This window comes from Balaenoptera acutorostrata, chromosome 21, assembly GCF_949987535.1.
Source record: "Balaenoptera acutorostrata chromosome 21, mBalAcu1.1, whole genome shotgun sequence".
NCBI lineage: Eukaryota > Metazoa > Chordata > Mammalia > Artiodactyla > Balaenopteridae > Balaenoptera > Balaenoptera acutorostrata.
The window spans coordinates 37,272,151-38,425,583 of record NC_080084.1 but is presented as its reverse complement, the minus strand read 5'-3'; the positions used below and the strand labels follow the sequence as shown (position 1 = coordinate 38,425,583).

General features: G+C 37.4%; 1 long non-coding RNA gene and 1 pseudogene across 1 annotated transcript; both read right to left on the bottom strand.

The window, feature by feature from the left end:
- Nucleotides 1–408,120: 408,120 nt before the first annotated feature.
- LOC130706139 (uncharacterized) lies at nt 408,121–1,056,451 on the bottom strand. The gene is made up of 3 exons (XR_009006545.1): nt 1,056,351–1,056,451; nt 704,213–704,249; nt 408,121–408,176 (listed from the first exon to the last, which is right to left on the bottom strand). It is a non-coding gene; the product is annotated as an uncharacterized LOC130706139 (long non-coding RNA).
- On the bottom strand, nt 818,942–819,081 carry LOC130706181 (U2 spliceosomal RNA; annotated as a pseudogene).
- Nucleotides 1,056,452–1,153,433: the final 96,982 nt, after the last annotated feature.

The window sequence follows — 1,153,433 nt, the reverse complement described above, 5'->3', positions numbered from 1 at the left end:
CTACATGAACTTTTCTCTGTTTTGATGCACTGATCAAGAGCACATATGAACACAGAAATGACTTCCTCGCTGAGTCCGACGTTATATTCCCCTCAGCCTTTAGAAAACAGCCCCTCTGTTCACCTGCCATTAGCACTGCCATGGGACCACTGGAGGTGTAAGTGGCCACTAGGAGAATCTTGCTTAGAACAGCTGAAATCACACCTCTGTGGCAATCAGGGTTATTAAACCACTGTGAGGCCAAATGCCTCCAGTCCTGACCTGGTGTTTCACATGGGAAACGAGTCAAAGTTGTTAAACCATTTGAATCCCAACATTCAAAATTATAGATACAGACTCACTCTACTTTGACTCCAATAAAGAGGCAGAATTCAATCATCCACATGACTTGCTTTTTGTGAGCAAATACTTTCTATTCCCTATAAGCCCTAGGCTTTCCTTGGCATCAGTGCTACCATTAATTCAGTCATTATTTTAGTGACTGTACCCCTAGGATACCTGGGCTGCTGGAAACAGTATCAAACTAGGAGGTGCAATACCTGAATGCTTAGTACTAGTCCTGCCCTGGGTAGCCTTGGATAAATCCTTCAGGCTCTCTGGATCTTTGTTCATCTAAACATGAGAAATCCAGACCACCTGGCTTCAAATGTCTGTACCACGTACAATATTTTATGAGTTTGTACAGAACATCTCTAACCATTTTATTCAGCAATTTCCCAACGTTTTCGTAATCCATTTTCACCCATAAGGTTACCTTAAGAGTTAAAGATATTACTGAATGAGGAATTAACAGAAGAGAGGAAATAGAGAACAGGTAAAGATTGCATTTAAAAGAAGTTGTAGCCCCACTTAAAACAAGCTAAGCTTAAATGACCAGTCAAGAAGGTGGCGACCGAGCTTGCAAAAGGAGAGATGAGGTAGACTCCAAGAGCAAAGGGATAGGAAAATCGCACTTCATGGAAGAGACAAGAGGAAGAATTTTAACTGGTGAGATCAAAGAATGAGAAGAAGACAATTTAAAGAGGGGGTGGTACAATTTTAAAAGACAACCCAATGAGTAATGAAAATTATACTTCCAGATAGTACATTTTTCAATTATATATAAGAAGCCTCACATTTGAAAAAGTCAAATGCAATGCAGTCACCAGAAGTAAGGGAAACAGAGGGCTGTTTGATTTTTATTTGCTCCTGAAAATATATCAAAGATAAAAAGGCAGAACAAGAGGTGAGAATATTATTTCGTGCTTCCATTCCTTCAGTGTTCCTGAGAAGGTTCTTACTATTTGTAAGCTGAGTGAAATGCCATTTTACATGTCACTTTCCATTCTCCAGCACCTTCTGTAGAGAATCCGGGCACCAGTGAACAATGGTCTATCATAGAACTGGTCTCAACAGTGAATTTGTCCCAACATAATAATTTTTCATTTCTACTTCACCTCACATGAGACACGGTTTATAACCGTATTTGATGAACAACAGTAAAGCACTAGAAAATGATTTGTAAATAATATTGGAGAAGGACTGGGAAGATCAGCGTTCTACTGTCAATTGTTATTTAGTAATTATGCAGTCTGGCCAATCACTGTGAATCATTTTCATTATATGTAAAATCTGCATTGCTTAATTCACAGAATCGCTGCCGCAATGAAGTGAGCTATTTATGCACAACTCTAGATTAAAAATTAACTTTCAGAATGTCTGAAGGCTGATGGGAAGGAATCAAAGAAGCAGTGAAGACACAAGACCTAGAGGATCTGGGCACCACACTTACGGTTCCTGATGAGGCTAGAAGGAATGACATTCAGAGTACAAGATGCAGTGACTCATTTTCTCTTGGCTGAAAGGTCTGGGGGAAGGAGACCAGAAGAGGTTCAGGGAAGTTAGTGGATTTGGTGGCAGGTCTTCTGTTTCCACCAGAAAATGACTATAATTGTAGGAGGTCGGGCTGCTGGCTACACGTAGAGGTGTAGTACTCTGAAGATACAGAGGAGGACTTGAAAGGGAGGTCCAGATTCTTACGGAATTTTAATTAATGTCAAAAAAATGCTTATTAAAGGAGACAAGAGTTTGAGGTATGTCTCCGAACACATCCCTGAATTCTTTCCTGGAATCTATCATTACTTTGTCACTTGAAGCTTGAAAAGTTCTCTCACACACATATGCATATACCTCTTCTTTTTAATCATGAAATGAAAACAATTCTAATTGATTCCTGCTTATTATATAATGTTATGATTGAAGGAAATAACTGAGAAGTTTTCTTGCAAGAAGAAGAAGGAAGTTCTAGAAATTTAAGACTTTTAAAATTATATTCATAATCCTGTAGAACTAAGAGTATCAGGTTAGGAATTGCAGAGGGGATTCAGGAAGGCTCTGATTTGAGACCCGCCTCCCCTGCCTGGTAACAGGCTACCTAGGGGAGGATTTCCAGGAAGCCAAGTCACGGTGAGGCAGATGCGCGAGGGAACGGGATTCTTCAGAGTAGAGACCGGTATGAAATAATTCAAAGGGGTAATAAAACACGCAAGTGATGGAAAAGGATGCATTTAAAAACCGTCGAGAGCGGTGCACCACGTGGAGACTATAAGCAGATCGGTGCCTAACCATTGGAGGTCTGTTTGCATCTCTTTGGAACTCTTCTTTTTTGAGAGGCAATAAACAGTCCTGCACACAGATTTCTTAATATATTCCTTCTGAGGAATATTTACAATGGAGGGAAGTTTTCCTTGGTTATATTCAAGTCCCAGAATAGTGACAGTTTAAAAAAAGTAATAAACATGCTTATTCCAAAAACAAAAAACAAAAAACACACCTCTGAAAACAGAAATAAACCTTGTAATAACTTGGAAATGATTTCAAACCAGCCTTAAAAGGTAAAGATAATGCTCTTTCTGCTGTCACACAAATACCTCTTTGCCATACTCACATTTGAGTGGTGTCTACCTTTAAAATGTTTCTATTTTCAATATAAAATACAAACTTCAAACTGTTTTCCTAACACTCAGATTGGGTTGTATTAACCTATTACGGAGAGCATACACCAGTCAATCTGGGAACGAAGTTTTCTCTGAATATATTTATTCCTCCAAAATTCTGAAGACGTGAATACTAAATAAGATTAGAACTTTGAGAAAAACGCAAAGCAATCCCAACAGCCCAAGTGAATGTAAATAATGAATTAAAGCATCTTAGAAAATTGCTTTCTGCCTCAGTTAAATAGGAGAGGCCAAATACCTTTAACAATACGGAGGCATCTTGAAAGTTTATCATCATTCCTCATTGTTCTTCTAAGCACAGATGGGAAACTTTTCTGAAAGGCAATTTCTTATCTGAAATTATGGAATAAAAGTGATGACAAGAATCAGGCCAACTTGCTACTAACTTTCCGTTGCTCTGGCCTACAGCTAATTTCTCTGGGAAGAACACTTTTCTCTTACTTTCTTACTGCATCAATTCTGAGTATTTTGAGGAGCCAATTAGTGAAGAAGCACCTAACAACTCAGAGGAAGAGAATTAATTGCTGGCAAATTACCTCCCAAATCTTTTAAGTTGATATAAATATCAAATGTTTAAGGAACAAACAGTTTGTACAGTGAGCAATAAACTTATGTTTTTTTGCCAAAAGCTCATAAAGTTAGGTGAAGAAAGGGGGGCATAGGTTTAGGGACAGATAGTTATTGACTAACCTCTTAAAGTTTTTATTTTTCATCCTTTTTTACCAAACATTTCTTGGAAGGGTGTTTACCAGATATTTAGAATATATGGCTCAAAAAATAGTTAGAGTGTCTAAATTGTTATTTAAAACATAACCTATGCTATAATATAATTGAGTTAGATATCTTGTGGATAGAAACATATTTAAAAGAATAAAATTTGTTCAATACAGCATTATTTAAAAGCAATACATGTGCATTAATTACCTATAAAAAGGTTTAAGATTCTTCTGAATCTCTCACCCAAAGTCCTAATTTATACACATAAATGTCTAAATATATTTAGTAATGCTATAGGTAATAAACAACCTTGGTAGTACCGACTTTTATTAAATAAATTCCTTTAAAAATAATCATGGGCTTCCCTGGTGACGCAGTGGTTGAGAATCTGCCTGCCAATGCAGGGGACACGGGTTCGAGCCCTGGTCTGGGAAGATCCCACATGCCGCGGAGCAACTAGGCCCGTGAGCCACAGTTACTGAGCCTGCGCGTCTGGAGCCTGTGCTCCGCAACAAGAGAGGCCGCGATAGTGAGAGGCCCGCGCACCGCGATGAAGAGTGGCCCCCGCTTGCCACAACTAGAGAAAGCCCTCGCGCAGAAACGAAGACCCAACACAGCCAAAAAAAAAAAAAAAAAAAAAAATCATGTCTTCAGCTAATGTTGAACACAAAGTTGTTATTTATTAATATGGGAAAATATGAGATGATGTTTTTTAGGAAAAAATAAGGAAAATGATAATTTATTTTTTTCCCTCCCACTACTTGGCTCTTTTCACAATATCCCAAATTATAACCAGTTTTCTGTCTGTAGTGACTGGAAAATTCAGATCACTTTGGATCAAAGGAAGTTCATAAAGAGCTTCATAAACACATACTGAGTTCCTAACGTCAGGGTCTGCTAGGTGCTGGGGTACAGAAGGAAAAAGACATGGTTTCTGCTCTCAGTGGTAATATACCAGCTGGTAATAAACGACTGAAGTGTGTTACGTAAGAGCTACAAGAGAGGAAAGTATAGAACCACATGGAGGAATGCCTTTTGCTTGGGCATGGAGGGAGAGGAGTGGGTATGTGAAAGCCAAAGCCACACTGGCCTTGAAGGATGAAAAGGGCTTTGCCAAGTGGACAGGGCAGTTAGGGCCCCAAACAGGAAAGTAGAACCTAGGTATACAGAATCAGTTAATACATACACGATTATTAGTAAGGTACCTGGACAATATCATAAAGGAAAAAGCAGCAGCCTCAAACAGGAGGATTCTCTGGCTATAAAGACATGAAATCATGCACATCACATGTGTAACAAACTATATAAAAATGAAGACGGTAAAAGGGGGGAGACAGGGAAACTGAAGGAGAGTCTAGGAGATGGCATTCCCATTTTTGCATTCAACTTCAATCTTTAGAAATTTTCATGTTGAGTTACAAAACACAAATCAGTATTAGACCAGAAGTAACAGAAGTGTAAATAAAATAAAGCACTCACTCAAAGCACTTCCACTGAAACAGATATAACTGCCTTCCCTTTTCATAATGTTTTCCAGTTCTTAATCATATATACACAATTTTTGGATGATTATATAAAAACATACAAACAATATCTTCTTTCTCAGTTAAGGATCGAATGATCATATATTAGCCTTATGTCTGCCATATATTCCTGAAAGTATTTTTTTAATCTGTGGATATGCTATAAAGGTTTTAAATATTTTTAGAGGTTGTACATTGTTTAAGTAGATTTGCCAAAATTTACTTGGAGTCTGCCTGTTTAAGTTAAAGGCAATATTTTGTTCTCATAAACAATGTGGCAATAAACCTGCTTATGCATTTTCCCTTTTGAATTAGTTCCTTAGGAGTCCTTCTTGGAAGAGAATTAATAGGTCAAAATATGTAAATATTTTTGTAGCTATTGATAAATATTTTCGTATTGTCTCTATAAACCATGCATGTTTAAGCATCTCTCTCCCAGCTAGTGTCCAAATTACTTGAGGTGAGGGACCATGCTTTTTTATTCACGGACTCCAGGACATAGCACATTGCTTGGCACACCAAAGGGAAGCTCAATACTATTTGTTAAACTATTTAACAAATAATACTTGTTAAACTATTTGCGTCTGATTGGTATTCGCCACCAACTATGTATTCGCCCTCATTTTAAGGATCATAATTTGGATGTTAGCTGGTGCGTCATGAACCCACCTTGAAGATAACCTCTCTTAATTTACCAAGCAAGCTATGTGTAGCTAATGTGAAATTAAATCCTGGCCAATGAGTACTGTACAAGATTTTCCAGGGAAGTTGCTTAAAGGATGACGACCTAGCTGGCAGATTGCCCTTTTGTCTTTCCTATAATCATCTTTCCTGATGCCTGGAATGTAGAGGTGTTAGCTAGAGCTCCAGCAGCCATTTTAGAAAAGGAGTTAACATTGAGGATAGAATCCAAGTACTAGGCTAACGAAACAAAAAGTAGAAGGAGCCTAGATCCCTAATAACCATGGAGTTGCCACACCCTCCCTTGAATCCCTGTCCTAGAACTTACGTTACATAAAAAGAAGAAACATCTACCTCACTTAAGCCCATTTTACTTCAAGAATTGGTTACTAAACAACTGAACTAAATAGCTAATGATAAAATAATATTAAATGAACTAAATGACTGATAAAAATAATGTCAATGGAAAGGAGTATATCATATGACCTCAATCTTGACTATATATATTTTTTAATTTTAGAATTTATTCATTGTATAAATTAGAAATGTCAACTCAGATTTTTAAATTTACATTTAATTTATTATTAGGAATGCTTATTTTACTAACTGTATTTAACATTTTTGTGAATTGACTATCCATCACTTGACAATGTACTTATTTGAATCAGAACTCTGTCATCTGTTTTCATGAACTTTTCATATGGGATACAAAATAGAGTAAAACATAATCCATGCCACCACGTTAACTCTTCTCATCTGTCTTTGTCTATATTTGAGCTATTTATTGTTTTTATAGCAATGTACATTAGTATATAATGTATTACTAATTTATCTTTGTAACTCTTCAGAGAAGATAAATTTATGATCCTACAGAGAATGACAAATATTCACATCTATTTATACTTGTTTCCCTAAAATTCGTTTTGAAATCCAAATCCACCTGAAATTGAATTTAGAGAATTGTGTCTTGGAATCAATTTTATTTACATTTAATTTTAAAGTGTCCTTGTATATTAAACATAGCAAATCACAGGAATGTGAATCCTGGTTCTAAATGATGCATTCCTTAACCTCATTATATGTCAACTTCCTCATGTGCAAAATTGACAAAATTTTAAGGAAAAACTGGGGTTAGAAATACAAAGTGTTGGAGATTGGTTCAAGATGGCAGAGTAGAAGGACATGCGCTCACTCCCTCTTGGGAGAGCATCAGAACCACAACTAACTGCTGAACAGTCATCGACAGGGAGACACTGGAACTCACGAAAAAAAGATACCCCACAACCAAAGACAAAGGAGAAGCCACAACGAGACAGTACGAGGGGCGCAATCACAATGAAATCAAATCCCATAACCTCTGGGTAGCTGACTCACAAACTGGAGAACACTTATACCACAGAAGTCCAACCACTGGATGAAGGTTCTGAGCCCCACGTCAGGCTTCCCAACCTGGGGGTCCGGCAATGGGAGGAGGAATTCCTAGAGAATCAGACTTTGAAGGCTAGCGTGATTTGATTGCAGGACTTCGACAGGACTGGGGAAACAGAGACTTCACTCTTGGAGGGCACACGGAATAGTGTGTGCATCGGGACCCGGGGGAAGGAGCAGTGACCCCAGGGGGGACTGAACCAGACCTACCCGCTACTGTTGGAGGGTCTCCTGCAGAGGGGGGGTGGCTGTGGCTCACCAAGGGACAAGGACACTGGCAGCTGAAGTTCTGGGAAGTACTCCTTGGCGTGAGCCCTCCCAGAGTCTGCCATTAGCCCCATCAAAGAGCCGGGTAGGCTCCAGTGCTGGGTCCCCTCAAGCCAAACAACCAACAGGGAGGGAACTCAGCCCCACCCACCAGCAGACAAGTGGATTGAAGTTTTACTGAGCTCTGCCCACCAGAGCAACACCCAGCTCTACCCACCACCAGTCCCTCCCATCAGGAAGCTTACACAAGCCTCTTAGATAGCCTCAACCACCAGAGGGCAGACAGCAGAAGCAAGAAGAACTACAATTCTGCAGCCTGTGGAATGAAAACCACATTCACAGAAAGACAGACAAAATGAAAAGGCAGAGGGCTATGTACCAGATGAAGGAACAAGATAAAACCCCAGAAAAACAACTAAATGAAGCGGAGATAGGCAGCCTTTCAGAAAAACAATTCAGAATAATGATAGTGAAGATGATCCAGGACCTCGGAAAAAGAATGGAGGCAAAGATTGAGAAGATGCAAGAAATGTTTAACAAAGACCTAGAAGAGTTAAAGAACAAACAAACAAAGATGACAATACAATAACTGAAATGAAAACTACACTAGAAGGAATCAATAGCAGAATAACTGATGCAGAAGAACGGATAAGTGACCTGGAAGACAGAATGATGGATTTCACTGCCGCGGAACAGAATAAAGAAAAGAGAATGAAAAGAAACGATGACAGCCTAAGAGACCTCTGGGACAACATTAAATGCAACAACATTTGCATTATAGGCGTCCCAGAAGGAGAAGAGAGAGAGAAAGGACCCGAGAAAATATTTGAAGAGATTATAGTTGAAAACTTCCCTAACATGGGAAAGGAAATAGCCACCTAAGTCCAGGAAGTGCAGAGAGTCCCAGGCAAGATAAACCCAAGGAGAACCACGCCCAGACACATAGTAATCAAACTGACAAAAATTAAAGACAAAGAAAAATTATTAAAAGCAACAAGGGAAAAACGACACACAACATACAAGGGAACTCCCATAAGGTTAACAGCTGATTTCTCAGCAGAAAACTCTACAAGCCAGAAGGGAGTGGCACGATATATTTAAAGTAATGAAAGGGAAAAACCTACAGCCAACATTACTCTACCCTGCAAGGATCTCATTCAGATTTGAAGGAGAAATCAAAAGCTTTACAGACAAGCAAAAGCTAAGAGAATTCAGCACACCAAACCAGCTCTACAACAAATGCTAAAGGAACTTCTCTAACTGGGAAACACAAGAGAAGGAAATAACCTACAACAGCAAACTCAAAACAATTAAGAAAATGGTCATAGGAACATACATATCAATAATTACCTTAAATGTAAATGGATTAAATGCTCCAACCAAAAGACACAGGCTCAATGAATGGATAGAGAAGCATGACCCATATATACGCTGTCTACAAGAGACCCACTTCAGGCCTAGGGACACATACAGACTGAAAGGGAGGGGATGGAAAAAGATATTCCATGCAAATGGAAATCAAAAGAAAGCTGGAGTAGCAAACCTCATATCAGATAAAACAGACTTTAAAATAAAGAATGTTACAAGAGACAAGGAAGGACACTACATAATGATCTAGGGATCAGTCCAAGTAGAAGATATAACAATTATAAATATATATGCACCCAACATAGGAGCACCTCAATACATAAGGCAAATGCTAACAGCCATAAAAGAGGAAATCGACAGTAACACAATAATAGTGGGGGACTGTAACATCTCACTTACACCAATGGACAGATCATCCAGACAGAAAATTAATTAGGAAACACAAGCTTTAAATGACACAATAGACCAGATAGATTTCATTGATATTTTCAGGACATTCCATCTGAAAACAGCAGATTACACTTTCTTCTCAAGTGCGCACGGAACATTCTCCAGGATAGATCACATCTTGGGTCACAAATCAAGCTCAGTAAATTTAAGAAAACAGAAATCATATCAAGCATCTTTTCCAACTACAACACTATGAGATTAGCAATAAATTACAGGGAAAAAAACGTAAAAAACACAAACACATGGAGGCTAAACAATACGTTACTAAATAACCAAGAGATCACTGAGGAAATCAAAGACAAAATCAAAAAATACCTAGAGGAAAATGACAACAAAAACACGACGATCCAAAACCCATGGGATGCTGCAAAAGCAGTTCTAAGAGGGAAGTTTATAGCAATACAATCCTACCTCAAGAAACAAGAAAAATCTCAAATAAACAATCTAACCTTATACCTAAAGGAACTAGAGAAAGAAGAACAAACAAAACCCAAAGTAGGTAGAAGGAAAGAAATCATAAAGATCAGAGCAGAAATAAATGAAATAGAAACAAAGAAAACAATAGCAAAGATCAATAAAACTAAAAGCTGGTTATTTTAGAAGATAAAAAAAAAAATGATAAACTTTTAGCCAGACTCATCAAGAAAAAGAGGAAGAGGACTCAAATCAATAGAATTAAAAATGAAAAAGGAGAAGTGATTATGGACACCACAGAAATACAAAGCATCATAAGAGGCTACTACAAGCAACTCTATGCTGATAAAATGGACAACTGGGAAGAAATGGACAAATTCTTAGAAAGGTATAACCTTCTAAGACTGAACCAGGAAGAAATAGAAAATATGAACAGACCAATCACAAGTAATGAAAATGAAACTGTAATTAAAAATCTTCCAACAAACAAAAGTCCAGGACCAGATGGCTTCACAGGTGAATTCTATCAAACATTTAGAGAAGAGCTAACACCTATCCTTCTCAAACTCTTCCAAAAAATTGCAGAGGGAGGAACACTCCCAAACTCATTCTATGAGGCCACCGTCACCCTGATACCAAAACCAGACAAAGATACTACAAACAAAGAAAATTACAGACCAATATCACTGATGAATAAAGATGCAAAAATCCTCAACAAAATACTAGCAAACAGAATCCATCAACACATTAAAAGGATCATACACCATGATCAATTGGGATTTATCCCAAGGATGCAAGGATTCTTCAGTATACACAAATCAATCAATGTGATACACCATATTAACAAATTGAAGAATGAAAACCCTATAATCATCTCGATAGATGCAGAAAAAGTTTTTGACAAAATTCAACAGCCGTTTATGATAAAAACTCTCCAGAAAGTGGGCACAGAGGGAACCTACCTCAACATAATTAAGGCCATATATGACAAATCCACAGCCAACATCGTTCCCAATGGTGAAAAACTGAAAACATTTCCTCTAAGATGAGGAACAAGACAAGGATGTTCAATTTAGCCACAGTTATTCAACATAGTTTTGGAAGTCCTAGCCATGGCAATCAGAGAAGATAAAGAAATAAAAGGAATACAAATTGGAAAAGAAGAAGTAAAATTGTCATGTTTGCAGGTGACATAATACTATACATAGAGAATCCTAAAGATGCCACCAGAAAACTACTAGAGCTAATCAATGAATTTGGTAAAGTTGCAGGATACAAAAGTAATGCACAGAAGTCTCTTGCATTCCTATACACTAACAATGAAAGATCAAAAAGAGAAATTAAGGAAACAATCCCATTCACCACTGCAACCAAAAGAATAAAATACCTAGGAATAAACCTACCTAAGGACGTAGAAGACCTGTATTCAGAAAACTGTAAGACACTGATGAAAGAAATCAAAGATGGCATAAACAGATTGAGAGATATACCATGTTCTTGGATTGGAAGAATCAATATTGTGAAAATGACTATATTACCCAAAGCAATCTACAGATTCAATGCAATCCCTATCAAATTACCAATGGCATTTTTTACAGAACTAGAACAACAAATCTTTAAATTTGTATGGAGATGCAAAAGACCCTGAATAGCCAAAGCAATTTTGAGGGAAAAGAAACGGAGCTGGAGGAATCAAACGCCCTGACTTCAGACTATACTACAAAGCTACACTCATCAAGACAATATGGTACTGGCAGAAAAACAGAAATATAGATCAATGGAACAGGATAGAAAGCCCAGGGATAAACCCACGCACCTATGGTCAACTAATCTCTGACAAAGGAGGAAGGATATACAATGGAGAAAAGACAGTCTCTTCAATAAGTGGTGCTGGGAAAACTGGACAGCTACATGTAAAAGAATGAAGTTAGAACACTCCCTAACACCATACACAAAAATAAACTCAAAATGGATTAAAGACCTAAATGTAAGACCGGACACTATAAAACTCTTAGAGGAAAACATAGGAAGAACACTCTTTGACATACATCACAGCAAGATCTTTTTTGACCCACCTCTTTCAGTAATGGAAATAAAAACAAAAATAAACAAATGGGACCTAATGAAACTTAAAAGCTTTTGCACAGCAAAGGAAACCATAAACAAGATGAAAAGAGAACCCTCAGAATGGGAGAAAATATTTGCAAACGAATCAACGGATAAAGGATTAATCTCCAAAATATATAAACAGCCCATGTAGCTCAGTATTAAAAAAAACAAACAACCCAATCCAAAAATGGGCAGAAGACCTAAATAGACATTTCTCCAAAGAAGACATACAAATGGCTAAGAGGCACATGAAAAGCTGCTCAACACCACTAATTATTTGAGAAATGCAAATCAAAACTACAATGAGGTTATCACCTCACACCAGTTAGAATGGGCATCATCAGAAAATCTACAAACATCAAATGCTGGAGAGGGTGTGGAGAAAAGGGAACCCACTTGCACTGTTGGTGGGAATGTAAATTGATACAGCCACTATGGAGAACAGTATGGAGGTTGCTTAAAAAACTGAAAATAGAACTACCATACGACCCAGCAATCCCACTACTGGGCATATACCCTGAGAAAACCATAATTCAAAAAGACACAGGCGGGCTTCCCTGGTGGCGCAGTGGTTGAGAGTCTGCCTGCCAATGCAGGGGACACGGGTTCAAGCCCTGGTCTGGGAAGATCCCACATGCCGCGGAGCAACTAGGCCCGTGAGCCACAACTACTGAGCCTGCGCGTCTGGAGCCTGTGCCCTGCAACAAGAGAGGCCGTGATAATGAGAGGCCCGCGCACCGCAATGAAGAGTAGCCCCCACTTGCCGCAACTAGAGAAAGCCCTCGCACAGAAACGAAGACCCAACACAGCCATAAATAAATAAATAAATAAATATTAAAAAAAAAAAAAAAAAAGACACAGGCACCCCAATGTTCACTGAAGCACTATTTACAATAGCCAGGTCATGGAAGCAACCTAAATGCCCATCGACAGATGAATGGATAAAGAAGATGTGGTACATATATACAATGGAATATTACTCAGCCATGAAAAGGAACGAAATTGGGTAATTTGTAGAGATGTGGATGGACCTAGAGACTGTCATACAGAGTGAAGGAAGTCAGAAAGAGAAACACAAATATCATATATTAACACATATATGTGGAATCTAGGAAAATGGTACAGATGAACCAGTTTGCAGGGCAGAAATAGAGACACAGATGTATGGACACCAAGGGGGGAAAGTGGCGGGGGCGTGGTGGGATGAACTGGGCGATTGGGACTGATGTATATACACTAATATGTATAAAACAGATAACTAATAAGAATCTGCTGTATAAAAAAATAAAATTTAATTTAAAAAAAAGATAAACTTTAAAAACAAAACAAAAAAGGAAATATAATGTGTTAGCATCATGCCAGCCTATACCATTTAATTCAATATAGCCCTTCTTCTACAAACTAAGGCTTTTAGCGCCTTCATAAAAAATAAGTTGAAGACAATTAGCTTAGCTCAATATTTATGTATTAAGTACTAAAATTTAAATACTAAAATTTCAAGTAAGGCTGTATTTCAAGACTTACTTCTTTAATTTGTACTTTTTTAGAGGAACATATGTCATGAACATTTTTTTTGTCCAAATCAGATTATATGTTCTTTGTTTTCACAGAGGGAAGCAGGTGCCACTATGGTCATAGCAGTACGAGAAGGGAACAAACAGCTGAATAGTTAACACTCTTCTTACTAGGTATGTTTTTCCACTGTTTTCCAAAATATTTGGAGGTGATTAATGCCTATTCCTGGGAAATGGATAACGTTTTCTGTACTCTGGGTTTAATGGAAACATTTACGTGGAGAAAGCTTCTGAGAGGTAAAACATTCATTTTCCTTTGCATTTAGTTCCCAAATGGAGACAAATAGCTTAAAAGCAATATTAACCTCAGTGTGCTTAGGCTATTTATCTTCATAAGAAACAGTCTGAAAACAAGGAAACAAAGCCCATAAAAATGATTTTATTTAATCACACAAGTATATCTCACCAAAAATCTTTAGTTATTTCCTTAGGGCTTAATTCTAACCTCAGTAGCTCATGCACAAATTCTATGGATGTCAGTGGAAGCTGTGCACATGGAACTCTGGGCCAAATTTGGTTGTCATGGATGAATTAGCCAAAGAAGGCATTAGATCAATTTTTTAAAACATAAAGTGCTCCCATTCTGTAATCCTTTTTCATCTTTCCAAATTTATTGACCTAACCAGTAATAATTATTGAATCTCCACAACAGACATCAAACCACACTTTCATGCATGCATCGTAGAGTCAGTGGCCTTAGAACATTTACCTTTCCACAGAAATGTTAATAATCTTGCAGTAATATTTCATCCTAGCAAAAAGAGAGTATTGTGACATGCTTTGCGAGAAGGTCAGTTTCACTTCAGGAAAAATGCTAACGTTTTAAAAGTCAGCCATTAAATGGGAGTCATCATTGCATTTTTGTTATCTTATTACAGGACAATAATCTGATTTCTCTAGTGCCACAGTTATTTAGGTTGGCTTAAAAATATTTATTCCAAGTCAAGATGTATAAGTGAAAAGATCTGAATCATTTTCTAAGTTCCAAAGAAACTGTGTTTAAGAAAATCTGCCTTTAAAAATGTTTATCCAGATATTTATGGCATGCGTATTTTTTCCTCGTAAGCTAGAAGTTCTTCAAATTTCATGCAACTTGTTAGAAAAATACTGCTTCCCTCAGGGTCTAACCCCAGCTCTCTCCTTAGTGAGTAAATTTAATGTTAAATGTCTTATGTACCTTGAGCTACCCATCATGACTGGTCTTATACCAAGTCTCTGTACACTGATCATCTAAAGGGAGAGCGTAGTGACTCATACACTTTGCCTGAAGTCACTTACTGTCCTTTTCTCAAGTTCAGTGCAAGAGTCATCCACAGACATTTTGTCGGATTCAGTTACACTCAAATTGTAGTGTGCCTTAAGAATCTTTCGCAGATGAAGATTCTTGGGCCCTGCCTGCCAACATTTTCAGTTCTGTGGTCTGGCGTGAACTCTGCATTTTTAATGAGCCCTCCAAGTGGTTCCGGTGCTATCCATCCACAGACTACACTTCGGATAAACACTGGCATCAAGAAAGTGGAAGCTGAGTCTACAGGAAAGAACGTGGCGAGAACTACAGGGGCAGGAAAGCTATGTGTACGCCATCATCGTTCTGACAAATGCAGGGAAAGCTTAGTGTTACGGGGCCTCGTAAGCACACCGGGCTTATGCACGGCCCTCAGTAATCGGGAGTCAAATCAAAGGCTATTTTTTACTGACTTTGCTATGTCTAGCAACACTGCCACTCTGATGCCATCTGTTGTGATTCTCATAACACGGTTATCCATGATTGTGATGGGCTAAATTACATAACCCCCAAATTCATATAATGAAATCTTAGCCCCCCAGTTCCTCAGAATGCAACCATATTTGGAGAGAGTCTTTAAAGAGAGTTTAATTAGTAATTACACCAGGATAACGGTCATAAATGGAGACTGTCCCAGCAAACTGGGACGTCCATGAACCTCACTGTAAGACATATCTAGCTGGAGCATGAAGACATACTCAGGTTGCATTTCATGGCATTTGGCCTCACGAAAGAGGGCCAACCTGAAGATAAGGTAGCTTTCATACCTCCTCACTTCAAAAGCATGTGAGTCATACCTGTTATATTTTTCTGTGGATTGTACTTTTTATTAACATAAAAATGCATTTGGGGGACTTCCAGTAATGGCAGCAGAGTGGAGTGGTCATGCAAACCCTTTCGCAGACAATGATGAAATTTGAAGAAGACTTTAAGTACTATTTAAAGGACCTGGGAAGCATGCAGAAATGGATGGAGTCTTGAAAAACTGCCACTAGAGGAGGGCGTTTATTGCTTTTTCGCCCAAACACGCATCCCAATTCCCAAGATTATGGGGTAGAAAACTGCAGCCTTACTCTTTTGGGCTGGAGTGGCAAAGAGAGTGCAGAGCTGGAAAAAGAGCAGAAAAGCATCAAAAACCAGACCGATGTCACTGAAGAGAGCACTCTTGAAAAGCTGCTGTGGAAAGGGCGAGGGCTGTGGGCTTCTCGCTGTCGTGACCAAGCCCGCTCCCTGAAACCTAAGGCAACAGAAAACTGTAGCCTTACTCGCTTGATTAAAGGTGGCAAGGAGAATGCAGTATCGGAAGAGAAACTCAAAATTTAAAGAGAAAATTCTGGAAGTGAAAAGAAAAGAGCAAGAACAGACACCATATCTGAATATAAATCTGCCCAAACCCTAGGCAGACTTCTTTTTTTTAATGAATTTTTGAATTTTATTTATTTTTTTTTATACAGCAGGTTCTTATTAGTCATCCATTTTATACATGTTAGTGTATATATGTCAATCCCAATCTCCTAATTCATCCTAGGCAAACTTCTAATGTCTACATGGGCAGGGAAGACCCAGGGGGCTTGGGGCAGGGGTGGGGCAGGCAGATACCAGAGCGAAATTTATCTCTAAAAGACTTTGCTGCGCTGGGAGAAATTTTGTGAGTTTGCTGCTTTGGGAATGGAAGGCATTTCCTAACCCATGCTCAGCGTCGGTGGCAGAAAGCTGAAGTCTTAATGGGTTGAGATGTCAGGAGCTAGAGTTGAAAACTGGTGGAACAGATGAAAATTGAGGAGGGCTTCCTAGAGGCCCGGAAGCTACAGAGAGCGTGAGCCCCGCACGTGAAGGTAAACTCCGCCCAAGCGCTTGAGCGGCCAGCAGACTCTACGGCACAGGGCGCGCGCGGCGGGACCGGACTGAAAATAGGGGCACTCTCTGAAGTTCGAGTCCAGACAACGTAACTGCCTTCTTAAGACGAAAAATGAAACAAGAATCCTCTGCTGGAATGAAGAATACACAGCCAAGATCAAAATGAACACAAAACAACGGGGACGCAGGGGTCCGCCTGGGTCCAGAGGACAGCTGAGGACAAGGAAGCCCTTCACCTGCCTTGGCTGCACTCCGTATGACAGCGCGAGAGAGAGCCCTGACCCTGGAGAAGAAGTGACAGGGTTTTATTCCCTGCTCCACAGCTTACTAGCTGTTCCAGCGTTAGGAAGCTGCTTAACTTCTCTGTACCTGTTTTCTCATCTCTAAAATGGCAGTAATAACAGCACTTCCTGCTTCAGGCATTTGTGAGGATGAATGAGTTAATATACGCAATGCAGTTGAAAAAGGCACATATCACGTTCACTATAATGCTCATGATAATATCAAAGACCATGACGATAACATAACACTCCACCAACACCCACATGCAATCCTGGGGTGAAAGGGGAGGAGTTGGAGGGAGAGACCTTGCATTTATTAAAAACACTCTGAATTGCCTTTATGTTAAATTACACCATAAAAGAAGCACAGTATATAGTTACGTGGAAAAAAGTCTTATTTTGTTTCCTTGGACAACTCAACTTGTGGCCTTTAGATTTGTGCCGACTGCTGTTTACACACATATACACACACATGCCTACATACAAACTCACACGTGCTATCAGCTCATACAGGGTATACTGGATTACACCTTGCTTTTTTCATTCTGACTATTTTATAGAGAGCCTAATGGTAATTTTGACTTTCTCTCTCTTTTTTTAATCTAAAAATTCAGGAAGTTATTTTAAAATTTTTATCTTTTTAACAATTTTGTTTGTTTCCTTTCTAATATGACAGCATTCTGGGAAGAGAATGCCATTTATAAAATATATGCTAATAGTTTCAATTCAGTTTACTAACGATAAGGTTACATTTTTCACATCCATGTTTACTTTTTCTTCCTTGATCACACATGTACTCAAGCCCTCACGGATGCCTTCCATGGATGTCTTGTCTGCTAAATATACGGGTGCAATGATGAATAAAACCCAATTTCTATCCTTAAAAATCTCACAAGGCAATAGATATGCAGACAGACAAACGACACTTTAAATAAGAAGAAGTCATAGCAGAATTAGATGTAGGCAAAACGTGTGGCAATAGCATTAAGTATAGGATAATCAGTTCAAGAACTGGAAAGGTGGATCTATCAGGTTTGATGGAAGAAGTGCTGTTTAGGCAGTGTCTTAAAGCACCAGGCGTATTTTCTAAATAGAGGAGAAAGGAATTCTAGGAGCAGTGACGGTTATGTATAAGTCACAGTAGTACAAAAAATATGCAACTTTAGGAATCTGTAAGTAATTCCAAATTTTTAAGCACAGGGGGAGTAAAACCAGGAGATGTGATGGGAAGACAGGATTCAGATTGTATTTTGATTTAATTGTATGTAATGAGAGCCTGAAATTAGGCCCTGGAGTGAAAATTGAGACAAGAAAATATATTTTAAGCATGTCTATACTAAGACTTAATAACCGGTCTGCTATGTCAGAGGAGAGAAGACGGTGTGGGTGTGGATTTGAGACCGTGGGAAAAGTAAAGTGTTCAAAGGAACTTGTTTATTCAGATTTTTTGGCTTTGGTTGCTAATCACTTTATTAATAAACTAAGTTTTTATGATAAAGTATAAGCTGAGGAGGGGGAAAATGAGTCTGTACTTGTACACGGTGACTTCAAAACTCCTGTGGGATACCTACATGGTGCTGCCAGTTAGGAGGTTAGAAATGGAATTTGAAATTGGGGGTTCAAAATAGAGTTATGGGCTAGACACCTGTGCTTGGAAAAGAGTGAAATTCTGAGAACTCACTTATGTAGAGTGAGAAGATCAGAGAGCTAGACAGAGCCTTACAAGGCCTAGCTATTTAAGAGATGGCAAAGAAGGAAAGTGGCAAGTGAAACCATATTAGGGTTTTCCAGAGAAATAGAACCAATAAGATGTTTGTAGGTATATCTGTGTATTATTCATATACACAAATGTATACATAGCTCTATCTATCTATCTATCTCTCTATTTATGTATCTATCTTTCTAGGTTTATTTTAAGGAATTGGCTCATGTTATTAGGGAAGCTGGCAAGTCCAAACACCCACAGGGTAGGCTGGCAGCCTAGAAACCCAGGGAAGAGTTTCACATGGCATCCAAAGGCAGTCTGCTGGCAGAATTCCATTCTCCTAGGGAGAGGCCAGCCTGTGTTCTAGGAAGGCCTTCAGCTGATCGGATGAGGCCCACCCACATTATGGAGGGTGATCTGCTTTACTCAAAGTCTACTGATTTAAATTTTAATCTCATCTAAAAATACCTTCACAGAAACATCTAGAATAATGTCTGACCAAATACCTACGTACTGTGGCCTCATCAAAGTAACACATAAAATGAACCATCACAGAAACTGAGGAGGATTCAGTAATGAAGAGAGTGAGAGAGAGAGAGAGAGATTGATTTCACTGCTAAGAGAGGAAAGAACTTGAAGAAAAAGCAAGTGGTCTAGAGGTTTTAAGCAGGATGTGAACTAAAATTAGCCTCCGGGGTAAAGCAACAGGAAGGGTACCATTCTGAGAGAAGAAATGGCCTTTGGCAGAAGCCAAAGAGCAAAGAGTTAAGATGTTAATGGGAGGTGAGAAACGCGAGACAACGTATGGCTTGTGAATAGAAGATCTAGAATGATGGCCAAAGGGAGAACAAGGGTGAAGGGGATATGCTTTTCCTATAGGACGTGGAAAGAAAGAAAATAAACCTGCGATGGTTAATACCTTGGCTGACGACAGTAAAAGTGACTGTAGCCCAACACTTACCAGTCTAGGTACAACTGCAATTTAACAGGGATTCACAGAAACGTGACAGTCTCGTCCTGAAGAGTGATCCTCTAATAGTAAAATTTCAGTGAGATTTGCGGGAGGAGGGAAGATTTTCAATGCCTTTTAATCTGACTCCCATCAAACAAAGTCACAAAGGGAGCTGCCTCTTTTGCAGGGCAGCTGGGGTGCAAAGTGGCCAGGAGAGTGCCTTGGCCACTTTTCACCATTTCCCCCCAAACTATTTTTCATTATTGGTTAATACTATAATGGCTAACAAAGGGTATTTTAACATTCATAAGCAAATTCTTCTTCTATTAAAAATGATATTCTCATTTATTTCACAGCTCTTAGGAACTAACCTTTTGGGAAGGTCAACGCAAAGTCGTGGAAAGAAAATAAAAATAAAATGTCTTAGTGACTGGGCACACACATTGCCGTCAGCAGTGAGACCTGGACTCAGCCTCTGGCATCCAGGCCGGTATTCTTTCCTTCTGAAAAACCTATTCCAGTCTAAAATTAGGAATGAACACACATCATAGAAACATGATGCATAGGTAAGGTAAGTCTATTTCCTATTATGACCAATTATTCTCATTTATGTCATAAGTCATATGCCCTATGTATGAAAGAAAGGTCACATGATCTATTATTTGTTATATAATACTGGCAGTTTCATGTGGTTCAAACTAAAAGTATTCCCACCTATGTATTGTTTTGTTTTCTTCAAAAATTTAATGCCCCTAAAAGAGGAAGAAAGTAAAGTCTGAGGTCCAGATTTTCATGCCATAAATGCATGGGAAGTATAAAAAAACCTTCCCTGGTAGGATCTCATAATGGATGTAAGTCAATTTTTGTCATTGCCACAAAATAAACTTCCAACTGCCAGCAACGCACATCTAATTTGAAGCCGGGAAGTAATCTCACTTGTTCCACTTGAGTTGGGCAACCTTGTGCTTTGCTGCATTTAAAGAACCTCCATTCAGTATAATGGGTTGGGGTCACTTCATCTAATGTATCTCATTATATCAAGGGAATATAATCATTTCGGCAGCTTGTTTTAGACTCAAGAATGAGGAATTTCAATGTACCAAGGAAACTAGTTCAAGTTGTTTTAGTATCTGATAAAATACTAGTTCATGAGCCTTCATTTTTTGAAATACCTGGATTTGGAAGAGAGTTCAAAATAAGATTCAATCCTGAAGAATTTATTACCAAAATCTGTCCTTCATCTGATTAAGCGATTTGGGGGGAAGGGAGATTTTAGCATTTTAGATACCCTAGCATTCTCTTCCCTAACACGGAACAACCAGCAGCAATTTATTTTCGGTATGGATTCTTTATGTCAATGGCCAACAGCCAACTCAGCTTTTTCTAAGGGATAGAATAGGAGCAAGGTAAAGGGCATTAACATTTGTACAGAAAGGACTCTGCATGTGTGATTGTCATGTCATCCTTACAACACTCTCATGAGTTAGGTACAACTAAGATTGAGCCATATAAACTTGCTTTGTAGGTCAAAAGTTGTATAATACTGGCAGTTTCATGTGGTTCAAACTAAAAGTATTCTCACCTTAACAATAACGAAACTGAGGCTCACAGGGCTTAAATAATTTACTCAAGATCAAACAGCTGGTGTAATGCACTGTTATAAGTCAAACTTTGGTTTCTTTCCTCTGCCATTCACTTCCTTAGGAAAATAAGATTAGAAAAATGAGACTTCTAGAAAATGTAGAGTTGCAAAGGTCTTAAAATCCACTGCTAGATTTTATTTTCATTTTATGCTTAGAAGTAGCCCAATCAGGTATATCAAAGGGACACAGAAGCCAAATGATAAAGCTCTCAGAGCCCAAAGCTGGAACAATTTGAGCAAGTAAATACACAAAGTAGCACTGGATTGTAAACCACAGTGTCAAATTTATACCCAGTAGTCCATATTGATATAAATAAATGATTGAATAAATAAATAGATGATAGAAAATAGACAAATTTCCCCTGCAAAATTCCAAACACTTTATGTGGGTCCTCTGACCTCAAGGAGGTGGAGCTAAGTCCCCAGTGCTTCAGTGAGAACTGTGCATAGTGACTTTCTTGCAAAGGGGATAGTATGGAAAGGGGGAAAAGAAAGCAACTTTACAGTCAAGAAGCCTGACAAACATTAATGATCAAGGTTAACATCAGTGGTGATAAGTCATGCTGATAATATATCCCCTTGATATGATGTGATGAGAATGGCACTTTACCTCTGGGATCTTCCTCACAAAAACTTATAAGCCCAGTCTAATCATGAGAAAAAATCAGACAAATCCCAACCGAAGGACATTCTACAGAATACCTGACTAGTATTTTTCAAAACTGTGAAGGTCATCAAAAACAAGGCAAGTCTGAGAAACTGTCAGAGCCAAGAGGAGCCTCAGAGGACACGACAACTGAAAGTGACGCAGTGTCTGGGATGGGATCCTGGGACAGAAAGGGGGATATTTGGTGTCTAGGATGGGATCCTGGAACAGAAAGGGGGATATCTATCTGGTGTCTAGGATGGGACCCTGGAACAGAAAGGGGGATATTTGGTGTCTAGGATGGGATCCTGGGACAGAAAGGGGGATATTCGGTAAAAACTAAAATCAGAATGAAGCACGGAGGACAGTTGATAATAATGTATCAACAGTAGACGTTAACTGTGGCAAATGTACTATACTACTAGGAGAAACTGAGTGTGGGGTGTAATAAGGATGATGTATTTTTACTAGCAACAGAAAAAAGTTGTAAGGACTCAAGCCAAATGGGAAAAAGTAATTCTGAACAGAATACGATTTTAAGCATCTCACATACGTTATTAGTTTATATATTTGTTATAAAACTTAGACTTTATAACTCACAGTGACGTGAGCTTTTAAAAAAATCCCTGGTGAAAGCTACAGATACATGGAGGTACTTCCGAAGAACATAAAGACTGAGTAAACCATTAGCAATATACAAGTGCTTTATTACATCATAAAATAAAGTACTCAGAATAAATAACAATATGTTCATGCTATGAATTCCTTCAGTGAGTTTTTCCTAGTTCAAGGATGGTTCTGCTGACCAATCCATAGGCTGGTAAGAGAACTCAATACATGACACTGGGAGAAAAAGAAGTTCACTTAACAGTGACATTCAAGGGTTGCTTTAGTGCAATTAGAGTAATTTAAAGCATGACCTGTTATTTAAAGAATTGGAATATTTTCTAATAAAATTCAAAGTAATACATGCACCTCAATGTTCACTGCAGCACTATTTACAATAACCAGGACATAGAACCAACCTAAATGTCCATCGACAGATGAATGGATAAAGAAGATGTGGTACATACATACAATGGAATATTACTCAGCCATAAAAAAGAACGAAATAATGCCATTTGCAGTGACATGGATGGACCTAGAGATTGTCATACTGAGTGAAGTAAGTCAGAAAGAGAAAGACAAATATCATGTGATATCACTAATATGTGGAATCCAAAAAGAATGGTACAAATGAACTTATTTACAAAACAGAAATAGAGTCACAGATGTAGAAAACAAACTTATGGTTACCAAGGGGGAAAAGGGGGGAGGGTAAATTGGGAGATTGGGATTGACATATACACGCTACTGTATACAAAACAGATAACTAATAAGAACCTACTGTATAGCACAGGGAACTCTACTCAATACTCTGTAATGACCTACATAGGAAAAGAATCTAAAAAAGAGTGGATATATGTATACGGATAACTGATTCACTTTGCTGTACAGAAGAAACTAACACAACATTGTAAATTGACTATGCTGTAATAAAAATTAATTTTAAAAAAGTAACCTTTCAAATATTGAAATAATGCAACAGTGTTCTTGCCACAAGCATTTACAAAGACCACAGCTTCTTGGGGTTTTTGTATTCGTAGTCAAGGTTTATCTGCTCTCTGTGACCATTCCCGTGCCCTCCCAGTCCAGCACAGGAATCAAAACGTCTCTCGTCCCACGCTTACTTTATCAGGATTCCTGTTTGGTACACTGTATCTGAAATCTTTTTCAGACTGGTTAATCAATTCAGATGTAGTAAAGAACCTGAATACTTTCAACAACTGTACAAAGCACACTTGAGAACATGAGATATCTTCAAAAAACTCCAAAATAATTAGAATGCCCCATAAGACTTCCTGAAAACTCAGATGAAACTTGATTATATATAAAACCCCTTAATATACAAATGCTTAAAGTTTATCAAATGATGTTGCCAAAGTATGCCATGTATTACATTGCTAATATTCTTCTGGTTTAAAAAAAAAAAAAAGCCAGGAGGAACTTATCTCAAATGTAACACATTCCCTTTTATATAACATCTTTAGAATGTAGTCATTTCATATCATCTATCACCTCTGTCACAATTTTCTTAAGATTTCTAACCTCTCAAACTTACTTCTCTTATTACAGACCACATGATTTATGAGTACTGCTAGCTCTAGAGACAGCTGTGAGATTAGCATTGTAACCCACTGCAGATCACCTCAGAAACAGTTTCTTCTGAAATGTACTGTCACATTGAAATGGAATTACAACACATTTTGGGGGCAATTCTGACATGTACTTTTAAACCTACTTGCTCAATTGCAGAGAAAAAAGAAGTATAGAAACGGGGAAAAACTGGGCTACATTTATTCGCTTTTACGTACTGTAAAATCATATATAAACTTTTAATCAAAAGTTTACTGTAATGAGATATACTTTCATTTATCTAGTGTCTTACATATTTTCTATGTGTATATACATAAATGATTACACAAGTCATTAAGAAATCCTCAGACAAGAGGATGGATTTTAATATCCCATTGGGAACATACTAAAATCCATCCTTTTGTGAATGATTTGGTGCCACAAGAATGTTTTACATTTCAAGGAAAGGAAATTTTCTTTTTTTTTTTCTTTTTTCTTTTTTTTTAACATCTTTATTGGAGTATAATTGCTTTACAATGGTGTGTTAGTTTCCACTGTTTAGCAACGTGAATCAGCTATACATATACATATATCCCCATATCCCCTCCCTCTTGCGTCTCCCTCCCACCCTCCCTATCCCACCGCTCTAGGTGGTCACAAAGCACCGAGCTGATCTCCCTGTGCTATGAGGCTGCTTCCCACTAGCCATCTATTTTACATTTGGTAGTGTATATAAGTCCATGCCACTCTCTAGGAAATTTTCAAGTATAACAGTACACTCTGATTTGACATTGTGTTAAGGACCTGAGGAAGAAAATATGAGAATGCGTGGCTTGAAAAAATGTAAAGGCCAATATTCTGGGATAGAACTGTAATAGATTTATGGCAACTTCTTACCGCATTTTTCTCTTTACCTCCATGTTCAGTAGAGCAAACACCAACTAAAGGTGTCCAAATGGCATATCATTATTAGACCTTTCCATTGCAAACCCAAAATAGAATGGCCAGCTCCATCAGGAACGGCCCTAATATTTCTAGAAGAGACAGATGTTGGAGTGCAGGTGAGGAGTTCTTTACTGAAGATGAAGAGCAGCTCAGCTCAATAGTTTTCCCCGCCAAACCCTGGCTGCCCTCCAAGCTGCTATCTTGTCTTTGCTACTCAAAGTGTGGTCCGCAGACCAGCGGCATTAGCATCACTTGGGAGCAGGTTACAAACAGAAAATCTCAGGCATCATCCCAGATAGGTTCCCGAGTGCTTGATATTCACGTGGAAATCTGAGAAGGACTGACTAGTACCATGGTTATCACCCTTGCCAGCTATGAGAATTAACTGGGGACATTTAAAAAATATTGTTGCCCAGGCTTTACCCTACACCAATTAAATCAGAATCTCCGGGTTTACAGCCTGCCGCAGATACTTCGTAAAGCGTGGCTGAGTTAAAGTTGTCTGAGAACAGGACCCGGTTGATTTCATCTGTTCATTCCCACGGCATCTGAAATACTTTCTTCCTAAGGAAGTGCTCAAAAAGCACTTAAAAAAAAATTTACACTATGCTCCAAATTTATTTTACTCAAATCAAACTCCAGAAGTTATTCTGTCCTTTCTCTTCCCCCACCCAACTTCCCTGTTCCCGCCACAAATTCCTTCTGGTTGATATGCATATACATACGCATCCTTTCCCTCTCTGAATTTTTAGAGGAAAGGATTTGGGGCCAAAGCCCTGAACTGGCCAGAAGGGTCTCCATCTCTAACCACAGTCATTTTGTTTTTCTCCACAGTCAATTCAAAATCTTGTTGTTTTACAGTGGTTTATTTGATTTGATGATGGAGGTGGGGATGGTTGATTTGCTTTAAAATCTACCATTGGGGTCCCTATGCCTGGATTAGATGCCTGGGTGCCCCTATGCAGAGTAGTGATAGAGCAGACTCTTAGGTCCCATGGATGGACATTTGCTTTAAACATATCACGGTCCACCATATCGCTTACCCTTTCCCGCACTCCCACTCCTGGGAGAGTTTCACATAAATTACAATGTATCACATCTTGAGTGACAATAGGGGAGGATAAACTGTGTTACCTCATCAGCTACTGACTGTCTTGACCCCAAACATTCTCCACTGCTACCTACTCTCCTCAAGAGCAAATCTATTCAGAAAAACCCAAGCTGGCGGCCTTGAGGATTAGAAGCTGCTTCCTCTTCCTTGTCATCCAGGTCTGAACCAGTGGAGTGGCCTTTGGATATCACTGTAACCAATCTCACTGAAGGTGGAACATTTGATTTCTTCACCACCAGGCCTCCTTCCACTTTCAGAAATAATCCTCTTTCAATCTCCTACTTATTCAAATAAAAATACCATCTCATATTAATAACATCTTACCCGAAGAAGCGCAGATCATTTTTTTAGATATTTCTTTAATCCTCACAGCATTCCTTGGAGGTAGGTAACGTCCATACGACAACTCTTCTCAACCAAGTCAGAATGATTATGCAAGGGTATTAGGTGCCCATAGGCATTACCGGACTGACTTTCATTTCCTCCAGAAATGTATTTACTGGGGACTGAAGCAGTGCATTTATTTGAAAAATATATATATGGGCTTAAGGATAAAAATTTGCCTTGGAATAATGACTGTGTTGTCCATAGTACTTTGACATTGATAAAGATACATAGCTTCTGGCAAGATGCAATATAGCTCATCTGGATACTGTGAGTATAAATTTCTAAGTTGGCAGTTATTATTTATCAGGTTGAAAATATTAAAGGTACAATTTATGGATTACATAAAAGAATATTTTTGGTATAGTAATTATATATTTTTTTAAATCATCTTTTTTTCAAACATGTTATGGTTATTGCAAGGGAAAATAAATTTTTAAAAGTTTAGAGTATTTAGAGATAAGATTGTCATGTGGTGGCCTAATAATTTGATCTTTAGGCATAATACACATATTTACTAAGACTAAAGAAAAAGGTGTGAATTAAAATTGCATTACAAAACATTTGAACTGGATAAAGAAAAATGATTTATTAAGTACAATATTTTAAGCATATTCGAAATACGTTGTCAGGTTCAACCCGAAAGTTAGACTAAAGACGGCCTCCTTCCACTGGTAGAGTATAAAGCTAATAATAGGTAACACACATAGTGCTGACTATGGATTAATGTGGTTCTTAGCACATTAACTCATTTCTTTCCCCAAATAACAATTATCATCCTCATTTCCAGATAAGAAAACCCAAGACTCAGTTCCCATCACATCACTCATCTGAGGTGGTAAATTAGGATCTGAATCCATGCTCTCTAGCCATCAGATTATCATTCTTTGACCCTACTCTTCGGCTGATACATAAATACCTAAGATGTCAGCACATGTGTAAGAAGCATTTTTGTCTTGTTTTGTTTTAATGAAGAAATGTGAAGAGATTGGTATAAAGTGGGAAGAACTGCTAAAGTGGATTACGGGATATCTTTCCTTCCTTCTTGGGGAAGAAAGCTAGATAAATCCAATGTGCATCACGTGCATAATTCAGTGTTGGCGACACCTTCTTCAGAGTTCCCTAGAGGCTGGCAATCCACCCCACACAGTTCCTACTGGCGTGCATACCTCAACCTCCCCTTGACCTCAGCAGTGGTATAACTATGTTCTCTAAAGGAGGACTGAAGGTTTGGATGGGCGCGAATGGACAGGATTAAAAACAACCTAACTTACAAAAATCCAAATTGTCTCCTGTGCTGTAGTCTGGAAGATGAAAATTTCCAGGAACTTCGATTTTGAATAGAAGGATTCATACTCTAAATGTCTCTTTCAAAATAATGGATCAGTTCACTTAAGGTTTAGGAAAAGCATAATTTACCAAATTTAATTTAAAAAAATATGTGCTGATTCACTTATGATTAAAATATAATTTACTTCCTTGAAATTAAAATAATAGAAGTAGCTAACACTTTTTGAGCATTAACTATATGCCAGTTACTGTGTTGAGTCTTCATATGTATGATGTGATTTAATTTTAAAACATTACTATAAGTAAGCAAAATTATTATTCCCATAGTTCAGGTAAGATAACTGAGGCTGAGATAAAGGAAGTAAATATATCAAGTACACAGAAACAGTGTGTGATGGAGCCAGGATTCAAAGTAAGTTTTCCTGATTCCTAACTTACCAGAACTATATTATTTAATAAATGTTTATAAATTTCTGAAGTTAATGAATATTCAGTGTAAAGATACTTAAAAGTAGCACTTCAAAAAGCAGGTACTTATTTTCTAATCATAGCTAATATTTCCTTCATTCTGGAAAAGACTTCCCCTCCCTACGACTCCTTGATATGAAAAGGCTTCAGAACTCAATTCAGGCATCACTCTTCATCGACTACCATAGTCCAATCTCACCCATGAATATAAATATTTAAAACAAAGTATTAATAAACTATTACAACAATTTAAAAAATAAATCCCACCCAAGATGGTTTTCTCTCTGAAATACAGAAATATATTAAAATAATGACATATAGACAATATACTGGTTTTATCCTACATAAATAAATTAAAGGTGGGGAAAATATATCGTTATGTCGATAAATGCAGAAAGACATTCAATAAAATTCAATATGTATTCTTGACTAAATCTATTTTCAAAAACTATAAATAGAAGATATACTTAAGCTGATGAAGAATATTTACAAAAACTCTGTAGTGATATTATATTTAATTATAAAATGTTTAAAAGCATTCTTATTAGAGTCAGGACTGAGACAGTTTCTTGCATGGAATATTCTACTCAAAGCAGTAAGTCAAGTAAAAGAAATCAGTATAAGGACTAGAAAGAAAGAAATCAAACTGTCAGTTGGCCGAAGAAATAACTGTAACCCCAAAATACCTAAAATATCTGCTGGACAAAAATAGGAAAACTTCAAGAATAATAGGAGAAAATATACAATGATGGCTTTATGCCTTGGGGTAGGGAAAGAATTCTTCTTTACAACACAAAATTCACAAATGATTAAAGGAAAGGACTGGTCCATTTGACTACATGAAAATGAACAATTCTGTTCACCAAAGGATAACAGAGATGAAGTGAAAAACCTAATCATAGTTTTGGGAGAAGATATTTTCATTTGAAAACATATAACCATAAAACATATATGTGAAATTTATGAGCAAAAATACAAACAACTCAAAATGAAAAAAATGGGAATAAAACATGAAGAAGCCCTTCTCTAAAGAGGAAATCCTAATGGCCTTAAATATTAGAGGAACATTACTAGTCATCATGGTATGCATATTAAAATCACAATGGCATGCATGCCATTTTGCATTCACCACATTAGGAAAAATTTAAGAGTCTGCCATAACAACTGCTGCTGAAGATGTTACCCAAGTGCACCCTGGAAACTGCTGTGAAAATGTTAATTTTCTAAAAACAAATTGTGAAAACAATTTGGCATTATCTTAGAAACTGTATGTGCTTATACCCTATGACTCAGCAATCCCATATTAGAAAAGCACCCGTATTGCTGTGTTTCATATATATTTATCACAATCCACAGTCAAAATGTAATACGTTACACACATATATAACAGGACTTGCAGGAAATAACTTATTTGTACTAAGTGTTATAATCTCTGATATCCTCTATTTTCTTCAAAATCACACACACAAAATAATAGGGGTTTTAACTCAGTGAACTGATTTCACGACCCACTAAAGGGTTACAGCTCACAGTTTGAAAAATACTGTCCAAGAGAAACTCCAGCGCATGTGGTCCAGGAGACACATAAAAATGCTCATGGCTGTGTAGTTTTTAGTAGCAAAAGGGGGAAATAACTCAAATATCTATTAGAGGAGAACAACTAGGTATATTGGGCTATATTTAGAAAGTTAACAACAGCTACATACAGGGATACACCTTTAAGATTATTAAGTGAACAATGCAAATCATAGTAGGATACATGCATTCTAATTCCACATATATAAAGTTAGAAACATGTAAAACTAAGAACATACTATTATATCCACACATGGTAAAAATATTAAAAACACAGAAAATAAGAACATTTTTTACCTACGGGACTGGTGGAGAGATTGTTTGTGATCAGGTGAGGGCAAACTAAAGGCTTCAAGGCAATGATTAGATTTTATCTCTTGGGTCAAGGGTACCCTAGTTTCCTTATTATGGTTTATAAATCCTCCCACATATGTTATATGTACTCTACTATGTGAGAAACATTTTTTTTAAAAATTGGAGTATAGTTGCTTTACACTGCTGTGTCAGTTTCTGCTGTACAGCAAAGTGAGTCAGCCATACGTATACGTATTTCCCCTCTTTTTTGGATTTCCTTCCCATTTAGGTCACCACAGAGCACCAAGTAGAGTTCCCTGTGCTATACAGTAGGTTCTCATTAGTTATCTATTTTATACATAGTAGTGTATATAAGTCAATCCCAATCTCCCAGTTCATCCCAGCACCCTCCTTCCCCCTTGGTATCCGTACATTTGTTCTCTACATCTGTGTCTATTTCTGCTTTGCAAATAAGAACATCTATACCACTTTTCTAGATTCCATATATATGCGTTAATGTACGATATTTATTTTTCTCTTTCTGACTTACTTCACTCTGTAAGACAGTCTCTAGGTCCATCCACATCTCTGCAAATGACCCAATTTCGTTCCATTTTATGGCTGAGTAATAATACTCCATTGCATAAATGTACCACATCTTCTTTGTCCATTCTTCTGTTGATGGACATGTAGGTTGCTTCCTATGTGTGAAACATTTCATAATTTTTGAAGTGTATGTGGATGTGCATATGCACGTGTAAACATATGAGGGATCTGTTTAAAGAAAAGTATGGTATCAACTAAAATGAATATCAGGCATGTATGTTCTGGGGTTCTGATTAACAGTCACTGAAATAATTCTGGGTTAAGTTATAAACACCTAAGAATAAAACTGCTTTTGAAGTTTTACCTATTTTTGGTCAGTGAATTGTCATTTAGCTTAAAGAGATTTGTTCAGTGTTTTTAAAAATATGTTAGCAGTGCTCTATCAAGAAATAGATGTCCAGTCTTAGCAATATCTTTCTAGATCTGTCTCCTCAGGCATGGAAAACAAAAGCAAAATTAAACAAATGAGATTTCATCAAACTGAAAAGCTTCTGCGCAGCAAAGGAAACCATCAGTAAAACAAAAAGGCAACCTACTGAATGGGAGAAGATACTTGCAAATGATGCACCTGATAAGGGGTTAATATCCAAAATACACAGACAACTCAACAACAGCAAAATCACCTGATTAAAAAGTTGAGCAGAGGAGCTGAAAAGACATTTTTCCAAAGAAGATACACAGATGGCCAACAGGCACGTGAAAAGATGCTCAACATGATTAATTATTAAAGAAATGCACATCAAAACCGCATTAGATATCACCTCACACCTGTTAGAAGAGCTGTTACGAAAAAGTCAAGAAATAGCAAGTGTTGGTGAGGATGCAGAGAAAAGGGAGCCCTAGTGCCCTGCTGGTGGGAAGGAGAAGCGGGGCGGCCACTGTGCAAGACGATACGCACAGGCCTTCAAAAAGTAAGATAGAACTACCATGCGATCCAGATATCCCACTTCTGGGTGTTTGCCCAGAGACCACCAAAAACTAATCTGAAAAGTTATCTGTTCCCCCATGTTCACTGCAGCATTATTTACAATAGCCAAGATATGTAAACAACCTAAGTGCCCATCAAGAGATGAATGGATAAAGAAGATGTGGTGTACATATATACACACACACACACACACACACTGGAATATTATTCAGTCATAAAAGTGATGAAATTTTGCCATTTGGGGTAACATGGATAGACCTCGAGGGTATTACATTAAGTGAAATAAGTCAGAGAAAGACAAATACCATATGATTTCACTCATAAGTGGAACATAAAAAACTAATAAACAGAAACAAAACAAATGAACAAACCAAACCAAACAAAAACAAACATGTAGACACAGAGAACAAAGTGGTGGTTACCAGAGGGGAAGGAGTGGCAGTGGGGGAAGGGAAAAATAGGTAAAGGGGATCAAATGTATAGTGAGGAATGGAAAATAAATTTTTGGTGGTCAGCACATTATAGATTACACAGAAGTAGAAACATAATGTTGTATGCGTGAAACTTACATAATGTTATAAATCAATATTATCTCAATAATGAAGAAAAGAAATAGATGCAAAGAAATGTAGGAGACTACTTTAGGAGACTATTATTTACTAATTGTAAATAAGTAGGAAAACTATTATATACACTATTGATATTTTCTTCTTGCCAATCTTTGATTACATTTCAGAAGTCTTGCTGTAAAAAAAAATCACACAAATGAACTTATTTACGAAACAGAAATAGAGCCACAGATGTAGAAAACAAACTTATGGTTACCAAGGGGGAAAGAGGGGGGGAGGGATAAATTGGGAGATTGGGATTGACATATACACGCTACTACATATAAGATAGATAACTAATAAGAACCTACAGTACAGCACAGGGAACTCTACTCAGTAGTCTGTAATGACCTATATGGGAATAGAATCTAAAAAAGAGTGGATATATGTATAACTGATTCACTTTGCTGTACAGCAGAAACTAACATGACATTGTAAATCAACCATACTCCAATAAAAATTAATTTTAAAAAATCTATAAAAAAAGTCTTGCTGAATAATCATATGGTATGATCATAGTATAGGGTATATGATGTGTTTTCATAACTTTTTAAAAACTCATACAACTTTATAAATAAAACATTTAATTTGTGCAATTGTGACAGTCTCTTCAAATGCAAGGCTTACTGCTGTGTAATCTGTACCAAGGGCAGCCCTTCAACAGTGGAGTTTTATATAAGCCTCTTCTCTACCTCCTCATACTGCAGCAATGGTCTCTCTGCTTGGAAGCAACTGCTCTGGAAGAATTTAACAAGCCAAGTAGGATGAACAGTATTGCCTGCAGGTCTAAAGATACTTGAATTTCAGCCTAACTTCGAGGAAGGTCAGGGAAATTTCAAGTTCTCTTTGGAGGACGAAGTGTTTTCTTATAGACCCAGAGTAGATCTGAGCATATCAGCTTGAAAGCAATAGTTCTGAACCTTCTCGACTGCTCAGGAACTAACAAGACTGCTCTGCTTTCCAAACTAACCTAGCCTTCTCTTGAGGGCAGTCAGATCCCTCGAAGAGTGAGATCTGGCAACGCAAGTGATCCTAGCAAATGCACGTTTGCCTAGTATATGCCACTTCATGTTGATGATTTACAACTCATTCTTCCAGTTTTCTGTACCTCTAGACTTCTTTTTTTTTTTTAAATCAATGCCTTTCTGCTTTGGGACAGATTTTAAGTACTAACTTTAAAATAACTGAAATAAGATATAATCTTTACACCTGATAATTGTATAATATGAGATCTACAGATGACAGAGTGGTGAGATTTTTGTTAATTGAGAAACGTTTCCTTGATGTTCTCAGCTAACCTAATGACCTTTCCTGTGGAAGTAGGGGAGGTGAAAAGTCATCTTATCATTAGAGAGAAGCATAAGAAATCCTAAGTACTCAGTGCTGTTGTTATTAAAGGAAAATTAAGATTTTTGGGGGGATGGGATATTAGAGAATGAAAAATGAAGGGAATTGCTGAGTACCTAACAACAACGACAACAGTAATAATAATATTCACTAATTATCTACAAAAAGAAAAAATAACATGTCCATTAAAATCTCAGGTTCTGATCTCTCTATAGGTGTCTACTGAGGATGAACGATGAGGGCTGGTGGAAGCCAGCTGCTGAAGCAGAGAGTGGAATGCATATGTGCAAGTAACCAGGAGGAGGGGATCCAGTGCAGCTCCGCTTGAGATTTCAGGGCCAAGAGACAACACAACTAGAACTCACCATTCAGTACCCATCACTGGCACCTGCCATGAACAGGATACTGCGGCAAAGCCCTGTGCCCATAAAGAGTGCAGCAGCGGAAACACTCTCAAGGCGTAATTGTAACTCAAAGACTAACTACAGGCATGTGTCCAGCATATGATGGGAAGGATATTCAGACCGCAGAGGGGTAGCCAGAGGCAGTTACCAAGAAGGATGATGGAGGCCCAAGCTGAGTTTTAAAGGAGAAGAAGCACCATGAGATCTTCCTCTTCGAAGATTCAGGCCCATGTTGGAAGAGGCTCGCCAGTGCGAACAGATAATACACACACCTGGCTTGGACGGGGCTCAATTAAGAATCACCCACTGTCTCTGGCTTCTAGAATACTACTCCCTTCCTCCTTTGACTTTATGTCCAACGTTCTTGTTACTTAGGCAGCTTGTACTCTAAGTTCACAGGAATGGGGGTTTTGTGAGTTATTCTGAATATATAGATAATTTCCACATAGTTTTTTCTTATATGTTTTCAACATTAATTGATTTTTTTTTTTAATAATCCTGAACTAAGTTTGGTAGCAAGTTGAGTATCCTGCCTGGATTTCAACATAGCTAAGACTTCGTCACCAGTATGGTGGGTAGCAAAGGCTGGGGAAAGTATGTGTCGACATAAGCAAAGTGGCCAGGCCACTGGTCTTGCCAGCTGTGTGTAGAGACCACACCGCACAGGCCACCTCAGCCAATCAGAACTCTATGCAGCAATCTTCCACGTCCCCCTTCCATCCCGTGAGTGAGGACCCGCATGTTAGTTATGCCACGTAATACCGCCACGTTGCAGCAACTGTGAATCTACTTTGGAGAAGTGCCCTGCTTCCAGCCGGCACTTGTGGCTCATAAGAAGGGTATATTAATAAATTATAGATGTCTACCGAGTTTCTCTCAGTAGCAAAGGCAGACTTAGTAGACCTGCCAGAGCAAAAGTATCACCCCTTCCTCACCTTCGATCCTGGGGAGAATTTCTGGTTCACAGAAAAATTCTTTCATTTCAACTAAACAAGATTGCTCCTCTGCTAATTACTGTAAAAGTAAGTTATCCAGTCTGGATTTAGAATCTGAAGCTGAGATAGGTGGAGTTTGCTCATCTGTTTAGGACTCTAGGAAACGTGACCACTGAGCCTGTTCCAGCCCAGGCCGTACGAAAAGTAGACACAACTCCCATTGCTCCATGGAGAGCTGATTCCCATCGCTAGGCAGGAAAATAAAAATGCTAATCACAGCGAGCAAAATTATGTTTTAAATTCTGTCCTTTATTCTTGGAACAAAAATACAGTGATCACTTCGGTGGTAAAACACTTTGGCATTTCCTCTGTACTTGAAACTGAATGCATACAAATTTGTATCATTACATAGTGTATACTGAATTTCAGAATTAAATGTTAATGCTCTGGAGCTTCTTTTTCAGAAGAAAGCAGATGTAACTTAAAAACTTTTTTCAGTAGAATATTTTTATTGTTTTTAATAGTTTAAGCCAGGTTTATCATGTATCATTGTAAGTGATTCTTAGATGTAATATTGAGGGCTATAAATATTCATGTAATTACCCATGGTATGAAAAAAAAAAACTATTGCTATCTTATGATTATTTCAACATACCAACTCAATAAGCAAAATCCATTTTTTAACAATTTATCTTCAAGCTAATGAAAAATATCATCCATATTAAGTGAAAAATAAGAGTTGAAAATGCATGAGAAAATGCCAGATAACTGAACTCGTGCTATTTTGCCAGCTTTTCTCTCAGTCACATGAATGGGTGGCATCTTAAATAACAGACGCCCAGGCTGCTGGTGTGTTTAAATAATACCAGCCTAACGTATCTGTCATGATAAAGAAGGGAAGGCAAAGGGCCTCAAAGCAGCCCTGCTCGCTTGGTACCACGTGGGAGGGAGCAATGGAACGCTCACTTGAAACGTCGAGCCTCTCAAAGCGCGGTTACGTCACCCGCCCCGGCAGCACGCACAGGAAGCTACCTAACGCACACCCAGAGGGCAGGTGCTGGGTAGACACCTGCGCTCAAAATGAGAATCACCAGACAAGGCTACGGTTAAATTGGCCCTTTTTCACTCTAGATATAGATTTAATGAATTCTGTAGGGACTGAGAGATTCACAAAATTCAAATTGAAGGGGGGAAATAAAAAACACAAGTAGGAAACAAGAACATTGTTTTTACTGTATTCTGTTTGCAAAATAAATATTTTTCACTAAAAAAAAAAAAAAAAAAAAAGTAGGAAAAAAGTGAAATAATTAAATCAACTAAAAACTACTGAAAATTCAGGGACCAGATAGTCACTGTTAGACAAGCTATCATTAGCTTTATACTGATGTTAATACATATATTAAATTAAAAAAAATAAAACTCTCCATTCTTACTAACCAATATTAATTAGTTAGTAATGCATAATTACTAATTTATACATTATGGGACATGAATCTGCTCTTACAGAACCATGAAGCATAACAGATCTCCCTCATGGAATATGTGTGAAATATATTCTCAAAATTACTTTGCTTTTCCATAACCATTCTCGCTGTTCAAAGGTCTTAGCTTCCCGGTTTTGATAAGGAAACTCATCGGTAGATGGTGTTTTAATTACAATAAAAGAAGAGATGCACGGCTGACGCATGCATATGCCTGCCTGTGAGAAATCATGTAAACAATGGAATAGTGGTTAGGGGTTGTGGATAAGCCCACATGTGCAAATAATATTTACAAGGGTAAAACGGCTGAGATGAGATGAGTGGGTCCTTCCCTTTTGCCTCCCTTCTCTGAATGTTCTAGATTTGTCCCGGGCTGAAAAGAATGGGAGACATTATTATAGACTGATTACCGAAAACAGGATGCATGGGAAATATTCAACGGCGGCACCCTTGTTTACTGCTCCCTGACTTGCCTCCGTATCACCTCCAGCTCTCACTGCAGGCAGAATCTCTTTGTCAAGGCCAAAGGCACATACTCGTGTGGACCAATGATCGAGTGCCTCTCACGGGGAACAGATTCTCCCAAATTAACCTGAAGTAAACTAAGAAGAATATTTGACTTTTTTTACATAGTGTTCCAAGTGTTTCACTCCTTTTCCTCCTAAACCTGATTCTTCTCCACCTAGATCCATTCTCTCTACAAGGCCATAGGTAGTCCTCAAATCTATGTTAAAGGCTCAACTCCAAAATCTGAGGAACAAATACAATTTTGCTGAGGATTCACATCCCTTGATCTTTGGTGGAGAGTCCTGAACCCAACAGAAGGGCACTTCCGGAACTGTTAGAATAGCACTGCCTCTTTGCTTATCTTCAGAGAAACCACCTGTCTTCCCTTTCATCAGCTGTTTCCTCATTGCTTTCACCTGAATGAAGATCAGTACCAGGGCTTCCCTGGTGGCGCAGTGGTTAAGAATCCACCTGCCAACACAGGGGACACAGGTTCGGGCCCTGGTCCGGGAAGATCCCACATGCCGCGGAGCAACTAAGCCCATGCGCCGCAACGACTGAGCCTGTGCTCTAGAGCCCGCGAGCTACAACTACTGAGCCCATGCGCCACAACTACTGAAGCCCGCGTGCGTAGAGCCCATGCTCCTCAACAAGAGAAGCCACCAGAGTGAGAAGCCCGCGCACCGCAACAAAGAGTAGCCCCCGCTCACCACAACTAGAGAAAGCCCGCACGCAGCAACGAAGACCCAACGCAGCCAAAAATAAATAAATAAATAAATAACATAAATTTATTAAAAAAAAAAAAAGATCAGTACCAGTTGAAGTTTGGCAACTCACGACACAATACATACAGTGATTGTACTTAAAACAAAAGAAAGCAGCATAAAAAAGATGGAGATAGATATCGAGATACACAGATATAAATATGAAACAGATGCAAAGAGATGTTAGCAGTGATTCTTCTTGGATCAAAGAAAAGTAGGGGGTTCAGTTTTCTTCTGAATGTTTTGTGTATTTTTCTATGCAACGAATACGTTTCTTCTATAGGCAGGTGAGAGAGAATTGCATGTTATAGTTTACACATGGGAGTGGAGGCTGGGAGGTGTAGATATTGTGGAGGAGATTTCCAGAGAAGTGGTTTCTAGATGAAAAAATACATACACAGGCACAAAGCCAGAAGAGTCAAATAAGAAACTAAGTTAAAGGGCAATCTCAGAACAAATGTATGGACACAAAGGGGGGGAAAGCGGCAGGGCGGGGCAGTGGTGGGATGAACTGGGAGACTGGGATTGACATGTATACACTAATATGTATGAAATAGATAACTAATAAGAACCTGCTGTATAAAAAAATAAATTAAATAAAATTCAAAAAAAAAAAGGCAATCTCATTTTTGGACTCCTGTTCTTTCCATTTAATTTGTTTTGGAAATCTGCTCAAGAGTAAGAAGCATTTTTGCATTGAGAGTCCTAAGATCCAGGTCCAATTTCAATGTAATATGTGTATGCGGTGCCTGTGAGTAATAATATACATACACTAATCTCACGGGCACGGAGAGAAAATCAGTTGTACGCTTTTGTGCAGCATTTCAGCACTTGTAGAAAGGTGTAGGTAAACAAGGCATTATCGTTACAGTTATGTGCTATAATTGCCGAGGCAGCATACCATAGTGAAAAATGAAAGGTTTTGGCCTTGGATAAAACTGGGTTCAAATCCATGCTTTTCAAGCTTAATGTCTGAGTTTTTTGGGGGAAAATTTGTGATTCTGCTTAACCTGTTTTTTTTCAGCTCGGAAATGGGAATAGTAATAAGATTAAGTAGGAGAGATATACGTGAAGGGCCTACTTCACAGGTGCTCAAAATGGGCATAATTTTTATTATAGTTATTAGTTATTCTAGATATGAAATAGCAGTGAATAATTAAAATCTTTTTCTTTTATCAAGATGGCATTTTGGTAGAATAATAGGTGGTTAGCAGACTCTGTGTACAGTAGGAAATGGTGTAGTCAGAAGTCACAGTGGCAACGCAGCTGTTGGGAGACATAATTTTTCCTACTTTTGTCTGTTTGACATTTTACTATTCTTCAGGGAGGAAACACTTCACAAAGGACTCCACTGTTCCTGGGAATGCAGTTTCTGGTGGTATTTTTTAGTAACTCAAAGATGAGGCATGTGTACAAAACCCACTATCAATAACAAGCTGGCACTGCACACAGAATCCTTCAAAATAAGACCTACAGTCTTCAGCTCCTGGGGGGTTTCTAATCGTGTGGCTCAATGTATATACCTCATGATGCATGAAAAAGTAAAAGCATAGAACACAATTAGTTATTTTTTCCACTCGTGATTAAACACTCTTGGCCCCTTACGGAGCACGCCGAAACCTCTGGGCAAGGAATACCCTAGCTTAGCTTGTGGACACAGAAGCTTCCAGGGAGCTCCTAGGACGGCGGGACTGCAAGCTCACGGGACTATGGCCTTAGGTGGTGCTGGTGGTGTGTGTTCACTGACAACTTTCCCCACGGTTAGGAGACTCGCACACCATGAAAATAAGTTTCCCTGCTTTGTTATATGTAAAGCTCTGACCTACAATGTAGGAATAACAATAGCGCCATCACAGAAAATTAAAGGGTATAATACATGTATTGTACTTAGCACATGTCCAACACGCAGTGGCTGTTTCATAAATTTTGATTCCTTTTCTCCCCATTTCTCAATCTCTCCAATACCCCAGCATCTAATTATTAAGGTTCAGAGAATTTCAAGAGATCTCATGCTGGGTAATGTGCTTCTCATCGAGGACAAATAGTAATTTTTTAAACAAAATCCAGTTCTCTTTTGAACCTCTTAGCATTGATAACGGTCATTTTAATGTCCTTGCCTGCTAACTCCAGGATCTGGGTAATCTGGGGGTCTGCTTTTTTTTTTTTTAATATTGATCACTGGTCCAGGTGATGCTATTTTACTCCAGAGGAGGTTGTGTTTTCCCTGCAGATGCACAGAACAGACACGTCGATCCCAAGGACTGCCTCGTTTGGGGTGAGCTGCAGACTGAAGTTACATCCGTCCACAGCTGCTTCATCCCCACCCCTGACAGGTGGCCTCCTAGGCTTTCAGATTGAGATTCCGGTAGATCCGTGTCCACTGAGCCTGGAGATTAAGTTACGCCCTTCAGAGGTTTGATTTTATCCATTTAGCTTCCTACCCTACACAGCTTCGAATTTTGGCAAAGTCTTGGCAGGGAGCCTGGTGTATGTTTGCGGCAGGTCAGCTCAAGCAGGATCTTGTTTTCTAATCACTGCAAAACTGCAGGACAGCCCCTCAGCCTCCCATCCCACCTAGAACACTGTACATATTTCCTGGAAAAAGCTGCCTTTGTGTTTGCAGGTTCTTTAGATTCCTATTCATCATGCCAACCCACTCAACCGGGAAAGCTCTATTGTTCTGTCTTGCCCCCAGCGGCTGTGTGGCTAGGCCAAGCCCTGTCCTTGAATCCACACATGCCCTTAGGAAAGAAAATCGCTATCAACTTCGGCTCACCTCATAAAGGCTCTTCCTTTTTGGGATTTCATTTCCTCTAGTCCCTGTTGCTTCCATAGCTTTCCACTGTATTTAAAAACATGATTGCACTGCAATGCATCCACTTACTTTCTAGCTGTTGCCATGGCTTAATATATCATATCCAGAAAAGGAAATCTCGAAGATAAATAATTTTAAATTTCAGTTAAGGTGCCATGTTTTTAAACCATATAGTTGGAGCGCATAATCACAGTAATGGTTGGCTCACCTAGCAGCTCGCTGTACGGACCATCTCTGAAACCTGTTGTGTTCTTCCTATAGAAAGGGCAGCAGCAGATCTAGAACCGAGTTGCTTGAAGGAATGATAGACTGAATTTAGGGTTAGCTTCAGAGGATTATTCTTTTCGGGGTGAGCGTCTTAAGGGTAACCAGGAAGGACTTCAGAAGCTTAGACCCATGGGGTATTGAGTCAGGGTTATACCACAGCACAGCAGACTACTCAAGAGTTGAATTCAAGTTGAGATGGTAATGATCTGTGATTAGTCAACCAGCAACCTTACATGTTAAATATATTCCAAGTCTCAGTTTTACTACCCATGGACACCATAACTAAGCACTGAACTTTCAATTACATTAAGTCTAGAAGTAGACTGATTTCCAAACAGAGGAGCACAGAAACAGCTGGGTGTGGGGGCTGGTTCTCCCAGAACTTCATTGCTGCTCATTGATTAATTTGCGCCCTCCTGCTTTTTTACAAAATAGGAACAACAATGGTACCTGCCTCTTGGGGTAATTTTGATAAGTAGGTAAGTTTATGTATAAATGCTTAGAACAGTCCCTACCAAATAGCAAATTGTTATGTGTGCTTGCTGTCATTAATATCACCAATATTATCATCGGCAAAAATTACAGTGAAATAATCACCAGAATTTGAGTCACCAGTCTCACTTAACAGACTTGGGTTATGGCCTGTACTTCTCCATTTGCTGACTTTAGCAAATCCTTAAACTATATTATTTTATATTCCCACCAGAAAAATGCATATGATCATTTATTCTTATTTCTGCAATAAAATAATGGTCCTTTCTACGGTGGAAAATTGATACATTAGTCAAAATGCTATGGAACAAATTTGTTTTTCAAGGTGGTGATTTTTCTCTACCTAGCCCAATGAAATGTTCATTTACAGTGATGAGGGCACTAAAAACTATTGGCAGTATGAGTTATACACACGGGGCATGGCAAAAGACCACACAGATTTCTTTAGTATTGAAAAATACCACCAACTATAGAGTCTGTCCTACTTTTAGGAAAACAAGAGCTATTGAAATGAGAATTGCTATTGCAGTCTCACTGGCAATATAGACTTGGATTACCCAATTGCTTTTTAGATATTTTAAGAAATAATTCATAAAAGTAAATTTGATGCCTAATACTGTCTCTTCGGTTCCTAAGACATATTCAAGGTACATGCTTTATTGAGTTGTTGAATGAGGAATTGTATCCTTCATTGTCCTTGAGTTCTGTAAATTCCAATAGAAAAAGAAATACAGAGCAGTGAAAAGCCTATGTCTGGTACAGTGAATGGTTTATTCTAGTAATGTAACTGGATATCCAAAGGCAGGGAGGCATCATTTGTTGGCTTAGCAGGCAACAATGACACCTTCCAAGGACAAGTTACTTGCAGATGGAGTACGACAGATAGAAGATGTCTTTATCTTCGCTTTAACACACTGAGAGCAGCTCAGAGAACCAGGCATATGAACTGGTGCGTATATTATCTGGATCACAGGTGACTTTATTGGGTTCATAGGTATGTACCTGCGCAGCTGAGTAAAAAAACAATCTACTGAGTGGCCAGCTACTCTCGCTGGGGTGAAGCATTCATGCTCAGTTATTCTTAATTCAATTCACTTTAAGCATAACACTGAGAACTAAAACCATCTTCACTTACAAACCTCAACGTCTACATTAATATGAATTTACTTTCCAGGAATATCTTGCCTTGGATGATAACAATTTGTTCCAGGAACTTACTAAAATTAGATTGAATCCTGATGTCCACAGAGCTAAGATCACGATACTAAAGCAGAATGGAGGGAGTTATTGAACAAAGTCTTAAAACCTAAAAAAAAAAATCATTATAATGTAAACAAAAGTTCAGCTTGACTTTATAACTACTTAAAAATAAGCTAGAGAAATGGATTTCAACTCTGGCCCATATGAATTAAAAGTACCTATGATTAAATGACTTCAAGTCGGGAAACCTGTGTCAAAACATGAGTTACACCTAGAATCACAATTCACATTCCCACTGTTCTCATTAAAGGTCACTTTGCTTAAGAAAATTAAAGACGTGTCCATTAAGGGTAATGGTATCTAACTAATAATTTTAAAAGTTTCCAAAAAGTTTAGATTACTTAAAACAGACTCTTCTTTTTTATGTAAAATAACTTTAAAGTTATAAGTCAAAGAAAAACATCTCAACAAAGGTCTGGAACGTAAATGCGGTGATATTTTAAAAGTAGCTAAGAATTTAAGATGGAGGAAACAGAACTTATATTAAGAGTCCTGAAGGGAGTCTACACATTGAATAATCCACTTACCCGAATGTCCTCCCCTCTACAAAGAAGTCATGTTCTCAGCTGTGTGTCCCAATGCAGCAAGCTGGTGAGCCCATCAGTTAGCGATATAGAATCAAAGAGAAAACTTCATCCCCAGGTTGCCAGGAAAATGACAAGTGTCATTACGTAAATAGTCACACTTTTCCACAGAGGGTGGTGAGAAACAAGTACACCATGGAGTTTTAAAGAAAAAAAACAAAAAACAAAACAAAACAAACAAACAAAAACTAAGTGAGGGAAGAAGATATTCGTAGTTCCCATTTGGAATGATTCTTTGAAATAATCGAAAACCATAGGAATATATAAGCATCCTTGATAATATCCTTTGTCACTCATAGATAATTTCAGCTTTGCTTGTTACTGTCCCTTTCATAATAATAATAATAATAATAATAGTAAAAATTCACGGCCAAATGTGTTCATACATTTAACTCCAGCGACAAACACAGATAAACGAAATCCATGGTTAACAACAAAGCTTTGTATTATGCAACACTTCAACTTTCTAACTGTCCAGAAAGAGAAAACTGATTGAATTGGATTCCTCTTGTTCTCCTGTTCATTTTGTAGTTCCAGGGCTAAAGAAGTGGCAGAAAAAGAGAGAGAGGAAGGGAGAGAGAGAAGGAGGGAGGGAAAAAGAAGGACAGAGAAAAAGACCGAAAGGGAAAGATCGATCCTGGCTGTTTAGATCTCCCATACCATAAACCAGAATAATTTTACATGTAAAATTATAATACGTCAAAATCCAGTACTCACGCAAAAGAAACTATATGCTTAGCAGAGAAAATCCCTTAGCCCATGTGTTTTTGAGCCTCAGTAAGCCATACCAATAGATAATTAGGTATGATTTTGAAAATTAATGGGTCAGAATCACATCCTTTATAATTAGGTCACCTAAGATGAAAATCTGACTTTGTTCTTGTTCACTGTAACAGTAACCTTTTGCTCCCCCTAGATCCCAGAAGGCAACGGAATGATTCAACCTTACTAAAATTTCACCTCCAGTAATCCATTATACCTTACCTTACACATTGAGATTTTAAAGCCTCCATCTGGTGGACAGAACTTGACCCCTTTTGATTTATAGGCAACCTGTTTTCACAGGTAAGCACATTTCTTTTTCCTTGGACCACCTGGCTGAGGCGGCAACAGCTGAGGCAAGTCTGCTCTCTAGTGAGCGATTCCTGCACCACCAACATGCCATTCAGAGGCACGGATGCGGGGTGATCTACCGTCTGTGGAATTAGAGTTTAAGTTACTCTTGGAACCTAGAGGCTTATGAAATGACTCCATTTCAGATCCCTAATCCGGGGGGAGGTCTGAAACACAGGCTACGTCAGCAGCGGGGGACTCAATCCCCTCGCCTGTGGGGGAGGGATGAGTGGTGCTCTTGGTGGTTGAGCGAGGGGTACGAGGAAAAGTTCCAGTTGTACCCAGAGGTTAAGAGAGATGCTGTCACAGGCCAGGGTTCCTCAGAGTGGGTCCTGCTAATCGCTCACATCAGCATCTGGAGGTGGGACGGAGAGAGTGTCTGCTGAATAATGCGGTTTCGCTATATTCTTCCTGTCATTCTGAAAATGATTTTATATATATATATATATATATATATATATATATATATATATATATATATAATATAAATATACAAATAAATAAATATATATATATATATATATATATATATATATATTCTCCTTTCCTCCCTTCCTCACGGGATCAAAAAGTACCAGTTATATAAGGGCATGCGGGCATATAAGAGGAAGCACAGGGGATATTCAGGAAGTTGGCTTTTTTTTTCTATTTTCAGTTGTGTGAATAATAAAGTGAGGACGTGATCTTGTGGAATAGGTGGACGGCGACAACGTTACACTTTCCCTGAACCCTGTATCTGGAAAAGAGCGAAGGTTAAGGTATCTCCCCATCCTTTTCTACTCCAAAGTACGCCACCCTTTCATGCTCCCCCGATGGCCAGGCGACAGGATGCTCTGGTCTGACACATCCCCGCCTCCACCCCTCCTCAGTGACTCACACAAGCCTCATCTCCGGCCTTCTACGTGAGTCCCTTAGGACTCGTGGATGAGTCCCTTGCCTGCCTGCCTCCGTGAGCCCCCGCTCCCTGCCCTTCCTTGGAGACTTCCCTCATGAGTGAATGCTCTCCCTACCACAATAACCTGAAAAAAGGCACCTCCTCAATCGTCCGGTGCCTTTGCGTCCTTCACAATAAACAGTACCCTCATCACGCCTGGTCACGCTTAACAAACACCGATTTGGAAGAGAACATGCGGATGATAAACGTACACTAGCCAGAAATTCAACACGAACAGGAGGCAACCAGTACAGAGCACTGGTGAGCTAATGACTACTTTGCTGTGCGTTTAACGACGGAATGCATGGCCAGACTTGCGTTTTCTGGAAAGGCCACTTTGGCAAGAGCACTAAAGATGGTTTGAAGAGATGAGACCATACCCGACAGCCCACGGAGCAAGCTATTTGAATTTCTCAACCAAGACGATGAAGTTCCATTGAAGAGAAGGAGAGAGCCTTTAGAGAGATGCAGGAGTTAGAAACTCTGGCATTTTAGGAAATCATTGACTCTGGGAATGAAAATAAGGAAAAGCCAAAGATGACTAAGGTGCTTATCTTCTGAGCCACTGACTGAGCTGGAGAATGCAGGAGAGTATCAGGGTTAGTGGGATTGACTTATTTTTAAATTATCCACAACCAGATATGTAAAAATGATGTGATTTAATGTGACTTAGAGATACAGAGTATGATAAATTAAAATTTACAAAGTAAAATGAGTAAGCAAATTAAAATTTTAGGAACATAATTACAGGAAAAATAACACAAAGCCTAGAGTGAGGTTGATAAACAAAATGTACACTTCAGATCCTATACATTTGTCACACAAATGAGTTTTCCGGCAGCCAGTGCAAAGAAGGGAACAAAATCAGCTTGTGAGACCAATTTGTCTTCTCAAGAGAAGGATAATTACTTGGGAAACTAAGTATTGAATGACGGAGAGGTTTCTTTCAAACATGTTGAGTTTGAAGCTCTGAAGTAATTTAGACAGAATATTAGTTTAAAAAAAAACAGAATTTTTGTTTCAATTTAGCAGTTTAACAGGCTGACAACTTATAATTGCCAGGAGGATTGGATAAATGGAAGCCAGAATTCCTGTGTCATGACAAAAAGAAGAGGCTGGAAAAGGAATATATTTGAGTGCTGAGCTTATTTTTAAATTTGGTTTTACCAGTTTACAGTTGAAGCAGATAATTTTTGACACTTAAAAAATATCTAGATTTCTATCTGATTATGGTTTTCTTACCTCCAGGGAACTGCTGAATAAACTATTTAATATATAAATAAATAAAATCAGAGAATCAGAACTTTGGGTTTTCTCTTTATTTTGGTCCCTATTACTTTCAAGGGTTACAAAACAACGTAAAATGTGGACTTAATCAATTTTTTTGGCAAGAAGCATGTGTAGGAGCATTAATCATTTGAAAGTTTGTAGGTCCATTAATCATTTGAAAGTCTGAAGTTTTATGAACCTCAAAGTAGCATATTATACTAAGAGGATTAAATATGTCATTATGAGAAAAAGGAAACTTTTATTGACAAATTGTCTAATGGAAGAACAGACAGAGTGAAGGTAAATTATTTTAACTTTTTTGATAGATTGTTATGTGGATCATATTCTCATCTATGAAATCCAATGGTTTTTAAAAATTAGAATGATCTTTCTCTTAATTACTTAAAAATTATTTGAGATAGAAGGAGGGACAGAGTCAGAAAGACAAGTTAATGGTTCTATATTGTATCCATGCTGTGTGCCAGGCAGGATGTAGGCAATTACATGGTTATTGGGGCTTTAAAGGAAGAAGTCCAAGTCATAAGGGTTCCACCATGTACAGATGAGGAAACACAAACTCAACTTCAAAGCTTGGCTTTAGGTTCAACTGTAAACAACTTTAAGAATTAGGATTGCAACTCATGTGTCCTAATCCCAGATCAGTGCTCTGGATTCTACTATGTTAGAAAAACATCATAATGATTCATTTTCTTTATTTTCATCCCCCAATAACGAGACTGAGGATTTCACAGGAAAGAAAAAAATTTACCAATGCATGATAATGTTAAAATATCATCTTATCTTAAAATGTAAATATGACAAAGAAAAATAAAAGCAAAGGAAGAGGTGACACTGATTATTTATTTGACAAAATTTTACTGAGTGCCAGTCACCCTTTTTTAGACGAGAAGAGGATGGATGTATGAAGACATGACACTATCCCTGCACTCATTCTTTAGTTTGAAATTCAAATCATCCTAGGTATAAAAAAATCAAGGCAGTATGTTATCTTCCACCACGATTTTCTAAACCAAACTTACGCGTGTGAAACGGAGATATGAACTTTCACAAACTCAGGTATTTCACTTGTTGTAAAATGTTTTTAACCTGAGAGGTGAGGGTTGTGCAGAGATTTAGAGCACAGATTCTGGGGTCGGTACTGTCTGAATTTACATCTCCTTTCCATCCTTTCCCGGTTGTCATCTTCAAGCTTTAAGATGTTCGCCTGGAACAGGAAGGTAAGACGAACACCTGCCTCTCAGTGTCCTTAAAAGCCTCAAATGAGATGGGACGGGGCAACGGCCAGCAATGTGCCCAGCACACAGCAGTCATTTCTTCTAATAAGCTACTGGTGGTTACACTACTATTAGCAGCAGTTTGTGAGGTCCAAATGGAAAAGTTGCAACCAGCTCCTATCTGCAATTAGAATAAACTCAGGAGTCTGGACTGCAAAATAGGTTTCTTTATCCCCTTCTGTCTTTGCCCACACCTTCACATATTTCTGTGGAACATAAGAATGAAGAAATGATATATATGCAGTGTAACATTTAATATATGATAGGGAAAATATATGATATATAGATTATAAACATATATATTTTAAAATTTCTATTAAAGTCATATTGCCATTAATCTCCTAATCTGTCTTATCTTTCTGATTATTTTATAAACTCTTAGAGGACAGGTACTGAAATCATCTTATTTTTGGGCAGAATATTATGGCTCTACTTGGAACATCACGTACTTGAGCAGTTAATTTTTTTTGACTATATATACATTCAGGTCGATTTTATTATTATTTTTTTTAAGATATCAGCATGTGAAGACAGAGCAGATCACTGGCAGTGCTTAAATAGCAAAATCTTGAAAAGAAAAAGACAGAGTGCCGGTGAATTCTTCTGGCATCACCTTCCTCCCACTTTCCTGCTGTTTCTCCTTCCTCCTTCTCTCTCCTCCATTTCAAGGACCTGCACACCCAGACACCATTCTCATTACGTGTGTGACGTGTTTTTAGCTTTTGAGAAAACGTTGCCTTATTTGCAACCCACAACGGAGAAGAGAAAAAACCTAAGAAAAACCACAGCTCAGAAATTAAGTGATCAGTCACTCAGCTATCAAGTCGTGGAGGAGCAATTAAATTCCCTAATAAGTGAAAAACAATGTCATTCTTTATGCACTATTTTCTCTTAACACTAATGATCCACACTGAAGATTCCCTCTGTATTTTGAAGACAACTGGGTGTCCTGGATTAATGACGTGATCTGCCTGTGTTTCCTCCGTTACTCAAAAGAAGGGTGAGTCAGGTGCCAGCTGGGCTGCCCCACCCATGGCTTGTGTCGCTGATTTCTGAGAGGGCGGCGTTCAAAGGCCAGCGGTAAATGAGCTAGAGTTCAATCACACCAACAGACAACAGTGACAGCCTCGGAATGATGTGGAAATTGTAAAGCTGTAACTTCTCGAAACTATTTTTTTCATACATCATAGATGTCCTAGAGCAGGATGAAATAATTTCCCAATTCAGGGTCAAAACAAGAAAAAGAAACAAGCAAAAGAACAAAAGTAAAAACAAAAGCAGGAAAAATCTCTTCATGCCTTCACCTTTAGTCTTCTAGAACATATTTACTTAATGAACTGTTCACTCCTGCTAGGTTAAGTGCCAGGAAAAGATTCTAAAATGCTAGTAGAATAAATGCCATTCAAAATTAGATGCAATTCACTGCCAGTTTATGCAGAGAAACTGATTACCTAGTAGCTTCCTATTTGAAATGATCCCTCCATCAGCTTCTACTCTATGCTGGGGAATAACTCAACAATAAATATTTGATTGGGCTAACAATTAATCTAGATTATTTAATGTTCTCTGCATGTTCGTTTGAAAATGTCTATTTTTACCTTCTAAAAAGAATGTAACCATGTTATATACAAGTTGGAAAACAAAGAAAAAGGAAAAAAAAGGTCCATAATCATTTCACCCTAAACTGATACAGATATGAACATATGATACAGTTACGTCTATATATCATTAGTTTTGCTTTGTTTGGTGGTCAAAATCATAGTGCACATTTAATAGTTGACATAAATGTATATAGCTTTAATTCCTGCTTTTTCCCCTTTTAATAAGGACATCTTTCCTTGTTACTACATGGTCTTCAATAGTATCAGTGGCTGATGATTGATGGAGAACATCCAATAGATATATCAATGTTTACCTAAGAATTCTCCCGCCATCGGATATGTGTTTCCGAATATTCCCTAAAGATACCAAGCAGCTATCCTTCACAATGTGTTTATGATGCCATTGTGATTATGGAAAAAACATTAGAAAACAACATATTTTTTATTTCTCCTTTATGAGAACTTTTTATGCAAGTCCATTTTATTTCTAAATTTTAAAAAATTGGGAGTTTGGGATTGCCATGTACACACTGCTATACTTAAAATAGATAACCAACAAGGACGTACTGTATAGCACAGGGAACTCTGCTCAGTATTTTGTAATAACCTAAATGGGATAAGTATTTGAAAAAGAACAGATATATGTATAACTGAATCACTTTGCTGTACACCTGAAACTAACACAACATTGTTAATCAACTATACTCCAATAGAAAATAAAAATTAAAAAAAATTTTAAAATAGAATTCCATATATTACTATGACACGTATGATATCTTTTTAGATTTACACTCAGAGTCACATGGATTCGACGGAGACTGGTGGAATAAATACCAACTCATACTTTCCAAAGAGAGTCTTTCCACCAATTATGGTTACTAATGTCCACCAGCAGAGGAAGACGCCTGGCACCAAGTCGCCAGATAACCTCAAGTTACCTCCATTCCCTCCTTCAAAAAGTCCATTGCAGCTATATGGGAAAAGAGTCTAAAAAAGAGTGGATGTATGTATATGTGTAACTGACTCACTGTGCTGTACACCTGAAACTAAGATAAGATTATAAATCAGCTATACCCAAAAAAAAATTAAAAGAAAAATTCCACTGCACACCCCTGGAACCCCTCCTTCTTGGAACACTTTGTAGGTGGCGGCTACGTGTCCGAGTAAAGGCAAAGCAGCCAAGCCGTGCCCGAGGCTACGCGGCGGCCTCACCGGCCTCCTACAGCCCGGTGCGCGAGGAAGAGCCGCGGCACTAATTCTCTCCCCTCAAGTGTGATCAGCCTAGGAACTTCCCGTGGTCCCTCCCGTGACAACGGTGCATCCGAATCTCAGTGGAGAAAGAGAATGAACAGGAGATCAGAGTCGACATACCAAACCCCAACTGCCAGCAGTAAAGTGTACTTTTCAGATATAGGTACTTAGGGGAGTTCTTTTTCTCTATAAAATACGATTCCTGACAGGATAAAATAACATCATAAGACAGTCTCCCCTGTGAGGAGGGACTTGGGGGAGAGAGACTGCATCTATGTAGCATGCATACTTGGAATAAATATACAGTTGGGCGCAGATCCGGTGAGGCTTCAGGCTTCTTGGGGGGGAGTTCCTGAATCTGGGACAAGAAGAGTGCGTCTAATCAAAATTCTGTAAGGTATTCCACCTTGCGGAGCGCTGCGCGGAAGGCCAGCTCTAGGCTACATCTTTTCTTGGGTAAGGGCTGTCAGGGAACCGGCTCTATTCTGGGAAACTTTCTCTCCCCAGTCAGGCACCAGTGCCCTCCTTTCCTCTTTTTGTAATCCCCAGGTCAAAACTAAAATGTGAATGGCAGAAGACAGTCTAAAGTGTTACACCTCCCACGGGGAAGAGAATTTGAATAGGCCTCGGAGCTTTTAGCTAACGGGTGAAGTTCAGAGGAAGAAATCCCCAGTACCAGGAGATGCACTCTGCATGCTACGGCAGGTGCAGTGGGGCCCGGGAGAGCGCCAAGGCCTTCCCAGCTACCTGATCACACCCCTGACACACAGTCTTCCACTCTGTTTACACTGAAGGCCCAAATCTTGTAAGCACGTGCTGTATGGCGACAATATATATATTTTTTGAGGCAGGTAGGGTAGGAAGGGAGTCTTGTCAATGACTTAAAATTCCTTTGGCTTGTGGCAGAATCCCCTCTACTCTCTTTGTCTTTTATCGGGTCTGATTCTTTAGGACTCAGATCTCTGTATGGATACTGCTTACTAGTCACATGTTAGGCAAGTCGGTTAATTTTTCCTAGCCCGACATATTTTGGGGGGGGGGGGATAAAATATAAATAGTAGTTCCGAACTTCCATATTTGTTGCACGCATTAGAAGCAACATACGTAAATTTCTTTGCATATTGCCTGGCACGAAGCAGGCACTCAATAAATAGTGCCTCTTCTTTTTCCTTGGTTACATGCTTCTGAGGTATTAATGGTTTAGGGTCAGAGAACTTTAAAAGTCATAGCTATTAATACTTTTAGCTGGTGTGTCTGTATGTGTGTGTCTTAGCATCAAGATGCATTTAATGTATTACTATTTTTTTAGATCCCACATGTAAGTGATATCATATAATATTTGTCTTTCTCTGACTTACTTCACTAAGTATGATAATCTCTAGGTCCATCCATGTTGCTGCAAATGGCATTATTTCCTTCTTTTCGATGGCTGAGTACATATACACACTACTCCATAAAATAATCAACGAGGACCTACTGTATAGCACAGGGAACTCTACTCAATATTCTGTAATAACCTATATGGGAAAATAATCTGAAAAAGAATGGATATATGTATAACTGAGAATCACTTGGCTGTACACCTAAAACTAACACAACATTGTAAATCAACTACACTACAATATACAATAAAATAAAAATTAAATTAAAAAAGATGCATTCAATGATGATATTCTGAGAAATCAAACGCAGAAACTGCTTGAAATGACGATTGCACCGTTTTCTTTATTAACCCTCGTCCCTGCGTCCGTCCGTTTGAGTAATCCGAGTTGTCTGTGTCCACATTAATGATTGTAACACTCCAGCGGTGTTTGAAAGAGATAACGGGCTATAGTAGCAAGAATTTATATGAAGGATAGGATCAGGATTTGTCTGAGCAGATTTTATCTTAAATATTTAAAGACTAAGCAGTAACCATTAATTTTAGCGTGAATCAAGAGACTGCATTTTAGCGTGCAAGTTCAAAAAATTATCTCTAAGTTCCGTAGGACTCTGAAGGGAAAACAAGACAGTAAACATCATGACTGTTTTCCATCCTCACTTAAACTAGTCCAGAGAGTACTGTATATATGGCACTTTTTAATGGTTTTCTGCATTCGTGGTCTTTTTTCAGCTCTTCCATTTCCCCAAATAGAGGCCAAATATGAATACAATCTTTAAATTAGAGTGAATGTTGGTAATATCTAGTTATGACTAGAGCAGTAATTCCTAATCCCCAAGTGTATATCACGATCACCTGATCAGGGAGTCATTTAAAAATACAGATTCCTGACTACCACTCCAGATTATAAATTGTAATCTCTAAGGTGGGAAAAATGTACCTCTTCAAAAAAAAAAAAATCTTCACAGGTAATTCTTACTAGTAGCCAGCTCTGAACAGGTTGTAGGACATGTGATTACAAGGCACATGGCAGCTCCCTGTTGGTTCATGTGCAGACTAATAATCAAGAGGGACAGAAGAGGATGGGATTGACATTTGCTGCACGTGTACATTAGTCACGTGTGACACTAAACATTTCTTTCCCATTTAAACAGCATTACTGGAAATGAGTACCATGATATCTATTTTGCAGTTGGAAAACATGGCTTCAGGAGGTTAGTGATTCTGGCCAGTTGGGACATTTAAACATTTCATCAATGGTGGAGCCTGTATATGAACTCAGGTATATCTCAAGAGGCCGTTCTTACTATAGGACCACACTGCCAAATATAAATGATGTGAATTCAGTGGATTAGACCTTGTTGAATCTCTTTTTCAACCTCTCCTTGGTTAACTGCGTTTCTCCTAGTGCAAAATGTATAGCCACAAAACAATGATTCCTCTTCTAACATATGAAAAATTTTCATGATGTGGAAGGTACTGGGAAAGCGGCAGAGAGTGATTTACAGAGCAACGAGGATAGAGTCCTGGCTTCAGGTAGCCTACAATCTAATCTATCTGGTTGTGATTGTGACAAATTCACAAAGAAAAAACAAAAAAAAACAACAAAAAAACACAAAAGTCAGTGAAAAGCACTAAGCATGTGGCAAAGAAAATATTACACCTCATCAAATTTATCATTTCTCGTAGGATCTGCTATTATTAAGGATACATATTATTCTATATCCCATTAAGAAAAAAAAAACCATACAATTTAAGTTTACCAGCATATTAGTCCTGCAAATGCAGGAATGGATCCTACCAGCATCTTGTTGCTTTGAAACGTCTTTCATCCATTCTCAGGGATTTGGTCCTGCTCCCGCATGGCTTGGCATGTGACAGCAATCCTTGTGCAAGCATCTCAATAATGTAACAACTCGGCTTCATCAGCTCGTGGGTATTTTCCTTTCTTAGGTCCCATAAAGCACTCGACGGTTACTCTGAAATACTCGCTTCACTAATATCAAATTCATAGTCCTCTGCTCTGTTTCCACGCTTTCCGCATACATACCCAATAACTTGTGTTTTAGGATGAAGCATAGTGTAGTCTTTTAAAGGCATTTTAAAAGGCAATTAACCTTAACATGTTTAGGGTTAACTAGGTACATAACTCAACTGAAGAAATGAAAGGACTAACAGTTATGAATGACCAAGCCAGCACACGCCCAGGCAGAGACCACGACCTTGTGACATCTGCCTCATCAATTTTAAGGTGCATCTGGATTTCACACACATAAAAAGGTGAAAAATCATACATCTAAAATCAATTTAAGATGGTAATTAAAGCCTAATAAGGACTTCTGAATGGGATGTGGAGGGAAAGCACTGTAGAGGGGATACTTTTGAGTTCATCAGGGACACTGAGGTTAAATGGAGGCAGCGAGAAGTGAGAGAACTGCAGGGGGAGAACTGCCAAAGCCAAGGGTGCAGTGGGGAGAAAACACGAGGACTGTCAGGCAGGCAATCCCCAGACACAGAAAGCACGACATTTAAAACACGCCTGTATACTAGTGTCGGATGCTCTCAGTACTTTGCACAGAGGACCTGATGCTTTCTACTGGCTGTATGATAAAGCACCAAATCTGTAGAACAAAATCCAAGACCTTCGTGAACTGGCCTCAGACTCCAATTTCTGTTTTCTCTCTCACTTAGCCCAGGGGTGCTTCATGCTTCACTATCTAGGGGAGCAAAATGTACCACCCCAAAATATCTCTTTGGCATGCAGATTATTTCCAGCTGAAAACAACCAAGGCCCAAAAGACTCAGGAAGAAATTTCACTTCCCCTCTAACTGCCTAAAGAATGTAGTTAGAGGACCTGTTCAGGAAGGGGGTTGTAACCATAGATCACTAGAGTATGAACTAGCTGTGTAGACGGAGGCGAACCCAGAAGAGTCTGTCTGTTAAAATTCCTCTCTGGGTCCCACTGTCTCTGCCCGGCCCAGCAAAAGCTGACTTAACAAACATTTGCTTTTCCATCTCCATCTCAATTGCCCTCCTTCCCTTTGAGGTCCATCCCCCCGCCCTGCTCACCGCCCACCAACATCCTCTTTTGCTTTAGCTGAAGACCGTGATCAAGGTGAGGGTTTTGGCCATTTTGGCGAGTTACTCAGTTTTCTGGGGTCTCTCCCGTGTATACATGTTACTCAACTTCTGCTGGATTTTCTCCTGTTAATCTGTCTCATGTCAATTTATTCTTAGAGCAACCAGAAGAACCCAGCAGGGTAGAGACAAGTCTTCCTCCCTGACATGACCTCCCTGCATTGCCTGGAGCACCCTTTTATCTGAACACGGGTCCTTTGACTTGAATACACTGACCGTCATGCACAATGATGGCAGGAATGGACATTTCATGCCCGGCAAACCCTTCCGTAAGGCAACTACACAGAAACTGCCTGATGGTTTATGCTTGTCAGAGGCATAGGGGGGAGCAGGGGCCGCCCAGCTGTTGGGACTGCCTGTTAGAGTGTGGTCAGCCTGAAGAAGAGCCATCCTATTACTGACTGCTTCATGCACAAAGAGGGTGCAGAGCCATTAAAGGCTACCAGTGGGACCCAGGTGTTGAATTACTTTTCTCAGTGTGATAGTTCGTGCTTCTCCTCTACTGGGAAGACAACGAGGTAGTTATCTGGAGTGGGCGCCGCGTATGTTTATGTGGTGTTATTCAGGAGGTTAGACACGATCTCAGCCGACGTCATGGTTTGTCTCACTTTAGTGAAGCATTTCTTTGAAAAATTTCAGGCACCGTAATTGCATCTTAAAGATACACAATAAATTGCGATGAGGCTCTGTTTAGAAGGCATGCTGAGGTGTGAACTGACCATTTTGTTCCTTTCTCTTTGATCAATTGTTCCTTCAAACCCCACAGTCTTGGGAAGACAAAAAGACGCACCGGAATATCGAAGGCTGTAGGTTTATTACTATGCATTATGAATAATTTAATGCCATAACAAAATAACACACTGATAAAAGCCAACAAGTAATAGTCTATTCATAGCTGACTGGATAATCAAAGCCATTGAAGGTGCTTTTTCTAATACTAATTTAAAATTTGCATTATGGCTTTTTGCCATTATGGCTTTCGCCTTTCCAAACAATAACCCCCTATTTGATGAGGTACACTGTACACCCTTTAGAGACCTTTACAATTGGCTTCAAAAGTACACTTTCACTATATGCACCAGAAGGAAAATAATTCACATATAAAGAGTAGTTTTGCCTTAACTATTTCATCTTTTCCTTATTCTATTGGCCTAGTATTTGAAATTCTACTATCTACAGGTTTTCTGTAAAGTTCCCCAATGACTGTACTGACCACAGAAAAGAAACTATATAATACCATAATTTCATTAAAAAGTTAAAATTAGGTCACTGAGAATTGGCAACCTTCAAATATGTATTGGTTGTAAAACTGGTTGGCCACGCTGTGTAGACTGCAAACTATCCTTGATTACACTTTCCATTGATGTACGGGGTAGGTACGTCCTTCTGCATGAAGTCTGTCTACTTGATTATGAGTAGATGGCTTTCCCCGTTGCTCTCAGATGTTTTACTCTGTCTTTATAACCAGAGAAACACACTATTTACAACCTTTGGTAACAGGATATAATCCTACTGAAGAAAACTGGACTAAGCTCTTTAGTCATCTTTGAATGAGTTCTTTAATCACTGGGCTGTGTTATGTTTAGTTTTGCTTTGGTTTGTTTTCTAATCCTTGCTGTCTGCAGTAGACAAAGGAGGAAAGCTCAAGGTCACTTTCAGTTCTTCGAGTGATTTAGATCCTTAGGAAGACATGATGCTTTTTTCTTAAGGACTCAGACAACACTTATTAGCACATTAACTACTCATAAGGGACTGATTTAAATATTAGCCAAAAAAACAAAAGATATCCCATATTCTTTTCTCACACAGAGCATGTGCTTGATCAAGAACAGAATCACTGAGCTCTAATCACCAATCACACAAAACAAGTGTCAGAAAGGCTAAGAGACATTTTCTGAGAGAAGCCTCTTGGGGCTACTTTGCAGGTAGAGGAAGAATGGAGATTACAGGGGCAGCAGGTCTCCTAAGGACTGGGGTGTGGGTGCAAACTGCTCCCTGCTATCTGCCGCTTCTGCAAGCCTCACTCCCAGCTGGGAAGTGACTAGTACTTTCTAGTAGAGCCAGGCCTTTTTATTGATCTCCATACACTCTTATCCGAGGACTTAAATCTGTATGTCAGTCAGCTACAGCTTCATAGAACTATGCCATCTTTTAAGTAATCAAAGCGGAGAATCTCTGAAATCAGGTGATAAAATATACAAGTAATGAGATTGATTTCATTCTGTTTCTTTTGAAGCAGTTGAATCATAAAAGACTAAAGAAAGAAAACCCAAGCCTTTTCTGAAATGGCTCAGGCTGTGAGGCAAGCATTTTCATTTCTGTTTAGACAGCAGCTTGAAAATATCTGAGGATACTTAATATAGAATAGACTTGCCTATAGAAGAAAGTATTTGGGTGTTATTCAATATGCTATCCAACAGACCAGCAAAAAAGTAATTACAATTACTCTTTTTCATTTTCCTTTTTCTTAAGAAAAGCTTCAAGTTAAATTTTATACTTAAATACAGATATTTAAACCCTTTGGATCAGTTTTCTATGACAATGAAATCCAAAGCTTATTTGTAAACCTTTAAATGTCTTATCAAATGACAACAGATGATAAAATATTTTTACCTCTATTTAACTCCTCAGAGTAAGAAATTAGAAATAGTTTATGCATTCAGAAAGTCCTTTTTGAACATCTGCTTTATACAAGGCCCCAGATTACTCCTGGAGGATAGAGCAAACAGGCAGAGGATCATTTCCTTCAAGTCTAGGAATTTATGATCTAACAAGGCTCTTCATGTTTTCATGTTACCCTTTTGTTGTTGGTGTTATTCTAAAAAACACAGTAAAATAGCAGAATTTACATTCAGTAGGTTAAGTCTGACTAGGAGTGTTGTCTGCCGTATTATGGGAATGAAGGAGCAGTGCCATTTATGAACACCTACTACGTGTCAGTCATATGCTAGTGCTCTACAAGCATAATCTCATTTTCAAAGAAATAGTTTCTTTTAAAACAATTTCAAATTTACCGAAACATTGAAATAACGGTACAAGTACACTGTGAGACTTTGTTCAAATGTCACTCACTTTTCTGATGCCACCCTTAGAGGCAAAAGGCCCTAATCCAGGATCACACAGGGGACTCACCATCCTGACCGCTTAACCCCCTTCCATGTGGAAGCGCTCCTCAGTCTGTTCTTAACTTTCACGACTCTGACCTGTCTGAAGGGGACGGGTGACACACTCTGTAGAACGTCCACCAGTGTAGGTCTGCCTAATGTTTTCCCACGATCGGATTCAAATGATGCACTTTGGCTGGTACAGCACGGAAGTCGGGCTGTACGCGCCTCACAGTCTCCTACTGGTGGTACGTCATGTCTATTCGTCCCTTTACTGACAAACTCACTTTAAATAAACTTTATTTTCTGATTACAACAGGAATACACATTCCGTTCTAAAGTTCAAATGTTGCAAATACTGCTAACATGCAAAAGGAAAGTTAATTATGGCTTCCCTGCCCCATAACTACTCTAACAGATTGGCATAAAACCATCCTACGACTGTCGGCATATCTTAATATGCAGTGATCCTGCTTGTATGTTTCAGATTATTTCTCTTAATTCCCATAAACGACCGTACAAGGACTTTATTTTAACCACCATTTGCTAGAAAGGACATTTGCCCAAGGTCACACACAGGGAATTAGGATGTGAAAAGAGGACTTTCGACACCAAACCCCATGTTTCATTATTCATTGAGTTTTAAAGTACAGTGGGCATGAAAAGGCTTTATATGTCAAACCAAACATCTTTAATGTCTGTGAACGAAACAATTTTTTTGAATTAACAGGTACTGTCAACTATGGAAATAACATTGTCCAGTTGTGTGAGGAAAAGATTTCTCATCTTTGTAGTATTGATCAGAGTACTTTTACATATATGACTGTTTGCAGAACCCTCTGGATGGCTTTCTGTTTATGTCTTCCCTTTCACTTTGTCTATATTATTTGCAGCCAAATATTTAAAATTTTATAGCCAGTATGTTCTGTTGAAAATAGTCCCGAGGTCAATGTTAAAGAAACCGGATCCTACTTCTAGTTTGTCACTGACCAGTTATGAGACCTGAGGTAGTTTTCTTAATCTCTCTGTGCCTCCATTTCTCTCCTGTAAAATCAGGAGAACATCTCTCCTTGCTTTTCCACGTACTATGAAAATCAGTACAATGGAGAAATCAGCACGTGAACAGATGGAAGCATCTGATTTCTCCTCCTCCTGCTTTTCTTCTTTCTCGTCTTTCTCCTCCACTTCTACCCCAATGACCTATGACCAACTGTGCCTTGCTGCTTGGGGTGCAGGGACCCTAACTCGCCATGATGGGACGATAACCCACTTTCTTCTCGGAAGGTTCTGGAGACCCATGTTAACTACCCCAACCTTTAAACCAAAATGTGTTACTCCTTGTCTTTCTCGTTCTCATAAAATGATGTTTAAATGCCTTGAGGACCCTGACCTTAGAAAAAGAAAGGCCTGGAATAGGGAAGGGGCGGCTGGCTGGCCAGGGAAGAGAATAACTTTCAATCCTGTCAGAAGGCTTGTTCAATAGTGAGATACAAGCTTAATCGAATCCTCAGTAGGTGACTTTGCTGAGTTAAACTTAGCATACATAAACCCCCCTTTCTTCCCACTCGTCTCTCCCTCTCCACTTCCTTTCACCACGCTCCTTCTCCCAGAAGGTTTCAGGTTTTTTTCTAGGAAGGCTCTGTTGCCTTTTCCCCTCCAACACCTGTCCTTCCTTCGGCAGAAGATGAAAATGAGTTATAAAATATCCTCAGTCAATACAAAGTGGCATGAAGTTTATACTTGGGCTTTTTGAAAGATGTTGCTTATCTTCTTGAGAGTGGATTCTTGGAAAAGGAGGGTGGTGAGCGCATGAAAGAAAGCCCTGTGTGCTTGAAAGGCACGGAGGGGCAGGGAGCAGATGGGACACACCTGAAAAAAATACAAGAAGTTCTTGTACGGGTGGCCTTGACGATGATGCATCCATCCATCTCTGATTATGATATATACCCTCTACCTGCAAAGTCCCATAAATTCAGGCAAATCCTGTGTGTCCTTCAGCACTATTATGAAGATTAAATGACTGGTGCATGTAAATGCATTATTTGACCCCAGAATTAAATAAGTGATAAATGAATACACCTTAAGTAATATTATAAGTAGTTTTTTTTTAAACATGTATTTTTTTTCAACATCCATTAAGAACCTTAGATCATTAGAGCAATATTTCTTAGTAAGTGAATCATTTAAGATTTAGGTCAACAATTTTAAAATTTAAAAACATGGCGTATTAGTCTCATTTTTTTTCTTTTGTTTTTTTAAGTATTGCTGATCTGAGGGAAGGAGTATACCCAGCTAGGATCCATCCTGTTCAAATCACAGCCTTATTAACCGGCCAGGAGAGCGTGACAGGACACGCATGGTATCTCGGCCTTGATTTCAAGTGTCTGCTTCAATTCTGGGGTAATTTCCAGACAATGTTTTTAGCTGCTCTGAAGTAAAGAGGCCTTTCATTATACCACCAGCGTGCGTCCTGCTTGAGAATGGGACTCCCATAGTAGCTGTGGACAGAAGCATGCCACTGTGTCTACTCACATCCAAATCTGCTTCTATTTTCAAGTCCTGGGGTTTCTTGAAGGTTCACTGAAATATGCTATCTGCATTTTACAAATCTCTTTGACCACCAAGCACCTCCCTGGCCTGTGCTCACTGACAGAAGATGGATTCTCATGTGTGTGCGGGCACTGGGAGTGCCCTGAGAGGCGACAGATGAAAACTGGCCTGTCTGGGACATTTCCAGGAAATCTGTCAGTCTTCATCATGTGTCCTTTACACATGCAGCAGAGGTCATAAATTAGAGGTAGACTGCTAGAGCTAGCCTGCAGATGCTTTCTGTTGGACCCACATTGTATTTTTAAATATTTTTAATTAGTTGCTCACATTTAAAAATTAATAAATCTCCTATAAAACGTATCTATTTGGAAGTTGCCAAGAGAGTAGATCTTCAAAGTTCTCATCCCAAGAAAAGAAAATCCGTAACTATGTACGGTGATGGATGTTACCTAGACTCACTGCGATCAATTCACAATATATACAAACATCAAATCATTATGTTGTACATCTAAAACTAATACAGGCAGACCTAGGAGATATTACAGGTCCAGTTCCAGACCACTGCAATAAAGTTAATATCGCAATAAAGTGAGAGACACAAATTTTGTGGTTTCCCAGTGCATATAAAAGTTATGTTTACACTATACTGTAGTGTATTAAGTGGGCTGATGTCGAAAAAAAGAATGTACAGACCTTAATTAAAAAAAGACTTTATTGCTAAAAATTGGGAACCATTATGTAGAAATCCAGAGTTGCCACCAACTTTCAATTTGTAAAAAAAATGCATATGTGAAGGGCAACAAAGTATACCTGCATAATGTTGTATGTCAATTGTACCTCAACTAAGAAACAAAACAAAACAAAACAAACAAACAAAAAAAACAATCTGGGTTTCTGGCTTCTCGTAAAACAACAGAATTGACCCAGCTGGTCCCACGTGCCCCTGCCGGGGGCCGAGCGGAGGCCCTATTACACAGCAGTGAAGAGCACGGACACTGGGTTCATTCCTGGTTCTGTGCTTAACTGTGTTCCCCAGGCAAGTTACTTCCCTTCTCCCTGCCTCAGCTTGCTTGACCTTAAAATGGGGATAATAATTGGACCACCTCATTCAGCTTGTTGTGGAGATCAAATAAATTCATACCTGTAAACTACACAGAAGAGCGCCTGACCCACAGTGATGAGTTAAGTACTAGCAAGTCCCTGTGTGCTTTAGGTGGGACATCCGCTTTCTTTCTTTTCTTTAAGATTTTTTTGATGTGCACCATTTTTAAAGTCTTTACTGAATTTGTCACAATACTGCTTCTGTTTTATGATTTGGTTTTTGACTGTGAGGCATGTGGGATCTTAGCTCCCTGACCAGGGATTGAACCCTCACCCCCTGCCCTGGAAGGTGAAGTCTTAACCACTGGACCACCAGGGATGTCCCTGGAACATCAGCTTTCTACTTTGCCCCCAAACCCATACACTCCATTTCATGGACTATTCTGTAACTTGCAGATGTTGGAATGTTTAACTCTTTGAATCATCACCATTTTTTTCCTGAAATGAAATGGTGGGTATAGGCTAACTAGTCTCCATAGACTCTAACAAATAAATGATTCAAAAGTTTTAAAAAAACCCAGTTTTTGTGAGAAAAAGGCAACATCCTATGAATTGTTAAAATATCTAAATTACCATTTGGAGAGGCAGATACAGATTTTATAATAAAGTTATATGCCAAAGACAGTCAGATTAAAGAATCTGAGACTCACATTCTACCATCAATAAAAATAGCTTACGAGTGACAAGGCAAGCTTTTGTTTACCATTTTACTATTTTTAGATTTAGTGGTGGAACTCCGGGAGCAGAATGTAGATATTTGTCTTTTTTTAAAAATTAGATTTGATAGTAATAATGTTTCATGTTGAAAAGGACATAAAATTGATGTTCTGATAAGAGTTCAACTGCTCCAATTAAAAAACCATTAAAAGTGATTATGATAAGTAACCATAATACGTTTTCCAACCTTGTGGTTGCACAGGCTCTTTCTCACCAAAAGCAGCGGGCTAGACCCAGCCCTGGAGGAAGAGTCGGTGCTGCCACAAGGTATCTGAGCACTGCCCTTAACCCTTCTGGAAGCCCGCTGACTCATCTATGCGACAGAGAACTCCCGAGCCACGGCATTTAGGAGGGGTAGCGGCATCGTTAGATGAATTAAGGGAAACGTAATAAATTTTAATAAAGTGCGTAAGGCTAGCGGTTGGTTTTAGTGTTTTATACACCAAATCCAATAAAATAAACTAATTGAATTAATCATCTCAGGAGTTTTACATTTTTCAGTTTTTAATGATCCTTCAAGCCTTTGACCTCCTCTTAAACATCCAGCGTATCACATTAAGTACATTGCATCTTATAAAAAACAATGTGCTAAGCAAAGGTGAGAGAACTCTTGTCAACCTCTCTTTCCAACATTCCAGACTCTATTTTGTTCCTATGAATACACAAAGCTAATAGAAAATGATGCTGGATTTCACTGTGCTCCCCAAACCAGTAAAAACCAGTGTCAGTGAAACACTAGGCTTTCTAGTGGTGAGATGCTGGGAAAAAAATCATCCCACTCATTATTCTGGACAGATAAGAATTCTCCTGGGAAGCCTGTAAAATTCTACTGCAAAGAATAAAGCTATAATATACTGTCAGCAACAATCTGCCTTGGACAAATTGTTAGGCAATGGGCAACATGATCTAATAGTCCCTTTTATTTCTAATTTCTATGATTCTACTTTTTCAAGCCTTATACGGTTCTCTTAACCCAGTTCTGTTACATACCGAGCCAGAATCCCCCCGTGTTTGAGCTGCTCTCCAGGGTATCAGGTACTTCTGGAAAACGCATTTAACACTTTGCTCCGTGGGTTAACTCTTTTAGGACTTACATGCTCTGAACAAAACCTCTGTGTTTACATGTAAAATATGATAATTCTTACGAGCTGATACAGAAAGTGCTTTTCTACAGGGTCAAGATGAGCAAAGAGCTGGAACTGGAGCTAAACTGTCCTCCTTATTTTTAGCTTTGACTAGTCACTGCATCTGAAATCCTGTTCGTCTATAGCAACACTGCTACTGCACGTCTCCCTACTACACAGATCTGGTGTAAAAACACTTAGGGTCTCCTAGTGTCTACAGGATAAAGACTAAATTCATTAAGACGATAATCCCCACCACAATTCCTACATGCTTTGGAAGAAGTAGTTTATAGAGCATCTGTCTGCATCAGGCACTGTTCCGGGCGCTGAAGATACAACAGTGAAACACAACAGACAGGGAGGCCAGCCTCATGTGGCTTTTGTAAATAAGTGAAATATAGAATATCCGGAGAGTGGTGAATGCAAAAGAGAAAAATAAAGAAGGAAACAGGGACAGGTGATGTACCAGGTGGAAGAAAGTTCACTTTAGCTCGGGGGACCAAGAAGCCTTCTTGCCATGATTGTACTTCTACTGTACTATTTTTATTTTTACCTGTGTGTTCCCCACTCAGAGGAAGAGGCACTGTCTTCTACATCTTTGTATTTCAAATGCCAGGTAATATTAATAAATATTAGTTAATTAAATGGTACATTATGATCTACACATCTTCTGTTCTTAAAACAGAATCTGAATCTACTTTCTAAGTTTAGCAAAGATAAAATCGGGGGCTCATTCTTGGGAGTTTGACTTTTACGAAACCCACAAAATACAAGTTCTAGGAAGGCAGGGATATTGCCTGTCCTATTCACAACAGAATCCCGAGGGTGTAGAACTAGGTCACAGTTGGGGCTCAACAATTTTTTCAATGAATGAATGAAACATTTGGACAGATGAAAATCCAGATGTGCTGTCAACAGAAAAGGAGATTACGGTAAGCTTCCCCTTGGCAGTTATGTGCTGTGCTACCGACCACTTTACAGAATCTGAAGACAGGAAAGCATATATGTTATTTTGTCCTTCTGCCTCTGATAAGACAGAATATTCCTTTATTCCAAGGAGAAAACGGAACAGAAACTGCTACTCTAAAAATCTAGCATGTATGGAATACGCGTCTCATCACAGATGTGCTAGAAAATGACTGACTTCTTGGCTTAAGTTAAAAAACAAAAACAAACAAAAAACCCCCGCAGGCTCTTGTGACAATTAAAACAGCATTCCTCTACCTAATTGCTTAGAATACAAAAGTCCCAGTGGAAGGGAGAGGGGTCAGAACTCAACACTTCTAGTGGTCACCATTGCTCTTTTAAAAATTAAGATCAATGAATTTCAGATGGTTTCCTCTGGAGGAAATTTTCCATGGGATGATAATAGGAGGCAGTGAAGAGAGAGAAAGGAGACCGAGTACTTGCTGGGGGATGGGGAAAGGGGGTATCTTTCTTGTCTGTTTCACATGCTTGCCTAGTTCCGATTCTATTTAAATTGGCTACCGGCAAAAACAAATACTACAAACGGAAACATCCACTAGTATTTTACGCAGAACTTTCTGAATTGTACTTCTTAAAACCCAAAACAGCAAATGAAGTCTGAAAAAATAATGGTTAATACGTCCTTTAGTAAGAAAGAAGAATTGCAAGTCAGAAGAACTGGGTTCAAGACTCGGCTCTAACTTCACTAGTTATCTGTTCCTGGACCCAACATCCTCTTTGAAAACTAATTCTGTTATCTACTCACTGGAGATAAAAATACAGTTATCAAGCATACATTATAGGACTTTGTGAAAATCAAGTAAGAAAGTGAGAGGTTAGTGAAAGAAAGGTGGAAAAATATTTATACAAATACTAGGTATGGGCCAAAGAATAAAGCAGACAGCTGTCTCTCATGCACTGATTATGCAGGAAGTAAAAAGGAGGAACATAAATTATATTTCTTTTTGCTGCCTATATATAATTTCCATTAGAATACCTGTTTTATAATAATTTAAAAGTTATGCACACTGTAGGCTAAGTTGATTGTTTCCCCCTGTAACAGTGTAGAATCTCTAGTCTCCCTGTCATTATGTAGAATTGGATTTTTTTTTTGTTGTTCCTTTAACATGGTTTTAGATACTGAATATATTTTCAAAGCAATTTTGGTTTTATGGATGATAATTTTTAAAAGACTACACAATCAAATGTTTGATAAAAATATCAAACTATAGTTGCTTCAATTCTTAAATTTAAAACTATAATTCTGCACAGAGTTCCTTGCAATAAAAAGAAAAATGATATGTATGATGGCTGTGTTAGCTGGCTGGTGGTGTGGTCACTATTTCCAACTTATACCCCTCCACAGCTTACTGGCTGAATTAGCATATATACCTTTACTATTTTAGGTTACTCTTAGCTAGAGAAGTAAAAGTACAAATAACTTTATTGTTTGTTTCCTGAAAGTACAGACCAGGGCACAGTAGGCTCCGCAAATCTACAAGACACGCTTTGAAAACCTTGCCTTGTTGTGTCCACCAACCGTCAACCATTGGATCACCAAATTGCCCAATCTTAACCAAGCTCCTGCTCAAAAGTTTCCAAAATCTCATCAATATTTTGCCTTTCCTTTCCCTCTCCAAGATTCTTACTAAGATTCTGTAAATGTAGTGATCACGTAGTGCAATAAACAATAACCATGATTTTCCTCACCAATAGGTGATTTTTGTGAACTATATTCAGGGAATTGGAATTTGGAAAACTTGAAGAGATTTAAAAGGATTAGCAGCAGGCTTTTTTTTTTTTCAGTGTGAGGAATTATTCTAATATATTCAAACATCTTTCAAATTGAATTATGAGGGCAAGAAATTAAATTATTAACTACAGGAAGTGGGGTTTTTAATGTTTGACTTATACTTCTCAATACACTGAATCAATGTTCATTTTCATATACAAAAATACTTGATAAGCTAAAAGTCTGCACAGCAAAAGCAGCTAAATTACTTTGGCAAACCACACGACCCTTGGTGATAGTCTTTGGACTGTGCTATGTTTGCAAACGCAATTGGTTTACGTTTTCTGAATTCTGCATTCATTATAATATGTGAGAATTTAATCCCGAGAAGCTTGGACTAAAACAAGAGTTTTTTCTGACTTTGTTGCACAAGTTTAACTCTTCTCACCTGAAATGGGTGTTACACATATAACAAATAGTGAACAGACTTTCATTATCCATCTATCAATCATTCACATTTATAAAGAATCCTTCATGTGTGTATTTTAAAGTGATGTACTAAAAAATGGAAATTATGCTTTCAGATAAAAGCAGTTCTAAAAATATATTAAATGTGGGTTTAAATTTAGATAATGTGGCAGTAGATTTCACTTAAAAGGGAGAGGATTTCAAAGTGAAGGACAGCAAAAGGAGGCCTACAGTCATACCAAATTTGTGTTTGACGGGTAATAAGACCCATCAAGTCTACGCGGAGAGGTCTTGAAAACTAAATCTTAATGAAAATGTGGGCATAACGACTATGGCTCTAGGACCATGTGATCTAGTCCCTGAGGTCAGGCATCTGGTATTTGAGTGTGGCTTGCGACAAACAACTTTATGAGAAGCCCTTTTTGTTTTTTTTTAAATTGAAGTGTAGTTGATTTACAATCTTGTGTAGTTCCTGCTGTACAGCAAAGTGATTTTAAGCTACGGTAAACTCTCTCTTGTTCCTGTAGTTTAGGGAGTGTTAACAGAGAAATCAGTCTCCCTCTACCTTCCAGCAAGGCTACGGGTAGTTTCTGCTCATTTAAACAAAAAAACCAGAAGAATTCCCACCTAGGACTTCCAATTCTCAACCCTTCTTGATTCAATGTGTGGTCGGAGTTAAGAGGACAAAGGGTTTAAAGGATGGAGAGATGCCTGAGAGCACACGTGAGTATTGTAACAACAACTGATACAACTCCTAACTTGATATTGATGGGAATAATGTCTTACAGTCAGTAAACAGCTGACCACTGATTGTGAAACCAGTGGCATGTTTACTCCAAAAGCAGACTAATGGATCCTAGCAGGTGTTGATAGACATTTTCAACCTTGCACGGGAAAAAAAGTTTTAGTTCCAAATAACTCCAAAAAAGTGGTACCAGAAAAAGTCATTTTAATTATCTAAATAGTATGTCAAGCAAAAATGTTTACCTAGACCCCAAATCACTAACTTCATTAGCTGCATGATAGAGGTCAAAAAGAAAATCAAAACAATTACTGAAATAAAAGAAAAACTAAACTTATTGTTCCCGTCTCTCCCCAGTGCCTTGAGTCACTATTCTTGTGCTAAGTTCCACCAAGCATAGTAACTATTTGGGGCCACGAAGATGTTATTAATTCTACTGGAGCAATAACATACTTTTTGAAAATTCTCATTTGCTATAGAACCATCCTGGCCTTAGAGGAGAACACGGTCCCACTAAGTTGAGATGACCATGATACCATTATTGGGGAAAAATATGACATTTTTCAGTGCCTTGAGTTTTAGATGTTGGTCAAAAGAGTAGAGATGGGGAAGCACCAGAAGAAGGAGAAACAGAGGCCAGGGTAGGTGAAATATTGTGCTTTTAGTCATCAGGCGAGTAGCACTGATGCCGCCTCTCATTCTCTGCATGTTAATATAATTGTAAAGCCTGACAAGACGCTCTCCTATTAGCGAGGCCGGCGCAGGCTGCTGTTGGATTGACAGCTGCAGATGTTCTTCTTGGGCTGGGTTCCAAGCCCACTCGAACACTGGAGTCTGCAGAATGCCTAGCAAGAGCATCACACGCCAGGATCTGACCACGTTTGAGTAACTGCTCTAAAACTGTTAGTGTTTGTGTTTACTTCATATTCAGAGAGGTTACAATTTCTAAAGTGTGTCTCTATTTGCATACGGTTTAATAGGCTCCCCCTATTTTGAAAAACTCACTTTAAATGTCAAACCTCTCAAGGAACTCCCATTTTTAGTAGTTCTACTGTTGAGTGAAACAAAAATATTGACTAAATATACTATATGGCAAACCTGTTTGAGGTGGATTTGCGTTTTATTTATCATAACACCTATATGCAATAAATGGTATTACATGGAGACAAGCTATTTATTTAGTTCCCAGAACATGCCTGGTGGGAGGGATCCATATGTGTACTAAATCTGATACTCCTCTAAATATCTACAACTCACAGGCTGGAAACAACAGGCCTCAAGGATAGTAAGTGTTGAAAATCAGATCCACCTGGCTTTCAAACCTCACTAGTGTGTTAAGCGGATAAACAGATAATCTACGCACAAGTATATATCACCTTGAGCAAGAGATTTAACTCTTACAACTTTAACTTGGTAATTTCATATAGTGTTTTGGTGAGAATTAAACAATATAACAAGCAAAACATGTAGCATACTGCCTTGACACATTGTAAAGTATTCAGTGTCTCTTAGCTCTTACTCTTTCTTTTAAAACTTGAAATTTTTAGATTCTCAATACATCTATGAAAAACCGGACTGACTCAAAGTTAGAGAATATTCACAGAAAGAGTCACAGTAGGACTACTTTGTACAGTAAACGGTGTATAAAGTGTATTTATACACCATATATAGCGTGTTTGACATATTGCTTAATTTGCAAATTTCTCACACGTGTACATATGGGTCAGAAGCCTGTCCTTTGAATCAGGGTGGATGTCTCTTGATAACCTAGATAAAGGATACTTAGCATCTGGTAGGATCATTCTCACTAAAGTATGACTTAAAGCATGCTGGTGCTTACTAGTGACCTGAAAAGGTGCATGGCTTTGTGAATACGGGACCGTAATACTATAATAATCTGCTGGGATTATTATAATAAGATTTTTTTTGTTGGTTTACAAGGGGAACATATACTGGAAATATCCCATCATGCAGTTGCACAAAACCATTCTGCTGGTCTTAGCAGACGCTTCACCTCCCTGCTGCCCACTGTGGGAGGAGCGATTTTTCTAGAAGCAGCACGTGGCTCAGCAGCAGACACCACAAGCCGTTGTGCTGGTAATTCTGAAGCTTCCTGCACGTTAGGACACTGCTGGTGGGCTGGACTGTCCAGGAAATTGTAAATGCCAAGACTTTATCTTCTAGTTTTCCTAAACACTTGATTTCTAGGGCAATCAACCTCTCTCTCCCTCTCTCTTTTTCTTTCTCTTTCCCAATATAGTGCCCTGGGCATGGTCCACCATGATAAATACACAGTCTTTCAAATGAATATCTTCTATCTTGATCCTGCTGTGTCCACTTTTAATGCTTTACCCTGTACAACAGTGGAACAACTCTCAGAAAATGATTTCTAAAGATGTGTTTATATTATACATCCAGGAGGATAGCAAAATTCTACAAAGGTCTTACATACATGTATAGGACAAAAATCATGTTACTACATTTTCATTTAATTCACTTTATCACTTTGGTTTTGAGTATGCCTTATTTGGTAGCTTTGCTTTATTGTTCTACTAGTTCTTTGGGTACTTAATATTTAGTCATTATAAGAGTTGTCATTTACCAAGCACTTAACTTTGTGACAAATAGTAGGCCAAGCTCCATTTATGTATTAAAATTTCACAGAAGTGTCTAAGCTTAAGTATTATTTTTACTCCCATTTTACAGATAAAGACATTAAAGCTTAGAGGATTTCAGTAATCTGCCTAAGACCATTCGGTAAGTGTTAAGTCAGGATTTGAACCCAGAGCTATGTATCTAAATTACTTCTTGGTTTTAACTATTTTAGATATTTTCAATTGTACACATATGGCTTAAAACATGTTTTGGGGATGGTATGACAAACCTTACTTTCTACAGTATTTTCTTGACAGCCGTTGAAAAAAACCTGAATCCCAAAGTCAGGAAATTAAAATGTATGGCAGAAATTGGTCAAAATATGTTGTCTCTATTTTCTCAATTCAGTAATTATAGAATTTTATTTCTTAAAGTAGAATGCTAAGATGTAGAAACCGGAAAAACAAAGATTCTATGCAACCCTATGTAACAGCCTAGCTTCTGGAGGAAAGGTTGCATTTGAGTAAAAAGCATTTGAAATAAGCGCTATTTAAAGGTGTTCTTTAAAGTGAAAGAATACCATTTTCCATCTGAACCGAAAATAAATATAATAATAATAATAAGTTAATTGATTACCTAACTAACTTATGCAAAAACTAATCCACACGTCTTTGACTTCCTATGCTATTTTTTTTATCCCAGAAGGTAATGGAAATGCCAAAACCATCTTAACTCTTGTGGCTCCAACAGGGCTTCACCCTGTACGAACACACTTTCTTTCGATGTTTTTTTCCCTCTTCTAATCTGAACTCAGGAGGACAGAGGCGGGTCTGTGGTAGGATTGCTGGGAACCGCTGATTGCAGAAAAATTAGGCAAGATTTTAAAATTGACAATGTTTAGATTGAGAGCTTCATTCCAAGCTTCCTTCTGTGTTTCTGTGCTCCGGTTTTAATTATCACTTCAAGTAAGTGTACTGGATATATACTTATCAACTCCTCATTTCCCCTGTGGACCACACTGTGGGTTACAAAATACAATTTCCATTTTGTCTGTGGATGGCCTAAATAAGGTACACACAAAACAACAAGGATGGGCTCCTTAATTGAGCAGGATAAGGGGCTCATATAACAGTGGCCCTGGGGTTTAGATTAGAGGAGAAAGAGAACTAGATTCCACCTCAGTGGAGTTGAATAATTTCCAAAAGATTTAGCACAAAAGAACTGGGCCATCCCACACTATGAACACTTTGAAAAATCTAACAATAACATATTAATTTTTCTCATATTCTTTAATACAGGGATCCGTGGCATACATGCAATTATATCTTATGATATTTTAAGCACAACTATCTCAGGAACAAAATTGTAAAAGAAATGTTAAGGATATGAATATCATGGCAAGGCTGTATTAAATATATATTGGATTTCAAAATATATCACATGCATATCATGCATCATTGAATTCCTAACATTAGCCTCTCCACTGTGTAAGTACAGTAAACAGTATGAAAATATCTTAATACAAAAATATATAAAAATAAAAAGATTTGAATAATTCATGCTTATTTTTAAAATGAATTTTCCCACCAGTGAGCTATATTATTTAGTTTCTTCATCATATTTCCTCCCAATATATGTGACCCCTTTCTATTCCAAGCCAACACATATTCCAAGCCATAGTTCTTATAATAATCATTACTGTCATCAGCAGTGGCAACATTTAATGAGTACTTATTATCAGCTGAGTCTTAGGAATTCAGAAAGTTACACAATAGAGTCAGGAGTTAGCATGTTAGCGGGACTGTCAATGTATGTGAAAAAGATAATGAGTCACACCAACCAATGGAAAAAGCATGTTGCTTTGTGAAGGTCATGAGACTTCACGGAGAAAATAGCCCTTGAGATGGACCTTGTATAGTTAGGAATTATATAAGAACATTAGAATGAAAAAAATACTTCACTCCTGAAGCACGACCGGAACAAAGGCATACTCTACATAAGCCACTTGACTCTGAAGTTTTACATGATCAGAGATGAGAGTTGAAGGAAAAAAACATTTTATGGTGGCTATTGATCTACGTATGGTATTTGTACTTTACATTGGAGGCAGTGAAGCCCACTGAAGGTTTTTGAGTAAAGGGCATGATAATGGCAAGTTTTATATTTGGAAATTTATTCATGGCCTGAATAGAAGAAGCTATAGAGACCAGCTGGGACAAAGGAGGACGTGTCTTAAATGACTTGGCATTTTCATGTACATATACGTTACATGTTTTGTTTCCACACTAAGGATCAGATCAAACTTATCTGCCTATACTTCTGGAAAGTAGGATAAATGACAGTGTAATACAAGGACACAGAGATATTCCAAGCACACTATAGATTCCACTGCCTAAAGAGAAGTAGACCTTGAGTGACAGAACATTCCAGATGACAGAAAAGATGTGAGAATGCCAGGAGAGCATTAGAGGAGACAGGATTTGAGCTGGTTCTGTACAGGTGTGTACGTCCTTAGTTCTTTATTACACAGTTTAAAGGGAAGTAGAAAACAACTTAAGTAATTTAAATTTGATTCTGATGCAATGATTTTCGTTGTTTATCTTCCCAGTGGATACAAATCAATTTGCACTCTCTGAACAGTGCTAGACAGTGCAGAGGATACACATACTGGTTGATAAAAACCAGTTTAACTATAATGTATTGTTGATCATTCAGACAGGCATTTGCATTTACTTAGTAAGAAACGATTGTATAATTTCAATTGTACCTCAGATGTTCTCCATGTATCTGTGGACAGATGCCAATTTTTTAACATCTACCACCAAACAACTATTCCATTACCATTAATTCTAACTACACTTAGTGAATATTAATTTACTCCGATAATAAATTAAGAGCAAGGCAAGAGCATAATATATAGTGAAGATAATATCGGTATGACCTCCAAACTGACCAAAACTTAGTAACTTAGGGCGGAACCCTCATGAATGAGATTAATGCCCTTATGGAAAGGCTCCAGTGAGACCCCGAGCCCCTTCCTCAGGGTACAAGGGGAAGTCTGCAACCCAGAAGAGGGCTCTTATTCGACCATGTGGACACTCTGGTCTCAGATTTCCAGCCTCCAGAACTGTGAGAAATACATTCCACTTGTTTGTGAGCTACCCAGTCTCTGGAATTTTGTTACAGCAGCCCAAACGAACCAAGACAGCTGGTATTTACTGAATAAAGTGCTTATAATTTTCTTTGAGTCCTATCAGTCTGCACCTGTCTTCTTTGAACAACTCTTAAAAACTATAACTTTTACCATTGTTACCCCTCATGCAATTCGTAAGTTTCTCTCTTTATCCGCTAATCAATAATTTTTCATCTACATCCAGAAGAGTTGGAAATCCTCCTAAACAATACGTTTATAATGATGTGGTGATGGTATTCAAATAAAGCATTCTGTGATTGGGTATTTAAAAAAAGAATGAAGAAAGGAAGAAAAAGATTCTTAGCAGAAAAATAAACAAAATATGTCTGTCAATATGCTAAGATTATATTTATATGTCCCCTTCCTTCCCACATCTCATTCTCTCTATAGTAAAATGATCTCAGCACTCCACTCTACCCTCTGATGACAGTGAGACTGCAGGACCCTTGCAGCCTTTCTACTGCAGCACTGTTTCCAACACCACACGGCCCTGAAGCATCTTCCATGCCCTTAGGCACCTGCTGTAATTCCTAACCACGCTCCCCTCTCCCCTTAAAAGACGAGCTCCAACCCAGTAATCGGGCTAAAAGTAGGAAAACACAACCACTGGAGAAATGCAGAACTACAACTTTAAGTCTATTAAACGGCAGACACTGCAGAAACCAGTGACACCTCAGCCTTTGGGTTCAGGTCAGTAAAATCACAAGGTCTGTTTTTCATGAAGTAGCTGCATTAGCAAACTGGTCAGAGCTTCTCTGAATTCTCATGCATTGTTTTAACCTCATGAAAACGTTTTCCAGCGACATGTCATTGTCTTTTATCTATCCACCCATGGGTTACAGACACACACATATCAGGCAGGTGAGATCTTCTGCCCTGACTCCCTCCGTCTCCAGCAGGGCCAGCCTGGGAACCAGCAAACACAGAGATCTGAGCCAGGCACGGGCTTAGGGAGCTGAGCCCAAGCTTCCTGAGCGGCTCCTACAGGCACAAGCACGCGAGCTGCCTTTGCTTCTAGGAGGGAACGAGCAGCAAATGCATCGGCGGGAACCCTCTTGCCCACCGGGCGCTCAGCTAGGAGTCCCAGAATATCAGACACAATTATATTCAAATGTAAGTACAAAAAGTCATTTTGACTCGAATATAAATGATTCTAGCGGCCATGTTGTATCACCCACTCTACTGCTCCTCTTCATTAGCAGTGATAATTGAGCGATGGCTACGTGCACTTAAATGATAATATGATTAACGGTGTATTTACCTATCTTGCTGTTCAGCACCTGCATAAAGGGATTGTTTCCTACAGGTCATTATCGTCATCACCTTCAGACACAAGCCACTCAAGCCACTGTGTCTGTAAGGTCTAGAGACAAACTATTACTGAATCTCGTGCCTAGCGCATCATTTTATCACTGTTGACCTGTGGGCACCCTGTCAGCCTTCATTAATAAGAAATAAGAAATGAATGCTACTGCATGAGAGAGAAGAAATGTAAACCGTTGCTCTTTCCTTTCGGAAATTGTGTATCATTTATATTCTTCTCACCCATCTTAACATTAGACCATGGGTTTCTTTTATCCAGTCGTGAGATTTAAAGAGTAGAGCTTGTGATTTTTTTTTTCTGTGAAATTATTTTAAGTGCTACCATTAAAAGGAGGAGCCAAAATAATCAGCCAGAGAGAGCTGAAATAGAGAAGAGAGAGTTGCTTTATCTAAAACAAACAAACAAACAAAAAACATCCCTATATCTGTCTGACAGTGTAATTCTACAAAGTACATTCCCAGCATCTGGCCTATCTTGCATTAAATCCACCCAAAAGTTATAAAATGTATAATTAATGATGCGACCCTATGTGTAGGGCACTGACACCCTCACTAACTTAAATCTATAACTTATAGGTAAACAGAGTAAGTTTTACGTATAATTACCATATGAGACCACTCAGAAGGAAAACATACAAAGAGTGAAATGGTACATTTTCTTTTCTGTCCTACTTTATATTTTAAGAATTTCAAAAAGCACTATCTGCATTAACACTTGGAGAAAGTCATGCCTGATGGGACAGCTTTCTTTATGTTTATTAATAGAAAAAGAGCCTTTGTTAACGTGCTTTCCCCATGACTTTAATTTCGTGTTGGCAGATCCCTACTCTCAGACCCCTGCAGACTTCCTGGTCCTGGAAAGAAGCTTTTTTCTCTGGTCCCCTGAGTAGGCTGGTGACAACTGAAAACACACAGGTAAAACTAACACAGAACAGTCGTTTCAGAGCCTATTTTCTGCGGTGGCAAAGGTGCGCAGGCAGGTTCCTACCTGCCGCTGGTTCCAAGGAGCCTTTTCTACAGAGCAACCCACCCCAGCTCACGTGACACACTAGAGGTTATCAGGGGATCCTTTGGGGAGTAACTTCGTCTTTGGAAAGTAGCATTTACATTCCTCTGCTCACATTTACAACGAGGAAACACAGCTTACATAATGCAGAGAGTAAGTAAATTCTCATTTCTTTGGCAAAAGAAATCACCGGTCTCCTCAATTAAATTCAGAATGAAATGAAAAGCACTCAAACATCCGGATAAACACCAGAGCAGGGTGTTATAAACTCATTTAATGGAAAAGACAGAAAGAATAGCGCAGAGAGTGTGCCTTGCAACAGAACTACCCTTAAATATATTAGTGGCTTTGGAGATATATTGTGCTATTTAATATGCACACAATATCCTTGTGAGGGCAGGCGTCTCCCCATATTATGGTTGAAGAAACCCAGAACTGGGTTACCCACCTACATAGCTGGTAAGAAAAAAAGCCAGAATTCAAACTCAGGTCTGAGTTCAAAGCTCACATCCTTCCTATCATATCTAGAGTAGACTGAAAAATAACTAGCATGACAGAGAGCATTGCTACCCAGCGAGAATATTTCTAGCTGCTAGAAAGTAGGACAAAAATCAAAACTGTATATTATAAAAATTCACATTCATATCTATAATTTAAAGAAAAATATCACTTTGTTGTTAGGAGAAAATTCAACTTTTTCTCTTTATGGTAATTTAATTTTGATTCATAGTTATCAGACATCACCACTCCTCTAGTGTTAAGTAAACTCAGAAATCAAGAATTGGGAAGAGAACGTGAAGCTTAGGAAGAAGGCACAAACCCAAATGTTATCGCTCAGAAATTAAAAACAATCACAAAAGAATATGATGAAATTGTGACATTAAATAGTAGAAATAGTTGCTTGTTTATGCTTTTATTAATATCTCAAATGATGCAACGTAGATGGTCCCAAACTCCGAAAGGTCCTCCCAGAGTTTCAGGGAGAAGTCTGATAAGGCTTTGCATCCCTGGACAGTCCTGGCAGACGTAAGGTTGTTCCCGAGTGCCTGCTACGGACCAAGGGACTTTATTTTACATCACTGCACACACAGGTAGACCCCAAACAAATCAGCGAAGAATCCTCACTGCACATGCCGTCAATGCATAAGGTTAGGAATTAGAAGATGTAGATTACAAACCAAACCCTCCCACTTACTAGCAATGAGACCTCCGTCAAATCCATCTCCCCTGTAAGCCTCATTGGCGAGTTGAGTACATGATTATACTAATCTCACACGCTTAGATAGTCATGAGGGGTTCAGAGAAGGTAAAACTCATGGGGACATTTTGTAATTGTAAACACCATTCAAATGCAATTATTATTATTGTCAGGGCTGTTCTGTAATTTCTGAAACGCCTGCTACAATAGTATTGCTAAAACAGCTGGCTACCAGGAGGAACACCTCTGTCCCCTAAGCAACTCCCACCCAGAACAGTTTTCCTCCACATCGAGTGGGTTTCCATGATGAGATGATTGCCCTGCATGGCTGGCAACTTAACACGATTACCGTGTTTTGAGAAATCAGTCATAAATAGATTTCTTACATAGGAGGTACGTAATGTGATGAAAGCATACACTACAGACTTGGGAGTGCAATAACATCCTGACTACTAATAAAGCTTAAAAAACATCAGGTGGAAGGGGAGACATTTAGGTAAAAATATTTTAGGGTAAACAGATGGAAAAATCTAAAATAGCACCATTTTAATAATTACATAAATATTCTCTCATCAGATTTTGGAATGAGCTGGCTTCTGTAAAAAACAAATCACCACCACCACCAACTCTGCTTGCTTTTCCCCTTTGTTCCTTTTCTAAAAAAATAGCCTTTTTCTCTCCCTCTTATGAGGTCAAAAATCCTGAGTTCTCACCACCAGCATCTTGGGGTTTAACCCCTTCTGATTGTCCTGCACCAACACTGCATTAAAGGGGTTGAAGTTAGGGAAATTTTCTGTATTGAATCTACATAGTGTCTGTGTTTTTGACCCATTTCCTACCTCCCAGTGCCATCCAATGATGATACCTTTTTAAGCTGCTTAAAAGAGATTCTGAAATTGTAAACCTTTTTTTTTTTTTTTTCTTTCCTCTGAGCTAGACAGAAAAGAGGAGAGTTCAGACTGAGCCATAGCTCCATCTTCTGGAAGTGTACATCACTAGCAACAACTAAAGACCCAGAGGCACCCAAGACATTTCCTCACTGAAGCACTCATGCTCAGTCTGTGTGCACAAGACCTTTTATGTCTCACTCACGAAGTGAGATTATTCTTCACTCCATCAGAAGGAGAGGAACACACATCTTAGAAAATCTTCAGTTACTGAGGGAAATAACTTTGCTGGAACACAACTCAAAGTAAGCCCCTGGCTGGCGATAAACCCCTCTCATGCATGCAGGCTGGGTACACCGGAGAGCTAGCTTAGAGGCAGATGAAAGAGCCCTTTGTGACACACAGAAATCACAAATTATTTGATGAAATTCCCATTTTGGAAGAATTTTAAACTTCATTTAGTGCCACTTTCCATTTTAAATGTGAAATGACAACTTGTACCTCATACCTGGCTTCTGGTGACTATTTTCCATATTGTGTTTTGCTATCGAGCATCTGCTTTTCTATTTTCATGTTAGAAAAGTAAGGTTTGGCTATGCAAACGTGATTTCTAATTTTGCGTATTTACGTTTCTGTACCAAGCTGAAATGCATCTGCTGGATCCCATGCTTCATTTTAAAACTCCGAAACAGTTACTGTACATACTGCCCATTCGTGCTTAAAAAAAACGAGACAATGGATTTTACTGCTTCCAATCACTGATTCCATGTTTCTCTCCCTTTGAGGTAACTTGAGGCTATGTAAAGTCTGAGAGGCTCAAGTTATGTCCACATATATAATAGAATCCCCTAGTCTTCTCATCTCGTACATCATTAACACTCTTCTTGGCACACTGGAACTTGGAAGGATATAAGCCGTGCTATTCGGTATGGATCAGCTGTTTATTCACAGATTATTTCAAAGATTTGAGTAATCAAGGTCCGTGAGCCATTAAGACTTTTTTCTTTTACTCTCCTTAAATGTTTCTCTCTTTTTCCATACTGACCTCTCCAGGGAAGCTAGACACCCACCTTCCTATTTTCTGTATTCTTTAAAATTGTGCTAGAGGTTGAGATCATATTACATAATTGGTTTCTAATTTGGAAATAGAAAAAAAAAATCTATATAACTATTAAAGGTGAATGAACTGAAGCCAGTTCTCTGGTATTAATAAAATCGCCACAATACACAGTAAAACACAAAGTCCAATTTATTAAATAGGATTGGGAATATGGCCCTTTGGCAGAATGAATATTGTGAGAAAACTAAAAATCACCGTATTTGGGTGAATTGGATGAAGGTAGTCAAAAGGCACAAACTTCCAATTAGAAGATAAATAAGTATTAGGAATGTAATATGCAACATGATTAACATAATTAACACTGCTGTGTGTTATATATAACAACTGCTAAAAGAGCAAATCCCAAGAGTCTCATTACAAGGAAAAATACATATTTTTTTCTTGTTCTTTTATTTGGTATCTATATGAGCGAATGGGTGCTTGCTAAACTTGTGGTAATTGTTTCATGATGTATATAAGTCAAATCCCTATGCTGTAAAACCTTAAACTTACACAGTGCTGTATGTCACTTGTATCAATAAAAGTGGAAGGAAAAAACCCTCCAAATCACCATATTCTTTTTAATTTTCAAGGAATTAAATATATAGAGACTACACTTAACATTAAAATTAGCTTGATCATGATATAATCTCACTTTTATGCTTCAAAAAGAATACTGAGGGCCTGCAGATGATTATGATAAACACCGAGTATCACTGTCAAGTACCAGAGAACTAGCAGACACAAGAGCTTACTCTAATGTTGCCCTGGAATCAGGATGTATTCCTTTAAAAATATTTCAGGGTATCTGCTTCTGTGCTTCTTATGTGTCTCTTTTTCATAAAAGTGAAAGATAGAGAATGTGTGTGTAAATCTGACAATTTCATCGGGGCTACATGGATTTTGAATAAAACGAAAATGTGCTTCATGGTGAAAGTCTATACCTGAAGTCTCCCCATCTCGTATGTGGCTTTGCTTGATTAACGTGCTTCATTCAGTGGCCACAAAGGAGCTTGCATTTTAGAGGAGAGTTTTCTGTGGGCTTTTGGACGATTGGCTTGCAGCCAAAGCACTTATCCCGCTATTCAGGATATACTGTAGAAAACCATATAACTGCACCTAAGAGTCTTTAATTGCTAATTGTTCCTAATAACTGTTTAGTATATAATGCAAACAATAATACATGATGTCAATTTGAATTTCAAGGTTGTTATTCAATCCCAAGTTTCTGCTGTGTTATGTTCTCTTCCTGTGGTTAATGATGTCTGAAAAACCCTCCGTGGAAAAAACAGTCCTGGCTTGGGTAAGGGGCAAGGCCTGTATTAAAAGAATAACAATAAAAAGATAGAAAATAGAGGTTTGAGTGATAGCCTACTATATGTCTGAATACAATATCGAGTACTGTACAGAGTGAAATGAATGGCAACTTTTGTGCTTCCAATTACACATCTCAGTAACCATTCAGAGATTAACCGCACTATGGATTATCAGTGGAATCTGGAATCCTCTTCTTCATTGTCACCCGCATCCAAAGATGTTCCATTATGCTCTGGGAATCACTTTCTCTAGGTCTTATTCGCAAAGAACGGAGACAAGAAGCTTTCATTATTTCTGAGGAACTCTCTCACAGATAGATGCTCATTGATCCGTTCTCCTTTCTCCTCACACTGGCTTAAGCAAGAACATGGAAGCCTTCTTATAATAGGCAACGGAAAAAATGCAATGGGGCCAAGCTCTGGCTAGCTAATAGTCTTTCAAGTACTCCTCCCTCTGTTCTGTCTGCAATTTCAGTAAGATTTCCAGCACTTGGGGTTTAAATGTCCTCTAGCCCTTTAGAAGCTGGCATCTAATTGCTTCTTCATGTTGCCAAATGACTGAGTGTTTTCTTCATTGACTTGGTTTCTGCCCTATTCTGGAATAGACAGTAAGCAGGATAAGAGAGACTGGGGAAGTATAAAACTCACTCAGAGAAGGAAGAGAGCAGATCTGGGAGTCAGGGAGTGAACAGGGGGAGAGTACAGAAAAGCCAAGTAACAAATTGAAAAACTGTAGATTGGGCAAAAGAATGGGGAATAAGATTAGAGTGGAGTGTTGTTAGGGAAAAAAAAAAATCTGCTTGTGTTTGAAAAATATTAAATGGGAATATCTATTGACATGTGTGTGTGTTATCTATACATGGTGAGACATGCAGAACAATGTTCTATCCTTCCCTACCCCCTTTCGTCACAAAAAAGCACAATAAACTATTTGGTTCATCACTCCTGTTCCACATTGCTCCTTATCTAATTTTGGTAGATCACAAAATGGCCACATCTTCCCTTTTCCTTGTTTGTGTGCCTTTTGCTTTGGGATTTAGAAGCTCCTCCCAACAACGTATAGATGTTATTTCTCTTCCCTTTGAATATGATCTGCCTTGTGACTCGCTTTAGCCCGTGCAATGTGGTGGAAGTGATGTGAAGCCTCTCTTCCATGCTTATACTGGCCCTTTTAGAATCCTGCTCAGATGTTCCGTGAACAAGCTTGGCTAACCTGCTGGAGGATGAGATTCCATGCGGAATACAGGTGAGTCCCCCCAGCAGAGGTGATCCTAAACTAGCCAGCTCCCAGACAACCTGGCTGCACACACAAGATGCATGAATGACTACAATGAAAAGAAAAGAACTACCCAGCTGAGCTCTGCCCAAGTTCCTGCCCAGTAGAATCAAGGGTTAAATAAATGTGTGTTAAGCCACTAAGTTTTGGGGTGCTTTATTATGCATCAAAGGCTAACTGTTGCAATAACCAACTTACATTTCTTGGGTAGCTTCATTTTTGTGTAGTGATAGTACATTAAGTATTAAACCTGTATTTGGAATTCACATTTTTCTTATAATCTTCTTATGTGAATCTCCCAAGAGCCTTACATGAACACCTGGATATATTAATCCTATTCGTGGTTCAAGATACAAGATGGTTTGAGAGATACTAATCTGTAATTCTTGCATTTAAAAAAAAAACAAAAACAACTTCAGTTAAGACGATGCCTATGGCACAGAATAAAGTCAATTATCCACTTATTTGTTCAATACAAATGTTCATTTCCTAAAATGCAAGGCCTTTTGATCTTGAATCCTAGCAGGTATTTTAAGACTTGGATTTTGGGGAAATGATACACTTGGGGGAAAAGAGTTCCTGATATGGACAGTCAAGATACATGGGCTCCAACTCTCATGAGTTTCTTCCTCCTCTACTTCATCAAAGAAGCAAAACTTCTGAGAAAACTAGATTGTTCACCTACTATAAGAGCACACAGATCTATCTGTCTGATCCGTGTTCTTCACAGCACCTGAATCATTTCAGGATTCAATACCTCCTCAAAAAATTATTAATTCTACCAACCTCAGGCAGTCAAGCAGTTTATTCATCATCAGAAAGTTTCTTGACTTCAGTGGCTCTGGTAATAGACAGAGGTGGTAAAGACATTAGCTAATTCTGTAATGCACAATTAATTTAATTGTTTCTCCACGGTTAACATGGAAACTCCGCACAACTCAGAACTGCTGTGAAATAATGCGCTACAAGTTCCACCTGAGTCTCAGGAATTGCACCATATGCTTGTGAGCAGAAACTCGGTAGGGTCGCTTTCAGTTGAAAAAAAAAAGTAGCAAAATTGGTTCTGAATATAAAAAAGAGTATAAATGGATGAAATTGTACAAAATTCCAAAGGTTTCTGTTTCCATCAGGATTTAGGCAGGAAATAAATGGCATTATCATACGGAGTCATCGGGGAGAGGAAAGACACTAGTTGGCAACCTGTGGGCAGGAGCTCCGTGCAAGGACTCGGAAATTAGGAGTAGCAGGGAGCACTGCTGACCCCCTAGGGAGGGGGCAGTTGCTAAGCCCCAAAAGAGCTGCTTGGAGAGGACCACCTAAGAGGAGCTATGGATTCCTTGGGCGGCCACCAGGAGGTGATCTGTCAGGAAAGGAACCAGTACATAGCCCGTCTCCACACTCTTTCCATCCTTTCATCTGTCAGTGCCACAAATTGGCTCAACTCAACAAGAAGCCCAGGGGAAGGGCACTCATTAATTATATTCATTCAATTCGGCCCCCTGAGACATCAAGCAGGGTGGAGGAGAGTGGAGAGTGGTCCAGAGGGACCGTGGAAGACGTCCAGCACAGTTCCTTCACAAAGAGTAAGAGCTGAAAAGACATTTTAATGAGTTTTTAATTCTCTGAGAATAGTGGCATATCTAGCTGAAGAAACTCCTATCATACATGGTTTTACTTAGAATTGTGTAGGGAAGAAAATTAAAAGATTGGAAATGACTGGAAACGTTAAAAGAGTAGGACGCAAATGGCTGTTTCCTCTCTAGTCCATTCTCAAAGCTCCTAGAATTGTACTTTCATGATCCCCTTTGGAGTTCACTGTCATTTTCCCCAACATCACCATCATTTTCTAAACTCGTAATTATTGGAGTAAAATAATTTATTTTTTCTGCTACAGAAATCTATAGAACTATCCAAATCCATGAAAAGGAATGAGTCAAACTCATTCCTTCTGGTGTCGTGTTGGTTCTGCCTGTAACATGCTGCTAACCTCAGGCAAGTTGACAAACTTTTTTTTGGCCTAAATTTCTTCATCCATATAGTAGAGATAATAATAGTCCCTACCTCACAGGGTTGTTGTGAAGATTAAGAAAATTCTTACAGGTAAAGTGCTGAAAACTGTGCCTGGCACATAGTAAGTACCCCCAAAATGTTACCTAGTGGTATTAATAATGAGGGAACATTGATTCCAAATTTTACTATTTGATTAGTATTGATTTTCTTTGTTTTTTTTTTTTTTCCTATGATGATCCAATGAGGTCTCAGTGCATCTTACTTGGTAAGACTCGGAACCAGGCAACATGAACCACCTTCCCTAAACCCCTCACCAGGCTCCAGCCAGACAGGCAACACGCATAAGAAAGAAAGACAGGTCTGTTTAATCTGGGGCTTTACAAGATTTTAAGAACAGATTTTACTATGTACCATGGTTTGGCAAGCAGGACAGAATGATGCAGAGCCATGTGTGGAAGATGAGCTCCCCAGAGGCAGAGCTCACAGTGTGACTGATTCCTTTCTTTAAAGTATCCACAAACAGTAAAAGGACACACCCATGTGTAAATCTCAGAATTAAAATATCTTGCCAATCAGAATGCAGGATCTGTGGATTTTAAACTCAGCACTTTGACCACCCCCTGAGTGCCCAGACAACCCACCAGGGCTTCACCTCAATCCTCTCCTCGGGTCAATCTCCAAACCCAGCTCATTTGAGATGCTCTCTGACACCTTCAGACACTGACACCCTCCTTGATAAAAATAGATTATTAGCTTTCTTTGTCTGGAGGCAATCAAACACTCTAAGAAGTGCAAGAAATGTGCTAAAGACAGATAATCAGCTAATTGGAGCTTTCTGCACCAAGTAACAGAAGAAACTCAAAGAACACTGATTGTGGGAGAGGAATGAGGGAAAGTATACACGTACTTTATTGGAATTACAATTCTCCCTTCGAGGGCAGTTGTGAGGACAGTATCAACTTGGTTTTGGATCATCTATACTTCTCTCCAAAATCAGAGATAATTGAGAAATTCTCACGCAGGCACTGATGTGACTTTGTATGTTCTTTGTGAGTCTCCTTTTGAGCTGCAGACAACTGCTCCAAGATGGAAAACCACGAACCACCTTTGATCCCCGCTGATTTCTGTATTACACTTCACCATCTACTCCATCACACAAAAATATTGCTGCCTTATGTCTACTGAATGAATTTGATGAAATCAAGGGGAGCTTTACTAGTACCACTGTCAGCGAAGGGTCTTTCGAATTATCTGAAATACAGAGAGCACAAAGAAGATAAACTTGTTCTGCCAGCTGGAAAGAAGGAATACGGGAAATCAAAGCAACAAACAACAAGCCACACGATGCACAGATATAACAGAAGAAGAACGTGGAACAGAGAGATGGGTAAACGGGGGCCTGGGGGAAGCTGGAAATTTTGATGCCTTCATATGTGCAGAAGGTCAGTCACCACTAATCCCTGCTGAGCAATAAGAATAGTTAAAGGACTCCTTCCTCCCGTCGTGAGAAGAACAGCAGCAATGGCCCTCACTGATAGAGCACTTACGCTATGCCAGCCATTAGAGTGGTAACGGTCATCCTGAGCAATATAATTATTTAATCTTTTCAACGAATCTGCAAGGTAGATACTATTCTCACCCCATTCTACAGATAGAGAAACTGAGACACAGAGAGGGTAAATAACAGGTTAAGGTCAGACAATCCACTCCAGGATCTAAACTCTTAACCACACTTTATAGTATTCCTAAGAGGTATAATAATCCACTATGAACTCAGGGAGGGGCATTTCAGTGTTCTCTATGTATGTGACCACTAAGAGTGGGTGTTACAAAGAAAACATGCACACAAATAGGAGAAAGACACCTGAAGGCAGCAGATGGGAATGCTGTATGTAAATGTGAGAGGAAGTGGGAACCATCACAAAGTTAACACACTAAGGCTTTCAAGAGGCTGCAACAAAATAAAGTTGGAGGGGAAAGCTTGGAAATTGTGAGTAACTGCGAGGAGACCAGTAAACGTGAAGGGAAGTGAACAAGAAGTAAAGAGCCAGAAGGAGAGACCAGAGAAGCCAGGAAGGGACCACTTATCCCAGGCCCTCTAGGAAGGGTGACCATATGTCCCAGATTCCTTGGGACAGTCATAAGTTATACTCGTCCTGTTGTACTTGTTAAAATTGTTCATTGTACTCTCAAGTATCCCAGACTGAACAATACATTATACGATCACCTTACCTCTATGGGACGTTAAAGACTTGGGACTCGGGTACCCTAAGTCGCTGAAGTGTTTTCTGGCGGGAAGGGGAGGGGGCAGGGAGGGGTAAAGATAGTCTAATATTTGACTTATAAAAGAACCACTTTGAACTGCAGTGGGACAAATAAACTAGGGTAGGGGCAATAGTGGATGAAGATAGTCAGTGGTTCAGGTTTGTGAAGAGGGGATAGAGGAAACTAGTCTGAAAAATATTGAGGAGATAGAATCAATGGGGCTTAGTGAGACAGGAGAGAGGATTCTTTATTTCCTCAGCATTTCAGCCGCTGATTGCACTACTTGCCAATACTAGAAATATGGGGAAAGGAACAGGTTTGCGATACAATCCAGCAGTTCAGTTTTAGACGTGTGGATGAGATGCCAATAAGGCTGTTTACTCCCCATGACTGGAGATACTGGTTACACATATTCTCTCTACGCCCCAAACACAAAGGAGGCATCTAGCAAGTTGTACAGAGACATTAAAATGTCAACATCAAAATGCTAACTGAAACCATGGCAATGATGGAAATAATCCAAGTGGAGAGTTTGCAGTGAGATAGAAAGATGATCAAGACGAGGTCTGAAGAATTCCGATGTTTAATAATGGAGCAAAGGCAGTTAGACAAGGAACTTGAGGCCAAAGCTCCAGAGTGGAGGAAAGGAAGAGGAGATAACACGGAAATCCAAGGCATGGAGGAGGGAGTCAAGGGTGAGATATTTCTAAAAGGTCAAAAAAGATAATGACAAAAAATGAGCAAATCAATATCATGGAGCATTTCGTGGGGTGGTGGAAGCAGAGACAGATCAGGATGGTGTGAGGACGGAGTGCCGAGTGAGGACGAGGGGTGCCCTCAGCACGTTAAAGAGGACGACGGTGGGAAGAGAGCGAGACACAGGACTGCCTCTAGACGACGGTGGGAAGAGAGCGAGACACAGGACTGACTCTAGACGACGGTGGGAAGAGAGCGAGACACAGGACTGCCTCTAGACGACGGTGGGAGGAGAGCGAGACACAGGACTGCCTCTAGACGACGGTGGGAGGAGAGCGAGACACAGGACTGCCTCCAGAGCGAGACATGAGTCAAGTGAAGACCTTCTAATAGACAGGAAGTTCATGTTTAAATGCCAAAGGGAAGAAGCCACTAGAAAGGGAAAAGGTGAAGATGTAGAAGAGATGGGATAATTGATAATGCAGTTACTGAGGTGTTTGGGCACACAAAGAATAGGGGGCTCCTGACCTTAAAAGCAATGCCTCCTCCGCTGTTAACATGAGAGAAGAAAGGATGCATGCTGAGGCGTCAGGCTTACGGATTTGGTGGTAGGGATTTGAGGTAGTTTCCCATATGCCTCCACTCCCAGGAAAAATGCTCTCTCTTGTAGCAGAATATTTGGTCGTAAGAAATAAAACAACCTCAACGAACTCACTTGGAGTGTCAGAAAGGGACACTTCGACAGAGACAATGCCACACAGTGCGTGACTTGAGAGCAGGCATTTCATTTCACTCATCTCTGAATTCCCTAGGATGTAGCTCTGTGCCCTGCACATAGTAGAGTCTGAAATGAACGCTGATGAAATGGGATAGCCTACAAATAATCAACACGCAGCTTCCGTGTCTCAATCTAGAGGATCCTAAAAGTTCAAAAGAGCAGAACAGAATTCTTGAAGCAACCAGGAAATTCACAAAGGGTTCTTGGGCATTCTCTGGCCTGGGCCTTCCAGACAGCTCTAAAGCAACCAGTGTAGGTTCCCCAGGCACTCCCCTGTGTTCTCCTGGCACCCCAAGCCCGCCTGCTCCAGGGCAATCACACTGCACCACAGTTACCTGTCTGCACGTTCAACGTCCTTCAGCATCACTAGACTCTGAGTATTCTGAGAGCAGGGACTGGACCTCAGTGTCATTAATAGTATTCATGAGAGTAACTATAATCTTCTCATCTGATTCTCTCAACAGCATTATAGGTAGTGAAATTATTCCCATTTTACACTTCAGGACGCTAAGGCTTATAGAGAGATTAAGTAACTTGCCTAAATTCATACAATTTGTAAGTGAGCAAGTTTGGATTCCAATCCAGGACCGCCTGACTTCAGATTTTAAGGTCTCAATTACCAGCCCTTCCTTATCTGTCTTTTGTTTCCCCTTCCTTCCTTCCCTTCCTTCCCTTCCTTCCCTTCTTTCCCTTCCTTCCTTCCTTCCTTCCCTTCCTTGTTCAATAACTAGCATAGTATCTGGCACAAAAGTGACATGATGACATTTATTGCATATTTGTTCCAAACACGACTGGATGACCGAAGTTCAAGAAAGAATCGCGATCCCGAGGCCGTTACGTCACCTCCCACAGACAACGCAAACCAATGATCCAAGAATGTGCCGCTTTAAACGCCTTGAGAAGCACATCAAACTACATTCCTTTCTATAATGACATGCATTTGGCATAAGACTGATCCTTTCAGGTAACATTCTAGGAATGGATTTTATTTTATTTTTATTTATTTATTTTTTAAATATTTTTGATGTGGACCATTTTTAAAGTCTTTGTTGAATATGTTACAACATTGCTGCTGTTTTATGTTTTTGGTTTTCTGGCCACAAAGCATGTGGGATCGTAGCTCCCCGACCAGGGATCGAACCTGCACCCCCTGCATTGGAAGGTGAAGTCTTAACCACTGGACTGCCAGGGAAGTCCCAAGAAATTGATTTTAAAGAGCCAGGTTTTGTACTCAGTGGCATGAAAAGGACAAAGTAAAAAGCACTAACACCAGCCTTTTTGGTATTCCTTCCACTAGTGATACTGATAGCAAAACCCAGGCACTTGGTGGTAATAATTCCTAATAATGGAATGCATCACCAAAGTAAAAAAGAAAGAAAAGAACTTTTCTTAAAAATGAAAGATAGAGAGTGTGCAGGATACGGACTTATCACAGCATGATCTTAGAGTTTGTTTCACACTTCTCTCCGTTTAATTTATGAAGAGAAAAATTACTGCGATAGATATAAGTTGGCAGTTGTGATCATTAACAGAGAGCTATTGCCCATGGGTACGCAATAAAATGTAGTACATATTGATTCCTTTTAACATTAACTATTTTGAGGTTGTGATTGAAAATTACTGTTGAATTGCAGATAACACTAGCTGTGCTCCCCAAACAATAAATATTGTGAACTGGTTATAAAAGCAGTTATTATTATGTTTGTGTCATTAGATTTACTTTACTGACATAAACAGTTCAAAACAACACACATTTATATGTCATTCAAGTACTATCTATTCAACTTAGTTTAACAAGTAACACCGTACACCATGCTATATGCAAATGCCAGAATGCAGGCTTCTTTCAACTTGGCTGAACGACCATTGCTCTTCTATTGAACTATTTTCATACCATTTCCAGGGCACGCTTTCAGAATTAACTTCTCTGTCTGTGAGAGCAACTGCTCCTCCAAAGGGGGGATAAAGAGAAAGAAATAAAGCACAAAGAAGGAATGAAAGAAATGCGGGTTTATTGCCTATATATTCTGTGAAACAGATTGAATAAATTCAGAGTCAAGCAGCAGAATGCTTCCAAGCTGACAAAGTCTCCTCAGTAACTGGATGAGATCGACATTAAAAGCATCCAAACAGCTGTTTCTTCAGCAGCATCCATTTGAACAGGGCGGCCTGTGGGCAGCTCTCAGTGGAGTCATTCCGAGGGCAAATCTCTCGGGGTGCTGCCCAGCCCTGCCAGCCACACCCTGCTTCTGAGGCTTTAGCAGAGGCCACCTTTGTGGTGAATAGCCGGCATCTCTGCTAGGAAGATTTCATGGGGAAAACATCCTTACAGATCCAGCCTTTACACATGTTGATAAAGACACTAAATTCTCCTGTGCACAAAGTGAATGAAAAAGGCTTTCTTAGTGATTGTGAAAAGCCAACGCATATCTTAGCTCACATTTAGCCCTTTGACAGTAAAGAGATGCACTCATATGTTCATTTCACACCCCAATGGCCCTTGAGAGATGGCCTTAGTCTTCTGTTTTCCTCTCTGTAAAACTTCTAAGGGGATGATTTGGGACCAGAATCTTCTCCTCATCCTTGAACAGCCCGCCATGAGGTAGCTTGGGTACCTCCCAAAGTGGATTCTCATTTGAGAGACAACAATGTGTCATTCATATCACACATCAAACCCTGCGTGTTGACAATCTAAGGTGTGCTTCAGCCGCCTTTGCTTGAGGAGGGGCCTCGATGACCAACGGCTCCCTAGGTGAGGAAATACCATACTTTCCTCTACAAAACCCCTCACTTCTGTTAGAGCTTGGCTTTTTAAAACACAGAAATGGGAAATTTGGACTCTTATGAACGAACACAAGTGGTAACGTGTGGATATAATCCATAATTAACACAATCTGAAAGACAATGCTGGGAAATGATGGAAAACATTTGCATAGATAGAATGGCAACAGGGATGTTATTGTTTCCAGTCAGAAAGGAAAGACCCTACTGAATTAAGAATTCAAATGTAAGCTCCACGAGGGCAAGATCTGGGCAACACCTCCAAGGCCCAGCATTGGACACATAACACTAAACACATAGCACATATTTGGAAAAAAGATATTGAAGAGAAAATCAGTTTTGTCTAATTTCGAAAAAAATATCAATTTGGCACTAAATTTTTGTCTTCTGCACATGCAATTTCTTGTTTATGAGCATTACAACAAAAAAATTCTTGTTTATAGTGTAAACCTCATTTTGACTGGATGCACATGTACATTGATACGTGACTTAATGACAGTAGTTGTCAACTTGAGGACCTGTTGGTGGCTGCTTCCTTCCTAGCAGCATGTTTTGTTTTGTTTTGTTTTGAATAATGAAAATTACTCGGTCCTCATTTGCCCTCTGCCAGCTGCTTCATGCTGTTTGACTTTTGAGCTATTGCTGGCTTTCCTACATTATTACACAGTATGTTCACTGCGTCCTTGAAGCACTTCTTTTGTCCCTATTCAGTCAGCATGCCCATCTTCAGTTGCCCACTTGGAAATTGCTTTGATAACCTGCTGTCAGCCATTCTCTTTACACGACCAACCTACTGAAACTGAATTACCATAAGTATGACTTTCCCACTAGTGTACTGAGAGTGCTCTGGGCCCTCATTAATGCAGATCATTTTGCCATTTAATTTTAAATACAGCATACAGGGAGAATTGCCTAGGAACTGGGTATCGAATCAACGACAGGCCTGACCAGAGCTCAAAGAAGCGGAATCCTCTGCAGTCAGCCAGGCCCTGAGTTCTCAATTAGAATTTCATGGAAGAAACCAGAATTGGTCCTATCACAGCCATTCTCTCCTTTTCTCTCTACTGGTGCTTTTCTATATATTCTAATTCTACTTTCTGTAACACCCTTCTGTCCTCTCTCACCTTACCATCCAACAGGGAAAAAGAGGGATGTGAAAGAAACTTCTAAACTGTCGTTATTACCCGTAGTTCCCGTATCAGTCTTCATTCAGACTGCAGATGCCCTAGGTTCTACCATTCTAGGAGAAGAATAAACTAATCTTCATAATCCTTCAATGCTCAGAAGGACTTAGCTTGGGTATGCTGCTTATGACAATCATTTTATTTCTTATTTCTATTTATTCAGATATCTATCTATCTTTATTTTATCTGTTTATTTTCTGTGTTATGTTGGACGCCAGGTTGGGGAAGTGGGTCATAGGGTAACACTGAATACATTTTAAAAATATATAAGTAGATACAAAATTTTAAAAATGAGAGAGAGGAATGAATGGTAAAGCAATGGATCAGAATTCTGTTTTGGGAGAGAGAGAAGAATTAGAAAAGAGGAAATAAAAGTATCTTCGTTTCTAACTTCCACAATCACCTGCTAACCTGTAACAGCAGGCTTCTGGTCTTATTAAGAAGTTAAAGGTAAAAAGGAAAATAAAACAAAGATGATCTTGCTGCTTCTCAAATGGGGAACATGAAATCAAAGATTGGAGACGTCCACCCTCAAGAATGGTAGATGAAATTTTACACATTAAAAAAACTAAAAAGACAAAGCCATGGTTATCTAGCATCGGTGGAGAATGTCCTTCTAAATGAAAACTTTTCCAAATAATTGAAGGTAAAGCTTCTTTAAGCACAACCATTCTTTTCATTTTAACTACCTGTGATGGAAGTCTTCTTAAAGTGCAAGGACATGTCCCAATCTTCTTAAGCAGAGAACACTGAACATAACAACCTTTCCTTTTTGCCCTGGGGTTATCACTAGGAATATCATCTAGTACATTTTGCTGTAATAGGACGATGGCCTCGGGGACTGCCTAGTGCACACACAACCGTCTGACTTGACACACAGTGAGTTCTGACTCCTGATCTTCAATAATTTTAATTTGATTTCACTTTTTAAAAATTTAGGCTTTTAGACATTATTTGTTATGACTATCAGATGGACCCTGCTTATAGCAAAGTCGCCCACTTGCAATTTGCTGTGGACTGATAAACCGCAGCTTCAGACTGTGTGTGTGAGTGTGTGTGTACTCACACACACACATAATACATATCATGTGTGTATATGAATATGTGTATTTACATAAAAACACATATGTAGATAAAATTTGGTTCTGCAACAGAGCCTGAAGGGCTCTTGTATTAATAAATGCACAGTCCTCAGTGCGCACTTCTGTGGTATATACTTACTCTAGTCAGAAAGCCTGTTGTCACTCTTTCTGATTCTTACCCGCGTTCCACAGCGAAGCTTCTCAACTGTAAAGGAGCACTGGATTCATCTAGGGAACCCTGCTAAAAATGCAGGTTCTGATTCTGGGTAGGAGCCCGAGATTGCGTATTTCTAACAAGCTCCCAGGATCACATCTGAGAGGTAAGACCTGAGGTTCTTTTTGGCAGTTAGGTAAAGTGATCTAGATCAGGAAGCAGCAAACTACAGCCTGTGGGTCAAATCTAGCCCACCACCCATTTGTTTATGGCCTGTGAGCTAAGGATAGATTTTACATTTTTACATGTTTGGGAAAAGAAAACAGAGAGAAGAGGAAGATTTTGTGACGCACGATCACGATACGGATTCTAAGTGTCCATCAGTGGAGTTCCGCTGGAACGCGACCACACTCGTGTAGCTGCTCCTGTGCTACCACAGGGTAGCTGCAGCAGAGACAGTACGGCCCAAAAGCCTGAAGTGCTTCCTCTCTGGCCCTTTACAGAAGTGCTTTACAACCCATGAGCCAGATGCCTGTACTTCATATTTGAACAGCACTTTGTAAGTTACAGAGGCCTTTTATTCCCTTTGGTCCTGGTGCTGCGCTAGGTGGCGCTGGTGAGGCCCACGCTGCGCAGCTGGCAGGACGCCCCCTGCTGGAGGACGCTCTGCGGGGAACAGCCTGCTTCCACGTCACACGGGTAGCACAGAGGCTGGAAGACGCCCATCAAAGACGACAAGCAACTAGTCCCGAACTACACGGCTGACAGGAAGAGATGCCAAGACAGAGCGCGAAGGCAAGCGCCTTTCCACCGCACTACAAGGTGATGTGCTGGTAGAATTCTTGTAATGACATTTCCAACTTTTTTTTTTCTTCAACTAAAGCGTTTCAAAAGTAATGTATTTTCAATTATTTCAATATAAATGATGATCTTTTATTCTGATGGTTAAAACATCTTTTAGAATGATAAAGCAGACCAAAAAACATCTTAACTAATATTTTCTTCCAAAGTTGTAATAGCCAAATCAAAATGAAAACAGCAGAATTCATATTCATTGAGAAACATCTATTCATCTTTTCAATTCACAGATTAACTGGCTTTTTTTCCAGACGCTTATTTGATGCAAAACAGATTCCATTAAAACCCTAAACTTCACTTCTTGGATTTAAAGGGCTGCTTTCAAAATAATAGTAAAGCTTGGGTTCATCACTGGTTATTGTTGTTATGAAAGAGATTTTAGATCTACTGAAAATATTTGTTTAAATTATCCCCTAATTATTTAAAAATATTTCTTAATGGTTTATACGGTCTAATACAATATTTTCTCTTCCATTCTGTGATCTATATAATTTAATCATGATGGTTTCACAAATAAGAATGAACCATGGGAACAAAATCATTTCTTTATTAAATTTATGGAGGTAGTTTTGTCTTTATGTCAGCAAGGAATGTTCTGGATTTAGTTTCTTTCATTTCCCACCAGCAGAACTAAGAAAACAAGGGAATCCTTAGCTTCGGAAAGGAAGTATCGTAGGCAACACAAATCCTCCTTTATTTCATGCAAATCTCTCTGCTCTCTATAAGGTTTCACATCGGATTTATCCTCCATTGGATGACACGTTAAAATTTATTACACTGAAATGTGAATACAAAGAAAACGGAAATCAGAGCACAAAGAGACTAAAAGTTTGGCCAATCAAAATATATATTCTAAAAACCTACATTATTGGCAATGTGTTGACAGCCAAATTATTTGTCAGTGAAAATTTCTGTTGTTGGAATTGAGCTCTTTTGTTTTCAGCACTCTCCCATGGAAGAATGCCACAGCATTACCTTGAAGAACTAGTTTTTCACCTAAATGCTCAAATAGCTTGTGTGAAGCCTCTAGGACTTGCTTTTATGCAATAATATTCTCATGCTTAAGATGTTCTTGATATCTTGGTAGAATCTGACCTGGGTAATAGGCATTGACAATTCTGAACCTCAAAATCTGCTAGTTTTTGACATAATTATGTTTCTAAAATATATATATATTTTTTGTTTCTTCATAATTAGCTTCCTGCTATTTTCCGAATTTGCTTCCTTACTCACTTCGTAGAGAAAATGAAGGGCCTACTGTCTGACTGCGGTCTCCCTTGGGCTTTCTCCATCACTCCTCTGCCAAAGTACTTCAGTTCCAGGGAGCTGTTTCCTCTGTCTGGAATTTTTCCATCCTTCTCTCTCTCTCATCCTCTCCCATCCTGGTCCAATCACTCTATGCCTCATGTGGTAGAGACTGACAAGTTGTTTACCAAAGCACTTCCTTTTTCCTTCTGGGCACACAGCTAGATTACATTCTTCAGCCCTCTGCCAATTAAGTGTTGCCATGTTACTAGGTTCTGGCCAGTGGAATACGGGCAGAAGTGATGTAGGTCATTTCCAGTCTTACCCACCCCATAGAAAGATGCAAGCCTACCCCTCTCTGCTTCCCTGCAAATGAATCTCCACCTATTTGTGATCTCTCCCCATCTGCTGGTTGAATGGAAATAACTCCTAGAACCTGAAGGAAGGCCCTGTTGCAACATGGAAAGAGTCTGGGTCCTCATGTCACCATTCAGAAGAACGCTGCCCAGGAGAGATGCTCTTCCAAGGATTCCCATTTTGGACCACTGTGCAAATAGAAATTATTGAGGTAAGAAAGACGGTGAGACTTTAGTCCCCCTTAGTGGCTTAAAAACAACAAACGTTATTATATCATAGTTTCTGTGGGTCAGGAATTCAGAGATGACTTAGCTGACTTCCTCTGGCTCAAAGACTCTCATGAAATCGGAGTGAACCTACAGGTCAGGGCTGTGGACTTATGTGAAAGCTCCTCTTGGTGGAAGAGGGGAGCATCTGTTTCCAAGATCACTCACAAGGCTGTTGGAAGGTCTTGGTCTTTTGCTCAGTGAGCTTCTCCAAAGGGTTACCTCCTGACATGGCAGCTCACTTCCGCAATAGCAAACAATGGGACAGAGACAGAGATGGGGGGGGGGGGGAGGGAGGAGAGTGTGATAGAGAGAGAGAGAGAGGGAAAGAGAGAGAGAGATCACCCAAGATGGAACCAGTCTTTTCAAAACCTAAGTCCATCCCAACAATATTCTATTTGTTAAAAGGGCTATGCAGGCTGTGAATTCTAAGGTAAGGGTCACTGGAAGCCATCCTGGGAAGCTGGCTCCTATGCTGTACATTTCCTGATGGTCCCTCTTTTTTGGAGCAGAATTATTCAGGACCTCTGTCCTACTGTGCTATGTAAACATGCTCAGAGACGCCATGTGTAAACGGAAGATTGTGTATTACACGAGAACACTTAGTCAAGAGTTCAAAGTGGCTGAAATTCAGCTCATCCTCCTGAGTCATAGACTCTCAAAGACACCATACAGGCTAGAGATGGTCTTTATGGTGAAGTCCTCACCAGCCTCTGAACAGAGGAAAACAGTTTGCAGGAAGTGATTCACTCCTGTATGTCCAGTTCCCTATACTGCAAATTGCACTGGGTATCACCTCAGTAGATATTTGTTGATCAAAAATGAGTGAGTGCTTGAATGATGGATAAATTCTAGATATTTTAGATGGCTAGTTTGTGAATAAAAGTCTTATTTGGGAGGAATTTCAAGAAACTGGCTCCAGAAATGCTGGCAAATATCAAATCCTGATTCATAGCTCCCAGATCAAAATGCACAGGGCATTTCTAAATGTTTAAAGTTTCTCAGCGGTGTTTACATATATGAAACGATTAATTAATGGATATTCTGCTTATACTCTGACAGTAATTGTTGAGCTATAATTTGAAATCACAGAAATTATATTAAAGAAGAAAATTCCACAATAATGTGGACAATTTTCAGAGACATTTTTGCCTCTTATATATGCTTATTCAAGATAACATTCAGATCATAATATTTTCTAATTCATAACAGCTTCTATGAATGGATTTGACCTACTCCATGGATGATATACAGACTTTGGTCAATTGTAGCCATTTGAATTAACTGCACAGTGATATTAAGTATCTTGGTGAATAACTATTATTATGACTGAGTAAAAAAGTGTCAACTAGAAAACTGAATACATGGGCATATGTATAAAGATAGATTGTGCCTTTCTTTAGTATTCTCCCCATTGAATTCTCAGTATTCAAAAAAAATACTGAACTTCTGTAAAGATATTGATGTTTACAAAGGTCACAGAAAACAAACATCGATACATTGTTCTAATTATTGAAAATTTCCACTACCACAGATGCAAACTTAGAAAACTTTCTATATAACTAAATGTTAAAATATGTTACATTTATAGTGTAGCATATTAATAGCATTTTTAATTAAGGAAAATAGATGAAATTATTGCTAATGTTATTTTTATAAGAGCTTAATATTCCAAAACCTGTTTGATTTTATTTTAGTTGATGATTAATTTGTAAATATTCACCTATTCTTGAATATTGGGTGGGTAATTCCAATGTGAGAAATTTAGACAAAGACATTATCATAGAAAGAGGTTAGAATTAGACAAAAATTGAGAAAAAACGCATCATTTGGGGAGAGGAAATACTACTAAAATAAAAAAGTCTCCCACACTCTAAATCCCTAAATTTATATTTATAATATCATCAATCTGATTCTAAGCAAATTTTTAAACAATTTCCCTTTAATGTCATCCATATAATAAATAATAAATATTCTTGTAGTTGCACTATTAAGGATCTTAGCCGCAATACTAATTACGAGGTTATTAATCTTAAGGGCAACATCTATGTATTTCTACCAAGATGGGAGGTGATATGAGGTAAATTGCCTTGGCTTTTTTTTTTTAAAGATAAGCTTTTGAGATAATGACAGTAGTTCATTAATCTTTGATTCCAAGATGGCTGACACATAAGACATGCTTATAAATATTTCCTGAATAAATGAGTGAATGAATGAAGAAGAGAAAAGGAATGGAAAGGAAGGGAAACGAGTGAGGGATTAAGTACGGAATCCAAATGTCTAGATCACGTAAGTTCTGTGAGCCAATCACCCCTGAGATGATTTGGACAAAGATTCCAATAGTTGGAGGGGTTTACTTTTTTTTTTTTTTAACACTCACTCTTACCTAAAGGAAAAACAAAATAATTCTACTACCCCTAAAGAGTCAACTCCATCAGTTACCAGATAAGAAGCACGGTCTTCCAAACATTATGTATAGTGTATTAGACTGAACATTTTTCATACACATAAACTATATTTCCCATGAACATTATCGTCTCTCAGTACATTATGTATTTCTGAGGATCAATAAATAATGAAGAATAACAATAACAACAACATCAACAAAGCCCCCGGAGACTATGAGGCTTGCACTCAGGCGAAGGTTTGAGCAAACAGATGGTTTCTTCCTTGTGCCCTGAAAGCAAGCCCGTGGCCTTCTATAGAGCCACTAACGGCAGTAAATCCCTAAGCAATTGGCCTTCCATCAAAAACTGTCTGTATCCGGTCTCAGGGAGTTCACAGTGAGGGACGTTTGGCAAGGGTGTCTCAGTTGATCACTCCTGTAATGAGGCAATTACAGGCAGAGAGGATGTCTGTGGTATAACCCAAGCGCTCATTTCTACACAGCTGTGCAGACCAGACCATCAACTCAAATTGTACCAAGAAGTCAACTGGGAACCTATTCAGAAGACGGGATATTTATTGGCTGCGGAAGAGGAAAGTCTATTTGTTCAACCACAGTGGAATTTACCTCTGTTGGCTCTGGGCGCGGACATTTGAGCACGTGCAAATCGCAGCACCCCTCGTGCCCAGCAGGCTGCTCTGGGCTCTCCTCTGACCTGACTCTCCCGGGCCCTGTCTGTCACTCCTGTCTCAGACCAGCCTGCTCCAGGGTTTCCCATTGTCCAACCTCTGACTCCATCAGCTTGCACATGCAGACCTCTTAACTTCTGGGACTGCCCAAATGGGGTTTTCAGAATTTTGATGTTTAATCAATATATAAGGATAAAAGGATTGCAAGTGGCAGTGAAGGCCCCGCTGACATTAGATGGCATGATTTTTTTTCTTTTTTTCTTTTTTTTTTTTTTTTACTTTCTTTGATAAACTTTGGCCACTTGGAAGTAAAACAGAGATTTGGTAGTGGGATTTTCCCAGTACCAGGGATTGGCACACTGGGTAAGCCAAGGAGACAAAAGGTTTAGGATGGTGTTTAATGCATCGTTGTGATGCTGCCCACAGGTCGCAGACTATGGAAGGGGTCAAGGGTACGCAGAGCAAAAATGATGGTGTGGTAACAGATGGAGGCCCAAATAAAGACCGGGGTGAAGATAAAGACAGGCTTGTGGGTAAGGGAGCCTGAGAGGTGCGGGCACAGAGGGTCGTGGTTAGAGAAGGAGAATCGAACGCTGAATTCTGGAAGGAACCTGGCTGTGAGTGGTGAGAAGTTCTAAATTCTCCTGCCTTTCTGCTCCTCTAATCCGTAATAAACAGTTGATATGGATCTCAGGCAGTGAAGCTGGGTGTAGCAGTGGGAAACAAAGAACATTTCCTTAATCTGCTTACACTGGAGGGGCTGCGAGGACAGAAGTAGAGAAAAGTCAGGATTCAGGTACGTGCAGAAAAAAGAAGCTACAAGACCACTTTCAACATAAGATTTTTAAAAAACATGTACATCTCTTATTAAATGTGTACAACTATTTGGTTGAAACCAAACTGAGCATTACATTATTATTAGAAGTCACAGTGGAATCTACAAATGTTAATGACTTTTTATTTCTGAAAGAAAAATATCCAAGTCTTTAAAATCAGGTACTGGGGTGGAGGCAAAAAGAAGAGGTTATATAGGGAGAGCAGTAACAAAAAAGAGAGAGAGAAGAGAGGAAGAGAGGAAGAGAGAGAGAGAGAGAGATGAGTCGGAGGGGAAAAAAGGAAAATGTGATATGTGATGGGACAGAAAGACTTGGTCTTCTTTGTGTTGGGGTGTGTTCCTGGGGCCACATTAGCACTGCTGACTCTACTGTGAGTGTGAAATGTCTTAAGTTGTCTGGAGTCAGTCTAGAGCTTTGGGTCAATGAAGACCTGAATGTCTACAGCACTGGGGGGGGGGGGACTTTAGGGCTCACTTTAATGAATGGGGTGTCCACGGAGAGGGTGGAAATGAAATTGCAATTTTTTAAGTGGCCCACAATGAGAAGGGCAGCACACAGGAACAGATATGTTGGAGTGGAAGGCAGAAATGACCCAGAAATTGAGAGAGAAGAGGCCGGCATTCTCACCTCCTGATTTCTCACAGTGGCTGCAGCTAAGACAGATACAGGACCCCTGAAAGACCAGACGCAGCAGCTCAACCGCCCGTCTCTGGAGTGGCAGAGTTCAGAGGGAAGCTGAGCTCAGAATGGGGCCTGGGAGCAGAAGAATGCGTTGTACTTTTATCTTTGCTTTATCCTACTTGCTTAAGTCTTCTGAATCCTTTTAATCCCAATGGTTCTTTTTTCTCCTAAGCCATCCCAACTTTCAAAAACATTTTTGCAGGATTTTATAGTTATTTTCTTCTTAGGACACTTAATAGAAATAAGACCTTTAATAAAAAATAATGATGTATTTAGTAGCAGTAGAAGTTCAATGGATATGATAAATGCTTTCAAATAATCTAAATAATATCAATGAATTAGGGCCCTATAGAAAGATGGTAAATGAATCTCTCAGTTAATTTTTGATAAAAAATGAAGCAAAGCGACAAAATCTAAGAACAACAACAAAAACATTATATTGGAAACATTTATTTCTAAAGTTAAATGAACCCTTATTTGAATAAAATAGTTAACTCAGACACGTGCTGGGTATGACTTCAACTGCCTCACATTCTACCTTTGTTACTGGAACTGACTTCACACAATTAAGGTAAGGTTTTTTTTCAAACAATCGATGCTGTACAGTAAAGAAAAGTACATTTTGATGCATTTCATATAGATATAACAAATCTTGCTATTTTTCAGACTCTTCATATATAAGATATGAAAACCAAAATGATAATAAATGGAAAACCCTGGGATTATCTTAGAAATCTAAAAGACCTTAGAAGTCAAGTTCACTCTCTTATTTTTACTGATAAGAAAATCTGGAATGAGAACTAGGGCCTACCAACTACCATGTAGTTGGCTGAATGCATAAGGCTGAAATCTGGGTCTCCTCGCCCCACAGTACAGGGTTATTTCCATTTTGCTATTGATACCAAGTAATTTATGGTCATCTGACCTTATCAAGGAGACAACAAAATACGTTTGATAAAACAAAGTGCACTAGTAGAGAACTATAACTTTTTTCTGGAAAGTGATCACTCTTTTCAAATTCACCTCTCCACTCAGAATGTAAAGGAAAGAAGCATGGATCTGCTGTCTGTGCCTTTCTTAGGTTTTAGACATTCAATAAGGCACTGATGGTGTGAAAACATTATTCAGTTAAATCAGGGAGCCAATTTCTATCTTAATTCTTAAAAAATGTTCACAAAACAGGAGGGATCAATTCTAAGCTTACCTTTAATCACAAATGGGGGAAAAATAAGCTGATTCATTTCAGAAGCAATAATAAACACAATTATTAATAACATTTCTAATTTGAATTGAAATTTACAGGCTAATCTAGTCATCACTTACTGAAATTCTCTAACACTCACCCAGACACCGTGGGGCATGGTGACAAAGCATCAGTGATGATCAGAATTTCCTTAATTACTGAAAAGACGTGGTCTATATTCCTAACACTGAACTAGGATAAAAGCTGAAGAACAAATCTGTGATTAAAGTACTCCCTTAAAATAAATGTGGGTTTTGTCAACTTTTCTATCTTTACAGAATGTTGATAAGTAGTAAACATTCAATCCCTCCTGAAAGAAATCGTGCGTCCATGTGCTAGTATATGAATTATAGCTGAAGAAAAGAAAAATCTGACCAAGTAAGAAGAAATCAGAGTTCTCAAGACTATATCCTGTTTGCAGGCACTAACATTATTCATATAGAGGTGTACTTTCACCAAATTTATAGAAATGATGCATCAATCCAAATAATTGATTAACCACATGTTTCTTTTAATATACATAACTATTAATGTACTAACATCAGCGTGTACCTAAAAAAGAGCAAAAGAAAGAACATCTGGATTTTGAAGTGGTTAGAAAACAGAAGTATCTACATTTCTGCAAATCCCTTATGCTGCTTTAATTGGGCTTATTCATCTCCAGTTTTAATAATGTTGTGTTAATTGTGTTATAAAATTACTGTTGTTAAATAAGCTCACCTGTTTAATATTTATTGGTATTGCTTACAAGTGACAGAAACATAATTACAGATACAGACACAAATCTTGACAAGAAACCAAAATGCTCTGACGTCAAACCACCAGGAAGATGCCCAGGCATTAAGTGCAGCCTTCACATCTAACTCATCAGGAAGCTCCTCCGTGCTTTTCCTCCGAAAGAGATCCCAATTCCAGCCGCTCCTCACCACTGAAACCGAGCAGGGCCCTGTGGACCTCTGCTGGGCACAAAAGAAGCCTTTTTTCCACGTCCCGCATTTCCTGTTTGCAGGAAAAAGGCTTTCAGCCTCCTAGACCGCCCCTGAGTTCCAAAGGGCAGATTTAAATGGTTGCTCATGAGGGAAGTGAGGGAAAGCAGAAAGAAAGGAAAGACTGTCGAGAAACAACAGTGCAGCCTTGGAGCAGGGTCCAGGTTCCTGCGCAAGGAATACACAAAACAACCTGATACAGATCTCTGAGCTTCTCTGCAGGAGCTAAGCCCCCCACCCCCAGGTGGAAGATGGTCATTTCAGGCTGAGCACCAGCACACAGACCCCAGACTGGTTGGAACCAGAAGGCAGATGACTGAGATTCCCGGAACACCACCCTGGCACCTCCCCACCAGCCAATCAGAAGAAAGTCACACACCCTGCAGCTCTCCCCCCACATTCTGCTTATAAAAACCCTTCCCTGCAAACGATCTGGGAGTTTGGGCTCTGTGAGCTCGAACTGCTCTTTCTCCTTGCTTGGCCCCTCAATAAACCTTTCTCTGCTCCGAGCGCTGACGGTTTGGTTTGTTCGGGCACGTGAACTTGTTGTGTTCCACGTTACCTCTACCACCTCCAACCTAGCTCAAACCACCATCATCTTTCACCCAGACTATTACCAGAGCTTCTTGCTCCTACTTTTGCCTCAAAAGCCGTTCTCCACGTAACAGAAGGGGTGAGAGCTGACTCATCCTAGCTTGTGAGTGTAGACTGTTAAATGATCCCTATTATGAGGGAATCTGTAAGCCAGCTGTCAGTCGCAGCAATTATTAAAAACTAAATTATGTATACAATTCATATTAAAAACAAAAGTAATCACTCAACACTCATCACTCATTCACGTAGTAGTGTATTTTTCTATCACTTATATTTACTCTGCCTGCGTGGTGCACACCACTTAGAGCGGCAGGCTGCCGTGTGTTCCCAAATCCACGTTCAGTGACGTCACGCTGATAGCTTCCAGTCAGCCATGACGCGGGAATTCATGTCATAGAAATTGGCAAATGCTGCACATCAGGAGTTGACCTACTATTCTGTTCATCATCTAGATCTAACAAAGCTAATGAGGAAAATATTAATAATGCAGATTATGCTTAAAAGTGTGTTGAGTCTGTAGCCCCTATATTTTAAATAACAACAACACAGAAATTGAGGAATTAGTCTTCCAATATTTGGAAACCATTATCTGTTTCAGCAAATAAGTGGCTCACATAACTGATGAAAGAGTAAGTTCCAACACGCATCTTTGTTATATCAGTTTCATCTTACTCATTATTGTAAATAAAAACATCAATCAACATTCATGACAGAATGAAATGTTTTTTGAGCATCTATCATATTCCCAGAATATACTAGGGGCTCAAAAAAACACCTCTTGAATGAATTTATTAACATAGGTTGAAATTTTCTCAATTCCTTTCTTCTCTCCCTTCCTTGTGTCACTGTAACATAGGAACCAGGGTCAGTCCTATTTCTACAAATGCCGGAATCACCAAGCACACTTTGGCCAGCTACTTAAAGTCTTTTTCCATCTACTGTTTCTATACTTCCTGCACAAAAACACCACCATCCCCCAACCATCACCTCAGGACATTTCTAGAAACTCAATTGAGAACTTTACTATATAAAAGTTGAAGATGAAACTGAAAATAGATTTTTTTTTCCCCCCTGGGGCAACTACAACCTAAGAAGTTTGGGAGGACCTTCAAAATATGATGTTTGCGTACTTTCTTTAACACTTAAAATTCGCAAATGCAAGTGTCTTGTGCAGGAGATTACTGTTAAATGGTGAATGCCAATTAAAGTTTAATGGTTAATCTTCACTAAATAAGTGCTTCATATACCATGCAAAATTATCTGCCATAGCATTAACAAAAACCGATTAGTTAACTAGCTAAACAGATTAAATACAGATTTTCATGTTTATGGGAAATGAGTAGGCCTTAACGTTAATAGTATGGAATATTCTTTTTGTTAAATTTTATGACTCCTCATCCGGTTTCATTTAAAATGTCAAAACTGTAATGGTAGTGACATTCATTTTATAATAGTGTTTGAAACATATGCAGTAAAAGGGGTTGTAATAATAATGCCACAAATTACATGCTTATTTTTCCAGATCATACCTAATAGACTGGAATATCGTTTTCCGTCACAGTTCACCAGAGTTAAATTTAAAGCATAATATTAAAGTCAAGGTTCCTTCACATCTAATTAGACATTAGAAACAAATGTGGCCAGGTCTGCGTTCTGTTCAATATATGCAAATAATCCCTCAGAGGTAACGGAATCATTTAACAACATTAAAGGTAAAAGTAACCTGCTCTAAAGGTATACGATAAATTAGTACAGATATACCTTCAACATCGTGCAATGTGATATCTCAGTTGCTGTAACACACACTGAAGCATAAATCGTACCCAGCTTGTCTCACACTGCAAAATATTCAGGACAAACATAGAATATTTTATGCTTAGAAGCTTAACTTCTGGAAATTATGCCAGCAAGCGAGGCAGTTCAACAAAGCACCTATCACTGGGGTATGGATTGCACCACTACAAATCGTGGCAGACTCATTTATTTTCAGGAGCAGTAGGGAAACATTAAAAAGAATGCATTTTGTTCATTCTTCAAAAATTCATATAAATAAGTTTTAGTCATAGACAGTATGTTACAGGGTGAGGACTGGTTTTTTTCTTTTTGTTTTTTTGCTTGTTTGTTTGTTTTCTAAACCCATTGTCACAAATGGTTGTGCTGTATTCATCCTCAGAAATGGATGGGGGAAAATATTTCCCTGAAGTTCCATCATGTAAGATCATAGTTAGATTCTTCTCTACTTCTGCTTTTTTATCATCTTGGTAAAAATGAAATTGGGAAGTAAAGATGGATTTTATGACATTTGCTAGCCTGCCGTATAGTTTGGCATGCTGACTATAGTTTTCCAAAGACTGCTGATTGGCTCTCCGTGGACCAATCAAATTCTTTCCCTGTCTTTAACAGCCCTCTTGCCATATTTAGAAAAAGAAGGCACTGGAGGCCTGCAATACATCATTACCTGAAAATGCCTGTCTTGAATATTCCTGTAGTATCCAAAATACGAAAAATGATTCTTTCTCTTAGCCACTACGTATATAGATACTGAAATCTCCGTAATAAGCACTTGATATATAAATAGAAGTTTCTAGTGAATAAAAAACCTACTACACCTCCATCTGATAGATCAGACCTATTGAAAACAGAACTTTAGGTTTTGTTTATAAACTTCAAATACAATCACTTAAAAGTAAAGAGCTTAAATAGCGGTCATCCAGTCTCCTGGTACCAAGTCTTGAATGATGGTGTCAGCATTTTAACTCTGCTGTGAATCAGTCAGCTGCAGAGGAACTCTTTTCTAGATGCATTGCCATAAAATTAGGTCAATAGAAAGGTTTGGACATTCCAACTGACCATGATTTCTTTACAGCTGAGGACCAAAAAATTGTATTTCTTGGTATTTCTCTAGTAATAGTCCCCCCGCAGGGCAAATCCTGCCCACAGAATATCCCAGACTCTTCATTTCTGTTGTGCTTAGCACCATGACAGACCCAGGATTAAAAGTAATGTTAGGCCCAGGAGGGCCAGCACCTTGCCTCTGTTAACCCTGGTGAACAGGAATTTGACACTTTACAGAGGAAAAGCTCCTACCACAGCTATAACTAGCTTAGTTTGAGAGAGAGACTTCTGCTACAAAAATTAACAGTAATTCCAATTATAATATACATTAATTTAAGGATCACCTTTACCATCTTTCATAGTATCTAATGGAAAAATGAAAGCTAAATTTGTATTTTGCCCACTGAACTGACTGAAGGAATTGTATAAAAGGAAAAAAACTGTAAATTGTACCTCCATGATTTTTGAAAAGGCTAATTATGGCTATTGCTCATCAGTAAGGTATTCCATGCTAATGATGATTTGGGAAAAGAGTCTTTCATAAGGTGAAACAGAACTTTCCAAATCATTTCTGTCTCCGCTGGGTCTTGATTTTTGTTTTAGAACCACCAATGTACCAAATGAATTCATTTTAGGATTTATATTTCTCCTGGAAAATTACTGCTGGATGGATGTAGGAAATAAAAGTGCTATGGATAAGATTTAAAGAGAGAGCCACCCTTGCAAAAACTATTCTGTTCTGCATATCTAAGCACTTTCAACGTGCTAGCATTCTGGGACATTATCATTTCTCCACAAGAACGAGGCTACTGACATTAACATTTGCTCTCACGCCCGATGAGCTGGGCATGTGGGGAGTCTTAGAACCTATTTACGATTCCAAGGTAATATACAGAAGCCCGGGTATAAGAGAAACAGTGAAAAAGGAACGACTGTTTCCTAGTGAGCATGATGTGTAAAGCAGAAAAGTCTGAAGAAAAGACCTGCAACAGTTGCCCAAACTGCACCTGTACAATCCATTCTGTGTAAAAGACCTGAATAAATACGCAATATTTTTCCCAAGGAAAGATAGTGTTTAGATGTTCATAAGAACGGAGAGACAATTATGGATAAGATGACATTGGTCAGAACACTAAAATACAGCAAATTCTGCAATATTCAAACACTGTAAAAATCACAAAATCCCCTGGTTCCCATTCCAGCCCCACCAGTAACTGCCCATCGGGTATGACTTAGCATCAAGGAGAGGAAGTAAGAGCTGAGGCAGTTTCCATCATCTCTCTGGATATGTTTCTTTATTTTAAAAGCGAGAGGAAAAGCCAAAATACGGTCTGAGGTCTTCTTTTGTTTTAACACTTGATTATTTTGGTAGGTAAGGGATCAGTAATTTAAGAAACTCTGGGCCTAAATCAGTAAGGGGCTTCAAAAGTCGGAGAATTCTGGGCCACAGGAATGTAGCCTCTTTAGATGATAAACGTTTTAAAGAATTTTAAAAGAGACTTGTACAAATTGCTTAGAAATACAAATAGATCAATTGCTAAAACAGGTAAAGAGTTGTTATTGGCTACTGACAAGAGCTGCTTTTGTTTCTGCTGTCTTTGTTGTTGTTTCTAACATTACCTTTGCATCTCTCTCTCGAGTGCATGCCAGGATCAGCAATCGGGAAAGTGTAGACAAACCCCACTGGAATTCCCAAACCATACTTCAGACTGTAGTTGCAACGTTTTTTCTCTGCAAAATCTTTTTCAGAGCAGATAACACGTGGGACAATGGATTGATTTTAAGTTGCAGCTCTGTTTTCCAGGGCCTTCCCTCTGGCGGAGCAGCCGGAGGGCCTCAAGGAGGCACGGAGGAAGGGATGACAAGAGGGGAACTCACACCTTTCATAATGGCTTGTGAACAATCAAGAGCTGATGGTATTAGTGAAAGGTTATTATTTGAATTAATCATACAAGTTTAAAACAACTTGGCATTTCAAAATGTTTCTAGGTAGGCGTAGTTTCCAAACTGCAACTGCCAGGGAGTGTAATCCTGGCATGTTGGGAAGGGTGCGAGTCTGCCTGCATGGAGGGAAGGGAGGGTGGGGTCTGTCTGGAGGCAGCCTCCGTCATCCTTTAAGGGAGAGTTGGCCGGGTCCCAGACAGATGCAGGCAACTTCAGGATCCCTCCTTCTTTGTGATTTGGGGAGAAAGGAGAGGAGGGAGGGAGAAGGGGAAGAGAAGATGGAGAAAGAAGAGAGAGGAGAGGGGAGAGGGGAGAGACTGGGGAGGAGAGAAGAAAGGCAGACCTGAGATCTGCCTATAGCTCTGTGCTGACTGGTGATCCAAGCAAATCACTTCCCTTTTCTCTGTTTTGGTTCTCCTATCTGTAATAAAGATCTGATTTACTGCACAGAAGTACTGAGGGAATCAAATGAGGTAACGCTTGTGACAACCAAAGGAACAATTCAGTAATACTAAAGAGTCTGAGAAAGAAGACGTAAGTAGGCAGGGTGAGTGAAATATACACGTGCCTTATCTCTCTTTGAGGCTGAAAAGTGGTTTATTGTATAATAAAAAACATTAACTGAGGACCTACTGGGAACCAGACACTGGTCTAACCTATGTGCTAGCCAAGGTCTAGGGAATAAAAGATGGAGAAGACACAGTCGCAGACGTTCAGGACCTTATAGCTTAGTAGGAGAGACAAATACTTAAACCATTTTGATAAATTATGGAAACTGATATAATGGTCTGATATAAATTAACATAGAGGCACACAGGAAACCTCCGGCCTGGTCCTGGGGGCTTATGCTTGAGCTGAGCCTTTCAGACCGTGTATGCAGAGAGCAATGGTCTTGCCCACAAAATACCCAGAGCACAGGCTCAGAGACGGTATGAAAGCGTGCTGTGTGCCTTGCTGCTGCTGAAGCACAATCAAATGCTAAATTCGACACAGACCCGGCAACCAGGGGTCAGTGATGAATCACCAGGACTAGAAATGGGTGTGTTTAAAAGTGGGCTTGTGTGTTTGGGTCCCTAAACTAAATAAACCGGAGAATTAAAAGTCTACTTTTGATGCACTTCATTAGGCAGGGATATTAATGACAGGCAGGGTGGTTATTTTTTCGGTTCGTGAACTTAATCACAAAATTTTGAGATGGAAGCGTAATCGCGTTAATGACCTTTCTGTGCACTCTCCTGATTTTAGTGTTTTTAGTAAAGGTACATTAATGACACCAGCCCTCCAGGTTTTGTCTGATAAATCCATGAATCAGAAAAAAAAGGCAATGGCAGTTTAATTGCCCTATATTTTAGAGTTGGTGGAGTCATGTATTTTTGTGAAGCAATTTATAATTTCTTAGAACATTTTAGTATGAAATAACTCTAAGACAGCAATATTCAAATACATGTAACTTCAGTTGTTTTCCAAGGGACTGCAAGGGAATGAATTCACAGAAGATTTAAAACAACTGTACATTTCTGGGGCAGCATATATTTAAGGACAAATCATTTCTAGAACATTACTAACTATGTGTGTCTATGTGTGTTCCTGCAACATATCTTTAAAAAAGAAAAATATACTAATTGTCCTATGTAGTATAATATGAATAAGTAACCATTTAGCTAGTAATATAAAATGTATAAGCAAGCATGGTAAAAAAGGAAACACTGAAAAAACCTACTGCAGCAACATGGATTGGATCTAGAGATTATCATACTGAGTGAAGTCAGACAGAGAAAGACAAATACCATGATATCACTTATATGTGGAATCTAAAAAAATGATACAAATGAACTTATTTACAAAACAAAAACAGACTCACAGACATTGAAAACAAAACTTAGGCTTACCAAAGGGAAAAAGGTGGGGAGGAGGGATAAATTAGGAATTTGGAAGTAATGTATACACACTACTATATGTAAAATAAACGAGGACCTGCTACATAGCACAGGGAACTATAGTCAATATTTTTTAATAACCTATGTGAGAAAAGAATCTGAAAAATAAAATATATGTATATATACGTATAACTGAATCACTTTGCTGTACACCTGAAACTAACACAACATTGTAAATCAACTATACTTCAATTAAAAATAAATAAATAGGGCTTCCCTGGTGGCGCAGTGGTTGAGAGTCTGCCTGCCGATGCAGGGCACACGGGTTCGAGCCCTGGTCTGGGAAGATCCCACATGCCGCGGAGCAGCTGGGCACGTGAGCCACAACTACTGAGCCTGCGCGTCTGGAGCCTGTGCTCCGCCAACAAGAGAGGCCGCGATAGTGAGAGGCCCACGCACCGCGATGAAGAGTGGCCCCCGCTTGCCGCAACTGGAGAAAGCCCTCGCACAGAAACGAAGACCCAACCCAGCCATAAATAATAAATAAATAAATAAATTTTTTTAAAAAAAAATAAATCAATAAATACCCCAAACTCTTGAAAATGTCAAACATTTCTGAAACCAATTTGAGAAGTAACTTTTAAAAGGATTTTAAAGTTTAAAAACTTTCTCAGCAATATGTGCCACTGCTGGAGAAAGAATAAATATCCAATTATGCCCCTTTCCTCAAGTTCCACTGAGCTGGCTTCTTTCCTGCCTCTATAATATTTATCAATCAACACACATTTACCGTGTATCTTAATCCCCTACAGCCAGAATGAACAACTTTGGCTAACAAAGCGGAGAAAGGAAAACAATTTAAATGACTCAGCTGATTATTTAAACAATTAAAAATTCTGTAATTTAAATCTGATGGTTGTTTTTGTTGAACACTCATAAATCCACACTTATGGTAAGATGGAGACCAATACTTCTGTGCCGAGTGGATGAAATAACTTTCTAATCTGTACAGTTCATAACCCCTTGCCCGCCCAGGCATAATGATATTCCAGACAGGAAAAATGATCAGAATATTATGATGTCAAGAGGCTTAGGCTGTCATCGTATCACAAAAATTACAATGTCTTCACTTGAAACCGTGTCTGTCACATGATTCTTGCCAGAGCTGTCCTCACTGGTACCACAGGGGTGAGGCTGGATACTTTTGATTTTGCCACAAATACTGCTTCCAGGAGGTTTTAAACATTGGCTTGGGGCTGGTACATCCTCTCCCAGCTATCTCTTTGAAAGAAAGCCCTTTAGGAAGGAGCTTTTGTACGTTTAATCACCGCTTTTGTTTTGCTTATAAAAGCAATAGCAGCAGCAGAAGTACCGCAGCCGACATGACTACGTGGAATTACGTGGAATCACCTGCAGAGGCCGGTGAGAAGCGTCCATCCACCTTCTGCTTGCTGACTGCAGTGTGGCTGGGCCTGTGTATTTTTGCTGACTTGCAAATGGCCACGTAGGACCCCACAGGATATTAGCTGAATGGTTCTTACACATGGCCTGAGAAAACGTTTCCTTAGCAGTTTTCCCTGTATCGTCCATGATCTTCTTCTATTATTGTGTTGTATAATATGAGGAATAGACTTAAAGATACGGACTAAAGAATTAGGAGAAAAGATAATCATTACACACCTGCCCCACGCACATTTGACCCGTAACTACAATTAACTGTCTTGAATGCTATAAGCTGTTACGTACATTATTCACCCTGTGCCTCTGGTTTTCATATCTGAAACAAAGAAAGAGGCCTATTAAAGTGTTCACGTAAACTTTGAAAGGCAGAAAGAGAAAAGCCACGAGAGCAGGTCTGTTCAGGGTTCACTGTTGTGCGATTAAATTCTATGTTAGTTGACACTGGAAAGAAAACCTTTTCAGCTATGCGCCACGTGCCAAACAGAGAGTATAGGATGTGATTCTTCCTCTCAATCATATTACAGTTCAGCAATGAATTAAGGTAAGTAGACATATCCAGTGAATTTTTAACCACTACTCTATTACTCTCTCACATGGATCTAGCCAGAATCTTGTTTTTTACTGAAATTGTTCCATCAATAAAATCACTAAGTCAAGCATCCCATTTTCTGATCACAATTTCCTCGACTTTACAGTTTAATTATTCAACTACTCCCACCATGACCATTCTTCAATGTATTCAAGGATCCGGCAGGCAAATATCACTACCTTCACCCTGTGTACTGCCTGCCCTCCTGACTTCACAGGTCTCTCTGTCCAGATTACATTCCATGGTCTAGTCAATAAGTCTTTTGCCACTGACCTAACCTTCCTTGCTCCTCTTATCTTTGTCTGGCCATTCCTCAAACTTGGATGAACCCAAATATCCTTTTTCTCCATACTTGCCTCCAGGCAGCTGCGTTCAACTATAGAAAATAAAAATGAATTATTAAGAACTTATTAGTAGGTCAGGATAACCGAACTCACCTGGATTGGTATTAAAATAAAGTCAGGATAACCAAACTTAACTACACTCTCATTGCTTCATGAGGATGTTATTCAACTCCTATGTCCGATTTTTCGGACTCTTTGCAAAGCTCTGATTACATTATCTTATTCTCTCATTACCCTCAGCAGATGTCAGGCCACCGAATTCTTGAAGAAAATAGGAAACATCAGACGGGAACTCACTCAAGTTCTCAGTATCAAAAATATACTTGCATTCGTAACTGTTTTTTCACTCATTTTCTTCCATAACAATAGAACAGATACACATCCTTCAGGTTAAAATCAACTATACTCTGATTTCATTCCACTTCACCTTCTTAGGAGCTTTTTGTTAGTGTCTGCTCTGTCCCCTGCATCTGAACCTGTTTTTAATACAGCGAGCTTCCTGTCAACATGTAAAGACGCTTCTCTCTCCCTGAGCCTCACTCTCCTCCAACTCCAGCTATTACCCTCTTTCTTCTTCCCATTCATGGCAGTGCTGGTCTAGAAAGTTGCTTATACATATACTCACTAGTTCTGTTTTGTCACCTTCCACTTATTCAATCCAGCTTCTGCCTTCATCACATAATTATAGGCTGTTACAAAGTGATCCAGAAATTCTCCTATTACTAAAATCAACAGTGGTGTCTCAGTCTTCATCTTATTTAGACTCTCAGCTGTTTGACAGTGTTGACCATTGCCTTTCTTGGACCCTTTCTCATCTGGAATCTTGCTTTCTTCTTCTTTGTTGGCCTGTTATTTCTCATTCTCACTTATTGGCTTCTTTTTCTCCATATGGATTATGCTCCTCAAATTTGTAGTTCTAAGTGCACACAGCCATCTTTAAAATGTATTCTCTTTGGGCAACTACACACTTGCCCATGGCTTAAAGTACCACCTGTACCCAGATGATGCCAAACTTAAATTGCATACACAGCTTTTCCTCTGAGTTCCAAATCCATGTCCATACCCGTCTACTTGTCATGTCCACCTTCATACGAAAAACAAACCTGAAAACCAGCTTGCCCACAGTGGTCCTGATGATTTTCTCACCCACACCCGTCCTTCAGCAATTCCGCTCTCAGTGAATCTACTCCTTCTACTTATATGCTAGAAAAGTAGAAGCCAACACACACACCCAAATCCAATCCATCAAAAATAACTGTTGATTTTTATCTCCTAAATGCCTCTCAAATCCATCCCCCCTCTTTCCACAGTCACCAATAATCCCCAATCCTAACTGTATCCCTAATATGCTTTGTCTACTGTAATCCTTTTATGAGGTCTACATGCATTTACTGTGGCATATTTTAATGAACTTTCCACAATGCAGGTGAACAGATATTTTCAAAATACAAAGATAGCCTTCACTGGCTACCAATTTTTCTTAGTACAGAGAACTATATTCTTTACATAGCCCATGGGGCACTCGGTGATCTAGCTCTTGACTCCCATTTCAACATCAGAAAGAGCCCTTTCCCTCTTATTTTCCACTTGCTGGAAGACTGGCCTTTGGTCCTCCAATTGTTTCTTCTCTTTTCTGTTTCCTGGGCTTTGTACTTGTTGTTTCCTCATCTGGATTATTTCCCTCCTCCCACCTTCCCCTGATTAACTCCTACTAAGTTTATGTTTAACATCGTCATTTGAAACTTATCTATCCGCTCTTCTATATCCTGCTCTCCAAACTAGGTCAGATATCCTTGACTAGCCCAGGGCACCTTTCCATATGCAGTTATAAAGGTATGTGATATTTTTGATCAATATCTTTCTAACTCACTAAAATGTAAATTCTATGAATAGGGAGGCTGTAAATATTTTGTTCACTATTGTGACCCCAGTGTCTAAGCCTCGTGCAAAATATGGAGATAGGTATTTGTTGGACGAATGAATGGACGACACGACAGGAGTAGACTGCCGTCGATTACTACATGCTGATGGAGTCCTGGGCCATTTAATGGATATATTAAATATTATTGAGTGCTGTTGGTTTAATTTGACAAGGAATTCTCATACGCATTTGACATGGCCCTTGAGCGAATTTTTTGTATCTCTAACTTCCCAGAGATTAGCACTGAATTTACTTCACAGGGGGTGCTCACTAAATATTTGTTAACAAATGGCAATAGGCAGAAGAGAAGGCAGTTGCACATATTAAAAACCCACAATAACTCAATGCACAGTTGGTTAAATATGCAGAGGTGGGAGTGATGTTAGAAAGACAAAAAGTCACTGCTCTTTTCTTCAGCACAATGAAATTGAACAAACAGATGGCTTAACATCTTCACGTTTATTAGTTGTTTCATCCTAATCATCTTGACTCAACGTTGCTATTCTCCAGTATGTTAAAAGAAAAATAAATAAGTTTAAATAAGTGGGGTTTTTGTTTTTGTTTTTGTTTTGAGAGAGAGAGAGAGAGAGAGAGAGAGAGAGAGAGGATGAATTCTTGACATAAGGGTCTGGCTACTGTGTGGTGTTGTGTAGGATCTCTTTCTCTGAAGACTGTTAAGAATTGATGACAGTTTAAGTAGAGCTCTGCCGGGAGCAATGGGAACTAATTGGATGGCCCCCCTTCTACTGACCAGCTTCCACTGTGAAGAGTGCGACAGGAAGTCTCCCCGGAGATGGCCCATAGCAACTAGGACAAAATAGTCACCCGTCCAGAAACTTCAATAATCAAATGTCATGAAATGCATTCCGAAGAAGCGTTTGCTATTTATCACAAATATCTGAAAGACCTGGAACTGTTTACATTTTATATAATCTCATTATTTTTATAGCCTGTGTTAAGTTACCATTAGAACTGTGCCCATCCCAGCCCCTTAGTTGGATATAAATCAGTCAACTATTCATGGAGTGGCCACAGGGTGTTTGACAAGGCATTAGATGCCTGGAATTAGTTGCTCCTTCAGGATTGATCCATTAGTAGGACAGATAAAACCAGTGAAAATAAACTCTTCGTTGACATACAGGCAAAACTAGTACATACAGAGAAGTGCAATTATCGGGGAGGTGAACATGCAATTCTGTGAGCACCATGAACAATAGGAAATATTTGTGGAAAAAGCAATGAAGAAGACGCTTGGAAGCTGTACAGAGAGGAAATGATATGTTTGTCAGATAGAAGGGGGAATTTATGCGAAGCTCCTGGAAAGGCTTGGAAGACATTTCCAAGAGTGGGAAGGAAGATTGTATAAGCAGACAACAAGACGATGGATGAGATTACTGGGAATAGAAGGTGCAGATTTGGTTTATTTGCATTCAGGAAATAAATTGATCCTTTGGGATGTCTGTCTGGGTTCTTTAACATATGCATATGGTATGCTTGGCAAGGTTACAGCCATTGTTCCCAGGAGCACTGTTCCATTCAGCACTGCCTATATCAGAGCTTCTGTGATGGCATAAGAGCAGATTCAGTACAGTCCAAGACCTAAGATTATCACTTAGTTCAGCTATATTCTGTACTAGCTGTGTGACTTCAGGTAAGTGACTTCAATTCTCCAGGCTTCAGTCTCTTCATCCATAAAAAGAAGGTGTAGGATCAGACAGAGGTTCTCAACAGAAGCAGTAATGCCCCAAGGGACTTTTGAAAATGTGTGGATAAGCAACTTTTGGTGTTACAATGTTTGAATGCACTACAATCACCCACTGGGTGAAAGCCAGGAGTGATAACACCCGGCAATGCACAGGACATGGCAGATGGAGGGAAGAGAAGTCTCCCATTGTGTAGAGCTATGGAGTGTAAAGTTTCAGCAGGGAATTCCTGTTTGCAATTATCGAACCCTATCACCTAACTCCCTTTAATTATGAACACAGGATATTTTTGGCTAAGTTTTAATAGTCATAAATTTTTCCAGCAGTGCAAAACCACATAATGAAAGACTGCACTCTCTTTTGTTTAGAATTTTACTAAAACTTATTCCTCATAATAGAAAATCATATCACCAATGGTAATTTGTGTTAATACACTTATAAGATTGCATTTATAACTGTGCATTCACTGTGCCCCTATGTGTAGGTGCAAGACGAAATGAGTTTACAATGTCTTCTATTATAGAGACACATGAGTATTTATTTGTGTGTAGACATATGTATTCTTCTATTACAAATTACTTTTATCTCTTCTTTATATAACTGCATAATGTTAATTTTTTAAAATGATGATTATACACAAGTTATATTTTCCGTGAATTTCATTTCACAGAGTTTTTATAATAAACTATTTGGTGTAAAAGGGAGCTTTGAGTCTAATAGGGCTGAGAACCAATGGACTAGACAATCTCAAATATCTTTAAGCTCTCAAATCCATGGGTTTATAAGTTTTACTTTGATCTGCAAGGAAGGAGAAACTCTTAAATGATTTTCACTAGTGATATTCAGTTCAATGTCTAAATTCTAGAGTACGAGAAAGAATGACTGAAACAGACTCTATTTATTTTACTATCTTTCCACTTCGTTCAACTGAGATAGGAGACTGATGGATAATCAGCAGATCAACACGAGTTGAGAACTCACCGCACCAGGTACTGCTAAGGACTCTAAGGAAAGAAATGAGAAAGTACGTGTTGCCCTAATGACAACACTGAGACAGAGACTTCATTCACAGACAACAGATTTCATTTTCTTTAAAGAACGAAGAACTGTACTGTGTGTTAAGAAGTTAAATTTTTTCCTGTTATACTAAAATTCCGTTCAAGATTAGAAGAGGAAATAGGACACCGAAGCATACTGATCTCTCAGAGCACGTGTCATATTTCATCACTTTCACTACTTTGACATCTGGCTAATTCCCCTCTCCTTTGCTTTCTGTACACACATACATCCACACCAATCACTAAAGTAATTAAGTCAGGCAAGCCCACACCACCTCTATGGGGAGGATGTTGAAAGGTTTTCTAAATATGATGGCATACAAATATTTTAGTAGTATAATCGATAAGTTCCATTCTATAGGGCTTTCTAATTTGCACGTCACTCCTTAAGAGTAAAGCGCAATAAAATTGGGCTTCTAACAGTCAAATGCCTCAATTTTTGTTTCATATTTCACCTCTGAAATATGATGATCTACTAAAACAAAACCTACGGGGCAGAAAGGCATTCTCCCATTTTGCAAATCAAGCAGCAGCATGAATGTCTGCCCGGATCTCTAGGAGCTCTGTACAGAGCTGGGCATTTCTCATCCCTCTATTAATGTGACCTTCAAGTGACAGAACTGGTTCAAGAATAACACATTCTGATGGTACTTGTAAAAGTAATGGAGCTGCTGTCAGAAACACCCAGGATGACAATGAAACCTGAATACATAGTAGGTACTACGCGGGCGAGAACAGGAGCCAATGTTTTCACTGTAAGTGTTTCCGCCTAATTAGTATTTAACTCACAAGTTTCTTTGACATCCAGTTTCAAGTGATTAAAAAAAAAAAGTATAATTGGTCCAGTGGAGCCACTATAATTGAAAGAAAGGTGTAACAGCCTAATAACGCTGGTGCATGCCATACTGACAGATTCATTTATTCCCTCATTCAGATATATTTATCAACTATCTACGCAAAACACCGTGAGTTGCTAAGGTAGATAAAACAGGGGCTAAAGCTTTATTTACACTCAAAAGGAGCTACTGGTTGAGTCTAAGGAGCTAAAAATATTCCGAGGAATGGCTGCTTAGTGTCCTATTTCACACCACACGTTAGTCCATTGAAGAGGGAAAGATAACTTCAGTTTTCGGAATGATTGTAGAAGGCTTCTTGGAAGACATGCCATTTGAACTAGACCACGAGAGATGCATAATGATCCCAGCAAATGGTACTCCAGTCAGGTGGAACTGCATAAAGTCAAGAACTCCAAAATGTTCTCTGGGGAATAAGGAAGAGTTCTATTCAACTCTCGGGTAGAGTTGTATTAGAAAAGAAGACCAGAAGTCAGGTTGATGACACTGCAGAGATGGATAACGAAAGGATAACAAATTTGGGTTATATTTAATAGGTAACTAAAAACCAATAAAGCATGTGCTCTAAGAAGATATTTTAAAAGACGAATTAGCAGGGTAAACATGACATTTCGGTTCTTAAGTCTGTGCTCTGGGACTCATAACTTTTAATAATCCTGTGTCATCCTGTCACATTCTAATCATTCCCCAATGCTGGGTAAACCCAACTATGATCTCTCCCTGTTCCGGGTCCCTGCAAAAGGGATATTGTTGCTTTGGAAAGGAGTCTATTATTACCTGAGAGCTTGAGCTGATCAAAGAACATTCTGAGCAAAACTCAACACTTGATTCTACCTTGGCACTCACAGCTGACTGGACCCAGCATAGCAAGTTCACAGGCCTGCCCTAGGACCTCTGAGTGGCCAGCAGTTAGAGCTCTGCCTCACAGGGTCCAGACGGACCAGATGGACCGATGAAGTTCTCTCCTCAACCGGTTTCAAAAGGAGACGCATAGATAATGGACAGCAGAGAGAAGAGAAGCCAGAAAAGAGAGAAGGTGTCGGCAGAAATGAGGAAGGGGCAGGATATCTAAATAAGCAGAAATCACGAGGCAAAAAGAAAGAGAAGAGAGAAACAGGAAGAGTAACAAAGGCAGAGTGTGAAGAAAAGGGTTAACCTAGCAGGCCTGACTGCTGCCCTTTGCGAGACTGCTCACAAGTTTAGCCCTTGGTTGGCACCGAGGAACTTGGATTTTGAGAGGGCGCCCACCAGCCAAACTCACAGAGTGGCCCGCTGGGCCTGAACTGTTTGTGCAAACATTCTAGGATATGCTGAACACCTGCTTTCCTTCTGGGAGTCTGGATCCTTGGACTGTTCCAGGCAGTGGCTGTCTATGGGAGCCTGCTCCAAGGAAAGCCACGGCGCTAAGTCTCCCCGAGCTTCCCTGGCAGACAGGGTTTCACACGTGCTGTTGGGACTCCTTGCTGGGATCATCCAGAGTGTCCTGCGTGACTCCGCCATGAGAGAATGCCTGGAAGCTTGTGCCCGGTTTCCTTCAGACTTCACTCTGTACTTTGCCTTTGCTGCTTTTGCACTGTATCCTTCTGCTATAACAAATCATGGCTATGAGGCTATGAGTATGACTTTGGTCGAGTCTTGTAAGTGCCAGTGAAACACTGAACTTGGGGCTGGTCTGGGGGACCCTGACACACAGAGCTGTGTTATAAGTTGACAGGGAAGGCCATTCATTTACTCATGTTTGTAGGCGAGGAAAAAAGCATACTAAAAACAGATCTGGATGCCAACGATTGGTGCTTGGTGCTCGGTGGTGATAAAGCATTGCTTGAGATTTGAGGTATCCTGAATAATTCTGAATGACTTTCAGTTTTACTGCGGACTCCACGAAGATTCATTATATCCCCACACTCCTTTATCTACAGGAACCCCCTGTTACTTAAGGTTAAGTCAAACGAGGCTCTAATTGTTGACTAAAAGAGCCAAACAATTGCCAAAGCAAATCATAGAGTCAGGTAAAGTGATTAAGTGACCAGTGGATGGTTTCCAGCCTCAATAAAGCCTTGGAGCTGCCCACAATGCTGTTGGTTTGTTTGTTGGTTGGTTTTGTCTTTATTCAGCAACCTTTTGTTTTATCATGAAATGTCTTCTAACTTCAAGTTTCAACTCATCTTAGTTCTCTCCTATGGTTCTCTGAGGAGCAACTTAATGTCTTTGAAGAAAATGAAATCCATTAAAGGCATGGCTTCCACCTCCAAACCTACCTGCAGGGACCCTGCTCTAACTGTCTCACCTCCAGTTCCAGAGGAACAACTGTCTCTTTTCCTGCACACATGAAATTGGGGATGTAATTTCCACACTGTCTCTATCTTTCTCTTTTGTCCAAGTCCCGGTTCTCTCCATCATCCCCTCATCCCTAATATCGTTCATCTCCAGTTTTCACAATGTCTTTCCTCTCTGTACACACAACATTCAAGGCTCTTTCACCCTGAAATAACAAATCAATACAAACAAAAAGAAATCGCTTCCTGTGACATAGCTATCACCTTGCAGAAATTTTGCAAGGTGGTGCACGCTTAGTCTTCACTTACTAAAATCATACTCATTTCTTGGTTTCCATCCTACAACCATATTCAAAGACCTGTTCACTGCAAAACTCCATGTCCTCTTTCAGTCCTGGTCAAGCTTGTACCTGCCTGCATGACCACTTTAATTTTTGAAATTTTCTTCTCCCACCTATTCTCAAACTCCCTTTTTTCCCTGCATTTTCTCTGCCTTTTCTCATGTCCTCAGTAACTTCCTCTGCCTCTGCAGCTTGCCTTGCTAACACTGAGGGCTCTGCCTACATATGAGGCATCTTCCTGTGTGCTCTCCGTTTCCTCCCAGAGGTCCTATACCACCCTCCTCTGATGGCTCCCAGACCTGCATCTCTCCAGCTCACCTGTCCTCCCATGCGCCAGACCCGTCCTCCCGACGACTCCCTGAATATTTCCACTGCGATGAGAACTTCAAGTCAACATGCCTGCAATTAGATCCAGTATTTTCTCCCTAACATGTGTTCCTACTCTTTTACTTTTGATCTGATGAATAATATAATGTCTACATTCTTTGAAGCCAGAAGATTAGAATATAGAATATATTAGAATAGTAGAATATAGAATAGTAGAATATTCTCAACCTCTTTCTCTCCTTCACACAACCAATGAATCCCTAAATCCTATCACCACACTTGCTCCAATCCCAAAAAGCTCTCTCAAACTTGCTACTTCTTTCTTTCCATATTACTACATCCTTAATGTCCCCCTGAACGACAGTGCATCTAGGAAATGGCATGAGCTTTCCTTCTTGCTCCTCGGGCTGCTCCCCACTCTAACCCCCCCTCCACGACGTCATCCGAGCCAGCACACTAAAGAACTACCCATGAGCTCAGGCCGCTCCCCACTCTCACCCCCCCTCCACGACGTCATCCGAGCCAGCACACTAAAGAACTACCCATGAGCTCGGGCTGCTCCCCACTCTAGCCCCCCCTCCACGACGTCATCCGAGCCAGCACACTAAAGAACTACCCATGAGCTCGGGCTTTGGAACCAGATCGCCTAGGCTTGCATCCTGACTCGGCTACTGTCTTGCTATGTAGCCTTGGGCAAATCATGTACCTACTCTGTGCCTATCTTGATTGGTAGAGAAGAATACTAATAATAGCTAAGAAGATTAAATGAGTTAACATATGTGAAGCACCTACAAATGTATCTGAAGTTTAGTAACTGATCAATAAATGTTATTTTATAATCATATATATATATCATATTTTTTCTTTATCTGAAAAACTGTTAAATCTCTTTTGATACCAAACAAATGTGCAACATCTCAGTGACGCTTACTGCAACCATCCCTAGAAGAGTAACCGCTTCCTTCTCGGGGGTCTTAAAGCGGATGATTTCTTTTGTCGTCGTGGAATATGCCATGCCATATACCACATCACAGGTCTGCTGCAGAAGAATACAGGCTCTTGATCAGATTTAGATCAGTATTCCCAGAATGAATGAATGTGTGTGTGAACACTTTGATGTAAGCCATTTTATCACGGGCCAAATTAAACATTATTACATTTTTTCTGAAGTACCTGTGATAGATGAAAGTATCAAAAGGCAATACAAGATCAAAGAAACAAATATCAAGTCCACATGCAGAAATACCAGTGAGTATTTAGAATGAAAACACGGGCCTTCTCTAAATCTTCTGGAATTTATTCTATTAAGTAAGGGAAGTTCTAAAACTGTTAGAACAGCAGCTGAACTACTCATATAAATAAACACTTAGGACTTCCCTGGTGGCACAGTGGTTAAGAACTCTGGCTCTGAGATTTAATTTGGTGTTGCGGTACAGAGGCCGGATTCAGATTCGGTATTAGTAGGAGAGCAGGCTTCTCTGAAGAGGCAAGAAAAAGAGTAGAAGAAATGCCAGAGGTGTGGTAACACCAGGGACATCAATCTGGCACCAAGTGAGAAATACTACAAAGTATACCGAGAGCATCACAGCATACGATTCACCTTGGAGCGACCATAATTGGTGACTGAAAGAAAATTCACTGAACATTATCTGTAGTGACACTCCCCAAACTTGGGGGTAGGGGTGTAGATCGGCTAAAAGACAAACATGTTTGAAATATTTTGGGGTTGCATCTTAAAGCACTAGATCGACAAGGGACAATTTCACTGAAGATAGAACAGGCTTTGATATTCAAGCATAGCATTCAAAATAACACCCCACTGACTGAAGGCAGGCAGGCATTCAAAACACAAACTCCCAACATGAAATGCTCACAGGGATGGTCAGCACCAGCCTCACACGGGGCAGCTCCATTCACTTGGTCTTGCAAATTTGCAGTCAGTGCTTCCAAGCAGTAAATTCATTAAAACCAGGAAACTGCTTACTTAGTTTAAAGTGACAAACAGTTCTAAAAATAAATGTTTGAACTACATGGATTCCAAACAAATGTATCACAATCAGAACCATTAACAGCACACCTATAATGACTAGAAAATTAATTCATGATAATACCGTGTCAAACTGTATGTTTCTTAACTTGCTCCCGCATCACCCCCAATCGCTGTGTCATTTTAACAGTGTGCTGACTTTTTCCCAGCCTACTTTGTCCTCTTCTCCATTGTCCAAAAATGGCTGTAGATTATTATACAACGTGTAATAACGTAACAAGCGTAGATTATTACACAACAGGGATGCCCTCGTGCGTCTGAGGGACCCAGTACAGTCAGGTCTAACTGTGATGTGTTAACATTACCCAAGTGCAACACTTTTTAAAAATGTGTATACAAACATTCACATTGATGCTTCATTACGGGCTGTTTTGCCAGAAAAATATCACACGTTATTCCGATATTAAAGTTCTGTTATTCCCGTGGACATTGATTTTATGAAGTTAAAAAGCGCAGGAAGAGTGAAATAACGAAATGCTATAATCACACAGTGTCCCCACAGCTAAGGCCCCCTGGCCTTGCTCCTCCACCACGCACACCTTTCCGAAGGGCTCAGCCTCCCCAGCACTCTCTCCACTGCATCTGAAGGAGCAAATGTAGCCAATGAGATACAGACTCAAGTAGCTCCTGGCACACAAATAATGACCGACAGCCACCTCAAGGAGAGCAGACAAGAGTGTCCTAAATGCTAAGGCTAACAGAAGCCCGGCATACATACAATTAGTCTATTCAAGTCAGAAATTCCCAGTAAGTTCAGGAAACACAGTTATCTCTTAGTGGACTCCTAAGTTTTTCTAGAAACTAAGACACCTTCTCTACCTCCTTCCAGGATCACCACTGGGAAGGAGAACATGGCCAAAGGAAAGGGTGGGAAGCCATGAGGCTGGGATGATTTGCTTCTCCTTCCCATCCTCAGAAACGCTTCCTGGGAATGCTGGCTGGTATAGTCTCCCACCTTTTCTGCAAGTGTCCCTTAGTAGACAGCACCAAGCAGCAGTCACATTATCAGTCAGCACAACGTCAAGGCCCAGTTGATTATATCCACATTACGTTAATACATGACCTTCAACATTAAACCTTAAAGCAGCTTGTGTAACATTTCAGGTATTGAATTTTAACTGGGGGGGTGCACTGAATACACAGCAACCGCAATGATTCACCTGAACATAGCATAGTTTTTGTGTTTGTTTGAAATACTGTTCTCACTGGGTTCTAAATAGTTAATTAAGTATGCATATTAATTATTACCAAAGTATAATAATGTTCCTAAAAGGGCATCTATTGTCCACATAAATATCAAAGAAATTTTTTTATGATCAGCATGGTTTCAGTGAAAACCAAGTGAATTAACGTCATTGGTAGGTAGATCAAAGAAGAAAATGTGTCTCTCACTACTTGAAGTTTTCTCACCTGAATTCATTTAGTATTTAAGTTACAATAATAGTATTCATAATACATTGTTATTTATTGGAAGGTTTTTAGGAGTATGATTGTAATAAACTTTTAGAGGGTTATTTCTTGACGCTGACGCTCAGAGAACATATGTATACACCAAACGCGTAAAATCCCCAAGGAAGTCTCAGCAAATATAAAGAACTGCTTAGGAAAAATATATTCCCCTTAGAATTATTTTTATGTTTTATGTAAAGAGGTAAAAAATAAACAGTGGAACATTTTAGCAGCTCTCAATTTTAGGAAAAGGTCATAAATTTACTTACAAGGAATCTAGAAGTCAAAAGAATGAAGTTCCATCACCAGCCTGCAAATGAACAACAACAAAACCTAAGACAGTATTACTTTACTCAGGCCACTTAATTGAACAAGATGGAAAAAAAAACCAAAACATGATTATATGATTTATGATTCAATGATATAAATTTATAGCATTGGCCACAGTAAATAATAATGGTAACAATAATAGTAATATCACAATCCTTTTCTCCAAAGATTAAACTGGAGCATACCATAAATCTTTTTTTTTTTAAGTGCTATTCTTCCACATGCTAAGTAGGTCAAGCTGTTAGTTTGTTTACATGCATGCTAAGGAAAACAACCAGAAGATTAATACAATAATTGAGAATAAAACAGTGGAATTGTACTCTGAACTAGCACCAACATATATTCACAAACCCAATTAAGATCACAGGAAAAAAAAGATTTTCTATGTCACTGAGGTTTTCCAACAAGTTTTCACAAATCATTGCACCTAGATATGAATACGAGCTAATCTACAGCCTCTCAAGCACCACTGATGCAGCGTTTGTAGTCTGCGTTGCAGGAAGCCAATGGGGTGCTGCACTGATGTGAGCTCTGCTGTTCTGACACTCCACCCAGATGCTCCCATTTTGCTTCAGTGCACTCAGAGCTGAGTCTGAATCCTCAAAGCACGGGTAAAAAGAGTTATGGTCAAGGCAGGGTTAGAGGCGCAGTGAACCAGCATCACCTGCGCCGATTTGCAATCCTAAAACTGGTGTGAAAACAGCATGGTGGTCGACTGGACACTCATATGGCCAAGGGCAAAATGGGACAGACAGATATGAATTCAAGTGTTTCTCTTTCTTGCTCTCCTCATCATTTCTATTCTATACCATGATGGCTCACTGTACAATAATTTTATGATAAAAGATATAAATTCGATGGAAGGATCTGTATTATTTATAGCAGATAATCTATTGGGATGTTGTCTGTCAGGTGCTTAAATGTGTTGGTGCTTATATGTATAATGTTAACAGCCTTAGGGTGACCTACATATATTATCAGAAGATTTAACACTGGGTTGTGTTAAATTCCTTGTCTCTTTTATCCAGGGAAGTTACTATGAAGATGACACACAAAGCACAAGCACAGATCTTTAATCTAGGAGGAGTCGCCAACAATAAGATGAGTTTCAGCGTGCACAGCAGCTTTTGTACAAGCTGCATGTCAGGATACTTGACAGAGTTAAGTGATACAATTCAAAGTTAAATAACAGAAGGGAGAGGCATTAAGGGGCAAAGAAAAGACAGAAAATTCGTGTTTTCAGATGTGAGGAGGAGGAGAGTCATCTGAGTGGGGAGACATGAAAACCCTCTACAGTTAACGGGCGCTGAAGAGAAACTGATTTAGAAAGAACAGAGGCATAATCATGGTGTTGAACAGCACATTCAATAATGAGTCTGATTCTTGGAAATGCTGAGCTAAGGGGTGGAGCCAATAACTCTGAGAATGACACATGCCATAATTTCTGCAGAAATAGAGCCACTCCTTATCCCCATCGAGAAAAGTCTACAGGACACAGTCTCAGAAGCTACGTTGAGTAGTAAAACAGGATAGAGGGGAATTTAGAAGTCTGAGGGATACATCAAAGTGATGGAATTTCGAGAGAACCCTGAAAGCAATGGAAACACGCCACAAATCAGGCTCAATAGTAACATTCGAATGTGCAGATAATACTGTCGCCTATCTTTAGGGGAAGGCAGCTGGATATAGCTCCGTATTTTGCAAAGACGTCAATTAAAAAGTCCCTGAGAGAGGGAGAAGATCAATAAAAGAACTTCACGGTATAGCTCATTTGAAACTATTACAGAAATAAGGAAATGGTGCTGATTTAGCGACAGCCTATGATCTAACAAACATCAGGTGGGAAGTGAATGTGTGTCTCTGTGGAATCACTTTTGATACCAAAATCTTTGCTTTCACAGTCAAGCATAACAATGTTCTGAAGCAGTAACCCAACGTAAGACGCAGGTGACGGGGGCCATGCTATGCACACCGAGGCTGCTTCCCACAGTCCTGGCGCCTGGCAGGAGGCAGGACGGGCATGAACAGCCACGAGACTCTCAGCTACGGGCCAGAACACAGCATCAGCCCCTCCACGACCTGCCCTTGGGTTTCGCGTTCTCACAAAGTGTACTTCTGAGTTCTCATCACCTCCTCTCAATGCCTCCCTCTTTTCTGGCTTCCCCTGTTCCATGACTTCTGTAGACGTTTCTACCAACCTGTCGACATAACTGGGCTGATGAGCCTCGTTAGAATAAACCTTAGCTCTGCTCACTGAATTCTATACTTTGGTGTGCTACAAAGTTAGGTACTGTGTCCTGATTTTGTTCATTCCTTCTCACTCGCCCGAATCCTCTACCCACCCTCTTCTCCACCACACACCCATATATACATATACCTCTTCTCCTCTGACCAGTTTGCTAAGCCATATAGCTATATATACATGTACACATATATTCCTTGAGTCTAAAATATTCCAGAATTGCACTTTAAATTTTTATTATTCTAGAATGAGGCACTTGGAAATTACTCTATCTAAGTTTATATTTTGTTCCAGAATTATATTGTCTAACCTTTCAGCATTGTCTAACCGTTCAGTGGGAACGCTTGGGAAATACAGAAAAGAGCACAATCTATCTGGGGTCTGTTATTTGTCTCAATTGCTTAGATTGTTTCCATTTTTTAAAATTAACAGAACAGTGTCTGGCATCTGCCGCATACAGCTCTGACAAACAGGAAGACTTGACTAAGAGAAGCTGGCATGTGGGTCGGATATTGAATTCATCAGGGGTGACTCTGCTTCACCTCGATGGCAGGATGCCCTTACCAGCTTGACTCCCCACGTTAGGTGCCTATAACTTCTTTGCCTTAATCTTCAATTTTCAGTTATCTTTCTCAGACTCCAGTCTCCTCTGCTACCCTCCCTGCTCTTGGCCTCCACAGCCCATCATTCACCAACTGCACTGCACCCACCTGGTGAATTTCCTGTTCACTTATTCACTCACCTTACTGTACACTTCTGAATTAGGCATGGGGGCGGGTTGATAAAAAAGCATATTCATACTCTCCTTTTATAATATATAATGAGGTTACAATCAAATTGTTAATCCCAGGATGTTTTCTCATGAAAAGTTTTTAAAAAATCATAGCAGACTATAATTAAACTCCAAATGAATAATATAGAGCTGTAAAAGTTAAGAGAAAGTAGGGATTGTTGTGATTTACAGTAATTCATTCATTCATTCAATGCATACTACATCAGGCACTGTACTAATGCTGGGAATGCTAAAGTTATTAAAAAAAAGACTAGACCACATATAGTTTTCAGTTGGAGGGAGACAAGTATAATGTTAGATATCAATGAATGCTGAAGAAAAAAGTAATGCAGTTGAAAGAAATAAAAAGAAAAAATAATGCAGGTGAGGGAGAACTTTCAAATTTAGATTTGAATAAAGACCTACACAAAGTGAGAGACTGAGTCATGTGAATATCTGGGCTAAGAGCACAAAAACACCTTGAGCTGGGCATGTCTGGAGTGTTAACATAAGAAACCTAGGTGTTGAGCAAAGGGGAGACGAGTAGAAGATGAGGTTGGAGAGTACTGGGGCCAAGATCATGAAGGGACTTGTGGGCCATAGTAAGGATGAGGCCTTTTACTCAAAACCAGGTGTCTTTGGACGGTTTTAAGCAGAAAAGTGACATGATGTGACTCCCATTTTGACAGGATTGCTCTGGGGGGTGTGTTAAGAACAACCTGACAGAGGGGAAGGAAGGACAGAAGCAAGGAGGCCAGTCAGAGGCTGTGCTGTTGGTCCAGGAAAGAGCTGATGGCAGCCGGGAACAGGGTGGTAGCCATGGAATGATTAGATGCTTTCAGATTTGGGGGCTATTTTGAAGGGAAAACCTAAATATTTGACTGACCAATTGGATATAGGATGAGAGAAAAAGAGATACTGAGGAGGAAGCCAGAATTTCTGGCCTAAGCAATTAGAAAACCAGACAGGTGGAAATATCTTTAACGAGGCAGGGGTGAGGATTTTTCAGCTTCTTCTTTGCCACGTAAAGTGTGTTAACTAGATATCCAAGTGAAGGTGCCAACTAGGCAGCTGGACGTACCAGTGTGGATTGTGAGAAGAGACTCAGGACTGAAACATCTGGGAATCATCAGCGTGTAGAACCCATGATACTGGACAAAACCAACGAGAGGGAATGCAGACTGAAAAGAACGGAGGTCCAGAGACGGCACGGAGTGAGCACTGCAGCATCTGAAGGTGAGAAAATGAGCAGGAAGAAGCGAAACGGCCTAAGCAAGGCCTTCTGGAGAAGCAGGAGGAACAGCACGCCCCGCGGCGTCCTGGCAGCGAAGCGAAGGAAGTGTCTTAGAGCCGTGGCGCGGCCTCACTGTGCCTCTAAAACCTCTCTTCCCGCATCGCCTGTTCCAGTCTCTTTTCCATTTCTTTGTGCCCCGCAAAATGCCAAAGTGATTCACCAGCCTCTGCTTTTTCTCCTGCGCTTCCTGAAGAGGATTCACGGATGGTGGCGAAACCACACCTGGGTGTCAGGCTACCAGTTCTGACACAGGCTTCAGCTATCCCTAGGGTGTTATTTAACTTCTCTCTGCTTTAATTTCCGCATCTTCAAAACAGGTACAATAATAGTAGCTATTTGGGCAAGGAATGACAATTAAATGACAATATACGTGTATATAACTTAAAATGTTGCCTACACATGGCAAACGTTACGTAATTACACACAACTCATAGGGTTTCTTCTCTCCGCCTTGCTTCACTCAAACCCACCCAGACTCACCTCTTGCAGTTAGTCAATTCTGTTCTTTCATTTCTCTAAAATCATTAGAAAGACATGATCTCGGATCTGAGCTGCATGTTATTTTATGTAGACTAATCTTTCTTTCTACCCACCCATCTCTACTTGTGAAACTCCTGTGCAGAGACACACCTCTCCAGTGCTTCAGTGTTTCTGTAATGCCTTTGTGCTGTCTCACCTTATGTATTTGGCATAAAGCACTAACGAGGGAAGATTCTTTCCTAAGGAGGACGCTATCAATCCACAGACGTTCAGACCAGGGATGAGGGTTCTGCTGCCGGCTTAATCTGGGCTCAGGAACCACCACACCTTCCGACGCAGAGGACACATCGGTCATCTTGAGAGAGCTGGGCCCCGGCCCTGGGGGAGGCCGGCCATTAGGAAGGAGACAGCAGCAAGTGGGCAGGACGTACACAAGCCTGCTCCGAGCAACCCTGGCCTGGAAGTGGGGCGAGTGGTCTAGTCCCGGGAGTGAGCCCAGCAGGGGAGGCCAAGGTTTGGGCAGGTGCAGAAAGCCGTCCCAAGACCCGTGGGTTACAGGCCTCAGAAGAAACTGGGTTTGGGTTTGCGTCATCCTAATGGACAGTGCCAGCTGTCCTCACAAGTCAGCATTGCTGGAAGCGGTAGTTACTTATTCTAGACAAATGACATGGGAAAGAAGCTGGCCACAAGGCATTTATAATCTGCGTCTCCTTTACCTACTGTACCGTAATACACACTGTAAGAGGCAGTTACAAACACAGCAAAGCATTTGACCAACCCTGTCCTTTCGATGCTTATATATATTTGCCTTACTATCCTAACCTGAGAGATGAGGTTATAAGAACATATTCTAATTGCTTTACCAGCTCACATTGAGAGAAATAATACTTATGAAAAAAATTCATAGAATGTGGTATTACAGGGGTGGGCTTCACTGGTATACCCAACTGGAAGGAACAGTATTAAGAGCTATTTTTTTTTTTTTTTTTTTTTATTTATTTATTTATTTATTTATTTATGGCTGTGTTGGGTCTTCGTTTCTGTGCGAGGGCTTTCTCCAGTTGCGGCAAGCGGGGGCCACTCTTCATCGCGGTGCGCGGGCCTCTCACTGTCGCGGCCTCTCTTGTTGCGGAGCACAGGCTCCAGACGCGCAGGCTCAGTAATTGTGGCTCACGGGCTTAGTTGCTCCGCGGCATGTGGGATCTTCCCAGACCAGGGCTCGAACCCGTGTCCCCTGCATTGGCAGGCAGATTCTCAACCACTGCGCCACCAGGGAAGCCCTAAGAGCTATTTTTGACTTGGGGCAGATCACTTGACCTGAATGCATGTTTTTTTCTTTATTAACTCTCTGCAAATGAGTTTTATACATACAACCTGAGGGGTTTTGTGAAGTTTATCAAGGTAATATTTATAAACTGCCCTAAAATCCCTAGCTGAAAGAGAAAATGTCATGCAGTGTTACTTGTCTACAAATGAGACCTTTTGTAAGCCTTAATTATAATTTTAAATTCCCTTATATCAAGGAATGTGAATCAATCAATTATAATGAGCAACGACTATGGGCACATTGTAAGTTCTTTAGGGCCAAGGAGTGAGTCACTCATTTCTTTTTTCTTCTTCCACAGCATACACTCTGAAAATTGTAGTTGTTGATGACGGTAATACCTCTACTGGTTAGTAGTAGTAATAATAATACTCTAATTGTCTAGATCATGGCATACACCATTCATCTTTCTGGGAATTATTCAACAAGAGGTTTACTGATTGGGTTCAAGGCACAGGTCAGCATCAAAAATAAAGTTAGCATTAAACTTGGCTCCATTTAAAGATACCAGGATCCAAAGGTGGAACACAGATAGTAAGATTAGGAGTTGGAAAGTCACAGAGTACTTGGGCAGAGGTCAGAAACCATCACAGACCCAGGGCAGTAACTTAATCTGTCTGTTATTTTTTAACAACTTGGGGTGCCAGACGCCTACCTTGAGGATCCTTCCCTTTATATAGAATCCGCAGGAGGTTTAAGTTTCCCGCCCTTGCTAATCAAGTCTGTTCTTCTTACTGAATAGAAAGATCTTACTCGTTTAAGATCTGGTAGTACCCAGTTGAAAAGAGCTCTGGTGGGACTGTGGTATTTTGGAGCGACGTTCTACAATCGTCAGGGACACAAATCATCTTCTACAGATTCATGTCTGGACATCCAGCACCTCGTACATTTCATGACACTTGCAAGAATAAACGCACGTGGACAAGTTCTGACATCCTTTGCCACCTCTGTCTTGTCGGTAGGATCAGGCCACGCAGAGAGGGATGGTTTTCCTCTCAGTCCTTCTTAACGTCTCCATGTTTGCTATCTTCTGGCATGATCAATACTTTAAGCCACTCTGTTTAGTTCTGATATTCATTAATGTATTCATTTATATTTTTCCAGTTTAACTGAGATACAGTTGACGTAAAACATTGTGTAAGTTTAACATGTACAGCGTGTTGATTTGATACACATGTTCATACTGCAAAATGATTATCACAGTAAAGTTAGTTAACACATGGATCCATCACCTCGCATAACTAACAGTTTCGGTGTGTGCACTCATGTGTGTGGTGAAAACACAGAACATCTACTGTCTTAGCAACTTTCGAGAATATAAGGCTATATTATTAACTATAATCACCATGCTGTACATTAGACCCTCTAGAACTTATTCATCTTATAACTAGAAGTTTCTGCCCTTTGACCAACATCTCCCCATTTCTCCCACACTCTGGCAACCACCATCCTACTCTCTGTTTCTATGAGTTCCCTGTTTTAGATTCCACATATAAGTGACATCGAATAGTATTTGTCTTTCTCTGACTTACTTCACTTAGCATAATGCCCTTAAGGTCCATCCATATTGTCGCAAATGGCAGGATTTCCTTCTTGTTTATGGCTGAGTAATATTCCATTATATATATATAAAACATATTATATACACACACTAATATATATATCTATAGGTATATATGTATGTATATACATATATATGCACATGTATTTATACACACACATATATACATACATATATGCACACACACACACATATATATATATATATCACATTTTCTTTTCATTCATTGATGGACACTCAGATTGTTTCCATGTTGTCTTGGCTATTGTGAATAATGCTGCAATGAACATGGGAGTGCAGATATCTTTTCGAGATAGTGATTTCATTTTCTTTGGTTATATACCCAGAAGTGGGATTGCTGGATCACGCAGTAGTTCTACTTTTAATTTTTGAGGAAACTCCATACTGTTTTCCATAGTGGCTGGACCATTGTACGCTCCTACCAACAGGGCACGAAGATTCTTTTTTCCTTACATCCTCGCCAGCACTTGCTATTTCTTATCTTTTTTATAATGGCCATTCTAACAGGTGTGAGGTGGTATCTCAGCTGGGTTTTGATTTGCATTTCCCCGATGATGAGTGATGTGGAGCACCTACTCATGTACCTATTTGTCATTCATATGTCTTCTTTGGAAAAATGTCTATTCAGGTCCTCTGCCCAATTTTTAAGTGGACTGTTTTTGTTTCGTTTTACTTGGTATTGAGTTGTATGAGTTATTTATATATTTTGGATATTAACCCTTATCTGATATATACTTTGCGAGAATTTTCTCCTGTTCCACAGGCTGCCTCTTCACTCTGTTGATCATTTCTATTGCTGTGCAGGAATTTCCAACATTGTGTCGTAGAATGGGCATATAATTTACTGTCTATACCTAGACACTCGTAAGAGCGCAAAGGGGTATTAGCGTCACTTGTACCAGGGCCATAGACGTCCTGTCCTGGGCCCAACAATTATGCATGGTTACCGTAATTACATGACCTTAGACGGCAGGGGAGAGCGTGCCTTTTGCTACTGTCTCCCATGCTTAATCAAAGTGGACTTTACTTATGGTAAAATCCAAGTAAAGACCAAGGGACCTTTACTTCTCACCTTGTCTACTCCAGTAGTGTATATTCTGCTTCACCTGCAGACCATTCTTCAGAGATTATTTTAATCCCAGGTCACAGCAACATTCCTACTTGAAACCATCACATTTAGAGTACAATAAAAAAGTGATTACTATTGTTTACAAGGTTTTACCTGACCTGACCCCGGCCGCATTTCTCTCAAACCTCCTTCCTTTTCCTCCACGACAGGCAAGCCGGGGTGAAGCTAGCACACCAAGCAAGCATCAGCCTTGGTGCCTTTGCTCTCCGTGATCCCCCTTGCGTTTGCGTAGCTCACACCTCTGACTTTATTTCTTTGGTCAAACATCGCCTCTTCAGAGAGCCCACGTCAAATCATTCTATCTAGAAGTTAAATCTCTCACTTCCTCTCCTGCTTTGTTTTTCTTCATAGCACTTATTCACTTCTGATGTAATTTTATGTGTATTTGTTTATTTTCTGTCTTCTAAACAGGCCACAAACCCCATCAAGGTAGGGACTTCTTTTTCTACTCTATGACTCATTTAAATAAGTTCTGGCATACATCAGGCATCCAATTCCTATTTATTGGGTGAATATATAAATAAATGAATATGTATAAGGGTATACATATTAGGTCAAATCTCAGATTGAAAAATTCAGAAACAAAATCTAGCATTAAAATCTCTTCCTCATTCAATCTTTCACCCTCTCAACAGGGACAAGGTGAGAAAAAGATCAAACAAGGAGCTGAAGTGTTAAGCCAGTAAATGCTAAAGACTGAAGGCAAGAAAGGAGAGAGTGTACTGTTTACCTTATTTTAATGTAAAGCTTTAAAGAATCTGAGATTGTCCTCACCGAATGCATTGTTTGTTGTAAAGACTAGAAATTCCTGCTTTTCAACCCTGATTAAAAGATGGGCTTTCTGCCATGCCCCAAAGATCGCCGGATTAGTTCTATGTTGACTAATGGGAGGCAAGGCGGTCCATAAGCAAGGGCCTGCTTTGGAAGACTCCCTGCCTCTGGTTCCCTGTAGGTGGGTGCTGGGAAATGCCGGCAGCAGTACCCCAGCTGATCTCAATTGCCCCGAAGTTGCCCAGTGAGGAAGGCTGATCTCTAAGCAGTGAAGGCCCGACCATTTAGCGCTTTATAGACCACAGACACAATGGCACTCAGAAGCAGAGAGGCAGGCGGTACTGACTGCAGCGCTCTGACGGAAGACGTTCCCTGCAGCTCAAGGCACACGGTAGCCAATCGACCCCCGGTTCTGCCCTAGCTGTCACTTCTGGATTTCTTCCAAGGGAGAGCAAGTCGCTTAATCCAACACCAGTATGGAGTTGCACAAAACCCAGCATCACTTTCTAACTTAGAAGCGTACTTAGTTCAGGACTAGCCTTTTGATGGGAACCACGGAGTTTTATACCATTCAAAAATTATTTTTAATCGGGATGCCTTCCTGCCCAACAGTAAAGTTATTAATAATGCTGTAAATCTTCCAAATAAGTTTTGACAAGTTTGTTTTTTGAAGAAAAGCCGAAAAACCAGAAACGTGGTTGGTCATGTTTGAACAGAGCTTTCAAAAGACCTTTACAGACAGTTTTTACTATGAACTCAGAAGTTTCCTTTTTCAAATTTCAGAAAGTACATCATAATTTGCTGATTAATATGTGATTCTTATAGTTTGCCTGTATGTTTTATCTGTACTAGTCTATAAGTTAATGAACACCACTTGGTGCTGTGGTGGGATACATTTGAATACAACAGTTCAGAAAAAGCGAATCACTTTCCCTTTCATCTTGGGAAAGTTTAAAAACGTGCCCTTCAAAAATGGGTAGACAATAAGGGCCTGTTATCATCCAAACCTGATGACCTATTCCTCATATTTGAAAATATCAGGATCTAAATGTAGTCATGACATATTCCATGCGCCTTATGCTTTCCGTTATAAGCTGCCTATGTATATATTATCATACTTGGTCTTCACAACAGTCTTGGAGTTCTTTTCCTCAGTTTGCAAAGGAGGCTACAGAGACTCAGGGAGTTTAAGTAATTTGGCTAACAGACACAAAATGAGTGGCAGAGTTGGAACTGGGGTGCAAATCACCTGTCTTAACCTTCTCACTGCTCTGTGTCACCTCCTTACCATTGTTCATTGCGGCTCTGTGCCTTTTTTCCCAGCACTTCTGCATGTGCAAGTTTCCTACGGTGGAGCGATGCTGTGTCATGTAGACCACAGCTTTGATCTTATAATTCATCTAAAAATGGCTTCAAATCCCAATATCAGAACACAGAGAAATTAACCTGTCCGAAGATACACAACACTGAGTCTTCTAAAAACTCTGAACTATTAAGAATATTTTCTAAATACGTAAGTGCCTATCTCTAAAATTAATGAAATCAGACATCTTATTAAGGCATGAGGGATAAGATTACTCTCAGCATAGTTCAACACAAGTGAACTTTAATTGCAGCAAAGACTCAGATGGCTTAAGCAAGTGGATTCTTACTTTGTGTATGATACCTGAATATATCATTACAACATTTGCATCTGAATTTTCTGGATACATTGATTTAGAGCATGATAGTCTAGAGCTGCACTGTCCCATATGGGAGTCAGAAAACACAAGTTCCTATTAAGCACTTGAAATGTGGCCTGTGTGAACCAGGATGTGCTGGGAATGTAAAACGTACACCAGATTTGAAGACTTCATACAAAAGAAGAATGTGAAATATCTCATTAATCACTTTTATACTGATTACACGTTGAAATGATATTTTAGATGTATTGAGTAATATGCATTACGAAAATTAATTTTACTTGTTTCTTCTCGTTTTTCAAAAAGTGGCTACTAGAGATAATTGAAATCTACACATGGGACTTAGAGTATATTTCTACAGGACAATGTTGGTCCAGAGCATAGTGGAGATACCTAAGATATGACTGTTGTCCTTGCTAGAAGATGAGACAAGGCTTATGTATACGAAACAGAGGTGGAAGGACATACCTGTTTAAGTAACAAGTGATTGGAAAAAGAACATAGCATCTCCGAGAAAGCTCAAAGAAGGGGAAAATCAGTGTGGTCTGCAATACATGGGGAAGGTCTGACGTTAAGGGTTGCACGCGACTCTTTGGGTGAGCTTGATGAGGAAAACGGACAGGACAATGCCACTGTCAATGTCCAGCGAAGGAGAGGAAGGGAGATTAAGAGACGGCAGAAGGACAGTGAAAACCCTGACTTCTTCATGAGCAGAGAATGGATAATCACTAATAAGAAAGGAGGTATAGGTATTTTTTTTCTGATTTTTTTCTTAAACTCTCTATTAATGCAATGCTGGCAAGTCAAATACATAACATTTTAGGAAGCCATCTGATACATGATTTTTTTGTTCCTTAAAAGAAATAACGTTTGGTCGCCACAACTGGAGTTTTCTCTGTCTCTTTCTCTTTTCTAAAATTCAATTTGCCCCTTTATTTCTACAAAATCACCCATTCTGAAACAGCTTTGCAAATGATTACAGGCTTTCAATGTTACACGGCTCATTGCTCTATGCATTTGTCAAAATTTCTGCAAGTAGAGAGATAACCTAAGGACATAAAAATTAACACATGTAAATTAATCACTGATTCTAGTTTTGGCTATGAAATCAATACTAAAAATAAGTCAAATTTTAAGCTTCAATTAAAAAAGACATACCCAGAAGAGGTATAACTGATAATCTGGCTTGTTTCAATAAGAACACGTGCTGAAACCATACGTCAAAGAGAACAACCAGAAACACAATCTGTGAGAAATGTTTTGTTTTTAAATCTGAAATCAAAATGGTAGCGTTAAAGCTATGTTTTATTCTAGTCTGAGAGAGTTGTCTCATTTATATGAAACACCGAAATAATGAAGTTGTTTCTGGGTTATTGGCCCCTTAATCTTGTATATTAATTCAGGTAATGCACCACTACTACTATCTTCCATTTAATTATTTTTATTTATGTACCATTAAGCTCCATTTTCATTACGTTTGGAGTACAAAAAAAGGCCAAACCCAGGGTATTTGGGCAGAGCCATCACTTCATTTACAATCCTCAGAAGACCCTTTTCTTGGCAGAGAATACAAATGACGGTCCTTGACATTCTGTAAAAGCATTTTTTACTTCTTTAATTAGGAGTTTCAGGCAGGACCTTCTGCTTGAAGCCTTAACATTTTCAGATACTTCTGCCTCACTTCTCAGCTGATTCTTCCCAAGTTTGTGCTGAATACATTCTTGCTTTGCAAGAAAGCTGCTTTCAGGCCCTTTCATATTCTGCTATAATCTCTCGGTAATTACAAAGTCTCTCTCTGCGACAATGGGCAAATCCAGGAGGAATTCAGAAGCTAGGCCTCACATGTAAAGTTGTATTTGGACATCTCGGCTCATTTGCACCCCCCGGGGCCTACAACTTAGAAAACAGTCCTGTCAGAAATGCAAAAAACCAGAGGAGCACAAAGGTTACAATGACAATAACTTTGTGTCAGTGCAAAACACTGGTTAAATAAAGCAGGACACAGCAACTTTCAATGAAATATTTCATTTAATAGTGGGTAAATCCTAACCATAGAAGGTGCAGTTACTAGGATAGCAAATTCCAAACTACTTAACACTCCACATATGACAATTTCTCACCCTTACATGTTTCAAACCATGGGGAATTTGTACACCTCTTCCCCCTCTTTGCTTTACTATAATTATTTGTACACTTTTCCTCTTATTCTTTCTTTTCCCTTTCAGTCACTGATATAAAAGCCACATTAGAAATTCTTTAATGACACAAACTCAAGAACATCAACATAATATTTGTGTAATTATCTTATGTTTGGCTATTCGCAAATTATATTACTAAGCATCGGTAATTGGCCATAATTATTAAGTTAGAGTTTTATAACGTGCTTTTTTCTTTTTCTTGTTTTTTTTTTTTTGGTCATACATTACAACAAAATATACAGTTTGCAGAAATTCATTACGTTATGATTTGGGGAATTTTTAAGTTCTCGTTCACCAAAATAATGTAAAATGCCTCTGGTTTTGTTCTAAAGGCAAATCCGTAATACATTTCCTGCAGTTACCTGGACATCTCTTTTTGAGACTGTAATAGGCAGGTAGTAAAAGACGTATGGCTCTTGCTCTTTTATACTAAGGTAAGTTTAAACTGGTTCAGTAATGTAATAGAGGAATTGTCCAAATCAAGAAAGTAGAAAGCTAAGAAACGCTACTTCACATTTTTTGCAGATGCATTTTTTAAAATTTTCACTTAGACTGTGAGGTTTTGAGGAGCTTATTAATGTTCTTTTCTGCCCCATCGTGCCCAGCGCCCGTGCACCGAGCGTCACCTATGACAGCTACCCGCTTCCCAATTTCTAGTAACACCAGGAATTTCATGTCACTTCTAGATCAACTGAAAGTACATACAGAAAAATAACAAAATCATACTTATTAAAGACAGCACATAGGCAGTCAGAAATAAGTATTCTTGAGGGGCTTCTAGAGTGTTTGCTTCTGTTTCACTGTAGGATGAAGTAAACACAGGGATTTTCAAACAAAGCAAGCACCGAGACATAACCCAACTTCCTCCTGTGATCCCGAGAATTTCTGACAGGTAAGTGGCAGGTCAATAATCATAACAATATTGAACTACACGGACACGTATAGGGTTAGGGCACTGGACCTCATTTGGTCCAGAATTCCAGGGGACCAGAGCAGGTTTTTTTTTTAAGCAACCACAAAATAGACTGCAGGACGGATGCTGTAAGTCTTAGGCTGACGATCCTCTGGCATTTCTCCAGATCATAGATTCTGAGATTAAAGGAGACCTAAAGTATAGCCTCTATATGAAGGGGGAGACAGGAAAAGCCAAGTGACATCCCTTTAGTCAGTTATGTCCACTTTCACCAGATGTGAAGAAAACGATAAAAACTTGAGGATTAAATCTCAAGCAAGCACAGAGCTGGAGAAAGTGTTAAAAGCCATGATTAAGCTTGGAGAAACAGAATATAAATTGCAAAGAAAAATGACTCACTGTAAGCATTTATATACTCAACCCAATGGGCTTTTCAATAAACCATTCAAGAGGGGGAAAATGTACAAAAATATATTTCCACTGGCAAAAGCTTGTTAAATCTCCTAAAGCAAGTTTTTGCTTTACCCCCTGCTTCCAAAGTACTCAGCTCAATCTTATAAATTGGTTGAGGTAGGGGAAAAAATCAGTTCCTTAGGTCCTTGTAAACATTTCACTTTTATTTTTAGAAAAAAGAGATTATTTTCCAAAAACTGCAGGTGTGAGGAAACTAATATTGGAAGTCTCCCGTGAACTGTTTTACACCTTACCCCATCAGAGTGCCCTTGGAATAAAACAAATTGGATGAAAAACATAAGTCTTGTAGCTTCAGATACTCAAAAGCTTATTACAGCTGAAAATGAGTAAAATATTACAGCCACCAGGCCTATTACAATAGAGAACAGATCTACGTTAGGCTCAAATGTAAAAGTAACCTCATTATAGCCTCCAGAAGCAAGCCAACCTGTTCTCTGGTCTTCTGCACGGGCTCCCATTGAACCTACACTTTAAAATAGAGTCTCAGTTTTCAGTTTAAATTACTAGTTAGAAGAGAACAATCAAAGTGTTTACTTGCGAGACAAAAAAATCTTAAATACAGAAGAGAACTGAATTTTATTCAATATTTCCATTCATAGGTAAAGAACACAATCTCTCCCAAAATGCTACTGAATTTTAGTTTCGACATTCAACACCACTCTTATACACTTAACACTCCCAGACAGGCACTGAGATATGCTCTTAGTTTACCAGAAGTACAAAACACATCTCTAGTGCAAGATTTTATGGGGAACTCATGTACAAACAACATTTTTTTTTTTCAGATTGACTAAAAGGTAAAAAGTGATTGAAATCTGTATACAAATATGGATTGGGGTATTTAGGACAGGCTAGGCTCCCGGCTGAAATACAACTTTAGGATCCTTTTTCTAACTTCTACAGAGAAGTCACCTCTGACTCCACAAGGAGAATTCTCAGGTTTCAAAAAGAAATGTCTTCCTTTGATACATTCGCTACACAAACACACAGGCACACACACACACACACACACACACACACACACACAGATGCTTTGTCAAATAAGTATATGAATGATAATAAAGACAGATCAAATCATTTGCTCCTGAGGTTTGCCCAGCATTGTGGTGGGTACTATGAGAAAAATAAAAGTAGTAAAGAACCGCCCTCAAGATTAGACCTTATAAAGAAGGCCAAAGTTAGTGGATTCCTAACTTTGCTCTTGCTTTCTCGTATTTATGAGGATATTCCTTCCTTTCCTCTTTCTTGAGTTCTTATGGGATTGAAGTTTGTTACTAAGCCTACTCTAAATGTATTCCAATAACAAAGTAACATTGATTTTTTTCAGTCTCCTTTATAAAGCTTATTTTCCAATAATTCATTTTTTTAGAACATTTGCTTTCTGGGCTCTTTCCAGGTTTTCAAATTGTTTCTGCATGGAAACATAAGCTCAGCTCTTGGACCGACATGAGCAACAGTGCAAATAATTTTCTAATTGTGGCATGTTATATCCTGCATGTTACTAAAGATAAAGAATGTTGAAATTGGGAGTAAATTCTAAATATTTCATGTTGAGATGAGGAAACTGATGCTTAAAGGGACTAAGTGATGGTCCCAAAGCAATTGACAGAACTGAGAACACAATGAAGAGTTTCAGAATTCCAGGTCACGTTTCTTCTGCTATGACACCCCCATTTATGGTAACATTTCAAATAAAGGCAGCATATAATTTTTTTATCATTGGGTAATTTGTTTATGAAATGGCATTTCCATTAAGCAAATATTCTCTCCATCTGCTGGGGCAGAGGTGGCGTGCCCTCTGTTAACGTTTTTCCTGATGCAGTCAAAGCCATTTCTCTGAAATATTTGAAAGCGATCAAAAGAAAGTAGGTCTTTACCATTAGCATTCCATGAAAACCAAAAGGAATATAGAACTGTAATCACCATGCATCATTTCTTACAGATTTTAGTAAACTAACAACATCTACAAACTTGCTTAGCACCCAAACTCACCCACATCAGTGACTAAGTCATTAAGGGTCCTGGAGCTGCACCTTGTATATTCCAGTCTCATATGGTAATGGAAATCTTTGGATCCCTTTGACTATTTCACCATTCCCTAATAAAAGAAGTCATCTGTAAAACATTATGCATTTGCCTATTTATTTTTAAAAATTTGCTTAGTATCTACTCATGTCAAGTGCCTGATTTACTCCCAGGAACTGAGAAATAGGAGAGTGACTGGGAAAGTGAGGGAAGCTGTCCCCATTGATATGGATCTCAGGGGACCTGCCTGGGCTTGGAAGAGCAAGACAGTGTCCAAGGTCAGAGCCAGAGACTTGTGTCTCCACATCTCAGCAAAGACTTCAGGTGGAATTGGGATATTGAGCCAGGAGTCAAGGGGTTGGAAATCAATGGAAGAGTGGCTTGTAACAGCAAAGAGAAGGGTATGTGAACAAATCCATAGACAAATAAACCCGTGGTGAGTCTTTCCCGTGTTCCTGGGGCAGGCTGGTGGGGCACTGGATCCATTTAAAGGCTCTGAGTGGGCCACTAGGGAAACAAACATGAATAAGACACTGCCTGTTGTTTAGTGGTCGAGGGAGGATCCTGTGGGGAGACAGTCCGTAACAGATCACTGGGATCACTGAAGTAAGTGCTAGTAGACGCAGTACAATAATACGGACGCACAGAAGAACAGTGAAAAATTGTGCCCAGGGGTCTGTATGAGTCTCCTACTGATGCTGTAACAAATTACCACATATTTAGAGGCCTAAAACAACACCAAATTATTTTTTTATCTTACAGTTCTGAAGTTTAGATCAGAAATGTGTCGTCTTGTGCTAAAATAAGTGTGTTAATAGGGCTGCACTGTTTCTGGAGACTCTCAGAGACAGTCTGTGTCCATGCCTTGGTTTGTTTCCATCATTGTGGCCAGCAACGGCTATTCGAGGCTTTCTAATATCATATCACTCTAAGAAACTCCCACCTCCCTCCTTCACTTATAAGGACCCTTGTGACTGCCGTGGGCCCAAGCAGATAATCCAGAATAATCTCCCCGAGTCAGGATCCTTAATCTCGTCACATCCAATTAAACTGAGTTAAATTATGTGTAGTCACTTGGTCCCTTTGTAAAGTAAAATATTCACAGGTTCGAGGGATTGGATGTGGACATCTTTGGGGCTGGGCGCATTATACTGTCTACCACAGTGTCAAAGGAGATTAAGGTGACCTGGGAAGATTTCACATGAGCTGATAATGGTGGAGTCTTGCAGGATGAGTAGATTCCCAAAGAGGAAGTGAATATGGGGTTGGGGGGGGGGAGGGAGGGAGGGAGGGAGGGAGGGTGGAGTCCAGGCAGAGAGGGCCCTAGAAAAATCAGAGTCAGAAGTCTTTCATCCGCTGCTTCCTTGTTAAATATACAATCTGCTACATAAGCAAACTGCTCTGACATTTCTAGGCATTGTGCTCACTACCAGCATCTGCTACTCTCCTGGACATTTTCACAGATTAATATCATATTTCCATAACTAGCTAAATACTAGGGCTAAGCTAGCTGATCTATTCAAAAGGTTCATTCTTTTCCCTCTCCTCTCTTTAAAAACGAATACAATATTTTCTCTTATTTAGAGTCCAAACATCTTTTCACCATTCAAACAGACGGAATACTATAATTACAAATAGCACTGAAATACAATCTGCCTTCCCCTTAAATCAACAGAGATCTCCATCATCTGGTCCTGTTGATTTGCATACACTATTTACACACTACTTAGACTATATCTATTTATATATATTTTTTATTTACAAAGTAATCACCTCCCTCAATGGTCTACTTTGAGTCTTAAACCTTCCATAGGGCCAAATGGATTGGATGCAATCTATTTTTATTTGCTTTTCACCCAAAGAGGCTGGGTGAGGAGTACCTGAAAATGAATCAAAAGCAGAATTAACAGGAAGAGCAAGGAACAAGACTTGGTAACCCCATGGTCACCCTTAAAGATGATCAACAACTAACTGTCAACACAATACTGCCTCTGGTTACCCAGCCGAGGTCTGGGGACATTCTAGCCAACCCCATGCACCAGCAGCATACATGTCTGCCAAAGATCAGCCTAAAACAGAGACATCATGGAGTCTGGGAGGTATAATCAAAGTTGCCACTACTGCATAACTCAAAACCAGTAACCATGCTCCAGTCCAAAACTGACTGGAGATGGCTAGATGGTTCCAGGCTAGGGCTGCCTTACTTTTTCCAAGAATGTTCAGCAGGATGTCTGAATCTGAGAGTCACACAGAGTTTTCTTATAATTTATGGGTCTCAGATCAATCTAGATAATTGCAATGTTCCCCTAAGAGACTTAATATTTTGTAGTAGACTTCAGACTCTCTATTCTTAAATATCCCTCAGGTATGAGCAAGCCACAAATTTAACTAAACCTCAAAGGTAATGTGACTAACCTCAAAGGAAGTATCATGACACAATGCAATTGGGGGTGATGTCCAAATCTTTCCTTTTAACCATTATTTTTCACAGACTTGTTTGATTTTTTTGTTATGGAAAACATTTACTTGATATATATATACACACATATATAATTTAAGAATATTTTTATGTTGCCTTTCTATAACAACATTTCTGTTTCTTTTGTGTTTTTGTCCCCTTACATATGTCCCTACCCTCTTGTGCTATTTCTTTGGATCTTTCCTTGGTGACCTAGCCTAATTTCCAAGGACAGTTGCATTCCCACTTGCTTTTCACATTTCATATTGCCCTGATTTTTGCAAAGTTTGTATTTTTCTATTGTTTTAGTCTTTTCTACGCTTCAGGGATTTTGGCTATAGTAAAAGTTTCCCTTAAAAAAGCAACAATGCCATAAGGATTTATTTAACAAGTCATCTGGAAAATATCGTAAAATATATCCTATGATCGTTTACATCTTGCTATTCATGACAGTGTCCATGGACGTTTGAGGAACTCTAGGCATTAAAGCAACAACTAATGTTTAAATAATGCCTGTTCTGCGCCAAGCTCTGTGAGGAGAGCCAGGGATGTAAGGAGGAGATGAGAGGGAGCGATTTAAGTATGTGTAGGATATGGTTCCTGCCACGAAGAAAAAAGTCCAGAAAGGACACAGATATGCAAATAGTTATAATGCAATGTGATAGGTGCTTTTACAAATGTATGAACTAACTCCTCTGGGAGCACAGATAAAGGAGCAATTAATTCAGCCTGAAGGAGTTCAGGGAAGCTTCAGATAAGAGGTCACGTTTCAACTGGGCCTTGAAAGAACAGTAGGACTTCATCAGGGTCTTAAGGATATCCAAGAGATAGAAGGGAAGAGGAAAGGTACATAACGCGTAGAAAGACCAGCATGAACAAGGGTTCATCAAAGTTCAGGGCTCAGTCCCTGGCATATGTTCAACTGCAATAAATAGTTTTCAATGAATGACTATGAATGAATAAATATTCAAAGAATTGGCTACAAACTTACTATTCTTTTATGGTTTAAAGTATGGGCATTTAGGAGAAGAAGAGGGCATAATCGTGGCTGATGGCGTACTACTCAAAGGGGTGATTAAGCTGGAGCTCCTCTGCCACAGTTACCATGACTGGACATGGAGATGGACGTCCTCCAACGAAATCTCATGCTTTTTCCTTTTTGACAAGTAATGAGTGGGAGGCACAATGCCAAGGAACGGCAACCTTAGTATTCCTCTGCTTAGCACCGGAGCTTCTTCCCGGACTAACAGGCCGCTCCCAGGCAGTGATTTAAGCACTGGTTTATAGCCAGATAGTTAATAACGAGCTAAAGAGGAAGGGGTGGGCGGAACATGCCAGGTAGTCCCAAGAGCAAATAAAAAGTCTTCTGAGAAAAGGAGCCTGGCTGGACTGCAGAGAACAGAGGAGAAGACAGTCATGGAGGACCTGGAAAAAGAGCCGGACACCAGGCTCTGTAAGACCTTGGAGAATAAGTTGAAAATACGGGTCTAGGAGGGACGAGAAAATTCGAAGTGATTTAGGTAGGCTTGTAATATGAGAAAGTTTGAGTTTCAAAATAAATATCACTCTGCTTCAGGAAGGCCTGTGGATTGGGGAACGTGTATGTGGGTTGGTATCTGCGTAGATACTGAGACAGGAGTCTCTGGTGCTCGTTCAAGCAAGAGGAGAGGGTAGCGTGGATTAGGTGATGGCAGTGGAGGAGAAATGGACGGATCTGAGCGAGATTTAGAAGGTAAAACAGAAATTGTAAAACACCTATTACAAATTTAAGTATTTACTACATATTTGTGTAAACATTCAAATCCTTCCCGTTAGGGTATTCATTGATTCCTTCACCTTTTCAACACATATTTACTCAGCAGCAATTATGGCCAAGGCACGGAGGACACAGCTGAAGCCAGATAAACAAGATCCCTGATCTACTGGAACTTATATTTTGGCGAGTGGACAAATGATAAACAAATAACTGTATGGACAGAATAATTTCAGACAGAGCCATAACGTGGGGCAGCAGGAAACTCCTTTAGATCCAGTGGACAGGGAAGGCGTGTTGGAGGAGAAGAAATCTGAGGCCACTTGAGTACAAGAAGCCAAGCATCAGGGAAAGAACCACATATACCCTCATCTTTGGGTGAGATTTCCTGCCACTCTCTTTATCATCTTGCTTGATCTCTCTCTTTTTTGAAGATTCAAAAGATTTTTTAAACACGCCTATATTCTCAAGAGTTTTGGTCTACATAAAACTCCTCAGTGTCATGGCAATGAAACTACTAGGGTTAGTGATCCCTCCCTCAGAGGACGTTTTGCTACCTTCTGCTTCAGTAACAGAAGGGACACCTATTAGCCTTAAATAAAAATCAAAAGAATAATGTAAATTAAATAATTCTCTATCCCACCACACAAATCCTTTTAAAAGCTGTTTGTTGAAACAGATTTGGGTTTGAAACAGATTGGTTTCATTATCTATTTCCTTTTTTAAAGAAACTGAATAAGAGCTCAGCATATATTTAATTGCTGATTAATCATTTGAACCCCTTGAATTTAATAATATTAGAGTTGTTATTTATGGAAATACCAGATGTCTGGAGAAGTAGTTCTCCAAAGGGTTATATATATTTTTTAACGTCTGTCAACTTTTAGTAATTTGTTTTGAATTACTTATTTTAAGTCTTTTAAAAAAGTATTCTAGGTTGAAATCTTGAAAACACGTTGCATATTAGGGGTTCATAATGATTAGAATTCTTATAATTTGCAAATAAGCAAAAGATAGATGCATAAGTTAGTCTTTTTATACACCTATATCTGTGCAGATATATTTTTATATACAGGTAAACCATTTTTATTTAGTAAATACCATAGAGTATCTTAGAATACAATCGTATTGCTTGGGCTACTTCTATTATGTTCTCTGTAATGTTCATTCTAATTTCCCATGTTCTTGTAGAGAAAGAATCTGAAACCTTGAGGGAAAAGGAAAACATACAAATGCTATTAAGGTTCACATTTTTGAGCGGCAGGAAGTCAGCAGTAAGTGTCAGAGATTGATCAGAATTGTGTTCTATATATAAACAATTGCCATCAGGTGTGCCCTGCTACGAGGTCATTCGTGCACCCCAGCAGTAATTCGAGCAATTTAGAATTTCAGGCAGCCTAGAGAGGGAATAAATTATTGAAGAGTTCAACTTCAAGTGTAAAATGTATCTTTATGGCAGATTTCTCAAAGAAACAGATTCTGTCCTTTCACATTAAATTAGATTTGTTAGTTGAATCAAATTTTTTTTAATAATTTACATACACACACAAAACTATGTAGCTGTGCCGTTAGTTCTGCAGAAGCGGGAGATGGCCCAAAAGTGAAGAATAGAGAGACAGCTATACTTGGTATTTTCTACCCACAATAATCTGTAAAATTAAAAAAAAAAAAGAGCTTATTACTGAAGAGAAGTTGAGTTTTATCCAAACTTTGCTATTATTTTTCACACACTTAAAACGAAAGCCAATAAATAGAGACACAGGTACTAAGAATATGGTATGGGTACTAAATTCTTATTTCCAGACTGATACTCTAAATCATACTTATTTCTAGACTGCTCCTCTAAATTTTTATCTATTATTGAAAAAATAGTTAAGAATTCAATGTAGAATCCAGAATCTCAGATTACATTTTTATTAGCTTGGAATCCACGTTAATCAATTGGCGCGTTCTTCATGTCAGAGAATTCACCTATGGCAGATTCATACACAATTTTTTTTCCCCGTGATATCAGAGCTCCAGAGTTTTAGATTACATAACTACATTTCTAAACCTCCTTTGATAATGTGGACACATGACAAAGTTATGGTTACTGGGATACGAGTGGAAGTGGTCTGGTCTCACTGCTTGCACTCCTAAACAGAATGGGCTTGGCCTGAACTGGCTCATTCCCACTGTCTGGGATGCAGATGCTTTGGCTGAAGCTGTGACAGCCATCCTGAGCACAGAGGCAAAAGCCTTAAGTTCTTATTGGCTCTTGCTTGCTACACGAGAGACTGATGAACTCATTCAAATCAGTCTGTTTTGGGATCTACTTAGTCTATAACCTCGTACACACTTCTATATCATCATCATCCATTTAACTCTTTCTAGTATTTTCCAACTTCAAAAATCTTACTCTTCATTTTATAGTTTATAAAATGCTCACTTTGATTAGGAATTCATTTTAAAGCACTTAATATGAATCATTAAGTTTGTTCTAATTTTTAGAGACTTGTGTACCTCAAATGCAAATGAATGCTCTATTATTTTAAAATTGAAATGCACTCTTGCTAGGTAAAATTTTGAATGAATATGGAAATGCTAGAAGTACACATATAGCTCGTTGCATGACTGAAATGTAGCTTTTCAAGACAGTGTTTTTGACTTTTGCTTTACCAGTAAGTAATCATAGGACAGTTATGAAACCATGAGCCATCTCTAAGGGCTCTTCTGGTGACTACAAGCCCACAGGTGAAAGTTGGAACTAATCGGGGAAGGAACAAGATTGAGCAAGAAGAGGTGTGATCGTGATCCGAAAGTAAATATAAACAATTCACATTTGCAAAATGTTACAGTACAATTTATAGCTTTTGGAAATCAAACTGCACTCTAGATAACAAAAACTCACCTCCCTTATTCGCTTTTAAGATTGAAAACTCTATGAGGGCAGTAGCCACTTCTATTTCATTTACCTCTGTATTCCTGACGCTTAACACAGAGTTTAGGTTAAAGAAACTTAGTAATGTTTGTTGAATGATGGAATTCATACCACTTATTTAATATAATATTTGATACTGGAATTCATCCTGTCTCTCTCTGTTCTGCAGATTGGCATCAAAAGAAAATATGAGAGTACAGAAGCGTAACACGAACATTCTGATGTTTAAAAAGTGATGCCTAAGCTGAATTTGAAAGAATGAATAGGAGGGGAGAAGGAAAGAAGATGATTCTGTGGATGAAATAGGTTGTAAAAAATTAGCCAAGCATGGGACGTGGACCAGTGAGGACCATACTAGTTGACCCTAGGAAGATACAGGATCTGCAAAGTTAAGTAAAAAGATAATCTAATGACCCTACAATTCCACTCGTAGGTAAATCCCCCCTCCCTCACAAATGGAAAACAGGTATTCAAACAAGTATATGTACATGTGTGTTTACAGCAACATTATTCACAAGAGCCAAAAGGTGGAAATAACCCAAATGGTCATGAAAGAATAAATGGATCAAATCGTGGTATGAACATGTGGTATATTCCATACATATATAATGGAATACTTAGCCACAGAAAAGAATAAAGTACTGATGCATACTATAACACGGATGAAGACTTGAAAACATGATGTTAAGTGAAATAAGCCAGACACAAAAGGTCATATATTGTACGATTCCACTTACATGAAAGATTCAGAATGATCAATCCATAGGAAAATAACACAGATTGGTGGTTACCAGGGGCTTCCAAGAATGGAGAGAAACTGCTTAATAGGTAAGGGGTTTTACTTTGGAGTGATGGAAACACTTGAAACTAGATAGATATGGTGGTTGCATAACATTGTGACTCTAGTAAATGCCGCTCAATTGTTCATTTTAAAGTGGTTAATGATATGTTATACGAATTTCACTTCAAAACATCGTTTTAAAATAACCTATGCCTTAGAGTTTCATCAATCTCTTTTGAAGAATTGTTTCATCAGCATCACAGCAATTCTACCATTGTGCCTGTATCTTATTTATGTTTCCCGAGTATACTTACATTAGAGTTACAATAATCAGTTCCTTCTAAGTCTACGCACAGATTTTCTCAGTGAAAACATTAAGTTCCTTAAAGTATGAGATTAAAAAAAAAAAAAAATCCCAGTACTGTTAGTAAGAGGTAGCTGAGTAAGATGGAGATAATGAACATGTGCGGTCCCTCTCCTGGAGACCGTGCTGGTGGACAGCGTGGCCAGTACCCAGCGGAGGCCTGAGCAGGGCCCGCTGCAGCTTAGGTGCTGCCCCTCTGCGAGCAGAGCCCCTGTTCCCTCCTGCACCACACAGGGGACGGTGTCCTCTACCCCTGGGTCCTGCAAAGGCTGCCTCTCGCTGCTATGCACACAGAGGAACTGGAAGACCCTGGTCGCTCTCAAAGACAGAGGCAGCTCATGACTGTTCGCCCCGTGCGCAGATGCAGGTGCGGGTCAAGGGGAGCTCCGCTGCGCGTGCGAGGCACTGTCGACGCCTCCCCCTCCCTGAGGGGGAAGTCAGAGAAGGGGGCACTGGTAAGGTTTACGTTTTCAGTAAAGCTGTCAAAATGAATTAAGCATAATGGGAAAAGGGAAGTGATGTTCATAAGGGGAAGCTTAAAAATACACACCTCTACGTGCCATTAACGCAATTACGCAATTAAAGTTTTACCAGATCCTAATAATGCGCAATGGGAAAAGGTAAGCTGCTTATTGAAGGAAACTGTATATATACATCATCTCTGAATCACTTGTGATTGAGAAGAGTGATATCTGGTGGGGTGTTCCAATTATCAAAGCTGCTGTGTATACTGCTCAGACAATTATCCACACAATTGTTTTACGAGAGGACTGACTTGCAGAGTCCACATTGCAAATATAATAATGAAAACAATGATAACAGGTCACACGGCTTGAATGGTCACTATATCAAATGCTTTCACCTCATAAAGTTGAATTGCATAAACATCCTTTTCTAGTATAACATAGGGGTTAAGCACACAGGCACTGGAATCAGACAGTTTATGGTCCCATCCAAGCTCCAAACTTACTTAATCTCTATGCCTCAACTTGCTCGTCTGTAAAATGGGAATAACAATTCTACATTCCTCATAGGGTTCTTGTGAAGATTAAATGAGTTAATACACGGAAAGCACTTAGGACGGTACCTGGCACACAGCAAGCACCATATAAGGAGTGCTCACCATTCCTTGATAGAAGTCCCATCAATGAATTTGCTAAATGTTGCTCGGCAGAAAAGAAGTAAATCAATTTAGGTGTGGGAAGTTTTGAGACACCAAGAGTTTCTGCATCTATCCTTCGCCCTGCACGGTCACAGTGGCACTGAAATTGCTGCTTTTGGCGGTGCCCCTGGTATGACCCGGCCCTTCTCATGCCTCACTGCTAAAGTGCACCAGGCAGCACACAAAAAGAGTGATAAAGGAGTCATTTTAGATTAAAAGGGTACTGACCCAAACAACTCCCCCAAAAGCAGAATCCCCCACGGTTTTGATGAGGCGTATTGTTTTCAATTGCAGATGTCATTTCCACAAATTCTCATTTTGGCATCTGCCACACGAATGCTACGTGAAAGCAGTACTGCACATGTGCTGGCTGTTAACGTGACATTCTTTGGGGACTGCTTCCCACAAATTAGGTGAGAACTTATCTCTGTAAAAGAATGTCTGTCACTGACAATTACGGTGACACCCCGCCAATGCCAACAGTGCGAATACAGAACGTCAACATGTATTTCTCAAGTTTTATGATTCGAGGAGGAAACATCAGGCTTGGATGGAAAAACACCAGCTCGGCCTTCCAAATGCTGCACTCGTGCTCCCATTAGTTGGCAGAAGTCACATTCGGATAAAGAGGTGAACAAGCTACAATCCACTGCCGCAAAATGGGTCACGGCTTTAATGAAAGAGGTCCTTGTTCCTAATGGATTTGGATCCCAAATCAAATAATGTAGCATTAGAGACTTTTTGCTTTTGCACTTAACAGTCTTTTTTGTTGCTTCTGAAAGGCTTGCTTTTGTGCAGAGCTGCTCAACTGAATCTCTTTGTCAGGAAGATAACCAGACACTTAGGCTCACACACCAGCTTTCTGCAAACTTTTCTATGGAATATTTTAGCATATAGAAGCGACCTTAAACTGTGTGCTTAAGGTTTTGAGTTGACTATAAAAGCCAAAACTCAAAGTGATATTTAGTTTACGGTTATTCACAGTGACAATTTCTTATGTGTTTCCTGAAAGCTTGATATGAACCTTGGCCTTTAGAATTTGAGGTTAATATTTTTAAGTCATAGCCCTGGTAACAAATATTTTAAATAAAACCATCAGCATCCCTTGACATTTGACATTTCCCTTGCAATTTCTTATACAGTTTTTTAAAGCTATAATGTGGCACGTGTAATGTACCAAATAAATGTTTACTTACTGTAAAACTAAGATGATATGTGCAAAAATATTTTGGAAGGCATTATGAATTTTAATAATATTACTTTTAATGTTCATTAATGCAAACCTGTGAAACTCTGGCTAAATCAGTGGATTAGGAAAGCATCCAAGCTGAAATCATGGTCATTAAGTTTCAGATCTAGTAAAAAAATTTAAAAACTGTTCTGCCTTGTTTTTTCTCTTTCTGGTTCTGGCAAATGTGGCAATCAGCTCTGCTGAGCTAAGAGACAAGGGATGAGTCACTCTTTTTCCTCTACCGGCCCCCAGTTCTTGGCAAGTATTATGATCATGCCAGTAGCTTGCTTCATGGAAGGTACAAGATAAAACAATTTCCTCAGCTACCATCAAAGGCTGTCTGCAGGGTATGGGATAATAGCAGAAGCCTTATCCTAGGATCATTTTGCCAATTCTACTCCCACTCAGGCAGTAAATCCCAGCTAGGAGCAACTACGAGCAGCTCATCGTTATTGAGTGCTTTCTATATGCTAAATGCTTGGCTTGTGTTATTTCATCTAATCCTTGCACAATCAGCAACTCCACTCCACTTCCACAGTGAAAGCAGGCTAGACTCCAGCTATCAGCGGCCGATATTTATTGAGTACTTACTTTGTGCTAAGTGTGTTACTTGCATTATCTCATTTAATCTTTGCACCAACCCTATGGTCTTGTAATCATAGATTATTTTAGCTCACTGTAATTTACTGGGAGACCACGGTCCCTTGTCTTCGCTTCTCTACCTCGTGTAAATCTGATGCATCCTCGACTGCAACTTGAAAATGAGATGACGAAAGAGAAGGAAATGAAAAAGAAATTAAAGAAGGAGGGGAGAGGAGAAAAAAGAAGGAAGAAAACTAATTTACTGGTTTGCCTACTAGGTGAGAGGGCTCAGGCTTCATTTCTCTTAATTTTCTCTGTAACTTTCAAGTTAGGTATATTTATTTTTCCCATGTTGAAAATGAGAACGTTGAGGCTTGGCAAGGTTAAATAATTCTGGCAAGTCAGTATGACCTGCAAGTGAGCTGTCAAACACTGGAAACCCATGTTCAAATCCTCAAGTTCACAGGCCAGGCAGACCCGTGCTGCCATGGCCTGACGCCTGTGCAAACAAGCTGAGCCACAGGCCAGCCCAGAAGGGGGGGGTCACGGCTGGTTCCTCGAGACCCGGTGCTGCGGATGAGCAACAGGGAGAAGACGAACCTTTTGCCTAGTGGGACACAGCATTCCTAGAAGCAGGCAGCTGCCCAGCGTGTGATAAATTATCGTGCAAGAACCAAACCACGGGTTCTGCTTAGCGTTGCTGACCGGCTCCGTCTCCCAGGCCTAAGAGGGAGTGGGCAGCACGCTGACTCTTAATGCCTGACGTAACCGCAGTCTCCTTCGCCTCTACCTGCGTCGTTTACTTTAAAATTGTTACCTTTGTACCTATCTTAACGATTTAAGATGTCTCTCTTTTCCTTTGAGGAACACAGGGAGTGGTCAGTGGAATGTGAAGAGAGTTACAGAATACGAATGAATGTATCACCCCGTCTTTGGCTATTCAGTTTAACTGCTTTCCCTGGGCTTTGAGCATCTCAAGGGCAGGGACTTATTTTATGTACTGATGAATCCCCAGGACTCTTCACAGGGCCTGGTCGACCCCATAAGTGTTTGCTGGATGATCTAACTAACACTACTCAGGTTTAACAGAAATACCGCATATATGAGAAGACCGAGAACCGCTATTTGAGTGACAGCCAAGACGTGCTAGGAAAAATACTATGTCCTCAGACATTCTGGTTCATGCCTCGGGCTGAACTTTCCACCTACTTTTCTCCCCACTTTCTCTGATGCTGCCTCCTATGACTGAGACTCTAAGAGGGTGAACTTTGAGTTAGATCTGTCCTTGACACGTTGGCACTGGGTATTCCAGTGGCTAGCGTGGCTCACTGCAGCCTTCATTCCATGACTCGAAGGCCAACTCGTTAGTCATTTAAAATCAGGCATCTGTTTTTATTTTACACCCAAATCATAAAAGATGGCTTAACTTGGAGCAAGCGCATCATGCTGTCTACATAATCATCTCAGGAGATTTGAAGCACCATAGGAAGCTGATAAATTGTTTTTAAAGCTAAGCAAAGGCACAGTCTAATGCAGACTGAATTGATTCAGTTAAAACATCCACCATGAAACACTTGAAAAGGTGACTGTGTCCTGCCCCTAAAGCCCTGAATAGCTGCCCTTAGTAGTAGGTTAAAATGAGAAACTGTTAAAAGTAAGCAGTATGCTTATGAAGGCTAAGGAATATTTGAAAGCAGTATTTAAATATTTTAAAAATATGTCTGATTTCACTTTCTCTTTAGAGTTACTGAGGCGCAAGAGAAGACTAAGAATATTCACCCGGCCATGTATATTTTCCTTCAAACATGTCATTTCAGACGTCTTTCACAATGTATCTGGAATATGGAAAGCAATCCTACGGAGGTATTGTGTGTCACAGCTCATTGATATGTTTATGTTTGTAAAGTCAATCAGATCAAGGCAACTATGAGGATTGCTTTTGTTTTTTTTATTTTTTCCTTGTTTGAGTGAATGGAGTCTAAAATGTTTTACCAGAAACAAAAATAAAAGAAACATGTAATGCATTTGGCCTATTTATCCTTAATTTTTATTTTTTCTTTTTAAGGAGAGAAATCTAGAGGATAATTTAGGTTATCATGTTCAAAAACACTGGAATAAATGGCCAACCTGCTACAATATAAATATACTGATACACATTTTAGAAACTGGCTTCCAGGGCCAAGTTTTCACCCTACATGCCATAAACTTCCGGGAAGTCCAGAGCTACTAGAACCTCAGGTGTCTCTTCTAAAACAGTGGCAAGAAATACAGCTCTCCACTTCCTAGAATGGTTATAAGGATCCAATGATATAAATACGATACACAAAATCACTTAAAAAAAAAGTGTTCTATAGATAAATATTTAGTAACAATGTAACAATTGTAATTATTAATTAAAACAAGTTATTGTCTTGGAAATGCTTCTCCATTTATCATATTCTTAGTCTCTACGCTCTGGAAAGAGAAATGCATGTTTGAAAGGACGTTTTTAGAAAACCGTACTGAAATTAAATGTATCTTATGGCAGAAAAGGGTGAATGTTAAGCTGATCAAAAGCAGGCTTTCTTTTAAAATTAGAATCTCAAAGGAAAAGATTTTTACAATAGTTATAATTCTTAGTGAAGATATGAATTTAATAACATAGGGGACAAAAGAAAGGAAGAATATCTGAATCACTAGGCAGGAGAACTAGGAGAAGAGCCTGCTGTAAAACCATGTAAAATGGAGACGTGTCTCCAGGCAGTCAAGAGTCCTATCAAAGTACACCTTATGAAAGTTTCCCAAAGTTCTATTTCTTAATTTTCTTTAAACATCTTCTGATATATCAATTCCAGCAATATTTTGGCAGCCTAAAATTACACCATTCTGACCTTGACATTAGTATTCAACAGCACTGAAGAAAGAATGACAGCTTCTCCATCCTAGTGGGTGATCTTGCAAGCTTTTACCCTCATGACTATGGAGTTTCTGTCAAATGTGCTTCCAGCCGAATGATCACATTCTTTTGAATTATGAAGTGGCTGCAAACTGTACTAATTGGGTCTGCAAGGATGTCACTGATAAGGATTAAGCAGCCTTGATTGTCTTAAAGTCACAAACATATGTCATTTTGTTATACATGTATATTCCACGTAGCCTAATCCATAACTGTAGTCATGCAGAATTGCTTTGTTTAATTAAAATCGTCATTAAAGACCTTAAGATGCATTAGAGGCAAATCATAAAGAGATGAATGGAATAGCTGAGAGCAACTCTAATGAAAGGTTAAATATCCTGATTATTTTTTTCATTATTGATGAAGTGTGAACAGTATGCTTGGGAGTGAAGAAAAGAGTGAATAAGGTTCTACCTCTGCCCAGAAGAACGGAGCTACAAATGCAGCAGAACAAAAAGCACATGTCAAGCCACAGAAACCCTAAGAGATCATGGCCTGAACTAATGTAGCTGTTTCCTTTGGTGCATTACAAAGACTTTTCTATATTTAAAGACTCTTTAAACAGTAAGCTCCCAAAAGGCAGGGAAAGGACTTAGAAGAGTCTGTGTCATTTGTACTATGACTTTGTACAGTACAGTGGCATTGGTACCCTGGGTGCTTATTAATTACTATCTGACGTAAACATAATAGGCACTGTGAGATTCTAGAAGACTATAATGAACTTCTACATAAAGTTCAGAGATCTTTAACCACAGAATTATACTGATACTTTAAATGGGTAGCATTTGAATAAAGTAGTTAAACTTGGTAAATGTATCAATAAGGTTACGTTAATTTTACACACACACACCAGGGTATAAACAGCTCCCATGGATTCACAGTCTCACTACACTTGGTCTTTTCAAACTTCGTAACTTTTGCCTCCTGATGGATGTGTAATGGTATCTTATTTGCGTTTCCTGATTACACACGAGTTGAGCATCTTATATGCAATTATGGATCACTCCTCATTTCTCTCTCATGGATTATCTGTTCTTATTTATTATCTATGTATTGGGTTGTCTTTTTCTTCTTGATGTTTAGGAGTGCCTGTGTATACTGGAAATTAATCTATTGTTGACCAGATGGGTGGTTTGTGCCCCGGTGTATGGCTTACATTTTTTACTTTTTTAAAACATACTTTTGTCATGTGAAGGTATTTTATTTTAATATAATAATATCTACCAGTATTGTTTGTTAGCAGTCTGGGTTAGTTCTCCCTCTAAGGAAATTAACACTTAACCTAATGCCATAAAGACATGCTGCTGTATTTTCTAAAAGTTTTATGGTCCGATTTTTCGTGTTTGTTTTTAATGTACCTAGAATATACTTTTGTACCTGAGGGAAGGGGCTAGCTTTAGTTTTTTTCACATTTTTAGCTGTGGTAGTTACTACAGGTGTTCGCATGTCCTAGCTGTCTTCCTTCTGAGCTCCCAGGAGGAGTGCTCTCTCCCAACCTCTTTGGCGCTAGATGTGCCCAGGTGACCTGCTTTGGCTAACGGACTTCAAGCAGACGGATGTGCACATACATTCAAGGCGATGCAACTGGATCCAGAAAGCAGGCAGGGAAGACATGGTCTAAGATAGAATACTGTCCTATCATCCTGAAAGCAAAACAGGCAGGGAAGACATGGTCTAAGATAGAATACTGTCCTATCATCCTGAAAGCACAGCAGGCAGGGAAGACATGGTCTAAGATAGAATACTGTCCTATCATCCTGAAAGCACAACAGGCGGGGAAGACATGGTCTAAGATAGAATACTGTCCTATCATTCTGAAAGCACAACAGGCAGGGAAGACATGGTCTAAGATAGAATACTGTCCTATCATCCTGAAAGCACAACAGGCAGGGAAGACATGGTCTAAGATAGAATACTGTCCTATCATCCTGAAAGCACAACAGGCAGGGAAGACATGGTCTAAGATAGAATACTGTCCTATCATCCTGAAAGCACAGCAGGCAGGGAAGACATGGTCTAAGATAGAATACTGTCCTATCATCCTGAAAGCACAACAGGCAGGCAGCCTCCTGCTTTGCCCATTGACAATAATTATTCATGTGATCATTATCTTTTTTGAAGCTTCAGAGGTAATACAGGGAGGTCAGGAATTGATTATTTAGTATAAAGCAATAATTGCAAATTAACTTGGCAAGAGTATCTTATTTGCAAAAAACAAAAAAAGGAAATAGGCGAACAAATATTTTTACTATCTTTTCCACCTTCGTCTTCATTGTTAGCTAATGCAAAAAGAATCTGTTAGCTCTCTAGAAAAGTAACAGCACATTCTGCCATTCTACCTTGGAATACAAGTTTCCATTCATAGATCCATTTCCTTTCTTCCAGTAGAGAAGGTTAAACAAATCCAGTCAGAATTTTACATAGTGAGAGGTGGGACCTGAAAGTGTTAATGAAAGTACTAGAGATTTTAGATTCTGATTTTATGTCATCTAAATGGTATTTTTATCTCTATTAGGTTTTTAGAAATAATTCTTCCCACGTCAAAATAAATCAAATAAATTTTCCTTGCTTATGTGATTTCTTACAGAACGAAAGACACTGCATATAAACATCTCTCTTTTCACTTCAAAGGTTCATAGCAGTCAGATTATTTTTAAAGCTTACAAGTTGTTAAATAATAAGACATATTTATGAGAAATTGAAATAAGAACAGTTGAAATACAAGTCAATAAAAGATGAAAGAATTTTCTAGTGATTAAATTAAAAGATGAAGGGATTAAACTCATCCTAAGAACCAGTTAATGGTGTTGATTGTGCAGGTCTCATTATTCCATGAATTATTAATTCATTTTCAAATAATAAAAGTGTGAGACAATTAATTTTTACAAAATGTTTGATGACGTTATTATTAGAGGAACTGTGGATCGATATTATTATCACTTTATTTATTCAATGTGATTACAGCTTTTCTTAAACCTATTTACTTGGAAAATACTTTTGAAAATAACTTTTAGAGTAAGTTTTTATGTATTGGTCTGTGTTCGATGAGAAATAAGCATGAGTCCTGAAAATCATCAATATGGCCATATGAATACCAAGCAAAATTAATTTCACCACCAAATATGTCAGCCTGAATTTGACTTGCAAGTATTTTTTGTGTTAATGTTTCACCTATAAAAGTTTTTCAGTGGACTAATAAACCTAGGAAAAATATTTTATACTGCTATACTATTTTTAGGTTTACAAAGTGCTTTCTCGGGTGTTCCTATATTTAATCCAGGCAACATCTTTTGAGGTAGGAAAGAAGATAGGGTACTCTCTCTTTATGAATGAGAAACTGAGGTTCACTGAATTGTGCTATGATCCAGAGCTGATAAATGGCTTCGAGATGAGAGCCCATTTTTTTCTTATTCCTTGTGCAGTGCTTATGCCAGATGCTTATGCTTATGCAAGCATCTCATACTTCTTCAAGCAGCTTTACCTTGGAGCTCAGACTGCTGTGCACGTTGCTACAATGATTTAACACGAGGGTATGTAAATGTGTGTGTATGTAAGTATGCATGTATATATTTCCTTCACCTAAGAGAACTGCGACCAAAACAGAGTATCATATTAAATATTTATAGCATGATTTTGCATGTTTTAAAGCATTTTATAGTAACTCATTAAGACTTCAAAGTCATCAGCAAACACACGAAAAACCTAACAGGATGAATTGTTAACTAGAAGAAAGTCAGGGTTAAAAGTTAAATTTTACTTTGGGTTCTTGCTTGAATATACTCTCTTGTCTTACTGAAATATGGATTGGAAAGAGACTTGTCCTTTTATCCCATAGTATAAAGTTTATACTTTGGGACATGCAGAAAGTAACCTTTATTTTTCCACAGGGTAAAAATGAGTCCAGGAATCTTCACGTTGAGCCAAAGTCCCTTTGAGTTAATAATTACTATTTGTGTTTCTACCAGGAAAAGGTAAAACAAACAAAAAGAATTTTAAATCTGAATGATCAGAAAGGCTTAATATAGCGCCAAATCATCCCTTGCTAAGAGATCCCAGATGGTAGGGGAACAGGGGCTGCAGAGGAAGCTGGGTAAAGTGTACTGTCCTGAAAGTAACCACAGTTAATATCAATAGCATGACAAAGACATTGCTTTTACTAAAAATTCTAATTTTCTGCAAGGTTTACATTGCTCTACAATGTGGTCTTTCTTAACTACAACCTCCACTTGTGCTGGAATCATTCTGATCATGATAAACATCAATTTCACTGCTTCTCATGTTCTTTCATTTATGTTAAATGATTAGAAATACAAATTATATTCAGCTCCTATAGCTGTATAGTTGCATAGGTTATAAGATTCACTTAAATTATGCAACTAGTCTTCACATAATAAAAGCTTCTTTCTTTAAAAAATAATCAGCATTGAATTTTCCTCCTTAGATCTCAAGGAGTCAACTTGATAACTGGATAATTTGCTAATGATATAATTGCACCTTTAAAATTTTTGATCATATCTGAAATCATTAAATGATGCATTTAACACATGATTTTAAAAATTGACCCCTTCAGAGACTGTACCGATATGGGAAATGAGTCAGATACACCGATCATTGAAACTACACAGGGAAGACTCTATCATCGTACTGATGGAAATGCAAAAAGCTTAAGACCTATGTTAGAGATTTCCAATTTATAAATATATTTCTTGGGACTTCCCTGGTGGTCCAGTGGTTTAGAGTTCTCCTTCCAGGGCAGGGAGTGTGGGTTCGATCCCTGGTCGGGGAACTAAGATCCCACATGCTTCGCAGCCAAAAAACCAAAACAAAAAACAGAAGCAACGTTGAAACAAATTCAACAAAGACTTTAAAATTGGTCCACGTCAAAAAAAAAAAAAAATCTTTAAAAACAACAACAAAAAATAGAATATATGAATATATTTCTTAACGTTTATTTTTAAATGAAATAGTGTAAAATCTCTTTTGTATCTCAGTCATCAAAGAATGTCAATTAAATTTCAAAGAAGTGAAAACAAACTGAATACATTCAATTCAAAAAAAAAAAAAAGAACAACTGTGATTAGTGTAAGTAATGACTTTTATGGTTCTCACCCAGTGACACATTAAGGATTTGACATTTTAGGAATAATGCAGGCTTTGAGGAGTAATGCCGATTCATTAATTTGGTTAGCACGCGGGCCCGCTTAAAAGGCACCCTACCTGCTCTGACGGTGGCAGAGTCCTGCCCACTAAAGTCCGCACAAGACTCGGTTTGGGGTGACAGGAGGACTCTCCTCACCATGCTTGTTTCCCTCCTCAGCACAAATGTTTGTAACCTTATTACCACTGGCATTTGCTCTTCATTAGGTGGTAACTGTAACGCCAGTCAGAGGCTTGTTTCAAGTATTTTTAGTGCAGTTTTTCCAAGGTCAAGTTGTTGTGATGAGTGGGTAAGAAATGTTGGACCAATCTGAACACTACTGAGAGGGCTGCCACATTCAGAGGTAAAACTAATTAGGATCCCGTTCATGCTACTTCATCACAGTTACACAAGCACACTCCCTAACACACATCTCTAATTTCTGTTTTCTGAGGAAACGAAGAGCTTCCTACTTGCTAAGAGGCACGCTGTTCCAGCAGAAGGCCAGTGGGAGAGAAGAACTAACACGGAGAAAAAGGAAAAAAGAGAATCCAACTGGCAGTCCGGATAGAACAACGGGAAATGGAATTAATGGAGGTTTTTGAACCAGAGGAGATGTTTCAAGGGACAAGAAGTTCATATAGAAAAGGACAGGCGACGAAGAGGTGCAAGGAGGTGGAAAGGCATCGCCAGGGAAGTGAGAAAGGAAGATGCTCCCGGAAGCCAATCCTGGAGAGAGCTGATGGAAGAAGTCGGGGAGCAGACAGGACCAGTAACCGACTGCCATTCCGTCGTTTTCATCAGGAAGAACTCGCCAGGGTGGGAGCAACACAGGCTGTACAAGCAGAGCCTGGCAACTTCATGATTTCTTTTTCTTTAAAGAGTAGTTCCAAATTCCTTCTGGATGAATGGAAATTTTATCATGCGTTTTGGCAGAAAGTTTAAGCCACAGAGTAAATGCGTTGCAAGTTCATTAACAGACTATTTCAAGGGAACTCCTCTACCAGCTTTGGGACTATGAGAAAAAAAAAATCATAGAAGTGTATTTTTCCTTTTGTGTTTCTGGGAAAACAGTTTTAGAAAATGTTTTATAAGAAACTTCTGAGTAAAGGAGAAAGGAAAACTAAAGCACATGTCTGTGGTTACGTAAACACTGATTCAACTAAGAACTTCGTGAGGGAGAACCAGGTCGGCGGAGCTCCAGGGGTCCAGAGCATGGGTTACACTACAGTTAGAGACAGAACTTGGCCTCATCGATTTCTAGTTGTGTGACATTAAGTCAGTTAAACCACTAGCTGCTAGTGAGAACCAGATCAGCGGAGCTCCAGGGGTCCAGAGCATGGGTCACACTACAGTTAGAGACAGAACTTGGCCTCATCAATTTCTCGTTGTGTGACATTAAGTCAGTTAAACCACTAGCTGCTAGTGAGAACCAGGTCAGCGGAGCTCCAGGGGTCCAGAGCATGGGTTACACTACAGTTACAGACAGAACTTGGCCTCATCGATTTCTAGTTGTGTGACATTAAGTCAGTTAAACCACTAGCTGCTAGTGAGAACCAGGTCAGCGGAGCTCCAGGGGTCCAGAGCATGGGTCACACTACAGTTAGAGACAGAACTTGGCCTCATCGATTTCTAGTTGTGTGACATTAAGTCAGTTAAACCACTAGCTGCTAGTGAGAACCAGGTCAGCGGAGTTCCTGGGGTCCAGAGCATGGGTTCTACTACAGTTACAGACAGAACTTGGCCTCATCAATTTCTAGTTGTGTGACATTAAGTCAGTTAAACCACTAGCTGCTAGTAGCTCAAATGTAAAATGAGGATAATAACATGCATCATTTAGATCCTGTAAGAAGGAAATAAGTAAATACCAATACTCAGCTCTAAGTAATACTTAATAGTATCTATTAGTCATTAATAACCTTACAATCTAAATCATGTGATGTAGCATCAATTTTGTTTCCTATCAGCACCAATAGTGAGCAGATTCAGTGTGTGTGTGTGTGTGTCTGTGTGTGTATGCACACATATAATAAAATGTATAGTGATAACTCAAAGAATTCTTGGTCTCTTATCCTGAAAATGCCATTGCCCTGAGTGGGGCTCAGCCATGTATTTCCACATCCTGATTGAATGTATCGTCCTTTCCTTTCAATTACTAAAATACTAAAAATCCCCTCCTAAAGCCTTCCATTATCAGTTTTCAGAGCAATATTAAAGGCTACAGTGCCAGATGCTAAGCAAGTTCTCGGTATGAGGAGAGTAAATTTAAATAGCACAATATGGATAGGACAGATAAAAGGGAGAACACTGCCGCAGGCCATCTTAAATTCACCTTTTCCTTTGATTTAAACACTTGAGTCAGAAAGTAGAAGATGGAATGGTTGGGAAATTCCTAGTTCTAATGTCACCCACTTACAAAGCCCACATACCAACATTCCTGCATGAAACTGCAGAAATCTTTACGGGCGCTACCCCAAACTGGTGACTAGAATTTGGATTCCCGTCATTTCACTCGCTGAGGTGGTTTGGATAAAACCCAGGGGTTTCTGCCGGGCAGCATGGATTATTTCGTGAACATAACTGCTTTCCCAGTGGCCTCCTACAGCCCACTCAGTTGACCGGCAGGTGCCCTGTCTGTTAAACTTATGAGTCTACCATATTACCTGACATCGGTGTTGGATACACGGTAGGGATTTAATATGTTCATAACACTAAACCACGCCATTGTTGGGCTTGCAAAGTAAATCGCCACGCGTGAGTCTTGGTTAATTTTTAATATCTTGGTGGAAAATTGCCCTAGTGCATAAGACACAATGAAATAAGATGAGAAAATCTGATATGAATTATAAGGAGTCTTCTACATCTCGAATGGAAAAATGAAGCATATTGGTAGGATCTAGAAGGGAGCCCAAGGAGAGTGTGGAAAAGAAAACAAAACTTTAGCATAAGAGACACAAGAACGCATAGAAAGAGTATGTGTCGTATCGTCATCCTGAGTTAACCCAAGCTTCTGGGTAGTTAGGCTGAGAGCATCCATTAAAAACAATGCCAACAACAAAAATCTAAACCACCTATATTCTTTTCTCGAGACGTAAGAAGGAGAATCAGGACACTAGAGTGCATCAGGAAAAAGAACGTATGAAATATCTTATGATAGAAGTCCAGATTCCGACACAGCATTTAACTAAGCAACGGAGATGTTCTCCAGGGCCACGTCCTGCCGTCCGCCCCCTCCCCCGCGTGCCGGCTTATTCCTGATCGAGGATGAAGCCACCATCACCCCACAGAGCTGAGTGAGGATGGCGGCTGTGGCCATGACGTCCCAGTTTCATTCTGCCACAGATCATCTTTAGAAGCCAGGCATGTCAGTCCTCTAAAATGAGGAGGTAAGTAGTGATTAAGGCTAAGTGGATCTTGTTAATTCAGCAATGCTTTAAAATAATTGAACATGAATAAATGGCAAATTATAATCAAAGTCCTTTGGGAGTACATCTGAAAGCCCCATAATGCCACAGTAGTTCATCATGACTAATACTATTACAATTAATATTAAATGATAAAATAATGACTGGCTTCTTATTCTGAATTTTCATGCTAGGGAAGCGATTCCCTGGCATCTGGCATTGGAGTAAGGGGTGGGGACAAAGGACGTGGAAAATGGAAGCAATCACTTCATAGCACAGTTTTTTTAAACTCAGCGTTTCCCTCCTGAATTGCTTTGTTGGCCTATTCAGTAGTTGGACCAGGATGTTCTCCATTATGCTATGATGTTTAAAAAGAACAGAGACGATGGTAAAAGTCTCCTGAAGTGAATTCTAAAGTTTTAATACCCAACGTGTGCAGGAGGCAATGACAAGTTTGCTTTAAGAGCTTTTAAGATGTGAGGAGTGACCTCTGTGTTTCCAAGAAGGCCTGATAATTGAATGTAGACACGGCATATTGGAAAATAAGGTACTTGTAAGGCAAGAACCGCATTCAACCAGCCCTTGTAATTGAGGGGCACAGTTTACCTAAGATTGTGAGCCCTGCCTCAAAGAACCTCAATAATCGTAAGCAGTGGGGGGATTAGCACTTTCCATGGTGAGGGCAGTGTGATTCTTACAGCAGGTCACTCAGAAGGGGAATAAAGAAACACGCTGCAGCCAAAGCCGGGGGTGTTCCCACGACACGACTCCCGGAAAATGGGTGGCAACATCAAATTCCCGAACGTGGAATTCAGATTTGTGAGAGTATTTTTAGCCTATTTTAGAGGCTGATGGTAATCCCGCAAACAGCTGGTAGAAAAGAGAAGCGGAGGAGCACAGAATAAAAAGCTAAAGTGAAAAAACAACAAACGCACAGGTGAAGCTGAGTGGGGACGGGTGAAGTGGGTGGCGGCAGGGAGGTCTGAAGCCTGCTTGGGCTTCTGTCTTTCGAAGGGGCTGATGCTCTTTGGCTGGATGAGAGTGAAGATGCCTTAAGTTCTTCACAGGAGGAACTGACAGTCTGCGATGATTTGTTTGTTTGATGACTACGATTTACCACTTCGCCGCGAGGCACGTATGACCATATGACACATTTAGGTCAAGAGAAGTCAGCCCTCTGTTCAAATCCAGTTCGCTGTCCTTTTGTGAACCACGGCAATGGATCTTCCCCATTCAGCGATTCTAAACCTCGAGATATTAATAGGAGTTTCAGTCAAGTGTCTCATATTCCATCCACATCCGTTTTGCTGAATGTCCTTTTATTTTACCTTTACTACGGTGTGTCAAACGGTCCAGCTTCCATTGGAACAGAATGGCTGCCGGTGCACGCAGGTTCACTTTAAAACAACTGAAATAAAGCTACAATCTCTGTTTTGCAATTTCATAAAACAATCAGCAGAGGCATGCCATCTGCAAGTCCCATTTATCTGGCTTCTGAAAAAAAAAATTTTCCCCTAAAGATAAAGAATGAAACGTGGTAGATTTTACAAGAGTATAAACTCTGCTTTGTAACTAGACTGGGTGAGAAGCTTTATAAAGGACAATCTGAACTTTAGCTTATATTTTCTTTTCTTGAGTGCCCCCTTCAGCTCCAGAGGTAATCACTATGACCCCAGATCATTGCTCCAGATTCTCCTGATTGTCTGAACTCCAGTGTCTTTACCAGTTTTTATGGATCTTTGACCTCCTCGGCAGTGTCCTCAGTTAACTGGACCATAGTTTTGAGCTGTTAGCTTGACACCATGGGTGGCTGTGCTTTTAAGAAACACAATGCCCTTAAAAAACTAAAAATAGAACTACCATATGACCCAGCAATCCCACTTCTGGGCATATACCCTGAGAAAACCATCATTCAAAGAGAGTCATGCATCACAATGTTCATTGCAGCTCTATTTACAATAGCCAGGACATGGAAGCAACCTAAGTGTCCATCGACAGATGAATGGATAAAGAAGGTGTGGCACATATATACAATGGAATATTACTCAGCCATAAAAAGAAACGAAGTTGAGTTGTTTGTAGTGAGGTGGATGGACCTAGAGTCTGTCATACAGAGTGAAGTAAGTCAGAAAGAGAAAAACAAATACCGTATGCTAACACATATATGTGGAAACTAAAAAAAAAAAAAAAATGGTTCTGAAGAACCCAGGGGCAGGACAGGAATAAAGATGCAGATGTAGAGAATGGACTTGAGGACACGGGGAGGGGGTAGGGTAAGCTGGGATGAAGTGAGAGAGTGGCATGGACACACATACACTACCAAACGTAAAATAGATAGCTAGTGGGAAGCAACCGCACAGCACAGGGAGATCAGCTTGGTGCTTTGTGACCACCTGGAGGGGTGGCATAGGGAGGATGGAAGGGAGATGCAAGAGGGAGGGGATATGGGGATATATGTACACGTATAGCTGATTCACTTTGTTATACAGCAGAAAATAACACAACATTGTAAAGCAATTATACTCCAATAAAGGTGTTAAGAAAAAAAAAGAAACACGATGTCATGTTCCTTTCAGGTACAGCTATGAATTCATATTCTGCCCTAGTAAAACCTCAGGAGAAACCCATCTAAGAAAACACTATGCACAGAATGGCTAGCTAAGTAATGAAATTTCCACCGTCATCGATGGAGTATAACCCTTTCTAAGAGCTCAGCTGAAATAAAAATGCCAAACATACACAGCATCGAAAATCATATCTTTACACTAAATTTCAAAGGCAGATAATGAGAAATAAAGACTTACAATCTCTAACATGTTACACTGTTTCAGCATATTGGAACATGTTCCAAAGCATGGTTATGTGTTTTTAGCATAATTTTATTACATAATTACTAATTAGAATCCCCTTCTGTAGTTATATGAAATGAATAGATATTGTTCAGATAAAATATTAAGATGTTTAGAGGAGAGAGATAGTAAAGCAGCCCAACAAAAATCAGACCAGTTCATATTTTAGTAAATGTCTATAAATGAATAATTACTTTCAACATTGCCTACAGTGGACCAAAACTCCACCTATCATGGCCAGAAAGGAAAAGCTCCAGCCCTGGGCAAAAGGTGTATGCGTCGGTCACAAATAACGCAGAAAATGTGGAACTTAATAAATCCAGCATTCTTTCTAGAACGCCGAGAACCAATGATGAAGCCAAACTCTTTCTGTGCAGTGCGGCCCCAACAAGACAACGTCTTCTATGCCATTCTCTTTATACTGCAACGTATTCCTTCCACCCTGTGGTAGAAATATGGGTTATCGACAGGCTTCCTTCCGCCTTTCCTTCCTTCGCCCCTCTCTGCGCAACCCCCCCTTTTCTTCCGCAGACACCGACAGACAAGCTAACCCATCACTATTACTGTCCAGATGAGAACTACAGGCCAACGGGGCTAGCATCTTACCCAGCATTCCACAGGCAATGAGGTTCAGACACTGAATCTGCAGCTTCTGCCTTCCGGCACACAGTTTTCTCTTTTCTACCGCACCATCTAATACCTTTAATTTCTCACAGGTTCTTCCGCGTTTATTACTAGAAGAAACACTCTAAGCTACACTTTGTGCCATTAGTTATTCAAGCATTTTCCTCCAACTTCCCTTTGACGTGCCTTCCCAACCACACAGCCTCCGAGGAAACTCTGCCAGGGGTGGGTATCTGCGGAAAGGGTGGTAAGCAGATTTTGATTCCAATTATCCATCTAATCATTATTTCAATAAGTATTTATTGGTCACCTACTTTGTACCAGGCACTGTTCTAAACATTGGGTTTAGCACAACATACAAAAACCATCATCATGGATCACAGGTCCTCACAGGAATACAACACACAAACTGATAGAGAGATAGAGAGATAGATAAGATAGATAAAGAAAAAAAAGGGAGAGAGAAAGAAAGAAAGTCAAATTAACTGTTGGTAACTTGATAACTCTAGGGAGAAAAATAAAGCCAGGCAAGGGATTTAGGGAGAAAGGCTACTGTTTTATACAGGTGCTCAGAGAAGGCCTCAGGGATAGGGATTATTTGAAAAGATGACTGAAGAAAAAGAGAAAGGTCATGCAAAGATCTGGGGGAAGGATGCTCTAGGCAAAAGGAAACAAACACCCTGAGGCTGAGATGTGCTTAGCCTGTTCTAAGATGTCAGTAAGGTAGGAGCCAAGAGAATTAAAGGAAGAATTATAGGGAATTTGGAGGGAAATATATGTTGGAGAGAAGAGGTATGTGAGCACAGGTAGGTCTTTTAGAGCCTTAAGGATCTTAGTAAAGACTTTAGTTCTCTCTGATTATTGTGGATGCGATTGCAGAAATGCAAAAGAAGAAGAAAAGGCTACTGCAATCCAGCAAAAGCTGACAGTAGCTTGGGCAAGAGAGGTAGAGATGGCAATCTCTAGAAGGTACGACACTGAATCCATTTTGAAGGTAGAGCCAACAGGGGTGGCTGGCGGCATGGATTTGGCGTGGGAGTGAGAAGAATCAAAGAGATGCCTATAGCCCCCCCACTGGATATGTCAAGTAGGCCACGGGATATGTGAATGCAGGGCTCGGGGGAGAGGTTTAGTCTAAAGACGTGAAGTTGGGACTCATCAAGTTTAAAGGTAATTGAAAGCCATGAGGCTGGATACCATCACCCAGAAAGCCTCAAGCTAGAGAAGACATCCAAGGCTAAGCTCTGGGACAGCCCACAGTGTGGGCATCAGGGAGACGAGGAGGAGACAGCGAAGTAAACAGAGGAGGGCCTGTGGGAGGAGGAAAAGCATGGATGAGTGGCGGGCAGGGTACCAAGCGGAAAACATTAAGAAAAGGAGGAACTGAGCACCCGTGTCAAATGTCACTGACAGAGTAAGAGGAGAACTGTGAGATGCAGTCAGTTTGCCCAGGGGTTAGTGAGCTCGTCCGGAGGGGTTTGGCGCAGTGGCGGCATCAAACCTGCTGTTCTAGGTGCTCAGCAGAAAAGGGGAGCACAGGCGTCAGAGGCAGGTGTGGGGCGGCTTCTGACGTGGTCCGCGGGGGTGGCCGAGGAAGGCTTCTTCCAGGAGTAAGAGTAAACCGGGCCCTAAACTTGGAACCGAACTCTGACAGGTAAATAGCCTAAGAGGAGCGGCGCTTCAGATAAACTGAACTGCCTGGAAAAAAAAAAAAATTACTGGTGGGAAGTGAAAAACTCGCTAGAACGATGACACCTAGATTAACACAGAGATAACAGAGATAAAGAAAGTATGGACTAAGGTGGTGACAACTGAAATACATAATGGAAAGTGAGAACTGGGCAGACTGTTCTGGAGGCTGGCTTCACAGGAGCTGTTAACCTCCTGGACCTACACAGTGCGAGAGGGGGAGGTGAGTGGAGTTTCTGGTGGTGTCGTTACTGAGGCAACAAACAGGACCTTCTTAACGGTGAATCTGGGATAAGAATTAGGTTTCTGGGCCGCTAACAAGGTTTGCGCCATTCATTCGTTCCCTCGTTTTCACTCTTAACTTGTTTAGCTGCAGTAATCCACAGTTTCAGTTACACTGACAACGATTTCAGTCTCAGCCTATTGCGTCTGAGGGATCGTCAAGAAATCGTCAAGCACGTGTCCAGAGAACATATAGAAAAGGACCTAAGGAGAACTTCTAAGAGTGGCCAAAACTTAGAGGTAAATAATTGAGGATGGAGTAGAGAAGGATCTACTCAGCTCCTGGCTGGGGAAGAGGAGCTACTCACGGCGGAGCCTTTCCAGAGCTCTAGAGGGGTTTACGCCTGGCAGCTGGAAACAGCCTGTGAGCCTCTGGTGGCTCTTGGCCACGTCTGCCTTCCAAGGTTTGCCCTCGGTGCCAGTGCACACAGAGCTGCCAGCTCCCCCCTGAGAAGCAAAGCCCTGGTCCCTCCATGGGCACTTCTACGGAGCCTGAGCTCCTACATGTCTGAGAGAGACTTAGGCTAAGTGTTTGTAAAGGACAAAGACGCTTTCCCATCCTCCTGTGTCATTCATTTCTCAGTGTGTTCGAATCTACGCCAGATCTTTCCGCTCACTCGAGTGGGGAACGTGTCCGTGGGGGCAGGATGCCTGGAACACGGTAGATGCCCAACAGGTATCTGCAGTCCCCCGGCCAGGGTGCTCAGAGGGCATGGATACTGAGATCAGAGAAATCTGCTACTTCCCCACATCCTTGCTGTAGGAGGCTGGAAATAAATGAACAAAAAACCAAAAGCAAATAGGAAGAGACAACGCCCTACTCCTACATGCAATGCTTTCTAGAAAATACATGTGAAAGGCAAACAACAGAGAAGTAGATTCATAGGCCAGAATAAGTCCTTTTTCAGTAAAGTTAAATACTAATTTGATCTCGTCTCTAGATGTAATTTCAATCCAGTATTTTGTGTGTCCTTGCCAATGTTTTTTTCCCCGTCCCTGCCTCTATTCACATTGTTGCCCACATTAGGTCCAATGACAGGCTAAGTCTAAGAACGTACCCCTGTCAGCGCACCGAACATCTTGTCTTCGTTTCGATCACATCGTGTTTATGAAAGAGCTGCCCCTATTGCTGGTATCCACCTTTGCTTATTTCAGCATTCCATTCCAACTTCTTAAGGACAAAATGTCAACAAGTAACACGCTGGCACTGCCGTCTAGCTGCGTACGGGTGAGCTGGTAAAATGGGGCTGGGGGCTGGCAGGAGGAAGCCACTGATATGTGAGTAAGTGTTCATCGGTTCATGAACAAAATTCCAAACGTGCACAAGAAATGCAGCTGGGGCAGAGGGCAGGGGGGAGGCTAATGTGTGCAGGTGCTTCTAAAGGTAAAACATGATGATTTCGGTGTACTTCTGAAATATATTTTAACTTTATAAATCTTATCGTACAGTTGTAAGACTGAGGCAAGGTGCTAACATCTGTTGCATACTGAACTGCGTAGCAGGCGTTGTACATAATGGATATATACTTTATATATAAATATATATTACATAGCAGAATATACATACTTATGATTTTTCCAAATGAGAAAACTGAGGTTCAAAGGTATTCATAACCTGCTCAAGGTCACACAGACCATCCCTGGTGAATGTGAGGGATCAGTGGTCTGTCAGAGGCACTGCCGACTGCAGCGTATTTTGGGGGATCTATAACATAACCCAAAGCAGCAAGAGTTTGTCACAGGAGTTCTTGTCTTCAGGCTCTGTGACCTTTGGGATTTTGTCATGCTGTAGCGATTTCCTGGCAGGGAAGAGCAATTAGGTTTCCGTGAAATACCCTGGCATCTGTCCATCCCCCACGAACGGAGCATGACATAACGCTCTCCACAGCCGTCACCGAAGACATTCTGGGTTCAAGGCTAATATGTTATTTTAATAGTGAATTCTGGAAGCCTACCAAGAGCAGTCATCATTTGAATTTGGCATGATTTCACTGATGCTTGTTGCTCGTAATTTCATTATTCTCCAGATGTTGACATATTTTTCTGTGATGCCAATTTTTCTTTTGCCAATTATCTCTGTCAGAATTGTAAGGCGATGATCGTTTGGGCTGCTGGTTTGCACATTTCTTCTATTAGAATGTAAGCTCCACGAGGGGAGGGACCTGTGCTTGTCTTGCTTAGCGATTATCCCTTCAGAGTCCTAAAATGGTGCCTGACAGAGAGTATGTCCCATAGATACCAGCTGAGTAAATAAATAAGTGAAAATTGTACCCTCAGTTTTACAGTTGTGTGGGAGCTATTAAAGTGGAATACTTCGAAATATTCTGGATTATTAGATGGTTAAAAAGAAGTCAGTTCTCATGTTTCTACCTGTAGATCATCTAGTGGAATCTTAGGTTCTCAGAGTGGTGGACCCTTTGGATCTTAACCCCGGGCAGTTCCCAGGCCCATCATGTGTGCTGGGCTCCAAGAAAGCAAAACATTTTTTTAAGTAACCATATTAATATGAAACGACTGATGCTAAAAATTGTCCTATATATTTTCAATTAAAAATTGTACTCCGAATAATCCACTTTTTCTTTTCTATTATCACCTCTCCAGCCTGTGTGCCTCATTAACTGACAATCTGTTATCTCTATTTTTAATTACCACATAAGAGATGGAATTAATTTTTCATAAGTCTTCTTTTATTTCCTTGGCTAAACACATACTTTTTAAAATGATTTTAAAATACGGTTCTTGTTAGTCATTTTTCTGTCTTTAGTGCTGAATTTTCAGTGGACATTTTGGAGGCCTAGGAGGCATTGTTGTTCTTCTTGTTCAATTTTAAAACCATCCTTTTCCTTTCCATACAAGCAACTGCAGCTCGTACGATATTGGACATAAAGTGTTTAAGAAGGACTGTTCAGAACGACCGCTGCCTGGGTGTGATACTATGTAAAGTGTCATGGTGCTGTGCAAACAGGATATTCATTTTCAATTCAGACTCCGAGCCAGAAGAGACTTTTCCCTGCCTCATTATAATAGAGCGTGCACGCAGATTCAGCCAGCAGAGGAAGGACGTAGCCACCGGCGTGGAGGACACCAAGCCCATGTCTGACCCCCGGATTAGAGGACTGGGTCACAGAGCAACGTGGGTGCTAATAAGTTTAACAAGTCAATCTTCAGACTCGTGGCCTCTTCTATGGACAAGCCTATAAGCAGAGAGTTAAGTGTCCTGAATCAAGAAGTCGTCATCTCAGAACACTTCTTCGGTCTCAGATTGGAGCAAGGATGCAGAACAGAAACTCTTCTGTGCTTCCTTCCTGAGGAGGAACTGAAGGTGACGAAATAACCCAACGGCATCCTTTCGGTTCTATGTGTACTGGTCCCAATGTTAAACATTACGGGCTCGGTTATTATTGACACAAATCTATTTGGAGTATGAAGTTTGCAATGAGATAACCTCTGTGAGCATCACATATAAATTTTTAGGTGCAGTTGGAGGAGCCCTACTTCATTCACTGTATCAAGATGACTTGCCCAGAACAGTCAAATCTACACAGGCAAAGGTTTTCTGTGCATCTTCTTCCAGACCAAGACATCTCAAACCTCAATACACATAGGAACCACCTGGGGATCCAGTGAAATGCAGCTTAGGACTCAGTAGGTCCGGGTTGGGGCTTCATTCGGCATTTCTAATAAGCTCCCAGGGGATGCAGATACTTCCAGCACATGGACCACACCTTGAATGGCTCTGGATGATGCGATCTTGTGAACAAGTGTCATACAAAAAGGATGACGCTGATTAGAACTCCGTGTGAATTTTTACTTTAGCAGGGAATGACGCCTCTCAAGCCACCCGTGAATACTCATCATTACAAGCTTTTGGGGGTTTTTTGTTTGTTTTTATCTTTTTTTTGGAGTGGGAGTCCCCCATCTCCTCTATTCTGAGGCTAACTCTTCACTCGGTAGCACCCGAGAAGGTTTTTGTTCACACTGATTGGCGGTGTGTCACTGTGCTTTTCAAATAAATTCGGATACCTTTGGTCTTGAGGGGACAAAGGCAGTCACGCGACTTGGAATTCCTGGGGGTATCTTGAAGGTGGCTGTTCTGTCGCTCAAGGAAGGAAAAGCAGAACAACATGTGGCTACAGCGCTGGGCTGCCCGTGCCACCTCCGGAGTTGCCAGACCGCGCTGTGCGGTGCGGCAGATGGCCGGAGCGGCGGGCCGTGCCACACGCCGCCCCCCAGCGCCCCTCGACGAGGCGCTCGCTCAGGAAGCAGCGGCAGAGCTCAAGGATGGGCTTACGGCCCTTCACGAAGACAAATTATCCGGCAGCTCTTCAGATGGCGCTATCAGAATCATCGCACGGGGCGGATGATTTACCTCTGCTATGCGCTGGCAAGTCCACCTTGTATCGGGGTAGGGGGGTGAAAAAACACTTGTCAAAAGTCTTCCACATATGAATTTTCTTTCCTGAGCTTGGGCGAAAAGTGCTCTTCTCTGATGATCTCATCCCTTACAACAGAGAGAATGAGTTCCGTCCCCATCACCGGTGCGGCCGCCCCTCTCTCTCGTCTCATCTAATGTCCCCTAGAAGCCTTCTGTTCTGGCTTCTAGAAGAGATTGGAAGCAGCTTCTGTCTTCTCTTCTGACTCTCCTTTTCTGGCCGCCATGTTCTTCCTCTGAGGTTGGGTACCTTTCCATCACACTTCGTCCTGCCTTTGAAGTATTTAAATTCTACTCATCCTTTAAGGGACATCTCACACATTAACCCCTCCTAAAGTTCTTAGTCTTTCCAACCTAAAGTATACGGCCTTCCTCTACCCTTCTCGTCAATCATTTGGTAGGTAAGTAACTGTTTATGATAATTATTTTATTTTTTTCCTATTTAATTTTTCAAACGGGCATGACTCCTCTCCTTATTTAACCTATCAGCACCTTAAAAGCAGCAAATGTTCTCAGAATTTTAAAATCTATGAGAGTGGATAAATACATTTTTTAGGTTTTGAAGTCGATCATGGAGTAAATATAGACAACGGTCCTCCACCCAAAGACCCAGGTCACTGAGCCTCAGTTAGAACTTCAGAGCTCGTGAGCACCACGCCAGAGACAGTAGAGATGCCAAGGCTGGGGCCTGTGTCCTCTCTGGCCACAACAGTGAAACAAGGACAAAGTCCTTCTCCCTTCAACTCCAGCAGCTCCAGCGGTTTGCTTCTTCTCGTTCTTCGGGGCGGAGTGTACCGGGTTATCTGTGTTTACTCCTGAGGGGAGTTGATTCTGCTCCCTCGCATGTCTTACTTCCCTCCTGATTACCCAGGAGACTTCCTCTTCTAGAAGTTCCATAACCTGGGTCTTGATTTGTGTAGTGTACATTTGGTTAAAAAAAAAAAAAATTGTTAGTTGCCACAATAACGTCACAGAAAAAGCCATTATTTTGTTTTGAATCAAATTTGAAACCCTTCCTTGGAAGGAGCCTCCGCTCGGTTCAAGCCAACTGGCTTAACATCTTCATCACCCAGTCACTGCACACAAGCCGTTTCCAAGCCATGCCATATTCTTGGACTGCTCCCTCTTCCTGTCTGCCAAGTTATCGCTCTTCCATCATCCAAATAACACACGCAATCCCACCTTCTCTTCACAGTCTTCCAGAACTATCTGGAAAAGGTCTAATAGCTTCCCCCTGCACCATCCGGTGTGAGCATTAGCCACTTAAGGCTCCCTCACTCCTTACTGCTCTACAAGTGTACGCATTCTTGAAATGGACACCAAGCGCACACCCTGTTTTGCATTGTTCTGTAGTCTTCATGTTTTTGCCCTTGTATGTGCTGTCTTTAAATTCAGATAATTTTAGTCTCATGATCTACTGTTTGCAGATTCTCCAGAAATAAAGACTCCAGCTAAAGCCCTCTGCACAGTGCCGAGAATAATATCATGTGGAAACAGACACTTAATACATCAGGAGATTTCTCAGGTTTGCTTTTTTTAATGTACAAAGAATATGGAACATATTTAATATTTCACAAATCCACCAGGACCTGCCAGAAGAACTCTTTTAGCCTGGGGCAAGGATGGTGATTTCCATGGGGGTTCATTTCTCAGATGGCAGTGCAGGAGCTGCCGTTGGTGGTGACTGCAGGCAGTACAGAGGGGAATTAGTAAGATGCCCTCAGCGCTGAAGGACAAGATCCTGAAAGCTCATTCTCTGAGAGGGGAAACTAGTAGGAATGTTGAATGGCTCAGAGCTGCAAGCTATCAAAACTTCCCTTCTTTCTGAGAAGCGGAAGAACCACGCTGCTAGAAAGAATCGGGAAGTCACCTTAGACTTGGCAGGTGCCTCACGCTGAATGGGTGCTCGGTGTGGATTTACCAAATGGAAAAAGGAACTGACTATTTAAAGCAACAACCCCATGGCTGCATTCCAGCCAATCTATCTGAGGAAATAACTTGCTGACTGAATGTTCTGAAAGGTTACAAAATGGACTCAGGAGGAACAGGAAGTGTCCGTGTTTATCCAGCAATGATGAAAAAAGAAGCATCCTCTGACTCAAAGTAGGTCTGGCTGCATAATTTGCAGGGCCCAGAACAAAAGTAAAGTGCAGAGGCCCCTTGTTCAAAAATTATAAGCATTTCAAGATGGCGGCAGCAGAGCAAGAACCAATCCCAAGTGTGAGACCCTTCTAAGCACAGGGCCCTGTGGGACGGCCCAGGATTTACGCCATGGAGACGTCCCTGTCCAGCAGACATGCTTAGTGTGCCTGCAAATTGTGAGCACACATAGGTCACTGGACTAATCCAGAATCTGGACAAAATAACCCTCTTCACAACAAACCTTTGCTTAAACAAGATACATTTTGGTTGCAAACTTAATTTTCTAAATACCTTTATACCGTCAAGAGTAAACTCTGGGAAAGAAGAGCTCCATTTCATTTAATCTGGTGCCTCTTTCTGCTTCTGTATCAATCATTTGAGACTTTAATTAGCATATAAACTTTGTCTCTGTCTCTTCGTTCTCTTCGTAGTTGGAAGATCTTGTGTGAAAACCCTTGAGTTTCCCTCTCCTCCGTTTATTTCATCTGTAAAATGGGGACAACTTCATCTCTTGGGTTAATTAGTGTTTCCTGAGGTCATATACGTGAATTCTCTGGCATCTACTAGTCACTTCCTTTCCTTTTTTCTTTGCCTCCTTTTTGGCTCCACAGTTCCTCAAACTCACAGCCCTGCACATGAATCTGCCAGCTGGTACTGGATGAGTAACCAAGCTTCGGGGTGTGCAGTGCTGAGGGCCTGCTCTACACCCGGATTATCAGTCCGGGAGGGACGTGACGCGGCAGTCAGCTGGCCCACTGCCTCTCCCTGACACCCCTCAGCTGCAGCGAAACCTACCAGGAGAGTCTGCAGAAAGTCTCCAGGGGAAGACGAAGGTGGGAGAAAAGAACAAGAGCCCCAGGTATTTCTGTCCCATTTCTCATTCTATGGGTACTACCCAGTTCAGTCTCCTAACAAGCTATTTCATCCCAGGGAGGAGGCCCGGATAAAAGAGTGATGGGGATCGGGTGAGGACAGGGAGAAAGAGAGATGGAGAACAGATTCAGCACTTTGACAGGCTGGACGCAAAGATGCTCTAGTCTGTTTGATCAAAGTAGGGGAAAAAGCGCTTTTGTCAAACTGTCTGCTTTATGTACAGGTGATGCCACTCTCGCACGTCATTTGCCTCTTTGCATTAATGCACTGTGTCTACGTATCTTATTCACTGTTGGATGATCAGGGTCCAAAGCATTTTGTTTTTTCTGCTACAGATTTATTTAAATTTGCTGAACTCGTAAGCCATCAGCTTACAGAAACTACTATAATCTCTTCTTCTTTACTCACAGCCAAAGACACGTATCACACAAAGAATAACCAAAGTGTGAGGAGGATTAGGAGAATCCGGTGTCGCAGCGAACAAAGAGCAGCCAGCGTGGTGCTTTACAAATCACGGCCCTTCCGCCTCGTGGGCCCGGAGAAATAACTTCTCCAGCACATAATACATGCACTAGCCTTTCCGACCGCGTCACTCCTACCTTAACTTAGACACAGCCTCGCAGACGAGCACATCTGCCTGGCGGCTTTTTAACCGTCCCCTCCCGGTGCTCCGAAGTTACTGCGTGAGCGCCACCTGGTGGGAAAGCTGTGAGCTGCTCAACGGAACTTTAAAATGTAGAGAATCTTAGGTTGAAACTTGCACTACCCAAGGACTTGCTGATGGGCGAATATGCTTCGGAAGGCCAACCGCACACACCTAAAAGTCAATCCTATTCGTTAACTGCTAACTAACTACAGCAGCTGCCATTTCTGCACATCGTGCTTTTGCTCACTGAAATGTTCTTGTTCTCCCTCTGTTCCTTCCAAACGATTCTCCCCTGTGTTCCTAACTCCTTCCAGACAGAGCTTATCATTTAGTTTCTCTAGAAAGCTTCCCTGGGTCCTATATCCGTCAAGGTCCCCAGGGGAACAGATGGCACGCTAAAACTGGATGATCTGAGGAGAGTTTAATTGAAAAGCCGTTGACAAAGAGGTAGGCGGGGGCTTCCCTGGTGGCGCAGTGGTTGAGAATCTGCCTGCTAATGCAGGGGACACGGGTTCGAGCCCTGGTCTGGGAAGATCCCACATGCCACGGAGCAGCTGGGCCCGTGAGCCACAACTACTGAGCCTGCGTGTCTGGAGCCTGTGCCCCGCAACGGGAGGGGCCGAGATAGTGAGAGGCCCGCGCACCGCGATGAAGAGCGGTCCCCGCTCGCCGCAACTAGAGAAAGCCCTCGCACGAACTGAAGACCCAACACAGCCAAAAATAAAGAAATAAATAAATAAAGTAGCTATAAAATTAAAAAAAAAAAAGAGGTAGGCGGGGTATAGGGAACCCACAAAAGACGGTGCAGAACCCTCATAACAGCTACAGAGGTCTCCACTCCCCTAGTCCTGAAGGCACGAGGAGGCAGTGGGCTGTGCAGGAGGAGAGGGTGACACAGGTGTGACCTCTGCAGAGGCACTGCACTTTCCCATATCCTATAGGTGCCCCTCGACGGCCAAGGCCAACAGCAAAGCAGAGAGCAAGGGGACCCCTCCAAGCTCATCTCGGGGAGATACGGGGAAGGGGAGGAAAGGTGTTGGTAAGATGTGGAGTGACCCGACAGAAGACACGTGTGACTGCCCACAGCCTCCTCAGTCCTGGGCACCTACTGAACAAGAGCACACCTATAGACAGAAGACTGGAATGTGACACATGGAGAGGTAAACGTTACAGGGAAGGACTGAATGACGGAACAAATCAAGACTGCCCACTATTTATAACTTACTTCTGCTTCTCAGACTGACATCCGCCCACGTGAAACCCCATTTCAGCACTCTGGCTCTTCAGAGATGTGTTAGCGGCCTGTTCATAGCAGCTCTGCTTCCGGTTCTGCTAGGAGGGGCCCGGAGTCATTCATCACTGAGGACAGACTAGAAGCTTGAGGAGTCAGTCTGATAAATTATTGTTAATTAATATCTGCCATACCTGGTCCCTCAGTTTCTGAAGGGTAGGCTCAGACTTCTAGAGTCCTCTCTCCCTCTCTCTATCCATCCGTCCATCCATCTATCCACCTACTTTACCTGTCTGTCTGTCTGTCTGTCTATCTATCTATCTATCTATCTATCAACCGTTTTTGAGATCAACATATCTTTGGAAGGTGCACAGGGTATTTAGGTAGGAGAAAGTATCAACAGCTTTAAATTCCAAATCATGAATGTGCACCTGGTCTTCCGGAAGGGTTTCACTTGCAGATCGGTACATTTGTCCCGAAGAGAGGGGGACTTGCTAAGTTAACATGTGGTGTCACAGATATGCTGATCTATGGGAAAGGGTGAAGTTAGAAGAAAGGGGTGATATCAAAACTTTGGAAAAAGCCATTGTTGACATTCACATATTTCTCAGAGCAGCTCATGTATTTTTTGTTTCTTTTTGGCTGCGTTGGGTCTTTGTTGCTGCACGCAGGCTTTCTCTAGTTGCAGCGAGCAGGGGCTACTCTTCTCATTGCGGTGGCTTCTCTTGTTGCGAAGCACGGGCTCTAGGCACACGGGCCTCAGCAATTGCAGCACGTGGCCTCAGTAGTTGTGGCTCGCGGGCTCTAGAGCACAGGCTCAGTAGTTGTGGCGCACGGGCTTAGTTGCTCCGAGTCATGTGGGATCCTCCCAGACCAGGGATCAAACTGGTGTCCCCTGCATTGGCAGGTGGATTCTCAACCACTGTGCCACCAGGGAAGCCCCAGCTCATATATTTTTGACAGGACAGTGCAGTAACCTGAACAATGGAATTTGATCAAAACTAAGGTCTGTCTTCAAACAAAAATATATCCTATCAATTACTCATATCTGTAAATCTTCCAGAAGACCTTACAAAATCACATTGTTTTTCTGTCACTTGGTTGATCTAGTTTTGTTTCGAGGAACAGCCCCATGATTATCATCAGAATAACAAATACTATTAATTATACACATTCTAATTTTTGTATGATCATCAAAAATCCCTAGCTATGAAATAACACAATGCATAAAACAACTCAGAAACCATTAGGCTATACTTTAATTATCTCATAAATGATGAGATTTTTTAAGTCAGGAAGAAATTTTGTAGAATACTAATTCATACCTCTCAATTTTATAGGTGAATAAAATGGGATCAGGGTTTCAGTCACATACCCAAAGACAGGGGCTAATTAGTTGCAAATTTAAAACCACAATCCACATCTTAGGAGCCCTCTAACCCACTGCTGAGAAGGTTAGAGCAAAGTGAACGTTTACTACGTGACGGGGTGATTTTACAAAAACAAAACGTGTAGTAGTTGTTGTTACTGTTGTTCTGCAGTAGAATAAACAGAAAGACTGAAATCATCCTCTTTCACCCCTATCTTTTCACCCCTCCTTCTTATCCAATATAGCGAGAAAGTAAAAATACATACTTTTTGGTTTTGTGGTTCAGAGGCAGAGGAGAATTCTAGAGTAAATGCGTGGACCCCACAAACAGACCTCTACTGAGAGATGGTTGATTGCTAACAGACTGGAAACTGGGTAAAGGGGAAACAACGGGAGGACGGGAGTGAGGGAGATGTGTATGCATGTGTGCTGGAGCACAAGTGTTCCGGGCTCCTTGACGGTCAGAGACCTGCTCCCATTCTTGAACCTACACTTCCGATACCAAGACCTCAGGGGAGGGATGGCACTGCAAGTCCCGACTTCTTCATCTGCAGCGTCAACCAAGGGCAGACCAAAATTATTATTATGTTTTTTAATTCCAGAAGCTTCCAAAAAGCAAAATTTGAATTTACCGCTCCCCAGAAACTAGTTACATAGCACTCACATTGTATTTACAAGTATTTACATTGTATTACCTATTATAAGTAAGCTAGAGATGATTTGAAATATATGGGAGGATGTGCACAGGTTATGTGAAAACACTACTTCTTTTCACATGAGGGACTTGAGCATCCGAGGATTTTGGTATCTGCAGGGGTCCTGGAACCAATCCCCCGAGGGTATCAAGGGAGGACTGACGCTACAGTGAACCGGCGAGCCTTGTCCAAGTTCTCATTACTGATCTCGGCATGGGTGGTCCGATTCTGCTAGTAAAACTAGCTTCCTGGGCAAGTATCAAAAAGCCACCACACACCTAGTCTGTGTCTTTTGCCCTTTTTCTGGCCTCTGTAAGCCCCGGAGTTGTAATACAAAGGGCAGGAGAGGGCACCCCAAATTGACCGAGGTTGGACTTCTTGTCAACCTTGATGACAGCAGGCTTACAGTGGATTTAATCTGACTTAGAAAAATGAAGGTGACGTTTCTTGCACCCTGAGTACCACGGAGCAAGTAGCACCTGTTGTTCAGTGTAAATTTTCTGTTGCTATCATCTAATCACTATTTTGATGGGTGAGGGGTGAGAGCCAAGTACCTAGTAGATCTTTATATCCACCAACTTTTTTGAAAGAAAGCACGTTTTGAAAGGATAATGTTTCTTACTGGACCATTTTTTTGGTCTACCTAAAAAAAGAAAAAAAAATGGATTTTTACAATTGTTTTTGTAGTGACATAAGCTCTTCAGGGCATAGGGCTTGTGCACTGAATTGCAGCCCAGCATGAAATTTTATAGCTGAATTACAAACTCCTGCCAATAAAAGTTTACAACAGAACAGCCTGGCTTTTCTGGCTTTAGGACAGGGGTGGAGAAAATATACACGCTCTAACAGATACGATTATCCTGGAAATATGATATTAATGGCTGCACAATTTGAGAAAAAAGAATTAAAATGTCAGAATGAAGTTAATTAGAAATACTTGAGAGATATGTCACGTACACCTTATTTACTTTATACAAATGTAAACTCAAAACGATTTGACAGCTCTTTCAATTTCATAATTAAATTAGAAGATTTGAGAATTCACAGGTTTTAAAATGAAACTTCTATTGACTTTACATTATCCTTGTTGAGAAGGTAATAGAATGAATAAATTAAATTCACTCAACATACCACGGTATTGTATCATTAATTTCCCTCCCGAAGACCACTCTTTGCCTATTGAATACATTACACTACAGTTACCCATGTAATAATATATGACCCATGCAGTAATACTCCAAAGAAGCAGAAGGGTGTACATTTTTTTAACACAGAAATAATATAACTGGCTATAACCTATTTTTTATTTTTTGGTTCAGTTTATGGGGGACCCCAGACAATTGAATAGAGCTGTTAGGTAAAATACATTTGCCAAATTGGTAAAAATAAATAAATAAATAAAAAGTAAGGTGCTCTGTTTTGTTTTTTGTGTTTTTTTTAACGAAAACCTTGACTCTAGCAGACTCTTCACGGGCACCCTCTAAACAGAGCTGTGTTTTAACACAGTGTGTTTACATCCAGAGCACGGAGGAACTGTGACTTGGACTGCAGAGTAGGGAGAACACCGGGGACACACAGACGGTGACTCCACTGTGGGCTCTGCCGTCCACAGCGGTGGGACCTGGGGAGCCGCCTAAGGGCCAGGGCCTCAGTCTCCCCTCCGGCACGATGGGGATCACCGCCCACCATAACAGAGACAAGCCTGGACTCAGCGTCTCAGCTAAGAGAGTACTCAGGCCACCAAAGGGATGTTGGGAGGATTTGCATAGGGTGTTACAGTAAAGCACTTTGTAGACAAAAAGCACAGAGGGGTATATTAGCATTGTTTTTCCTTAGGGAAGGCCCACCTCTACTGTGAACTGTAATAACCAGAATAATTTGTTTCAGGGATGAAATGGAAATCATCACCACTATCAACAAAGGATATGTCTCCCCTACGTTCCATTGGACAAAGTCTTGTTTTCTCAGGCTGGTGAGGGCACGCAATCATGCAGTCGTCCTTTTGTTTAGTGGTCACCGGGGATTTAGCCTTTCCTCCGGGTCAAACACTGAGCTAATTGCTGGAGATTCTGACAGAAATCTTGACTCTCCAGGAGCTTACAGCCTCAGGTGGGAGGAAACCAGGCCAGCAGACAGACACGCCTCAGAGTTACTTACAGTGTGAAACAAGAACACTTGGGATGGTATCTGATGAAAAAGTGGGAAGGAAGAACAGAAGACTTCTTAGAGGAGGTGACACTTGTTTAATCCTTGCAGCTTCGGTGATGAGGGACCCCTGGGCAGAGGAAAGAGTGTTCAGGGAACCAACCATACGTGGTGACCTCTCCTCCAGGGGTGGGGGTTGGGGGGGGGCTGGAGAGAGTCACCGCAGGAACTACAGTCACATCAAAGAGTTACTTTTGCTCAAGGCGATGTGATCAGTACAACAATTAGACTGCATTCCAGGAAGAGAATTCTAATGAAGCAGGAGAGCGGATTAAAGGGGAGGAAGAAGGAAGCCAAAACAACGCTGTTTGCCTGTTTTCTAACTTTCCACAACGAGCGAGACTTTTAAGTTCAGAACCCAGTTGCGGTGGCCATGAGAACGCACCTCTCAGATCTCCAACCGCAAGGGGTGTATGTGACCAAGGCCCAGAGGCTGAGCTCTGGGCTCTGAAGTCTGTCACAGCATTAGCTCCAAAGCCACGCTTCCAACTGGCGCGGGGGATGGGGCCCAGCCTCCTGTGATGGAGAACTTTGACCGAGAAGTCCCAGCAGTCACCCTGAACCTTCTGTAGACAGCAGGACCAGACCCCTCTCCCCACTTCTCTCTCCTTCCCTCTGGGTCAGACTTAACATTACAGTCAGAAAACTCACAGCTTTCTCCAGCTCCCTCCCCACTCTCTCTCACATCTATCTCCCCTAATCAAGTCCTTGCTGTGTTAGCCCATCGTGGCATCTGCTTCTCAGAAGACCTGGACTAATATATTGGTATAGTATGATTTAGTAAATAAAAATTCCTTACATAAACACAAAATTGTGAATAACTCGAGATTAAGATTGCCTTATTAATTCTCACTTTTAATCCGATTACCTGGCAAAGAAGACAGCCCAGCAGTTTTGAAAGAATAAATGAATCCAGATCATGCAACAATATGTTTTCCCTTATAGTTCAGGGTGATCTATCAACCATGCTAAGTTTTTTAGTAACATAACAAAAAACTTGGGAAGTTTTGTGCTAAGTTTTGATCACTGAGGTTGACAAGAAAAGCCCTCTTGTCCAATGTGATTGGAACCAGTACTTTAGTTGTTTACGATAAAAAAGTCAGCTAAAAAGGAGGAACCACAGAAATGGTTCACACCTTAACATTTTATTATAACTCAAAACATGTTAATATGCACTTATGTGCCAATGTTTCATAGAGTCAAGAACTTTTCTTTGAGCGGGGTTCACAGAATGGACTTCTGCACAAAACACATCCAGAGTATATTACGTAGAATGTCTGGTTTTGATTCCTTAAAGTTGAATTAGAAATTCAGTCTGAGTGTAAATTCCTTCCTGATTATAATGATTCTCCCTATATATTTGATAGTTGTCTTCCCTCTACTTAATGTACAGAAATTGTATATGTATGTTTGTGTGTGTGTGTTTGTGTGTGTGTGTGATTAGAACTTGCTGAAAAGGTACTTGTTTCCATCTGGAACAAAATCAGTCAGAGTTAACCCTGCTGGTCACTTTTCCCAGTCTCTGTAGCAGGAGAAAAGGTATCTGCTGGCTGAGTTCACAAGAAGCAGCTAAATTGGTTCAGATCACATACACTTGGCCCTCTGTATCCATGGGATCTGCATCCGCAGATTCAAGCAACCACAGATCAAAGATATTTTGTAAAAATTCCCAGAAAGTTCCAAAAAGCAAAACTTGAATTTGCCACGAACCGGCAACCATTTTCACAGCATTCATATAGTATTAGGTATTATAAGTAATCTAGAGATGATTTAAAGTATACAGGAGGATACACATAAGTAATCTGCGACTATTACACCACTTTATACAACGGACTTGAACATCCTTGGATTTGGGTGTCCTTGGGGGGGTCCTGGAGCCAATCCCCTGAGGATACCTGGGGACAACTTCTTTCTCATGAACCCAACCTGTCCTCGTGACAGATACATTTCTGCTTCTCCACAAAGGTGAGTTCTTCAGCTCTGTGGGAAAGCTCATCGGCTGCGCACGGCTACCTAGGATGGCACAAGCACGGCTGTGAGGTTCTGGAACGATGCATTACAGAGTGTGCCTCAGTGCCTCCGCTAAATTACGTACTTCAATCTGAGCTTGATCGGTAAAAACTCTGACATTTTGATTTCCATCTGCCTAACTTCTGCGTCCTCATTTGGGAGGCCAAGAATCCATAACTCCAACCATCTTTATAGTCTTCCAAGTTACCTTTAGTAGAAATAATTCTTTTCACATGCATATTTCATGTATTATCTAAGTTAACTACATTGCACATTTGCAATATCAAGCACCTCTGACATAAACAGATTTGAGAAATTCATAACTGACTCTTGACAAATATTCCAACCAACATGTGGGAGTTAAAGTGAGAAGCCTTTCTCAAGGGCAGCCTCCTAGCCCAGAACATTCAGGAAGTGTGAGCACTAGCCACTACCTACTTTCAGAGGAAACGTAGAGCATCTGGGATGTGGTGAGTTGGTTAAGTAGAGATTGATTAAGAGAGCTTCTACTGAATTTAAATAGACAAATCCTGGTTGGTGTAAGACAGCAAGATCTGAAATGCTACCATCCAAGGCACTCATCCAGAGTATGACATTGGTATTTGGGCATTGTTTACATGCAGCCCAGCAGGTGTAGCGCAGTTTCCTTTCTGTCAGAAATTGCATTTGACATAGTTTTTCCTTGATATTAGGCTTGCTCGAACCATTTGGACTCTTTGAAAGTGTGTAGACTTTTGACACAGTTTCTTCACATTTCTGGCAATGCTTAGAATTCCATCTCATGCCATACCTTCTAAGACCTAACCCCTCAACTTTTTGCCCTTTAGCATTCTGACTCTTTCCCCCTCTGTTGACCCCATCCCTGGGAATTTCAAACATATTTTACTTCAACAGCATGAGAAGTTTCCCTTGATCGTGCTGTGCTTTTTGGTTGACACCTTCCCATCCCCCCGCTTTCTCTGCACCTGTTGACATGACAAATTTTCTAAAGGCCCACCTCCTCCCTCAGCATTCCTGAAGCTGCTCTTCTGAATGACCTTCTTGACAGAGCAGGTCTTTTTCTCATTATTCATTCCCTCTATCCTTCCTTGACCATGACTTGAATCATCTCATTACTGATTCCTGCTCACTCCCCTTGAACATGATCTGAGTTGTCTGTTATCCCCCCTTCCCCTCCTGCTGTTCTCCTCTCCGGACTTCCTTCTTCCACCTGCCAAGAGCAGCCAAGTGTCAGGGTTCAGCACACTCTCTGCAGTCAGGCTGCTTGGGGCCAAGCATTACCAGCCACATGGCTTTGGGCAAACTACTCACTGTGTTATCTGAACGGTGGGGATCGTGTTAGTCCTTGCTTCAAGTTCGTCATGTGGATTTCATTAGCCAGTATATTTAGAGAGCAGTACACACCGTTTGATGCACAGTAAATGTTCAGTGAATACAGCTGACTAAATAGAAGCTGACTTTTTCTTGCTTTTTGGTCCTTTTTTCTTTAGACTCATTCTTTAATGACTTAAAAATTCTGGCTTCAAGGACTTCTATATTCTTGTTTCCTAGTTCTTCATCTCTAAACCTGAGTTATCTAATTTATACTCTAACCACATGTTTCTAATTATCTTTAAAGCAAAAACTCTTCAACATTGTCTTTGCTATTTCTGTTTTGTGATAGACTCTAACAGTGATTTTCTTGACCAACTTTCCTTGGGTAATATAAGTATTTGAAGAATGAAAATATTTAGATTCTTTGGTCACTTTCCAATCCTCCTCCAATCTTGTTCTGAGTTTTTCAACACTTGGCTCCTTAATGCTGGGATAGCCCATTAATTGATCTTCATGCCTCGAGCCTCTGGCCACAAGTCCATTCACTTTAATTCGGTCAGTATTTGTTGAATGTCCATCATTGGTCACTCATTGTTCAAGACCCCTGGGAAGCTCATTGTTCAAGACCCCTGGGAAGCTTTTGCAAACAAGACAGACAGGGCTCCCACCGCATGGGTCTCCCCACCCTATACCATGGCTCTTACTCTGGCTGTACAGCGCCATCACCTGAAACTCTTCTGTCTGTATCCTATTTATTTTTATAATCACTTAAAAAAATGTGTACAAGGGATTATGATAAGGTGCAGGGTGAAAAACTCCAGTAGCTCCTTTCCCTTACATAGCTCTCAGTCATCTTCCTAAGCCAGTGGTTTTCTCGGGTTAAGCACGGGAGAGCACAGTGGCTCTCCGTCTGCCACTTTATCAATGCTAGCTTGGCCCTGCAGAATTCTCATTAGCCTGACCTCACTGCATCCGTCCAATCTCCGCAGGCTCTCAAGCTGTACCTGTGCCACGTCTCACACTACGCCTCATGCACCACAGGCCTGTATTTTGCGTTTCAGTCCACAAAGACTGGACTTGAAGTGGCACCCCTACCGCGAAGCCACCGCAGACTGTAAGCCACGCTGACCTGTCCCGCTGTGTACACCCAATATATTTTAGAGCACAGCAGAAACATTAAGGGGACCTGTCTGTTTGGGAATCTGGGCTGAGGTCCAAAGATGCCTAGAAGATGATCTGGCCTGGTGACCTAGTCCATCACGCACTTCGAGCTAAGGAGGTAAAGGAACAGACTGAAGAGGATAGGGGTGGGGATTCCTCAGGAAAAAGCTGCAGGAGTGGAGTGTGTGACCCTCACCTCCCTTCCCACATGTAAATCAGCGAGAGCGTACGAAGATCTTCCGCTGCCACCTCAAGTCAAACGAGCGGGGCTCTAAGAACACCAGGCAAATAATCGGGAATATTTGTCGGGAGAAGCAACTGCATATCCCCATCCCGCCCGAGTAGGGCCACTGCTGATCTAGGGAAGTCTTCTGCTTTCCCACCACAAAGGGTCTGGAACAGAGCTCGGGGTGAGGGCAACTGGAGACACTGTCCTGTTCTCCCTCAAGTCTGTGGCGCTCCAAGGCTGCTCTTCCCTGGAAAAGCCAGTCTACACAGAAGCCTTCCTGAAGTTCCCTGTGTGGGCACGACGGAAAGAGAGGACTGGGGCGGGGTACCCCACGCCTCCCGATTTCATCAAGGTCAAGTGGACACAGTGAATGGGAGTGGACCTTGGTTGTCCCGAGAGGGATCTGTTCGAAAAGACCACTTGCCAAGACTCAGAGACCCCAAGTCAAAGAGCTTCGCTGGGTGCAGGCAGGAGCAGGGAAGTGAGGAAGGCGTCAGAAGCACCCAGCCAGGGCGGGCACTGCCCACGCCAGGGGACAAGGAGCGGGGGCTCACCACCTTCCTTCCTCTCCCACCGCCCACGCTTCCACCGGGACGACACCCGCGCCCGCCGCACGGCCCTGCGAGCCCGCGTTCAGCCAGAGCTGGGGACGGAGAGAAATTCTCAGCCAAATGAGAAATGAGAGTTTGCTTCAGATCAGACATGATACTGTTTGTTTAGAACTTGAGGGCGACCAGGAGAACAAAGAAGACGTAGCTCAAGGTTTAGCCTGAGGGTGTGGAGGAAGAGCTCAGCAGAGCGGGTCACCATGTCAGCGGCGAACGTAACCAAGGTGCTTCGTGCTTGGTGCCCTCGCAGCCTCCCTGTGTCAGTAACACACGCACAGATGCCCACAGCTTGCTTGAGCCTTCTATTACTGCGGAAGAGTAAGGTGGTGAGAGGGAAGGAAGAGGTGCTCCTCAGCTGCTTCTGAATTCTCTCTACCCCAGGGCTCAGGCAAGGCCCCCTCCTCGCCGTGCCTTCAGACCGATGGAGCATTTTCTCCCGGAGCTCTCCTGGGTTACACGCATGTTTTCCCTTGATCTGTTCACTGTGAGAAGCACACGTCCCCCTCCTAGGAGTGTTCTTCCCAGCGGCACGCCACCCTCAGCAAAAGAGTGCAAATAGCCCCTCCCTCTCACCTTCTAGAAGGTGCCTTCGTTGCATAGTCGACACAGAACCAGACCCCCGTCGGGGATGCTGGAAACGACAGGGTGCCCTGGTTGCCCTCTGGGCGCCTCCTGCAAACAGCAGATTCATCCGGAAGGCTTTGATGTTGTAGTGTATTACTGTTTAAAACATTTTTCCCTCAACTCTGTGAGAAAATTTAATCCTTGACAAGGTGCCAGAGGAGTTTCGTTAGCCAACAAATCCATTCAACTCAGAAGAGGAAGTTTCCTATGTTCTCCACCTTTCTGTGATTATTTGTCCCCCTCCCTTGGAAACGGATGTATTTAGTCTCAAGTACATTTAGTTCCTTCAAACCTCATGCCTCCTGGCAGACTGTTCCTCCCAGACGCCCAGGAGAAAGCTTTTGGAGTTGCTTTGCCTCGGTTTCTGCATTTAGATTATACAGTTCCCCACAGAGTTTTACACTTTACACATAGTTTCTAATTTCCATTTGTGTTTTTATAAATGATTCCCTAGGAGTTTATCCCCACCCCTACCTGTTTCCCTTTTCTTATTATTATAGTTTGCCTTTTTTTCCCCCCAAAAAGAAAGACTCCAAATAAATTACTTCTACTTAGACTCCTTTAATTTTGAACAAAGTTGCTTAAATAAACGCAGGCATGCCCGTTGCAGTTTATCAGCTGGACTCAGGCAAAGCAAGCCTGAGTTTGGGCTCCGCATCCCCCTCAGCACGAGGTCAAGGACGCCTGTGAGCTTCAGCTACCAGCTGCTCTTGTCCTGACCACTGTCAGAAGAGACATCACGTTTTTTCACATGGGTCTGCACACCAGCTGACATACAGACTCGCGCACCGTGAGAGAACCAAGGAATAATCAGTCTCCCTCTCGTCAAACACGAACGCGCGTGCGCACGCACACACACACACACACACACACACACACACACTTTAGAGCACCCTTGAATCAGTCACTGCCTAACTCAAAAAACAAGATCCTCTGAGTAGAAGGAGGTGGCATGATTCCAGACCCAATGTGTTGGGGGTACTCAGTTTTTTTTGAGGGGGGTTGTTTTTTTGTTTTGGGGTTTTTTTTGGCCATGCCGCACGGCATGCGGGATCTTAGTTCACTGACCAGGGATTGAACCCGTGCCCCCCGCAGTGGAAGCGCAGAGTCTTAACCACTGGACCACCGGGGAAGTCCCTAGTCTTTTTTTTTTTTTTTTAAGATAAACTTATGCATGTATTAGAGAAAGAGGTAAGAGGCGGTGAGTTTTGAGGAAACCAGTTAAGCCCAGAGAGAGCTTTTGGAACTGTCTCTCGGGTGAGGGAAGACAAATGGTGATGACTTTTAGTCACTCTCAGGCAGGTGTGTTCACAGTTTGACGAAGAACTGAGTTAACTTGACCATTAGAGCTTTTCTTATACACAGACACAGTCTTAATAGATGCTTGTTATTTATAGTTGTGATGGAAGAGCCTCCTTAAACCTAGTAACACCACTGTACTAAGGTGCCTAATAAGAGATAAGACCTGCATTTGAAGGTTCTCCTATGAACAAATGTATGGACACCAAGGGGGGAAAGCGAGGGGGGAGGTGGGATGAATTGGGAGATTGGGATTGACATATATACACTAATACATATAAAATAGATAACTAATAAGAACCTGCTGTATAAAAATAAAACTAAATTAAATTAAAAGAAAAAAAGTATAACCCCAGACTAACCATGAGAAGGACATCAGACAAATACCAGTTGAGACTCACTCTACAAAATATTTGACCAGTACTCTGCAACTGTCAAAGTCATCAAATATAAGGCAAGTCTGACAAACTGCCACAGCCGCGAGAGGCCAAAGAGGCATGACCCCAAAATGTAGTGTGGGGTGCTGGATGGGATCCTGGAGCAGGAGAAGGACAGTGGGTAAAAACTGAAAAGATGGGAATCAGGTATGAACTTACAATAATGTATCCATATTGATTCCCTAATTGCAATAAACATACCATAGTAATGTAAAGTGTCTGTAACAGGGGAAACTGGGTGTGGGTATATGAGAACTCTCTGTACTGTCGTCACAAATCTAAAGTTTTAAAAAATAAAGTTTCTTAAAAAAAAAATAAAAAAAGCTTGTCTCTTACGCTCCCGAATTAAAGCACCCTAGCAGGTGATGCGGCAGACAAGCCTGGAGGGTGTGTCAAGCTCCACGTGGAAGGGTAACAGGGTGACGTTCTTATGGGCTGAACGCACTGTCCCATCACCGACGCGTGATGGTCTTAGGAGGTGTACCTTGCGAAGGCAGGTAGGATGAGGGCAGAGCCCTCCTGAATGGGCCGGTGCCCTGTAAGGGTCACGCGAGAGCTCTCCTCTCTCCGCTCTCCCCCGCGTGAGGACCCAATGAGAAGCTGGCAGCCTACCGCCCAGAAGGGAGCTCGCACCACAACCTGACTCTGCTGGCGTCCTGATCCCGGATGGCCAGCCTCCATGACTGTGAGAAATCACTTCCTGTTGCATGTAGGCACTCTGTCTATGGTAGCTGGTTAGAGCAGCCTGAACTCAGGCTGATCCTCTGGTTCCCACTCTTTACGCACAAAGAAGCCACAGAGGAGAGGTGATACGGGCCATGTCACTCTGGGAAAGCACTGAAGGCAGACTCAGAGAGGTGCAGGGAAAGAAAAAGATCTCCCCAGCTGTATGGGCACATGGGGGGGAGGGACGACGGGGCTGAGGGGGGTCCTCACCATGTGAGGACCAGGAGAAGGTAGAGAAAGGTGTGTTCAATAATACGCTCTGTGAGCACATCCCTCGATGTACCTGACACGCTCCTGAAGGCCAGTCGGAAAGAGTTTCCCGAGCCATGAACGGCACAAGAGGATTGTGTCAGAAACTAGAAGGATAGCATCATTAAAGAAAACAGGCAAATATCCCTATTCTGACAGAGGTGAAATTCTGGTTGAGACGAAATAAGCAATATAGTTAATATTATCAAATAATAAATAAGAAAATTATAGCTAGTATTAGCGGTATCTAGTTGGTTACATCACAGACTGTGAGTGAATCCGTGGAAAGGAAAAGAAAAACTAGATCAGGGTGAGGGAGGCTGGGGACACTGAGAGGCAGGCGGCTGGGGGTCGTACACAGGGCAGTCAGGTCGGGCGTCTCTGAGAAGAAAGCACCTGCGGAAGGACGTGCGCGAGGGGAAGGTGGCAGCCACGCAGGTGTCTGGGAGGCCCGAGGGGCGTCCAGCAATGGACACAGGCAGCGCGGGGGCCCGAGGGGCGTCCAGCAATGGACAGAGGCAGGGCGGGGGCCCGAGGCAGGAGCGCGCGGGGCCTCGGGAGGAAACGAGAAGCCCCTGAATAGAGTAACAATGACAGGCGAGGAAGGCTCGTCTTTCCACAAGGGTTCTGTATTATTTACTCAACTGTTTGTTCTCTCTCCCTGCTGTTTCCTCAGACTTCTGTCAACTGCATTCTTCCTGTCAATATTAAAACTAGCACTCTGAATGTTTTAAACTCTGCCCCTTTACTCTATCCCCCCTTCCACTTTCCGACCCAACATTTCCCGCCTCCCGGCTGCGTCTCTCGAAGGCTGCCTGACGCCACCGCCTCCCCTCCCCCAGGTACCACACTCGGCCCTGCCGCTGCCACTCTACTCAAATGACTCTTCCAGAAGTCATCAATGGACCGCAGGTTTCTACATCCAGTGGAAACTTCTGTTTTCAATTTGTCTGACCTATCAGAAGGAACTCCCATCTTCTTGAAAACATTCTTCTTGGCTTTCAGGACCCTACGTTCCTCCTCATCCTCTCAGATCATTACTTCTGGGCTTTTTTTTTTCCCTCCTTCCTCCTCCTGAACTCAATCACCAACAAATAGAGTTCTTCAGGGCTTAAGCTTGGATTCTCTTCTCTTTTCACTCTACACACTCTTCTAGGGCATTATATCAACTCCGGGGGTTTTAAACAACATCTACTTTTGAATGTCTCCCACATGCAAATTTCCACCTCAGATCTCTCCCCTGAGCTACAGATTAAGTATGTCCAACTGCCTTCTTGATATCTTGGCTTGTTATCTTCCAGCTATACCTCCAACAGATTTAACAGGGCTACGTCTCAACTCAATCACGCTTCCCCCAAACACCCATCACAAATCTGCTCTCTTCCAGGGCCTTGAATTTCAAAGGATGGTACCTTCATGAAACTATGTGCACAAACCAGAAATCGAGGAGTCATCATTCATACTTCTCTCTCCCTCATCACCCACATTCAATCCATTTTTCAGAAAAATCACTTGAATAATTTCCCCAAACATCTGTTTCCTATTCTCCCCCCACCTGCACCGCTGTAACCCTGTTCCAAGTCACTGTCATCTGTCACCTGAAATACTGCCGTCTCCTTTAACTAGTCTCTCCACTTTATCCTTGGCCCTCTTCCATCCACTCTCCACAAGGCAACTGCAGTCATATTTTTCCCAAACACAAAATGCCTTCTGTTCCTTCCTCTGCTTAAAAGCCTTGCATCGCTTTTGAATCCAGGATCCTTAATCGGGTCTACAGGAGCCTGCGTCGCCGCACTCCCGTCTGCCGTCCCAGCCTCATCCCAGCCACCCTCCCGCATCGCTTTTGAATCCAGGACCCTTAATCGGGTCTACAGGAGCCTGCGTCGCCGCACTCCCGTCTGCCGTCCCAGCCTCATCCCAGCCACCCTCCCGCCATCACGAAATCCAAGTCGCACAAGCTATCTGCTTGCTCACTCTCTGTCTTTCCCCAACCCCCTTCTTTCTTTCCATCCTTCCTTTCCTCCTGCTCTTTTTTCCTTTTTCTTCCCCTCTCCCTTTCCATCTTCAACCACGGAGACTCTATTCCTACCCAGGAACTATGCATATTCAAGTGAAAAGAGTCCCTTGGTCCTCAGTCCCTGTAACTCCTCAGCCCAACTCCTACTCACCCTTCAGGTCTTTCTGAATACATGTTTGGATTGGCTGCTGATACACAAAAACCTCCCCCCAACCTTAGTGGCTTCACACAAAAACCACTTCATTTGGTTACAAGTTTCATCAATGTGGGCTGAACGCAGGTGGCCCTTCTGCTGGTCTTTATCCACGCGGCCACATGTAGCTGCGGAGTCCACTAGCGTCTGGGACCCGCTTCTTTCTCTCTCATCCCTCTCCACGTGGTGATTCGGCACACGGCTCCAAGTGGTCCCTCCAATAAAACACATGGCTGCTCAGGGAGCCCAAGGAGGCAGAGGCTGAAACAGCACACTGTCACTTCTGAGCCACTCCATTTTAGGGACTATACAAGGATGTGGATATTGAAAATGTGTTCATTGAAGGCATCAATGTACATAATTATGACAATTCACCCTAATATAAATTAGCTGTTATTTAAAGGGGGGGACCTAGCCTGACGATACAGAATAGGGACAAATCTGAAATTGATTTATGGACTTAGTACAGCTTCGATATAGGAGAGAAAAGATAAGTAAATCCAATGATAGCAGCATGAATTTTGGTCTTGGCGACTAAAGATTTTATTTCAAGGGAAGAAATGGAGTCGTTTCATTGTGTGTTTTTTTTTTTTTTTTTTACCAACTTCTCTACAAAATCTATAAATCAGAGAAATTGGCATTGGCCACATAATTGGCAAAGGTTTACATTTACAAAGGAAAGTCCATTTACCCACTCTCAACAACAATTCAACCAAAGATAATAACGTTGGGTTAAAGAGAGGCACTTAAACATTTTCAACGACATCTGTTGAAATTTTCTTTGCAAGACTGAAGGATGGTCAGTGTCTACCTCGAGCAAACACAGTACGGTTGCAGCCGTAGTATCAGTATTATCGTCATTATCGCTACGCCAGTTTATAGCTGTTTGGTCCAACCGGAGCGACGAGAACAAATGGCGTTTGATGGTAGTGGTGCGCCGGGCACACTGAGAGGTCTGGGGTCTTGCAAATGAGCAAGTCGCGGGCCCGTCCCCTGAGCTGCCCACGGCCTCTGCTAGTTTCACTATTACGCCCGACTGTAATCCATCTCCATACAATTAAATAAACCTATCAGAGAAGCATGGAGAATGAAAATGTAACGGAATAAAACTTACTGAGAGAGGGTTTTTTAAATAGGTAGATTAATGCTTTATATATTTCAAGTCCTAAAAGATTTTGCCATAGATATCTAGGACTGTTTCTCACAGTTTTCATGGAACTAATGAGACGAGTACTGGTGAAATGCTTGGAGACTGAAAATGCTACTTGAAACTAACTTCATGCCTTTGTGTGTGTCTCCCAAAGCCAGTCTGGCTTCCAGAAGCATTACTGAGTGTGTCAAACTTTCTGGACAATGCAATGACATTTAGAGAATTGGCATCCCATTTTCACAACTGAAAAACATCTCAAGATGGTCACTGAACATTTTATAGGTTAATGAAAGTAACTTTGTAAAGAAAATATAACACTGTGTTTGAAACAAGTGTCCTATTAGTAGCCCAAATCAAATGTTTGGCCTAAAATGGTAAAACAACATGCAAAAAAAAGGAATAAAATAAATTTCTTTATGTAAACTTAAATGTTGTTGTGTTCATATTTCATTACCTGTTTTTATTTTATACATCCTGAACCTTTGAGAATATTTTTATCTTAATTGAGAGAGAAATACTCATCATGGAAAAATAGATATCAATGTCTTTTTCTTTATTAATTGATATTTGTTAAATATTTCCCATCCAAAAGAAATTCTAACTATATCATGAAAAATAGAGTAGAGTGGAGTGGACAGGAGAAAAACTGCTAATAGGAAATTCCCTTTAAGTTTGACATTTGGTTTTACTAACACCTCTAAATATCTACAGACACTGTCTTTAATCAAACATTTTTACCTGCAAAATTGAATTGGAAATTGCTTGTTAATGCCTAGTTAATATCCCTTTTCTTTCCTAACAGCTAAGAAAAACCATGTATCAAAAGAGAATTAACTAGAAAATGACAGTTCTTGGAATATATGACTTCTTTCCTAGCTTGCATCTATACCTATCTAAGCTCTTTCTGATCAAACTGAATAAAAGCAACATTCCCTTTAAAAGTCAATCTAACCTCATTCCAGACATATATTTAGGGCAGCTTGTACATTATAAAAGAAAAAAAAAGGCCATTTTCTTGTCTTCTTTTCCATTTCCTTAACTATGGAAATCAGGATTTTCTTGATTCTTTCAGGATATAATACTTATGTTTCAATGTGCCAGCTAAAGATACTATATTAAAATGTAATTTAACTCTTACAGAAAATAAATATTTACAAATCATTTGGTCCTTTACTGCATTTTGCTTTTTAGGTTTTGTATTTTATTTAATTATATTTTGAAACAAAAATCTGATCTAGCACTTTAAAAAGAGTTCACAGAATGTTTGGACACTATAAAATGGCATTCAATCCATTAGGGATAGAACCGATCTGTATGCATAAAGGCATTTATTGAATCCAGAGTTAAGACAAGAAAGTAAAATGTAAACTGTAACAAGCAAACCCACACTTGTCTATCTTCATGCTTGTAAAACATACTTAATTATTCATAGAGTATAAAAAGACAAGTATATTTCTTCCACTGTATTAACTCTGCTGCTAGCCAAAAGACATTTATTTTCCTCTTTTTACCTCAATCCTGTAAATCTCTCATTGTTCTGCCTTACAGCAATCAATAAATTACATCCTAGACATTAGGGCTGAAGGTCCATTCTAAGATAACCACTGGGGTTCTGTCCCTCTATAAAGTTTGCTTTGTGATATATTAAGTGTATAGAAGCTGATGGTGGAAGGTAACAAATGTGTTTCAGAAAGTTTCCTGTGGACATTCCCTCATGAATTTATTCCTGGTCTGTGTCACATCAGGAAATGATAAAGGTCTGCCAAAAATAAGTTTAAAAATGTTATTTTGTTCTATAAATGTAAGTCCAAAAGAGTGTGTGATAGATTGTAAACTCCTAACAGAAAAGGAATCATGCTTACGTATGTGCGGTAAAATGGAAAGAAAAGAAGATTTTCGAATTAGAACAATGTACGTGGGAATCTGAGCTAAACCACTGGGTAAGTCGCTTTGCTTCTGTGAGCAGTAGTTTCTTCATCTGTAAAGTGAGAATAATATATAACATATTATGTATTCTATAGTATAAACTTCATGGAGTAGGCATCTCCTTCCTGCAATAGGGCTTTGCTAATACCTTTTAAAAACTGTCCTCCACATGTCATCTCATTATTTTCCACTAATTGTTCACATCTCGCCTGAACTGCCTTCTCCTTGGTAAAAATGTCACTAACTCCCCTTGCTCACTCTGGAACAAGTTCATTTTTTGTACTTTCACAGGACTGCAATTCTTTTCTTTAAGAGCCGGGATTGGCAGACTCCCGGACTGAGCCAAATTCAGACTGTCACCGGCTTTTGTAAACAAAGTTTTATTGGACTACAGCCATGCTCGATCATGTATGTATTATGTCATGGCTGCTTTCAGGCTGCAACTGCAGAGCTGAGTAGATTCAATAGAGACTACGTGGTTGGCAAAGCCTAAAACCTTTACTAGCTGGTGCTTCACAGAAAGTTTGCTGACCCCTGCTTCGAAGACTTTATTTTATTTTCCAGTGGTGCACTATTAGTGAGGCTATTTACCGAATGACTCTCTCCCCTGTTAGGATATAAAGTTTAAACTCCATTATAAGTTGGATCATTTTTCTTCTTGATCTTCATTGGTTCTTCACACCGGTCAAGCGAAATTTGTCTAGAATATAGTTACCATTCAATAAATGTTGAATGAATGAAATGAACACGTGAATCAGTGAATGCATGAACCAACAGATACATTCATTTGAATTTAAAATTACCCTAGTTATATAATAATGAGCACACCATAAATAAAAGTGGACAACATATTCATATGTCATCCATACATTAAGATAAAAGCACTGCAGACATAACCGGCTTAAGTGTTACAAATTGTACATTCAATGCTGTCTAACCTACACACAATAGTTTGAAGCAGGACTTGCTTATGAATGAGCAGCTCATGAAGCTCATACATTATGGACTTTATAAAACATGCATAAATTAAATAAGCATTGGTCCCATATTAAAATAGTTCATGACATGAATAATATGTAGGCAAAGGCTAGAGAACTAATTATGATGGAACGACTTACTTTTTATTCAGTTACTTTTGGCATCACCGCGACTGCTTTCCTGCTTTATTGTATCTTATTGCTCCTCCTCCCATCTCTCTACTTTGCATAAACAATGTATCAGAAAGCACTTTACAGTGATGCCCAGCAGCTCCTGGCCTTGAAGAGCTTATTCGCCTAATTGTGCACCCCTTGTGGATTTTTCACAATACTTTGCAGATCTAATTTAAATACTTTTACAAATTCATCAAATACATTCTCCAAGGCACATTTACTTAGCTTACTTTTGAAACTTCTAATGAATTCTCTCGATATGTAATTTTATACTCAGCATCATGATTTGAATTAAATATTATTGAACAAGGTGTTCATTATTGGATGTGAATTATAATTAGAATGATAGGCAACCTTAACTATGATAATAGTTTTAGTCAATTTCCTACGGGACTGCCAGTTTTCAATCCAGTACAAAGACCAATACCCTCTGCTCAATGTCTGTTATAAGGGTTACAAGTAAATTAAGCAATGTCAGTTCCAGCTGCTTAAAAGCGAGGATTAGCAGAGACAATTTAACTCTTGAGAGGCAGATAGCAGGCTGTCATGGTGCTGCACATCAGCGGCGCAGGCTAGCTGACCTGCTTTCTACGGCAATTCAGCATCCTGATATTGAGAGATGACCTAGATTTTCCAGGAACCACATGTGAACCTTATAAACAATGGCTGCACCCATCCATTTCACGTATGCACCAAGGGCAGCAAAGAAGGCGGACTGTAAAGAAAATCTGAGCAACTGACACACTTGCTACTAAAATATGTTCCTATCTTTATGTTATCAAGAGGTAGCTTGTGTACATAAAAACCTTCTCTTTTAGTAGTTCTGCTAGAGTGGCAGACATAAGACTTTTTCTTTACAAATATTGAAAAATGTAGGCATTACTCTTAATGTGAAAAATACATTTACAAATGAAGGGTAAGACCTACTATAATCAGATATCACTGATTTATTTCTACTCAGCAGCGAGCATTTTAACAAAATGTGATATACATCTCCAAGAGCATAGTGGGTTTCAGATCATTGAGGCTGGATTGTAAGGGGAGACTCTAATTATCTTTGTAAGTACCTACTGTCTCATTATAAATGACCTAGGACATGCCTTACACATAATAGGTGTTCATTAACACCTTCTCCCCTTTGTGAATAATTATTCATCGGTCATGGTCAGTGAACATATTAATTCTTTCTCCTTTCTATAACTTGGTATCTTCATTTATAATTTAGCCACCTGGTGGTAAATGTGCATTAACTGGACGATACCTCAGCGTAATGTTCACTGGAGATACAGCTCAGAAATAAGAAAGAACACCTGTCAATATGCTACTTTACTCCTTTTAATTGGTATTTTTCACATGGCATGTTGGGGACATTTAGGGATTCACTGCACAGGAGTGGACCATGTTTATGACATTTTTATGACATAGCCTGTCAAAATGGTTTTAAAAACTAAAGCTGGGTCAGCTTAGTTGTATTTCACATCACCCATTTCTTGTAATGTGTCAGCCCATAATCAGTTCTATTTCCTTTTACCATCAGCCTTCTTTCTAAAGGACACTACATGTCCAACCCAGAATTATGTCTCCTCTTTCACCCTTTAATCCCAACTATCTCCATGTTCCTCCATCTCTTGTCATCTCATTTTTACACCAGAACTCAGATGAAAACAAAATTCCTCTTTTTATCTCAACAATATAGCAACAATCTTTCCCTTCCTCATTTTGGATATGCTAATTTGTATGTCAAAGTATATGTACGAGTGTGTGTCTGTGTGTTTGAATACATGTTGCTTTTTATGTAAAGAGACAATGTGAGTCTTGTTGGGAGGAAGGAACAATCAGGGACTTGGTAAAAATGTCCCATTCCCAACAACTGGAATAAACCATAAACAGCAAAACTCTAAGATAGTGATGATTAATTCATGCATCTCTTATAAGTAGATCACACTGTGCTTTCTCACACTTAGAGGAAATATATTTCCCCATTTCAAAGATGTGGGTTGATTAGCATAGGAAAAATAAAAAGATTTCCTTTTAGCGTATAACATACCGACATATGACTAATTTGCTTTTTTATGCATTTCTTTTTGTTAAATCAAGAAAAGGGAGTCCAGCATCTGTGACCCAGACCCACTTTATCACCTTCAGAACCTGTATCTCATTAAGTACTGAATTTAAGGATGTCACAGGAAAGGCAAAGAGAAGAGGCTCCCATCCTCACTGTTTCTTTTAAAAACTCTTTAAAGAGAGAAAAGAAATTCGGAAAATTCGAGCACAACTTCTGTTGCCTGAGTTACCAGAAAAAAAATAAAACCCCTGCTTTTCTACTTCACAGCAGGGTCCCCAGATATGTGGCAGACTTTCCTAAAAAAATGTTTCAGAATTTACAGCAACATGGCAGACCACTTACAATACACAGAAATGTTGTTTAAAATGCAATAAACATTTATTTTATATACATAGATATACTAAAACAAGAAAAGAAAAAGAAAAAATCTGTAATCTAAGTGCTGGAAATGAAGGGAGAAACTCTAAGACAGAGCTGTAAGTACATGAGCTGGTGCCTCGGGGACTACGGAGGCTACAGTCTGGGGTACAAGCCCTAATGCAAGGAGCTAGGTGTTAATATCCACCAGCTGCACCACTGGTCTCTCTCTGCACCAGACAGGCAGCTGGAAGAGAAACCCTTGCACAAGCCACAATCCCAGGAGGTGTCTCTTAAAGGAGAAAGAGACTCTCCAACCACAGACTCTGGGAAGAATCAAGGAAGTTTTTCATCTGCTCTGGGTCTGGCTGGAAACTGAAACCTCAGTTTTCTACATATCGAAACCTACTTTATGCAAACTGTGGAGTAAAAGAGGCTAAATTGAGAAATTAACAACAAAAACTTGTCCCAGATTGATGAAAATACTGGGTTTTTGAGAAAAAGAACTGCAGAACTTCTCTACAGAGTTATTCTAGAACTTGGGGAGCAGGATACTTCTGTAGAAAAAAAAACTCACTGGAGATAAAGCCACAAAAAACATTTTAACCACACGAGTAAACAAACCACCAAGGGATAAGGTATACTGACAATCAATCAATCGACATACATCTACATGAACTTGAGATGACAGAATAATTTTTCAAATCATCCAAAATACTTCTGTTTAAAATGATTGCATATATAGAATACTAGATTCAAGGAGGATATTTGTAGATTTAAACCGGCAAATGTGAAAAAGAAACAATTTATAAACGTGAGAAATATAGTCACTTAAATTCACAATTCAGTGGATGAGTTCAAAACACATCAAACACAGCTTTGGAGAGTCGTGAATTTGAAGGTAGCTCTGTGAGATTACTCAGGATGGAGCTCGTTTTGATTAGAGATGGAAAATGTGAACTTGCTCCATGGGGGTGAGCGGGAAAGCACAATACACAGCTAACAGGTGTTCCAGACGCAGACTACTATCAGAAGTAGAGAGAGGCAATATTCTAGGAGTTATTAGCCGAGAATTTTTTATAACTAAGAAAAAACTGGACTCCTCAGCTTGAAGAAGGCCATTGATCCTGATTAAGATTCATTCTTAGACTCATTTGATAAAACTGTACATCATTCAAGATGAAGAGAAAATGTTTAAAGAGATCATACTCAAAGGAATAAAAAAAAAATGAACTGGCAGCAGGCCTATCAACAGCAACTACAGAGGCCAGAAGCCAAAGATATTCTATCTCCAAACACCTGTTGCGTGTGCTCCAGTCATAGCTCTGGCCTGTAGTTTCCAGCTTTCAAACTAAGAGAAGAGGGACTTTCCTGGCGGTGTAGTGGTTAAGAATCTGCGTGCCAATGCAGGGGACACGGGTTTGAGCCCTGGTCTGGGAAGATCCCACATGCCGCAGAGCAACTAAGCCCGTGTGCCACAGCTACTGAGCCTGTGCTCTAGAGCCCGCGAGCCACAACTACTGAGCCCACTTGGCTGAGATAAGATAGAACAATATGATCAAAAGTAAAGCATCTGGGCTTCCCTGGTGGCGCAGTGGTTGAGAGTCTGCCTGCCGATGCAGGTGACACGGGTTCGGGCCCTGGTCTGGGAGGATCCCGCGTGCCGCGGAGCAACTGGGTCCGTGAGCCACAACTACTGAGCCTGCGCGTCTGGAGCCTGTGCTCCGCAACAAGAGAGGCGGCGATAGTGAGAGGCCCACGCCCCGCGATGAAGAGTGGCCCCCACTTGCCGCAACTGGAGAAAGCCCGCGCACAGAAACGAAGACCCAACACAGCCAAAAATATAAATAAATAAATAAATAAAAATAAATTAAAAAAAAAAAAAGTAAGGCATTTAAGATCTTTGCCTTGTTGGAGGAAAGAATAGAAATAATGATTAACTTTTTACTCTGTTAAAGGAGAATGTTACAATTTTAAGAGAAAACACTAAAGATTAATAATAATTATAACTTCCAGGATTAAAAAAAGAGGAGAGTGAAGAAAAGAAAATTCAAGCAATGAAATATTTGATAGAAGTCAGAAAAAATGAAAGCATGGTCATTAAAATACATAATAAAATGGAAGGAGTAAGGCCAAATATATTGGTAAAAGAAATCAGTGAAAAAGGATTATGTCACCTATGTAAGGAGCAGACATTCTCATGTCTGATTTTGAGAAGACCATCCCGAACAAAACGAAGCTGCACGTCGCCTAAAAGAGACAAACTACCAACAGGATGGCGTCTACAAGATGAACACAGAGCCACGACAAGACACGGAGGGAGACAACAGCTACAAGAAGGCAGCGCAGCGACACTAGTAACAGGCAAGTCAACTGGAGACAAAAGTACACTTTCGAGTCTAAATGGGTCATTACTTATTTTAAAAACAGATCAACTCACATGGAAAAGTTAACAATCCTGATTGAACAGTAAGCACCTCAAAGTCTGGAGAGCAAAATGGTCAGAGAAATTGACAACACCATAAACATTAAACTTTTTGAATTTCTGGTTGATAGGTACAGCAGATAAAAAAAACAAAACTCACAAATCTAAAGATCTGAACAGCACAATTAACAAAGTGATCTACTGGACAGAAATAGTGGTCTCACAAGGAATGCTTAGACGACATACAAGCTATGTAAGAAGACCACACACATATTATTAAAAAAATGAATCCCAATAATCATTTACAAACAGATCACACAATCTGACCACAATGGAATATATACAGTTGACCCCTGAACAGCATGGGTTTGAACTGTGTGGGTTTACTTATATGCGTATTTTTTTCAATAGACATACTGGAAAATTTTTCGGAGGCTTCTTACAGTTTGAAAAAATTTGCAGATGAATCATGTAGCCTAAAAATATTGAAAAAATTAAGAAAAATTTAGGTAAGTTAATGTGTAAAGTATATGTAGATACTAGTCTACCTTTACCTAGGCATAAAGTGAATGATAGTTAATATAAAATTAATAATATGCTAGTTTTCTTACTGTCTTATAACTTTGCTTTCAAAAATTACACTACCATCCAGTATCTCTCTCTCTCTCTTTCTCTCTCTTTCTTTCTCCCTAGTGTATAGGCCAGGCTACTGTGAAGCTATTGTATTGATTACAACAGGCTACCATAAAGCAATTATATTGCTGCTTTTTCATTACCAGTGCATCAATCATGATACCTATAATAGTAAACATGATTTTTCAAATTATCTTTTCATTTTTGATATTTACTGTTAGCAATAAGTATAACATCTACAGTGTTTTGTATCAGATAAGACAATATTAATGTAGGTACTGACAGACAGACAATTCACCTTATAGACAGACAACATAAACTTAATGGTATTGTTAAATACAGTACAGTACTATAAATGACTTTTCTCTTCTTTATGATTTTCATAATAACATTTTCTTTTCTCTAGCTTACTTTGTTGTAAGAATACAGTATAACGACATGTGTTATATATAAAATGTGTTCAACTGTTTATGTTATTCATAAGGTTTCTGGTCAACAGTAGGTTATTAATAGTTAACTTTTTGGGGAGTCAAACGCTTTATGCAGAATTTTGACTAGGCAGGGGTTAGCGCCCTTAATCCTGTGTTGCTCAAGGGTCAACTTTAATTTGAAATTGATAACAATGTTAGCCCCAAATAATTACTCATTTGAAAATTTAAGAATTCAAAACTAAACAGTTCATGGGGAAAAAAGCGATCATAATGAAAATTAAGAAATATTTAAATGAAGTCAATGAAACACTACACATCCAAATTCAGAAATACAGCTAAAGGAGATTTATAACTCAAAATGCATCCAAAAAAAATATGATTGATTGAAAATAATGTCAAGAATTAAAGAGGAGGGGCTTCCCTGGTGGCGCAGTGGTTGAGAATCTGCCTGCTAATGCAGGGGACACGGGTTCGAGCCCTGGTCTGGGAAGATCCCACATGCCACGGAGCAGCTGGGCCCGTGAGCCACAATTGCTGAGCCTGCGCGTCTGGAGCCTGTGCCCCGCGACGGGAGGGGCCGCGATAGAGAAAGGCCCGCGCACCGCGATGAAGAGCGGTCCCCGCACCGCGATGAAGAGTGGCCCCCGCTTGCCGCAACTGGAGAAAGCCCTCGCACGAACCGAAGACCCAACACAGCCAAAAATAAATAAATAAATAAATAAATAAATAAGAAAATCCTTTAAAAAAAAAAAAAAAAAAAAAAGAACATGATGACTTTAAAAAAAAAAAAAAAAGAATTAAAGAGGAAAGTAGATAATAAACAACTCAAGAAAGTAGAAAAAAATATCAGAAATTATTTTTAAAAGAGAAAGCACAAAAACATAGCATAAGTAAATGAAAATACTAGATATTAGAAAATACTAATAAACTAGGGAACCTTCTGAAAAAATATGAAAGAATAAGATAAGTGAGCTTTACTAGGAATTGCAAAAAGGACAAAATTATCAATATATTAGAAACATGTAAAGAATGAACAAGTAAGTAATATTTCTGTGAATATATACAAAAACTTAGAGAAAATGAACATTATAGAAAAAGAATTTAAAATACATAAAGCCTTTAAAACCTACAACTATTACTTCAATTGAATCATTAGTGAAAAATTCTAACCCCAAAGCACAATGTCTACATAATTTTAAAACTTTGAAAATATAAATGATGTACATTTTTTTCACACTGTTCGAGAATTTTTTTTAAAAAGCAGTTAATCAACTCTTTTTTTTAATCTGTAATAATATTAACACATACACCACCCAAGAAAATTAGAGCAAAGGAAAATTATTGATGATTACTTCAGAAAATCCTGAACTATTAGCAAGCCAAATGAAAAAGATGTTAAAAGTTATGTTATGATAAAGTAAGAGTTTTCCTAGGAAGTCAAGAATTTTTTAGCATTCAAAAATCTGTTAGTGATAGTAACCACATTCCAGATAGAGGGAGAAAATCATGGAATCATCTAAAGAGATGTAGAGAAAGAATTTTATAAAATTCAGTATTTTTCCATGATAAATGCTAGCAAACAAGAAAATAAAATAAAATTTTAAAATTTAATACAGGGATTCCAACAAAACCAATACAAAAAGAATGATAAATGGTGAGCACCCTGCAATGTCTGGTATTACCTTTGTTTAACATTGGACTAAAGATATTAAGACATTGCAGTAAGTGAAGAAAAGATAATATACACTGTGAGGATAAAAATAAAAATATTCATTATTACAAATGATTTAATTATCTTTGATGAAAATACAAGAAAATTGATATTCGTTACTAATAATAAAATTTAGCATAGTTCCTGGGCACAAAACCATTTCTTTAGACCAACAAAAACCTATTGGATAACTTAATATAAAAACCCCATTAACAAGAGTGAGTAAACGCCTCTAAAATGAGTAGGAATCAATTTTTTAAATGTAGTACAAAATGTTTATAGAGAAATAATAAGAAATTTGAAAAACATAGAAAGATTTCTCTCCTCGATAAGATTAAATATTTAAGATGTCATTCTCATCACATATTCTCTATAATTAATGTAATTGCAATAAAAATTTTAACCGTGTGTGTGTGTGTGTGTGTGTGTGTGTGTGTGTACTCGCATGCAGGTATGTGTGACTTGTCAAGCAGATCCTAAAAATCACTCTTTGAAAGAACAGCCAAGAAGATAATAAAGAAGGATAAAGAGGGGGGAAAAAATAGGTGTCTGCTTTATATGTATACTGTTTTTGTCTGTGATTGAATTATTTGATTAGTTAAAATTTCAAACATATTATAAAATATATTAATTAAAATCCATGGAATTGGACAAAGGTTAGAAAAAAATAGCCTAAGAGAACAGATCCAAGAGCTCAGAAACATGCCCATATGTGTATGAAAAGTTGGTTTATGGCAGTAATGGAACTTCGACATAGCAAGATGGATAAGAGAAATATTCAGTAAATAATCGAGAAACTTTGGTTATCCATATAAAATATAAAATTTGATCCCTAGTTCACAAAACATATAAAAATAAATTTCAAATATCTTAGCAGATGCTATGGGCACCTCACCCATATTCCCTGGGCATCAAATTTCAATACATGCCAGTGTGTCCTATGCAGGCATCTGTACTCTACCTGTGGGCTTTCACTCACTGATGGAGGATGGGGGAAGGCAGGAAGTACCTTGGAGTTAATACTCCCGGGAGAAGCCTCAGCCAGTGACAGATGGATGTTGGACTTTCCATTTCTGCCCCTCAGGAAGGATAACTCTCAGATTCTACACTGTCTTCTAGGGTTTCCCAGATGGACTTAACCACAGTGGCCCAGAGCTACAATTATTTGAAAATGCATCCTTTATTGGCTTCTTCCCTTTCCCTGTCTCATGTTCTCATTTCTCCATCAGTGCTGTCTTGTTCTAGCTCCCATATAAACTTATTGCAATTTAATCATTGCCTCTGGGCTTGATTTTTAAGGAAGTCCAACCTAAAACAACTCTAATACTTTTAGAAGATACATAACAATATATGATATTATAGTTGGGAGTGAGTTTGTTAATTAGAGAAAGAGACATAGATGATCAGATACAGCTATAGAAAGACATAAATTTAGTCAAATTATATAATGCCAAATTTAGAAATTATATAAATGAAATTTTAAAATTTATATGAAACCTATATATAAAAATAACAAAGGTAAAAACAATCTAAAGACTAGAAGGTATCTGCTGCACATATAATTAACCAAGGGTCCATATGGAGAATAGATAAGAATATATAAAAATCAATGACTAACGTGGGGAGGGGGAAGGGCAAGCTGGGACAAAGTGAGAGAGTGGCCTGGACTTATATACACTACCAAATGTAAAATAGGTAGCTAGTGGGAAGCAGCCGCATAGCACAGGGAGATCAGCTCGGTGCTCTGTGACCACCCAACTAGAGAGGTGGGATAGGGAGGGTGGGAGCCAGACGCAAGAGGGAGGGGATATGGGGATGTATGTATATGTATAGCTGATTCACTTTGTTATACAGCAGAAACTAACACAACATTGTAAAGCAATTATACTCCAAAAACGATGTTAAAAAAAATCAATAACTAGAAAAATGAAACATGAGAGAAATGGGCAAATGCTATGAACAGGGTACTTCACAGAGAGCGCTAACAACCTGCTGATGAAAACATGAACTTATCCTCTTCATATGCAGCTTAGCTGAAGTTTAGGGGGCGAAATAATTTCCTCAAGGTCACACAGCTAGTAAATGGCAGAGGAAGGATTCATACCCAGATATATTTAACTTCTAATCTTACATTTTCTACTTGTTTCATTGTATAGCATATCAAATGTCTTCCCATTACTATGCAACTTCAGAAGTATCTAAGTTGAGGGGTTAGGTTATATACTTAGGATGCAACTAATCATACAGGATATTTGTCTCTCTTGATCTCCTTACTTACGAAAATCTTAAGGATTATAACTTTGCAGCCAAAAGTTGACTGTTTGCACTAGTGAAGAAATGAGACTAAATGAAATTAATAAATGGTACCCAAATGACGTTTAAGCCAATATTTTAAATACTGAACATACTAAACACTTCCCATAAGATTTTCTAGAAAAAACAAAAGTTGATTTGAATTCCATCTTTTTCCCTACCTTGGGTTTCTCTCTTAGAATAGTAACTACCCAAACAAACACAGGGCTCAGCACTCTGTAAATCCCACAGCAAATTCAACGATACCAAGTAGATGCTTGGCTCTTTCTTAAAAGACCGGAATCCACTGAAATTCGGGATAATTTGTATTTAATTCAACAAATACTGAGTGTGTTCTGTATACAAAGATATATAAAAGGTAATTCCCAATCCCCAAATCCTCAGTGTTTCTCATCTAAGTCAGTAGTTAGAATAAGACAAGTACACAATGACTACAGGAAGAAATAAAGCAAAAGAATTGTCAAATAAGGGCACAAATAAAATACTTTTGGAGTGTGAAAGACGGGCCTTTCATTTTGCTAATGAAGCATCATTGTTTATGAATAATATCAGATATTCCTACATCGAGTTGCTGGTATTTTTAAATACAGGCTATCACTGACATTAAAAAAGAAGAAAACAGATCTTACCCATAGAAAATCCATGCAGCGGTATAACCTACAGCCACTAAAAATATGATAGCAATGTGAATTGACTGATTTACTATAAAACAAAATGGATGTAAACGTAAAACGTCACATCTTTAATCCCATATTCATATTCATAGTGCCCTTCTGCTAATGAACACGTCTCCGCAGTGCAGGGGCCCACAGCAGACCTCAGCCTTAGAAGTAGCACTTCCCGCTCTAGAACAGTGACTTGCTTTTCCCTCCCTACAAGAGAGACAGCTAGAATAAGTCAGCATAGGCGGTGATGGTTTACTGTGCTCTGGTTCATCTCATCCCATCTCTTCTTTCACTTTTAATTTGTTCATTTATTAATTAAATCAATGTTTATCAAGTATCTACTACATGCCAGGTCCCATTCTAAGTGCTGGATATACTGTACTGAATGGAATATAAATAGACCATGAAACATATGATATATTATACACTTAGATTAAAAACATCGAATTGCAATTCGTGGTATATACTACAGTGGAAAAGGACAAAATGCTTTGAAAGGGAACCATGGTGATTTATTTTAAATTGAATAGTCAGCAGAGGCATCACTGAGAAATACTCCAACCGTGAACAAAGAGTGAGAAAAAAATCATTCCAAGCAAAGGGTAGACTAGATCATGTATGAAGGTACTAGGGCAGGACTGTGCTTAGACTTTGGAAGGAGTGAGGCACCGAGAGAAGGGAGAGTAGCCAGGTGACAGGGCAAGATGGAGACGGGTGTGGAAAGGGCTGGCGAGGAAAGCAGGGGTCCCCTCACGCAGGTCCTTGCTATCAGTTCCTCGGTATTCTAAGGTCAATCATAAGCCATTAGAGGGTTTGAATCAGGGACAAGATCCATTCTCTATTTCAAGAGATCCTTTCATGGTTTGTGGATAATGGGTTGGAGGGAGGCTAGAATGGGAATGAGGGGACTGATGAGAAAATCACACTAGTCCACGAAAGAAATGGCAGCTTGGCTTGGGGTAGTGGCAGTAGATGTGGAGATTAAATGACAGACTTGACACCAAATAATTTGAAAATGGAAATGACTGGACTTCATATTAAAATTCCTGGTGAAAGTGAGATCCAAGAATGAATTCGAATTAGAGAATTCAAATTAGAAATCGAAATTAGAAAAAGAAATTAGAATTCTCTTTCTCAGAATATACCACTAGCCTACTGCTGATGCAATTCTGATTAAACATAGACACAGGCTCTCACTGGAAAAAGGTTACACATTCATTATGACTCTTACTCTACCTTTCCTTATCATCAGCAGTAAATCATTCTTCGCACTGTTAATGAGTACTTCTTTCTGAACTTTTTCTGTGGGACAATCATCAAATGCCTCTGCCCTGCTCTGCACGTAATCAGATGACTTCTTAGTTCTCTTTCCTAGAGAGGTCAGTCCAGATGACATTTCTCTGGGATGCACTGGTTTGCTATGATTTTCTTTGTTCCTGCTTTGCAAGGCTCATCGCCTCCCATTTTCGAACATTCTAGTCCTCTTCCCTCTGCTCTACATAAACACCGTTCTTCACTGACCATGTGATACTCACTTGAGTGGCCATCAAATCAGACTGAACCTACAGGAAGACCTACTCAAGGAATTTCTGGATAATTACTAATCAATCTCAGAAATATTTTTGGTTTTAGGGCATAATAAACTCTTTAAATTCTATTGTTCAATATGAACAAGAGAAACTTTCAACAAATTGAGTACTAAGTTTAGAAAATCCTTTTTTTCAAAATCAATTACATCTCTTTCTCTCAATGCAATTCCTTTATTCATCTGTTTAACTAATGCTCACCCAGCAATCAAGTGTTCAATTATTCACACAAAATAATTTTTGCCAGTTACTTTCTTGGCGGATGTAGTGAATTGTTATTCCATCAGCATATAATCCCTCATTTTCATATTCTTGATGGGGTAATGACTTTAGACTTCCCCCCAATAAGATGCATTTGATGTCTTTTGCTAATAAAATCACTTAAACAGTAAGATTAGGTTCATATTCTACACCTGAGACCTCCCTTCTTACTCTAGGAAAAAGCACAGTAGCAATAGTTTTGAATATTTATTTAAAATTTCTCATATATTCATATGCCAAGTGCCCTAAGTCTTTTATTGCCTAATCTCAGTTCCCTAGCTAATCAGTAGTATTGTAATATATCCTCAGTCATTTTTTTGTGAAAGAATCAATTCCATTAGGTTGGTAATTTGCCTGAAATCTTAATAAACTGTATTTTAGATTAAAAGTTTATTTACCTGATTAGCGATTCTACCTCCACCACATTTTAAAGCTACATAATCATTATTTAAATAAGAAACATCACAGACAACTTCTGCAAAAATATCAACCATTTCCCTAGCTCACGAATTACCACGCTTTTAAATTCAAAGGGTTTTTCATTATAATTAAAATACCCTTCCTCCCTAGCAATGACCTAGAAGCATTTAACAAGACTATAAACACCACATCCATCAGCAAAGCAGGTTGTTCTGTTGGGAAAAACAACTGTGATGAATCTTCAGCTGTGTTCCTCAAAATCGGAGGCCATAAAGACCACCTATTGAAAAGATCAGCGTGCACACCTGTGAAGCAGTATTCCAGAGGTCTGAAAGGGACCTATGACTCCATCTTTACAACAAACCCCCTCGAAAGGATTCTCACGCACACCAACATGTGAAAACCCTGGTGTTAGAAGAGGCCGCCGGGCAGGTATTAAATGACTGTGTAACACGTCACTAGAAAAGAGGATAGGATTAATCTATTAATTCAGCAGAAGACTGTGCTGCTGATATAAAGGACATTTCTACAGAAATGACATTTTTCTTTATTCCAGTCCTTACATAAAAGCAGAGAGAGAATCTGTGGAATTACAGTAAGAACAAAAATCTTGTAAAAATAAGTGACTAAAGAGTTACCTTAAAATTTTAGGAATATAGCATCAAACACAGAATTACAGACACTTCTCTCATCAAACGAAATTAAAACATGGAAAGTCTAATGATAGCTGCCTCTTGAAATCAAATGGTATTGTCTGTGACGGCAAAACTTCTCCATGATTTATAGAGTGACAGAGCCACACAGCCACTTGCTGAGAATATTGCCTGTGATTCTACCTCCCTCCTTGCCCATCTGTCATTATTGTGTAATCAAAGAGATATCAAGTTATTCCACTGATGCTCCTTTCCCATTTTTCTGAAATTTGTCCTTTTCTTGTAATGAGTGATGAGTAAAATTCTAAGTGCAGTACTGCTACACCTAAGGAGGTGCTTTCTTAGAAGAAAAAGAAAGGTGTGATGAAAGAGTCCCTTTTCCCTATGCGTACTTGGAAGTAGCAATCTATTTGTAGGGTCTGGGGAAACTATAGATAATTTTTTGTGCCTTAAAATTCAGAGGGCTCTCACCTACACATAAGATTACAACACATAAAGAAGCAAGACTCATCTGACATACAATATATGTTTAATGAATGCCTGAAGAATTAATGGATGGAGAACTAAATGAGATTTGACAGAAATCTAAAAATTAGAAAAATAAAGTCGTATTTTGGATATGACTGGATAATTCTGAAACAAAGAGAGGGATGCCTAACCCCCAAAACCTTTGGACGTTAAATCAACGCGGAGCGTCAGAGCAGAACTAGGGTGCTCATAGCTGGGTAACAGAAACAGAAGTTTTACCGGTAACAGAAATAGGTCAAAGAGAAGTAAGTTGGTTTCTGGTAAAGCTGAAAATATACACCTTGAGCTTGAGATGACGACATGGCGATATAAAGCTGAAGCTTACAGAAAGATTGGAGCTGGAGAAAAGTACTGAAGAGTCATGTAATAACACATGGGAACTACCACGTGCCGGGTGCCGTATTAAGCAGATTCATCCTCCCTCTTTGTCATAAAACCCTTGAAGTGGGGTTGCTATCCTCATGAGAAACTAAGGCTTGCTCAGGGCCACACGGTGATTAGTGCGCACACATCACAGGCAGTTAAGACATTCTTTCCAAACATTTCTGGAAAGCCAACATAGAACACACGTCATAGCACACCAAGACCCACCCTCATCCGCTTTCCCACACGGCGCCTCCCCCAGTGCTTTTCTGGCAGCATGTTTTGCATCGTGGAGCTGAGATGGCATCTAGTGGAAGGAGAAGTGGCTCTCGTGAGCCCAGGATTTAGTTCTACGTGTGCGTCTTATAGCGGGCAACACTTTCTGCCACATACTCCACTGATAATCATGTCAGAAAAATTGTTGGGAGATAAACATGAATTAAGCGTAGATTCTCAGCGTTTGGGGAAAAAAAAAAGAGCACAGTACAAATTCAAGATAATTAATATTTATGTGTTTCCATTCTTGCATTAAAAATAAACAAACTAAATAAAACTAATTTAATTATCTCTATATTCACAACATCTAGCATCCACAGAAGAGAGGGAAGGAGGAGTTAAAGCCATTTTCTGCTGTCCAAAGTCATAAGAATTTTAAGATGATTTCCTGTAGGGAAGCATTGTATAGAATATACTGAAAATTTCTGATTAAGAAGCTTCTCAGTGCATTTTCCTTTCATCAACTCCATCGATCACCCCCCTATACTTTTGGAGCCTTGTATCCTGCTATAATGTTTTCCTAACTCTAAAAGCTATGCTGTCTTCAGACATTTTACATTTTCTCCTTTGTCCACTCTATTCCTTTATTCAGCATATAGGAATTTCTTCCGTGTTTGAGAAACTCCCACTTCATATCCGAATATGCCACTTATAATGGATTCTCAAAATGATCATTATGTTCCAGAACGATTTCTTCAATGAAATGCATTGGGCAACGATTCTGTGCACACAAATGGAAAATTTCAGAAATCTATAATTCAGACAGTAGCTCAAGTTGTCCAAATATCATACAGCCCAGCACCAGTGTACATATGAAACACTTATTAAAATGTCCAGTGTTGTCAGAGATGTGGAGGAACCAGCAGTCACACCCACCGCTAGCGAGAATTTAAATTAGAAGAGGTACAGCTGCTCAGAGAACAATTTGAGGCACCTCGTCCACAGTGAAAATGTGCGCCCCCTTTGACCAGGCAATCCCACTCGTAGGAACTTCCTCTACCTCAGCATTAGTCTAAGTCTAGAAAGATACATGTACTAGGGTTTTCATTATAGAAGATATAAAAATCACAAAATGTCCACTAGCAGAAATGTTAAATAAAATATGGTCATGTAAAGTATGTAATGGGATCATATGTAATAATAAGAAACATATAAACAAATGGAAAGATATCCACAATATATTGCAACAAGAAGAAAAAAAAGCAAATTAGAGAACACATTTTATAGTACAAAGCCAAGAAAAAAATCTAGATCTATCTGTATATGTGTGTGTACACGTACGCAGACTTGAGCGTATGGAAAAGTATCTGCAGAGACACCCAGCAAATCATTAGTAGTGATCACTTCTGGAGAACGGGATTGGTCGGGAAAATTGGGGTGAGAGATTTCATTGTATACCTTGTAAACCTCTGTATTATCTCCAGGGACAAGTGTTACTTTTGTAATTGAGAAACTCAAAGCCGTATAGGGGAAAATCATGTACATTAAAATTCTTAGAGATATGAGAATGAGAAGATCCAAATCCAAGAATATATGTTTGTGGCAACATGGTGTGGTGTCTTGAACCTCTAGAGAAATCACCTGGGTACACAAACAGGGGCGTTCAGAAGTTCATTCCTAAAGGTGATCCATACAGACTTTCCCTTGCAGAGCCATCTGCCGAGCTTAACTCCCAGGAAGGGGAAACACTGTGATGCCACAGGCAGGTTCTCTCCCTTGTGACAGAATATGGGATACGATATCAGTAGAGGTGGTTTACTTCATTGTGCCAGTGTGTCTCTATTATGTTTCTAGTTCGTTACAACATAACAGTACGGTGTCATACTTTTCCTTTCTTTCTCTCTCTGTTTCTCTTTCTCTTTAAGGACAAAAATAATGAATTTTCCAAGCTGAAGTACTAAAACACTCATTTTTTTTCAGACTGGAAAAGTAAGAAAATCACTTCTTAGTACTGCATATTTCTTATAGTGTGCAAATCCCTACATCTAAAAACATTAGACATTAAGAATGTTGTCATCAGACTTATAGATACCTTATTTCTCCTGCAAATTTTAATGTACATTTATCTACATTAAAGAACTTACTTTATGCCATTACTTCACATTGGCACAGGCATATATAAACATTATTTGACAACAAATAAATTATCCTCGTGCCTTTTCTACTTTCCATTGATTGTCTCACTCCTGGTCCAGGGCCATGAATCTAGGGCTATTTATTAGTTCTAACTGATCGATTGACTCAGTTACTTAAAGGCTACATCTTGCTAGCTGTTGCTTTTCAAGTCAAGTAATTATAACCTGATTTTGTAAATGCGGCTTTAAAAGTAGAGAAAGAGAAAAACCTTTTTCTTCATAAAAAGACTCAAGTTTTGAAAAGGTACAATTCAATATAATTACAGCAGGCAATTACAAAATGCCTACCTCATGAATCTGAATAGATTACCTATAATCACATTAATGTGATTGTAGCCTAGACTTATAAAGCACAGTTGATGAAGATTTAACATGCCTTCTCACACCAAACCAACCGTCTATCTTTTTAAAAACAGAAACAGGAATACATGCCACTGTAACTTCACTCTCCTTTTTCTGCTTCAATCAGTTTGTACATCATTAAGATTTCCTAGGCAGGGGATATTATTGTCTCAGGCTGGAGGCTTTTAAAGATTTCTTTCTATAGCAGCATCACACCTGGCAACTGCTGGGAGGTGGGTTATGGCTTCAAGTTTTAGTTCCCACCACTTTAGGTCTAATAGGACAACTAACAGGTCAGGTGGGATATTCTGAAATGTAATTTTAAAAATTGCTTTAAGTACTCCTGACCAAAACCCATTAACCTTCATACATCTCTACCAGAAAAGCAGAAAAAAGCTCTTCTGAGGCTCGGTCATACTGTGCCAGGCAAGCGCCCCCAGCCCTTGGTGGCAGGTTGGTGGATTTGTGGTAATGAGAAAGATGCCCATTGTGGATGCTCAAATTTTGCAGAGCAGCAACTGAGAGATGAACGTGATTTAAAAGGCAAGCATATATTTGTTTGTGTGCTTTAATTTTTAACAAATGAAATCTGAGTTTTCTAATTTAACTGGCTGGTATAATAGAAAGATTCAAGGGTTTTTTGGGGTATATTTTTGTGACGCTCTTCAATTATCTCAGTTTATGAAGTAAACAGCTCTGGTTGAAATTTTAGAAGTAAGCATAATTATTTCAACAAATGTGAATGTGAGATTTAAACATAAGTGAATATGCTATGTAATTTGCATACTTGCTCATATTCTGTTGTAAAAATTTCTATTTACATTTTACAGACATGAAAATCTGTATCTTGTTACAAAGTACCTAGGAGGTGTAATTATCCTCTTTGTACTTTCTTAAAGTCCCCTAAATACAATGAAGAAACCACCCTCATCAGATTTGCTGCTGTTCTTAGCTCAAGTCACCGTTTGGCTCCATGTTCTAAATTAATTCATAGCAATCACGTCATAGATGGAGACGTGGTAACCTTTAATGATTAGCTAACAAAGGACAGATTTAATTCAAGCACATGTGGAACAGAACATAGATAAAATGTCCAATTACATGGCAATTCAGAAGTATTGCTAATTTTTCTTGATATGGCAACGTGAATAATAATCTCAAAATTTAAAGAGGCAGTGTTCTAACTAAAACCATTTGTAGACTGAATATTTTGTGTAAAAACATAATGTAGACCTCTAAATTATCCGTTATGATTTATATTTAAAATATTGGTGTGATCCTCAGGCTTCTGAATTGAACCTACTGCCTAACATAAGCTCCTTTAATTAGCTAAGTAGATTTGCAGCCTCTCTTTTATTGGGTGAATTCCAATTTTACATCAGTTGGAACATTGCCTGTATCTAAAATCATTTGAAATAGCTGACTGAGTCTCAAAAATATTAATAGGTACTCCAAAACTGCATGTATTACTAATACTGCCTCATGCTACACATGGTCTCTAATAGCTTGTGAACAATTAATGAATATTCATAAAACTGAACTGACACCAGTAAACATGAATAGGGAGCCTGTTAATGGAACAGTGCCATCCATAAAATACACTGGCTAATCATTAACATCAGAATCCATGCTTTTATCACAAACTACATTGACACAATATTTTATTTTTTTGAAAGTCAAAAAAACTTTAGAACTCCGTACCCTCAGGGTAATCTCTTAATATTTAGTATAAATATGTATAAACCCTAATGAAAGACAGTTCCGTTTAATATGATAAAAGGAATTTCACATTTCTTTTACATATTCCAAGTCTATTGTAAATTTCAGCTTAAGAAATCAGAAGCACCAAGATTAGATACAATGAGTCTGATATACCCAAATACTCTAGTTCCCTGAAATTCAGATAGCTTCAGTTTTTATATACTCTCCCAAATTCTTGTTACTAAGGTGGCCTATTTAACTGGTTCATTAAATATTTCAACTCCAACCTAGAAGATCCCCTTTTCAAAAGAAATCAGCAGGTATGTATATAGCCCTTACTATGTATTTTTTATGTAAAAAAATACAGGTCATTCATGAACTCAAAGGTGAATTTTACTCTAAATATATGTTAGCCAGATGTGTATTTGATTCAGAACAATTTATAACCCCGTTCTAAAGAAGTTCTAATATTTTACTTTTAAAGAGTTGTGCTAAAATGTTCTAATTTTATTAGGTGTGATGGTTATAAGTTAAATATCACCCTTCTGTTTAATTTTAAAGACAGTGACTCAAAAATGTAAATGAGGATTTTCAAGATAAAAATAAGGGTTAATATTCAAGCTTGGCCAGTGTCTCCCAATACCTAGACTATACCTGCTCTTACAAAATGAGGGGAGGAAACACCCATTATTATGTTTTATCTGCTATCTCTTTCAGTGTTCCCTTCAAGCATATCCTAAAGAATACCCGTAATTCTTTAATTTTTTTTTTTTTTTTTTTTTTAAGTCAAATGTGTTCAGGTCAAATGGTGTTGAGGAAATGTCATCTGAGTTCTCTTTTGGAGATTCTTAAGGCCAAGAACACATAAGTTGTGAGAAATCCTCCAATCAAAAACAAAAGCAAACAACAACAAAGAAGCAAAGAGAAAAACCCCTAAAACTAGCTATATTCTATTTTTACCAAATGATTTCCAAATTTTTGAACAGATCTAATATCTGTCTATTAGCAGTCTGATATCTGGGGCAATACCATTCTATAAAATAAGTTTTCAAAATTCCCCAACCAGTTTCCAAGGCTCTTCAGAACTTACTCTATATTTCATGAATGAGGCTCATTTTTATTTATTCTTTCTGATGTCACCAGAACCCATACCCCGATTACTTTTCACGTGGTTTATGGAAATACCCTTTCCTACCTTTCTGCTTCAGCTTTGCAGCCCTCAAACTCATCTCACCAGCACACGTCCAGCTTCATGTTTGTACAGCAGGATTTCCCACGGTTACTTCATTGCAAAGATTCTGGTATGTATAGACGCAAGCTCAAGTTCGCAAATTCACAATTGTAGACATCTGCAGTGCAGCCCGTTCTTGTCCTTTAGTCCACCAGTTACCACATGAGACCCTGTTCTCATCCCCTGACCACGGTGAACGCACCCTTCTGGCTTAGGCACCTCTGCTCGTTCCACCATGCTTCCTGGGATATGCCCTTCATTCTGACCCACGTGCCAGGGCAGCATCTCTTCTTCAAAGTATCTCTGTCCAAGGAAGCCTCGCCAATCATGCTAGTGTAAGGTGCTGGCTCCTTCCATGCCATTCTATTAGATCTTAACAACTTTACTACTCTTAATTGTTACTTTGAATCATCGGTGGGCATACCTGTCTACTGTTATCTCTTCATTTGTACGCCTTTATTCCACAAACAAATTTGCCTCCTGGAGGCCAGAAACGTAAGTTGAATTGTGTCTCTGCATGGGGAGAGGAGCCTCTAACCTTGCACCTTACAGCAGTCACTTAATATGTACTGTTGCTTATACTCTTCACGTATTTATCAATCACTTATCCTTGCATCGTTCACCAAATATTTAGTGCCTATTCGCTGCCGAGTGCAAGGCTTGGCACATTTTATTAAGAGCTGCCAGAAGGTCTCAAACTCTAGCGTTCTGTTCATCTTGCTGGAGCGTACGGGTGTAGACTGCTGTTGAAGAACGGAAGAAGAGGTGATAGCAAGCAGTGAAGTATTTTGGAGGGATGAGGGCCACAGTCATGGGCGAAGCTACACAGAGAAGATCATGGTGGCAGCCTTCAGCCTGTGCATAGACAGTGTGGATCACAAAGTCTCCAATTCTTTGCTAACAGCACTATTAGCAATGACCAAATGACACACACTTCTCAGCTAGTGAGATGAGGACGTGGAATTCGGATTAAAGTCTGTCACAAAGTATGCTATAATTCTACAACCACTTAATATGTTTCTAAGGATTTTACATGTATTATTTAATCAAGTTTTATATTCACATCAATAAATCAGAGGGACCTGGCACATTTGGTTGGTCCGATCTTCAATTAAGCAGCTACTCCTCAGTGAAGAACCTGAAATACAACCCCACTATAATTAGACTGTCCTTATAGAACTACTCTCCTCTGAGCAAGTTTATACAGACCCACTGCTAGGTATTAACTCTTCCAAGCACACAGTTATCTTCTATTTAGTCTTTGAAAACAGTATCTTACTCAACAGAAGTCGGGTAAACTAAAGACTTACTGGAAGTTCCCGAGATCCCCACTTTGTATCGTAGGGACCCACAGGACAAGCCTCTGAGAGCTGTACCTTTCAACAGATTCAGATGACATTTAAAATCAGTTCTTTGTGTTATGCTATGTTTCTAGAACAATAGGAATGTTCCTCCAACAATGTAGGCTAGAACAATTGTGTGTGTTTCTTTAAAGGCAATAATAATACGAAAGCAGAGCTGGGAGTTGGGGACTTTAGTTTATAAACACCAGTTTACTGAAGCTGCTTCATACTAATAACTAAGTTCCAAAATGAGTCAAACAGAAATGGAATGCTGAACAATTAAGACTCTCTCCCCATAAGCCCATCTCTATCATTTTATTAAAGGCTACTGGGAAAACCCTTACTGAATAACTAATTCTAAATTATATTCGATGAAAACAAATTAATGTAATAATTTTCTTTCTGAAATTAATTTAAATCTCTGCGGATGCTGCAACAAATTTAGTCTTTACTATGCATACAAAAAGTTATGAAAAGCCTTATTGCACTCACTGCTTTAGGCAAAGATTCATTGTTTCACAGTCACTGGTAATGGCCATTATTTCAATTTAGCAAACTTGCTTTAATCAATCATTTTTGCCTATCTGGCTCAAATCTTTAAAATTACTCTGTATTTTGTCCATATATATAGCACACTTGCCAAAATGCTGTTGGTACAATGTGTACTGTTTCCAAAAGGCTCTATTTTGTTTCTAGAAATCCTCCCCCATGTATATTTTTCTCCACTTTTATTCTTGCCATTGAATTCAAACACAGGAAATACAATCTTCATGCACATTATAAAGTTCAGATGCTGCTTTTAGTTGATTATTTAAGTGCAAAATGAATCTTCTGCACTTACAATGGGGTTATTTAAGTGACGACTCACTTTTGCTTTAGAAATGTTTCAAATTTATATCTGAACATCTACACTAAAATTACCCTTTTCTTCTTGTTAATCAAAATCATGCTATTAGTAGGATTTAAAAATATATTCAAATCAAAAGCACGTTTGCCATGGTTTAAAAAAATAAATCCATTCATAATTAATCTAACAGCTATACATATTAACTCCATAAAATACTGAATACAGAAAAAAATAATTGAAAAGTCACACATATTTTTGATGGTGTGAGGGAAAAATCATTTAGAAATTAATAAATTAGAATGTTAGAAAAATCTATTGGCAGATGCCTGGTGGTCAGGAGAGTGGCCCAAACAGGCATGTGTCCTGTCAATTCATAACCAGGATGGGGCCCTAGAGTCAGGGGAGAGGAAAAGAGAGTCCCATGCAACTCAGCGATCTCAGGGCAGTTTATGTGACCTCAAGTCAAGTCCTTCAGGTTGTCTCCACTTCTGTTTATAAGAACCTGGAGTGTTCTACTGAGAAGACCACAGACCGCAGAGCCCAACTCCAGATCAAAATAAACCCACGGATGCCCTTAATCAGTGTCCTGACTGCACTACTGTACCTGTCCCCCTCCTGGCAGGGAGCTCGCCTCGGCTTCCATTAACTGAAGACCCCCAACTGGGAAAGTCTTCCCAGGCTCTGAAAGCATTTATCAGGGGATTGGCCTCTGCCCAGAGATGCAGTCTCTGCTGCAATGTCCTATATAGGCAGGTGCTGAAAATCTGCCAGGCTACGGGAGCATGAGAAGTCCCTAATGAAAGGCGATTGATCCTCTACTGCGATTTTCACCTTTTCTTTTTGCCACTGACACAGTCAGGTCCCCACTGAGCATGGGTGCAAGAAAATGTGTGCCGCCAGCACTGCTCACTCGTCGCCTTCCCCCCTCCCTCCTTGACGATCTACAGACACATGATCCCTGCCTGTGGGCCAGGACAAGGCTGAAGCCCCGAAGCCTCTTTCAAGGCAAAAAAGAAGTAACCACTGCGACACATTCAAACAGGGGGTAATGAAGGTGTAAGGACTTTTCAGGGACCCTGAAGACTTTAACAATACTCCATCACTCTCCACTGTGTGCTGTTACCTATTTTATTTCCTAATGCTGTTCTTTCCTCCCTCCCCTCCCTCCCTTCTTCCCTCCCTTCCCTCTCTCCCTCCCTCCAGCTCTTTCTTTCTTTGCCATTGACGCTCTTTTATATTTAGCCTCCCCTTTTTTTCCTTCCTGGTTCTGCTCATTAAAAATTACCACTGTGCACTGAGTTTGTGTAGGTCCACTGTGTCAACAGAAAGGAAGAAAAATGCCTGGCTTCTGACCTGACCCCATAATGAGCAGGGAAAAAATTTACGTAGTATTCTAAGCATCTAGTTTTCCTAAGAGAATAATTCAAGCATGAAATCCATATGAGCAGGAAATTCAAAACAAAATTAAATCTTTTGTTAAAATAGAAACATAGGGTTGGAGGGTCAAAAACTGAGTGAGTCATTGGAAAACCCTATAAGTATGTGTTTTATAGTTAGTAAAATTTAATAACAATAAATTAAACAAATCTATGTCATTTATCTTTTTATTGGTAATGATCAACACTGTACAACTACTTTCCATCTGGTATGCCTTACTCAAAGGACATTTTCTAGATCTAGCCCACAGTATAAATACTCCCCTTACAAAGTAGTCTACTCTGTGTTAGAAGGTGTGCGTAAAGGCCCTCCTTCTCTGTGTGTGCAAGAGCTTCATCTAAATGCTCAACACTTGTCTCTGTGACTTTACTGTCAAAGGTCTCTAAATATGTGCCTTAATTCAGAACTTAGAATAGTTTGCAGCTTATACTGAAATAAAAGTGCAAGCTTATTGACACAGAGAGAAGGGGGGAACAGATGATCACAAGTGTTATGTACCTGACCTAATTTTCATTTTACGTAAGAGAAATCTGTGATGGAGGAAGACTAGCATATTTTATTTATTCTAGTTTTGATTACTTTCCTCAGCTTCCTGCACATGAATGGAGTGAAACTACCCAACCTGGTCCTACTCCCTGAGTACTAATGGTGGCATCAGAATGGGGCCGGGTTTCTGGGAGGCATTCACCTTCCCAAACCTCAGCTTCATTTTCTACAGCACTTTCTACTCTTTCATCTTCTTAGAGAGCTGTTTAAAAGTAAACGAGGGTGCGATGTGTATGCTTTGATAAAACAGTGCTACAAAACAGCACATTCTTCCCAGTTAATTGTAGCTTACTTAGATATATGGCATCATGTCACTGGATTTACAGTTTGTGAATGAAATAAATACCGATATATTGTGATTTTCTTAGTGACATGGCAAATATCTGGAAGTAATATCTTCAGATACATTTGGAAAAAAAGTAATAAGTTCCCGAATCTGAAAGAAGATGCAGTTTAAATACACTGTCTGATCATCACCTAAAAGAACTTAACTTCCACACGTGCTTTAGTCCCTCTGCCAAAGCAACAGACAGAATTATCATCATCATCATCAACATCTTTTAGGTAATTCATGAAATGTTTTCTCAGTGGTATAGTGGTAATAATTCAGCCAACTGAAATATATGTGATACAGTTTAGTAAATATAAAATATATATAATTTTCTTCTAATGTGTTAGATTCTGCATATCTTAGGAAAAAATCATTGCATTATATATATTTCGTATTCTTCCATGGAATTTTTCTAACTTTTGAAGATGACATGATATAAGCAAAGGACAAACATTCTATGTAACATCCCCCAACCATACTTTAGGGCACAGCTTTTGAGACACCGTCTTAGTGGTATGGTAACCGTTCCAGCAGTGTGAGCGGGGCACCGGAAAGGGCTAGGAGCACCCACTCAACCCATTACAGAGGCACGGTGACCAGAGAAGTAATCCCTGGCTGGATGTGTCAGTTATAATATCACAAAGAATCCAAGGGTCTAGAGGATGGCAAGGGAGTATTTAATAAGGATAGTACATTGCCTTAGTCTACCTAGATTAACTTCGGAAGATTATTTTAAATATACTGAAATGATAAACTCTTAAGGCTGATTTATAAAAGTTTTCATAGTCATCTTGGTCTTTAGCCAGATGGAAAGTTGGATTTAAAAAAAAAAAAAAAAAAAAAAAAAAGAAATGTAAAGAGCTCAAGCAAGAAATAATCCCACTTTAAATATGGAAAGTCTGCTGCAAGGTGCATTGTGCTTACAGCAGCGTGCGAAAGTTGGGATTTTGATAAAGACGAAGACAATAGCAGGCCCTCTCTCTTCCCTAAGAGACACTTTACATCCATCAGACTCTCAAAGCGATTGATGAGAAGTAATCTCTCTGCTAACAATCAGTTCTAAAGTTATTCCTACCTATGAAATGAACCAATTTACAACTCTGTATATCTCAGTAATGACTATGTGCTTATTTAACCATAAAATCTATAAAACACACCCACAGAGACAAGCAATTCAGCAGCAAAAAAGCTATAGCAATTGCTAGAGGTAGTCGATGAAGTAATGCTCAATCTGATCCCATTTTTATTCAGGTAAATATTGTACCCATTTGTCTGTGAACTACTTTTTTTCCATGCTCTCTTTCAATTATTTCTCAGTGAAAGAGGACAAATCCCTTTGCTTTAGACCTTTGCTTTAATGGCAGCGTTAATTTGAATTCTCAGACCATTGGTGGCCTTGTGTTAGCATTTATTAGGCAGTAATACACACAGTCACTTCATCAACTGAAGTTAATATTCTCTGTGTATTTAATTAGATTTGAGAAGAAGAGCAAAATCAGGTAACAGTGTTAGATTTACTCCAAAAATACATCCAAACGTGGCCTAGATTAAATGTGGATAGGGAATAAATTGATGATTGCGTGCACTGTGGAGATGTTGAATCATTTAAAAAGGTTTGGTCGTGAAAACTGTATTTCCAGACTCACAACTTCATACGACACCATGTAAAGCCCCAATTCTGGAGGGGTTCTTTTAATTGTAGATTATTACACTTTTACTTACTATAGATATTTAGGTAAACAGCCCACTGAGACAACCAGAGGACGTTCTCATGGATTCCACGAATACATATGAAAAAAACTGCCAAACAAGGAAGCTATGAAACAGAATTTGCGACATCACAATGAATCATACTTTAGTAATACATCACTTAAACCACTGGTTTAAAAAGATAATTTCTTATGTGAATGTACCCCTTTGTTACCTGAAATGTTACAAACACGGTTTTCAAGCAACAGCGGCCCAGGCCAAGTTCTAGACGTTGCTCAGAGGTCCCCAGTCACTTAAGACAGTGTTCGTGGTGAAGGGTAAAATTAATCAATTAAATGCTGTTAGATCTCATATAAAGTATCACCAACTTCTCATTAAGTGCCGTCAAAGCAAAAAATAAAACTTCCTTTCCTTGGTTTTCCCTCTAAGGTATCAGTTTGCTAACGCAGATGTTACAGACTCAGCTCCAGAGAGAGGAGTTTTATTATCTCCCCATCACAGGTTTTCCATAGGATGGGCCTCCTGTGTAGGGTATTTCCGTATAAAATTTTCTTTCCTATATACGAAACCTCATGGCTGAATTCGGTCACCCAAGCTGGGTTCTGTTTTCTTTGACAGTTAATTGTCAAAAAAATAATATCTTACGTGGTATTTCCTTTTGTACCATATAATCTTATTTTCTGGGAGAAGAGGTCAAAATTATTTCAAGGAACTCATTAATAGAACAACAGGTATATGGGAGCCTTTGTCTTATTTCTTTTTAAGCTCAAGCAGTCCATTTATTAGCTGAATACTGACAGTTTATACTATTTCAAACTGTTTCCCAAAGTACTGCTGCTAATACTATTGATACAACTACTACTTCTGTGATTTCCACAAATAATAAAAAGATTCTTTAACTGAGAGCTTAATCAATAATAAGCACTATTCAAAATATTTATATGGATTAGAATCCTCACAACAATTCTAGGACGTTAGTACTATTATCTCCATTTTACAGATGAAAACATGAAAACAAGCATTAAGTCACTTGTACACAGCTAGCAATGGCAAAGCATTTGAACCAAGGCATTCTTCCTCCGTACTGACATGTTTCATCTCTAAGCTACCTCTGCATATATAACCTAAGAATAAATTGTTCAGGTAAACAGAAATAGAACCATTTCTTCAAATAATGAAATATAATTTATGATCGAAAAAATATAATACTTTTCAAATATTAAATATCAAAAAACAACATAATATTTAAAAGTAGGTTATATGTGACAACTGACATCTTTTTACATAAAAAATGAGGAAGCAGCTGGGGTGCAAAGACATGAAATTATTTTCTTAGTTTCCAGTAATTGGTAGAAAGAACAAAGAGAGAATGCTTACTCTCGGCGGCTGATTTCCCTTCACTGAATTATATCACTATGACTAAGATGCTTCAGAAAATTTAATTCATCTCCATCAAGTTTTGATCGTACGTGAGCAGCAGCCCTCTAGATGCCTCTCAGCGACCCCTGCCTCCTGGTATTCAAGCCTTTATGGAATCTCCTCCCTTAAGAGTATGGGCTAGATTCATACACTCACTTCCAACGAGTGAAATACGGATGGCACTCCTGAGATTAGGTTACCAAAAGACCAAGGCTTCCATCTTGGCGCTCTTTCTCTCTCTCTCTCTCTTTCTATCCCTTTATCAATCAGTCCTCACTCTGGAGGAAGCCAGCTACTATATTGTGATGAGCCACATGGAGAGACCCACATAGCAAGAAACACTCTCTACCCACGAGTGAGTGAGTACCTGGAGACAGTCAACAGGCACACGAAAGAGCTTGGAAGAGGATCCCCCTACTCAAGCCTGAAAATGACCGCAGCCCCAAGCAACACTTTGATTGCAGTCTCAAGAGGAGTCCGAGCCTGAATCACAGAGTTAGGCATTCAGATTCCTGGCCCACAGAAACTAAATTCTGGAGGTTTTTTGTTTTTTTTTTTTTAAGCAGTAACACAGAACTACTATACCATGCATATATTTTAAATATATATACAGAAAGGCAGGCACAAATACATAAACCCAATGCAAATATACTTAAAACCGCATACCTTCAAAGACAAAATTCTATTATACTTTAGTTAATGAAATTGTCTTTATTCCAAGTTATGTCAACTCATGACAAATCAGACCAAAAAAATAAATTTTGTTTAAAAATGAGGTCTAATTAAGAGTTAAACAGACAAAAGTTATTCTTCAAGGAGATGGAGAAGTAGTTAAAGAGGTTCCATTTTTTCAACACAGAGATAGCCAGATTTCTTCCCAAATGTAAGAATTCATTCTTACACTTCCACATTCAGAAATCAGCCAAACCCATGTTCCTGTCTTTATGAAAATACAGCCACAGTTTAAGACGTATCTTTTGTATTAAAAATACGCTGTAATCTTTTCATATAATAAATGGGATGTAACTATATTGCATTGACTAAGTCTATCTAGTTGGCAAATGTATTTTGAAAGTGATTCGTTGCCCCCCCCCCAGAAAAATTAATCTCTAATAATTTGCACTGTTAATATCTCCTTGTTACTTTTATAAATTCAGCATCTTTTTTTAGAGTTCAAAAACAAAATTGTAAGGTGGATCTCTGTAAAGTGAATGAACTCTGAAATGTATTTGTTCAATCCTTAACCATTTCTTATGACACTTGTAGAGTTATCAACAGACTATGGGTTTCATCCCTAAGTACTGTCTTCAGAAAAAAAATGCAAAGTAATAAATAAAATTTTTTAAAAAGAGAAGTCCAAATCATAGTGGACGTTTTTACCAATATCTAGTCCAATCAAATTTCAGAGGAAATGCTAAGTATTTATCCACAGAATTTAAATGTGACTTTTCAGGAGCCTTTATGGTAAAGTTCAATAGCTGTTCTATAGGTGAAGCGGTGAGAAAATCCAGTTGTGATCAAACAGCGCCCACTGCGCACATTCAAAGAGAGGGAAAGGATGATGGGGAAGAAAGAGTCTGTGCATTGCTTTTAAAGTTTCAAAGCTGAAAGAAAACTGCAGTGTACACTTTACATAGCACATATTTCCCCCAAATTCATCAATCTCTTTTTCATCTGTTTTTAAAAACACATCTCGTTTTCTTCCTAGAGGCCGTAACTCCTACTGAGAGAAGCACTACATAAGGAAATGCTAAGAATAAGGAGAAGCAATTCAGCTTTCACAGTTAACCGCAGAAACACTTGACTAAAGGCAGGTTTTGCGTAGATGCATTTTCTTCCATTTTACTTTCTTATTCACCAATATACTCATTACCTGACATTAATTTTTTAAGTTGCTTTAATGCCTTCAGATTTATGTCATGATTCTTCCAAGTATTTGAAGGAAACAAAACAGGAAAAAATGAGAACTTCCTGTGTCAATCTTCATTTGCATTGAATGAGTACCATTCTTCAGGTTAGTGCTATTGTTATTAGTGGTACATTAATATGTCCTGATTTGTGCTCAGGATTGTAGTAACTAAAAATTTAAAAACTATAGAAAATAGTTAAGACCTAGTAAATGGAAGTTAAAAAAAAAAATCACCGCCAATGGATATCTTGAATGCCAACTTGGGAAAAGACCATGGTAGTATTAGTATTGCCTTAAAAGGTAGATCAATAGCACTGACAAAGGAGGAAACTGCAGAATGGTTACGGTGGAGAGAAACATGGTCGGTCAGCCCCTCTTTCTGGTATGAAAAATTAGATCAGCATTTCCACCCTATTATTCTTGAACAAAGATATTAGATACAAAATATATTGATACATATATATATATTATATATAAAAATATATATATTTTTAGAAATCAGACTTACTTTTTTTTCCCATTAAAATTACACTACTGGTATCTGTGTAGTTTAGCAGATGTGATAGAACAATGTCGGTACACCTACATTTTGTAGTGACCCTACTCTAGTCTAGGGTCTGGCATTTGCAAGAGGGCAGGCAGGGATCCGAGTGCAGTTTGTGGGTACAGCAAACTGGCCCTGCATGCCATTTCAACACCACAGACACTAAGAATGGTTCTCATTGCACATGTATTTGGTTCTTTAAGTTTACCTTATAGACTGATAATCAGTAAATATTTAAAATGGAAATGACTACTATTTCTTATGATCACCTTTCAGGTCACCTTACAGAAGGAAGAGGTAAGAGCAATATAGCAACCAGAGTGATCAAAGGGTATACCTCAGATTAGTAGGCATTCAAATGCAGAAAGAATAATTTTTTTAATGCTTCTTAAATTTGCATATAACATTATCAATACGAAGACCAAAAAACACATAAAATAATGTAAATACATTTACATATATATATAAACTATGAGAAAACGCATAAATTTTAATATGGGACATGTAAATATGTATGCAAGAGTATTTAGACCTGGAATGAGTAAAAAACTAAAATTTTCTTGAACTGTTTAAAAAACAGTCCTGCTAGCGTCTTTCAAACCTGTACATTTTAAAAGAGAAACAGATTCAGAAATCAGCTATTTTGATAACCAACCAGATTTTTAACAATGACTACTTTGGAAGGTAACAACAAAAGGATTTACTTAGCTTACAGTTCAATATTTAGTTCTAAAATCTTGTCAGCTGAGAAGTGGTGTCTTGCCTTAAGAGTAAGAGGGATGATTTCATTATTGGATGTTCTGACTGTGCTACCATGATGTTGCTATTCTTTAAATATGTACTTCTTAGCACAGGAGAAGCTATATTTTAAGCTTCCCCTAAACTTTTCTTTACTTTTAATAAGAAGTAGTACTTACAAGTAAAAAGTTAGACAACATTCGCCCATGAAAGGATTTTTTGAAATTAAAGTTCACTGATCCATTACTTCTTCAGGGCCTTACATTATATCTCTGCAAGATATCTGAGAATCTTTTAGAAGTATCGCGCATACTTATTCTTCTAAGGCAAGGCTGCTGGATGATTTGCAGTCGCATCACAGAATGCCACAATTCTAAGCTGGTAATAAGAGCAGATGGTCCTAATTATGTAAGTAACTTGCAGTAAGCATGTGAAGGAATTCAGAATACTGTGTGTGCGTGCATGCATGAGTTTGCATGCAAAAAACGGTATGGAAAAACAGAGAGGGAGAGATGCGATAAATACACACACAGCATATATTTACTCTATAGCATTTCCTGTACGACAAATCCTTCAGGCTTGAAATATACTGAAGCGAGCAGCATGCTCTGTAATGCGGGAACAGACAGTGCACAAATGATGTCTTAACCTTAGTGCTTCCCTGTTTGGGTGGCGTTCTGATGCCTTGGAGCGTCCCATCAAAAGAAGGAAGAAGTGTCATTTGCATTCATTCTATAGCTAACTGTTTGCCATTTTAGGAATTGACAAAGTGTCACACATTTAATATACATTTCCATCTCCCAATTTTGTAGAACTGACAACACTATAACCTGTTGAAATTAACTCTGACCCAAAGATTCTTTCCTTGCAAAAGCTACTGTCAATACCGATTGCAATGAATATATTAAATTGTGTTCAATCCCTGGATTTGAAACTAAAATCACACAGAAATGTACGCTACATACTCATTCTAGCAGCCCAAACAGATTTCAAAGACTGACATACCTTAATTAAAGCCAATGAGTAGACATAAAATTGTAGAATGCCACACCCCTCCATAATTATGCACTTAACAGTTTGACTTCAGTTTTGCCTACTTAAAGTCTGTTCCTGTGAGTAGTATCCCATAATGCCCAGTACCATGAGATTATTCAAATTTGTAACAGGTGAATCAAGCACTGGAGAAGCTGTATAAAATAATATTCAAATTATAATTTATACATATTTAAAAGAGCTTAAGGTGTATGAAGGTATAAGGTATAAACTATAGTAAACGTTAATAAATTATTAATGGTGCATTCTGACAATAATTAAAGATGGCCTTGATTCAAATAGAATTCCTGCAGGGGAAAACATGCACATTTTATTTTATGATTTAAATTCTGCAGAGAGCACAGTTTGATATGCAACACTTCAGAGAATTACAAGCTCTAGAAACAATCAACTTTCATTTAAATGATAAAAATTAATACAGATGTTATTTTAAATTAAATTTGAAGCACTTTTATAGGCAGAGAAAATGATTATGGAAATTATGAACCTTAAAATACTTGTAACCCACCAAAGACGATGTTTTAAATTGCAATCAACCTGCCATAGTAATTTTCCTCTTTAAAAATATGTGTTAAGAGAGTAATTTTGGTTCAGAAAGTCAGTTTTCAGCTCTTTGTCATCTTTATTCCCAAATTAAAACTTGTAAGATTGATGATTTACGGGTCAAAATGTGAAGGTTCACAAAATACTAAAAGTCTTTTGTGAAGAATTAAAGCAACACAGCTGAATAAAAGTTAAGGAAAAGATGGTTACACCTCAGAAAGCAAATAGGTGGCAAAAAGCAGCAAGATTAAACACATGCTCATGCCAATGGCAAACTGACATTTTCCACCCGTACAGAACACTTTACTGTTATCATAGACTTGATGTGGAAAAGTATGTATTTACCAAATGGAATATGTACAAATTTTGTTTTATTAAGACACCTAAAACACTTAGAGCAGTTACCAGGTGAATATACCTTAAAATACCCTTTGATTTGGCTCTGGCTTTATTAAAACTAAAGGAAAAACAAAGCCATACACATCGGAAAGTGCATTGTGGCCACGAGGGGAAACTTGTGGACCTTTAGCGGGATGAGAGTTCAACAGGTCACGTCATGAAATCTTGTGGCCTCCATTCTCCAACACCAGACAATAAAAAATCTCATGTTCCTTTCAAACTCCCAGCAGCTGAACCTCAATGAGGCGTCTGAAATTTATCATGGGGAAAACGAAACACTGATGTTCAGCCAGATTTTCAATGAGTGGTTTTGGAAATAGTAGATAAATTGTGCATGAGCCAAAGGTATTTACAGACAGTAGGCAGCCTTCATAGTAAAGGATGCTTTAACTTCTACACCAGACCCCACTGTTTTATACTTTACATTTATTGTAAGTTATCTTTAAGTACTAAGACACAGAATATGTGGGATGTTCAATATCTAGGCCCAGAATGCCACGGCTCCAGGAGCACATGCTCTGAAACGCAACGCCCGCTTGAGATGATGATTTAGCACACAAGCCATTATGCCTCATTTAACTTTCCTTAGATCCTTGAACTAGATGAGCAATAACACGGCAATTGTCTTGAATAATTTATTATGTATGGTATCACAGTGACATAATAAACTTGAAGGCTCAACCAACAATTCCTGGTTGTGTGATTGTTGGCTATTTTTGGATGTTAGTTAGATAAATGCATTTCATTAAATAGATTTCCTTTGAAGTAACTGCATACATCTATATTTACGTAAGTCCATTCAAATGTACTTTTTCAAAAGGTTTTTAAGGACCTATTCTTCCTGTAGTGTTCTGAATTTTCTGTCTCTGTAGAATGGTAAAAGATAATCTGGAGATGCAAAAAGAGAATGCATTATTCCTGTCCTTTCCCTCGGTTCATCAGAAACATTTTTTTGTTTTTCTTTTTTTTTTTTTTAAGATTCTGTATATATGTGTTGGCATACGGTATTTGTTTTTCTCTTTCTGACTTACTTCACTCTGTATGACAGACATAGCACAGGGAGATCAGCTCGGTGCTTTGTGTCCACCTAGAAGGGTGGGATAGGGAGGGTGGGAGGGAGACGCAAGAGGGAGGGGATATGCCGATATATGTATACGTATAGCTGATTCACTTTGTTATACAGCAGAAACTAACACACCACTGTAAAGCAATTATACTCCAACAAAGATGTTTAAAAAAAAAAGAGAGAGAGAATATACATTATGTAAGTATTATCGTCACATCATTCTTAATGTTTGCAAGGTAGGGTGGTAGGTATACAGTAATAGCATCAATGTAGAAATAGTAGGTAAACAGGCTTTGTGTGATTGTCAGTGACTCAGTTTATAGTTACAGAATATTAAGGGAGAAACTCGAATATCAAGTCACTGCTCAGCCGTAAGAAAAGAGTAAATCTTCCCATTTGCAATAACAAGGATGGACCTGGAGGGCTTTATACTTGGTGAGGTAAGTCAGACAGAGAAAGACAAATACTGTATGTTTCCACTTACATGTGAAAAATTTTAAAAATAAAACAAATGAACGAATACAACAAAACAGAAACAGACTCACAGATACAAAGAACAAACCAGTGGTTATTTGAGGGAAGGGGCTGGGGAGAGGACCAAAATAGGTATGGGAATTAAGAGATACAAACTACTAGGTATAAAATAAGTCACAGGGCTGTAATGTACATCATAGGGAAGGTAGCCAATAGTATTTTAGGATAACTTTATAGGGAGTATAAGCTATAAAAATATCAAGTCACTATGTTGTACACATGAATTAATATAACATTGTAAGTCAACTATACGTCAAGTAAAAAAATAGTCACTTCTCTAGCTTTATAGAACTTTGATTTCACAAAGCTGTAACTTTGGGAGGGGTCTATGAATATAAAAGGATATGTTCGAGCTGGTATATATTAGGAATATGAGTTAATGCTTTGTTTACATTTGGGTCCAGCCTAAATATCTTAACTGGCCAATATATTCCTTAATCTGTCCTCTAACTTAAAAAACCGATTTAGACTCTTTAGACTTTGTTTTATACCAGTATCTGTTTGAATAAGGCTATGTAGGGTTAAAAATGTTTCAGTAATAGAATCTTTAAGTACAGAATCTGATGAAACTCACAGAAGCCAAATCTGCCATAATAATAACTCATACTAACATTCTATTTTCAGCTACTTTTGCCTAATTACAGAATGTACGTATTACCTTTGTTTAAAGATGAAAAATATTCTATTGTTGAGGGTTTAACAATATTGGGCTTAATAGCAATAACTTTATATGTATCTAAAAATTACCTTGATTAGGAAAGACTATCGATTCTTACAACAGATAAATACTATGTTAATTGTTAAGAAGAGAGTTCTTATTATTCACATATGTTGCAATGTTTTGTGAAGCAGACATCTAAGCGTATTATTTTGATGAGTCTTTTGTCTTTAAACTATGTCATTCTTACATAGTTGACTAACCATAAGAAATACAAATGAAATGCAATACAACTTGCTGATAGAGCTCTTCCACTTAATAGAGCTTGCTTAGCCTCTGGGATAAGACAAAAAATTGTAAGTCTGCTACAATAGGCAAAGCCATAATAGAAACTGAGAAATTTTGGAATCAAACCAAGTTTCATCTCCCCAGGTAGAGAGACGTGGTCTGCGATCATCTGGATAACATATAGTATCAGAGATCAATTAAAGCTATATGATAACTGAAAATGTTGGAATTTGGTCATTTTTTTTAATCTAACATTTTATTCTGTCATAACTTTTTGTAATTTTTCAATAAAACCTCTATTTTAGATGTGCTCTAGATACTAAAAATCATTACAGTAAAGATCATGCGTCATGATAAAAGTAGATAATTTACTTTTTCAGGACATCGAAATAGCACTGAATAACTTACTTCTTCACCATCTTTCTATGGCAAAGGATGCATCCTAGTTTTTGACTCATCCTTCTAATCCGTCTCTCTTTTTTTTCTTTTTTTGCCATGCCACGTGGCTTGTGGGACCTTAGTTCCCCAACCAGGGATTGAACCCGGGCCAGGGCAGTGAAAGCCCTGGAACACCAGGGAATTCCCAAACCGTCTCTCTTCCAATCCTACTGTCTGAAAGGAAGAGGGCAAGTCTGTGTGTGTTGGGCTCTTCACTGTAAACCAGCTCTTGGCATACTGCCTGATCCATTGATATCTTTCAATAAACATTTATTGAATGGATAAATGAATGGAAACCAGACTCTAGTATATAAAACACAAGCCAGTATTTGTTTTAAAATATCATTAATCTCCAATAAGTCCAAGAATAGGAACTATCACTTATAAGTGGCTTTTTTCACAATCATCATCAAGATTGAAAGAATTCTGAACTTCCTTAGGAAAGACAAATTGACATGATGAAAAGAAAGAGTACTTCGGACTGTGAGTAAAGCATCCTGGATTTTAGTTTAAGCTCTGTCTGGCCCTGTGGTCTTGAACAGATCACTTAACTTGTCTGATAGTTAGGGTTCTTATTCATTTAAAAAAAAAAAAAAAAAGCAAAAAACTATGAACATACATCTGCCTGTAAAACTCCAGTAAATCAACTACAGTGATACTCGGTATGAATTACTCAGAATGCTTTTCGAGAAATAAAGGTATCAGTTAATGTGTTGCTTTATTTGTTCAGCAAGAATTTAAGGCGGCCTCCTCTATCCTGACCCCTGGTTGTATGTATCTTCTAAACCGAAAGTGGGGTAAAGGGTGAGACGCCAACTCCTTTACAATCTGCTATACTCAAGTTCCTACCATCGTAAGGAACCTATCCATCACGGATACTTCTGTAGCTGTCATCTTAGCCCGAGGGAAGCCAGGTGAGAGCCCTATACATGGCACTGCAAGTCCTGGCTTCCTGGATGTGGTGTGTTATATGCAGATCCAACACACGGAGGACTTATTTGTACCATAGATAAATTCACGTTTGCAGCAGCTAAGCTTACCGAGAAGTCAGTCAAATCAAAACCCGTGTCACGCTGCTTGCTTAGTTTTATGAAGTCAGTCTTATTTTGATAATTGGCTGGGGACTCCCTGGTGGCACAGTGGTTAAGAATCTGCCTGCCAATGCAGGGGACACGGGGTCGACTACTGAGCCTGCGCTCTAGAGCCCGCGAGCCACAACTACTGAAGCCCGCGCGCCTAGAGCCCGTGCTCCGCAACACGAGAAGCCACCGCAATGAAAAGCCCGCACACCGCAACGAAGAGTGGCCCCCCCCACTCGCCGCAACTAGAGAAAGCCCGCATGCAGCAACGAAGACCCAAGGCAGCCAAAAGAAAAAAAAAAAAAATTGGCTGGAGCTCCATTAAAACACCATTACAAAAAAGAAAAGTTTCAGAAACCTCTGAAGTTGAAGGGTGACGCTGTTTCCCTAGAATGAGAAGCTCTGGACGGTAATTAATACAAAGTAGTGAACAGTCCTAGAACTTCCAGCCACTGTGATGCTGGATGAGAGACCTGTTCTCCTTGGTTAGGTTAACTCTGAGGCCCTGTGGAGACGGATGATTCTATAATTTTAATACTTCAGGTTCCATCTGAATGCATGTACCAGGAAAAACCAGTGAATTGGGGTAATTGGGAACATAAAACAAACCTTGACAAGTCTGACTTTAAGAGGTAAGCAGATTTGCTCTGTATTTACTCTCCCATGGATTTGCCACAGAAAGTGAACCTGTACATCCTTGAAAGAAACAATTATGAGCTAATGAACTTCCTTAGCTCTGTAGTCCGTCCCGCTTCACCAGATCGCTGGAAGTCACGTCTCATTGCTGTTAATCACAAGCCAGGCTTCACTGAGTTCTGTGGTTTGCTCAGATGTTGGGCCCAGCATACACACCTGAGGTGGAATTCTTCTCCAGTGCCAAAGCACTGTGCTTTATATTAATAATGAAATTACCCTGCCTAATATTAATAAAGTAGACACTCCGAGGAACTGGAGGAACCGCTCCTTGGAACACTGAGATCCCAAGTCATTTAGACGAACAGCTTCTCAACTGTACCTGTTTGTTATTTCAAAACACCTCAGTCTCTGCAGTAGCCCTTGAAAACACATTTATAATGAAATCCTGAGAAGGTAATTCATCAAACTGTGATGTGAACTGGAACAGGTTTTACAGTAGTTTTGTTGTGGAAAAAAGAAGTCCAAAAAGCCAAAATGAGTAGCACTTTACAAAACACACAGAACTGGGTAATATCAAATCGACTTTCCTGCTAAAGGAATCTCCAAGGTCTTTACAACAACGACGAGTATCGGTGGACACCGGTTGAGGCCAGGGACAGTCAGACAGCACCGCTGTGACGGCAGCCAGCTCCGGGTCTGGGCACCAGGGTATAAATAAAACGCAGGGGTTTCTGAAAGGGCTTGGTTTCTTTCGTATGTTTCATTATTTATTTAACAAATGTTCAAATGCAGACAACGCATCCCTTGGCCACAATTTTCCAGAGATTAGCTTTTAATAATTTTCAGCCAGTGGTCTTACCTACCGAGGGTCTTAATATTGAAAGTAAACAGTGATTCTGATTGGAATGAAATGTTATGGCAATATTTCATACTGGGATCACTTTCTGCAGATGTTTTCATTTTATTTTCTGCTTATTCAACCTTGCAGGGAAGCCAATATTAGTAACATACATGATATAATTCAAAACTCTATTTTTTGAGTGCAGAAACCATTTGAAAGGGTATCAAATTACACTGAAGGTTACGTTTATATAGCAAAATTGCATAGCTAATTTATGCAGAATGAAGGGAAATCATTAGCCTATATGCTTTATGAGCTACTTGTATTAACAACTGTCACTTTTTTTCATGAAAATAACAATATGACTATATACGTGTGTATATGAGTATATGTGTATATATATATATATATATATAAATTGCAAGGGAATTTAGTGTTAATCACTATATCTGGAGTTATTTTAAAATCTAAGAGAACTAAAATTCTACCATTTATGGAATAAACTCATTTAAAATGATGCATGTTACTGGCAGATTTATTAACATGTATAGCTGTCTCATATATATTTATACTGTAAAAGACCTTCAAACTGCAAAATACAACTTCTATAAAAAATAACGTGCCCTATCTAAAAAAGTGCCAAATCCAAAATAAAACATCCCACACCAATATGCTAAAATACAGAAGAAAAAAATCAGTATTTTAGTAATAAGCACATAGACTGATCTAATTTACATATTTTGTTCTATTATGTAAATTTTTGTATGATTTTATGGAAGTGAAATCTAAATAGTTTCATGCCACTAAGAGTCTTAACAATGACCTTTTATCATTTTTGTAAACCATTTATCTAAACCAATAAGCTCTACAATAGAGAAAAACTGTGCGGAACTGTGTGTGTGAGAGACAATGAGTGTGTGCACAGATCCGTTTAGAAACACCCAAAGGGGAATTTCTGTTTAAAAGTGGCGTGGGCTATAAGCCTTCTAAATAGCAGCGCTTCCATGGGAAAAAATTCAGTGTGAATCTTTGTTCATGTTGTTATGGGTTATATTGCAATATAGGTGTACAGTTGATATAACTTTGTGATAATCTGCATAAAAAGATATTTACTTTTACCCAGAAAATACAGACTATTTCTTCTCTGTTTATTTCCCACAAAAGTTAACCAACACATGGCATGTACGTTAGGTAAACATCGGTAAAACCTGTCCCTAATCTACTGGAAAAGAGGGGAATGTTCCGACACTGCCTGCAAACTTAACATTTGAAGCAAACCGAAAACAAAATGTATTTCTTCTGTGATTAACTACAAGTATTATTATTCACCTAAACACTTCTTTTCTCAAGATGTACAACCAAGAAGGTAACACACAATTCATATTGACTTTATAAGGACTGCTCATTATTAAACCTATTTAGAAAAATGTATTTTCAAGAATATGTTAAAAATAATATAAAGCAAGGCCATTTTAGAATTCTCTACTGGGAATACAAGTAGTGAGCCTTTTTTAAGTGTCTCTTTAATAGAATGATTTTCTTTCTCTCCTTTTCCTTCTCCCTCTCTTTCTTTCTTAATAGAAAACATTGAGGTGAATTTTACTCTGGAGTTCAAATACTCTTCTCCTTCTTAATAAAGAGCTAAAACAGTCTTTTTAACAAAGAGATAAAAAGTCATTTGAAACACAAGGAAATGAAAAACACACCTTCTAAATTATTCTTTTAAAAGTACTGTTTCTCTATGAGTTTAAATTATCTTTGTAATATTTCAAACCTCACTTAGCCCACTCTGTATTTAACAGCAGTCATCACTGTTTTCAAAGCACTGTTACAGCATTATGATTAAATTTAAGAGTTTTAAGGGTTATTTTCACACTTTTTCAACAGAAGCACTCAAAGACATACAGGAAGCGAAACAATTCATCAACAGCCTACGCCCATTATGATATAGCGATTATTCCAACTCCCGCTATTTTTTCCCTAGTCGATATCATCCTGATGTTGTGGTTCAGTTATATACAGAAAAAAATGCACGTCCTGTCTTTCTCCATTAGCAGACCCTGCACAAAAAGGGTTACAGTTTATCTTTGTGAAGATTTCTCTTAGGAGCTTTTAAAAAAGTGTGCGCATAGGCAGAAATGCATATAGCTATGATGTCTGAGTTCGTATTTGTAGCAAGATTCTTTTTAATGTACCTATTAGGGGGAGCTAAACAGTTTGAATGTTGAAAGGAAGGGGCATGTAATTGATGTATAGTTCAACAGTGGATGGGATGCAGAGCTCATTAAAGAGAATACATTTTATACAGTATCTTGAATTCCAGATAGCTCTGCAACCTTGGTGCCTAGTAACTACGCTAGGATTAAATGTGCAACATCTTTGCTCTCCTTCACGTAACTCACTAAACTGTGGGCAAAGTGAAACTTTGAATTCAGCTTCAATCCAATACGATGATTTATTAAAGGAAGAAATCTGACTGACTTACAATAGTTACAGATTGTAGAAGTTTTTAATAAGGGCATATTATCTCCCAAGAGGCGCAATGTTATTGAAGATTCTATGGTGACAACCACATTCCGACTCAAACATAGAGGGAAAAAAGGACTTGCTCAAAGCTAGCCCTAGGGGGAGCAAATGGGGTTCTTGCCTAGGGCACACACGCTTTTGGAGAAGGGATGGAACTTGAACACTTACTACAGGCATTGCTGTCCGTTTCATATAATAACCTGCGGCTGTCTTTGCCAAGCTTCCAGGAGGCTGCTAGACTTCATGCTTAGAACTGCATCAAGACAACCTGACACAAGCTGGATATAGGATGCCTCAGGGCAGCCTTGAAGCGGAGTGAAGGTTATCGTGGCTAAATGAATGAAACTAGACAGAAAACTGTTGGCAGCGGCTTAGAGAGAGCAGGTGATTCTTGGTAGTTTCAGGCATAAAATTTTTAGGGGAAGTGGTCACACCGGCATAAGTTTAGATGCCTATCAAATCTAAGCTGACTTCGTCTCCCCCAGTTGCTGTACCTATTGCCACCTATGCTACGGCGATGCTAATCTATAAATGAGTCTGTTGCTTAGCTACTCATGGATCCTAGGACCACGCTGCCATGTAATCCAGTCTAGGGTCAATCCAATGCGGAACATTTACTAAAATTATAAACCGCTGCCTGATCTTTAAAGAGAGAGGAAACAAAGGAAATAGATGCCATTTTTTCAAAACTGGATTGGGAATTACTATGTAAATTAATTTCACTTTTAGCATTCCAGAATAAACATATAAGAAATAAGACAGATAAAAACCTACTATACTAAAAGTCACTGTGAGATGTATCACCATAGGGAAATGACTAATAATCAAACAAAGAAAATGCATAGAAAACTTTCTGATTCAATGATTTACATCTTTCTGATTCAGTGATTTACATCTGAATTTTAGTTCTATAGTACCAATTTAATAGGTTCAAGGTAACACACACACACACACACACACACACACACACACACACACACACAGGATATGGTACCTGATTCCCTATCCCATAGCTCAGAGACCAGGCTCTTGTAAACTTGGAGAAGGAAACTGTCTGTGGGTTTATGCATAGTTGAGGGGCTTGTAAAGCTGTCTTGAAATGAATTTTGAAACTACACACTCACATATCCCAGAAACGCACAGAATTCTCTCTCTAAAATAGGTGGAGAAATGTATTGGAGCCGACAGCTGTGCAGGATGCCAGCTTGAGGAAAGCTCTTCTCCCTGGAGCTAAGGCATAGATTTGTGTGCTTCTGGAAGAAAATGCGAGAGGGGGATGAAAGACACACTACTGTACCTGATCTGGAAGGACTGAGCTCTTTTAGGGCTCAAGGGATAGTTAAACATACTATATTGTTCTGTTTTGTTTTTCAGCTCTTTTACAGCTGCATCATAGGTAGATTAGGAATACGGAGTCAACGGTTTTTTGGTTCCCTCTACCACCTCTACCGCATAATGCCCCTTTCTAATTATTATGGTCAAATGGAAGTAAACATATTGCAGTTACAAAGTAGACCAGATAAAACAATCACTTTTGAAGTATATATTTCTTTGACTTGGGAAGATAAGTTGGTAAGGTGTGGAAAATATAAATAATTAGCATCATCGTTTATTGAAATAGAAACTCGTATCTCTGACATCACTCATGATGATTTCAGGAAAAAAAATTACTATTCACTCTTTCAATCAAGCAGAATAATCTGAATTTTTACAAATACCTTGAGTGCCAAACTATGATTTTTGGTGAAAATTACTTTTGTTTCTGAAAAATTATAGACCCCAGCAATCATACAGGAAAATAGTAAGGACTAATATTAGCCACAGACCAGGCTCAATATTAGTTGTTTTCCACAATTACTTCCTTCAATGCTCATAACAAGTCTTTGAGGTAGGTAATTTTATTATCTGCATTTTACAGATGAAGAAACTGGGTCTCAAAGAGGTGAAGTGACAAGTGACCTTGAAGGGACCTGTATGATGTCAATTTCTGCCATGTTTCAAATGGCCAAGCACTGTCACCAAATTATGCATCAGGTTCAAATAAAACAGCAGCAACAACTAAAAGATGCATTGAGATTCCAATATTCTTAACCATGGGCGGGAGGGGGAAGACAGATATCTCTTTGGTGAACATGTTAGCAGAAATTAGGTAGGGAATGCAATAAATCCAATTTTTTGAGCAAAACTGGGTTCACCTTGCAAGTGCCATCCAAAGAAAAGAGAATTTCTTAGTTAAAAAAATCATATTTAATAGACTGTTTAAAGACGATATCAATAAAATTAACAAGTACTCTGTAATAGAAGACAGGTAGAAACATGTTTGCAAACACAGCAAAGCTTAGGCTGTAGGTGTTAACCGATTACAGTGTTGGACATGGCAGATACCAAAAATAATTTGTAAACTAGCAAAATATCCCAGGGAGAAATCCTAGATGCAATCAACCTCTGATGATGGGCAAGAGAGGAAGAGAACAGGACGGAGAAAGAGAAGATGTAATGAGTGTGTGTGGGCACACACACGTGCCCAAGCGACCAGGGTGCTTTCAGTGAAAAGGAAAAACTCAGCCCTTAATGAAGGCAGAGAAGCTCTACCAGAATTAGTGGATAATAATAAAAAAAGATCTGTAGAAAGACAGCTGCATAAGATAAAACTAATGGAATCAAATATTCTTTGGTGGCTGTGTGCAATTACTCGTGAGACATCAGACATCGTGTAAATGAGGATACATCCTTTCTTTTATTAGAACAACGAGGAAGCACAGATGAAGCCTCTTCATTGTACACATTCACCACAGTTTTATCTCTTCTGCTTCGTTTTAATAAAACAGCCGCACCACTAACAACTGTGGAATTGACTTTAAAAATTATGAGTCTAGTGATCACTATTAAATTGGAATGATTCCAACAACTTAGGGAGGAAATATAAGTAAATATAGAAAGACAGGTTTCAGAAACTCAGTTCATGTCTATATGTGTAAAATAAATTAACCATGATTCATCCTATTGATTCCCCAGAGCCGCCTTATTATACAGACCCGTGGACTTAAGATCTATTCATCTTATGTGATCACTACCAAGTCAGACGTTTGCTAAAAAATTAAGATGATCATATATAGGTGCATCTGGGCAACTGTTTTTGTGATTATCAAAAGAGCTCATAACTTAATTCATCAGCCTCTGTTCAGTTCATAGGAGTCTTGTTTGTTCCCTAACATCCAAGTGACACCAGTCAAGTATTTTCGCTTTGGTGCTAGTCATGAAAAGGGATAATTAATAAAATGACTTGCCCAGCAGTCAAAAACAATCACCATAAAAAATCCTCTGATCTCTGTTTCTTACCACTTATGTTTTATCACAAAAATGGTAATAAACAACATTGACTTTATGCAAATTCAAAATCCACTGTTTTCTACAATTATAAATATGACAAAAAGTCTGGTGCAGATATACATATTACAACTTTTTAATTTATTTGCACTATCACTTGTCACAAAATGAAAAAAAATGCATGTTGCCAATGAATTTTTGAGAGGTTTTTGTAAAAATAAAGACGCTGCAAACCATAAACTTATCTTTAGAGATTTTTCGGCTGGCATACCATGACTCTGCTGAATGTTTCATTATCATACAAAATCACATCATTGTAAGACAAGTCCAGTGGGACGTGACTGCTTAACATCTTAGAAGGCCGTGCTTTTAGAACACAAGGGACGTGGGCTTTTGAACTTGGTTTCAAAAACTGGCTCCATAGTTTAGAGAGCTTGAGCAAGTCATTCGACCTTGCTGAACCTCAGTTTAGCCAGGTGTAAGTAAGAAAAAGATTGTTTATTTTCCTGAATATAAGATAAAATGACACAATATGTGCATCTCATTCTTCCAGCATTCAATGAATACCGATTATCTAGCATGTGCCAGACACTATTTTCAGTACTGGCGGACACAGTCTTAAACATGGCAAAACTCAGCCTCACGGAACTTACTTTCTAATGGGTGGAAGAGGGACGCAAATATACATATTATAAATTAATTAAAAATACATACATACATAGATACATACATGCATATATCAGTATAATGTTAGGGACAAATGCAATGAGGGGATCGGTGATGGGATGAGTGGGTATTACCATATATGTTTAGATTCTCTACAAATATTAATATATTTTGTGTTCTTTCTTTTATCCCTCCTTCCTTTGAATCTCCCTCTTCCAAGGCTTACAACCAAGACTGAACACATGCACACATGCACACATACATACACAGCAAGCTGGATACTGGTTTGGACTACGTCAGTAAGTATCTCTGTATTTTAAAGCTATTATTCTTAGGTTGTTATTTTTTCCCCTTCACTAAGTACATAACCATTCTATGTATTATTGTGCAAGCATATTGAGGTGGAAGGCATGCTATGGCCTTGTATCTTTCTATCTTCTTTGTATCCTTCCCCAACATTTTGGTGTATATACGTGCAGGTGTGTAGGATATGATTTGTACAGATTAATTAAATGCTGCCCAATAAAACAGAAGTACATTGAAAAAAACAGGATAATTAATTTTTACTTCTTAAACAATTTCCTGATCAACTGTCTTAGTGATCCTTATCCTTCAAAAAGGTCCACTTAATTTTTTTTTTTCTAAAATACTGCATGATTTCAAGGGTTTGCTTGGTCAAATAAATATCACTGTATAAGTAATCATATATAATGATTGTCATTATCATATATAATGATTGTCATTGCTCTTTTAAAATTGCTATACTTACTTTTCTTCTTCCAGTTTTATTTTGTTGTAATTGATATACGGCACTGTATACGTTTAAGGAGTACAACAGCGATTTGACTTCCGTACATTATGAAATGATGACCACAGTAAGTTAGACAGCACCCATCATCTCACAGAGATACATAATTTAAAAAACAGAAGCCATATTTCCTCCGTGTGATGAGAACTCTTAGGATTACTCTCTTTACAGCTTTCGTATATAAGACAGCAGTGTTAATTCTATTTATCACGCTGCACGTTACACCACTAGTACTTATTTATCTTATAACTGGAAGATTGTGTCTTTTGACTGCCTTCATCCAATTCCCCCTCCCCTCCCCCCCACCTCTGGAAACCTCAGATCTGACCTCTTTTTCTATGAATTTGTTTGTTTTTGAAGTATAATTGACCTACAATACTGGGTTAGTTTTTCTTACACAACACAGTGATTCAGTATTTCTACGCATTTCAAAATGATCACCATCCTTAGTTACCATCTGTCACCATACAAAGATGCTACATTAATTACTGACTAAACTCCCCACAATGTATACTTCATACCCTAACCCATTTACTTTGCAACTGGAAGTCTGTACCTCTTAATCTCCCTCACCTATCTGTCTCCTCCCTCGATCCCCTTCTCCTCTGGCAACCACCTGTTTGTTCTCTGTATCTATAACTCTGTTTCTGTTTTATGTTTGTTCATTTGTTTTGTTTTATAGATTCCACATATAAGTGAAATCATACCCTATTTTTCTTTCTCTGTCTGACTTATTTCACTTAGGACAATATCGTCTAGGTCCATCCATGTTGTTGCAACGGCAAGATTTCATTTTTCAGTAATATGAAAATTGCTATGCTTATAAATGTCATTCACAGTTCCTAATCACCTGAGTTTGCCAACGTTACAAGTCAACAGTGAGTTGGCATAACTGTAGCAAAAGTGCAAATAACGTATCATTCATTCATTTTAACCTTCACTGTTGTGAAAATTAAACTACATCTAAATATACATATACACAATTTACAACAGAGTTGGGTATACAGTAAGTACTCAGTGAATGTTAATTACTTCCAGCTTTTCCCATCTAAGCTCTTACAACACCTTCCACAATTGATTTTCTACCTCTGGTCTCACCAAGCTTTGTTCCATATTCCAACTGTCACCGGGTAACCTTTCTAAAATACAAATGCAGGCATATCCGTGCTTTTAATGTTTCCTTACCACTTTATCATGGAACACAAAGCCCTTAGATACAGAGTAAAGGGGTTCCCACTCTTCTCCGTGTATTCCCAGCATCTCCTTCTTGCCTCCCTCCGGGGCTGACAATACTCTATGACAAGTCATCTTTTCCTGTTTTTGTCACCATGATTACATTGTGAGCTACTCCTAACAGGGAACCCATCTCATTCACCCTAAGAACTTAGTGGGTGTTCAGAAACTGTTTGGTAAATGAATGGACAGTTAATTGAACAGATAAAAATGTGCCAACAATAGGTTGCAAACCAGATATGAACATTTAATTGTTTTTAATAATTTGTTTAGTTGAAGGTCTCTTTTGCACAAACCCATTTGTTGAAGAAACATATTTTGCAGAAGTACTTCACTGATTTGGGATGGTTTTGCTCTTAAGATGCTGTTGTTGGTATCTATACCCAGGAATCATTTTAAAGAGAATTATCATCTTGCTTTCCCCATCTCCCCATATTTCCCTAATAGACACACAGCCTGTAAAAGGACACATGGCATCTTTCCAAAGTGCTGCTTTTAGAAAGAGAAAGCAGCACCCTCTTGTTGATTTTATACTTGTTCCCCTATGAAGACAAAATTCTCACACTGGCACTCAAGAGCTCCCTCACAGAATGCCCTCCTACCTTTTCAATGTCATCAGCAATGGCCCTCAACTCCAGGAGGTCCTTACTAGTGACTCTGACCCTCAAACATAATCTTGCTGATTCTCCCCTCCCATGGTCTGCTTGTACTCTTTCTCACACAAGGAAAGGTATGGTAGATGTGAAGATGTACGGCCCACATCTCCCTTCAAGTAAGGACTGCGTGCCCAGTCTTTACCTAAATTGAGGGCAGGGCATCAACAGACAGCTTCCGGGTCTCAGCAGCTTCAGGATAGATCAACCTCAGCTGCAGAAGACCACCTAGCCCAAAGTAAGCTCTCCCATTCCTGATGACCAATCGAGAAAGGGCCAAAAGGTCCATTTTGGCCAATTCGGATCCTCTTATGGGGAAGACTGGCTCCAGACTTCCCGCTGGGCTGGCAGAGGCTTTGTCGCTATTTCCTAGTTCAACTTCTCTCTCTGCCCAGTCCTGACTGCCCTGCCTTTCCGTCACATACATTCACTCCTAATACACATCTTGAACCCCAACTCCGTCTCAGCATCTGCTTCCGGAGAACCCAACTGGCAACAGATGGCCCTCACTATGTTCTTTCCTGCCCACATCATCCGTCATTTCATGGCCAGCTCACATTTTCCAGCTCTCTCTTGACTGATAAGGCCCAGGTTGAACGGATCCTACTCTACTTTTCCAAGCACTTGCTACCTTAGCAATTCATTTTGACGAACATTTCCTTTTATTTGTATATAACTCATGAGTGTGACTGTTCCTTATCGATTTGAAGCTATTCAATTCACGTCTTAAGGTCAGGGGTCATCTCACTCTTTCTCCTTCTGTCCATGGCAGGTGGTACAATACTTCACATAAACAACTACTTAATATTTACTGAATGGAAAGTAATACATCTTAGATAATTCATTTTTTTTCCCTCCACTTATCTGTAAGTCATTTTTAAGGTAATTTGGTTAATCTTAAATTTGAAAAGAAAAGTAAGTTCCTATGCATATTTCTCCATATATATATATATATATATATATATATATATATGTGTGTGTGTGTATATATATATATATATATGTATATGTATATATATATAATTTGAGTAATGCAATACACTTCTCTGGAAGTGCTATAAAGGAAAACATTTAGAGTTTAGAAGCATTCTTACATTCTTGGTTCAAGATCTGTGTATCAACTGAGGTGTAATTTTTAAAATCCCACATCCGGGGGTAAGATGAATTATCAATTAATGTGAAATCAGCACTGGATAATGTAGTAAAATAAAGCCTAAACAAAGCACTAGCAAACACATTAATATCTCTAAATTATATTTGACAGAATCAATTCTGATTGGTTGTGATGTAGCAAGTTAAATTTCAGGCTTTATTTGAAATAAAGTATAATTTAAATTACTAGCAAAGGTATTTCAGATAGCTGTTATCATAAAAAATAAAGGTGCGTTTAACTCACAAGTAACAAATCACCTCCTCAGAAGATGGGATGGTCTTCTAATTATTTCTAATAGAAACAAGAGGCATTTTTCCTTTTATTTTTCTATGGAAACCTGGGAAGATTAGGGGAAATCTTTATTTAGATGTTTGATTCTTACTCAGCTCCTCCGAAGCTTTCAGTTAAATCTAGAAATTGTGATGCAAGTTGGCAGAATGTAGATTTAAACTTAAAAAAAAAAAAAAAAGTTTGCAATAACATAAATGTGTGTTCCCAGAAATGAAAACCCTACTTTAACTTCCTACATGTGTCCTTCTGTTGATTAGAACAGAACTGTGCTCCAGCTGTTAAAGTTTCTTTTATTCTTTTCAGAGTTGAAAGACACACATGCTCTGTCCTTGAAACTCTTAATAACTCTGCCTCTGATTGCTTGTTTTTGAGGAAATATGAAGTTTTGTTTTTTTTTTTTTAACTGTTGCTTTTTTTCTCTATTGCTACTTAGAGTAGTATGATATTTATATCAAACCTTCCTCCTTGTAAGAGCAGTAAACTAGTATATAATTTTAATCCTTTGGATACCACTTTGTTGCATGGTAAAACTGATTTCTGTCTGAAATATATAGGTTGCAGATAGCCTACGTGTTCATTTCTTTCTATATAGTACTTTAAGGCAAGATAAGCTTAAAAACGTGTTTAACGGGATCAATGATTAGCTGATGGCCTTTCTTATGGGAGAGTTGCACTATTGGCAATCACTTATGGACAGAGAAAATAAAGCTTGGATTGGAGTCTGAAAACTATGATGAAAGCCCACCTCAGACAATCTTTTGAGCATAGAGAAGAAAAATTTCTTTGTTCTCCCTTGACACTTTGGCTGTGGGAAAGGAGCAGGGGTCTAGAACAGGCTAAAAGAATAAATAAATATATTTGATATATTATTTTATGTAAGAGACTCTCAAAAGATGGATACTTTTTGTTATCTTCACAAACAATATACCATGTTTTCTAAAACACTTTACCAGTACTGTTGTAGTCCAAGGGAAGAGCAATTTCCCCTGAGATAAGAGCACACACTCTTTGAAAGTAATCCCAGGTATGAGGATTAGAAAGATAACTTGAAGCTTCATTTCTTTTATCTTATCACATCTTTGCTCCCTCATAGGAGTATAAGTGATAAGTTCTGTTTCAAAGAACACCACATTGGAGCTGTACAAACTGAAGCAAAAATTTTTCCCAACTTGTTATGGGCAAGAGGGAAAGAAAGACTGTCCCTTACTGACTCTCGGAAAGTTTATATAACGCATGTGACTGAAATGTCCCATCTTTAGATTATGTGCTTAAACCTGGAGAGGGCAAATCGTAGCAAATTTGAAGTGGGCACATTCAACGCTTTAGCAGAGCGGTGATGCCCTTCGGCATAAACTGCACCAAGAAAGATAGCACAATTTAACCACAACAAGAATTTTTCAATATAGAAGACTTCTGGCATTGGGGTGCAAGACAGAGTGGCTTAAAGGACACATCTCATCCTCCCTGCTTTGCATTCCCTTTCTTAGGAAGAAGAGCACTTAGGTGTCACCAGTGGGGTCTGACGTTTGCATCAGAAGGTGGGCTGAAACCAGAGCTTCGAGTCTGGCTTGGGGAGCTGGGGAGACCCTGAACCGCGCACTTCTCTTTGTGAAAAGGAAGGTTGACTCTATAGTTGGTTTTGCTTTCCTTTAATTTTTGGTGCTCAAATAAAGTAATACACCTAAAGTAATTTATTAATATGGTCTAAGAAGCAAAGTTAATGTATGATGATACAGTAGAGTGATGCATGAACCGCATGATGAATATTTTAAAAACACAAGAAAGGAATTAAAAAGCAGACTTGAATGTTGACCAAAAAATAGATTTCACTGACAATAAAAAGAATTTTGGTGATGAAAAAGAATATATATATATATAACTGAATCACTTTGCTGTACAGAAATTAACACAACATTGTAAATCAGCTATACTTCAGTAAAATATTTTAAAAAAGAAGAATTTTGGTGAACATAACTTGACATAAGTCAACTACTTTTAAAGGGATCAAGTTTAATACATTAAAAAGGTGGTACAGTATAACATTATTAATTAAGACAACACACATTTTAATATTTGTGATCACTCTATCAGATCTAGGTTGAAATAAATGCGTTTACTATCCGTGAGGAAAAGGCTTAAAAAACTGAACAAGATATGTGTAAAAGATCTGTGTAAAAGGAACAGAAATTTCAGATGCCAAGGACCAGGGAAACGTGATATAATTCCATTAAACAGAGGTAGGAAATGGGACATATTTATTTTGGACACCAGCTGGAACATTTAATTACTAAGTCACCAAAAGAACCTTATTCTATAAAGACCTTACTTATAAAGTAGTTTCATGGCATGCACTCAAGGACATTATTACAACAGGGCTCACAACACATCATTCATATCCATTTCCTTTAATAATCTATTAGGGACCTGCAGTAGAGTGAAAAAGCAGCATTTCTTTTAAACTCCTCTATAATTCAGATGTTATCAGTGTGGACTAAATCTGTGGTCAATTAAATCTGAAGTAGTGCAGTTTTTACATTTCTTGAATCTAGTGTACTTGAAAGCAAATACTATTTTATGATATGTTAATAACACAAGGAATTTTGCTAGCAATACTTAGCGGAACATAAAGACGCCTAAGCTCTACCTATCTGCACAGCAGTAGAATGCATCTCAGAACGACTCCAACCGTAACTCTTAGTCAAACACATTAGCTCAGTCCATTTACATGGGAGAATGCTCAGTAGAGACCTGGAAATATGCTTTAAAGTCACAATCAGAATTCTTCTCCAAAATATCCTTGTGTGTATAAATACCAAGCCTGAACTGTGAATCAGAAACCATAACAGGTGGCTCTAATTTGTTGCAATCTGAAAATAATCTAATTTGTAGCTGAACCAAAGTTTTGCTTCTCCCCCAATCCTGAGAACCAATTCAAAATAAATGAAACCTTATTTTTTTTTCCCCCAGAAATTATTGAACCATACATTTTAAAACACCAAAATATTCTCAGAGCCCAAGATGGCCTCGGTATTTTACTTAACTTACAACTCTGAGAGACAAACACTAGTGCCAAAAGGGACCTTGTGGCCAATTAGATTGCAGGTTATCAGTAGAATTATTCTTATCAATGCAAAGTACAAGTAAATCCCATAGAGGTAAAGGGGAATTTTTTCCTCTCATTTGTAGTTTATGGATATACTCGTTCCAAATAAGGCTATTCTATTTTGCTTCCTAGTTTCTTTTCCCTTCTATAACTTCATACAATCAGAATGCAAGATCATTTCCTACTATCTGGATGATTCTTTTATTAAGATCAAGTTATCTTTCGTACAGAATTTGCGTTGTGTTATGCATAATTAAGCACTTGATGAATGTGACTCTTATACAGTAAGATTATTATGTCTTCAAACATTTAATCAATTTTGCCCTAAATTATAGCTTATTATCAATATCCCACTTAGCCTCTGATAATCATCTGCTATCATGTTGATAGATGCTCTGATATAAAGATTTTTATGAGTGTTGATCAGTATATAGAATTGAAGTAACTATATTACTAGTATGGTTTAATTTAAATGTTCTCATAGATACAGCCATTTGGTTCAGTTCTGATATGAGTTCAAACTGGAAAAGCTTTGAGAATATAATATTTAAAGAAGAGTAGCACGCTTCATGAATTTAAAGATCAAATTGTATTATATCAAGTGTTGTTTTAAATATTAAGTAGTATAACGTGGGAAATATGCATTGCATTACCAAAATCTTAGGGGAAAAAGATTTCTGTCTAAAATGTTAACATAAATTCTTTTTCATTGAACATTATATTTTGGGGGGAAGAGTGTCATCTTGTAAGATCAGCATTATATTGCATTTAAGGAAAAAACTTAGAGATTGGCTGAATCTTTTCTTAAGCTTCTCTTTTCATCTTTCATTACATACTTTCCTTATTAAAAAAAAAAACCTTTTAACTCCCTTGCGAGGTGTTGATAGAACTTTAAAAATGAGAGTCAATTTCTGCTTAATTCAGAGGCACAGAGAGGGTAGGGCATGGTGAGGAATCCAGCTTCAAAAGGAAACAAAGCATGAAAGAAAGTCACCTTGTTAGCTGACAGAGCAGTGTATTTGCCTCAGGGATCGAAGTTTTATTGAATATTCCTGGTTTAAATGGTCACCATAAACTATGCCATCATTACCTACGTGCAGGTCCTAGATGAATCTACATACCTACACAGATAGATGACAGGATTGCTGGAATTGCTTTATCTTAGCTCAAAAGAATAGAGCTAAGATAAGATAAGAGAAATATGCACAGTTTTGCTGATTCAAATATTAATTTGGAAACTCTGGCCTTAAAGGGGTGAGGGAAAAAACAGAGGACCTTGAGTAATGGATATATTCCTGCCTGCTTTACTAGTTCTGTGTGTTCCCATTGTATAATGGGTGATCAAAACATGTCTGGTGAGTTTTCTTAAAAAAGTACAGGGCTTCCCTGGTGGCGCAGTGGTTGAGAGTCTGCCTGCTAATGCAGGGGACACGGGTTCGAGCCCTGGTCTGGGAAGATCCCACATGCCGCGGAGCGGCTGGGCCCGTGAGCCACAGCTGCTGAGCCTGCGCGTCTGGAGCCTGTGCCCCGCAACGGGAGGGGCCGCGATAGTGAAAGGCCCGCGCACCGCGATGAAGAGCGGTCCCCGCACCGCGATGAAGAGCGGCCCCCGCTTGCCGCAACTGGAGAAAGCCCTCGCACGAACCGAAGACCCAACACAGCCAAAAATAAATAAATAAATAAATAAAGTAGGGAAAAAGAAAAAAATTATAAAAAAAAAAAAAAAAGTACAAGAAGAAGAAATGCAGACACTTATCTTCGAGGCTTAATTTAGTGTTCAGATTACCCACAAATTACAACTCTATTTTATACATCAATTGGGCAAATAATTAAACAATGTTGTTAATATACTACGCTTGGAGAATTTTATAACTTATTTCCTATATAACCTTCTTGTTCAAAATTTTCCAGGACGGTGAGCTAAAGAATCATTCCTATAATGTTCTAAGAAAGGAAACTTGGAGTTACATATTATAATAATTGCCCCTCTTTGGGTACCTTTAATGTATAATTTACCAAGTCATGCAGAATTGTTTCTATATAGTTCATATATGGTACAGTCTGTTTCTACCAAGGTTACTCAAGAGCTGTATCCTCTCTCTCCTGTATCCCTGCCATGGTTTCCTTGTTTGACTTCTGTTAATTCTCATTGTCTCCTCCCTCTTTTCACCATACCCTACCTTACCAATGTTGATTCTACATTTTGAACATAGTCTGAATGCTGAAGATACAGCAATTAAAAACCCCTTCCTTTAAAGAAGGATTGGAGACAGAGGGAGAAAGGAACAGAGAGAGAGAGAGATTGAGCAGGCAAAAAAGAAACCCTAATTTAAGTGCTGCTACAACAGGGCTAATCAAAGTTGTGTAGAGCCTACAGGAAGGGCAACTATGCTTTGAGGATTTATTAGAAGAAATAATTAAGCGACGATTTTAACAACAGGATGGGATTAGCAAGATTTTCCCTCTTTGGCAATAGGTAGTTATGGATAGAAAAGCTTCTCTAGGCAAGGCAAGGCTCAGATGTGAGAGAAAAAAACTAAAAGTAGAACTACCATACGACCCAGCAATCCCACTCCTGGGCATATACCCAGAGAAAATCATAATTCAAAAAGACACATGCACCCCAATGTTCATTGCAGCACTATTTACAATAGCCAGGACATGGAAGCAACCTAAATGTCCATCAACAGAGGAATGGATAAAGAAGATGTGGTACATATATACAATGGAATATTACTCAGCCATAAAAAGGAATGAAATAGTGCCACTTGCAGAGACATGAACAGACCTAGAGACTGTCATACAGAGTGAAGTAAGTCAGAAAGAGAAAAACAAATATCATACAATATTGCTTATATATGGAATCTAGAAAAATGGTACAGATGAACTTACTTGCAAAGCAGAAACAGACACACAGATGTAGAGAACAAACTTATGGATACCAAGGGAGGAAGGTGAGGGTGGGATAAACTGGATGATTCGGGTTGACATATATACACTACTATGTATAAAATAGATAACTAATGATAACCTACTGTATAGCACAGGGAACTCTATTCAACGCTCTGTGGTGACCTAAATGGGAAGGAAATCTAAAAAAGAGGGGATATATGTATACATATAGCTGATTCACTTTGCTGTACAGCAGAAACTAACACAACATTGTAAAGCAACTATACTCCAATTAAAAAAAAAAAAGAAAGAAAGAAAGAAATAACCGATGGAGACAGGGCTCCTTAGAGAAAGTAATTTTCATCTTGAAACCTGGAAATCTTTATCATTTTACTTTGATTCCATCTTCAAGCCTTCACTGCATGTGAAGATGGAATCTGAGCAAAGTGGGAAGCTCTGGTAGACTCCATTCTTTGAAAGATTTATTCCCAATGATTTTCTCATCTTAGTTTTTTTTTTTCATTCATTCATTTATTTATTTATTTATGGCTGCGTTGGGTCTTTGTTGCTGCGCGCGGGCTTTCTCTAGTTGCGGTGAGCGGGGGCTACTCTTCGTTGCGGTGCGCGGGCTTCTCATTGCCGTGGCTTCTCTCGTTGTGGAGCACGGGCTCTAGGCGCGCGGGCTTCAGTAGTTGTGGCACGTGGGCTCAGTAGTTGTGGCTCGTGGGCTCTAGAGCGCAAACTCAGTAGTTGTGATGCACGGGCTTAGTTGCTCCGTGGCATGTGGGATCTTCCTGGACCAGGGCTCGAACCCGTGTCCCCTGCATTGGCACGCAGATTCTTAACCACTACACTGCCAGGAAAGTCCCTCTTATCTTAGTTTGAAAGCTGGAAACTATAGGCCAGAGCTGTGACTGGGGCACACACAACAGGTGCTGGACAAACTTTGTTAAATCAGTGAAAGAATAAATATTCTATTCTTGGTTAAGCACTATTTAAACCAAATTGCATAGAACTGAAGAACAATAAACATGGATATTTATCCAATTATGGTAAATTGTTCTTGAAAATTCTATCTATATAATTCACACCTGTATTTTGCCAAAAATTGTTCTATCTTGTACCTATTACTCACAGAATAATTGTAATAGGATAAATATAGAGATTGTTCCTACATATTGGAAGCTTCCCTGTAAGTTTTTTGATCTTCATTCACTTTTTTGCCCAAAGAATTTGTGAGCCTTTGTAGACATCTGTTAAAACAAAGAGCTGTCCCAGTGGTTGATGGTTCTTTGATATATGGTTGTGATTTTTGGAGAAAGGACACAGAAGTCTTTGTCAGAATCATGTATTAATATACATGCTATTATCTAAAGGTTTGATGTAAATTGGATTTTACGTTTCCCACATTAAAACTTTAAAGAAAGAAAAAACTCCCTGGGTCAAAATTTAATAATAGATGTCATTAATTTTTGTTTTAATCCTCTAATTCAGTCTGTTAATATGACAAAAGCCAATAGTTCTCTGGTATTTTAGTGACTTTTTTTGGTGAAGATTTTATTTGTCATTTTCATCATGTAATTGAGATAGCAACAACCTAACTAGTCACTAAATTCTAAAACTTATTATAATTGTTGACATGGTTGTATTTCTTACTAAACCAATATATTCAGTCAATGAAAAAAATTCAATGAGGTAAGAACGTACAAATGTATAAAATCAACGTGACGGTAACTTAGAATTATGTAACACAATTTCTGCCTCGAAAAACGAATATTACATTGAAAAATTTTTAAATATTTGAGAATTTCCTAAGAGAGTTACAAAATATTCTGACATGAATATATCTAAAATGTTCTTTCAAAAATTTTACTTCCACTAATTTGCTCCATTATATCAGCAGCAAAACATTAATTTTTCAAATTAAATTAAAATCTTTTGAAAGAAGACTACAGGACAACACTACTTACTACTCAACACAGTTGCTTAAGCAATTAAAAAAGTGCAAGTTAACGATTCTGTTCACAAGATTTTACAGATCATTCCCCATTTTGCCAAAAATTACTATTCATACAAATAACTTTAATGTTCATATTGTCAAGTATTATATTTTCCATTTAGTGCTTTTATATACAATTTCCTTTTCCTAAGACTAAATATATATACTTTTCATATATATATATATAATTTAAATAAGTAAACTTTCACCTTTGTCATAAAGCTCTTCCAAACAGACCAGAGGAAAGCTACCAGGTTATCTCTTTTACTGTGTTCTCTTCTTGAAGAATTACAGCCCTAGTCTCTTCATTTGCTTGTGTTTGCACTTGTTCTGTCATCCTATAAAGCACTTACACCTAAATTTGTTATCATCCTTCCATATTTTAGTCTAATGCTGCTCTACTGCAGTGTGTATATATTGTGAACTTCTCTACAGGTCTTCCTGTTTGAAATAACATATTCGTAAGAGATGAGGGTGGATCACTATGGCTTAATAGACAATGGTCCAGGAAACCAAATCCCCCTCCTTTTTTAATGATATCACCAGAAACAATCACAGGCAATATGCCCATACATTCTATATTGTTTTTGATTCATCCTTACTTTCTTAGTGTGCTAGTGGGCAAACCTGCTTATGCTAGAGAGAAGGGACATGGGATCTCTGGAGGAAAAAAAAAAACAACAGTGGACCATTTGATACTATTTAGTTTAATGATAAAAAGAGTAATGGATGAGTTAAGGGGCAGTTTCATGCCTTAGAATCTGTTTAGACTGAATCTTTTCAATAGTCTCGACTGCCACTAAAAAAATTATGTGAGAAAGAAGGATTCTTTTCAACTTCATCACACATTCTAATAAGAATTCATAACTTTTGCAGGTTTTTAGATATTTAATCATGAGCAGAGTGCCTTTCTCCTATAGGAATTCAATACTGGTTGAACTACACTAAATAGTGCACACACAAAGCCTGCTCATAGTAAGCTTCATTCAAGCACCTAAATTCTAAAGTGAGCATTCTCCATTAACATTTTTGCTTGCATTTCTTTTGGGAGATACATGAAATCATACTTTCTTAAGATTATAATGTTATATATATTATGTATCACATACATGAATGAAAACTCTTTTTTCATATTTAAGTCCTTGATTTTATTTTTTCCTTTAAATCTTTAAAAATAACCTGTTCAGCAAAATGATTTTGTAGTTTTAGCCATCTGAGGGTTAATAATTGGGGGTTAAGTCATATGATACAAAATACATAACACAGTAGTTCATTGAAGTGAGTCTATTGTAGTAACAATACTTAAAGAAAAGTAGACACAATCAAACTTACAGATAAATGAATTATGTACTAGTTTCACTGTCTGATATCAAACTGAGCTAGAAAATAAAGTTTTTCCTTCTCTTTTCACCAGTTAAAATAAGCAAAATTATATTTTAAAATCTATTAAACACTAAGAATTTTTCATATACTGGGAAAAGGTTTAAAGGTTTAAAGTATTCCAATTGCTCAAAGTAATGCTTTTAATTTGAAAATGTAAAAAAAAGTAGATACATTCTTGATAAATAGAAAAAATATTAATAGTTCTTCCAAGGAGTATGCATTTTGGGATTCTTTTCCCACAAAAATTTATGTAGAGACCAGTACATTTCAGATAAGTTAAAAATCGAACAGGGACTTCCCTGGCGGTCCAGCAGTCAAGACTCTGCACTCCCAGTGCAGGGGGCCCGGGTTCGATCCCTGGTCGGGGAGCTAGATCCCGCAGGGCACAACGAAAAGAGCCCGCAGGCCGCGACTAAGACCCGGCTCAGCCAAATAAATAAGTATTTTAAAAATAAATTAATTAAATAAAAATCAAACAATTCCAGATAAATTAAAATGAGCTTTCCTAGAAAACTTCTACCAGTAATGTGGACATGTAAATGCTATATCAATTTAAGGTATGCAAAATGGATATAATTCAGACAAAATAATAGCACGTTTTAAGTGACATCACAGAGATCAGGGTAAAATGCATGAAAGCCAGCCATACCACAACAAAACAGATTGGGGTAACAGATCATTTTATGAAGATCCCGTACAAATTACAACCTATAAGTGGTTACTAGTTTTCCTACACTTGAAGCAAGCCTGACCACGATGTTTTAGCAACAATGTTGTACTTACTAGATTCAACTTCTCGTCCAAAAGAAGAAATAGCTTCCCTATTCTTAAGCACAGTTAAGGATAGAAGACAAAAGTGTAGGAAAAGGAAACCATATTTGTAGCCAGATTCACTCTAAGAAGTTTAGTATCAGAAAGTCAGCACAACAGAGGAAAGCATAGTTTGGCCAAATGCTCAGGTTGATCAAATTCAAACCTAGTGTATGGTTTGCATCCGAAGGTCTCAAACACTGTTCTGGCAGCTCAGTCAGCCCCGGAAGATCTGCTGGGGTCTCTCTCTCACAGTGCGTCCTATAAATCTTCTCACACCGTCCCCTAGGCAGTGTGGAGGAATCCTTCTTCCTCATCTCTTCTCTGCTAGAAAATCTCTGGGAACTTGTCTTTGAACAGACCAGTGGTGCAGCAAATGTTCACTGGATGAACTGTAGTTATGCTCTCTAAATGTTTCTATACTTTGATAATGCGCATTTTATAAAAGTATACACATACAAACACACATATCTAAGTCTTTTACTTTACTGCCTTTACAGCATCTTAATGTAAAAAATTCCTTTCATATTTTTTGCCTTCTGCATCTCACCTCTTCTAAACATTTTTTCTTTTTTTTTTTCTCATAGACTTGCCCACTTCACAGAGTGGTTTAAATTCAAATGTGAAAGTGATGTTTCTAAAAATCCTTAACACTAACCCATATAAACATGTAATACCCACTTTTTTAAAACATTGACTGGGAAGCTAAGCAGGGTCGGTCCTGCTTAGTACTTGGATGGGAGACCACCTGGGAATACCGCGTGCTGGAGAATTTTTTTTTTTTTTTGATTTCTGTACTTCTTTTTTATTTATTTATTTATTTTAACAGCTTTGTTGGAGTATAACTGCTTCACAATGGTGTGTTAGTTTCTGCTATATAACAAAGTGAATCAGCTATATGTATACACATATCCCCATGTCTCCTCCCTCTTGCGTCTCCCTCCCACCCTCCCTATCCCACCCCTCTAGGTGGTCACAAAGCACCGAGCTGATCTCCCTGTGCTATGCGGCTGCTTCCCACTAGCTATCTATTTTACATTTGGTAGTGTATATATGTCCCTGCCACTCTCTCACTTCATCCCAGTTACCGGGTGCTGTAGACTTTAAAAATAAACAAATAAAAAAAAAAAAAACTGAATGTCCTGAAGACAGATGATTTCTGGACTACCAGGGAAGTGCACTGTGGATCATCATTGCATGAATGAATAAATGCATGAAGGAAGGGTTAATTTAGCTACTTGTACTTAGAATTTGGACATTTAAAAAATAGTGGATAAATGCTATTAAGTAAACTAACAGTATTTAACATGCACTAGGTACTTTCGAAGTCTCTTCTTGTTTAGTTATCAGGGCAACCCCCCAGTGTCAACATTACCATCCTCATTTTTCAGGTAAAGAAACTGAGGATATGTGACGTTATCGGGATATACACAGATAATAAATGGAAAAACCATATTTTGCTCCGTATTGTTCTCTCTTTCCTATCTGCTGGTCTGCAATTAGATCCTGAGCCATTCGAGGAAAAGTATTGATATTTCTCTTATAACAAGGTAACACCTGGTATGATATGCACTTGACAAAGTTTAGCTCATCAATTACCATCTGACACTTAGCAGGTCATCTTAAGTGAATAGATTTAATCATTTTATTATTATTTTCTTCTATTTTTTCTCATTTCTTCTTTGGCCCAAGGGGCTCTTTGACAGTTTTATTACAACATTTACTGCTTTCCTCTCTAGCTGCTTTTGTCAAACTCAAATGGAGAAGAGTCAGGAGCTTGCCTTTTTATGTAGGAACTTATTAGGAAAATTATTTAACAAGTTGTGGGTATTGCAAGACTAGACAAAATGTCTTCTGATCCCCAGTCTGGTGGTCTTTTCATAATATTATGTTACTTTTCACATCGTGTCCCAAACTTCACATCATGTTCACAGAGTAGGCACTGAAATGTCATAAAGATACAGACACAGAAACAGCACACTGAATGAAGTAAATTATAAATTACATTTTATGGTAATGGATGGGGTCTAGAAACTTTAAAACAACACACAAATTCTAATGCTATATGTGTCTGTGAAAGAATAATATAGAATAATGCTGGTCCTTGTTGCACTGGGGTTAGAGTGGGCCCCTTTTTGTCCCATAATTTCCCTAATTAGTCTCAACTGTGTTCTCCCTTGAAGTTCGCAGGCCAAGATAGTATCTGCTTTATTGCCATGGGAAGAAAACCTGCTCGTATTGAGCTTTATTAGATACTCCATTCTCTCATCTAGAATCCTATTAAGTTTCCCCTTGGCATTTTCTAAATCAATTAGTTTTAGCCTTACCCTCCTTAATATGCTCCTTTTGGAGGCTCCTAATTTGAGTCCCTAACTCTGGTATTTGTAGTTGCCTTTCCCTTTTCTTTTGGGCAAAGATTTCAATCAATTTTCCCTGCAATACTGCTTTGCTAGCGTCCCACAGAGGCCTATCTATGACCTCACCATTATCACCGTCTGCTAAATATTCAGCCCATATGTCTTTGAGCTTTTCCCTAAACTATTGCTGCCGAAGGAAGTAATTATTACTTTACCATCTTAGCACTCCCCTGTCACTTTTCAAGGGAAATAATTCCACACCCAAATGAATCATTGCAGGGTCCGAAACTAGAATCCTGGCAATAGAATAGCAACTTTGCCCTCAGTCTCTAGCGGGAATAAGAAAAAAAAAAAATGGTCTGAAAAAGGAAGAACAGTTTATAGAACAAAATGTGACTTGTGGTCATGAGCGTGCTTATTTGTTGAAAAATCAATAGAGATGGTTAGTAGATTGTACAGTTACAAAGAATTAGAGGATAATTAAATTTTAGCACCATGAAGAACATGAGAATTCTCTATAATTATCAGGGAATTGTTTCAGTAATTTATTACTTATTTAGTTCAGGTATTTGTTTTTATAAACACACATAAATAAAATGCACAGTAAGCTCTTAATTCACTTAAAATAAATTGAAAAAAGACTGGAAGGAAATATATAAAATATCATTTCTAATCTTATTTTTAAGAATGGATAATTATGGATCAGTTTAATTTTCAAGTTAATACTTTTCCAAATACTCAACAGCAATCATATTTATCATTAGAAGGAAATTAAAAAAAAAAAAAAAATTAGGGACTTCCCTGGTGGCACAGTGGTTAAGAATCCGCCTGCCAGTGCAGGGGACATGGGTTCGAGCCCTGGGCCAGGAAGATCCCACATGCCACGGAACAACTAAGCCCATGCGTCACAACTACCGAGCCCGTGGTCTAGAGCCCGCGAGCCGCAACTACTGAGCCTGCGAGCCACAACTACTGAAGCCCATGTACCTAGAGCCCGTGCTCCGCAACGAGAAGCCACTGCAATGAGAAGCCCGCGCACCACAACGAAGAGTAGCCCCCACTCGCCGCAACTAGAGAAAGCCCACACGCAGCAACGAAGACCCAATGCAGCCAAAAATAAATAAATAAACAAATTTATAAAAAAACAAAAAAACACATTAATACCTATGGACTGTAATCTGTGTAATTTGTGTTCTTTGAGATTCACAGACTAAAACTGTGATTATCTTATAGAACCAAGAAAATTGAGTTCCATTACTTTGCAACTGTATATACTATGTTTCCAGTGAATGTACTATTCTAGAGATATGCATTACCTATTTCTGTTAAAATAATGTATTTTTTCCCAAATAAGCTTATATAGTTTTAAGTAAATAAACTGAGATACATATGTGGCACTACCAGCTAGTGTCACAGAACTGGAAAAATAAATTCCAGAAAAGACAGCATAAAGAAATACATACAAACATAAAATCAGTGATGAGCAAGACCACGAGAAGGTAATTTTTACTTCCTAAATAAGTTTCAATAAGGCATGTAAAAGCTAAAGAAAATTATGCATCATTCAGTAATCCATTAAATACTAGATACCACGTTTCTGTAGGAATATGACATTTACGATGCATCCGTAGTCTGCAGGAAACACCATGGAATGTTCTGTGTTCCAGTATTTCAGTCGCCACTACAAACTTCACCTGGTATTGATGGGGAGGTCCACTGCAGTCACCACCCCCCTAGAGCACACTTAACATAACAAGAAAGCATCCAATGAAACCTTAGCTAAGCACATTTCTTTTCACGTTGTCTGGGAAGCTGAATCATAAACCCTGCGCTAAAGGTGCCCCGAGCGGCACTGGCAATGCTAAGTGCCATAGCTGCCTCTACGCCTGTGTTGTTTCTAAGTGTTCTATTCACTAAGGACGCGTCTACTCATGCTTAAATTCTCCTATTACCATTTTGTCAGCATCCTGAAAGTCTTCTACATAGAGAAGTTTGAAATCCAAAAATGATTTTGGTTTATAGGGGTCACAGAAACCGAGAACACAATTATATTAAAGATAACATTTTAAAGATCAAAATTGGGCAGTGGCATGAAGCTATTTTATCTGCATGTACCTTTTTCCTTTGGATTCTAATATTAGCTGTTTGGGCCACAATCATTTTTAAATTTTTATTTTTCTGGTGACATTTACTTTTCAATGTATTGCATTTTACGAAAGCAGTGTCCAAGACAGATGGAAAATTTACAAGAAAATGTTCCTTCAACAAGATAGTTTGAGAAACACTGTCCTAGGCCATAAAAGACATATCCACAAATTTCAAAGTTTAAATTTCATACAGACTACATTGAATGACTACAACTCATTTAAGAAATAAATCAATAATTTAGAAAAATCAAAATAAACAATCAAGGACAGACTCATGGGTCTAGGGGAGAATCACAAAGGCATTTAGGAATCACTTACAACTGATCAATAACAGATCAAAATTTGTGGGATCTAGATTAAGGCAGTGAGTGGAAAGAAATTTGCAGTGCTAAATGGTTAACTGGAAAAAAAAAGGAAAGCTGAAAATTAAATAAACTAAGTATCCAAAATTGGGGGCTCAAAAAGGACAATAAAATAAGTCTAAAGGAAGTAGAAAGGAATATTGTGATATGAGCAGAACTAATAAAAAGGAAATAAAAATTAAATAAATGACTCAATAATCCAAAGCTTGGTTTGTTAAAAAGTTTCATAAACTTGACAAACCTAATGCAAAACCCAATATATATATATAAAGCTGGCTTTTTTTGAGAAACAGAATATTTTGGGCTTTTTCTTTTTTCAGAGGAATAATAGTTATTAGTAATTTTCTCTTATTAGTTATATTTGTTAGCCCCTATCTATATTCCTATTGTCAGCAGGACTGAAAGAAATTTGCAAAAGAAACTACCACTTTCACTAGTCCTCTGAATGCAGGGTGAGACACTAAATTATTCTGCAGCTAGTCAGCAGGTGGGAGTAGCGAGCAAGGGGAGATGAAAGCTTGCCCCGAGGCCTCAAGAACAGGAAAAGCAAGCGAGGGCTTGTGCCAGAGAGGAGGTACTGTGTTTTCAGTAGGACAAAGACACACGGAAAAAGAAACAATCAAGTTATTTGGTGGCAGAGGGGAGGGACAAATATATTTCCGGTTTACTTTTTAAGGAAATGAATAGGTGAGTCTGCATGAGCCATTTGGTTTACAAAAGAAGCCCTTCTGAGCATAGCCTGGATGGCTAAGAGGACAAATTTGTTCCGCAAAATGAAGCAGAAGAATACCGAGTTTCCAAATGCAGCTCTGGAGAGAGGGGTCATGGACCTGGGAAGAGGGAGAGGTAGGAAGAGTTGAGGAAGATTTAGGGTTGGATTCAAGAAGGAATCATCACATCATTGGGTCACTGGGATGAAGGGGTTGGTTGGCAGAATACTGTAAATGGGAGAACTCCGACATGAAACACGAATTTTAAGCAGTTCCCTGTATTTTGATTTGCTGCAATATCTTCCCACAGTACCAGAACATCTGGAAGTGTCTTGTATTAGTGATCTTCTGAACAAGGGAACAGAGGCAGTGTGCAGGGTTGGATAAAGTAGGATGAATGGGGAAAAGGAAGGCCCTGGGTTCTCTGCTCTGTGTGAAATGGGATGCTCGGGTATTTTTATTCAAATGTTACGAGACAGAGAGACCTGGGAGGATGGAAGAAGTCTAAGAACCTAACAACCCAGATCTGAATTACAGGGCCTTGAGCTATAGAAGACAAAAGAAATAAGAAACATACGGTGACAGGACAGGAAATTCATTAAGTTATTAACGTAAACCATATGCTCTTAAATTCCTGGTCTTACCTCTAAAACCTTTACTTTTATTTATAAGGACTAACTGACACCAAAACCAGGATGCCATCTTCAGTAACTTTACGCCTTCCCCACCACACATTCGTCCAGGTGAGCTAAGCATGGGCTTAAATCTACATTCGATTTTCCTAGACACTCTGCTGCACCGCTTTTCTCGTAAATAATCCTTGTGCAGTGGCTCAGATCCCAAACATTTTCCGCCACAAACTCTTCAGTCCTTTTGATTTTGGGGCAGATGGCTGTGTTCAGTTTAGAGAACTAGGGACAATGAATTGTCACCAGAAGTGAAAGCCCACCAGAGCCCGTGACTGGCAGTATCATCTTGCATTGACTGCACTCACAGTAAATATAAAGATCCACAGTTGAGATAGCACATCATCTTTTTTTTTAATAAATTTATTTATTTTATTTATTTATTTTTGGCTGAGTTGGGTCTTCGTTGTTGCGCGTGGGCTTTTCTCTAGTTGCAGCAAGCGGGGGCTTCTCTTGTTGCAGAGCATGGGCTCTAGGCACATGGGCTCAGTAGTTGTGGCTCGCGGGCTCTAGAGCGCAGGCTCAGTAGCCGTGGCGCACGGGCTTAGTTGCTCCGTGGCATGTGGGGTCTTCCCAGACCAGGGCTCAAACCCGTGTCCCCTGCACTGGCAGGCGGATCTTAACCACTGTGCCACCAGGGAAGCCTGAACACATTGTCTTTTGATATATTAGCCTTCAGACTTTAAACGGACCTATAATCTCCCGCATAGAATTCACTGATCCTGTACAAGGATACAGGTACAACTAGGGTGGGCAAGGATTATGTGGCCATATTGTCTACGATAAAAATCCTTCAAGGGCGTTCCCTGGTAGCGCAGTGGTTGAGAGTCTGCCTGCCAATGCAGGGGACACGGGTTCGAGCCCTGGTCTGGGAAGATCCCACATGCCACGGAGCAACTGGGCCCGTGAGCCACAACTACTGAGCCTGGAGCCTGCGCGTCTGGAGCCTGTGCTCCGCAACGAGAGGCCGCGATAGTGAGAGGCCCGCGCACCGCGATGAAGAGCGGCCCCCGCTCGCCACAACTAGGGAAAGCCCTCGCACAGAAACGAAGACCCAACACAGCCGTAAATAAATAAATAATTTAAAAAAAAAATCCTTCAATAAGGAGTTAGGCAAAACTTGTTTAACATACATTTTGCATTTTATCTACCTAGGGTATTCCCATTAAAAGGAATAATTAATTTTTATCAATAGCATTTATCATTTGTTACGTATACTTTCCCATTCTGTGCTTTCATGTATATCATTATTGGCTGCCTCCAAACTGCCTGTTTCTCTCATATCTAAAATATGTAAGCATGAAACTCTATGATAACCATCCACAGACTTATGTGTTCTGATTCTTTTATTATTATTATTATTATTATTATTATTATTATTATTATTATTATTATTATAAATTAATTGGAACACAGAACCACACCTTCTATTTTCCACAAAGGCTAGACTCTGTAGCCGTGGGAGTCTTACACACAGTAAATTCATAATAATAATTTTTTGAACAAAGGACCTATTTTTGAATTCAAAAATGGGAGGTAGTATAATCCTTTCTACCATGTCTAGCGATTCAAAAGTGATACAACTCGTCTGTCTCCCACACTTCACCCTGTCTGATTTCTGCTCTCCATGTTGGAGACTGAGATGGGAGAGTTACGGAAGAGTATTCCTTGCTTACAGAATTACAGTCCTCTTTCTTTTCCCTTCCAAGCAATTGATACAGAAAATGACAAAGAAGAGAGAAAATTCACAATTATACATAAAAGTCAAATAAGCACAATCCTCCCCTTCTCCCCTTTCCACTTTTTAGCACATTAACAGTAAATGAACTATAGAAGGAACCCTAGGGGCTCCCACGCAGAGCTTTCCCCCTTTACCCTGCCCCAAGAGAGTTATTCAATGCGCGTTTCTACAGCTATGATCCGTGGTTATTAGAAAAAGGCTCATGCAAATATCCATTATCATGCAAAAACGTAAGCATATTTCAATCACTGCACATAGTGTTTTACACCTTTATTAAAAATATTACAAAGCACGAGAAACAAATGCTCTGGAGAATGAGAGGAGGAAGAAAGAATCCTAGCTTTTTAAAATAATTATCACTCTATAAAAATTAAAAATCAGTGCTATTTTAACAAGGATGTTTGTTATGCTGTAATATGCACATCAAATGCTGTATCTGAAAAGGGTTAAAGAACCAATCACAGGGGTCATTCTGACACGTGCTCCAGAATGCCCTGATGAACAGCATCTCTCCCTAGTGCATTAGACACAGAGGTGCAATCACTGAAGCAAAGTTTACTGTGGTCATCTATCAGCTGTTCAAATAACCAGGCCTGATCCAATCCTGTGTCGGCCTGATGGACTTCGCTAGTTAAACCTCACATCCTTCCTTCCAGTGCATTAAAAAATGCCGGTCTCCTATCTGGCCACCTGACCAGGAGAATGAGGTTTTGAGGCAGAGCATTTAATGCAACTGGGAATAACAAAATATTCATCTGCATTCTTCTTACTGAGGAAATAAGGCAAGGTCATAAAATCAGGATGATCAGATTTCCTATTATCAACTAAGAATGGATGGGAAATTTTTTAAAGATAATTTCAAGACTGAAAGCATGATTAACTTAAATGGCAAGGCTTCCAACAAGACAGGACGCTCAGGCCTTACACACGTAATAAACAAGCATTCGTGTTGACTTAAAACTCTGCTGAAGACATCCAGGTAAGATTTTATTGAATTTGTGTTTCATTAGTTGTGAGACACAAAAAACTGCCAGCTAGCACTTGTACAACTTTACCTCCTATGATGATTCAGTCCAAAGACTTGAGCAAGTGTTTACTGTGGAATTTATCTGTCTCCACCCCAATACTTCACGCAAATATGTGTTGGGTTGCTCATGTGGCACTATTTATTAAAAGTTCAAATCTTATATAATTTAGCCCTAGCAAAGCTTTCTCAAGTAGATGTTTTTATTATTCCTGTTTCACTGATGAGGAAATTGAGACATATTTAAGTAATTTACTTGAGAGTAAACAACAAGGAAATATCAGAGCTAGGATTTAAACCTAGATATTATGACACCAAAATTGCTTTTCTATGAAAAGCATTTTAAGTACTTATGTAATCCTAAAGTTTATTTTGGCCATAATTTTAATCTTTTACTTAACAAAGAACTGAAGTCTGTTTCTTATACTCTTTGAGAGTACTTATGCATGTGTTTCTCCTGCATGCAGCAGATGAATCTTTTTAGAATATCCAAAGAATCATTATAGGACCAAATATCCATCATCATATGTGCTTTTTTATATACCCTAGTGAAAAATAGAAGCATTTCATTACAGGGATTCCTGCTTCCCTACTCATTTTCCTCTTTAGGAATGGCTTCCCACTAAATTCATCATCTGAGACTGACTGGAGGGTGAAGACTACGGTCTACCAGGATTGGTCCTTTTCATGCTGCTCTCATCACTATGATGTAGTTCAACCCTAACTAATACTTATTAAGATGCTTTATGACATTTTGGCCTTATGCTGGATATTACAGATTCAATAATTCACATTTAACACCTATGACAGATCAACAGAGCTTGTATGTAAAGTATTCATTATCTAGTAAACCATCTTGAAAAGCTACTAATTTTCATCACACCTATGGGGGCCAAAGCCAAATGTTTCCTCCCTTAGCTGAACCCCCTATAGTCATGGTGGAAAAAATAGGAGAAAATTCCATTTCTTGGTACATGCCTGCATATACAAAGATTCCACAAAAAAATACTGCAGAAATCACATAACATCAAAACACTCGATTGCTTTAAGAACTATGGGATGGGGTTGACCTATATCTAAAAGAAGAATGAAGCAGAGTACAGAGCACATGTGAAAGCTGAATGTCCTCAGATGTCAGTGGGAGCTCTGTGGGGTGTAGAACAAGATGAGAACTCATTGCAACTGCACCAATAATGTGGATCATCACATAGCACACTAAGGAATGTTTTGTTAATGCTACCAATTTACCTTATCCTGGCTACAGGTATTTTTTGACAATATAATGGAAGTATATGTGACAAAAAGTGCTGATTTTTTAAGAAAAGACTTGTGAAGAAAAATAATAGGATCTATGTTTACAGATAAAAGAGAACAGTGAAAACTGGTTTTTAATATAAACACAGAATATAGAGAGATGATTGAAGGCATTATCATAATGGATTTGCTTAGCCACAGTCGATGAAAAAGAAAATATATAAATGTTGAGCATTTATGTATTGAACGCTTACTGTATGGGTCTTATGGAGCTGATGAACCTAGTGGCAGGGCAGGAATAAAGCCACAGACATAGAGAGTGGACTTGAGGATGGGGTCAGCAGGGAAGCTGGGGCAAAGTCAGAGTAGCATCGACATATGTACACTACCAAATGTAAAATCGATAGCTAGTGGGAAGCAGCCGCATAGCACAGGGAGATCAGCTCTGTGCTTTGCGATGACCTAGAGGAGTGGGATGGGGAGGGTGGGAGGGAAGCTCAAGAGGGAGGGGATATGGGGATATATGTATGCATATGGCTGACTCACTTTGTTGTACAACAGAAACTAACACAGTATTATGAAGCAATTATACTCCAATAAAGGTGTATTAGAAAAAAAAAACTACATTCAAAGACAGTTTATTAATATAAATCCCAAAACGTAATAATTTTATTTTTATGAAGAATATTTCTGAAGGAAGTATTGTTGAGCATTTATATTGTAAACTGGATCTTACAAGGAATAAACGGGGAAATTTTCCAATGACAAAAGATTTTGAGTATATGTAGCACCAGAAACTCAATGTAATTTTTTTCTTATAGAGAAAATATGTAAACTCACCTGGAAATATGACCAGATTCATATCAGACAAAGCCAATATCCTTACACTACAGATTACCTTAGAAATCGATGCCTGACCACTGTGACACTGATGTTGGCTTCTTCCATATCGGATTTTGAGTGATATTTTAAAATATGAATTGAATCTTTAAGAAGTCAGACATTTATTTTTATAAACTGGAATGAACTGGCTATACTATCTTATTTATTTCTTCAATAAATATTTGCTTTTTGTTGGATTTGTTAGCTCTTAATAAAACTGATCTCACCTAATTGTATTTACAAATTCAACAAGAGCTAACAAAGGGGATTTTATTTCCATTATAAGTTAGCCAAAAATAAAATCTGTGAATCAAGATCTAGATAGTTCTGTCACCAAGGTTTTGTTACCTCAAATAAAAGGAGAAAATGAAAAATATACAATTTTGATTTCTCAGATAATAATAATTACTTCAATGATAATAATAATAGCCAACATTTACCACGTTTTACCACAAGCCAATGACCAGTTAGAAGAATGGGATTCCCATGGTTTGTTCAGACTAATCATTTTAGGTAGAAGTGTTATTAGAAAATGAACCACCCTATTACTGTTTCCATTATACTCATATTACCAATGAGAGAACTGAAGTTATGCAAATGAGGTCACCGCTATAAAGGTGTGAAGCCAGGTTTTAAAGTCAAGGCAGCTCCCCACGTCACAGAATAGTTAAGCGTATCAATTACTGCTAAGTTTATATAGTTATGACATACAGTCTTACTCTTTATAAGTTATTACAATTTATTGTGCTTCCTTTCACTCTGTTAATCCTAAACAGGATCAAATTGAAGGGACTGAACACTAACATATATTATTTGGTATAAAACTTATTGAATCTTCTACATTATATTCAGTTACACCCTAAGCTTCAAGGAGTGATGAATTTTCCATAGTCAATTACAAAAGCCTTAATTCATAAAACATTTTCCTAGTTGAGGAAAATGAATGGCATGAGGACAATAAAAAAGTAAAAGTTACAGCTGAAGTCAAGTGCAAGAGAATTAGAGACAATATATCCTAGCAAGCTGAATAAAAAATAGTGTGTGAGGGTGAATAGTACTTGAAGACAGAATGAGAGAGAGGGAGAGAAAGGACAGAAAGATGGAGAGGGAGGGAGAAAACAGTAAATTAAAATGGTAATTAGGCTAATGACTTTTATAAAACCCACTATATTGTAAAATACTCATTCTTTCAACCATAAACTCCAGAAACATGGTCCCTTTATAGCAATGGTTTGAGAAGATAGCTAGAGTGCTTCCATGAGGGATGTATTTAAAGTTTTTATATGTCTGTGTATGCAAATACATCAACAGAAACCTGGAAATATAACAGTTACCATCATTGTCTGTGACATGTATTTCACTTTCCTCTCTAGCTTTGAAGAACACAGATGCTTAGTGCTGTGTGTGTGTGTGTGTGTGTGTGTGTGTGTGTGTGTGAGACAGCACATGCGCAAAGCAATGACTGAAGTTACGCAGCCGAGACTTTAAATATTATAAAGTGACTGTACCACTCTTACAGAGATAGTCTTATAATATTTCTAATATTGTCTGGCTAATGAGAACCCTCCACACAGATTTCTCTGTCAATACTTTTTAATTATTTTTACCCTACCTCCCTAATCCAATCAAAACCTCCCTTCAGCTACCACCAGCCATCACTTAGGAAGAATCTGATAAATTTTAACTGTACGAAAGAACTTAGGCAAGTGCTGATATCTTCAAATAGTGACGAGCGAGGGTTCTATTTTAATGGAAGATAATGTGTGAGAGAATAATTCTCTAACAGAGGAATGCCAGGTACAAGGAAAAATCTGAGGTCCGTTGACCCACAAAATCAAGGAATATTGACTGATTTCCCATCTGGAATGAGTCTAACCCTAGTTGACGTATTTTCAAGCTATTTTATCATGCTGAAAATTTTGAGAAACAAAAATATCTTGACAGTTACATGGTATATAAGATTATCAATGTGAAGCCATTTCGAACTCCTTTTTAGAATGTAAACACTTGTTTCAAAACCCCACACCTGAATTATGATATACATACATATTTTATATATATATTTATAAAACATGTACAACTTAAAAATATACTGACAATCCCCAGTGACTTAATATAATGCCAGCATTTACATATGAAGTGTTTTAATACATTAAAAAATGCTGTAAATGAAGGACTCCAACGAATAGATCACAACCTTTATACTTACATTTGAAGAGCTATGGTAACTATTCTTCGTAGCTGAAGAGGTTCTACTGCAGGGTCAGTATTTGGCAGAAGCCGTCATATTCCCGCAAGTAAAAGCAACTAGAGAGCTGTGAAGTCCACCTGGCTGAAGGCCAGCAGCTGGAGTGTGGTGTATCACCACTGGAGCTGGAACTGCAGGTGAGAGTGGCTGACCAAAATATACAGTGTTTGTATAATTATCACTGAAAACAGAAGTCTCCTCAGTGATGCCTGCAGTAATTGATAACCTTTACACTCTGGACGGTACTGATTAAACTCTTCAGGAGACACCAAATTATTACAATGGGACTTTCTGGGTCAGTGATGCCTGCACAAAGCATTATGTCCATATGCATGTTTTCAGTGATGTCTGCCATAATTGATAACCTTTATACCACCCTTACATTGGTCAAGGCATTCAAGCCACACCAAACTATTACAGAGTGTATTTCTGGATCAATAACTACACAAAGCTTTATGTACAGTATCACATTCTTTTTCTCAGTAATGTCTGAATATATATTGCATACTAGTGAGGAACAGTGTTTAGAAAATTAAAAAACGTGCTTCTTTGAGGGATGCATTTATTTTATTTGTGCTAAATGGAAATTTTTCCTCATGAACAACTTATCAAAACACATAAAGCATTTAAAAGTAGCATTACTGATTGGGTTAGGCTTTATTTGAACTACTTGGTTTAATTGTAATGATCAAGCTGCCTACTGGGGATTCAATTTTTAATGACTTAATTTAATGTGCTGTCCATTCAAATGTCACCTTGTGAAGTGACAACTTATCAGTTTTCAACTTTAATGGAGCCCAAGCAAAGATAAGCATCATCTGAAACACAGCTCCCATAGCAAGTCTGAATTCTGGCCTACAGACTTAGATTTGTAAGTAATCTAACATCTTTCCCCCTAACGCAGTTTGATTTCTAAGTTGGAGGCTCCTTTTTGGGGATGAACAAGGAAGTAAAAAAATAAACACAGCACACCTCATACCTCCCCCCGCCACCCACCTTTTTTTTTTTAACCAACAGCCCTGAAAGACCCTGGTATAAGTCAGTGGACCACTGGTACCCATTCAAACTGGATCACTGGGGTGGATGCAAAAACTGCAAGCCAGTTGGCATATTGATAGCCTGAGCTCCAACGCGGTGGACGTACTTGCAACAGGGAAATCAGAAAACACTACAAATCAGAGCTACCCCCAGAGCTGGCTGTTAAACGTGTACCAGCACACCATACCCTACAACTGATCAGCATCAAGTTAAACAAATACTCTTAAATACTTTCTGTGATTATTATGGATTGGATTGTATCCCCCCCATTCATATGCTGAAGCCCTCATTCCCAATGCAACTATATTTGGAGACAGGGCCTTTACAATGGTAGTTAAGGTTACATGAGGTCATAAGGCTGGGGCCTTAATCCACTATATCCAGTGACCTTATATGCAGAGGGAGTGACACCACAAATCTGAGTGCCCAGAGGAAAGGCCATGTGAGGACACAGGGGGAAGATGGCCTTCTGCAAGCCAAAGAGAGAGGCCTCAGGAAAAGCCAAACTAGCCAACACCTTGATCTTGGACTTCCAGCCTCCAGAACTGTGAGACAATAAATTTCTAAATTTCTGTTGTGTAAGTCACTCAGTCTGTGGTATTTTGTTATGGCAGCCCTAGCAAACTAATATAACGATCAAAGCATTAGAGTGTGAAAACACCAATATGCATAACATAACAGCTTATAACCTGAAAGAGCTAGTAACCTTGTTTTGCCATAGACATATGTGGAAATTATAATGCAAGTGTGTATGTGTGGCCCAAAGAACGAAAGCATTTTACTGGAGGGAGAGGAAACATCTGGTTGGAAGAGGAGGCATATGAGCTGGGTCTTAAACAGAATTCTGATAGGTGACAAAAAAAGGGAAGCCCATAAAGTCAAAGGCAGAGAGATGAGAAAAACAAAACATTTAAAAAAATTGTTGATAATTTACTTTTGCCATAGCTTGGGCTGCAAGTTATAACAAACACTGCAAATAAGTGTTTTCAGATTCATCAGTGAGCCAAAAAGGACCGCTGGACAAGGGCACTGGTTTAAACATGAGAAGAGAGATGGAGGCTACACCTGAGGTCACGGAACCAGCAGAGCCCAGAGGTGAGGACAGATTCTGGAGCTGAACTACCTGTGTTCAGAGCATCGCTCAGAAATGATGAGTACAGGAAGAGTGCTTAGATTCATGCCTGGCATGTGCTAAGTGCTATGCAGTCACTAAAATGAGGGCAAACAAACAAAAAGTTTTAATGAACATGGTAGGGATATGGGTTTGAGAGACGATGATCGTATTAATCAGCTGGGGCTACTGTAACAAAGTACTGAAGACAGAATGGCTTAAACACAAAAATGTACTGGCTCACAATTCTGGAGGCTAGAATTTCTAGATCAAGGTGTAGGCAGGGTTGGCTTCTTCTGAGACCTCTCTCCTTGGCTCGCCGGTGCCCATCTTCTCCCTGTGTCTTCACCTGGTCTTCCTTCTGTACCAAATTTGTGTTCAAACTTCTTCTTTATAAGGAGAGCAGTTACCTTGAATTAGGGCCCACTGTAATGGCCTTGTTTTAACTTTATCTCTAAATACCATCACATTCTAAGGTATTAGAAGTTAGTACTCCAACGTATGAATTTTTAGAGGACACAACTTAGCCCATAACGATGATAAACAGAAAATTAGAAAATGGTGTAACCATTTGTATGTTGTAGTGACTGTGAGAAGAAGAAAGAAAATAAATGATGTTTCCAACATGGGGGTCTATGGACACGACGGGGGTCTCTTGGCATAATGATCTACAAGAGCACAAACGCGTTCCCCATCAGACCATCTTGAAAGAGTGAAAAGCACGTACTTTAGAATCAAACAGATTCAGGTTAAATCCCAGCCCTGCTCTAAGACTCGGAGCATCATCTCGCTAAATCTCAGCAAACATGTCTACAAACAACAAATTATAAATATTCGCTTTGCAGTACTGCTAGGAGGATTAAATCAGACAAATTCGGTAAGAGGGTACTGAATATTACTGAACACAGAAGCTGGAGAATTTTTTCTTCTTCATTATGATGCTTGCTGTTATTACAATGTTATGGGGTAGGCAGGGAGATACGTAAGCATCCCCTCACCCCTAAGGTCTACCTCAACATTAGAATTCTCCCATGAAATGCTATCTTTTGAGATGTTGCGTTTATAGGAAAGTGTATTTACACATAACCTTATCCAGCCCCTAGTAGTAATCTGACTAAGGAAGGGTGTGGCATCAATAAACAGAAGTATATAATGAAAAGAATGACGAAATTTACTTCAAACGATTTTGTTCTAAGACTGACCATATTTACAATGACAATTCTTCCTCTCAAAATTAAATTGAAAGTCAATGTTTACATTTTAGTTTTGTTTCAGTCCGCTTTCAAACCCCATATTATAAACATGACTTGAACGATCTCAGTCTCATTTCAAAAATAAAGAGAAGAAGGTGATCGTGATTTGTCTCAAGGAAATGAAAGCACTAAAAGGAATATTTTAGAATTCAGAATTTGATACTCTGCTTAGTGGGTCATGAAATGCAAAATAATTAATTTAGAGATTATGTATTACCACTGGAGCTGAATTCAGAGTGGAGATCATCTTTCATAATTGAATGTCTGGTGCAGGCAGTATCCTCTCTACACAGTCTCTAGTTAGTATTATGCTATGGAGATACTGCATTACAGAGCCCAATACAGTTATGATTCTATCAAGAATTTTTATAATTCGGTCTTTATATCCACGGAGATGAAGGGAATATGCTGTACAAGACCTTTCCTTCTCCCTCTTCATAGAGTAGCTGTCTTACGTAACTTATAAAGTATCTAAAATTTTAATGTATCACAAGGCATTTGCAAGAGTTTTATTTTAAATTTAGGGAAAAGTGGCTACACTTAATTGACACACTTAAACGGTATGATACCCTGATTTTAATCATCTTTTAAAAAATGTTCTTAATGACAAAACGTATGCTCTTGCTTTGTTAAATAGAGTACATCAATAATAATCTCATTTTTCTGGATGCCTTAGAGTTTTCATTATCTAGGGGCAGATTTCCCACCCTGATGCAGGCTTAAGGACAAGTTCAGGACTAGCGGGCTGTATAGAGGGGAGCGGCTTGCCCCCCGCCTCCAAAGTGTCTTAGAGTTCCTTACTTCATCGAATCTACATGCCTGGAGTTTTCTTGACTTTGGTTTTTCACTTGTCTATATTGGGCTGTCAGCTCTCTCTCATTCTTTCTTGTGTCCATTCGTCTGATATATATTTTTTTTTTTTATCATGCCGAGAGGAGGGAGATAATCCTCAAACACAGCACCCGTCTGTAACAGCACTCACCTTGGGCAAGTCACTCTCCTGAAACTCGGGGAGGGGCAGTGTGGTAGAGCAGGATAAACGGAAGGACGCACGGCATGTGAAGAGCACCGGGCTTACGGGGGGGCTCAACTGCATCTGCAGTGACGGCCCAAGACTCTCCTCGCGCGTGACAGCTATCCGCCTGCATTCATGAAATTGCCAGATATTTTCAAAACGGCACTGTATTTTGAATTTATATAACCAAGAATGATATACCTGAAGAGTATCACGGCCCTCCACTCAAGGCAAGGAATAATGCCCGTTGTGTGGGTTCATTTAGTCCATGAGGAGAGGCATGAGATGCAAAGATGATTTCATGAGCTATTAAATATTATCACAACTACCACAAAGCCCTTTAGTTCAAGATATGAGACTATGAGTTACTAAATTATGTTTTATACATAGGCATTGCATATCCCCTAAAGAGTCTCAAATCTGTGATGAAGAATACTTTTGAAGATTGCTTCATGATTTACTTGTGCATTTGCTGACAATGAAAACCCACTCCAGCTGAAAAACGTCAAAACAAAATAAAAATTTTTCCAGCCAAAAAACCCAAGAATTTATCATAAACAAAGAAATATGTGTTACTTGTTTGGATGGAACAGGGGACAAAGGAAATTTACTATCCTGCTCTCTTAAGTTCAATGAACCTTGATAACTACTTTGATAACTAATCTGAGTGTCATTTATGTAGCATGGTAAGAAATCAATTCTGCTCCCTGAAAACTTTCCTTTTATAAACGTAGATTCCTGGGCTTTACCTCAGAACTACTAGACCAATCTTTAGAAAATTCTGCATTTTAAACTAGTTTTCCCTGTGATTGTTATGCATATAAAATTTGAGAATTACGGCTTTAAGCCTAGCCTTACGGTCTCAGGTTTTATTTGCGTTAAATCATTAGAGTACAAAGGAACGCATCCGTACAGGGTGCCCCAGACCTTACATGGATTCTTCAATGCAACCAATGTTAAATGAGCAATATCTCTTCCTAGTTATTCTTAAAGAGCAGAAGAGAGCATGTGTCTGTGTGTTATTAACTCATTTAATCAATACTTATCAATCTGTTTATTATCTCTTTGTTAGGGAATGAAGCAGTATGCCATTATGTGTTGGGAATAAAACAGCGAGCAAAAGGAGTCCTTGTTTTGCTCTCCTACAACATACGTCCTGATCTATTATTTCTCTGATGTAAAAAACATGAACGGACACACATAGGTTTTCATTTAGAGAATTGAGTTTTAGCCCGTCAAAGCATATGACAGTGGAAAGACCTCCTGACACTGCAGCAGGCTCCTGCAGCCAAGCCTGCGAGTGGAATGTCTGACTCCATTACTAACACTCTTCAGAAAGTATGGAAGGTGAGGTTTGGGTCTGTAGCTCCGGCTGTGAAAAATTTCCTTTATCCCCAGAAAAGAATTCAGTCCACATTTGGACACCTTGGCATTGGATTAGCAACTTTAGAAAGCTGTAACAATTTAATCCCCAAAGGTAGCAGTACTTCAGATTTTTCATACCAATATAATGGCTGGATTATCCTGAGGAAATAACTAGAAGGTTCCAGATAGTACTATACCCAATGGGGCTTTCAATCTCAGTGTATTAGCAATGACTAATAGTCATCTGTTCATATTTGGAAAGTCCTCCTTTTCTTCATCTTCTCTTCCAAAATACACAGACACAGACACACACACAGACACACACAGGAGAGGCCTCGGACATGGTAGCAGTCAATATATTTTAAAACTTACATAATAAAACTAAATATTGAGCACAAAATTTATAGAAAACCACTTGTTTAGGCTGCATATGATCTCTAAATCTTTACAAAAAGTTGGCAATGAAAAGTGTTTTCACACCTAATTCATAGATGAAGAAACTCAGAGAGACTGAGTAACGTGTCCAAGGTCAGACATCTGGACAGTAGTGACTCTGGGCTTTGTCCTGCCAAAAGCCTAAGCACTTTCATTACATCATCCACAGCAAGGACAGTTCTTGGGCACAGAGAGGGGCTCGCGATGGAATCTGCACCTTAGCGTTTCACGGTACTCTCTTTTCCTGCTCTGATTTTCACATGTTTGTGAGACAGACAACAAAACTTAAGGGGTCTGAGTGAAGTGATTTAAACCTCACCTCCAGTATCGCATCTCCTTTTTATCATGTGCTTATTGAGGGCAGTGAGGAAGGAGTACCGTCTCCCCACACTTTACACCTGGCACTCTGGCTCCTCTGCCTCATCCTAAAGCGCGATTCTTGCTCCGCATGTGAAAGCCACCCTTGCCCGACCCCCCTGTTGCAAGTTCTGAGATTTCTATTTCGTGTCCCAGCAAGTGGGGGGGGGGGGGCATCTGTTCTTATGGCGCCCTACCAGCCTTTGACGGAAGATTCCTGAACAAAACTCTTGTCATCTGTGTTCAACCGGTTCATCCAGCGTTGAGCGCCCCCTAACTCTATAAAAATATCATTGTCAACCCTTCCTCTTTCCATCGTGCTCGCAGACAACATTCATCTCCGCGTATTCCTTTTCAACAACAACCCTCAGGCAGAACTCAGAAGTCTTTTTAGCTATCAGCAGTCAGATGGTCCTTTACTTCCAAAAAAAAAAAAATCATTCACACTGGGTACTTTTTAAAGGCTGTCTTTGGCTATTTAATCACGTGTTTCTTCGTCCTTTAATTGGAGGCCTTGCTTTGAGCCCACAAACCCTCCTTTTCACGCCACTGGCATTCTGTTGCCACATTAAGTTCTGTCTTCCATACTTATTTATCCTTCGGAAGACTTTTTAAATTATCCTCCCCGCTTGGATTCCGTATGTTCTAACTCTTTCCCTAATCTCAAGTTCTGTGTTACTTCCTCTTTCTTGTATTCTTTTTTCTCAGACTTTGTTTCCGGCCACCCTGGGTCTGTTACTTTCTTTCTCTTTAATCACCTCCTCCATTAATTTCTCAACCTTCACCTCCGGACCGCCTTCCTCGTGTCTTCTGCAGATTTCAGAGAAACCTACTTCTGAAGTATTCCCTGATCCCTTTTTTTCCCTTCAAATGTTTAAATTTTTCTTCCTTGCTGTTTTCTTACCTAAACCGCATTCACCCCAAGCCTCACCACGGTCCCCTTCCCCTGTGGTCCATCACCATCACTTGCCATCCATTGTCTGAAGTCCCCTATCAGGGCGTTCCCTTATCTTCATCCCCCGGAGACATCGCTGCCTTCACAATGGCAGGTGTTACTGCTTTCTTATTTCTCTTCTCTCTTTTATTTTAAATTGTTGAATCCATCCCAGCTGAGCCTTCCTCACTTTTATTATGGTACGTGTTTAACCAGTTTGCAGAGGTATGAATCTTTTCCTTACAAAGGTTACTGATGGTTCTCTCTCTTTCAGGAAGCAATGCTGTGCCCTGTTCTCCGTAGCTAGAGTAACGTTCCTTACCACACGTGCACTTGTTTCAGTGGACTGTGGAATCACATACGAAGCGTGGAGGACCCCTACGCCGGCCGAATCCCTTCTCTGACCCGCAGTGGTTAGCCTCAGTCTGACTTGCCAGTTTTATTTTAATTTTATGTGACACTATGTAAAATCCTAAACTCACTTTCTGATTTTAGCTGAAAGTGTTTAAATAGAAAAAAAAACATTACAAACGAGATCACTAAATTTTCCACATTTGCTTCAATGCTGAGAAAAAGAAATATCTTTGTCCTTGACTTGCTAAACAGAATGACACAGTTCTCTTTATACTTCGAGATTTTTTTTCTCTTGTTGTCGCCTCTAAAGTCAACTTTATCTCTCCATTGCTTTGAAGCTACTTGTTTTATGGGATTTGAATTAAAGACAACATATCCTCCTAGGTCAATTCTAATTAAATTAATGATCAGGGTCCCTTCCAAGACCAGCTTGTTGCAAAGCAATTGTTCTTTCTGAAGGAGGAAGACACACACACACACACAGAGGAACTTTTTAAATTCAAACACCTCTTTTTTTTAATTAATTAATTTATTTTTAGTTTTGGCTGCTTTGGGTCTTCGTTGCTGCACCTGGGCTTTCTCTATTTGCAGCGAGCGGGGGCTACTCTTCGTTGCGGTGCGCGGGCTTCTCATTGCGGTGGCTGCTCTTGTTGCAGAGTATGGGCTCCAGGCGTGCGGGCTTCAGTAGTTGTGGCTCGTGGGCTTCAGTAGTTGTGGCTCACGGGCTCAGTAGTTGTGGCTCGCAGGCTCTAGAGCACAGGCTCAGTAGTTGTGGACACAGGCTTAGTTGCTCCGTGGCATGTGGCATCTTCCTGGACCAAGGCTCGAACCCGTGTCCCCTGCCTTGGCAGGCAGATTCTTAACCACTGCGCCACCAGGGAAGTCCCCAAACACCTCTTGATATATTCTTAGAGTAATAGCCTACTAAGGCAATATGCTCAAATATACAGATTATTAATATGCTCAGATATACAGATTATCTAGTTGAATTTCCTCCTTCTCCCATTTATCTCACACATGAAAAAAAAATCTTTCTTTTGAAATAATTTTAGAACATTCCTCTTGTCTTTATGAAACCTTAAAAAGAAAACCAAATAAACAAATCAACTTTCTTTTCTTTTCCATTTCCTGTTCTCTGTTTTTCTTTCTTTCTCTAACATATTTTTTTTTCATGGTCTTTTAAATAAATTCCTCCAAAATTCTCATTGACAAATCAGAACTACAGAGAGGAGAAGAAAATACTGGGTCTGTTACGTCCAAATTCTGCATTTCTACTTTTTCTGCTGTCGTTCTGACAGCCCCTTGCCCTGCCCTACACTTCCACAACTCCTGGTCCACTGACCTGACTTGCTACATTATCTCCTATCCCAGGTAAAGTTCTCAGCCCATAGGATCTATACTGGATTCTTCGCACCATATCCCAGCCATTCCTAAGTGAAAGAAAGTGAACAGTATTCACGTAGAGGCTATTTTGTACGTCTGTATGCCAGATGTTCACTTTTGCTTGTTTTCTTTAATCCTTAAAGTTCAGATTAATCTAGAGTAGACTCAAGTATCAAGAAAATCTGTTTTCATACACACAGCATTTCTATAACGTTAGTAAAGAGCATACTACTACTCCTCTTTTCATAATTAAAAACTTGAAAACAGAGAAACCAAATAATCAGACGAAGCTCCTCAAGAACATCCGTGGAGATGCATGATGAGATCCTAGTCCTTTGGACGTGTCCACAGTTCCAGATCCTTAACACCACTGAAGACGCTCACGGTCCTACTGTCTACCCTATGTGATGATTTTGTAAGCTACTAAATTACACGTACAGTTCTCTGGTGTGTGTGTGAGGGTGTGCGTGTGTTTAGGGAGAACTGAGAGAATGGCAGGGCAAGTCTACTTGATTTTACTGACTTTTGGCAAATTCTCAAGGAGTAAATCAAAATCCTCTTTCGAAATAATTAAAAACTACATAGTTTTTCCTTCATATGTACCATGAGCTGAAATTCATAAAATTTTTAAAATTGGGAACTGGTATTTTTAGTATTTAATAATTTGGGGGACTAGTTCAACTGTTTTCCATGAAATAGATATTAAAAGTTAAATATAAGAACTCAATTGTGTATAATTCAATAAATATAATATAGTTCATATTAATTAAATGCTAACAACAAGCCAGGCAGCATGCTGAGTAGTTTATATGCCCTACTTTATTTAATCCATACAACAGCTTTATGAATTAGGTGGTTCTGTTATCCTCATTTTACAGATGAAGAAATTGAGAATAGTAATTAGTATAAACTTGAATAGAGTCTTATAGTAAATAATAGGTAGGGCTGCAATTCAAACCCCGAAGTCTGGCTACTCTTAACCATCAATGCTACATTACATTACAGATACGTTTATATTGCTACCATATATAAAATGTGTTATTGCAAAGCTTCCTCAGATATTAGAAATATTTTCTGTAATGAGATCCCAAAGTGATTTTTGTGTATATTCATTTATTTTTTGGTGTTTTGTTCTTTATTATTACATTTTTCTATATATGATACATAGATATTCAAAAGTGTGACTCTGTCTAGTGGGCAGTTTTGACACAAAAAACTATGCTCTTAAAGGAAAAGTACTTTTTAAATTTGAATTTCAGCTTCTAATATTAATATGACTACTGTTTGTTGGTTTGAATCAGTGTGTATTATTTGTGCAACTATAATCTATAGCAAGATGTAATTAAGCCGCAGAAAAATAATATGGTAATACCTTGCAAGATCATCAGATAATACCTTGTTTTGATTCCTTAAGGAACTAATATCAGTTCAGTCTTTTTAAATGGGGGGAAACTGATAAATATTTGCTATGAACAAAAAGACATACAGAAAAGACAGAAAAAGGAGGCAAACACAGAAATAAGTAAATACTTAAAAGAATTATGTTCAAAAAGAAGCAGAAAATCTAAAAAAAAAAAAAAGAAGCAGAAAATCTGATTTAAAGATAGTAAGAATTAATTAAAAGGCACAAGACTTTCTTAAAAAGACATCATAGTAAAATGAGAGATTGCAAATATTTTATTTTGGACTCCATGTTGGAAAAATCAGATTTAGCAAATATTTTGGAATGTGTCAGTGCAGATGAATAAAATGTTGCATTTCAGAGGTTTCATTGTTTTTAAAATGTGTCTGAGCAATATCTAACAAAAGCGTGTTTATTAATAAAAGCAATTATGCATGTATTTAAACATGCATGTCGAACATCTGTTTTGTGTGAAGCAACATACAAAATAAACTATATTATTGTTGTTTAAAAGCTCCTGTACATTTTGGTAAAATACATCTTTTAAAACTACAAAGAAAAAGAAAAAAAAAGAGAAGATGGAGCTTTATATGCTTCGAGCACAAATCACTGTAACCACTGTTCACCACCCTGCCCTGAAAAGAAACTCTGAGTTACTGCAGTTGAGTGCCCTAAGGTTATTTATCACAGCAATTCACTTAATCCTGCATGCTTCCTGGGAACTGCTAATGCTGGACTCTTCCTCCTTGAAGGTACTAATGAACAATAAAATGACTCATTTTATTAAACTTATCATATAATATGTAATGCATATACATGTCCTGATTATAAATAAGGGTGTCTGCAAAAAAAGTGTGTATTTCAGCACTGCTATAACCATCAAACCAGGATTTCATATTTAAGACCAGTCTTTCAGAAAAACACTTCCAGACTAAACATATCTAAAAAGCCATAGATACTCTGATAGCATAGAGAAGATATGGCTAGTCTAACCCTTAATGAGCAAATTAACCCTGGTCATGTGCAATCAAACTATATACGGATGAATAAATTCAAGTATCTTTATAATGAATGAGAATTTCAAAATATGGGTTATACCGGACCTTTGTAGGAAGACTGTGGTCTATTTTTACCTTCACAGGTATCCTGTTAATATCCAATCAAATGCTCATGATTCCTGAGTGACAAGGAGGCACAGTCCGTAGCAGAGGGTAGATAATGACTTCTTAAGGAGTCAGCCCTCATCTGACAACATGAACCTCTGTATTTGTGACCGTGACCCTCTGGCAGCCTGGATGAGAAGACAGTCTATGAATCTGTGATTACTTGTATAGCCCTTTGATTTTAGAAAACAAGAGAAAGGGACAGAAAGGTATATTATTAGGATGTAAAACTATGGAAGGAAAAAGAGAGTAGGTATTCTTCAAGTAGGATTTATCATGGTTAGTACAAAATCACAGTAGTACACACTCAGTTTTTACACAGTAGTGAGTTGAGAGATTTATGCCTATTTACAGAATGTTGGGGAAATTTTCTGCTAAAGTAGAATACAATTAAGATCATGTAGATTTCCAAGTAAGACAATCTTCTGTATAGAAAACCAGTTCAAGTCAAGGATTCTGAAGAAACTGCAATCAACTTCAGTACTTTTAAATGTTACAAGCTATAAATGTGTGTGTGTGTGTGTGTGTGTGTGTGTGTGGTGTGTGTGTGGTGTGTGTGAGTGTATGGGGGGTGTGTGGTGTATGTATGGTGTGTGTGTGCTGTGTGTGTGGTGTGTGGTGTGTGTGTGTGTGTGTGTGTGTGTGTGTGTGTGTGTGTGTGTGTGTTTGAAATGGCTGCAATGAACTGCCATCCTGGGTCTGGACAGTTACATGTACTTTGGAGCAAATCCAGAAGCACTAGATGAGCCTTTAACTAACTGAGGTAATTATGCTTATTTCTTTTGGAATGTACTTCTTTGAAATCATGTTTAGTTTTCCTTCCAACTTTCATGACATGTTTACTGAAATCAAGTATAATTACTCAAGGTTTCCTTTCCCAGCCAACCGACAATTTCTTGGTGGTGTTTTATACTAGTATTTGCTTCTAGATGATGATTATTCAAGAGTTGAGTATTAACAGTTGTCACATGATTGAATATCTGGTTTCCATATTCTTTAACACTATGAATAGTAGTTTTTAAATAACTGCCAGAATGGCAGTTATTTACATTTAATGGCATCTACGCAGAAAATAACAACCCATCATGTCATGTGAATTTTCTACAGTGAGAGAAGAAGTGCAATTTTTGCTCTTAGCTTGTAAATAGTATTCACATTACAGATCTCACTCTTAATTAATGGAAGGACACTATACTTGGTTTAAATATTTGTATTTATATGAGGCTGTTTTTAAAGGAAAATATAAGTTTTATAAAAGAAAAGGGTTATGATATTTTGAACGCCTTAACAGTCAGAGAAGGAGGAATCATTTTCTAAATATGAAAATAGTGTTCTTAATTGTTAGGGCTTTTCTTTAGCAACAGTTGCCAGCCCAAGGGCAAGTGCAAGACAGAGCAGACATAAAGAATCTCCGCGCCACTATTTTAATTGCTGGCATTCATAGCATTTAGCAGTCGGAAGTCTCAAAGGAAAACAACTACTTTCATTTCACCTCCTGCAGCCACCCTGTCAGGGGAGAGGTCTGGGCTCAGAAAATGCGGCTCATTAAAATGAAGAATTTTCCCCGACTTTGATATTCACCGTTCACTGGGGACTCACTACCTGTTCACCGCGCCGTTTCGTCTGGAAGGAGGTTGCAACACAGCAGACTCTACCTTAATTAAACTTCTTTAATCAAATTCATTAGGTCTCTAACATTTATAAAACATGTTGAATTATGCTACCGATATTCTTAGTATATATTTTTTAAACTGTCAAGTTTTTTCCTTCCCTTATTTAATTGGTGCATTGAGCAAAATTCAGAACAATACTTTCATCTGCCTCATAAATGTCTTACTGGCATGCAAGGTACATGCTTTTTGTATTTTCTTACAAACAACTACTGCTGCTTTCAGATGCGTATACCTATTTTCTCAGCCCATACACATTTAGTTTTACAGTCATTATCTGGGAATGGAGGATTTGTTATTTCAAATTGAATTTTGTAAATAAAAAAGTCTTAATATTCTACTACTTACCTTTATTACCATATTGCAATTAGAGTAGAAAGGTTTAAAACATAGCCATTCTTCTAAAAAAGCTCAACATGGTAACACACAATCACATCAATACACTAATTGAGTAGTAATTGTTTATAATAGAGATATTGACTTTAGACGTGTAAATATTTCTTCTGACTAGCTGGCTTCTGTGGGCAGACTACAAAAGAACCCATTCTTGTGCTTCCTGAGAAATTTTTGTTCTCTCTTTTAATAGCTGTGAATAACTCTGTTGGCTTTTGGCACAAAAGGGCTTTGTAGTTTCTTCAACATCCCAGCAGAGAAAATGGAATTTCTTGGGCAAAGTTTAGTGATCCCTAAAATTCTTACTCTGTATGTAAATGTCAATTTATAAAATGATAGCCCAAGAATTAGACACAAGTGTATTATTTCTTATTTTTGTAAACATTAAATAAGTGCAGGACAATAAAAATGAGAGAGCAACAGGAAGGTCTTAAATTTGGGGCTGAACAACCTGATAGTTAGTACAGGAAAGTTATTAATGTTACTAAAAGTACAATTAATGTCTATTGTGCAACTCATAGGCTTATTCTTTGTAGGGAACAAGCTGTATAAGAATAATTCACCTTGATGAAGTTATTACATTTGAATTAAATCCAGTACAGATACTGACACAGTATGCCAAGATATGTAAAGTACCAGAAGTGTCCTAGAAAAACTTAAAGAAATCATCACTGAAGGTAAGTACCTGAAGATAAGGTGATAAAAGTACATGGGGGTCAGACTACAAAATGCTTTGAATGCAGAATTAAGGATTTTATATTTTAAGCTATGTAGAGCCACTGAACATTTCTGAGTAAGAGACTGACATAATTTAAATCATTTTTAGGAGCAATAATCAGATTATGGTACACAGAATAGATTAGAGCATGAAAAAAATTACAGACAAAGGACATGAACTGGGGAGATGGGTCATCTGTTGTGAGTTGACAGGAGACTCTATTAAGATCATGATAAAAACAAGGAGTGAAGGTAGAAGATATTCTGAAAGAACACAACCGTTGGAAATGCAGAACTAGATATACGGAGAGTGACAGTAACCTGATGTAAAAATTTGGAAGTCTGACATACCGTACAAATAAGGAGGTCATAAGAGTACGTGAGAACTCTAAGGAGAGGATAGAAAAGGCAAAGAAAGGAATTGAGAATTTAATTCTGGGAATACTCCACATGGGGTAGGTAGGAAGAAGAAACATGTATAATTAAGGAGAGAGAGAAGAGTTGTCAATAAATTAGGAAGAGAACTAGAAAAGTTAGCATCCTCATTAAAGCCAACAAAGGAAAGAGTTTGAGTAGGAAGGCTTATCAAAGAGTCAAATACGAGCAAGGATGAGAAAAATCAAGGCTGGCAATGGCCAAAGGACTTGGGGATGTGGATGTCGTGGGTGACCTTTGTTGGTAGAATTCAAGACAGTGGTGGAGGGCAAAGCAAGGCTACAAATCCAGGGCACACTGGGCAGTGAAGACGTGCGGCCCAGGTTAGGGTTAGTCTGCTGAGAACGGCAGGGTGTGAGAGACAGGGAAAGAGAGAACAGAAGGAAGGATTTTTTTTTTTTTTTTAATGAGGAAGCAGATCTAAGTTTATTGGGATAGAAAATGGAAACAAAACGTGAAGAAGGAGAGATTGAAACTGGTGAAAACATAAGTGCGGGAGTTAATGGAGGAGAAGTTAGAAATCATGGGGCACGCCTTATACCACTGCTCCTTCCTCTGGTTGCTCCTTCCTCTGGTTCACTGCACACCTGAACAACCATTTTTATCAGTGACCTAGAACTATTTTAGCAGTGACCGTGTTCATAGAAATCCACCGTGAGTCACAGTATATTAAAATATTATATTGTAAAAAGGTGTAAACCTGAACAGATATACCTTTATTGGATTTTTCTCAAGTTTTCTGTAAGTTGAAAGTATCAACCCAAAGAATACATATTTATTGAGGTGCACAGCAGAGCACTTTGATAGTGCTTGAAATAATAAACAATATCCTTTTGAACATGTAGTTTTAATCAGAAAACCACAGAGGGAGGAAAAATAAAACACTTGTGACACACACTCATAGTCACTTTGAGAATTGTTATTTGCAAATAGTCACTTCAATATGAGTGATGTAACTTTGGGCTATTCCTAAAAAAAAAAAAAAAAAAAATCACAGGGGGCATAGTTCCCAAGCATCAGAAGTCTAAAAAGAATGTCCGACTGTTACAAATTATGAAGCTAAATACAGGACGCTTTGTTTGTGTCCAGTAGCCAGTGAGGAAGAACTATAAGTGGGGCAGATTATGATTCATTTATTTCCCAGGGGATGTTTTTTTCCTAGGTACACGGGAAGGAGTATCTTCGAGATTTTCTATAACCCTCTCCTTGATCTCAGTGAACTCACAGCTAACCACATTTCTCCTCTCTAACACCTGCAAGTAAAGCCATCCAAATCACTTAAGATCACCCTGGGACTACATAAAAAAAAGTCTACAAGCTATCATTTCCTGATCTACAGAATTCAGAATTCTCCTAACCTCTTCTTTGCCTTTTTCATAGCTTTTACTCTTAGATTTCCAATTTTACCAATCCAAACACATTTCAGCTCCAATTTCAGTCGAGTTCCTTGAATTGACAACTATGATTTTGACCTAACATTCCCAGCTGACTTGGGCATGTCTTTAGGTCATAAACTCAAGGTCTACCTTTATCCTTTATAGGACACGACATTAGGTACAAGGTACAAATGGGAAAGTGGAAATGACCGGTTTGGCCCAAGCTACAGTCACCCGACATCTAATAAGAGAAGAGGACCAAACAAAAATTATAAATCAGGCCTCAATTCTCAGATCTGTCCATTTACCTAGTATAATTTGAAATCTGTTTTTCAAGAAGGAGATTGTGAGTCATTTGGTGACAATGTTTTACTCCAAAAAGAACCAAATCCCAATCAAAATATAAGATATAAATATGGGCAGGAGAGCCTGAGTAACTGAGTTACTTTTCTGCAACATTTCCACTATTGTGGTAAGAACAACATACATACGTATTGTGGTAAGAACAACATACATACGTATATACGAGCTACAAGTATGTAATTTTGGCGATTCTGCATAGGATTAAATGTTCTTTTATTTGTTTTCAAAACTGGCATTGCACAATATAAAGATGAATGTTAAAATTTATGCTAATAATTTAATTTTTTTACTTAGAATGGTATTAAATAAAACATTTTTTTAAAACATAACTTCAAATTGTGAAGAAAAGAGAAAGCTTTACATTTTAGTACCTTCAAACATACTCTTTTCTTGCCTTTTGAACAAAGGGTACCAGTTTTTCAACTGTGCCTCCCAAATTTGTAGCTGGCTCTGCTCTACGACATTGGAGGTGAGATCTTCATGACAAAATTTTTCGAAACCGAAAAGATTGGAGACGTCCATTTCAGGCATAAGGAAACATCAGTGCAAATGACTATAGATGGGAACAAGCCAATTGTGTTCGTGAAACAGAAAGAAAGCCAACATCTCTGTAATAGCAAAGAAAGTGGTCCAAAATAAGGCCAGGGTTGTAGGCTGGGGCCAGATCACATAGGCCTTAAAAGATTTTCTCCTCTCTATATTGGATAGTTTATTGAAAGTTTAACACAGAGGAGGTGCATGATTGATAGAGATCATAAAAAGATTATCTTGATACAACAAAATGGAGAACTGAACTATTGCCAAAGGATCCGCCCTTGTTACAAACACTTAGAAATGATATTGTAATATGTAACAACAATCACCAACACTTAAAAACATTGAGAGCTCAGGGTTTGAAATACTTTTGCTTCCATACAGAATAGAGAACAACTCATTGGCACAAGGAAGTGGAGAAGAGGCTTGGAGTGACTCAAAGAAACCAAAACCTCCTACACAGATTGTAAGATGAATCAGAACCCAATCAGTAAGACGGTGGGAGATTTGAGCACCATATGCAAACTGGATGCAAGAGACATTTATTAGAATGTATGCCAAAAAGCGAATGCATATTAATTTCAAATGAAAAAATGCATAAATATTCTTAAGTGACCCTGACAAAAAGCCAATGAAGTAATAGCATACAGGCCACATAATCTGACAAAACAAACCCAACTAGACAGCTAATATATCCCATAGATTTTCAACTATGAAGCACAATTATAATAATTCATAGATCATATAAAACATGGAAATAATTAACTATTTAGAATCAAATGACTTTGAAGCACTACACAACAAAATTTATAATATATCTAAAGTGGGATTAGAGAGAAATGTATGAAATTGGATGTAAGAAAGAAAAAAAAAAAACTGGACATTTAAGAGAAAAGCGCTCACTTCAAGAGGTTAGAAAAATGACAAAAGAGGAAGAACAATGAAAGTAAAGTGAAGAAATATTAAGATAGACGCAAAAATGTAAAATCGAAAATAAATATATCATAAAAGATCGACAAAACCAAGAACAGATTTTTTTTAAAAAGGTAATAAAATGGACAAACCTCTAACAAGACTGATGAAGAAGTTGCTAATAAAATTTTAATAATAGAAAGTGGGCATAATTAAAGAAGGAGACAAACAAATCATAAAAGAATACTCAGAAGAACTTGACATCAATAAATTTGCAAACTTAGATCACAGAAAAATTTTCAGAAATGTTGTCACAGATTTTATCAAGTTTTCAAGGGACCAATCACTCTTTTGTTGTAGAAACATACCCAGAGAATATCTTTTTATGAGAGTAGTTTATTTTTACAGAAAACTTCATTAATGAACATTATATAAAAATGTTTGCATGAATACACATGCAAAAATGTTAAATACTATATTAAAAACTGGTTTTAACCAAATGTAAAAAGTACCACAGGGCTTCCCTGGTGGCGCAGTGGTTGAGAATCTGCCTGCCAATGCAGGGGACACGGGTTCGAGCCCTGGTCTGGGAAGATCCCACATGCCGCGGAGCAACTAGGCCCGTGAGCCACAATTACTGAGCCTGCGCGTCTGGAGCCTGTGCTCCGCAAAAAGAGAGGCCGCGACGGTGAGAGGCCCGCGCACCGCGATGAAGAGTGGCCCTCCCTTGCCACAACTGGAGAAAGCCCTCACACAGAAACGAAGACCCAACACAGCCATAAATAAATAAATAAATAATTTAATTAAAAAAAAAAAAAAAAAAAAAGTACCACATGATCAAGTAGGGTCCACACTGCAAATGCAAGGATGAGTTAACATTAGAGAATCTTTTACTGTGATCTACCAAAGTATTAAGCGGGGGAAAAATACGATCATCTCAAAAATGTGCAGTAAAGCACTTAATTCAACATCCAGTCACATATATTTTTATAAAATACACAAATCAAGCTAGGAATTGTGTTTAATTTTATTAACTCTAAAGGGTTTCCACTAAAATTATATAAAACATTATTCAAATGATATTTAAATTATTTATAAGTCCAACTGCTCCATCACGCCTTCCTACTCAACATTACAACGGAAGGCCCAATCAACTTAACAAGACTGGACAAAGAAATATGGGTATAAAAAGTGGACGAAAGAAGAAAGAAGAAGAAATGTAAAAATATTGTTCAGTAATAATATGATTATTTGCGTAGAAATAATGAGAATGTATTAATAAGCTAGACAAAGACAAATAATTCTGGATACCATATCAACTTTTTAAAAGATCAACAGCACTCCTCTATAACAGTAATAACAAATTAAATAGTGTTATTTTACTAATCCTAATCAAAACAGCACAAACCTTTAAAGTAATAGGTAATAAATCTAAAAAAATGGTATGGCATTTATATAATTATTATAAAATTGTATTGAGAGACACAAAAGGAGACCTAAGTAAATGGGAAAAGAGGCCATGATTACAGATGAAAATATTTGAGAGTAAAATTGTCCACTGCCTACAAATTAATCTATAAAATGAGTTTAAGTTCTCCCGTAACACTGATCTTTTTGTTCTTAAAATTTTGTTTTAATTTAAAAATATATTTTGAGGACTAAATCTGACAGGAATATATTTGGCTTTGAATGAGAGGAAAAACAAATAATAGCTTAAAGCAAGCAAGACCAGAGGCTGACAGTCTTAAGTCTGGTACAACTGCTAGGGAAGGTCATTAAGGCAACTCCTACGGGCTCCATCACCCTGAGTGTGTGGCTTCTATCATCATGTTTAAGAGCGGCTCCTGTGACGCCAGGCAAGTGGTTGTGTTATACAAAGGAAGAAGCGAGAAAGGGCAAAATAAGACAGATGGGGAAAAAACCAACCAACCAACCTTCAATCCTACATTTCATCTACAACTCTGACAAATGGCATCCCAAGAGCAAGAAATTTTGAGAAGAGAAATTTTCTAGGTTTCCAGTTCTCTATTACAGAGAAATTCAACAGAACGTTAGCTTTGTGAAGGCAAAGATCTTTGTCTGTTTTCTTTACAGATGCTTTCCAATTGCTGAGAAAAGCATCAGAAATATAGGAGATGATCAATAAATGACAAATTCAAGGAAAATGGTCATTTTGAATGAATATGGGTAGCCAATTTATTGTGTCTTCCTAACAGAGCAAAAGGCCAAGAAGAGTCAAGAGAATGGTGGAGAAAAGAAAAATTTGATTGAGATTGGGGTGTGGGATTGCTCTTCGAGACGTAAAGATTTATAAGACAGTTAAAGCAATGAAAAGAGTGTGGTAGTGTATTTCATTACGTCAATGGACAAAACAGAGAAACTTAAAACAGACCCACACACACATGGAAGATTGGTATTTGACATGTAGCACTGTGGGCCAGCCAGATGGTGTTCGGACAATTAGCCATTCATGAGGGGAAAAAGTAAAGTAAGATGTCGACCTCACAGTGTATATTTTAAAAAACCCACATGTACTAAGAACATCAATGACAAATCTAAAATTTTGAACTTTTAGAATAAAATCTAGAAAAACACCTTTGTTACCCTGAGATGATAAAATTATTAAATAAGATCAATAAATTATACATCATAAAGGATAATATTGATAAATTCAACTATATTATGATTAAAATTTCTTATTTGAGAAAATACACAAACACACACACACAAAAGACAAGCCACAAACTAGAAGAAAATGTGTGACTTTAACACAGTTGACAAAGCAATAGTACATATGGTTTATGTACACATATGTATGTTATTAGCATACAACGAGATAAATAAGAAGAGTACATATGAAGATCAAAACACAGTGAGGAAAGATGAGTATTGAGAATAAAAAGAAATAATAATTTTTAAAAAGTCAACTTTTTTATATGATTTCATTCTCAGAAAAGTAAAGCTATGAAGTTATTATAACAAAATGTTAACATCTCTTAATTCTATGAGGTAGACATAGGGATTTTGTTGTATTATTTTCTGTACTTTCCTATTTGTCAACATATTTCATATGAATTCATTCTCGTTACCTACAGAACTGTCCTACCTGCTTTGTTGGGAAGGAATTGTAGGTGGCTGGCTTTGGAAGCAAGGGAATCACCTGGGCTGCTGAGGCAAGAGTACAGAAAGGAAGATGATGGGGATTTGGTTTGGGGTGGTATTTGTAGGAATTAATCTAGGATATGTTCGGACTTAAGAGACTGACTGGCTAATAATTAGAAGGAAATGTGGTCAAATAAATTTGATAAATGCAAAATAAATCCCAGGTTTTGGTTTGAGGGACTGAGCAATGATAATGCCATTTCAGTGATGAGAAAGGCTGGAGGAGATGCAGGTGTGGGACAAAAACTTAACTGGGCGGGTCTTTTTTACTTATGTTTGCATGCCTATCAGACATGCTTGTAGAGATACAGTTGGATATACAGCTTGCAGTTCAAGAGACAGGTCTAGGTTGACCTTGTAAATTGCGCTGTTATCTGCACTGAGATGGTCCCAGTCAAAAAGCCTGGATGAAATACCTAGGGAGAGAGCACAGATACGAGGGAGAAGAAAGGGCCCCGGCTCAGTATACTTCAATATTTAGAGGCTGGAAACAGAAAAAGGAGGAGGAGGAGGACGAGGAGAGGAAGGATGGGAAAAGAAGGAGGAAGGAAATAAAATAGATAAGGAGATGCAGGGAGCAGGGTGTCAGTAAAGACCCAAACTTCAAATGTGTGGGAATAATAAACCCTTTCCAAACACTGACATGTTAATTGGGACAGAAGTAACTAATGGATTCTGAGCCACAGGGAGTAACCGTAAGAAGTAGAGTGGTGAGAACGGAAGACATCTTAAAATTGCTACACTATGTTTTTATGCAGACAGGAATGGTCCATTTGAAAGGGAGATATTAAATATTTGGTGGAGAGTCATAACTGTTGGGTGAATTGCCTGAGAAAGAGAGAATGGATATGATTCTAAGCAGAAAGGTCATTGTTCCTTCTATTCATTGTGAGAGATGTACAGGTGTAATTAAGATAGCACAGGTGTAATTAATATTGGTAGTTGGTAGACGTCTATGAAAGGAATAGAGAAATTCCTCCTTGTGATATGAAAATAACATAGTTTTTATCCTAATTTCTAATTGCTTTGCCATTGCATACAACTGGGTGGCAAATACGGGAACGTAAGATCCGAGGGCAGTGATGTTGGCACTGTCTTTTCTACTACTGGAAGCGGACTGCAAAGCTTTGCTCTCTTCCATGTTTTAAATTTACCCAGTTATGTTTTATTGAAGCCAATGTCCAGGTATTTCTCACACTATGAAATATTCTAATGACTTTTTATTGCCGAAGTTTGTCAATTTCATGTATACTTTTATAGAAACTGCTACAATCAACTGCCTCAGATCCAATGTCAAATAATATGATGATACTGCCTTCAAAATCATTTGAAGCTAAGTGCTGCCTGGGCCTGATACCAGTGTAAAAACGTCTGAGCCCTAGGGAATATGTGAATGTTCAAAGTACAGCATTCCCGCACCCCTTACTCAACTCTCACTGAGTGAGAAATAAACAAACACTATGTTACATATAATGAATTCTATGTGAAAGAATTTCTACATTTCTTAAAATAATGTATCATTTAAGTAGCAAACTGTTACAATTAGGCAAGCACTCAAGATGTATATTCCAACTCCCCGAACTGCTCCAACTGATTAGATTTATGTTTGAAAGGATACTAATCTTTCTTCTAATAATTTTAAAGTGGTATTATTTTAGACCCAGAGACAAGAATCGTAGCTTTATTTACTGATGTAGAATTGTGGAATGTTAAAAGCTGGAGGGGATTTAGAGATTTAATCCTATTCCCTCTTTTTTCAAGTGAGGAAATTTAGGAATTTTAAGAAGTTCAGTGATTTGCCTGAGTTAGGAAAAGAGCTGAGATACAAATTCTAATTTCTTGTTTAGGCAAGAATTTATTCCAGCTTACATTTATTAGGTCATTACAACATGGACTCCATGTTGTAACTGTATTTGCTATTTATCATCTGCTGCTAAGTTTATAAACTGTCTGCACTGATGCTAGTTGATTTATGTTGATGCTTCTCAGCCATTTCTAACGCAAACCTACTTCTGAAGAGGACACGCCTCCTGGGAGTGGGGCTAACGTCCACCATTTCTATACCCAGCTCTGCTGAGAATCACTGCTGCTTCTCTGACAGTGAGATTTTGAGCAATTGTATTTTCCAGCTTTTATTACAGAAATTGTTACAATACCAAGCATGTTTTTTTTCAAATTACACGTCTTTAACCTAGTCTGGTTGTTACACACAACCCCCCTTCACAACACACACACACACACACACACACACACACACGCACTGAATCAGTGAATCTCATCTCTGATTAAGATGAAAACTCCTAGAGGGTAACATCTGATTATTTTAGTCAGTTTGTTAAAGGACCCAATGAAAATCCCTCTCTCAATTATGTCCTTAATAATAATGTTGAATATTTAACATTTGATGACATTATTATTATCTAGTTGGCATTTCTCACAATTTGTATTTGAAGAGAGTTTTTAAAAGATGTCCAGCTCATCATATTTGTCTTAAAAATCAAATTTATTCATAAACTATCTAAAATCTAAGGAATGTAATAATCCAATCAATCACAGTAAACTAAATGTTCTTTTATATCCTTAGTTTTAAATGAAAATTAACCTTCATTACTAAACAAAAAAAAGTTTTTTTAAATGAATGTTTACTTGAGAAAATTACAGATTAGTCTACTCGATATTACTCTCAATAGTTTTTTGGGAACTGCATGAAGTGTAACAGTTGTAGTTGGATAAATGAGTACCATGACATCTATTCAATGATCTGAATATTACATTTTCTAAGTATTAAATTTAAAGCTTCTTATCTTCATTTAATTGTTCATGCATCATTTTAACAGTTCAGCACACAATTTCCAATTTATCACTCACAAAATGAAAGTAAATAGCTTAGTGGGGGTTTGAGAAAAATAAAATTCTCTAGAAAGAAACAGAGTAGTTTGTAAAGTCTTTAAAATTCATAATTGAATGGACTGAGTTATGATATTAATAGGATGTAGATGAAGTAAAAAATCATACAAGCAGAAAGATGAAACGAGCTTTGAACTCTCATTTAAGTTCTTAAAAAATATACTGAAACCCTTTATTACCAGTCTCTCATTGTCTGTGTTATGGTCCACTTTACCAGTTATGCTAGCACCCACTTACAGAGTAAAGCTTCACTTCCTTGACTCACTTACAACGAACTGTTCCTGTTTTAGTACTCTATCTTCACCAAGTTTTGACTTTTTAAAAAGCATATTTTATATTCACTACTTATGCACAAAGCAGTCTTTTTTCCTAGAAAATATGCCTTGAGGATAGAGTTTGTGACATATCTTTACATCGATTACACATTTTAACTAAATATTATATACAAATTTATGACCTTCAGAGGGGTTTCAATTTCCTTATCTAAATTATACCTGGATTATTACACTCTGGTTTAAGTATTTCCTGTATGTAGAACTTGCTTCTGTATAATGCCCACATACTGAGGTTTCTTAATTCAACACCCTAATTAAGGAATAATAATAAATTAATTATAAATAACAACAATAATCATTTCTAAAGTACCATTGCCCAACAGAACCTTCTGCAGTGATGGAAATATTCTATATCTGTGTCATTCAATACCTTACCTGCCAGCTGCATGTGGCTACTGAGCACTTGGAATGTGGTTACTGTGACTGAATAACTAAAAATTTAATTTAAATCTTAACAGCCGCATGTAATTTATGGCTAACATATTGGAGAGAAGAAACTCAAAGTACAAATTCCTCATCGTGGCTGGTTTTGATAGGTGCTTTGGAAAAAAATGGGGGTTCTATGGTCAATTTTTTTTTTTAATTTGTGTAATAATTCCTTTCTTAAGAATTTACTGTTCACCTAGAGAGTTCTGAGGAGCCATATAGTAAAACTATATATATGTATATAAATTATATATATATAACATTAAATATATACACAAACAATATGACGACACAAATGTGTATATACATGTAAATATTTAATATATATATTTAAGTTATTTAGTTTTGCCCAACATAACTTGAGCATGAAAACTTCCACCCTACAATCAATCTCTTGGCATCCTGAGATTTTTGTTTTTTGTGTTTTTTGGATGCCATTTGGTTTTCTTATTTTGTTTCTACTTTCTGCTTAGAAAGGCTACATTCTTATCTAGGGAGTAATGTAGAAACTCTTTAGCATGTCTTGAAGGCCACTAAAGAATAAAAGGCAAGCTCACAATCTCTGCTCCAGTAAGACAGTTTATTTGTTTATTCTGCCTACTCTAAACATTTCCCACAATTTCTCATTCTAAATATTTTCTGTGCTGTTTTCTTTCTTCTATTTAACTAAGGTCTGTGCACTTCAACGCAGAAAGAATCTCTCTTTAAAAGACTAAGAACCTCCCTGTTCTTTAAAATCTAATAGCACTTGTTGCCTCTATAGACTATTACAGACATTAGAAACTTATAAAGCTCTTTCTTCTAACACCATGCTTCTATTATTATCTCAGGCTCCATCTTAATCATTGTTAGTTATTTGGATATTATCTCCCTTATTAGTCTATAGTGACCTTGAGTGAAGGGACCATATACTATATTTCTTTTTTTTTTTTGCCTAATGTGCATAATCATTGAATGTGTGCAGTAAATATCTTTGATCTTATAAGATAGTCCTACTTTTCAGTGACCTCAAAGAATACTCTCCAATATAGCCTATTATTAAATGTATAGTCTTTTTTGTATCTACTCTAAATGCTTTGTGCTGAAAGGTTACTCTTCTACTATTTTGAGGCAAAAGAGATGGGCCTGACTATTTTAAAATTAATTCTTAAATTTTATTCTTAAAAACCAATTCTCATATCCTTTTGTTATCACGAAAATAATCCTTTCCCTTCTCTTCTTTCAGCTAAATTATCCCAGTTTCTTTCTTCCTAGTCATCAAGTCTTCACCTAGCTATGCAAAATTTTAGCCATAAAGGATGACTTTAAACCACATCTAAGGAAATTTTAAGACAGAAAATAACTTGTACTAAGAAATCAGGGAGGGATATACCTAGGGTTGGGGCAAGGTGTTACTAACTTGTAATAAAAAATAAGGGAGGGATATACCTAGGGTTGGGGCAAGGTGTTACTATCCTCAACAATCGACCCCAAAATCGTAAAGCTAGTCCCTGTGCTGTTCATCTTAAAAGAACACCTAAAAAGAAAAGCAAATGAAATTCAATTTCTTTCTTTTCGGCGAGAAAAGATTAAGTCAGTCTTGAAGGATGATTTGACACTTAGACCAAAGATCCCTTTGATGGAAATGGCAGCAAAATTGTTCATTTAAAAAAAAAAAACAAATAGTTGATCTACAAAACGGAAGAGCCAACAGGTATTAGAAAATTTCTGGTCTACAGTTCCAAACATTTCTCGTTTCTGACATTTTCAGGAGATTTAGTAAACAACCCGAAGAGAGTAAGTTGATTACCCAGGGCATTTACAACCATAGGAAGGTAAGTTCAGTGATAAACAAAATAACAGAAATATTTTGCTCAGTGGATTGAAATGGCCAAATTTATTTAACATAAATATTGCTAAATAAAGTTAAAATTATTTTTTTACGTACGTGTTACAAAGATTTAACACATTTATTAATATTAGTGTTCTAAAAGGATATAAATAACATACACTTTATGAAAGCATGTAAATATCATAGGCTTGATCCCATATTTTAATAGTACGTTTTACTTTTATTAGATAAAATGAGTCATATGAGCAGAATAAAATGGCCTAGCATTTAAAGTTTTAATGAATTTATACAGCAAAATATATGTATTAACACAAAGAAAATGAAATTGAAAGCCAACTCTCCATGTTTTGAGATTTTTCAGCTAATGGATGTATAATATATATAAAATACTTTAGTAGCTGCAATCAGCTAGATATAATAATCGTTAGTTATATACTATGTTGGAAATCCTAGAAATAAAACAGATAATTCTTAGCTTAAAAATGCTAAACTACAATACAGTATTTCACTACATATATTTATATATATATATATCTGTATACAGATGTGGGGTGACCATAAATTGGTACTTTGTGTAATAAAAATTTTTATTAATGTAAAAATCATTATAAAAGCAAAGGTTTAATATTTTGGATAAATAAGATAGATGTTAGACAATAAAACCACATCTAAAACTACTGCAAAATGTCACAATTAAATGTATAACGAATAGTCCAAATACTGATTTGTAGCTATTTCTGTGAAGCCTTTTACCTTTTCCTGACATACACCTTTGTCACCAGTCTCTCACTAACTTCCTTGGCTTTGGCCCCCATCTTCTGTTAGTGTCCTTGAATTACCCTTCGGAAGCCTAACAATTGAAAATTATGTTCTGACGATAGGCCTTTGGTTCTAATCTTCAGCTACGACTGTTACTTGTCTGTTTATCTCGGCCTCTGGAAAACTCATGGCATCACCTGGATTAAGGGAATTAATTATTCTGACATTTTTTGAGCAATTCAGTTCAGTTTAGGGAATCCAATTACAAGCAGGGAATTGATTAACTGCACAATATCCCTGCTCTCTAGTTCATACAGAAAACTGGAGTGATCAAGTTTTAAAATCTCTTAATACTTTTGGTTCCACCCCTATAAAGTCCACTCAGCATACTGACCCCACTACCTCATACTGGGGACATCCTGGCTCAGAAGACAGGGGCCTTGCTGCTGTGGATGAGGCCCACAGCTTTACCCATGCGCACAGTTCCAGGCTGGATTACTTCCCCCGCCCTTACATTCCTCTGACTCTTCTTTCTTTCCAGTACGTATAGATTCTGGCTATGTCTTCAGAATTGCTAAACATTCTTATGTTCCTTTTATTTAAAAAAAAAAAAAAAAAAAAAAAGACAAACAGTAACAAAAAGTACCATTGATTTAACCCTGTTTCCCAAATTCTTTCTATGATTTCCATTAAATGTCTTACCAACCCCAGTATGATCTGATCTCTAAATACATCTCCAACCTCCTTCCCAGCCTCACTGGCCATCTGTCTATTCCTAAAACGTCAAGCCATTTCTTTCTTTCTTTCTTTTTTATTGGAGTATAATTGTTTTACAATGTTGTGTTAGTTTCTGCTGTACAGCAAAGTGAATCAGCCATAATGTATACATATATCCCCTCCCTCTTGGACCTCCCTCCCTCCCCAGTCCCATCTCACCCATCTAGGCCATCACAGAGCACCGAGCTGAGCTCCCTGTGCTATACCGCAGGTTCCCACTAGCTATCTATTTTACACATGGTAGTGTGTATATGTCAATCCTAATCTCCCTGTTCGTCCCATCCTTCCCTTCGCCCCCTCCACTGTGTCCACACGTCCATTCTCTACATCTGCGTCTCTATTCCTGCCCTGGAAATAGGTTCATCTGTACCATTTTTCTAGAGTCCACAAAAATGCATTAATGTACAATATTTGTTTTTCTCTTTCTGACTCGCTTCACTCTGTATGACAGACGCAATGTCCATCCACGTCTCTACAAATCACCCAATTCCGTTCCTTTTTATGGCTGAGGAATATTCCACTGGTTTGGCATCTGGTTCTGGGTGTTGCCACATCCTGTCATACTTCAGATTTCAGCTTAAATATCAGCCCTTAAAGAGGGCTTCCTTGAACCCCTTGCCTAACAGAGACCCCATGGTGGCTATTACCTACCAAAGCACTGGTTTATTTCCTTTGCATAATTTATCTATATGTTATCATAATTACTTATTTATTGATAATCTCCTTATATATGCTCAGAATTGCTTTATTTGGAAGCAATTGAAAATATAAGCCAAGCTACATTATGCAAAAAATAGGAATTCACGGGCTAATATAACTGAAAAGGTGAGGAGGAGAACTAGCTTGCTGGCAGCTTGAAGCAGGAGACCAAGCAGGCCCTCGATTCTCTCATACTTCTCAACTCCACTCCTTGGAGCTGACACCACTGTCACTGAATGCCTCCACTCACACGTGAAAATGTGAGCAGCAGCTCTCACGGCACGCCTCCTCAACTCCAGGACCAACACCAAAATTTAGTACTCTTCCTTCAGTCTTAATCAAATCCCTGATAATGACTGAAATAAGTTAGGTTACACGCCTGCCCTGGAACCAATGACTATGGCTGAGGGATGAAATGCACGGACTGATGTAGGCACGCCCTACTCCTATAGTCTGAAGTGGTGACGGTTTGACTCAACACGAACAGACTGGCCATGTGAGAGCGATGGATCTTCAGAGTCAATTTAGGAGACTTTTATTATAGGACCAGGAGCAGATGATAAACCACAAAACACCATAAGCATTATGAAGGCAGAGCTCCTATTTCTTTTCCTTCATCGTGTCCCCAGCATCTAACATAGTGCCTGGACAAGAGGGAACTAATGAAGCTGCAGAATCAGCGATGCATGAACACATTCCCACCACTTCATCCATCCCTTACTTCTTCTCTTGCCCCAGCCCAATTCAGACATATTTCAATTCCCATAGGGTACGTCTATGTTGATGCTGTAGCAACAGGTAAAGCAAAGTGGTGAGGCCCCTCTCCACACATTTCCTGCTTCTGATTCCTCTCTGTCAATAGACTGCTTTCCTTAGAAATCATCGACACACTTCCATCCTTGGCACACTTCCAACACATGACTTAATCATCGGTACTTGATACCCTAAAGAGTCAGAGATCCCCTGCCTTAGAGGTGCTGCCCATCCCTTATCCCACTTCCGGGCTGAGATGCTCATTTCCCAGCTGCTGTGTGTTCTGGCTGTCATAGGTGAGAACTTCTAGGAATTACCTTCAGGCAAAAAAAGGTGTAATAGTTTCATTATTTTTTTGGAAATGTCTAATTTTGTTTACTCTTATGAAAGATCAAAGCATTGCAAAAACAATCTCAGATGTTATCTATTCAAATCTTCCATTCAATGAAAAGATTTTAATATTTTGGAAAGGGGAAGATAGAAGAGTCAAAATATTTCATAGGAAATGTGATGCTTGGTAAGTGTTGAAAGATGTGCAGTGAAAGATTTATCAGAAGAAAAAAAAAGGAAAGAATATGAGCAAAGGGATGAAAGCAGGAAATGACACTATCACTAGAAACAGAAGAAATTTACTAGAACCACAGAAAGGGTGTTTTGATATTTGGCAAGAAATGAGGATTATTTTAGACTACATTAAAGGTTTTAGACTTTAACTCTTGGATAATTTGGAATCATTGAGGGCTTTGTAAAGACAAGAGTGACATAAGAAACATGATCAGATTTTATTTTAGAAATGCCTGTGTGTACATGATGCCATCAGTTCTAGGAAAATCAGAAAGGAACTAGGAAGGATTACGTGAACTACAATTAGGTGACAGTGTCTAAGCAGAGAAGGAAACAGATGTGAGGTGTTCATGTGTAGAAGTATCAAGTACCTATAAACGGCTAATTGTGATATGAGATGATCAGGCAGAAGTGAAGATAACAAAACCTAGATACTTTGACATGTCTGCTCCTTAACCCCACTTTAAGTTGTCTTAACGCCCCTAATCTTACACTGAAGATATACTGGGAAAATACAATCTTTATCTTTATGATCAAAAGCCCATATAAAATGCAGGTTGAGAAACAAGAAACTTTTAATAATGAATATTTTTGCATATGACATAGAGTGGGTTTCCCAGGATTCAGACTCTGAGATTCCAGCATTTAAAGGCAGGATATTTACTTAGGAGCGCTTTGGGGAGTACCACCGTGAGGAATGAGGAGGCAGGGTGGGGCAGAGGGAGAACTGCAGTTCAGCAATGCAGCGAGCGAGGCATCGCATGATCCAACGGGGAGCTCTGCACTGGGACGGCTCTTTGGCGATGTCCCGACTTGAGGCAAGGCGAGGGGCTTGAGACCCGAGTATGCCTGTCCTTGGAGGCAGTGCACCCTGGGCAGGAGTGTGGCCTTGGATGAGGTGGCTCTTGCTGGGGGTTGAATTGTGTCCCCCCCAAAGGATACATTAAAATTCCTAACCACCTGTGCTTGTGAATGTAACTTTAGTTTAAAATGGGGTCTTGGCAGATGTAATCAAGTTAAGATGAAATCATGCAGGATTAAGGTGGGCCATAGTCCAAAGACTGATATCCTTATAAAATGAGTGAAACTTGGACACAGACAAGCAGGAAGAACGCCAAGTGAAGATGAAAGCAGAGATTGCAGTGACCCATCTTTAAGTCAAAAAATGACGAGGATTGCTGGCAACTTCCAGAAGCTGGAAGAGGCAAGGAAGGAGCCTCCCTCAGAGCCTTCAGAAAGCATGGCCCTGACAATACCTTAATTTTAGACTTTCAATCCCCCAGAATGGTGAGACAGTAAGACAATACATTTCTGGTGGTTTAAGCCATCCAATTTGTGGTGGTTTGTTATGGCAGCAGTTGGAAACTATTACACTTTTTATTGCCTGAAGGTAATTCCTAGAAGTTCTCACCTATGACAGCCAGAACACACAGCAGCTGGGAAATGAGCATCTCAGCCCGGAAGCGAGATAAGGGATGGTCAGCAGCTTGGAAATGAGCATCTCAGCCCGGAAGCGAGATAAGGGATGGTCAGCAGCACCTCTAGGGCAGGGGTTCTCTAACTCTTTAAGGTCAAGAGACCCCTTTAGAGTCTTAGAAATTATTGAGAACCCCAAGAACTGTTGTTTATGTGCTTATTATTCTTAAACATAACAAATATTGTAAACACATTTTCTTTACTTTAGAATAAAATATTATGTTCTAAAATAATATTTTAGATTAAAGCTTTACAATTTAGAAAAGTTTCTGAAAAGGGAAAGGGCAAAGTGTTCTTACTTGTGTTTCTAAGTATTTGTAAGGAAAACTTCAGTGTTTCACAAACGAAGTCTTCTTGGCTAGCGATGGCCAAACCATGGCCTGTGGCCAAAGCCTGCTGCCTGCTTTAGGGACTCTCAGGAGCTAAGGGTGTTTTCTAAGCTTTTAAATCATTGAACAAAACACATCAAAGCTAGAATAATTCATGACATATAAACCTTGTATTACACACAAATTTCATTGTCCATAAATAAAGTTTAATTTGAACATAATCATGCTCTGTTTACTTATTGTCTAAGGCCGCTTTCTGGCTACACTGCAAAGTGGAATAGTTGTGGCAGATTCTATGACCCACAAAGCCAAAAAAATTTACCATCTGGCCATCTACAGAAAAAGTGTGCTAACCTTCATACTAGGCAAAAGTAAGGTTACAGCAAGTAAGAGTGAAACAGAAGTATTGGGAACAAATGGAACTAATCTCTGAAAAAAACACATATTTATACCTAGTACCTTAGAACATTCTAGAAAATACAAGAGTACAAAAACACACATTTCATTAACCATCAGAGAGATATTATCACATATCATGATTCTTCTGGAAAACCCCACTGTATATTCAAAAGGGAATGAGAGTGAAATAGGGAAATAACATTTTAGTATTGTTATTATATGAAAGGAGTTTTGATTTCACAGACCTCCCAGCAGGGTCTCAGGAATAGTATTTTCTAAGCTACTATACTTAAAAAAAGAGAAGACAATGAACAGATAGTTTTTAATGTGCACATAATTTAAATAATATATATACAGTATATATAATATAGACATAATTTACATATATAATATTACTACTGATCATCTCAAGTTTTAAAATGTCTAACATTATAGAATTTTTCACTTTTGAAAAATTCTAATTGTAAGAATTTACAATTAATTGTAAGTAACTGTAAGTAAGGCTTTAACTTTAAGTACAAAATATAGAGCTGGAGTAAATTTTATACAGGATTGAGTGAAATAAATGGAAGGTTAGAATTTAGAAATGAAAATCCTTTGTTTTACCACAAGCTTGATAGTGTAAAAGGCCATTTATGTCAGCCCTTATGTCCTCTCAAAATGGCCTTGACTGATAAGATGGCAATTTGAGACTGAGGTACTTGGTACTTTACTTCTGAACTGAAGAGATTGCGGAAAAAAAAACCACAAGGCTTTTCTACTTTAGCACAGATAAGAGAAACAGAAACTGTAGATTCTTAAATCAAAACTATAAGAGGACAGAGGTCCAAGGATCCACGCAACAGGTAGTATTAATGAACAAGATCAGAGAAATGTCCCAGGACATACAGGTACCTATGAAAGAAATAACTCACTTCAACTGTGAGTGCACAGCAAAGGTGAATAAAAAGCCACCCTTCTGATTGGCATATCTAGCCCAGTAATCTTACCTCAGACCCTAAAGACTAGCTGTATCAACCCAGTACAAGGACATTTCCTGAAACAACGTATTTTCACCAAGCCTATTCCACTCCAGATTATCGTCCAAACACACTCCATCATGCCGCCACATGCTTCACCCATTTATCCTCATGTGACAGGAGGTTTCCGCAACCTTTCTATTTATTATAAACTTCTCTGGCCCATCGATTCACAAAGGTAAAAAGGAATACAGATAATGTATTTAGAACAAGAATGCAAATTTCTGTCTCACTGTCTCTCTTTTTTGTGGGCTTAAGGAAGAGAAAGATAATTTTTAAAAACTGCTTCTCTTATTTTTTGAGACAATTCTTGGTATCATAACTGACAAATATATCAAATATATCCTCTTCCTAACTTATCAATACATAGTAGAACAAAGATGGGCTTAAAAATATGTGAGCAGCAAAAAGATACAATATAAAAACACGTTATTAGAATATTACTACTATAACTATTTTGTATTTATGCTATATCGTGAAAAATACATCTATTTCAAATGGATGGCTTACTCAAGATTTAATTTTTATTCTAATATATGAAAATAATTAACATCACTTATCTTAATAGATCTACATATTAACAACAGGTCAGATCATTTCAAAATATTACACAGTATTTTTCATCCAATTCTGCAGCAACCCGTTCTTTTTTATATAAGGCTACTATACACAGTATTTTTAAAGCAAATGGTAACTTTTTGAAAACCTAATCTATGAAATCTACATAAATTCAAAAAGTCTTTTTGCTACTAAAAGGAACAAAATGAAAATTACATTTTCTCTTCGCTTAATGTGTAATGTGCTCCTGATCTTCTTGTGCCTGAGGGTTTATCAAATTGGAAGCTATTATATAGATCTACGAAGAAAAACATGTCTAAAACTAAGAATATATGTAACCAATTAATGATAATAATGGAACATGATTCAACATCCGAAATGATTTTCTTTGATCAGATAGTTCATAATCTCCTTTGCCCTTTCTGTTTAAATCATAGAAATGAAACTTTTACTTAAAATGGATTAAAGGTACATATTCTGTAAAATCTAAACGACATGTACTCAACATCGCAAGTCAATTCTGTGACTTGCATATAACCAATCTGCATCACTAAACCTTAGTAGCTGCTCGTTAAGGTCCATGAGCAGAGCTTCATGGCCCTGAGTCCGTATCAAAAGCTATACAACTGTTTGTAAAAATCAGCAGACAGAGCCTGACTTTCATGTTTTTACCACATTACGATACTTTAAGAAGTTCAGGATCCATTATATAAGCCACAATTCTATCTTGAAGGAAAAACAGACCTCTATCAGCCTTAATCAAAGAAGGTATAGTGCATTATCCAAGTCCTTTTTACAATATATATCCTCATATTTATTATAATCTGAGTAATGTACCAAGTTCAAGTTTGTTTTTTTTTTTCTCCCACAAAGCAGTCTGAGCCAGTTTGATGATACTGAGCCACTAATCAGAATTCTCACAGATACTATGTTGCTGCTTCTCTACCTTTAATGAAGCACTAAGAAAGTGCCTTCTGAAATAATCTAACCCTATGACTTTACACAATGACATTTGAAAAGCCTGCAAACTATGACTAATGAGAGAGATTCTGGCATATGAAAATCTGGAAAGAAAGCACATTTATATTTTATTTAATCATCAGATGACATAAAAAATGACAATGAGGTAATGTACCCCAAATAAGACCTTGTCTTGAATAGATATTTAGAATTGCAGAAGAAAAGGAAATTTCAAAGCCTGTTGCCATAATAAATAGAAGAAATGTCTGCACACTTTATATAAAATGATTCTATGTTTTATCAAAGTGAAACTCTGAACGTCAAGCCCCAGAATTAATCAAAGTGGCTACAATGCATTTGAACAGAAGCAGAAGTCTGACAAAGATGAATTGTGCAAAGAGATGCTGCTTCCAATTTTAGAAGAAAAAAATTATACAGTCACCTTAATGAAGAAAGAGGGTTATGCACAGAACACTCAGTAAGACTCTACACTCACAACTTCCTTGAAAATCCTGCTTCCTGGAAACATGTGTATCTTAGTCCTCTACTCCACTTCATAATTGAAGTCTTCATGGGACTAGAGCTTCTATCAGCAAATTCTACAGTAACATGTTGTTGTGTCGTAAATGCACCCTTGCACCTCGGCGGCTCATACGCTGAAGCCCTAACATCCGGTGTGACTGTATTTGGAATAAGGAAATAATTTTAAGGTTAACCAAGGTCATAAGGATGGGGCCCTGACCCAGTAGCATTAGTGTCCTTCTAAGAAGAGACACCAGAAAGTCCTTTCTCTCTCTCTTTTCTCTTTTTCTCTCTCTCTCTCTGCACACACATACACAGGCCATGTGAGCACACAGAAAGAGGGTGGCCCCCTGCAACCCAAAGGGAGGGCTCTCATGAGACATCAACCTTGCTAGCTCCTGGATCTTGGAACTCGAGTCTCCAAAACTGTGAGAAAATAAAGTTCTGTTTTTTAAACCACCCAGTCTATGATATTTTGCTGAAGCAGCCTAAGCAGACTAAGACATGCACATACCACACATGTCAAACACATGCAGGCACACCCCCTCACGGAACGGTAAAGAGAAATACTAATAATCATGTGCAACAAAACCAGTAATAATCCTGTAAGTGGAAACTGAGGTGGAGAGAGGATGATAAATACATAGCTACAGCACTCCGGCAACTGAGAGTGAAATGGAATGGAAACTAAGCAGAAAGAACCAAGGGCAGGTGAGACTGAGAGTGCGATGCAACGGAAACTAAGCAGAAAGAACCAAGGGCAGGTGAGACCGAGAGTGCGACGGAACGGAAACTAAGCAGAAAGAATCAAGGGCAGGTGAGACCGAGAGTGCGACGGAACGGAAACTAAGCAGAAAGAACCAAGGGCAGGTGAGACTGAGAGTGCGATGCAACGGAAACTCACTAGAAAGAACCAAGGGCAGGTGAGACTGAGAGTGCGACGGAACGGAAACTAAGCACAAAGAACCAAGGGCAGGTGAGACTGAGAGTGGACATCACATCAGCACTTACACTACCAGCAGGACTTGACCTTCCTTCCCTGCCATCCCTCCCCTACTTGCCACCTTCTGCAGCATTATTCTTAATTGTTTCTCAATAGTTCAGTCATAATTGTGTAAGTAATAAAAACAAGTATTTATAAATATGTTGAGCTTTATATAAATTATTTATTTTAACCAGCAGTTAATTAACTTAAGTAAACTCATATTAAAAATGCACAGGGGGCTTCCCTGGTGGCGCAGTGGTTGAGAATCTGCCTGCCAATGCATGGGACACGGGTTCGAGCCCTGGTCTGGGAAGATCCCACATGCCGCGGAGCAACTGGGCCCGTGAGCCACAACTACTGAGCCTGTGCGTCTGGAGCCCGTGCTCCGCAATAAGAGAGGCCACGATAGTGAGAGGCCCGCGCACCGCGATGAAGAGTGGCCCCCACTTGCCACAACTAGAGAAAGCCCTCGCACAGAAACGAAGACCCAACACAGCCAAAAAGTAAATAAATAAATAAATAATAATTAAAGGTGCTAATAATTAAAAAAAAAAAACGCACAGGACAGTTCTTTCCCTATTAAAATAGGTGTAATATCTGTCAACTAATCAGCCATTCCAACAAGTTTTCATTCGCCCATGTATTCAGCACGGAGGGTCTATAATGTTGGGACTCAAGCCCGGGCACGGGAGAGATCACCATGTATACGGAACACTCCGTTTCTGAGGACATCACAGTGTAGGAAGACGTTTAAAGAGAAACCACAGTGTAATATGGTGTTATAACCAAAGTTGTGGTAAGTACCATGAGAGAGTTGAGAATACATGCTGTGAGAGGCCCAGAGGAGTCACAAATCCTGTCTGCTAGAGGAGGGAGGACTTCACAGAGGAGGTGACACTGAAGCTCAGTCACGAATAGAGTCTCTCACATGGAGAAGGGGCTGGAGCAGGAGGGTTCTAGGCAGAGAAAAGAACTGATAAAAAAAATTAAGAAGCTGTTTAAGAAAATGGCACGTTTGCTCAATGGAGAGTGGTTTGCTGTGAATATATTAAAGTCCTAAAGCAGAGAGGCAAGATGTGAGTTGGAAAGTGAACAGAGGGTCCTTGGGAAGAACACTAATGGACCAACATAGGAGGGTGAATTTTGTAAGTGTGGACCCTGGAACTTCTGGCCAGGAAGTAACATGGCCAGATATAGTTTACAGCAGCAAACCCTCACGTCAGGAGAGGGGTAGAAATGTGCAAGATGTGATGAGCACGGGGAGGCCACCTGCGGAGATCAACTGACTTTTGATAAAGTCAGAGGGGATGCAGTTAAAATCCTGTATAAGAGCAGTAACAGAATCTTGGTATTTAGACATGAGAAACATTCAGAGGAAAATAAATATTTGTCATCGATTCAACATTACAGGTAGTGAAATAGCAAAAAAAAAAAAAAAAAAAAAAAAAAGGATGTGTTTTTATTCATTAGATCCATTTTTAGGAAAAAACAATGTAAGATAAATTAATTTTTAATTTTTAAAAAAAATTTACAGATAGCCACCCAAAGGAGGTAGTCTTCTGGGAAACAATTTGTGGAACATAATCATAAATTGATAATTTTCTCAAAATTCTGTCACGATTCTAATCCTAAAACCAAAGTTATAAACAAAGAGAAAAAAGAATACCTGCCTATAAGTGCCTCGTGAATATATTCAGTTGTTACAGAATGAAGAAATAAGCAAACTTTGTGGAAGAAAAAGCCACTTCTGTTTGCTTCCCATAGATTTCTCTACAATATACACTGCAAATGGAGGATCATGCTGAGGGGCGAAATATGGACTAATTTATGATGGTTTCAGACTACAAGTAAATATTATGAGAATAAATTATGGTTGGAACACTATAAAATAGGGCTGACCATGATCGTCTTTTTCAATTATGCATCGAAGATCTTAATATGTTATGTTGTGTTTTTTTTTAAATTTTATTTTGTTTATTTGTTTATACAGCAGGTTCTTATTAGTTATCCATTTTATACATTTTAGTGTATATATGTCAATCTCAATCTCCCAATTCATCACACCACCACCCCTCCGCTATGTTCTTTTTATGGTGACTCATTTTTAGCAACCAAAAATTATGAGCAATATTATCCGGAAAATACATCTCACGATTTTTGCAGACCAGGATGTTTCACACTGTGACACACAGTAAATACCTATTAGGGAGAGTCTTCAGCATCTCCATGTGTATCTTAATAGGACTGGGAACTGTGTTAAACTCAAACCGCTTGTCTACTCTTGGGCAGACTGATATATTTTTATTTGTTTATTTACCGTAAATCCGTGTTTGCCTAAATTCTGCTTATACCTGTGCAGGATCACTAGGCATATTCGCTGTATGATCATTACTTCTGAACTGGGTTTATAACTGGGACGAGAGCCATGTCGGAATAAAAACAATCTTTGAATCAGGAGCTTGAAAATTGGCCTTTTATTAGAGGGTTGGAGATAAAACTCTTATTTCTTGGGAGGTTAACAAGGTTCATCATTTCTTTTTTCCTTCTCGTTCTGTACTTTTAGTGATACTTGATAGTGAGACAGATTTACTGCCTCAGCAGCCCTGATTTTAGTTCCGTAACAGTAATAACTATGATTAACTGAGCACTTGCTATTCACCAAGGACTGTACATAGAATATATGTAATTCATACATTTTTTTTAGATTGATTGATTGATTGATTGATTGCTATGTTGGGTCTTCGTTTCTGTGCTAGGGCTTTCTCTAGTTGCGGCAAGCGGGGGCCACTCTTCATCGCGGTGCGCGGGCCTCTCACTATCGCGGCCTCTCTTGTTGTGGAGCACAGGCTCCAGACGTGCAGGCTCAGTAGTTGTGGCTCACGGGCTTAGTTGCTCCGCAGCATGTGGGATCTTCCCAGACCAGGGCTCGAACCTGTGTCCCCTGCATTGGCAGGCAGATTCTCAACCACTGCGCCACCAGGGAAGCCCAATTCATACATTTTTTAAACAACCCTGAAGGTAAGTATTTAGCCCCATTTCACACCTGACTTAACAGAAGCAAAGAAAAACTGCGTGAGTCAAGGTCATACAATGAGAGTGGGAATTTGGACTCAAACCCAAGCCTGATCAAAGCACAGCCCATTGTCCTCTTCCCACTCTGCCCACTGTTTCTCTGCAATTTGAAGCTCAAGGGTGGGGAACTTATGTTCCAGATGTTCTTGAAGACCCAGATGTTCTTCAAGGCCTACAGACTCTGAAATATGTCAGAAGGAAATCTGTGGCTTCCTCCCCTTGTTGAATACCTAATTTTTTTTTTTTTTAACTTTCTCAACCAAAGGTCTAAACTTATATTGCCTTTGCACTCAATAATGATGAATAGGAACAAAACACGTTGAGCGTTGAGGGGCTTGAGAGAGAGTCTAGTCTTTCTGTTCTTCCATTACCCCAATTTTTTCCAAGGACAGACTGAAGCCCAGAGAGAAAGTGGTTTATCCAGAGTTTCAGTGAATTTTAGTGGCAGAACTAGAACTTGGACACCAAAACTCCTTACTCTGGGTTCACTGTGTCCCCTTCCTACTAGTATTTTTCAACATTACAGTTCATATGCAGACACCTGAACATTCAAGAAGCATTCACTGACAGTACAGTATGTGTTGCTAGGCATGTGTATAGATAGGTAGAAATAGAAAAATCGTTTATTATATTCCCTTCCCTCGAAAATTTTATAGAGTATTGTAAAGACAGATGTGAGACAACGAATTTAAGCACAGTAGGAAAGTTGGTGTAACACAAGAGTTTTGAACAGGGGAATAACAATAAAATGGTGTCAAGAAGGTTAAACTAGGTAGGGAGTGTAGAATGAATGAGATGGACAGCATCTGGAAACGGAGTTGTTAGAAGGCTACGGCAATTCTCTAGACGTGACCGTGAGAACACATTTCACCCAGCAACTCTTCCAGCCCCCGTCTGACGGGTGTTTTTGCTCTTATCTGGCAACCATCCATGTCGATTCACCCACAACAGAAGTGCTTTTCTTCAAAATCCCAGGTGTACCACTGGAATATGTATACGGCTTCAGGAAGAAGGTTCATAAGATAAGCAATCTGCCGTTGCATCTTTATAAAACCATTCTGAATCACTCATTCATGGATTCAAATGAAAGAACATGGTATCTGAGTTCAAGAGGTTTACGAATCGCTATCCCGTTGAGGAAAACTTACGTGGGGAAAAAAAAAAAAAAAGAAGAACACTGAGCGAATGGGAGTGATGGCAGGGAGAAGGGAAGAGAGCATGGACATGACAGACATTTGATAATGAAAGGGAAGGCATCTGTTTCAGAAAATGTCCCTGATAAAAATTCTTTGAAAACAAAAGACAATTTACTACAAACGTAGTAGCATGTCAGCTTGAGAAAAATCAACAAAAAGATAATTTTTCCTCTTTTCTCTGCCTCAGAATTTATCCCGTGTAACTCCCTCATCAAAGAAAAATGATTGCACCAATCCAGTAGGTAACATCTGGCTTTAAGGTAACCCCAAGGGGCAAAAAGTAATATGCAAAGAGGCAGAGCCGTAAGCTCATATCCTGGGCTTTTGAAAAGCCGTATGATTTCCCCTGACATAGAGCAGCTGAACATCAATGACAACAAAAGTAAACAATATTTCAACCCATGTATTTAAGTACCTGGATAGATGTAAATTAAACTTCTGCAAAAATAGAAAGGTAAGGAACACCTCTTATAATCGGAGATGTTAAAAACCAGGACACAGGACTGGATCTCCTATATGTTGTTAGAAATGAATATTCTATAGGCATTCCATTGCTTCTTTATACAATAAAACCTGTACTAAGTAACAGAGGCAGAATGGCTCTACTTTCCCTCGATAACCCTTTTGTGACGTCTCATTACTCCCCAGGGACGAGCACCCCATGTCCCCACGCATCCCACACAGATGTCCAGCCCTGGTACCTTGATCCACGTTGGCGGTCTGTGTCCTGCTGCCCTCCCTCTTCCCACCGCTCCCTCCTGGAGCCCCCGTCCTCAACGTCTTCCGGTGGTGCGGAACCTACCAACCACGGCGGTGGCTGTAAAACACCATCCCCTCCGTGCAGCACCATGACACACTGACACACTGAACTCTGTCATAGAAACGACGCGCAGAAAAGTATGGTTTTATTACATGTATCCAATATAGAATCACAAGCACTAGCACGCATGTTCACACACACAAAACAAGCTGCTTGGCTGTTTCTGAGGTTTCTGTTAATATTCATTTGTTACTTGTTCATTCATTTTATCATCTGCTAGCTTTTGCTAGCAGGCAAGTAGAAGCCAGTGCCAAGGGCTTAAGGAAAGTGTATAGGGGGAAAAAAAAAAACAAACAACTAAGGGAATTCTACGCATTTCCTTAATTTTATGTAAAAAGGGACGAAGGGAGAGCATTGCTTTTATGCCTATAACAACTTAATGCAACTAATGGAACAAACTGGCAGAATTCAGAACTGGATGGCCACTGCATTCGTTACTAGTGCTATTAGCCCTATGTTTTCTGTGGCTTGTTTCCCAAGGGCAAGTCTATACTGCTCACACTCTTTTCTAATTCACTTTCTTTTATACCATGTACTTAATATCTCAATAAAAAAGAGCAAATCTTGTGAATCTTGGCTTTAACAACAGCTTCGACTGGTTGAGACTAACCCTGACGATCAATAATATGATATAATTTGTAATTGTACCTGAATTTAATTAGCGCTATGACGCTAGTGTGCAGGAATCTTCATTTATCTTGAGATTGAGCCTAACCCACAGCCTGGAATCTTTCAAACGAGCTTAGGTGCTCTCCTCTGGTCACTACCTACAAGGGACTCATTAAGATTCCAAGGGGGAATCTCAGGAAGTTTCCAGTTATACTTCACTCTATTTTAAGGAAAGATATCTAAAATTGTTATTGGGATATTCAAGGATTTGGGAATGCTCTAAGGTCTCAGAGACTATACCTTGGGAATTTCAATGAGCTTAATTTCTGTACTACATTTGTTCCCTTTATCCCACACTCATGTGGTCTAGAGCTCACTTATAAAATAGGGGGATTGGCAGGTGATAAAAACATAGAAGAAACTTATTAAATGCTGTATCAATCATTGATGGAGAATTCAGTTTTTGAAAATATAAGTAATTTGCCATATAATTTGCATTCTATTCATAAATACAGGTGCCAGGATCTTGCAATGGTGTTTTCCCTGCTCCCCATTCTCATCATGATTCTTAAATTACAATGAATTTTTTTCTCTAGTAGTCAAAACAAAGCACAGACACTTTCGTATATAGTTTGTATGGTTTTTATACACCACTTTGATGCTTCAGCTTTACTTTGGTAACTATTGAAAAGGATCAACAGAGATTTGCAAATGAAGGGCAATTTTCCCCAACTGTTCCTCCTGAATCACATAAAATACATTTTTCCTCCATAGCCGTGGTCGTATGGTAATAAGATGATAATGCAACTCATAAAATACAATGCAGTAATCCAACTAAGTGCAAATAATTAGAATCAGTCCTAGCATTTGAATATGTTATGTTTGTCCACACTTAAATTCAAATCTTCTTTACTTAGAGACTAATTTGTTAATCAGTCAAGTCATCCAGGCTAGAGAACATATCTATGAGAGTAAAGTTCTTATCTTAAATGTAGACGTATTTATTTTCTCTGCTGACTAATTCAATATTCATTAAGGGTATAAAGGAAGATTTATGGAAAATAAATATTCTGGAATACAGGAACGGTAATAAGGAAGAGAAAGAGAAGGGCTAACGTAGATTAAATGTTCTTGGCCAACCGTTATGCTGAGCACATTAAGTGCGTTAACTGCTTTAGCCCTAGAGCACTGTTAACTAGTATAGACACTCTCTTACCTCCATCTCCAGATGAGGGGATGGAAACACACACACAGAGCTAACAGGTGGTGGCAAATCTCAACTATCGTGATTATTACCTCCCTAAAGAAACTCAGAATTTTTCTACCACTTTCTTTAAAACAAGGTCATAGTATGTTCCAAACAACAAACTAATAACTTCCTTCTGCGTTAAACCTAAGTCTCTCAGGCACACATTTAAATTCATTTTCTGTTAGTATTTTCAGTGGTATGTATAGTAGATGGTCATACCTGTGGAAGGTATTTTTATACACTTAAGTTTATATTCACTTATACCTTTCTTCTGTATCTTTCCCGAATCTACCATATTTCCTTCTTATCCTGAAGTCTATGATAGAATAATTACTCTATGAAGGATTTGATCAGAATTGTATATAATGGGCAATCCAATATGCAATATTTCTATGTGTGTTATTATTACTGTGGTTATTATTGTGTCCTAGTAGCATTTTTATGCCTTTAACTATGGTATTAGCTAATGACTCCAAATCCCTTTTTTATATTCTTTGCACTCCAAGACTATTTAAAAACGTTTCTATTACTTATCCTATTGCAACCTGCATTGGACTTACTTGTATACTAGTATTTTATTCTCCTATGACACCTCACTTACTGGATCTCGTAGGATCTGCGTTCTGGAGTTCTGGGTTCTCTTATAGGATGGAACTTCTGGAGTGGGTTCAAAAACAAGCTCTTTCATTACAGGCCTTGAGATCTTGGATAAGTAGGCAATTACTTAATGTCCACTTCTTAGTTTCCTGTAAAATGAGGTTACTACTAAGACCTACCTCATACAGTCCCTGGGAGGGTTAACACATTCATGGTACTTCAAACAGCACTCGGCACAGAAACAGACCTGCCGCTCCTGCCGCTCCTGCCGCTCCTGCTGCTCCTGCCGCTCCTGCCGCTGCCACTACCACTACCACTACCACTACTACTACTACTACTACTATACCATTTTCTATATAAGCTATTTTAGAATTGCCCCTTTCTCAAGCCCCTGTCTTAGTCAGTTCAGGCTGCTGTAACAAAAATACCACAGACTGGGTAGCTTATGAACAACAGAAATCTACCTGACAGTTCTGGGAGCTGGAAGTCCAAGGTTGGGCTGCCAAGAATGGTCAGGTAAGAGCCCTCTTCCAGGCTGCACACCTCTCACTGTATCCTCACATAGCAGAAGGGGCCTGACAGCTCTGTGGGGTCTCTTGTATGAGAACATTAATCCAAGTCATGAAGGCTTCACTCTCATGACCTAATCAGCTCCCAAAGGCTCCACCACTTAGTACCATCACCTTGGGCATTAGGATTTCAACACGTGAATTTTGGGAGACACAAACATTACAGCCATAGCATCCCTTCAATTCTCATCTAATCCCTCCGTCTCAATAGACGACCCACCATCTTCAGTTTTCCAGAAAAAATAGAGGCCAATGGGATAGAAACTTTAACTTCTCACCACACTCCCCTCAAACTAAGGGACCTTATCTCCTCTTTCCTCCATCTTAGAGGAATGCCCTTCAGTATTACTTCCTTCACCTTTGCTCCTATATCTTATCTTAAAAGGAAAGAAATAACAAACAAAAACAACTCTCCTGTAAGTTACTGATTTCCTCCCTTTTACGGTCATAATTCTTGGTTTTTTTGGGGTTTTTTTTTTCCACTTTAAATAATTATGTAAGTTTCAGGTATACCACATTGTAGTTCAACATCTGTATAACAAACAAAACCCAACTCTCCTGTAAATTACTGATTTCCTCCTCTTTACAGTCAGGATTCCTGGGTTTTTTTGGTTTTTTTTTTCACTTTAAAAGAAATTATATCAGTGTCAGGTGTACCGCATTGTAGTGCAACATCTGTATACACTACAAAGTCATCACCACTGTAAGCCTAGTACCATCCATCACCATACAGCTGACCCCTTGCACCAATTTCAACCAGGCCCTCAGCCTCCTTCCCCTCTGGTGACCCTATCTGCTCTGTGAATCTATGAGTTTGCTTTTGTTTAATTTGTTCATTTGTGTTACTTACTTTTAGATTTCACATATGAGCGAAATCACACAGTCTCAACTTTGATAGAAAGCAGACACTCCCTAATCATTTGCTGAATGAATTACTGAAAGAATAAATGGTTCTATTCGGCCCATCATACGTTCACGATACACTTACCTTTGTATCCCCTGCATCACTTAACACTTGTAAGTATCTCAAAATACTGGCTAACACTTACTGATTTCTCAGTGTGTACTAGGAATAGGTTTAAGCATCTTACTGCATTCATTTAATTTGCTCAATAACCTTCTCAGTGTGGTTCCAACTAGAGAAGCTGATACATTTTCTTAGATGGAATAGCTTAGATTACAAGCAGTCAGTTAACTCCAGAGCCTGGACTTTTAACCACTGTACAGTATTTTGATGACTGTAGGAAGTATACAGTTTTTTCAAAAAAAAAAAAAAAAAGCAATTGTTTTAAAAGCTATGAGTATGTATGTGTCGTGATTTACCACAGAAATATTTTTTAAAAGAAAACATGTTCTTAGCTTCTAAGAAATTTTTTCAGTTCCAAATTGAATAATTCAGGTTATCTCACCAACTTTAAAACCTTCCTTTTATATAGAGCCTCCAAGGAGTCAAATAGTTGGGAATATATTAACTGCAGGATTTAAATTACACGGCGTAGTTTAACACAAAGAAATTAATTGAAAAAGTTTTAAGAAAATCATGTGCTTCTCCAATAAATGTTGCTACCTGGGGGCAAAGAATAGCTAGAGGGTTTATTATACTTTTTTTCCTAAACTAATCTGGGATTTGCTGTAAATAATATACGCACCTACCATGTTACCCTTTCATTTTTTAAATCTATATAAATAGAATTTTTAAATTCTATATAAATATAATGAGACTTCTGATTAAATTTCTCTGGAATGATACTCTCTCATCTGACCTTTAAAAAGACTTCCTCTTTTTTAAACCCTATAGGGGAATATATTTTCTTGCTGCAAATTTATATGATATAGCAAGACCTTATTATAGTGAACTTAATCTTCTGTCACTTGTGAATAGCATTTATGTTGAAATAAATGGTATTTCAACATAGCTGTAAGTTTATTCTGCAGGTCTCCAGAGAGAATTTTCTACATTAAGTATATTCCAAAAAGAAAACAAAATAAACAAACAAAAAACATTGTCCTCATTTATGATAAAGTAAAATTTCTAAAATGCAACTTTACTCAATTAACAAAAGGAAAATAATCAAAATATCATGCACAATATCTTACAGATATTTTCATAAGGAAAACAATTCCATGTACTTCTAATACTGCTGATAATAAATATCTCTTTCAGTATCTACATTTCTCTGTGGACATTTGGAAAACAATAAATTCTGAGCTTTTAATAGGCTGGTTTTTCTTCTAAATCTACTTGCTGCCAAGGCTGATAATATAAGGTGTGATAAATCTAAAATTTAACTCAAAAGTACCTTAATTCTGTCAACATTGTAGGAAAAGAAATGCTTCCGTCCTACACAATTTAAGAAACAATTCCTCATTCTAAACCATCATTTAAAAATTTTCACGTTTCCATTCATTTGCTTACTAAGTTTCCCAGAGGAAATATATTTGCTATGAACCTACTGGTGAAGAGCCTACCAACTGAGTATTTTTTGGAGCTGAGGTAATCAGCTTATTATTCAAAACAATGCTGCTCCCAGGATGGAGTTGGTGCGTCACGACAGCAGTAAGCAATTCACTGGGTAGTCCATCGTAGCAAATGACTTTAAAGCACTACCCTCAGTCATACATTTATAGCACAATACACAATTTAAATATTACTAAATACCTTTTATGAGCCAAGAACTCTGACAAGGGCCGGGATAGAGAACCACCGGAAATTACATTTTAGTGGGAGAAGAAAGTCCCCTTTCAGTCATTCTCTCGTTTGAATCTAGACAAAGAAATCTAATAAAGAATGTAATTATAACATAACTGCCTCAATTCAGATAGGTTCATGGATCCACTGGCTATCAAAACAAAGGGTGGTATATAATTAGGAGCAGAATCAATCCAATAAATGCCTGTTTAGATCCTTCTCAGGATCCAGGACTCACATGTCTGCAGTTGCTACAATTTGCTAAGAAAGTTTGCTATTGCCTTGTTAGTGGCCAATAGCACAAGTGCCCATTATTCAGTACCTTTAAACAAAAAGTCTGACATCCGTGTTAGACTTTCTACAGTAGTGAATGCTTTATTAATAACTGTAGCCATGTACCTTACACCAAGAGGAGTAATCATTCAGACAAACTTAATCTTCTTTGCAATAATGTCTAAACATGAACAAATCGCCAGGTAAGGTAAGTTGTGATTTACACTATGTCTTCTTTTCTTGACTGAAACTTTCCCTGAGCTTCTTCTAAGGCAGGGACCCCGGGGTGTGCAGATAAAAGCCACCTGGCAGTAACCGTCTCTCCATCTTCCACCAAAGAGCCATGTCTCCATCTCAGTGGCCTGCACCCTGGCCCTTCTAGTGTTAACTATCCAGGTAGAGCCTCTGTCTGTTCAGCTCAAGTATCGCCCTGCACTATGAACTGAACAGGGAAGAAGGCCACTTCGACTTGAGCCTCCCTCATTTCTTCTTAGTTAGGACGAGGAGCCTGTTGACGTCAATTGTCGGACACAACCTCTACACCAGGCTGCGCGCGAGGCGCCACGGGAGAAGGATAGATGCATACGCTCTTTTCCAGAAACGGGGGCTCCCAAGTCTTCGGGAGCTTGTTAGCTTCACCCATGGGCTTCTGCATTCAGCAGCAGAAATGCTTCTTCCATAGTCTGAGGTAAGTTTACCATTAATCTCTTATTTAATATGTGTGCCAGATAAAGCAAGCAAACAAAAAGTAGAAACAAGTCCTCAGTGAAAGTGGTATTTCCAGATGAGTATTTACTTGTATCAACAGAGAATCGTAAGAGTTTCTATTTATCACATTTATCCAATGTGGCAGCAGAAGAGGGCTCTTTGATGTGGGATTCTAAAAAGCTGAGATCTGTGGTTACCGTATTCCTTCTGTTTTCAATGTTAGAGCCAGTGTAATTTCTGGTCAAATGTGATTTAAGTCATTTTACTCTTCCTTTTAAAACTCTCCAATGGCTTCCGATCTCACTCAGACCCTACATGGTCTGACCCCCATTCCATACTGGACCCTAACCGCACTGGTCTCACCAAGGCTGTTACCGCTACCTAGAAAACTCTTCCCACACACGCCTATGTGGCTCAGTCCCTCATTTTCTTCCAGTATTATTCAAATGCTCCAATTCCTTTTTCCTGCTTAAGACTTCTCTACAGTACTTCTCACCACCTATATGACACCTGCTTTATTTCTTTTCTATTTTCTCCTCCTCTACTAGAATACAAGTGCCATGCAAGCAGAGAATTGTCTCTTTTGTTCACTGATGCAGCCAAGCACATGGAAAGCATTAAAGTATTTGTGCAATGAATGAATACATAATTTAACTTACTACAGAATAATTCACTCTTGTCTAGCTCTCAGTCTGAATCTGCCACTGACACTACCTCTGTCTTGTATGAGGACTCTCTTCATGGCTTCAACTTGGGTGCTCTCCTTCCAGGAAATGCATCTATACTACAGGAATGAATACAACAATGGACTGAAACAGAAGCACGGAAACCATGGAAAAGACTAGATTGCAATAACCTGCTAGAGGGATGGCAGAGGCTTAACACATGTGCTGTGGCAGTGGACGTGGTAAGTATTGGTGAGACTCTGGGTGAATGTTCAGTATACAGCAAAAGAATACTGTGATGGATCATAAAGGGAGTGTGAAGAAAGAGGGAAATTGAGGCTGAGTCCAAGACCACTGGCTGACGAAATGGAAGAATGAAGCTGTAACTTACTGAGGACTCTTAGGGAGCAAGCTGTGACCACAAAGTTGCATGTTTTAGACATGTAAGTGTGAGCTGTCTGTTAGGATATGAAAGTCTAGAATTAAGGCAGTGGCCTGAGTTGGGGATATACATTTGGAAGCATAAACATATTGACAGCATTTAAAATCAAGAGACTAGCGTGAATGTAACAGGAAAGAGAAGCCCAAGCAGAGCCTGAGCACATCAATATTTAGGGGGCAGGAAGCTGAGAGAAACCAGCAACACATTCTGAAATGGAGCAGCTAGTGCAGTAAAAGGAACTACACAACTTTGTTACCTGGAAGCCAAGTGAAAAGGTCTCAAGAAGCAGGGGAGTGAACAGCTCTGTCAAAGCTGCTCTGTCTCAAATTAAAATGACTGAACAATAGGGATGTCAGCGATGATCTTGAACAAGCATTTACATCAGGTGATGGGGGCAAAAAAAAAAAATGGATTGGAGTGGGCTCAAGAGAGAAGGAAAGGAGAAAAAATGGAAACCTCTCTCACAGACAACTCTTGAAGAGTTTGACCGTAAAGAAAGAGAGCGAAGTGTGCCTGGATGTAGAAGTAAGGATAATAGAAGCTTTAACGGGGCTTCCCTGGTGGCGCAGTGGTTGAGAATCTGCCTGCCAATGCAGGGGACACGGGTTCGAGCCCTGGTCTGGGAAGATCCCACATGCTGCGGAGCAACTGGGCCTGTGAGCCACAACTACTGAGCCTGCGCGTCTGGAGCCTGTGCTCCGCAACAAGAGAGGCCGCGATAGTGAGAGGCCCGTGCACCGCGATGAAGAGTGGCCCCCACTCGCCGCAACTGGAGAAAGCCCTCGCACAGAAACGAAGACCCAACACAGCCAAAAATAAAAATAATAAATAAATAAATAATTTTTAAAAACCCAAAAAACCAAAAACATAAAATCTGGAAAAAAGTTGAACACCTATTAAAAAAAAAAAAGAAGCTTTAACGTTTTTCATTTGCTTTTTTAAGATGGAAAAAAATAACATATTTATAATCTGATGGAAAGATCCAATGGAGTGGGAAAGAGCGATGATGCCATTTAGAGGAGAGAGAAGTGCTAGAGTAATATCCTTAAATGGCAAGAAGGGATGGGAATTTCTGTACATAGACTCAGTATGTACAAGTCCCCAAACTTTATCAACCATTTCACTACTTTATTCAAGATCAATTATTAATGTCTGTTATACACTAAGTGTCCCCAAAATAGAGTTTGGGACAAGCTGTTGAAGATAATGCACATTATTCTCTAGAACATGAGTGGTACTGATAAGCATGTAAACTAGTAAGACAGTCACCCTAGTGTATAATGTAGACATTATTTTTCCTTAGGAGTTTTTCCGAAGGAAATTATGATCATGAACAGAGATCAAACTACAAATATATTCATGGAAGCATATGATAAAAAAATATCAGAAAGAGAGCAAATATAATTGAACGCATAATAATAGATTACTGCTTAAGTTAAATACAGTGATCCCAGATAATGGAAATCTGTGAAGCTATCTAACATGGTGTGGTAACAGAACACGTACTGACTTGGAAATATATTGGTAAATAAACAAAAGCAGGTTATAAATAACATGAATAGCATAGGGCCTATGATATCCAAAGCATGAGGCCTTTATTTGATGTTTAAAATGTGTACGTGTGTTTGATGAACCAAAAAATAGCATAAAAGATGTATATTAAATATGTATATTAAAGAGATGTATATTAAAGAGATGTATATTAAAGAGTGTCGCATGGTGGGATTATAGGTAAATTTTGTAGGTAATTTTTCTTCTCTATTTTTTATTGTTTACCTATTATTTTCAAAATTTCTGTAGTAATCATGCAACATATAACATTTAGAAAATGCTTAAATTGACATATCTGTGTGTGCATGTGTGTGTGTATAATTTTTGATTTTTTTTCCCCTGCACACTACACTCCAATTTGTTGCTTTAATCAGATTGAGTTAGTATTTTGGAGAAAAATCAAATGATGCATATACTCCTTTCTGTATTATTTATGTATACAGTACGATATATACAAAAATTGTTAGTCATGCCATGGTATCACCTTAAAATGCTTTCAAAGAGCTTTCCAGTATAATCTAGCAATAGTATTAATTTTTATTTTTAACCATCACTTGATCAAGGACTCTTGGGGAACTGCCACAATTAAATTTTAAAAATTAATGGTGTATTTGCAGGTTCTCTCAGCAACCATAATTTTGAAATATTTTACACCACAGCATTGCCATTTCCTTGCTCAAAGAGGCTCTATCAAGCAGTAGTCAGGCGACACAGAACAGCAGTCAAACAACCATTCACAAACATTCATGCAAACCACATATACTTTTCCTACTTGAATCAGGAAGCTAAATATTAGGATGATTTGGGCAAGAAAACATGGGTTTTCAGGGTATGATCTGAATCATATTTTTTATAATAAAGAAAAACAATTATGTGAAGATTTATTTTGCCGTATTTTCAACTGGGGTTTCACATGGCTCAGAAAACTCCCACACAAGATACTTCCTGCCAAAGATAAATAAGTGCTTTATGACCTGTATGTGAACCCCAATATTGGACGTACGTTCAGAAAAGATGGTGCTAGTATTTTTATCCCTAACATTTTACTTAAAATTGAAAGAAACTTCCATTCCAAGTGGAATGCGTAATTGAAAATCCTAGGCAACATCACACTTGTCTATTTCTGATTCTGAGATAACTGAACTCTATACTTGCAGATTATATCTACAGGCATATTTAATTGCACAGACCCCATTGGCATTAGAGAACTAAATATAACTTTTATACTTTCATTTGAAAGAGGGATTTTTAAAGCTGAAGCAACTAAAACTCAAAACGATTTGGAAAATGTTCAAAGTTATACAGTTTTTTACTATCCATGTATGGTCCAAAACCCAAGTCTCCTGATGCAGTCTTGCAATTTTCCCTTGTTTTTAACTGCCTGAGCTAAATGTAGAATTTATCTTACTTACTGCAAAGAAAGAACACAAGTACCCACTTGAAATATGAGCATGTACGTGACTCTGGTCTCATCTTATGCCTTATTCTAGGTTGCTTGATCTCTGTTACAACAAAAGAATAAGACCGTAGAATGGAACCTCAATGAATTATTGATTTCTTGACTTCACTGAAAAATGCCATGGATAAAAACACAATACACGACATTTTGGACCAAAAATTCTAGATTTGTTTTTCAGATCAATCATCAAGAATATAGGCACTCGAGTCACACAACAATTTTAGACAATGTGTATTTAAAGATATTTTAATGACCTTCATTTGAAAAATCTGTAAGCTACAGACATGCAGTATCTTAAAATGTGATCCATTCACTCCGATAGATACAAATTATCCAGGTAAATGAGGACATGTAGGCAGCGTTTCCAGTTTAAAACCCTCTAATCTATATTCCACACAGTCACTTGAATGATCTTCCTAAAAAAGCAGATCTAAATATTTCACTCTTCCCTTTAAAAAGTTCTGGGGTTGCCCTACTGCCCGTTGGATAGAATCTACAGTCATCAGCATGAAATGCCAGGCTCTTCCTGACCTTGCTCTTTACCTGCCCTGCTGGACACAGCTTTATCCCACCCGGTCCTCCGTCCCTTGAATGCACCATACAATTCAGCAGCACCGCATTTCTGGAAGACCTGTCAGGTGTTTTCCCACAGTAGTCTGTGGTGATTACAGCCATCCCACAAAATTATCGTGTTCTGGTTATTCCCTTGTCTCTGACACTAGACTCCAGGTTCCCTATTGGCAAGGACCAAGTGGCATTTGTCTATGTATCTCCAGGGCTTTGCACAGTAACTGGAACTCAAAGAATATATATTGAAAAAGTAAAATAAAATAAAAGTAAAAAAGTAAATTGGGACTACAAAAAATTTCACTGATTCATTTGACTATCTCCTCATTTTGTCAAGTAGATTTGTGTTGGGAACACAGAAATTCCAAATCCCTTGGCATGTTATGGCATGTCCACACTTGCAACTCCATTTAAACAAGTAAATAGATAAGATACAGACCATAGTTCCCTGTTCCAAATTTCATTATAAGGAAGAACCCTCATCGAGGTTTCTTGCTAAAATGCAAATCTCCCCCATCCCATCCCAAGATTACAATGCAGTCACTCTGTGGTGGAACAGTCATGAAGAAAAAATAAATAAATAAATAAAACATATAAAGAGATCTCTTATCATGTTTTCTGTGATATCCTATATTTTGGCAATTAAAATATTTCCCTGCCAAGCACCTAGGTGTTAGATAAATGAAGATTTACTATTGTTTTATGCATTTGAAAGCCATTTAGTCAAACTACACTCCTCAGTGCAATTAAATGTTGTCTGCCAACATGTAGGAAAAAGAATCAGCAATTTTCTTTTTTCTTTTCTTCCCAGCATTGCTATGTGGCTTTGATACTTTCTTCATCCCATTGTCTACCAATGTCATTCACCAGTTAAAGTGATCAAAGGAAGCTGTGCATACGAAGAGAACCACTGTTAGCTGATACACATTCACATTATGTAAATAAGCAGGTACTACTGGTGTTTGGCTAATTGTCCTCTGTTTCTTTAAGATATACAGAATGAATAACTGTGTAGAAGGAGCTGAATAAAAATATATTACTCCACTAACATCTTTTCCTTCCTTCTTTCTTTCAATTTTGTTAATATGTATTTCTGTGATTGCAAATTACTCAAGCTGTTCAGGTTATGAAACAGTGAGTCCAGCTGACTTAAAAATATAGAACTATGCCAGGCAGACTCTTCTAGAAAGCTCTTTAAAAGCTTCTATTATCTGCCGAAGAACTAATGCACTCCCTTAATTGTGCCTGCTGGGTGATCCAGCACAAGCGCTGAGGAATTCAGGCCCACAGAAAAATGCAAGGCGGCAAAAAGGACATACGCTCAGCAAGAAAGGTTGCAGAAGCTCTATGACAAATGAGACAAAGCAAGTCAAGTAATAATAGAAGAGCTTTTTGAACATTTTCAGTAATTTGGTTATAACTAATTCTAGAGTGCATTAGCAGAAGATTCTTAATCAGACCCTACTTTTCCATTAGGGAGACTAATTACAGTGTGTCTTTTATTGGTAGATTTATTTTTCCTCCATAAAAAAAGCTTAGCAAATATAAACTAATTTGTTTGAATCTCCCTGAGCCCAGATCTCTGTTTTCTGAGCGACCTGATGCTGTCATATCACAGACTGCGCACACACAGGGGACACTGGTCACTAAATAATCTCTGTTCTGCTGGCAACTGATTAAACCAAACCCACATTAATGTGAGATCAACTCCCATCCCTCAAACGTAGCGTCTGTTGTAAAATCTTGTGTTTATAAGTCTGGTTGAATTCCGCTATCTTAATTCCATTTCTTTTTGAAAAATTACTTTCAATCTGAGTGATTTATTTTCCTCTTGCTGAATCTATCTGTTGCTAGGCCAGTGATCTGCTTAAGAAGACTTCTAACTTGCCAGGCTGCCTGAGAGAAGGGTTGTTCGTCTCATGCCTGGGTGACTAAGATCACACTGAATCCAATATACTATGTTTTTGAGACACATTCTTCATAAGAGGCAGAGTAACCCCTGCCTTGCAGGTGTGATCTTGAAGATATAACTTGTAGAGAAAGAAAAAAAAAATTAGGAAGATGCTTGAGTTCTGTTTTATTAACAGTCAGTTTCACTTGCTTTTTTTCAACAAAGCAGTATCAGTGGGTTTCCAGTTGTATATGAGTCATGAATGGAAGAACCATGCTGAAGTCTAGAACCGGTCAAAATGAGAACAAAGAATTGTGGGTATAACAGCCTATTAAGCAAACTAAGCAATGCAGATTGAAAGTATCTGCATTACTTCACCCATGGTTACTGCAAAATTCAAATAAGATTTTTCTCAATAAATATTTAGCAAACATATAATAGGTATTATGTGCTGAAGACACAGTGACAAACAAGACAGTCTTGGATCCAAGATTTTTGTAGCCGACATTAAAAATAAAGTGTGATGAAAGTTATGGATTTTCTAAAAGCTTTGAAAACTTTTAGAGTGACATAAAATTATTTTTTATGTATTTTTGGTTTCTCAGTCAAAAAAAGTCAAATATCAGCAAATTCACATGCTTTGGTCTAACTGCAAAATGTAGCTAATCACTGTGAAAACATTTTGCAACAACTGAGTATCTTGTAAGCTGTAAACTGCTTGATACAACTTAGCTATTATTACTGTGGCATTAAAATATCTTTTAAACTTTTATCTTGATAGTGACAATAATGAAATCTTATCATGACACACACTCTATTTGAAAATTCAAGAAAATATATTCTTCACTATTTTTTTCATTAATCGTACATTTGAGAAATTTTAGGAAGACATCAATTATGTTCTCCTTATCCTATTATATCTCTGTGTTTGCTGCTTCCAGATTACTGGTTTATTTTCTTGCATTCCTAATATTGCTACTTATGATTTTGTAATTTAATACAGAAATATATCCCTTTCTGCCCTATATGTTTGTTTTCCATTTAGTGGTATATTGCAGAACAATTTTTTTTTTTTTTTACTGAAGGTAAAGTTTTATACTAAGATATCCAGTCTAAATTATTGTCAGAATATAATAATTACACTTTATTGAGCATCTGTTATATGTCACCCTTTAACTATATATCTAACTCTTGGAACACAGCTTGATAGGTCTATTATCTTAATATCCATATATGAAAATTACAGAATTCAGTCTCTGTCTTTCACTTAGGCGTGTATGGAGGTAAATATATATATATATATTCATCTATACCACATTTTTACACTCAGTCATTCAGTAAATATTTTTTGAGCACCCAGGTTAAATAGTGAGGATACAACAGTGAACAAAACAGACAAAATACTTGTCCTCGTTTAAATGTGCATTTTAGTGGGAGCTGAGTTCACGAAAGAATTTAAGCAGTACAGAGTTACGTAAACTCTAACCAGAGTATTAATAATAGCATAAAGAAAAACCTGGATTTACCAAGGAGCCAGAAATAGCACTAAATGTAATTTCATCACAACCTGCACCATTTTTCGAGGGTTTTATGAAGAATTAAATAAAATTATGTCATAAGTCTTGTACGATACCTAGTATTTGATAGATGTTTAATATGTACTGATCATAGTGATGGATATTTTACTTATTAATATTATTAGTGGTATTAGTATATATGGAACCTACATCTGGGCTTTGGACTTTAAAATAGTCAATACAAAGAGATAAATGTAGAAAGTCAAATGTTTGAAAAATTTCCTATAATAAAATCAACAATTATTCCAGATAAGCACCAAAAGTATTCTGGTCCTAAGACTTCACTGAATTCTCTCCCACTGATCAAAGGAAAGAAGGCTGTGGTTGATTAAAACCCTGGCATCTTTCTTATGTTAGAGTCTGTACTGATTACATGTTTTTCCTATCACTCCTCAAAAAATACTGGAAGATACCAAGTGACTATAATCAAATGGGAGGATGAAATAAAAATGAGTTCTGTTACTCAGCTCCCTAAGTTAAGAAGTAGTTTTCTATAATATATTATAGATATGGACTACATGTTCTTTAAGAAAAACCTCTTAAAAATATTTCTCCTAACTCAGAGATAATACACGAGAATTTAAGATTACACTGAATAAAAATACCTGGATTGCACTTCTTTTTGCTGCCAGTTGAGTAGTGATCCACATGATTTAATAGATAAGTTAGCCAGAGACTTGGCCAACTTTTCCTTAGAAAGATGTGCTATCCAAAAATTTCCATGACTAAAGAGAGAAGACCTCTGCATACAACTGATGTTGTCTCTTTAAAGTGCCACTTAAAAATCCATAAGTAACAAACAATGAAATCTGAACTTCAACCCAGGTCTACCTGATGCCCACAGTAAATTTTTTTATCTTTCATACCAATATACAGAAATCTGTGTTAGACTATCAAATGTCAAAATCAGTTTCATTGTGTTCAATAATTATTAGTATACTCAATAGTTATAAGCATACTTTTTTGTATTTTTATTCACAATATAATTTCTAAACATTAAAAATTATTTCCACAAGAGAATAAATGAGTCGACAAGAGACAGAATTAAGCTGCTGTTATACGCTGAGGAAATGTTGAAGAATAAAATAAAACAGTATTTGACTCAATTGAAGCATGCTAGCATCAATCTACATCTAGAGTACTTGCAGTTAAAATTGGTCGTAAATGAAATTTTTTCTGATACAAAAATGTATTAAATAGAAATGATTTTTACTTCTATAAAGCATTATTTAATAATATACAACTAGTCCCTCTATCTTTGTAAGTAAACACAGGAAGGACTTTTCCATAATTAGTAAGATAGAATATGTTCAGTAATAAACATATGTGAATTATTTATTACTTTTATTGAAGGCTATGGGGATGGTTAATTTTACGGGTCAACTTGGCTGTGCAACTGTGCCCAGATATTTGGGCAAATATTATTCTGGCTGTTTCTATGAAAGTGTTTTTTGGAGGAGATAAGCATTTAAATCAGAGGACTCTGAGTAAAGATTATCCTTCATAATACGGATGGGCCTCATCCAATCAGTTGAAAAGCTTAGTAGAACAAAGGCTGACCTCCTTGGGCAAGAAGGAATTCTGCCAGCAGATGGCCTTCAGGCTTGAACTGCAGCTCTTCTCTGGGTCACCAGCTTGCCAGTCTACCCTGCAGATTTTGGATTTACCAAGCTTCTACAACTGTGGGAGCCAATTCCTTAAAATAAATCTGTATCTTTGTCTCTGTTTCTCTCTCTTTCTGCACAGACATACACATACACACCCACACCCACACCCCCCTTGTTGGCCTGTTTCTCTAGAGAAACCCAATTAAATACGAACATAAACATAATTTGCAGATGAGTCCAAATTCATCAGAGTTTCTAGAACCTAGAAAATCTAAACACATACTGTATAATGCTTTGGATAATCTGGTAAATTGTTATTCTAAACAAATATAAATATAAACTGAATATAAATTAAATACCAGTGTATTTGGGATAGTTTAACTGAAGAGATACAAGAATAATTATTATGCATCAATATAAATCAAGAGCAGAGGGTCTAGAGTGGACTAACTGGATGAATGAATGAATGAAAAATTAACTGATACTAAGCTATCACATTTGACCAGTAGAAAAAAACAAGTAATAATTAAACTACATTGAGCACAGATTGGCTCTTAACATTGAGACAAAAAAAAAAAAAAGGTGAAGAATGGAATGAAATTATTTCCACAGAAGTTTTATTAAATGAAAATTTTAAAAGGAAACTAGTCAATTTTCTATAGGAGTTTTTATAACTGACCATCATAAAACCTGCAAAAACATTTTCCTAAAGACTAAATTTGGCTGCATTACTGAGTGTCTAGTGTGTGGCTATAATAATTGAGTGCACACTACAACCCTATGTGGGAGGAATTACATCTCCATTTTACAAACTGGGTAACTTGCCCACGATTACGTAACTAGAGAGTGCTGCAGAGGACATTCAAATTCAGTCTGCCCAGCTCCAGAGCCATCCTCCTAACACAGTATGGTGAGAAAGCACATAAGTTAGCAAAAAGAGTTTTGGATTCTTAACCTTGAGTGATTTTCAAATAAGTTAACAATCACTGTCTATCCTATTTTAGCTTAGACCTCTCTACTATAAGAAACAGCTAGTTTCCTGAGATCTTTTCCATGTTTACTCTTGTATATTTGTTTCTAAAGTAATTAGTTTTTGTAATTTAACTAACCTCTAAGATATTGCAAAAATGAATCTTTTTTTCTGGGTAAATGTGCTGTTGATATTTAAACTGGCAACCAAAAGTTATCAAAACTACACTGCTGGGCTTTGAGAAAAATAAAAGTAATTTTGTTTGAAAAGAATCTTTGTACCACACACAGTACACGGTTTATTTCTTGCATACATGTTCCTTCTATAATCATGAAACCACATTTTAGATCTCACTTCTCTAGGGAACACTCTGATTTTGAAAATAGAACTGCCTTTGTCCTCCTCTTCATGTACTTAATTGTCACTAATAGCTATATAATAATAAACAAATGTGGGCCACACTCTTATACACTGAAGCAATTACTGATGCCACAGAGATCATTTTAAAAGGGTTTATTCCACTTGTCGTTAAGTACCAACGCAGACCCACACATCTGTATCGAGCCGTACAGGAACACCGTGCGCGCGAAAGACGCAAGGTTAGTTTTGTATGCAGCCATGTCTGTGCCTGCACGCAGTCTTGATTTTATCACACACAAGGGCAGATCCTGAATATTTTTATTTTTAAAAATATCTGTTTTTACACAGTATGTTTAAATATAGTTTGTCAAACTATATTTAAACACAGTATGTTTAAATATAGTTTGACAAACTATCTCAATGTTTTGTTTTATATTAAATCAACACATTTATTTCTCCAAAACTAAATCAGTTGTTTTGCAGAGAGTTAGGGCAACAGCAGATGTCAACACCAGTTTTTGTAGAATTCCTACTTTTTCCATCATAGTACCATCAAATAATGTGACACATGTAAAGGTTAGGGGAAAAAAAAAAAAAGGTGGTGAGGCATTGTCTCTAGAATTGCTTATATGGCCAAAAAACTTGGATGTCATCCTCCTACATATCAACAAAAGTAGGCAGAATCTGTTGAGAAGAAAGTATCTAATTTTCAACATTTATAACATGAAACACTTATGGGGTTCTCAGACTTCAGTTGAGAGTTTGGAGTCAGATAATATATTATGCTGAATTCTATGACTTTGCTGATATTTGACCATTTGATCTACAAAATGGTAATTCCAAAGGTTTTGACGTACAGGTAGATTTTAGAGGAGTCAGTATATAACCGTGATATGGCTCAGAAAGCCCCGGTAAAACGGTCCAAGAGAAACCCAGGGGAAGGTAAACCCACTTATGAAGCTCCAGCAGCATCACCCTTACGTGTGGTGATTCACAGACCTTCCTTGGTTTAGGTTTTTATCAGTGATTAATAATCAAATTGGAAATTGAATTAAAAATGATTTCTTCTCTAGTGATAAGCTGCCATTGGGTCACAGAAGTGGACAGAGAAGAATGAACATAGTTTTTCATTATGTCTCACTGCTCTGGGAAGGCAAGAGTTAGTGAGATACTAAAACACCGAAACAGGAGAACTCTGGTTTATCTCTGGGCCAAGGAGAAGGAAAGGTGAGAAGTTATTATGGGTGCTTATAGCTTTTGAAGCTCAGCTCTCCTTCTGCCACCAGCATCCGCAGAACCACTCTCTCTTCCATAGACTCAGAACAGGTCCTTGGGATGGAGCGTATGCTTTTTCCTGTTCCTGTTGCCAAGTGAGAATTGCGTGAATCTGGCTACAGCTATTGCTTGAGAAATGTGTGTGACCCAATTTAAGCCAACGTGAGTTACGTTCAAGTCTTTGGTTGAAACCCTTGGGAAAGAGTTATTACTCTGCTAGACCTGAACCTGGGAGGATGCAGGTCTGTAGACGCTAAAGGCTGCAATGTAGGGAAGCACACCCTGAGAGTGAGGCCAACATGGAAGAGAGAAGAACCAAGAAATGGAGGGAAATTGGGACTTCTGATATTTGTTTAAATCTCTAATTCCAACTAAGAAGTTTCTTTTCAGTTACACAGGCATACATTCATTTTGGTTTAAGCAAGTTTCAAGCAGATTTTCTGAACTTTCCTCTTAAGAAAGTCCTGAGTAATACAACGGAAGGATGAGATGGGCAGAGGAAAGTGAGAAGTTCCTTCTGGATATACTCTAGGAGATAATGCTCCTTGCGGGGAGGGGGGCGAGTCTCAGCATTTGGGGATACCACTAGCCCGCTTTAGCTATTCACAATGCATTGTGCACAGGCTTACAACTGTTACCCTTCAGAATCAAAAGAAAATCATTATGAAATCCTAGATCCCTTTGGACCATTTCTCAAACTGCACCTATATAAGTATTCTAATGGAGGCAAATGCAACTTCTATTGCATTCACAGGCCCCTATCATTTTTCAGAACCTCTTACTGAAAAGCTCTATTCCTACCTATACATTTGTAAAATGTATTCAAAACTTTTCTTCAATTTGAAAATCTTTCTCAGAAAATAAATCATTCTTATAGCTCATGCTTTCAATCATTCTGTTTTCTGAAAAGTTCTTTTACTCATTTTTTCCCATAAAAGATCTTTCTTCCTTTAAGCTCAGATCAAATACCACCATCTCAATGAGACCTTGAGTACCAGCTTTCTCTTTCAACCTACATCATAAAACACGTATTCATTCACTTGTTTTTTCTGTCCACAAATGTTAATTAAATACTTATTAATGTGTTGGATGCTTCGTTCATTACTAAGGATTAAAAAAAAAAATTCTAGAATATGTCTCTGCCCTAAAAGACCTTACAGTCTAGGAGGAATTACAAATAAGTACATTAACAATTTACTAACCTCTGAAAAGAGCTTCCCAATATATAATTACAAGTGAGAAAATCAGCAGGAAACAGGAGGTGCATGAGGTGATGAGGGAGGAGGTGAGAGTTGATAAGGAGAGATTCTACTGAAGCAGGAAGTAGATATCAGGTCATGAAGATACCTCTCTGCCCTTCATGTATCATGAAGGGACACAGAATGGAAAAACCACTGGATGATTTTAAGTAAGAGTGCAACATAACCAGGTTGTGTTTTAAATGTTCACTTTGGCATTAGGATGGAGGATGAATAGGATAATCTTTCACACTGATTTGCCTGGTATAGTCTTGGTACGTGTTTGTGGTTTTGGTGTACTTATGAACTGCCTCCCTTCACTCTCAAAAATGTCCTCTCTTGGACAGTAAATTCTGTGGTCACCTTAAGAGTGAATTAAGAGACCTTCAAGATGGCGGAGGAGTAAGACGTGGAGATCACCTTCCTCCCCACAAATACATCAGAAATACTTCTACATGTGGAACACCTCCTACAGAATACCTACTGAACGCTGGCAGAAGACCTCACACTTCCCAAAAGGCAAGAAATTCCCCATGTGCCTGGATATTTATCTATTTTTCCTTTTTCTCTTTTTGCGAGTGTATATGTGTATGCTTCTTTGTGTGATTTTGTCTGTATAGCTTTGCTTTTACCATTTGTCCTAGAGTTCTGTCTGTCCGTTTTTCCTTCTACTTTTTAGTATAGTTTTTAGTGCTTGTTATCATTGGTGGATTTGTTTTTTGGTTTGGTTGCTCTCTCTTTCTTTCTTTCTTTTTTTATTACTTTTCAATTTTTTAATTTTTAATATTTTTTTAATTTTTATTTTAATTATTTTATTTTATTTTTTTCTTTCTTTCTTTCTTTTTTTCTCCCTTTTCTTCTGAGTCGTGTGGCTGACAGGGTCTTGGTGCTCCTGCCAGGTGTCAGGCCTGTGCCTCTGAGGTGGGAGAGCCAAGTTCAGGACACTGGTCCACCAGAGACCTCCCAGCTCCATGTAATATCAAACAGCCAAAGCTCTCCCAGAGATCTCCACCTCAACGCCAAGACCCAGCTCCACTCAACGAGCAGCAAGCTACAGTGCTGGACACCCTATGCCAAACAACTAGCAAGACAGGAACACAGCCCCACCCATTAGCAGAGAGGCTGCTTAAAATCATAATAAGTTCACAGACACCCCAAAACACACCACCGAATGCGGTCCTGCCCACCAGAAACACAAGATCCAGCCTCATCCACCAGAACACAGGCACCAGGCCCCTCCACCAGGAAGCCTACACAACCCACTGAACCAACCTTAGCCACTGGGGGCAGACACCAAAAACAACGGGAACTACGAGCCTGCAGGCTGAAGAAAGAGACCACAAATACAGAAAGTTAAGCAAAATGAGAAGACAAAGAAACACACAGCAGATGAAGGAGCAAGGTAAAAACCCACCAGAACAAACAAATGAAGAGGAAATAGGCAGTCTACCCGAAAAAGAATTCAGAGTAATGATAGTAAAGATGATCCAAAATCTTGGAAATAGAATGGAGAAAATACAAGAAACGTTTAACAAGGACCTAGAAGAACTAAAGAGCAAACAATGATGAGCAACACAATAAATGAAATTAAAAATTCTCTAGAAGGAATCAATAGCAGAATAACTGAGGCAGAAGAACAGATAAGTGACCTGGAAGATAAAATAGTGGAAATAACTACTGCAGAGCAGAAAAAATAAAAAAGAATGAAAAGAATTAAGGACAGTCTCAGAGACCTCTGGAACAACATTAAATGCACCAACATTCGCATTATAGGGGTCCCAGAAGAAGAAGAGAAAAAGAAAGGGACTGAGAAAATATTTGAGGAGATTATAGTTGAAAACTTCCCTAATATGGGAAAGGAAATGGTCAATCAAGTCCAGGAAGCGCAGAGAGTCCCATACAGGATAAACCCAGGGAGAAACACACCAAGACACATATTAATCAAACTATCAAAAATTAAATACAAAGGAAAAATATTAAAAGCAGCAAGGGAAAAACAACAAATAACATACAAGGGAATCCCTGTAAAGTTAACAGCTGATCTTTCAGCAGAAACTGCAAGCCATAAGGGAGTGGCAGGACATATTTAAAGTGATGAAAGGGAAAAACCTACAACCAAGATTACTCTACCCAGCAAGGATCTCATTGAGATTCAACGGAGAAATTAAAACCTTTACAAACAAGCAAAAGCTAAGAGAATTCAGCACCACCAGACCAGCTTTACAACAAATGCTAAAGGAACTTCTCTAGGCAGGAAACACAAGAGAAGGAAAAGACCTGCAATAATAAACCCAAAACAATTAAGAAAATGGTAATAGGAACATACATATTGATAACTACCTTAAATGTGAATGGATTAAATGCTCCAACCAAAGACACAGACTGGCTGAATGGATACAAAAACAAGACCCGTATATATGCTGTCTACAAGAGACCCACTTCAGACCTAGGGACACATACAGACTGAAAGTGAAGGGATGGAATAAGAGTGAATTATACAGGAAGATAATTAAAATGCAACAAACGAGAAAGAGAGGGCAGTTGGAAGTCTGCTGCACGAACACTGCCTAGAGAGAAAGGCACCTAAACTAAAAGTTAGTGGCCAGGGAGGTGAAGAAAAACAAGAAGCATTTTTTTTCTACTAGAGACAATTACTTGTACCTTGATCTAGCACTTAATACATTTTGTTTTGTGTTAAGATTCATTGTTTATAAGTTTATTTTCCCCATTCAATCTTAAATTCCTTGAGGGCAAGAACTACATCCTCTAGTTCTGCTTTCCTTCAGAGATTAGTGCAATGCCTTGAACAAACTGCTTACTGAACAAGTATTGATTTGAATTAATAAAATTTTACCAGCATATTTTACAAAGAGAAATGAATGATTAAAGGCCTTTGCAGAGTTCTTTACCATTCATGGGGAGCAGAATTTTATCATCATGAGTCAACAACATATAACATGTACAGTGTATAATTTTAAGTCTTTCCCCTTAGTTCTGTTGGATGACTTCATCATATTGGGCCATCAAATGAGGTCTCTGCTACTTCACATTAACTCAGACTCTTGATATGAAGAGAAGGGGTGTCTGCCACCAATTGATGGCAGAGGGTCTTTGGGCTTGGTAAATAGTAGGGTCTCGACAAAAGTTTTCTGAATGAACGAATAAATTCTCCATTTGTATAGTTGGCACAGATAAGCCTCTGTCCCTTCCTATTCTATGCTTCCATACTATCTTACACATTCTTTTCTACATGGCTTATAATGGCTTATAATATTGTATTAAAATTACTTGGATATATGTCCTTGAGCTCCTCAGGGCAAGACCTATAGTTAATGCATCATTATATTCCTATTGCCTGGAAAAAATGCCTGGTGCTCAACCCGGGTTTATTCCTCTGGAAGCATCAACATTTAAGTGTTGACCTTTGTAGAAATGGTGCCTTAAACAAAACCATCCAAATAACAACCATTCATCTAAACCACTATCAAAGTAAAGAGGGTAATATTCAGAATGGTAAATCTGCTAGTACATGCAAAAACAAGGGAGTATCACGTAAGGCTGTCTATCCACCTAGTGTTCATGATATAATAAGTAGAACTCCACGAAATACTATAATAAACATACAATATAAACTTACAGTGTTCAATTTAAGCTTTCTTCTCAAATTAAATTGTTTTAGGATTTCCTGGGGAATTTCTGTCTACAGTCTATCACAGCAGGATAACTACGATTCCATACATGGAATCCTGCATTAAGTAGCAAGATTGCTTGTTACTTGTTGCTACAGAGTCCAAGCATTTTTGTCTTCTTTCAGTACTACAGTTTCTCTCACCCCGAAATATACATGATTCGATACTGTGTACGCTCGGTCATATTAAATTCGTCATGCTAAGAGCATAACTGCTTGGCAGGTATCTTCCACGTGAATCATGCTGACAGCCACTCTTTACATTTCATGACCATTTATTCTCTGTCTCATTTTTCTAGAACTCAATAAAAATTATTTATGCCAAAAACTTCTTGATGGATCTATAACTCCCTCATATTTTGACCTACTTTTCCCCAGCAAGCCGAAAAGGTCTTGACCTCTATTATCAAAATCTCAATGCAGATGGAAGCTCTGATGAGATTCTAATTAAGTGAAAACCTTTCTGTAATTATACATGCTCACTATTTAATGAGAATCTTTCTATAATTAGAAATGTATTTGGCCACTTTAAAATTTCAGAGGCTGTTGCTGGAGTGTCCTAATTCAAGCATTTTTCATTCATGAGGGGGCAAAGTTCTCTTCCCCACAAATGTATCACTGCCAAGGGAGATTTCTCCTTTAATTAAGTGTACTCTATTGTTGAATGATGACCCCGCAAAACTTATTTTCACTCTTCTTTTTCTCTTCTTAACACTTGGTCAAAGTTGGTGCCCTATGAGGTGTAACACTTTGGGTTAAGAATAAAGTGTTTATTGGCAGCCAAATAAATTTATAATTATTATTTTAAAAATATTATGCAAATTTTACCTTGGAAAGAGCCACAAAAGCCTCTGAGTTGGGGGTAATGGGGACAGTGGCAAAAAAAAGAGAAATAAGGGGAGGGAACATGGACGAATATCCTCCTTGGCTAATGACTGGCCCTGGCTGGAGGGAGAGAAAGCCTGAGACACCCCGTTCACCGTGGTGATGCTTTCCCCAGAGCTGTTTTCTTCTCGCTTCCTTTCTGCACCTTGGATCATTTCATGTTAAATCAGTTTTTCTTAAACAGTCTGTCCTTGTTCCTTCCTCCTCAATACTCTAGAGAAATCACACTCCTCCCAGACTCACACATCCACAGGAAACCAAGTTTTACTCACAAGTAGAAGTTTCCACACTGTGAACCAGAGAGTAACAAAGGACTAAACCCAGTGCTGGAATGAAGCCGCTGCAGGATCCCGACCAAGCAATGGGGCTGGGTCTGAGGAAACCTCTTCTGTGCTTTCAAAAACATATTAAGGACTTTTGTTCGTTGGCCTGCCGTGGTTTAAAATCAATTCTTCCCTTTCCAGCTGGGAGGATGCCAACCCTCTTTCGGTTCATTTAGAGAATCGTAACTTTCCCCACCACTAAGAATAAACTTCAGTAGCTTTAGTGCAACATCTGAGGAAAGGAAGAGACTGAGAGAAATAATTTGCTCCAAATCTCAAAGCTCCTAGGTCTGCAGGACCAAAGTACCCCAAATCACGCTTTGCGGTGCAGGGGAATCCAAGAAGCATTAGGGAAAAGATTCAAGAGAGTCAATAAGTAAATGAAATATGCAACCCCTTTTATGACATTTACAGTGTCAAACAAGACAAAATTGAGTTATTGTCGGCAATGCTTATAAACATAAATCTTATCTGTGTGCCAGGGATTTTTTTTTTCGTATTTAGGCATTGGTACTGCAGTACTTTACTTCTGATTTGCTGTGAATCTTGAAAAATTTGTTTCATGTGTGTGCTTAAAATTAGATTTTTAAGTAAGTAATTTGAGAATAAGGATGTGTTTTCTTGGTTGATATCCTCCATGGAGCCAGGACTGACAGGGTGATGGGAGTAGATAGCTCCTCCACGCTGAACGTTAGTACAGTAAGTTACTAGTGCCCCTTTCCTCCTGGGATAAACCATAATGGAAAAGAATACTTTAAAAAAGAATGTATATATGTGTAAAAGTGAGTCATTTTGTTGTACAGCAGAGACTGGTACAACATTGTATATCAACTATACTTCAATTTAAAAAAATGAATGAATGAATGAATAAATAAATAAAAGTTCCCCTTTTCGATGCAGAAACTCAACCGTGTGAAAATATAAATGGCTTTCCAGTAAAAGCACATATTTTTCAATGCATCAAACATTTCTTATGTTTAGAAGATATGCAGATGATTTGATTATTCTAAATGTAAATCAATATTGCCCTATATTGGAGCTTTCAAAAATTTTCAAACAAAAGTAGTATACCTATTATCTACCCTGGAGTATTTACACAGACTATTTAAATTCCTTACCTTTCCATTTCTTTTCCTCAATGACTATTATTTACTCCAAGAGAAAGTTCAGGTTTATGGATAACATCATTTATTTGTGACAGAATAAATCTTTTAAATCTGATAAAAATTACAAGGTTATAAAGTATATTAAGTCCTCTAACAGATGACTTAACTTCTACACTTTCTGACATTTTCTGCAATAACATTTTATTTTAAATGTCAACCATACATAAATTCAATCTCGTCACAGACACTGAGATGTTCTAAAGTTCTCAATTTTAGACAGGAAGATGAGGGGCGATGGGGAAGCAGGCCAGCGAGACAGAGAAAGAATAACTTTAAAATCCTGTATCTGAAAATGCCTTAAAATGTTCATCTCTTCTGTAAGTTAAAAAAAAAAAAAATGCCAGCCTGAAATGTGGCAATAAATTATGCAATGCATCATAAATTTTGAATTGCCCATTGTAACTGTGGCACAATGTTTCAGAAAAATGTCACAGAGAAGGAAACAATAAATACCACTTCTTCCTGTGTTTGCGATATAATTTCTTTATATTTACGGAAAAATAATAGCACAAATTTAAATTAAAGCAATCAATATTTTAGAAGTGAGATAGTTCCAAAGATGTTCAAAGAAGCACATTTACTTCTGATTTCGTAAGTTTTAGAGGCCAAAAATTAATTTGTTTTATGGGCTATGAGTTTATATCTAGTTCTGATATGGAACAGAACTGGAAAAGTTTTGTTATTTTTAATTACTATAAAACATTGATGATATTTTTGGCATAAATGTTAACTATGAGCTACTTGAAATCAACTTTAATTTTCAATATTGTCCATATAAAGTGATTTTAAGATTTTTTTTCTTAAAAATGCAGATGTTTACTAAAAATAGCACTAACTCAATAGCTAGTGATATTACACATTTTTAAGATTACTTCTTGTCAATGTGTACAGTTTCTCATGCTCATATTCATTAACTTTTAGATGAATTGCTAGAATAGAGCTCAATTTCTATTCTCCTTTTTCCCTGCTGGGGGCAATGTCCCTCCATTGCTACTTAGGAAATGACTAGAAACTACTCATAGAGAAATAGAATGTTCTTTTAAGCAACAGTCTCCGTCAATAAAGTTTAAGGGAGGCAGCATGCCAAATACACGTCCTAATAAAACATTTTAACAATCGCAAACACGTAAAGTTTACGCTTATTGCTACAACCTTCACAGTAAAGTATTTAATAAATGATGCAATAATGAATAAAAATGAATTCTTTTTTTCCCACCTGTGTGATAACTTTACATAGAAAGTTGTTTATTACTAAAAATCCATAGAGCCCCCTAAAACTACCTATACATTTTCTTCTTGATACCTCTTATAATTCATAAGTTGAAGGGATGGGAGACAAGAAACGAATAACAGATTGGAAAGAATACTCTTACTTAGCTACAAAGAAAATTATGCCCATCTATGTGGTTGCATTCTTATTTCGTGTATTGAAATTAGTATTTTATAGTTAAATTTGATTGTATTCCTTTAAAATTCATTTTGCAACACTGATAATTATTTAAGAATAATGTATAGTGATAAAGGTACAATTTAATTTTTTAAAATCCTATGCTAAAAATTACAAAACATCATGATGAAATGCATTTCTTATTTGATATACAGCAACTATTTTAACATTGTTTCTTTATACAAAGTTAAATGCAAACACACACCACGGTCTTATTAAAAATCTTTAAATACACACTCACACACACACATTCCCAATCAAACACAGAGAAAAGTGTTAAAACACATGTCTTACAATTTTTAAAGGCTTGATTAACCAGAATTCAAACAGCAAGAAGAATATTATTTCCCCTTTATCGATTAGGTCTTCTCTGATAATTTTGGGCTGTGGGGTGCTATCTCTCCTTTTTGATCCACTAAAACTACCATTTTTTCTGGAATTATTTAAATGTACAATTAGAGTCCACATTGTATTTCCTTTCACTGTGTTCACATTTGTCCTTTACTTACAGGGACTCCTCACACACAACAATTGTGATATATTTAATTCATTTTTCTTCCTTTTATCCCATGATTTCTCCAATGATTGCAGTTATGATAGTACATGTATAACACATTTTAAAAATGTTTTTCCACAAACAAGATATGAAACAAGGTAGGAACAAATCTGATAGTTTTCTCTTAAGTTTTAGGTAAGCATGCTTTTCATTTAATAAGAATGAATGAAGACTCCAAAAGGTTAACAATTTATTTTATAAGCATTTAGGACTTGATATCAGTACCTAGTTTTTCTCAGTACTTGAACAGTCTCTGGTTAGGAGAAGGATGTGACTATCAGTACTCTTCCAGCCATGGAAATAAGGAAAATTGAGTTATCTTCTCAGAATCAAAGCTCTCTCGCGTGCGCGCATGCGCGCACACACACACACAGAGGCTAGATCATAAATTTGCAAAATACAGTTACAGGTAGAATGAATAGCAGGAAAGAATAAGAACTGACAATAAGAAAATACCTATTGCTACTAATAATGGTGAAAATAACGGTCAGGAATGTGTTGGGCACATTAGTCTCCATGACACAGGCGAAAAAAAGCAAGAGTCAAAGTGGCTGCCTGCGAAGGTCTCTGGCTGTACCACCACTCGCTTCTGATGATGAAGCCTGTAGCTGCCTAATATGGCTGGTCTAGATTGTTCCCCTATAAATTAGGTTATTGGTTAAATGCGAGAAATTTCTTAGAAAAAGGTGAGCTATTCAGTTAATGGAATATGAGGAAACACAGCCTTAACTGCTGGAACCTGCAAATAAACAGTCAAGATCTGAATGCGAGGGTGCCTGAGAAATACTTTCACAATTTTCCTCCCAAAACTCTCAAGGGAAATATGTCTGTCCTAGCAAATGAACTTAAGCACTCAGGACACTGTGACAATCCTACTGCACTGTAGAGATGAAAATGAACTTATTAAACATTTGGATCACCTGGTAGCTCTCCTTGCTTCAAAACCATGCTGAACAAGCAACTATCTGATTAAAAAAAAAAGTTTTTTCATGTCATTTGGCCCAAAGGGAAAATACGTATTTTTTCACACAGATAGGAGCATTCTGGTATGCATGACAGTGGTCAATTAATATCAATAATTTATTATGCTAGCTTATATATCAATCTCTTATAAGCTTTAGATAATGAGAATCCAGATTTGAGTGATGGGACTTATCTCACCGTGTGGATATAATCAAGATTTTCAGCCTCTAAAAATGAGCAACAGACCTCTTGGTAAACTACAACCAGTAAATATTCATTCACCAAAGATGAGAGCTGTTAATTCACTGTTCTTTATTTTATGTGTGTACATATGTATATATGCATGCCTGTATGTATATGCTTACGACAGAGTCATTAGTAAATTCTACCAATTATATATAGATTTATTTAATCCTGGAGATAAGGATCGGCTGAAAACTATAACTGATTGCTTCTCTAGTCATAATATAATTCTTTATTTCCAGTTTACTATAAGAGTTCTTCTCTTAAACATTCCATCAGCAGCTCTATTTCAACATGGTTAACAGAAATCAAAATATTCCATTTGAAACCTGGCACTCCCTCTAATTGTTAATTACATGATCATCTTTCTAATTACTCCGGCTTAAAATCAGCGTCATCTTTTAGCCCTTTCCTCAACAGATCATGAGCTTTGGGAGACAGACACAACTGGCTTCTGGGACTAGAGGCAATTTATTTCACATCTCTCATCCTCCATTTCTTGTGTATAAAATGGGGCTAATGATATAGTACCTGCAGTACTGTTCTAAGGGGGAAAACGTGATGATGCCTGCATAAAGCTGAGCGCAGTTCTGGCTCAAAAGGAAAGCTCAGTAAAGGCTTGGCCACAGACACTGCAGGTATATTATAACCTTGACGTAACCAGAAGCAATACATGCCACAGTTATGCCAGCAAGACGCTGGCTTTTTTCTTTACCAGACCACAAAATTATGAGGTTTTTGTGGAACGGTGCCTGTGAAAAACAGGCAGGAGAATTCTGAGAGTAAGACTGGTATTAAGTTAGGTATAAATCTTTACAGACACTGCAAACAACTGGCTGGGTATGTATTTCTGCACAATGGAAAACATGATTCAAACTGTCACCGTTTTTAAAGAATAAGTCTCCACATATAAAACAACTTCGAGCTTGGTGTATGGTAACCTCAGATGGTAAGCTGGTAACCTCAAAGCTGTTTTAGACATACTGAAACAGTCTCATAACTTGTGCAAGCAGAATGGAATCTTAGATGCCATCCAAATTTCTTCTTTCGCAATTGAGGCTAATGAGAATTAGAGCAGTTAGGCTCTGTTTGCAAGGTCACCCGGTTGGGTAATGACAGTGTGTAAACTGGAACTCACGCTCTTTCCTCCTAAGCCTATGGTCTTTCTCTTCACTGCATCACTCCATCCCCTAAACCTGACTTTCAAGGTCAATGACCATGTTTCTTACATGTCTCCCTACTAAATTTCATTCTAGGGTCCACTAGCATTTTCTTAACTCTAAATGCAATGCAACAATATTATATATCTCTAAGGTACAAAGGATCAAACATGGAATTCTTGTCAAACATGTTCAAGTAATAACTTTCACATCCTCATGGTCTGTTTTCTTCATCTGTAACAAAATTATTATTATTATTTTTTTAACTCAGGTCTACTCACTAAAGTGTTGGTTGTATATTTTTAATACTGATTTGATTTGTATGAAACATACATCATGTAATGTCATACACAATGTTTTTAAATGAATACTGTATATACTGTATATTCAAATACCAGAGAATAGGATTTGTTTGAGTGGCTGTAGGCATATTTGATAACAACAGATTTAACTTCATGTTATCTTCCCTTACATCGCCGCTAAAACTATGACATTAGAAATCTTGTATGCGTATGAAGATTTTTCCCTTCCACACAGAAAACAACAGTGTTGAATTAAATACAAAATTAAAGAAAGCAATTTTCAGTAGGAAAAGAACAGCATGCGGACTAGAAAAGAAATATTTGTATAAATATTATTCACAATTTCTCCCAGGTCTCATATTTATTGCTTATTTACTGAAACGTATGTGAATGTCTTTATATCTTCTGTCTTGAGGCAATTTTGTATTTCTTAGTTCTTGCCATTCAGATAAACATTTGAATCAAACATTATGATCTGCAGTAAATAAAATCATCCCAATATTTTTTCTTTATACACATGGCAATATCATCTAATCTGTCAGAGATTCTGAGATTAAGTAAACTTCCATGACATACAGCCAAACATTCTAATTTTCCACGCGAGGAAGCTGAGACCCAGAGGGTTAAGTTAATTAGTGGCAGAGTTAGGACTATACTTTAGGTCTACTGACAAGTGTAGCATTCTTTGGGTATGCCGTGATACCTGTCTGTGTAACTTTAATCTCTCTATTTATTGCTGGAGAGGTTTTACTCATTATTTTATTTCTTTACTTCCTTTTGTTCACCCTAAATCACTTTCATGAGGAAACCCTTGAGAAGGAAAAAAAAAAAAAAATCTCCTAAACAAATCTACCAGTATCAACCACAACAAAACTCTATTATGACAAATTTGAAAGGAGGAAATCAAAAGAATGATGTTAGCTCAACAGGTTTAACTGTTAACAGCATCCTAAGTACACCTCCATGAGTTTGTTTATTCTATCCTCTCCACTTAGAAAGCTTTTCCTCCAGTACGTATTCCATTTCTACCTCTTCTTTGAGACTAAGACCAAATATTATCTTCTCAGTTAAGCCTGCCTCGGTTTTGTAGTAAGAAATTATTACTTCTAAATTTTCATAGCACACTTCTCTTTACCCAGATGGGCCTACCACACAGTGTGGCATTTTAGTTGAATAAATATGACTTTTCCCACTTCAACTGAAGTTTTGACTCAGTAAGAGCAGGAATTCAATCATATATCCCCCCTCCCGGCCATCCCACACTCAGTGAAACATTTTCTAAATAAAAGGGGCCGCTCTCCTGTTTAAAGGGGGAAGAAAACCCAATCCTATAAATTCTAAGTATAACAGATTTGTTTCAGCTAACTTACAGAAAATAATTATGGTGAACTGGTACATCCTTCTATGGTATCAAAGTAAGTAATCTAAATGATTCCTTCAAAAATTATAAGGCCTGCACATTTCAAACCCAGATATACCTTAACTGAACTTGCTAAAAGACAGAATGCATGCCCCAAAAAAGGCAGAAAGGACAAACAAGAGACATGTTGGGGAACGAACGTAAACAAGAAAGATCCTGAGAACATTTTTTTTCTAGACCGTGTGTTTGGGGCAGGAGGAGGAACACTCTTAGATGGGCACTGCAGCCGGCCAGCCAGCCAGGGGGCTAAAGACGTGTGTGTCCGCACACTGTCAGGGCCCTGCCCGTAACCCCTCAGAACCCCCTTTACGAGACAGACAGCTGACTGAGAACACCTCCCAGGCCGCCCCCAGCTGTTTTCTTCTCTGGAGGCGGAAGCAAAGTCAGCCCTGCCAGAGCATTAACGCCCCTGGAAGCAGCCCTCAGCCAATGACGCACGTGCAGGGGCTGCAAAATTCTCCAATGGTTTTGGCTTGTTCAGAATAAATCATCTCCAAGGTGCGTTCTACCTCCCACAGAATAAAGCTCCAAGGTGCGTTCTACCTCCCATAGAATAAAGCTCCAAGGTGCGTTCTACCTCCCAGCACTCCTCATCCAGACAGAGTTCAGTGGTCCACAATCACAACTCGCTTGGTAACCACCGTCCATACCTTCCCTTCCCTGTCTGTCTTCCTCACTCCCATGCTGTTCACGCCTGGGGTCACGGGTCACCTCCCGCAGAAATTACTTACACTTACATTCTTATCTCAGTGTCTTCTCCTCAGGAAAACACAAAACAAAACAAACAAAAACCAAAACACAGTATCTTTTGCTTATGATGTGTTTCAGATGAAAATTTGCTGGTTATTTCTATTTAAAATGTTGACTTAAAAAAAAAAATCTCTTTCTGGTATTATGAATCTTCTTTAGAGTTACAGACCATAAAATCCTTCATGGTCTAACATGTTTCTTATCTAAGCTAGAGCCCAAAGTTGGCTCTTGCCTTTTTGATAGATGACCCCACAGAATACTTTCCTCCCGTGACCTTCCAATTATAGGTACTGGGAACTTGAAAATCTGGCAATGTCATGGTTTAAATCAGAATCCTACAAGATGAAATATGACGTATAAAATAAACTATGACTGCAAAATGTAACTCATAAAGAGAAAGTTATTGACCCTGCTCATCAGGATACTGAAACTACTTTTTTATGGATGTCAAAAATCTGGGTTGGAAAAACGTTTGAAAGCGCTATCATGCTACACTTTAGGTACTACTACATCTAATTCAAGAAAAACTGTAGCAGACAACTGCAAACTGGAGTTAATCAGACTAGTGTGAATGATGTTTTAGTGTACAATCTTTTAAATTTTATGAATACGCTAGTTGAACACTGGCTTTCTAATTGAAAAAAAATAAATACATGGCCCACCATACCATTATAGTAAATTATTTTCATCTGTAAACAATAGATGCATGTCTTTTTTCACTCATTCATTCATTTATTCATTCATTCATCCAAAAACATCAGTTCAGTGCTACCTAGTATCTCTGGTATTCTGCTTATGGGGAAAAGAGAGATGGTCTGTGTGACTGTGTTACTACCTAGTGGGTTTTTAATTGAACTTCATATCACACTTAAATGCTGGGCAAATACAAATAAATTCTACTTCAGTTATCTAAGAGATTTTATTGGAAAAATGTATGAAACTTGAATAAATATAGCGTTCAGGTAAAATTCTGGAATGCTACTGAGACAGTTGTTTATAGATTTATAAAAGATTGTGCCATTAGAAACAGTTATAACAGAAGTATTTTATACTTTGGGTATGTATTAAAAGAATAACAGATCTTTATTTCTATTTTATCCTGAAACATTAATTGCAACAGATTTATGAATGACCTAGTTCTGTATCAAGTTTTAGCAATAAAACCTTTATTACAACACTTGTTATGAGAAATGTGACATAAAAATTTAAAAAGCAATTCTCAAATATTATGTTTATTGTCTTGGCCTTCAAAGCTATTTTTCCCCATGATTAGCATGCCTCTGTAATTTTAAGTGCTTCACCGGTTTACTGTACGTTTAATAATTTAGGTAAGCACGAAAGCCAAGATAAGAGTTCAGATAAAATATCTATTCCGTCTACTCCACTCAAAGATCCATGAATCTATTAAAATAAAGGTTTATACTCTTCACCATCCCAGAGTTCATTTACAGTACGTTAAATCACTAAATTTTATAATGTATAGGACTTCGGGTCTTCAGAAATGGTAGTTGCTTTCTTAACTTAAATTCACTAAAGATAGGAAATAATGTCTTCTGTTTTTTTATAGGTATTTCTCAACTTTCAAAAAATCTAATGTGACCTAAATTAGAAAACACAAAAATCCCACCTGCTGCTACACTATCTCTGGAAAAAGATGAAATATAATGCCTAAATGTTAAATAATTCAGTAAACTTATCTGATCAATTTTACTGGGAAAAAAATAAAACATAATTTAATGGAAATGCTGATTATTTTGAGGATTAAATGAGACAGTGCATATGATGGTTTGCAAAATGTGTACCACATAGGAAGTGTCTAATAAATATTCTCTTCTGTCAAAAAAAATAAAATAATTCTTAAGTATTTAAACATTTATATTAGTGTACAGAGTCTTTTAAATATAACAAGAAAAGTCTAAGTAGGTTCTAAATAGATACAAATAATGCAATATATAAATAAAGTTAACAAAATACAATTTCTCTAAAGGTAGAAATACTGCGTATTTTCTTTGTTTCTCCAGAGTCTCTTTTTCAGGAGGTGACCATAGTAGATGTTACTCAATCAACATTAGTTAAGAGAACTTCTACATAAGAGCTGGTAGCTAATGGAAAGGAAATAAACTTATGTAAAATGCCCCATAAATAAAAATATTTCATCAATTTGAAGCTTTATCCAGTAAGAAGCATATATGTCACTCTTGATATGACAGAGTCATAAAATAAATGTGGTTTTACTGTATCTACTCATAATAGATTGTAGGTAACCTTTATAATCTTTTTTTTCATAAACCTAATATACTTTATGCATTTACTCATTTAGAGGAGGTCTGGATTCCTGATTTATAAATCTAGATGTCTGTGTATGTTTTTAGATCTTTGCCCTATGTTGAATTGGTAGAACAAAAGACAAAAGAACTAGAGAAAAAAAAAAAAAAGGTTTAAATCAACTATTTTTATTTGTACAGGAGGAAGAGTCAAGGCAATACCTAAAGGGAAAAATGGATTGATTGATGTCTGTTGTTACTCTATACGACTCACTACAACCATCTTAAGTTTATACCTTTACAGCTGGAAAAACACTTTCTATAAACCATTTCAGCTTCCTCACTACTGGGTGTGATAGATACAAATGTTTCTCCAGACACAGAAATGAACACAGAGAGAAAAAGCATCTTGCTGACTTTTGTAAAGCCGGCAAGTCGGGGAGACAAGACTCTGAACTCACTTTTCCCCACTGGATATCAGGTACGGCTTGTCAATAAAGCAGGCGTATACTTAGAAATAAACACCTGTGTTTGAGCGTGTGTGTGTGTGAGCGTGTGCACATGCATGTGTGCAGATCAATTACTTTATTTTTTGAATTTCTAAGTCTCATAGTGGCTGAAGGTAGCACAAGTCAGGGTAGGAAGTTGAGATGAAAAAACACTGACTACAGACAAAGAGGTAAGTGGAAAAGAACGATCCTTCTCTATGTTCATTTTGTAAACTGATCTTATCTCTGAGCTTCAAATTATATCAAGTCTCAAATCGGTACCAATGGATCTGATGCCATCTTCAGTTCTCTATTCCCAAGTGTTAACAAGTTATTTTCATCTTGATGCTTTTGCTGTCATTTCATAGCATTTTTGAAACATCTCCCATCTGTTTTCTTTGTCCTCGAAAGGACTTCACTCCAACTTACCCACTTCCTCTGACTACTTCATCAGGCAATCATCCAACTTCGGTATTGAAGCTAGTAAACATTCCTTTGAAAACTTCGACAATTCATCCTTTTCTCTCCATTTTCTCTTCTATTGCCTTAGACTTGCTACTAAGTACAACAAATTTGTATTCTTTTCCCTCTTCTCTTCCCTTCTTCGTCTAATCCATTTTAAAGAGCCTAAGGATTTTACCAAAATGTCAATTTTCCCTTTTTGTCCTCTTCCTCCTTTCTTTTCTCCTCTAGCTCCTTCTCCTCCTCCTTTTATATCTTTTGCTTGCTCTCTGAAGTCGTCATCATTATTTTCATTTTCATCACCCTCATCGATATTTACGGATCTTGTAATGTATGCTCAGTGCTCTACTAAAAGTTTTACATACGAGACCTTATTTAAGTCTCACAACTATTATGTAGGTCAAAATTGAAACCGTGATGTTGAGATGAATAGTGCACTTATTTTTACACAGACAAATATAGGCAATGTGATTCCACTGACAGGTCATCACTGATCCCCAACAAAACCTTCTAAAAATGTCTGATGTGGAACACAGAACTTTCTTCATGGGAAAATATCATTCAATGGCCCATTAAATCTTCTTCCTCTAGACAGTGTTATCAGAATTCTTGTTCCAGCTGGTATACTTCTACCTGTTCTGAATATCCTTTCTCCTAAGTAGGTGAACCCCCTACAGAGTAGAGACTATTATCTAAACTTCCATATAATCCTGGGTGCCAAGAGGAGGGCTTTTTCATGGCAGGCGCTCAATACACACCTGCTGGATGGACCAGTAGGCTTTGCACAATCCCCAAATTCAATCATTGCACAACAACCAGCTTAATAATTACGATCCTTTTCATCAAAGTATTTCTCCATAGTTTTTCCATCATCTGGAGGAATATTTGTGTTTCTTCACCATCAGTGCATGTCAATAATTTCTCTTAAATGCAGATAAAAAATTCTCTCAGGGAAACTTTTCCCTGAGAAACTTACTTTATACTAATATAGTCTTCACTCTGTGTTCAAAATGATGTTTCATACTTTTCTTCCCCTTTTCTCTCGATGTGCCTTGCCTATCAGCAATACTGCAATTTTTATGAAAAAATCTCTTAAAAAATACCAATTTTTTTGTGTATTCTACATGCTCACTAAATTCTTTATAAAAATAAATATCTTCAGAATCTTTATTCTTAGCTATAAGAAAAGAATGAATACTACAGAGCCCTGAAAAGTATAAATTTTATTGCTCATGAGAAATTTGAATCTCTTCACAAAAAAACATGCAATACTGTGTATCTTACCTTCTGACGATACGAATGACTTTCTTTATTGTCCTTTTTTCTCTTTATCATGACAAACTTCAATTAAGGATCTGCTATATGCAAAGAGTAGTGTTTTTCCATGGAATGATGATAATAGTAGAACTTGTCCTATAGAAATATGTGCTCTCTTGTGAAGTATAAAACCAGCACATGGATTAGTGGAAGCACAGAAAACAAAACAAACAAACAAAACCCAGCAATGAGTGCTGACAAGAGCGTTAGGATGGTGTAGCATGCTGCGTGTGTGCTGTGGTGTTAGAAACCCACACCAAGAAGGTTTCCCCTGGGGGGCCTGGAAGGGTTCTTAAAGCTGTACAAATTCTGGTAGTGCACTTTAAAGTGGACAGATGAAGAAAGTCAAACGCTGAATAATTTGTTTTCAATCTGAATCTCGATTTCTGACAGCCACACAACTTTAATCTAGGGTTTTTAATAATTCTGTATATATTTAATCTCATTTTTATAACGTGTTTTATATGGTTCTAGATTTGTTTTACATGTCTAACAGACAGATGATAAATAAGTCTGTAAGTATCCTAAGGGCTGGAACCAGACCATACACTGCTTTGATGTCCCTCAAAATACCAAGTAGGATGCTAAGCACAAAAGCATTTTTTCTCAAAGTGTAATTTACAAACCACCCGCATCAGGACCATCTAACATGCTGTTCAGCGTTTAGGTTACTAAGCCTCATTCTAGACCACGTGAATCAGAAGGACTTAGAATTCCTAATAAGAACCCCAAGTGAGTCCTAGAGCACATTAAGGCTTCACAGTCACTAATACAATGGGTGCGAGGTACACGCTTAGTGACTGATGCAACACAGTCACACTGATTGAACTTTCAAAGCCGTTGTCTTGACAATCTAATTGGCATGTGTTTCAAACTGAGCGTTTGCAAGAGCATTTCTATTTTGAAGGATTTGCAAAATCATGCTGGAATTTTGGGTGCCTCAAAATTTAAACTAAATACTTCATAATTCAGGCAAAGAGGCTGGAGTGCAGAGGACAAAGGGAAGACGAGTAAATAAACCAAAAATTCTGATTTTATGTGCTATACTACAACTCCCAACTAGTTCCCGTATCCCTGTCCCCAACCCCAGCCCAGAACACAGTATGCAGGAACACAGATGAATTCATAAAACCCTAAGAATTTTCATTAAAACTTTTCTCTTCAATTTGGAGAGATGTGGTCTAAAGAATAAGCATGCAGCCTTAAAAAAGTCAGGAAAAAAAAAATCTGAGCATGGAAATATTTAACTACCTCACTAGGACCTCAGCACAGATGCGCAAAATGACCAAAGTTTCCCAATACACTATGTGACATTAGGTTATCTGTGTGGAGGGGAAGAGAAAAAGCCAAAACCAAGCACAGAGGGACACACTCTTGAGTGAGCAGAGCTGACTGCATGAGGTGACTGATACTGTTGAGAAGACAGAGCAGAGTCCAAATCTCTACTCAGCTCCAGTGCAGAACATCTTCACCAAATGTATATGCCCACAGGTCGGAAAAATGGATAGAAAACAGACCTCAGATTTCAAACAGGAACTACAGTTAGGAAACAGTCATTCTTTAAAATTAAGTCTCAGTTGAAAACATTTATTATATATTATATCAAATAGAAGGTCGGGTAAATTTTGCCCTTGTTAAGCATAAGCAAGAAAGGGCATGACAGACCTAGCACAGCACAGTACAAACCAAAGAGGAAGTGTGAGGGTTGGAAGAACTGAAGGAAGAAACAACAGAGAAGAGAGAAGGGGGAAAGAAGAGACAAAGAATCAGGCAAATTGCTATTCTAGAATTAAAAGCAAGCTGAAGAACAGAAATAGATTATCCAGGTAAGCTTCAAGCCCTGAAAGTGTTTAATAGGAATATAAATTTAATAAGATGGTGTTAAAAGATAAGACAAAACAACAGGAGATGAAAAGGGAGACTGCAATGGCCAGATGAAAACCAAACTAAAATCTTTGTGTATCTAAATTGATTAAAATAGTGGATTTCACTGGAACTACCTCAGAAGCTTTAGAAATGCCAGCATCTTGGTTGCCTCAATATTTATTGATCTAATAGTTCTGAGGTGCAGCCTGGGCCTTGCGATTTTTTTATAATCTTTACAGGTGATTTTAATGTGCAGACAAGATTTAGAATCACTGAATTAGTGACATCAAAATATGACAGCGATGTATCGAAACTGAAATAATGGAAATAAGAGCTTAAAATTCAAGTAAATGAAGAGGAAAGCCAAACAACTGAACCAGAAAATATATAACAGAATAGAGGACAAAGAAGCTCTAACATAAGGATAACTGGTGTCCCTGAAGTAGATGCTAAAAGAGGGAAGAAAGTGACAATCAAAAGTATAATTAGTGAACATTTTCAAGAATTCAAGAAAAAAGTCAATATGAAAATCAAAAATACACATTACGGGCTTCCCTGGTGGCTCAGTGGTTGAGAATCTGCCTGCTAATGCAGGGGACACGGGTTCGAGCCCTGGTCTGGGAAGATCCCACATGCCGCGGAGCGGCTGGGCCTGTGAGCCACAATTGCTGAGCCTGCGCGTCTGGAGCCTGTGCCCCGCGACGGGAGGGGCCGCGATAGAGAAAGGCCCGCGCACCGCGATGAAGAGCGGTCCCCGCACCGCGATGAAGAGTGGCCCCCGCTTGCCGCAACTGGAGAAAGCCCTCGCACGAACCGAAGACCCAACACAGCCAAAAATAAATAAATAAATAAATAAAATCAAGTAAAACTTTAAAAAAAAAAAAATACACATTACATCAGGAAACTTTTATACAGAACAATCAACATGAAGAAATTTATGAAGTAAATTATTCAACTCTAAGGATTAATAAACAAATACATTTGAGGCATTCTTGCAGAGAAAAGTCACTCAAAAAGGACAGGGAGGGGGCCAGGGACGAAGAAGCAAGCTAATATCAGAATCCAACATAGGATTTTAGTTGGAATGTGTAATGCAGTAATAGTCAACTAAAATTAGCAGGAACGGCAATAAGGTTTTCTCAAATGTAAAAAGAAAGAAATAGCAAGGAAACACGACACCAATAAACCATGCTTGAAAAACCCAGTCATTCGTAAAATCAAGACCACCTGCCAAGCCTCAAGACTAGCTGTGAACATCAAGTGCATCTGTATAGAAAGCTAAGACTAAAAAACTGAACAAAGTATGGATGTAGAAAATTATGTTTCATTTTTATTTGATCAATAAAAATCATGAAGTAAAAGCAATATAACAACTCATTACTCAAAATTCCCAGATCCCCAAGTATTCTGGTCACTTTTTTCTTTTTTTTTTACTTTCTAGAAGAGGGGTTGACAAACATATTCTGTCAAGGGCCAGACGGCAAACATTCGAGGGTTTGTGGTCCTTATGGTTCCTGCCACAACTCCCATCTGTTGTGACCCAAAGCAGGCACTGCATCCATGTGGCTATGTTAAAATACAACTTTATTTATAGGCACTGATATTTGTATTTACATACTTTTGTATGTCATAAATATTATCAATTTTTATTCAACCATTTAAATATGATAAAACCACTGTCAGCTCATGGGTCACATCAGAACAGGAGGTGGGCCAGATGTGACCTGCGAGCTGTGGTTTGCCGACCTCCGTTCTGGACTGAAGTTTCTCATCTTCAGCACAACCTACATTTGCGGCTGGATGATCCCTTAAAATGCACTGCCGTCTGTTTAGCATCGTCTCTGGCCTGCACTCACTAGATGTGCACAGTATCCATTAGACACTGAACTGTCTTCTGGCTGAGAACCACTGTTTCAGACCATTAAGCCAGTATGTACTGAGCACAGATAATTCCAGGTGTAAACTTTATTAACAGAGAGTTTAGAGGACTTTTCCCTCCATCTGAACACTAACTTCATGAGGGCATATTAAAATTACTTTAGCTGCCTTTATGAAATTTATATAAATTAAGACAACTAAACTACACCCCCGCCCCACATTTTTCCTTCACTTGAACCACTGTAAAGTCAATCCTTCAACCTATACTGTTCATTTAAGAAATTCCATTCACACTGGCTTTCTAGGCACACTGATATAAATTAAAATTGAATAAGTAGCATCATTTGAAACACGGAAGGAAAGGGTAGAGGTGACTATTTAGCAAAACCACACACAACGTCTCTACTGTAAGTAGATGAATTCCTATAAATATTAGTTTAAGGTGCGAAACTACAAAGGACAAAATGGTTTAGGCATTATCGGGTCTAAATTTTAGTGGTTTTCTGATCTATTCAGCAAACATGATTTTCAGTAGGACCTCATCTATTTGGTGCAATCAAGAAATGTAAATATGTGAAGAGGATTCAATTGTTCAATGAGATAATTTAAGTAAAAATACTTGGTGAAATGTAAAGCTATGCAAGGTATGTCATTTGCATGTGTGCACTTGTGTGCATTGGTATTTGCATGAGTGAATTTGTGTGTGTTCAACTGGCTTCTGGGCCAGAAAGTCAGCACTAAATAAACGCTTATTGACTGGCATAACATATAGTGCAATATCAACAATTCAGCGGATTTTTCCCTTTCCTGTTGTTTCTGTCATTACCTACAAATAACATTTTAAATGGGCTTCACATTTCCAATGTGACTCTAGTTCAATCACACATGCATAGATTAATTGATTTTATCCATGTGTTCACTTAGTATTAATTGAGAAGCAACTATGTTCTGGGCATTGGGCCCAATCTTGGTGACCACGGAAAAGAATACAGAAAAGTATATCAGAATTTATAGTCTTGCGGTAGAGATAATCATTGTGATGTCACCATAAAAGTCTTCCAATTTAAGATCAGTAGCAATGTTTGCTTAAACATGACAGTCACTTTCTCTTCTGTCTCGTGTCCTTTACTGTCCCTTTCCAATTTTACTCCACGTACCAAAACAAAACGTTCCAATTTTCTCTTGCCTTGCTTCCCTAGCGACTGTAGATGCATCAGCTCCTGTGCTGGGTCATCAGGAACGAGCAGTGCTTACAGCTGCCTGAGGTTCTTCTACATGTTCTATCAATGAGAACATCAACACGAACATCATGAAGTCCAGTGAGCATTATATGCCAAATTCAGAACACAAAATAAACATATTTCCTTTTTTAAATAGTCCTCGTAATGTCAATTTGACCTCTGGAAACTGTTCTGAGGAGGCTTCTTTCCCAGGGTTAGCCAGAGTCCATTTGTATATTTTATGTATAACTTACAGAATCCAAGAGTATACCTCAGTAGGTCTCCAGAATCTGGGGGTGACTGAGGTCAACATGGAATCTGCTGTTTGAGGGAACCTACCCATAACCAGGAAAACGCAATAGAAAATAAATTTTAAAACATGGCTCAATGGACAGTGAAAATCAGTGATGGGGAAGTGGACCATTTTTGCATCAAAAAGTTTTTCACTGCTCACTGGGTCAAGTTCACCTGCTAATGCTTTGTTAACTTGGCAGCTTTTCCACACTGGTAAGTCTTTCGGTGTTAATTATGATCAATCACCTGCTATCAACCATCCATGAGGCTACTCCACTCTCGTTCCCTTGGTGGATAAGAGACACCAGTTTTCAAACAACTACTAAATTTCTAGGAATTTTTTTTTGGTAGTAGCGTTCCTGTAAAGTCATCACATTCAGCTTGGAGAAAAGTATTTAGGAAATAACTTTTCAATACATGTTTTGATAATCTTAATGCACCCAATTCCTTCAGTAATTAACTGTTTTCTGAATATTTTCACATACTATTCTTCTCTCCTGTCAATATTTAAAGATAATATCTCTTCTAATCTTCATTTTCTGGAATGACTTGCCATATTTCTCCTCAAAAGACATGTGGTGTAGGCTAGAATCTTTACTTCAAATTATGACAGTGATTATTACACAATTTAAAAAAAAATAAGAGATGGCCCAGCTATAATATTCTACCAGGGTAAGTTTTGTAAATGTTCTGACAGGAGAAGGAATTTATGTGATAAGGATGGATAAGAAAAGCAGATGAAGTGAGATTATAAGCTGTTCAGAGTCCCTATCTTTCTGGCATATCAACTCTTAAGAACAATACTGTCTGGAACAGAATGGCGAGGAAAGGGCTGCTAAGATGTTTAATGTATTTCAGAAAATTCTGCTTGTCATCCTTGAAGATTCCTAATCAGAAACTTCTTAGCGATCCAGAATTTCCTCCTAATACTGGACTCTGAAATTATCATTCAGTAGACACAGGAGTAGGGAAGGTTATCTGCTTCTCACACCATGACATAGTCCTTAGGAGGAGGCCTAGGGTTATGCTTACCTTCCAGTGAGAAGTACTTGTAAGCACTATGGATGAGAGCTGCCCAGCTCTTGGTTTTAGATATGAAGGTGCTCTTATTACAACACAGCTAAAAGAGCATCCTCAGGGAAGTAGCTTGGGGCGAAGTGTCATGGTCTACTTTTTACGTTAATAAAACTCCAGCTTCAGGGAGCATCCATCAAGAATTCTCTGGAGTCTTTGTTGCCCCAGGGTCTCAGTATCAGTCTGCTATGCAGTGTTTCATCCACAGTAAACTTGAGAGAATAACTGAATTCACAATCAAGATATTTTTTCTCTCATATTTTACTGAACAGTGACATTTGTTATGATTTTCATTTATGATGTGTAAGCACTCAAAGATAATTAAATCAAGGAGCTAAATATTATTTGTATTCTTTCTTCATTCATATTTTTATAGAATAATTTTGGAATTACAATCTTAAAGAATAACCAGAATTTTTTTATTTTGTCTAATTCTCCAAAATTTCTGTTTTTTTTTAAAGAGGAAGCATATAATAATAGATAATTTTATAGCATTTAGAATTTTTTCATAACATTCACCAAACATTTATCGACTGCCTAAAACATGTTGGAATTATAGATATATTTGTTTAAAAATGTGACTTGCCATTCTGTGGCCTATGATCTATTTAAGAAAAGATAAGGAGTATATACAGGACCACAGGGCAACTTCTCAATCAGTAACTCAGATGATTAAACACAGTGTCAGAGAATGGTGTGCTCACCATGCATCTAGAAGGTCTTTTTGTTCCCTGAGGAATTCAGGCTGGAAACTAGTGTTTAGACTAATAGATAGTTTGAAGGACACTCTACATAGTAGAAACATTAATGAGATATTTTCACAGTACTTAGCATCTGCAATAGAAATGGAAATCCAAAATAGCTCAGTAAGCTTCTAAACATTTCCTCATTTAATCAAGAGCCAATAGTCTGATTACCAAAGTAAGTCTGTGAAAGCTTTGGCTTTTCCTGGGTCTCTGCTATTAAATTTGATAATCTGAAAATTCCAATCAGTGATCACTTTCCTGGGAAAAAATATTCATTCGAATGAAAGAAAAAACTAATTATAATGAACAGAGCTCATTATAATGAATTAGAGTTCCCATTAGAAACATATACAGAATTCAGATGTCAAGAAGTGGGAAAGGCCTGAGACTTTACTGTACTTGCCAGCTAAGAAGTTAGTGCGCCACAGTGTAATGGATGCTGTCAGAAGACAGGACATTTTAGGTCAGCAACCAGGGACAGGTTATCACCCACATGGATAGCAGAAGCCAATGTAGCAGCATTTGGAACCCCCGTGCTCACAGGGTCACACATAGAGGGCCAGATGACACTCGCTCGTGCAGTGGGCTTTGTTACTGGAGAGGAACCCTGACATTAGGGAGCCTGACTCTTTCATGACAGGCAGTAAGCAAACCTCACTTCTGCTCCAGACAAAGACATTATCTCTGCTTTCCAAAGCCATTCATTCTATGAACTTCCTCGAGAATACAACCTACAACAAAGGCAGTTGGTATCTCTGCTGATAACACAAAGACATGATAAACCCATGAAGAATTGCCTCTCAAAAGCACATTAATAGCAAATATTTATATCTAAAGTCTTCTTACAAGTCTTTCGTATGCATTAGCAGAACATGAACAACTAGCCTCTGAGGTTAAGGCTTTAGGTGGAAAAGTGAAGCCAAGAGAAATAAGCAGCTATCCCAAAGGGCGAACAACTTTCTATCGGTGAAACTAAACGGAGAGCCTGTCTTCACCACCAGGAATTACATCTAATGAACTGTCTACTGTTCTCCTCTGCTACAGATACTAATCAGACTGTCACCAGTGACTCATATAATTCATACACATCAAGCTAGAAGATGGGGCAGATAAGGCTCTACTTGAATACGGAACAGCATTATCTAATGTTTTACATTCACATGTACCTATATAATGTTTCAATTCTGAAAACATGATGCATGTTCAAGGTTTCAGGGATTCCAGCACCGTATTATCTTTAGCTCCTTTTGTAACAGGCAATCGTAGCATAACATTGGATCAATCATTAGGAAACCTGGGTTCTAGACTAACGGTAACATCACAGGAAAACAATGTTCTCCCTGTTGCTTCTGAGATTCCTTATATGTCAAGCAAAGTGATGCTCTCTAAAGTTGTTCTAACTCTACATTAAAGATGACTTTGTGTCCCTCCTGATTCCAGTATTAAATATAATTCCGTACCTCTAACAATGTTCGATACTTGGAAAGCTACAGAAAATATTAACCACTGTGTACCTAAGGGATAAAACCTTTAGAACGAACAGACATCCCCTGCTCACCCTAACTGACCACGATGCCCTCCAGCTGAACTTGGCTCCAATACAGAGTTCTTTCTCAACGGAGAGTTCCAGGCAGCGGCTAAATATTGATTAGACTTGGTCTGTGAGAGAAAAGCACTTTCTCTCCTTTTCGCAGAATACTGTAGATCAACACTTTGGAAATACTGAGCTTAACAGGATGACAGGGAAGAAACAGAACCCTTTTACCATTTATTTATTTAAAAATGGGGGAGATCCAGTGATGAATAAGACTGCTGCTCTCCTGAGGGAACTTAAAATCAAGTATGGAAGAAGACACGTAAATAATTACATGTGATGAAGTGTGTTAAATGCTATGCTATAGATATTTATAATTAGCAGGATGATCAAAAGAAGAGAGAGATCAAATATTCTTAGAGGACTTCAGAGAAGTAAAATTAGATGTGAAAAAGTTTATTAACTGGACATGAGGAAGAGAGTATTGCAAACTTGGAGAATACATGAATGTAAAGCATCACAGTGGCGAATTTGGTGTGGCTAGTATGGAGGTGACAAAGTATGTGAGGAACAAAAATGAATCCTGGTCAAAAGTAATGCCAAGACTTGTATGCCATCAAGGGAGTATTTACTCTCTCCTATAGAAAATCGCATGTAAATGGACATTTTTAGAGGCAGAGGGGCTAACGTGATCACATTTTAACTTAGAAAATTTATTCTGGCTGGAAACATGATGAAAGCTAGTTTTAAAGGGCATAAGAACAGAAGCTGGAAGCTAGTTACAGGTTATTTTAACGGTCTAGGGAAGAGATACGCAGAGTTTGATCTCGGGCAGAAATAGGAGGGATGAAGAGGAAAGGAATGGCTTGAGAAGCATTTAATTAACCTGGGTACCTAGTGGGCACTGGGCGTGGGAGGAAGAGAGGCATCTAGGATGACAAGTTTCTGTCATGAGGAACTGAGTGGTCAGAAAAATAATTAACCAGGGAAGGATAACACAGAAGGATAAAATCTGAGATCCAGAATAAGGAGGAGAAGCATGACAAACTCAGTTTTGGACATGACAATTTTAAGATACTGAGAACCATCCTAGGAGAGATATCAAATGGAAAAACTGATTTACAGACCTGGATTCTGGTAGCAGTGCTGTGCTACAGAATTGCTTAGGAAAAGCAATACTTTTTTTAAGGTTAAGAAAAGAACCAGGAACTGTATTGCCAAAAATTCCAATGCAAAGTAATACAGTTATTTCAAGAAGCAAGGAGTATTAAAGAGGAAATCAATCTTCTTCTATTAAAGAAGAAGAAAATAGTCTCTCTGGAACTTGGTAAAAACGCACCAGTGATCTTAGCCAGAGCTGTTTCTTTGGGAGTTCTTTCAGAGTTATGGCTGGAGCAGGCAGAGGACTGAATAAGAGGAGGAAAAGGTGGTCTGCGGGAGATAGGTGCAAATTAGGGTGCTTTGTGATGAGAGCAACAGAACCCAACTCCAGATAGCTTTTGTAATGAGCAGACTTATGATGTTACCTAACAGGAATTCAAAGGTTACGCAGGCTTCAGGGTTATTTAATTCAGCATTTCAGTGTAATCAGGGCATTTCTCTTTGATCCTTGCCATCTTCAGCAGGCCTCATCCTAAAACTGGTTCCTCCAGGGCTTGAAGATAGATTGTAGGTACAAGCTTCTCTATTTACATTCCAGAAAGAGACAGATGGAAGTGCACACACTATCATGGACTAAAAGACAGGTCTTTTCAGTTTTGTTAGGCAAACTTAGGAAACATGTCTATCCTGGACCGACAACAATAAGAAGGGAAAATCCAGGTGCTGTTCAACAAAATCCGTATCTGAGGATGAGTCTGGTGGAGAGCTGAACAAAATTAAGGTTCTATCAGGAAAAAACTGGGGAGGGGGGAGCAATATGGTAGGTAGGCAACCAAGAGTGTCCACAGTAGGTAGGCTGTATATATACAGCGAAGAAAGACCATTCCCACAGGCCACCAGTTAATGGGGAAAGGCATACGAGCAACTTTATAAGTTGTGCTTTTGTTTTCTGTTCTTTTTCCTATTGGTTTTTGAGATTTGAGCATGTTTCTATGCTGAAGGAATGTGCTGGGGAGGAGGAAGTTGAGGGAAGGGACAGTAAGATGTACGGAATGAAGCCTCAGAAGGGACAGGGGTCGTGGGATTAATAGCACTTGATGGAGAGATCACTGGTGAGGAGGAGGAACTGGTGGACACACGTGCTTAGGGTCTGCGGGAATGTCGGGGTGAGGCTGAAAGCATCCTGACCAGAGGGCCTTTATTCTTCCTGTAAGGTAGGAGAGAGCAGGTCATCAGGTTAGAGTGATGGAAACGGAGACGCGAAACGAGCCTGCAAGAAAAGTTCCCTTTCTTGCTGCTGCTGGCAAGCCTTGCTCCAGCCCTAAGTCAGAGCGTCCGTGGGGCGCCCTCGACCTTCCCGGGGTGCGCGCGGGCGCAGCCTGTCTCACAGCCGTGCTCCCTGGACGTTCTGGTACCATCAGCTTTAACCCCCTGCCCTTTGCCTCCCTTGCTCTCCCTCTGGCGCTTCCTGCCCACATCCGTATTCTCCAGGGTCTTCTGCCGAGACCTTCCACCCCACTGTCTCAGAGAAAGCTAAAGACTCCGCTTGAAAAGGATGAAAATAATCTTATTTTACCCAAAATAGCTTACTACAAGAGGAAAGAGTGGGGGGGAGGCTGATACTAAGAAAATATAGCCCCAAATTCCATAAGAATAACTTTTCTAATTTTTTGTCATGAATACATTATTATTTAGCACTTGAGAAATAGTACATTTATACTAAAGAATGGTAAGATATTAACACAAATTAAAATATAAAGATGAAAATGAAACTTCATTTCAAATAAAGTGTTTAGGATTTAAAGCATTAGGTAGTTATCTAATGTTTTTACTTTCCTCCTCATTGCACAACTTTGATTTATTCAAAATTAATGACAAGCCATACCAGAAACTTTCTCATTTGCCTAAAAGGTTTGTCATTAGAATAGTAACATACTTGGCTATTTTATGTAGGTTTTTCATTGGTGCAAACACTACTATGCCATATAAACAGCTAGATTTTTCAGTTACATAAAGCGTTTCTGAAATAGACAAAAGACTCAATTTTGGAGTGGGCCAAGTTTGCTTTCTTTTTTATAGGAAATGTACATAGACCTATTCTCCTTTCAGTGGTAGCATGACTACATAAATTGTGTGTGGCTGTGATTTTCGTATTTTCCCCAAATTAGAGGGAGAAATAGCCCCTCCCTCACGGCCCTCCTGCTGCCACGAAAGGGGAAAAAATGATCACAGGAGCTCTGAATACAATTTTTGTTGAGCTTGTTTTTTTTTTTCTCACCTTAAGTGACTGGATCAATAGACAGTCCGGCAGCTGAGAAAAAAAAATCATATGACTGGAATACAGCCAGAGGCAGTTTCTCTAGTGCAGCAGGAGTCCATTCTGATATTACAAAATTTAAAATAAACGGTATCTAAGGAGACACTCACTTCTCAATAAATTTACAAAGGGAAATGCAGATATTAAAAGTACTCATAATAATACTAATGTCAGAATCGCTCCTCCCAAAGGTCTCATATAATGGAACAGACTTCCCAAGGCCATGAGTGGTTTCCCACCTTTACAAGGTGTGTGTCTTCTGGGAGACTAACTAGCGTGTGAGAAGCAACCACGGGGCGCATGCTCCTCTACTGCACTGCAGGCCAAGAGGGCGGCGCACAAGCCCAGCCTTTTCACAACCAGCAGCCTGGGTGCCTGGGAAACAAAATGGACCGTCCAGCCTGACAACCAGCTGTCAGTTGCACTGCAGACGCAGTCTTCCTTCCCTGTCTGCACCAGGGATGCAGCTCCTGAAACTCAACTAGCTCTCAGAAAGGATGAGGACACTCATATGTCCAGCCTTCTTCTCCACTCTGGGAAATGTACTTATCCATTCAGGCAGCCATTTATTCAAGAGCATTTACGGAGCTCCTATGGTTGCAAAGATATCACAGGAATCAGCACATCACAAAAATCTCAGGGAGGCGGGGACTTTAAAGCTTGCTTCTGGGCCCAAGATATGCTTCTACATCTTATTCACTAGACTTTCACCAGTTTAAAAAAATTCAACTAAGTTCTTATCTTTTCTGGGAAGTCTTGACATCACTTCCTTGTCCTCCAAAGATCCTGACAGAGGTATCATCTTTCTTATATTTCTTTACGCTCTATTTTCTACTATAATTTGTAAGGTAAATGACAGTGTGAATAATCAGCACGTACTGTTTGCCCTGTGCGAGGTGTGGCACTAAGTGACGTATTTGCACAGTTTCATTTAACTCTTGCAGCGACCGTTCTCATCCACGCTGAGGGTGCCTCTTGCTGGCTACGACACTATCCCCCGTGGACACGGGAGGTCTGTGGCGCTCGCGGGGCTCCTCGTGAAACAGGCCCTTCCTCAGCTGGCTCGACACCACCCAATGCCCCAGGGCCAGCAGCTTCCTCACAGACACTGGGTCCCGCCTTTGGCGACCACACCAAAGCCTTCAGGAAAAGTTAGTGGCCCAGCTTGCCCACACTTTCCAACTCGAACTGATGATCTATCTTCCTGTGAATCCAAGGGTCCCTCAGAATCATGCCATCTTCCCTTATGTGCCTGTTTAGTTCAGTTACTTTAAAAAAAAAACACCCAATTTATTCAACTACTTTGATAAGTCTTTCTATTCATCACTCTACCATTTGAGAGCACTGAGGAAGAAACTATGAGACATTGACTATGTACTACACACACTGAATTATGTAACATTCATAATCACCACCATGAAATACAGGCTAATATCCTCATTTTATATATATAAGAGGAAACTGAGGCTCAGTGGGCAAAAGACTCCATTTAGTTTTCACAGTAGTTAAGTGTTTCTGAACAGGATTCACACCAGGACCATCTGACTCCGCAGCCTTTGCTCCCTTCACCTTTACTGTGTGTCCCTCCGCCTTCCAGCTCTGCAAAGCTCAGAATAGACTTACATGTGTTTATACAGTGAATGTAAGTTGTATGCCCTGTCCAGACTCACCATATAAAGTAGAAGTTCCTTGCAGACAGAGAACAGTCCTGTGACTCAGGGATCTATACCTAGAGCTCTGCATGCGGGGGTCAGTCCCTACATACCAATGACTCCCTAAGATTTGTAATTGTTTTTGTCCAATTTGCATGGATTTATTTGGACAAAAAGCTCTTCAGGAAAAAAGTGTCTTTTCCCAGAAATTCTTCAAGAACGCTAACTCCAGTAACCTCTATATATCATTAACAGTCTGCTTTTATGGATTCAAATTTGAAAATAATAGAGCATTTGATAAAAAGTGTAGGATATTAAATTCAAAGGCCTAATTTCACAAGCACTGGAAATGATACCCCTGTACTTCCTATAATGAGAAACACACTGTTTGCTCAGATGTGCTATAAAGATATGGCGAATTAACATTGCATAGGCACTTGTATACAAAACATGACTTGATATCTCCCTGAACAGAAAAGGAATTCATTTTCTAAATTTGCATGTATTTAATATTGAAAGTTCTACGCTATACTTGCATATGCGCCTAATGTGTATAGATATAACCTCTATAGCATGTGCACACTTCCATATGTACATAATAATGATAAATGGGACTATTCCAAAGGATATGCCTATTTGAAATTTACATCTAATTTTTTTTAATGATCTTAAGTGGACAGTTATAACATTTTTTTGCTGCTATGAAAAATGATTTTAAGAATATTTCCACGATGTGTATTCATCAGACAGCTTAAAATGTTGTTAATAAGCAATTAAAGTATCTTTGGTATTCAGATGCTGAATCCATTTGCTGAAGATATCCCCATCTTAATGTGTTAGAATGTGCATTATATTTCCCTCATTCTTATTCTAGGAACTATGCCAAAATTCTTTCTCCAAAGGGGAAAAATGTAAGAGGCATAAATATTGTCTTGAAACAGAATAAAACCTTTGCCGAGGGACAAAAACAATTCTGTAAAAATTGAGGCTAACTTTTTAATCTTTAGCAATCTGAACATCTACATTTAATCTTATTAAAATCATAATTACTTGTATTATAGTGAGATAGGATTTTTGGATAAAAGAAAAAAATATGGTTTAAAAAAACCTACAATGGACACAGATATAAATAAGCAGTACTAGATTTTCATCACATAAATTATCTGAAAAATTCACATTCTCAGAAACTTTTTTCTATTTAAGTGTTATTCTCAATGGAATGTTCTACAATTATTCTTATAATGGGAACATTTCATAGTATTATCATTTTCAGGGAGGAAAATCCCCACAAAATTCAAGTTTGAATGACTTAAAACGTAGTGTTAAATATTTGTCCACTTTAATCCTATCATAAAAAAGTCAGTCCCAGTATAATGAACCACTTATTATTTATTTATTTCAAATGCAATTTATTAAAAATGCACTCACTGCCTGAAGGCCTTTGGGTAAACACATGAAAACACAAAAGTACATGAATTAAATTTATCAACGGCCCAACTCCTCATTAAAAAGAATAATGGGTTGAAACAATGACACACCAAAAAGCTATATTCTGTATTTTATGTATATATAATTTAATGATGGTATGTTGTTCACTATATGATCTCTACTGAGATTGATATAAGGATTTAGTTCGGTTCTGACTTTTAAATTTTTTTGGTTGAGGAAGGCTGAGAAAGAATTTGTATCTATTCAAGTAATGAAGTGACTGTTAGCTATGGAAAAGCTACTATGGGGCTTTTCTGGTACACAGAAAGGTCTTTTGGAATTTTAAACGGAGGCCAGATCCTGAAAATTTAACAGTTTCCTTAGCTAACTAGTATAATACTTTCTCTTCTCCCACTATCTGACTTTGAGTTCATTGTGCATTCTAGTAACAGGATGAAAATACATGGCATCTACAGAAAGGGCCTAGTTTGTTAGTAAACAGTGTATGTTGAAGCCTCATAGGACTTAAGAATTCATAGAACCCCATCTGCCCCAAATATCTTCTCTGCTGATTATATATGACACTTCAATTGCCAAATGTCAGCCTAAAAAAGTAAACACAGGGGAAATTGAAATAGGTGACTATGGATTGTAAATATCACACAGGATAGGAGGGAAGATGGTGGGCGAGCCTTTTCCATTGGCAAAAGCGTACAGATGAATTCATCAAATTTATCAGATTGTCTGGCTTTCACACTGGAAAGCAACAATTAACATCCTGAGGGAACTGAATAGGTAGATTTGAGCTGGAATGACATGCAGGTGATGGAAGAACCTTTAGCACTGTGTTGGGGGCTTCTAACAGAAAACAGTGGGAAAAGGTACCTGAAGTGGGAAAAAAGGAAAAGCAAAAGGAAAGAAAAGTGTCCAAGAGTATCTCTTCCTGCTTCCCAGTTTTGCTCAAGGCTAGCTCTGATCTATTGCCAGATTGGTCTACTCCCATAATATTTTTTACTTTCTTTAAGTAAGAAATGTCACATTGGGACTTCCCCGGCGGTGCAGTGGATAAGAATCTGCCTGCCAATGCAGGGGACACAGGTTCAATCCCCGGTCCGGGAAGATCCCACAGGCCATGGAGCAGCTAAGCCCGTGCGCCACAACTACTGAGCCCATGTGCCACAACTACTGAGCCTGCGCTCTAGAGCCCGCGAGCCGCAACTACTGAACCCGCGTGCCACAACTACCGAGCCTGTGCTCTAGAGCCCGCAAGCCACAACTACTGAGCCCACGCGCCTAGAGCCCGTGCTCTGCAACAAGAGAAGCCACCGCAATGAGAAGCCCATGCACCGCAACGAAGAGTAGCCCCCGCTCGCCGCAGCTAGAGAAAGCCCGCGTACAGCAATGAAGACCCAACACAACCAAAAAAAATAAAATTAAATCCAAAAAAAGTCACATTATTATTAAGAAATACTAATATTAACATATCTTTAAAACAATTTTGATGGCACCTGACAATTATTATCCAGTGATTATAGGTCACAAAAGCATTGTACTCATAGACTGGCTGGGTCTATAAAGAGAAACCTGCTTCTATATGAAAGAAGCAAAGAAAACTTAGTATTGGGTTGGCCAAAAGGTTTGTTCGGGGTTTTCCATTAAGACATTACTGAAAACCCTGAACGAACCTTTTGGCCAACCGGATATTACTCCAAATGTTGCTTGTGATAAAGGGGATAATGAAATTGAACCCTGATTTAGAATAACAGAGCTCTGATTTAGAATCTCACACCTCTCCATGACCAGGCTCCCAGCTGCTCTCCAATGGTACCTTTTACCGCTTGCCTCCTGGCTTACTCTGATATGGGACACCAAGACACCAACCTTGCTGTTCCTCAAACACAACTAGCCTCAGGGCCTTTGCATGTGCTCATCCTCTTCATCTACTCTCCTCCCTGTGTGACTGGCTCCCTCCTTTCCTTCAGATCTCCATTCAAATGCCATTTATTAGTGACGCCCTCCTGGACCACTCCAGCACTCTCATCCCACTTATCCTGTTTTATTTTCTTCCAGAGCACACACTGGTACCTGTCATACTATGTATTTAATTTTTTATTTCCTTACTTCATGACTTTTTGTGTCAATTGACGATCATATTCCCAATGTTTATACAGCTACAAGTTCACAGTCACTGTTTAGTAAAGATGTATTGAACCAAAGAATGGAAGATACCACCACCCTATTGTACAACTCAGAAACCCGGGTGTATTTTACTTTTTATCCTCTCTTTAAATGCCCATATCGAATCAATAACAAAGTCCCAATGACTGTACTTCTGAAAGAGTACTTTGCCTCTCTCCACTGTCACTTCCTAGATCAAAGCCCCATCACATCCTGACTGGATTAATGCGACAGCTTTTAACTGGCAGTAACAGCTTCTAACTACCTACCTGAGGTCTAGCTTCAGTACATTTGCTTTAATAATGCAGTTAAGTGATATCTCTAAAATACTAATCTGACCATCTAATTCTCTGCTTAAAATTTTGCATTGTTTCTCATTTCCTTCAGATAAGATCCAAACACTCACATGCTTGATTTTTTTTTTTTTTTAATCTTCAGCCTCATCCTTCTCTGACTTCTTTGTCCATTCCAATTATCTGATTAGAGACACTTTCTCCAAGAAGTCTTTACCAGTCTCCCTAAACTGCATTAGGTGCCCTAGCTAGGGATCATTCTAAAATACAACACATTTTCTTTCATGTTGAACTTGTCATACTGTATTCTATTTGCTTCTTTAATCACACCATTGCTACTAATTTGGGCCATGAAGTCCAAGAGCATTACTGGGCCTCCAGGGCCTGCATCTCAGATGTCACCTTAATCCTGCATTGGACATTTCGGTGCAGTTACAAAAAAAAGGTTTGTTTGCCTGGGGTGTCTTGAATTGGTCAGCAGCGGTCCTGAAATAGTTGATGACATCTGGATAATAAAATTATGTAGCTGTACATAGACTGGACAAGCACGAACTCCTTCAGCAATTCTGTACTGAGGGCTAACTACCTGCCAAGCACTCTTTTAGGTGCTGGAGAGAGTGGTGAACAAGATAGATAAGGTCCCTGGTCTCCCAGATTACACAGTAGTTAGGGAGACAGACAATGAACAAGTACAGGTATCAATAAACATGATAATTTATGACAGCAAGAACTGTTATAAAGATACTAAGACAGGATGTGGTGGTAGAGAGTACCTGAGAGGGGAGTGTTTTTATAGAATAGACAAGAAAGGCTTTTCCTCCCCAATGCAAGAATGGATTTTGCTGTGAGTAACAGTATGGACCCACACATGCAAGGAAGAAGAGGTTTCCTGGAAGAGGTCCTTTGGTGGGCGTGATTTTGGCGTGTTTCAGGGACAGAGAAAGTGGTGTGATTGGAATGCCGAGACTTGAGGCAAGGGGCCAGATTATATGCACCTCTAGAGCCACTGTGAGTGAGGATAATCTTATTTTAAGTTGAATGGGAAACCATCAGAGAATAGCCACCACTTACAAGACCAAAGTTAATCTACACAGAGCCCAGTGTATCTCACAACTAATTCAGTGATTCACGCAGCACACATATTTGATACTACTTTGTTTCAGTAACTCACAAATCATTATAATTAGGAGGCTAGTGAAGACACTGCACTCTCCACCTCCCTTTTCTTCCTTTCCTTCTTTTTATTCGGTAAGCTCCAAAATAACTAGCCCTGGGGGGAGATAAAGTGATGAATGACCTCATTCAGCTCAAAGAAACAACAACAAAAAATCCCCAACTGAATGGTTCACTGCAAACAGCAAAATGGTCATTGTTTAGTGGATGAGGTTTCCTCTCTTTAGTATCCAGGCAATGACTAATGATTTTCCTGAAAAGCTCCCACTTTTAAAAGAATGAATAAGCCCCAAAGGCCTCAGAGAGATAAGTATTACTTTCCTCCTGGTAGCTCAGCTAGTGACTGAGAGGGAAAAAGAAACTGGACAATATTTCAAAGCCAAGACCTCTGTACGTAATAGTAGATACCGCACTTCTATATTCCTAAATCGTTTGATACCCAAACGTGTTTTCTGTTTGTTTGTTTTTTACGGCATTCTATGTATTTTCTGCCTTATCCCAAACTCGCTCATCTGAAGTGGGTTTCCCTGAGTACGTTTCTGGGTGCCCTCACATCAGCATAACTGGATTTCCTGCGCTTCAAAGAGGAAAGCCACCTCCGTGACCCGACCCGCTGCTCAGACTCCTGGGAAACTGGATCATCAGTGGCCCTACTGCACAAATATGTGTTGTACCATGCTTGGTATTTATTTGCATAGTTTTACTTTCTAGGGACAACTTTCAAACAACAGTAACAACAACAAACTACTCCAAAATAATTGCTTGCCTTTTTGAAGCAAAATAGCACATTGATCGCTAACGGAAGGTTCAGTGCATTCCTTTCATTCTCTCCTCTCTATAAGGAAAAATGTCAGGGGTTAATATATTTGTGCCCCACTGAGAATTAAAGAGGAAACACAGTGCTCAGCGTCTGTAACGAGGCCACGCGTTTAACGTAGGAAGGTCATGCCAGGTCACATATAATAGACGTGGCAACATCATTCTCCACGGCAGCCAAAGGGGGCTCAACTCGATGGCGGCACGACTTTGAGAAATACTTACTGTTGATGTGAAAGGAAACAGGGCTAGAGCATTCTGGTTGATGGAAGCCATAAATCAGATTTCCCCACAAAGGAGTAGACAGCAAAAATGCTCTTCTCACAAACTGTGTCACCTCAAAGTTCAAGGACTGGGACGAAGAGACGGCAATATCTTGTCATGGCAGTGGAATACGATGCCGAGCTTTCATACAGTGCAATTGGTTTTAGTTCGTGGGAGAAATTATCAGATAAAATGACCCAAACGTTGGTACTAGAGGTATTTTTTTTTAAAGTTATAGAGAGGCAAAATACCTAAATGGAGCATACTTCCACATATTTTAATTAATCAGCTAAAAATTAACATGGGCTATTTATAATATTAATCTTGTTAACAACCTCAGTTCTTACGGGTTCCAAATCTATTTTGGAAAAAACAACTTGATTTGAAATTTTTAGAGGTAACAGATGTAAATAAACACCTTCAGCACTCAGGATAAAAACTGAATATATTGCATTTAAAAAAATAACCATTAATATAAATTAGAATTTGTACGGGAATCTTTACAGTGTTTCACACCTTGCAAAAACCCTTTACTACATACACTGTATTATAAGATGAAAATCCTAGCAAATAAATATAGCATATTAACTATTTAAAGAAAATAGGGCTGATCTAAAAAGGTAATTCACAAAAGAAGACGTAAATGGCCATTAAGTATACACAACAGGTTTAATATCAGCAGCAAGCAAAGAAATGGGTGAAGAAATTGTATCAAGCCTTTTTCTTTTTAATAAATTGTAAAGATTAAGAAGAATCACTTGCTGTTATACTGAGGTTGGCAGGAATCTAAAAATTTCTTAGGAGTGTGATAATTTCAAACACTGCTTATGGGCATTTGCATTACTAATTGCCTTTCTGGAGGGAAATTTGCCAATATATACTAAGTAATTAATCTTGAAGAGATAACTATAAAGAAATGCAAAACATTGGCACAAAGATATATCAAAATACTGTTTTTAGTAGTGAACTTTTGGAAACAAAGTATCCCACAAGAAAGGATTAATTTAGACACTGATGTTATAGTTGTAGTAACAAAATGCAACACAGCCATTAAATGCAATACTGTATTTTGATGGATGTGGGTGGCAACATTTTCATTCTCAATCCCAAAGTTTCCCTCCAGGAAATTTAGTTAGCTGACACTCCTGACTCCTCTTCATCTTGGCACATTTCCTTATCATAAAGAAACGGCTGACTTTGATCAGTGAATTCGGGGAACAGGAAAAGGGTATAAAGAACCCTGCCTTTTCCTCTTGGGAATGAGTTTTCCTGCAGGTAGCATTAGCTCTCCTTTACTCCTCTAGTATTTAAAATTGTCTGCACAGCAGTGCTGGAGAGGAAGACCTACATCAGATCAGGACCATCTGTTCCTGGATGGATAAGCTGTTTAACTTGGGGTTCAGTATTAATATGGCCCTTTGACGGAATTTATTAAGCCACATGTGCCAACCTAGTCTTCATTGCACTAAAGATGAAATTTTGGCCCCATTCTACCCACACTTTTGTCTTACATCACAGATGGTTAGAACTCCGGCAAGAAAGAGAATTGCCCTCACCCCACCCCTGTCAACACAAGAGGATAACAGAAGGATGTTTTAACTCATACAAGTGTTCACAACGCACTGTTAAGTTAAAAAAACAACAAAAGATACAAAAAACATAGAATAAAAGGCCTTAGGCAAAAATTTTTTTAACATCTTTATTGGAGTATAATTGCTTTACAGAGTTGTGTTAGTTTCTGCTGTATAACAAAGTGAATCAGCTATACATATACATATGTTCCCATATCCCCTCCTTCTTGCAATTCCCTCCCACCTTCCCTATCCCACCCCTCTAGGTGGTCACAAAGCACTAAGTTGATCTCCCTGTGCTATGCGGCTGCTTCCCACTAGCTAACTATTTTACATTTGGTAGTGTATATATATCCATGCCACTCTCTCACTTCGTCCCAGCTTACCCTTCCCCCTCCCCGTGTCCTCAAGTCCATTCTCTACATCTGTGTCTTTATTCCCATCTTGCCCCTAGGTTCTTCATGACCTTTTTTTATTTTTTTAGATTCCATGTATATGTGTTAGCATACGGTATTTGTTTTTCTCTTTCTGACTTACTTCACTCTGTATGACAGACTCTAGGTCCATCCATCTCACTACAAATACCTCCATTTCATTTCTTTTTATGGCTGAGTAATATTCCATTGTATATATGTGCCAGATCTTCTTTATCCATTCATCTGATGATGGACACTTAGGTTGCTTCCATGTCCTGGCTATTGTAAATAGTGCTGCAGTGAACATTGTGGTACATGACTCTTTTTGAATGATGGTTTTCTCAGGGTATATGCCCAGGAGTGGGATTGCTGGGTCACACGGTAATTCTATTTTTAGCTTTTTAAGGAACCTCCATACTGTTCTCCATAGGGGCTGTATCAATTTACATTCCCACCAACAGTGCAAGAGGGTTCCCTTTTCTCCACACCCTCTCCAGCATTTATTGTTTGTAGATTTTTTGATGATGGGTCAGAATAGGCAAAATATTTTAACAATACTTCTCTCTGATTATAGATTGATGAGTGCTTCACATTTAACTTCCTGTATTTTAGTTTGTAGTTTTTTCCAAGTTTTCTGCAATTTGTTTGTGTTATTCTTCTATTTAGATTTAAAATGTTACTTTGGTGAGTTTTTGCAGAATTCAGGAATCTCCTTCTCAAGAGGTTATTACACATGAGAAGAGAAACTTGCCTTTGTGAGATGACAGCCCTGATTCTATATGAAGACAAGGTAACAAGTTACATCAACTCTCTAGTCCATCCATCCCAGAATTAGGACCAGTCACCACATATCTGATGACCTGTTGGTGAGAAGGATATCATTACTGGATTTTTATTTTTTTATTTTTTAACTAATTTATTTATTTATTTATTTTTGGCTAAGTTCAGTCTTTGTTGCTGTGCACAGGCTTTCTCTAGTTGCAGCAAGCAGGGGCTACTCTTCATTGCGGTGTGTGGGCTTCTCATTGCAGTGGCTTCTCTTGTTGCGGAGCACGGGCTCTAGGCGTGGGGGCTTCAGTAGTTGTGGCTCGTGGGCTCAATAGTTGTGGCTCGCGGGCTCTACAGTGCAGGCTCAGTAGTTGTGGTGCATGGGCTTAGTTGCTCCATGGCATGCAGGATCTTCCCGGACCAGGGCTTGAACCTGTGTCCCCCTGCATTGGCAGGCAGATTCTTAACCACTGTGCTGCCAGGGAAGTCCTCATTACTGGATTTTTAAATTGCTTTCTCTGACAATTTTACCACAGGAAAACTGAACACCTATGTGAACTTTTAATTTTTTAATCTATTCAATATCTGACCAGAACTATGGGATATGATGGCTTTGTGGTCAGATTTATCCAAGGTCTCTTCCCTTTGCATATTTAGCTATTCAGAGGTTCAGTGCAATTCTTCAGATTTGTGTTAAAACGTAGACATTCCTCTCCAAAAAGCCATTCTTTACAAATACATTTTGTTCATTAGTGACTTGAAAAGACTGAATTTTAGCATATTTTCTTTCATGAATGTATCCGTGAAACTTTATAGCCTGGTCATAACTCCATACTGGAAAATCCTAAGCAACTCCCCATGAAGAGTTTTTCCCTATTCTGCTCAAGCTAGCCCAGCTCTGTCTGGTAATAAACTCTCGGAAATGTGTAAATGTGCACAGAACAAATTTAAATTTCAGTAACCCCGGGTACACACATGTCAAAAACAAATGACAAGCATGTAAGAGCATAATTAGCCAAGTTTAAAAACAACACATGTAAAAAGCTTTACGCTTTCAAACAACTGCCACAGTTTATGATATAGTCAAACCAACTTCACAATTTGTTGAAGAATGTTTCCATTTGCTGCTGCATGACTTCAGAATTACATTCACACTCCTAGTGCTACGCTCCTCCAACATGTTTAGCTGTGAGGAATGAAGAGCAATGTAACGTGCTTGTTTCCATAATATTCTTGTCCATAGAAATCGGGATTTAAACTTTAAAAGACTTAAACATATTGCGTGGTAATGTCTACAACTGAAATAGACTCTTAGGAGGCTTCTTTATTGGAATCATAGAGTTTTATATTTGTAGCCAGTATCCAGTCTCTTAACATGCTCCAGAAGGAGAGCTGATACCTTTCTGGCCTATATTATATACGAGCACTACCAATGCATAGGCACTCAGATGTACATTTATTAAGAAACTTTGGCAATTAGATGAGTCTCTCTCCCTTCAACAAAGTAGGTTTCTGAGCTAAAGCCCCAAGCATAGAACAGCTCCAGAGCACAAGTCCAGGGGGACCCACTGACAAACTATGAGGTGGATGGTATCCCCACAGCATCATTCCTGTCTCTTCTCTAGGTCTACCAGATGTCAGACGTAGCCCAAAAGGGCAGAAAGCTTATAGTTCAAAACTAGCACAGCCTAAGGCCAGAAGAGCAAACTACGGTGGTGAGGGGAATCAGATATATCTAAAGGGGTCTTGGTATATTAAAGAGTGATTGAAAGTTCCACCCTTCCTGTCGGCATTATAAGCTCAGATCTAATTTGAAATAGAATTATCAGTAGACGTGCACAGCATTAAATAATGCACATGGTCAGAAGAAGCAAGGACAAGAGGGAAAAAGAGAACAGAGACTGTTACTCTATGTTGACTACGGTTTCGGGCAGTGTACACTTTGTTCTTATAACAACAGCCTTATGGCAACTTTATTTAAATAAAGGTTTTGTGGCTTAAGTACAATGGAAATAGCAAAGTTATCAAGCAATGTAAAGACAGAAAATGTGAAGGAAGGAAGGGAGGGAGGGAAGGGACAACAAATGGAATAAAACAAATTCTATCCCTACGCCAGCAAGCCGGTAGGTTTACCTGGCATTAATGTGAGCCCAGATTGGCTGAAGGAGTTAAGCCCTGTCTTTTCCTTCTTCTTTTCAATTCCAGGAACCGAAAAAAATTTGAACATCCCAAAATGATGCAAATGATGCTTCCTGCTAATGGGAATATGCTCACTTGTTCAAGTTTCCTTTGCTGAAATACTCTCAGACATTTATTTCAATATACATTTAATAGCAGATAGCAAGGGAAGAAACAGTAACTCTCACTTCATTTTTGCATTAGATTTTGCCATGGGGCCTGACGTTTGAGGTTAAAAGAGCAATAAAACACAAGGACTATCATTCATTCCTGCTGAAAACAAGGCTAATCGGGGATCAAAGTCTGGAAAATGAAAAAGACTGTTTGATTAATTTATATAGTCCCAGTATTTTCTAAAGGGCATTAAAGTGCTCAGCACCTTCATAGTATGTCCTTTTTTATATCTAAATCCATGCAGGTAGATTTTTCTTAAGAAAATTTAGTTCCCCAAGAAACAGATGGAGATGGTGTAATTCCCTCTATCTGCACGTTCCCTCAGGTTGTTAATGACAAATGCATTATGGTTATTTATTACAAATAGATTAAAGGCGGTGGTATGGTTCAATTCACAGCAATCTTATACTTTTAACGTGTATTGGGAATGGGCTTCCTCCCAGTGCTGACAACGCACACGACTGCTGTCAGGGAGACCACGTTCCTCAAGGATACTTTTCTTTACGTTTATGACTTTACAAAGTGAAGGCACCACCTGCTCTCGCTCACGGTTGTTTACATTGTTTAGAACCTGAGGTCACGATGAGAATAACTATGGCGTACTTCCACATAGCTAATTCCATCTGTAAATAATCAGCTCTGCAGCTCTTTCTTTTAGCCTTGCAGTGGATAACAATGAACCCAAAATGACCTGTAGAAGCAACACATTTCCCAGGACAGACCTCTCCAAGTGGTCTGATGTAGCAACAGAAAAGTAGTTTTTATTTTATACCTCAGTGTCATAAATACACATATACCACACAAATAAAATTCTTTATGATTAATTTATAGCACATAATGTTAGATAAATACTTGCATTTAGAGACATTCTATTTAATCTTTCTTCTGAAACAGTTTAAGACAGGGGACAGACATAGGTCAAAAGGCACATTATGCAGACATGATAATAATTAGTCTATGGCTGCAGATTCATTCCATAAACAATAAAATTATTTAAAATATAGTTTCATAGGAGCTATGCAGGCTGTAACATTCTCCTTAATAGCTAAACAATGGAAATGGGCAATAACAGAAAAAGAGAAATATGCACAATATCAAAAACTAAATGCACTGTAATTGGTTTTAACCTAAGGTCTATGAATATCCTGAAATTATATGCAAAAATGTGGGATTTCCATGCATTTGTACATTTTCTAAGAAAGGATCCATCTGTTCGTTTTGTCAGCTTGCCAAAGGTCTAGGATCTCTAAGAGTGTATAAATTATTTCATTACCATGTTATTTTAATAAAATATTGTATTTAATTATTCAATTCTTTTAAAGTTTGTTTAAAATGAAACACTGTTTAAATACACCAGGTACATGGAGACTAGATTCAGAAAACATCTGTCTTTTTCAAAAAGTATGGTAAACTGCAGAGGAACACAGGGAATTTAATAAAGAGAGATTGTTGTTAAGTGTTCAAACTGTTAGAAAATAGACTAAATGAAGCCAAAGCTGAACGTTTGTTCTGTGAATACTTCTCAGCAAGAAATGTGCATCGACTTCATAACTACGGTGCAGTAGTGTTTGATTCATATATATATATATATTTAAAAGAACAACAGGTTTGATTATATCATGTTGCTTTTGAAGCATTCCTGCACAGGTATTAGGCTGACAACTCTATTTGGCATCCTTGTATATACAAATTACTGCACACATTAAGAGTTTGAAATGGAGTGGCTTATCTCCCCTTGTTTCCAACACTTCGTTTTTGTGGATGTTAAGCTTACTTCAGGCCCGTCAGTGAAATGAGTTATCATGTTCATATTCCTGATATTTTCACATTTGACAAGTTCTCTTTGTATTAACAGGGAGAAAACTGTACCATATCTCTGCACTCAGAGGGAAGATGTTTCTCATATAACCATAACTATATTTTAAGAGAAACAGATTTAAGCATTTGTAGGCAACAAACTTACCTGAGGGCTTAAAGGGGGAATAGGATGAGGGTGGGGTATTGTATAACTGTTATGGCTTCACGCTTCCTGACAAATATAAAAACAAATACCTCACCTGTACTCAAGGTAATTGTATCAGACGTTTCAGTGAGAAAAACTGTTAACAGAGAACAGTTTCGGTATCCACCTTAAGAAACACATTCTTGCCTAGCTCTGAGCCCCTCCTGTTTGCCAGCTCAGACACAGGGAGGCCTTGCTTCTTCACTGAAGCACCTAAGACATTTTAGTGTAATTATAGGACTCTTTTCTCTCCTTTAACTTTGTCTGTCCCAGTAAATCTTATTTAAATAAGTAATTTGAGTGCTTTAACCCAGCTGGCTTTTCTATATAGTCTAATATAGAAGTGACTTGGAACTTGCTCACAATGACCTAAGAAGCAGCAGTTTCAGGACAGGATGAACCCCAAATTTAAAAGAGAATGTTTTCACATAGAGATTTAAGTAGACATCTGTATCACAAAATAATGAGGATCTTTAGTTTATTCTATTCTAATTCTTGTTCAAAATGTTATTTCATACCACGTGCGACTTTGGGCAACCGACAATTACACTGTGTAGAATTGTGTAGAGCCTAATGGTTACTTTAAATTTCTTGAGTTTAAGGGTTTTCCAAAACATGTTTCATGTACAATGCCCCATAGGCCTGGGGTGGGCAGTGGAATATAAAATGAAGAAAGTAGGTCACAAGCAGAAAGGATATCGCTCTGTCTTATATATTAGTCTTCCCTGTAAGCTTCCCCTTGATTAAAGAGCTTCACAACTGTAATATTTTTTTTTAAACACTGCTGTGTTCCAATTCTTTATATAGATGAGGGCTAAAGAGGCCGCATAATATGCCCAAACTCATATTACTAGGTAATGGAGAACTTTTTCCCCATTCCAAATCAGTTAACATTGAGTTCAATGTCCTAATTTATCTTTTTGGCACTAAAAAGTTTTGTAAGTTCAAATTTATTCACTACTTAACTAAAATACTGGATAAGGAATTAACATCTTGTAATTCTAGTAACCTGCATCTATTACCGTACTCATCAAGTACAAACTTTTTTTTAATGTTTGTCAAAAATTGTTTTATAGATTTTATAACTTTATAATTGGTTATTGGAAAGTTAAAATAAAATTAAGTAAATTAACCAAGCAACATAGTGAAACAGGAGGGAAGGGAGCAGGGCACAACCTTTAAAAGACTGACATAGCCCAAGGACACGACACAAACTGATTAGAACCAAACGGGTCCAAGATGGCAGACGAGTCTGACTTCCACTAGACCCTGAGCCTCAGTATATGCTCATTTAAACACATCAGCAAGCCAAATGACACACCCACAGGCGCCATGACAGTTCCAAGGCCAAGCATAAAGGTCAAAAAGCAGGCAGTAGCGCAATTTCTGGAAATCCCCACTCCTTCCCCAAAACAGCTGGAATACTCCTCCCACTCATTAACCTATGAAATTACCCACCCCTATAAAAACTGACAACCCCGTACCCGGGGGCGGCTCTCGCCTTCTGAGATGGCCCGCTCTCTTGTCTGTGGGGTGTGTTTTTCTCTAAATAAATCCACTTCTTACCTATCACTTTGTCTCTCACGGAATTCTTTCTGTGATGAGACATCAAGAACCTGAGCTTCATTAAGTCCCGAGACCAGGTGTGTGATCTCAGTTAAAAGACCGTGGGTTCGAGTCCCAATCTGAGTAACACAGTTTCAACAGGTCACTTTGATGCGTGCGTTAGCATCAACTTACTACTTATTACATGATCAATTTCAGCACAATCAAATGGCTCCAACACTTAAAGATTTATTTTAATAATGACTGTATAATAAAGGATACCGTGGAAATATGTACAAAGTGTTACGGGAATACAGATGGCGTGAATCAGCACTATATACTTCTGGAGTAAGCTTGCACAGTAAGTAGTATACACATATTCAAATGAACAAGATGAAGTACAAACTCTTTTTTTTTATTTTTTTATAATTTTTTTTTTTTTGCTTTTTTTTTTTTTTAATTTTATTTATTTATTTTTGGCTGTGTTGGGTCTTCGTTTCTGTGCGAGGGCTTTCTCCAGTTGCGGCAAGCGGGGGCCACTCTTCATCGCGGTGCGCGGGCCTCTCACTGTCGCGGCCTCTCTTGTTGCGGAGCACAGGCTCCAGACGCGCAGGCTCAGCAGTTGTGGCTCACGGGCCTAGTTGCTCCGCGGCATGTGGGATCTTCCCAGACCAGGGCTCGAACCCGTGTCCCCTGCATTGGCAGGCAGATTCTCAACCACTGCGCCACCTGGGAAGCCCAGTACAAACTCTTGAAGGCACAAATCCTGTGGCGTTTACTAAACCCAGGGGAGGGACTAAGAGAAAGTGTACCTCTGTCAGCCACCGTGAACTTCATCCTTCAACACCTGAAAAAGCCTCCGTGTCAGCATCTCTGAGCTTAGACTTTACCGCTCTCTACTGTGTCCCAGGGCTTGCTGGAAATTTTTAATTTATGTAAGCTGGTCAAATATTTGATGGGTTTCCAATGAGTTTACAGAGCTTGATACTGAGTATCAAGATGGAAACGAATAGCAGTGTGCCTTACCTATCTTGACGGGAAAGAAAGTATTTAGGAAATAGAAAGCATTTCAAATGATGCCGTTTATTGCCTGCTTATTAAATAATTTTATTATGCCATTCAGTTATTTTTAAGATAGGTAAGTTCAGTAATACTATACAAAAAGCAGATTCCTGGGCTTCCCTGGTGGTGCAGTGGTTGAGAGTCTGCCTGCCAATGCAGGGGACACGGGTTCGATCCCTGGTCCAGGAAGATCCCACATGCCGCGGAGCAACTAGGCCCGTGAGCCACAACTACTGAGCCTGCGCGTCTGGAGCCTGTGCTCCGCAACAAGAGAGGCCGCGATGGTGAGAGGCCCGCGCACCGCGATGAAGAGTGGCCCCCGCTTGCCACGACTGGAAAAAGCCCTCGCACAGAAACGAAGACCCAACACAGCTATAAATAAAAATAAATAAATAAATAATTAAAATTTAAAAAAAAGCAGATTCCTAAACGATAAGGCAATGACATTAAATGGGCTTCTATGGCCATGGTTCTGAACCTTTTAAAGTCCTCAACTGCTTTAAGTATCTCAAGAATTCTGGATATTCTTTCTCGAAAAATGTCTGACTACACACGCTCACAAGTTATGTAATCTAGTTTCAGTGGAAGTTCTAGTAATCACCACCTCTGAAGAGACTTGGAACTCAGATCTTTGCAAGGCAATGCTGACTAATTGTAAGCATTCTCTGAAGACCATCTAGGTATCAAGTACCATGGCAAACACTTCGCAAGCATTCTCTCCTTTCCATCCTTACGATAACCTTGATCTAAATCCTGTTTTCATCCCCATTATACAGATGAGGAAACTGGAGTTAGAAAAGTTAAATAATTTACCCCAGGTCACAAAGTACGTGAGTTAACAGAGCTGGGATTTGAACCCTGGCCTGTGTGATACATACATACAGACATGATCTCAAAGCTAACGCATTTAAATATAATATATCAACTATTTAAATAATTTTCCTTTTGTAAAATGTGAAAACATCTCAAAGAACATAGTTGGATACCCTCCCATGCCCCACACATCCATTTTGCAAAGTCTTACATCATACTTCAGTCATCACAGCCTTGAAGTTTATCATCAGGTAAACTTAAATGTTTAACTTGCCTATTTCTTCTTCCTCTTATTTTTTGTTTTTAAGCAATTTAACAATTTTAAGTGTATAATTCAATGACACAGTACATTCATGATGCTTTGCAATCATCACCATTATCCATTTCCAGATTGTTTTCAACATTCTAAACAGAAGCTCTGTGCCCGTTTAATAACTCACTATTCACCCCTGCCTCTAGCCCCTGTGACCTTTATTTTACTTCCGTCTTTATGAATTTTCTATATGTCCTTTTGTGTCTTATTTTACTTAGCATAATGTTTTCAAGGTTCATCCGTGTTGTATCATGTAAGAGAATTCCATTCCTTTTCAAGACTGAACAATATTCCATTGTATATACAGACCACATTTTATTTATCCATTCATCTGTCAATGGACATTTGGGTTGTTTCTACCTTTTGACTATTGGTAATAAAACTGCTATGAACATTGATATCTGTTTCAATGCCTTCTCCAATTCCTTTGGGTACACACCTCAAAGTGAGACTGCTGGATCATACGGTAATTCTATTTAAGTTTTAAAACCCCTTTGATTTGTATTTCCTTTCCTTCTCTGAATAAGTTATAAACAGTTCCCAAACACCACTTCATCCAGGAAGCCTCTGCTGTCCTTCTCAGTACTAACAATATTGAGAATATTCTTCAACTCCTTATAATAAAAATAACTAGAATATCTTTAGTGTCAAGCTTCATTCTAAAATATTTATTCTATTGATACTATCAGATTCACTAATGTGATATTGGTCATAGTATATGACGACAGCATAATATTTTCTCCCTTGATGTCTTCTTGTGTTTCTTTCTCGGTGCTCTTTTATCTGGATTATTATTTTAGACTGAAAGAATGAGGACCTAGACCCAAAGGCACTAACACCTTTGATTATCCCTTGCCATCAAGGTAGACGCACTGGCAATTGGTAGATGAAGGAAGAGAGACATTTCATTCAGATGATATGCAACATGTATTGAAGATGCAACAGTTTTTTCTCCCCCCCAAGATATCTTAAAATTACCGTAACATCACTTAATATTTTTAATACATGTTACATGGATGATAGTTTGCATTCTTCCCAAACTATTTCTTTCTGTCAACTTTATAAGATCAAAAACTACAAGAATAGCCTCTGGAAGAAAATCTACAGTAAGCACTGTTTCAAAGATAGAACAGGAAAGGGGAGGTGAAATAACACTCATTGAGCACCTACTGTCTGTCAGACCCTGGGGTGAACTAGCTGATTTATACATGGCCTCTCACTGACTCTTTCCAACAAGCACTGAGTCAGGGCAGGCCCCTATTTTACTAGTGTGGACATGGGGCTTGGAGAGGTCAGTAGTCAGCTCCAGGTCATGGGGTCAATACCAGAGCTGCCACTGCTCAACTACTGCTTCACAAGATGTGGACGAACAGCGTGGTAGGGAAAAGAGGAAGCATCTGATTGTTGAGTCCCATGTCTCCACTTAACCCTATAGCTGGCCACTTATACAATGGGGTCATATCACTATGCATCTATATGTTTATTTTTCTCATACACTGTAAGTCATTTATTAGGTTTGGAAGTATTTATTTTAAGAGTTTTATTTGGAATCTCAGGTGACTAGCTAGATATGAGTAGAGCTCAGATTTGTAACTATATTTAACTAATTAACTAATTAGGAGTTAACAGGACAAGAAAGTATTATTTTTTTTCATTATAAATCATTAGCAGTGTGTTGGTAACATGTCAACTAATTATCTTTTAAAATTTGTGCATTAAAGTCTGTAACAACTGTAATATAGTTTGTTTTTTCCACAAGACAGATCCACTTCAAATCTTAGAGGCATCTACATATTACTGGCCATTTGGTGATGAATAATGTCTCTAAAATAAAATTACAGGATATGTGAGAATGCACAATCTTAAATATGATTTAAAGCCCACTCCCTTACTCCTGTAGTAAATATGGTCTATTCTCAATTACAGACAGATTTATCAAAAGTTTTAAGAAATACATTTTAGTTGTGGAAACTTGGATTTTATACAATGACATATCCTAATACATTCTAAATGAAAGCAATTCCATGTCAAGAGTAAAAGGTTGAATGAGAATAACTGATTCTGAAACTATCTTCTAACCGTGCTTCTACTACCTCGATAATAATTAGAGGTAATACATTAATTCCATATGTGAATGGAAAACTATAGAACAAAGAAATTTGTTCTATAATTGATTTTCATACTTCAATTTGTAAAAGTGCAGAGTTGGTATTTCTCTAATTAATATAATGTTTGTTCTTACTAAATTAAAGCTCTTAAAATAACTAATCCATAATTTAGATAGCATATAATTAATGATATAGATTTACTGTGCCAGTAAACATTTCAGGGAACATTTTCTTTGATAATTTAAGCCGAGAAGTTCATCAAAAAATTTTAGGAAAGAAGTAACAACCACGTACATTATAAATGATACATGTATTTGTGTACCCACATGGACATGAATATATGCTTCTAAATATACCTAAGTTATGTCTTATTTCTAATAACTTAATTCTCCTCTTTCACAGCATTGAGTAATGCTATCCTGTAATGCTCTATCGACCCTAACCCCAAGATCAGCTCTCCTTCACCCAAGTCACTTCTAACCATCTTTTGTATTTCAGCTCAAATAACATTTCTTTTTTAAAAGAGAACTTGTGTGATATAAAATGTCTCCAAGATTCACTAAATAATACAACAGATACCTACTACCTAGATTTAACAAAAAAAAAATGTTTTGTGATAGCTGCTTCGGTTTTCTTTTTTATATAAATTTGCAAATACTGATAAAGTCAAACTCTGCCATCCTTCCCCTTCCCTTCTCCCCCAGAAGTAGACTTACCTAAATGCTGGCATGTATGACAAAGACTCTCTCCCTGACTGAACTTCAGTCAGGGTCCTCTTAACCATCTTGTCAACTGGGCCTCAACTTTTGGACTTCCAGGTCTGTCTTTGCATGACCTAATTTTAGCAAAAATTCTGCTACGTTAGTATAGACAGAATCCCCTACTCTAGATATCTGGTCACCTTAGATGTCTGATCACATTTCGCACCCCTCACTATCTCTCAGGTGATGCCTGGTCACCCTTGACCTGCCTTCAGCAAGAATCCTATCAAATCGATCTAATCAGAATAGCCTTGATGTTTCTCTTTGGCTATAAATCCCCACCTGTGCTTGCTGTACCTGGAACTGAGCATGATTCTATGCTGTCTTTACTCCCCTACAGCAACAGTTCCTGCGTAAAAAAATCTGTTTTTCCCCTTTACTGCCAAGCTCTGGGTTTCTTTAACATGCATCGTTACCAGACAAGGTTTTTTGTTTGTTTTTTACCTCTTACGTATGTAGGATTAATGAATAAAGATATTATTTTTGTGGTTTGCTTTTGCAAGTTTCATATATGTGGTACCAGGATATATGCATCATTAGACCCTCTTACACAACTTGTCATTTTCCTTCGGAGAATTTACAACATTTTGTAAATATACTTACTTAAGTACTTATTTGATGAATGTGACCAGAGTAAAAGTTTTTTGAAAGCAGTGACCATATTTATTTTGCTCATCAATTATTACATATCGAAGGTATTCTGACCGAAAGCATTGCTGAGAAGGAAAGGGTCTTCAGAATAGAATGAGACATTGATCACTTGAACTCACACTCAGAAAAACTTCATAGCAATATTTGGGAAAAAAATATTTTTTAAGATCGTGACATTTTTCCTTCAAAGCATTCATTTATCACCCATCCTGTGCTCTGACATTTTATTAAGTTACACGGAGGCCAAACTAAAAGACACGTTTTTCTGCTTTCAAGTAAATAGCACTTTCCAAGAACATTTAGAAAGTCTTCTTAGAAACCAACGTATTTGGCAGACTTTACTTAAAAAGTAATGTCCTCGTGTAATATAGGTTCAAGGATATATTGTGCAACATGGGGAATATAGCCAATATTTTGTAATAACTAAATGGGAAGTAATCTTTAAAAATTTTATAAAAATTTAAAAAATAATAAAAATAAATAAATTTTAAAAAATCTCTACCAGAAGCAATAGCTCACTGTGTAACCTTAGGCAAATTCCTTAATTATATTGCCATTAATCACTCCTGTTTTCCCACCTACAAAATGTTAATAAAAAGAGTAAGTATATCATTACAGAATGCAGCTACTATATGTGTTTGTGTATACCCCAAATGTGTATCTATATTTTACCTCGTGTTGATTTTAAAATATTTGATGAAAAAATTAATAAATCTGAATATGTCCAGTGTTGCCTTGCATATAAAAAAAGGTAATATCTCGTTATTATCTATTGAATCTGTTGTAACCCAGGTCTTGTCATAAGGCAGCCTGCAGTACGTGCTTAAAAAGTGACTCATAATAAATTACAAATCTTAATCAGTAACTTCAAAAGGATTCCTACATAGTTGCTCACTTCATTAACTGCCTTTACTTTCCAAGATTTTGGTAACTAAGCATCAATGTTACTTTTGTGGATATTTGCCTGTACATGACAGAAAGCCTTCCAAATATAATGATGATCCATCTGCCCTAAAGCAGGAACTCAATTCAAGATAATGGCCTATATAGACGTGAAACTGGACATGTAGGCAGAATGGCGAGAAATCAAAGATATATTAACGAGAATGCTTATAATTACATTTATGTGCTTTCCTTATAATAAACTTTTTAAATGAAAATGCACATCTGATTTGTCCATATGCTTAATGAAGGGGAAAATTCAATCTAATTACATTCCCGTTGAATATTTACTCCTAATGCAGTATTTAGTTTTGCAATATTTTACTTTAAAGGCTAGCTTCAATAATAAGCAAAACATATTAAACCAGGAAAAAGCAGTTTTTTCCAAAACCAAGAAAATGATTTTTTATTCCATTATACATTAAAATTATTCAAACGAAAATATATTTTAAACCTAAGGTTTACTTATGTAAAACTATACAAATATATTCATGAACTTCTACAGATTCTCTTATAGAGATCACTTAGAAATAATAATCTTTCAGACTTGCCTGGTGGTGCAGCAGTTAAGAATCCGCCTGCCAATGCAGGGGACACGGGTTCGAGCCCTGGTCCGGGAAGATCCCACAGGCCGCAGAGCAACCCAGCCCATGTGCCACAACTACTGGGCCTGCGCTCTAGAGTCTGCGAGCCACAACTACTGAGCCAGCGTGCCACAACTGAGCCCGCATGCCTAGAGCCCGTGCTCCACACCAAGAGAAGCCACCACAATGAGAAGCCCGTGCACCGCAATGAAATGTAGCGCTCGCTTGCCGCAACTAGAGAAAGCCCGCGTGCTGCAACGAAGACCCAACGCGGCCAAAAATAAATAAATAAAATTTTTTAAAAATTCTAAAAAAAGAAATAATCTTTCATGTTAAAATTAAATGATATATACTTCGAATATTTTTAAAATAGCAAGTTATAATAGAAGTATATTCACCTATTTGATTTTGGTCTTTTTATTCTTTATCACTTAAGTTATTATAAAGGGCGATAAATACTTTGTTTTCATAGAATCTAATTATAAATTATATTTTGGTAGATTGCTATTCATGTGAGGAACTTAATAATCTTGTCAAACTTTTATTTTCAATCTAAATTAAAGTCATTTCTTCTACCTACTCATTAGTCTTCAAATCCTCTAACTACCAAAAAAAAAATATGTATGTGTTTGGATTAAAAAACAGACATTATACGCATCTGGGATACAGGTAAACATATTTCTCTATAAAATTTAAATTTGATCAGGAATTTATTTTTAACCCCATATGAAGACAAATCACACATGCACAGCTGGCTTGCATATCAATTGTGAGTCATTTTCCTCTCCACCATATGCTACCTTTTTTAGGCAATATTGATGTGATAATAGAGGGGAAAGTAAAAATGGATCGAATCCCGTTAGAATAGACAACTGCTGCTCCCAATTGCTTTCAGAGTTATCATTTTTCTTTTCTCACTTTTAATTTTGAGGAGAAAACAAATGGGAAGGGGTTGGGTAGGAAAAAAAGATATTTGAGGGTAAAACTCTTTACGAAGAAACACAACACAGACTTTATGAAAGGCAAGGCGTTCTCTGATACCCTGCACTTATTGGAGGATGGCAGCCCAGTCAACTTTTGTGTGCAGAAGGGTGCTTAGTATGAATATATTAAATCAAAATGGCAGTGGTTTGTGCTACGAACTGACCGTGCTCCACCAAATTTTTTACTTTGAAGCCCTCTCAATATGATGGTATTAGCAGGTGGGGCCTTTGGAAGATAATTAGGTTTAGATAAGATCATGAGGGTGCAGCCTCCATGATGGGATTGGTGCACTTAAAAGAAAAGGAAAAGATACCAGAGCTTCTTCTCTCCACCATATGAGGACAGAGCAAGAAGGCAGACATCTGCAAGCCAAGAAGAGGGCCCTCACCTAGAACCAAATCTCCTGGCACCTTGATCTTGGACTTCCCAACCTCCAGAACTGTAGATATTTATCAAGTCACCCAGACTATGGTATTCTGTTGTCTGAGCTAAGATAGTTTGCTATTTGTGTTTCAAGTCTACCAGAAATAGGAAGTTGCTATTGGCAGCTAAATACTTATTTGTGGCACTTGCTACACATCTGTTAAAGGGGAATTTTGAAATCATAGTTGTTATTCTTATTGCCCTTTCTAGGACTTTCCCATTGCCACAGTTTCTCCCTGGGTTTGTTTCCCAAATGACTGAGCGGCAACTTTTGGTATCTTAGCATCTTCTTAATCAGGCAGCCCTTAGCTCAATGGATTAAAAACAAAAACAAAAGCAAAAAAAAAAAAGAAAAATCCTTTTTTATACACAGGAATAAGAATAAAAATAACTGCCATTAACACTTACATAGCACTTACTATGAGTCAGAGATTTTATACCATTGTACCGTAACTCATTTAATGCTTAAAAACCACCTTTTGAATTAGATAATATTATTGTCCCCATTTTACAGATAAAGAATAGAAGCATAAAAAGGACACACAACTAGGAAGTGTTAAGCCCAGGACTGTAATCTAAACAATCAAGGTTCCTTGCTTTTTAACTGACTCACATTTAGTTTCTAAAGTATATAAAAGATAAAAATTTCAAGTATAAACATACAAAAATTTAAGTATTTAAAGGATAAAAATACTTGTTTATTGCTATTAGAACCAGCTGTATACATTTATAAATAACTCTTAGCATGGAACTTTTTAATCTCATCTTTCATTAGATTTTAGATTTTAAAGTATCTTTAAACGTAGAGAAATCAGAAAATAAAGGATAAAAAATAAAAATAAAATCGACTATACTTCCCTCCTCTGATTACCATTCCAGCTTATTTTCTAATAGTTATTTTTCTAATAATAGAACTATATTTTTCATAATTTGGGCCAAATGTTATTTACTTAAAACATGCAGGTGATATGATTTTTCTAGTTTCATATGAAAAGCTTCCTATGAATAAGCCCTGGCCTCCTTTCTGTCATTAAAAGCAATTTAAGGTAGATAATCTCATGCTGTAATTATTCAGTACGTGACTTTTTGATGTATTAACAACTCTAAACTGGAGATCTAATTCAATATATAAGAATAAACTCATATTAATAAATTAGTAACTTTCCTTTTGGTAGTTTGTGTATGGGCAGGAGAGTTAATGCATAATCTACTTATCCTAATTTTGTATTTCATTTAGGTCTATACTGTGAAGTTGCCAGATAAATTACAGGATGCCCAATTAAATTTGAATTACAGATAAACAACAAAGAGTTTTTTAGTATAACCATGTCTCAGATAATATATATTTTTATTTGCAAAATCTGGCAACCCTATGTGTACTCTACTGTTTAACACTGTACCTGTGAAGCGTCTTTCTGCCTGTCTGATTTGGATGCCAGGGTTTTTATTCTGAAAGGTTCTATGATGCAATAATATTAGCATTTTGAAAAATGGCCAAAGTGCCTAGGAACTGAGCTTCAAATTACGATCTGATCAAAAATCAGTGTAATATTGTTCGATATAAAGTTGGACATGAAAATGCAGAGTAAGATAAAATTATGAAAATAATGGAGTTTGATAATTACTGAGTCCAACAGCCGGTATAATAAATAAATAAAATATATGGGCACAGAGCATGAAAGCATGTGAAGTACAAGGAGTAAAATTATAGCAAATCCATGGGAAGCCCCTCCACCTCCAGCCCTCCCGGCACACACACACACACACACACTGACTGGATTTAGTTTCCTTTAGTCAATCCTTCTCCAGCTCCTGCCCACTGCTTGTGGAAACTGCTACTGCTAAGGCTTTCTTAAGATGTGTTAAAGACCATCAACACATCAACATTTACTTGAAGTTTTCTCCCAGAAACAATGATAAAAAGCACTGGGGAAAAAAAAAATACCATTTTACGTTGAATGCAGTATTTGTAATAGATTTTTCTATAGGCAAGGCTTTCCAGAAACTTGTGAATAGAGAAAGATGACCCAGTGATTGAGGATAGGATCAGATTGTTCAGTTAGACCATATTTAATAGTAGTTTCACACTTATTAATTGAGGCATAGAAATTTTAAACAATCATGCTTAGGGATATTACGTATAACCCATTTTCTACTTAAAATAGCTTCCAGAGATGTCAAATTTAGGAACAATTCATTTTTTTTCAATTTTGTTCTTTTTTTTTAAACAAAGGAGGCCCCATTTCATGGCTATTAAACAAATGCTAATTCACTTTTTTCCCAAATGCCTTGGCTTCTGTTAACTCCCTGAACCTGGCATATATGTTGTTCCCTCCTCAAAGAGGTTTTTTTTTTTTTTTTTTAAACATCTTTATTGGAGTATAATTGCTTTACAATGGTGTGTTACTTTCTGCTTTATAACAAAGTGAATCATCCCTCCTCAAAGAGTTTTGATCTAAAGTTAAAAATGTTTGCTGGATTGAAACTATTTTATTTATAGCTCAAAAGAAGTTGATCCTCCTTTGAAAGTCATTTGTGGCTTATTCAATTTTTTTTTTTTTTTTAATCACCAGCAAATGGTATAGTGTCTTACATAGTGAGCCACCAACACATGTCCCTAAGATGATGGATGAGTGAATCAATGAATGAATGAGCTAAAAGCACTTCATGTTGCTCATCTAGGCTTTACTGTCCTATGTATATGTTGGAAATTTCCTTTGGCTAGGCCACAAAATTAGTAGGCTATTTTCAGGGGACAACAGGAGAGTATTACAGGAAAACATAATGGAATGCTAAGTGAGAAGACATACAATGATGCAAAGGTTCTTTTCTGTTCTGGATGAGAAGTCTCAGTTAGACCTGTTGTTCTCTCTGCAAACAAAAATGCCTCCTCATATTAGATGTAAAAGTATAAACTGAAAGCAAGGGTCAATTGGAAACCCTCAGCAATGAATACACATAATTGAAGAAATGCATGTGGTTTCCCATTCTATCTTTACTCTCATAGGGATGCTTCATGTTGAACCAATGCATGTAACTACTGATAAAAAAGGAATAATAGCCTTGTCATGAAGGTTATGGTTGTTTCATCTAAAATTACATTAAACCAGAAAATTCAATCGCCAAGTGCTGGGTCTGCCTTATATACAGGTATCTAGGCTGATCCACTGTCAGTCAAAATGGGTTTTTGAATAATTCACCCCCCTCTCCCCAGGATTAATCCATACTGTTTTACCCAACTTCGCATGAAGCATACTTTACCAAGACTGGGCTTGAATTCTGAACCACACAAGTCTGTGAATATGCCAGGCAATTCAAGAGTTAACCCTTAGAACCCTGCACCATTACTACTTGCAAAAGCCACAAAGTCAGATACTCAATCAAATCCAGGATGCTACTTTTATTTCCACAAAAAGGAACTGATTATCTAACTAGGCAAGAGTACAATGACAGTTCTTTAACAATCTGTTCTTGGTATTTAAAAAGGCTGGCTTATCAAGCTGAGTGATTTCAATGAATATAAATTGCAGCAATTCAAAATGGAGCTCATTCTTACTTTTCATTTTTATCCTATTGCCAATTCCATTTTTGTTCTCATTTAGGCTTTCCTTTGTTTATTAAGGAATATTGACAAGTAATCTATCAATGCCCTACTTATGCTACAAATTGAAAATAAAATTTCCCAGAGATGGATTTAAGTCACAGTCTTGATATGGTATGTTTGAACATCCTAAGTTCTAGCTCTTTTTTTTTTTTTTCTAACACCTTTTAAAAGCTTTTCAGCTCCAATAAAAGTATGTATGTCTTATGGGTGATTTGATAACACAAATCAGATGCCCTAGAGTTGGTGGATTTTTGTTTTGTGATTATTAAGTGGAGGTATAGCCTCCACTTCAGACTTATTTCACCCCTTCATTTCTATCCAACAAGGAGATGTACTGTTTTCAAACTAGCAAATACCACCCCAAGGAAAGAAAGACAGGTAGTAGTTACGTCCAGATACTGGGACTTGAGTAACTATAAAAATGGATTTTTCTTCTTTACAGTCAAATTGCTTCTCTCCTTGATAATACTTAGAAGAGAGCGTCATTAGCATCACAGCAGCAAAGCTACTCTTTGTCTTAATTTCTGCCACACTGCTTTGGCATTATAGACTGTGATGTTGAAAAATCATGAAAGGATGCACAGAGTTGTAAATAACAAATGTTCAAAGCAGTTCATAGCTTCACAGAAACATGAAGACAATTTTTCCCTCCAAGGTATTAAGAGGTGTCTAGAGATAGACAGTGCTGCCGGGATGTTAATTTCCTTTACAGCCTCTTTCTCTTCAAGGATTATCTACATCATCAGGTATAGAAACTGATTCCCCTTTCTGACTGACAACCTTCTATTAGATTCCCGCCTCAGCTTGGTCCTCTCGGGTACATGTCCCCACTTGCACACTGGGAACTGTCTCCAAGGGAACACAGGTGAGCTAGAACTGAATTAGGACTTGACCTAGTTTTGACTTTGTTTATGCATGGCGACTTCTCTTACACCCTTACAACCAATCTTTTCCTCTTTACCTATCCATCCCTCTCTGCCTCAGTTCCACAGACCTCTCCTTTCTTGGCTCTTTCAATTCCAGTTTGTATGTTCAACATAACCTCAGGCTGACAATTTCAACATATATAGTTAGGAAAGAAGCTATTTTCTCTTCCCTGCTCTTAAGAATCATTCCTCCATAGATATTATCTTTAAAGTATATTATCAAATTCTTCACACAGAATTACAAGTACTATGTATTTAATTAAAAATTTAAAGATTTGGAACTCTGACAATATAGTTACAAAAAAATAAACTATTTTTACTTCCATTTTCGCAGTCACACAGAAAACAATATAAGGAATAATGGACCTAAGTCAACAAGCCTATGCTCTGATAAAATATTATCTTTTCATTTGGGATCAAACAGGCATGCAAAAAAGCACATTACTGGCATACACTTACATAAATCCCTCGATTGCAAGACTATAAATACATTAATTAAATATATGTTTGATTATTTATACTCTGCCTACTTAAAAAATATTTGAGGCAATTATATGAAAATATAATGGTAATACTTAAATGTAATATTGTATCTTACATTGAAATGTGAAAATATTAAAATATATTCAGTCATATGCATATTCTGAGATATTATTTGTATATTTAATGTACTATCCATGTGGCACTTTCTCTGCATCTCTGAGGCTTGACATCACTATAAGTTTCTGTAATTTGAGAATGCATTTTTTATTAACTATCTTAGTGATCATTACTTTACATCGAGCAACACCAGGATTCTGTCTCTTCCTTTTTCTTATTCTTCCTCTTAATGCTTGTGGGGAGAGCAAGTCAGTGTATGATAAAACCACACCTTCCCCCTGTTGGGGCTGTTTTATGACTTTCTAGGTTATCAACATTTTGTTGACTTAGCAAAGGCACCTTATTCATCACTCGCTGGTATTCATTATTATTTGGCTTTTCAACTACTGATTTTGAGGAAGACTTCTAATTCTTCTTCTCCTTAGTTACTTTTCCATTCATTTCTCAAAGTAGAGAATTTACAGTTCATAATATTGTTTTGCTAATTTGCTTTTCATGTCTTCATTTCATTGTCTACATGACTTACGCCAAATTCTTGTAAATTCGAACACTATAGCCCTATGAGATTAACAGATACAAACTACTATACATAAAATAGATAAGCAACAAGGATTTACTGTATAGCGCAGGGAACTATATTCAATGTCTTGTAATAACCTCTGATGAAAAATAATCTGAAAAAACATATCTATATTTAACTGAATCACTTTGCAGTACAACTGAAATTAACACAATATTGTAAATCAAGTATACTTCAATTAAAAAAAAAAAAGCCAAACACTATAGCCCTAGTCAGAATTAGAGGCATGTTTGTATTCAGCCTTTAAATACTTCAATTAAAACTGAATGATTTCTACTAAATGAAGTACAATAAAACCTCCTGCTACTTTACAAGCCCTCATTTTAAAAATACATATGAAAAAGGTAATGTTTGGTTAATGTTAATTATGTTTTCAGGATAATTAATCTGAAAGGCATTGCTGGTAATCTTACTTCTTGTTCCAGACTATCTCCTGTGTTACATACAACGAACAAGGACCATGAAGCTAAGCCACTCTGACTCAGTGAAGCTGCACTAGGGTGTGACAAGCCTCAGTAACTAACTCTCTCAGGACTGAATGTTTCCTTTGGTAAACTTTCTCATCCTAAATTGCTTTTCGCATTACAATCTGATAGGATCTTTAAAAACAGTTTCTCACTTTGATGTTTATACCTGAATAAAACATTTTTAAGTTATATCATGAGCCTGGTACCCTATTTTAAATCTGCATACAACTGTCCCTGGATACTCTGATCTTCCCACATATTGACTATGGAAAAATTTTCACACTTATCTACTCAAGTTGGTAAACAGGAGCATATGGACAAAGTTAGAGTACTGGCAAGTGTTCTAGGGTTATCATTCCTGGTGTTCTCTGCTGCCAGTGTGCGTATGTGTGTGTGTATGTGTGTGTGTGTGTATACTACCAGAGAAAACCTAATTGCTTGATCTTCTCTCATAACAACAGAATCCTTCTAAGTGGAACAGCAGAGGTAACATTTATTTTTTAAAACAACTGTCTCAACAGAAGTGTTGTGTTTCAAAAGAACGTCTTAAATGTGCCTCTTATTCTTACTGGGGGGGTGGTGCGTGGTAACATGGCTGCAGCTCTTGGTAATTAGATTAGATATAAACGTTTACGTAAAACTTCATATCTGCCACTTCTGCCAAGGTTGCAGTACTACGCACTATGCAAGTTAATTCTTCAGCGTTCTTAGCCATAAAGAAGATCACTTTTGGTCAGCAAACAAGAAAATATAATGGCCGGACCTGGTTTAGCTACAGCCCTGCTGAGCTGGACGAATATGCTATCTAACCTCTTAAATACATTCCGCGAAGCAGCACTGTCATGACTACTGTTAACAGTTCCACGGCCCTAACACAGGACTGATGAGGATGTATCTCAATGACCTTGTATTTAAATCCTGCACCCGCCTTTTTTTTTAATAAGTAGGGACCGAGTAGGACCTCTGAGATTTGAGGCACATGAATCTTTTGTTGACCTCCATTCCCACATCAGCTGCAGATAACAGGGATCTTCGGAGTTCTACCAGCTCAGAGCATGATGGCTTCTCCTGAGGCCTCCACCTTCCGAGCAACAATGAAGCGGGAACCCCGGAACTCGGTCTCCTCTCTGTTAGGCCCCCAGCTCTCCTTCCTGTCACATCACTCACAGCCGTGCCGCCACAAACTGCCTGAGAACAAGGGGACTAGCCTCACCTTGCCCTCTGTTCCTCACTTGGTCTGTCACCAAAAGCAAGCCCTGGTCATCTGGTTCACTTTAGTCCTCTCTAGTGACCCTCACCCATCACTACTCTCCAGCTCCAGAAACTCTTCCAAGGAGCCCGCTGGAACTCCTGGTCAATTATTAGCAAAGCACCCTGTACCCTCATCTTCATCTCTGACCATTCTTTTCCCCGTAGACACTACTTCCCCTGCAGTCCTCTTAAGTTGTAATGTGAGTTCCCTTTGGCCCTACCTACCTTGTATCACTGGCTTCTAATTGAGCTGACATGTTTTTTAAAATACTGTAAAATTGTATTTTGGGCACTTTCCCACCCATGTTTTCCTTATCCCCATAATTCCCGTTCTAAACTTTCACGTTCCAGATGTCCAGAGTTTCATTTTCTTCATTATCCTCACCAAGGTACACCAACAGGCTTATCTTCCTTAACCATACGCAGATTTGATTTTTCAATCACCCCTCTCCTTCAGAATAAATACTCTGAATTACAGGAAGAGATTTTTCAATACAGCACTCTTCCTCTCCTTTGAACACTTGGAAAAATTTAAGAAGCAAGGAGGTTCACTCTATCAGCCAACCAGGACCCATCTCAAGGACTCTTCCTTCCACAAGCAGTTCTTATTTCTCTGTACTATCATTAGTGAGCCTTCAGGTACTGTACTCTTAGAATATGGATGGCTTATCTGATCTATTACTACATATTAGGATGAGATGAAATGTTTGAGTTTGAATTGATGATTGGATTAGTTATGATTCTCATCTATAAACTCCTATAAACCCCTCTCTTTATACAATTAAAAGGGAGATTGCTTTCAGCAAAAATGTTGCCAGAGCTTCACTCCTTTACTACAAATGTCCTCTGTATTAATTTCCGATGATTGCTGTAACAAATTACCACAAACTTAGTGGCTTAAAATAACATATATTTATTTTCTTATAACTCTGGAGGCCAGAAATCTGAAATCAGTTTCACTGGCCAAGATCAAAGTGTTGGCAGGGCCATGCTCCCTCCAGAGACTAAAGGATAATGCATTTTTTGCCTCTTCCAGCTTCTGGTGGCTCCTGGCATTCCTTGGCTTGTGGCCATATCACTCTGATCTCTGCCTCCAAGTTCACATTGCCTTTTTCTCTGTGTGTTTGTAAAAGCTCCTTCTATCTTCCTTTTATAAGGACACAAGTGATGGAATTTAGGGTCCACCTGGATAATTAAGGATAACCTTCCCATCTCAAGATCCTTAATTTAATAATACCTGCAAAGTCTCTTTTATTGCCATACAAGGTAAGGATCACAGATTCCAGATAGCAGGATGTGCATATCTTTTGGGAAGCCATCATTCAGACTCATACACCCCACGATCTTTTACACAAATGCCAAGAACTATGTGTAAATGCTATAACTTAAGTGAAAAGAACAATTAACTTATTAAGTCATCAACAATTTTTGTCATCGTTTAATTTATTTCAAACTTTGGATTTCTAAGTCTTTATGAATTATCTTACCCACGCTTTATTTTGCCTATATATAATTGAAATTATAATTCATAAATGAGTAAAGAGAAAATGTATAAAAATCTGGAACTTTCAAATATACATTTGTTGGTTTTCTATTTTGTATGTATGGCTTCTTTTTCATAAGCATCAGAGTATAATTCTAAAAGTTTAATGAAAATGGACAAACACTATTACTCTATTTCAACTCTACAGTCCTGTATGAAAAAATAATTCACACAGTATTTTCAATTCCATTATTACAGTTTTTGCCAGAAGAATGAGGCATCAGATTTTTATTGTCTGATATGTATTGGGAATTAGAATTGCATGCACTACCACCCTGACCTTTATCCATATTCTGCATTTTGATTGGCTAACCTTTCTACTTCTTCTTATTTGTAGCTTTACTAAACTAAGAGGAACAGGTGAAATGTCCAACCAGTAAACACACAGAACAGCAGAAGGTCAAGCTGATAGAAAACAGACAAATTTCACATAGGGTATGTAACATGCCAATGCCAGGACCTCATTCTCAAGCAAAAATTTAAATTAGAATATAAAATAGCATAACTGAATTCATTCTCTAAAAATGAATAAAAGAAAGGTGGCAAATTTAACCCATCATACATAACGTTGCAATTCCCTAGCCTTCCATGAAAATATCCTTGAGAGATTACTTGAGGTCATGAAGTCAGTCTTCATCATCACTAAAGTGATGCATACATTTATTTGTATCTTAAGCCCTGTGTAAGGAAAACTGTTTCAGATCTGTCTTCTTTCTTGGGTGATACAAAATCACAGATTGATTATGACTTTCTCCAGCTCTTTCCTAACAGACCTTGTGCAGATGTACTCTGGGCAAAACTACAGTTCATGACTAGTAAAGACTAACAATTTTACTCCAAAGACCTGTATCACCATCAAACTTTTTTTCACACTTTTTTTCGAACCCAGTATTTCACTTGCAAGCACACATCCACCTAGACTAACCCAGATCCGTTGCTTTTAGTTACATTAGTAATCTTAGTATATTTGTAATTAGAACAAGAGTGCCAAAAATTACCACCTAAATTTAAAATACACTATCTTTTGGAAACTGGACACTAATGACATATTTAAAAATAAATCTAAATTCCCCCTGGATTTTGAAATACAGCAATTAAGGTTATCCTCTTACATGTATATTTAAACAAATAAAAAAATCTTATATCCAGCAAATTTGTATATAAATGTTATTTCAAATGCAATTTTAAAAGATTGCATTACACAAACCAATAAGAAAATAGTAAAGATTCTTCACAATTTCTTCTACACCTTGATTCAGTATGCCTGAAAACTTTGTTCATGGGAAGGTAGCTAAGTGTAAACTAATTATATACTTAAATTTTCCAAAGCCTTCCAGAAACATACATCTTTGAAGAGCATCCCTACTGTCTTTAAAAATATGTACATAGGGCTTCCCTGGTGGCGCAGTGGTTGAGAGTCTGCCTGCCAATGCAGGGGACACGGGTTCGAGCCCTGGTCTGGAAAGATCCCACATGCCGCGGAGCAACTAGGCCCGTGAGCCACAACTACTGAGCCTGCGCGTCTGGAGCCTGTGCTCCGCAACAAGAGAGGCCGCGATAGTGAGAGGCCCGCGCACCACGATGAAGAGTGGCCCCCGCTTGCCGCAACTGGAGAGGGCCCTCGCACAGAAACGAAGACCCAACACAGCCATAAATAATAAATAAATGAATTTTAAAAAAATATGTACATAGTAAAAATATTAAAGCATAAACATATTTTTGTCTGGCCAAGGGAAACTAATAAGGTTTAAATTTTACCATCCTAGTATAATAGAGCTTACCAGAGACAACCCCTTATTTTAAAGGGTAAAGAAACTGAGTCTCAGAGACTAGTCACACAGTTAGATAAATTTCTTCCATCAATTCAAAAGACAACTAAGGTGTATCAGCAAAATAAAATACAGTCTAAAAGATTTTTTTAATTTTTAGAATGTAACAGTGCTTCTTCCTATTATTTACTTTTCACTTCAAGTAATTTTATATTTGTATTATATCATGCTAAATTTTATCAGCATTTTGGGTCAAAATACAATATACTCTCTACTATATAGCATATCATGTATCTAATCTAGTATGATATATATAGCGTATCATATGTCTCTAGAGAGAGATGGACATAGCTGGAGTTAGCTGGAGGGTGATGAGAAATTGAACAAAGATTTCTGTTGTTTTTAAAAGTGTCATATGATTTTAAAACTGTTTATTTTAAAATCTAGTGGGAAGAATCCACTACAGAAGTAGAGGTTGAAAAGCAAAAGGATAACTAGACTGGAAATTTCTTGAGAGTGTGGAAGGGTATATAACTGAAGCACATTTGAAGGATCTGGCCATGAACTGAGGAATCAAGGAGGATAGTGTGGATTTGTATCCAAGTTTAGGAAACTGGCAGTTCTACTGAAATCACGGGTAACGAAACAGAAGTAAAAGAGGAACATAAGTGAAGGACATAGCTGACAAAATGGAAGAAAGTAGAAGAGTCAATGGAAAGAACATTTTAATGAGACTAAAAACAAAAACAATAAAAAATCCCAACAGTCATACCTAAACAGTCATAGGAACATGACTGCAGATCTAGCTATTTGAACGATGCAGGAACGACAGATAATGAGAGGATTCTAGGTATGAACTGAGAAGATGATACCTAGTTTGTGGTAAGGGGTCTTTCTGGCAATCCAACATCCTACCAGAGAAGCAGTAATTCTTGCCTAAAATCTAATATTGGAAAATTACTGATTTGAAATTCTTTCTTTATATATTGGTACTCAATGCATAATAACTTATGGATTTTAAGGTGCTAAGAGCTACTGAAAACAGAAAAGAGTATAGTATTTACTGAACTGAAAAAAAAAAAAAAAGGAAAAAGACTAATGAACCAAACTCTCCAGTATGTGTTTCTCTAAGAATAGACAAATAATCTGGTAACTGGAGAGAGAAGAAATCATTAGTTTTACAGATTTTGATCTTTAGAAGTTAATCTGACTTCTGAAGCAACAGATACAGGGTTATTCTGGGCAAAATGCCTTCACATATTATTTTTCTTTCTTTTTTTTTTTTTTTTTTACTTTATTTGTAATTTAAATTTTAATATCCAATAATTTATTTAATACCAGTATGCCTTGAGTTACAGAATTCTATCAGGACAATTGAAAAAAAAAATCAGTGAAGCAAAACTTTAAAAGGACATTTGAAATTCTCAAGTCTTTATTTCACAAATCATAATATGAAACATCCTTTGAATGATAAAGTTTTCTAAATACACTTGAAATGAAATAATGAATCCTTGATCTTCATGCAATATGTTAGAAACAATCTAATACTAATGCAAAGTAGGAAAACATACTCAAACTACATCAATATTATTGTTTTTCTCATATTTAGAAATATGGACAGTATAAAGTATATAAATGTGTTTAAGATCTAAAAATGAAAGTTTTTAAAAGCCCTAGATTTGACTGATTACTGATAGCTATATTAATATACTCCAAATGATTATTACAATGAATTGGCTTCACTAGTCAGTTGACTGGTATCAAGGTGTATCATTACCATGTGTGCTTCTTTTATGTACAAACATCACCCTAACAACGAGGAGAACAAAACAATACTGATAGAGCATGGCTTAATTATGCTTAGACGATATTATTCATGATAGAAATTTCAGACTTGAATAGGGATTAGTGATAAACAGTTTATGTTATAAAAGAATACAAAACAGACTAAAGTTGTAGAAATTTTGATAAAGGAAATATTTATTTGAATTGGGTGAATAAAATGCTTCAGAATCTATAGGTATTTATTTGTAGATTCTGAATTCTATAGTTTCTCAGGATAAAGGACACATCAAGATAGCTAATCCAAGAATAAATACAAGTCCTCAGTTGACCAGTAAGCTGAAGAAGCTATTTTGTAATCCATGTTTCCAAGTATTTACAAAGAATAACTTTTTTTTTTCTTTTAATCAATATTCTATACTTTTAGTTAAGGGATAACTTATTTACACTCCAAACTTACAAAGAATTTAAAACATTTCTCAAAACAATTAATTTAAAATCTATCATATTATATATAAACATACATAACCAAATAGATACTTAGATATAATATAATCATAAAGGAAAATCAGATAGGAGAAATAAGAACAGGTATGAGTTTAGTACCCAGAATTGTATACTGTTGCTTTGAGAGAGTTACAAATTTGACTCAGTGCTTCACAGTTGGCAAGAGAAAAGGAAATCATATAAAGTTGGTGGAGTTAACAATGAAAATAAAAGCAAATTCAGCTGCTCAGGAGTAGAACGCCAGTCTTGAGAATGAGACCCAGGAGGACTTCTTTCCCAGCTGGTTTCTCTCTGGTCAATAATGTTCCTGACAACTACATAAGCACCTGCATCTATGTCTGGTCAATGACATGCTGTATATTGACCTGTTCTGAAGTGCCTGATACACACAACCTTATTTTGATCCTTATAACCACTTAGATAATTATTGTTAATAAGAAAATGATATGACGACCAAAGGGTTTACTCAACTTTTCTAAGTTTGCATAATTAGAAATTAGCAGACTAATTAGCTTTAAAAACATATATGTCTGATTCCAATCCTCTATTCTTAAGTACCTACATAATAAATAGTGAATTCAGCTTTGCTGAATTATTTCTTACAAATACATATGGGACAATCATTTCACACCAAAGCATAATTCACAAAGAGTACTGGGAGAGTGGAGAGCAGAGGAAGAGACAAAGGGATGAGATCCAGCTTTCTGATTGTCTAGAATAATTTATTGGTCTTTTTGTTTTGTTTTGCTTGTTTTTAACCTGAAGAAACGGATCCCTACAAATATAGCTGATTTGCTTTGTGGTGCTGTTTTGGTTTTCCTCTTCAAACAGGTGGTACTGATTAGAAGATAAAATTTCCTAACAAGTATATGGAATAAGACTGATTCATGCTGTCAGCTAAAATCAGAGCCATATGCCGGGACAGTTAGCTGACACCACTCACGAAAACTGAGAAAACAATCAAGGATACAGCCTGGAGGTAAAGCCAAGCTTTCTCAGGGCAGGGTGGCCATAAAGTTCCCAGAAGGCAGGCTCCCCCCCACCGCCCCCGCCCCAGTGCAGTTGTTCCACCTACGTTGGTTTCCATTCCACGGGCAGAGTCCATCTTTCCTCCCATTGTCCTATTTAGAACTGCCTGTTTTTGACCAATGACCAAGCTCCGAGCCAGGTTTATGGATAATTTCTCATTTTATCACCTTCTTACCAGACACTTCCCTAGTCCACCTTAATGGAGACGGGTTCTCACTTACCCTAGCCAAGAATTCTGCTTTCATCCACGGCCTATACTGGTGCAGTCCACTGCAGGGGAACACGCTTTGCCACCCCAAAAGATCTCTTTGGCATGTGGATTATTTTGAGGTGAAAACAAGCAAGGCCCCAATGACTCAGGAAGAACACTCGACCTTCTCCCTAACTGCCTAAAGAATATAGATAGAGGATCTCCTCCAAGAAGGGAGCTGTCACCACAGATAACTACAGTAGGAACTAGGTGTGCAGACAGGGAGGAACTTAGCAAAGTCTGTTTGCTAAAATTCCTCTCTGTCTCCCATTGTCTGTGCATGGCCTAGTAACCATTCCTTTACCAAACATTTGCCTTTCCATCTTTATGTCAATTGCCTTCCTCCCCTTTAAGGTTCCAAACCACTACCCACAACATTCTCTCTTGTCTTTAACTGAAGATGGTATTTACGGTGGGAGTTTCAGCCATTTTGGTGAATTAGGGTCTCTCCCATGTACACAGGTTGTTAAACTTTTGTGTGATTTTTCTCCTGTTAATCCGTGTCGCATCAATTTAATTCTTAGACCAGCCAGAAGAACCTAGAAGGGTAGAGGAACAGTTCTTCCCCCTCAGTGGCTAAGGATACAAAATTCTCTAACTCAAATAAGCTGAGGCACTTATGTTAATAAGTCTCAAATGAGCCATTTAAACTGAACCAGGACATTGTAAGGGGAGGAGGGGGCTGTAGAGGAAAAAGTGGTTTCACTTTGAAGTTATACTTTGAATTCATGAGGATAAAATCAAATTTGTACAGTTCTCACGAACACTGAATCAAGTTACTTTCTACACCAAAAGTTGCCATTTTGAGGAACGAACACAATTGAACGTGCTCTAAAAAGGGTTGGCAAATACAGGCAACACAATTTTGCATGTATACATTACAGTAGTTTATTTTTCTAAATTTGCCTCGTGGGTCAAATCTCAGGTAACTGCATCTAATCAAAGTTTATCTTTGCCACTTGTCTTCCTATTTTGGAAAGCCCTCGGCCTTTTCAATAGCTAATAGTTGTTTTTTTCCCTGGCTGTTAAAGTCTCCCATTGCTCCATTTTTTTGGTCATTCTTCCATTACAACCTGGCTATCCTTGACTCCAGGTCATGGAGATCACTTAATACATGAAGTGACAATGGAAGATAAAGTCACATAAAATAAGTTATTTGTATGAGATAGCTGGATAGCTTATTGCATCTGCTAGATATACTTTCAGAAAACACTAAAGTGGTCATTAGGAATTTCAAACACTTGTATTTCTTCTACATAAGATGTAGCTAGAGGATATATTTTTTGGTTAGAAAGGCCTCTAGGTAACTCTCATGTTACTTAAGTTCTTTTTTTTTTTTTTTTTTTTTGGCCGCACCGCGCAGCATGCAGGATCTTAGTTCCCCGACCAGGGATCGAACCTGTGCCCGCTGCAGTGGAGGCATGGAGTCTTAACCACTGGACCACTAGGGAAGTCCCTTAAGTTCTTTTTAAACACAAAAGTTGACCTCCCCAAGATACTGCTATGAGCTGTGAAGTCCCTCCAGTCATCTTTAATTGAAAAACCAGTTTAAAAGCAATTGCTAACAAAATACCTTGTTTTTCATTTTCACTGAATGAAATGTTTATTATAAACTAACACAGAAACAACCACATTAGTTACTTCAGATAACTTAATATTTATAGGCAGGTAAATCAAAACCCATATTCTCTTCAAAGGTAACTGCATGAACACATTAATATTATTTCAGAAATTGACCTATCTTTAGATGTACACAGTATCAATATTTATGGACCTTAAGGCCCTTTAGAGATTCAAGGAAGAAAATCCATTGTCCCAGCATTCTTGAGCACAATAAAAAGAACAATAATATTTTGCTAATTCTATCCACAGTGTATCTAAGGTCAGTATGGATCAATGAGCTGACCGTGGAAGGCTGCAGTTTAAGGTACCTGTCCTTTGAATTCTCAGTCAATAAATAGAGAGTTTATTACATGACAATTGCCCTCAAGCAAGCTAAGAGGACATGACTGATAGCTTTAAGTAAGTTTTTATTATTAATTCCATTTCTTGTCAAGAATGGTCACAAGAGACCATGTAGATGTAGCAAATTAATAAACTCCATGAAAAGTGAGGAATATTGGGTGGAATTTAAGCCACTGGAGACTAAAGCTATCTGGATAAGGGTGCCAGGAAGGCGATGGGCTCTGAGACAGAAAAGAAGAAGGCTGAGAGGAGGCAGCTGGTGGGCAAATGCCCTTGCCAAGCGGAGGAGAACTGAAAGAGGATCAGTCACTTCACTCAGGCGACGGGGTGTAAGCGGTTACAGACCTACACAGGTTGCAAGGGCTCCGAACGCAGGCTAAAGACAAAACTGTGTTCTGCAGGTTCAATGTACTCCCTAAAGGAGTATATTTTGAAAAAGAAAAATTTTTTACAAAGTGATATGACAAAAACAATACCTTGGATTAATCTGCACAGGAAGAAGACAAATGTGTAGTCAAAGACACCAACCATGAAGCTCTTTATGACAGAGGGGAACTGGAATTCATTTTAAAATGTTAAAGTTGAATTAGACAAAATCACTGATACACGTTCCTTAAGAGAGTGAAGTATGGACTTGTTTGTTCTAAGGGATGATCTGATTATATATATACATATATACATGAAACATACATATATATAAATACATACAAGTTAGTTTATAGTGACAATTTTAATATATATTTTATATTTATATATTAGTTTGTAGTGTTAGACAAATAGCTAAATGCAAATAGCTTACAGCCAGTAAATAATATCATGGGGAGGGTTCTGCAAAAAATAGTCCAGGGCTGAAGTTACAGATTAACTCAGCTATTCACTGCTTCTTTTCCTACACTGCTTCCAACTGATTTCCCCCTGTGAATATCTCATCTGCAGATAATGGTAAAAGAAGATCAAAAATCTATTTATAATGCACACGCCACCAGGTACGAAACACCCTTCAACCTACAGACCACAGGTAATGAACTCACTTGTGTACCATTAGAATAGAGAGCAACTTTATTTTCCCTGTAAGATCACAGTGTATTTCCCTCAGAAATAAGATAGTCCATCATCTGGCAACACTATTATGAAAAGCTGGCATTTTAGGTTTTCTTGTCTCATACATTTTAAGAGGTCAAGAGTAGTGAACTGTATTTTACACGTTGAGTCCTAAAAGTTGCACTCTAATAACATTTTGTTATTCCAAATGTTACCATCTTTCAGTGAGAACTGACCTCAATGAGTTTTATTAATGAATTTGAAGATGGAACTTGAGATTCTGAAAAAGCAATAAGAAGATAGTTGAGAAAACTGTCTTGTTCTACAGTGCCTGCCCCCTTTGATTTGTTACCAGGGGCTTTTTTGTCAGTTCTGTAAGAGCCAGGTAGCTTTTGCTTATGCCCTTTGTACTGATAAAGAAGAAAAAATCCTCAAATTATAAATGAGAAGATTAAAAATGTTCTCGTTCTATTAAAATTCAGATGTTATTCACCAACATAATTGATTATGGAACAAGAATATACTTAAGTCTCTCTACTTCTAAAAGGTAAACATGTTAAAATACATCTAGTTATGCATTTACTTTTGTGATTCAAAATCCGCATTCTTTTATGAGTGCTCTGAAAATCTAGAACTGCATCGTTCAATACGAGTTTTGGCATCATACGTGCTGTCCAAGAGGGTAGCTGCTCACCACATTTGGCCATTGAGAAGGTGAAATATAAGTGTGACTAAGGAAATAAATTTATAATCTGAATTAATTTTAATAGTCACATGCGGCTAGTGGCTACTCTGTTAGACAGTATATGGATGATAGAACAAGTGGTCATAACCATTACAGCCAGCTGGTTCTACCTGGGTTCTGAACTAGACTCCATTAAGACTCCTGGTACCTCCTAGAGAATGAGGAAGAGTCTATTACCCTAAATTGAACAAAGTCTTCCTGCTCTTACAACTCCTTATTTTAAAATTAGCTTCTCTTCTCCCTCAACCCACTCCCATTGTCATGAGCCTTCCAATCAATAATCGTCCTGTAGGTTCCCTTCTTCACACAGGACAGGTAACCTCAAGTAAATAACCTGGTCTCCACTGTTCAGAGCTCAACTTTTCCAAGGCTTTGCTCTCCCCACAAAACCACTTCCTTTGATGAAGCCGTCAGCATTTATTTCTTGGAACTAGTAATGCAGTTTCCTAACTGGCTCTCCTGTCTCCACTTGGGGTGTTCCTTCTCCATCTCCCCAATCCTTCTTCAAAATCGCTGCTCTACTGGTATTCCCAAAATTCAGCTCCAATGTTTCTTACTGTTATAAAATTCACTAGGGCTCCCTTTTGTTTTCTGGGTAAAAATGAGATAAGATGCAAACTCCTCAGCACACTCGCAGATGTAATTTTATGCTCTAGTTCTCTCATTTCCTGTCACTCTGCAACTTTTATTTTGTGCTCCCTAAGCATGTAAAAATGTTCTCATGTCACGTTGATCTTGCTATATACTGCAAAGACAGCCTTCCCTTCCCACAGAGCCTGAAATGATTCCTAGTAGCCTCTTCTTCCCAATCCTCACCGCTATGCCCTCACTTTGGAATACACACACACAATCCAACACCACCACTTCAGTTACACACACCTATTGTGGTTCCAGAATTACCTCCTCCAGAAAACATTGCTTTAGCTCTCCAGGATGACCTGAGAATTCACCCCTCTATCTCCCATTTTATCCTGATTCGATCACAACTCCTACCACAATGAACTGAAATGATTGTTAAATGTTTGTATTTTCTCCATCATCCTGTGGTCAGCTAGAAGACAGGAACTTAATCTTTCCTCCCTCTATCCCCAGTGTCTGAGACCACACACCTAGCTACACAAAAGTTGTTAAATATATAAATAAATGACAGAATAAGAACAGATTGAGACTGAAGATTTAGATATAAAATAAAAATTAGAATGATCCAAAGATAAATAAAATTCTGTGTGTGTATTCAAAGTTTCCTATTTGGGAACCCTAAGAAAATATGATTTTGCTGATATGTGTATATACATGTATATTTATATAAATATATATATTTACTTAAACACACATACTTATACTCGATTGTTCCTAGAAAGTATATACACATAATTTGACGATGAAAAAAATACTAGAAATGACTTCTAAGGAAAACAGATATCTCAACAGTGGTAGAACCCACTTTAAAAGTAAATGGGTTTAAAGTAATGCTTTAAAATGCTTTTAAAGTAAATGGGTTATAACATTATTTGTAAAATAGGCAGTCCTGCTACTGATGATTTCTATTTGGTTATAGGGTAATGAACACCCTGACACTTTAATTTATGAAGGCATTTTCTTTCCCTTTCGCCTCTTCCTCATCCACAGCAAGACAGAGAAATAGTTTGAGTTATTTTACCAACCATTTTATATCATTTTTAGTCTATCACAAAGCTAATACCAACTAATACTTTCTAAAGATCAATATAGTTTATTCACCAAAGCCTTTATCTACAACAATATTAGTAAACAAGTTATTACAACTTATAACAATATTAATAAACAAGAATTCCCCCAAATAGAAAATAATTTCATTTATAATACAGCATATCTCCGAATGAGACTTGCAGACGTTTGATAAGTATAATCATTATCTATTCTACAAAACAACATTTAATGAATTGTACTCAAGGAAGACCCGTCATTGCCTGAGGAGGCCATGTCAAATTGAAGATCACTGGATAGAAGTTTTGCCAAACAGCTCAATGGTTGAGTCAGGAAGACACCCAGGGAATGGTATCAGTAAGAAATGGAAACCAGGATATATCCCAGATTACACAACACCCTAGAAATCTATCTGAGTAGAAAAGACACCAGGATCTGAATTACTTAGAAAATCAAGAATTAGAATTTGGAGAGCATTTTTCTCTCTCTAGAAGTTGCAGTGAAACGGATACCTCTGGCAGTGAATTACGTCTTTTTCTTACAAATAGAGTTTCCATTTAAAACCTCATATCTTAAATTACTTTAATTCCTGGATGAGCACAGAGCCTGCAGCAAGCTGATATTTCCCTATTCAATTTGGAATAGAGATAATTCCCAAGTAATTACATTAATGTAAAGGAAGGCACAAGATAACCCAGGGCTGGCAGGTAAAACAAAAGTTACTTATGCTCACATTTGAAATAAACACACAGATTTAAACCATTATGAAAAATATATTGCAGAAGAACTGAGAAGGTACTATTTAATCCCAGTTGGGAGAAAGAGGCCCCTCTCTTACCTTTTGTGAGATGAATACAAGAGTTAGTGACTCACATTGGCGAGAAAACAATTGAAAATGCACCATTACAAAAGACGAATTTGAGTTGCTCCAAAGAAGTTATGAATGCAAAATAAATGTCCCACAATCCAAAATTTAAAAACCAATTGTCAAATAATTACCCATAGAAAACAGACTCTCTGTAAATCAGCTAATCAGAGATAATTAATGTCATTAATGCATAAGTGAAATTTACATAGCAAGACTGACATAAACATACTGGACAAAATGGAAAGAGTTGGCTGTGGGTCTATTTTTCCTCATTATTAAAATGACCTGGCATTAATCTATTAAAATTCTATGTAAAATGTCATTAGAATGAATACAATTTATTGAAATTATAAAATGACAGGGTAAATTTAAATAACCATATTAACTTTTTTTCATGCATTTAAGCATAATGGAGTTCCAAATATTAAGATGTTGTAGTTTTTAAAAAGTTATTGCATATACATAAGCACTTACTGTTATTTCCTTGCAGCAAGAATCTGTATCCACCACAAGAGCTTGAAGTTACTGCCTGTTAAAGAAGTCACAAAAACAAGAATATGTTAATTTAAAATACAATAAAGTTTAAATTGCAATAGCTAATAAGATTCTTTTATGTTCATAAATAGGAAATGTTATAACTATAACCTCTTGGTTTTGGTTTATTTTCATGAATTAAAAACTACAAAAGGCAAGTGAAAATTATTTCCCAATGCACACTGCAAGTTAAAAATACTACTGAAAAAGGAAAAGAAAATTTCCATTAGAGAAAAACAAAAATATCCTAGTCTGAGTAAAGAATGTGTTAATGTCCCTCCCTCCACCCTTAATGTTCACAGGTAACTTGATCATTGGTTTATACTGAGTGAATAAAGAATAGTTTGAGTTATGTACTCATTAGAAACTTATCCTTTAATGTTTATCCAGAACTCTTTGATTGAACACATCTTTCTTAATCCATCAAGCAAATTTGAAAATAACAATAGAAAAAGATCTCATCAAGTTAGAGGGACACTACTTGAAAACAATTAGGGATTATATAAGGGCAATACACAGGTCAAATACACTACTTCACTCAGTATTTGATCGATTTACTGAAGAAAAAAATAAATCGTTTATCGTATGCTTGATGTTGACTAGTATCTGAATATTCAACGTGAAAGAAAGAACTTAAGTAATTATCTAAATCACTCAGGCCAAAAGACCAATTTACAAAAATTACTCAGCTCACTGGGGCAAATATTATTGGAGAAGTCTTTTCCTTGAATTATTTCTTAAATGCTAATTTTACTTTTCATGGTTCGATGTTACCAGACACAGAAAAAAACCATAACATGGTCTGAATTAGACATACATAATCACAAATAAAATCATCTGAAAATATATTTTTAAAAAATAAATTTTTAATCTTAAAAGATTACAGAAAATACTAAATCTGAAAATTATTTAATTTCTCTGAAAATACTTAAAAATATACTCTACATTGAAACTTGATTTGGATTTACGTATCATTCCATTGTAATCATGCGTTTTCACTTTAACTGTTTATCCATTTTCATTTCTTTTCCTTTTCCAGCTACTGTTAAGAACACAAGGCAACTTGCAAGTCTTTTCTCCATAGTATGTTCAATGTTAGTTTAAAAAGCTCGAGATCTTGCCAAAATATGTCCTGCTTTATACAGTAGAAGAGGTAGCATTTAATACAAAATTGGAAATGTTATTTTGTTTAATAAGCTTTTTCTCCCCCAATTAATCAAAATCTGCTGACATACATAGTGTAAGCTAAAACATTCTTTACATACTTCTCTACTATGCTGAGATTTAAAAAAAAAAAATTAATACCACTTGGATTTGGAGAAAACAGTATATTTTTTAAAAAGTATTAAAATTTCTACAGTAAACAAGAAATAGTCTTCCATTACATAGGCAAAATTTTTTTAAATATTTTAGGGAAATAAAGAGTTATTTCCTCAAGGAAAATAACAAGATAAATAATAAATTATTTACTATCAAACCTCTTATTCAAACAGCTAACAGTTAACGGCAGTTAATTTGAGGTTAAATTTAGAGAACTTGCACACAAGTAATTAATAATCCAGGAACTCCCACTCCTTAACGTTTTTGCCAGGACACGTTAGCATTTTGACATCATGTCCTATAAATGCAAAACACTATTTTTATTAACATAGTACAAATCTTTAAAATGTATGGTGTAAGTTTCCTTTTTTTATTTTAAAATTAAATTTATCTTATTATAATACATACAAAGTATAATTTTTATTTTATGTAATAATAAAGCCATAGCTAATCAAAATACCTTTATGAATAAAAATAACATTCCTTTCTCTTTTTTTGAATTTTATTTTATTTTTTTATACAGCAGGCGCTTATTGGTTATAGTGTATATATGTCAATCCCAGTCTCCCAATTCATCCCACCTCCACCACCCCCCGCCCCCCAACTTTCCCCCCTTGGTGTCCATACATTTAAGAACATTTCTTTCATAAAATTTTCCTAGCCATAGGAATTACTGAGATATATAATCTTTCTTTGGGACAATAGAGACATCATTTGAGATAAATTTTAGTTTCCTTGTTTCACTATATAGTTACATCTTTATCCTTTCATACTATTTAATCATCCTACTCAATAGAAATATACCTAGACCACTACATGCTTTGCTCCTGTTGAGATGGCAGAAGCTACTAAATCTTGCTACTATTAAATGGGAGGAAATGAGAAGTTCCTGATTTTTAGGTATGGATTGCACTTAGGTGGTTGAAGGAAGAGTAAGCATGAGATGAAACACCCACAGTGAATTTCTTCAATATCCCCATGCTTCTATTATTCAGTATGATTACTTTCCTTTGGTCAAATGTCCCATCCTGGGTCTACTCTCCCTGATGGCATCGTGGGTTCTACCACTGTTGAGATATCTGTTCTGCGGAAATCTTTCTTTCCATGAAATACTATTTGTAAACTGGAAGTTGGAACGGAAGCCTGAGCCCTGTCTGCTCCGTGTGTTCCCTCCCCACCTGCAGCTCCGAAGCCACCCCGGGACTTCCAAGGAGCAAAGTCTGAAATCCACTTCTCCATTTCCATTGTTCTTTCCTTTCATGTCAAGAAACAATGGGTGATGAGACATGGGAAGCTGTCACTTTTCGAGGGAAGAAAAAGGAAATGGAAGATAAGAAACAAGGCATAGGATTTGAGTAAAAATAAAGGAAACAGAGAAAAAGACAATGTTTCAGGTAAGTTTGCCACGTATGTGCCAGAGTTTTAGAAAACTGGTCGGCAAACACAGCCCTAAAACCAAGGTACTGAAAAGAAATACTACAAATAAATGGAACGTTACAGACAACTTGTATATCTTCATTCTCCCAAATGTTTTATACATTTAAATCTCTGATTTTCCGATATTTCAGGTGATGTACAACATGATCCACATGACTCAGTCTGAGACAGATTTTAATGCAGTTATCTTCCCAAGACAAAATATAAAATACTGGCTCACACCTAAGCATTCAAGGACATCTGGCCACCCTCATATTACGCTAATCGCGCCTCGAAATTCTGCCACATCTTAAATTACAGAGGTTGATCGTGTAAGAACTGACTCAGAAGGTAGAGCTGTGTTCCCTAAAATGTGACTGTGGTCCCAGACACCCTTTTGGGATGCTCCTCGTTATTGAACCAACTAACATCTAATTACATTTGGGAAGAGGAAAAACAAAAAAAGAAGAAAAAATAACCCTCAGGTTCATGCAGCGCTCTGCTCTAGGATTCACACCCCAATGCCTGCAGAGTTTGCACAAAGATTCTTGGCTTCCTCCGATGTTAATTCTCTCCTTTAGAATGTCTGGAAGCTCAGCACCAAACCCTGGTCTCCAGCTTGCCAAAAGACACGCTGGTTTCTTGGTGTGGTTTTCCAGCTCTTTTGCTATTAGTGCATGATTTGACAATATGCTGCCACGGTAACAGAATTCATTAAGGGCTTTCTGTTTTGTTCTGCCAATGAGAATTTTTGCCTGCATGTAGCGCTGGCCTCTGAAGGTTGATCCATAATATCTGTCTTATAAAGTCTTGTCATCTCATACCATGACTGATGCTACAAAATAATCCATAATGGGCCACATTCTCCCAGCATGAGCCACTCCCTGAGGGTAAATTAGGCGCTACTAGAAACCGCATTAACTTCTTCATCATCAAACTTGGGTGCTTAAAATAGACTACAGGAAAGTGGATACAGCATGCAGCCCCGTCGTGCACCACTGGGATTGTGGAACGGATTAGGAACGTAATCCTTAATGTTCATTCTTTACCATATCCCATTAGGGGAAAAAAAAATTTCATATTCTGACCATTTTCTTTGTATAGTCATTTCCAGAGGTAAGGCTTGCGCAAAATAACAGTGTGGTTGATACAGTAAAGGAAAAAAAAATGTCAATGTTTTAACCAAAATTTTCCCATATGATTTCAGTAAAATACTTAACATGCCTTCTGTTATTTTCAGCTACATTTTTAATACCACATAATTATACTGACCACTTGTTCTGTTTTTCACTATTGGATTGTTTATTCATTTTTTTAATGGTGTGCAATAGGAATAGCTTAAAAATCCCGTGAAATCTTTTCATGCTAATGAGGCCAAAGTCATCGGGCCAGTCCTCCTGGGGATTGGCCGGTTCCAGAATGAAGATTAAGCTGCCCCTGCATTCTTTCCTTAGATGTGCGTAAGCGGTATTAGGGAGAGAGTGAGAATGAAGCGGGGGCGCAGCCCAGTAAGTACACTGAAAACTAAATCAACGTATATAATTGGATAAAGAGATGAAATAAGCACCACCTTTATTTAGGGCAGTGCTTCTCAATCAGGGGCAATGTGGGGCCACAGGGGACAGTGGACAAGGTCTGGCCATATTGTTTACTGTCACAACGGGGGGGGCAGGGGTGTGCCACCCAGATCAAGTGGGTAGAGGTCCGAGATGCCGCCGAGCCTGCGGCACTACACGGGACAGCCCTCCCCTCCCCCTCCCCCCCTCCCCCTCCCCTCCCCTCCCCCCCCTCCCCTCCTCCCCTCCCCTCCCCTTCCTCTCCCCCTCCCCCTCCCCTCCCCCCTCCCCCTCCCCCCTCCCCTCCCCTCCCCCTCCTCTCCCCTCCCCCTCCCCCCTCCCCTCCCCCTCCTCCCCTCCCCTCCCCCTCCTCTCCCCTCCCTCCCCTCCCCCTCCTCTCCCCCTCCCCTCCCCTCCCCCTCCCCTCCTCCCCCTCCCCTCCCCTCCCCCCTCCCCTCCCCCCTCCCCTCCCCCTCCCCTCCCCTCCTCCCCTCCCCTCCTCTCCCCTCCCTCCCCTCCCCTCCCCTCCCTCCCCTCCCCCTCCTCCCCTCCCCCCTCCCCCTCCTCCCCTCCCCTCCCCCCCTCCCCTCCCCTCCCCCCCCTCCCCTCCCCCTCCCCTTCCCTCCCCCTCCCCCCCTCCCCTCCCCCTCCCCCTCCCCTCCCCTCCCACACACAGAATGACCTGGTCCAAAACGACCACGGTGCCGCAGTTAACACACCCGGTTTAAGGAAAGCTGGGAAAGAAGGGGAGAGGACACGCCTCGTTTGTCTACAGGTCACTTTAAGCGGCCTACAGGGGCAAAGAGGGGGAACGAAATCCGCAAGGAGAGCCGCCTTAGGCTTTGCGGAGGGCACGGCCTCGGCCTCTCAGGAGAGGCGACTCCACGGCTTGGCTTCTCCCGCGGCAGGTGCGAGGGGGGGAGCTGCCCCACCACCGACGTGCTGCTCCGCACAGGCGCGTCTGGGCGGCGCCCTGACCGAGCGAGCCGCGCATACGGGTCCCACCAGACGGCAGGCCTAGCCGGCGGCTGCGAGGGGTGGAGAAACCAGGGCTCTGACCCGTGCCCCGCGGTTAACGGAGGCTCGTGACCAACAGGAATTCCCGAGCTTGTGCTGCAACAGCGGATGCGGGAACGGCTTGCTCGAACCCCTCTGCTCGTAGTAAACCGCCTTCACTAAGCTCGCTTGAGGCTTTAGGGGCTTCTTTCTCTCTTTTTTCCTCTCCTTAATTGCCTACCTTACCAGCTCCCCACGGCCCGGGCGTCTTCCAGGAACCTGGACGCAGCTCCCCGCCAAACGCCAGCCGGCTCAGGCCGGCTCAGGCCGGCTGGGACCACGAACCCCGGAACCGGGCCTGCGCAGACGTCCCCCGACCGGCCTGTTGACTCCACCCTCAGATCACGCAACATCCTCGCTTATGAATATGCAGGAGCCCGGAACCGCTGTGCGCCTGCGCAGAACATCAGTTACCGCCCCTCTTCCCTGTCTCCCGGCACCTTTCCCCAGTCCTGAGACCCTCCTGCTTGTCCCATCAATGTCCCAAACCCCTTCGCCTCTCGGGAGGCGGAAGTGAGACCTGCTCTCTGACTCCTGGCTTGGCCGCCTGATGAATAAGCTCTTTCTCGCTGAAGCTCGGCGTCCCAGCGGTCCACTTGCTGCGGCATCCGGCAAATGGCCCTGGTTCCTGAACAGCTCCATGTGCCCTTATTGTCCTGTCCCTTCTCGACATCTTTGCCCCTTGACCACTTTTGTTATGTTACACTGTCAATGACATGTTTGTTAATATTCTGATACACTATTAAGTTGGTTTAACATCCCTTTCTGGGCTTTTTTTTTTTAATAAATTTATTTATTTTTGGCTGCGTTGGGTCTTCATTGCTGCGCGCGGGCTTTCTTGAGCTGTGGCGAGCGGGGGCTGCTCTTCGTTGCGGTGCGCAGGCTTCTCATTGCGGTGGCTTCTCTTGTTGTGGAGCATGGGCTCTAGGCGTGCGGGCTTCAGTAGTTGTGGCATGTGGGCTCAGTAGTTGTGGCTCGTGGGCTCAGTAGTTGTGGCTCGTGGGCTCTAGAGCGCAGGCTCAGTAGCTGTGGCACACGGGCTTAGTCGCTCCGCGGCATGTGGGATCTTCCCAGACCAGGGCTCGAACCCATGTCCCCTGCATTGGCAGGCGGATTCTCAACCACTGCGCCACCAGGGAATTTCCCTGGGCTTGTTTTAATTTGTCCAGGAGGAAGAAATTTTCCTCTACCCTTCTAGGTTCTTCTGGCTGGTCTAAGAATTACATTGACATGAGACAGATTAACAGGAGAAAATCACACAAAAGTTTAATACCATGCGTACACAGGAGAGACCAAAGAAAACTGAGTAACTCCCCACAATGGCGGAAAACCTCACCTTAAGAAACATCTTCAGCTAAAGACAAAGGAGGATGTTGAGGGTAGGGGTTTGGGACTTCACAGAAGGGCAAGGCAGTTGACGTGAGGATGGAAAAGCAAACAGTTGGTAAACAAATGTTTCCCTGGCCAGGCAGAGACAGTGGGACCCAGAGCAGAATTTTAACAGACTTTGCTAAGTTGCCCTGTCTACACACCTAGTTACTACTGTAGTCTCTATGGTGACAGCTCCGTTCCTGGAAGAGGTCCTCTGCCTACATTTTTTAGGCAGTTAGTGGGGAGGTCAAAGGTTCTTCCTGAGTCTATTAAGCTTGTTTTCAGCTTGAAATAATCCACATGCCAAAGAAACATTTTGCTATGGCAAATTTTACTTTCCTACAAATTCTTACAAAACGTTCATATTTAAAAAGATTCCAGCTCTTTTTAAGAGATTGTGTGTGTAAATACACACACACACACACACACACACATATATATAGATGTAATTTAGTTGGTTCCTTCTCCTCACTCAAAAGACAGAATTTTCACCTTAGCATCATTATTGGAGTACTTTGAAGTCTCAGAGAGCAGACCTTCTCCTGCTGAAAATGACTTATGTAAAGTAATAGTGTTTCACTAAGTGTAAGTAGTGTTCACTGTTAACTTAGCATCACTGTCTCTCATTTCTTTGTCCTTTCCTTCACCCCCTCCAATCTTTTTTTTTCTGTTTACCTCTTTCCTAATCCTTACAACATTTATTGAATGTGTGCTCTATGCTGTGTTGCTAAGACACAAAGATAAACAGGGCATGACCCCTGTCCAATAGGCCTGGAAAGCAGGGTGGACGGAAATGGTATATATCAACTGAGAGAGTGCAGTCATCTGTAAAATGTATTCAACAACAGAACAGAGTTTTTTTTTTCCCCTATAAGAATTTGTTCAGGGCTGATAAATGGTTTCGTGTTTTATCTTGCTATGTTTTTTGATTATTTTGTTTTTATACCATATTAATTCTTACGTAATATATTTCAACTATACATGAACAATTGAAAATGATAATTAGTAATTGAGGAAAATTCAGAGTTTTACATTATATACCATTTATAAATGATATCAAAAAGGCTGATGAAATAATATTTTTAACTAGCATCTTGTGATTTAAGTAAAAAGAGAGGTCAGCTGAGAGTGACTATCTTTCTGCTTGAGGAATTGGATGCAAATCTGGGTGAGACGCCCAACTCTCATCATATGTTCATATAAAGTCACATGGGCAAGTGTCCAGCCAAGAAGGAGAACAAAGACATGAAAAATATGCTAAGAAGTTATTTTAAATAAATGCTACTTCTACTCTTAGATTGCTTTAACTGAAGACATAGAATCTTCTTTCAAAGTTTGAAAAATATATCAAATAAAACTTTTAATATCTTCTAGTGCATCTAAAGATAATCAACAATGTTTCCCATCACTTCAACTTTTGTTCTAATAACTATACAATATTTCCCCCACATAAAATAGAAATAAGTATTTGTATCTCCTGCTTTCTCATAAAAGTAGAATCCAAATAGTTAAGCATTTTGATGATTCTAGCAATAAATCCTGAAAATGGCAGACAGTTTTACTGATTCATTGGAATAAATATAAGTAATTATAATCTGTCATTAATGTTATTTTTAAGTGCTATAAAATAGTAGGATGATTTTATTAGATTAATGTAATTTTAGTAGTTTATTAAAAAAATGTTTCCTGCTATAATCTATGGATAACAAAACGGAAAAACTATATGAAAAAATGTTCGAGAATGTATATCTAATATTGACTATTCAAATTAAAAATAAAACTATACTACAATGGAAAGCAATAGGAATTTGGGGGTGTATATTTCATAGTAATAAAGAAGCCAATTTTCTCTAATGAAATAGATGTAAAGCTTGGTCACACACACCAAAAAAATACTAAGAACTCGGGTAGATCATATTAATTTGTAGTACATTTTTAAATAATGAGATTATTTTCCATTTAAAAAATATCAATATAATTTTTAAAGTATACAATATTTAAAATAATACTGGTTCATATTCTGATATCAAAATATTCACAATGATATCTACATAGGGGAAGATAACTTGATGAAATGTTAAGTAGCACATTTAAGTAAAATATAAACATACAAATTAATGTAAAATACCATCTTCTAATAATTTTGTTTTAGGTTATAAGGAAATAGGAAATCATTTCAGTCTTTTAACAAAAAATATCCAAAAAGCTGCTAAAGACACTATGTTAATGAAATAATTTTAGAATATCTAGAACTAAAACAAATGAACTATCAATGGCTGACACTATCTGATGTCGGTAATCATTATCAAAGAGGTAGGAAGGTCAGATACTAATTACATGGACGCTGGAATAAGGCTCAGGGTTTGAATTCTTGTTCTGTTACTTCTTACTTTTACAAACTTAGACATATAACCTCTAGCATCCTCAGTTTCCTCATCATCAGAATATAGAGATAAAACTGTTCCATATTCATGGGATTGTTGTAGGAATTAAATGAGAAAATACAAGTAAAGTACTTAAAACAGAACCTGTCACAGATTCAGCATTTGCTAAATGCCATTAGCATTTTTACATGACCAAAATGTTCCACTAAAATCAAAACCTAAGAGTTGACATCAATATGTAAACAGAGAGCTCCATAGCTCATAATCCCTTGCCCTGTAGCCATGTGGCACCTAATAAGAATCAGCATCCTTCCTCAGACCATAAGCAAATCCAAGTACACTCCCTGTTCAAACGTCACTTTTAAATTGAGGAGGTTGGACTAAATGCTTTACAAGATTGTAAGCTCCTGGAAGGCAGGCAGTTTTAGACTTCTCTGATTCTATGATAAACTCCCAGAGACAGAGTTGCCTACTGGAAAGAAAAGTAATGTTTAGAATATAATAGAAATAACTATGGGTGTCCACTATTTCCTAGGCAGAGTGCCGGACACATAACTAAGACTTAAAGTATTAAGTAGCTTGCCACAGTTAACCAACCAGCAACTACTTGGAACTCGAGCCAGGACCCCCTAAATCTTTCCCAGGCTTGAAATGGAAAAGAAAAAAAAAAAAAAAAAAAAAACCCAGTATTTTTGTGAGTTTAAATTCTCACAAAAATATTGATCACTGGAAATCAGTAAATGACTGCCAAATAGGAAATTAGCTTCACACAATTTGTAAAATCTTCATCAGTGGTTTGTATTTGAATCACTCAGTATAAGCTATTGTATTCCAATACCCAAATTGTTTAAAGTGCACATTGCTACCTACACAATTTAAAGTTTCAAAACAGCTATTTTGGTATCTAGAGAACAGTGACTTGAGCAGACTACTGAGAATCACCCCCTTTATTCCAAGCTTTTACTCTGCAGGCTGCTATCTCATCTTGCTTCTGGATCCATCTAAGAGGGGCCTATTGGCTGCCTTTCCAATAGGCCCCTCTTGGAGTGTGACCTAATGGATAATTTTTATAAATGGTCTAAAGAAAAGTTGAAAAAGAATATTTTACCATTTTTGTGGCACATAGACTAATTGAAAAGAAAAACAGTAACAAAAATGATACTAAAACATTTTAAAATAAGAAGCTTTCTAAAGAAGGCTACATGCACTCTGATTTGGGATATAACCCGATCAAAATCAAGTGAATAATTCTCCCAACCCAAACAAGATTGATTTAAAATTAAACAAGAAAACCAAAAACCGAAAAACACAAACTTCAGTGTTGTATAAAATTCAGGAAAATGTGAATTATCCTGTGGAAGTCATAAAGTCATTTGTGAACCCTCTAAGATCCCGTAAAATTGTACACAAAATTAATTAAATAAAAATAAAATAACGAGACTGTGTCAGAATTAAAGATTATGTATGTCAGCATCCAATAATTCTATTCCATGCTCAGGGTACCTGAGCCTATACAGCTCCAAAATGAAAAGACATCTCCACCTCAGCCTCCATTGAGACTGTTCTGACTATAGGCAAGACAGAGTTCTGAGTTCCGCTCCTTATCTACTACTGCCAATAGGCCTGGCGTATTATTAAGGACATTCTAAACTGTGATCTCAAAAGGTAATACCATTTTCCAAACCCAGTATAACTGTTAAAGAAGGATACCACTCCGCACCCAATGGAATAATCACCATGATAGAGAAACACTATTTGGATATAAACACCGTGACAGAAAACACTCTTGAGACATCTTAGTGGATCAAAATGTAAAAAGTATTAAGAGACTGTCTCAGGAATGTGAGGCAGTAATAGAGGATTCCTGGTCCATTTGGCTGTAGTATCCTTCTTCCTTTGAATCTATAGCATTATCTGTTTCTAATGAAACCAAATCCAAATTCCTCAGCTTGAATCTTGACAATTTTTACCAAGTAATCCAAAGTTGAATCTCTCCAATGACATCTCTAATCGATTCACAGAAGGTGAGACAGAGGTGACAGAGGGAAAAGAAAACTATGAGTATATTCTATTTTCCTCTCTCAGGTCTGGATCACTCTAAAAATAATCCAAAATACAGGACTGTTTTAAAAACTCAAGTAGCTTTTACATAAACTCTCACAGTAATCAATGATAAAGGGGCTTTTCGTTTCAAAACCTGTAATATCTTACTTAATGACTCTTCCTTACATTTAAAATTCCTCTTGTCACCGTGAAGTCACAACAGGTGAATGACTATGGTACAATATACAAGAGAAAAATCAAGTCATGCAGGGCAGTATATGGAAAAGCAAAGACTCATGAGCTCCAGTCTGGGCTCGGCCACTTCACTACTGTAAGGCCTTGGACAGGTCCCTTAATCCTACTGACTCTCAGGTCCCTCACCTGCAAAATGAGTATTTATAACTATCTTCCCCTTTTGTTGTGAGGATTAGACATACAGTATGTAAATAAAACCCATGTTTCACTGCCAACCACATAGAAGGTGTGTAGCAATTGGTTCCCTTTAGTAGTAACAGTAGCGGTGGTCATTGTAAGAATAATTTAGAATGGTAGTGATTATTAGTAGCAATAACTTTTATAATCCTTCAGTGGGAAACGAACAAACCTGCAAACATCTGGAAAAGCAGAAAAGAGCAACAGTGGTATAAACAGAATGCGTGAATGCAAATGAAGAGATCAAATGCATGAATGCAAATGAAGAGATCAAATGCATAGGAGAGATGGTCACTGTGATGTTGACCTTTATGTGTCAATGCGGCTGGGCCATGATGCTCAGATATGTGGTCAAACATTATCTTGGTTGTTTCTGGGAAGGTGTTTTTTTGAATGAGATTAGCATTTGAATCAGTAGACTTTGATAAAGTAGATTACCCTTTATAATGTGGATGGGCCTCTTCCAGTTAGTTGAGGGCCTTGATAGAAGAAGGACTGACCTCCCCCTGACCAAGAAGAAATTCTGTCATTGGAATCACTCTGCAACTCTTCTCTGGGTCTCCAGCCTAATGGCCTAACCTGCAGATTTTGAATTTAGCAAGCCTTAACAATCTTCTGGCCATTTAATCAATCAATCAATCTCCCTCCCTCCTCTCTCTCTCCAGACACACACACCCTGTTTCTCATGAGACCCCTGACTAATACAGTCCCTAAGGCCTAGCAGCAAACTTTAACCCAGTAAGTAATAATTAGCATCTCCAACGTGGAAACCCATGGAACACTTTGTAAATGTGATATTGCAGCACTGTATCTGATGTGTAACTTTAAAAATCAATTAGACCATTCAACTGCCCTTCAGAGTTAGGTAAAAGATGTATAAACACTTGACCATCTTGATCTTTGGTATTTACCACTAACACATAAAAGGGAGAAAAAAAATAACCGCTGAATATCAACTCTCTAGAATGAGAAAAACAGAAATCCTTTTGAATATAAATACTGTGCCTTTAGAGTCCTCAACAGAGAAATAAATCTGAATAGTGTTTCTCTTTTAAAGAATGTATAAAGCACACAGTGCATAACCATCAGCAAAAAAAAGGGGAAACAAGCAAAAGGTAAATGTTAGAGGAAATCTTCCATTTTAGGTTGTTCACACAAAGGCATATTTTTAATTATAATAAAGCAGGATTGCAAAAAATGCATTTCCTTGCCCTTTTCAATTTGAAATTTACATACATTTCATTTGCCAATTATTTTTATATTAAAGACTTAGAAACAATGCACAGCAATGTAAAATTAAAATAAAGAACAATTCCGATTAATGCTTCCAAATTTATTCTCAGATACTGTGATACATCTAAGACCACGTGAGAAGAATAGAGAAACTTAACCACAAATCCTTAACTTAACCTTCAATTTTCTACAAAAGTTCAAATAAAGTCAATGATGGGAGGAGGAGGGAGATGAAGACGTCTGAATGAGTTATCAAGTGGTTGTAACGTTTAGAGAACCAAATGGATCCTCACGAGTCTATTCTATCGCCAACAAATAACGATCAAAACTCTAATTGTGGGTTTTTATGAAGAGCATCCTTCTCAGAAAGAATAAAGACAAATTACAAAAATGCTATTGCAACTCTCCTTTGAAACTGTTGTTCATCTACAATATATGAGTGCTTTACATATATTATATCACCAAGAAGTATGATTTATTTCCTAATTTCAAAAGGCAGATAAAATATGAAACAACTGTCAAATCCAAGTATGACTGGCTCCAAAATCCAAGTCTCACGTATTCCGTCACACTGCATCTCTTTCTCTAGGGAATCTTCTTGGCCAAGTTCATTAGCTAGAAAAACGTATGTATTTACTCTTTAACATTTTACTTTAAAAATAGATATTTCAGTAAATTTTATTAAGCATAGTTTTGGCTGGAATTATTCTGCATGTTTAACGATTTTATGGTGTAAGTACTATGGACTGTTGAGGAATCCAAACACAGGGAAGATGTTGGCCTCTCCCCTTGGAAGTACTGTCAGACATGCAAAGTTTGCTTCCATTTGCTAACTTTCATGGGCTTCTGTGAATTTCCTTCTGACCTAAGTCTCCTGTTTCTTGAATCTTCTCTTCTTCTCGCCCCTGTGTTCTCTGCAGCCTCCTCCTTGGTAAATGCATTTATTCTCACTGCCTTAACTTTCACCTGACACAGATGACTCAAGTCCCACAATATAGCTAACCCATTTCACATGTGCACATCTGCAAATTAAAACAGGTTGGCAGAGGGGGTGACAGTTACTAAGAAAAGCTTACAAATCCCTTCCAACTCTCCCTAAGAGTAATGTATGTGTCAGTCAGTTGAAGATACACATTCAGCAATATTTTCTAGAAGTCTCCTAACTGATAGCAGTATGATCAGCCTTTTGTTCACAGGATATATTTTGGCATCAAATTAATCTCCCTAAAATAGATCTAATTTAAATTTCAGTCGAAACAATTTGTTATTTTTGGACATACTCAGTATTTGCCTACTTTTTTGCCTTTGTTTACTCTTTTCTGTTTACCTGAAATGTTTTTACCTTCTGAGCTCCACTCTCATTTTTTAAGTATCTACCATCCGTCAAGACATAGCTCAAACACAAATTCCTCCAAGAATCAGAAACTTCCCTCATCACCCACAGAGATGCCATCTCACCTTCATTCAACCCCACAGTACTTTCTTCCCATCTTCTTATTGCATGGAGAGATTGCCTTTCTTTGTACATCTACACTTTTTTCTGATTTTAATCACGAGAGGAAAACCAGCGACTCTCAGAAACTATCTAGTCTTCTGTCTTTTCAGCAGCAGCAGCTGCCTGTGACTTTCCTGAAGCTGTAGGAAACCGAACCCTAGGAGCGAATCTCCTTTCTGCCCCAGTCATTACTGTTCTACCTTAGACACTGAGCAGTGCCTCCCGAGAAGGTTGCAAATGTGTGGCTGCGAGGAGGGACCACCACATTTGATTGTTTTTCAGCCAGAAATACCAAAGCCATGCTCCACGTGTGGTGGTGAAGAAGCAGAGTAGAAACTCTAATGCAACTGAAGGTCTGTTTGTGGACCTTGTTAATACAGCGTTTCAACAAGAGGATTAACACACACCTGGGAACTTTTACTCAGCTGATTTGTTGGAAAGACAACTTTTGTTAACCAAAATGTCAAAAGGAGAAAATGATACATTCAGATACTGTCTTCTACTCGACATCTTCATTTTAATGAACTCTGACAATGGTCTTTATACCTCACATTCAATCCAGTTTATCTTCTCAGTACTTTTCTGACGACATTCTGACTGTGATCTGGTTCACGCCTATGCCTCCTGTGTCTCCTGTGCTCTCTGCAGAGTATCGTTCTTCTCTTGCTACACAGTTTTAGTATATACTCTTCCTGCTTTCTCTGGAATTCTCTTCTTCTCCTTTTGTAATTTCTCTTAGTCCTCCAAATCCCACTGTAGAAGTCGCTGCCCTAAGAGAGGTCTTCTTGATACTCCAAACTCTTTATTATATACTTTTTAAGAACCATTTTACTTTCATTGATTGTGGTGGACTCAGTGTAAAATTATACACTCACTGGTGTAATAATGTGAGTAATGTTCTTTTCCGAGAAAATGACAACTCCCTGAGCTCAGAAACTCTCTCTTCTTTTCTTAATTAAATAATCTGAGCCCAGCACAAATCCATACTAATAGTAGGCCCTTAATACATGCTAGCTGAATGAATACACAAATGAATGAATGAATGATGGAATGAACAAACACAAGCATTTTAGATGCTAAACGTGACAAATAACTTAAATGCAAAGTTATTTGACTCCAAGTATACGGGTACAATTTTAGGGAAAAAAGATGAAAATGGTCTCAAACTTTTCTCCCATAACATCATCTGAAAAGAATAAATACAACTTTTTCTAAAGCAAACAATACTAACAATAACAATACTGTCTCCTCCCCTCTGTTATGTCTTTCTCCCTTACAACCCTCCAATTTGCTCACCTTATCACCTGCCTCAATCAATGGTGCTTAGAGCTTCAAAGTTCCTTCTTATTTACCCTGTAGAAATCCTGAAGGTCTCTTTTTTTCATGACCTCTGTTTTGTGTCACCTTTACTCTTTTCCAAGTCCTCATCATGCAAGTCTAGATTCCTACCAAGGACTTTAAATTGACCTCTCTTTCAAGACTGAAATCTCTGCTTTAAACACCCCATTCACTGTGTTATTCTGCTCCACAAACCCATTTACTGGCTCTCAAAACATAACATGGGACTCATTTAACAGGTTTCAATGCCTTTAATTAGTAGATATTATTCCTCCTATCAAATTTATTTTTCTTACTACCCAGACTTTCCACGCATATGTTAATTCTTGCTACTCTAATTTTCTTTGAGGTACTTGTTTTTTTTTTTTTTTTTTTTTTTTCTTATTTATTTATTTATTTATTTATTTATTTTTGGCTGTGTTGGGTCTTCGGTTCGTGCGAGGGCTTTCTCCAGTTGCGGCAAGCGGGGGCCACTCTTCATCGCGGTGCGGGGACCGCTCTTCATCGCGGTGCGCGGGCCTTTCTCTATCGCGGCCCCTCCCGTCGCGGGGCACAGGCTCCAGACGCGCAGGCTCAGCAATTGTGGCTCACGGGCCCAGCTGCTCCGTGGCATGTGGGATCTTCCCAGACCAGGGCTCGAACCCGTGTCCCCTGCATTAGCAGGCAGATTCTCAACCACTGCGCCACCAGGGAAGCCCGAGGTACTTGTTAATAAGGAATATTTGGAAATAATTATCTAGGAAACCAGCACAGGATTGAAAATGGACAGAAAAATGGTCAAACTAATTTGCTCTCCTTAAATTCTCAGAACTATTTTATTAGCTGTTTTGGAAGTTTTAAATAGCCCCAATCTAACAAATCATAACATTTTCCTCCACCAGGATATTTGGAAGCTGACCCAATCTACGTCTTTAATAACACATTGACTGTATTCTAGCTAAGACTTATTTTGACATTATGGCAGTGGGTATATTGATATATGTTCATTATTATCATAGGTACATTACCTAATAGGCTCCTTAATTTTAGGCAAAATTTATAGAGTGTAAGAATGATTAATGCTTCCAGAAATGGAAGAGTATGAGAATGATTTATGTTTTCAAACCCATTTTACAATGCCAGAATTACCCTGATATCTAAACCAGACAAGGATGCCACAAGAAAAGAAAATGACAGGCCAATTTCCCTGACGAACATAGATGGAAAAGTCCTCAACAAAATATTAGCAAACTGAATTCAATAATACATGAAAAGGATCATACACCACAATTAAGTGGGATTTATTCCAGGGATGCAAGGCTGGTTCCACATCTGCATATCAATGTAATATACCCAACAAAAGAAAGGACTAAAGTCATATGATCATCTCAATAGACGCAGAAGAAGCACTTGACAAAACCCAACAGCCATTCATGATAAAAACTCTCAGTGAAGTGGGTACAGAGGGAACTTACCTCAACATAATAATGGCCACCTATGACAAGCCCACAGCTAACTCAAACTCAGTGGTGAAAGCTGAAAGTTTTTCCTCTAAGATTACAAACAAGACAAGGATGCTTACTCTCACCATTTTCATTCAACATAGTATTGAAAGTGCCAGCTAGAGCAATTAGGCAAGAAGAAGATGTAAAAGGCATACAAACTGGGAAGAAGTAAAACTGTCACTATTTATAGATGACATGATATTATATACAGAAAACCCTAGAGACTCCTCCAAAAAAAAAAAAAAAAAAAAAAGGTAGAACTGATGAACAAATTCAGCGAAGTTGCAGGATACAAAATCAATATACAAGAAAGTGTTGTGTTTCTATGCACTAGTAACAAAACATAAGAGAAATTAAGAAAACAATCCCATTTTTAACTGCACACACACACATGCACGCACACACACACAACTATGAATAAGTTTAACCAAGGAGGTGAAAGTTCTGTATGCTGAAAACTATAAGACATCCATGAAAGAAACTGACGAAGACAGAAATAAATGGGAAGATATTCTGTGTCCATGGTCTGGAAGAATTAACATTGTTAGAATGTCCATACTACTCAAAGCAATTTACAGAGTCAGTGTAATCCCTATCAAATCTCCAGTGACATTTTTCACAGAAATAGAACAAACAACCCTAAAACCTAGTACGGAACCACAAGAGATCTGAAATGTCCAAAGCAATCTTGAGGAAGAAGAACAAAGCTGGAGGCATCACACTCCCTGATTTCAAACTATATTACAAGGCTACAGTAATCAAAACAGTATGGTATTGGCATAAGAGTAGGTCAATGGAACAGAATAGAGAGGCCAGAAATAAACCCACACATACATGGTCAGTTAATCTACGACAAAGGAGTCGCGAATATACAATGAGGAAAGAACAGGCTCTTCAATAAATGGCGTTGGGAAAAGAGGACAGCCATGTGCAAGAGAAGGAACCTAGACCACTTTCTTAAACCATACACACAAATTAACTCAAAATGGATTAAAGACTTGACTGTAAGACCTGAAACCATAAAACTCCTAGAAGAAAATGTAGGCAGTAAACTCCTTGACATAGGTCTTGATGATGATTTTTTTATTTTAGTTTGACACCAAAAGCAAAAATAAACACGTGGGACTACATCAAACTAAAAAGCTTCTGCACAGCAATGGAAGTCATCAACAGAACAAAAAGGCAGCCTACTGAATAGGAGAAAATATTTACAGGTCATATATCTATTAAGAGTTTAATATTGAAAATACATAAAGAACACATACAACTGAACACTGAAAAAACAATCTGATTTAAAAATGGGCAGAGGATGTGAATAGACAGTTTTCCAGTGATGGCCAACAGGTACATGAAAATGTGCTCAGTATTATTAATCATGAGGGAAATGCAAATCAAAACCACAATGAGATACAACATCACACCTGTCAGAATAGCTCTTATCAAAAAAAAACAAAAACAAAAACAAGCAATAACAAGTGTTGGCAAGGATATGAAGAAAAGGGAACCCTTGTGCACTAATGGGTGCTGCCACTATGGAACACAGTTCGGTGGTTCCTCAAAAAGTTGAAAATAGAACTACCATATAATCCAGCAATTCCACTTCTGGGTAGTTATCCAAAGAAAATGAAAATACTACCTCAAAAAGACATATGCACCTTTATGTTCATTGCAGCATTATTTACATTAGAGGAGACATGGAAATAATCTGTGTATATAGATGGATGAATGGATAAAGAAAATGTAAGATACATACATACATACATACACACACACACAAAGGAATATTATTCAGCCATAAAAAGAAGAAAATCTTGCTATTTGTGACAACATGACTGTACCCTGAGATCACTATGCTAAGTGAAGTAAGTCAAACAGAGAAAGACAAATACTGTATGATCTCACTTTCATGTGGAATGTAAACAAACAAAACTGAGCCTATATATACAGAGAAGAGAAAAAAGATTAGTGCTTGCCTGAGGCAGGGGTGCGGGGAGGCATCAAAACAGGTGAGGGGTGCCAACAGGCACAAGCTTGAATTTATAAAATAAGTAAGTCATGAGGATGCAGCATATAGCATGGTGACTAATAATACTCTATATCATATTTAAAAGTTGCTAAGTTCCCATCATAAGAAGTTTAATTTTAAAATTTAGCATGTAAGAAAAAAATATTTGTAACCATGTGTGGTAAGGATGTTAGCCAGACTTATTCTGGTCATCATTTCACAATATATACAAATATTGAATCATATTGTACATCTGAAAGTAATATTATATGTCAGTTATACATCAATTTAAAAAATGAGTTATGCTTACATATGTCAAAAGTTGAGTTATTTGGATGATATTATCATTTGAATCAGAGCTAATGTTTGGAGTTGAAGATCATTTTGCAAACAATAGTTTTACTCTGAGCACTGATTCTCCATCTATATAGAAATCTCTCCAGAGGTCCATGCCATGACAGAAACTTCTCTAAAATAATTAATCAATCTTTCAGCAACTAAATGTCATTGAAAGTCCTAGGGTGGACTTACCTAGTTTAAAATAATTGTAGAACAAAATTTTAAGCTGTTTCCAAAAAATTAATACATATCAGATTCAACAGCCGGTCTATATCATACAGAATGAGATAGTTAAAATCTATTGCAGAATCTATAAAAAGTTTATATATGGATTTAAAGATAACTGCAATTCTCTTCAAGAGAAGCATTGTTCAAATTTACAGTGTTCAGATTTACCAGTAAAAGGAAAATAAAGAAGTTCATCTTCTCTGTGTGATTCATTTTTAAAACAAGTTTTTAGTCCCTTAGGCAACAAAGTTGTCTTAAAGTCTAACATAAATTTCTAATTAAAAAAATAATAGGTGGAAATTTTTTGTACTTTGAAGTGCTACTCATAATGATGCTTTTGTAAACAAAGTACTATAACAAATGAAGACTGCTTCATAGCCTTCGGATTATTTTTTATCTAATACCATGCAAATATGTTGCCAAGTAGCAACTATACGAGGGCAGCAGCAAAATTAAATGCCTCCAATTGCCATTAGCAATTGTGAAAAATTATTAATCTGTCTGCAGGAAACTAATGGACATGATTAGAGAAACCAGAAGTCTTTATCTTATCGAAATCAATAGTCTAGATGTATTCCCATCAGATAATGAATTACAGATTCATGAGCTGAAGATTAAATATGCCTTAGTATACAGCCTGCCCACACCTATCAATTTTATGTCTCTATTACTCCATCTGGTTTATACTAACACTGTATCATAGCTAACTATCTCTATTTTCAAAAATGATAGTTATTTAGACACTACATAAAAAAGATACAAAAGTAAATCCATGCTTTGTTTCCTTAGGGCTTATAAACCAAATCAGCAACAAAGGAATTCTAGTTAATTTATATCAAGTAAGGTGACAGGGAAATGAAAACTTTTTTTTAACCTTTTTAAAACACACAGGCTATGTTTACATGTGTGCAGTTATATGAACTCAAAGTGAAAGATTTATGATTACGATGAACTCTAGATTATCCACACGCACATGGAAATAAATAAATAAATAAAAGCCTATTTTTGAGTGTTTCATGGAATCACAAAGTAGACCGGTTGTGTCTAGTCCCTTTTGTGTATATGAGTCTAACCTAAATCCAAATGCGAACATGAATATATTAAACTTGTATGCAACTGTGCTTTATTAAATATCTACTAGAGTCTGGTTAATTGAGATTAGAACTTAATAGAAAATCTTTTATAGGATGCATATTTTATGTCAGAAGAGACATCTACTAAAAACTAACTGTGAAACAGTTCACATTAAGACAAGAATTCTGGGAGAGAGTGGGGAAAGTGTTGAGTGTACCTTGGATACCATTCAAGGATATTGAATTACAGAAGAATGAAAAGACTATTGTTGCAGGGAATCACGTATATGGTTTTCTCTATTAGGTGGTTTTAAAGTAGGATTCCAGTGTACTTCTGTCTGAGAACAGTAAACTTCTACTAGCTCTGGCATTCCCAGAGGAAGATGAATACCTGAAAGACACTGATTTGAACTAAAGTTTCTCATATAGATGCCAGTAAGGAAGGCTTTTCTTTATACAGTGTATTGCAAAGTGTTGCCTTTAATAATGTAAAATCTCTACATCTTCAGCTCTTGGGTAGGAAATTTTTCTGCTGAAATCCAAGAGCTGAGCGTAGTGGCCACAAAGTAGGAGAGGGCTTGGAAGTGGGTTTATTACATGAGAATCCACTATACTGGTGGAGCAAATCACGTTGGCAGGACACTGTGAAGTTTAGAGTCACGTACTGGGAGTTGCCTTCTAGCTGATCTCAAAGATAATTTGGTTTTTTTGTTCGTTTGTTTTTTAAATGAAGACAGCTCAGTAATATGGCGCAGATGGAGTTAGAATTTTGAACTTTGGGCTTATTTATTTATTTATTTATGGCTGTGTTGTGTCTTCGTTTCTGTGCGAGGGCTTTCTCTAGTTGTGGCAAGCGGGGGCCACTCTTCATCGTGGTGCACGGGCCTCTCACTATCGTGGCCTCTCTTGTTGCAGAGCACAGGCTCCAGACACGCAGGCTCAGTAGTTGTGGCTCACGGGCCCAGTTGCTCCGCGGCATGTGGGATCATCTCAGACCAGGGCTCGAACCCATGTCCCCTGCATTAGCAGGCGGATTCTCAACCACTGCGCCACCAGGGAAGCCCCAAAGATAATTTAAGGAGCTAATTTTAAAGAGGCAGTGGGTCACAGTCACAGATGGGGCAACAATCTCTGCGTAGTTCTTAGTTACTAACTGTGCTTCCACAGTTTTCTCTCACTGGGTATCAGTTTTCTCTTCTGTAAAATAGGGATAACACATGCCTGTGGCCCTGCCCACGTGGTACTGTTCTCTAACGAAAGGCGGTGCTTCTTTTGATCATGTTAACATATATAAAGTCATAAGAAAATACGATAAGAATTAGCCAAGAAAAATAGCAAATATTGTTGGTCAATGCAAATAATAATGACCATTTTTCATGTCTGAAACTCCAAGGACCCAGTTACTTTCAGCTGATAGTCTCGGCCCTTTGTCATGTAACTGTTTGCTGACACAGTAAAGAACTGGTCCTTACAGACTCGTTATGTGGTGACGGGGCTGCTTTCGCAAAGTGAAATAATCTGCGCTTTACGTGACGGAGCAGCAACTGCCGGCACCTACCATTCAAAGGGCTAAATCAGCATAAGATTTCCCTTGTGAATACCATGGAGAGAAACTCACGGTGTTTGCAGGGAAACATTTTGTGTCTCGTGAGCCCTGGTGATGTTATTTTCAGTGCCGTCAGCCTTGTGTGCGCATCTGGTGATAGGTGTCAATCAACTCCAATCATTGACAGTTTTGATTCGAGTAGGAAAATGTCTCTCACATTTGTCCTCTGGCAAACTTTCTGCAATATTCATCTAGTAGAGCAAAACTGGGAGGAAGGGCAATGACCATCTCCTCAATGACCCCTTAGTCCTGGGAGCTAAGTCTTTTCGTCCTTGAGAGTATCTCAGAATATTTTAGGTGGAATGGCTAAGCAGAAAATCAGAACTGGATTCCATACAACTTATCACATTGTTTTCTACACTATAAAATGTGATTAATGCAATTGCAATAAATTCACATTGGTAAATCATTTCTTCCCTCTATCCCAGACCCTTACATGTTTAATAATTTTTTCTCTGTGCTTATATGTTTTTCAATCATAAAAAATGTCTCGCCACACTTAGATCATACAATCTTCTCTCGTAGCCATGGATTTGACTTCTTTATTACTAAAGATCTGAGGCATGGACTATATACTTGATGCCTCCACTTTCTTAGAATCTATTCACTTCCTCCTTAAAACACTGTCACTAGCCTATAAAGGCCTTTATGCCAGTGAAAAAACAGTGTTCTACATAAAAATATGTGCTGTCATCTGCCAGAAAACTGTCATGAGCGCTATATACATCTGCACTGCTTCTGATGTAACTGACGCCTCTTAGATTTGGGTCTTACACATCCTGCACACACGTAAACTTTGATGCTGAATGTAGGAAGAAAAGGAGAGAAATCAAAGGTAACTCTTGCCTGAAACCTGAGAGACTGGGAGAAAAGCATAGCTATTAATAGGGTTAGAGTCATCAGGAAGAGCCGTTTGGAGGCTGGGAGATGATTACTTCAATTCTGGATAAGTTTGAAAAGTATTAAAATATCAGATAGGCATGTCCAGTATGCTGAATAAAACTTTAAGGCAGAACGTGAGGGTTAGAGGTAACGGTTTTGGATTTATCTGCATGGAGTGATATTTAAAACAAAGGGAATAGAAGAAGAATTAGTTCAAAAAGAAATTAAAGACAAACAAAGACCCCTGATAGGCCTGTTTTCTTAAAATATGGAAGGAATAGCAAGATTTTAAGGAGAGGATCCCTGCATACAGTTGCACTGTTGTGCACTGCACAACTCTGTCTGGTGCCAGCCATATCTTAGTCATCACAGATTCCCTAGGACATGGCAGTAAAACGTCTTGATGGAAGGAGCCCTCTTTCTAACTTACAGAAAAGAATAACAGACTAGCATTTGCCACATCATAATGATTACATCTTTCAAAATTTTTCTTGACTACATTCTCAAGTATTCTTAAAGTAAATCTCTGACTAGGCCACAATCCGTGTGTGACCCTTTAAAAATTCTTCAGATTTCCACACACTAATAAATAAAGTCGGAACTGTTTAGACGTACATTCAGGACGCTCCACAGTACTGTCCTTGAAGAATTATGCCTTCCATCTCAAATAAACTTCTTACTCTCCACCGAATATATCCTATACTTTCCTGATTTCCAGAGTTTTCCCATGCTTCAGCAGAGGGTGTTATTATAACTGTTTTACAGATGACATAACTGAAATTTAAGTTAAGTATTTGTCCAAGTCATCCATTCCTAAAGTCTGTGCTCTTTGTCACAAGGATATGCCCCGTTCATACTAATTGAGTCTATGTATTACTCGTATTTGTATAAATGACCTACAATATCATGTATATTTGTTGAATCAGTTGTTTTATATATGCTAACGTGTTTAAAACTTGAAATATGTGTAACCATTAAATATTTAAATTTACATTTTTTTAATTATTATTATTAATATTATTATCCAGTTGTCAGCTTATGCTAAAATAAAAGTCTCTGGGCAAAGAAAACATTTTGCGTCATTATTGCAATTTATAGACATGAAGTATCACAAAGCGTTACTAAGTATAAAATGACAGGTAGTCATGAAAATATTTCTTTGTTGCTCATGCCAATAGGCCTATTAAAGCTTCCAATAATCAGAGTCAACTCTCATTTGTAACTGTTGACAATGATCCACAGTGGAGCCTCAGGAGCTCACTCCTGGTGGGAATCCAAACTGGTAGCGCTGCTTCAGAAGACGTCTTTCAGTTTCTTACAAAGGCTAACGGTCTTACCATATGATTCACCAACTGCCCACCTAGGTATTTGCACAGATCAGTTGAAAGTTACTTATGGCCACATAAAAACCTGCACATGCATGTTTATAACAGCTTTATTCATAATCGCCAAAAATTAGACGCAACCAAGATATCTATCAAGATAGGTGAGTGGATAAATAAACTATGGTCTATCAGCCAATGGAATATTACTAGGCAATAAAAAGAAATGAGCTATCAAGCCATGAAAAGGCATGGAGGAACCTCAAACAAACATTGGTAAGTGAAACAAGTCAGTCTGAAAATGCCACATACTACATGATTCCAGCACGTGACATTCTGAAAAAGGCAAAGCTACACAGAGTAAAAACGTCCGTGGTTGCCAGGGATTAGGAGGGAAGTGGTGGTGCACAGGGGATTTTCAGGGGACTGAAGCTCTTTTCCATGACACTGTAATGGTAGGTACATGACGCTATGCATTTGGCAAAACCTACAGAACTAACTGTACAACACAAATAGTGAACCCTAATATAAACTATGACCTTTTCCTAATAATCATTTATCAAATTGGTTCATCAATCGTAACAAATGTACTATGTTAACAATAGGAGAAACTGTGATGGGGGGGGGGAATATATGGGAACTTCGCACTTTTTTTTGTAAACCTAAAACCGCCCTAAGAAATGAAGTCTATTTACTTTACAAAAATCAGTATTAAAATTAATACACATGTGACGTTATAAGAAATAAATATTTGGCCTTTGCTCTCAGTTTCTGGCAAGGAGGTTCTAAAGCCCTTGGAATTTCCTGAGGGATTGAGTGAAAGGAATAGCTCTCGTTGTGCACACTAAGCCCCTTGCAACCTGCGCCCGGGGTCTATGCTAATGAGGTGGCTCCTGAAGGAGGGGCTGGCTGCCGCAGGAACCAACCATGTGCCTAGAGGGCGGGGACTCTCAGTGCCACACCTCCCCCCTTCCAGGAAGAGGAGGGGATTTGACGAAATCAACCCTCACTGGCCAATGACTTAATCAGTGGTGCTTCTGTGGACCCTCCATAAAAATCCCCAAACAATGGCATTCGGAGAGTTTGGGGATTGGGTGCTGGGAGGGCGGGCGACTTGCTGGAGAGGGCAAGGCAACTCCCCCATCACTCACCCCCCCATGCCATGCTTGCGTGATGCACCTCCTTCATTTAACTGTTCCTAAGTTGCATGTTCTTTACAATAAAACAGTAATAGTAAGCTGAGGACTTTCAAGTTCTGAGCCAACCCAGCAAATTCTGGAACCCAGGAGGGGCTCGTGGGAAACCCCGATTTATACCAGGTTAGTCAGAAGCGTGGGAGGCCCAGACTCGTGATGGGTGCCTGAAGTAAGGGGCAGTCTTCTGGGACTGAGGCTGTACACTGTGGGCTCTGTATTAACTCTGGGTAGTGTCAGAGGTGCTGTGGGTACAGCCATTTAATAGACTCACTGGCCATTTTCCTGTCTCTCTCCCCTCGCCGGAGGCTGGGGGATGAGACTGAAAGTCCCAACCCTCAAATCACTTGGTTGGCTCCACTGGCATCCAGCCCCCATCCTTAAGTGCTTTCTAGAAGTCACCTCATTAACATATTATAAGAGACACCTTCAAACTCCCATCACTTAGTAAATTCCAAAGGTTTGGGGAGCTATGAGGCAGGAACCCTGGATGAAAACCAACTATATATGAAAAAATATTCAAGACATATTTGGTCATCTAAATGACCAAATCTATTTTTCTTGTAAATCACAATATTACACCAGCCTACCTAATTACTTAATAAATAATAGTATTATTAGTAGCAGGAGTAACGACTTGACCAATATTCCTTAATTCCCCACTGGATTGTTCCATGTTCCATTCCTTTTAGGATCTTCTCCCCATCAGCAGTTTTAAGAACCACACACCCTGAGGGGTAAGTTTCAATTCATCAGTACGAGGCTAAAAACTGCTTTTGGCATCCTTGGTTCTGTAAATCATAAATTTGATAAGGAAGTTTTATCCATCAGTATGAGAGGAGTTAGTCCCAAAGTTTATTAGCTATTGTCCAAGATACTGCTTTCTTTTTAAAAATGTGCTGTAAATATGGCACTGTAATTTAAAATAGTGCCCTTTAAATAGCTTTGAGGATAGAGTAAACAAATATAAGGTTACCATATCTGCAAGTTGAAGTTTTAGGTCCTCCTCAAGTTTCTCCATTCCTGATAAAATCCTATCTCAATGATTATTATATAACAGCTTTTATCATCTCTGAATTCATCTTAGTTTCATACACACACACACCTACCTACATATAACTTCTTAACTATTGGGATAAAAATGGACACAGTACCACAGGTACATACATATAAAAAACTTTTATGCTATCTGTAATGAATCATTAATTATATTGATGTTGCACAACAATTTAATCTTTCTGCTTGAAGCATAACTTTCTTCTCAAGGACAAGACTCTTAGATCCCTTTCCCTTCCTGCGGCATAGCAAAAAGCACAGACACTATAGTCACACAGCTCTTGTCTTTAAGTCTGGCTTCTCTCATTTACTGGTTGGCTGATGTTAGCTAGTTACTGAAAGGTCTCTGAAACTCAGCTTCATACTTAGAGAGTTGTATGAGGATCGAAGGAGAATATGATACTTAAGGTGCCAAGCATATTCAATGCACTTAATTGATGATGCTTATTGTTATAATTTGGTTTGCTTAATCTCTAAATTTATTATACATGTAATTAATACTCATCCCTTGTCATTAGAAAAGTATGTCCACTAGAACAAATCCTAAGATAAACAAAACATGCTCCTTGATGGAATAAGCCATTTGTTAGGCAGAATTATAAAGATGACGCCTTAAGATTCCTGTTCTCAAACTCTAACCTAGGTATTGCAGGGATTCTGCAATTGTAATTAAAGTCCCCAGTCAGTTGACTTTAAAATGTGGAGATTAGCCATAATGTGCCAGATTTAATCACACATCCTTTAAAAGGTAGAAATGGAAGACACAATGAGAAGTCAGGGAGATTCAAAGTGTGAGATGGACTGGACACACTGTTGCTGGATTTGAAGATGGAGAGAACCACAAGCCAAGGATGCAGGCAGCCTCTAGAACCTGAAAACAACACCCAGCCAACAGGCAACTAGAAAACAGAAACCTCAGTACTACAACCACAAGGAACTGGATTCTGCAAGCAAGCTGATTGATCGTATGAGTCTTCCTCTCTCTTCAGATAAGAGCCCAGGCTAGTCCAAACCTTGATTTTGGCTTAAGAGACCCTATACCGAGGACCCGGGATTTCTGACCTATAGAACTGTGAGCTGATGAAAAGGGACTGTTTTAAGCCATTAAATGCTTGGTAGTTTGTTATGCAGCAAGACAAAACTAAGTCATGTTCTTTTGTTTGTGATGCTTTTTCTGGTGTAGTTCCTGGCTTATTGTAAGTGTGCAACAAACATCTTTCCACGGAACATTGAAATACTTTTTCAATGCCTATACTTATATTTTAAGAAAAGATAGTTAAGATATAAAATACTATTTGTCAAGGATCCTACTGATGAAAAGGAAGGAGAGTAAAAAAAAATCAAAGAAATGTATTTCTACATCATTATATGGGGACACCATTGCTGCTTCCCTCTGGGTATTCAGATTTTAAATGAGCCAGTTCAAAGGTGCCTTGATATCCTTCTTGATGTGTCTCACACTCTCTAATATATTTAAATTATATGCAAGTTGAAATTCCATCCTATTTCTATGATACAAAGTTATTGATCCTATAGCTATCATGTTGCTATCAAATAAATGCTCAATTCTTCCAATTTTCCTTTCAAGTTTATTTTAATTTTGTACTTTAAGCATCTGTATCATACTCCAATCATTTAAAGTAGTGTTGATGAAGGCTCCTTTAAGGGCAGTTTAGCATGGTAACTAAGAAAGAAAATTTTCCTTCTACTTGAAACTCTGTTCACCGCTGTAGCTGCAAGCCTGGGGCAAGTTACTATCCCTCCCTGTGTCCCAGTAACCTCATCCACAGAAAGGGGTGAATCACTGTGCCTATTTCAAAGTCTGTTGTGGGAAAACAGGGAATGAATATAGGCAAAGTACTTAGATCAGCGCTCGACACCGTAAGATCCACACGAGTCTGTACCACCATCACTTAATTTTGCATCTCTATATTCAAAAGTCAAACACTGCCTTTACATCGGATCTAAGCAGTTAGGAGCGCCCCTTTGCTGGTAATGCTGTGAAATTTCATTTTTACCCCTCCGATGGCAACAAAATTGCTTTGAATTAGCGCTTTTTAATACTCTGGCGTCTCTAAGCACTCACATTCCCAAAGGGGGAAAAATATATATATATTTTTAAATTCAAAATCCTTCCTTCTACGAGAAGAATGTTATCTTTTCTAGAAAGTTAAAAAAAACAAATAAAATAGTGAATTCGAGGTCCATGGCCACGACATGCCAACGGGAGGCTGGAGAGTAGCTGGTGTCCCCTGAAGATTGACACCACTTCCAACATGCACTCCTCAGTCTCTCGTAAATTACTGCCGGAACGTGCAGCCCAGGATCACGTACGTGCACGTTAGGCCACTGACCGGAATACAGAAGACGACTTCTGGACTCGCTTTTCCAGGACTGAAAGGACAACGCACCAGCGCCACCTAGCCGTCCAAGTTCAATGTGCTCCTTACTTATCTTTACAGGGAATTAAGGCTGCTCTGACAAGTAGGAATGTAAAATCTGAGTTTCTGTTACTGCTGACACCACCCCTGTGTTTATTTTAAGAACTACTCCCCTTCAGCAAGCGACAGAAGTAATAACTTCAAGGTTCCGTTTAAGGTAACTATTCCTCTTGTTTGCTGCATTTATCCCAGAGGGTTAGCAAACTGCACCTCCTTATTCTCAATACTGTTCTTTAATTTTGCTTGTATCTGAATTACACATCTCCTGCATCAGCATATTCATTGTATATTACTGTCTGTCCCAGAGTTTCCAGCGTCACAAAGTAGGGCCTATGCTTTCCATTACAGTTAAGACAGCATGTAGAATATTCCAAGGGTGAAATCAGGCATTTTATTACATGCTGCTTAAGAGATAACTGTTTGATTCTGTAATAAGGTGCACACACAGTTAATGGTCTACATTCTCCACTCAGCCTGGGGGAGGTCTGCAGGTAGAATTGGAAGCTCACAGGTGAGTAACTGCTACATACACTCGACAGAAGCGGGTTCTCTGAGTCAGGAGCACTTGCCGTCCTGCCATATCTAGACCGGACTTGAACACCTGGGGTCAGGCCTGGGAATGTCTGTGCAGTGAGCCGGAGGAAGGTACAGGATTCTCAGAGGTGAGGGAGGGCCCACAGGTCGTCCAGCTCCATAAAGAGCTGCCATGTTGATTGACAAGTGGTGGGAGTGGAGGAAACCACACCAGCAAAGTTATGTCTACAAGAGTAATCCCTCACCTATGATGCTACTGTGTCCCTCAACTTCAGGATGAAGAAACCAAAAACAATACCACCGATGAATCACCGTTCCATCCTCTTGAATGTGCATGGACAGAGTCCTACCGAGGTGGGAATATGCTGCCAGCCTTCCTTCCTCTGCCAAAGAGGCTGGGAATCTATTGCTAATTCTAATAGCTACAGGACAAGTGGTGAGGAGGAAGAAACCCCAAGATGTTGCTCTCAGCCAGCCCTTTCTTCCTTTTTATAAAGCATGGCTATACTCAGACTAAAGAAATATAATCCCTCTCCTTTCGCCTTTTCATTTTTCCTTCTTCCCTTACATCTTTTTTAAAAAATTTCTATTGAACTCATTTACTTACTAAAATTAAAGACATTTCTGAGCTTTTCAAAGCTTCCCTTCTTTACCAGAAAATGCAGATTAAATACTTAGAAAAAGTAAAAATCACAAAGACCGCTTTAAATCAAGGATAGCACTTAACAAAATATCACTCAATCAAATAGTACAATGGTAGTAGGAAAGTAATTTAAAAACAGGAAACATTTTAAGCTTCTAGGAAATCTGTTTTCCTTAAAACTACAACAAAAGCCTATATTTACATATTTCATGTAAATTTAAAGTACACTTTGAGATCAACTTGTCAACCCACTCAGATGTTTTCCACAACTGTAGGTAACTTTACAATATTGATGAAAGATGGAGATTTACACAGGACTAAAGCAAAATACCTACGTTCGGTATCATTCCTTCCTCTCAAAGGATGCCTTAAAATCCCATATAATTATAGATTAAAAACTGAGAATCTACATACAGGTCTTGCTTTAGAGTCTGTGCTCTCATCCAACAAGTTCACATAAACTAGCTACTTGAATGTATACCTGCAGCAAATACAGAGTTAAGTACTCATGGAGATTAATGTTAATGGGACAGAATACAATCGGTAGTATTATTGAAAACTTCTGGCCACCATTTTCCTTGTACATGGTGATTTGAGTGCTTGGCATTTAGTGTTTGTGGCAGCATCTGCTAACTGATCTTCAAACCTCTTACTACTTCTTCCTGAACAGACAACCTAAACTATATTTTCCTTTCTCCTCTGCAGTAACTTGCAGCAATAGATTGTGACAGGAAGTAATGTACAGCACCTACAGACCTGACCCATTTAAAAAAAAAAAAAAAAATCTGTGCTCCTCCTCACTGCCTGCTTGAGGCAGTAAGCAGGGGACCTTGAAAATCAAATACTGAATATGGCTGAGCCGTAAGAAGGCTGGAGAAATATAGAGCCATGCTATAGAGTGGCAAAGGTGATAAATCCATGGTCCATGGTAACCTGGAAGGCAGATTAAAGGTAGCTCTAGCTGAAATGAATGATGGAAAAAGAACGGTAGTGTGTGCTGATGTTACTTTTATTTAGCAAAGAACTACAAGAAAAGGATGAGTTTAGGCGTGGATTCTAAGCAGAAACGTAAAAGACGTGAGAGAATCTAGAAATATGGGAACTTTAAGATTGGAAAGGCCAATTGTTTTAGACCTCAGAGAGTAAGAAGTAAGGATGACAGAGGCTTTGAAAGACAAAGCCCATTAAGACCCTGACAAGGGCATCAACCAGATTAAGGGTGTGGACTCTCCCAGCTGGTCTGTTATCTCCAGTGGCCTCAGGTTGGCTACCAAATGAGGGGAGACAATGAGAGAGACAAAAATAAAGTCATAAGAATTCTGTCTGAGAAAGAACTCTGGGTTTGTTACTGATACACAGAACTTACTGAAAGCAAATAGAAAAGTCTACTAGGTTTCCAAAGAAACCACAAGCTTGGACTCTTTGAATTTTAATCCCATCAGCAGGCCCTCTAGCAAGAAGGAGAAAGAGATTGTGAAAGTTTGCAAGCCTAGGAAGAGGGCCTAGTGCCCAACAGATATGTCTATGGGGAATAAAAGCAAGGAAGAAACTCCCAGTGGCTACAGAGAACAATGCACAAGGTAATGCCTCGCACAGCGCTGAACTGGCATCTAATCAAGGAAGTTTCCCTGCCACCAGCTTAGAAGAACCTCTCTGTGATCACCCAGAAAGATTCCATCCCTGCCTTGGACCAGTGACTGCTGTGTGACCCCCCTTCTTTCCTTTTCTAAAGGGGAATGTTTTTGCAGGTACCTTATCCTTGCCTCTCCAGTATGTATTACATGTCGGAGAGGAACTGATAAGCCACCAGTTTGGTCCATGGGTCTCTGGACCGCAAGGATCAATTTATAAAGGTGGCAAATTTAAACGCCTAGAGAGGCCGGGTTGCCAGCACAGGTGAGTCAAACACTGCATGCATTTGAAGAATTGTAGAGCTTCTGTTGGACTGTAGAAGGAGAGGTGGCCGCCACCACTCATTTTCTAAACATTTTTTGCCGTGTAGAAATGATGCTGCGGTTCCTTCCTTTTTTTTTTTTTAAAAGAAAACAGAAATCTGGATTTTTATGTAATGTCGGATCAAAATATTAAAAGGACTTTTACATATCATCAAAAAGAACGCAAATAACAAACGTTGGCTAGGATGTGGAGAGAAGGGTACCCTCGTGCACTGTTGGTGGGAATGTAAATTGATACAGCCACTGTGGAGAACAGTGTGGAGGTTCCTCAAAAAACTAAAAATGGAGCTACCATATGACCCAGCAATCCCACTCCTGGGTATACATCTGAAGAAAAAAACCCACTAATTTGAAAAAACACATGCAGCCCAATGTTCATAGAGGTATTATTTACAATAGCCAAGGTATAGAAGCAACCCAAGTGCCCATCAACAGATGGATAAAGACGTGGTATGTATGTGTGGGTACACACACATACATACACACACACACACAATGGAATATTACTGAGCCATAAAAAGGAAAGAAATTTTGCCATTTGCAACAACAAGGATCGGCTTGGAAGGTATTATGTTTAGTGAAATAAGTCAGATAGAGAAGGACAAATACTACATGGTATCACTTATATGTGGAACCTGAAAAATGAAACAAACTAGTGAATATAACAAAAAAGAAACAGACTCATAGATATAGAGAACAAACTAGTGTTTACCAGTGGGGAGAGGGAAGGGAGAGGAGCACATGAGGCGTAATGGATTAAGAGGTACAAGCTAGTACGTATAAAATAAGTAAGCTACAAGGATATACTGTACAGCACAGGGAATAAAGCCAATATTTTGTAATAACTATAAATGGAGTATAATCTTTAAACCAAATAAATTTTACGGCTAACAGCAACATTTGCATAGTTGAAGTTGACCTGTGGGCTACCTGTGACAGTGCTGCGTTTTTGTTTTTTAATTTACTAATTTTATTTTACTGTGGTTAAGAACACTTAACATGAGATGTACCCTCTTCACAAATTTTTAAGTGTACAAGTTTTTAAGACTAATCAAACAGACAATGCCAAAATAAGATGATCAGGAGTAATGATTCATTTTAGAGTGAAACATCCTGGAAGAATGCCAGTGAGCTCGTTAGGTGATACAAATTCTAACAGTGAGTCGTCATAAAAATATTTTAAAAATTCAGATATCCCACAAAGAAGAGCCTTCATTCTTTGTGGGGGGGTCATATGTGCTACGGGGTAAAGTTGGAAGGCATGTTACCTTCAAAAGAACAACAATAATCCTTAAAACCAAGAGTCAACAAATCAAGAGAACATCAAACTTTCCCATTAAAAAACCCTGAGTGTATAAGAAGGAGAGATGCTTATTTCTCATCTGTTTTGTCTGGATTAGTAATGCCATCAGACTGAGAGTAAGTTTTCTGAGATGATTCCTTACAGCTCTTGTTTTGAAAATGAACTTTGTTAATAAAGTGTTTATTCATATTTAAAATACACTTGAAATCTGTAATCATCGAAGTTTATAATTTTGGTACCTAATGACATGGCCTTATTTTTGAGGGTGGGCTTTTTGAGTAGTTTTTAAAGAAGAAAAATCAAGGAAATAGTAGAATTTGACAAAACAGCGCTGTTAAGATGGCAAAATTAAACCACTGAGCAAGACCAGCTCTGTAACATATGTTTCTATCAGGAATAGCACTAATGGAATACAGCCTGATTGACTGTTTCTAAAACCCCTGTTGTACATTCTGTCATTCTGCTTTAAACACATATGAATTTTTCCACGAAATGACAACTTATTGATAAGAAAATAGAGCCAGTCGACATAGTAAGTCAATTCTCGCTACTTGATATTCACATTTGTATTTTTTGCTTTACCTTCAGAATCAAAGCAAAATGCTAAAATCATTTAAATTGTATCTTTATCAGTAAGAGTGTAAAAATATCAGTAAATGAAATCAGCTGCAACGATGATGTTTTATTTACTGTTTTACTCAATTTATGGCTTTTTCCAAATTATTTTGGTCAGAATGTTTACAGCCAATAGATAAAATTAAGTTCTTATTTTCCCATCAATGCCATTCTCTCTGAAGCTATTTAAAAATTCCAACTCTGCATGATTTGTGAAGATACAACCTAAACAATTTTGAGAGTTGGTCTGTAAATTAGAGAAGCATAACAACTAGAATGAAATAAAAGTTATTCTAAATTTCTGGATATAGTATTAGTTCACAACCCTTAAGTCTGAAAAGAAAACTTTAAACCCATCCTAAGGTAATCGATTCCCCAAGTCTTTCACTTTATGTGTCTCATATTACCCTTAAGTGGCCAAAGGATCTATTTTTATAGTATTAGAGGAGATCTACACCAGCTACATGGTTTTTCTGTCTCAAATATGAAAACACAACCAAGGATTTTCAGGTGTTTGGACAACCAGCAGCAGGAAAGAAAAGACCAAGTTAAATGAATAAATATTAAAGAGAAAGACACTGGAACGGACACTTTGTAGAACAGACAAGACTTTTAAAATTCTCACTGACTGTGCCCTCTTGATTTTATTGGTGGAATCATTTTTCTCCATGTTACCTCTAAATATTAGAGTTCCTCAGGCTTGGTCCGAGATCCTTCTCTTCTATTCTTTCCCTCTACCTGTGTAATCTCATCCAGTCCTATGGCATCAAATAACATCTATATACTGACTACACCCAATGGTATATCTTCACTTCTGACTCCTCCTCTGAAACGTATATCTAACTGCCTACATTGCATCAGTGCATATCAAATACACTGGATATCTCGGTGTATTTCCATTTTCACAGGTCTCTTACTACACCTCACACCCCAACATGCTTGTCCTAAGTCTTTCCCATATCTGTAAATGTCCTAGCCCAGTTACTCAAGACAAAATAGATATCAACTTCTTTTCTTTTTGTTTTCTCTGTTTGACCTCCCACATCTGACCTATCTCAACTGCTTCCTCAGCGTGAAAGAGTCTTCCCCAGATCTTGACATGGTTGACATCTTCTGACTTTCATGTCTTAACCAGTTTGTTACCTGCTAAGTGAGACTTTCCCTGATGACCCAATCTTAAATACGTGGGTACGGACATCAGTGAATTGTGAAAAAGAGGAAAAAGGATGGAAAGGATGAGAGAGGTTAGCTCTATTAGATATGAGAATATATTGTAAACTAATGGAAATATATGATAATGATACTAAAATATAGATGGCTCAAAAGAGAAACATTATTATTATAATCTAAAAATAGCAAAAGTGGAGAAAGGGAATTTACAGATATTATTTCAGCTTCACAATTAATTACTACCATAAGTCGATAAATTCCAAATAGATTGCAGAGTTAAGAAGGAAAATCAGCAGAGAATGGACTACATTATTTATCCCCAAAGGTACTGATTTTTAAAAGAAATAATTATAAAGACAACTCATGTAAAGGAGAAAAATCTGCCATACAAGAACGACAAAAAGCAATCAAATAAATGGAAAATGACTATAAAATATTTGTACAAACGGAATCAAAATATTTTACATCCTGAAGTAAGAATTTACATATGAGAATGTAACTTAGACAATACATAAGCCCCCTCCCTTTAAATCCTGTATGAGAGGAAATTCAAATATTAACCTAATGTAACTGAAGTGTTCAATTCAATAGTAATTAAAGGAAATTTATCTAAAACAGTTCTTTATTATTTTATTTATTAAGTAATCAACCTGAAAAAATTTAAAATACCATTCTGTCAGTGTATATACCCATAAGGTAATAAAAAATTCATTTCTTTGATTGCCTCTAGGACTTTACTCTAAGGAAATGATCATAAGTAAGAAAACTGTCAATATACGTAGGAAAATGTTTATTGTAATTTTCTCCAATTGAAAAAATCCTGGCAGCAACGAAAATACCCAAGTAAATTATGACATCTTAATGTGAAATGTGTTATAATCATTAAAAAATTATGAACAGTATGTGGCAACATTGATTAACCTTAGTGTAAAAATTCTATGATAATTACGTAAAATACACATGTACTTATAGATAAAGACTGAACGGTCATATGATATAAGGGGAATATGTGGATTGTTTCTCTTTTTAAATTTCCTTTAATAAATTGTGGATAATAGACACAAATATTTTTTAAAAGTCTGTTGTACACAATAGAATAGACAAGGGCACAGAAATCAATCAGCATAAATTCATCTCCATTTTTTTTTAAAAAAGGTCAAAACATATGTCTTAAGAAAATCAATGTAGCACAGCTAAGTAATGATTTGGTACTAACCTAGGAACACCCATCTAGATAGATATGGGTAAACTCACACTAAGTTCATGAAACAGCAAGTCCCCATTGTGCCTACCTATAGACTAGTTTAGGGCCATTTCTTTGTGTACTAGGGAGTCTGCTGAGTGGAATGGTTTAAACACAGCTCTGGAGCCAGTCTGGGTTTGGATCTTAGTTCTACCACTTACTTGCTACTTACTAATTCATTAACCTTCTTTGGCTCCAAATCCATAAGATGGAGCATAAGTAGTATATCTCCTAGGGTTGCTGTAAGTATTCAATGAATTAAGGTTTTTAAAACACAACAGTGCCTGGCATACAGGAAGTACTTAGTAAAATGTTAGCTATTGTACACAAACGAAAAAACAAAAACTAAACTAAAGTAGCTCTTCTACCAGTCACTGATTTTTACCTAAACATGTTTTCTTTTCTTTAAAGTAGAAATCACTATCTGAATTTAGTGTTTTTGTATATGTTTGCTCACAATTCAACAGTTTAAGGGGAAAGCAAATGAAACAAGAATATCATAGTCCAAATACGGAGCATACAAAAATGTGGTATTCATTGAAGCATTGATATTAGCCAAGTACTGATGAAGCATTGATGAAGATATCATGATATTAGACCAGAAAGGAAATATAATCTAATATACCACTTGTCCTGATATTGAATAATATTAATATACTCTAAATAATGTAAAAAAACTATTGATTTAGAGGCTATACACACATAATCATAATCCATAATCATATATACACACAAATATATGTATAAACAGAATGTATATTCAATACCTATAATGTGCTGCAAGACAGGATGTACATTGAATAACCTTGAATGTGTTAAAGTAACAGAAAGTGAGACACTAGGAAGAAAAAAAAAATGGAGAAAAGGGCAAGGACACTAAAAGGATTATCAAGAGATACTGTTAAAAGTGTACGGCAAAAAGTAGTAAAGTTTTACATATATTATTTAAAATCATAATAGCAATTAATAGGAGTAATAATATAAATATCAAGTTTTGGAAAGCAAGAAATCAAGACGAACTGAATTCTCATCTGTTATAACTGGGAAGCAATAGATAATTATCTGAAATTGAGGTCAGGAAACAGAGGCTTAAGTATAATTTCTAGACTCACAAAGGTAAACCTAGTAATAAGAACAGAAAAACTTAGTAGAATCTGCCCCTGGGGGTGGGATAGGGATAGAAGGAGAGGAACACAATTCCATTGCTTTCCCTATGTTTCTCTGTACTATAGCATTTGTTCATATGTGAATGTATTACTTTGACTTTTTAAAAAGTTGAGTTAAAAAACAGAAATTGCAGTTGCTTCTTTATTTGTACTCTTCAATAAATTAGGAGTTTGGAGGCATCTTTTTAATTAATTTTTATTGGAGTATAGTTGATTTACAATGTTGCGTTAGTTTCCGCTGTCAATAAATTGTTTCCATAAGACATCCTTTTCCTACATATCCTGTGACTGGTGTTCTTTTTATTCTACGTGCAGAACCTTTTGTACTTGCTGCATCATGTGTGTTCTCACCTTAGCCATCTCTGAATAGGGAAAGTTCTAGGCAGGCACTTTGTTTACCCATAAATGGTTTGGGTGGATTCTATTCTTACAGCCCTTCTGTGAATGTTAGAATCTTCTTTTCCAACATTAACCTAGAGGGCGGGCAGTCGACATGCATGACCAAACAGCACTGTCCATCAATCATTTATCTGCTTTGGCTCCACTGGTCTAAGGAGGGATCTCTTGTTCCTGCTCTCTGGTCAGTTGACCAAGCTGAGTGGAATTTACTGCTGAAGAGGTTAATCTAGGCCATGCTTCCCTCGTCAGAAAGAAGGCACGGAGCTCTTTGTTCCTCAGAAAGGCTGGCTCTCTTGGTTCTTCACATTTTTGTTCCTTCCTGTTACTAACTTCACAGCTCGAGGTGAAATAAACTCTCACCACTTCGGTGCCTGTTTGTTTTGCATTATTCTAAGCTGTAGCTTCCAAAGGGGTGTCCAAAAATGTTAATGTGGAGACAGCTGGTGAAAAGGTACTGGCCAGAAAGTAGTGTCTACACAGCAGAAGGGTTTCTGTTTTCTGCTCCATGAAATTCTATAAGGAAGAATTTGCAGGCAAAGGGCATGGAAAGTATTATTTTACCTCCTCCGTGCTTCTGTGCCACTGTCTGTCCATGCTTTGAGAATGGAAATGTGTCCCAGGGTCTGGGAGAGCAGCGACCCTAATGGACCATTGCACACTTAAGATGGGGGAGGACAAACTTGCTTCCGTCTTAGCCATAAGTCCATTATTTGCATTTATCTATTATGTAAAATTTCATCCTCATTATCAAACCATTTTATTTGCTTTCTCTGATTAAAGAAAATGTCAGATAGTTGAAGGCATCCTGAGACAGGTAAAACAGAAGCTTGTGATCTGTTCTAACCAGAATGGGAACAGTACCATGCTTGCCTGCCAGAGGGAGGGACCTAAAACTTGACCAAGGCTACAGTTCTGAGCCTGGCCTTCAACTCTCCCCTCTACCACCCAGGGAAACTTTTAACTCCAAAATTTTACAAACCTAGAAAAATTATGTTGGCAGACCGTAACAAGGAAAATTTAAATAAGTCATCAAATACAGTATTGGTAGGTAAATATTGTTCTTGTTTCCAAGGTTTAGTGATTGAATATGAAGGGGTTTGGGGATAACGTTGGCCCTTCCGTTTTTTTCCTTCTTTGTTGGTTTATTAGTTGTCTTAATGACACAGCTGTACACCCTTAACATTTTAGTGTATGACATTTACTATAAAACATGCTTCAACAATTACACCCCAACCTGAAGGTCCAGGTCAGATAGTAATCGGTCATTCTGTTGAGGCATGAATCACATGGCTATTGATATAAAGCAGATTTCCAGGCAAGGGTGTGCACCTTGCCACTGCCCATCGTGCACATCTTACTGTGGCTGTTCTGTTTTTCTGCTTTTCCTCATGTGTGAACATTCAGCTAAAATATATATATATTCCCTAAGCATAATTGTAAATAAAGAGATGTGAGAAAAAGTGACATTTTCAAAGCACAGTCATATTGAGTAAAATAACCTAATCATCTCTGCATGGTAACCACCTTTAAACAAGGAGTAATTCTGATAAAATCACTATCGATAACCATAAAAGTAAGTCACATAATTAATAAATGCCATTTCCTGATGCTTTTCATTTCCTGAGCTTCCCCTTACCTGGTTTCTCAAGCTATACAGACTACTTATTTCTGTTTGTAATTTATGTCAGAAAATCATCTAATAGCTTTACATTTGATCTCAAAAAAGTCAATCTGATGCTGACTATTATTTTTCTAAAAGAGTTTAATGCTAGTTTTACTTGTATTTTATAATACACATATATATATATATGAAATACATATGTCAGGAGGAAACTTCAGTGCGCATTTTCCCCCTACTAAAAATCCCCCAAAATAAACATGTGAAAATATATTGTAACTAGTGTAAATGAAGACTGCTGATTTTCAAATAAAGAACCCAAGGATAATTGCACTGCTGACTCTCTAGTTATTGGGTTTGGGAAATTTGAAATACCTTCATCTTGGGTATTGTATATCTGTAATTATTGGAAAACTCAGATGCAAAGTCATTGCCATGCAAGCTAATATTTTAAATAAATCTTATGCAAAATGTTATGAATTTATTAAATATTCATATGAATATATACCACTGTAATAATAATTTTCCCATAAATAATTTGTTTCTAAATTAATTTTAAAGAATAGAATTGGTGAAGTTATCTCTACTTATTAAAGGATTAAAATGCTTCAGAAGTGAACGTTTTATCTATGTCTTCACAGGAAAAAATTTAACATGGAATTTCCAGCAAAGTATAATAAAAGTGTTTATGTCCCTCTATCCTATTTACATGACACCAATCAACTCATAATCCCATAAAGCATAATATGCCTGGTGTTAGACTTCACTCTTCTCTCAAATTTTCATTGATATTGCAGACCCATGTGCAATAAAATAGCTCCTTTGAATGTGCATTTCCATTTGTATATGAGGGTTGTGAAAGACACTGTGAAATCTGAATCACAAATATCTATGACGTAAGTCTCACTTTTCCAGATCAACATCCATAACAAGACACCCCCTGGAGGCGTCCCCATGCCCACAGAAACACATCCTCCGGGCAAAGAACCAACTGACTCCACGTGCGATGGGACACAGAAAAGAGAAAAGTGACAGGAGAGAAGGATGGCTATCAAACCATTTCTCTCAGGTTGCAACTGCACACAACTTTTAGTCACCCCACTGCAACTAATCTCCAATGTTGTAAAAACAAGCATCTTTGCTTATAAAATATTGTCATTAAAAACAATGTAAAATTGTCTCAAATGTGACCTTAGCCAGTAACAGAAGTCATTCACAGTAAGTACAAGTTCCATTATCATTTATAAAATAATTTAGAAAGAGAACAAAGCTAATGTGTTAGAATTGTCTAGTTCATCAAGATAGATCCATTTATGAAAGTCGTTTATTTTATTCTATAATTAGGCAAAGGCACTTAATTTTCTGATTATTTGATAGAAACAAAGTATGGTCTTTCCAGATTTCTTAACACAAATGTTGAAAAGAACAGTATCAACATTTTGTGTACATCAAAGTCACTCTTTTTCCCCCAACTCCCTTGTTTGTTTCTGCTGAATCTCACGCAGGGTGACTGGCTTTGTTTTATAGTTTTAATTTTGTATCTAGGGTTCATGTTTGACTAGGTTTTATTGTATCTTGTGCAGGTAGATTGAGCACACGGGCCTCCAGAATATAGCTCCTTCTACTTCTTCCAGCACTGCTAACGTGGGCCCCTTCATCTCCTAGCCTCTGTGTCCTGGACACCAATATGGTCACCTCAAACTCTAAACCCACGTGAAGGCAGTGAGTGGTCAGGAATTTTATACACAAAAACGTGTCAACACATTTCTTTGTCCTTTCCTTTTGGGGACGGGCAAGTTATTTTCCAGTACAGTCTTTGAGAGTCTAAAATTTCAAGGGTCATGAATAGACTTTTGGAGTTCTCAGTCCCCCCTCCCCACCTTGCAAGGGTCCAAGGCCTTGTGTATCTTCCCTACATGGTTCTTCAAAATATGTTCCTTAGTCATGGAGCTGGGCACATGCCCCTCAAGGGCAGTCACAGCTGGGCATTTCTCACTTCTCCTTTTCAGCTCTCTTGTCTTTGGGGGTTTGGGAATTTCCTTTTTCTATCTTGAAACTCAGATATGTTATGAGACAATTTTGTTACAATGTTTCCAGCATTGCTGTGGTTTTGTAGAAGGATGGTCTTAGGTTTTCTAATCCTCTTTATTTCAAGAAAGAGCAGGTCCTCCATTTGTTAAATGAATGTAGGACCTTTTGCTTCCTTTGTCCAGAGAGAAGAGAGTCATGAGTCAGATCAAATAAGTGTTTTGCATGCTAAAAGTAAACAAATAAAATAACTTCTAAGTAGCCAGGTAGGAAGAAGGGATAGCAATTTTGACTCCAAGAGGAAGCTAAAGGTGAATGCTGAGCTCACCAAGTACCCTGGAAAGGACTGCACACATGAAAGTACTTGGAACTTGGTCCTTTGGAGGCAGGAATCCTCTCAAGGGAGCATGAAACCAACAGATTCACTCATCCTGGAACCTCCGTGCCTAGCTTTCCCCAGTACCATGCGCATTTAATTTCTGGGAACAGGTTTCCACCCTAAGCAGTCCTTCCCGCCCCTTTGTGAATGGTGGGGCTATCACCATATCGCCTCTTGGTCCTTTCAGCAATGACTTCAGCATTAGTGGCACTATTCCAAGTTGTCTCCATTTCTACCTGGCCTCTGTGAAGTGACTGACAGAGAAGGCTTGGCCATGCTCTACCTCCATGAAAGTGATCGCGCGGAGGGGAGTTGGGAGTGTTTGCGGCATGAGAGCTGATTCTCTGACAAGGAGCCCTCTTCACTGTGCACAACTGCAGAAGGAATCCGCCCATCTCTCCAGAGCATCTGCCACTGAGTGCAGGGCCTGCCGTTCAGAACTCTGGGCTGGCCCAGACTCGGCCACATGCCCTGGATTCCACATGCAAAACTTTCCAACCAAGGTCAACTTGATGACTGTAGCTGGCTGTGGGAGGAGCCCTGCAGGAGAGGGAAATGTGAAGAAGGTCTTCTTGATATGACTGGCATGTGAATTACCATGGACACTGCACTCTGAGGGGCAATGCAACACATTATTTACACTAAAAACCATGTAAAGGAGATGCCTTGGTTACATAAGAGCATGCTTAAATATCCATCACCATAGATTTTACATGTATTAGCATCAACTTGCTATTATCCATATAAACAGGTTTCACTCTGGAAAAGCCCTAACCTGTATTTAATCCCAGAGTGCTATATGCTGACACCATCTACTTCTAAATGCATTTATCTACTATAATCTACAATAAAGAAACTTACTGTGATATTAACAGAAAACACACATAATTAGTATGGTAAATTAGCAGCACCCCCAGAGTTCTAAAATGCGTTTCAAAGACAAGTATGATTGGTGGTTGCATTGTCATCTATTTTGTATATACTTTAAGATGAACAAATGAAATTAACCCTATATAACAGTCCATATTATCTGCCTATCCTCTAGCCAATCTCTTCTACATCCCTCCAGACAGAACCTCAGATTTTTATCTAAATGTCCACTCTTCCCCCACAGAGCCAAAGGCATGTGGGTAAAGTGACCATCAATCTTACTTCAATGTAGCTTCTGATTTTTCTGAGATTAATATTATGCCTCTTGCCAACTGCTTGTTGAAGAATGGACATGTGATGGAACTCTGGCCAATATACTATGAAAAGTTGCCTTCCGTGGGATTCTAGGAATAGTTTCTTCCCTTCCAGGAGAAACATACAAGAATAAATGTATAGTTTTACCTTTGGGTTTCCTGGTAAGTGTGAGATAAATGTCCTTATTCCTTGAGTCAAATGGAATCAGAGTTTCTGTAACTTGCAGCCAAGAGCATGTTACTAGATAAACTAGGAGTTAGAACAGTTCAGAATTCTTTGGGCTGCTAATCCAAACAAGATAGGCTACAGTGATATTTTATATCTACCATAAGATAAATAACAGTGTGATTAACATAGCTTAAAATGTACATGCTGAACTTGAAAGAAAAATACATATTTTTTTCAGGGATGATGATCTTAACTGCCACTGATATCTATGCCATCAGGAATGGGAAGCCAGACTCCTGAACTCTATGGAAATACAGATTTGGCTGTTTTCATTTGTAACGAGGTAATTGAATTCTAGTTCTCGCTTATGTACTTTCACAATATGAAAAAGGATTTAGACCTATCTGCAAGGCTGTGTAAATATACACTGACAGGCTCCACGTGCATGCTTTTCTTAGAGCTGGTCTAATTTAGACATCCCTTAATTATTATTCTTTCTGAGAATCTCTCCTTCAATTCCTCTTCCTACTAACTTATTATATTCAAATATAATACTATGGTACACAAATGGTTGAAACCCTGTCACCATGACAACATTCGGAACACTTGTGCCCAAATGACAATGGTGTGCTCTGGACTTGAACCAAGGCTATCTGAGAGCATTCCTGAAATCACAGGGTGATTAAAACAAATAATGATCTACTGAGTCAGCCTTTCTTCTCTGGAACTTCTTCTCTTTTCATTTATTAACGGTGTTTTTCTCCAACCCCAAAGCACTACTGTATAACAAATTGCTCAGAAAGTGACATCTCAATATATGCCTTTATACAAAAGATCAGAAGAACTGCATTATTTGGTCCTCCTGAACACACTGCAAGAAAAATCCCTAAATAAACGCTGCAGTTTATGAGTGTGACCCTTTCCAGCCACGATAGGAAGTTCACTCTATTGTCTTTAAGTCCTCAATCTTTTCTCCACTTAGAGTTCTGGCAGTCGGTAATGAAGGAGGAAGGTCAGCTCTACAGTAACTCTGCACTTGCTGATCTTTAACATTTTCAAGAATGACAGATTCACTTCCCATTTGCTGTACCTGTGGAGACTATTTTGAAAGAACCTGACAATTTATGCAGCTCCACAAACAATACAGCATAACTTTAAGAAACAAATGACACCTGTCTAGTGGTTCACGAATGTTGGATGATTAATGTCACGCTTTTTGCAAACAAGGGACTGATTCATCCTTTTCCATCTTCCTAAGGGCTCCTGGGCAAAGGCAAGGTGGAAATTTCATCTGTTCTGTCTTATAAGTAAGCATACTTATAATGATGGTATTGAATGTACCTTCAGACCTGTCTACTGGGCATTAACCTTGAGCTCTACCGTGTGACCAAATACAAATGCCAAGGAACAGTGCTATGAGCAGTGAACAGAATGCACTTCAGAGAAGTTGTAGCATAGGCTGCTGAGACTACTTGGCAAAGCTTTCATTTATATCTCTTCCAGCCACTAAATAATTGCTCTAAGTTAACTTAAATACAAATCAATAAAGAGCCATATATAATTTTTACTGCTATACCTGACCTTTCCTAATTCATATAAGAAAATACATTGTCCCAACTAAGGGAAAAAACATGACAGATCACATCATAACCACAGTTGATTTTAATATTTAAGATACTTTTTCTCTGACCACTTTATTTTTGTTATCCTTGTATATATTACATCAAAATGCTGAATTGTGTTGAAAGAAGGAATTTAGTGAATAATGAAACAATGTACTTTAATCAAAGAAGTACGTCAGGTATTTTTGCTTTAAGTACTTGAAAATCAAATAGTCCATAATTTTTTAAAAGTGTGACTTGTCTTATTAGGGCAGTATTCCTTCAGGAAGTATAATTAGTAAATTATTATATAGATTACAGTCTAGACTCTCTATTTGGATGTGAGTACCAAGCCTGCCAATTCCTGGCAGGATTCATCTGGAAAAATTATTTAACTGTGACCTTTCCCTTCCTCATTTACTAAATAAAGAGGATAATAATATCGGATAAGATAAAGTATTTTTGAAGATTTAGAAGTTAAAAAAAAATCACTTATAACAATGCTTGGCACATAATAGGACCCAATAAATAAAAACTATTAATTAGTACTACTACCCTTCAAAAATATAGTATCTCAGAGGATTTAAAATATGAGGATTTTAAGGGAATACATCAAGAGATGAAATTTTGCCTTTGAAAAACAGGAAAAGGTTATTAAGATTACTTTTTTGGAGGGAGAAAATGAAATTATACAAAGGAAACCAATTTCTTTGTGGATACCCAACTCCATGTCATACCAGCTAAAATGCATACCATTAAGTAAAAAATTAAAACAAACAAACAAAAACCCCTCAGAAAGACCTGTCTCTATGTGAGTTCTGGCAATCATTCATTCAACAGTATTGTTGCACACCTACTATCTGTCATATCAAGATGAGGATATAGTCCCTGCCCTCATGGAGTATCTATTCTAGTGGAGACAATAAACAAACAATTACAGAACGTGGCTTAAAATGAAGAAATTAAGCACTGTACTGGGAGAGAACGTTACATAGTCAATGAACGGGCGTTTACTCTAAGGATTATCAGAGAAATCCTGTACAAAAACTCAGATGTTAAGAATGAAAATTAGCTAGTCTTATACAAGCAGGGAGAGAGTCAAAGATTCATATTTTCCGTTTGCCAGACATCATAGGTACTAAGGATTCAGTGGTAACCTTACAGACAAAAGTCCTGCCCTCTTCAAGCTTATAATTTATTCTATGCAACAGGAAAACACTGAGGGATATTAGCAAACATAATAAGGTAAACGTTTTTAAAAGTTGGGTGATACCTTTGGTTGTTGACTAGATAGTGGGGTGTAGTCAGGGAAGACCAGCAGTAGAGGAATGAATGAGGAGGCCATGGCCATAGGTCATGTAAGAGGATGAAGCGGGCTTAGGCTCAGACAGTGCAGCACGATGAGAACATACTACAGATTTGAAATAAGCATTGAACACGGGTCAAGAAACACAATGATGGGCTTGTTATGGGGGTGGAAAGGAAGAAGGAATTGATATGATACCAAGATTTGTGGTTAGAGGAACTACCCATATGACGATGTCACTTAACTGGGGAAGAGATGTGAATCAAAACAGGTTAAGTTAAAAATGTCTATGAGACATCCAAGTGGAACCGGCAAGATGATAAGTGTAAAAATGTTAGACTCGGTGTAGAATTTATTTATTTGTTTGTTTGTTTGTTTGAGAAGTACCTAAAACCATTGGAATGGCTGAGATTACCTAGAGAGAAAAACAGAGAGAAATGGCAAATGGATTATAACGAGACTAAATTTCGTGATCGTAAGGGTCAAAGTGGGCTCTTCTCTCATCTGGAACATAACACTGACTGAATTCTCCTACTGCAAACTCAAAATCTTCAATAGAAAGGGCATCACTAATATAAAAGTCTCTTTTGTTGTATCATTATGCAACAATAAGTTTTGTATTACTTTCTTTCCAGAAATGTAAAGGAAAACATTTGAGTAATATGTTGGTTGTTTAGAACTTTATTAGAGCTGTAGTATAAAAATTCCAAAAGTGTGTCAGTACAGTCAAATGAGAATCTAGTTCAGCAATGAATATTAAAGAAAAAAAGACTGAGTTAATTTTCCATTTTTGACCACTGGTATATGGCATATATGATGATAATGTAATATTAGTATTTCTTAATACCTATTTTTTATTTTAAAAAAGTCTATATTGGACATACACATACCTTTTTGATTACAAAAAGAAGGATAAAATGGAAAGTATAAATTTCATGATAAAATGTTTCTGTGGCATTCAAAATATATTGAAGAAAATGTCCCAAAGGTTTCTGAAATACCGCATGGTATAAAATTGCTTGATATGCTTATTTTGGAAACATTAGCATAATGGAATACAATCAACAGAATCTAATAATTACAGCAAATCCACGTAATTCCCATAAGTAAACATGTGCTATACATGTTATACAAATTACTATCCTGTAAAATGCTTAATTGCATTCTATGTAAGGCAATTCATCAGAAAACAAGACTATCTCACTTTACTCTTGAGAGCATTTCAGAATTTATCTAACAGTAATAGCAATAAAGGACCAAATCTCCACAAACATGCAAGACCAAAGACTGGCACAACGAATATGTAATGTATAGTGACCTTCCACTCATATACAGTCAAATAGTTTCTAAGAAGAAGGTTTAAGTGATAGCAAGAAAGAGGTTTCAAACTGAGGATTCCAGTAAAAAATACTAATAAGTAATATGAGAATTACCTCTGGCTTGGGACTTCCCTGGTGGTGCAGCGGTTAAGACTCCACATTCCCAATGCAGGGGGCCCGGGTTCAATCCCTGGTCAGGGAACTAGATCCCACACACATGCCACAACTAAGAGTTCGCACACCACAACTAAGGAGCCCGCGTGCGGCAATTAAGACCCGGCACAACCAAATAAGTAAATAAATAAAATAGAAAAGAAAATTACCACTGGCTCACATTTTTAATGTCTTTAATGTGTGTTTATGTAAATACTTGTTAAATAAACTAAAATGACTTAATGATTTTTTCATTTCTACAGTAAATTTCCAAGTTAATCAATGAATGAATATATATCTTGTGTGGTACCAAATAATTCAACATGTTACATGTACCTACTTCACGTCATTAGCCTGTCTGACTTCATCCAATCCCGTCCCTACAAATTACACTTGCAGAAACAAATGGAGGAACAGAACATCACCAAAAGAAACTATCCCTTCATCCTTTTTCTCCACCTCTATCCAAGAAACACCTTTAAATAAAATTATGATGTCCGGACTAGACTGATTCCAAACCGAGATGATTAAAGTTTTATCTTGTGAATAGACTCAATAGGGGATTATATTTCTCTCCTGACTCCATTAATGTCTATTTTATCAGTACCTTATAAGTTAATAAGATATGTGGTGAATAGCAATCTCTCCATAGGTTTATTCTTCTAAGCAAAGGAAAACTTAAGTTAATCACAGCTTCAAAATATTATACAATAAAACTAATTTAATTACACTTAGCAATGGCCACTAGACTCATTAAAATGTTAATGGAGCTTATAATTATTAAATTGCTTAATTATTGCTAATAAGAATAAATGACAAAATAAAATTTAAGTACAAAACAAAAATGCCCTCAGGTAATTTTTCTCAGCTTCAATCCCATTTGACATTGTACGTGAATATCCTAAGAAACATGGCAGATTTGAGACTTGTGACAAAGGACATAGCATTGAACAGTATTCCACATAAATGTCTTTATGTCTAGCAAAGGCAATCAACTGCTTCATATAAAATTCCACAAATTATTTCCATACACTAATGAATTATTGATTAGAAACACAGAAATATTATTAACAGAAATGGCATTCTGATATTTTGATAACTGCACTTTGCTTAGCAAAGTATATATTTACACGTAAGTATATTTTTATAGCAATTAAGTGAGTCTCAATATATTTGAAATTCCATATTCAATTATTTTTATCTTTTAGGTTTATGGTTTGCTGCAATAAAGTTCTAAAATAAATAATATTTGCTTTGAGGTATTTATATAAATTAAAATTAATTTTATTTTTAGACAATTAGATGTATCTAGGGCTATTATAAAACTGGGCTCAGCAGTCACTCCTTTAGAGAAAAAACTGTAATTAAATAATGGGAAATTATTATACACACACACACACACACACACACACACACACACACACACATATATATGCGGTTGGCCAAAAAGTTCATTCGGGTTTTTCCATAAGATGTTATGGAAAAACCCAAACGAATTTTTTGGCCAACCCAATATATTCTTTACAAAGGTTACTGGCTACTTAATGTCCACTTGTATATCAGTTCCACTGATGAATTAAGAAACATGAACAAAACTAGGTCTTGCCATTCCTCTGAAAGACCCATAAAATGCCATTGTGCTTTGCGTCACAGTTTGAGGAATAACAATGAAAAATCTTCTGTCTCCCAAAACTTTGTGATGGTCTTGGAAACTTATAAAATAGAGTTGATCTTCTTTTCTCAACTTAATGAGCCGTAGATACTTAGGAGCATTCATTAATTTCTATTTATTTTTTATATTGCAGTTGTAAACCTGAAATGGTCAAGGACTGTTCTAGCAACACAACCTTAGTTAGTATCAGGGTTCTGTCTAACAGCTAAAGGCTCTTAACTCCCAGACTTGAAGTATTTCTTTTGCGCTGAGCAGCTGTGCCAGACAGAAGTACCAAGAAACCACGTGGTGACCAGGCACCCGGAACACTGTCACCATTCCTCCTGTCTGGGGCCTGCATGGCTTGCACTCTGCCTGTCTCTTCTGCCTCATCCCACTTACCCTTCCTCTTGCTCAGTATTTCCCAGCCACCTTCTTTTCTTTCTGTAAACAGCTCAGACTTGCTGTTCAATCTCAGGGCTGTTGTACTTGTTGCTCCCTCTACTTCTAATAATACTTTTCCCACACATTTCCCCCTGATCGCCTCATCATTCCATCTCAGCTCCAAGGGCACCTCTCAGAGAAGCCTTCTCAGACTGTCCTGCATGAGGCAGTCAACTACCCCCCTGTCCCAGCCAATCTCGTACATGGCCCCGTTATAATTTATCCATACCACTTACCCCTATCTTAAATTGCTTTATACATTCGCGCACAAGTTTAATATCTGTTTCCTTCCATTAGGACATTAGATCCTTCAAGGCAGAGGTGTGGTCTCTGTTGTCTGCCGCGGCAGCCCCTGGATCCAAGGATGCTTAGCACGTGGTGGGCAATAAATACGTGTGACTGCTCTTGTTGAAAACGCAGCTGACAGTGAGGAAGCGTAGCACACAGTTTATTCACTTCACAATCCTGGGCTGCTGCAGCTGCCTTTTAAAAAGCTAATTGTAGGGCTTTCTATGCAAGGTCATCGCTTTTATCCACTCTAAAACGTATCTCGTTAGCTTCAACTCATTTGTCCAGACCTGATGAGGTTATTATTGATTCTAATTGTCCAAGTTTTCTCCTCTATAAAATATGTTTCATATCGACCACATAAAATTGTTGTGAAGTACTTAAAAATTATATTAGATACTTAAAACCATACTTAAAGGCACTTACAAAGTAAATGGTGCCAAGTGCATATTAAGTAACTTCTGAATAGTAGGCATTGTAACTACTATGAATAAAGAGATTAGCTGTAGTTTTCAGCCATCTCTCCATTTATAGTTATGGCAGATGAAGTACAAGCATATTATCACTTAATGCAAACAAAATATGTGCTTAAGTCACTATTTTATAAGCACCCATATACTTTCACAAAGCTGAGAGAAAAAAATCCCTGCTAATGAATACGGAGCTAGGATTCATAATATAAACCGACTCGCTACCACAACAGGCAGAGAGACAATGGAGATGCAAGTTCCAAATGTTTCCCATTACCAGGCCTCATGTTTGCCCTACAAGGAGCATCTCTGCCAATATGGGTAGTTAAATCTCCACGGACCATTAACTGCTGGCCTCCTGTCTGACACAGACAGCAAGGATACTATCTGTAATCATTCACATCATGAATTCTACACATAGCTCCTATGAACAGGAATTCTGTGTTCAACAGCTCATTTCATTGGGTCACTGATCAACCACTGTGTCAGAGTTTTAGATACAACCCTGTTTGAATGTGGAGCCAAAGAATAATGAGATGTGAACTCCAGTACTGGCCACCTGTCATTCCCCTAGGCTATTAGATGACATCTAACATACAGTTGTTACTAGCTTAATAAAATATATCTACTTCGAAAACTAAAGTCAACATAAAAGATAAAAATCATGTTTTATATATGATTTCTTAGAACGCAATAGACACGTTTAAACTTAGCTAATAGAAATCACAGCACTAATGACAATGTGCTATTTTGTCCCCTTTCTGAGCACTAATGACAATGTGCTATTTTGTCCCCTTTCTGAGGAACTGAAGCTCTAATTATGAGATATTTGGGCCCCGAATCTATGATTACTTTAGGATATATTTCAACTTCTTAACGTAATATTATGGTTTCAGAGAAGTGCATCCCTATGGGGTAGAGATGGGGTGAGGAAACAAAGTCGTCTCTATGGCAATGAGCTAAAGAGCACATGGGAAGCCCACAAATACCCACCAAATTATCAACTCTGACAAGATGCATTAACTATAAGAGCTCAATACATGTATCGATAGATCAGTTAAAGCACCTACTGCGTGCTTGTCACGTGCATCAACAGCCATACCTGTTCCAGTAAAAAACATCTGAATGCCGGTTGACTCTCAGCAGTCATGTCCACACCAGTGAGGCGTGGGGATGGGTGCAACTGGTACCCCATTTGTGTCTAAGGTGTTTTTTCAGTTGGTTGATTTTCATGGTTAACTTTACTGAGATAAACTACTTTCTCAGTAGCCTCTGTACTCTCTTAAGTAAGCAAAGCTTTCTGAAAGAACAAAAATTAAAGCCATTAGCAGAAAGGGCAAATGCATGATAGATCTAAAGGACATATGAGGTTCATATTTGTGTTTTGTGTTGTCAAATGCCAGTAAAATGCTTAAAGCAATAAAAGACATCAAAGGCAATATCCGTCTTACCTTGGTGCTGGTGTTAGGGCTTCATTCTAATTTAAAGAGGGGGAAAAAAAAAATAACCCAGAACTCTTGGGGGTAAGATGTGTTTGCCTTACCTGACTGTATTTCAAGAATATATAGTGAAAGAATCATAGGTAATTTTCAGAGTTAGAAATTTGACATACAGTAGGGAAGGGAAGTTGTATTTCAGAAAAGAGAAATGCATAAAGAGACAGTCCAAGAGACTAAACTTAAATCTTCATCTATAATGACTAATTATTAAAATGAATAAATTATCATTATAATTTTTAAATGTGTGTATAATTTGAGATGAAAAAAGAGTAACTAAAGAACCAGTAAGTACACCTGAAGAGTGATCTACCTGTCAGATGTACACATATAACTACTTAAATCCATCACCTTGCCCAGTCTGTATAATACAAGAAATTTTTGTCATCGACATTTAAATGCAAACCAATCTAATCAAGCAACTAAATACATATTCCTAGAAGGGAAAAAATGTTGTGAATAATTTGAATAGGATCTTTACCTGGTAAACCACTTGCACTGTGTTAATCAGAAAAACGACTTTAATATGTATCCAGTTGTGCCTTGGCTGTGGGATCCTAGGAAAGAAGCACTCCCTTTTCCTCTGTATTCCTACAGTGTCAGAGTACAGCGATGAATCGCACAGCCCTCCCCAGCTGCTTACAGCAGGGAAGCACCAGCGTTCTTAGTTAGAAGGTGTTTTGCAGCCGCCTTGGGAGCGGCTGCAACCAGTCTGGAAACGGCAACTATCAGAGAAACAGTGAACATGGACATCCAGTTAAGATCTGTTTACACTAGCCACAAGCAGAAAAGCTTTGCGAATATAGCCAATCTGCCTCTGCACTACTGCAGGAAACCCAAAGGAGAGGAGAGGACCTTTTAATGAGACACTGTGGTGCTTCCCCTACTCAAGGCCAGATGAGGCAGATTGCTCTGATCCCCCAAATCCCTGTTCCCCCCACTGCTGGCTGCACATTCCGCCTGTGACGGGCTGACAGAAGGAAAGGACGGGTTGAAAAGCCATGACAATTGCTAGCGATGAGAAATGCCTCGTCTTCCTACACCCAAACGTAGGGTAGAATATAACCAACCCTTCCAGTTTTCATTTTCTCCAGAGGAAGGAGCAGAAAAGCTGAGCAAGTTCTTTTGTATTTTAGAGCAACATATAAATAGAAGAGCTGTACAGAATCTCCCGATGCCTGCCTGATACTCGGCGCCTGTCTGCAGTGAGACGCAATCCACCACGGACCTCAGGTAATTACGACTGAGAGTAAAAGGGTGGAAAGGGACAGATCCCAAGGTATTCATCACTTCTTTTGCAGATGATTCAGGAACCAGAAGTCAATCACTTAGATGAAAAAATCCCAGAAAGGACTGGTAAACCAGATGGAGTCATATCATCCATATGACAGGAGGTAGTAATGGTGGGGGGCAGACTGCAAGAAGAAAGAAGCTAAGGCTGCATGGTGTGTGGGGTAATTCCTCCAGAAAGAGGAATAGCAATGCGCCAACCAGACCACTAACAGGAAAGAGGGCAGATTTTCAGAGGTTTGGTTAATGAAACTGGCAACACGTAACAGTAACACACTGAGGACAGTAGAATAAGAGACACCTACGGTATTCTGAACGTTCCACCTCTCCACCTCTGTACTCGACATAGAATCGCACAGGCGATTCTCAGAAGGTTGGTGGGAATGGAAATCCCAAAAAGTTACCAGATGACAAACATGGCAACAAAAGCTGTGACCCCAATGCCAGGGCCAACTTTTTAGCGGATGGATTCCATTCACATATATTTCTTTCTCTTGACGCAGCTCTTAGAGAAGCAATTTAACTCCATATGCAATTAGGTAAAGGACCCAAATGCTGAAACTTTTAAACAGCTAAAACCTTAATATGCAAATTCAGAAGACTCCTCTGCAGGCTGAAAGTATCTGAGTACAGTATATTACAGTGCCTTGACGGGAAAATCGTGCAGTCCTTTATCATCACAAAAACTTGTTCAATGCTTGAAAAAGTTTGGTATTGCCATAAAAAAAGCACCCTCTACCCCACCTCCCTTGACAAACGCTTCATTTTACAAAAGCTTTTGTATCTTACTCTAGTATCAAGAAACACGGACGGAGCCGGAGTATGAAATCTCTACTGCTTAAAGAGGGGAAACAAAAAGCAAACGACTGAGCTCTGGTAACTTACACTGACGAGATGAATTTCCCAGAGAGAAAGCTAACCAAATTGTGTAAATGGTATACAAGAAATCGGGGAGCGTACAGCTGCTTTTTTTTCCCCCCCTGTCTGCCCAAACCTATTCAGAATGCAACGGTTCCTTCTGCAGGTGAAACACATTAGCTAACAAAGGTGTCATTAGTTTCTCTTAACGTACTTGGAATAATTCGCAAGCCAACAGCGCTCACCGGTGGCGGTTCTCACAGGACACTGGCATTCCTCCCCTCCAGCATTGCATCTGCTCAGAGATCTCATGAATGCAGCCTAACTCTGCTGCCCAGAAGTTATCAGCCTGGTAAAGACATGAGGGGTCACGACCCTGCAGGCAAATGTTAAAGAACAAATTTCGTGGTGCATCTCTAGCAGCACGTTGCATTAAAACTGAATTTTTAAAAAGACTTCAGCAACGCTCACACCTGGACAACTGCCCAGTGAGGAGGGGCTGAATCACACCATCCTTTCCGGCCCTGAATATTATAGACAGAGAATGAATTTGCTTTTCCTTATGTAAAATGGGATGTTTTTAAAAATTTAGTAATTTCATTACATTCTGGCATTATTTCTAGTAGTTTTAGGGGCGAGAAGGGTAATAGATGGTTTAGCTTCATGAACAGGTAGAAAATAATAGAGTTGGTGTTCAAATTCACCTGATCAGAAGCATGAACAGATGTGATCATTACTTACAAGAGACTTTAAACGTTCCTGTTAGAAGGGGCAGTTAGATGAAGGTGTCTCACAGAGAAGGGAGGAGGATATAGTGATGGGTTTCAAAGTAGCTTTATGTGGTGTAGTTAAAACTTGAGAAAAGTTTCCGAGGGACCTGTGTCAGCTAATTTCTGCTTTTCCTACTCACGCATCCAAGGAAGTTTTCCTCCAAGGCATAAATTATGCGTTTTCCTCAGTCCCTGAGAATAGTTTTCTTACTTTTATATCTCAAAAAGAACTTGAAATAGTCTCCCTCTGTTGGTATTGGGCAGATAGATATATACACAGAAGAGACAGATACTGATACATACAAAGGGGTGTGGTTTCTATTTGGGTAAACTGAGGTACGTAACATCAGATATTTCGTAGGTAATAGGAACCCGTGTTTTAACTATAATTGTGATCATTTTAAAACCAAGAAGCTGGCTGGTATAAGAATCTCTGGGGACTTTGGCTCCTGTTGGCTTGGCATTCCTTTTATAGGAGGTGAGATGAAAATCTTTCACTCTAGTCTGAGTGTGAATTTTTTGTTTTTTTCATTTATAACAGAAAAATGAGGTTATTTCTTCCATTAGCAGATCATTCTATGACATTTCTATGACAGTCAAGATAATATATGTGAATAGTCTTGAATCTCTTCATATGTGGGAATATCAAACGCCAAGTGAGATCACCCCAAATACTGTTTTAAGACTGAAAATTAACTTCTAATATTTAATGTCTTTTACCCATACACAAAATTTAATAACAGCTTTTTAAAAGCAGTGCTTCACTTTCCTAAGGCACTTCTGAAAATGCTTTGAAAGCCTAATGTATAAATGTCTGACATACAGAAGTTAATATCCTTATTAAATTTATGGGAAAGTAATTATTACACAGTCACTAATTTTTGCAGTTGAAGATTAGCAACACCTTCCCAGGCGGGGGCAGATGAGAACTTTCACTGATGTTCACTGGGAACTGGGAAATAGAGAACATAATTCAAGCATCTTCTTTCCCTCAAGCCTGTAGGGGCTGAAGCAGCCTGGAATCATGGAGACCGCCGGCTGGACTGTTAGATCCCTAGGGCAGGACTTCGGGTGCAGAGAAAGGGGTCAGGCTCAGCCTCAGTCCCACGCAGTCTCTGTCTGTCTGTCTGTCTCTGCCACCTAACTCTTCCCCTACAGGTGAGGAAACTCCTTTTGTTGTCTGTCACATTGGAGGGACCATGTTCCCCAAGCATGCGACAGCCTCGAAATATCTGTTCAACGACAAAGATCACTTCTGTGTGAAAAGAGCAATTTGAATATGTCAATATATGTGAAAGCATCTACTGTGTGGCATTCAAATATCTAGAAGTTTGAAGTAATTTACATATGGAATTGGGTGGTCATGAAAGAAGTTGTAATAAAGTATCAAGTAAGATATTGTTTCACTTTTGATTTTATATATATATATATAAAGTAAATGAGACAGAAAGTCGATCCACAGATCAGCCTCATTAGGCCACAAACATTATATAATTTTAATAGACATGGGAGAGCATATTATCTATGTATTTTCTGAAAAAAATGTTTACTTCTATTGTTCTCTAAACCTCCATTCTTGTAGTAAGTACCATGTCTCAAAAAAAAAAAAAAATCACCCTGTCTACTTCATGCACAAATCATTTCCTTAGTTATAGTGAGTACTGAAAGGAAAATTATTCCTTCTAAACTGAAATTCAAAAATAATATGTTTACTAAGTACATACTATAAGTCAATGACTATGACGCACATTCACATGCATTAGCTTTTTCTATGGTATTTTCATTTGAAAACTGTTTTTCTGTTTCAAATTTCCTAGAACTTGAGAAAAAAAGTAACTGAGAAAAATGTCTTTAAAATTCAAACTAGGTGTGAAATCTTGAACGTTTATATACATTATTATGTTTTATATAGGAGATAAGTATGTATAATATACTGTAGATATAAAATGTAAGACAACAAAGAACTTTTCTTCAAAAAATGAACAGGAGAAATCTCTACATGGTGTTTGAGACTACAGTCTGACCTGAATGTTCTTATTTGGAATTTTAGAATATTAACTGTTCACAGTTTAGAGACGATTTTAAGAAGTTGCACAAAACAGGTAAAAAGCATTTCTCAAATGAATTCGTTCTCTGATAAGGAAGGTCTAGATTTCAGCTTTCTATTTCTAAACAGGCTCAAAATTAAGATCAAATTTTAATGTTGACATTGAAAAATATTATCCATCAATCATCCATAGGAATTAATGGCCTAATGCCTCGAAGTATCCTGTTTTATTAACATTTGTTTTACTGTGGTTCCAAGGACTATGTTTATTATGTGCCTGTAATTACATCAAGATCTCACAGATTTCATCTGTTTTCTCTAGTTGATTTTCAATCCAAGTCCCAAGTCCTTTGAGAACTAGGCAACACTGCTGCCACTATAGGACTTGGGTGCTTCTTGAAGAAATGCACATTAACGTGGTAGTTTTAGAATAATGCCCAACAGTCCTGTCACTCAGACCAGGATTTTTGAAGAATACTCTGTGTTTTCCCTCAATATGATCTATCAATGCCCCACAGAATTTGTGTGTCTGTCTGTCTCTCACGGGGAAAGATAGAGAGACAGAGAGGAGACAGAGAAAAAGAGAGTAAGAAAAATCGACAGAGACAGAGAGAGACTTCTTTATAGATCAGGAAAAGACTCTAAAGTCATTTCTTGCCCTTCCTCAGCAGAGGGCTTCTTTGCATGAGGTTCATGGCAGCTCAGTAGAAAAAGGTCAGTAATTTCCTCACCCCTGATTCTATTTGACTAGACTCCAGGGAAAGCTGCTTGAGGTATAATCCCTCTGCTAAGATGCAGTGAACGTAAAACCCTTACTGCTTTCTCCTGTGGTTACAATTCATAAAGCCAATCCTGAAGACAAGCTGTAGTCTGTTGTCTGTAGTAAGAATTGTAAATGAATTGCTGAGACATCCTGCTTAGGGAATTCCGTTAAAAGAGGTTAAGTGTAAATTGCCCTTTGGATTAGTCTGAATAACCCCATTATAAAAGTTGCTGAAACTAGTAGGCTGAAATAAAAGTTTCAAGAAAAAAAAAAAAGAATGCACTTTTGGAAGGCAATGAAGAAATGTAACACCAGGCTTATGTTCTCAGTAAATACTTATAAAATTATATCCATTAACAGCTTCAGTAATAACATCTTATTACCAGAGAAAAGGAAGTGAACCAAAAGTTCATTTTAGAAAATAAATTCTAAATTACTACCAATCTAAAGAAATGTATTAGATTACTAAGAGCATATACTGTTCTCATAGTACAAACTACATGACTCAAATATATTACAGTATTTCTCAAAAAAATTGGTAAAACCATATTCAAATTAAAATATAACTACAGTTTCAAAATTTCTAGGTCTTTATGATTCTGATTTTTAAAGCATGACCTCATTCCAACACATAAGGGAAATACTATAATTAAGATTGCCTGCCTTTTAAAAAATTTCATACAGAATGAATAATTTTACAATGTTAATATACTGTTACACATAGGAATTTTAATAATAGTTGTACAGAAGTATAATGAAAAATAATGGTCCCTGCTGTATCCTTACCCATCCCCAGTGCTGCTTCCCAGAGGCAAACACTTTTAACTATTTTTTCCTTTTAGTTCCTCTGGTAGTTACTTCCATATCTCTGGGTAATTTTTTGATTCATTAATATTAATCACGATTTTTATATACATATATATATATATATATATGTTTCTGCTATGATAGATGAGAATTAGCTGATTTCCTTTTCTTCTTTCCTACCACCCACTCATTTTTACGTTGCTATTTTAATTCAATTTGTGTTTACTGTTTGGCTTTTCAGAATACAATTAAAATTGTGTCTTAGGTAATCAAGCTTACAGTTTGTAAGATGCAGAAATTATTAGGGCTCCTGCTTTTCCTTCTACCTCTCCTTCCCATGTGTGTCAGCTGCCCTTAACTTTATATTTTAATGGTTGATAACATTTGCACTGCTTTGTATTTAACAGTCACATTGTTACAAATTGACTCAAATACTGAAAATCACTTAGCAGCATTGATACCATTTTGATTATGAGAATACTGTACACTACAAAAGCCAGTCAAGGGCTAAGATGTCCTTCTCTATGGCAAAATAGTCAGGACCTTTCTGCCCTTCCAGAGAGACAGTTCAAACGGATTCCCCTCACTTCTCTGGAAGTCACTCAAAATAAATTTCCCTCATGTTTGACGATGAATTACTGGCATAGTTTTATTAATTTATGTATTTATTATGTATATATTATTTTTAAAAGTATAAAATTTCTTGTTGGGATAAGAAATACCATGTTACTATTACCTTTCAGATTCTCATTCATTCTGTTTGATATCCATTTCATAATATTCCTTTAAACTCAGTGACTTCCTTTTCTAATTTAATCTTATTTATTTCATAGTTGGACCATGACTATTTGAATAGCTTTTCTTCTTCCTGAAATTTCCAGGCACTTTGTTTTATTATTATATTTTGCACCTTTCTTTATACTCTAAAATTACATTATTATGCATTTCAGCTGGGATGTTTTTATTCTCTCCATTTGATGGGAGGATTTAAAGTCATACACCTTTCTTTCTCTGGAAAGGTTTTCTTGTATTATTTCTCTGATAATTTTTGTACTTTTGTTTTCTCTGTAGTTCTTTCTGGAACTTGTATCAGTTGAACGTTGGATTTACAGGATTGACCCTTATGTATCTTATAGTTTCATATTGACCTCATGTTGTCTTTTTTAAAAATCATGCTACACTACATTCTGGGGAACTCAATTTTCTGCCACTTGCACCATTTTTTAAAAAATCAATTATTTTTAAATTCTAAAAAAAATTTTCTTCTTTTCTGACTGTCCACTTTTCATAGCATCCTTTTTTAGTCTTGTGCATACACCACCGTTTCACATTTCTCTTAGGTTATTTTCAAAGAGTTTCACATTTCTGCACATCTTGTAAGCAGAAGCGTGGGCATCTTTCACTCCACATTATCTTTTCAAGAACGTTTGTATAGCAGAAAGCTGTGGAAGATATAGTCTCCCTTTGGAACAAAGGGAAGGTCTGTTTACTGTCTAGTATAATAAAGATAATGTTGATTTACTCTGATGCAAATGTCAAGCAGACTTATTGCCCATTGTAAAAACTCCCAAGACCAGAGTTTCTCTCCTGTAACTCAACCCATTGTATGGGAAGGCATCACTTGGCAGTATTTGCATCAACTTCTGGGGATAAAGGCTTAAAGAATTGGTGAAAAAAATGTGACTATTCTGTCCACAGCTATTGTTGTGAGTAATTAACAGTCCTTTACCTCTGACTCAGAAGTCTCATGTCTCTTTCAGCATCCGCAAAATCATGGCAGACTAGTCAAGGTGAGTAGGATAAAATCTCAGACCCGTCAAAATTCTTGACACATTATCTTTTAAGTTATCTTGTGCTCTTTTTATTATTTATCCTTCCTCTGGAGTCAGTTTCTTTGTGGTTAATCATTTTTGTTGCTGTTGTTGTTTGTTTTGTTTTCTTTTGTTCTTCAGGCTTCCCTCAAATGTCTGGTTTTTATTTATCTGTTTATATTTAATATTAGGAGAAACAGGAGAGAATTTGGCATCTCACTGTGCCTATGAGGGGCTTGAAATTGGCAAGCATTTGAGGAAAGGTAGCAGAGAATTTAGATATTTTGCTGCAGTTGGAGTAAAGGGGTCAGAAGCCTAATTGCCAAATGTGCAGACTTGTGTTCTGGGACATTCACACTTCTGCTGGTCTGGTTTTCAAAAAGTAGTTTAGAGAAATTGTTTTGTTTTGTTTTCCCCCCTTGATGGTAGAGGTTTGGCTGCTGGGTCTTGTGTAAAGGGTGACGAGAGTAAGCCAGGTTTGATGAGAGTAATTCTTTACCATGTAAGTCTACAATCAAGCCAGTATAAGTATGCACAATATCTCTTTGTTTAAAAATAAATGAGATACACACACACACACACATATATACACACACACAATTTTTGTTAATGTTCAAAATGTTAGTGGTGTTCATTATAAAGAACTCACCCATAAACCCATAATACAGTGTTACTAAGTTTCTCCTATGGAGAACTAACTACTTCAGACTTACCTCTTTTCTCTGACATCTATTTATCTAGTCACCCCTATAACAATGTCTAAATGAAATAAGAGACTGGAGTAAGTTCATGAAAAACATTAGAAACCCCAAATGCAAACGTTCATTATTTTCCCATCTGTTCAGTAGCTTGTTTTGCTTCTATTTCTTTCTTTTGACTTGGATGATGTGAGGCATACTTCTGACTCAAGGTTATTAGCAACCTCGAGCTCCTGAGCATTTTAAACTCACATCCCAATGATTCAAGTTGTCTCACTGATAAACTACTACAGGAAAATATTCATATTTAAAGTAGAAACGTTTCTGTATTGTGTCACTTGGAGGGATAATTTTAAGAGTTTAAATATGCTTATTATTTTATATGCTAAAGGATTCCCCCCCTGGAACATTCCGTAGTAAATCTTTATACTTAAACCTTCCAAAGAAATAGTGATTTTAACCTTGTCATTTGTATGATTGATGACCCACAAACTCTAGGGTCAGACTGATTTACTTAATTTCATGTCATTATCTCGTATTTTACTCACATTAATCTAAGTAATTCTTCTACCACCTCAAGCCAGTCTTAGAAGTATTCGCATTTCAGTTAAGACTTTTAAGTGTTTTTAAACTGTCATTTAGCCATATTACACCTTAATTGTTTGTGTTACCCTTCCATGAAATGTTTCCAAATGATTTTTACTCTGCCTGAGGGGATGGAAAAGGCCTTGTATAAAGGCATCAAGTTATGTAGAATTATTTGATGAATTACAAGGACCAGCAGGGTTTCTTCCTAAGTCTTCATTAGCATTATACTTGATCCAACTAACCAAAATTTTATTTCCCCCTATTACCTTGAACAACACTGACCGCTAAAGGTGTCAGAATTCTTCTGTTTCAAGACAACACAAATTTCAGTACATTCATTTATTGTCAATTTGAACCAATTTTGGTAGAAATCTTGCTAGTATACTCTTTCCCAATGTCTTAGAATTTTCTTCATCTATCAATGTGTATATTTTAACAGAAACTTACATTTTATTTATTTTTTCCTACAGCTGTAATATTTCTCTGTGATTACGTAAGGGTCTCACCATCTTTATTTTTATTTAATACACATTTCAAATTAAATCAACCATTTTCTTCAAGTACATATTGATTACTTTTTATATGTGAGGACTGATACTAAGAAATTCATGTTTTTGCCGGTTAGAACCTTACAATGCGGTTTCGCTGATCAGAAGATTATACTGTTTAACACTGTTTAATGTCACCTTTCTGTCCCAACTCTGATCATTTATTTACTATAATAGTCTCCCAGCTGGTTTCCTGACCTCCAGGCTTGGCCCTTGAACTGATTCTCCATTCTGCTAACAGTAATCCTGCAAAATCAAATGTGACACTTCATATTTCAAACTCTTCAAACTTTCAAACTTTCAAAACTTCAAACTCTTTGCACGGCTCCCCCTCTAAAGCTGTTTAAAATCTACACATTGTTATTTCTTTATCCTTTCCTTTACTGCAACAGTCATAAAAACTGCTTGAAAATCTTCAAACATACCATTATTATTCCTGTTTACAAATCTCCCTACACCCTAGCCCTTCTGCTTCAACCACCCTTCAGCAGTAGTCTTCTCAGTTAAGACCCTACTGGATCTGGCCCTAGGCTATGGCTCTGACTACATTTCCTACCCCTTCTTCCATTTATTCATTCATTCATTCGTTCATTCATTTACTGCACCAGAGTTTACTGACCTCCACATTTTTCCTCAAAAATATCAAGTATGTTCCTGTCTCATGGCCTTGACCTTTGCAGTTTTCTCTGCCTGGAATGCCCATCCCTATTTGCAGGTTTCCTCTCTCCTCTCAGTATCACCTCCTCAGAGAGCCTTCCAGATCACCCTTTATAGAACACCATTATGTCCACAACTATTTATGTGAATAGTGGGTAGTTTTTTCTCTATGGTCCTTATCAACACCTAACATCATATGTAACTTATTTATCGTCTGCTTCTTGTTCATGAATGCAAGCTTTACGAGGACATGGACTCGACCTGTTTGACTGACAGTGGTATCCTTAGTAATTCATCCAACACTTAATACTTGGAGGGGTTCAGCAAATTTTTGATGAATGAATGAAATGAATGTGAATTTTTACTTGCCCTTCAAGATCCGCTTTCAGTATTACTTCATTTATCAAAACTCACTTGATATCCCACACTACAAACTGACTTATACTATTTAACTACTCAAACTTGTATAATACACATCTTAATATTATTTTCCTTAATTGACGTGGAATGCTATTCATCCTTTTCAATAGCAAAACACTATGACAAATATTTAAGACCATGAAATTAAGAGCTGATTTTCTAAGAAATATTTGTATGGGACAGAATAGAGGGCCCAGAAATATACCCACATGAATACAGTCAACTGATTTTTGACAAAGCAACAGTCTTTTCAACAAATGGCGCTAGAACAATTGGACATTCACAGGCAGAAAAAAAAAGATGTAGACACACCTTACACCCTTCAGAAAAATTAATTCTAAATGGGTTATGGTCCTAAATGTAAAACACAAAACTATAAAAATCCTAGAAAATAACATAGGAGAAAATCAAGATGACCTTGACTATGGCAAGGACCTTTTCAGTGTAACACCAAGGCATGATTGACAAAAGAAATAATTGATAAGTGGGGTTTAATTAAAATGAAAACTTCTGTGAAAGACAATGTCAAGAAAATGAGAAGATGACAAACCGCAGACTGGGAGAAAATATTTGTAAACAACACATCTGATAAAGGACTGTCACCAAAATATACAAAGGACTCTTCTATCTCAATAAGAAAACAAATCAATTAAAAAGTGAGCCAAAGGCTTTAACAGACACCTAACCACAGAAGATATACAGATGGCAAATAAGCATAGAAAAACATGCTCCCCATCACAAGTCATCAGGGAAATGCAAATTAAAATAACAATGAAATACCACCGCATACCTAATAGAATGGCCAAAATCCAGAACAATGACAACACCAAACGCTGGTAAGGACCTGCAGGAACAGGAACTTTCATACTTTGCTGGCGAGAACGCAAAATGGTTCAGCCACTTTGGAAGACTGTTTGGTGGTTTCTTACAAAACTAAACATACTCTTATCATATGATCCAACAATTATGATCATTGGTATTTACTCAAAGGAGTTGAAAGCTTATGTTTACATAAAAAGACTGCATGTACATGTTTATAGCAGTTTTGTTCATAAATGCCAAAAATTGGAAGCAACCAAGATGTCCTTGAGTAGATGAATGGATAAATAAACTGCGGTACATTGAGACAGCAGAAAACTACTTAGTGCTGAAAAGAAATGAGCTATCAAGCCATGAAAAGACATGGAGGAACTTAAAGGCATACTGCTAAGTGAAAGAAGCCAACCTGAAAATGCGACACCCTGTATGATCCCAACTATATGATGTTTTGGAAAAGGCAAAACTATGAAGTAAAAGATCAGTGTTGCCAGGGTTTGGGGAAAAAAAGTGGGATGAATCGGCAAAACACAAAGGATTTTTAGGACAATGAAACTACTCTGTAGGATACTATAATGATGGATACATTTGCCCAAAGCCATATAATGTAAAACACCAAGAGTGAACCCTAATGTGGATGTATCACTGTAGGTACAGCAACTGTCACTCAAGTTCCACTCTGGCAGAGGATCTTAATAATGGGGGAAGGCAATACATGTGTGGAGACAGGTGATATATGGGAAATATCTGTACCTTCCTCTCAATTTTTCAGTGAGCCTAAAACTCCTCTAAAAAATAAAGTTTTAAAAACATTAAGATATCTCAGCAAAATGTAAATAATTAACTAAAATCCCTTTTTTCTTTAGCAATCTTACCTCCCAGTGGTAACAAACAACGCTGCAAGTGGTAGTAACCAAACCCAGAAAGTTGATGCTCCGTGATTTAAATTGATTCACATCTTGGTACTGTAGGCCTTTCTCTTGAATTCATTAATCAAAAGAAGCAAGGAAAAGTGTTCATTTCTTGGAGCAAAAATGTCCATTTGTCTTCAAAATCCCTTTTTTCCCCCAAAGGTACTCAAAAGAAGAAAATGGAGGAAAAAAGGATACTTTTTTTTTTCCCCTTACACCCTTTTGGTTGGTTAGATGGTTGATTTGGACTATTAAAAAAAAAAGGAAACACTCAACAAGACTCTCACATTTTTCTTATTTAGATTGTTTTACTCATATTTCAATTTTATAAATATATATTTCAAGGATTAAAAGCTGTACATATATTATGAATAAAAGTAATCTTGCAAGACATTTGAAATACTTATCTTTTGAAAAAAAAGTGAAGTTATGAAGATAACCTTTGCTTTTTTCAAAGTTGGCTTTCATGCTAAAGAAACAATGTGAACTTAAGCCAAAGACTGAATTAAAAAACATACTAGAGTCCACAGCCAAGTAAGATGTTTGGTGTGTAGATTTGAAAATACCTAACAATGCAATACTTTGTTAGTATGAGTTTCTATTCTTTCTCAAAGCCTTATATCTTTTATTTAACACAATCATATTAGAGGAGATTTAAGTCAGGATGTGTGAAAATAGTGATGAACATTTAACAGCCTGACCAGAAACCATGATTTCGATTGTTTGTATTTTCGCTTACCAATTCCTAGTAGCTCTGCTTTTCCTGAACTATATATTAGCAAACAACCAATGTGCTAAAATTTATATTCATCTCTGCATACGTTTTCTTCCTTGTTTTTATTTTCTTATCTATGGTTGCAACTCTAATCTTCATACTTGTGACACTTAACTATATTTCTGTAGGTTTCTCTCTCTCTTCCAGAGCTCTGAATACATTTCCAGTGGCCTATTTGCCATTTCCACTTGCCCTTTTGATTAACATATTTCAAAATGGACTTCTATTCACTCACTTTCTAAGCAGCTCCTCTACACATTTTATTATTTCTCTACCTCACACTTTTCCCAGGTTGAAGTCTCTCAATCAGGGGTCAAAACTGGCAGCCCACGGAGTGCAGCACAGCAGCAAACGTGTTTTTTGTTTGTTTAATTTTCAGTTCTCATGATGTTGACCCAATATAGTGTTAACAAATAACATTCAAAAGGACCCCAGCACTGGGGGGATGGAGCAGCTGTGGAGTATAGGCAGAGACACAGATGGCCCGCTCAGCAACTTGAATGAATTCACAAACGTTCTGCCTTTTAACAGACGGTCATGGCCCTGTGCCAAAGGTAAGGCTCAGGTGAGTGAACTATGGGCTACCGTTTCAGCTACCACTTGCTTCCTCGGATAGGAGGGCTGTGTAGTAAGTCAGCTGACCATCCTACACGGTGGATCTGGATACAGACGCTGAGTGCAAAACCATGGGTTCAGGGTGAAGCTGTAAAAATGGCTGATTCTAACAGGTATCACGAAGATGTAGATTGTGAGGTATTAGCAGGGGCTACCTGTGAGATACAGGAACCCTGTAAGCATCGGTTGCAAATCCTGCATTGAATTACTCCAGAAGATGACCAGGAACGATGCAACCTATAACTAACTCCCTCCCTCCCCCCACCTAGGGTCCTGATTGCTCCTACGAATTTTTTTTTTAATTGCCTACAGATGAGTTCACCAAAATTACTGATTCTGACGCATTAACCTCCAATTTGGAAATTTTTAATGGTCCCACACTGTCTACTTCCTAAAGCCACTTAGGTCTTTTAGAAAGGATCCCTGATGACAATTAACATCTCATTATTTAGGATGTACCTTCATGATCCTCATGTTTCAGTATAATTAAGACATCTGGTATTTCCTGAGAAACCCATGAGCACCTGAATATACCAGAATATTTATCCTACTGAAATTGTATCTATGCTTCAAAGAATCTCTACTTCAGACTTTTTCAGGAAGCTTTTCTTATCATTCTAAATGATTGTTAGTTCTTCCTGTTTATACTACAATAAATTTGTGTTTACACTTTACGTAGGTTATGATATTTAGCATACATTTTCTGTATTTTAGATTATGTTAAAACTTTGGAAAGTATAGAACGTTACATATTTTTCAATGTACTTGGCTTATTTTGTACTATTCAATTGAAAATTCATTGAGGATAAGGATTTTCTTTCTTACTAAGACTTAAACTCCTGGAATGCCTACCTTGATACTACTTTCCATAACTGACATGCAGTACTTGTACTGAATCATCTAATTTAGGCTAATTTCATGCAAATATAAAGCAAAGTTTAGTAACAGATATTTTAGAGTATATGTCTATCTTAAATTTTCTTAGATTATATCTCTAACTTACAACACAAGAAAAATTTATTCAATAATACATCCAACAAATATTTACTAATACAGTGTTCCAGGAACCAGAATATATACTAAAAATATTTGTCATGGAATACAGACCAAACAGTTGGTTTAATCAATCAATCAATTATCCCCTTTTCAACTGATTATTTTACCATGACGTTTACACAACATACAGTTAGAAGTATAATAAGCTTTATCAGAAATGTCCTTTTTTTTTTTTTACATTGTCTTGTAGAACACACTTGGTATATAATTCTACTGCTCTAGGCCCCTGGGAAACAAGTTCTATGATAAGAAGCTTCATTATCGTATGACTGTAATTTTCTCATAGCTAAGGAACAAGTCTCATTTGTCTTTTTGTGTTTAGCAGTTAGCACAGATCCTGAGCCAAAGTCAAAACTCAATGCATGATGCTGAATGACTGAATGAATGAACAACATGAGAGGGGAAAATTTTTTATTTCTTTCTCCTCAAAAATAGGCATGGATGAAGTTAAGAGCCAATGTATTCCTCCAAAGATAGAAAGGAAAAATATCTTACTTACATTTACACACATACACACTTATACATATACACACACATACTTCTCTCATCATTGTAAAGATCAGATTGCCATAGGTACATGTGACCATACACACTGAATTATTACCGGTTGGTATTCATGAATTTGATTCTGTGATGACAGATACTATCCCTGACTTGAAACATTCTTCAGTTTTCAAAATGTAAAGTAATTATTCACAAAAAGAGTTGACCCTAGGTTTAATCTAGACAACAGAGCTATTTTCCAATTTGTAAGAAATACAAGAGAGAACTGAAACAAGTTAACACTACCAAGCAAGGAAGAGAAATTCAAAACGTGTGAAATTTTTACAGAATAACTGATCAGGTTTCTTCGAAAAGTCAATGGCCTGAGAAAAAAGGAGAGAAGGGACACTTACTCAACATTGCAAATAAATGTAACATGTGGACCTTATTGGGATCATCATGCAAACAGACTGACTATAAAGAGATATTTTTAAGACAACTGGAGAAATTGGATATGAGCTGTGTATCAGAAGATACTAGGATATATTATAAATTTAGCTAAGTGTGGTTATATAAGAAAACATCTCTATTTTTTAGGATCACACGGCAGTATGTAGGAGAATACTGGTAAGATGTCTAGGACTTGCTTTGGCAAAACGTTAAGTGGGGGAAGGAGCCCACGTGAAGCAAGAGTGGCAATATCATAACAATTATTGGGCGTGGGACGTAGGGTTCATTATTCTCTACACAGTGCCAACGTCTGAAATATTTCACACACAAACTACGTTTAAGAGTGCTCCGGTAAAATGTTTAGATCTCTATTCATTCCAGTCTGAAGAAGGTTAAGTTAGGATGTTATTAAATGGCTCTGTAAAATAATAGGCTGGCATTGGAGGGGCCACTTGGAGCGAGAAAGATATACTAATACAAACGTACAACGAGCAGACAGAGGTGGTCAGGTGGAGAGAAGCTTGCAGTTGCTGACGCTTCCCAAGGAGGAGTCTCAGCTCTGGGCCCCATGCTTCTTCACTGTAATCTCCAGACTTGGTGAGAACCCGCGTGCAGCATGGAAAGCCAGAAATCTAATAGGTCTGTCCTTCTGCTGTGACCAAATTCAAAGCAGCAGAGGAAAGAGAAAGATGTGGCATAGGGTTTAGCAGCTACAAAAATGATCAGAGAAGGAGACAGCTGCATTGGGACCGACACAGGGAAGCTGTGAGCAGCTAGAAAGTTTAGAACCAACTTTAAGAGACTTTTTTTTTTTTTTAATATCAAGCTGTTTCTTAAGCTCTGGATAGTCTCAGAGGTGTCATATTATTAGGTGTCTATTCAGGATGGAAAAATACATATATTCTAACAATTATCATACCTATGACATTTTAGACCTTATTCTTTGCCAGGTTGAGTTAAGCACTTTTAGTCCTTATTTTACTCAATCCTTAATCTCAGTAGGTAGACACTACTGGCACCATTTTAGAGATGAGAAAACTGAGGCTAATGAAGTTTAAAGAATTTGCTTGGATAAACAACGAGGTCCTACTGTATAGCACGGGGAATTGTATCCAATCTCTTGGGATAAACCGTAATGAAAAAGAATATTCAAAAAAAGAATGCATATATGTGTAAAACTGAGTCACTTTGCTGTACAGCAGAGATTGGTAGACATTGTAAATCAACTAAACTTCAATTAAGAAAAAGAGCAATAAAAGAAAAGAATTTGGGGCCAGAGAGGGAGGGTGGGAGGGAGATGCAAGAGGGAAGACATATGGCGCTATATGTATATGTATACCTGATTCACTTTGTTATAAAGCAGAAACTAACACACCATTGTAAAACAATTATACTCCAATAAAGATGTTAAAAAAAAAAAAGAATCTGCTTAAGCTAGCAGTAGGCAGAGGTAGGATTCAAACACAGGTCTGTCTTCCAACATTTAGCAATTGATCTCTGAAATACAAAAATTACCATAATTTTGCTTAAAATTAATGTTATGTCAACCATGTTTAAGATGCATTCATGATTTTAAAAATACATTTTTTATACATATATACACACATATGTATGTATATAATATGCATCCCTATGACGTTGCTCACTGAGTCTTTTTTTTAACATCTTTATTGGAGTATAATTGCTTTACAATGGTGTGTTAGTTTCTGCTTAATAACAAAGTGAATCAGCTATACGTATACATATATCCCCATACCCCCTCCCTCTTGCGTCTCCCTCCCACACTCCCTATCCCACCCCTCTAGGTGGTCACAAAGCACTGAGCTGATCTCCCTGTGCTATGCAGCTGCTTCCCACTAGCTATCTGTTTTATGTTTGGTAGTGTATATATGTCCATGCCACTCTCTCACTTCGTCCCAGCTTACCCTTCCCCCTCCCCATGTCCTCAAGTCCATTCTCTACATCTGCGTCTTTATTCGTGTCCTGGCCCTAGGTTCTTCAGAACCATTTTCTTTTTTTTTTTTAGATTCCATATATATGTGGAATAGCATATGGTATTTGTTTTTCTCTTTCTGACTTGCTTCACTCTGTATGACACACTCTAGGCCCTTCCACCTCACTACAAATAACTCAATTTCATTTCTTTTTATGGCTGAGTAATATTCCATTGTATATATGTGCCACATCTTCTTTATCCATTCATCTGTCGATGGGCATTTAGGTTGCTTCCATGTCCTGGCTATTGTAAATAGTGCTGCAATGAACATTGTGGTACATGACTCTTTTTGAATTATGGTTTTCTCAGGGTATATGCCCAGTAGTGGGATTGCTGGGTCGTATGGTAGTTCTATTTTTAGTTTTTTAAGGAACCTCCATACTGTTCTCTATAGTGGCTGTATCAATTGACATTCCCACCAAGAGTGCAAGAGGCTTCCCTTTTCTCCACACCCTCTCCAGCATTTATTTTTTGTAGATTTTTTGATGATGGCCATTCTGACTGGTGTGAGGTGATACCTCACTGTAGTTGTGATTTGCATTTCTCTAATGATTAGTGATGTTGAGCATCCTTTCATGTGTTTGTTGGCAATCTGTATATCTTCTTTGGAGAAATGTCTGTTTAGGTCTTCTGCCCATTTTTGGATTCGGCTGTTTGTGTTTTTGATATTCAGCTGCATGAGCTGCCTGTATATTTTGGAGATTAATCCTTTGTCCGTTGTTTCATTTGCACATATTTTCTCCCATTCTGAGGGTTGTCTTTTCATCTTATGGTTCCCTTTGCTGTGCAAAAGCTTTTAAGTTTCATTAGGTCTCATTTGTTTATTTTTGTTTTTATTTCCATTTCTCTAGGTGGTGGGTCAAAAAGGATCTTGCTGTGTTTTATGTCATAGAGTGTTCTGCCTATGTTTTCCTCTAAGAGTTTTACAGTGTCTGGCCTTACATTTAGGTCTTTAATCCATTTTGAGTTTATTTTTGTGTATGGTGTTAGGGAGTGTTCTAATTTCATTCTTTTACATGCAGCTGTCCAGTTTTCCCAGCACCACTTGTTGAAGAGGCTGTCTTTTCTCCATTGTATATTCTTGCCTCCTTTATCAAAGATAAGGTGACCATATGTGTGTGGGATGTGTGTGGGTTTATCTCTGAGCTTTCTATCCTGCTCCACTGATCTATATTTCTGTATTTGTGCCAGTACCATGCTGTCTTGATTACTGTAGCTTTGTAATATAGTCTGAAGTCAAGGAGTCTGATTCCTCCAGCTCCGTTTTTTCCCCTCAAGACTGCTTTGGCTATTTGGGGTCTTTTGTGTTTCCATACAGATTGTGAAATTTTTTGTTCTAGTTCTGTGAAAAATACCAGTGATAGTTTGACAGGGATTGCATTGAATCTGTAGATTGCTTTGGGTAGTACAGTCATTTTCACAATGTTGATTCTTCCAATCCAAGAACATGGTATTATCTCTCCATCTGTCTGTATCACCCTTAATTTCTTTCATCAGTGTCTTTTAGTCTTCTGCATACAGGTCTTTTGTCCCTTTAGGTAGGTTTATTCCTAGGTATTTTATTCTTTTTGTTGCAATGGTAAATGGGAGTGTTTCCTTAATTTCTCTTTCAGATTGTTCATCATTAGTATATAGGAATGCAGGAGATTTCTGTGCATTAATTTTGTATCCTGCTACTTTACCAAATCATTGATTAGCTCTAGTAGTTTTCTGGTAGCATCTTTAGGATTCTCTATGTATAGTGTCATGTCATCTGCAAACAGTGACAGCTTTACTTCTTCTTTTCCGAGTTGGATTACTTTTATTTCTTTTTCTTCTCTGATTGCTATCACTAAAACTTCCAAAACTATGTTGAATAACAGTGGTGAGAGTGGACATCCTTGTCTTGTTCCTGACCTTAGAGGAAATGGTTTCAGTTTTTCACCATTGAGGACGATGTTGGCTGTGGGTTTGTCATATATGCCCTTTATTTTGTTGATGTAAGTTCCCTCTATGCCTACTTTCTGGAGGGTTTTTATCATAAATGGGTGTTGAATTTTGTTGCAAGCTTTTTCTGCATCTATTGAGATGATCATATGGTTTTTCTCCTTCAGTTTGTTAATATGGTTTATCACATCGATTGATTTGCGTATATTGAAGAATCCTTGCATTCCTGGGATAAACCCCACTTAATCTTGGTGTATGATCCTTTTAATGTGTTGTTGGATTCTGTTTGCTAGTATTTTGTTGAGAACTTTTGCATCTATATTCATCAGTGATAGTGGCCTGTAGTTTTCTTTCTTTGTGACATCTTTGTCTGGTTTTGGTATCAGGGTGATGGTGGCCTCGTAGAATGAGTTTGGGAGTGTTCCTTCCTCTGCTATATTTTGGAAGAGTTTGAGAAGGATAGGTGTTAGCTCTTCTCTAAATGTTTGATAGAATTCACCTGTGAAGCCATCTGGTCCTGGGCTTTTGTTTGTTGGAAGAGTTTTAATCACAGTTTCAATTTCAGTACTTACGATTGGTCTGTTTATATTTTCTATTTCTTCCTGGTTCAGTCTCAGAAGGTTGTGCTTTTCTAAGAATTTGTCCATTTTTTTCCAGGTTGTCCATTTTATTGGCATATAGTAATCTCTCATGATCCTTTGTATTTCTGCAGTGTCAGTTACCCCTCCTTTTCATTTCTAATTCTATTGATTTGAGTTTTCTCCCTGTTTTTCTTGATGAGTCTGGCTAATGGTTTATCAATTTTGTATACCTTCTCAAAGAATCAGTTTTTAGTTTTACTGATCTTTGCTATTATTTCCTTCGTTTCTTTTTCATTTATTTCTGATCTGAACTTTATTCTTTCATTCTGCTAACTTTGGGTTTTTTTAATTCTTCTTTCTCTAATTGCTTTAGGTGTAAGGTTGTTTATTTGAGATGTTTCTTGAGATAGGATTGTATTGCTATAAACGTCCCTCTTAGAACTGCTTTTGCTGCATCCCATAGGTTTTGGGTCGTTGTGTTTTCAGTGACACTTGTTTCTAGGTATTTTTTTATTTCCTCTTTGATTTCTTCAGTGATCTCTTGTTTATTTAGTCGTGTATTGTTTAGCCTCCATGTGTTTGTATTTTTTACAGATATTTTCCTGTAATTGATATCTAGTCTCAGAGCATTGTGATCAGAAAAGATACTTGATACAATTTCAATTTTCTTAAATTGATAGTATGTGGAGCCAGGAGGTCTCTAGTGAGACCATGAGAGACTCACTGAGTCATTTTTAAGACCGTTCTTAGCAGAATTAAGTCCAGTTGTTGTTACACAGTATTTCAATATAATTTTATTTTTTTAAATAAAGAAATGATAATTAAAGAAACCTTTTTTTCTCTCTTAGCTAAGCATAATAAAGGTTTTAATCCAAAAGGTCCAAACCATGACCCATGTGGTCCTTTAACTGAGACAGTGCCTATTAAGTTTTAGTTTCACTTATTTGAAAGATGCCTAAGAATCTTAAAAGTCAAACTAAAAATCAAAAGTGAAAAAGGAAGAGAAGGGCAAACGTGTTAGTGACCTACTGCAGGATTGATCTGATTTCATTATTGAATTCTCATGCGAAGCCTGGTGCTGGCCCTGGCTAGTTAAGCCTGCAGCAGTAAGGAAACCATAGCCTAAGGCAGCTGTGAGAGGTTCATTCCATCAAGTCTCTCTTTGCAGGTAAGAAGAGGTCAGCTTTACTGAACCAGTTTGATGTCACTTACAGAGTCATTAGGGTCAACAACAATTGCACTTAAAGGAAGAGTAATACCTTGACTGCTAAGTGCAGATTAGGAACTGCTTTCCCAGGCCAGCTTTCTCACAGAAACACTTCTGCAGGGCTTCTCCAAGTGGAGTTCTGCTAAGGGTCTGCCGTGCCGGCCCCTAGACCATGACCACTTATGCGTTCAGAGTCAGGGACTCCTGGCGGACGCAAAGTTGACTGCAGGATGCTCTTTGATTTAAAGGCCCTCTTAAGTCCGTTAAAAAACTTGCCTCGAGATGGACGGATTGGGCTTTTTCTCACTTTCTACTGTAGTGACTGCAGCAGAGTATTCCTTGAAATAAATGTTGGGTTCTTAAGTGTGGTTATTATGTGGTAGGGCAGCCCATAAAATGTAGGTAACAATTCTTTTTTCTGTCTCATCAGTTTAGGAAATGTATCTGAAGTGTGTAAAGGATGGTTGACTTAGGGAAAGAAGTGTAGGGGTGGCCTAAGACCAGAAATGATTTTTCTCCCTAAGTTAGTTAAATGCCTGTCTAGGGGCCTATGGGAAAAATGGAATTGTTTTTCATTTTCAGTTTTCCAAACGGACCTTCATCTCCCACTTTTGGAATCTGTCTATGGGTCATCATCCTGGGAACAGGCACTATCTAATAGGTCTGCTCTTTAGAACAGTGTCATCCCAGCACTGTCTTAAATAATGTGTGTAGAAATAATTGATATTCCAGCACCTTCCTCAGCCTATGTACACACATTTTCCCAAGCCTTAAAATAATCAGCCTCTGATTCTCATGGTCATTCTTCCTTTGGTTTAGATAAATGATAAATATTTTACATTTTAGATAAGTTCATGCACTGTAATGCCATTGCCCAAGGATGAGAGTTTATACTTGACTGCACAATACTTTTCAAAATGCTCACACATATTTCATCCTTACTAAAATCCTTTAAGTCTAAGAGGGGAAGCTTACCTTCCTAAATTTATGTGGAAAAGTAATCTAGAGTACTTATTTTCTACTCAAAGCTTAAAAATAATTCTAGTAGCGAACCTTTATTGTACACTTACTATGTGTTTTAAACTGATAAACTGATTTAATCATCATTAAGGAGTAGTTATCTAGAAGTAATCTTTGAGTTTAATATTAGAGATTTAGGTATTAATTTGACAGTATGTAGATGCACCAGAAAATATAGCCTCCTTCGGTATCTGCGGGGGAATTGGTTACGGGACCACCTCCCATACCAAAATCTGCGGATGCTCAAGTTCCTTATATAAAATGGCCTAATATGGCTTGCCCTCTGTATCCAATGGTACCATATCCTCGAAATCAACCAACCGTGGATCCAACTTTGGATACGGAGGGCCAGACTGTACTAGTCAAAAGTTAAAGCTCTTGAACAGATTGAATGCCTGCTCCTTGGTATATTACCTGGGCAACTCTGGGAAATGTTATTTAATTTCCCTGTGCCTCAGTTTCCTCCTGAATATGTTTAAATGTCTAAAATGGGGATAATTGTAGTTCTATTTATAGGTTAAATGAGAAAATATCTATTTCTCTGCACAGCACCTGACTTAGGACAGTTCCCCAACACATGTTAACTGGTATTACCCATATTATTACTTGTTTCCTTTACACTCAGCCGCGTCTTGGACCAGAGATGAATTGGGAATTCACGGGATATTAGTACTTAGATTGTATCTTTCACCAATTACACTTCTTTGAATCTTTAGTAATTTGAACCCATCTAAACAAATAGGTTAAGAGAAAAAAACAGATAAACTAACCTTATTTTAATGATTCTCATACAGAAATTATACAGTACCTGATTCTAAAAGTACTCCGCAAGTAAATTCGGGCTCCTTATTCCACTTAGATCAATTCAATTCACTTGCAACAGTGGAGTGACAAATCCAGACCCTCATTCGTGCGCTTGATCACTTTACATGGATTAACACACAAGCGTCTTCCGGCTCCTTGGCTAGGAAGTGAGGCCACAACGCAGTGGAATCCAGAGGAACACACAAAAAGGCTGCTTTGAAAACCACCAGAGGAGGATAATTATAGAAATACCGAGAGGCTATCAGAGGGGCACCCCCGGCTGGGAAGGTGACAGCAGTTTCCTGGAGGAAGTGGTAAACGAGCCACGTGGGAATTAGAGAGCTGGGGAAGGCAGAGAGTAAACCTAGAAGCGGGTTGAAATAAAGGCGCCGGGGTGAGAGTCAGGGTGGCTCGCACAGGGAACTCAAGAAATGCAGCGGGGACGGAGTGGAAGCGCGTGGCCGCGGGAGCCGAGGCCCAGCCTGGGGAAGGAGGTGAGGGCGGGCGGCACAGGGCGCGCTCTGCTGCGCTGGCGGGCCGGCGAGCATCTCATCGGCACGGCCCCGGGCCGCCGTGCACAAGGTGTGCAGGCAGGTGAGTGACAGGTGCTTCAGGACAGGTTATTCTGAGCGCTGTGAAAGGTGGACTTACTGGGCTGGTGGCATGTGGGCCGGGTACGCGAGGCAAAGAGAAGAGGTACGAGCTCCTGCACTAGTTAGATGGAATTTTGGCTAAACCTGGGGAAACTTGGCAGGGATTGTGAGGCAGAAAAAATAACTCATTATGATCATCTCTGGGGGAAAAAAACCCACAAAACGGTGACTATCAGTTAAATAACAGCGAACTACCCGAATCCGAGAGTAATTCAGACAAAAGTATGTCCTGTTAAGGAAGCGTTCATTCAGGGATGGTACAGGTACTGGAAGGACACAGCCTGGGCTCACAACAGGATCTGCTCTCAGAGCAGCAGAGTCAGCTGGCGTTCTCTGCATCGACTCCGGCGTGAGCCAACGCAAGACCCTCCATCAGGGGACTTAAGTGTCTCATTCAGAGTTTCACAGCCTCAGTGCTGTTAACATTTGGGCCGGATAATTCCTTATTGCGGGGAACTTTCCTGTGCCTTGCACGATGTTTAGTGGTAACCCCGGTCTCTACCCAACAGCATTTCCCAAGTGACAACCAGAAATGTCTTCAGTCTTGCCAATCTTCCTCTGAGGGACAGAAGAGCCCTTAGTTGAGACCCTTGGTTAAATTCATCTTGAGAAGTGCTAGAATAGTCCACATTCTGCAGTGTACACTGGACCCAGTTTATTCTAAAACGTCTAAGCGATGTCACACGCACATGAGTGCACGTGTGCAGGCTTTACGGAGCAGTGAGCATAACGCAAGATCACCACCGAGTCTCACTAAGAACCGGTTCCAATACTATAAATGTCTGCTATGTTAGCGCCTCTCCCTTAGATAAACATATTTATAACTGAACAAGTCACATTAAAAAAAATCTTCTGATTATATTTGATGCCTCAATTTAAATAATCACAGGTTTTTATTTTCTGGAAATAAAACAAAGCATTAGTTGTTAATATCAACACATTTAGAAATTGTGTTTAAAGTTCCACATGAGGGTGAATTACTAGATCGCTCGTTCACTGCCTGACTTACTAAAACAGAATCTCTGAGCCCAGAGCTTGCCTTTATCGGAATGGTATATAATGGTGTGGTTTTCTGGTATTTCTACAAATGCTACTACAACTAAACAGTACATGTCCTATGAAATTCCCAGGAGAGAAATCTGAGTTGCTATTAACTGACCTTCTGACACCTCCAGCTCCACTGGAGGTTCCCGTGGTCCCAGCCATGCTAACTCTGATAGATGCATCAGCAGTGAGGTTGATTATTAAATTCCCTGGAGACTGTGCTCGACTCCTACAAAATGACCACAAACTCCATATACAAATAGCAAGATGTGATTACTAAATAAGTTAACAGAGCCATAAGCATTCTTAGTAACTATGATATCCAATACACAAAAAAGAAGAAAAAAAGATTCTCACCCATGTCTGCATTTCTCAGTGTATGTCTAGAATATTATGGTTGTTTCTGCTGACATCTCTAAGAAGGAAGCTGATAAATTAGTGTCCAGATGAGAACCACCAGAGTGGGCCTTCTAGAAGGTAACTTGCTACCCACCACATTTCACTTGTTCACACTGACATAGTCAACGCTTGGAAACCCTATTCGGTGACACAGACAACTTACTCTGGCTAGGAATATTGCCATATGGTTCCTCAAAATAGAGTTGGTAAAACCAGAACCATGCAAAGAAGATATAATGTGATACAAAACATGGCAGGATAGCACACGATGGAAACACAGTAGTTGGTGAATGTCAGTGATTCTGGAAATATTTTATATGTGGGCAGTGCGATCATGTTCAGTGTTTTTAAACCAGGTTATGAACACATGTCTTGTATCCCCTCAAACATGCTTGCTACTGATTGCTGCTCATTTCACTCCAAGCTCACTTCATTATTATTGTTGCTAACACTACTGAACACGAACTAAGAACTCTGCCACGCAAATAACAGAAGCAAGCTCTGCCCCATGGGCTTACTGGCATCACCCTGAACCAGGATAAAATGCACGTCATGCAACAGAAAAATCAGCACAAGGGATTTTTAAAGGCTAAAGGAAATGCACATCACAGTACAGGTTTTGCCGGCTCTGAACTTAATTTAAATTTAACATTGAAGTGTGCACAGCAGTCGTCTAGTACGATATATTTCAACGTTGTTTTACAGGAATTTTTGTTATTTGTAGTGATAGAAACAAAAGCCTTTCCTAGTTGAATCGTGAAGTTATCTCAACTCAAAACCACATATGAGGGAATGATTTATGTGAAGTACACTAAAAAACGTGCAACCATTATAAAATAATAGTTTTGCTCAAAAAAATGTCCAAGCATAAACGATGACATATAAACATGGGAATAGATTATATGCACACCAAAAGTGTTACTTCAATTTGGTACTTTTCAGATGATTCACACCAAACATGTTTAATTCACATTCCAGTGTTTTAAAGTAGTGTGGCATTTAACGTCTCCCGTCTTACACTTGTGTCACTTTGATATTCACTGTACATTTTTATATTCCAGTATTTTCCCTCACTGATAGAATAAGTATCTCCAAATCTCCAAGAAGATTTTAAGTATTCTTCTCTACCTGCTTTTGAATTTAAAACTATTTAAAATCTACTTGATTATGTTGAAGGAAAAAGCACTTTAAATTATAAATCTTCCTTGATTATCTCAAAGATATTTATTTAATATAAATGCAAGCCAGAGGGAAATAAGAAATGCCAAAATACTGTATTATCAAATATGCGATTTGCAATAGAGTTAGTTTATTAAAATCACCAATTATTCTTCCACATAAAATTTAATTGAGGTCATAACCCTCCTGGCAAGTTATTTCAAAATTCTTTTCTGTAATAAGGTTTGTTATTATAGCATTTTCCACATCACTGCTTCTCACACATATATATGGGTTTTATAACTATTTATAAAGATAATAGGCATTACCCATAAGTTGACTGAAATAATAATCAAGTTATATATTTAAATGTCTGCTCAGGAAATGTGGCCCTTTTGTTTCCTTGTTGTTTACAAAACCAACAACGTGAAAAAGCTCTTGCCTATCCAGTGAACGTTTAGTGACTCCCAAAAAGGCAAAATATCTGCACATTCTGAACAAATGAGACAGGTATTTCAATTATGTTCCTGGAGAAACAATCCCTCGTAATATGTGAAATTTTCAAATTGTGACATGAGTTATGCATCATTACTCACTTCCAGACAAAGAGGAATCTTACGCTTGTTTAGAAGTCATTTCCCTGCTGAGGACCACTCGCCTGTACGAAACACTCTGGTTTCACTGACCTTAAACATCTGTTGATGAAGATCATTTCCGTTTACATACAAATGGTTTATATGACCTGTGATGAAATCTACGTAACATGCTGGGATTGTGCAGCAATTTGGTTTGACAACAGTCTATTATGATACCTGGAGGTCAATTACCAACTTCCTTCTTTCCTTTTCTTTTCCTTTCTAGAAACACTGATTATTTTTACGCCAGTTCCTGGGCTTTATATGGAGGCTTAAGCCATTGACACAACACGGTCCCCACTCTCTAAGAGCTAAAAAGCCCATTAAAGACGACTGTCCTATAAATAAGCAGTTATATTAATGTGTTTAGCATTATTGTTGAGAGACAAAGCACCGACAGAAAAACCAGGACAATTGATTTGTTCCAAATCTGGAATATTTTAAGATAAATGTCAGCATTAAATAAAAAACAAATCACAGGGGAAAAAAAGCATACATTTCTCTTCGCCTGAGAGACTTGCTTTAGAAAAGTTGACAGCAATGTGAAGTTCTCTAAAAGGAATTCTACTTTCCAACTAACGTCTATTTTAAAATGGTAAATTTATTTCCATAACAGGAAATGTCCTTAAGTGACAAAAATAAATGCATTTAAAAAAATAAAACATCATTAGGCATGAGCGCACCAAGTTCTGTAAGTGGTGGTATTTTTGCGGCACCTTCAAAGTATTTTCAGAAATATCTCAATTCTGTACTCACCCTGTGCCTTTATGCCCTATTTATTTTTTACCTTTCAACTCGATTCCCTTTGCTCCAGTTTTCTATTCATATGATAATTGCTCACATTTTTCTGACTCACAGAAAATCAATAAATGTTAGTTCTTCTTATTCTTATATGTATGCCTAAAAATTGGGGCTCAATTGTATGTAATATCAGTAGATATATAAATTTTTAACAAAAGGTCTGCAAACTTATAGGTATTCTTGATCATAGGTATTTATCCCATTTTACTAGACTTAGATAAGAACACTTGGGCATAGAATTAATTAGTAAAAGGACTGGATCAAGGTCAAATTGCTAACTGTTTCATTTGGGTCTAGTTTTCCTGAACATTATAACATAAAGAGAATATAAGCTTTGGAATAGAAGATTGATGTGTTCAAAACACAGATCAGTCACTTCCTAACTTTATGACCTTAACCTCCTTTAAGTCTCAATCCTGTTGTCTGGAAAACAGTTATAATTATAGGTTAGTCATAAAGCTTCAATAGGGTTTTGCATGCAAAATGTTTAGCACCATAAATCATGCACAGTTTGTACTCAGTAAATTATACTAGTTTTCTTCTTATCTATCAATAAGGTTACTTCTCTATGTTCTCTGCTAGCCTGAATTAAGCATTCAAATGACTGAAAAGGTATAGCTACGTGAATAGAGTTCAACACTTGAATAAAATAGATTTTATATATGAAAACTTTTTAAGCTTTATTTTAAAATACTTTGATTTTTAACTATTAATATAATAAATTCCTCCACTTCATGCTGTTGAGTAACTTCTCTTGGAGGTAAGATTTTTAACTCATATATGAATCTCATTGATTCCTTGTAGTTGACTCAAAAAAAAAAAAGTTAAGAAGGATTCTGAGGTGAAGTCCAGGCTAAGTGTAAAAGAATATCATAATCACTTAATGGATTCAGGAGAGAGAGTGTTGATACAGTTTTATAATTTGTCATTCTTACTTAATAAAAGTACAGGAATGAAATTCTTATTACAATATGTTTTCAGTCCATCCACCAAATCTTACTCTCCCAAAGTCACATTTGCCTTTTATAATAACTTAGCTTCTTCAAGTCATGAGTGCATTGAACCATTTATTTATTCTGGAAATAATAAAATAAAAAATATCATACTACTCTGGTGGCTTTTTATTTAAAATTATAGGGCGTGGTGGAAGGGAACTTATATTTATTGAGTATCTACTATATGTAAGTTCTCATTTATATACAATTTAATCATCAACCCAATTAAGAAGACAGTGTTTTGTCCATTTTATATAAAGGAAAACAAGTTCTAAGATATTAATTAATTTTAGTTCTAATATATTAATTAATTTTCCCTACATTTTACATAATGAAGTGGAAGAACCAGAATTCAAACCCAATCTGTCTGACTGGAAGCCAGTGCCTTTTCCACTCTATATTTACTATGCTGTAAGCAACAGCCTAGTTAAAATGAAAGTAATATAGTAATGGGTTTATCGTTAAACAATATATTTATAGTTTCTGCACTGAATTCCTAACTAGTGCATCTCAGTGTTTGATCAAGATTTCCCCTTGTCTAATAAGTGCTGAAATTTGACCAAAACTCAACTCCTACGTCCCCTAAGCTCCCAGCTACTCCAACAGTCTTTCCCAACTCCATAAATGGAAATTCCAACCTTCCAATGGCTAAGGTCAAAAAACTGAGCTCATACTCGAGTCCTCTCTTTCTCTTATACTCCACAACCAAGCAACCAGGGAGTCTTTTCAGATCTTCTACAAACCACATTCTGGAACCTTCATGGTGTATCACTTTCACACCACAATCCTGATCTGAGCCACCATCACTTCTAGCTTTGTTCATCCCAGTGGATTCCTATAACCTGTTGCCCTGCTTCTTCTACAGGAAATGTCTGTTCTTAAACCAGTTGTCAGAAAGAGCATTACAAAACTCAAGTTGGATTCTTTCATGTGTATGACCCAAACTCTAGTGACTTGCTATTTCACTCACAATTAAAGATGAAGTTTTTACCATTGCCTATAGGTTTCCCATGATCTGATTCTGAACTAACTCTCCAAACTCATCCCCTGGGCTCTGCCCTCACTCACCACACTCCAGCCACGCTGGCTACGGTTCTTCAAATATTTCCAACGTGCTAGGGCATCATGGCCATTGTTCTTCCTGCTTGGAATGTACTTCCCTTTTGTATCTGCACTGACCCTCCACCTTTTCAGACTTTTGCTCAAATGCCACCATTTCAGAAAGACCTTTGCTGGTTACCTTCCTTACCCCATTTTATTTTCCCCATAGCACTTACCTGACAGAACGTACAGTTGATTCTCATTATTCTGTATTTGTAAGTTCACCTACTTGCTAAAACATAATTGTAACCCCCAAATCAATACTGCTGTGTTTTCAGTCATTCGCAGATATGAAGAGCAGTGAAAAACTTGTCACCTGAGGTGCACATGCTCATGTGACTTTTTTTTTAACATCTTTATTGGAGTGTAGTTGCTTTACAATGGTGTGTTAGTTTCTGCTGTATAACAAAGTGAATCAGCTATACATATACATATATCCCCATATCCCCTCCCTCTTGTGTCTCCCTCCCACCCTCCCTATCCCACCCCTCTAGGTGGTCACAAAGCACCGAGCTGATCTCCCTGTGCTATGCGGCTGCTTCCCACTAGCTATCTATTTTACGTTCGGTAGTGTATATATGTCCATGCCACTCTCTCACTTCATCCCAGCTTACCCTTCTCCCTCCCCATGTCCTCAAGTCCATTCTCTACATCCGCATCTTTATTCCTGTCCTGCCCCTAAGTTCTTCAGAACCATTTTTTTTCTTTTTTCTTTTAGATTCCATATATATATATGTTAGCAAATGGTATTTGTTTTTCTCTTTCTGACTTACTTCACTCTGTGTGACAGACTCTAGGTCCATCCACCTCACTACAAATAACTCAATTTTGTTTCCTTTTATGGCTGAGTAATATTCCATTGTATAGATGTGCATCTTCTTTATCCATTCATCTGTCGATGGACACTTAGGTTGCTTCCATGTCCTGGCTACTGTAAACAGTGCTGCAATGAACATTGCCTCATGTGACTTTGGACAAGGTGACACCACCTTCTTGTTTCAGCCATTTGTGGTCTAGGCAGTGCCAGTTTTTTCCCACATTTTTATGCTTCCTGTTGATAATTCTGCTGTTTAAAATGGCCTCTAAGCGTAGTGCTGAGGTGCTGTCTGGCTAAGCACAAGAAGGCTGTGGTGTGCCTCACGGGAAAATACTTGTGTTCGATGATCTTCCGCCAGCTGTGAGTTACAGCGCTGCTGGCCATGACCTCCATGTTAGCCAATATATAGAAGCCAGGTGTCTTTTTAAGAAAGCACACATGAAACAAGGTTATATATTGATGGGTTAACGAAAATGGTGTGACCAGAGGCTCCCAGGAATGTAACCCAGCATTTACCCTGGGAACAGTGGTTCAGTAGTCACTAATTCAATGTATGTAGTGACTTTACAGAACACAACTACCATAAATACTGAGAAGCAACTGTATGTTTATTTGTTTATTATGCGTTATCTGTCTACTCCCACTAGAGTGAAAACTCCATGAGGGCAGATACACTTTGTGTTTCATTCACTGCTGTATTCCCAGTTTTGAAAAATAATAGCTCAAAGAATAATTGTTTACTGCCTAAATGAATGAATGCAGGAACCAATTATGATGATGAATAAGTAATGAATTAATAAATATAAGATAAATATCTAAATATAAAAATAAATGCAGTATAAATGAATGATAAATGAATAAATAAATCAATTACAACTGAAGCACAGGCCTTTATGCTATGATAATAAAATTAAAAGATAAATAAGACATGAGTCTTACTCTTGAGTTTTCACAATCAAGATAGTCTAAATGTTTTGAGAAAACAATAACCTGCCCTTACCTTTCCAATCCAGCAGGTAGATATCATACCTATTTAAAAGACTGTTCTGCTTTCCAATGGAATGTTCTATAAATAAAAGATGCTACCAGAAAACTACTAGAGCTCATTAATGAATTCAATAATGTTGCAGGATACAAAATTAATACACAGAAATCTCTTGCATTTCTATACACTAACAGTGAAAGATCAGAAAGAGAAATTAAGGAAACAATCCCATTTACCATCACATCAAAAAGGATAAAATACCTAGGAATAAACCTACCTAAAGAGGCAAAAGACCTGTACTCTGAAAACTATAAGACACTGATGAAAGAAATCAAAGATGACACAAACAAATGAAAAGATATACCATGTTTGTGGACTGTAAGAATCAATATTGTCAAAATGACTATACTACTGAAGGCAACCTACAGATTCAATGCAATCCCTATGAAATCACCAATGGCATTTTTCACAGAACTAGAACAATTTCGTTTTTTTTTTTTTAATTTGTATGGAAACACAAAAGACCCCAAATAGCCAAAGCAATCTTAAGAAAGAAAAACAGACCTGGAGAAAACTGGCTCCCCAACTTCAAACTACACTACAAAGCTACAGTAACCAAACAGTATTTTACTGGCACAAAAACAGAAATATAGATCAATGGAACAGGATAGAAAGCCCAGAAATAAACCCACACACCTATGGTCAATTAATCTATGACAAAAGAGGCAAGAATATACAATGGAGAAAAGACAGTCTCTTCAATAAGTGGTGCTGGGAAAACTGGACAGATACATGCAAGAGAATGAAATTAGAACATTTTCTAACACCATACACAAATATAAACTCAAAATGGAGTAAAGACCTAAATGTAAGACCAGATACTATAAAATTCTTGGAGTAAAACATAGGCAAAACACTCTTTGACACAAGTCACAGCAACATCTTTTTGGATCCACCTCCTACAGTAATGAAAATAAAAACAAATGAGACTTAATTCAACTTAAAAGCTTTTGCACAGCAAAGGAAAAACTAGCAACAAAACAGAAAGACAACCCACAAAATGGGAGAAAAATATTTGCACATGAAGTGACCAAAAGGGGATTACTCTCCAAAATAAACAAACAGCTCATGCAGCTCAGTATCAAAAAAACAAACAACCTGATGAAAAAATGGGTAGAAGATCTAAATAGACATTTTTCCAAAGAAGACATGCAGATGGACAAAAAGCACATGAAGATGCTCAACATCACCAATCATTAGAGAAATGCAAATCAAAACTGCAATGAGATATCACCTCACACCGGTCAGAATGGCCATTATCAAAAAATCTAGAAACAATAAGTGCTGGAAAGGGTGTGGAGAAAAGGGAACCCTCTTGCACTGTTGGTGGGAATGTAAATTGATACAACCACTATGGAGAACAGTATGGAGGTTCCTTAAAAAACTAAAAATAGAACTACCATATGACCCAGCAATCCCACTACTGGGCATATACCCAGAGAAAACCATAATTCAAAAAGAGTCATGTACCACAATGTTCATTGCAGCTCTATTTACAAGAGCCAGGACATGGAAGCAGCCTAAATGTCCATCGACAGATGAATGGATAAAGAAGATGTGGCACATATACACAATGGAATATTACTCAGCCACAAAAGAAGAAATAACGCCATTTGCAGCAACATGGATGGACCTAGAGATTATCATACTAAGTGAAGTTAGACAGAGAAAGACAAATATCGTATGGTATCACTTACAGGTGAGATCTGAAAAGATGATACAAATGAACTTATTTACAAAACAGAAACAGACTCACAAACTTCCCAAACAAACTTATGGTTACCAAAGGGAAAAGGTGGGTGGGGAGAGGGATAAATTAGGAGTTTGGGATTAACATATACACACTACTATATATAAAGTAGATAATCAACAAGGACCTACCGTATAGCACAGGCAAGTCTACTCAATATTCTCTAATAACCTATATTGGAAAAGAATCTGAAAAAGAATGGATATATGTAATATATGTATAACTGAACCACTTTGCTATACACCTGAAACTAACATAACATTGTAAATCAACTATACCCCAATATAAAAGAAAAATCAAATCAAAAAAATAATAAAAGACTGGTGATTCTATCTGTGAATCTACTTTCGGTAATAGACAGGTTATCCTTAGGATCTGCCTTTAGTACCAAAACATAAACTTTAACTTAGAATGGTTGCTGTTTCCCTCATTACTGCTATAACACCAGTAACACGTAGCTTTATAAATACCTTTATAAAGCCTTATAAAGGCTTTATAAAGGCCTTTATAAAGCCTTTAAAGGCTTACGTGTTCTTTGCTGACCACTTGGGCAGTATCACACTGATGTTTTTAGCTGTGAGATCTTAAGCAAGTGACCTATAACCTCTTTGGATCTCACTTTGCATGTCTGGTAAACAGGGACAGGAATAACATCTCTTACAGGATTCAGTTATTATATGTAAACCACTTAGAATAACTGTTGCATGTTATGTGTTAACAACTAAATCCTTTTCACATGGAAAAGGCCATACATTGCTGAAGCTTAAACTAAAAGAAGACAGATGGCAGTGTACTGCCATACTAAGTGGAAGATATATGGATATAAACTTAATTCCCTGGAATATTTCAAGAGAGTTCTCTGCATAGATTTTGTTACATGGAGGAATTCTTTTTGTATTTAGTTTAGAATGAGTTTTATTAGAACTTCATAATTTTGTATCAACATATGCAAATGTGCTCAGATGTTCCATTTCAGTGGTTACTTTATTATAAACTAAGAATGATTATTATGAATATCCATTTTCTTTCAAAATCTATCAGCATGCATTTTCCATTTCTTAGCAAAAGTGAATTATTCTAAAACATTAACTCTTGAGGTACTTTCCATTCTTTTAATTTTCCTCATTCAAAATTACTAAAGGTTAACATAATAAAAAGTTCTTAGTGATTTAAACATGTACCTATTTTGCTTTGTCTGTGTCACACTTCAGTAGAAGAAAGACACCCAGATTACCTAAAGACTTCCTCCAAACCCAACTGTAGAGAAAGTTACACTCTTTTGGTCAGTTCAGGCTGCTATAACAACATAATATAGACTGGGTAGCTTAAACAACAAATACTCATTTCTCACAATTCTGAAGGTTGGGAAGTCCAAGATCAAGATGCAAGCAGATTTGATGCCTGAGGAGAACCCTCTTCCTGGTTTATGGATGACCACTTTCTTGCTATATCCACACATGATTGAAAGAGTATGTTTGTTTAATTTAGGGAAGATGGGGACAGAGTTCTATAAATGTCATTTGGAAAAAACAAGTGTTTTGTATTATTTACATCTTCTGTCTTTTTTATCTACTTTAACTGCTGATTTATCAGTTGCTGCAAGTTGGCAAAATTTCCCACTGTAATAATACATTTATCAATTTCTCTTAACAGTCTGTCCAATTTTCCTTTAAATAAATATATTACATATAATTCTAGATAAACACCTGTGTTTAATATTAAGATGGCTAAACCAGAGTTCTTTAGATTAGTAAATCATTGGCACTTTCCTCCCATAAATTTATTTTAAAACCTTGACTGATATGTTTTTTAGATGTGACTTTTGTAAATAGCATTTAGAGAATTTTTTAACTTATATTTTTTTATACTGCAGGTTCTTATTAGTCATCAATTCTATACACATCAGTGTATACATGTCAATCCCAATTGCCCAATTCATCACACCACCACCACCACCTCCGCTTTCCCCCCTTGGTGTCCATACGTTTGATCTCTATGTCTGTGTCTCTATTTCTGCCCTGCAAACCAGTTCATCTGTACCATTTTTCTAGGTTCCATATATGCGCTAATATACGATATTTGTTTTTTTCTTTCTGACTTACTTCACTCTGTATGACAGTCTCTAGGTCCATCCACGTCTCTACAAATGACCCAATTTCGTTCCTTTTTATGGCTGAGTAATATTCCATTGTATATATGTACCACTTCTTTTTTATCCATTCGGCTGTCAATGGGCATTTAGGTTGCCTCCATGACCTGGCTATTGTAAATAGTGCTGCAATGAACATTGGGGTGCATGTGTCCTTTTGAATTCTGGTTTTCTCTGGGTATATGCCCAGTAGTGGGATTGCTGGGTCATATGGTAGTTCTATTTTTAGTTTTTTAAGGAACCTCCATACTGTTCTCCATAGTGGTTGTATCAATTTACATTCCCACCAACAGTGCAAGAGGGTTCCCTTTTCTCCACACCCTCTCCCGCGTTTGTTGTTTGTAGATTTTCTGATGATGCCCATTCTAACTGGTGTGAGGTGATACCTCATTGTACTTTTGATTTGCATTTCTCTAATAATTAGTGATGTTGAGCAGCTTTTCATGTGCTTCTTGACCATCTGTATGTCTTCTTTGGAGAAATGTCTATTTAGGTCTTCTGCCCATTTTTGGATTGGGTTGTTTGTTTCTTTAATATTAATCTGCATGAGCTGTTTACATATTTTGGAGATTAATCCTTTGTCTGTTGATTCGTTTGCAAATATTTTCTACCATTCTGAGGGTTGTCTTTTCGTCTTGCTTATGGTTTCCTTTGCTGTGTAAAAGCTTTTAAGTTTCATTAGGTCCCATTTGTTTATTTTTGTTTTTATTTCCATTACTCTAGGAGGTGGATCAAAAAAGATCTTGCTGTGATTTAGGTCAAAGAGTGTTCTTCCTATGTTTTCCTCTAAGAGTTTTATAGTGTCCGGTCTTACATTTAGGTCTCGAATCCATTTTGAGTTTATTTTTGTGTACGGTGTTAGGGAGTGTGCTAATTTCATTCTTTTACATGTAGCTGTCCAGTTTTCCCAGCACCACTTATTGAAGAGACTGTCTTTTCTCCATTGTATATCCTTGCCTCCTTTGTCATAGATTAGTTGACCATAGGTGCATGGGTTTATCTCTGGGCTTTCTATCTTGTTCCATTGATCTATGTTTGTTTTTGTGCCAGTACCATAGTGTCTTGACTACTGTAGCTTTGTAGTATAGTCTGAAGTCAGGGAGTCTGATTCCTCCAGCTCCGTTTTTTTCCCTTAAGACTGCTTTGGCTATTTGGGGTCTTTTGTGTCTCCATACAAATTTTAAGACTTTTTGTTCTAGTTCCGTAAAAAATGCCATTGGTAATTTGATAGGGATTGCATTGAATTTGTACATTGCTTTGGGTAGTATAGTCATTTTCACAATATTGATACTTCCAATCCAAGAACATGGTATATCTCTCCATCTGTTGGTATCATCTTTAATTTCTTTCATCAGTGTCTTATAGTTTTCTACATACAGTTCTTTTGTCTTCCTAGGTAGGTTTATTCCTAGGTATTTTATCCTTTTTGTTGCAATTGTAAATGGGAGTGTTTCCTTAATTTCTCTATCAGATTTTTCATCATTAGTGTATAGGAATGCAAGAGATTTCTGTGCATTAATTTTGTAAGCTGTAACTTTACCAAATTCATTGATTAGCTCTAGTAGTTTTCTGGTGGCATCTTTAGGATTCTCTATGTATAGTATCATGTCATCTGCAAACAGTGACAGTTTTATTTCTTCTTTTCCCATTTGTATTCCTTTTATTTCTTTTTCTTCTCTGATTGCCATGGCTAGGACTTCCAAAACTATGTTGAATAATAGTGGTGAGAGTGGACATCCTTGTCTTGTTCCTGATCTTAGAGGAAATGCTTTCAGTTTTTCACCACTGAGAATGATGTTTGCTGTGGGTTTGTCATATATGGCTTTTATTATGTTGAGGTAGGTTCCCTCTATGCCCACTCTCTGGAGAGTTTTTATCATAAATGGGTGTTGAATTTTGTCAAAAGCTTCTTCTGCATCGATTCAGATGATCATGTGGTTTTTATTCTTCAATTTGTTAATATGGTGTATCACATTGATTGATTTGCGTGTACTGAAGAATCCCTGCATCCCTGGGATAAATCCCACTTGATCATGGTGTATGATCCTTTTAATGTGCTGTTGGATTCTGTTTGCTAGTATTTTGTTGAGGATTTTTGCATCTATATTCATCAGTGATGTTGGTCTGTAATTTTCTTTTTTTGTGACATCTTTGTCTGGTTTTGGTATCAGGGTGATGGTGGCCTCATAGAATGAGTTTGGGAGTTTTCCTTCCTCTGAAATTTTTGGGAAGAGTTTGAGAAGGATGGATGTTAGCTCTTCTCTGAACGTTTGATAGAATTCACCTGTGAAGCCATCTGGTCCTGGACTTTTGTTTGTTGGAAGATTTTTAATCACACTTTCAATTTCATTACTTGTGATTGGTCTGTTCATATTTTCTATTTCTTCCTGGTTCAGTCTTGGAAGGTTATACCTTTCTAAGAATTTGTCCAGTTCTTCCAGGTTGTCCATTTTATTGGCATAGAGTTGCCTGTAGTAGTCTCTTAGGATGCTTTGTATTTCTGCTGTGTCTGTTGTAACTTCTCCTTTTTCATTTCTAATTTTATTGATTTGAGTCCTCTCCCTCTTTTTCTTGATGAGTCTGGCTAATGGTTTATCAATTTTGTTTATCTTCTCAAAGAACCAGCTTTTAGTTTTATTGATCTTTGCTATTGTTTTCTTTGTTTCTATTTCATTTATTTCTGCTCTGATCTTTGATTTCTTTCCTTCTCCTAACTTTGGGTTTTGTTTGTTTTCTTTCTCTAGTTCCTTTAGGTGTAAGGTTAGATTGTTTACTTGAGATTTTTCTTGTTTCTTGAGGTAGGCTTGTATAGCTATAAACTTCCCTCTTAGAACTGCTTTTGCTGCATCCCATAGGTTTTGGATCGTCGTGCTTTCATTGTCATTTGTCTCTAGGTATTTTTTGATTTCCTCTTTGATTTCTTCCATGATCTCTTGGTTATTTAGTAACGTATTGTTTAGCCTCCATGTGTTTGTGTTTTTTACGTTTTTTTCCCTGTAATTCATTTCTAATCTCATAGCGTTGTGGTCAGAAAAGACGCTTGATATGATTTCAATTTTCTTAAATTTACTGAGGCTTGATTTGTGACCCAAGACGTGATCTATCTGGAGAATGTTCCATGCGCACTTGAGAAGAAAGTATAATCTGCTGTTTTTGGATGGAATGTCCTATAAATATCAATTAAATCTATCTGGTCTATTGTGTCATTTAAAGCTTCTGTTTCCTTATTTATTTTCATTTTGGATGATCTGTCCATTGGTGTAAGTGAGGTGTTAAAGTCCCCCACTATGATTGTGTTACTGTCGATTTCCTCTTTCACAGCTGTTAGCAGTTGCCTTATGTATTGAGGTTCTCCTATGTTGGGTGCATATATATTTATAATTGTTATGTCTTCTTCTTGGATTGATCCCTTGATCATTATGTAGTGTCCTTCCTTGTCTCTTGTAACATTCTTTATTTTAAAATCTATTTTATCTGATATGAGTATTGCTACTCCAGCTTTCTTTTGATTTCCATTTGCATGGAATATCTTTTTCCATCCCCTCACTTTCAGTCTGTATGTGCCCCTAGGTCTGAATTGGGTCTTTTGTAGACAGCATATATATGGGTCTTGTTTTTGTATCCATTCAGCAAGCCTGTGTCTTTTGGTTGGAGCATTTAATCCATTCACGTTTAAGGTAATTATCGATATGTATGTTCCTATGACCATTTTCTTAATTGTTTTGGGTTTGTTTTTGTAGGTCCTTTTCTTCTCTTGTGTTTCCCACTTAGAGAAGTTCCTTCAGCATTTGTGGTAGAGCTGGTTTGGTGGTGCTGAATTCTCTTAGCTTTTGCTTGTCTGTAAAGCTTTTGATTTCTCCATCGAATCTGAATGAGATCCTTGCCAGGTAGAGTAATCTTGGTTGTAGGTTGTTCCCTTTCATTACTTTAAGTATATCATGCCACTCCCTTCTGGCTTGTAGAGTTTCTGCTGAGAAATCAGCTGTTAACCTTATGGGAGTTCCCTTGTATGTTATTTGTTGTTTTTCCCTTGCCGCTTTCAATAATTTTTCTTTGTCTTTAATTTTTGCCAATTTGATTACTATGTGTCTCAGTGTATTTCTCCTTGGGTTTATCCTGTATGGGACTCACTGCGCTTCCTGGACTTGGGTGGCTATTTCCTTTCCCATGTTAGGGAAGTTTTCGACTATAATCTCTTCAAATATTTTCTCTGGTCCTTTCTCTCTCTCTTCTCCTTCTGGGACCCCTATAATGCGAATGTTGTTGCATTTAATGTTGTTCCAGAGGTCTCTTAGGCTGTCTTCATTTCTTTTCATTCTTTTTTCTTTATTCTGTTCCACAGCAGTGAATTCCACCATTCTGTCTTCCAGGTCACTTATCCATTCTTCTGCTTCAGTTATTCTGCTATTGATTCCTTCTAGTGTATTTTTCACTTCAGTTATTGTATTGTTCATCTCTGTTTGTTTGTTCTTTAATTCTTCTAGGTCTTTGTTAAACATTTCTTTCATCTTCTCGATCTTTGCCTCCATTCTTTTTCCGAGGTCTTGGATTATCTTCACTATCATTCTTCTGAATTCTTTTTCGGGAAGGTTGCCTATCTCAACTTCATTTCGTTGTTTTTCTGGGGTTTTATCTTGTTCCTTCATCTGGTACATAGCCCTCTGCCTTTTCATCTTGTCTATCTTTCTGTGAATGTGGTTTTTGTTCCACAGGCTGCAGGACTGTAGTCGTTCTTGCTTCTGCTGTCTGCCCTCTGGTGGATGAAGCTATCTAAGAGGCTTGTGTAAGTTTCCTGATAGGAGGCACTGGTCAGCTCCTCCTTTTTTCTCTCACAGATTTATAACTTTTCCTTTTTCACTAAGCATTTTCAATTTCTCTATGCTGTGTTTAGGTGTAGATTGCCTTTTCTTTACCTCACCTAGGAGTCAAGGATCTATTTCAATCTGTTAAATACGCACATTTATTTATTTATTATTTATTTATTTATTTATTATAATTTTTTGGCCATACCACATGGCATGTGGGATCTTAGTTTCCCAACCAGGGATCAAACCCACACCCCCTGCATTACAAGTGTGAGTCTTAACTGGTGGACCGCCAGAGAAGTCCCTTTTTTTTATTCTAGAAAATAATTTGGCATTACCTATTAGAAAAGGTCACTCCTGCATTCTCTAAATTTTTGTTCTGAGATCCGTCTTTTAGACATATGCTGGACCTTCTCATTCTATCTTCCATTCTAGCTACTTTTCCTTTATATTCTCCATTAATTTCAATGTTTTTAAAAGTTTGATTTCTATAGATCTACCCTTCAATGTATTGATTCTCCCTTCAACTATGTCTATATACTTTTTAATCCAAATAAAATATTTATTTCAATACCTACTAATTCATTCCAAGAATTCCTTTTGCTCCTTTTACAAGTTTGTTCTTTTTTTCATTATATATTGTTCTTGTTTATAGTTGATGTGGTTTATTTTATATCTTTGAACATTGTAAATATACTTACTATAATCTCATTCAGATTATTATTGCATTTTATAAAGTTCTTCCAGTATTAATAGCCTTGATTATTGTGATTAAATTTTCTTCATAATACATTTAGACAGAACTATTTGATTTTTGCCTCTGCTAGGGTTCTGATGGTTTTACTGTTTTTGTACCAGTTTTCCTCATAATCATGGCATGAGGTCCTAAAACAAAGGGTAATGTAAATTGGGCCCACACCTGTGCAGAGACCAGAGTGAAAATTTGTGCTTTGCTTTCACAGGCTGGACAGCAGAACTTTTCTCATCTCTACTTTATGGATGAATTAGCACTTTGAGGCTCTTGGCCTCCAGCGATTCTGAGACCTGAGTTTAATTCCTCAGACATATTAAACTCGTTATCCACTTAGGTTTATATCCATGGAGTTAAACCCCCCACCAAATCACTGAGGTTTATTATTTATGTCTCTCTTTGCTGAGTTTCTACTTCTTTTTATAGCACCCTGATATTAAGTTTTATTTGCTGTGTGTGTGTGTATGCAGATGAGTGTGCATATGTGTTTGTAATCTGTTATTATAAGTTTGGAAAGGAAAGTGGGTTGGTTCATTTTAGCTCAGACTATTATATTTACTCAATCTTCACTCATTTTGTGTTTCCCTTTCTCAATTTAATAATATCCATAAGGGGACTTCCCTGGTAGTCCAGTGGGTAAGACTCTGCGCTCCCTAAGACTCTGCGCTCCCAATGCAGGGGGCCTGGGTTCGATCCCTGGTTGGGGAACTAGATACCGCATGCATGCTGCAACTAAGAGTTTGCATGCCACAACTAAGAGTTCGCATGCCGCAACGAAGATCCCGCCTGCCGCAAGACCTGGTGTAGCCAAAATAAATAAATACAAATAAATAAGTAAATATAAAAAAATAATATCCATCTGGTAGGAGGGGAGATATTAAACGAAGAGAAGTACCTATTTTTTCCTCTTCACTGTGTAATTTAGCGCACGGATTTATGGTACTCAAGTATAAAATATTTAATCACAATCAAAATTCAAACATCTGTTCAGTAAAAAATATCGGAAAGGACATTACAAGAGATATTAAGTTGAAGATCAAATGTTTAAAATTTGGTGATTAGAAAAATATGAGAACAACCCCTCATGTTTAGCACAATTAGATAACTATTACACTGAGAGTCTTTTGATTTTAGGGAAACTTTATGTTAGAATCAAGGGCAGGAGCACTTTTGAACATAAAGACATACCTTGTTTCATTGCACTTTATTGTGCTTCACAGATATGACATTTTTTACAAAATGAAGATCGGGGCAGTCCTGCACTGACCAAGTCTATTGGCACCATTTTTCCAATAGCATTATTTTTAATTAATACTGTTTTTTGCTTACTTGGGTTTTTTTAGACATAATGCTATTGCACACTTAATAGACTACAATATAGTATAAAAAAACTTTTATATGCACTGAGAAATCAAAAAATTGTGCGATTTACTTTATTACGTTCTTTGCTTTATTGTGGTGGTCTGGAACTGAACCCTCAGTATCTCTGAGGTCTGCCTGTATTTGGAAATAAACCTAAACTCAGGGTATATTTTGCTCATTTTTCTGAATCTGGTTGTGTCTCTGTGATTTGCCCTTGGTTTACAGCAATATCGTTCACAGCTCACAACCAGCTTTAACTGTCTATTCACCTCCATTTAACACACTATGGGTTGGGATTGATATATACACACTACATATAAAATAAGGACCTACTATGTAGCACAGGGAACTCTACTCAATACTCTGTAATGGCCTACATGAGAAAAGAATCTAAAAAAAGAGTGGATATAGGTATATGTATAACTGACTCACTTTGCTGTACACCTGAAATTAACACAACATTGTAAATCAACTCTACTCCAATAAAAATTTAAAAAATAAAATAAAAAGAAATACGCTATGGGAACAGAAATTCACACCCACTCAGAACAACAACAAAAGGCACAGAATTTCTGGTAACAGAAATTTGTTTCCAGTCCCATTTATACACTTCTAATCAAAATGCCAGTCAGATTTCAGCTTTTTTTTATTCTGTAGACGAATAAATCTTGTTTGGTCTTAGCCATTAACATCTTTTTTTCCAAATGAGAAAGTGGCAGAATTTAGGAAAATGAAAAAATAATTCCTTAAGACACATGTCATATACTTGCTTTTTCTGTAATACAAGGTAAACAAATTATGCACGTCCTCTTTAAAAACTACGTGGACGACAGCAGAAAACTCATTTATATTTGTGGCTCCTGATGTCACCCTGATCAGAATTTCTATCAAGAATATCCAAGCCAGTATCAAAATCAGAGAAACTAGCTGCCTTTAATCGAGGACTTTGGCATTTAATCCTTTGAAGCGTAAGAGAAGCAAAGATAGGCTATATGCAAAGTAAAATCCTCTGCTCTCTTTGAAAATACCAAAGGTAACTTTTAAGTACACTTACCATTTTCACCTTTACAGATAAAATGTCTAGTAGGCAGGCTTATAGATGTTCATGGTTTTTCCCTACCACTTAAATGTTTTTGAAATGAACAACAAAAATACTTATCTTTTTCAAAAGTCAAATAGCACTTTAAAATACCTCTATGTTATATACATATTTTTTAACATTCTGAGTTGACAAATATTATCCACTGAAATAGAGTCTTGCGTCTAGGTACACATCTTTAAAGCCACGTTGCCTAAATTACATGCATAAAATTTATAACTGAGTACAAAAACTGACTAAATTAATAACTTGCATACTTATTCATATAGGTACAAATATTCTACATGTCACAAATAAGCATGTTTAAACATATTACATATCTTATTTCCAGAAGCTTAAAAAATGGTTTATATAAAGCCTATGTTTCAAATAGAAATGCTTATATATAACATATAAAGCAATGGTTATTTTTTGGAAAAGCTATGAAATTTAGCAAAATTAAACCAAATTTAATTTTCTTGGAAAATATTTTATTATTAATAATCTTTATCTTTCAAATTAAAAAAAAGTGGCTTTAAAAAAAATAGATATACATAGTTGTCTATGTGGGCCATGGCAGAAAAGGGACAGAGATCTTGTACCTCTATACAGAGACAATATGGCTGATTCTTCTCTTTTAAAAGCACGAAACATCTATTCCATCAACTGGCTATTACGTGGTTATAAAAATAGACGTGATGAACAAACACAACCCTAGTTTCTTGATTCCCATTGATGTTCAGTGTATTAATAATCAAGAGGAATACAGTTACCTCTCAATGCCTTCTTGTCAAGCTGAAAGAATGCTCTTGACCTTAGAATCTTTGCTTCATTGAAGTGTGATTCTCAGACTTTAGCGGGCATGAGAAACACCTGGATGGCTTGTTAAAACACTAATTGCTGAGCCCCACATCTAGAGTTTCTGACTGAGTAGATCTGAAGTGACACCAAAAATCTGCATTTCTAAGTTCCTTTCTAAATGTTGCCAGCTCCGCTGGTCCGGGGACTACACTTTGAGAATCACTGAATTTTGGATTTTAACCATGCAGGGGAGTTAGAGCTTCTTAAACTTTCAGAAAGAGCAGTCATGAAACTTTTAAAATAATTAAGATCTGTATTATTAGATGTGTCAGAAAGAGAACTGATCTAAGTTCTAAAATTTTTGGAACCTCCCCAGGAGATTTCAAAGCCAAGTGGAATTAATTAAATTGATAGAAATTGTAATCAGTAGAGCTCCCAAGAACATAATAGGAGCTACATTGATTTATAGGAATACTTCTAAGCTAACCTTTCATTCTGTATTTATCTTTATCTGCTAATATTTACTCAGTGATCAGGGAGAAAAGCTGGTTAAAAGTATGTCATTTGCTCAAAGGGCATTATTCTAAATGCCCTCCAAACTTGACTCAATATTTCCCAATGAGCTCTTAAGATAGTTTGTTTTGGGGAAAAAACACAGAGTATAAATGAATTAAATTATATGCCTAGTTCCTCATCTAATGTCTACTTACAGGCCCCCAACGACTACTTAGAAGGTATTTATAAACTATGTAGTTTTTGAAAACTTTTCTTCAGCAAAAAAAACTTTGCTTCAGTTTTTGAAAACTGTCAGAGGCAGCATCAGAAAGGTGAGGCTTTGCAGGGACGAGGGAAGGAAATTCACCAAGAGGCACAAGATCTGTTGTTTTCTATGTTGTCTTTGTCATTTATCAGGCATGTCTGGTCTTAGGCAACTCTTTTAACCTCCAGCTGAACTCAGTTTTCCTATTTCAAAAATGACAATAGTAATTTCTTTCTACCACAAGATTGTTGGGAAAATCAAATTAGGTAGAGTCTTATTTTCTTATAAATAGAATTAACTGCAATCTCACATATTCAGTGCCTTAAGAGGGTCGGATTGGTGCCGTGGTTAATAAGAGAAGAGTATCTTTAGATCTCTTATTCTAATTCAGTCGTGTACTCCTAGCATTGCCTTGATTTTTAAAAAGTAATCGTGGTTTGTGTCTTAGAACTGATGGATATACTACCTGCTTCGAATCCTGATTTGGTCATGTGTCAATCTCATTCCAGTTCTGTGAAGTTTGCTGTTCTTCCTTGTGTGAGACAATGCTAGACTTGACAGCTTGTAATATCCTTTTTATCGCTTTTTAAAAATACCCAGTAAATATTCAGAATATTTATTCACCAGAAAAGTTATACTGTGGATGAACCAATGTTGTTAATACTTTCCAAATTAACATTAAAATAGTATGATTCAAGGGTGAAAGCCACACTGTCAGTGAACTATACTGTGTTCTGCTTTTTCTCTGTGTGTACGACTGCCCTTCTTGTTTGCAAAACCCAGTATAAATATCCACATAAGGAGTGATTTCAGACTTCCTGTGTTAAATAATGTAGATACGGTAGGGGCAAAGATGAAATATCTCACTAGGAAATAAAGGTGTCTTATCAAAAAAACCCTCTGTCAAGAATGACATCCTTTGTGTGCTCTTGGCCTCTGTTGATGACAAAAAAGTGGCAAGTCAGTGGCTCTGAATGGTGCTACTGAAAGCAAAGAAATAGCTTTGCAGGTGAACTTTGAGCCATGTGTCTGTATCACTTCTTTTCTAGAATGAGCAGCCTTATTAGAGGCAGCTTATTACTACTCTCAGATGATATTTAAAATAAATATGGCTACCTATAAATGTCAGTTTAAAAAATCCTTCAAATTTATATCTATTAAAACTATGTTCCAATTAAAGATGAAGTCTGAGTCCTCATCATCTCTTGTTTTCCTTTCAAATTCTTTCTGAGCTTTTGCCTTTCTCAAGCATTGGTTAAAAATTCTAAGACAACATACTTCTTCCTGTGCTTTAGTCTCGGGAGAATACAAACAGCACTGAATACAGTAATTTTGAAACCAAACAGAAATGAATCTGAATTGGTTTTAGGAGCTCTCTCAAAGAAAAAAGAAAAAATACTGCCATCAGTGACTTCCCTGATTCTTATCAACATATAATTCTCCAAGACACAAATATGTTTGATATGTATGGTTTGACACATAAAATCTGTGTTCAGCCATTCTGCGAAATCTCATAAAATTTTGAGGTCCATAGAGTACGCAGACAGTATATTGCTGCCTCAACCCAGGCAAGAAATAACTGTCAAGGGCTTCCTTTCATATGCTTTAAAGATGTATAAATGGGTACATAGGAAAACAGAGGCTGAAGACAGACTAAAAGATAAGAACTTTCTCTGTGAGAGAATTAGTAACGTGTTAAAAACATTATATAAAATGCACAAACAACTAGATTTAACTTTAGCAATTGCTTTTTCTAAGGTCAAATAGTCTGGACTGTTGCTTTCCTACCTTTCCTAAAGTTAAAGAATATCAGATGAATTATTTAAAAACGAAAGCTTTATTTCAGTGCCAGGCACACAAAATCAAGATTGACCATTCTGCGGCAACTTTGATGCCCTTTACGCCTTCAGATACCGAGTAAAATAGAAAATGCCTAGTGGCAAATTCAAGACCAGCTGTTGGAGGTTTATAGCAAGCACTCTATTACTTTACAGTGTGAGACTTACCAATTCTGTTCCTAAAGAATTATTCTTAAGATGTGGGGTGTCTGAATCAGTAACAACTATTAATTGTAGGTTACCACAAATCAAGCAGGAAAACGTACTAGCCATTTCGGGATAAAATACTTTAAATATAAATAGAATGTTCATTCTTCTCCTCCATTATAAAGACCAAATTTGTTTTTAAATATTCCCATGAATATTTAAAAGAATATTTACAATTTTGACAGTTTTCATCAATCAATAGGTCCATTATATATAAAAATAGAAACTTTTAATAGTTGACAAAATTGCTATGATAGTCTTCTATTACAATAGATATATCAGCAGAGTGGTATTGCTAGTATAGTAAAAATTAAAACTGCTACAATACAAAATTTCTTAAACAACAGTAAAATGAATTCAAGGAGGAATAATATAGGCAAGGCAACTGTATCTTCTATGTCTGATTCACTTTTCATTTCTCACACATTTACTCTTTTTTTTTTCTTTACCTTACCCTAAAGCTAATGAGTTTAGATTGCCACTTCTATAAAAGCTTAATGGCTTTTGTGACATTTCATGTGGTGTTTCTTTAGACAGTTCTCAGCAGGACAGAACTTTGGTACTATGCAAGTGTGTGTGTGTGTGTGTGTGTGTGTGTGTGTGTGTGTGTGTGTACACACATACACGCATGTGTATAAGCAAAGAACGTTCTCTAGACAAGTCCAACAGTTTTAATCTACAGCTGTACTTCAGACACTGCTTTGTGATTTAAGGAAAAAGAAATACATGAAACTGAAACCCCTACATATTTAGTAAAAAGACATCTGACATAGAAGATGCTAAGACAGAGAAATCACTCACACGGTGTGTGTGTCACTTCAGCTATATATGCTGGTTTTATGAGAGAGACAGCAATTTGAAGCTTCAATGTCTAGTCTGCCATTGAATGTCTAGTTTAATAACTTGAAATCTACTATGCTTTACACCAATAATGATGTTATCGTATAAATAGCTGCTTTATATTTTCACTCTTCTCCCAAGAGAAGACCTCTAGACCCTGATGCCTTATTACTAGATGGTAATACATAAAGACAACCACAAAGGTCATACATACAGTTTGTGCTCTGGGAAGCAAGTTACATAATCTCAATATATAAACAGAGAGCTGAAAGTGTTTTCAGTAAGAAAAACTAGGATATCTACTTAAGCATTAGGCTTATTCTGATATTTAAAACTACGATGTGGTCAATATGGTTGACATTTTAAAAGGAAGGCTGTTATCAGCTGATGAGATAGGATCTAGAACAGAGATTCCTAAACTTCATTTACCAGGGCAGCTCTTTCACAGTAATACATAGTCTCAGGGATATTTGTGGGAATTTTTAAAAATAGTTTACAATTTGGTGTTTTTGCAATTTTTTTCAGTAAAACTTATATTTAAGTCATTGTATTATTAAATACTGTATTACAATGAAGCAGCAAGATGGTAGATTTAAATGCAACCTATCAATATTAACAAATGTAAACAAACTAAGCATTTCAAATAAATGGCAGAGAACATCAAACTGAATTAAAAGAATACCCAACACGGAACAAAAATTAAGTCAAAAATAAAAGAAGGATAAAAAATATTACGCAACCCTAAGTAGAAGGTAGAATACTTATTTTAATATCAGACCTAAAAGACACCAAGACAAGCAGTAATAGCAGGTATAAAATGTGGCATTTAGAAATGGTAAAAAGATAAAAATGTGTGTGCACCCAATAAGAGATCTTCAAAATACATGAACAAAAACTGGCAATACCAAAGAGAAAAAGAAATTCATCCATTATATAATTAGAGATTTTAATAATTTCCTTTCAGCAACTAATAAAACCAACAGGAAAAAAAATCAGTAAGGATAGAGAATGGTGAACAACCACTATCAACTAAGTTAACCTAACTGATCTTAATAGGACTCTATACTCAACATGTACAGAGCATTCGTTCTTTTCACAGGTACTGGAACCTTGCAGAGACACCATATGCCGAGTGACATTTATATTTATAGATAAGTATAAAAGTCTTTCTAACTATCTACCTATCTGTCTACATACTTGAGTGTATATGGGTTCTCCGGAAGCACATGCTAAGCCAGAGTTTGATATATGCAAGATATTTGCAAGACATTTATAAGGCAGATAAACCTGTAGAAGGTGCTGAGGGGTAGGAAGAGGTGGGCAAAGGAAGCAGTCAAACTCTTCCAAGGCTTTGGTCAAAAACCTCAAGAGAAGCTTTGAAGCATATATGGCCTTTCACGCTTATCCCTCTTCAGGCTGAGACACTCAGGCTTTTATATTCCTGAGATGATCAGTCACTGCATGTGGGTTTCTTCATGAAGGACATGGATTGGAGTGAAGGAGCTCTCTGCAGTTGAGGTTAACCCTAAAAGGCCTGCGAGCTGAAGTCTACTTGCTGAGTGTACTCTCAGCAATACACGTCTCTAGGTACACACACACACACAGACACACACACACAGACACACACACACACACCCACAACTTCCAAGCTCTGACCACTGAGTGGGCCTGGAAACAATATCTCAAAAACAATGAGCACACCTAAATACCATTCTCCACCAAAAGAATGCAGGGTTTCTTGGAATATTGGCTGTGAAAGGGAGAGTACAAGACTGCAAGAGAATTGGAAGATTCAGGAGGCCTAATATTTAAATAATATAAATTTCAGAAGGAGAAGAGTGATCTGAGTAAATACTCAATGAGACATAGTTCACTTAGTTCCAGGACTGGTAAGGCAAGGTACCTACCAAATTCCAAGAACTGGTCAATCAATACAAAGAACACCAACAAATAAAGAGTAAAGCAAAATAAAAATGTCAACTTTGTCAGTAAAAAGTCACAAAAGAAATGAAATTCATCCAATAATGGACTTTACAACATTGGAAGATGGAAAGTGTTGGAATGTCGTCTATAAACTACTGAGAAAAAATATGTATATACACACACCCCCCCATCATTTCATCTATAATACTTGTTTTGAAACACTATTTTGTTTCTATGTGGTTGATATATTTGGGAACATTTAGAGCCTAATATGAATTCTGAGTGAGTTATGTGCTATTTCCTCAGTAAACTCACTAGGTGGAAGCAGAAATCCTATCAGTCGATCCCAGGAATACACAAGATGCTCACATGCACACACCACAAACATTTACCAGCTACCTCAGTTCATTGCGTGTATCATCCTAAATGGTTGTGTTTTCTTATATTTTTCTTGTTTGTGAACTTTTCTATATGTATTTAAAAAACTCATTTCACATCTCAAATGTGTTTTAGCATCCTGGTTCAAAAAATGCCAAGCAGGGCAATGTGACAAGTAAATCGCTATCTATGTGTTTAGACCTGAAAGGGACATAGCCAAAGCGTGCAGAAGTGACTCCTTATTTGCACCTGTAGTGGCTGCTTTAGCGGTTTCAAACATCCCTACAATTTCCAAAGCCATCAGCTATGGAGCAAAGTTGCAGGTTCAAGGGAGACAGTCATAGTCATAAAAAAAAAAAAAAAATCCATAGTAATACAGACAATAAAGAAGAAAGCTAGAACACTGGATCAAATATTCAATTTTGATAACATGTTGATAAGATAAAATATCTATTATAAGCACATGCCTCAAAGGACCTATAAATCAAAGACAAACATCTGCACCAAGATCTAAGGCCATACAAGGTGGCTTAACTGCCATGTTTGGGGCCCAGATCAACAGCCCACACCCGTCCATACCTGGTACTACAACCTGCCTTCCAATTTCAGAGCACTCCCCTTCCACAACTTCCTAATAACTGAGAAGCAGCAGCTCTTCCAACACTCACGTCCACAGAAGACCTCAAAAACTTAATTTTGTTCAAAGGTGAAGTGTGTCATTTTTACCATCGTAATTATGTATTTTTAATCTACGTACTACAGATAAAACTACGCTACTGTTTTTACTGGTTCCTGTCTGTCTTCATTCAGTTCTTCACTGATGAAGATGGTGGGTGGTGTGCTCCAGCATCATTTTCCCAAAAGCCCTGTGGTTTTTATTGCTCGATTATGCATAGCATAGTGATTTGCAGGAATGCATGTAACATTACAGCAGAACTGATTGTGTATACATATATGCACACCACGCTCATCTGTATACATATAAAAACTGCATGTGATTTTATAAGCACAAAAAATATTGGCCATGAAATAACTAGCTACACGTGCTTCAATTAGGATAATGCATTTTCCTAATTCTATTTTAGTTTTATGCCTTCAGATTTTAAACAATTATCATAAAGTAAAACAAATGAAGCTCTTTTCATTATGAAAAACAAAGTAAAGGAACAAATGTGGGGAAATTCTGGATTGTTCTAGCAGCAATTTCTTATCTCCTAGGAAAGGAGAAAACACCACTATGGGAGCAGCTTAGCATAGTTTAAAAGCACAATTGGATGACATTTAAGAGCAAAAGCAATCATCTTGGGACAGCAGTGGGATCCCACAGCACTAGACAGCACACACATTCTGAAATGTGATGATGACCTAGCCTTATTATTATCCTGCATTATTCTACTTGGCGCAGAAATTTCATGAAAAAGTTACAAGGGTATGTGGGAGGAAATGCTGAGGACTGTCAGAATAATTTACTGGTACGTACACTATCTTATTTCTCACTGAATTTTATCTTCGCACACCCACACCATCTTTGAGCACCTCTCCTCAGAAGAGGTCTGCTTTATTAAACACCAAAGTAAAAGTGGTTTTAGAAGAAACTTCTTGGTCTGGCTTGTTATCCTGCAGTCTGCTATTTGAAGGTTGTTCTAAGTGCCTTTGAAAGCAGCCAGAGGAGAGAGGGAGGAGGCTTCAGAGGTTGGAGTGGTCTTGGGGGATGAAGACACCCAGCCTTATAGTCTTCGGGGACTGGGGAGACTTCAGATAACCTGGGGTCATGCTGTGCCTGGTTAAATGGACCCTAGATTCTCAGCCTCAAAGGTTCCCATGCCTCAATCACGACCAAGAAAAACAGCGTGTCAAGAGCTTGGCCAGGGAAGATACTAGGGATGACCTGAACACAGTGGGAGTTACAGGCCCTAGTCTTACCCACAAAGTCAAGTCAAGCAGCTTTGAACACCAAGAATAAAAACAGTTCATCCAAACACAGCTGCTCTCACCACTTCCTTCCTTACCTGACTCACCTTTGTGTGTTTCCATTCTTCTCCATCTCCCCATGTACTGCCTCTTAGGCTCTTTCACTGAAACCACCTCTTCTTTGCTGTCTTCTGTCTCTGAGTCCAACTGTCCAGATCATAGCTAGAGTTCAACAGCAGTTCATCACTCCTCTAACTCTTGTCTTTTCTACCCGGGGCAGAACCGAGTGTAGAAAGATCCCCTACCTCATATACTAGGCTCTGCCAATTCACGACTCGGGGGGGGGGAAAGAGCATTGAGTTACAGACAATAAGGAAGAAAGAATTCCAGAACCTGATAGGCCCATCCAAGAATATACACAGCAAAAAAAAGTAATGCTCATTTAATCAATTAGAATGTGTACTCTAATCATTATCTACAATTAGAACATATCTGTGAACCATGAGGGAAGAATTCTAGGCTCTAATATTTGTAGCCTGTATACATTTAAAACAATAAATAGCTGTCTTTCATCATGAGGATCCTTTCTGTGTTTGCTTATTAATTCACTAGGATTCCAAAAGTGTCAAGGAATAGGTGCTATGCCTTGTCAGATAAAGAGAATAAACATACCGTACAAAAGGCTTTAGAAAACACAAAAAGCTGAACGGCCTAGCTTCCCTGGAAAGTAAGTTACCTAAAGTAGTCCTCTCCGTGAGCTGTGAAAGTTTATGTGAATAGTCTAGGGGAAAGAGAACATAGTATATATTACACCCAATATTCTGCTGTACATTACTGAGCTTGAAAGATATCTTTCTACCAGGGAAGATACGGTCACTGCATTTTTCAAATCCTGTATGACATACACCATCACATTGTTTGTTAAAAGCAACAGCCAGATCAATATGTGTACTTTCCAATTGTAAAGGCCTCTTCATTTCTCTGAGTTCAAGAAAAAGATAAAGTAATACTCAAAAGCGTATCAAGTCAACAGATATTTTCTGCACCCTAGATATGCGTTTTTATTAGCCACAATTCTGTAGCTTTCTGGAAGACATTTTATCTTGGGGAAAAAAATGCATCTTTTGTTGCCTACAACAATTGGCATCAAAGTAAACTGTAAATTTTTGTGTTCTTCAGGATAACCTGAAGAAGAAAACAAATTCACTTATTGTTAGTTTTGAGGAAATATTTACAGCAAAACTAAGTGACTGCAACCTGGGAGGCAGGGGGTGGGTCTTGACTTTATAAAACTTTATTTTCTGGAAATGGTACTACCAGACGCCTTTTATTTGAATATTAAGATCATTTATTCTATTGTTCTTTGATAACTTTATTACCCAATATTTCTGAAATATGAAATAAGTCATAGTCAGACTTCAGGGACATCAAAGTTTTTCTTTCTCTTTCAGGAATTTTTTTCCCTTTTAAAACCTCCTCAATCCTGACCATCATAATGACCTTCAAACACTCTTGATGACCTTCAATACATACAGATGTCTGCATTCTATGTCACATTTCTAATGAGGCTAATTTTCAGATCTCTATCTTGACTGAAAATTAATCATCCCAGATATGAATTGATAGCTGTCAATAAAGGTGTGATTTCATGTAGAAATATTTCCAGCTTACTAAGTTTCCCTATTAACAGAAAACTATTTAAGACACAAAGACTTGGTAATAATGGAACTCCATATGATGGGGAAGGAAATGTTGGATGCTGATTACTTGATTTTTTTCAGGGATGGGTGGGGTAGTGCACGCAGGTCGTGGGGGAGAGAGGGCTGCTACTTCATGACCTCAGAATCATTCCACGTGCAAAGCCTTAGTACTTCCACTGCAGGTCCTAATCCAAATTACCAATGACTGGAGGAAAATATTAGGTTCAGAAAACCTCATAACATTAAGATTTATGTCAGTGGATGAGCTGATTTCACTAAGTTTACTTTAGTGAAATATGAATGGGCATGATACGACAGGAAGTTCTAAATATCATGTACAGCAAACTTGCTGCCCTAGATAAACTTGGAAAAAGAAAGATGAAACTGTAGTTGAATATTTTTAAAAAGCTTTAGTCTCTTCATTTGTGGTTTTCTTGTATCTCCCTAATCCTCTACACTATTGATGGCACTGAATGAAAAAAAATATTAAAAAAAATTTTCAGTATACTGTGAAAATGTACACAGCCTCACCGTTTTGCATTTAAGTGCACTAATGATATTAAATACATACTAAGTACTGTGCTAGTTTGGTGAGAAAAGTCAGTATCCTTATAAACAAAATAATTTCAATAAAAATAACTATATCAGTCATGTCTCTAGAGTAAAAAGTAGTAAACTACAAACAGTAATTATTTTGAATTATCAATTTGTCAGTCTATTTTTCATTGGCTATTGAATCAAAATGCCAAGTTTCTTGCTTTATTTAACTACTAATTACAAGCTGTATTACAAAGGGAGAATGAAACCAAACTTTTTAAAATTAACACACTGATAAATCTGTCCTTTGAGCTTCTTCATGTATAAACTAATTTTTACTTACATATGCTTTTCTACAATCTCATTACAACCTATTTAAAAATTTTGATATTGGTAAAATCTTTGCTCTATAGAGTCCAAAATACAAAATAGCAATAATAAAATTGATATAGAATATACCAAGTGCATAAAAGATGAAGGCAAGGTAACACACATTTCTTGACTGCCTATTTCAACCGGTTATACACCTCACCTAATTGATTCATCTTAGTAGTCAGTAAAGGTAAATATTATCATCTACATTTTAAAGATAAAGTCAGGAAGCCTCGATGAAGTTGTAGAATTTGTCTATGGCCTCACAGCTGATTACTGGAGCTAAAATTCAAAGTGATTTCTGTGTGTGCTCTTTTAATTGGCAACCATACAAATCCATAAAATGTATTTAAAACAAGCTGATCTGTATTTATATAAGGAACAGAGAAGAGAATCAATGCTATCCCCCAAATATTTTTAAATTAAGTTTTCTAGATAGAATCATGGAATGATAGAAATATTAGCAGACTGTCCTCACTTTGGACTTTGGAAGAACTGAAGTCATTGGCTGGCATTTAAGCCTCCTTTCAACTAAGCCCGATCTACTTTCCAGCTTCATCGCCATACTCCAGGCCTCACAAAGCAAACACTAGCCACAAACACAACTTCCTGCTTCCGAGACAAGCTCTGACCCACCATGCAGTCATTATTTTATTCCCTTAGCTTTCTCTGCCTCGAAGGCCCTATTATCCTGACCACGAGACATCTTTTCCATTAGCATGGCATGTCTGGAAAGCAGAAAAAGTCCAGCAGTTTCGCCTAATGGATTTATTTTTATTCACCCCAATGGTGTTAAAAAAAAAAAAAAAGATGATGAAGATGATGATGATGATAATAATAAGTGAATTTAGAAAACACTAAATCTAAAAGCTTTAAAAAGAACCATTACAACAACACTATGAGGTAGTTGCTCTTATTTTTCATTTTATCAGTAAAGAAACTGACAATGTAGAAAACTTAAGTATCATACAGGTATAGCCCTTAATCACAATGTTTGTTGAATTGTTTTTTTAAATGAGAATGAAAGTACATCTACTTATCGCTTTTCAGAACACACTACCCCAGTGAAATTCGTATTATTTATTTTTCATGATTAAAATACAAAAACCGTAGGATTTTAACCTTACCAAAATTCTAAGTTCAACAAAAATATATACTTAGTTCAAACTTTGGGCGAAGAATCAGGTTCTCACTAAAAGTTCATCAGCAAGTGCTACTAATAATATTCTCATGAATATAAATACTTTTTCTTTGCTTTACAGATCCCTCCACGGAAGGAAAGTGCCTGGTTGTCAAATAAAATTTATATGTTTTGAATAGACTGAAAATAACACTTTTATTGAATGTTCAGTAGTCATACTAATGCATCATCACGCTGGGTTTTCCAAGAATAGCTTGACTCTCAGAAGGCAATTTTAACAGTTTAGTTAAAACTCAGAGACTTTCTTTTATTATGTTTTTTAGTGTCCTGATATGGATGGATACATATTTGGATCATCAGGTTTTAGTCCTGGACATTCATGAAGAGAAGCATGAATTTATCATGTATTAAGGCTATCACAACTTAAATGAGTCTTGTATATAATTTCTTTAGTGTGAAATCTCACTTAACCTGTCTGCGTATGAACCTTAAATAAAAAATCACTATTGATATTTGAAATATCAACATTTCATCATACCTAACCATCATACATACCTGCTCTTTCTTTTATTTAAATTTAAACTTCTTAGTACTGCTACCTGACAAGGCACTCTAACCTAAATGTACTTCACATGCACATACCTGAACTTTAACTGAACAATACCGTAAGATGACATGGCATTTAATTAATGCTTACTTGCAAGGAACAGCTCAATGTAGTAGAAAATTAAACAACAAAGGAGTTTTTCTTTCTTCCTTTTATACAACAAAGTATAGTTTCCCAAAAAGATATAACAGCCTTTGACATTTACACATCAAACAACAAAATGGTATTGAGATATATAAAGAACAAACTATGAGGCATACAAGGAGTGATGTACAAAACTCTAGTTCTAAGATTGCACTATAGCATACAACTCTCAGAAAATGTTAGATCAAATAGATAAAAAATAAATTAGGATATAGTCTGTGAATAAAAACAACATGATTTTATATCTATGGGTAGGGAGAGAAAGTTCTGCCCTGCATCAATAAAAGAAAACACATTATTTCCAATACCATATGAACATTTATAAGAAGTAAATCAGACTAGAAAGAAAATATCAAAACAATCCAAAAAGTAAAATCATAAAGCCTATATTCTGACATAAATGCAGTTAAACTAGAAATTAGAAATAAAAGGATAGAAAATAAAGTCTAATACTTTGGCCAAACAAACTCTAAAAACAGAATAACTGGCTACCTTTATGACATTCAGGATATTCAAGAAATAAATATTGAAATTATTATACATTTAGAAATGAACAATATAAGAGATACTGCGTACAGAGTACATACACGTAAGTACATGTGAAAATTGTGACCTAAAATGTATAAGGGAAACAAAAAGTATAAAAATGACATAAGTATTCTTTAAAAAAGATAAAAACAACCAACAATAAAAATGTGGAAGGAAGAAACTGATAAAAAGAAAAGTAATATTAGTAAGTTAAAACAAAAGGAACTTCATCAATAAAATAAACTGCTTCTTTGAAATAATCATAAACTATAACCTGCTTGTTGGACAAAGGGTCAAAAAAGGCATGGAAAATATAAATCACATTAATAATGAAAATGTCTATAATACCAGATAGGGAGATACTGTAAAACATTATAGAAGGAAAAAATTTCTACTCATTTGTATTTGAATATTTAAGTAAATATTAATTTAATGGACCTAGATTTAGAAAACATGTAAATTAAAGCTCATTGAAAACGGTAGATGACCTAAATATCTTAATAATCAAAGAATAAAAAATTATTCAATTAGTGCCAGATATCTGTTTAAAATATATATAATTTTTATATTTTTTAAAACATTAGAGAGTACTTTAAAAAATGGAAATTTCACAACCAATATTCTGGTAACAAAATGAATAGAGAAAGTAAGAATACTATGAATTAAAGTCATTTTCATGCAAAGTAGATGAATAAACTATTAATACACAGGACTTAGCTGAGTACTAAAAGAAAGATACATCATGAACCAGGAGACTCCAACCAAGAAATGAAAGGATTCTTCAATATTAGGAGATCTAATATAACTTAGTAGTATAACAGATTAAAAGAGAAAAAAACATATGATCTTCTTAATGGATGATGAAAAGTCATTTGATCAAATTCAACAGCTATTACTAATTAATTTTTTTAAAATGTTTAGAAAGCTAGAAATACAAAGACATGCCCATAACCTGTTAAGGAATCTACCTGAACCTTATTATTGACAGTTAACATTAAAATAGAACCAAGGCAAATATGTTTATAATTAACACTATTTTCAATACTGTAATGAAAGTTCTACCCGATCCAATGGTATAAGAAAAAAAGATACATTAATCTTAGAATCTGTAGATAACACTGACTTATAAAATCTGAGCAAACTAACTGAAAAATTCTGAGAACAAATGTATGTTCTATAATGTGATGGATGCAAGATAAACATGCAAAAATCAGTAGCTTACATGCCAATGAGAACCAATTTTTGAAAGTTATGGCAAAAAAAAGAACCTACTCAACATATCAACAAAAACTGCAATATACTTAGGAAGTAAGCTTAAAGCAAAGTACACGATCTATATGAGTATCACATAAAATTTTACTCAAGGACACACACATCAAAGAAACTGAATAAAGAAGTACACCATTCCCTGAAAGGGAAGACACAATCTTTAGAAGATATAAACTACGCCCAAATTCATCTACAAACTCAACGCCATTCCAATCAAAACCAAAATTGTCTTTAATACGACTTGTAACAAAATCAGCTCATTTTGAATTTCGCATAGATGAGTAACTAAATAATGGCTAAGAAATACTTGCCAAAAAGGTATAATAAGGAGAAACATGCTTCACCAAAAATCTACCAAGTTCTTATGATTAAAATAGTTTAATCTTAACAGAGAAATAAAGAAACACAATAGAGAGCTTAGAAAGAGACAAATACATAAACAAATGGTATTTAAAATCTTGCTATAGGGCTTCCCTGGTGGCGCAGTGGTTAAGAATCCACCTCCCAATGCAGGGGACACGGGTTCGACCCCTGGTCCGGGAAGATCCCACATGCCACGGAGCAACTAAGCCCGTGCACCACAACTACTGAGCCTGTGCTCTAGAGCCCACGAGCCACAACTACTGAGCCCACGTGCTGCAACTACTGAAGCCCTCGTGCCTAGAGCCTGTGCTCTGCAACAAGAGAAGCCACCGCAATGAGAAGCCCGTGCACCACAGCGAAGAGTAGCCCCCGCTCGCCACAACTAGAGAAAGCCCGTGCGCAGCAACAAAGACCCAATGCAGCCAAAAATAAAAAAATAAAATAAATCTTGCTATAATGATGGACTATTTATTAATACAGATACAGAAAAAGACTGATTAAGAAAAAAGATATGTCTCAGAAACATATGAATATATGTTAAGAATTTATTTATAAGCTAATGATAAAAATAAATAAAGCTAAACAAAACAAGAACAGATGAAGAAAGATGGAAGGGCGTGCACTCTCCCTACCTATTACGTTAAACTTAGGTAACCTGGTATCTTCAAAGTTAAACTTAAATTCGGAGCTGTGTGGCTAGGATTTACCTAAAATCCACTCTTGCGTTCTTTATTATTAATGGAACTTCTATATTATCGAGGGGTTGCAACACATCCAGCTAAATGTCAACATTTCTCAGCATCCCACATAACTAGTCTGTATGACTGTATATTCTGACCCATCATATAGAAGTGAATGTTGTCGGGAAGGACTTCATGGAAGGCTTTTTAAAGAGGATCTGGCGGGTGTAGAACACCTTTCTAGTTTTTGCTCCCCGGAACTCGGGTGCCACGGCTGAAGCACCAGCAGTCCAGGGCAACGGAACAGGAAGATACAAGGCACATGGGGCTCAGTTTATTCCTGAATCTAACATAACAGCACTGGACCTCCCATCTCTGGACGAGCTTTGCATGGGAAAATAACTGTGTGTTGAAGCCACTGCTGTTTTTGGCTTTCTGTTATGTGTAGCCAACCCCAGCAATAAATTACTGAGGGTGCAGGAATCTTGAGAGGACGGCAGACAGTGATCTAAGTATGAGTGCTGTAGACCATACACGTCAGAAAGTAAGGATCTGACAACGTGGACATGCTCCCGGTCCAGCCTTACATCCTGCCTTTTATTGGGAATGAGAGCAGTTACTGTATTAAGGAGACAGTGAAATTCCAACAATTACACTGGAAAAAATACTAGTAAGACTAAGCACATCTCAAGGGTGTTCTTGGAATAAGTATACTCTAGTCCCATGTTGACCTGAACTTCATGAGACCTTTTTTCCCTCCCTAAATTATTCCAGGATTTTAAGGGGCAGAGATTATATAGGACAAACTCCAAAATTCAGTAAAAACATGGTGTAAAATATCCAAAACCTTACTTTTAAATTGTTTTAGAAAGAATCACCCTTTTACATGTGATTTATTAATCACAGTTTTACATGTGAGTATTTCATTAACAAAATTTTGCTCAATAAGATTATGTGATTACTATGAACCAAACAAACCGGATGTGCTCCAAATTATTTTTAGTCTTTACTCAGATTCAAAACACTCTTTTCCTAAAGTGGATAAAAATACATTTGAAAAAGTAACACTGGAATGAACAGATGTGAAACCTGTCCTAACACACCAGATTTAAATATTTTCCGTTTAATGTTATACACTGCACATTAAAATGAAGACCATAAAAAACAGGGAGCTGAATATACGTTTTAAACACATTTTTAACGACCTGAAGCAATTATAATATTAGCATCGAGACTAGTGAACCATTAAACAGCAAGGTCCTACTGTATAGCACACAGATCTATATTCAATATCCTATGATAAACTATAATGGAAAAGAATACAAAAGAAGAATGTATATATATGTGTGACTGAATCACTTTGCTGTACAGCAGAAATCAACACAATATTGTAAATCAACTGTACTTCAGTTTTTAAAAATCCAAAAAAAAAGACTAGTGAACCATTTTAAAATGTTTTCTAACTATAAGGTGTTGTGTTATACTGATTGAGCTGATATTTTTAATGCAATCACATGTTTATAATAGTTATAAAAACAAAAATTTAACAACCTGACTTCATGAGTATGTGGTGGGAAATAACAGAATTTTTATTTAAACCTTCTGTAGATTTTTTTCCTCACAGCTTTTCAGTCAAACACCGAACGATTTCTGTAGTCAGGGGTTCCTACTGGCTACAGGACGATGGAGGATGGTGGCCGTGCAAGAGACCCCCCCAAAACTGTCAGCTGGAGCTCTCTCTGCACTCACTTACAACAGCTCAAAATGCAAGAGAACAGTGCCAGAAGCTCGGAGGTATTTGGGACAGATGAGATCTGAGGTACAGGGAAAGAAAAACAAAGTCATGTAGGCTTTTGCAATTGTGATTTTCTATATAATCTTACTTGTGACTCCTTTTTACAGTTGCTAGCTTTAAAAAAATCCTGAAAATATTCTCATAACAAGAGACTGACGGTGGGATAAATGTCCAAACCCAGATGTCAGACGTGGGATACGAAATCTCTCAAAATGCAGCCTCCTTTCTCCTCCCTGCTCCCACTGCCCGTGGCACGTGCTACAGTCACCCGAGATTTTCACCAGCTTCTGAACATGCCTTTTGCTGTCACCCTTCCACATGCCCGAGGCTGACTATTCACTCTGCTTGGAATGTCCGTCTCCATTTTACCTCTTGAGATAAGTCTAAACATTTTTTCAGGGCCCAACCTGAATACTTTTTCCTCTATGGCAAGTTAACTGATGGCTGCATCCTCTTCCTTTCTCTCCTCTTAACATCAAGTATGTGGTTCGCGGACCCATCTGTTTATATGCTCCTCAGTGTAGCAGAGTATAATCTAGAAGTTGTTTGACTGCGTTTCTGTCCTCGCTACCCCCTCCCCACACACAGACACGGCCGAGAGGACTTCAAGAACAGGAATGCACCAGTATACTCGGGGCTCTGCGGTGCCCTGGATGGGTGGGATGGGCGCGGGGAGGGAGGTCCAAGAGGGAGGGGATATATGTGCACATGTAGCTGACTCACTTCGTTGTACAGCAGAAACTAACACAACATTGTAATGCAACTATACCCCACTTAAAAAAAAAAAAGAGCATGGGACAGAAGGTTGCAGCATGCTAGCTGAGAAAGATGACCTGATCAGGGGAATAGGGAGAAGTAATGAGAAAAGAACCAACCAGCTAGGCAAGTCCATCCCCTGCTTTAGCTATTCTCAAAGGGAACAACGTACAAGCAGCGGACAACGGGGCCCAGGAACATTCCACCTCTAAACCATTCTCCTCATTTCCCCCGACCGCTTCCCACCCGTCATGTATGCCCAGCTTTCTGGCCCCAAAGCCACTCTCTATACCTAAAGCGGGAAACAGAAACCTTGGATAAAAACTTGCCTTTAACTCTCCTTTTCTTGGTAAGAGAACTGACTTGTTCACGTACTCAAACCTCAAATAGTACAGGCTTAAACCTGGAATACACCTCTCAGTAAGAGGGGCTTTCCTTTATCTCTCTGCCGTCTCTTAAAATTTAGAATAAATTATACTCTTCTGAGAGGTTCAGTAGTTTTTTATGAACTTCACTATTTTTTTTTTTTTAAGAATTGCACAACTTCATTTTTTTATGTTCTGGATTCGTTTTAAGATTTTTTTTCTTTTTTTTTTTTAGCTGCACAGCTTGTGGGATCTCAGTTCCCCGGCCAGGGATTGAACCCGTGCCTCTTGCAGTGGGAGCACAGAGTCTTAACCACTGGACCACCAGGGAAGTCCCTGAACTTCACTATTTTAAAACATTGTGTTTTTATAAAAGTCATTTGGACTTGTAAGAGAACTTACTTTTATAAAAAATAACACACTCTGTAAATTGATAATTTACTGTATATAAATATAATAAAATGATACAAAGAAAGAGTGTGAATTCCACAACTCTTTCTTTGATGCATCTTCAGAGCCCACAAGAACTGGGCAGATACTAAGTATCCAATGAATATTTCTGAATGAATATGAGTATGAATGATAAGGCATGTCATATTCAGAAACAGCTAAGCTTATTTATTATATACTATCACAGGAAAATTAATTGCACAATATTGAACTTAATGTCTGTTGAAATTTTCTCATAGGAAGGTAGACACAGTAACAGCAAAGAGCACTGGCTGCTGCCAGAGTTTATGGGTGCAAATCCTGGTACCAGCATCCCCAAGCTCTTCGGACCGGGGACGTTCTAACGCTAAGCCACAAGCGAGCACACGTGTCCCACCCTGCGATACTTCAATCTATCATTGGGCAGACCACTCACCTAAAGAGAGAAGACGTCGTAATACATCCTGAGGACATAGTTAAGTTCTCCACTGGTTGGCTGGCTACTCCTCTGATGACTTCCATTTATATGTATATATTCCTGAATTAGTTTTCTTTTCATTAACCTATTGAAATTGTCACTATAACCCAAGAAAGTCAAAATGACATTTCTTATTACAGACTGGATTTATGAATGTTCTCTATCTTTTTTTTTTTTTTTAAATTTTTGGCTGTGTTGGGTCTTCGCTTCTGTGCGAGGGCTTCCTCCAGCTGTGGCAAGTGGGGGCCACTCTCCATCGCGGTGCGCGGGCCTCTCACCACCGCGGCCTCTCCTGCTGCGGAGCACAGGCTCCAGACGCGCAGGCTCAGCAACCGTGGCTCACGGGCCTAGTCACTCCGCGGCATGTGGGATCCTCCCAGACCAGGGCTCGAACCCATGTGCCCTGCACTGGCAGGCAGACTCCCAACCACTGCGCCACCAGGGAAGCCCCCTCTATCTTTTTTTGAAACTATAAAGTTATTAGTTCAACTGCCAACTGATTTAGAGATCCAACCCATACTGATATAACATTTTAAATTCATTTGTTTAATATTGTATGTTTTGCATTTTGTTTCTACAGATGTGAAAACAAGAAATATTTTTGTACTTCTCTTTAGAAAGAGAAGAATAAGGTTTACTTAAATACCTCTCAATAATTCCATAGTAGTTTTCGCATCATTAAATGCCAAAACTGGCATCATTTTAATAGTCGAAAGCTTAAATGCCAAAAAAGGCATTGATAAATATAACCACTGAATTTAATAGTCAGAAGTACTACCAATATCCATTGCACATATTAATTCGTATACCTGAATCAACACAGCACCACACATTTAGAATTATAACTTCCTAAATCATTATATCCACATTACTGCCATTATATCCACATTATATCCACATTACTGCCATGGACTGTTTTCATAATACAGATAATGGCCAAATGGACTGCAATATAGCAGAGCCTGATTTTGACATTTTTAATACTGTTTTTTCAGCATGCTGAATCAATGTCCAAGTCCATTAGAAGAAAATAAAATTATGAGAAACACAATTAAACTTTTAAGTTTTAAAAATCCAGCTGACATTAAAGTGTCTATTTATTTATCTTACCAAAGAAGGCAACAACCCTAGGGCACTGTTCACAACTACACTGTTAATTAGCATTCACATTTGACTTTAGAAAGCGGGAAAAAAATCTCTATGAATTAGTGCAGTATGCAATTTGCACTGTCCTGTTCAACAGTTTTAGGGGAATTCTTGATATCAACATTGGTTCTGAACTATATTTCTGTGGTTCTTCATACAACAAAACACTGAAAAAAAAGTGAACAAAAAAAATAAATTGGAGAATTCCTGAATAGTTCAGTGACTTGCTGAGTGCCCTTTGAACTCCTACTGTGTGCCTCGCGGAAAGGAAAACAACAAATAGAAGACATAATCCTTAATGTCCAGGAAGCTCTCGATTTAATCAGGGAGAATAAAATAACCATGGGGCAACCTACTAACATACTTACACATATGTAGCCATATTTATATGTAGCCTGGATTAATTTATAAATTTATCTACCTATAAACTATTTATTATACACATTTATTTACAAACTATAAAGATTGTATAAATATCAACAAATAGATATAACTAGATATATGTATATATTAATTTACCTGCCTATTTATAAGCTATCTATCTATATAGGCGTATACATACAATATATTTATAAACTATCACTAGTTTATATTCGTGTGTGCACCCACAAATATGTAAATGGTAAGTTCTATAACGTACTACTGAAAGGTGGGCCATGTGGAGCCTACTATTGACAGGAAGGGACTAAGCATGAATCTGAGATCAGCTAGCTTTGCTCAAGGACAGTGTTTCACAGCCACGGAGGATGCAAGAGACAAGGACAGACTACTCAGGAAAGACTCATTCCCACTAAAACCGCTTCACTTTATCACACCGTCCTCAGACAGCCCCATAGCATTTTTTATGACCTTAAGTCACCTTCTCTCTTTACTGTTTATTAACAGTCACAGTGTTAGTGAAACTGAGCAGAGCCCCGCGGTGGGCACCCCCAGGGTTTGTCTGTAGAAAAGCTCAAGTCTCCCAGGCCTCCCCGAGTCACAAAAGAGCGGGCTCGAGCAGTTAAGGAGCAGGCCAATAGAGTCCCAGAATCTTTCAGTGTCTGATGCACACTCCTGAGTTGTTTTACAGATACTCGAACTGCCACCAGAGGGGAAAACCTCACTGCAGGATGCCCAGACTGTGACCATGACCATGACATAAGCTGCTCCATCTTCAGTAGTTCGGAATCTATGGCCAGCACAGTTCCAAGAACTGGCCTCAAGAGAATGGGATTAACACTACTGCCCATAATAATCTGTATCTTTGCGGGCATCAATATAATTGTAGCTTGCTCTGCCCGCATATGTAGGTGGGCAACTAAAACTGTCAGCAAAGAGATGCTACAGACCCAGGTCGACGTGTTCCACGCTAAGAATACGGTGCCGTGTGTCAGCATGAAGAACTTACAGAAGACAGACCTTTGCCCATAATCCCACAGAAACAGAATGATGTCTAACAGTCGGGATTTGTAAGCAGCTCTTCTGCCTCTTTCCTGCTTGCCTATATCTGTTCCTCTTAAACCTTAATTATAAAAATGAGATCACCAGATAACATTTAACCTGAATCTTGACTTACGATCTACTAAATGCACACAATACCTGCCTTAACCTGTTGATTTTTTTCCCTAGATTAAAAGAAGTAGGAATGAAGAATTAAGTAGTTAAAGAATGACTAGCCCTCTACATCCAGCTTTTCCCTTTAGCAATTCTGAAGGCAGACCACACAGGCAAGATAACATCTGAACAAAGATCTTGAGGAGGCAACCAGTCTGCATCCAATGGAAAATGACACAGAACCTAACCTCCTGCCTGCATAATTCACTGAGATTCTTTCTCCTTTTTCCTCTTATAAACTGTCATGGCTGAGCAGAATCTTGAGAGCCGATTTTGGGACACATGTCCACCTTCTGCCCAGGTAGCCAGCTTCCTGATTAAAGCAACCTTTCCTTTTCCAACCAACGCTCGTCTCTGAAGTATTGGCTTTCAAGCGGCAAGCAGCTGAACGTGAATTTGGTAACATTAGCAATATTATTTCTTATCCCTCCCCTCCAGAATGTAAACTTCTAAGGGCAGAGACGTGGACATCTTAAAACTGTCCATACAAACTGTGTGTGTGTGTCCGTACAACACACTGAGCAGAGAAGCTGGTACACAGCTGATGATTACTATGTGCCAAGTGAATACATACATGAAGTTAAGGCTAATTCTTACTTCTATGATGGTAAAGGCAGGTGGTGCCTGGAGAGAAGATGACTTCATGTATCAGATAATAATGATATTAATGATTACACCAAGATAAGTACTTTGAAAATGTAAATATACTTTCTCAAGCCCGGACACAATCCTTAGATCGTGGTGGCATTCTTTTACCCGGGAGGACCCAGGTGTTACTGAAGAGTTGGAAAAGGAAGAAGGAATATTCCACTGCTGAGGCTGGTGTGCATAGTCTCTACCCCACGCTCCCCATCAGTTATTATATGAAGAGCCCGAACTAAAGCATCTAGCTTATAGGTCTACTCTGTAATTGCTGAAGGATATTCAAGGCATAGAAAAGCTGACCCTTTTCTAGCCCAAGGGATTTAGGAAATGATGAGGAGGGAGGGGGAGAGGGAGGGGAGGGGAGGGGGAGAGGGAGGGAAGAGGGAGGGGAGAGGGAGGGGGAGAGGGAGGGGGAGAGGGAGGGGGAGAGGGAGGGGGAGGGGGAGGGGGAGAGGGAACACCATGAGACCAGACACAAAAGACGGTGAAAGATGTTAGTTGGAAAATCCTAGAAGGGGAATATGGATAACCCTCCTGGCTACCCCACACTTACTTGGAACTGCAGGCTCTCTTCCACCACCATCAAAAGGGAGGTGACCCAACACGGTTGGGCAAAGGAAGGCCTGGATCTTATTAAACTCCTTGAGCTGTATCTTTCCTGAGGCTCCACCTTCCATCCCGAAGTGGCTTTAATGGGAAACAAAAGTAACTGAAAAGGCCGGCTCTGGACTCGTGAGGGTGTAGAGCAGACCCACCACTGAGGCTGCCACCCAACCATACAGATATTGGTCCTTGTTGAGCTCTGAACCCTCCTAGGGGAACGACTGAGGCTGAGTCAGGGGAGGGTTCTACCTGATAAAATAGTCCCTGACTTCAACTGCAAACCAGCAGGTTAGGCATCACGCCAGTGCACAGGAACATAAATCCCAGAGACAAGAGGAAGTAGAGGTGTTACAGCCAAAGACCTGGACTTGTCATTACTGTGGGAGGCTGTGTAAGACTGTGGTCACAATCACACAGCTAGCGGCGGAGCTGGGGAAACAAAGCCGGAATTCAAGCCTGGGTAGTCTGACCCCGAGCCCTGCCATTTTTATCTATACTTCCTCTTTTAAGAGACCTAGAACTCTTTCTCTTCACTTCCTGTTTTGTGCATTAACTTCCTACTCAACTTGATATACATCGCGGCAATCTAACTAATCATATTATGGGGAGAAGATGAATAGTAAAAAGGGGAAAAAGGTAAGGGTTTCGGGGAGATACTGAGCTGGGTTTGAAGCCGTGTTCTACCTGTGGCTGGTTTCTACCTATGGTAGAATACCGCATTCTACCTGTGCGCCCTTGGCCAAATATAACTTTAGGTTCATTATCTATGAACACATATATTAGCAGTACCTACTGCATAGGGTTACGGTAAGAGCACAATGAGATAATGTGTGTAGCAGTGCACACAGGAAGAGCTAAGAAATGTCAGCTGTTGCTGCTGAGGAAGAAAGAAGTTGAATATCTTTTGGCGACAGACACTGAAGAGAAGGTTCCAGTTCAAGTCTCCCCAGTCACAGCTAAACCCAGTTCTTTGCTATTTCTAACCACTGGGTTTCCTCTTCCAATCTGCTTCCCCCCAAAATTTGCCATCAATCTCTTTATCATATCCCTAAATCGCTTCCAACTTACGACCAGAACAAATGACATTTTGTCTGCAACTCTTCCCCATACCACTGACTGGACATGACCTCTTCCTCATTTAAGTGACTGCGGTACACGATCAGTAACACTTCCAGGGCATTCGTCACTTCCTCCTTGGTAGCTAGGTATGAATGGCACCTTAGAGGTGCTTGCGTAGAGAAGTACTTTCCTTACTGGATAGTCAGCAGATGAAGGCGGGAACCATACACCCACTTAGGCATTCCCTGTGAACGCAAAGCACATAGCCCTGCGTGTAGCCGACTATCCAGACTCTCAGATCACTTACTGCACGTGCCGGTGCCACTGTGTCCTCTACTCTTCCTTACACACCTAGGAAGTGAGCTTTTTTAACTGACACAGGTTGGAACAGGAAATATAAGGGTCAAAAGAAATTCTCCATCTTTGACTTTTTATAGGATTTTGTAAATGAGAAGCTTTGACCTTTTACCCGAGAAGCACGGTATTAAGATCTGAGAATGGAGAACTAGAAAGCCTGGGTTATACAACCATTCCTGCTACTAACTAGCTTTGTGACCTTGGACTAGTCACCTAACCTAGACTGAGCTGATTGCCTCTAAGGTGTCTCTTATCTCCACTACACGTGCAAAGGTCCTTTTAATTCTCTAAGATACATAGAGCCTTTCCGTTTTAAACAGCACTAATCTTAGCAGAGAGCCATCTTACTGGCTGTTACTGGCTTGGCCTTTAAGGTGCAGAGCCCCCTGGGACATAGGATAGCACACCAGAAGTGACAGTCCACAGCTTAGTCCAATGAAAAATACAGTTTTAATTATGGGTTGGCTACTTTCACAGTACTAACCTTCATGAGACAGCAAAGTACAAGAAGTAGATCTCCCTTGCAAATACACACACACCTTGGCTTGCAGATTTTCTAATCCGTAGTGACAGTACTGAGTTTAACTATAAATACATTGTGAACATTTGCAGCCCTGAAGCAATAGGAAACAATTTAATAAGAATATCTTGCAAGCTCCCAGCCTGCAGTCATAAAGCAAGACAGCCATTCTGAAACTTTCCCTTGCTGCCATATTAGTTTATCCTAAATTTATTTCTACCACTGACTAGATATCCCATTTTCATCTCTTACTTCATGACAACCCTTCCTTCAAGGTCTTTTAAATAAAAATGCTAATATCTACAAAATGCTTCCAACTAGTGTACTTAGTTTACCTGAAGAATAACATACCTTTATCTCACAAAGGTAGCAATCTCATCTTCTTTGATATGGTTAAGATCAAACCCACTCCTTGTAATCATTCCCTACTGTTATGTGCCCCATGGCCAATCTAACCAGCACTGACCCCTTACTTTCTTCTCCAAGGCAGAAGAAATTATTGTATTTCTTTATTATATTGAACCCCTCTATTTTTTCTCATAAGCTCATGCTTTTTGTAAAGATTATATTTGCAATGTCATCTTTTCCTTCCTTCTTGTTTTGAATTATAGCATGTTTATTCCCTCTGTAGATCTCTCCATACTTCACTCTGTGCTTAAGAGAAATAAAAAATCTATTCCTAGCCTGCAGACTCTATGGGTTTGGACACTTGCCTAATTCTATAGCATCATCTCATTGTATTACCTGTTTACCCCCCTTCAGCTCTCACTCTGGTCACACCAAACCATCCTGGTGGCACAAATACCCCAAAGTGATGCACTGGGTAGAAAGTTACAAGGTTCCTAGGAGAGAAGAAAAGACGTCTGTAACCATGTAAAATCATACATTTGGGTGAGAATATCTAGGACCAGCTCTGTTTACAGTGACACGTCACCAGTCATTGCCAATACCTCATGTCAACAGACTGCTTTGCTTCGCCTCCTCTCTCTCTAACTAAGGATATCACTTCATTAATTGGCCCTTGGACTGGGAGACAGTTTACTCTCTTGGTATAGGGCATCCCACCAAGTCACAGGGAGAAGAGGCATGCTTGCCAACACAACTCGCCAGACAATACAAAATGAATTCTTTATTGTCATCAACTTCTCATTTGCCGATTGGGATGTTTTAGGAGGACTGTGTCTTCAGTGAGTGTTCTGTTTCTTAATTATTTATTTGCATTTTAAGACATTTCAGGTTCACTCATGTCTGGATAACATAAGTTGACATAGCAGATAAAGCAGAAATGAAAAGCCTGCCTTGTTAGTGAACCTGTACTGACCATCTGCATCCCTGTTACTTTTGTACAACACAGAAAAGTGGCTCATATTTACTGAGTACCCAGTATTATTCCAAGTGCATTACCCAGTATTATTCAAAACAACCCTCAATGAGGGAGTGGGGAAATATTACCCTCATTTTACAATGAGTAAAGCCAGGCGCAGAAAAATACAGCAGGTTTCCCGAAGAGATAGAGATTTGCCCTTCTGCGTAAATTCCTTTTTTTTTTGTACTTTTTGTCTGCTGCTTCCACAGTCCACATTTGCAAAATGAAATCTTATGCTACCTATCGTATCCGACCCAAACGGAGAGAATGTGAAGATTATTCAAGCAAATGGCTGTCAACTGTCTTCTGTGGCTTGACCGGGCTCTGAATATAGCATTAGCCTTTTTTTCCATCAACCTTTTGTTTATTATTTGTACTAATCCAAAGTGACAAAAAAGGATGGGGTCTCCTATTATTTTTAACCTCCTAGAATATAAACCCAATATTCATTTCTTAAAAAATCACTTTTGATTTAATCATTCTGAATTATGTGTCTCTTTGGAGTGTTCAAGAAATGAGATTAGGCCCAAGATAAAGTCACTCGTGCTCAGCTCCACGTCAGCAAAACTTAACTAAGTTTCTAAGCTCCGCCCTCCCAGAAGAGGAAGGCCTGGGACAGTCAATCAGCACTCGCCACCTGGCCTGCTCCCAGAATTCCCTCTGCTCCATATAAGGGAAGTGACCCTGCTTGGACTAACCAGCACACACCCCGGGATAACTTCCTTGCTCTATAAAACCCTCTTGAATTACACAGCCCTTCGGAGCTCCTTTCTATCTGCGTGACTGGATGCCCAAGGCATGAATTACTGAGTGAGACCAACAAGACCTTTCAAATTCACTCAGTTGAAATTTGTTCTTTAACAGGAAGAACACAACCATGTAATTAAATCTATTTAATCCATCTGTAGATTCAACAGGAGTGTCATTAAAAAAATTAAAGGTCTATGTTTATAGCTATTTTTTTTTTTAACCTCACTGAGATATTTTTGAATAATAAGGCTGGTGTATCTGCGATGAGTCACTTAGCTCAAGTGAGCTTGGACCAAATCCCAGTGCCTCCTGAGTACGCAGCCAAAACATACTCGCTGATGAATGATCTAAGAGTATCTTGTTTATTTTGTATTAATCACTATGAACACAGTGCCTCTGGTGAAGTGGTTTCAAAAACAAAAACTTGTCGATATCCTAAGTTTTTGGTTCACGTTGTAACAGTAAACATGTATATTTTATACAGTTTATTTTGGTGGAGAATTTATTTTAATAATTTTCTAGGTGAATATATAGAATCATTTTAGAAGACAAATGGATCACTTACATTTTAAACTTTTGTTACTACACTTTTGCGTAAATTTATATGTTTTGAAGAACTGGAGTATCTGGGGATTTATGAGAGGGAATATATAACTAGAAAATGTGCACTTTCTACTCTCGTGTGATGATAAAGGATTTTAATTTTAAATATTGTGAAATTATATAAATATTTTCTAATCGTAATACTTGTGTTATTTAGAATATCAGAAAATATGGATGGAAAAGTTTAAAAATCTGTATGATTTACAACATGACTATATTTTCAGCTTCTAGTAACAGTAAAGATATAAAAAGTGTATATTCATCACGTGCATTAAAAATGTGTCCTAATGGTAGTCTAGTGTGTTCACATACTTTTACCTCATTAGTATGTCATAGCAGGGGTAGTTTAAAGAGATAATGGAGGGAAAAAAACCCCAAAACCCCAGTATTTTCTTTCACGTTCAGTCTGACCTAGACTACATTATGTTCAAATACAAAAGCGAACTAGAAATAACATTAGCAAAATTCAGTAGCATTTAAAAATGACACAATCTGGTTACAGCATTATAATTTAAGGAGTGTAACTAATTCTCCCCTCGAGACCCAGGTCAGAACAGGAGTGGTTCTGCCTTTTATCTGTGCTTCGCGTCCTCCCCTGAACTCTGTCCTTGATTCTCCTTCAAATCTGGCATACCAGTTACTCTCCACAAAGCACCATCCGTAGCTTCATTTATCAAACACGTTAGTATTCCATCTTCAGCTGTTCTTATTCTATAGTTATTTTCTGGTGACCATAATCTTCACGGCTCCTCCTTTAAAGAACCATTAATCCATTCCACCATTCACGTAAACTTATTAAGCACGTCTTCTGTGCCAACCCTACTTTTTGCTAATCCTTTCCCTTAATACTACTTACGTGTATTATTTATATATCAAATTCAGTCCCCTTTTCTTTCTCTCATTTTTAAAAATTTTCCTGCATGTGACTCTCTCTCCAACTCAATTGCAAATTTCTTTTAAACAGGAACTCAAAAGAAAGAATAAACTTCTTTTCCATCTCCCATTTTGTGTAAACTAATAGCAGTTAAAGAGTATTTACAAACTGCCCTTTCATTGACATAATTAATTTCAATGGAAAAGCATGTTTGTGCCACGGAGATCAAGTGTTACCTCTGAGTGAGAAGCAAATTTGCCCTTTTCTTCTGAGGGATTATGCACTTACTATTACACACTGAATTCATGAATGACCATGGGTATCCTTTTCAGTTTATTAAAATTGATCATGTTCATTTGTAATTGTTAGGAATACCCTTAAAATAGCGAGATAGCCTTGATTTCAATATGTGTTTAGATTTAATTATAAGAAATAAAGGTGAAATTATGTGAGCATGCATGCTGAGCTTGAAGATCCTTGAAGATTGCCATGGAGAAATCAACACATTAAAGAAGAGAAGAAATGAGTAGCACTTTTTCCATTTCAGCTTAATTCTACTGTTTTTCTAATGAAAATTCACCTAAACACAAAGTACCGTGCTAATTATCTAATCACAGCAGGAAAATAATAAATGGAAACTGTACAACTCTATTTAGAACTGTGCTCAGAACTTACACTTGACTCTTCCCTAAGGTATGTGAACCAATAGTGCGGTTCTAAGCCATTATATCCTAACAAAACTCTAAATATTGATTTGTTTTTCCTCTTACCATTTTAAGATGTCTAAAATTTGTTTTTTTTGACCAGCAAAAATTTTGGATTCCATGCTCTCCCTCCTTTTGCAACTTTAATTAAAGATTGGTTATGTATCATTGTAAGGTGTTAAAGTCAATGAAAAGAAACGTAAAGTTCAACTAATAAACACAAAATTCACCATTTCTTGATGCACATGAATTTTAGGAAGATTGCTAAAGTTACAATTGCTTGATGACAGTATTTTAGGAAAATTTTATTTATCCAGCAGTGCTTAAACTCTGAAGGAAAGACATTATTTAGAGAAAAGCACAAAGAAATGGCTGATTCTCAAAATAAGGTGTACTCCTGCTGAGTCTTATTTCTTTAGCCATCAACAATAAATGATTCTCCCTTTAAAAACTTAGGCAATTATTTCTTTTCCTTTCCTTTCTTCTCTAGCAATATCCCTCCCAGCCATAGTCAGAAGACAGAACTGTGCATGACAATTTGTGTAAAGATAAATCTATTTTATGTTTCTTTCTCTCTTTTTTCTAGCAATGAGAACGTCCCTTGCAAACAGGAAGTAATATATGGACTAAATTGGTCTAGGGATGCTAATATTTGCTCTAATATTTTCAAATGAGTTCAAGATTTTAGGCCTCACTGAACCAATCCCAAAAATGTATAAAAAGCAAATGCTGTGATCTTACAGTTGCAATTAGAAATATTTAAATAATGGTTATTAGAAGAAGCTAAAGATTAGAAATGGGTAAACAAATTTTTCTCACATATTAATATATCTTTTCCTTATTTACATACACAAAATTTGAAAAAATCATAGGACAGTGAGAAAAAAGTTGAGAAACAAATATTTGAACATACAAAATAAAAATGATACGCACTAGGATCCAGTAAGTGCTACACAACTAACATCAGTTATTTTAAGGATATGATTGGTTGGTTGGTTTATCAGGGGACTGCCATAGATTACCTTGATTTCAGCTGGGGTTTTGACAGGTCATCTAAGCCTATTCTTGTAGAGAACATGTGAAGCTGGGAATGAGGTAACTTACTGTTTACTAAGCAATTAAACTCAAATTGTGGTTAGTGGATTGTCATCATCTTATATGGATATTTTCAAAGATATAACATAAGCCTAGGCAGCACTTTAAATCAATGACTTAGCAAAAGGCACAGAAAATTTGTTTTACAACTGTGAAGATCACATTAAAAAAAAAAATCAAGATTTAAAATTCTTTCCCTAGTTCACAACACCAAAGCTAACAAAATGGAATTTGAATGGAATAATTACTAAGTTCTAAATTTAGGGTTAAAAAATCAATTAAACAAATATAGGCAAAAGATTCCTGAGACTGCAGTGATTCTTGCGAAAAAAGATCTGAATGCATTTTAACAAACTGTAATATAAAACAGTGATACAAAACTGCTTTAAGGTGAATATAAAAAATAAGCATCAGGGCTTCCCTGGTGGCGCAGTGGTTGAGAATCTGCCTGCTAATGCAGGGGACACGGGTTCGAGCCCTGGTCTGGGAAGATCCCACATGCCACGGAGCAGCTGGGCCCGTGAGCCACAACTACTGAGCCTGCGCGTCTGGAGCCTGTGCCCCGCGACGGGAGGGGCCGCGATAGAGAAAGGCCCGCGCACCGCGATGAAGAGCGGTCCCCGCACCGCGATGAAGAGTGGCCCCCACTTGCCGCAACTAGAGAAAGCCCTCGCACGAACCGAAGACCCAACACAGCCAAAAATAAATAAATAAATAAATAAAGTAGCTATACAATTAAAAAAAAAAAAAAATAAGCATCAACAAAAGCTAAACGTAGCTTTAGCTGGAATAAACAGAAATGCAGTTTTAAGTCGACTGTTCATATTTTGCACTAGTCAGACCAGCTTTATGGCAGTTTCCTGTTCACATATTCATTTCGTGCTCATTTACTCTGATAAGCATCTTTCATATGCAATGTGAACGGCCATTAAAAAAACATCCACCTGAATCATTTTAAGGAAACTGACAGCTGAAGACTTCCAGGAGGAAGGCAATTAAGATGCTGAGGATTCTAAAAACCATGTCACATAAATAGTTAATGAAAACTGAGATATTTTCACTGACAAAGAAAATAGCCATTAAGAAAAAAACTTATGCATTTGGAGGGCTACCATAAAAATGTGGTTTGTGTTGTCTCATAAGGAAGAACCAAAGCTAACAGCTAATAATCACTGAAAGGCAAATACGAGACGAAAAGAATGAAGACTTTTCTAATAATTTGAGGTGTTCGGCAATAGAAGAGGCACCCTTATAAACGTCCGTATTTCCCAGTGCCATATTTCACAGTAAAGCAGGCTCTTAGGGATGGTGTAGGGTATTCTTACCTAGGTAAAGTACACCAGGTAGGAGTCCAGAACTGCCTTTGCGATTATGAATCTAGGACACGGCCTTCAAGAAAGGTACACGATTGATAAGACACCACATTGCATAGATATCTTGGCACATTTTAAAAGATGTATCCTGTTTATCCTGGGAACAATCAGTTTTACCTTCTTCCATTTACAGATTTACCCCCAACTCTCCAAGCCTCAGAGTCCTTTTCTGCCTATTACTCCCTGTTCCACCTTCAGGGGAACTATTTATGTGCTCTGGGTTCCTTAGAGGATTTTTCTCTCAGGGTTTCAGCCCTAACTATTTAGCTTTAGACTGAATTCTCTGGAGCTGCCTGAACTCCAACACCCACTTGATGCGTTAGTTTCCATGCTCAGAATATCTCTCACTAGCTTCACCTGTGCTCTAGGCATAGACCATCTCATTAGGCTCTTCCGAACTGAGCCTCTGTTTTCAAACAGCACATTCTGGGTTTTCCCTGGCCCTCTTTCCTGAATTTGCTTTTATGGATTTTCTAGGAATGAGCCGTCCAGCCATTTCAACACAGCTCCATTTATCCACTGACTCTACCTTTTTCTCTAAATCCTAGGATTCTGAGCAACATATTGTCTCATTGTCCCTTCAGCTTGAACCTTCAAGGCATTCAATTTCTCATTAATTCACAATCTCTCTTTCAGTGGAATATCAAACATAGCCTTTTCAACTCTAACTTGTCGAGTACCTAGGCACATTGAAGACAGAAGAAAATGTCTTCAAAATTGATTCATATCAAAGGATGAAAAAGTGTTAAAACCAAAAGAAAAATTAAATTAGTAACAGAAAATAGAGGGAGTAGTCATTTCTGAGGTTAGTGTAAATAATTTTGGGGAATAAAACAATCAAAATTCAGATTTGATAGAATAAAGGCTAGGGCCAGAGATGAGCTAATGGAAACAGTGGTTGTAAACAGGAAAAGAAACTGAAGAGTAAAGTGTTTGAAAAGGTAAGACATCTTTAAATTAGGATTAAGGATGTGTTTCAATACTGAATAGAAGACATTTGACAAGAGAAACTTTTTTGCAAGAAGAGAAAAAATTCTTGTATTGTGTATGGGAGAAAGGCTTCTTTAGATATTTTATCTAATTTAAATCTCACCCATTTGGAATAAAACTAATACCTTGCCTTTCTTGTACCACGAGCAAATCATATACTAGAAATTAGACTATATTAATCCATTAAATATATTAAAAATATTTTAAAATGAACGATAATAAATGATTCAATACTAAATGGTAAAGCATTCCTAAGAAGGACATTTATGGCGTTAAATGCTTATATTTAAAAAAAAAGGCTTAAAATCAATGATCTACATTTCCTCTTTAGGTAGCTAGGAAAACATCAGCAAATGAACAAAGGATAAGTAAAAGAAACTAAGTAAAAGAAAATAATAAATTGGGGGATTTGATGAGATATTTAAAAAGACAAAAAATATGAAAATCAACCAAGAATAAATTTGCTCCTTTTTAAAGATTAATAAAATTAGTAAGCTTTAAAAAACTCTAAGAGAAAAGAAATATGAATTAATAGTATAAGGAATAAAAATTAGAGGATTATGTGAACAACTTTATGTCAGTAAATTAAACATTCTGCATGAAATTTAAGAATTCCTTCAAGTATCCAATGTAACAGACGTGGCAGAAGAAGAAAAAGAAAATGTAAACAGTTCTATAGCCCTTAAACTGATTCATCATCGAAAAACCCTCCTACAAAGAAAATATTAAGCAGAGAAGTTTTCACTGGTGAATTATTCTAAGCATATAAGGATGAAATAACACCAAACTTACCATCTTACCATCTATATCTGTGATACAGAGTACTTTCTTGTAATGTCATTACTGGATTTTCATATCAAGGACATGCTGGTCTCATAAAAGGTGGTAACTTGTTTATGGTTTGTTTTGTTTGTTTGTTTGCTTGTTTTTGTTTCTCTGGTGTTTTTTTTTTTTTTGGTCTATAGGCATAGATGGTAAAAGCCTTTGCAGAGTACGAGCAAATCCAATTCCATGATTTGTTGTACAGTTGATATACACAAAAAGTCACACACATCATTCTCATCATCTTCCACAAACAGAAAATTCAAAGTTTATAAAGATATAACATACCATTTACATTAGTAATAAATATCAAGTATCTAAGAATAAAGTGAAAGATATTTAAGATCTCTACATAGAAAAGTAAAAAACACTACTGAGGGCTTCCCTGGTGGCACAGTGGTTAAGAATCTGCCTGCCAATGCAAGGGACACGGGTTCGAGCCCTGGTCTGGGAAGATCCCACATGCCGTGGAGGAACTAAGCCCGTGTGCCACAACTACTGAGCCCGCGAGCCACAAATACTGAGCCCGTGTGCCACAACTACTGAAGCCCATGCACCTAGAGTCTGGGCTCCGCAACAAGAGAAGACACCGCAATGAGAAGCCCGTGCACCACAACGAAGAGTGGCCCCCGCTCACTGCAACTAGAGAAAGCCTGCACGCAGCAACGAAGACCAAACACAGCCAAAAAATAATAAATACATAAAATAAATAAATTTTAAAAAACACTATTGAGAGAAATTAAAGAGCTAAATATATTAGAAAGATGTTCTCATGTCTTTGGAGTCTCAATATTATAAAAGGGACAATTCTCTTCAAATTAATGCTTAAAGCAAAACCTTTTAAAATGCCAGATATCTGTTGTTGTTGTTTGGAAAAATTGAAGAGCTAATCTAAAATTTATATGAAAACAAAACAAGCCAAGACAATCTTGAAGGAAAATATAACTAGCGTTTATTCATTACCAGATATCAAGATCTAATAAAAAAACTGCATTAGTTAAGAAACCATGTCAGTGGTAAATAAAAGTGACCGTGGGACAGAAATGAGATTCTAAAAACGTATCAACATGCATATAGTCATCTGATTTATGATAAAGATGACACTCTTTGGTAGTAAAGAAAGGATTATCTTAATAAATAATGTTGAGACAACTGGATACACATACCAAACCAAAAATCAATTCCAGAAGAACTGTGCATATAAATATTACAGGCAAAATGGTAAAGCCTTTTATACAAAGTACGTGAGAATATCTTTGTGACCTTGGCACAGTCAAAGATTTCTTAAGCTGGATACAAAAAAAAGTACGTTTAATAAAAGGAAAGTAAATAATAATCTGACTAAATATAATTATTAACTTCTGTTAGTAAAAGAAAAATATAAGCCACCAATTAAGAAAGCATAATTAAGAAAGTACTCATATCCAGAATATACAAAGAAATCCCATAAATCAATTAGAAAAAGACAGACAATGGGCACAGTTCTTGAACTGACACTTCAGTAAACAGGATACATAAATGGCCAATGAGCATGAAAAAATGCTCAACTTCATGGGTTGATGAAAACTAAAACCACAAGATACAACGGAACACCAGGATAGTAAACATTTTTTTTTATAAATTTATTTTATCATTATTATTATTATTTTTTGGTTGCACTGGGTCTTTGTTGCTGCAGGCGGGTTTTCTCTAGTTGAGGCGAGCAGGAGCTACTCTTCGTTGCGGTGCGCGGGCTTCTCATTGCAGTGGCTTCCCTTGTTGCGGAACAGAGGCTCTAGGGGTGCGGGCTCAGTAGTTGCAGCTCGTGGGCTCTAGAGTGCAGGCTCAGTAGTTGTGGCACACGGGCTTCGTTGCTCCACGGCATGTGGGATCTTCCCGGACCAGGGCTCGAACCCATGCCCCCTGCATTGGCAGGTGGATTCTTAACCACTGTGCCACCAGGGAAGCCCTGTAAGCATTTTTAAATCACAGCAAATGCCAAGTGTTTGTCAAGGATATGGAGGCATCTGGAACTCTACACACTGGAGCTGTAGGTGCCGGTTGGCTAACTATTTCGGAAAAGTGTACAGCAGGAACTACTGAACACACATATATTCTGTGTCCAATAACTCTATGCTTAGTAAGTACACCCAACAGAAATGTATACGGATGCTCACCAAAAGTTATATACTAGGATATTCAGAGCAGCGCTATTTGCAATAGCCTCGTGCTGAAATTTACCCAAATGTCCTTCAACAGTAAAAAAAAAAAAAAAAAAACATATGGGAGAAACTCACAAAAGATGAATGATGGAATCTAGACACAAAACAGTATATATGAAGGGTTTCATTATGTAAAGTAATAAAATAGATGAAATGAGCCAAACTAATCGAAATCACAAGGGTGGGCGCCCTTCTGAGGAGGGGAGTGACAAGAAGATGAGCATAGGTGGGCTTCTGGGGCACTGCTAAGCTTATGTTCTTGATCTGGGGGCGGGGTGCATGAATGAGTTCAATTAAATGAAGGTTTAGTAAACCATGTATTCATGAGAGTTGTATTTATCTTTATGTAAATTGTACTTCAATTAAAAAATTAAAGTACAAAGTTTACACTGCATATATATACAAAATACTACATATTCAGTCCCAAAACACTGAATACACACTATGGTTGACGTGTGCAATCCTTTGCTCTGTTTGCTCCCTAGGCTAGAAATCCAAGGCAGACAATATCCAGCATCATAAAGGTGGAGTTGATGTGGTATAAATACACAATGGAATATTACTCAGCTGTAAAAAAAGAATGAGATAATGTCATTTGCAGCAACATGGATGAACCTAGAGATTATCACAGTAGGTGAAGTAAGCCAGACAGAGAAAGACAAATATATGATATTGCTTATGTGTGGAATTTTTAAAAAATATGATACAAATGATCTTATTTACAAAACAGAAATAGACCCACAGACACAGAAAAAAAAAAAAAAAACTTATGGTTACCAAAGGAGAAGGGGGGGAGGGATAAATTAGGAGGTTGATATTAACACATACACACTACTATATATAAAATAGATAGCCAATAAACATTGTGGTACATGACTCTTTTTTGAGTTATGGTTCTCTCAGGGTATATGCCCAGTAGTAGGATTGCTGGGTTGTATGGTAGTTCTATTTTTAGTTTTTTAAGGAACCTCCACACTGTTCTCCATAGTGGCTGTATCAATTTACATTCCCACCAACAGTGCAAGAGGGTTCCCTTTTCTCCACACCCTCTCCAGCATTTATTGTTTGTAGATTTCTTGATGATGGCCATTCTGACTGGTGTGAGGTGATACCTCATTGCAGTTTTGATTTGCATTTCTCTAATGATTAGTGATGTTGAGCATCCTTTCACGTGCTTGTTGGCAATCTGTATGTCTTCTCTGGAGAAATGTCTCTTTAGGTCTTCTGCCCATTTTTGGATTGGGTTGTTTGTTTCTTTGATATTGCAGCACTATTTACAATAGCCAGGACATGGAAGCAACCTAAGTGTCCCTTGACAGATGAATGGATAAAGAAGATCTGGCACATATATACAATGGAATATTACTCAGCCATAAAAAGAAATGAAATGGAGGTATTTGTAGTGAGGTGGATGGACCTAGAGGTCATACAGAGTGAAGTAAGTCAGAAAGAGGAAAACACTAGTCTCTGCGGGGTCACGCTGAAGCTAGCCTTCAGCAGAAGCCACGTCTTTCCTAAGTTGCCTTTTTTCCTCACTTCTCTCACTTTCTCCCACTAGCAATTCTGTCTCAAGCTCTGCTGTTAGGGAACCTGCCCTAAGACTGAAGGGTAAATACTTTCAAGGGTGTGTGTAGGTGAGGTAGGTTATAATGTAAAATAGGGTTTTAAAAGTTTGAGGGCTGGACTTCCCTGGTGGTGCAGTGGTTACGAATCCGCCTGCCAATGCAGGGGACACAGGTTCGAGCCCTGGTCCGGGAAGATCCCACATGCCGCGGAGCAACTAAGCCCGTGCACCACAACTACTGAGCCTGTGCTCTAGAGCCCACGACCCACAACTACTGATCCCGCGTGCTGCAACTACTGAAGCCCGTGCTCCTAGAGCCTGTGCTCCGCAACAAGAGAAGCCACCGCAATGAGAAGCCCAGGCACTGCAACGAAGAGTAGCCCCCGCTCGCCACAACTAGAGAAAGCCCGTGAGCAGCAATGAAGACCCAGCGCAGACAAAAATAAATAAATTTACATTAAAAAAAAAAGATTTGAGGGCTTCTGCTCTAGGGGGAATCTTGCAAATGTGCACAAGGAGATAGTAGTACAATAGTGGGCGGTGTCTGCTGTGAAACCTCGGGAAGAGTGTAAGTGCGCATCAGTAGGAGCTCGGATAAGACGTGCGTAGGGATAACAAGCCCCGTGCTCATACCCACCACCGGCAAGGAAGGAAGGAATGAAAGTTACGGGTGGTAGGCGGGAATTTTCACTTACATCTGAAATATCTGCTTTTCAAAGGCTGAGGAAACTTGGGAAATTTTAGCCTTTATACGAAATGGTGGGGTGGGTGGGTACACTGGGCGTTTCTCATCTTTTCTATACTTATCCTTTATTTGAAATATTTCATGAAAGAAAGAGATTGGGACCCTAAATCCTCACTCAAACCCCCCCCCACTCCCCTGCCCTGATTAAAAAAAAAAAAGTGTCATAGCATACGGTATGAAACTTGCTGTTGTACCGTGTGCTAACACATATACATGGAATCTAAAAAAAAAAAAAAAAAAAGGTTCTGAAGAACCTAGGGTCAGGACAGGAATAAAAGACACAGACATAGAGAATGGACTTGAGGATATGGGGAGGGGGAAGGGTAAGCTGGGACAAAGTGAGAGAGTGGCATGGACATATATACACTACCAAATGTAAAATAGATAGCTAGTGGGAACCAGCCGCATAGCACAGGGAGATCAGCTCGGTGCTTTGTGACCACCTAGAGGGGTGGGATAGGGAGGGTGGGAGGGAGATGCAAGAGGGGGGATATATGGGGATATATGTATATGAATAGCTGATTCACTTTGTTACAAAGCAGAAACTAATGCACCATGTAAAGCAATTATACTCCAATAAAGATGTTAAAAAAAAATAGCTAACAAGGACCTACTGCAGAGCACAGGAAACTCTGCTCAATATTTTGTAATCACCTATAAGGGAAAAGAATCTGAAAAAGAATATATATGTGTATATATACAGATACATATATATACACACACATATATGTGTGTATATATATGTATCTGTATATATATATATGCATATATATGACTGAATCACTGCTGTACACCTGAAACTAACACAACATTGTAAATCAACAATACTTCAATTTAAAAAAAGTTTAAAACAGTGGGCAGATAAGAAACACAGAATTTTATGCTGTTATTGTCTGCAGAGGAAGCAGGGAGAATAACGTGAGAAGGGTTGCTGAGATCACAGGTAGCTCCCCTTTGATCTATAATATGTGGAAAAGTTAAATAAAGGTTTGAGAAACCAACAAATAATTTTAATTACGTACTAGCTAAAGTTAAGTCTCTAACGACCAAATTTTACAGAGAACCATTTAGGAAAATAAAAACGAACCCGTTCAATATTAATTAATTCCTTCTTAAAGCAATGGCAATACTTCAATGGAACATTAAAGCATTAGTGAAAATATATGCAAGATTCATATGAACAGTACGTTAATTCATTCATATTGGCACTAACACAAAATAAATTCATAAAGTTGCATATCTGAAATGCGTTGTTACCCAAGCATATTTTGTAAACATAAAATAATTTCCATCCTTTAAAAGCACTTTGTTGTTATAGATTAGCTGTCATGCATTTAGTAAGAAAAAAACAAGATTAACGTGCCCGTTCTATGAGAGTGACCTGTTTCACAGCAAGTTATGTTGTATCTCCATGGATATTCAGAAAAAATTAGATTAACTTATTTTTAATTTGCATAATACATACATACTCCCAGTCCCCTATCTCGGATATAATATAAAGAGTAAAGGTAAGACTTATATTAGTTCAAATATTCTATTGCAGTTTTCATGTATCACTTTAACCTGCCTTATGGTTCTTTTCTTCTGATGTATTGCCAGTTTTTCCCAATATTAAAACACACATGCACATTTTAATATTTTCAGATCAAGGGTATGCATGTTAGTAGAACTCAGGCTAGATGATAATCAGTATGGAATTTTCCAACAATCAAAATAATTTAACATAGGAATATGATTGTTCAGATCATTTAAAACTTTCCAGTACTAGTACAGTGTATCGGGGGGATATAATATTTTAGTCTCATGGAAAAAAAGAAAAATGTGTATCCTACAGGTTTTTGTGATGTATGAGTGGATGTGAATGGACAGTATATGACAATTCAAACAGAATATAATTGAGTCATATTAATGGTAAAAAGACACTAAAGCAATGGTTTACTCTATAAAATCCAACTATCAGGTTGGAAAGAATTCCTGAAATACCAAAGGAAAGTTTTACATTTGTTACTGTTGTAAATGCTACAAGCATTATCAAAAATTATCTCACTTTTACAGATGAGACCACTTACACTCAGATACTTTAAGTGAATTGCCTAAGGTTAGGGATTCTGACACCTAGCCATTCCCATAAGTGTGGAATCACAACAATTCATATTTAGTATATGCAAACTAAACCAAAAATAAAACAGAATACATGAGACAGATGTAAAGACCATAAATAAAATAAACATTAATATTTCCTAAATTAAAGAACCTTCACATCTAAAAGAGAACATGTTGTTTAATTCATTCAAAGGTGAAAGTCTATAGATGCTTTTATTTTTGAAATGATTTGAAAAACACCTAAAATGCTTTTTAGTAATGAGGCGAGGTATAAACAAGCAAACAAACATACATACATATTATTCATTCATTCGTTCATTTATTCATACATTCATCCTAGGAAATTGTAATGCAATTGAAGGGGATCAGAGTACACCACTGAAAAATATGCCACTTTGGCAGAAGGATTACTGAGAGCTGAAGGCAAGTGAGAAAAAGCAGACACGAAGAGCTCTCTAGCCTTCCTTTATCTGCTTATAAGGCAGGGCATAAATTTCCCTTGTGAAGGTGTTCCCTTCTGCCATACCCGAAGGAGAACAACCTTTGTCATTGGAGAGATGAGTTTGCACAAACAAACCTTACTAAATATAATAATCCTTATCTACCTTTAGTTTCTCCCACATATTTTCTAGTCATCTTCCCGTAATTTATCACCCACAGAGGCCCAAATACCCTTTCCTTTATCTAGTCAATCCCCACAATTTATTACTTTTTGTTAAAATGGGATATAAGTCCCAGAGTCTGCTTCTTTGTTTGTTTTTTTTTTAACTTCTTTGCCATGAGACTCCCATGAATGTAAAGTTCAAAATATTGATAAAACTTGTTAGCCTTTTCTCCTGTCTTTTGTCAGTTTAATTCACAGGTCCAACAAACCAAATCCAAGACAGTAGAAGGAAAGTTTTTCTTCTCCTACACATTATATACATGTAGATAAGAATCCTCATGTTGAGTTTATAGAAATGATGTCATTAAAATGAGAAAGTGGGGGCTTCCCTGGTGGCGCAGTGGTTGACAATCTGCCTGCCAATGCAGGGGACACGGGTTCGAGCCCTGGTCTGGGAAGATCCCACGTGCCGCGGAGCAACTGGGCCCGTGAGCCACGATTACTGAGCCTGCGCGTCTGGAGCCTGTGCTCCGCAATGGGAAGGGCCGCGATAGTGAAAGGCCCGCGCACCGCAATGAAGAGTGGCCCCCGCTTGCCACAACTAGAGAAAGCCCTAGCACAGAAACGAAGACCCAACACAGCAAAAATAAATAAATAAATAAATTTAAAATGAGAAAGTGAACCAAGGGGCAAACTACTCAAAAGAAATTATTTGAGGCTTTTAATATATAGAATATGGTTTAGAAGAAAAAAGCCTACATAGAGTCATTTCAATCCTTAAATACACAAGTCTGATTAAACCACAAAACAGTCCAGTGTAAAGCATAAAACGCACACCTTGTCACTGAATCTTCTTCTCTGAAATAGAGCCTATTGAAGAGCAAGTTCTTATTTCATATTCTAGCCGAATGTTATGATATTGAAACTGAGCAGGACCCTGTGGGGCTCTCCCAGGTACAAAAGCCTTTCCATGTCCCCCGTTTCTTGTTTGTAGGAAAAAGGCTTTCAGCCCCCTGGACCTTCCCTGAGCTCCAAAGAGCAGATTCAAACAGTTACTAATTAGGGGAATGAGGGAATGTGGAAACAAAGGAAGGGCAGTCAGGAAACAACAGTGCAGCCTTGGGGCAGGGTCCTGGTCCTGACTGCTATGCACATCCTCAGAGGATGTGCACAGCAATCTGATCTGAGTTCCTCCACGAGAGCTGGGGCTCCCACCCAGGTGGCGAATGGTAACTTTAGGCTGAGCCCAAACACATGGACCCCAGACTGGTTGGAACCAGAAGGCAGATGATTGAGATTCCCGGAACACCAGTCCATTACACACACCCGCCCCCCAACCAACAAGAGAAGGTCACACACCCTGCAACCCTCCCAACAAATTGTGCCTATAAAAACTCTTCCCTGAAAACCATCAGGGAGCTTGAGCTTTTGAGCATGAGACACCCGTTCTCCTTGCTCGGCCCTTGCAATAAAACCTCTCTCTGCTCCAAAATCCGATGTTTCAGTTTATTTGGCCTCACTGTGTGTCAGGCGTACAAATTCAGATTCAACAACGTCAGCTTTTACAAATGCATTGCAAGGCAAAGAAATACTTTCATGCAATTTTTCTAAGTTCATAAAGATAACTTTTTACTCTGTAGAATAGCTATTATTAGCTGTCTGAATTTTTTATCAGATAGATAATGACAATATTGATGTTTACGGAAAATTGTGACATTTCATCAATGATCCAAATTCTGAATACCTGCACGCACAAGTTACACTACACAATGTGTCCTAAGACCTGGTCTAAACCAACTCGTGGCATGATATCTAAAACTAAATTTAATTATGCCAGTATTTTTAGCAACATTTATACGACAAACTAAAGAGAATTTGATAGAGATTTTTGTCTAAACCTGACAGAAGATTAAGAATTCTTGGCACATTTTAGCATTTGTTAGTTGCTCTTATCCTTCTTGATAATATTTTTACATAAAGCTGAGATAAATTATGAGCTTCCTTCTCTAATTGTATTTCTACTTCACCCCAAGGAAAACCCACTGTTATTCAAATCAATCTTTACTCCCAAAATGGTTGCTAGTGACACCCTGAAATTAGCGTCTAACAGCCTCGTCAATTCAGATGACAAAGAAATAAGTGCCCCTATTGTCTGATTAGGAGCTAGTTTCAAATCCAAAGAATAGTCTCGATTAATTTCAGCATATTTTGAATCTTAAAAAAGTTCATGTCTTTAAAAGAATAAGACGATTTTATGACAGATTCCGTTTTTACACAGGATATTTGAAATGGATACAACCTTTGCAGTTGTGCATGTGAAAACTGATTTTAATGTCTAGGATTATATTATACTTCCTGCTACACTCAGATAATATTTGGAAAACAATTTTTTTTTTCTTTGCTATTATAGGTGTCTTTGGTAAAGTCAAAATTCATTACCTTTAATTTTTTTTTCCAAAAGGTTTTTGGCTTTTTACAACTATTAGAGAGAAGCTTGACTGAAAGCTTTCAGGTCAAAAACAGATCTGTATTTCAAATTTGAAAGGTCATACTTTCTGGGTATTCCTCCCCATGCTGGAGAATATAGAATTGTCATATTTTGTTGCTGTTCAACTTAAAGGAGCTTGGAAGTTTTTCAAAAGACACTAATACACACATCTTTCCCTCCACTGTTGAGGTCCTTTAAGGGGATGTGTGCTGTTCCATTTTCTTGGAATGGAATCACATTGGATAAAAAGGAATATTTTTTTTTTTTTAAGGAGAAAGAAAATAAGGTTATAATTTTAACTCTTGGCAGATTCTCTTATTCGAGTATATCAGTTTTTACTGGAGAGTTGTTCTGTTTTCACCATCTCTTTTCTTTTGAAAGGTACATTTCCAAAGACTTATCCTTTAATTACTTACTTTGGTGGTAAGCAAATCAGTTGTTCCTTTTCTCATTGTCACTGTTCTGAGTATCACCAGGACTATTACGGGAAACAGGAGGGAGGGTTCAGATGGGAAGGCTATGAGAATGTTCTACTTCTCCTAAGATCACATCCTAGTCCAACCTTGGGAAACTGGACCTAAACTGACAAACATAGTGTTATGGACTAAATTGTGTCACTACCCCACCTCTCACCCAAATTCATATGTTGAAGCCTTAACTCTCAATGTTAAGATATTTGGAAATATGGATTTTAAAGAGGTAATTAAGGTTAAGTGAGGTCATAAGGATGGGGCCCTAATCCAACAGGACTGGTGTTCATATAAGCACAGAATAGATACCAGGGGTGTGCATTCACAGAGGAAAGGCCATATGAAGACAGAGCAAGGCAGCTGACAGCAAGCCAGGAAGAGAGGTCTCACCAGAGACCAACCCTGTGGGTACCTTGATCTTGAACTTTCAGCCTCCAGAACTGTGAGGAAATACACTTCTTTTGTTTAAGCCACCCTGTCTGTGCTATTGTGCTATGGCATACCAAGGAGACTCATCCAGACAGTTGGGATTTAATCTTCACAAACATCTAGGCCAGCGCTCCCCAACCTTTTTGGCACCAGGGACCGCTTTGGTGGAAAACAATTTTTCCATGGACCAGGGGGTGGGGGGAGGGGGATGGCTCAGGTGGTAATGCAAGCGATGGGAGGCAATGGGGAGAGGCAGATGAAGCTTTGCTCACTCACCGGCCACTCACCTCCTGCTGTGCAGCCCTGTTCCTAACAGGCTACGGGCCGGGGGTTGGGGACCCCTGGTCTAGGCAACAAATCCACATCCTGACAGTAGGGCAGGGAACATGAGGGGTGTAGGAGAAATGAACTCTTCACTCCAGCTCCACTGACCAGCCACCTTAAGTCAGGTGGCTTTTCATCTTCAAATCTACCTTCCCTGCCTGTCTTTCTTTCCCGTAATGCTCTTACTCTGCCTGGGAAGACCCTTCTGGATGCAGCTGTCCACTAAATCCTACACATGTCCTTACTTTCTCCATGAATCTACTCTTCATACAAGATCATTATTCCCACTTAAACATTCTCATTGTAGTTGCTGTCTTTGTCTCCCTTTCACACTCATTCTGTGCTACCCTTTGTTTATGCCACCCTCTTAACTAGGCTGGAATTTCCTACAGTATAGTGATCAATGATCATACATTTCTTACTATTCCTTACGGCTTAATAAACATTTGTTGGTTGGTGGTCATTTGACAAGAGAAAGAATTCCTCTTCTTACAGATTCCAAAGCTTCTCTTGATATTCAGATCCTCTCTCTATATATCTATACTGTTTTAAGAAAAAAAGAGTTTTTGTAATGCTTTAACTAAACTCATGTCTTTAGCACTGAGTTAAAGTTTTATAAGGTTTCTCTAATTTTTGATGTATCTTTATATTCATTTTTGTCAATTAAGGCAAAAGCAATGCAAACCAAAAAAATATAGGTGGTATTCAAAAAATTAATGCCAAGGAAAAGTTACCTTCCTTTAAAAATAAAAGTATTAAATATATAGTAATTATATATATGTGGGTATAAATATGGCTTATCTACATATGGCATATAATATATGGGTTATGTATTATCTGCTAGAATCATTTTCCTTGAATTTGCCTTTCACATATTTTAAATAACGAAGAGACAGTTTGTAAGTTGAGTGATGGATCAATTAAATATGAGTCCTTGAAATCCACTAGAATAAGTCATAATGTCTTTTTCCTAGGTTGGAAGAATAAACATTTTCCCCCCCTAAGGTGAAATCTGCATCATCTGTTTGGCAGTGGGTCTGGTTCTAGTTATTTGGAGACCCCTCCTATATACTGGCAACAGGGTTCTGTTGTCAACATAACCCCTGGAGCCAACTTGGATGAGATAAATCTCTAAAAATGTAGGCTTAGGATGGTGGGCAGTAGCACAGTTGGCAGAAAATACTCTGCTCCCATATTTAGCATCCTGAAAAAGGAGTGGACACCCCACATAGTCCTCTCTGAACTTGTCTCCCTGTTGCAAAACAAAAGGGCATTTTAATCCAGTATGTCCTCTGCGGAAAGATGTGAGAGACAATTCCGCTGGTTTCTTTGGGAGAATATGCCAAGGGGAGTATAAAACAGAGAGTTCAATAGCTTTACAAATCCCCTAGCCTAGACCTATATTTCTTTTGAGTGTTTGCTGTGGTTAAAGATACAGGGAGAAACCAGATGCAGGAAGTTTGTAATACCAGTCATTTTAAAGTTGATGTTGTTTGTCTTTTATTCCTCAGGTAATCAAGAATCAGAGACCCATCAACATCTTTAGCCAGAACATAATATATCTGTGATTCAATGGTTTGGAGAAAATGCTAGGTTTAAACATTTCTACAGGACTTTCTAATCATTGTCAAAATTGTTTCAAATTTTTTAGAACAGTTTTATACATATTTATACCAGGCATGTTATCGAAGACCAATCTTGCAATCATAGGTGTTTCTTGGCTGATTTGAATGGATTAGAAATCAATCACCCTTGTAAAAAATACTGTTCTTGTTAAGGATGCTTTAAATGAACTTTAATAAGTGAGAATTTAAACTTTTATGCTAATTCTCAGGTTTCTAATAACACAGTATTTGAACCTTATAGATCTTAGAAATCTAATTAGACAATGCTAAGTTCTTTCTAGTTGAAGCCACAGATGTTTCACACTGGGAAAATCAGTAAGCCCCAGGGTTTGTTTGGTCTAGAAGAGTGTCAAATTTTCATGGATAATTTAATAGCTAATAACTCTAATCCTTTCCCGTAAACCAAGAGATGATAAACAAAGATTGCACTAAAACTGTAAAATTAACCCTCTAGGCTAATGAAATTTTTCAGGAACCACTGAGGAAATTAATTTCTGGTACTTAATGTTTCTTCTTTGCCAATCTTTCTAGAGTTGCATTATACTTCATAATGTGACAGGAAAGGCACATAAACACATTGGAATGATGCAATTCAAAAAGAATTATATATCAAGGAAAGCTTCAAGTATCCTTCATCTCTTATTCTTACTGACTGATCTATTATTGGAAAAAAAAAGATTCTTCAATTTGGAGCTTGTGGTGGCAGTCTTGTTTTTCATACTTTTTGATTTGTGCAGCATCAGATAATGAGTTTTCCATAAAGAAAATTATATGTCCTTATGAAAAATGGAAGACGTGCATCAAAATTACATAGCATTTTGGGATACTTTGCTGTGACATATGTTATTAAGAATATAATTGGTCTACTCAAATTATTACTACAAAATTAACTTCTGAAAATTTATATAGAATATTGGGGTTTCTAGGACTTAGTAGCCATCATTAAAAAGACTACAAACTATTAAAATGTCCTTTATCCCCACCAATGATTCAATTTAAGCTGAAATAGTTTAATCTTTTAGAAATGTTGGATCAACTAAAATTAAGCACCTCTGTTTTTAGTCTCTAAAGGAACAGTTATCAAGCCTGCAAGTAGAAGTTAAGAGACCACAGGCTTGTTCACAGAGCATAACCCATCCACAGAGATCTACATCATGTGGTTGAATCTCAATTCAACCTTCAAGCAACCCTGATGTCTGTAGCTTGGAGACAAAAGCTTTGCCACCCAAAAGGAACTAGGAAATCGCATACTTTGAAATCATGCATTAGCACTTAGCATCCGGAAATCCCAGTTGCAATGGCCAGAGTTAAATCGGTGCAGGTTTTTATAGCTGAGTGCACCCAAACATAGGGTAGCAAAAAGGCCCTTGGGTTAATATAGTATCATGCCAGACCCAAAGTTCCTCTCAATTAATGGAACACCTACAGTATTCAACACGAGAGTTTCCTCACTAAGATTTACGATTCGAATCACCTCACTGAAAATTGGCCTATAAATGGTAGATGCTCTCTGGACCCACAACTCTGGCCTCTTCTATAATGAGAGAGGAGAGTGCTGAGGAATTTCTCTAGACACCAATTTAAATTCTGTCTGTCTGAGTTCCTGCTATTGATTTTTCATAAAGGTTGAGATGAAAAATCTGATCACAACTCCAATAGGGCGAGTTGTGGATTAGGACAACAAAATAAATAAAAGATACAGAATGCAGACATTTTCTGTATTAAGGTTTGCAAAATTTACCTTATCATGGAGGGGGGATTGGCTTAGACCCACGGCTAAATCCGGAGTGCACTGATTTACGAGAAAATGAGGTTTTACTATATGCGAAATCCTATTTTCTAGTATTCTTTGCCATAAAGTCTTGGATAAAATAAATAAACCTAAGCAAGATGAACAGTTTTTCAAATCACAAAAACTTCTACTAAAACTCACATAAAGGGCTTCCCTAGTGGCGCAGTGGTTAAGAATCCGCCTGCCAATGCAGGGGACATAGGTTCAAGCCCCGGTCTGGGAAGATCCCACATGCCGCAGAGCAACTAAGCCCGTGCACCACAACTACCGAGCCTGCACTCTAGAGCCTGCGAGCCACAACTACTGAAGCCCGCGCGCCTAGAGCCCGTGCTCCACAACAAGAGAAGCCACTGCAATGAGAAGCCCATGCACCACAACAAAGAGTAGCCCCCGCTCGCTGCTACTAGAGAAAGCCCACACGCAGCAACGAAGACCGAACACAGCCAAAAATAAAATAAGCAAATGTATAAAAAAAGAAATAAATAAAACTCACATAAGCACACAAGTTACTTAATAATTTACTATATATAGCTATCAATCAGGTTTCTAAGATTTCTTTTCATCATATAGTTTTAGCTTACTATATTTCTCAGTATTTACATAAAATGTAATTACCTATTTTTTGTTTACCCATATAAATACTCAGAATATATCATTACTTTTCAAAACTCTAAATATACTGTTATTTTTCTTTGTGTTGGGAAATGTCAAATCATATAAACGACAAGTGTAACATTTCCCTTAAGGCTTAGGGGGCTCTTAAACACAGCAGGTCACACTAATAAAGAAGCAGCCAAACTCACTTCCGCCTGAGTGAGGGTGTTTTTTTCAGATTTTCTTCTAGAGTTTGAACAGTGGGTTTTGTGCATCGTGGGGAAGTGATTCATACACTGAGGTACTGGCTTCTGAGAAAGGAGTTGCCTTGCTAAACGCCCTCTGAAGATGAAGGAATCAGACATTTACAGCGACTCGAGGGAGCCCCTGTGAGCTGATCGGCAATCTAAAGAGGATTCCCGGATAAAACAATGAAGCTTCATCGATAGACTTGAAGTGGGCCATAACGTTACAGGGACAGCCGATGTGGAGGGCAGCGGGACTTACTTCTCAATAAATCGGCATCCTGTAGACTTGCTTGAGAGAGGCAATATTTCAGCTGGGCTTGAATCTAGCCAGTCCTGATCTCAGTTCTCTCTTCCTCCCCAAGCTACATTCATCCTCCTGTCAGCCCTACAAAGGGACAGCCCTTATATTTTGCTTGCCATTTTTTTCTCCAGTTTCATCTAAATGACTCTCAAATATGAACTCTAGACCTTAACTTTTCTTCTACCATCAGGACTCCTAAACCTGTATTGTACTACCCACTGCTTTAAAGCTCAAATAAGCCTAAATGTAACTTACTATCTCCTTCACTGCCCCCCCCCCAAACCAGTTCTCTCTCCGTATCATTAACCATAACATTGAATTTGTAAACCTTGTGGTGGCAGGAAATGATACACACACCTCTTTGATTCTCCACATCTGGCAGAGTGTCCTGTAATTGTCAAGTAAGTAAATATTCATGATGAGTAAAGTGATATTTTAGGGGAGGGTATCTCCAACGGTAGGTTTATGAATTTCTGAAATCAGTCTTTTCACAAAGTTCTTTAAGTCTCTAGCCAGGAAGGCTATATCAGCCAGGTTTCACACATGTCATGGGCGGGAATTCGGGTAGGTTGTTAGGCTCAGAATTCAATGATGCATCAGACTACGAAATGATTAGAATCTAATCCAGCACCTTTTGCATTCTCTGTATTTTTTTTTCTTTTAGTTCTGAGTTTACACCCATGCAAACAGCATGGGAATATCACACTGTATATACAGAAAATACAAAATACAGAAGGACTGCCTGTTTCATATAGAAACACTCCAGAAATATGAGATACCTAACAACAACAAAATCATATACCTAACAGATAAAAGTATACTTTTAGACGCTCCTGAAGAGATTTCTGACCCTATTAATTTTATTTTTCTTTTAGTATTTGTTAGAAGCTCATGATGACAGAAAGTAAGGTAAATACAGCCTAAAAATACCTGCTGGTGAGAAAAGCAAGTTTTGGTAGAGATTGAGTCACTACCTTTCATGTGGCCAATAGTTGCAAGAGAGGTCCTCAAGAAGAAAAAAAAGATTATAACTTGAAATAATGATGATATTCTATATAGCATATAGAATATTGAGGTAATTGTAAAAGATAATTTAGTAAACAAATATATATTTACCTATATATGTTTATATTTGAATTATCAAAACATGGTTATAAGCTCTAATATCCTATAATCAAATATATATATATATAATCAATTATTTTGTACTGTATTATTAAAAGTAATATTACTTATATTTCATTAAAAATGAATTTAAAATTTTACACATACCAACCTCTCTTCAAATGTTATAAGCTTTCTATGGAAAATATCTCTGTTCTAACAGCTGCTGAAGATAGAGAACTATTTCCGGAGTGTACTCGTTACAGTTGTGTATATTCAAAATTATTAAGTTTATTCTTCAGTATACTCTTTCTAAATGTGCCTACCTGTACTATACAAATGCTGCTCTGTGTTCTGTGTTCTGTGCTCCAGTGAAAGAGTGTTTCTTCTAAGTGATATCTCATCACATATTTTAACTTACTTATTAAGTTGTCCCAAAGCCTTCTCTTTTCCTTGTTAACCATTATCAGATCCTTGACAGATTTAGATCTTTCACTCCATTTACCTTCCACTGCACATGTTGTGATTTCTGAACAATTCTTTGAAAAGATAGATCCAGGAAAGTAACATAATTCAGAGGAGTTTCAGACAACTGAGTACATGGGACCATTCCTTCCTTAGTTTTAATTTCCAAAATGATAAAGCAAAACCATTCACCAAAAGTTTAAAATCACTGTAAGTTACAATAGAAATCTCAAGGAAAATGGCTCTTACATTATAAATCAAGGAAACATGCCCATTCAGAAAAATGTTAGGTGCTTTAGAATATTAGACTAGGTCTATGGTTAATAATGGGAGGAATTTTACTTTGTATTAGAATTAAAACAATGTTTTCTGGAAAAAAAAGTTTTCTTTTTCTTCTTATTTAATTTCTCTCAATACTATCAGATAATACAGTTGCTGCATCTGCCTTTCCCCTTTTCTTGCTTTGTTTTCTTTCTGATTTTTAGATATGAAATTATACCACTATACCTAAACAAAGAGAACTAATTAAAGGGCTTCACAGGGTTATTAAAATTGGAAAAGAAATGCCACCTGGAATATTGACCATACAGCTCTTGTTGAAGACTCTCACTCTTCTTAGCAAGGAGGACAGATCCTTATAAAAATTTTAAGAGTCTGAACTTTTCTGTACAGGATGGATGATCTGCCAAAGCCTATGGCACTTTGGCATCATGACATTTTTTTTCTGCCTATGATGGAAAGAAAAAAATTTTTGACAACATAAAAAGGGAATATTCCACTGAGACTTCATTGTTAGATACTGGATTTGCCAATTCAAACAGGCAGAAATTCTGAATAAAGCATGAATGTCCTTAGGATAATGAAATCCAATTCTGTAGAGGAAAAGTTCCTTTAAAAACACAACAAAAACAACAACAACAAATAGTGCAGATATCTGCAAGGAACCAATCCTTCTCTTCTCTTTAGTCAATCTCAAAAGGATGATTAGATGAACAAAATTGCCTCATAAAATATTCATACAATACAATTTAGAGGCAGCTTAATGAGGTGCCTACAATTCTTGCTGGCAAGAGTGACTGGAGAAATTCCCTTAAATTGCCAATAGAGAGTTGACTGGGGTAAAGGTTATATTACAGTTTTTCAAAGCAAACTTCTTCCTTCTTTTGACATTCTCTTGAGTATTCCATACAAATCCTAATTTTGTATTAATGCCACTCTGAGTTTTCTTGGATTCTACTCACTTTCTGCTACACTCTTTGGTAGGAACACGAATAACCACATAGCTCTAACCCATTACATATCCATTTTGCCCTTGCTGTTGCTTGGGAGTCTCACCAAACCACCTATGCTTCCCTAGAACTCCTTCCTGAGCAGTAATTCTCAGAAATTAACAAGCTTCTTACACCATTACTTCAGCTGTACAGCTCAGTTTAACAACCCTTTATGGAGAACCGACACCAGACCAAGTGCTGAGCCCTGAGGTAAAACAATGACTAAAAGAAAACAATGACTAAAAACCACAATTTTTTGTCTTCAAAGTGACTGCAGACTCATGTTGTGAACAAATAAAATGGTTTCATGAGTCATAAGAACTCTCCTCTCCTCATCTCACTGTTCTTCATTTCAACAACGGTATCTAAAGTCTCACGTGCCAGTGTTAGAGAAGGGGAGGAAGGCTGCTTGTGAACACGTGAAAGGCTTTGTGATGGACCCCCTGGGAATCAGCGAGGCAGACTTTAAAATGTGGATCTATATAGTCGTCCCCCGGTATCCGGTATCCGCAGGGGATTGGTTCCAGAACCCCCATGGACACCAAGATCCTTGAACGCTCAAGTCCCTTAAATAAAATGGCATGGTGCATTTGGCTCTCCGCATTTGTGGTTAGGGAGGGCCGACTGTGTTTACCTTTATAAATTTAATATTTGTTCCATTAAATTAATCAATCGATACAATAAATCAAGTTAAAGTCTCTGATAACCAGCTTTGCTCTTCCTTTTGTAGCTTTTGTCCAATTCCTCTCTTTTCATCTTCAGCGCAAGCAACTCGTTGAACATGAGGAGATGCCATTCTTTGTTATTTAATATATTTTTCTGAAGCTATTACTCCTGAGGTTGTCTTATAGGCTGAACATTCTTCTGTCATTCCAATTCCTTCCTTCCTTTTTCTCCCCCGCACTGTTTAAGGAATTTGTATTAAAGCAAGAATTTTATAATCCAAATTATGTTTCCTTGCTCAGTTATCAATTCCGTTATTTAAAACAGAAGTGACATTCTGAGCTATTCCACAGTAAAGAATTACAAAATTAAAGAAAGGAATGCTTTAAATTTTTGTACTTTGCTGAAAATTCTTTTTCCCAGGGCCTATGAAACATTAATTTGTTTTCATATTTTACTATTTTTGGTGGGTTTTTGTTGTTGTTGTTTTTAAGTCAGTAAGTAATCTAGGACTAGCATTATGTTTGCTAGACCTGGCATTTGCTGACCCTGAAGGTATTTTTACTTCCATCCCATTTCCTCTGCCACCATCTTGGCCAGAACCTCATTTAGTTCACACGTTACACTTGACATGATGGTTGATAATCTTGCTTTCATGAAATTTCATTTTACACGCACACTGCTGAAAGACTTAGCACGTGACTCCCCTCCTCTGCCATCCCCTAGATGGTACCTTCTCATTTCATCAGATCTAAATTTCATATTAAAAGATTTCCATAACTATCTCTTCCCCAAATTTCTCAACGTTATTGCTCTCACTGTCCCCAAACACAGTCTTTCCATTAGGTCAGACCCATTTCTTTATATTCTTTGAATCTAACCTCCTAGCAGATATTAATGTTTTCATCCACGTTTGAAAATTCCACACCCCCCTTCTGTCATATGCCTCTCCGCACTCTATAAATTAACATCTTTCTGATGATTCCAACAACCATGTCTTTTTGGGGAGCTTCATCTCTCTATTCAGTATATATCAATGACTATATGAACATATATAACCAACTGATTATAGTATCATTGATTTTATATGTATAAACTGTAATGGTGATAATAATAGCAATAATATTTTACAACATTTAAGAGATTTCACTCACTGTCCTAAAGACGTTCCATATTTGTTAAGTGTAAGGGCAGATGCAAATTAAAAATAAGAGGCTTAATTCTCCCTGTTGAAAGTAAGGGAAGAGACTCTCTCCCCCTTCCTTCTTGCAGAGCATTTACTTTAGAAAACTTGTAATTCTAAGTTTTGGGTCTCCTTGGTTGAGCTGTATGTAAAATTTTTTAAAAGCTCAATAATCCTTATTCCAGCTTTGGGAGGCAGAAATGTCTTTTTCGAGGACTTGGGAACCATCTCTTTGAAATGCGTTCATCAAGGAAGATGGGTGCCCTGTGTCCCGGTCTCTGTGCGAGTGCAGGAGCGTAGCTTCAGAGGGCACCCTGTTCCAAGCTGCAAAACTACCCCGTGTTGTAAATATATGAAAAGTTTACCTATCCTTTAGAGAAAGCCAATTAACCAAACACACATCAATTCCAATGACCAGATAAATTTGGGTTGAACGATGTGTGACTAATGGTGCTATCAGGTCCTCCTATTTGAGGACTACTTATTGTCAGTCTTGAGTACCTGTATGTAAGGAGTTGTATCTGCTTGGTTTTATAAAATGCTGAGATTTCATTCTGTCTTTGTATTCTCTAGTGGATTGCCTGGCGGGGTGTTCTGGTTTAATTGTTGTCTAATAATAAAACGGTTTTCCTTCTCTTCTACCTTTGTGGAGAGGATTTTCTGGATTGATAGATTTTTAAAATTGTATTTCCCAACAGAACTAGTATTATTATGATGATGCCTATTTGACAGATGAGGAAACTGATCATAGAGACGTACAGCTAGTGAGTGATAGAGCAGGAAATCATATCAGACTGTCTGGCTCTGAAGACCATCATCTTACCCCTCTGCTATCTCATGCCCTATTCTGTCTCACGTGTGTAACTCTCTGGAGTTTCACGGGGGCAGTAATCATACTTTATCCCCGCCCTTTTCACTCCAAAACTGATGGTGTGCTGCTGGCACATAATGAATAACACTATTAATAATTTCTTTTATATAAAGATACTCAATCTAGTGGGATTTACAGTAAGAATGTATTTCTTTTTTTTTTCTTTACAATATTTGTAGAAGTCTATTCCTATTTCTCCATTTCTCTCAAAAAGAGTTTCTACTCATTCTCTTTGGAGACTTTACATACGTTCCTGTTTGTGCCAAAGTTAAACAGCTGTGCTTATTCAGTGTCTATTCAAATCAAGTTGAAGAGAAACTTACCCTCCTACAAAGACACAATAAATATGTCTAATATAAATTCAAAGAAAAAAGACACTTTTCTTCATTCTAACAGTATTCGAGAGTCACTGTCAATCAGATAAATTCCATCTATTGTTTGTGTCATTAAGTCTTTCTGCCTATTGAACTTTTGGGTTGTTTCATTAGAGCATGCTAAATTAGAGCATAGAAGTTAAAATATAGGCTCTGAAGTAAAAAAAAAAAATCTTGGTTCCAGGCCCAGCTTACTTCTTAACAACTCTGTGATTCGGGGAGTGTGCTTTAACTTCAATTTTCTTATTTCTAATACTAGTGGGATTGCCAGATGCAGCAAAAAAAAAAAAAAAGTATAACCTTAACTTCAGGCTATGCCCAGCCGAAAGATGCAAGTGAAGCATCAGTAGAATGCCAAGCACCTTGTAACCACTAATACACACTGGCTATTGTCATCATTACAATGCATTGTCTGAATGTCCTTCTCATTGTCTAAGCCAAGTCCCCTCCAAACTTTCCTCCATTTGTACTTGAGCAACTTGAGTTCCATTGCTGACAAAGAATTCTATGGAATTCTAATAGGTCTCTAATGCCTGTGCTACTTAGACAAATCTGAAATAATATAAAAGATAAAGAAATGTGATGAACGATTCCTGTCTGCCTGTTGATGTTTTCAACTATATTTGAAAGGTACATTTTGCTTAGCAAACGCTTCACATCTGCTACTTGAACTAGACCCGCATTTTGTTTTCCGTGGCATTTTCCATCTGAGCAGTGTTACTTGAAATCTTCAGGCTCAATTATGGTGAATAAAGAACAAACAATTTTCCCTTATTTTCCAGAGGAAATTTTATTTTCCAGTCTGCAATAGTAGAATAAAAGCAAATGTGGTACAGGAACAACATTTCAGTAACGATAGACCTACTTATCTGCCCCACTAAAAGGAAACTATTTTGCAAAACCTGAACTTTCCTTTTTTCAGCTTATTCACCTCAAATTACTTTCACCTCAGTTTGTCTCCTTAATTATTTGCTTATGTGCATGGCCTTCCTGCCCATAAAAGATATAGACCTCCTCCTGTGATGTCTTCAACCAAGAATACCGCAACACTACAAAGAAAGGGAAGGGAATCACATTACTGGGCATGCACACCTGTTATTCCCCAGGCTGAAGTCGACCATGGGGAGGAAGGAGGCAGGTAACTAACACACGCTTGGCCCTCTGAGAGAAGTTCAGGAGCCTGACCACTCAGGCTCTCACCCAAAACACAAATTTCTCTAGCAGCGTCTTCACTTTATCAAAGGACCATGTTATTTAAAACAACTATGATGTGTATGCTGTCACCAGAAGGTAGATTTCTTTAAAGGAACCCTATCCAAGAGTTTTTGTTTTCTCATAAGCCAGATGTAGCTTATTGATTTTAAGTCCAACTCTTACAGTCTGGACTTTCTTTTGGCTTTACAGGTATTCATGATTGTTAACTATTTTATTCCCTCTACTAATGACTAATTTTCATTTTTTAGTTAAAAAATAAGAGATCTAAGAATAAACATATCTTCTTATTTCTCCATTTCCGTCTGATCATTTATCTCTTTTGATGCATATATTATCTTTCTCAAGACCATGAGCGACATTTGAGAAAGGAGACAGAGATACATACATGTGGGGAGGTTTTCTCCAAGCCTGAGAAAATTAAGATTCTCTGGTAGAGTGTATCATTGATTCCTCGGGTATGGAAACTACCTTCCACTATTTCATGATCTACATAAAAAGTGCACCTCAAATACTCAAAATGTCCCCTTATTAACCCATTATGTTTCTATCTCCATGAATAAATTTGGTTGCCTTTTGCACTGATTGACACAGTCTGACAGAAGCGCTCAATCCTTCCTACACACAACTGTTGAAGAATATTCCTTGAGTGCTTCTCTCATCCCACCTCACACAGAATCCTTCACAGGTTTCCACTGCTGCTAAAATAAAATACTTCTTTGTTCTGTCTTTCAAATCAGTTTATAATATGAAAAAAGCAGTGGACCATGAAGTCAGCAAATTGGCTTTCAGGTTTGGGCTCATTCTAACTGTGTATCTTTCAGCCACCAACAATTCTGGGAGCACTGAAGTTTTCCTCTGAAAAGGAGGTGATCAGAAGCAATGATCATGAAAGCCTTTCTTCTATGACATTCCACCCTCCCAGCCACCAATTTCTAAGGCAAACTGGACCTAGTTACTACTTACCCTGCGGTCACTCTACTCTACCACATGTTATCTGATCACTTTGCCCAAGTTACCTCTCCCCTATTTAGTCACGGCCCAGCCACACCTGAATTACTACCTCAACTATAGCTCCCTCCAAAGAACCGTCTCCAAAACGAAGTAAAAATTCCCTTCTTTGAATTCTTGTCTCTGTTTCTTATGACACTTACCTATTCCCTCCTTGTATCTCAATCCCCTGTGAATCTTCTAATCCATTTTCCTAAGTTTTAAGCTTCTTGAGAAAAGGAATTGTTCTTTACTTACATCTGAGTAAATTTTACATGTTGCAGATAAGATATAATTTGCATTTAAAAATCTAAGATTTTAAACTATGAAAATATAAGAGCTTTTTTAATTAAATATGTGAAAATAGTCTAGAAAATTCAATATAGTGGAATACACATGTCAGATACAGCGTGATCTTTTCCTCTGTTTCTTTTCTCTTTCTCTTTTTATAACAGATCCCCCAAATTCAACAAGTTCTACAAAAAGTTTTTAACTCAAGTTTCACAGACCAGGTCATATCAGAGTTATTGTTCATTCAATTTCAATGGGTACTGGCATTCCAATTTGTACATGGTTACAAATACTGTCTCATTTAATTTTGGTCATTCCCAATCGAACAAAGATATATAGTTAAAAAAATACTCTGCAACCCAGACTAGATCTAGTTTCATTACAAAGTATATGTACTCTATTCCTTGCACCATGATTTCTGGTTGGAATTTATGTATTAGAGAGACACACATCTATTCTGTGAGAGTAACAGTAGTGCCTTATACCTGCAAGGCGTTCCTTGGCCTCTCATCTCAAAAAGTCTCCCTTCTCTTTCTCAATGTCTCCCTTGCCACAGTGCATTTTTAAAGAAGCTGGTTGAAAGACAAGTAATTTGCCTATGACATTTTCCAACTCCTAAAATCAACACTGCATTGTTAGAGTAAAAGGTGACAGCACTTTTTGTCTATTTCTCAAAACATACTCCTAAATGTAACCAGAAAATGGTGAATTTGAAATTCGCTCTGTTCTCTTACTTTATACACCATTTTGTAAAGCTCAAGGGGTCCTTGGAACGAGATTTATGCTTCTCTTATTTAAGAACTTCAGAGGGTCAAACCTATTTCCTGAAATTGGAGAGGCAAAACAAATGACTTCAGTTTTCAACTGCACAGGAACGTTCAAGGTTTAGCTCTGCGTTAGCACTTCCCTGTTGGGTTCAAATCACCTCTGTCTTTCCAGTTGTCTACTTCGGTATTTAGTACAGAAGGAATATCCCCAACTGAAGCAAACCTTAAACACACAGGAGATGATGTCAACCGAACCCTTTATATATCAAGGAAAAGAAAAGGTCTCATTGTGGAGTTTGCATTTTTGTTTTGGCCCTAAGTATAATGATTTAAAATGCTGTTATAGGATAAAGTAACATGATTCATAATAAGGGCATGTTAATACGGCAAAAGCATGCTGAAAGGCATATGCTCGTATGTTGGGTTGGAATTTTGCCATCACCACGGTCGCTGTGGGCGTCTCTCTTTTTGGCCACACATTTTACACACCCAGTACATGGCCCATTCCCAGCACAACACACACACCCTGTTGTGTCTTACTGCTTAATTACAGCTCATATTCCCAGCATATGCTTCATACTGTCAACAGAGGAAAAAAGCCTAGTTCAATTTGGACAAAATTTAGTGTCTTTAAAATATTCAAATATGCTGTTTTACAATAACATATGGCCATGAACAATGTTTTTCATTTTTTTTTCTAACAGTATCTCTGTTTAAGGATAAATCATGTACTCCAAGATTAAATTAAATGGGCCCTGCTGTTAGAGAAAAATGATTTTGTGCTTCTGCTCAGCTTTCTATATTTGTGTTTATTAAATCTTTAAAAACTTAAATAACTGATAAACTTCAGGAATATGAAAAATTACATGTGCTTATATTACAACGGATTTTAGCATATTAAGAAGTAACATTCAACCAAATGACTTTATCAACTAGAATAATAGAGCTAGGCTTTAAGTGGTTATTGTATCATGCTAACCTGCTTTATCAAACAAAGTTCTTGGATTTGCAGGCACTGCTTAAAGCCTGTCCCATTTCCTTTCTTACCCTAGCAGCAGGCTAAGGTTGGTCATAGACATATAGTCCTCTGAGTAGCAGGGAAGGAAAGCCATCTTTCTATCCCCTCTTAATATTCACAACATTGTACATTCACATTTCATTTTCAATTTTTTAATGCTCTTCCACAACTATGACCTCCGATCAATCTTACAACAAACTGTAGAGGTAGTCGATCCAGTATTATCACGTCACAGTTTTGATCTCACTATTCCTGCCCTTACATGTTTCCAGTTGATACTTTCCTGAAACACACCACCTAAAACAGATCCACCCTTTTTATTTTCTCTCAGAGCAGTGAGTTTATTTCCTTCAGGGCACCAGTGGCAACTTGTAATGATCTTATTTAAATATTCATATGCTTATTTATTTTCCATCCCCCTCACCCGAATATAAGATCTGTGAGGCCACTGTGTCCTCAGAACAGTCACTGGTTATGATAGACGAATGGATGCAGCTACGGAAGTTTCCTGTTCTCTCTAAGGTCATGCAATGGACTCATCTCAAGATAATACCTGGAAGAAGCAACCGTGGGGACACCAGCCAGACACAGTCTTCCGCCATGACTTTCACGCACAATTAGCTTGAGGACAATTAAGAATTATCCGGTGGCCCTTTGTAGTCTACAGTCATACTAAAGACCAGCTACAGGAAAATCAGCTCAAGAGTAGTAATGGTTTGCCAAAAGACAGAGGAGGTCATAAAAATTGCCCATTTCAAATATACGACTGTTTGGAATGGACGCATTATTTTTGTTTCAGAATTATTCCTTTGCATTTGGATTGCCCTGCCACCTTGTATCATAGCAAGTAGAAAACAAGAGTTGGAAGCTACCTTGAGAAGTCATTGTAGCCTTTCCCTGGCCTATTATTAGTGCCCTGCTGTGCTGGAAAAGAACAAATTGGAAACAAACATCACATACTACTCTATCTTTCTGCATACTTAAACACTAATTCCATCCTATGCTTTAGAATACGTCATATACTATTAATGAAAAATCTCTCATTGCAGCAATTATGCCCTAAAGAATATGAAGGAATAGGGACTGAAGGAATAAAGACGACATTCTGAGCAAACGTCTTACTTTTATAGATTACCTTACTTAGATGGGAGACTAACACCCTTGGAAGTCTTAATACAATTTGCTTTAAAAATGCTAAGTAAGAGCTCGGCAAGGCATGAAACATTATTTACGTGTTTATTTTCAATACTCTATTTTATTTCAAATAAGATAATTTGCAATATTAATTGGATGGTAGAGTAATTAGTATTCTGCATGTATGTTGAAACATTATATAAATTAGCGTTTTACTAGGATTACCTTGTAAATAAATGACATCGGGCTGCCCTGGTGGCGCAGTGGTTGAGAATCTGCCTGCTAATGCAGGGGACACGGGTTCGAGCCCTGGTCTGGGAAGATCCCACATGCCACGGAGCAGCTGGGCCCGTGAGCCACAACTACTGAGCCTGCGCGTCTGGAGCCTGTGCCCCGCAATGGGAGGGGCCGCGATAGTGAGAGGCCCGCGCACCGCGATGAAGAGCGGTCCCCGCACCGCGATGAAGAGTGGCCCCCACTTGCCGTAACCAGAGAAAGCCCTTGCACGAACCGAAGACCCAACACAGCCAAAAAAATAAAAATAAATAAATAAATAAAGTAGCTATTAAAAAAAAAAAAAAAAAGGTAAGGTTTAAAAAAATAAATAAATAAATAAATGACATCTAATCAAATTGCTCATTTTGGTATATACTGCCCTTTATTATTAAAAGAAAAGTTGTATAATTAGTCTAGCTTCATCAAGAAAACAGGTATTATAAATAAAAATACAGCAAAAAGTTTTCTTTAATAATAAACAAGAAAATGCATCACGTCTTTAAACAACTTTTTCTCAGTCTTCACAGACTCTGATTAGAGGATACATATGTATCTCATCTCTAAAGCTATTTTCCCACTGAATCCAAATCAGTCTTCATCATGTTCCAACCCCCATCGCCTTTACCCCTGGAACAGACAATTCCATGTCATGTGGGTGATCCCCTGAGAGACAAGTAGGGAAAAGAGCTAAAGACAAAGTGGGCATCACAGGATCCATTAACGGTCTCACGTTCACTTGTCACAAAAAATCAAGTATAAATACTGAAGCAAAGTAGTGGTAACCTTGAAGTACTGAGGACGACAGGATATGGGCTTGAATGCCTAGAAAATGACAATCTCTGTGCATTCAGAGTCCCAGGACCCTGTCTGTTCGACTAATAATTGCCCTATTTCTCAGCTACTGATGCACCGGATGAGCAGTGGGTACCATTGTAAAGATGCTTAAAAAAGTCCATTACAACTGGGCACTTGCTGACCCTGCTGCTTGAACTAGCAGAACTCTTTTTTCTTACTGTCCTGTTCCTTTCTACTCAACAGGGAAGGGGAAGATTTATAAGGACATTTCTCAAAGAGTTTAAAGAAAAATGGCACTTAAGCTAATTGATTTATGGAAACCCACTGCTGTCACTTAGACCCAAGTTTGTGGTGAGGTAAATAAACCTCAAACACACAGATGTCACTCTTGAGAATGTATTCAGGATGGGTCTCTGCCTCGGATGGCGGGAGAAGTAGAGAACTTCGGTCAACTGTTCTTTAAAACAGAAATTCCTCTGTTTTACTATATATTCATGTGAAAAGAAACCTCTACACTCTCTTGATGAAACGTTTGCATCTTCGTCTTACAGGTTAACGGGCAACCTTGCCATGGATAAGCTGTCGTGCGACCTGAACTGACTTCTTACCTCCATCACCTAGTTCTGCAATTACCAAGTACAATATGTCTACAATGAGACGTCAACTTTGATCTGAGAACAACAGACAAAAGCTTCTGAAGAATTTATTAATGATTTTTCTACCCAGGGATTAGAAGAGCAAAGGCCTGAGATACTGCTTAATTCTTCATCTAGCCATATCGCCTCTGCTGGCCCTTATTTGACTGTAGAAAGGCTGCTCCTATTTAGAGAAGGGCTTTTTATGTGATGTTTAAAGCACAGAGAACACGACCTAAATATTTGTTGCAAACGATATGTCTTTAGTTTCTCTCTTAATAGAATGCATATAAAATGCTAAAAATAAGGATGCATAGACCTCCCACAAACCACTCATCTGTTCCTTTCTGTTTATTGTGTGTAAGGGAAAACAGAGTTGGACTCTAGCAGTATTTACAGAGTTTTGCACAGCAGGGTTGGAGGGTCCTTCTGTTCCTTCCTGCTCATGTAGCCCCTCCCTTGGTAAAGGTCTCTACTGCCGTCTCTTGCCCTCTCCTTTGTAGGCTTCCCTTCCAAAACCATCAGTTACACTCTGCGTCCTCACACCCTGAGAAAAAAATCAACCTACGACCTTCATCACATCCTATTTTGGTCGTGATGCTGATCAGAATTTCACACTAGGTATGTTTTCCTCTTTTTTCCCCATTTAAAGATAAAAGTAGAGCTGAAGGCCCTGTAGTAAGATGATAAAGAGCTTGAGTTCTGGGATCAGGCTGGGTTTGAATTGTCCCATACTTTAGCAGATATATGATTTTGGACAAGTTACCTGACTTCAGGTAGTTTTAGCAACTGTTAATATGTTTTTGAGTATAATTTTCCATACAAAGTGTTCAGCTTCTGCTTGATACATTTTAAGTGGTCAATAAGTATTAGCTTTTTATTGCTAAGAATATTGCATTAAAGTGTATCCAACTGGGAGTTAACCCTATCACTTACACATTTTGTAAATATGATACTTTTTCTTTTCCCCTCAGAATTTAGATTTCCTTTTGAATGTAACTAGAGAGAACATAGAATGGAGAAAGAGTGAATAAACTATAAGAAACTACCAAACTTAATTAACATAGAAAGTCTCAAAACCTAAGTCAGGAGAAAGAATACCTTCACCCCCACAGAGACCATAGCACCTTTTCTTTTTTCAAGGCGAATTATTTTTTCAGCAATAGGAAGCTTTCAGAGACAAGTGCTCTTTAGGTAACCCAGTACAATTGTTATAATCAAGTTTTCAAAAAAGTGCGAGAGAAACATGGGAAAGAAATTATCCAACTGTGTGGGATTCATTCCCAGAGAAGGTGGTATTTGAGATCAGTCTTGGGCAAAAGCATGTGAGGATGGGGATGGCATAGGGGCTGCAGAAGGACCATTAAAAACAGAAAAGGAGGTGAGAGAGAACATACACTATCTTAGAAGACACTACCAATTCTGAATAAATCACGGTGTGTATGGAGGAGGGTGCATGATGAAGGTGTAAGGGAAGACAGGGACTAGATTAGAGCAAACTTATTTTGTGCCCAAAAGCTCACTCACTACAGTAAATCCCCAATTCTTGGTTTCTCTCAATTGCAATACCATCTTGTCTCCTTTGACAATGGTTTTAAAAATTATTATTTTTATTCCTCACTCTACCTTGCCCCTCCTCCACACACCCATCACGTAAAACGATCCATTAAGTGTAGCCATGCAGTATGTTATCTCACAAAGATGTTGTAAGAATGGACTCTGGAGCCCAACTGCCAGGGCCCACCAGCTGTATGAGTGAGGTCAAGGTGCTTAAACTTTCTATGCCTTATTTCCTGTTCTATACAATGGGGATAGTTATAGTACCTCCCTTACAGGGTTACTAGGAGGATTAAATGACCTAACAATAGCCCATAGCAAATAGACAACTATTTTGTGAATTAAAAAAACAACAACAACACTGTATTTCTTTTTAGGACCAGCTTAAGATAATTAAAGTCAATTCTACCAAGTTTAACCTGAACCTGCTATTTTTAATTTCTTCTGAATTGATGTTTATAGTATATAGGGCAGAATCTTATAAATTATCTATCCATGAGACCCTCTAGTTAAGTTTACCTCAATAACTGTGCTCAAAATGGCTCTGGCTCTTTCATCTCACCATGCACTCAATGATTGTTTGTTGAAAGCTTACTAGGTACACTGACCTGAGGGATGAGTATGAAGTGATAAAGACAGACATTCTGGGACTTCCCTGGTGGTCTAGTGGTAAAGAATCTGCCTTCCAATGCAGGGACACCAGTTCGATCCCTGATCAGGGAACTAAGATCCCACATGCCTCGGGCAACTAAGCCTGCGAGCCACAACTACTGAGCTCTTGCGCCTCAACTAGAGCCCGAGTGCTGCAAACTACAGAGCCCACATGCTCTGGAACCTGCGCACCACAACTAGAGAGGAGAAAACCCGCAAGCCACAACTACAGAGAAGCCCACACGCCACAACAAAAAGCCCACACACTGCAACGAAAGATCCTGCATGTCACAACTAAGACCTGACACAGCCAAAAAAATTGTTTTAAAGTAAAATTAAAAAAAAAAAAGACATTCCTTGCCTTCAAGGGGTCAAGTCTAGTGAAACTGCTTCTTCATCTCTTCTTATACAAAATTGATATTTGCAATATCAAATGGGCTTTTATAATAATAATTATTATATTCGTATTACACAGATGAGGAAACTGAACTGTACAAAAAAAAGTGACTTTCCTCAACTTCACAGATCTATCTAGAAATTGTGGGCAAAGTGCAGATGTGATGGCAGCAGGGCACGGGTGTGGTTTACACTGCCAGGCTTCCTCCCTAAAGTGAGTGCTTTCCATGAGTAGTGTTGCTGGTAGTGAGAACACTGGACACGGAAGACACTGGAGAAGACTGATGTCAACAAATGAACAGGAACAACACATAATTAATCTTAAATGAATGTGTGTTTACTGAAGAACCGAAACAGGAGCTGTATTGCATTGATTGCTGCTTCACTAAAACAGCGGGATACCAGCATTTATGAACACATGCTATATTCAATATTAATTGATAGATAATTACATAGTATCTCATGCATTACTCACCACAACCTTATGAGGTTGAAATTATTACCCGTTTTCCCTGGGAGGTTAAGTCACTTGCCCAAGACCTTACAGCTAGGTGGCTAAGTTCCATGACACAACCATATTTCATCAAAATAATTAGTTAATACCCATACACACAGCAGCAGCAAGTAAGTACAAATATGCAGTCTCCATACTGCATGTTGCATATTTCTAGCTACAGAAAAAGTTAAACGTGACTGTTATCCAGTGTAAACTGCATTAATCTCATCTATTTCTTGAGTCCCACATATTTTGTACCGCCGTCACCCGTGGGGGGGCGGTCCTCTGTCATTAGGGCTATCATGACACTCATGGGAATACACAGACTACTCAAGGATCTGGACGTCTTTAAAGACGGCATCAAGCAATAACAAGCAGCAGTCACAGGAGCCTAACAGATTGGCTCAGCTGGATCCTGAGATCCCAAAATGCTTCTTTTTTTTCCCTATCATAATCATGTTGAAATTTGTTTCAGAGATGACACAAAGAGAAATGGAGAACAGCATCTGAACCAGGAAAGGAACCTCAAAACAGCGGCTAGCCACTGAGCAGCTGTCGAACAAGGATCTGAGAGTATTGCTCGTCTCTCTGCCACCACCAGACGTCATTCCTTTAAATAGGAAGTAATATGGGAGAAGTTGAGGGTATGACAAGTATCTTAGTAGCTGGACAAACCTCATCACTGCTAACAGGGCGTGCATCTCAGAGAAAGGGAGGAAAAATCACACCAAGTGTCCTGACGTGCACTTTATTGTGGTTCTCTCTCCATTTTCGTGCAAAGGCTGACAGCTATCTTTGGAACAGAGGGCAATAAGGCAGATACTAATCTGATTTATATCCTAAAAGGAGGGGCATATGCTCCTTTTTTCATTCAACCTGCACCAAAGCAGCTAGTGTTGTAATGAAGCTAATCACAGAAAACTAGTTTGGCTTTGTGGGCGGTTGCTAATTCGTTAGACTGCAAATTTTCCATAAAGAGTTATTTACATCTCGCTAACCACTAGGTTCACACCTGGGGTGGGCAACACCTGGCAGTGTTCTTAATGAGTTCACCACTGTTTCCAAAGAAAAAGCTGACATTAATAACTGTAATGTTACATTTACTGCGAGAAAAGTACAAACATAAATGCGGTGGATTAGTAAAGGTCACTGCAATCTAACTCTTTCTGGTGCTAATGTAGCTTGACAGTATTTGCATGCCAGGAAGGAGAGGGAGAAAAAGCCTCCTGTGATAACGAGATCTTTCATGGCGCTGCCTGATTGCATAAAGGCACCTGCTTAGGTGATTTTGCCCTCAACGATGCTTCTGGCATTTTCCAAAATGGCACCTGAGTTTCTGTCATACTCTATCCAGTCTGTCACTAAATTCTACTGATGACTTTCTCCATATTTCTCAAGTCAGTCTCTTAATTTCCATTTCCCGGTCTGCCAGAGTCCTGGCCTGACCTGACTGAATTAATTACTGCAACTGCATCCAAGAGAGTGAAGTAAAGAAGAAAAAGTGACTGACTTTGCATGATGTTGTGACTAATCCTGAAACCCACGAATAATTATTGAACGCCAGTTAGGTACCCAGCCCAGGGCTTGGGGCCGAGGGAGCAGGCAGTTTCTACTCCCCAAGAGCTGGAGACTTAATTAAGGAGACAAAAAAAAACAAATAGTATTAATGAGGAAGGGCAGTGCTTGGTAGGTACGAAACAAATCGCTTAGATAATACATGACAGGTGAATTCAGAGGATGGCGAGGTCATCGCTGAGTTTTTAGTTGACGCTTGAATTTCTGAAATTTCTTAGTCCTCAGTCTCACAGTTTTTGTTCCAATAAAGCAAAGCTACTTTACATTTCCACAATCAATCGTTCTCTCGCACATCCTGGGATAACACACGCTGCACGTAATACACCACTTCCCGAATATCGTGTTTACATCTTCCCCTTCGCCCTCAGTATCTTTCATCTGCCTCTCATCTGTGGAGATGCTTATTCTTGCTCACCTGGTTACAGGCCTTTGAATTCACTGCAGGAACACCGTGTGTTTTAAATTGTTTCCATCCTCTATACTCACATCTATTTCCATAGAGCTCTTACACTTTCGAATTGCTTTTATTAATTTAACAAAGATAAGCATGCAGGGGCTGGGTCCGTGTGTCTTTCTTTGTGCATGAAGCCGGGACAGCCCTGTGGACGGGAAAACCTTACTGAAGCCTTTCCCAAAGCGCCTAACACAGTTGTTCCTGCTTCCCGTGTGGCGCACGCATGCCCAGCATCGTAGGTGGCCTCAGCCCTGACCCAGTAGGCTCACGGGTGAACGAGTGCCTGTATGGACGTGAAGCTGGGTTTTGCGGGAAAGCTTCCTACACCACACCTCCGGGGCTATCCCTCCTCCTCCACAGCCTCTTTCGTGGAGTCACGTGTCCTCTGGCAAAATATGTCTGGAGAAAAGGTCCTGCTAGAATAACCCAGATCAACATGCCTGCGGAGGGTTTCACACTTTGTCCCCAGGAATTCCTATACCTTTGATCTGATGATGGAGGCAGCACCTCTTTCTCACTACACACTCTGTGTTAGGCCACCAGCCCCAGACTCTCGCCTTTCGACGAGATTAGTGTACTAGTAGACGTAGGTCAAGTTCTCAGGGGGGTCTTCCTTGAAGCTCCTCACAACCCCTTCCTTTCCTGCTGAGCAAGCTGCACTCAATTACAGCTACATCTCTCTCCAAGTCAATCTGCACTTGCTCTATCCCATGTCTTTGGTATCTGATATATCTTTGGTGTCTAAATTGAAATGCCCAATCTAGCATCCTGGTACCCTACTGTATGAAAATGCAAATTTGTTTAAGCATCATTCTGAAAGCAGCAGGGAGCCACTGAGAAAAGTTAAGCAAGAGTATAACTATCAGATATGGATGAAGATAAGGCTATTGGATCTACAAATACTGGATGAGTTTTGAAAAATGTTAAATGCACATATATTATACGTATAAATCATATGGACGATTTTGGGGGTGTGGGTACACACCTTATACAGACTAGACCAGTAACTTAGCTCCTCCTTTTTCTGGGATGCAAGAGAGAACTGGATGGCATACCTGAAATCCCAACGGTTGCCCAGAGTTGATCCATCTAACCTATAAGAACCCTCTTCTCTTACTCATCATGCCATGCTTTTATTCATAAAAGTTCAACAGAATGAGTGACAATTCCAAATTTAAAACCTCCTTAGGAAACTGCAGTCCTACGCTACAAGCCTGAATTCCTTCTCAAATAGAAGTGCAGTTTATTCTTTCTTTCTTTCTTTCTTTCTTATTTATTTTATTTATTTATTTACTTTTGGCTGTGTTGGGTCTTCGTTGCTGCACACAGGCTCTCTCTAGTTGCATTGAGCGGGGACTACTCTTTGTTGCAGTGTGTGGGCTTCTCATTATTGTGGCTTCTCTTGGTACGGAGCATAGGCTCTAGGCGCGTGGGCTTCAGTAGTTGTGGCATGCGGGCTCAGTAGTTGTGGCTTGAGGGCTCTAGAGCACAGGCTCAGTAGTCGCGGCACACGGGCTTAGTTGCTCCGCGGCATGCGGGATCTTCCCGGACCAGGGCTCAAACCCGTGTCCTCTGCATTGGCAGGTGGATTCTTAACCACTGCGCCACCAGGGAAGTCCCCTATTTGTTCTTTAAATTTCTCGTTCATCCTACCTAGTTACACGGGGATCTTTCTTGTCCTTTTAGGTGTCTGAGGTCCTCTTCTAGTGCTCAGCCAGTGCTAACTAAAAATAGAGCTACTATATGATTCAGCAATCCCACTCCAGGACATAGATCTGGAGAAAACCATAATTCGAAAAGATGCATGCACACCTATATTCATAGCAGCACTATTTACAATAGCCAAGACCTGGAAATAACCTAAATGTCCATCAGCAGATGAATGAATAAAGATGTGTTACATATACAATGGAATATTACTCAGCCATAAAAAAGAACAAAATAATGCCATTTGCAGTGACATAGATGGACCTAGAGACTGTGCTACTGAGTGAAGGAAGTCAGACAGAGAAAGACAAATATCATGATATCGCTTACATGTGAAATCTAAAAAAATGGTACAAATAAACCTATTGACAAAACAGAAATAGAGTCACAGATGTAGAAAACAAACTTATGGTTACCAAGGGGGAAAGATGGGGAAAGGGATAAACTGGGAGAGTGGGATTGACACATACACACTACTATATATAAAATAGATAACTAATAAGAACCTACTGTATAGCACAGGGAACTCTACTCAATACTCTGTAATGACGTGTATGGGAATAGAATCTAAAAAACAGTGGATATATGTATATGTATAACTGACTCACTTTGCTGTACAGCAAAAACTAATACAACATGGTAAATCAACCATACTCCAATAAGAATTAATTTTTAAAAAGTGCAGTTTGAAGTTTGTATTTGAGTGTAAAGGATTTACACATAATTTCCTTAAAGTCATAAAATCTCAGGATGTAACAAATCAAAGTTTGGCAACTACTGATTTGGAATTCAGGATTAAGAGAAACTGTATGTTTGTGTGCTTGGTATTATGCGTGGAAGTCACCAGCACTGAATAAATATCATTAGCTCCAACAACCCAACAATTCATACAAACTACTTCAAAGTTTACATATTTTGCCATAATTGGTTTATAGAATGTATGAGGTTAATTCACTCTTTTAATAACTTTTTTCAAGCCATTATAAAATAACTGTAACCACTGGGGATTAATTTGTAACAAGGTATCTATAATCATCTATTTATCATTTATAACATGGATAGCAAAAGCATTACCATTTATTAAGCATTTATAAATATTTTGTCCTACTTCTAGCACGTATTATAAATATATTATTAATTCTTTCTAAACTATTGATAAGAAATCCTTGAAACTGAATATGAGGGTAACATTTATTATATAAATGACATTTTGTCACCCTTGAAACCCCGTCCTAGGCTAAGTATATGTCTATCAGTGGAAGCCATAGGCAGAGGTGAGGAAATAATATTTCTTGTGGAAACATATAATACTTAAGTTAGCACTTCACAAGGATGATGTATTTAATATAAATTTCATTAAACCTGATTTCTAAGATTTCAAACCAGATTTCAAAGTGAAAATTCTATTACTTGACCAGGTGCTTTGATGGGTAATTGGGTTCTCTATGATCACTTTGTAATACTGAATAGAGATATAGGTTAATAAACTGTGTCTTTCATCTATTTTGCTTATTTGAAACATATGCCATATACCCACCCAAGAGAAAATATTCATTGCACTAAGATGGTATAATGATGCATGTTAAATCTTCCAAGCCAAGTGAATATTACTAGAACATAAAAGAGGCGATACACTTTTAGGACATTGCTTGAACTACTTAAGATACTTGGGGGAACTGACCCAGTATTTCTCCTCTTAGGCTATAGAGTAAGTATCACAATAGCCCCATGAAAAAATTGTCACACCTACTTAGATCTAAGTTGGTATGCTCTATTAGAAGGTGAAATTGGCAACTTGTGTTTCTCCAAACACAAGAGTCATAGGAACTGGAGTTAAAATAGTAGTTGAGTTCTAGGACGACTTTCATGGTTTCTCACCACTTGAAGCACTTTTAGACTACTTTTCCTTGCCTGGTTCCTACTCCATGGATGCCCAGAGAGCCATCCAGAGATCGAGGGCCAGGAAAAATCTCTGTACTACCCAGAAACACAAGACAAATCAAGTCAGTGCCCTCAAGATTTTAGAACCTTATGTTGAAGATTTATATCAGAGCAAAACCAATTCATTATCTGATTCAAGGTTCATTTTTAAGAGAAAGCATTTATTTTCATGCCTTTCATAAAGCACACTGTTTCTGGAAATTTTACAATTTGTTTCCTAGTTGTTGATTTAATTCCGTAAGTATACTTTACCACCTTATTGTTGGTATATTATTGTCTTCACCCGTGTTACAGAGAAGTTGGGAGAAGAATACATAGAATGATCCAAAATCTTTGGAGCTAACATGATTAAAGAAACTAAGACCACAAAAAGTCGTCATCTAACACTGAGACTAAACAGTACTCACTATGCAATAAAATAACCTGAAAATGCCTACAGAAATTTAGAAATTTAACTCCCTGAAAATATGACTGCACAAAAGTTAAGCAGGTTTCTGCTTCCAGGTTGAAGATCTTAAAGTATTCTTTAAGATGCTATCATGGTGGTGTTGCTGCTTAGTTTTTACCTGATTTTACCAAGACTTTATGGTTTTTGTAAGTGTGGCGTAAGGCTCACAGAGCTGATGAAGTGCTAAGCCCAGCCCTCTTCCTCCACTCCACACACATGCAATCAGTCACTTCTCAGTATAATCCCTGCTTGAACAGTGGGTGGTATTTGATGAGTACATTAATATCACACAAAGAAAGAAGCATACAGATGGCCCAAAAGCACATGAAAAGATGCTCAACATTGCTAATTATTAGAAAAATGCAAATCAAAACTACAATGAGGTATCATTTCACACCGGTCAGAATGGACATCATCAAAAAGTTTATAAACAATAAATGCTGAAAAGGGTGTGGAGAAAAGGGAACCCTCTTGCACTGTTGGTGGGAATGTAAATTGATACAGCCACTATGGAGAACAGTATGGAGGTTCCTTAAAAAACTAAAAATGGAACTACCATACGATCCAGCAATCCCACTCCTAGGCATATAACTGGAGAAAACTCTAATTTGAAAAGATACATGCACCCCAGTGTTCACTGCAGCACAATTCACAATAGCCAAGACATGGAAGCAACCTAAGTGTCTATCAATAGATGAATGGATAAAGAAGATGTGGTACATATAAATAATGAAGTACTACTCAGCCATGAAAAAGAATGAAATAATGCCATTTGCAGCAACATGAATGGACCTAGAGATCATCATACTAAGTGAAGTCAGAAAGAGAAAGACAAATACCATATGATATCACTTATATGTCGAATCTAAAAAATGATACAAAAGATCTTATTTAGAAAACAGAAACAGACTCACAGACTTACAAAACAAGCTTATAGTTACCGAAAAGGAAAGGTGGCAGGGGATAAATTAGGAGGTTGGGATTAACTATACAAACTCCTATACATAAACTAGATAATCAACAAGGACCTACTGTAGAGCACAGGGAACTCTACTCAATACTCTGTAATAACCTATATGGGAAAAGAATCTGAATAAGAATAGATATATGTATATGTATAACTTAATCACTTTGCTGTACACCTGAAACTAACACAGCATTGTAAATCAGCTATACTCCAATATAAAATAAAAATTTTAAAAAAGAAAGAAAAACATCAATGCTAAAAAAAAAAAAAAGAAGGAAGCAAACACTCCTATGTGTAGTTCACCAATATGTACAGTACGTGCTCTGTCATTCTGGCTACTGTCCCTTGTCTTTACTAGGGTTACATTTAAGCCATGTTGGGAGTGAACTATCCCAACCTGACCACCAGTGAGCGATCAGTGCAATCAGTCCAGACGGACCAAGGATGAATCAGACATCATCTTCCACTGAGAAGCCACCTTCTGCTTTGCAAACCATTTACACAGAGGACACAAGAAGCCTCGGTTCTAGCCCTGGGGGTGTTGGCCCAGTCACCTAAGCTCACTGAGGCTGGACTGCATCCTCTGTACGACACTGCTACCCCAAACACACGTCCCAGTGTAGAACACACATGGTCTTCAAGATACGCAATTGAACTTCCCTTTCCTGTCCTTTGAAAGCAAACATGAGTAAAGCTAAATTAAGATAAATTTGGAAAACTCAAGACCAGGAGTAAGGGAGGCGGGAGGAGACCAAACAAACTCACGCTGACAAAAGGAGACACTGAAGAAGATGGAGAAGTTGAGACAAAAGTGAACACCTTAGTGTCTTGCACCAGGGTAGATATTTTTTGGGAAGCCAGACCTGGAAGATACCGTGTAGTGTTTACTTTCTTACTCCGGGCCATGGCCACATTGTCAAGTAGATCAGGACTGTCCTGAGTGGGTTCCTTCCTCTGCACTGTTATCAGTAATGTCACCCCCTGAACCTCTGCACACCCCGTCCCCTTGTTCACCTGCTCCCATTTAGCTCTGCACTCACTGAGTCATGAGGTCCTAGAGATTTAACTCTCCTTGAAGTCCCAGCAAAATGTTTCCATCCGTGTCCCAAACTCTTAGCCACAAATTAAGTTGATAAATAAATATGAAACACCAATCCTGCTTTGGTAGTAGTAACTCCTTACTAGACTGTTCTTTAAGAGGCAAAGCCTTCAGCCTGGGGGAAGGAAATAAAAAAGGCTCTTTAGAGCCAAAATTTTATGTCTTAAAACAGAAACTTCACCTACTGTTTGGAAGTTCATGAGGTGGTAAGTTAGAACTCAGCAAAATGGACATGTTATTTTATATTTTAAATAGCTGGTCATTATGCATTTGATATAGTACCTTACTCACTGGGTCTGCAGTTCGTGTTGACTTGAAGTTCTCAGCCTTGTGGGGAGTAGCACCATTGTACTAGTGATGCTTTAACAGGGTCATGTGCAAAAGAACAAAAGAAATATTTTGATTTTGCTATTCTGAAAAAGAATGTGTTTATTCACAAACTGAAATTGACTATGATCATGACATTATAAAATAACAGCCTTGTTTCAAGCGATGTGCTACTCTCACTTGACTGGATTGTTGTACCACATCCTCAAGACTGAGGATATGGTACCAGAGACACATGGATGTCAAGTGAATTTCAACTCCAAGCTTCACAATTACTATACACAATCCTCCATATCTGAGCATGGCAGGAAGTCACTGATTCTTTAGAAACTTTTGGAAAAGTGTTTGGAAATTTATGCATCAACACTTTTCTCAAACATCCTTACAAATCTCAGACTTGCTGCATTGTCAATACCCAATTTTCTACATGAAGGGACTGTAGTAAGTTTTCTTTCAGTATCCGAACTGCACTTGTTTTATATCGCACTGAATATACCTATATTATTCTTCCTTGAAAAGTCTGGAAAATTCAAGATAGTTCAAAAGATAACTTTAGAGCTGTGAAACCCTGCAGTGAACTGAGAAAACTCAAAGCTAAGTTGTAGTGTTTCCTTATTTCCGAGCCAGAGAAAATAAAGAAAATTTTCATTTCAGTCAACTTTGCATTGCATTACTGTCTTCACAAATTGGTCTTTGTATTGCTTGATAGGGAGTAACTGATATGCACAATAGTCTCAACAACATTATAAGAGCAGGCATATGTTGATAGAAATGTTTTAAATTCTAGTTCCATAAAATTAGTACCTTTTTCTTTAGGTTGTACAATAAAGATTAATCTTTGTATCTTATAAGGATAATACAGCCTTGAAATGAGCCAGAGCAGGTACAAAAGTAAAGGAAGTGCAATTCTTAAGTACATGACAGGAGACCAATAATACTAATTAATTTGGGGGAGAATGCAGCCAGATTATACTTATGGATGATTTAAATCTTTTAAAGGCTAGCAAAGAGATGGCAAAGGTCATCCAATCAATGTAGGTAAATAATGAAAGTCTTTAGAAAAAGTCAAAATGTGACAGGTGAGAGGGTGGTCATACCATTCCATTGGGGGAACTTAAATATTGAACAGTCAATTGTTTGGGCATTAAACTAAAATGGCTTGAGTCATGAGAGATGAAGAGGAAAGAAAATCTATGTGTTCCTCTAGGTTGCACGCTAGGATTCCCCAGGACCTAAATTGCTCTCTAGGGATAAATTATACATTCCGGCTTGTCTCCTGTCTCTGTCATACCGTTACAAGCCCAGTAAAAACATCACCAAAAAGGAAGAGCTCTGGTTACGTAACCAATCTCCCGTCTTCCCAGGGAGAGCGGTTGTAAAACGCAAAACAGGGTGCTGTCACGGACTCTTACCCTTCTAAGACTTGCCTGCTTCTTCCATGCCCGGCATAATGCCTGATGCACGAGTTTAATAATGAATGTTATTCTCCATAGGAATCCAAAAGATGTTCTGATACAATCCAGCCCAAAAGTAATCGGATAAAGACAATGAAAACAGGTCAGGATGAAGGTTAGCAGAAGAGCATGAATTTCAGAGCCCATCTGAAGTTTTTTCCTGTTCTGCCACCAGGGGGCACTGTGAGCACAAATAAAGCCACGCACCCCGGGAGACCTACTAGAAATGCACACCTGAAAGGAATCTGTGACACCCCTTTCCCTCCTATGCTATCATTCCCACCTGTTGCGGAAAAACAAAACAAAAAACCAAAACCAAAACCAAAAAAACAAAAAAACAAAAACAGGGAAAAAAACCCTGTAAGATAAAAAATGAAATCTGAGAATTTATAGTCCTAGAAGACTAATGTTTTGAAGAGGACCAACAAGGAAGAGTTTTTCTAGGGTAGACGGGTTTTTTTTGTTGTTGTTGTTTATTTTTTGTTTGTTGGTTTCTTTTTTTTACATACTCTTACATCACATTATTATGAAACTATGGTAGCCTATCAGTGTTGACCCATATGTAGTCCTAAAAATACTGTCATCAGCCCCCCAAAATATGACATGCTAGCTTTCGTCTACTGTCTTTCCCTATACTTTCTTCCCTACAATGGGTGCTTTTATTCTGAGACAGAGCATTTCCCAGACCTCACAGAATAGGATGGTGTGAGGCATGGCCCACGGTGCTGAGAAGTCCTGGGTGAGACTGAGGAAAGCGTGGTAGATGTGCGGTCCTTCCTCTATAAGAAGCTGCAAACATTACTTCCTTTTCTGTCCCCTGCAAGGGGAGGAACTAAGAGTGGTTATATCAGGCTTTCTCTAGACCAGCTTCTCTAGAAAGGATCAGAGTTAAGAATGAACAGGAAGCCAAATAAATAAGAACGTTTAGCTTTCACACGTGCAAAAGAAGTTTAGTCACATGTATACCTCTTTGGGCCTGAATTCTATTTTATTTTAGTACAAGAAAAGTGATGAGAAGCAGGAAATAATTTTATTGATTTTTTTTTTTTTTAACCCTATGAATTGCAGATACTGTGTTTTGTATGTCAAAGAAGATGATAAAGACAGCCTGGAACATGAAAGTCTTCCAAAAATATATGAAATGGGACATTACAAGGTTCTCTACATAGCAATCCAAGAGACCAAATCAGCTGTTAAGAACTTAGGAGATTTCTAGGAAAGACTTTATAATAATCTACATAAATTATTCAAAACCATACAAAAAGTATAACTTTTTGTTATGCATGCCTCTAAACATAATTATTTATGGAAAGTCTAATGTAGGAAATATATTACACGAATATATTAGGCAACTCAAGCAGTGAGGCCCTTGAAAATGTTCTAAGATTTGAATCATATGCCCATTTTCCGTTTAAAAAAATTTTGAGACAGATTTAAGCTTTATTTTTGTTTAGAATGCATTTTCAAAACACTGCCATCTCTCATTTTTTTTCATTTTTCATATCCTCATGAAAACATTTTCATACTGAACGTTTTAAATAAAAAATAGTTGCATGGTAACTTGTACTACTGTGTTGAAAACATAATCAAGTGTTTTCTTTGTAAATAAAAGCAAACAAGCAGAAATTTCAGAGTCTGATATTCAAAGTAAATCATTTAGCACAGATACGCCTGTCCTTTGAATAAGGACAGCGAATATCATTATGCATGAGGGGCTTAGAAACGTAACACTGCAGCCTGAAGCCCTCCTGGCTGGGAGGAGACCGTGCAAAACCATAAGTACGTGACTACGCTGCCACCTAGTGGTGTCGAGGACCAGCCTTCTAATAAAGATGGACGTTTCCTTTGTAAGAGTAAGACTTTTACACCAGATGGCTGAAAAGGCCTCATAAGAGCTACTATTTCTATGTATTCCTTTGCCAAAGCTTTATGATTCTCATTGATAAAAACCTCAAGTGTCTGCAGAAAAGCTCTGCAAACTCAGCATAAATATCCACAAGCTTCAAGTGTCTTTGAATAATAATGTTGTTACTCCTTATTGTTTTAAAGCAGTCTCTCTTTTATAAAGTCAGCTTCGGACTGAAATCCCTCTTTTCCTTCTCGAGTTGGAAACCACAACAAGAAGTTAAAAAAAAAAAAAACTCCCTGAAAGAATGTTTCAAGTACATCTTCCTTGCCCTCAACTGCCAGCCTTCTAGGAATGAAACCATCCAACCAGTGATCAATCCAGGATGCAAGCTGGTGAAGGGCACACCTACTAAAGTTGACACCTCTGTTATAGGCAGAGACGATGCCAGAGAGTGTCTGCAGAGTCAGGTCATTTTAAAGGCCTGAGGAAGAAGAAAATGCCTTGCTAGGCATCAAATTCTTCTTTGAGAGAGGGTTAAAAGAGCTATTGCTATTTACTCATTGTGGATTTGTTTTGGGGGCATCATTATTACAGCAGGCATCAAACTGCAGGGGGGAGAAAAGCCACAAACAAAATTTCAAGGGAAAGAGCCACGGTCAAAAAATAAATAGCAGGCACAGAATGCTCAATCCTTGATGTAAACTTCGGCACAAGTTCATACATCCCGTTTCTTGAATATGTTTTTCGGGAGACACAAAGGCCATTCTTCTCCAGCAAGTAAAATTCTTCCCTACAGCAGCATTTGTCAGATTGGCCAAGAATATTACTTGAATATTCAAGTTCAGGAAAAGGCTTTACCAATGTGTCAGTACTTAAGGGCGAAAGAAACATCTATTTAAAAATAATTTTTTCAAAAAAATTCTTCTAGATAGTGGAGTACATATTTAGATGACAATGTTTGAAGGATACAAGGCATTCATTCCACTCCATACACATCTCCTTTTTCCTCCCATGAAGACCTTGTGCTGAAAAGTCCATTTACAGTTACCTAATGTAATCCTTAACTTTCTTGATGTGGTAATAAGACCACAGAAGTAAAGGTAGGTAGAGATGGACTAGGGTCCAACTCTCTTACTTCCAGGTAACCCAATTCTCCCTCCTACACCCTTCTAGTCTCTCTGTACAAGTCTAATGTATTTTACAGTTTTCTGGGGTTTTTTTAAGGCATGGATGATCATCTCAACAGTCTGAAATTAAATTCTGCAGCATATAGTATTTTCCAAGTACTTGGAAACTGTAGGATTCATTATTACACTACACTATTTTAATAAATATAAAAGCAATGTTTATTCACTTTAAGGTCATGACATCTATGAAGTGAAAGGTTTTCACAGCGATGAGCAAATAGTTAAATACCACACATGGAAGCAAAACAGCCATTTGTCGATGTCTGCTGCTCAGTGCCTTAATTACTTATATTGCAACTTGTTTCAGACCACTGAAGACAGGACTATCTAAAAATCCCCAGGCAATTAAGGACAAAGCGTGTTCAAATGTGAACAGCTCTTGAAGAAATAAACTGAAAGACCAGGTTTTATCTATAATGTTATTAGGTAGATCAATCACTGGAAAGAATAAACCAGGGCGGGGGGGGGGGGGGGGAAACAAAATAAAGTGCAAACTAAGATTAGTCCTGTAAAAATCTCCCTGGAGAATATGCAGTTGTCCCCACAAATCAATATCAGTTCAACTGAAGATAAATTACAAGAGAAATCAAAAGTGGACATTTCATGCACAACTAATGATAGTATTGTTTCCTTCCTTACAGAGTAAGATCTGATCACAAAGCAGTGGGGAGGAGGACAGCTTATATTTGTTCACTGTTTTCTCACTAAATAACATGACTTTTGGAGACATTGATGTCAGAATGCCTTGTTGGTACTGGATTGAGTTTTTGTCTTTTTTAATAAATCTCTAAGCTTCCCCTAGCTAAAAAGAAACTGTTGTTTCAATATGTTCTATTTTCTCCAGTTGAAATACTCAGATCATATATTATTCATGTTGAACATTCACAGAACCTTTAAAAATTGTCAGTGGATGTCTAAAGAAAAATAGTTAAAAAATTTTTTTAAATTCTATTTCCTCTTCATTGTAAAAGATATTAAAAATCATCACACCAAGTATCCATAACTCTACCTACAATGCAATGAAATGGGCTCTATGCACAAATACATAAAATAACACACCTACATAATAAATCTACCGCTTGTGACAGGAACCAGTCCGGAAATGAATCAAAAAAAGATTTAGGTGATAAAAGATTTCAATATGCAGTGATTATGATAAAACTACGTTTTAGTGTATGATACTAGCATTAACAGGTCTTTGAAACTACTTCTTTCATAGACATTGTTTGATATTGTTATTGATACAGACATTCAAATGCTTTCTTCTGAATGGGTATTATTAACACAGTATTCCCAGGCATTGAACAGGAAAGGCCACCAAGCAAATTTTGACCTGAGCAGTGAAAAACACTATATATAGTTTGGTTGCATGTGTTTTTCAATTATCAAGAACAAACAAAAATTTTAGAAGTGAGAACTCATGTCGAGAAAACTTTTAAGTATCTATGGAGATGTCACAATTAATTGATTTTTCCCTATTTTCTTTTAATATATGTGAATTAAGTAAAATCACAGAAATATATAAAGTTAGTCCTAGAAGTGGCCTCAGAGTCTGTTTAATAATCGTTTAATTTATAAATGAAAAAAGGGAGGCATGGGGAACATTTACCGTAACATTTCTGCAGACATTCACAAATGCCTAGATTTTTCCCTTGGCTTCAAAGTCTGGGATAAATGCTTCATCTGGGTTGACTATGAACTTGTAAAAGAAAGTCAAGATATAAATTTTCTAAAACAATTTCTGAATTCTCTAGTGTTGGAGATTAGTCTGTTCAATGTTGCTAGAAAGCAATAGATACGGATTTGAGAGGACTCATCTAATCTATGCAAATGAACTTTTTTTTTTTTGAGAACACGGGCTATTAGAGCCTCCTGAATGGAGAGCAGAACGTACAAGCAGAGCTGGACTGAGAGAAAAGTGGGTCACGTATGACTAGGACAGGACTTGTGATGTTAAATCTAATCAAAGTGATCCTGTTCTTTTCAGAGAATGAATGGATGCCCCAAAAGAGGGTGCACTGAAGAGATTTAAGGCCATGTCACCCTTCTTAGTCAGGAGGGTGACCTGCAACTGAGAACCAATATGCTTTGACAGGTGAGAACAAGTAGATACATTTTGAATAGAATACCGATTAATACGAATTTTCTATCATCTGCACTATCACACGATTTAAGTAATTAGATGCTAAATCCTTTTTACAATCTATACATACCATTAGGTCATTGTTTTACATACATCAGTGGGATAGACAGATAATACAGTTGAGGAATACAGTCTTACCATTAGCAAGTGAAAGCCATAAAAGTGAAACAAAAAAGGCAGAGATTTATGTAGAGGCTCCAGGTACACGCACAAGAAGAAGGGCACAGAATAACTAGTGGTGTTTCTGGGGTTTAACTTTTTTTAGATCCTCAGTAGTAGGACAAGGGAAACAGCATCAACGGCATATCTTTTTTTTTGGTGAAAAGCAAAATATTGCACGTTGCATAATGGAAAAATTATTAAAAATTTAAGCACTGGAAGTCATATAAATATACAGAATCAGGAAGTGGGAAATGGCTTGAGGGGAACAGAGGAATAATTTGCTGTTAATACTGCAGTGTTTAACCTTTGAAGAAGGATAGGGAAAAAAAAAAAAGATGCACCATAAAAGAAGGAGAGGGAAGGCAAATTAGCAGGGTTTCAAGTCTTGCAAGAATACTGAAGCCTGATATTCACTGAACTTTCCAGAAGCTGAGAACTCGAGAGCTATCGGTTACAACTTGACAAGAGCTACGTCTTTCTTTCAAACACTACACGTATCCAGCATCAGACTTCCTAAGCCTTCCGGTTGAACCCAAGAATGCGTTCCTTCACCCCAATTTTTGGCTGAAATTCCTGAACTAATGAATTCCCCATAGGAGAAATCTCTAAGGAACTGCAATCTGGTTGAGACCCTCTTCAGTCCTCTGATTTGAAATGACTTTCTGAATACCCCGAGAAGATGACTAAAGCTGAGAAATCAGAAAACGGTGCCCAGATGTATGTAGAAAATGCTAGCCATCTTCCATGGGGAAGATGTACGGTCACCTAGGCACGCCAGTAGCAATCATAAAGATCATCACTTTCTCTTCAGTTGCTCGGGAATCTGGGTTTTATCCTTACACCTTCTTTCACGAGCCTCAACCAGTCAGTTGCTGAATCTTGCAAACTGTTTCATTTGGTATCTCTAGATTCTGCCCACCTGGCACTAAGTCAACTACCTATGCTCTAGCCCCGTCTGCATCGTTCCTTGCACTGACTTCTATACCAGGCACCTAACTAGTTGTCTTGAATCACTTCTAATCTAGTCTTTACTCTTTAATCTTAATCAGTCAGAAGGATTCATTTAAAACACCAATCTTCTCATTCCCCTTTTTAACCCCCTTAGATCACTTCCTTTTGCTCCTTAGCTCCAAACTCCTTTATCAGTCCTGCTAGACCTTGCCTGACTGGGCCCCTGCTAACCTCCCCACCAACACTGAAGGCCATTTTCTGCTCTCACGTCGACACTTGAAGCACGTTGGTCTTATTTTTACTTCCCGAAAAATCACAAACATGTGTCTATCTCATGGATTTAGTTCATATTGCTTACTCTCATTTTCTTTTCCCAAACACTGACTTCTTTTTAATTACTTCTCTAGTAAAGTTAAACATCATTTGCCCCAAAGAAGCCTTCCTTGACCCTAAAATCTACATTCGTTTCCCCAGTCATGCAGGAAACATCATTCTCTACTTCTTCATCACCTTTGTAATGTTTGTAGTCATTCAAATCCGTATTCTTTCCTTCCTTCTAGCTTCCACTAGAGAAAAGCCAAGGTTTCTGTCATTACCTCTCCATCCCTCAACACTTGGAGTATTTCCTGGTCCAGAGAAGGTGCTTAATAAATCGTTTTTCAAGGTACAGAAAATCATTAATACATAAGTAACATACGTATCAAATGTAAAATAAAACATTTGAAAGTGATATTTATACCTTGGTCCATACCTTGTTCCTTATAAGAGAGAACAAGCCACTAAACTACTAGGCATTGAAGCCTAAAGCTTATGTACTTTGGAAGGATTACTGATATATCTATAGTTCTCTGATATTGACCATGTATGATAATATTGATAATATTACAATAATTGACAATATTGACAATACATGACAGCATTGATATATGATGATATTACAACACATGACAATGAGTCGATACTGGCAGTTGACACTCTTGCTAGATGACCTCTTATATCCATGACAACATTAATTTGCGGTGAGGATTGTTGTTGAGTGGATTAACGGCCCAATGTGCAGCCAGCTCCCAACAGAACTGCAAAGCAGGGCTATTTGAGCCTCATATGTTGGAGAAGATCACTAACTTACTGAGCAAATCTGGTCAATAAGCAACCATCCAATCATTATGCATTCCATCATCACATCCCAATCATAATCTGGAACTCTGCAAGGGTACCAGCAATTCTGTTCACATATCAAGAATGTTAACAACAACAACAAAAAAAAACAGACTGGCCATCTCACTGACTCTGAGGAAGCTCACTCCATTGGTGAACACTGAGCCATATGATAAAGCAACAGAAGATTTGTCTTTATTTTCTGGTAAGAAATTAGTTATTTTTCTTCTCCAGCAGGGCTGCAACTAGGGTAGGGTGAGTGAAGCACTGGCCTTAGACACAAAACTTCATACACACACACACACACACATACCCCCTTAGTAATCAGGATAAATTATGTTTTAATGTCCAATTTTAAAATTCAAAATGAATGCAAGGATTTTTGATATTCTGTTCATCACAGATGTGTTCTATTTCTTTCGATTTCTTAAGATATTGCCTTAAACAACTTTCTGTCTTGATAACTGAGGTTTGTTTTCATCTTTTGCTGCCCCCGTAAATCTGTACCTCTCTCACCTCACCCCCGTCTCTGTCCTGTGCTGTAATTCCTAAAGTTGGTGAGCAGCACATGACAGGCAGAGCTTTGTCGGAGGCCTACCGTCAACCTCCTAGAAGGGAATACCGCGCCTCCAGGTCAGGGCGCGGAAAGGAGCCCCTTTCCAGAGCTCAGGGTGGTGCACAAAACAGAATCCAGTCAGCCACGACAGACCTGGGCACTCACTCAGTGCTGTAAGGCTGGTGTAAGGAGACTCACTCAGAATAAATCCCCGTGCACTTGGAAGTAGATGAAAATCAAATGAAAGACTACAACTGATAGCTTCAGCTTTACACATTATTTTGAAGAAAGTGACCTCCTAAACATTTTCTCCACGATGGCCAGCACCCTGTGGATGAACTCTGTTTCATTCAACAGCAGCCTCAGGTTAGCATATAACTGTGTACTTTGCCATCTTAATAAATTTTGCTTTCCTCGAACTGTAATGCAAGTGTTTGTGTTTTTGTTTGGCTTGGAGAAGCTAGACTACTTATTGCGGTGTAGCACCTTTTTTTTTTTAAAGGACTTCACTTTTTGCATACTTTTTTTAAAACCACCCCATTTAGTAGTCACATCATCGACACAACATTCTTCTTCCATGGAAATTCCAGTAGCAATTCTGGGACAGAATCTATGAAGGTGGGAAAAATGAGAATATGCACATGAATTCCTCTAGAGCGGAACCCAAGAACACAGACCCACAGCAGCCAGATGTTCCCTTATAAAGCGTGGCCACAGAAGATAATTGCTGTTAATAATTCAATAAGAACTATGCCCTTCTTTTTCAGCAAACTTACCACTTCAACCATTTTCATCAAGCTTCATAACTGGATTCGGAGAAAGGGCACACATGGTTTTATGAGCAGTAACAGCTAACATTTGTACAGCATTTTATAATCTGCAAGGCAGTTTTCATAAACATAATCACTCCTCACAACCACAGGAGTAGTTAGGTGTTGTTAAGATCATCTACATTTTACTAACGAGGAATCTGAGTCAGCAAGATTATAAATTCGGAATACGGCTGCATCAGTAAACCCAAATAAAACGTCTGGAGTGTACAGAGATTTATTGTTTATATAACAAGTCATCCAAAATTTAGGCAGCAGCTAATGCTGGTTCACCAGTTCCAGGATGTCTGCACCAAAGTCTCCCTATTTTTTTTCTTTTCTTCGTGGCTCTAGGATGGCTACATTCTGGCAGTAAGAACATAGGAACAGAAGAAAATGGAGAAAGCCTGTCCAGAACTACGGGGTAGACCCCAGCCCCTGTCCTATTTTCAGACTGGGTCATGCGGTCACCTCTCTGGAAGGTAAAGATGGAAAAGGGATGGATAATGGAGATTGGGAAAGCCAACCATCACCTCCCTTAGAGTGGAATAAAGAAATGTTAATTTCTGTCGTCTTACTCCACAGTTCATTCGTCTCCACACCAGACAGCGCATCAACATGAAGGGAATATGCAGTTTACATTGTTCATATACTTATGTGTTTGCAATTAACTGTGAAAAATATCTAAATAGCTGGTTAAAAAAGCAAGCCACTGTTTACATGTGACTTACTTTTATTCTTAAAACACCCATGTCTTTGAAGAATCATTTGCACTCACGACTCCCAATTCCATAGCTACACAGTTCTCACTCAGGTAATATATGTGTGCTCTTGATCTGTTAACTAGATTTGAGTCCACAATTCTAACTGGCTAGGAGGAAACTTCCACATGAATTCCTCACTATCTCAAATCCAGCCTATCTGAACATTTACCCCACGCTATCAACTTCATTTCCATACTGCCATGAAGTCTTTCCACGATGCCAATATTCTCAAAGTCCTAGATGCAAAGGTGAAGTGATATTTGCTTCTCCAGTCCTTTATCCTTTTATGTTGAAGCAGTCTCTTCTTCTGCCATTATGTTTATTGGGCATGTGCCAGGCATTGTTCGGTGCTACGGCTATGTTGGGAAGGTAACTCACATCAGATTCATTACAACGCTGCTCTTCAGACCCTCCTGCATCAGATCTATATCACCACAAAAGATTTCACTTTCTTTTATCCACTCCACATAATAAGGGAATCAACTTTCTAAAAGAATGACATCTATTAGGCTTGTCTCGATTTCAATAAATTGTGCTGTTTCCACAGTACTAACTGCTTCGACTTGAAACTGCTATGTCATCCTGTGGAGGGAAGAATTAAATTTATCTGGAGAAGGTTCTGGCCTTTGCCCTCACTCGGCTCTTGGGGGGAGATCGTTAGGCCTCTGGAATGCTCTGCCTGGTAGGAGTGTCTTTGTTTGCGTGGAGGCTTTGGCCACAGGACAGTCCAACGATGTGATTTACAATGGGGGTTCTGGGACATGTCAGAGAGGTTCCAAGCTCCAGAGGAACTGGAGACTAAAGGTATTAGCTCTAACCTTCCGGGAAGGGTTGGAGACCAAAGGTTGGCCACATATGCAATGTGATAGAACCCCAGTAAAAACTCTAGCCACCAAAGGCTTGGGTAAGTGTTCCTGGCTGGCAATTTTCTATATGTATTGTCCAAAGGAGAAAATGCCATCCTTGACTCCGTGGAGATGTCTGGAAGCTCAGTGTTTGGATCCCTCCTAGTCTCTGTCTTATGGGTCTCTTCCTTTGACTGGTGGTCATTTGCATGCCTTCCCTGTGATAAATGTGACCATGCATATAATAGCTTTCAGTGAGTTCTATGACTCTTTCCAGTGAATCATCAAACCTGACAGTGGCCATGGGAACCCTTGAATTTGCAGCCAGCTGGTCTGAAGTGATGGTGAACCTGAGGACTCCTGAACACTGGTGTCACAAGGGGGAGCAACCTAATGGGGGCTGTTCCCTCTGGTGTGAGGTTTGCCTAAACACTGTACGTCCTTTCTGCAAACTCTTAGCTTTCTAACCCAGGCTCATCTGATCCACAGTTTGGTCTTGCCTTTATTCTTCTTGTTTTCCCCTTACCCTGAATTATTTCTGACCTTTTTTCTCTTTCTCCAAATTTGTCACATCTTCAAGGAGAATGTCAAGTCCTGTGTCCTTCATGAAGCTTCTTTTCGCCAGACTACCCAAAGTACATGTATGCTGTTTCAACTAGGAGAGTTTTTCAGCTCCTAGATTGTGCTTTGTTTTTCATGTGTTGTAATGCGACCCCCCTAGAATGAAAACTTAGTAAGATGAGGGGACTTATGAACCAGTTATGTAAGCCTCCTCCCCGTAGGTGTTCTATCAGCCAAAATCCCTGCACTCCACATTTGTAAATGCTGATTGAAGCACGCCTCCTTCTGTCCAAAAACAGAATGTGTCTACTCAGACACGCAGTTGTTTCCGGTCAAAAACAATGTGATTAATAATAATAATAAGGTAGAGTTAATAAAGGAAAATATGTCCTTGAGTCACCCTCTGTGTCCCCAGATTAGCATAACAGGTTTGTTTAAATGTTTCTTCTAAGGATTACTATAAGCAAAGTAATGCATTCGCACTGCCTAACCAAGTTTCCTTCTATAAAATCCACTACACATTTGCTTTGTTATAAGCACAGACAATAATCAAGAACAATGCTCCCACTGACTGACCAAGAGTTGAAGCAAGCCAACTCAGCTCTCAGGCTCTACTGCCTTGCCTCAGACACTGTCCTAAGCGCTTCATTTGGGCTGTGGTGTGTGTACAAACAACTTGCTTCCCAGGAAAATCTATGAGGGAAGTGCTATTGCCATCCCCATTTTACAAACGAGGAAACCAAGCACAGAGAGCTTAAATGACTTGCCCAAGGTCAACCAGCTAGTCAAGAGTTGAGTTGGGATTCTGTCGCAGGCGGTCTGGATACATCACCTCCGTTGCACTTCCTACCACTTCCTAACTCCTGCACACTTGTTTAGAGCACAGCTGGACCCTGCTCCCACACAATCACACAAACTTGTCAAATCTCTCGCCGCATACCAATGGCCCTTCCCAATGAAAGTGCAGCTAAAACGTGGAAGTATTTATTTTTCATGTGCAGCGCCATCACAGTAGGGCTTGTGATGAACGGAAGTAGCCTGTGCTGTCTTCTCTTCAGAACACGTTAGCGGCTCACCCAGTGTCAGCGGAGGAAACAGGAGCAAGAACCAGATGATCTCATTTCATGTCAGTTGGGGGGAAGCAGAAAAAAAAAAGGAGGGATGAAGACATAACATAGAAGGAGCCGCAGAATGTTTCGGAGCTGAACTTTACTCTTCTTATATGGTCTGTCATTTAATGCTCACGTGTCATACTACTCGTAATATACCGTTAAGTGGAAAGAGGTTAAAAATGGCTTTTATACGTATTATCCCATGTTATGGTATATGAGGGCATTTATATATCCTCAGAGACAATATTCTTGAAAAGTGTTAACAGTGGCTGCTATTAGAATTTTGGTACGTTCCCAGGTTTATTTGTTGCAGCCTTTTACTACACCTATTTTCTACAATTAACGTAAAATAATTTTACAAAAAGGAACTGTTATAGTTTTCAGGTTAGTCTGATTAGATGAGCCCACATTTTAAAAAAAAACAGAAACAATTCCAATTTAACTTGAGACCTACAAAAGCAATATTTAAAATCGTATACATATGTTATAATTTTTAGCGATCTTGCCTTTTAATAACTTGAAAATTATTCCTTAAAATGATCTCCACATTTAGCTATATAACGAGTGTTGTAACATCAAAGTTTTAGAAGTCTCTTTCATGCGTGTATTCAAAGAGAAAAAGTCCTGTAGATGAGGCCGCTGATCTACAATATTCTTTAGACAGGCCAGTCAACATATTTGTAAACATTTGCCGTTAATCTGTCTAAAAGATGCTGCCTCCATGCTGTCTTCTTTTGCTGCCAAATTCACAAAAAGCAGCAACAGGAAGATACAAAATCTCTCTCTTCTGGAACAGATTTTTCAATCACAAAAAGAGACAGAGTTTGGTAGTTGTCAGTTTCAAACAAACCAACAATTTAAGTCACAATCATGCTCTTTCCTCCTTTAGAAAAGATATCTAATTATATACTTACACTCAAATTGAATTCATGATCAACCTCTGTTGCTCAATAAGTAGCTTCAGAGAATAAATTATAGAGCCAGTCATGTGAGCAGGTATTGATTAAAAAAAAAAAAAAAAACAGACCGCCTGCTATAATTTAAAAGGTATGGGGAAAATTTTTATACCCTACATTAAAACCAGAACCAAAAATAGAGTAATTCTCTTTCACAGCAGAAAATCCTTTTTATATGCAACCCTTTGCATTAAGGAAGGTCTCTCTCTCCCTAGTGTATTTAAAATTTCCTTTCCAAAATGTGTTACAGGAGTCTGTATTATTTGCTATGCAAGAATTGTTAACTTACGATCTCACTCTTCTAGGCAACAGAAGGGACCCAGGAGCAGAGGCGCACCTCAGAGCCCTTTCACAGAAAAGAAGCCTCTGAAGAAACACCTTCATGCGCTTCAAAGTTGTGCCCAGACGGGGGGATACTCAAGGGCCCAGTGGCACTGCGGGTTTCTCAACTTCCTGGTGATACAGTCAGTGTCAAAATCCCCTTTGGACATACACAGATGAGTTTCTATGATTTACTCTGAGCCCAAAGTCAGGAATGTGTTTTCCACTGGGGGCTGCTGACACATGGAAGGAAGATGGATTACAGGCTCACAGAGATACAGACACGATCGAATCCAGAGAGAAAAAGAGACCAAGTTGGACAGGCAGGCACAGGGAGAGGAAATAGAAACTGAAATCCGGGGCAGAGGGGGCGAGAGGCTTTGGGTAGCGGCCCTGTCCCGTGGCCTGCGCGGTAACGCTAGCCGGCAACTCCTTGCTGCAGCTTTGGCAATTACTGGCAGCAACACAGTTTGCATTTGAATATCTGCTCCTTATTTCGTTTAACAGATTGCTCGCAGCTTAAATATTTTCAACATCCTAAAATATTTGGAAAAATCTCAGTTTCTGTCTGTGATTGCTGTTGCTTTAGGCAGCATTTATGATTTTAGTTCTAAAGGAGAGAAGCCATTTAAATCAGGGAAGTACTTTTTTGTGAAACACTTTGCTGAAGAAGGACATTTCGGTCAATTCGGATTACCGCTGTTTAAAGAATGGTAGTTATAAAAATACTTGACCTCAAAAATGTTTTTGTCAGTTGACTGTGAAAGTATGTAAAATAAAATTATTTACTTGGAAAGGAACACCTTCTGTAAAGAGATGAAACTGGAGGTCCCAAATAAACCATGCTGATGATCCTTACTTGATGAATTGCTACTGTAAGCGGTAGCACATTAATGTTTAGTAAAATATTGTAAGAGCAGCTGGAATTTAATATGATAGACTTTTTAAAAATCTGAATAAAATATAAGTCCTCTGTTTCTTGAGCTAAGAAATTATGCATAATTCCTGATTTAATTTTGAATTATTTATGAGTTCTTACAGAATTAACTGGATTGCACATGACAAGAAAGCAACTGTTTAGAAAAAGCATACATGATATTTAAACACTGTTTCTATAATGATGAGGAAAGAGGAGGTCATTTATACTCAGCTGGTAGAATACATCAGCAAAAGTCCTAGGCTTTCCTTATTTTTTACATCTTGAAATTTACACTGAATATTGACTTGGAAACGGTTCCGCTGACTGGCATTTATCATCTGTTGATTCATATTGCCCCCTATATTCTTACTTGTTATATCTGCATTATATATCATGGTTACTGAAAAAATTCAAATATTCTGCTACTGATAAAAAATACTGTTGATAATATTTTAAAATAAGTTTAATAACACCAACTAATTTTTTAAAATATTCCATAAATCAACTATACTTCAATAAAAATATTTTGTAGCTTTTGAAGTGTTCCCATGTACTATTTCTACCTCATTATTTCCATCTTATTGATTGGAAAGCTGCTAAATCTCTGAAAGTTATACTTTCTTTCTTTTAAACAAAGATGTGATTTAAAAACAAAAAGCCACAGTAGTTTGGGAATGCTAATTCCATGTTTGCTTTCTTTTCAAGACCCCTTGGAAAAGGAGAAATATGACCAGGCACATGGGAACAACGAGATTTCTCTTACGAGTGGAAAAACCTTCAAACACGACACAGTAGAGTCAGCTCTCTGTTATCCGCAGATTCCACACCCACAGATTCAACCAATCTCGAATTGAAAGTATTAAAAAAAAAAAAAATTACAGAAAGTTTCTAAAAGCAAAACTTGAACTTGCTGTGTGCTGGTAACTATTTACATAGCATTTATGTTGTATCAGGTATTGTAAGTAATCTAGAGATGATTTAAAGTACAGGCAGACCTCGGAGATATTGTGCATTTGGCTCCAGACCACCACAATAAAGCGAATATCTCAATAAAGTGGGTCACACAAATTCTTTTGGTTTCCCAGTGGATACAAAAGTTATGTTTACACTATACTGTAATCTATTAAGTGTTCAATAGCAGTATGTATTAAAAAAACAACATACATACCTTATTAAAAAACACTGTATTGCAAAAAAAATGCTAACCATCGTCTGTCTGATAGTGCAGAGTTGCCAAAAATCTTCAATTTGTAAAACGATGCAATATCTATGAAGCACAATAAAGCGAAGCACAATAAAACAAGGTATGCCTGTATACAGGAGGATGAGTGTGGGTTATATGCAAACACTACGCCACTGTACACAAGGGACATGAACATCAGAGTATTTTAACATCCTGGGGGGGTGGGTGGGAGTGGGAAGGTGGTGCTGGAACCAATCCCCTGCAGATAAACGTGGGATGACTGCATTCTAACATTTAAATAGCCTTCATCAATTTATATTAAACAACATTTAAGGTCCAAGTGAAATGATTAAAATGGTTCTAATTAAGCCCATCTTGACTCATTCTTATAATATTAAAACTAATTTTGCTCCCAATTAAAATAGAAATTGCATTCTAAAATGATTCCTATTAAAACAATTTGTTCAATTTAGTAATACTTTCAAGAAACAGTAATATGCTATACATAAAAAGGGTATTAAAATGGAAGAACAGTTACCATTTTGAGAGGAGAAAGGAACACTGACTGATCATGTACTTTTATTTCCGGGAAGAAATTTTCTATTGCTTGATGTTTTTTTCAGAAATGATTCGTCATTTTAATTGTAATATTCAAAGGCTTAAGGTAAACAGTAAGATGAAGCAGTTCCTTAAGAACACTGCCTGCCTTTTTTCTCTTTCCCACATTAACTGGTATTCATCTCAACTAAATTGAAATTCTCCTCTGTTCCCAAATCAGCCTCATCCTTTATTTAATTCAGTGAAGAATGGCTTAACTCCTCCATCAGTCTCCATATTTGTTTGAAAAAGACTCTGCATAATAAATGAAAACAATTTTATTATGTGGGCTTTATTCAGTAGAGGCGATATTCAACTTAATGCAATTAGAGATGAGAAGAGTAATTTTCTGTTATCTCTCTATGGTGGCTTTCTCACTAAGAGTTTTAAACCTCAAACACCATCACAGTAGCAATTTGGAGACTTAACACTCACAGGTTTTAAGATAGCATTCTTTCCTTTAATAATCCTAAAGTCTTAATCCAAGATCCTTTTTCTAAATGTCATAGACCTAAGAGATGGCTGCACTTCACAAAAGATTCTACTTTAAAAAACTCCAGGGCTTCCCTGGTGGCGCAGTGGTTAAGAATCTGCCTGCCAATGCAGGGGACACGGGTTCGAGCCCTGGTCTGGGAAGATCCCACATGCCACGGAGCAGCTAAGCCCGTGAGCCACAACTACTGAGCCTGCGCGTCTGGAGCCTGTGCTCTGCAACGGGAGAGGCCGCGACAGTGAGAGGCCCGCGCACCGCGATGAAGAGTGGCCCCCGCTCGCCACAGCTGGAGAAAGCCCGCGCACAGAAACGAAGACCCAACACAGCCATAAATAAATAAATAAATTTATAAAAAAAAAAAAAAAAAAAGAAAAACTCCATAAAAAAATCAAAATTAAAAGAACATTCAGTATTTGTGGATCAAATGACATCTTATTTACTGTGTGCCTATGACTGAAAAATTTAAGAAAAAGCTTAATATAGGCTTAATGAGTACTTCTTATTCAAGGCACTTTACAGAAATAAATAGCAACATTATTTTAATGAATATTTGGGGTGACATAGGTGATACTGAACAAAAGGCAAACGGGGAATATCCTGTCTGACTTTATTAAAATTTAGCTTTGAACTGGATGAAGGGTTTTTAAACGGAGAGTTGATGTTTCTTGTGATTTACATTCAAAAACAATGAATGATAAATGATAATGATGATGTAAAACTGCCAAACACCAGAGAACTGACTTTGCACCCCTCTTTGGTTGCATTTTATAAGCTTCCTAAAGTAATAAAATGTACAAAACTTAATCAGATGACTGAACACTCTTAAGATGTACCAAAATACCCGTGGCTGATTAAAGGCAAATTTGCTGTAATCATGGTTCTGCACTTCTCAGCATGAAGTCAGAACAATATGCAGTATATCTTGACCGGAAAACAAACATGAAAAGCTCTACCACACGCTGTAGCAGAGGACGTTTTCTGAGTGGTTATTCTGATATTTGATGTATATTCTTTATTCTTCCTTAAGCAACTTTGATTCTGTGCCAGCCAAGATACAGCCCTGAAAAAAATGCTTCAAAGCACCAAAACTCTGAAAGAATCTCCAGCGTCAAGTAGAAAATTGTGCCCAAGTGCCTTACAAGTAGTTTTGATTTCAATTCCATGGAAAAGAGTCTCAGTCTCGTTGAATTGGTAGATATGCAGCCGACTGTCTGTGTCCCTTACATTACAGGTAATTCTAATTGATAGCACTTGGTCCACTTTCAAAACAGTTTTTATCTTCAAAAGGATATTAAATAAGTCATAGAAAGATCATCTATCACAGTTAAGTATTTTCCCCCAAATTTATACAGATTCAAAAAAAATCATGAATATTACCAGGGAAATAAAGAAGATATTTAGGAAAGGATGTAAGACAGATAATCTTCTGGCTGCATGCTAGAAACAGGTACACTGAATATCTTTAATTGACTCTAGAAGGGATAGGATGTTGTTGAGAGAATTCAAGCAAAAAATACATTTTTACTTCCATTTACTAGGTGTTTCAAGCAAATATATCTAAGAGTCTGAATCTTTTGAAAATTATAGTTTCTCCTTTATACTTCATCTGACTTAGACATGCTTAACTTGAGACAAAACTTCATGTGAGTTTTAAAACTTGAACTCTGGATGTTGTATGCTGAACTATGTATTATTGGGTTGGCCAAACAGTTTGTTCGGATTTCCCGTAAGATGTTATGAAAAACCCAAGTGAACTTTTTGGCCAACCCAATATAATTTGGAATCAGTTATCTGACCGTTTTAGAATATGTGAATAGATAACACAGGATCGTGCTTCTGGTTGGAATGACCGTGACAGTTTTCTTAAATCTTCACTATACCCATAAAGCTGTGACCATGGTTATATAATCTGAACACTGTTACTAATAATCCCTACAAAAGAGCAGGCCATATTATAAAATACACCTAACAGGTATTTCCTCTATACTTTCTTGTGTTGTTTGGCCATAGGGTCAATGTTATAATCAGTGATACTATTAGCTGTTAACAATTTCAGTGTGGTTTAAGGCACAGTATAAGATCAAAGAACAAAAAATATCTGTTTGGAGGAAGCAGGTAGCCAGCAAAGGAAAAAAGGGAGGAAGGACATGAATCTATTTGTAAACCAGATGCAACTTGCTTTTTCTACATTAGTTGTGGCCTGAGTTACTCTTTCTGCCCAGCTACAAATGGGAATGAAAAGTCCCCAGTGGGATATTTGCACATCTTGGGTACAAGAAGGAACAAGGGGAGAATCCATGGCATGAACCAAATACCATTTGGTGTGTTGATATGTCCTTACAAGACAACCTGCATCACAAACTCTGATTTTCTCCGTAGTAATGACAGGGGAAATAAAACGGGGGGTTCTAGTCAAATGGTTGAGGATTCATTGTTATGTTGTTGCTTGTTCCTGAAGGGGCCAATGGCAGGGGATAAGGTAGGCACCCTTCTAAGTTTTGAGCACCTTGTGGCTTCAATATTGAAACGTAATCCAAAAAAGATGAGAAAGAAATAAACCCAGGCGTCCTTCTTGGCCCAGCAGTACCTGGAAAGTATTCAAATCTGTATTAGTAATCAGCTTTGAACTGCCATTCTCAGCCTTGTGTCAACTGCGCATGTCCCATCTTCCCTTCCATCCCCATCTCACACTACTATAAAATGAGGATGGGCTTCCCTGGTGGCGCAGTGGTTGAGAATCCGCCTGCCAATGCAGGGGACATGGGTTCGAGCCCTGGTCTGGGAAGATCCCACATGCCGCGGAGCAACTAGGCCCGTGAGCCACAAATACTGAGCCTGCGCGTCTGGAGCCTGTGCTCCGCAACAAGAGAGGCCGCGACAGTGAGAGGCCCGCGCACCGCGATGAAGAGTGGCCCCCGCTTGCCACAACTAGAGAAATCCCTCGCACAGAAACGAAGACCCAACACAGCCAAAAATAAGTAAATAAAATAAAAAATTAAAAATTAAAAAAAAATAATAATAATATTAAAAAAAAAGAGGGGGCTTCCCTGGTGGCGCAGTGGTTGAGAATCTGCCTGCCAATGCAGGGGACACGGGTTCGAGCCCTGGTCTGGGAAGATCCCACATGCCGTGAGCGACTGGGCCCGTGAGCCACAATTACTGAGCCTGCGCGTCTGGAGCCTGTGCTCCGCAACGAGAGGCCGCGATAGTGAGAGGCCCGCGCACCGCGATGAAGAATGGCCCCCACTTGCCGCAACTGGAGAAAGCCCTCGCACAGAAAGGAAGACCCAACACAGCCATAAATAAATAAATAAATAAATAAAATATTAAAAAAAAAAAAAAAAGAGGATAAGCTATTTTAAAAATACCTTAAAATGTGCAGTGCTTTTAGCACTTAAGGGTTCAAACAGTTCTCAAATGTATAACAACCCCTCCCCCATCTCAACTGACTTTTGATGATAAACAAGGCGTTATTACACTTTGCTAATAAATGTTCAAATGCCATTAATTTAATCTATGGTAGACTCTACAATAAAAATAACCATTCACAGCTATCCACTCTAAAACAAATGGTGACATCAATTTTTGCTAATTCTTAGAATTTCTTTGTAAGGAAAACAAGAGAGAATGCACAAAGAACACTTTAGGGTGATTTATTAATTCAGGTGTCTACTTTCTAAAGGAGCAAAGTCAGCCAAAAAAAAAAAAGAAAAGAAAAAGAAACTTTTTGGTGCTTCTTATATATACTAATGTAAGAAAAAACTGCAGAATAATTTACAATACATAGTATGCGTGTGTTGCTGAGATGTGTGGACGGCACCTGGACATAAGTCATTTCATAATATGTTTCACACGTATTCAGGGGTCCTTTCATTGATTACTTGAAATAATCAAGTCTTTGCGGTAATCATCCTTTAACTGATAATTTACAAGTTTTAAAATAGTTTTGAAATGTTCTTTTCTAACAGCCTAGAGTATTGCTAAAGTGGGTCTAAAATAGTATTTATGTTTACTATTACATATTTACATTTTATTGGGTTAAAATCCAAAGGGAAATCTTGTTTTTAATAAAACTTCCTACAACTTAGAAGTTCAAAATCTAGTCTTAATTTTATTGTTATTTAACTCTTTTATTCTACTATTTCTACCTATGGAGTTTTTTTTTTCCAATTTCATTTGTTTTTCATTGCTGTACTATGCCATTACTGACTATCTGTAACCAGAAACATTTTATCCAGTATATATCTGGGGGGGCTTCCCTGGTGGTGCAGTGGTTGAGAATCTGCCTGCTAATGCACGGGACATGGGTTCGAGCCCTGGTCTGGGAAGATCCCACATTCCATGGAGCAACTGGGCCCGTGAGCCACAACTACTGAGCCTGCACGTCTGGAGCCTGTGCTCTGCAATAAGAGAGGCCGTGATAGTGAGAGGCCCGCGCACCGCAATGAAGAGTGGCCCCCACTTGCCGCAACTAGAGAAAGCCCTCACACAGAAACGAAGACCCAACACAACCAAAAATAAATAAATAAATAAATAAATTTATATCTGGGAATTTTCATCCTAAAATACAATACTCAACAACAAAAAAATTGTATGCCATCTTTCCCTGAAGGTGAATTCTTCAGAGGCTTGATACTGCCAATCCCACGGAATCAGACATTGCAGATGGTTTACAAAGTTCTCATTAAATCTGGGTACAAAACACCATGTAGTAATGAAAACGCAAACAGCCCTATTACTGCAGCATTTGAATCCTTCTTACCAGTGATTTAGCAACATTAATCAACGTTATAAATAACAAAATCATATAGTTGCAGTGTTTTGTTTGATCCCTATGTTTTTTTTAAGTAATCAAAGACTATTGTTTTAGTTTCCAGAAATCACATATCTTTTCTAACTACTATGACATATTTCATGTGCTCTCTAGAAACAACAAACTTCAAATGGAATTCATTAAATGAATTCCATGCACACCATAAGACAACTTAAATTGGTTTTAATACATGAGCTATTTATCTGACGGTAACAAATACTTTATTTAGAGTCTGTCTTCACCAAACACTTATCTCTATGGCCTGAAGAGGTATTGTGACTTCCAGGTAATAAGAGAACAGATTATTCTTCCTGACCTACACGGCATTTTAATTTAACTGTTAACCGAATGTCATATGTGAGATTATTCTGAATTCCACAGCTAAGGTGAAGGTATCTTATCCAAAAATTGCAGAAATTTACTCAGTCACACAGAGTTATCTGTTTCCATACAGGTCACAATAATTCAATGGGGACTCTGCTAATTTTAAATGATACTTCTCAGAACTGCATTCAAAAGGTCTTCTATGGCTGGGGTACAATTTTAGGGAATTTATTTGTTAGACAGCACAATTCTAATATTTCTTCTTTAAGACGGAACTTATTTACTCCATCAATATAACACACCGAACTGAATGATTCAGGAGAACTGAATTCTATCTTATATTTTAGAACTTTTCAGCAACTACCCATTGTTAGTTTTAAGTATCTTAGAGAAATAAATTTTACCTTAAAACATATATCAAAACTTAACTTCAGCGTTCCTCTAAATCTTTTTAGACCCTGTGCCTGCTAAGAATAGGACTTGCAGTTCTTTTGAAAATGTGAATCAGAAAACTTGGAAATAAAAAATGAATTGAAAGGAAAAGCTGAAATTAACAGAATGGGTAATTTTCCAAAGCCACTCTTGCTTGGGAACAATTTGAAATCTACTAACAGTAGTTGTGTCCAAAAGTCACAAGTGGCAGAGAAATTAGATGGAAGAAGATGGCAGGAGGCAAAGTTCAAGTTTTCCTCAAACACCTTTTTCTTTGTGAGCCCCTCCAGCTCCCTGGGAGCCCAGCTGCAGGGGGCAGTGTCCTGACCCTCAGGTGGAACCCACATGGCTCCTTCTAGAAGAGCGGGCATCATAACAAGCAAAACCCAGGGGCGGAGTCAGGCAGAATTTGGGAATTTGGCTGCAAAATTACTGGTGAAAATGTATCTTCACGAAGCTGATCTCGAGTTAACCTCCAGCTTCTCGTATAGATGAGGGTGTCCCCTCAGAAGGAAAATACATATTCCTAGAATGCTGACCTTGTTCAGTAGACCTTTGGAGGTCCTCTTCTGGAACCAGCTTCAGAACCACACAAGAAAGTCAGTCTCATTAATTTAAGGTCAAGCCTCACACAAAACAGCAAGTGCGGCCTCTTAGGTCCTGAAACCTTAGACAAGAAATGGGACCCCAGAGCTCAGAATCTCTTTGGCCCTGTTTTCACTGGTCAGAAATTAACATGTAAGACAACCACTAGCGGTCAGGTGAGCAAAAATCTTCCCTGCAACTTATCCCCAAACTGCTAGGCCTCCTCAAACTAGAAATTGATTCATGACCTTTTTAAATTATGGATTTAGAGTTTACAATTTTATGCATACTTTAGGCCATGGTTTAAAAAAAAAAAACCTTAAGCATTATTTCTAATTTTAAATAGTATAAATTATTACGTTATACAAGAATTTCCCTATTCTATTCTGATGTGAAAATTAGCAATAATTATTTGCAACTCCAGAATCCGACCAAATGGTGGCATATGTACCATGTTTTCTTTAGATTGAGACTGAATTTCATTCCCAACAAGACTTACTTCAGCTGCCTGAGTGTGTGTTATAACATTCCCGTGCATTTATAAAGTCAAAGGAAGTGTAAAGAGGTACCGGTCTAGTGAGTGAATAGAGATATTTGAACTTCTCTAAAGTTTTTGGTACCAAATATCATGTTTTATTTTAATCAATGACTATCTAGTTGTCTTTACTTGAATTTTATAACAAAATTTGAATTTTATTCAACAGCATCCGTTCAGAATCAGCAAGAACACAATGACAGTCTTGTTTGCAGAGTAATGAGCTTGAAAAATCAGTATTTTCCCTATCGCAATGATAAACTCTTAATTTTACTCAATATTCATTCACTCATCAAATATATATTGAACACTTAAGACTGTGTCAGGAGGCATGCTAGGATTTGGGGATAAAACTGTAAAATAAGACAGACAGCGCCTGTTGCATGGATCCAGGGAAAGACAGACAGGATACCTAATGTCAAGATTGATCCATGCAAGCATCTGCAGAAGAACAAAATAGAAAGACATATCCAAGTGGGCTTTCCTTCGAAAGTCGGCTTTTACCGGTGACCTCGACTACGGCACCTGCTCTGTTTGATGTTTTCAGGAACATCCTGGTGATGCGCTATTTCTTACTCACGAGCTTATTTACATTTCTCCCAGTTTACTTTTGCTATCTCATTTTTGGCTCCACTAGAGATGAAATTATACGGTTTACCAGCTTCGCAGAGTCACTCTCTCCATATGTGGGCACAGTTCGTTCTCACAGTCAGACCCCTTCTATGATCATTTCATATGGTGAGATTTACCCCAAGGATGGTTCACCCACTCAACTGATGAGAAAACTGAGACTTAGAAAGTTTATTATTTGCCTAAGAGCAAAGACTTCCATAAACCCGGGCATTATCGCAAGTTTTTTTCCCTATGCTACTACACCAATTATTAAATCAGAGGCCATGAAATTTTACAAATTAAGCAAAATGTACTTGCAGATCAACAAATGTATGTCCAGGGTCTACTATGTACAAACATGGCGGCTGTAAAGAAACTGCTATGATTTATATTTAATTAGTATCAGAAACATCATTTACATATAATATAAGCATGACAGTTATTTGTCTTGTGAAATCTTTTTCTTTTTTTTTTTTTTTTTTAAATCTGTAGCTTGTCCACCAAAGTTCCCTGTTGGTTTTTGTCAGCGTAGGCAGGGGCAGAACATGCCCCAGTCATCCAGCTCAGAAGTAAAAATGCTAGAATTTTCCTTTCTTTCCTGATGCCTGACAACCGAGAGAACCAAAATGTATGCTAAAGGATTAGGGCATCTTTGGCTCTTACTCTGCCTGTCTCAGCCTGTATTCTTCTAACGACCTCCATCTGACTTTCTTATTAATAATTCTGGATAAATTGGCATGAGATCCACTGCCCAATGTAGACAGTAAAATTTCCAGGTTTTACCATTTTCAACATGTAAATAATGAAGCATGGGGGGTAGGGGTAATAATAGGTTTTAGAACCCTCAATGTGGCTTTGGGCAAGCTATCTAAACTCTCAACTTGAGTATTCTCATTTGTGAAATGGTACTGCAAGCAACTACTTGACAAATCTTTATGTAATAAAGTAATACTGTGCACAGTAATACTGTGCAAAGCAATTACAGAGGGTATATAATACACAATTGGCACGCAATAAATGGTAGGTAAACAATTACATAATGTCACCCCCGTTCCTTTCACCACTTGCTCAGACATTGAACATCTTACATCTTGCATCACTTAAGGGGTTCTTCAAAGCTGAGAGCCATTTTGGAGCAAACCTTATTTATGGAAGAACCACTGAAGTGGCCCCTTTAGTTGTGTCGATATGAGATAACGTGACACCCCACTTGAGGAAGAAGGGTTTGTTTGGTTGCCTTAGGCCAAACCAGGACTCAGCTGTGTAGGGAGATGAGGTTGGATCTGTGGTTGTACACCCTTGGCTCTGTGGAACCTCTGCATTTGAGTACAGAGGGGACCGATGCTAAATGCACAGAAGTCAGACACTGTTCATGGAGGAACGGATTCATAAACCAGAAGCCCCTTCTCTTTGTACGCAAAATGCTGAAGGCATATTGCATCCATTGGAGAGGTCTTGACAGAAGCCAGTGGTTAGTAGCAGCCTGACCGAGTTTAGAACATCCTAGAAAAGGAAGGATGCAGACCAGTGTGACCAAGGATCAACAAGCAAACAGAAGGTGCGTCCGAAGATTCTTTTGGAGACACGACGGCCGCCCACACAGGTGCCTGCGTCACCCAGCACATCACAGGGACACGGACCTGAGTGCGTTTCAGCCAAAGCTCCGCCAGTGGTGCCCTGATGCTAGTACCTCAGGCTCGGGTGAGACGCCATCAGGGCCCTGGTGGACAGCGGGGAAGGGGGTGCTGTTAGCAGATCCACCCAAAGCTCCAGTGTATTTTCTTTCAAATAATAGAAAACAGACCTGATCCTTTGCACTGAAAGTGCAACTTGGGGGATTTAGGTGGAGGTGGGAAACTTGGAGGAGGAAGGCCACTTCTGGTGGGTAATGGATTGGTAAGTGTGATTGTTATTTAGCTAAGACAATAAAAAATTACCTAATATTGCTTGTTGGCTATCATTTTAAACACTAGTTTTTGCTCTACTAAGGCTGTAACTTGTTTATGTCCGTTTGTACAACAGAAAATAGCTTATATTAGTTACCGATAGGAAATCATCAAAAGTGGTTTTTCAATACCTTCAATGCTTACAGCATATCAAGAACCCTCACTGCTAAACGTAGGTGACAGTTTAGCCTTGAAAATAATCTCCATTATGACACATATGAGCATGTTCTAATATATATGTCTATTTATATATACATACATATATCTCACAGAAAACAGTGGCAAATACAAATTTGTACATTTTGGATAAATTTTTTAAAAAATACAGATGTACTTAGAATGGAAGTAGTATTGGCTTCCATTTTTTCATACATGATTATGTGGAGTGTTTTTTGAGAATATAAGAGTATCTGACACTGACACAAAAACAGAAACATAGATCAATGGAACGGATAGAAAGCCCAGAGATAAACCCACGCACATATGGTCACCTTATCTTTGACAAAGGAGGCAAGAATATACAATGGAGAAAAGACAGCCTCTTCAATAAGTGGGAAAACTGGACAGCTGCATGTAAAAGAATGAAATTAGAACACTCCCTAACACCATACACAAAAATAAACTCAAAATGGATTAGAGACCTAAATGTAAGACCAGACACTATAAAACTCTTAGAGGAAAACATAGGCAGAATGCTCTATGACATACATCACAGCAAGATCCTTTTTGACCCACCTCCTAGAGAAATGGAAATGAAAGCAAAAATAAACAAATGGGACCTAATGAAACTTAAAAGCTTTTGCACAGCAAAGGAAACCATAAACAAGACAAAAAGACAACCCTCAGAATGGGAGAAAATATTTGCAAATGAAGCAGCTGACAAAGGATTAATCTCCAAAATATACAAGCAGCTCATGCAGCTCAATATCAAAAAAACAAACAACCCAATCCAAAAATGGGCAGAAGACCTAAATAGACATTTCTCCAAAGAAGATATACAGATTGCTAACAAACACATGAAAGAATGCTCAACATCATTAATCATTAGAGAAATGCAAATCAAAACTACAATGAGATATCATCTCACACCGGTCAGAATGGCCATCATCAAAAAATCTACAAACAATAAATGCTGGAGAGGGTGTGGAGAAAAGGGAACCCTCTTGCACTGTTGGTGGGAATGTAAATTGATACAGCCACTATGGAGAACAGTATGGAGGTTCCTTAAAAAACTAAAAATAGAACTACCATATGACCCAGCAATCCCACTACTGGGCATATACCCTGAGAAAACCATCATTTAAAAAGAGTCATGTACCAAAATGTTCATTGTAGCTTTATTTACCATAGCCAGGACATGGAAGCAACCTAAGTGTCCATCATCGGATGAATGGATAAAGAAGATGTGGCACATATATGCAATGGAATATTACTCAGCCATAAAAAGAAATGAAATGGAGGTATTTGTACTGAGGTGGATGGACCTAGAGTCTGTCATACAGAGTGAAGTAAGTCAGAAAGAAAAACAAATACAGTATGCTAACACATATATATGGAATAAAAAAAAAAAAAAAAGAGGTCATGAAGAACCTAGGGGCAGGACAGGAATAAAGATGCAGACCTACTAGAGAATGGACTTGAGGACACGGGGAGGGGGAAGGGTAAGCTGGGACAAAGTGAGAGAATGGCATGGACATATATACACTACCAAATGTAAAACAGATGGCTAGTGGGAAGCAGCCGCATAGCACAGGGAGATCAGCTCGGTGCTTTGTGACCACCTAGAGGGGTGGGATGGGGAGGGTGGGAGGGAGACGCAAGAGGGAAGAGATATGGGGATATATGTATATGTATAGCTGATTCACTTTGTTATAAAGCAGAAACTAACACACCACTGTAAAGCAATTATACTCCAGTAAAGGTGTTAAAAAAAAAAGTGTATCCGATATTGGCCAGTGTCTACCAAAAATAAGAGTCTAATCACACTTTGTTTTTTATCTTAAAATGTCTACTCTGCCATCACTCTTAATTATCTACCATATATTCAAATAATCAGCATAGACAAAGATTGTTCATCTTTTTAACTAACTGTATTTCTAGGTCAAATGATATGCCCTGGTATCCAGTAGTTTGCAGAAACTACAAGGGAATTTAAATTATTTAAATTATTTTTCCCCTATTACATCAGTGCATTGGGGAGGGAACAATAAAACACAGTGCCCACCAGAGGGACTGATGCTGAAATCTTTGGATAGTTTCCAGACAATTTCAGGTTGATGGTGTTTCTTTTCCAAGGCTGTCTACCTGTCTTCACAGCTGTTTTATGCTTTGACTCACTTCAGGTGCAAGCACTACTTACTAAAGCAATCTATCCTTCCTTCCCTTTGGCCGTGGTGTTATGGGGAGATGATGCCAGCAGTAATCACTCCACATGTACCTTAATATTGGCAACAAGGCTTATTTGGTCCAGTAGTTCTTCCCACATTTTCAGTGTGTGTGTCTTATGTCTTTAATAGCCCCTGGCAGCCTTGGCTTACAAGCTCCAAAAGCCCTTGAACAATGAGTCGATAAAGGATGGTAGGACAGCATGAGATCCCACACAGATGCAAGTGCCCTTGAGTGAAGAGCTGGATTAAATGCTGGGTGAGGGGCTGGGGAAGGACCCAGCAGGAGAAGGGACAGCATGGACTGCACATGAGGGCTCCATCTCAGTGTGTTCAGGCTGCTATCGCAGACTACCTTAAACCGGGTGGCTTTATAAAGAGAAATCGATAGGCTCTGAAGGCTGCAATTCTGAGACAGAGTGCCAGTACAGTCGTGTTCTGGTCAGAGCCCTCTTTTGGGCTACAGATGACCATTTTCTCCTGCCCTCACATGGCAGAGAGAGGGTGAGAGAGCTCTCTGTGGTCCCTTTATAAAGGCGCTAATCCCATTCAGGAGGGCTCCACCCTCATGACCTCATTACCTCCCAGAAGCCCCATTTCTAAATACCATCACACCCGGGGTAAGGATTTCAGCATACGAATTTTGGAGGGACCACACCTTCAGCCCATTACAGGCTCCTAGAAAAGGTATCTCTCTGCAAGTGGTACAGAGTCAGCAAGCCTAAGACCAAGAATTGCTGGATCAGAACATATACCCACCATATTCCTTTTTACTATCATACTAGCAACTTGCTATCATCTAACTCTTTTGTAGCTTTTGCATATTCATGGTCTCATTCCCAAAATATTTCTCAACACTTCCTTTAGTTCTGTCATATTGCCTTTTTCAAGATAAAAATTGGTTTCTAGTTCATTATGTTAACCATCTTAGATCTTGGAATATATATATTTTTATTGTACTTGATTTAGAGAAATTTCATGTCTGATTTCTTTCTTTATATTATTAATAAATAAGTTAAATAAAGCTGGAATAACTGCCATTTTTTTGCATCCATCGTCAGGCACTTTAATGCCATTAAAATAGTTTCTATTTCTTCCTCAGGGACAGAGCACTTTGTGACCCAGGTATTAGCAAAGTACCTAAGGTATTAAAATCCAGGAAAATTACACCAAAGGCTGCAAAAATAACATCTTTTCTACTACAACTTGAAAATGGCAAAGGAATATAGAGTGTGAAGGTAGTCTTAGTTTTGCCTCTTGACAGATTCTGGTAAGCTCACTGTTTAGCCATGGAGAGCATTTTTCCTGAGAAGTTCTGCTGTCCCTGTCTCTAAATCATTCCATATGTCAAGATAAGCTTATCTATATATCACAAAGCCTCTCTAAAATATAGCTTACTCAGGGAAAAAAATGCTACCTTAATGTATTATGTTATAATTAATCACAGTTCAGAATGATAGAGATTCTTTTGCAAAACAAGGGAAGTAAAATAAAGGGGTTTAAGATCCAATGATAAATTGGTACTCTGAATGAGTTTAGAGTCTTTGTTTTTCTGATGATTCTTAATCTAGAAGGCTAGAGGATACTGTCGTAATCACTGAAGGAATTTTATTCTTCTCCTAGAGCTGTTTCTCCCTGGCAAAACAATTAAGTGATTAAAGGGCTTTACACAGTGCATCACTGTGGTCTAATAAGGATTTGTACTTGACATTACCAGTAAATGAAATTCACAGGGGAAAATCTGACTCACGTGGGCTTTTATGTAAAGGCAAAGCTATCAGTCAATCAGTGTGGGACTGGGGGCAAGAGGGTGAACAAACGAGCTGTGCCAGATGTTGAAAAGCCAAATTATCCAGCTGATGGATTATTTTTGTTTTTTGTTTTGTTTTTGGTTTTCCAATGGTTGCTTGCCAAACAGACACGTGCCCTATTGTCCAAAGAAAATGGGATTTAATCTGCTTTCCAATAGTCTTTCTAAACTAAGTAGCAGGCTCCAAGAATGGAAGCAACCACTGCAATAAAAAACAAAATCTGCAACTCAACAGTTTTCAGGATAAGGACTTAACACTCATCATAACTAAGGTTTGATTAATACTTTATAGCCTTAAAATTGTGTGAGCATTAATTCATTCTACCTTTCCAAAAGGTAACAGTTCCTTCCTTGTCATTGGCGTCATGTTTTCCTTTCCTGGAATAAAAAGGAAGTATGTTGGCTAAGTAAGAATGAGTCCACCTCTCCCAGCTGCCACCTTTGTCTTAACTCTTGAAGACAGGGCTCTTAAATATTTTATCATACTCCTATATTATGTACATTGCTTGTATATATAATAGTCATTTCCTCCTTTTCTTTCATCCTATAAAGTCTCTGAAGAGACTGGCTTTTAGACACTGGATAGTAACGACTACCACTGGCGCTTTCAGACACTCGGCACTGTCTGCTTGTTGAAAATAATGAATGAACGGCCTGAAGATATTCCATCAGAAGAACAAAAACTGACTTCCCTGTGAAGAAAAGCAAGTGTTCACTTAGTCATCGTCATTGTTAGACTGAAAGCTGTCCCTTAATTCTGTATATCATGCTTCATTTCTAAAAGCTTCAGTTGTTAGAAGATTGTCATTTGGTGTGTACTTCCCGGAATACAGTCTGTAGGTCGTGTTCTAAACTGCAAATCTTCCATTTGACTTCAAGTTCCAGGCACATAGCTTATTACCCTGCCTATCACGTGTGCTTTTGGTTTAAGTTCAATTGGTAACCTCATGAGCTGATATCAGGAAGAGTGGTTAATTTATTAATCAACACGTTGAGAAATAAAGACTATCCTAGTGCATTTACTAGTTACAAGTTAAAGGAGCCTACCAGCTGTCCAACAAATCAGCTAACTTCTCCTACTATACTAATTGCATTTCAGATGCAGTAGAGGTGGACATGCAGAGTCCAGTAATGTTATACAACTGCCCTCACAGGTGCTAGGATCTTCAGGGATATTACTCTAACTACGAGAACTTCTTAGAGTAGAAACCCAGCTCATGCGGTCCTGCGCTGTCAGGCTCTTTCTGCAGTGCCTCTCATCTCAGGACTGATGGCGAAACGCATGGGCCTAGGCAGGAGCAGAGGACCATTCGAGCGAGCCAGCTGGCGTGTGGCAGATCAGCGAGCGTGCCTCTGAGTGTCGTTCGGCCCACCTGCTCCCCGCAGAAGGCGGAGATCACCGGCACCGCAGCGTGGAGGGCGCCCGGTGGTGCTGCCAGATGCACCAGAAAAGGAAGATCGGCCCTTGGGAAGCGGTAAAGCCAAAGCGGGTGGCGTAGAACCCGCTTCGTTGTTTAAAGAGGAATTTGGTTGTACAAAAATGGGTTGGAAAGTTCATAAACAGACCCAGGATTATCGAGGAGATATTTAGAGGGTATTTGGCTCGATGCTGACTGCCCGGATGCACGTGCCAGCTCCACCACGTCTGAGCAGTGGGGCCAACGCAAGTTACCTCTCCATCCTCCAGCTGCTTCACCTGTAAAATGGAGATTCAGTACCTGCCTCAGAGAGCCGCTGTACGAAGCCAGTCAAACTCTATACATTTCATGGAACAACGCCTGGCATGTTGTAACGATGATCAATTATACAAGTATTAGCATTACCATCACCACCACTGTCACTTTTATAGGAGCAATGGAAAAAAGTAAAAAATGAAAATTACAGAAGTTTCATAGAAAAATGAAGAATTATAGAATGAGGGGCCACGAAGGGTAGCAAACACTTCCAGGTTCCTAACGTATTCCAAGGATAGTCAAGAGTATTCCTCAGGCTTTTACTGACATGGTTTCTGGACCTTCACAAAGGGATGTGCTCAGACCTGCCCCTCGTATAAGGAAGAAAAGGTTTGGGAGAAAAATCTGGGCATTGATTCACAACAGATTCCATTGAATAAGGGCGTGAGTTAAAGGAAACAACACACTACGCACTTCTTTTTAGATCTGTGAATTACCATCTCGGAGTTCAAGCGTATATAAAGGCACAAAGAACAGCAGTGAAGTTCCATCCTTCATCACCAGCACCAATAACTGTCACTTCATTTGCCACCAAGCTTGTTTCAGTTATGTCCCCATCTCCTTCCTACTAAACTATATCTGCATGTATTCCTAAATGAAAGGCTCTTCAAAAAAATCGCAAATTGTTAATATTATCAAATATCTAGAGACTTTAAAATATGTATTTTTTTTTAAATGGGAGAAGCGAGGTGACCTCTGACCCTCTACTTGCTTATTACTTACACTTTATGTGTGGACTTATATAGCTCCTACTGTTTTCACGTATTTTGGGGATGACAGTATATATCAATATAAGATATTTGATTAAACTAATTATCTCCTGGAAGGAACAGAGAGTGCACATTCAAAGGAAAGAAGTTAAAAACAGCACATTCTAATTAGGGGACAGAGAAAGTACTGCAAGGGGAAGAAGGAAGCATGAGACTGTGGCAGAGCTGGGCAGCCTGCAGATTTGGGGGAAACGGGCTGGTGCAGGAGCCCTACTGCGGAATGACCCAGCCACTGAAATAGGGCTGGCACTGAGAGAAATGGCCAGGCTTTGGCTGGGAAACTAAAACTCTGCTGGGCAAGACAGCAGGTGTTTTTTCTGTTGCTCCTTTAGGGAGAATATGACAAGAAAAATAATGGCATGTCACAACAAATTTTGCAATTATATGATTTTTCTTTAATTAGTTACTAGGGAATAAACTGGCACTGCATTATATACAGAATGAAGACAGACAAGGTTATTAACATAATTCTACTATGCGTATGTACTGAAAAACGCTTGTAAACATTTGTATATGGTAAACCATATATTATATTTATATATAAATATGTAAATATTTATGCTTATGTCATAGTTACATCTTTCATTGTAATTTGTATTATATTAATTGTATTTCTTATTTATAAACCATATACAAACATCAGAAATACATACATATATGTAGAATTAAACAGACTTGATTTTTTAATCAAATTTTTAAATTAAAGTATAGTTGATTTACAGTGTTGCGTTAATTTCTGCTGTACAGCAGTGATTAAGTTATACATATATATACCTGTTTTCATATTCTTTTCCATTATGGTTTATCATAGGGTATTGAATATAGTTCCCTGTGCTCTGCAGTAGGACCTTGTTGTTTATCCATTCTGTATATAAAAGCTCACATCTGCTGACCTCAACCTCCCACTCCATCCCTCCCCAACTCCTTCCCCCTTGGCAACTACCAGTCTGTTCTCTATGTCCATGATTCTTAAACAGACTTGATTTTGAATTCCATCTTCCTTAACTGCTGTATGGCCTTGGGCAAGTGACTTCCCCTAATTGAGCCCTAGTTTTCTCAACTAAAAAATGGGGAGAGTTACACATATTCTACAAGGTTGCTGTTGAACTTCAGTGAAATAAAAACATAGTGCCTAGTTCAGTGCCTGGTCCAGATACAAAATAAAAGATGTGTATTTGTTACATTGTAGCAGCTGTATTAGACGTGCAGGTATAGCTAGCTGTAAGAGTACTGTTAATATTTCTCTATTCCAACCAGCCGCTCTCTGCCTGTATGCCATCTCAGAAGACAGAAATGGAAGGAGAAGGCAAGGAAAGCGATAGTACATATAATGGCCAGATCTTCAAAGAAGGCAGATGGGATCTGGGGTGACTTAGGAGTCAAGGAGTAGGACAATTATGTGGGTATTGATCTTCAGTTGGTCCTTAACCTCCTGCCTTTAGAAAAAGAAACTAAGACTACGTGAAGTTTTTGTTTGTTTGTTTTTGTTTGTTTTTAAACAGAATTCCCCATAAATGAGGTTTGGAGAAAAGTACAGACAAAAGAAACTACAGTAATAAACTGTTTAAATCACTCTTTGCTAAAAGTAGCCTCCAAAGATAAACTGGAAAGAATATGTCACCAAGAGATAGGAATGAACAATCAGTTGAGCATGCTTTTTATTTAGGCAAAGTATAATTTAACTTCAAATAACTGAATTAAATATAATAATGCCTTCCTTGAAACTAAAGTCTGTAGACCATATGATGCTTTAACATTGTGATTTTGCTAAAACTTAAAGGTGGGACAGTGTATCACGTAACACAGTCATTTCCTCTTTCCTTATGATACTGTCCTTATTTAGAAAAAGGACTAATTTCAAAAGAGCAAGAAAAGAGCCCATGCAAAATTATATATTTTGCAGACGTTACATTTATAACCTGTTAAACTTTGAGAGAGACCCATTTAAAAGATGAGAGAATATCATGGATCTGCCTTAATAGTTCATTAAAGCTCTGGGACTGGTCTAGACATCTATTCATATTACAGCACTCATAATACCAAGCAGTAGAAAGGACAAAAATGCAATGACCTTGAAAAACCTCAAATAAATTGAGTCTATAAACTTTGCTCTCTCCTTCATGGATACTGCAATGCTTTTTCCTCTTTTTAATATACGGCCTGAGTTCGAAACAAAACAGAAAATAGCTGTTTTATCACGTTTTTGAAGGGAGGGAGGTTGAATCCTTTAGTGAAAAACGTTCGATATAATAGAGACTAATATTAATTATGAATCTTATGCAAAATGGCATGCCAAATTAATTACTGATGAGCTATTTTAGTGGAAATATGCCAGGATTCAGATTGTTTTGGGCAGAGTGGCTCAGTAATAAATATTTAACACACTGTGGGATATTCTGGTTGCCCTGGTCAGCTGTTCATTTCCTTTGATCCCGGGAAACTAATTTTTGTTGCAGTCAACTGTAACTGATTGCAGACAGCTTTTTTTTTTTTTTTCCCCCTTAAACCAGGCACCTAATGCACATTTCCCCATTTGCTTTTCATCTGATTGTACCTCTATCGCAGAAAGCAATGAGACATACTACCTGGGTTTGCTGCTATCTGCTCATCATTTAATACTTTAGATTTTAATCTAATCTTTCTGATATTTCTAACTCGATTTAAAGTAACGCATTTCTATAGTGAAAAATCACCTTGACTCTAGTTGAAAAGCAGTGTGACTATGCTAACATTTTTCCCCATTAACAACCAAGTTGTTCCATTCAAGTAGAGTATTTTATAAACCAATAGCACTATTGTTTTCTTGAAGTCTTATCCTAGTGTTTTCTTTTTCCACTTCCAAATATGAGATTTCAAAATAATGAGTTGGATATATTAGAAATTTTAGTATGAATCAGAGTTTATCAGTATAATGTATGAATCATTCAAATTATGCATCTGCAGCTCCTATTATTATTTTATCGTGGCAATGATGGGTAGAATTTTTAAATAGAATCCCTCAGAGTAGCTTTCAAGACTAAACAGAAAATCATTTAGAATGTTTTTATTCTTTGATAAAATATCATGGGTTAGAAAATTAAATCACATAATCTACTTCCAAGCACAAATTTAAATTCATTTCAGTAATGCTTTTAAGCACAGATGCAAAATGTTTAACTCTTGCGCTGCATTAAAATGGATAACTTTCCAAGGAAGCTTTTCCAGAATCGTTTAGAACTACATTAGCCAATGGTAGCCACTAGCCATCTAGAGCTACTTGATTTTAAATTTAAATTAATTGAATTAAATCAAATATTAAATCCCGCAGTTGTCTTAGTCACACTTCAGGGCTCAACAGCGACGTGTGCTGGTGGTTACTGAATTGCGCAGTCAGTTACAGAGCGCCTTTATCCTCTGTTCTAGAACGTTATTTTGTTTTTCTAATTTTTGAATTTTAATATTCACTAATCTCAGAAATATAACACCTACAAATAAAAGTCACCATGTATTGAGGACCGTATGCCAAGCAGTATACTTGATGATTGTAATAACATAAAGCAAAAGTTATGACCAATTTGACATCTGTCTGTTTAAAAACCGATGTCAACAAATGATCCTATTTTGAAAAATACACTTTTTCTTTGGTAACCTTTAAAAAGAATTTATTTAAAGACAGAATTTTCAATATCAAGGATTGAAATCAATCCAACTATAAACAGATTATGATATTCTCTTATCTGAATGTATATTTAATCCAAATGCTAGTAAAAATTTCACAAACCACAACTAGATTAGATTAATAGCAAAATAAGATGAAGTGACTGAAATACCTTCCAGGGGTTAACATGTAATATAATTATGTATTTGTGTGTGTATATATGTATTATATATATGGTTATGATTAGAACAGTTTCTCCTGTACTTCAACTTATTACAAACCTTACACATAAATCTAGTTTTTGTACTTGAGAATTGTAGCATTAAATACTTCTTTTTTTTTTTTAATTTTAATTTATCATTTTGGCTGCACCATGAGGTATGCGGGATCTTAGTTCCCCGACCAGGGATCGAACAGGTGCCCCCTGCATTGGAAGCACGGAGTCTTAACCACTGGACCGCCAAAGAAGTCCCTAAATATTTCTTTTCTCTCATATGTCTCTAAATCTTTCTCTATATAGCATGCAAACAATAAAAATATTAAATAGCTTTTCAAGGCAAAATTATAAATGGCACTAATTATCATAGACATGTTATTCCTCAGAGTGTTATATTTATTACCTTACGGTATTTTAGAAGTCTAATTAAAGTATGTTCAACGTATCAAAAATATTTTCATGAAACACCGTATATTTTTGAAATGCTTCTTTGAAGAATTTGTTTTGTTATATAAGAAAGTTAAAATCGTTTAATTGATCGGTGCCACCATATTTGCAAGTTGTCACTGTAAAGATTATAGTCCCTGTGAAGGGCAACTCCTTGGGGTGTGCAGCGCAAAACTGGCGCAGCTATACACCTCTGTGCCCAGACACTGAAAGAATGGCATCTTTTCCTTTGATTTTATTTGAAGACTTAGGAAGAATATGACACACCCTTTACTAAGTATCAAGAACAAAACATGGGGCTTCCCTGGGGGCGCAGCGGTTAAGAATCCACCTGCCAATGCAGGGGACACGGGTTCCAGCCCTGGTCTGGGAAGATCCCACATGCCGCGGAGCAACTAAGCCCGTGCGCCACAACTACTGAGCCTGCGCTCTAGAGCCCAGGAACCACAACTACTGAGCCCACGAGTCACAACTACTGAGCCCGCGTGCCTAGAGCCCGTGCTCCGCAACAAGAGAAGCCACCGCAATGAGAAGCCCGTGCACCACAACGAAGAGTGGCCCCTGCTCGCCGCAACTAGAGAAAGCCCGCGTGCAGAGCAATGAAGACCCAACACAGCCAAAAAAAAAAAAAACAACAACAACAAAGAACAAAACATGCTCACTAATGAGATAATGCCATAATGGCAGCCAGCCTTTGGAATGCCTGGGATACCACTACACTTAACTGAATATTTTGGAATACCTTCTTTTATTTATTCATTGATTTACTATTTAAAAAGTGTCTGAGTACATATCATATATCAGGCATTGGTCTAGGAATATAAAAATAGAACAGTCATTGTCTAAAAGTTATTAGAGCATAGCAGACCAGAGATATGGAGAGAAATAATTAAAATGCATTATTTTAATTGCATTCAAATGGACATGTACAGGCTATTAAGGAAGTACAGTGGATCATTACCTACGTGTTAAAGTTTCTTAGGGAAATATTACCTTAGAGAAATACTAAAGTCTGAGCAGGAATGAGCCAGGTATAGTGGAACTAATTCAAAGCATTCTGGACAGATGTCTAAGCATAGACATCATAGAAGGAAAACTCAGCGCTGTTTGTCAAGGTTACTCTAGGCTGCAATAAATTATGATAATCATTAATAATTATGCCTATTTGGCAGAAAGTTTTAGTGTCCCCTCAATACCCATTCTTCCCCTTCTTTCTTTAAAGTGGAATCCCAGAATTATAGCTGGGCACTTGGCTGAACATCTAAAGACTACATTTCCCAGTCTCCCTTGCAACTAGGCAGGGACGAGGTATATGAGCAGAGGTAAATTGTGTAATTTCAGGCCATGACTTTAAGGGGAGGAGGCATGACGTTTACTCCTTCCCTCTCCTTAGTGGCATCTTGAATGCAGATGGTTGGGCATACCTAGAGCAGCTATCTCAGAATCACGAGATTAAAACTGCACCCTGAGGATGACTCAGGCGAAGGACTGGGTCCTCCCCATTACCGAGCCACTAAAGCAGGACCGCACTGCTCATACCTGGACTGTCATGTCAGAGAAAAAAATACATTTCTATCTTGCTTAAGCCACTATTATTTTGAGGTCTTTGCTCGAGTAGCCATTCTTGATTAACAGATTGCAAAATATGTTTATTTTTAAAAAACCATTTTAAACAATATTCTACATTGATCTTTATATTATTCCTGTTACTGGATTAGAACTCCTGATGGACCACTGAACTAGCATTTCCATCGGCTAGCACATTACTTTAGGATTCGTAGGTGACTTTAAAGAAGTATTTGATCCTGATTAGTTTTTGCTAGCTATCTGATACAATGTCCAGAGGTTCTGGAGCATAAGGCAGTTGATTTCAAAGATCTTTTAAAAAATAACTTGACAGTGTAAATTCCTTTAGTGATATATTTCAGCCATATTTTTATTATTTATTTTCAACCTATTTGCATGTATGATCTTGAAATACACAATGGAGACATTTTATGAAAGCACAGTTTGATAGAATTTTCTTCCTCTCTTTACCTAAAACAATTTAAATGTTGTCCACTATTCTTTGAAAATGAAAAAATATATATATATTGATATATTGCAGATAAAACATACTGCAGTACAACTAAAAACAGTGACTGCATGTTTGCAAAGTTAAGCCACTTATTATGTATTCTTACTCAGGCATGCAATGCATTTTAATGACATAAATGCCACATTTATTGTTTCAAATACCATTGTGTCTGATTTATTACTAATTTTGCCCGAAGAAATTAAGACAGTAAACTTTATGATAACATATCAAAACTATGCTGAACACTATAATATCGAGATAATTCAATCTAGACTAGGAACAAATTATAGTTCTTTAGTAGAGGCAGATATTTCACTAGGGATGAGGCAAAATTGATTAATTCATGTGTATCAACAAATTTCTCTTACAAACAATTTAATATTTTGATACTTCAACTGATTTAACCTCAATCACAGAAACAAAAATAGGTATCATTTGATAAAACATCACAAAACCAGAATAAGAGTTATTGCCTGCCCTGATGAGTTAGCCAGAGTTTAATGTTAGTGAGACCTTACTTTGTAGATCAAACGGAAACCTTGGATGATGAGTTTTATCTAAATTTGACATTACAAAGTTAAATGTTCTTCCATCTCAATGATTCTGTGACGAGAGAAAGGTAAAGTGGGGACAGAGCCGGTACGTCTATGAAGGTCCCAGAAATCCTAAATGGGCAGCTGAAATGAAAGGTATTTTCTAAGTGACAGTCCAACGAAAGCTGAACTTATTCTTATTCTCTAAAAGAACTTTCCAGCCACTCAAACATACAAAACCCGATTCCCCCCGGAGAGTCGCTCCTATTAACATCCTTCTCCCAAGGTTGAATAATCTTCACAATACATTCTTTATTTATATTTAATACTTGAGGAAATATCATAGGTCTGTTATGGCAACAGCTGTAAATGCAGGACTTGCCAACGATTTTCTGTGTAGCTCGTTAGATTAAAAAAACATCAGGGTCATATCTAAAGCAAATTCAACATTCAATGCCAAGCCAGAATAACCAACTTCTGCTCATAACAAATCCCCTCTTCCAGCCCATAAGCGTTATGTGCTCTGAAGTCGATGTATTTGAACTAGAGAGGACAGTATAATACTTAAGCAAGCATCTGGGTGAGCTGAGGGATGACCGCACACTGAGTACACGCAAGGAACGCTAAAAAACACACTCAAATATGACACGGCAGAGCTACGGCGCGCTAGCAATCAACCATGGCAGCCAGCGTACCGCTCTCACAGTGAGGGTGGAAACCTCCCAAACAGAGCCACAAATGCTTATGCGGCTTGAAACTCCGGCCGCAGCAGTGATGAGCATTAAGGGAGGGGTGGAAAGAACTGGAAGGCATATTAGATCAGCAAAACAGTGCTTCCAGAAACAGCACTTACAAGTGGGGAGCAGGAAGAAAAAGGTACTTGATTTCACATGTGAATGTTGAATGGTCACTTTTACCTCTACAAACTACCAGTATAACCAGTGTGAATCAATGGCTCCTACTTAGAAACATGATGCACTGATAGTACTCTAATTTGAAATAAATGACACATTCACACTAGATCACATATGTCGTCAGGTCACTACAGAAAAACACCCGTTTGTTTGAACTCCCCAGCACTTGTTTCTAAAAGAAAAATAGAATGAAAATTACTTTTACAGATAATCCTATAGTAAAAGAATATTAAATCCTTATGTAACTTCACAGCTTCAAATAATTTGGCAGTTAAAAATATAAATTATTCAATGGAAATGGAGTATTTGTTTATATATATATATTTTTTGTTTTGTTTTGTTCTTTTTAATTTATTTATTTATGGCTGTGTTGGGTCTTCGTTTCTGTGCGAGGTCTTTCTCTAGTTGTGGCAAGCGGGGGCCACTCTTCATCGCGGTGCGCGGGCCTCACTATCGCGGCCTCTCTTGTTGCGGAGCACAGGCTCCAAACGCGTAGGCTCAGTAGTTGTGGCTCACGGGCCCAGTTGCTCCGCAGCATGTGGGATCTTCCCAGACCAGGGCTCGAACCCGTGTCCCCTGCATTGGCAGGCAGACTCTCAACCACTGCGCCACCAGGGAAGACCTAGTTTATATATTTTAAACAGATAAGAGTCCTTACTTCAGATTTTGAAAACTAAAGTAAGAAATGTCAGTTTAGCACCCTTAAAATAATGTAGCTCAGCAAATACTTATTAAAACTCTAAAATTTGTCAGGTGCTGCACTAGGCAATGGAGATGTGAAGATAATTTATACACTTGTTAGTTTTTTCTAAACATCTTTCTGACTCAGTCTAATAACTTAGCATATATTTTATTTCAATATAAGCCATCCCACAAATATACTGAAATATTTAGCAATTCAATCAATCCAAAGCTAAGGTATGTACATACAAATGTGTAGCCATGTCTATTCATATTCATAATTGTGTGTGTTTGTGTGCTGTTCTCACACCTGGTTGTACTGACAATGCTTGCAGGACGCGTGAACACATATAAAGATCACCCTGTCATTTGAACCAAGACATTTTCCTCGCTCCTTTTACTTTTACCACGTTTTCTATACTTGAATTTTTCAAGGATCATCAGAAGTGATTCTCAGATCCCTAGTGTTAAAAACACGATGAATTTTTTCTTAGTACTAGTTGTGAGATGAGGTTACAGACAGACCACAATGGGGAATAATCATGGGGGAAAATAAAGAAAACAGGGGGAGATCCAAGGCAAATCGGATCCATGCAGGTCCTGTGACCCCCCAGGTCTCTTCCCTTCCCTATGCCCATCCCCTCTCTGGCTTAATTCTTCCTATTTTGGGTCAGACAGACCAGAATTTGAGTCCTACTCAATTCTTTGCTATTTGCAAGATCTTGGACAATGTACTTAATCTTCCAACTTTAAGTCATCTTATCTTACTGTCTTTGATTTTCTTCACAGGCCAGCATATATCTTTCAGGAAGCCAGCAAAAGGTTGGAACACAGCAAAGACACATTTCTTGGTCCTGTCTGCCCATCCCACAGCAAATGATGAGTAAAAAAACAAAACAAAACAGTGACCCTGAAACAGCATAGAAGACAATTTTGAAGTCAAAAGTATTTGTGATCTTCTAAATGTCTCAGATAAACTAGTTCCTGAAGGAGCTGAATTGTTCTGCTTGTTTTATTTCTTATATTCACAGAGTTAATGACTCAGACATCTTACGACAGGTCCTTTGTTTTGGGGTCTTTATGGCCTTCTATAATAGTTAAATAACAAGAATCCTTATTTAAGTACAACATTCACCCACTGTTATTTAATAAAATAAGTAAGATTTTCTTTACATATTGTTGGAAGCATTATCATGCTACATTAAAGCCAATTTTATCCACCCAGGGTCAGAAATACAGAATACATGGGACTCTATCACCTAATAGTAATAATATACTAACGTTATTTTCTTTTGTCCACCCACTGTTACACAAAGAAAAAACTTAAAATTTCAAAATGAAAGCACAAAATAAGTTAAAAGCAAAGAATATAAACGATATTGACTAATAAAAATTGCTAGTAGAATTCACTTATAAATATGAATATAAAAGATTAACTGCTTGGTAATTATTTGTCTATGAATTTGCCACCTAAGAGGTAATGATTCCATTGAGGGCAAGGGTTTGCCTTCCTCATCTGTTTTTATTCCCAATACTCAACAGTTTGTAGTGTAATTTTTAGAATGTATTTAAAATATAAGTATATATTAATATATTTAATATAAAGTATATTAAAATGTATTTTCTGTATAAATAGACAAATGAATAAAAAATGACACATATTTAGTGATTTAAACAAATGAAGATTCCAGGTACATGAAATTCCAGGGACATGTGTAGACTTAATCTTCAGATGATAATGAAGGTTGATTCTATGACATGCATGTCTCCTACCTTTGATATAATCTCTCAATTGCCTACATTAATCACTCTGTGTTAAGACACTGAAGGCACAAGTTAAATGGGATCTGATGGTGGCAATGCCCAAACCATCATTAACTGTTAGAATTTTAATCCCATTAAGTAAATGAATTGATGTAAGAATGAACAAGTGATCATGAAAGAATGTTCCTGGCAGCAGTGTATCACTAACTAATTACTTACATAACTTGTACTAATTCTAGAGAAATTGGTATTGCTATAAATTGAATTGTGTCCCCCAATTCATACATTGAAGCCGTAACCCCCAGTGTGATGCTATTTGGAAATGGTATCTTTGGAAGGTAATTAGGTCTCCAGGGTAGAGCCTTCATGATGGGATTAATCCCCTTATGAGAAGAGATACAGTACATGAGATATCTCTCTCTGCCATGTGAGGACCTAGCTCTGAGAGCTGTCTACAAGCTAAAAAGAAGACTTCACCAGAAACCAAATTGACTGGCACCTTGATCTTGGACTTCCCAGCTTCCAGAACTGTGAGAAAAAAACATCTGTTGATTAAGCCACCCGATCTATGGTATTTTCTTATAGTGGTACAAGCAGTCTAATACAGATACCCAGCAAACCCAGACAGAACACTTAGTTTCATTGAGAATGTAGTTAGTTAGGTGAGGCCAGGATCTTAGCAAAATCCTAGAAGGAAAGGGATGGAGATTATCATGGTTGGTCCTGAGTGCTCCACAATGAAAGAGTGACATATGAAAAAACAAAGAGAGGGCCTCTCAAAAAAAAAAAAAAAAAAAAAAATGTGATTTAAAAAAAAACTATTTCTATCTCCATTGACTTTAGGAAACAATCTATTACTCTGGGAGAGGAAAAACTATAGATGTAAGGACACATTTATGTGCACCATAAAACAAAGAATTCAGTTCATAAGACTGCAAAAATAAATTTGGATTGATGTTATAAATACAAACATATGCGTATCTAAAACAAGAATAGTAGCAGACTTCATAGACTAGCATGATCCAGAAAACGCACAGTAATAATTTAACTGGACGTTAGACAGCTCCTAATAAGCACACTGTGTCTAACCTTGGTTTTATAACTTGATGCTTTAAAATTTATTTTCCCATGCACAATGGATATGTTACTCACAGAGATGTTGAAAAAATGTACTTACTCTTTTCAAGATGATGAATCTAGAGGTATTGAGGGTATTGAAAATTTAGAGAATTAGGATCTTACTCTCTGACATACTGCAAAAGATTGAAAAGCTATTTATGTTCTTTTGAACCATGGGATGTCCTTTGAACCATGGGTTTTTGAGAACACTACCAACTTTTAAGCTGGAAAATAAGTTTCTTATCTAGAATACTAGAGCTTACAGCTCTGCGTACAGCTTCATGAGATGCAAGAGAGTACCTTCCAAGGATGTTTTGCCACTTGGGGAGATGTTTGCCTTAAACCCCTGGAAGAATGACCTGAGAAGGAAGGAATCTGGATGACTATGACCGCTTCAAGTTAAGTAGATATTTTTCATCTTAAAAGTTAATATTGTCAACAGGAAAATAATCAAAGAAAAACAGATTTCCAAAGAAAGTCAATTAAAGGTAAGAGTCTAAAGGTCCCATTACAGAAGAGTATTGTAAAATGCTGAAATATCAAGTTCATTTTCTTCACCAAATGAAATGCATGTAACTCTAATTTTATTTTCAAGAATAAAGGATGTAAATATAGGTAAACTGAGTTAGAGGCAGATTCAGCATCTTAGGGAAATGTCATTTTCACTTGGTTTGACTAATGTCTCTAGTCAAGCTAGAGAAGCATTAATCTTAAACTATCACTATTAGACAGTGTGACAATGGGAAAATAACAGTTGTTCCCACAGTCTCTTGGAAATGTTTTTGTAATATAGAGGGCAAGAGTGAATTCAATCCAAAGATATTAAATCTCAATGGACAATAGTAAAATCCTATGTTTTGAATTTGATTAAAATAACATAATTGGTCTCATATAAGTTGACGCATTTTTTTCAACATGGGAATTGGAAAAGGGCTTTTGCAAATAATTGGCATAGAGTTTATTGTTCTAGAGTCTACAACAGCAAAACTATCTTTGGGAAGAAATAAGCCAGGGCATATAGAAGTATTTTAGATAAAATTTGAACTATTTTATGCACACACACAGCATTATCACCGCCAAGGTAAAGTCTGTTCTCAAAATTTTCCATAGGTATGTAGACAAAATAGTTATATGCAACTTTCATCTTTGTGTTCATTGTAATTGTAAAGGAAGACACATAGTTATGAGATCTTTACCTCGGTTTCTTCAGTAAATTCAATTTTGCCATTAGCATTACTTAATATTTATTGAAGAAAGAATGAATAAATTCTGAACAATTAACTAATCATTTACACAGTTTTTATGTTAGAAATATCGCTTAACAAATGCTAGATAATCCTGTGAATCTCTTAAAGATATCTGACTTCTGATTCATACTTCAATCCCTTTGATTGGTCTCCATTAGCAGGGGGATATCCTAGACTCCTTCAAAGTTCAGTTTTGAGAACTGTCTACCCAAATCCCAGAAACTGTGCACTTCTTCAGGACTACCTGGCCCCCCCTCTGATGTAGCCCCGTGTAGTGAGCTATGATACCTTCTTGACTTATGTCTATCTCCTAGTCTAACCCTCTGTAAATACATCCAAATAAGCACTATTGTTGTTCCTTCTTCCATTCATTAAGGCATTATTCAGCACTTCAGGGAATACAAAGATGCAATGTGTCCTAGTCTTGAAGGAGTTGACAGCTGAGTGTAGACAGCTTAGGCTACAGATTACAGTGATAAAGACTTTCAGCTTCATTCATTCGAAAACCTTGCAATGACATCATACTAACTATAAAGCCCATTCTCTTTAGTGTGCTGATCACAATTCTCTATCCATGTTTCTAAAATGACCTCCTCCCGCATATATAACTTGAATTATTTGGAGGGAAGGTATGATCATTTTACTCCAAATCTCTGAAAATACTAGTTCCCTTGTCAGGATGCCCTTATCATATCTCCATGGCTCCTTGAGATATAAACATTTTTCAATATCCAGTTTCATGCCCTCTAGTATCAAAATGTCTTTATTGACTTTTACAGTTATCAGTTATACTTCTTACTATCAATGTATCAGTTATTTTTTGACCAAATAGTGGCAGCTCTTATACTGTAGCTGTGTATTTTATCTTAACTTTCAAATGTGTTTTTCCTTCATCATCTCCTGAAGTCCTTTACACAGTGTGATGTGTGATCTCCAGAAAATATCTGCTGAATTAATGAATGGATCATTTATCATATTATTATTTCTCCATGGGTATAAACTAGGTCAGAGAATGCCTTACCTTAGAGGGATTAAGACTCAAATATAAACATAAATTTTTTATGTTTTTTATGGGAAAATAAATTTTTTATGGGAAAATAAATTTTATGGGAAAATAAATCCATATTTGTTTATTCTAGGGAATGCAGAGATATGAAACTGATGATAGAACTAAAGCAAAACAACGTCCCAAAGAAACAAAGGACTGGTTTAATAGGAATATTATTAGCCCCAAAATAATGTGAGTACAAATCTAACATTTATGGAAAAGAGTAGGTGGGCTGTTCAAGAGATATTAAGACTGTAGAGGACTATTGGTTATCCCAGAGAACAGAGAGTTGATTTAGAGATGGCTTAACAGTAGGTACTAAGATGAAAATACATAGATAAGAATTCAGGTACGGAGGCATCCTTAGGAAATCTTTTCACAGAAATCCCTGATAGGGGAACAAAACAGAAATCCTTCAGGCGAGCTGTAGGGGAGGGGGGGACCGGGAGTTTGGGATTAGCAGATGCAAACTATTACATATAGAATGGATAAGCAGCAAGGTCCTACTGTAGAGCACAGGGAACTACTGATATATTCAATATCCTGGTATAACCATAATGGAAAAGAATATAAAAAAGAATGTACATATATGTATAACTGGGTCACTTTGCTGTAGAGCAGAAATTAACACAACTTTGTAAATCAACTATACTTCAATAAAAAAATAAATTTAAAAAAAAGAGAGTAATTTTCACTGAGGGCCTGCATTATTTTATGTATTTCTACACATAATACGTCACTTAATGAGATGCTATATAGTAGTATAGACTCATTTTACAGTTCAGAGAATTGATTCAAATGTTAAGGAATATTATGGCCATGTCTATTAAAGTGACCGAGCCTCAATTTGAATGTAGATCCCATGGATTTCCAATGACCACATCTCATTAATTTCCAATTTTTAAAGACGTCTGACCACCTTTTACAGCAATATGTACTCTTCTGTGGCCCCACTAGAATTCAAAAATAATTATCAATTTCGTAAGACAGAAGATAAATAACTGACAATATGAAAGTATATCAGATTCAATCTCTTATAAATTATATTATACATTTATTTTTAAATAAATATTTAATATCATTTATAATCTTTGCATATATAAAACCAATCCAATTTTCCCATATAATAAATAAAGCATATTGCTTAATATTCTGCCAACCTCATAAGGGGAGGAAAAAAACCTGTTTCTTTTTTTTTAATAGTTGACCTTAACAGTTGTTTATTAACAACCATTTCCCCCTTCTTATACGTTTGCAAAACCTAATTTTGTTTTGTTTTCTACCCCAACTGAGTGGAACATCCTAATCAATCAAAAAGCGTGATTTTTTTAAACACAACTCCAAAAAGTGACATGTCGATTTTAGAAACAGATTGAATTTAACTACCTATTACTTTACTCAACCAAAGATGACTTTACCTGTTGCTTATTAACTTTTATAAGATAAAAGTAACATAAAATTAGTGAGAATGATTTTAAGGTACAACTACAGGATCTTGCAGAACTAGTATTTTTATATTCCCTATTTACTTGTTCATTTTCTTATTGTTCTCCAAGAGCCCATTCTGTATATAAATAAACGAGCCTAAGAACAAAATTATTTACAATTGAATGACTTTCTAAACCATAACATCAAGTAAAATCCTGCTTAGTGATAAACTAAGTGGCAGGATCAAAAGCAATCCTGAGACTTGTGGTAACCAATTCGGCATATTCTTAACAAGCTTTCATAAGCACTTAAACTACTGTATTTTGAAAGTAAACACATTAAAATGATTATTTTCTGTATTACTTTTTAAAGAATGGAAATTGATACACACTTAAGAATGTATGTATAAATATACATATACATTGAAAGTATGTGGAAAAATATCCATGGAAATATATATATATAGTGGCTATACCAGTTTATGTTCCTACCAACAGTGCACAAGGGTTCCCTTTTCTCCAAATCTTCACCAAGACTTGTTATTTCTTGTCTGATGTGTGATGTGGTATCTCATTGTGGGTTAGAATCGCATTCCTCTATGATTGGTGATGTTGAGCACTTTTGTATGTACCTGTTAGCTATTTGTATATCTTTGGAAAAATGTCTATTCAGGTGTTTTGTCCACTTGTAAATTAAGTTATTTGTTTTTTCTTTTTCTTTTTTTTTCTTGCTATTGAATTATATGAGTTCCTTACCTGTTTTGGATATTAACTCCTTACTAGATATACGGTTTGCAAACATTTTCTCCTATTCCGTAGGTTGACTTTTCATTTTGTTGATTGTTTTCTTTGCTGTGTACAACCTTGCTTAGTACTTCTTTCTTCACAAAGTCCCACTTGTTCATTTTTGCTTTTGTTGACTTATTTTTTGGTGTCAAATCTAAAAAAAATCATTGCCAAGACTGATGGTAAGGAGCTTATCTCCCATGTTTTCTTCTCGGAGTTGTATGGTTTCAAGTCTTATGTTCAAATCTTTAATCCTTTTTGAATTGATTTTTTTGTTAAGTCTTGTGGCCTAATGTATGATCTATCCTGGAGAATGTTCTCTGTGTTCTTGAGAAAAATGTGTATTTTGCTGCTGTTGGAGGGAATGAATGTTCTGTATAACTCCGTTAGGTTCATTTGGTCTAAAGTGTAGCTTAGGTACAATGTTTCAATATTGATTTTCTGTCTGGGTGATCTATCTGTTGTTGAAAGTGGGGTACTGAAGTCCCTTACTATTATCATACTATATTTTACCCTTATTTATTTTATCTGTTAAAATTTGCTTTGTATATTTAGGTGCTCCAATGCTGGGTGCATATGTATTTACTACCGTTATTTTGTCTTGAAAAATTGACCTCTTTATCATTATACAGTCACCTTCTTTGTCTTTTATTACAGTTTCTGACTTATAATCTATTTTGTCTGATTTAAGCATAGCTACTTCTGCTCTCTTTTTGTTTCCATTTGCATGGGATATCTTTTCTATTCCTTCACTTTCAGCTAGTGTGTGTCTTTAAAGCTGAAGCTGGTTTCTTGTAGGCAGCATAGAGTTACTATTGTTGTTGTTGTTTTAAACCATTCAGCCATTCTATACCTTTTGATTGGAAATTTTAGTCCATTTATATTTAAAGTGATTTTGAATAGGCAAGGCTCCACTACTGCCATTTTGCTAATCATCTGCTGGGTATTTTGTAGATTCTTTCTTGCTCTCTTGCTGTCTTCCTTTGTGATGTGCAGGGAACCTGCAGTGGGTGGGGAGATCTGCTGCAGATATGCTGGTCATTGCTTTCATCAGTGGTAAATGCTACTGGGGTCCAATACAAATAAGTTTGCTATTCTGCTCGGGTCTATGAGGGGTCCCCAGTGTTAACAAGGGCTATTGAGGTTCTCACTGGCAAAGGCTGCTGGGGTCCTCTGCAGAGCAAGCCACTGGGAAACACGGTCACTCCTTCTGCATGGAAAATACTGGTAGCCTTGCCCTTTTCCTTGTTCCTAGCATCTCAAGAAGTCTCAGCTCTGCCAGTCTCTGGGTACAGTGAAACTGAAGGTCCTTTATGCAGTTCCCTGAAAGGCTGGGGAATCTGGTCATTTACCCTGCTCTCCTTTTCCCAGGGAGGGGCACTCAGCCTGGGGAGTTTCCTTTTGGTGTTCAGCAGTACCAGCCTGAGGGATGAGACGAGGCAGGCAAAACGAAACTGTTCTTCCTACCCTTTTGTGCAGCTATTTTCAGTTTTTTTGCTCCTCTGTGTCGCAGAAGTTTCTAAGGTGGACTCCTGAGCTCTCTATTTTTGTTCACGGATAGCTGTCTTATAGCTTTTGCTGTGGGACAGAGCCAGGGTCTCCTACAGTGCTGTCTTGCTGACATCACTAATTGTGAGGTTTCAATTTATTTAAATGAACTTTCAGAGTATAATAAAACATCAGAGAGGCAGAATTATTTTTTGAATTCCTGAGGGGATGTTTACTGATGTTAATGAACTAGGTGAAGGAGTTAGTGTAAGCTTTAAAAAAAGAAAGATAGAAACTGCATCATACAAGTAAAGAGTTCATTTTGAATTCTCTTCCAAGTTCTTTCCTCGTAAAATTCTATGCTATATCAAAGTACAAAGCATAATCTCTCTCTCTCTCTCTCAATGCTTTCCACTTCAAACTACCACGTGGGGTCACTGTATAGGATTTGCATAAACTGGTTCCCTGATAAAGGGCAGGCAACTAGTAAAATGTTATCTTCCTTCAGGCTAGAGGGCTGGTTGGAAATACCCTTTTAGAAGTGAGATTGTCTGCATCTGCTAAGATCATTGGAGCATTTGGCCCTCATTTTCTTCACTGGAGGAATGAGTTTTGGGGGAAAAAAAGGGATTACATTTACATGGGGAACTATCAATCAGCAACATTTGGGGAACATAAATGGATTAGAAACATCTTTTATGCCTTAAATCTCAGTTCTTCTCAGTCATCTTGTATTTCCATTTTGAACTGTGTGTCATTTTAATGCCATCTCATTGTGCCCTGGAAAAAATCTGCTTCATCATTTCCTTCTTTCTTTCTTTTAGGATAATGTGCCTGAAGACAGGAAAGGCTTCTTTTCAAAATGATATTTAATGACATTAGTTCTCAGCCTCACTGTCTCAGAAGAGAGGGTAACATAATGCCTTTGCAATAATGAAATAAAGGGATAACAGCAACAGTAAAAAAATGTTTCCTGTGTAATATACTAGTGAAAATGAAGATCACATTTTAAAACCTCATACACTAAAAGAAGAAATAAATAGGCATGGCACAAGCAGATCCAACAAATGTTGTATAAAACATTTCAATTAAGTGTTCTCCTTATGGCTATGCAGTGACTAGCCAAGTTCCAAGAAGTGAAAGTGAACCCTAACTCTACACTAACTTTTTAGGAAACAGGCTGCATTTCTCTCATCCTGTAGCTATTTCAGGTAGGAGGTTAATGTATTCCCAGTATTTTTAAGACAGCCAGGTCGTTAGCACATTTTTCTCTATGCCCAGTTATGGATGAGTCAATGATCACCTATGACATTCAGGTCTAGATCGTCCTCTGGAACGCTTGACCTTCCTGGGTAAGGGACTGTCCAACTGAGTATCTAGATCGAGAGATTTTGGTTGGATCCCACAAGATCAGATCTCCTTGTACACTCGACTATCATAACAGCTAACATGTATATTGAGCACTTACTATGTGCCAGGTAGTAAGTATTCTAAGTACCCACATGTGATTACCTCATTTAATCCTATAGCAACTCCATGATAAATGTACTACGCTTACCCCATTTTACAGATGATGAAACTGAGGCAGAACATTTAAGCGAGAAGACAATGGTCACTCAGGTAGCCAACGGCAGAGCAAAACTGTAAGCTCAGGCAGTCTGGCTCCAGGGCCCTTATCTTCCTCATTCAGCTCTGCTCTGCTCCCTGGACCAAAAGCTCCCTTTTCTAAGATATGGTCATCTCCTCCACCTGCAGCAGGATGGAGGGCAGGGATTTTTACCTAAGTCTTCTAGGTGATTCCACACTGATTTTAATTGCCCTGTTGTCAGTTGTTAGGGTGGGTTATAGAGCAGCAAAGTGAAGACCAGGATGAGTGGAGAGCCATGACTCTCATTATTTAACAACTTAACCAAGATTGGTCCTGCTGCCAATCATAACTACGCCCCCACACACCCCCAATTTAAGAGGTATTACTTTCTTATTTGGCTATGAGGGGAAAAGAAGGGCAGCTTTTTCTTACTTTTGCTCCTGAATTGGCAAATTCCATCTAAAAAACTGCATATACATACACACACACACATCTATTATGTTTCTCTGTTTTCCCTTTAAAATTACATACAACTGAAAGTATAATTGGAGGAAGAGATAAATTGGTATGTTCTGTAATTGCAAAGAGTTTTAGTTTCTAAAGGTGAAAACTGGTTGTGTCCATCAAATTATTTGTTAATACCTGCTGAATGATGCTTTTCTAGATAATTCTGCATGTGTTTTTTATTGATTTATTTTTGTATCTATTTTTGAACAGAGGGAGCATTCAATGAGGAAGGGGAAGAAAGGATTTCATTTCACTGTTAACGGTCTGAATACTAGCCTTGTCGTTTATTTTGGATGTCCTCACCACATATATCTTGCTATACATGTAGGAAAAAAAATATTTAAAGGCAAATAAAACAGCTCACTTCAGACATAGTTATATTATCAAGACACAGTTCCAATAGCAATTAAAATACAAGGCCCTGAAAATAATATTTTATATACAGGCATGATTGAATCGACTGTTATGACAGGGGCTGGAATTTTTTAAAAAGAAGACAGATCTGATTTTTTTTTTTTAACTGACTATTCTTTCATGGCACTTGCTTAGCTAAGTACATCAACAAGATTTATAACTACAGTGATTTATAGGACATATCTTGATATTATTCTTACACTATTTAATTTTGCTCCTTCTTCTTACTTTGATTCAACATTAAGTAACTAAGTTAAGAACATTTTCCAAAAAAGATTAAACGGTTTTGGAGGATGGCCCTTTTAGCACACCTATGATGATGATGATGATGATGATATTAATGATGATACTGTTGATGGGAGCAGCCATTTATTGAGTTTTGGTAAATATTTAACTATACAGACAATACTTCATTCAATCTTCCTAAAAACCCCTATGGACCAGAAGTTATTATCCCTTTCCATAGAAGAAGAAAGTGAAATTTAGGGGGATTAAGTAAATTACCAAAGATAGCCCAGTAAAGAAGTGGTTCAATCAGGATTTAAATCTAGGTTTTTATGACTCTAGAGCCCTCGCCCTTTACTATCACAAACTACCATCCATAATTTCCAATTCGTGACATTTTCTCCAAAATAAAAAGTTTAAAAAAAACTCACTGAAAAATGAAAGATATAAGGCAGACCTGGAAAACATTCTACTGAATATTCAAATCAGGAAATGGATAGCCAATGATTTAGTTTCACTGAATTCAAAAACATGTGTTTTAATTCTAAATAAACTTTTCATGAATTATAATAAAAAACTTGTTTACAAGCTTCCTGGGATATTTCCTGCTGAACCTTATACAACAAAATTGTGTCCAAATTGCATTCTGTCCTTCTATATATAATACAGGATCTTTAAAACTTTAGAGATTAAAATTTTGTACAAAATTTGAACGTCTTCTGATACGCAAGGCATTACGGCTGCAAAACAATACCTGGAGGCATGAACCTCCTATTTTTCCAGGTCTCTTTTTGCCATGAAATCAATTGCTCTGGGTACTCATAGTTAATGTATGAATCAATCACCTCATTAAGATTTTATACTGTTCACTAAAAAATTCATTTGCATTGCTCATGGACAATATACTTCTTGGAGTGTAATTTTTCTTCTCAACAATATAGTGGGATATTAAAAGAAAGTTTTCTGTGATTTGGCAACTCCAAAAGCACTTCCACCTGCCTCTATGGCAGGCTGCTGTTGGTTGGCCAAAGGTTTTCTTCAGAGCTTAGGATGCAGAATTGTTAGACTTCACTCAAGCTTGCTGTACCTTTTATAGCCACTGGCACTGAACCATATGCATCCTTGCAATTCATTCTTTTTCCCCCAAGGCACATATACACAAAATATTCTACTAAATCCAAGAACTATGCAAACAGAGGGCAATGCCAGGTTCATCAGGGCCATGTCAATTTCAGCATGCAAAATATCCATAATTAATATAAAAAGAGAAACGAATTACCAAAAAAAATCGCATATTGGTTTTATCTGTCAGGAGCAGCTGGGACTTTATTTTCAATGAATGGTGTTTTATAAAGAAAATATACAAATATAGAGTAATAGAAATTTCAGTAATCATGAAAAGTAGTAATTTTGACTAGTGATTTCTATTTCTAAAATTATTTGCTTGAACAAATCTCTATCAATATTCATGAAGAACAGAGTTTAAAGAAATAATTATTGTATAAGTTAACTATTTTAGTGGGATATATGATTTAAAAAAAAAACAAAAGAAAGATTAGTATTCATTTTGCTTTCCATCCTTAACTTGTACTGAATTCTAGAAAGGAAATGAAGACCTTGACTTCTGTGAATTATTTTTGAACTCCAGGACCAATGTTAAACAATGGGTGTTTTCTACGAAAGGAAAATTTGTTTTCCATGCTGTTTAACAAAAGGAGTTATGAAAGCTTACAAAAAGTACACAGAGTACAGCAAACTAAAAACAGGTAAGACAAACTAAAACAGGCTAACAGTAAACGGTCACAAAGTCAGAAATCACAAATGTGATGAATGCATAAAAATACAGAATAAATAAAATACAAATAGTACGGAAAACTCCCATCTTCATCGTAACATTCTCTCCAGAATTTCCCCTATTTGGTGATATAGTCAAATACTTCCAAAGAACAAAGGGAAAAAGGCTTCACATCAGAACTTGATCAGATTCTCTTTATTGATTTCTGGGCAACTGTTGGCATCACTGAGCCATTCGGTGCCTGAATCATGCTGCCCTGTTGATCTTTTTAAATACAACTCTGAGCATGCCACATTCTCCTGTTTAAAATATTTCAGAGTGCTTCCAATCTCAAGAACAGGGTTCTTTATTAAAAACAAAAACAAAAAACCATGACATGGAAGAAACTTTACGATTTCACTTACTTGTCAGTTATGCCACATCTAGTTACCCCCAACTCCCAAAATTGTCTAACAGTTTTCTTGATAGGGCTAATTTTTCCCACTTTTTGTGCACTTTTTAATGTTGTTCCCGTCATCTATTTCTCTGTCCTTATACTCATTTCCACCTTATCTACCTGTTAAATTCCCACTCAGTCTTTAAGAGCAAATACTAACTCTCTTGAAAAAACCTTCTTTGGTATTCCCAGGCTCTGGAGATCCAGAATCACATCTCTCCTATTCCATGTAACACAGAGCTCTAACTATCCCTCTATAAGCACGTGACCCCTATGATATGAGCCCTGGGGGGCAGGACCTGAATCCATTCTTATTAGAATCCCCAACACTAAGGCTAATAACTGACTCACTGTAGGTTTTTAATAAATGATTATTGAGTAAAATAGGTGGGGAGGAAATCAAAGGGCACCCCCATAAAAATAACTGCCAACCAGAGGGATGGCCATCCGTGCTTATACAGGACGAGGAGCTTGCCTGGACCAGTAAGCTGTCACAATATACCTGCACACTATTTCATCCATATCTACAGCTCACATCCATGAAACACATGGAGGGTGGCCCACGTAGCTTCCCTCAGCTTTATTAAAGTGGGGATTTCACGTCTCGAAATCTGTTTTGAGAAAAGTCATCTCCGCACCCTGAAGACTTAAGTCATACGACACAAAATGTGGCTTTAATTGCCTTCGAAGGGTGCCACTGGTCTTCTTTCCTGGTAACTAGCATGCTTCAATCATGACTTTCCAGACAATCTGATCAAAGCAGGAGTATAAAGAATAAAAAATTTTTTTCCACAAAATTAGATAGGACAATTAGGAGGGCCACAGCTTTTATTAATACCTTTTGAACAATGCAATTAATAACATCATACTCTTTGGCCTGCAAAACTAGTTTCTCAACTCTGTCACTCGCAACTTCAGATTTGTGCGTGTGGGTGTCCTAATACCTTGAGTAAAATCCATGTTTAATGTTGCAGTATAATAAACATTAAAATGTGACAACATCCTATACCTTGCCTATGAGGCTTAATTTCCTGCCTTTAGGTCAGGAAAGAAATGATTTAAATCCTTATTCCAGGAGTAGTGCAAGACCTGGGGTTTTTATTCTACATTTTTGTCCCCAGTGGCCCCTTGCATAGATAGAGATGCCAACTAAAAAAGGCATTCACGTTGGTTACTGGTCATAACCCATAATGGTTTATTTTGAGCACTGATCTATAACTGGTTAAACAAAACAGAGAATTTATTCCTTGAATAGCATGAGAGAATGGGATTTTTCTAAAGTCTCTCAGAACTGTAACTAGAAAAGAGCTGAAAAATTAAACAATCTGTTCAAATTTAACAAAAAGCCAACTTTTTTTTTTTAATGTCCCAAATCCTTGCCTGCCAGTTAACTGAGGCAGGGCCCAGCATTGGCAAGAAGCTTTCTTAACATGTCCCCAATCACATACTTAAGTTAGGACACACAGTGTTGTTTCTCTTAGACTGGAGTAAGAAAATTTTATTCCTGCCCCAGGAGTACATTTGATATACCAGATTGTCTCTGATGGCATAATTCTGCCCAAATCATGTACTGACTATAATTCTTTGGATAATAATAATAAAAAAATCTAGTTGATCATAACACACTGATCCCTCAAGTGGAGTTAACAGCAGTAGGTTGAACCCGTTAATTCACATCATAAGTTACACAGCAGTCGTGCTATGAATAAGATACCGTCTATACTCTGGTGAAAAGGGGAGACTTTTCATGCAGAAATACACTAGCACTTAAATACTGAAATACTACTTTCTGTAGTACTGTGTGACTATTCTGGGGGAAAAAAGACCCGATTATTTAGTTTTTCTCAGGCAAAACTCTCAATGAATTCACTGAGAAATTTCCCTAATAGTGCAGAATCAGCTCATTTAATTTTTCTTGAGCTACTTTATGGTTATATGATAAAGTAGAATACTTATGTCCCATAAAGTTTGTTAAGAGTCAGCTAAGGGATCTGTACTTATTCTTTTATTGTGTACAGATACTTGAGGTATGCATCTTTATTTCCTTATTATTTATCGTTATTTCATAGCTTGACATAAGAAGTATTCTACAAGGGCTTTGATAAATATAGTGAAGCTAAACAACCATTCAGTCTACGCCACTAAACTTGCATCTGTGTTCCCCATGATGAGGCTGCACTTTATGCTCTTTCACAGTTCAGAGTGGGTATGTCACACCCTTCAATAGCGGGGAATTGCACTCACTACGAAGCAAAGCCCTAACACACAGAAGTGCCAAACTGATGAAAAAAACAAACCGAAAAGACATGAAGCAAGCTCTAATGAACAGGCAAACACGACTTGTTTAGCACTGAAAAATCAACGAGGCGAAACAGTTTCCCTCACCAAATGAATAAGGTGAAAATCAACCTATCGTTAAACCCTGTAATTTCTCATCTTCATTCCAAAAATCCACAAGGTACCGCCATTCTAAAGTGTCTGATTTTTATCATTGAAAGTATGATAAAGTATGTTTATCAGCTCCCACTTACTCATTAACTCTGCTGCTTTTGATTTTTTGGAGAATCTCAGTAGTCAGTCAAGACCTTCTAGTTATCAGAACCAAATACCTTCTTCAAGTCTATACTACTCGTAACAGCTCTTCTACCTTGGTTTCGATGAGACTACATTCTTATTATTCTCATTCCAGCTGCTTAACAGCTTCTTTAAAATCTTCCATGGTGTTCACTGTAGATGGAATGTTTGACTCCCCACCTCCAAGTTCACATATTGAAACTCTAACCCCCAAGATGATGGGGATGTGGAGCCTTTAGGAGGTAACCATGTCATGAGGGTGGAGCCCTCATGAATGGGATTAGTGCCCTTATAAAGAAGAGACACAAGAGCTTGCTCTTTCTCTGCTCTCCACCCTGTGAGGATACAAGAACACAGCCATCTGCAAACCAGGAAGAGAACCCTCAGCAGACATCAACTCTGCTGGTGCCTTGATCTCAGGCTTCCAGTCTCCAGAACTGAGAGAAATAAATGTATGTTGTTTAAGTCTATGGTATTTTATATCTATATATATGGCAGCCTGAACTAAGACAGTGTTTTTTCCCCATCACCTTTACCTCATGCATAAATGATAGAAATGCTCAAAGCTTTTGCCTTCCATAGCCTCATTTTTTTTTTCCTCTTCCTGCTTTCTTCTCCCTACTGCTCATCTAGCACCTTCAGAATTTCAACTCTAGTCCCTATGCATTTAACTGCAGAATATACACCTACAGTTCTATTTCCCTTCCAAGCACCAGTCTTGAACTTTGACTTCTAGTGAGGTATCTATGTAAATGTCCTATGAGCAGTTTAACTCCTTGGCCTCACGCTGCCTTTGTTATCATTTGTTCATCCATTCCATAAGCAGTCTTGCTATGATGCAGACACTTTGCTCACCATTCAGGATACAAGGATGAGTAGAACAGAGCCATGGTCCTTGTGCTACTCACAATGGAGAAACATGTAAATAGATACATATAATAGAATATGACCATTAGTGCAATAGACCAAAGATCTATAAGGACACACAGCAGTTCTTTCTTCTGATTTGCTCATTTCTTCTAATTGTATCACATTTTCCAGCCCTCTAAACTCAAAATCTCAGATTTATCCTTTATTCCTCCAGCTGATCATTACTTTTGCATCTGAATCTGCTTTGTAAAAGCCCTTGCTTTATATTCCTTTCCCTCTGGAGTGCATCTCCTCCTGTAATACTCTAATAATCTCAATTCCTTCTGCCTCTGGTTTCCTTAACATGCATTAAGGACTCTCTACAATTTGGTAGCAATATATTTTCTGTTCCTTTTTAACACATGCCAACCCTCACAATTAAATTGGGGAACATACATTTCCAAAACAAGTCTTTTGGCTAACAGTGTCTTTCCTCCTCATGAATTACTCTTATCCCTGGCTCAGAAAATTAAATCCCGATATGTTATCAAGGTTTAGGTGAAATCCCAACTGCCTGATAATATTTGCTAATCCTTCTACCTAAACATCCCTTTCTTCTCTAAATTCTCAGGGACCTTTGTTTGCACAATGTTCAAACTTAGAATATTCGGTCACGTGCTGCAGTTTCATGCACATACATGCACACACAGTTTTTCTCCTTATTAGATGGGGGAGATAGCCTACTGAAAGAGCAAAGTTTTAGAATAAGATAGATCTGCCATTTACAAACTAATAGCTTGTTCGAGTTACTTAACCCCTGAGTCTTCATTTTCTCATCCATAAACTTAAATGTGATAAATAATGTAAAGTACCTTGCAGGGTACATGGAATATTGCAGGTACTCAATAAAGGCTAGCTATAATAATAAGGAATACTGTAAGTAGAAACTTATGGTAGAAAGGAACTATGCTCTTCTATTCCATTATTTTTGATAGGATCTAACAGAGTCCTTTGCCTGTACTTGACCCTCAATAAATGCATTTTCTAAGGATGGATATATAGATGTTATACTTCCTCACAATATAATTTTCTTTCTTAGAACATATCAGTGCTGCTTGAGAACTAAGATTACGTTCTTCACAAGAAAGTCTCTGTACATTTCAACTATAAAACAAAAGTTTACCACACACGTGCTTCATCATGTATGCTTTCATTCACGTTTTTAAAGTAATTTTGGAAATATTTGTACAATTTAAAATGTGTACAAGGTTTACTTTTTAAATGAAGCGTATGAATATAATACACATTCGTATCTTTTGTACAATGTTGAGGCTATCATCTTTTTTTTTTTTTTTTTTAAAGAAATTCACGTTCTTTTATTTATTTATTTATTTATTTATGACTGTGTTGAGTCTTCGTTTCTGTGCGAGGGCTTTCTCTAGTTGCGGCAAGTGGGGACCACTCTTCATCGCGGTGCGCGGGCCTCTCACCATCGCGGCCTCTCTTGTTGCGGAGCACAGGCTCCAGACGCGCAGGCTCAGTAATTGTGGCTCACGGGCCCAGTTGCTCCGTGGCATGTGGGATCTTCCCAGACCAGGGCTCGAACCCGTGTCCCCTGCATTGGCAGGCAGATTCTCAACCACTGCGCCACCAGGGAAGCCCGAGGCTATCATCTTGAAATGGTCAAGCTCTATCACCAAATGTTCTATCAAAATACTAAATATTTTATATAGTTAAGAATACTTTGACGTAACCATTCAAACATGGAGGTGGCTATTTTCTCCTATGCTCTGCAAATATATAATGATGTTTCATATTGCATTTTAAAATATTTTGGTAGGAGGAATATCTTCCTATGTCCCTCTGCAGTTAGGATATACTTTTTCAAAAAGGGCAAAATCATAACTCTTATATGACTTTCAAAGGAAAAAGTGTAAAATTTCTATTCAACTTGATTATTGATGGAACAAATAAGATGGTAAAATTGGCCCAAAGAGCATTTGAGAAACTAGGGATTTATAGGCAATATTAGGATAAGATTTCTGGGTTGGATATGAAACTTGTTGATGTCCAGCAGGGCCATGAACTGGAATCTCTGGGGTTCATTTGATAGAAATATCTGCATCTCTACTAGACAAAAATCTGTCAGTTAACTTCTACAGAGCTGTAAAGCAGCTCTTACCAAAAAAGAGTCAAGCCCAGCACTGCTCAGAAAGAATACTAAGGGATATCTCTTCCCTTTGTCTAAATTTCAGATAATATTTCCGACATAGATATTTTTGATAATGAAGTAATGTCTACTAAGATACATTTGCATGTATTGGCAACACTGGAAATATTTATTCCTTTCACTAGAATCCTCTGTATCATCACCTGCTGTGTTTACTTTAATGAACTGTAGGCAATGTTCCCACAACAAACTCCCCTAAAATGCTCATTGAAGAAATTCTAGAAAGTCTATAAAGAATGAAAAATGTCTGAAGAGCTGAGAAAGAAGAGAACACAATCAAATATACTTGTGGAAGTGAATTCAAATGAATCAAATGAAAAGATTTCTACACATAACCCATTGCCACCTAATAATCCTATTTCCTGGCAGTTCTAACAATTCATCTAAATCAATTAATCGATCATCTATATATTTATAATTACTAATAACCACAGATTTTTACCTTATAGGAAAAACAACATACACATCAACAGCACTACATTTTATTATAAAATGTGAACTAAAATAGCACAAATAGAAAAAGTTTTCAAAGCAGTAACAAGCTTATTCTTATACCTATTCATTAAGGTATAGTGCAAAGAACTGCATTATTCTATTTATAAACACATTATTGTGTATTTTTGTCCCCAACTGATTTCCTGTATTTCCAACAGTACCTGTCTTGAATAATATTTTACTATAACCACTCAGACAAGTAATAGGCATTTTGAATATAACCTGTCTAAATCATTCCTGACCTCACCATTCTTCTGTTTTCACTGCTTTCTCTGTCTCAGTAAGAGGCACCCCCATCTACCCAGTTGCTAAAACCAACTACATAGGCATCATCCTCTAGTGTTTTCTTTTTCCACCCTCAACACTGAATCCATCAGAAAGCATTCTGACTTCCTCACCTCTCCCAACCATTGCCCCGGTTATCACTGGCTATCATGAGCTCTTCCCTGCAGTAAAGAAATACATCATCCATTATGTCACTGCTTTGAAACCTATGTCTGCAACCATTATCCTTATTCAACAGGCAGCAGCAAGAACTACTCTTTTAAAGCCCTATTAGATCACTCCCATGCTTTGTACCTTCTAATGACTTCCCATCCCAATAAGAGAAAAAAAAAAAAAATTAAAAACCTTACCATGACCTAGAAAGTTCTACATGATCTGATCTCTGTGTAGTTTCCTGACCCCACCTTGTAGCCCATGGTCAACAGGTCTTGCAGTTTCTCAAAAATGCTAATCTCCTTTCTTCTGTTTTTTATTTTTTTATTTTTTCCCCCCCCAGATTTTTCCATAGCTAGGTCTTTCACATTATTCATATCATTTCTCAGAGAGGTCTCTTACTGCCCTGTCCAAAATGTTTCCCCAACGTTTTCTATACCTTTAACCTACTTTACTTTCCCTTGTGTCACTATCCACTCAGTAAGTTTTATTGTTTAATTTTAGGTTTACTTATTTATTGTCTGTTTTTCCCACTACAATGATAGTTTCACAAAAAAAGGGCTTTTTAAAAAGAATATTCCCAGTGCCTAAGACAATGCTTGGCACCTGGCAGGTATTGACTAAATATATGTTGAATCGATAAATTTAAAAGCAAATGGCTAAGAGGATGACATAGAAAATATTAACTTAAAAATTAATTTAAAACATTTTCACTGACATATATGATTAAAAAATGCTGAAATACAAACATTCTGTATAATTTTATACAGAAATAAAGCTCCTGTATAATTCACGAGCTTTATTTCTGATATTTACATGAAATAACTGTCAATAGGACAAATTTATCCTATTAATACTGAAGAAACCAATAGTCACAACTGAGCCATCATACTTTCTGTACAATGTTAATGATAAAGCAAGTAATTTAAAAAAATTTAAGAAGTACACGTTATATTCAAAATCATTTGTGTCTATGTCATTTATTAAAATGTTGACTTTTCCTCTCTAATTCTCTATTTATAAACATACCCTTCTAATGTTAATAAAATCCTGGTAAAGATGCAGTTCTAAAATTTATGTACCTCTTTAATTTTACATATTCTGACATTAGGCAGAAACTCTTAAGGTCCTATATTTCAAAGCTGACTCCCAAAAATAACCAAATAGAAATTTTTAACACATATTTCAACTTTTTTAATGAGAGCTATTTTAAAAAGTCACAATATTTGTTCTAGAGGTTAGCAAAAAAAAAAAAAAAACAGAATCCTAATTTTATAATTTGACAAATGGAACAAATAATTATTCTCATGTTAAATAATTATACCTTACAATAATGAACACTACGCCTCATTTTGTTTTTATTAATGTGGGTCCACATTGTATTGTTACTCCTGATTGAAAGACTACATAGAAATTAAACATTCTATTAAGCATTTTGAGAAGTGTGATCAAAAACAAGTAAGGTTTCATTAGAACACCATGCCATACTAACAACTTTTCCTTTTTGATGGACTTATTTGACCAGAAGAATAGCCACAGACCTGGCTATGAGAAAAAGCTGAGCCAGAACAGGTTTATTCCAGGATTCCCCCTGGGTAAGAGGGGCTTGAGTACTTGGGTGAGACTACAGCTCTGACTCATCATCTTTTATAACAGAACGTCTCACTTGCCACTTTTAACCTGACAACCAAACCATAACTCACTTAATCTCCAAGGTTAACAGAAATGACATGCAAGCCTGATAGTCTGAAGATTATAGTCTTCACCCATTTCTTGGTTTTGTCTAAATCCTATCTTGATAGCTAATAAGACCTCCTTACCTTAGTTTCCTGTAAGGAAGGCATGCCTTTACTTGAGTTACCTTCTAATTATACATTCCTTCTCCAGTTTCTGGAATGTGGTGTTTTAATTTTTTTAATGTTGTCCAGTGTTTCTTATATAAAGTCTCATGCAATAAAGATCTTTAAAACCTATTTTGGTGCAGGGAGTCCTCTAACCGAAGAACTGACATATCCCTTCAAATAACTGATAAATAATCATGGAGTCCATTTTGTTTCAGATGCCAGGAAAGTCAGCTCTAAATAAAAAATAATATACATCTTTAGCCTCTATTTGTTATTATGTTTGAAATCTCCTCCTTTGACATGAGTTGAGGCCCTCTGTTTCCATTTTAATATTTTCTGCGTAATTTAATTCAATCTATTTTCAGTCGCCTCCAGTAATTTACTGTGGAGGCACAAAGGCTGTTAAAGTCAACAGATTTAGGCAAAATGTAACACATAGTAATATTGAGGTGACCAAATGAGATAGTATGAAATGCCTTCCAAACTGTGACTCTTACCTAGAAGTCTTAATTTCTTATAATGGATATTTTTGGTCAATTACTTACCTATTTTATTCAGGTGTTGTACTTTGTGTGGTTTAATTTTTTCTCTTTTCATCTTCATTATTAAAAACAATTAGATGATCAATTCCATTTTACAAATGAGGAAATAGAGATTCATGGTGGATCACCCAACTTGCTATAAAGGTTGTGAAATTGGTAAGTGAGCCGGAAACTGAATGTAAGTCTGTCTAACTTCACGCCTGTATTCCTCCCAGTGCTTCTAGAAAAAGAGACTGCTCAATATGGGGTAATATGTTTCAAAGGTAAAAAGCCCCATTATTTACTAACTCTGCTGAGTGTGGCAAGGTATAGAACAATTGGCACCATGGATAGATTTCATCTCTAATTTTCCTAAGGTAGACATGGATGTTACAGTTATTTTCTATTTGACTTGGTACCTGATATACTGTTTGAAAGTTTAATACTTTAACCATTGGGAGGATGTTGTGCTGCTCTCTCGGCATTTCTACAAGTAACAGCCAATTCTTAGCGGAATAGTTAATGAATACCTAGGATTTGCAGGTACTGACCTAGGACCTTTGGGATGCACTAGAAAACACCCTAATGTGGCTCACAGAGTAGCTGGGGGAGATGAACAAAATTTAATAAACACAATAAATAATAAGTTATACAGCAAGTCAGTAGTAAGTGTTATGACAAAAGTAGAACAAGGTACGAAGGACCAGTAATGCAGGGAAAAGAGAAGGAGAGCAAACTGAATTTTAAATAGAATTGCTAAGGAAGACTTTGTTGAGAAAGCTGTTTGATCAAGACCGGAAGGAAGTGTGGGGCGAATTATATGAATACAATAGAGAAGAGTTTGGTGGGCAGAAAGAAGATCCATAGCAATGGGTTTAAGCCCAGCATGCTTAGAGCAGAATAAATAAGGGGAACTGAGATGGGGGCGGAGTCTGGCAAATTATGAGGGGTCTCATCTGCCCTTACAAGGACTCTGCCTTTTACTCTAAGGGAAATGGGAGCCACCAGGAGTGCTTGTGTGCAGGAATGACATGGTTTAATAACGCCAAGGTCTAATCATTTTATAGTGATCAATCTGGCTGCTGTATTGAGAATGGACGTTAGGGGAACAAAGAAATAGGGTATCCTGGAGACTAGTCAGGAGGCTCTTGTGTTATCCCTGGGGAGAGATGACGATGGCTCAGCCTAGGGTAGCACAAGGTGATGAGAAGTGTTTGGATCCTGGTTTTGGTTTTTAAGTTACAGCCAGCCGGACTCCCTACCAGCTGATGGGAAAAGCTGTAGGAAGTCTAGGTGTGAGGGGGGATCAGAGAAAAGCAGGAGTCCTGATTCAGCTACGTGGCATCCCAGACACCAACTAGACATCGTATCTCACCACTCTCCTGGATTTGTTGAAGTCGTTAGTAACAACCATGGCGCCCTTTCCTTGAACCCAGGTACAGACACAAAGTCTGTCTCGATAAAAGCTGGCACTAGAAGAGGGAGCTATTTGCCATCACGATGAGTTGCTGGTCAGCTGAAGCATTTACCAAGTGCGTAATACAGATGTCCCTTCCACTCCGACAAATACTTAAAATGCTTCTATTTTACATATGCATTTCAGGTATAGCTTTATTTAGGGTGCATTATTCAGATCATTTTGATAGTGTAGTATGGTCACTCCAGAGTTACATTTCCTCTGAAAGTAAAATGTTTTCTTCTTGACTTGGAATCATTAAGAGCTTGAGATAATCTGCATAGTTTTTAAGCCGTAACTTCAAGATCATCATAATAGTATTTCTGCATCGCTTGTTTAGCAAAAACAAACAAACTCAAAGGTAACCTATTTTCGTTTCCACTTATACTTTATGTCACATTTCTGATAAACTATAATTCTGGGTCAACATCTTCTTTTAAGACCATTTGAAGGTCAGTACTAACATGCGTTCTTTCTTTCAAACAGGGAGCTAGTTCACAGAAAGTATGCTAACATGATACACCTGTGTTAATAGGGGGAAGAAATTAAGTGAACCGGCAAGCAAGCGATTTGGTAAGTATGAAAAACGTTCAGAGAGTAGAAAGTGAGAAAACAAGAATTCATCAGCTTGTTGTTGTTCCTGTTGTTGCAACAACGCATATCTAGGAGAGTTCTGTTTATACCTCTATTTATAAGAAAAAAGAAAGAAGATAAATAATAACAGTTAAGTGCCTCTAAGCACCATGACAATGAATGCACTGGATGGAAATATTAGGATTCAAAAAGATATTGGCAGATGGAGTGATGGGCAGAAACTAATAAAAGATATTTAATAGGGAAATTACATTCATAATTTAAGAACTTTTATTTCTAAGGATATATAATCTTGTGAAAGCATCCCAATATTTTAAGGATAGGCAAAATCTATTACACTTCAATACAGCAAAGGACAGAGAGCCTGGACACCTAGAACACTGTTCTATATCCTTAGAACACTATTTATGTGGCATTGGCAAATCACTGCAGGAGCCCTGTTTTCATCACTCTCATAATGATGGAGGTTTGCCTTGATCTCGAAATCCCTTTTGTTTTACATCTAAAAACTTCTATAAGCCCAGATACTGACTAACATGATGTCAATACAATGTAGCCAACCACTTCTCCAGCTTTTAATCACCTTACAATATGTAAGGTAATACAATATATGTACATCAAATAAGTTCATACTGCAGAAAACGTAAAAGTTTTAATGCATCTGATTTCTGGGTCTTAGGAAATTTTCCTACACATTGTCAGAATCTAATTTCATGTGAAGGCAAACACAAGATTATATTCTTAGAAAACACTGCCTAATATTTACTTAATAACCTTTTTGAAAATCCTACTGTAGAAAAGAAATCATGCAATGTCTGCTCTCAGACCACAACAGAATTAACAGAAAGATAACAGGAAAAATCTAAAAATAAGTAGAGATTAAATAACATGTTTCTAAATAACACATGAGTCAAAGAAGAAATCAAGAGAAATTTTTAAGTATTTTGAACTAAATGAAAATGAAAACACAACTTATCAAAATTTGTGAGATGCAGTGAAAGTAGTGCTTAGAGGGAAATATATAACATTTAATACATATATTAGAAAAGAAGAAAGATCAAAGATCAATCACCTACATTTCAACCTTAAACTAGAACAAGAAGAGCAAATTCAAAGTAAGCAGAAGAAAAGAAATAAGAATTATAGTATAAAATCAATGAAATTGAAAACAGGGAATCAATAAAGTCAACGAAACCAAAATCTGGTTCTTAGAAAATAAAAATTGTTAAGCTTCTACCCGTGCTAATTAAGAAAAAAAGAGAAAGAACAAAAATTGCTAATGTCAGAAATGAAAGAGGGGACATCACCACAGATGCCATGGACATTACAAAGATAATAAAGGAATACTATAAACAACTCTATGTCCACAAATTTGATAACCTAGATGAAATGAACTAATTCCTTGAAAGACACCATCTGCCAGAACTCACACAGAAGAAATAAACAATCTGAATAGGCCTATATTTAAAGAAATTGAATCAATAATTAATCCTTCCAAAAGAGAAAACACCAGGTTGAGATGGGTTCATTAGTGAATTCTACCAAACACCTGAGGAAATTATACAAATTCTCGACAATATCTTTCTGAGGATAGTAGCAGAGGGAGTACTTCCTAACTCACTCTATATGGCCAGCATTTCCCTAATACCGAAACAAGACAAAGCAATAACAAGAAAAGAAAACTATAGGCAAATACCTCTCGTGAATATGGGATTTATCCCAGGTATGCAAGGATGGTTCAATATTTGAAAATCAATATAATCCATCACATCTCATGATCACATAAATAGATGCAAAGAAAATATTTTTTGACAAAATCCAATACCCATTTATGATAAAAATTCTCAATAAACTAGGAATAGAGGGGAACTTTCTCAAATTGATAAAAGCTATCTACAAAACACCTACAGCTAACATCATACTTAATGGTGAGAAACTGGAACCTTTCCCACTCAGATCAGGAACAAGGCGAGGATGTCCCCTCTCAACACTCTTTTTCAGCATGGTACTGGAAGACCTTGTTAATGCAGTAAGGCAGAGGAAGGAAATAAAAGGTATACAGATTAGGAAGGAAGACATACAACTGTCACTGTTGACATATGACATGATCATCTATGTAGAAAATTTGAAAGAAAATTGACAAAATACCTCCTGGAATCAATAAATAATTATAGCAAGATTATAGGATACAATCTTGAATAAGTGGAATTTGAAATTTAAAACAGAGTAATTTACATTAGCACTCCCCAAAATGAAATACTTATGTATAAATCTAACAAAATATGTACAGGATCTATATGAGAAAAACTACAAAACTCCAATGAATAAAATGAAAGAATTAAATAAATGGAGAGATATTCTATGTGCTTGGGTAGAAAGACTCAATACTGTCAAGATGTCTGAACTATGTCTGTTCTCCCCAATTTGATCTATAGATCCAATGCAATCCCAAGCAACATCCCAGAAAGTTATTCCATAGATATTGACAAATTCTAAATTTTATACACAGGGGCAAAAGACCTAGAAAAGCCAACAGAATAATGAAGGAGAAGAGCAAATTGGAGATCTGATGCTCCCAACTTCAAGACTCATTACAAAACTACAGTAATCAGGACAGTGTTTGTTTGATGAAAGAATAGACAAACTGATCAGAATAGAGGGTCTAGAAATAGACACACCCATAAATATAGTTGATTGCTCTTTGAAAAGGAGCAAAGACAATGCAATGGAGCAAAGACAGTGTTTTCAGCAAATGGTGCTGGAGCAACCGGACATCACATGCAGAAAAATGAACCTAAGCACAGTCCTTACACCATTCAAAAAATAAATGAAAATGGATCAGAGGTCTAAATGTAAAATGCAAAACCATAAAACTCCTAGAAGATAACACAGGAAAAAACCTAGATGACCTTAGGTATGGTCATCTTTTAGATACACACCAAAGTCACAATTCATAAAATAATTGGTGAGCTGAACTTCATTAAAATAAAAAATATATACATGTATCTGTTCTGTGAAAGACAGTGTCAAGTGAATGAGAAGACAAGCCACAGATGGAGAAAATATTTTCGAAAAACACATCTGATAAAGTACTATTATCCAAAAAATACAAACAACTCCTAAAAACTCAATAAGAAGAAGACAATCCACCCATTTTTTAAAAAATAGGCTAAAAACCTTTACAGACACCTGGTGAAAGAAGATGCGCAGATGGCAAATATGCATATGAAAAGATGTTCCACATCATATGTCACTGGAGAAATGAAAATTAAAGTAATAATGAGATATCACTACACTCTTATTAGAAGGGCCAAAACCTGGAACACTGACAACACCAAATGCTGGTCAGAATGTGGAGCAAGAGGCACTCTCGTTCATTGCTGGTAGGAATGCAAGACGGTCCAGCCACTTTGGGACACAGTCTGGTGCTTTCTAACAAAAGTAGACATACTCTTACCACACAGTCTAGCCTTTTCACTCCTTGGTATTTACCCCAATGAACTGAAAACCTATGTCAATACAAAAACCTTCATACAGATGTTTATAACAGTTTTATTCATAACTGAAAAAACTCAGCAGTGACTAAGATATTCTTCAGTGGGTGAATGAGTAAATACGCACTGTAGTGGTCCAGATGATGGAATATTATTCAGCACTAAAAGAAAATGAGCTAATAAGCCTTGAAAAGACACGGAGGAAACATAAAAGTATAGTACTAAACGAAAGAAGTCAATCAGAAAAGGCTGTATACTCTATGATTCCAACTGTATGACCTTCTGGAAAGAGCCAAACTATGGAGACAATAAACAGATCAGTGGTTGCCAGGGGTAGGGGGTGAGGGAAAGATGAACAGGCAGAGCACAGAGGGTTTTTTAGGGCAGTAAAAAATACTCTGATAAAAACTGTACCATTCTGGTGAGCGATGTTGATAATGGGGGAGGGCCATGCATGTGTCGGAGCAGGGGCTATAGGGGAAATCTCTGTACCTTCCTCTCAATTTTGTGGTAAACGTAGAAATGCTCTATAGTCTTTTAAAAAAAATCATACTACATTAAAAATAAACACATTTCAAGATACATTTTTATTAAAAATTGAAAATGTCTTTAAGGATAATTATTTCATAAGATTTCTTTTTCCTTCAAAGTCAATGGCTCTCATCAGTTTTCATTAAAAAAAAAAAGTCACAGATTGTTATAAGATGTGCCTGTCTTTGGGTTCTCTCTTTTCTGTATTACACCTCACATTGTCTTTAGTCAGAATATAAGTCATGCCTGTGTAGTCATCAAAAATTTCTTCAGAGAAGGCTTAAACTCAAGCTCTAGACAGCCCCCCCTTGCAGTTATTTTTTAACAGTAAAGGAAACAAAAATTCTATCTGAGTAAATGCTACAGCTCAATGGGCCAATTACCGGATATTACCTGTAAAATTCTTCTGGGTGTGTGAAGAGCATCGTTCTTTAGAACCCAGGAAGATTTTACCAGCTTTCTGTTGACAGTGCAAATCCAGAATTAGTGACAGTAAGCAAAAGAATCAATTAGTAGTAGCCTTTGGCCTTCTGACCTTCTTAAAAACCCCACCAATACCCTGCATAGCAACTGCTGAACTAAACTGTGATCTGCAGAAACTTCCCGTGAAGAAGAAAATAGACGGTTTCTGTTGTGATCCTATGTCAGATTTATCATCAATGTGCTAAACAATGTCAACTCTTTTGACAGCTGATCCAGTATGCAGATCTAAAGAGCACACGTGACAAGGTCTTCATAGCACTTCAATATTTCCCTTACTGCGTTAGAGAGTAAATGTGAGACTATGTCTTTATACATTTTTGGATGAACTTAGAATGGTTGAGTCACTGGGGCTTGAAAAATCTAAACCTACATTGTCCTAGATACAATGGCAAAGTTGACTTATTCAAGATCAATTTTGAGCCAAAATGGTATGCTAGGGTTAAAAAAAAAAAAAAAAAAAAAAAAAAAAGCCTAGGAACGGAAATGACTTAATGAAGCATAATTTTTCCCTATTTTGTATGTGCCACTTCGGCCAGGAAGTCTGTCTGGAAGGACTTCATTGGGCCACAGGCAATGGAAAGGAGATATATATTTGTAGAGCAATAGCGGGGACCTAACTAGGGCTGATGGCAAAGTTCTCAGAAACCCTGCAGCTTTAGGAGTTTATAAGATAAATAGTTTCCAGGACCATATGAACCTGCAATTCCACTCCTGGTCATATATTTGGAGAAAACTATAATTCAAAAAAGATACATGCACCCCAATGTTCACTGCAGCACAATTTACAGTAGCCAAAACATGGAAGCAACCTAAATGTCCATCAACAGATGAATGGATGAAGAAGATGTGGTGTGTGTGTACATGTATATGCTTATATATACACACATATACATACTGGAATATTACTCAGCCATAAAAAAGAATGAAATCAGGCCATTTAGAGCAACATGGATGGACCTAGAGATTACCTTTGTAAGTGAAGTAAGCTAGACAGAGAAAGACAAATATCATATGCTATTGCTTATATGTGGAATCTGAAAAATAAAAAGATATAAATGAACTTATTTACAAAACAGAAATAGACCCACAGGCGTAGAAAACTAACTTATGGTTACCAAAGGGGAAGGGGGGGAGGGATAAATTAGGAGGATGGGTTATCTATAAAATAGATAACCAACAAGGACCTACTGTATAGCACAGGAAACTATACTCCATATATTATCATAACCTATAAGGTAAAATAATTAAATAAATAAATAAACAAATAAATATAAATATATATATATATATATATATATATATATATATATCTGAATCACTGTGCTGTACACCTGAAGCTAACACATTGTAAGTCAACTATATTTCAATTAAAAAAGATAGTTTCCATAGGTGTTTTAGAAATAACCTCGCATCCTCATGTACCAGTTTTCCCTCAGTTCTACTGAACCACTGGACAGAGGAACCGGTTTGCAGATAACTGTACTCACATGGCAGCTGTGTACTGGGACAGAGGAACCGGTTTGCAGATAACTGTACTCACATGACAGCTGTGTACTGGCACACAGGAACCGGTTTGCAGGTAACTGTACTCACACGGCAGCTGTGTACTGGGACACAGGAACCGGTTTGCAGATAACTGTACTCACATGACAGCTGTGTACTGGGACAGAGGAACCGGTTTGCAGATAACTGTACTCACATGGCAGCTGTGTACTGGCACACAGGAACCGGTTTGCAGGTAACTGTACTCACACGGCAGCTGTGTACTGGGACACAGGAACCGGTTTGCAGATAACTGTACTCACACGGCAGCTGTGTACTGGGACAGAGGAACCGGTTTGCAGATAACTGTACTCACACGGCAGCTGTGTACTGGGACACAGGAACCGGTTTGCAGGTAACTGTACTCACATGGCAGCTGTGTACTGGGACACAGGAACCGGTTTGCAGGTAACTGTACTCACATGGCAGCTGTGTACTGGGACAGAGGAACCGGTTTGCAGATAACTGTACTCACATGGCAGCTGTGTACTGGGACACAGGAACCGGTTTGCAGATAACTGTACTCACATGGCAGCTGTGTACTGGGACAGAGGAACCGGTTTGCAGGTAACTGTACTCACATGGCAGCTGTGTACTGGGACACAGGAACCGGTTTGCAGATAACTGTACTCACACGGCAGCTGTGTACTGGGACACAGGAACCGGTTTGCAGACAACTGTACTCACACGGCAGCTGTGTACTGGGACACAGGAACCGGTTTGCAGATAACTGTACTCACATGGCAGCTGTGTACTGGGACACAGGAACCGGTTTGCAGATAACTGTACTCACATGGCAGCTGTGTACTGGGACACAGGAACCGGTTTGCAGGTAACTGTACTCACACGGCAGCTGTGTACTGGGACAGAGGAACCGGTTTGCAGGTAACTGTACTCACATGGCAGCTGTGTACTGGGACACAGGAACCGGTTTGCAGATAACTGTACTCACACGGCAGCTGTGTACTGGGACAGAGGAACCGGTTTGCAGATAACTGTACTCACACGGCAGCTGTGTACTGGGACACAGGAACCGGTTTGCAGACAACTGTACTCACACGGCAGCTGTGTACTGGGACACAGGAACCGGTTTGCAGGTAACTGTACTCACATGGCAGCTGTGTACTGGGACACAGGAACCGGTTTGCAGATAACTGTACTCACACGGCAGCTGTGTACTGGGACAGAGGAACCGGTTTGCAGATAACTGTACTCACACGGCAGCTGTGTACTGGGACACAGGAACCGGTTTGCAGATAACTGTACTCACACGGCAGCTGTGTACTGGGACAGAGGAACCGGTTTGCAGATAACTGTACTCACATGGCAGCTGTGTACTGGCACACAGGAACCGGTTTGCAGATAACTGTACTCACATGGCAGCTGTGTACTGGGACAGAGGAACCGGTTTGCAGATAACTGTACTCACACGGCAGCTGTGTACTGGGACACAGGAACCGGTTTGCAGGTAACTGTACTCACATGGCAGCTGTGTACTGGGACAGAGGAACCGGTTTGCAGACAACTGTACTCACACGGCAGCTGTGTACTGGGACACAGGAACCGGTTTGCAGATAACTGTACTCACACGGCAGCTGTGTACTGGGACACAGGAACCGGTTTGCAGATAACTGTACTCACACGGCAGCTGTGTACTGGGACACAGGAACCGGTTTGCAGATAACTGTACTCACATGGCAGCTGTGTACTGGGACACAGGAACCGGTTTGCAGATAACTGTACTCACATGGCAGCTGTGTACTGGGACACAGGAACCGGTTTGCAGACAACTGTACTCACACGGCAGCTGTGTACTGGGACAGAGGAACCGGTTTGCAGATAACTGTACTCACACGGCAGCTGTGTACTCTGGCTGAATCCAAACATTCCCACAACCTTTGAGCATCTGCTACGTACAAGTGGCACTATTCCCAGAGGACATTATAGCTGTTGACCCTCAAACCTGTCTGGCCTGCCCCTTTCCGTCCCACCCTGGAAAATGTAGTACTTTGTAAACTGGCTATAATTGATACCAGAGTGAAACAATCATTTCTTCAAGATAGAAACGTCATATATACATTCGGCTATGTGATACTTAGAAAGTGATTTTATGCCATTACTTTACGTAATACATTTTTCTGTCTTTTATTGTAATAAAAGTGTTTCATAGTTTCAGTGTGTTTGAGTATATTACTAGCCTAATGTTACATAAATACGGATGTTAATAAATACTTAAGTGCAAGGCTAAATGAAAATGTTGTCATCGGTAATCCAATGCGTCCTTTATTGCATATTATATATGAATGAAACATGTATCTTACATTTAGACACATAATTTCATGGTTTTCCCTAATGTCAAGTCTACAGGCATGCTGTCATTGTTTTGGAATACCCTTCCTCTAATTTTAATTTACAGGCAATTAATTGACCTCTGCTGACAGAATTCATCCCTCCGTGATCAAAACAATGTCGTCACACACTGTAAAAGTTAAAACTCAAACCAATCAACCAACAAAAAAAACCTGTAATGTTTTAGGTTTATCAGTCTATCTCAGTCTCCTTTTGATGTACATCTTTTGTTTTCTATAATCTCCCTTGATTTTAAAATACATATTTCAATCTTCTTACAGATATAAATCTCATCATTTTAGGTATCCCCCTGTATTCACCATGTATTCTTGAATCGCTTTTCAAATGTACGTCACTCGATTTTGAAATGCATTTACTCAAGGACTCCAAAGCCTCCTTCCCTTGTGGATCCCAAAACAATTCCTGGAATTTGGGGGCTAGGGGAGTTTTTGACGGATATTCATGTTTACACGAGAACCTTAAAATGGATGTGTTAAGAACAGAGATCTAACCGCCCCCTGCATTCTGTTGGACCTCCTTCACGTCCTCCTGAATGCAGATCTTAAAGAAACAGCAAAACCCCATTTCAACAAGTGCCGTATCTGTGTTATACTCATATCCTACTTTCCAACTTTATTTCAAAAGTCACTTCCCTTGGCGTGGCTCTCCCTTTCCTTGGGCAGAGGAAATAACTGCCTCTCTCTACTCTTCTGGCATTTTGCTCTTAAATTTGTTATGACTCCTACTACTTGTTGTATTGCAATTATGCATTAATCTATCTTTCTCCCTCACCAGACAGTGAGTTTCTTGTGGGCAGGAAACACATCTTACTGTATCTGACATACTGACTGCTGGAAAATCTGTATTGACTAAATCATTACAACATGTAATCTCTTTACACTTCTTGTCTGGGACAATATATACTCTGTTATAGGAGGTACTGTTGCGCTTAATTACGATTCTGTTCCCAGCTAATATTACACCTGAACTGAATCAGCAGTGGAACGATGACAATGCCATGACAAAGCAAGAATTAGTGAATGGTCATCAGAACAACCTTTTGTTTTAATCTGTTTTTCTCTGAATGCCATTGAAAAAGCCTACATGTTATGTTTTTCAATCCCATCCAATTGCCTGAGGGCTATTTTGTCCCAATCTAGAAATAAATGGAAGCCTACTCTGGTAGGATAGCAGCGGGATTTTTAGGTTTTGAAAATCCTAAATCTTTTGCTTTCTGCCCAAGGGTCAACGCCAAGAGGGACGGGAAGCTCAGATGCTTGCCCACCTGTGCTCCCTGCGTCTCCCCCTGGCGGAGGCCTTTATGTTACCCCCTTTGTGGGGGTCAGATGAATCCTTACTCACAGACCATTTCAAATATCTCACTTTCTTCTCTCCAGATTTTCCCTTCTTTCACGAAGGATTTTTTATTTTTTATTGTTGTTTTCCACAAAGTAGGCATTGCCTACATCATATGGTGCAAACTTTCCGTTCTATAACTTAGAATAAAACTCTAGGTCCATCCCTCCAATCTTGGGCCTTAACGTATACAGAGATGCTTTGGGAATGGAAAGTCTGACTTTCAGGAAAATTGTTTCTGAAATGAGCAGGAAGACTTATCATTGAAGACAAAAGCAGACATAGACTTTTGCTTTTTCTTTGCAGGTCATGTATCCTAACTCTGGCGACCACTGAGCTCTCTGACTTAACAGGAAGAAGACCGTACAAGGAAATGTGGAGAAACAAAAACTCTTTAAACACAGTTGAATTTTTCATCTTGATGCAATAAGAAGTCCCAGTAAATGACTGTCTATTTTGTGCCAGCCCCAGCACTTGGTTTTCCCACATATAATTCATATACGCTCCTCATCATGACCAGACAAGTTAGAAAACGAGACTCCATCTCGCAAGAGGTCACAAGACGGTTCAACCAGAAAACGAAGGGCAGCAAACCTTGCTGATTTGCAACGAATCTCTAATATCAAGCATGTTTTTATGGTTTATAATATTTCCTTGCCTTAAATGTCTGCTGTGAGATGAGTACTATCTTAATTATTTTAAGAATGATATGGGAAAAAAAACATCCTTTTACTCCAATAAATCACATTTCAATTAGGGAAACTAAACACACATTACATGAAAAACTTCAAAAATTCTATGTGAAGCAACACATCAAAAAGTGCAAAGAGTTTAGATGTTTAAATAAAGTATTACATTTTTAGTCATCAAAATGGCTAAATTTATTAAATGCTTTCAAAATATAAGATACTTCTGTACTTCCTTACATGTGAAAGTTACATGTGAGATTTTGTGGAAGTATCATAAAATGTTAGTACCATTATAATGAAATATTTAAAATAGTTTTCCCAAAAAAACATACATTTCAATTTTAGATATTAGAATTTGATTAATTTTAATATTTCATGGTTTGGAAACACTTTAATTAGAATTCCTGGGAATAATTTTTTTTAAATCCTAAACACATTCAAGGAGAGAGTATCCAGCAGAAAACTTTGAGGAGAAGGGGGACCTTCAGGAGAGAGCAAGCACTGCAGGGGAAAAGCCACTGTCTGGCACAGAGCCAGGTTGGGGACCTGACTCTGGCACTTAAGTCTGAGCTCTGTGACCTTGAACAAGTCACTTCACCTCTCTGAGCCTCAACTTTGCCAACTGTTTAAGATAAGAAAACCGAACAGAATGATCTCAAAGGAATCTTCCATTTCTAAGCCGCATAATTACACCACCTGATAAACTGTTTCCCAAAAACCTTTAAGCAAGAAGCTTGCAGTGGATGACAAAAATGGAAAAGAAAATTCCAACTTTTGGGTCAATTTGTTTAATTTGATAATGAGCTTTTCTCCGGCAGTTGAAAGTAGGAACCTGAACTTGCTGGTGCATTAACCCTCGAAGTTCCTCAGGAATATTGTATTCTCTGCTTTTCCAATGCTCGTCAATTTCTGAGATGACGGACATCCATCCTGGATACAGCGTGATTGAACAGAAGGATATACCTAATTTATGCTTTACTTCCAAACTTTTATTTAAAATACTTTTCTTGAAACAAGCCGATCTTCATCTTAATATGCTTTCCAAATTTAGCAATGAAGATGATCAAACTTTGTTTTTCCACCCAAAATTTGAGAAATAATGACAGTTAGCTAGAGTTTAATGACAAACTTGCCTTTTTGAACGTGTGCACAAACACAGCAGATTCTGTGGACATGTCAAATCTGTGATATGAAATGAAGCTATTTAAAAAGAAGCCTGACAGGATCAAGTCAAATGATCTAGCCTGGGTTCCCATACCCAAAATACTTCTTGAAGAAGTGACAGTTTGGAAAAAGTTGCTTTTCATTTTCTTCTTGGATTCAGATTATTTCTCTGTCCCCATATACAGTTAAATGAAAACCACAACTTTGTTCTATATGTTGACAGTCATCTGAGTCAAACCCTCTTCTTCTGAGAAACAGACTAGAATGGTAGTTATACCCACAGACTGGAGTCAAGACTCTGGGTAGATCTTTAGAGAATGTATATGTGATACAGCCTCCGACACCCAAAGGTTGCAAACATACAATTAACATCACTGCCCTCATGTCAACATATGCCACTACAAAGTTCAGTAATAATACATCCAATATGATTAAAGTGACAGGCCTACCAAGTGAATAAAACCCCTTTAAAATCTGACTTGGACCCGGTACTTAATTTAAGCTGCCAGAATTGAAGGAAACACAATTCAAAATGGTCTTTCGCCAAATGTTCACCAGACCATTCCAACTCCCCATCAGTATTCAACCTCACAAAAGTATTCTCCCAACATTTACTAGGAGAGTAGGTCTTGCTTTCCATGGACTTTGAATATTGCAGAACTCCTCTGGTCGGAAAATACTGGTTAAGGTTCTTGTTTCATATCTGGACCTTTGTATACTCAAAACTTTTCCATGGGTTTTTCACTGTCTTCCCAAGGTCAGGACTCTTTTCTCCTGGACAGTCTCAATACAAATAATTGAAGTCACCTAGACTATTACAGCTGGTTCAGCTTTTATCCTTTGCTGCTAATTACTGCCAGATGCAATCTAATTAAACCCACCAGGTGTCTCCCCTCCGGTTAGAGTAGCTCCTAGAACCTTGCTATGAATAAAATATAAAAAAATAGAATGCCAAGCATGTAATGAACCTTTCATGGAGAGTTTGATAGGTAGGGTTTAAAACAATTTTTTGGATGATTATAATAGAAGGAATGAGAATAAATTAACTAAAAAATGTGTAGGCCGTGATGTACAAGATTATTCTGTCATTCTATTGCTCATAAACATATTGCAAAGTTACTTTTCTTAATCCAACTGAAAATGTTATTCACTCATCATGCTAAGTATAACAATAAAGCTAAAAAGTACGATGTGGGATTATTCAAATAGAACATACTATTTTACATTTACTTTCTCAAGGATAGGCACATAACAATTAATGTAAGCAACATGATGAAATAAATTAGTTTCTTCAACATAATCTGTTGCTTTTAAAACAACATAGGTGATATTTTGATGCAATATTCTGAAACTAAAGTTCTTTTTAAAAAAAAATTCTTCTCAAACTATTCAATAGTCCAGCATTTAGAAAGAAGGTATTCTTACCACTAAACATTTGCATATATTGGATATTTTTGTTCTTCAGTGCTTAGAGAAGATTTAAGTCAAATTACAGAATTTCCAGTTTATTCAATCTCAGAAAATAATTTTAAAGCATTTTTTATTCTAACTTCAACGTGTCTCCAACGTGCCATCTATGTGTAGTTTAAACAAGTTACGTATAATTTATATTTAGATATAATTTACGTATAAATTTAAGCAAATTACATATATGTGAATAATGTGTAATATTTATATTGCCTAAGTGCTTATCCTGCAAATGTGTATGACTGGATAGGAGAGAGACACTCATTTGAGACTAGTGCATTTGAAATAACTTTTGTTGGAATTGTTAATTCACCTTATAAATCTAAAATATAAATTTTCTTTAGCTTCTAAAAAGGGTGAGAAAGAATTATTTTCAGATATCATTGACTGTGTATTATTTTGGTTTTTATCTTATTAAGTTTTTGTGTATAAATTGTTTAATATTTCATATGAATCATTCTGAGTTAATATATTGGACAATCACAATTCCATAAGCATTGATGTATATGAACATATAACTGTAATAACCATCAGTCTGAAACCTAAGACTTGATAAATTTGCTATCTATAGGTGATGAAGTCACTGGCTGTGATCAAATGATTAACTTAACCTGTAGTGTAATTTCCTTGTTGCTTGTGCAAAATGTTTCACTTAAAATATACAATATTATACCTATGTATATAAATACAGTGAACTTACTGATATTAACATACTGCACTGTGTATGCAAGTTAGGTCTATCCTTTTGGTAATTTTGATTTTGTTTTTCAAAATAGCAAATTACTTTCCAGGTTTAAGAAGTCAACTAAAGTATTTTAGAACAACTTAGGTATTATAATTAATTTTTATTAAGGGAAACAAAATAATGTAATAACACTTTGAGCAAAAATAGAGCACACACAGAAAATTTACCATTCATAACTCAGTTTTTTTTTCTATCCTTAATTATTTTTTCAATGAATGCATTTTAATAAGTTATGGTGATATAAAAAGCTGAAAATTCTGAATCTGCTTCCTTCCATCAGTAAAAAATGACAGATATATCTTACGGGTGAAATTATATTGATCTTTAAATATCACTTATTACTGATTTAGATTTTGTTTTTTTTCAAGTGTGATGACTAAATGCTTACCTAAACTATCTCTATTTTGTTATTAAGACATTTTATAACAATATTTTTCTTAGACTTATATACCACTATATACATATTCACATTTTTATAAACTAAAGCAGTTTTATAATTAGCAACCCCCAACACAGTCCAAAAGAGTGGCCCTATATTTCTTCTCATATTAGTGTTAAAAGGCTATATTTGATTTAAAATTTTCAATCTATGTAACTACCACTTTACTGACATATCTTCAACTAATTTTTCAAAAGCTCAATCATGGAAGGCAATATTACACAATGGTAAGCTTTAATTATTCTCTTACATTAGATAATACTAGTTTTCAAATAAAAAGTCAACATATTCCAAAATAAACAAATGAGAAATATACTGGAATTTTATGTTCTATTGCTAGAAATTCTTAATTATCAGGCTAGGCTGTGCTTTTGACATTTCTTCCCTGGACTTGCTAAACCACACTTCAAGGCTGCAATAACTAGATTAAAGTAATAACACACCAAATGTAGTACCAGGCTGTAGTTTTAGCTGACACAAATCATGTTTCACTGCACACACTATATAGTCTGTAACACAAGATGACTTTGCTGGAAAAGCTAGTGTTTGCCAAGCTGGGGTTACATTTACAAACAGTCATCAATTTGCAGCTAGGTACCACGAGTTTTTGTGAGTTTGTAATAAAATAGGGCTGATGCAGTTAAGATATCTTAATTATATTTCTAAATCACATCAGCTTTAACCAGTATACCATATGATTAAATGCCATCCAATCTTGTTTCCGATAGGTACCTGACAATTTCTGGCTGCAGGTTAACTTAGGTTCATTTATTCATTTAAAATAGTACATTTGTCTTCAGTTGGGAAAAAAAATCAAACTGGTAGTATAAATGCAAAAATAAACACCTTGCATATTTGGCTGGGTTATAATAGGTTGTAACAAAATCTACTCACATCATAAAAATGTCTGTACTAACGGGATAGAAAATGTATTCTACATAAAATTTTGGTGTTTGATTTTTACTGATCTGCTTTTCGAAATGTCTATTTACAAATATTTTAACAAACAAGTCCAAATCATTGATTGCCTATCTACATGTCTTTTGGAAAACCAATTTTAAAAGTCAGGTATGAGGGGTTTATGATTTAGTTGGTAATGTTGAGTCCAGGAAGAAATATAAAATAAAATATGCTTTGAGGGGTGTCAAATCCTATGAGAGATTTTGCTATAGGTATTTCTACTTTATGTAACTCAAACACTTATTTCCCTTACTTATTACAAAGAAGGAAACATGGGTGATTAACAAATTATAATTAAGGGAAACATACTATTGATAATACAATAGTAATATTGCCTGTATTACATATCAAATACTGCCTGATTTTTTCTAAAGAAAATAGTTAACTATAGTTAACAACTATAAAGGAAAACATTTTTGTCAGAATATCCCAGTTACATTTTCCCCTCCTCCCATCCTTGAACTTACATGCCCTTTAAAATATAGAACTATATTCGACTTTAAAGCACATTTTGCAGATAAAATATTGAAATATATTGGAATGTGTGTAGTGAACCAGTATTACCAATAATGTACTATACCATATTTTATGTCTCTTCCCTGAATAACTTTGATCCACAAAAAACAAATTGTTGGTGTTTTTGAGGTAGCATAATATTTATGAAAAGAAACACACATTTACACAAAAATAACAATGAAAATACATGTATACAAAGGTATTAGTTTGATAGTCATATTGTTTCTAAGAATTTTTATAGTAATAGAATAGTGATGTAATTTCTCTGTCTTAGGAGGCCATATGAGATTTCTCATGAGGAGCTATAACTTAACAGGCCAATGGTGCATATGTTTGGGGCTTCACTTTCAGCATTTATTTACATCTTCTTAATCCTTGGAGTAATGCATACTAATTAGGTATAAATTATTTTTAAATGAGCACTGGTATAGGCAGTGATAATTATTTATGAAGTATTACTGAAGAACACTAGAAGCTACTTCACAAAATGAAATAGCTATCTTTTAAATTGTTCTTAGAACAGGCAACAATGTAGGTGATTACCAGATGGAATTCTTAATGGAATTCTGAGTTTTATGAAAACAATTTCAACTAAAAATAAATATTAAGTATTTAAATCTAGAGTAGGTTTTCTTGAGTTCTAGTCTATTTGTTTCCAAAGTTATGCGGGCCTGGGCAAATTCTAACACATGGTGCTAATAAAAAAACCACACACGTAGCAATGCTGTCTGGTCAGAATGTTGCCTACCTGGAAAAACAGTCTAAAACCTAGCTAGGGATTAATCATCTCCTTTTGAGGCTGGAAGAAAGTTAGGCTGTATTTCATGGAGAAATAAAATGGGCCAGTTTTTCAATTCTGTTCTTAAGTGGAATAAGAAAGGTTTTACTTAAGAATAGCCCCAATACTTATCTCAATCAGAATAAATCAGTGGAGCAAAATCTTTTGTTACCATTTAGACCCAGAAAAGGAATTAGGGAAGTTGGAGCCAGGGTACCTGTCTTCAGGATATTTGGCCATCTCTGATGTATCCAGACATCATGTATTCATGGTGTGTGTGTATGCATGAAGTATGTATGTATGTCTGATGTAAGTTGCACACATGTGATGTGTATGTGCATGTATGTGTGATAAATGCATGCATGTCTGGTGTACATGTACTGTGCATGCAGCATGTATGTTATGGTTAATAAGATTTCAGTCTTATTTTTCTTTGAGGACAGGAGTTTCCTTGGGTTTGCCTTCTCTCTGCAATTCTGCAAGATAAAGACCCTACATGATATACAATGTATAAAATAATCTAAGTTGTTGCTGCAGTTCTTAGAGCAAAGAGGTACCTACTTTGAGACAAATGTTTCACTTAAAATGGCCTGTTTTCATGTTATTAGGTTCTATGTTGCTTCCAGCATGTTTCACTCTCCTTAATTCATTTTTCCAGAGCCCAGTTAAAATAAAATGACTTGTCTTTGCCTTCTCTGACATCAGTTTTTCCTCATCCACCCCAGTTCTTCTTGTATTGCTTTTGTCTTTCCTTCCTTCTTATCTTCCTAAAAATTTTCCACTTACCTCATGAAATATTTCTCCTTTCCTAAGAACATTTCTAATTTTAGGTGCTACCTAAGACACATCCATTACATTTGTTAACATTTGGAAACCTGCGACAGTAATGAAAAGGTAAATAAGAAAACCATGGTAAAACGTCATGTTCTCTAATTATTCACTGTCAACATCATTTGCTAATGTATGAAAAATGTGACTAAACATTTCAATTTATAATATTCTCCTTAGGAAATCACATTAAGCCTACTGAAATAAGTTGCAGATACATTGCTATAGTTTTAGAAAAGTTGTTTTCGTGTCAGTCTAAGTCATTAGTATACTGTGATTACACTTCCAGTCAGCAGGTATCAGATTTTACAAGTTTCTTGTTTACAAGTGATTTATTACTGAATTATGACTATGTTAGCAGTAAAATTGAATATTTACTTTTTCTTTTCCCCCACTAAACTCTTTTTTCTTCTAAAACCAGGATAGTGAAGAATTTTAAATCATCAATGGCTGTAGATTTTAAGCAGTATTAAAAACTAAGAATTTTATGGCTATTAAAATGCTGTCTTTAGAATTACTGTTTGCTATGTGGACCCAGAACTAACAACTTAAAAGAAATAAAAAGTAGAGTAATGGTATCCAAAAGAACTCAAAATAGCATTGTACCATAACCTCTCTAAATTACATTTCAAATTCTACCTAGCTGACTTATTTCAAAATATACTCAAATAATTTAAGTATTTCAAAACAGATGTGCAATAATAATACTTTTCATGGTTTTAAAAATAATCACTTTTTAAAGAATCACCTACCCTTCTGCAGTCTGGAGGATTGTTTCTTTCCCATTTCCCTCTGTTAAACTAAATTTGATCTTGCCTAAAGGTGCAAGTATACTTATACGTGCAGGGGCTTCAATAATTCATATTTTTGACATCCAGACATTATACGACTCACTGAATATTCTTAATTAGTTGAAGAAGGAGGCATCTGTATGGATTCACAAATTATTTTATACACGCTTTTAAATATTTTAAATTAGAGCTTCCAATTAAAATTGTACATGTCACATTGTCTCATTTAATTCCACTGTTCTTTAGGAGGCACAGCCTCAGCTGAACAAGCCTCATTGATGTGAGCTGAGCTCAATTAGTTTCTGATGTTCTGTCAAATTGCCTCATTACCTGTCATGCAAACACCACTGACACTTTCACAATTGAGCTCTTTGCATCCATACTATTCTCTTTAGACCAAAAATGATTATCCTCATTAGAGTGGTAAAAATAAGCAACCTACTAATAAACAGTAAACCAACAACGATGGGACTTCTATAAATCAAGTGTGTGCTCACACACGTGCGCAGGTGCACACACACACTCACACAAGCTTTTTAAGTTATTTAAACTATGGTTCCGTCATGAAATTCTTTGAGGCTTGTTGTGATTGCTTTGTCCATTGGGTTTTCCAAATTTCTTACAATGTACTGATGATGGGAGAAACTAGGAGTTTTCCATTCTGTATGTATTTGAATTTAAAATGTATTTCACCCTAGGATCATGAAACATACATCTGAAGCCCTGCACAGCAGGCTTAAAATGGCTTAAAATACACTTATGCCACATTCTAGAAGAGACAGAATAAACACCTACTTCAAACAATCTTTATTTGTAAATCCTTCATTAATGCTGTTTACCACTTATCAAAATATTGACCCACTGGTAAAGATTTATGTGGTTTTAACCCTTGAATCTGGAGTCACCTGAATGACTTTTCTTTCTCCCTTACCCTTTATTCCTTGCCTTTCGCATGTGGAAAGAGGAGTACAGAAGGTCAGAATCTAATTAAAAGATAATGTTTTTCAAGGTTGGTCTGTACAGATGACACGTATTGAAGCAGAAACTATTTTTTTTTTTCCTGAATGGCTGGCAGAAGATCATTAATAGAGCAAAAATCTTGCATTCCATTAACAGTTTCATGATACTGAAAAATACTCCAAAGTTTCTGCCTGCTGGTGGCTTTCAACCTCAGTTGCACGTTATAATCCCCTGAAGAGTTTTTAAAAAATGCCCATGCCCAGGCTCTACCACAGACCAATAAAGTCAAGACCTTTGGGTAAGACTTCTCTGGTGGCGCAGTGGTTAAGAATCTGCCTGCCAATGCAGGGCGCACGGGTTCGAGCCCTGGGCCGGGAAGATCCCACATGCCCCACGGAGCAGCTAAGCCTGTGCGCCACAACTACTGAGCCTGCGCTCTAGAGCCCGCGAGCCACAACCACTGAGCCCACGAGCCACAACTACTGAAGCCCATGTGCACTTAGAGCCCGTGCTCCTCAACAAGAGAAGCCACCGCAATGAGAAGCCCGCGCACCGCAACGAAGAGTAGCCCCCGCTTGCTGCAACTAGAGAAAGCCCGCGCGCAGCAACAAAGACCCAACGCAGCAAAAGAAAGAAAAAAAAAACCCAAAAAAAAGATCTTGGGGTATTCGCTAGAGGTATGCGTGTTCTATAAAAGCTTCTCAGCTGACTCTCTTGTACAGCCAGGACTGAGAACCACGTTCGAAGGGCACCTGTCCTTATAGATGAGAAATAACCGTGGGCATAAGTTGCAGGCACATGACTTTCTTTGGACCTTGTATCTACTGTTTCCAGCAAACTTCAAAGAATTCTTTAAGATTAACATGAACGTAATGTTGTCTTGCTTTAAATATTGTTTGATACATCTATGCTTTATTACTGGAGTCTGCATTGCCATACATTTATGAGTTTTATTTTGTAATGGAATTTGGGTAACCTATGTAACTATGTATTTGTGTAACTAAAAATACGTTCTTTTTTAATTTCCGCTTGAGGATGGAAGGATTCTTTTTCTTCCATGATGTGAGATTAAGTGGAAGAAATCTTGCTGTTGCCTTGGATACAAACCTGGGGTAATTATTAGGAGCCTGGACCATCTAAATTTCTTTCCCACTCAAGTTTTACGCTGATCTTATTATACATGCATCGTTATCAGCATTCTTGGAAAATCTGAATAACCCGGAGCCTACAAACACTGAACAACAGGACTTCCCAGGAAAGAAAATTTGCTCTTGTGCTGAATACCACCGCACAATTTGTTTTCAGCATCCTTTCACTTGGCAGGGCATCTGCAAACACGTAAGGAGATTATGAGAAGAATACACTGACTGCCCACTACGTTTCACTCAGCGCGGCATGTAATGTTCTTACTCTCCATGCCGCTCTAGTTCAGTGATTCTCAAGGTGGGCAGTTCATCAGCGTCTCAGGAAGGGGCTCGGAGGCACATGTAGCAATGTGTAAACAAAGCAGTATTTTCCCCCATTACTTTCATTTGGTTTGGTCACAATATTTAACTTATTTTTTACATTTACAACCAATATTGCAGGAGGGTCTAATATTGTACTTAAAGGATCAGGGAATAAAATTGAAGATTACTGTTATAAATTAAATATGTTTACAATTGGCTGCCATAAAGAGATTCACCCAGTTTTCTTTTAGCCTCTTAGCTATACATTCAAAATTTATTAATATTATAAGCTCGATGACGCCAAAACAGGGGATCAGGAGTCCCACGTATTCAACTCAATCAAAGCAGAGCTAATAGTTTCAGAGGAGATCTGTAACTGTGGAGTGAACCCCATGTCTTAAATACAAACTGAATGCTAAGGACCTATTCTAGGTGGCCTTGGCCTGGGATTATTTAGGTTTGCCAGGGGATGGAAGGATGATGGAAAGGCCATCATACTTTCTTTCTTAGCCTTCTCTGTGGCAAAAGGCAGATGGCATTTACAGGACTCGTTGTTATAAGGAAACGCATGAAGCAGCAGACTGCTATTTTCATCTAGCTGAAGTTAAATGATCCAAAGAGTGAGCAAATCCATGGCTCTGGCAGGATTAGAATCCCATGCTACCTGGCTAAGTAGCTGGGCCAGCCCTGAGTGTTCCTCCTTTGATGGCTGTTCAACTTGGAGCACATATCTGGGAGATGCAGCATTAATACCCAGCCTTTATTTATAAACCATTTTTATGTTTTAAATAGTTATGCTGCATGGCTTACAGTGATGTATAATTTCCTATTTTGAACCTTTCTGTAGGACCACTGACCATAATTAAAGAAGCCCTTTGTACCTCTGACTCTCCCCTGCATATGAAATGGCTGCTTCTTTTCTGCATCATGAGGAATTCTTGGTGCACATCAAGCATTCAGTCTGATAAAGTGTGGTGTTGCCCAAATGTTCATGTGAGTTGCAATCACACATTAAAATTTGCAGATACTTGGGTCCTCTTCCTTGGCAAGATTCTGCTTCCCCAACTCAGTAGTGCTGGTTGGGGGAGAGTAAACAGAGAATGTGTTTTTGTTTTGCTTTTGCTTTTAGATCATTACAGTTGGTCCCAATTTCCTACCCTGCTGACCACATTCAGAAGAACTACAAGGAAGAAACTGAACTGCGGGCCGTGAGACTGTGGTCAAGTTTTCATTTCATCTCCGCGTCCCGTGTGCTGTGTCAATGCCTCCTCAGTTGCCCTGTTTGTCATGTGGAATTAAAGTGTTCGCTCATTTGAAGCAGTGCTCTGGGTCAGCTGACCTTGGAGAAGATTCTCCTAATTCAGGGTTTCTCGCTCTGGGCACCATTGGTATTTTGGGGAGAATAATTCTTTGTCGTGAGGGGGCATCTTTGGACCGTGGGATCTTTAGCAGCGCCCACATCCTCTACCCACCCACATCTAGTCCCACCCTTCCAAGTCATGATAACCTAAACTGCTTCTAGACACCGAATGTCTCCAGGGAGGCAAAATTACACCCCGCCTCCAAGTGAAAACCACTATTCGAATTCAAGTGTTGATATTTTACTAGTCCATTTTATTACTCGAAGAATGCCATATGAATACATGTTTTCAATTTCATAATCAAATTATATTCCTAATATTTCAGACAATGACTGACATGATGCCATGAGTTTCAGACTGGCATGTGTTTCCTAATCACAGAGGGAGCTTCGTTCACATACTGCTCTGTGAATAGATCACTAACCATTATTTCTCCCATTCTTTGGTTTGCAATGAGCCACTTATTACAATTCCCATCTTGCCAATTTTACCTGTCTTATCAATGGCATGTTACGTAGCCAGACACTTTGAATGACCCAGATACAGTTAAAAAAATAAGGTAAGATTAGATTACACATCACTCCTCTTGGGAGGGAACCTCAAAGTGATATCACATTAGTTATGAAAGTTTTTCCTTTTCTGAATCTGAGAATAATAATGACATTGGATGATTACAGTTCTAGAGTCCTTCAAATACAGATATCCTTACTCTATATGTTAAGAGCCAGAGGCCCAGGTAATTTAAAGGCTTGTCAATGACTCTCATGACAACTTAGTGTTAGAACCCAGATGAACCACTGCCAAGTTTTCTGACTCAGTCCACTTTTCATTTTATTGCAGTTTGCCACCTTCCCTAATGCTGTGAAACCATATATATTACTATAGTGATTGCTAAAAAAAGAAGAAAAATAAGAAAATTCTGACAGCAAATCCCAAATCTGCAGTATTTGTTACTTATGCTAGGCAGTTAAGACATTTTCCCATGATGTTTATATCTGTCTCCATCGGAACGTATACACAAAAATTAGCCTTGTGAATGGCTATTTATAGAAAGAATGTCGCTTATAAGTCCAATATACATTCAGATGGTTTAGCCAGATGGTAAAATACTTCTAACTCCTGTTCAATCTCTTATTAATAGTGTTCAGATTGAATTTTATTTTGCTTTTCTGATAAAGGCGAATAGTAATGAAATCATCATGGAAATTGTCATTTTTCCAAAAAGACTTCACACTTCGGGATTTTTACAAGGGTCTTGCCATTTTCCTCCACGTGCATCTTAAATGCATAGCCAACCTTCAAAGTTATTATCCATGTATTAATTAACAGGAGGCCTCTTCATTTTGCATCCCTCTACCCTCTGTTGCCTGTCTTGGAATAATTTCACTACGCCTAAGCACATTTATTAGAGCCGATACAGGGGGGGAGAGAAATAATAATTCAGTAAAGTTCATTTTTCTATTCCAAAGCAGGTCCTACAAGATCTCACGGGGTTTACGCTGCTTTGCACTCCGTCTGTGATTGCTGAGCCTCAGTCCCTTGATAGTAACCACAACGTCACTTAGTTTTAAGCGAGTTTCAGCAAGTTTCTGCTACATAGCTTCTCTTACCTGGCAAATGATCACCTCACTGGGCTCCCACCCCCCTCTTTCTTTCTCTTGTTCTCTTTCTCTATACAAGCATATAAACGTATAGCTTTTGACTATAAATCTTAAGTATATTAGCACAAACCTTAACCCCAATCTAAGGAAAACCCTTGAGCCAGGTTCACATAATTTTCCAAAACTTGCAAAGTCAATTCAGGTTCATATGTGTGTTTCTAAGTGGGCCACTGTAGCTCAGTACACTTTTTCCCACTGAAATAACATAAAAATTGTGGCTATGCAGGGGCCTTGTTGAGGATAATAAATGTGGCAAATGTCCTTACTGCACACAATAAGAAACAGAGGCCCAAGTGCACTAAGTTCTCTTTAAAATAAGGTTCAAAATTCTGCTCTGCTACTAGTAATTCGCTGCAGTCCTTCTGTTGGTAATGCCACATTGTCAACAACCCAGGTTATATGATGTGAGCAGGGTACGCCACTCAGCTTATGCCTAAGCTTAGATATCTTAGAAGATATAACCTCCTGGGCAGCCTGGAGCTTCCATCCTACAAATACTCATAAATTAATAACACATTGCAGAAATTAAACACATTGGAAGAAAATGCTTTGAATTAGCATGATTTGGGTCATGACAGATGCATAGAATAGCAACAGAGAGTGAGTGAACTACTTTAAAAAAAGTTTTGATGGGTGGCATTCACTGATTTCCATAATGAAACTACTCTGACCACAGCTGCTATCAAGCTACCAACTTGTTATCACAGATTGTGGAGCTGGGAAGAGATGTGCAGAATCAGCTCTGGATGTTTCGTTTGCATCCAAGAGGCAGAATCTGCACAGATGATTTAGGAAGAATTAGTGCAGGCTACTGCCCAGGGGCTCTGCATTGGAAATGGACAATTAAGGTAAACGCAACAGAACAAGATGCTCCACAGCCTTAAAAATCGAAGTGTTCCCTGAGGATCAGCACCTTTGGCCTTGTTATAGACTGAATGTTTGTGCCCCCCTAGCCCAGCTGTATGTTGAGATTTTCCCTCCCCATGTGATGGTATTAAGAGATGGAGCTTTTAGGAGATGATCAGGTCATAAGGATGGAGCCCTCATGGATGGGATTAGTGCCCTTATGAAAGAGATCCTAGAGAGCTCTCTGGCTCTTTCCTATCCTCTAGGACACAGCAAGGAGACAGTCATCTTTGAACCAGGAAGGTGGCCCTCACCAGACACTGAATCTGCCGGAGCCTTGATCTTGGACTTCCCAGCCTCCAAAACTGTGAGAAATAAACGTCTGTTGTTTAAGCCACCAAGGCTATGGTATGTTTTCATAGCAGCTGGAATGGATAAGATATACACCATCCACACATGTGTTATGAATGCAAAATCTCAGGCATTTATCCCAGACTTAATCAGAACCTGTATTCTACAAGATGGTTGGGTGATTCCCATTAGATTTTGAGAAGCTCTGGTCTACAGACTCATCCCCAATGCAACATACCCAGACTTTCTGCAATAGGCTGCCCAGTCCCGTCAATTTCCCCATATCCTGCTTCTGGGCATCACCTGGCAACACAGCACAGGACTGCGGCAAGAGGAGATGCACCCTTACTCCACTTCCCGGGTCAACATGTGCATCCTTGGGTTAGTGAATTTGCCAGCTGAGCGGACTTAGAGATGAAGACTCACATCTCTTAGGTGAGAAACTTGTCCTTTACTCATGATGCCACATGGAAAGAAAAGGTTCTCATTGAATGCTTTTCCCCCCTCTGTGCATTTTATTCACATTTTATAGATCAGCTGACATCTTTCTACAGTCAGGGCAGGGTGTATAGAAATACCAAGCACAGTGGAAACCTGGTGTTAACCAGGAAGAGTGGATGACTGTTTCCGGCAGGGGAACAGCGGTGACAGGGTCAGACAAGCAAAGCACAGCAGAAATAGAGGGCCTGCCCTGTCAGGAAGGAAAGAAGGATAAGACCATGTGGGTTAGGCAGGTTCCTCCTTCTCTGGCTCCAAGGGCCACTTGTGTCCTGTGCTGGACATCAACTCCTCTCTGCTGCATTCCTGAACCCTAAGCAAGTAAAGCAGCCCCTCTGTTCTCTGACACCATCTCCTTCACCTGTGCCCCTCCTCCTCTTCCCTCACTACCTCCCACCAGCTCTCTCTTTCCATTATTCAGATCGCCTCTGTCTTACATCTCCTTAGATCTCTCACAGGAGATCTTATTATTCAGCGATCCCTTAGGGAGGCAAAGGTGATATTATTAAAAACATTTCATTAGGCTTTAGGCCATATGTAAGTTTATCTCAGGCCTAACACTTACTAGCTGGATGCCTCTGGGTACTTTACCTCTGAGCTTGTATCCTCATCTTTAAAATGGTCCTGATATTCAGAGCCGAAAGGATCCATGAGATCATGAGCTTCCTGCTTTCAGCGGTGTCGGTGTCAGTATGCGGTTAGAATTTAAACATGGTAGCTCTTCTTATTCCTGTTTCTTATTATTTAGTACATGTTAAACCCTCTAACAAAACTGCTCCCTTGAAAATCACCAGGGATCTGGGATGGGTCAAGTTCATTGTCCCTTTCCCAGACTGCAGTCTGCCTAAAGCCTTTTATTCTTTGGCCACACTTTCCACACAAGTTTCCTGTTTCACAGTTGTTATCATTGTTGATTATAATTTAGGCTTGCTGCTTCTGACAAAGCATTTTGTTCCTTTCTAAAAGCTTTAATGAAGCCTACTCTCAAATCAGAAGAATTTCACCCTTTCTAGGATTTGGGCGATACTCCTGGGTAGCAGTTGCTCAGAGTATCACGAAAGTACTGAAAAGATGATGAATAACGGTGTCAGACAAATGCTGGTTCTGCCACTTACTACCTGTGATCTTGAGTAAGTTATTTAAAGCCCCTGAGCCTCAGCTTCCTTTGATGAAAATTACCTATGTGGAAGAATCCTCAAGCTTAGAAGATAAAAATTAGGTGAAAATACTAAGCATAACGTAGAGTAGTTAATCAATACATAGCACTTCTGCTTTTTCTTTGCCTGTTTCATAACTCATGTACTAATCGTTTCACTGTCTGAGGGGGAAAAATTTTTGGATTCTCTAAGCCTATATTCTTCATTTTAGTTCTGTAATGATGCCTTTTTCCACTTATTTCTGCCACATTTAATCATAAGTCATCGTTACTAATGACAAATATCTGCCTTGTAGATTCATCATGCTTAACATCTGAAAACAAAATCTGTATTCCCAACTACTATGTATTGCTTTTATAAATGTATTTTCCTTCTCCATTCAAATCCCATAATGTGTTATGCTTTGTGAAAATGCATTTGATGATAACATGCCTTCTGAAAAGATAGCATTTGGGGACAGTATATAAAAACAGATATTCTTTGAAAGGAAACACTTCAACAGATAATGGAAAATATACCAAAACGCAAAATGATTTCATTTTGATCTTGAGTAGTGCAATGCACAGATTCTCTTCACATCAGACCTACCAAATCATCAAAGAACAACCCTCAATTATTCCTTAATTGGGGTTCTTAATTAGTCAGAAATACTTCACTACAATCTTGATGATGATGTCCACTTTCTTTGACTGATGTACTCACTTTGAGGTACTCTGTTAACAGAAACTCAGCATTTTTTGTAAAAGGATCCTGTGTTTAGATGTGAAAGACATTAAGGACTTCATTTTCCTAACACCACTAGAAGCAAACTGTTTTCATAAATGTGTACATCTGACCCTAATACACTCAGCTCCCTAGAGCCACAGAAAGACTTGGATCTGGAGAGCTGAATGGAAAGTTAGGACATAGTAAAGAACTGATAAGCATTTCTCCGTGCATTTACTGCTTTCATACCAGGGTCTGTGCTAAGTACCGGCGACATCAAAATGAGAAGATACGTTCCCTGCCCTCAAGAAGGTCACATGCCACACAACCCAAGGCCAAAATCACAAAGCAAAACACTTGCAACCTCAAACAGAAGAATACGTCAATGATCTGGGATTGGTAGGGATAAGGATTTAGTGTGTAATGTCTCAGCCTCACACAGAAAACAATCGGCATCAGGTGACCAGTGTGTGTTGATGACTAAGTAGCCAAGGGAACCCCGAGGTCAGAGGACAAGAGGGTGTCTGCCCTGATCTTCCTTTAGGTTTGGAGATGGAGATGGTGACTCTCAAATGTCGTTGACGACCCCGCGGTTACCAAGAGATTAATCTGGAGACAAAACATGAAGCCCTAACAGACTCATTGAACAGTGTACTGCTTTCTTGTTACAGCTGGAATGACTCATAGAACAACTTCAAAATGCCACCTTCTCTCCAGCAGTGTCAACTGAAACCGCATCATAAAAATCTAATGAAATTAAAGACTGCACCATCACTCCTGAGAAAGGAAACGTGTGTATGTGTGAGCTGTGCATGAGAAGTAGCTTTTAGGTTGGAGAGGTGAAAATAGCCTGCCTGGGTTTCCTTATTAAAAAGGTGTGAGGTGGAGTTAACAGGTATCGGGAAGAAGGCTGTAAATGTTATACGTAAAATGAAACAATACATATATTTTATGAGGTTAGGAAGTGAAGTCTAAATTAGCCATCTCCATGTTTTAGAATTTGATGGATCAATATAAAATAAAATACCATTTGAGGCTCAATCAATGGACAGTGTCCATTTGTAGGGTGAGGGGAGGGGACAATTAACAAAATTTAAAAACCCAACTTACATTTCTACCCCTATTAACACCACCACGTCATGAAGGGGCAAATGTCGCAACATGGAATGGCAGGCAGTGTATAATCTCAAAATAAAGGAGCTTTTATGAAATTATTTAGTTTCATAAACATCTTCCTAGATGCATTCTTATTCTTGGCAGGTGCTTACACAGGCCCCTGAACTAGCTTTTAGGAACCTCGGTCTCAGATCATTTACAACTGGGATTTGGAGCCTCCTTGGTCAGCAGGCGGAAAACACCCTTTTGAGGAATGTCTGCTCTCTGACTCAGTGCCCGACCTGCTACTACTTCAGGAGCAAAAACTATCTAATAGTACTCTGTGAGCACAGTGGTGAGGCTACTAGGGTATAAAGTACAGCATTTTCACTCGCCCCGCAGCTGTTGCCTCAAGTCCATTATAAGAGCTACTTTCCACTCTGTAAATCAAAGCTGCGTCCATCTAGGCATAAGGAAAGACACTGCATGAGGAAGAGGGGTAGGTTAAAGAGGTCAAGGAATGAGAGGCAGAGGAGGTACTCTCTTCACACCTTACCAGTAATCATCTGGCTCAGAAAAGGATGTTGTCTGTCTCTGCACAAAATACTTAAAGTCCATGCAATAAGATACACTTGCAATTACCTTCACAAAGGGGCTAAAACATTCACTTGCGTGAATATGTGAACACTTTTTAAAACACATGCATTACACTGCTTCAGCCCACTGCATCCTTGAGCACCCTTAACATACACTGTAGACACAACAGGGCATTTCTGGAAGCTCTTATAAACGTTCCACAATGACTTTTTAGACTGTAGGTTTTTGAGAATGAGAATTCCTCCAGCGCCAAACAGCTTATGTCGTATGATCCCTCTAAATGTAGTTTTTGACTTGAGATGGATGGCTGTAAACTTCTCAGAGTCATCTAAGTGACCATTAAAATCATGAGAATCACAAACAAGCTGCTCAGACCAACACGTTTTATGCTGCTTCTGTCCACACTGGCCAGACCCACTGTCTGACGGCTCAATGCACGGAAACGGCCGTCCACAGCACACCCACTTTCATTGCCACTCGGACACAGATTCCCACCTAAGTAAGTTAATATGGGGCCAGAGCGAGGGGCTGTGACTTGAATCCACTCTCTGTCGTTTCATGCCCTCAGTGTTTGAGCCATCATGTACACAAAGGGGCTTTCACCCCAGAATGACTTGACTCTCATTTCAAGACACACAGCTGAGGGGGTAAAAACCACAGGAAGAGATAAATCCTGTCCCTGATTCTCTGCCGAGAATCACTTCTTTCCCTGGACTTGTTTCTGGGGAAAACTAGGGACTCAAAGCGCATAGTGTGGGTTCTACTTACTCTCACTTCTCCCCTAGGTTACATGATGCTAGTAACGTATGACTTTGAAACTGGTGAGATTGGTCAACTGCTAATTGTAAGATATTTCTTGGCCTCTTACTTGCAGCTGCGCACAATAGTGTTCTAGGCACTAGAAACACAGCGGTCACACTGGGCAGACAAGAGGCCAGTTCTCAACGAGCTGCCTCGTGAATGGGGGCAAGTCAGTCAACGAACACACAGAAAACAAACAGGAGGTGACTGCAGATGGCTGTGAGCGCCGAGAATAAAGCACGCTGGGCGACAGGCTAGACCAGAGAGGAACTGGGAGGGCTGATGCTGGAGAGAGAGGGCAGGAAAAGCTTCTTCCACTGAGTGAGAACCGAAACCTGAACCCAAAGAAAGATCTAAGTGAACGACTTAAGAAAAAAAATAGAAGCAACTGTGAAAATCTTCAGACAGGAAAGAAAATCTTGGAGGAACTAAATCAAGACAATGTGACAGGACCAAGGTCAAGAAAACAGTAGCAAGAAATGAGATTGGAGACACAGCTAGCAGCAAGAGGTAGGGGTGCGGGATTAAAGGGAAGAAACTATTGTATATAAAATAAGCTACAAGGATATAGTGTACAATACAGGGAATACAGCCAATATTTTATAATAACTATAAATGGAGTATAACTTTTATAAACTGAATCACTATGTTGTATACCTATAACTTACATAATATTGTACATCAACTATAGTTCAATTAAAAAAAGAATCCAGTAGAATCTGGTAGAAACTGATGACCAGTTTACATATCATCTCTAGTAGGTCAACACTGTCTATGCTTTGGAATATGCAAATAAATTAAAGTGCCCAGAAATCTACAGCACATAGAGTTAACTGAAAGAGGAAATTCATTTCTCCCTTTTCCCCCTAAATATAGACAGAACTTACCTGCTGTAACTTGGAATCTTCTAACATCACCATAAATATACGTGTCTTTATTCTTTCTCGATTTTTAAACATAAATTGGGCGTATTAAGATTTATTTTATACAGCTAAATCATGACAGAATGTAATTATTTCTTCCTAATGTTATTCTCACTAATGGGAATTGCAGCATTTTTGCTCCGATTCTCTCCATGTAGCTCTTTATTTACTTGGAAATCTTCATTTCTGCTGTCAGATGCACCAGAATAGATACTTAGGCGTTTTCTGATAAGCAAATACTGCATCCACCCCATCCCTTCTGCTATCCACCCTGTCATGCATTTTGAGAAAGACGACATTAAATTAAAATTGTTAACAAAAGTAGTAGTCTGTATTTACCTCTGTATGCTGACAAATAATTTAATACCAAAGACTGATCAAAGATGTCAGCAAAGTTCAACATTTTTGTTAATGAATGTACAGAACAGAAAAAAAGATAGTTGTTGCACTAAGCCTTCCGCAACATATCTGAATTACTTTTACTTGGGGGGAGGAGGGGTAGGGAATCATGATGCTTAAAATACTTGTTTTTAGCTCTCTTGTTTCAGAAAAAAAATGTTTAAAAAAAATTAAAAGTGATCCAATATTGCTTTATTTTACAATAATCATCTTGGAATTCCTTCTTGAATAACCAAAGATATAAATATAGATAGATATAAATATAATTTTTTTTTTGCTTAAAAACATTTTTGGTTGTTTAAGTGCCTCTTTTCGAAATACAAGTGCTCAAAATGTTTCAAGTGTTACCTGAGGGATTCCATTCTCAGACTGGGGAAAATTCAAATTGACATTGAGCAAATCTCCTTGGCTATATCTGAAGCATAAAAATTTCCATTTTATTTTTAATATGCCTCAGTGCATTCAAAATAAAGCCTTTTACATTTCAAATGCATAAGTGATGGGAACACACTCTTTCGTATACTGAGTCCCAAACTCTGACTTCAAACAACGTGTAAAAACTTGGATGGCCAATGGATTTTAAATCCTTCAAATGTTACTTTGGCCACCAGACATAAGCAGAGTGAATTAAACTTATATTTGAAAAACATATGACCTTCCTATAATTAAGCAAAAGTAGTATCTTAGAAAACCTTTAAAGTTCTCAAAGGATAGAAAGGTTTCTAAATGCATCCCATATTTTAAACACATGTATTTGTAATTCTGAGTATGCGAGAAAAGTATGCGAGGTAAATGTATCTCTGCAAGTCTTTGCTATTTGCCTTTTTTTAGGAATTCAGAGTAATACTTTTGTTTCAAACATTAATAATTATTTATTCAGAAAAGTCCCAATTTACAACTAATACTATAATTTAACTTAATGTGTCTTAAAATTCAACTGACCTTTATCCATTAAATTATAAATGTGTTCAAAACTAATGCTATGGTTCGTGGCCATTTAAAAAAGAAAGAAGCGCTGAGGAAAAACATGATTATTAACAGACTGCTTTGAGATTGGATTATTTTAGTAATTTGGGTTTTCTAGCCGAATGAGTTGTTGCCAGAGATCCTTTACCTTTTAAAATATGATATGAAAAGCCATCCTAAAGTCTGTTACTCCCAGCACCAGGGCCAGTGTCTGGAATATAATAGTCGCTCAGTAAATATCTGAAACGTTTACAAGGAAATGCTCTGAATTGAATGCAAGAGTGTTCCCTGAATGGGCCCCCTCAGGATGTTCTCTACAAACCATCACAGGAAGAAGGACGGCTCTCTAGTCCCCAGACATATTTCACCATGTAGAGAAGCTTTGTTATGTTCTGTTTGTGTTTAAATTCTCCTTTCACCCTCAACTCCCAAAAGAGATGAGGAGAGCATACTGTGTGTCAGCCCTTTTATAGAGAAATCTTTTTTTCTAAAATGTTTTTGTATCTTCCCTTGTGAAAGAGACAAATCACATGGAATGGTGTGTCTTACAATACATTATTTTGAATATATTTTGAATATATATTTTGAATATACACCACTAGACCATAAGCCCCAAAAGAGAGAAGCCCGGTGAATTTATAGATCTGTGTCTATGCAGCACCTGCCACAGCACTCAGCAGAGATCAGAAACGCACCGAGAATCTCTCAGAGACATTAACAGATCCTGAAGACTGAACGAACAACGCAAACCAGGAAGGAAGAATGGGTTGTTTCCCGATGTGTATTAAACCAGGTTTTTCGAGGTAGGTCAAGGTAGCTAAGCTAGTTATAATTAAGTCATCCACGTTTCAAAGTGGTATTCAGTCCAAGGGTCTCCACTGAAAAATGATCCCCTTCTCCTGGCTTCTCAATCATGGAATAGGTTCTCTATTTTAGAGAGTAAGAGGAGGATGGAAAGTGAAGGAATGGTCAAGGAGCCGTTACTAGAGGATCCCAGGGTCTCCAGACACAGCTGCCAAGGTTAACACACCTTTCCTGGTTCCATGATGTCTTAAGAGCCAAAACACCACCTTCACTTTCCTTTTTTGGACAGCAGCCTTGCAGGGATCTAGGCTAGGTGAAAAAGTGTTTAAGTTTTTTTTTTTTCCCTTTTGTGAGACGTTCCCAAAGCAATTAACCCTTTGTTCACATAGAATACGTATGTACTCCTCGAATACACTGACAAATAAGCATTCACGTTGACCCTGTTCATCTAAGAACACCTATGAGTGGAATTAAACTATTTTGCTGGCAGTTATTGTGACTGCTGAACTCTGAAACATAATCACTTACTGTGATTACTGTATACCCTTTTCTCTCACTATGAAGTGAGCTTCCTAAATATCCCTTAGCTTAACAGGTGACTTTCTTCAAGGCATAAACATTACTTCACCTTAATTGGTGATTCTTTTCCTAGTTGGAGCTCTCACTGGCTTCTTGACTCATGTGGATTCTATGAGAAGCAGATATAAGGAGAAGGCTTTAAACTGTCTGAGAGAAGGAGAGACAGGTAGTAAATCTAAAATGTAGGGGCTTCCCTGGTGGCGCAGTGGTTGAGAGTCTGCCTGCCGATGCAGGGGACACGGGTTCAAGCCCTGGTCTGGGAAGATCCCACATGCCGCGGAGCAACTGGGCCCGTGAGCCACAACTACTGAGCCTGCGCGTCTGGAGCCTGTGCTCTGCAACAAGAGAGGCCGCGAGAGTGAGAGGCCCGCGCACCGCGATGAAGAGTGGTCCCCACTTGCCGCAACTGGAGAAAGCCCTCGCACAGAAACGAAGACCCAACACAGCCAAAAATAAATAAATAAATAAATTTAAAATGTAAAATTAATTAGAAAGTAATTCGGGAAGAGACTATAACTTGCTGATTTTACTGCCATCTTCCAAGCAGATTGGGAGATGGCAAAATTCCCTTTGACCAGCAACATGAAATAGTCAAATATAAATTCCATTTTAGTAACTATTTTCTTTCACTTAAAATGGCCCTCACTTTAACAGACAGGGACTTGCAGAATAAATGCCAAGTATAATAAACTTCTAATTATGTGTTATGTTAATGCAGGAGATGTGGTCTGGAAAACTCAAAGGGATCAGGAGAGACATTCAACTCTGTTCAGGAATGATCAGCCTTAGCTCAAGAATCAACCTTAGCTTCCTGGCACATGGCAGGAACAGACTGGCCTGCCTGCAGCCAAATTCCACCTGCCATCCAGCCAGGCCCTACGGCCAGCTAATTCACCTTCACTTATTAAAGAGAGTAAGCCAGTCACAGGATCCCCAAGATGAAAGGCATTGAAAAACTTTGGGGAGCATATACAGTAATCCTCCTTTACCATTATTCAGGATCTGTCTTTTTTTTTTTTTTTCTATGACAGCTTTTTAGAAAAGCTTATCATTTTGGATTGTGAGAGAAAGAAACCTGTTGGTTTTGTTTTTTGGAGGACTAACAGCAGTTGGAATGGAAATCATTCTTCACTGCCAAAATCATAAATATTATATCACGTGAATATGTCAAAAGATTTATTGTGAGGGTAGCGCTTTATAAACCAAACATCCAAACAAACAATCCATTATTTTAACGCATATACAAAAAATATGAGGATTTTATACATACACGCACATACACACATATATACGCACACACACCATTATTTACATTGGCAGAGATATTCTGAAAAATTCAGTGTCAGAAAACATTCATGACCTTCAGGTTGGTTTCCTGCAGATCTGGGGCTATTTCTCTTCAGCCTGCTTTCTCCACTGTCAGACTTCAGCCTGCCCTCGAACCCCGAATGTTCTCCAAGAACTAACTGAAGTCTTACCTCCTCTATGGAGGCTTCTGATATATTTCACTTTAAGAATTTCCTCTTGCTTTGAATTTTTCAGACAATGTGTACCATGGCCTTTACCAAAATATTTAATACTGACGCACCCTTCTTTCAGATTGTTTCATTCTTTTAAAAAATGTAGTAATACCAGTAAAATAAATAGCCGCATATTATTGATGCCTATGGTCTGAAGCATATCTATTTAATCCCCCAAATTATGTTCATAGCCGGGATGGCATTTTGTTCAATCACTAAATGGGGCTGTAAATATTTTTCTACCTCTCCGGAGGATCCGTTCTCCTTCTCGGCCCAGACTATTCCTATTCACTTTTAAGAGCCACCTCAAATATAGCCCCTGGTTGGCAGGCTTCCCTGATTTCACATGTGGGACATTCCTGCCCTTCTGGAGCAATCCCAGACCTCTGTTTATCTTTACAAGAGACCACTCTGCATTTCATATTGTACTGCGCTGTTCTCTTGTCTACCCATCAGTTCCTGCAAAACAGGATCATGTATTCATGTCTGAATCCTTGGTAGCTATCATAGTGTTCACAACAGAGGTAAACATGACATGTGCCAACTAAAGAATGTCACTTGCCATCAGGCTCTAGGGATTAGGTCATTAGTCATCCCATTTGCTGACCTTTGACACACCTCGAAAGGTCAGGGCAGATATCAGGAATGAGGCACGGTGATCTGGAAGAAACTGGCAGCACAAGCCTTCAGATAGTTAGATATTTTCAGGAAAAACTGAATGAACCCAATTGCTTACATCTTCTCACACCTAGAGAAGCACTAAAATCATTAAGGTAGACACCTGCTCCTCTGACGAGCGGCAACCTTGTAAGGAGTTGTGCGCATGCCATCAAGCACACAGCTGTCTCCCGGGCTAGAGTCCCCAGGAAGCCCCCCCAAAAACCGAACTCATGGCTCTCAAGATGTGTGTTATTGCTGCTGCTGTTTTTTTCCCAGTCCACGTGTGTTAAAGCATAATTAGAAGAATGCTGGTCATAATGTGGACTCCTGTGCAATGCTTCGTACATTTAGCTGTTTTAAAGACAGTGGTAAGTCAAAAGGATCACTAATCTCTTTGGCTTTTCATCAGTAAAAAAAATGGTACATATTCAGTTTGGCTAACGTCAAAGGACTTACGTTATCAAGACTAGAGCTGAAGTAAAAATGAGGAAGGAACTGAAAGAAACATGTTTCAGAGACAGAATTGTGTAAGTGACTATGAACACAGGTTCCACCACTACTGACAATTTTTGAAGTGTTTCAACTTTAAAATTCTCTAAACAGGATCATGAAAATGTTTACCCACTCTACCTGTGGTCTGCAAGTATGCACTGTTCTCCCTGTATGGAATACAATGAATAACATCTCAAAAAAGCAATTTAATGCTAAGAATGGAGTTAACATAGAATTTATCCCCAAGACACAGAAAACACAGGAGTGTGGATTGCGGTAATCAATCACTTTTATTATATCTTTGAGAATGAAGGTCATAAGATAATATTTTTTTTAAGTTGATGCAATGATGGATTTTAACACTATGAGAAATCTGCACACTCCACCGGGTTATCATAACATTAAAAAAGTCTTTAAATCTAGCAGTATTATGGGAAATAAATTCTTTAGTTGGCTTAGGTTATTGTGATATTTGTATACATGATTCAAGCGTTATCGAAATCCTTATTTGAGATAAATTTTAGAGCAATGATTCCCAAAATGTGTTCCCCAGACCAGCAATAACATCACATGGGAACTTAGAAATGCAAATTCTCATGTCTCTCCAAAACAAATGAAGTAAAAAATTTCGGGTTAGGGGTGGGCAACAGAAGTGTTTCCATAAAAGCTTCTAAATGATTCTTATGTGTATTGAAGTCTGAGAACCATTGTGTTAATTTATTGAAATCTAAAAATCTGTAAACATCTAATTGGAAATTCCGAAAATAAGAAACAAAAGAGGAATGCTTTAGTGTCTGATGTAAATGTTGAATCATAGGATATTCTCATCTCTCTTTTCCTCTTCCCTCCTCTCTCACAGCTTTCACTGCTTCATTTTCCCCATTTGTCTGTGAGGTTCCCAAAGGCGGGGACTATTTCACGCGCATTTCTGTATCATTGGCACCTGAGTCATGTGACTATTATTTGAGCTAGAAGAACCTCTGTTGATAGTTATTTTGACTTCTAGAATCCTTTGTCTTCCTTCTGAAAGAATCGTCACCAGATAGCACTTGCTTTTTTTTGTTTGTTTTTAAAGCTGAGATTGCTTTATTAATTCTTGCCCCAGTTCTGGGATCTGAGAACAAGGAAAGGCTAACTAGGCCCATAATACCAACTTGACCTCAAAAACATTGAGTTAAATGAAACAGAATTCAGGAGAAACGTAATCCATTCATCTCAAACTGCTACCTATCGCTACCTATCGCTCAAGTTCCTTTATTTTTGAGTGTGTATTTATTTGTACTTTCTCAACTTTGCCTAGAAACTCTTCAGTATTTATAATATTCCTGAAGAATTTTTTAAAGAAAAACTTCTTTTAAAACAAACAAATCATACTGAACTGCCATTTTTTAATTTTATATAAAAAGAAACCAAAGTTTAATACACAAAGTTACATATACATGTGTCATAAATATACATACATATATATGTATGTATATACACATTTACATGTATATACATATATTGCTCAGCAATAAATCTTGCTCCTACCTTGAAGCAGAAGATCACAAGAAAATAACTCAAACTATTAACTTTGGTTTCATTTTCTAAAAGGTTAAAAGGTTCATTTAAAATGTCAGTATAATTTGTTTGCTTTTTTTATTCCCTAAGATTACAGGACTATTATACATATATACATATATATGTATTTATATATATATACTACATATATATGTACACATATATGTATAAACATACATACATGTGTATATATGTATAAATACACATTTATGTTTATATATATAAAATACAATATAAATTGGGTAGGAGTAGAAGAACAAATACATTCAAAGGATACAGGAATTTTTCACACTATTTTTGGGAAGTTGTTTATAGGATGCTGTTTTTAATCTTACAAATATCTTTTCCGATAAAAATGAAAATAAATAAATAGAGGGAAAACAGTATTCTGTCATTTATTCTCTTGATAATCAGACACTATAATAAAATTTGACTTTATAATTTTTGCTCATAGATAAAATAAGAATAATAGTGTTAGTTTTGCAGCAAAGTCCCAGATAAGTCACAGATTTAGTACAGAGGAGTAAAAAAGAAAAGAAAAATAAAAAGTTAAGATACCAAGTGAATAGGCAATTTTAATAACATTATTAATGCCAGACTTATTTTGAATAGTAGCACCATCAGTATTTTTGTTCTATTCATGTAAACTCTTAGCTGCTGCTTTGTTCAGCCTGTTTCAGTTCACAACATCCTAATGAGTCATTACTTTTCTGAGTTTTTCCCCTCTTTTACTCTCCCTGAGATGTTTATAGTACTTCACCCACTTTTTATTACTACGGTCTGCATCTGTTAAGATATCTGTTCAGTTCACCGATTCATAGTAAAAGTAACTTTACACAGATAGAACGTGTCCAGGGAGAAGGGATCTTGGAGTACCTTTTCATGGAGACTCATTTTAGAGATAAAGAAACCAAGACCAGGATATTGGCTAAAATTAGCACACAACAAAATATAGCTTATATCTGAAACACATAAAGTCATATAAAGGATGGAGTTTTCTTTACTGGGGGGGCAGTTTTTAGTATACTGGTTAGAAACCCAGGCTTTAGTTTCACACAGTCTTAATTAGAATCCTGGTTCTTCAACTTGAATGTATCCTTAGCAAGTTTTGTAACTTCGCTAAGCCTCAGTATTTTTATTTGTCAGCTGGGGATAATAATGGTTCTTACCTCATAGCTTCTATGAGAATTGAATACAATGACATATTTAAAACACTTATTTATAGTGCCTCACACTAAAAAGCTCTCAACTCATGTTCTCTCGTTTAAGTAGTGGATTTGTTGGATGTTGAGTTTACCTGGAGAGACTGTAGGTGATGTCAGTGTCCTCACAATGGGGGTCCATGTGAAGCGTAGAGCCATTACTCAAAATATATGGGATTATGATCATGGAAAGCAAAGCGGAGTTCAACGTCTGCACATGCCCAGCTAACTTAATAATAGGCAAGATGTGAAGCAGGGATGGTATTTAGTTTCTTACTTCAGTGCCAATCCAAATCAGCTGGTGGTGGCTGGCTGGAGAAATAGGGTTGAGAAGATTCTCAGGCTGAGTCTAAGCACAATAGGAAAGACTGCTCTGATAATTAGGTCACCGTCATGAGAAGGACCTGGCCATGTGGACACATCAAGATTTCAGTGAAAGTCAAAAGCTAGTCACATTAAGATTTGTGTGTGTGTGTCTTAGACAATGTCCAACAGGAGAAATCTCAAAGATTATCTGATTGGTGTAGTTTTCTTCATTTAAATGCACACAAAAGTTTCCCTGATTTTATCAATGTAATTATGTAAGTTTGACTAAATTTACTATATTGGAATCTAATTGTTTACTATTAAAATCACTGATATTTTAAAAGCCCACCTCTCAATCTGATTTACCTAAAAGAGTGATAAATATGTCCACAAATGCTGAAGAGGGTATGGAGAATAGGGAACCCTCCTACACTGTTGGTGAGAATATAAACTGGTGCAGCCACTATGGAAAACAGTACGGAGGTTCCTCAAAAAACTAAAAAGAGTTGCCATGTGATCCTTCAATCCCACTCCTGGCCATATATCTTGAGAAAACTATAATTTGAAAAGATACATGAACCCCAGTGTTCACTGCAGCACTATTCACAATAGCCAAGGCATGGAAACAACTAAAATGTTCATCAACAGATGAACAGATAAAGAAGGTGTGGTACATATATACAATTGACTATTTTAAATAAATTTTATTATTTTAAATTTGTAAAATAAATTTTTAAAAAAATTTAAGTGATTAATGTTAGTTCCTATATCTGTTTTATCCATTTTCAGATAAAATCACAATTTCATTTTCCCCTAAAGTTACTTTCCAATGTTCTTTGGTTGGTTCAAGTAATAAGTACCTAAGTAGACTTCTACATGGGCCAAATCCCTGACAGAAGTGTTTTAACCAATTCTTTTAAGCTACCATGGAGTCTGGACTCTATGAATGTATTAGTGAGGAATAAACTATTTGAAAAGTACAAACATATCAAATGGGCAACTAATACCTGCATATAAGACAGGACATGTAAAACTTCCCCCTGAATAAGTTCTTTTTTTTTTTTCCGGTATTGAGCGTTAATATAAAAATAAATTGTTATACATGTTAACTTAATATAATGCCTTAAAATCAGGTGATCCTTGAAAGTAAAATAGAAATATGAAAAATTTTCCCCAAATTTCTAATATAACCTAGCACATCTTTAGTAAAAATAACAAAGGTATATTTTTGATGAATGAGTGAACTTATTATAAAATATTTAAGCAGAAATACAACTATATCTTAATTTCCTAATGATGAAAAAGTTTTTAAAACATATTTTTATGATCTAGGAAAAAATTCCTTTCTATATTAGCAGATAATTTTTGTGACAATTTGGGTATCATTAAAAAAATGTGACTATGAAAAATACTTATCTATGCCAAGGATACATTTCTAAAATGTAGATTTGAATAGAATATTATTCACAGCTGAATCCTGATGCTGTAAATAAATCAAATAGGCTTGTGTTTAAAACCATTCCAAGTTTCAGATTTTAGCAAATACTTTCAAGTGACTTATTTGCAATCCAATGACACCAACAATTTCCTAAAAAGTTTATGCTCAGAGTGAACTGTACACTGATCTCTCATTATTTATCTTAATTGGCTTCATCTCACAGTGGCACTGTCAAATATCTGTTACCACAGAGATACATTCAAGATGTCAGGACGAGGGCACGTGGGTTTAATGTCTTTGCATTACTTTGGTAACGTATCAGTGTCATTAGAAAATAATTAAATTAATTATGCTGGCCAAATAACACATGACAGTCTTGTATCTAAGGGGAAAAGTCAATCTCACATTTTTGCTTATAAGGCTCACAGTAGTTTATAATGCTTGACATGATTTTTTTTTCTATAAGCAAAAGAAAACTCCAAAGAGAGACAGTTTTCTAAAAAGTGGAGTTCTACCAAAGCCAAAATCAATATTCTGAATTTATAATTATTCATTGATCCTATAATGTAGACTTTGTTATAAAGCATATTTCACTTTCAGCCTCAAAGATGGCTTTGTGCAAAAAAGATTTGGGGGTAGGATTCTACCCAGACTGAATGCAGGAAATCATGTCTTAACAATATACTTGGTACAGAGAATGGGTTCAATGTGTGTTTGTTGGAGAGACTGATACATGACTGGACGATTGAACAAATAAATCTGACTAATCAGAGGGTGGGTGAGGAAGCAGTCATCTGTAAGGCATTGTTCCCCCAGCCCCGGCCGACCCACCATCAGCCACAGCCAGAGATGACATCCTCTTTGTATTACTGTGTTAGAAAACCTGTCTCAGATCTCTAACCCTAACCTGAACACCCTATGGAATTTAAGGAAAGGGTACAAATGAACGTGTTTACAAAACAGAAGTTGAGTCACGGATGTAGAAAACAAACTTGTGGTTACCAGGGGGGCAAAGGGGTGGGGAGGGACAAACTGGGTGATTGGGATTGACATATACACACTCCTATACCTAGAATAAATATTAAATAATTAATAAGAACCTACTGAATAGCACAGGGAACTCTATTCAACACTCTGTAATGACCTACATGGGAACAGAATCTAAAAAAAAGAAGTGGATATATGTTTATGCATAACTGACTCACTTTACTGTACAGCAGAAACTAACACAACCTTGTAAATCAACTACACTCCAATAAAAAATATGAATATGAAAAAAAGAAATTATTTAATTCAAAGATAGTTCAGCACACAATCTAGTGACAATTTGGCTATGATTTATATAGACAAAAGTTCTACTTGGCCTTCTTTGCTTTGAAGATTCATGCAAATAGCAATAAATAACAAAACAAATATAAAGAGCAAAACAAATTATTATTATTATATAAAGTACAGGGGAATCTTCTCTCCTTTACTTACGAATTATTCAGGTGGAGCTTACATTTGGCACCCAAATCAAGAAATCTGTTACACTCCAAATTGTCCATTTTTCCTTCCATGATTCTTTGGTCACTCTTCCCCATTTGTTTTATTTTCCTGGCTAGTTGGTCACGTGTGATAATGCTTTCACTGAAACAGTACTGACCACTTCTCTGAAGTGTGTAAAACAAATAAACCCAGCTGGTGACGGACTACAATTGTGTCTCCTTAAATCACTGTGATGGGATCACTGTATTTGGCAACAATCCAATAAATACTCAGTTGCTCTTACTGTTTGCTAGAGCAAAGTAATCTCTTTAAATGAGTGCATACTGTAGTTAAGGTATTAAATGATGGGCTGTAAAACATGCATCACCTATCATTTATTCCTGTATCGTGTTTTCTAGGGTTACTTGTTTGATGCATGGGATGATTTGATGGTTACTATTGATTCATTTGGTTCTAGCAGTAAAGTCATGAGACTGATAGAGTTAAGGTCTGAAAATTATGGTTTTTTGAGCTACGTTTAAACTTCAAGCAGGAGGGTGTTCAAAGAAATATGGGAGCAAGAATACAGGTCTTTTTCTTATGTGTGGAGCGTGCTTTGAAGGGATTGTATCTGAAGTTGTTAGAGTGCAGAGGTTTGAGGAAGGACTACTGGGGCCTTTGTTTCACAGAACATGACAGCAGAGAAATCTGGAGAAGCGATTTCCTCATGCAGTTCTTCAACAGTCTTCCGGTAGACTCCTTTAAAGTGTTTTCCATTTTTCCTAGTCACAAGGTACTAAAATAAAGTTTAAAAAGTGATGGAAAAGCAACCTGTTATGGGTACAATGAGAGAAGCAGGGTACACTGTTAATGATGGTGTTGGCCTGAGCAGGAGTGTTACGTTGTACGTACACGGTTCCTTTCTCTGGACTACAGGAGATCTCAGCCCAGCCAGAGAAAACTGTTGGCTCCCTCGAGAATTATTCTCAAAAAACATGTGATTCTGACTCCAAAGTGGTTTGAATCCTGCTGGTAATTCAAAGCATTGTAATAGTCATTGTCTACACCACAGAAACAACTCCTAGAAATTTTCAGTAATTTGATCATCTCCACCACAGTAGGGCCCTGCCATGGTATTCAGTCTCACTGTTCCAGTTCTCCTAATGATTGTAATTAGACCCAGAAAGAAATGGATGAGTTCTGCACAGCAAAGAAACAAACAGTAAAATGAAAAGACAACCTACAGAATGAGAAAGATATTTATAAACCACCTATCTGATAAGGGGTTAATATCCAAAATACATAAAGAACTTATACAGCTTGAGAACAAAATCACTAGTAATTCAATTAAAAATAGGCCAAGGAACTCAATAGACATTTTTCCCAAAGAAGATATAAGAATGGCCGACAGGTACATGAAAAGGTGCTCAACATCAGTAGTCGTTAGGGAAATGTAAATCAAAGCCACAATGAGATATCGCCTTATGCCTGTTAGAATGGCTATTACCAAAAAGACAGGAGATAACGAATGCTGGCGTGGATATGGAGAAAAGGGAACCCTTGTGCACTGTTGGTGGGATTGTAAATTGATATAGCCACTATGGAGAACAGTATGGAGGATTCTCAAAAAATTGAAAATAGAACTACTAAAAGACTCAGCAACTCCACTTCCGGGAATATGTCCAAAGGAAACAAAAACACTATGTTGAAGAGATATCTACACCCCTGTGTTCACAGTATTATCGACAATAGCCAAGACATGGAAATAACCTAAGTGTCCATTGCTGGGTGAATGGATAAAGAAGTTGTGATATAGATAGATAGATAGATAGATAGATAGATAGATAGATATCTCAATACAATGGAATATTATTCAACCATAAAAAGAAAGAAATCCTGCCAGCTGTGACAACACGGTTGGACATTGAGAGCATTATACTAAGTGAATTAAATAAGAGAAGGACAAATACTGCATGATTTCACTGATGTGTGGACTCTAAAAAAACCAAAAATCTCATAGAAAAAGAGATCAGATTTCTGGTTGCCAGTGGCAGGAGATGGGGAATGGGGGAATGGCAGAAAGTAGTCAAAAGGTACAAACTTCCAGTAATAACATAAATAAGTACTGGGGATATAATATACAACCTGATGACTGTAGCTAACACTTCTGGGGGGAAAAAAAGAAAAAAAAAGTATGAATTCTGTTTTCTGACCTTGAAATTGTTTGCCTAGAATGAACAGTCCCTCCCAGGTCAGTCCAGTTTCCTACACCATAAGGCTTAAAACCTACACCTGGGTTTTCCAGCCATAGTTTGCCTTCATGGCCTCTCTTACAGTACATATTTGTACCATTAACTATGGTTTCATATTCCATATGGAAAGGTCTAATTAGTTGTCACTTCCTGGCTATCCCTACTCTGGTTTCTCTTACTTCAGAACACAGTCCTAACTTTTTAGTTTCTTTTTTAATCTTTCAGTTATACGGAGGTATAATTGACATAAAAGTATAAGAACTGTAAAGTGTGCATTATGTGAGGTCATATGCTTACACATTGTGAAAGGATTCCTCCCATCTAGTTAAATGACACACCCGTCACTGAACACGTAAATTCAACTCTTCGCAAATTTCAATTATACGATACAGTGCTATCAACCATAGTCACCATGGTTTAGTTAGATCCTCAGACATTATTCATTTTTAAATTATATCCATTACTACTAGGAACCTAGAAAGAAACAGTGCTCTGTCTTTAATGTTTAAATACACACACACACACACTTTTTTTTTTCAGTCAGGAATATGCCACTTAAAGCACATGATTTGAATCACTAGTGTATAAGTAAGATGTATTTTAATTATATACGCAAACTAGGGCTACTCAAGAATGTAACGAATTAGAAGCCAGAAGTACAGTATCAAGTACACAAAACACTGGGAGGTAGTATAACTTGTACTACAATGTGAAGGAGAAGAGTCCTCATAAGCTCCTTTCACGAAGAGGAATAACAGAGAAATAAGGACTTCATCTGTTAAAATGCAAAATCTAATCCGGAACAAGCTCAAATATTGTACTAAGGCCTTGGCCGGGTGAGATAAATCCTCAACACACTGGTTAGCGGCTACCTGTGATGTTTGCAGACACAGACTGAGGGTCTCCTAGGGGGTCCACTGGCTCCTGCTGAGACTGACCGCCACTCGTTTCTCACTTGTCTCCCACCTCACCCCCATCATGCTGGGGGGCTTGCCTGGAACCACGGAATTGGCTAGAGCTTGGAGTTGGCGCTATGTCCTCACCTGGCTGACAGGAATGTCCAGAGGAAATCGTGTCTGCTTGTCCAAAAACAAAAATAATAAAAATAAAAATAAAAAGAGCAGAAAGAAATCTTTTAGGTCTTTCAAACAAGAAATGAATATGGGTGTTCCAGTGGCAATATCTTTGTTGCTACAAATGATGGCTATGTACACTCGTACAACGTAAATCAAGTCGTTGAAGTGAGCTGAAAACCCAGAATTCTGGATGTTCAAGATGACCCATGGCCTATAGTAAGCAAAGTAGAACATTAATTTATGACTAGTTTTAGTCTCATCCTTTTTGACTATTTTTACAAATGTTTTATGAGGCACACAATATATTAGTATAAAATACAAGCAATAGATCTATAAATATTCTTTTATGTTGGGTATGCATTCTTAAAATATTTTTACTAGCAGAGTTCCACTGTTGACATATATACAGACACTATGGTTTATATAAAAGGTGTTGATCAGCTTTATGGACAGGCTGAGATCTCTAACTGCAATTTATAGTATAACTAAAACAGTCATTGTGGGAACATTGTAAATAAATCATTAGAATGATGACAGAAATATGAATTTCTGTTACTAGCTAATGTGACTATTAGGGAGGTCTGTTTGAAGGCCTAATGAGAAGAAAATGTAAATTCTTACTAATAATCCCTGACTCTTGCCCCCCTGTTATCCCAGATCAGCTTAACCTGCTATTCTGAAACTGGTAGATGGATCTATAACCTCCCAGGCTAACCCATACATCATTTTGACAGGACTAGGCAGAAAACTGTAGACTCCTTTTTACTGAGCCACATGATGATTCTACTTCACATTTTTACATCACCTGGCAGGTAACACAGTTTTCCCATCCATGATGTCGGTACTCACAAGCCTCTTGCTTCCTGGGATTCTATTATCCCAATTTCTCAGCAGTGATTTCAAGCACTGACTGCCCTTTCCATTCACACTGTTGGTTTTCTGAGATCTTGCCTTCCTCTGTGGATTTTACATTCCTGAAGGATTATGACTATCCTCTCTAATCTTCAGAATGCAGGTCTCCTCCAACTAGCACTGTGGCCTGCACACAGCAGACCCTCCATCTCTGCTTGTTGATGGCTTGCTTCATATTCTCCAATCTGACCTTCTTCCTCTCAGCCATGCCCAGGGCTTGAATGGGCTGATCTCTTTCTTCCATAGAACTCTCTTACCTTAATCCAGTGGCTACCTGAAACCCCACGAAGATTTCTCTGACTCTTTCTTCTTCATTCCTCACTACCTATTTGTAGTTTCCATTTTCTAAAACAGAATTGATTTTTAACCCATATTTGTATTGACTTCACACACTTTATTCACATCCCCATCACCAGCTCTTCTGGAAACGTTTATCTACATCGCTGAGATATAGTTAATTTAAGAAGTTATTACGGAATGTTTAAGTCCATGGTTTATGTTGGTGAATGTGAATTTGGTTTAGCAGTAATCACTTTTTCATTTAACCAATGTGTACCCTGTATTTGAGAAGAACAAACAAGCTAGTTGGTGCAGAGCTTAGGTTCTGGGGGTTAAATTTTATGCGAGGTTGTACCCAAATATCTATAATACCAAGTAGATTGAATGGTGTCTTTAAAAATACTCAATGTGTTTTCAAGTTCAAAGGAAGAAAGAGAACATACAACCAATGCTGACAAGTTTAATAACAAACAGAATGATTTGTGAAGTCCCTACTTGTGCACAGCACTTACTAAAAACTCAATTATTAAAACACAAAAAACCTCACTCCCTGGGTTTTACAAGCATATGATGTTTTAATAATAATATTTAAGGCATAAAATAGAATAAGTATTAAACACAAATACAAATTAAATGTTAAGAGTAGTAGCAGAGAAGTGAAAGTGATGAACATTTAATATTTCTCCAGCTGTCCCTCCTTACTTACAAGTGATTTAGAGATGTGAAGGCTGCAGACCACTCAGAGCAATTGGGAGTCATAAAGAACATGGGTAATAGGGGAATTCTACTGCACTGAAGCACCCTGGCATTTTGTTCAAGGAGGTGTTAGGGCTTTGAAAATAATGCCATTGGTTCCCTTTAGCAAAATGTGGCTTCAACATCCATAATTCAACTTACCTGTTCCTCCAATTACAGTGATTCTGCTGAGAGGTTTGGCAACCACATTCCCCACAGGAAAACAGAATGACAGCAGAGAGAACGTTCTCAGAAAACTGCTTGCCAGCCTTCCTTCGACACTCTGTCTCACAGACTGACTTCCGGGATACAAGTTATTTTCATTTTAACTACTTCCCCCTACCTTTAAAATGCCATTTGCTCAAAATCTAGGAGACTAAGGTAATTAGCACTCTCTCCACTGTATTTTAACTATTTAACTGGAAATAGTTACCCAGAATTTATTCCTATTTAACATTTCATGATTGAATAGAAATACCTATTATAGCTTCCAACCACAAGTGAGCCTTTGACAATGAGTTCTCGAAAGCGCCATGCAGATACTTGCTCCTTTCACAAATGTGTACAGAACAAAATCCTAAGTGCATGGGAATTGAAATGTTCTGGTATGTAATATTTATGCCTTTAGGGTACAGAAAAATTGGCCAAAAGCCAGTTTCTAAATAAATATTCATTGTTTCTATCCTAAAGGCACTTCGATCATATTTTACTAATAAGGATGTTGTTTAGAGGTGGCATTATAGAGGTCAGAGCCTAATGAAACAGAACTTTTATCTTGTTTCCTCCTGAAGAAGCGAGCAAGAAATTAAGACTGTACAGTTTGTTGCCTAAATGAATAGAAAGAGTCCCCAAAGTGTCAAAACAAATAATCTATGTTAATTAGTCTATGGTTGAATTGTCAGAATACTGATGCTCTAGATTTTCTAGGGCAAAAATCTAATTATAAAGGCCAACATCCCTTTGAATGTATATTTACATCTGTGTAAATGATCTGTTGAAACTATTATAAAATTACTAAAAGCTTTCTTGAAATTGTGTATTTGAAAAACATTTCACACTGTCGTTCTTTAGAAGCTTCTGAACTAATTGCACACAAACTTTTTGCTCTGGCCCATTTTCTGAACAAACCTGTTCTCATTCAGTTTTGCTACCATTTAGTAGTAAAACTTTTGTGGTCCATGCTTCTATGTGTATTTTTATCATAAGAGAAGCTACAACTGCCAACTCAAAGAAGTAAAGCATATCTGAGAACACATACGTGCTACACCATCTGCCTTGCTATTCTCCAATACCAGGCAAATCAATGGTTCTCTGTAGCTGGGCAGTGGTCTTGGTAGAGGAAAAAACTTCTGAGTTTTGAAGGCTGACATCAGAGTGGGCAACTGTATCCTCCTATAAAAGTGTCTTCTGCATCACTGAACATAATATTCTGGACTGACTTGCTGACCGAATCAACCACAGAGCTGAATTTGTCTGACATGTCCTACATTCTCAAATAATACACAGAGGTGAGGCCTGAATCAATTTCAGGGAGTTGTCAGTTTCCCCTCAAAGAGAATAATATATAATGTCAAGATTTTGTTATATGTTTTATATGACATGTGTGAAGTTATCCTGATTTACACCTACGAATAATAAATTCTCTGTACTGAGGATAAATAGAACTCAGAAAGTTGGTTGTTTTAATATGTATGTGGTCAGGTATTTTTACTTCTGCAGAATATCTTTTCCGTGTCTGTGCATTTTGTACTTAGTGTAACACTGAGGGTTCGGTAAATTAGGTATGGAGCTAAGTAGTTTCTAGATTCTTAAATGGAGTTGCTTACATATAAGGAACACCCATATTTTAGTATCGTGTAGCTAATTCGGAACTCCAGAACTCCTTAGAGAATTTACAACTTGTCTCCTTACTTCCTTTCAAAATATTTACTTTGTGGTTGTTTTACTTTATTTTGCATGGAATCAGAGGTTTTATTCTAGATTGTTATTGCAGAGGATATAAATAATGTAACACCGTTTAACATGAAAATATATCTTAAAATATGTTATAGTTCTAATATAATAAATATAAAATCAAAATTACGGCACTAATGCAGCAAAAAGTTGAGTGCTATGATAAGGCTAAAAATCACTCTACGTGCTACGTATGAAATGAAGTTCCAGTCCCTCCAAATTTATTATCTGGAGGAATATTAAAACACTTCCAAATATCAGGAAATATAATCTGACAAATCAGGGATCTGTACACTGCCTGAAATGGGGGTTCACAGGGGGATAATACAGGTAGAGACTGCACACAGGAAGAGTCATAGAAGGCAGGCTGAAATGAGCAAGGTGCACTTTAGAATCATGAGTATAACAGCCTTTCTGGAGCAGAGGGTCATCCTATAGGCTAGGAAGTTGACATTCAGAAGGCTAAGAAGGAGGGACATCAAATGCCAATGTAAGACCTTTGGACATGAAAAATCCAGACTGTCAAGCAAGTGAAAAAAACCTTTGCAGAGATTATTTTAGCAGTGTCAAGAAAAATGGTGTGGAGTAGACTGGCAGACTGAAAGCAAAATGGTTAAAACTATGTTGCACTATATACAGTAAGAATCGTATGCAACATTTATCAATAAGGAGTAATGTTGCAAAATATCTGAATCTCACAGTGAAACCAGAGGCCAAGAAGGACGTAGAAATACTCAAGCAGATCTTTCAGCAATGAACGTAAGAACTCTTCACACCTTGCTACGGTCTGGTCTCAGTGTGCTTAGAAATTTAATCATCTTCCAGATCCTTCCATGATTCACAGTGAAGCAGCATACATGCACATCTGGTTACATAAAGCTTTCTGTAAAGTAAGTTCCGGATTTCTAAACACTCTAGTCAAGATGTATGTTTTACTGAGAAATATTTGTGTGTATCGTGACCAATGCCCACATTTTTCACAGAAATTCCTGAGCTAATTTCAGGGGACAGACTACAGTTTAACCTGCACACTTAATGGCTAACGGAATACATGGGAAAACTTGCAGTGGGGAAAAGGCATGGTTCAAAAACAGATATAATTCTGATCCTGAGTGCTAGAAGAATAACCACTATTAAGTGTTTCTCAAAACTTAGCAATGAATATGTCACATATGAAGCAAATTTTGACACTAACGCCTAATTTTGACTTAAATTACTTTTATTGTAATATTATTTATCTATGTATAAATAGAAAATTAGCCCTGATGACTTTTTAAAAAATTCATAAGCATAACTATAAAGCCTATACCATTCAAAATAACAGGCTTAATATATTACCACCGATGATGTTGTTTATATGAAACTAAATTGCCGCTTCGAAGCGACTGCATTGCTGAGTTTTAGCATAGAGATTTTTGTAAATTCCACATGGCTGTGCTATTATTTGTCACGGAATAACGTGCCAATTCTTTGAACAATTTTCTACGTTCTAAATATACTGAAATTTTGTTTAGCAAAGCTTTCTGGGTTTCAAATGGCTTTAACATTAACACATTATTGCAATGATCTCTCTCTCTTTCTCTCTCCCCCTCCTACTCTGATTTCTTATTCAATCACAGCAGTACAATTTGAAATTGCAAGGCACCCAATATTATAAGGTGTTTAATTAGGATCTCATTGATATGTCATATCAATATTTTTTAAGATTATACAGAATGAACACTCATAGATATACAATTACTCATAAACATCTCATAGGAAATCCATGAGCCCCGGAAAATAGGTCTGAAGATGTCCAGTTTCTGAGGAAACCAAGTTTGAAACACACCCACAAAACATTAAAAGTCGTGAGGAAAAGAGGTATTTTAATGGCTTTTGTTTATTATTTGTTTCCCAGGAACAGTGATTGATTTTTGCGGTTAATCTGAGGTAGAAATTTTTACTTTTTCCTTTGCAAGAGTTGCTGTCCCCAAATACACATCTTCCTCCGTGAGAACAGTGCTTATAATATGTATAAAGCACTCCAGACTCTCATTCTGTAAATCTACTCTTTCTGGGCTTTTAGCCAAGACGTAGAAACATGCTGATAACTCTGGTGACAATTTCTGTATCATCTAGGTCATTATTATAGTTACAAATAAAGTACTTGAGTTGTATGCAATTTATAATTCTATTTAACAACAACAAAAAAAAGCCTGAAGTTTTGTTTTATTTCTATTTTGACTGCTTCTGTTCTTTGAGACTATAGAGACGGGCATTTACGTGATTGAAGACTGGCCACAATGGTCAGTCTTATATTACTGAAGGTGGGTGAGAAAAATAAAATGTTGAAGGGAATCATTCAACTCTTAAACATGAAGTTGCTAAAGGGCATGGTTTTTTAATTAATTCTGCAAATACTTCAGTATGGTTCATAGCTTTATCTCCCAGTGTTCTTACGCTGGATTCTCTCAGTTCTTCTGCTACCCCTTCAGGAAACGTAGCCTTCCTGAATAGGGAAGAACTGGTATTTGGGACGAGTGAAGCCTGGACAGATGTAAATTGAAGGACTTCTAGCCCATTGTCCTCCAGAGCATTGAATAGCCCTCTGCTAGCAGAGTCTCCATGGCTCCACCTGGCCTGGTTTTTAGGCATAAAGGATCTCCTATTGCTAATGAAGCCAAGTGGGTTGATGGCCTTCTGAGGAAACAAAACTGAGACTGTACACTGAGGAAACCCTAGAGTCTGGAGATCCAGTGTCTCATTCTCAAGCAGTAGGACTTAAAAGTGACTGCTGAACGGCTTGAGGTACTACAGAGCTAGAACAGCCAAAGGATGATCTACAGAGAGTGTTTCTTTGATTACAAATCTGCAGCACTAATAATAAAATACCATTTGGACACTAATTCTAATAGTTCACTTCTGGGAATTTATCCCAAGGGATTAAAAGACGATGTACAGATGTGCTACAGAGGTGCTTACGGCACTGCCGCTAGTAATGGAAAATTGAAACCAAGGTCAACAATGTTCCATCGTGGTGTGTGTGGTGCATGAAGTTATTAGAATGTGGTAAAATGATGCTGAACGGCATGCCAGGATGTTCGAGACATACTGTAGAGCCCAATGAAAAGCAGGCAATAAAATAATTTCTGAATTATTAAAAAAAGATGGCGCACTCAAGTTAGGCTAATTCTCAGATGGCTTAAGAAAGGAGTACTTACAAAGATATGTGTTGTTCACAAAACCCATAGGGTTCCACAGGAGAAGGCTTATTAGCTCACCAACCCCAGTGTCGCAGGAACAGGGAAGAAGCAGTTCCTAGAACCCAGACAGCTGTCTAGGGAAGCAGCAGTGAGCGGAACTAAGCTTTGGCTGAGGTTGCTGGGAGCGACCTTGGAAGGCGGGAGCCAGGGAAATAAAAACCTGATTCTGACTCTCCTCTCTCCTTCTGATCTTTCAGGTCTCTCACTCACGGACCCAAAAGAAGCTGGAGGGCAAAGGAGGCCTTGGTGCCTTTTGGGACAGAAAGATGGAATGAAATTCATCTATCTAAGAAAAGGACTGAAATATACCAGCACATGTGTAGCCAAATTTGTATATATAAATGGATCCATAAAAAAGTAGGAGAATACACTGAAATGCCAGTGGTAGTTTTCTCGAGGGGTGGTGTGATGGAATTATGGTGAATTTTTTTTTTCTTTAAATTCAACACAGTGCAAAGGCTACAGCTGGTACTGTTTCTACAATGAACATTTCATTGTTGAAACAGAAGTTTACCCATACTCATTTTATTATAGAATCCAAGTTTTAATATCTATACTTATTTTCAATATGAGGTTTTTATACTGGTTTATTTGTTTAAATAAAGAAAATTAATCACTGGGAATGTTGAAGACAGACAGGTGGTTCAGGCACTTCTCTAAATCCTTTTTTAGAGCTGAGTGAGACAAACATATTTACTGCAAGGTAAACATATAAAGGCAAATAACAATATGTAAGAAAAAAAGGAACGAATGTAGAGTTTTATTCTACACAGGGTGAAACTCGCTAAAACAATCCAAAATATTTTGGGTTTTTGTGCTTTAAATATTTACCCAGAACAGTGATAAAAACTTAGGTCTCATAAATATGCTAATGATCAAATTGCCAGTGAAAATATGTCACAAGTTCTATAAAGAAGCATAGAGCTAGATTCAGAAATGAAAGAAGTGCTATAGCCCAAGAGAACTTGATACAATGTTTTTCAGACACCTTCAAATGACTGGGAGTAATGATCAAAAATAAAAGGAAGACCACTGAACAGCACGAGGAAACCAATGGTATACAACGTAGGTTTTAAAAAATGTGTGCAAGAGAGGACATTCTAGATGTAAAGAAAGAGATTTTTCAGTCTTCTAGGAAAAACTGGATGACAAAAATGACATTTTTTCCACAAAGGTTAACTTTAGTTCTGAGTGCTTCTCATATAGTTACAATCCTCACAATACACAGACACTCCTGCCCAACTTGTAACCTATTCGCGATAAACTCATTGCTTGGATAATTATCTCGAGAATGATGCTACTCTTATGATCATTTAACCTCACTATCTGAATTTATCAAAATTAAGTTATTTTTTTAAACAATCAAGAAACAGATAAAAGAAAACATCCATTTGGCCAATTAGGGAAAATTTCTGTTATGACAGGTATCATTGGTAAGTTTTGGGTTAAGTAGAGTGAAGCAACCCATTGGATCATTACACTCATGTAGATCAGAGAACTGAGATGAAAAAAGGTATTTGCTGGAAGCGTTAGAACCCAGCAGTCACTTTTCAGTAATAATAGAAAATAAATCCACGTAAAATTTTGAGATAAAAATCAACAGATATCAATAATTTTCAATTCTTTATTATTAAAGCAGTTGGAATGACATCTAAAATTTTCTCTGGGGAATCCACCGCCTTTTTTTTTTTTTTCTTGCCAGAATTAGTTAACTGTGCCCAACAAAATGTAAAAAGCAAGGCCTTCTACTATTTTGTCAGAAACTTAGCAATGTCATATACATATTCCATTATTTAAGCAGAGAATTCTATTTAAAAAGGAGTTTCTCATTTATCATTTGTAAGGTATTTTCTTTTTTGGCTTTTGGCTACAAAAATTTCTTTTTCAAAATCAAGCTCCCTGTCAACACTGTTTATCCTGGCAAGCAGCCTAGTGAAAGTCTGGCTTATTGATGAGCTGAGTCACATTACCACATGCAGGACATTATGTTTGGTTTTCTTTTTTTCTCCTATTTCCATACATATGAATAAATCCGTAGAAGAAAAACAGCATATAAATTGCTTTTACGTGATAGAATAATATCTGCCTACCTGGACCGTATTGGGTGTCAGAAGGCCTAGTATTAACCCATCATGCTCTTCTGACGGCTCTTCTGACGGGCCAAGTCACCTCATCCTGTTTTCTGATCAGAAACAAGATATAACACCTCCCAACCTTAATGGAATTGTTTAGCTAAGGTATATGAAAATTTGTGACAAGTAAAACAATTAAAAACGTAAATTATTCTTAAGGTTTGAAAGAAACTAATAAAATATAAGGGATTGGAGAACAGAAGAGAGGAGATTTCAAATGGATACAGAGGAAAACGTGTTTACAATTTTCAGAAGAGGACTGGATATCAATCTCTGTTAGTTTAAAGTTTTTTATAGGCAGTGAGAGGGGAAAGAAAGAACATGAATGAGAAGTCACGCACGCACGTAGAAGCCTCACAGTAAGGACGGAGAGGAAGCAACTCTCTTTTTTATAGTTTACAGGGCTGCCTGGCAAAGACTTAATGGCCTCAAGTGATTCCCCCTGCTACAGAGATCATCATATTCCCCTGTATTTAGGTTAAACCATTACAAAGCTCATTAAAATGTAAATATTACCTAGGAAGGCTATTAAACCATCTTCAACTATTTAACTATCCAATTACCCAGCAATGTTTTAATAGAAAGCATTGCAAAAAGGAGATGTTTTCCTAGATAATGGAATAAAAGAAGCAAGAACAGGGCCCTGGTCCCAAGCTTCAGCATACAATCGTCTCTTGGTATCCAAGTAGGGAATTGGTTCCAAGATCCCCTCAGATACCAAAATACACAAATGCTCAAGTCCTTTATATAAAATGGTGTAGTATTTGCATATAACCTACTGCACATCCTGCTGTATACTTTAAATTATCTCTAGATTACTTTTAATACCTAATACAATGGAAATGGTGTGTAAATAGTTGCCAGTGCACAGCAAATTCAAGCTTAGCTTTCTGGAACTTCCTGGAATTTTCTTTTCCAATGTTTTTGATATGCAGTTGGTTGAATGTGCAGATGCAGAACCCTAAGTAGGAACACTGAAGGAAAACCAAATTTTTAAGGTATCTAAAGAGCCACTGTACAATGAAAGTTGTTTGTGTTCACAAATGCTTGTTGGACAATCCCTTGGGTCTATACATGGACTCCAACAACAGAATAAAATAAAATCTTTACACAGAGTTTAGCAAGACACTACGCCTTTATGTCCGAAATGTCAATAACCTACCAAGTCAGCACAGCCAAGCCAAACTTAACATTCACAAAAGAATTACTGTTTTATCAGATAGAGCAATAAGGAGTTTGTCCATAGTAAGAGATTTACTCTTAGAAAGCAGGGAACTGACAAATCACTTTCTGGCATCTTGACAGCAATCTTGCAACACAGGTATGATTATACCCAGTTTGAAAAATAGTGAAAATGTTTCAGAGACGTTAAGGAGCTTACCTGAGGTTGCTCAGATGGTAAGAGCTGGAACTAGGTCTACAAGTAAATTTTAATTGACTCCAAAGCCTGTGTTCTTTCCACCACAGCTTGTGAGGGGGTGGGGAGTTGGAACATGTTTGAAAATTTAACTTCTTTCGGTTGTCTCTGTGCAGTGTGGTCTGAACACTGACTATAACTTAGATATCACACATTTATATAGTTAAGATTAAACATTAAAAAGACTTCGTTGTAATTTTATCATAGCTAATCCCCACTATGACAGGGAGAATTTGAACTGTGCTTTTGGAAATACCTCTTGGTCACTTATTTATGGGCTCCAACCATAACAGCACAGGACTTTGAAAAGGAACAGTGTTTTTTTCCAAAATGCATTTCTTTGCTAACTAAACAACTTGGTAAAGCAGGCTAATATACCAAGATCACCAGACCACAGAAACACAAACCATATAAAGAAACAACTATTAGACGGCGAAAAGAATGATAATTTATGAATTTACTCATCTTAGCAACATAACTACGCAGAAAGTTTCTCGGTTACTATAACCCGCAGCAGGGTTCAGTGGCCCAAAGACAGTGAGTCTCTCTTGTTACAGCATCCACAAGTGTAAAAGTAAAAATGTGAAGGTAGTCGAACCAACATACAGAAACAAGTAAGATGTGGAACCAATATCAGTGAGAGAGATCGATGTGTGCTATGTAGGCTGTTGAAGGGCACCATTTGAAGACGAAGGCCATGGCTTTTCAGAGAAACACAACCTCTGTGCCAGGTACACCGTAATTAATAACCCCGCCATGATTTCACCGCCTGACGAAATGCTTCGAGAAAGGCAAGTGGAGACACAAGCCCACGATCTGGTCATTTCTTGTTACACAGTAAGCACAGAATATACTATGAATATATACTAGGACTGTATTAGGACTATACTAGGATTCTTGAAAATTTAAATACTAGAATGAATCAGCAATGTAATTTAAATCATAGTTAAACCCAATATATTACTAACATTTTAAAAGTCTATGTATTCAGTAAAGAATATGTATAGTGTTATTGTCAAATACTACTGTGAAGATACAACCATTTTTCACTTTCAAAATGACAAAGCCAACCAACCAAACAAATAATAAAGACCAGTAACAAAAATTGCAGCCATGCCCCAACTGGCTGCTAATTTCCGTGAAAATTGTCAAAAAAACATCAGAACTGAAGCAAATGTAACAAAACTAAGCTGTGTTCTTCGTATCTTACTTCAACAGGTATTTCTTTTAAAGTCACCAGGTTAATTAATTATTCCTATGAAAACAGGAAAATGTGCCAGTCTGTCCTTTATATGCAGTGTCTCCACCACGAACAATAATCTGGAGCTTAAGATAATTAATACTATATATCCTTGCCTTTGAACAACACAGCTGTCAGCCATGAGACTTGAAAATTAATAGGCCCTTTGAAGCTATAAATCAGAAACCATGATAATTTTATATACTATTTCTGAAAAGGCACTTACCTTTTCGAAGCAAAGCACACTTCTGACAGCAAACTGCCTGTTAAAATAAAACATACCATTTATTGGTCTCCAGTAAATAATATAAAGGATGATGCATTGTTCTACGTAGCACAATTATAGGCCAACTTTAAAAACTTTTCCTGATCTCATTTAGTTTCTTTTTTTACTAAAAATTAAAATCAGCTCCTTGGTTGTAATAAGTAAATGCCTTTCTGTTCAGTGCATGCGCACTGAAACCACAGAAGCTAATGAGTTTCATGTTTGAGGGCAAAACAGAAATTATGGGGCACGTTATCCAGGTCATGGCTGTGATTTCAGTACCTTCCATTCACCGACTGCAATGACATGCACAAGGGTTAATGTCGATGAGGGAAGTTTTAAGGGTTAGGTGTCACAGCAAATTCTATTTTTACTAAATAAAAATAAAGCACCATCACATAGAAATTATTAATATAAGACGTACTCTTTTCAGGTTTGCATTAGTTATCTGAGGGTCTCATATACTTCTCACCGAACTGTATTAAAATCTGGGAGATTTTTTATTTACAATACTTCACAACTATCACTGAGATGAAACGAAGCCATGGTTCCACACAATATGCAGTCAAGATTGTACTTGAAACAACACTGGCTTGAATCAATATAACATTTAATCCTAATCAGAGTTTGGGACATAGTAGGAGAAACAGTAGTTGTAGAAGAAACTCCTTTGATCATTCTTCCTTTCTCATAGGACCTGAATTCATTTTCTCAGAAGCGAATATGAAAAATATCAAGAATTTCCTTAGGAACTCTGTTTGCATATGTAAGACTACACAGATGCACTTTTTTCTACCGTCTACGTATGTCACAAATCCTGACATTGAGGTGCCTCTAGGTACTGAAAAAAAAATTTTTTTAACTGAGTTTAATCACATCCTCAAAACAAGTTAAGATCCAAAGCCTTGCAAAATTGAAAACGCTTAGATATTCATTTGTAAACAGAGGTGGCTCACATTGCAAAGTCATCTGAGTGCACCTGAGTGTTACATTGTCAGGACAGGAAAATCGCTTCTCACGCTAGTCCTAGCTGGACTCTCTAATGAGATTTACAGACGGGGTAGGAAGTGCTCAGAGATGGATGGAGAGCCGATCTGAGAATGTCAATGGCTCCAGGGGTAGGCTGTGCTCCCACAAGACCCTCTGTCACCCCTGGTGCCCCGCTGTCCCTCTGTCTGCCCCATGCAAACATCAGGCTAAATTCCCTCTCCAAAGCTGCCGCTCTCAGCCATTCAGGGCAAAAGTGATTGAGAGTAAATCACACAATGTAACTATCCCCCTGCCCACAGAGATGATTTCTAGGTATAAATGGAAGCAGTTGATATTTATATTTATATCAAATGCTTCTATTTTGCTTTGATATAAACAGAAGCATTCAGGACAAAAAAAAAAGTTCAAGTCCTGTTAATTCTTGCACATCAACAGTTTACTATTCCCCAGAACCACTACAATAGCTGAACTTCCACAGTCTCTCACGATGGCTGTCATTCAGCTTGTTAGGGGGTCTCCACAACCCACTTCTGTCCACACACCTCACCCCAACCCCACTCCAATGTCCACACAGATGGCAGAGTTCTCTTTCTTATGAGTGGGTACAGTCAAGTTTCAGCACTACTTCAATCTTTTTGTTGTCACTCATAGAATGAATTTCAGAACCCCTGGCGTGGCTTCTGAGGCCCGTTGCTCTGAAGCCCGCTGACATCTCTGACTTCTCACGACACCCTCCTCTCACCACACTGCAGATACAGGTTTTTTTTCTGCTCAGATCAGCCACCCTTTTCCGCATCTCAAGTCAGGATCTTAGCCAATGTGAAAGCCAAGAAAGTCCCTCCACCTGTGTGACCCTTGACCTCACTTACAGATGTCAAACATTTTTTCCTCTAAGTCTTCCCAAGAATCCTAAACTGGATCTCTTTTGCAAAATAGCAGTTATGTTTTGCTCAGTTTCCTCTTCTCAAGCACTGCAGAGGGAAGGTTTGAGCTCTGCTCAGTTCCCCTACGGATAAAGTGAACCTAACATCTACTGTCTAAACGGGCGAACTTCTCAGACTCCAAGAGGGCATTAAGCAGACTAGGTGCCTGTGCACTACATGTGATCCAGGATGGGTCTGAGCAAGTCCGGCCATATGACCCTCACCACGTGGAGGAAACGTTAGCATTTATGTGGATGCTAAGAAGGGCGGCCCAACTTTAACTAAAGGGAAAACATCGAAATTGATGAGCTTTAAGGACTGATGGTTACTGACATACCATGTTACGTGAAGTGTAAAATGTCTTCGGTGTTCCTTTCCTGTACTAAGCAGCTATCATTAAAAAAAAAAAAAAAAATTCCCCTAAATATTTTCAAGTAAAATCAGAACAGTTTGCAATGACCTTATAAAGCTGGGCCCACAGCACAAATCACGGTCACCGATTACAGGCAACCCGGGCTCATTTCTGGGCGAGCCCAGAGCTGCCATCTTTCACCCTCCTATCAGCTTCTCTCTCTGTCATCAACACATTCACACCCATCAGCTTATTTCCCGCCACGGGCTGCAGCAGCTGATATTTACTCCTTCACCTGAATGTACTGATGACGGGCTGGAGGTGAGGAGAGAAGAGAGGTAGACATTCAGCACTTCTAAGAGCTTTCTACCCTCTGTGTAATCAGGTCAACGCAAAATCCTCTGAGCACAACTTAGAGCAGACGACTTCCCCTCAGACCCTCAGCCGTTAAGTGAACTCTCCACAGAGAAGCGTAAATAAAGGGCTGAATATATGAGCATCGAGGTCCCTGACATCGGCCTCTTTTTAGATGTGTAGTACTCTGGTTAAGTTCCTCTCCTTGTGCGTGTGTATGTGAGAGAGAGAGGGGGGAGGTGTGCGTGGGTGGCACACGCACTACTGAGGTGAGCAAGGTAATGTATTTTCCTCTCTTTGGAGGTTGAAGTCAAAGTGTGACTCTTGAAGACTGAGTGGGATTTAATCAGACAGTGGCAAACGCACAGATAAAAGGCAAAGACGTGGGGGAAGCTGACAGCCTAGAGTTTTACTCAGTACATCACTTTGGCTGAATCAGAGACAGAAAGGGGTAATGCTGAAGGGCCCAAATCCTTATGCTGTGTTAAGATGTTTCTACTTCTTTAACTGAAGAACACAGAGGATTTTAAAAAGGAAGGCTGATACCATAGTTTTAACTTTGATAATCAGGTTAGCAGTATGGTAGCTGGTTACAGTTGGTGAAATAGGCCTGTTGGGAGACTTTTGATGGAATCCATAATTGAAAAGGTGAAAGACTTGACTGAGAGACTGGGTGAAGTACACAAAGGGAGAACTGAGCAACACATTCCCAAGGTATTTAGGAGGTGTAACTGACACATAGTTTTGACCACCTGAGAACAGAGGTGTATAGAATATCTTTCCACGTTTGGTGTGAGTGATGAAAGCACCCATTTAGCACCCATTTCCAAATGAGTGTATCATGAAAGTAAGAAGGAATGGAGGAGGAGAGAGAGAAGATGATGTGTTTGTTATCAGACTTTTTAAGGTTTCAGGTTTTTGAAGTTCAGCAAAAACTTGGTAGACTCGGCTCAACACTTTGATATACACTCTAATTTTATAATTGAGCAAATTAAAACTAAAATATATTATATCTGCTATCTCAAGGTCATACAGCCACTAGGTAGTAGAGGAAAGATTTCATTTCTACTTTCTTGACTCCAAATCCTATTCTCATTATAGAATTGGCTCTTGGCTTTTAAATCCATGCCTAAATATCACAATTTTTCATCTGTAATTTGGTGATGGTATCTCTCCCTTTGATTTACCTAAGATGTCGTGAAGTTAAAATTTAGTGAATATAAGCAGCCATCTCTCCAGTGAATGTTTCCGTTCCCTTGATGTGAGATCCTTTTGAAACCTAATTATTGATGGACAATTACCTTTTCAAAGAATTAATTCAAATGGTCTTGCAGCTTGGCCCTACCATTCCACATTGATTCCACTTAATTAGGGGACCACAAACCATGCCCATGTCTATGTTGATGAGGACAGTGGATATGGACCATGAAAAGAGACCAGATGGTTCTTAATGTTGAGTTGCCTACCTAGCGAGAGAGGTTCTCTGATTCTTTTTCATTTCTGTTTCAGGCTGGCCTCTAACATCCTTTTAATGGAGATTTTTATTTGTGCATTTCATCGTTGTTATGTGAATCTGTTGCTACTGAATACGTTGCATACCCAGCCTCTTGTGAAAAGTAGTATGGTTCTTTGTGGTTATAAATAACAACTATATTCTTTTTGATAGAAAGGACAATTGAAGGGTTTTTTGGTTATCTTTTTATTCTTAAACTTTGCTCATATTGATTTATTTGGATTGTTAATCATGAAACATAAAGGATTACCTCAAATAAGAGCATGTCACGTAATGTCTATTTTGCTCTTTGCTAGAAATGGACCGTTACACTGCCAAGATGCATTGTTAGAGTGATTTATTTTCCTGGGTTCCACCCTCCTCCACCCGACTATGCAGAGATATGTTAGTATATTCCTCTGAAGTATTGTATTTTCATCGAGGATAAAAAAAGAATTTGTCATGCGTACCAGAAATATTATTTATCACCGAAGTCAGTGAAAGGCTGAGACATGTTTAATCGTGCATTGTATACAGCAATAAATCCACTTCTGGAATTTTAAGAAGTTGCATTTAGATAGGAAGAACTCTTTTACTTTAAAGCCATAAAGCCCTTTACAAAGTCAATCATATTATTTGTCAAAAGCGAGTGGCTAGAGGTTAAGGATATTGACTTGGGAATCACAACGCCTGGGTTGAAAGGGCACCTCAATACTTCTTACTGCAGTGTGACCTTCAGCAAGTTACTCCTCTCTGCCACTGTTTCTTCAAATGTCAAAAGAGGAAAATAATAGTCACTATCTCATAGGGTTATTATGAGGATTAAATGAGTTAATGTATGTAAAGCATTTAGAATATGGCTGGGCACATACTTCACCCTCGATGTCAGCTTTTATAATGATTTGAGTGACTGTATTGTTCTACTCCTTGGAAGAGGAATTATCAAGTGATATTTATTATATAAGCTTAGGCTTTGCTGAATGTGAAATACCATAATGCCTCAATTACCCTGAACTCAGCAGAAAATCAGATAGTGATAAAAAATATGAGTAGCAAGTAGATATCACAAATTTTATGCAAAATATCTGAAATATGTTAGCTATACACAAGAGCCTCAGGTATTTTTCTTGTTTTCTTATTTTTGGTTTTTTTTTTTTTTAAGGTCTGGCACTATGCTACAAGTAATGCAAAGATACAAGAATCTTTACCCTTAAGCAACTTGTAATCTAGTTGAAAAGAAGTAAGAATAAATACAATATCAGGTAATATAGAATTATTTCTAGGAGAATGTGACAACAGGAGAGAGATGAGGGAAGTCATGTTATTTCTGGCAGGAAGGCAAACCTTTGGAACATTTTCCATGCTGTATCATCTTATGCGGACCCACATTGCTGTCTGGTGATATTTTTATTCAATTTTAGAATTATGAGCTCTTGCCTCTCTACAAAGTTTTAGTATCAGCCTAACAGTGAATGCCTTATTTCTAATTATTTGTACTGCTGAAAATCATAATTAGTGTAACAAACGTTTATTGAGTACCAATTAAGGTAGAGCACAGGAAGAGAGCAGCATGGAGCCTTTATTTGAGTGCCCTGAGGATAATAAGAGAATGACCAAAACATAGAAGACTCAGAATAGCCAAAGCAATCTTAAAAAACAACAAAGCTGTAGGCATCATGCTCCCTGATTTCAAATTATATTACAAAGTTACAGTGATCTAAACAGTATGGTATTGGCACGCAAATGGACATAGAACAATGGAACAAAATAGAGAGCCCAGAACAAACATGGTCAATGATTTATGAGAAAGGAGCCAAGAATATACAATGGGGAAAGAAAAATATCTTCAATAAATGGTGGTGGGAAAACTGGACAGCTACATACAAAAGAATAAAACTGGATCCCTTATTTACGGACCCCTAACCATACATAAGCAATACTTCAAAATGGATCAAAGACATGAAGGTAAGAACTATAGCCATAAAACTCTTAGAAGAAAACAGAAGTGGTAAGCTTTTTTATTTTTTTAATTTTTTTATTGGAGTATAGTTGATTTACAATGTTGTATTAGTTTCAGGTGTACAGCAAAGTGAATCAGTTATAAATATATGCACGTCTTTTTTTTTTTAGATTCTTTTCCCATATAGGCCATTACAGAGTATTGAGTAGAGTTCCCTGTGCTATACAGCAGATTCTTATTAGTTATCCATTTTATATATAGTAGCATGTACATGTCAATCCCAATCTCCCAATGTATCCCTCCCCCCAACTTATCCCCTGGTAACCATGATTGTTTTCTACATCCGTGACTCTACCTCTGTTTTGTAAATAAGTTCATTTGAACCTTTTTTTTTTAGATTCCACATATAAGCAATATCATATTATATTTGTCTTTCTTTGTCTGACTTCACATATTTTATGACAAAATATGTGCAAATGAAGCAGTAAGCTCTTTGACATTGGTTTTGGAGACGATTTTTTGGATTTGATGCCAAATATACAAGTGGGACTGCATCAAAGTAAAAAGTTCTGCACAGCAAAGGAAACCATCAACAAAATGGAGTTAACCCAGTGAATGAGAGAAAATATTTGCAAATCATATCTGTTAATGGGTTAATACCCAAAATACAAAAATGAACTCACATAATGTGATAGCAAAAAAACAAATCTGATTAAAAAATAAGATCTGAAGAGACATATTTCCAAAGAAAGCATACAGGTGGCCAACAGTTACACGAAAAGGTGTTCGACATCGCCAGCTGCCAGAGCAATGCAAATCAAAACCAAAATGAGGTGTCACTTCACACCTGTCAGAATGGCTACCCACAAAAAGACAACAAATAACAAGTGTTGGTGAGGATGTAGAGAAAAGGGAACCCCTGTGTACTGTTGGTGGGAATGTAAATTGATGCAGCCACTGTGGGAAACAGTATAGAGGTTCCTCCAAAAATTAAAAGTAGAACTACCATACGATCCAGCAATTCCACTTTAGGGAATATGTGTGAAGGAAACAAAACACTATGTCAAAGAGATATCTATACCCCCATGTTCACTGCAACATTATTTGTAATAGCCAAGATATGGAAACAACCTAAGAGTCTGCTGATGGACGAACAGATAAAAAAGAGGAGGTATGCATATACAGTGGAATAAAATTCAGCCATGAAAAAGAAGGAAATCCTGCCATTTGCAACAACATGGATGGGCCTTAAGGGAATTATGCTAAGTGAAATAAGTCAGACAGAGCAAGACAAATAGTGTGTACCTCACTTATAAATGAAATCCAAAAAACAACCACCATCACCAAATAACCAAGCTCATGGATACAGAGAACACTGCAATTACTGGGGGGAGAAATAGATGAAGGGGGTTAAAAAACACAAACTTCCAGCTATAAAAAAAATAAGTCATGGGGATGGAATATGCAGCAATGGTGACTACAGTTAATGATATTGAATTGTATATTTGAAAGTTGGCTAAGAGAATAGGTCTTAAAAGTTTTCACGACTAAGAAAAAAAATTGTAACAATGTATGGTGATGGGTGACAACTAGACTTATTGTGATGAGCATTTTGCAATATATACAGATATCTAATCACTACGTTGTATACCTAGAACTCTATAATGCCATTTATCAATTACATCTAAATTTAAAAGTACTACTAAAAATGAACAAAGCAGTTTAAGTACTAAGAACAAGAAAACAGGTGACACAGTGCCAGTGGAGGGGAGAGGCCGTTTCATTTTTCATGGCCATGAACGTACACTCAGAAGATGTGACACCTGATCTAAGATAGGAATGAATGACAAGCAGCAGCCCGTCTAGGAGGGTCTAGCAGCAGAACCTTCCAGGAAGAAGGAAGCACAGAGGGAAGGCCTGAAAAAAGATTAAAATGTTACTGTCTGTGAAGAGAAAGCCTATGAGTAAGAAGGCTTCTGAATAAGGTCTGGAAGATGGGCATGCAACCAGGTTTTGAGTTAAGGGCTATTTTGCAAGTGCAACTGGACAACACTGAGGTTTGGAAGGAGGGGTAACATGATCCAATTTATGTAAACAATTCTTTAGTTGTTGTGTGAAGTGATAGCAGGGGTCAAGGGTAGAAGCCGGGACAGGAGTTAAGAAGTTACTGCAGTGACCAAGCAAGAAGTGATGGGGCTTGGACATGCCAGCTACAACGGTGATGGAGAGACACGGATGATGGCAGAATGACGTTTGGATGTAGAGCTCACAGGATTTGGTGATGGATTGGAGGTGAGAATGAGAGAGACAGGAATTAAGTCCTAGGCCTCAAGGAGGCAAACTAGATTATGCCGCCATTTACCAAGATGGGATTGAGGGAGGAAAACACATAGTTGGGGAAGAAAATACCGATTTATATTTTAGCCTTATCTAGCGTGAGGACCACATTGACATGTAAGTGGTAACGCTGCATACATGGTTCTAGAAAAGAACACGTTGGGTCTACAGGGTGTTTCAACGTCCACTATTCACTTTTAGGCTAGATATTTTTGTTGTAGCTGTGGGACTGTCCTACGCTCTGAACTAGCCCACAAGGCACACATGCATCTCCTGCCCCTCTCTGCCGGATGACACTATATCCCCACCCACGTGTGACAACGTGTTTCCAGACACTGCCGAGTGGCAGGAAGGATGGGAAGGCAAGATTTCTCTGGGTTGAGAATCACTAGGCTCGAGATATACATTTAGATGTAAAAATTAAGACTGAATTTGACACCGGGGATATGGACGATCTCATTATGAGGAGCGGGGGGTGGGGGGTGGGGGGAAATAGTAGATGGCTCACCCCGGGGGACTCCAAAATTAGAAACTGACCAGAGGAAGAGGCTCTGGCAAAGAAGACAACTAAGGCAGAAATTAAACCTGATGAGTGTGGTGGGTTGGAATCCTGGAGAAGCAGCTCTTGCCAGCAGGAAAGAGTGAGCATATGTGGTTCATACGAATGAGCTTGATTAGGTAAACAAGGGCAGAAAAATAATCACTTCCAGATCGGTGTCTTAAGAGAACTGGCCTCTAAACGTCACGAGGAAGCCTCGGCGTAAGAATTTCCATCATCTTCAATTATTTGAGCAAGATATTCTGCTTGGGTAAGAGTCTGACAAGAGATGGGGGGTGGTTGGTTATCAGTCCCTCCTCCACTTATTTAGCTGTGTTTGACGCTTGGTGCTCAAGGGGCCAGTAGCAGGTGAGGCTGGAGCTAATGCTTCTCCCAGGAATTTGCACGAAGGATTGAGGCGCCTCTAGGGGGACCCTGAGCTCCCATCTGTCCCCTGAATTGGAAGGCTATACAAACACGTCCGATGTCTAAACTGCTGCTGACCAAGGCCAGACTGCAGGAAAAGGCAAAGTGTTCCTGGGAGGGAAGTTACCCTGAGGTTGAAAGGAGTCTGGGAAAGTCAACTGGTCTCCAAGGACAAAGAGGCAGACGGGAGAGCTACCCTGGACCCAGCATCTTTCTGCTACTGAAAACTTTCTTGTCTGCAACCCTGATCCTGTGCACATCTGGGGAGGAATTGCTATGTGTGTATGAACTGAACGAGCTGCATTTCCAAAAATACTGAAGTCTCAAGACTTGAGAAGCCCGACCTCATCCACCCAAAACGGCAGCTCTGTCACTTCAAAAACAGCACGAGGACAGAAGGAGGAGGAAGCTTCTGAAGGCTGTGACGAGGTGGGTTGGTGGCACCTGGAACTTAGCCAACAGCGATGGCAGCAAGTTCAGACCTCCAAGACCACCGTAGGTAGTGCTGACCGAGATTTTCAGTTCCATCATGACTGATCTAGCTCCGATATTTGAGGTAACAAGGGACAGATAAGGAAGTGGATCTGTACACAGCTGGGTGGAGAGGGCTGGGAGGTAAGAGTGAGGAGAGGTTGAAGAATTCAGCCACACAGCAACTTCTTGCATATGTATATTTTTTTCCCTCTCGAGTTAAATATGCTGGATGAAGGGATACACAGACTTATAATTTTAATAGCTACTGACAGATTAGACTTTAAAAATTTATCATTCATAACCCACTAGTAAATTAATAGTGCCAATTTCCCTAAATTTTCACCCGCTCTAGATGTGAATCCTCCTTAATTTTGGCAGTCTGATGTGTGGGGAAAAAAAAATGCTATCTCACTCTTGCTCTGATTCAGCGGTCCCCAACCATTCTGACACCAGGGACCGGTTTCGGGGAAGACAATTTTTCCACAGACTGGGTGGGGATGGCTCAGGCCGTGACGCCAGCGATGGAGAGCGATGGGGGGGCGGCACATGAAGCTTCACTCGCTCTCCCGCCACTCACCTCCCGCTGTGCGGCCCGGTCCCTAACAGGCCGCGGACCGGTATCAGTCCATGGCCCGGGGACTGGGGACCCCTGCTCCAATTCGTATTTTATGTCCACTATTGAAGGCAAACTTCTTGTCATATAGAGCCTATTTGTATTTCCTTTCCTGGAAATTGCCTATTCACACTCTTTGCCTATTTTTCTGATAGACTCTTAATCAATTTCATATTAATTTGTAGAAGCTCTATATATCAGGGACATTAATCTTTGTCATATTTCAAAAGATCATCTCATTTAACATGCGTGTATTTCTGCGAAACAGTTCAGATGCTCCCTTACCTCATCAATGCAGGCCCGATACCATCCCACAAAGGACTGAGAACTTACACAACTCTGTTGTGAAAATTTGGGAATGTAAGACTAACATTCCCATGTTAGGAGTGGTGGTCTAAATTAGGTGATGGTCTGAATTATTAAGATGTAGGTTATTAACATGGTTTTTTAGAACAGGATTGGCAAAAAAATTAACAAGCTGGTTGCTCTAGGATAAGGATGTGGCTCATCACGCTTCTGCTTTGAAAGACACCGGATCTTTCTGAACAGTCATGAGGCTCTTCGTTTAAGGTAGATTTCCAATGGACTTCCCTGGTGGCGCAGTGGTTAAGAACCCGCCTGCCAATGCAGGGGACATGGGTTCGAGCCCTGGTCCGGGAAGATCCCACATGCCGCGGAGCAACTAAGCCCGTGCGCCACAACTACTGAGCCTGCCCTCTAGAGCCCGCGAGCCACAACTACTGAGCCCACATGCCACAACTACTGAAGTCCGCGCACCTAGAGCCTGGGCTCTGCAACAAGAGAAGCCCCCACAATGAGAAGCCCGCTCACCACAACTAGAGAAAGCCCGCGCGTGCGTGGCAACGAAAATCAAACGCAGCCAAAATAAATAAATAAAATTAATTAAAAACAAAACAAACAAACAAAAAAGGTAGATTTCACAAACAAAATGTGTTCCCTGGGGTCCTACTTTGTGTTAAGGGAGGAAAAAAAGTCTGTGGCCAAATATATATTTGCAAGTGCTTTTGTATAAAGTGTTTTTATTGAAGGATTTTGTAGACACTTTTAAATGCTAATATTCATTATCAAGCTCTAATAAAACTTGAATGTGTAGAGTTCCCCAAATTATTGGACTATAGCCCTTTGAGATTTTTCAAAGTATACCACCAGAGCTAGTATTCATAGAATAAAATTTTTATAAATGCTGACTTAAGGAAATATCTATACACTCCCTTGTAAATGAACAGCTTTTCTTGGATATTTGCCACTGCCATCGTGTCACCACAAATCATCCAGGGACAACAACAAAACCTATATAAAATTACTAGGGGACCATTTGAGAAGATTCATAAATTCAAAGTTTGAGTTGAGTTGGAAGAACCTTAGTGTAGTCAGAAGTTGTAGAGTCATCGTGTGTGTGTGTGTGTGGGTGTGTGTATGCAAGACCCATATCTCCATGAAGGTTATGAAAAGGGGTCCTCTTAACTCAAAGAATCTATGGAGTGATAGGTACACAAAGACGAGAAATTTACTGACAAGCCTTTACTAAATATATAGCGCTAAAACAAAATGTAATGTTTAAAAATATTTTTAGTATGATCTTTGCTTATACTTATGGCGGATTTTTAACTTCATTTAAAAACTCTCTTTTATTTTTACAAATTTATTTGCTATAAGTTTTCAGGACCTACCCTGAATTCACTTGTTAATATAATTTTAAAATTTAGTTTTAATTTTTCCCACTTTAAGTTCACATTTATGAAGGAAGGAGGTAAAATGATAAGGGACTAATATGCTCAAGAGCATTATCATAAATAACCTCTATCGACATGACTTGTTCACTGCCCATTTAATTAGCAGGTACTATTGATAAATGTAAGTAAATCATGGATAATTACTCACCAGGGTTCCTAAGTTTGCCATTTTACCTGTAGCTTTCAATAATTACTGGTCCCTTCACTCTTTAGCACACAGAAACACTTCTAAAAAGCAAGATTATGCCTTGCCTATTAAAGTCATTGCCAGCATCTCAGAAACTGAAGTAAATGCTTTCACAAGTAGCATTTCCAACGAATAATGCTGAAATCAGACTTTTTTTTTTCCATTGAAAGTGCCTCAAGTAGTTGGCTCCTTTCCCATCGGCTACTTTGTAAACTGCAAATATGACAACATGACGGTGATTCACAGATGCCAAAATATGACGAGCAGAGCAAATCTGTGTTCCAGATATGATAAGGTGAGAAAAACGGAACTCTTGGCCCCAGGTGATTTCCACGAAGACATCTACGTACAGTGGGGCTCACTATCTATCCCATGCAGCCGTCAACTTTAATAACCGGAGAGGGAGAGAAACACATCTAAAAATGCAAATGATGAAAAAATAAAACTGGGGTGCATAGTAACATCTTAAGCAGATTTGAGCGATGTATGTTTGGAAAGCCTAAGCGTCCGCCCTGGAAAATGCTTTTTGTCGTATTCAACACATATTGGGTTAGAACTGACAAAAAAAACATCCAAATTATGAGTGGCTTTAAAAAATTCCTTCTCCAATCCACCAACCTTATAAACAATGTGATACTAAGCGAAGTAACAGCTTGTTTCTGGTTTTTACCACAATATTTAGAAGCTTATTTTAAATGTGCATCTGCTTCATAGATGAAGGACTACAGTTACATCATTGGAACAGAAAAAAAATAGATCATCAACTTGCATCTTCAAAAGATCAGCTCTATGTTCATACGTACCACTTCTCAGTTGTGCAGTCTAGTATTCAGGAATAACAGAATCACAAATTATAAGAGGCTGCTTTTACTTGTTGTACATATACATTTATGTACAATTCTATGCATATGTTCTGATCCCCACCGACTCTGACGTGCAATTTAAGTCATATAAGCTCACTTATGGTCAGAATTTATACTTAAAAATCAATGTTTCTCCCTGTCAAATCCAGGCTAGGCTTTCATTAGACCTAACATAATGTAGATGATTATTACAGTGACTTTACCAGAATCATGGGAAAATTAAAGGTATTTTTATGCCAAACTCTGAGTCTAAAGACACTGTTCAAAATCCGATTTGTAAATAAGAAAAGGCAATATTTCTTTTAATTCATTACATTGACATTATTTGGATATGTCTTATATGTTACACAACGGTAGTGTTTTGGAAAACTACATAGTACAGGAAAACAATATAATTTTGGTGTAGATGTTTTCCTAATTGGTTTTCAAGAAGTGTTCCATGTCAATTTTTATGTCAAGATATAAATAAATTGAGAAGTTATTTAGAGATGGCAAGCTGAGACAAGGAGCCTTTTTTGCTTACTATTGTATTCTAACGCTTAGCATAGTGCCAAATATATAGTACATGTTTAATAAGTATTTGTGGAATGAACTAATGAATAAATAATTGGTCAATTAAAAAAGAAATGAGGCCTAACCAAAATATTTCACAAAATATACAAACTTAGCAATTAATATAAAATATTAATAAAATATCTGATGCCTAACTCTGTAAGTTCACTTAAAAATTGGATTTTTTGGCAAGGAATTACTCAATATTTATCATTTTTCTTCTCTTTTTTTTAGGTGGCAGGCAGTGGGAAAAAGAACCACTTACCACTTAGAAACCAGACTTTCAAATGCAGTTTCAATGATACTTGAATTCTACAATACAGTGCAGCTTATTCACAGCAAGTCTATGAAAAAAGGCTCATGCAGCACCCAACTGCACCTCTTCTTCTCAGCCAATATGGTACCCAGGGCTGAGACAAGGGCCATAGGGTCCCCACAGTAAGATGTTCCATTAAACATTCACCTACACACGCTTCACACATTTCTGACAGCATAGTTTTATTCTTATTATTGGGTGCTTACTATAACCTAAGCACACACCGACTTCTATAGAAGTACGATCTCACTGAAGTCAGCACTAGTATTAACCCCATTATACAGACAAGAAAATAAAGGCTCAGAGAGGTGAGGAACTTATACAAGGTCACCGATCAAGGAAGTCGTGGCATAGGGCATTTAACTAACAGGCAGGAAAAAAACAAACAAACAAAAAAAAAACCTCATTATCTCTCAGCTAGACAGAAGAATCATTACAAAGAAGGGTATTAGAAGTCAAGAGAAGAGAGAAGTTTAGAGAGACTAAAAGAAGGTACACAAAAATAGGAAAAAAAAGGGGGGGGGGTCACCAAACAGTTTTAATTCGAAATACAAACGAACATGTTAAAGCTACTAGATTAACTTATGTAGATCATAGTTAAAGGACCAAAACATTCAAGGTAACATTTGAATGTAACATGGAATCAGGTTAGTTCTAAGCTCTAACAGTTCTTTTTTTTTTTTTTTTTTTCTTAGTTTGAGGTATTGGTTGTTACTATGATCTACATCACCTCATAAGATACGGACTTTTACCACTAATAGAATAGAGTTTATAATTTAATATAGCAAAGGGCTATCATTAATATATAAAACCATTAATATTTAACATCCCAATATAAGTTATTATGCCAAAGTAGCCCAGAGGAAAAAAAGAAAGTCCAAGTGTGGAATTAAATCTATGTTCAAAACTAACACTTCAGGAAAGCCTCTCATTTGATTGGATTTGTAGCATAGTTACTTTGCAAGTAAATAAAGACACAGATTTCTCTCTCCTCTTTTTCTGTGTTTCTTTCTCTTTCCCTCCATTCCTTTCTGCTCTTTTTTCTTTCTCTCCTATTACTCTCTTTATCCATTAAAGCATATGTACCTTAAATGAATCTACAAAGAATGTCTGCAACACTGAAAACTTCGTGCACTACTTAATATTAAACACTGCTCCTAAGGGATACTTCTATTAAATACCACCTTTGGCTACTATGTTATAAAATCTAGTATTAAAATCCTCACCATGCGCAAATGCTCAGAGGGGGTGACTAGTATACTGTGTAAGGCAAATAATTAGGATACATCAATACATACTGGGATTGGATTAAAGGATCCTTGCTTGCCAGTCTAAGAATTTTTGACTTTACTCAAATGGCCAGTGTCACGTGCTTGAAAAGAAAAGTCTGACAGCAGTGCTTGAATCCTTCAGGAAAGAAAAAAAATCTAGGAGCTGGGAAATTATTTAGGAAGCCCATTAAGTTGTGCACAAAATTGTACATGTGTTTGTCATTACTGATCAAAATTAGATTTAAGATGTTTATCTTGTTCTGAAAATTAGTCATTCAAAAATCGTGACAAACAACACAGACTATGATATTAGGCACTAATTATACCTCATACGTCATATGACTGTATGAATTAAAGAAGATGTCTTAAGGAGCAATAATGTTGGAGCATATTTAGAACAAAAATATGTCTTAGAGGTTAAGAGAAAGAGAGAAAGGGGGAGAGAGACTGTCAGAATCCTGTGAAAACTTGCCTACTGCACTGAAAAATTACCCTCTAGTGAACTGCCTTCAGGCTGCATTTTCAGAAATTATATTCTAGTAGTGGTCAATTTTTCAACCAGAAGGATGATATTTTTCTCCATCAATTGGATCCCCAGTCAATATTTCTTATACATAACACGATCTAGGTATTTCAGTTAAAAATAACCAAGGTTAAAATGTCTCATAAATACAAAGTATCATTAAACATCAGGCACATAAGGTGAGTACCAGCATTCCACTGTTGAAGCTAAATGTGTTATTGGTCTGTTTGTCACTCTTTCTTCTTAGACAATCTCAGCAAAAACAGTGAAGCCCATTACATACAGTCCCCACTGTCAGAAGCTGCCATTCTTTCCCCTATCCAAATAGGAGATGTGCTAGTTAGTTAGTGAAGTTAGTTCAACACAGGCAGTGGATGAAGATGTAAACAATTCCGTTTAGGTTCATTTGAAATACGTGTTGATTTCTTGAGATTACAGCCCTCAATGTTTAATAAGCTGTACACTCTTTTCTCCCCGTATATGACAGTCTGAATCAGCTCAAGCTAGATTCTGGTACAGCGCTCTGCAGTCTTGGAGTGCGTGGAGACTGCCTGAGAAGCTGATACAGCCTGATTTGCAAGTGGTCCACACTCACCTCTCTCCTCCAGCCCATTCAAACTGACTTCAATCACTGCTCCTCTGCTACAGGAGACTTCATGTAAGTCTCCAAAGCTTCATTTTCACCCAAGTTCTTTATTCACAACTTAATACAAAGCATCTAACTTGTTGGTATCGCTTTGAACTCAAACTTTCATCCACTATTGAATGCATTCTTTTCCCTACAAACTGATTCTTCCTGCACAATCTACTAGCCATTGGACTCACTGGTGATGTCTAGAAACTCTGACTCGCTGCGACTCTGCTCTTTTCATCATGGCCTAAGCTGACAGCACCATTTTGTGAGTCTTCAGTTTGTAGATTCTCTTTGATTTGCTTCTTCCCCTTTCTTCCATTTTAACAGTGGAATTCTTCACCCCAAACAACTGTAAGAGCCTTCCAGCTGCTTTCCTGGCCTCCGGTCTCTCCTTGCCAATCTACCCTTTGCTGACCCACACTAATCTTCAGAAAGCACAATGTTTATCAAGAATTCCCTACTCAGGAATCTAACAGAGCTGCTTTTGTCCCTGTTTAGCTGTCAATGGCATCCATAAAGGGTCTTACCCAAGAGAACAGACCTGTGTGAATCTATGGTGTTAAATGTACTAAGAATGTTAATCATAAATCTAAATCATGATTCAATTTGGGGTCAAAAGAGATAAATAACATTAGTGGGCATTTCCTAATGAATCTGTAGGCTTTTTATACCCGTTAATTGTTCTGGTTAAAGGTTAACTGTTCCAGTTAAAACTTCCTCCACTTAGATCTACCTAATATATTATGCCACTTGGAAATGTTCTTCAGAAATGGAAAATCCTCTACTTTTATTTTTATGGAGGGACAAATATTTGTGTGAATGGTGGAAAATTTTTTATCCATTAACTTTCCTTCTCTTGAACTGGATTCTTTTTAAAACAGGATCTCAATATTGATTTGTTTTTAATCTCAATGCATTATTTTCAATCAACATTGAAAGCAACCTGAAACCGTACTGTAAATCAACTATACTTCGATAAAAAGATAGTGAAGAAAACATCGTTATCTTATAGTTTTTCAAGTGAACTTCTGCTTTGTGATATTATACCTCATATAGTCTCTGGAAAACTCATTGTTCACCAGTGGATGAAAAAGGCAAATCATGTTTTAGCATTATCTTTGGTTGTAGTTTTGAGCTTAAGCACACCCTGAGAGGAGACTGAAGAATCCTAGGATTCCCCTGACCACACACAAAGTGATGCTTTATGGGAAAGTGTCTACAAGAAGGTTGATTCTCTGGAATAAAATGGAAGAGACTGCATAAATCTCATGGTTTTAAACACTAATGGTTACTGCCAACTTATTATTTCAATATGTATCCAATTTTGCATTCTCCAAGGTTTGGGGATGTGATATTGTTTACCCTGGGAAGAAAAGATGTGGTTTTCTACCCATTGGGACACGAACACTCTAAGGTAAGCAACCTTTTCCTCCAAACAACTACTGTGCCGTCCTGGAACGTTACCTTCGCCTTTGCTTTGCTCACTGATGCTCACGGAACCAGCTCTGAAAGCACAGAGTTTAAAACTAAATGGGGGCTTCCCTGGTGGCGCAGTGGTTGAGAGTCTGCCTGCCGATGCAGGGGACACGGGTTCGAGCCCTGGTCTGGGAAGATCCCACATGCCGCGGAGCAGCTGGGCCCATGAGCCACAACTACTGAGCCTGCGCGTCTGGAGCCTGTGCTCCGCAACAAGAGAGGCCGCGATGGTGAGAGGCCTGCGCACCGCGATGAGGAGTGGCCCCCGCTTGCCACAACTGGAGAAAGCCCTCGCACAGAAACGAAGACCCAACACAGCCATAAATAAATTAAAAATAAATAAATAAATAAAAATTAAAAAAAAAAAACTAAATGGAATAAATGTTTCAGACATTACATGAAATTTCTAAAAATCTTTGTATTTGTATGGAAATATGTATGGAAATATGTTAATATAAATGTTTCAGACATTACATGAAATTTCTAAAAATCTTATATGTTCTGGTATAATGTTATAAGTAATAATCCTAGTTATTACTTTAAAATGTATATCTCAGAAATAACTAATTTTCTTGTCAACTGCATTATTATGAACTTTCATCAAATCTTTAACTGTGGAAAAAAAAAAAACTAAATGGAAGAAAATCAGATTTCTACTCACCTAGTTTTCCAGGTAACATTCTCAGGAGATGTACAATCACAATAAATGTGGGAAAAAAAAAAGGAAAAGAAAAATATTGCCATACAGTATGCTGTTTAGATATTTGGCTAAAAGTGTTGTGAATACTTTAGACTTCAACTGATGATACAAAGCAAAATAGACTAAAAATACTTTAACCAGAAAATAAATTATTTCAAAATTACATTTAAAAAAAAAAGCATTTTGATAACTTATCTACCAAACTCAGGATGAAGTTGCTCATATTTCAACATTCTTTTCCATTAAATTAGAGTACCATGGTTTTCCAGGAAACAAGGAAATCATTTTTTTTTTTTTTTTACTTTTTAAACTCTAAATATGGAGCATGTCATTAAGTTAAAAGAAATTATTTAAAGGAAAAGGACACAAACTCTCTAGTGCCAAACACATCTGACCAGTGAGTTAACAAAAGACAAAGTACCACTGCCTAATACAATTATGTCCCATTTGTTTTTGTGTTGAAAGCTCCTAAAACAGGATTTAGCACAGTAGCAAAAAGTGATGCTAATGATATTTACTTAGTGATTGCCATGTGCCAGACACTTTTTTATACATTTGCCAATTTGTTCCTCAAAACAACTCTGGTAGGTGTTACTAATCTCATTATACAGATACAGTAACTAGAGCACAGAGAAGTTGAGTGATTTGTTCAAAGTCACAGAGATCATAAGTTTGGAATCACAGTTTGATCCAGGCAGCTTCTGACTTGAGACCTAGTGTCTCTACCCCCAGATGGTATCGCCATACTCAGGAAAGAGTGAATACGTATCTGAGGAGGTTAAGTTCATGTCTTTTCTTAAAATGTTAATGTAAACTTGTTTTCTCTGTATACTTCACAAGGAAACAGTTGACTCATTAGCAGAATAGTAATTAAAGCTGGCCAACAAGTCAAGAATGAAAATTCTAAAGGCACCTAACCATGGGCTAACTACATGAATTGAAAGACAGGAAATCATGCTACGTTTCTAGCGCCACCAAACAGCCACCAGCTTGTTCCTCCTTCTCTATTCCAGTCTCTAAGAATAGTGACAACTTGCAAAGAAATACCAGATACTTGGGAGACTTCTGAGGTGTGATTCTACCACCTCACCCCCCAATCCAGTTAGCTGCCGTGTCTTCACTTCCACCTGTTAAGTAACTGTACACCCACCATCTCTGTCTCGATCAGTGCCCAGGTCTCCAGCGTCATCCCTCTTGTCACCCAAGCAGACGCTTAGCCGGTATCCCCCTCCTCATTCCGGCTTCCCCACCCCTGAAACATCCATCACCAGAGATAAGCTTCCCAAATTATAAATCTGATTATGCCCTGCCCTGTTCAAAATCTTCAGACTTTCCATTTTCACAGGATAACTTTAAAACTATGTAACATTATATATATATATGTGTGTGTCTGTGTTGTGTGTATTGTGTGTGGTGTTGTGTGTGGGGGGGGGTGTGTGTGTTGTGTGTGTTGTGTGTATGTGGTGTGTGTGGTGTGTGTGGTGTCCGTGTGTTGTGTGTTGTGTCCGTGTGTTGTGTGTGTTGTGTGTGTGTGTTGTGTGTGTTGTGTGTGTGTGCTGTGTGTGTGGTGTGTGGTCTGTGTTGTGCGTTGTGTGTGTGTGGTGTCCGTGTGTTGTGTGTTGTGTGTGTGTGTTGTGTGTGCTGTGTGTGTGTTGTGTGTGTGTTGTGTGTTGTGTGTGTGTTGTGTGTGTGTTGTGTGTGGGGGGGTGTGTGTGTTGTGTGTGTTGTGTGTATGTGGTGTGTGTGGTGTCCGTGTGTTGTGTGTGTTGTGTGTGTGTGTTGTGTGTGTTGTGTGTGTGTGCTGTGTGTGTGGTGTGTGGTCTGTGTTGTGCGTTGTGTGTGTGTGGTGTGTGTGTGGTGTCCGTGTGTTGTGTGTTGTGTGTGTGTGTTGTGTGTGCTGTGTGTGTGTTCTGTGTGTGTTCTCTGTGTTGTGTGTGTGTTGTGTGTTGTGTGTGTGTTGTGTGTGTGTTGTGTGTTGTGTGTGTGTGGTGTGTGGCGTGTGTGGCGTGTGTGGTGTGTGTGTTGTGTGTGTGTGCTGTGTGTGTGGTGTGTGTGTTCTGTGTGTGTGTTCTGTGTGGGGTGTGTGTGTGGTGTGTGTGGTGTGTGTGTGTGGTGTGTGTGGTGTGTGGTGTGTGTGTGTGTGTTCTGTGTGTGTGTTCTGTGTGGGGTGTGTGTGTGGTGTGTGTGGTGTGTGTGTGGTGTGTGTGTGGTGTGTGTGTGGTGTGTGGTGTGTGTGTTGTGTGTATGTGGTGTGTGTGGTGTGTGTGGTGTCCGTGTGTTGTGTGTGTTGTGTCCGTGTGTTGTGTGTGTTGTGTGTGTGTTGTGTGTGTTGTGTGTGTGTGCTGTGTGTGTGGTGTGTGGTCTGTGTTGTGCGTTGTGTGTGTGTGGTGTGTGTGTGGTGTCCGTGTGTTGTGTGTTGTGTGTGTGTGTTGTGTGTGCTGTGTGTGTGTTCTGTGTGTGTTCTCTGTGTTGTGTGTGTGTTGTGTGTTGTGTGTGTTGTGTGTGTGTTGTGTGTTGTGTGTGTGTGGTGTGTGTGGCGTGTGTGGTGTGTGTGTTGTGTGTGTGTGCTGTGTGTGTGGTGTGTGTGTGTGTGTTCTGTGTGTGTGTTCTGTGTGGGGTGTGTGTGTGGTGTGTGTGGTGTGTGTGTGGTGTGTGTGTGTGTGTGGTGTGTGTGGTGTGTGTGTGGTGTGTGTGTGTGTGTTCTGTGTGTGTGTTCTGTGGGGGGTGTGTGTGTGGTGTGTGTGGTGTGTGTGTGTGTGGTGTGTGTGTGGTGTTTGTGTGTGTGTGGTGTGTGTGGTGTGTGTGTGGTGTGTGTGTGGTGTGTGTGTGTGTGGTGTGTGTGTGTGTATATACACAATGCCAAATGCCATCTGCTCCAGCTCACCTCTCTCTTTCCAGTTTTTACCAACTTCCTCTCTTCCCCCAAACCTTGAAACTCTGTAGTTTGGAAAAGCAAAATGTATACCTCACGCGCCATCTTTTCATATGCCCGGAATTTTGCCACCCAGCTCCTCCATCTAGCTGCTACTCACTTTTTACAGCACACCTCCTACCAGAAGCTTTCTCTAATCTTTCTATTCCACTGCCTTCGTACTTCCTCCAGGCTGGTATGAGGTGCTATATATCCCCATGACAGGCAGTACGAACTCTGACATAGGGCTTTCTGCTCTGTTTACTTGTCTCTTTTCTCCACTTAATGGAAGCAATGGTACCAATCATCAATGTATTCCCCAGTGTCTACTATAGTACCTGACATATAGTAGGTGTTCAGTAATTACCTATGCTTAATGAAAGCCACCATTATAAATGTTAAGTGAACACTGCTTTATTTTACCTTTACTACGCTTTAAAAAAGAAAAGAAATTTGTATACTGCAGAGCTAGCAATATGTTTCTTTTTTTAACATCTTTATTGCTAAGTGACTCTGAATTCTCAGAGGTGTCACTAATAACTATTTAAATAAGTCAGGTTATTAGTTGAATATTGAATAAATTAAACATATTACTTTTAAACAATAGCTCAACTGTAATGAGCTGGAAAAGAATCAAGTAGAATTTCATTTATATATTCAAATGAAATTGTTGGAATTGCTGATTTTCTTTTTGTAATGTAGTACCCTCAGCTCCCCTAACAACATTCTGAAAGAATTTACTCATCAGTTCATCTCAAAAGAAAAAAGGCTGTCATGGTTTAAAAATGTTTGATACAGCGTTTATTCACATGCTTTAAAATTTGGCTGCGACTGTTAGAGGGTTCTTGGAAAATTTCAACTCCTTTATCTGTGCATTATGACACAGTATTTCGATCGCTGGTTCTAGAGTTAGCCTATTCTGGAGTTAAATTTTAGCACTCTGTGACTTCCTTACTGTGCAATTTTAGGCAAGATTACTTAACCTCCCTGAGACTCAGTTTTTTTTAGCTGTAAATTAGGGTCAACCATAGTGTCTACCTCTTAGGTTGCTGTGAGATTGATGTAAGATAAAGCATGAATAGAATGAAATGCACTGCCAGACATAGTAAGGCTCTATAAGTAATTCCATTTGTTGGTTTTATTATCATTTTTATTATAAATTTCATACGCTATTTAAAATTGACACTTTTTGGGAACACATCCCACTGAGTTTCACTTTATTTAGAGCCCACATGTGGCTGGCAGCACTCCTAGGCTGTAGCACCATCAGCTATGTCTTAAGAGGCATGGAAGTATTTAGAGCATCTGGCTCTTCAAGCCCAGCTGGGCTGTCTCATAAACCCCACCTCTCGCTGTCCAAGTTTCCAAAGTCAGCATGAAACTCATAGGGGATTAAAGGGGAACACAGAGCTGGCTCCGAATAAACAACAGTTTATGATTCTACAGAGTCACAGGTCATTGTCTTCCTCAAGAAGGTAAACTCTTGATTTAACAACAGCTTTTGCCTCAATTACTCCGTCAAGACTTTTAGAGATGAGTTCCGTACTTAATACTGGTGTAGGGGCATGTGGCTAGCAGTGACTGCACAAAGAGTGAGTTGACTTCTCCGGTGGATAAGGACACGCAAATGGTCTGGATCAAGGCCAAAATGGGATAACAATGAGGACGGCCAGCCAGGTGCATTGCAATTAGGATCACACATGACCCCTGAATTCCCAGTAACCGGTATCAGAACCAAAGACAATGATTAGAAGAAAACCAGACAGAGGGAAGATGTTCTGTTACTCTGTAACTCTTGACACCTTTTTGTCCATATTACATTCTCCTTCTATTAAACTATTTATGTAACTATTTTAACAACACTTGATTGTGAATTCCTTAAACCAGGTTTTATACCCCGTGTTGTTATGTGAGGACCGACAGAATTTGCCAAAGGAAGATGAATAAATCAATTACTAATAAAATGTCCATACTCAAAGCTAACTTAAAATATAATGCTAAATTCTGATATATGTCTTAGACATTAGCCATAAAGCAAGGTAAATAAGCATGCCAATTGGATAACCACAATAGGTAAAGTTATTTCAATAGTACAAGAAGATTGTCATAATTTATATTTCATAGTTATGTAAGAAGAATAAAAGGTTAAAAGTAATATTTTGGAGCAACCACTGGTTTTCAGTATTTAATCAGAAGAGGGGGAAACAGTCTCTTGAATGGATTTGTAAGTGAATGCATCTCCAAGACTCCATTCAAGATATTAGAAGGGAAGGGGGAAGGTTAATTATGACATAAAATAGGCAAGATTGAAATTCACTTGCAGATAACTCCTTTGCAGCCGAGCGGCATGTGTAAAAAACCAGGTGGATCAAATACTCAATGTCATTGTTTCTTTTTTTTTTTTTTTGGTAGCATTGATTGACTGTCTCTAGAGAAGAAATGAGAGGGATAAAATGTGTGAAAGGAATGTAATGAGGTCTATAAAATCCCTCAAGACGAGCTGGGTTTATAATCTAAATTAGATTAACAAGGTCTACATTCAATGGAGGTTTCAATTAGGCAAGATCAATTATAACAATTGTACATTTTCAACAACTTAAAAAGAGGGGCAAAAGTATATTATATCAATACTACATGTAACTAAAATTAATTCACATTTCATGACAAGATTCCCAGGGACAATAAAAAATCTGACAACAGTAGAGAATTTGAGATTTCATAGATACTGTTTTTATGAATGTACCTGAGTTCCTAATAGATATTTATCCATATAAAAATATAGAGTTAAATTAGAAGTAATTCTTTCAGCTCAGGACAGCTAGATAAGGGAGGGGGCCAAATGTTTTGCTTGGTTAATCATCTTTTTATGCTTTGTGAAAGGAATTAATGGGAATTACATCCTTTTCACAGGCAGAAAATTGTCTTTCAATTTAATTCTTACTTTCTATATAAGTTATAATCTCTAAAAACAGAGGCTTCTCCTGTACTTAGAAAAACCTAAAGTATGTGTTCAGTCATGTGTGAATCTTTTAAAAAATTGAGCCTCTATATCCAATGGAATTTCAAAGAGTTATCCAACATTTATACCAATTTTTAAGAAAAGTTTCCATCTCCTGAAAATGAAGAAGGAAGAAAGGAAGGAAAGAAGGAAGGAAGGAAGAAAGGAAGGGGAAGGAATCAAAGAGAAATAAAAACAAGAAAAACTATAAAGGTTTCTTTTAAAGCAGAATTTTAATTGTTTAATATATTTTCTATAGGAGAAACTGTAGAACAGTATTAGATTAGCTGAAGAAGACATAATCAATAGAAAAATTAGGTAAATTTAAAAATTTTTGTTAATTCATTTTTAAAACAAGGATCTCTAACATCTATTTTATTGAGCTAAATTATGTATCTATATCTGTATCTATGTATCAGCTAAAACTTTACATAATCTAGTACTTGGGATGTTGAACTTCTGCCCCTAATAATTAAGAGCACAGTTCTTCCTTCCCATACAAATCTCAAATATCAAGTTAAAAAAAGGGGTAAATGTATAGAGACAAGCTTATGCTCTCTTACATCAAAAAGTGAAAAACTATTAAGTATTGTTTAAGATTTTGTGCACATGTATAGATTGTCATATCTCTTTTGACACTGAGACTATAGAATCCAATGATTCTTAAGCCACTATAGACAAGCAATTTAAATACTTAATAATGTAGGACCCTTTATTTCAAACTTTAATGACTGTGAGTCAGAATAAGAAATATAATGTATCAGTGTTTCAACCTAATGCATACACATATTATAAAAGTCTTAAGAAACATATATACCTTTACCAAGTATAATGTATAATATTTTTTAATTCTATATTTTCTATTTTAGTCTAGTCAAAGCTGTTCATTTTTATAAAAGTGTTTTTTTTTAAATGAATAAATTTTTTTACAACTCCATTAATGGTATGTGAACTCAGTCAGGTCTGAAGTCCATTTATGAAGGCAATGTGTTCTCTTCGTAAATGTAAAGGTCTAGAAAAGCCAAATTTAAGATTCAGAATATGAATTAAGAGCTGACTCCAAATGCAACCTTCAGGCTCTGTGCAATAGAGAAATCTTGATTATAAAAATAACAGGAATCTAACAGAGCTTTAAGAAAATCTAACAAGCATTTATGTAATGTTTACTGTATGACAAACACTGTCCTAAGTGTTCTGTGGATACTGTTTCATTTAATTCTTCTACCAGTTCTTCATGAGGTCCCCACTCACGGATAAAGAATCTGAGGCACAGAGTGTTTAATGTCCAAAGAGCTTGCTGATAAATACTGAGGACTCAGTTGCTAAGAACATCTAGATAATGCCTAGGAAATCTGGACACTGGCCAGAACAGAAATACAGGGAGGAAAATATCATTATAGATTAATCTGGTATAAACTAGGGACTCATGGAGTTAGGTATGTGACATTAGCCTTATTACTGAGGAAATACGGTACCAACAACAATGGCAGTAAGAATGGTTAATGTTCCCCACTGGTTTCAAGGATTGCCCTGAAGGGTCAGAGGATTTGAGTTTAAAATGCTACTGTGCCTTGTAATCAAAACAGTAAAGTACTGGCATAAAAACAGATGCATAGATCAGTGAAAGAGAACAAAGAGACCAGAAATAAACCCACACATACATGGTCAATTAATTTATAACAAAGAAGCCAAGAATATATAATGAAGAACAGACTCGTTAATAAATGGCATTGGGAAAACTAGACAGCCACATGCAAAAGAATGAAACTGGACCACTATCCATACACAAAAATTAACTCAAAATGGACTTAAGACTTGAATTTGCATTCAAGTACCATACCTGAAACCATAAAACTCCTAGAAGAAGACATAGGCAGTAAACTCCTTGTCCTTGGCCTTGGTGATAATTATTTTGAATCTGGCATAAAAAGCAAAGGCAACAAAACAAAACAAACAACTGCAAGTACATCAATCTAAAAACTTCTGCACAGCAAAGGGAACAAAATGAAAAGGCAATCTACTGAATGAGAGAAATTATTTGCAAATCACATCCCTGAGAAGGGATTAATTTCCAAAACAGACAAGGAACTCATACAACTCAGTGTAGGAAAAAAAAATAATCCAATTAAAATATAGGCAGAAGATCTGAAAGACGTTTTTCCAAAGACAACATACAGATGGTCAACAGGCACATGAAAAGACGCTCAGCACCACCATCAGAGAAATGCAAATCTAAACTGTAATGAGATATTATCTCACACCTCTTAGAATGTCTGATACTAAATAGACAAAAGATGAGTGCCCACGAGGATGTGGAGAAAAGGAAACGCTTGTGAACTGTTGGTGGGAATGTCAATTAGTGCAGCCACTATGGAAACAGTGGCTTTAAACAATATAGCAGTTTCTCAAGAAATTAAAAATAAAACTACCATATGAATCAGCAATTCTACTTTTGGAAATATATCTGAAAAACATTAAGACACTAACTTAAACATATATCTGTAACCTTATGTTCACCACAGCATTTTTAACGATAACAAGGATATTTTTAACAGTAACCGAGGTATTTTAACAACCTAAGTGTCCACTGATGGATGAATGAATAAAGAAAATGTGGTTTCTATACAATGAAATACTTCTGGCCATAAAAAATGCTGATTTTTTTTTTTTTTTAAGATATGAGGTCCTACTTTATTTTTTTTAACATCTTTATTGGAGTATAATTGCTTTACAATGGTGTGTTAGTTTCTGCTGTATAACAAAGTGAATCAGCTATACGTGTACATATATCCCCATATCCCCTCCCTCTTGTGTCTCCCTCCCACCCTCCTTATCCCACCCCTCTAGGTGGTCACAAAGCACCGAGCTGATCTCCCTGTGCTATGCGGCTGCTTCCCACTAGCTATCTATTTTACGTTTGGTAGTGTATATATGTCCATGCCACTCTCTCACTTCATCCCAGCTTACCCTTCCTCCTCCCCGTGTCCTCAAGTCCATTCTCTACATGTGTGTCTTTATTCCTGTCCTGCCCCTAGGTTCTTCAGACCCATTTTTTTTTTTTTTAGATTCCATGCATATGTATGTGTTAGCATACAGTACTTGTTTTTCTCTTTCTGACTTACTTCACTCTGTATGACAGTTTCTAGGTCCATGCCCCTCTCTACAAATAACTCAATTTTGTTTCTTTTTATGGCTGAGTAATATTCCATTGTATATATGTGCCACATCTTCTTTATCCATTCATCTGTCGATGGACACTTAGGTTGCTTCTATGTCCTGGCTATTGTAAATAGAGTTGCAATGAACACTGTGGTACATGACTAAAAAGGTTGAATTTTTGCCATGTGTGACAACTTGGATGGACCCTGAGGGCATTATGTTAAGCGAAATACGTCAGAGAAAGAGAAAACACCTTATGATCTCACTTAGTATGTGGAATCTTAAAAAAAACAAAACAAAACAAAAAACTCAGGGGTACAGAGAACAGATTGGTAGTTGCCAAAGGCAGAGGGTAGGGGTGGGCAAAATGGGTTAAGGTGGTCAAAAGGTACAAACTTCCAGTATAAGTCATGGGATGTAATGTACAGCATGGTGATTATAGCTAGTAATAATTTATTGCATATTTGAAAGTAGCTAAGAAAATAAATTTTGTAAGTTCCCATCACAAGGCAAAGAATTTTTGTAATTTTGTAAGTATGGCAACAGATGTTAGCTAGACATACTGTGGTGATCACTTTGCAATGTATACAAACATCAAATCGTGTTGTACACCCAAAACTAATATAATGTTATATGTCAGTTATATCTCAATTTGAAAGCACGTTAATCTGTGCCTTTTGGCAAGTTTTTTACCTCTAATTCTTCACCTGTAAAAGGGGACATTATAAACCTGTATATCATTGAGGATTATCATGAGAGTATATGTGGAGCATCTAGTAAGTAACCTTGTATACAGGAAAACCATTATAAATGGTTTACAGTCTTATTTTTTATTTTATTCTCATTACTGTCAATTTTATTGTTTGTGTTGTTTCTTCCTCCCCAAGCCTGAAATCAACTATGAAATGAAACTCAATCTATAGGGAGAGGATAATTGGCCCCAGCTATAAAGGAAAGATATGAGATGCAGACTGGACTCATGTATTCATGCTTTGCAATGACTAACTTGAATGTCTCAGTTGCGGAGATTTTTTTTTATTTTACATCAAGTGTTTGCCTGCATCTGCTTCTGAGCATGTTATTAAATATACTTGGCAGGAAAGAAGGGTAAAGATCATGTAACTGCCATTCCCCAAGGAGAGAGGGAAAAGGACTAAACTGATCTACTTAAAATTGTCAGGTTAATAGTATTTTATGATGTAAACCTTCAGTTGTTTTTTTTTTTTTTTAAGATTAGTAAAATACTCCCTATTGCATATATTCCCAAAGAAACCTAAGAATTTGGTATTGATGTCACAAAGTATGCTGTCACATTTGTATTTAGTAAAGCATTTTGATTTCTATTTTGATGCCTATTTTGACAATTCTTCAAAAATTGATGGGTACTGCAGAAGTTATATCCTTAGACTAGAGCCATAGGGGTAAAAATGCAAGAGGAAAAAAAAAAAGATTGAAAACAGTTACTCCTTTTATTTCTTCACCAGTGAACTGAAAATTTGACTAAGAAATATGCCCACATCTCCCTCTAAGCAGAAAAGCAATAATACAAACAAGTCACTAAGGAAAAAAAATCAATCCCTTTGAAAATATAATTAAAGTATTCTATAAGTAATAATCAAAAAATGAAAGTCAAATGACATTCTTAGAAAATATCTGCCCCAAGTATGCTAATTGGGTTATAACCCTCTATATACAAATTCTTAAGAGATGACAAAAAATTTTAACACCAAAACATAAAATTGGACTAAGAACATGAACAGATAACAAGTAAATGAAGAGATAAAAGGCTAACAGTTTGACTTCAACCTTAATCAAGTGAATAAAAACAAGTTACCATTCTCAGCAAACTGGTTTTTTGAAAGTTTCTGTCTTTTTTTTCTTTTTTGAAGTGTCTTAGGTATACAGAGACTTACATGTCCATACATTACTATGGATGTTTCTGAAGGACAGTTTGAAATATGTCTCAAAAATGTAGAAAACTCTGTGGAAACTCACCTAAAAGAGTTTACCAAGGATTGAACGGACTACTTTTCTCTGCTGTATTCTTTACAGGTTTTGGAAACTAGTTTGTGCCCAACTTTTTAAAATTAATTAAATTCTGTCAAGAACCAAATAGCATTTACATCTAGAACAAAGATAAATTCTATGTAATGCTTAACTTTTTTTTTTTTTTTTTTTTTTTACATTTTAATTCCATCGAGACATTCTGGTGTCCCACAGATACAGCCATACAAAAGCTGTGTTACAAGACACCTATGTAATTTTCATTTCTCCTATGTAACATGAAATTTATAGGTCATTCAAAAATAATCTGACACAGTCCAACTACTAGAATACTCAGAAGTTAGATTCCGATTTAACATTTAGTGAACTTCTAGGTTTTTTGTTTTTGTTTTTTTTTAAAGAAAACACACGTGCCAGTGTGATGGCATGGTAGGGCTTACTTTCTTCTGCTTCTATAATCACAGAAGTTTCTGCTCCTCCAAACTCAGAATGAAAACTCATGGAGCAGAGCCACCACATAGAGGAGTGACTAATAAATGCTTCTTATTTTCCACTGAAATTCCTATTATATGATTTCATTTATTTGAATTTGTAGAAAAAGCAAAATTATAAAGACCAAAAGCAGATCAACTGCTCCCAAGGTCCGAGGCTAAATGTAGGAACTAACTGCACATCAACACAAGTGGAGTTTTTAGTGGTAAAGATATTCTAAAATTGAATTCTGTACAAGTTTACTACAACTCATGAACTCCAAACTTAAAGTGGGTAAATTTTATCCTATGTAAATTATATGTAACATTGTTTTAAAATTTAATTTATTTGCTATATTAGTTGATATATTTTATTTCTGTGATATTTTGTTTTATAATTATCAAACTATTTTAATTGCATAGATCAAGTTATCTTTGACTGTTTTAACAGTGACATCTTAATTTATTCTACACCTAAATGATTGAAATCCATAACATTTTCAAGTTTCCTTTATAAATATCAATATCTTATCATAATGTATATCTCATCAAAATATATATCTGAGCCAGACTATAATCATTTTATGCTTTTATTTCTGATCACACACACATACTTTCCTCATCCTCTGCCATGTTGTAGTTGTATTGCAAAAATCCAGATTATTATGGAAACAGTTTTAAAAAGTCACCATTTAGACGACAATGCACTTTCTAAAGTCTTGCCTCACACACACTTTCTCCATGTTTGTAACTCGATTCAACTTTATTTTCTCTGTTCTGGTATCTCTCAGGTTCAGTTTAGGGAAAGGTCCAAGAGCCCATGCTAACTCACCATTGTTCTCAAGTCCTTCCCCAAGCATATTTTTCAGTGAATGTTCATCATCCTGAACTATATTACAACTCACTTGGCAGCCATCATATTAATTTGCATGCCTATTTCTTGTTTTATGTATATGCCTACTTTCTGAAAAAAAAAAATGGGTTCTCGTTCTTCATTTACTCCTGCTTAATCACTACTTTTACCTCATTGATTCCCCCTCACCCTGTCCCAGGAAATGTTCTTTGATAAATGATGACGGTAACTAATGACAGTGATGAGTGTAAAACATTTTCATATTTCAGGAATATTCTATTTGCAAAGACACGATCCATAAATGAAGCATAATTAAAAAATAAATCATGGCCACTTCCAGAATTCTAGTTTAAAAGAACCAACATATGCAAAATAGAATTTTAACCCTATCCTACCTCATCCAAACTTGAAGAAACAAGAGATTAAGAAAACAGATTCTTGGCACTCATCTTGTCTGTGATGGAACAGCCCTGAGAACAAGCCAATAGGTAGTGAGCTTGCCAGTTAGATATACAAAGGAAAGTAGAATTCAATGACTATACCCAAGATCCTAAATGGATAGAAATGAACATAAAATCTGAGTTCCTTTATTTTGGCTAAAATCTCCATTTCTGTCTTATATAGGGGCAAAAGTTACATTTATGCCAAAAATCCCAATACTGTCTAGAGAGAATTTGTTTCTAATTTTGTTCCTAATGTTTAAGGTCACTTGTATGCGAGGAGTTGAAGTAACTAGTTTGAAAGAGAAAAAACTTTGTAAACGCTGTTACTAGTAAATGGGGATTGTAGACAGATTTGATACTGAAATCACTAAGATTGGGAGTAGGTTAATTAGACCACAAAATTATAGGCACATGGCACTGATTTCCATCCATACCCCTTTTGTTTTTACTAACACTGCTTTCTAATGCAGGAGATGGTGTGTGGTGAAAATTTCCAGCTCAGTAAGTACCAAAGAATGAGAGGCAAAGATGACCCATTCATTCCAAACGAGAGGTACTAAAATCAAGGCATCCTTAGCTTCGGTGTTGCAGCTCCTACAAAGCCTTCTGTTTTCCTCTCCTGTTTTGTTCAAGGAGCCTAGGATGAAGGTTTGGAAAGCTACTTATGTAGAAAGAAAGGGAATCTTATTTTTCCACAGAAAACATTAGGAAATCTTTTATCCTTAAGTAGAGAGTATAACTGATGGACAAGTAGCATCAAAACCAGGCTGACTTCTGAACAACAAAGGGCTTTTTTTTAAGGAAAACCCTTTTAATGGAAGCTTCTTTGTCCTGTATTGGTCTCTGTGTAGGATTTCACGAATTTAAATGAATTTAAAAAATTCAGATACAAGAACAGGATCAAACTTAAAAACAACAAAATTGTCAAAGCTACTAACCTACTGGCAAATTACCAAAAACAACTTCAGGAAATGAACTTATTCTAGACTAATGGGGACTGATGTGTCCTCACTGGTTTGGAGATTTCCCAGGCTTCACACTGCAATTCCTACATCCCAGGAAGTCACTCTGTTCCAGGCAAACCATGACACTTGGTTACCTTATGACTCGAATCTTAACTACCATAGACTTCTCCACCATTTTGAAAATGATAATGCTACCTTTAGATGTGAAGGGTAGAAGTCTAGAGGACAGATTTTCCAAATAGCATATGATGAAGGGCTTCTCATGGGTAAGTGGAAATTCTCCATTCCTAATACTAAGGCATGTGATCTTCTTGATTAATGATCGTCTAATTTACCCAACATGTTCACCAGGTCTGTATAAGGGACAGAAGGCACTCACTACTCATGTCCCTCTAAAAAGAGGGAAAAACCTGAAAACTTAACCTAGAGCATTTCATCTCTTATGGGATTTCATTCAGTATTCAACTCTCAACCTAAATAATCCTGGACCTGGCATACTGTTCAAGAATATCTCTGGAAAAAAAAAAAAAAAAAAAAGAATATCTCTGGTCTTATTTTTCTCAATATATTTACTTAATAATGTATTGAGACACGTAACTGCATTAAGACCTAATTGGTATAGAAAACATAACAGAGCCCATGATTGTTCCAGGGGGTATTCTGGTACTTTAGACTATCAACATTTCCATGACCCTTGCAAAACTATAGAAATATTTCTCGCATAGTGAACTATACAGGGACAAAATGTACATCCTACTTTAGGCATGGGTTCTAAGAAGGGAGTTACTATAGAGTTGTGTTATATAACATCAATAGCATTTGATCTGAATATTTCTTGATTATATCAATTAAATTTTTATTTATGTATTAAAACATCTAATGTGACTCTACTGACTGAATATATAAAGCTAGTTAAAATAACTCAAGTCAAAAGTATATGCAAATGAATTATAAATTATGAATTAGGAATTATAAATTAGGAAAAATGTACAATCTTTAAACTGCTAAGAATGAAGTAATGACAGATTATTAAATTAATTAAATGGGATGGATAAATGTGACAACTTAAGTTTGTGTCTAACAGAAAAACATTCTTGTCAAAATTGCAAAAATTCAACTTGTTCTCCTGATATTTTAGTAACATTCAAATGTTCAAATACACAGATGCTTGGATTCACCATGTAGACAAAACATCCTGAATTGATTGATTGTTCAGCTCTCTTTCAGATGACTAGCACTATGTGGGCAGTCTGAACTTTCAACAGTTTGTCTAATGACAGTCTTGGGAAAAAAAGAACTTTTTCCAGAATAGATTTTTCTCAAATGGCTGATGCTTCCAGTCTTGGGAACCTTCAGATGCCAAAAGTGATTTTCCTTTTTATGTTGTTTAATTGAAAGACATGAGTATGAGGCTGATGCAGAACTATCAGTTTTCCCAGGCTATCCATATACAGATTTGGGCAGACTTTGGCATCATTTGATTTTGAAACAAAGAGTAGTAAAATTAAGATTATGGATTATATATATATATATATATATATATATATATATATATATATATATAGACTGTTCAATGGCAATTTCCAGATTGCCCTTTCAAATCTATGTTCGACACTGTTTACTGTCACCACCTTTTATTGTTCCTAATTTTAACATTAATATTTATTGTAAAACCCTTCTAGGAAGTGCAGTTCCAGAACCACATTTCCATTAACTATTGGATAAAGTACAGGCACTCTCAGCCAGCCATCCATTTCAGGTAGGGATCAGGATTTAACTTCACAGCTAGCCGTGCTACTGGTGTTAAGAGAATTTCAGGAACCAGAGTTTTCTGGATACTTCAAAATACTCAATGCTTTGTTGCCTTAAATGCAACAAAGTTACAGGATACTCTAGTCTTCAAATATTATTAACACTATGTTCTCATTTCTCAGCATAAAATGTGGTTTTACTTCACAATAGGGAAAAAATATCTTAAAATACATGAAATTTCAAGGTACTATTTATCATTTTAATTGTATTATAAATAAGTATTTTTTGTTATGTAGACAGTACCTTTCTTCCAAAAACACTAAGTTGCCATCAAAATGCCTTTTATACAAGAATTGCAGATTTTAGAACTAGGTAAGTGAATGAGATTATGAATTAGTAATTTGCTCCACTCCTATTGGCATCTTTCCATCCATCTCCTTGTCTTTCTAATACCATTGTTGTTCATTTATAAAAATGACTACTTATTCTGAGTTCTTGTGACATTAGAAAGCTCCCTCCTTATTCTGTTTGCACATATTTTGGGAACAAAATGAGTCACGCCTTCCCTTGAAACCACCTTCTTTCACTTTGTCTTCCAGCTGGATCAGATTGTCATTTAAAGCCCCCAGTTGGGCAAGCAATATAATCTGCCTGGAAACACCACACTGGGAGAAAAAAGTGTTAAAATTTATTGAAAAACCTCTAGATTCTAGACAACATCCTCAATCATCAATATACACCTTTGATTATCTCTGAGGTAAAAAATCTGTTTTACTGATGAGGAAACAAGAACTCTAAGAGGAGAGGTATTTAGGAACTTGTTCAAAGACATAGTGTCAGGGCTGATATTCCAACTGAAATCTATCTGGATTTCAAAGTCTTTGTTCTTTTCACTGTATCTCACTAATCTCCATCCTGGGAAGTCCAAATAGCGAATTTAGATTATGAAAGTTTCTTAATCCTTCAGACGGAGATGGAAGGCTCTCTGAAATTCTTGCCCAATGTGAATGTTTCATGACCCTATTTAACTACAGGATACCATGGTTCCCATCCTTGTTCTTTTGCTAATAAGTTATGTGAACTTGAAGAAGTCATTTCACCCTTTCCAAACTTAGTTGCACATACATAAAACTTAAAGAAAACTCTTCAAACATGAGACTCTCATTACATCTGTGATACACTCTTATTTTACCCTTATTCTACCACTACTCCAAAAGTAGAATTTTAGTGAAAATATGTTAATTGCATTATTTTCAGGTTTTTTTTCTTTGAGCACAAAGGTGTATAATTGTTGACATTTACTGTTTGAGAGTCCTGTTATATGATTCAAAATAATATAAAATTTTAAGTCATTCAAACAAATGTCAACTTGAGTATGTATGTTATATACATTTAAGGTCTCAGAGGCAAGATTAATTTGAATTTTAGGAGAATTACATAACCACAAATGGTGAAGCTAGAGGCTCATGAAACTCAGCCTGAAATAACTGCCAGAGTATAATTCACATAGTTTTATAATTGCACAATCTTTCTGTAATGTGCTCACAGCAAACAATGAGTAGCTAAATAATTTATAAGACCCTTATGTGTTAAACCCACAAATTAAATCACATTACTCATCACGCAAATAAAACTAGTTCAGTAATTGCCATTACCCCTACTTCTCTCTTAGAAGCAAATAGAAAATGCTACTGGCCATGGCTAGTCCACTAAGGACACAGTAATAGCTGAGATTTACCAAACAAACAACAAAATAACTTCTAATGCTATTAGTTACGAATTTCTTTTAGCAATTATCATCATTTGTATTTTGAATTTACATTTTCAGATATATGGAAATCACTTAAGTAAAATTACATGAAATTTATTTGCCATCTCTTGGTATAAGTTATTTATTGTAACAATTTGGTAAATGAAACATGACAAACAAAGAACATACAGGTAAATGGAAGTTATTTAGCTGGGGGAAGGGTTCATGACTTTTCAACATATTAAAAACAAATGGAAAGATAAATGGGTAGATATATTTCTATGATGAGAATGTGTGATATACCAAGGATGAATCAATTCTGTATAAATGAATTTCCTTAAAAATGCCAACAAACCAACTTGAAACTTATGTTTAATTATTTTTGTTTACCTTACTATTTTGAGCTAGGTAAAAATTAAATTTGAGAAACAAGATCTTTTAAAATTGTAATTGGCAATAATAGAATTTCATTTAAGTGTAATAAGAAAAAAGGAATAGGCACCTTTGTGTTACTATGGCAGATGAACATTAAAATGTATAGTTTCTATATTGGAAACTCATTAACATGTATAAATTAAAAGTTAAAGATACTTAATATTATAATCATTGAACATGCATTTAGTACAATATTGACAACTCTAGTCATAGTGTCCAACATTTAAGTTAATTCACAATTAGTGACTGGAAAGTAAGTGTTCTCTTGAAATAAAAGATTATTTTTTGTATGACCTACTGGAAAGTGAAACATTTTAATAAGTAAGTACATTAGAGATGAGGCTAATGATTGAAGAAAAGCCAGAATTTGAGAGCCAAATGTGCTCTGATCCCACTTTAAAATACATCCTTAATGAAATAAAGAGGCATCTAGCTCTTCCTTCGATTAATTAAGCAGGTGCTAATTTAAGTCATCCACATAGCGTCATATCCAAGGTTTACTGTGGGTAGAGAATCTAAGACACTCTTTTTTTTTTTTTTTTTAATTTTTATTTATTTATTTATTTATGGCTGTGTTGGGTCTTCGTCTCTGTGTGAAGGCCTTCTCCAGTTGCGGCAAGCGGGGGCCACTCCTCATCGCGGTGCGCGGGCCCCTCACTATCGCGGCCTCTCTTGTTGCGAAGCACAGGCTCCAGACGCGCAGGCTCAGTAATTGTGGCTCACGGGCCTAGTCGCTCCGCGGCATGTGGGATCTTCCCAGACCAGGGCTCGAATCCGTGTCCCCTGCATTGGCAGGCAGACTCTCAACCACTGCGCCACCAGGGAAGCCCCAAGACACTCTTGCTTTATTGTTGTCATCGGCACCAGCACCCCCAAATCCTTCATCATCATCATCTAAATCATTATACCTCTAAAACTCTCATAACTCAAAGACTGCAGTGTTAGGAGCAAAAGTAAGTTCATCCGATGTGTAGAGGAGAAACAATACTGAAATACAACTTTAAACAAGACAGCAGATGCTATTTACTGCTAGGAGATGGCAGCATCATGTAGCACGCAGGAATCGAAGTGGCCATATCATTCAATGGCAACAAAAATAGACTATAGCTTCCAAGGTGAAGGGACAGAAATATGGACAGCAGTTGACCCTGCAAACCACAGCCACAAGCTGCTCCCCAGAAGACATACAAGTGAGAAGTGAACTTTCAATGCAGACTATTTGAATTTAAATCACAAGAATAGGAACCAAACTCTCTTCATGTTTTGAATGCAGTTCCTTTAAAATCATTGCCATGTTCAAGGCCATTTATTGTAATTTTATCAAAATACCATTATTTGCAATATGATTTAATATACAAGTTACTACATAGGAAAATACAGTTAATGTATAGGAAAGTATCCCAGGTTATTCTAGTATTCTGAATCACTTCAAATCTGATATAGGTTTGTAAGTTATAGATATTTCGGTGTCATGTTCTGATTTATTTGGCAGATGTCTAAAATACCTGTACCATATGGTCTACTAAAGATAACATTATCAAATTCAGTATGTAACTCCTGATGTTCAAATATGTGCTATTCAGTTATTTTACTGACACTATCTCCTGAATTGTCTATTGGGAGAAAAAACACAGCCTTACAACTCACTGGTGTCAGGTATTTTTGTAGGTACCCCATGTACAATTTTGCACAAAATAATGTTTCTGCCCTCAGAAAATAATATTCTAGAGGCCAAGGAAGACAAACACGTAAGCCAATAAGTAAATACACCGCATTAGTCTAACTGCATTAGACTAATATGTTGGTAAAGATGGTGAACAGTGGCTGAGTGGAAGATATTTTGGAGAAACAATACACATACTACATACAGATTTGATGAAGAGGGTGATTAAAAGGGTGCTCAAAGCAGTAACTCTCGGCAACTGATCTGTACTACTGTTATGATTCCATTTACCTTGATGGGGGAGAAAACAGTTTACAACTGGTTTGGACATGCTTTATTTGAGATGTCTATAAGGCAGCCAAGGAAAATGAGTTGTATACACACATCTAAAAATCAGAAGAGAGGTCTAGGCTGGCCCTAAAAAAATCAGGAATTGTGAACAATTAGGTGGTATTTAAAACCTTGGGCAAATTGATGATCCCAAAATTAGTACAGTTTGAGATAAAAGTAGAAAGGTGGTAAACCACATCCTGAATCCAGAATTTCAGCCTGCAAAAAAATGGGTGGAGGAAAGACAGAAAAGAATGCCAATACAAGCAGCGAGCAAAGTCAAAAGGACGCACTGGCTCTGTGGAAGTGTTTCAAGGAGGAAGAAGTGATCAACTGTGTTGAAACGTGCTGGAAAATCTATGCAAATATAATCAGAAAACAAGGGGTAATGCAGAATCCGTTGTTATTCCTGATGAGAAAAGCCTAAGTGGATTGATTAGGGGAAGAATTCAGTTTGGGGTGAATGGAGTAGTTAGTAAGAAGAGAGGAACAAGGGATAAAGTAAATCTAGCATATATTTTTTAAGACAAGTTAAGACATGGAGAACAAAGGGGAAGAATTCCTTGAATAAGGTTAGGGAAATGGGATCCACACACCGAGAGAATTTTTTTTAACGGGAAGAAGGTGGAAAATATCGGTACAGATGTTGGTAAGTTTGCACTTAACAGTGAACAATGGGGAGATTGTTGTCCCGCGACTTACATTTCTCCATCACGTGTGGGAAAGGGTAGCCTGGAGTGGAAGGGATGGGAGGCTTTGTCAAGGATTTTAGGAGGAAGGACGCAGTTGGTCATCTCAATGTGTGGGACAGGCAAATGCTCGAAAAACAGCCTGACTGCGAGGAGTGTTGATTCTTCATTTAAGTTTAGTGTTCCGTGAATTCTAAGTAAAATTTTTTCCTCCAGAAACGTAAAGCTGCTTATGTTTTAGGCATTGAGAACCTGTTTTAGACAAAAAGGAACTCTAGCTGCAGTCCTGGCATTTCCCTCCGCTTTGCCAAGTATCTGTTGGCTCTTTCATGCCTACCTGCGGCCCTTCACAGATTTGTTATTTTCTAATTCCTTCTGTGCCTTTTTTAAACCTGTGTACTTTGTCTCCTTTAAACTTGTTAGGTCTCAGTTAAAAAAAAAAAAACAGTATATATGGATTTATAAAGAAAGCTACTTACCCATTATTAGTATGTGTCTATTCATAAAATCCTAAGCTCTAAAATTAACAAGTGTGTGATACAGTGATTATACCTCCCTTTACAATCTTTCACTGGCTTCTGGCTGACTCCAGGATGGAGTGAAAACACCACATTTTTTCATTGAAGGCTTTTATGTTCCCCAGTTATAGCCTCTTTCATCCTGATCATCCTTCATGCAACACAGAAAACAAGAATATGCACATCACTTTTAATTATATCATCTTAAGGATCACATTAAATTTATTTTTTATTTATATATGTATCTATCCACCTATCTAAGACATTCATAAATAACTGGATTTTTTTCATTTAGCCTTAAATCATGGATATTTCCACATGCCGCTGGCCATTCTTCTACACTGAATCTCGTGTCTGCTTAGAGTGAACTCCTATGAAACTGTGATGATTAATTTTACAATATACCACTTTAGGGGCACATGCATCGCTTTTTAACTATTCACTTTTATAAATAATGCTGTGATAACTGTCTTTTCACTGAAAAGTTTTAATGCATCTCTGATTGTTTCCTAGAACTTAAATGACTTGGCCAAGAGATAGGAGGATCTTAAATACATTGACTAATTACCACTTGAAAACCCTTTACTGGGTCATACTCCCAACAGAACTAAATGAGACTGTATATTTCCTGCACCACTGTCATCTCATGTTAATATTTTTTAAAACTTAACTAACTTCTTATGAAAAAATGACCAATACCACCTGTATATATACTCCACTGATCTATCTTTATGACTGAAGAGTGTGGTGAGTACAATGAGGGGACCTGTTATGTCTTATTGATGGTTGTTATGATTCCATACGCCTGGATTAAAGCACTCAAAGGTCGGATGTTTGACTGAGTAAGTAAACTCTTCCTGGGTCTCAAGTCTATAACTGCCTGGGATATAGCTCTATCTGATGAACCACAGAAACCCCAAACTCAACATGTTAGAAGTTAAACTCAAGTAGCTTTCCCAACTTGATAAGATCCACAGTCATCCCCAGAGTTACCCAAGTTTGAAAACTTCAGAGTCATTTTCGGTGGGTTTTTTTTTTTTTTTTTTTTTTTTCTATCTCAGTCTACGTTCCATAAGCTACCAAGTTGCATAGATTCTTCTTCTTAAGTCTATCCATTGGGTCTCCTTCTAAAGTTCCTTTAGTCTCTCAGTTCTGGTTTTGTTTTCTGTCTGAACTGTAGCAATAGTCTCCTAAATGAGCAGTCCACCGTAGACATCTCTTTCTAATTGCCCCACAGGCTACGTCAGGGGTTCTCAGCACTCCTGCTATGTTGGATGAGGTATTCTTTGTTCTAAGGGTTGTCCTTCGTATTGCAGGATGCTTAACACCACCCCAGGCCTCTACTCACCAGAGGCCAATTAGATCACCAGCTGTGACAACCAGAAATGCCACTAGACATTATCAAATGATGCCTGGGAAGCAAAACTGTCCTCCACATAGCCCCTTGAGGATCACTGATCTACACACTGTAGCTTGCAATCCTTGCCAGTTTCCTCATTTCCTGGAGACCAAATTTATCATGACATTCAAGTTCCTTGAAATCCAACCTCATTCTATCTTTGATTATTTATACTCAACTTTCTTTCCTATCTTTCCCCTCAAGTCAAATAGAACATCTTGATACTTCCAGAATATACCATGTGTTCTATTATATATAGAACCTATACATTCTTCAAGATATCTCTCTCCTGCCATCATTTCTATGACCCTTTTCCTGATTCATATCTGTTTCAATAGCTCTCTTATAGCATTTAGTCCTCTGTTGTATATTATGGATATGTTGGCTACTTGTTGAGAGCAAAATTGCTTTCCATTGATTTTTGTGCACCCAATTCTGAGTACAGTGATCAGCCCATGGTGAGCATTCAATAAATACTTAATGAAGTTCAAGGGTACGACTGATCGATTGTTTCAGGTGTACACGCGTACCTCAGCACAGCTAAAACATACTGTTTGTTTTTTAAGTGAATGGCTATAAGTTCTCTAATGATCAAATACCACCTCACTCTAAATACCAATACAGTATTCTTTTCATATTTGAAAGTATTTTTATATATTGTACTTATCTCTATTTTTCTGATGTAGTCCTTCCATTAGTTTATATAAGGGAATTAACTATATAGAAATATTGTACAATTTTCATTAACATAATGTATAATTCATATACATAAAAGTCCCATTGTATATATAATGTATATTTTTTCACTAATCTGACTCTGGCTATCATGCCTCTGAATTTCTCCCTATTCAGCCTGGAAAATCTAGAGTTGGGTAAAATTCCATTTTTGATTGAGCACATGTAAACTGAACACTTAGCTGGCTTATTTCCTTCTACTTAACTCCAAGAGACAATTTAAGAGGAAAGTGGGAAATGGATATATCTCTAGAAGGCCTGAAATATATTCCTACTGACTATTCACAATGAGTAGAAGGGATAATGATGAAGTGCCTCTAAAGCATACTGATGGGTTTCCTTGAAAAGGAAAGGAGACTGTTAGAAGCAGTGGGTTGGAGAAGCATATATTAACTATGGTTTCATGGAAAAAGCCATCAGCCACTGTCTGAGTCTGTGCAGAGGTCAACATTGTAACACAGGTGAGGTCATCCTTGAAGCATTTTTCTCACGTACCATTATCTGTTAGTGTACACATTTTAAGGCGGTAGTTTAAAATACTCGATAAATATTAATAATTTATTAAACTGCCTACATTAGAGAAGTGAGAAATGCTGTTATTTTCACATGGTCAATAGAGAGATACAAGTAGATATTAAGTGACTTGATCATTAGAGCAAAATCAAAAAGTAAGGTTTACATTAGAACAGAAAACTCTCAATAATAAGCTCTTTTCTAGAAGTCAGTGATTGGCCTTTAAGCATTTAGCATCTAGAGTTAGACCTAAGAGAAAACACACACATACTGTCTAAACGTAATTAAAGTATTTTGATGGCAAGAGTCCTCGATTTTCCCTGTAAAATCCCCACACAGAGCTCTCTATGTTGAGAATTTTCCATGAAAAGCCTTAAATAATGAAAAAAAAAATGCCATCCATATTACTGACTCTTATATGTAATTAACAAGTTTAAAGCTTTATTATCTCTGGTAACGAAACACTATTTCCTTGCTTAAAATAATTCAGATGTAGAAACCAAAATCGGTCTGGTAGAGCGAGAAAAAAAACTTGGTCAAAGGCTGGTTTTAGTTCAGTTCCTGGCTTGACAACTGATTAACTGTAGCACCTAGAATAGCCATTTTAGGGAGATTTTAGCCATTATACATCCCTACTCCTCTTGTTTTCCAAATTTTGGGTTAAGAGGCACAAGCTACATAAAGCAGAAAAAAAAGAAGATTTTCACACAAGAAAGAGAATTTATATATTCTAAATGTCAAAATCTCTGGGGGAAATGGAGCTATGAAAATTTCCTCACTATTCAACCCTAAATTGTGATTGTTTAGATGGTACATAGTGTTCTTGAGAGGCGGAAAGAGAGAATTGAACTAGACAGCTTGAAAAAATTAAGTAGGCTGTAATATATAAATTTTGCAGGAAATATATTCACCTCCTTTCAATGACAGAAAATGTAAAAATCAGAAGTGTGAAAATTTTGACATAACTATGAAAGAACCACGGAGCCTCTTTAATCCAAAAAATACATTATATTTGGAATTGCTTACAGGTAATGAAAAAAATGTAAATGATAGAAACAAAACTGATGACATCATTCAGAGTTTAACAGTGGAAAAAGGATATTAAAAGAAGCCAGCTTCTATAGGCCAAATCACAATTTCTCATTCACTATAATTGCAAATATTGGTTCCTGAATGCAGAATACAAATGGAAGAGAATAGCACCTTGGCAATGCAATAGTCAAAGAAAGGTAATACATTTAAATAAAATTGCATGCATGTGTCCATTTGCATTGTAATTGAAATGGTAATTTGAGGGCTAAGCACAAAATTATCTTAGGTATAGAATATATACTGAAAAATTTATAATTCTGGTTGCAACCTGACAGGCTTTTGAAATACTTAGTGTGAAAAGATGGGTACTTGAAATATGAGAGAAGAATGGAAGGTAGAAAGAAGAATTCTCAGTAGTTATTTTTCTAATTATTTTATTCCTAAGGTTAGCATGAGTAAAATTCTATTAATCGTTATTTAGAATCTTTATCCTTTAAAAAAGGATGAAGGAGTTACCTTCTCTTTCTAATTCTCAAATTACCTTCTATGTTTTTCTCATACTGTAGAATTAAATGTTAAGAATACCTTTTCAATAAAAAAAAATACCTTATCTATAAAGCACAAATGATGGTTGCTGAATATAGAAGAGCAATCAACAGTCCTTAGCGATGAAAGAAAAGAAGGCTTTTCAGTTTTTTTTTTTTTTTTTAGTTCCTTGAAAAGGGATCATACAAGAGTAATTTTGCTGACTCTGACAAAACCCTGTTATGCAATTTTCCTCTTATGTTGAGACGGGGAAAAAAGTTGAATAGTTAATTGTATTTTTACTTTAAATTGGGACGTTCAAAGAGCAAAGTATATGAGACTACTACATATACTACGAAGTACATGAGAGGCCATCTTTTATTCTCAAAAGGTACCACTTGGGGCCACTCAGTCACATTGGGCTGTTGACTCTAACTCTTAAATGAACTGCACGCAGAATTTGGGGCAACTGTCTTAGCATTCTACCCCTTGAAGGGTCTGCATGCTTTGTCCCCAGAAAAAAACAAGCTACCCACCTGGGACATCTGAGCTTCTCTCTGGAAGCAGAATGATTCTGACTAACGGCTACAGTGTATTAAGCACCCACTGTATGCAAAGCACTCTGCTAGGCATTTCATATATATTACATGATGTTTAAGAATCCCAGGTGAGGCGAGATTATCTCGTTCCACACAGACTGGGGCTCCATGAGATTTGGTAGGTGGCACAAGGTCACACAAGTCACTGAGTCAAGCAGAGGCAGCAGGATTCAAGGCTAAGACTGTCTGGTTCCAAAGCATACCCCTTTCCATAGCATTAACCCTCTTAAATCAGTATACTCCTGTGACTGGTGCTTGACAAGGACTTAAGAGCTTCCTGTATTGAGTAACAAACCATTCAACATTATAGATCTTCGTCCCTAATGACTAAACGGGGAAAACTTTTCTGCATTTCAATTCAACTGAACTAACAGATCCCCATCAGACATTACAGTGTGTAGATAAGAAGCCAAGAGCTGATTGGCCGTTGTTTCTGAGCATTGGGGTAGCATAACACAACTATCACCAACATAAACCAGAAAAGTTTTACCATGGATTGCAAGATTCGACCTAAATTACCAGGGCCAACAACCTTAATCACCTCTGCATGCTGTAAGGCACATAGGGTCATCAATCACTGTATCCCTAAATCAACATCTGGAAAAATTAAGTCGCTATACTTTATTTTCCCCACACACACAAATTTTCAGTGACTGTTAACATTTGTAAGAGTGTCCTAACAGCTTCGTGTGGAGTTTGCTTGTAAGCAGGCATGCCCGCCCATACAACACAAAATACAGGCCAGGAAACACTTTCTTCTGCTTATGAGTCACTTGAATCACAGGCCCAAAGCGTATCCTGACCTACTTTCCCTTTGATTCCTAGGCTTCTTGTTAACACAATTTCGAAGTACAACCCCAGTCTCAATTAGGTTCAATATGCTATTTCAATATTTCAATGCATAGATTCAATATTTATCTTTCTGGATTCTAACCAAAATATCTTTGTACTTGGAGTTTTGCTTCTTGTTTTAGAAATGTATCCACGGAAGGACTTCTGGAATGCCTCATCTGATACCAGTCTACACCCAGGACCTGTGTCTTTGGATGCTTTAGAGAATATACGTGTACTTCTTTTTCTCTGCCCATATAATAGTCCCTCTTCTTTCTAAACGTTCTGAATTTAAAAAAATCACTATATCCCATTAGAGTTTTAACAACATGTATGCCTTTTTCTTTAAAAATTGTAGTGATTCTGGTAGTTTGATAAAAGCAATGAATTAAAATAGTTAATTTAACATTCTAGGCAAATATGATTTGAAATGGGGGAGGGGTACATATATCCATTCCTCCTACCAACACGTACTAATAACGTGTTATTTTTAAACGATGTTATATTGCTATGTGTATCGGTTAAGAATTTTTATATTGTAAGTGGCTGAAATTCATTGAAGTCAACTAATTTTGACTTAAATTTTAAAAGGTAGTTTATTAGATTAAGTGACTGAATAGGGTTCTTCTGACTTAGGCTTGTCTTGATTCAGGGCTCATATGACGGTGTCAACATACATCTTTCAGTTTTGCATCTTTTATGTGACACAGAATGACTAATTCTTCACCAAGCTGGTTTACTTTTCCTCCTGACCACACACCTAAATTGTATTACACAATCTCCTTTGCACTTAATGTGGCCTTGAACTGGATTCTGGACAATAGCGTGTGTGCGTCGCTCATCAAAATCCTTCAGGCACTATCATCCAACCTCCACTTCCCCCACCTGCAAGCGGGCTGTCAACTTCACAATACAGATGCTGAATATGGGTCCTTCACCACTCTAGGCTCATGGAGAAAAGCACCACCACCACCATTCCCACCAACTGGAATTTAAGGGAGTAAAAAATAAACTTCTGTTACACTAAGCTCTAGAGATTGAGTTGGTTACAGCAGGTAGCACTGTCTTAATTAATCCACTTATTGTTGCCTGCATTCCTGGGATGCCCTCTTCTCAAGGTCACAGAATGTCAGTATTTCCTAGACAGGGGTCTCTTCTACTAACAGCAAACAATTCCGAAGCTTCACTCTGATTGGACCATTACAGGTGATAGGCTCCCTCCTGAGTACATTTACCAGGATTCACCTGTAAGCCCCAGCCCTGGAGCAGTCTGCTTCTCTTCGGCACCTAGGTGTTGATGGTGAGGGACCCAGCCAGGAGGGGACAGATAACTCAAACAAAAACGGCGGTTGTGTTACCTACAATGACAGGAAATGGTATCTGGGAGGCAAAATTCAGCATATGTTTGCTACACTAGAGACAAACATGAGGAACTCCAAGTTTAGTTATCTTTACTGTCTAATTTTTGTTTTTAGTAACAAATCTAGGCTGTGTCTCAACTAGTCTCTAAAGAAATCTTATGGTCCAAAGGAATTGTAAAATAAAAAAAAGGTTTTCAAAAACATATTTGTTAACTCTGTGGCTTGACTGCTGTACATATTCACGAATTCTTCTATATTTGACTGAAACTATAATGGGATAAGTGTTTTTGATTACAAGCATGTGTTTGTTTTTATATAATTACTGTCATCTTTTCAGGAACTTTGTTTTACTTCTGTATATCTGGCGTTACTAGGCATATATGTAATATTTAATAAATGTTCAGTATCTTCAGATGTGTAGCTGAGTTGATTCCTCATTTATTTACAATCATCCTATACACATACCTGCTTACAAAGTTCTAAGCATTTTACTGTTACAATAGTGACAATACGATTGACTATTAGTAGTATTAATACCAGCATATTTAATAATTTGCAAACTTGTCTAAGAATATTAACACCAGCTACATAACAGCTATTCCATAAATACTTCTTCAAACTGTGACATAATTTGCTGAATTATTTCATTTCTTAAACACTGATTTTTCTCTTTTAAATATTTGGGCTTCTATAAGGCAAATTATTGGAATTTCTTTAAAATATTGTTAGTTTACATTTAATGAGTTTTTCATGATACACACAAAATATACAACTTCTCTTTTTGTAATATGACAAAAAAAAAGAAAAAAAGCAAATTAGAAAAAAAATACACACAGGCACACACTCAGCAAAGGAGAGCCATTGGGAAACATGTTTGTTTTGCTCTTGATCAATGGTTTTCTACTGAGACCAAATTTTCCCCATCCCCCAACAGCCAGATGGCAATATCTCAAGACATTTTTGGTTGTGAAAACTAGGAGGAGATGCTACCATGCTACTGGTGTCTAGGGATAGGAGCCAGGGATGCTACTAATTATTTTTAAATGCACAGGACGGTGCTGACCCACAACACATCATCCAGCCCGAAATGTCAAGAGCACCAATGTCAGTATACCCTGCTGTCGACCTTGGTTATAATTTTTTAAATAAAATAAAGAAAGCTTCTATAAGAAGTGATAAACCTAAGCTGATCCTCACACAGATTTGGGTCCTGAATTCACACTGTTTGTAAATCAAAAACATTCACGATAAAAAAAAAAAAAAAAGTTCTCTAAGCTAGCTCTGTGATGTTAATTACGTAAGTGGTAGAATTTTTGAAAGTGGACGAAGCTATACTGGCTGGGACTTCTTAGCAACGATCACGAAGGCAGGAAAACACTGAACACGCTTGAAAATATCTAAAACTTAACTGAGTTTAAAGTATTTACAAATTTTTTAAATTATGTATTTAATACACTGGGGGAAAGCTCTATTAACCTAGACTGTGTATCATGACATTTTTCAAAATTGAGGGTGAAAAAAATTCAGGCAAAAAAAATTGAGAGGCTTTAATAGGACTGAACCCTACCAAAGCAACCTTTATAGAAATGTCTGAGATATAAAAATAACTGGTGATTAAAGAAAACTGGTGAGCAGGATAGAAACTCAAAGCAAGAGGATAAAAATAAATTCAAGTAGAGAGATGACCACAATTAATAAAATGAAATTCTTCAAGGTGTAAAGATGGACATATTTCATTTAGAAATCCAGTTTTATATATTTCAAGGAACAAGCTTAAAACATGACACATAAATAGATAAAAATATACTAACCAAAAGAAAGTTTCATGGATATATTAACCTCAGACAAATAACTATGGCAAGAAAAATTACTAGATACAAAAGATATCAATATATAATGATAAAATGTTCAATGAACTAAAAAGTTATATGTGTTTATTATTATGTCTTGAACATACATAAACCACAAAATGAGACCTTCAGGGAGAAATTTACAAATTTACCATTAGTTCAGTGGATTCGAACAAATGTCTCTAAATAACTAATCAGACAAAAAAAGTCAGTAAGTCTACAGATAATTTTCAAGACAATAAGCCTCCCTTGTCACTCATTTATAGCATTGTCCTCAACAAATGAAGAACACATTTTTCCCAAGTTCACAAATAATGTTTACCAAAAAAAATGTCCTTACACTTGGCAATAAAGCAATTCAAAAAATTACAACCGGTATCATTCAGATATGTTTCTGACTGCGATTTTATTAAGTTACAAATCAACAACAGAACCAGAAAAGCTGCTAAAGTGATTTTAAAAATAAAATATAGGCTTGATGCTTATGTTACAAAAGAAGAGATCCTGAAAATTAATGAGCTAATAACCTATTTTATGATATTACTACTGTGTAACAGATATACTCTACATGTCTGGATGCAGAGTTTTATTTGTTACTACACAGTACTCAGTATTTTCCATTTTAATTTCCACTTACAATTTCAATTTTAAGTTATTTGAAAATTTATTTTTAAAAGCATATGGCATAGATGATGCCATTCTCTTGGAGATTTGTTGAGAATTCAGACAGGTAAGAAATGACATTATAATTGTTCACCTTTGGATGGGGGGGGCATACAAAATAATTATAGAATGTGGCCTTTGTCATAAAAGTAGAGGATGCAACCAATAATAGAATATAGCAATATAGATCAATATTCCCAAACCTAACATAATTGTGTCTAAGAATTAAATGATGCATCACCGTAAGACAGATTAAGTCTTGCTTTCAAAAGGCTTCAACAAAATAATTTTTTGGCCCAATGCATGCTGAGGGAAGCAACGTCTAGAGGTGCCTTAAGAAGAACATGTAGCAACCTCCCACGCCCGGGTGTTCACCGTCTATTTCCTACATTCCTCACCACAATAAAACCAATTCTAAGGGAGAAACAATGACCTTTCTCTACGTGCACAATTTCAAAAAGAGTGCATTACACTTCACACACCCTGAACTTGGAGGCCAGCACGAAGGTCCTTCAGTAAAAATAGTAAATAGCTTTTAAAAACATGCAAGGGAAAAGAAAAGCATCACGTGCCCTCATGAATTGTTCTTTCCACAATGCTCAACAGACCGCATCCAGGAAATGCCGCATCCTACAGAAATGCTAGAAACACCCCTTCATCCTGATACCCTTGCATCTGTTTCAGGTTAAACAAGAATTTGCGAAATGACGAGATGGAACGATAGAGAAATGCTGAAAACATGCTAGCTAAAACACACATTTGGTATTGAATTTGATCATTATATGACAGCACTTGGTTAAAGAACTCTTACCCAGTGTGGGACCTTTTTATATTTTCAACATTCACTTCCTCTGTATTGTTGACCATTCTCAGAAAGGTAGGTGGCCCGAAGCAATGTTAAGGTGGAGTCTCAAAAGCCCAGGTTACCAACAGAAAGGCACTAGGGTCCCAGGTCTGGAGGTGAAAGCACGGAGAGTCCCTCTGAGAGACTTTCCATGGCAGTGATAGGTAAGAGATTATTCAGTCTCACGCTTCAATAAAATGCACTGTTGTGCTTAGAAGACCATGGAGGTGAAAAGAGGGAGAGTATATTCCAAAAAACTACAAACTACACTGGATACTCAGCCATCAGAAAATTATATTTAAGTAGTTCCTGAATGTGAAAAGTGAGGAAGGAAAGAGTGTTAAGAAAAAAAAAAGGGGGAGGGGGCACTATTTTCCAGGGAAAACTATTGAAAGTAACTTGGGAGGATCTTTTCCATCAATCCCCTGTGCCCCTTTTGAGGGGAGAAGGAGGTCTATCAAAAAAGTAAAACAGAACTAATCAATACCTTCCTTAAAAAGAAAAATTCAGAGAATGAGAATCTATAAATTCCCCATGAAAAAGTTTTCTTTTTATTTTTAGCATAGGAAAAAAAAAACCTTAGGAAAAAATATAACTTGGTTTTCTCAGAAAACAAAAGGCTCTACCTACAGAAATTATGTTGTTTTTTTCCCCTAACCACAACACCTAAATGTAACTGAATATTCTGAATAGAGTAGGTAGATTTGGTAATACCATTCTCATTTACTTATGTTACTTTCAGCCATTTGAGTTAGTCAGCAGACCCTGAAGTGACGTTATACACTGTCCAGTGGTTTTCTCTGGGACTTTTTCTCAGCTCTGCGTTCAGTGTTGAGAACTACTACACTATGACAAGTATACTGCAATTCAGTTGGAGATAAAGTGGATCTGTTTTCCTAAGATTTAGTTCTATTATTTAGAGCTTAATCTGTTTTGTTTTGTTTTGTTTTTCTAATCTGTTTATAAAGGATAGAACACCTACTACAGACCTGTGAATTGCAACTCTGATGTCTGAAGTATATGATGCTTGACTTTGTGGATAGTAACAGTGGGGGAGAGGTGATACATGCAGCTCTACTCACCTCTTCTTACTGCTGCTGAAGCTGGCCATCTGCTAGCTGTGGATTATTTCTCCTGGTGCTGAATTCCAACCACCCATCCATTGGTAAATCCATATGCTGAGCTCAGCCACTTTCACGTACCTGTCTGTTTCTATAAACTATGGACTTTCAGGCTCAAAAATATAGATACTCACAGTTTTTAACAAAGGAGAAGTGAAAGACAATTTTCTTCTATCTTTGCTTTCGGATACAATGCCTTGCACTTTAACTGAAACCTAGAGGAAGTTACACAAATGTCTTTGCATCCTGAACTCTCTGAAGCCTTTTTGAGTATTATGTATAGTTCCTTGATTCTAGAGCAGAGGCTGGCAAATGTTCTGTCAAAGGCCGCACAGTAAATATTTGAGGATTTTCAGCCTGTATTGTCTGTCCACAAGTACTCGTCTCTGCCGTTGCTGTGCAAATGCAGCCATAGGCCACATGTGAGTAAATGAAGTGGCAGTTTCAATAAAACTTGACCTATGGACACTAAAACGTGAAAATGATATGAAATTCACAGGTGACAAAATATTCTTTTCAACCATTCAAAATGTTAAAAAAAAAAAAAAAATTTGCAAGCCATACAGAAACAAGCAGTGGCCGCATTTGGCTTATGGGCCATGGTTTGCAAACCTGTGCTCTCAAGCACTGCACCTAAAACTCCAGATCACTCACCTCTTCCGTCAGAAATTTTGTACTCTACATTTTCCATTTAAGAACAAGACAAAAACACGAAGCATCACTACAATCTGTTTCTACTAGAGAACGTAGGCAACCTTTTCAGTCCTAAATATTTAAGTGCCTATCTCTTTTGGAAGCATACCATCATCCTAGATATTTCAAAGCTCTTTGCCTAAGCTCCTTTATAAACAATAAAACTTATTTCTTTGCTTGAATCTTCTAAGCATTTTTTCTAAGACACTAAGAGTCAATTCTGCATTCTGATTAATGCAAGAAACATGTCATCTGCACATGGCTCTCCAACAACTTCAAAGCATCCTTGGATTTTTTTTTTTTTTTAACTTCCAATCGGTGCAAAACCAGAAGTGAATCAGGCCCGTCATGACTCCAAACAATCACACAGCTACTGTACATCCAATAAGAAATTCAAGATCTAGAAAATGTTAGAAATTAAGCTCTCTGCTACCCCGGCATCATGGCAATATTCTTCTAGGCAAGCATGAGGATTACACAATAGCCTTGACTCGAGGTATCCATTTTTCTCTCCAAACTGCTGACAGGATTATCATCTGTACCTTTGCCATGACTAAATAAACTGCATCTTTAAAAATTAGTGCTTGGGCTTCCCTGGTGGCGCAGTGGTTGGGAATCCGCCTGCCAATGCAGGGAACACAGGTCTGAGCCCTGGTCCGGGAAGATCCCACATGCCGCGGAGCAACTAAGACCGTGCACCACAACTACTGAGCCTGCGCTCTAGAGCCCACGAGCCACAACTACTGAGTCCGCGAACCACAACTACTGAAGCCCGTGCGCTGCAACTACTGAAGCCGGCGCGCCTAGAGCCTGTGCTCCGCAACAAGAGAAGCCACCACGGTGAGAAGCCCGCGCACTGCAACGAAGAGTAGCCCCCGCTCGCCACAACTAGAGAAAGCCTGCGCGCAGCAACGAAGACCCAATGTGGCCAAAAATAAATATAAATAAAATAAATAAATAAATAAATTAGTGCTTACCTCAAACAACTCTGCAACAAGGAAATCCATGAGTTAAATTGTTGAAGGTCACTTATAAGAGCTGAATGAAAAGATCACTCTTCCAAATTTTAATCATAAACATTTCCCCCCAACATTTCCTACATCTTTTATTAATATAATCTATATCCTTGAAATGAAGTAACAATTCTAGTCTTTCAGTGGTGGAAAACTAGTATAGACAACTTAAAATCCTCTCCAAGGTAAAACCACCATTCAATGTCAGAGGGTTCAGTTTTCCCAGCGTGCAATGTGTGAATGATACTGTAATCTGAATGATACCAGCAAGGTTACTTACAGACCTACTGCAGAGGCAGTAAATAGAACGAGTTAAAAAATAAAGAAGGGAAATAGAAAAGTAAATGCATTTCCTTTGTCACTCTCCATTCACTCAAATCCCTGAATAAGTCATACTTTCACTCATCCTGTCTTGACCCATAATGCTTACTCAGCTAAGAATGTTTTATCCCGCCATGCAAATGCTGAACCTCTACTGCAAGCTCAGAGTCCAAATGGACTTGACTGATCTCTCCAGGCAATAAAGCACTCCCTCCTGATTTCCATACTGCCATGTACACGTTGAATACCAAAGCCCTTATTGTATGGTTGCAAAGAAGGTTGCACACGTTGGACTCAAAGTTTATTTTAGACAAGATTCTTTCACTATACTGGCATCCAAGTCACCTAGTACAGTGTCTATCAATAAATCCTTAGTGAATGGATAAATGAAATCAAGCAAGCAAAGCAGCGAGATGAATCTGATTCAGTCCCATCCGCAACTACACTAGGTACCACTCTATAAAGTTTCTAGCTCCGTGTCTTCACCTGGCCAAAGTCAACTGGCATAGTCCATCAGGGGAAAATCAAGGTAGTTTCAGTAGTTAAGATAAATATGAACAAGAGTATTGAAAATATTAGCAGTATTAATGAAACAATAAGTTACTGTTTGCTACTCTGCTAAGCTACGCATATATTTTACTTTCTTTTACAGCTTTTGCTACGGGAATGAGGGCTCTGCCCTGAATGTACAAGGTGCAAACACTATATACAGCAGGGGCTTAGTTCTTTTCCCCATCTTCCCAAAGTACTGCCCAGCCAACAGGTTCTTTCCCAGAATTCACACTCTGCCTGAAAGGAAGTTCTTATTCTGTGCTCTTTTTTCACCCCTTTCAGCCCAGATCTAGTTTGTCAGGAAATGGGAGCGCAGCAGTTTGTATAATTGTTAGAACAGAATCCATCTCGAATTTCTCATCATCCGCAAATACATTAGGAAGAGAAAAGATAAAAAGCTAAGCAGAGAGAGGAAGAAATGCGGTTATCAGTGATGATTCATTTCAGTGTAATACTGAGTATTGGCTTATCTCCTGCTCTTCTGTAAATTACATTTGTGAAAGGTGAAGAATCTTGTTACATTTTAGTTAAGTTATATAAGCACGTCTTACACAAGTTAATGAGAATGACATAAAAGGGACAATAAATCTCTTTCTCAATGAAAATTATTATAACTATGTCAAAAGATTTAGCATTTAAATGATTAAATAATGTTTTCATTTAAAAATAATGTTCACATTTTAGATATTTTTAACAAGGTCATTGAAGAACCTTATACGCTATCGTACTTAATATTAAACTGCAAAATAACACCATAGCATGTATTGGTAGGAAATATTATTTCATTTTAATGTAAGGGACACATTTTTAATGTCACTCCCAAATTTTTCCATAATGATCCATTCCTTACGCATTACAAAAATGTAAGTCCAAAAACAGATACCTTTGGTGAATTTAAAAATTGATAGTTTTTATCTTCAAATATTATTGAAATTATTTGAAACGTGCACAGTATTATTTGTAGCTTAAATTTACTATCACTTCCCTAAAGATTTCAGAGTTAAGAATTTTTTTTTTTTTTTTTTTTTTTTTTTTGGCCACAACATGCAGCTTGTGGGATCTTAGTTCCCTGACCAGGGATGGAACCCATGCCCTCGTCAATGAAAGCACTGAGTCCTAACCACTGGACCGCCAGGGAATAACCAAGAATTTTTCTTTTAAATATATATCTCATATTTACTTAAAAGAAATATCTTTTAAATATCTTTTATATATTTAAAAGAAATATCTCATATTTCCTTTAAATATATATCTTAATCTATTTAAGATTTGATTTAAAGTCATCAACTGAATTATTTACATGAAAACTGTAACTACAAATAAAATTGGAAATTTGTATACAGGCCATTATTTCCAATACATGTATCAGCTGTGTAATTTCAACTCCATCTACTGTTACATTAAATCACTGCGTCCAGTGAATCTTTATTTAAAAAGTACAAAGAAATTACTACTCTATTGCCAGCTGTTGCTATTTTATAATAAGATGCATTTCATGTACATTAACACCCCTGATGAGAACAGACGGCAATTACTCCTTTTAACATTTGTTAAAGTATTAATTTATTTCAGTTTAAGTTTTGTTGTGTCGTACACTGGGCAGTTTAAAAGGTAACATGTTCAAGCTCAGAGTGAATATTTGCAGCTCATTTAGAGCAAGATCATTAGTGAAATTCTGCTGTCATTTTAATTAACTCATTTTGGATGCATCTAAATTCATCATTATTGATGGCTGTTTTTATAAAAATTCTCTAATAATGCTGTACCTTGCAAAATAAGAAGTAACCTTAATCATGCTTAATAATCAAGTTGAAATATTTTCTTCTATATTTTAAAAGCAAAGCTGTCCAAGGAGTTAAGTATTAGACACACATGAAATCTGAGGCAGTTCTTAGCTATTTACCTTGTTATGATAAAATTCTTAATTCTTTTTGTACACTACCGATAAGTTTTAAAAAATTCATTTCAAGGCCTGATGATTTTAAGTGCATTAATAAACTAATAATGACTAATAGTTAATATTTATTGAGTAGCTAGTAATTGGGCTAAGTTCTCTGCTTAGATTTAACAAACCTCATTATTTTTATTGAAGAAAGATAACAAAATGGTTAGTCCTGTGTTTTCCAACAAAATCTCAAGGATTGCTTTAGATTTGAGAAACCTTGTTTTATCTAAATTATTCTAGAAAGATTAATGCTTGCAAACTAGTCTTTCAAATGTCTACAGAGGAATATCTAATATTTGAAGTGCATTCATCCATCCACTCATCCAGTATATACTAATGAAACTTCGACAGTGTACTATGTGTCTTCCTAGGTACTGGAGAAAGTGTGGTAAATAAATACAGGCAGTACTCCTATCCTCATGCAACTTGCATTAGGGGGAAGGTGAATACGAAACAAATTCACAAGTAAATAAATAACATATGTGGGTGATAAGGCTTTCAATATTTCACAATCAGGATGTGAGACATAGAGAGCCCTAGAATAATGGTTGGTTATTATTTTTAGAACATCTCACAAATTTCACACTTAAAACTTCAGCATCTCCTCACAGTCTATGGAGAAGGACCTGAGAATTAGTAAGATGTACGTAAATTAAAAGGATGAGGACAATTCCAAAAGGCGATTATTCCCTTTGAGAAAAGGTTGAAGTTTTCTGAAAAATAAAGTTTTTTAAAGTTCGGGAGCAGAGGGGGTTACACCATTTTTAAAAATTTTTCCCGTTGGCCTGGGCCTTTAAACATGTTAACCAGTATCTGATTGCTCAGACCGCCTCCCATTTTGTTTAATAAATTATATTTTCAAATTAGTGAATGAAAAATAGCCACTCTGTAATAAGGGTATCATGCATTCTGGAATCTTGTTAAAGAATGTCTCATTAATTCCTACAATACTCTTTCTAAGGTGCTATTGTTTCCATTATACAGAGAAGAAAATTTAAATTACAAGCAGCTAAGTCACTTTTTCAACCTCACATAGCTGTAACCATGTGACAGACCTGAAGTTGAAACCCCACCTCTGGTTGATTTCACGTATTACACTACACTAACCTTGAGCTGTTTTATTACCCCTGATTGTAGTGTTCATGAATTAGGGAGCATTTATTAAGTTAATAAAAAATAAGGACTTTTTGCCAGGGCTCGAAAACTATAACATTGAAACTTCAGCTTTAAATTCAAACATGTAAGATAAAGCTAGGAACACAAACTATGATTATGAACCTATAGCAAGAAAAAAAATACCAAAATATATTAAAGAATAAAATCCTTCAAGATGGCGAAAGGTAAAAAGACACTGGTGAAAAACCGCTAACGTTGGCAGAAGACAGGCTCAAGAACCAAAAATCCAAATCATGAAATGATCAGACATTTAAAAAGAAGTGAACAAGCACGGAAGACGTGAACAAAGACAAGGGAATATGGCCATAAACAAGTTGATCCATATTCATTATTTTATCCGTCACTTGTGTATTACCTAGCAATGATAAAGAAAATGATATATATATATAATTAAAATCACATTCCGTCTGGACTCATACTGTATGAGGCATACGCTACCCAAGTGTCAGCCTAGTGACAGGTCACGATGACAACTGCAGCAGGAGTTTGATGGAGTGTCACGTTCTGTGCAAGAGTCAATGGGGCCTTCAGTCCAGGTGCATCATGTGCAATCAGACTTTATATCCTTCACTGTACATGTTGTCAAAAAGGCAGCATAATTGACCAGAAAATGGACTTAACCTAAAGAGATCAGAATTCCAGTGCTATAGCTGTTCTTACCTCACTTAAGGTATGTGAATACCTAGTTCGAGCAATATATAAAAAGAGAGGGTTGGAATAGGAAATCTTCGGAACCTTACTTTGTGATTAAAATATTTGTGTATTTTTTATATGTGTCTGTACATGAATGCGTGTATGAAACGTCAATTGTTTTCTTGAAAACTGAAAAAAGTTAAGATATTAAACGCACATTCATTTTTCCTCCAAAGTAGTGAAATCAGTTCGTATAAGGACTTATACTTAGTGAATGAGCCTGGTTATAATTCGACTGTAACTTTTAACAGGGTTTCATTTAAATCAGGATGAAAGCTTATGAGAAAAGTTGAAGAAATTAAATGAATATAGAGCAGAAACACCTGAAAAAGCTTATTAAGAAGCTGGGCTGCTAAAGAAAATAGGAACATAATTGAAGAACTCTTAATGTGCATTTTATGAGCACATTTGTTCTTGCAGAGGCTCAGAAAGCAGAAAAGCAGCCAGCACCATTTCTTTAGTTCTGAAAAACGAAAAGGATCCAAATACACATTGGGCTATTTCTATCTAATTTAATGACCACTGTGGCAAATGCCATAGAAACCATTTACAAGGATCAAGTGGAACACATTTCACATTTTGATTAAGGCAAATACAGGTAATTCACAAAACTCACTTTTCTTTTAAAATGCTGTTTCTATATTTCTAGCACAAAATAATCACATCACATGAACATTCTCCAAAGTGTCTGACACTTTCAAGCTTTAAGGGAAACGTTGACTATTTAATGACACTAGTCATTAAATGGAATGTGTACTTTCAACATATATAATGTTAACTAAATCTTAGTTTGGAAACATGTGAGGAATTCGTCCCCCAAAAGTTTTTATTGTAGATCATAAAACACCCCGGAAAGTAGCTTGACTATCAAGACAAGTAAATGTTTATAAATGAAGTTATAACATTTTGAAATGTTAGAAGACTGTTCAAAAGTTATCTATAAACCAAATAAACAGAGTAGGATACTTTATATTCTGAAGTTAAAGACAAGTGGGGTATTTATCACTATAAGCGTCCTTCTTTGATACAAAGCATGGAGGTGAAGTATCAGAAAAATAGCCTTGTAAGAGGAGGACTTTTTACTGTAGTATTAAAGAGACAATGATTTCCAACCTTAATGAAAGTTATCATCTAAAAAAACAAGGATACATGTAAAGGAAAGAGAAATTCACATCCTCAATAAACAGCTTGAACGTAAGTATATATATAAAGTTAATTAAATCATATGTCAAATATAAATAATTAGGAAATCTGACATTGGCAAAGTAAAAAATCAATTTCAATCAAACTAAGAATGTTAGGTTTTCAAGAGTTACTACTCACAGTTTTAGGCTACGTATTCTCTTTCAAATCAAATCAATTGTAAGAAATATATGTTCACGACAACTTCTGACAACCTCAGGAAAAAAGTGGCAAAATCAAGACTTGACAACTCACTCTTTTAAGTCTGACCTTAAAAAAATTACCAAAAGGTAATTTGGTTGTTTGTTCCAAAAGGAGTTTAAAATGTGAGAGCAAATATAACTATATAAAGATTTAACTAGAGTATACTTTATCCTTCTATCCCAAGTGAAAGTGTGCACTCTTGATGGCTATGAATTTTCCAGACAGAAATGAGACCAGTACTGCCTGTCTCCTTTACTCATGGTTCCCCCTTCCCTAAGAAGACCTCACAGACCAAGGGTTAAAAGAAGAGGTAACTAAATTGCCCTCACTTGGGAGAAATCTCTTCACTAAACTAATCTATATACATACAGTGGTTAGGTTGAATAACGGCACCTCAAAAATGTCCACATTCTACTTCATGAAACGTGGTGGTATGTTTCCTTACATAGCAGAAGAGACATTGCAGATGTGATTAAACTAAGGGTTTGGGGATGGGGAGATTACATTGCTCCTATGCAGGTAATCCAGAATAATTACAAGGGTCCTTATAACAGGGACAAGGAAGCCAAGAGTCAGACCAGGTGTGACCCTGGAAGCAGAGGTAGGAGAGCTGTAGGGCCAGGAGCCAAGAGACACAGGCAGCTTCTAGAAGCTGGAAACGGCACAGAAATGGATTCTCCCCCGGAGTTTCCAGGAGGCAAGCAGTGCCCCTGATCGATCGTAGACTTGTGGTCACTACAACTATAAGATAATGAATTTGTGGCGTTTTAAGCCGTTGATTGCAGTACTTTGTGACAGCAGCCATCAGAAACTGATGCACCACTTATGTGGCAAACTAACCCCAAACTGAATAATTTGGATTCTAGTTCTTCACAACCATGTCCACATTTAGTCTCTGCTACAGTATTCCTGCATGGTGATCTGTACCATAAAGACAGCTGAGGGCTAATAAGCAAATCGTAAGTGAAACAGTCATATTTATTGCATGATTAAAAGAGCAAGTGCCTATTAATTATGTCTCTGCTTAAAGACCATTGAAGGTTAAAAGACACTTCAGCCTATCGCATGAGAACAGCTGTCAAACAGCACTTTCTTTAAAGGCTCCTTTGAATTTAGGGAAACCTGGTTGTGTAATGGTTTTTGATTACACTAATTTCTTAAAGCAAAGAAAAATATTCCTGTGATTTGTTTAATCCACAAATGCTCGGTGAGAGCTGTATTTTCAAATACAGTATACAAACTGCCAATTTTTAAGCACTATTAGGCTCAGCCACTGCCTTAGTTATGTTGAAGAACAGGTAGCACTGATGGAGATAAATCTCACGTCAGCAAAGATAATTCAGCACAGCCTATATTGTTAAAGATTTAAACAAACAAAATAAGTATCTGTTGCATGTTGATATGCCAGGCTCTGGATTGGACACAAAGATTAGCGAAAGATGGTCTTTTTTTTTTTTTTTCTTGGTGTTCACATGGTCACAGAGGAGCCTCCAAACAAGGTAACAGAATATCTATTAGAAGCACCAATTGTTAGTTTTTTTCCAAGGACTGCCTATGCAGAAGGCGGAATGCAGAAATCATTATTAATAAAAAGCCTGGCGTAAGATGAACCACTACCCTTGGGAACTTTTCTCTGACTCCTAACCAGAAGGGACCTGGGCTGCTTTGGAAATTCTGCCACAGTTGGCTTGTGTGACTTCTAGAATACACAGACAGCACAGGTTGCAGTAAGATGTACTGTCTCTTATCTGCTCTCATCCAGATTGTAGGTTCTTGGAGAACAGGGATTTTGTCTTCTGAATGTTATATAATCTGCAGGTAGAGAAGCTACAAACGCTTTTGGGGTTGTATTTTGACGGTGTAAGCTCCTTCAACACCTATTTTCATCTTTTATGTTTATCTTTATGAACTGTAACAAATGCGTCTAGTTTTTGTCAAAAAAAAGAATGATTGTGAAATATTCCAGTATTAAAGCCATGACAAGGAAGGGTTTTCTTGAACTTTGCTACTTTTTTCTGTAAAGCGTAGATTCAATCTTAGATTCAAGGAATAAGTCTTCCTAATGTTTCCACAAATTAAGCATGTGCAAATTATGTGTGACTGCAGAAACAATGGTTGTCAAATAGTTCAATTATATATTTTTTTCTCTTTGAGTCATCTATAAACTGAAAGAAGTTATATTAACATTATTACTTTATAAATCTAAATTGCAGTTTAGGAATAATGGCCTTAGATGTTTATCGACAACGTTAATGAAAATATTAGCTCTAGTAGTGTCAAAACACCTGATATATAAAATTAGTTCTGGAAAGATTTGTTCTTTTTTGTTATTGTTATTTTTAACCAAAATCTCTCGATTGTTTAGGCATAAAATTTTAGTAAACTTTGCTACATGACAGTTAAAGAACAGCAATATAACAACTATAGTAGGTTTGCACAAACTACATCATCAGCTAATAAATGTATATATGTTAATATGGATTGTTAACCTTAAAAAGTACTTCAAATCTAATTGTTTTCCTGTGTGTCACTGGGATGCCACATTCCTATTTTCAGGGTTGTTTAACTAGACTGATTTGCTCTGCTTTCAGACACAAACAGAAAATGTCAGGTTTCCAATTCAACAGAGTACAAATAAAGATCAGCGTGTGTATGTGTGCATACACACATACAGCGTCAACCGGAGGATTATTTTTTTCTAGATGAACTCTAGAAAACACAGCCTCAGGATGACTGATTTCTGATGCTAATTGCTGTTCTGCTGGTATCATACCCTTCTGGGTCCAGACAGTTAAGACAGAAGAGGTGCTACTTCCATAATCGGTTCTGACACGAGGGATGCGATGCTGGTAGATGGTGTGGAAAAATACGGACCAGACATTTCATCCATAATTGATTACAGACCTAATGTATTATTCCAAAAACCACAATTCTAGTCATAGCTCATTCTCGTTAAACTCTGCTTTCCTGTTGCTCTTTTGCTCTTTATGGAGCATTGCTGTGACTTTCTAAAAATAAACTATTAAACTAAGACAAAGATCTCCTACAGCGGCTAGAGCTACTCAATGCTTGTGAGCCTACATGTTTCCTTGAAATGACCATCTCCGTAAACCACACACAAATAATCCGTTCTGCACAGCAGGATCTGGAACATTAACTGAAAGATCCAGTTTTACTTGGAACCACATGTGATTTTTTTCCTCCACAAATACAAATATATTAACCTTTGAAGAGCTGTAGGTGAATGAATTACTGCATTTGAAGTATGAAAAATAGTTAAAATAGTATTTTAAGGGTATGTATCTGCTAAAATGCTATATCACATTTTTTATGCTAGCTTTTCCACTTGACTATATAATATTTAACAGTCTGAATTCTTTGTAATCTAACTTAAACATACATTAAGTTAACTTATATTACACAGGATATTTAATTTTCTGCATACCTCTAAGAAGCCTAAAACTTCTAAGCTCCTATGCATTCTCCCTTTCCATTAACCAAAGGGCCAGGTGATCAAACCTTTACCAATGACCAACTATGTGTCAGGAACAGAAAACTTTACTCAAAAATTACCTATTGAAAGAATCAGTGGTTGGTTTAGTAAAGGAATTAATCACTACCTAAACCCACCTAGTTGCCTAATTACATACTTGTGCGTTTTTTTTCCAGAGGATGTGTTGGTTTATCCATTCGAATATCTGCTACACGTGCACTATGTTCTAAGTAGTCTGCTGGGGGCTGAGAAAGCAAGCGTGTGGCAGCAGTCGCACAATCCCATCATTACAGAATGCAGGGCGAGCGAACTAAAGCGCTTTAGGAAATGAGGCTTTTTGGAGGAAGGGAAGACTACATCGATACCTGAATGATAAGCAAGTAGGAGCCAAGTGAAGAAAAGATATATGAGTGGAAGTGAAAATGACTCCCAGCAGAGGGAAGGGTGTATGCAAATGTCTGGAGGCGAGAGATAATGTGACACATTTGTTGAGTTGAAATAAAAGTATATTAGACTGGAATACACAGTGGATACGAGACACTCTAGAAAAAAACATTACTTGGATGCCAGCAAGAACTAATCTTTACGGACATGTTAGGCAAATTAATAAATGTAGACTTTTCCTATGGGCAACCAGAAGCAATTTAGCCTTTTTTAGAAGATGATTACAACAATTAGATTTGCACCCTAGCGGTGCAGCAAAGGGAATGGAAATCATTCCAGCCGAGAAAGAACTGACCTGTAGTCATTGTAATTTCTGCTGTGTAATTTAGCTCGATCCAATACCCTTCCAACCAAATACCTGGTTGGCAACACTGAAGTAAAGGCATTGCAATAGTTACTTGTAATTAAGACTTAGGGAAATTTATAGCTTCCCCGTTACTATTAATTTCCATCAAAAATGAAGCATACACAAATAAATAATAATAAGTAAATGAAACCTGCTAGCCTTCTTTCATTCTTAACTATATTCTACATTTTTTGTCAGTGACCACTTAGTCATCTCACTCTTTTGACTTATTAACACTTGAACCATATTAATAGAGAATATTTGAAAGTATTGATAGGTAGCATTTCAAATTAAAACCTTTATTTTTCATAATGCATAAAATAAGGGAATAGGGATAATAAAATATAAACTTCAAACTATTTTTATAAGTTTGAAAACATGCATATGTATAAGTATGTTTACATGCGTTTATAGACCAATCTATCTAATTTTCTAGGCCAAGTCTGTATTTTTCATTGCTCCAACCTTAAATATACAGTCACGTTGTTGAGATTATAAAGAATAGAAATTTAAAACATTGGAATTTTACATATTATATCTTTATGTTGTACTTATTTTGTAATTACTAACTCTGTGAAACCTGATACAAATTGTTCCTGACATCTCTTAGGTTCTTGAAAACATTAAGCACCCATCTTTTAGTGTATTCGCTGCTTTTTTGGGGCAGTCATCAAAAACTATATATACACACATATTACGTTATGAATTTATATACATAACAAAAAAGTGCTGAAAGAAAATTGGAACACACATACCTGAATACATTATAGTAGCGACAGTCCCTACCAAAGTAGAATTTAAAAGGCCATAGACCAGTTCCTCGGGTGTCCTAACATTATTGATACTGCTCATATTTATAATCCAGACACTTTTGCAACAGGATGTATGCCTTTGGCGTTGCTACTTTGCTGTTGCCATTAATATTTTTTAAACGTTCTTGAATGATGATATGGGATCTTAAAAAATACAAATAGAAGACGTACCAACAGTTCCAAGTATCATAACTATAGGGCCGGCTGCAATAGCAAATACCACTCCTGGATAACCTTGTCTAATAAATCTTGTAAACTGCAGCAGGCATCCTCATTCATGTCTGTATGCCTCTCCTCTGGTATTTTCCTGTTATTTATCTCTCGATCGTACTGTATGTTATTTATGCTTCATTATTTCCAAAAGGGTTTGATATACTTTATAGAAATACATTTAGTTCAACAAGATAAAATGTAGAAAGGGGGAGGAAATTGCCAGAGAGAAGGAGGTTGTTTCTGGTTGCAATGGAAACAGTGAACTACGTGTTATGAGCTTGGACATCTCAGTAGGTCAAAGCCCAAAGCCTTCTGTTCCAATCATAGATTCAAAAGATCAGATTGTCTTCCCTTGTGAATTGTCTATTTCAAAGGTAAAATCGTAAAATCTAGGTCACGAATTGACTTCAGGTCATGAAATTTCCTGAATATTACTTTACTAATACATTTTTAGTGGTTATTTACATTTCAAACCTTTATTTTCAAGAGGTGACACTGATATTCTTCACTTCTAAAAATCAACAACTTAAATTGTTCTCAGTTTTCCAAGCCAGATGGCATTGCAGCTCTCTTTTTCAAATAAGGTATAATGAAGATAGTTTAAAAAAATCTGTCTTTCAGAGTGAAATTATAAATGTAAACAGGAGGGAAAGTGCATCTTTTTATCCTCCTCAATAAATACATGTCAGTAGGAAATATTTCTGATACCTAAGAAAAAGGTCAAAGATTTTCATGGTGTTCATCAAGGATTACTGTTAGATATGATTCTGAATTGCTTATAAAAACAAAATATTTTCCCTCTAATTCTTTCTGAAAATGTGTAATCAGTGATCATCACTGAGAAAAAAAAATAACTTTTTACTGTCACTTGTCCATTTCATATACCTTCAATGCCCTACATTTATCAATAGGGTATTTAACCTATTATCCATTAAGAAGGACATTATCTTTTATACTGCCTTCTTACTAGATCCATAGAAAATGTGTCAGGCATTGTGAGTGACATAAAGATGTCTGTAATGATTAGATAAAAGGTAACAGTGTAAGTGAACACTCAAAGAGATCCTTCTTAAAGATTATATGGGACGAACGGTGTACACAGTTATTAAGTACTGCTAGAAAAGTCAGGGGCATTCGAATTTGAATAAGGTCATGAAGAATGAATAGGTCTTAGGTAAGTTGAGAAAAGGAGGGAAGGAGGAATTCTTTGAACAAAAACTAAAGGAAACAACAATGTACATTTGGCAAACATTGGGGAGATAAGCTTCAAGTATGACAGAGAAAAAGTTGGAAAAGTCTTAAAGCATTATGTAAAAGAGAAACATCTGAAAGAGTTTGAACTTTGGAGGCAAACTGCAAAGGGAGAAAATATTCAGGGAAAGACTGTCCACAGGTTTTGTAAAGAAGTTATTTTAAAAACAAACACTCACAGACAAAATATTAGTGTCCACCTTAATTCTTCCAATTATTACCTGGTCTCTATTAGGCAAAATGCTTTGTTGAAAATTTTATACAACATATTAAAACTGCCAAGTTCACACTAAAACACTATTGCTCCTAAAACCATTTAATTGCTCAAATGTGTGTAAGCAAATGATAGAATTTAGTGAGATGGGAGGATGAATTAATTCAATGAGTCACCTTTATATTTCTGATTAATAATTGTTAATTGAAAAGTAGGAACACAGAGCAAGCCACTGCAACAGCTGGCCTTACCTTAATGTGAACAATGTTTGACATTTATTGAATGTCTACTGTATACCAGGCTAAATGCATTAACTACATATCTCATTCAAATCTCACAGCAGCTCTTTGAAATAGTTTGATACCTTCATTTAGAGATAAGTAAAATTAGACCTCTGAGAAGTTAAGTGAATTGCCTAAGGTCACTCAACTAGTAAAGGGTGAATTCAGGACTTGAACTCAAGACAAGTCCCTGAACAACAAGGCTGTTAGTTATTCTGCTAAAACTACAGAATTGTTTTAGGAAGGATTTTTTTTCCTTGATTAAAACCATCCTCCCAAAACATCTGTTTGCGAATGTGGTTGGTAAAGCATTATTTAATTCTACAGTTGTTCAGCAACCACTGGGAAAGAAATTAAAATGTTGCAAAATATTCAAATGCTCATAATAGACGAACATGTGTGTAAAGAGACTATGCAAGTAATTTTATTTTAAAGATGCATTTCATGCCTTTACTGTATATAGCATTTGCATTTTTATTAAATAAAAGTTGTCAACAACATCTTCACAAGTTCACAGCAAAAACCCTTCATGAAAATCCATTGCCCGTGGCATGGCAACATTACACTCTACCCTTAGCTTTTTGCCAGAATGATCCAAATTTTCAAATGCCAAACAATCCTCTGCAGTACTTCAATACCAAGGCCACAGGCTATTTCCTCGGGAGTAATATTTTCTCAGTTGACTCGGTTTTCGGTATTGTTATTGTAGGCATTTTCAATATTACAAAGTCATTGCCTCTTATTGCTATTAAATCGGTAAGTATGATTCTTTCCCCCCCTCGAGGGTGAAAGGTACACTATTCAGTCACTATTCCCCCCTTTTATCTGCCTCTTGTACATGGTACTGGAACCGAGCAGGACCCTTTGCGGCTCCCGGGCACGGCAGCCTTCTGTGTCCCCGTTCCTTGTTTGTAGGGAATAGACTCCAGCCTCCATGACACTCCCTGAGTCCCAAAGGACAGATTCAAACAGCTGCTAATCAGGGAAGGGAGGGGATGCAGAGACAAGGGAGGAGTAGTCAAGAAGCAATAGTGCAGCCTTGGGGCAGGGTCCTGGTTCCCCCTCAAGGGATACACATAATATCTTTTGAGCTCTTTATAGAACTGAAACCCCCAATAAATGGAAGATGTCAGCATTCTTCATTCCAGAGAAGACCACCTGAGGCCAGATTAAAAGGAACCAGAGAAGCTCTTCAAGAGATCACCTGAGACCAGATTAAAGCAGCACAGGCCCTGCACACACCCTAATCGTATCAGCAACCCCACCTTTGATCTGTTGCTACAGAACTCCTTACCAGATCCTCCCAGGAGGGACACGTGGGTTTTCAGGGGCACGAGCCCACTGTGTCCCCCTTTGCCTGGCAAAGCAATAAAGCTGTTCTTCTCTCCTTCACCCAAAGCTCTGTCTCCGAGACTCAATTCAGTACCAGCGCAGAGAGGCTGAGCTTTCGGCATCAGTACTTTGAAAACAGCATTAAAGAGTATTCATGGAAATTCCCCTCAGAACAGCAAGAGCCACTATTTCAAAACCAAGAATCTGATTAAACAGGCCTAGTGACTTGGGATTTCCCACATGGAAATTCACGCCCACAGTACAGTTGACCCTTGCACAACTCAGGTTTAAATTGTATGGGTCCACTTCTACATGGGGTTTCTTCAATATTACATATTATAGTATTACAAAATTTGTGATTGCTGAATCCTTGGATGCGGAACCACGTATTTGGAGGGTCAAATACAAGCTGATTTTCAACTGTGAACAGTCAGTGCCCCCAGCCCCCTGCATTGTTTAAGGGGCAATTGTATACGTATAAAGATTGTGTTGGCACTACTATAAACACAAAGGAGATAAGCACAGGTTAAGGTCATTTACTACACCATATAACCCAAGGGCAAAAACTGAGGAATAAGTTATAAGTACCCTACTTGTCTAGATTTTCAGAAAAGATATAAAGATAGCCCTTTAATCCAAATCAACTTCAACTTTGGATATTGCCTAACTTTTCCATCAGAAACAGTTCTTTCCTGCTCAGTAAGTTTCCTAAAAATGTCCACAGAGATGAGCATCAGAAGAAATCAGAGCCGCGGCTAAAGACGCATCTGTCCAGAGCAGTCCGATGAGGTCAGAATTACAAAGTTTCTCTTATTTATGACCATCAGACCATGTTACCTCCAGGCACTACCTAATGAGACTCCTTGCCCCTGGTAACACATTTCAAGCTGCCAGAATGTGCAACTGAAGGAGAAATACAATATGTTTAATGCACATAGTAAGCGGTGGTTATCACCACTCTAGATGAAACATGTTTCCCTCTCCTCCACCCTCAGGAGAAACACCTCAGTGTCAATGGATCACTGAGAGTCTCAATTTTCAGTAAAACCTTGTCAGTTGTGTTAAACATATGGTTGAACTCGATGCTTAACATATACGATGTTATGTCCTAATAGTTGAAAAATCTCATCCCTGATTTTTGTCTACCAGGTCTCTATTGTTTGTGTAATTTTGTTTTCTAGATCACACCTTCTTCGAAAGTTTTTAAATAATGCTCAAAAGTATGCACAGTCAAAACCAAGAATCAAATCTGAGTATCACAGTAACTCTTTTACTCAGTTACCATCGTGTCAATTGCTTTTCAATGAGTTTTGCGTGAGCGCTTGTTCACTGAACTGATCAACCCAAGTAATGACATCAAAGGAGTATTTTTCAAAAACAGCTTTTAGCTACATTGACTCTCTCCTGAGTGAATTTGCATAAACAAACCTAAGTTATTATATGAAAATGTTTTTGGTGATAACATTTTAAGCAGCTAGAAACAGTGTGGTGAGATCTAAAATTAAATTAATTCAATCAAATCAAGTGAGGTCTGAGATGACATTACAAATTTCAAAACAGTATCAATGCAAATCTAGGGAGACAGCAGTTGGGGCAGCCAGTTCCTGTAACATAGTATTAGAATATAAATTACTCTGAAAAATTGGGAAAGCAGTCAGAAATAAATTTAATGCTGCTCAATCTAGATAAATGTTGAGAGGAAAAAAAATATCAGTATGCAAATCCTAAGGGTAAATAAATAGAATGATAGCAAACTCGTCACTAAAAAGGTCTGACGGTAATTCATGGGCTTATGCAGGATTTTAAATCCTTTCAATTCACCTTGCTTTACTCTTGGTTACTATGAGATAAAACTGTGATGTGATAGTTTATTTATTCACATCAGACCTGACTAACTCAGAAAAGATTATATTGTCTAATAGGATCAGTTTTTTCCACATCTATTGAGTATACGTGACAATTAAGTTTACTTATAAATCTCAAAATTATCTAACTAGAGTCAGTTTAAACATTGGTTAAAAAACTAAAAAGCAACAATTTACGTCAGGTTACTCTATCGTCTATTTTTTGCAATGTGAGAATGCCAATTGGGAGTCAAAGAAATGGCCACATTCTGAATACATAATAATTCTGACTCTGTTTACCTCTGAGTAGGTTGAATCATGGGAAATTAGCAATATTAAACTTGCTTTGCCTCATGAAACTGGTGACTTCATGAAGTTCAACACAATCTGTTAGATCCCTCGAATTGTGGTCAGAATCTCTCCAAAAGTAGACAAAAAGTAAAGAAAGCTTTCTTGCAGCTACTACATGGAATCTATGCCATCTCCTCCCACAGAAGTGAATGCCGCTGCAGACTCCACTGACCTTTAACAGTGAAAGATGTCTTCTGCATTCCTATTGTGGATTGAAGCGCGTGCACCCCACGCCAACACGTGCTGAAGTCCTAACCCCTGGTACCTGTGAATGTGACCTTATTTGGAAATAGGGTCTCTGCAGATGACCCTGGGAGCTGTCTTATCCTTCTTACCATGTGAGGACACGACCAAAAGAGGGTGGGTCCTCACTGCCTTGGTCTTAGACTTCCCAGCCTCCAGAACTGTGAGAAATAAACATTTGTTGTTTAATCCAACCCAGTCTACAGTATTTGTTAGAGTGGCCCAAACAGACTAAGCACAGAGCACCAGGGAGATGAATCCTCTTTGTTTGTTCTGTTTCATTTTACCTGCAGTTCCCTCTTTGCTAAAAAATGCAATGAGCAGTTTGGTGGCTGAGATAAAGGACAATCACCATGTCATGTCAGAATTTGTCCTTCCCCATCTCTTTGAGCTTTTCCTTCTGTTTAACAACACTTATTTCATAACAAACTCATGGATTGGATTGGGAGTGAGGTGGTGATGGTGTAAGAAACTGTCTTCCAGAAATAGGGGGCGGTATGTTTGAATTGTATAGCAAATATAGTGTAAACTCAGCTGGGAATAATCCATTTCTGGCAGAGTCTACCAGATTTCTGCTTTATGAATTTTCTTGTGTTCTTAAATATCTGTGAAATATCTTAAATATTAGTACAGAAGTAGGAAAAAGGCAGGTATTTACTACGTAGATGCTGGGTATATGAAATGTATAGAAAGAAGAAAATATCTTAAGGGTAATCAAGAAAAAGTTAAATTCTTAAATAAATACATATGGAATTTAAAATGTATTTTGCATGGTTAACTACCAGAGTAAACAAAAAAAAGGGGGTAAAAAAAGGACACATCAAGCATATCTATACATACATGAGCAAAGCTAGTAAAATTCCCATAAATTTCAGAAAGCTACATGTATACTTAAATTCAGAGGCTCAAAGAATGAATATGATCTTAAGAACGTCAATCGTAATATTGAAAGGGTTAAATAATTCTTCATATTTGAGGGAAGCAGAATATGCCACCCCCAAATTGTGCTACTTTGGCCTGTGGATTCTTTTGAGCTTTAGGCAGTCAAGACACAGCAGACTCAAAAAACTTTTACCTGTCCCTTAACTGGTTAAAATAATGTAGGTAAAGGGCTTGTACCAGAAAGAGAGCTACTACCTGAGATAACTTTTTTCATCTGAAAGACTTAACTGCATGGCAGGGCAAATATCTAATTCCAATCACTTGCTCTTATCTTCCTAAGAATCACCCTCTGCCCCTTCAAAGCCCCAGGCCCCCATCCCATTCCTTAGCACAGGACAGCATATAAACTTCAGTGGCCTGACTTGACTTTGGGTCTCATATTTTATGGGATTCCCTATGTATAAAATTAAATTTGTTTTTCTCCTGTGTCTGTCTTGTGTCAACTCCATTATTAGACCAGCCAAAGAAGCAAGAAGGGAAGAAGGGAAAATTGTCCTGCCCTGTAATATTAAAGAATTAGTGAAACATTTTGAAGTTTGTGAGAGATAAGGTATATTGAGGGTCAAAAAGATAATTCAGAATAAATAGATGAGTTTTTGAATAAAAAAGGAAATATGAGGATGATTTTTACCACCAAGTGGTTAGATGTGGAAATGATGGGCTTGAATGTAGACAGTGCTTATGATGTTCTGAGAAACTTTAAACAGACATAGATGAATCAGTAAGCCCACTTGATGGTAACCTGGGAATTTGAGGGAACTAACAGTGAGCTTCGTAAATGGCAACTGCTTTTGGTTGAGACCCAACTTGAATGTAAGTTTATTCAGGTTGCACTCAGAGTAAGAAATTGTCATGTAATACCCTTCTAGGGAAGTTTTTCACACTTAATACCCCCTCCCTGTTTGAGGTACAGGTCCACTCTGCTTGTTTATGTATCTCCCGGAATTCACTGTCTTTTGATATCCACGAGCAGGTGGGAAACTCTCCTCATTGTTAAAATGGGTGCTGTGCTGGCGAAGAGGTGGACTGTTGATGCTTATTCATCAACAAGGCAGGGTGGTGGGGATTATAAAGCGCACCTTCATTAATGAAAAACGACTTACTGGAGGAAAATGTTCAAGTAAAAGAAAAACAGAATCATCATAATTGGGCTGTAAGCAACCTATTGGCATCATTTTGAGAAGACAGAGGGCTATATAGATGAATAGGATTGAAAGGTTATAATTTACTTGAATATCTCTCAAGTCATTAATTTTCCTGTCATTGACTGTTTAATAAACGCGATGTCCAAGGGCATTTGCAAGAGAGGGACCGTTTCATCCTAAGTGTAAACACTTTAAGGTAATAAAGAAACAGTCAGTCTCTACGGCTATTTCTTTGCCTAAGAAATATAAGGAAGAAACCACATTGATATAAAAACGATTAGGCTAATTAAGTATGAACATAAGGTAAACATTTTTATTCTTTATCATAAATATGCCCTTATTCAATGGAAATTAGGTCTGAATAGCAGTTAAAAAGCTAATGAGGGGCTCCCCTGGTGGCGCAGTGGTTGAGAATCTGCCTGCCAATGCAGGGGACACGGGTTCGAGCCCTGGTCTGGGAAGATCCCACATGCCGCGGAGGAACTGGGCCCGTGAGCCACAACTACTGAGCCTGTGCGTCTGGAGCCTGTGCTCCGCAACAAGAGAGGCCGCGATAGTGAGAGGCCCGCACACGGCGATGAAGAGTGGCCCCCGCTTGCCGCAACTAGAGAAAGCCCTCGCACAGAAACGAAGACCCAACACAGCCATAAATAAATAAATAAATAAATAAAATTAAACTTAAAAAAAAAAAGCTAATGAGTCTCAGCTCCTGCTTTAGTGAGGTTTATCCTCTCCAGAACAGTCCTGCAGATGGGCCACAGCTACCAGGAGTTAATTAGGCCTTCTGGCCATGATAGCATTGAGCAAAAGGTGGCAACAGTTTATCAAGCTCTCTAATGAACACTTCATATCCTAATTTTTACATATATTTTGAGTATCTTGGCAGAACTGTAAACAAATCTAACTGTTGTTTAAATGTTATCCCAATTCCAGAATGCTAAGAAAACTCATTTTTGTCACTTGTATAACATTTATCTATCTGGGAATAGCCTTATTCAGAGATAATAAAAGGTAGGCTCACTGAGAGTTTTCTCGGGCCCAGCATGCCACGGCACTGGGAAGAACGGTTCATTAATCCAGCCACTATATGAAAACTATTCCATGTCCTCCAGAAACAGAGGAGCTAGGAGGATACCAACCATCTCTTCGTTAAGGTGCAAAAACCTGTCTTGCAGTTTTCTAAATGCAGAAGACATGCATAAAATATGTCCTTTGACTACAGACCATAGTTAGCTGGGTGCTGAGGCTGTCAGTCTTAATAAATAAATAACACTTATATTAGTATTTTATGGCTATTGCCAAAAACTGAATTAAAAGAAACTTATCTTTTATATGGATTTTCCATGGTCTGTTTACAGATGTTGTATGAATGCCTAAAACAAAGTCTTTTTAATAATGCCAGTATACTTACTAACAGGTAAAACTAACCTATTGAGCTGCAGTGTCTTCTAGCATTATGCAATATTTTTCAAAACTCTGAAGTAGTTTTCTTACTGTCAGCCTTATAAGATGTATTTAAATAAGAAACAAATACCGTATTTGAGTGTGTAGAGAAAAAAGCCTGTCATACTGAGCAATTTCAGTTTTAAAAAGAAGTTCTCAGAAATACTCATGAAAATGTTCACAATTTGATGATAAGAATGTTCATTATCAAAATATAGCTAAGACTGAAAAATTGAAAATAAGTTTAACAATAGAAAACCAGTTAAATCAATTATACATTCATATTAAAAGGCAGTATTGTGCAGCCATTAAAAATGATATTGGACAAAGTTTTAAACATTACAAATTTAAAACTCTTACAAGAAAACACAGGGGAAAAGCTTCACGTAATTGGACTTGACAGTGATTTCTTTGATATGACACCAAAGTACAGGCAACAGAAGCAAACATATACAAAAGGGACTACCTCAAAGTTGAAAACATTTCTGCATCAAAAGACACAATTAACAAAGATGACCTATGGAGTGGGAGAAAATATTTGCAAATCATGTATCTGATTAGGGGCTAATATTTCAAATATATAAAGAACCTTGCAACTCAACAAAAACAAAATCAAATAACCCAGATAAAAAATGGGCAAAGGACTTAAACATTTCTCCAAACATAATATACAAATGTCCAACAAGCATATGAAAAGATTCTCAACATCAGTAATTAAGAAAGAAATGCAAATAAAAATAACAATGAGATATCACCTCATTCAATCCATTTGCTGTGCATGTAGTAAAACTATTACTGGAAGTGTTGAGAGTTTATTTCAGAAATGAAAAATGCTTCAGTTATGTCAGATTGTGATTTCATAAAATTACTGATTTTCCTTATAAGAAAAAAGATGAGGTTGGAGAATAATTACTAATGTAAAAACGTAAATATAGGTTAAACAAAAAGCAGGTTAAAAACTAAAAATACAAAATCCAAATTTAGGAAAAAGAACTACCAAAGAAAACTGAAATGAATACATCCATACAGAAGTTAAACACTACAAGTATGTCCACAAAAATGTAAACAATGGTTTAGGCTAGGGTGCTGGGGTATGGTAGCATTTTTCATTTTTTTCCCCCTTAAACCATGCCTTTCCCATTTCTAACGTTAAAAACACAGTGCTGTGTAATAAAGCAAGAAAAATTTAACTTTCAATGAGTATGATTCCTAACTCTCCCTTTTATCTTTGTACGTAAAATGACAGACCATAAAACACAGTTTCCAAAATTTAATTCTCTCTGGTTCTCAGAAAAATCCACTGAGTTATCACATTGCTACGTAGAAAATTCAGATCTCTGGCACAGATGCATATTATCTATCTGATCTGGCTTAAGTGAAAAGGGAAGAGCAAATAAGCCAGTCCTAGAAGTCAAGTTCACACAAGGAAAACCGAGCTGCATTTAGCAAAACCTACCTCCTAAAACGAGGGTATGACTTGGAAAACAAAAATGACAGTGACATGGGCATAGTTGATGAGATCTCTATGGCTTTAAGTACAAAAATTCCTGAGTGAAGGATATGAAGTGAAACCCCCAGCCGCCATAACAAGAAATGCTTAACGAAAGAAAACAAACAACGTTTAAAAATTCTTTCTGACAACAGATTTATGACAAAGAAAATGAAAAGTAATTTACTCTGAAATGTTTTATAGGATAATGTATGCTGTCAGTTGCCGCATTTGTTTTTCATCTGGTCGTTGAAAATGTCTGTGTTTTGTTTTCTAACAAAGCTGTGTTGAAAGTGTTGTTCAGAAATGCTTAGAAAATCTGTATTTTTTCCTCTTATTTTGGCCTTAGGTAAGTATAGAACTGAACTGAAACAGCCAAGGCATGGATGGTTCAGGATTTTGTCTCTTTATTGATCAATTTAGACTGTTCCATGCTCAATTTAACCATAATAAACCAATCCATCAAACTATACCTATCCAGTTGTTATGCTGCGACAGGCGATTTAAGAAAAATCAAGTAGCATCTCAGCAACAATTACCTTCCAGTGTTTTTAAAAAACATAGCAGTTGTACTTCCTAGCACAGTCACCTACAAGATAAAACTTCAAACACATTTAAATGGTTTATTCTCCCTGCTAACACTTGCTTGGGATTTTGCCATGTTTCTCAAATATGTTCATTTGGACAATAGATATTGTTGGTCTAAAGTTCATCAGTTATTTCATGATTATGTTTCGTTTAATTTCTTTTTAAGCCAACTTGCCTACAACCTATACTATGTGTAAGACCCTGGAAGGTATCAGAGATTCAAGTAACAGGGATGCAACACAGCTCCTCCTCCCAAGAGGGCCCACAGACTGATGGGACGTAACCACTTCAATAAAGCACGTGTCCGGGAGTCATGGTCTAACAGACGTGTACAGTTAAGTGCTCTGAGGAGAAGAAGCCGAGTGAAAATTCATCTATCACATCTTTCCGGGAACCTTAAGTAATGCAACAGACTGTAGGATAAATATTGAGCAAAGGAGGAAGATTCGAGAGTGAAAGCTAAGCAGGGACCAGACTTGAAGAATACTTGTCTGAAGTTATTCTCCTTGACCACGTTCAAGAAGGTTTCAAAATCTATGTCTTTGTCTGTTAGCTTCCCCTTTCCCTGTGGTTTCAATTTACTAAATGATTCATACTATATTTTCTTAAAATATGTGGAAAAATTCTTCCTACAGGATAACAGGATATCAAAAACATCTGAAGCACTAACATGCTAATAATGTTTCTTTCCAATGAGAGGATTTTTTTTAATGATAAAATTATCTTATCAGCATATCTAAAGGAGTTCAAATGTAATAATGGGTCTAAGATTAATATGTTACACTTGTATGAATATATAAAAACTCATAAGTAAATGATATATAAACTCATGGTATTTAATTCTACTTATTTTTCAGTTATCAAAAGAAAACTATAATCAATATATTTCTAACTATAACATTGCCAAAGATTTTTAGTGTATTACTCATGTATATAAACTTTAACTGTTATTGATTAAAATACAACCTAAAACCTAAAAAATTCCAATCCAAATGTTAACTGTAATTATTAACTTCAAGTGAAATATTTTCACATGTAGCAAATAATGCACTACAATTTCCTCATTTTGAATATGACTTTTATTCTCTTTCAGCAGGTACAAAACAAGGCAATAAAAATGATTATAAAAATAACTGATGAAGATAACTCAAGGATAGGTATTATACAGTTAGGCCATATTTGGGGGTTCTGAAAAGCTAGATGTCTAAATATTTATCAAACTTTAACTTCAAATGATTTTGAAAAGGTATTAGCTCAGAATTAATCTAAAACCTACTATTAGCTTTGGGCTTTGTTTGAGCAAAATGAATATGAAATAATCAATTTGTTTAACATATAAAAGTGGTGTAAAAGATAGACATTCTTCTCCCGTCATAAGCATAGGGCCATAGTTTTAGCTCTAGAGAATAGGATGGAAGTGGAGGAAGTTACCTCTGTTCAAAGAAGTGAAATGTAACACCAAAAATTTCATGCGAAAATTCAAAAGGGAAAACATTAACTGATAATGTCACACATAATCATCAAGGTCCCTAGTACTTGGAGCATTAGGAATGCACCCACTCTTGTTTCAGGGGCTACCAGATTACTTATGTCTTAATTTTTCTCACTCTCTCACCTTCTTTCTCAGGTTGTCTCTACAGCAGGGACTTCCCTAAAATAGAGGGAAAAGTTTCCAAAAATTAAAACCTAGTCACCTATTGCTTTTGATTCTATTTATTGTGGTCATTGTGATACACACAACTGAATTACAAAAAGGCCTTTCAAAAATGTGTTGCTTATGCTTTAACTCGGCATTCAGCACCTCCAAAACCACTGAACAAAATAAACCACTGGACAAAATATTTGTATGGCCCCTCTGTTTCTACATATCCATTCCCGCTTACTTATCATTCCTGGAAGGAGCCATGTGTAATTTTTATTTCCTGACGTCTTTAGTCATGCCATTATCAGACTGCAATACCCTTTGAACTTCTCCCTCTCCTTCTGTCCTGTCCTCAACCAATATTGCTGTCAGTACAAACGTTTTTAGCAATGGAAATTCTATTCACACATCAAGACCAAGCACAAAAGATTGATTTCTCTCGAGTCTTCCTCAACCCTTCCTACTTAATACCATATGAATTGCTCCTTATCAATGGTTCCACTCTATTTTCTCATTTTATGAGATTTGTTTTATCTATATTTTAGTTTGGCCTCTTCGTTCTTGCCTTTCCTACCCAATGGTCAGGGCCTTGAAAGCAGTAGAACATTGTCATAGCTAAAAGCACAGACTCAATGGGTACATACACTTCACTGAACACCTTTTATCTTACAAACTAAGGCATCTGGTGAATTGTTTAACCTTTTTCGCCACCTTTATATTCTTGCGTGAATAATAGCCTCACAAAATAGTATGAGAATTAGATTAAGTGACATATTACATTTAAGTATGATGCCCAAAAGAAATGTCCGAAAAAAATTTGCTAAAGTAAATGCTAGAAAAAAATTTAATTAGCTGAAAGTAATGGCCATATAACGAGTACAGACTCATTTTATGACTTTCATAAAACCCAGGATAGTGTCGTGCACATAATTCCACATTTGAGCCCCTATTAAATTGATATCTGTAACTGGTTTCTCTAAATTCTGAAAGCCAAGAGCAAATTTCTTTCAGCGACTATAGTATTCAGGAATTCTGAGGTTCAAAATACTTTTCTTGGGTTGATACACTTCTGTAAGTTACCTGCATGATTTTACGTTTCAGTTGCATAAACCGTGGTCTCTGCATAATATTGTTTTTTATGGATAAGTGAGTGAAACCCAGAGCATAAAATCCCAGGTAGATAATAAAAGCAAGGGCTACGCAGGAAAAATACATAAGAGTTTAATACTACATATCTCTCATTCTCCTATGGTGCTAAGAGCACCTCTAATTTAAAGCTACCAGAAACAGGGAGTCTTTACAAACCACCTGGGTGCGAGAGACACAGTGAACCTGCACCCTGTGAAGGAGAGAATTCCGCCACACGTTCTCTGGGCTGCACAGAACCAGCTGCTTAGACCGGTGGATAATTTCACTCTAGCTGATTTGGCATGAATGCAAGGAAAACAAACCTCTTTAGTGGACTTGACTCTCAGGCTCATATCAATCTTGCAATAGTAAACTCTGATAATTTTACATTACTGTGTTGTAGTGAAGAACATGATTTATATATATTAAGCATTGAAATCATCCTTTAGAAGAAAATCCTTTAAGATCTGAAGAGACCTGTGTAGGTTTTAATCTTCTAAGTTCTATTAACAAAGCAGCCAGAATTTTCCTTTTGTATATATTTTTATATTTATTCTCCTAGCCAACTCCAACTATTTTCTCTACATTCTTCTAAAATTAATGGTAATAGTAATAATAGTTAAGTACATTCTGGAGGACTACTATTTTCTCAATGAAGGTTTAAGTATTGAGATTGAGGAGAAGCAGCTTGAATCACAGACAAGCGGAAAATCTGAGCATCACAGAAAGACCCTAGAAATATCTTTTAAAATGTTTTCTGTAACAATTCCCTTCAAGCCAGGAGGGCTGGTGCTCTGTTCCTAAGTGAACTGAGACATGGGGACATTGGTGTCAAATTCGTTCTTTACCAAACTTTTTTTTTTTTAATTAATTTATTTATTTTTGGCTGCATTGGTTCTTCATTGCTGCACGGGCTTGCTCTAGTTGCAGTGTGCAGGGGCTACTCTTCATTGCAGTGAGCAGGCTTCTCATTGTGGTGGCTTCTCTTGTTGCAGAGCATGGGCTCTAGGCGTGCAGGCTTCAGTAGTTGTGGCATGCGGGCTCAGTAGTTGTGGCATGCAGGCTCAGTAGTTGTGGCATGCAGACCCAGTACTGTGGCACACGGGCTTAGTTGCTCCGCGGCATATGGGATCTTCCTGGGCCAGGGATTGAACCATGTCCCCTGCATTGGCAGGCAGATTCTTAACCACTGCGCCACCAGGGAAGTCCCTATCAAAGTTCTAAATGAAAGAAATAATGAATGTGGGACTTCATTAAAATTGAGATTTTATGCTCTCTGAAAGACAATCTCTAGAGAATGAGAAGACAAGACACAGCCCGAGAAAATATTTTCCAAAGATAAAAATGATCAAGAATCTTATCCAAAATGCACAAAGAACTCTTAATACTCGGTAATTGGTAACAACCCAATTAAAAAGTGGTCCAAAGACCTTAACAGACACCTCACCAAAGAAGATATGCAGATGGCAAATAAGCATATGCAAACGTGATCCACATCCTATGTTAACAGGGAAATGCCAATTAAAGCAACCATGAGATACCACTACACACCTGTCACGATGGCCTAAACCCAGAACGCTGACAACAATAAATGCTGACAAGGATGGGGCGTCAGGAATTCTCATACATTGCTGGGGGGAATGCAAAATGGTCCAGCCACTTTGGAAGACAGTTTGGTGGTTTCACACAAAACTAAACGTACTCTTACCATACAATCCAGCAGCCAGGCCCCTTGGTATATATCAATTTTCCCAAAGGAAATGCAAACTTAGGCTGACACAAAAATTTGAACATGAATGTTTATGAGAGCTTTATTCATAACTGACAAAACTTGAAAGCAACCAAGGTGTCTTTCAACAGGTATATGGATGAACAAACTTTAGTACACCCAGACACGGGAATATTATTCAGAGTTAAAAATAAATGAACTATCAAGCCATAAAAAGACACGGAGGAAATTTAAATACATATCGCTAAGTGAAAGAAGCCCATCTGAAAAGCCTACACACTGTATGATTCAAACTATATGACATTCTGGGGAAGGCAAAACTGTGGATACAGCATAAAGATCAGTGGCTGTCAGGGGTGGAGGGGCGTGAAGGGGCAAATAGGCAGAGCATAGATGATTTTTAGCCCAGTGAAAATACTGTTATGATACCTTAACGATGGATATACATCACTACACATTTGTCCAAACCTACAGACTGTATGACACCAAGAATGAATCCGAGCAAACTACGGACATTGGGTGATAATGATGTGTCAATGTAGGTCCGTCAGTTGTCACAAATACAGCACTCTGGTAAGTGACATTTATAATGGGGGAGGTTATGTACGTACGGGGGGAAGGGGACATAGAAATCTCCGTACCGTCTTCTCAGTTTTGCTGTGAATCTGAAACTGCTCTAAAAAAATGAAGTCCTTTAAAAGATGTGTGATGTTATGTAGCATACAATCTGAAACAATACAAATGAGTTTGTCTCCTTAGATATTTAAATACCCAGAATGAGAAGCAGTTGTATATTTCTTCCAAATTCTATGTGAGCATAATGTAGAATGTAGTAGGACTTTTAAGAGATATCATTAATACAATAACATAGCTACTATTCAGCTGAAGAAAGTAGTTTTTCAGACTGTACAAGGTTCAACATGTTTTAGAATTATATTAAAAGTAATAAATTGATATCAGTTATTACCTTGCCATGATCGGTAGGTTTATGAGTTTTACTTTCATGCATTTCTCCATTTTCAAAACTTTGAGAGGGGCAAACTTTGGCTTTATACTAAGAAGAGATATGAAACCAAATAAAGCCAAGTGATTGTGATAAAGATTAGTAGAGAAGCAGCTTCAGTTCAGATCTGTGTTTTTCTATTTTCTGCCCTAACTTTCTAATTCATCTTCTAACACCTTTCTATAAATTATAACTGTATTAATAATTATTGCTGGCGTTTTACATTTAAAGGTTCATTTCATTTAGAATAAGAAAAACTAGACAAGGCACTTTAGTGAAAACATCTTGTAGAGTTTGAGATGTTTATATTGTCCAAAAAAAGTCCATGCAGCCTAAAGTACTTACACACCTGAGCTTGGATTACAGACAAAATCTTAGAAGCACAGAAAGAATAAAGTAAGAGTTCATATCTAGTTATCAACAGCTAATTCCAAAGTCCCTTGTAATCCCACCTCACACTTGAAAATTACTTCCAAACTGTATTACTGTACCAAATTTGACTTTATATTAGAAGGAAAGGCAAAGAACACAGTAGTCACACCTGCTTTATTCCCATCTCGCCAAATGCCCAAATCATGGGTCTCCAATTAAGAAGCTAAGAGATTTCTGCCAGAAACAGGTGGGAATCAGGCTAGCCAGTTCTGGGGTTTCTCTATACCATCCCCATAGCTTTCTTCTTCCTTGAGTCTATCAATTCCACAATTCATCCAGCTTTCTTCCGCTATTATTTTTCTAGCAACTTTTTTTGCATTATTTATTTTGGAATTTTGGTTGCGAAAAACATTTTTGATACGAACAAAGATATCCAAGGACAAGAAACCAAGCTCTCAGCATGGGGGTCCAGCACCCTTCTGGTATGTGTTCAGTGACCATTCACTTACTTAAAGGTACAAGTATATGCGCTCACTTAGTATCAAAAAATGGAAGACGAGACACCCAAACACAGAAGATCCTTTCACAGCGCTATGGTCATTTGACAAATTTTCCAAACTAAAATATGATATATTCTAATTTAAGGAGAGTGAAATTGAGACTGAAAACTGGTTCCTCATTTCAGATGCACAACACCTCTCAAAAAAATATGCATCTGCCTGGTTACAGGGCTACGTGTGTCTTAGGAAACTGATTTCCCCTCACGTTGCTATAGCTACACTTGTGTACCTTTAAAAGGATCGCAAAAATGAATTCCATTATATTGGAGAACAAAACACCAGAGACATTTGACTTGACAGAAATTTTAAATCTATCTCCTCACAGAAAATCCGTAACTTTTAGTCACTTTGCAGGTGAATGGCCTGTTATTGTAGTTGTTCCATTCATTATATGCGTAAATTTCCAAGACTCATGCATTTGCACAGCACAAAAGAAATGTTTGCATGCTGGGGCATAATGATAATCCATCACAATGAAAAGTTTCAAAGCTTGTGGAAAATGCTTAGCTTTAATAAGCTTAGTTCTTCCATTTGGGAATATACCAAATTCTTTTGTAAGCTCCTGTAAGTTAGAAAGTCTCCCCTTACCCCTTGTAAAATGCCTATGGACTACGGGTTTAACCTCTGGCTTGGCATAGTCAAGAAAACTTGATAGAATGGAAGAGAAAAAAGGGATTCGTTTTTTTCTAAAATAAAGATTATAAAAGTCAGCACTACTTCACACTAGAATAAAAAAATCAAGATTCACTTATCAACATTCATATTGTTTATGCAACCGTCCTACTGTTAATAGTATTTCAAGGTACCAGCCTATGAGCCATAATGTTCTCGACCATTTTCAGTATCTTATTTTCAATGAATTCCTTTATACTTTTTTCTTGTTGTACACAGGCAGCATCATGCCACATTTACAAGCAAGACCCTTTATGTCTGAGACCCGGGCTCAAAGCCTATCAATATTCTTTAATAGCTGGCCTATTTTCCTTATCTTTAAAATGGTGCTAATCATAAAATCTACTTCATAGATTGCAAAGAGTTCTCATTTAACTTCATTTAGCCCAGTAAGTTCTCAGCAGTACTCACTGTTATTATTGGTGTTTTTACAGGATGAAAACTAATAATGCTAACTTGGGACATGCCAAACCCATGGTAAGCAGAAGAGATAAATCACATCTATCCTTATGACCTCAGCTATTAATAATCTAAATCTTGAGTACAGTGCTTTGTTTTCATATTTCAAGTTAGCATTAACTCTCAAGCAAAGGCATTTAATCATTTAAAAACAAAACAAAAACAGAAACAAATAATATGTTGTTTTTCCCTAGATGTCTCGCCTGTTAACACTGACCCTGAGGATAACATTGCAGTTAAAAAAAATTCTCAGAAATTCATCCACCCTGCAGGTACTTATAGAACACTGTGTCAGAGGGAATGTAGTAAACAGAGATAATCTGTGTCCTGGCAATACTCAAGTATTAACTACATTTCGATCTAAATTTATATCTATATCACATTCACATTTTTATCTACATATGGAAATATAACTAGTAATCTATACTTGAAAAATTATAGTGCATCAATAAATTTTCCATTTTTGCAAATTTATCATGTTACTGATAACATCCTCTTTTCAAAGGCATTAGGGTGAAAACACCTCAGCTGTCACACCCCTGAACCACCTCCCAATCCTGTTTTTCAGATATTCCACTTTTATCTGTATCAGACTGCTAAGACCACATGCCAGCCCGTTATTTTCCACTTATTTTTAGCTTTGAGTTTTGTCTTCCTTCATGATCACTGACCATCCTTTTCACGCTGCCCCAACTTCAGGGTGTAAAGATGGACCTCTGCAAATCAACTTTGCATTTAAATGCTTTGTTTTTTTCTTTTCTTCTGTCTTTAAGAGCTAAGTTGACTCTCCACCTGGAAAGCCCATACTAAATTAAGCAGATACGGTTTATGATACAAGTTAAACAATTCTTTCCTCCAGAACCTAGAGCGATCCCAATCCCGTTCTTTCTTTTAATAACGATTCCATCCAACATTATTTGTACATGTTTAGTACTAACTTGTACAATTTTTGTACCATAAATTTCAGCCTTCTATATCTCAATGTCTATCAAGACACAAAATATCTTCCGCAAGTTTAACATAGTTAAGTCCACACACACCTTCTAGCAGAGCCTTTCGTGAACTCAAGAGTCTCTTCAAGAATATTTCAGTCTTTTAAACACTGGGCATGACACACACATGAACACAGAGTGAGGGAAACAGGCCATCTCATTTTATCTGTTAGTATAATCTTCTTGATACTAACATTCAAACCATCGCCTATAATTCCCATCAAAAGGGCATTCTAGCACAGTATGAGATGAGTTAGCAGAATGATTACCAGAGCTTTAAAATTCATTTTTTATTTTCCATTGTTGGAGAGTATAAGGTAGACAGAGAAACAGTAAAACTTCAGGTCTCTCTTGATTAAATGTGGTGACAATAATGCCCAAGGTTTCTCACGTTACTCATAAAGAACTCGTACGAACAACAAAATAAGATTTTTTTTTTTGGTGGCAGCATATGATGTTAATGATGTGATTTGTGATAATCCTTTCTATCCTTCTTAACACGAGAGAGACTAGGGGAAAACTGGATTTAAATCCTTATTTTGCCACTCACTAACTTTGTGACCTTGAGTGCATTCTTAGAAAAATGCCTGGAACTTGATATACATTTGATATGAGTTATGAATTTTAATCATACTGGTATATTTTAGAGAACTCAAACTACAGTTGTGGAGATGAATATATGGCAAGAATAAGTTAGAGTGGATGGTTCACTTTGCACAAACAAGAACATAGGCTTTCAGGAGGTTCTACAGACCCCTAAATGGCCCCTCTGCTCCCTTTCTTCCATTTCTAAATTTTCCTCATATTATTAATCTAAGACTAAGTCAAGGACAATAGTGTACCATAAAACATAGTTAATCAGTGAGAAAATTAGCTACAGAAAACTAGCAAAAATATTCCAGAAATGAAGTCCTCAAATTCACAAATCGACAGAAAATGACAACGATAAAAATTTCTAAGATATTGACCTACGTAAAGCCAAAAATAAGTTCTGAACATTTCGGGCTGAGACTTGATTTAATTATTTTGTTCATTTATTCATCTATTTCTTAGACATTCCTAAAAACTGAGAAAGACACATCATCAGCAATTATATTTTTAAATGAAATTCAACCATACATAAACTCTTTCACTTATTTTAAGTTCAGTATAAGCAGTGAACAGTATTCAACTTAATTATGAAGAAATGTGTGCTAACAAGTGGTCGAGAAAACTCTAAATTATATACACACATATATATTTTTCTGTAATATAATGCTAGTGTCTGAATCAAAAGTTATCCAGAAATTCCACAGTCATGAAATTTAATGGTTTCAGTTTCATTATGTTTGGAGAAAATTTAATGTAACTGCAGCGCAGTTCTATTACACCTTCTCAAATGTAATCATTTTCAACTCTGGGTACAGCTAGATGCCAGTCAAATGTGATGACACACATTTGTTTGATTTCATGGCATAGACATAAATATATTATTTACATTTGATCACTCAGCAAAATAATCTTATTATATAGTGTTTTTATAACAATCACTTTTTCGTTCTGTTGATTGGGCTTTTTTAATTTCTTCCTGATTTGAGAGATACAACTTGCTGTTTATTCTGGAGAATTAAAATATGCAGATGAGTTGAGCTATGTATTTATAATTTGATTTTCTTCAACGGTGCCGTAAGACAAATGTGGAAACGTTACATTCTAAATCTCTGGGGATGCATAATGCAAAATTATAAATAACTTTACATTGAATATGTTTGAATTTTTACTGCTGATTCTTCCTGTATTTCATGATAATGTATAAAATGTATTTTTCCTCCAGGTACTGGATACTTTAAATTACAAATGCTATTTTTACAGTACATTATAACATCATTTAGAATAGGCATCGATTATACATACTAAACTGAGTTACATATCATTCATACCCATAATGCTCATTTGTATACATTTCTGTCCTGGCAACTGTGAGAAGATGGGAAAAATCACTGAACATTTGATATGACAACAGAAAAACCCAGACAAAAAACATTTGGCTCTGAACTGAATTCAATGCATCTGATTAAATCTAAATTGCTAAAATGTAACATTATTTAGTAATGTTAACATAAAGGAGCTGCTGCTAGGATCCAAATTTACCTTATAGATATCACAGAAGTTAAGCAGTGTTGCTAGAATTTGAATCTTAGGACGATTCTACAGGAGCCAAGTATATTCAAGTGTTCTGTGCAATCTGCCTCAAGATGTCTTTTCCAGTAATGATCATTTATAAGGCTTGTAATGAAACACAAAGACAGGAGAACACATGGTTATGTGGGTGTCAGAAGCGTCAATTTAAATTCTGGGTCCTGGAACCAATTTCTTGGAAAGGGCTTCCCTTTCCTGTTACCCCATCCTGTTTCCAAACACCTAATTATACTTCAAAAGTGGAAGGCACAAGTTAAACAAGGGCAAGAAACAGTGTTTCACTATTATTGCCAGTGTGCAATTATTCTCCATGTTATGAACCATTTCCAAACATCTCACTTAAACATCTTGATTTATTGGAGAGGATAAGAGCAGGGGCTGGTAATTGACTTCTTAGTTAAATCTCTCGTGGACCTATGGGACTCATGCTTATACAGCGTGCTTTCCTTGTCTGAGACCTTTCATTAAGAATAGGGACTTCCCTGGTGGCACAGGGGTTAAGAATCCACCTGCCAATGCAGGGGACACGGGTTTGAGCCCTGGTCCAGGAAGATCCCACATGCTGCCGAGCAACGAAGCCTGGGCGCCACAACTACTAAGTCTGCGCTCTAGAGCCCGCGAGCCACAACTACTGAGCCCGTGAACCGCAACTACTGAGCCTGCGAACCAAAACTACTGAAGTCCAAACGCTTAGAGCCGTGCCCACAACAAGAGAAGCCACCGCAATGAGAAGCCCGCGCACTGCAATGAAGAGTGGCCCCCGCTCGCCGCAACTAGAGAAAGCCTGTGCGCAGCAATGAAGACCCAAGACAGCCAAAAAAAAAATAAAAGAACAGACTGTAAGAAATAGCAGAAAGCCTGTCCTGTCTGGGTGGGGGATTTCTGAGCAAAATGGCAGAACACCACCAAGAATATCCATCCAGAGTCAAGTCCGAAAGCAGAAATTCAATTATGTGTGGGTCCCAGACATTCTAAGGCGTTCTAAAATCCCTCTTTGGTCCTCTTTTGTAGAATGACTCCTGGACTAAATTCCCTATATATGTTCGTTTTATTATTAAAAGCCATTTGAGGCATAGAGCAATAGGAATGAATTAACTATTGCTATGTACAAGAAACATGCACCAGTCTCCTAAACACAATATCAAGTAAACAGAAGCAAGACAAATACTAATTGTCTGATTCAATTTATATCAGCTTCTAAAACTGACAAAACTAATCTAAGGCATTAGAATTTGGGATGGTGCTTACACATGGGTGTGGGAAGTATAAGACAAGTAAAAGTAAATGAGAGTGGCTCCTAAGGATGCTGGTAACGCTTCCCTTTTGATTGAGGTGCCAATTCCACAGGTAAATTCCATTTGTGAAAATTCTTTAAAGTTTAATAAAAGTTGTACTTTAATAGAAGTTTACTTAAAAATGATTTGGGGCAATCACAGAAGGAAGATATTCCTTTATGGTCTATAGTGATCATATACACTGTGAAATCAACAGTGCCAACCTATTTACAATAACCAGATTAATGCATAGTCAAATTTTTAAGCATAGATCAGGTTACCTTGAAATAAAATCCTTGTCTCGTAACAGACTTCAATTTAATTTTATTTGAAATAAAAAATGGAAAATAATGACATCTGAATTCCTACTGAAGTAATAAAATCAGTTTCCTCATTTAAAGGATTTATCGAAATTGCACAAACACCTGTACACCCTTTGCCAGATATTGTGTTGCATGCTTGGCAAATAGCCAATTTTACTTATCAGAAAAAAACCATCAACGAAACAGACCTTTTAAGTGTCCCTATTTGACAAAAAGGGGAAAACGAGACTCAGAAGATTTAAGCAGCTGAGTTTGAATTACCAGTAAGAAAAAGAGGTTGGTCAGACATCAAATTTTGTGTTTGCACTCATCTCACTAGTGGTTCTCAAAATTCACTGCGCAGCAGATGCTTGTCAGTTAACAACAGACTCCTACATTCCACCTGCAGGACTTCTGATTCCGTAAGTCTGGGGTGCGCTGAACAAGTCACATTTCTAGCAAGTTGCCGGGTGATACTGGCGCTGCCCGCTGTCGGGACCACACCTTGGGACCAGAGTACCAAGCTGCGTGTGGTCCTCACCTCCACGTCCTCTCCGTGAGAGCGGCGTTGGGCTCCTATTAGGCACCACTCTAACCCCTAGGGCCTGGCACAGTGTAAGGCTGATAGGAGACATTTAATAAATACGTCTGAATAAATAGGTGATTGAAGGAAAGTCTTTGAGATATATGCAAGAACACAGCTCCTTTCTGAATCTATTAAGCATAAAAACTGTGACAGAACCACAGAAGGTCACGTCTTCGTTTTGCAGGTGAGGGAACTGAGTTCCAGAGCGAGTGTGACTGCCTGAGGGTCACAAGGCCAAGGCAAGAACAGTTGCCTCCAGTATCTCCCTTATTTAAATAGAGCACATTAAGCTCTCTAGGGAAACTATGGGGAACACAGACTACAAACCACTTATCTTAGTGTTTTATCTTTTGTACTAAACGGAGATGTGGAAAATATAAGAATTTGAACGGGTATGCTCAACGTATGTTCTATGGCTGTGGTGTGGCAGCCCTGGTGGAGAGCGAGACTTCTCTAAACCACAGTCCCTTCCATTAGCGTTTCACCTTCTAGCTGGGGAGACGGAATTCACACATGCATCACCCAGGAGATACTAGACAGCACGAATTGAGAGTAGCATGGTACTTACTACACACACACTGCACTGACAGAGAGAGAGCTTATTGGAGATGATAAAGCTTCACAGAAGAGGAGTTTGAACAAGGCCTAAAAAAAAAAAAAAAAACTGACTGGCAAGGGTAGAGAGGGGCAGGGAATGGAACGGCTCAATTTAGGTGCGCTACACAGTACATGGAACAGATAGGCAAACACCCACCCATCTAGTAATGGGGCTCAAAGACACATCTGGGGGTAAGTGAATTGATGGAGTTAAGTAGAATCCATGCATTGACAGCCTTCTGGAAAAACTGAGAAATCATTCAGTATTGTGAACAGGTCATGGTTACCTGAGAAGGGTAGCGACACAGTGGCAGGGCAATTTGAGCTCTTGGTAGAAATGGGGCTCAAAGACACATCTGGGGGTAAGTGAACTGATGGAGTTAAGTAGAATCCATGCATTGACAGCCTTCTGGAAAAACTGAGAAATCATTCAGTATTGTGAACAGGTCACGGTTACTTGGGAAGGGTAGCGACACAGTGGCAGGGAAATCTGAGCTCTTGCTCTCACCTTATTGTGGTCACTTACACGTCACCCCAGTATCCACTATAGGCAAAAATATTAAACTTTTAAGACGTCTGTGGATCTGAGACCCTTTCTCAGTGTTTAACTTATCTCTGGCATCGACACAATCGCCAGCAGGGAGTGGTTAGGTGATCTTGCACAATCTAAGCTGTCCCGGTTTATCTGCCTGTATACGAAGAACTTGGGCAGCTTACTGTGTAGCCACTTCCTTGGTCCCTCCATTTACAGAAACCAGGCTCCTCGGACCCTCGGCTGCCATGACCCCTGCCACTCACCCACGTGCATTTGCCCCATCGTCCACCAATGACAACTGTCTCCTGGGAATGACCTTGGTTTATGAGCAAGTTTTTTCTTTAGTCTGTTCTTTGAGTGTTAAGTCAAAACTGCTGTTCCTAGAGTTACCTGAAGCTCAGTGTAGACGATTCCCTGTGACTGTTCCCAGAGAGAGTCCCTAAATACACCTCTCCTCTGTTCTGCCTCCACCCACCTATGTTCAGCCTTTTGTGTCTGTGAGCCCACCAGCCCCATCTGCGGCTCCCGTTTTTAATCATTTTCCAGCACGCCAATGAGTTCAGCAGGCTCCTCAGTCTCAACAAGGCCATCCCGTCTCAGTTATTTATTCTCTGCCTTCTCTTACCGAAGTCTCTCTTTTACTTTGAAAGGCTGCCCCTCACGCAGCTTCCGATAGGAACTCACCCCTATGCTAGGGTTCTACTACTGTCTCCACTCCGCAACTCAGCGTATCGCTCAAACATTTTGTTTCACAGGATAAATTTTAGGCATCACTCAGGAACAACCTCTATTGTTAACCTCCTCCAAACTAAGGATTTTCTTGCAAATTTCTTAAAGCCTATATGAAGACGTAAGCCCTTTATAAAATCTGATTTTACAAAGATTAGTGGTCCCCAGGGCAGGTCAAAACCGAGGATGACACTCGCAAGAAGACACCTGAAGAGACTGGTATTTGTGACCGCGTCTGCTAACACTGCGACATTGCTGAATGCCTCCTGCCCGATTTTGTTATTCCAATGATACAGTTGCATGATTTTATAGACTTTTTAGTTATCCTGAAATATTATACCACACGTATTTAGTTGTCAGTCTTCCTGAATGTGTATGTTAAAAATCTAAGCGGTTGAAAATCAAGTATTTAGCTTGGAAATTGCATGAAAGTTTAACACAGAAAAAAATGGACAAAGAACAAAGACCCACCTCCTCCCACTTGAGTCCCTATGTTATGTAAGTCACCAAGTGCAATAAAGTCACAGCTTTTATTACCCTACTTAAAAAAATCAGTCCTAGATTATTACGTGAACTCAAATTGTAACAAAACCGAGTATGAAAACTGACCGAGCATTAAGTGATGGTTGGAAAGTATCATCTATATTGCCCAAATCTCTGCATTTTTGAAATTTATTCATTATTGCTATTAGTGCCTGAGTATGGGCTGTTAAAATAAGAAGTAATTTATTACTATAATAAATGTTTGATGTTGCTAACCAATAATTATTCCGAAAGACCTTTTAATTAATTAGTCATTTTATAAACCATAAGGCAAATTAAATACTTAGTAAAGAACACTTTTTGTTTTAAAGGCTCTTTTTTATAAAGTAGTTCAATGATTGTAAACAACTAAATATTGACTTAAATTTTAAAATAGTGGCTCATAAAATTGGAAATATGTAGTGATTTTATTGTTTCTGAAAATATTTGAAGTCTGTATGGTGTCTACTCACTTCTAAATTTCTGACTGTATGCTAGAATGAGAGCGTTTCGCGTTAAAAATCCACTGAAGGATTATTTTTGATATAGGATAACACTATTTTTATAGTGGAACCTATTGTTCCACTCTGATGTGTACACAACTACAGGTACTCAGCATCCATACCTTTAGGGAAGTTTATTTCAGCCAAATAAATGTTGAAAATACTTGTTAACATCGTATAGTATTTATCTAGCTATGGGTAATTACATGGGAAAATGTTTTAACTGGTTAAAAGAAAAACTATTACATATTCTACGTTGCCACACTCATTAAGTGAAAAGCATGAAAAAAGTCATTTAAAGTTATGCTCAGCGGGTGAACTACAAGTCACTTTCCCTCGACATGATCTCCTCTTTCTGTTCCAGGTGTGCATGTGTGTGTGTGCACACGTGTGCGCATGCATGCATGTGTGCGCGTGCAATATATACAGACCATAAGAATAAGAAGATTACAAATGATTTTAGAGGCTTCCACTCATTTTTGTTATGTCGATTTACCAACACACGGTTTCAAGCTTATGTGTTCCCCAAGGCAATGAGCCTGTGCAGATGTTAAGGGAATCAACTTCCCACAGTGTTTGAAACACAAATCATTAACTTGTTACCAGTCTACATTGGAAGTCAGAATACAAAACAGTTTCAATATGTTAACTTAGAAGCAGTCAAGCTTTCTCCACATTCATCTGAACTGTTGAGAAGTCAGTACAAAATCCACAAACTTCCTATGCCTTGGAGGGTTTCTTTGTTCACGTAAGAATACACTACTATGTCTGAACATGTTCTCTACAAATTTCTGCAATTCAACAGTTTGATAGATACATTCACAGTGAGGAAAAAATATATAATTCAACATAAAAAACAAGGAATACGGAATCTTACTGGGTGAAGCCATACACACAAGATTTCAGTGTTAACTAATTACTGAAATGTACTCGGAACCATGTGCTAAACACTTTTCACACTTCACCATGGTTTAAGTGACTCAGCCCATTTAAGATAAATTCGTTCATTTAACTATTATTTGTTAAGTGCCTACTATTCCCTAGAAAGTGTTCAGGGAATGTAAGTTTTCATTGGTGGAAATATAAGATCCTATTATATCCAAGTTGGGGGAGGGAAACAATAATTTAGATGTTAAGAGTGTTAAATGGTAGTAAACACAACTAAGAAGGCAAAGAGTTCCAGTTTTAAGTAGGATAGTGAAGCAGGTCTCACAGAGAATGGAGAACAGATCTTAATGAGAAGTAAGCTAAAGGGGTCTTTAGAGAAGAACATTCCAGATAGAGGGAAAAAAAAATATGGGCAAAATTCTTGAGATTTACAATGTCATGCCATTTTCTATTCTCCATGTAGCTTGTTCAATTACTGAACATCAAAATTCTCATGCACAGCATAGCATAGTGTAGTTGTATGGATTAAATGATTAATGCTTATAAAGAACTTTGCCCAGAACCTGGAGAACAGTAGCAATTCTACATTTTACCCATGGTGCTAATAAGTTTATATCCTATTAGTAGCTTATTCTTTCAATCTTCCTCCAAGATACCATCACTATAAAAAGCCACTTATCAAGCAACTGTGTTGTATGCTCAGGAAATGGCAGCATAAGACATGTACTGAACTGCAGGATTTCCGCTCTATAAAGAAAATAAATGCACACATAATCATGCACATATAATGCAGAGCCTATATGCTAAGTAGTCAGTTACTGTAATACTACCAAGTTTTGCAGTTACCTGTCCAACCATGCCTGGAGATAACTTCAATTTTTAATACCGCTTTATATGGTAGAGTGAGGCTTCTAACAGGAGACAAAAATTCACCAACATTTCTTTACTTGAACTTCATGTCATCGCACATCTACAGATTTTGCGTAGTCTATTATAGCTTGGAATGCTGCTGGAGAATTTCCCCTGTTTACATAAATTTATTTTCTATGTATGATAAAAAAAAATCACTGAAGACATTGATTCCTTATTCTTGGAGTAATAAGGAGGGCTCACAAAATCAATATCCATATTATCAATTGGAGCTTGCTGGTCAGATTGACCCATGTCTTTGCAGACACTGCTTCATTTATGAAGAAATAAATAAAAGCATTCAAGTTAGTAGTACAAATACCAACCTGCCTTTCAAGGGCATTAACTTACTATTGATTTGGGAGGAGATGATCACTATAAAAGAAATGTTGATACATCGGCCAATCTCTTCTCTACTTAAAACCTAGCACCTTAAACCCCATGTTTGAAGTATACCTTCATGTCAAGTGTCTCATGACCAATACACGCTTCCTTCATATTGAAGATGAAACAGTATTTCACCTTCAAAGATAGAAGAGACACTGGTTATTCAGAACACTTAAGGTGAAGGGATAGAACATGAAAGTCCTGAAGAGATTAAAGAATAGCAGAATAAGAAGGCAGTATTAGATAGACACCTATTCTCACATAATGTATTAACATGAGTACAAATCAAGAAGAGCATTTCGAAATCACCGAGGACAGAGAAATATTTGCAAAATGCCCTAAAATCGCTCACTGTGAAGAGCAATTGCACGAGGCACATTTCTGTGTAAATTTTTGTGGGACCTATGGCTTTGCTATGCTCACGACTTTATAGAGAAAACGTAGGCAATGCCTTTGTCAGCATTCACCCAACTGAAACTATGCTTCTGGGAATATTGCAGGTGGGCTAAGTATTTGACAACTCCAGACTAGGTAGTTTTGTACTTTTGGGAGTACTTCTGCAACGTGGTCAAGGTGGAGAACGTTTTCCCCACCCCGATGATGATTCCTCCCACGTGCAGGCATAGTGATTAACGGAACAATTCTGACTTTCCTCTGCCCCACGACTCCATTGCAGCGGAGGTACACGAATGATGACATTGGTAAATTTGGGAGGTAGACGAATGATGACATTGGTGAAATTGGTAAATAACTTCCTCTGAGCTCTACCTTTCTCCTTATGAGCAACCTTCCTAAGGGGAGAAAGGATTCAGAATGCCTGCTGGAGCAGGCAATTGACAATTATGCTTTAGCCTCAATCTGCCACACAATAAATTGTTTGGAAGCAGTATGGGGAAGATGGTTGCTTTTTATGAGGGCTTTTCCAGAGATCGCAAGCATCCTGGCCTTGTGTCTGCATAGGGATGGCTGTTGTAATTAAGCAGGAGAGTGGCATTTTTGGCAGTGTTTCCAGTGGAATGAGAAGCACTGCCTTAGTGCTGCATATCCAGACCTGACCCACTGAATCAGTAATAATAATGATCTAACGTTAATTGAGGGCTTACAGTGTGTGAAAAATTATTTTAAAGACTGTATTTGTAGTAATCCGTTTAGTCCCCTCAACACCATCTTACAGATGATGAAAGTGAAACAGACAAGTTGAATAGCTTGCCAAGGTCAATCAGAGAGATGGAAAAGGATTCGTACCCAGGGAGTCTTGTTCTAGAGCAGCACCCTCAAGCCCTGTGCTGTACAGCTAGAAGCAAGAAAAGAACCACCATGTCTTGGTCTACAAGCCTGAGCACAGGGCTGAGGCATAGCCATGTCCTGTCTCAGGGATAATGCACCCAGAATATCTGAAGCCACTCTAAAATGACCAGTTGACTGTCACTGAGGTGAACTGATTCAACAGGAGCCTGAAAAATGATAGAGAATCTGATAAGGAATTTAAAATCCCTCCCCACTCCTTCATGCCATACTTATTTATAGCGCATACAGGGCAAGTCTGGGGATGCCTAAAATGATGGATTTTCTCATAAGAATAAATATCCTCATTTTGAAGCAGCTATACACCAACATTTAATAGAAATTTGAATCCCTGGCCTGTAAACAACTAGTTCCATTTATGATGATTCTGTGAATGGCGTTGTGGAATTCCATACTTTCGGCTGATTCCTACTACTACGGTGAGGATTTTAACCGAAGATGTCTTCTTTGATAAAAGGTTAACTTTGCTCAAACACTTCTTTTTTAACACCCTTTCTTTGCTTCTGGGAAAGGATAGGCTGCAAAAACACTATACTCCAAACTAATATATTAACTCTTCCCTGATTATCATGGAGTCATTTTCATTTGTGTCTTTGTTCCCATCATTTCCATTCTAAAATATCCTCTTTCTCTTTTTAATTCAAATATAATGTATCCTCATGACTCAGCTCAAACTTCACCTCATCATTAATACCTTCACTGATGAGGTCTTCCCCCGAAATGCTTATCAATATTTGTAGGTCCCATTCATTTAATACATAATTACGTGCATCCCTTCTATTACTTCCAACACTTCCATTGCTCACTTTCTTATTTGTATATGTCTTCTCTCATAACCCTACAGCGAATTCCTTTAAATGACCAAGTATTAAATGATCTGGGGATCCTAGGGAACCATGCATTCAACTTGACCTTTCAGTCAGTGAGAATACACATCATAGTACTTGAAATATGACAATCACATTCAAAATAAGCTAGCAGGCTTCAAACGAGGACCATAGATTTTGGGGGCTAAAAGGTATTTGTGATAGCTCTCCTAAATATTGGTAATGAATGTGGAGTCCCAAGGAAGCTATGATTACTCTTTATAACCAAATTCTTTAGTATTTCCCGTAAGAGATGGAAAATAGTACAATTAAATATGAGGAATAAACTAAAAGCTAAATAATGAAATGTGATAGGGTAGGTAACTGCTACATTAATTGTAATCCACGGAATGTATGAGTAATGGAACTATACTTTGACAGTATGAAGAACAAAATGTGACAGGTTATATAGCTCTCTTTATCTAATAAAAGCACCACCGAATTTTGCAAATGAAGGAAAAGGAAAGGTTATAAAATAACCAAGAACCTATTATGGTCAAGACAATATCATTGTATTATCATTTAAATTCCCCAAGAGCCCTATGAGATAATGTTGCCTCTTTTACAGATGAAAAAAACTTGAGTCTCATTGAGGCTAAAAAGGTAGTACAAGTTCTTTTTAATAATTAGAATCAAAGCCTGTCCTTGAACTCAAGTCCACTTAATTCCAAAACCACTTAAAATTTTAAAGGCGGGAGGGACAAGATGTCCCCAAGCAAGAATAAGATGGTGTTTATCAAAACAGCGTTGGACCTACTCAGGGCTTCAACTCAGAACCACAGTTTTGGGGGGAAAAAAAAAAAAAAGAAAGACAAAATGTGTCATTTCCTAGAAGAGTCTGAAGTGGAGTTGTCAGTCATCTGCTTTTAGCATTAGAGGATTTTTAAGATGACTCTCGTGGAACATAAAATCTTGAGCAGACTGCTTCTCAGTGGGTTTGCCAGGATAAATCATCTGCAAACCTACCCCGAGACAATGAAATTAGTTAACCTACTGAATCGAGTTGCTTACCGTTCTCCATCTGGATGATATACAGTGCCAAAAATAACAATTTCAGTTTTGGCATAATTTATATTTAGCCCTTTTTTCCTGAAAGCAACTGGCCAAGAATTTTATTTGAATCTTAAAGTCAGTACCGAAATATAATAGTTAAGACGCTTAATAACAGCCTAAGGAGAATGTTGGATTGCCTGTTCGCTATGGTAGAGGGATAAGCAGTAACCTAGAAATTGTGTAAGTTACTACTGTGTATTCCCACTGAATGGCATCATTCTCATTGAAATTTCTTCTGTAAAGAAGTTTACTCGAGATTGCTCTGATTCTCAAGGGTGTACTTTTGATAACTGCCTTTTCATGGTGCTTGTCAACTTGGAAATTTAGCACCACCAGGTGCAGCTCTGAGAAAATTAAGGAGGTGAGGTTCCAGCCCATAAAGTAAGGGTCCTCTGAGTTTTTGGCCAAAATCCCCAGATAAGCTGATCTATCTTTTTTATTATTATTATTATTTTTTATTTTATTATTTTTTTAATTTTATTTTATTATTTTTTATTATTATTTTCTTTTATGCCCTAATAATATTTTATATAGTTGTCTTTTTCCCCAGTGGCAATCATGTCACACTCTTATTGTGTACAATGTCCCCACTGCCCCTTTAGATTTTAAGTACCTTGAGGGTGGGAGGTCTATGTCATTCTTTGTGTACCTAGACATCTTTCAATGGAGGCAGAAACACACAAACACACACAAACTTGTTGAATAAACAAATGTCACAAGATATCACGTTAATTGAAATAAAATTCACACTGATCCAAACAGACAGGTGATTGTCTATTATGAGCAAGAGAAGAAAAATGGTACCGGAGGACTAGCTGTGCCTCAGAATATCACATCACAGAGGGCGTGGCCTAGACTTTATACGTAAGATATGATTCAGTTTTGCAGAGGTCTCCAGCCATTCGCTGGGCATAGGATGATCCAGTGTCTAGTTTGAGATGGAAAGGGCAGAAACTGGAGAGAAGGGTGAAGAGAGCTGATCTACGTAATTATATTTAAGATATTCCCAGTATTTCCTCACTATAATTTTTCCTCAGCTGTTCCTCTCCAAATGGGAACAAAATAGAGCAGTAAAAGCCTACTATTAGTCAAGTGACAGGTATAAGTATAGGTTAAGGAATTCCAAATATTTAGCTTTATAGCTGAGGTGATGATCACAAATTACAAAAAAAAAAAATCATGGGAAACTCTCCACATCATGAAATTCCCAAGCGCTGTTTCTTTGCTCTACTCCAGATTTCAGAAGCCATTCACATATCAAATTAGAAAACATGAACTGTGAAACCAGAGGGAAACCTTAAGTACTGTAGTGTTTCCTACCTGCTTACACCTCACGGTCATTGTCAAGAGTCAAGTGGCTCAGTGGCTGGAAGTGATGGATCCAGGATCAATATAACACCATACACTTCAGGGAGAGGTTGCAATTACTGCCTTGGAGAGCACTCTAGCTTGATTTCAACATTAAGTCAATGCTCTAAATGCCTGAAGTTTGATCGGTGTTACACTAGCTAAAATGAGAAAAGATATTTTAATCTGATTCTTAAGACAGGTTAATGTGTATATATGGGGTTGGTTACTATTAAAGACTATTAAAGACGTAAAAACTGAGGAAGGCAGCCAGCACTAAAACCACTTCTCATGAGACAGTATTTATAGCATGCAAATGAAGTGATATAAAGCATCTTAGATGGACCAGGTGCTGTTTTGTCGTTTTCATTTCAATCTATCCCACGATGTGCAAAGGTACCATAATTACACCCTTTAAAAGTCTATTTATTGGATAATGCAGGAGAAATCATTTATTTTAACTCTGGTTGTAGAAAACAAACTGTCTAAATGATGCTGGGAGTAGTTACAATGACGAAGCTTTCTTTCTCCTCAATAAGTGGCCACCCCCCTTCGAGTTCTAAGCCTGAAGGACCTGTTAATCTTGTGAAGATGCTAATTTAATGTGGCTGTCTAGATCACTAGGGCTTCCTACATAGTCACCAAGAGTTTAAAGTAAGAGGAATTATGCTAACAATAAAAATGCTTCAAGCCTCTATGTATTCTTATCAGAAAATTGCTGAGATACGTTTTAGAAAGTTTTATTTTCAGCAAGAATGTCAACTGCATTCTAATGAATGTCATGCTCAATACTTTTTTGCTGCTTCACAGATGATTTTCCTAACACTTTAAGTGAAAGTAGACATGAGTTGAGTCAATGTCCTTACTGACAAAGGCCAGAATGCCGCATTTTCAGTTTTCTGAAAATAGGACAGGTGTTTCAACTGGAAGAAAACATCTTGATTTGTAAATAAAGTTTTAAAATACATGCCATTTTGACCTATGCTGCACAAAAAGAAAAAACAAATAAAAACTGCATAACTAACTATTTGTTTATAAATACCATTTCAGGAATTTCATAGGAGTCAACATAAAGTGGTTGTGGGACTTTCTACAACTTAAAGTATGTTTTCCTATATATCTGATACAATTTAATAATTTTTAATTAAGGGGCACACTGTAGAATAGGCAGAACACGGACTTTTGCCTCAGACCCAAGTGGGACGTACTCACTTACCAGCCCTGGTACCTTTGGCAAATTGAATCTCTGAGCTCCTGTTTATACACTTAAGTAAAAATAGCAATTCTTATTTAAATAAACATTGTGAGAAGCGAATTGCTAATACATACAAATCACCTAATAGTTCCCACGGCTCAGCAGGCTCTCAATAAACGGGATGTATAACATTACTATTAGAAAGAGGAATATAATCAGAGAAAAGGATAAGAAGAAAAGTAGGGTTTTCTTTTGGACAGCAAATGTTTTTAGTTTCTGCTAGATTGAAGCAAGAGGTAAAATACAGATGATTTCCTTCATGTATCGAGGCCCAACAACGTTAGCAGCCCCCACACTCTGGTTAATGCTAATCATCTAAGTGAACAACAAAAATGTGACTGAGTTGTAGTCTACTTTTGAATCTACCTTTCCCCCAGAAAATCCAGACTAGGACACACGGAAGAACTCCTTTGTCAAGCTGGTGGGCTGAAGCACGTCACACGAGGAAACAGGAACAGACTTTGGGGTAGGTTTAGTAGATGTATATGTGAGCGTATCTCAGAGCAAGAAGTGCTTTTAGGAGAAGGTGAAAGATTGGTGACCCCTGTTGGTAAAGGTTTGGTCACAGAAACGGTTTGGGCTGAACCCAAGGGAGTTACTATATAATTCAGGAGATCATTTTTCCTGAATGAGTTGGAGATTGACAGATAGCAATTTGGGAGAAAGAATAGGAAGAAGACCTTAGTTATGGAACATTCTCCATTCAGGAAACACTCAGGAAGCGGACCACAGCGTGGAGGTGCGGCGACAGCAGTGTGTATAGTGTGAAGAGGGGAGGGTTGACCTGGCTGAATGGCCAATTTGTGAGTTTTCTCCTGTTGGTCTTATTATATTGCAGAACTTGAGGTACAGGGGTCAAGACCCTTCAGATAAAAAAAATCCAACACTGTGAAACACAACAGGAAATACCTAGTGTTTGATCAAGCAAAATCACCACGGATTTAGAGAACTGGAAATGTGCCTGACTCATGGCAAAAGGTAAAGCAATGCCCTGCAGATACCAAGGGGCAACTGCACAATCGACTACAGCTCCCTCCCTAGAGCTCATCTCAAGGCCACAGCGGACATCACTCCCTTCTTTACCGTACTTTCTAGAGCCCCTCACACTCAGCCTTTATGTACGGTGGTTCAGGTGAGTAAATTGATGCTCTGTTCCAGACCTCTGCTCATGAGAGTTCTAACACCCGGTAACCATGCTGTTCTCAGGCCATGGGGACTACATTTGTCCAGCTACTCTCAAAATTAGGCAAGACGAATGAAGAGATGTTGGGACGAATCACATTTGTGTGAAGGGAGGAAGGTGAAACATTTCTCCATGACCATGTCTTATGAAAGCACCCCTGTCTCCTCCTGATAAATCAGTGACTACTGCCGCTGCCAGGAAGGGGACTCCTTGTTGCCCGCTGGTCTCTTGGTGTAAGATCCGAAGAGCCTGAGCGGCAGCATTACTTCAACTCTACGGGCTCTTGCTGTGTGTCCTGGTTCTCTATAAAAAACAGAAAACCTGCAGAGCCCGATGCTGGACCGCTAGGAAGAACAATTACCCCAAGTGAGTCACTGGAAGTGATAGAGACCCACACCTACTCTTATCACTGATCCCCAGGCCTACGCATTTTACATGCAGGATGTCACCTCAACTGTGCACCTCAGCTGTGCTGTCTGTGGGCTGCTCCATCACTTTACCAGGTTGGCAGCCCGTGGATGGCTCGGTACGCAACCAGAATGGTGGCTTCAGTTGTGCTGTGCTCACAGAAGCATCTCCTCTAAAGATGAAATATAGTTAGTTATCAGTATATAAAGCTAAGCATATAATTTAAACATGATTTCACAGTAGTAGTGGTTTATGAACAGGCAGAAACAGTCATGCTAATAAAATGTTCCAGATGAAAGCTGTCTTTCTTTAAAGGATAATTTTAGCTATTGCTATCCTGAGGTAATAATCCTACTTGGCTCAAATATTAATCATTGGATAAGCCAACTTTCATTGTACTTACAGTTTTCCCACTGGTTTCCCCGATCTAATTTATTAGTTTTGTTAAGTGAGTACATACTGCAAGCAGATGAGGAAATTTAAAAAAATTGGTGGGCTTCCCTGGTGGTGCAGTGGTTGAGAATCTGCCTGCTAATGCAGGGAACACGGGTTCGAGCCCTGGTCTGGGAAGATCCCACATGCCGCGGAGCAGCTGGGCCCATGAGCCACAACTACTGAGCCTGCGCGTCTGGAGCTTGTGCTCCACAACGGGAGGGGCCGCGATAGTGAAAGGCCCGCGCACCGCGATGAAGAGTGGCCCCCGCTCGCCGCAACTAGAGAAAGCCCTCGCACAGAAACAAAGACCCAACACAGCCAAAAATAAATAATAAATAAATAAAGGAAAAAAAAAAAAAAAAGGCACAGGTAGTTTAAAAAAAAAATTGGTACGGGGTTAAAATAAATGAAAGAGTGAATATTGCGTGTAATTTGGAGCTAACCCATTTTCATAGTGTTTAAAAGTTGAAATGTTAATTTTTTTCTGTTGTTAAATATTTACCACTAACTGAAAATGGAATTACTGAATAGAAAACAGATGAGTAAAGCAAATCAACTATGTACAGAGCTTATCATTAGTCACTTGGAATATATTTTAGTATAGCTTTATATCTTAAGACCTTTTATATGGTATTTCAACGCATGCCAGGCCCCTTTCACTCGTATCACCAGAGTATGTGTAGAATGGTCCTATGTTAACTACCTTGTCAGCACACATTCAATGTACTCTAACAAGCTATTAAGCCTGATATTTAACAATGCTAATTTCTTTCCAATTTACAGGACTTTTCACAGTCTAAAAATATATTTAAAAGGAGCTCTACAGGAAAAAAATACTCATCAACAGACAATACAGGATTGACCTCTTGCTTTTTATGTTGCTGACTTTTTTTCTTTTCCAAACATATGGCTATTTGATCAAATCAGATTACTTATTTGATACTTTAGGTATAGTATATCATTATAATGAATCAGCTTGCTGAATTTTAATGTACTTGTGACAATTACTAAAAGAATTAAATGTCTAGTGAAACCAAGCTGTATTACTATTCTTTTAATCATTCAAACATTATAGATTCTTTAAAAGTTATCAATGCTCATTTTTATTGGGGTTATTTTAATCAAACACCATTTAACTCACATGGATTGATTCATGCTATACTTCACCGACAAAGCTAAGTATTTCGATTCTTTAATGAGGCACATCAAAAACATTATCACCGGGCTTCCCTGGTGGCGCAGTGGTTGAGAATCCACCTGCTAATGCGGGGGACGCGGGTTCGAGCCCTGGTCTGGGAAGATCCCACATGCCGCGGAGCAACTGGGCCCGTGAGCCACAACTACTGAGCCTGCGCGTCTGGAGCCTGTGCTAAGCAACGGGAGGGGCCGCGGTAGTGAGAGGCCCGCGCACCGCGATGAAGAGCGGTCCCCGCTTGCCACAACTAGAGAAAGCCCTCGCGCAGAAACGAAGACCCAACACAGCCATACATACATACATACATACATACATACATACATAAAAAGAATGTAAGCAAAAAAAAAAAAAAAAAAAACATTATCACCAAGTCACGTAATTGCCACGAGACTTAGTTTGCCTTTCCTTAATACCAAGTATGTCACTACTCTTCCCCTGAAAGTCTAAAGATTCAGATACGAAAATGCTGAACGGCAGCGTTATAAAAACATGTATACATTTTGATTATTTCATCTCAATGAAAAAAGTGAGCTCAAAAAGATGACCCAGAAATCACAAAACTTGAGTTGTTTTCACTTTCAAATCTATCTGACATTCAAAAGTTAACTTCAGAACAGTAATCCTCCCTGGGTTACATTATAACTCTGATACTTTGCAAACTATAAAATTAACGCACTCAAGCATTACTTTCCCATAATAAATAACAAAAGAATCCTGATATTACTGAAAAGAGAAAGTTACTTTATAAAGCAGACAAGAGCATAATTAAATGATAATGTGTTATGCTCTAAAAAGAATCACACTTTTTAAATACAGAAATACAAAATTTTTAAAAAGGGGCTAGCAATATAGAGCTAGTGTGCAAATATTAATTTTTACTTTTATCATTTAATATATATACCAGCAGAAAAACATGGGATATTTTAACACAGTGAATGCAGACATCATGTTGCGGACAACTGAGAAGTTGTCCGGGATGAAACCACACTCTTACAAGAAGATTTTTAAGCAGAAGCCTGAAGGAACCAAACATTTATGGATAAGTAAACCATGCCGGTTTTACTTGTGAGAGTGTTTCAAGAGAATAGTTTTGCTCAATACTTAAAAGAAAAGCACCTGGGACCTTTATATTGGAACTGTAATATTATGAAGTCACTATGTAAGTCAGGTGGAAAATCATTCCTTTTTCTCCCTTTCAAGTTCAAGACAGTATTTTGTCACCTAGAATCGTACGTATTAACTCAGTTAAAGGAATCACTGGCCAAGATGTTCTATGTTTAGGCTCTGCCTGTCTAACTCCTCGGCACCCAGCTTCTAATAATGGGTACATGGTGTTTCCAAGGTTTATGGGAGGGAAAGGAATAGCATCTTTAGCGAACAGTATGCTTGGTCTCACAGTCTTCTAGTTACTTTTCAAGCCTACTTCTCTGCAGTGCCCAATACTCAATCTCAAAAAGCAGATGGTAAAAGCCAGCATTTGGAACTTTCAGGCATGAAATGCTGAAATTCTTCTGATGTTCTAAGAAAAGCCAGGGGGCTGGGTAGAACCGAGCTTTCAGTCAGACACACTGACCAGTAACTAGACACCTAAGAATTATAATGTGAAACCTGACCCTAAATTGCCTTCTTCGGTGTAGACAATTCAGTACTTGTTAGATTTTCCCCCTTCATTCTTACCTACTCTTTAATAATAACCAGAATTTGAAGAGTGCATCACCTTCTATCACCTTGTAGAATCACTTGATGTTGAAACAGACTACATTTTTTTTTTCCAGTGAGCTCTTTGCCCCAGCTCAGAAGGCTCTGCAACTCCAACCCTTGACTGACTGTCCAACTTCATTTCCTGCCAGTTGCCCTCTCACTAATTAAGCAGACACACACGGAAGGTTCCTCCAGTGACACCAGCTCTTCTCGCCATTCAGGGCCTTTGCCCCTTTCTTTACTGTCTGCCAGGGAAGCTGTCCCCCTAGATCTTCAGGCTGTTTCTCAAGTTCCAGGTCTCAGTAAATGTCAAGTCCCTGGAGAGACCTTCTCTGAGCACCCATCTAAAGCCTGTTTGACTCTTCTCTTTCAGGGTGCCCAGTTACCACTTGCGCTGTAGAATTTTTTATTTAATTTGTTTACGTCCCATGTCCCTAATTAGAATATCATCTCCATGGGGTAAAAAAAAACCCCGCATTTGTCTTGTTTATATTTGATTTCTAGAATCAATGTGTTCTGCAGATGTTAAGTGCATGTAGGTGCCTGGCAGTCAGCAGAACAGATGCACTCCTTGGCCACAGGAAGCTCACTGTCTATGAGGTTGGGGGTGGCAGGGGTGGGGATAGGGCTTCCAGTAGATAGAACCTGACAGAGAGAGGTGCCCAGTAAACAGATCTTTACTAATAGGATACTTAAGTTTTCTGATTTCATTATTATCATTCATTTCAGCTATTACCAGGACAATACTTTAGTGATAAATTTTCTCTGGGAAGGAAACTGAATTTTCTTAAATAGCTCCAGATTATACATCATGCTTTACAATGTTGAGGTGAATTTATAAACAAACAGACGGATTTTATAAGTGGGTACATACATCAGTGATTTTTAAAACTTCAATGTGCATCAGAAAACACCTGAAAGGATTCTTAAAACAGGATTCTGGGTCCCGTCCTCACAGTTTGATTCATAAGGTTAAGAGGCAGTTCTAATCCTTTCTCAGGTGACGCTGATACTGATCAAGCACACTGAAAACCACTGCGTTAAATAACAAATCATGTATATGAAACATTAAGGTATGATTTTCCATTACTGTATATATTTTACTCCTGGCCCCCATCCCGCCCACACTCTTTTGCAATATCAGAGTAACTGAGGTATTTGAATTGTTCCACATCACAGGTAGATTGTTCGGTAACATCTCAACTGCATAACTAACGAAAAGTGTAGAGGATTTGAGAGAAACTTTCTAATGATGGAGAGACAAGATTGTGTGACTTTTCTACCTTTCTGGGTCAATGTTACTGTATGACAAATGTGGCACTTTGTATTTATGATTTTAATCTCATCTTGTTCATGTTTTTGTTGACTACGTAACTCCTGTGAAATTACTAATATTACATTTGAGCTCTTACACTTGATTAATTTAATTACGTGAAGATTTTTTCATTAAGAATTTTTACATTTCACTTTTATTCAAAGTATTTATTAAGCTACATGCAATTTGAAAATGTACATGGCAATTTTCACATCTTTAACTGGCTTAAAAATACGATATACTTACAAAGAATACTTTCAAGTCTTTTCCAAGCAAGTATTTGAAAAGTACCGTATAAGTGGCAAAAACTACCATAGAGGACAAGGCAGAGTGATAGTGTGTATTGCATGAGGATGAAAAGGAAATAAATTGCATATAATCTGTGCTCTAAAAGACAATTTCATCAAGTGGATATTGAAGACTTCCTTTTAGACTGAAGACAGACAAGAATAAAGAAACATTGTTACAAGGATGCAGGGGAAAGAATAGTTTAGATAACCAGATACATGGAAGCTCTGTAACAGTGAAGAATATGTGGCTGGGAAGAGAGGTCTGGGTGTACTTGCAGAAAGACTTAACTGCCACATACAGAGGTGCAAATGAATATAACAGGAGAGTGGACATGGAAGGATTTCAAGTAAGTGACACATTCAAATCAGTTTTTTAGCAAGATGAAATAATAGGTGGGACTGGAGCAAAACAAAGCTGGAAGGGCAGAAGCAAAGAAAATGGCATTTCAACGTCCAGACAAGGATGATCACAGTAGGATTTGAGAGAAAGAAAGTGATTACTGTTTCACCATCAGCTGTGAAGTTAACCTTTGATATCATGAAACCTGATCGTGGTGATGAAAGCTGTGGGAGCAGGTTATGTAAAAGGGGAAAGTTAAAGCCAGGAAGTACCTGAACTCTCTTAAGAATATTTAACTAGAGAAGGAGGTTCAAAAGATTTAAGGACTATTTCCAATTCTAAAGATCAAAAGAAATGATCTATGCCAAGTTCCCAGCAGTGGGCTCTACGAAGTAAGTGATCAATACGTACAAATTCATTTTCCTATTCCAGTGTTTGCATTTTCTAACAAGGTGGGGTGAGAGTCAAGAGGAATAAATAGAAGACGCCAATGAACCAAGGATGAAACTTAATTTGGCGGACAGTGAAGACAAAGAAAAGAAGAATTTTAGTGTTCAGGAGGACTCGAGACACAGGAAAGAAAGAGGTTTTGCCAGAGACACAGGGGCTCACAAAGCTAAGGTTTCGGAGGGGGGGCAGCTATGCAGAGAGTCACGCTAGGGGACAACACAGGAGTCGTCTAGTGTACGACTGGCTTCTAGTGGAGATGGCGGGAATTGCTGCGGAAGATGAGACTTAGATCAGAGCATTAGATGAAGCCACCATATGGATTTTTAAGTAGCAGAACATTGGCTATAAAGCTCTGAGCAACTAACAGAAGTTCTTAAGAAGAGTGTTTTGAAGTCAGCAAACAATAGGATTCAGTATACAAAGATGTTTTAAAAAGTTCAGTTTGCAAAGAAGAAACACCATCCGACCATCTTGACTGAATCATGAAATGTTATTTCAATAGGCAGGTAATGCCAAAGAACAAGATTATCCCTCTGATCTCCCTCAAGTTTTGGAAAAGTAGAAAAAGGTTTCCACTGAGACAACTACAGAAAAGGTTATCAACTGACGGTTTCAAAGCAGAACAAACTTAACTCGGAGGAAGCTGTCTCACAACAGATAGCACCCAGGGACTGCTATCCCTGCCTCATCGTGGCAGTCACGGTGTTCAGCAGTTTAGGAAATTGCAAAGCTTCACCTGATGAGCCCAGATTTGCCCAGATTCCCAAGTTTACGGCCGGATTCTGCTTTGGAGACATCCTCATACAATGAATTTTCGGTAACTTGCAGGTAGATCTCTAAGGCCTCACACTGCCTGCGCGTGTGTCTAAAGCCGCCCACGGCCTTAGTGCAGGGATGTATTCCCTCCAGCACACAAGAGCCCGGTGTGCCGCAGGAACAAAACACGAAACACAAAATACACAGCCCAAGATCAAAGCACAGGCAGCGATATGTGGGCTGCAGCGGTAGATACTCCTAATTGGCAAGCTCATTAGCCAAGCCCAACAGGCATCTCTCTCGTCTGCCTATTACTCCAGGGCAAGTAAGGAGGTATTTTTCCAGCCTACCTCACAATTTAGAGTAACCGTGGGAGCCAGTTCTGTTCAATGAGACATCAGGGTATGTGTGATGGGCACTACCAGATTCTTCCTCTAACCTACCCCTTAGTCACTGCCCTTGCCCTCTACTGATTTTTGCCTGTGAATATAATAGTGATACCTCGAGATGCTGGAGCTGTATTGTGATCAGAGCAACAAACAGGGAAATGAGAAGCTAGTAGTTAATGATGGATACTAATAAGAGCCTTGATCCATAAGACAGCCCAAGAAGCTGAAACACTATTAACAGTGTTCCTACAAAATTCTGTGGAAAAATAGTGTTTCTAATGTTTCACACCTTATTTTTTCCCATTACTCGCAAACGAACAGTTCTGACTTGTCCAAGTGTCCTAGGATAGATTTTAAACCTAGCACAGCAGCAGTTGATAACATGCCTGAGGATGTTAGGAGTAGACAAAAAGGCTAAGTACCATGATGTTGACAAAAAGAATTCTGTAGCATCTTAAATACAATAGTGTATTAAATATATGAAAGCAACCATCATGGAGGAATATCAGCTATGTAGTTTGTGTGTGTGGCCAGGAAAAAAAAAAAAAAATCTAAGATGTTAAAATATGGGTTTAATTTTTTTTTTTTTCCAGAAACATCTTAAGTGCTCTGGTAGAGTTACTTTCCATAATGAAAAATTGGAGTTATTCAGGTATAAAGCTTTTAAGGGGGACAGTCATGATGGCAGCTTGGTGGGCCAGAGTTATCAATCTAGTATCCTTAAGGGGATGTGAAGAGACACAAAATGCTTTCTTCAATAAGACTGAACCTTTAAAACGCACTGTGAAATTGCCATAGGCAAATTTCAACGCTAAGTCTTAGAGTTCAAAGTAAATGATAATCAAGTTATACGCATTAACTTCCCCACAATGCAACCATGAGGCACATTTCCTGTTGAGCAACTGAAAGAAATGATGAGTGACCTGAGGGGAAAGAAAATGGATCATGAGTTTACACTTCACGGGAGTCAGAAAAAGTGTTGGATGAAGCTGCAATATCTCAACTCAAGAAAACAGTGTTAGTGAGGAAATAGCCTTCAATTAATGTGTTTTAAGTCGCTTTAGTGTTAGTATTTACTTCGATGTCTGTTTTCTACAAAGTGCACATTCTTTGGCAGTTTCAAAGTATACAGTATCTTAATGATTTCTTTTCAATTGGAGTATCAAGTAATTCTTCTGTTCTAGTGCTGATTACCTTTGGTCTCTCTAGGCCATCTTATAAATCCAAGTTGCACTGCACAAGATGTGTTTCAGACTTTATTGCCCATACTTATTACTGCAAAAAAAAATTCAGAAGGCCCTTATACTGCAAAAGATATCAATCTCAAGATACCAGCTGAATAGATCCAACATTTTTTTTTAAAAAAAACATACACACGTAAGGTACGTTACTTATGCACTCAAAAGATAGGTTGTTTAGAGTTTTGGAGGTCAGTTTAAAATTTATTGACTGTGTTTCAAGATAACTTTGGGAACAAGTATACATTTTTCAGAGTAAGAGTTAAGATTGACATTTGGAGGGGTTTCATTTTCAACAGAAATGCATATGGCAGCTTCTGTCCTCCGGTCATCCTGTCACGCCAGGGTACTGAAGCATGGATTGTAAATGAAACAGCACCCACTGTTCAGAGACCTCCCTTGTATCAAGTTGCAATAGTTCAAGAAATGACAGCCTTAGGCTTAGAGATAAACTTACTAGGCTTTTCTCTTTAGTTCTGACTTTTTAGCTCCATTCCCTTTTTATTAACTTCCTCAAATTTTAATACATGTTATCACAGGAAAATGAAGCCATTATTTCCTTCCACCTGATTACTATTCACATTCTTCCCAAATCAGCACAAGTGCATTTACTCACATTTTGAAGTCTTATTTCTTTTTTGCCTTAATGGAAAGGGCATTGCTGTCATAGGGAAAGAGTTAGAAATTGGAAAATGGAAAAAAAAAATAATGCATAGGTATACAGCTGTTAGTAGAACATCAGCATTAGTTGATGCAACATACAAGAAGGGCACATAGTAAAATGGAAATTCAAAATCTTTATTGTAAAATGAGTTCAAATTCAATTTTAATTGTAAAGTTAACACCTCTACCTTTGTTTTTAAGAAATCTTCACTTGGGCTTAAAATGAGGTTAACCAAAAATTTCTAGATTACATTGAATACTGTATTTTTTAAAGATGTTATAATAAATAAAAATAAAACTACTTTCAGCTGTGATTCAACCTTTGCTTTCATTTTAACCTGAGCAAGTAGTATATGTATTTTCCTAGTTCAGTTTCAGAGATCATTGCTCACAGCTTGTAAGTATACATGTCAGTGATCTTAAGATTTTTGATCTCTAACAATATGAGACCAGAGCGAGACAGGGGGGAGAAGAAAACAGCTCAAGGTGAAGGGTTAGGAGGGGGGAACAGGGTGCGAGGGGCGCATGCTAAGGCATTAACAGCGCTGACAGATGGCATGACCATTGAGGTCGCAGGAATATAACCCATCAAAAAAAAAAATCAGATTTATTATCTTGCTGGCTTTATGCTGCTTATTTTATTTTTTTGCCAGCCTGTGTCTTTTTTTTTTTTTTTAACGTTTTTATTGGAGTATAATTGTTTTACAATGGTGTGTTAGTTTCTGCCGTATAACAAAGTGAATCAGCTATACGTATACATATATCCCCATATCTCCTCCCTCTTGCGTCTCCCTCCCACCCTCCCTATCCCACCCTTCTAGCTGGTCACAAAGCACCGAGCTGATCTCCCTGTGCTATGCAGCTGCTTCCCACTAGCTATCTATTTTACATTTGGTAGTGTATATATGTCCATGCCACTCTTTCACTTTGTCCCATATGCTGATTCTTTAATTAAAGTCCTAATTTCCGAGTTAAAGTGATGTTTGAATATACTGTGCCAAATTTGGGTTTGCATTATGGCTCCAAGTCAAAATACTGCTTGTGTTCCTAGTAATAAATAGCCTACAATAATTTAGTAAGAACAAGCCATGTGAGAGACAGAAACTGGTCCAAACAGGGCTGTAAAGATGGCGAACCACCTCCTTACCACCTGGAAAGACAGCTCCTAAGCCTTCTCATGCATATAATCCCTCCTTTTGTTAATTTCTACAACATTCCTTAATATTTTCATTACATGTAGTTCTTTCTTACATTGAACCCAAGTTCTTAAGAATTTGCATTGATTTCCTCATGGTCTCCCACCATTTCAGAAAGATATTATATTAAGCACATTTTCCCTTAATATAGAGAATGATCAAGAAAAGAAACACGAAATGCGCATAGGACGTGATACAATTAAATACAGAAAAAGCTAAATTTTAAAAGGTTATCACTTTACTGCTGAAATTTCTTTTAAAGTATCCCCTTTTAATATGCAGATGACTTAAAAAATTCAAGGAATACTTCACCCAAAGTGGCAGTGTACTGGGCAAGCCTGAGGCATCTAGAATAGGACAGATTGGGTTTGAGTCCTGCTCATGTACTTTTGTGACCATGAGCAAAGTATTTAACCTTTTTACGTCTCCATTCTCTCATCTGTAAATTGGGGTATCAATGTTACCTGCCTCGTAAGTCGTTCACAAGTATTCATTTAAAGAACTTAGTAGGACCTGGCACATAACCGTAACCAGATTATAGTTTGTTGTAATTATTAAAAGCATAGAGAATACTATATGGCTCAAATATTCTTCTTGGCTTATAAATATAGATTTAGATATTCTGAACTGTACTCATGATTAATATATTCATTCACACTAAAATATATTATCAAGAATTAAGGCTCTTTTATTAAGAAGCATTACAGAGAAATGTTGCAAAGTAAAAGTCTACCTAGTTTAAATTCACCTTTCATCATTTTATAGCTGAGCTATAAGGTTAGAACCCTTATAGGAGAGGTTGACAATTCAGGTCAAGTTGTGAAATCAATTTTATCTTTACTGCTTTCTCACTTTTCTCTTTTCAGATTCGCCATGCCAACCCTTTCCAAGCCCTATTACAGAGGCACCTAAAGGACAAACAGCCCTGAACTGTAAATTAGATCATCTGACTTCTAGAACCAGCTCTGACTTCATCTTGTAAACTTGGGTCACTTGTTCAACCTTTCTCAAACTCCTCATTTACAGAATTAAGTGCTGGGATTGGTGATGAAGTTCTTTCCAGCTCTAATAGGTGATAGTTCTGTTCCATTAATAGACACACCATTTTCCAGAAGAGCTTCAGATTTTACGTCAAATTTCCATTTTGATTAAGGAATGAAAATGTAACATGTTGGTGATTCTCAATTTGATTTTAGCATGAACTCTTAGACAGAATCCATAACTTTTCTGTCACTTTTAATTATTAAAACCAGTCTAGTTTAAAGATTCGGTCTCAGCTTCAATATAAATTCCATCCCCTCCCCTATGGTTACCAGAACCCTTGACTGCAAGTTCAAGTGGCCTCAGTGGTGTTGGGCAGGGGGAAGCTGCATAGGTTTGCTCTTTGACCCCTCTGCCCACCTCTGCACTAGAAATGGGAGATCAGGGGGTTTCCTTGGTCTACTATCATGGTTACCCCCCTCCCCATTTCTTCTCAAAGCCCAGATCAGAGAGCAATGGGGCTGGCAGAGGCAATGAAGGTGTAGGGGGCAGGGCAGGAGTTTTTAAAGGAATTTATAGATCCTGCCCTAGCTTGCTTTGTTTCCATCTGTTTCTGGTTGCCTTTCTGGAAAACCTAACATCTTGAAAGAGCTAGACCTTCCTGCAATAAAAACTAATATACTTTCAATAAGTTAAATCACAAAGAAGGGGTAACTCAGTATCTATGCATTAAAAAAAAAAACAAAACCTCTACCTACTCTCACTGAGAATAAAAGGAATTAAGGAAATCAACTTGTTTTTGTTTGTTTCTGTACCAAGTTTACTCAGCACTGCAAAGTTCTGGGCAACTGGATAAAAAGAAAGGTTTCATTTTTGATCAGGCACCTTTATGATTCCTTTCAAATATTTTTGAATTTCATATACCTCCTTTGAAGATTATTCACAATTTTTCAAAGGACACTAATCTAATCAACAGTATCAGCTGTAATGATATGGTGTTTTATGTAAGGATTTCAATGATTTCTAAGAGATGTTGTAAAATTAGAGTATTAAAATGTATTGTATCTGCAGTTCTGTTTTCCAGAAGATTTTTTCTTCTTTGAGATAAGTTCTTTAAGGGTATGTTTTTCAAAGTGGCTTTTTAGAAATGTTTTAAAGGTTTCATTTTAATCTGGCCTGGAACAGCAAGATTTCCACATTAAACATGGAAGATTTAGAATTCATGAACAAATGACAGCATTGTTCTTGAGCAGTTCTACGGCACTTTAACTTGTTTTTCTTAGTCTTAAGAATATAATGCAGATCCTGGTTGTTGAAATGCATTATAGTCAACTTTTTTTCCCCTGACCTTTATCTAAAGACAAAATTAACCAGTGTCACTTATGATGAGTCACTGATTCTCTTTAGCTATGCCATTTCTTATAGTTCAATGGCAGTGAAATGTCAAGAGCGTATTTGGCGGTTTCTGTGGCCCAGGCCATCAGTACCCAAGGTGGCCATGAGGTGTGAGGGCCTGGGGAAGGGAGTAATCAACAGGCTGACACACAACATTTGATGGCACTGTCCCTCTTTTCTTATCTTCCCAAAGGCAGATTATCAAACGTCTTAGCCTCTTTTTCCCCTCAACCATATGGTCTAAATTCTAAACTCTCTTTGAGTTCACTGGGAAGGGCAGGGTTTTTTTTATGGTTATTTATGCCCACTGCCTGATATATTTTAGTCTTTAATAAAAGTAGAACAATGAAATGTTAAGGTAAGCCTTTCAAGATTTTTCAAAAAATCACATTTTTATTTATATTTGCTCTCAAATCCTTAAACAATGATCAGGGAAAATAAGAATTGAGAAGCCTTTCTGCTGTTTACATTTATAAAGCCAATTTCAGAGATTTTTCTAGGAAGAGTGCCCTCTGTTTACAGCTGAGTCAACGATCTTGTCTCATATAGGCATTTAGTGGGCAAAACATTCTGCACCTTAACAAGTCCCTAGTGCAAACCTAAAGAAGAGTGATGTCTCAGCAATAACAATAGCACACCATTATGCTCTTTTTTAAACACATTTACCGTGTATGATATTGACAGATAAGAGCTTTTATGGTTTAGAGCATGCTTCTTGGGTTCATATTCTTTAAACTACCTCTTCCCTGGGATTTCACCACTTCTGACAGGATATATTAGACGTTTTGGTAATAAGGACAGACATTTGTTTACCAGTTTGGCATCACAAACCTTTCAAAAACAGTATGCAATTTGCTTCTCAGTGTCATGTCAGTGTACACTGTATAGTTCAACAAGTCTCAAGTTGAGACGTAGTCTATCAACATGACTAAAACTGCTTAAATTGTTTCGTGTAACATCTGATATGCATATAAGCTCTACAGGCTCACCTGACTACAGTGGAGGCCTGTCACTCACTTCCTTTACACACATGTTCCCTGATTATTTGGGAGGAAAAGCTTTCTAGGTTGCACAGCAGGTGATGGGAAAAGTGCAGTCACCTCTCACATCTGTAACGGAAATCGCTTCTCTTAATGAGTCAGACCAGGAGTGTGAGCGAGTTAGATGTGATCCTCATCCATGTGTGTAAAACCACCATCTAGAACAACTGGCACCTCTATCTCAAAAAACAAATAAAACATCTAGACCATATCGATGATTATTTCACTATAGGATTTTTAAAATGTACATAGTGCCTACCTATGATTTACAGTAGCCACCACATGCCCTTAGGCAATACCCTTTGGGAAGTAAAAAATATTAGAAAGGTTTTATAAAATAAAGACATCTAAGATGGTATGCAAATAATGGATAAGAGCCAAACCAAAAAAACCACCAACAACAATTAAGTTGAAAACAAATTTGTATTCAGTCTGGCTCTTAATGTAGATTTAAAATAGCTGACATTTCAATAGGTGAGAAGTGTTTTAATATAATTAATAAAGATTTCAAATGTCTGTGATATACTTTACATAACATTATTTTAAACATAATGTTCATTTTCCAGATGTTACAATATGAATATATAACAGAATAGTGATATTCATAAACATTGAAATGTTGAGTTTGAATATATTGCTACCAGACTTTTCAAAGTTTGTTTGTGTAACTATACTTGATCTTAGCCAAAAGGCCGAGAAGCGATTGTTTGTGTAACTATAAAGGAAGAGTCTAATTGTTATCCTATTTTGTGAGATTAAAATTTCCATGATATTTGGTCCATCTGAACACACAGGTAACAATTTTATATCACTTTAACATGATCTCATATACCTTTAATATGTTCACTATCAGACACATCTTTAATATCTATTTTTTGGAAGCTGGGCTTGCCTGGATTGTTTCCTGCAGTGATTTCTGTTTGCAAAGATACTTTAAGAGCAGCACAATGAAAAATCATTCATTCAGCATTCATTCATCGTCTATTTCTTGAGTATGTTCTTGGTAACCAATGGTTAAATCAACAGTTAATACAGAGATGAAGCTGCACCAGCCTTCAAAAAGCTCACAGCTTTATGCATAGATATAAAAGAAAACCAAGGTTTGTAAAACAGCGTTAGAGACATATGCTACCAGCATATGGTAGGTCTAGGTGGTTCACTTAAAGGTTCTGGATGGATTAACAGGACAGAGTTAGAGAGGAGGTACCTGAGCTGATTGCTGAACAATACCAAGTTGGGTGGGCAAATGGTGGGCTATTCCTTGTACAAAGCATGGGACATGGGGGCAGATGGACATGTTTGTTGAACCACAAATTCAGTATGCCTGAACATTAGTGCCTATAGAAAAGAGGTGGGGCGTGAAAACAGGGACCAGGGATTCACTATGACTTGGACAACATACTAAGGAATTTAAATTCTATCCAGAAAGCAAAGGCCAATTGCAAAAAGATGTTAAGTTGAGCAATAACATAATTCATTTTGTGTTACAGAACTATGTATCTGTCTCTAGTGGGAAGGATGGATTAGAGGTCATCGCAATTAAAGACTGAGGGTTTTGTTAGGAGGATGCTGTAATACAAGAGAATTCATAACCACTAAAGTACATCAGTAGATGCTTAGGAGGTAGACTCAATTCTCAGCATGTGGTGACTGACATTTCGTTTCTTTGTTTTACTTATTTTTATTTTGGTAGGGAAGGAGAGAGAAAAAAATTAAATATAAAGTTAATACATTCTTACTATAAAATAACCCAGGCAATTTAAAATTATAAAAAGGCAATTAAAATTGACCATAATCTTACTTAATGTTATCGTTTTTATCTGTATTTTCATATTATATTTTTCCTATTAATGCAACTTAGATTATGTTTTATATTGTACACATACTTCATTTTCATCCATTAAAATATTTAATTCAAAAAAACTGGTGTAAGTTTATCGTAGTGCCATATTATTAACTCTAATTTTGAACCTTGAAATTCTTGCTGATTTTTTAAAATGTATCTGCTTTGCTTAACTTAGTGTATACTTAGTATACTACACTGCAGTTTGTCATGTCTGTCCAAATATTTCTACCTGATATTAAATGTTAAATATAGCAGCAATTCAATTGCTTATAGGAATGGAGTAGTTTATACTATTACTAGATAAACAAAGCTGAGCTAACTGGAAGTTCAAGTATTTTAAAAATGTATTCTAGTGTTCCAAACCTAATTTAAAGTTCTCAAGTTTCCTAATAACTTACTTATTAATGTTAATGAAATATGGGATTAAGATATATATTCGTGAAGAATATGCTTTAGATAATGGAAAATATTAATGGATTTATGGCAATGAATTGATTTGTAAAGAGCTAATTCAAATTGGATTTAAACTGGCAAAATTGGACAATATGTCATAAATGGAAAATCAATTATGTAAGTAAGGTAGAAGGGGAAACCAATACTTTAGAAAGATGAAGTTCAAGTTAACATGTAGCCAGGCAAGATGATGAAACAATGGACACCACAAATATGATTTCCTGACTTTATCCAAGATAAAGTATCTTCTAGAATAGAAGATGATCATGAAAATAGATTTCCTTAATGGGCTGACAAAAATATCACTTTGAGGCCATGAGTAGAGAAATGAAATTAAATAGTTTTTGTTTAAGTTTGAGATTAGACCTTTTGTTTCCTTCAATCAATAGAAACTATTCTGTTTTCTTGCTCTAATACCACATTCATGACATAATCTTTCTGGACTAACACCGATATTCTTAACTGGGTATATGTTTGTTCTATCAAATAATCAATGAATATTTTTGGACCTAGAATTGACATATCAGAGCAAGAAAGAGAACATGCTAGTTTGTGTTTTTAAAAATGTGCAATAAAAAATATAAATTCATGTGAAATACAACCATAGGCCTTTGAAAACTATGCCATAATAAAGAACATTTCAAATTATGTATCTGTATACACACCTAAATACAGATACACACTTAAGGTATGTGTATAAACACATATCGGTCAACAAAAGGAAACAAGAAAACCTTCTACAGTATAAAATTATATTGGCTTTCTGTTCGTGAATGAGAATGATGTGAATTAGTGCAGTATGAGCTGACTTCTTATCGTCTGATCAATGCCAGACAAACTAGGAGATCACAAACAATTCAGTATAAAGCAAATGTTTTTTACTCATTAATCTATCAATTTTAATTGAGGACCTTCTTTGTTTCAGCATATTCTAGGCTAGTATCATTGTACTGAGAAATCAGAAGTTTCTGTACATTTCTAACTTATTCTAGCAGGCAAGGAAGGCAATAGTAAACATATCCATTAAAAATGTATCAGATGGTGATAAATGGTATGCAAAGAACATAAAGGATGTCAGATGTGAGAGAAAGAGGCTCTTTGCTGAAGTGTCCAGGAGGGACTCTGGTTAGGCAACATTTGAGCAGAAACAAAGGCAAGTATGGAGTGATCGCTAAGGATATGTGAAGGAAGGGCAGGTGCTTCTAGCAAAAAGATCTGCAAAAGCAAATAACATTGATGCAGGAGAAAGCTTGGCAGCTTCTACGAAGTGCAAGAGATGCAGTATCTAAGCGAGAGATGTTTGCAAGGGTGGGGAGGACAGGAGATGAAATCAAGTGCATTGCAGGGGGTCGGGGTAGATTGTGGAGGGGCTTACAGGTAGGAGGAGAACACTTCCTCTTTGTCTGGGATTGTGTCTGTCTATGCATGTTGTCTGGGAGCAATTATTAAAAGTGCCCCCTTCCACTATGAAGAAGGTCTTTGTTTGGGGATGGTAAATTAGATGAACACCCTAATAGCAGCTCATTCTAATGATTTTAGCTTTTGCTGTTAGTGAAATGGGAAACCATTTGAAGATTTTTTTTTTTTTTTTTTAAACCAGAGATGTGTCAATTTTTAACTCAAATGTTAGCAGAATCACTGGCTGGTGACCTAAGCATACACTGTAGTAGCACAAGGGGAAACAGATTAGTTCAAGGAGAGCATTGAAATAACCCAGGTACAATTTGTGTGGTGGGTTGCCCACAAGATTTTTTTGTTGGATGTGGAGATGCAGTAGGATTCTGGATATAAATTCAAGTGAATATGAACACGATTTGTGGCTGGCGTGGATGTGGGATACTAAAGAAAGAGGAGTCAAGGGTGACTCCTGGGGTTTTGGCCTGAGGATGAAGTTGCCATTTATTAAGATGGAGAAGGATTGGTACGGATCAGCTTTTGTGGATGGGAAAGTCAGGAATTTGGTTTAGGGGGGCAGTGCAGGTTGGAGATATAAACTTGGAAGATGTTATCTAAAGGCAAGAAGTTGGATGAGCTCACACAGGAGTTACCTAGGTGGTAATGAACAAGAGCTGCAAGAAAAACACTTCATGTTCAGAAGTTAGGAGGATAAGAAGAGACTAGTAAACAAAACTGAAAATAGCCTGTGAGGCAAGAGGAGAAAGGAGGGCAATGGGATACCAGGAGCCAAAAAACTTGTTTCAAGAAAGAAAAAGTGAGCAAAATGGCATATGAGATGGGGGGAAAAATTATCCATGCAACTTAAAGTTGAGGTCATTAGTGACCTTAATACTAGTAATTTTGATGGCATTATTTCAAGAGCTATTTTAAAGGAGTGACACAGAGTACAGACAACTTTTTAAAGTAGTTCTCATGTCATCTGGCAGCAGAGAAATGAAGCAATATTCAGAAAGGGACATGGGACAAACAGAAAGTTTATTTAAAATAGACTTTCAGTTTTGCAAGCTGGTGGGAATGAGCCAGTAGAGAGAAGAAATAGCATAATGCTATAGAAGGGAGCTAACTAGAGAGAAGTATCATTGGATGGAAGTACAGATGAGATCTAATGGATGAAGGAAGGCAGGGCTCATCTATAGAACAAGAGGTAGAAAGAAATTGAAGGAAGTTAGGGTACGTTGTGATGGAAAGACATAAAAGTTCTCTCACTTACATGGGAACCAATGTCATCAGTGGATAGTGAAGATGGGGAAAGATACGTTAGAGACTGATGTACAACGAAGAAGGTATAAAGTATTTAGGAGAGTGAGTGAAAGACACTAAGAAAACAGAAGGTTGCCAAACAGAGATCTGGAGTCATTAGAGCCTAGATGTCAACATTTTAAGGGAAAAAAAAAAGGATTTCTCTTCAGCTGCATGGGAATTGTCAGATATTATAATCGTAGGATTTTACATGGCTATTCCAAGAAGAGAGAGAAGGGCAAGAAAGTTGGTGTAAATAAAAACTCCAGAGGGCATAGTTGAAAGGGTTTTGCCATCTTGGGAGGGAATGAAAGGTCAGATTAGGAAACAGGCAGAGCCCCATGACTCTGAGTGTCAGGGAGATGAGACCCAGATGGGTGTAGGGCTTTTTTGGTGACTGATTTAGGCAGTGCCAAGCACTTGATAGCATTTGTTGTGGGATAATAAAAGCTCCTGGTGGTGGGAGACCGATGCTAGGGAAGAGGTAAGAGCGGGGATCCTGCCGAAGCAGGAATAGCCCTGAGACTCTGTCATTACTACTCCATTTCAGAGGGGGAGGCGGGGAGAGGGCGGTAGTTAAATGATGGATCCTTGGTCTTAAGGAGGGAAGCACATTGGAAACACAGTGACAAAAAGTACACATAGTAACATGATTTGCTGCATTTAAAGATTCATATTGGGTTGGCCAAAAAGTTCGTTTGGGTTTTTCAATGTTACAGAAAAACCCGAACAAACTTTTTGGCCAACCCACTACAATGGGATAGTGTCTAGTCTAGAGGCTTTCAAACTGTTCTACAGAAGCTTAGAAAAAGGCAAAAGTTTCTCAGAGCCACCTTGTGGGGAGAACTCGAAGAAAACCATTCAGAACTCTGAGTTCCCCACGTTCACTCCAACCAGAGTAGTCTGACTATTCTTGTTGTGAAACAAATACGTGGAGATTATGTTTTCAAAATTCTGCTGTCAAAACAAACCAAAAAACCTTTGAAAATCATTGATCTGCTCCAAACCACAATTACAATCTTGCTTGAGAGTCTATTGCTAAACCATGTCTAAGTCTAGATTTAAACACAAAAATATCTTCTTCCAAAGCTCATGTTATTTCCATTTTACTTGGCTTCTTTACAGCTTCAACTCCTACACTTACATTCCACAGTTTCGCATTGGTTACACTTACTTTACATGACAAACATTAGGCCCAAATTTAGAAATTACAAGTGTTTTCATTAACTTTAAGGTAGACTACTTATGTTTTTAAAGAAATTATTTTTTTAATTAATTAATTTATTTATTTTTGGCTGTGTTGGGTCTTTGTTGCTGCATGTGGGCTTTCTCTAGTTGTGGTGAGCGGGGGCTACTCTTCACTGTGGTGCACAGGCTTCTCATTGTGGTGGCTTCTCTTGTTGTGGAGCACGGGCTCTAGGCACACAGGCTTCAGTAGTTGTGGCTCACGGGCTCTAGAGCGCAGGCTCAGTAGTTGTGGCGCACGGGCTTAGTTGCTCCGTGACATGGGGGATCTTCCCAGACCAGGGCTCGAACCCGTGTCCCCTGCATTGGCAGGCGGATTCTTAACCACTGTGCCACCAGGGAAGCCCCAAATAAATTATTATTTAGGAGACAGAAAATTCTTTTTCCTTAGGAAGTTTTCAGACTTTGTAAGTTTTATGTAAGTAATAGGAAATCACACTAAGAGTTCATACACATTTAATACTGGACTCTAATTTTGAGTCCTGGAGGAATCCCTCCCAATTCTTGTATGACAATCACATGAAAAAAAAAAAAATCAGTATTAAAACTTTCCCTTAGATCTAGACAATAAACACCACTCTTGAGAAAAGGACCTTAGAGTACTCAAGTCATAATGCCACAGAAGGTAACCAGATCAGACAAAGAAACACCAGGACTGTTCTGAAAATATACTTAGTGAGTAATACCAATTCTCTTTAAGGTAACCACCTTCAGGATATCACAAATAAAGTCTGTGAAAGGAGATGGTAGCTTAACGCGTCACCAGGGGAGTATTTTTGGATTGAAATACTAACATCACAGCAACTAGACGTAGTATGTATTTATATAAACGCCTTGTCAAATTTAAGTGTATTTTTTCCCAGTAGACAAAGTGGAAACTATACTTCACTCCTGGTCAATTCTAATAAAGAAAGTAGAGCGGCATGGACTTACATATACTACCAAATGTAAAACAGATAGCTAGTGGGAAGCAGCCGCATAGCACAGGGAGATCAGCTCGGTGCTTTGTGACCACCTAGAGGGGTGGGATAGGGAGGGTGGGAGGGAGATGCAAGAGGGAGGGGAGATGGGGATATATGTATGTGTATAGCTGATTCACTTTGTTACACAGCAGAAACTAACACACCATTGTAAAGCAATTATACTCCAATAAAGACGTGAAAAAAAATAAAATACATCCATTAAAGGAAGTTCTGCAACCTCAAAAAAAAAAAAAAAGAAAAGAAAGTAACTCAATAGATTCTAGAGTAAGTATTTGGGGGAAAACAGCTCTCTTAGCAATGGGTCTTACAAAATAATGCTAGCATCCTGAAGACAGAATTCAGTAGAAAATGAAATAAAAGTGTAACGAAAGATCAGAGGGAATTAGTGCTAAAATCGGTAGGAGATCCACAGTGCTCCAGACAATAGTTCAGCCAGCCGACTACTGATAAACAGGGGTTGGGGGGAGGGAAGCCAAGCGCAGTGACTCAAAGCAGCGGGAAAATGGGGAGCACTGGCAGGAAACAATGGAAGCTGCCAGGGGGTCCGGTGGAAAGTTAACTGAAGCAACAAGCTGAGAACTCTGTTAAGTCAGACAGCAGAGTCAGGGAGACAGGTAGCAAAGTGCAGCAAGAAGGAACTGAAATAACAAGAATGAAAAGAAAGCAGACAGTGCCGTGGAGGAAAAAAATTCTCAATCTGAGCCGAGTCTTGAGTAATCCTTGGCCACCCAGGAGGGCTACAGATACAACTTTAACAGCTAGCCAACAATCAGAAAAAACAGACCATCACATGTTAAATGCAGTGGAAAACACGCATTTGAATTACATGGGAAGACATGGGTCATCTTTCCCATTACGTATTTATTTTAATGGAATTAAGTTTATTTAAATTGAATTTCTCATTAAAAACAAAACATCAACCAGAAAATCCAACGGGTTACTTTGAGCTACTACAAATCAGAAAAACAATCGGTAATAATATAGCAGCCCATACAGTTAATAATAAATTATGGATACTGAAGTTCTGGACATTGTGGTTGGAAGACAGGAATGCACTGTATAAAAAGAAATATGACACAGGGAACTATATTCAATATCCTGTAATAATCCACAATGGAAAAGAATATGAAAAAGACTGTATGTACAGGTATAACTGAATCACTTTGCTGTACAGCAGAAACTAACCCAACATTGTAAATCAACTATACTTCACTTAAAAAAAAAAAAATGAGCTCTTCTTCTCTCAGGTTCTTAGAAGCAGCCAACTGTATACACAAGTTGCTCTTTGCTCTACAGCCCCTCTGTGAAACATACAAGTCAATGCATAGAAGAGTTTGCTCTTGGGTGTTGTGTATGTTAAACACAGGTGATATTAAGTTATGCTAGATCAGACTCCAGGAAAAAAATCCTTTAAGAACCAATCCATTTTGGGGGATCTCCACTACACAAAAGTTTAACATTAGGCAGAGGTGGGCAGAAAGGAGTGTCTGAGCAAACTCAGCTCAGAAGATGCAATCGTTCGGAAATGGAGGTTATCTGAAAGATAAGTAATCACAAAATACATTGAAAGATATGGGACCGAATTTCCCTCTCAGTGTTGAACCTGTAAACTGATTTTTTTAGTGTTTTTAAGCCTTATTTTCTGAGCAGTAAACAGGAAACTCATGTTCACAATGCTACAAAAGGTAATTAGAAAGGTATGCATAATTTCACTTCCTTGATAAGAAATGAGAGTATACAGAAAGATCCTGATCCTTCATTAAAAAAAACCCACCTTTGCTTTAACTTATTTATCAAAAATTTAACAAGTTACCAAGTCACAGTGTATGTACTTTGTGATCAAAGAATTAAGGAAGAACAAAGTTCATTAGGCAAAGTTAATTAGACAAGAATGAATGGCATTTTGAGCTACAGAAGAGAACTAAAAATTTTTAAGAATGTGGTAGAATCAGCAATTAGATGTGAAAACTTAATTCATTCCTAAAAGAATATTCATTTGATTAATATGAATTATTTAGTGTGGGTAACATACTAAGAATTAAAGTACAAAGTAACTCAATGTCACCTTACTAGAAGATTCTAATACAGAATTCCTGATTTTACTGATTTTCAAGTGTCATAACACTGTTAACTGGTTTCATTTTTAGAAAACCCATAAAAATAATTTGGAAAAGATTAACAGTGTATGAAAGAACATCTTTTTCTTATAGAATATACTAAGCCCCAGAATATAAGCATTTTGGAAGTCTGGTTCATATAATGAGAAATTGTGTTATTTATATAGAGTCTGATTCTTAATTTACTTGATTTGAATAGAGTTTTTAAAAAGACATAGTCATACAAAAGAGTGTGTATTGAAGATTAAAAGAATCATCTATTTTGAATCATCCTATAAGGCGTTTATTAGAACTTGACTCTTATGTTAGCTGACATTTCCTGCTGTAGTCATTAGGCTTTTTAAAATATGACTTGCTCAACATTTATTATTTGTCAAGAATTGTGATTATATATACATGATTGCATTCATTCCTTATTGTAGGTATTATTATCTCCAATTTATAAATGAGGAAGAATTTGGGGATTAGAGACTAAATGAACATACATGATAGTCATATTGGCAAGATAAAGTTAGATTTTTATCAGTGTACATGCAGTAACTATGGCTCTCATGATGAGATATAAGAAGTTATTTTCAGACTGAACTAAAACTATTATTAGAAAGCGTCTTTTAAATACACTCTGGAAAGATCCTAGAGGGAAATCAGCATTTATTATGTGCACAGGGTGTGGTATTTGTGGAAAGCTTAAGTATATGTTCAATCTCCAGATTTTATTCTCATCATCTTCTATTCAATTCTTGAAGCACTGATAAATTAGCCTGTTAAGTTAGAAAAACCAGGGAAGGGGAGAAAACGTCTCTGATAACTGTTAGCCCCGAGAAACAATGGAAGAGACAGAGTTGGACCCTGTGTCAGAAGACCTGGGTTGGAATTCTAGCCTTTCCTCTTTAAGTCTGAGCAAACTATATAGCCTTCTTGAACCTCCTCCTCTGAAAAATAAGGATAACACGACTAAACTATCCACTTGACACAATTTCAAAAGGTTCAAACGACAATCTGCTGACTAAAAGGGTTTGCAAAACTACAAGTTGCTATCTTCACATAAAGCTTAAAATTTAATTGCTATCAAGGTCCCTATTATCCTATATACTCACTTGTAAATTCAACCTGCTTTTTAGTTTTCATTTGAAATACTGGCATTATATTATAAAACATTTTACTGTATGCCAGGAACACTGGAAGGAAAATATCGTGTGGTGAATAAAAATAGCTCTTATTTTGATTTCTATTTCTAACTTCTAAGAAATTGAGCAGTGAACAACATTCTAGAAAATACAAAAGCTTTTAAGCCTCCTGTGGTCTAAATGCTGTTGGAAGGAAGGGATCTTAGAATGTATACAAAGGGAGAAAACACAGTTCTAGTGCATTCTGCTTGCCTTCCAGAGTCTAATGGCCACACACATAAAATCAACAAGAAAATTTAGAATGCACATTTCAAAACTCCTCAAATGTTTATGCCATAAATGAAAAGTTAAAATAGAGAATTCAAGTGATAAAATAGACATTTCTACCAGGGCTTGGTGAAAATATATACAAGCACCTTTTAAAACTCAAGTATATTACATCATGTTTCTTAGGAAATGTTACAGACACCTATGGATCAAGGTTATTTTCTAACTGCTATGATAGTTGTATTAGCAATAAATCTTTGCAAATATATCTCTTGTACTCCCCCAAAATGAATCTGAATATAGTTATTCAGGGAATCTTATTAAAAATAATTCTTTTAAATACAAATATAATAATGTATAATATAAAAATTACAATATTTATAAATGTATTGATGATACATTAAAACCAACTCTTTCACAAAGATATGTTGGAATTTTTACACAAAAACAAATTTGTGACCTCCAAGTCTTCAGATGTGTCATCTTGAAAACAAGTATGTATTCAAAAGGGGTGATCAGACTATCATTAGATGAAATATAATTTAATCATCAAAATAGCCATTTTATGGCAAATGAATGAAAGTAGGATTTATAGTTAAAAAACAATTATTTCTGTCTTTTCAGTATTTTAACAATGCTATGTATTTTTTGACCCATATAAAAGTGTTGGGCTTCCTTTGTTTGGCAACGAAATGTCATTAACTATTAATGAAGAAGCAATAGAGCTGAAGAACCTACACTGAACTCCACTGCATTTAAGGCATTTTTCTGGAACTGGACATGTACGTATCATATACAGATTCTGCACTTGAGGACAGAGGAATATATACACAAGGGAGGCAAGTCATTAAATCAGCATTATAGAAGGCAGAAATATAAGGGAAGCAAGAGAAATGTTTCCTGAGAGCCACTAGATAGTGGCTAGCTGGTGAGAAAGCAGAGATTTTAGGAAGAAGCTGTAGGTTAAAGAGGATGTATTTCAATAGTCAGAAAGAGGTGGCTTCTAGGAAAGGGTTAGAAATCCAGGTATAAAAATAGGTGAACATTGGTACTTCCCTGGTGGCACAGTGGTTAGGAATCCGCCTGCCAATGCAGGGGACATGGGTTCGAGCCCTGGTCCGGGAGGATCCCACATGCCACGGAGCAACTAAGCCCGTGCGCCACAACTACTGAGCCTGCGCTCTAGAGCCCGTGAGCCACAACTCCTGAGCCTGCGTGTTACAACTACTGAGGCCCGTGCACCTAGAGCCCGTGCTCGGTAATGGGAGAGGCCACCACAATGAGAGGCCCGCGCACCACAGTGAAGAATGACCCCCATTCGCCGCAACTGGAGAAAGCCCGCACGCAGCAACGAAGACCCAACGCAGCCAAAAATGAATAAGTAAATTTATAGAAAAAAAAGAAAAAAATTATTAAAAAAAAAAAAAATAGACGAACAGGGGCAGGGTGACAGAAACTGAGGCAGGAGATAGATGGGCCCCAGGCTGAACAGCTGGAGGCTGTCCCCTGGGGACAGATACCCCAAGGTGAAGATAAGAGCAGGAGGGAGGAGAGGCTGAGCCCTGCCCAGACGAGACACTGCATATTCCTCATTCTCCAGCTCAAGGAGACCCTCCCGACTGCACGTGCGCAGAAGGGCTCCTCGGAGGTCAAAAGGGAGGGGGCGCCACCCCATAGTAAGTGACGTCAACCTACCCACAGGCCTCTGCACTAGAATCCATCTTGGCTAAGAGATGCGCGCACAGGTGGGAGGACCCTGAGATAAACCAAATACGGACTCAGAACCAGGCAAAGCAAGATGACTGGTCAAAGGGAACTTGAAGAAATGCCCCGCAGAAGTGGTTCAATCCACCACGAGCACGCGACGCTTCCCCCGAGCCCGCCTGTGTGTCTATCCACACGTACCCTCTTTCCCCCTAATGAACACTCCGCTCGTTTCACTAACTTCCGTCTCTCTGTGGAGATTTATTTCTACAGAGCTGACGGGCCAGGGCCTGGTCTCTGGCCCCCGTCCCTACTGGTCTAGTGGCCGGGATTCAGTGCCCTCGCTGCCGCGGCCTGACTTCAACCTCTGGCCGGGGAGCTGAAATCCTGCTTCAAGCCACTGCAGGCTGAGGCCGCCTGAGATTACAACTGCAGGTGATTTAAGAAAATAGGGATTACCTGCTGTAAGCAGGGGAATGATGGTCAACAGTGCCGGGCAGGTGGGTAGAGGCTGGCGTGCCCAGGGCCTGAGGCTCTGATGTGACGGCACACCTGTGAGCGTGGACCAGACAAGCAGGAGGCCAGGATGAGGGAAAGGAGTGACACACTTATACCCAAGAGTCAGGGCAGCGCACACGAAGGGCTCAGCGCAAAGTGAAAACGGAGGGTGTTCTGTTCAAAGAGCAGGACAAAAGGGCCTTTAAATGCACTAAAAATGCACATTTTTCCCTCAGTCTCCCCTCTTGACGTGTCAGGATTTTTTTTTTTTTATTATTTGCTGAGCCTGTGCTCCATTATCTCTTCAGACTTCACTTACAGAACACAAACTCAAGATGAAATTAAGAATTTTAAGACGTGATCGCCGAGTATTAAAGCCAAATGCAGGGCTTTCTGCGCACAAGACCCTACACCGCTGGTGTCACCAACGGCCCTCACGTTACATGCCAACAGCCTAGAATCAGCACCATTAGTGGGAATGGAAAGGTGCAGGAAGAAAAGTAAAGTAAAAAGAGATAAGGTACATACAGATTCATGTACCCATTTGCTACGCACGATGATGGCCATTTGATAAAAAATTTGAATATGAGGGTAGACAGAAAACTAAGGTTTGGTTTACCAGGTGAATAATGATCTTATTAAACAAGAAAGAACTCCAGAGGGAAAATGTGATGTTTGTGAAGGAAGGAGATACTAGATTTAAGCCATGTTTAACATGGCTACTAGATTTTTGTGTGGTGATAGCAAGGTTCGTAGAAATACGGTCCAGCTCCCGGTCAGAAGAGAACAGATTTGAAGATCATTCAAGTAGACTTAACAGGAGAAACAGTAGTGAGTGGAGGAGGACAAGCAGAATATTCTCTTATGGAAACTTATGCCAGCCCAGGATGGCTCAAGCACACTTGTGTCAGTTTTGAAGAACAAAAAACAAAAAAACTTTGCTCAGTAAAACTTCAGAACTGGTGCAACCTCACTCAGCTAAGTTTTAAACTCAGGCTTTAATTTCTTCAATACATTAATGAACGAACACAGACACATCAGGCAAAGAACCAACATAGGGCTCCTCCAATAGCGGGGGAAAGATACAGGGAAGCAGATTCCCTAAGTGTTCAAGAGGGTAGCCGAAGAAACAAGGAAGCATTTATAGACGATGGAACCAAGAGATAGAAGATGGCAAACAAGATTTTATATTTTGCCGATTGTGACATATAAACCCAGTTTAGCAACCAGTTAACCAACAGATTCATTTAGAAGCATGATAATTTTCATAGGCTTTATTTTACTATTTTTGAGAAGAAAAAATAGTAACTCAAGTTATCATTTACTCCATGCTCTTTAACATCTGAAGTCAGGTTTTCTTATCTACATAAAATATTATCGACTTGGGGGAGGTATCATAGGCTACATTTTTCCACAATTTAACATTTTAAGTGTACCTATCTACCCCACCCCATACACTTAAAAATTTTAACATACTCATAAACCAATTATTCAAGAATTATCAGTGTATTTAATAATTGTGTTAGATACATAGAGAATATGTCTCAAACATTTTATAACAGGTATTTGTGTATTTTGTTATGCTAATTGTTTGAGTATAAACATTAATAGATGTTCTCAACTTTATAGTATTTTGTGTACACATGCAAATATGTCTAAGTATGTACATATTTATTTATATACATAAATTCTACATGGATTTATACACGTTATTTATTTTAAAAACCAGAGCATGTCTGCTATATCATTATGTTGAAGTTACAGGTTCATTATTGAGAAAGGCGCTCTCTAATAATATTATGGCTGGTCTATTGTGAATGTTCTCCCTTTTAAACAGCAGGAATTCTTCTATACTGTATATGCCATGTAATTACTTCAGTTGAATGCAATACTTTAATGAAGACCAGTTTAATTAAATGAAATTTCTCCCTTGTGGTAACTCAATCAAAATGCATCATACCCTCATTATAATGTCATCTGTAGGAGTCCAACATTGTAAGTGCTATAAGGAGGGTTTATTTTAATAACGGCAGCAATCAACTATCAAGTTATACAATGTAATATCATAACTGAAAATTTCATGTTAAGTTCACAGCATATGCATTTTAGTTCCTAATTAGTCTTTTTATGTTGCTTTATTAGAGGTAATGCCATTCAAATAATTATCTTTTGTTTGACTAATATTTATGACAAGCCTCTACTTAAACTGGCATAATTAAATTTACATAAATAATTAAACAATTTCTTTCCAAGCCAGTAGTTATAATCATAAGCCTGGTTTAAGCACAATTCACTTTTATTTCATAGAGATGTATTTCAACTTGAAAGAATTTCATCTATGCTCTAAGGGGTCAAGCTGCGTTCAGGAAAATATTCAACACACAGTGAACTAGGTGAAACAGAACGGATTTAGTCTCATTACTTATAACTAATGGTATTTTGAATAAGCATACTGCTTATGTTTTGATGGGATTTAAAAACATCCAAACTACAATAAATTATATGATTATTTCTTTTAGATATATTTAACTAGAACATGCGTCTTCAAAGAATATAATCCTTAGGCAAAAAATGAAAAATATAACAGTAGTAATTCTCATTATTTTCAACCAAAAGCAAGTTGTAAAATTATAATCATGCTCCAGATTTTCATTTCAGACTGTTTTAAAGCCTGAGAGACAGCATAGTGCATCCGTGAGATGTCTAGAATAAAATTATATTTTCATATACTGGCCTCACTACTTAGAAAGCTGATTCATCCTAGTTTCCAACTTTTCTCTCCTACTTTGGGATTTACTGGGTCACTGAGCTCAACAGATCAAACACACCACCTAAGCATCTCTTGAATCCATCCACTCCTTTCTATCTTCACTGCCATTTTCCCAAATCAGGTAGATTTGACTATTCCAATAGCTTCTTGGTCTTTATGCCTTCTGACTCAACCCCTTCCAAATCATCCTGCATATTGCTTCCAGAATAACTTCTACATGTCATAGAGGCCACACATTTTCATTCCAACCTTAGTCTAAGTGAGAGGGACCCGTACCTTGGCCTCTGCCCTTTAGAGGGCCTTGTTCTTTCCTTCCTCATCCACGCCCCTTTCCAAGGTGCAAGGAATGTACAGGGCAAACGGAATGCGGCTGTCCAGAGCCTACCACATCTATGCTCCAAGATCATAATCCCTTAATACCACTGAGGCAGCTACTAAGGCCTGCTTGAACCTCCTCTTCGGGTCCTTCCTCTGACCTGAGAAGGGGCCAAGGGGCATCTGTTTGGGGAGCAGGAGGGTAGAGCCTGGCCATGTGGGCTGGGCTGAGGTTGTCGGGAATGGAGTAGGAAGGGGACAAAGCAGAAGTTCTGGAATCTCCCTGTACTGCCATGTAATAGTGTGGAACTCTGAGTAACAAATATCAAACACAGCCACAGATTATCACTCTACTTGCACTGGAGAGTATGTGAATGTGCTGATGTTTGTGTGTCCATGTGTGTAATTCAAGGAAAGGGCCCAAGATTCAAATTCATTTTTGTGTGCTTCCAATAGATATATTATACGCACAAAGGATATGGTAAAATGCTCCATGAACAGGATTTGTACGAAACAAGAACCCAAAATCTGAGGTGACCACAGATAAAAAGTACACTGGCATTTGCAGAAATCTAAGAATGTGCATAAGATCATCCACCAATCCCAAAGCTCAAGTCAATTGCTATCTATAATCAGAGCACTGAGGTGATCCAAGATGACATTTGGTTATATACTGTTGAAGTTACTAGTATCTAAATATATGGGAACAGAAGGTCCAGATCTAAATGGAACAAATCACTTAAGCTCTATTAGTCTTAGTTCCCTTGTTTGTAGAATGGTAATTATTGATACAATGAGATTAATATATTAAAGTACTTCCTACTTGTCTGGTATATAACTGACGCTCAATGTTTCAGAATTTGATTCTAAATGCTTGATAATATATTTAAATTTGAGACTATAAGTAACCCAATTTTTCCTAGGCAAACTATTAAACAGAAAATTCCCACTGGAAGTTTGGTAGGAGACCACAGAGCAAAAGTTCTTAACCTGGACTCTCCAGACCTTTGAATAGAAGTGAAGAAATGTAAATAGATAAAATTTGTGAAATTTAAATTCTTACCGAAAATTTTTAATGCATATATACATACACATCTCCCTGGAAAGAATGAGTGATTCAAATCCCCCTCAACCCTTTGTGTTCAGAGCAATGGCTAAGCAAAGCATTGTCCTGCTTTTAAATATTCCTATCTCCACCCTTCCTCAATTATTCAGAGTAAGACTCGTCTCCATCCTTCCTCATGACTCCCTGGCCCTATAAAACTCCAGGCTCCCTTCCTTTTGAGATGCTCCTCATTAACATTCTCCCAATAGCAACAGACTGAATCAGATCATCTCCTCAATTATCTGGTGCACATCGTCTTTCACAACTCCCACTACTTACCGGCAATTCAGTCTTTACAAGCTGCCATTTGTTCTGTGCCAGGGAAAAGACTCTAATAACACTCCAGTGAGGATGTAGCTAGGTATCTGCACTGAGAAAAATGTCCTTTAAAATCCAAGGGAGAATACAATGGCATTTGTGCTTTCTTGACCACAAAACTGTAGGTGTCATTAGCATCTTCCTTTTCTCAAGAGAAAAGTTTTTTTTGAAAATCCTCATATAGTCTGCTGCACTGTTTAGGGTAGCCTCACGTGCTAATTTAAATGAATTAAAATTAAGGAGGGCTCCCCTGGTGGCACAATGGTTAAGAATCTGCCTGCCAATGCAGGGGACACAGGTTTGAGCCCTGGTCCAGGAAGATCCCACATGCCGCAGAGCAGCTAAGCCCATGCACCACAACTACTGAGCCTGCGCTCTAGAGCCCATGAGCTACAACTACTGAGCCCAAGTGCCACAACTACTGAAGCTCACGTGCCTAGAGCCCAGGCTCCGCAACAAGAAAAGCCACTGCACCGCAGTGAAGAGTAGCCCTGCTCACCGCAACTAGAGAAAGCCCGTGCGCAGCAATGAAGACCCACCGCAACCAAAAATAAAATAAATAAAAATTTATAAAACAAAAAAATTAAGGAAATGATCAATTCAGTTCCTCATTTGTACTAGGCACACTTCAAGTACTCAAGAGCCGTATGTGGCTAGTGACCACCACATCGGACTGCGCAGACACAGAACATTTCCCTGAGTGCAGCAACTTCTAATGAAGTGTTGGTCCAGACTCCTGGCAGGAAAAGCTATTATGGCAGGTATTTATAAAAAGGTGGAAAGAGAAATAAACTGGCAGACCAGTTTCCAGGCTCTATCTTCAAATTTGTATTACTTTCAGAAATAGTTTTCTATGTCCCTGTTCTTCAGATTGGGGGGTTTAGACTATGTGATCCTTTCCAACTCCAAGATTCTTTCCTTCAACACAAGTGAGTTTTCTGGTACTATTAGTAGTTGTACTAAATACTATACAGGAATTCAGAAGTTTACATGTCATTTCTACTGCTTGAAAATAATTAAAATTTAGTGAGTTTTATAAACACACAAGTAGATATAGTATGAAAAATTTCCCTGATACTGTAATAAACATGTTAATTTGACTAGAGCTATATGGTGAGGGATTTCTGGAAGAGACCTTACGTCAACGGGGACGCAAGGGATGGGTGGGATTTTGACAGTGGAAGTGGAAAGAAGGCAGTCCATGCTTCATACGCGCACAAGCAAAGAAACAGCGATGGGAAAGCACATGACGGGCTCATAAAACAGTCAATTTCCGGGCTGAAACACGTGTGGAGCAGTAATGGGTGTGTTGTATCAGAAATGTGTGGGCACATAGATTGGAGCAGATCCTAAAAAGGCACTGATTTCCTTGATAAGGTATTTGGAATTATCCCTTAGGCAATGAAAATATTGATCTGTACCTTTTGAAAACAGTTTTGTTAACAGTTTGGATGATTATTAAGACAAGGAAGATATTAAGAGACCCACTAGACGGCTTTGTAACCAGGGCCTAAAATAAAGTTCAAGCAATAAATATGGACGGTGAGGTAGTTCTTAAGGCTATTTCTAGAGTAGAAATGACAACTGGCAAACAATGGAGACTATAGATAAAGCAGAATGTTCTAGAAAGAGACTAAAAATTTTATCAGAAAGTGAAACTGGAACAAAATATATTTTGATTCTCCAGTAAAAACATTCTTTGCTAAAAATATGACTATATATGTTATGTATGAAATTAAATATGCTAGAAGAGACCAAAAATAGATAATATGATTAATTTTAAATTCTCTTTACTTTTCCTAATGACTCAAATTTGCTGCAATAACATGTATTAACTTCCTACTCTGTATGTTCCTCTCCTTGTCTCCAGAGACACAAAAGATGAGAGATAAAAAGTTCCCAACCTCAGAATATTTAAGTTCCACTGCTGGAGACAGACATATGAACAGATTGTTTTAATATGTTTTATTAAATGCTAAGGCAAAAATCACTCCTGGGGTACTCTGTGGGCATTGAAGAAAAACAGCTAACCCATACTGAAACTTTAGGATTTGTTTCCTAGAGGGGGCAAGGCCTCACCTGTTAGAATTCTCTTGCATGGATGCAGCTTGAGAAAACAGATTTGTGTAAAAGGGACCAGTTCACGTCTTCCAGTAACCAACAAAGAACAACACATGCATTCACTGGATGGTGAGAAATCATGCTAAGAAAGGCAAAGGCAGGGGTTCAGAGCAGGAGCTTTGTTCAGAAACTTAGACTATTCTGTAGAATATGGAATATGGGCAAACTTTAACCGTCAGTCATGATAGGATTAATCTTAAATACAACACTCTAGCTGCAGTACAGATGATGGAAAGAGGTTGAGGCTTAAGTGTCTGCAGCAATAGCGTAAGTGAGAGATGATATCAACTACGTTTGGTTACTTACCATATAGTATGCTATTTCAGTTCCCTTGAAACGCTCCGGTCTTCAGTGTACTGTGATACCATAGTCTTTGTAAGTCATAGTTCCTACAACACTACTCAACTCTATTTGTACTAAAGTATAACTGAATGTGTGACAGTTCTTAAGAATGGGAGAAGAACGCTTTTCACAGATTTCTTATAATCTTAAAGGTTTGAGTTGGGATGTCATCCATTTCTACCAAAGATTAGTTTATCATGTGTCCTTTAGTCAAGGTCTTCTACTTTCCTCCCCCATTTCCATGGTAACTTGTGTGCCCTATCTGTCTGTAGATTGCTTATTACCTATCTGTCCTGCACGATGGGAAAGTCTGTCGTTTCTTTCTGACCCAGTTGTGGTGTCCTAGGCCCCTCCACTGGACCTACCCTGAAGTCATACTCAGCACAAGCCTATCCCCACAAACATTAACTAGATATGGATGTTTTTAATCTCGAGTTTCATGGGTGGCAGGGAAGAGAACTCACTCATCCACACAGCAGAAACGCTATCAAATTCCCCACAGGACACCTTTTTAGTCCCTGTATTTCCTCTTCCTGGCTTGTGGCATTAGTGCTCTATTCTCTCTTCCTTTACACAGACTCTAAAAATCATTTCTATTACCTTGGACTATTTGGCAGCTGCCTTTATTTGGTACACACCACTCAGAAAAAATAAAGTAGTTAAGTAAATACTGTCCCAGACCATCTGCTATTCTTCAAGCATGTGCTTTGAGTAATCACCCACGTGAAACAGGTCCTTGGGGAGGCGAGGAAAGTTCTGCTTCTAAGAAAATAAGAATCTCTACGTATTGTAACAGGCACAGAGTCTGTCCTTATTGAAATTATTAGACCACTTAGTATTTGCCAAATGGACATTGTGCCTGACGGCAATGTTTTCCCAAAGAACCATATTCCTGTTTTGAACAACCAAACTTAAAACCTTGTTCGGATAGGAATACGATACTATTTCCTCAACAGGGATATATGTCTAAAGATACCTAACTAGAGTTAGAAGGAGGTGGAGATGGGTTTCTTACTGTCCCTGTGCTTTCAAGTTGCTTGCAAGCTCTTCATTTATACAAAGTCAAACCTCTGACTTCTTTTTTTTCCTCATGTAATTCATCTCTGGGAGACTCAAGCAAGTTAACTGTCACAGTCTTTTTAACCTTCTTCTTCACTTTTCGCCCTTTTTAGCCCTTACATAATTTACTTCACTCACCTTAGAATATCTTTCCGACTATCTTAACTACTGGCAACCTTCATGCACAGAGAATGGGCTCTCTGCCTCTGATTACCAAGCTAATTTTAACGGGTTTCAAACTCTAGATGTCCGAATGTTTTCCTTAGTAGCTCACTTAGATATTAAGAGCAATTCAAAAATTATCTTAACACGTATTCGCTCATTGATCCTTTAAAAAATCTCTATTTTTCATCTACCTAGATAATCTTGAATTTTCAAAGTAAATTTTGAAAATATAACAGAAAATAAAATGTAACAATACCACCACTAATAATGATACGAATGAGACACAGCTGCAAACTTCAGCACTCAGATGTATTTCAAAGTCCCTGAAAAAATCCATTTTAGGCTTTACTAGTGGGCAGAGATGTCTACTTCAACTAACATCACAATTGAAACTTTTTCAATTGGGAATTTTTCTGTGTTTTGCAATGTATTTTTAAAGAAAAGTGCTTATTTTAAAATTTATGTATTCAGGTATGCATGTAATAAAGAGATTATCAGTGAAGTAAGATACTTCAACTGTGTTCTTTAAAGTACACAAAATTGATTAAAATGTGGTCCTAACTCCCAAGGGGCTTCCATGTTAGCAGAAGTAAGCCACAAAAATTTGTAGTCATCACTAGCTAACCTGGGATGCTGAAAAGAAGGGGAGGAGGTCAGAGATAACCAGAAATAAAGCTTAAAGCAAGTGCTAGGTAGGCTCTGTTTTCTACGTGGATTAAAGTTCTTGAAGTCTTGTAGCAAGTATGTATTAAATAGAACCCTGGGTCTTTGTTCTGGCCTTAACACTTAATCATTACCAGTAAGAGTTACCTGATGCTAGGGAAATACATTGTTCCTTATCAGGACCAGCATATTCCAGTTGCCCAATCTCCATCTAAGTAAAACTAGAGCCAGCATCAGAGCCAGATGCGATTAATCACATAGGGAATCGATACTATAGGACTGCCTACTTTGCATATATTAACGATGTACAATTATCTACACATCTACGTTAACAGAAAGCATGTGGTCATCATAAATTAAGGTTCACTGATTATAAAACCCTGAGCTTCCATAACTCAGTGGACCTTGCTCCTGCCACAGGGGTGCACATACCCCTTCCTTCTCTGGACATGTGGAGGTTGAATCTTAAAGCTCTGCACTTAAATCTGAGGACAGCTCTCACACCTGGCCCAATCCAGTGGTAGGCAGGAAGCTCTGGGGGGAGAGCTGTGGGAAGAGAAAAAAAGGAGAGCAAGAGAGGGACCCATGTCTACAAAGTAATGAGTCATTACAGTGCCCCTCTACTGGTTATGAACTGTGGCCTTCCACCCTTAGCCCCAAGAAATACATGCACGTTCATTTGGTATTACTGGGAAGGTCTGCTTTAGGTAAGCTGGATGATTATATATTGGATACTTTTTGTTTTGTATTTTATATTAGATAACCTTTGTAGCTGAATAATTCTACAATAAATACATCTAATTTGACAAGTTTGCCTCTGGTCAATTTTCCCATACTTTTCCCAAAGCCAGTGCAGTGATGGAGACAAGTCTGAGTCCTGGAACTTGCTGACCTCCCCCAGAGAGGGGCCACTAATGAAGCAGCTGCTATTTCGTTTGGCCTTGCCTATAACTCCCACTGGAGAAAAGAAGCCAAGCATCAGGCTGTGGAGAGTAAAACACACGAGGTTTCCGGACTGCCACGTGGGCTCCAACCAGAGCGCTTCTTCACCACCATTTGTTTTCTCTCGCTTGTCTCCATCCCCAGGGGATTCTGATTATTCATGTTCATCAACCACTGCCAAATGGTATAACTCCAAGGGAGATGGGCCAGACCCAACTCCCTGCTGCGCTTTCATCATAATTAATATGCAAACCTGATTTACCCTGGTTATCTACTGTCTGTAAACCTATCTTTGGCAATACAAAGAAGTAGGCAAACAAAAGCACAGGACCAGACCAAACACTGCAAGCCTTTAGAAACAGAAGTTATCAGGGCAACCAAGGAACTCTTAGCCTGATATTCCACTCCACAGAGGGACCCACTGGGTGGGTCACAGGGCCTTTGCAGTTTCATAATTAGGGGATACCAGTCCCTCCTCTGAGATGACCAGGGACTGAGGTTCTACAACAGGATTACAGGACAGAGCCGTGGTCTCTGCAGCAAACTCTTCCTAGCTGGCATGTCAGCCTGCAGGATCAGTCTTGGTTTCTCAAAGAGAAATAGAATATGAATACTTCAGTCATCAGGGAAAGGATTCTTGCAGAAGATGGTATCTGACCTAGACCTGCGTGAATGCACAGGATTTCAAAGGTCAGGCAGTGAAGGAAGAATATTCCAGGGGAAAGCTCTTCAAGTGGTCAAGAAGTTAGAAGAGCTTTAAGAGAACAGGGAAGTCAGCATAAGTACTAGACATCTTTGAAAATCAATCAGGCAAAGGCTTTCGGCTTCATTCACGTAGTTCTGTAAGAATTATCAGCAAATGGGATTAAGGAATTAAAGAAGGTACAAGAAAATAGGAGACACATTATAAAATAAAGATCTGAAGGTGAAAAATAGTAATAGGAATGGAAAGTTAGTGGCATGACTTATTTGACTGAAGCTCTAGATAATCAATAGAGGCAGCACACATTAAAATGTCAAACATGAGTCTTTTTCAATTAATCTCTAAAAACGAAACCTCTACGTATACAGTGTTATTAGAAGTAAGCTCACTTCTAAAAAGCAAATAAATTTCTGACAAGAAACTTAATACATTCAGTGATTTGAGGACTTCTGTATTCTCAAGCTGAGATAAACAGCTACAACTTGTCTAAAAAGTGACCATTATTAATTTTATAGCTTTCTCTTGGAATAATTTTTTATTGGAAATTATCATAATTATAAAAATCACCTAAACCCTCTCCTACAGGGGAAAACCTCTGCAATATAAATATCGAATCTTTACTGAATAATTAAGACCATATGGTAATTGCAGTGTTTATTATTAAAAAACAGAAAGTCAACAGTAGCTGTTTTTTTTTTTAACATCTTTATTGGAGTATAATTGCTTTACAATGGTGTGTTAGTTTCTGCTTTATAACAAAGTGAATCAGCTATACATATACATACATCCCCACATCTCCCCCCTCTTGCATCTGCCTCCCACCCTCCCTATCCCACCCCTCTAGGTGGTCACAAAGCACCGAGCTGATCTCCCTGTGCTATGCGGCTGCTTCCCACTAGCTATCTGTTTTACATTTGGTAGTGTATATATGTCCATGCCACTCTCTCACTTCGTCCCAGCTTACCCTGCCCCCTCCCCGTATCAAGTCCATTCTCTATGTCTGCATCTTTATTCCTGTCCTGCCCCTAGCTTCTTCAGAACCTTTTGGGTTTTTTTTTTTTTAGATTCCATATATATGTGTTAGCATACGGTATTTGTTTTTCTCTTTCTGACTTACTTCACTCTGTATGACAGACTCTAGGTTCATCCACCTCACTACAAATAAGTCAATTTCGTTTCTTTTTATGGCTGAGTAATATTCCATTGTCTATATGTGCCACATCTTCTGTTTTTTTTTTGAATGAAACAAAAAGGCTGCGTTAATAATGTACAAAGACTGTTTACAGACTTATTAACAAGTCAGCAACAAAACATACCCCTAAAGAAATATTAACAGTCTGCTGTATTATTTATTCTAATTTTAACTTATTATGCACTTTGTCTGGGAAGCTGCTAAATTTTTGTGTGCTTTTCTTATATCAATTATGTAAACTATAAAACTGCTAGGCCAGCATCTCCAAACCATTTTTCCATCATTTAGACTGTATTTAAAATGCTCACACCCACCTAGCATAGAGGTCAGCAAACCCAGCCCATGAAACCAGAAATGCCAGCCTGCAGTCCAGGTAAGTGAAGTTCCCTTGTAACACAGACATTCTTACTCACGTCTTGTCCATGGCTGCTTTCACATGGAGATGGCAGAGTTTAGTGCTTGCAGCAAAGACCGTACACCCCAAAGCCTAAACGACTACTACCAGCCCCTTGAGAGAAGGGATTTGCTGACTACTGACAGGATTGTTGTATTTATTTTCTTTATGCATTTATATTTTTGTGAGCCTCTCTTAAAGTAGGAATCCCTGCCACACGTAGCTCCCTTTTCTCCCATTTTGCAAACCTGTCCTGTTACGATCATTAAGCAATCATCACCATCATGTTCTTCATTAAAAAAAATGTGCTTTCGGATAAACCCACCAGGGTTCTCTGAACGGTCAGAACATACTACTTTATGGTAGAAAGATATTAGTCTCTTTACAAGTCATTTTGTTTAAAACTTTTAGGGACATAAGTCTAGTTTGTTCTAATTTTCAGTAAAGGGTTACCTTTATTTTCTTTAATAAAGTTCACAAGTAGAATGGAGAAGCACAATGTCATAATAAATGTGTTGGAGGATCTTTTCTGTCCTTACATTTCTTAGGAAATTTTGTTTGTGTTGAAACCTCTTATCAAGGGCCTCACAGTACTTCTGAGTACGAAATTCCTTAGAGAATCTACACCCACTTATTTTTTTTTTTTTTCCAAACATCTTTATTGAAGTATAATTGCCTTACAATAGTGTGTTAGCATCTGCTTTATAACAAAGTGAATCTGTTATACATATACAATATGTTCCCATTTCTCTTCCCTCTTGCATCTCCCTCCCTCCCACCCTCCCCATCCCACCCCTCTAGGTGGTCACAAAGCACCGAGCTGATCTCCCTGTGCTACGCGGCTGCTTCCCACTAGCTATCTATTTTACGTTTGGTAGTGTATATATGTCCATGCCACTCTCTCACCCTGTCACATCTCACCCCTCCCCCTGCCCATATCCTCAAGTCTATTCTCTAGTAGGTCTGTGTCTTTATTCCCGTCTTGCCACTAGGTTCTTCATGGCCTTTTTTTTTTTTCCTTAGATTCCGTATATATGTGTTAGCATACTGTATTTGTTTTTCTCTTTCTGACTTACTTCACTCTGTATGACAGACTCTAACTCCATCCACCTCATTACAAATACCTCCATTTCATTTCTTTTTATGGCTGAGTAATATTCCATTGTATATATGTGCCACATCTTCTTTATCCATTCATCTGTCGATGGACATTTAGGTTGCTTCCATGTCCTGGCTATTGTAAATAGAGCTGCAATGAACATTTTGGTACATGACTCTTTTTGACCTATGGTTTTCTCAGGGTATATGCCCAGTAGTGTACACCCACTTATTTTATGCTAAATTCCACTCCACCAACTCAGAGAGCTAGAAGAGGGTTCCTATGCATTCATAAATACTACTCACATCCAGAAGGGTAGCCAACCTTAAAAATCAAGAGTATACAGACTTAAAAAAGCATTCTCGCTATCCTTACTGGAGACAGTGATGAATGAAAATTACTGCCATAACTAGATTTCCTAATCCAAATGTGATAAATCCAGAGTATTCTGAGGAAATATGTATGGTATTTTCTGGTTAAAACAGAGAACATTAATTATTAATAATTTAATAAAATGATATTGAGATATGATCTTATCCCTTCTGTATAGATGAAGAACTCCTCTCTTTCTGTAGAGTTTACTATAATTCAAAGTTCATTAAGGGCAGGCAGAGAAAATTAGGTTCACTGTTATATTGTCACTGCCTAACAAGACATTTGGCAAATAATTAGTCAATATTTATTAACCAAATAAATCAGTGAGTGAACAGGCAGATGCATGGATGGATGGATGAATGGATGTTTGGATGAAACAAGTTTTCTTGTTTTATCATGTATTTGAAATGGTTTCCCTTGACATATACAGAACCATTAGTGATCTCAGCATAGATTCCATTGACTAGATAACTAGATTTTTTCCTTATTCAAATGTTGGGATGAAGGAAAAATCTAAAGTTGAAACAGTGCCTGGGTTTTACAGTAATACTATTATAAAGTAAGATTTTCTACATTCCTAAATAGTTTATTTTGTACAGCTTCAACATTTTTAACTATATTGCTTAACATGTAGGACAAATTTCACAATTGGAAACAGATTTACTAATCTGCGAAGAAGTAGTATTACCCTGGACAGATTTTATTCCATTTAAAAAATCATTACATGTTAGCTTCGGTTTGTAGGTAATACGTCATGGTGGTTAAGGCCATGGAACCAGGAATCAGAACTGGGTTTGATTTTCTATTTTCTTAATTATTCAGTGTATAATTAAGAAACACTTCAGCAACACACTTAGATCTCTATTTTTACACTACTTAAAAAGTGGAGCATATCCTATGCTGGAGAGGATGTGGAGAAAAGGGAACCCTACACTGTTGGTGGGAATGTAAATTGGTACAGCCATTATGCAGAACCGTATGGAGGTTCCTTAAAAAACTAAAAATAGAGCTACCATATGATCCAGCAGTCACACTCCTGGGCATATACCCTGAGAAAACCATAGTTCAAAAAGCTACATGCACCCCAATGTTCATTGCAGCACTATTTACAATAGCCAAGACATGGAAGCAACCTAAATTTCCATCAACAGAGGAATGGACAAAGATGTGGTACATATATACAATGGAGTATTACTCAGCCATAAAAAGAAACAAAACAGTGCCATTTGCAGAGACGTGGATAGACCCAGAAACTGTCATATAGAGTGAAGTAAGTCAGAAAGAGAAAAACAAATATTGTATATATATCGCTTATATGTGGAACCTAGAAAAATGGTGCAGATGAACTTACTTGCAAAGCAGAAAGAGACACAGATGTAGAGAACTTACGGATATCAAGGGGGAAAGCAGGGGTAGGATGAATTGGAAGATTGGAATTGACACATATACACTACTATGTATAAAATAGGTAACTAATGAGAACCTACTGTATAACACAGGGAACGCTACTCAATGCTCTGTGGTGACCTAAATGAGAAGGGAATCTAAAAAAGAGGGGATATATGTATAACTGAGTCACTTTGCTGTATAGCAGAAACTAACACAACACTGTAAAACAACTATACTTCAATAAAAATTTTTAAAAAGCAGAGCATTTCCTTTATAAGGCTTAAATGAGATGAAGAGAGAAAAATGAAGGATGGAAGATGGAAAGAAGGGTTGCAGAGGGAGGGAGGAACAACATTAAGCACAAGAGGAAAGTAGAGGAAGCAGGACATTAAAGTGAGAAACAAGTAGCAGCCGTTATGATACTTCACCACATCACTAAAGAAATGCAGTGAACTGTCTTGGAGGCCTCGTGTTTGCTGTAATCAAGTCAACATTGAACATTAAAATTAAATACCGGGATTTTATAAACCTACTACCTAGGATTGGTAGACAGTACTCTGTTTCAGTATCAAAGGAAAAGATAATAATGTGTATTGTATACCTTAGAGCAAAAAGGTATGCTTACTGAAATTATAATTCTAAGCGAATCAGTAGTGGTAATTTTAAAATGAAAAATAAAATATTAATTATGCTAAGTAAAATCAATTTTAAGTCTATAAAAACTGGTTCTTAGCCAGATGCCCCTGAACATCAGGAAGGGCATAAAGAAAATACTTGGGCAAATTAGAAAGATGCTCAATAAGATGTACTTTTGAGATATAAATATCCTAGAGGTGAAAAGTGATCGATATTAATTGTAAGGGAGCAACGAAGAAAAAGCACAAGACACCCAGAAAATGAAAATCCAGAGGAACGGCATGACCTAATAGGAGTTCCCTAAAACTGGAACAAATTCAACAGCAAAAAACATTCAAGGAAGTCAATATTAAAGATGAAAGGTAAATTGCTTAGAATATGAAGGCAAATAATTAGGTACCTGACGGAGATAATGCTTCTTTAATGGGTCCTTTGGAAAATGTAAAGCAAACTGTGAAAGCAGATATGGATATTTCACTAATTGAATTACTATTTCATGTTAGCTTTGACTACAGTGAGAAAAGCGGTTGCCACGTAAGTTGTGTGACGGAATTACAAACACTTAAAAATGAACATTACATCGCCTTAGCATTCAGGAGGGATAATTAATACGGTTGCAAGGAATAAAAGGTATTAAACAAGGTAGTTATTTTCTTTCCATGTACAGAAAAACTAAAGAAGATAATATCTCTTATGTTTTCATCCTTTTGGAGTGTGGTAAAGTAAAAACACTTAGACAAATATGAATTTAAAATGCAGCTTTCTCAGGCTTCCCTGGTGGCGCAGTGGTTGAGAATCTGCCTGCCAATGCGGGGGACACGGGTTCCAGCCCTGGTCTGGGAAGATTCCACATGCCGCGGAGCAGATGGGCCCGTGAGCCACAACTACTGAGCCTGCGCGTCTGGAGCCTGTGCTCCACAACAAGAGAGGCCGCGATAGTGAGAGCCCCGCGCACCGCGGTGAGGAGTGGCCCCTGCTTGCTGCAGCTAGAGGAAGCCCTCGCACAGAAACGAAGACCCAACACAGCCATAAATAAAAATAATTAATTAATAAATTAATTTTTAAAAAAACCAAGACAGGTGTGTATCTCCACGAACCTGCCTTTCCTTAAAAAAAAAAAAAAATGCAGCTTTCTCCTTCTGGCCATCATTGATGAACTGGTACAGGGCAAGCACTCCTGCCAAAACCAGCTTTAAAACTGGCCACACTCATCATCAGAAAATCTACAAACAACAAATGCTGGAGAGGGTGTGGAGAAAAGGGAACCCTCTTGCACTGTTGGTGGGAATGTAAATTGATACAGCCACTATGGAGAACAATATGGAGGTTCCTTAAAAAACTAAAAATAGAATTACCATATGACCCAGCAATCCCACTACTGGGCATATACCCAGAGAAAACCGTAATTCAAAAAGACACATGCACCCGAATGTTCATTGCAGCACTATTTACAATAGCCAGGTCATGGAAGCAACCTAAATGCCCATCAACAGACGAATGGATAAAGAAGTTGTGGTACATATATACAATGGAATATTACTCAGCCATAAAAAGGAACGAAATTGAGTCATTTGTTGAGACGTGGATGGATCTAGAGACTGTCATACAGAGTGAAGTAAGTCAGAAAGAGAAAAACAAATATCGTATATTAATGCATGTATGTGGAACCTAGAAAAATGGTACAGATGAGCCAGTTTGCAGGGCAGAAGTTGAGACACAGATGTAGAGAATGGACATATGGACACCAAGGGGGGAAAACTGCGGTGAGGTGGGGATGGTGGTGTGCTGAATTGGGCGATTGGGATTGACATGTATACACTGATGTGTATAAAACTGATGCCTAATAAGAACCTGCAGTATAAAAAAACAAACAAAACAACTAATACTAAACTTTCATTGGGTTATTTGTATGGAAATATGTTAATATAAATGTTTCAGACATTACATGAAATTTCTAAAAATCTTATATTTGTATTTGTATGGAAATATGTATGGAAATATGTTAATATAAATGTTTCAGACATTACATGAAATTTCTAAAAATCTTATATTTGTATATGTATGGAACTATGTTAATATAAATGTTTCAGACATTACAGGAAACTTCTAAAAATCTTATATGTTCTGGTATAATGTTATAAGTAATAATCCTAGTTATTACTTTAAAATGTGTATCTCAGAAATAACTAATTTTCTTGTCAACTGCATTATTATGAACTTTCATCAAATCTTTAACCATGGTCATTTTTAAGTCTTTTGTCATTTACAGACAGTTCTGGGTGTACTCTGATGATTTTGCAAATATGTTCCTATAAAAGGGTTTCATCTTCAAGAAATTCATGGAAAAGACTCTGACAAGTACAGGTTTCTGGTTAACTGACTGTACTGCTGAACTGAATGAATAAGCATTTTCAGAACTCTAATGAAAAACTGATGAACTCATAAAAGTGCTAACAAAAGATCAAGATGAAAAAAAAAATTAATTACATGGGACTGAGTGAACTGATGAGGATGAGTATAATTTTTGTGACTTTCTGTCTGAATTAAAAAAAAAAACATCCCACAAGGACTCAGAGGCAAAGAATATACAAATCAATTTTCACTGCAAAGTAAAGGAGCTGTTGCAGTGGAGGATTACTGGACTGAATGTCAATATTATGACATAGTATGAGTGTGTTTCATGTTTGGTAATTGCAATCATTGTTGCTTTTGTTGTGGTCATCCATGTACAATGCTTGGTGTCAGTCTATCTCTTGTAAAAATAAAATAGTGTGTGTGTGTGTGTGTGTGGAGAAAAAAAAAAAAAACAAAGAACTGGCCACACTATATGAAATAAAGTATTAGAAATTTTGGCAAACAGGCAGCACAGGACTTCCTAAGGGAAGGCTAACAATGACATGAGCCCTACCACTGCTCAGGCTTTCTGCCTGCAGGTACTTTCCAGGTTGCATTTCAAACAAGTGACCCCAAGAAGAATGCAGGTCTCAATAAGCAGAGGCTGGTGGGGTCAGAACTGGGGGCTGCTGAGACTGATGGGACTTGTCTCAGTGATGCCAAGACGGCCCTCGGGAACTCTGCGTAGGGGCCCCCTCGGGACAGTCTCTAGACAAGTGCTAAGCTGCATATGCACCGATCAACAAAACACAAAACAAAAAAAACCCCAGCCACTCGGAAGCTGTGAGTTAAACTCAAGTGAAATATGGAATCGGTAAGGAAAAAGAGGTCTTTAGTTGGTGAATATTTCACAGCTTGCTAGGGGCAGAGAAGAAGGTAAGACTGAAGATCCTTAAGTCTCTCCCGAGGTCTCTCCATCATCCAGACTGGGCAGGAAAATAGAATCTGATGGCGGTGATAACCACGTCTGCCGCCACCACCACTATTTCCTTTTCTAGCTTGAGATAGAATTGGCATAGAACGCTGTGTAAGTGTCAAGTGTACAATGTAATGACTGTATATATGTGTGCGCTGCAAACTGCCACAGTAACATTAGTCAACGCATCCATTACCTTATATAGTTATAATCGTGTGTGTGTGTGGTGAGGACTATAATCTATTCTCTCAGCAACTTTCAAATATACAATGCGCGGTATTAACCAAGGTCACCACGCTGTACATTATGTCCCCAGAACTTAATCACCTTCTACCTGGAAGTCTGTACCCTTTGACTTTCACCCATTTCTAGTCACCACTATTTTTCTTTCATTTTCTCTTCCCTTCCTCTTAAAATCTTCCCTTTTCTTTGCAGACAGTCTGAGGGCCACTCTTAGTTTTTCCTTCTCCCCTGTTCGTCCAGAAGTGAGGCCAGTCAACAGGAGATAAAGAAGAGGGCTGAACACACAGATGCCAGCTCTGCTTTCTTGGTCCCATGACACCCGATTACTGAAGAGATTTTCAGGCAGAAATATTCCAATATTGACTAAAACTATACACAATCCTAGTTTGTTAAGCTGCAAAGACTTCAGAGAACATGTATCTTAATTCTCTTCTTCAAAGTATGATTTATTCTCCAAAAGCCCAGGCCCACAAAGTCTGTGCTATCTGGTTCCATTTTCCATTTTAAATTAATATTATTTTTTTGACTTTGTATCTTTCTAAAAAGTCACTCCCTCTTGTCTTTATGTCTCAGGAATTTTATCGTTAACCATTATTTTAAACTTTCTGCTTTTACCCACATTTAATTTCTTCACTCTATCCTTTTCTTCTCATAAATTTTCATTTTATTGCAATTAACAATTACATGTTTTAGCCAATCCTTAATATATTTAATTATAGCCAGTCATTAAAAAAAGTTTTAATGCTAAATGACAACAAAGTATAACAAACTAGGTACTGCTTATTAAAGTTATAAACTAATGTGTAAGCAAATAACCAAAGAAAAACTAAATACTGTGTGTGCTGATTTGATACACTTAAGTTACATTTAAGGAAAATACATATCCCCCTTTAAAATTTTATCATAAGATATCAATGATATCTAACCATTTTTATTAATCTCTTTCTATGGACTTCATTACTGAAAAGACCTCAGTATTTTTACTTTGTATTTCACTTTAATACAGAACATTTCTGCTGATTCACATGACTTTTTTTTTTTTTTTTTAAGCTGGCATTGTTTAACTTTTGTGAGACAGCCTTTGAACAGGTTTTGTTGTTTCCTGCCCTGAGCAAAATAGCATTGAGGACTACACTGCAAGGCTGGCTTGTGACAATGTTTGTCAGCCAGGTGGGCCTTCTATCATGCTCCCATTATCCCACAGAGAGTTTGGAAGTTTAAGGGCAGATAAAAAAGGCTGTATGATCTTTCTTCATTTTTTAATCTTGTATCTGAGGATATTATTCAGTTTCAAGAAAAACCTAATTCTTAGGTTTTTCTTTGTCACAAAAGAAAATACCATGAAATAAAATGAAATAAAAATATTTGGGCAAGTGTATAGAGATATATTAATTGATTCACACATTATAAAATAAGCCTACTTTTAAAAGCAATTTTTAAAAACTTCTGAGTACACTTTTATAAAACCTACAGATAATTTCATCTTTGTCAGCTTCAGACACTGAAAAGTTTGAGTAGAGCTGACCTAAATTCCTGTCCTGAGATGTCCTCTCTAGACCAGGTCCTATAATAAGAGCCATGCTCTGCTTTCTATTTCTCAATGCTTCCTTTACTAGTACAACTTTGTAGGTTAAGTCTATTAATGGCCCTAATTTTCCATGCTTCCCTGTATCTATGCCCTTTAGCTATATCCTCCCACAATGAGGTTCGGCCAGGCCAGCAACACTTGGAATTGTAAAAAAATAAATAAATAAAAATAAAAATAAAATAATTATTGTAAGTCTTGAAGCAATAGCTACTTAATACAACAGCCCCTGTCAGATCTAACTTTATAGCTTTAGAGGAAGACAGAGGGCTCAGAAAATCTCTAATACGAGTCAACTCGGTTTTCTCAAACGTTTGCCCCCCAATCCTTAAATTTTGCTTCATTATTACACCAGACTGAATTCTAAATATGAGGATGCTAATATTTTAGTACTCCAAAGTTCCTTATTACTGTAAGAGTTCAATTGTTTTCACCTAGCAGCCCTTGTTTAGTGTGATGAACAACTCCTGGTACAGGTGGGAAAAATACACCACCAAAGGTCCTCTGTTTTCTCAAGGAAACCCATATTGTCTTCTCTGAAACCAGCGACTTGATCTGGTTTGGGGTAGAGGATGGTGACTCATAGGCCTTAAACCTTAGGAAGACAGAGACGTTGCAGGTGAAAGTGTGAGAGATTCTCTTTTTTTCAATTTCTGGAGGCAATGACTATGGGCTTCACAGTAAGGCTTAGAGAAAGACAGGCATTATATTCTGAAAGACCACAACTCTCCTAAAGTGACTCAAAAAGGCAGTGGATAGATGAAAAACACAGAAAGGCACAAGAGAACGCTTCTGTTAGGGGAAGCACTGACTGAAACCACCCACCCTGGCCAGGCACTACAGTAACTATTTGCATGAGTTATTTTATGACGGGAGGTCCTGGTAAGGAGCATGGAAGAAACAAGCCACCACCAACCAGAAGAATTTGGGAAAGGTGAAAAGGAGACTCCAGTCCACATGTCCTACCAACCTCCCAGAATCCTCCTCGCTGGAATCCATCTTTGCCGCGTGATGCATGCACCACTGGGAAGCACCGTGAGTCAGAATGATTGGCCAGAGACAACCCAGAAACTAACCCATCACCGTAAAACCCAAGACTGCGAGCCACGTGGCAGAGCAGTTCTCCTGGGTTCCCTTACCTGGCTGCTCTCCACCCGGGTGCCCCTTCCCAATAAAGTCTCCTGCTTTGTCACCACGTGTGTCTCCTTGGGCAATTCATTTCCTAGTGTTAGACAAGAGCCCACTCTCGGGCTCTGGAAGGGGGACCTCTTCCTGCAACACTTCTAAGCAAAGGAGAATAATATGTCAGAGACTGACAGCAGTCGTCGTGAGCCTTGGGACAGGAAGAGTCCAATTCCTCCTGTAGTGATTCTAAGAGCTCTGGAATGATGTTCAGGTGGGACTTAAGATACTGGGAGGATCACAGTTATAATTTCCCTATTGTACAGCTCTTTTCTTATAATTGAGCCTTTCTCTAAAATGTTTTGTTGGTGCTTGCTAATATGCTGAAGTGCTATAATAAAGGAGTAAGCTGAGATTTGGGGTGGATTTCTATAGTACTCCTACACTTATCTTTTCTCGAATGCCAATCCCCACACTCTAGAGTCATCCTTAACACATCCCAGAGTCATGTCCAAATCATGAGCTATATTAACTCGGCTATGTACACTCAGACCAGTGAGTCTAAGTAGCTTATTGATACCAATAGCAACGGATATGCCCAGATGAAACTTTAGGAAAAGGGAACAGAAACTTGAGAAGTTTCCACTAAAGAAATCACTTACTAAACTGGATAGATTCACGAGGAGGTATTTAAAAAGCACATACACACATATACAGCGTGGTGTTCGGTATTTTATTTATGCTTCACAGTAGTTGATTTCATGGCAGAATGAACTATAGAGTTTATTTGCGTTTAAGGCCTGATTTTTCACACAAACCCAGGTGAGCTGTTAAAACTGAGCAGTAGTTCCACTGGTCTAATTATTGTTCTAGCAAATATAACAAAACAGAAACAAACACGCAGATACAGAAAGCTAATGGTTTCCAGAAGGGAGGTGGGTGGGAAGGGATGGCAAGATAAATGAAGGAGATTAAGAGGTACACATTACCAGTTATCAAATAAACAAGTCTCAGGGATGTAAAGAACAGCACAAGAAATGCAGTCAATAATATTATAATAACTTTGTATGGTGTGTAATAATAAAAGTATCCAATCACTATGTTGTATACCTGAAACTAATATTTTAAGTCAACTACACTTCGGTGTAAGTAAATACAAAAATAAATATTGTTCTCTCAAATAGTCTACATACCTCTACAATTCTTGTCTTATGTTTTAGAAACACAAAGCATCATGGATAACCATAATTAAAACCTTAAGAAAATTTAAGAGGTAAAAATATTTGCATAGAGGACCTTCAAGATGGCAGAGGAGTAAGTCATGGAGATCACCTTCCTCCCCACAAATACATCAAAAATACATCTACATGTGGACCACCTCCTATAGAACACCTACTGAAAAGTGGCAGAAGATCTCAGACTTCCCAAAAGATGCCAGAGGGCGACCTACATGCAGAGGTGGGACCAAATCCAAAGCTGGACCCCAGGAGCTGTGCGAACAAAGAAGAGAAAGGGAAATTTCTCCGTGCAGCCTCAGGAGCAGTGGATTAAATCTCCACAATAAACTTGAGGTACCCTGCATCTGTGGAATACCTGAATAAACAACAAATCATCCCAAAATTGGGGCGGTGGACTTCGGGAGCAAATGTAGACTTGGGGTTTGCTTTCTGTGTCTAATTTGTTTCTGGTTTTACATTTATCTTAGTTTGGTATTTAGAGCTTATTACCATTGGTAGATTTGTTTGTTGATTTGGTTGCTCTGTTTTTATATATATGTATTTTTTTCCTTTTTCTCTTTTTGTGACTGTGAATGTGTATGCTACTTTGTGCGACTTTGCCTGTATAGGTTTCTTTTACCATTTGTCCTAGGGTTCTGTCTGTCCATTTTTCTTTTTAGTATAGTTTTTAGCACGTGTTATCATTGGTGGAATTGTTTATTTGGTTTGGTTGCTCTTTTTTTTAATTACTTTTTTATCTTTTTATTTTAATAATATTTTTCTTAATAATTTTATTTTATTTATTTTTCTTTCTTTCTTTTTCTCCCTTTTCTTCTAAGCCGTGTGGCTGACAGTGTCTTGGTGCCCTGGCCAGGTGTGAGGCCTGAGGCTCTGAGGTGGGAGAGCCATGTTCAGGACATTGGACCACCAGAGACCTCCTGGCTCAATGTAATATCAATCGGCAAGAGCTCTCCCAGAGATCTCCATCTCAACATTAAGACCCACCTCCACTCAACGACCAGCAAGCTCCAATGCTGGACACCCTATGCCAAACAACTAGCAAGACAGGAACACAACCCCACCCATTAGCAGAGAGGCTGCCTAAAATCAGAATAAGGTCACAGACACTCCGAAACACACCACCAGGTGTGGTCCTGCCCACCAGAAAGCCAAGGTCCAACCTCATCCACCAGAACACAGGCGCCAGCTCCCTCTACCAGGAAGCCTACACAATCCACTGAACCAACCTTACCCACTGGGGGCAGACACCAAATACAACAGGAACTACGAACCTGCAGCCTGCGAAACGGAGACCCCAAACACAGTAAGTTAAGCAAAGTGAAAAGACAGAGAAATACACAGCAGATGAAGGAGCAAGGTAAAAACCCACCAGACCAAACAATTGAAGAGGAAATAGGCAGTCTACCCGAAAAAGAATTAAGAGTAATGAGCGAAAAAATGACCGAAAATCTTGGAAATACAATGGAGAATATACAAGAAACATTTAACAAGGACTTAGGAGAACTAAAGAGCAAACAAACAATGATGAACAACACAATAAATGAAATTAAAAATTCTCTAGAAGGAATCAATAGCAGAATAACTGAGGCAGAAGAACGGATAAGTGACCTGGTAGATAAAATAGTGGAAATAACTACCGGAGAGCAGAATAAACAAAAAAGGATGAAAAGAATTGAGGACAGTCTCAGAGACCTCTGGGACAACATTAAATGCACCAACATTCGAATTACAGGGGTCTCAGAAGAAGAAGAGAAAAAGAAAGGGTCTGAGAAAATATTTGAAGAGATTATAGTTGAAAACTTCCCTAATATGGGAAAGGAAATAGTCAATCAAGTCCAGGAAGTGCAGAGAGTCCCATACAGGATAAATCCAAGGAGAAACACGCCAAGACACATAGTAATCAGACTATCAAAAATTAAATACAAAGAAAAAATCATTAAAAGCAGCAAGGGAAAAACAACAAATAACATACAAGGGAATCCCCATAAGGTTAACAGCTCTTTCAGCAGAAACTCTACAAGCCAGAAGGGAGTGGCAGGACATATTTAAAGTGATGAAAGGGAAAAACCAACAACCAAGATTACTCTACCCAGCAAGGATCTCATTCAGATGTGATGGAGAAATTAAAAGCTTTACGGACAAGCAAAAGCTAAGAGAATTCAGCACCACCAAACCAGCTTTACAACAATTGCTAAAGGAACTTCTCTAGGCAGGAAACACAAGAGAAGGAAAAGACCTACAATAACATACCCAAAACAATTAAGAAAATGGGACTAGGAACATACATATCAATAATTACCTTAAATGTAAATGGATTAAATGCTCCAACCAAAAGACATAGACTGGCTGAATGGATACAAAAACAAGACCTGTATATATGCTGTCTACAAGAGACCCACTTCAGACCTAGGGACACATACAGACTGAAAGTGAGGGGATGGAAAAAGATATTCCATGCAAATGGAAATCAAAAGAAAGCTGGAGTAGCAATCCTCATATCAGACAAAATAGACTTTAAAATAAAGACTATTACGAGAGACTAAGAAGGACACCACATAATGATCAAGGGATCAATCCAAGAAGAAGATATAACAACTGTAAATATTTATGCACCCAACATGGGAGCACCTCAAAACAAAAGGGAAATGCTAACAGCCATAAAAGGGGAAATGAACAGTAACACAATAATAGTAGGTCTTTAACACACTTTCACCAACGGACAGATCGTCCAAAATGAAAATAAAGAAACACAAGCTTTAAATGACACATTAAACAAGACAGACTTAATTGATATTTATATAACATTCCACCCCAAAACAACAGAATACACTTTCTTCTCAAGTGCTCATGGAACATTCTCCAGGACAGATCATATCTTGGCTCACAAATCAAGCCTTGGTAAATTTAAGAAAATTGAAATAATATCAAGTATCTCTTCTGACCACAACACTATGAGACTAGATATCAATTACAGGAAAAAATCTGTAAAAAATACAAACACATGAAGGCTAAACAATACAGTACTAAATAACCAAGAGATCACTGAAGAAATCAAAGTGGAAATCAAAAAACACCTAGAAACAAATGACAATGGAAACATGACGACCCAAAACCTATGGGGTGCAGCAAAAGCAGTTCTAAGAGGGAAGTATACAGCAATACAACTCTCCCTCAAGAAACGACAAAAATCTCAAATAAACAACCTAACGCTACATCTAAAGCAATTAGAGAAAGAAGAACAAAACCCCCCCAAAGTTAGCAGAAGGAAAGAAATCATAAAGATTAGATCAGAAGTAAATGAAAAGGAAATGATAGCAAAGATCAATATGACTAAAAGCTGGTTCTTTAAGATAAAGAAAACTAATAAACTGTTAGCCAGACTCATCAAGAAAAAAAGGGAGAAGATTCAGATCAACAGAATTAGAAATGAAAAAGAAGTAACAACTGACACTGCAGAAATACAAAGGATCATGAGAGATTACTACAAAAAACTATATGCCAATAAAATGGACAACTTGGAAGAAATGGACAAATTCTTAGAAAAGCACAACCTTCCGAGACTGAACCAGGAAGAAATAGAATACATAAACAGGCCAATCACAAGCACTGAAATGAGACTGTGATTAAAAATCTTCCAACAAACAAATGCCCAAGGCCAGATGGCTTCTCACAGGCGAATTCTATCAAACATTTAGAGAAGAGCTAACACCTATCCTTTTCAAATTCTTCCAAAATATAGCAGAGGGAGGAACACTCCCCAACACATTCTACGAGGCCACCATCACCCTGATACCAAAACCAGACAAAGATGCCACAAAAAAAGAAAACTACAGGCCAATATCACTGATGAACATAGATGCAAAAATCCTTAACAAAATACTAGCAAACAGAATCCAACAGCACATTAAAAAGATCATACACCATGGTCAAGTGGGGTTTATCCCAGGAATGCAAGGATTCTTCAATACAGGTAAATCAATCAATGATGCAAATCAATCAGTGATGCACCATATTAGCAAACTGAAGGAGAAAAACCATATGATCATCTCAACAGATGCAGAAAAAGCTTTTGACAAAATTCAACACCCATTTATGATTAAAAAACCCTACAGAAAGAAGGCATAGAGGGAACTTACCTCAACATAATAAAGGCCATATATGACAAACCCACAGCCAAGATCATTCTCAATGGTGAAAAACTGAAACCACTTCCACTAAGATCAGGAACAAGACAAGGTTGCTCACTCTCACCACTATTATTCAACATAGTTTTGGAAGTTTTAGCCACAGCAATCAGAGAAGAAAAAGAAATAAAAGGAATCCAAGTGAAAGTAAAAGAAGTAAAATTGTCACTGTTTGCAGATGGCATGATACTATACATAGAGAATCCTAAAGATGCTACCAGAAAACTACTAGAGCTAATCAATGAATTTGGTAAAGTAGCAGGTTACAAAATTAATGCACAGAAATCTCTTGCATTCCTATACACTAATGATGAAAAATCTGAAAGAGAAATTAAGGAAACACTCCCATTTACCACTGCAACAAAAAGAATAAAATACCTAGGAATAAACCTATCTAAGGAGACAAAAGACCTGTATGCAGAAAATTATAAGACACTGATGAAAGAAATTAAAGACGATACAAATAGATGGAGAGATATACCATGTTCTTGGATTGGAAGAATCAACATTGTGAAAACGACTCTACTACCCAAAGCAATCTACAGATTCAATGCAATCCCTATCAAACTACGAATGGCATTTTTCACAGAACTAGAACAAAAAATTTCACAATTTGTATGGAGACACAAAAGACCCCGAATGGCCAAAGCAACCTTGAGAAAGAGAAACGGAGCTAGAGGAATCAGGCCCCCTGACTTCAGACTATACTACAAAGCTACAGTAATCAAGACAGTATGGTACTGGCACAAAAAACAGAAATATAGATCAATGGAAGAGGATAGAAAGCCCAGAGATAAACCCACACACATATGGTCACCTTATCTTTGATAAAGGAGGCAAGAATATACAATGGAGAAAAGACAGCCTCTTCAACAAGTGGTGCTGGGAAAACTGGACAGCTACATGTCAAAGAATGAAATTAGAACACTCCCTAACACCATGCACAATAAACTTCAAATGGATTAAAGACCTAAATGTAAGGCCAGACACTATCAAACTCTTAGAGGAAAACATAGGCAGATCACTCTATGACAGAAATCACAGCAAGATCCTTTTTGAACCACCTCCTAGATAAAGGGAAATAAAAACAAAAATAAACAAATGGAACCTAATGAAACTGAAAAGCTTTTGCACAGCAAAGGAAACCATAAATAAGACAAGAAGACAACCCTCAGAATGGGAGAAAATATTTGCAAATGAAGCAACTGACAAGGGTTTCATCTCCAAAATATACAAGCAGCTCATGCAGCTCTATATCAAAAAAACAAACAACCCAATCCAAAAATGGGCAGAAGATCTAAATAGACATTTCTCCAAAGAAGATATACAAATTGCCAACAAATACATGAAAGGATGCTTAACATCACTAATCATTAGAGAAATGCAAATCAAAACTACAATGAGGTATCACCTCACATTAGTCAGAATGGCCATCATCAAAAAATCTACAAACAATAAATGCTGGAGAGGGTGTGGAGAAAAGGGAACCCTCTTGCACTGTTGGTGGGAATGTCCATTGATACAGCCACTATGGAGAACAGTATGGAGGTTCCTTAAAAAACTACAAATAGAACTACCATATGACCCAGCAATCCCACTACTGGGCATATACCCTGAGAAAACCATAATTCAAAAAGAGTCATGAAAAAAAAAAAAAAAAAAAAAGAGTCATGTACCACAATGTTCATTGCAGCACTATTTACAGTAGCCAGGACATGGAAGCAACCTAAGTGTCCATCGACCGATGAATGGATAAAGAAGATGTGGCACATATATACAATGGAATATTACTCAGCCATAAAAAGAAATGAAATTGAGTTATTTGTAGTGAAGTGGATGGACCTAGAATCTGTGATACAGAGCGAAGTAAGTCAGAAAGAGAAAAATACCATATGCTAACACATATATATGGAATCTTAAAAAAAAAAAAAATGGTTCTGAAGAACCTAGGGTCAGGACAGGAATAAAGATGCAGATGTAAAGAATGGACTTGAGGACATGGGGAGGGGGAAGTGTAAGCTGGGATGAAGTGAGTGTGGCATGGAAGTATATACACCACTAAATGTAAAATAGATAGCTAGTGGGAAGCAGCCGCATAGCACAGGGAGATCAGCTCAGTGCTTTGTGACCACCTAGAGGGGTGGGATAGGGAGGGTGGGAGGGAGACAGAAGAGGGAGGGGATATGGGGATATATGTATACGTATAGCTGATTCACTTTGTTATACAGCAGAAACTAACACATCATTGTAAAGCAATTACACTCCAACAGAGATGTTAAAAAATATTTACATAAAGTATTTTAAGAAAATTATGAGAAGCCTTAATTAATATCTAGGACTAACATATCTACTTTGCTAAACTATAAAAGGTGATTTTTGGAAGACATAAGAGATGAATGATATTTAGAAAGATGTAAATCTCAAAACTGCAACTGGATAGAATGTCACATCATTAATAATGTAGGCCTCTTTTCAAAATGTTTGTTTAATCACTTGATATTGCAATTAAGTGGAATTAACTAACATTTGTTGCAAGTGACTTATTTTTCCCATACCATGCATTGTTAAAAATATCCAATATCTTACATCCAAGAGCTGCTAACAAACATCCAATTACTTCTCAATTTAAGAGTAGGGCAATTACATTATTCCATAATCTCACATAATTTTGAAATAACAGAATTGCCCATTTAACTCATAATTGTTTTTATTCACTCACTCTTACCTATTCGGCAAAAACCTACAATTGCACTTTCATTGCCGTAGCACAATAGGGTTCTAATATTCTACTAATATTAAGTCATAAAATGTTACACAGGGAAAAACTCACATTTCACCAATCATGTGGTACACATTCTTTCGTGTTATGCAGTTCAGATAAAATAATTACAATTGCCATTAGGTCACTTGCTTTGTAGAGGAAAATACCAAACTAAGCATGTAGTTTAGTTTCCCATGAACGAGCACTAGTTACATTCCTTGGAAGTTACAGAGCAGATTCTACTTACAGCAAGTGCCCTTCTGAGACGATTTCCACAGCTAACCTTATTAAAAGAGTTAACACCTAACCAAGAAAGTATATTTCAAAGAAAGGTATGTATATATTCATATAGGGATAAGTATAAATTTATCAAGTGATTAATTTATAATACTAGTCAACATTGAGTGTTTATTGTATGATAGTAGGTGCTTTGTATGGATTAATTAATTTGATCCTTACAAAATCATCCTATGTAGAAGGCATTACATTATTCCCATTCTATAGGTGAGAAAACCAAGACACAGAAAGATTAATTAACTTTCTTCAAGTTATTTAGCTAGAAATGGAAAAGCCCAGATTTGAATTCAGGCAATAAGGATCCATTCACCCATACAGCATAATGCAACATTGACTGAACCTATAATTCCTTGTTTTTTAAATCAGGCAAATGGCAATAACTATAGTGGTTCTTTGGGAAAAGCACCTGGCACTAATGTATCCTTTTCCTCAGCTATAAAATGAGGAAAATGGGCTGCATAAGTGTCTTTGTGAGGACTAGAATTGCTTATTTGCTCTCTGCAAATTTGAGACGAGACCATTTGCACAATTTTGAAAAATGTCTACTTGAATTTTATTTTCTTTTATTTCAGGATAATGTCTAATACTTGGCACGAACCCCAGACTCAACCAAAGCCCATTTTTTAAAAATCCCACTTTCAGGAAATGTAATTGACATGTTCAATCTGTTAATTTGTAATGTTTTACCTTCAGTTATGTAAAGACATACAACACTGCCCATATCCTGCCCATGTGACTATGGTCCACAGTTGAAGCCACTTCTTAATGCTGCTCTAGATGTGTTAACCCAGCACTGAGAGAGACATGAGTCGAAGTTACACTCGGTCAACACTAATCAGTACCTCCTGCCTATCTTCCAATCATTGGCACTCAAACAGATGGACATGAAGGTAAAGAACATGCTTTTAAGTTCTGCCACTGTCTCCTAGAGTATGTCAAGGGCTGAAAGAGGTTGCAGCCATTTTCATAATTCATACAGAAGCCTGCCCAACTGAATGGAGGGAAAAAGGGAAGTCAATCATTTGGAAATCTAAGAATTCTTAACTTCAGGGAGGTGAAATGAGTATTGGGCTTGAGATATGAGTGTAAGGAACAAAACCGGATTCATCATGTGGTTGGTGAAAGAGCTACACGTTGAACCCAGAAATCTGGCTCCAGACACAAGCAGTAACCATGGGGCTCCACGTGGGTGTGTTAGTGTGAGCATGCCTCCCATCATTTGGTCTTATCTTCACAACCAAACTGATCAGGTTTTTGCTCAGCTGTGCGACATCACTGAATCAGGTTACACCCACTTTGAAAAGATGCATAAAGACTTCTTCAGTTAATTCAGTACATTGTCAATTATGTCAATGTCGCTAGCTCCTCCTCTTAAAAATTTCTTTGTTCAGTTTTGTTTGCTTGACTGGATCCCTGGGCACTGGGCCCAGACTGGTTAAAGTTATGTTTATGTGATGTTTATGTGATCAAGTGCAGAGACCCAGAGCTTCACCTTCAGTGGCTCACTATGAATTGTCATCATTATAATCTGCAAACAGATGTGAAATAGTCCCACATAGGGCTCAGGTTTGATCATTTTAATTCCTGATTAATATTCTGTTTTACGGATATTAGAACTTATCATTATCTTCAGCAAATTATCAAATAAAAATCTCTACTTATTCAACCTGACAACCTCCTCTGAGAAGTTTTGGAAATGAGACTTCATTATTTTTAGTTCTGTTCAGCTAATAGAGTCTTAGAAAGCTGCATTTGAATATGGATTCTTTTTTCCATCAAATGTTATTAAGATTTTATTCAACAGTTGAGTGGCAATGTTACAGAGGTGAAAGAAAGGTTACAATCAACTAAACTCAGTTATAAACATTACCAAATAAAATACTACTTTATAAATTTGAAGAACACCAAAAATATCCTCTACCCTACTGAATAAATCAGCTCCTGGCATTCTGTAGAGGAAATAAGTATAGAATCACCTACTGATGTATGGTTAGGTTCATAAAAATTGGCATTTGAAATATTTTTAAAAGAGAATATCTTTCATTGTCCCTATTTCTGTTTGAAAACCTTTGTTTTTCCTTACAAAAACTGTTAAGTCTTCATCAGAACAAATCTTTTTTCTTCCAAAAATTATACCACAAACATTCATGGAATTCCAGGATCTCTAGCTGAATACTGTAAACATTTCATAAAACATGTTGGCATTTAAAATATTTTGAAAGGATTAAAGATTTAAGATGTCTAATATTAAAAGAAACCTGCAAGACGGAAATCACTGCCATTATTTCCACATTAAAAGAGATGATCTGTGTGTTACCATAACCAAGTACATATGTTGCAAATTTAAGATTCACTCAATAGAGGAAAATTGAAATGAGTAAGTAAATGAAATTTTACTCTTATCTAAAAATTTCATTAGCAAACTTAGTCCAGGCCAGATAGGAGAAATAAAAGTAAATTTGGTCAGTTTAAGTTATACTCCAACAGTGCCACTCAATATATTTTCTATAGAATCTAAGAATTAAAATGCTTAGATGAGCAGCTCCAGACCTCTTTGTGCTTATCCTCTTGATCAATTGCTTCCTTGAAATTATTAGCAAAGCTTCATTCTGGGTAATGTCTGATTTGCCCGAGTGCGATTTAACAACCAATCCTTAATCTAATCCTTTGTGTGAGCTCACACCTTTAACCAATGATAGAGTCAAAAAGCTCTAGACTGCGGTTTCTGTAGGAAAGCTTTCTACTCTCAGTAGCACTTCTCAGGACAGGAACTGAGAAAAACTATTTGTAAAGTTTTAGAAAACATGACTTGGCATTAATGCCAGTCGAGTAGAGGTGTTTATAAAGAATATACTTTTTTAAAACAGTGGTATCAAAGGCTAAATCTAGTTGATACTTGGATTACTTCCTTTCAGTTTTTTAAATTAAAAACATTAATGAAGAAAGAGCAGAAACTGACTTGGATTTGATTGATTTGCACTTATTAGGGGGAGAAAAAGAATGAGAATACCCCAAGTGTCGACACCAGCCAAAATCAGAGTCATACCCAGCTTATCATGCAGTATATTTAGAGACCTCCAATCATTTCTCATACCCATAGTAATGTTCTTTTTAATCAAAGTAAGATTTCTATGTTTTCAAGCCAATTCTTAAGAACACAAGCATTGAAATTGTCATTGTACATAACATTTGGATTTCAGTTATAAAAACCTCTCATTGTGAATCTTCATAGACTTTTGATGAATATTCCATTAGGATAACGATTCAGTCAGCTGCAATATTGTTTATAATTTTAAAGCCTTTTAGGCTGCAATGAAAGGGTAAAATTTTGTTTCATTTAAAAGAGATAGTTCTGAAATAACTGAAGGATATTCAAGAAGGACCGTTCTATTTTTCTTTCATGTGTATTTTATTACCCAAATTAGGTTTTATTAGTCTATTTTACCAAATGGTTTTCTTAAACCAACTTATACTCATGTAAGAGATCTGCATGCCTCCTGTTCTTACTTAATATATATGCGTTTATTGTGACACTAAAGGCAATGAACCAAAGAAGACCCAATTCTCCTTTGCATTATAATCATAACCCAAGACTGAGCAGCGTCTTAACACCTTGAGCTTTCTAGCTGTACAACAGCTTGAACACTTATGAATAAGAGAATTTCCTCAACCTTCTGAGACTATAAATGTTAATAAAACCAAGCCCACTTGTCCAAAGTTAGTAAATTCGGTTTTGTTTAAAACTTCACCAATCCTCTTAAGTTTGCTTCATAGCAGTAGATACGAAACAGTTAACCCAATTTTGAGATAAGTAGAAAGTACATATCGTTCACTGAAAGCCACAGTTAATATATGAGACAAAGTTTGCCTTATAACATGAGAATTTTAAGCCTGACTTACCTTCTGGCATAGACGTAAGAGGCAGAACAACCAAAAAAAAAGCTCATACTTCTCAAAAATCAACACTGAACCCAAGAAATATCCAGCAAAGTACTTTAAACACTGAAATGTTGTACAATCTAACTTAGAAGTGAACAAAACCCGAATGATTTAAGGAATAAAGGATCATGCAATAAAACCCAAAGTGATTTATGTAGTTAAGAGGTTTTGAAAAAACAGAATAGGCCTAAAAGTGTTGCTAAACGGTCAGATAATCAATGGTATGGAAGAGTTTCAAGATGCCTCAGCCTTTTCTCAAACGTGGACAAATTAAGCAAGATACTAAAAGCAACATCAGAATTACTCACATCTCTTGTGGAATCCTGCTTACTGCACTGCCGCAGGGAACGCCACGCTGCACCGAAAGGACGGCCCTCCAAGATGGAGGCATTTATACCCCCAAGCTGCTGCTTAGGATGCCCTGGGCCTATCAGCTCTCTCCTGAAATTGCCTTCAGCTGAAGAGCTGCCTCTTTCAAGGAAAACCTGCATCCAATGATGGTCAATAAGGAAGGATCAAGGCCTGGTTTGCTCACTCCCAACTTAGACCAACCTGGAAGGGCAGCATCAAAATCGCTATGAGATCGGCTGACACCTTCTTAGGACTTCATCGCAGCCTCAAGTCTCTCTCTGTCCCATCTTGCTGCCTTTCCTTTTCCACAGGTGTGGGTGCTGATTGACTGGCCTTTCTCATGCTAATTTCAGGGTCTGCGCTCCAGGGAATTTAACCAGCAACACCTGTCGATGTTCACCTAAAACTGCAGGTTTTTAAAATCCTGAGAGTTTGCATTCTACTTCACAGATATCCAAATAATTGTAGCTTGATGAAAAGCAGGATGAACAACTGAGAGAGAGAGAGTTTGCAACATTTTCCAAGGCAACTTTGAAAACCATAGGCATGAAGGGGTAAAAATCTGAATTATTTCCAGATGCTGGCAATTAAGGATAGTGTGATTACTATCTTGGTACAAAGCCAAATTTCATTAACTTTAGGAGGTAAAGGAAAATTTCATGGAGATGTGGGGATAAGTTGAGAAATACGATTATTTTTGATAGCGCAGCAACTGGGTGAAAGCAATCACTTCTCAATGCCCGGATTAAATTATTCCGCAGAGGGGCTTCCCTGGTGGCGCAGTGGTTAAGAATCCGCCTGCAATGAGAAGCCCGTGCACCGCAAGGAAGAGCAGCCCCCGCTCGCCGCAACTAGAGAAAGCCCGCATGCAGCAAGGGACACCCAATGCAGCCAAAAGTAAACAAATTAATTAATTTTAAAAGATTATTCTGCAGAAACCATAATGAATATACTGCTTGCATTATCTGGGTACATTAAAATATTAAGTCCAATAGGAAGCGTTATGTAATCAGAACTGGATACAGAACAACCTAAATGATGATTTCTTTAAGAATTCTGGCAAATCAAACTTCCCGAGAAGATATCACAGCACCATAATGCAAGACTCTTGATAAGGCTCTGTTAGCTACAGGAGTCATGGTCAATAGCTAGTGCCTCCGGGGACCTGATCCTAATGATGAGTGGTACTGAAAACCCACTTAAAATGGGATATTCGCCTTGCCGTTATTCACTTGGTAAACTAGATTTATGAAGAGTTCCTGAAAATACCTTATTCATGTACTCATTCTTTCTTCATCGTGTGCCTAGTAGTATTATAGTGTTGTAGAGGACATAAACCAAATATAAGACAGCCTTAGTCCCTAAAGAGCACTTCTTTGCATAATGAGAAATATGGTAAATCACAATCACAACCTCAATAACTAAAGCCACCATTTATTAAATACCTCCATTTGCCAGGTACTGGGCTATGTGATTCATGTACATTACTTTTAATTCACATCAGCCTTAAGAAGTAGATGCTATTTACCCTGCTTAATAAATGATGAACCACTGGAATGAAAGTAGATACATCTGTTGCCTAGTATTTCCCAGATAATCACCAGCAGCTTTGGGATTTGAAATTAAGTGCATACGACCCCAAATTCTTCTTTTGCTACCGTTCCAAACTAACTTATGAAATTTTAAATAGTAATACAAGGAAATTAACAATTAGATTTCACAATGATTGATAAAAATAATAAGCACCCAAGGGGTTAAGAGGAAAATAAGAGAGATATTGAGAAAACCTTCAATACTTTCTTCCCTTTTTCTTAGGAAAGTCTCATATTCATCTTTAAGAGAATTGTTAAAAAATATAATTATATTAGGCCCTTCGGCTATGCAAGGGAAAAACAAAGATAAAGTTCTTGGTCTAAGACATTAAGAAATTAAAATTTTCTTAAATAGATGGTAAAAATTTAAATGCATTAGTTCTAAAACAGAAGCGTTCTCAGAAAATACATGTATATAATTATATATGCCATTTCCTAGAAATTTGCCCACGGATCAGGATTTTGAATTGGATATTAACTGAAAGATGGGACGGGGGGGATGTACCTTTACCTTATGCTGTGGTAGAAGCTTAAAGGGTCCATCCAAGAAAAGCAAATTCCCTGACATACTGTGCTGCATCCTCAAAACAGTGCTATTTAATACTGAATAATTCATACTTTAGGAAATGTATTACTGTTGAATTGTTGGGTTCTGATAGGCTATCCAGTGGGAGAAAGGGAAAGAACTCAAAGCCAAATCTATAAGTAGAGACAGGCGTGAAGATGTTTTTTTTTGTCTGACCTAGTAAGGTTATCTTTCCTTTCTCTCCCATCTTACATAGAAATTGGATCTACAGGCAAATGAAAATTGAACTGCGGGTGGTAGAGGAAGGCCAACAGATTGCCCTCTGCGAATAGGAGCAGCCAGAAATCAGAGACATCTTGTAAAGAGAAGCAATTATACTTCAATAAAGATGTTAAAAAAAAAAAAAAAGAGAAGCACCCTGGTGCAGGCTTGTTTTCATGTAAGTTTTAAACTGTTCAGTAATTATTTATTTAGTCATTAGCATGTGAATGGAAGTGTCCTTAATATAATGATATAGTTTAGTTATTATGCTTTGGAGAACAATCTCACATATCAAATGATGAATATTTTTATCAATCAAAACGAAAAAAGCTCGGGGTGCTACCACATAGAAGCCCTTAAACAAGTGAGAGTTCTCCAGTGACTTCCAAGAAGTAACCATGTCAGATTCTGCTAAATTGGGAGAGAAGGGGAGGGAAACTAACAAGGACTTATAAACTTTTAATGTTTTTCAACAATATCCAAATCAGCTAAAGCCTATAACTGGGTTAAATATTCGACATAACCATAGATGCTAAGTCCCATCAGTAAGTCCTCCAATACTCAAATTGATTAAAAACCAACTTGTAAAGATCTCAGTATTCACGGGGCTGTGCTTCCCATAGGGGAAACCACAAAACCACTGGGGAGAACATGTAAACTCACAGGAGTCTCAGCTTTTTCCTTCCACTTCCTTGAAGGAACACTGCTTGGTGTGGACTGATTCAAGGCAAAGCTTTTGTTTGATAAATAGGAAAAAGGTAGGTAAGATACTTTATTAACATAGCTTGGGTGAACCAGTGTCTCCAGCTACATTACTGTTCAGAAAACAACTGTGTGCAAGATTACACAAATAGGTGAGATTGGACATAACCCTATTAATTAATTAATGCAATTCTAAGTATATAATTGAGGAAAAGACAATTTGGGTAACTAGGACATACTTCCAAAGTATGAAATCAACATTGTATTTTCTCCTCTGTTAATATCTAATATAGCTGAATATATTAGCAACTACTTAGTTAAATTATATTATACAAGCTAAATTTATAGCCTTCCTAGTTTTATTTACAACCAAATATAATACAACCCATAAAGCATAGCTAGAAGCAATTTTTGCTTACTTCACTATAAATAATAATAAACCACAAATGTTTTCTTGAGAAATTCCATAAATGCTATTATTAATCATAGAAAATGTTATTCATTTTAAATTTGCTTTAATAAGCCCTAAGATGGGGCAATAACTTTAGACCCGATGATAATTTCTGACATTCATATTTATGAAATAATGACACTAAAGTGTTCATTTGAAATAATAGCAGTTTTAAAAATAGGCAGGCTGGTTAAAATGCACAGAGAGCAGATATTTACAGCATGATTTAAAAAAAAGTTCTTCTCACTTGCCAGCCAGTCATTCAAGGGAGAAAATGAGTAAAGGCAACATTTTGTGAGATCTCTTTTATGTTACTCACTATATGTCTCAATTCCTCTCAAATGTCATTGAACGATTCAGTTTTAGATATTCCTAGTAATAAATAATTTTCTTTAACAATGGCCTTTATGACTCCATGGCCAATTCACTTAAACCTCAAATGTAATAGATGAAAAAGAAAAGCCATCTTTTCTCCTAACTGTGCTCTTCTTTTGTGGTCATTTTCCATTAATGGCATCACAGCATCTAATTTTCCAAACTTAGATCTTTAGAATCATGATTATATCTTCCCTTTCTCTGCTCTGTGCATCCTTCCATCCCCATTTAAACAGTTAGAATCATGCATTCTCTTCTTGCTTTCCAACACTCCAAACAACTTAGCCTACTTGTTGAAGCTCTGTGTACCACTGTATTTCTTTCATGTATTCAGTAAAGTTACTGAACGTCTATACTATGACTACATACATTATAGGAATTGGAGTCGGATAAACCAAAGGTTGATTCCTGACCCCACCATTAAGCAGCCGTGTGAACTTCAGGAAATGATGTCGTGTCTCTAAGGCATAATTTCCTCCTCTGTAAAACAGAGGCCATAGTGATACTGATCTTCAGGTGCTGGGGCAATGAAATAAGTGAATGCATGGAAAGCGGATCAGACAATGCCTGCCATAGGCCAAGCACTATATGAATCCTCTCCTTCTTCCTCCTCAATATCACCTTCATATTTCTGAACTAATACTTTCTGCCTTACATTGAGTTATTTATGGTCGAGTCTCAGCATGCCTATGGGATTTTCAGAGGTACACAAGATTCATCTCTATATTCTCATCATTTAGTGTAGTATCTTGCACAGCTAGGAGTTCAAACCGTGTTTCTCAAATGTATTAATGCCAATATGCTTTGCTGACAATTCAATCTTGATGTGTTCTTTTCTAGGTAATGAAAGGTTCTATGCCTTTTTCATGTTCATTTTTGCTCACTGAGAATCTACATGAAGAAAAAATGGATAGAATTTAAAAAAATGAGCCAGTTAATAATTCAGTTTTTTTAAAAAAATCTTATTTATTGAACTTAATTTAGTGTGTGTGTGTGTGTGTGTGTGTGTGTGTGTGTGTGTGTGTGCATATCTCCTAGAATCAGTGATCGCATAATTTTCTATCCTCTGGTCTACAATCATACATTTTTACAGAGGTATTAAGCAGGAAATTGTCAGTGTTTGATTCCATTTCTATTTAAAAAAAAAAAAATCAATTGTTAGAGTCCTCACTTGAATTTTATCTATTGTGGATATGAAATAGGATGAAAAACCAGGGTACCAAGGATGCTTATATAAGGAGTAAATAGATGAGCAACATATACAACTGGGATAAATTTTTTTTTTTTTTTTTTTTTACTGTTTTTCTCTCTGGATCATTCTGCTCTTTTCCCTTTTTTATCATTTTATTTCAAACCTGTCCATTCTTTGATAAATGTTTGAACTGAGAATTGCAAAATATATTGTTTGATAAATTAGATACTATGTCCTCGTGAAAGATAGACACTCTTTTATCAAACACAAATATTATGGCAACCTCTGCCCAGGAGGGAAATGGGATAGACAGTCCACTTAATTTCCTTTATAGTTAAAGAAAAAACAAAAAACATGAGATCAAGAAACCAAATTCTTGTGGGTTTTTTATTGACTGTGACAATGCAAAGTATTAACGGCAAATAGGAATCAACCTCCCTCCCAAGAATAATGAATGCTGTCTCTCAGCTTTTTTACTTTCTTTAGGAAGAAAAAGGATGTTGATTTCTTCCTTTCCTCCTGCCCTCCATCCCTGCCTCCTCTTTCTTCCTTTCTGTCTTTTCTTTCTTTCTTCCCTTCCTTCCTTCCTTCCTTTCTGATGTCTTGACTGACACACTCAGAACATTTTAGGTTTTATATTCTTATTCATAGGTGTAAAATCTCTATAAAAATAATGTATTTCTTCAATAAATCATATTTTATTCTCTAATAATCCCAAAGTGCTCTTAAGAATGCCTAATATTTGATGTAGATTTTCTTCTTAAGAAATACATTTTAGTGGGTGTTTATAGATATAATAATTTGAATTTGCATCAAAATAGAATTGAGAGTTTTCTTCTCCAATTATTTATTTTTGTGTGTGTGCAAAAATGTGTTCTGTAATATTAGTTACTCTCCCTGCTGGTCTGTAAAAATACATCTCCTTTTTCTCTGAAGTCCTAATTCAAATGCCAACTCTCCTGGATATGTTTCATGAGAGGACTACCTCTGTTGTGTCTTTGTTGTTTACCACATTATAGTTTACCCATTATATGTGCTTGTTGCCCTGTCAGGTTGCAGTTTTTTGAGGAACTTATTTATCCTTGCATACTAAATAGTATAGGCTCATGCACACAACGCTTTGCAATTTACTGAATTGAATGGAATATAATACAGCCTTTCTTTAATTCCTTTTCTCCTTCATGAAGTTTTCCTCATTTGGATATGAAACCACAGAATACAGCACATTGATGAAATGTTCAGACCATGTTTATACTTGAATAAGCTTGACAGTGACACTTGCCATTTAATTATTTTTTTAATTTAAACTTTTAAAAAAATAACTTCAAGCATACTATCAATACTGGGTGTGTATCTTTGCGTACATGTCTTAAAAACAAGGATATTCTCTAACGTAACCTCAGAATAGGCATAACATTCAAGAACTTTAACCCTTACAGTGGGCATCCTCCTGATAAGGAAGGAAAAACTTGCTGCCACAGATGCTAGGAGAGGGCCCGCAGCCTACCTAGTTAACTTGTCCAGGGCTTACTTAACTGCAAAGAGCAGCCTTGAGCAAGGGCACGGCATCATGGGGCAGTCCACAGTCAGTGACCAATCCCCAAAGGGGCACAGAAGTCCAGCCATTTTGGCCCGATGTGGGTTAAGCCTGAATGGTTACACTCCAAAGCTCCCCACAGACCTGAACAAGGCTTTGTCATTAAACCTGCGTTGCTTTTTGACTTCTTTCTCCACTCAGTCCTTCAACAGGGGTTGATGAAGGGTTATTTCCTTCCTGGGAAAATGGCAATTCCTCATGCCTTTAGTTTTGGACTAGATATCTCTTGACAAGAAAGGAAAACTAACAAGCTTCCTCCAATGAATTAGCTGGATTATATACACACACTTCGTGGGGAAGATGACTCACCGTCCACATAATTTTAGTGCTCACCTTTCTTTCTTTCTTTCTTTCTTTGGCTGTGTTGGGTCTTCGTTTCTGTGTGAGGGCTTTCTCCAGTTGCGGCAAGCGGGGGCCACTCTTCATCGCGGTGCGTGGGCCTCTCACTATCGAGGCCTCTCTTGTTGCGGAGCACAGGCTCCAGACGCGCAGGCTCAGTAGTTGTGGCTCACGGGCCTAGTTGCTCCGCGGCACGTGGGATCTTCCCAGACCAGGGCTCGAACCCGTGTCCCCTGCATTGGCAGGCAGACTCTCAACCACTGCGCCACCAGGGAAGCCCTCACCTTTCCTGATGTAGAGCCAGGGATTATATTTTTCATCCTTCCTTGTGTACAGGAAGGACCAATAGAATATGAGTGGAGATGAATTTTTATCTTTCATACTTCATTCCCTCATCTACCAGCTGAAGGATTTATAGGAATCATAAATCTTATGGCAAGAGATCCACAACCAGGAAGATGTTGGAGTCGATGACTAATCACAAGGAAAGCTATCTGTTAATGAGAAAGACTTGCAGTGAATTATTACCTGAGCAAGAGAAGAAATGTCTTTTATTTTAAGCCCCTGAGATCTGGGCCTTATATGTCATAGCAGTAGGTACTATGCTAATTCATTCATACCAATGCACACTTTAGCAGGTGACATACACATATGCAATTAAAAAGTTTTTCTGTTTTGTAAATTTTTGCTTCTGATCCCAAGAACTTTCTCACAAAAAATACATAGCTAAAGTTAACTTTAGTTTTCATTTTAAAATTAACTATTTACATGTACGAGAAACGCTTGTCATATCAATACGTAATTGTAATAGCACTTATCATACAATTTGGTAACTGCTGGTATCTCTTAATAGTATAGAAGTTAGAAAAAGACAAATACCAAATGATTTCACTTATATGTGGAATCGAAAAAGATGAAGCAAATGAAAAACATAACAAAACAGAAACAGAGTCATAGACAGAGAACAAATGGGTGGTTGCCAGAGGGTAGAAGGGTGAGGGGAATGAGAGAAATAAGTGAAGGACACTAAGAGGTACAAACCTGCAGTTACAAAATAAATGAATTACGGGTATGAAATGTACAGTGTGGGGAAGAGTCAATAATAATGTAATATCCTTGTATGGTGACAGATGGTTACTAGACTTGCAGTGGTGATTGTGTTGAAACGGATAGAAATATCGAATCACTATGTTGCACACCAGGAATTAATAGTGTTGTAGGTCAATTATACTTCAAAATCAAACAAACAAACAAACAAAAAACCTCAAAGAAAATGATATCAGATTTGTGGTTACTAGAGGCAAGGGACAGGAGGAGGGGAAATTGGATGAAGGTAGTCAAAAGATACAAACATGTAGCTATAAGATAAATAAGTCCTAGAGATGTAACATGCAACGTGATAAAGATAATTAACACTGCTGTCTGTTATACATGAAAGTTGTAACGAGAGGAGATCCTAAGAGTTCTCATCACAAGGAAAAATATTTTTTCTTTTGTTTTTCTTATATTTTTCTTTTCTTTTGTTTTTATTTTGTTTTTCTTATATTTTTCTTTTCTTTTGTTTTTCTTTTGTTTTTCTTATATTTTTCTTTTCTTTTGTATCCATAGGAGATGACGGGTGCTCACTAAACTTCTGGTGGTCATCATTTCGTGCGGTACGTAAGTCAAATCGTTTTGCTGTACACCTTAAACGTATACAGGGCTGTTTGTCAATTATATCTCAATAAAATCGGAAGGAAAAAATTAAATATTTACATATATTAAAAATGCTTATCATCTCAAAATTACATACTTGTAATGGTACTTGTGACACTATTTGGTAATTGCTGGTATCTTGTGACAGTACATAATCTCCATGAGGTAGGAGCCTTCTCCCCCTCGCACAGTTGTTTTCTCAGGGCCCAATACACTGCTCACTAATTGTCTGAATAAATAAAATTAATTCTATTTCTGTATACTTAATCTTTTGCCTAAAAAGTATAACTTTTGCTCCGAAATGACATATTACAATAGTACAAATATAATTTAATAAGTTCTCATTGATTTCTTCTTTCAGATAAGTGCATATAATTATGTACTTACTTATAAATATCATGGCTCAATAAATATTGTCAGGATGAACTACCTCTAAAACAACTAAAGAAGCTTAATCAAAACAAACCCTTTTTTTTTTTTTTTTTTGGTTATACTTGCAATTATTGGCCATACAGCTGACAGTCAGGAATTGATTTGTAAAAATTAATATAAAGTGACACATTTTTAAGGCGTGTCATTACAGTGATAATGTAAATAAACATTTTACTAAAAATATGTCTGATTATTGAGGGTAATTAAAATAATATTGTTCTCACTTATATAGGCATGAAATCCAACATCTTTTTCATTTTCCTAAATGAAAGATACTCTTGAGAGAAAATGGGTAAATTTAGTAGGTTAATTTGGTAGATAAAGTTGGTAGCTTATTCCACACTTTACAAAAATTCTGATATGTCTTCTTAGCCTGGGAAGATACAAAAGCAAAAAAAAACTTTTAATATTTCCTGTGGGATTGTGTTCCTACAATTATTACATTTGAGTCTCATTTAAAATTCTCTTGGACAAATCAGCATATTCACAATAACTTTAATAAAACTAAAGTTCTCAAAGATAACATTTATTTATTTAATATTAAGTGAATTGCAGTCAGAAGTCCTCCAAGGACCTCTCCATCTAAATATTTTGGTGTTCCAGTTGATCCCGTAGGATCACGTATTTTACTGGTACACCAGCCATCAGCTTACTTCTCACCCTGATTATCCTTTAGAACATTTCCCAATGTCTGTTTTGCAGTGATTTTCAACAAAATAATACATTAGCATAAGGAAAATTCCACGTTTAAGACAAAATATCTGTCCAGAGCAATTAAACAGTTTTTCTGTACTTTATTAACCACAGAATCTTTTATTTTTAAAATTAATGGGGAATAATTTTACATAGAATGCACTTTAAAAAAGGAAAACTATTCCAGAATCATGCTTTCTGTATCATTTGCATCTCTACCTAATTTCTGGGGAATCCTACATTTAATGTGAATCTCTACTATATGGTGACAGGTTTTTTTTAAGCTTTAATCAGAATAATAACATTCTTTATTCACTGACATTGCACCCTCAAACTCCATCTATGATTAAGCTCAATTATAACATTTACATATAAAGACAGAAACTCCAGTCTTATGATAATTCTATGGAGGTTACAGCTGTGATTTTACCATTTCCCCCTTATCACCTTCTGTTGTGATTAGAATTACAAGTTGTACATCAATCAGAGAGCCCTCTGGTGACTGACGGCGTAACATCAATTCCTTATCTCTCTATCCTCAGCTTTTTTGGCAGCTTTTGAAATCCAACAACCTCCATTTTTAAACTTTGCCTCTTTAACGTCTGTCAAACAATTCTTTTTTAAATTCCCTCTTTCTCTAATTTTTAAACTCTTTTCCTGAGTCCTCTTCTTCCTATTATCCTCTAACATTGAATACTGTTATATGCTCAGTTACACTTTCTCTACATTCATTTGTCTGTTTGTTCATCCATCCATCCATCTATTCGTTCTGGTCTTGTGGTTTACTCTCACTTTACAGCACCAAGGACAACGACCACAGGACAGTGTATTTCCTGAACTGCACCAAGACAGAGCACCTCTCCTGATGAAAGGTATGAATTCTCAAGTCAGCCAGATCGGACTTCACCTTACTTCCCCTGGCTTAGTTAAGTGTGACATAATGACATCAGAGAGTTTTTGTGAGAATTAAATGAGATGAAGAATATGATCAGAAAATTCAGTGAGAAGTAAGTCTCTGATGTCTAAGACAGTGTACACTCAATATTTACTGAATTAATATTAACTCTATTCTAAACTGCACATGTTCAACTAAGCAAGCTGTTCCCTAGTTTATATGTTTTTGGGATATGACCACTACCTAAACTGTAAAAACAGCTTATTTCCTCTCAGTTATTATTTTTTAAATGTAAACATATATTAAAACATCTAAAAGTACATTATAAATATTTTATAAGCTGACTTTCTATGTTCCTAACATTTGGAGAGTACTGGCCTACATAAATTGTTAACATCATCGAATTGAAAAAATATACACATGATTAATGACAATGATAAAAAAATTTACCACCTTTTTCCTAAATCTTTAATTACTGTAAATTGCTGCTTTATCTAATACCATTTATAAAATCTTAGTTGTGTGAATTTAGTTTTAATTTATCCTAATGCTTTATACTTTTTGTACAAAACTTTTTCAAGTAATGTGTAATTAATTTTTTGTTTCTAAAACTTAACCTTGGTTGACATAAAAAGAAATTATTTGTTTATACTCATCTGTTTTAAAATACTACATATTTTTATGATGATAATCAAGGTCAGGAATATTTTTTGTTTTCTTTGTTTTAACTTGATGAAGAAACTGCAGAGAGGAAAAATAAAAAAGAACCACTGCTTCTTTCTGACTTTTCCTAACTTTTATTCTTTTTCTTCATTCCTACTGTTATAAAAACAGAGCCCTTAATGAAGCATCAGTGTAAAACATCCATTCAAATTGATCTAGGACTGACATGGCATATAGCTAGGGACCAGGTAAAATAAGCAGAGGTGAGATCACTGTGAACATCTTCAACAATCATAAGACATTTGCTCATTTTCTTTATTGAAACATTCTAACATTTTTCACCTCTTTCACGTAAATGCTGAAACTGATTTTATGGTGCTATCTATCTTAAAGCTGACTTGTTAAAATAGCCATCATATATAACTTGCAAGTTTAGATTTAAAGAATCCCTGCTCTCTGGGCTTCCCTGGTGGCGCAGGGGTTGAGAATCTGCCTGCCAATGCAGGGGACACGGGTTCGAGCCCTGGTCTGGGAAGATCCCACATGCCGCGGAGCAACTGGGCCCGTGAGCCACAACTACTGAGCCTGCACGTCTGGAGCCTGTGCTCCGCAACAAGAGAGGCCGCGACAGTGAGAGGCCCGCGCACCGCGATGAAGAGTGGCCCCCGCTCGCCGCAACTAGAGAAAGCCCTCGCACAGAAACGAAGACCCAACACAGCTAAAAATAAAAATAAATAAATTAATTTAAAAGAATCCCTGCTCTCTAAGGGTACTTTCAAACAAGTTACAAGATACAAAGAACATACTTGTAACAAAACATGATGAAATAGAACTTAAAGACTTTAAACTGTGATTTAAAGTCTTTTGAACACTCATTCACTTCTCAATATTTTTTAAATATCTCCCATTGTCAGGCAGTACGTTAGGATTTGAGAATAACTAGACAAATTGGAGACTATTCTTTCCTAGACAGTCACAAGGTAGCAGGAGAAAGAAAACAGTATGATAGATTGAAAGATGAACCATTGGAACAGAGTTATGTACTTACTGTATGTATGTCCAAAAGAGGTATGTACAAAGTGTTATGGGGGAGCACAGAAAATATCTCACAGGCACATGCACACACAGAGAGATTTTTAAAAAGGCAAGGACAAGATAATTTCAAACAGGAATTATCCTTTATCTGGCTACTTAAAGAGAAGTTGAAAATTCACAAATCTCCCCTAGATTAGAGGATCAGGACATATAAGCCAAGGGAATAGCAACTTCAATGACAAGGACATGTGAAAGGTCATGGTGTGGTCAAGAAACTGCAAAATGCATTACTTGTATATGACTTCAGTGAAATAAACGTGGAGGGGTAAATGTTATCCAGAATCTTAAACCATCTGTTCACTCTTCCAGGGAAAGCTTGAGGAAACATAGATATTCCTCAAATGACCATTTTATGTAGTCTTTGACAAGTAGGAGAAAATTTTGTCTCTTGTCTGGAAATGTCATTCAAAGAATTCTGCAAGAATAGACGCTGTTCTTGAACCCTTAAAAGCAAAGTACCTTGAATGAATTTTCAAGGTCTGAGTCTGTGGGCAGAAGTTTTTATCAGGATATCTAAGATGAAACAAAGCTGAGGAGATTTTTTTTTTAATTTTATTCTTTTAGGTAGGAGATCGTTTGAACAGGAAAGCTTTGAGGAAAATAAAATGGGTGATATTGATTGCAAGGGGCTTAAATCTAACTGATTATGTTTGGAGAATTATATCAATTAGAGACCATAATTTAAATGGGGTGGTAGGGAAAATGGACCCCTTAATTAAGTCATATAAAAAGATAATTCAACAATTTTTAGGAGGTTCCTATCTTTCTGGCCCTCTCTTCCATTTCTCAGACCCCAGACACCCACTCAAAAACAGATCCACTCAATGGAGATACTGATCATCTATTACTTTTCTTTCTAACCTCTGGGCCTTATGTGTGGAAGTCACAGATATGTGTTCAACTGAACTTAATATATTGCCAGGATATGATTATATTGTGGAGGCAACAATCATGTTAGCAATAAAGTTTTTAACTAGATATTACCTAGAAAGACGACTCAGCAACAACCTCTTTTTGTATTTTGTCCAGTCCAGTGTGGTGTAGTGGAAAAAACAAGGGAATAACAACAAGATAAAGAGGAGGATTTGAGTCCTTTCTGGCACTTTCTCTCTCTCCCTTAATGGAGATGACAATATGACAATACTCAGTTCAAAGGTATCAGGGAAATATGTAACTGGTGGATATATGGACATATGACAGTAGAAATGCTGAAAAAGTAAGCAAAGGACAAAACGTGAAGAACATTCAAAGTTCTCCTCTAGATTAAAAATCCTGAACTCACTACGCTCCAAAGAGTGAGAGAGAGAAAATCTGTATTTAATTTTGAAAGAATGGCATTCTAAGGCAATATAAATATAAAAGGTATAAAAATGAAATTTCTATAGGTTTCTTTTATCTTAGAAGGTAAAATACTGTTTTAATATTTTTAGTACATGCCATAAAATATTTGCTTTTAGTTCATATTCCACATACACATATATGACTTTGAATAAATTACATGTTTCAAAAAATCAAATCTTGCCCATGTACCATCACATTCCAAAGGTGAGCATCTAACAAAGTATAAGCCAATTTAAGAAAATTCATTTTGGCTATTTAAATCCAAGGTACACAAAAAAGTACTTTAAATTAAACATCAAATTCATTTTATGTTTCTCTAAAGTCACAAAAAAATGAGGAAAGATTAAAAACTGAATACCATTCATTAAAAGCTATCAGTTATATTAATTACTCATGTTACTTAAAAACTATAAATTTTAAAAGTTCATTTTAAATACCTTTAGATTAAGCAGAAGAACCTACATCTTCTCCAGTTTTCTTCTGTTACTGTTTTTCTTAACAATATACAGATATATCAAAATCATTCAGATATGTTTTACTTGAAACATTTCTAAATGACAGCATTATCATACATACTCTCTCTACTAAATGTATTCACATCGTTGATGTGCTTAGAATTGTTCTCTTTTTATCTGTCAGAACTTAGGGTAACATATAGTATACAGTCCAGACTTAAGAGCTTAGATTATTTGATTTAGTAAAGAAAGATACTGTTTTCCTGGTACACCTATTTGAAATAATAAAACCTTTTAAAGAAACCTTAGTACTTCAAAATAATTAAATTTGACAAAAATTAATGAGTAATTTTTAGGTCTTCATTCACAAGTGTCTATAACCCAACTCATATTTACTACTTATTAAATCTGTTAAGTATTTATCAATGCTCTTTTTATTCTGCCCACATAATGACTATAAAGTTTCCCTTAGAAGGTAAGTCATGAATATTGACTGAATTAGAGATTATGTGATAATTGAAAATATGCAGATATAGAAAATGCTTTGTTTTTAGTTTCAAAGAGACAAAAGTCAGAATTCAGTTTAGGGTTGTATATTTTTATCATACTACTGTACTACTACCGTGTGACTTTATTTTTAAGTATGAAGGACACTATATGGTTTCTGTAGATTGAACTATGCTTTTGGAAGATGGTACAATCCTTTTCAATGGGATATAGGTTTTACTTAAAATATAAATCTCAAATCATTGTCTTTCACTCATAATTTTGTGTGTCATGCTGTTTTATGCTCTGACAATGAAAAAAAAATCTTTGAATTGACATTGTTCTGTTGAAAGGAATAATTATGTTTCTTTTTGTAAGTCAGCATAATATTTGTACATTTTGGACTAATCACCAAAGAAAAGTGTGTCATCTCTAAGGTTCACTGGGGTCCTAACCACGAAACATTTTCATAAATTAGCAGCTCCTTGAAACTGCCCATTGAGTATAGAATCCTCAGCCATTACAACCCACATCACCCTAAAACACTCAAAGAAGCAGGACCTTACTCATCACACAAGGCAGTTGTCTACTATGACACCATCAAAGCTCTAATACTCTCATTATAAAATCCGTACCTTCCATATTCAACATCACCAATCCCCTGGGGATATCAGGATAGAGCAGGAATCAGCTAGTAAAGATTGCTTCTCAGAAGTAAGCACCTAGTCAAGAGAACCCAGACCTACCCTTTTGTCTTTGAGTCATCCTATTTACTTTGATGAGATTGTCATCTTACTCATTTATTGGGTTGGCCAAAAAGTTAGTTCGGGTTTTTCTGTAACATCTTACGGAAGAACCCGAACAACCTTTTTGGCCAACCCAATACAATGGTGAGATTATTATTACTTTTCAAAAAAACTGAAAGATAGTAACAAACATTTTATTCATTTATCTCTCGATTTAATCACTGCTTAATTAAATTAAAACATTTTTATTAATTTATTTCTCTTGGCATGATCTACTTGCATAAGAGAATTTAGATACACTTGAAAACTACACTAAACTCTTTTAAGCTACTAGTTCCGATTCCAAAGCAGTCATTTTTACCTTAATTTGGTGCAGATTATACGCTGGGAGAAGTACATAAGAAATACTTTTATATAGACTTTTTTCCCATACTCAAAGTTATCTTAAATTAATATTTCTTACCTATGTTATATATATATATATTTCTTAATTCCTAAGCTTCTAATGTAACTATAATTTGTCAGGAGTTTATCAGGTATAAATGTTGTATTATTATAATTTATGTTTTCAATACTTGGCATGTTTATCCTATTTAAACTTGCAAAACTGCCAGTAAGTTTAAATTCTAAGTAAACTTCAATACCCCATGTAATGCAACATTCATTAATCAGTGATAATTTACACTAATATAAGTTCATTGATCTTTTCTTCAGGCTCTCCCTTGTGAGTAATTTCATCCTTTAGAACACATTATTAGATACATTAAGCAGTGGTATTCCACTCCAACAAATCAGCCTGGCTTGTCTGCTGGAGAAACACGCAATTAATAATGACATATAAAGTGATTTGTATAATTTTTCATATTGTAACATCTAATTTATCGCAATCCTGGAAAAAAATCCATGGGTAGCCATTCAGAGATAAATTAAACATCATCAGAAAATGCACATCACTACAATATTGATTAAATCAACTGAGATCACCATTTATTTCTCGTGTTTCTCCTTAAATATACTTGGCATGAAACTTTGGCTTCTTTAGTTATATAGTGAACATTTTAAAATGCTCTTGACTTAAACCTTCAATTCATTAAAGAAATTTTGAGGTTTTTACTTTGGAAAGGTTTCACTGACTTTATTAGTCTTAAATGTGCAGTCTCAAAAAAAAAAACCAAGCAGAACATAAACAACAACCAAAAAAACTACTTCATGCCCTCTATTGCTAAGAATTGTTTATTTTTGCTTTCATCAGTCTGTTTTTAACTTAACACATATCATGACCACAGGGGGAAAAAGTTATTACAGTGTTATTATTTTTTCATGCAGTTTCACATTTTTGAAGAAGAAATTAAATACTACTGCTACCATTACTACTACTACTAGAAAACCAGCACCTTAAATTTACTGTATTATTTGAATCTAAAACAACTCTGTAAGGAGCACAGTGAGATAAGATTTTGTGATATGATGCTATCCCTCCCCTTCTTGCACTTCTTTATACCCTGTCACCTTCTACCAATTTATTCAGTAGCATTCATTGCCTCAACCAAGGGAGAGATGAAAGATGGAAAAAAAAAAACACTCCAAATTCCAAAATTTAGGCTCTTGTAATGCTAGGTTCTTGACACTAGACGAGATAAAGACTAAATTCCAGACCTGATAAATGACCCCTATGCAAGGAGTAGAGGCAGAGGGAAAACAGATAGAGCGCAGGCGCGGAGGAAGACCAGGGAGAAGCAAATTCCCTCCTGCAGGGAAGCCACAGATCCGGCAGCCTCCCAGAAATCCTCACACCGGGCACAATCTCCACATCTGAGTCACCTCCCAGACCCAGCTCAGAAAGGTTTACAGACAGCAGTAGGATCCCACAACACCAAGACCTGAGGGTCGTGCGGTTGGGAGACCGGCTGGGACCATGACCGCTGTGAACGGATCATCAAAGGACGAGTGGAAACAGGAAAATCTCAGCAGGTCTTCATGTGATTTCACTGATCCATTCATATAACAAATACCTATTTAACATTTACCAAGTTGCAGGCACCTTTCTGATGGTGAGGTGACAGCAGAGATAAAACAAACAAAAAGACTCTGCAATCACACTTTTCTTATACATTTCCGAAGGAACAAGAATAACCAGAATCTTGGAGAAGCTCTTCCTAGGTGGGAAAAATTACTTCAAGAACCAAATGGATCTGAGCGGCTCAAGGAATGCACTGTTGTATATACTGGGAGCCCATAAAGCTCTTCATGTCAGCCAACGCACCTGTCCCCCAGCTGCTAGGAGTGTCAGCCTCTGAGGACATACTACTGGGTCTCACACTGGGATTAGCCCCAAGCTACAGCAAACTGCCTCTCCTGGTATTACACCCGCTCCCAAGGGGCAGCCTGTGGCCGATGACTGGCCAAGGCCCGATACTCAGCCTCATGGTCCCAGCGCGGGACAACTCTGGAAGTCCATCCCAGCTGCAGACTTCCCGGGAGAATCAGTTGCAGTCACTTTGCAGACAAGCCTCTTCTGCCCACCTGCCTTCTGCACTTCCTTACAGGTATATCTCCTGAGAGCACCGCCCAAGGCCAAGTCCCCTTCTGCACTCAACTCACCATCACAGAGTCATTTCTAGGGAACCCAGTCTGAAACACAGGGATCAAGGGTCAAATGAGTTGAGTCCTGAGGACCCCAAGGCAGCTGTGAATACTGCTGAAAGGAAAGAGAAGTCTTGCTAAGACAAAAGACCTCTGAGCTCCTACTTAACTCCTAATGGTGGAAATGTACTCACCGTTAGACTGTAGCTCCTGGGAATCCTCTTGACCTCTGCCTGTATGCCCCGCAGAGGAGTCCCATCAAGGACCAGCTCTGACCCCAGGTCCTATAACTGGCTGGCCCCATGCCCGCCAGAATTTAGATGCAATCCCGGCAGAATAGATGTGGTACGAATCCCCGATTTTCGGATGTGAAGTTTCTAACATCCACAGGGCTGGGAATTATATTGGAAAGTAACTATTGTAATAAAATAATAAAGAAACCTACTTTAAACATCTAATCTGTTGACAGAAATGTGTGACAATTATAAAAATGGATATTGTTCATTTTGCAAATGCAGAAACTAAATTTACATATATACATATATATATATATATATATACATATATATATATATATATATATATATATATATATATATATATGTAACTCACACAAGTTCATCTTTATCAAAAATGTCAGAGAAAGACTGGGACCCAGGACCATGTGTCTCCAGTTCTCATTCTTATCCCCATGGAGTATCAAAGAGTTAAATAATTATTCTTGTTATCCAAAAACAGTATTATAAGTATCTCTAGTTTTCTATTTATGACTTTTTTTAGGGATTTAAAGCAATGTAACCAATGTTTTCTCACAACACATATATGAAATTTTCTCTAATTAACGGAGACCTACACCTTTTTATTTAAATATTTTCTTGCACTTAGAGCTTTTAAAGATTTAGAGCAGTGGGTAGGGTTAAAATTTCCAAATGCCTTTTCTGAACATTTAAATATTTAAAGGATCAGGTAAGCATTGCCTGCTTTCATTTTTTTCTTTTACTTCGTTTTTCTCTCCATAAATGAAAGGCTTTATCTGTGTCTATTTTCTTCATTCATTTCACCCCCAAAAAGGTCTCCTTAAGAGAGAATATAGGAAGCTATCATCCTATTAATATTTCTTCTTCAAATCAGAAGTTTAATGAAAACAGAAAAAAGATAATGGGTTCTCATAAATTACCTTTGAGCTTAAAATTACTTTCAGAATTTCTCATAGAGCAAGATGAAAAATATTACAATATCTAACCAGAGGAAATGATACTTGCAAACCCTATGAACAATTGCTACCTGCAAGTATTGTAGGATCTTCTTCTTTTAAGAAAAACAAACAAATATTACCAGTGACTAATGTACAGATAACATTTGTGCTTTCTTATTAAATATACTGGGTGACTGAATTTGTTTCTCTTTTATCAGAATCTGATATGAATCTTTAATTTCTTAATACATTCTTTCATAAATGTATTTATCACAAACTGTTCATGATTTCAGCTTCTTTCAGATTTTCCATGATTTATTAAGATAACCCTTCAAATGACAACTTTGTTTTTTTTTTTCTTAACTACAGAAAAAGCTAAGTAGATATGTAACAATGCTTTGGAATTGAAACCACTAACCATACCACACTAATACACAGAGGTCTGTTTCTGTGTGTGTATGTGTATATACACATCTTCTTTCACACAGAATGTTAAATATTATAAAAAACTATTGAACAATTTATGGCATATTCACCATATTCAGTTTATCAAGCACAAATTAATGTATCTGTGCTTTGAAGAATATAATACCAGACTAACAACATTCAAAGTAGTGAAAACTTGTGATACCTTTCATATACTGTGTATTAACTGATTTGTCAAACATGATGCCCTAGAGTATATTTGTGATTATTTCAATTTATGCCTTGGAATTAAAAAGCTACTATTTCTTTATTAGTCTGTTGCATGATGTTAGGTTTGGGTTTATTTCTAAGTGTTAAAAATATATAAATTATGTGAAATGTCTAAAGAAAAAATAAACTGATGTATCTGAAATGTTATAATTATACTAAAATTAGTATAAGGTTTAAAAATTAATAAAATGAAGGGCCATAACATAAAGATGGTCTTTTGAACAAAATAAAAATGATAGTATTGGAAATACCAGTCATAATAATAATGTGGGTCAACTTTGGACCTTCTGGGAGGCAAGGGACAGTTAGATAGTTTGGCCAAGCTTGCATTTACTATAGAGGAGATGAATTTCCATTGCTATTCCTTTCTTTCTTTTTTTCTTTTGGTTTTATTTGAGAAAAAGACAAGGAGAAGGATGAGAAGGAGAAGATGATTAGAACTTTCTAAGAAGACAGCACAAGTATTTCTCTCTGGGAGTTCAGGACGAGCAGAAGACATGCTAAGATGGAGACGTGCCTGACTGAAGACTAAAGAATGATGCCTAAAGGGAAGAGTATTACAATGGTGAAACTGCAAACAAACCAATATCCAGAATTGAATCCTCTGAGAATTCAAACAGAATGAAACCATTTATTTCCGCGACTACTAGAATCTGCAAGGGCTGTTTGAACCATGAATTCCTAGTCATTTACACCTATGAAAATTCTGAAATTAAAGGACAGATTCAGGATTCTTAAAAGACTGATTGATAGTAAATAGGACTCGACTGATAGTAACTAAGAGTCTAGTAAGAGCAACAGAATTTGGGGAGCAGAAAGGCAATTTAAGTTTAAGATCTACTTTAGTACGGTAGCACTTCTATGATCTTTCATATATCATATCAAAGGTCTATGTCACCTTTTATATAAAAGAACCACATTTTATTTATATATATTTTATATACACATTTTATGTATAATATATAGTGTATATATATATATATATATATATATATATATATGAAAAAGATGCGGTTCTTTGATACAAAGCAAAAGTATATGAAATGGTTATCTTTGTGCTCATTAGTAGTTAGGCCCTGGAGAATTGTTGAGATTTATTTTAATAATTTAAAATTTTGCTTAAATAGAGACAAAGGCCAAACAAATGTTTAAGGAATATTCTGAATGGCTGTCTCCAACCAACTCATTTTATATACAATAAAAGCAAATATCCCAATATCAAAACAGATGTATCCATCTCCCCACTCAAATTCCCATCCTCATATTGTCTTAGTTATTCTAACCAGTTAACAAGTCTAGAGCTCTGTTTGATTCTTTCTTGCTGCAGATCTCCCAACAATAATTAATTCCATGATTCTATGGGTTCTTCCTTTGAAATAAATATCAAATATTCCTGTCTGCACTCTTTCCATTGCTAACTCTCTTATTCTGACTTTTCTCGTGTACTTCTGTTGCATCTTCACAGGAAGCTGAATCCTTAGTCTTGAGTCACTCATTATTTCAACCTACACACAACTATGAAATTAATATTTTTAAAACACTGAAGGCACTGACAATATATATTACTCTTTGACTCTTAGATCACCATATACAACATATATTACATTGTGGGAAAAAAGATTAAAGTAAAAGTAATTATAGATGACAGACAGATGATACATAGAGATATACACACGTGTGTATGTTTGTGTGCACACATTAATCAACTCAGAAAACTTAGTAATCATTTGATCAAAACTATTTAACATATAAGCCACAATAATATTAAGATCTCTATGGAGATATTAAAGTAAGCAATTTGAAAGAAATGATTGTAAACCTGTACCTATATTCCATCACACATCATAGCATAACCTTATTCAATCTGGGGAAGAACTAAAATATTTAGTGATAAACAGGGACAGATAGGTGGGTACGTAGGTAGGTAGGCAGATACACAGATATATAGATACGAAATATAAAGTGAAATAAAGAAAACTTTTACACTTGCTTGCTTTTATAAAGAAGTCCTGAATTAATCATTCCCATGACAGAAAATAGAGGACAAAAAGGATATTTTGGAAGGAAATAGCAGTGACTTAGAAATATAGGACCTAGGGAGGTAATGGGAGTTTTGGCCTCAACCACAGATATTTTCAAAGTCTGTGGAGTAACCTACCTATTGAAATAAGAATTCCCATTTCATGGATCATTAATTTCTTTTTCAAGTGATTAAGGATGTATTATAGAAGAAAGTCCTACCCAGACCAGGAAATAGGACATTATAAAGCAGCTTTTCTATTAGGTCACCAAAGGTTTTATCTTGTCTGTTTTTGATCATTTCTAGTGCTCATGTCTACACGGAAGATTCTTCTTTCTAATTGTTCTCAGTGACAGAAACATTTTTCATTATACTTAAATTTTTTATCTTTTTAAATCTTCAGATCATTATTCCTTGTTCTAAGACCTTAGCCAACTTAAATAAATCTTCCTTCTCTTTTATACATACCATTGCAAGTATTTATATATAGCTATCATATTCCCTCATTTGTCATCCCATCTCTTAGCTATATATATTAAATAACATTAATTTTTATTATTAGATCATAGGCCTTTTACCTTTTATCATTTTCACTGTCTTCTGAGCTGACTCTAATTTTTTAAAGTGGCTTTTATGGTAAAGAAGAGATAGGAGTGAAAAGAAAAATACGAGAAGTAATTAAAAGATATATATTTTCATTATAAAAGGCATACCTTTTATACTGTGGCATCATAACACAACTATCTAATTTTCAATGAGAGCATGAAAAAATTATATTAAGCTGACTTTTGACTTACATTAACATAAAAATTAGTCAATGATTTCAGGTATTTTATAACTGCACACTACTTACTATCCAAGAAGACCCTTAAGAAACACTAATAAATACTGGATTAAGAGCATGATTCAAAAAAGCAAAAGGAAGGGGCTTCCCTGGTGGGGCAGTGGTTGAGAATCTGCCTGCCAATGCAAGGGACACGGGTTCGAGCCCTGGTCTGGGAAGATCCCACATGCCGCGGAGCAACTGGGCCCGTGAGCCACAACTACTGAGCCTGTGCGACTGGAGCCTGTGCTCCGCAACAAGAGAGGCCGCGATAGTGAGAGGCCCGCGCACCGCGATGAAGAGTGGCCCCCGTTTGCCGCAACTAGAGGAAGCCCTCGCACAGAAATGAAGACCCAACACAGCCAAAAATAAACAAATAAATAAATAAATTTTTCAAAAAAAAAAAAGCAAAAGGAAGGTCTTGCTGTGCACTGATTAGTAACCAGGGATTTCACCATTCCGCCATAGAGTGACCCTTCCATTTTTGGTATCTGGGTTTTTGAGTCATGTGTGTGTGTTTTAATAGCTGTAGTTATAATAACAGTTATAATGGCTTTAAGACTGCCATTATAGTATTTAGTCTACTGAGTTTGCAAGATTTTTATAAAGAGAAATTAATAAACCAGAATAAACGTCTTTGAAGTTGTTTCAACTTTATTCCGAGCACACACAGCACAATTTTCATTTGAAGGGTATTTATCACATATTATTGCATTCCTACAAAGAGACAAGTATTTGGCTACTTACAGGAAATGCAATGGTGAGAAAACATGTTTTCTGCTCTCATAGTGCTTATATTCTAGTGGTAAAGACTGTAATCAGATAATCATACAAGTAAATATTAAGGGTTAACCATGTTAGACGCTTTATAGGTAAATGAGCTTACTAGGCCATTTGCTGTTCTTCTCATGATTTTTCTCACATTACAGCATTTGGAGATGGGTCTATGCAGTTGCTTCCCTGGAAGCTGGAAGCTCCTTAAGAAGAGGCATCAGATCTTCTGTTTCTTTATATCCCTCATGATGTCTAGTGCAGATTCCATAGCAGGTACTCAATAAATACATGTTAAATTGAGTGCAGGTGTGCTCACTGGGGATTTTTTTTTTTTTTAACAGCATCAAAGCAGAGTTTGTAGACCATCTGCATCAGAAATACCTGGGGTGCTTTTTAAAAAGGCCAGCCCCTATGGATCAGTATCTTTGGTGGAAACAGAGAATCTAAAATTTCAATTAAGTTCCCCAGTGATTTTCTTGCACACTATTGTTTTGGGAATCACTGGAGCAGAAGATATCGAGCACATGTTTAGAAAATAATTTACTACTTGAAAAGAAAGAAAAAAACTTTACATTTAAGACACTTAGTATACCAAGTATGAAAATAAAAGATTTTAAAATTTTTTGGGGGGCGGGTATTTCTTTGTATTAAAGTTGAAGCTATTTTACAGGCACACTATATCACAGATAATGTTTCTTTCCCAAGGGCCTCAATGAGATTTTCCTATCATGTGTCTATAAGTAAAGAAGCAAATAATACTAATTGCCGACTCAACATCCTTTCTATCTTTCACACTAAAAGAGTACTGATTTTTGTTCTGGGTGACAACGTGCCTACAGAAAAGTAGGAATCTCTCCTGGCTACTTTGCAGCAAGATGTATCCATGTGACCTGGCTGTGGTCAATAGTCAGAAGTCACTCAGAACACACTGAACAGAGGTGAACACACACGTCCAATGGTAGAGGGGTAAAAAGATGCCTGTGATGTTGATAACAATGTGGAATGTATGTCAGATTTCTCATCACCGGACTCTTTGTTATGTGAAAAATATAAACCCTTTGATTGTATAAACCACCATGATAGGATTTATATCCTTGCATTCTTACAGATATCCCCAAACAAGACATCTATAGTAGGCAGAATAATGGTCTCCCAAAGATGTCTCCATCATAATCCCTGGATATGTCACATTACATTGAGCTTGCAGGTGGAATTAAGGTGATATGAGATTATCCTGAATTATCTGAGTGGGACCAATGCAATCACAAGAGTCCTTAAAAGTGGAAGAGGGAGGCAGAAGAAGCAGAGTCAGAGTGAAGCAATGTGAGAAAAACTGGACCAGCTATTGCTGGGTTCAAACACAGAAAGGGGTCAGGGGCCAAGGAATGTGGGTGGCCTCTAGAAGCTGGAAATGATAAGAAATAGCCACCTTAATTAAAATTCTCTCCTTATCCAAGTTGGTGCTCTTTAAATACTACACTCTAAATATAAACACAGACTTAAAAGAGGAAACAGAATACCCAACAGTTATGTCCATATTGTTTAGAGTTTAACTTGCACCAGATAAAAGAATTATATTTTCCAAACTAACGCAATCTCCTGATTACTTTCTAACACTTTTGATCCATGAACTGACTGTCACTGTGGATGAGGAATACAACGTACAAGAGAACAATCTAGAAGTAAGTGATTTGGCTTGAAGAAAGAAAAAAATTCAGTTTCCAGGCTAGAAATATTTGACTATTCAATTACATGCACATGAATTTATAAATAAGAAAAATGAAACAAAAAAATTTTCAGTTCACTTAAATATTTTATGATCTTTATCTGTGTTGCTTTTTTGTCAGGACTTAACACAACTTGCATAAATTGTATTACCAATTTTTTGTTTTCACAGATTCATTTACTTTCTCATAAACTCCTACATTTTAAAAAGTTTCTTCACCAGGGAAATGCAAATTCAAACAATAAAATACCATTACACACCTATCAGAATGGCCAAAATACAGAATATTGGTAATACCAAATGCTGGTGAGGATTTGGAGAAACAGGAACTCTCATTCATTGCTGGTGGGAATGCAAAATGGTAGAGCCACTTTGGAAGACAGTTTGGCTGTTTCTCACAAAGTTAAACATACTCTCATCATAAGACACACATTCTACTCCTTGGAATTGACCCAAAGGAAATGAAAACATATGTCCACACAAAAATCTGCATATGGATATTTATAGCAGCTTTATTCATAATTGGCCAATTTTGGAAGCAACCAAGATGTCCTCCGGTAGTTGAATGGATAAGTAAACTGTGGTACATCCAGGCAATGGAATGCCACTCAGCACTAAAAAGAAATGACCTATCAAACCATAAAATGACATAGAGGAGACCTAACTGTATTTTACTCTGTGAAAGAAGCGAAGATGAAAAGGTCATATACCATCTGATTGCAACTTTGTGACATTCTGAAAAACACTAAACTATGGAGACCATAAAAAGATCAGTGGTTGCCAGGGGTGGGAGAGGGGGGAGAGATGAATAAGCAGAGCATAGAGGAGTTTTAGGGCAGTGAAGATACTTTGTATAATATTATAATGATGGATGTATGCTATACATTTATCCAAAACCATAGAATGTACAACATCAAGAGTGAGCCCTAAGGTAAACTATAGACTTTGAGTGATTATGATGTGTCAGCATAGGTTCACCCTTGGTAAACAGTCTACCATTCTGGTAAATGATGTTGATAAGGGGGAGGCTATGCACGTGTAGAGCAGGGCAATATATGGGAAACACCTGTACCTTCTGCTTAATTTTGCTGTGGACCTAAAACTGCTCTAAAAAAGTCTATTAAAATAAATTAAAAGTCTCTTAGGCTAAACTCTAGATACCAGATGTTAAATCTATCTTTTTTCTCATAACCTAATCCCCTGTTCTGGAATTAATTTCAGAACATATTTGCTATAATAAAAAAATGCACGATCATTAAAGAATTTAAGGGTTTTTTAGGACTATTTATCAAGACATGAAGTCATTGATTCATATTCAAAAATTTATGCATGGAATAGTTTATTGTTATTTTATAACCTAGTTAAATGGGTTTGGCAAATCTTCTCATTTTCTCCTAGAGGTTTCATGTTCCAAGGTAGAAAGAATTTTAGAAATCAAGTGGACCAACCCTTTCTTGTAATGTTGAAGAAATTGAATCTGGGAGATTTAAGATGTTAACATCACTAAGACAGTCAGTATTACAACCTTGGTTATAACCAGTATTATAACTTCACTACAGAAACCTATAGACCATTACTCTTTCTCAAAGGCAGCTCTACTTTTTGATGTCAGTGTCACTGATATGTGTTCTAAGAAAAGATAAGTGAAAAATTTTTAATTTACAAGTAAATATTTCAGTTAAGGCACCAATTTACATGCATTCACTGTGTATGACTTTACTAAAAAGGGTATATACTTATGGGTGACAAATTCAAAGATTTTTCTTACACACAAGATAATTTATCATAATAAAATAAATAAATTAGCTAATTCTTTTGGGTTCACTCTGTAGACACTGCCACAGTCCTTTGATCATGTTATAGATAATGAAAGCCAATGGAAATCACCCTGTAAACTGCTTTTCTTGTTTATTTAAATAACCTGGGCTATCACTGAGAATTTGTATCATATTTCTAAGTTTACCATTATACTCATAACTAAAACAAACAGACAGTAAAAAATAAAACAGTGGAACCTTATAGTTACAAATACTATAGACTTCAAATTAACCTAAAGCCTTATCACTTGTAATACTGGGTCAGATACTGAACTATTTTTAGATTTTAGCAAACATGTTTAATGTACTTGTTATGTCATGGTTTTTTAAGGGTTATGATTATTAATTCATCTAATCTTTATAACAGCTCTATCAGATTGACACTATTATTATCTGTATCTTACAGATAGAGAAATAATGTCCTCTCTGCCAAGAAAGTGATAAATTCAAATCCTGACAGTCAGACTTCAAAATCCACATTCCTCATCTCCCTGCTGTGCTACATCTTGGATGTAACTATATTATTTTCAGATCTGAGTCCATCAGATAAAGCACTTTTTAACGTAGATCTGAAAAATGCTGAAACAAATCTGAAATCAATTGAAAATATACTATATATACTATTGAATTTCATAGTGAAATAATAGGTTAGACTTTACTTTACTAACATCAGTACCATGTATGGATATGTACATTGTAAAATTTTTTAAAAAGGTGATACTTTGTAGGGTCATTAAACTGCATTTCACCAAAGATACGATATTTGTATAATATATGGACAAAAAAGAAAGTAACATAAACGGAATCAGAATAGAATCTAAAAAGATTCTGACATACTACAGAGATGAATGCCTTAACATGGGTAAAAGCAATCTGTAACTCTTAGGATCAAAAAATAATTTAAGCACAGGAGAAAAACTTAACACAGACACACCAAAAATGCATTTCGAGAAGTTTAGCTAACCATTGTTTTGAATGAAATTTTGAGAAAAAAGCTGTTAAGCTACATTAATGAAATGAGTTGTTTAGAATAATAAGGAAACTAACCCCTTGCTGTTCCTTGAACAGGGCCTTTGCATTTGCTGGTTTCTCTTTCTCAGATACCTTTTCTCAGCTACCTCTTGACTCACTACTCACATTCGTCATATCGCTACTTTAATATTCTGCTATTAGAGAGTTCTCTCCTTACTACCCTACTAAAAACAGCATCCCCTTCTCACCCTCTATCTCCTGTTTTATTTTTAATTCATAACTTATTTTAATTTGTTTAATTTTTATGTTTCTCCTCCAAAAAGTAATTTTCTAAGAATAAGGAACTTGTTTAATTCAGCATCTAGAAGCTGATCTTGCCTCACAGCTGAAATCTAATAAAAATATTAATCGAATGGATTTAAGGACAAAATACCATGGCAATATCATGTTTGATACCCCACTCCATTATGCTACTCTGAATTAACACATGAAAGATTAAAAAATGCAATTTAAGAATTAAAATATGTGATCACCCTTAACAAAATTATCTTCATGATGCAAAGATACAATTAAAACGCAACACAGTTTGGAAGCAGAGAGGTAGAGCCTGCAAGGAACATGTAGCCTGTGGGACAAGGCGAATGTGCCCCTCTCCAAATGTGTCACATTCTTGGGGAGCGACTGCAGCGCCAAAGCTACTAAAGTAAGACTTTGGTTAGGAAATAGGCCCTGGAGGTTTGGTTGGAGGTAAATATAAAAGCTTAGACTTTGATGCAGGGAGGGCTGAGCAGAGAGAGAATTCAACTTAACATGAGCCTGCAAGGCAAAATTTGAAAACAAATGAGAAAGATTATGCCAAAAAAACCAGAAAAAAAATCATTAATCGGGACATGAAATCATTCGGGATTTTTTAAAAAAATGACATATAGGTGTGAAAAGGAGTTTAAAAATGAGTATATTTAGGATACTAAAAGAGATAAAATAAGGAATAACATCTGTTAAAGCCAACAAGAAATAACAAAACAAGAACAGGAAGAAATGAAGCAAGAACATATGGAATATAAAATGAAAAGAATGAGGGGGGGCTAGTCAGAAAGTCTCTAAAGGAAAAATTGTCAAGGTTAGTAACCACTGAGCTGAGATGCAAAAGGAGTGAGATACTGAGGCAAGGGTATATTTTGAAAAATGTTTTTCACTAAGACCAGGTAAAAATGTATTTGGTGTATTTTGGGAACAGCAGAAAGTCAGAGTAAATAGATGATGGGTAGATAAATAGATAAAAGAGAGAGATAGTTTTAGCAATTGTTTATAAACATATGATTGTTCCTAATAGTCTACAATTTGACATCATGTAACAACAAGAAATTACATCATAAAAATATAGTCAAAAAAGCTGGGAAGTCCTAGTTCAAGATCTTCATATAATCTACTGTATGTGAAACTACAAGAACACTATTCTTTTAAGTCAAGTTCATTCAAGTAATGTTTAATTGGAAAAAGGCAGCAAATTCTTTGTGTCTCCAGACAAAATAGAAAAAACATATGTGGATACAGAGTAGCAACAAATATAAATATATATGAATATAATTAGCAACAAACAAAAGAAAGATTGTACAGAGGCAATTAGAAAGGGATAATCAAGTGTTGACTAGAATGTTAGAATACTATAATGTTACCTATATCATAAATGTGGCTTTAAGAAAGTCTACTGGACAAACAATGCTTTTAAGAATCCTGAAAAATTATTAAAAGGAATATCAAAAATTATTTAGATGTACAGAAAGAGTTGCCTTGTGTTCTAACCAAACTCTAAATGTGACCATGTACAGTTTATCTGTTTCCTTGCTTCACAGAGCAGTGCCCTTACTAAAGAAGTGCTTAATTAAAGTGTTATGGCTTTTGCTGATTTTTCATAGCTGCCAATTGATATGGTCATAAATTATTAGGTGCATGGACTATGAGACCTTGCTGCATACTATAAATTGTCACTTAACAACCTTGACAGATAGCACCCACCTAAAGACTTCACTTGATAATAGGGCAATGTGAAATCTCTGCTTCACTCAAAAGAATTAAAACATGTTACATAAATCATTCCATCCATGAATTTAGCAGTTTTTTGAAGGTTCTATTAATGTTTCTAAATGGCCAAGCCAAATTAATTAAGAAAATGTGTGAACAGAGGTATTAAACTCAGGAAATATGACTATGTAACTACAAACCCAATGCTAAGTAGAGGACACCTTCAATTCGCTCAGTCTCCACTACGTGCCACTTAATTTACAAGCACTATCACTAAACTATGAAACAGAGTTTAGTGAAAGAAAGGCCAGGCCCACATAGCGCACCAGTGGTAGACTTAGAATTCAAGGGCCTCAACGTCAGTCCGGAGGTCTGTTCTCTTGTCTATTACTTCTCTGCACTTTGGCTTTCCTCTACATTAAAATAAAACACTCTTTCTATTTAAATATCTAGCAGGCATTTCCTGGCTGTCTAGCGGTTAGGACTCCACACTCTCAATGCTGAAAAAAAAAAATCTATGTATATTTTAAGGCAAAATTATTTTATTAATTATATTAATACCATCTTACTTTACTCCTATAAGAATCAAATGCAAGTCCCTTCTAGTCTTTTTGAGAATTGTCCTCCTTCAAGTCAACCTTCCCTCCATCACTAAACTCCCTCACTGTACTGACTGATTCCAACTAGCCTCAAAATATACTCTGATATATCCAGTCTTTAAACAGGTTACAGGTCATTTCCTTACTATGCTTACAAGAAAACTCAACAAAAATTGTCTGGTTTCTCTTTCTCCAGTCCAATCTCACACACACACACACACACACACACACACACACACACACACACACCCCAATTCACTCATCAACACACACTGATATGGCTTTTTCTTTCTTGTCTGCCCACCAATGGCAGTGATACTTTTCTACTTTTATTTTATTGAAATTCTCAGCATTACATCTTTGACTACCTCCTCCTGCTGGAAACACTGAACTGGTTTTTGAGAGACTGTGTGCTCTTAATGTTCCTTCCATCTCACCTCTGGTTTTTGCTTTTTCTCCTCCTGCACTGGTTCTCTGTAGCAGGGCCTCAAAGTCAGTCCGGAGGTCTGTTCTCTTGTCTATTACTTCTCTGCACTGAAATACCGCTTTACGACGTGTATGGTCACATTACTGTCAGAAACCTAGACCACAACATCAACACGCTTACCTGACTTCTGCATTTAAATGTCCAGTAGTCCTTTCAAATCAGCCTTGGTCAAATGCAGCACTTGGTCACCACCCTGCACTTGCCTGATCGTCAGGTGTCTAACACTGTAAATGACAGTACCATCCATGGCTCTGTTCTTTGCTCTACCCATCACCCAAATCTTTCCTTTACCTAGATCTCTACTTGCATAAAGTTTTGAATATGTCAGCACCTCTCAACCCTCCCTGCCAACTTCCAATCCAGACACCGAACATCTAGAGTTTTCTCTTGTTCTTTCTCACACATCCCTCATACAGCACGCGGAGGGATGTAAAAATGTGAATTAAATCATTTCACCCCATTCCCTCTTCAGATCATTCACTCATTTCTCATTGTATGTAAAGTCCATGCTCTTTATCAAGGATTTACAATGTCCCTGAAGAACGTGACTTTTGCCTGCCCTTCCAAAATAGCTTAGCCTACTTGTTTCTTTGCACCCAACCTGCTATCTCTACCGTCAGCTTTCTGTTCCTTGATCACACTAAGACTTTTCTGTCTTCGAGATTTTGATATTTTTTATCCTTTTGCTTGTATCTTTCCATTTCTGGTCTTTCAGTAAAATGTTACCTTCTTAGAGGAAGTGTCCTTTCCAATTACTCTCACTACAAGTTTTATTTCCTTCATAACATTAATCATGATCTCGAACTATCTTATTTATTGACTCATTATTTTACTTTTTCTCTTCTGTTTCCCTCACTGAAATGCAACCCAAATGAGGGCTTGTTTACCATTACATCCCTGACCTTAGAAAATGCTCAATTAATCATGGGTTTAAATGAATAAATAAATCTTGACTAAATTCACTAAAACCAAATGTTCTCCCTTTAAGTCGGCGATGTTTGGTTGTTTAAACAGTTTGTAGGTATTCAAGAACCTTAAGTAATTGAAAAGTGTTTGAAGACCGAGGTCTAAGTCTTGGTTACAGCCAATTGAATGGTTTTACCACAGCACCAGCTGGGCTCCCACTTGCAAACTGTAAAAATTATGCAAAAGGCAGATATGCTAGTGGTGAGGATATGGGTTTAATAATGCTTGTCTAATCACGGAGCACTGAGGTGAGTAGGAAAAAGAGGGCAGACCAGCTTCACTAAAGACAGACCACCAGGCCACTGAAATAGGCAAAAGCTTTACTGCTCGGTTATAAAAGTGAACCTTCTCCTCAAGCATTACACAGAGCTGAAAAGCTACCAAAGAAATATTTTAACAACTGCTGGTGGTTCTATAGAAGTACCATCTATTGTCATGCTGTAGGGGGTTTGGGTTAAAAATGGTTTTATTTATTTAAGGTTGTTTTGTGTCTATTAATTCATTTAAGTCTGCTACAGATATTTTGAGTATGTGAAAAAATGACTCAGATGCCAAAAGATCGGGAACAATTGCCGTAAATGCCTGGTAAAGATTTGAGGAGAATGTCTGTTTCTCTAAAAATTTGCCTAAATATTTATAAAGAATCATTAAACCGGTTTGTCCCACAGAATTTACAAAATGTATGACATTAAGTACTTAGGATTCTGCATTTTTTTTTCATTATGTGTCTGATGGCCCAAGAGAGTTTCAGTTCAGATTTCAGTGGATTTCTATCAAGAAGTTAAAAAGGTCTGTGTATGATCAGATTAACAATATTGTAAGAGTATGCCAACAAAGCAGAAATCAGCTAATAAACATGTTTGTCAACAAACAAGGACAAAACAGAAACACATGAAGAAATCAACAATTGCCAGGTGAGGTGGAAAAGAAAAACATTAAAGGAAAAATGTTAGCTGTGCTTTTTCTAAGTTCCTAGAGAAGCAATGTTGTATAACAATTAATAAAGTGAATTATCTATGAGCATATGATTTTTCTCTTAGAAATAAAACTGATGAATATTAATAATAATGTACCCTATGCCGAAAACTCAAAATTTATCTAAAACTAACCATGTAATTTTGAAAATGTCAAAATAATAGGGACAGACTACACATCTGTGTTGTCAGGGGCTAAGGACTCACTGTGAAGGGTCACGAGGGGTTTTTTTGGGGCTGATTGATTGATTGTGGTGTTGATTATATGACTGTATGCATTTGTTAGAATTCATTAAACTACAACTAAGGGTAAATTTTACTGATGTAAATTATACCTCATTGAAACCAACTTAACAAAATCATCATATGAAACAATTAAAATGATAAACCACAAACCAACATATACTTCTTAAAAGTACTACCTACGTTGTATATGAATAGAAAAATTACAAAGCATGTATAAATTGCCTTTGGCTACATTATCCTCTAATCTGTACATTTTCTCACAGCATGTATGAGCAACTGTTATAGGTATATTGACTCTAATTAATAATTTTATATATGAATGACAACCAACATCCACATAAAATTTTTAAATTTTGCTAAGAGTATGTGGCTAAAGTAAAATAAATCCAGATTAATCTGACTTGTATTTATCAACATTTGCCTTGATCTGCTGTCTACTTTCTTAGTCTGAAAAGTCAGAATATATGTAATGAATAAAAATATAGCCTATGCCAAATGTGAATAGTTCTCATAGAACATATTCATTCTCTAGAAAAAAAATGAATATTCATGGGCACTTAAAATTCACCTTAAAAATGTCAGTTGGGCTTCCCTGGTGGCGCAGTGGTTGAGAATCTGCCTGCCAATGCAGGGGACACGGGTTCAAGCCCTGGTCTGGGAGGATCCCACATGTCGCAGAGCAGTTAGGCCCGTGAGCCACAACTACTGAGCTTGTGCGTCTGGAGCCTGTGCTCCACAACAAGAGAGGCCGCGATAGTGAGAGGCCCGCGCACCGCGATGAAGAGTGGCCCCCACTTGCCGGAACTAGAGAAAGCCCTTGCACAGAAATGAAGACCCAACAAAGCCATAAAAAAAAAAAAAGTCAATCAATGAAACTAATTCAAAGTTTTACTGCAATACATTATATATAATCGAGTTCCTCAGCATCATGAGATTATTTCATAATTAGTTTGGTTACTTAAAATAGTATATCTGTTGCTTTAAAATGTTTTGAGTTAACAACATTTTAGAATATTTTGTTATGATCCGTTTCATGGCCTATTTAGACTCTACATATGAATATATTGATAATTCAGTACTCAGTTGGACAAGAGACCAGGGAATGCCTTTTATTATATTTGTTGGCTATAAAATCACAGGAGAGCTTGTAAGTTTTCTGAATGCTGTGATCAAGATGAACTTTTAGGGAAATGCTTGATGAGCAGGTGGTTTAGTGAAGAGGCTAATAAATTGAAGAGAGCTTTCCATACATTTAATTTTTTCACATAGTACTCTTTATGAACATTTGACATTATGCCCCCTTAGCTCTCGATTGTTTTGTTTTAATCTTTGAAAACTCAGTTTGGGTTTCTACACTGCACCTTCCCCAGAGCAGGGAGCAAATCTGTCTTGGTCATGATCATATCTCTGTTCCCATCATAATACTTAGGACCCAGTAGGGCTCAATTAATGCTCAGTGAACGAATAGATAAAATAATAAATTATACCAATAGTAAATATATTGGAAACTTCTAGTGTTACTGACTTCCTGGCTATTTGTCTTTTAGAATACATTTATTAAAGATATCTATTGTATTATATTCCTTTTTTTTTCAATATTTAATATTAAATTTCAAAATGTATGCCTAACAGTGATGGCTTACTGCTGAGTTATATAGTTGGTTATATTTTACAAATGGGAAATACTTTAGTAAAAGAACATATCACAAGTCAGAATTTAAACTAATGACAATCCAGAAACACATTTGTAAGGAAGTTAACACAACTAAGTTCCTCAACCAGAGAATGAAAAATAATATATAACTTTGGACAAACCTATGGCAGGGGGACAGGCCCTCAGAATTCAGAAACATACCTAATCAGAAAGAGAGAGGAAGAGAGAGAGGAAAGAAAATCAAATCCTCTTTTTTTTTTTTTAGATTGAATTTATTCTAGTGTTCCTAGAGATTTCTATAAATCCCCTACCATCCACATAGTAAATATATGCTATATTTGGGGCTAATATTGACTCTGAAACGCCATTTTGAATTCATTGTAGAACTGAAACCAAAATCACACAGGCTAAAAACAATCCTAGTAAACAATTCCAAATAAGGGATTGAATAAAATAAATGAATTCATCTAACCATGACCTATTTTAGTACACACATCTGTACATCAAACATTTGTCTCTATGATTTTCATGCTGCGAACATTTTCAAATCTTTGACCCCTGAGATTTCTGTACTGCTTAGCATGCAGCTAAACGACATTCAAACAGCATTTGCATATGTAGTACGATTTGGTAGACTAAACCCCGAGATGCTCTTCTCAGAAGAACAAGCTCTGTGTTTACTCGTGAATTCACTGACTTCATGCACTTTAAATATGAAAAATGTGAAAAACTCTCTTCGGGGACTTTATAGGAATAGTGTTCTCTTCACATGGCTGAATGATATGTAAATACAAACACTTCGGTTTCACTTTCTTTTTAGTCTGTGCGGAAGTTACATACAGGTATTGAATGACAAAACACAGCAATAAGCAACGCCTTGGATTTATCAGGTTTCAGAGTAACCTTCACTGTCCACAATTTTTAAGGTGGGAAGGCTGGAGCGGAAGTGACCTGATCATCGATCAATTAGACATTTATAAGATAATCATAATCTTTACATTTATAATCTTCAAAATAAGTTTCTGTTGGATATTCAGAGTACGAATGCAAAGAAGTATGTCACAATCCCGGCTCACTAGGAAATTAGGTTTGACATTTAGGGAAGAGATACATCCTACCTGTGAAATGTTAATTTAGTAGCATAATTTAAATTAGAAAAGCAAAGAGGTATTTCTTCGAGAATTCATGGCTGGAGACATCATTTGGGCCTTGGTGCTAGGAGAAGTTTTCAATAGAAGGGAACCTAGTATTAAAATATGGGAAGAATTGTGTGGGAGAGAGAAGGGCAGAACAGGGTGCAAACTTTAGATGTGGAAGAAAGAGGAACAGAAGCTCACTTGAGGTTTGGGACACAAGTGAGTTTTTGAGGAACCAGTAGGAAAGTTTGGCTGAAGCAGTAGGTCTCATGGCCAAAGGTCATGGTTGCTTGACTCATATTGCAAAGGCAACGTAAAAGTAACCTATTCCTCTATTACATTATGCAGGTTAATTTCAGAAGGTGAGGACCAAAGTCTTTCCTGTTACTCCAGCCAAGGCTCTCCTTCTCCATCAATTTTAGTAGCTGTACATGCTGGGATCACCAGGGTCCAATATGGGCACCTGCCACGCAAAGCAGAGTGCAACACAGAGGATAAAGTAGATGGCCCTGATGACCCAGGAAGATGGACAGGCCTAGGAAATAGGTTTTGTGATTTTCCAAGAATTTCAGCTGGCTTGACAATGATATTAATCAAAATTTGCTTTGGCAAAAAATGTGAGAATTTTTATCAACAATCTTTGTTTTTCGATTCTCTTCAACAGCCAAATTTAAAGGACAGAGAAACCTTTACAGTTGTGTTGGATATCACATCAGCTATTATTACTCAAGCCCATATTTTTTTATGCAGAAGCTAAAATAAAAATCAGCTATCTTTATTCTGTAAAACCTTTTATGCCTGTGTACCTGTGTGTTTTGTGAGGTGATGGTAAGGATAAGTCTTAATATTTTATATTCATTTCATAATATAAATTACTTGTGATAAATTCCAGTTATCTTGGCTAAAGGGAAGAGTTTTCTCCCACATCTGCAGTACGGGGATGTCCTCTGCCCCTCAGTATCCAGGTAACATGGTAGATTTAATACTGATAAAAAGTTTGTGGGACCAGGTTCATCATAGCTGTTGAGTTCTATCTACATACCTAGTGCTTTAAAGTTTGTCTTTTCTAATAATAATACCTATACTGGTTAATATTTATCATGTGCTTACCATTTACCAAGAGATATACTAACTAAGCTTATTAATTACTTTATTAATTTACTTCATTCATTACTTTAATCCTTGAGAATTCTGTCTTTATTCTCTGGGTGTATGTGTGTGTGTGTGTGTTTGTGTGTGTATACATATATGTATATATACACACTAAAGAATAACATGGAGGTTAAGTAATTTTTCCAAGGTCCCAAATGCAGAATATACGGAGCCATATTTTCAACCCAGGGAGTCAAGATTCAGAGCCAATACTCTCAACTGAGACACAACACTGCCTCTTAATCCAGCTTTCAATATTTCTTAAACCACAATGTCCATAAAATCATGGGAATCAGCTACAGGGTTTTTTTCCCTATTGTTATTACCCATAAATGAGATAATTAAAATTAAATAATATCTAGGAATGGATGGGCTGATGGAGGTGGGGAAATGGGAAGGGGGCGGTACATATATATGTATATTCCTTTTACAGATTTCAAATACTAATATATATGAACTTTAACACACAACAGTCTTTGATATTATCACCACTTTTGACCCAGCAATTCCCCATCACTTATTATCAGTCTTCCTATAAATGGAGTACTGTCGGCTTCCACCCTCCTCCCAGAGTAACTTGTCTGTGCAGGAGAGGATGCCATGGCCCCTTAACTGGTAGCTATAAGCCTCCACTGAAAACATTCTGAGGAATTTAGGAAAAATGCTTCCACCTTCAACACTAACTTCCATCCGAAACTTGGGAAAAACCCTTTCCTTTCTTGAGCTTCAGCTGTTTATGATGTAACACTGTACCATATGAACCTAAAATATTTTCAAGCTTTAAATCTATTGCTTATAATATGTCTAAAATCCTTCAATGGCTTCTCTTTACTAAATAAAAAAGACCAACATGGTTTATGAAGCCCTGCCCATTCTATGGGCCATTCCAAGAATATGTTCTGCTTTGTGTCTGTATGTCTCTTCTTGTACATGCTGTTCCCTTTGCCTGGAGTTCCCTGCTCTCCTCCCTTCCCAACTGTGCTCAGGAAATTCCTGTGTATCCTTCAGTGTTCTGTTCAAAAGGAATTCTTTTCTGACCTCTGCTACATTCTCTCACATTACCCTGTACTTCTCTTTTAAAACACTTAACAGCAATTATAATCACTTAATTTGAAATTAGGAATTGAACATCTGTGTCTTCAAACAAAATGTAACAGATCTGCTTAGTTCACTCCTATATCTTTAGTGTGTTTAGTACTGTTTGCATGTACTAAGCACTCAAGAAATATTTATTACAAATGTAAATAAATGAATATAAAAGGAACCAATTAATGAAACAAGAATTTTCCCAGCCTTCTTTGTAGGGGCAATAATTCTTATGAAAGCAATATTTCTTCTTATATTTTTTTCTGCATCTGATATCAAGTAGTCATCAAGAGTGCAGATTTAATATCTGTCTCATTTCTAAAGAACACTTTTAGCAGAAATATTAATTATCTCCCTTAACCCGCAAAAGTGTCAAGAATCGCCGACGCTTTGTAACAAAGAAAAAGCACTGTCGGCTCTCAAGTATGTTTCTTTGCCAAACAAGTGAATGTTGAGATATTTTAAAAAGTCACCTACTCTCAAAAAATTTTATTTTAAAAGTTGTATTAAAAGTACCAAATGTAAAATAGATAGCTAGTGGGAAGCAGCCGCATAGCACAGGGAGATCAGCTCGGTGCTTTGTGACCACCTGGAGGGGTGGGATAGGGAGGGTGGGAGGGAGACACAAGAGGGAGGGGATATGGGGATGTATGTATATGTATAGCTGATTCACTTTGTTATACAGCAGAAACTAACACACCATTGTAAAGCAATTACACTCCAATAAAGATGTGAAAAAAAAATCCCTTATTTTTCAAATCAAAAAAAAAAAAAAAAAGTGATGAACATAACCAGTCCCCCAGTTAAGTATCTGTTTCTTACAAAAAAAAAGTAGAAGACGTAGGAGTAGAAATAGTGCATGAGTTAATGTTAGAAGAAAAAAATATATAATATTTCTTATCCTTTTTGCAGTGGAGAGCAGAACGCCATATGTTTCACCCCCATACATGACAGAACTCGAAGCGCTTCCCTAATTTGCACTTATATGTAGAAATCCACAGGGCTCATTTTCATTTTGAAGACTATGTTTGCAGTTTGCCAATGTGCAAATTAACAAACTTCTAGGGCATGGAATTTCTTCCTTCTCAAAGCCACATATAGTTCTTTTCTTCTTCATTACCATCCGAATGTGAATAGTGTGCGGCTTTCACTCCCTAGGAGGTCAGCACCACACCCACACAGGGGGCTTTGCACAAGGAACCAGTGCCTGAACCTTGTCAGCACTGCTCACAGGCGAGGCTGGTGTGAGCCAATGCACGGCCCCAGCCCACATTTTGATTGTTGCACTATGGATACCATCTCTACATCTTAAGTAGCAAGGAAAAGGGTGCCTCTATTAAAAGCTATTGCGTAAGGTGACTCCCTTATTTTCAGACTTTCTCCTTGCTTTGTCCAGCTTTGTGTTATACCCTGTATTGACAGTGACATACTTTTCCATATGAGGCAAAATGAGCTCTCTTGATTTTTTTTTTTTTTTAAAGAAATTCACGTTCTTTTATTTATTTATTTATGACTGTGTTGAGTCTTCGTTTCTGTGCGAGGGCTTTCTCTAGTTGCGGCAAGTGGGGACCACTCTTCATCGCGGTGCGCGGACCTCTCACTGTCGCGGCCTCTCTTGTTGCGGAGCACAGGCTCCAGACGCGCAGGCTCAGCAATTGTGGCTCACGGGCCCAGTTGCTCCGTGGCATGTGGGATCTTCCCAGACCAGGGCTCGAACCTGTGTCCCCTGCATTGGCAGGCAGATTCTCAACCACTGCGCCACCAGGGAAGCCCAGCTCTCTTGATTTTAAGAGTAAGCACAGAGTGTAACCCAGCTCTCTCCCTTCCTATCACTTCCTCGTTCCTTTTTAATAGGACTTCGGAATCTTCAGATGGTTTCCCACTGGACGCCATCAAGCCATATTTCCTACAGAATCCATTCTTACCAGTAAGGCAAGAAGCTAATCAGGAATGTTCACAATATGAGGCAGAAACAGGAAGTGAAAAGCTAAAGCCAATATTCAAAGCGAACCCTCATGCACTGCCCGGGCTGATGGTGTCTAGAGGCAAAGCAGTCAAAATAGCTGAGGGCACACTATCAATGTTTTATCAGAACCTCTGCAATTTCAACTAACAGCAAGGAATTCCACTTGGAGTACTTCCTCTTAACAGCTTTCATAATTCAACAGCCAACTCATGAACATTCCAAGCAAAGAGATCTGTCAGTAGTTTTGGTATCAAAGCTATATTCTCTATTAAAAGAGATGTGCTCAAACTCTCTCTGCCGAGACCTTGTTTGAGAGGATACATTATCACAGAAACAGAAAACTTCCTTGCCACCTAAGAAAACATACTGCATGAGACCACTGATTGATTCATGGTTTTACAATAATGGCATATACGATCCAGCCCTATTTGTGACACTTCGTCTGTAATCTCTTTGAAGGATACTCAGTGTTCAAGCTACGAGCAAGAATGTGTATTTGTTCAAAAACACATAGACAAAAAATTTCAAGTCATTTATTTCATTAAAGCCATTTGCAAGTGGGTAATGAGGAACTCATGAATTGTTGTTTTTTTTTGTTTATCACAAAAAAGTTTCCTTTAGGAAAACTGATTCACTGGAAGATTATCATCATTATTTCTATTCTTCAAAATGAGCCACCATTTATTTGGTAGTTGTCAAAACAATACAAAAGATAATTCTGTGTAAGTTTTGAGTAAAGGATCATGTGGATTTTGTTTTTATTGAGAATAGCGGCTTCTAATCTTTTTTTAAAGGACCACGTTAATGCTTTGTTTTAGTGTGTGTTTCTGTCAAAATCTTCTTTTAAATACCAGCAGTCATACATTTCCACATAGAAGCCTTTTATTGAATAACTATTTATGATGTATTTTAAGAATAAAGCCTGTCTTACAAATAATATAATGCAAAATTGTATTTTAGAGACTTTAACTAGAATTTTTCAAAGCGTCAATTCATTAATGCCTCATTCTCTAAAGAGTGATCATCGCATGCCCTTTTCTCCAGCTCATCAAAAAGTGATGCTTGCTTTGAGATTTGTAGTATCTCAACTAATTAAACTCTTTGTGTTTGCATTTGGTAAAGGATTCAAAAAGAGATCACTAAGCAAAGATTAGTGCAGAGTTTTAAATATTATTTCAGTATTGACTGATCTTTGTATGTAACACAGGTTCTAGCAATCCCTCTTTTAGAAAGACCATAAAAGATTAAACTAACAATTTGAAAATAAAAATAGAGAAATACATACACATTTAATTCTATTTTCTACTTGTTATATTTTGTGGGTAACACTTATTTTCCTTTGAAGAAATGGCTTTATTATAAGTATTTCCTATTTTTTAATTTATTATAGTATTTCCTTTTGGAGAAATATATATTTATTTTAATTATTTCAGGTAACATCTAGGTCTATGAAGATAACATTAATTAATGAGTGGGCCAAAATATAAAAGTCAAAACAATGAAAGCAGTCCTGGCATTTGTGTGTGTGTGTGTGTGTGTTTGTATATGCACAAATTTGAGAAGGAAGGGGCTATTTAATCATTAGATAATAGAAAAAAATAGGTTTTCATAGGGGCTAAATAAAGGAGGGTCATACAACTTTTATAAACCAAGTTATAGTCAATTACACGAAGAGTAAAATAACATTTACAGATCTTATCAAGAATTATTTTAAAATTAAGCCGTGCTTCAATTTATAGGGTTCATTTATATACTTATTTACTAATTAAAATGGGTATTTATTATCTTAAGTGAGCAAGTATTAGGCATAAATATGTTCTACAGATCCCTTTTCCTACGAACATTCCTCGATATTATACTGCTTTGGTGATTAACATTATAAACCAAGAACATCAGAAAATGCTGCAGACAGAAAATGTTACAAAACATTTCATTCTGAATACTGGTTTTATTATGAATTGTATATTTTTTTAACATCTTTATTGGAGTATAATTGCTTTACAATGGTGTGTTAGTTTCTGCTGTATAACAAAGTGAATCAGTTATACATATACATATATCCCCATATCTCCTCCCTCTTGCGTCTCCCTCCCACCCTCCCTATCCCACCCCTCTAGGTGGTCACAAAGCACCGAGCTGATCCCCCTGTGCTATGCAGCTGCTTCCCACTAGCTATCTATTTTACATTTGGTAGTGTATACATGTCAATGCTACTCTCTCACTTCGTCCCAGCTTATCCATGAATTGTATTTTAAATCATCTATCTTAACATCTTAACACACGGTAATCCCTGATTTTTTCCAATGAAAAAATGTGTCTCTGCTGCTCTTGGTGTGAGTATGTTGGGAGGTGGTCGATCTATTTATCTATTTATTATCTACCTCATAAGAGTATGATAACGAAAAGAAAAAAAAAAAAGCCATACCCCTTACCTACCTCTTACAGAACTGGCCCACTTCTGAAGTTAGGAATTTCAGGCCATAAACTAATATTCCAGGGTGGCCTCATTGAGAATTCCAAAATATCAGATGAAGTTATATGTAAGGCTGAGCATTTCTAATTGCATATATTTCAAAATCCAATGTGAAATGAGTTTGGAATTATCCACTGTACTAATTCCCTTTATAATCATTCTTTAAAGTTTTTTTTTTTTTTTTTTTAAAGGATTTTCTTATTTATTTATTTATTTATTTATTTATTTATTTATTTTTGGCTGTGTTGGGTCTTCGGTTCGTGCGAGGGCTTTCTCCAGTTGCGGCAAGCGGGGGCCACTCTTCATCGCGGTGCGGGGACCGCTCTTCATCGCGGTGCGCGGGCCTTTCTCTATCGCGGCCCCTCCCGTCGCGGGGCACAGGCTCCAGACGCGCAGGCTCAGCAATTGTGGCTCACGGGCCCAGCCGCTCCGCGGCATGTGGGATCTTCCCAGACCAGGGCTCGAACCCGCGTCCCCTGCATTAGCAGGCAGATTCTCAACCACTGCGCCACCAGGGAAGCCCTATAATCATTCTTAATGAGGAGTTGACTATACTTTATCAAGAGAGTTTTATTTTTTGCTTATCCTAGTTACCAATTCAAAAAGAGTCATACAACAGCAATTTCACATTAAAAGATATATTAAGCACAGATAAAACATATTTCTGTTTATGAAAATAATAATTCTATTTAATAGTTTTACCAAGCATGCTTGTAAAAATTATGTTTATATAACCTTGATATCAACTCCATTAAAGATGTTTCATTGGACATCTTTTTTTTTTGGGTGGGGGAAAAATTCAGCCAACCAAAATTAAAACTTAATCCACAAACAAATTTAGCTTTAAAATTTTTAAGATAAACCATCAGTCATCCAATATAAAATTATGAGGCAAAACCAGCAAGTATCTTAAGAGTATTACCTTAAATCACAAAGACGTATATAATGCACCTCAGCTATGTTTTCATCCTTAACCAAATCTTAATAGATCTGGAGGTAATTTTATCTTGTTTTTTATATCAGTTGAATCTCTTTTTGTATTTACTAGATGGACGATAAAAGCCCATATAAATTTCATTAACTATAAAAGTTGCTTTTGGTTTGAAATCCATTTGAAATGGAAAATATAATGCCTCAGTGATTAACCAGTATGCAAAAAAAAAGCTTGGATACATATAAGAATACACTATGACTTAACTGGATATATAGTAAATATCTGGGCAATAGTTAAAAAAAAAAAACACATAACCTCAAACTACTGTTTCTACAGCACACTGCAATAATACTTGCACAGGTTTTCAGAAATTCTACTCTAGCTTTTTACGCCACGTTTCTTAGTCTTTTACATAATATGCTGAAGCGTGTCATTCCTGAGAACTTGCAAGACCTATTCTTTAATCTCCAGGTCACAGGTAAAAGCACATTTTGAAAATATGGGTGGTAATGGAAGCAGACAGCACAGTACCAATGGATATGCTGAATGAATAATGAGGAAAAAACAGTAATACTACAGTCAAAGCTCTGCAGTTCTAGGGTACACATCTAAAGGACTAATGCAATCCAGTCATTTTGAGTCTCATTTAAATACAAGAGTCTGTTTCTATCTTTAATCTTCTAATTTCAGGAAATTAGATGTAAAACTCTCCTCATTCATTATAGGTACAGAATGATCAAAAGAATAGAAATTTCATCACAAAGATAATTGCATTGTCAAATGACCTCATACATAATGAATCATTAAAAATGATCTATTCTGTAATAATTGTATGCTGCTAAAGGTTAAAATAGCTTTAACGTGTGGGAAAAGAATTGTAATTGAAATAAATTCCAGCTTTATATTGCATTTGCCAACAATGAAATTAGTGGATGGTATTTGAGTTTTATAAACTTTATCTAATGAAAGTGCTTTTTGTGTGTGTGTGTGCTGAAAAAGAAAATCTCCCATGACATAAACACTCTGAGACTGATATGAAACAAACTTAGAATATCATCAACATTGATCTCAGGTAATTAGCTCTTTCAGATCTTTAATTACAGTTACTTAACAAGTTATTTCAATCCCAAAGAATCAATTATCAAGCAGGGGAAATCATGGTATTTCCTCCATATTTCCAGTAAAGACTTCCCCATTAGGTTTTTTTTTTTTTGAAAATTCAATAAATTCTATTTATCTATCTATATAAATTAATATTAGATATAAAATCCTCAGCTTATACTATTGTTGAAGTGGGACACAGCCATTTTGCCATAAAGAACAGAGAGAGTAATGAGTTCTAGAATGCAAGTACCATAAATAAAAATAAGGTCCAAACAGAACAAGATCAAGTTCATATTAACCCGTTAACCTCTTCTGTGGAAGTAAAGTTAAATTACTTTAAAACCAGGAGATAAAGATAACGGATATTACATAAAATACAAGATCATGAGGATAAAAAGTGTTGGTAAATCATCAATTCTCAGCCATACAAGGTAGGTGAGTGAGAGAGTGTCACTCAGAAATTACCTAATAATCACATTTTATCCAGTCTAAATTAGATTCAGTAGTAATGAAGTTCCTGCAATTGTAAGCATTTATTGTCCAACTGAAGTGATTCCTGATAAGCATGACTGCTGTTACAGTTTTGCATTGAATCAGAAAGTATGTAGTGATTATGCTAATGATATGGTTTTGAGGTTTAAGAGTATGGGGAATGTTTCTCCAAACTTATCCCCAAATATCAAAGCCATTCTACTGAGAGTGATCTTGAACAGTGAAGCAACAGACAAAGGCAGAGGAAAACTCTTACAAGTTTTGATTTGGGGGTTGACCCAGGCAAGTGTTCAGAATTTCAGAAGAGGGGAGGTCCAGTAATGGTCTCCAATATGAGAGATGTCTCTAATCGTCAAGGACAAGAAAAAAAATCTCACCTCCAAGGGTCAGAGAAAAGAATCTGACTTAAAGATTTTAAATGGTAGGGAAAAAGAATTTTTATTAATAATTAGAGAAAGTACCCAGATTAGAAGTGGATTGTGTTCCACAAGATGGTTAATAACTTGTCCCAATTTGCTAAATGATTTTACCACCAAAACAATATTTATAAGTTCCCAGGATATGCCACAAAATCTTATTTGAACTAGACTTAATATACCATATTTTTAATTTAAAAAGCTCTGTTTTCAAAAATATATAAACACAGGAAACTTAACAACAACAGTAGCTGATGTTTAAGTGAGAGCAGGTTGAACGAAAAGGCCATTACAATCTGGCCCCATGCTCATCTTCTGCTATCTTAACTTCTTTCTGATCTCACTGCACAACCATTCCCTCATACCTCTAGCCAATTCCTGTCTCCATTATATTTGCAAATGTTGTACCCTCTACTTGTATAACTCTTCCTCACTTTTCAACCTAGGAATGCTTTACCCATCTTCAAATGTAGATCAGCTCATTCTGTGAAGGCAAGCAAATTCTTCAACACCATCCTCCCTGGCAATAAGTATACTGCATCATAATTTATCCTTTTTACAACTTTCTCTTCTATTCAATGGTGAGTTCAGTTAGGAAGGGTAGGGACCATATTCTTAGCGTTCTTGCTATCTCTAGAAGCGGGATCAACAATGCCTCCCTCTTAATTTGACCCCTGACTGAAGGCCAGGTACAAATCTGTATTCTCCAAATTATAAATTAGGAAGAAATTTCTTTGTATATCTCTTGAAAGCTTTAAAAATGAATTTAAAATGTTATATTCTGAAGAAAATAAACTCATGTGATGTGTTTAAATAGTGACAAAATTAGAAACTGCAACAAATAAAATCTAGCCAATGTGTAAAGTTTAAGAATCTTACGTAAAGGATATATGACGAACTAGAAAATTATGACATTATAATCCTATGAAGGACTCAGCTCAGTTATAGTTAAGATACAGAATCATGAACATATCAATGAACCTCTCCAGAAATAAGTCAGTCAGAGTTGCCTGCCAGGCTAAGATTCTAATAATCAATATTCTACATGGAATGGAGAAACTTTCTTCCAGAAAATGGAGAAGAGCTATCACTCTGGGACATGACATATTATTTATCTGAAAAAACAAACTGACAAGTGCTTATAACAGATTGTAAGGGAAAAATCTGCATCTGATATCAAAGTTTCTAACATTTGCATGGCATTAGCCACAGGGATGTAATAACTGTATGAAAAAGGCTTAACATGTTAGGAATCCTTTCGGATTCCTAGGGTATTGCTCTTAGGGAAACATATCCATTCTGCAGTCCTTTTTAACTCATATGAGAGGCATGCAAAATGTTTTGTTTTAGGCTTTTATTTATAAAAGATGGTAAGATGTGACAATATTATCTTCAAATTGGCAGGAAGACATGTACAATACTTTGAAAATGCATAAATAAATAGATAATTGGAAGCCTTTAAAAATAAAAATAATATGCTGTTTACTGATACAGTGAAAGGATAACTTTAATAGAAAAATGAATCTTTCTAAGGGGTCCTAGACAATTCAGGAGGTTGGGTTTTGGGGTTTTTTTTACACACCAATATTTTTAATAATTGAAAGTTCTTTGAATGAATGGATATCCAATGTTCAAGGCAAACTGGAGAGAGAACAAGGTGTGGATATTTGCCCTAAGAATGCAAGTGTTCTATAATAAAAATTAAGCTAGACTATTTAAAACATTATCTACTGGCCTGAAATTTATTCAAAAACAAAGAAAGAGCTCAGAAAAGATTCACTGTACATGATAGAAGTGTCACTATATGTTAATATGAAAGGATAAACCATTCAATAATGGAAACTAAATAGAATTGATTGATGCCTCATATTAGAAACAAAGATACTTTCCTGCTGGTTAATGCCCTAAGTGTAAAAAAACAATAAAAACAAAACAAACATAATATTACTAAAAATTCTTTATTTTTAAATTAAAAATAATATTTTCAACAGTACAAAATAATTGCCAACTGTAAAGTAAAAGACTGCTAAAGTTTTCTATATCAAAATCAGAAGTATATTATACCAAACTGAATGTTAAAAAAAAAAACACCAAAAACTTGGTAGAAGACGTCTGAAAAGTATATAACAAGAAATACTTGATTATAAAATGCAGAATAACATATACAAATTAGTTAGGAAAGGCATATAATCCAGTAGCACAATGGGTAAATAAAATGAACAAGATCTTTGTAGAGGGTGATGTCACCAACACGATGGGAAAGAGTTTTCTATCATCTTCCCCCTAAACGAACACCAATTTAGACAATAACCTACCAATGAGAGTGCCTTTGTGGGAGGCTGGGAGTCTGGCAGAGAAGTTCCAGTACACCTTTGGAGCAAAACACAATCTGAGGTTGGATGGATTGAAGAGGGTAAGAGGGGCAGGTTCACTTTACCTGTGTCAACCTTCCCCCAGGGGGCACAGCTCAGTGCCAAGAAAGATTTTTTGGACCCTGATTTCTCCTGTGGGGAAATGTGAGGGTCTGTGAGTATCTGGCTTCCCCAGCTGTGCAGAATGCTGCCAAAGAGACCCACTTCTTTCTCTAGAATACTAAGAACACTGAGGTGTGCAACCTGACTAGGGGGCAGGAAGCTGCTAGACCAGCAGCAAAGGCACTCAGAGGGCTTCAAAGGAACAAAGAAATGAAGAATCTACAGTACTAAACACAGACCCCATCAGGAAGCCTGTCCAGGAGCTGCTGGGGATGCTTAGTCTGTGGATCCCCCCATCTACCCTATGGGTTCCTCCAATGCTCTGCATGCCTCACCCACACATTCCCCCAACCCCAAGGCCAGCTGCCTGTGTCTACCCCCCAGGGCAGAGAGCTAGTAAGCATGTGCAGAAAACTGGCCAGACTCTGCAGGATTGGAAGAAAACAAACCAACTCGAGCATTTAGATCCTTGCCAGGACATATTGTAATAAAACTGTCTAAAATCAAAGACTGAGAGAACATTGTAAAGCTGTAAGAGAAAACAATTTACATACAAAGGAGCTCCCACAAGGTTATCAGAGACTTTCTCAGCAGAAACGTTGCTGGACAGAAGACAGTAGGATGCTATATTCAAAATACTGAGAGGAAAAAAAAACCTGGAAACAAAGAATGCTTTACCTGGAGAAATGAAGGCAAGATAAAGACTTCCCTAGACAAAGAAAAGCTGGGGGATTACAAGAAATGCTGGAAAAAAGTCCTTTAAGCTGAAGTGAAAGAACACAAATTAGTAACATGGAAACATATGAAAATATAAAAGATACTGGTAAAGGAAAGTATACAGTCAAATTCAGACTAATCTAATACTGTAACGTGGTAGTATGTTAATTATGTAGCTCTAGTATAAAGGTTAAAAGACAAAACTGTTGAAAATAACTATTGACACAATAATTTGCTAACAGATACACAACATGAAACAGTGTAAATTATGACATCAAAAGTACAAAATGTTGGGAGGGGTAAAGGGGGAGACTCTTTTATTCTAAGTTAAGTTGTTATTAGCTTAAATTAGACTGCTATCTATATAAGATATTGTATGTAAGCCTTATGGTAAGCACAATGCAAAAACCTACAGGAGAAACATAAAAGATAGAGAGAAGGGAATAAAAGCATACCACTATGGGAAACCATCAATTCACAAAGGAAGATGAAAAGACAGAAAAAAAGAACAAAGAAAACAAAAAGCAGGCAAAAAACAACTAATAAGACAGCATTATTAAATCTTTACCTCTTAATAATTACTTTAAATATAAATGGATTAAATTCTCCAATTAAAAGACATTAAGTGGCTGAATGGAAAGAACACACAAATTGAAAAAACAAGACCCAAAAAGTACATGCTGCCTAAAAGAGGCTCACTTCAGGTTTAAGGAGACACACGGATGAAATGAAGGGATGGAAAAAGTTATTCCATGCAAATGGAAAACAAAAGAGAGCAGAGATAGCTACACTTATATCATACAAAATAGACTTTAAGACAAAGACTATAATAAGAGACAAAGAAGGTCTTAAATAATAAAGAGGTCAATCCACAAGAGAACATTAACATTTGTAAGTATTTATGCACCTAACATAGGGGCACCTAAAATAAAGCAAACATTGATATTAACATACCTGAAGGAAGAAATATACAGCTACAATCATAGTAGGGAACTTCAACACCCCACCTGTATCAATAAATAGATCATCCACACAAAACACCAATGTGGAAACAGCAGACCTGAACTATACTTTAGACCAAATGAACCTAACAGACACAAACAGAACATTCTATCCAACAGCAGCAAAATACACTGTCTTCTCAGGCATACCAGAACATTCTCCAGGATATATCATATGTTAGGTCACAAAACAAGTCTTTTCAAACTTAAGGAAACTGAAATTATACCAAGTTTCTTTCTGACCACAATGGTTTGAAACTAGAAATCAGTAATAGGAGGAAAACCAGAAATCTCACAAATGTGTGGAAATTAAACACAGTACTCTTAACAACCAATGGGTCAAAGAATAAATCAAAAGGGAAATCAAAAAGTATCTTGAGACAAATGAAAGTGGAAACAACAGAGGAAATCTTACGAGATACAGCAAAAGTGGTTCTAAGAGGGAAGTTCATAGCAATAAATGCCTACATTAAGAAAGAAGAAAAATCTCAAATAAACAACTTTACAACTCAAGGACCCAGGAAAAGAAAAACAAACTAAGCCCAAAGTTAACAGAAGGAAGGAACTATCAAAGATCAGGGAAGAAATAAATGAAATAGAGGCCAGGAACACATTAGACAAGATCATAACAATGAAGAGCTGCTTTTTTTCTTTTTTTAAAAGATAAATAAATTTTAACAAAAGTTTATTTATATTAAAAAGAAAATAAGGGAGAAAACTCAAATTTTAATAATCATAAATGAAAGAGGAATGATTAAACCTGATGTCATAGAAATTTAAAGGATCATGAGACTACTATGAACTATTATACAAAAAATAAATTGAATAAATCTTAGAAACACACAATCTACCAAGACTGAATAATGAAAGAACAGAAAATCTGCACAGACCATTAATGAGTAAGGAAATTGAACCAGTAATCAAAACCTTTAAGAAAAGCCTAGGATCAGATGTTTTCGTTGGTGAATTCTACCAAACATTCAATGAAGACTTAACACTCACCTTTTTCAAACTTTTTCAAAAATTTGAAGAGCGGATCACTCCCAAACTCATTTTCTGAGGTCAGTGTTACCCTGACACCAAAGCCATGTATGAACATTACACAAAAGGAAAACTACAGGCTAATATTCCTGATGGACAAATGCAAAAATTCTCAATGAAATATTAGCAAATGAAAGTCAACAGCACATTAAAAGAATCACACACCATAATCAAGCGGGATTTTTCTCTGGGATACAAGGATGGTTCAACATACACAAATCAATAAATGTGATACACCACATTAATAGAAGATAAAATCATATAATCATCTCAATAGATACAAAAAAGCATTCAAAAAATTCAATAACCTTTCATGATAAAAATTCTCAGCATACTGGGTATAAAGGAATGTAACTCAGTGTAATAAAGGCTATGTATGACAAGCCTATAGCTAGCATCATAATCCATTGTGGAAAAAAAAGAAACCTTTTCCTCTAAGATCAGAAATAAGACAAGGTTGCCCACCTTTGCCACTTCTATTCAACATAGTATTGGAAGTCCTAGCCAGAGCAATTAGGCATGACAAAGAAATAAAACACATCCAAATGATAAAGGAAGAAGTAAAATTGAGTCTATTTATAGATGGTAGGTTCTTATATTTAGAAAACCCTAAAGACACAACCAAAAAACTGTTAGAGCTAAAACATAAATTCCATAAAATGACAGTTTAAAAATTCAACATACAAAAATCAGTTGCATTTCTATAAACTAATAATGATCTATGATAAGAACAAATGAGGAAAACAATCCCATTCACAATGCTATCAAAAAATTTTAAAAACTTAAAAATAAATTTAACCAAAGGGGTGAAAGATCACTGCACTGAAAACTGTAAGACATTCATGAAAGAATTTGATGGAGACACAAATAAATGAAAAGATACCCCATGTTCACAGAAGAATTAATATTGTTAAATGTCCATACTATCCAAAGCCATTTATAGGCTCAATGCAATCCCTACAAAAATTATAATGGCATCTTCACCGTAATACAAAAATAATTTTAAAATTTGTTTGGGACCACAGAAAACCCCAAACAGCCAAAGCAACCTTGAGAAAGAAGAATAAAGCCAGAGGCATCACACTTCCTGACTTCAAACTATCAGTATATTACAAAGCTATAGCAACCAAAACAGTATGGTACTGGCATAAAAGCAGACATATTGATTAATGGAACAGAATAGAGAGCCTGGAAATAAACTCATGCATATATGGTCAATTAATTCATCACAAAGGAGTCAAGAATATATAATGAGGAAAGGATGGTCTATTCAATAATGATGTTGAGAAAACTGAACAGCCACATGCCAAAGAATGAAACTGGACCCCTCTTTTATGCCATCCATAAAAATCACCTCCAAATGGATTAAAAAGTTAAATTTAAGATCTGAAGTCATAAAACTCATAGAAGAAAACATAGAGGGTAAGCTCCTTGACATCAGTCTTGGCAATGATTTTTTTGGATTTCACACTAAAAGCTAAGCAAAAGCAAAATAAACAAATGGGACTACATCAAATTAAAAAGCTTTTGCACAGCAGAGGAAACCATCAACAAAATAAAAAGTCAACCTACAGAATGGGAGAAAATATTTGAAAACCACATTTCTGTTAAGGAGTTAATATCCAAGATATATAAAGAACTCATACAACTCAATAACAAGAAAACTACCAATCCAATTAAAAATGGGCAGAGAAACTGAATAGATATTTTTCTAAAGAAGACCTAAAGATAGCCAACAGGTACATGAAAAGATGCTCAACACTACTAATCACCAGGGAAATGCAAATCAAAACTACAATAGATATCATCTCACACCTATTAGAATGGTTATCATTAAAAAGACAAGAGAGGACCAGTGTTGACGAGGATGTGGAGAAAAGGGAAACTTTTGTGCACTGTTGGTGGGAATGTAAGTTGGTGCAGCCCCTATGGAAAACTGTACGAAGGTTTTCAAAAAGTTAAAAATTGAACTACTATTTGATCCAGCAATCCCACTTTGGGGTATTTTTCCAAAGGGAATGAAAACACTAACTTGAAAAGATCTGCACACCCATGTTCACTGCAGCTAAGACATGGAAACAACCTAACTGTAAGGATGAATGAATGGATAAAGAAAATGTGGTAAAAAAAATATGTATACACCTTATATAAACGCACACATACATAACTTATATATATGGAATATTATTATTATATACATAATATCCATACTAAAATACACAATGGAATATTATTCAGCCATTAAAAAGAAGGAAATTCTGCCATTTGCAGCAACATGTATGAAACTTGAGGGCATTATGCTAAGTGAAATAAGTGAGATCGAGAAAGACTACTGCATTATCTCACTTGTATGTGGAATCTAAAACAAAACAAAGCAAAACAAAGATACAACTCAAACTCATAGAAACAGAGAATAGAAAAGTGGTTGCCAGTGCCTGAGGAGCAGAGGAAATAGCGATACGTTGGTTACATATTTCAACTAAAAAGGGTACACATTTTCAGCTATCGGATAAGTAAGCTTTGAGGATTGAATGCAAAACATGGTAACTAGAGTTGATAATACTGTGTAATATAATGGAAATTTGCTAAGAGACTACGTAGAAATTCAATGTTCACACCAAAAAAAAAAAGATAAACTGGGAGGTAATAGATGTGTTAATTATTTGGGGGGAGTCCTTTCACGATGTACACATAAATCACCATGATGTACACTTTAAATATTTTACAATTATATATGTCAGTTATACCTCAATAAAGCTGAAATAAAAAGTAAAATTATAAAACTAAAAAGAAAAAGAATAACAATTTAAAAACCAGAATATAACGTGCTTTTAAACGATCTACCATAGAGTCAAAGAAGGGTAGAACAACCATCATGCTACCAAAGGCTTGTTAAAATAGGATGCGGGTTTATATACTTAAGCTAAGAATGCAAAAGAAGGGTCCACTCTTATGTAGAGTTTATTCAATAGTAAATACTACGGTTCTACATAATCTACTGTTGGTAAAATACACAGATGCTGAATCTCAGATACAGAGGAGCCTTGTACACAGGGGACTGACTGTAAGTTATACTTCACTGTGGGAGTATAACCTCTGCGTTGTTCAAGGGTCAACTGTATACACTCTATTGTGGTCCACGGACGGCTGCTACTGGGCGGGCTGTTGGTATGAGTATAGAGTGAGGTAAAGAGCTTTGGTGCCAGGTAAGATGCCTGATATGAATCGACTGTAACTATGTCAATAAACTGATTTTTTTTTTCCTGTAAGACTTTCTTGATGAGTTAAGTCCTGTGTCAGTTTATACACTGGCTTAAGTTCTTCATCTCATCACACACTTTCTGTGTGGGTACTCAAGAGAATTTCAAGAGCACTGAATGAAAATAATAATTTCCAGAACGATATGAGAGGCAACATACCTCACCTACAGGGTGGTGCTAAATGCCGTGCATGTCACAAACGTCTAAGTACACACTTAATAGTAAACAGACAGGCTAGACATTAAGCTCGTGCTGGTTATTGCCTGAGTAGAGAATGGATAAGGCTGGGAATTTTAATTATATTTCTAGTCCCTTATTTTTAATTAAAGACAAAGAAAAGGTGTCAATATTAACTTCAGTTTTGCGTGGTAGTTGTTTTGGTAGAGTATTAGGGGGAAGACAGTATTCTGTCATGGTTCCCAGGACTGAATCAGGAGCCAGACTTCTTGATTTGAATCCATTCGCTACTGCTTAGTGGATGCATGGCCTTGGGAATATTGCTTAAATTTTGTGTCTCTGTCTCCTCATCTGTAAACAGCGTTAATAGTACATAACTTTTTGCTAACAGACTCTCAATAAATGTTAGCTCTTATTAATCTATATAAGACTGTATTATAAAATTATAAATAATTTTATGCCATCTTTCTTTTTTAACTGAAATTTAAGAGGCAATTGTTCACAACAAGCTCGATATTTTGGATTTCTAGGTTTTAAAACACTGCTAATGAGGAAGAGGAATGGTTAGTGGAAAGAGATGGAACACATCAGGCTTGAAGATTAGTGGTCATTTATTATTCAATTAATTTTGACCAAAGTCATTTATCCCTCCAGAGCCTCAGTCTTCTCATGAGAGCAAAGGAGTGTTATACAACTCTTGTAAGTTAGTTGTAAATAAATCATATAAGTTAGAGTTCAGTAAATACACATATTCCCTTTCCTTTTACTTTATTTTAAAAGAATAAATAAGATCTTTAAAAGAATATCTGTTTGTATGATACAGTTCCTTCTATTAAGCTTTTAAAACATTCCTTTTGCCTCTGTAAAGTTTTCTCTGCTGGATTTTACATAACTTTTAATCTTTTAAACAAAGTTTATTTAATGGTCAATGCTAAAATTATACATAATGGTTTTTCAGTAAATTTTCAAACAAGCTTAGCTATTAAAAACTTAGGTATTTACGGGTCTTCAGACTAAGTATCTTTTCTTGGCTAATTATTTTCTATGAAGTTTATAAATACTGTAATATAAATTATGTACTTACAAGCTAGTAAAAGTTGAAAATATTTTACAGTCTTAATTGTAAAGTAAATAATAGGAAAGTTTTTGAATTGGCTAAAGCTTATGTTTATCCTTCTTCAAGGCAGTTTCTTTTTTTTAATGAGCATCATTATATTTTGAAATTCTCTTCAAACGAGGAGAATCTGAAATAAATCACTTAGCACTGGAATCCAAAAACAATCCTGTGGCCCTGGACAAGTTGTATATATATAAAATTTGGATGATAATATTACTGTGAAGATTAGATAAAATGAGCCATTTAAAGCACCAAGTACAATAAAACATCTAATATTCAACAATGTACGGTTTAATAAATGTCCTACGAATATTCAGCAAATACTACTAATTAACAACCCTGTCTCAAAATCATGAACTGGATTTTAAACAGGAATTGATTTTGCGCACAGAAGTACAAACATATGTTGTACTATTAATAAATAGCTTAAACTTTATGTCTGTACCTCTGTCAGCCAGATTTGTTTTTTCTCTAGGCAGTATTTGTGTGGATAAAGGCTGTGTGTGTGTGTGTGTGTGTGTGTGAATAAGAGTGAGATTTCTTTAATTGATCAGCTGATTAGAGTAGAAAAGGCACCTGAAAAAAGCAAAACAGAACACTAGATGATTTATTTAAGAAATACTTTTTTAAATTCAGAGGAAAAGGAAAAAAAGAAATGGAAATATTGAGAAAGCAGCAGTCAGTATGGAGGACAATTCATGGAACTCAAACCCCATAATTACAGGTCTTATAAAAGAAGAAAACAAGACATACGAAAGAGAAGCAATAAAAGATGGTATAGCTAAAGACAAGGTTAGTGGGCTGGGAAAAAAAAAAAAAAGGATCTGTGCTTGGCAGATTGAAAAGGCTCATTATGTAAAAGGCAAAATAAATGTAGAGATTCATATCTGGACATATCTTGGGGAAAATCCTAATGGAAGGAAAAAATGCCCCTACTCACATATAAGTAGAAAAAATAGTTAAACTATAAAGGGTGTTAAGAGCAAAAAGGCATAAAATCGTCAGTAAATTCTACATGACAATAGAATTTAAAAAACATTTAACAGGAGAATGGTTCTTACTTAGTCATTTTGAGGCCAGTTAGGCTGTTAAAGTGTAAAAACTATGGGAAAATATTTTCAGAGACAAGAAGTTTTGAAAATGAGAGCTGAACCAATATGTCAGAATCATGAAATATTTAAGAATGTAATGACTTGGGGAGGAAAGATAAAAATTAAACCAAGAATGTGACAAAGGAACAATAAACAGACTTGCTTCAGAATTATGAGAATTATCCTCAGCAACATTGGACACCAATGAAAATGTCAAACTCTCTTCAAGTTTCTGATTAAAAAGTGGTTTGAACACAGAATCCTATTCTCTGTCAAACCAGCCTTCAAAAGGATGCCAACAAAACAGGTTTGCAGAGGAGAAACAGAAAAATCCACCACCCAGAGGAAGATTTACACTGTGAGAAACAGTGACAGGTAAAGGGAAAACTGAAGTATAGAACTTAAAAGAAAAAGGGTGCCACGAGGCTTTGTTCGTTCCCAGATGTTCCCTAGGACAGAATTTGGGAGTCCGGATTGAGAGTAAGGAAAGCATGTTAAGATTGGGGTTGCAGAGAACAGAAATGACAATTAACTCTGGAAACTAATTTTTTTTAATGTTTAAATATACGTGTTAAATATAACAATACCATTTAGAGAACAAGAAATAAGGTACAAAATTTCAAAATACTAGACAAATGACACCAAACAATCTAATTACATATAAAAGATAACCAACAAGAAAGCAAGATATACAGGAATACAAAATAAATGGCATAAATCAGAACAAAACAAATGACAATAAAAATGAAGAAGTGTGACAAAGAAAGATAAGGTTACATGATCAGCCATGGAGAGCTCTTCAAAGTAAACTTGTAAGGGAAATGTAAAGCAGAATGACATACTTTGGGGAGTACAAAAGAATAATGATGTATGGAAATGTATAGAAAAAGGGGAGGAAGGATAAAAACCATCACCTCTGGGGAAGGAAGTTGGGAGAGAAGAAGGGAGGGAGAGAGAGAAAGAATGTGTGTGAAAGTTCAGAGGGTGCATATATGTGTGTGTGCAGGGGACCTGCTTCATGTTCTATTCCGTGCACTCCATATATATCCTGTGCAAGCTTTTTACATAAGAATGGCTCTTACATTACTTCTTGTGGAATACATGAGCAGAGCCAAATGAGGAGAAAAAAATGAGAAAGTTATCAAAGTTAAACCATTCTCAAAAGTCCCTAGTCCCAGAAGATTTTATAGCTGATTGCGGACAAGTGTTTAAAGTTTGGTTAATCCCCATGCTTTTATTGTTTAGCATAGAAAAAAACTGAAATGTATTCATTCAGTATATGAAACAAAAAGTAACTTTGGCAAGAGAAGCCAGCAATGAATGTAATTATAAAGAAAATTACTGTCCCTTCTGACTTTTTGGTATTCTTAACAAAATTACATATGAAATGTGAAAAAATATAATCCAGTTGCATATGACAACATTAAATCAAGAAATGTGATCAGGGGCCTATCTCTCAAAATTGTTATAACCCATTCATAGGTAAAACCAAATGCTCACCGAAGAAGACATTTGTCTGATTCTCTAAGTTTTCCTTACCACCAAAGCTAAAACAAATAAGCGAGTTTCTGTTTGAAACCAGTAAGGTATGCTCAGAACGTGAGTTTATTGCTTCTCCTTAATAAAATCCCATTAAAGTGACAGGAAAGGGGAAAAAGATAAATTTCTGGACAACAAAGGAAATCAGGGAGAAAATATCAAGAGCAAGAACTTCCAAGACGTCTCTGGAAGATGAAGTAAGAGTGGAGGCATCGCGGCTCCCAAAACTAAGCAGAAGCTGTCACAGCACAGAAAAAACAAATGGGGCAAAGGAACTGGAAGAAGGGGCCGAACCTGCAGAACCAGGACAGAAATGTCAGCATATGTGGAAGTTTCCAGTGAACCGGGGAACTGAAAGCAGCTCCTGATCTACGCGTCTCTACTCCGGTTTGCGGAAGACCCAACCATCACATGGTCACCCTGTGGCAAAAACAGGATTTCTTACAAACAAACCAGCAAACACACGCTGAAGACATTGTTCTGAGAAACGGAGAATGGCTGGCTTCAGAAAAGCTACTCCAAAGCAAAGCCTGCCTCATTTTGGTATTCTCTGCATTCCTAGAAAGTAATATTTAGCTCCTCCAAAACCTGTTTAAGAACAAGATTTTATTGCCTATAAAGCTCACAATTGTTGTTTTTTAATATCACCTTATTCAAGTATAAAGGGAACCAAGGATCACCAGACATTGAGGAATTATCAACAGCAAAATGGTTGTGAAACATTGTACTCATAACTTCAGGAAATACTTTGGGAAGAAAATTCAGACAAATTTTTTACATTTCAACATATTTTGTGACAAATAAAAATGAGAAAACTATACACAAATGTTGTGTGCTTAACAATTTCTCCTAGTGAAGTGATTTGCATAGGGAAAAAAAGTACCTTAATGCAATGGAGAAAGACTCTTATTGAATAAGTATAACTTACAGGGAGGTTAACAGGGTACTTTATAATTTACGTTTATATTCTAAAAGATGGCATTTGATCTGGCAAAGGTAAAATCAGACTAAGGAACAGTACTTCAGAAAATAATTTTGCTTAATTATTGAGAGTTGGTTATCAAGTAGTTTACAAGCATTAGCCTAATTTAAACATTAGAGAAAGTAAGAAGCTAGGTATGGATGTTTTTCTAAATGTAATAACATTTCAGTATGTATTACCACGTACTATTAGCCTGAATTCAGTAAGCGAAATAGATAAAACCACACATACCAGAACAGCTAAAATTAAAAGGACTGGAGGACTTCCCTGGTGGCGCAGTGGTTAAGAATCCACCTGCCAATGCAGGGGACACGGGTTCGAGCCCTGGTCTGGGAAGATCCCACATGCCGCGGAGCAACTAAGCCCGTGCGCCACAACTGCTGAGCCTGTGCTCTAGAGCCCACGAGCCACAACTACTGAGCCCACGTGCCACAACTACTGAAGCCCCCACGCCTAGAGCCCGTGCTCCACAACAAGAGAAGCCACGACAATGAGAAGCCTGTGCACCACAACGAAGAGTAGCCCCCGCTCGCCGCAACTAGAGAAAGCCCATGCGCAGTAACGAAGACCCAACGCAGCCAAAAATGAATGAATGAATAAATAAATAAATTAATTAATTAATTAATTAATTAATTAATTAATTTTTTTTAAAGAAAAGGACTGGAGATCCCACATGTTAGCGAGGCTGTATATCAGAAAGCACTCTCTTGCACTGCTGATGGAAGTGAAAACTGGTACAACCACTTCAGAAAACAGCTTGGCCTTATCCACTAGAGGCTGTGATCAGACTCCCTATGACTTACTCACAGGTACCTACCCCCCAAAATGGGTTCACATGTATTCCAGAAGGAAGATAATTCATTAAGCTGTACATTTATGCTTTGTGCATTTTCTGTATGACTGTTATATTTAACAGAATTATCTATAAATAAAAGCAAATTATATGATTCTTTGTGAAAGACTTGCCATAAAAATTTCTTTTTAAGTACAGTATTATTTCTATTCTACAACGTAGGCATAGGAGTAGGTCAGTTCCTTACTGGAACCGGAATATGGAATCTGGCCACACTTCTTTATCAAACTTTAATTCCAACTTCATGTGACTATAAACAAGTTAGTAATATTTAAATTTCTAAGAAGATTTAATTGAGAACATCTGTATAACTCATGAACATATTTCTGGATGAAACATATTTAAAATTTTCATTTGAAAAGTTTAAACTATTATAAAATAGATATGCTTCATACTCTTTAAAGCTACTCAAACTAATTTAAAGTTTAAGTAAATTTTGTTTACCCATCTGTTCATTCATTTCATTATCCATTCACTCATTTAGATATTCAACAAGTATTAATATTCACTGGACCTTAAACTATAGGATCCCTGCTCTCATGCAGCCAGTCTGGTCAGGGAGAGAGACACCCAAAGAGAATCATAACAAGATGTATAAACACCATATAATTGTTCAGTGCATCTGTCAGTGTATCAGTGTTAGTGTATCAGGATAGTTGATCTGTGACACTGCAAGAACAAAGAAGTTCAGGGAACTAACTCATCTACCTTAAGAGGGTCAGAGACAACTTAGTAGGGAAGTTGATATTGGAAATAAGTTTTAAGTCAGAATGTGAATTAGTCAACTGGAGAAAGATTTCTTGCATCATCGAAATCAAGTTTTTGAAAAAATCAGTTTATTACCACAAAATACTGAAAAATGTGTCCTTGGGAACAGCTTGGTGAATTATTGTAAGTATATCCTTTTGTTTCTATGGTCTCTAACTGCTTAATCTCAGATCATCATAATTATCTAGAACTATCAATATTTTACAAATAAACTACGTAAATGTCATATGTAATTATTAAAGTTGATATTTAAAGGAATAGTTATCCAATAGTACCTCATTTGTAGAGAAACTAAGATTTCTCCAATCAGACTCAAATGCATTACACACACATCTTACACCACTAAACATTTATATGAAAGGCAAATTCAATCATGGGACAGATATTAAAAAGTAATTAAACAGAACGACTTGAAAAACTGTTAATAAGCCAAATCCAACTAATTTGACAATGATGACATGAGGTTTGTTTCTGGGAAGGGGAATCCTCAGTTTGTTGAGAATGTTAGATTTCTCAGTTTCAATAGATTAAAAAAAGAATTCAGTTCAAATTAAGCATTAAAGGACATAATAAACTGAAAGGAGTCTAAAAGAGAATAACTAGTATTTCTGGGTGCCTGAAATACAGAGGGTTTACAGTGAATATACAGAGAATGATTGAGGTATTTCAGAAGGTTTACCCAGGAAAAAAGAAACCCATTTAAAGGGCTATTGCTGGGAAATGTAGATTTATTTGACCATTTCCACAGTGCAAAACTAAGCTCTATGAAAATATTACAAAGAGGATCATTTAATTATCAGAAAATATATTAATTATAAAATAAGTATTAGATATCATAATCATTATTAAATGATCTCTAAGAGAATGACCTGGCTAAATGCTAGGTAAGTCCAAAGGACATAAATTATTTAATTATTGCCCAGAAAACTATAGATATGTGATAAAGAATAAAATATTTTGTTTTGGGAGTAACATTGAGCTGGGCAGACTTAAAGGCTTCTTTAAATTCTATGACCCATAAATTTCTTGATTCACACAGAGTATGGGGAGACAGCTTCTCCAAGAACCTAATATGGTTCCCCTTGAATTGGGAAGCCAGGGACTTAAGAAGGAAGCCTACATTTGTCTATACTGGCAGATGAAGTGAGTTTGGAACTTGGATTCCACAATGGGGAAGAAAGATCCATCGTCAAAGATATTTCTAGAGGATGGGAAGCCCAAGATCAAGTTGCTGGCAGATTCAGTGCCTGGTAAGAGCCTACCTTCCGGTCGATAGATCCGTCTTTTCCCTGTGTCCTTATATGATGGAAGGGGTGAGAGAGTTTTCTCAGGTCTTTTTTTGTAAGGGCACTAATCCCACTCATGAGGGCTCTGCCCTGAAGATCAAATCACCTCCCAAAGGTCCCACCTTAAATACCATCACATTGGAGATTAGATTTCAACTTATGAAATCTGGGGGACACAAACATTTAATCCATTGCAGAATCTAGCTACTTAAGCTGGATAATCTAAAACAACAGCAGCAACAAAAACCCCTTCAATGTTGAGCTATGTCAATATTTTTAGCTGTTAATTTCCCAAATGTCTAAAATAAATGTAAAAAAAGAAAAATGAGAGGAATATTATTACTAAGTCATGTTTACCTTTTATATATGACTATCACTGAATCAATTAAAACTTATTTTTGATTTGTAAACAAAAAAAGGTTTAAAATTCACCAACAAAAAGGTGCCAGATATACAATGTGCCTTAAAGTCTTGCCATAATAACGGCATAAATACTATTCTTGCGTATTTTTACTAAGATAAGCAAAGTATACTGATACATAGTCATTTAATTATTATTTGGTCTAATTATTATTTGGTATAACATTTTGAGTATTTAGCCATTTAATTATTATTTGGTCTAAACTTTTGAGTATTAAAACTTTTAGACCTGATTCTTTTGTCTTACGGGCCTTTGAGTTGAATGTTATGAAAATTAAGGACATTTAAGGATATTTCATATGTAGGACTAGATTGTTAGGGAGTTTAATTTTAAAATATTTCCTGAGTTCCATTTCTGCAAAACTGCATTGATTTTGTCCTAGCCTGTTCCCAAGATTAAATTCTCATTTTTAAGACAAAAAAAATTCTCAAATATATTAATCAAATATCACATCGCTATTTTATTATAAAACTTTACTTCAAAATTATGTCACTTCTCAAAAAGAGAGAGTTGTTTATATCATAAAACAGTTGCTAACCAGAAGAGACAAGGATATTTTTAATAATCAAGCTTCACATATAACCAATTAAAATACCATACTACTAGACTTTTTCAAAGGGAATAACAGCACTTTAACAGCCACATGCTTAAATTAAAGTTTAGAAAAGTCCTCTCCCTCTGGTAAGTAGATTCCCCTGTGATTTTTCAGATAGAAGAAGTTTGATAGTTAACTTCAAATGTCTTTGGTAGATACCAAGTAAAGAATAGGTAACACAAATACTTTGAGAAGAAAAAGAGAAATCTTAAAAAAATATTTTAATGCCATTTCTCTAAAACTTAGGAAAATAATTACAATGAATAAACCTTAGTATCTTATATATGGAACTTAATGTCACACTATTTATTATTCAGCATCTCTTGAAGTTCAGTCTAAGTTCTTGCCTTGTAGTAGCCTCTGGGATACTGGTACTGTGAGTGCCTGAAATGGGACCCATGACAAAGTATTTCTGAATAAATGATAACTTGATAAGTAGCAAAGCCAGCAAAGAGAGATTGCTATGAAGGTCTCATAGTGTGCCTGCCTAAAGGGTTCAAGTTTGAAAACTAGAGAATTCTTGACTGGCAAGGAAAAAATACTCCAGAGCAATCTATCTTTATTAAAAACAAACAAGGACTGGAAATCTCTCCTGGTGTACGTTTGAACAATCACACTGCAAAAGGGTGTGTGCAGGACACAGTACCTGCCCCACGTGCAGGAATGTGAGATAAATGGTCTGAGGGACCCATCTGCCAGAAACAGATCTCGGACAGTCACAGCTCTCCGTAATTCTCATTATTAGATCCCTTCCTTCAGTAGTTATCTTGCCAGAATACATACATGCTACAACATAAAGTCACTGTGCTATAATTAGCTCCTTTGTGCATCTTACATAAAATAGTTTGTTTCTCAGATCAGTTCGCGACACTCACGTAATAAGATCTCAGAGGGATAAGAGTACAGCGGATAATTTGAATGAGCAGAGAACTGAAAAAAAGTGCAGCCAGAGCTCCACATGGAAGAATGAAAGGTGGATGCAATGAACTTCTAGAAGATCTGAGCGGGGCACTGCTTCATTGCATCTCTGTATACGTCACTGAATACAAAGTGTTGGTTTAATTTTTTAAAATTTAGAGAAAATTTTATAATGTTCTTAAGATGAGAAATTTGGATGCTATTAATTTATTCTTTCACTGGATAAAAACTAGGATTGGAAAGATATTTGTTGATACAAAATCTAAATTAGAAAAAAAAAAACCACTGTCTTGTTAGTTTGAGGTTAACCTTTGAATATGTGGTAATTTTGTGCTCATGAAAACATACTTGATTCTTCCCTTGTTTCTGTTATACCATTTAAAAATTTACCTGCCTTGTTAGCAAATAAATATATAGTTTGACAAGTCTAATATGCTTTAAGTCTAGTAACATACAGCTATCTAAATCTGGGAGCCACTTTCAACATTTGGCTGATTTCATGGTATTTACCATAATATTTCTAAACAATGTGCTTCAAGTGTTATTTCTTGATTTCTCAATTTTGGATAGTAGGTAGTACCTTCCAAAAAAGAAAAAGGAGGATTTAGGGGTTTTTTTCCTTTAAAACACACACACACAGCCTTTTACGAGTTGTATCAGAATTTTAAGCCAATATTATTCAAAACTGAACCATGGACAATATTGTGATTTTTTTCTGATGTATCTGTTTTTGAGGAGACCCTCCAGTAGGGAAGTCCTAATTCTTGTCTTTGTGTGTGTGTGTGTGTTTTGATTTATTGCTCTATGTACCTAACACTGTTGCCTCCTGAACACTCTGACAGATAGGGTTTGATAACATGGCCAAACACATGAAGTAATCTATCAATTCACTTATTATTACTGTTGTTGTTATTGCTGCTGTTAATTTTACTATTATTTTTTATTGATATTTCATTGCTTTTAAAGCATGCTGTACACTGTCATTTTGGCAATCCCCTTCATGTCACTTTGACATTCCCCAAACACCATCCTGAGAAGTAATTACTTTCACTTTCTTCCTAGGTTGAAGCCCGATTTCCTGCACCCCCATCTTCCTATTTATTTATTTACTTATTTATGCTTGAGAATATCTTCCTATCATCTCCCGAGAAAGTGTTCAGGGGAAGAAACATTTTTGAAAACTGGTATAGCTGATAAGTATCTTCATTTTATTTTCACACTTAGTAGTTTGGCAGGGTATGGAATTCCAGGTTAGTGACTGTTTCACTTTGTATGTACTAAGACATTTTCTTCCACAGTCACTTAGACATCAATGTTGTTAGAAGGCTCGTAACTACCAGCCTGAAGCCCAGTCCTTTCTATGGGGTCTATATTTTCTCTGGAAACTTTTGGGATTGTCCCTCTACTTGTGACAGTCTGAAATTTCATAATAATGTATCATGAGGAAAGCATTCTTCCACACATTGTATTAGGTAACTGGTGGTCCTTATCAATCTAGAAACTGTTGTCCTTCAGTTCTAAAAAAAAATTTTGGTATAAGTTATTTCTTATTCACTATTCTACCCACTTCTATCCCCCATCCCAGTACCATTATATGAAATCTGGTTTTCTCTCCCTAGAATGAAAACAATTGGTTACTGAACCTCCTAAATTGGTATTTTAGTTTTCTTACCTCAATCTACCTTTCTAATACAACTTCTATTTTTATTCTATTTTCCTTTAGATTTCCATTTTTTCCACCTAAAATTTTATTTTTAAAAGTTTTGCTAGCATATTTTAAATTCTCAACAGTATTTTGTCGTTTTTATGAACACTCCCTTTTTATAGCCTCCTCTTTTGTTTACTGGATTCAATTTCTACTGTTACAACTTTGAGAACAGACTTCATAGCTTCTTAACAAAAGCTTTTATTCTGTTCGTGGCTTTATCTTTGTTTCCTATAAATTCCATTTATCTACTTCCTTGTCGTAGTATATATTTTTCCTGCTACAGCTCTCCTCAAGTGTATCATGATTATTAGTTGTTTAGACCTAAAGAAGAGTAAAGTAATCTAAACCCAAGGGAAGCACAGCACTTGGGGTGGAGGCGTATGCAAACTGGTAAGGGGCAGGAATTCACTAGGAGAAAATGAACTTAAGTAATGGAAACAACCTGAGTGCCCATCGATGGACGAATGGATAAAACAAGGGTGGTATTTCTGTACAATGGACTATTATCCAGCCATAAAAATAATGAAATCTTGCTATTTCTGACAACATGGATGGATATTGAGGGCATTATGCTAAATGACATAAGTCAGAAGAAGACAAATACCATATGATCTCACTTACGTGTGGAATCTTTAAAAACAAACAAAAACAAAAACCAAGCTCATAGATACAGAGAACAGACTGATGGCTGCCACAGGTGTCAGTAGGGGAGGTGGGCAAATGGGTAAAGGGGATCAAAAGGTACAAACTTCCAGTTATAAAATAAGTGATCCTGACGTAATGTACAGCATGGAGACTACAGTTAATTATATCGTATTGCATATTTGAAAGGTGCTCAAATTGCTAAGAGAACAGATCTTAAAAGTTCTCATCACAAGAAAAAAATTTTGTAATTATGTACTATAACAGATGTTAACCAGATTTATTGTGGTCATCATTTTGCAATATATACATATATCAAATCATTATATTGTACACCTGAAACTAATATAATGTTATGTTTCAATTATACCTCAGTAAAAAAGAAATCATTAAGAAAAGCGTCTACAGATCCGATAGAGATGAAATAAAAATACAATATCAGGTAAAAAAATATAAAGCTAAAGTTAAAAATAAAACAAAACAAAAACAGGCTTGAACAATATTACTTAGCCAAAAGAAAAAAACAAGTCTGTGGTCTTACAGTAAGTTGAGTTGAATTTTTGACAGGTTATATTAGGGATGTCTGAGAGAAAGCCAGATAACTGTAGAACATTGCAGGCAGTTGTAAATAAAGCTCTGCTGTAATTGATATAAAAGTGATAGCCGAAACCAGGAGATGGACATAACTGCCAAGGAAGACAAGTACACAAGAAAAATGTCACTGCAGTCATTGAGCTTAATAAATTAGTATTTAAAATTTTCTTTTCAGTTTTTAGGAATAACTTCCATATAAGCAACAGAAGAACAACCATCAGAAAAGAGAGTATTGGGTGGGAAAATTGTCCTATTGTAATTATTCTCAAGTGTCACATTTAGGAGAAAAGCAATTAAGTTAAATTGGGTTGATGATAAAAATGTATCACCATCAGCATTAAGCACTTACTTAATTCATAACTAGTAAGTACCAGACTCTTCAAAGAACCCTTCGTGTCGCGGATTTCTATTGTGAGATATAAAAATCTACTGAATAGTCATAAAGTCTTCCTGAAATCAAAGACAACTTTAATACATACATGGAACTGTTAATTAAACTGGGATGTGCACACTCATTCACTTATCCATTTATTTTCATACATATATAATATACCTAGATAATAATATGTTTGTATTAATTTATATATATATATATACACACACACACACACACACACACACACACACACACACTTTAATATACATACAGGGTACCTGGAGATACTGTGGATTCTTTTCCAGACCATTGCAACAAAGCAAGTCACAAGATTTTTTTGGGTTCCCAGTGCATATAAAATTATGTTTACAAAATACTATAGTCTATTAAGTGTGCAACAGCCTTATGTCCAAGAAAATGTAAAATTATTGCTATAAATGGTTATCATCTGAGCCTTCAGGAAGCCGTAATCTTTCCGTTGGCGGAGGGTCTTGCCTCCATGCTGATACCGCTGACTGATCAGGGTGGTGACTGCTAAAGGCTGGGGTGGCCGTAACAATTTCTTAAAATACGACGACCATGAATTTGCAACACTGATTGACTCTTCCTTTCACGAATGATTTCTCTGTAGCCTGCAGTTCTGTTTGGTAGCATTTTAACCACAATGGAGCTTCTTTCAAAATTGGAGTCAGTATCTCATACCCTGCCTCTCTCTATTAACTAAGTTTATGGGATATTCTAAATGCTTTGTCGTCATTTCAATCTTCACAGCATCTTCATCAGGAGCAGATTCCATCTCAAGACACCACTTTCTTGCTCAACTATTAGAAACAACTCTTCATCCATTCAAGTTTTATGCTGAGATTGCGGCAAATTCAGTCACATCTCCAGGCTCCACTTCTAATTCTAGTTCTCTTGCTATTCCTACCACATCTTCACTGACTTCCTCCACTGAAGTCTTGAACCCATCAATGTTATCTATGAGGGCTGGAATCAACTTCCTCCAAACTCCTGTGTATGCTTCTATTTTGACTTCTTCTTATGAACCACAAATGTCCTTAATGGCATCTAGAATGGTGAATCCTTTCCAGAAGGTTTTCAGTTGACTTTACCCAGATTCCTCAGAGGAACCATTCTCTATGGTAACAACAGCCTTACAAAATATATTTCTTAAATAATAAGACTTGAAAGTAGAAATTACTCTGTGATCCATGGGCTGCACAATGGATGTTCTGTTAGCAGGCACGACAACAACTTTTATCTCATCGTATGTCTCCTTCAGAGCTTCAGACCAGGTGCATTGTTAATGTGCAGTAATATTTTGAAAAGAATTTTTTTCTTCTCAGCAGTAGGTTTCAACAATGGGCTTAAAATATCCAGTACACCATGTTGTAAACAGATGGGATGTTATCCAGGCTTTGTTGTTCCATTTAAAGAGCACACGCAGAGTAGATTTAGAAGAAGTGCCCTAGGATTTTCAGAATGGTAACTGAGCATGGAGTTAAACTTCAAGTCACCAGCTGCATTCGCCCCTAACATGACAGTCAGCCTGTCCTTTGCATTTTGAAGCCAGGCACTGACTTCTCCTCTCTAGCTAGGAAAGTCCCAGATGGCATCTTTTCCCAATAGAAGGCTGTTTTCTCTACATTAAAAATCTGTTGTTTAGTGTAGCCACCATCATGAATTATCTTAGCTAGGTCTTCTGGGTAACCTTCTGTAGCTTCTACATCAGCACTTGCTGCTTCACCTGGCACTTTCATGTTATGGAGATGGCTTCTTTCCTTAAACCTCATGAACCAACCTCTGCCAGCTTCAAACTTTTCTTCTGTAGCTTCCTCACCTCTCTTAGCCTTCAAAGAATTGAAGAGAGTTGGCGCTTTGCTCTGGATTAGGCTTTGGCTTGAGGGAATATTGTGGCTGATTTGATGTTCTATCCAGATCACTAAAACTTTCTTCGTATCAGCAAAAGAAATGTTTTGCTTTCTTATCATTTATGTGTTCACTGGAGGAGCAGTTTTAATTTTCTTCAAGAACTTTCTCTTTGCCCTCACAACTTGGCTAACTGTTTGGTGCAAGAACCCTAGCTTTCAGCCTGTCTCAGCTTTTGCCATGCTTCCCTCTCTAGCCTTAATTATTTATACCTTTTGATTTAAAGTGAGAGGAGTGTGACTCTTCTTTTCGCTTGAACACTTAGAGACCATTGTAGGGCTATTAATTGGCCTAATTTCAATACTGCTGTGTCTCAGAGAATATGGAGACCCGAGGAGAAGGAGAGAGATGCGGGAACAGCCGGTTAGTGGGGCAGTCAGAACACATTTCTCGATTAAGTTCTCCACCTTCTATGGATGTGGTTCTTGGCATCCCAAAACAATTACGTAGTAACATCAAAGGTCACTGATTACAGATCACCATAACAAGTACAATAGAAATGAAAAAGTCTGAAATATTTGGAGAATTGCCAAAATGTGATAGCGACACAAAGTGAACAAATGTTGGAAAAATGACACCAGTAGACTTGCTCTACACGGGGTTGCCACAAACCTTCAATTTGTAAAAATTTGTTTTTTAAAAATTAAAAAAATCAAACACACAGAAAAACAAACAAAAAACACCCAACATATCTGCAAAGCACAATAAAGCAAAACACAATAAAACAAGGTATGCCTGTACACACACATACTTGCCTTTGAACACATATTTAAATTTGGGGAGTTAAGGGAGAAGACTGAGTGTGGGATATAACATGCTAGTAGTTTTATCTAAGCCATTTACAGTTCCCATCTGGAAAACTTTAGAAGTCGATTTCCTGCAGATTCTCCTTTATATTCAAAATTGAAAGTTTTTTAAGTTAAATGAAAAGTAACTTATGTGCTATTTTGCCCTTCTCTTGATACTTTATATTTTCTATCTGTGGTCTTAACCAGGCCAACTTCTCGCTATAAGGAAAATGTACATGTTTTCATTCATCTACCTTGGACTGTGGGATGAGAAGACCCAGCAAGTACCAGTATTTTTCCTCTATGCTCCTTATTGCCTTGTCCATGGTAATCTCACAGTAACAGAATGAAATCCAAGTTTCCCATGATACAGGCTTCATCATCTATGATGATATTAAAAACAATGGAGAAAGTATTACCTTGGTTATGAGACAGGACCAGCGATCAGGGTACCGAGGTTTGAATTGTGGTTTTGGTGCTCATAACAGGTATGAACTTGCCACTTCTGTAAGAAGCAGCAAATAAAATTATCCAGTGGCTTCATAAGGTTATAATGAGGAAAAATATGAAGCACTTAACACAACACCTGGTCTATAATAAACATCCAATAAACTTGAGCTACTATAATAATGAGAACAATAGCTGATGTTCCAGAGCTACCGTGATCCTGGCACCACCAGCGGTAATACTATCTTCTTTCTCTAATTTGTCCATTGTCCTGCAGAAAACAAGTTCTGGCTTGATTTCCATTTACTGCTGTGATTTGAAATTGGTTTTGCTTCATAAGCTACAGTGTTCGATCTCCGTATTTCAGATATTTTCTGATTTTCACTCTTGTTCTTGCATTTTCTCCACTGCTGATTAAGAACACCAGAACTGGAGAAGGGAAATTGGGAACACTGCACATGACCAACAGCCTTAAGTTCTCACTGTCATTCAAGACAACTGGATAAAGGAGTAAAACCAGGAGGAAGGAACTTAGCACAGTGAAACTACCTGCAATTTAATACAGCCAAGCTGCAGAACCAAACCCAAAACAAAACATAATAGCTAAAAGTCATGTTTGTTTGAAGATTTATCTTAACTATACGTAGAAAAGAAGGAAAATACTTTTCACTCTTTAGTGCGGTATTTCCAAAAATAAAGGGCTAACATTTTCCAGAAACATTATATTGTTAATTGAGTAAGAAGCAAAGGGAAGCAAGAGCAACCAGAATTTTATTTCCATAGAAATGGACCAAATCTAAAATGAGTCCAGATATTTTAACATAATTTTTAGTGTGGTAGCTCCCTCAATTAGATTAGTGACCATTTAGTTCATTCATGAGAATTCTCCCATTTTGAGACAGGACTAAAGTTTCTAACCTCACACCAACCCATTGTAAGTATTAAAATAGCATGTCAAGATATATTTAATAAACCAGGGCCGCTTCCATATCTAGTAATTCTGAAATTCAAAGCAAGTAAAGATACATTTTTCTTAATTTTTCACCAATTAATTAGAGAATTGTACCTCTGGAAAAGGGAATTATATAACTTTTATATATTTGATTAATAACATGTGAAAATATTTAAAGGGTTCTTTTCTAAGTCCAGGGTAAAGAAAAATCTAATGTGGTATTTAGCTCAGTTCCCTAGAAAGAAACAGTCTGTTTTCGTGTGTGTGTGTGTGTGTGTGTGTGTGTGTGTGTGTGTGTGTGTGGTATGTGTGTGTTTCAATAGGTCTCTTGCATACACCTAAGGACACCAAGAATGAAGGATTTGCATTATGAATGTATGTCCTGAAAGCCATATTCAAATACAGATTTTGCTTTGCTTTGTTCATTTTATGTTTTACCAACTTTTGATATTTTTCTAAATGTTCTACAGAAAAAGAAATATTTCCTATCAGGAGTGATAATAAAGACTCAGGGTTTTATTTCAATCTCAAGTGTAATAAGACAGCGATAGAGAGGATTTTGGTAGATGGTGAATTGAACACAAATAGTTTATTTTCTGTTACCAACTCCAAATCTGCCTCTGTTGGTTCAAATTGCTGCTGAGCTTCTGCTGGCTGGGTTGGACACACAGAGTGTGGACGATCTGAGGATGAAAGATGATAGCCCACTGAGGGAACTCAATAGGCAGAGAGAGTGAGATCATTCAGAACAAAGAGAAGAAGCAACTAGCAAAGTAAGGATCCTCTCAGAGCCAAAAGACAACTTTCACAGAAAACTAATAAAATTATTATGGGGATTCAAGTACAGAACAAACAAAGCAAAGGGAAACAAAACAAAAACAGCAGCTATAAAACCACAATTATCAGGCTTCCCTGGTGGCGCAGTGGTTGAGAATCTGCCTGCCAATGCAGGGGACACGGGTTCGAGCCCTGGTCTGGGAAGGTCCCACATGCCGCGGAGCAACTGGGCCTGTGAGCCACAATTACTGAGCCTGCGCGTCTGGAGCTTGTGCTCCGCAACGAGAGGCCGTGATAGTGAGAGGCCCGCGCACCGCGATGAAGAGTGGTCCCCGCTCGCCGCAACTAGAGAAAGCCCTCGCACAGAAATGAAGACCCAACACAGCCATAAATAAATAAATAAATACTTAAAAAAAAACACACACACAATTGTCCAAATAACAATATGGAAGGTAAATCATAGGATAGGAATGAAATGTACTGCAAGTTTTTATGGAGGAAGAATATCAAAGTACTGTGTATAGAAAAAAAGTGAGAGAAATCTTGAGAAAAACATAAAATGATACGACCTGGGAATCTAACATATAAATCATAGGCATCCAGAAGAAGGGAAAAGACAAATGGAGGAGATGCATTAATTAAACAAATAATGGGAGAAGATTTCCTGAGGGCAAGAAAGATTTGAGTCTGCACGTTGGAAGAGCTCCCTACAGGCTGGACTGCACTGATGGAAACCCCTACCTAGACATATCATATGAAAATTACTGGGCTGTAAGTGCAGAGAGAAATCTCATAGGCCTCTGGGGAGAAAGGACAAGCCAAAAATGAAATGAATCACATAGTGATTATCCTTTGCTACGTCTGAAGCCGGTAGGCAGTAGCCAAGCATCTAGAGTCTCCTGAGGGAGTGGGACTGGGAACCTAGAATCCTGTATCAAAATGATACAATTTTCCTATCGGAGTAAAATAAAGTTTTAAAGATGTAGAGTTTGTAAAGTAAACCATACCGGTACTTCATCTGAAGAAAGTAATAGAGAAGAGGGTAACCAAACAGCAAATGGCCTGGAACAGAGACCTCAAAGATAGAGAAGAAATGATCACAAGCTCTGAGTCTCGTGCCCTTCCAACAGACACATGTGCACGCACATACAAACACACACTGGTGGGTACTCTAAGAATGTGCAGCAGAAGTGATAAAGAAGAAATACTGAAATATTGAAACAGCAGTATACTCCAAAGCAAATTCTAATAATGGTCCAGAGCACAACACACTACAGAATCATAGTAAACCTGGCTATGGGGAAGGTTTGAGGTGGGAGGGAGGTGATAAGCCAACTGCTTCATTTGGTAGAGGAAGTCTGGGAGAACCATGGGCACAAGGAAAGTAAACATATTCTACTAGTCTCTTCTGGCTAAAGTTGGGGGTTGAGGTGAGGATAGAGCAGGGAGGTAGTAGAGCTTTAAGGATCACTGAATATTTCTGGGGAAATATGTTTTTAAAAAATAATATATAGCAACATATATATCATTAGGAGTTAAAAGTAGAGGAAAATAACCATATAATATAATAAAATAATGTATGGAACTTCCAAATTAACAAGGAGAAATAAATATACTGGATTGAAAAATGATGAGTCTAAAGCAAAATTTAGAAAAGAACAAAAGAAGAAATAATAACACACATTAATTAATAAGTATTAAGTAAGATTGAAAGAATAAAACCATGTAAATCAGTCCCTATAATTAAATGATGAAATTTGCTCCTTAAAAATCCGAGACTGTCATATTAAATTTTAAAAAACAAGGTATCTGTATTTTTTTTAACAAGAAGAATACTTAATGTTACAAAGGAAAGTCGAAAATTTTTTAAGATGATGTAAAAATAACTTACAAATGCAAATGGAATACAGGAGTTACGATGTTATTTTCAGAAAAATCATAACAAAATATTAAAAACACGAAATAGTATAAACAAGAAAACTGTGTAAGGACGAAAGCAGGCACAAGTGACAAGGAGAACGTACCTCCAACAAACTTGTATTTACCAAACAGTATGGCATCATCTATAAACCAGGATATGATGGAAATAAAATGCACATAGAGGCTGAAATAAAATGCACATAGAGGCTTAAATAAAATACTTTTGGAATTTAAAAGACCTAGTAAACTTAGCATACAAAGGATAAGAAGAAATGAACAGTACACTCAAGGCTTTTGATTTAACGTACGAATATAGAACTCTACAGCCTTTGAACAATGTGTGTGAATGTGCATTTGTGTCTGTATGTTCTATGTCTACAGAATATTTTACATATCCATCACATAATTGGGCACAAACAAAAACAACTTTTTAAAAAATTAGTTTATAAATGAACAAACATCGTTACTTGGAAATTAAAATAAAAATAAACCAGATTAAATTGCCCTTGGATCAAAAGGAAATCACTAACTAGCAAGAAATAATGAAAAAGCTAACACTTCTGAACAAAACTGATGAGACACAGTGAAAGCTGTCCTAGGAATGAAATGTATGGCCTTAAATGTTTTCTTTATTAAAAAAGAAAGATGAAACGATAGAACTTAATACAAATAGAAGCAAATGGAAAGAGAACTACAGAGTATAACGAAATAAACAAGATGGAAGAATTAATAAGGTTAAAGCCTGAAATTAATGAAATAGAAAAAAAAATAGCAGGAAAGATATATAAAGCCTAAGATGTGTTTTTAAGATCAACACTTTGCAAGCCTGATGAATATTTTTAAAAAGAAGGGGAACTAAACAGACATATTAGGAATAAGAACAGATAAATAAATACAAATATGAGACAGATTAAAAGAAGGAGAAGAAAATACTATACACTCTGATGGCAGCAGATTTGAAATCTTAGAGAAAATGGACAGTTTCTATTCCAGTTTCTAATATTAACTCAAGAAGAATTAGACCACTTGAATAACTCTATTACCAGAGTAGAGATTTGGAGAGAGAATAAATATGTACCATTGAAAAAGGCATTAAGAACAGCTGGGCTCACAGATGAAACTGCTATCATTCTTAAAGAAGCCATAATTTCCATTTTATTTAAAATGCATTTGAATTTAGAAAAACATAGAAAGTTCTCAAATTCATTTTTAAGATTAAATCAAATTCATTTATTGATTAAAAAATGAAACTTGAAAACCATTCTCATTGCATAAGTAAAACGTCTAATTAAAAGATTAACACAAAAATGTATTAAAATAATAATACCTTATTACCAAGTAGAATTTATTTTGGAAATGAATTTAACCCCATTCAGCATATGAATTTAACATATTTTCAGTTAGAGTCAGGACAGGTTTTGCTGTTGTAGTTATTTTGTAAGATACTTGTAGAGAAGAAAAAATGTCTAAAGCAGCTATGAAAACACTGGGGTGTGTTTGTGTGTGTGTGTGTGTGTGTGTGTGTGTGTGTTTAGGAGACATGGGCTTTCCTTACAAGGGTCCAGACTATGCTTTAAAGATATATCCTATAGATGTGGGATATATAAAAATATCAAAGGAATGGAATAGAAAATATGAAAAGAGATCCCTATATGTTTAGTATGTGACAAAACTGATGCTTCCATCCTGTGGGAAAGGTATGGATTCTTTAATAAACTGCTTGCACAACTGATTATTCACGTTGAAAGAAATATAAAAGGATATGAATCTTTTACTGTATACAAAATTAAATGCTAGATGGATTAAAACTGAAATATGAAAAGTAAAATAATTACAATCCTTCAGAAACATATACCATAGTATATTTAAAATATTAAATATCCCAAAAGAGTAAAACTAATTTGTAGCTACATTCATAAAAACGAACACATTGCATAAACATAATAGTAAACAAAATGTGCAGAGCAGTATACTCGGAATGGATCCATTAATACAAGGGTCATGAAGAGAACTAAACAATACATTGTTCAGGAATATGCATATATATTTTAAAGCTATAAACAAAAGGAAAAGGATTATTAACACAAAAATGCAAGATGTTGATTATCCACAGGAGGGTAAAAATGAGATGTTATTGGGAGAAAATGCTATAATAATTAAGCTGAGGTGGCACACACAGATGTTCAGTATACTCAAACATTACATATATATTATAGAAAGCTACATATATACATATATAATACATATTTATGACAAACTCAGAATTATAAAAATTTGGAAGACTGCATGTCTACTTTAGGGGTTGGGAGCATTTCTTAACCACAACTGGAAACCCAGAAGTTGTAGTAAATACATTTGTATAAATAAACATAAATCTTTTTGTACAGCACATGATGTCATAAATAAATGCAACACACAAGCAATAAATTTGGGAAAATATATTAAAATGTACAGAGCATATATATATATAAAATGCAACAAGTCTTTTCAAATTGACCAAGGTAGGTAAATGATTTAATAGAGACATAGAGAAAATACAGGAATAAGCAATTTATAAAAAATCAAATCAAAATGATTAGCAAGTATATAAAAAGACATTCAAACACATTAGCTGCTAGGTTAAGGCAAATTAAAGCGAAATGGGATATCACTTGCAACTCATTAGCTGGAAAGTATTAAAATAAATACTTTTAATATTTTAAAATATTAAAACAATTCAAGGAGTGCTAAAACATACTGGCAAGGATATGGTAGAAAAGGTGGTCAATTATTTTGTTGATGAAAATTATTACAACCTTTGAGGAAAGCAATTCAGAAGAAAATTTAAGAAAGTATTTTCTTTGACTCAGCAATACTACATCTGGGAAAACATGACATGGAAATAAAAGCTCCATTATGGCATAATACTTGAACAAGGTTTTTACTGCAACATCGTTCCTACTGGCAAAACCTGGAGGCAAAAATGAACGTCCACAAACAAAGGAAAGGCTGAATAATTTATAGCTTATCCACACAATCGAATATTATGCAGCCATTAAAATGCAACTAAACCAGTTGACCTGGAAAGATTTCTACAAGGTACATTTAAAGAAGAAAAGCAAAATGCAAACTCATGTATATTCTAAGTCTACTGTTTTATAAAACTCATTTTAAAGTCCTATATAAGTCTAGTATATACATTTATACCTGATGAGACTAGCATAGAGAAAATCACGAAGGAATGCATAGGAGGTGGTCAACGTAAGTAACCAGTGGTTGTAAGAAGTTATAATGTGCGTACAGAATGGGGAGGAGTGGCACATGTGGGAACAAAAAAATAAACCAACAACCTGCATTCTAAAAATCAAATTAGAATGTGACTATATTTGTGATTTTATATAAAATTATTTGTGTATATAATGCAATTTAAAAATATTGTAGGGCTTCCCTAGTGGCACAGTGGTTAAGAATCCGCCTGCCAATGCAGGGGACATGAGTTCGAGCCCTGGTCCGGGAAGATCCCACATGTCGTGGAGCAATGAAGCCCGTGCACCACAACTACTGAGCCTGCGCTCTACAGCCCGCGAGCCACAACTACTGAGCGCGCACGCCTAGAGCCTGTGCTCCGCAACAAAGAGAAGCCACCGTAATGAGAAGCCCGCGCACCGGAATGAAGTGTAGCCCCTGCTCGCCACAACTAGAGAAAGCCCGCGTGCAGCTACAAAGACCCAATGCAGCCAAAAAATAAATAAATAAATTTTAAAAATAAATAAATAAAATTAATTAATTAATTAATAAAAATAAAAATATTGTAGTGATAGAGATTGGCCATATTTCTTAGGGGAAAAATAATTTTTCCCCTATCGCCTAACATAAATGTAAATAAAAATGGGTTAAGTATAGAATTAATCCACAATAAAAAATAGAAGAAAAGGCACGGAATTCAGGTTTTAAAAACTAGAAGTGCAAGAGGGATTTTTGGCAAGATCAGAATACACATTTCATTTAGTTTCACTGATTCTATCTATAAAGTTCAACTTCCATAAAAAGTACCCTGACATTTCACATGACTGGAAATTCTATATAAACAGAGTGGCCATATTAAAAAATCACACACACACACACTCACACAGAGAAGTTATCTGTAACAATTAGAGAAATTTTTTCCAATGACCTGAAGGAAAAGTAATATAAATGATCTAATTGCAAAAATTAAACATCAGAATTATTTCTAACTAATAATAAGCTGCACTTCACATTTTTTAGTCTGTTCTCTGATTATCACAGCTGATCTCTAAGTGTTGAAGTCGTATGCCACTTCCATTCTGGTAAACATCACTTAACATCACTTAAGAATTGATTCGTTTGGTTGTATTGTCAAATAATAAATTCTTTCTGAAAAGGTAGCTAGAAATTTTACATCAGTATCATAGCAATGCTTAGTTGGCTTTCTTGTTTCAGAGAAATCTATACTTTACATTTATGCATATGCAACAGTGAAATAATTTCTGTGTTATAATCGCAATATGCAACTGACTACACATTACTCCTCATCTAAACAACGGAGTAAAATTTGAGGGAGGTTTTGATCAAAGTAAGCATAGCCTATAAATGTGTTGGCAACACATTAGAAGGAAAGTTGACAGAAAGGGAAACCTGTGGACTTGAGATGTGTTTTTTTCCCATATGTAAATATGAATAACAGAAATATTTAGTAAGTTTGTTTTAGGGCTCAGAAGGTTAACTCTTTACTCTGACTCTGATGTATATCACCTCTAACTTTGAATTCTTCAAAGGTGTGTCTAAGGCCTCTTATCATCAATAATCAAAGACCTGACACTTTCTGGATCACACACACACACACACACACACACACGCAAACCCCACTGATCACATTTTTAAAAATATGTTCTCACTGTATTTATTCTCATCTTAACTTGGGAACATCAAATTCAGACTTTTATAGAGAGCACATCTGTCACTAGATAATGAAAAATAGCTTATGTGTTTTTCAGAAATTTGAAGTGAGTTGATTTTATTTTAAGGAGAAAAGGAAGGCTTGCTCCAGTGGCCATATATTGGATGACATAGCGGCTCTGAGGAACTCCTTCGGATTTCAGTTCCTTTGGGTGAATGCACTGGGAATCCTGCCAAGCCTAGCATTTTGCCTGGCAAATGCTGGTTATACTAAACCCTAATCAGCCAGAGGTCCTCAGATCAATCCAGTTATGCCAATTTTATTTCTTAATGCATCACTATCAGGATTATCTTTTTAAAATAAGCCCCGCACTACATTTCTTTTTCTGTTCAGATGTAAGGGAAAGGTAATTTGTGGCTATATGCATCTCTATGTAAAATTCAGATACTCCTCTCTCTTCCCATGTCTACTAGACTGAGTCTCAATATTGTGGTGATAGGTATGAGCCACAAAACCAGCTCTCAGCATTCTGACAAGGCTTCCTTGGCTGCAGAGGAAATGTTCTGGAAGATTATTCTTTCTTTGGTACAATGCCCTGGGTATTTCATTATAAACATATTATCAAAAGCACAGTTAAAGAAAGAGAAGACAACCCATAGCCAAAATATACAAAGAACTTTTGAAACTCAACAATAAGACACTTAACAACTTGACTGAAAAAATGGGCAAAAGGTCTGGACAGACAACTCACCTAAAAAGACATACAGATGGGAAATACGCATATGAAAAGATACTCAACATCTTATCTCATTAGGGAATTGCAATGAAAACAACGACACCACTACACACCTACTAGAATGATGAAAATCCAAACCATGCCAAAACCACCAAATACTAATGAGGATGTGGAGAAACAGGAACTCTCACTCATTGCTGGTGGGAATGCAAAATGGTCCAGCCACTTTGGAAGACAGTTTGGAGGTTTTTTTACAAAACTAAATAAAATCTCACCAGCATTTGTTCTCCTGCCCAGATGAGTTGAAAACTTATGTCCACATAAATGCTGCACATAGATGTTTACAGCTGCTTCATTTATGATCACCAGAGATGTCTTTCAGTGGGTGAATGGATAAATGAACTGTGATACCTCCAGATAATGGAATATTATTCAGCACTAAAAAGAAATGAGCTATCAAGCCATGAAAACACATAGAGGAATCTTAAATGCACATTACAACGTGTAAGAGGCCAGGCTGCAAAGGTTACATACTGTGTAATTCTAACTACAATTGACCCTTGAACAACAGGGGTCTGAACTGCTCAGGTCCACTTATACATGGATTTCTTTTCGCTAAATACATACAGCACCACACGATTTGAGGTTGGCTGAATCTGTATCTGCAGAATTGCACATACAGAGGGCCAACTATAAAATTATACAGAAATTTTTGACTATGGGGGCGGTTGGCACCCCTTAACCCCCATATTGTTCAAGGATCAACTCTATATGACCTTCTGGAAAAGGTAAAGTTCCGGAGACATTAAAAAACATCAGTGGTAGCTAGGAGCGTGGAGGAAGGGATAAAAAGGCAAAACACTGAGGATTTTGAGGGCAGTGAAACCATTCTGTATGATATTTTAATGGTGGATATATATGACTATACACTTGTCAAAACCCATAGAATGTACATCAAAGGTGAACCAGTGGAGTTTGGTGACAGGGACGTACCACTGTAGGTGCATTGATCGTAACAAATTACCACCTGGCATGGGATTTCACATTGGCAAGGCTGGGGGTACTGAGGGCAGAGAGTATAAGGAATTCTGTATTTTCTGCTCAATTTTGCTATGAATCTAAAACTACTATAAAATGTCTATTTTAAAAAATGCACAGTAACTTTTGAACTGCCTTTTTAATAGATTTTTTTAAAATATGGTGTCTCATACAACAACCAATATTTCTATAGTTTGCTTATAGTTGCAATATGAAGGATCACGTTTTTCAATTAATAACTGACTAGTTTAAATCCTAGAAAATAACTGCTTTGGCTTTTTTGACCTTTAAAAAGGGCAACTTAATAAGTTACAATTTAATGAAAAGAGCACTTAAAATTCAGTATTATTCTGACAAATTTAAGTACCTGTTAATCCTTTTAAATCGTTTTCTACCATTCCCTGGATCCCATTTTCCTCAAACTATTTATTAGCCCTCTACCACACTTGACTCTAGTCAGTATGTTACTTGAAATTGTATCGGTAGATAATAAAAATATATTTAATTTTAATGTATACTGAAGAATATGAATATTTCAAGCTCACATCTGTTTTCACTTTCTCGTTATACGAAATTATAAACATTTTTGATGCTGAGACTATGCTTTCTTCACATTTCATCATCTACTGTTTTCCTAAGTACCACTATCTGCATCCAGTGAAGACTTAAAAAAATATTTTGAATGATAATTGATGGCTATAGGTTCAGGAACTATAGAATAATTCTTTGTAACTATTTCTTGCCTTCAAGATAAAGTTGTACAAAAAAGTTCTCCCTGAGATTGCAGACTTTTTTTACTGCCTTGATCAATAACCTGGGCCATGTGAATGATAATCATAAAATTCCTCACCCTGAATAGAGCATCTGCCCTACTCCTTAAGGAGACATAGAGAACAGCCCCTGTAATGCCCAAAGGCTGTTTCTTGACATCTGGCAGCAATCTCTCTATCCATGTTTTGAGCCCAAAAGGTGACAGATGAGAGAATGTTTGACAACAGGGCATGATCACCACTTCAAATCTATGTGCACAATGATGGGAATATCAAGATCATCATGGACATATAATAAACCCTTGCAATAAACATTTCTCCTAGCTCTGCAATGATGTTTATTACAGGACAGTTCTTAAACTGCTCAAAGAAAATAACTGTATTTGAAATAGAAATTAAGCAATATGCAAGTCCTTTTACTATAAAATAATAGACCTTATGCATGATAGCAAACTGGGTTTTTTCCATTTCATCTGTAACTTGAACAATACACAGAAAGGATAATTTCAAGATTTTAAAATAATTTTAGTGCACTCTACTAATTCAGAACTCCTCATAAAATATCTGAGTTTCTATGTGGTTTATTCAAAAGGGAGTACAATCTTGTTTTAACCACAAGCTCTTGTTCTTATATATAAATAAGACTGCATATATTTAAATGTGAAATCTTACCCTAAACTGCTGCATTTTTCTCTACAGAATAATGATTGTATCTTTTATCTCAGGAAAAGGAAGGTTTTCTGTTGCTCACACATCATTTCTAGTTAAGAAATAGGTTCATGTTAGAAAATCCTTCAAAGGACAGTTAACATAAAATCCCTTAGCTATAACCCATCACCTCCCAAAGAGAAACTACAACGGACAGTAAACAGTGTGCAGGAATGACCCTGTGGCTGTGTTGAGTCCGTGATTTCCATGTGCTGGACTGACTTCTGGCCCCATCTCTTAACTCCACTCAGCCTCTTTCAGTGACCCTTGGCAGTCTCCAACTACTCAAGCTGCAAACAGACTGAAACCAATTTGTTGTCCTTATGTTTTTAAAGCCACTAGTCCGGTATGCTAATTAGAAATAAATCGCTTGACCCGTAAAAGAAACGGCAGGAAACCTGAAATGAAGGCATTATCCAACACTTCATGCTCCTTAGTGATGCCATTTTAAATATTTCAGACAGCCTATAAATAATTAAAACCTCACCGCAGCAAATTATGTCCTATTATGCAAATAAATAGCCTCCTCCCCGGTTTCATTAAAGATTCTAGATGACAAGCTGAACGGTTTCAACAGAGCAAGGTACTGCAGTGAGGCGAGAAATCTTTCAATATTTTTTTTAATTGTGAGTGCCAAGTTTCATGTGGATTTTTACTTTAACACTTTAATTTGCATGAGCAAATAAACCTTTAGTAAACCTTTTGTAGGCGGAGGAAATGCATCATTTAATTAAATTTGATTTGTTGTGAAACTATCGTGCCTCATGAATATTTAAGGACCACAAACTCTCTCTTTTACTAAAAAGAGTACACTATTTTAAGGAAGGAAGCAATTTTCAAGAAATTGACAGTCTCTGAGAGATTACAAATAATCAATACATATTCAGATAAACTTTTCACTACAACTGACAAACCCTTGCACATATACAAGTTTTAATAGCATGCTTACACTTACCCACTTCAGGTCAATTTTTATGTAAAATTTTTAAACCAGTGATATAAAAAACAGGTTAAGTGTGAATGTTTCAGAATTTGTCAAAAATGTTCAGTCTTATTTTCTGTTTTTAAGGTATTTTATTCGTGCTAAATGAAAAGAACCCCAAGGTTTATATAGTAGGATATAGTTACTGTAAAACACTGCAGGGGGGAAACTCCCTATTTTTAGTTTAAAAATACTCTATATATCATACCTAAATACTATACAATAGAGAAATGAGCTGCAAAGTATAGAAATATATCTGCCCATAAAGGATTAAAATATTACCTTCCTCTGAAGCACAGCCTCTCATTTTGACTTCAATTAGAATATTATAAACATCAAAGGAAATTCTTCTATAATTGTTTTACTGGCAATCGATTACTAAGGCAATGTCTGTCACTTTGTAACATACTTACAGAGCAATGCTTATTGCAATAATTAAGGTGACTTTCTCTCACACAGACTGGAGGGTTTTTAAAATTCACCGTAGGGCTTCCCTGGTGGCGCAGTGGTTAAGAATCCGCCTGCCAATGCAGGGGACACGGGTTCAAGCCCTGGTCTGGGAAGGTTCCACATGCCGCGGAGCAACTAAGCCCGTGCGCCACAACTACTGAGCCTGCGCGCTAGAGCCCGCGAGCCACAACTACTGAGCCCGTGTGCCGCAACTACGGAGCCCGCAAGCCACAACTACTGAGTCCGTGTGCCTAGAGCCCGTGCTCTGCAGCAAGAGAAGCCAGCGCAATGAGAAGCCCGCGCACTGCAACGAAGAGTAGCCCCCGCTCGCCGCAACTAGAGAAAGCCCGTGCGCAGCAACGAAGACCCAACACAGCCAAAAATAAATAAATAAATAATGAGTCAGCGTATTAAAAAATAAAGAAAAGAAAATACACCCTACATAGTGTTTATTAACAATTAGTGAAGGCCACTGTAAGTTTGAAAAATGTGTTACATGCGGTATAAGATTATGATTCTATGAAATCTAAATGAAAAATAGGTTATCTCCTCTAAAAAATAAGAGGTTAATAATACAATTATTTATTAGTAATATTAATATAAATAACCCCTATGATATTTCTATTCTAAAATGTTGTGATATATTAATTCAGTTATAGGTTGAAAGAAGTCCTGATCTTTTTAGAAAATAATTTTGATATAATCATGATATTTTGGAAATCCATGAAGGCCGTTAGTACAGCCAATAGTCAATGTGATATAATGGTACTTGCTAAATAAAGGAGTAATTCAGTAATTATTATTATTTTTTCAGAGGCTTGGACTTTGCCAATTCCTCAAACTATCAAGGACCATCCCAATTCCCAACAGATAAACTGCCACTTATTTTGAAAAAGTAAATTCACCCCTCTCCATCCACCTCGTGCATTCACCAAAACCTCTGATTCCAACCTTTTATCCTTTATTCTGATCTCAGAAGAGGTCCCCCTCCTCTAGATCATCCCTTCAACAGGCTTGTCATCGTATTTCCTCATTGCTCATCTAGGCAATTCCTCAGTCATAACTAACTTGACCTTATTCTATTTTCAACTTCTCTTTCTCTGCCAACTCTCCCTTATCATTCTCTCTTCCCATCAACATAAATGAATAAGCAAACAAGTCAATAAATGATCCCCACACAGACAAATAAGATCAAGAGCAAAAGCTTTCCCTTTGCTCTGGGCTCCCAACTCTCATTTTCTCCCACTCCTTGTTAATGAATTCCATTCCCAGCACATAAATTTCTGAAAACAGGAATGGACATTAATATTTTTACTTTCTAAATTTCCACTAACTACTGACTCCTAATATAGCTTCTGCCATGAGTAACTGTCATGGGCAGTGCTTTCTGAAATGATCTGTTTCGTGACACTAGCGTACACTGTTCTTGAACTCCCTGTGGGTTTTGATACTCTTTAACAATTTAGTCCTGACAATAGGTCTTTCTTGGTTTCCCCTCATGACCTTCTCCCAGTCTCTTCACTGCTTCTTCTTTGCTCTTGTGTCCCTTTTCAGGATTATATTCAGTCTCCCCTCCTAACTCTACTCTGAGATGACAGAATCTATGTCCACGGTTTTAACAACCAATTCCATATCTACAAGGCCCGCACTTATTTCTATGTGTGCTTTTTTGTAAAATCTAAATATCTAGCTGCCTGTCATAGGACTTCACCCGGATGTTCTGTAACTCTTCACAATGTCTTAATTTCACCCCCCCAATATCTCAAAAATCTATCTTCTTTTCAATATTCTAACTACTGTTTCTTAGTTCAGTATTTGGGGGGATAACGTGGAAGGATTGTGGGTTGATAGATGGGAAAAATGGATACATACACAGATAGTCACCAAATGGTCTAGCTTTCATCATCTCAAATATAATGACTCAGTTGGTTTCTCCATTCCTCCCTCCCAATATTTGCTGATGTTGACAGTAATTTCTTACATTGAAAATCTTTTCAGGTTATTCTTCTGAGTAAAATTTTTAGTTATTCTTCTCACGCACAGAATAAAAGTTCAGATGTCTTAGCATAGCACATAGTGTCACCGTGATTAGACCCACTGTTCTCTGTTTCCATTTTCTTCTCATCCCCACCCCATATCTCCATCTCCTCTGTTGGCCTACTGAGTTCCCAATAACCCCCTAACTCCCGCTCAGGCATTGCCCTTACCATGAAACTTAACCTTGAAACACCCAGATACTAAGTTCATCACTACCTTCTCTGAAGGGCTTTGCTCCTTCCATTTAACCTCTACTCATGTATCCCACCACAGTGTAACCAACTGTTACATGAATTTTCCCCCAGCGAGACTGAGAGTATCTTATCTTTGTATCCTCTGCACTCAGCCTGGCATTTACCACATATATGATAAATTCCATATTAAATGATCTTAAATTAAACTGATCTGATTATACATTGTTAGTTATTCAAAAGAAACAATCAATTCCATAGACGAGAGGACAATACAGAAGGGAAGAAACTATATTTCATGGTTTCATAGTACCATGAAGAGAGTACTGGCTTGAAGATTAAGAGACAGCAATTCAAATCCCTTTCCAGTCTTCCGCAAATCATTTAATTTCACTGAGGTGCAGCTACCTTACCTTTAAATTTAGAAAATAAATACTTTATAAAAACATAGAAGTTAGGCATATAAAGTCTGTAGAATGGGGCCTGATATAAAATGTTCACTGGGAAAAAGTCTTATCTACTATTAGTATTTTCAATTACTTTATGGTGATCCTTCCCTAAGAAAAACCCTTCCCCGATGGCTGATTGTTGGTTAAATTACAAAATTAAAGATTCTCTGATCTGGATAAAATTTTGTGTCAATTAACTATAATCTATTCTTAGATACTTAACACAGCAATCTATAGAATATATTTATATATTTTTATGATTGAATCCATCCAGTTATTTCTACACCCTAGTTTTTCATAGGAGATAAAGAAAATAAGTAAAAATGGGTATGGTTACTTAGAATGCTTGGTGAAGTGGGTGGGAAGACAAAGGTTGAACGATTCTTAGAAAGATGTTGATCTTACAGACAGATTACTGTAAAAGCTTGGACCAAAATAATTGAACTGGTATAAAGTAGTATAAATATAAAGGACCATTACTGATGGCAATAATGCTGAGATTATGTCAGTTAATACTATTTGTCATAAGATGTCATCATGTGCTAGATCATAAAGAATGCAATTTCATGTTTTGCTAAAAATTGCATGTTAAGGAAAAGAGAGTAAAAAGAAATCCGTCTCGTAGAATAAGACTAGCTGAGAGTCAGATTAAGAAAAGTACTGTATTGACAGGAATCCATGAGAACTATTTAAAAAGCTTGTAGTAGCGTTAAATAACTTACCCTCCAATTTACATGTGACCGTAAGTGAGCATTAGTGCTTGGCGTATTATATATATCTGATTATAAGTTTTATTGTCGTTGCTTGTTTCTTTTGTAGTTTATATTTTTATATTAAGAAACATTATCATAACTTTCATATTGATGCTACTTATTACATATGCTAGTTCTTCGTACTCCTTCAGGCTAGTAATTAGCTAGGGTAGTAGAGCTGCTGTACAACCAAAGTCTATGTTTTATGCCAGTTTAACATGATTAAAGTTGATTTCTCATTTACTGCAATGTTTCATTGCAGGTAATTCTGGTGTTCATTTACATACTGTCATTCAGGGAGGCAGACTTCTGCCGTCTGACAACTGCATGCATCTTGAGGATCTACACAGTCAGTGGGTGGAGAAAGGGCAAGAAGGATGTGGGCTGTGAGGCGTGTAAAGGCAAGTTCCGGGAATGATGCGTATTATCTCCTTTGACATTCTATTAGCTCGGGCTCAACCACATGGCTGGAATGGGCCTGAAAGGGACTAGGGCATGGACCTCATATGCCTAATAATGGAGAAGTAACGGACATTGGGTTGGTGAACAGGTAGGCGAGCTTTCCTATAATGGTTTCCTCAAATTTATCAGTGTTCTTTTTTTTATTTTCGAATCCCAGCAACTCCTACCTCATGGTTAGCAATGATATCCTTTCTTACCCTACACTCGCATCATGGATTTTCACTTTCAAATAATATTAACACTGTTAATAATCTTATATTATAGACTCATGTAAGTTTTACATCTATCAGTTTATTTAAGCCTCAAAACATTCCCTCAAAAAAAGGATTATCTCAATTTTCTAGGAAAAGAAACTGATAACAAGAGAGTTCCAAAATAAGATAACCAGTCAAGCAAGGCTAAAATCCGTTCTCTAAATCGTTCTTGTGCTACATACTATTTTACTTTTAAAGTAAAATTATGGGTGATCCTTTTTTTTAAATGCTGATTTTTATGCTATAGTCCAAGCACCATGCAAATATAATATTTCTTACGTAAAAAGCGAGGGTACTTTCAAATGTATACATCTTTTTAAAAATGTTTATCCCATATTGATTTTTTAAATTAATTAATTAATTAATTTTATTTTTGGCTGTGTTGGGTCTTCGTTGCTGCGCGCGGGCTTTCTCTAGTTGCAGCGAGCGGGGGCTGCTCTTTGTTGCGGTGCACGGGCCTCTCATTGCAGTGGCTTCTCTTGTTGCGGAGCACGGGCTCTAGGCATGCAGGCTTCAGTAGTTGTGGCTCGCGGGCTCAGTAGTTGTGGCTCGTGGGCTCTAGAGCGCAGGCTCAGTAGTTGTGGCGCACGGGCTTAGTTGCCCCACGGCATGTGGGATCTTCCCGGACCAGGGCTCGAACCCGTGTCCCCTGCATTGGCAGGCAGATTCTTAACCACTGTGCCACCAGGGAAGTCCTGATTTTTCTTAATATAATCTTAATGGTGTAGAATATCTTTCCATTATTTGCAATCATAATAAATATGAAAATCTTTAGGCATTATTTTAAGCCTATGGCTGTCATTGACAAGAAGTTTCAGAGTAATATGAACAGAAACTATCACTAATATATTTGGTCTTCAAGTATTTAGCAGGTTTTTCCTTCTCAAATTGAAATAATTACTTGTAAAACTGTACTGCATATATTTTAAATAGAATATTTTAAATTGCAGCTAACCTTGACACGTTTAATTGAGCTATTTATTTTTAAGTTTTTTGTTTCGTGACATAAGAATGTTGACTAATTTAAACCTGCTTAAATATTTTTATATATTTATGTATTTATCCTCTCAGAAAAATTAGCAGGTCAACTTTACTAAGTGTACAGAACTCTCTGCTCTATGCTATCTTAAATTTTGTCTTCCTCTTATTTTTCCTACCTTAATTTTCTACTTCTATTAATATATTCAGTTATTCCTCATCTCATTTTCCTTATATATTTTATAAGTTGCTATAATTCTCTTTATTATGAGATATACACACCTATGTAGTTTCTTCGAGCAGACTTAAAACAATAAATTATATTTAGTCATTAGTAGTCTCTGCATAGCTTCTATGTGCAGCTCTCAATATTATGCTAAAAGATGAGTAATTCCAGGTGAGAACGTAGGAGAATAATTCAAAGATACTAAGTCAGTTTGTCGTTTATTATGAGTAATTATTTGGACTAAAGTGCATATAAAATAGATGTTCTTCGGGTACTATCACAACTAGGTTGTGCAAATGAGATTGAGTTAAAATGCACTTCTGCTTATTCATTTTCTAATCACAAATTGATTTGGAGATAATTGTAAATTCACATGCAGTTGTATGAAATAATACAAAAAGATCCCAAGTGTCTTTTTCCCAGCTTCTCCCAACAGTAATCTCTTACAAAACTACCGTACCATATCACAACCTGGACACTGACACTCAAACTCAAGATGCAGAATATTTCCATCACCATTAGGATCACTCACTGCATTAGTTTCTTAGCATTGCCCTCACAAATCACCACAAATTGTGTGGCTTAAACAACAGAAATTAATCCTCTCGTACTGCTGGAGGCCAAAAATCTGAAACCAAGGTGTCAGTAGGGCTGTCTTTAGCTTTCAGAAGTTTTCAGAAGTTCAATTATGCTTGATATGGATTTCTTGGATTTCTCGTTTAAGGTTTGCTCAACTCCATGATTCTGTATTTTCATGAGGTTGCCAAATTTGGCACAAGTTTTCCAATTCATTATTTTTTTCAACTACCTTTTTTTTAGCCTTGCTTCCTTTCTCCTCTCCTTCAGGAGCTCCAGTTACACAATTTTTTAAAAAATATTTTTTGTTATAGTTACATAGATCCCTGAAGCTCTGTAATTCTTTTCTCTGTTGTTTGGATTAGGTAATTTATCTCATTTTATCTTGCAGTTCACTGATTTTTTACTCTGCCTCTTCCATTCTGCTGTTATGCCTCTCTACTAAACTTTTTATATCAGTTATTTCATTTTTAAATGCTCAAATTTCCCCTTGGTTCTTTACAACTTCCAGTTTTTTGCTGGCACTTTCTATTTGTAATTGCTTACTAAAGCATTTTACCATGCATTTTATCATGGCTGCTTTACCACTTTTTAAGTTAATGCTACCTCTCTGTTAACTTGATATGTGTATCTGGTGATTGTCTTTTTCATTCACTTCTAGATCTTCCTGGCTCTTGGTATGACACATGATTTTCGATTCAAATATGGTCATTTCCTAGTATGTTATGAGACTCTTATTGAAACCTCTGATTTTAGTTGGCTTTCTCTGATTTCACTTGGGCAGGAGAAGGGGATGGACACTACCTCATTACTGGTAGGTGGAGTGAGAAGTCCAGATTCCCCAATTAGTCAGTCTCATGACACCTGATAGGATTCTCCACTCAGGCTCTTCTGACCCCATCCCAGGAGGGAAGAAGAGGGATGTCTCCCCACGTGATCTCTGCTGACACAATGGTGGCGTGGTGAGGAGGGTTTGGGACCTCATTATAGCCTCAAGGGGAAGGAACACTAAGCTCCCCACTCAACCTTCATCAGCGGGCCTGCGGGGTCATACTTTTCTTTTTCTGTGACATTTCCCTGGAATTGATGGCTTATGTCTGAAAGTGTTATGTCTTGCTAGGCTGCCCCTTTCCTGGCCCTTTAGCTCGAAAATGCAAGCTTCTGTTGGCGTCTGTATTTGTCTGCACCCATCACATTTCTGGGTGGCTCGCTTCTTCAGAAACAAGTCATAAATACATGAGATAAAGAGAAAATATAGAAACTAATCGTCAAGGTTTTCTTCAGGCTCTAGTGTCACTAGCTGCTCTGAGTTCTTCTCTCCACCTTTCAAAGTCTTCATATGTTTGGTTTGCATGTCATTTCCAGGGATTTGAGGTGTGCTTAGAAGGGAAAAATACATCTCTTCCATCTTCCTGGAAGCAGAAGCCCATTTAATTTAAGGTTAGATCAAGGGAACACATTTTGAAACAAATGCTAATTTGCTGTATCAAATACTCGTAATGAAATATATGAGCTTAGCTTTTCTATATTTTGAGTTATCTGTATCGGAGCTGAGTTATCTGTTAGAGCTCTCACCGAGTAGCAAACACTTGCATGTTTTTGCATTGGGAAATTAAATCTTTAACACTGCAATAAAAATTCCTCAGAAAATTATTTAAAGGCTATTATTATCATTTAGATATAACAAATAGGTTTTATTGGAAAATCCAGTCATTTTGTTGATATTTTCTTTATCCTTCAAGTATTTTACAATGATTATAAATCAGTAGTGCTTTTTAAGTTGTCAGAATAAATACATGGGAAAACTAAACATATTACAAAGCATTAGTCTCTACAAAATAAATGAATGCCATGTTCCCTTTGACTAATGAATACAACATAGTATCCCATTATTCTACCTCCTTTTATATGTACACAAATGCCTCACTTCTGATGGGTGCATTAGCCATTAACTCTTTCAGTTTTCAACACTTTGCTGATAGTGTGGAAATGTTCATTGTGTGCCCCAAATTGCTCACATTAAAGTTACCATTCTGACTTCAGAGCTGTGCCTGGCATTTCTAGGTTTCTAGATTCAGTTACACATTGTGTATTTCTCTTGCTGGAAGCAAAATTTTATGCAACCCCCAGGAAAAAAGATCAGAAACTAACTCAGAACTGTTGGTGGTGAATGCAGAGCTTGTACAGACTGTCATCCCTAAGCCTCATCTAGATGGTTAGGAGTGGGGATCCAAACGTTTCATCAATTGTTAGTATGGAGTGTCCTTATAAAGTATTAAATGGTGCAGTCACCCAGTTTAGGGGTTTAGCTCCTCTGGGCCTTGGATTTCTGGAATAATAAAATCTCTTTCCATTTCCCATTATCTTTTTAAATAGCTATCATCTCTCTCTCTCTCCTTCCATGCCCGTCTCTCTCTCTTTTTACATTTCAGTCTAGTTGCCTTAATTCTCCTTGGGAATAGAGCCACTCCACACTCATTTTTTTGTTGTCTTTGGAAAATATATCTACTTTATCCAAGCTTGCTATTTTTATATACCAAGAGAAAATGACCTGATAAACAATTTGATGCAAACATTTCAATAACAGTTTGGCAGTCTAGTTTCCAAAGATACATGGCGAAAATTCACTCTGAAACTCCTACGCTGAAGCCTTGTTTCTTAAACGTGAAATAAATGCAACTGGCATCAATTTAAGAGAGTATATCAGAATAATTTCTGTAAATGTATTTTGGTGATTCTTACAAAAAAAGAAGAGTGTAAAAATTCTACCTTGATACCGCTGGTGCCAGAAATGACATGGGCTTTAGAAAGAACATGTGTGTGTGTGAACTTTTCATGAAAAATTTTGAACATGTACAAGATAAATTTTTAGCCAAGAATGTTCTGACATTTGAATAGTCTTGTGTGTTTTGTTCTTAGCGTTATTTTAGTGTAAAACATCATTTTTAGAAGAAATTACAAAGGAAATAATACAGATTTTATAGATGGCAAATAGTTCAATTTTCAATAAACAAAGAGTTGGTAGCAATAATAAATATTCCAGTCATAATAATGGATACTATAAACACAAAAACCCTAATCGGTGAATGCACAGGGACTCTCACAGAGTCATGAAGCCTGAATTTAGTGAGCATTTATATTATTTAAATGAATACAAAAAACTTAACATATAAATGGTGAATAAATACGTGGAAAATGCTCAACCTAACTATTAAAATGATTAAGATTGGTCTCTATCTTAACATGGACAGTTATTAATGCAAAGATTTTGAGTGAAGTAAGCTCTCAAAAATGTTTTTCTAATGAATGTAATTGCTCAACACATACCAAATGTCTTCAAATAAAGGGTTCATAAGATGATGAAATAATTCACATCCAGGAATATATACTAAAGACGTACATATTGGAAAAGATTTTTTTCTCAAAGAATTTTTATAGTAATCATTCTTTATATCTGAAGACTTGAAATTAATGTATATGTCCACAACCACCAACTTTTAAACGAGGTAAAAATATACTGTAAATGGCATGGTAAACTATTGATCACTGAAAACTAATTTTTAACTATGTCAGAAAATAACTATCATAGAATATCAAATTAAAATAAAAAGGACACAATTGATCTTACACGTCTAAATGACAAATATTGCTTACTTGCGACAGGTAAGACCAGCAATAACTTTTATTTTCTTCTCTGCCTCTTTCTGTAGTATTCAAGTTCACTAGAATGCAAGGATATTACATTTACAACGTGGACTGATCCTGAGGATGAAACAAATCATCCTTTGCTAATTGATATAAAGCTAAACTATAATGGCAGAATAGACCGGTAGTAGAATTTACATCTTAATCTGAAGTTAGTATATGTAACACTAAAGAACTTACATGGAAGAGGGTAGGAGGGAAGATAGTGCCAGGAATTTGTGGCTGGATTTGAACTTGATGTATTACTCAGATGTAGAAGTGGAAACAATCCACGGAAAAGAATTCCCAATGAGTAATCATATCATTGTGTGATGTAGAGTGTGTTTTTCAAGCAGACTCTTGAACTTAGCCTGCCTTAAAGAATCCCTGTTGTGGACGTTTGATCTCCTCCTTGTAGGGAGCTCGGGCTCCTGGCAAGGCTATGGCTGCAGTCTAGGGGGAGAGCTGCTGGGAGCCAGTGAGGAGAATGAGAGCTAACCACACTTTTCCTAGCAAAGGGTAACTCAATCAAAGACAAGGGATGAGCAGGGAATTTTTTTCCAGTACATTTTCGCAAGCAGGGCAGGTTTAGAGAACAAAGTAACACCATGTGGTGCAACAAACCCAGAGCTGCAATGAAACCTCCCAGAAAAGCTACAAAAATAAATTGCTAATAATATCAATGCCAAATTTTGGAAGATGAAGAAAATTATAACTAAAATAAAAGCATATTTGTTTAGAAAAATAATAGATATTTTTAGAATACAACATGTTTATTTAAAACAGTGGATGGTGTGACTTCTTTTGCAAAAAAAGTATATGTTTGTCTGAAAAGTTAGTTTCTACATATGTTTTATTTATAATATAACTTATCTCCTCACTCATGATCATTTTCCCTACACTTATCTCCGACAAAAAAAAGTATGGGCAGTTTAATATTTGCCTGAATCTCTGAAGTTGGGTCCACCCCAAAGATATTATGAATATGATTTTATTTATTTTTATTTTGCATCTTTGTGGGAGCCAGAACCTAGATATTCTTTTTCTCATTGGCTACATTAGGAAACCAAAATCCAAGGGTTAAAGACAAGCCACATACAGGTAAACCTGGCATTTCGAAGTTATTTTTTAGTCATTAAAGCCAATTCAATGTAAAGCATATATGATCAACAAAGTTTATCTAAAATAATTTTAGCATAATTTTCAAGTTATAAATAGTTACGATAAAGGCTCTCCTATAAAATAGCAAACAGTCAAGATACCAAGAGGTATGTAGTATTACATTCATTGCAGTAGTGACAGAAAAGAAGTAGAAGACAGTGTCAGCTCTGGAAATATCAACAATGCCACTGTGATTTGTAATCGTCAATACTCCTTCACCAGTTCCTAAAAGGGAATGTCTGCTGGGACTTGTGTTTTGTCAGGTAAGTGAGCAAAGGATGCACCAATACCCAGTCTCTCCAATGTTTTACCCAGTTAGCTGTGAAGAAGAAAAATGCATTTAAAAAAATTATGTAACACTATAATAATGCTAATATTTCCTAAGAGGTTAAAAAGTGCTCAGTGCTATGCTTAGGACTTTACATGATTAGCTAGTTTACTCCTCATTGCATCCATAAGAAACTGATATTTATATATCATTTTAAGGATGAGGAAGGTAAGATCTAGGTAGCTCAGATTCTTTCTCAAAAGTCCCAGTGCTGGAAAGTGGCAGAAGCAGGATACAGAGAACTGTCTATTGCACTTCAGACTCCACCAGTTTCCGAGATAAGCTAATGAAATATGCCAAACTGAAAGTGAAGGGGGCAGTACACCAAGAAGAGAAAATCAAGAAGGGATGGAGTGTTGCCATTTTTGAGCTGCTTGTGTGTTTGTTTAATTTGGTCTGGAACCCACTCCCCAGATATTAGGAAATGCTGTGGCATCCATTGCAGCACGGAAGACCTCTTTCTTATGTTAACATCAAACTTCAATTTGGTTCAAAATTAAAACTTCTTAGTCCGCTTTCAGCATTTACTGCTTTATCCCTGTTCTTATTCACTTTTTAAAAAAGTATTAGTATTTTTTTCTCACAGTAAGTTTTCAGTTTCTTAAATAGCCAACAAAGCCTGGCTACAGGTACTCATGCAATGCAGGTTAACTGTCCTCTATCTTTCTGAGGATAGACTGTGTCTTAATCACATTTTCAGCCCCAGAGTATTTTAGTACCAGGGCTTATATGTAAGGTTCTAAATAAATGTCATCAAAGTGGACAAGTCTATGGCCATCATTGTTCTGTGATGCCAAATATATACAGTCACTCACCTTAGATACTAAACTAAGCATTTCAACTTTAGGGCTCCAGAAGACAAAATGATTTAATTAGTGCCATACTTATCCTTATCAACATCTATTTCTACAATTCAAAATCACCCCCATTTTTTCTTCACTCATCCTCTTTTATCTCAAATTGTAGTTTTCAATACTGCTGCCAGACAGCAGGAACAATGAAAGGCAGAGATAAGAAGCCAGGGGCAGGAAAAGAGGCGATGATGGAGAAAACGAACTATTGCACATGGCAGCGGATGAGTTCATTAATATATATTAATCCAAATAACTTGCTATCAGTGCATCTATGATCTCATTAGGTGATCCTAATAATATAAAATAACATTTAGAACTACACTCAAATGTTATTTAAACTACTATTATGGGAAGCTTTCAAAAGCAGAAAACATCTGACAATGGAAAAATGATTAAAAAATAATTTTTAGAAGTAATGATTCAAAACTAATATATTTTTGCCTTTTTGCATTCAAGCAGTTTTCAATTAAATTCAGAAAACCAACATAAGATATTAAAAAAGCCACAGAGAAATATACAGAGACTTACATTTCCTTATAACTACTTTTTACGTCCACGCAAAGCACATACTCTGGTTACAAAACTAGACACAGGTGAAGTGGTGTTGTTGTTGTTGTTTTTAGGTGTGCTACAGATTGTCATACAACTTATTTTTAAAAGTGGCTTTGTTCCTAAGAGGAGAATATTAATACAGTAATTCAATGAAGTTAATGATAACTTAATTAGTCATTTGACTGAAAAGAAAAGGTTTATGACAAGGGGATGGAAATAGAGTAAAATTCTAATGGCCTGGGAATGGAATGAGTAGACCTTATTTAATAAAACATTTTACAGTGAAGCAGTGATGTTTGGACAAGTCATATTTTACCTAAAACTGTGCATCTTTTTTTTTTATAAATTTATTTATTTACTTTTAGCTGTGTTGTGTCTTCATTTCTGTGCGAGGGCTTTCTCTAGTTGCGGCAAGTGGGGGCCACCCTTCATTGCGTTGCACGGGCCTTTCACTGTCACGGCCTCTCTTGTTGCGGAGCACAGGCTCCAGACGCGCAGGCTCAGTAGCTGTGGCTCACGGGCCCAGTTGCTCCGCGGCATGTGGGATCTTCCCAGACCAGGGCTCGAACCCGTGTCCCCTGCACTGGCAGGCAGATTCTTAACCACTGCACCACCAGGGAAGCCCCTAAAACTGTGCATCTTATAAGAAATGAAGCCCAAACTTAAACCCAAGACTGCCTGACTCAATGGAGCCAACTATGCTTATACATATTTGAAGAACAATAATAATCAGCCTTTCCCGGATGACGAGAGATGTGAGTAAGGGAAAGAGTGACATGGCTGAGGACGAAGGGCGGAGTTACACTGTGGAGGACTGTGATTGCCAGAATAAGAAGTTACGCATTTAACTCGCTACGAAAGAAGAATCACAAAGGATTTGAAATACTGGCAACATGATCATAACGTAAATATATCTGAAGAAGAAAAAGAGAAGTGTGATAGTTTGTATAGTCAAATTAGGTATGCTGAATAAATATATAACAAAAACTCATCACAACAACAGTAATAAACTTTTTGATCAACATATCTTTCCTTCTTTCTATAATAATACTTAACAACTCATTAATGTCAAATGTTTCCATGACATCCACTTCATTATTCAGAAATTTTCATTATCATCTCCCTCTATCATTCTTGGTGTTAATATGCTATTTAAAGCAGAGCGTCTTATTTTCAAGCAGTACTGGAGGCCAGTAGCGTATTTTCTTTCTACTTTGCAACAGGTATATATGGGTAGTCCTAAATTATTTTTCTTACATGATTACTTGAAAATATGTTAACTGCCTATGAAATAGAAAAGTATTACATGAAATAACCTCATTATTATATAGACAAATCATTTTCTTATCAGAGAGTCTACAGGACACAATAAAATCTCCCTTTCAAGAAATAATTCTTCTGCTATTTAAATAAATTTGAAAGCATATATGCTATTATACTTTAATGTCTAGAATTATATTATTCCATTTCAACCTGAAAAACAATACTCAAAGTATTTTTCCACATATTCTCAATCAGCATTCTTTACTTGGTTCCTCACACAATTTTTAGCCTACTGTAGGTTGTAATATTACAATTTATAAGAGGTCATTTATAATTTTATAAAGACAATAAGAGATGCTATATACTTGATGTGCATAAATACATTTTACATGACAGAAAATTGCATCTAAAATTTTTATCATAAAATATAAAATGTGAAAACAAAAAGTATGTGAAATACTTACTTTTGAAATGCATAGTTTCAAAGAAGGAATATTTTAACTTAAATTTGATTTATCTCAAAATGAGTAAGAATTTGTAAATTTGAGCAAGAATGAATAAGATAGAATACCAAGAGAAAAATAACCATTTTAGTGGTATGGAAAATAGTAAACACAGTGAGAATAATGAAAATATTTTAAACCTCCAAAGAACAAGTTTATTTCAAAAATTTATAGTTCACCCATTTTTCAATTGGTTTGTCTGTCTTTTGATAAGTTTTATAAGCTGTTTATATATGTAGGATATTAACCCCTTATTGGTCATATCATTTGCAAATACCTTTTCCCATTCAGTAGGTTATCTTTTCATTTTGTCAATGGTTTCCTATGCTGTGCAAAAGCTTAAGTTTAATCAGGTCCCATTTGCTTATTTCTGCTTTTGTTTCCTTTGTCTTAGGAAACGGTTCCAAATATTGCTGCAATTTATGTCAAAGACTGTTCTGCCTATGTCTTCCTCTAGAAGTTTTATAGTATCTGGTCTTACATTTAGGTCTTTAATCCATTTTGAGTTTATTTTTGTGTATGGTGTTAGGGAGTGTTCTAATTTATTCTTTTACATGTAGCTGTCCAGTTTTCCCAGCACCACTTATTGAAGAGTCTGTCTTTTCTCCATTGTGTATTCTTGCCTCCTTTGTCTTAGACTGACCATAAGTGTGTGGGTTTATTTCTGGGCTCTTATCCTGTTCCACTGATCTGCATGACTTTTTATTTATTTATTTATTTGCCAGCACTGTACTGTTTTGATTACTGTAAGTTTGCAGTATAGTCTGAAGTCAGGGAGGGTGATTCCTACAGCTCCGTTCTTCTTTCCCAAGATTGTTTTGGCTGTTTGGGGTCCTTTGTGTTTCTATACAAATTTAAAAGTTATTTATCCTGGTTCTGTCAAAAATGTCATTGGTATTTTGATAGGGATTGCAGATAGCCAATAGGCACATGAAAAGATGCTCAACATTGCTAATCATCAGGGAAATGCAAATCAGCAACACAATTAGATATCACCTCACACCTATCAGAATGGCTATCATCAAAAAGAACACAAATAGGGCTTCCCTGGTGGCACAGTGGTTAAGAATCCGCCTGCCAATGCAGGAGACAAGGGTTCGAGCCCTGGTCTGGGAAGATCCCACATGCCATGGAGCAACTAAGCCCGTGTGCCACAACTACTGAGCCTGTGCTCTAGAGCCCACGAGCCACAACTACTGAGCCCGCATGCCACAACAACTGAAGCCTGCGCGCCTAGAGCCTGTGCTCCACAACAAAGAGAAGCCACTGCAATGAGAAGCCCGCGCACTGCAACAATGACCGAATGCAGCCAAAAATAAATAAATAAATAAATTAATTAATTAAATTATTAAAAAAAAAAGAACGCAAATAACAAATGTTGGTGAGGATGTGGAGAAAAGGGAACCCTCATACACTGTTGGTGGGAATGTAAATTGATATAGCCACTGTGGGAAATGGTATAGCAGTTTCTCAAAAAAATAAAAATAGAACTGGGTATACATCTGAAAAAAACAAAAACACTATTTCAAACACTATTACATACACCCCAATGTTCATAGCAGCATTATTTACAATTGCCAAAATACGGAAGCAACCTAAGTGTCCATCGACAGATGAATGGATAAAGAAGATGTGAGATATATATATATATATATATATATATATAGAGAGAGAGAGAGAGAGAGAGATGTGTGTATATACACACACACACACACACACACACACACACACACACAAACACACACAATGGAATACTACTCAGCCATTAAAAAGAATAAAATTTTGCCATTTGAAGCAACATGGATGGATCTAGAAAATATTATACTTTGTGAAGTAGGTCAGACAAATATTATATTTTATAACTTATACATGGAATCTAAAAAATATGAGAAACTAGTGAATATAATAAAAAAGCAGACTCACAGATATAGAGAACAAACCAGTGGTTACCAGTGGGGAGAGAGAAGGGTAGAGGGATAATATAGGGGTAGGGGATTAATCGGTACAAACTATTATGTATAAAATAAGCTACGAGGATATATTGTACAACACAGGAAATATAGCCAATATTTTATAATAACTATAAATGGACTATAACCTTTAAAGTTGTGAATCACTATATTGTACACCTCTAACATATAATATAGTACATCAACTATAATTCAAATTAAAAAATTCATAGTTTACCAGTAAGTTTCTCTCCATCGTTAGTATATTCACATTACATTTGTTCAGGCACATTTTGTTTAAGCATCTACTACCATCAAATACCTCAGCACTTGTACTTACAGATGACCTTGCCTGACTCTATGGCTTCGGTCAGGAGTTTCCACTGATGTTATGATATGAACCATTCAAGTGCAACTCCAGCAGTTAGTGGAGACCAGCTCATTAAGGAAATCATGATGCCAACTTAGCATGGAATTTTCAGTCTATCAAATTTCCTAAACCTCGTGGGGTCAATAAATATGTAAAATTATGTAAAAGAATGTTACATATAAATTAAAGATACTCCAACAATGAGAAACAATTTATCATATATCATATCGCAATAGTTTATTTGTTGTTATGTATTAATTTTTTTTCTATTTCTTTACTAATTATTACACTATCATTAAACTCCAGTATAACTGTGTAGAAGAAAAAACAACAACCTGAAGTTCCAGATTAAGGAAAAAAAAAAAAGAGCATTCCATACTGAAATAGTCTCTATGGCAAGTTGAATGAAAGTGCTTTATTCAATAAACAGATTTTAAGGGAAAGGCTTTCAAATGAACAAACAAAAAGTACAAAAATAATAAGGCCCAAATTATTCTATAGATTTTTAGTATTTATTTTTATTTTACTGTTCAAAGAACACCAAAGTTAAGTAGTTAAGTATATTTAAGAAAACATCCACCTCATAGCGTGTAATCCCTTATGTAAATTGATACGGTGGTGAAATTTCAACAGTTTCAAACCTCACAATCCTGTCTATAATAACAGACTGAACTGTAATAACCATAGGGTGAAGAGACAAAGGGAACTTGGGCTTCTACTGAAAAAGCAATTTGTTTAAAACACATCTTCAAAGTCAACAAAAGAGAATGAGATTTTCATTATACATGCGTTCTTTTTAAAGTTTTTGATTAGCATTCATGAAAGATTCATTCTTAGCAAATCAGGCTCATTATTATTATGAGCAGTTTATATTTTTGTTGCTTTTCAAAAGAAAAGTTATTTGCCTGGGTGAAGAATAATACTTGACATACTACAAAAGGTATATAATTTAAAAATCAAGTAGGTACTTGAAAATGACAAACACATCTAAAAGCTAAAAATACCAAAGTAAAAAGGATCACAAAGATAATGAGTTAATTGCTTTTTACTATAATGGACTCGTTGATGATATTTTACTTAGGTTAATATTAAGATGAGTTTGTATAAACAAAATCTCATTCAAAATTAATGACTAATATTTATGGAAGAAGTAAAAGCTTACTTAGATTTTCTTTTTATGTTTTTTCCTTTCCTTGATTTTATGTCAATATATCTTTCATAAACTATCTAATAGCGACCTGTATGTAACTTGCCTATGTCAGACATGACAATAAAATTAATTCTAATACAAGTGAAATAGGATATCTAATTATGAATTTAGGAGAACTGGTAAATAACAGCTCCGTTAAAATTTTCATAAATATTTAAATTATGCAATTAAAATAGAAAGGGTCAATATCATCTAATTTCTAAGTTTTTACATAATATGGGGGACAGAAAACAATTCTTTCTCTGTAACATGTAATTATACTTTTCTGAAAGCAGCACATATGTACTAAGCTACTAATATTTGAAGAATTATTTCTATGTAGTTTTGGGGAAAAAGCGTTTAAAAGCAAAATGAGCAATCAAATTATTTTAAGAATTAAAATAAATTATGCAGTTAATACGACTGCTATTCCTGAATTAATATAGAAAGAATCTGACTGCTTCACTTCAGGACTTCAAAGCACTCATAGCTTTGTATATTTGATAGCAAGATCGATAGCGTTTCACATATTCAAAACAATTAACTAAGAAATGATATATGTTAAACTATTTTAAGTTGTTTGAAATATGCAATTCTTATCATAGAAATATATAATTCAAACTATCACATCATTTATAGAATTTTAACATTTCATGCGTCAGATTAAACCAGGGGAATGGTCTTGTTCTGGTATATTTTATCCTCCACTGATGTAAATAACTTGCCTTTTACTCATAACTTGCCTTGTTATCCACGACTAAAGTAATAATTTGCAGTACCGTGGTCCTCTGATTTGAAAACAGACCATTAACGTGGGATTCTTTTGCTGAGCTTTGTCTTAATTCATACATTCTGAGAAACATACATATGTACAATAAGGTACATTATGAGAAGATCTCACATATTCTATGTATTTTCAAATCAAATCCTATTTTTTTCTAGATTCAAATTTTAATTTAAAAATAAAATTTTTACTGACATTTAGAAAAATCAGCAATAATGATCACAGAACTAGCATTTTAACACTATTTAAGAAGATGTGCATTATTAAATTATTATGAAAATTATTGTTCTTTAAATGTCATAATATCTTTTGTAATACCTCTCCTGGAGTTTTCATTTGACTAGCAATTAAGGGGTTACACAAAGAAATATAACACTTCAAAGAAAGAAAAACATGTTTCATAATAAACTTTTCTCATTAATCTAAATTATTAATATGCTATTTCTACTTTCCAAATAGGAATCAATTTCTACATAAAATGATTTCTCAATATAATTTTTGCATTGAATCAATCAGAACATATACTCACAACTTGCATTCCTTTTAGAATATTAAAATACTGTATTTTTACAAAATACCATTTATTCTAGAAATACTAATCATTCTTTGAATGAGGAAAGTAGAAATCATTTTATAACTATTAAGGTCATTTAAAGTATCTAATGCAGTTTATAAAATATTCCTCAGCATTTCTTTCTAATGAAATACATTCTGTAAGAAGTGCCTAATGCAAAGTGAAATGTTTATTTTCTTACTTTTACTTATTTGGTCAGTTATTTAAAAATTCTTGAGTCATTAAGTTCCCGCTAAAACCTCACTTGTGCATAAATTATTATTAATTACTAGTTAAAATTTTCAAGACGTTCATAGTAAGTGCAATTTTTTTTTTTTAAAAGAGACAGGGGAACACACGGTGCACCTCAGGGTGTTGCAACGTCACACTGGCCTCTGCCACTGCAGGCTCACCTCACATTCCAATTATAACGACCTTACCCCTCCCTCCCCCCAGCCTGAGTGAGCCAGAGCTCCCTAATCAGCCACTTCTTTAACCCCATCCTGTCTGGGCTGGAACAGAAGCCTGAGGGCAACCTACACGCAGAGGCGGGGCCAGATCCAAAGCTGAACCCCAGGAGCTGTGCAAACAAAGAATAGAAGGGAAATCTCTCCCAGCAGCCTCAGGAGCAGTGGATTAAATCTCCACAATCAACTTGAGGTATCTCAAGTTGAGATATCCCTGCATCTGTGGAATACCTGAATAGACAACGAACCACCCCAAAATTGAGGAGGTAGACTTTGGGAGCAACTGTAGACTTGGGGTTTGCTGTCTGCGACTGACTTCTTTCTGATTTTTATGTTTATCATAGTATAGTTTTTAGCCCTTGTTATCACTGGTAGATTTGTTTATTGGCTTGGTTGCTTTCTTTTTTCATTACTTTTTAATTTTTTTACATTAATAATGTTTTAAATTTTTAACTTTTAATTATTTTACTTTATGTTTTTTAAAATTATTTTTTCTTTCTTTTTTTCTCCCTTTTCTTCTGAGCCGTGTGGCTGACAGTGTCTTGGTGCTCTGTCTGGGTGTCAGGCCTGAGCCTCTGAGGTGGGAGACACAAGTTCAGGACATTGGACCACTAGAGACCTCCTGGCCCCATGTAATATTAATCGGTAAGAGCTCTCCCAGAGATCAACATCTCAACATTAAGACCCAACTCCACTCAACAACCAGCAAGCTCCAGTGCTGGAAGCCCCATGCCAAACAACTAGCAAGACAGGAACACAACCCCACCCATTAGCAGAGAAGCTGCCTAAAATCATACTAAGTTCACAGACACCCCAAAACACACCACTGGATGCAGCCCTGCCCACCAGAAAGACAAGATCCAGTCCAACCCACCAGAACACAGGCACCAGTCCCCTTCACCAGGAAGCCTGTACAACCCACTGAACCAACCTTATCCACTGGGGGCAGACACGAAAAACAATGGGAACTATGAACCTACAGCCTGCGAAAAGTAGACTCCAAACACAGTAAGTTAAGCAAAATGGAAGACAGAGAAATATGCTGCAGATGAAGGAGCAAGGTAAAAACCCACCAGATAAAACAAATGAAGAGAAAGTAGGCAGTCTACCTGAAAAAGAATTCAGAGTACTGACAGTAAAGATGATCCAAGATCTTGGAAATAGAATGCAGAAAATACAAGAAACGTTTAACAAGGACCTAGAAGAACTGAAGAGCAAACAAACAATGATGAACAACACAATAAATGAAATTAAAAATTCTCTAGAAGGAAACAATAGCAGAATAACTGAGGCAGAAGAACGGATAAGTGGCCTAGAAGGTAAAATAGCAGAAATAACTACCACAGAGCAGAATATAGAAAAAAGAATGAAAAGAATTGAGGACAGTCTCAGAAACCTCTGGGACATTAAATGTACCAACATTCAAATTATAGGGATCCCAGAAGAAAAAGAGAAAAAAGAAAGGGTCTGAGAAAATACTTGAAGAGATTATAGTTGAAAACTTCCCAAACATGGGAAAGGAAAGAGTCAATCAAGTCCAGGAAGACCAGAGAGTCCCATACAGGATAAATCCAAGAAGAAACACGTCAAGACACATATTAATCAAACTATCAAAAATTAAATACACAGTAAAATTATTAAAGGCAGCAAGGGAAAAGCAACAAATAACATACAAGGGAATCCCCAAAGGTTAACAGCTGATCTTTCAGGAGAAACTCTGCAAGCCAGAAGGGAGTGGCAGGACATTTTAAAGTGATGAAAGGGAAAAACCTACAACCAAGAATACTCTACCCAGCAAGGATCTCATTCAGATTTGATGGAAAAATTAAAAGCTTTACAGACAAGCAAAAGCTAAGAGAATTCAGCACCACCAAACCAGCTTTACAACAAATGCTAAAGGAACTCCTCTAGGCAGGAAACACAAGAGAAGGAGAAGACCTGCAATAAGAAACCCAAAACAATTAAGAAAATGGTCATAGGAACATGCATATCGATAACTACCTTAAATGTAAATGGATTAAAAGCTCCAACCAAAAGACACAGACTGGCTGAATGGATACAAAAACAAGACCCATATATATGCTCTCCACAAGAGACCCACTTCAAACCTAGGGACACATACAGACTGAAAGTGAGGGGATGGAAAAAGATATTCCATGCAAATGGAAATCAAAAGAAAGCTGGAGTAGCAATTCTCATATCAAACAAAATAGACTTTAAAATAATGACTATTACAAGAGACAAAGAAGGACACTACATAATGATCAAGGGATCAATCCAAGAAGAAGCTATAACAATTGTAAATATTTATGCACCCAACAGAGGAGCACCTCAGTACATAAGGCAAATGCTACAGCCATAAAAGGAGAAATCGACAGTAACACAATCATGGTAGGGGACTTTAACATCCCACTTTCACCAGTGGACAGATCAACCAAAATGACAATAAATAAAGAAACACAAGCTTTAAATGACACATTAAACAAGATGGACTGAATTGATACTTATAGGACATTCCATCCAAAAACAGCAGAATACACTTTCTTCTCAAGTGCTCATGGAACATTCTCCAGGATAGATCATATCTTGGGTCACAAATCAAGCCTTGGTAAATTTAAGAAAATTGAAATTGTATCAAATATCTTTTCTGACCACAACGCTATGAGATTAGATATCAATTACAGGAAATAATCTGTAAAAAATACAAACACATGGAGGCTAAACAATACGTTACTAAATAACCAAGTGATCACTGAAGAAATCAAAGAGGAAATAAAATAATACCTAGAAAAAAATGACAATGAAAACACGATGACCCAAAACCTATGGGATGCAGCAAAAGCAGTTCTAAGAGGGAATTTTATAGCAATAAAATCCCACCTCAAGAAATGAGAAAAATCTCAGATAAACAATGCAATCTTACATCTAAAGCAATTAGAGAAGAAGAACAAAAAAAGAAACCCAACGTTAGCAGTAGGAAAGAAATCATAAAGATCAGATCAGAAATAAATGAAACAAATGAAGGAAACGATAGCAAAGATCAACAAAACTAAAAGCTGGTTCTTTGAAAAGATAAACAAAATTGATAAACCATTAGCCAGACTCATCAAGAAAAAAAGGGAGAAGACTCAAATAAATAGAATTAGAAATGAAAAAGGAGAAGTAACAACTGACACTGCAGAAATACAAAGGATCACGAGAGATTACTACAAGCAACTATCTGCCAATAAAATGGACAACCTGGAAGAAATGGACAAATTCTAAGAAAAGCACAACCTTCCAAGACTGAACCAGGAAGAAATAGAAAATACAAACAGATCAATCACAAGCAATGAAATTGAAACTGTGATTAAAAATCTTCCAACAAACAAAAGCCCAGGACCAGATGGCTACACAGGCGAATTCTATCAAATATTTAGTGAAGAGCTAACACCTATCCTTCTCAAACTCTTCCAAAATACAGCAGAGGGAGGAACACTCCCGAACTCATTCTACGAGGCCACCATCACTCTGATACCAAAACCAGACAAAGATCCCACAAAAAAAAGAAAACTATAGGCCAGTATCACTGATGAACATAGATGCAAAAATTCTCAACAAAATACTAGCAAACAGAATCCAACAGCACATTAAAAGGATCAGACACCATGATCAAGTGGGATTTATCCCAGGAATGCAAGGATTCTTCAATATATGCAAATCAATCAATGTGATACACCATACTAACAAACTGAAGGAGAAAAACCATATGATCATCTCAACAGATGCAGAAAAAGCTTTTGACAAAATTCAACATCCATGTATGATAAAAACCCTCCAGAAAGTAGGCATAGAGGGAACTTTCCTCAACATAATAAAGGCCATATATGACAAACCCACACCCAACATCATTCTTAATGGTGAAACACTGAGACCATTTCCACTAAGATCAGGAACAAGATGAGGTTGTCCAAAGAATGAAATTAGAACACTTCCTAACACCATACACAAAAATAAACTCAAAATGGATTAAAGACCTAAATGTAAGGCCAGACACTATCAAACTCTTAGAGGAAAACATAGGCAGAACACTCTATGACATAAATCACAGCAAGATCCTTTTTGACTCACCTCCTAGAGAAATGGAAATAAAAACAAAAATTAAAAAATGGGACCTAATGCAACTTAAAAGTTTGGCCCAGCAAAGGAAACCATAAACAAGACGAAAAGACAACCCTCAGAATGGGAGAGAACATTTGCAAGCAAAGCAACTGACAAAGGATTAATCTCCAAAATTTACAAGCAGCTCATGCAGCTCAATATCAGAAAAAAAAAAAACCCAATCCAAAAATTGGCAGAAGACATAAATAGACATTTCTCCAAAGAAGATATGCAGATTGCCAACAAACACATGAAAGGATGCTCAACACCACTAATCATTAGAGAAATGCAAATCAAAATTACAATGAAGTATCACCTCACACCGGTCAGAATGGCCATCATCAAAAAATCTACAAACAACAAATGCTAGAGAGGGTGTGGAGAAAAGGGAACCCTCTTGCACTGTTGGTGGGAATGTAAATTGATACAGCCACTAGGGAGAACAGTATGGAGGTTCCTTAAAAAACTAAAAATGGAACTACCATATGACCCAGCAATTCCACTACTGGGCATATACCCTGAGAAAACCATAATTCAAAAAGAGTCACGTACCACAATGTTCATTGCAACTCAATTTACAATAGCCAGGACATGGAAGCAACCTAGGTGTTCATCGACAGATGAATGGATAAAGAAGATGTGGCACATATATACAATGCAATAATACTCGGCCATAAAAAGAAACAAAATTGAGTTATTTGTAGTGAGGTGGATGGACCTAGAGCCTGTCACGCAGAGTGAAGTAAGTCAGAAACAGAAAAAAAAATACGGTATGCTAACACATATACATGGAATCAAAAAAAAAACATGGTTCTGATGAACCTAGGGGCAGGACAGGAATAAAGACCCAGACATAGAGAATGGACTTGAGGACACGGGGAGGGGGAAGGGTAAGCTGGGATGAAGTGAGAGAGTGGCATGGACACTACCAAACGTAAAATAGATAGCTAGTGGGAAGCAGCCGCATAGCACAGTGAGATCAGCTCGGTGCTTTGTGACCACCTAGAGGGGTGGGATAGGGAGGGTGGGAGGGAGACACAAGAGGGAGATGATATGGGGATATATGTATACATATAGCTGATTCACTTTGTTATACATCAGAAACTTAACACAACACTGTAAAGCAATTACACTCCAATAAAGCTGTTTAAAAAAAAAACATAAAAAAAAACAATAAAAAGTGTTGTTATGAAAAAAAACAAAAAAAAAACAAAAAATGAGGCAGTGATTCATTTTTAAAGATTTGCATATATTTATATACATTTGTAGTTTATATATATTTTTTTATCTATGCATATGGAAATTTGACTCCAACAGAAAAGAATTTAATATAAGCAAGGTCTATCCAAGGACATTTATTTTTCAAATTTTTATATTATTTTATTAGTGTTTATAATAATCTACATACTGTAGCAAGATGCTTAATGTTATGATTGAGAGTGGGTGAAAACCTTTAACAGTAAGGTATCCAGAATAATTACGGGGAAGGAAGTGAAAATCAGAAAACCATTCAAGAGAATTTAGAAAAATAAAAGACATGTGGGCTGCAGTAAAAATACAGATGTTTTAGTGGTGCAGTTTGAGCTGTGGCCAGAGGATCCTCAAGCAATATAACCTGAATAAAAGTGAAATTAAGATTTCCCTCACACCTTGGGCAGTCTCATTTGACATATTATAAATGGGGAGGCCAGATGGTGTTTGGGCAAACAGGTTCGATTGCAAACCTGTCCTCTGTTACACACACATACAACGCAAGGCTGCTATGCTACCAAATTCTGTCTGAATAATGATAGCAAGAGAACTGAAATCCACCGCACTTCTATAAATAGACTATCATTTGATATAAAACCTGTTACATGTAGCAACCTAAAATGTTGTAAATCACCTTCTCAGTATATTCTAATTCGAGATTCAGGCTGTGAACACATAATGTTCACTCAATTCAGGGATTTATTTGCATGGCATACACACAGTTTTACTTCTTTTTGTATTAATTGTCATATTCACAATGATCCGTGGTCACATGACTGCACTTGGGAGAGTTTTAGCTTCGAAAGTTTAAGTAGAGCCACACATTCCAGATTCTGTTAACACTACAGGCGTGAGGCTACACTCCATTTTCTGCATGTTTACAGAAGAGGGAATATAGCAGACACTGGAGCCAGAACACGAATCTAAATCCTGAATCTATGAATAACCTGTGTGTCCCCGGCACATTTACTTAACTTTTTCGTAGTTCAGTCTCTTTACCTGGAAAATGGGCAAACAAGAGTGGATTAACAGCGTCCCTGCAAACTGCCTATGTGTCATTTTGACCGTTTCGATAATCACATTAAAACCAAATGCTGCAACATAATTCCAGGCAGGGTCTTCTACACTACTGGTGACGAATGATCACTCAAAGTGTTTAATGTATTTAAAGTCATGATTCTCAAACTGGGTTCTGTGGGCATTTTGGAGTGGTTTTAAGGGCTTATGCCTGAGAAATATTGTATATGACTCCATGGGCATGAGAGCAAGAATTTGTAACTGAAATAGGCAAAAATGGTTTCACGTCTCACTGCTTAGGACACCTTGAGCTCTTGTTCAAATTCCCCAAATGTTCTGAATTTCAATTTTCTTATACACCAAATGGGAATGATAAAGTCTACCTTGCAGGGATATTGTGAGTTGCCTGTGTATCCCAAAAACGTTAATATTTTTTAAATTTGGAAGTCAGGCAGGTGAGGCTATTGCCAACTAGACACTATTAAGTTTACTTTCAAGTGCTTCTTAAGACACTATTTGTAAATGTTTTCTAAAACATTTAAAAAATCTTAAAGGTACATCTGGCTACTGATCAGTCTACCTTTCGTTCTCATGCACACCTTTAAAAAAGACTAGTCTACGTCCATAGAATTAAAATGTATACCTTCTTATCCTGTCTCATTTTTCAGTCCACTGGTATTTGAATTCCATATCTTCTCTTCCTGTTGCAGTAACAATGATCAAATTTATAAATAATTGAATTTTTCAATCCAGTCAGTGTTTGGAGGCCCATATCATACTGAAATCTATATTTTACTTGATAGCATTGAATTTCTGTTATTTCTTGAAACAATTATTTTTGCTTCGCAAAACACTGAACTTACATGATGCTTCCTGACTGCTGCTTTCTCTCTTTGTGATTTCCTCTCCTTTAATCTACCCTCTGCATATAAGTGCTCCCCAGATTTCCATACTCAGCCCCCTGTACATACACCTTTAAACTCTTTAACTGAACTTCATGGGTTGAACTCTACCTACATTTTGAGAACTTAGAAATCAACATATTTAGCATACGCTTCTCCTCCAACAACCATATTCTTCTCCAACTGCATATTGGATATTTCATTTGGAAAGCAGATAAGCGCCTCAAATTCAACATATACAATCCTCAATCCATTGTCTCTCCCATCAAAGCTCCTTTCTCCTCTTAACTCCTGAAACACATTTAGTGGCCAAGGTCCACCCATGTTACCTTCTAAATTAGTCACATGTTTCTTCTATTGCCATTATAGAGCTTGATTATTTCATGACATGTTCATTGAATCCAAGCTTTTAACATGACCTACAAGGCTTTCCATGCTCTGGCTCTTGCTACCTCCCCAGCTTTCTGTCCTAATTCTTACCTGTGCTCCTGAATCTGAAACTGTAGGACCTGCATGCCATTCCTAAGTGTTTCGTCTTTGCCCGTGTCCTTTACTTTGCTTCATCCATGCATCATCTCTCCACTTAGACAGCGACCTCATCTCCTTTAACTCTTGGCTAATCTACTCTACAAGATCTTCATTAAGCCATGGCTGGGTTTATATGACTCTTCTTTGTATTTCCCACGTGTTTACGTTTATCCATTGACTACCTGTGTGCCCTAATAGGAACAAAACAGTATCTTATCTGTCTTGGTATTATCAGCACCCATCATAATTCCTGAGACATACTACGGACCCCCAATTAATTATGTTGTTAAATGAATATGAGATAGGTAAATATTTGAATGTGCTAACTTCAGTTGTTTCAATAATGCTGCACAATCTTTATTTTGGTCCTAATTCTTCCTTATTGGGAAAACTGTAGTCATAATCAATTCCAGAAAAGCTGAGTCAAATTCAGGTTGATGTTTCATCAAATTAAGGGCTTTCTGCTTTTCCTCTTCCACCCTGCAGTGACCTCTAGTTGTGAAGACTTACACAGATGTATAGATTTGTGGCATTGAGATGGCAAGTGGTGCCCATTTGCTGCCCAGTCAATACTACCAATTTATAAAAGCACCCACTGATATGTACATTGTCTCGTCTGGTCCTCAGGTATGATCATTCCCCCATGTGGGAACGTAATGAATGGTCAAAATGTACACGTGTCTGTAAAATGTACATCCTGTCCTTCCCTTAAACTTAATATACATTTATGCCTCTCAGCCCACTTGGTGCATCCTTCAAAGACGTGGAAAACTTTTAGATGCTCTTCAATGGAAATCTTAAATAGTGAGAGGCTGCTTCAGGCTCTCTCTGCCTAGACACACCATGCCATGACTCTAATCATCTGCTTCCTATCAGGAAAAGAAAAACTCATTTTCCTTGAATGGCCTCTGCTCAAGAACCAAGATACAGCACCTCTTTGCCAAAGACCCAAATAAGCATTTTTTCCATATCTGTCTTGTATCTGGACCATGGCTTTCAAATTTAAAAGCCATGTGTCACCCTTCTTCTGTTTCCATGTTAATGATTTCTCCCCTGAGCAAATTCTCTTGTTTAGTAGTTCACACGGGGGAAGGTTTGTAACAAAATAAAAAAGGGATGTAGAATTTACGTGAGGTAGGGGAAGAACTGAACATTAATGTCATTCCAATATAAATGAATAAATGTCACTTTTAATGAATCTCACAACAACAAAAATTTAAATAAATATAACCAGTTTACCCACATTAGACACAATTACTGGTAATAGTTTCTGCTATCAACTTTTAGTTTCCTCATACTCATTGGCTGTGTGTTATTTTTATATCCTTTGAATCTTCAGCAAGAACTGCCCAGGTCTTAGCTGTGCTAGAATATTTTAACTGCTGGCAAAAGACACTTTCTTATTTTGATTCTTCAAATCATAAGCTTAAGCTAGAAGATCTTATACCTGCTTCATGAGAGCTCAGTTCTCCAAATAACAATTACTTTTTTGAAGGTGTGTCGCAAGACTTGCAGACAACTAATTTCGAATTTATTCTTCAATTTAACAACTTTTCTATACCCTCTCTTGTTATGGGGTGGGATGTATGATATGTATCTGTAAAATTCAATCTTATATTTTCATGTGCCTTAACTTCTAGATACTACAGTGATTAACTAGGGACATAAATAACTACTATTTCAAGAAAATAACTTTATATCTATTTCATGAAAGTGGGATTTTACTGTATGTCCAAGTTGGTATATTGCACTTTTTGAAAAAAAGTCACATTATATTGTAAACATTTTACAATGGTCTACAATGGTCTTAAATATCTATTGAAAATACTACTTGTAAAGTTGTATAGAATTATGTGCTGTGGGATAAAGCATAACACCCCATTTCTAATTGTTAGATATGTAAGTCTTTATGGACGTTAGCTAATTATAAATCATGTTGCAAAAAAACATTTCTTTAAACACATCATTTTCCACTGTATATTTCATTGTGTTTTGCTTTTGCTTTTTAAATGGAATAGATTTCAACCTGTTTTATAGATCAAAGAGAAAAAAATTTTAGACTTGAAACATATTGCTTGTATTCAGTGATACATACTTTAAAACACTTTCCCTGTGACTATTATATTTAAATTAGATTAAACATCTTGGTATCAAGAGAAAACAAATGTACTGGAGAGAATAAACAACTGAATTACAATTAATTCCTGACTTTACCCATTCTTGATTAATCAGAAGAAACTTAGGCTGAGAGAGATAATCTATGTTAAACCCCTTAAAAAATGTTAGATGGAGAATTAACACCAAGGAGAAAAAGTAGAGTGTAAAACATTCTGAGTATATAAACTATTTTATTAGTTATTATTAATAGTTAATATAGCAACTGAGTGTTTTTAAGAGACCATAAATATTAGAGAAAACCATATTTTAATTAGAAACTAAAATTTGATTAAGTTTCTTTACTTTTCTTTCTTGCTTTTACTTCCAAAAGCTATAGGATTTTTACAGCATAGCTAAATGGAAGCTGTGAATTTCTGCATAATACAGGGTATACACGGGTTATACACAAAACTCTGTATGTGATATTTGTTAATTCTATAAAATGATCCTTCCAGGATTTGAAGAATTGCATAGTACTGTCATAAAGAAGCTAATGCAAGAGTGCACCACCTAGTGTTGACAACATGGAAATGCAGACACACAGTCCAGAGGCCGAGTAAGTGTAGGGATATACGTTAACTTTGTATTTATGTGAATATAGTCTACTTAACCTGAAAGGTGAGTGAAAGAAAATATGAATTCTTCAGTTTCCAAATTCTGGCTGCATAACATTTTTGAAAAAGAATTAGGAAATTCAATTAGAATATCCAATCCACAAATTATCAAGCTTACTTTTAAAGGACCTAAAAAAATATTTTTGTACTAAAGTCTCTTACCTCCTAATATCTACAGACTGATAGCAAGTGAAGTGTAGCCACAGGTGTTTATTTAACTCCACACTGAGAGAGCCCTTTGCTATCTATGGAGTTGTAATGCTAACAATCTTTAAAATGTTTGGCTATTTCAGATTCTTATTTTAATTCTAAACCACTTTCCATTTTACAGCCTGTCATCATTGCTTTTTTCCTGTGTCACAGAACTTAGAAGCCATTCAGTTGAGTCTAAGTGAGGGGTGAGTATTCCTTATTGAGCAGCTGGGGTGCAGTGGAAAGAAAGTAGACATATATATATGAAAGGGGAACAGTTTATTTTTTAACAGCCAACCTATAGTCCTAGCTGGTGAGGAAAATGTAGGGCATGGAACTCACTGAATACTCAGATGTGTGTACCAGGTAGGTGATGTGCATACTATGTTCCTTTTGGTTCTCTCTACCCAGGGACTTTGGGTTCTCCTTGTAAATATCAGTTGCTTTTCCCCATGAACTGGGAATAGCTCAGTACTGGTAAACACCCAGAATTATCTTTCCCTCCTACTAGAATTCTAAAACAGGGGAAACCTATGCAGATAAACATAGTTCCTCTTTTGCATGACATTTGACTTGCTAGCAGTAGATAGAAAGATGGTATGAGATGATTAAACCTTCATCATTGGTTTGACCTGGCATTAACAAAGCCCCCAGTTTTTGACTCTATGTACATGTGTATATATATGCTTTATGCAGAATAAATATAAGTATAAATACATAATGATTAACTATATATTATTTGAGGCAAGACTTCCTGGATTCAAATTCCAGGTCTACCACTTACTAGCTGTTGGAACTTGATATTTTTAAATCTCTTTGTTCCTCACATCCTCAAAGGTAATACATGGTATGATAGGACCTACCTCATGGTGTTCTTGTAAGGAATACAATGGTTAATATGTATAAAATACTTGGTAAGTCTGGTGCATGGTAAGCTCTCAAAAACATGTTTTAGAATATATGTCATTTCAATGGAGAGGAATGTAGGATCGCTGTACATTTCATTGGGTGCTATAGGATTTTGATTGGAAAATGTTTACTTAGATTCTTTTCTAAATCTCATTTTGACTAAGGACAGAATGAGGACAAACTTCCTTGCCTCTTCAAAGTCACCAGACATCTTTGGTGACAGTTCTCAAGCCAGATTTGTACTAAAGATTCAGTTAGAAAGATAAATAACCTTTTGTGAAAACTTCGTATTTGAGTATCTCAAACATAAGCCCTTAATGTACATTGTAATATTAAGCATCTATTCTTTCATTAAGCTAAGCTGATATTTTTAAAGCAAGAAACATCAACACTGTGGGTGAACTGCAGCCATAAAAAGAAACGAAACTGAGTTATTTGTAGTGAGGTAGATGGACCTAGAGTCTGTCATACAGAGTGAAGTAAGTCAGAAAGAGAAAAACAAATACCGTATGCTAACACATATATATGGAATCTTAAAAAAAAATGGTTCTGAAGAACCTAGGGGCAGGACAGGAATAAAGACGCAGATTTAGAGAATGGACTTGAGGACGCGGGGGAGGGGGAAGGGTAAGCTGGGACGAAGTGAGAGAGTGGCATGGACATATATACACTACCAAATGTAAACTAGATAGCTAGTGGGAAGCAGCCGCATAGCACAGGGAGATCAGCTCGGTGCTTTGTGACCACCTAGAGGGGTGGGATAGGGAGGGTGGGAGGGAGACGCAAGAGGGAGGGGATATGGGGATATAGGTATACATATAGCTGATTCACTGTTATACAGCAGAAAGTAACACAACATTGTAAAGCAATTATACTCCAGTAAAGACATTTAAAAAAAAAAGAATCACTTAATTGTTAAGAAACATATTTCATAATTATTTTAATAAATAAACTCCATATAGCATGTATCTACTATATGCTAAAAGCTAACAGGAAGTAACTACTTATCCAAATTCATTTTGGATACTTCCCACTTTGTATAATTCACACTCTGTAAATTAATAGACATCGCACTATTTTTTCTACAATTTTTTTTCATAGAATTAGGGTGTAAGACTGTTGATCTGAGTGTAGTCAGACAATTAATTCTCTGTGAGATATATTTCTCAGTTCATCAGATTATATTTGCGGTTCCTAGCAATTATAGTTGCAGCTGCCAAAACAGAAGCTTATTACGGGGACCAAACAGATGGTGTAAAGAAACAATAGATGTCACAGGTCCTATCACACGGGAGCGTGGACACTGAGGTAAAATAGACAGTTTACGCCCCATCTAAAGTGTACACACACACACACACACACACACACACGCGCGCGCGCGCGCGAATATTATGTCTAATACACACATATGCATATATTTTAAATTGAGGTGTTCTTTACTGTTCTCGGGTTTCCCTGGAGACGGCAGGTTGAAGCCCCACCCAGAACTCCTTCAGACGTGGAGACTGATGACACACGCACTCACCCATGAGGAATGGAATCACGGTTAAAGTAACGTTAACCTTATTATTCAGACATACGGGACTTTCCAGGAGGAGCAAGGAAGCTACCAGCCGGGTCAAGGGCAAGAGGGAAGCCAGGTGGGTGGCCTGGGTTTTGTTATGCTTAGCGAGTAAGGCTGGGACAGAGGTTCCCGCAGACAACCTAGCATTTACATGGATTGAAATTTCTGTCGGTGCCAAGGAATCAGGAGCAGCCCAGGTGTGGAAGAAGAGGAAAGGGGAGGGCGGGGACCAAAAGCTATGAGTGGCCAGACAACAAAAATGAAGTTTCCCCCTTTATTACATAGAGTTTCTCTTAATTCACACACGCACAAAAAACTAGAACAAAATAATGTTGCATTACTGAAGTTGTCATACAAGAAAGGATAGTGCACTACTTTATGATGATTTCTGTCTTAATTTTTTATATAAGGATGCGGGTGGGAGAATCGCAGGAATTGTGACTACACATCTCCTGGGCAAAGAAAGAGAAACGCATCGTTGTAAGACGTGGAGAAAAGACCCACCATCCAAAACAGCTTTCAAAGGCTGTCAGGCGTGAAGAAACTGCACATGGGGAGGTGCTCTAGGCCTGGAGAATGTATGTCTCTGTATCCTATTTAGAGGAACATTGTAGATGGAATATTAAGTCCAAAGAGTCGCAAACATCAGAATTCATCAGAAAGAGACAAATGTGCATGTTAATGCTACACTTTGAGAATGCCAGTTTATTTTTATTACCTTTGTATATCATCTGGCTTCGGTATATAAGAATTTCTTGAATTTGTTTATATAAAGAAATATATATATTTCAAAATATCAATGAAAGAGAGAAAATACAGAATTAAAAAATTAAAAATTAAATTAAATTTTTATTAAAATTAAAGGGGGGAGGGATAAATTAGGAGTTTGGGATTAACGTAAACACACTACTATACATAAAATAGGTAACCAACAAGGACCTACTCTATAGCACAGGGAACTACACTCAATATTTTGTGATAATCTGTAAAGGGAAAAGAATCTGAAAAAAATATGTTTATCTATAGAGATATATAGAGATATAAAACTGAATCACTTTGCTGTACACCTGGAATTAACACAACACTGTAAATCAACTATACTTCAAAAAAAAAAGTTAAAAGAATTAAATATTTGCTATAAGCTTTCACTTTCTATAAAATATTCCTCAAATTCTATTTTTTATATATGACCTTCCACGATGTTTTATTTTTTAGCAGCAATGTTATGTTATTATTTTAATGTGTGCAGTGCTGTCATTCACATGTTGATAAGAACGAAGAAGAATACTGTATTATACACTTAAAAATTTTTTCCGTATATTATGTTTTGGCATCCTGAAAACCTTTCTGGCTGGAGAGAGACAGCCCCTGCCAGGGTTAGCTAAGATGCTAACACCTCGCCTAAGAGCGTGCCTTTCACATGCAAACCAACCAATCCTGGGTTTACACCTCCAACTACCTCCTTGTCTCATTCTCACACACCAAGCCAGCATTTCCCCTGGCCCGTCTGCCCCCTGATGGACACTGGTGTCTTCCCTGTGGCCCTCCGTGACATGCAGTGATCCCCTCCCTGGGACCTGGGAGTATAACAAACTTCTTCCTTCCAAGTCTCACTCTCACTTCCTCCTGTGGCTACACCAACTTTATCACACTGTGTTCAACATACACAACCTTAAAACAAACACCACTTCACACATTTGTCCATGGAATTCTATCTAGTGCCCCAGTGGTGTTAATCCATGATCCCTACCAGCAAGTTTCCGAGTATCATTTAAAATAGGGATCTGCTGGATTTAATAATGTATCATTGAACTTATCAGAGACTTTGGTAGGCTAACTTTACTATGAATTTCTAAGAGGTGAAAACAGAATTCATTGTTTGGCAAGTTTGTTGCTACAAATATAATTAACTTCCAGGGTCCAGTGTTTTATTTCTAGGGATGGGAGGTGAGTTGGATAGTTTTGATTTTATTCATTTCTCACTGTGGAGACGACGTAATATAAATGATGGATGCCTAAAATTGTTTGACCTGAATACCAATTGGAGTTTTATGTCCATGTACTTGGGTTCACATTAGTCCAGTTTCAAAATATCATAAAAACCTTCTTCAGAGTGTGTCATAGAAGATATAGGTATCCTGGTTTCCTAAATGGGTTTCCAAGGTCATGGATCAGAAAATGTTGATAACATCTGTAGTAGTATAAACCATAGGCACCATTTACAAAGTACCAGTGTGGTATCCAACACTGGTTACGGACATATGGAGTCAGCATTATTTCTCTGTATCATCAGATAGCGGTATTGCCAGTCAATGAACAACACACATGCAAGTTTACTGTAGCAGCACCACTGCATTTCTTTAGAAACACTGACGCAGTGTCGTCAAAGACAGAGATTCCCACTCTCAGTAACTCTGCTCTGACAGTGGGTGGCAAAGGCTTAGCACCTATCTTTAGAGTCCAGTCCTTTGTATCCTGATTTTACCTTTTCTGTTTCCTTAAAGGTTCGAGATTGTCTACTGTCTATTACAATAGTCAGCATACTTCTTGTTTCCCCTTCCTTTCATCTAATCTCAGAGATCCTGTGAGTGACTGGACCTGATAATAGACTCGCACAGTCTAACATCTTCCTGGCTTCGACTGAAACACTGATTCTCAAGAATTACACTCATCCATCAGCTACAGCATTGAGATCACAGTGTCGTAAGTTCTGCATTCCTTGAGACAGTATTCTGAAGTCCATTATCACTCTTGCTGAGTCCACTTTCATACCTTAGGACTATTAAGTTAACAGTGAAACACATTGGTAAAATCTTCTTTGTTCAGTTAATTGATGCTTTCTTTCATATGTAGTTAGATTTCAGTAACTTTAGACAACATTTTCCCCACATTAAACCATTAAGCACTAGCCCCACTATAATGGAGGGAACAGTTATATAATTCCAAAACAAACAGTCTTATGTTTAAGCACACACAAAAAACCCACAGAATGTGCAGGCATTCTTCTATTTTTGGTTGGAGGTATATATTCTATACCAAACAGTGCAGGCAAGATGATGGAGATTTATAAGCTGCTGTCCAACTCTCTTTAATTCACTCACCTCCCCCCAGGTTACAACTGTAGTGGGTAGCAACTCTCATTCTTGTTACTTGGGTATGCAGTGGACATGTCTTCCATGGATGTAGTAGGTTGTCTTCCAAGATCCATTTCAGCCCTCCATGTTGTGAATGTGATTTGGAAGGGATGGTTTTGACTGGCCATCCTTACTGTGGTTGTTGATTTAGAGATGACCCAAGGTAAGCCAAGTTTATGATCTGTGTTTGATGACTATGAGAATTTCCTTTCTCCCACTAGATGTCAACAGAGTATAATAATAAAAATAGCTAAAATTTATGAAGTGCTGATTATATGCCAGATACCATGTATTCCATCATATGAGTTAGCTTATTTAAATTTCAGAATACTTCTTTGAGATAGAGTCTGTGCTTGCTCAGATAGCCCATATGTGAGAACTGAAGAACACAGAGGTTAAATAAATGTACAAGGTCACATGTACAATCAATGGTTGAGCTGGATTGTGAACCCAGGAAATCTGAAGCTAGGACTATGCACATTTCCAATCTACTGTCACCGTTTTCTCCATGGGAGAACCATATAGGTGGTAACTTTAGAGAAGCAGCAAGCTGAGAAAATCAAAGATAAATGGAAGCTGAGCCCTAGTTGAACAGTGCCTAAAGTCTGCTCCAGCTCTGAACGTTTCAGTTTCACAAATAAACCCTCTCTATTGTCTAAGCCAGTTTGAATTAGACATTTCTGCTACTTGCAGCTAAAAGCATCTTACCCTATCAATTCATGCAAGGAAGACATAGTCACAAAGAGCAGATTTTAATATGTTGATTTGGCTGAGCAGAAAAGGGAGAGTAGAGGGCTCTGATGACATCTTTATTCTGGGTGAGCATCTGATAATCTCTGTTACAGGTTAACAGTTGCTGACTTTCATCCAATTAGGATAATGACCTTCTTCTTGCCTCAGTGATAATTTGATAATGCATCTGTAACAGTTCAAAGTCACTGAGTGCATGGCTTTCCCTTCACTTCCATGATTTAGGGAAAGAGTAATTCAAGAGAAGATAAGGACTTGTGCTTGACATTATGTTAGTGGCTGTCTCTCCCTCCTTCTGCATGTCAAGGAAGAGCTATGCGGCTAGCCATATTTGTCCATGGGGAAAGACACCTGAAGTTGAAGCCACACTTGGAGAAGTGCAGAACCAAAGATACTGAAAAGAAACAAAGGCGGAGGCTTCATTTAACTCTCCTACTTTATATATTTTTGGTTACGTGAGCCATTGAATTCCCTTTAGTGTCTATGATACAGCCAGATGGGTTTTGTGGTGTTGGGCAATCTTCTTTTTCTCACCTGTGTCACATCTAGTTTAATTTAGTCCTTCTTCTGAGTGCCAATTATTTGTAAGCTTAGCCTCCTATGCAAGTTGTCACGGTGACGAGAAATGAAACTGAGCATCTTGAGGATGGAGAAAGGGTCAGAGAGGTGCTGAACATAATATCCCACCATATTATCTAAGAGATAAGGTCCCAGTTTCAGTTGATCTATTCGTGTGAAACAAACCACTCTAAACCTCAGTGGCTTAGAACAGCAGCCATTTATCACTTCTCCTAATGTTATGGGTCTTTCTGTTGCACATCATGATGTTGGTTAGGTCACGCATGCAGCTGCATTCAACTGGAAGCCGGGCTCAGTTCTTTTCCATGTGACCACTTTCCTCCTGTGAAGCTTTAGCCTCCAGGACCTCTCCCATTAGTTTTTCCCTCCAGCAGAAGTGCTTAGATTTCCTACAGCATGAAACCAGCCCCATAAGGGAATATTTCAAGACAGCAAGCCCCGACGTGCAATTCTTATCAAGCCTCTGCTTGGATCATTCTTGATAATGCCTACCGGCCAAAGCAAGTAACATGGTCAAATCCAGAGTCAATACGGCAGGAACTCCACAGGGCATGATGGAGTGGGTGTGTAGTTCACTGGGGGTCACCACTGTCACATATATCATAGTTAATGAGACCTTTTATGTTTCCTGTTAGCATGTCCCAAAGGTTCTATCTAAAGCCAATAAACTTCTGTGCCTTTGGCTACATCAGTGAAAATGTCCCTTCAGTTATCAGAGCCACAGTATAATCAGAAATTTTCATGGCTCGTGAGGGACATAGGTGGGGAAACAGAGATAAAAACCCATTTCATCAGACCCCCTTTCTCTCTGTCTGGTTTGAGTATATTTCTGTTCCTTGCAACCAAATATCCCTGGACAAAACAAATGAAAATCTTCTTTTTTTTAGAAAATGGAAATGAATATATTATTTGGGATTTGGTAGTATATTAATTAGAATACCTTACTCATTTTGCTGTTTAATATTAATCATGCTTTATATCAAGTAATGTGCTAGGTGATTTCCCATGAGCTAGATCATTGGATTTCATCACCAACTTTGTGACATAGATACCAATTTTTTTCTCTCTTTGAACATTTGAGGAAATTGGGACTTGGCACGTTTAATGACTCCTCAATGTCACATTAGTAGAAAGTAGAAGAGCCAATATTTGAAGGCAGATTGGAAATGCATTTTTCTAAAATTAAATTACAGAAGGCGGGTAATTTGACAGACATTTTCGACTAAGATTCATCTATTACTAAAGCCTCACCCCAGCAAAAAAAAAAAAAAAAAAAAAAGAAAAAGAGAAAAAAAAATGTCCGCTGACCTCTGGATGTGAAGTGACCTGGCCTTGACATTTGCAGTCCTACGGGCCTGTGTTGCCTTAAGTCCCCTGGCTGCACACGTGTGCCCTTGCTCCCTGGCAGCTCCACCGGTGTCCTCTCAGGACGCCCACTTCCTGGAGGGAAAGGTTCACTGCTCCCCTTTCTCAGGCTCCACTGGCATAGCCTTTGAGTCCATTTCTTTTTATGTGCTTATTAGACAGGCCACACCCTTTTTCATCTTTGTAAAAATGACGGTTATTCTATAAATAGCTTTGGTGCCTCTCAGGGAATGTAGGTCAAGGCCAGTTCTGCCGCGCGTCTGTGTTAAGCATCTTTAAGCTTAACAATCAAGCAAGAAAGTAGGTCAGGAATTGGGGTCAGGTGTACAGGATATGACTGGCAACGCACTGAGACCAAGGCGCCAGGTGCGGAGATAGCAGGAAACAGGAAGTGAAGTCGGAACAAAGGAAATATGAATTACGCTGCCAGCCCATGTTCAGAACTGCAAAGCACCTTCATCAAGATTGTCATCTCCAGGCAAGGACAGGGGATAGGAGAGGTAGACGACCTGAAGAGGTCAAGGTTATAGACTATGACCTTGAAAGACTCAGACCATGAGCAGGAATGAGTGTATCTGAGATCTCACAGGTCGAAGGGTACTTTATTTTTAGCTTCTTTCACTATCCTTATTTCCCACAGGGACAATAATTTCCTACATCAATTATTAAAGGTGAAATAGTGCTATAATAATTTGGTTGATGATGTTTAAATGTTTATCCCCTTCACGAAAATTTGTACTGCTTTTTGCTGTCTTTCCGGAGAAATAACTGAATCATTTGACCTTCACGACAAAAAAAAACCGATACATGCCCGTAGTGACCACGCATTCATCTCAGCATTTACTTGCACATCTGTAACATTTCATTTTAAATATATAGCACAGAGGGGAAAGGAGTAGAATGTGTTTCTTACTGGTGTGAAGACGCTAGAATGAAATCTTCAGTGTTTTATCTCACGAGTGACCTTATAAATGTACTTACACTTTTACTTTTGAATATAACTTTAACTATATGATATGTTAAGAACATGTATATAAATGTTTTTCACCTTAAGGAGGCTCCTTATCCAGGATTCAAATATCCGTTAAGTATTACCAAACAAATATGACTCATCTTTATTCTTAATCCAATATTGTTTGTTTTTAGGGGACTTGTTCTAAACAGAAGTATCTCTCCTATGTAGTTAATCAAGATGTTATTTTGTATTGCCTAGAGCAGTGTGTTTAGTGATTGGATAATTTGTCTTCCCCATCACGATAATAGCGGACGGAATCAGTACACTTGCCATGAAGAAGTTTGTTTCTGCCTGAGCTCAGGGAAAATTTGACTACTTCTATCAGATTAATATCCATTTGAAAATAAATTATTCCTGTAATCATCAACAGAACCTAAAAGCCTGCTAGGCCTTCCTGAGGGAATTACTACTGCAGTGAGAAGAGAGGGGAGTGGAAGGAGGGCTGGGGAGACATCTGAAGGGGGTGACGAGGGAGGAAATCTGGGAGGTGGCGTGCCTTCCCTTCATGCCCAGGAGGGAACAGAGTGAGCCTGATTCTGCTTATAAACCGGGAGACAGAACCAAATCATTACGATAGCATTGGCATACAGCTTAATGCTGCAGAATGGCATTGTGCAATGAAGGTCATGCACAAATGGGCTCTACAGGGCTGCTGTGAGTGGAAAAGAAAATACCAGGACTGTGTGCATTGCTTTGGTAAAGCCGAGTATTTGCAACTCAAGAAAGTTCTACGTCTGAAGTCAAGAGTTCAGCAAGTGTGGCTTTCTGCCATGATCACTATTGGGCATAACTAACTGCTACTGAATCATAGAAAAGGCCATTTTATGTCCATGTCTCTATATGACTGTCTTGTCCAATACACACACACATACCTATCTGCATATATGCTACAAATTAATTCCTTTTCACTTTTCACTTATTAGCAATTATAATATTTTAGCACAGCCCTCTTTACACATGGCACAAAGAAAGAATGGATTTCTTTTCAGATGTAGGAGTATCGGTGGCATAACCTCTCAGACTCTGAGTAATTCTTGTCTTTTAAAATTCTAATATTTCTCTTCATAGCTGCAGGCTCTTTTGCTATCTCAATAGTTCCCTCATTTTATGACTTGTAAAATAACTCTAGAGAAAAAGAAAATAAAAGTGTCTTCGTTTCAGTTCTGTTTTTCGTCTTTGTCTTTGCATCCAGTTTTACCACCCTCTATTCTCACCACAGAAGTAAAAACATGGAAACACAAAAAACGCAAAAGTCATCTATGAACCATAATGTCTTCTTTAACTCCCTCTCCAATCAGAAGGATTCTTGCCCATCTGGCAATTTATAATGTAGGCTGATGAAGGAAGTATTTCTCTGTCACTAGTAATCCTTTCTTTATTGCTTTTTTTTTAAATTAATGACCAATAATAATTAGAAAAGTATAGATTACCTTTCTATTATAGTCATTTCTATTTGAATTTGCAGATGTGGCCCCTTGTTATACAGGACTCTGACATTTATATGATCTTGTCCTCCAAAAGAGATGACGGGTACTCATCTTAAAAGAAAAGAGCTGGTCGTCTTAGACATTTCTCTTTTAGACCTTCTGATTTCATATTCATGACTATTTAACTTATTTAAAGATAAAATGTTAACATGATTCAATAGACCTAAAATGTTTTCATGAGCATCTTTGACAGTGTCTGTTCCTTATCTTCACTGGAGCTCCTTTAAAGCATATTTTCAGACCTTTTTATTGCAAATGCCTTTTCTTCGGAATTTCTATGAACTAATAACGATTCTTCCCCAACTAATACAAAAGAAAGATACTACTGGACTTTTGATCAATGGATCATCCTATCACTTAGTATGCACAAAGTACTCCTTTTAGTTTTGCCTGAAATTAGGTAATTTCCTTTTTTATAATAATGGCTTTAAAGAAGAAAGTAGGATCAGTTGTCCTCTCCAGCTAATAGCAACTGAAGTTTATATATTAATTAGGATCTTTTACCACATGAATAAGTATGTTTTTCTCTTTCTAACTTTGCATATGAAACTCTCTGCTGACCAAATGTTTGCGCAACCGAATACCTCCTTTCTTTATTACAACAGAAGAACCATGCCAATTGTAATGATTGTCCTGTTTTCCATGGTCGGTTACAGTGTTTCAAGCTATGCCCTACACATTCTTCCGCATTAGTTTTGTTATTTATTTGTTTGTAGTGATCTATGCATGTGATTCCTGTAGCCCTGCTCACGAATCATCTTTCTAACTCTTCCTTTCTTCAAAGACATATTAACTGAAAGGCACTCACTATACCAGCTCTTCACAGAAAAAAGAAATGTTGATACAATGACTAAAATCAAGATTCTTCCAGGTAATAGCCACTGAGGGCACGGTAGCTATCATATCCCAGGTACTGTATTAGTTACTTCACAGGTATCATCTTCATTCTTCATAAGATTCTATAAGGTTGACATTAGTTCCATTTTATAGTTGCAGAATCTAATGAGAGGTATTTTATTACACTTTGCTAAGTCTATAGAGTAATTGAGAGAGATGGACTTTGGACTCATTTTATCCTTGACACCAAACTCAACGGCCTCTTCCAATCCTCAGATATAGAATTCTATGAATAAGATGAGTTTAAAAAAAAAACACAAGGAAAGTTACAAATAGTAGTAATAAGCAAAGATAGCACAAGAGAAGAATGCTGTGGGGAGGCAAAGGAAAATGAGCTTACTTCTCATTAGAGGGATATTAAAAGGTATCTGAGAAAATACAGTTTTTAAGAAGTACCTTGAAAAATATGATGGTAGTGACTATGGGAGGATAGGACAGCAGTTCAAGGGTCGAGTAAACTATGATTTAAAATAAAAGAGAAGAAAATACTGGTGACTAAAGAGCAATCTTGTTTTGTAAAAACATGGACACCAATAATCTTAGTATTAGTTTACCCTGAGTAAAATTGTTTATACACTGGTGTATAAATAAAATAAAAAATAAAATATAAATAAATAAAAATAAAAGAGATTCCTCTTGGGTTCACAATATTTTCCCTTTAGAAAAGTAACTTTCTTTACAAGAATATCCCCTCATCTTCCTCTAGTTTCCTTTATAGAACTATGTACTCCTGTACCTTATACCATTTGGTATTCTCAGTCAGTGTTCTATGGGGCACATAACTTGAGAAAGGAAACTAAGATTACAAATCATCTAATGTACGTGGAAAGATCTTCAAAAGTGCTTTCTTATTTAATTTCCAAATTACTCTAAGAGAAAAGCATTATTAATCCAATTTTACAGTCTGACACTGAGTTGCTAAGGACAGTCAGGAAGTGGTAAAATTAAAATTTGAACCCATGTCTACCTGACTCTTTGTACTGCACCCAAAGGCTCAAAGCAGAAGAGGTTTAAGAAACAGCTGGCCATTAGTGGCATCCAGAGCTACCTGAATATTAAGAAGAATAAGGAAGAAGAGAGGTATATTAGAAGGGAAGTTTCAAGAATGAAAGAGTGACCAAGTCTAAGGAAGTAGAGAGAGTGAATGTAATCTGAAAAGTTGGCAGGAACAGACAGGGATATCTTCGGGGAGCAACAGAAGTTATGAAAAGCATTTCTATTTTTATTCCTTTAGTGTTGAGAAATATTTAATATTTTTGGAGGCACAAGCCAAGAAGCCAGTGGTAACAGATTGGAGATTTGAGTAAAAGAAGTAATAACTGCTATACTTCTGTGCCTTACATTAGTTCGTGTTCTTTCGAAGAGAAACAGAGTTGTAGCTAATCTACAGTATGCACTGGACCTTCAAGGGCTCTTTGATTCAGGACTGACCAAGCAGCAGATATAGAAGGAAAGAGGAGACAGACAGAGAGACAGAAGTAGAGAAAATGAGAAGCCACGCGGATCAGGTCCTGAAAGATGGAGGACAGGATTACTTCCTGGCAGGATCTCATTCAGTTTCCAACAGACCTTTCAGTAGTTCAGCTCCTATGGCATCACAAGATGTCGTCTGTTGCCAAATGCCTCCTTAAAGTTAAATCTTCTCTACTTGAGTTCATTTTATGGATTTTTTTGTTTCTTGAAACAAAGGATTGTGGAATAAAATAGGCATAAAATTCACATCTCATGTAACATTTAGTGAAGTATATTTCAGAAGAAAAACATGAAGTTGCAATACAAGGTCATATGGTAGATTACATGTCTTTCCTCATTTCTCTGAGAAAAGAAGATAAAGCAACAAAAAGGCAAAGGTAATGCATGAGGGTAGAAAAAATCATGGGATGTGAGGATGGGATTTGGAGAATACAGAGAGATGGAACAAAGTACATACATCTAAAAAAAGAAAAAGGACTGCACAATGAGGCGCGTTGGCAACAATGTATCCCCTTTACCTCCAGTGAGGGTTAGCCAAACAAAACTGCTCCTTACAGTGTGCTTCCCATGATGTTGCAAATAAGGGCATGAAACAGTAAGAAACAAGGGAAAAATAAACCATTTTAATGTAAAACCCTTTAAATGTAAAATACTTAAGAGAATAAGTTCATATAACTATCTTAAGCTCTTTATGCCTTGCCATAACTAGTTGTATTTTCTTCTTTTGACACAACTGTCTTGATAACAATGTTATTATACTGAATATTTTACTAAATAAAAAAGGAATAAGGTATCCATATAAATGATATTAGCAAGTATGCTACACCTCTATTTAAGTAAAATAAAACTGTAAGCTTCTTGAAACCACAGCCCTGCTTTGACATTTCACAGAGAATGGCTCTGGTATATTAACCAGACCACACTGCTGACTAAGTAGATAACAACATAGTTAAATTTGCTCCAAATCTAAATCACAAATGAATGTGTCTAAGTTTAAAACACAGAAATGAATACTTAAGACTTATGTAAGTGGTCAGTTCTGTGTTTGTTAGGAAAAACATGTATCTATAAATAAATGATTTGAACTGATTTCATCTTTAGAATTTTATTTATTTTTAAAATCTTCATTTTTCTGTATCTTTAACTTCAGATGGTCATCATTAAATCAGTGCAGTCAATTTAAAAAAAAAAAAAGCTCTGCTTTACATGTCTTGTACAGCCACTTGGTTCACATTTTTAACAGGGTTATCCTTCTATAACATCATTTCACTACCAATATTATTAACCATTCTGGCATCACTGCTCTTGGTACACAGTGGATACCCAGCACCTATTTCCTATCCTAACAGAACCCAAATGAACCCGAATTCTTCCCAGGTTAATAACTATCCTGTGCGCAGTCTTGACGAAGAAGTGGTTCCTAGAACTCCTCTCCACTACAGAAGACTTGGGGGCCAGATTTTTCTTTTGATATGGCATGTGTATGTGACCTCAACTTGGCAAGTTAATGCTCTCACCTGGAGCTCTGAATGTTAAGCAGTGACCATGGACAAAAGATAGGGTAGAAGAATATTTATTCTAAGGCAAATGGTGATTGTAGAGGCAGTAGTGGCAATCTCTGACTGGGATATTCAGAGCTCCAGAAATTAATATGCTGCTTCTTTATTTCTTCCAGAACTTGGGTTATACCTTTGGATTCTAGTATATCTAAGTCTGTTCATGAGCCCACCGATACTCTTCCAATAAATAATCTTTGCTGTATGTGGGTCCAACTTGGTTTCTGTTTGCTACCACAAACTCATCTTTTACTAGAAGCCCATAATATTACTAGAAGTACTCTGAAACTCTATTTTCCTATCAGGAATCTTTGGAAAGATGTGTGGTAGTAATTTTAGAAATGAATTTACTAATTTATAAGACATAGTTATCTCAATTGCATTGTGCACTATACTGCATGGTATGGATATGATCTAGCCACAGTTTTCTTCATTACACTGGCTTTGCATATGCTGTGTTCTAATTCTATTGTTCAGATATACCACATTTGCCACGTGTCATTCTAAGTAGCAAAGGTTACAGTCTCTCTCAATAAAATTGTAAACTTCCTCTAAGGAAATGATACACTCGTTCTCATGTCGAATTTGGGAATGTGTACTTTATGAAGAACGCATGTTCTTGGAATCAGAGCATGAAGAACAGAAACTTCTACAACTTAAACTCCACTTTCAGGGACTAGTTGCCTGTGCTCAACTGGCTAAGAGTTTTCTTCTATACTGCTGCCTCTTACCAAATGGTATCAAATGCTTCAGAAAAGGTATAGATATATGGTGGTGGCGCTATCGTGTTTTAAGACTTCCAAGTTGGTAAAATTTCATTTTCTTTAGAAGTACTCTCTATGTGTGTTTTCATATTCACTGTTTTTGAATTTTATTTTATTTTTTAATACAGCAGGTTCTTATTAGTTATCTATTTTATACATATTAGTGTACATATGTCAATCCCAATCTTCCAATTCATCCCACCACCACCAAAGAAAAAGTCAAAAGTATCTATTTTACACTAAAAATGTATTGGTCTACAAGCATCGGGCACACCAAGCTTTCCCAACCTGACCCTTCAACCCCCTCACGGTGACTCAGATGATGTGTAGACACCATTGTTCATTCTTAAACCATGTATATATTCACTTTCTTGTTCTGAGTAGATATACACTGTCATGGATTGAACTGTGTCCTCCAAAGATATGCTGAGGTCCTAATCACTGATGTCTGTGAGTTTGAGCTGGCTTGGAAACAGGGTCTTTGTGGATACAGTCAAGATGGGCTCATTGGGGTGGGCCACAATCCAGTACGACTGATGTCCTTACAAGACAAGGAGAAGTCCAGGTGGAGACAGAGACTCGGGAGGGCAGACTGCTGTGTGGATGGAGGCCGAGCCTGGAGTGTGGCAGAAGCAAGCTAAGAGCACCGGGAACCGCTGGCAGCCATCACAGCTGGCAGGAGGCAGTGAAGGACCCTCCCCTGCAGGTTTCCGAGGGAACACGGGCCTGCTGACAACGTGATGTCCCAGTTTGGGCTCTAGAACTAGGAGGCAATACATTTCAGTTCTTTTAAGCCACCCGATTTGTGGTACTTTGTATCTAGCAAGCAACCCTAAGAAACTGATACACACACATCTCCAAATGGAAACATTTTCTACATTCATTATATTATGGGGGTAAGTTTGTTCCCATTCACCACCTCACCAGCAAAACACTAGTCAGAAATTGGTCTCACTCTTTCCTTCCCCTTACAGTAGCCTTTTCAAAAGTCAATTCACGGGCTTCCCTGGTGGCGCAGTGGTTGGGAATCCGCCTGCCAGTGCAGGGGACAAGGGTTCAAGCCCTGGTCTGGGAAGATCCCACATGCCGCGGAGCAACTAAGCCCGTGCGCCACAACGCAGCCAAAAAAAAAAAAGTCAATTCACAATTCAAATAATCTTATTTTTAAGTCCTCAGGGCAAATAAAAGAATGATTACATATTTCTGTATTGTTAGTAAACTACTGTGTGGATTTCATTCTGTCTCCATGAGAACATTAGTTTCTCACTGATAACATAATCCTTTAAAAATATTTAATAACCTCATCAGGCATACTATACAAAAAGACAGTTAATTCTATTAAACAGACATTCCCAGAGAAGAAATACTCTCTATGTATCCTCAAATCCCTTCTATGCCTGTAGCCAAATACCCTGAAAATTTGAGTCTCTTGTCTCTGATATAAGATCCTAAGAATTCTTTTGTAATTGTAAACTTTTGCCATTTAAGTATCTAGACCAAATTTTAAAAAAACAACAAAACACTATTCTATAGATACCAGACTCTGTTTTCTGAGATGCTTCCGGATTTATCAGTCTACCACCTCAGCCTACAACACACTTATGCACAATATCAAATATCAATTCTGTAAATGACAGTCAAGTGTAAGAAACATAAATTGGCGTGAGAGTTAATTCTCAGCCTACATATATTTGTAAGTTAGATGTGTTGAATCTGAGCACACTTTCCCATTTAAACAATTCTGTAACTTTCCACTAAATACATAAGAATCAAAGTGGTCGATTTAATTCAACATTTATCAAGCATCTCCTAAAAACACAAACCACTATTATAGATAATAGCAACATCAAACTGAATAGCATCTCCGCCCTTGAAGAGTTCATAGCCTAGAAGTTAAGCGTGAGAACTTGAGTTAAGATTTGAACTACAGTCTGTGCTCCAGGGCTCCTTGATCCCAGCCTGTGGTGTGAATGGGGCTTGCAAGCAACACATGCTCAAGTTCATATCCTGAATCTGTCTCTCAGTGACCATGGTCAAATTAAGTTACTTTAAGCTAGTTTTCTTATCTTTGGCAAAGTAAAACAATAAATACCCTGCTCTGAGGGGTTTGTGTGAGGATTGGCAGGGGAAAAATTTGTAATATGGGTACAGAGAAGTCAATAAAGCAACACCAAAGGGAAAAGAAAAAATTTTAAATAGGAATGTTGAAAGCGTCAGCCAATATAGAAGGATTTAAATGATATTTGAGAGCAGGCTCTAGGAGATGTTATAAAAATCACACTCTGCTTCGTAGGTATAAGTGATGGTCAGAAATCAAGCATTACTCATTTCGCTGAAGATCTAGCACAGTCAGTAAATGAGTGCCTCTTATAAAGACGAGGTTGAAATAGGAAATGAAGCTCTTGCTAAAGGAAATAAGTAATTGGTATTAGGAGCTAATTTAGGTTATCTATTGTGGAGTTAACTCTATTACAGCTTTTCCCAAACTATATAATGAATGCATGTTAATTTGAAAAGAATTACCAATGTCAAATAAGTTTGGGAAGCACTGGATTAAACAAAGTGTAGTGCTGCAAGCCTTCTGAGAATCTTCAAACTAGGGAGGAAAGATAACCAGTGTTTTCTGACCACACAGGACCTCAGGGTCCTTTATCTTGGCAGTGATTCCCTGCCCATTCCACAGGTTTTTCTATTTCTTTTTTCATAGAGCTCTCCCATAATGGCTCTATAAACCTCATTTTGATAAATACTATTCTATTTATAGGAAACATTCATAGCTGCCTAGGAAACAAGGCAAATTTGTGACTAAGGTAATTCTAATAAAAAATATATTTTGGCACCAAAATATTTCTCCAAACCAACACAGTTTTACTTTATATGACACACAGTTAATGGGTTTTTATAATTGGCAATGCATTGTAATTTTCTTAATAATCATGATGTGAGTCATCCTGCAATTATTTATGACTCAATTTTCTTTCCTCTGGCTCATGGCCAGCAGTTAATCTATAAATTTCAAATGATAAGCATTTTTCCTCTGAAAAATCATAGATGCATAAGGAACTATTACACAAACCAGCACAAAACACAGCTAAAATACATGTGTGATTTAGATAAAACATGCAATTATATCTGGGATAGAGTTTAAAAATTAGTAAATTTAATGAAAATGAACTGCAGTATTATCATCGAAATATACCTATCAGAAAGACTTTTACTCTAAAATCTACACCTGAAAGGATCTGAATCCTTAATCACATCAACTGATGTAACAACTGAATTATCAGTTCATTCAATTTAATCAGGGCTAAGCTGTGCTACAATTGTGATGAACACGTGGTTGTTATTTGGGCATATTTGGCACTATCAGATGTTTAGCACTTCTCCCGTGCCCTAGTATACGTCCCTTTATGCTCCAAAGGGGGAGAAAAAGTTGTTTTCCCAAATATGATCAGTCATACTAAATGACAGCCAATCACTAATGGTAATATATTTCTTTGACATCAGTCTTCTGCATTTAAAAGCCTTCAAATTCTTAAATACAGCACCTACGAATTTTCTTGCATCATTCAATGAATATGTATGGACGTGTGGAAACATTGGGCTTTTCAAATATCTCTAATTTACATCATATAAGGAAACCTATTTTCTCACCTAAGTCTGGCCTTGAACTAAATAGAAGTTAATTTTAGAAAATGTATCCTTTATTAATTCAATATATACACATATATGTAATATTTAAAATGTTCTGTTTACATAATATTTTCTATATATACATATACTTCATACAAGTAATATAAATATATTTGGGATGTTCTTTTTCTAATCTCACATTCTGGTGATTTTCTCAGTCTTTTTTCGGTGGGTGTATTGGCCTGAGTACAGGGAGACATGCTTCCCACATGAAATTATTATGTGCTCACACAGCTATTTTGTTTGTTTTAAGTGACTTGGCTTTATTTTTCAGCTTATTTTATCAGCATAGCACGTAGACAGGCCAGTAACTTGGGCACACCAGTAGGAATTCTTCAATTTTTAAAAACACTACTTTTTTTTTTTTTTTTTTTTTTTTTAAGGTTTCTCACGTAATTGGTATATTATGATGGTTCTTTCAATTGTGTTGCTTCCAAATCATTTGTCTTTATTTATTTATTTTATTTTTGGCTGTGCTGGGTCTTCGGTTCGTGCGAGGGCTTTCTCTAGCTGCGGCAAGTGGGGGCCACTCTTCATCGCGGCGCGGGGACCGCTCTTCATCGCGGTGCGCGGGCCTTTCACCATCGCGGCCCCTCCCGCTGCGGGGCACAGGCTCCAGACGCGCAGGCTCAGCAACTGTGGCTCACAGGCTTAGTTGCTCCGCGGCATGTGGGATCTTCCCAGACCAGGGCTCGAACCCGTGTCCCCTGCATTGGCAGGCAGATTCTCAACCACTGCGCCACCAGGGAAGCCCTAAAAACACTACTTTTAAATTATGTTTCTAAAAACTAAAGGTATCTTCGCCATTACACAGGTAGTCTCAATCTTTCCTCTTCTAAAGAGACTTGAAATTCAAATAATGACGTCTGGGCAGAGAAGAAATTCTTCAATCTGAGGTTAAGAATGTTAATTACCACCTTACGGAGATACCAGGATCCAGAGAATTACAGAATTGGGCTGTTAGAAAAATCAATATGCTGCAGAGCTACAAAGAAACTCAACATTTTACAGTACTTTTAATTTAGTTCCCATCGGTCTAATAGCAAAACAGCATTCTGGATATGTATTTCTCCTTTACAAACATTTTAGGAAAACATTTAAGCTTTGGACTAAACACTATGAGGTTGACCTGCTCATTTTTCCATCTTTCCTCCCTCTTTCCACTAACTGAACAAACTTGTTTACTCTGTTTACACTGATTTATTTATTGTCTGAATGACAGTTACTTAACTGCAAATAAAAATTGTACATAAGATATCATTTTGAGGAATTTCAGTTGATTTTTTAGTTAAATTATTCAATCTACCTGTGCCATTTCTTCCTCCAATAGGGCCAGTTATGGTCATTACGTTCTCAGGCTACTGTGAGAGTAACACTCAATACATCAGAGCTATTACTAATCATATCATGAGTGGAAATGCTTCAAACTATTTTTTTTCTTTTGGAAATTACATTCTACTGAGTATATCTATATGAAAAGAATCAGGATGAACTGATAAGACAGTATCATTTTCTGGTACAAGAAAGTATCAGTGCCAAAGAACTACACTTTTTATCTAATAAATGTAATTCCTCTTAACTATTTTAAATTGTGTTCTTTAATTCTTATTAAAAAAGAATGTTACGGGCTTCCCTGGTGGCGCAGTGGTTGAGAATCTGCCTGCTAATGCAGGAGACACGGGTTCGAGCCCTGGTCTGGGAAGATCCCACATGCCACGGAGCAGCTGGGCCCGTGAGCCACAGCTGCTGAGCCTGCGCGTCTGGAGCCTGTGCCCCGCAACGGGAGGGGCCGCGATAGTGAAAGGCCCGCGCACCGCGATGAAGAGCGGTCCCCGCACCGCGATGAAGAGTGGCCCCCACTTGCCGCAACTAGAGAAAGCCCTCGCACGAACCGAAGACCCAGCACAGCCAAAAATAAATAAATAAATAAATAAATAAATAAAATTTAAAAAAAAAAAAAAAAAAAGAATGTTACATAAATATTACTTCATTATGTAAGTAGAAAATAAAACATAAATCGTTCTTTCTAAAGCACAGCTTATTCTATGTAACTTAAACGCGACCCTGAAGTCATAAAGAAAATACGTCTACAGACAACACGTGGTCATTAGCATTTTTTTTTGTTTTTTAACAATCAGGATTAAATTTGTGGTTTGTCATGTCTCTGACAATGTATTTTAATGACTGGTAACTAGCCTCTTTTATTCTGAGGACATTTTCAAATAAATGAGTTCTATTAAACTTTCCAATTAGATGTCATAATGTTAGAAAACAAATATTCCAACCAATTACATGTATATTTCCATATGTGTTCACACCTATATATATATATTTTATAAATATAGATATATTTCACGTCGTAAATAACAATATAAAATGACATTCATGTAAATATACATTAAATGTTTCTTAGTGATTCCCTCAATTTGAACAAATGAATAAGTGAACACTTAAAATTTAATTAAGAGGTTTGTGTAAATAATTACCTAGTGAAAAGTCCAAGTTCATTCTGATATAATAGAATATATTCACTGTCTCAGTGGTTTGACCCAAACTAAGGCCATGTTTTGTTGGGGATATTTAACAATGAGCATCAATCAATGTGTGTCTAGGTATCACTTCTCCATCGAGTTGGCTGTTACTATCTTTCTTATAATGACAAGAAAAGGAACTATATTATCTTTTTATGATTTGTGAAATGTTGTCAATATTCCACTTATGCTAATGAAATAAAAAGTACATTTTTTTCAACATTAGACTCTTAAAACCAAATTTCTCCCTAGCTACTATAGCACTTATGCAAATATTAAACATGCATTTATTTTTGTGACTGAGAGACATTAAGATGAATGTTTTAGCAAATTGAGAATTTATAAAGCTTAATTCACATTTAATAAGAAATCTCAATAATAGGTTATATATATGCACAGAACAGAACTACTTATAATCTTAGAGTTTAGACTTTTGGCCTAATTTGATTCCTGGACTAATAAAAGGGCAATATAATTAAATAAATGTTGATAGATATTTATGTAATTTTATAAATGCATACATTTATATATAGGTTGATATTGGTATGTATAAACATTTATTTAATTCATTATATATATATGCATGGGGCTTCCCTGGTGGCGCAGTGGTTGAGAATCTGCCTGCTAATGCAGGGGACACGGGTTCGAGCCCTGGTCTGGGAAGATCCCACATGCCACGGAGCAGCTGGGCCCGTGAGCCACAACTACTGAGCCTGCGTGTCTGGAGCCTGTGCCCCGCAACGGGAGGGGCCGCGACAGTGAAAGGCCCGCGCATCGCGATGAAGAGCGGTCCCCGCACCGCGATGAAGAGTGGCCCCCACTTGCCATAACCAGAGAAAGCCCTCGCACGAACCGAAGACCCAACACAGCCAAAAAAAATAAATAAATAAATAAAGTAGCTATAAAAAAAAAAAAATTAAATATATATATGCATGTATGTACATATATATGGGTGTATTCATTATACCCTCTCTAAAAAGAAATGCTTGATTTTTCCAGTAATCCTTCATCCTTTCCTATCTCTCCTACATTTAAATATGGTATTCTTAACTCAGAAAGAAGCAGGTATTTAAAGAGGTTAATGTGCAAGATAATGACAATCATTATTTTATAAGAAGTAACTTAATAAAGCATTTTCAACACTTACAGCTGGGAGAGTCCATTTGTACAACTACATGTAGCCTGCTATTGAGCTTTCAATCACCGACGAAAAAATTACAGATCACACAATGATATGTATCTGGTCAATGTCAAACTGCGAATGGAGAAGACCTTGTGGTAGTGAGAGGGTTGTAGGTTACGGGATGAAGTGTGTTGGTACCGCTGCTTTAATCACTGACATGGCGAGGGACCCATCTAGGTTTGCCTTTCAGTCTCCACCCTTTCACTTACGAGAGTTCACCTGTCCTATACTATTTCTCTTCATGCAATGACATATATTTGGATATAAAAAAAAGCAATTTGCTTTCTTCACCTTTATTTATAGTGAATAAAATATATTTTTTCAAATGCTGATCTAGAGAACAGTCAATTGGCTTGATTCTGACAGTGTCCTCAGAGAAGACCATTAAGTACAACAGCCTGATCTGCTTCTCAGGCATGTGTTTTGGATACTGCTTTCTTCCCCCCCCCCACACACGCTGTATTTTATTTTTACAAGAGATAAATAAACTGACACCAAGCACTGTAGATGGATGACCACAACAAAAGCAACAATGATTGCAATTACCAAACACGAAACACACTCACACTATGTCATAATATTGACATTCAGTCCAGTAAACCTCCACTGTAACAGCTCCTTTACTTTGCACTGAAAATTGATTTGTATATTTTTTGCCTCTGAGTCCTTGTGGGATTCTTTTTTTTTTTTATTCAAACAGAAAGTCACAAAAATTATACTCATCCTCATCAGTTCACTCAGTCCCATGTAATTAATTTTTTTTTTCATCTTGATCTTTTGTTAGCACTTTGATGAATTCATCAGTTTTCCATTAGAGTTCTGAAAATGCTTATTCATTCAGTTCAGCAGTGGATACTGCTTTCTAATCATACATTAGTTCCCTCAGTTTCACGTTTGATATCAACTGGGCTATATCTGCAGCAATAAAGATGCAAACTGTACTATTACGAAACTTTAAGCCTGAGATCCATGTGCTTCCAGGGCAACCATGCTGGTGCTACTTTGCTATATTTTGTCTTAAAACCAATTTTCCTACGTATTGAACTTCTTCACAGAATGTTCTTTGAACCACTTTGTGCATAAGAATCCACTAATGGGCTTCCCTGGTGGCGCAGTGGTTGGGAGTCTGCCTGCCAACGCAGGGGACGCGGGTTCGAGCCCTGGTCTGGGAAGATCCCACATGCCGCGGAGCGACTACGCCCGTGAGCCACAATTACTGAGCCTGCGCGTCTGGAGCCTGTGCTCCGCAACAAGAGAGGCCGCTACAGTGAGAGGCCCGCGCACCGTGATGAAGAGTGGCCCCCACTTGCCACAACTAGAGAAAGCCCTCGCACAGAAACGAAGACCCAACACAGCCATAAATGAATGAATAAATAAATGAATAAATAAAAATTAAAATAAATAAATAAATAAATAAATAAATAAATAAACCTATAATGAAATTATCACGCAACTTACAAACTGGAAAAATATTTGAAATGTATAAAATGAACAGAGAATCATCTTGAATGGTAAAGTTAAGGGTGATTTTCTACAATGAATGTGCATTTAAAAAAAAAAAAAAAAAAAAAAGAATCCACTAATGCTTGATGCATAAATAACTGAATAGGATACAGATATTCAGAAGGGAATGTCTTGGACTCTCTGTGAAAGTGGAAGCTAACTGCCCCCCATTCTAGGTAAGGTTAACGCCCATGAAGCTCACCCACATTTGTGAGAGCTCACGTGTCACACTTTTCTTCACTTGGACTCTACCTCCAAGCCATTTCACTCCCCCCTCCCATCCCTGAATCCATCATCATCACCCAGGCCTATAATAATCCTGATATTTTAATCCCTAAACACAGCAACTTCCTACAACCTTACTTCGACTATTTTTCCTCCTCTGGGAGCTCTCTGCTACTTGGGTAACCCTTCCCTTTTAACGGCTCTCACAAAATCTTATTGTCTCTTTTTCCTCCAATTACATCTCCTCCTATTTCCAGGACATATAATTTTCCATTATAAATCTCAGATTTAGGATAAAAGCCTTAATTCATTTTGGCAAAAACTAAAGCTAGGCGTTCTCTCCTTCGCTTCTCACCCTCCATCTAATAAGCGCCCCAGCCAAAGCTGGGGGGTGGGTGACTCCTCTTTTACCAGTGTAATAACTTCTCCAAAATCATCTTACCTCTCTCACCCTTAATAATTTTTCCAAAGTCATCTTACTCCCTTCTTTAAAATAATTCCACTGTATCCCACAGCCTTTAAGATAAATTCCAAACTGCTTAGCTCAGCAATATTTGGGTCTCATTCCCTCACCATTCTCCTCCTGCCGCCCAACCCTATGTGTGATACTCACGTGGCATTCTCTCTCACTTTCCCGCATTTACATATGCTGCTTCTTTTCCTTCCTTCTCCCTCCGACCCTTATCTCAGAAGTCATCTGAACCAGGAAGTCTTTGCTGACCCCCTTGCCCCCAACATACCCCATGCATGCACATACATCTGTTTCCACAGTACCCACTATCAAAGAACTCATCACATAGTATTGCCATCATCTGCTTAATTCCACTATTTTCTCTGCTACTTTAACAGCTTTGAAAAAAAGAGTCCACATATTTTCATGCATGTCTCTGGCATTTAGTACAGCATGTGCCACTGAATAGATTTCAAAAAAGGTTCATCCTCAAAGACTGGGTAGGAGACCTCACCACGATAGTGACCGTAAAAAGAGGCATGTTTCATAACCCATCTCTCATGGATGTTTTGTGTTTTGATAACCTTTCTGGCAGAGCCCAGCACGGCCCTTGATAGCTCTATTTGATACTTGGTGAAACATTCCTTAAAATATTGATTTTCATACAATGAATAACTTATAGCCAGGTAAGACTTTTTAAAATAGTAAAGTACTATTTGCATAGGATAAACATAATAGTTTGTGGAATTGAATGATTTTTTTCCCCATGTGCTATCACACTGTAGACTACGGAGCTGCAGTCAGTTTTCAGACTGAGTGGGTGTATCTTTTCTTTCCTTTATCTTCTCTGATTTGGCTCTCTCAGTCCCAATCTTGGCACCTGTCTTGAGATATCTTTTAAATCCAGTTCTCTGGATATCAACGAGGAGGTAATTGCTGTTCACATTAAGGATATTATTACGGAAGAAATACCACTATGGGGAAAAAATGTCCTGTGATACCACTGAATACTTAAACATGCATAACATACAAACTCAATATTCAATTAATATATCCCATTCTTTTTTGGAAAAGAATATTAGTCTAATGATTTTTGTTGTTTTCAACAGATTTCAATATGTAGAAATGATGGACTTATGTAATGTTTAAAAATATTTAAACAATAACTATGGAATATAAATAACTGTATTCTAAACCACTGTTTTGGTTAAGACTAGAATTTAGTTCTCCTGCTTCTTAGCTTTTGAACTTTTCCTTTTTGACCACATAAGAAATATTTGAATTTTATTTTCACCTTCTCTTACATAAAACTTTAGAGAATTTTTCCCCCATGGGAAAATAATCTCTAAATAGTATAGCTTTATGTGGAATACTACAAAACTATTATCCTAACGCTGTTTTTGGTTTTTTTATTTGTAAGAGGACGTCCCTTACGCAGTGGTTAAGAATGTGCCTGCCAATGCAGGGACACAGGTTTGAGCCCTGGTCCAGGAAGATCCCACATGCCGCGGGGCAACTAAGCCCATGCGCCACAACTACTGAGCCTGCGCTCTAGAGCCCACGAGCCACAACTACTGAGCCCACGTGCCACAACTACTGAAGCCCGTGCGCCTAGAGCCCGTGCTCCACAACGAGAACCCACCGCAATGAGAAGCCCGCACACAGCAACGAAGACCCAACACAGCCAAAATAAATAAATAAATAAATAAATAAATTTAAAAATATTTTAATTCTAATTCTATACTACAATACACAATTAAGTTAAACAACTTATTAATAGTTATTATTTTGTAATAAGAGCTTTTTACTACAAAACATGAGGATTTGTACATTTCAGGCATGACCCAGGTCTACATATAGTAATTGTAGGTCCCAGTAATTTGAGGGACAATGAACTATCCCACTGCAGAGAGATTCTCCCTTGACCTTCATCACTCCTTACAGGCTCTCTGTCCATATTCCTATGCACACATATTTATATTTTTAATTAACTGGGGTATACAGTTATACTGCTTAAAATTTTAATTAGTCTGTTTGTGGTAACAGTAACATCCATTGTAACTGGGTAGAAAACAAATCTCTGAAAGACGCAAAGGCAGAATTGAAAGATTGGAAAGAAATATTCAAAGAAGAGAAGAAAATTTTGTTCGCAACCAACTTCATGGCCTGGAACCAAAGGCTGAGGGGATATTAAAATGTTGAGAGAGAGAGAGAAAGTTTTCTAAAATGTTCTAACTTTCATTACTGACAAATTCTGTTTAAGTTGCTCTGTATGGAGAAATACTCTAAGAGAGCTTCATTTTTATTGATATTTTACTTAGTCAAAGCATCTTTTCTTTAGCACCAACCTAATTTCTTTTCAGGATTAGGCCTTTGGGTGAAAGATAATCTGCATGAAAGCTAAGTTAAAAAGATATATGATGAGGTTGTAATTTATAGAGTACTGAATTTTATCTTCTCTTTGATATCTACAGTGATTTTGAGCATCTACGTAATATGTACTTTATTGAGAGAAGAAACAGCCAATGCATTAGTAGATGTATTTGCTTGAAATACTGATGTTGTTTAAAAATAGTTTTGCAACTGACAATTTATTGAATGGAAAACCACATTATGTTTTTAAGCATGACTCATAATCTCTTAACAAACTACTTAGTTCAGAGGAAAGAACAGTGGGAATTTTTCAGAAAAAAGAGTGTTCTTCCTACAGTAGAATTTCCTGAAGGATCTAGTACTATAATAACTCAAGGATATAAATACCTAGATTCCTTCTGTCTTAACAGAGGATTAAAAAATACAGTTGAAGAATATCTAACAATGATATGATTTGAGTTATACCATCTGTAAACCTAAAAAGCATATCTAAATGATAGTTTTTAACTAAATGACACTGTTAACATCTCACACTGATACATTATAAAATAATCCCTATAATAGATTCATTCTATTCAGTAGGAATGAAAAATGCTGCAAGAAAAGCCTTTTTAAAGAGTTAACATTTCCAACCTTTACTGTATGTACATAAATAGCAACATTATAAAATCAAATTGTGCAAAATAGTACTATTAGAAGGACAGCCAAGACGCTGACCTTCTACTGATAATATTCATGTTGTTTTATGGCTACTACTTAATAATATGAACATTAACAGACAGGATTATTTCCATTTTCTGATAATAGAATGAAATAGAGAAAATAATTATCCCATTGACATAATGATTCTTTCAACAAATAGGCATTGAGTTACTACTATTTTCTAAGCACTGTTCTAAGAGCTTGGGATTCAACAATGAATAAGACAGACACACCTGTTGCCTATTTAGAGTTTATATAAAATATATGCTTATGATCATCTAGTAAATCAACAGAACTCCAGGTCTGCTGTCCAGATTCCTCTATGTCTAGTCTAGTGTTTGGTGTGTAGATTCTCTAACCTCTTAGAAAAAATGATATATAACTTATCCAATATACTTAATAAAATATACAGTAAACATTTTATTTGTATATTAATGATATTTGGGCCTAGCTTACTTAATATTTATACAGCGAGTAAAGAGTCTAAATTCACACTGAATGAATTACAACTTACCAAGGCTTCTAAAGTAATTTTTTTTTCTTTCAGTAACACAAATCAGTTTATGTATAATGGGGTAATAATTATTGTATAATCCCCCCTAATCTCCCAAATCTACAGATTAATCCTGATGGAGCTATATCCTGGTTCAGAATATTTAATCAGCATCTTTTAAATGCCAGGGACCCTTCTAGACACTTAAGAATTATCACTAAAAGAAAGACAAAGACCTCTGTCCTTGTGGACCTCTCAGGAGAGGAGACCAAGAGCAATAATCATAATGAGTAAGTAAATCATACATTATGTAAGGAGGTGATGAGTTCTATGGAGGAAAACCTTTAGAATGAGATAAGGGAGATCAAGCATACGGGTTCCAATTTCTAAAAAGTTAGTAGGCGGGGCTTCCCTGGTGGCGCAGTGGTTGAGAATCTGCCTGCCAGTGCAGGGGACACGGGTTCGAGCCCTGGTCTGGGAAGATCCCACATGCCGCGGAGCAGCTGGGCCCGTGAGCCACAACTACTGAGCCTGCGCCTCTGGAGCCTGTGCTCCGCAACAAGAGAGGCCGCGATGGTGAGAGGCCCGCGCACCGCGATGAACAGTGGCCCCCGCTTGCCACAACTAGAGAAAGCCCTCGCACAGAAACGAAGACCCAACACAGCTATAAATAAATAAACAAACAAATAAATAAATAAAAATTTTTTAAAAAAGTTAGTAGGCGAAAGGCATCATGGCCAAGATGACATTTGAGCAGATACTTGAAGGAGGGGAGAAAGCCTTGCAAACACTTCTGAGTATGGTTTTGAGGGAGAAATCCAACTTCATTTTTTTCCATATTGCTAACCAGTTGCCCTTATACCATTTATTCTTCACTGAATTGCAATGCCAATTCAGTCATACACCAAATTTCCATACAAAATGGGTCAGACTCTAAAATGAGGTGTTACGGGCACCTGCCTCATAGGGCTGTTGTGAGGCTTGAATGTCTCCAATCATGTAAAGTGCTGAGAACAGAGTCTGGTACTTAATAAGCAAATAGCAAAGTTTATCCTGGTTATGATAGTTGTTGCTTGTGCCTGTTTATACAAAAATTAAAAGTTTGTCTTTATTGATCTGACATGCAGCTACCTACCTGGATACTTATTTTTTCTATAATCTGTCTGGAGAGTCTGTTGTGTCTTTTACATAAACAATCTTATTATTTGTAAATATTGACATTTAGCGTTCTTCCTTTTCAATAATTATATGTTGTATTTATTTTGATTATCTTAAAAAACTTAAGACCTTCTGAATAAAGCTGAATAGTAACTATGAAAGTGTGTATCATTAAGTTTCATGTCCTTTAATTTGTTATACTTCTTATGAAAAGTATATAAACAAACTTTAAAAAAAAATCTATTCCACATCTCTTTGTCTTTACTAAGACATTTAGTCAATTTATAATTATTAGGTTTAATCATATTTTCTCTGCTGAAATGGAAATTATAAACTCAGTATTTGCTTCACTGTTGGATACTCCTGAAATTTTATAATATATAATTAATTTTAGAAAGCTTCAGAGAAACATTGGGATGATAGTATACTTTAATTCTAAATATCCCTCTTGTGACCTTTATGACACTATTATCCAGTACTTACATATACAAACATACACAACTTGGCATTATTATTGTTCCACAAATACAATGTTTGTTAAGCACGTATAACAACATCTTGGCCCATCATTAACAAAATTTGGTTAGTGGATAAATCGCTCTTGTTATTTTTTAATCTAAACATGAGTTGCAACCTTCTCTTTCTGAAAAAGATTGTTCAGCACCCATTTCTAGATTGGCAGTCATTATATCTCAATGCCTTAAAGATACTGTCCAACTAAACTTAGGTTCAATCGATGCTGCTGAGAATTGCACTGCCAATCTAATTATCACAGTTTTAGGAAATGACGAAGCATCACTCTAAATTAGGAAATACCCCAAGACTTCTATTGACTCAAACTTGAGCTTGCCTTGTGTACCATTTTACCACTGAGACTTAGTTCTCACCTGAATCTCACTTTGCTACCCAGAGCCTTATCTTCAGAGCCTACCATTTGGGTCTAGGACTGTTCATTGCTCCTGATAAACTCCACCCTGTATCTCGCATCCTGTCCCTGAAGTCAGGCCTGTGACTATAACCCCATCTGCTGACACTAACCCTAAGGTCTTCCACAGAATTTGTTGTTCCTCCTGAAATTCTGTGGAATTTGGGCTCAGACACACCTGAGATAGAATTCTGATTTAGTAACTGCATTACTTCAGATCCATTTATTAAATTATATGTGCTTCAGTTTCTGTACAAAGACAGTACCTATAAAAGACTATTACTACTATTACTATTAATTATAACAATAATATATGGCTTATAATATGTTAGGACCCGTTTTCAGCATTTTCATGTATTAAAAATTGCATTTTCATGACAATATTTTGAGGTACTCTTACGAATTTTGCAACCATCAAATATCTGCAATCTAGTCAGCATTCAACTATCCAATACCTGTTATTCCCTCTTACTAAAATATCTGAAATACATTTGATAAGTTTATCAGTCTGTGTGTCATTACTTAGATTATTGGACTTTGAATAGTCAAAAGTAAATCATCTATGAAAAAATATGTATCCTTTAGCCTTCTTTCCTTTTTAATCTCTTTCTACCAACATTTTTCACATATTCTGAAGTTTCCTCATTAACACACAAACAACCACACAAAAGCAACAGCAACAACAAAAACTTTCTTTAAAGGCTTTTTTTTCTTCTTTAACTACCCTCTTTACTTGATTCCTTTCTTGCTTAACAATAAGACTTCTAAAAATATCCGTGTTTCTTCCTAGCTTCTAGTCTCTTCCATCAATTAACTCAAGCAAGAAATACTGATATTTCCCAGAGAGTCTACCAGAATTTTTTTTTTTTCCTCCAAAGTCACAGCTGACACTTTTAAATCAGAGGCTTTTCGTTTCATTTTCCTTAACAGGGAACATTTTCCTGCCATCCTCAACTGCATGGTAAAACCCTGTCTTTATTTATTTATACCTTTCTCTTGAATCTTTTTTCCATGTTTTCAAATACTGTTTCCTGATTCTTTTGGTTGACTTTTAAGGATCTCTGCTTTCTGGTGCCCACCATATTATTCACCATTCTCCAAAACCTTCTATCTTTGGTTGCCTATAGTTTCCTTCTACCATTTCTATTCATACAAGTATACCCACCTCTGTGGCTGGTAATCAATGTTCATTCCAAACACATTCTAATCAATTTACTCTGTGATTCACTCTATAATGGAAGCTAAAAGGCTAAAACTGTATCTTCCTAAAATCTTTTATGGCAAGCGATGTTCATACGACACAGTTCTGAATAACGAGGTAAAAGTGGATGCTTACTGGATATTTTGAAGGAAAATTTTATCTCCTAATACAAGGGCTGACCTTTCCTTTTCCTTTTTCTTCCCTGATTCCTAAATAATGTTGTAATGGCCGGAGTTTCAACGCCCACCTGGTAGAATGAAGAAATGAGAAGAGAACTTTCACCTTAGCATCTGGAGCTTCTGAACACGGCTATGAACATTATTTTATACGAGAAAAATAAACCCTCTACATTTTGAATTTTCTGTCTCTGCAGATAAATGCGATCTTACCTAACATATCACCCTTTTGCATCCAGCTTAAATTCTAATCATTTCCCTCCACCCCAAATAATCCCACTCTCTGAATTTTTCTTCTTTTACTGTAAGAAAAGATGTGCTGGCTTTGCCATCAGGGACCTGAACTTGAATTGAGGTTCTGCTCTTAGGGTCCTAACAAAAGGATGTCGTTTCTTGAATATTCTCCTGTACGTGCTTCTGGAGTGAGGGAGAAGCACCTAGAAGGTCAAGTGTTAAGTGATGAAGGAGGAAATGGACAAAAAGGTAACAAGCTCAGTGAACCTTCCTCAGCAATCCACAGAGTGACCGGTATAGACACATCCTCAAGTAACCCTGCCAACCTCAGATTGCTACGTTTGGGCAGCATTTTCCACATGAAGTTGAAGCAATAATGCAATTTTCTAATAATACCTTTATATTATATTACTAACATTAACTCAGAGTTTATTATATGACTAGCACTAACTGAAGTGCAGATATTGTTGAATTCTCACAACAACTCTATGCATTAGGAACTATTATTAAACCTATATTAGTGTTAAGAAAAAAAAAACAAAAGAAAATATGTAACCTGTCCTGGGCCAAAAAGTCACAGAGCACTTATCATAAATTCCGCTAAGCCGCCACTCACGTCATATGGTAAAAACTGTTGGTAAAAGTCAAGTACTATGGAAGCACCATGTTCTTGGTGTATTTTCTGCTTCCTGACTTAAGACTGTCATCACTGTCTTATCACACGCCATATATCGTATTTTCTTTATTTCATAATTATCTCCTTGAAAGCCAGTGACTGAATTTTTTCTGAATCCCACAGGGTCTTGCACATGAAAAATCAACAGATCTTTACTGAATAAATAAAATACTATGTAAAAAAATCCAGAAATTTGTGATAAATAAAAGGTGTAAATTTTGAAATACTGACTTTGGGTTTTTCTTATTTTTCTCCACTTAAAATGTATTGATTTAAACTTTTCTTTAGAAACTCTGGTAACCAGTTTACACACATTTAAAACATATTTGTCTTTGTTGAAATTATTGAACTGTTTTGTTTTTTCCCAATGTTTCCACCTGCTATCAAATATTTGCTGGTGGTGCTGTCTTTGCACCTACATATAGCTTGAGTGTAGCATATATCATATATACGATGGTATCATATATCCTGAGTGTTTCATTTTTGCCTTTTAAAGTACAATAGCTACATTCTAATCATAAATGATTATGACTAAAAGTAAATAAAGTTATAGCATAATGTAAGTCACAATGACTTGGGGATGATATAAACTAATTTTTAAAAAGCTTTTCTAATTAATTTTTAATATTATTATGTTTCATTAAAACTATCAAGCTAAATCTATACAGTGCAATATGAAGCTCCAATAAGTGCTTAATTTTGTTTTCTGGGGAGCAAGAAGAGAATTCAGTTCAATGCTTAAATGCCTTTGTAAAAGGTAACATGATATCAAGCTAAAAACAATGAACAAACAAGCAAACAAACAAAAGCCATATTTGCCATGAGACAGCACACAACTGAAGTATATCAGTGACAGAATGTTAAAAAGAGGCGTTCCCATTCTCCCAATTTTTACTGAGAACCAAAGCTGGGAACAATAAGTGATAAATATCCTTACACAACTAAGAGAAATGTTTGATCATCTCTGCAGGACTTACTAAGGGTTTGGCCCAAAGCTGGGTCTTCCACCTCTGTCCCATCATCTACCTAAATCTCATATATAAATAGAGAAAGATGGGTAGTGAGTATCTATCGGAAAGAATTGTTAGAATGCCCCATATTTCTCCCCCATGCCTCCAACTTCCTCAAACCAATCACCCAGAGAACTTGATACTGAGGCCCTACTGTTTGGACTACAATGGTACACGACTCCAGTTTAGACACTTTTACAAAGTAAAGCTGAGGAAAAGGAGGAAAAAAATGAGGGTCAGAGAGGAAGCAAGAAACACTATTAAAGGGGGCTTCCCTGGTGGCGCAGTGGTTGAGAGTCTGCCTGCCAGTGCAGGGGACACGGGTTCGGGCCCTGGTCTGGGAAGATCCCACATGCGTGGAGCCAACTGGGCCCGTGAGCCACAACTACTGAGCCTGCGCGTCTGGAGCCTGTGCTCCGCAACAAGAGAGGCCGCGGTAGTGAGAGGCCCGCGCACCGCGATGAAGAGTGGCCCCCACTTGCCGCAACTGGAGAAAGCCCTCGCACGGAAGCAAAGACCCAACACATCAATCAATCAATCAGTCAATCAATCAATAAAATTAAAAAAATTAAAAATTAAAAAAAAAAAGAAACACTATTAAAAAGGGTGAAGCACAGGTACATCGGGTCCACGAGGATAATGAAAAAGAACAACAAAAAAATGAAAGTATTATCATCTTGAAGGTGACAGTGACAAGATGAGAGAGCTGAGTCCATCAGAAGGAGGCTCTCCAGGGTGTAGCACTAGGAACAGGAAGTAAAAGGGGGTAAAGGTGCTCAGCTGGTGGTATTTTGACCTCATCTGGAAGTGCTGCAGTGGGAGGTCCCTCAGGGGAGTTTAAGAAGAACCCGAAAAACAGCCCCTTGTGACATAAAGGACGCTTTTGGGTTTCTTTCAAGGCTAGGGCACCAATGCCAGATTACAGATACACTAGGCATTTATGACCCTCGCGTGATCTTTTTTTTTTTTTTTTCAGGAGGTAGATACGAATCGTCTTTATTTATTTATTTATTTTTTAAAATTCCATTTTATTTTATTTTATTTTATTTTTATTTTTTTTTTAACATCTTTATTGGAGTATAATTGCTTTACAATGGTGTGTTAGTTTCTGCTTTAAAACAAAGTGAATCAGTTATACATATACATATGTTCCCATATCTCTTCCCTCTTGCATCTCTCTCCCTCCCACCCTCCCTATCCCACCCCTCTGGTGGTCACAAAGCGCCGAGCTGATCTCCCTGTGCTATGCGGCTGCTTCCCACTAGCTAGCTATTTTACATTTGGTAGTGTATATATGTCCATGACACTGTCTCACCCTGTCACATCTTACCCCTCCCCCTCCCCATATCCTCAAGTCCATTCTCTAGTAGGTCTGTGTCTTTATTCCCATCTTGCCACTAGGTTCTTCATGACCTTTATTTTTATTTTTTTCCCTTAGATTCCATATATATGTGTTAGCATACTGTATTTGTTTTTCTCTTTCTGACTTACTTCACTCTGTATGACAGACTCTAACTCCATCCACCTCATTACAAATACCTCCATTTCATTTCTTTTTATGGCTGAGTAATATTCCATTGTATATATGTGCCACATCTTCTTTATCCATTCATCTGTCGATGGACACTTAGGTTGCTTCCATGTCCTGGCTATTGTAAATAGAGCTGCAATGAACATTTTGGTACATGACTCTTTTTGAATGATGGTTTTCTCAGGGTATATGCCCAGTAGTGGGATTGCTGGGTCATATGGTAGTTCTATTTTTAGTTTTTTAAGGAACCTCCATATTGTTCTCCATAGTGGCTGTATCAATTTACATTCCCACCAACAGTGCAAGAGTGTTCCCTTTTCTCCACACCCTCTCCAGCATTTATTGTTTCTAGATTTTTTGATGATGGCCATTCTGACCGGTGTGAGATGATACCTCATTGTAGTTTTGATTTGCATTTCTCTAATGATTAAGGATGTTGAGCATTCTTTCATGTGTCTGTTGGCAATCTGTATATCTTCTTTGGAGAAATGTCTATTTAGGTCTTCTGCCCATTTTTGGATTGGGTTGTTCGTTTTTTTGTTATTGAGCTGCATGAGCTGCTTGTAAATCTTGGAGATTAATCCTTTGTCAGTTGCTTCATTTGCAAGTATTTTCTCCCATTCTGAGGGTTGTCTTTTGGTCTTGTTTATGGTTTCCTTTGCTGTGCAAAAGCTTTTAAGTTTCATTAGGTCCCATTTGTTTATTTGTGTTTTTATTTCCATTTCTCTAGGAGCTGGGTCAAAAAGGATCTTGCTTCGATTTATGTCATAGAGCGTTCTGCCTATGTTTTCCTCTAAGAGTTTGATAGTGTCTGGCTTTACACTTAGGTCTTTAATCCATTTTGAGTTTATTTTTGTGTATGGTGTCAGGGAGTGTTCTAATTTCATACTTTTACATGTACCTGTCCAATTTTCCCAGCACCACTTATTGAAGAGACTGTCTTTTCTCCACTGTATATGCTTGCCTCCTTTATCAAAGATAAGGTGACCATATGTGTGTGGGTTTATCTCTGGGCTTTCTATCCTGTTCCATTGATCTATATTTCTGTTTTTGTGCCAGTACCAAACTGTCTTGATTACTGAAGCTTTGTAATATAGTCTGAAGTCAGGGAGCCTGATTCCTCCAGCTCCATTTTTCGTTCTCAAGATTGCTTTGGCTATTCGGGGTCTTTTGTGTCTCCATACAAATTGTGAAATTTTTTGTTCTAGTTCTGTGAAAAATGCCTGTGGTAGTTTGATGGGGATTGCATTCAATCTGTAGATTGCTTTGGGTAGTGGAGTCATTTTCACAATGTTGATTCTTCCAGTCCAAGAACATGGTATATCTCTCCATCTATTTGTATCATCTTTAATTTCTTTCATCAGTGTCCTATAATTTTCTGCATACAGGGCTTTTGTCTCCTTAGGTAGGTTTATTCCTAGGTATTTTATTCTTTTTGTTGCAATGGTAAACGGGAGTGTTTTCTTAATTTCACTTTCAGATTTTTCATCTTTAGTATATAGGAATGCAAGAGATTTCTGTGCATTAATTTTGTATCCTGCTACTTTACCAAATTCATTGATTAGCTCTAGTAGTTTTCTGGTGGCAGTTTTAGGATTCTCTATGTATAGTATCATGTCATCTGCAAACAGTGACAGCTTTACTTCTTCTTTTCTTATTTGGATTCCTTTTATTTCTTTTTCTTCTCTGATTGCTGTGGCTAACACTTCCAAAACTATGTTGAATAATAGTGGTGAGAGTGGGCAACCTTGTCTTGTTCCTGATCTCAGTGGAAATGGTTTCAGTTTTTCACCATTGAGGACAATGTTGGCTGTGGGTTTGTCATATATGGCCTTTACTATGTTGAGGAAAGTTCCCTCTATGCATACTTTCTGCAGGGCTTTTATCATAAATGGGTGCTGAATCTTGTTGAAAGCTTTCTCTGCATCTATTGAGATGATCATATGGTTTTTCTCCTTCAATTTGTTAATATGATGTATCACGTTGATTGATTTGCGTATATTGAAGAATCCTTGCATTCCTGGAATAAACCCCACTTGATCATGGTGTATAGTCCTTTTAATGTGCTGTTGGATTCTGTTTGCTAGTATTTTGTTGAGGATTTTTGCATCTATGTTCATCAGTGATATTGGCCTGTAGTTTTCTTTCTTTGTGACATCTTTGTCTGGTTTTGGTATCAGGGTGATGGTGGCCTCGTAGAATGAGTTGGGGAGTGTTCCTCCTTCTGCAATATTTTGGAAGAGTTTGAGAAGGATAGGTGTTAGCTCTTCTCTAAATGTTTGATAGAATTCGCCAGTGAAGCCATCTGGTCCTGGGCTTTTGTTTGTTGGAAGATTTTTAATCACAGTTTCAATTTCAGTGCTTGTGATTGGTCTGTTCATATTTTCTATTTCTTCCTGGTTCAGTCTTGGTAGGTTGTGCCTTTCTAAGAATCTGTCCATTTCTTCCAAGTTGTCCATTTTATTGGCATAGAGTTGCTTGTAGTAATCTCTCATGATCGTTTGTATCGTGTGATCTTTAAGAAACTTTCCCCTCTGAATCTGATTAGAGGAGAAGTATGAATGGACAATTATTACTGAAGAAAAGAGTCAGGAAAAGAAGACAGAAGAAAATGACCATGCAGCCCTTTGTGATGCAAGTTTCTGTACCTGAATGGGGTTCAAGCTATTGCAGAGGGAGAAACAATGAATTGAATGAAAGAGTCACAGTTTGTTTTAAATAAGGCTGAACCTTTTATTACCTGAAAACTATACTTTTAATACCTAAAATAACCACCAACGCTACAAGATCTGCTAAAAATACTGTTCAGACAGAAAAAGGAGATCTACTATTGTATGTTTCGAAGACAACGGTATGAGGAAAAAAAAAATGAAAGCATTTCATTATTTCACTTCCTGCAACTCTATACCCTTCAATATCTAAATAAGGTAAGAAATAAAATGAAAATATACTAAATAATAGTTGTTTCTTTGTCTTATCAATTAAGTGTCTGCCTGGGCCATCTGGATGGTCCAGATTTGCTAGTAATCTTGAGTTAGTTTATTTACACCCTGAGGGATAAGGCTATGTTCAGTCAGATGGTGTGAAATTTCTACATCTGGTGCAACTCTCTCTGCAAAGTCATGCCTATTAAGATGTTCATCTGAGAGCATCTTCCGGGAACGGCTTCCAGCCACCTCTTGGAATTGTTACCCAGAGAACCCTGTGAATAGTACACAGGGGGTTCCCTATTTCTGCACTTATTTCTGCTTCCATAGACCTCCTTCCTATTTTCTTCTGTTTTCTCTCCAGAGTAATCTTTAATAAAGATTCTCCAAGGAAACTATTCTAAGACAAATAAAGACAGTCATAAAATTAAGTTGCACATTCTTGAACGTCATAAAGTCTTCTAATATTTGTGATGCAATGCTGGTGTAGTCGCATGTGAAATTTATTAATAACTTAACCACAATAGTTGTCTACAATCACCCTAGAAATATTTATGTCCATTAATCACATTGTATAACAACCACTCAGAATAATATCACATTCACGAAGTGGGTTAAAGTCACAAGACAGATTTAAATTGGGCTGAGGAAACACTTGTAAATAATATCCAGTTTGCTTCCTTTTGACCTATAAAAATCAATTTTTATATTTCAGTGAGATTTTCATTTAATGGTTATAACATAATTTAGAGGTATTTTCTCAAGGGTTAGAAATTTTACTATTTTTAAGACTCTGAAATATAATATATCCAATATCTACTTCTACGTTTGCAAATACTTAATATAATTCAGAAAAAAATAACAGTAATAAAATTTTAGTGCTGTCAGGAAAACTCAACAGTAACAATAAAATTAGCCCCCAGATAATTAATCTAAGACACTTCTTTGGCACCGCGTCCACGGACTCAAGGTCTATACCTGTGCAGAAAACACGTTGCAATTTCTCTCTCTAGACTAGAGTCCCACCCCACTTACGCTGAGTGTACAAAAGCAAGTAAGAAGCGCGGCACTGTTTTAGACTCATAGACATAAGGAACAGACCTGTGGTGGCCAAGGGGGAGGGGGGATGGGCAAGGGATGGAGAGGGAGTTTGGGATTAGCAGATGCAAACAATTATATATAGAATGGATAAACAACAAGGTCCTGCTGTATAGCACAGGGAACTATATTCAACATCCTGAGATAAACCCTAATGGAAAAGTGTATATATATATATAACTGAATCACTTTGCTGTACATCAGAAATTAACACAACATTGTAAATCAACTATACGTCAATAAAAAAAACAGAAAGGGTGGCACTGTTTTAAGAACCACCTAGAAACAAGGATCAAGTATTGACCACACACGTGGAGTGTCACCATTTGGTAAAATTTTTTTTTTTTCTCCCAAACACACACTGGTGATAACCTTGCATGAGACCACAGCAATGACACAATCACTGTTTAGTGAGAAATGAAAAATACGGGCTTCATCATGTGAGCATTTCCATCCCATCTCTAGGCAGTGGCTTAGTCTAAAGCCAAAGTGCATAAACATCTGAAACTTATTATTTCCTCTTTCAGGCAGAACTTTGAGTGAAAAGCTTATAAGGAGACAGAATCATAGGTACGTCTGTTTTGCAAAATATGTCTTAACAGGTTTTAGCTGTAATATTATAAAAATAGCTGAAATTGATCAAATGCTCACTATGGCCACAGACAGCTATAAACACTTTAACGCATGCTTAAGTGATAATGTAATTGCCTAATTTGGGGTTTTTCTTCACCTGCCTTTCAGAAGCATTCAGTTGATACATGGTACAATTTGTAAGGCTTCTGCCCTCACAGTTCTTAATTATATTAGGAGAAAGATATGATTAGAAATATCTGTATTTTAAGGCATAACCTAGTAAGTGTCTTAGGAGGGATAGTAAATGTAAAGTGGGCAGAAAAGGAGTAGAAAGTCACTTCGAGATGAATTAGGAAAGCCTCATACAGACACTGTTTCAGCTGGGCCTTAGAAGATGAATAGGATTTGGATTAGCAAATATGTGTGCAAAAACTTTCAAGACAGAAGGAACACTTCAGTACAACTGACTGAGCAGATAGAAAGTGTCCTGCAAATACAGGAAAAAGTGAATATCCTGTAACTAGAGGAAAAAACTATTCTTTTTTGAGGAAGGTTGAGAGTTAGGGCAAGAAAGGGACTTTGGGGTCAGGGCGTGGAGGGCTGCAATGTCACGGTGTGTAGAATGGAATTTATGGGGCTTTAGTTACAGTCACTGAAAATATCTGTGATGTTCTTAGGATAGATGTGTATAGCGGTGGCATACAGAATATATTGTGCTGGAGATTATCTCACAATTAGATTTTATTATTCTAAATATGAGACAAAAGTGACCTGGCTCTAGAAATATTAACTGAAGGCGGTAAATGCCATGTTAATTAATGCTTACTCATTGGCTAATGTTTTTAATATGCCTTACATGATTAGGAAGAATAATATTATTACTTCTGTTATAAAACCTAGCTTCACTACACCACTTTTAATAAATAAAGCTAAATAGTATAAAACCACATTTTTCTGTTTGAAAATTATATCATCTTTAAATTCACTTGTCACTTCTAGTTCTATGCCATATATATTTAGCAATTCCATCAAGCATTTCTACATGTTCTGGTGGACCAGAAGAGCTGTGCAGTAAATTTGAATATATTTGAATATTTAATGGTACCATATTTTAAGGCATGTGAATAATTTTCTTGCACAATTTTAATAAGAATCTGTATGATGATGGTACCCTATTATATGGCAGGTCTGTTAAGTAGTCTTTATTTAATGACAACACCTTACATATGACAAAAATGTTGTAGTATAACTCTATGATTTCTTAAAGTTCATAGAATCTGAATGAATTATGAAAAGCAGTATTTTGATAGAGCTTCAAACATGGAAAATAATAATTTTAATTAACTCTGGTAATTTGCACATATATGGGGGGCAAGAATATATAGCTAGTGTCGCCCACAATTAAAACATATGCTGTGAGAAGATTCTCTATTATTTTGTCTCAGGTAAGATTCCTTTGGCCTAACTTATGCATAGAGCACAAGAGTGATGACTTTCATAATGGATAATATATTCCTTTTTTAAACAAAATTCTGCTAAGAGAATATGATTATCTCAAATCTTGGCTACTATTTTTCAATAAAATTGGATAATTGTATAAATTACTAATACAAATATATTAACTTTACAGAGATGTATCTGCAAAAGAAAATATCCCACATAGAAGGTTCTTATAGATTACTAAGGTATAACTGAAACTTCCCAATGTTCCTGAAAAAAAAGCAAGATGGAATTTATCTATTTTCTTTTTTATTTTCAATCTATTCTATAGGAGAGTTAGGAAAAGTTAATGATTATTTGATGCAGTAGTTAAGTTAAATGTCAATGTAACAGTTAAATGTCAAAGGCACTGAAAAGCAAGATTAAGCTGAAAATTTTTCTAACGTTCTAAATATCTGTTGGTCTTCTACACAACTGCCTTTTGACAATTTCGGAGTTATCTACACTGAAGTTTTCAATAAAGAGTGCTGCATACCATGAAAAAGGTGACTTTGTGCAGGAGTAATATTCCTATATCACAGAATGAATAAGGGACAGAAGTATTTTGGTCCTTTTCAATGTTTTTTAATGGTAATTTTTCTTATTATTACAACATATTGAAACATTATTTCTTCACGAATTATGATCACTGTAAGTTTATACCATGGCTCTCTCTACATGTATTGGTGCCCACAAGGCATGGTTTTTTCTCCCTCTAAATAACTTTAATCCTTATATACGTTTTGGGCACACAGAACATGTTCATTTTGGACTTTGTTTTCAGACTTTCTAGAAGTGATCCTCCCTCTGTGGTTACTAAAATAAAGCTCCAATTCTGATTTCCAAGAAGTCATTCACATTAAAGTTGAAGTGATAATACAAAATCAGGAGTAATACTAGATAGACCCTTTAGTTTCCTGGTAGAATACACTGATATTAGAATATGATTTCAAAAGCATTTCTGACAGCTGTATAGAATTTTTTTTTACCATCACTTTGCTCTACATAAAATCAACCTATTCTTCAAACGTATCCCCACCTTCCTCAGATGGTTTTATTGTATTTTTCTTTCTTTCAGACTATATCAATATATTTATCTATTTGGCAAAGAAAAAAATATCTCAAAGGATCCCTTGCTAAAATACAGAATGCTGTCAGAATGTGTAAGGAATGAAGTAACAAAAAAGGTACATTATCATTCTCACAAAGAAGCTTTAAAAGCACTGGTTTCATATATTAAACAGAGTCAACATCTGACTGTTCCAGTGTAATGTATATTTTCAGCTTCCAGTATCAGAGTTATGAACTTCATATTTATTCTCTCCATAATGATATTTATAATTTTTCTTAATGTGATCTTGAAATGCTTATGTTAAAAATAAGTTCTACTATATAGATTATTTTGTTTGTAAGCACCTTACCATGTGAGTCAATAAACATATATTGAAATAGTAATACTATAAATCAGTTCGCTGCATCACTTTACTACCACCACCAAATTAGGATAAAGTTACACTGCTTTAGACATATTTAATTAGGAATCTGAGGCAAAAGATATTCTCAGCCTTCAAATTTTCCAATGTCCATTTCTCTACTCTTTATTTTACTCCATATTATTAGGTTATTATATTTCTTAGAAATTCTATTTTTTTCATTTGCAGGCCAATTAAGATGGTCTTAATTATAGGTCGAAATTATATATTTATTTAACTATTCCTGATACTATCAGAAATAACATAAGCATGTGGCTTCTACCACTGACACAACTGTGGGAGAATGACCCAAAGTAATCATTATATATTTATATTTGAACTAGAGTGGTAGAACTTGAATAGAGCCTTATACTTTATATATATCTTTGACTTGGACAAAATGATTTTAATAAATAATAAGAGTTTATGTTTAATATTATGCCATTATAATCATGTCTTCCAGCATATGAACATTTATAATTCTGTTTACTCGACTTTTTAACTATTAGTGGAAGTCCCTATTAATTGTGCTGGAAACTTGCTGTATTTGTTGCTGTTGATACTGGTCTGACAGCACTGAATAGAGCAGTGTACGGGTCTTTGATTAATTCTTCCCCAATTTTTTCCTTGTATTTTGGGAGGAATGCCTTTAAAAATGCTTCAGAGAAGGAAGGTTAATAAAGGCATGATACATTTTTTATTATCAGGGATATGGAAAATGTAAAATTAACAATACTACAGATTCTTGTTGACTTGAGCTAGAATTCTTACAAAAGTAAACATACTGGATTAACCAGTCAACTTTGTACCAAGTTTATACAAGCAATGTTTATTTACCTTTTATTCCAATTACCAAAGGGTTAGGACGTGTTCATTTGCAGAAAATTTGAAACTTTTTGAAAAATATAAAGAAATATCACTGCACTCCATCCAATAAGACAGCCCTGAAATAAAGTACTGTTGACAAATTGCTATTTTATTTTATTCTTCTGTTTTTGATTTTTTTGTTTTTTGTTTTTTTGTAAAAACTACACTTATTTTTAAAGAATTAGTATTTGGCTTCACTGATCCTCTCTATTTTTGCCTCATTCCATATTTCGTTTAATTCTGCTTTTATAGTTATGATTTCCTTATTTCTAATTTCCTTCAGTATAATGTTATGTATTTTTCTGGTTTCTCGATTTGAATAGGCACATGATTATCAATTATTTGTTTCTTAATTAATGCATTCATGTTCTGTATTTACCTCTAACTACCATGTTCAACCACTGCAAAGTTTGATATTTCATAATTGTATTTGTGACTTTGAATACTTGTTTAAGCACCAGTGTTATTAGGGTCCCAGGTGTAAAACCAAAGGGCACACATAAATTAGGATAATTTCAGAAGGGGCTGGTACCGGATTATGTAAAAATGGGGGTGTAATAATATGACATGGCTGGCCCCGGGAGTGCCAAGTAGACTAGGAGGTGGTGTTGACCAGGAGGGTGTAAGTCTAAGCAGTGAAATCCCTGGAGCTCAGAGATGAATAAAAAGGGATGAAAAAGGGTGGATAGTGAATGTGGAGCCAATTGAAGATATATGGCATATTTTCTACTGATACGGAGTTATTTTTGGTATGTTTACCTTTAAAGTGCTATTTAATGGCCTAACAGCCATAGAATAAGATCTCTATTATAGCTAATCGAAATTTGATGAAACTATCTGTGTGGCCTAATAATGTGCTTAATATTTTTTGGAAACTTCTCCTTGCTTGTTGGACATGAAACATATTCTCTATTTGTTGGATAAGGCCTTTTCTACCTATAGCTCTTAGATCATACTTGTTAAATTTGATTTTCAAAAACATTAACACTATTTGTTTAATTGAGCTCTAGAATAGTGTAAAATTCTCTAACTATAAATTTCATTTTTTATCATTTTTTCTTATTTTATCATTCTTTCGTATAATTTAAGGCAATGTTAACTACATACAATTCATAGCTTTTATATTTTCTTAAAAATTTTTTTACTGTTATGTTTTTATTTATATCTATTAGTGATATTTGTCCTAAATTTTATTTTGTTTGATACTAATATTGCTATACTAGCTTTTTATTTTAATCTAGTGTTTGTCTCTTCTTTTCACTACTTATTTACCAATTTCTGTATGATTTATTTCAATTGTATCAAAAGAATATCATAACATATATTATAAAAGTTTAATAAGTGAACTAAGAATGCCTTTAACGTCTTCGTTCCTTAGATTGTATTTTGTTCTGAACAAATATTTTAATCTCCTTTCTCTTCACATGTGTATCTAATCTCCTTTCAGATGCATACTTTATTTACTATGACTTCCCCACTTTAAAATATATTTGAATCTATGTATAGATACATTTTCTCCTTTATTTTCTTATCTCTGGTTGAAAAATTATATACTATAATTGCTTTTCAAACATACACTGTAATGTATTTACCTCTAAGTACAAAGACCTTCCTCCACTATGGATCCCAAACAAGTTCCAGAGAAGTGTAGAGGTAATCTTGACTGGTTCTCCCATAAAAATGAACCCCCCAAAAAGAACCCATAAAATTACATGTCAAGGAACTGTGAAGTGGTTCTTAACAACCTCAATTCCTCTGTAAACTGGCATTGGGTAATGATAAATGTCATGCTTCAAACACCTCTGAGTCTGTGCTCTTATTCAGCCATTTCTTGCAAACAAATCAATCAGTTATTCTGCTTTTTAACAGGTGAGTTTAATCTGGTTACATTTATTGTGGTTTTCAAGTACTTTTATAATCTGATTTGTTCTTTTTAATACTTTTCTTTCCCTTCTTTTATTATTCTTTCTTGCTTTTTATTGTTAAAAAGCAGTATTATTATAATAGAATAGTATTTGTTGATAAATACATTGTTATCACCACTTCATCTCCTTCCATTTCCTCAACGTTTGTAAATAATAGATAATATTTCTAAACTTCACTATCCAGGATTTGTGTTTATCTCTTGAACAAGCGCTTAGCAAGCTTTAACCTCCTACTGGATTCCAGATCCAGATTATTTTATCCTGAGTTATAGTTTCAATATTTTATCACAAAATAGTATTTTGTCAAATGGTAATTAAATTTACCAATAACTCATTTTTATATCATTGTTTTATACCTTACTATGGCTTCAGTATTCTCCCAGCCAAGCCATATTCTTGAATAGTTGTTTCAGAAAAGATCTTTGTTGGCTTACTCTCTTAGGGCTCATCTAAAATTATCTTTATTTTGGTATAACTCTTGAATGATATTTTGGTGGGGAAGATATATTATATGGGTAGTTATTTTCCTTCAGCTCTTTGAAGTTATTATATATTATATTCTGACAACTAGTTTTACTGCCAAGAAATCTGTTTCAATCTCATTTTCATTTGTTTATATGTAAATCTTTCTTTTCTCGGTGCCTTGAAGATCTCTTAATTTTTCATAATCCGCATTCACAACAGTGTGCCCAAGAGGATACTCAGTTTTATTTATCTGGCTTAATATTTTCAATGTGAAGATTTAGTTAGTTCCTCAAACCTAAGTTAAAAACAAAACCAAAAACAACCCTCGGCTAGTAATCTTTTAAATGTTATTTTTGGATTCAAAGAATTCTATTATTTTACTTAAGTCTGAACACCACAATATGTACTTTTTCTACTTGGTTATTTTTTCTATCTACCTATTTTTGTTTTATATCAATTGCTTATATTCCATAAATTTCTTCATTTTATACATGTTTGACCATTTATCACTTTGGGGCCATAAATGTATTTTAAAGTCTTTTTCAAATTATCAAATTATTTTGATTTACTCTTCTGATTATTGATATATTTGGCTTTTGTCATACTAGCTGTCTTCATTTATTGAAATCATAGCTCAGAGGAAACATTTAAGCAGTGTTTTTCCCCCTAATTCACTCTTCTTCTATGTGTATTACCTTTGCTGTCCACGGTCCCCTTTCATAGTGGTCATACAATAAGCTCGATCTGGCCGCTCAAATTTCAGAATGCAAACCCAGGTCTCACATGAGCAGTTTGGTCTCCCTGCACTATGGCAATATTGAGAAATTGATGATCCAAATGATCCGATGATTTGGCTCAGCATCTAACTGCAAGCTTGGCCCTTTATCTTCCCACCTCCTATAAGCAGTAGCCCCAATTAACAGCTTTCTTATGCCTCCTATCACACGTGGGAAATCACTACACCAAAGCCTGAGTGTGAACCTTACTTCACCCCTCCACCTTACAAAGAGCAATTCTGAACATTACGTGAGCCAAATTCCCAGTCACGTAATTTTGACTGCATCAGGACCTAGAACGCAGCAGGCTGAGGACTTCAGCCAGGCCCATCTCACTCCTTCTGTTTGGTGTCTGTGACATACCTTGCCTGCTCCTTTTTATAATTTATCTATCATTGCTATCTATAGGTTTGGAGTTTGGGTAGGGGCAGATGATCAAAGTATGACCCAAAGTACCATCATCTTTAAACACAGACCCAGAACTATCTCCTTTCCATACTCGAGGAATATTGATTCATAGTGTGTATGTAAGTTTTCCATTTTACATTACATTGTAAGCACTTACCATTTAACAGTACATTGTTTGATTTATATGCTTTATTATGTTATAGTGGAAGTTTCTTTTCCTTCCACTTTTATGCATACTTTTCAATACTTATCCTTGCAATTGCTTGTTGCAAGATCACTTCTGGCAGTTCCAACAAATAATTATTATTATTTTTTTTTTTTTTAATTTTTATAGCTACTTTATTTATTTATTTATTTATTTTTGGCTGTGTTGGGTCTTCGGTTCGTGCGAGGGCTTTCTCTAGTTGCGGCAAGTGGGGGCCACTCTTCATCGCGGTGTGGGGACCGCTCTTCATCGCGGTGCGCGGGGCTTTCACTATTGCGGCCCCTCCCATTGCGGGGCACAGGCTCCAGACGCGCAGGCTCAGTAGTTGTGGCTCACGGGCCCAGCTGCTCCGTGGCATGTGGGATCTTCCCAGACCAGGGCTCGAACCCGTGTCCCCTGCATTAGCAGGCAGATTCTCAACCACTGCGCCACCAGGGAAGCCCCAAATAATTATTTTTATTTTTTAATTTTTAGGTTATTTATTTTCTCTTTCTGTCTCTGTCTCTGTCTTACTTTAGGATAAATGACAACTTCTAAAAAACTGAATTTTCCTATCTGAAATTTTGGAATGCTTTTAATTTGTTCAAGTTATTTTCATATTCTTTACATAAAGAATACAACATAGATATGTATATGTATATAGATATAGATTAGATATAAATTTGTTCCTTAAGTTCATTTCCAAGTACCTTATATTTGATTTGTGTTATGAATAAATTATTTAGCCTTATGTTTTCTAAATATTTATTACTGTTATTTAAGAGAACTATAAATGCTTTATGCTTATTTTGTATTAGCACTAATACTACTATTAATTTGCTTAATGAACGTTTGTTGATTTTATTGAGTTTTGAAGCATCTAATGATATGATCTGCCAAAACAATGATTGAATCTTCTTTCTCTTTGCTTCACCTCTTAATATAGCTTCCCAGTCTTATTTCATCTGATACTTTCAGAAAGAAAGAAAATAAAAGTTGTGATAGCAGGTATCTTTCCCTTTCACCCATCTTTGAAAGGATTATCTTTACTCTCAATTTCCTGTGAAATATGACAAAGCACACTTTTGATTAAGTTAGTGGATTTTTCCCCCTTGTTAATTATATTTCTTTTCAACATTTACAGCTTCAAATTAGAAAAGGATAACGAAAGAAAACTTTAAATGATAAGTGCTTGGGCTCATAATTATTAACTATCAAATTCATATAATATTAATAGTGAAGATAATTTGTAAAAGAATAACTATTAACTTTTGGGTGTTTATCATGTGCCATGTAGTATTCTAAATTGTTGAAATGTATTAACTTATTAAATCCTCATAAAATTTCCATGAAGTAGGTACAATTATTACCCATGTAGAAGAGAAATGAGGCACAGAGAAGTTTAGTACTTTTCCCAAGGCTAACTACCGAACTGGGATAGGTCTCTGTAATTATTCTAGAGATCCTACCTTCCAAACACTTATATATGTACATTAAATTTTGTGGCTTACAAGATGAATTGATTATAAAAGTGTATTTTAAATGTTATTACAATAATTGGAAGTAATTTTTTTATAAAGTTATGATTTGGAGATTGGCGATTCATCATTTGATGACAGTAGTACTATATCTAAGCTCGAATACTGAAAATGGTAAAATGCATCAGGTTATATTCTTCTAGAAAGCAGAACGAATTTCAAAACACGAAGCAATGCTGATTTCATTTCTCTTTAAAGTAAAATCAGCGCTTAAATTTCTAAAGGGCTCACTAGCTTGATCTACCTTTAGATTTTCAGTTATTTAAGGTTCTGTACAATTTCAATATGATCTTGTCCACTGTCAATTCATAATAACTGCTTTTGGGCAATGGACAAGTAAATCACCTCAAGGAAATAAAGAGAAAGCGAAAGTTAGAAATTAAGAAAACAGTCTGATTATTCTTGAAATATTCCAAGTAATTCATGCCCAAACTGCCTTATCAGCATACTTGTCTCTCAAACCATATAAAGGCATTCCCTTCAGCTTGCTGACATTTCCAATACTTTAATTGGGACACTAAGCCCTTATTATATTTTGCTTCAGGGATCCAATAGTACCTATGGAACATTCTAAATTGAATAGTCCTCAGGCCAGTTTCTCCACTGTGCCCAAATGATAATTGATGGATATACTTGTCTTAATTCTTTATTTTAAATTGGTCCTTTTTCTCTTTTGCTCCTCATTTAAAATTTTAAATTATTTTTGCATTATTCCATTGGATAGTTGGTATATCAGATTATCAGGTTTTAGGCATTGTGCTATTTAACTTTAGTTAAGTGCTATGTTGTATTTTTAAAAAGGTGTTTACGACTTCCCTGGTGGTGCAGTGGTTAAGAATCCTCCTGCCAATGCAGGGGACATGGGTTCAAGCCCTGGTCCGGGAAGATCCCACATGCCGCAGAGCAACTAAGCCCGTGCGCCACAACCACTGAGCCTGCGCTCTACAGCCCGCGAGCCACAACTACTGAGCCCGCGAGCCACAACTACTGAAGCCCGCACGCCTAGCGCCCGTGCTCCACAACAAGAGAAGCCACCACAATGAGAAGCCCATGCACCACAACGAAGAGTAGCCCTTGCTCACCGCAACTAGAGAAAAGCCTGCACACAGCAATGAAGACCCAATGCAGCCAAAAATAAAATAAATACAATTAAAAAAAAATAAAAAGGTGCTTAATTCAACAAAGATTCACAAGGAATACCTTTTAGATATAAATATCTTAATAGTCATCGATGAATTTTGTTAAATTAGATGATGATAATCTAGAGTGTCAATTGAGTCATAAAAGAACAATGATAACCTGGTAAAGATTCTGGAAATATTTTTAAAGTGATTACAAAGTTCATACTATTCAGATAGAAGGGTTCTCTTTTCCACTTTTTTTTAAGGATAAAAGAAGAAAAAACTGAACTTGTAGCTCAAGGAATTGGGGTAATATGTAATTAATTACATATTACAACATTTTATTGAAGAGTATTAACCATTAAAATTAGTAACTAAAGATGTCCTAGAACGTAATATACAAGCAATGCAAGATTTGTTGTTTGCAGTTTGAAATTGAACGTGGAAGAGACAGACTGAAGAGCCCAGGACTTGTTTCTTGATTTTATCTTTCCCAGCAAAGCGAAAACAAGACACAGCTGGAAAACTCCTAAATTAGGGGGAAAAAACCAAATTCATACTTCGACAAATACACACCAAGGTTCAATTACGTCTACAAGGTTCTCTTCAGGCAATGCGTCAATAATGACTAAGACATGAATTCGACCTTCAGCAATTAAAATACACACTCGGGCTTCCCTGGTGGCGCAGTGGTTGAGAATCTGCCTGCTGGTGCGGGGGACGCGGGTTCGAGCCCTGGTCTGGGAGGATCCCACATGCCGCGCAGCGGCTGGGCCCGTGAGCCACAATTGCTGAGCCTGCGCGTCTGGAGCCTGTGCCCCGCAACGGGAGGGGCCGCGATAGTGAAAGGCCCGCGCACCGCGATGAAGAGCGGTCCCCGCACCGCGATGAAGAGTGGCCCCCACTTGCCGCAACTGGAGAAAGCCCTCGCACGAACCGAAGACCCAGCACAACCAAAAATAAATAAATAAATAAATAAATAAATAAATAAATAAATAAATAAAAAATTAAAAAAAAAATGGTCTACGTCAAAAAAATCTTTAAAAAAAAAAAAAAATACACACTCCACTCCAATAAGAAAGTAAACAGGTATGTGAGTATGAAGATACAGAGAAAAGGTCCATAAAGGAAGCACAGAAAAAGAGCCATTTGTGTTGAGATCAGGGAGAGATACTGATGAGTTTAAATAGGCAAACATTAGGGAAAAGCACGTATGCTCAGTCTTGGAAGAGAGGCAGAGTTGAATACATGTCAAAGGCGGCATGCTAGAGGATAGGAACAAATACAGCAAGGGGCACCCAAATGGGAAACTGGATTATGGATACGAGCAAGAAGAATGTAGTTTATTGCAAGAGCAAGTAGTGAAATTATTCGCTCAAGGCTATTTTGACTTGAACCTGGGCTTCAGAGAACAAGTGAGGTTTATGAGGAAACAAGTGACTTAGACAGGGTTTAACCTTTAATAGTAATACATTATGGATTGGAGAAGAGATCGACACTCCAAAATAAAAAGAAAAGAAAACAAACAAATATAAACGACAATAAATTTCTAACAAAATTTCAAAATAAAATACATTCTCATCTGCCCAAGACGAAGAAAGAACTGACTTAATGACTCATTTTCCGCTCTATGATTCCAATTTGAGTTGTTTCATATCCCATAGGGTTAGCAAATCACATATTCCTTTAGTATCAATAGCAACAATTAACTAAGCATATAAATAAACACTAACAAAAACAGTTACCAAAACATGAATAAACTTTTAAAAACTGCTACAAATTTCTATGGATAAAATCAATGATATTATAAACTTTTCTAAAGAGTGCATATAAATTTTAACTCAAATTCATGTTACTACCATTGATTCTTCAGAAACTGTCTTAAGAAATCTTTCCACAACATTGAACATAATCTAGAACCCTCAAAGAACGAGATTTCAGGAATATAATGTAGATTTTAAAAATAGGTAACAAAGTATTTAACAATGTATCAAGTTCCCTTCTCACTTGCTGTTCCTCCTTGCTTTTTTTGTGATCCGATACCCTTAACACAGGGACTACTATAGCCTCAGTATTCAGCATTCGTGAATGAAAGAAAGAATAAATATGCAAATAAGTTTATCGATAGATAAATTTCACGGCACATATTTGCTCAACAAAGTACTAATATTCCAATTCTGTTACTTTGCACATTCTATTCTCTTAACCTTCATTTCCTCCTTTGCTTCACCTCTTCCAAGTTAAAAACCCTTTTCTGCGGTTAAAAACCAGATCAAAGAAATACAATCCTTGCCGTTCTTTTAGGAATTAATAATTTCTTCTTTTGCATTACACCAGCACTTTATGCATAATAGTGTCTTGAAATTTGGTTGTGTATACGTTTTAGTAGACTAAAAATTATTTAAGCACCATAAAATGTCATATTCATATTTGCTTCCTCTCTATTAGCTACCATAGTGAAATGTCTCAGTGTATAAATATGTGTACATAAGTCTGTGCATTTATGTGTATGTATATACACACATAAATATCTACATACATTTCCAGGTTTAACTGATATTCATATACCTATGCATATATATATACATTCATATATATATATTATTATATACACTAATAAAAACCATTGTGAAATGTATTTGAGTTCCATATTGATGTACAGATTGAAGTGGATGAATCTTAGGTCCCTTTCAGTTATAAACTCTTATGATTATGAAGAACAATATATTTATCAATGGTTTTCAACACTGAACTTTACAATCAGTAATAAAATGCTTTCTAAACGAATATTTTGAGGTTAATTTTCTTGACATGATGATAGTAAGCCTAGAGTAGTTCTCAGGCTTCCAATTTTGGGAACTTGAAGGTTCTATTGTAAAGTGCAGCCAGAATTCATAACCACTGTCATATAGGAACTATAAAGGCATATATGTCTGATACTTTGTCAACTTCTCATTAAATTTTTTTTAATAAATTTATTTATTTTATTTATTTATTTTTGGCTACATTGGGTCTTCGCTGCTGTGCACAGGCTTTCTCTAGTTGCAGTGAGTGGGGGCTACTCTTCGTTGCGGTGGACAGGCTTCTCACTGCGGTGGCTTCTCTTGTTGCGGAGAACAGGCTCTAGGTGCGCGGGCTTCAATAGTGGTGGCACGTGGGCTCAGTAGTTGTGGCTCGTGGGCTCTAGAGCACAGGATCAGTAGTTGTGGTGCACGGGTTTAGTTGCTCTGCGGCATGTGGGATCTTCCCGGATCAGGGCTCGAACCTGTGTCCCCTGCATTGGCAGGCGGATTCTTAACCAGTGAGCCACCAGGGAAGCCCATTTTCATTTAATAATCCACAGTTCTTGCACACTGTAAGGATAACTATACGTTTCCCCTGCATAATTTCTTATTTATAAAATGCTTTAAACTGGACAAGAGTAGTTTAAATGGCATAAAATGCTTTCTGCTGAAAGAATAAGAAAGTGTACTCAATTACAGTTTACACCTCTTCAATAGTTGTCAAAATTTCAAAGCTTGAGTGCCCTGAGCTGGGGTTGGAGCATTTGTGGACATAATTTTCTTCTATTTATTTTTTTTTATTTTGATATCTCTTCAAAAGAGTATGGTAAGTTCAGGTGTATAAATATGTATACAATTATTACAAAAACAGCATGTCTGTGTCTATTTATTTAGTTTTGAGTAATATTTGGTTATTATAAATATATATTCTTAATTGCATAATAACATTATAGTCCTCAGGACTACACCTTCAAACAATTAGCATTTTTTATCATGAACGTTTTTGCATAATATCACACATTTGGAATATTTGCTGGGTTCCCTTAAATCGAGACCATTTGTCTCTTCACTAGAAACGGACTGTGTAACTTATACATACAGATCTTTATGTATGAATGCTCTTTTTTGAAGTTCACACACTATTCTTAGTAAATAGGACTATTTTCTATTACTGTAGTTACCAGGTGGTGACTCCCTGTCAGATTTGCTCTACCAGAGAGTTAAATACATATATTCTGGCACAATATTCCCAAGGTAGTCTCTTTTTTCATCTTTTCATCTTCTAATTTCCATCCCTTTCAGATGGAAATCACTTCAGTATAAAAGATAATTGGTTGTGCTTTTCAGTCTGCCTTAGGTTATGACTGTCTCTTAAATTAAGACAGACAAAAATAATATCTTAACTTTTCCTCTCCCACTATCTCATCATTTGTAAATGTACTTCCATGACATTTCTTATCATTTTCAATAAGGCCCCCAATTTTTATCTCTCTGCATATTGTTTTTATTTAATGCTTTTTTTTTTTTTTGCTTCTCTCCTTCCCTCACCTTCATCCCATTTATTTCTAAAGGAATGTTCTGCAGCCTAGTGTATAAGACTCAGAATTACAGTTAAGAATCATCTCACAAAGGGCAGGAAAACAGTTTATAAAAACAAAACTCTTTGGACATCATGTCTTCATTTGTAACAATATCTGCAAAAAGGATAGAATGCGGCTCTCCAATCACATTTCCAGGCTATTTTATGAGACTTTTTTTTTAAAATTATTTGCACAATTTAAAAGTCCTCTTTATAAATGTATATGTATCACCATGTCCTTCAATTAGTACTTTTTTTCCTCTTTTGGGCTCTTTTTATATCCTGGGGTCTGGATCTTAGGGACTGCACCCCATTCTCACTCCTAGGACAGCCTGAGTGCATCTGCAGAACAAGATACTTCTTCCTCACTGTGCTTTGCCCACAAATGCAGAGCCGAGTGTTATTAATCAATGCAATAAGGAAAGAAGGAGGAAAAATAATCGGAGAAGAGAATGTTTGATTTTGGACATTCGGACTTTGGAATCTCTGATCTATGTAGAGTTTGTTAGTAACCTAACAGAAATAAAATTAAGGATCATTATTACTATAATAATAATAGATGTGCTCTCCAGAAAGGAGAATCATCTTTCTTCATTCCTCAGAATGCCAATGCCTATTACTCTCAAATTTCCACTAGAAACTCAGGGCAAGATGAGAAATTCTAGAGTGAGAACATGAAGTAAAGACAAATTACACCCTGCTGCACTGTTGGTGGGAATGTAAATTGATCAAGCCACTATGGAGAACAGTATGGAGGTTCCTTAAAAAACTAAAAATAGAACTACCATATGACCCAGCAATCCCACTCCTGGGCATATACCCTGAGAAAACCATAATTCAAAAAGAGTCATGTACCACAATGTTCACTGCAGCTCTATTTACAATAGCCAGGACATGCAAGCAACCTAAGTGCCCATCGACAGATGAATGGATAAAGAAGGTGTGGCACATATACAAAATGGAATATTACTCAGCCATAAAAAGGAAAGAAATTGAGTTATTTGTACTGAGGTGGATGGGTCTAGAATCTGTCACACAGAGTGAAGTACGTCAGAAAGAGAAAAACAAATACCGTATGCTAACACATATACATGGAATCTAAAAACGCGGTCCTGATGACCCTAGTGGCAGGGCAGGAATAAAGACGCAGACGTAGAGAACAGACTTGAGGGCATAGGGGGGAAGGGGAAACTGGGATGAAGTGAGAGAGTAGCATGGACATATATACACTATCAAATGTAAAATAGATAGCTAGTGGGAAGCAGCCACGTAGCACAGGGAGATCAGCTCGGTGCTTTGTGACCACCTAGAGGGGTGGGATAGGGAGGGTGGGAGGGAGGGGACATGGGGATATATGTATACATTCAGCTGATTCACTTTGTTGTACAGCAGAAACTAACACAACATTGTAAAGCAATTATACTCCAATAAATATGTGAAAAAAAAGACAAATTACATATAATCATTGACTGCCACCCAAGAGACAGAGTTTCTGTAATAAAACAAGGGTCAAGTTTTGTGCATAACGTATGGCAGATGAAGAATGGTGCGTTTCAGAAATATAAAATGTGATGATTACTGTTTTGTCCACCATTAGACATAAGAGTCAGCATTAAGGCCTCTGTTCAACAATTAAACTTTCAACATATGTGGAAAATCTGTCAGTCTCCAGATCCTTCTGGGAAAGCAAGCAAGTCATATACTTTTAGCAATAATCAATATTTGCTTAAATCAAACAAATCTACTAAAACAAATCAAAATACAACATGTGGTTCTGAGTACAAATAAACATCTGAGAATTCTCAAAATATGATAAACATTCTATAGAATTATTATTTAACTTATCAAAAGGAAATCCATTAACAAGTGGAATACAAAATGAAATGATTCCACTCTGTTAAAATTAATTATATAACTGGATGATATTTCTAATTCCTTAATTCATATATTTTAACCTTTAAAAGGTCTTAGGCATGTAAATAAGGCATATATGACAACTCTACTGGAAAGAAAATGGCCAGGCATAATTAAAAGACATACCGTATATAATAGTTTAACATTTTTCATTTATATTTAAAATGCAAAGTCCTAATTTATGAGTATGTTGAGTTATAAAATTTAACTTAAAAGTTACATGGAATTTTTAATCCATGTTCTCGTATTTTTTTATTGTGGTCATGCAAGAAATACCACTTAATCCATTAATTTATTCAACAAACACTTATAAAATACTAACTGTATACGCCATGTGCTACATTACTGTGGAGGATACAGCCACGTGCAAGACGGATGCGGTTTCTCACACCATTTAAGACATTATTAGTATATTAATAAAAGACTACCCAGTTATCTTTAGTATATAATCATAGACTAAAATGCCTCCATAAATAATGAAATGGGCTCACAGTTACATTTAGTAACGCCATGAAGAAATTTACTCCAAAGTAAAATCTGCCCAAGGTATGGACGCTGAGGTGATCACTGCAACACAGCTGGGTAATGGGAGTTGACACTTTCATGGTTCTATAGGACTCTACCTCTTTTCAAGTTAATACCAGGGATGAAAAATAACTTTTGACACTCTAGTGAACAATGAGGATACAGTGAATTATTTTTGGTCTCTCTGCCTAACTCAGTGACTTCCATTCTATGGAAAACAGGGTTCCCACTTACATGGATGGCCCATGACCCCCATGACTCCATGGGTACATCCTTTTGCCATAAGTGATCTGATAAGAGATGAAAAAGTCAATAAACTGAGCAGAAAATTCTAAGCAACTCTGCACTCTGGAACATTCAGGCAGTCTACAAGGAAAACAGGAGTCTTTATCACTTCGATCAAAAATTGTGGAATTCTGGATTGATCAGACTCACTTAATCTCCAGCATGTTTCAGCCTTTTGCCACATACCTGTGGCCCATGTCAATGATAACTCAGTCTTATGTCCCTGGAAAAATGTTCATTACATTTTTCTTTCCCAGCACTGAATCTTTATCTAAGGTTCTATATCCGGCTTGATCTCTTCTGCCATAATGGTAACCCACTTCTCGGGGTTCTGGTACAAGCTTGCTGAGTGGAGTAAATGCCTTACACTGGTCCGGTCTGTTAAAACACTAAGTGTGAAGGTTGACTTTAAAAAATAATAATTTATAGCATGTGCCGTCATGAAAGTTTTTCAAGTGTTTAAGTAATGAAATATTTCCTCTATTTATTCTCCATTTGAAACAGAGTCCTACCCTGTGCATTAGCACAAAGATAATGATATTAATATCATTGCAGTTTCCGCAATTTCCTTCTCCATCCCAAGACTCATCGTGGCTTGTTCTCCGTAGCTCTCTGTTCCCTCTCATGGCAATCATCCAATAGCGGGCACTGTAAAAGTATACTCAAGGATCGTTTCTATATACCAACTTAATCTGAAGTGCATGTTACATCCCAAATCCTAGTGGAAACCCCACGGTGCTACTAAGTACACCCGAAGCAGGTTTTGATCTCACTCAGCATGTTGCCCAGTCAATAGGAGTGCCTTTACACCACCCAAATAAAACATCAAAATACAATAAAGTGGTTTTTGTTGTTCTACAAAGAGATGCCAAGGAAAGATTCCTTGAATGTCACACAGTTTGTATGTCCAAACAATCCTAAACTAAACTGTCTCACCAGAGTCCTTAAAGCAACTGGTCAGAAATCTCGTTCCTCTCTTGCCCATTTTCCTTTCCTGCAAATGTCAGCCCATACTTTTTTTTTTTTTTTTTGGTCCATTTTTCAACCTTTGTTCTCATCCTTATGTCTTCATTCCAGTTTCTAGTATTCTATACGCCCATCAGAGCTGAAGATACAGTTTTTCATTTATTTCAGGAAAAAAATCCTGTTTTATCTCTGAAAACGTTTACTATTCCACTTGTTAGTCTTCTTTTATTATTCTTTCATATTTATGGCCTTTTCTCCTGATGCATGAATTGCTAGATTTCTTTGCTTAGCCTTCCCTGTAATTTGCTCAAGATTTTCCTCTAGGTTGTGAATTTGGGTTTGGCTCTGGCTAGTTTTCTGACTAACATGGCAGCTTTGCTTAGATTTTCTATTTGCTCTCATAGAGTAAACCCTGCTTGCCATTTTGCCTTTCTTGATTGCCTTCGCCATAGTTTCAGCTAAAAAGCCACCTGAACTTTACAATTTCTGCAGCCAGAAAGCATGGAAGTAAGGGGATGGGAATGAGGTCTCCAGCTGAACGTAGTTCTTTCCAGGAAACCTGGCTCCTGCTCTCTCTCCTGCTCTGTCTAGAACGGGGATCACAACATTCAGCCCGTGGTGGTCTCCGCTCCCAGCCTGGCACTGTTTCTGGAAGAGAAACTCTATGGTGTAGAAATATATGGAGACTGATATTCTTCAGTTTCTTTGATGCTCCTACAGTCTGCCTACTCAATCCCTTTTTCCCTTCTCTCTGAGTTACAGTATTTCATTCTACTTCTCAGAATTTTGACAGCTCATATTCCTTCCTCAGTACTGCCACAGAAGGTAGGCTATAACTATTATATTCAAACGTACATCTTAAGCCCTTTTAAACTTGTGTCATTCTGTAAATATAATTCATACAAAGTAACACATGACTCTTGAAAGCCTTGTTAAGCAACACTTATTGTAACCTTTGTCATGTGTTCTATTATGTCATTTTGATTAACTAAAATTGCGACACGATACACTTTGACTTCAGTTAAATGAAATGTGGAGTTGACTGTAATGACAGTAATGACAGTAATGTACAAAAATAATGGCCTAAGTTGAAATAGAGTCTTGTCACTAATAAATATCTTGAGATTAAGTCATTAAAAGAGATAGTTACACAGAGGTATGTGTCTAAACTGGGAATGAGAATAATTCTGTTTTGTGACAACAAAAGTTGTACCAGTCACTTAGAATCACCATACCACTCAATTTCCTAACCTGTAACATATACAAAATATACTGTATGACCTGCAGTGATATTTCCAGATCAAAGTCTGTAATTTGAACTGTTTACTGCTTTTGTGGCTTCATTAGTCATTATTCTAAAAATAGACATATGTATTTTTGACGTTATAGGAACTTCACATAGGAATGGATACATTTCAGAAGATAATTATATCCTTATTTTATTGATAAATTTCAATTTGATAACATTAATCATTATCTTAAATGCTATTTTAGGTTTTGGAAAGTTTGTAAACCTAGAAACATTTAAATTCCAAAGCTTCCTTTCACAACTTGATTTATTAATCTTCCTCTTTTTCATAAATATCTTAGAGTCTAAAATTTATATTTACTACTAATTACTACTATATACATAGTATATGCTTCATATTTTTCAAAATTATTTTCCTACAGTGCTCAGAGAAGAAGAGAATATTGGAATCCCTTTTAATTTGGTACCTTATGTGCAGACATTGAATATAAGCTGAAAAAAACAAGTAAAAAAGGTGGTTGCTTTCCATTTGTTTGACTTTGGAACAAATGTTAACGGAGAAGACAGGCCCTTTGCTACCTACACAGAATTTCCTTGGAGACAAATAATAACCAACAATGTTTGTATTAGCGGAGGGTGAAGACTTTTTGATCCTTATTTATAAAACTCAATAATGAGGATGAAAATAAGACCTGTTAGGATGATTGCTTTGGGTTTCTTTTTTTTTTTCTTTCTTTCTTTTTATTTTTGGCTGTGTTGGGTCTTCATTACTGCACATGGGCTTTCTCTAGTTGCGGCGAGCAGGGGCTACTCTTCATTGCAGTATGCAGGCTTCTCACTGCGGTGGCTTCTCTTGTTGCAGAGCACAGGCTCTAGGCGCAAAGACTTCAGTAGTTGTGGCATGTGGGCTCAGTAGTTGTGGCTCACGGGCTCTAGAGCGCAGGCTCAGTAGTTGTGGCGCATGGGCTTAGTTGCTCCGCGGCATGCGGGATCCTCCCGGACCAGGGCTCGAACCCGTGTCTCCTGCATTGGCAAGCGGATTCTTAACCACTGTGTCACCAAGGAAGCCCCTCATTGATTTTTGAAACTGATTTATTGTATTTTCATTATTCAGCTTCTGTTTTCTGACTTTATCATTCAGTGAAGATTTTAATCTTCCTACAGGTAATGAGATCCACAGGTCAATTCTGAGTTTAATACCAATATTTTACCTGGTAATATGGATGTTATACTAGATGTTTGGTGATTTCATTTTCACACTGAAGAAAAGTGATACTCGTACTAGGCATGGCATGAGGATTGCTTGTGTTAAAATTATTCTGATATGCAAAATAATTGTTTACTTCAACTAATTTTCAGAGCTGAAATGAGGCTATAGAATGGTGTGCTGATCTTATGAATCCTGACAACCTCCAATATAATTCATATTTTTGATACTGTAGTTTTTTCTAATAATCAAACAAGACTACAGCCTGGAAGTTAAAGGGACCACATATATGACTTGACAACCATGCAAAACTATTGGAGAGCTAGTTAAAGATGAAATGAGGGACACATCAGGCGTTCAATGAATAACATAGATACTTTTTGTGATTTTTTTTTCTATGTATTTTCAAATTAATAAATGTCACCCAAATTTCTGTTAGAGCTCTCTTTCAAAGTGAACAGTCCTGCTGCATATTGTATAACACTCTTATCTACCATTTCCATACATGTTTCTATTTAAACACTTTGATTCACTTATCTTACCTTTTCTAGACTCCTATCCTAAATGATAATCTTATTTCTATACTTAACCCATCTATTTCTGTGCATCTTTTATATGAAGTGTTTTCAGATGCTTTCTCATCCTTCTTGCTTTGTGTCTCCTCTCAAACCACAAAATTTACACCTATTAAAAATGCATCTGGAAATTTTTTTAGAACACATTTCAAACTAATTTATCTGATTTGTCTGATGAATGGTCTTCTATAGCTTGAACCTTTTTAAGATGTAACTACTTTTGCTCTGATTATAGTTCTTCCTTCTTCTCCTCTAAATTCTAGCATCAAACTATCATCCTTCATACGTTACACATTTTTCTGTTTTCAAATAGGCATTCTAATCTTTACACTCAAACAGCTCCCAGTGTGACAGCAAAGGATCTGAACCAAAGGCCTTTTCCCATACAGCACTTATGTATTTTTTGCTGTTGCCTCTTTTTTTTGTTGTTTCTAAACTGACTCTCCTGTACACCTAGGGTCTCTATCTGCCCCATTACTCTTACTTTTGTCTTCTCAGCCAATTCTCTCTAGTGACCGTTCTCTTTCCCTGTATAATGTAACTTTCTCTGAAGCATTAAAAACAATACACAACCATTATCAACAGAAAGAGGTATATTCTTTCCTTTAAGGTAATGACCTTTCATCAACTCTTTACCTTTTTATTTCTTTGAAAGCACCGCTAAATAATTGAATAGAAATAGCAGATACTTTGAATCGACTGCTTAAAAATAATACTCTAAATCAATCCAAAGTACTCTTTTAGGGCACATTAAAATCCATCTTGCTCTGAAACTGTTTATTATCAATCCAGTGAAAATAATGTCTGCAATTCTGGCATTTCTTAATACTCATCCTACATTTATAATGATGCCTGATGATAAATCTAGCCTATCTTCTAGCTTACAAATATTCTCCTTGAAACTAACTTAACCATCTTTTAAAAGTTCTATGATTAAATGGTTTAAAAAAAAAAGGCATTTTCAGCTGTCTCTTTAGTCCAATAAAATAATTAAAATATTGATTAATTAAGAAAAAACTAGATTTGGGTAAAATAACACTTATTTTATTATATTGAAATATAATACATTTGAGAAAGAAATTAAAACTTTAATGGCATAATTAATTTTTGATATTACCATAATACAGTGTTTCTCACAAATAAATGTGATTTTTTTCAATATGCCTTAACATTTGGTATGGTGTTTTGGTTTCCTCAAAGTTATTGTAAATCATTCGCAGATTTCACATATATCTCATCAGAAAGTAGCAAAAAAAATTTGCTCTGTGTTTCTCTTTATGGAACTTTAGAATTGGCTAAAGAAAACCAAAAATCTGAGTAACATTGGTTACTATGTAGTGATTCATTTTGTGACAAAAGGACTAGTGGTCTGCTATCTCTGTATTTGATTACAGACAGACTTGCATTATCAGATGAGGAATGGTCACCAAAAGCTAGAGAAATAAATTTATCTACTGGACTTACAAACATGTTTAACTCTAGTGATCAAGTAAATAGCTACAAATACAGATTAGAAAATAGTTCTATTAAATTTTGAAACTAATCATACATTCACAACTATTTTACCTAAAATATTAAATGGCACTACTTACTTTTCTTAGTCTCAATATAGCCTTTCTCTCTAGACAGAAAGAAATTTTCCATTCAAAATAGCTCATAAAACTTCTTGTCTTTGTAATCAAGTTAAAACTAGAGGAAATGACTTGCCTCTATCAGCAGGATACCATTTTATTAAATTCAATCAAATGTTCTATTTACACACTTCAATCCTCGATAAAATCCAATTTTATTATTTGAAACCTATAATCTTCAGTGAAATTGAATAAGTGTATTTCACCAAAGCTGAAGTGCTCTGTTTTATTAATCAGCTAGACAAGATTTTATAAAAGGGTCGGGGGTATGGAACAAAAGGCAACATTGGTAATGGTCTGTATTTTGCCAAACTGTTTTAGCCTCTATCAGAAGTTAATCAATTTTTAGATGTAATGTCAACATTTTTATTAGATAAATGCTACACATTGGAATGAAAAATGTTCACATTTTAATCTAGTTTTTATGTTTCACATGAAGGGTTTTTCCTTGAACATAGTTAGAGAACACTAATATTTTAGGATATTTAATATACAGAAATCCAATTATTTAGCTTATAGAAGAATAGGCGTCACCTGCTTAGGAATTCTAAGAAAAGACGGAACATGAAATATGGTAAGTAAAATTAATAAAAGAAAGTACCTAAAGTGCTTCGGAATAACCTAGAGTAAATTATGCCTTGATAACCATATATATATCTCAGTAGGTTTAACTCACAAGGACATCGATTCAGAGCAGCCAGCACGCCCTGTATGGCTCTTCATGCTCTCAGTGAAGTCTTCTGAATGCCTCTGTGGCTTTACTCTGAGAAAGTCTACCGGACATGCTTCTACTTTATCAATAGAGCAGAGCAAACAGCACTGGATTATGAGTCAGATGCCCTGTTTATAGCCATGGATTCAGAGCTAACCATCTGTGCAACTTTGGGCATGTGATGTAAAATCAACTCTCTGAGTCTCAGCAACTATGCTACCAGTCTCCATGGCTCACCTGTGGTAGGTAAGGCTAACGGATTATGACATGCTTCATATATTCTTACACAGTGGTCCAGGCAGCAAGTTCCAATCAGTCTAAAGCAGCACTGATTTTTCAACTATTGCCATCCTAAGATTGGATAATTTCTAAGGTCATTACCATTTATAACATTCTGGGACTCTAAATGCCGCAAGCAATTAATTGATTCCTCATACTAATACTCATAATGACTCCAAGGCTCTCAGCTTCCTAGATAATCCTAGTGCTATTTATGAATGTTTTCTGCAGGTTCCTAGCTCAGGGCCCCTTAATCTGACTGAGATGGCTAGATTCTGATTAATAAAACTGAAGTTTACTAGAAATTTATATACATACATATATCTATCAGATAACATATATACACATACACACACAGTTCAAAATTAACTGGAATATTTATAATTTAAACAATGCCTAAGTCACTTATTTCAATTGGCAGTAAAGGATAGCCTGGCGATGTTTACGAATGTTACGTAATTGAAGGAAGAATAATTATGTAATAAGATAGGATGTCTTTTGGTTTTGAGAAATGTTTTTTGGAGTCATTACTCTGTGCAGTAGAATGGTAGAAATGTTATTCTGAACTCAATCAATCCCTTGACTATTCATCTGTCTCTAAACTACCTTTAAAACAGAAAGTGAATAAATGTGATATGTGACAAAACACCCAATTAAATAAGTCTTGTTCCATATATTATAATTTAGGTTTGACAAAGTGCACTAAGGATGGCAGTGTGTATTTCCTGGATTTAAATTTAAGAGATTTATCAAGAAGCCCTTTGATAGGGTAAAAAGAGCAACAGACTTGGAATTAAAAGACAAGGATTCAAACTATGTTGTTGATCAATGAGGTAATAGATTTAATAGTGATTTTTTAATATAAAAATTATATAAATGTTATCACTAGAAAAATACATAAATGTAATTATAATAATAAATATAACTATAATTATAAATATAATAATTTATATTAAGCAAAAATGTGATTATATTATACACATATTATATATAATATACATCACATTATACATATATTTATATATATATATAACTGTTATATATATAACCGGTTAGTGAACTGGTCAGTTTGCTCTGTCTGTCATATTTTTACTTAAGACGCTTAAAAGTAACTAGGAGGAAACAGAATTTAATATAAATAGATTTCATTCCTTACGTGTGGCAGTAAGTTTACAAGGTTTTTGACTGTAAAATATCAAGACTGATCTATGTGACACTTTCCAATATTCTAATGGTGGCCCTTTCTCAGTAGATATAAAGTTAACATGTTCAAAAATAATAATTTCCATGATAAGAACCCTGGCTTCCTTTCCTCTAAAAAAGTGTTAGCTTGAAATAAATTTTTATGATTTTTCTCTCCAGGCCTCTTTTCAACATCTATAATGGTGCCCTTTCCAGAATATTCAATTGCTTCTTTCTTCCCTCTAAGGCAAAACAGACAGTCAGTTATGGAACAGGATATCACAACAGTTACCAAAATATATTTATTTAGTTATGGGGAAATGTAGATCATATTATAAAATTGTGATTTTATGTAACAAATGCTCTCAGATTGTGTGTGTGTGTGTTTGTTTGTGTACGGATTAACTTGAAGGATTATAACATAAAATCATAAGGGTATTTCTTTTAGTAAGTGAGTAAACTTGCAAAATGATCAGAAAATATGGCAGGTGATGAATATGCAAAAGAAAAATAATATGTATATTTTCTTTAAAATATTTCAATTTCAGTTTAGTTATAGCTTATGCATGGTCTTTTAAGTTGTGACTAGACATTTTCAAATCTTTTTTTTAACATAAAAATATATTCAAGGAATTGCTACAACACATTATTGCACTAACATATTCAAAGTGCCATTAACAATTTAAAAGTTATTGCTCTTAATATTGAGACTATTGAAAACTTGGACAATTATGTTCTCATGGGCTTTTCACATCACAATGAACTATAAACATTTAATTATTAACAAAAAATTCAGATGTTCATAATTTGTTGTATTCCTCAGGCAAAAAGAACTAAAATATCTCGTAATTTTTTAAGAATATCTCTTTAATCAAATGTTATGTTTAACTCTATGATGTACTCATCAGGATAAAGAAAAGATATCACTACACTGACTGGCATTTTGGGGAAATTATACCATTAAGCTTGCTAGCAACTCATGTACACCTTACAAAGTGTCAAAGTACTATGGCACAGGTATTCACCAAAAATAATAAATATAAAATAATAAATATAAAAACTTCATCAAAAATAATAAACCTCCACCTCACACCAGTCAGAATGGTAATCGTTGAAAAGTCCGCAAATAACAAATGCTGGAGGAGGTGTGGAGAAAAGGAAACCCTACGACACTGCTGGTGGGAATGTAAGTTGGTGCAGCCACTATGGAGAACAGTACGGAGGTTCCTCAAAAAACTAAAAATAGAGTTGCCATATGATCCAGCAATCCCATTCCTGGCCATATATGCAGACAAAACTGTAATTCAAAAAGATACATGCACCCTTGTATTCACAGCAGCACTATTCACAACAGCCAAGACATGGAAACAACCTAAATGTCTATTGACAGATAAATGGATAAAGAAGATGTGGTATACACACACACACACACACACACACACACACACACACACACACACACACAATGGAATACTACTCAGCCATGAAAAGAATGAAATAATGTCATTTGCAGCAACACGGATGGACTTAGAGATTAAGTCAGTCAGAAAGAGAAAAACAAATACCATATGATATCACTTATATGTGGAATCTAAAATACGACACAAATGAACATATCTAGGAAACAGAAACGGACTCACAGACATAGAGAACAGACTTGTGGTTGCCAAGGGGGAGGAGGGATGGAGCAGGGAAGGACTGTGAGTTCGGAATTAGCAGATGCAAACTATTATATACAGGATGGATAAACAACAAGGTCCTACTGTCTAGCACAGGGAACTATATTCAGTATCCTGTGATCAACCACAGTGGAAAAATAATATGAAAAATTATATATATGTATAACTGAATCACTTTGTTGTATAGCATAAATTAACACAACATTGTAAATCAACTCTACTTAAATAAAAAATTAAAAAGTGAACCCCTGTCCCCAAAGCACACAGAATATGAATATTTTTATTAACATACCTTTGTCTACATACATTCAGTTACACAATCCAATGTGCTCTCTCCGTTCCCAAGGTGCTGAGGTTGACACTTTTTTAAAATCATACTGATGTTTCATAGGCACTGATATAATGTGTAGTATCATCCACCTAACTGCAATTCCACACACTCTCTTGTGGTCCTCTCCAAACTCTGGGGCCTAGGCAGAACCTCAATCACCACCCTTATTTCAAATAAGAGGCAGAACTTAAATAGTCTCACAAAAAAAAAAGGTAAATATGTGAGGTGACAGGTGTGTTAATTAATTAACTCAAATCCTTTCACAATGTATACATGTATATGCATATCAAACCATCATATTTTACACTTTGAATATCTTACAATTTCATTTGTCAAGTATGCATCACAAAAGCTGAATGAAATAAAATAAGAGGCAATATATGCAGAGAGATATACATCAATTGGCCAAGGACACAGAGTCGTCAGTGACTCACATTGGAGTAAAAAACCTTCCTTCTCTCCTTCCATTACTCCTCTCCTCTCTTCTTCCTTCTCTCCCTCTCTTCTTTCTTCATGTAGTAATCATTCATGTACTTGGCACCTGTATCAATCAGGTGTTGTGAAATGCACAGATAAATGAGAACCTCCAGAAAATTACTAGATCTATAGCCTGCTGCCCTTTGGGAAGTGACATAAAGCACCGGAAACGCAGGACTGAACATTTCAGGTGCAGCCTCAAACAAAAAGGAGATGACTTTAATAAATACGAAGATTAGAAGAGAACTCACCAACCATGCTAGGTATGATGGTGGACAAAGTGGTATGCGTACTACAAATCTCACTATGTAAAGCTTTGTGTGTGTAGGAATCCATCTGCTAAATGTACAGGTGAGATAGATATGTTTCATTGTTAGGATATATAAAGCTAAATTAAGTCTGACCTATTATTTACTTTATGGAAAAGTCTCTACATAACTTAAGGACATGGGCCAGCATTACAATATATATATTACATTTTTACATGCTAGTTTTCAAAATAACCATTTCCTTCTCTAGCATGTTTCCTTCAATTTAGCATGTGGCCTTTGTCAGTAAACAAGGCTCTTAAAATGCACTAACACACCTTGCTGAACAAATTTATTTAAAATATTATCTGCTATTTGTCTTATTGTATATTGTCACTTTCCACTGAGTGCTAATAAGTGCTTGTCGTTGAAGAGGTCTGCATTTAACATCTGTCACCAGCATCTAGCAACAGCACCGAAGGGGAACTGGCAGGGAGATTGTTATTCTCCTTTGTAACACCCTGAATCTGTTTTACATCATTTACATACAGATAGTTACAGGCATTCATCATTTCATTATGCTGATGACTTCACTATTCTGATGTATAATGTCTCTTTAATGAGCCTCAAAAAACACAATATTCCTTGATTTATGACTGCTTAACTGAAAAATTATACAAATTGGCAAAAAAATTACTCATAATGTATCTTCATTTTCCCTCCACGTTACACTTATATTTAACAGTGACTCATGAGTTAAGATCATGCATTCCTACAAAAGAAATGATCAGAATTTGACTTACTATGTTTTAGTACCACTGAGGTTTATGTGCATATTTAAAGCTTCCTTGTAAAACTGTGCTGACACGAAAAAGTAGCAAATTAAAATCAATCCTTTTTTTTCCCCCAAAACTGGACAACCAATTTCAATGGCATCATAAGTTTGATAAGGTTTCTTAAATTGTAGTTAAAGTTATTAGCCCAATATTCATTTTTCCCTTTTGTAAATGGATACGAAGAACCTTGATACCAGAGAGAACTCTATCAAGAAACAAAGAAGGTAGTAAAGAAAGAAAAAATCCAGAAGTAAATTGAAATGGGAACAGAAGCTTGGAAAGAGGGAGAAGTTGCTGATTCTTTCACTGCTTGTTAACTCCTAGGCTCCTCTTGGGATGGCAGTTCCAAGGTGTCACTAGCCTTGTTTCCTAGTCTCTTAAAAGTTACACCATTGAAGGTGATGAAAAGTGTTCTATTTATTAATTAAAAATCATTTCCCAAAAGAAACTGGTTGTGCCCCAAACAGGCAAGAGTGCCAAAGAAGTATAAATTATTCACACACTGCCAGCTTTTGCAAAAATAGGAAGCCTTTGAGTGTAGGGTAAATCATATCAGAATGAACACTATATACAATTAAGAATAAAGATGAATCCTGACTCTCAGAAGAGCTCATAAATCAGCATGAGTAGGCAGACAGAAACAGAACAAAATTTAGGAACTGGCATCCTTAGATTTGATATTAGCCTTTCTTAAGTTTAGCTTCGATTCAACACATCTGAGATTATTTGTAGCTTTCAGTTTCTGGAAGAACAGAAAACTAGGCTAAATTAACCCAGAGTCATGAGAAAAGCAGCGGTTCAAGTTAAATGAAAGAAAGCACAGAACCGTTCTCAGGTAGAACAAGTGATAGGATTGCACATAGAAATCCTAATAAAAGACATACAGTATACACACACGCACTCTGTAAGAAAATGTCCATTTATAAAACACATACAAGCAAATTAGTTCTATTACTTTAATATTACTTTCTTATTCCCTGGCTTGATTAGTCACTTTCACGCTCATGATAAATTACTTTTGGTTATATCTAAACATGTGACTCACCCACAGAGAAAATAACCAACGTTGAAAGAAAACAAACGCAATTCTTCAAGTATTCTTAAATAGAAAGGATTCGAAAAAATATTTAAATTAATTTACCATCATTTGCAAGAAGGTTTTATAAGTTCCTTAGTAACTACGTGGAAGGGAGCTTGATGGTTTTCCTACTCTTTATGTCAGAACTGTTTTCGGCAGGTTTTCTATCATCACTTAAAGGGCAATATTAACTTGTTAATTCCTGTGCTAAAGAAGGAACATTCATTATGTTTTACATTTGAGGAGTATAACATTGCCAGTTCACCTACAAAAAACAAGATGTACCTCACAATGTATATATAAAAGCATTCCCAAACAGATGTATACAGTTTTAGGACAAAAGAGGTCTTATTTCCAAACATCTTGAAACTGGCCAGAGGTTTATAATTTTAGAACAAATGGGGTCCTGATTCGTACTTTTAGTTTTGTTTTTTATTTTTTTAAAAAAGGGATAACTGCTAAAGTCACCAAAACAATATGGTATTATCTCCCTGAGTATCATATTTCAAATTTGCCTCAAGAAACACCTATCATTAACCCTTCATTCTAGTCTCAGATGACATGCTCACCTACAGATCTCTTCATGTATGAGGCCAACAGTAATAGCAAACCTTATGAGTTCTCACTGTAAATCATTTTTCCATACATTATAACATCTAACCTTCACAATAACCCTCTTAGGTCAGTATTATTTTTATCCACATTTTAATGAGGAGGAGACAGAAGCTTTGAGAGATTAAATGCCATTGCCAAAGTCAAAGCCACGGGGGAAGCCAAGGCCGGCCTGCATCTCAACCTGAGATCATTGCGGGAACTGTGCTTTCAATTTTATTCCCTCTTCCATGCATTTTCAACTTCTCTCTTTCCTGGTACTCTCTAAGCTTCATATCACTCTCATTAAAAAGAGAGAAAAAAAAAAGCATCCAGCTACTAACCCAACAGTCAAAAAACAATAAGGAAGCCTCCCTTAATTCCATGGTCTCCTTCATTTCCCAAGTCGGCTTCTCCTCCATCACCGACTGTTCACGCCCCAATCTAGCGCCACATGGCCTGGGCCTCTCGGCTCTACACACCCTGCGCTCGCTCAGCAGCGCAACCCGTGGCCTATCAGGGATCCGTTCCCAGGGACGTTCACCTTCCATCTTAATTCGCAGTGGGCTCATCATCGTCTCTTCTTTCTCTTTAAAACTCCCTTGAAACTGACTTTACTGCTTCTTCTTCTTCTTTACTGCTTCCTGCTCCGACCTTCCCTTCGATGCCTCACTTCGGAGTTCCCTTTGCTCTGCTCTCTTATTGGATTTCCACGCTTGCCGGGGCCCCATTTCTCTTCCAATTGGTGATTCACTGACTTAACTGTCTGCAAACTACCTCTGCCCGGCACTTCGGGCACACCCTCAAGATGCCCAAAGCAGAGCGTATCTGTTTTCATACACCCCCCCTTATACTGTTTCCTCAGTGTAAGGCGGCACGCATCAAATGAAAATGAAACACTGCGGGGGGCACTTTCCTGTTTCTCCTCTCTCGAGCTCTAGCTCACTAACACCCAGTGTAAAACAGCGTGTGGAGACCACCTCATCCTGCCTCGCCCACACATTCTTCTCCTTGTCTCCATCCGACCCTCGTCTGAGTTCTCAGCCTGTTACCTTGCTTGCTGCTCGAGCTGTCCTTCCTCACCCACCTCCCACAGAAACCCAGTGCCTATTTTCACTCCTCCCGTAACAAATCATGCCTATCTCTGGCCTTCAGGTATTTTCAAATAGAAGTGAAATGCAGTGGCTGAAGTACACGGCCTCTGAGCTCAGCTTTACCACTCACCGGCAGACAGGTCACCTAACCTCTCTCTACCTTATGCAATCACTGTTCTCCCATCCACAAAATAGAAGACAACCACAGCACAGAAGGAACAGAGCAGCGGCGAGGGTAAAGCAGAGCAAGCCTGGCGGGTATGAAGCATGCCGCAGTACTGTTACAACACTGTTTATACATAAGTATGTTTCTCTCTGGACTCCGCAGTGGGCCGCGTTCCTTGAGGATGGGGATTTATCTTACTGTCACTAGCGTCGCACACCAAGCTCACAGCCAGGGCCTCTATACATCGAAATTGATTGAATGAGGCTCTCGAGACACACTATTCTAAGTAAAAGACCAATTTTATTGGATCTTACTCCCTAATTTAAACTCAAGCTGAGTTCAGAGGCCACATTTAAATAAAATTAGCAAGTAAGATGATAACCAATGAGGAATTTCACTTCTGACCAAAACCCTATGTGTGATTTTTCAGGCCTGATCATAGGCTTTACCTGGCAGGCCTCAAAGGGGAAAGCCTCCTGCCCACCCCTGACTGGGGTCTTTGGCAGAGGTGGCGCTTTCTCTGAAGTAGTTTCTTGCTTATATGATCGCAGCAAGTGATTAAAGGCTTGACTATTACTTTCATTCTGGGTTACTGTCTTAATTGACAACTCGGATACCTGGCAGCTCTACTCTCTCCAGCTCAGCCCTCAACAACTAAGGAAGAGATGGATGAGGGAAGGAGATCGCAAAGGGAAAACACCCTGGAAAACAATATTTTGCTAGTCCCACTTTATAAGAAGTCCATCATTTAGAATCAGGATACTCTTAGATGAGAAGGCATCTTAGAGACTTCATAATACAATTTATTCATGAATATATGGCAGACCCGAAGAAGAGCTTAGGGGAGGAGACAAGGCTATGTTGACTCTTCATTTGAAAATCTAACTTCCATAGTGCTATGTATTGTATAGGGTTGAGTCTGGAAACACACAAGTTCCAGAATATCCTGTTTCTTGGTTCCCTTTTTGGAGTTAGTGTCTGTGTCAGTAAATCATACATGATGTTGATACTGCAAACCCAAGTGGCTGGAGAGAAAAAATAGGATAAGCTGAGACCAGAAATGTAAATATATGTGTTTCGGTCACGCAAGCATGAAACATCAACTTCTTCAAGTTTCTAGATGAACTTATTTCAGAGTGAAGGCTAAAGATTTAAGAGTGTATATCCTATCCCTCAATCACCACAGGCTTAAAGTTGTTTAGAGTTAACAGAGCGAAAGAGTAGATCTGTTGGCCAATAGGCTTTAGCATTTTGTTTTAAAGCAGTTTTAATTGGAGACTTCTAAGAATGAGGGCGGCACAAATAGAGATAAACGGAGACCAACCACAGGTTCACCAACTGCATGAATTCTTCAGGGAGGAGCACACATTTCCAGAAAAAATGGTCTCCAGCCTCGGAAGTGCGGGTACGACTGCAGTGAGGCAGGACCGTGATTGTTCTCATCTTACAGCAGAGGGCACTGAATGAAGCTGAGAAGCGATGAAGGTCTCCAAAAACCTCCTACAGCACTTTCTACCACAGGACATTTAGCGGTTGCTCTGTGAGCCTCATTCCAGAGTCTAAAATAAAGTTGCAATAAAAGACAGGAAATCAAGGAATTCACCTCTGAACACAGGTCATCTCTGAGACTCATCTTTGCATCTTAGACTTCTCCAGTTCTACCACTCGATTTTCCTCAGTTTTCTCTGGCTATGTGTCAAATGTTAATACTGCACATTTTCTTTAAGAAAGAAATACAAATACTGTTGGCATGAAGTTAAAACTTGCTCCTTAATAATTGAAACACACTTTGTAGAGGTACCAACTAAAGCTCCTTTCTAAGTGCAGATCTTCTATAATAACACCCAAATCTAAAAAATAAGTAAATAAAAGAAAAATCAATGGAAGCATCCCTAAGTATAAATAAGACCATTTCCTTTAGACCTTAAAAGGTATGAAAGATCTCAGTAAGAATTAAAGAGTTAACTATTATTTATCCCTCACTGTGTTGTTTATTTAAATGGAAATCTTAAATTAATAAATAATGTAGTTTTTCTCTTAAAAATTCTTATTATTATTAACACCATGCATATGGAACAGTACAAATGTCTTTTAACATTAGACTCAAGGATGAAAGTAACTGATTCAAAAAGTGTGATTTATCACCTAGTAGGCTGTTCACTTCTTCAATGTTAAGTCTACGCATTTAAACATTTTATCCTAAGGTAAAGATTTTATTTTTTAGAAAAAACACCTAAAGTATAGCACAAATTATCTGCCAAACAGAGCAAATAGGAATTTGCAAAAAGCTAATGCTCAGGGAATGTTAAATACCTGTGCTTAAGGAAGAAACAAACAAACAAACAAAAACAACTATTTTCATTAAGGAAACATCACAATGAAATATTTTACGTATTAATACCACTAGAGGGCTTAATGCATTTTGCTTAATAAAAAGAATTTCTTTCACAAGTTTGTCTTCTTGGTATAAATGAACTTCTATATATTCATCCTATAATCAAGGTTATTAAAAAACATTGACACAAAACATAATAAAGTGACTAGATCAAAGGAAATTTTATAGATTGAATATTGTGTTAAGCAATTTAAGTGTGTTAAATAAACCGTATGGCTTCAAATATCACTTATTCTCAAATGACATTATTTCTGCAAATCTGTATTTAACAACATGGTTCTGATAAATGGTCTGAGCCATTTTCAAGGAAGATTAATAGTTTTAAAGCAACTCACAAATTTCTTTCAGTCACAAGTCATCAACAATATAAATTAAAAATAATTTGCCTTCATTCAAGCTAGTCTTGGTATTTCATAGGAATATTTACTTTCATGAAAATTTGTCTATGATTCTAACTTAGAGAAATTATATTATGGAAGACATTAAAAATGACTGTCTTTAAGTTCCTTCTTTAGTAGGATAAGTCACACATTTAATAAGTTTGATTTTGTCTCGAGTGGTAATTTATCTTTAAATCAATCTCATTATTCAGTCATATTGTGAATACATTTATGAGATAATGCGAGAATAAAAATTATAAGACTCAGCTAAATAAAACAAGTCTTACACTGACTCTAAAACCTCTACTTACCCATTTAAAATATGAATTAGTCCAGCTGCCCCAAGTCTTGGATGTGGGTAAAATAACACTACAAATAAAATTTTCATATTTTGAAGTTGAAAATCTATCTAAGTTATCACCACATTTTATGATAAATTACCTCTGTAATTCTGAAAAAAACTAATGAAATATAAACTGTTTCATTCACAAGGACTTGCCCAAACTCTATGTTCAGTTTTGGGGAAAAAAATGTTAGATGTCATAGGATATTAAAAAAAATCTTTCATTATCTGAATAAATTTTCTGGTTAATAACACAATTCAAAACTTGAATGGTGTTACAGTCAAGACGTACTTGACTGTAACCTGGGTTCAAAATATGTAGTCATCTGTAGTGCATGGGCCTGACCGGTCAGAAGGTCCTGCTGGTGGTGAGCTCTGAGTACCATCTGAGATTGCTACATATGATTTCAAAACCCAAAGAAACCCTAGTTGTCTGGAAGTTTTACTATTAAATGCAATCTTCCTGAATTCCTCCCAGAGGTTATGTTTTGCTGTGTAATTTGCAGGACCATCAAAGACATTGCCACCTAAGAGATATAACCTGCCACCTTTATTCCACCAGCGAAATGGCTAACATTTCCACCTCTTTACCAATCATAATAGCACTTCCCCGTGAATTACAGCAGGGTGCTGTGAAACATTATGTGGAAAATGTATTTCTTTGGTTACATGACCAAATCAAGCCCTCAGGTCAATTTACAAGGTTTTTACAAGGTTTTTTGTCTTTTTGTTTTATTCTTTATGAATACAATAGTTTTATATGACTAAACTGCAGATGCCATGAGCAAAGGGCTTTTGATAACTTAATTAGGTGCAGATTAAGCATTCTAATAATTGAACTTGGTGCTATCATCACTGATAGTTCAATAGGTTTACACAAATCACCAAAATTTAAGCAGTCGGCCTTATAAAAGTTTCTCATTCTGTATTTTTCTAACCTGTATCACATAACATATTGATTATTCATGGTAAGATTATCATTCTTCCCAGCATAGTTTTATGAATATTTTACTTTCTCATCAGAAAATTATCACATTACTAAATGTATTCTGGCAAAGATCACCATGACATAGTAAAAAATCATCACATTGTCCCTCACTTTACTTTTGTTTTCACCAAATATTTATTCTGTAATTAAGTTCTTCTATAGCCAGGATGATCTTTTTCTTTCCAAGTTACTATGATCTTGTCAGTGGTGTTTCAGGAGTTCATAGCATTCCACCCATTACTGCTCTTAGACTACATATGTTACTCTTAAATTCTGTTAAAGTGTACTCCATTTGACACCATCAAGGCCAAAAAAATTAACATTCTAATTTCATTAGAAAATACTTACAGTGATACACCTCTAGTAGAGATCTTAATGCTTCATCCAGAATAAATACCACACGAGAGGAATATCCAGAGGTTATTTTTATCTCCTTTCTCTAATTTAGATGATCGCTGCATTCAAGTCTGAAAAATAAAAAATTTAAACTATCTTACTCCTAAGTACAATGGCATAATTTCAATGTACTTTATAAAACAATAAGAAAAACGCTAGAATATTTTCTTGAACATAATGTTTCTGAATACCGAATGAATATATCATGAAGAATTTTAAAAATATAATTTATATATGATGCAAAAATCATCAGGCCCATCAAACTTATATTAAAAAGTACATTAAGTCATGCTCAGTATTACTTCTTTTACTTCCCAATAAGAAATGAATCGGCACACAGTGAGTGATCTTAATCACATATATTGTATTTCTATAAGAAAGAAGTGTATTTAGGATACTAAGAAAGGTACAAAATGTAATCTTTTTTTTGTTTTAACAGTTAAATGATTATAAAACCGACCTAGAATATTTTGGTGAATTAATGAACTAGCTTTTAGTATTGAAGCAGTCACAGGGAAGTCAATTTTGTCCTTTTATATCCCATTAAGGTACACATATCCACATTATGTTTAACAAAAAGAATATGTATTCAAATATTGTGAGAGATTTGTAAAAGGAAGTTATACAAATAAAGTACCACATTTTTACAAAGAGCTGACTCTGGAGAAAAAACATCTAGGGATATCCTCAGATTCAGTGCTCTACAATATTCGACGGGAGAGGGATAGCCCTTGTTTGTTCAAGGGAGGTTGCCTACAGCGTAGCTATCAATTGAAATCAAATCAAACAACTTTAATGGAAAGGACTTCCAATGGAAAGGCGCCTTAAGGCTACTGATCTGTTTTAAGCTGTTTTAACAGGAATAAACTTAGTATCTAGTAATAAAAACTACAATGTTTCGGGCTTCCCTGGTGGCGCAGTGGTTGAGAATCTGCCTGCTAATGCAGGGGACACGGGTTCGAGCCCTGGTCTGGGAAGATCCCACATGCCGCGGAGCAGCTGGGCCCGTGAGCCACAACTACTGAGCCTGCGCGTCTGGAGCCTGTGCTCCACAACGGGAGGGGCCGCGATAGAGAAAGGCCCGCGCACCGCGATGAAGAGCGGTCCCCGCACCGCGATGAAGAGTGGCCCCCGCTTGCCGCAACTGGAGAAAGCCCTCGCACGAACCGAAGACCCAGCACAGCCAAAAATAAATAAATAAATAAATAAATAAATAAATAAATAAGAAAATCCTTTAAAAAAAAAAAAAAAAACTACAATGTTTCAAGATACTGTGGTTTTCATTAAACAAAAAAAACAAAGCTATTTTAAGTACAAATGCATTAACGCTCTCACCCGCACCTCCCAAAGTTAGAACTTCGTGGAGTCACTGTATGTGAACCCTCAAGATTGTAACAGAGAATAATAGCAGAAGTCACCTAATGTGACCCTTGCAATCTCACTCACTGTGAGGGGAGGCAGCTTAAAGAATAAATAACTTGATAAAAGACCTGCCACTACAAAAAAAAAAAAAAAATACAAACTCTACCTCTGAATGTAATTACTAACGTCAGTCAATAGTAGCTTTTTTTCTTCATGTTCAAACTGGTTTACTAATCCTCTTGGCAATGACAATGAGGCAATGTATCATGTTAATGTTCTGAGTCTTTTTGCCTTTTTTTTTCTCTTTGCTCTTTTTTTTCCCAGTAGGTTCTCATTAGTTATCTACTTTATACATAGTATCAATAGTGTGTAGGTGTCAATCCCAGTCTCCCAATTCCTCCCACCACCCGCCCCCAGGCCGTTTCCCCCTTGGTGTCCATAGATTTGTTCTCCAAGTCTGTCTCTATTTCTGCTTTGCAAATAAGATCTATACCGTCTTTCTAGATTCCACATATGCACATTAATATATGGTGTTTGTTTTTCTCCTTCTGACTTACTTCACTCTGTATGAGTCACTAGGTCCATCCATGTCTCTACAAATGACCCATTTCGCTCCTTTTTATAGTTGAGTAATATTCCATTGTATATATGTACCACATCTTCTTTATCCATTCATCTGTCAATGGACACTTAGGTTGCTTCCATGTCCTGGCTATTGTAAATAGTGCTGCAGTGAACATTGGGGTGCATGTGTCTTTTTGAATTATGGTTTTCTCAGGGTATATGCCCTGTAGTGGGATTGCTGGGTCATATGGTAGTTCTATTTTTAGTTTTTTAAGGAACCTCCATACTGTTCTCCATAGTGGCTGTATCAATTTACATTCCCACCAGCAGTGCAAGAGGGTTCCCTTTTTTCCACACCCTCTCCAGCATTGTTTGTAGATTTTTTGATGATGGCCATTCTGACCAGTGTGAGGTGATACCTCATTGTAGTTTTGATTTGCATTTCTCTAATAATTACTGATGCTGAACATCTTTTCATGTGTTTGTTGGCAATCTGTATGTCTTCTTTGGAGAAATGTCTACTTAGGTCTTCCACACATTTTTTGATTGGGTTGTTTGTTTTTTTGACATGGAGCTGCATGAGCTGCTTGTATATTTTGGAGATTAATCCTTTGTTGCTTCATTTGCAAATATTTTCTCCCATTCTGAGCGTTGTCTTTTCATCTTGTTTATGGTTTCCTTTGTTGTGCCAAAGCTTTTAAGTTTCATTAGGTCCCATTTGTTTATTTTTGTTTTTATTTCCATTACTCTAGGAGGTGGTAACGTTACAAAAGATCTTGCTGCGATTTATGTCAAAGAGTGTTCTGCCTATGTTTTCCTCTAAGAGTTTTATAGTGTCTGGCCTTACATTTAGGTCTTTAATCCATTTTGAGTTTATTTTTGTGTATGGTTTTAGGGAGTGTTCTAATTTCATTCTTTTACTGTTGGTAACCCACTTCCTTTCTGATTGGTTAGTATGTCCAGTCTGATTTTTAATGCCTCCTTTGTCTCTGGTACATGACTTTTTTTTTCCTTCCTGGTTGTGTAATTGTTAATCCTTGCTATTCAGGAATTTCAAAGGATAATTTTATACACTGATAATAATTCTACATAAAATTTTCAAGGTAAAGAATTGATTGCAGATTCAAGAATTTCATTCAGAAGTATTTTCAATTATAACTTCAAGTTTCCTTTTTATCTGCTTGTTCACTTTTCTGTCTATGAACTCCTACAATGTATGCATTAGGTCTCTGTTACTTTTCTTTAAATCTCTCATATCCTTTCTAGTAACTTCTATATTTATGTTTATCCTACTTTATTTTTTGATATTTCAAAAATATTTCATCATGTCCTAGGCAATTATTGCAACTGAAAAAATCCATTTCTGTAATTTTGATTTCATTTTAATAGTTTCGTACATTTCTTTAGTCTTTCAGTATTTTCCCCTAGAGTCTGACTGCTTGATCTTCATCTCCTTCTGTTGCATTATAATCTCTTTTTGAAACTTGAATTTCTTTATTATTCTCTCACATTTTAGAGATAATATTTTGCTTCAACACTATGAGACGATGAATTGTCAGAACTCTTTCTTATAACACCTTGCATCATTTAAGATAGATATTTTTCACCTCCTATTCACTCAAGTGACTTAGCTACTCTTGCTTATGTTGTAGGTGTGAGGTTTCTCTGTATACATATGATGATATTCCTTTTTAAATTGCTGAATGGGACCATTCAGTGACTGAAATACCGTGTGTGTGCAAGTGTATGTAATCACCATTGAATGTCTTTAATGCAAACATCCCCTCAAAAATGTTATTTGTTTTGTTGATTGAGCCTATCCTCTCCTTGTTTTGTTTTTTTCCTCTGTGCAATCAGTATCATGCAGTCAACCCCTTTAAGTCATAGAGTCACTCAAGAAATATGTGCTGAATTAGTGAACGAATGAAGATTCCTGCATTTGATCTAGTACTGATGACCACCAGTCTCTCCCTTACTAGGCTTAATGAACTTTGTGCAATTCTCGCTTGGTGACTGAGGTGTTAGATATCAGGGTCTTATGTGTCAGTTCTCATTAAGTTTGGTATTCTCTGTTAACTGGCAAATTTATAAATTCTAGGTGGGTGAATCTGCTGAAATTTAAGTTGAATCTGCTCAAGGATTCATTGTCAGGATCACTGGAAACCAGTGACAGTGCTATCAGAAACGTTCACGAAGGTTGTTAGAAAAAGGATATCATTAACCAAAATTTGGCAGATTACAAATCGACCCCTGACAAATTTTGAAACAATTTTTCATCCTGATATTTCAGGCCTACTTGGAAGTAATTACTGATTGTTCTGTAAGCCTGGGGTAGGATACTGGTAGCAATATTTACTCCCATATGGCCCAACAGAGACACTTCAGGTAAAAATCACTGTACTAGCTTTTATGAACATCTGACGTCATTTTTCTAGTCAAGACAACAACCTGCTGGAGAATACAGAGTTATAAGCTTGGAACCAAACATCAAAAGGGTGGTGGGGAGGGAGACAGTGATTCTCTCACTCAACATTCCTACCCCATTCATGCCTCCTCTCATTCTCACTCAACAGTCAATGGGAGTCAGGTCTATTTTGCTCTTAGCAAGGACCCCCATCCTCAGCATCCTCTTCTGTTCTTAGTGGACAACATCTTGCTGCCTCACAGGAATGGCTGGCAGTAGAACCCAAGTGCCTCCTGAATTCCTATGCCACCCACAACCAAAAGGGCTCTTAAAATTCCATGTTCTGAGAAAGAATAAGGCTCTTGCTAGTATGTAAACATGACATATTTAGAAGATTTGTTTCTATGACCAAAAGAAAAAAAAAACACAAAGACAAAAACACAGTAGACTCTGAATGACATCATTTACAAACCAAACATCTAACCTCAAAACTCTCTCATGTATTCTTTGATGCTTTCTGCAGCTGTTACTCAACCAAGGTTTTTGCACAAATCATCATCAAGACTGTTAATTGAAGAGATTAGCTGTTGTCATCAGGCCTATATTGCCGGTCCTTCCCCATTTGACTCATTCAAACAAATTATTTAAAAAGGACTTGACTTGATCGGCCAACAGTTAATATTACTTATTAGCTGTTATTTAATTTCATCGTTTCTTTTCTTTATGGACCCATATGGATAAGTATGTCTTAATATGCCCCAGTGATATTTTTCTATGTTAAATTTTCTACAGTTAGTATTCAGACATTAAGAAATCTGTAATTTGTGGGGAAAAGAAAGTTTGTTTTTTTTTTCTCAGAGAATTTTAAAATTAGAAGGCTTTATAGTACAGTACAAGAAAGTCACATGTAAGAAAGAGGTCAGATTTCCAGGACATATTTGCAAGCTGTCTGCTTGATTTTGGGTGTAATATATCATCTGCTGTAACAATGTTCTCAATGGCATTTAAATCCCTAGAATATTCAACTAAGGCATCTACATTTTGGCTTTATGGTAAACACGTCTGGGAACCAAGCCACCACTAAAAACACAGATAATTGTCAGAAATGAACAGTGCATTCTGACTTCCAATTTGGGATTCAATATGCAGAGGATAGTACTGTCCATTTCCCCTTAGCATCCCACACTCCTCAGGGGAAGTCATTGTTACCTTGCAAAGTGTCTGCCTTGCTGTCACACACTGAAATCCAAAACAGGAGCCACCAGATATTTGGCTAAAACTGAACACACAAATTTGCACGACAATAATACAAAAGACTAGTAACCAACACTTACTAATTGCTCAATAGATGTCAGGTCAACATTGTATATCAATTTTTCATTCATATATGAGATAAGGAATATCACTATCATCTTCATATTACATGTTAGGAAAATGAAGCTAAGAAATATTGAGTGATTTTCTCAAATCATGCACCTGCTAGCAAACAGTCAAACAACTTTCATGATAATGTTAATCCCATATTCTTTCCATCAAATTATGTTATTTAAAAAAAAAATTGTTATTTTGTGATGAAACTATTTATAACAGAAAATGAGAAGTTGTTTTAACCAACTGAGTAAGGACTGTCATGATATACAACACATTACAGGCAAGACTTCAATTTTTAAAAAATATAATGTAATGTACAGATATCTGATACAATTTTAAATAATTAGAAAATATACTGAATAAACTTGATAAGAACTGAATCCTCTGAAGTATCATATTCACATGAAAGTAAACAATAAGGATATGAATGTCAACATGCTAAAATGCTGAATGTCTAAGTTAAATCATATACAATATACATGGGAAATAAAAAGGAAATATTTATGTGACTCTCAGAAAAATACAGTTCAAATATATCCTACATTTTGAGGTTTCCATAAACATGAGGGAGTATATATATATATATATATATATAAAAAATTTAAAAAACCTCCTGATTTTGCAAGAATAAATGTTAAGGAAGATTTAAAACAAAATTTACACACCTAAAAATGCTTATACACTGAGCAGTTTAAATCAATATTTACATAAGATAATTCTATCTAATCCTATATCATTCATGTTAAAATAAATAAATAACTGAATCTCTAATTAGCACTGCATTAATCTACATCATATAAATGCATATTTTGGACAAGAAATATTTGTAGGATATAAGATTTTTTTCTTTCAAAGTAAACCAACTTAATGGCATATAGTGTGTCTCTATATGGGAAAAACCTGGATAGCCTGGTGTGGATTGAATTCTGAAATTTTTAAATAATTTCATACTATATACATTATTTTCACATTAAAAAAATCTATACAGAATGTATTCTACATGACCATTAATTACAGCTAATTTTACATGAGGGAAGTTTATTAGCTCTTTTTTGCTATAGTTTTTGATTTTGTGTATGTTTACTTTACAATTTCATAATATTTCTTTTGCTTACCAAAGAAACTCTTTAGCTCTCACAAAACCCAGTATGTCAATCAATGATTTAGAGATTTGCTGATAAACTTCACATGCTATAGCAAGAGAAACGTAAAAATATTTGCCTATTTCTGCAGGGTAAAATCAAGCAATTGGCTAAAAAACTTGAGGAATGCACAAATTATAACCTCAAGAAGTATGTCACTTCCTCATTAAGAAGTGTGAAAGTTAATCATGACTTAACGTAAGTTTTTCTTTTTTAAAATCTAGGCAGAATGGTGATATCGAGGATTTCATCTAATATTTTTTAGGTCAGTAATTGAGAAAAACCTTTGTATATGGGAGAAAAAACCTCGGCAGTTTAATAATCCAAATAAGGACAAAGAATGTGTTTTCAAGGATCAGCCTGGAAAGATACAGCACTGACAAAACTGAGAATAGAGGATAAAGGCTAAATGCACATTGGTCCAAAGTGATAAAGTTGTCAAAATGCTGAATTGATTGAAGATGAATTCTTTTCTGTCAGTAGTTTCACAAATTACAGCCAGTGGTGCTTACTTGAAAACTGTAGAATCACCTAAGGGAAAAGTAATTTTTTGTGCAGTAGGTTTATGATTTTGAACGCTTTCTTTCACTTGTTTGTATAGTCACTGGGATTGGGTAAGAAAAGAGCAAACTGTGATTTTGGAGAGTTTGGGGATATTTTTCAATTTTCATGCAGTTTTACATCCTCTGTATTTCATTTTCTGCCAAATATGGCAGCACTTTTTGCTGGATAACGTTTTAACATTTTTCATAAAAGTTTGTGACTTCAAGCAGTTGCTCCAAAAAAAAGTTGTTTGAAAATAAGTTTCTAAGCATTAGTTCATGCAGTGTTAAATTATTCACATTCTATAGTGAGCTATGTAAATTGTACTTGCTAATTAAACTGTCTTATCTAATTTTTTCAAGTGTTTCAGAAAGAAATAAAAATACTTATTCCATTTTAATTCAGTGATGTACTTATCTGCCAGACATATTTTCACTCAGATTATGTATTTCTTTCATATTTAATAAAATATTCTTCATATTAAAATGTCAAAAAGTTTAAAAGCACCTTAAAATGTAAAATTGGAAAATGATAAATATTTATCTTGATCATTTAACTGCACAATGCAATAATCATATTCACTATATTACATTTTACTTTAAGTATAATAATACAAAATTAGTGCTGTTTTCTTTATTTGAATAGTCATATACATTGCCATACCTTTTAACCTAAGAACAATTTCACACAATTAGAGAAAGCTATTCCCTTGGTTAGAATAATCATTGGTGTTAAAAGTTACTAGACATTATTGGCTGATCATTATTTTTAATCATACAGATAACATTAGGATTATGCTCTGAGAGTTTGACTAACCCCTTTTTTTAAAAGTACGGATCCCTGTTGCAAATCTTCTTAACCGATTATTAAGGTCTTAGTTTTCTTCCATTTTATAGTTTTAATATTTTTTGTTTCTTTTGAACAATTTGTTTTCGATCATCTTTTAAACTAATTCATGTATTTCTGAAATGATGGGAAAGTTACAAGGATAAAATGACATCTAAGATTAAAATATTTATATTTCTAAATATTTAAAATATTAAAAACTATTTAATATATTAAAAAATTTAAATACTTTAAAATACTGAAAAAATCCCACTGTGTCAGGCAATTATTCATACACAAAATATAAAAGGCAGAAAAATACACGCTCATGGATTTGCAATCCAATTAAGGGATGAGAGCAACATACACAAAAGAAAAGGCTGGGCTCTCTCTTCCACCAACCCAAATCAGGCATTGTTCCTCGAAACAACAATCACAAAACACGTCAAGATCAAAAAGTCTTATCCTCACTTTTAAATCCAGTGGTCAATTCTGAGTCATCGTCTGACATAGTTTACTGCTAGCATGTGACCCAGTGGACCAGCCCCTCCTAAATAGATTCATCCTGAAATGATTTCTCCACTTGACCTTAGTTCCTGCCACCTCACTGCTTTCTGTCCCTTGTGCTGGTTCACCCATCTCCACATCTAAGGGCTTAACTTGGGGTGACCAAGTGTTCAGTTTTCAACTTCTCCTGTCCCTTTACATCCTCACTGTCTACAGCCAGACTGTCCCATATGGTAACAGCAGCCACGTGTGGCCATTTAAATATAAATTTAAATTAATTCAAATTAAATAAAATTCGGAATATAGCCACTCCAAAATTTGCTTCCTCTTATCTGTCTTTCACTCCCGACATCCAAATAATCAGCAATTCATTTGGGCACCACATTCACAATATTTCCAGAATCCTGTCACTTTTCATCGCTTCCAAAACTATCAATGTAGTACAAGCCATCACTGGCTTTTGCCTGGGTTATTACAATATCCTCCTAAAGTTATGTACCTAAACCACAACATGCATGTTTCTGCCACAGGGCCTTTACACTTGCTTCTTGCTTTTCAAGAACTCTCTTCCCACAATCCTCCCTACTCCCATCTTCAGGTCTTATTCCCTTGCTTCCCTTTAGTCTCTGCTCAAATATTCCTCTCTGGGACTTGATCACAGTATGTAATCTGATCTTTCTCCCTCACACATCTCACCCTGATTTATATTTGGAATAAAGCAATTCCCTCCCCCATTACCCAGATTTATACTTTGGCAACTTTCCAGATATAGTCCCTTACATATCACAGATAATCATATTAATAATCTTACTTTAAAAACCACAAGCATTCCATTCAATAAAGTTTATCTACATAACCCACTTTCACAACCTCAAGATTGTTTTTAGTATGTATGTTCCATCATATAATGATGCTGAATTCGTTTCTGACTTAGAAGTATTCCAAACAGCACTGAAATGAACCTCCTTGTGTGTCTCTGAACACTGGTCCAATACTTTACTTATTTCAAATCCAAGTAATAGAACTGATATGACAAACAATATGCACATTTCCAATCTGGATAAAGCATTTCAAAAGTCAACCTTCCTACAACAGGCACATGAAAAGATGCTCAACATTGCTCACATTAGAGAAATGCAAATCAAAACTACCATGAGGTACCACCTCATGCCAGTCAGAATGGCCATCGTTAAAAAGTCTACAAATAACAAATTCTGGAGAGGGTGTGGAGAAAAGGGAACCCTCTTGCACTGTTGGTGGGAATGTAAATTGATACAGCCATTATGGAGAACAGTATGGAGCTTCCTTAAAAAAACTAAAAATAGAACTACCATACGACCCAGCAATCCCACTTCTGGTCATATATCCAGACAAAACTATAATTTGAATAAATGCATGCACCCGCATGTTCATAGCAGCATTATTCACAATAGCCAAGCCATGGCAACAACTGAAAAATCCATTGACAGAGGAATGGATAGAGAAGATGTGGTACATATATACAATGGAGTACTACTCAGCCATAAAAGAGAATGAAATCATGCCATTTGCAGCAACATGGGTGGACCTAGAGATTATCGTACTAAGTGAAGTAAGTCAGACACAGAAAGACAAATATCATATGACCTCACTTATATGTGGAATCTAAAAAAATGACAAATGAACTTTTATACAAAACAGAAACAGACCCACAGACATAGAAAACACACTTATGGTTACCAAAGGGGAAAGGGACTGCAGAGGGATAAATTGGAAATTTGAGATTAACATATACATAGTACTACACATAAAATAGAAAATCAACAAAGACCTACTGTATAGCACAGAGAACTATATTCAGTATCCTGTAATAAACCATAATGGAAAACAATATGAAAAAGAATGTATATTTTAAAAAAATTATGAGACCTACATGAAAAAAAAAAAGCATAATCATCATTCCTAATCTACCTAAAGACAGTAAATACAACCTTACGTATTAAATTACTACTAACCCCGTATATTTTCACTTAATGTTCTTGAGGCTCAACCTTTTAAATAACCCAGTTCTTTTCTTTTTTTAAAAACTTCTTACCCCACACCTTATCCCTCTGCACATTTTTCTAATGAGTTGTTGGACATTTTTTCATTGCTTTGTATGAATTCTATGTACATTTAGGTCTATTAACACTTTTTCTGTTACATACACACAGACATACATATATACATATATCTATATTTAATATAGAAATACGTATATACACACATAATTTCATTTATTTATGATATGTACTATTTTCTTTGCCATTCAGAAGTTGTAAATCTTAATTATTCAAATCCATTGTTTTACATTAAAGTATTTATGAATTTTGCTCTAAGCAACTTTTTCCTTTTAATATTTTCCTAAATTTTCTCTCTGTATATGTATGCACTCTAGTTTATAATTAGTATAAACGTAGCATACATCTAACTCTTCAGGCTCTCTGGAACTAAGTTGCAAGTTGGGGATTCAACACTGTGTGTTTGTTTCCCTGCACCCCTTGCCCCAGTGACTACATAGTTGATCTGTAAAGTTATCTTGAATATAAACTACATCTCTCTTAATGCAACAGCCAGCTCCTTGGCTTTCTGGTTTTTTATACTAATTTGTCTCTCTATTCCCATTTCAGATTCATCCTATTCTTAAATGTTTACTTTTCCAGATCAGAGATTCTCAGTAGACATGTGGGTGCTGAGACTACTGAGATTAATATAAGTCCATACTGGGTGGAGGGAAGACTACAGAAATCACACATGTTCTTCAGAGTTTATATTTTTTTTAGGTATAAGTCTTTGAAATAATCTTGAAATTACTGCTCTCTGGAGCCCTATTACTTTTTTCAGTAAATTACAAAATTTCACAACACAATCCAGATTTTAAAATTTACTAGCAAAGAGATGTTCAAAGCTTTTCCAGTATTTTGAAAATACAGTCTCCATCCATGAAAATACTCTGTATTTGTTGCAAGTAGATAGAAAGGTTAGCTAGTGGTTGGTTAATGAATTTGTTACTTAATTTCCAGTTTTAACTTTATTGAGTCTATTTTTGGATTCCTCTGAGTTTTCCCATTGTCTTGCTTTCATCAAATTGATTTATTCTTATTGTGGCTGATCACGATATGTAGTGAAGTATTTAATGTGTCTACTTGATAGGCAAACAGGAGCCACCTAGGAGGTGGTGGTATTGGAACTCCCAGGGAGGTAAAAATAATTTAATGAACACACATTTTAAGTTTGAAATTCATAAAGGTTGTTTCATTATATAAAAGATAAGACGAAGCTCAACAAAATCTTAGTTGTTAGTAAATATAAGCAGAAGATACTGTGCTTTTTAACTAGACCTTTTCACCACAGGGCAATGGAATCAGTAATCGCTTATGTTTATCAAAGGGAGGCATATACTTCACCCTTGAGAAACATTTAAAACAAAAACATTTTTCTCATTATATTTTAGACTATTACCACAACCATATATGGGTGTATACATATATTTATGTATACATAAATATATATATGAAGAATTCTAAAAATTACAAAAGTAAATGATAAATCATTAAACAGTTTCAAGGAGATGTACTATAGTATACTAAGTTCCACTGTAAGTGTTGTTGACTAGGAAACAGATGTTTTATTTCGTATAATTAACCAACATCAATAATAAATAGCTGTATTTTGCAAATACAAACTCAAATAACACAAATATTACACCTTTAATAATAAGGACACATTTCAACAGGCAGCAAGACTCAAACGTGAGAATAAATTGTAAATGTACAGAATTTACAGTATAATCATCTGTTTCTCAATTGAAACATGTAGCTACAAAGCATTAAAACATATAAGGAAAATTTTTTTCTAGTGAAAATGCTACAGTTAAACTAATGTAAAATACTCTCAACATATATTCTTAATTTACCTTCTCTTCAATCTGCTATTTCTTATAGTGGCACCTCCCTATGTCTGATTATTATAACATGTGATATTCCTTTTTTTTGGCTTTGGACACCATATTGTTATTTGTTTTTTGATAACTGCTATTTCTTTTTTTTTTATTTATGAATGCAAAATACCCTGGTTACACATAGTATCAATAAAGAGTTAAAATATGAAGTATGTAAATTTATAATGGCCTAGTTGTTTAAACATATTTAAAATCATCTCAAAAGAATATTACATAACTATTGCAAAACATAATCATTAAGAGCCCTACATTTGAAAATACTAAGTTAAAAAGTAGAATACAAAATTTTATTCATGTAATAAGAAAACACATATAAAGAATACATGTAAACAGGACAAGAAGGAAAGGGACATGGAAATAAGAAAACCATTAGTAAAATAATGGAAAATGAGTGTATTTTTCTGTCATTTATATTATTTCCTTTAGCATTAAATTGTTATATGAACAATTACAAAGTTTTGAAAAATTATTTTTATAAATAAAGGCCCAAAAGGCTCTGACTTTGGGCTTTTGCTCCTATAACCTTGTTAATGAAACTTCCAGATCTAGTCATTGGAGTCTCTCTCTCACACACACACTAAGCATAACCATGACTCACACCAGAAGAAATTACTGAAAGTAACAGCTACTGTCTACTCAACCTCACCATCATGTACAGACACCCACAGAGAAATCTGAAAAACAACAAGAACCTCAAATTGTTAGTTCAGATACTCATGATGGCTCCTTTACAGTCCAGATGTACTGCAAGCTGGTACATAACTAATGAAACCTATAAGACAGGCTTAATTAAGACAATCTGAACTCATTCCATTCTGCTTGTTTTGCATAGGTCTATCCAATCAAAACAACAGTGGCAATTTTGTACTGACACAGAAGATACGTATGTATTTATCTATATATTCCTATGTTAAATACTGGATTGATCATATATTTCAATATAAGTGTTCACCTAAAGTAAACAAGGTTCTGTGTTTTTGGAAATTGTTATGTGGATATTATGTGTAAACCTTAATTAATAAGAAATTTTAAAACATTTTATTTAAATAGCATATAAATATTACAACCAATGCAAAAGTAATATGGATAACCTAGGCCTCTTTTCTTAAAACACAGCTAATTCTCTTATTACTAGAAGCCTTCATATCCTAATACACATGTTTGATTTATTTTATTCATAATGTCATTTTTTTTTTGGTCTTAGTGGTTCATTCTATGCTATGCTAATTCAAGTATCAAGACCGTAACTTTAAATAGAACCTATTTCACAAAATCAGATTCCACTTTCTACCTGAAACTGTGCTCATGAGTAACCTTTATTGGGGTAATAAAAATTACCTGGTAGTAATAATTCATTTTATAATGATTTATTTATTCTCATGATTTTTATTTCTTCAAAGTAATGTGTAAATTTCCTGTATCCCAAAGGACATTCTTCAAACCCAGTAGCAGGATGTTCCCATTTGGTGAAGTATTTCAGAATATATTTCATACGTTGACAAACCTGACTACAGAGTAAAAGTGATAATACAGTAACTTGATATCTCAGCTATACGTCAACAAAACGTGAAAATTTAAAGATGAAAAGAAAACTTGATATCAAACTGTACCCATTCATTATTATATACATATTTACGACAACCTTCGCAAAGCTATAATAGCTTTAGGTGAGGACATCATTCTGCATGAAATGCTGTCGGCAGCACAACGGTGGGATTCATTTGGAATATCGTAGACTGTAAATAGACAAGCACATTATCACATTTTCTCAATTCCAATATCAATATTTCTTCACATTTTAACATTTCTTAAATTGGGATGCATTCTGCAATGGATTTTTAAAGGAAACTTGCCAGCCATTATTGTTTTTTCCCCCAGGAAAGCTGATGTTAAATCAATGGTTCCTTGTACAGATATTGACATCTTAGAATTGAGGATACAGAGTGTAAGCCGAAGATCTCATAATGGCTGATGGCAGCAAGAGTGCAAAGCAATATATTATCTCTACTACGACTAATTATTTTATTTTTCTTGAATGTGTCCATTTTAAACATAATTCAAACATATCCAATATAGGTTTGGAATAATTCCTTGTTTCATTAGAAACTGTTTTTTTAAAGCCCTGCCTCTTTTCTGAACTCGAACTAATGAAGGTTATCGAAATAATTACCTTCCACACCAAATGTTATCTTAATGCAAAGTATCTGAATAAAATTCAACAAGTTTTGCATAACAAACTGCTTTAAGAATGGGCAGCTTAAAAGGAACCCAGAACCTATATATGCCTTATTTTTCATTGCTTAAATTCAAAGCTAGTAATACTTCTTGTTTTCACCTTCAAAATCGGATTTGGTGTTAAAACATAAATATTAGCTTATTAGCATCTTAAAAATGAATTATAATGTCAAATATATCACACCCATCATCAAACCCGCTGCACAAAGAAAAACAGTACAATATTAATAACAATGTGTCAGTGAGGTGTTAAAGTTAACTTAAAAAGAATAACCGAAGGAAAGAGAATCTTAAGGGTAACTAAAAAGTATATGGGAAAATATACATAGTTGAGTCAAGACAGGATACCACCTATCACTTTTCAAAAAGTTAACAAACCAAACTTCAAATAGCCATAATCTTATTCATGAAATATTTATTACTAAAACAGTTGTTCATTTAGAATGCTTTTGCTATTTGTCACCACTAAGAACTTGTTTAAAATATATCAACATGGCTTACCAATAATTTGAATGGGCCAGTTGTGTTGGATCACAGTTAATTTACAAGTTTATCCAGAGTAGATTTTTGTTCCTATCGTATGATGGTTCTTTGTCTCTCTGAGGGCATTAGAAGCATGTAGACAGGAAGTCTGCTTAATGAGCCAGTTTTTCTACAGGATACTGTGCATTTACATATTTGAAAACTCAACACTTAAAATCTCATAAAATTGATATGAATGCCACATATTCATCAAACATAACTTATTACTTTTTCATTACAGCAAAACTACTGTCGCCCGCAGGTCAGCAGTGGTGTGAGGGCGCTGTGACCCAGCCTCCTGCTCTGATACTTGCTGCACTTCTTGTGGAAAGTCATGCAGCAGAACCCTGCCCTTTTCATCACCACCTTCTGCCATCACCGCATCCCAGGCAATGGCTGCGTGAAGTCACAAACACAACCTTCAAATTCGGGGAAACTGTCTGCTTCTCTCTCCTCTATGGTCAGAAACTGAATAGTGGCCTTTGTTGGGAGTGTATTTTAGCACAGCTCTTTCCTCAGCAACAGAAACACACGACATGTCAGAGGAGGATATAAAAGCACAAGATGTCCAGCTCTCACATCCAGTAGGCCGAATTATGTTTTTCTCTTTCCATAAGTCCCAGTATTTTCTGGAAGTTTTGAGAATAGTTTTCTAACCAAGGACTTATTAAATACTATCTTTAAAAATTTTTAAACAGCACCTAGGTATCATAATTTTCAAAAGAACTCACACGGTCTATTCAAGGATTGTGCACTGGAAATAAAGGATATAATATGAATCTTTCTGTCTTGAATGTGGGAAAAATAGAAGCCATAGTAAAGTTAGAAAGAAAATATCCCTTTCTTTCACAATGTTGGGAGTAGTACTAGAACCAGTATTATGAAGCAAAAGATAAAAAAATAAAATAAAAGACAAAGCAATGCAGTAGTGATAGAGAGAAATTAGATATCATGGACAAAGAAAGTCACCTGCCATATCAGTAAACAAAGGATGTTGCGGCCATCAAGCGATCAGCCCCTGCAGCCACCCCAGGCTGTGCGCCCTGAGGGGATTCGGGATGGGAAAAAAACAGGACACTGGCCCTAGGTAGGTAAGGTGCATGTCGAAGAATGATTTCAGTGAGCCCAAGCTCTTGCATCTTCCCATATGTAGAAAAGTGCTAAATTCGTTAACTTGAGGTGTCTGGTCATTAACAGTAATCTTTTGATGTTCTGACCACTTGGTCTTCACTGCAAAAACTCCTATGTATCCTGGCTCCTCCCGTACCTCTTCAGAACAGTTTCTCAGAGCATCTGAGAGCCTGTCTCCTAGGCTTAGGTCCTCAGTATGTCCACCAAATACAACGTAATTCTCAACTTTTAGGTTGTGCATTTTTTCCAGTCGACAGTATTATAAGGGCAAAAAAATTACATGTACATAAAATTCAAAACAAAGAATGGGGTAAATCCTATGGAATAATAGTTTACTTTTATAATCAACAAAGGGTACTGAAAGCTCATATATTCAACCAATATTCTACTTGCCTAGTTGCTTACAATGGTATAGAAGACATAGTTCTGTTCCCTAGGTGTTTACCATCTTGGGAAGGGTAAAGAGATGCAAAATACGTATATATGTAACTCCAATATGAAGCAATTTTTAGAAGGTGAGTTTAAAAATTATCTTTGCTGACTTAGGGAGCAAACAGAACCTCAGCTATAAAGTTCTTCATAATTACACTATGCCTACATAATTCTTCTTTCACATATAACAAATTTTCTGCAGCCGTGTCAACCCTCATTGTTCTCTTGAAAATACTTATGAAATCTTCAACTCTCTCCTGCCCTGTTTAAAACCCTGGTAAAATAATGCTTTTAAATAACTGGGCCTCTGACTTCAGTATACTGTGTATCAACAGCAAAACTAAAATGTGTAAGTGCCTTTGGATTCTACAATCCAAAGTCCAGAATGCATGCTTTTCTGTAGCTTCTTTATACATCTTTCAACACTAACCCCTGATAACAGGAGTTAAATATATTTGCAAGTATCCTATGTTAAAAAATTCATCATACTTGCTTTTATTTTATTCCAATCCTATCTTTCAGTAAGTTACAAATGATAGACAATTTCAACAGAAACCAAACAATGATACCCACGTTTTCCCCCATTAATCCTATCATAGAGGCAATCTAGTTTGGACCTTGGAGAGCTGGAAATATAATCAAATGAAGATGATATATGATCATTCCAGCAATATCAGAGAATGAAACATGGCACAAGACACGTGCTAACGATCAGGGAAGGAGATCCAGTTGCATGTTTAGGAACATGTGAAATTTGTCAGCAAGTGTGCACCACAGAAGGCATTAGATAAATTCTGAGATGATAGGTACCATTAATTGATAGGACAACCAATTAGGAGAACTACCTTTAAATGGTCCTTTAAGTGGTTCTTTAAGTGGAACTACCTTTAAGTGGTTCTGGGAATAGTCCTTTCCAGGGATCCCAGTGGAAAAGAAAGACTGCTGGGACCAGCCTCTGATGCTTTTGTTTCCTTGCAGCCCCGGACAATAGACTGAGGGAGGTGGGAACAGTCTGAAAGCATTTCAAGTGGTAGCACTCTTGATCGGTCTCCTTTTTTGGACTCTGTCAGAAGTAAATTTACAGATAGACGTAAGTCAGAGCATACCAGGGAGCCCTTGTTCACCAGGCCTGCTGAGAACTCCCGGGGGCCACACTGCAGAGCACGTGCTCCAGCTCAGACTGCTTCCATCTGATGGATTTTCCCGACAGCTGCCAGAGAGCCCTGCTCTGTCCCACAGTCCCTGGTGTGGATACATCAGTAGCTCCAGGACCAAGTTCTCTGAACTCTCTGAGGCTCTGAGTCTTCTTTTGCTTAAAAATGACTATTTCAGTACTTTAAAAGATCTAAGTGGCTTATTCTCTCATGTTTTAGAAATTCAAACCACTCCTCTTTACCTTTAAGCATAAAACTTCCCTCGTAGCTGTGTTCCTTATGTCTTTTTACCCTGCTGTTTTCTTTTGTGCCAGAATCTGCCCACTGAAATAAAGCTCAAGTCAAACTCAGGCAGTCGCAGGCAGGACTGTAAATTCAAGGTGATTGTCCACTATAGTCTGAATGACCTTCTCAAAATCTGGACTAGACTACTTTGGTCAATGAATTCTCACTCAGTAGCTTAGGCAGAGATATGAAAAGTATCCACAAAAACTATCTTGCCTTATTCCTTAATTATCAAATATTAACAAATATGCCCAAAGACTGATAAAATATAATGCACTTAATAAAATATCTCTAAATTTTTCTCTTTATCTAAGTGAACCTAACTGTATTGCATGCTACACCTAATTTTTTTTAAGCTGTTCACAGAAAATGAGTTTAATTAATGAAACTTTCCATTTTAGCAGGTCCATTTTGCAACTAAATCAAAGGGGCGATGGTTTTTATGTTTCTCCTTGTTTTACAGTTGAGTGATGTCAAAGATAGAGTCCACACCATCCTCCCCATGAGGAACATGCACATTTTCTTGGCACAAAAAAGGAAATCCACGGGCTCTGGAAAAATAATAGAGTCGTGTTAACAGTCAGTGAGGAAAAAAAAGATGTATAACTTTGGATGAGGCTGGTTTATGGGCCAGGCAGCGGCTTGAAAGCCCAAGACAGGGCTTTCATATGGCACTGGAGCCTGGAGCCTGGGAGGTGAATCCTGCCAAGTCAGGCAATCACTCTACCCAGCTACACTTCAGGTAACTAGCAAGCAACATTGGAGCAAGGCTCTACCACACAGCTGACACCCTAGGTGCTTGGGGAGGTATTTTAGCAAACATACCCTAATTTTTAAATCATGGAGATGTACAGATGTCAGAGATCACCTGGTCCACTTCACCTGATCCGTAAACTACCCCTTCCGCCTACATACCAAGTATCAGTTCAGTCTCTGCATCTTGCGACAGGCTGCTCATGAAGCAGTTAATTCCAAACTGGACCAGCTCTAAATGTTGAGGAATTTTTCCTTATCTTGTGTTGACAGCTGCCTCCAGAAACCGATATCCACCGGTTTTGGTTTTGATGCGACTTTCATGACTGGTTGGTTGTACATTTGTGCCCATTTTTAAAAATTTTTTATCGAAGTATAGTTGATTCACAACGCTGTGGTAGTTTCAGCTGTACAGCAAAGTGATTCAGTTTTATATATATGTATATGTTATGTATATATTCTTTTTTAGATTCTTTTTAGATGATACACCTAAATTTTATTTATTGCTGCTTTAGTGGAATTAGAAACAGTTGTGGTCATATTACTTTACTGAGGAAGTTTTATGTAAATCACTTGCATATTTTATTGTTATTCTTAAATTTTTACTTCTCTAGAAATACAATTGATAATAAAACCAAGAGCTAATGCCATCTTTTCTATTCATTTTTAACTATAATACTTTTATTATTGCAATGATTCCATTAAAATACATTTTGACTGCATTAAAATTGCATTTCTAAAGATATTCATGTTCCTCTTTAGAAAGAAAAAATAGCATATGGGTATATTAGTGCTTTAAGGAGGACCGTAAAATTTTAGGTTTAAAATACTATTTTGAGACTCTCCTAACTGTTCCATCTCCCTTAATTTACAGAGAGAATGATGGGGCCCAGAGAAAGTTAGTAATTTGCCTACAGTCACACTGGATTTTAGTGTACAAACTGAGATTTCAATCCTAGTCTACTAACCTGTGCTTTTTTTCTGTTTTAAACATTTCATCCACAAAAGAGGTGGGTATTTTCTAAGTTTAAAGCTACGCTATAGTATCTTTCAAACATCTGAGAGTGTTAAGTAAACGGATTCTCTGTGCTGCAGCTTACTTTGGAGAAAAGCAAAAGCCAAAGAGACTTCTTACTCCAGACATACATTTATAAACACGGATCTAATCAGTGGAACCAGGACTCCTAGGTTTTATCTGATCTTTCCTATACTGATTTGCAGGCTGTTTAGCTTTCTTTCATGTGTTGTAACAAGAATTGGCTTTTATTCGACTTTTCCATTCCTGACCACAGATTTTAATAGTCACTGATGATATATTTTATTGTTAGCATTTTAATATCCATATAAAATAGAACCACTAATAGACAAAACATGCACATATATAAACCAAATTATTGGTGAAAGCAATGAACTAGGTCTGTCTCTACCCCCCTCTGTGTTTTGTTTGCAATGTCATGCCAGGCAATTCACAGATAATACTTTGGAGATAGCTCTTCAGTCAATAAAACTTTTACTCTAATCCACCACCAAGACTTATTCTGCCTTATGAGACAGCAAGTCACATACGACAAAAATCTGAACTAGTGTCTATTTTGTCTCCTGGTAGAGAGTATGTTTCTTTCCTGAAAAAAAAAAAAATTAAAGAAAAATAAGAAAAGAAAAAGAAAGATGGGACTAAATAGAAAACTTAAAAGGGATCTATCTGATTTCTTGATGACTAGAAATAGTAGAGTTTGAAGATGGAAGTAGATGGACATATAAATAAGATAAAGACCCCACTTTAATAACCTGTATATCAGTGTTTCTTCATCAGTGGAGCTTGATTCTCTTTGAGAATGATATATAAAGGTATGTATGTGTCCATGCCCTAAAATAATCCTGAACTTAGATTTTTTGCTTATGTATTTTATTGCAATTAAAAAGCTATTTCTTCACATGGAGAGAATTCATAATATAATCTTCATAAGCAACTGTTTTTCTCTTTTTAATTTTTCATGCAATTAACTATTTGCTTCTTCTTGAAAATAAATGATTATAAATTTTGCTAGTAAAATTGCAAAAAAAAAAGCCCACAAATTTTATTTCTGCACAAAAAAATAGATTTCTGTGAGATTCCATATTTCATTTTCCCAAAAAGGAGGCTAAAATGTTCAAATCTTAGAGACTTAGCCTTGATAAAATATATGCCATACATATGGTATTTGGTATTCATACATATAGTAATTTTTTATTACAAAACTTACAGACTACATGATTGATTGTCTCTCCCAGTCTCACTCTCAAGAGACGACTATTATTAATGTTTTGTTGTATCATGACAAATTTGTACCTAGGCAGCAAAAAATAGCTGGTGTTTTTAAATAAAACTGGAATCATCTTCTTCAACAGTACTGTAACATTTATTGTTTGTTATAACAATACTATCTAATCGCTTTTGCCTTTTCGTATTGATACATGAGTTAGAAAACCCTGACTATAAAATCCATGTAATTAAAAAAAAAAAATACAAAGCTGAAGTTGCCATTGGTGACATTGCTGGAGGCTCCACATTGAATGCTGTGACCCACTATTATTATCCTTGTCTTCAATTGAAGGAAATTATCTTCGGCAAATTCTTCCTCACTATTCCTACCTGTGTCAGCAAGAAAGGATTCTGAATGTATATTTCATATTTAAGGTCATCTAAGAATTTATGTTCAGAATGGTCTGCAGTGTTTTAAGGTGTTTCTAGAGTTTCCAGTTGATAAACACTGTTGTACTCATTTTCATCTTGGTCCACATGAGGCTTAACTTTTCAAACACTGGGAAATTTGAACTGACATCTGCCTCTGATGTCTTCCTGCACAATGGCTCTCACCTTTGTTTTCAGCGTCATTATGATGACCACACAGCCTTAAATAAACATGATTTTTTTATTATTTACCCAAATGACCCATGCATTATTCAGGCCAAATTTATTCTCCTTACGTTGGCCTGAGAATTATGCTGTATTTTTTTTGTTCTAAAGAAACAACCCACCAGTTTTGCCTGAATTTTAACCAGGTGCCCCAAGATGCTTACAAGAAAGCTTTAGATATTAGTATATTTTCATATTTTCATATTTTCATTTCTTAGCAGAACCCTTCAGAAGGTCCTAACATTAAGTGCCTTGACAAAGTTCAGGACTGCAAGAAAATACTTTTAAGAATTTTTGTCAGAGTCTCTTATGACAGAGCAGCTCATGAAAAATCATGATTCAGAGCTGTGGTTTTCTTTAGCAAATAACCAAAATCAGATAGGATGTCAAGTCTATAATGGTTTCCACTGCACACAACAGTCTGAGATTTTTCTTTCAAATGATGTTTTCATCAGTAAAGTAACATTTCTATTTTTTAAAAAAATCAATGGTTCCTGAAGTTTTCAAAATGGGCTCCCCCCAAATTTCATTGATTGTGCCAGGATGCACATAACTGATAGACGTTATTAGTTCTTTCATTTACTTATTAAAGGGAAATCGTGTAGCTTTCATTTCTCTTTGATATTCAAAATATTCAATGAAATGTCACTGATCTAGGATGAATGTTACAGTTTGAAGGAAGCTTTTCAAAAATTTCTTCTTTATCTGTCTCACCCCTAAGGGGCCAGGGAGCTGTATTATTTCTAGGGCACCAAGAAACCAAGGTATCTCAAATTGCTTGTGGTTAAAAAACAAAACAAAACAAGGTAATGCCATAAGCAATTCTGCATGAAGCATAATGATTTTTTTTTGTTTTGGAAAATCCACATATCAAAACAATAAGCTTCTAGTCATTTTAGATCAGGTCTTTTTTTTCCATAAGAAAGTACATATCTTTCAATGCACTCTTTCATTAAACATTTTACCTTGAGATAATTAAAGATTGAAATAGAGTTATAAGGAATAGTAGAGAGAAATCCTATGCACCTTTACCCAGTTTCCCCCAGTGGTAACATCTTGCAAAACTGTAGGGCAAATAACAACCAGGATATTGATATCAACACAGTCAAGATACAGAACGTTTTCCTCACCACATGGATTCCTTCCCCACCCTATTCCTCCTTCCTGAGCCCTGGCAACTACTAAACTGTTCCCCATTTCTAGAATTTTTTCATTTCAAAAATGTTATATGATGGAATCACCCAGTATGTAACTTTTTTGGAACCAGCTTTTTTTCATCCAATGCAATTCCCTGGAGATTGAGTCAAGCTGTTGTGTGTTTTAACAGTCTGTTCCTTTTTTATTGCTGAATAGTGTTCCAGGGTATGAATATATGACAGTTTAGTTCACCATTCACCTGCTGAAGAACATCTTGTTCCTTTCTAGTTTGGGGCTATTACAAATAGAGCTGCTGTGTACAGATTTTTGTGTGAATGGTTTTCATCTCTCTGAGATAATGTATTTTTATGATGGATCAATGTCAGGGATCTCCTTCAGCTTTGCTGAATTAATATTTCCTTTAATATCACTTTTTTCCATGAAAATAACATGTAGCTTTTGTGTTCTATCTCATCAGTCATGAAAATAATACCACAGATCTATAACTGAGGATTCTTAGTTTCAAATGAGGGACATTAATTTCCCTGAATAACACAGAAAGGAAATATATTGAAAGGTTTTAGAGTAGCTCCCAGAATCAGCAAGTAGAAGAACCAGGTTCCCAAAGAGGGCAGGGACAAGAAATGCCACGCCATACCCAGGACCAGAGCAAAAATCTAACAGAAGAAATATGACAAAGGCACTACTCTGATAACAGTTGACTCTGCATTTAACACCACTGTCCAGGGCTCTGCAAGCCACTGGACAGTGTTTCCACTGATGCCACTTAACATTCTTACAAATTGGATTATGCTGTTGACACTGCCACAACTGCCAAAATGGATGTCCCGTTATCATTAGTACACAACTATGTGCATATTCTACATATCCTACAGAATGCCCCCTCAAAATCTGGAATCCCAGAGAAAATAGTGTACTGAATTTATGGTACATTTTCTCATTAACAATTGAATTGATAGCTTTAAATTTAGGGCCACTTTACTGAAAAGGTATCAGCAGATTGAAGAAAAACACAATGGGAATATTGTATAAAAGCATAATTTACCTATTATATAAAAACAAGTTCATTCTGTAATTTTAAAAAAGAAGAAAATAATAAGGGTTGGTGAAAAGAGAATGTGGGGAAACTGGAGCTCTCACGCACAGCTGGAGGAAATGTAAAATGGACCAGCTGCTTTGGAAAGTGGTCTGGAAGTTCTCCAAATGGTTAAAAAGAATTTCCACATGACCCAGCAATCTTACACCTAGTTACAAACCCAAGAAAATTAAAACATACAGCCACGCAAAAACTAATGCATGAGTGTTCACAGCAGCATTATTCAAAAGAGCCAAAAAACAGAAACAACCCGGATCAGATATTCACCAACTGATACAAATCTGGCATTCCATGCAATTGGAATATTAGTCAGCAAACAAAAGAATGAAGTATTGACGCATGCTACAACATGGATAGACCGCAAAATCATTAGGCTAAGTGAGAGAAGTCCATCACAAATGACCGCATAGCCCATGATCCTATTTATATGAAATATCCAGAACAGACAAATCTATAGAAAATAAGGCAGATTACTGTTTGCCTATAACTGGGTAGGGAGAGCAAGACGGGAAGTGAAATTAGATTATGTTGATGGTTGCACAACTCTTTAAATCTACTAAAAAATCACTGAATTGTGCATGTTAAATGGGTGAATTTTATAGTATGTAAATTATATATCAATAAAGCTGTTAAAACAAATGAAAAATAAGTTCATTCTGTCCTCTGACTTTTTGAGCACACTCTGTAATTTCCTCTCTATACATTATACACATACCAATAAACAGATTAATAGCTACTGATATTTGTATATTTAGTCTCATTTTTACTGGCCATCTTATTAATCATAGAGATTGTAATAAGACAACAACGAGGCCATCATAACATTTTGAAAGTTTCAAAATATGATTCATCCACCTGCCCTTTGGATTCCCTTACCGCTTACTCTCAGCTACCTTTTGCACCATTATGTGTATTGCCTTTACATATTAAAGATGATGATGAGTGTATTCTCATGGTCTGTTCTCCACTTCCAGACCTCCCAGTAATTTCTGGCCCTTTTCTGACCCTACCACTCTGCTGAAACGCTTCTACTTCCTCTAAATTGACAAATTACTCTCATTTTTCTTTACACCTCTGCATTATTTAACATGTTCATCACTCACTTCTTCAGCAATTCCTGTGGCTTCTTAACACCCACTCCCTGGTCTTTTTTTCTGTTCTCAGACTAATTACCCCCAAGCGCATTGTCACTTTTCTCTCCTATTTCTTTTTTTTTTTTTTAATTTTATTTATTTATTTATTTATTTTTGGCTGTGTTGGGTCTTCGTTTCTGTGCAAGGGCTTTCTCTAGTTGTGGCAAGTGGGGGCCACTCGTCATCGCGGTGCGCAGGCCTCTCACTATTGTGGCCTCTCTTGTTGCGGAGCACAGGCTCCAGACGCGCAGGCTCAGTAGCTGTGGCTCACGGGCCCAGGTGCTCCGCGGCATGTGGGATCTTCCCAGACCAGGGCTCGAACCCGTGTGCCCTGCATTGGCAGGCAGATTCCCAACCACTGCGCCACCAGGGAAGCCCCTCTCCTATTTCTTAAGCGCAGGTGTTCCCGAGGGTTTGAGCCTTCGTTTTCCTTCCTCCTGCTGTCCAGGCTTTCCAGATGATCTCATTCACGCCAGGTCTTCAAGTCACACCTACTGATCTATTAACACACTCATGAGTCTACACTGGCAGATCTCAGAGATACTAGAGCTTCTAAGTCCCCGCAATAGAGGATCTCAATAAAGTGAGGCACATGAATATTCTGGCTTCCCAGTGCACCTAAAAGTTACGCTTACACTATACTGTAGTCTACTAAGTGTGCAACTGCATGTTTTAAAAAAGAACATACATACCTTAAAAAATACTTGTCTGCTAGAAAATGCTAACCATCACTGAACCTCCAGTGAGTCATAATCTTTTTGTAATAACAGTAACACCAAAGATCACTGATCACAGATCCCCAAAACAAGTATAATAATAATGAAAAAGTTTGAAATATTGTGAGAATTACCAAGAAGTGACACAGAGACATGAAGTGAGAAGATACTGTTGGCAAAATGGTGCCAACAGACTTGCCCGACGTAGGGTAGCCACAGACCTTCGATTTGCGAAGAACGTAATACCTGTAAAGCACAGTAAAACAACATATGCTTATATCTGCCTAAGTTTATTCCGTAGTACAAACCAAAACTACAAGTAATCATAAAAACTGTAGCCACGGGGCTTCCCCGGTGGCGCAGTGGTTGAGAATCTGCCTGCTAATGCAGGAGACACGGGTTCGAGCCCTGGTCTGGGAAGATCCCACATGCCACGGAGCAGCTGGGCCCGTGAGCCACAGCTGCTGAGCCTGCGCGTCTGGAGCCTGTGCCCCGCAACGGGAGGGGCCGCAATAGTGAAAGGCCCGCGCACCGCGATGAAGAGCGGTCCCCGCACCGCGATGAAGAGTGGCCCCCGCTTGCCGCAACTAGAGAAAGCCCTCGCACGAACCGAAGACCCAGCACAGCCAAAAATAATAAAATAAAAAAATAAATAAATTAAAAAAAAAAAAAAAAAAAAAAAAAAAACTGTAGCCACAATCACAAATGCACCTGTTAGGCCACGTTCTATATGCTTTCCATAGGATATAATACCCAATTTTCATGGGGACAATATATGGCGTATAAACTTTGTCCATCTGATAGATGAAGACACCGAAGTTTAGAAAATTAAATAATTTATCCACAGGTACACAGATTTTAAGTGACTCGGTTGGGATTTATACCTGGTCATTGTCTCAAGAGCCACAGCTAAAACGTTATGTTGGCCTCCACACCTGTATTTCAAATGGTTTAGTCCCCGGGCACTTTAAAACTAACATAGGAAACGTGTTTTCCTAAAAACCTGTTCTTCCTATTAAATTCCTTCATGGAACACAGTCATCTTAACAGGAACCTTGGGTTTTATTCTAAACTCCTACCTCTGCCACAAGCCCCGCATCTAAAACACTCCAATTGATTCTACCTGCTACGTATGCATTCAGTCTCACCACTGCTCTGCACCTGTAACACCCGTTTCTTGTTTCAGGATTCTCACCATCTCGCCCCTGGACTACTGACAGTCTTCCTAAAGACTTCTTCCTTATCCCAATCTTTCTTGTACTGCGGTCAGTGTATAATTTTGCTGCAATCCTTGCTTAATGATGTGGTTACTTAGAGGGTTAAGTCAAATCTCTTGCACTGCACACATCTCTGTCTTATCACGCCACCTTTGTCCACTCCCTTTCGGTCTACATTCTAATTATTTTGAAGTGCTCACGCTTTCCAGAAAAATTCATTTTTCTCAGCCTCATCTGTGTTTTTGCGCTCACTGGTCCTTCCAGATTATTTCAGGCCATCTCCTGTGCAAAGCTTTTTCTGACCACAGAATGCTCTGACTAACCCCTCGCTCCCACTGTGCTCCTTTTCATCTGAGAACTCTTTCATCTGGGAGAGGCAGCCTGAGCTTTGAAGCCGTATACACCTGCCCTAGGAACCCATTTTCTATATTAGAGATCTTGAAGAATTAACTTCAACAATCTGACTTCCAGCTTTCACATCTATAAAATGATTGCACTGATACCTACATCAAAATTTTGTTGTGAAGATACTGTTAATATAAATAGTCTCTCCAAAAATGCTAGATATCACTGTAGTCTTCTAACAAACTAGATAGTACACTGTATATCTCTCCCACTACTAGGAGTGCAGCTTCTTACTACTCTTTTGACTTCTCCAGTCCTTTGCATAATAGGTGCTTAATTATGTTTCCACACACAAATGAAGGTTTGATATCAATGGCTTCAAGTTCCAGATATTCATAAATATACATTTATGTACAAATATAAATATCTAGTTATCCAAAATGCTAACATGTGCTTTCTATTATAATTACATATCTTTATTCTTAAAATGCTAAAATCTGAAATATGAAATTTTTAGACATGATTGATACACACAAGCCAACCATACCCAGGTTTGTTCCAAAGTGAAAGAAGAACAAGCACAAATGGCAGAAGGTAGGATAACCAAGGAGACTGGAGGAAGGTGAAGACGATCATCAAGGCAGGAGGTTCTGAATCACAGGGAGTGTACGGACGGGGTAGCAGAAGCCTGGATGTAATGTGCTGGAGGAGGACTCCAGGCTTAGGTAAAGAGCCATGGCATCTCTAGGAGGACCAGATGCTGACATCAGCTGTCTTACTCCTCTGTGGACAATGTGCTGTGAAAGGAGGCTGGAAGCAGAAAGATGAGACAAGATGCTATTGCAGTGGTTGCAGGAAGAAATATTGTAGGGAAGAAACGTTCTTAATAATAGTGCACAGCTTTTACATCATCATACTGGACTCACTTCGCTGTTTTCTTCAGAGCGTTAAATTTTCTATGCATTACTTCATTTGTCAACCAATGTTTCAGGAATGTCTACCGTGTGTCGGGCACTGTTATAGGCACTGCAGACAGAGCAGCAAACAAACAGACAAAAACAAGTGACCTTTTGGAACTTTCATTCTACTGGGGTCGGGGGCAGGGGAGACAAAGAACCAAGCAAACGAGTGAAATAAATAGTATATATGAGAGTGACAAATTCTAGTTGGAAGGACAGAAAGAGCCACGATGGGTGAAGTACTGGAACTGAAACAGGCTGAACAGGAAGTCCTCCCTGAGAAGGTGATCCTGCCTCAGGATTTGATTGGAGGTAAAAACCAAGTCATGATGGTATCTTGGGAAAGAACATGCTGAATTGGCAAATGCAAAGAAAAACTGTAAACCAGTCTAGTCTGAGTTTACACAGGTGATTTTGCAGGGTAATCATTTGAGTTCTGATGGTCCGCAAATCACCACATTCTGTGGCCAAAAAACTCAGAGCAGTGAGACAGGAGAGCCCGGGCTCACACTTCAAAACACGCCTCACTGATGGTTAGTCTCTTCTGTCAACACTCAGCTTCCTTCCACAACTCTATCCTGTCTTTCTCTCTATCACACTGACTTTAAGAAGAAGCTCTAAGTAATACAATGTCACTAGTGCAGTCGTGAGTTAGCTTTGACTCCTTTGGAGAAGCTATGATGTAAATTTCCATCTTCAAAGGACATTAGTAAATCAGCTTTTTTTTTTTTTAAGAATCAATTTTATTTATTTATTTATTTATCTATCTATTTATTTATTTTTGGCTGCGTTGGGTCTTCGTTGCTGCGCGCGGGCTTTCTCTAGTTGCGGTGAGTGGGGGCTACTCTTCACTGCGGTGCGCGTGCTTCTCATTGCGGTGGCTTCTCTTGTTGCGGAGCACGGGCTCTAGGCGTGTGGGCTTCAGTAGTTGCAGCACGCGGGCTCAGTAGTTGTGGCTCGTGGGCTCTAGAGCGCAGGCTCAGTACTTGTGGCTCACGGGCTTGATTGCTCCGCGGCACGTGGGATCTTCCCAGACCAGGGCTCGAACCCATGTCCCCTGCATTAGCAGGCAGATTCTCAACCACTGCACCACCAGGGAAGTCCCAGTAAACCAGCTTTTATACAAAAAAACCTAGTGTGTGCTCCAAGTCTGGATCCTTCAAGATTATAGGAAAGGGAACAGTTTGAGAGGTTAGAAGAATCACATCTCTGGAGGCAGGCAAAACCAGGAGAAAATAACCCCCTGGAATGGAACATACCCCATAAACAAGTCCGTTCACTTTGGTCGTGTGTCCGCTGTCACTGTTTCTTCTGCCAGCTGTGGCTATCACTCTATGAGGCGAGAGTTGTGTTTCACAGAGAACTATGGTTTCTGCCGAGAACCAGGGCTACCTAACCAGTCGCCAGAATCTCCAGCCTTGTTCTTGCATGATTCCTGGACAAGGCAGATTCCTATAGATGCCGCTGTTCCTACACGTGCTGCTGCCGCCTCCCTGCAGATATTCTACTGGGCATCGCTTTCTGCATTACAAACTTACAGGGCATAGCAGCTCTTTGCCAGGGATAATCGCCGAGCACCTGACTATACTGAGCCCATGATCTCTTCTGCTTTTGGTGTGTTTTCGTGTTACCACTCATTATTTGATTTATTAATGCCTTTAGATTACTTATTTACACAGCAGCCTTTAGATAACTTACTGAGAAAGACCTTGTGATCATTCATTTTAAGTGTCACCTTGACTGGGCTAAAAGATGCCCAGATAGCTTGATAACACATTATTTCTGAGTATGTCTGTGAGGATGTTTCTGGAAGAGAGTGGCATTTGATTCAGCAGACTGAGTAAAGAGATCCACCCTCACCAATGTGGGTAGGCATCATCTAACCCCTTGAGAGTCCCAACAGAACAAAAAAGCAGAGAGAGGCTGAATTCTCCCTCTTTGGTGGAACTGGGATGTCCATCTTCCCCTGCGCTAGGACGTTGGAGCTCATGGGTCTTGGGTTTTCAGACTCTGGAACTTAGACACCAGTGGCCCCATGGTTCTCAGGCCTTCGGATTAGAACTAAATTACTCCACTGGCTTTCCTGGTTCCCCGTCATGAAGACGCAGATCCTCAATCTCCATAACCATGTGAGCCAACACCTACAAAAATTCTCTTGAGAGATATATGTGTGTGTGTGTGTGTGTGTGTGTGTGTGTGTGTGTGTGTGTGTGTGTGTATCTCCTATTGGTTCTATTTTTATGTAACCCATTGGTTCTATTTCTCTGGAGAATCCTGATTAACACAAACCTATTCTGTCCTCTTTCCAGTATATTATTTTAAAGACATTTCAAAGTTATATTAGTTGCATCCTAATATTTCACGAAGTTCATAAAAGTGTAATTTCAATTGTTCCTTACAGTTCTCTGTGGACTTCATGCCACAGGTGGCTCATCCATGAAATAAATACAATTGCCAGTCGCCAGGCCACATTCAGAATTCTACCTCCTTCTGAAAACTAAGACTTCCTCTCTGAGCCAACCTCTTTATGCCCGGGACTTTATTACTACACAGTGATTCATGCTATGATAAATAAATCAGTCTTCATGCAAATGATTTTCTTGTTGGCCCATCCTGCTTGTGTGTTGGACATTTCCTAATGTAGCACCGCTTAATATAGACTCAGACTGAAATCCCTGTCCTAGATAAATGGAGGAAAAACAATAAATAAATAGGTATTTGTTTTGTATACCAAATAAAATTATATATTTGAAAGATCTACAATCCATAAAAAAGATTACTAATGCATAGTAGCAATGACGAAGTGAGTGCCCACTGACTTCTCCATTTTGTTTTTACCTTCTTGCTCCAGGATAAATGCTAAGGGCTCAGGACTAAATAAATCATGTTCCTAGTCTGATCTGATTTTAGTGTAGACACGTCATCTAGAGGCTCTTCCCTCTCTCCACCTTATACTGACCATCCAATGCATTCCGATGCTTAATACTGAGCTTTTACTTTCATCTTCATCCCAAGTTTCTATTGTCGTAACTACTTCACGCTTCCACCCCTTCAGTTTTCTTAGATTTATATCTGGAAAGTATTATGCACTCAATAAATGGTCACTGAATGAATAATATATGACTTAAAACAAATAAAAGACTAGATAATTCAATTACAAAGAGAGCGCTCATTAATGAATTTGTGATCTCTTCTTTACTACAGCTGTCAGCCTTCCAGCCTTAGCCATGGTGTTCGGATTTTATTTGAATAGCTGCTGTAGTTTTTCATGTCCTCCAGATATTGTAAAATGTCAGTGTGGTTTTTATCGTGTGATGTTATGAAAAAAATGAAATAAAATATCACGAATTTCTACTTCATTAAATTTGGGATTTGTGATCATTTAACATGCTCTGGCCTAAAGGCTACCTTTAATCATATAATAAACAAATGAGTAGCTTAAAATACACAACAGGAGGAATGGCAAAACCCCTTGGAAAAAGCACATTGGTCTTATGCCAGCTGCCGATACTCAGTATAAGTAAAATTAGATTGAGTGTATCCACTGCGAAGCACGTTCTGCTTAACAACTGAAACCCCAAAAAACCCACAAAATACAGAACCAAAAAAATCCCATACTTTTCTTTTTAAATTAGGCTTTTCATTTAATCATAACAGAGATTTCATTTATTCCTAATAGTCTTTTATATAATCATAGAAATTATGTGCTGCATGGGGCATTGCAAATGATGTGATGCAAACGCCCATTTGTAGACATGGAAACTGAGGCCAATTGAGGTGATTTACTGGCATTCCCAACGTGACATATCCAACCGATGTGTCAGCCTGGCCTTCACATCTCAGATGTATCACGTATCAAGTATCCCTACCGGCCCATGATACTTCTGTCATTCTTTCTTCTAATTAAAACAAATTAATGAAGTTTTACTACAGTCACAGCACTTTTTGGAAAAAAAAAAAGTAACTTGTTGGCCTCTGTTTCATAAACTATAAAATAAAGGCAGACTAGCTGCTCAGCTCTAAAATTGTAGCAGATGCTAAAACTAAATAATCTGCTTTATTTGAACTCTGAACAATGTTTTGTAACTTCCTTATGGAATATTCATTTTCTGTCATATACTGCAGGTATAAGGCTATATTACAGATCTTGTACAAGACTGTAATTACTATGAAGGCAAGGACTCCCTTAGACAATCATTAAGCATTTGTAGAAAATGATGCAAAGATCATAAAACTTTTTTTGAGCTGAGAAACTGAGTTAAGAAAAAACTGCTATGATTTCAAGTCTCAAATATTTCATTGGGTCTAAGGAAAACAGATGTTTTTTTCCCCTACTGTGCATTGTTCACATTATCTTAAATTGAGGTCTATATTTAAAGAGTTGAATAACCTCGTGTGTACTAATGGGAATAAAATGTTTTGCTTCAGCTTTTAAAAAACATTTTTATGCACTATTATATCTTCATGTACCTATATATCCCAATGATATTTCTAGTGGAAATATCAATGAAGTTTTAGTCATGGAGTTAGAAACACGGATTGATTTCAGCTTATTCTCTAATCATATTAAAACCAAAACATATACATATACATCACAGCAAGTTACCTGAAATATTTTTGTCCTTGTTTGTGGCTAGTTTTCAACAGATATTATTTAAAATTAAGATCAGAGAAAAAAATGTTTTAAAGTTTTAAAACTTATATTCAGTAAAAGCAACGTGAACTATTTTAACTTTGAGATCTGTCATACAACACAAATAGGGTTTCTATACATTTGGCAAGTCAGCTATAGTTAAAATGAAATATTTACCCACAGGCATGAATTATTATTTGGGGGAAGATGGTAAAGAAAAATTCAATTTTGATTTGTGTTTATAGTTTTTATCAAATCACTCCAACAATTACTAATTTTAGAAACAATATTTTTTATGTAACAGGAAATCTTCCAAAACAGTAAATTCCTTTTTTTCCTTTGTATGGAATCGTTCCCTGAATGCAGGCTACGGGTTGGCACAAAAGATATTTATTGTCTTGAAAAAGTAAAGTCAAACAGATGAAGTACCTATGAAATTATGATCTATCGACAGAGCGTTCATAGTTAAACTATCTTTGCTAAATTTTGATTCCGAAGCTCTTACAGTCATGGCACTGATGAGAGCCTGCCAGAGTTACAATTTCCCACCCTGTGGGTACAGAAATGATTGAAGTGGCATCGGGGTCAAGCCTGCGGTTGGCAGAACAGAGCGGGGGCTATCACATCGCTCATTTCATCTCAGTGCATTGGCGTGTTTCTGGAAAAGGAAAAACTGCTTTATTGAGCCGTCTCCAGACATGAGTCAAAGCACCTCACATGCTGCCAGCTCTCTGCTGGAAACCCCTCCTGTTAGTACTTGAGGTAGAAAAACACCACTGCCTCCCGCTTTTCTTTCCTTCACTTTTAGGTTAATGCAGCATAGGTGCAGCACCCTACCTGGCCTTTAAAAATGTTTTAAACATTTTTGAAATGTTTAAATGTTTGACATTTCATTTATTTCATTTCTTTTTCTATCCTACCATTTCTTTCCTGTTTTTGTCCACTCTTCTGCCTTCTAGCTCCTTCAGTTTCCTAAACCATGAGAAAAGGTGTCAGAATTCATGTAAGGAACGCTTCCCATTTTTTCCACCAAAATTTCTGTCATTCAACCAAGAGAAAGCTTCAATACCTAAGAGAGTCAGGAGAACAAGGAGAATGCCTGTATAATAAGCAGAAACCTATGTAACCAGCTGACTTGTAAAGAGCTCTTTTCTTTATCTTTTCCTTCTGTAAACAAAAAGTCCTAGAGGCTAATCTGCTTACCAGTCCATGGGCCCATCTAGGAAGGAAGACCAGACTATCATATTTCTCCCTGAGAGTCAATGTTAGAGAATATTGTTAAGTCAGCGTATTTTTTACAAGCAGAAGTAGGAGCAATATGTAAGAAGAAATTAGAAAAATATGGCCACTGAAATAAAACAAATAATATTTATCTAGTCTTTCTCTTAATCCTGTACTGTTTATAGTATATAAATAAATATATGTAAATTAGTATATAGAAGAGCCTGGGGCCAATGATTGGTCCTGATACAAAGCTGGGTCCTGGGGTAGGAGGCAACTCTGGGTTTAAGAGAGGAAATTATTTCACCCAAGCCTCCTAAGGCAGATTAGTAGCATGGGGGAAGCACTATGTTTATATTTAAAGAATTGAAACATTGGGAATCTAGGTTATCCTTTCTATCAAGCAAGAGTAATTCTGAGGGGAAGAAAATAAATGGAAGCTCAGGCCTACTTAAACTTCAAGCATATCTGTTAAACTGGTATAGAACTAAAATGTCTTCCTCTAGTATAAATAAACACATTTCATAATAAACTCCTTTAATGTCAAATGTACACTGCACATATCATTTGTTTGTTGATTCAAAATTCTCACATCTTTAAAAAAAAAGGGGCGTGGAATAGATGATTTCCAACCACAATTTTTTTTTCTCTTGGACTAGTTTGTTGTTAATCTTTTCATGATCGGCAATAACTAAATAATGTGGATTATAAATAAAAGATCAGAGTCACACACTCCTTATATTTCAAAATGAGTTAAATAAAGGCATTTTTGTTTGATAAAACCACGAGTTTGTTTTAAGGACTAGCTTTATGATGTTCTGATTTCAACAGAGGGAATTTTAAATGGCAGACTTGCACCTGATGTTTGAGCTCATATATAGACTTCAAATTTGTAATAATCATGTACTCTGCAAGTGGAAAGAGATTTGAAAAACCATCCATTCCAATACCCATATTTTACAAGTAAGAAGAATAAAAATGAGGAAAGTTATAAGAACTTCTCCCAAGCATAGGACAAGTTTAGGAAAGAACCAAGATTAAAATTCAATTTTAAACCAAGATTAAAACTGAATTATCACCATACTATCTAAGATGTTCCTGAAAAGCTGAATTATTATTTAGGCCCAAAGACACCTGACATATGATTTACAAACTGAACGCAGAATTTGTACAACTACTTCTAAACAGTACAGGATTAAGAGAAAGACTAGATAAATATTATTTTATGGGAAGCTTGGTATGAGAAATGACACACAGATGTATACACTGTTTTTGTTTGTATGTTTGTTTTGTTTTTACTGAAGTATAGTTGATTTACAAAATCGTGTCAGTGTCAGATGTACAGCATAGCAATTCAGTTTTATATATTATATATTATATATTCTTCTTCAGATTCTCTTCCCTTATAGGTTATTACAAGATACTGAGCATAATCCCTTGGGGTATACAGTAGCTCCTTGTTGTTTACCTATTTTATATATAGTAGCGTGTATATGTTAATCCCAAACTCCTAAATTATCCCTCTTCCACGCTCTTTCCCCTTTGATAGCCATAAATTTGTTTTCTATGTCTGTGAGTCTCTTCCTGTTTTGGAAATAAGTTCATTTGTATCTTTTACTGTTGATAAGTTGTCTTTCTCAAACCTGCTAAGAACTTAAGGTTGAAAATTTGAACATTTATTTTCCTAAGCTTTATTTTGTTACATTTTTATAATGCCTTTAACTGCAAATAAACGTTTCCACTGGTAAAGTAAGGATACATTTTGTTTAAGTACCATGAATGCTAAAAAGTAAAAATAAATTTCAGAATTAATGTTTGGTTATTAACCATTTCCTGTGAGAAAGGAGACAGTACCTCTGCTTGGCATGTTTCTGGGAAAATTACTTAAATATAATATAATTAAAAGACATGCTTTAGGTTCATGGAAAGCTTAAAAACTACCTAAAGGGAAAATTTAAGCCAACAAACAAAAAACCCCAGCTACACTTTAATGCTTCCTTGCTTTCAACAAACACATACTAAATGCTGGGAATAAAACAGGTAGTGGGATGGGTGTATTCCGACTTCCACACATTGAAAGGGAAGACATCATAGAACACCGAGCCCCGGGAAAGGACAGTCCCAGGGTGTTAGGAGAGCACCGGCGATTGCGCCTGGCCCCGTAAACCTGCTGAACAAAGACTGGGGAGGAAAGTGATCGCCTAGGCTCTCCAAAGTCTGCAACAGGTGGAAGGGATGTTTGATGAAAAGAGACGGGTCCACGGAGAAGAATCAGTATGTGCAAAGGCTGAGCAGCTTGAGGAAGGCTAGAACACTTGTGAAACTGGGAAGTTTCCATCCTGACTAGACTATGTCTACATGGGATGTGGCAGAGAGAGGCTAATATTGAGAAGAAGATCCTTGTGAACCATAACAGGATTTTCTAGTTTGTTGTCAGAGCCATGGAAAAATCGCTGAAGAGTTTATCAGCATAAACTAGTGAGAAACAAAAATCAGATGAATAATTGAGGACTGGCTCTGGAGGACTCCTTATGTGCTAGAGGACGACAGGAAAGCTGAAGGTAAATGATCACTGGAGGTGTAAAGTCTTCCAGGAATAACTGGACTTCAGGGGGACTTAAAAGGTAAGTGATATATGGCCAGGTAGTAAAGAGGAAGAAGAGGATTGTAACAGAAACAGGTAACCCGTGAATAAAAGCAGGCACTGTTTGTGATACTGAAATAGAGTCGATTTGACAAAAACAGTTTTAAGAGAGACAGGATAAATAAGATCCACAGAATCAGCTGAATCACGGAGACAGAAAATAAGAAAGTATAATTTATCTTCAATTTAAAATTCTGATGACTTTTGAGCCATGTAGTATGGGACGGAGGAGATTCCTTCTGAGTCCAGGAAATCCATTCAGAGACTATTTCAGAAACTAAGGCTGGAAACGGCCAGGAACTCTGCTAGGCTTGGACGGGAGGTCTGGAAGAGCTCACAGGATGAGCGCCGGGGCCGGTGTGAGTGGGGCACAGCTGCGGACCGTACAAGAGCAGGGCGCCTCTCCGCCCCATCCCTGCTGCATCCCCACCTTGAACATGCACATGTGGCTCAGGAGGAAAGCTGGAAGGCGGAGTTAAGTCTGTCCACAGAAGGCTGATGCATTTGTTTTCGAACATGTTTTTTTCGGTATGTGGCCAATTACATGAATCTCAAGGTCTGAGGAAGGACTAAAAAAATGGCAAAAATTGAGATCTTAGAAACGACAAGAGCCCCGAGGAAGAGGATATGAAGAAATAAGTATCGAGTTTTCCTGTTCACCCTTTAATCTTCTGGACAGAAGTGGTAGGATTAGGAGACATGCTGACGGCAAATGTAATTTCTCTCAAAGTAATCAAGTTGTTACAGAAAACTGGCACTTCCTCAATGATACATATCAACACAATTTCAATAAAATTTTGCATCAGCTGCAATAGAACTTAATTACTCTTGAATTGCTTTTACAGTAATAACTCGTCCTCATTTTCCCTTTATCTTGTTGTCTATCTGATCATTTCTTTCTGCTTATTGATCTCTCCAAAATTGAAGAAGGTAACAAAGATATAAAAATAAAGATTAAAAAATGCATGACTTCTTTGAGATCTCATACAATTTTTGATGAGAAATAAAGATAAAAATTAATCAATTCTCTACTGACTGGTGGAGATTATTCTGAGGTAGAAAAATTAGAAAATATTTTAAATAAATGTAAGTATTATTTAAAATAACATTAATTATATGTTGTTGGGTAAAGGGTGTAGATTTTTGAATAAGTACATTTCAATTAATATGTTTTTGCCTACAAATTACTCTTTCAAATATGATTTAAAAGAATTTTTTTTCTAAAATATGTTTCATTTTCTCTATCCCATCATGTTTGCAGAACTCTTTTCCTTATGTGTAATACAAAAGCCAACTTCAGTTTGGTACTAACAAATTATTACAAATACTAAATTAATAAAATATGAATTAATGAAGGTTTATTATAAATGCTTAACTGAATTTTACCACATTTTAAGTTTTTTCCTTTTTCTCACTAGTACCTATAATTGGAAATTTGCTATTGGGTGGAATAAAATCACACAAAAGGTTTTTTTTTTTTTTTTTACTATATATATACCTTTTGTGTGTGTGTGTGTGTGTGTGCTGTTAAGCCTCATTTCAGCAACAAAGAATTTAGAAAAATTCTGATGGTCCTCTACTTGTATTTAAATTGAAATTTTAATAACTACAGAAAAGCAGAAACTATTTCTCTACGAGTGTTGAGCAACTTCTACCATAAACAACTCTCCTACTGTTACAAAGAAATAGATCAATAATAAAGAGGTTTATGGCATTTGATGGGACAGGTATCCTTTAATTTTTTTAATTAGTCCCCTTTTAAAGACTCTGAGTGCCTTTGAAACAGGTATTGTGACAAGACCAAAAACTCCATTAGCCTCTGTTTAACCAGAGAATGAAGATTGAGGGAGTCACATTTTCCTTCTCCTAATGAATCTGCTTCAACACAACCGGGTCTTATTTCATTTACCCAATGGCTGACAAGCCTCCAAGGGCACTTTCTACTGATTTTATGTTTAATTTTTCTGGAAGTAACAACACATCCTCTTCCAATCCGGTTGTCCTCTGAAACATTTCATTTCCAAATTCATCAGCATCTTTTATCACACCAGTCAAAGCAGTTTAAATTATTTACCTTAACATATCCCTTTACTCATAAGCTACATCAGAAAAAATAAAACTCTATGAAAAAGTTGATTAATAATACTGAAGGGACTCATAGAGATGAATATGTATATCTTAAAATAATTCAATCAATTCAACTTTGTCAATCTTAGGTTTTTGCAATTTTAACAATTGTATAAATTATTTTTTTAAAATTCTCCCAAGAAATCAACAAACCAAGGGAGTCAAGAGAGCAAAACTAATTTTAAAATATTTGATTAAGTAAATCAGAAGAAGTATCAATAAGAAAATCATAATAAAAGCTAAAATGCAGGATATTTCAGAATTTACAATTAAATTTTCATATGAAGTATTTATTTCATTTTCATATAAGAATATGAGCATTTTAAACAGTGATGACTTTTTTCTCGTTAAACATTTTTGCTTTCCATTCTTTTCTTAATACCATATTTTTTTTTTAATACCATATTTTTGACCCAATCTCATCATTGCCACAAAAAGTATATTTTTTAACCATCAATTTTGCTTAACATAAAAGAGCAGTCCTTAATTGCTACTTTTAAAAGGTGATATGAACAAGATGGTATTAGGGGGCTATCATCATCAATTCAGTAATTCATAAGAAATGGCCCCCATGTGCAAAAGACGTACAGAGGATATAGTGACTGGTGAAATAGAGTTACATATGATACAAACTCCCTCAAGTTCAGTGTCTAATGGAGGTGTATAATTGAGCAGCCTTAGAAAAGAGTGGCAATTGGTCCTAAAGCGAGTACCAAGAACTTAAGCTATTTAAGAACAAACTAATATTCTTGTGATAGTGCCATTGTCAGAGTAATCGTTTCAGATCAGAAAGGAAAATAAAGACTGCCACCTGTAAAGATGAATTTTTTATTCTTTTCTGCAGTTGCCCCCCACCGTAAGTCCCCATTCTTTATCATCTACAGAATCTAACGTGATTATAGCCTGAGGTGTTATCAGCGCAGTTTTTCAATGATACTTAGCTCACACAAAGACTAGGCAGATAATGTATTATTATTTGAGATCAGAATTTGCCTGGAGGTTGTGTGATGTCGCTAATGTGATTTCTGCTTTTTAAAGAAGCATTTTCTACCCATGAATTACAAGTTTTTTTTTAATTAGGTTTTTTACATTTTAAAGGTCTTTGATAATGATAATAAATCATCCACAGCATGTCTACTGCCAACCACAGATGCCATCTCTCTCAGCGCTGTTTTTAACATACTTTATAATTAATCACACAATTAACTGCTTTTAGGAAACAGTTTTGTTTCCATACCCAGTCCATTATTTCACCTTCTAAATGTATGCTTGGTTCATGAAAAATACAGTGTGGAATGCACGGTGTATAAAAATCACGGAGTATTATAAATGCAAAGGCTAGATATAATCAAATTAATCTCAGTGATGGTCAGGCATACGTTCAAATATGTTTCCTCTCCTTTAGTCCATCAATTTCTAAACCTATCATTCAAGAGCCAACTCAAAGTTCATTTCCTCCACGGAGTAATACTATTACTTGTGGAAAAGTTAACTAACACACTAAGGAAATAAGGTGTTCTAGGGCTAGGCAATAGAATATAAACAATGTAGATCCCGACTTCAAGAAGCCCAGTCTAGATAGAAATAGATGACTACAAAACAAAATTGCAAGTTCATTAATAGACACATGCAAAAGTTAGTATGGAAATAAAGAAAATGGTCCTTATTTTGTTCTGGAAGTCAAGGAAGGCTTTCTGGAAGCAGAGGGGTATCAGTTAGAAGGAGCAGGTAACTGGTCAGGTGGTTGACTGGCTGGGGACACCGGAAGTGACCCGAGTTACGGGGAAAGGGCAGGGGGTGGGTCTCCCAGGAGGAAGTGGTGGCGAGAGCAAAGGAACAGGGTGGGGAACAGCACGGGCTGTAGGAGCGCCACAAGCAGTCTGCATCACTGATGAAATGGAGGGAAACCAGGAACGGGGAAGCGCTGGGTGAGGAGGCCGCGGCCGTGTGGGCACAGAGGCTTGATCGGCAGGACGTCGCAAGTGACACTTAGGAGTTTGGAATTCACCTCAGAGGCAGTGGAAACCTTCCAAATGTTTTGAGCAGGAAAGAAAAATCCCAGGTTTGTGTGTGTGTGTTTTTTGTCTTGATTTGTTTTTTTAATATATTTGTTTTAACCCCTGGAGGCTACTGGAATAATGTCTTTAAGAAGTATGGTTCTAAGGAAAGTGAGGGTATGGATGCATTACTTCAGCCTAGTGATAATGAGCACAAAAATAAGGGTATTTTGAAGGGATGGAGACATTTGGGGGAGGACAACATGTTCAAGAAATACTGGGGAAGCGAGAGCGGATATACGTACGTATAAAGCTGATTCACTTCACTGCACACCTGAAACTAACACAACATTGTAAATCAACCATATACTCCAATAAAAATGTTAAGAAAGAAATATTGGGCAAGTAAAATGACAAGATAAGGCGCTGTTTTAGAACAGAGGGTTAAAGAGACGTCAAAGACCCTAAGGTTCAACATGTGGCCCCAGTGAGCATTCCAACGCCACCCTTCCGCAGTGACTTTTGGCCAATTATCCATGTTTAACACATTTTAATTTACATTCCAAAACTATAAAATGGAAATGAACTGCCATCAGCCTCATGAACTGTTAACATCAGTTGAACTGCTGCATATAAAGGACCCACACAGTGTCAGGCACATACTATGAACTCAATAAAAGCTAGTCAGGTATCAATCATTAATACTATCAGGAATTCCATATAGATATTAGCCCCGCTGACTGAAAAAGAGGAAAATAGGAGGAGTGATCAGTTTAGGAGAAAAAAAAAAAGATGGGTTCAATTTTGGAAATTCCAGGTAACTATGCAGAAAGACATCTACGTGGAAATGCCAAGATATTACAGCACCAATCTAATCCCAGGGAAAGTATGATGGTTGAGAAAATCAATACGACAGTTATGGAACGATGAAAAAATGTGGAGCGATAAAATTTAAGAGAAAAGAAAAATGATAAGCCCTAAGGAGTGAGAATAGAAACGGGAGGGGTGTCAGTCTAACTTGGACGGTATAGGGTCACAGATGCCATGGGTATAGGGAGTCTGAAGAAGGAGAGAGTGGCTAGCAGAGATAAAAGTCAAAATAAAGTCCAGTAAGACACCTGAAGGTGCTCAGTGGATGTAGCAAACAGGATTCTAACAACCTCCTATTTGCTAGTGAAGTTAGTCAGAGAGGGAGAAACAAATACCATATGCTAACACGTATATGTGGAATCTAAGGGGAAAAAAATGGTTCTGAAGAACCTAGGGACAGGAGAGGAATAAAGATGCAGACATAGAGAATGGACTTGAGGACACGGCGAGGGGGAAGGGTAAGCTGGGATGAAGTGAGAGAGTGGCAGGGACATATATACACTACCAAATGTAAAATAGCTAGCTAGTGGGAAGCAGCCTCATAGCACAGGGAGATCAGCTCGGTGCTTTGTGACCACCTAGAGGGGTGGGATAGGGAGGGTGGGAGGGAGACGCAAGAGGGGGGAGATATGGAGATATATATATATATATATGTATAGCTCCTATATAGGAGATATGGGGATATATGTATATGTATAGAGATGTGGGGATATATGTATACGTATATCATTTTGTTATATAGCAGCTACTAACACACCAATGTAAAGCAATTATACTCCAATCAAGATGTTAAAAAAAACCAAAACAAAAAACAAAAAACAATTGTGTGGGCCAAGGATGTGAGGCCAGAAGGAGGCAGGCTGAGCAGGGATCAGAGTTGAAAGGTTAGAGCAATGATTGTAAATTGCTCTTCCAAGAAATTTCATGAAAGCAATGAAGAGAAGAACAAAAGAGGGGAGACTGGTCGAAGGTAAGCTTTGTGTGTGTAGGTGCACATGTGTGCCAGAGTACGGTAGCTATGTCTGTTTTTAATTATTGCAGAGTGGAGATCATTTGGAGAAATAGTTCTTAGAGAGGAAATGACTGGTGACACAAGGCAGAAAAGGGATGAATTGGGCGAGGCCTTGGGGGAAGCAGTAGAGGTTTGTGTTAATTGTGTGGGTAAATGATTTGGCTTTGAAGCAGCTTTCATCTCCTGAACCTAAAAGGAAATAGGTTAGAAAGGTATAGATGGACACAGGTTTGTAAATATTCTGGAGGATAAAATGAAAAAAAAAAAAAATCCAGATGCTTGAAATTTTCTCGATAAATGACAGAAAAAAAGTCATCTGCCAGGGGGCCAGGAGATCGGATTTTGAGAAGACTGGTGAAGGTTTGAGATCACTGGAAGCAGAAAGAGAAAGTGAGTTCACAAAGGACAATAAATGGCTTGAAAAGTATCTACAGATGTCTTGCTGTAACTCAGACAATGAATTTATCATGGATCTCAAATGCACAACAGTGTGACTTTTTCCAAATAGATTCATGTCTGGGTGTAAGAATATAAACAGTGAATGCTGGTATTGATGCCAAGTTACTGGATAAGAATATATAGAACATTGTAGAACATCAAACAATTGGCTGAAATAGTTATGATTATCAAATATGGGGTCCAGGCTCTAGAGAATGAAGAGTTCTGGAGAGACTAATAGAACAGAAAAAATAAAGCACTCCAGGGACTGGAGAGTTCAACAGGGTTTACTTTACTGGAAAGACCCCCTTCTCCATTCAAACTCCTGCCTCCCTGCCTCTGGTAAAAGCTCACATACATAACTCTTCACTGTTGTGGCCACTGGGGCTGACATCTCAGCCAGGCTGGGTCAACCATACACCTGTACCTGGTCACTCTGTTCAGGCTGGGTCCTCCTATCCCCTAAGCAGGTCCATTAGGGTCCTTCCTGGGATTTATCTAACTGAAGCTGGGGAGAAAGTCTTCCTTTTCTTTTGGTGGAATTCTGAGTATGTAAGTTCAGCCTCATGAGGGAATCAAGGCAATGTTACAAGAAAGGTGGGTGTGAGAGAGAAAGAAGGAGAGGACAGAGGAAGGGAGTGAGATGGGAGAGAGGAGAGAGAATGGCGATAATGATATGACGGCTGTTTGGGCTTCATACGATCATTGTGAAAAAAACACACACAATGAGGGACTAATACAATGTTGCAGAGTCCCAACCCACAGCTTGCTGAGCAGATGCGCATTGACATGCATGCGCTTTTTCGAAGAGCTAAGTCTTTATTTGCAGTTTTATAAAGGTAACTGAATGAAAATTAAGCTAGTTAAATTATCCTATATATCTGAACACTTTGGCAAAGTATCCTAAAGAAGAAGAGGGCAGCAAGGAGCAATATCTGCTCCCCAAAAAATTAAAAAAAAAAAAACAACTTTTTTTCCAGTTAAATGATTCTTTTGCTGCATTTTATTTTATTTTTTTTTTACATTATCCAGCAGTTACATACTAAATTGAGCTCATATCAAATTAAGCTCAAAGCAGTCAAGTTTAAAAAATTGTCTATCTGGTCTAATTCAACTATGAATGAATGTTCAGTAGAGCTTAAAATTTAGAGTAGCTAAAAGAGGTAATAAGAGAATGCTTTCATTTGGCTGTAGCAGAAGTTACCAATTGTATTTTTTTTACATTAGTCTTATATAGATCATTCTATAAAAGTTCGCTTTAGAACTTATAAGAATGATTGGAATTAATAATTTCTGGACCAAATAAGCCAATTCATCAAATACTCATCAGGTGAAAACTGTTCAAGTATTTACTGAGTGCTTACTATATGCTAGTTAATCTATTTATATCAATATGTCAATAGATTACAACTCTCACACACAAGAGTAATATAAACAGATAGAATTCATCTTTGCCAAATTTATGGGCCTTGAAACCATATTAAGACTTACTTGAGGGACTTCCCTCGTGGTGCAGTGGTTAAGAATCCACCTGCCAATGCAGGGGACACGGGTTCGAGCCCTGGTCTGGGAAGATCCCACATGCCACGGAGCAACTAAGCCTGTGCGCCACAACTACTGAACCTGCGCTCTAGAGCCCACGAGCCACAACTACTGAGCCCACGTGCCACAACTACTGAAGGCCATGCGCCTAGAGCCCGTGCTCCGCAACAAGAGAAGCCACCGCAATGAGAAGCCCACGCACTGCAACAAAGAGTAGCCCCCACTCGCCGCAACTAGAGAAAGCCTGTGCACAGCAACGAAGACCCAACGCAGCCAAAAAAAAAAAAAAAGATTTACTTGAAAACTGTAATATCTGAAGAAGAGGAGCCATTAATTTAGCAGGTTCTACCATGTGGTTACGTTTACCCTTTATTAATAGCTCAGGCTCATTTCCCTACCCAGGCTGAAGTATGAGATTAATTCCCCCAGATCACTCACTGCAAAATTTATCAGCTTTTGAACAACTTAGTCTGAACACCACTCCGACTTGGCAAAACCTCCCTTCGGGATCAAGCCTTTGTTCCTCCAGGAGAGCTGCTGCTTTCAGCCTTAGCCAGACCCACCACCATCATCTCTCTTGAATTGCTCAGGTATGTCATGCATGAGACCAGTCAGATCTCCAGTACAGTGAGTGAAGATGGAGAACAGTGGCCAGGACCGAGGCCTGGGGCATTCCCACCTCCAGACATCAGGAGAAGAGATGGATCAGGTCAGGAGTGAGCAGTGAGACGGGAAGAAAACATCCAGGTCGGATGCTGCAGGTGAGTCAATGAAGATGAACACTCAGAAGGGACATTAGACTCAGCAGGATGGTGTCTGCTGATGACTGTAACATGAGCAGTTTAAGCAGAGAGACGGGGCAGACTCTGACTGCAGTGGGCAAAATAGAAAACAAGAGCAGATTAACCGATAATCTTGTCTAAAGAGAACTCACTCAAGGGGGTTTGCTGCAAAGAGGAACAAAGAAATCGGGGTAGTTACTGTTGGAGGAAGTGATGCTAAGAAAAGATTTCTTTTAAATGGAAGAAATAAGAGCTGGTAGGAGTGACAGAGTAGAGAAGAAAACGTGATAGTGAGGTAAAGAGGGCAGAGAATGGCTTATCGATGGCCTTGAGTAGGTAACGGAAGATGGAATTTGGTACAAGTAGCACTTGTGGAATGAATGGAAGAATGAATGAGTGAATAAATGAATGGATCATGTAAAGGCTTTTAACATTTACAATAACTATATTAAAATATTTATAAATAAGCCAAATTAAATAATACTCCATCCATAGAGTCTTGAAAAATAGTAAAAGAAAAATAGACCATGTTATACAAATATTAAATCAATAAGATTTTGGTGAGTACCTATTATAGAATGAGTAATGTCTGATATTATAAAAGTCAAAGACATGTTTGCTACCCTTAAAGTATGTAATACATAGTATAGAAAAATATAGCATGTGTAATCAACAAATTTATCTATGTTATTTAGTATTTAAAATGTTGTTATATTAACTATTGATATTAAATATAATTAAACTGTTGTTATTATTACTTTTTGACGGATGCAAACAGGATTGCTAAACTACTCTAGGAGAACCTAATCGTCTTTCCTTAGTCAGCTTCATGTACAGCCAGGTCTCAGGCTGGTCTTAACATTCTGGAAACTTTCCTCTTTTGCCTAGTGTCCACCCTGGGATTAGGACTCATTGCCCTCAGGACCATATCATTAGGGGTGTTCTTTTATTCTTCCAAGGCAATCCACTGCCCAGGACACCCATTTTTCTTTATTGTTGGTTTCCTTTTCCATTTTCCTACCACAGACTTTCCGCATACAATTTTATCATCTTAGGGTCACTAATGGTTCAGAGCTCAGGCTCAGAGCCAGGCTGGCTAGGGTCTCAGACGCTACCTGTAGAGACACCTGTGCATGTACTAACCTCCCCGTGCTTCAGCGTGTTCATCTGTAAAATGAAGCTAATGACAGCACATGAGTCATAGAGCCTTTGTGAAGATTAAATGAGTAAATACATGGGGAGTAAGAGAGGCACGTGTGGCCACAGTAAGTACTCACTGAATTGCAATCAACTGTATTTGCTCAGCTCCCTGTGAACTGGGCCTCAGACACCTACAAGACGTACCACTGAAACAAGAGAACGGCCCTAGGTCTGCCTCAGTCCTAGGCGGGAAAAGTGACTCCCGTAGCCAAACCACGCAGCCAGTGTAAAAACTGGGATTCAAATCCAAGGCTATTTACAACTGCCTATGAAAATATCCAAGCCTTTTGGGACTCGCACACTCTCAGGGTCTGCACTGCGGCAGGTGCTCTGGGGTTTCCTAAACCACACGCCTACCTCCTACAGTGCTCTGCTCCGAGCCCCAGGTTCACTTCCAAATGTCTTCTCGGTGTCTCCACTTCGGAGGCCCTGCTAGAGTACCCAGTAAAATACAACATCTGGAACCAACCTCGTGTGCTCACTACCCCACATTCCCTACTTCCCATCCAAGGAGTCCGACTTGTAACACCTGTTTTTCCCACCAGTGCTACAATCTTTCTCCACGCGCCATCTCATTTAACTCTTAAAACAACTTTGCGAGCTATTATTAGTCCCATTCTGCAGATGAGGAAAATGAAGTTCAGGAAGCCTCAACCACAGCACAGAATACCACACAGCCAGTAAAATAGTATTTCAAAAGCAAGGTTAATTATGTGGGTAAAACTCTCAAAAATTGGTAAGTGAGGTGTAACAACCAAATTTCTAATTTTTTAAAATAGTGTAGACATACTATATGATACATATATGCAAACAGTAAATATATAGTATATATATATATGTGTGTGTGTCTTAAAAACTGGAAGACACTACATCAAACGGCTAACAGCGATACTCTTCTCTGGTAGGAAGGAGATTTTTGAAATTTGATTTGGGGCATCAATACTTGTCTACTCCAGCTGATAAGAAAAAGTGAAGACAGACTTTCAGGTGGTATAAAGGGACTGTGCAGAAGGTAACAGGGAACACTGCAGACAGGTGGGTCGACAGAGACAAGTGTCAGCAGCTAATTATGGGAACACAGGCCACGAACTAGAGAATCAATGTAAGGCTCAGAAGGACACAGAAGCGGGAAGAGAAAGGATGCTTTAGTATCTGAAGAAGGACTAACACAGAAAATGAGTTCATCTCTTCATGGTAAGCCTAACAGATGAGAATTTTCTCTGACGCCTATTTCTGGTGCCGAATTGAGAGAATATTCTCCACACTACTTACTGAAATACGGCTGTTGCTGTATTTTGCTCACAACAATTGCCCACATTGAAATGCCCTCTCTGTCAATGTGAAGCTCACTTTGAACTTGTGACTCAGGCTCCCCACTTTCTCCACCTGGTCCAGCTGACTAGGATTTTTTTCACTTTTGAATGGCTATAACTTTTATCTGGTCAACTTTGCTGATGTTAATTACATAGTGATTCTACTGACATACAAATATTGCAATGCATATCTTATCCTGACAACTATATTGTAAGTTTCTTAATTGTTAGTACCGTACCTTATGTTTTTATGTCATTGCATAAAGCTTTTAATGTAGTGTCTTACATGTAGATCTATTCAATAAGCATTTGCTAATTAATGCACCGAATTTTAGATGCACAAGAAGTCTTCACAAGTAAAAATATTAGCAGAAATAAAGACCTGATTATGATCTCTACAAATTATTTCAATATAATTAATGTGTATGAATTTAAAATAAAACTTTAAATAAAGTGTTAGTGTTGAGATTTCCATATAATGAATCAATAAAATTCAAACTAACGTTTCCCTTAGTAACCATAATTTATTTCCTTATGCATATAATATCCCATTGCTATTAATTTACAGTTAAGTTTTATATATAAGTATGTATGTAATAAATAATCCTGAAAATAAAAAATACAGACTACTACAATAATGCCTAAAATTACGGTACACAGGAGAGCTTTCTACCTCTACTTTAAAATTAAGAATATTTTTGAGAATTTCCCAAAAGTGGCTCTCTAGAGTTACATGTTCATGTATGCCACATGACCATCTGTGTTCACCACTTCTTTCTACTTGTTCAACTCCTCCCCTGGCAATAATTTTCCCACATATTCTTCTATGATTACCTTAGCCTTTTAATATCTCTTAGACTTTAACTCCTAAAACTCTTAGGAATTATACTTATATATTTATTGAATTATTTATAACATAGTATTTTTAAATCAATTACTACAAACATTTCTCACAATAAGCTAGTGATTTGTAAAAGGGAAGTGTTCTCATACTAATTTTAATTGGGGACAATGTATTCAGTGCAAATGTTAAAAGACACACATCAAATGACTGCTAACAGAGTAACCACATTCACATTTTCTGATTCTTAATTTAATGTTCTCTGTATTTACCAACAAGGTCTTGAGAGTCTTAGAACAGATCATTTTATATTCTTATAGTGTCATTAACATTTTCATCTAGGTGCTCTAATTTCCAAACCAAAGTAAACACCGGTCAGAGATTTTATTTGAAGCTTTTGGTTTCCACAAGTTGGCAGACGAGCAAACGAATAGCAGTCACTTGGGAAATATGTGTTGTTCTTGAAAATGCTGGTAATCATTTCCAAATATTTACGATGGCTCATCCAAAAGCAAAACAACAACAGCAACAAAGTCCCCCTCAGTATTACAGAGGTCAATTTCTAAAATAAATGTCATATCACTACTTTACATATTAGATTTCAAAATTCAAAAAAGCTCACATATATGGGAAAAAAGGAAATTCATACTAGCATGTCTCAGAGTCGTGTCTGTGTTACATGCTTTGTTTCTTTAAAATATGGATTGTTGGGTGAGGGAGATGTCATAGCGATTCACATTTTTATGAATTTCTAGTAGGTCATTCTCATGCCCACTAAATTTCAAGGAGTCACTTCTACACGTTTATGGGTAGAAAATTCCATACCATCTTTCAATTTGCTTCCTAAAATGACTAATGACATTAACACATGGAGTCATTTTATTGCTCAATTTTTTTTAGAATTTAAGAATTTTACTCATTAAAAATCTGATAAAAATCTTAAATTAGTTGTTAAAAATCTTATATTAAAATTTGTAATTCTAAAACTCTATGTTCAGTTATTCAGGAGATGTGGAAGTATTTGTATTCCCAATAGGATTTTTTTTCCCTAGGAATACAAAGGAAATACACCTTCTGATACTGAATTTTACATTTAATCTATTATGCTTTTGATCATTATCATTACAAACTGGGCAAATCATTTTTCAGCTTAAAAATCTGCATGGGTCTAAATTCATCTAGATTGAGGTAACAAGGTACACACTAAAGTTCGATCTGTTTTTATGACAAAAATATATCCTATCCTCTCACAAAAATAACTGAAAGGATATTTTCTTTAACTTTTAAAGATAATTTACATTTGAGCAAAGAATGTGTACATTGAAACTACAGCCCTGAGCTCAGTTTAGCAAGATTATAGACATTTATATATGAAGGGTCTGTTAATAATTAATCATACAGCACTAACTTTGCTATAGTTATAAATAACATTTCTCTTATTTAGATGTTATATACAGAAAATTACCTCTTTTCAGAGAAACATCTATACTGAATTAAAATAACTCAAAGAGGTTTTTTTTGGAGAAATAATACAAACACTGGGAAAATGTTCTTTTTAGGGGGGGCATTTGTTAGCATTTGGAGACCCATTAAAAAATGAATCACCTTTATTCACTTGTTACAAACATGTAGTCAAATTATCTCTACTAGGGCTTCCCTGGTGGCGCAGTGGTTGAGAATCTGCCTGCCAATGCAGGGGACACGGGTTCGAGCCCTGGTCTGGGAAGATCCCACGTGCCACGGAGCAACTGGGCCCGTGAGCCACAATTACTGAGCCTGCGCGTCTGGAGCCTGTGCTCCGCAACAAGAGAGGCTGCGATGGTGAGAGGCCCGCGCACCGCGATGAAGAGTGGTCCCCACTTGCCACAACTAGAGAAAGCCCTCACACAGAAACGAAGACCCAACACAGTCATAAATAAATAAATAAATAAATAAAAAAAGAACGTGAATTTAAAAAAAAAAAAAATCACATTACCTTTAAAAAAAAAAAAAAAAATTATCTCTACTAAATTCCTCCTGTGACTGGTATAACAAAATATTAAGGCCTGCAGTTGGCATGTCTTCTGGATGCTGAGGCAGTTAAAAAGTATAAATGATTAAAAGACTAATCAATATAATCTGCATAATCAATAGGATCTAGGATACCAGACCCTTGCACGTTTTAGTCCCTGTGAACAGAGGAAGACAGAAGGAAAAGAACACAAATGCCTTGACCCTAATTGTGCACAATTCAAAGCATATGTCATATAAAATGACTATATCATCCAGATTCAAGACTTCGTCTCTTAATACACTAAATTCTAAAGTCAGATATTATGAAATATATATCAAGTTGCAAGAACACATGGTGCCTGCAGAGGTCAGTTAAGATAACCTTTAAGATACGTTCTGGAATAACTGATTAATGTCAGCTAAGGTAAGAATAAAGTGTCACTGAACGTGTGATTCTAGCACTCGTGAGAAAACATTTCATGTTATTGTCTATGTAAAACAGCATACTTTCAGAGAAAATTTAAAAGTTTTCTATGGGATGTTAAATTGTTTTATACTTCAAAACTGACAATCTATTCCATCGCCTCTGTTAAGGCTGACGTAAATAGGTTAGAAAATGAGTAGATATCCTATTTATAACGTTGGGTAAAAAAATCAAGGATAACCAAGCATTTGATGAAAATGTTTGCTATTATATTTATGCAAAACCAAAGTTAACTGAATACATGAGATAAAGACTTCTAATTGCATTCCATAGGTGATGGAAAGATCAGGAAGGTCGTTCAACCCCCCAAATCTACCATAATTGAGTGTCCAATGCCTAAAACTTACTTCACTAATTTTTCCTGAATATTCTTTAATTAAATGAAAATACTAAGAGAATTATCTTATAATCAGGCATCCATATCTCAATGTGAGTTTTTTTGAATATATTTTCCAGTCTGGCAGCCCTGAGAACAGGCTTCTGAGGAAAAGAAGAAGAGAGTATAAAGGAGTAAGGCAGGAATGTGTTTCTCTTAGACAAGGCATAGTGTTAGTGGACCCTGAGAATTATATTACAGAGCTGAGTTCTGGGAATATTAGTTTCCCTCATAAATTTGTTTTTTGAGGTCTCATTTTCTATTCTCTACGGGTCCTGCAATCTCTTGGACGGCTTAACATCTCTGCAGGGGAGAGAAAAAATACTAGGTTGTTGAAACATTTTGATATTCTTGATCCTCTTTTCTACATGGGAGGAGACCTTTGTGAGTAAGCAAGTGCTGTAGCTGTTACAGGTTATTACTGCTCTCCTCTCAATAGAGCCATAGGCCTCAGTATCCATGAAGTGGCCAAGAACTGACTACTGTCCGGGACCACAATATAAAATCACACCATAAGGTATCAGCTTACAGTCCTCTCCAAATCTTCAAATATGAGTTCCTCACAAATTATTTTGGAAATATAATAGGAACAAATTAAATAGCTTTTCATGGACATTTTTGGGCTGTTTTGCCTTATTTTTTAATACTAGAATATTATTTCCCACTTTATACACACACACACACACACACGAGCGTTCTGATCACACCAAATGAAAGTCTTTCAATGTATAAAAATCATCAGCAAATTACAGAAATACCACCATCAGAATCAGAATTGGGGAGGTGCTACAATGTAGAGACTACGTTTTGTCCAAAGGTGTAGAAGTGACCCTCTAGTAAACAACAAGTTAACAAAACATATTGAGAAATATGTGGGTGAAAGGAGAAAACTTGGAGGCTTTGAGAAAGAGCAACCAGAATCTCTGGCCTCCTGAATGGAGACTGCCAAAAGTATTCTGATGATTTGTAGAATGCTGAGTCACCCAGGAAGGTCAGCATGCAATAGAAATCCAGCGGTAATGGTGAAACATCCTGAGCCCAGGAGGGCCGAAAAGAGAGAATCTACCTCTTTCTGTTCCTCATCCTTGATGTCAAAAGACGCATCCTCAGCTATCATGAGGAAGGTAAAATAAAACCTAAATATTAAGGATTTCCTTTTTCAGAAAAGTTGAGGGTTGGGAGGCTTTCCATTTTTATATACTATCTATATTGCCAATGATAAATATTATGCCAACTAAAATCATTTTTAAAATATATTTTAAAGGGAAAGAATACCATGAGGTTATGGCAATAGATTTTCCCAGAATTAATACATGCCAAAGAGAGATATTAATGAGAATACTGAGACCTTTGGTGTCTGCATGGAATTTGCAAACTCTTTTGTACCAAAACTCTATTTGCAAACCTGAAGCCTACCTCTGGGTTCTATAAAAGCAAAGAATGTATATTTTATTCTTGTAATTCCACCAGCAACAGGGTATTCAGCAATGACTAGGCTTTCTAAAAGCATATGCCAAATAAATTAATGCATTAATAAATATGGGAACAAATATTATAAAATTAAACCAATGAATATGGTTTTGCAGAGACGCAGTTATATTCATTTAGTTTACTGAGCACATACCAGGTACTATTTTGGCCAAAAGTATACCCTGAATAAGCCAAAGAGTCCCTGTCCTTGTGGAGCTGACAATCTCAAAGATCACAGTTACATTATGGGACCATCTTTCTGAAAGGATAAGATGAGACAGGATAACATTGCTGGGTGTCCACTGACATTTCTAAAGTAGAGGGTTTGGAATAATTATGAACATTTCTTCTAAATCTATAACCCTGTAACTACTCTAACAATGATGACTAAGTAGACTAGAGGAAATTAAAGGAGACACTTTCTCTTCCTTCTCCATAAGCCCTCAAGCAGATCAACTTAGAAAATCTCTCTTTAAATTTTACTGACAACAGCTATGATTTTGTTGACAAGTAATTGGAGCTAAATCTACAGAGTCTGTCTAAAGAGCACTTTTCTTAAAAGCAACCCATGCTTAAATAGTACTTTTGGTAAAGCTCATTAAAAAATCTTAAATTACACAAATTTAATAGGAAGTTGTCATATAGAAATTTCCATTTCATGTATATGATCTAACTATATTGATGCTTAATTACTGCCTTGTCTTATGTGTCCTTTGTCTTTCTCAATAAAGACTTATGAAATGAGTGTAATCTTTAGACAGTACACTTACTAAAATGAGTATAATACTTACTGAAATTTACAATCCTTCTGGGTTATACAGTTATGCAAATAAAGTCAATGATCAAAAATTTTACCTTGACAAAAATTAAATGTTATCTTCCATGATAACATTATATTTGGGATCTCTTAATTTTCCAAGGTATTTTCAATAGAAATCTATTATTTATATAATCAGAAAAAATACTGTATACAATCTTTCAGGAAAATTCCTCCAAAAAACTACGGGGATATATATAAGTAAATGGCAAAATAACTTAGCACTAAAACCAAAAAATCATATATAAGTAAAACATTTTAGCCAGAGAGTATACGTTAAATATTTCAGTAAGTGGAGGACTATAAAAATTCTTTTCACAAACATTTAAAAAATAATCAGTGTATTTCTACCATTTTAAAGATTTCTTAATTAACCCCATTAACCAAATAAAATTATCACAAGTGTGCCCCATCCAGGTAGTTCCAAATAATGGTTAATGAAATCAGTGGGATAATGTTAAAGTTTCAGGCCCAAGGGCAAAATAAATTATTTCAGTGAGAGGAAGCACACAGTATTGTTGTAGGTCAAGGAATCTTTTTGATAAACTGTTCTTGGTCCTTTTTAGAAATAGGAAAATAAAATCCACTTTCGTCTTTAACACCGAGTTTCTCAATCAGGTTTACTGTTAAATTAAGTATCAGTGTGATAGGAAGGAATGTATTTCAATGGCTTAGAAAAATTCACTTTCAAAGTATCATTAAATGTCAGTTAAAACAAATTCATCCTTATATCTCACTTTCCAAAACCAATAGTACATATTGGTATCCCAGGGATAAGACTCTCCAAAGTCACGGGATGTGAGGTTTCCACAGCTACTTGGAAACTAAGAGCCAGTGATCCCCTAACTCAGCACTCTTAGCCCCAGAAAGGTGAAAGGTGAAGGAGGAAATGCTCAGAAAAAAATTTTAACAGCAGTGTAGTAACCGTCCCTGTGATCAAAGATAAATTCCCTTCTTTGACTCACTCGGAGACTTTAGGTTTTGACCAGTAGAGGAGGAAAAAGAAAGTTAGTAAAAAGTGGGCGTAGAGATTATCTGTGGCTCGCTTGCAGCTTTGTCCCACATGCGGGAAAGTCTTCAGAAGCTGAAATTTAGGATGAGAAACAGAAGTATACATTCCTTCCAATTTTTCTCATAATTCTTCCTTCCCTTCTATTGTGCCTACAAGAAAGCTCTTTTAGAAGATGTAAATCTTTATTTCTAAGTAACACTGCGTTCTTTTATCTGCTCATTCCAATTGAAAGTTGGATTAAAAAATAATGACATACTGTCCTTTACATGTTTGGCTCTCAATAAATATTTCTTAGATAATTAATAAATAATCAACATCAGACAAGGAACTGAGGTCTAATATTTGTTCTAAGTCATCATAAAAATAAAAATATATTATATTTTTAATGCATATTCTTAGAGCCATCTCAGGTGTTATACACAGGTCTTAATCTTCGTAATATCTGCCAAAAAAAGATTGGTTGAATTGCTGTTTATAAAGAAGACCTGAATTTTTTTTTTAATTGCATATTTCAAAATACAATGAAAAAAATCTGGTAAATACTAAGATTATTGCCTTCATTTTTGCCATGTGTTTCATAAAGGAGGTATTCAAAAGCTACATGAAATCATATTCCAAGATTTACGTACGCAGTGCTCTACATATGGTAGCTTTCCTGAACCAGAACGTAGCAGAGAAGGAAAATGTCTGTTTTATGAGCCAGAACCTGACTCCAGCCACTGCTGGTATATCAACTTCACTCCAGTTACTTGACAATTTGAGGTCACCACGGTCCCAGTGGTGTTTCGTGCTCAGTGAGCCTCATGGGGAAGGGAGAGTCCTCTATTTTCCAAATGTCATCTTCCTACTTACCACTTACATTCATCAACTGGTTATGTGAAAAGTAAATCAATTTGTTTTTCTAGTATTAAAAGGTAGGAGAATTTATACAAAGAGTGCTCTATTTATTGTAATCATTTGAAAGTTTAAGAAGTACTTAATAAAATGGCAGGGTTTTTTTTTTCTGAACAACCAAACATATTAGAAGCATTTGGTTTGCTAATGATTAGCCTTTGATTAAGTAAAATAAAATCATACTGATTTGAAAAGCATTTTTCCTGCTTTTTTAAAATCAGTGCTTTGGTGTACAGATACACAAGTTTTCACAAAAAAAAAGACTTAATCACCACTTCGAGAAATGGTGGACAATATTAATATGTTGATTTAATTAAAAGGAGAATAAATATTCAAAATATAAAACAACTATATTTTGAAAAGCATAATTAAACTGACAATTGCTTAAAAGGAGACACTGAGTGTACCAAAGTCTTACACTAAATTTGACCATTTATCCCTTTATTTATGACTTCATAACTATCAATATTGTTTATCTCCCTAAATTTAACTGTCTACATTAAATAAGTCAAAATACTTCCTGTAACATTTATTGGTATAAACATAATTAAGAAAAATACTTTTGAGGGGTAATCCACTCAAAATCAAATAAAACAAAGAATATGATATTACTGATTCTTCAAAACATTATATAGTATTCATTTATACCAATGAGAAGAGAAATATATGGTGATAAAAAAAAGAAAATATGTTACACTAAAGCAAACAACTTTCATCAATTCAATTGCTTTAAATTCATTTGATTTCACTGGACTAACTTTTCTTAGTTAACATTTTTCAACTAATAATGACAAGTTAAAAATCACTGTGGATAGAAGAGTTAATGGTCATTGAATATGAAAATAATAGAAACCTTTTTACAATAGTTGCATTTTAAAATTCTTAATTGTGTCAAACCTTCACTTACGATATTTTAGTTATAATGAATAATCAATTGCTGCATTAGTGAAATTTAAAGTTTTTATCCCAATTTATTAATGTGAAGTCACTATTAAAAATGCTTATAACCTAGTTTATAAGGTGCCTGAAACATAGAAAATGGATTTTAGTTTAAAAATCCAAATATAAGACAGAGAGAATATCAGGAACAAAGGGAATCTCTAAGGAGAATCTTCTTTCCTCCCCTCCTTATGGTCATTTGCTAAAAGCTGATCAAGACAATGCGATTCCCATAGGATTAATTTAGCTAATTCTGACTTTCCTTAGCAATATAACCCTGGAACCAACTTTATACAGCTAATGATATGTAAAAAATGTAAACCTAAAGATCTGGCCCTCTGAATTACTTACTAAATAAAATCACAGATTGTCTAAGGATATATTTAAGAAGCAAACATACCATCATAAACAAGCATAATTATTTGGTAACTCAAAATTGTTTTCATATCATTACTGAACAAGGATCACTAATATCATCCGATGAGTCATCAACAATTGTAAATAAAGTTTCACAACAATTATATTCTAGCACAACGGCCAAAAATAGGCCACAATATGAGAGGCCCAATCTTGGATTCATCATTAGCTAAGTGTGTTGATATTGGACAAGATTTTTATGAACTTCAGTTTCCTTACCTGTAAGACAGAAATACTAACAGCTATATTATGTAAGTCTTACAGAGGAAAATTCATTTAGAATATCTTTGACAATAGTGAATTTTTCAACAAGTGTCAAATTTCATTGTAATTACATACAGAGGCAATATAAAGAATATAATTTTATCATTACTCAACAATAAATAATCTAACTAGTAAAATATTAATGGCTGTTTTTATTAATTATTTATCTTTGGAAAATTTAGAAAAAAATTAGAGAATATTATTTGGAAATGCAAGTCTTTTCAATTCTCCACAGATTGAAAGGCAAAACTTATTTTATGGTATATGAATTTTTTTTATTTAAAATGAAATGTTCAAAATCGTAAGATAATCTTGAAGAGTGGAACCTGAAATGTGGATGATTCATTTAAAAATAACTATCACGGGGCTTCCCTGGTGGCGCAGTGGTTGAGAATCTGCCTGCCAATGCAAGGTACACGGGTTCGAGCCCTGGTCTGGGATGATCCCACATGCCGCGGAGCAACTGGGCCCGTGAGCCACAATTACTGAGCCTGCGCGTCTGGAGCCTGTGCTCCGCAACAAGAGAGGCCGCAATAGTGAGAGGCCCGCGCACCGCGATGGAGAGTGGCCCCCGCTTGCCACAACTAGAGAAAGCCCTTGCACAGAAACGAAGACCCAACACAGCCAAAAATAAATAAATTAATTAATTAATTAAAAAAAAAAAAAAATAACTATCACAGAGTGAATTCAAGTTCCTCACCCAGGAATTAATAATGAAGGACAGCTGTCTTACATCTCTTCCTCTCTCCCTTCTCTATTCTTATTCTCACTCTGTCCCTTACACACATTTAAAAGGCAGAGAGCAAGAACCCCCAGAACCTGAGCTTGGGGGGGGCATCTATGGAAACAGGCTGTGGCAACAGCAGATCTCTTCAGGGATTTCAGAGTGAAGAAATCTTAAGCGTACGTTATCTAAATTTATACCTTGGCACTGACTCTTAGAGGTATCCTCGATTATCCCGATTCATCCTTTAATGTTACCACTTTAGCTTCTTTTAGGCTAGAAGCTACCAAATAAGTATATGAAAGTAGTGGGGGAACTCCTGAGCACTGTATTGAATATAACTGCTATCAGGGGATACATCAGGAGAACAACAAAAATGTGAAGGTTATTGGCTTACACGGGGGCCCCAGGTACTGTCCTCCACCATGACTGAGAAAAGTCTCCATGGTGCGTGCAAGAGGCAGAGTAATCCAAGCCCCCAACCCCCAACGTCTCACCCTGCCAAAACTGTCCTAATCCCTGGAACCTGTGAATATGTTACCTCCCAGTGTGATTATGTTAAGGACCTTGAGATAGGGAAATTAAGGTGTATTATTTAGGCGGGTAGATGCTCATCACAGGGGTGCTTAGAAGTGAAGACTCTTTCCCAGAGGTAGTCAGAGGAAGACATGGGAACAGAAGAACGGTCAGAGAGATACAATGCCACCGGCTTCGAGATGGAGGAAGGGGCCGCTCACCAAGGAATCTGAGTGTCTCCCAGAAGATGGGAAAAGCAAGGAAAATCGACTCTCCCCTGGAGTCTCTAGAAAGGAATGTAGCCCTGCCAACACTTTGATTTTAGACCAGTGAGACCACTGTTGGACTTCTACACAGCTTTTAAGATAACAAACTTGTGTTGTTTTAAATCACTAAATTTGCAGTGCACTGTTACAGCAGCAACAGGAAACGACTACAGGGCAGGGCTGCCGTGAGCACTGTGAAGATGATTAGCGTCCTTACCCCTTGACATCTACCGTCAAGAGTGCTCCCTGGTTACTGCCACAACTGAAAAGACCCTCCTATGCTTCCAAACGCCCAGACTAGTGCAGTCTAGTCCCGGCTGGGAACCAGTGCATTAATACACAGTTACGTATAATATAAACTGCAAATGACACAACTAGATTCTAATGGAGAAACTCAAATCTTTTGATAAACCTTTAAAAATCAGCTTCAATGCATTTATAGGTCTTATTTCTTACCATAAATATTGATAAAATGGCTGAGTCAAACCCATTTCACGTTATATTGTTTACATCTTTCAGTGAAATCTATGTGGTAAGCAATTATATTTCTAACTTTCTGGATAATACCAACTCATTTATCAGGACATCCGTTAAGAAGCCATTGCTAGAGGAGCTTCAAGATGGCGGAAGAGTAAGACATGGGGATCACCTTCCTCCCCACAAATACATCAGAAATACATCTACACGTGGAACTGCTCCTATAGAACACCCACTGAACGCTGGCAGAAGACCTCCGACCTCCCAAAAGGCAAGAAACTCCCCCCGTACTTGGGTAGGGCAAAAGAAGAAAGAAAAAACAGAGACAAAAGAATAGGGACGGGACCTGCACCAGTGGGAGGGAGCTGTGAAAGAGGAAAGGTGTCCACACACTAGGAGCTCCTTCGCGGGTGGAGACTGCGGGTAGCAGAGGGGGGAGCTTTGGGGCCATGGAGGAGAGCGCAGCCACAGGGGTGCGGAGGGCAAAGCGGAGAGACTCCCGCACAGAGGAGCGGTGCCGAGCAGCACTCACCAGCCCGAGAGGCTTGTCTGCTCAGCCGCCAGGGTGGGCGGGGCTGGGAGCTGAGGCTTGGGCTTCAGTCGGATCGCAGGGAGAGGACTGGGGTTGGCGGCGTGAACACAGCCTGAAGGGGCTAGTGCGCCACAGCTGGCCGGGAGGGAGTCCGGGAAAAGGTCTGCAGCTGCCGAACAGGCAAGAGACTTTTTCTTGCCTCTGTTTCCTGATGCGCGAGGAGAGGAGATTCAGAGCACCGCCTAAACGAGCTCGAGACGGGCGCGAGCCGCAGCTATCAGCGCGGACCCCAGAGACGGGCCTGAGACGCTAAGGCTGCTGCTGCTGCCACCAAGAAGCCTGTGTGCGAGCACAGGTCACTCTCCACACCGCCCCTCCCGGGAGCCTGTGCAGCCCGCCACGGCCAGGCTCCCGTGATCTGGGGACAACTTCCCCGGGAGAACGCACAGCGCACCTCGGGCTGCTGCAATGTCATGACGCCTCTGACGCCGCAGGCTCACCCCGCCTCCTCCGTACCGCTCCCTCCCCCCGGCCTGAGTGAGCCAGAGCCCCCGAAGCAGCTGCTCCTTTAACCCCGTCCTGTGTGAGCGGAGAACAGACGCCCTCAGGCAACCTACACGCAGAGGCGGATGCAAATCCAAAGCTGAACCCCGGGAGCTGTGCAAACAAAGAAGAGAAAGGGAAAGGTCTCCCAGCAGCCTCAGGAGCAGCGGATTAAATCTCCACAGTCAACTTGATGTACCCTGCATCTCTGGAATACCTGAATAGACAATGAATTGTCCCAAAAATGAGGCAGTGGACTTTCGGAGCAACTGTACACTTGGGGTTTGGTGTCTGTGACTGATTTGTTTCTGATTTATACTTTTATCTTAGTTTAGTTTTTAGCACTTGCTATCATTGGTGGATTTGTTAATTGGTTTGGTTGCTTCCGTCTTTTTTTTTCTTAATTACATTTTTTAAATAATTTTTTAAATTTTTTATTTTAATAACTTGCTTTATTTTATTTTATTTATGTTTTCTTCTTTCTCCCTTTTTTTTCCTCCCTTTTCTCTGAGCCGTGTGGCTGACAGTGTCTTGGTGCTCTGGCCAGGTGTCAGGCCTGAGCCTCTCAGGTGGGACACCAAAGTTCAGGACACTGGACCACCAGAGCCTCCCAGCCCCATGTAATATCAGTCAGCAAGAGCTCTGCCAGAGATCTGTGTCTCAACACTAATACCCAGCTCCACTGAACGACTAGCAAGGTACAGTGCTGGACACCCTACGCCAAAGCACTAGCAAGACAGGAACAAAACCCCACCCATTAGCAGAGAGGCTGCCTAAAATCATAATAAGGCCACAGACACCCCAAAACACACCATCAGACGTGGCCCTGCCCACCAGAAAGACAAAATCCAGCCTCATCCACCAGAACACAGGCACTAGACCCCTCCACCAGGAAGCCTACACAACCCACTGAACCAACCGTACCCACTGGGGGCAGACACCAAAAACAACGGAAACTACGAACTTGCAGCCTGCAAAAAGGAGACCCCAAACACAGTAAGTTAAGCAAAATGAGAAGACAAAGAAATACACACCAGATGAAGGAGCAAGGTAAAAACCCACCAGACCAAACAAATGAAGAGGAAATAGGCGGTTTACCTGAAAAAGAAATCAGAGTAATGATAGTAAAGATGATCCAAACTCTCGGAAATAGAATGGAGAAAATACAAGAAAGGTTTAACAAGGACCTAGAATAACTAAAGAGCAAACAAACAATGATGAACAACACAATAAATAAAATTAAAAATTCTCTAGAAGGGATCAAAAGCAGACTAACTGAGGCAGAAGAATGGATACGTGACCTGTAAGACAAAATAGTGGAAATAACTACCACAGAACAGAATAAAAAGAATGAAAAGAATTGAGGACAGTCTCAGACACTTATACGACAACATTAAACGCAACAACATTTGAATTATAGGTGTCCCAGAAGAAGAAGAGAAAAAGAAAGGGACTGAGAAAATATGTGAAGAGATTACAGTTGAAAACTTCCCTAATATGGGAGACGAAATAGTCAATCAAGTCCAAGAAGCGCAGAGAGTCCGATACAGGATAACTCCAAGGAGAAACACGACAAAACACATATTAATCAAACTATCAAAAATTAAATACGAAGAAAAATATTAAAAGCAGCAAGGGAAAAGCAACAAATAACATAAAAGGAAAACCCCAAAGGTTAACAGCTGATCTTTCAGCAGAAACTCTGCAAGCCAGAAGGGAGTGGCAGGACATATTTAAAGTGATGAAAGGGAAAAACCTACAACCAAGATTACTCTACCCAGCAAGGATAACATTCAGATTCGACAGACAAATTAAAACCTTTACAGACAAGCAAAAGCTAAGAAAATTCAGCACCACCAAACCAGCTTTACAACAAATGCTAAAGGAACTTCTCTAGGCAGGAAACACAAAAGAAGGAAAAGACCTACAATAACATACCCAAAACAATTAAGAAAATGGTAATACAAACATATATACCGATAATTACCTTTAATGTAAGGGGATTAAATGCTTCAACCAAAAGACACAGGCTTGCTGACTGCATACAAAAACAAGACCCATATATACGCTGTCTACAAGAGACCCACTTCAGACCTAGGGACACATACAGACTGAAAGTGAAGGGATGGAAAAAGATATTCCATGAAAATGGAAATCAAAAGAAAGCTGGAGTAGCAATTCTCATATCAGACAAAACAGACTTTAAAACAAAGACTATTACAAGAGACAAAGAAGGACACTACATAATGATCAAGGGATCAATCCAAGAAGAAGCTATAACAATTGTAAGTATTTATGCACCCAACATAGGAGCACCTCAAAACATAAGGCAAATGCTAACAGCCATAAAAGGGGAAGTCGACAGTAACACAATATTAGAAGGGGACTTTAACACCCCACTTCACCAGTGGACAGACCAACCAAAATGACAATAAATAAGGACACACAAGCTTTAAATGACACATTAAACAAGATGGAATTAATTGATATTTATAGGACACTCCAACCAAAAACAACAGAATACACTTTCTTCTCAAGTGCTCATGAAACATTCTCCAGGATAGATCATATCCTGGGTCACAAATCAAGCTTGGTAAATTTAAGAAAATTGAAATCGTATCAAGTATCTTTTCCGACCACAACGCTATGAGACTAGATATCAATTACAGGAAAAAAACTGTAAAAAAAATACAAACACATGGAGGCTAAACAATACGCTACTAAACAACCAAGAAGTCACTAAAGAAATCAAAGAGGAAATCAAAAAATACCTAGAGACAAATGACAATGAAAACACGATGACCCAAAACCTATGGGATGCAGCAAAAGCAGTTCTAAGAGGGAAGTCTATAGCAATACAATCCTACCTCAAGAAGAAAAACTCATATAAACAACCTAAGCTTACACCTAAAGCAATCAGAGAAAGAACAAAAAAACCCAAAGTTAGTGGAAGGAAAGAAATCATAAAGATCAAATCAGAAATAAATGCAAAAGAAATGAAGGAAACGATAGCAAACATCAATAAAACTAAAAGCTGGTTCTTTCAGAAGACAAACAAAATTGATAAACCATTAGCCAGACTCATCAAGAAAAAAAGGGAGAAGACTCAAACCAACAGAATTAGAAATGAAAAAGGAGAAGTAACAACAGACACTGCAGAAATACAAAGGATCAAGAGAGATTACTACAAGCAACTATAAGCCAATAAAATGGACAACCTGGAAGAAATGGACAAATTCTTAGAAAAGCACAGCCTTCCGAGACTGAACCAGGAAGAAAGAGAAAGTATAAACAGACCAATCACAAGCACTGAAATTCAAACTGTGATAAAAAATCTTCCAACAAACAAAAGCCCAGGACCAGATGGATTCATCAAGGGGAAATCTATCAAACATTTAGAGAAGAGCTAATACCTATCCTTCTCAAACTCTTCCAAAATATATCAGAGGGAGGAACACTCCCAAAGTCATTCTACGAGGCCACCATCACCCTGATACCACAACCAGACAAAGATGTCACAAAAAAACAAAACTACAGGCCAACATCACTGATGAACATAGATGCAAAAATCCTCTACAAAATACTAGCAAAGAGAATCCAGCAGCACATTAAAAGGATCATACACCATGATCAAGTGGGGTTTATCCCAAGAATGCAAGGATTCTTCAGTATACGCAAATCAATCAATGGGATACACCATATCAAAAACTGAAGGATAAAAACCACATGATAATCTCAACAGATGCAGAAAAAGCTTTTGACAAAATTCAACACCCATGTATGATAAAAACTCTCCACAAAATAGGCACAGAGCGAACTTACCTCAACATAATAAAGCCCATATATGACAAATCCACAGCTAATATCGTTCTCAATGGTGAAAAACTGAAACCATTTCCTCTAAGATCAGGAACAAGACAAGGTTGCTCACTCTCACCACTGTTATTCAACATAGTTTTGGAAGTTTTAGCCACAGCAATCAGAGAAGAAAAAGAAATAAAGGAATCCAAATCGGAAAAATAAGTAAAACTGTCGCTGTTTTCAGATGACATGATCCAATACATAGAGAAGCCTAAAGATGCTACCAGAAAACTACTAGAGCTAATCAATGAATTTAGTAAAGTAGCAGGATACAAAATTAATGCACAGAAATCTCTTACATTCCTATACACTAATGATGAAAAATCTGAAAGAGAAATTAAGGAAACACTCCCATTTACCACTGTAACAAAAAGAATAAAATACCTAGGGATAAACCTATCTAAGGAGACAAAAGACCTGTATGAAGAAATCTATAAGACACTGAGGAAAGAAATTAAAGATGATACAAACAGATGGAGACATATACCATGTTCTTGGATTGGAAGAATCAACATTGTGAAAATGACTCTACTACCCAAAGCAATCTACAGATTCAATGCAATCCTTATCAAACTACCACTGGCATTTTTCACAGAACTAGAACAAAAAATTTCACAATTTGTATGGAAACACAAAAGACCCTGAATAGCCAAAGCAATCTTTTTTTTTTTTTTTTCTATACATAGTCCAAAGCAATCTTAAGAAAGAAAAACGGAGCTGGAGGAATCAGACCCCCTGACTTCAGACTATACTACAAAGCTACAGTAATCAAGACAGTATGGTACTGGCACAAAAACAAACATAGATCAATGGAACAGGATAGAAAGCCCAGAGATAAACCCATGCACATATGGTCACCTTATCTTTGATAAAGGAGGCAAGAATATACAATGGAGAAAAGACAGCCTCTTCAATAAGTGGTGCTGGGAAAACTGGACAGCTACATGTAAAAGCATAAAATTAGAACACTCCCTAACACCACACACAAAAATAAACTCAAAGTGGATTAAAGACCTAAATATAAGGCCAGACACTATAAAGCTCTTAGAGGAAAACCTAGGCAGAACACCCTATGACATAAATCACAGCAAGATCCTTTTTGACCCACCTCCTAGAGAACTGGAAATAAAAACAAAAATAAACAAATGGGACCTAATGAAACTTAAAAGCTTTGGCACAGCAAGGAAACCATAAACAAGATAAAAACACAACCCTCAGAATGGGAGAAAATATTTGCAAATGAAGCAACTGACAAAAGATTAATCTCCAAAATATACAAGCAGCTCATGCAGCTCAATATGAAAAACAGAAACAATGCAATCCAAAAATGGGCAGAAGACCTAAATAGACATTTCTCCAAAGAAGATATACAGATTGCCAACAAGCACATGAAAGGATGCTCAACATCACTAATCTTTAGAGAAATGAAAATCCAAACTACAATAAGGTATCACCTCACACCAGTCAGAATGGCCATCATCAAAAAATCTAGAAACAATAAATGCTGGAGAGGGTGTGGAGAAAAGGGAACCCTCTTGCACTGTTGGTGGGAATGTAAATTGACAGAGCCACTATGGAGAACAGTATGGAGGTTCCTTAAAAACTAAAAATAGAGCTACCATATGACCCAGCAATCCTACTACTGGGCATATACCCTGAGAAAACCATAATTCAAAAAGAGTCATGTATCACAATGTTCACTGCAGCACTATTTACAACAGCCAGGACATGGAAGCTACCAAAGTGTCCACTGACAGATGAATGGATAAGGAAGATGTGGCACATATATACAATGGAATATTACTCAGCCATAAAAAGAAATGAAATGGAGGTATTTGTAGTGAGGTGGATGGACCTAGAGACTGTCATACAGAGTGAAGTAAGTCAGAAAGAGAAAAACAAATACCGTATGCTAACACATATATATGGAATCTAAGAAAACAAAAAAAAATGGTTCTGAAGAACCTAGGGGCAGGACAGGAATAAAAATGCAGACGTAGAGAATGGACTTGAGGACACGGGGAGGGGGAAGGGTAAGCTGGAACAAAGTGAGAGAGTAGCAGTGGCATATATACACTACCAAATGTAAAATAGATAGCTAGTGGGAAGCAGCCGCATAGCACAGGGAGATCAGCTCGGTGCTTTGTGACCACCTAGAGGGGTGGGATAGGGAGGGTGGGAGGGAGACATAAGAGAGAGGGGATATGGGGATATATGTACATGTATAGCTGAGTCACTTTGTTATACAGCAGAAACTAACACAACAATGCAAAGGAATTATACTCCAATAAAGACGTTAAAAAAAAAAAAAAGAAGCCATTGCCAGGAGGGAATCTAATGGAGGCCCAAAGAAAGGAGAGATACACCCCTGACCCAAAAGAAATATGAACACTATTTTAAACCACTTAAACACAGCATGATAAATTTGATCATTAGACTGTTATGAAATTCTATTGATTCATATATCATATACAAAATAAATAAAATATTTGTTGTTCTCCTAAGTAGTTAAGCAAGGAATGTCTGTTTAAAAATGTCATAATTTGGACTTCCCTAAATGTGTTGCTAAATGGTCGGATAATCGATGATATTGAAAAGCTTCAAATGCCTCATCCTTTTCTCAAACTGTGGACAAATTAAGCAAGATACTAAAAGCAACATCAGAATTACTCACATCTCTTGTGGAATCCTGCTTACTGCAGTACCGCAGGGAACGCCACGCTGCACCGAAAGGACGGCCCTCCAAGATGGAGGCATTTATACCCCCAAGCTGCTGCTTAGGATGCCCTGGGCCTATCAGCTCTCTCCTGAAATTGCCTTCAGCTGAAGAGCTGCCTCTCTCAAGGAAAACCTGCATCCAATGATGGTCAATAAGGAAGGATCAAGGCCTGGTTTGCTCACTCTCAACTTAGACCAACTTGGAAGGGCAGCATCAAAATCGCTATGAGATCGGCTGACACCTTCTAAGGACTTCATCGCAGCCTCAAGTCTCTCTCTGTCCAATCTTGCTGCCTTTCCTTTTCCACAGGTGTGGGTGCTGATTGACTGGCCTTTCTCATGCTAATTTCAGGGTCTGCGCTCCAGGGAATTTAACCAGCAACACCTGTCGATGTTCACCTAAAACTGCAGGTTTTTAAAATCTGGCTAGTTTGCATTCTACTTCACAGATATCCAAATTGTAGCTTGATGAAAAGCAGGATGAACACCTGAGAGAGAGAGAGTTTGCAACATTTTCCAAGGCAGCTTTCTAAAGACACTTGCAAAACCATAGGCATGAAGGGGTAAAATTCTGAATTATTTCCAGATGCTGGCAATTAAGGATAGTGTGATTATTATCTTGGTACAAAGCCAAATTTCATTAACTTTAGGAGGTAAAGGAAAATTTCATGGAGATGTGGGGATAAGTTGAGAAATATTATTATTTTTGATAGCGCAGCAACTGGGCGAAAGCTATCATTTCTCAATGTCCCGATTTAATTATTCTGCAGAGGGGCTTCCCTGGTGGCGCAGTGGTTGAGAATCCGCCTGCCAATGCAGGGAACACGGGTTCGAGCCCCGGTCTGGGAAGATCCCACATGCCGCGGAGCAACTAAGCCCGTGCGCCTCAGCTACTGAGCCTGCGCTCTAGAGCCCGTGAGCCACAACTACTGAGCCCGCGAGTCATAACTACTGAAGCCCGCGCACCTAGAGCCCGTGCTCTGCAACAAGAGAAGCCACCGCAATGAGAGGCCCGCGCACCGCAACGAAGAGTAGCTCCCGCTCGCCCCAACTGGAGAAAGACCACGCGCATCAACGGAGACCCAATGTAGCCAAAAATACAAACATATATAAATAAATAAATAAAATTTAAAAAATAAATAAATAAAAAGGTCATAACTGGTAACTGTCTATACTATCCATATATTTCAAATTTAAACAAAATTCATGTTAATATTTTTGTATATTTTTTCCAATTTATGTAAGCTCTAATATGCAAATCTCAGTTTCAAAATAACACAGTAAGGGTTAACCATTCAGTTAGAAAATTTGAAGGAAGGATACCAGAGTGAAAATAAAGATAATTTTCCTCTTTCTTTTTTCTTAAAACACATATAATAAACAAGTATGGCTGTTTAAAAATAGTTTAAAAATTACTCCTCACATCTTACTGAAGTTAAGTACCACAGAAAGCAATTAAAGTATATATATGGAGTTTCAAAATTTCAAAAATTTTTAAATTTAACTTTTAATTAGATTAGCATAGTTTGGGCACAAATGCCTAGTTTACTAGTTCCAAGAATTTGGGATATCTGCCACCAAAAAGTAAAACTAACAAAGTTAAGCAGAAAAAACTAAAATGATGTTTCATGCCTTGTTTCAAACCTGGATATAAACAAAATACTTTATGTGTTAATCTACTTAAATATTTATTATTTTAACTATAAATAATAAATCTGTCATCTCAAAAATACGTATGCTCTTCATTCTTCACAGGAATAGGCAACGCATTCTATTTTCTAAATAATTTATTCTCTGTTAATCAGATAGAAATAAAGATAACCTCATATCCACTTTGTACTAAAAATAAATAGTACTTGATCTACACTTTGCAATATTCTTCATCAGCTTCAAGCGATAAATAGCTCAGGAAAGAAACATTATAATTTAATTTACTGCAATGTTTATTATGCAGATGGTTTTCATCACAAAGGTCTAAAATACTTTCATCTTCACAGAAAAATATAAAATGTCCTTTGAAATCAAACAGACCTTCCAAAGACATCAGTCAGTCTATTGTGAAAATATTACAGCTTTGTGACTTTGGCCCAAGAGATTTCTGTCAGTCTCCAATCTGCTATCACTATAGAATTACAGCTAGAGTACACTATCAATGCCTGCTGGGTCCTTTGGGAAACCAAGCTTTGCTGGTTGAACTTTACGGTTTAGTCCCACAGGCAGAAGAACAAAGCTTTGAAAAGCAGACAGGACACATTCTTCCTCTAAAATTCTAAAGAGACAAGATAGAATCTCTTTGCAACTGTTTGGTGTACTACAGATTAAATTGAATATTAAACAAATTTCTCTGGCCCATAATTAGTATTAGCTGCCTCTTTGTGTTTGCTTCAACTAATTACATTGTTTTAGAATTTCCAAAAGTAACTGTTCAATGTGCTCCTTTTTGCCTTATTGAGCAATTACCAGTTAACAGTGAATCCCCCTGTAAAGGTGCAGGTAAAAGGAATACAGCCTTTCCCTTCCTATTCTTAAAAGTATATCCCAAAAATCACTTCTTAAAGCTAAGTGTAATATTTCAAATTTGCTGCTTAAATATAGGAAAAACCGATAAAATTAATTTCTGTTTTATGTCTTTTTTACTATTATTTTACTATTATAGTTTCAAAGATAATGCAAATCTAGGCTTAGACACAGAATTACATGGGTGAGTCTAATGTACTTCTTTTTTCAAACAGTAGACATATACCTACATATTCTACTATTCCCTGGAAACACATTTTTTCATGGATCATAACACTTTTATTTTCTTCTGGATGTGGTTGGATACTACATATCCTGAATCCTGAGTGACAAGTTTTTTTTTTCCTACTACATTTACCCCTAGACTTAGCTCAGTCACTTAGAAAAGTCTGCCTGGAGGTATCCAAAAGCAGTTCCTTCGCATCAATGACTATAAATTACACTTGGTCCTCTGTATCCGCGGTTTCCACATCCGCAGATTCAACCAACCACAGATGGAATCAAATGACTACACATCATTTGCTAGGTGAAAGGAAATAGAATTGTTTTCTAGTAGCTAGTTAAACAAATCCAAAGAAATAGACCAATCAGCACACAATATTTTGTTTCTACCTAACTGAAATGTTTCTACCTAATCCTTTTCTATTACAATTAAATTATTAAAACTTATGCTCAAATGGATTTTTAAAATAAAATGTTTAGAATTAACAGAAAACATTGAGGAGAAAATTATCTGATTATTTGGAAATAGAAACAAATTAAGTTAATGTATACATAAACCATTTTCCTTTTAATTTATAACAGATTGAACAACTCTGTTCTATCTGAAATTACATCTTATGTTAATTTATTTTACAGCAAGAACTTTAATACTATGTGAAGAAATGCAAGAATTAAAGAGCCTAATATACAAACTGCTTCATAAAATTGAACATTTTTTTTCTTGCCTCATTCAAATACTCAGTAAAGTCAAAGGATGAAGGGACTTTATTGCTTATTTTCATATTTTATATTTAACAGTAACTAGTCCCTATAAGGCGTTGGGACTCAGAAGTTAAAAGTGCCCTTAGGGATTAAAGTTCTGCCACTTCAGCAAAAATATATTCAGAGAACGTAATGAGAGTCTTCAAAGGTGCAATAAGATGCTACATTTTCAGAGAACACCCAGTTTTGCCAGAGCCTTTGAAATATCAGGAGGCAATCAATTCTTCAGTCCCTTGAGAATCACTCACTGAGTAGTTTGAGATCTCTGAGGTTTGCTTGAGTTGGTTTTCCCCACCTGTAGACCTGCATAATGTGTTGATTGCAACTAACCAAGATCATATGTGTGTGTGTGTGTGTGTGTGTGTGTGTGTGTGTGTGTGTGTCTTACTTCAGCACACTAAGAACTGCTTGTAACATGTGGTGATCTTCCATGTGGTATGATTTTGTGTAGTGGCTCAAAGCCCTGTCTGAACAAGATATATTTCGAAATCAGACAAAATTGCTACTACTGCAGAAATAAGTTGTTTTGCAGTAAATCAATTCCAGAATAACTTTAAAATAACACATATTTTAATGTGTTCCGGCAGCACATTAGCAGAGATCAAGAGCAAAATAGGAGGTGAATAGTCCACACTGCACTCTCCAATTGGTAGCCACTGGCCAGTTTTGGCTATTGAGCACTTGAAATGCAGCAAGTACTGAAAAATGTAAAATATGCACCAGATTTTGAAGACACAGTATTTTTAAAAGTCTGTAAACTATCTCATATATTATGTACTAAAATCATCATATTTTGGATATACCGATTAAGTAATTAATCTTTTTCTTAACACTTTTTTAACACAGTTACTAGAAAATTTTAAATTACATATGCAGCTCACATGATATTTCTATTGGAAAGCAAGGTCTCTATACACATTTGAAAAGTTGATAAGAGTTTAGAGAGGAAAGGACATGGGTCAGGATAAGCACTTCAGAATGCTATCAAAGAAACAATAAACAAACATTGGTGGATGGTCATTCTGAAGCCATTTGAAGGCTTGTGCTTTGTTTTGTTTTTGTTATTTTGATAACATACTAACTAAAACAGCATGAGACAGAGGAAAAGTGCACACACTTCTGGGAAACTTTCAGAATACCCATCCTTGAGACCAGCACTCAGATTTTGATTAAAATGGTCTAGGATGGGACACGGAAGCTTTTTAAAATAACTCCCTGGGCGCTTCTACAATACAGGATTGTGAACCACTATTCACTAAAAGGTCAGAGGATTAATAAACTCATATCCAAGAGATTCACAGAAAGAGTGTGGAAGGTGGGCTTATAAGAAAGGAGGTTTGAGCCAGTTTTACCCAGGGCATAGGAACAAGGATGAGGTGTTTATCTGCTTCATCTCATAAGCCGGTTTTGATTCTCTGAATGCTGTGCTGTTGAGAAGGATGCAGAAGACGCATCAGAACTTGCAAGAATATAATTCTGATTGATTAGCAATGTCTTCTACGGGGAAACAGAGTGGGAAGTGGTGTGAAGTGTTCCAAGAATTTACCATCCAGGTCTACACATTCACTTATCTGATTTCCGACTATTTTTATGCTCATTAATGCCAGGTCTACACTGAAAGTAATTTATAATTGACCCACTCCCCTGATACCACCACGGGACCCTTGCACAGCTCTTCCTAGTTTCCTTTCCTCCCAATCTGCATAAGCAGGAACTTTTCATCTTTCTGTTGCCTCTAAATATCATCTCCTTAGCAAGTGCTTTTCTAATGAGCCAATGTAAAGTAGCCTCCCAGCCGTTTGGTTACTTTGCCTTAATTCAAGTGTGCACTTACTTATTTGTATAAAAAGTGTGCACTTATTGTATATAAGGTCTCCACAACCAAAGGTAACATTAAGGAGATACGGTAAATCTCCTTGTGGTTCACTGCTACGTGCCTAAAAAAGTACTGGCCCAGGGAAAACACTGAATAAAGATTTACTGTATCACTCAAAGAACAAATGAATAATACTATTTTAGGTAATATTGACTTTGGAGATGAATGTTGTATTTGGAAGGAAGGTAATTTACAAAAAAACCCACAAAATCTTAAATAATATATAGTTCGTGATTTATTTGGATTGCTCTAAAATGAATTAGACTTTCTGGTAAAGGAAAATCTTTAGAAGGTTTTCCTGATGTCAATCTCTAATTTATTGAGATCTTATGTGAGTATATTTACAGGCAAACTGTAATGATTTGAGGTGCTGATTTTTACTTCTGGGGTCATAGGCCTTCTAATATTTATTTCTAAAGGCTTGACTTTGAACTACTTCACTTATGATAAAGAAACTTTATCAGGGAGTGTGCTAAGGCTATAAAAAGACAAAATCCAAATTTGTCATTTTTACATCTTCTTAGAAATACAAATAAAATCTAATGAGAGATAATCATGAAACTGGATAGAATCAGAAATGTTATATTACCTCATTACCACCACTGTCCAGTACAATTTCAGTTATTTCAATTACAAATTATTAAATCCTGAATTCTTTCTAAATCCTGGAAGCCTTTTGAATATTGTAAGAAATTGTAAGTCACATACAAAATATTACTTTCGATGAGTAACCAGAAAATGCACTGAACTATGATTTGGACTTAACACAGCCCATTTCCAAATGTTTTGTTCATCTTTAAAAATATTATCTAGCTTCATTAAAATATTCACATAAAAATCTCCATGGACAAAACTTTTATCTTTTACCTTCTGTACAAATAAGAAAGTGAAGAAGAAAAATGTCCCTAGTCACAAAATGGATCATGCTAATAGAGTTATGAATGAATCCTTTTAAGACTTTATTCCTCTGTCTTCACGGAACCGCGACACTGAAAATGGATGAGGTACACACTGAAAGACACTGACAGGAGCTGAACAGGAGACGAGTGAAAGTTTGGGGAACTTTTTAGACTGATCCAGCAGCGCAAGGAAACAACTGCTGTGACAAAACGCTTCTGAATGTTCAAAAAATATTTGGAGACCGCAGGGAAACATTTGCAGGGCACAATATTAAATATGATTATAGATATTAAAAGAACATTTATATATTTTGCCAAGCAATATACGCAAACAAGTCTTCAAGGGAAGTGCAGCCAATGCAAAGGCTCTTGGGTTACACTGTGAACTTCTACATGGATTTTTTACATTGACGTGAGCTTCCCTATTTGCTGGACCCTGAGTCTAATCTCATAATTGTACACTTTATTCCTTTATTAACTCTTTAGTATAGGCCAAGATGCTTAAAATCATACCTCAAATTCCTTATTACGTGGTCTTTCAGCTTCACTTATGCCATCAGGCTGTCTCACTTTCCCAAAGGAAGGTGTTTTAAAGTCATAAAACATTTATTATTGCTGGTAAATAATCCTTCCTAGAAATAAACAGAGTAGTATTATCTCACAGATTAATAATCCTTATGGGACAAAAACCATAGTAGCACTGTCACCCACAGTCTGCCTGAATTTAATTGCAAAAGAAGAAAGGGCGAGACTAGAAAAAGAATAAAAATCCAAAAGAATCTCCACCTAAAAGCAGTAACTTAGAAATAAGTACTAAAAAACACTGACATACGCCGTATTTTCTACTCACAGAACCCTCCATAGAGAATGAAAACCAAATAAATGTCCTCCCGTGATGGAAAGAGCTAGTGTCCTCCCATCTAAACAATTAAGGGGTGAAACAGTTAATACTGAGGTACCAATCACATGTTTTATCTCTCCGAGTAACATTTTTATAAAGGAGAATTATAGAATTATGGGGTAATAAAATGATTCTGTAAAAAGAAAAAGATAAAAATCCAATAACAGACTTCAACATTTACATCAATCCCGATTCTGTAAGTGAACTAACATTACTGCCCGCCTTTAAGGTCACCTGCCTTATCTATCTTGGTTCTGTAGGTTTTTACGTGAGTAATAAGTAAGTGATTCATGGCCTTGTTGGATTTCAACCACAGAGAGGAAAGTATCCAAGAGAATGTCCCACAATAAAGCACCTTAATGTGATCATCAAACTACTAGATAAGATAGATGAAGTGATTACTGACTATGAGAAGCTTTCAATTCAGTAGAGAATGACTTTGGATAAGAGGCCTCCAGAGTTACAGAGAGGTTATGTTTTGGCTCTTTAAATAAATAGTGAGGAAAAATGACACGGAGCATATTACAGTATAGAGAGCATAAGTGAGCAAACAGGACTGTTCCATTTTTACCAAAACAAATTTCGAATGCTTTTATTTTTAAATTAATTTAAGGTCAAAGAGGTGATATTATAAACATACGTACGTACACAGACACACACACACACAGTTCTGTCAAGTAGAATTAGAAGGAAATACCCAAATTTCTTATATAAACTACTTCAAATCTATCAAAAGTTGCAGGTTAAAAGGGTTTACTCACAAAATGCCAAAATACATTTGAATGAAATATATTATCAATGAAAAAGATCTATTTTTTCACACTATAAAAGTTTTAAAGATAATTTTCTGTAATATATCTTAACACTGTATCATGGAGATCGTATCTAGTGCGCTATTTCTCTAAGACAATAAAACTGATAAGTTCAAGGTTTCTTCTTCACAGAAAAACCTAGCTTAAACAAAATTATACTGTAATTTTAATAGACAAAATTGGCAGACTCTCTGTTACACTTCCGTTAGTAAATGACACTCAGGCCAACCTGAAAAGTGTTTTCTCCATAACAGGATTTACCTGGCTCTTTTTCACTCCTACACACCTCACCTGATGCTGAAGGATTTGGGGTTTTAGATTTTCCTTCACCCTGAACCTCCTGTCTCTCTGAGAAGGAAAACCATAAATTGTATCCCTAACCTTCTGAGATTGAGAACCTCAGTTCTCATTTAGAAAATGAGGAGGGCTGGAATAAACAGCCTCTAAATCCCTTCTATTTCTGAAATTTTACCAAGAAAGTCAAGAGAATTTGAATAAGCAGGTATTACCAAAACCAATGTCCACCATCTTCTACTTTTCACCTTTTCAACCAGTCTCAGAGCCTATTTGTTTCTTTGAATTGATTAATACCCTTCCTCCTAAGATGCACATATCATGGTATAGAAACAAGTTGGGTTTCAGAATTAAACAGATTTTCCTTTCAATCATGTCTTGACTGCTTACTAACTGGGACCCCTTGATGATAACTTTATACTCTTCGTGTCTTAATTTTTGCCATCTAAAATGATGATAATAATGCAGGTTACAGTAAAAAAAAAAAAGATGATGTGGTATAGTTCAAAGATGAAAAAAAGAAAAACCTATATAGGCAGTTTCTGTGGTTGACCCATAGTCGGGATGCAAATTAAATATTTAACTGAATGAGCATTGACTCTCTCAAGGTTATTTTCTTCTAACCAGGACACTGCTTTCAAAATGAGTATCTTTCTAGAGGTAAAATTTTAAGTAATAAACACTGACATATGTAAAAGCTATTTTTTCACCAGGTAAGTTCCTTCAAATGTTTCACATCACTTAGTTTTCCTTTTCATAACACTAAATGTGGTTGTCCCACACTCTCTGGGACTATTAGAGTCCTGTTTTCTGTAGTTTCCACATCTAACGAATCCTTCCAGTAATTAGGCATATTCTTGATAATATATACCTCTTGAAAAGCACAGTCACAGGGGAAAATTAAAATTAACTGAGAATGATGGCCATAACAGCAAAATAACATTTAATGAAAACAAGTTATTCATTGGCTACCTGAGACCACAATCAAGAGATATTATTTCCCCAAGGCAGAATCTTGAAGAGTCTTGGAGAAAAAAAAAAAAAAGGTATAGCTAATTGAAGGGGGAAAACGTCTTAAGTTAAATATATATGTATCTCTAAAACTAGGTATCATGATGTAATTTCCTCTGGACAATGGTATATCTTTCTGTACAATCACTCCAGATCAACAGACGTTCATAGCAAACACTCTCAGGGGAAGAAAAGCTTTGCAATTACAGTCTTGATATTTATCTTCTTCCTAAAAGAAATACGACGCATGTGATATGGCTTAAATTAAGTACAGTAAGTTGCTTCAAAGCATGCTCATTACATTATGCTCAGTGTACTTTTTTAAAAAAACACAGATCCATATACGTCCTCCTCCAGGAAGAAAAACAGATTTAGAATCCTATACTAAACTCTCCCTAGCCTTAAAGATATTACCATATTGGGGACCGCTAAAATCATATCTGTAAATAATTTTATACAAGTTGCAGACTGTAAGTTTCATTTTGTGTGTAACATTTCCATTGGTCCATTCCACATTTACAAATGACAACCACCTTTAACTTCTTTCTTACACCACATATTACAAAAAGCAGCATCTCTCGGCAATATACAGTAGGAACTTTTTTTCCTTATAACATGCAATTCTGATTTAATTTAAAAGCAAAGAACAAAGAACGGCTCACAATCTAATTATCTTGAGCACCTAAATGCTTCCGACTGTGATTGTACACCATGTAAGGCATTTAGCACTTGGGATATGAAGGAGAATAAATATAGAGATTTCTCTAAATCGTGTTTCCCCAAATCTGATGCATAAACCACCTGCATCAGATTCATGAAGGATGCTTGTTTAAAAGGCTGATGTATGGCCCCCACTTAAAAACCCCTGGGTCAGAATCTCTGGCCATGGATCTCAGATGTCTGCATTTTAAACAAGCTGCTTGGGTGAATGTCCCCTTATAGAAAAAAACATCTCACATCGCGTTAATCCAGAAGTGTACGGTAACCTCACAGCACCATAAAACTTCTCACCGTAGGACCAAGGCCCTTTGCGACAGTCTCTTTCCTCTACAGCCTTCCCTAGCCCTCAGTGCAACACGAACCAATGATGCCAAATCACGTACGTTCTGCACGTCCAGCTGCATATGCTTGGACCACACTGGCCTGATTGCTTCGCCAACCTGAATTCTGATTAATCTGAAGCCTAGAAGATACCGTGCACCACCGCCTTTGCTGACAGTGCCCACAGCCTGTCCTCACACTCACCCCAGTCGGGTAGAATGCTCACTCATGTGGCTGTTTGGTTACCATCTTTACTTACACATAAATCACATACCATAAAATTCACCCATTTAAAGGGACACCATATAGGTTTAGAAGATTTTCATCAGCCCAGAAAGAAACACCGTGCCCATTAGCAATCGCCCCGCGTTCACTGCTCCCTCTACCCTGCTCTAGGCAACCAGTAATCGACTTTCTCCTGTGCCTATGCTGGACATTTCTTACAAATGCCAGCTGCACGTGCTTCCACCATATACTACCGACTGCATCCTATTTATTTATCCATCTGCCTTTCTGACCAGACTTACAGAGGCTCAGTTTCCAGGATCTGGCACTGAGCGTGGCTCAGGAGGAATAATCAGTACATGCTGGATTAATTAATAAATATCCCTCTTTGCCTCTTGTCACAGGCAAGGAGGGGCAGAATTTGGATGCACTGTCACCACTTAGATGGAAAAGACTGGGCTATCACTGAACTGGGGCTGCGGAGTTAGGTTCAGACAGAAGGGAAGGAGTTTGACAAACCCAAAGGCCAGCATTAAATACTTTCTAAAGTTACAGTGACCTATTAAATCAGGCATCTGTAGTCTCTGAGATGAGAACAGCAGTCCATGAGGTTTTCCATGATATATCAATACAACAACCACGGCTACTAGATCTTGGAGAGACAGCACATCTTTTACTGTCCTTTACATCCTTTTTGACTCTCTCCCAGCTCCTGTGTACTCTCTCTTGGTCCAGGGGTCCAGCATCAAGAGGTTGTCCAAAGCCTTCCTCCACCAAGGTATCCTTAATTTGAAAAGTAATATTCCTTTCCTTTGGTCTTAATCAAAATTGCTTTCGCCTGAGAGCTATTCACATCACACTGGTGTGCTTCGGAACACAGTAACTGATGGACAGAACTGGTTAAAAGATTAGGCAAAATACCAGTCATTGAGAAAAAAATTATAATCCATGCTCTGGAAGAATCTCCAAAAAGAAGTACATAAAAAAGAAATAATTAAATCACCCAAAATGCCCTGGGGAAGGGGTGGGTGGGTAGTGGATTTCACCGTTAACATTTTTCTGAACATCCTTTAAGGCAGAGCTCTCTGAGGACAAAGCCACATACGCAGATACACATATGTGTAAAAATATTTACACTTTGCAATATGCTGTGCAGAGTTTTCTATTTCAGTAAATGTAAATCTACAGCATCCGCTGATGGCTGCATAGCATTTCACAGTTGAATGTAAGATGATTCATGTAAATAATCCTTTACTCCTCGACATCTAGGTTATTTTCCTATTTTCCCCCCAGGTACTATAAAAAATGCTAAGAAGAATATATATGTATATATATATATATATATATATATATATATATATATATATATGGGAACAATTAGTTGGTTATCTCATTGAAATACATTTCTATAAAGACAATTTCTGTAGCATAGTATATCAGTGCTTATGCTTGATCAATGTTGGAAAAGTGCCCTGCAGAAAGACTGTACCTTTATACTCCATCAACAGTGTGTTCATGTCTGTTTCCCTACACTCCAGCCAAGGCTGCATTTTCATAATATTTTTAGTATTTAACAATAGGCAAGAAGCAAAACTTGGCCTTTTGACACTGCCATGTCAAACTGTAAAATCAGCGTTTTATTAACCTTCATTACAAGTGATGACTGCAGAAAAGTCTCTGGTGCTTTTAGCATCCTTGACCCTGTCTCCGCCTCCAACCTATATCCGTGGTCTGTCCTGTCTCCAACCTACAGCCTTCCCCAAATCCATATGCCACCCTTGTTCTTAACACTGGGGTCAAGGAGGCTATGGAAAACACACATTCCCTAATATTCAAAAGGACAGAAATATAGTGCTCAATTTTTTAAGGACCCACCAAAATAGAAATACAAGATTCGTATTTCATGTGCATTTCTTCAATTACTAGTGAACATATTTTTATTGATCTTTTGTATGTCTTTTCTGAAGTCCAGTATCTATTTGCCTAGAAGGATATTTACCTTGGGTTATTAATATAGGTTTTTTTCCACTCATGTAAAATGCCTTTGTTATCACATTAAGATTCCATACATTCACAGGTACAGTTTTTTCACACTCTCTACTCTTTCCACTATCATACTATTTCAAATTGTATAATTTTATAATGCATCGTAATATCTACCGGGGCATAACCCCTCCTCCAATGCTGCCTGGGAGTCCTTCACTTGCTTTACATCTTTTTTTAAGAGGTACTTTAAAACCACTTGACAAATTTTTAAAATCCTAGTAGGATTCGGCTTGATTTTACATTGAATGCACAGATTAGTTTTTATAGACTGCCTATCTTTACTGTTTTATACTTCTTAGGAGTAGCAGCAGAGGTATTAGGAGAAATAATAGGAAAAATAGCAAATGGTAATTAAAAGATTGCTATGTGTAAGATAATCTTCCAAACACGTGACATCATTATCTCTTTTATCCATCACAGCTCTGTGAAGGGGATATGTTTATTGCCGTTTTGTGGATGGGAAAACTGAGGTACAGAAATTGTAGGTAACTTATCCATGGTCAAGTACCCAGTGAACACTGGGGTCAATTCCGCACCCAAGCATTTTGAAAAGGGAGCTCCCACAGTGACAGCTATGCAATTTAGGTAAATCCCTTCATTCCAGTGTTACTGTTTTTTTATAGCTTTAAAATTTTCTTTACCTGAACTTTGTACATGTCTTGTTGAATTTATATCCATATATTTTATGTTATTAGCTGCAGTTTTTAATTATGACATTTCCTTGGTACATTTCCAAAAAAAAAACTTTTGGCATTACAAATATTATCATTTATTCTTTAAATGGACAATTTATTCAATGTATTGTTTCTAATTATATAATATATACATATATATATTCTTTTCCATTATTATAGGTTATGACAAAATATTGAATAGAGTCCTGTGTGCTATACAGTAGGTCCTAATTGCAGCCACTATGGAGAACAGTATGGAAGTTCCTTAAAAAACTAAAAATAGAGTTACCATAAGATCCAGCAATCCAACCCCTGGGCATATATTCAGAAAAGACAAAAGCTCCCCTTCAGATTTCTAATTAAATAATTCATTTTCTATTATTTTTTAATTTAGTAACAAATTATTTAAGATATTAAGCTCCTTTTCATTACAGTTTTGTCTCCACCCACAGATTTTGTATGTAGCAGTATTTTTTACTGTTATTTCCTAAGTTGTCCGCAATTATAGTTTTAGTTTCTTAATTTTGGGTTAGTTATTTCTAAATTTGTTGCCTTATTTTTAAAACAGAGAATCATCTATGACTTCCAGTTTTTCATAATTTACCACTGTCTTTTTTTTTCCCACACGTGTGTGTGGTGGGGGGGGCCAAGTATATGGCAGCATAAGTGGGATATACAGCTTGCCTGACAAGGAACTTTCGTTTATTTGCTTGTGTAGCACAAAGTTTGCTACTCATCTCTCCAGTGATCTTATCAATTATATCAATAAAACCAACCTTGACACAATTTAATTCTTATGCATTAATCTTTCATAAACTAAAGTGTGCTAAACTCGATTACTCTTTGTGTTTTCCACTTTTTCCTTGTGAATTTAGTAGTTTTGTGTTACTTATTTTAATTCTATGTCGTAAATTAAGTTATAATATGTGATATCAGAGGGAGGCAGATATTTTTGTTGTGGTTTTGGTGGAGGATTTCAGAGCATAATCAAAAACTCTTCTCCGTCTCCAATTACTTTCCAAAAACAGTACATAAAATTATATGGTTTACAGCCACCTACAAACTACACCCAAGAAAATAATAAAAATAAAATGATTAAAACTGGCAAAGAGAGCAATGAATACTTTAAACTATAAATCACATCAAGGGAAGTTCAGGATGTGTCCTGAATTAACATGCACATTTTACTATCATAGTATCCTTGAGCTCTGCATCGTTGAGTGACAAATAAGTCAGCATATAGCAAATTGAGTTCTCATATTATTTAAACATGAAGAGTCTAAGAAATTATTTATATTTAATTTTCTCTTTTTACAGTGCTATGATTTTGAAATAAAGAGACTGTACTACTGTACTCTATACAGTACTGTACAGTAAAGCACACAAAAGCACAACCACTTACAGAGGATGCCCGCATGGGACAATGTACGCCAGACACGTGAACTAACTTACACGATTGGACACGTGAACGCACGTTCGCAACTTGAAAGTTCGTGTATAGGGGACTTACTGTAGTTATTTAAATTTAAATTAATTAAAATCAAATACATTCCCTGTCCTCACCTTGTGTCTAGCAGTCACCCTTTAGGACAGCACAGGTGGAAAACACTCTCATTACCACAGAACGTTCTTTTGGACAGCACTGGAGGCAGATATTTTTCTTCCCAGGCATAATGAAAACAATTCTCATTATTTTTCTTTTCAGATAGGACAATTAAAATTCTAAGAAAATAAAGAGCATATTTATATTCAGAATATTAGTAACTGACAAACCAGAGACTTTACCTCAGTTCTATGTGACTGCTGAACCACTGTTTTTTTCTACTTACTATGTAGAACTGATTGAAGAAAAGAAACCCTTAACATCAGGAATGGCTGAGGGAAGCCCCTGCCCATGCAAGTCATGGCCTCAAAAATGCCACTAGAGATGCCATATTGGCGCAACTTGCCCTGCGGACATTTATCCTTGTCCCTCCTGGATTCCCAGTCTCATGCTAGATTCCCTGAATTCTGTTCAGGGTTCTAACTAGTATGTAAATTCTCGAATTAAATTCATCTCGTGTCTCAGATGTCTACATTGTACTTCTTATCTCTGGCAAAGACTTGGCAATCCTGCCAACCATTGTATTTCTATTTCATACCACTTATAGGGACAATTTCTGGAGATGGCAGTCTAAATGGCCTGTCCAAAATTAACCCTTTAAGTTCTACCAAAGTTGCCTTTTTTTTACTGTTGTGGATTGAATAGGGTCCCCCCAAAAGATACGCCCAACTCCTATTCCCCAGTACCTACAAATGTGACCTTACTTGGAAAAAGAATTTGCGCAGATGCAATTAAGTTAAGGGTCTGGAAACGAGATCGTCCTGGATTTAGGGTGAGCACCAAATCCAGTGACTGGTGTCCTAATAAGAGGAAGGAGAGAGAGGGTGGACACCCACAGCCACAGAGGAGGAAACCCAAGGGGGAAGGCACCTCAAGATGGAGGCCGAGATGGGAGAGATGCATCTACAAACCAAGGAACAGCAGGGATCTCTGGCCACGTCAGATGCTAGGAGACAGGCATGACACTGAGTCTCACCGAGAGCCTCCAGGAAGAAGTCACCACTGACAACTTCTTGATTTCAGACTTCTGGCCTCTACAACCGTGAGAGCACAGATTTCGGCTCTTTTACACCACCAGTTGGCGGCAATTTGTCATGGCAGCCCTAGGAAACTAAGAAAGCCACCATCCACGTCAGTATTTCTTTTCAGGGCCTTAATCTCCTTCAAAGCAGTGACTGTTCTTTCCACATCTCCCAAAGGGGTAATCAAGAATTTCTGGTGGGGCTCCCCTGGTGGCGCAGTGGTTGAGAATCCGCCTGCCAATGCAGGGGACACGGGTTCGAGCCCTGGTCTGGGAAGATCCCACATGCCGCGGAGCAATTAGGCCCGTGAGCCACAACTACTGAGCCTGCACTCTAGAGCCCACATGCCACAACTACTGAGCCTGCGCGTCTGGAGCCTGTGCTCCGCAACGAGAGAGGCCGCGATAGTGAGAGGCCCGCGCACCACGATGAAGAGTGGCCCCCTCTTGCCACAACTAGAGAAAGCCCTCGCACAGAAACGAAGACCCAACACAGCCATAAAATTAATTAATTAATTAATTAAAAATTAAAAAAAAAAAAAGAATTTCCGGCGATTGTCTTCCCAATTAACTATAATAAGGAGGCAAAATCTGGGCGAACACCTGAAGAAAAATGTCAAAGATACAAGAATGTTAGGTTATGGGAAAATTACTTTGCCTTTTAAAATGTTGGTTGACTGGCTGGATCTAGAGCAAGCTGCCTCTTTCACAGTGTTGAACAGGCTCTGAGGCAATATAAGCCTAAGGAGACTTAATGACAAGACGTGCGGACATGTCCTGTTGATCAAACAATGCTAGAGAAGCAAAAGAAGCTTAACGTTACTGACAAAAGAATGGTTCCTTTAATAATGACATCTCCTTAATGATATGCAAATGAATTATTATGCTGCCTGAGGACGAGAAAAAAGAGCCAGCATGTAAAAATTTACATTTTCTTATTGATCTTATTGATGATCTTTTCTTGTATTTCTCTAGCATCTGCAAGAATTAATTTTAACAACTTTCCATATCATGAATCTTTGTATAGCCACTGCATTCTTTAAACTATACAGAAAGACTCAAACTCTAACACTATCTTTTCATTTGCCCCAAATCCTTAATTCTGTGAACTGTATTTGGGTTCCTCCTAAAGTCTGGCCATAAGAAGCATTTCTCAGTTATTCTCAAGACCATATTCACCTAGGCACTTACTAAAAACGGATGATCACACTAAGAACAGAAAGCTGTGGGTGAGACGCCTGGAGGGACGTGAACTCTCAGACATGGGGAGTGAGTGAGGTGACCTCAGCATTCAGGAAAGGAGAGAACATGGGTGACCAAAAGAACAGGAAGGAGAGAGTGACCCGTCTTCTGGCAGAGGAGAGAAGGTTTGGATCAGACAGGTGCTGGGCTTTAGAACAAAGGAGCTAACGGCCCAGAGACAAAAGTTCTCCTTAGTAAAAGGTTTAAAGGCTTACACAGGAAAAAGAAACTCATGTGCATTTAGGTATAAATAATTGCAAGAGCAATACATGATTTTATATTAGGGGAATGAGAAATAAAAAATACATTCAGTTCCAGAAAAACAACCAGGGAGATTAAAGGAAAATTCTGTATATAATTGTAATTTTGAAGAATCAGGTTTCTTCAGCTTCTTCTGGGAAGAACACACATAATGCATTTGAGGTTAAGAGGAAAATGGTTAGAAGGCATTCAGGCCTTGCCCATTTAATTTACAAGGTAACCTGTTATCATTTGTGTTGATTTTTCTTCACATGAAGTAGTCTGTAAAAGGCAGTGGACTCAAAGGGAATGGCCCTTATGATCACTTTAGCCTATTTGGAATTTATGTGATCTTACAGCCTCTAGAGTTCTCTAGTTAAGAAAGACTATGTATTCAGGTAAAGAAAAAAAAAAAAAACCCTACTGGAAACAAGAGCAAAAGAACAGCAGCAAAACTGACTACAGGCTAATCATGAATGTCCTACGAGCCTAGAATTCTCCATCATCTACTCTTCCCCTATTACCTGAAACTTCTACACACATTAGGAAACTTTCCACTGCTTGCCGACTCTGTAAGAAAACAGCAGACAATCAGAGTTATTACTCCATGACTGACTGGAAATTTGTCTGCTGCTGAATGTTTGTCCTTTATTGTCTATCTCCATCAAAGGTCTTTATACAACTAATTTAAAGTATACACTTTTTAACGTGCTGTTTGATTGCTGTTAATTAGAATATACTAATCGTTCGCTCCTGTTGTATATTTTACAATTTGATCTAGGATAGGGTATATCCTGGAAGCTCTGCTATAAAGAACCAAACTCATGATGGCAGGGATCAAAGACCTTTTAAACGGGGTTAAGATTATGATTCCTGCTCGTCTCCATCTCCTGTGCTTGGAGACTTGGCATGGTAACTAGTAAAAACTGATTTGTGTTAAGTGCCCATTGTTTGAGAGGCTATGTGCACTTGCATTCACTCCTACATATGCATGTACACACACACACACACATTTTGATCAAAGGACAAAGTGTAAAATAGCAGGACTCAGGGACCACTAATATCTTCTATGATCACAAAAAGATATTTCCCACATATAACCTCAAATATATTTGTAAATTACATTGACTAAATATTTGTACGTATCTTTTAAAAGCAAAACCTCTGTAGAGACAGCATGTCTCACAGATCAGGAGGAAGACAAGCACTGAAAGAGGAAACATTATTTTTGAGAATATGGCCCTACATAATCAGGTTCAGGCAGGGCGCTAAAGTCACTGGACTTCAGGCAACAAACAAGGGCAAATCTACTTCAAAAGTTCATTTAACAGGCAAGTATTAAGTACTTCTAAAACTTATTTAATCTAGAGAAGCATAATGAAAGCATTTTTTTTCTGGATACTTACAGTGATTGGGAACAAATATTTTAAAAATTAAGTGACAAAATGGTGACAAATATGTACATATCTTTAAACTTATTTATATAAGTTAGAAGTATACTTGAATATTAGCCTTTAATATACATTAACAGAATCAGTGCAAAGAATTAATATATAATGTGTGTACATACACACATGCACACATTATTTCCACAGAAAAAATTAGAGAAAATGATATCAGGAATTAATTGTAAATATACATGCTATCTATGTGCCTATATTCCAAAATATTATACAGTCAGCTGTGAAAATGTTTACCCAAGGAAAGCTAAAAGAATATTAAGTTGCAGGCTAATTTGTGCTTCACTCCAAATAATTGGCTCTATTATTAAATATTACTATAAGTAACTGACAAAAAAAATTCTTGCAACCTTGCAGCTGGCAATAAGCGAGTTAACACTGATAAGCTGTGGAAATACAGCAACTTGTTTTCATTCCTACACACTATTTAATTTTTTTCCAAAATCAGAAGTAGAGTTAGAATAATAAAATGTCAGTGTAGACAATATTCTCTTAAGCATTGTTACAAACTCCTAGGTTTATAAGTCAGGAAGTTGGTACTAAGAGATATTCAATAACCCACACAAGATGACACACATTTAAATGAAATCAAATCTCAGACTCTGGCAGGATTCGTTGTTATGTCTATGATAATAAAATATCAAAATTAATTTTTTTCAAGCAATAATTCACTTAAGAGTCAACCAAAACAGTACAGCGGTTCCAATTATTTAAGAACATGCTTTTATGAAAGCTACTGCATTATGTTAATTATATTAAAATTCAAAAACATTCAGGCATACCCTCTGACATAATTTCACATTTGAGAATTTATCTTAAATAAATGCTTTTGGATGGCAACAAAGATATAAACCACAATTAAACCCTTCATTTAGCTTCTTTTAATCTTATGAAAATGTAAAACACAACAACTACCAAAATATCCAACCATATGAGACTGGTAAGTAATTTCTTTTAAATCCATACAATGAAACAATAAGCAGCCACTGAATTGGTGCTGTGGTAGGAAGATATTTAATGACATAGATATTTTTAATTTAAAAAGTGTATGTAGGATGCTATGATAAGTATCAAGTTGGCCAAAAATTAGTTCCGGTTTTTCCATAACATCTTACAGAGGAGACCCGAAAAAATTTTTTGGCCAACCCAATATGTGATAATAAACAAAATATATCATACATACACATATCACAATATCATTCAAACTTAGCTTATACAGTTGTGTATTCTGTATTGTATTTTGCATTTCTCTTTTGTATTTTATTGCATTATTACACTTAAGAACTTTTTCTTATGTCGGGAAAGGAATACTGAAACTGTAGTTTAATCATAATCATATAAGGAAATACTGAACAGTGGTTATAATAAACAAACAAGTTCGAAATACGTGAATAAAGAAAAATCTCAACAATATAAAGGTGAGTAAAAAAGCAAATTGTAAAAACCTGCATACGGTAAACACAATGAATTTTGAGAAGCGACTGCTCTTTTAAATTAATCTTTAAAATTTAAAAATATTACTAAGGCTATATTTTAAATCTTGAATTTTGGTTTTTGAGTGTAAATAATTAAATGCCCCAATAAATGTCACAATAGGAATATTGCTGTTGGAAGTATTTTCATTCCATAATGTTGTTATTTCTCCCAACTCTCTTCTTTTTTTGTTCCCTGAGTAATTTTAGTTTTCCTTATTTTCATGTTATTTTAATAAAAAGGTGGGTAGGGTGGGGGGGTTCCTTATTCTCCATGTTAATCTTTGCAGCCTTTGAAAGAAAAGTTCTCACTGATGACATGATGAGGGCTCTTCTCAGTGGTGCCTGACGGACAGCCCTTGGTGGTGACACTGCTTTGGTCAACTTGGTCTTGCAGTTTTGGTCACTGCATGTGTCAGTGTCTAATCATATTTGAGGATGGTTCTCACACTGGCAGCACTCACAAGGGTATGAAACGTAGAGCTCAACATGCCGATTCAGTAATTTATAATAGAAATACAACAGTTCCCAGCCTTGATTGTGCGAGAGCCCCCCAAACACCTTCTTGCCCTAAACAAAACGCACAGGAATAGACAGATTATCTGAAGGTTGTTTGGCAAGCACTGAAAGAGCATATGTTATTTTATTTATATGTTATTTTATTTATGGGACATGTTACTAATGCCATCAGCCCAAGCCAGCCTGCTGCGTCAAACATTCAGAAAGCTAGCGGCCACCTTCTTCCCAGGGTGGCAGCAAGATGAAAATTCCCAAATTGCCTTTGGGATTCTGAATTTGTTTGCCAGAATCTTTCTGATACACGTTAGAAACATTTGTCTCTTAGATATTGTTAACCCTGTCAATAAGATTACAGAGGCTGCCTTGGGGGTAGATTCTATTCTTTTTGGTAGAGGTTCTTTTTGTGTAGATTTGGTCTCATATGATGAGGTATCTTCTGACCATTATTGCATAACTGTTTATTTGAAATCTTAAGAGTCTTCTGAGGTATCTTTCTCTTACTTTTGCCTACAAGGACACTTTTTTCTGGATTTTATATTACCAACACTAATAAAAGGTTTTAAGCATTATCCATATTTTAAACAAGAATAAAAGTCTTTTGACATTGTTCAATGGAAAATATTTTTAAATAAAACTTTCAACATGATTGGCTAAGCATGGGAAATAACATTTAAATGGATATATCATATGTAATCCTCTAAGTGATATTATGTAACTAGCAAAACCACTGTCCCTTGACGTTACTACCCTTGAGTTTGCCACACAATTTAAATATGAGCTCTCCATAACTTCACTGGAGTTATGATAGGCTGATTTAGGGAAATAGGAAGTGTTGGAAATACTTAATTTTTACAGTGGTTACTCATAAGTTGATTCTCAATAAAATTAACTAAAAGGAAATGACCAAACTCCAAAAATAGGAAAAAGCAAAGAATTTTATCATCATGTAATTAATTATATTTTTAATCTAGATTTTTCACAAATCACCATGTCCATTTAAATATTAAACAGAGAATTAGGCAGATGATCTTATTTATATACAATCAATATCAAAACTGATGAGGGTGAATTCTGTTTCAATAATACTCTGTAAACTCAAATTTCTTTTTGTTGTTTTCTTCCTCTCAAAAGAATGATCATTATGATAATGTGTTTCATCTGCACTATTGGTACATGCACACTTTTATATAAATGTATCCAAAAAAAGGTTATTTATTTTTAAGTACTGTAACTTCAAATTTTAAAACTAACTTGGAAACTATTAACATTGTAGAAAACAATATTGGTTGAAATGCACAAAATTTTTAAAACATTAAAATTATGAATGATCTTATGTAAATATTATTAGCATGAAAATTTGGACACAAATCTTACCAAATCAGTACCAGGAAATTGAAAACTCAATAATTAACACTGTTTTCTGCATTTAACTATTTCAAGGTTATTTTCCCTCAAAATTCATAAAATCAAATGTGATTTCTTTTATATATATATATATAATTTAGATTAGGTCATCACTCAAACTTCTCATTTAACTGAAACTTATTTTTAAATATGTATGCTAACCATTAAATTGTTTTCTTTTTTGTTCAAATTAATTACTGTTAACTGTTGAAAAGGCAAAATCTTAAAAAGTATAATATACTCCACAAACATCAATAAGAGATATTTTATTTAAAATCTTATTATGAAATTTGTAAAAGATAAAGTCTATAAACACAACGGAAATATCACTGACCATAATTATATTAAAAGTAATAAAGTTTTAATTTTGATCCCACAGTTACCAATAAAATTTTGAAGAACTGAGAAGCAAACGATTTACACAAATAAATTTAGCAACAATATATTTTAAGGCTAATAATACTTTTCATTATTTTAATGTATTTTTAATCAAAGTAAAATAAAGTTGGCAATAACTAAAATATTATCAAATTATTTGAATTTAATAAACAAAATATTAAGTTGTATGGAAAAGTATTGTGAAAAGTGTGAATAAGGAACCTCTGAGTGATATAAACAGATCTTGGATCTGTATTTTAGGAAAGACCTACAGTATAGGTAATGATATATACAAAATAAAAATTTAGTGTTTCTATACTCAATATCTATATGTATCACACATAAGAAGGCAAGGTATTTTTACTGTATTTAATATGTTCCTAAAACAAACTTACTTTACATAAGGAATCTTTACATACCACATCAAATTAAAATTAAATAGCAACTTTATAAGACAATGAGAAAAAGAAATTGTGATACATCCCATCACAAAACAAATATTCTCCAGTTGTTAACCTCTTGGATTATCTTGTACTTAATTGGACTAAAAAGAAAAATATCAGTGTACTGTTTTTTTTTTTAATTTGATGATATGAACAGATCAATGATAGGAAGAGCATAATATTTACAGAGCATTTAATTTTATATTTATTCTTTAAATAATTTTAATCAAGCTTATGAATGCCGTCTCAATTTAGGAAAATGCTCTCCAAGAAAAAAAAAAATTTCAGGGAGAGAAGGTAAATTAACATGTTTGGTTTTCAATAATATAACCACGTAACTTTCAAATCTCTGTTCAACAGGATATCGTTATCCTCTCAGGATATTCTATTCTAAGGAAAGTCCAAACTAATCAACATAGAAAATTAAAGCACACACACACACACACACACACACACACACACACACACACACACAGGGAAACCCATTTATCATTTCTAGCTGTCAAATTTGTTGAAATATGGGTTTCTTTGATTATGCTGCTATTAATTTTGTATATAATCACAGCTTAAACCTAGAAATATTTATCTTCCAAATAATAAAACTAATTCCTGAAAACTGCATCAACAAGTTCTTCTTAGTTTTATTAGTAACTATTCAAAACCAGTCCATGCCACTGTCACCCTGTAACTGCTGAAATACTTTTTATTTTTAAAAGGTAACAGGAATAAATCTGCTTTAGTTAACACTTAATGAATAACTGATTGAGCTATAAGCCAGAAAATATTAAGTATCAATGCAGTCCATGAATGAATTGATACCTGTGACTGTTATTAGTTCCCATTAAACACATCTAGGTATACAAAATGTTAGAATCAAATGTATTTAATAAACTCGTTGTATAAACTGAAGGACAAGCAACCATGGTGTAAGCAGCTGACCTCAGTCACCTTGCTTTCATCTTCATGTAACTGAGGCTGGGAAAGCATGTTTTCCATTCTTACTCGCCTGGGGCACTAGTTCAGTAAATTCTACAGACTCAGAGCATTTTTTTGGATTGTTTATTTTGCATGATAATGTTTGAAATCTGATGTTAGCATCAAAGATCCCTGTCATACAATGATGATCAATATTCATTAGAGAAGTCCAGCAAAAGACTAGCAGATTCCTAAACATACTCTACTATACTGAAAATGGGGAGATGAATAGGAACCTAATCTGATTATATTCTTAATAAAATTTCTAGCAAAGTAGTAATAATGCAGATTTGGGGGCTATATATAAAGTAATATCAATTTGAACTTTTTTAAAACAGTCATTCAGTCTTTCCAACAGCATTATACCTGCCTTTAGTTTAGGCACAGATTTCCAAAAATTGGTCAAATGTTACAAAACCTTTAAAATATTCATATTAGAAAGTGGAAAACAATTATTTGGGGTATGGGGTGTTGTAAAACAATCAAAATCATAAAACATATCCCTATCATAATGTAAATACTACTTAGATAACTGTTTTCTTCTAATACTATCACATAGTAAATTCTTCCATGATTATACTTTCTATCTTTTAATTTTGCTTCTCTCCATCTGTTTCAAATCTCCTACTTCTTCAAAAAAATGCCTAGAAAGATATGCTTATTGTAATAACTGATAAATGATTCTGCTAAATCCTTAACTTTTTCACTAATTTGATACCAAGTTTTGATTCATCCACCTTTTTCAGTAATAACTCCTAAATATACGTCCTATAAAAACGTGGAAGATAGTTTTCCACCATCACAAAGAAATACCTGTGTTTGTCTTATCCAATGATTTTAACCTTTAAATAACATTACACATAATCCATATAATATTCTATACTTAGGGATTAATTACCAGTTTTACGGTAGTTGGGTGAATAGTAAGGTGGTTTACCAATCATTTCTATGACCGAACATTCTAAAACCATATGGCAGAACTAGTAATGTCCTATGCAACCATATAGAAAAAACTGCCTCAAGTCCCTAGACTTCAAAAATAATTTTGGATAATCAATGAAATAAAACCCATTCCTTAATATTGATATGGTAAGAGCAAAATGGCACTCATGTTTAAAATGTGAATATATATACAATTAACACAGGTGATCATATACATATAATTAAGCTATATTTATTCTTGGTAGGGTTTTATAAAATTAAGTGCTGACTGAAATGAAAACAGTTCTTAAAAATAAAGATATCTGCCCCCAATACATCATAAACATATGAAGATTAAATCAGAGTAATATTCAAATTTGGAAATATCATTTGAAATAAATCTTCAGATTCTCATCATTTCTGCTAAGACATATTCTAAGATACATTTTAACTGCTGGGCTCATCCAGAATAATTCGTATTTTCCTATATTGTAACTGATCTCTCAGATATTCGGCTTCAAACTCTTTCTTCTAATTCAGAATTAATGATGTCCCCCCCCCCCGATAAAACCTAAGCTTCAAATATATATGCATTTTCTAGAAATTACAAGTGAAAGTCATATTCAGTTATACTTTATATTACAGGTGAAGTCAAACAGGCTGCTGACAAGATAGAAATTAAAGAATAAAAAGATTTCATCTTTTGTTTGATCTTCACTGGCTGATAAATCTATTTTATCTCTTAGATGATAATTTAATGGAGAAAAAAACAAAACTCACTGCTTCTTCATAATCTCTCAGTCCCTCTAAATGTTTTTTTTTGTTTAAGTTTCATTCAGTTGAAATGTATTTAAGTCTAAAACTAACAGCTAATTTTTAGGCTGTTGGAAGAAAACTACCTAATATAGCTGTAACAGAATAAAGTCCTGAAAAGATGGAATAAAGATAGAAATAATGCAAAAATGTGGATTAAAATCACTATAAGAAGGACAAATACTCAGTGATTGCCAAGCTGCAAAAATGAGGCTTCGGTTAAATACAGACACACTCTTTAACTGATACTTTAAAGTAACCCATTTGTGATACTGTAGTTTTTAAAATAAGAATTAAAAAGTTAATTATTAAAGTATTTCCAAAATTCATCCATACAATACCAGTGTCATTTCAGGAGACTTAACACTATCTACCTATCTACCTACCTACCCTCCTATTCAATGTTTTCTCCCTTAAACTTGAACCCAACTTCAGCAGTCTGCTACACGATTCTGCCAAGTAACCTTAACTGAACAAGCTTACTACTGTATTATGTAGCGAGTACTGAGCATTTTTAAAGTTCCAAAATATAATTTATCTATCTATATATCCATGTTATATCAAAATTATATCAATTGAATCAATATTTCATTGAGACTGAATTCATGGAAAAGCCTATAAACACATCTGGTTTTCTTTGCAAATGTATATGTCACATAAGCAATGACCATAATATATACTCACTTCTACCCTAATTTACTAAATTAACATTGCTGTTACTAGCTGCCTTTTAAATTACCAATAAGTTCTCATGCTTGAGGAATTTAACATGCTTAATAATGATAAAAAAATTAGTAAATGTCCTGTTCTCATATTTTTAAACATTTAAACATGGCATAAATCTTTCGGCATCTTACATTGAAATCCTTTTGGTTTTGCAATGTGTGAAGGGGTAAGGTATGTGATAAATTTAGAAAATTCCACAATGAATTTATGTGACAACAGACAAGATAAAATCAGTTGCTTCAGGAAAGTAATTATATTATTTTACAACGTGGGGAGTTCCAAGCCTTCCTTAATATTACGTGAATGTAAAGGAAATAGAGTTTTCAGAATTCACAATTCAGTACTTTCCTAGAGACGTTACCTGATGATTTAGAAAATAATCACATAAATTTTATAAACACGTGCACTCAATGTAAAGCAGGTATAGTTCAAATGATTACCGGCACTACATTTTCCAGAAGCATCCTACTTTCCCCTAAGTTCCCTGAGATGTTTGATACATAGTTGTAACTTTTAAATTACTAAATAATAAAATTAAAATAAGCCCTGAGTTCTTCCAGACTAGTTAAGCAGAGTTCTATGTCACAGCAAAATCTACAGCAAAATAACAATGAAAGGTGCAGAGACTGGAGATGAGTATAGCCTAGATTCGAGAACCAGCTCTTTCCTGAAACAGCGTGACGAAGACCTGAAGTTTCTTAAGCCTTTGCTGCTTTGTCCATAAAATGGGCAACCTATTTTTCTCTGTTAACTTTAAAGTTACACTGTCAGATGCATGACTTCCTAGGAAGTTTATAAATTTATGTAGGAAGGCAGATTATCTCTCTACATGATTATTGTTACCATAATTACCAATGTACAGGTACAAAAAGGTAGCCTTTGAAGGTTCTTCCCTTTCTATCTGAGTATATGACTAACGTGTTCAGGTCACAGCAGTTCCAAAGTTCACGCAAGTCTGGAGAACAAGGACCAGCAACTCACCAGAATTAACTAAAAAGTTTTACCAACTTTTCGTCTTCAATTTTGGCTACAGTAAATTATTTCAAGAAATAGGTATATCGGCCTAGCTTAACTTTGTAAAACACACACTCAGTTACATTCAAACTACTGAAAAGCATTCAAACTCATAATGTTGAGTCACCTTTAAATACAACTTTATGTCGTTTTTTAAATGATCACACAGTAATGAGACTTTTATTATGGCAGGAGGGATTGTTTTCCATGGTGCTGTGAGTCACCCCCCCAAAATGTAACTATAGGACCAACTGGTATTTCTGACATGAGTGAATCATATTATACGTTAATTTATACAAGGAACCATTTTTTTTAACGTATTATGGAAGAAAAAAGCTTAAAGAATTGAAGTTTCTACAGATATGCTCCGATTATATTTCAGTGGGCATGCAATTTTCTTTTCAAATAGGACAGAAAATCCACTGCCTCTCCTAAAATGAGCTCCATATACTTTTTTTTTTTTTTCTTTTGTATCATCGTGATTGAATGGGGACACAAGAGTGTTAGGCAGGTTCCAGCACAGCTTTACACTGCCCCATCTGCTGGTATGTCTGCATCTCCTGCACCCAGTGGCAACCTCTAAAAAGTAGCACGAACTAATTCAGCAGGTGGCTTCAAAAGGCTCCAGCGCGTTGCCTGAGAAACTTACTGTGACTTTTTAATTTTCGTCCAGAGTTCCAATTTCACCGTAAATTTTTAAAATTAATTAAGAACCCACAACCGTCATTAAAATACTAAGGCAGCGAGGACACGCTTCACCGTAGGGGATCTAAGGCAAACCAGAAGGAACTAGGCTATTCATTCACTGCCGGCTTGCACACTGCTCCAAGCACAGACGCAGACATTTATCTTAGGGTCCTAAAGCCGTTCACCCAGTCGAGAAATGGAAATACATGCATAAAAGTTTTAAAGAGATTTCTGAAGCACGCCTATCGGTGGGCCCGTAAGCGGCGCTGGAGAAGATAACGCCTCTCCGAACGGGATTTGCCCAACGACCGAGCGGGAAGCCCTCGGCCTTCTCCGCAGCATCCTGGCCGGCGGCCGCAGGGTCGCGCGTTCGGACCAGGCGGCCGGACTCTTCCCGCAGCTCCTCGTCGCAGACGGGACAGCGAGCGGCTGCCGCCCCCCGCTCGGCCGCCAACGCCGCCGCCGCTGCCAAGAAAGGGCTACTCCGCTCCGGGAGCCGGGCGGCTGCAAACTTCCCCTGCTTTGCACGTACCTCCTTCTGCCAACTTGAACGTCCTTCCTCGCAGGGGGGCCGGGGAAAACCATTACAGCGTCCCAGGGAACGGCGGCGAAGGGCACCCTCGCAAGGAAAGACCCGCGCCTCCGCCAGGGACGCCCGTTCGCGCAGGTGGGCAGCACCGCTGCCGGCGGGTCCGCCCCCTCCCGCCCCCCTCGGCCGGCGCTGCCCAGGCTGCGGGGAGGCCGGCTGCAGCGGCCACGGGCAGCGCCAAGAGGACCCGGGCAGCCCGCGCCAGCCGCGCGGGAAGGCGGCACGTACCTTGCTGCGGTCGCCGGGCGCCGAGCCCGAGCCGGGAGCGTGGCGGGGGGCGGCGGGGCGGGGGCGCAGGGCGCCGCCGGGCGCTCGGCCCGGAGAACTTGGGCAGAGCCTCCGCCGCGGTCTCCGCCAGCGGCGCGAGCAACACGTCCGGTTTGAACTTTCCAGCTCCGGGCCCGGCGAACACGCGCTCACGCAGGGACACGCGCGCGCCGGCAGAGCCTCTCAGGGGCGAGCCAAGCGGCCCCGGGGCCTCCGCGGCCGCGTCCTCCGCGCTGCCCGGCTCTCATTGGCGCGGAGGTTCCTGCGCTATTTATTTATTTCCTCCTCCTCGCTCCTTCCCCCGCCCGCGCGCGCGCGCGCCCCTCCTCC